This window comes from Ischnura elegans, chromosome 8 (genome assembly GCF_921293095.1).
Source record: "Ischnura elegans chromosome 8, ioIscEleg1.1, whole genome shotgun sequence".
In the NCBI taxonomy this organism is placed as follows: Eukaryota; Metazoa; Arthropoda; class Insecta; order Odonata; family Coenagrionidae; genus Ischnura; species Ischnura elegans.
The window spans coordinates 106105-1193032 of NC_060253.1; the positions used below are offsets into that span (position 1 = coordinate 106105).

General features: G+C 39.4%; 2 protein-coding genes and 1 long non-coding RNA gene across 4 annotated transcripts; all 3 read right to left on the reverse strand.

The window, feature by feature from the left end:
• Nucleotides 1–111116: 111116 nt before the first annotated feature.
• LOC124164006 lies at nt 111117–112605 on the reverse strand. Its single transcript, XM_046541158.1, has 2 exons — nt 111590–112605; nt 111117–111296 (listed from the first exon to the last, which is right to left on the reverse strand). Exon 1 carries the CDS (start codon nt 112413–112415, stop codon nt 111810–111812), a length of 606 nt encoding a protein of 201 aa, XP_046397114.1. The 5' UTR covers nt 112416–112605; the 3' UTR covers nt 111117–111296; nt 111590–111809.
• A 329185-nt stretch (nt 112606–441790) lies between these two features.
• LOC124163318 (protein TANC2) lies at nt 441791–971575 on the reverse strand. Of its 2 annotated transcripts, XM_046540134.1 has the most exons (29): nt 969860–971575; nt 736385–736570; nt 733093–733353; nt 730406–730557; nt 701326–701557; nt 693742–693894; nt 671242–671475; nt 666941–667147; nt 659705–659938; nt 658605–658799; nt 656414–656524; nt 654070–654320; nt 628529–628763; nt 626424–626542; nt 613536–613655; nt 598459–598728; nt 589219–589445; nt 582642–583025; nt 571474–571630; nt 571077–571198; nt 536578–536809; nt 520199–520627; nt 512163–512321; nt 507896–508097; nt 482582–482781; nt 478990–479159; nt 455084–455339; nt 454902–455002; nt 441791–442343 (listed from the first exon to the last, which is right to left on the reverse strand). In XM_046540134.1, the coding sequence occupies exons 1-29, from the start codon at nt 969933–969935 to the stop codon at nt 442157–442159; spliced, it is 5862 nt and encodes a 1953-aa protein (XP_046396090.1). In that variant the 5' UTR covers nt 969936–971575; the 3' UTR covers nt 441791–442156. The 2 variants fall into 2 exon arrangements, with proteins under 2 accessions (XP_046396090.1, XP_046396091.1); XM_046540135.1 differs by lacking the exon at nt 671242–671475.
• LOC124163319 lies at nt 703364–705271 on the reverse strand. Its single transcript, XR_006865746.1, has 3 exons — nt 704734–705271; nt 704532–704653; nt 703364–703483 (listed from the first exon to the last, which is right to left on the reverse strand). It is a non-coding gene; the product is annotated as an uncharacterized LOC124163319 (long non-coding RNA).
• Nucleotides 971576–1086928: the final 115353 nt, after the last annotated feature.

Genomic DNA, 1086928 nt, shown 5'->3' on the forward strand with positions numbered 1-1086928 from the left:
ATATATATGTTATATTATGTGTACAGAGAGCAATGCAAGAATTCAAATGGCTAAATTTTTCATTATAGCAAAGAACAAGCCGTAAAGAATGATCGTAGGCTTTCCCGGCGTATTGAATTGTGGAAGGCTACACGGGATATCCACCGGGTCAGGTTCTCCAACTCCATCTCGGCCGACGTTTCGATGGGCGAGTTGTCCATCGTCTTCAGGGCATGTAGATAAGGAGGACGATTTTCAAGACTCGACATGCCCTGAAGACGATGGACAACTCGCCCATCGAAACGTCGGCCGAGATGGAGTTGGAGAACCTGACCCGGTGGAAATCCCGTGTAGCCTTCCACATCAAGCCGTAACGTTGCCCTGAATTACGTTTCAGAAAAAATTAATAATCTATGTTCTCCCACATTGCCTTTAAAATAGTACCCTCCTAATACTAAACTAAAATCATTACTATTAGGTGAAGGCACACATCTCGCATTTTAGAACGAAGGCATGAGTCAAAAGAGCGTGGGAAATCAATAAAGCTGATCAAAAGGATATATAGGAAAGGATATATACAGCTAAATCTACAGAATAGCTCTAATTAGTTCAAAATATTTAACATTGTCTTTCCGGAGTACCTGAGGAATGAGCCACCATAACTAGCGGCAGTGTACTCCCCGCAATTCAGAGAGAAAGCATCAGCCAACTCATCCGTGGATCTGCGCACTATTAAAGGAAGAAAAAAATCTACTGAATCGTATGAATTACTTTATTACACCAAATCTTCACTTTCTTGGTAATCCAAATTATTATTTCCTAACAGAGTTCATTATCGAAGCATTAATTACCCTTTTTTATTAATTCATGAGCATTGAGAATGATGAATAAATCCAAATGTACTAATATTTGAATGAATAGGTAATGTTTACATCTCTTAAGGGTGGAGAACGCGGCTCTATGTCGATAAATAGCATTTCTGTGAAAATTTTAAGAGTAATGTGTCTTCCCACAGCAAGTTTGAAGTGTCAAGGGTCGAGCATAAGTTAAAATTAAGTCTTCATTAAAATTAAAAAAATAGCAAAGTAGAACGGCATCAGTCAACATAGCTTGAGAAATTAACATAGTATACAAAATTAGATGGCTAACTACACTGAATCATTTTTATACTTTGTATTCTAATAATTAATGAGTGCAGGTGCTATATTTTGTCCGCTAACGAGCTCAGGTTTAAAGTTATATAGACCAGCATATTATGTTCGCGGAGCATAATGGATAGCCTCAATTGTCAAAAAAAAGTTTACGAAGAACAAGCAGTGCTTTAAAAAAATCCATTGAAATGTAAATGCAGTTTGTTCTACCGAAGGAGGTAAACATCACGAACTTCGAAATTTATGTCAAGCGTACCATTATACCAAGTCAGTAATTTCTATAAAACACCTATGCCAAACAGATGTCACCTAAATTTACATGATTATTCTAGTTAGTTCCTATGTTGATGATATTAGAATAAAGGCTGAATTTCATCGTAGCATTCAAACACTGAAAATTCTTGATGTCACAAGGCGTAGGCACTACAAAGTGGTTGGCAAGGAAATGAGCATAACATATACATACTAGGGGATGAAATTCGCTAAAAATATTTTGACACATGCCACATACCTAACTACCTCAGTGCCTACCACTCAAGAAGGATTACAACATGGTATTGAGAAGTTTCTTTAATATTTGGTTTATATTGCTACATTAATGAGGTTACCGACGGCAAGTTGATTTTTTATGATTCAATAAACACTCAAATAACACCAACATCACAACAAACATTTTGTTATTTGCTGTTAAACAAAGTTACTTACCAAACAGTATGTAGTACGACATGTGACGTCAAGAACTAAGTATTGACCTTTGAATGCTACTAGCATTTTAATTTCTTAAATTCATCGTTAGTTCTGAAATCATCAACTAGGGAGTAGTAACAACAAACGCAAGGATATTTTTGATGAGGCATGAAGAGAAATTAGCATTGGAATGACGCAAATATTTTTCATATTTTTAATTTTGTGGACGAAAAAGTGGCGAAAATGCAACGGAAAAGAAAAAAAAAACTGTGAGAGAAACCCACGTAATCGCTTTAGCTCAGAGTGACTTTCATGAAATAAAATGTATTAATTGCAATCGAATCAAAACTTACCAGCGATGCCACACCGCTTAGTTTCGCCTACGACTACGACATCTCATTAAAATCAGTTCATTGATAAAAAATTCACCTAGAAGGTCATTACTACGGGAGAAAGGTTAACTCATCGTATTGGAATGTTCAGGAAAATAAATTTCAATCCACGATTGATAACATATTCTGAAACACTTAGCTAGAAAAATATTACCTTGACTTTTTTATTTGATGCAGTTAGAGATTACCACGGCTTGCAGTAATGTTACTTTGAATAGAATTGAAATCTTATCAACACGTAATCACGGAAAAAAGGGTACCATTCTCACTCGAACGGGGTCCAATTTCTCTCCAAATAGGCACATAAGTGACACGTGCTAGTAATTTATAAATCGAAATTAATTTCTTCGTCGGGTGAAAACAATCGAGAAGAGGGTTAAATAGCACCCGATTGAGACATTTGAAAATCTGAGCTAGAAGGCTACGGCTATATTTAAAAAACAGGTATTTAACATTACAATGCGTTTTTGAAAAATGTAATGAGTTGAGCTATAAATGCACACGTGGCCTGATTGAATGAATGGTCGAGACAAGACTTTAAGAATCAGTGTTTTCAAAATACACAAAACACGAGAGGCCCAGAAAAAAACCAATGAATGAAAACGAACTGCGACGCTACCTTGAGATAAGTAACCGAATCTGTTAAGTTTGCTTCTTGCACCCGCGCAATATTGACAACATTAAAAAGAATATTATAGTATTCAGTGGTCTTCGGTGATTGCGAAGCAAGTAATAATTACTAATGGAGTCAATTGTTTTCTTTTACGCAAAGAAAATATTTATTTGAAGTGTACAGTATTATTTTAAAATTTATGACTGCGGAAATTAAATACGTTGTTTTATGGCGCAGAAAACAGTCGTGTAAAATGCGATGACTACTATTATATAAGAAGGATAAATGAGAAGACCAGTCCTGGCAGATTACGCTTGCTCACTTTTTATTCCTCCGTCTCTGACTAGAGTAAGGCTTCTATGCTCATTTTATTCGGGTGAATTATTACTGACATTAAGGACCAGTCCCTCAGCACTTAAAAAATTAACCCATACTTAATGGTCCAAACGGTAAATTAGGTGATTTAATTTTACATTTCAAGTTTGCTTCTATTTTCGTAATATTTTAAAATTAACCCTTAAACGGCTAGCGTGCCCATATGGGCACAGCTGCAGTGGTCTAAAGAATTTCGTATAAATTCCGACCCAAATATTATAGAGCATGCTGTTTTCGCCAAAAATGATTACAAAAATGATCACTTTATTCGGTTCGTGTGCTTACGGCCAGCATTTGTACCTGCAGTTGCCTGTGGCATGATAGATATTCTTACTCACTCTGTTGGAGGAGGCAAAAGAGAAAATATGGCGAAGTGTCTTCAGTAAATGCGATTTTTTTCCTTTTTATTTTTTATACTCGGCTAAGTATTTAATCTTATCCTCAAAATGAATGTTGTCAACTTCGGTTTCTTTTTCCAGAATCGTGTTATCTTTCGTATGAGACAAGGAATTTGAATTTATTTTTGAGTGAGCCCATATGGGCACGCTAGCCGGTAGCCAGGGGTGTCTTTTTTGGGGGGTGTCCTTCGCTACAAACGTCGTTATTGGGTCTGTTATCAAATAATGTCGATGTAAAACGCTAATTTTTTGTCAATCTTTCTTTTTTTTCTTATGTAACTCGATTTTAACAACTTCAGTATTTTTTGCTGTATATTTTTGTGTAATATTTCCATTAATTTTTAGTACAAAAATGCATTTTATACTAGTCAACACTTTTATTCATGGTGCTTGCGTTATAATTTGCTCATCTACCTAGTATGAAGAATGATAGGTCTATTTTCTACCAGTGGTATACATACCCAACAATCTAGGGCATGGTGGAAGGGCAAAGGATGTTTGATAAATACAATGATAAAGCTCATGGGGAAGCGCTTTGTATATAAAACTTTGAAACAATAAAAAGGAGATTGAACCTTGATCACATCGACCACATTGAACACGTTATCAACTTTTCCAACTAAGTCCAATCCCTGGTTGTAAGTCGCAAGGAGACAATCAAGGCGAAAGTTAACAAGCAACCATTGAGCCGCCCCGCTGCTCCCATGCTTTCCCAAGGGAGAAAAAAGGGAATATTGTTGTTGTTAGATATAATGACTATTCGGTAGTGACTGTCAAGTCACCTTGCCAATGTGTACACCCACTCACAAAGGTCACGAGATTCCCAAGTGTTACCTCAAAAATGGTACAAGTTAGGCAGCCAGCAGTGGCCTCTAGCTACAATATTTAGATGGGCGGAACTGATCTCACGCATCAAAATATCAACAGGTACAGGAATGTTATCAGAGGAAAAAATGGTGATGGTCCGCATGAAGCTATCTCCTTGATGCTGTCATTGTAAATGCCTGGATCTGTACGGAAAGTTATGGTTCAAATATACCGCAGTAAGCCTTTAGGCGAGAGATTGCACAAGTAATTGCAAGAGCATTTTTGTAACGAAGATGTACCTTTCCCAGACCTGTCGGTTGTATTTAACATTCCCTATCAAGTGCAACCAATCATAGAAAGTCAGATGACATAACCCAGCAAAGAAAAACTGATTTCCATTAGATTTGACAGTGATATCCAACAGGTTTGACACACTGATTTCCTTCTCCTTTGAATCTGTTTTGAAAATTGAAACAGCTGGAAATCAGTAGGAAGACAGTTGGAAATCAGTTGTGAAGGTCCAATATGGCGGCTGTTTTCCTACTCATTTCCATGAATGTGGTTTGACTCTGGTTTCTACCGTTCAACAGATTTGAATCCGGTTTCCCCCAATTTAGCTATTTCGAATCTGTTTTCCACCGTCATACCGATCTGAATCTCGATTCTCACCTCCTATGACCAGCTGATGCATGAGTTATTTCCGCCAATTCCAAGTTTCGCAGAGCTGCACTCAACCAACGTTTCTAACTTCACATACTACATCTCTATCATCAACCTGGATGTAGACTCGGCAGAAAAAAGTTTACAAAATACAGCCTAACAAAATGAACTTCATGTAAGTCTCCTACCACAATGAAATAACACAGGCTCTATTAACGTATTTATTAAGTATGCACAAACCCCATTGCAAGTACATATTCAATTGAAAATACATTGTCATCTAATTTGGTAAATTTCTGAGGCTGAATACACTTAAAATCTCAATGTCATGCATGAGAAATAATTTAGGGAAACACAGAATTTACAGATGAAATCTCATTTGAAGGAGAGTTTGACAAACTAATAGTGCTTTTCCACACTGTTTATCAGTTCTAACAATCTTGAACACTCATCGAAAGGCACAAGGTTTGCCAAGAGTAAAAGAACAATCATTGCACCAGAACAACAACTTACATCAGATTTCACAATCTTGAATTATCGAAGAACACAAATTTTTCCGTGATTAACAGAAAAACCACAACACTAGAAAATATTTCAGATGCCTTTATGAAAGAAAGACTTCTTTACATGCCTTATGAAAATAATTCTGATTCAGTATTAAGCCAACCACATCTGTGTGTTTCACTACAGAAACTTGCCATACTGTTTATACATGAACACGGTCGTTTCACTTAGCACAAACACACCTGCAAGATACACAATACTCTGAAAATCCTGGTAGGTTCTCGTCGGCGACGTAACGCGCGTACATATTATACATGTTGCATACAAAAATATTAGCAATCGCTCAAAAACTGTAAACAAAAGATAAATTATTCAATGAAAACACAAAAGATCCAAATCACATCAAGAATTTCACTGTCGCTTAAAACCTGAAGAGATGCACGAATGGCTAAAATCAACGCTGCGGGAATTTAGCACTGGTTAAATAATACTGATATGATTATTTTTTTCTCCACACCCTATAACTTTAGCACAAAACAGACAACCACAAGCACGTAAACATTCAAAACGAAATCGGGTGTCAGCGTTGCTACTTTGTCTTGCTATCTTTCGTAGTTAGGTGGCAGCACTATACCGGCTATATTTTTTTAAATGCGAAGTGAGGTTTTTACGTGCTTTCATTCCCAAGTTATGTACCGTTTTGCATATTGGTGGTAGTGAGTTCCAACAGGTGAAATGATGAGCAATACAAAGTGCGGATGATGTACATTAAATTTTTTCATCACCCGTGCATTTTTGCAAGACGGCAAAGTACATGTTTCCTCCTTTATGTCATTATTTTATTTCTGACCATGATTTTGAATTAAATATACTCATTGACACCTCAGAAAAAGTAATTTTCCAATCAACGCAGTAGTAAAGCCTGTGTGAGATGGGTTTCTACAAGACACTCATATCAGGAGAATTTCAAATTCATTCCACAATTCAACTCTGTTGGAAAGCACTTGTGGAAAACACTTTCAAGCCAATAAATAAGGAAAAGAGTTTCAAATGACATTCAAGTCAGTGTCAATACAGTCCATGTGGAAGACGGCTGGAAACCAGTTACAATGGAAATGAGATTCAAATCACTTCCTTCCATTTCCTGTCCGCTGGAAACCAGTGGAAATCAGTGTCAAGACAGAGTCAAATCAGATTTTAACGATTCAGATCAGATTCAAATGAGGTTCAAAACGGTTGGAAATCAGTTTTTCTTTCCTGGGAAGGTATGATGGCAGTGATAACCAATTTGTCCCGTTTCATAAACGCCGCTGTTCTTATGAAGAATATTCTTCTTGCGCGCGCTCAGAATATGCTAAGTGCACGGGTCTTCGTCTTCAATGAAATTCTATCATACTCGGCAATTGAAAATCCAATTTATAGCACTCAAAGACTCTACCAGCAATATAGGACTAATTTTGATAATAAACTCATTGATAACGTGTTTTTTTCATTCAATAACTGTTTTCAAGTCTGAGTTTTATACTGTTAAGTTCTTTGGACAGCCAAAAAAAAAAAATGTTTAAACCGAAAAAATGCAGTATAATGATTTGAAATCACTTCAAATTTCCAAATATAAGAGGTATTATAGGTAAATGCAACAATGTATGGCGTATTACGCAATAAAAATAGGAACTATGATGGTTCGAGCGATTTTTCGACAGAATGCAGACCGGTGGCCGGAGCGGCTAGCGTGCCCATATGGGCACACCCCCTCTAGCAAGAACGACTCAACAGAATTTTTTAAAATATTGTGTTTATGTGAATGCTTGGGCAGTAATTAAGCAGTTCTAAACGGAAAAACAAAATAAAACTCCGAAAAAAAACTCCGCTGTTAAAGGGTTAAATTCCCCGCCCCGAAAACAGCGTATCTACGGCCTTTACAGCGGGGGAACCAGTGACCCTCGCTTTCAAAAGACCCTTTGACGCCTTTCGTCAACGATGAATGATTTAAAATTAGAATATCTAGAAATATACTCTATATGCAGGACATAAAGCAGAGAGATTAACATTAGGGTACTGATAGTGGTAAACGTACCTCACTCTGCTCAAATATCGAAATAAAAGTCAATTTCCATTATCAAGAGATTAGAAGTTGCTCCCCATATGAAATATAATGCGAGCTACAAGGAGTACATATCGGAAATTAATGCTGCCTAACGTCCAAGGATACAACATCCACCGTTCAGTACGAGAATGGTCATGCAATGGGACAAAAAGTTTTACTCCTTTTAGGAGAAGGAAATAAAAGAATATAATAAAATACAAGGAAAAGCCAGGGAAACCTCAAGGTCATGAGAAAGGTACGTAAGACGCTCATTGAAAGAGTTCTCGTTCTGTATATTGGTTTGAAACAGCTCTCATCCATTGTGATGGTTTGACGCGGAGTGCCAGTTGACAGAGGAAGAACCACGACCGACCACGCCAGCAAAACAACTGCCCCTATTGACTCTGGGAGCCAAGGTTTGGGTGATAAACCGTCGGAAGCATGGAACGGCATTCTATGAGTCCCCCCTGTCCTATCTAATTGAGAGTGGTAGCAAAGGCATCAGGAGGAATCGGTTGGCGCTGACCTTAGCATAACGCCAGCCGATTACTATCGTTTTTGATAGCATGTCGGAACCAGCAAGTCCCACTTATCTGATGAGGCCAGCTCGGTGAAAAATTGACGGTAGGCACATGACGCAACCTGGATCCTTTACTACCGAACGCGAATGAGCTACGACGAAGCTGGCGTCAAATTCCTGGAGCAAAGGCACAATCAGATTCATGATTAGCGGACGGAATTCCCTGAGGAAACTCGCGTCCACGCACACGTTGGGCCGTCGGAGTGTTTTTTTTCATACACCGTGGCGAGTTTTTTCCTCTATTTAGACTTAAACTTGGACTCGACGTTTCTGTAATGCATAGACGTGGCTTCGTAGCCGAGTAGGTCTATTATATGCGCGGTAATTGCAGTGAAGTTCTGGGAGGGTTTGTGCCGAAAGTAATTATACTTTTTTCCATTTTTTAAAAGAGGCATTCTTAATATAAAAAAGTAGATACAGTTGACACAAGGAAAATGTATGCTGGTTTTATTTTAAATACTATTTTTTTTAAATAATGACATCATTGAAAACAGTAGTGCATCGGAAGTTTACGAGTGAATCAATGTTCATAATCCTCGAGACCACATCCAAGAGTGACAACGCAAAAGAGACTGCGTTAATCAACATGAGATGCAGGTGAATCGTGCATCCCTCAAGGAAATATATTTGTTTTTTTTAGTCCTGTTTACCTTTTTGTGTCTTGTTTGAAATTCTTCAGGAGGTTCGCGCGGAGGCCAAGTTAACTGCCACGCCGGAAAAGCAGTGACACACAGGCAAGGACGCGGATTAGGCGATGAGCAACTTTGATCGGTTATAAAAATGCCACGTCTTAATGCAATGAGAGTAGTTTTTGCAACGAACACCAAATAAATAAAGTCGCATAGGCTTGTCGCGAGAGAACCAAAAACAGTCGCTGCAAATTATTTCGAGGCAAACCACATCCATGATAACAGCAAGAATTCTCATACTTCAACGGAGGTAAGAAGATGTCGTCATTCAGTACTAGTCCGTATTTTTATTCATGCCTTCGACCTTTATTTCAAAGCTTTGATGCCCGCCGAGTCCAGCTATTCACAAAACTTAAGCCTACAATATTCGTCCATTGGGTCTCGAATGAATGGTCGACCACTAAATCACCTTGGGTAAGGCCCACGTAAGAAGATAAATAAAAAGGTCAGCTGCGATACAAGCGGTTATACCTACTCGTGTGACAACACTGATTTGTTCTCTAATCCATATTTACTAGTGAGATCGAACTGCAATAACAATCAAGACCTATTCCTCAATGGCAAAGCTAAGGATTAGAATGAATCAATTGATGACAATTTCAAAAAAGTTATTAATGAAATTTAAAGCTAAAGTTTAAGTTCACCAAAATATTCTGATCTTAGGGTCGTATATACTTCAGTTTTCTCTTACTTCTTGCAAATAAATATTCCTGTTTCCGTCAGTATCCTACGATTACAGTTCCCTCGTGAAAGTTTTGACGTGTACATCGAGTATTTTTCTATCCGAAGTGAAGTTGTAAAATTTGGATTTTGTGAAGAATAATAGTGGTGCGCATCCCTGTGCGGTGACGGAAAGCATTTGCCAGACCAAAGGAATCTGCGTTTCCTTATAAAGGATGTCAAAGAAAAGGTAAAAAGCATGCAGTGATTCAGAGGAAGGACATCTCTTCATCTCCATCATTTCAATTCTAAGTCCAGTTCCAGTTCTGCTCTCGAGCTGAAAGGTTGTCTCCTCAGAGCTCCTGCTTTGCTTTCGCTATGCCTACCTGTAGTGTGTGTAATCAAGGCTCTCGACGTGGTCAAAAGGGCCTAAACTGTGGCGAGTGCAAGTCATTTTTCCATCCGTCTTGTGTTGCTATGTCCGATGGGGACCTGCAAGTTCTGGATGACCTGCAGAAAACCTGGGTGTGTGATTCCTGTACATCTCGGCAACGTGCTTCTCGCTCTGACTCCACGCCCTTAAAACCTGGCATAGGGAAATCTTCCGAAGAGCCTCTTGCTGACCTGGTTAAGGAGCTACTTGATAGAGTAAAGCAACTTCAAGAGGGTTACTCGGACATAAAATCGTCTCTCTCCGACATCCAAAAGTGCATCACTGATCATGCGGATGCCCTCAAAGGTATTTCGGCTTCTCTCACTAGCCTTAACCAACGCCTTGACAACCTATCTGATGACAACATCCAAATTTCAAATCGTGTTTCGAGTCTTCAAGTTCAGGTCAATAGGGCTGAGCAAGAGTGGCTACGAAATGTTGTTGAATTTCGTGGTGTTCCCTTCGTCGATGGTGAAACCCTTGACTCTATCGTCTGTAACGTAGGGCAAGCGCTTGGTGTGGACATCAGTGTGTCTGACCTTGATTATTGCTATCGCCTTAAATTGCATGGCAAAGGGTCTGATTCACCTAACCCAGTGATAGTCCGTTTTCTTCGGCATTCACTCGCCTCTAAGGTTGTCGCCGCCCGTAGTGGGAAGAGAAATTTCACTACCAAAGATATAGGCTTCAGCCTCTCTCCTGCGGCCCCAGTGTACGTAAATGAATCCCTTACGCCTTTCAATCGTAAACTGTACTCAGTGGTTCGCGACTTAAAGAAAAATGGCAAAATCAAGTATGTTTGGGTGCGCAATGGAAGGATTTACGTTCGCAAAGAAGACGGTTCCGAGCGCCTCTCCATTTCTTCGACGGAGGATACTGATAAACTTTCTTCATTGGTGGATTAGCAACCAACTTGTCAACCCAAGGGCTGCCATCTGGTTCAGTCATTGCTTGCTCACAAGAAGATCTCAAGAGATTTAACTCTGTGTCACGTTAATTGTCAATCCCTATTTGGCCATTTTGATGAATTCTGCCTCTTCTTTCAGGAATCAACCTACGACATAATTTGCATGTCCGAAACTTGGCTAAAAGAACGCATACCAGATGAGATGGTTACAATGAATGGTTATAATATATTTAGACATGATAGAATTGGTAAAGGTGGTGGGGGTGTTGGCGTATATGTACGAAAGAATTTGAATGTAAATGTTCTTGCCACTTCCCCCGGCACCTACTCCCATACTTCTGAATTTATTGTATCAGAAATACATAGTGAAATTTCCTCGAAATTACTGCTATGTGTCGTGTATCGGCCTCCTAAAACGGCACTCCCCATAGACTTTGAAAATGCATTTTTGCACTATGCCCCTACCTTTGAAAATATTGTTATATTTGGTGATTTCAATGCTGACCTCATACGAAATAATTATGATGGTAAATACATGCATAACTTTGTGCATTGCAACAATCTCCATCTTGTACCATATGCTGCAACGCATCACACAGGAAAAAGTCTTACCCTGTTAGATCTCTGTATCGTCGACGATCTGGAAAAAGTTTCAAAATACTCTCAGACTTCTGTCCCCTTCCTGTCGTCTCATGACTTGATTGAAATTACCTACAACTTCAGTTTATCTATGTCTGTCACACCCACCTCTTTCAGATTCCGTGACTTTCAAAACATTGATTCCCGGTGCCTTCATGATGCGCTTCTAGCGATGGATTGGAATGGTGTTTTTAACTCTAGTTCTATCGATGGAAAACTTGGTTGTTTCACGTCAAACATAGCTAGTTGCTCTGACACTTTTTTTCCCTTACGGGTATGTCGGCCTAAACGCCGAACACCTCCTTGGCTGAATGAGACGATAAAACTCATGATTAAAGAACGCAACCAAGCGCGATGTGCCTTTCGACGCATTGGTTGTTCCACTCTGCGACAAAAATACAAGGAACTTAGAAATCGCGTTAAATCAGCCATCAATGACAGTAAACGCCAGTTTTATTCCTCGAAGCTTTCCTCGCAGAGAGACCCGAAATTGATTTGGCGTGAGCTTCGAAATCTTGGGCTGGTTCGAAGACGGGACTCTTCTCTACCCCCAAATATAACTCTCGATCAGCTAAACTCCTACTTTTTGTCAACTACGATTAGTCATAATGATGCCCCAGCTAACTCCAGACTTGAGCGAGTTATACCATTCAGTGATAACAACTTTTACTTTAAGCACGTAACTCCTGAGACTCTGATCGAAGTATTGGAGTTCTCCAAGTCAAATGCCACTGGAGTTGACGACATTCCAGTAAAGATTATTCAACTTGCCAAATATGCCCTATTACCTTACATCCTTGAAATTTTCAACCATTCTCTCGATAATTCAGTATTTCCATCGGAGTGGAAAAAAGCACTTATTCGTCCGATAAAGAAGACAAAAAATGCAAAATTACCTTCTGACTTCCGGCCAATCTCTATTCTGTGCGCCCTGTCGAAAATGTTGGAGAGAATTGTTTTCAAGCAAGTTACAGAGTACCTAAATAACAATAACAAACTTGACGCTATGCAATCAGGTTTTCGGCATGGATACAGTACGCAGACGGCACTACTAAAGATAACCGATGACATTCGACTTCATATTGATAAGCGTATGGTTACAATACTAATTCTTTTTGATTTCAGTAAAGCATTCGATCGAGTTGATCATAATCTACTAATCCATAAGATGGTGAAGCTTGGTTTCTCTTGTTCAGCTTTAAACTGGTTCTGCTCCTACCTAGGCAATAGATTTCAAGCAGTCTTAGGACCTGAAAATAACTTATCCGCATGGGCTCCAGTATCTTTCGGAGTTCCTCAAGGATCTGTCCTGGGACCTCTGCTATTTTCTATATTTGTCAATGACATTTCAATTGCGATTAAAAATTGTAAATATATGATATATGCAGATGACCTTCAAATATACATCCATACTTCGATTAAAAACATAGCTGATAGTATTAATCTAGTGAATCATGACGTGAGAGAAATCACAAAATGGGTGGGTAAAAACCACCTCATACTGAACTGTTTGAAGACGAAAGCAATAATCATCGGTAGCTCAAGGATCCTAAACAAAATAGATTATAATCACCTTCCTCCAGTTGTAGTTGGTGACCATCAAATACCGTTCAGCGACTCTGTTCGCACTCTTGGACTAACCCTCACAAAAAATTTGTCTTGGAACCAACATGTGAACGAAATCTGTAATAAAGTCAATATCACACTGTATCAACTAAAACTGCACAAGCACTTACTTCCTATATCCACCCGAAAAATGTTAATTTCTACCCTGGTATTCCCTTCCTTTGACTATTGTAGTCTTGTTTATAATGACATGCCTAAAGAGCTGGATAAAAAGTTACAAAGGCTACTTAATTCATGTGTAAGATATGTATTCAATTTAAGAAAGGATGTTCATGTATCACAGTACAGAATCAGCCTTGGTTGGCTAAATCTTTGTAATCGAAGGAAATATCTACTCGGTGCTCTTCTTTTTAAGATTTTCAGAGAGAGAATCCCTAATTATCTCCGGGAAATCTTTATGAACAGATCAGTAACCACCCATATGTCATCTCGCAAAAATGACTATTTATGTTATCCTACTCCACGTACTAATATCTACCAGAAATCATTTCTGATAACGGGATCAAAATTCTGGAATTCTCTCCCTGAGGATCTTAGACAGAGGGGCCCCATCCATGCCTTTAAAATTAAATTGTACATGGATTTACTCAGTGGAGAGCTAAAATAAACTCCCACGAAAATACAGCCTATTATGTATCATTATTATGTATTATGTACTATATTCCGTCTGCCTATGATGTCAAATTTCAATCCTTGTTACGTGTTATTTCTTTTTTATAGGTGCGTATCAAACAACTTTACTTGACATTTTTCATGAACTTTTTGCTTTGATGAGCCATTATTTTTGTAAATTGTGTTTTTTGCTCCAAGGGTTTTTTCCCAGAGCATAATAAATATCTATTCTATTCTATTCTATTACTATAAAAATAAAACCCTTACTGGTCGTGGAAAATTTTTGAAGCCTTAATTTCTCATTTATTTAAAATAAAATGCTTAAGGGTACTTATCATAGCTATTCACGAAAAATTAACATGACGTTGAACTGAAGAATGATCTTTTGAGAACTACTTAATGTCTCATTAACACAAAGTCACGGAAAGTCACGTTTAAAGCACGATGCTGGAGGTCGTGACAGTGAATCTATTCGAGTGTCATTATTGCTGTGCATACCATCATAGAGAAGGAGGATTATATCGAGGGGGAGTGCGAACCCTAATTACGAAGGCACCCTTAGCAGGAGATGATTAGAAGGGCAGAGGCAAGCAGGTCGAGAAATGAAGAAAGAGGAGGATGGGAGGAGTAAGAACATCTTCAGACGATGGATATATGTACTATTCTCGTGAGGGAGAAATGGAGAATGATTCGGAATTCTTGGGAAATAGTGAGGAAATGGAGACACGCTTTTGAAAGAATAAAAATTGGACCACTTCCTAATCGATACGTCATCCATTCGTCCATCTCATTTCTACAGAATCAAATATCCACACGAGTAAGTACACAAGGCAGCAGTAAATCACGTAAAAAAGATCATATACACATTCAAATTCCACGAAACTCCGCACGGAATTCAGGCCACAGATAAATTTCGAGCTAATCTTTTCATGTGTTTTTCAGTACCTTCAAAAGCGTATTTTAGAAAACACAAGAATAATGTAAAATATTTTCCGAAGGTATAGATCGAATGTGGTACGTATGGTTGAAATAATTAAATATAGTAACATAGGGTTTTGGATCAGATAACATAAAATATAATAATGAGAGAGAAAGGTAGCTGAACTGATGGATTTAGAACCACATTTTTCCATGATTGATAAGAGACTACGACGGCAGTGCGAGGAGTAAGAAACCGGTTGGATGAATTTTAGAGTAGCCAGTTAAGTGATGCATTCCTTTATGCATGTTTCTGAATTTTCCCAGTACATCTAACAGGAAATTTTGCTTTTTCTAACTTAATTGGTAAATAGTCTTTACAAGTAGTTGGTCATATCCAGAATGTATTTTTTTCACTATCGATAGGAGACTATAAGGGCAGCGATAGGATTTGATAGTCGGTTAGCTGACGTGTAGTCGAGCCTATTGACAAATGTATTCTTCAATGCATGTTTTTGAAATTTCCTAATGCTTCAAGCAGCATTTTTTCCAGGTTCTAGCTTTATAGGCAGATATACCTAAGGAGTAGTTGAAAAGATTGGCCTTTGCATGAGTGTGGAAGTATAGTTTTAGAATGCGAGATATTTTTATGGCGTGTGGCGCACGCGTGGAAATCCTCTTGCATGCTGGTGATTTCTCACCCTTGCCAAACACCCTTTAGGAGGCTCGCAGGGTATTACGCAGATTTAGACATGGATTACAATTGGAAGCGCTGGCTATGTTAGCCTCGCTCAATTCTCAATTCGAGTCCAGCAGTATTTCATACATAAAATGTACCTACTCGGGGTACCCAATTGGAGACTGCTGAATACGTGAAATATCTTGGAGTTAGACTCAACAATGATCTTTCGTGGAATAAACATATTCGAGAAATAACCGGTCAAGCTAATCGTAAAATGGGTTTTGTTGAAAGAATACTAGGAAAGTGCGACGACAAAGTGAGAGAAATTAGCTACTATTCCCTCGTTAGACGACATTTGGAATACGCTGCCAGTGTTTGGGACCCTCATGAAAAAGGCTTAATAACAGAGTTAGAACGCGTGCAGAGAAGAGCTGCCAGGTATGTGAAAGGCCGTTACGATAATCTTGTTAGTGTAACTGTCCTCTTAGATAAACTCGGATGGGAATCTCTGTCGGACCGTAGATTGAAAAATAGACTAGACCTTTTAGATAAATTCAATAGCAGTGTTTTTTCTAACGAAGTTAACCATATCTTACGGATGCCAACATACTACTAAAGACCATATAAATAAAATAAGAGAGATAGATCGCAGAACAGACCGATTCCGAATGTAATTTTTTCCACGATCAAAAAGAGATTATAACGGCAGCGATAGAACTCGAAAATAGATTGCATGACTTGTAATGTAGACTACTAGCCTATGTAAGAATTAATGCATAATTCAATTATTATTTCTAACAGCATAAGTAGTATAATTTGCTACCATACGGGACGTTTTTTGGACGGTGTGGTGTGCATGTGGGAGTCCAAATGCATCCTGCATGCTGGTGATTGATCACCCCCTGCCAAACACCCTAGAAGTGGCTCGCAGGGTATAATGCAGATGTACTACGTAATTCATATTCTAAAATATCATTGTATGTGATTGAATTAGTAAATCAGGATGGTATAAGTTATAAAATATACGTATTTAATATACGTAGTTATAAAATATATTCAAGCGTAATGGCCAAAGGTTAAGACCGACTTCTATTCGCTATGGACGTCGGGGTAAATACTTGTCGCGCCACACATCTTCATACGGGCCGTGAAGTAAAAATGTTCACCACGACGAGCGAAGAGGAGGACGTTGGGAAGGCATTAACGCCACGTCACGTCAAGTGCCCTCGACTTCTTTCACTTAAAAGGGGAATACACGACCTTCGCATCGCCGATCGAGCTCAAATTTTGCGATTCGGTAGTTTATGGGTACAAATGTAATATGCCGAAGCGAGACGACGCACTTCTCGTAAAATTCCAAGAAAAAAGCAATTAAAAATCGTAAAAAATGAAGGTACGCTATATAAGCTGTTTTGAACACCTTCGTTAAACAAGTGGGCGACAGCCCAGTGGATACGGTGTCCGACTTTAGAGGTGAAGGTAGCGAGATTGATACTCGCTCAGGGAACATTTTTTGTTTTAATTTTTAAGAATTTTATTGTTTAAATTTTTTAAGTTCGTTTTCTTATATTCGTTGCTACTATGGAATATATTTTTAAAAGAGTTTTTTATATATTTAAATCAGGAATGGATCAGCTTGGGATTAGGAACTGAGGATGAAGGGTGGATAGAAACCCGGCGTCGGCATTAGCCTGCTCTTAACGAAAGACGCCAAGGGGACCACGGCTTAACGTCCCATCCGACGGACGGTGTACTGCACAACTAGTGTAATCCACATTACATGCAGGAATTGAATTTAGGAATGCCCCTTAATTCTTTTCCGAGATTTGGGTGTGGAAGGCCAGTACACTGCCTCACCACTCCAATTAATCCTTTATTTGAAATTTTCAGGATGGAACTCATCATAAAGACATGCAAAGCAAAGTGATTTGCGGCACCACGAACAAGCCGAAAAGGCGTTTTTTCCACAACTGCAACGATTGTCTATAATTTTTGAAGGAAAACACACCACAAAACCACCCACTTTACGGTTAATAAAATGCCAGATTGTGTCTTGATGACGGACGGAGGTGGACTCATACCACAGAAACGTTTTCAGTCATAAACTCATTAAACCGATGTGAACCCCGAGGAAGTTTCATTGACACGATGCAGAAAAAATGAAAAAGATGAAAAATCATACGTCGCATTTACTCTGCTACCCATCTAATCATATCATTATCTGATAACGATTTCTATCGTAGAAATTTGATGCAATAGATTTTATGATAAACCTTGCAATCTCCTACAGTATCCTTATTATTTGATCATACCGTAAAGCGGCGGAGTGCGTCAGCCAAATAAAAAGAATAGGATTGTGTTCTGCAGATCATCATGCCTCGTGATTCAACCGATCATATTCTCCCGCCTCCTACTTTGGGTTTTTAGAAGACTTCTCTCGTTCTCGTTGCTGCATTACCGCCTTAAAAACCACGAAAATCGTTGATCAGTTTCAAATGGAGCGACTTTCTGATTCCACGCCAAAGATATGCAGAGTGCAAACTTCTTTCAGGACTAAACAAAAAAACACACATCCATCAAAATTGAGAGGCTATAAGGTTTATATTGGTGAACAATATCCAATTTAACTAACTATTTATGAGTAAAAATTTAGCAAAGTGTTTATCAAGAAGCTCATAGTCTTTATTATATTTAAATGGTATTTATCTATTTTTTCTGTCTGCTTTACTTCTCGAGTTCAGTGAAGCTCACTGTTCATCATGTGCTAACTCAAATCAATCAACAGGTATTTATTTCGTTCAATGGTATTAGGCTCAACTACGTGACAGATTTTATTCGAAAATGAAAAGGAGACTTCGTTGACTTCCACTGTTTTATTTCGTCCGTACGGCCTGTTTCAAACCATAGAGGTCATTATCAAGTACCTTGATAGGGTACTTGATAATGACCACTATGGTTCGAAACATCTCGTTCGGACGAAATAAATCAGTGGATGTCAACGCAGTCTCCTTTTCATTTTAGGTATTTATTTGTTCACTGTGCTTAGAGAACATTTCAGAAGAAAGGAGAAGGAGTGGACGTTCAGACTTCGTCGTGTTGTAGTACTATTTCCGAATGATAAGGTGCTGCTTCGCACTCATCCGACCGCCCCTTCGATATGCAGCGAACGTATGGGATCCGGAGTAGAGACACCTAATCCGTGAACTTAAAAAATTACGAATGCAAGCTGCGTGATACATCCAAATATACTTCAGACGTAAAGAAAGTACTTCACAGCTGTTAAATGAATTATGCTGGGAGCCACTGGGGACTCGGGAGGCTCCGCGATTGGCTTAGATTGCTTGAGAAATTGACAATAGATATCTTTTATTGCGACACATATAAAATCATGATAGATCCCCACTACTTCCACGTCCGAGGGAACCGATTAACTGAGAGAGATATTTTACCGAAGGGGTTTGGGAATTCGCTTTTCCCCAAAATAATAGTGAACTTAAACAAATGCTAGAACGAAGCTTCATTAGGGGGGATCTATTAATTATGTTACATGATCCGGGCGATTTTTGGGCCCGCCTCCCCCTTCATGAGATATCGTGAGATTTGGCAAGTCCCTCCCTCTTATAATAATAATAATATTTATTGACGGATATTAATAACCCATTTCAATCGTTACAAACATATTTAATATGAGAAATATAAGAAAAAACTTGAAAGTAATTTCACAGAAATATCATACAACATACAATGAAAAGTGATCTCAAAGACATTAATGAAGAGAATAATTACAATTACATTCAGCATATTAAAAATAAATAAATTTCACTCGAGAAACTTAAAACAATTATAATTACACCAAAGTACATTACTCACGTCACTCACTTATCTCACGTTAGAATTTTCAAAATGCGTATTTTCATTTGTAAATACGTTAATCTATGTTCTTCACCGTGTTGGATTTATTAAAAAATTAATTGTTTTTATTTAAGATTAGTTAAGGTCTGTATTGAAGTCTAGAGTCATATTTTAAACTGCTTCTTGTGGAAAAAATTAGGGAATAATTGCCGACACTCCCCCTACCTCACGTGGGATCCGTCACGTATTCTTCAAATACGATGTTCGTATAATTAATCAAATTTAATTTTAGTAAAAGTTTTGGATGAATTTTAATCTTACCAATCATAATGGTTTCAAACACAGTTGAGAATTTGTAGGCGTTAAAATTTTAAAACTATTCTTGATTCCATCACCTGAAACATTTTGTAACTTAATTCCTGGCTCGCCCTTGCCTTGTTATCCTTCAACGGCAAAAACTCTGTGAGGCAAGTGAGGAAATAATTCACAGGATTTTGATACACTTAGAGGAAAATTTGAAAAAAAAAAGCTGGTCATCACAAATTTTTGAGCAACAATCCTTTCTCTTTAATGGCTACGATATGAAAAACATGTGTTAATGACCGCTGAAGTTGTAATGAGGACCGCATACGATTCATTTTAAAAACATTCTGAGAACTCTTGGTAGTGTGCGCGGCACATATCGGGATATTCTCTTGAAATAACCTGTAAAATCGTGATAATATTTCTGGAATGAATATCTAATGCATCAGCACTCCGAAATTGATTGAAACCTACAATTACTTCCAATTTATTAGAAATTTTCGCGTGATCATATTCTACTGCTCTCAAATAACTTAAATGATGCAATTTTATAAGTTTTTAAATTTATGATTGCATGCTCACACACTCGTAACCACTGCATGAAAATTCCACTAATATTAAGCCAATTTGAATTATAACTGAAATAATTTTGACCTTTGGAAAACATCAGTGATATCGACCCTCAATATTTCTTACATTTAATACACTTAATAGCGTTGGCTAATAACGAAAAGTCAATTAGTCGAATAAACCTTGAGTAAATGGAATAATACTTATAGATAATTAATCGTGGTAGTTTCATTTTTTCTCGATAAAAACTTTTTTTTAACTATTTAGCATTATCGTCAGCTGTTAATAATGGTTTTTACTTCAAGCATTTACAACAATTGCATTGATAATAAAAATACATTGTACTGGAAAAGCATGGAGATTTGAACAATATTCCTGTAGACGTCCTCAACAATATAATAATTTTTATATCAACCAACATATTAACTGTTGCGAGAAAAATTCACTTGATTCAACTTAACACGTTTAATATGCCGCTATTTAAATATTTCTACTTTCAATGAACCACTTCAAACGAGAGCACGACTACAGTAAGTTATCCAGCTAAAAAGCAATTTAGATTTCATCAATCCGTTGAGTTGAGAAATAGGAATTCATTCAATACCATCCACATTCAAGTTGAATTGAGTAGAACTTATGTTGCAAAGAAATCTGTATTTCCTCACTGCCCCGCAAGTCATCTCAACAGGAGTGTGACGGAAGACGTGAGCAAAAAAATGAGATGCGCGTGTTAGGTTCCATCCAGCATTTATTGAAGTCCATTTTGCTGATAAATAATGCCTATACCTATCCGTTGGGCAATATATCACTTAATTAGTCATTTAAGTGGGAAATAGAAGCATAGGAAAATTCTAAAATGATTGTAGGATTTCTTTTCAGGGACTCCACCGAGTCTGGTTATCAATGCTCGACGCCTTGATGCTCGACTCGCACATACTTACGGTGGAGAACCCGATCAGAATTCTCATTATCAGTGGACCGCGAAAGCCTACGATCATATCTCTAAAAAGATTATACTCTCCGTGTCGCTCATAGAATTGTTATTCTCTCTAGGGTGGTTTCCTATTATTTTTTATTGCCAAAATCGAAAGATTATTATTCCTGGAGTACGCATTTCATGCCCTTAGATTTATGAATTAAGATATCTATTTTTCGCGACTAAACGAAAAGTGAAAATTTTCAAGTGCGCGAAAACCAGACGGCTAAGTAGGAATGATGGAAAAGTCCGTGTGACGTATTTCTGGTTCCCAATGCCGCCCTGTGAGGTGACCTGGAGGAGAGGCTTGAGCGCTGATACGACGCAGGCTGCTAGCAGGTAGCAGAATACCCAGCTAGCAGGTAGCAGAGTACCCAGCTAGCAGGTAGCGCTTGGCTTAAATAAGCATTATTAATACCCTATCAAAAGGCCGTTTTACACGGTACACGGAATTGCGCAATCTGACGTACGTACGTAGGCGCAATCAAAATTGCGTCGTGTAAAGGCCGTTTTATAGGGTACACGGAATTGCGCAGGTTAGAGCTGCATTAATTTCTAAGATGGCGTAGAATTGCGCGAATGCATGAACGAAATTAGAAAAGGGGCTATTTTTCCGTCTCGCATCCACGCATTCTCGCATTATTATTATAGTATTCTACCGATTAAGGTAGGTTTCCATGGAGTACGCAAGAAGTGATCTGGGAGCCTCCCTTTCCTTCCAGCACTGCCTTCTTTAACTCACAGTAAGGCCTACTCTCTTTCAATCTATCTAAAAATCCTATTCTTTTCCTTCCCCTCCCTCGTTTCCCTAACATTCTGCCCTCTAACCATTCTCGCATGTCTTCTAGCAATTCACCGCTTTACAATGACAATTGCCAGCGAGAAGAAGCACCTGACATCAGCCTTACTAAGAAATGGATACAGCGCCAAGATGGTCCTGAAAAGGGCCGAGAAGGAAGAAAACAGAGGACAAGTGCCCGCGACGCCTGACCCAGAAGATGCCACCAGGCCGGATCCGAAGGCTTATGTCACCATCCCCTTCATCGCAGGGACGTCTGAGAAAATCGCGAGAGTATTGAGGAAGCATGATGTAGTGACCAGGTTCAACTGCGTCACTAAGATAGCTGACATTCTACCCGCGCCCAAGGACAGAATTTCACCACTACTCTCCGAAGGCGTGTACCAAGTGCCATGCTCTTGCGGTAAATGGTACATTGGTGAAACATGCAGAGCGCTGAACACCCGTATGAGCGAACACCGAAGAGCGACCAGAAACAAACAGTTCAAAGCCTCTGCCATCGCGGAGCACGCCTGGAGTGAATCCGGACATTCAATTTTATTTGACGACGCCAAAATAATTGCGAGAGAAGACAAGTACTTCCCGAGTCAAAAGACCAGCGAACTTTAACAGGGAGGGTGGCTATCCTTTGCACAGCGCGTGGAAAAGGTATATTCGACGCAAATACGAGGACGTTCCCTGATTGATCGAAAGAAATCCACCGCATTGGCGCCAAAAATCGACTATATAAGAGACGACTAAAAGCTTCACTTAGTGATGGGCAAAGTCGATCATTTTAGTGATTCAATCATTTTGATTCGAGTCACATAAATGATTCAATCAATTGATTCAATCATTATGATCGAAAAGACTCAAATGAATCAAGATCGAAAAGACTCAAAGGAATCAAGATCGAAAAGACTCAAAGGAGTCATGATTGAAAAGACTAAAAAGGAATCATGATCGAAAAGACTCAAAAGGAATCAAGATCGAAAAGACTCAATCAATGGATGTAATAAATCACTTTGAATAATCGAATAAATACTGCCTCATCTGCGAAGAGCATTGGTAACGCTGATTGCTATCCATATTATCATTTCATATACTATTTTAATTGTGAATTCCTAGATGAGTAAATTAGATTGAAAAAATGAAGGAAGCAGTGTCATGAAAATATTTGGGAAGGCGAAACTGCCACAGTTTCTTAACACTAATAAAATAATTTCTAACTATAGTTGATCAAAATATAACACAAAATACACCACACAATGCATGAATCTGATCTGCAGGATAATTTTATGAACGGCACAATAAAATATAACCAGCTTTAACTTCTACTTCTTAACGTTCTCCTACAGGAGTCATCTTAATATTTTCCTTTTACGTGTATTGGTGTTAATAATACTGATAACTGCTGGAAAACATTTAAGAAAAAGATTACACAAGTATTCAGTTCTCCATAACATAGTATTTAATTTTCTCACAACTATTTCTGCCCTGAGGAAAAGAGATCAAGCATCGATCGTTCCAAATTTTGAAACAAACCGGAAACCGAGATGATTGATATGAAACCGGAAGTCGGAGTGATTGATGATCGACTTGTTTAACGAAATGAATCACGAGTCATTTGATTCACCTAGTGATTCAATCTTATTGATCGAATCGTTCATGATCGACCCATCACTAACTTCACTTCATCCTTCACCTGAGGACGCTGGCAGGAGAGCTGGCGAAACTGTTGTGGTTCTTCGACAACGGACGCGGATGCAGCCCGAAAGAATGCTGAACTCAAGTAATCACCGCGGATACCTGCGTACGAATATTATGCATTTTTCAGGATATAAGGAGCTTCGAGGTAACTGGGGCATGGGTAGATTATTTGCGTATTCATGCTAATTTTTAGTTATCCGGTTGGCACACCTACTTGTTCTTTTGATCCTTGAAAAAATTCCTTACCTCATTTGCAGCTATTTTGTGATTTTTGGGTGCTGTGGAATTTTAGTGTGGAGATTTTTCATAGCATATTCCTATTAATAGCCTTAGAAAACCTTTTTCATAGAAACATTTATAATTTAAAATAGCTTTAAAGATAGTAGGCATGCATTCAAAGACTTTTGTTCACGTAAAAAAAATTCGTACGAGCTTTAGGAATTCCTTCCTGTGTTCGGGTGGGCTAACCTCTGCAATCTCAGGGGTTCATAACGCATTGCCGGCAGTTGACCAATTTTTAAACCAACCTAGAAACAATTGCTGCCTCATCTAGGCCCCTTTTTCGCTCATCCAAATACCAGGCTATTGCTAATTTGAATACCATTTCATTGCTCGCGGAGTTTGTGAATGTAAAATTAGAGCTGGCTTTAATTTGAAGTCCCATTAGTCATTAGCAACTACGTGAAATAGTCTTTAAATGCCTTGAAATCTGACACAGTTTTCCTTCCCTGAAAATGAATGAACGAGATTGCATTCTTTTCCGAAACAATATCGTCTCGTCAGCACTAAAAACTAGTTGAGGAAGAAAGGAGCCACTTTTAATCACAGCTTGGAGTTCATCAGAAAATGTTGCGGCGACTCCGCAATCAACACTTGCAGATTCACCTGATATCGCCGCACTGAAAATACCTGCTTGCCGTGTAAAACCCTGAAACCAACCGGAGTTTTCACTAAATGTCTCGGAGAAATTACCAACCTTGCCTTTTCGTACTAATTCAAAATGAACTTTCCGTATGTGCTGAACGCTTGGTTAAAGTGGGTGCGGCTGAGGTCACTAATGTTTTAACTTCGTCTTTATTCAGAATAAGACATCGCGAGTTTAACCTTCCGCGCAATATCGCTTTCACGCTCTCCATTTTCAAAGCAATTTACCTCTTTCAATTTATCTTCTAGGTTTATGGTTTTCCTTGATATCTTCTTGATTTTTCCACCCGAATTCCATTTTTTTCCATTGCTCTCTTGGTTTTTAGTCTGTATGGCTCTATCAAAATCACCTTCTATATCTGCACTACGACGCCATTCCTGAGACGCAGAGGGCCTACGACCGCTGGAAGGGAATGAAGCCATTGCGTTTGAGACTCACTAGCGGACCCCTCTATGTTTTGATACTATTCACACGGAACGAGGGCACCGCTCCATTTCTCCCCCGTGAATACCGATGACCTTGAAGGCTTTAGCGTAGACCCTCTACCTGGGAGTCAATCGCCCGATAACCTATGACGGAAAAAATTGCGTTTCAAACCGTATTACTTTCTAAAAACTCATTTCCACTAGCTTCACGCTTAATTGATGATCTAAATTAACTATTGTCATTCTGTTAAGGAGACGAGATAAATTAGTTCGGTAGGCCGGCTAGGAGTACAAAAGAAAAATTTTAAATGCCATCGAAACTTCAATCGTAGAACATGGTCAATAAGAATTTTTGAAACTAGAACCAGTAGCAGGATTAAAGTGACAATTTTATCCTATTTTCCCCCAGTTCAATCTATTGTTTAACTTATCCATTTATCTTATATTGTATGAATTTTTCAACATTGATTATAATTAAAATCACGATGTGTTAAAAAATACATTATTTTTAAGTTTGGTGATAATACCTGATGGTGAATAGTGAGGTCTAATTGATAGTATTTGCTTATGTTTCCTATGAATGTTACAACTGAAATTCTGTGGGAAAATGAAATAAATGAATCAAATTTGCCGTGCGTGCGTAGTAAAATTATCCTTTCCGATTTTTTCAGGCCTATGTTGAAGTACACCTTTGGAATCTTAAACCAATTAAAAACTAATTCAAGTTCCATCTTCGAGAGTACTTTCATTGTTACGAGTGAAATGTTGCTAATTTGTTCTTTTTGTATACGACAAATTCATTAAATTCGACCATGAATTGAATCCGCTATACGTGAGATTAATAGAACCTTTGGGGTACCATGCTCTAGAAAAAACCAGCTTCATTTTCCAAATAATCCATTTTCTTATAATAAAATAAGACGCATCATCAAATGCGGATGAGATCCTCAGGGAATGAGGCTCTTATTTTTCAAAATATATTTCTATTTCCAGCTGAATAAATTTCGTTCTCTTATGTATATGATGCGTTAGCCTTGGCCAAAGGGTTGCGGAGCCGTGGGAAGAAATGTTTAACTATTCCAAAGAATAAGTTAGTAAAAGGACTAAGAACCAATGCCTCACGAAGAAAGCACTTCGGTTCACAGCCACCCCGGAATTCCTTTGGCTTGTAGATCTACTACCATTGTTACAATGAGAAAAGCGAATGCTTGTAATTCTCGCCAATTATTTTATATCGAAATACAAATGCTAAGAGAGAAAATCTGACGTTAGTGACGAGATCAGAGAGAGAGAGACGAGATCACATCATCATCAGACTACAGACCAAGTATCAGGAGCAAAAATAACAGTGGTACAAGTTTCTATGATTAATGGATTGTAAGTTCAAGTTTCGTGTTTTTTTCTACGTAAGTTAAGGAACAAACAGCTCTTACAAGTGGTTACGTTGGAGCATAATTCCAGAATATCTGACGAAAATCGTCTAACACCCAAACCTGTAGAGTGGTAGATAAAACTGTAGATGCGCCGTATGGAATTACTACATAATCAGACCATGTTACTGACGCTGACATATAAATAAAATGAATCACTAATGTTTTTTTAAGATCGACGTGTTAAATGTGATCTCGTATCTCATTAATTTTTAAATTGATATTCACCCAATTTGCTTTTCACTCAAAACACGTGAGTATTATGCGTAGGTACTTGTACAAAATGGACATGAATTACCCAATAAACCTCAAAACCATTGCATAAAATAAAATAAATATTTTGTACCAATCTAGGGGAACCCCTTCCACGCACCCACATTTTTTCCCACGTCCTCCCGCTCTGCCCCCTTCCAACGAAGTAAAAATAGATTTGAGATCCCGAGTCACTCCTCCTCTGCCACCTTCCCTCTCTTTTTGGTTTTATTGTTTTATTCAATCGTCCTGCCTTCTTTTCGTCTGGGAAGCGCTCATATTTCACGTTCCCACGAATATAGCGTTTGTTTTTCGACGCATATGACCTACGGAAACCTCGGGCTCTTGAGTCTCTCCTCTACTGCCCCATCCCTCTGCTCTTTGACTTTCATTTATTTTTTCAATCGTCCTGCCTTCCCTTAGTCTGCGAACCGCTCATATTTCACGCTCCCACGAATATAGCGTTGCTTTTTCAATGCATACGACATACGTGAACCTCAAAATCAGCCCCCTCCAACTCGGCTGCTATGTCGTTGGTTGGCTGGTCCCAAAATCCTCCCACGTTATTCAATTTTTTTAGTTCGTTACAGAGTGCCGCTGCGAGCCTGTCGCGCGCCCAGTATCGCGTTGCTGTTACATTCATTTCAATGGTGAACCAGCGAAGCTCATCACTTGGAAGATGTGTTATATTGCTAAAAAGCTATTAAATTTGAAGATGGTTCGTGCGTCGCGCTTTTGATATGTGTCTAATAATTCTACAAGATACAGGAAAACCAGGAAGGAATGCTGAGCTGAAAATAAAAGTTTTTTCAAAGCAGTGGTAAGTACTCAAAATGCGGTGGGATACCGATGTTAGTTTTATGGCTCTATTAACGTTAATTTGGTAATTTTTTCGTGGTTTTAGATCTCAGTGACCTCGTTTTTTAGTTGAAAATATGTGTTATTCGCTAAGAATAAATTAGCGGTGCAAATAGATAGCGGAAATACTGCAGTATCTGCAATGGCGGCTTTGTTTACTCTTCCATGCATGCCCTTTCTCTTGTTTTTAAAGAGGATATGGCAAAGCATCCGATATTTATTTACGGAAATTTTTATTTTTATCTTCGCGGGAAATCAATGGTTCATGTTTTTCACATAATACCGAAATAATATCATGCCATGTTGCCGTGGAGGCATAGTTCCATCAGTTTTTACTAATTGTGTTATTGTACTTAATTACAATTGTATAACCTCGGTGGTTTCGTAGCTCGCTTTGCAATTAATTGATGGCTTTAGATATTTAGTGAAGAATTTTGTGTCAGTACAGAAAGAGGAGGAAACATATCGCTCCACCACGAATTGAAAACTTGTATTATTTCATTCCTATTAGATACAGTTGTGCAGTGAATTTATGTTTTTATGATCATGGTGAAAGTGTTAATGTGCATCCTACTCTAGTTTTAGGACTTAATGACAGTGAAATTATAATGGTAGCTTCTGTTATATGGTGGGATAAGATTTATGGCGCCCTAGCGATAGTTATGCTTGCATCCATGCTCATTTTATGCAAGTATTGATGTTGTTTAGCGTACAATAATATACACGGACTAACGGTGATCCGCCTACGGATGTTGAAATATAATTAATTTCATATTTTTTTTACTTTTGTGGATTTGCTGCCATTGCAGTTTAGAAATTGTTGTAGTTGTAAACAAAGTGCAACAACAGTAATGTGGTCAGGATATTTTTTGCTGAAAAGGGGCAGGGGTTACTATCTGTAATAAAAAAGGAAGTCATGAGAATAGAGTAAATGTTGGTAATATTAAGAATTGAAAGGATGAACTTATCTCTTGATATTTGCAATCGAAAATTTGGCCCCACCCTTTCATTATGATATTTTTCTCGTGCCTCAAAGCCTCACATTTTTGGTGAGACATAACCTCCTGTAACGCCATTATTAGCTAACTGTGGAGATTTTTCGTGGTAAAAGTACTGTCATTCCACATTTATAACTGATACGACCTAGGATTGCAACTCATTTTTTTAATATATTTTTTTAAATTTTGCCTAATTTTGAAAAATTTCTATTTCTAGGCGGTCATTCATCTCCAGATCTTTTGGTGGAAGTGATACTGCCACAACCGTGGAAAACCCTCAAATCTTCATGAACTTCGAGATTTATTTACATTTTTCACACTTCCAACCTTTGCCCTTATCCTTTAAGCTCGCCTGTACAGTGTTAATGATAGTGCTTGTGCTTTCATGAATAAATGCATTTTAAATTTAACAACAATCACTTCCTTCAACTACCGTTCCCAGACGTCCCCTTTTCCTTTACATTGGTTGCTGTTTCGGTTGATCTTGTGATGTGTATTTCTGTGACTTTCTTGGGTTAAGAATTTAGCAAGGTGTTTTTGTTGTGCCCAAAGTCTTAATTAGGGTACTCAAACGTACATTTTCCATTTCAGAATAACCATTAAGTCTTAATCTAATCTTAATATGAGTCGTTATGTGAAGCTTTCAGTAATTAATTTTGGGCCAGTTTTTCTCATTGCGGATCTTGTAATTTCTGAATCGGAGATAACCGTATCCTCGTAGCTACCAGTTTAGGATTGCCTGTTTAAGGTGACCTAATGAGAGTTTAAAGGAGATTTCTGCAGCCAAAACTTATTTCCCCATTCAGCATAATTGCGCTGGAGTTCCTTGGAGGAGGAAACGCCGACTCGATTGTCTGTATCGCCAATTTTTTTTTCGGGGACCGATACCTTGATAATTATATGTCAGGCAGTATGCCGTTAGCGATAAATATATGATGATCAGGACGCAAATAACTTCTTTTTTACGAAGTAGAGCTAATAAAATACGACTGCTAGCAGACGACAACATCTCATTTTCAATTTCTTCTAAAGGCAATGTTTTTTGTACATGGACTTTCTAACTGGCTGTCAATGAAATTAAAAGGCTATTAAATTGCTTCTTAGTGTTCAATTCAGTTGAAGGCATTTTAAATTCGTTGTTCCAGCGATCAAGTATTGTATTTGGTTCAATGCAATTTCGTAATGCTGGACGCGCAAACACCCACTAGCACCATCTATCGGCGATTCCCTCGCACGGAAGCTTTAGGGCCACCTAGCGGCCGGGAGTTGGAGGGGGCTGCTCAAAATCATGAGTCACTCCTCCCCTGCCCCTTCCTTTGCTCTTTGACTTTCATTTATTTTTTCAAGCTTCCTGCCTCCCTTTCGTCTGAGAATCGCTCTTATTTTGCGTTCCCACGAATATAGCGTCAGCTTTTCGATTCATGAGACATGCGGGGACCTTCAGATCTTAAGTCTCTCCTCCCCTTCCTCCTCCCTCTGCTATTAGGCCTTCTTTTATTTTATTGTAATCAAGATAATATGCGAGTGGTTATATGATTAAGAACATAGGTATCCAATTTTACTTTTGGGGGATAGTAAAATCAGTCGAATTCATTATTTCCCTTTATTTTTTGCGCAATATATTAATACTGAAAAGACGGTTTTCCTGATACACTAATCCTTATTTATTTTACTCAAATCCCCCAAAATAATTATTTTTGTGCCAATTAAAATACCGTGATAGCAGTAATGTTGTTATTGAAGTTACCAGAGCGCAAGTCCTTTTAACTGACTTTGGACTAAGTAAAAACTGGAGCGGTAGCGCGGGATGACGCGCACTCGGCTGCCGCGCAGTCCGCCGAGGGATCAAAACTCCTCGAAGGCGCTTGGGCAAGATAAATTCATAGCAGAACCAGGCAGAGCGGTGTTGCCAAGCAGTGGACGCCACTTGCTGCTAAGACTGTACGGAGATATTCGGGGGCACGGTATTCACCGCGGTCAGCGCCGCTCTGCCCGGAATTATGCCGAACTAATAATGTACGAAATTTGCACATATTGCTAACAAATTGGCGTCCATACTAATTTTCGGAAATAGTGTCTACATGATGTAATTAGTCGATTCCAGCGATTTTTACACGTTTGTAATCCGGCGTCCGGTATACGGCCACCAAATTACACTCGGACGCCAGATTGAATGCAACTTGCTCATTAACGGGTGCCAAAATTTTTAACATTCTAAAAACACATCACCAGTTTTTACTCGTTGGGACGTAAGTCCCCAACAATGGAGGAAAATGAGGATTACACCTCGGGAAAATCATTGATAGATGACATTTCAGCCACTCGGAGGAAGTATTTCCGGAAAGGCTCGTCAACAGGTCGGTTGCAGTTCGAAGTTTAGACTTAAAACTTTATGCTGCATTATCTCTGCATTCTCTTCGGGTTTTCACCGCGTCCGTTGCCTTTTGGCGAGAACAGTTTCGACAGAAGCCAACGGACGCGGTGGAAACCCGAAGAGAATGCAGAGATAATCTGATCAACGCCGCGAAAATCTTCGAACCTACTTTATGTTGCATGATTGAAACAAATCCTGTATTAGTGTTGAAAATCAGTATTTAAATGAATAACTTGTTATCAAAGGCAAAAAAATAGGTTTTGGACTGTTAAATTGTGTACGAAAAGCAATCAATATCTACTACACATAGAATCAAATATTTTACAACAATCAATGAATGGATAACTGTAGATTCTCACTCGATAACATATTTTAGCCTACGGATTAGGATTCCCCATGAGGCCTACGAAGCAAATTTTGTTTTCAGTTTCGATTCACAAAACTGCATACATAATAGGAGGTTTAATTCCGAAAAAGGGGAGGGCGGATAGTTTTGAATTGCCATATTTTTCTAGTGCTGCAACAACTTACAATCGGAATATGCTAAAAATACTCCATTTGATAATGCTATATAAATGCTAACCGAGTAAAATGTATCTTTGGATATTTCGTTTTTCGGCCCCTGGGAGAAGGGAATCATTCATATGGTGAGGCAAGAATTTAAGCTTTGAGTGAACCCGGGCCCTATTGCAGCCGCTATTTGCTTTACTTTTAAGAACCTCAACTGAATGCTTACGCTAAAAACAAAACTTTCCTCAAACGACAATGCGTCTTGTTATTGACGAGACGACGATTACCACAACTATGATCAGAATACGGTCTCAAGGAAAGGCAAAAGCATACATTAGATGATCCCCGGCCCCTTACGTAAGACCCGAAGTAGAAACCTGGTACAGCCGAAAGAAACCTTTTCATTTTCGACGTGGAAACAGAATGGGCCATTACTCATCCCGCAATCAAGCAAACAAATCAAGGTCACCGACCACCTCTATTCCCAAAAATGCTACTGCTGATGCATACCTCTTTGTGTTCGTTTACAGCTGCGCGCTCATTCGCGCGCGCTCAAGAATTCATTAACAAATACTTTCAAGCTTTAGTTACCAACTGTGGTGAAGAGGCTATGACCGTTAGCGCAAGGCAAGCAGTGCATTGTTTTTCAGTGTAGAGATCCAATCTCGCATTCCTATTTTATTGTAATATTCCGGCTCTTGGTGTTGTTAATAACATTTACACCCCACCAAAAAGAGGTATTTCCGAACTGAAGTTCTGAAGCACACTACGCGAAATGTATTTCATTTGATACATTGATTTGATACATTTCATTTGATCGTTCAACGAAGCGATGAACATCGATAAGATTTATATTGTCTCTTGAAGCGAAAAAATCTTCCCTCACGGAAAATCTCTTTCTCGTCAAAACAACAGCTCACCTCGCCAACCTATCTGATGGCAATACGATCTCCTTGGGAGGCGGGAGCTTTCAACGTAAACCCAGGCCAGTAAGGAAAGCCTGACGAGGTGCGTTCATTAAAAACTCATAACTCCCCATGTAATCGAGACGAAGTTACAATTCTTTCACCAAAAATAAATTTATAGTTTTGTCCAAATTTCATACTCAGCATATATGGACCTATATCGTAAGATACGAAAGTTAGCAGGCGATTGATTTTTACCCTGCAAAATTCCAGATTTTTCGACCGAAAGATATATAAACACACATAACAACGTTGAAACTGAGTTATGAACAAATTACAGTTTACCAATACGGCAAAAAATCTGCTATAAACATTTCCTGCAAGTTTCAACTTTATACTAAGAACAGTCTGCCGGAAAATGGATTAGGAATATAAACTCGGAAACTCGGAAAAAAACTAGTCGAAATTCGAGAAAATATTTTGATAACAATTGTTATAAACAAAATCGAACGTGTGGTGAGCTCTCTATATATACTTACTCTATGCTTCTATCTACTCGTATAGAAGCTGGGTCCCTATGACGTCCCTTGGAGTGGCATCGCATGGCCGCCAATCTGGAATTTTTCAAATGCGGTTGAAATTGAACATTGCCATTCGTCTAAACAGGTATTTCTAAACCCAAACAATTTGTATTTTATTAATACACTAATGGTGGGTAAGTAATCGCCATCATTGCATTTCCTTTTCTTTGATGAAGGAAACTACCCTAAAGCTCCATCAATCCACGGCTACCATCTCGTCTTCGAGTCTCCAGCGGCTTGGCTACCTCGAGAAAAACCGCAGCTATTTTCATAGCACAAGAGCATAGATTCCATGATGACAGATACTCGACTGTGGAATGTCGATGTCATTCGTCAATGTGCATGGGCGAGCAAAGGCACACGGGTCAGCAACCGCAAGAGGGGAAAACCCTCGCCACGTGTGTTTGTGCCTGTTTATTCCTTTTGACGGTCCCTCACCCCCCCGCAGCGCTCCCCTTTTATCTCTCTCCCTGCCCTCCCATTCCATTCGGCAGACATCCTCTCTGTAACCACCCGAGGAGAGAATTCGACCAGTATACACTCGGCTTCCTCATCCATTTCATCTCCCTCCCCTCCTATCTCGGCAGCTTCATCTCCGACTCCTCCCCCTCCCTATTTCACTTGCTTCACTCCCGACGCTTACCAACAATGGGCTGCGCGACTACCACTAGTACAGTGGTTCCCAAAGTGGGCGCTATCGCCCCTTCGGGGGCGTTGCTGTAGTCTATGGGGGCGAAAAGTGCCAAGGGGGCGGCGGAGGGTCCTGACAATGTGACAAATTTGAAGGTTCCGTAACCTTCCTTTTGTCTTCTTTTACAAGCCTCGTTTCGAAAGTTTACATTGTTTCCTTTATCTGGAAGTAATTTAAATAATGTGTCTTCTTACATTTTAAAGTAAGAACAATTGAAAATTTTCCCAAGCCTTTCTTGCACCATGGAAACGTTTGAAGGGGTGTAGTCTCATGTGTTCTATCGTTGGTACAACTTCACGTCACAGACAACTTCGGCAGTAAAGTTCAGTGCGTATAAAGCGGCTGTGAATGCAGAGAGGAATCAGGTCATCTGATAACTAGATTCGGTAGTTTTACACCAAGTATTTACCAGAGTAATCTTTTTCCAAATAAGTCGGTTCCAGCGATATTATCGAGGCTATTTTGGCAAGTGATTTTTCATTATTCAGATGATATCGTTATAGCTCTATTATATAAAATATTGTATAATTTTATGATGGCGAAGTATATTCCAAAAATAAACGGCTAGTATATTGCTTACGTTTTTCATGAAATGGTTAATAAATTATACAACACGAGGACCTTTTCTCTCATACTTCGTATTTATAACATTAAATTTCCCATTTACTGGATGGACATCAATAAATTCCCGGTTTTCTGGTCTAATTCACCAGATCGCGATTTTACTGATATTGTGCATTTCCTTGTAGCATAGCTTTTTCAAACAATAGGTAACATTCACAATAATTCTTTGAATGAAAAGAACACATTGGAAATAATTCAAGACATCGAACTCGTCGACAAAAGGAATACTGCCTTGATCAGCTTAGGATAAAGTAAAGCCACTAAAGAATATAAATTCGAAGTACGAGCGCCTACGGCGCACAGTGGTCCCAAATCGAAAAAAGCTGGCCAAAAGTCATTTTTTCGACTTTTTACGAGGAAGCTTTGAATTATGTATTCGGATTCTACAGGCTATAGCCTATTATATTTCGTACCTGATAGGCCTATGTGATTATTATGTTGATCTGTGTAACCCGTCAAACATGGGCATGTTCAGCCTAAAACGCCCGAGGCATAGAAATACTCGACTTTAGGGTAATTCAACTTAATAAATGACTATTTTAATTTCATAGGATTCATCTGTCAATTTCAATACGGTAATTTTGCATATTTGTTCACAATATTATAGTATTTTTTGTTCGTTTCAGAATTTATTATAACAATATTTCATTATTTATAATGTTAGCTATTTTGGGGCCTATTTTTAGTCAAATGTGTCGATATAGTTTTGTGCCCCTCCGTGCCCCTCGAAGATTCCTATGCTGAATCCTTAGGAAGAGTATGTACAACAAGATGGAGAAAGAAAATCTTGCCTATACTTGCCTATCCGACATATAGAGGGTTTTAAGTTGAGCGGTGCACCGCTCCGCTGAGGGCGGCTGGCCGGCGGGAGACAGTGGCATTGTCGCTCAAATATTCCTGTATCGGTGGTCAAACTTGCATGGTGTATACTTAGCATAATTCTACATCCTGTACGATTACATTAATCAAGTGCTTCACGCCTATCGTATGCACACTTCTCGTTTGTACACTCACCTTCAAATATTCATGAAACCAATGAGGGCCGGTTTTCATGCTCTTAATGAGAAACATTATTAGTGATCAAAACCGACTACTTAAGTCCTTATGCGAGAACCTTATAGTAACCACAAGATGCTTTTCTCTGCAAAACTTTCCTCATATTTTTATAGAGAAGAGATCCCTTACATGCTGTACAGCGTTGTCAGCACGTTATTCCGAAATAAGGTATTGGAGCTAAGAGAAATAAATGCTCCCTAATGCCAAGATTTGTTCACAGAATCATTTCAACAGCCCATAGACGTAGATAGGATTGAATTCGGGGGGAAAAATTCGTCTAAACCCACCAATGGAGCGTGAATCTTGCAAGTGAATTTTTTTAATAATAATGGAATGAGGATGACGGCCTCCCTCACCATAGCCATTGCATGGATGTGGTGAATATTTCCCACTCAGTTTTACTCAATGATTTTCTTAGTGAAAAAGTGCTGTGCTCCGAACTATGTTAACACGGCTAACTCGAGAAACCTCTCCTTTCCAGATAATTAAAGCACTTGCTTTGGCGATGTTTTGCATTCAAATTTCAGGATACGTCGGAAATTCAGAGGCAAGTCTATATAAGCTTGTATATCTTTTATTCAATGTCAACTCATAATTTCCGGTTTATTATTGGATAAAAAAAGACAACTTTTAAAAATCACATTCATCGTTTCAGCCGTAAATACTCCTGTTAAATTTGAGTTATGGGTGCCGCAAATGCTTTCGTACCTTGCGGTGTACAATAAAAATACAGAGAGAAAAGAATATTAATAAGCGAAGAAGAAGGAATATGTCGTGGAATATTTGAAAACAAGATTTCGACTGAATGAAATCAAGCATGCAAAAAATATTCTGACGCGATTTGTGCGAAGAATGTTTTCTCGAAATACCTGAGAAAGTGGAATCAAAGCTCGAGGACAGATGAGCATTTCAAAGAGATGTTCAAAAGCTGGTTGCAGAAGAAAATGAAATTCCCTCCAGAAGCATATCAATATCTCCCTCTCGCATCTATTGAGTGCAAATGATTACAGTGTATGCACAGTCGGTGAATATATGCAGTGTATAAAAATAATCACTCATTAATCTCAATCATCATATTTTTAAAAGTGAAGTTTCAGACAAGATGAAATTAAGTGTAAATATTAAATTGTAATCAATAAGTAAGAAATATTGGACCCGTTTCCATAATTTTGAAGAATCTACGAATAAATGCTTTATGTGTATGAAATGTAATTATTAATGTGATTTGTAATTTTCCTGGCAGGTATCGATGAAAGACTTATTCATAGGCTTTCAGTGATATTAAAATCTCTGTCCTGCGGCTATGAGATAAATAATGAAGCCTTCAGCCAGTATTGCATTGAAATAGCTGAGCTGTGCATCGATTATGGTTGGTATTATATCCTGCTCATGGTACATAAAGTGCTGATACATGGAACAGCAATTTCCAAAGAATCCTTTCTTACAATTGAAGTTTAAATGGAGGAAGCACTGGAGGCCAGGAACATAGACATGAGGAAATTCCGAGAGCATTGTACAAGAAAATACCCAATAATGTTAAATTATGAAGATGTCTTTCGAAGACTCCTTTAAATATCTGAATCATACATTTTAATTACATCAGGAGTCACAAAAAAACGAGGTCAGTCTATCAGGTGAGGTGAAAATTAGCTAACTTTAAGTGATTCGCAGAGCGACAATGAGTCCGATGGGGTGACATCGGACGACGATTAACTTAAAAAAATTTTCTTTGTGATACATGAAAGCGATTTTATTGCAATTCGAACATTATTTTCCTCAATGTTTTTTATATCAGTCATTTTATTTCAACTTATGTGACTTATCAAATATATGGGAGCCAAAAATGAGTGAGTGTATTTTTTTCCGATTTTGGTATCTCACCAACTACGCTGATGGTCGCGGGTTCGAATCTCACCAATTTCATGTCGTAAATTCTATAATGGGTTTCGACAACAATTTATACATCTTTTACCTTAAAATTATACTAATTTAAACTCTCCATGAACACCAAGTTATCGCCAATCGCAATGACATCTATATCGAGATTTTCTAAAAATTGTTTAAATAATAACAGCTCAAATAATGATAAAATGAAGAGACATCGTAAAAATAATGCCAAAATCAGATTCAGACGATCAAAATCAGTAAGAGACATCCACTTTTGTTGCTGTTTTAGCTAAAATTACGACGTTATTAATTTTGGCCAACTTTTTTCGATTTGGGACCACTGTGCGGCGTTAATTAGCCATTATAACAGAATTCTTACAGCAAATCCAATTTCTAAAAACCGAAGTGATACGATAAAAATTAATCTCCCTTACAATACTTCAGTTCAATGGCGAATAGATGAAATGGCTGAAAATGTGGAAGATATATCTACATCTGCATCTAATTAATACCCTGCGAGCCACCTATAGGGTGTTTGGCAGGGGGTGATCAATCACCAGCATGAAGCATGCATTTGGACTCCCACATGCAACCACACGGTCCAAAAAGCGTCACGTATACTAACAAATTATACTACTACATGATATTGGAAATAATAATAAAATTGAGAAACATGCATTAAGTTTTACATAGGTTAGTTGGCTACACTACAAGCCATCTAATCTATTTACGAGTTTCCTCGCCGCCGTTATAATCTCTTATTGATCGTGGAAAAAATGACATTAGGAATCTGTCTGCTCTACAATCTATCTCTCTTATTTTATTTATATGATCTGATCCTCCGTAGTATGTTGGCGTCCGTAAGATATGGTTAACTTCGTCAGAAAAGACACTGCTCTTGAACTTATCTTAAAGGTTTAGCAAACTTTTCAATCTACGGTCCGACAGAGATTCCCATCCGAGTTTACCTAAGAGGTCAGTTACACTTACAAGACTATCGTAACGACCTTTCACATACCTGGCAGCTCCTCTTTGCACGCGTTCTAACTCTGTTATTAAGCCTTTTTCGTGAGGGCCCAACACTGGCAGCGTATTCCAAATGTGGTCTAACGAGGGAAAAGAAGCTAATTTCTCTCACTTTGTCGTCGCACTATCCTAATATTCTTTTAACAAAACCAAAATATATTGTGCACCATACTGAGAACATAAGAATTGGCATCACAGTTGGACGAGTACACTTTGTCAGGTAATGAAACTTCTGGCTTATGTACGCTTTATTAAAGATGAAAATCCATCTCAGAAGTTGTTGTTTGTAAGGCAATTAGAATCTTCCCACGATATTTTAGTCTCTGGAGAAGACAATATTCCAGTTGACGCGATTTTTCTTGATGTCAAAAAGGCATTTGATAAAGTACCCCACGGAAAGTTAATAATAAAATTGAAATCTTATGGTCTAGATGAAGATGTGATTTCCTGGATAAGAGAACTTTTGAGCGACCGTGTCCAAAGAGTAGTATTAGACGGTGCAGTCTTCAATGAGGTTAGAGTCACTTCTGACATTCCTCAGGGTAGTGTCATAGGCCCACTCCTATTCCATCTTTACATAAACGACATTGGCGAAGTAGTACACAGAAAGTTACGATTATTTGCAGACGACGCTGTAGTTTACAGAGAAATCCGTTCCAGCTAAGATATAGATGAACTAACGAATGACCTTGCTGCCATCCAAGCTTGGTGCGATGCTTGGCAGTTAGAATTTAACTTGAAAAAATGCGTCGTAATGAATTTCTGGAAGAAGAATTACTTCCTACAACGTAGCTGAATAATTCGGGGTACCCAATTAGAGACTGTTGAATCCGTGAAATATCCAGGAGTTAGACTCAATAAATATCGGGGAATAAACATATTTGAGAAATAACTGGTCAAGGTATTCGTAAAATGGGTTTTGTTGAAAGAATATTAGGAAAGTGCGACGACAAAGTGAGAGAAATTAGCTACTTTTCCCTCGTTAGACCACATTTAGAATACGCTGCCAGTGTTTGGGACCCTCATGAAAAAGGCATAATAACTGAGTTAGAACGCGGACAAAGAAGTGCTGCCAGGTATGTGAAAGGTCGTTACGATAGTCTTGTTAGTGCAACTGACCTCTTAGATAAACTCGGATGGGAATCTCTTCCGGACGTAGATTGAAAAATGGACTAAACCTTTTAGATAAATTCAAGAGCAGTGTCTTTTCTGACGAAGTTAACCATATCTTACGGACTCCAACATACTACGGAATATCAGATTATGTAAATAATATAAGAGAGATATTTTGTAGAACAGGCAGATTCAGAATGTCTTTTTTTCCACGATCAATAAGATATTATAACGGCAGCGATAGAACTCATTAATAGATTATATGAGTTGTAGTGTACCCTACTAATATATGTAAAAATTTATGCATATTTCTTAATTTTATTATTATTTCTAACAGCATAAAGTATTATAATTTGTTAGTATAAGGAATGTTTTTGTACGGTGTGGTGTGCATGTGGGAGTCCAATTGCATGCTGCATGTTGGTGATTGATCACCCCCTGCCAAACACCCTAGAGGTGGCTCGCAGGGTATTATGTAGATGTAGGCTGAAATTTAAAAAAATATAAACCTATATTTCTCTTCGTTTAATAATTCTCTGAGCGATAGCATCATAAAGGTTTTTAATTTACAAATTAAAAATGGAAATGAGAAATTTATTTGAATCTTTCAGATCTTTTCGGGGAATTTCTGGTTCTAACGCCACATGGAATAATGTTTTCTATTACGTGACTCCCGTGGTTTGACAGGTAAAAACTTGATTAAAAGCAAGATAAACAGCATCGTACCCAATTCTCCTTTTACGACGAAAGTGCGCAAAATGGTAATATCGCAAGACGACTTCGCGCTCGCGTTCGGGGAAGCTAAGAATTTCGTTTCTATAAAATATGAATCGTGCCGTAAGCGAAGCCTGGTGCACGTTGGACCAAACTATGAAGCAATTTTGTTGGTAAATAGCATTAGATTATGAGGGAATCATTCAATAGCCACTGCTATTTCCACTTAGTTACGTCATGACTTGTGGAAGGGTTGGAGCCAAAGCGGTGATCATGAATATTTTTACGATGTGTGTATTTTTTTCGTGCACAAAAAATGGAAGGTATCTTTTTAAGATATGAAATTCAAAGATTTACGAACGAATGAAAATTATATTCTCTTTAACTATTTAATGCCTTACTTTAGGAAAGCTATACGCAAAAAAATCTGATTCGACGGAAGAAACTGAAAACTATCATTGGAATCAACCCTGAAAATCAATGTAAGATAATAATTATTAGAAACAAAAGTTACACTTCCATCGTATCCTTGTAAAATGAATTACGGTCGTAATGTGTTCATGGCTGAAACGTACAAGAAACACCGACCACCCCAAGACTCTTCCAGGCTTGCATTTAGACACGCGACGTGAAGATTTGGTCTTTCCTTTGCCTTCGTCTCTTGTATCGAGTTGCGTGTTTAAAAAAATGCCCTAAGACGATAGAGGAAGGTGTGAAGGGAGGGGGGAGGCCAGCCACAGCAGAGTGCGTGAGAGGGAGTACAGAGACGGAAAGAGAGGGAGCCGTTGCCAAGAGAACAACGGCAACAGGGCAAGAATATTCCCCTTGAAAATTGACTAAGACCGTGCTGCGGGTCGAAGGCCCTATCGAGGTTGTTATACAATTATCGATTTCGGGGTTTTCTTCATTGTTAATATGATAGATGCGCAATGAAGGTTATTAAAATAATTATTCAGTTTTTGCCGTCTTTGATGCGGGAATGTGGGAAGAAAATCAGTTTCTTTTTCAGTCTCGACGAGACTGACAATATTTAAATTAAATTAGAGGTTTACGATATTTCTGATGAATTCACTTCCCTCACTCATTTGTCCTATAATGACCTGTCAAAGCTGAAGACTATAGGCTAGGCAGTGAACTCACAATTGGCTACGCCGACTTGGTATGTAAACGCAGCTTTTTACAGGTGCACAGAACTGCTGTACGCAGTATCAATGAAATGTATTTAACAACAGCTTAAAATATAGGGTAAGTAATTTTTCACCTCAGGACTAGAAGTATCGCGGAAGAGTACACATCGGTATAATGATTTAAAAATTCAGCGAGAGATACAAATGACTCATGGAAGAGCAGGGGAAGCAGCTGACAAATGAGGGCAAGGGAGCGAATAAAGTTCGCGTGTGAACCATTATAGCTATGGACCTGTGACCTCTGAGTAATAGTGGACGTTAAAAAAGGCAACGGGACGGCCCCGAATGAGCTAAGAGGGCCAATTTATCATGGATCCTCGTCATCGCCATTGTTAAAAAATCCTAAGATCACCTGGACGCAGCTCCCCATTCCTCTCTTCCACCCTATAGCCTTTTCATAGCGATGTATTTCTTCCGCATCCATGATAAAAACAAAAATAGTAATTTCCACACTATTTAATTTAACACTCAACGGCTGACCACGGTTTCAACAAATTGTGTCGTTTTGAAGGGAAATTGTCACCTTGAAAATGACACCAAGTGTTGAAACCATGGTCTGTCTTTTAGTGTTCCGTTAAATAGTGTGGAAAGCACCATTTGTGTTTCTATCATGGATATAGCAAACGTCCACAAAATCAAGCCTGCGTATTTACTTTATACGCATTTCTTCTGTTTTACATACTCTATAACCTCTTCTATGCAACTTACTCGGAGTCGTCTCTTGCCGACCTTTCCTTTCACTCGTCCTTCTACGATTGTTTTCATCGGTCCATCGCGGCTCTTAAAGAGGTCAACTAAGTATTCCCGTCCACTCTTTACCTAAGGTTTTTTTTAAAGAATGTCACAGAGAAAAAACACGTCAACACGAGAAGGCTAAGAGAGAGTGGATAGTGGCCAGCTGCGTCAAACCCTTGATAGGATCAGTACGGAGTCTTTCGCGGTTATTCAATGACCGAATTCTCATTCATTCTGTGGGGACAAAATGAAGTAACGTGAACAAGCTCTGAAGAACGTACGGTCATCCCTAGGATTGCTGACTGATGGTGATAAATATGGTGCTGACGTCAATGCAGAGAGCGATTGAGAAACAAGTAGTAAGGTAGAATAACATGGGTGCACGAAAGGGATGATAATATTTTTACTCCCTTTAGGGGCCAGGTCGCAGAACACTCACAGTGTAAGAGATTCATCACAAATAATGAAACCTAAAGATAGCATGAATCTGCGCTTACAGTTATTTGAAGCCTGTCAATAGGGTGGTTTCCTATCGCAAAGAAAACGAAAGGCATTGCTTGCGATTCGTTACCCACCATTAGTGTATTCATAAAATACAAATTATTTATTTGGTTTTAGAAATCCCAGTTTAGACGCATGTTAATGGTCAATTTTAACCTCATTTGAAAAAGGCCAGATTGGCGCCCATTCAATGCCAGTCCACGAGACGTCACATGTACCAAAATTCTATACGAGTAGATAGGAGTTTTTTCATAGTCTGAGATTACAAAATCATGCATGAGGCACAGAGCTCATGGAAACATCTCTTAATAATCACCTTTTAAAATTGACTATGTCGGAAAGTTTCCTTCATTTGATAGGATATTAAATCCTTATTTAAGGCAAGCGCTACCTGCTTGCAGCCTCCATTGTAGCGGCGCTCATAGCCTCAAAATAAGGTGGCCTCACACGGCGGCAGCCGGAACCAGAATGACGTCACACGGGCTTTTCCCAGCATTTATACTTGGACGTGGCGTTTTCTCGCGCTTGAAAATTTTCACTTTTCATTAAATCGCGAAAAATAGACATTGTGATTTAAAAATCTAAAAGCGTGAAATGAGTACTCTAGGAGTAATAATCATTCTACTGAAGCAATATAAAAATAAAAGGAAACCAACCTATTGGGCATAGAACATATAACACTAAACTCTCAAAGGTGATAGCGCAGACCGTCATGAAGACAAACCATCAAAGGTCAGTGGTTAAAATGTAAAAATAAGAGATATTGGCGCGAAAAAAGTTCTAAGTCACAAAAAAAACGAAGTGGAAATTAAATTTTTTGCCCAGACCTGCAAGCCGTAATACAGAAACACCAGCGCGTAAATAATTTTTCACATCACACCAGGTTAACATATTTCAAAGATGTGGTGAAAAGGAGGAGTGGATACTAACGCGAATAGCAAAGAATTAGCGAAAAAATATCAGCCTATTTTCATTCTTACATAGCCATTTCAAGGTGAAACGTAGCCGTCATACTATCTTAGAGAAGCATACAAATATAGGCTTTTCGGAGATATCTGTCGTGGAATACACATATTCGGGAAGTAACAGGTCAAGCCAATCGTAAATTGGGTTCTGTTAAAGGAATACTAGGAAAGTGCGACGACAAAGAGAGAGAAATTATCTACTTTTCCCTTGTTAGACCATATTTGGAATACGCTGCCAGTGTTTGGGACCCTCATGAAATAGGCTTAAAAAAGAATGAGAGTGCGTGCAAAGAAGAGCTGCCAGGTACGTGAAAAATCGTTACGATAGCCTTGTTATTGTAATTTACCTGTTAGACAAACTCGGATGGGAATCTCAGTCAGACGGTAGATTGAAAAATAGACCAAACCTTTTAGATAAATACATGAGCAGTGTCTTCTCTGACAAAGTTAACAATATCTTACGAACGCCAACATACTACGGTAGATCAGATCATGTATATAAAAATAAGAGAGATTATTATTATTATGAAGGTATTCTACCGATTACGGTAGGTTTCAGACTAGCAAAAACATACTCAGAATGTCTTTATTCCACGATCAAAAAGAGATTATAACGGCAGCGTTAGAACTCACAAATAGATTACACGATTTTGTAGAGTAACCTACTAAATTATGCATACTTTAATGCATGTTTCGGAATTTTATTATTATTTCTAACAGCATAGGGTAGTATAATTTTTAAGTATGCGTAACGTTTACTGGATCGTGTGGTGTGTATGTGGGAATACAATTGCATGCGGGAATATTGATCACCCTCTGCCAAACACCCTAGAGTTGGCTCGCAGGCATTATGTAGATGTATATGTCATTTCTGATTATTTCCACTAGCTACGAATGTAGTGACAGCCAGGGGTGGTCTGGGGTGATTGGGGGCCCTCGGCTGACGCTCATGATGGAGCTCCTCTCAGCGAAGGATTCACCCGCCCCCCCTCCCTCCAGAATTTTTTAGAATTTGCATGCCCGGTAATGGATATTAACGCAATTCTGGCTCCAAAAACAAGATAAAATATTCTAAGAAAAATATAATGAAAAGTAGGAACTTCACAGCTAAATATAAAATTCAATTATGTTTAATGGTTTTATTATCTATTTACTGAATTAGCTCATTTAAAATGCCCTGAAATTTAAGAACCTTTAAAATAACCTTTTCGAATAACTCTTTTAAAGATCAAAAGTAAAAATGTAAAATATTACGAAAAACATTTATACAACCAAATTATACACACTTAAGGAAAGAAATAAAAAATAAGCCGTTATGGTCAACTGTACACAATTGAAATTCTTTAAATATTGCTAATATTTGACGCTAAGCCGAACTTGAACTCAACAGTCTACCCGAAAACCTCCTTCGAGAGGCAGATGAGCTGGGATTTTAAATTTTAACACGGAGAACGCATACGTCAAATAAACAGAAGCAACGCGCCCGCAGAAAAGCCAGAAAAATAGTTCAGGTGACCGGGGAGGAGCGGGGCAGTATGCAGATGTAGATGACCACCATAAAACATTTACTAACAAAACGGCATACTACATGTGCACGGTGGTGTCTTTATTTATCAAATAATTTGCCAAAACAACCGCTTTTTGAGTCTTAAAAACCCCAAATAAGCAGGGGAGAATTCCCCAGACCCCCGCCCTTTGCTCCAAAGTTTAATACACGTTTTGCATCAGGCGTATCACTGTAGAAATAGTAGATAGTTTCTTTCCTACGTTTGCGTTCGGCGCTAAACGTTTATTGAAAATAGAAAAAAACACACAAAAAATTAAAATACGCGTACAAAACGAACTAAGAAAACAAACTATATGAGGAAAATAGAGAATATATGTGTGCGCGCGCAGCTTCCCCCCTCCAACCACGCTTCCTTCCCAAGTTTCAGTCCTGTGAGAACTACCTGGCGCTGATTCCCACGGTACTCTCTGTCAAAAAACAACACACAAGAGAGATGCGTAATTATACTGCGACATTGTAATCTGATATTTTTCTCGATGAATTAATTGGGTTCTTCGCTACTCAGAAACACCTGCGGGGATATCTGGTTTCGCTACAGGAATGGAGGCTTTGGGAAGTGCAGACAAGACTCGTTGCTATGAGATTGCGGGGAGCAATGGATTTGGGATTTGGGGTAGGTGGCGGTGCGTCGCCACACCAGGAGAAGTGAGAGAGGGAGGGGATTGAGGAGGGGCGGGGAGGGAGGAGGGGAGGGGTTTGTAAAGGCCTGGTTACACGATGCATTAACCCTGTCTAAATGTATGAACGCGAGAATGAACGGAAAAATTCACCGTGTAAAAACCCCAAAATGTACAAATGCATGAACGCGTGAACGGAAAATAGAACCTGTTCTAATTTCGTTCATGCATTCGCACAAGTTGATAACAGAGCCACCTGGTGGGAAACAAAGGAAACGACACAATCAGTAGTCATCTGCAGGGCTATTCAGTATGATTCAGTAACTCTTTTCGCGTATTTGTACTGTATCGTACGTACTTGAATCCTACCACAAACTCACCATTTGCATCTACACTAATATTCACACAGAATATCCCTGTATGTATGCCGGACATACCAAGATTATGTCTATGGTAACTCATTGGTAGTATTATGCCGGAACAAAACAATCGATGAGGTTATAACAGAGTTTTCAACACGACATTTGTGAAATACAACGGCTATCATACGACTAATAGAACACATTTAAACATAATTTATATCAAACGAATAAACGACAATTCTACCTTTTATACGTCCGGGGTGGGAATGCACTGGACCACCACAAAAAGACGACTTACATTAGCAAATTCATAAATCGACCAGATCTCTAAACCAACATCTTTTCCATCAACAAGAAATATCTTCTTAACTTTATAACCGTCCCGGACAAAAGTAGAACAAAGTATTAAAAATATCTATTCTCATACACCATCTACACTCAGTGAAACAGATGACAGAAAAATATCTTGTGAACACGGCTTAAAAACAAGATGCGTCTACAAATTTTCAGCCTAAGCATTAACTTTGATAACGGTTTGAAATAAATAGAGTACTATTGATATATAGCATTAAGCGAGCGATAACGATAAATATTAAATATAAATAAATATTACTGGCACGAAATGAAACAACTTCGGCAACTACAATGAACACCACTGTTTACACGGCAGCGCAAATATATTACCAGTATGTGAAGTTTCCTGGTCCTACAGGAAACAACGAAAAGAGAATTATTTTCTGGTAGGTATCGTCTGATTCCTACCTAATGATACTGTTTACACATTTAAATTTTGCGCACTGTAAAGGGAATAAACAAAAAGTAAACGCCTCGCGATACGAGAAAATGTGTGAAAACTTGTGCGAACGCGCGTACCGTGTAACCGCTCATTCATGCTTCTTGTTCACGCAAACGTCCATGAATTCAGACATGCAAACAGACACGCATTCATACATTAACCCGTACGGGTTAATGCACCGTGTAACCAGGCCTTAAGATATTTCTTTTATTTTATAGATGGCTATGATGATGATGACATTAAGGTATAGGAGGCGGTGGAGGGGAGGGGGAGACGGTATCAGCTGAGAGAGGGGAGAGAGGGATGATGGACGGCCCAGGTTCCTCGAAAGAATAAAATAAAACTTGAAAAGCGAGCGAGCGCTGAAGTGAAGCCAGTTTGTGCCGCTCCAAGGTACCGCTATACACGGCGAATGATTTCGGCGAATCTTCTGCGCAGAAATGATGCGCACTGGTGCGACTATCTATAGTGTATCTTGATTCTAACGATTTTTCCGACCGCTTCTGACCACATTACTTGTTTTGGGAGCCGCAGACGACGGAATGCTTCGTTTACATGTGCGCTTCGATATGCTTTTTTATTACTTTTACTTTCCGTGGGGTATGACGTACTAATTAATGAGAAGAATTAGAACGGTACGAAGTGATAGCGGAAAAGCACTTTATTAAATCATGCGTTTTGTGATCCCATAACGAAGTACATAATAAGTTGTTTTCGCTGCAGAGCAACGATGATATGCTTCAAGATAGAGCGCTGTTGAACATGATCATAAGGAAACTTACTCTTCAAATGGCTACCCGAGGTCTTTTCCCTTCCGATTCAGTAAATAATAAAGTACATAAAATAATAGGGTAGCTTCCTTAATGAAAGAAAACGAAAGGCATTGATTGCGATTCGTTACCCACCATTAGTGTATTCATAATACACAAATTATTTGGTTTTTGAAATACCGGTTTAGACGAATGGCAAGGGTCAAATTTTATCCTCATTTGAAAAAGGCCAGATTGGCGCCCATGCGATTCCACTCCACGTGACGTCACAGTGACCTAGTTTCTACACGAGAGGAGAGGAGTTATACATCGTCTGAGGTTCATCTACATCTACATAATACCCCGCAAGCCGCCTAAAAGGCGTGTGGCAGGGGGTGTTAGGACACCAGCCGTTTACAGCTAAAAAAAAAAAAAAAAAAAAAAAATTAAGTGCTCAAACGAAGTTGGGACTAGCGTTTATTAAAGTCCTTTATGGTTCGGGGGAAAAACGAATTCGCATATCTATCCGTTCGGCAAAACTTCTCTTTTAATTTATCACTTCTATCGGACCTGGAAATATAGTGTGGCTCTAATATTATGTTCTCTGTGTCGCTCTTAAAGATATCCATTCTCAATTGTTCAAGCAATCTAAGCCTAGCGCGCAGCCTCCGAGTCTCCAACGGCTCCCAGCCTAATTCGCTTAACATCTGGGTAACACTGTCTGTACGCCCGTAGCAGTTTTTGACGAAACACGCAGCCTTCCTTTGAATTTTATTCAGTTCGCGGATTAAGTCATTCTGCACCGGATCCCATATGCTCGCAGCATATTCAAGGTGCGGTCGGACGAGAGCAAAATAGCACCTTTCCTTTACTTTCTCATCCGAAAATCTTCCCACAATACGCTTGACGAATCCTAATTTCTTCAGGGCTGTGCCGCAAATATACTTTATATGTGTTCCCCACGTGAGGTTCGAGGTTATCGTAACTCCCAGGTACTTCACTTCGTCTGTTGCCTTTACATTAATGCCATCCACTGCATAAAAATGGTTAGAGTTGGACGAATTCCGCATGAAATGTACCGCCATGCATTTGCTTAGATTAAGTTTGAGTCCCCACTCTTGGCTCCACAAATGAACGTTGTTTAAGTCAGATGATAGAATTTCATAGTCAGATTGATCACTAATTTCGCGATAGATGACACCGTCGTCAGCAAATAAACGTATTTTACTGCTAATGCGGGAGCAGAGATCATGAATGTATATACTAGTATATACTACTACTATTAATGTATAGGTTACCAATGCATGCATGAGGCACAGAGCTCAGGGAAACATGTCTTAATAATCACCTATTAAAACTGGCTAAGGTCGGAAAGTTTTCTTCGTTTGATAATGTATTAATAAACCTTTTTAAGCAAAGCGCAACCAGCCAGCAAGGTACTCAGCTACCCGCTAGCATCCTGCGTCCTATCAGCGCTCGGAGCCTCGATCAATGTCACCTCACAAGGCGGGAGGGGGAACCAGAAATGTTTCGCACGGACTTTTCCCCATTATTCCTACTTACGCGTCGCGTTTTCGCGCGCTTGAAAATTTTCACCTTTCATTTAATCGCGAAAAATAAATATCGTCATTTAAAAATCTAAAAGCGTTAAATACGTACTCTAGGAGTAATAATATTTCGATTTAGGCAATAAAAAAATAATGGGAAACCACCCTATTGGGGGGAAAAACTTCAAAGGAAAACAAGTTGCTTGGCTCGTTTTGAAAATCGGTTTTAGAGGAGTTAAAAAAATTTAAACGCCATTAATACTCCGTTTGTCGATCGATCCTCTATCAGACGCGATAAGTTGATTGAAATAGGGTGGTTTCCTATTATTTTTATTGCCTAAATCGAAAGATTATTACTCCTGGAGTACGTTTTTCACGATTTTAGATTTTTAAATGACGATATCTATTTTTGCGATTCAATGAAAAGTGAAAATTTTAAAGCGCGGGAAAACGCGACGGGTAAGTATGAATGCCGGTAAAACTCCCGTGTGACGACTTTCTGGTTTCCGCTGCCGCAATTGAGGTGACCTTGGGGCGAGGCTCTGAGCGCTGATACGACGCACGAGGCTTGCAGGTAGCAGAGTACTATGCTGGCTGGTAGCGCTTGGCTTGAATAAGGATTATTAATACGTAATCAAACGAAGAACACTTTCCGACCTTAGCCAGTTATGATAGGTGATTATTAAGACATGTTTCCCTGAGGTCTGTGCCTCACGCATGCACTGTATGATGCATAAGTCCTATCTACTCGTATAGAAACTAGGTCCCTGTGACATCACGTGGAGTGGCATCGTATGGGCGCCAATCTGGCCTTTTTTAAATTAGGATAAAATTGACCCTTGCCATTCGTCCAAACCTATATTTCAAAAACCAAATAATTTGTGTATTATGAATACACTAATGGTGGGTAACGAATCGCAATCAATGCCTTTCGTTTTCATTGATGAAGGAAACTACCCTATTCACAGATGAGTTGATGATGTTTCCTATCCACTAATCCTCGCCCCCAGGATGAACCTCACTCAACTGGTCCATTGTAGTCAGCTCTAGTGAGTGGGTTTTCCTTTCCTTCAAGAGTATTCTTTCCTGAATGAGTTCAAGGGCTCCGACGACGTCACAAATTCAAGAAAACTTGGCTGAAATTAACGCGTTTATTTATTTTGAAATCGTCAGAAAAATGTCATTCTTTATTACGCTGGGAAAGATGAAATGATGAGGAGAGTGATGGAATGGGGGGGATGTGTTTCGAGTGCTCCTGTCTTCCCGCTTCTCCTCGGCCGTGCGCATCGCCCAATTGTGGCTAGCAGCTCACGTCATTCCAGGCAGCGATTCTTCTTCTCAATCTGCTGATTTTCCTGAATGAGCTAAAAAATCAGAGCTTTAAAGATGACTCCAACTTGAGAAAATCAGAGCTCTCATAATTTCGTCGGCTAATGGATCACTGCTTTAGTACTCCATGCAAACCTACCCTAATCGGTAGAATACTCTAGTAATAATAATAAATGAAGGGTATTTATGTACTTTCCGGGCACCCGTCTTTTTGCGACTTTTTTTCGTCCAATACATTCATAACAGTGTCCTGATTACGAAAATGATAATTTTTTGTGGCGGATAAGCCGGCAAATTACCTAAAAAGCGAAAAAATTGGGTCACAAAAATTCCATAAAAAGTGGTGATTTGGGTACTCAAAATGTTTGTAATATTATGGCAAACACAGTCATGCAAATATTTTTTAAATCAAATGTAAAATAAGCTCTTTATTACGAATGACAAGCTGGAACTACTTTCTGGTACAGCACCGCGCGCAGCGATTCCTCGCGTACACCGTGAAATGCAAATATGCCGAGGTGGGTTTGGGTTGGGTCAGGGCAAGGTTTTCACATAGAAATCACCGTATTTCGGACTTGTGTGTAGATTCTTGACATTTCGACCCGTCCAAATAATTTCGCTAATGCCACCATTAACCCGACTGTCGGAGTCAGTCTACACATAAATAAGAAAGAAGCCTGTACCTGTAAGTAAGAAAGAAGCCTGTAAAGAACAAGTAGGCGTATTCCGCCGTGCGCTACCCAACCCACCCCCATGGTCCGTTGACCGCACACCGTGATTTAGCCAGGAATCGCTACGCGCGGTGCAGTACCAGAAAGTAGTTCCAGTTTGTAATGCGTGATAATGAGCTTATTTTACATTTGATTTTAAAAAATATTTGCATGACTGTGTTTGCCATAATATTGCAAACATTTTGAGTACCCAAATGACCACTTTTCGTGGAATTTTTGTGACCCGATTTTTTTGTCACGTGATCACAAACCCCTAAACACTTCTATATAGAGGTTTCACAAATCTTGGATATTAGGTACTAACTAGGTTGGAAGGCGTGATCGTAAATATTTTCTTCCATTCTTCACGCGAAACAGAATGAGATTCATTCGAGAAGGAGTGCGCATACCCGCCTTTGGAACAGCTTATTACGATTACGGCTACTAGCTCAAAATTAACGAATTTATCTTGGAATATCCAGGATGCACAAAGTAGAGAGCAATTTTCAGGTATCAAATTTTAATATTTTTACCCTTAGTTCTTTTCCCATGGGTATTTTTCATGATTGAGATACGGGGAAATATAAAGAGGGTCACCCTACTTCTGAAATTTTTTCTAAGTAATAACATAGTTATACGCGATAGATCTATCGCCAATAGAACCTGAAAATAATTTCCAATGCCCTAATTGAAAAGTTGTGCATTTATTTTTCTCAGACTAAAATGTTGTATTATTCTAAAAGAGCCAAATATTGGAGATCCTCTTCTTTGAGTACTTAATATATTTCAAAATGATAACAGTCGATATCGAAACACGCGTTCTTTGTACAAAATAATGATACTTGCTGCGTAACAAAGCATTGTATTTTAGATCATGGCTACAAATATTTCTTTTACAGGAAAAGAAATGAAGAAAAACATTGATAACCGACCATGATAATAAGCGATACGTGGCTGTTTGCTCTATTCTATTGTTTCCATTGTAGACTTGCATAAGTGGTTATGTTCCGATTGCAATTTTATTTTCAATAAATTTAGTAATCAAACTTGAAAAAATACAACGGTTTATTTTTTAAACCGTTCGAGGCAGCGAGATTTTACGTTTTTAAGACTTAAAAAAATGAAAATAAGGTTTTCTTGGGCTCACTACCGGGTTTAATTCGCTAGTGCTGCTGTCGTTTCGCTGCGATACCCGAGCGTTTGTAAAATTAAATACATTACTAAAATACTTAATTTCTGAAATGATAAGTTCAAAAAAGATAACATACCCACCGATAGTAAAAATGGTATTAAGCAGCTTATTAGTCACTGAATATAATTTTATGCCTCATATAAACCATATTAAGTAATTTTACACATAGTTATTAATTGTCTTGTTATTCAAGAGTGAAAGGAGTCTAAAAATCTGCAAGCACTGCAATAATTTGGGTAACACAGGAAATTTCCCTCGTCACCAAGTGATCTATCACTAACCACTGCTTTCGATACAGTGCATCAGTGCCTAAAATTTAATCCGATAAACACTGCATACATTGGTCACAAATAATATGCAGCAGGGTGTTTAAACACAAAACTGTAAGGATAGCCCTGAAGGTGTTTCTCCTGGGAGATAAAAAACATTCTCAAACTGATAAAAAAATATCCCCGAGATTATCCCCATGCATTCCATAAAACAAGGATAATTATTTTTCAAGCATTTCACGAGTTATAAATTGGCAGTGGAATTTAAAAGAGGAGAAATTTTGACATCGCCAAGACCAGCAGCATTTTGTGAAGTGCGTACCAATTAGCAGAGTGGACATCATCCAAATAACATGACCTTATAAGTGCATATTTCACCAAGAAAGTTTTAAAGATAGGCTGATACACATTCTCGGAAGAAAGTCGTGGGAAAAAAACACTTTGGCACGGGAATCGATTGAATTAATTGAAAAGTACACATGTCACGCTGCCGCAAGTATTTACTAGATGAGTGCAGTCAAATATTATTATTCCTCACAGCTACTTTTGGCAGCCAAAATTACATTTTTCATTAAAAATAGGACCTAAAACACGAAAACAAGTTTCCAATATTTCTACAGGTTCAGTGACCAAGCATATACCTACATAATGCTTTCAAAAACATATGAAGACATCAACAAAAAACTCAAATTTTAATAATGTTGAATACTGCGCGGAATGGTTTCAACTAACAGCTAGACATAATCCATATCACCCTGAAAGTGAATTAAAATAGAAATTAGCAAGCTTTCTCAACGAAATACCTTGTCCGGAGATGAAGAATGACGTTAACAGGAGACAGGATATCGCCGATGCAGCCACCGAGGTCGGGGGACTCAGGGCGGTGGCCATCCCCAACACGGTCCCCGCGGATCTCATCCTGATCCCAGCCCCTATTCAGGAACCCGCTCTTCTCTGGCGACGATCGGCGAACAGAACAACCCCTCAATGAGAGCACTCAAAGTAAACCAATCACACACTCACTGCAAGTCTACACACATGGTCTCAACTTCACGCGAAGGAGGAACTATCATCGATAAATATTGGGGAAGCTTCCAGATTCAGGCGCTTGGATTGAAGCGAGGTTAATCCATTTCTTCATCCAGGACATAGCTCACCAATCCTTTCCGTAAGATGTAGGTTCCAGTGATGTACTAGTCGGTTTTCTTGGCAAACAAATAACACTGTTCAACGCTGTGAAAGGACGGGCTAAAACCACCACCACTGATTTGCAATGCGTACTTCACGGACGGAGTTTGTTTGCACTATCAATAATTCGGGGTTAAAGAGGCCGCTCCGATCCCACGGATTTCTTCGGGAGACTTCTAAAAGAAGAAGAGCACGTCGCAGTAGCCAGGGGTGGATTCTCGAGACGAAACTTCCGAAGTCAGCCACCGCCGGAAAAAGCGAATGGGTCAGAGAGCAGGCGATGAACTTGAGTGGCCGCTTCACGTCGTGCGGGGACTGCAAAAACAAAGGGCCTCCATAAGATGACTTCAAAACTCAGATACTATTCAGAAATAGTCTATAGTATAGTTTTAAAGATGCTATAGACGCAGAGCATTGGCTGTTTTGAGAGATTCCGAAACTCAGGAATCTGCTGGAAGTAATACAAAATTATAATTTCAAGCCACAATACACTTCTCGTAAAGCTACAGAAAGATATTAACAGCAGCGCAACTTAAAGAGGGATTACTAGAGCGTAAAGGCTAAAAAGATAAGGCAAGGGAGAGGTCAATCTAAGTTCAACTGTCAACGATGCACACACTGACCAAAACCGTTAGAGCGAGTCCAGTTATTTGGTCAATACTTTGGGGAATTTATTGCTAAGTCACTGAAGGATAGGTTCGCTGTCCTTCGGGTACGTTTCCAAGCACAGAAACGTGTACGTTCGTGAGAGAAGAGTGTGGAGAAGAACAAAAATTTACAGCGTCACATGAAAAGACGGGAGATCACTCACAACAACTGCGAAAATCGCGGCGCCAACAATGGGTTGCACGGCGAAAGAGCCACGGGAGCGGGCGAAACGTGAGTTGGCGGCGGAGATGAGTACACCGTCGGCGAACTAGGGATGGGCAAAAATAAACGGTTTTAATTATAACCGGTTTTTTTAGAAGGTTAACCGAGTAAAAACCGGTTATTTTTCGACGCCGGTTAACCTGAGTACTCGGTTTTTTTTTGCATAACCGAAAAATAACCCGAGGAAAATAATTTGACTCCTGATTCCCGCACTCTCTCGCGAACCGTTGGAACTACCAGCACTTTTGCCGCTGCTACACGGCTGCCACTGGCTGAGGTTTTCCTGCGCCTCTACCGGCCACAGAGAACATTAAAACCGGTTATTTTTGATGCAATAGAAAAACCTAGTGGACGGTTAAAACCTAAGCGACGAGTACTCGTTGGCATAACCGATGGCAGGCGGGAGAGAAATAACCGGATGAGGGAATACTCGTTGGGGAAACCTATCGCTGTGGGAAGGTTTTTATCAATGGAAAAACCTAGTGGACGGTTAAAACCTAAGCGACGAGTACTCGTTGGCATAACCGATGGCAGGCGGGAGAGAAATAACCGGATGAGGGAGTACTCGTTGGGAAAACCTATCGCTGTGGGAAGGTTTTTATCAATGGAAAAACCTAGTGGCCGGTTAAAACCTGAGCGGCGAGTACTCGTTGGCATAACTAATGGCAGGCGGTTATGGCAGGTTACAGGTACCTATAGGTTTTTTCAATGCATCTCAACTAGTAAAAACTGTAACGAGTATTTGGTTATTCTCCGGTTATTGCAAAATAACCTGAGGAAAATAAGCAAGGCGTTGGAGTAGCTGTTGCGGAAGTTAAATGGATATAAAGTACATGAAATATTATATTAGTTTGCGAAAGCATGCCTGCCATGTGACCAAATTCAATAACACAAATATGAATATTGAAAATTCGGGGGGGAGCCGGTACCCTCTTGGCTGTTTATACAATCAGGATCGAAAGGGTCGTAGTTCCCCATAACATTCGGGGGGGGGGGGTATTATGGACCCCCTAGCTTTTATTAAACTTATTTATATTCAAGCACAGTCATGGTTAGGGGGTTCTGTCACCCCCGGGAGGACCGTAGTCTCGTTAGAAAATCTGGGGGGTTGGACCCCCTTAGATCTCTGTTATAAATTTAGTTATGTTAAAGCATGTCTGCGACATCTTAGTAGCTAGGGAGTCTCAGGGGACCCGGCCGCCATAATAATTCTGGGGGGTGTATGATGACCCCCCTAATTTTTTATGAAGATTTTGTTACTTTCAAGCACGGCTGTATCTGGAGGCGTCCTGGACCCACAGAAGGGGTCGTAGTCCCTCATAAAATTTCGGGGGGCGGGGGGTTGTGGCCCCCCTAAAGTTTTCGTTTATGACTCACAATCAGTTACATTCAAGCACTGTCATAGTTAGGAGGTCCGGCCCCCCCTGTAAGACCGTAGTCCCGCTAGAAAATATGGGGGGCGGGACACCCCCCCCCCCCCGAATGTCTTTATTAAATTTTTTAATGGGACCCTTATTTCATTATCTATTCGCCTTGAAATATTTTGGCAGGTGAATTAATGACGCCGCGAACTCACATCCTCGCCCATGCGAATATCTGCATTTACTCACAGAGACAGTAATAGTGTAATAGTAATCGGGGGCGATTTTAATCTTCCATCCATAAACTGGGATACTTACACCGTAAAAACGAATTCAAGGAATAGAGAAATCAGCGAGGTATTACTCAACATACTTGCAAATCACTCTCTAGCACAAGTAGTTGACAAACCTACGAGAGGAAATATGATATTAGACCTTTTAGCAGTAAGGCATCCTATGTTGATAAAACAATTCGATATTATTGACGGTATAAGCGATCATCGAGTAATCTTTGCAACGTTAAACATTGATGTAGTGTCAGCCGTAAAATCTAAACGCAAAATTTACTTATTTGATAAATGCAACTTCACTAAATTTGGCGAGATGCTTAATGACTACTACAAAAAATTCGTAGTTACATCAAAGGACCAAAGCACAGATGCGACATGGAAACACTTCCTAGAAATTCTGCGCCAAGAAATCAACGAACATATTCCGCAAAAACTGAAGTGTGATAATAAAGAACCTCGCTGGTACAATAACGATGTCAGAAGGGAACTTAGGAAACAGAGAAAACTATACAACTTGTACAGAAAATCCATCACGTCACGTAGTAAATCGAAGGAACTTGAAGCTAAAGAAAGTTACGCTGGACAACGCTCAATGACCAAGAAATCAATGCGAACGGCAATGTGAAAGTTTAAGAAAAAAGTACTCGGTGAATTACTCGAAGAAAATCCGAAATCCTTTTGGTCGTACGCGAGAGAGCTCCAGGGAAAACATTCAACCGTAGATTCTGTATTTGATAAAGATGGTAAACTAGTCACCGAAAATATTGACAAAGCTAACACTTTAAATTTCCACTTCGAAAGTGTATACACTACTGACGATACTCAGTTCAATTTAGACATCCCATATACTGAGGATTCGATGGAAGAAATATCTATACAACGTGATGGGATAACTAAACAACTACAATCGATTAAGAATAGTAAATCTCCGGGTCCGGAGGGAATACCCGCGCGTGTACTCAGGGAGTTAGCTCCACAGATCGCACCTTATTTAGAGATCATATTCAAGAAGTCACTCTCCGAAGGGAAGTAACCGCCAGACTGGAAAATTGCAAGCGTTACACCCATATTCAAAAAGGGAAACAGACATGACCCAGGCAACTACCGTCCGATTTCATTAACATCGATTATAGGCAAGATACTTGAGCATATCGTCGTTAGCAATATCATAACTTTCTTGGACAGACGTAACTTCTTCCATGACTGTCAGCACGGATTCCGAAAAGGTAGATCATGCGAAACACAGCTCGCGCTCTTTCTTCACGACGTTATAAAATCTGGTGAATCGAAAAGACAAGTTGACGCACTGTTTCTAGATTTTAAGAAAGCGTTCGACACTGTACCTCACAAAAAACTTTTATACAAATTACAGTCATGCGGATTAAACGAGACAGTTGTAAACTGGATCCGCGACTTTCTCAGAGATCGTAAACAAAAAGTAGTTCTCGACGGTATTAGCTCTGATGTTGTAAAAGTTACATCAGGTGTTCCACAAGGAAGCGTAATCGGCCCCCTGTTGTTCATTATATACATTAATGATCTCTGCTCCCGCATTAGCAGTAAAATACATTTATTTGCTGACGACGGTGTCATCTATCGCGAAATTAGTGATCAATCTGACTATGAAATTCTATCATCTGACTTAAACAACGTTCATTTGTGGAGCCAAGAGTGGGGACTCAAACTTTATCTGAGCAAATGCATGGCGGTACATTTCTTGCGGAATTCGTCCATCTCTAACCACGTTTATGCCGTGGATGGCATTAATGTAAAGGCAACAGACGAAGTGAAGTACCTGGGAGTTACGATAACCTCGAACCTCACGTGGGGAACACATATAAAGTATATTTGCGGCACAGCTCTGAAGAAATTAGGATTCGTCAAGCGTATTGTGGGAAGATTTTCGGATGAGAAAGTAAAGGAAAGGTGCTATTTCGCTCTCGTCCGACCGCACCTGGAATATGCAGCGAGCATAAGGGATCCGGTGCAGATAGACTTAATCCGCGAACTGAATAAAATTCAAAGGAAGGCTGCGCGTTTCATCAAAAACTGCTACGGGCGTACAGACAGTGTTACCCAGATGTTAAGCGAGGTAGGCTGGGAGCCGTTGGAGACTCGGAGGCTGCGCGCTAGGCTTAGATTGCTTGAACAATTGAGAATGGATATCTTTAAGAGCGACACAGTGAACATAATATTGGAGCCACCCTATATTTCCAGCTTCGATAGAAGTGATAAATTAAGAGAGATGTTTTTCCGAACGGATAGATATGCGAATTCGTTTTTCCCCTGAACCATAAAGGACTTTAATAAACGCTAGTCCCAACTTCGTTTGAACACTTAATTTTTTTTTTAGCTGTGAACGGCTGGTGTCCTAACACCCCCTGCCACACGCCTTTTAGGCGGCTTGCGGGGTATTATGCAGATGTAGATGCGTGTCACGTGGTTCCAAACTGTTCCCTCTCCAGTGAGCGATTCTCTCTTTACCCGATCAAAAATAAATGAACCGAGTCCGAGAAATCAAAAATTCATCAAAATGAACGCTTTATGGCGGATTGACCTGTCTCGCTGGCATCCGAAACTCACTGTTCCCATAGTATATAAATACCATGCCACACGTTGACTCAACGACGAGAAACCTTGGAGCGTTCGGCACAAAATCTGCATCTGTCATGTGCTAGTATACCAAGTGCCCGATCACACAAATTCCTCGGCGTCTATCTGGACAATAAGCGAACTTTCCTCCCCCACTTGAAATACAGTTCCAAATAAGCCATCAAAGCACGGTAAGCTGTTTATTCACTTTGTTCCCCTTCCTCCCCGCACTCCCCTTGAATCCGACTGTATATTGCAATAGTTCGTTTTCACTTCTCTACGGCTGCGAAATTTTCGCAAATAACAAATCCATCGGAAACAAATTAGAATCCTTCCAAAATAAATCCATTCGCCTTCTCCTTAACCTCTCCCGACTCACCAAAATGAAAGACGCACGCTGCGCTCACGGTGTTCCGTGCAATAATGAATTCATCAATAAACTTGTGAAAAGTCCAGGCTCAGGGGAACAAACAACAATTTACTTACAGACATTTGGAATTATGATTCTACTATCCCAACAACATACAGACTGCCTCAACAAGCTACTCTTCTATGAGTCTTTCCAATGTCTTTCCTTCTCTTAGATTTAAGTATTTCAATGTCTTTTACTTTTTGCCAATTGTCCACAAAAAAAGAGAGAAAAAAACAAAACCCAATAAAAAAATTATAAAATATGAATAAAGTTATTGCTTTCAATATGAATAAAAACAGAGATAAGAAATGCCATAAACAACAAAAAAAGATATTAAAAAAAACTAAAAAAAAATAAAAATAAAAAATAAAACATATAAAAAAATGGAAATATAAGCAATAACAACAAATAAAAAAAATGGAAATATAAGCAATAACAACAAATAAAAAAAGAGAGACTATCATGCAAACGTGGACAAAATATTGATCTTTTTTCTTCATCATCAACATCAGTCAACAATCCTAAGATTGGTTTAACGCAGCTCTCCATTTCTCTCTCCTAACCACTAATCTCTTCATAGCTACATATTTATTCTCTTTTAAATCCTTTATAACCTGCACTATATAACTCATTCGGGGCCGTCCCTTGCCCTTTTTCCCTTCCACTTGTCCTTCAACGATTGTCTTCATCATACCATCGTGCCTCAAAATGTGGCCAACTAAGTTGTCCCTTCTTCTGCTTAATGTTTCTAGGAGGCTTCTCTTTTCTCCTACTCTCCTTAGCACTTCATGGTTACTCACACGGTCAATCCATTTTATCTACATCATTCTTCGGTAGCACCACATTTAGAATGCTTCCACTCTTGACTTCTCTGCTGCTGTCAACGTCCAAGCCTCGCTTCCATAGAGAAACATACTCCATAGGTAGCATCTGATGAATTGTTTCCTTACTTATATGCTGGTATTTTCAGCTGTAAGAAGATTCTTCTTTTTGTAGGAAGCCCTCTTCGCCTGCGCTATTCTACTGTGTATTTCTTTCTTGCTCCGTCCATCGCTGGTAATTCGGTTTCCCAGGTAAGAGAACTCGTTCACCTCTTCAAGCTTATGCTGTCCTAGGTTGATGTTTGTTTTAGCCTCCTCTCTTTTACTGTAAACTAATAGCTTAGTCTTCTTTTTGTTGATTTTCAGCTGATATCTGGCCATTACTGAGGAAGGACAGGCTTGCTACAAGAGAATAATCAACGAGATTTGCCGCCAAGCGAGGAAAGCCAGAGAATCGTGGATGAGAAACATATGTGAGGACGTACAAGATAACCTCGTAAAAGAGAAAGTGGAAGCGGCCTATAGAATAGTGAGGAACCATTTCAAGGAACGAACACACAAAATGTAATACCATAAGGGATAGGAATGGAAGCTTTCTGCTTGATTTCGTTGATGGCTTTCTCTATGTAAACATTAAAAATTAAGGGGAAAAGCGCACAACCTTGTCTCACCCCTTTTCTTATTCTTGCTTCTGCACCGTTTGGTCCACATTTGATCACAGCTACTTGGTTTTTATACAAACTATGAATAATTCTACGACCATTGTAGAGTACGCCGATTTCTTTCAGAATTCTAAGCATTGAATTCCATTCCACGTTATCAAATGCCCTCTCTAAATCGACAAATGCTATGAAAGTCGGTTTGTTTTTCTCCATTCTCTTCTCTATGATCATCCTAAGAGCCAAAATTGCTTCCCTTGTGCCCCTGCTTTTCCTAAATCCGAATTGGTCCTCATCCAGGAATTCTTCTGCTCTTCGTTCAATTCTCCTGTAAATTATTCTTGTCAGAATCTTCGACGCATGTGTCGTCAGGCTTATGGTCCTAAATTCTTCGCAATTCTCAGCTCTCTTCTTTTTGGGTATGGGATGATGATGTTCTTCTCGAAGTCACTAGGTAAATCTCTTGTTGAGTACATATCGCAGATAGTTTTATACAGTTAAGACCTTTTCTCCTGCATTTTTATTAACTCTGCTTGAATGTCATCTATTCCTGGGGCCTTATTCTTTCGCAGGTCTCTTACTGCATCGTCAAATTCCGATCTTAAGATGCTTGCTCCAATGTCATCCTTTTCAACTTCACTTTCCTCTTCGAGAACTTTTGAGCTAAGTTTGCTCCCGTTGTATAATTTCTCCAGGTATTCCTTCCATCTCTCGGCTTTGTCTTCGTTTTCAATTAGAATGTTTCCATTCCTGTCCCTTATGCTATTACATTTTGTGTTTCGTTCCTTGAAATGGTTCCTCACTATTCTATAGGCCGCTTCCACTTTCCCTTTTACGAGGTTATTTTGTACGTCCTCACATATGTTCCTCATCCACGCTTCTCTGGCTTTCCTCGCATGGCGGCAAATCTCGTTCCTTATTCTCTTGTAGCAAGCCTGTCCTTCCTCAGTATTCGTATTCTTATACTTTCTCCTTTCTTCAATGAGGTCTAGGATTTCATCCGTGATACATGGCTTTTTCTTAACACATTTTCTTATCCCTAGACCTTCTCTAGTGGCCTCCTGAAATCCACTTCTTAAGGTAGTCCAGTTATTCTCAACTGAGTTTTCAGACTGATCTAGTCCTATCTTGCGCTCCACTACTTCTTGAAAGGCCTGTTGATTTTTTGGCTTCTTAAGTTTCTCTAATTGCCAGGTGTTCTTTGCTGATTTCTTCAATTTCTTGAATTTCAGATGGTATTTCATCATCACTAGATTATGATTACTGTCAATATCTGCCCCCGGGTAGCTTTTACAGGCCTTTATGTGGTTCCTAAACCTCTGCTTCACTAAAATATAGTCTAGTTGAAATCTTCTTTTGTCTCCTGGCATTTTCCATGTGTATCTTCTTCGCACGTGATTCTTAAATGGAGTGTTCGCAACCACTAATTTGTGTTCTGTGCAGAACTCTAACAGCCTTTCTCCTCTTCCATTTCTATTTCCTAATCCATATTTTCCGGTTATTCTTCAATCCTGGCCTTCGCCGACGACAGCGTTCCAATCACCTAAAACAATTAGGTTTTCTTCACCCCTTACCTTTTTGATTACTTCCTTTATATCATCGTAGACGTCTTCAACTTCTTCATCCTCGTAGTCTATCGTGGGCATGTAGACTTGTACCACTACGGTATCTACTGGCTTACTCTCTATCTTCACCATAACTATCCTTTCATTGTACTGTAGGAGGCTTTTCACACGCATTCCGGCGCTCTTTCTGAGCATTATCCCAACCCCAGCATTACCGTTCAGGGATCCTGTGTGTATAATCCTATAGCTTCCACTCCAAAAGTCTCCCTCCTCAGGCCATTTCATTTCGCTGATTCCTAGCACGTCGATATTCAATCTTTCCATTTCCACTTTAAGGTTTTCTAGCTTACCGCAAGTCCTGAGTGATCTCACGTTCCATGTACCTATCCTCGTAACTTTATCACAATTGACCGATGTACCCTCTCGGGTAGTCCCCGCCCGGAGATCCGAATGGGGGACTAGTTTACCTCCGGAATTTTTTACCTGAGAGAATTCCATCATGTCAGACAATTTAAAGTTGGAGTAGCTGCGCCTCCTCGGGATAATAATGTGGTGGTTTCCCCTTGCCTTCCACATCGCAGTACTACAACCGTTTAAGTAAATGTTACCACGCCTGAAGTGCAATGAGTGTCGCTGTACTGACCATCGTGATCTCCACCTTCACTCATATGAAGAAGAGCTGCTGCCCTCTCCTCCGGGTGATGTGAGGCATAATTGTTGGCGGCCTCTCATCGCCAAGTCACGGTATCTTCACAGGTTTAGTGTATCATTTAGATGGCCTATCTCACCCAGGGATATACCCATACCACCTCGGATAACCGCCGCTTTTTGTCCACGACTCATTCGCGACTCGGGCTCCCATTGGCTTGACGTCACTGTAGACCCAACTTTCAGCGCCATTTCAAATTCTAGCCTTTCCGCGGGCGTAACTGCTTACCGCAGCGAGTTCTTGAAGTTACCCTCTATCGAACACTACAAGCCGAATTTAAATTGAATGCCGATTTATGAAAATAATGATGTTTAGATTTAAAAAAAGATAAATCTGTGTATTCAGATGCTTTCATTTCCTGATGAAGTGATGAAATGGGAAGGTGTGCGAGTTAATTCCGTGTCCACACTTCCTTCCAGTAACTCTCAAAACACTGTTTTCCTTGCTACTTCTGCAATATAATTTAAACCTAGATTAATATGACTGGGAAGAGAATGCGCCAAAAACGAATTAGTTGCTTCAAAATATTACAGTTCCGCCACTTTTTAAGTAGAAATTGTGCTCGTTTTCATTCCTCGCCGGGCTTTGATAATATATAAAATAAAGAAAATTATGCAAGAGGACATTGAAATCCTTTACTTCAATGGGAAGAAAAAAATAAGCATATAGAATGAAAAGAGTGGTAAATTTACCGTTATTACCAATTTCAAATCATTCGAAATAGGAATTCAAAGTGATCACACGTTAAGCAAAAAATCATACATATGAAACGGAATTAACTTCAATATTATGCTGAGAGAAATAAGGATTCCCCGCTAAAATAATTTCTAGAAATGGAAAATGAACCACCAACAATTGCCGTTATCAAAACAGCACCATAGTTGCCCGCTTTAGTGGAGAACAGCCTTCGAATCAGAGGACTCTTCTCTATCTTACATCCCACAGAAAGTTTCCACTGTAACCTTTGGTCAAAAATTCTAAAAGAAAAATGTTTCATGGCACCAAAAAGCACTGCAGGAAACAAATTCGATAATTTTCAGTGACAATTGCTGAAACAAAAACTTAGACTAATGCATATCAGCTATTTGGTCGATCATGAGTCTGTTGTAGAAATTTAGCTCCACCGTCAAGGTTCATTTTGAAGAGGGTATAAATAATAAGACTCAAGAATTTATGTAAAAGGATTTACTGAACAATTTTTAAACTCTTTTTAGTGGTACCACCAAAGTTGATCTTCCTTGTTGCATTTTTTTGTTCAAACATTTTATTCTTGTGAAGACCCTCTGCTTGGCGTAACATTTAATAATTGCTTTGACCAAGTTGGAGAGAGAGCTCAGAACATTGGTAATTTGTCGAATTAGTCCTAATAAGAGGGTGGAGTCTACTTCATTACAGTTTGCAAGTAAATATAAACGCGAAAGAGTACATAAAAATATTATATGGTTTGACTCAATCAATATTTATAAGTTTATAAAGGCTATTCTTAACCAATTTACTAGTTCGAGAGAAAATATTATGATTGAAATTAACGTAATTTTCTTTTATGTGAACTACGATTTAACACTTGATTCCTGATAAATATTTTTTATACACGCTACAACTTTTCTGTCCCTAAATTAATAAACAATTTTGCGCATCCGTGGCCTCGAAAATATCTCAATAGCTCTCAAAGTCATACGAAAGGACTCAAATTTACAGAATTAGTACTAGAAATTTGTTTACCTGAAATCTTACCATTGGCACACGATGCACAGTGGGCTAGAATCGAAAAAAGCTGGCCAAAACCTCAAAATCGATTTTTTTGAGCTAGGAAGTTGAAACTTCGCATACACATTCTCAAATAAATTGTGCATAACTACCCTGATTATTTTGGTCCTGTGTTTTCACTTTAACAATATATGTGAGGTCAAAGTTGAGCAAATTTAGCGAAAAACGACCACCCTCGATTTTTTCTGAAAATTGCCGAATTTATCCTCGTGCAGTGGTTTTATAAATTCTTTTATCGACAAAAATGTTATACCATCTTAATTGACACTTCTTATTCTTTCATTTGAAAGGTTTTTAAAGATTTTGTTTCATCAATAACCATAGATACATAACAAAATGGCGGAGCCTGTTTTCAACCCATTTTTTTACATAAACGTAGAAAAAAAGTAGACATTGTCACCGGCTTACACTAAGTAACTTATATCATGTCGTTATTTGAAGCTTCTACATTGTGAATCTAAAGTCAAACCTTGCACCAATTTGCAACCCCGAATTTTAAATCGTTTTTTCGAACGCACGGATGACTCCGGTTCTGGCCGGCGGCGGCGGAGAGTACGGCGACGCGGCAAGCGGGTGGATGCAATATGGTCTCATTCACTTTTATGTGTGGATAACAGATATATTATTGACAGAAAATAATCACCAGAAAGTAAAATTTATAAATATTGCTACGAATGACTCTCATTATGCAATCGTTGGGCACTACAAGAGGTGCACTGAAAGGTTCCTTTCTTTGAGTGCATTCCATGGAGAATGGACTTAAATCGCGTTCTTAAAGTGGGGAAACGGACTCTTTTACTAACTAATAAACTTTTAAAAAATAACAGTTAATATATTCCTTAAACGTGATGGAAAATGGCTCAATACAGTACTTGATTTTGCCGAATTTTGCCAAATCAAGTACTGTCTTGGTGCTTGAAGAGTTCATTATTCTTATTTAGTTTATATTCTTGATTTAAAGCAATTAATAACTATTCCTTATGCAGCACAATTCACATGTTGCTCTAGTTTAGCCAGTGCAGATGGACGTCAATTCATGTTTTCAGGGTTGTATCGAAAGAACGAATAGGAGGAAAACGAGTGCAAAAGGAAGATACAGTGACCATCCTCGGAGGCAAGAAGAACTCTTGCCAAGTGGATAAAATGCAACCCCGAATATTATGTTATGTCAGATTAAAAGGCCCTCTCAATAAGTAATTGTGTCCATGCAGCTCACCAAATTTCGGTGCAAGAATCTTCGAAAATCTGAAATGCCAGGGATATAATATTAACCCCAGCGATGAGATAGTGACGCGAGCATATGATTTCACTTACCCGAGTGAAATTATTGTAGCAGAGGTTATATAAGAAGTTTCCAAAAATGGTTCTGTTCTCTTACTGCGACTCGAATCTTAACGTGCATTTCCACAGATCCTAGTTTCGGGTCGCATATAAAGTGCACTTTAATTTGCAAACACGGCTTTGATAGCAGTGAGGACATGCGAAATATAATTGCACGTGGCAACGAGGGCCTATGTCTCATGAATTATTGCTCGTGAGCACCTTTGTGCCTTCTTGTTTAGGTAAAAAATGCTGTTCGTTAGGCGAAGCATGAAACAGGCACGAGTATTCAAAAGTCATCACAATTATTCTAGATTTCCTCTCCAAATAATTTAATTTTCTCTCTCTCTCTCACTGACGCTTTTAATACAATTATGGTATGCCACCAACCGTGCATAAGGTCTTCATTCAAGGAGCTGACATTGCAACAGAGTCCATTCTTAATTGCGACAACTGACAGGGGAAGCAATATAGGCACGATATAAGGACGTGAGAAAGTTCCGCGAACGGTTGACTAGAAAAATGGCACGAGAGGCCACAAATAGGGATTTATTTCAAAGACAACTCCTAATGTCATAACTGATAATGACAAAAATTATGCCAATTAAACTGGAGGAAACACACAGCTTACCGAACAATGCAATGGATCTGTTTTTGAAAAAGGAAAACAATGATTTAGCTCAGACAGTGAAAGTGATAAAAACTCGTCAGATAGTGAATGAAAAACAGTAACCTTTTATTGCTGACAGTGCTAATTGCAGAATGTTAGTTGGGAAAAGCGTAAATTGTGTTGCTTTTGTTTATGTTATGTTTTTATGGTAAAATATTCCTGAAAAATAACCATTTTGTCAGCAGCGCAGTTCATTAAGAATAATGACGTTGATATATAGGTAAGAGATTTAAATCAATACTTTATATTGAGCATAAGACATAGATTAAAATGAACTGTTATTCTTAGAAAGAATACATTATTCGATGAGAGTAATATGTCTTCCGAAGCTTATGAAGCTAAAAGGAGTTCAAACCAAAAACAAGTTCGAAGGACTCGGCACTACAACAATACTATAAAACGACCGTTGTCCGAAGGCCTTTAAATATGTATGACAGGTTAGGAAGTGGAGGCCATGGATCATCGAGGGCTCTTGCCTAGAAAAAGAGCTTGTTAGTTAATAAAAGAGTCCGTTTCCCCACTTTAAGAACGCGATTTAAGTCCATTCTCCATGGAATGCACTCAAAGAAAGAAACCTTCCAGTGCACCTCTTGCAGTGCCCAACGATTGCATAATGAGAGTCATTCGTAGCAATATTTATAAATTTTACTTTCTGGTGATTATTTTCTGTCAATAATATATCTGTTATCCACACATAAAAGTGAATGAGACCATATTGCATCCACCCGCTTGCCGCGTCGCCGTACTCTCCGCCGCCGCCGGCCACAACCGGAGTCGTCCGTGCGTTCGAAAAAACGATTTAAAATTCGGGGTTGCAAATTGGTGCAAGGTTTGACTTTAGATTCACAATGTAGAAGCTTCAAATAACGACATGATATAAGTTACTTAGTGTAAGCCGGTGACAATGTCTACTTTTTTTCTACGTTTATGTAAAAAATGGGTTGAAAACAGGCTCCGCCATTTTGTTATGTATCTATGGTTATTGATGAAACAAAATCTTTAAAAACCTTTCAAATGAAAGAATAAGAAGTGTCAATTAAGATGGTATAACATTTTTGTCGATAAAAGAATTTATAAAACCACTGCACGAGGATAAATTCGGCAATTTTCAGAAAAAATCGAGGGTGGTCGTTTTTCGCTAAATTTGCTCAACTTTGACCTCACATATATTGTTAAAGTGAAAACACAGGACCAAAATAATCAGGGTAGTTATGCACAATTTATTTGAGAATGTGTATGCGAAGTTTCAACTTCCTAGCTCAAAAAAATCGATTTTGAGGTTTTGGCCAGCTTTTTTCGATTCTAGCCCGCTGTGAGACTGATAGCCTACGAGGTAAACGATGAATTTGCAAAATAGTCCCTGCCTGAATGAAAGCGCAAAATATTAAGTTCGATTTGTATTCAAAAGGAAGAATTCCTGATTTTCCAATGCAATAGGGGCATCTAAGTTCTTGATTACGAAATCTTTAGCATATCCACTTTGTCTGACTGATTCACTTTCACCACTTTTTTCACATGTGTGGGGGGCAAGACACGGTCAATTATTCGCTTAGTTAATACATACAATAAAATGATTTTTCAATTTAAGCATTCGCCTGTGATATGAGACATTACGCCCAGCTTTCTTCGTTTTCGACAATCTGTTGGAGCACGTTGCCACAGTACAACGTGAGCCTGGCATATCCGACGATTAAAGGCGCTCTTCACCCACAAAAAGTTCGTATTATGAGTAGTGGATCACAAAGACGATTTCCAGTGAAATTGCAGGAAATGTGTTCAGATTCGCGTTAAACACAAGGCGGCGCAAGGTCTCAGGAACTTATTATCTCTCAATTTCTAGCGTGCAAACAATGAAATGGCTAGGATCAGCTGGGATACAGGGTCTACAGTGACGTAACGGGACTTTGCTGGCGCATGCGCAGTTACGAATGAGGTAACCTTACAGTCTAAGAACCTTGGACCCATACCACCTCGGATAACCGCCGCTTTTTGTCCACGACTGCTTATTCGACAAGTAAACTTGCTTATATCGCAGCTAACCTCTATATCTAGAGGTTGACCCACCATCCGCAACCCGGTGGACGCACTCGGTGGCTTAAAGCTCAGCCGCGAGCGTTTAGGAATACTGTCTGAAAAAAATTGCGCAGAGAAACCTGCATAGTTTTCCTGAGAATAAGTCAGTTTTGAAACTAACGGAATAATTCAGTTCAACGAAACATATCTGAATTCTTCATCCCAATCCATAAACTACCTTTATGGCTTCTCTGAGGAACTTTTCTTCTTCTCTTAGTGCCGACCACCTTAAAATCTTCAATCCAGAAAGAATAAGTATTCCAATGGTTACGGATCGTTACACGATGCTTTCCCATCATCCCACATAATTTCCTCGTCATCCTGCCCATCAAACACTGTTGCTTCACAGTGTGTAAGACCAATAAATACTGTCTGAGGATAGTAATTATAATTCCTTAAATACACCCGCGGAATTATACTCGTTCTTATACACTGCAACGTAGTTCTGGCAACAGAGATATCGCACTTATCAAAATTATTAGCACAATTATATCTATATGCAGCATATGTTCAACGTCCATTCACGAGATGGCAAACCGGAAAAACTCTCCCTCTCTCACACACGCACAAACACAGGAATTTCCGGCCCATAATGCATCATTTCTGCCCCGTGTCTGACATCCTGCTCCCCTCGTCTTAGCGTGGACCTTCTTTACATCTTCCCTCCGGAGGGAGCGAGCGGCATAAGAAATCCCACCCTCACCCCGCATCGTATCGCATTTGTGGTAACTGTGTGAGCAGTCAATATCACGATCTTCAGCTAAAGCTGTGTGTTCAGCTAATACGGTGTTCGGCATGTTTTTTGTGTTCGGCGGTTCTGTATTTAGATGGTCATTTAGTGTTTTATTGTGTGGGTTGTGTAAGGGCTCTTCTAGATCGGTGGTACTTAAAGTGTGGGTTGTCTTGGTATGTCCTGATTGGTGTGAGAAGTTCGTTTTGTGTTCTATGTAGGGAGTCTTCGAAGGCTGTGGCAATGTCGAGTAGGAAGTCAGGTATAGTTTTGATTTGTAAGTTGTTGTGAATGTAAGTGTTGCGGACGAACCATGGTGCGCCTGTGATTGTTCTCAGAGCCCGGTTCTGAAGGACTTCGAGCCTGTTTAGGTGGGTCTTGGCGATGGAGCCCCAGGCGGGGTATCCGTAGGTAATGATCGGTCTGATCATGGCTGTGTAGAGGATTTTCTTCGTTTCCTCGCCCTGTAATGGAATACCCATTAAAGCCAAGAGTCTCCCCAGCGGTGAAGCACCCCCAAACCCATTCCACCGGCAGCCGTCGCGAAACACGTGCGCCCCGCCCCACCGCCATCTTCCCGCGAAACGAAGAACCTTAGCATGCGAGCCGACGGGAACTGGGAATTTTATGAATCCGCGGAGCGGAAGAATTCGGAATGTGACACTAAGGAGGAGACTAAAACGTTCTAAGCTCCAACAAGTCCGCGGAGTGAAAATATTGTAAACTTTTCGAAAGAGTTTTAATTGAAATTTAATTTGTTGCATGGAGTAATAAAACTTATTAACATTAAATTTATAATTAATTCGATATCAGAGAGGGATTCCATGTCAGACAGAATGAAAGCACGTGTTGGAGAAGTACTTGGAGAGAGCATTTCTAATTTCTCCCAGCCCTTTTCATTCGCCCAATTACCGCCCCAAACCTTTGTCCGCATTCAAGTTCACACGTATTTTTTTATTTGCCATGCTAACTACACTTTTAAAAAGCAGTGATTGAAGGTAAAAGAAGGTATAATTTTTCGGAAATAGACTACTCCAGTTCCAAAATCGTCCACTGAGCAATGCTGTGTGCTTTGAAGGGAATGTACTCATGCCAGCATTATACGGATCTACGACAAAAGAAGAAGAAATTCAATAGCTCCTCAATCAGTTATCGGCATTTTAACGATAGCTTGCTTTTAAATTTCTTTTATTGATATTTTTCACATACTTCAACTGACATTCAGTCTTGTTACGCGATTTCTACCAAGAAAATTTCCCATACGTGGAAAATTTAATGATTGCTCGCGTCGAAAGTGTAGGAGATTGGTTAAAGAGCAGAACCATAACATCCACGGCACTAGCACCTTCGCACACTTCCCACACTCCCCATTCTCTCGCTCTCAATCCATCCAGATAACACAACGCAAATTTAACCTCACAACAACACCCGTTTCACCCCATTTTCAATCCATTTTCAGGGCATTGATCCAATAACCCACCTACCATATGGCCTGCACTCAGGTTAACATGGATTTTTATCATTTACCATATAAACACGTTTGCTAAAATTAAACTCTACGTATTGATGAAAGAATAAAAGAAAACATTTGCCGATGCCCTCATCTTCTTTACTTGGAGAATGCTCTGAAAAACAGAGGAAGAGTTGGGCGTAGACGGTTAAAATCGGACTGGAAGTAGGTTGAAAGGATTATTTCAGGAGAGTGGATCTGTCGATAGTTAGATGTTAATTATTCCCTCTCCTGCGCACACCCCTCTATGGCGAACCAACAACTTCCATGGAAATAATTATCCTTGTCAAGTCCCGATTCATGTGATTCGCTTTTTGTATTTATCTCGCATTTGCCGTACTTCCGTCCATCATTTCAGCAGACATGAATGCATTCTATTTATTCGGAGCTAGGTCGTTGCTCGTTAGAATTATGAATCAATAAACAACAAGTGACTCCGCAGGTCCCAAAGTAGTATACATAAATGCATAATCCTTTTACGATAGGTGAAAATGGATGAATGAACTGCTGCTGAATGCAATTAATCCTAAGTAATCTTAAGTCTCAACCTAACATAGTATTTTCATTACTAGCACATAACAGAAAGAAGTTCATAAAAGATCCAAGCCAGTATCTTTTTTATGATTTTTCACTGATATTAAGTGAACTAATTATATCAGCGGTATTTCGAAACAATGCTACCCTTCAGCGTTAGAATACCACGTTGAAAAGTTATAAGGCAGGCACGGAGTTTATCCGGACAACTTTTCCAATATTAAAATAACAGGTGTAATGGCGAATATCGCAATAATATACGCAATAATAACTTTGCCCTTTTAAACTCACTAATGTATTTCAAATCGATTTCTCCTGAAAGATAATACGAACCTTATTGACCAAAATAATCAAATAGTATCTTGTTAATTCATCATGTTCTTTTCGCTCGCGGTAAAATTAAATTCCGATGGGAACTGGCAGGATGTTGGCAACCTGTGTAAATAGTAAGCAACATTTTTTTAATCATATATAGTCAGCAACAATTGACAACCTGTGTAAGCAAGTAAACTGAGTAGAGCCCATCCTCTTTAAACTCAGAAATACCGCATTACCATCTACTCAAATCTATATTATATCGAAGCCCCCCCTTTTCCCTCGACTCCAAAAAAATAAATTCCCTACTACAACTAGTTACGTTCGCTTTTCCCCGTTTTTACTTCTCCCCGTCCTTTCAACCTCTTGTTTCTGTCTTCGATACAGTCATTCCCTCATTGTATCCGCAACGGTACGGAACGTGCATGAACTTAAGGTGTACGATACGCCTTCATTCTATTCACTGGTTTATGTGGAACTGCTCACGACTTCGTAATTAATGACCTTGCACGATTTCCGTTACTATTATAAGGGATACTTACAGAAATTTCACCAAGTAAAGGAGTTAAAATTCAGAATGTCACTAAATACGTTGTTGGTACGTTATTATATTTCCTTAGGAAAATAATTAATTCCAGGATCTCTCAAGGTATTCTAGAATTGCGTTCTGGAGAGCGTCAAAAAACCTGAGCTAAATTTATGCTGTAATACCTAAGATTCATTAAGAGTGCTTAAATTTGATCACCAACGTGAAAAAAATCATTTTTGGTAGATATAAGATTAAATACTGTTTGTTTCTTGAAATATATCCGGAAAAATAAATGCATACGTAATTCAATAATTTGGAGTATTATGATAGATCATATCCATGAAGGAAAAAAACCCGACTTTTCCCCAACTTTATATCAAATACTTTTTGGGAGTTTTATTAGGGTTTGAATGCATCAAATGCCATAAAAACGTCCAAAATTGGATTTTACCTACGCAGAGAAAGATTAACTACAATTAAAAAAGCAACCAGACCGGCATTCTAGATCAAATTACTGTCATCCCTTTCCCAATTCTCGGTTTGTACAAAGTATTCGGGATGAGCTCTAGCCTCTCTTTTCCCCTGCGAAGGCTTAAGTCACCTCCATTCAACCCCACAGAAGGCTCCAATCTGCACCCTCCCCAGAACAGGGATGGGCCAATTTCCCGTCTTATCGCCCTGGGATATGAAATCCTTATTCAGACTCTCCCATCATCCCAAATCCAGCACTTCTCATTAAAGACACGCCTTTCCTCCCACGCGGATATCGGGCCTCCACATTCACTTTTATCACCAGCACTTTTGCCCTATCCTGCTACACAGTACTAGCTTACTTAATGTACCTACCCACTCATTTGAACAGTGTATGGACAAGTACCTAAGATAGGCATAAAAGAAAACTGTGGCACATAATTGTATGCAAACTAGTGTACCACTAAATCTTAAAGATCCAAACTACTTTGTCTACGGCATTATAACTATGAATCGCCCTATTCAAAGTGGTCAGCACCTGAAACGGTTTATATCAGTGGTTAAAACTTTCTGAAATTGGTAAATAACGTCAATACTATAATAACAATTTAACCATTACTTAATATGAATATTGCCATATTTTTTTTAAAAGATGGTAGAAAGCTGCTTTTTTAATATGAATATACATGAAAAAATGGGCATCTATTTCTTCCTTCCTCGGAGGGGGTTGGACTGATCGAATGGGAACAATGTTAATTAATTCAGTAAGTTTTGGGGTTACACTTGCGAGAAATACCTAAGGTATGTTAATACATTAAAACATCTTCGAGAAAAAATTTCTTTTATGCCACTTATTTTGGCATATTAACATGCAGTTTTTAATATTTTACTCTTATTATATTAATTAAGCACAATAATAAATCCCGATTTTTTAGTCAAGTTTTTGGTTGCCGCATAATTATTAATTTGAATAACTAATTACCTCAAGGCCGATATTTCGGCTCATAGCACTTTTCGGCTGAGAATCAAAAGCCGATACATCGGCCCGCGGCACTAAGAGGATTAAATCACTAAAAAGTTTATAATATTTCGATAATAATGAAGCTTGCCTTATCCAGTTTTACTAAAATAATGTAGCATGAAAATGACGTCACTACGAATTATTGGCATTATAAAACCAACAATGTGTTAAAACCATAGATTTATCATTCAAGGAATCAAAGAATGTACCAACTTACCCGCCCCTACAGTAAATTCTGGCTGAACACATGACGATTACGGATGTGTCCAACGACCTTCAACCGCCTCGCCTTTCCCAGCTTCACACAATTTCTCCTTCGCCCCTTTCACACGGCACATTCGTTCGAAACTCAATTTTCCTCGACACCGAGGAAAACCGCGTATGACCAAATGCCCACACACACCCCTTACTCCGGCTGATACGCAATTTCCACCCCACTCCCTGTTCCTCCTTTTTATCCCACAACTAAACTGCTCCGTGCTTGCATTCTACTTCAGTGAACTACGAGAAACTTACAGATTTTTGTTGCATTAAATGTAAGGTAATAAAAAAATGAAAATATATCCTATATTTATTGTTATTATGCAAACCCATTATAGAGCATTAATTTGCGACGAAACACGACAGACAATAAGTAAAATTAGGGCAGGTCCTTTTGGTGAATGGTTTGGCGAATAATATTATGTCCGTCTCAATTAAAAATAATACAGAAAGGGAAGTATGCAAACAGCGGGAGGAACAACTTCCTCCGATAGGAAATAATTTCAATGAAAGCCATACCCATTTGTGACAAATTCTGATAATTTTAGAGATTCTACTCGTATCTATTGCACATCCTCGATTTGACTATTTCTTCGTGATCTTCAGTTGAAAAATTGTTATTATATTGAAGACATTTAAATAAAATACAAAGGACGTAGTGATAGCGAATCATCTATATCACTCTTCAAGTCTTCCCTAAAATGAAGTGTATCATAGAATCCACAGAGTCAAAGTAAACTTTAACCTTTAGCAGTACTAGAACCACATTCCGTATAAAGCAAAGCCAGTATCGTTTTCATCAATCTTAAACTCATAGTCACATTAACTGTGACATAGGTTTTAACTCAGAGTGGATGATTCTGGAATCTTTTTGAATAGAAAGTAGTTGAAAATTACAGATGGTAGTAAACTTTTATTTCGTAAGTGATTTATAGATGGCTGAAATTTTAACTAGGGCTCAATGATTCAGAATAATTGAAATGATATAAGGATAAATGCTCATATGACATAGTTTAGGTATAATTTCGAATATCCATAAAAATATTTTCTAGGGATTGACAATTTTTCAACTGAAGAGGACAAAATAAATCGCCAACGCGCTTCCGAAAGAATCAAAACGTACCACAAGAGTTGGCTAATAACAACCAAATCTAACAAGGGGAGACCACGAAACTTGCTCCTCCTTTTGCAATGCCGTATTTTTTATGGCCTTCGGAATGGTGAACACATCCCTGAACTAGTAGTGGTTCCGTTGAATGGGCCTTAGTTTGGCTGTAATTAATTAATTTTCATGCGGTACTTTTCACAATCCGCGTATAGTTTCATAATGTCGCACTACTTGGCGGGCGGGTCAGTTGGGGTAGTGGTTAGCGTTTACGGCTACCTCTCAGGGGACCAGGGTTCGGGGCTCCGTGATGGCTGAATATTTTGTTGTCTTCATTGTGATCATACGGCGTCCACTTTTTCATTAATTTTAATTGCGACAAACATAGACATGAGACTTTTTTTTATCATCATAATGGCGTTTAGGTATTTAAGCAGTGTCATTTCAAACACGGAGATACGACGACTACACTAGCAAGGGTTGGTGTGCGCCAAAATGTTAATTTTTTCATTGCTTATACTGAAGATGGCTCTTGGAACAAACGGCGGGGGTTTATAAGCATCTTCAGAGTAGTAACACCCAGGGACGCCGACTTGCAAAAAATATTGGGGGGGCCTAAACCGGGGACTTGCCCCGGGAAATTTTCTAAGCAGTGATTTTTAAGTTTCTTAAGCATTTTAGAAGAGTCTTATGATCAACATTAGAACCCTTATAACTCGAATCTCGATATCTGGACACTCCGGGGAAAATTGACAAGCCTGGCACATTTTTTCCTCACACCCATAACGGATTTTTGAGGGGGCTCGGGACCCCTCATGCCCCATGGAGTCGGCGCCTATGGTAACACCTAAGTGTTACCACAGAGTGCAAGGCATGTGGAGTTACAACAATAACGAAAAGGTTTACAGGGTAGGTAGTGAGAAACATTATTGACAGCGATTGAATTTTCTATTTTCGGCATTACAAATACAGCATTTTAGGTACAAATTCAAGTAGGTGCACCTGTCTCCTTTAAAATTTAAGGTACTTAAAGAATTCTTACTCATTTATATGTCCTCCAATGTTCTTTAACCAACATTCAGCAATGTATTTGATGCTGCGTAACTGAGTAAATCGCATGCAAGGTTTTTCATTATACGACAGACATGACGATTATATTACAACGACAATAATATTTCCAACGATAGTTAGCCCTGATAAATAACATTTCATTATTTCCAGAACTAACTAAAATATTAATTTAAAAATATTACTAGGAAGTTATCTTTTCGCTTAAGAGATAATTGCGCAATTAATAGAGCGGGAAAATTAACAAAAAATCACAAAGGAAAACAAAAAATTTAATGCGGAGCAAAATAAAATATCTAAGGCGAGATCAATGCTGGACTTACAAAGCAGATAAATAAACCAAATGCGATAACAATCAAAAGTACCTACTATCCATATCAAATGCATGAAAGAGCTTTGGGTTACATACGTAAGAGAAAACAGGAGTAGCGCATACTGGGAGGGTAATTAAAATGCTCATTATACGTCTATTACAAAGAGTTGATGAGAGTTCGGATAATGTCACGAGCAAGGAAATGGTAGGTAATAAAATTCCTTTTAGCGCACGAAATGACTAGACAACACACAGAGGTTTTCATCAAATCGTACCTCACCACAAATCTCCAATTTTCTTCCCTTTTAAAACTTCGAAAACTTCTTTTCAATATTAACCACCGCGGAAACTCATTTCTCGTCATACACACTCCCAAAAGCTAATTTATTTCATTTCTTTCTACGCTCCAGGGAGCCAAGTCGTTATCAATATTTCCTTTCTTTCGAGATGCTTTGCAAAGCTCATCCAGCCAAGCAGAATATTCGGTGGAGAATATTCAGTGATCAGACCCCCCTTATCTCTATTTCACTTGCAATTCACTCCTGCTCTCATTCCATTCAACTTCCCATCCACTTCCGACACGCCAATCCTTAGCGTATCGCAAGAAATCGTTGGCCTAAAACCATCTTTTGACGATACTTTTCGAAGAAAATGATTCAATATAAGATACATTGACATCAGCAACGATGCATTGCCATATTCGTTGAAGCATCTTACGATTGGTTTGAAAAAACATTCCACTCAAGGTGATCGTATTGTTGTGGTGTCTTGGAGAGTTGACCTCCCACCTCGAGGGTTCAGGTTCAAATTCAGGATGGCAGATATTATTCAGAGTTTGCCGATGCCTACTACAATGATTTTAAGTTCAGCACACTGTTGCCAGACCGTGGACGTTAGGCCTGATCCTCCATTGCTATGGATAATTTGAAACCAACACCTTTCCCGCAATTGGTTTAATGCATCTAATGTGAATACTTTCTTTACTGTTACATTTTCCTTCGATTCCTTGTCTTCATCAGACTATCTGATTTATTGTCTCTGTATTTTGTTGATGGAATATTAATATTTCCGTTTTATTTTTTTGTTATTATAGAAGTATTTACTATTTTCTTCAACATTACTTTGAAACCGCGAATACTCGATGACTTGCTTCCTCGATGTATTTTATGAACTTATCACTACAGTGATAAGAATGATTACGATACTGGCTATTACAATATAAACGTTATAATCCGATAAGAAGACCTAATACATCTATCTAAGATCATTACTGCGGAAAAATTAATTGCAAAGGATTACATTTACAATAGAACTCAAGCTGTCTCTTCTCCTCACTTTTGAAAGCATCATCAATAATATCTCGGATACAAATGGAAAGTTTGGATCATATATGAAGTTCATAGTCAATGCATTACGACGGACTTATTTTAATGCGGAATGCATTTTGACGTCGTTCTATTAAGAACTATTTACAATATACATTCCGCGCCAGGATGAGTTCCCGCTCTCCTGTGTGATTCCCGCTTGGAGGATTAAAAACTTATGGAGAATTTCATTCGTGATAGATTATTGTCCAAAATTGTCCCGAAATAAAGATTATCATTGAAATAAACCTATAATTATTTACGGATTTAAATAAAAATCTATAATCATTTACGGGTCTACAATCATTTACGGATATGCTTTCTGGATCGAAAAATCGTCAGAAAAATATAAACGTTTGGACGTTTACCTCGCACCTCCCATTATTTTCGTGAACCACATGTAATGTCATACGCTATCTAAGCCCTGAAACTTACCGCTTCTAACTGCCTCTTCTCCCTCCACCACTAACAAAATAGTCCACCTCTGGTTGAATTAATCATTGCCCATCATACATTCCCGACCCGCTTCTGCCCTTGATTCAAAGTTCGATGACTCACATTCATCATTCTCGTGTCGCGCTACATTCAGTCATCCGTTAAACTCCTCCCTGCGGTGAAGAAGAGGGGACACAACAAGTTTACTGTCTCCTACTGTAACTCTTTCCACCACACATCTCTTTGTCCCCATATCCCTAGTCGCTTCCTCCTCAATGTCTCCCAATTTCTTAACTATGTCAACGTATCATTGACAGCTCACCAGACAAGGTCTTTTGTGCCGAAACTGAAATGGCTCAGTTCACGACCGTGCGATTGAAATAATACCTACAAGTCTGATGGACTGACAACGTTTACAGCTTTTGCTTTCGCGATGCTTATTTCATTCTGAAATTATATTTCCTCCAAATTTTAATATCCACGTACAAGAATATTAATCGAGATTTTTAATGATACTAATAACATAATCTACTCATTGGCGAACTTTTTATATTCCCCATTGTAATACGGAAGTTGGGGGTTCATAGTTTGCCTCGGATTTAGGACATCATACACGACCTTTTTTTATATTTCCTTTGAGGTTTGTAACTAATTGCGTTTTAAATAATTCAAACATATGTACTATCATTTATGAAAGTTTTGTGGGCATACTTTCCATTCACTGATTCAATAAATGGAGAATTCACATCACCGATAGTCAATCACGACGGTATGCGACGGCGTTCGAATACCTGACGTCAAAAAGTGTATTAGTGCCTTAGAAGAAAGAAGAATGCAATGGAAGAGGCAAAAACTGGTGTGCACGCTCAAAGCGATCCGAATTCAAACTCTTGCGATTGCAGACCCAACACACGGCTCTCCCTCCGTAGATTCTCACTCTCTCGCCATTGTCTCCATGGCACTGCGCTGGCACTGGCAAAGCCTCTTGCGCCATTGACATTCGTGAAAATTTGAGAGAGGGAGAGAAAAAAAGAGCTGGATATTAGAAAAGCTTCGCTTATGCCACGTTTCAGTTACGCGATCATAGTCAATGGAATCTAGACGCTAGTTGCATTTTGTGTTGGAAATTGTAGTCGGCGCTGCTGGTGGCTACAATTGTAAACAGGAGTTGACGAGAGTTATGTACTAAGTTATTTTTTTCTATTTCTACTTGCAATAAAGTGATGCTTTCAGCCAAAAATTAATGTATAATCGTCAGGCATAAGAAATAAGACAACTGGGTGAAATATACGTTTAAGGAGACCCATCACACCCGCTCGATAGATTTCTGTCTTTTTTCACTGCGTACGCTCCTATGAAAATCATGCTAAACCATTGAAATTTTTAAGGTGTCAAAACCATCCACGTAAAAATTACTTAATCTTTGGAAAACAAAAACATTCATTCGAGAAAATATTGGGGTGAACATTATAATGATAAATACGGTAGCCTGGAGAAACAACATGAAGAGATGAAGGTTATTTAGCCTTAACGTTGAAGAGGGATGGGGTGTAGTGGCATTTAAAATTATTTCTGAATTTCAGAACAATAAGCCCGCCATCATCCGGGCGAAACGTCAGATGAACTCTTCGCGGAATAGCCCTCTTGCGTGCAAGAAGAAAAAGAACCAGGGTTCGGGTGCGAAGTTTTTTGAGCATGACACGGGCGTCTGGCATCCCGAAATGAGAATAGGGTAGTTTCCTTCATCAAAGAAACCGAAAGGCATTGATTGCGATTTGTTACCCACCATTAGTGTATTCATAATGTACAAATTATTTCGTTTTAGAAATACCGCTTCAGACAAATGGCACTGGTCCATTTTTATCCTCATTTGAAAAGGGCCAGATTAGCGCCCATGCGATGCCACTCCACGTGACGTCACAGGGACCTAGTTTCTATAGGAGAAGATAGGAGTTATACATCGTCTGAGGTTACCAATGCATGCATGAGACACAGAGCTCAGGGAAACATGTCTTAATAATCACCTATTAAAACTGGCTAAGGTCGGAAAGTTTTCTTCGTTTGATAAGGTATTCATCATCACTGGTCAACAATCCTAGGATTGGTTTGACGCAGCTCTCCACTCAGTTCTCCTATCAGCTAATCTTTTCACTCCTACGTATTTCTTCTCTTTCACATCTCTCTTTACTTGTTCCATATATTTTGTTCGAGGTCTTCCTTTTCCATTCTTGCCTTCCACCTGTCCTTCGACGATTGTCTTCATCACGCCATCATGTCTCAAGATTTGGCCTATTAGGTTGTTCCGTCTTCTTATTAAGGTTTTCATGAGGCTTCTCTTCTCTCCTACCCTTCTTAGGACTACCTCGTTACTAACTCGGTAGATCCATTTGATTTTCATCATTCTTCTGTAGCACCACATTTCAAAGGCCTCTATCCTTGCTTTCTCCGCTGCGGTCATTGTCCATGCCTCACTTCCGTATAGGAGCATACTCCAGATGTAGGTTCTTATAAATTGTTTCTTTACATCCATATTTAAGTTTCCCGCTGTAAGCAGGTCTCTCTTTTGGTGGAATGCTCTCTTCGCCTGGGCTATTCTGCTGATAATTTCGTTCTTGCTTCTCCCGTCACTAGTTATCTTGCTTCCCAAATAACAGAATTCATCCACTTGTATCAGTTTTTGCCTCCCTATTTTAATGTTGGTCTTGACTTCTTCTCTTCTGCTGCATACTAAGATCTTGGTTCTCTTCGTGCTTATTTTCAGTTGATATCTACTCATTACCCTACCCATATTAACCAGAATATTTTTCAAATCCTTCTCTGTTTCTGCTATAACGGCTATGTCATCGGCAAATCTTAGCATGCTTATTTTTTCTCCATGGATATTCACTCCCAATGCCTTTTCTTTGATTTCCTTAATGGCTTTTTCAATGTAAACGTTGAAAATTACGGGTGACAATGTACAGCCTTGTCGCACTCCTTTCTTAATTCTTGCTTCTTCACAGCTGGGCCCTGATTTTATCACGGCTATTTGGTTTTTATATAAACTGTGGATGATTCTTCTGTCATTATAAAGAACCCCAATTTCCTTTAGGATTCCAAGCATTGTGCTCCAATCCACGTTATCAAATGCTTTCTCTAAGTCCACAAACGCAACGAATGTTGGCTTGTTCTTTTCCATTCTCTTTTCTATGAGCAGTCTTAGGGCCAATATTGCTTCCCTTGTGCCTTTGCTTTTCCTGAATCCAAATTGGTCCTCATCCAAGTACTCTTCTGCTTTTCGTTCTATTCTTCTATAGATGATCCTTGTCAGTATCTTTGATGCATGTGTAGTAAGGCTTATGGTCCTAAAATCTTCGCACTTTTCCGCTCGTGATAAGGTATTAATAAACCTTTTTTAAGCCAAGCGCTACCAGACAGCAAGGTACTCAGCTACCCTCTAGCATCCTGCGTCCTATCAGCGCTCAGAGCCTCGATCAAGGTCACCTCACAAGGCGGGAGGGGAACCAGAAATACGTCACACGGAGAGATTTCCTTACCCGTCGCGTTTTCGCGCGCTTGAAAATTTTCACTTTTCATTTAATCGCGAAAAATAGATATCGTCATTTAAAAATCTAAAAGCGTGAAATACGCACTCCAGGAGTAATAATCTTCCGATATAGGCAATAAAAAAATAATAGGAAACCACCCTATTTCTCCCCACGGCCACTCACTCACCTTCCTTATCGCTCTCTCTCTCTCTGTGACCCACTCCGAACACCCTAGAGCTGCGACCCGCATGAGTAAATCGTTCACGACGAACGACTCATTTCGATGAACTGAATGGACTATGTCTCGTTATTCGTCTGATACTCCTAAGAGTTATAAACAAGAATGCTGAGTTCTTAGAAACCGAATACTCATTTGTATATTTTATATGAGATTTGTACGACCTTGGAGATTTCTGGACTGAATGATGCAAACCGCATGAATCGAATCGTTGGAATGAAGTTGGCCTACCCTCCTTCTGTACGTCTTCAACCCCTCCCTCATCCACACCACTTCTCATCCCCCCCCCCGCTCAAGTGCCGCATTTATCTCTTTCAGAGCTTCCTCCATATGGGGGTGAGGTTTCGGGAGATGAGGGCACTTCTTTCTGAGCGAGCGAGAATCGTAGCGAGGCGAGAGTTATGTGGGACGACTCGTTGCGAGGCGATAAAGCTCCAAGGGTGGATGTCAAGAAGAGCTTGCACGTTTGGTGATTTTTGAAGCTGACGCAGTGAGAAGGGCATGCATTCCTGTGCTTTTTCGACGCATCGATCCGAAATACCTTCAGTTATAATTTAACGCAAAAGATGGTTTGGTTAGGTGAGGGTAGAGCTCGACAATAGCATATACCTTTGGGCCACCTCACACATCGACCGGGATTTGAACAGGCTGGATTAAACTAGTGAAAATTTTAAATATTAAAAAATTAAAATTAAAATGGGAGTTTGATATAATTGAGTATACCAAAAATATAAGCAAAGTAGCGTTTTATGCAACCAAAAGTTATTTCCGAATTTTAGTAAAGATATTCTCATCACACTAACAGAAGCAGATAGCTTCATACCTGTGATAGATCCCAATAAAGGTTGGCCAGGTATTTCGGTGAAGACGCAAATCAGAACTCAAGAAAATGTCTCTTATTTACTTAATCATGTCTTCTTCTTTCATCATTTATTTTACGCTCCAACCCATACTTTAGGCGCCTTTAAGGTGATGCCTAACTCTACCTCGACAGGTGGATTTTGGCCATTTATTCGTCTCACAACTTGATTCCAACTCCCATAAGCTATTTGAATTTGCCAGATTATATGGAACAGACATTTTTAACACTTTGCGTGCTATGGGCGTGATATTACGTCCTGCTAATGTTTCTGGAGATTGCCATGGACGTAATGTTACGTCTTTCTATTTTATCGACGTTGTTTGCGTGAAGCTGTAATATTTCGCCCATATTACTTTTCCAGTTTACTGCTTAGTGGTACTGTTATTTCAAAAATCAACTGCTCGATGGAAAAAGAGTTATTTCAATGTCTTGAGGACGAAAAGTCCTCCGTACCTTCCGGCACCCTTTACTCAGCCTACTTTGTGTGAAAATTCTTTGGAGGAAAGAACCGTTCGTTGAGGGTGCAGTGACCCTTTTTGTCATCCGGGATATTGAATGATTTGCTTGGAACAATGCTTTTGTATGATTTCCATGGTTTAAATAATTCAAATTGAGCGTATTAAAAAATTATGCATTTTATGGCGGTAAATCATTTGTTGCAACTTTTTATTTTTCAAAATCAGTAGGTTTTCATTATTAAAATATGTATTTAAAAGTTAGCAATAAATGTCATTCAGCTCATTCATAAAGAAGAGCGAAGTCCATTTTTATTAAAATACACATCGATATAAACATATTATTGATGCTACATATTTCCCCTTCTACAAAATGTGAAAATCTCACACATTAGAAAATACCGTGGTAAAATTTTATAACTTAAGAAACAATCATGGTGATCAAAATCAGTTGCGTGTGCCATGAAAATTTCAAGATGAGAGCAAAAGTTTACAATAAATGTGCAATAAGTCAAGAAAAAAGACCGTCGGAGCAGAATTGATGTCTCCTCGTGCCAATGTAAACTCGAAAAACGTTTTCGAAAATTATTAATTTAGTCGTCAGTGGAGCAAACGATCGAATCGAAGCACGTAGACTCGAACCCAAAAATACTCCATCCCCCACTGCAGCACGTGCGGCCTGAATTTTAGATCAGTCCACCGGCACCCTCGTGCGGCAAAATTCGGAGAGTGGGCTGCCGCACCCAATGAAATATAAGCCGGTGCGCGGCGCGGAGCATGTGCAGGAAATTTCAGCGTGCCGAGGATTACCCGTGTTGGTTGCGATAAGACGGCGAGGAGTAACAGAGAGGAAGAGACATAGAGAGGGACGGGAGTGCTGTGTGTGTGTGTGTGTGTGTGTGTGTGTGTGTGTGTGTGTGTGTGTGTGTGTGTGTGTGTGTGTGTGTGTGTGTGTGTGTGTGCGGTTCGGCCGAGGAGTTCGATGTTAAACTCGGCCTAATTCGCACAGAGAGAGAGAGGGAGATAGAGGCATAATTCTGCAGCGTAAGTGCAGCGGAAGAGAAGTGGAGTGGGTTTGTGTTCCGTCGGATAAGACGACCGGTTAAGGCAACCAACTACCTTTCACGGAAATCTCGACGCTCTAAAAGTAATAACCACGATTGTTTGCCTGCTTTTGTACGAAAATTCATGGCAACGTAGCATTTACACACATGATTGATTAGCGATAGATTAGCATTAGCGACCATAGCGATAGATTAGAATTAGAAAAGGACCTCGTTGCCGTAAATGACTGGTGCAGTACTTGGGAGTTAGAATTAAATCTTGAAAAGTGCATGGTGATGAATTTTTGGGAAAAGGATATTTATTTATTTATGTCACACCAAAAACAGCACTAAGGCCTTTACATTGGGCTTATAAACAAAATGAATTATATAAATATAATAATGAACATGTAAAAAATTAATATCATAAGTAACAATCATTTTCAGCTTATACAACAGATACAAAAGGTCAGTGTCAGAAAGATAAGACTTTTCACTTGGTTATTAAAATTAGAGCGGGAGGCGAGGATGTCAAGAGAGGAAGAAGTATTGGAGACTGAATTGAAAATAGAAGGTAGGCGGGAAAAGAGGGATCGTTGAGATATTGCCAGACGGAAGTTGGGCTGGTGTAGAAGTTCAGTATTGCGGGTTTTGCGAGCAGGAATGCGTAGTGATAAGAAGGATAGGAGATCACTGGATCTGAAGGACCCATTTAAGATGCGGTAAAGAAATTTGATGTCTAATGTCAATCTGCGGTGGTTGGGGTGTAATAATCCAAGTGAAAGAAGTATTTCGACACGTGAAGAGAATCTGAGGTGAGGTATGCGGTGTCGAACTATTGCTAAGAAGAAATTGAGTGGACGGTTGATTAATTTTAGTGTGGTGGGAGAAGCAGTTGACCAAATGGGGGAGCAATATTCAAGGATGGGTTGCACACATCCAATGAAGACAGATTTTAAGGCACTCGGTTCGGATATCTCGCTCAGACGATATAGGGCCCCAACCACTGCCATAGCCTTGTTAACAACGATTTTTATATGTTCGTAAAAGGTTAACTTTTGGTCAAAAGTGACGCCTAAATCGGAGGGGGAGAAGACAGAGGGCATGGGTTGATTATTTAGTGTATAAGTGGAGGTGATAGTGCTCTTCTTCGGCGAGAAAGACATCGCAGTAGATTTTCCAGGATTCACACACAACTGCCATTTATTGCACCATTTCTCTAGCGATTGAAGAGCAGTTTGTAAAACCAGGGAATCAGCCGCGGTGTTAACCCTTTTAAATATTATACAATCGTCGGCATAGAGGAGAACACCACAACTAGAGGGAAGAATGTCATCAACAATGTCGTCAACGTAAAGAGCAAACAGAAGTGGGCCTAATACACTGCCTTGAGGCACGCCAGAAGAAACGGGTAAGTAATTCGACGAAAAACCTTCTATTAGAACTCTTTGGCTGCGGGAACTCAGGAAATTAGAGATTAAACATAAGAGAGTGCCATGGATATTAAAACGCGACTGGAGTTTGTGGATGAGGAGGGTATGATTAACAGAATCAAAAGCTTTAGAAAAGTCAATGTAACAGACATCCAGCTGGGACCTGTTTTCGAAAGCAGAAATTATATGATGGTGCAGTATAGAGAGATTGGTCAGGCAGGACCCCCCAGGAAGAAAGCCATGCTGCGAAGGCGATATGTAAGGGAGAGTGAAATGAAGTATGCGGTTATGGATATTGCGTTCAAAGATAATAGATAAAATTGGTAATATTGAAATGGGTCGATAGTTCTCAACTATGTCCCTAGGGCCAGATTTCAAAATGGGGGTTACATTTGATTTTTTCCATTGAGTAGGAAAAATTCCAGATGAAAAGAAATATATCTTCAGGAAGAAATATATCTTCAGGAAGGAGCTACACCGCTGACGGGATTCCACTACCAAATACCGAATTCGTTAAATACTTGGGGGTCGCCATTGCCCGGGATCTTTGGTGGGGTAAGCACATACGTGAAGTATGCGGGAAAGCTAACCGTAAACTTGGATTTGTAAAAAGAATTCTCGGTAAATGCCCAAAAAAGGTGAAAGAAATAAGCTACCTGACTCTAGTGAGGCCTCACTTGGAATATGCTGCTAGCGTGTGAGACCCTTACGAGGTGGGACCAGGGATGTGATCCGATACGAAAAAGCACTTTAAAGCACGAAATTTCAATAGTTTCGGACCGCTGCCACTTTAAGGCACTAAACCGAAAAGGCACGAAACCGAAAAGGCACTAAACCGAAATTGCACGAAACCTCCTCAAGCCCTTAATGGCACTTTACGGAAAAAAGTGCCGATCCGATAAGGCACCATAGTTTCGTGCCATATAGTGCAATATAGTTTCGGATCTTACATCTCACTCACTCAAAGGCGGAGAGGGGCTGGAGAGGGAGAACATTTATCTATAAAAATTTTAGGAAAGAGAAGGAAAGGTCATTGGCCACTCAAATGAGGTTGCAATCTGGGGAGTTCGGGAGAAAAAGGGACGGGGCGGGAGAACGTCCGTTTTCGGGACACTATTGAGGGATTATACGGTATATGCTGGGGTTGTCCACTCATGAAGAAAGGTTCAAGAAGTTGTTATAGAAGGTTTGGCATTTTTGGCATTTTTTTGCATTTTGAATTGTTTGAGAAGGTTTGGGCATCGGGTGAAGACATAGTTAAAGAGGTAATTGAAGTGGTCAGGGTTCTGTGGCGTCTGGGGATAATGAGACAGAATATATTAGGGGTTAAAGGAGAGACGAGAAGCGCAAGGGAAGGATAAAATAAGGTGGAAGGGGGTTGGGGGTTGGGGTTTCCAACGCGAGAAGTGAGCGGCTACAGATGGGAGAAGGCGAAAAATAAACCAAGAATGAGAATTGATGTTGGACACTGTTACGGAAGGTAATGGTCTGGGGAAATATTATCTTTATTTGAGAATGGAATGCTGAGAAGACGTGGATGGTTTTCAAAAAGTTGACCATTTAATAAATTAATTTCATGAGACTGTACAATGCAATATTCCTCTAGAACGTCCAATCTTTTTTTTCCTTTCTATCTAGATGAATTACCTCTAATGCTTATTTTGGATATCATTTTCTGCATTTTCTAAGGCAGGGATAAAAAAAAGTGCGATCTTTTCGGGGATTCCTTCATTTTTGTATTGGCATATATGAAAAATTAAATAAAAATTAACCGCTTTTCTCTAGAATTACACCAAACATACATGTGATTTCGGCCCCAAAATAGAAATATCACTTAATAGCTGCAGTTATTCGTTCATTATCGTCGAATGTAAACAATGTCCATTATTTCATTTATGATTGAAAGGCTGCATCACATCAAATGCTTAAGCTCATTTCGAAATTTTTCAATGATGAGAGACAAAACTCAAAATATGCGTACAAATTTAGCAGATTGTGCACTTCGCATCGTGCATCATCTACATCTACATAATACCCAGCGAGCCACCACTAGGGTGTTTGGCAGGGAATGACAAATCACAAACATACAGCATGCAAGAGGACCGCCACACTCTTGTGCCTTTGTTTTTTCTGAATCCAAATTGGTCCTCATCCAAGTACTCTTCTGCTTTTCGTTCTATTCCTCTATAGATGATCCTTGTCAGTATCTTTGATGCATGTGTAGTAAGGCTTATGGTCCTAAAATCTTCGCAGTTCTCCGCTCTTTTCTTCTTAGGGATAGGGATTATAATGTTCCTCTCAAAGTCCTCTGGTATCTCACCTGTCGAATACATTTCACTAATGATTTTGTATAGCTGGTTCAACGTCTTCTCTCCTGAATTTTTAATTAGTTCTGCAGGAATGTCATCAATGCCAGACGCTTTACTTAGCTTTCAAACTTTTCAAACTTAGTCAAACTTTTTTTTACTTTTTAAAAGAGACATCCTGAAAATCAGCATAAGCTATGCTGATGACTCAAGAAAGATTTCGTACTAAATTTTTTTAACGACTAAAGTTATTAAAATGATGACTTTATCTACCTTATCACATATCTAGACCAATTCATTTACGGAGAAGAAATAATTGGGGAGGGGGTGAGAGTACTTGCATCTTCGAGTCTTTTCGGCTAATTACTGTCAAATATGCGTGTAATTCCGACATTCCACAGTAACTTACATTCTCAAAAAATAATAAGATGCACTCGTATTTGAAATCTATTTGATGACCCTAGATTTAAAAAAATAATTGTAATCTGATCGACAGTAATATTTTTTAAATTTCTTGTTCTTGGTCACAAAAAATGTGGAAAATGACGTGATTAAAAGCGCCAACGCTTTCCTTTCAGTGGGTGAGCGAACCACAATTAGTGTAAGGACCAAGTGGAAATAAATTGGTTTATTTCATTTAACCTTTGGCAACTTAAGAAAAACACCAAAGTCGGTTCACTCACCCCACCTAAATACATCACAGCAAACTCTGGGGTGAGTGCGATTAATAAGTTTGAAAATATGGGTGATAACTTACGTTCATAAGTGTAAAATTATTAATAGTATTTCATCATTATTTTAATACATAAACATCTACATACTACCTTGCAAGCCGCCTCAATGGGTGTTTGGCGGAGGTGTTAGGACTCCTGCAGTTCACACAAAAAGAAATGCTCTTACAAAATTACCCTGATAATTTAATAAGATCCTTAGTTGTGCGAGTGAAAAACGAATTCCCATACCTATCCGTTCGACAAAATATCTCACGTATACATCGTATCGGATCTGGAAACGTAGTGAGGCCCTAATATGATGTTCTCCGCGTCGCTCATAATTATATCCATTCTCAAGCCTAGCGCGTAGCCTCCGAGTCTCTTGTGGCTCCCAACCAAATTTGTTTCACATCTGTGTAACGCTTTCTGTCCGCCCGTAGCAGTATTTGAGTGCGAAATAACGCCTATCTTTTACTTTCTCATCCGACAATTTTCTCACATTGCGCTTGAGTAATTCTAACTTCTTCAGAACTTTATCTTTACTTAATCTGTCGCTTTTATGTTGAAACTATCCAATGCACATACATGGGGATAGTCATACGACCTTCGCAAGAAATGTAGCGCCATGGATATTTATGTATATAATGAACGAATCATGTCTAGTCCGCTAATAATGAATATAAATGACCTTTTGAGTACGTTTTACAGTTTTCTCTGTTTCTTAGGGACCCTCCTAACATCCTTGTTGTACCACTGAAGTTTTTTTATATCAATTACAGTTTTTACGGATTATATTAGTTGACGTAGAATTTCAAAGAAGCATTTGCATAATGCGTCGGTGATATTATTATCTTCTTTAGCTACGAAATCCGTGTACGATTTATCAAACTTCTTGCCAAATTTAATGAAGTTGTAAGTATGAAATAAATAAACATTTCGTTTTGGTTTTACAAATGAGTCCGATTTTTAAGGTAGCAAAAATTACTCTGTGGTCACTTAAACCGTCAATAACATTGTTTTGTTTTATCAGCTTATGGTGGCTTAATCCTAAAGAGACTAATATTTTATTTCCTCTCATACACTTGTCTAGTAGTAGTGTGAGTGAATTTCTTGTGCGTTGTAACATCATGCTAATTTATTTACCTATTATTTGAATTCGATTTGCAGGGTAAGAATCCCAATTTACGGATGGGAGATTAAAATTTCCCCTAATAATTATTACACCTTAGCTGCCTCTCAAAATAAACGAAGATATTTGATTATCTAATTGGTAAATAATATCAATTTCGGAGTTTGGAGGTCTATAAGAAGGGCTAATATGTAATATGCTTTATGCTTGATGTTTGCGCTCTTGTTTTTGATGCTACGACAATTAACTACGGCAAACTTGATGTCATATTTTGTAGATTGACTTTCGGTATATTCTTTTCCACGCTTGTAGTCTAAGTGGGCGAATTACGCTGGAAATCCTTATTGCATTGATTTAATAGTTTTCCTGGATACGCGTTTTGGAATTTTCGTTTTTTCAGCATTACCGCCATTAGTTAATTTGACTGTAAAAGTTTCGTAGAGCGGATTGCTTCGGAGGCTACTTTTAGTTACATAAATCCAGTCGTTTACAAAAAAAATCAGTGATACCTTTTTCTTGAGTCATCTGCATAGATTATGTTGATGTTCAGAATGTCTCTTTTAAAAAGTAAAAAAAAGTTTGACTTCGGATTCGAATACTTCCAGAACTTGACCGAAATTATCGCGCACAATATAGACCTACTCGGCCACGGAGCGACATATTGGTGAGAGGTAAACGGTTAGTCCGAATTTGAATCTAAGTATAGGAAAAACCTCACCACGGAGCCCGAAAGAAAACACTCCCACGGCATAAGGTTAGCGTAGAAGTGAGTTACCTCAGTGATTCCGTCGTCTAATCTTATTTCCAATTGGACTTATGCTCCTGGAGTTTGACTCCAGCTTCGGTGGCTAGGTCGCGTCCACCTCCGTCCTCGTCGGCTCTTGGTGGCATACGAGAGAGGGATGCAGGTCGCTTTATGTGCCAACCTCACAAGTATTCACCGACACGGCTCCATCAGTTAAGTGGGACTCCTGTAGGGGCTTTCTCTAACTCGATAGCAAGTCTTATCGACGTTGCTACGTCGTTAGCTTATCGAAAATCTTAACTAACGACAATTGGAGCTTTGTTCGCGTCGCTGCAACTTCTGCACTTTCCTGCACCTTTCTGCCACTTTTGCGTTCGCGTCGCGGAAGTTGCAAGTGACGAACGCTGTTCGCGTCGCGGTTGCAGGTTCAAAAGGTGCAACTTTTATCTGCACCTTTTGCACCAGCTTCGGAGGTGGAGCAAAAGGTGCAACTTCAGGAATCATGGGTAATAGCAGACGAAAACAGGCGGAAAGCAAATGGCCATGATAGATAATTGGAAGGTATTTCATTTTGACGTTACTTCTTCGGAAATAAAACATCTGATGTTTGAAATACATCTGACTGGGTGAAATATTAATAATAATAAATTTTTTCAAGTGGTTAACTAGTAAACAAAGGTGAACTTATAATATATAGTCAAATAAAATGGATGTTTCTCATTAAACGTGGCAAAAGTGCTTATTCGAATGAAAAATACCTTAGTTTTAGCATAGTAACCTATCAATAAACAATTTTCTAAAACGATTTGTTCGCGTCGTCGACTATACATTTACTATAACTTCCACCATAGAGTAAGTATACTTACAGAATATACTTACTCTATGCTTCCACGGAGGACTGATGCCAATCCAATAGCAATTTTTTAAAACGTACCGTAGGTATACATTCTTTTCTCGTGAATGAAACAGTATCGTGAGTGGATCCACGTAGTGTTGTTAAAATGACAGCTATACCAATTGGTAATTAATTAGTAGACAAGCACAATGAATTACTCTTCGATGAGGATGGAGTGGTATTTGTCGCTATGGTAGGTGATATTGTGATTAATAAAAGTGTTTTTTTGCCACAACTGACAATTATGACTTCGAATAATATGACGTATTTCACACCACCAACCTTCTCAATGAAATGCACTGATATTCCGTTAGTTCGATTAATGAATGTTAATTAATCTTTCCGCAGTATTGAACGAGTTTTTCATTATTTTTCACCATGATTTCTATGAAATAGATGGTCGTTTACATCGATAAAAATACTATCTCAGATTCTAGATAGGGGCAAAGAGTTCCTCGACGATCTTGGGAATACAGAGGTAATACTTATATTATATACGACCCTGAGGTCATTGAACCAACGAACCACTTGGACCAATATGGAATGAGGCAGCCACAAATATCCTTTCATTCATATGGGCAGTATAGGTACGAAGGAAATGCCAGACACAAAAATATTCGGACAATGCCTTCCAAATGACCAAATTGCCTTTGGTCATTACACTTAAGAATTTCATTACGGACCACTTCGTGTTCCCGAAAAATTCGAACGAGATTAGCAAAATTGTTAGTCCCGGTGGTCACGAATCCTTTTAAAAAAGTTGTCAAGGAATTTTCCCTATCTACTGGAAGTAATCGAGTAAAGAAATTAATGCGTAATAAAAATGTAATAGCCTTTAATAAAAACAACTAGCATAACTAAAAGGCGTATATGAAGTGAAAAGGCAATGTTTACATCTAAATGGTAACTTCAGCTCATTGACACCTTTCTCACACCAATTAATAAACTTAGGTCTAGGTTATCGATATCAAATGTGCCATAATTGCAAAAGCTTAAAACCTTATTCTTAATAAAGGAAGACGTAGAGGCATTTGCAACGCAATGTCAATACAATCAAACAACAAACAAGCAATAAACAAATGTGTTCAATATTAGTTCAACCAGAATCATAACAAACCCGAGTAAATCGCAACAATTACTGGAATAACACGTTATATCTATCCCGCGGCTGAATGAAAGCTGGGAAAATAGCATTACAGTCTTCATAAAAATCCTCTTCGACAATGTTTATTATAATCATGTCCCGCGCCATTTTTGTTGTTACGTTGCCGTTCGCGTCGCACGAGTTGAACCTTCCTGCACCCGCCTGATTTTCATTGCACCTTCCGGTGCAGAAGGTGCAGATGGAGCAAGCGACGCGAACAAAGCTTGGTTTTCTCTACGCTTGCTTAACGATATTTTCTCGGTAGCACTAACGAAAATTGTCGATACCTTATCCGGGTGCTTGAGAGCACGTCTTAAGCTTATCGACGCCCGCTATAATGTTTTTCGGTATCGGTTTTAAAGTTTTAATTCTGCTACAACAAAGCGATAAAGGTATATTCACTTGAAAAATTGTAGGAACACTTTTGCGAAGGAGATGGAAAGCTTTAAAACGTTTTGCTGTAATCAATTAGTATAAATAGTGGCAACAGAGACATTAGTTTTTGCGGGGGCGTAAACGTGCTGTTTGAAGTAGATTTGAGAAATTTTGTAAAACCTTGTAAAAATTGGTGTGAAAATAATATTTACACATCCCAATTTTGGTGCTTAGATTATTTTTAGTCGGTAGTTTCTTTCGGCTCGATTGATGGGACTTCACTTTTTAGGTAGGAAGCTAATCACTCTTGAGGATAGAGCAAATATAATCAAGCATCTAGTGCAGAGAGAACGACTTAGGAATACTCAGAATCCTAATTTTCGAAGGACTTTTAATTCGGAACAACCGTTTGAATAACCCCCGATATGGCCCTAACACTGACAGATCTTTGATACCTTTTTTGGCTGGCTAAAGCCACCGTTCGCAAAAAAAATAACGGTTTCCCTCTTTTACTCAGAACTCATTAGTCGTCACTTTTAACTTTTGCAATGCTGTTAAACTAAGTCCCAACGAATAATATGCCTGTGTTTTGATGGGTACATGCTTACACTTATTTTAATATCATTTGCAGTTGCTGATTGCAGTGATTTTCTATGCCTAATTGTGGCTACCAACGATTAACTTATGCTACGTTTTGCTTTTGTGTGAGTTTAATTAGTAATTCGATGCCTCAACATGGTGAGTGACTATGAAAATATTATATACTTCCTTAAATGCACATTTTTTTCTATGTTTACTTTATTGTGTTTATCTTCGCTTTGCGTAGAATATAATTATAAGTAACAACAACACCAACAACATTAACACTTCCGTAATCTTTATTCAAGAAATTGACACTAAAAAACGTTAAGTTTGTGACACGAGTTCACAATCACAACACTCGCGATGATTCCTTCCATGACATCCGCGTAATCTCGGTATTTTTTATCAACGAATTGATTTCAAACATCCCAAAATATGATGAACGCGTCAATAAGTTTTTCTGATTGAATAACTACCACTGTGGAAGTTGTGGACTTATAGCGGAAATAAGGCAAACGATGTAAACAAGCCGTGGCTGAAGATGCACTCCGAAATTTACATCGTTATAATACTAATAAAAATAATTTTGTCACTACTATAACCACGAGAGTAAAATTATTATAGGCGTAGGTGAACGAGTAAGTAGCAGACAAAGTCCTCTTCAAGATAATTATACTTGAAAATTACGATACATAATGCACCAAAAGTTGCCGATATTCTTCCATCGACGACTGTTGAATACTTGAATATACACGCTTACTTACACTAATTTCCCCCTTACTTTATTTTGTTCTTCATGGAAATATATTACGACACATTATAAAAACAGTAAATGAATCCACTACTAAAATGATACTCATCAGTTTTCTCCATCATTTATTATTCTTTTCCAAATCGACCGGTGCGTTCTTTAGCAGCTTCTTGTTTATTTATGGTGACTATTTATCGTTTATTAGTTACCGTAGTTAGGCACTGCTTCTTAATGCTACCGAACGAATAAATCTAGGCATGTGATTGGTTGAAAATTCTAGCCTCACTCGCAGGCGCCGACGGTGTATTGTTTGCTATCGACGAGCCGTGGTCTTGTTTTGCAACGACGAGCTGTCGTTAAGGTGAGATACAGAAATACACTTTCGATAAGAGGGTGTCGTTGCAAGAGAGGACTTTCGTTAACAACCCGTTAACAACAAAACGTTAACGAGTTAGAGAAAGCCCCTACTGGGTGTCTACATACCTTTGAAAACGATAGTACGTCATTCACCAAACAGGCCTTCTCATCACCCACGCAGCGAGCGGGAGCGATACGACAAGTGAAGAAAAAGAGCCAAGGAAATGAGCGTATAAGATAAAGCCAAGCGTTGATGTCGTCGCATTGTAGGAGTTACTCTAGGTAAGTAAGAGGCCCTGTAGTCTTCCACCCTTATTTACGGTACAAAGAAGGGTTTCAAAATTTCCGAATACCGTTATTATACCGCAAAAGTAAAAAGATATCCACATACTCAGACTGGATGCAGTAGAAAATACTCAATAGTAAAATGTAGTAAAAATAAAAAAAATGAAATCCTATCAAGATTTCAAGCGTGTCATTAATTGAATAGCAATCCCTACTTAAGAACTTGGAGCGACATGTCGTTATTTTGCCCACAAAAGAAGGCTTTAGCCTAAATCTCCGGATGTAGCTGAAACACGTCCCTATCTCTCAATATCGCCTACAGTTACGCTCTCAGAGTAAGGATGGGGGAGAGTGCGCTTTGGCTACTGCGCATGTAGTCAAGATCCCGCATATACAGCATATACATCCCACACTTCCCACAATTCTTCCCACAGGGGATTCCCGCACTACTTCCCACGATCACGTGGTAACCATGTTGACTACAAGAATCTGCTACTGCGCAGCCTGAAAGCGCCCTCTACCCCAATCCTTACTCTGAGGTTACGCTTGCCTCTTTCATTCAAGATCGTCGTCGAGTATGCCCGCTCCTCAATCGAATAGTCCCAAATTTGGTTGGCAACCTGTCCATATTGTTACGAGAGCAATATAAGGAGCTAATGTAAAATAGCGCAATGTATTTTTTGCACTCTCAATTAAAGCCTGGGGATAAATCTTCGTTTTCAAGTGAAAATGACATCCGATTCAGATAGCTTTTGGACCTTCAAATTAATAGCTCATGTAGTCATTCAATGTTTGTGGCAACAAAGATGACGCGATGGAAACGGACCGGTCCCAAAGGAATCGGCTTTTAACTGATCCAATGCTCGCGCACCTTAGGAAGTTTGCAAGGCAAGATAAAGAAATGTGACGCGTATTTCGCATGGTGTGGCAGTAACGAACAGTAGAAAAACCCCTTATTTATCAGAAATATCATAGCATAAATTATTCTATGACCGTCAGGTATAATCCGTAATTGTCATAATGATATAATCGTAAAAAAATTGTGAGTGCATTATTCGAATGATGTTTAAAGAAAAAAAATTCCACTCGTCGTGAGCTCTCAAATTTTACTCAGGATCTTCAGCAAGGCATAACAAATGAATGTAATGGACATTAGATAGACCACAATATTTTTGGTTTTCAGAGCTAATCAACAAAACATCCAAGAATTTTTAAGGCTATATTTTCTCATCGTGAAGGCAGGAATCAACTCTGGAGTTGTTAAAGATCTATTTATATATAATCTTAGCCCTTGAATCAATAATAACGCCTAAAACATATCTCAGCATTATCCACTCAAAGTGTTGAATGAATTCGAACAGCAGTTACTTGTGATATCTGTGGGGAAGCACCAGACAAGATCATGGAACAAAGATTGCATTCACCAGCCCTTCGCTTGAAATAAATGTTAGCATGGAACAAAGAGCAGACCGATTAATTTCCTCTAAAAGCTTCAGCGTGCATTGAACGATGACAAGATTATGCGTGGGAGCAAAACATATTTTACTTGATATTAAAAACCATCATGGCTAAATTAGCAAATGTCTCCACACCATGCAATTATTACTGTCACTAGAGCAGCTATCAGTCTGCCAGAACTTCTTTTTACGGCGAGGCGTCGTCATTAAAGCCCTTCGTAAGGCTAAATGCATTTTAGATCTCGTAAAAAACTCATGCCTTGTGTTACACATTACCCGGGAGTAATTTTGGAGAAAAAAATCAAAGAAATGTGTAGGGAGCGTGAAAGTATGAATAAAATCTTCGCACGAGTGCTCCGCTAATGCAAGATGTACAATTTAATGGAAACGGAACCCTTAATCAAGAAAGGAGATGCCTTGATTGTCCAGCTCTTTAGCGGACGTAGTCCTACGATATGCTGAAATCAACTGAATTGCCATCTCGAGATCCTGGTTTCTTTTATTGTTTAATTCAAACAGACAGCGTGTTCTTCATTGAATCTTGAAGTTTGATCGTTTATTCCATAAAAAACTTTTTGATTCATTTGAAAATGGATACTACTCTACCTGTGAATTAAATTCCTTGTAAAACGTTCCCAATTCTTTAATCTTACGAGTGTTTCCAATTTTAAAATTTTCTCTATGTGATACTTTGCTATAAAAGATCCCTCAGCTCATCATGCTTTAATTCAATCAAATGTTATCAAATACTTTATTAGTAAATTTACTTATTTCTTGCCTACACCATGCTACCAACAAAAGTCATGCACAAGCATCAAGTGGCAATCAATTTCTTCAAACCACGGGTTAATGCTCTACGTCGTTGACAGAAAAATTGAAAACCTGGGGAGTTGAAAGCATAGTTTTGCGCTTGAAGTAGTTTGAAGCTTGGCGCGATTGTAAAATAATCACATACTGTAAGGAAACAGGTTTATTATCGCAAACGAAATTTTACCTTAACACGAATTTTGAGTAGATCTATTGATATGCCATCTGGCCCAACTGATTTATTCTTCCTCATTTTACTAATTTTTTTATAGATCTCAGAATTCGAGGTTTTAATGCATTTTACATTTGCATTACAAGTCAAGCTAATCGTAAAATGGGTTTTGTTAAAAGAATATTAGGAAAGTGCGACGACAAAGTGAGAGAAATTATGTACTTCTCCCTCGTTAGACCACACTTGGAATACGCTGCCAGTGTTTGGGACCCTCATTAAATAGGCTTAAAAAAGAATTAGAACGCGTGCAAAGAAGAGCTGCCAGGTACGTGAAAGGTCGTTATGATAGCCTTGTTATTGTAATATACCTGTTAGATAAACTCGGATGGGAATCTCTGTCAGACAGTAGATTGAAAAATAGACCTAACCTTTTAAATAAATTCATGAGCAGTGCCTTCTGTGACAAAGTTAACAATATCTGACGAACGCCAACATACTACGGAAGATCAGATCATGTACATAAAATAAGAGAGATAGACTGTAGCACAAACATACTCAGAATGTCATTTTTTCCACGATCAAAAAGGGATTGTAACGGCAGAAATAGAACTCGTAAATAGATTGCATGACTTGTAGTGTAGCCTACTAACCTACTTCCTTTAATTGCCCTTCGCACTTTCCTCCTGGCCTTCCTCAGCAGAATGTTTATTCTTTCCAAGAAGTTTCGCTCTAAAATCCCCCATCGGCTAATATTTTATGACTAGTTAGGATTTTTGAATTCTCTCGCGTGGCGTTGATTCCTGAGGAGTTTATTTTAGAGCCACATACATTTATTTCCATGCCCTAGCCTCGACACCACTAGAGAATTCGCTCCTCTCGTGATGTCTCGCGGGGGTTAAGAAACCCTCCCCCCCCTTACCCCCCCCCCAATCCCTTCGTCTTCGTAACGGTTTCCCTCCGTTATTATATCCGCCGAAGGGTGTAGTGCCCCCCCCTACTACCCCCCCTTGGTCCATCCCATCTCGGTGCGGTCGGGCGCCAGAAAGCCGCTCTGCACGCCTCTTCACTTACCGGAAGCAGGCATTCCCCCTCCAACACTCGTGCGCAGAGGACGCCCAGCACACACCCGCAAACATGAATATTGGCAAAGAGGAATCTTCAGTCGGCCCACGAATATTTCAAAAGAGGATCACCGAGTCGGACTCTGAATGAATACGCTGTCACCACCCACAATGCATTTGCATGGGTTTGCGAAAGTCGCCACTCGCGTCGCTGACGGGCAAATTGATACGAGTTTCACGGGGAAATGAAGTACAATTAGGCGTATTAACTGAAATTTATATAATGGTGTGATCTATCAAATTTATAACTTTTCATAGGTTTTTTTTCTCTCTCTATGACGAACATTATGATGTAAAATATTGGAAAAAAGTGGATCGCATTGCACTCATCACCGCGTCGCGGACATTTTTGAAAACCGATCAAAATGCGACCGAAGTGGCCACAGGAATCAGCCTTCTTACTGGATGGAATTGGGCCCCTCTATGTAGCAGTCTCCTTGTGCCAGCTTCTACATTTGCTGTCTTCCGCAGCGCATTAAAATGGGCTTTAAACTCCAATTCTCCCTCGTGGCGCTGACGGTGGCGTGATACTCTTTTCACGGGGAAATTTACCATAGTAATTTTAATTGAGAATATTAACCAAAACTGGATTCAAGATGATATGATTATCTTGAATTAATATTATGATGAATTATTAACCATCAGGATTCAAGATGATACACACATGTCGCATTTTGATTGCGCGTGGTGGTAAAGACTTTAACTGTCGACGCACCCGTGGCCCTAAACCTACTACTGCGATCATCTTTCCAAAGCCACAATGCGAGACACTACCTTTAGATTCCCGAACAATGACATGAAGAAAATGTGCATTGAAGAAAATCAGGTAGCCGTACCAATGAGTGGTCCTGACTTGAGATGATTCTCTATTCGGTCTTCACATTGGATCAAGTGTCGCTCGCCTCCTCCCAAAGGGACACTGGCTTCACTCGCATCGCCTTTAATCACGTCCGCTCGAGGGCTCTCGCCACCCGTGCACCCCTTCCAAGGGGAGGGGTGGAAGAGGGTGGGGGGGTGGGGCAGTAGGGGTGGAGGTGTGTGCATCCGATCCATTGCAATGCGCGCCATAAAGGACCACTGTTGTAATCGTCATCTCCAGTCGACTATCCTAAGGGCCGTATTTCAGGTCGCAACTCAAGCCTTGATCCCGACTAAAACTCGATTTGAGTCGCGCAGATCAAAGATATCCACCGTAATATACTCACGTTTTCAAAATGTTCAATATCTCCACAAACAATACTTCCGCAAGTGATATTATACTCTAATAATGCTAGTGTTTCAAGTGCGGAATACCATGAATGAAATAATATTGGTAGGCAAATGCATTATTTTATAATTTATTACAAATAAAGGTAACTCAAGTGTGTTGAAAGAGGTTAGTTTCTAAAATACGAACTCTTCAGAAGTCAAATTCAACTTTGTTTGTTTGAGATGCGAACCGCTGAGGCAGAGTGAGAACTTCACATCGAGTCAGGATGTGGATTGCGGCCCTTGGCTTGCTCCGACCCACATATCCCTCAATTCTCCCGTCAGCCAACATCTCCACTTGCATCTCCCACCATCTAATCTTTTCACACCCACATATTCCTTCTCTTTCAAATCCCTCTTTACCTGCTCCGTATATTTTATGTGTTGCATTCCTTTTTCGCTCTGGCCATCTCCTTGTCCCTCCACGATTGTCTTCATCAGGCCGTCATGTCTCAAGACGTGGCCAATTGGGTTTTTTCGTCTTCATATCCGGGTTTAAACAAGGCTTCTCTTCTCTCCAATTGTTCTTGGAACTTTCTAATTATCCACTCGATCGATCCGTTTCATCTTCATGATTGTTCTGCAGCTCCACATTTCGAAAGCCTCCATCCTCTATCTCTCCGCTGATGTCATTATCCTTGCCTCGCCTACGTAAAGAAGTAAATGTGAGTTTCGAAAGGTAGACGTTTCCTCACGTCTACTCCCGCTGCATGTAGATTTATATTTTGGTGGAATGCCATCTTCGTCTGTGCTATTCTACTGAATATTTCTTTCTTGCTCCTTCCGTAGTTAATTTTTCTGCTCCTCAAGTAACTGAGTTTAACCTGATTCTCAGTGCGTGCGTCGTTTTTAAGAATTTGTCATCATCCTCATATCGAGTCACATTGTCTAAGTAAACTGATGTTGGCCAGCATCCTTCGACTGAAGTCAACCAATAGTTTGATTCCGATCAATTAATTAATTAAATGCGGTATAAGCGATTACTCGTCTGCAGGAGCGTTTTCTTTCGCCGAGTATGTGCTTCGTGCTGTCGAATTCAAAGGTGCAATTGCCAAAATCGGTTCACTGTATAATCCCTAGTGTGTATGATTACAATGTCACCGTTGCTCCCTTCATGCTGGGACGATGTTGTCTTTCATTGGCTATATTCGCACGCACACGTTTCCCAAAAGTCTCTCAAAATATCAGTGGAGAAAGTGGGTGAGAGACGACCGAGGGAGCGGTGAGCGTATTCCCCAAATCCTCCCCTGTGAGGCGGCGGCACCCGGCGCGACAGTGCGGCCCGCATTCAAATGAGCCGCTCCAGCCTTCCCTCCTTCCTTGTGTGCATCGAGGGAGATTTGGAAAAGCGTGAAGCGTGAATTGAAACTCGCGGAGCAAGGATTTGGCGGAGGACGCGAGGATTTTCGAGGGGGGGGTTTCACCCCTCCCAATGGGGGTGGGGGGTTAAAACCCCTTTGAGGGGAGGGCTTATGGGGGCCCTCCTTTCACTTCTCACCCCCCCCCCCCTTCGACAACCCAGTCCCTCCAACACATCGCACTACGAGGCCAAACATCAATGCATGAAGGACAACAGAAATTCGATTTTTCGCTTAAACTTGTGCAGGTCACATTGACACAAATACTCAACATATTGATCAAGAGAATACTCTACAAAATCAAGTAGGTTTCGTACAACTCTTGATTTGCATAATAAGTTTCACCTATCAAAGATAAATAATTACAATACATAATGACCTGATTTCGTTCATAAGCACAATAGATACACTTAAACACAATTTCGAATGCCACAATACGACTCAAAAACATATGGAATGAATGATTTTGATTATTTAGGTGCAAAATATAATTTTGATTCAAATTATTGAACTTATTACAAACATGCTTAAAATTATAACCAATAATTTGCTGTACCAACCGGAAACCAAACTAAAATACTATGTCCTTTGTCGTCAATGTAAGTTCAATTTGGGTGTTCGAGCGTTGTTGTTGGGGAGGTTGGCCGTGTGCAGGGGGCGTGGCGCGTGATTAATGCGTGCGCCCTCTCCTTCTTCTTCTTGTGTGTGCGTGCCTCCCACCCCTTTCCCTCCATCGAGATATAGGGGCGGTTGGGCGTGCGGGTGGGTGTTATTTCGGCCCACTCTTTTCACACGCCTCCCGCCCCACTCTCCCACATTCAAATCGGGGAGGACGAGGAGGTGGGCATGCGCAGCGGATATTACCACGCCCCCTCCCTCCCCCTCTCCACCGCCCCCTCCCTCCGAATCGGAATTCCCCCCACCCCCACACGAGATACGTCCCTCCCCTCCGTCCTGCCGAGACGACCGCCGTCTGCGCACCCAATAAATCGCCACCCACTAACTCTCTTCGTGTCATCATTACATGCTTTTGCATGGAATCATACACTTACCGATTATCCTAACGGTTTAATTGCCCTCCTCCGGTTTTGAAGAAATGGTGGCATTTACAATGTAGTCGTTCACTAACATAACAAATGAGGAATCGTTTTAAGATTTCGGTTGATGGAAAAAAGTCTTTTATCCGCCGATTCTTTCATACTTTAGTTAGCAAGAAAGCGCAAAATTTGCCGTCCATTATTCATGAGTTGGTGATGTCACTTCAGTTTCAGCTCACCAATTCCTTAAGAGAGAACTTCACTCAACGAGTGTAAGCAACAACGAACTTAAGCAAGTCAAGAGCGGGGACGAGGCGTTTCTGAGACTCGGTTACCCGCTGGGAAAGAGTGGGTCACGTAATCAAATCATTTGCAAATGGGTTGACGTCGATTTTTCATTGCGATTAGCCTTAGAAGACGGATCTAAGATTGGAATAATGAAAGGGATTCATTATTTTTCGCTCAAAATATTCTGCAACTATCCTGAGTAAATCTCTCTTCAATACGTATACGAACAGAGATAACTGGATACTATTAATATGTATTTTTCATTGCTTGACAAAGGCAATCGTTAGCCATTATGTCGATGAGATCTTTAACATACCCTTTGTATGATTCGGCAGCTTCGGATTACAACGGACTTGACAATTCGTTTGATACATAAGCGTCAAAATCGATGGATCATTAGGACAGACGTTTCGATCAAGAGGCTTCTGCTGGCTTCCCTTGAATGCACTATCGCACTCTGCAGAAGCTTCAACAGGCGAGAAAAGCTGAAGAAAGTGACGAGTGAAATGGAGCAAAGTGAGGGCAGCTGATGTTGAAATTAAAAGATCTGTCTATGAGAGGGGATGTGAAAGGGAAAATGTATGAACTGCACTTCATCTAGCCTCTCCTATCGTCCATTCAAAGAGGAATGTGGGCATCTTCCACTCTGTAATCGCTATGTCGTGAGAACAGATTCAACATGCCAGTGACATTGCATGGCGCACTTATCTCTCACATATATCTCATATGCATTTTATCTCCAAATATATACTATAAACAGCATTGGTTATCCGTGTACAAAAATCTCTAGGGTACCCTGTAATTCCAGCGAACATTAATGGTACAAAAATATAACAAATAACTCACATTAAAGAAAAGCTAGCTGGAGAAAAAGGGATTGAATGTGGTAAAAATAGTTTAAATATATATTCTATAGTTTGATTTAAATTTTAAAATAAGTTTTCCAGAAATTAATATACGAAAAAGGGTTAAAAGCGGAGAACGTTCTTTCTAAAGAGAGATGATGAGTATGAATTGGTACTACATATGGGGCACACAGGGTGAGGCAGGAGGGGGCAGCTGTCCCCCCTTCCCTAGAAGCAAAAGTAAATGTGGTCGAAAACGAAAATTTTGAACAAATTTTAATTAAATCCAATAAAGGTACTATCAGTATAAAACATGTAATTAAAATAAAAATATTTTATTTCTTTTGGCAAACAATTTTGAAAACTAATAAAGCGCTGTTAAAATTTTCTAGAAATGTTAGTTTCCTTAACCTTTTCTAAGTATCAGCTTGAACGACCAAGGCTTGACCCCCTCTTCTTTTAATCCTGGGTACGCCCTTGAATTGATATCTACAATTTCGAAGCAACGCTGGATAATAGGCATTACTGATCAAATTCTGTGAAACATTGACGCATTACCTAAGCAAGCAAAGACCTAACTTAGACGTGAAATAACCCAAACATAAGTGCACAGCCATCGCTACATAATCATCAAAATAAGTTACACTGGAACCTATGACAGATGTATACATAAAATTTAAGACTTTTTCTTTCGAAAGAGGGTTTAATTCCATTTGTGCCAAGGGATACGGTATGCTGTGTGTCATTGATTCAACGGACTTTCCTGTCCGTCGTATTCAAGCAAACACTCAATTTGATAACAATTCCCCCACTCCATGTCACCCCAGGATATCATTAAAAGGCAGTTTACGTACTACAGAGACCGTCACCGCATTCGTTCAAATAGTTACAGCAGCAAAATGCGCGATTTAAGTACCAAACATTAGAAAAGTTTTTACCATTTTCTAAAACATTTTGACAATTTTTACTGGGCGACACCATACTTGTGTCAACATTTGATGACCATTTACATAAGCCTCTAAAAAGGCCTCTTTACATAAGCCTCTTTTGTTTTATTCACGGTCCAACTTCACTGGCACTTAACATGCAAAACCAACCTCTCATATATATTCCATTCAGGGACACAAACCAGAATGTATTCCGATGGAAATGTAGAAAAATGCTAGACTGTTTTATCAAATTACACAAATACATTACCTGTAATTTTAATTAATAGTTATTACTACTTTCCCCGTGTAATACTGTATTCGTGACCAAGGCAGAGGTGGTTTATTTCATCCTCAAGGAAAAATTATTGCTTTGAAATCAATGAGAACCATCTACGAGTAAACAGCTGAATGAGACGTAACGATTTCTACCAAAGAAGAGCTGTTTCAATAGCTTTTTGAAGTAGAAATTTTAGTAAATATAAATCAGTCTGCTTCCTTTTTCTATCACAAAGAGTTTTCAACGCAATAAGCAATAAAAATCTAGGAGTTGTGCGTTTGAACGTTTTCACCAGAAGATTGGGTGTTACCAGATAAAAAATTAATATTCAATCAGCTTATTATTCACAATTTAGTTTTCAGTTAACTGTAGAAAAACACGATATCTCCAAAGTAGAAATATAATTTTATAAAAACTAACTTAGAAGTTATTAGTCACAGCTCTAATAAAATGGACATTTCTATACACCATCACCCATTATTCAAATGATTACAATTTTGCAATTAAAATTGAAAAAATTAACATTCCTTCGTCTTGAAAATCCGCGAATGATAAATGCAGGTTTCCCAAAAACATATTAGTTTTTGCACGGAACTTATCAAAATATTTTATCCCAATTAGGCAAATTATATTCATAAATACAGCCTTTAAAAACTTAAGGTTTAGGTACTTCCCACTTTCCATCAACATTGGCCCCTGATATGCATTGCAAACCACTCTCACATTCATTTATGTCCTTAATTTATTTATCTCAACGTACAACTCATGCTAGCGTTAATTTATCTAATTTTGTGATCACCTTACAAAGTGATAGAGGTGATTATAATTGGTCGAATAATAAATTAATGCTGCCTCGGATTCCTGACTTCATGATCCATCGCCAAGCGAAGGACATAATTGGTGACTACATCAGCTGATAATGGATAACAATTCAGCAATCGCAAACATCCACCGCGAAAGGACTAAATCAACTCGCGGTTTGAAGTTATGGATAAGGGCCGACCTTAACCTCCACACTAAGCCGATGGGATTCGGTCAACGAGGCCTAACCAAAGAGGAAGAAAGGGAAGAAGGGTTTGATGCCAATGGGAACGGATGGCAAGTCATCCGGGTGCAAAAGGAAATGAGGAGTAATGAAGACTGTCAGGGAAGAAATATCTTGGCTTCGCCTTTCACTGGATACGTTCAAAACTAAAGCGACGCCAAAGCCTTGAGCGGAACATCTCAAGATTGTGGGTGGGATGGGCTAGACACAGCGCTGCCCTCTCTATAAAAAAGAAGGAGGGGGTGGAAACTGAGCGACAGACCCTCACCCCCCCAATACCACATACCATTCATCCCTCAATGGAATCCCCTCCCACCTTCTACCACTTCCCCGTTTACCCATTCCAACCTTCCACTCTCGTTCGAATATAAAATCCGTCCATGGGATGAAAAGGACGAAATTTTCGGGGGGGGGGGGGAAGAGGGTGATCGCATCTTCTCTTGGGAGGACCCCTTTTTCGTCGAATCCGAGAAAAAAAGCGATGGGGAGTGAGAGGGAGGTGAAAGGGTCGAATCCTCAACATCCATGATGAGAGATCTGAAGGAGGGCGAAAATAATAATAATAATAAAAATATCTCGGGCGGTAAACAAGACCGGAGAGTGTGCGATACGAACGAAAGAAGCGCCACAACTGAGGTCACGCCAGAAATTTGAACCGATGGACGGAAATATGAAACATAAGAATGAACGCTTCGTTCCCCGCAATCTTTTTCGCCCAATTCTAAACCCTTACTTTCCTAACCCTTTATAACTCAAAGTTGCTTCTAATCAACATCAAAAATGCTTTAAATTTCAGCTCTATTTTGGAGATATTTACACTAAATATTATTTTGTAGTGTGAATTTTAATGACGACATATTTAGCTGCCAGGATAATTACCATTGAGTGTAAAATTTTCAAGTTTTCAAAATGAAAAATCTTGAAATTTGATTTCTCCCAGAAACAACCCTGGGTTAGAAAGGGTTAACTTGATATCGTCACATCACCTTACAGCTTTTTAAACTTGAAGATCAGGCTAAAAAAAGCTGAAAATAATACGATAAGGTCTCTAGTAATAGCTTTTGAGAAAGATAAATCATGCAGCAGACAGCTTTACCGTAAGTCTCCACCGCAATTCGTCCTTTAGAAAAAATTATAAATAAAGAACATGATGTATTGGTTATTAATTACAGACATTACTAATTATGGATACAGGTGGAGATGTCAATAGCAGCGTTAACCTCCCTATCACTTCAAACAATGGAGGTAGAAATAAAAATGATGCCCAGCTTACGGTTTCGGAGTCTAGAAATCACGTATATTCATCCTTATTTCAACTTTTGACTTATGAGAGGTAGAAATATGAGGGAAGGTGAAAACGAAGCCTTTTCTAATTTAAACGCCTACGTAAACTCTTCTCAATAGTAAAGTCGTTTCTGACTTAAACGCCTACGGAACATGCTCGAAAAGAATAGTCAATTTCTTAACGCTTGACTTCTGTCTCCAATCCTTCGCATTAGAAAGGGCACCGGATTAAACCGGGTTCGTTCCGATAAATCTCTCTCCAATATTCATAAGCGATGATTACGACGAAAGTAAAATGAGGGCTTAAGAGGGGAGCTGGTAAGTAGCATTATCGCGATGAAACATGAAGCGAGGGGAGAAGGAGTGAAGGTGATTGTCCAATGTTGATTGAAAAGAGGCTTCACTCCGAGGAAAAGGTAGACAAAAAGGCGGGCAGAAGGAAAAGGGATCCGGTTGTTGAAAGGGTTCTTGAGAAATTCCAGAGGAAAGCCGGAAAATATAGTTATTTGAGTTTTCGAAGGTTAGTGGGATGCGAGCCACACCTCACAAACAGTCGGCAGTGATGGTGAGTTCTGGCGGTGGCAGAATAGGGTGGTCTCCTATTATTTTTATTGCCTAAATCGAAAGTTTATTACTACAGGAGTACGCATTTCACGCTTATAGAATTTTAAATTACGATATCTATTTTTCACGATAAAATGAAAAGTGAACATTTTCAAGCGCGCGAAAACGCAGCGGCTAAGTATGAATTCTGGGAAAACCCCGTGTGACGTCGTTCTGGTTCCCGCTGCCGCAAGTGAGGTGACCTTGGGGCGAGGGTATTTGCGCTGCTGCGATGCAGGCTGCTAGCAGGTAGTGCTTGGCTTAAATCAGGATTATTAATACCTTATCAAACGAAGGAAACTTTCCGACCATAGGCAGTTATAATTATGGCGGTGATTATTAAGAGATGTTTCCCTGAAGTCTGTGCCTCATGCATGTATTGGTAACCTCAGACGATGTAAAACTCTTATCCACTCGTATAGAAACTAGGTCCCTGTGACGTCACGTGGAGTGGCATCACATGGGCGCCAATCTGGCCTATTTCAAATGAGGATAAAATTGACCATTGCCATTCGTCTAAACTGCGATTTCTAAAACCAAATAATTTGTATATTATGAATACACTAATGGTGGGTAACGAATCAATCGCAATCAATGCCTTTCGTTTTCTTTGATGAAGGAAACTACCCTACTGTTGAGCTGGATAATATTCCAGATGGGCATGGTATTCCTGTTTTAGATCAAAATATGTTAATGTGCATTTATTCCACAAAAAAACGATAATTTTCTACTCTCACCCATTTCCGCCCACCGTTGTCATAAGGCGCTACATGCTACCAATCTGAGCAGATCTTGGAGAGAACCCGCACCCCTTCGTTCGAATTATCACAATTGCGTTGTTAAAGCTTGTAAGAGAATAACTTAATCCACTTATTATTTTACTTTTAAGGCCCATCAAAATAAGCCCACTAAGGGAAAAAGTGGGATATGTGCAAAATGGAAATTCAATATGTACCCCTATTGTGCCTGTAAATTACATGCAAGTATTGTAAAAGTAAACAGGTTATGGCATGGTATAGATTATTTTAGCTTTCCTTCATCCAAAAATATGCTTTCTCTGAAGATTCATCCTTTCTATCAAGGTCACTCATAGAAAATGAGCTATTGAGAAATTGAACATCATTATACCTCGTTACCTCTCAGTATAGCTAGATGGCTACAAGCCAGTCTGGAGAGAAAAGTTTAACTATCGCCAAAATATTTCACAGAATTACTGGAGACAACCACAGGATCAACGTGCCTAAATATCTTCGCAATCGCAAGCAGAAAGTATTCTGTGTGGAAATGGGTTAAGAAAGTTTCAAATTTTAACACTCACTAGTGAGAGGTACATAAAGGGTAGGGTATAAATAAGGGTATACATAAGGGTATAAAAAAGTGCTTGTTGGCCTATTTACACGATACATTAACACATACTAGTTAACGTTTGTTTGCGTGAATGATTTTTATGGACTGGGAGGGAACATGCATGAATCAAATTAGAACAGGTTCTATTTTCCGTTCATACATTCACGCAAGTTGAGTGGAATTTAAATGTTACACAGGACATTTTCGTGTTCGTTTTCGCGTTCATACATTTAGACATTAACTTGTACGGGTTAATGTACCGTGCAAAAAGGCCTTAAGAAATGGAGTTGCCCCCAAATGCTCTCACATGAAATTTGAATTTCTAAACTCTTTTATGTCATTCTAACGCAACAATCATGAAGATCATACCTCTGTCACCGTATTATAATTCGTTCTTAGCCGAGATTCGTAACAGATTCAAGATTGCTTAGTACGATCGAGGGGGAAAAATATTTTCCATACTCTTTCCAATTTATTATTTTAAAGAGAGCTATCGAGCACGATTGATTAAAAAGGCGTACTCACCACAAGCACCTATCTAGATACCCTTCTTTCTACGTCCTACTATCCTAAGATATTGACCTTATCGAAAACTCGCCGCGAAGGATCGATTAAAAAGCTGCTGATATTATTTTGTAGCCAAACCCTTACATGAGAGTCGGTGAGTCAATTACGTACATTTTGGGAGCCTAAGGTAATATATTCACGCAATCAACTTTACAATAATACAAATAATACTTAACAACGAGACTAAAATATTACACGACTAGAGAAGAAGCCTAAGTTTCGACGAAAGCGATGGCAGTACCTCCAATTTGTAGGAAAACGTTTTTGACCCATTGTGCTAATCAAATAGCAGTACTAATTAAGATTTTAACATTTCAACCTGAATAAAAAAAGTAAAATTTGATAGCTTATTTAAAGTGAGGCCTCGACGAGTAAATTTCTTCAATTTCGAGTGCGATGAAAGCAGAAATATCGGCACATGCATTTAGGATTGCGCGCTGTGCCAAATGGATACTCCCGTCGATGGAAGCGGAATAGATTTCCCTGGTAGAGCCCTTGGCTTTCAATGAATCCCAGGAGTAATTCCATGCCTATTTCTGACTTTCATGGGGTAAACTCAAGAGTCAGAAATAACGAACTGTAATCTGAAATCGTAATTTCCCTCTCCGTTCCCTCAAAGAAAAGTATTTCACTAGCAGGCGTCTGGCGACTCATATTATAGCTTTTTTCGTAACAGGAAAACAATTTTGGCTTAGCAACCCGCTCTTAATTTTCGTAACGATAGTTACAAACCTTTCCCTTGGGCTACAACCTTGTCGCGGTGGAAAGGCTTGCGCGTTCCTATGACCCTAAGAGCTGCACTGGCGGGATTAATTCGCAATTATTCCCTGTAGGGCCACCCATGCCAGAGAGGTCGAAGGGTAGGAGCCAGACGAAAGGTAGTCCACGTGATGGTGTCACGTAAAAAACACTGTTGGAATGGAAGTGGGAAACCCTACCAACTATCTATTCCCTGAAAACATGGAGTTTGATCAAACTAGCCTCGGATGGTCTAATCGCGAGACCCAGCCCTTAAGGGCGGGTGTCGTAGGTGGCAACGAGATCGGTAAGGTCCTCGGGGTCCGCATCATGCGAAATCCTTGCAGGGACATATCATCATCATCTTTTTCAGCATCAGCAGTAGCATCCCAGGAGCAGGACAAGAAGACCAAGAGGATGGGGAAGAAGAAGGCATCGATGAATATAGGGACATGGAATGTGAGGACTATGATGAGGGCGGGGAAGTTAGAAAATATCAAAAGGGAAATGGATAAAGGGAGGATAGATATCTTAGGATTATGCGAGGTGAGGTGGAGGGATGGCGGGGACTATTGGAGTGATGGGTATAGGGTTGTAAGATTTACGACCGCTACTGGTCCGTCAGAGGAAGTACAGGGAACAGAATTGAAAGATTTTGTGAGATAAAGACCATTCTTTTATTGATCCCCAAGTTGATGTTGCTCTCTCTACATCTCGCGGTTGACTCCCCGCTGCCAAGCTGCTTACTCTCCCAAGTCCACCTTAGGCGTCCCCACGTGACCGGCATTCACCTCTTCGATTCGTTGCCACCACCGTGGCGTGTGAGACTCGTAGGTCGCTGATGTTGCAGTACCTATAGGTGGGAAAGGAGCGACCGGAAACCAGAGGGATGTGCAAGCTGGGGAAAAGAACGGAGAGAGCGTGGGATGCTTAGGTATTTGCTTTCGAACATGACGAGCCAGCATCCGCCCTCTTACATAGCCCTCCCGCAAAACAAAATTGGACACAGAGTGGACAATTTTAAAAAAAAAATAAGACATTCAAAATGAAATACCACAATAACCCAACACCCAATAAAACGTCAGAAAACATCATACAATCCCGCAATGCATAATCATTCCAACCCTTGGACCAACAAAAACACTGTACTTTTCTTATATTCAACTTGGCTAAGATGATACCATTACCTACTCAAAATTTCGTAACATACTAAATCCTTGTTCTTTTCATGAAAGGACATAATGCAATCACCAATTTATAAAGATGTTTCTCAACTAGTACTCCATTATCCAAATGGGAAACACTTTGTCCCGTCGCACTGATATAGAGGCTACATACGTAGACTTACATACACTCATCGCCTCTAGGGCAAACACTCGGCCGACACCATAATGGCCTCATCACTCACTTTTTAACATGGCCGTGGCCTCAAATTATATGGGCAAACGGCTAGCGTCGTACTTTCACAATTACTCTCGCTGCTTTGCTCATCATATGCACTGGGACACACTTCGGGGGAATTTGCACTGAGGGATGGGAGGACTTCAGGGGGCATGGTGGTCAAAGGAGTCTCCGCTGCTGCCTGCGTTATCTTCGCGTGGTCCGCGCTATCTTCAAAAGGGGGTGGGGACATGGTGGGAGGCAAGGTCGTAACGGGCAAGGTCGCCGCCGACGTGTCAACAATCTCCACGGGGTCTTCCTTGTCTTTATCAGCAACCCGCCGCCTACTTCGCAACGGGTACGGCGAACGCTGAGGTAACGGCTGCTCTGCTCGGAGTGGGCGTGGTCGGTCGGCTTTCCATTCGCCTCCACGCTCGTCCTCCGAATGATCGGAAACCGCCGACCAAGATGCCTCGCTCTCCAAATCGGAAACGGCATCAATTTTCGAAGAAGGGACAGGGGGGAAAACTGTCACTATTTCTTTCTTCCTCGTTGTCTCATTTGGAGTGAAAGAAGGGAAGGTGGAAACGATTTCCGGAGACGTTGATGCTTCCTCAACTCCTTTCCCACTCGCCATCAGTAATCTTGGACGCCCACGCCTTTTCTCGCCCCTGATTGCGTCTGCGAATTCATGTTCCTTATTTCTCACACCCCTATGTGCTTTAACGCGGTCTTTATGCACCACGATAGTCCTAAAACGTAGCTGCAAACGTAGATTAGAGTCATTGAGCACCTCAAGGATTTTATAGGCCCCGAAAACGGTTTGTGGAACTTGCGGATTCTGCCGGGCTTAATACAGGGGTCGTCTAGGTAAACGTATTGACCCGGCTGGTAGTTCACATCCCTGCTCCTCTTGTTGTATTGCCTTGCCTGCGATTCAAGGGCCCTCTTACTGTTCCTCAAACATTCTTTCCAAATCTGCTTGAGTTGATCACTTAGTTCGTCCACATATGAATCTCTCGTACCAGTCTCTACGGTCTCTAAGCAATGGAAGGGCGTCTTCATTTCGCGACCGAAAATCACCTTGAACGGAGTCAATCGCGTGCTACTATGATAGGATGAATTATATCCGGCCACCGAAAACGCTAACCACAGATCCCAGCTATTGTCTCTTCCATTAACATAGTGGCTTAGCATTTGCGAGATGGTTCGATGCACTCTCTCACACCTTCCGTTACAGCTGGGGTGAAAGGGTGATGTACGTAATTTAGATATCCCTAGAAATTTACACAAATTCTGGAATAAAGCCGACTCAAAGTTGGGGCCCTGATCGGACAGTATATAATCAGGAACACCGAATTTCAAAATCCACCGCCTAAGTAGAGCGTCGGCCACTACTTCCGCTGTCTGTGATGGAATGGCCACCATCTCTAAATACCGTGAAAAATGATCGAGAATTGTAAGTATAAACCGGTTGCCGTTCGAGGTGCGCGGTAGGGGCCCAACAATATCTATGCTGATGAAGGAAAATGGGGAGGTACTTACTGGAAGTTTCTTTAAGGGTGCCCTCGTCTTGCCGTAAGGGCTGCGTTGATTACAAGGAACACAGCTAGCAACCATCTCTCTCACATCCTTATCAAGGGAGGGCCACCAGTACATCTGTCGTATTCGTCTAATAGTCGGCTTTACTCCTAGGTGTCCTGACAGAGCGTGGTCGTGATGTTGGCGGAACACAGTTTCCCGTCGGTTCACAGGAACCACCACCTTTAATCCCTCACTTGTCGATCGGAACAACAGTCCATTTTTCTCCTCAAAACTCTCGCACGACTTCCACTCCTGGCATTCCGTATCCTCGGCTTGGTACCTCTTCCAATCTTCGCCATCCATTGCCTCCACCACTCGTATCTTTCGGCTTAACCCATCGGCGTTAAGGTGGAGTTTTCCTGGCTTGTGAATAACGGAATAGTTATATTCGCCGAGCTTTAACGTCCATCGCATCAATCTGCTAGAGGGATCCTTCATACTGAAAAGCCATTTCAATGCTGCGTGATCTGTTACAATTTTAAAATTTTTCCCAAATAAATAAGGCCTCCAATGCTGAACACTCCAAATTATCGCCAGCAATTCTTTTTCCGTCGTGGAATAATTGATTTCCGCGACATTTAGTTGCCGAGATGCATACGCTATTGGATGCTCCTCTCCTGCGACCTCTTGTGATAAGACGGCCCCAAGGGCAAAATTACTTGCGTCCGTGGAGAGGATAAAGGGTTTGTTAAAATCAGGGTATACAAGTACGGGGCTACAAGTCAGTGCATCCTTTAAAACCCCCATTGCGTGTTGACAATCCGGTCCCCAGATAAACGCTGTTCCCTTCTTCAAAAGCCTTGTAAGGGGCCTGGCCAGCTCGGCGTATCGATCGACAAAGCGTCGGTAATAGTTAGCTAGACCGAGAAAAGATTGCAACTCTTTCACATTCGTTGGGGTTGGAAAGTTTTTTACAGCGTCAATCTTTCCCGGGTCGGGCCGCACACCCTCTTTCGAAATAATATGGCCGAGATAATTTACTTGTTCTAAGGCAAAGTGGCATTTTTCAAATTTTAATGAAAGTTTTGATTCTCTCAATTTTTCGAAAACTCGTCTCAATCTCTCGGAGTGTTCTTTAATTCCGCTACTGAATACAATAACATCATCTAAATATACTAAACACTATAAGGGTTTTAATCCGCGGAGCACTCCGTCCATCATTCGCTGAAAGGTAGCAGGGGCATTTCGCAAACCAAATGGCATTCTAGTGTATTCGTAGTGCCCACTCTCGACTACGAAACCAGTTTTAGGCTGCGATTCAGGGTGCATGGGTATTTGATGATACCCGCTGGTCATGTCTAAGGTCGTGAAATATTTACACCCCCCCAAATAATCAAGAGTATCGACGATATTTGGAATCGGATAGACATCGGGTGTTGTAATGGAGTTCAATTGCCGAAAATCTACACAAAATCTAAAATCCGGCTTCCCATCTGTGGATTTCTTTGGCACGATAACGACTGGTGATGCCCATGGGCTTTCACAAGGTGTAATTATCCCAGCCTCAAGTTGCTCTTGCACAAATTTCTCTACCAATGGCTTCTGATGGTACGGAGTGCGGTATGGGCGACGATATATGGGCTTCGCCTCATTAGTAGGTATGTGGTGGTACGCGATATCTGTCGCAGGTAGATTTTTCTTATGACTAAAAAGGTCACGAAATTCCTCCAGGACAGGCCTCAACACATTCACCTCATCAGGCCTTAAGTGACTTAGCTTGTCAGCAAAATTTAATTTATCGGTGATATTTTCTGTCGTCCCTATTTGGCCAACTCTTGCCACATCACTTTCGCCCACCAACCCTGTAACTAGCTCGTCTACCGTAGCCAATAACGTCCCCTTTGGAAAATTTACTTCCTCTGCCCCAAAATTCGCCACTTGAAGGATAACAGAGTTATCTTCACCTACGCTACTCAAACTACGAGCCTCGGCACACCCCTCAACATCCGGAAGTATGGGTTCCACAATCACTTCGCGACCCTGAATGGGGTTTCACTTACAATTGTAGTTCTAATTATTTTTTCGCTACGCGGCGGCACAGATATAGCATTTACTAACCTCAACTCTACATTTTTAATAGTTTTTTCGTGTCTTTTAGGACTACTTTCCTTATTAGAACTAATCTCCTCCTTCAGGTCCTGTTTCCTCTCTACTAGTTCCCCTGTTAATGGCCAACTATTTTTTCCCACACAAAGTTTACCCCCACTCACATCAATTGATGCCTCATATTTCTTAAGAAAATCCAAACCTAAAATCCCGTCAAATTCTGCAACTCGCTCAACCACTTGCATATTTACATCATACTTCACTGCCCCCACAAAAAAGGTCACTTCTTTCTCCCCGTAATTCCACATTCTTCCCCCAGCAATACCCAAAATTCTGACCGTAGGTGCTCTGATTTTGTCTGTTCCACATACAGCGCGCCTGATTAGGGAAATCTGAGCCCCCGTGTCTATTAGCATTTTACATTTTCTTCCTAAAATGTTAACTACTGCCACCAAATCGCATGAATCCCCCTTACTGCACACACGAGGTAGGATTACACTTACCAGGGGCCGGATTCGGCGGCTCTTCCGGCCCCAGCGCCATTTAAATCTCCCGCCTGTTGGACCCCGCTATGGCTCCTACAATCACGGGCCAGATGATCTCCCCTTCCGCAGATAAAACAGCGCCTTCCTCGGCTGCACTGCTTGGAAAGGTGACCGGGCTGCCCGCAGTTGAAACAGACGCGCTGGGTAGGGGCATGGAATACTCGGCGGGCGGGTGGTCCATCCCTTGGTCCCTCCGCCGGCCTCCTCTCAGTCTCCTGGATCCGGATGGCGTTAGCGATGGCAGCATCGAAGGTCTCAGGGGCAGTCAGTCGACACTGATGGCCAACCTCCCCAGTTAGCCCACGTAGGAACGTGTCGAGCGCCCGCTGATCCGCCTCGACACGTCGCTCCGCCACTCGTTCTGCTGGGCCCTCAGTGGAGTAGGTTCGCGCATTTATCGCCCGCACTCGGTCAGCAAATGCCTCAATGCCTTCGCCCGGTGACATGCGGAGGTTCGTTAACATCTCCCGGAAAAACCGCGCGCTCCTTTTGGAGCGATACCGCGCCGTAACGAGAGCCTTAAAAACTTCGTACGAGTCTGCCTCGCGGCATTCGTCTTTGCTACGAATGAAAATATTAGCGTCTCCGAGCATACGCAGCTTAGCGACTCGCAATCTATCGGCATCGGACCATCCACCGAGATCTGCGATTCCCTCCAACTTTGAAAAGAAGGCGTCGACATCCTCCTCGACTTTTCCCGAAAACTCGCCAACCGCCGTGAAATATGCGAGCTGTGGTCGAGTTTCTATCGCGGTTGCCGCGCTGTTATCCTTCAGCCTCTTATTTTCCGTTTCGACCCTGCGGAGCCGTTCGCACAGTTCGTCCATGGCATGCTGGAGCTCCACCTCTCGTCCGCCTAAACTGATTCGAGAAGACATGGTCTTATCTTCTGATATGTATCCTCCTCTGACTAAGATCCGACACTTCCGACACCAATGTAAGATTTACGACCGCTACTGGTCCGTCAGAGGAAGTACAGGGAACAGAATTGAAAGATTTTGTGAGATAAAGACCATTCTTTTATTGATCCCCAAGTTGATGTTGCTCTCTCTACATCTCGCGGTTGACTCCCCGCTGCCAAGCTGCTTACTCTCCCAAGTCCACCTTAGGCGTCCCCACGTGACCGGCATTCACCTCTCCGATTCGTTGCCACCACCGTGGCGTGTGAGACTCGTAGGTCGCTGATGTTGCAGTACCTATAGGTGGGAAAGGAGCGACCGGAAACCAGAGGGATGTGCAAGCTGGGGAAAAGAACGGAGAGAGCGTGGGATGCTTAGGTATTTGCTTTCGAACATGACGAGCCAGCATCCGCCCTCTTACAGGGTTATATATAGTGGAGGGGAAGAAAGCCAGCGGGGGGTAGCTTTAGTACTAAACGGGAAGATGGGTAAGCGTGTGGTAGGTATAGACCAGGTAAGCGATACGATTTTGGTGGCCGAAATTGAGGCGCGGCCCACCAACCTTGTGGTGGTCCAAGTTTACATGCCCACTAGCAATCATAGGGAGGAAGAAGTAGATGAGGTGTATGAACAGCTCGAGGAAATAATTAGAGAAACACCGGGTAAGAAAAATCTGGTAGTAATGGGGGACTGGAACGCGGATGACCAGGCGTTGATCAGTCAGTCAGCAAGGGGGCTTCAGGCTCTAGTGGATGCGTTATACGAACGTTGCGAGGAGTTTGGGATGAGGATTAACCTCAAGAAAACTAAGGTAATGCGGTTTTGTAAAGCATCACGAGCGAGGAATGTGAGACTCAAATTAAGGTGGGTGGTGAAAAACTTGAGCAGGTTGAGCAATTCAACTATTTAGGCAGTACGTTAGAGGAAAACGGATACAGTAGTAAGGACATCAGGAAGAGAATAGCATTAGCGAAGAAGGCGTTCATGAACAGAAAGGAGCTTCTGAGAGGATCGCTGTGTAAGAGTTTAAAGAAAAGGTTAGTGAAGAGTTTGGTTTGGAGTGTAGCTCTCTACGGTGCGGAAACGTGGACACTGAGGAAAGAAGACGAGAGAAGATTGGAGGCATTCGAGATGTGGGTATGGAGAAGAATGGAGAGGGTGAAATGGACGGAGAGGAAAAGGAACGACGAAGTGCTGGATATGGTTGGCGAGGAGAGGCAGCTTTTAGATGAGATACGCAGGAGACAGAAGGTTTGGATGGAGTTAGTGCTTAGCGGTGAGGGGATGTTGAAAATGGTGTTGGAGGGTAGAATGTTGGGGAAACGAGGGAGGGGAAGGAGGAGAATAGGATTATTAGAAAGATTGAAAGAGAGTAGGCCTTACAGTGAATTAAAGAAGGCAGTGCTGGAAGGAAAGGGAGGCTCCCAGATCACCTCTTTAGTACTCCATGGAAACCTACCTTAATCGGTAGAATACTATAATAATAATAATAGGAGAAGCCGGTTGCGGTACGATTTTCAGATATGCTTGCGCGCCGAACATGCTGTCTTCAGTGACCAAATTTCAGTCATAAATTATATCCCCAAATCTAAGCTAAACCCTCTCTCATAATACGCATTACAATTTTTTTAAGTATTAAGGGAAAGAACAGCTATTCCTTCCATGCGGATTTTGCTAATCTTAGCGACCATTGTTTTCACATTCTACGTCATCTTCAGATCCCAAAACACATGCCCGATATAGTTTTGATTCACGTAATTTTTCCTTTCACATCATTGATAAATTTCGATTTATCCATGAAATCTTACAATTTGCGTTATAAAATGCCATTCAACTCACTGAATGCGATGACTAGTTAGCCATCATACGCCAGTTATGCCAAACCATCTCAATTGGTTGTGTAAAACTTCACCCATACCGTAAGTCAGGAAAGCGTTAAGTCTTACGTGTATTACGATTTTTAATAGCTATTAACAGCCCGCAAAAAAGCATGTGATTCTAGAATTTTTATAAAAATGTGAATTACTGTCTCTTTTCTACTATCTAACGACTTTTCGACTATCTAGATTAATTATCAGGGTAGTGCAATTCCCACCCAAGCGGAATACGAACCTGCGACCGAGTCAGTTGTTATATGATATCAAGATAAGACTACCATGCTGCTATCAAGTCCAGCATTGTTTCGACCATGAATATTACAAAAGAGGAATCATATGCCGGCCTATAGATGTCCTTTCACCGACCGCGCATTCAAATGGCTTTTGAGAAAGTCGCCACTTGCGTCCCTGCCGGGCAAAGCAATTCGAATTTCATGCGGAAATGAGTTACACTTAGTGGTGTAAACAGAAATTGACAGCCGTGATGATGTTATCTATCAAATTTATCACTTTTAAATTCTATTCAGCGCAATTGCAGATACTTTACTGCAAAATATAGGAAACTGGGTGGAATGAAAACACTCATCGCCGAGCTGCGTGAAATACATTCCTCAGTCATAATATATTTCGTTCTTTAATGTGTAAACATCGATTATTCGTGAGTGTCGATACCATAGGGTGAAATTACACATGATTTCATATACCAAAATTTGATTTTGAAACATATATATCCCAGAGTTTTTGTCATCCCCTTAACCTCTTTTATGGTGTTCTAAATCCTTAAACCCTAAAATTCCACAGTAAAAGTTAAAACTCCTCTCACATACCAACTCAAAGAACCTATTGAAAATATCTACCGCAAAAAATTGGAAGAAACTGGTGATGTGTTTGGTCAAGAAAATATGCTGCTTCGGTGAAATCGAAGAATCATGAAATTTTTTACGGGTTACACAAAATTCAGCACAACAGATTTGAAAATTGAAAAAAATTACGTTTTTAATGGTTTGCATTCACAGATTCGTAAAATAAATGGTACTTTCGTAAAATAAAATAAGCGGTACTTTCAAAATCATGAAACAGAAATTTCACCTGTAACTCATTATTTTTGGGGCTTTATAGTTTTGATGAACGAGGTTTCATGGCTTTTGATTCATCCATTGGGTTGACCAAACGATTTTATGCCCCCATAACATATAACGGAAATGTATCATTAGATATGATACTATGAATTCTATTTCGCCAAAACTATAAAATGAGAGTCACAAAATTTATGAGTAACTGGTGAATTTTTTTATTTATTTATAACACACAGATGAAAGCATTCGTAAATCATACCTAATATACTACGTTCCTAAATCGCTATACATCGATCATTCGTGAGTGCTGATAACCTAGAGTGGAATTATACATGAGCTCAGAAAACAATGAAGCTGAAGAAATTTAAACATTGACATCCCTAATTATTTGTCACCTGCTTCATCTCTTTTACGGTGTTTTCAAGTCTAAAATCTTCAACTTATCCAGAAAGCGACAAACATTTACTCACTAGTAAACCCACCAGAAAACCTCGTATCAAATCAGAAGCTGGCGATGAGTTTGGTCAAGGAAACGGGTCAAATGAAAATGGGTGCTTCGGTGAAAACGACAAATCGTTCGATTCTTCGGGCTACAATCAATCAAGCGCAATGGGTTTGAAAACTGTAAAAACACGCATTTCACTCACGTGACTCGCCTTTTCTTTAAACGTTCACATAGCGATCTTTTCAAAAGCTCCTTCCTCTTCAAGAACGCCCCCTATGATATTTCTAATTCTCTTCCTGATGTATCGTATCGTAAAAATGTCTCATTGTCAATATCAGCGAAAGGTACTTGAACACAAGCCTAATGGGTCGGCTTACGGGGCAGTATACCGCCTGCATGGATGCTAACGCAGGCTTAGGGCACAAAAGAACTAAAACAAATGATTAACCAGTAAAAGTTGCTCCTTGAAACTAAAAGTAAAAGAAGAGCACTAAATATTTCTTTAATGAAAACAATATAAATTTGTGAAGAAAAGAGCCTCCATAAAATAAACCCTCCGAAACAGCTCTCCAATTCGATGAAATGTTCTTTCCTGCTTTAGAGATTAGGGGATTGGAACGGTCTTTCTAAGGTAGTTATGGAACTATTTCCGCGAAATATTAAGTTCATTATGATAACGTTAAACATGGTTGAATGGTAAGGGTCTTTTCATTTTGTATATTTCACTATATTTGGTATTACGTTTATATTGTATTACTTGTATTTGTGTATTTATATATAATTGTATCCAGTGGCGCCGACTCCATGGCGCTTGAGGGGGCCCGAGCCCCCTCAAAAATTTGTTATGGGTGAGAGGAAAAAAGTGTCAGGCTTGCCGATTTCCTTCGGACTGTCCATATATCATTATTATTATAGTATTCTACCGATTCGATATTCGAATTATTACGGCTCTAATTTTTATCACATGACTCTTCCAAAATGCTTGCAAAACTTAAAACTCAGTACTTATAAAATTTCCCTGGGCATGATCTCTGGTTTGGGCCCCCCCGATATTTTTTATAAGTCGGCGTCCCTGATTGTATCTACGTTACCACCCGACCGAATGGTCGACTTGAAACTGTACTTTCAAAATAATAATAATAAATTGAAAATGAAAATATTGTAAAGAGCACTACGAAATCAATTATTAAAAAATTCGATTCATTTCTCAATGTTCAATTTTTAATCTTCCGCTAACATAAAGAACACACTATTCACGCGATACTAACACTTCGGCAAATGCGTGTCAAAAATTATTGTATTGTCAACTGGCTGGTTTTTGTGAACATAGTTAAAGGGGAGTCTTCAGCTTCTGTGATTGCCAGCGGCGCTACAAGCGCTGAGAAAGAGGTATCGGGTGCGCCGACAACTTAGTTCATGATCCTCGCTCACAGCCTAAACACTGACCATTATATCCTTGATGTAACTAAGATCATATGAAAAAAATAGAGCAATCAGGCATTCAAAATATTATTTCTTACATTTTATTTACTAAGCCATTGTGCTTTAATAGCAGTATGACATGGCGAATAAAGTGTCCGATATTACCCGACAGGAAGGTTTTATTCAATGGCAAAAAGTGATTTAAGTAATGGATATTAAACCAAAAAGCCTAGGGAGGGGTAATAGCGATAAACGTTAAGGTTTTGTTGATGTATTTTTATAACTGTACGCACAATCCTTAACGTAGAACATATCATTTAACTTGAAGCACCATGGCAACATAATTTATTTAGGATTAGTATAGATTGGGGAGTGTGGTAGCCGAGTGGATTGAGCATTTGGGTGCTATCGAGGGGTCCCGGGTTCAAACCTCAAGTGAAACCTTCGGACACCCCCAAACAACTGATGCCCTGATAGTACGAAATTCTCTCTCATTCAGCCCAGTAGAGGGTGAGCTCTACCCTCATCTAACCAAACCATTCACCAACAATCAACGAATCGATCTAAAAAATTTCAATCGCCACACCATGGCCGGAGTTTAGGGGGGTCAAGGAGGAGCCTGGACCCCGAAACTTAATTTGTCCACGGTAATTTGTCCGGAAAAAGTATATTAAACCTAAATATTCAAGTAACATGAAAACAAAAACATCAAAAGCTTAAATAAATTTTAGTTTAAGAGAGTACTTAAACTGCTGTTCTGAGGAGGGCCCTGCCCTGGGGTTTCTCCCGTTTCACAGGAGGGCATTCCGTAGCCCATGAACCCCCGGCAGGATTGCTGGCCCCCCTAACATAAAACTCTACAAACTCCGCCCATGATGTGAATTTCGCACGACTTCGGTCTAGTCAGGGGTGAGCTCTACCCTAACATAACCACACCAACATTCGGGTTCAATAACTGAGTGAGTGAGTTTGAAAACTCCATTGAATTTGAATGTGTAATAAAGCTGCCACAAAAATGCGTCAAGCGATCACCATTCCCTATACAAGGCAAAGAATCGATCTAAGAATGACAACTCTGCGCAACACTCCGCTGAAATATCACTTTTATATAATATACTCAAGTTCCTAGCCGAATTTGCTGTCTACTCAGAGTATCTCATTTATTTAGTTGTTGGATACCAAAAATAAAGATAGAGTCAGGACGTATATTCTGCATAAGGGCTAAGGGAGGCTTCGAGGACTTGGCGCTAGTTCGATGACGACGGGGTGTAATCCAAAATGGGTTGTCAACAATTCAATATTGGTGGAGTTAAAAGAATTGGAAAAACGAGTCCGTAATGATTACAAAGTGGTCAAAAATGGGGTTTACTTTAAGTCTTTTCCCATGTTTTTATTGCCATTGAAGAATGGGGCACGTAGGAATTTTCACTCACCGTGTTCACACCTGGCAGCACGTGTCTAAGGTTTTGACCCGTGGTTGAATAGTGCCGCGGTCTTCCACACGCGGCCAACGAGAACACAACCGTTCAGGAGGGCAACAACAACACAGTGGAAGCAGCCGGGAAAAACACACTCTCCCTTCTCGGGATCACCACTCACACGTTGGAAGCGAACACCGGCGCAATTGATCGCCGACTGTGGCTGCAGCTGCAGGAGGGAGACGGGACGGCGGGATGATATAGGGGAGGAGGAAGGGGTGGAGTGGAGGGGAGGGGTAGGGGCGAGGACGCAGCCCTGCAGGAAGGGGAAACGAGCGGAAGACTTGTTGCCATGTTGTCATGGGAAAGAGCCCCTGAGAAATTAAACCCATTCATTGTGTTAATCAGTAAGTTGTCGCAGTGGTACTTTACGAAAAAGTTAAAAGTCCGTGTAACATATTTCATGAAACATTGTGTACTAAAACAAAAATTCGTGTGATAGAAATGCAGTAACGCTGACCATAAATAATTCATCAGCTAGCCGCCTGCTTCGCTCGTGAACAATATCCTCGGCCACCAGGATCGCCGACCCTAATCACTCCAAGGCACTCGTTCACGAGGCAAAAAACTATCAATACGTCAACCAACCTCTTCTCGTTTCCCGTCACATCTCCCGACTGGATAAAGACAATCATTCTCTTCACTCCGCCAAAGCATGGACGAAATGACGACCGCTTACTATACTTTCCCTTTCAATCTACAGACACAAAGAGCACATTTGAAAGAAAATAAATTCCCCAAGGCCGAACTCTTTGCTGGAAAAAGGTGGGGGGTGGGAAGTTGCAGGGCTGACAGTGGGGTAATGCACGAAAATTAAGCTAGAACGGAGAAACTGAGTGTTTTTGAGACAATCGCGGAAATTTGTTCCTCAAAACAAATCTGAGAGGTGAGTGAGTGAGCTGCGAGATTGTTTTGTTTCATACGGCCGTATTCATAGTTTCCTTAGTAAGCTACTAACGCCCAAGTAGCGTTCTAAGTAGTAGCATACTAGCAAAATGGTATTCATAGATCGTTAGTAAGGGCTACTAAGGTTAGTATGCTACTATCTTAGTAGCCGGTTCTTAGTCGCCCTCCGGCCTTGTTTAAGGGAGCTACTAAATATGGCGGACCGTTGTGGATGATCGAACTCCGGTTTTATTTCTATACTGTCATAGAGTTTTTATGCATTTGTGCCAAAATGGAATACGAGAATCCATTCTTCAAGTAAGGCAGGCAACGTATGTAGTGTAATTGTTGGCAGGAATTGAAAGTTTTTCGTAGCTGCGAGGAAGCTACGACTTGCAGTGAGCTTGTACCTCTAGTGTAAGTGAACACACTTTGTACATTCAATGCGCCCCTAAGTGAATTGATTGCATATAGACGATGAAGTAAAGAGTGAAGCGACAAGTGAAGTGATTTGTGAGTGTATGAGCTTCGACAAAATTATTTATTTATTTCATACTGGTTAAACCATTTTGATCAAAGGTATCTACTAGCTGTTGCGAAGGGGATATGTTTCATATTTGAAGCAGTTGTTCTTTAGGGATACAGCAAACGCTTATAAATTTTCATTCGTTTGTACGCTTATAATTTGTGTTTGATTATATTACTTATTCTAGTCACTTTATCGTGAGCTTTCGGCAGTGTTTACATTTCGCGTATTTCGTTGCGCTGTTGTTTTTGTTTTGGTTACGGTACGAGTGATAGTGGAGAGTGAGATTGGAAGTTTGTTGATGTTACAATTTCTGGTTTAAAAATTTGTTTCAGCCTATTTATTTCATTGTCTACGTAATGGTAATTTTAAATAACATCAACTGATTCTAAATCATTAGTGATGAGTGGGAAGTGAGATGTGAAGAATTCTTTCGAACGTCAACGAGTGCAAATTCTTTTGGTGTGTGCAGAGTGATTGGAAAACTGATTATCATTGTTTACTAGAGTTACGTTATAGTGTTTTAAATTAAGTGTGAGTCAAGCTTTTCATTGAACCAGTTGATTCAGAATGTACGGATTATAAGTGTCATAAAGACAGCTCGTGAAATGTGAAGTGAAATGTTGTGTGTGTTGTGGTGCTATTTGTGATATGATCAGCAATAAATAAGTAAAACAAGTTGATTATGCTTTGTTTTTTACATTAACCACCTCTAGTAAACTATATGCCGTATATTTCCGCACGCTGTCAATATTTGAAATATTTTAATGTAGCGAAGCAGATTGTTGTTTCCTTGACTAACATTTTAGGAGTTGCAAACATATGTTACTTATTGCTCGCACGTAGGTGTTTCTAACGTAATAAATGTGTATCATTCACACATTTATCTCAACGTTATTTCCTTAACGATTCATTTCTGCATTGCAAAAGTTTTCGTTTCTACTCCGACATTGAGGTGTATTTCTGCTTTCCGAATACATATATGTATAGTAATGACGTTGCTAGTTATGTTTTTCCATACTAATAACGCATACACTAATAGAAACAAACATCAGAAGTGCAAACAATACGCAATGTATATGATCAATAAATATACGGCCGTTTGTAAAGCAATAACTGCATCTCAAACATACAAATGCTTCGGTATTACTCATAAATCTACCCTTTCCCAAAGGTATTGCATAATTTTTGTGTACAGCAATCAAAAAATACGTCTGAGATGCGATATCACATCGAATTATCCATTATGAAGTAAAAATTTCAATGCATTTTGCTGAATCAATTTCTTTTGTTTGATAGTATTACCTTAGACCATATAAGAACTAGACCCGCCATTCCCCACCCCTACCCATGTCTCGCCGTGTGGCCAACATCTCCCCTCCGCTCCCTTCCTTCCCCGCCCACTTTTAAAGGGGCGTGACGTAACGGTTGGGACGCTCATCGTCGTAGCGCATGGCAACGAATGGGGATTCACTGTATCACTGCGGTATTTTGACCATTTTCTTCACGATTTTTCAATTAAAAGTACTAATATATATTGCGTTATGTACGAGAAGTATTCTCTCAGCCATGGTTGGATTGGTGAACTTACAATTAATAAACAGTGGCCTTTTTCGGCATTGGCAGCGACGAAAAAATATTGTGGCAGTAAAATGAAGACAAAGCCCTTTGTAAACTTCCGCAGATTTTTTTCTTATCTCGTTAGCGATCTAGCATCATTCGGAACATCGTTATAAAAACATGAAATCTTGCACAAAAGTTGTAAACGGGGGAATTTTAGAGAGGGAAAGGGTCATGGTGTAAAGAATTTGCCGGTCGTCCACGAAGTAACGCGGCAACGCCTTCGCATATAGTAATTTTTAAACGGTCAATTATGCGATGCAAATTGAACTGCGCGCTAGTGCTATTAAAAAGTGATGTCAACAAATCAGCATTCATATGATTTAGGTAAGTAATTTAGTTATTTCATAAATGCATATTTTTTTACTTAGCAGACAGCTCTCGTGTTATTTATATTTTGCGATGGTGGAAAAGGTCTAGCGCCGGCTTTGCAAGTGACACCTACGATTTAAGTTCGCTACGGAATATTCTGGGAATAAATAATACCTATTAACATATTTATAATTAGAAAGAAAGAGAGGATTGGATTAAAATAATTTTAAAAATAAATTTGCTATAAAACAATCAAGTATATGTAATTCATTGAATAACTTATTAAATATTTTCATGTAATGTTGTACGTAAATACGTACATATGTACTTACAGAGTTTTCAATTAAATTTTTTTAAACAATTTACGACATAATTTAATTTTTTATATTCTTGTCACAATACATAAGAAAAGAGGATGCGGATTCAAAAATCATCTAAGAAGTGAATCTCATTTTATTAAAAAATCCAGAAGCGATTACTCTGTCAAATGTGTGAAATATAACGGATAATTTTCTATTTTTCACGGCAGTATGATATTTCGAAGCACTTGGAGACGCAAGAGCATAAAAGATATTTAAATACTGCTGCATCTTCCTCCAAAATACAGAAATTTTTAGTAAAAACAATTTATGGAGACGAAGAAAAGAAACTAGCATTAGCAGAAGGATGTCTTTCCATTCTATTTTTCATAGTCTTTCCTTCAGATGTAAGGCCTGTACATCACAATTTATCAAATCGGTTTTGCAGCGCACATGATACATAACGCCGTTCAAACAGCTGCTGTTTTGTTGCCCGCAGATGTGGAAAATATTGTCATTAAAATATATTTTTATTTCTAAATTACACTGTGCGTCTTCAAATGCTGAAAGAATTTTGTGAAACTGCGGAAGTCGCATGCATAAGAAAATACTTGGTTACTGTAAAACGCGCTAGTTACCTCTTTCGTCAGCTGTAGATAGAATTTTTAAATTATACCACACTATGAATTCCTACTTTCTATATCAGGTTCAATGTCCTAAAATTGTAGAAGAGAGTTTTGAAAAGAATCCTCAAATTTAGCTAGAGTTTAAAAACAATCAATCACCTCTTTTTCAAAATGCTATTGAAGTTATTGAAGATGATAAAATTTTGGTAATCGAAGTAGCGAATGAAGTTAAAAATATCTGAGTCAAAAGCGGTCAGAGTGTAATTTTCTTCCATTAACCATCGATAAGAGCATAAGTGAGCTCGAAGTGGGTGCAATAAATCATGCAGATATCATGAATCACGTTAAAAATTTCTATCGTAACTGCAAAGATTATTTAGAAGAGTGGACGCTATATTAAAATTATATTGAACATTTTCATTGGATTACATTAAAAGATAAACTTAATTGGAATGATGTTCTAAAATCATTCGATCATTGTGCATAAAATTTTCCATATAATAATATTTCCAAAAACGATCTTTTTAATGAGGTATCATTATTTAAAAAAATATATTGGTTAAAAAAGGGTAAAATCTTGGGCTTCAGCACAAATCTTGATAGAGTACAAATGGTTATAAATATTTCATCATTTGAAACAAAGCATATTCCATACAATATTGCCCTAAAATTAAGAAATATTCTTTGCCCTTACCACAAGCAATTGCTGCGACTGAACTCGTTTTTTCTACTGTAAATAAGTGTGTGCATCAGAAAAGCAATTCAATGTGTGAAATATAACTAAACAAATTCGTGTGAAAAATTTCACGACCTTTTCCGCAAAAGAAATGAAGAAAAAAATCACTCAAATATAAGAAATATGCCAAAGAAAAAATTATACGAAACTTAATTTTTAATGCATCATATTTGCTATTCTTTTTGCCACCCTTATGACCTTGACGATGACCTAACTGGGTCAACGGTTGAATTTTCGTAAATGAAAGTGTTATTTTCGGGTTTCTCGGGTCCGAAAACCTGAGAATTGACATCTTGGTCAATGAAATGTAGACTTTTTTCTATCTCGATTTTTTTAGATTAAAACCACATAAGGCAAATTAAAATTTTTGGTTTGGACCCACATTGTGAGGTCAAAAGGTCAAAATTGTAAAATTTTGCTTACAGTCAACAAAACTTAGGACCTTTCCCCATAAGTGTGCCAATTTTCATGAATATTGCTCGATGCAAAGTTACTAAAATTACGGGTTAAAAATGACACACGACCGTTGGGACAGTGTTAATATTCATTTTCTAGGAATGTCACCGTTAGGTTAATCTACTAGTAATAAGTAATATTTCTAAAATAATTTTGCCTTTTTATGGACCCCTCCCTTCATCCTTTGTGAGATATCGTGGGATTTTGCCTTCTTTCTAATCTCCCGTAGGATTTTTCAAAATACGTATTTTCAGTGTAAATACGTTAATCTAGGCTTCATTGTGTTGGGTTTATAAATAAAACGATTTGTTTAATTATTTTTATTGAGGATTACCGAGATCGCAATAAACTGGTTTTTGCGGAAAAAATTACGTGATACTTGCCAGGACCCTTTCTTTTTACCTAGAGGGGGTGAAGCCATGGTCTAGGGGGAGGAAAGCCATGGTCTAGGGGGGGAAGCCATGATCTAGGAGGGGGGGCAAGCCAAGTTGTGACATTTTAGCATGGAAAAGATGAATGAAACCAACATTATAAGAAAATTATAACAGCGCTTTATTAGTTTATGAGATTATTTCCTTGAAAAAATAGTTTTATTTCAGTTACTTATCTTATACTAATACATATCATTTTTCGTTGGTTTGAAGAAAATTTGTTGAATACTTTCGTTTCAATTCAGTACTGATTTTGCTTAAAGACTTATGCGATTTTTGCTTCTAGGGGGACAGCTGCTCCCCCTGCCCTTCGCTGGGTACGCCCATGTTTACATATGACATTCTTAATCAATTTATTTAATGCGATCGCTTCTAGCTTTATCTTGATTTATTTAGCTTTTTGCGCACAATCAAGGCTATAAAATGCCTTAGTTCATCGTAAAAATATATTTATTAAGTGTATAATCATTTTGCGTGCCCAATATTGTCACTTTTCAGCGACTTTGCAGCGGATGAGCGTTAAAATATCTCAAGCGTGCATACAGAATATCGTCTGCGGTCCCAACCGTGACGTCACGCTCCCTCATCCCACTCACTTCCCCGCCGTGCGATGTTGGCCACAGCGTTCCGCCCGAACGGCAGGTCTACTTACTTAAATGGTCTAAGAGTATTACGAATTTTCCGCGCCGCGGAGGAGTCAGATGCAGTGTTGTCAAGCGTAGCCTAGCGGGTTGAACCCAAATCGCTACCGAGTATCGGCTGCCGAGCTGGCTAGTAGCATACTAAGTTAGTAGCTCACGTAATACAATCCATGAATACCATATCTTAGTAGGCGACTAAAAGGTCTTAGTAGCCGACTAAGTTAGTCGCCCTACTAGCGTGTTTCAGCGGAAATCTATGAATACGGCCGATAGTGTTTTAGCTTAATTTTCGCGTATTGCCCCACTGTCAGCCCTGCAACTTCCCACCCCCCACCGAACGAAAATTAAGAGTACGGCCTTGGGGAATTTATTTTCCGTCAGCTATTCAACGGCCGTAGATCGTTCAATCACCAATACAAAGAGCACGTAATTATTTTTAAATCGGTACGAATGCAAACGAGCCCGTGTAATGAACACAAGATCTCAATTTCTGCATCAAATGGTTAAATAGCTCGAAATCAACTGGAAAGATGTTGGATGAATGATATATCACCAGGGTGTTTGGCAGGGGGAGGCCAATCACCAAAATGCTTTAATTTTCACGGAAGATAGAGAGAGGGATTATCCCATTTTAATGCTGGCAAAATCGTGTTCCAATTTGTTTCCATCGAATCCTTGTTCACTCAGTTTCATCTGAAAGCCTCGTTTCAACTGCAAGAGAACAATAATTCCCTCTCTAATAGTCTCTTCGAAGACTTGACCATTGACTTTGGAATCTAATGCCCATTTAGATTCTTCATTTCAATTACAAGTGACTTGACATTGATATATTAAGTTTAACCCTAGAACGACGGGCTGGGTCCAATGGACCCAGTTGGTAGTTTTGAAAGTTTATAATTATGTCAAAAATGCACGAAACTGATTTTGATGCCGTGGCTTTTCCTAAATATATGTCCTCTAAAACATAGCAAGAAATAACGAGAATGGGCTCATTACATTTTATAGTATACTACAAAGTTACATAGTGGACGGACTGGGTCCATTGGACCCAGTCGACTATTTTCAATGCTATGGGTAATTCATTTCAACTTATCAGCAATTTTCTTATTTACTTAGTATTTTTGGGAGATTCAATGTTTATGGAGATATAAACAAAGTCGTAGGCGATAGTTATTACCAATTAGTGGGCATTTTTTATGGATTAGCTTGAAGCCTTTCATATACTCTTCTAATGTCACATTTAGAGTGACACAGTCAGAAACATGTATCCTCATCGTTTCGTAATGGGTAGTTTTTGCAAATTTCTCTGGTTGGACGCGCACACAGTGTGAATTATCTACATTCGGTCCCATAATCTGTTATTTTTATTTGTGAGCCTGTTCATATAGCGTCTGCGGTGCTTTCGTGGTGGACAGTCAGAGGTGCAAGCTGGAGTGGTCTCGCTGCCTGCCGACATTTGCTGTTATTCCAACAATCTAACTGAATACCTCGAAGAATTTGAATTCCATCATTACATTTTGATACCATGCATGGTTGGTACAAAACTTTAGGGATTATATAAAAGACTATATTCCTTCAATCTAATGCACTTCTTCAGTATGTACCTCATTTATCAAATCGTTTACTCCTCAGATGGATTAGTTAGATGAAGTGGTGTATTGATTTTCAACTACTATGATACACAGCAATGTCATTATTCCTATCTTTACAGGATGCTTGGTGGTACCAAATTTTGTGTAGTGAGATATTGATGTGACTGAATTCATAGAGTGGCTATTGATAGACTGTGTAGTTGAGGAGCTAAGAAGTCGGCGTCGCCATTTGGATATTACAGTCGAAATAACTATCAAAATATTTTTGAGGTAATAAGAAAAAAGGATTGTTTATAATTATTGAAAAAATTAGCTGTTCTAGCAAAACTATTGAACTCTTTGAATTGCTTGATGACATCAGAAACATAATACGAGACAGTGCTTTTCTAATTTTTACCTGAATTTACAACTAAGGAGTAGCACGAAAAATGTTATCTTCCATTTATATCTAAGTAAAGTTTGGAATGAAAAATTGATAAATTTCATTGCCACTTTATTCACAGGCTTGCTAATAGTGACACACATTTGGAGTGCATTCATCTAAAGATTGCAGAACGACGTGTTCAGCATCTAAATATACAGCGCTAACAGGAGGAGGGTAGTAGTCACTCCGGTGGAGATGAAGCCTAAAATGTTGAATAAGGATGGAGAAGAACTGAACCTTGGCCGATTTTTCTTCATCTTTCTGAGAAGATGATAGAAATGCGAAAATAGGGAATTCCTATCGGGAGAAATTTTTATTTCACGCAATCTGAAAGAGGAGTGGTAAACAAAACCTCATGCCACTAAAAAGGGTAGAATGCGAAGGCGTAATATTTTGCGTCATATCCCGTGCGCCGTGCGGAATTTTTATTCTGTCTTCTGCTTTTTTGCTAATTTTGCGTCCTAACATCTTTGATGTTGTTAGAAAATGGACCACCATTGAAAGGCATATAGTTTTTCAAACTTTGTAGAATGAAGAAGATGACTGAAATAAATAAGGTTCTGGCATTGCTAATACATATCATTTTTACTAGTCAAAAATGAAAATTTTTCACAACTTTGGAGTAAACCAGACGGGCGACCAATATGCAACAGTTTATGGAGTCAAAAGTAATACTGCGGGTTATTTGATTTGATAATGCGACAGAAATGAGGAAAAGCAGAGGCGAAGACAAGTTGCAGACTATTAGAGAGATATTTGATGGGCGGAATGAATATTTGAAATATGCAATCGTGCCAGGATCCTGCATGACAGTTGACGAACAGTTATTGATGTTCCGTGGGCGCTGTACCTATAGAGAGTTTGTAACATCAAAACGAGGAAAGTATGGAATTAAAATTTTGGCTGCAAGTCGTAGTAGTGATTCATACAAGTGGAATGTCCAAGTATACGCAGGTAGAGAATCTCATAAACGTCGAGAGGTCAATCAAGGGAAAAGATTAGTGACACGTATGGTTGAGGGATCAATCAGCCAGAAACATAAGTAGGTAGCCCAATATTTTCCAAAGGTTTAGCGATTGTAGAGATCATGAGGTAAAACAAACGAGGGATTCCACCCGAGCTCACGTCTGTAAATGCCATACAGGCTACAGGATTTCCTAACAAAGTGGTATCTCATGAATCTCGTGGAATCTAAGAGAAAATCAACTATCGGAAGAATTTACATCGCGAAAAAGAAAATGTGGCACACTCCTTGACAACCTTAGCAACCTAGGAAAATAAGTGTCGTAAGTGCAACAACAAAAATGATGGAAAGACACGAACATCCTCTTCACAATGTGCACAAATTATATGCCAAGATCATTCAGAAATTTTTTGCAATCAGTGTCTGTAGTAGCATAACAGTTTTTAATAACTTTAGTAAATTCATCATCCTTTTGTTTCATTAAATTTGTTATATATCTAATTTATCATTGACAAAAAATCCATTTTGTAATTTGTGTTAATGCTATTGTGCTAATGAACATTCATAAAAATGGGAAAGGTGGAGTGATATTTCTGGTAGAGGGGATAATATTATTCTCCGCTGCAGTAAAAGCTTAAAAGAAAATAATTTAATAATAATATTGACGAACAAATATGTTGAGGATGTAAATAAGATGGAAACCATCACTTAACTCAGTCTAAATTCATCACAAACTGGTAATATTGTGGAAAAAATGTTTCAGGGTCCATTGGACCCAGTCAGGCTACTACGCGATAATTTTTTTTCAGTCTTCCTAGGGTTAAACAGAGGATAAGCCTACATTCTGCTCAATCGCTAAAAAGAGTTACAGTTCTTGTCCAGATAACATTCCCACATTCCTGACCACCTGTGTTGACCAAACTTTTCATTCTACACCTGGAATATTCTTTCGGTTTCTACAAAACCAATGATCAATTATATGATGAAAGATGTTATTATATGGGCATTATTAATTCCTATTGTTGCAACTCTTTTCGTAAGGTCTGAGAATGAACTTCAGCATTGCACCTTATTCTTTTTGAACGATTTTCACAGGTGACTTTCACTTCGTCAAACAACGTATGAACGCATTGATATATTTTTCGTACCGATTCATTTGAATTTAGTGCCGTGATATTTTAGTGGCTACCATCTTCTGGTCCAGCAGATTGGACAGGGCTAATTTCATCGTGCACTTGGACATATTCAAACGATTAATTAACCACATCAATCCGATTAATTAATATCTACATCTACATAATAACCCGCAAGCCGCATAAAAACCGTAAGGGAGGGGTAGGGTGTTGCTTATTTCCCCCCCCCCCTTCCGGAGGGGGTTTTAGGTCACTAGCCGTTGACAAATAAAAGCATAAACACACCTTGGTAATACCTGCCCTTTCAACGGCATAAACAGCCAAAAACTACATCAAGAATCCAAAAACTAGCGATTTGGACGCATTGAATGGAACAATCTATATAGACGAACACAATTGAACCAAATATATCGCGAGCTTCAGAGGTATTCGGCGCGAACCCACACGGTTACCGTATTGCTATTATTTTGCAGACTCGTGATATTTGGCGATTCATTTTCATCCAAAGTTTACTTTAATATCTTCACATCACTCTCATTCATAGGAACGTTCATGTGTTTAACCCTATATTCACTTTTAATTCTTTTTTCTGCCAGCGTCAGTTTTAAATCATCAACAACATGACAAATAACTGAGGTATAGCAGGAAGTTGACATGGCTATGGGTCAAGATGTGGCGTCTTAATCAAGAAACTCTCGACCTGAGCAACATGTCACTTCATTATTATAATCCGTTCACATTTTCACTTGCTCTTGTCTCTTTTGAATTCCGTGAATAATGTTCATTTTGAGATGCACGCATTTAACTATTGAGATAAAAAATACACGCCGGGTAACAGCAATATTACAACAAATGTTTCAGGACAGTAGAATCACGACGTCGTTTTCCCGCGATAGTTGCTCACCTATTCGCTTAAATTAAATTTGACGATTTTAAAATGAGAATCACTAATCAAATTCAACAGGAACATAACGTGTCTCGCTATCTCGTTAACATTCCTGTGGACGATATCATCACTAAAGAATTTCAGTATAATACTGAAACTTTCCTGGAAAAGTGCTTTAATCTTTTATTTATTTAAATATGTCTACCTTCCACCAAATACAGGCTGAAACTGTTGAAATTAATCAGTGATTGAATAAATACCAATCGCAGCCCAAATGTAGTTTAAATACAAACGCTAAATAAGGCTGACTTCCATTCAGGGATATGCGAACTAACCTTTTCAAGAGAAATGTATTTCTCTTATATAAGTAAAGTATAAGTAAAGTATATTTATTAAAAGTATATAAGATTTTTATGATTAATGTCGCATAGTTTATGGTATTATTTACTGGTTATAATTTGTTCCCAGCTCGTCACGGGGATCCACTTGGGGCCGGGACCCCCAGCGGCGCGAAAACTGTGGGGCCTTTATCGCCGCCACTGACTGCTCTGTTTTTCGACCCGAAGGCTGATAGGGAAAGTTAATAGTGGAGCTCATCCCTGACTAGCAACAGTGAGAATTTCACACATTCACGTCAGAGGCCGCCGAATATTTCCCGAAGCTACCCTACACCAAGAAAATCATAGTTAGACATGGCCAAAGCCGACGCCCGAGATTAGAACCACGAAATATTAGGTCAGCAGCCAATATCCAACCCTTAGCTAACACCCTGTCCTAACACCATTTAACAATGAAAAACACATTTTGGCTCGCCTCCATGCAACTTCTCAATTAAGCCAGGAACCCACATCTTGTACCACGGCGCGAATGCACCCAGTTATTTGCTTTTTAAGATATGTTTAACACTGAAAGAGGGAATATATATGTAAGAATAGAGGAACCCCAAACGGTCAGTGCAAGAGGCGCGGGCGAAAATTGTTTCCGCAGTCCCTTACTGCCATTGTTCCACTTCGAGGTGGCGGAGTTTAATTCCGCTCACCAGTTCCGTCCATCGGGATTTGAAGCTTCGCTCTGCGCGAGGAGAGTGAGCCGTTCCTCGGGAGCGTAAATTACGAGTCTATTGCGCAGATGGGAGTCCTAACCGGGGAAGAGCGTGGCCGTGAGGAGAGGTAAAGAATCCATTGCACTTTCGGGGAACCAACTGGCGGGAGTGTCTCCTAACTAGTCAAAGGAGCGGTAATAAATGACACACAGATCCTCTATATTATTTCTACAGTATAGATACCTTCTTCCCAACTTATACGCAACCAAACTGCAAATGAGGTGCCAAAAAGCACAGAATTTATCAGAGAACATGCGACGGCATGACTTACTTCCTAAATGCTGCTATTCTTTCCTAAAATTGGTTTATAGAAATAAAAAATCGATTCCGGCAAGATTTTCCTCATCCCAAGAATACAGCCGTCGGATCCCACCATGCCTTTTAATTTGACTCGCAGACAATTTCCCATTAAGGTTTCCTATGCGATGACTATTAGCAAGGCTCAGGGTCAGACTTTGCAAAGAGCTGGCTTATTCCTGCCTGGCCCTGTATTCAATCATGGCCAACTTTATGTAGCATTCTCTAGGGTAAGATCTTTTCTAAATATTTTTGTAAATATAAAGGAAAACGCTAAAGAAGTATTAACAGAGGATAGTGTAATTACTTCAAATGTTGTGTTTTAAGAAGTCCACTGGCCTCAATTTATACATGAACATTCCAATTACATTTGTACCTAGGACTTTGCCTTTATTTCTACATTTTAAAATTAGAAACGCGCCTATCCCTCAGTGGTCCTGCATTGAAAAGAGCGGGGGAAGGCCGCTGTGAGCGGGCGCATCACGCTCGTATATACTTAAATAGTGCAGGAGCAATAACAAAACTAATATATGCAAAGTGGTACCATCGGCACACACGGTTTTAGAATCCGAATCATGGCTACTTAATTTAGAACAAATGTATCGCAGATATTATTAATTAATATCAATAAATGAAGATTTTAAAAAATTCTGGAAACGTATTGGCTTCATGGGATGAACTATGAATTAGAATGGGGATTAAATTTACGGGAAATGCTATTGTTACTTTGGTTGCAAGCAAAAAATTGGCGATGTGACTTTGTGGAAATACATTTCATTACGAATAAGGCTCGAGCTTTGCACATGTAATTTGTAGTACAATGCAAAAGTGTTTAATATTAGCGGCGTTGGTATATTTGAACCAATTAGTCATTTTCATAAACATGTCATTCTCTATCAATGTTAGTTCCTCTTGATTCTAAAAAATGATTTTAGTATGATTTTCTGCCAATAGTTTCTCTGGCAAATAGATGTGTAAGTTGTATGTTTCTTTAACCCTCTCATAAATGTATTTTTATGTTTCGCTTGTAATTTCCATGCCTCCGTAACTTAACCAACGTTTACTATAATGAATGTCATTAAAAACCTCTGCAAGGATTATTTAATGTTTATTAAATTCCTTTTCATCTTCGTCTTCAAACTAATTAGAAAATATTACATTCAAATTCATGCGGGAGTTACCGGGTCGCCATCTGGATTGTTCTTCTGAAAATGCGTTTTAGACCTATATGATTGATTAAAAAAGCCAATTTTTAATCTCTAGGTTCAATTTTCATTACATTGCACCCATTTAAAATATCAAAAATGGTCATTCTTGCGAGCTTTAGGGAAACATTCAGTTAGGAAATGCCCATAATTCGAGCAAGAATACGATTGGAATTTTGAAAATTCCAATATTTTGTAGTGATTGCTTGTCGTTTTCTCTATAGTTCACTAAATATCGTAGAGTTTAAAGTTGACTATGCATGCCTCTGTATTGGCCAAGTTCACGTAACAAGGAAAAAGGGTAAGATGCCAGATGAGAAGAAAACATTCTATTTCCTTAGGAAAGGTTTAGAGGGAAGAGGGGACCTTTATGTGTGGAAAGGGGAATAGCAAAAGAATGGTCAGAGAGGGAGAGAGAGACTTCCGTCGTTTCCTTTCATTGCCGTCGCAGCGTCCGCGCGGTGCTGCCCGCTGGCGGCGGATGGGTTGTACGGGCAAGTGAAGGAAGGGGGCATGGTGTGATGCATTGGCCTGGTAGGACCAGCCCTGCCGCCGCCGCGGTCTTCCGGCGCAGTTCTGTCGCATGACAACGCCTTATGACGCCATCAATATCTCATGGGTCGCGGTAGATGGGATGAGGGCGAATTTCGGGTGGAGAAGATTCAAATGAACGCGGCTGCTGTTGCTCCACTAAATCGTTCTCCTATGCGAACATGAATGTGTTGTATTAATATATTCTAAGAAAAAATCATATTACTATACATAATGCCGCGACAGGGGTTTTACGTCCATACCCAGTTGATTTTTAATCCGAAAAATGTGCTTACAATTAGTACTACCGCATGACGAGTCTGGCGGAAAATCTGGGCGGATTCCAGACCGCCAAAATCATGATTTAAGAGTATTTCTTCTGCGTAACATTATTTTGCAAGGCCGATCGAAATGTGCTTCACCTTACCCTGATCTGAATGCAAAAATGCTCCGTTAAAAGTCTAGCTTAGAAGCTTGACAGTTTCCATTCCGCCAAAATCATGACAAATATTAAAGTCGCACATTTTAGGAACAATTTATTCCATCCTCTCAGGGGCCTTTCTTATTACATAAAAAATGTGCTTAGTACCCAACAAGTAGTCTATCCTAAAATTATAATAGTTTAGAGAGGGTAAAAATCACGATTAATGATGTTATTATACATACAGTGTGCAATTCCGTGCAGTGAGTTTTTCAGAGTTTATTTTATTTATTTCTTGGATTTGACCCACTGATGTTTATCCGAGATACTTACATTCAAAGCTTTACAGCATGACAAGCATATACTAAAAGCAGATACCATTTCCAGTCACTCAATGTCTCGATTAAGGTACACATTTTAGGCATAATGCCATGCCAAAGGGTTTTCAGATCACCTACCTTTATAACTAAAAAATATGGCGAGCTGGTACTTAATGACAAGTCTAATCTAAAATATGGACGATGCCACTCTATCAAAATTACGATTAATGAAAAAATGTCCATATATGTTTGAAACTTTGCATAAAACTAGCCTTCATAGAAAAAATAAAATTCATAACCATCAGATTTCATTTTGGTTGAAGTTTCATAGCTTGATTTAAATGTATTGCACTGCAGATAAGATAAAGCAATAAATATAGGCATTGCGCGAGGAAAACATGATTATCAGCTAAAATGAAATTGAGATCCAACGGAAGAGACGAAAAAATATTTAAAAATATGCATATCGGTCCGAAATGAAAAATGAAAGCCCTCAGCGACATTAGCACGACATTATAATCGGTAAAATTAGAAGAATCATAAATTGACAAATCGGTCTGATATGATATTCCTATACAAATTTTTTGGAAAGATTAATGATTAATTTGATGAAACTATGAATCAGAGTTTAACCTATTTCTCACTAACGCTCACGTGGCTCTATCTAATTTATCGAAATTGTGCGAAAAATCCGGAAAGAAAAAAAGAATTTGCCTTGACCAGAATTCGAACCCAGATACCCCAATATCCATGCGAATGCCTGTGGAAGTTCCCTGTGCAAACTTGACGCCTTAGTAGCTTAACATGCTAAGGCAATCTACCGGAAATCGGCGGGATCCAGGTTCGAATTCTGGTCAAGGCGAATGATATTTTCTGTGGATTATTTGCACTATTTTTGAATTGCGGGTAAGCCCTTTAGGTTATCACCGTGGCTAGTTCTGGTATACTTAAATTATTCGAAGTTCTTTGAAAAATTATAATATCCCGAGTAAATGCGCCAATTATTTTCCCATTTGTTAAGTACGTATCCTCTTCCCAAATTTTGGTTCGAGTACGTCACATTTGATTCTTGTCGTGCACGTACCCATGTCGTGAACACCGGTTATTTACGTGCTCGGATTCTTAAAAAAAAGCAAAGCCGGGTGATTTAAAGTGTAAAAATTAATGATCATATCTGTATCATATCTGTATCATATCTGTATCATATCTGTAAGTGTAATATTACATTTTTCTTTGCCATCACGACAGAAAATGAATTACGGAAGGTTTCCCGCTCTCATCCATATTCTTGTCATCTTCTTTCAAGAAACTCCCTCCCTCTCTCTCTACCTCTCCAGCTTAAAAATCCGTGAAGATGGAATGGAACAACTGAAATCGAGGAAAATCTCGAAACCGATTACAAGGGCTAACACAGTGTTGTGAAATTTTAATATGTATTGAAAGGGACTGATAATGACGCGGCAGAATCTCCTGGAAGAATTAAAAACTAAATCGTTGGTTGGATGCTTATTGCACATAAGTACTTCAAAAAAGGCTGAGAGCCAAATTGTAGCAATACCAATAGGTACGCATTTTATAATTTTTTTCCAATTCAAGTTGGAGAATTAAAATGGTGCTTCCGAAACACTTGGATGTTTCTCTGGTTTGGAGCCGAGTGGAAGACATAAACCAGAGGCTTCGTCATTTCTGCACGGACATTTGAGCCTCCTTCGTGGACCTTAGGCCGGCAATCCGATCGTGTCGGATCCCTCTGAACCGTTCGGGAGTCCATTACACGGCCGAGTCGGCTAGTCGTGTAGCGAGTAGCATATTTGAGCACTGTAGGTCTTTTTTAGAGTAGAGAGTAGGGCAGAGTGTAGATATAATAGTGGGTTGAAAAATAAAAGGGTAAATTCAAAACTTTTCACAGACAAAACTTCTTCCAGAAATGAGAACAGAGTAGTAGAAAGGAAAATCAGCGTTTCAGAATCAGCATTACCGATTTACATTAATACAAGTATTACATTTAAGCACGAGAAGCGTCAGTCGAGCAATACTTTCAAAGGCAGTCAAGGCTCCAGTCATTTTGATAGTGAGACAATAACTCATCCATTTCCATTTATCAGCGGCATAGAGCCTGTGAATAGTCTATTCGACAAAAGCAAATCACAATTATTCCCGAATCGCAATAATACTACTTCCGAAGTTTTAATCGTGGCTGTGGTTAATTGCCGTAGTTTAAGAAATAAGATTCCCGAATACCACCATTTAATTCATAGTACGAAGTGTAACGTCATTTTAGGAACAGAAAGTTGGCTAACAGATGATGATTCAGACAATGAGATCTTCCCAAAATCGTACACTGTTATTCGGAAAGATAGAATCAATCGAGTTGGGGGCGGAGTTTTTATAGCTGTAAAGAATTAAATCGTCAGCGGAGCGATAACCGTAACTGAGACCAGCGTTGAATCTGTGTGGTGTTTAATTAAATGTCCAAAATTCAAAACTATTTTATTATGTTCGTATTACAGACCACCTTACTCAGACACAACGTCAATGTTGGATTTTCAAAATCAAATAAACAGCGTAGCATCCAAGTATCCTGAAAGAAACTAGGTGGAGATGGAGAGGATAATGTAGGTGGAGATTTCAACGTACATTCTATAGATTGGGAGACTTTTAGCTTCATCCCTGGTGGGAGGGATAAAGTGATCTGCGAGGCTTTATTACACACTTTCAAATCTAATCCCTTGTTTCAAATAGCATCCGCGCCAAACAGAGGAGAAAGCATTCTGGAATTATTAGCGACAAATATACCACATCAGGTAATAAACGTTGGCACTGTCGAAGGAATAAGTGACCATAGGGTAGTAACTGCAAAGTTTTCTCTAAATACAGCTGTAAACTTAAAAAAGAGCGCAAAGTTTTCGTTTTTAAAAGAGCTGATTTTGATGGGTTTAAGAGTCATCTGAAAAATGCTTTCCCTGAGTTTCAAGGATCAGTATTAAAGTTAAATGTAGAGAATAATAGAAAATATATTGAAATCGCTCAGTCCAAATAAATCACCTGGTCCAGACGAAATCCCTTCTCGCGTATATAGAGAACTAGCCTCAGAAATTTAACCCTACTTGCAGTTAATATTCAGTAAATCCATCAAATAACAAAAAGTACCTAATGACTAGAAAATCGCTAATGTAACGCCAATATTTAAAATTGGAGACAAGGAAGAGCCATCAAATTACAAGCCGATATCTTTAACGTCCATCTCATGCAAAGTCCTTGAACACATCATAGTCAGCTCGGTAATGAAACACCTACACGCGAAAAACTTATTAATGGTAACTCAACATGGATTCAGGAAAAGCAGATCGTGCGAAACTCAGTTAGCGCTTTTCGCCCACGATATTTTAGTCTCCGGGGAAGACAACATTCAAGTAGACGCGATTTTTCTTGATTTCAAAAAGGCATTTGATAAAGTACCCCACGGAAAGTTAATAATAAAACTGAAATCTTACGGTCTAGACCAGGGGTCTCCAATTAACTAGGCCACGAGGGCCAAATTCCAAGTTCCGAGTCGTCCCGCGGGCCGGATAGGAAATTTGCCAATGATTGAAGTATTCGATACCAACGTCTACTGAAGAATCAGGTGGAGTATTTCTTATTAACGAACAGTTGAAGGCAACTTCGACGTGCAGTACAGCGCTGCATGCTTCTAGCGGCGTCTCACAGAGTTAAACGAGCGAGAATTGCGCGCTACTTGAAACGAGTGTGCGGGCCGGATGAAAGCCCTCCGCGGGCCGGATCCGGCCCGAGGGCCGTAGTTTGGAGACCCCTAGTCTAGACGAAGATGTCATTTCCTGGATAAGAGAATTTTTGAGCGACCGCGTCCATAGAGTAGCATTAGACGGTGCAGTCTCCACGAGGTTAGAGTCACTTCTGGCGTTCGTCGGGGTAGTGTCATAGGCCCACTCCTATTCCTTCTTTATATATACGACATTGGCGAATTAGTACACAGTAAGTTACGATTATTTGCAGACGACGCTGTAGTTTACAGAGAAATCCGTTCCAGCAAAGATATAGATGAACTAACGAATGACCTTGCTGCTATCCAAGCTTGGTGCGATGCTTGGCAGTTAGAATTAAATTTGGAAAAATGCGTCGTAATGAATTTCTGGAAGAAGAATAACTCCCTACAGCGTAACTATATCATTCGGGGCACCCAGTTAAAGGTAGTTGAATCCGTGAAATATCTAGGGGTTAGACTCAATAATGATCTATCGTGGAATAAATATATTCGAGAAATAACCGGTCAAGTTAATCGTAAATTGGGTTTTGTTAAAAGAATATTAGGAAAGTGCGACGACAAAGTGAGAGAAATTAGCTACTTTTCCCTCGTTAGACCACATTTGGAATACGCTGCCAGTGTTTTTGACCCTCATGAAAAAGGCATAATAACAGAGCTAGAACACGTGCAAAGAAGAGCTGCCAGGTATGTGAAAGGTGGTTACGATAGTCTTGTTAGTGTAATTGACCTCTTAAATAAACTCGGATGGGAATCTCTGTTGGACCGTAGATTGAAAAATAGACTAAACTTTTTAGATAAATTCAAGAGCAGTGTCTTGTCTGACGAAGTTAACCGTATCTTACGAACGCCAACATACTACGGAAGATCAGATCATATAAATAAAATAAGAGAGATAGATTGTAGAACAGACAGATTCCGAAAATCGTTTTTTCCACGATCAATAAGAGATTATAACGGCAGCAATAGAACTCGTAAATAGATTGCATGACTTGTAGTGTAGCCTACTAACCTATGCAAAATTTATGCATGCTTCTTAATTCAATTATCATTTCTAACCGCATATAGTTGTACAGTTTGTTAGTATACGGTACGTTTTTTGGACGTGTGGTGTGCATGTGGGAGTCCAAATGCATGCTGCATGCTGGTGATAGATCACCCCCTGCCAAACACCCTAGAGGTGGCTCGCAGGGTATTATGTAGATGTAGATGAATTGCTTTAAAAATGTGTAGATAAGTACTCTCCTTCATCCTCCGGACGCGATAGTCCAGGAGATTTGTGCTAGTGGATCTTCGCATTTATATTTTTGCCATATATATTTTTGACACTTCTTACTGTTTTACTTGGGACGAACGAGTATAAACTACTTCATTTCTTCATACTGGTTTAAATGTCCCATTATATCCCTTGCCCCTTTATGGAATGGAGTTAATAATAAATAATTTCATGCGAAGGATTCAATGAATGCAACAATAACAGAAGTGTAACCCACAAAATCTAGGAATATCAACTCAGAACTAAATTTAATCATCATCTCCATTATATTGTTCGTTATTGTATTATTAAAAGCCAATAGAAGCAATAGGTTAATCAATATTCAAAGTATGTAGATTGCAAAGAATGCATCATTTATCAAAGGTAAAATTTTCATCTTTATCTAAAATTAACAATTATTCGTTAGGACGCCAAAATTTCATCCATAATCTGGTCCTTAATTGGATATTTTTACGTTGGAGTCCCTCGAATAGTTCACTTGCATGCATAATTGAGCTGTACAGATGCATAATATTTCAAAAGTAGAATCTAGTCCATGATGTCGTCGTATTTTCTCGAGTTTGAATGAGACTTTTATGATAAAGGTTATCAAAAATTCCTGAATTTGTAAAGCTATCCCATGAATCCGAGTCCGCGAGAGAGTAACGGGATGAATCCAAGGTTGAAATATAACAATGAGGGATACTACATGAAAGTAACATCCTGCCGATAAAGGGCCGGTGCATAGACTACATTACAAATTTACTACATTTTTAACTCATTGAGAGCTCGGTCGAGCGTGTGTTGCGACATTGTATCGGAGTTGCGTCCTCTTAATATTCCAAAAGTATGCTGCAAACACTACTCAATCACTCTGCCTGAATCAAGGAATGTAATGCTGTGGTGCAAGCCGATATCGCCAGCTTGACGAGTTTTACATTGGAGTAGTAGTCGACTTCGTGGTAATCCCTGCCGCATTCTCGTTAGAAGAGCATCGCATCGAGTCCAAATGCATGCTGCATGCTGGTGATTGATCACCCCTGCCAAACACTCTAGAGGTGGCTCGCAGGGTATTATGTAGATGTAGATATGTAGATTTTTGAGTATTGCATGCTGTATTTAGAAGAAAAGCCAACACCTGCCATACCTCAGAGCAACAATATGCAAGAAATGTCCACGTTCATCGAGTCAAAATGCTGTGACCAAGATTGAAACCCCTCGTTTAGTATTGATATGGAATAATTAGGAGAAATTCGGACGTGAAAGTGCTCAAGAAAAAATAAACTTTATACCATTCCATAATGATTCCACTACCTAAATGATTTCATCACTTCCGTCCTAGTTCCTCCAGAAAAACGCACCTAATTATTTTGAAAGCGTTACCTCGCGCCTCCCTTCCTTCGCCTCCCAATGATGGTCCGGTGTGGATTAGAATAGGTTGGGTAGAGGAACACCACGATAATTGCTTAATGCATGCTGCATGTAGGTGAAGAGCCAACACCTGCCATGAATGTGAGCAAAAATATGCAAAAGCGCTCAAGGTGCGCGGTAACTAAATACCGAGACTAACCTTGAAGTTATTCAGCATTGTCATGAAATTATGAAGAGAACTCCGGCCAGCACTTTGTGAAAGTGTACCTAAACAAAAAATAAAATTTTTAATATTCCTTAACGATTTGTTAGATTTAACTACCCAAATGGATTCAAAACTACCGTCCTGCCTTGTTATCCCTTGATTTCAGAAGTTATCAGAATGATACCATTTTTAAAAAATCGTGCTCACATTAGCCATAATCTGCCATGTCAATCGCTAGCCTCCGAATTTTCCACGCTTAGGAAGCATTAAGAGGGCATCCCTTAAAAACCATGGACTGACGCCCCATTGTATCACGTTATCTGAGCATCTAAGACTCTTGTATCGTTTCCTTATATTTTTTATTGCAAGAAGATTTCACTCCAGCTTTAGCGAAGTGGACTGAAAAACCTAAGGAATACTTAAATCTTACCAAGTATTTGAAACACAATGGCAAAGCAATAAGTAGTTATTTGAAATTTGCACTCAAAATTGTTTAGATGAATCAACCCACCTTTCCAGCAAATCAAGGCAACATGAAGAGCATATATTACTTCACTCACTTTCGTATCTCTCTGGTATTTACCTAGAAAAAAGGAAATTTCATTAATAGTTTCAGTGAACTTTAAATAAAATAACGATTACAATAATGCCATACCGTAGAAGTTACTATAAAGAATTAAAATTCAAGGATAATATCTCAAAACTGAATTGCGTACACTTCAGGCGATCAAAGGGAAATACTGTATCTATTTTTGGCATATAAACTGTTTCCCCATGTGTGTCTATTAGAATAGAGCTCATCCAACCCTCACCAAACATTTATCTTCAAAATCTGAAAAATTTTCAAAAAATATTTGGAGTATATATTTCAATAAATAATGGAATCCCGAAAAAATTATAAATGTATACGTTTGAAATTTGGAAAGATAATAAAAATGGATTTGAATATGTTAAGCATTTACTTGCCACTAACTAACTCAAAACTTAACTTCTTCCGCAATTACCATCTTACGTCAAAATACCTTCAACCGAACCTTGAATAACGCTGGTTTGGAATATATCCATGCAATAATAAAAAAATGAACTCTTGAAAAAGATTACTCTTTTTACGTTGAATATTTACGATATGAATACAGCTCCTTTAACTCCACCGTTACGCATTAGGTAGGCTTGAATATGAAATCGAAGAAGACACGATTCAAACGCGAAGATGCATGAGTTAGCCTTTAGTAAGCTACAGTATACCTCTCTCCATATAAATATTTACTCTCCAATGATATTCTGCGAGGATAATGTTTCTTTAGAACGCGCATAAAGTTCAGGGGCTCCAATAAGCTGACACAGATTGTTGTTTCTTCCCTTGTCGCTACTGAAAATGGGGTTAATGTCGCTCTCGTGGGGACTACCGACGGTCAGTCCCTCTAATGAGGGTTTTTTGTTGCAAAAAATTTTTGTAAAAAAAAATTAAATAAACGTTAAATTTTTAAACGCTATAGCTAAAAATGATAACAAATAGTATACGTGATTATTAATATATACACATACATGGCTTTAAACAGTTATTTCTGATCGCGCAAGATCATTAAAAATGTATAAATATTGCAAATTAGCCGATCTTTGAGAGTTGTGTATAATAATAACGTAAGGCAAATTTTAGTGAAGTTTTAGCTAGCCCAGTAGATCAAAAAGAGACAATATAGCCGACCACTAGACTTGAAAGGCAAAATTGTGCTTTATAATGGCAGCATGCTAACCCTGTTGAAATCGAGAGTGAAGATCCTGAGGTTTTAAATGACGACACGCAAAGTTCAACAATCAAGGAGCAATTTCATGACTATGAAGATAACACGTCTAGTACATCCAAGAAAAATTATTCACCATGGAAAATGAAGGTAAAATTACAAACTACAGTTGCATAGTGAGTGTGACCGTGGAGCTGCTGTTATAGCATCAAGTACACTTGAAGACATTGGTGTTATAATTGAAGGAGATACTTCTAAGTTCATTGACTGATGTGAAATGAGAAGGGAAAGGAGAAATACTATAAGCGATTTACAGCAAATCCATTGATTTAGGTGAACTAGACGGGTAATACTTTGGCGGAAGGATAGACGATTCCCTAGTAATAGAAAGTATTGAATCGAAGGAGTACCGTTGGACAGTTAAAGAAGAACACTATTCTCTAATAAAAGAACCGTCCTTTTGTGTATGCAAGTCATGTTTATCCAACCTCCGAGTCTGCTAAAGACAATTGGCCGCCGTATTATCTCATTTCTCTGATCAAGTAGTACCGTTGAAGTACTAAGATTTATGTTGCTGCGATGGCACGAACACCAACATTGGATGGAAAGGTGGCACTTTGAGAGAGATCGTAGAACCTGTTGTATGTCCACTGCAGTGGGCAGTTTGTTGACTTCATTTCATTGAATTACTTTTCCGCCATCATTTACAGTATTTGGATGGTGAAATAAGTGGCCGAAAATCTTTAAGTGGGAATTCGGACATAAACTGAATGCTTATGGAAAGCTTCCAATACTGCATTTCCAAACAATTGAATATGAAATTCTACAAGTGGATTTATAAATTTTGAGCAAGGGCCAAAGATACATGATTGATATTAGCCAAGCAATCACACGTGGTGACTTTCCAAATGATTTAGCAAACCGCAATCCTGGACCAATTTCACATGCTAGATGGCTTATCTATGCAAATCGAGTTCTCTGACTTTACGCAAGTACCGAAAACCCCTTAGATGCTTTTAAAGACATGGTTACTTCTTTTTAAAACTAACATGCCTGTTCGTGTGTAAAGAGCAACAGAAACCTCTCGATACTTGACTGAAGATTAAAATAAAGTAGTTTTCCAGGTTATTGAACGGAACTCTAACTTTGCTAACCTAGATAACGTATTGATGGCGATGGCTTTTGATAACAGAAGGAACATTAGAGAGAAAGGGCTAAAAAGAGTATTGAAAGCCACAGACTTAACCAAAAGGCAAGCCTATCGAAAACTTAATTACTCCTACTATGGACTTCAAAGCAACTGACTATATAGAATTTATTGACTGGAATATAGTAAAAATATCTACTCCACTTCTTATTCGGATAATGACCAATGAATATATAGCTTCCTTCATTAAATCAGGCGATAAAACAGATTGGGATATTAAAAACATCCCATGTCACACGCAAGCAGTGGAGCCGTGAGTGAAATTGGTTACAGATGCATCCCTTAAGCTTTGTGGTTATCGATCCAGAGATGGATTTATTAGGGCTATATTCAAATCAAGGTCCATTATGTCAGACTTCACCACCAAATCGTAGTACAAAGTAGCATTCAAAAACAAAAAGTTAAAAGTAGGACAAAAATGTAAATATTGTAATTAGCACTAACCCTCATTGGTTGGATTGAGGGTAGGGTGTGGGTGGAACCCGAAGTAAGGCCACCTCCCCACGGCGAGTTCTGGGATGTTTAAATATTTTTAAATCATATCTTAACAAAGGAAGAGCTGCATAGTGAAACATTTATTTTAGACTAAAATATTACCTCAAATAATAAAATAGCCCCCGTTCTAATTTCGTTCATTCATTCGCGCAATAACACGCCATTTTAGAAATTAATGCAGCTCTAACCTGCGCCATTCCGTGTGCCGTGTAAAACGGCCTTAAGAAATGCGTCTCATCCATGGTACAAAACGAGAATTTCTATTATTACGGAAAATAAAGCGATTGAAAAGCTAGAAAAATTACGCAAAGAATGGATGAACGTGCGACGAAATAAAAAGAAAGCGCGAAATACAGTGGATATGAAGAGAATCTTTCGTAACAAAACTTGATGATTTGTTTGACATTGCAAGGAGCGGTACCATTAAGTTTTTGACGCACGAGGAGGAAAGTGCAATTAATCTCTCGGATAACTGTGCCTGGGCTGAAGAAGTAAAGTTCTTTTCCCTAGGTCACCTTGCACATCGAGGATTTTGAAATAGGGTGTACGAAGGCTTCACAGGGTCTTGAACCCGGGACTCATGCATCAGCAGCCACGTACCATCCTATCAAGCTCCTCACTCTATTTTCTCCGAAATTTCTCCCGAAACACTCGGTACAGCGCATCTATTTCGCCCGTGGATACTTGACGAACTGTTATGAGAGAAAAGGGCCAGGTGGACGGTGTGGCGCAAATGGAAAGAAAGAGATTGGGGATAAACGGGCGAGTGTGTAAAAAAACCGAGCGATAATAAAAGACATACAACGGATCTCTCTCGACCAGTTGACGCGTGGCGCGCAGGGAAGGGTTTTTGGAGAGGAGCAGGATGTTTAGGAGATAGGCACACGAGACGGACGACCGCGATAAATTCAAATTCAACTGAGATAATGTCGGCAATACTCCACGGGAAACAAGCCCAGCGTCCACCTCCTAAAATACACCTCATAAGGTCCACTTTCGCTATCCTTCCTCACGCACTAATTTTCCACGAGCCACGACGAGCACATGCTTTACTCATAAAACTATCACATATCACCAAAATTATCAATCCCTTTTAATTGCTTTCACGTCTTTTGCTTTTGTTGATTACGGCCACACCAGATATTTTTTCGCTCACCAACTGGGCCGACGTCAGCGCTGTCATATAATGCGATGCTTACTTCCAACCAATACAAATTTCATGCCATATTCATTCGACCATCCATTTATCATGGAAAAGAATGCGCTTTAAATCACTCCGGCAAGGATCCGCCCACGTGATTATCAGGGTGAAGTATTCTCATGCTACGGTGAAGCCTGTAAATCCTCTTACCTAGAGAGTGTAATGCAGACCTTGAGATTGTATAAAACCCAGTCAAAATAGTCTAGAAGCCACCTGTTATAGAATTTTGTAGATTTAAAAAATTTTAGCCGTTTATCTCACCCAAATTACGCATGAAAAAATTGGATTAAATTTTAACTTCATGAAATGAATTTATAAAAACTGAGTTGGTTCGCTAATACGTTTTGTGGGACTTAAAAGTCCAATCAATAAACCAGGAATTCGATTCAAACATTCTTTGTTACAGAGAACTCAATTGAATTCTCCTTCTATGAGTATCTAATGTGCTAAGACATTCGTTTTAATTTAATATTGACAAACATTAATGGGGTGATATGCGAGTTTAGACTTTAGACGGTGATTTAATTTTCAAATTAGACAATTTTCAAATTATGAATACAGCAGCCTCCGTAGTAAAAATGTCGATAGAGAGGATTTCAATAGCTTGCGAGGATACCTTAGGAGTTCAATTATCATAGCTGTCGCCCTGTCCCACGTCGATAGTTAATTTTCACCCCTCCTTCATTTCCGGCAAAACCTCGCGACGGTCCCATTGCAAGTCATTGAAACAAACATCGCCCCAGCATTTGAATCAACCAGCGTGCGTATTTTGACGCCGAAATACGCAGGTAAATAACCGCTTCAACCTGTGGAATTTCGCATTTTTCGCGTTTCGCAATAAATCGCCCAAAAGTGAGCTACTTTGCTACTTTGTTTTTTTTTCGCGTGTGTTACGTCCCCAATCCTCCGACCCCTTCCACCCTTGTTCCACCGCTCCCATTCCGCTCGCCAATTTATTCCTTTGTTCACGGTCCTTCGCGTCGCTCTCCCGCCCACCGGCTGCTGCCATCCGTGGAGGAGACCAGATCTCTTGAATCCATCATGACGGGTGACGGCAAGAAAATGGAACGGTTCGTGGGAAAAGGGAGAGAGGACGTTGCCGAGGTGGCGCTGCTTGCGCCGGCGGAAGCGCCACCCCCCAACCGGGAGTCAGAGAGGTTCTACGTGCGATACATATTCAGGCATCGACGTTTCGTTTGTACGGCATTACTGCATTTATTGCGATTAATCGACTACAACATGGCCGGGCACGTAGATGAGAGAAGGTGTTAAACGAATTAAATAGCTAATAATTAAAATACAAAGGAACGCTGAGCGATTCATCAAAAACTTCTACGGACGAACAGAAAGCCTAAAAAAATGTTTAGAGAATTTGGCTGGGGCATGTTAGGGACTCGGAGGCTGCGCGCTAGGCTTAGTTTACTTGAGAAAATGGATAGATATCTTTAAGAATGACACCAAAAACATCGAGATAGGACTCCACTGTTTCCAGGTCCGACAGAAATAATAACTTAAGAGAGATATGTTCTCGAACAACAAGGATAGATATGGGATTTCATATTCTTCTCCTTAACATAAAAGACTTTAATAAATTCAAAGCACAACTTTTCCTTTGGAGTATTTTTGATTTTATCTGTGAACGGCTGGTGTCCTAACACGCCTATTTAGCCAGCTTGAGGAGAAGTATGTACATAAAGTGTAGTCAAGAAGGGGGTGTATAATAATGCTTCCACAGTGACTTAAAAATTATTGTCTCTCACGTGAAATAAGAATTTGGTAGCTAATACATTTGGAAAAATAGCTTGAAATGCCCAAATCCGTACGCTTGGACAAAAATCTTTTCATAGAAAAAGTAAAAAAACACACTCATACCACACCAGCAAAACCTGATGATAGCTGAACATCCATCCGCATTGCGGTGGATCTCCTCAAGGAACTGGAATTTTTGTTAAGTGTTCTGGTTCAGAATTAGACACTTAATATAAAGAAAAATATATATGAAAAAAAAAATCTTTTTCGAAGTAAAATTCTGCTTTAGCTATATTCCTTCTAAAACGCCTAGTTAGTGATAAGTAAGCACAATTGCCTCCTTAAATTTTTCCTCCTGATAAAAAATTGCTATTATAACTTTGAAGCTATTGACATTTGGTAGTTCGAAATCTTCAATTAACATGCATAAAAGCATAATGTGATAGGACTTGGGGGTATTCAGCCCCCGCTAATTTTTTCTCTTGTAGTGACTGCTCGCCGTACATACAGCTCGGAGACATCTAGTCCTGGGTCATTTATCCTTATCCCGGTTTTGTTTTCACTATATAAAATTATGGACTGAGATCAGGGTCTCAAGTCCAGAAGTTTATCAAAAAGGATAATAATCACTAACAATGCAAATATCCTTGTAGATTTTCTTTTTAAATGAAGGGGATTTAAAAAATTAACCCCTTTGGAGACCAAACCAAAATACCTCCGGCCAATTTGGCAAAAATTAATAATAACTATGCTTCGTATAAAATTGATGGTTCGCGAGTTCGCAAAATCGCGACATGAGAGATTCAAAAAAAACATTGTCATATTTCGCAGAGTATTTATTGAAAACTCTTCCGGTTTCGACGTATTACGGTCATCATGAAGAGATAACTTTGTGTTCTGTCATCTTTTGATAATGATCTGGTGCCTGCTGCAACATTGTCATATTTCGCAGAGTATTTATTGAAAACTCTTCCGGTTTCGACGTATTACGGTCATCATGAAGAGATAACTTTGTGTTCTGTTATCTTTTGATAATGATCTGGTGCCTGCTGCGCAAACAGGCATAACTTTTAAAAAAATGTGAAGCCGCGAAAATTGACCGATCGAGATTTGGAGTGATATAGTCTGTTACAAGAAAACACACCCCATAGCAACAACCGAATGCCTGAATCTAGGCAGTGCTTGGACCAAAGCTCCATTCTCTGCACTCGAGAGCCAAATTTGGAGAACAATCATTAGCATATTAAAAAAAGCATGAACGGGAAAGAGTGGAAAATGACATCTGGTCTAGCCCAGGACGTCACCAAAGCCAAAAGTGAACACAGAAAATTGACTTCTCAATTTATGCTCTTCACAGCGGGAATGCAATGGGCCTTCATCTAAGCCCGTGGCCTCCACTTATGCCTTTCATCCCGCTGCCCACGCTCGTCGTCAATGAGGACCATAAAGGATAGACAGATGCCGATCGCAAAGCTGTTGCAATTTGTATTGAACTCTAGGGTATGTGATTCCAGTCGTTACATATTTATCAAACGTAATCGTTTATATTCTCCGAAAGACAAATAGTTGATGGAACATCACCAGCACAAAACAAGGGATTTGCCATGGAAACTAACCAGTGCCAATATCAGACTTCTTCGGATTGGAATATCTCTGAGTAAGGGGGAAATGTCAAACCATGAAAGTACTCCGTACTTTTTTGCGTGTTCTGGGGATACCCACGTATTACTGCTAAAAAACCACAAGAATGCTCCAACGGAGAGTAGCCATTAATTAATAAATCATTTTAAACATTAAGGTGAGCATGCTAATAAAATATACCCTGGCCTATATTGACGCAAATTAGCAGTAAATGTTGGAAATAAAACTGGTAAAATTCGTGAAATGAGAGAGAATTGTACATTTTCGATGTCTTCTGAATCATTCAATCGAATAATTTGATATTCCCAAACCTGATGATCACACAAAAAATATAAAGAAGGATTTATGCAAATTAAAAAATATATATATTTCAGAATGTGGTATCCAGTTGCAACAGAATTTAGTCGAAATCACACAATATTTCTTATAGTTCTCGGCAAGCATAAACAACTCATCAAGTTGCTAAAATTATTGATGATGTTATTATACGTGATGACTATGTGATTACAATCATGTACCTTCTAACTGTGAATGAAAATTTTTTTAGATACCGACGTGTAACTTTCAAATATTTTTAAGCACAATTTTAACTATTAAATCTCTATTGCTGAATGTCAGTTTTTACTCACAGATTTTACGCACCTCATAGCTGAGAGAATTCTCAACCACGGAGGAAGGCTTACACTGGCAATGGCTCACTTACCTGGAAAAAGAATAAACGTATAATTATTGCTACATAAAATTGAAATATACCACTTCCAAATACTACTCATTCCAATCTAATTCAGCATTTACAAAAGTGTTACTCAATATTAGCAAATGAAAACTTTGAGTAGTTATGAATGAATAATGCATACGTTGAAGAATTATTTAGCAAGAATGCATTCATGATTGCATGAGGAATATTGCTTATATAAATTCCACCTTATGCTTATTGCTATAAATAATTTTGAGTGCAAACGTTTTATATCAAAATAATCAATTATGAGTCATCAAACCACAAACAGACATAAGATATAACAATAGATATTAATGAAAAGTACAAATTAACTAAGTTTTCATAATGTAATATCATAAAGACCAGAGAAATACGGGTGGTACAGCCTGACGTAGCAGCGCCGATTTTATTATTCGGCACGTAAGAATAAAAGATTTCCAAAACATTATTTCAAACCGTAACGTATAACCTGAAGATTACCAATCGGAATAATATTACATGCCCCAACATCAGAATATCTACTGCAGCATATTTTTTCTCCTAAAAGTGCTCATTAAAACCCTTTTGAGCCCGTACACTACGCTCTGTCGCAGCAGATGATTAGCTAAGTCCTCTCTCGTGATCTACACTGCAGTATGGACCTTCAAAGGAATCAATCTCAAAAGTCCTCGTGGATGAATTGAGGAAAGAAAACGAGCAACACGGTGTTGCACAGATGCTATTTCTTTCGATCCATGGAGCGCCTTCCGTAATGCCACGGCAGATATAGGAACTTTGATCAAGCCAACCTCGCGGGATAAACGGAAAAGTTGGGACAAGGAAAGGAAAAAAAATTGGCCGAAGCAAATGAGAGCGGCGAAAGGCGAAAATAAAAACAAAGGAACGAAAAATGGAAAAGAAGACCAAAACCCCATCCCCACCACCACTGCTGCTGCGGCCGTGCTACCGTCGTTTGTTTTTTTTCGCGCAGGGGGCACACACACGCAAGAAGAGGGTAGGTAGGTACGTACATATTTCAGAGGCGCATTTCAATCGTGGTATCGGACAAGGGACGCCGAAGCTGGCCGTTATTGTTCCGTTGGTAGGAGGGAGGGGATAAGAAAAGGACGCGTAAAAAACGACCGAACGGCAAAGAAATCCCGAACGTTCGGATAAAAACCCAACGTCCTTCATTCGCCCGAACCTTCCCTCATTCCTTCCTTATGCATCTCTCCTCTTCCTGCGAGCCGACATGGGCCGCTCTCTCCCCCCCTCTACGCGAACCCTGTCATTGATATGTTTTCCTTCTCTCTCTCCCAAACACCCGATCCTGCATGGAACAAGGGTCCCCCCTTCCCTTGAATGCTGAGAAGGCAGAGATGACCTATTGCATTAGGAACCGATATCGATGAGGATCGTCAATTGGATTCACAGCCCAATTTGGCATTTTCATCCCTCAAATGAATCCATAATAAATCAACAAATCCAGATATGAAAGCTTCAAATGCCATGAATGCAAAATTTAAGAAAGAGAAAATTTGATGAAAGACAATCCCTCAGGCGTCGCTTAATGGAAAAAAAAATTCTAATTGAATTGGATAATACGATGAGTATTCGGCAGATGCTTATTCAATATCAGACGCGTATTAAGAACTTCCACCAACATATTGAAACCGCGGTAAGAACTGAATGAAAGTCTATAAATTATAGAATAATTAAAAAATTCAGTGTGTGCATTTGGTCTTAAAATGGTTAGACGCCTCAAGAAAAGAAGAGGAGACCTATTATCTCCAAAACAATCCTCCCAAAACCGAAGAATTCATGCATGCATGTAGACACTCATTGTAATAAAATAATTATTATAAGAAATCCAGAAATTAATGAAACATAAAGAATTATAAATGATTCCTAATTCATTACATTTGGAAGTTCGTTAAAATGTTGACTGATAAATAGTCAGGACCACCTGTACAAGGGCATGCAATGCAGGGCCTAAAATTCCAGCCTGTACATTTAAGCCTTTCACAATTGACAGGCTGGTATATGGGCGTTACTTAGAACATGATCAAATCACTGACCCCCAGTCCTGCAGTGGGCATAATGTGATCGAGCTAAATTTACACAAATTTTTAAAATACGCTAAAAGAAACAACTAGCCTTCCATCTCCCTTTCCTCACGGTTTAAAGGAGTAAATGTTCCTATCATTAATCTCCAAAGCTATGACCCATTTAGTATATTTTCTCAATTCCTGGTGGCAATTATATGTGTATCAGGAACTAAATACGGTTGTTCATGCCTCATCATGAATACAAAACTTTACAAGATTTCGCGCTTATTTTACTGAATAGACCGTATCATACTACGATAAAAGAATAAATCATTAAAACTTGAATAGATTTATTTTTACACTACGCGAGCAACAACGTAACATTGTCATCAACAAACGTGTAACAGATTTCCAAGAACCAACATAGAAAGGATATCTCTACTGAAGTTCTAGCTGCCTTCGTATGTTCCCCTTCATCTACATCTACATAATACCCCGCAAACCGCCTAAAAGGCGTGTGGAAGGGGGAGTTAGGACACCAGCCGTTTACAGCTTAAAGAAAATAAATAAATAAACGAAGTGCTCTAACGAGGTTGGAACAAGCGTTTATTAAAGTCCTTTATGGTCCGGGGGAAAAACGAATTCGCATATCTATCCGTTCGGCAAAAAATCTCTCTTAATTTATCGCTTCTATCGGACCTGGAAATATAGTGTGGCTCTAATATTATGTTCGCTGTGTCGCTTTCAAAGATATACATTCTCAATTGTTCAAGCAATCTAAGCCTAGCGCGCAGCCTCCGAGTCTCCAATGGCTCCCAACCTAATTCGCTTAACATCTGGGTAACACTGTCTGTACGCCCGTAGCAGTTTTTGACGAAACACGCAGCCTTCCTTTGTATTTTATTTAGTTCGCGGATTAAGTCTTTCCGCGCGGGATCCCATACGCTCGCTGCGTATTCAAGGTGCGGTCGGACGAGAGTGAAATAGCACCCTTCTTTAACTTTCTCATCCGAAAATCTTCCCACAATACGCTTGACGAACCCTAATTTCTTCAGGGCTATACCGCAAATATTCTTTATATGTGTTCCCCACGTGAGGTTCGAGGTTATCGTAACTCCCAGGTACTTCACTTCGTCTGTTGCCTTTATGTTAATACCATCCACTGCATAAACATGATTAGAATTGGACGAATTTCGCAAGAAATGTACCGCCATGCATTTGCTCAGATTAAGTTCGAGTCCCCACTCTTGGCTCCACAAATGAACGTTGTTTAAGTCAGATGATAGAATTTCATAGTCAGAATGATCACTAATTTCGCGATAGATGCCACCGTCGTCAGCAAATAAACGTATTTTACTGCTAATGCGGGAGCAGAGATCATTAATGTATATAATGAACAACAGGGGGCCGATTACGCTTCCTTGTGGAACACCTGATGTAACTTTTACAACATCAGAGCTAATACCGTCGAGAACTACTTTTTGTTTACGATCTCTGAGAAAGCCGCGCATCCAGTTTACAACTGTCTCGTTTAATCCGCATGACTGTAATTTGTATAAAAGTTTTTTGTGAGGTACAGTGTCGAACGCTATCTTAAAATCTGGAAATAGTGCGTCAACTTGTCTTTTCGATTCACTAGATTTTATAACGTCGTGAAGAAAGAGCGCGAGCTGTGTTTCGCAGGATCTATTTTTTCGGAATCCGTGCTGACAGTCATGGAGGAAGTTACGTCTGTCCAAGAAAGTCATGATATTGCTAACGATGATATGCTCAAGTATCTTGCCAATAATCGAAGTTAATGAAATCGGACGGTAGTTGCCTGGGTCATGTCTGTTTCCCTTTTTGAATATGGGTGTAACGCTTGCAATTTTCCAGTCTGTCGGTAACTTCCCTTCGGAGAGTGACTTCTTGAATATGATCTCTAAGTAAGGTGCGATCTGTGGAGCTAACTCCTTGAGGTCACACGCGGGTATTCCCTCCGGACCCGGGGATTTACTATACTTAATCGATTGCAGTTGTTTAGTTATCCCATCACGTTGGATAGATATTTCTTCCATCGATTCCTCAGTGCATGGGATGTCTAAATGAAATTGAGAATCGTCAGTAGCGTATACACTTTCGAAGTGGGAAAGCCCTCTTTAACTGTAGGTGCGTAATACATTTTATCGGACGTGAGGTATAAGCGGAGATCTTTCATTTATTTAATGCCTTTGTTTTGGGGAAAAGAGGATTGATATCTGCAAAGAAAATAATTTTTTCATCACCCAACCCCTTTTTTCCCCCCCTTTAATCCCCTTTGCCCTCTATAACTTTTCCTGCCACAGCTGTCCTCTTTTCTCGTTCCTCTCCGATGGTACTTTTTTCCTCTTCTGTCCCTTTCCCCACGGACAGTTCACCCTACCCTTTGATTTCCATTTTTTATCGCCAAACAAGTCACACGGAGCCTGGAGAAAGCTCCTGAAATCAACCCACATACATCTTGCCAATAAATCCAACTTCATGCACATACATCTTGCCAACATCGTGCTCCTGAAAATACCCATTATTAATGACGATTGAGTGATGAAAAAATTATTTTCTTTGCAGATATCAAACCTCTTTTACCCAAAACAAAGGCATTAAATAAATGAAAGATCTCCGCTTATACCTCACGTCCGATAAAATGTATTACGCACCTATTATTCCAACAAGGTCATGAATGTACGCTTCTTAATTCGAGTTTTTCTTATTAATATCAGCGGAAAACCAAGTGTTGCACTGAGTGCCACGCGTGCCCGCTAGTGTCAGAGAATATGGCGCGCCTGCTGGAGGGTTAAATTTTACGTCGTTAAAAACTACGGACAGCTAAAGTGCAAACAAAAAACACTTCAATCGGTGGACAGCCTATACAATACCACTAGAGATTTTAAAATGGATGGGATCTGGCGGAGACCAGGGGAAGATTGCAAAGGGCTATTGATTGTTGTTGATCGATCTATCGATGGACATGTTCATAATACATTATATAAAGTATTATCATTCCCCCACCACCCATTCTATCCATACTCCTTCTACTATCATGAACTTGCTTATCCTCTATTGCTGTGCTAATTCATTTTCCGTATCATTCACTGCCAGGGGTGTCATGGAGCCGGACCGCCGCGGCGTCTGGCAAAGCATCTGGTCAAAGGAATATTGTGTTTTTTATGCCATAAAAATCTTACAACTGCAACACCACCTGCTTATGTTCAAAGATTTTCGGAGACAAATGAGACCTCGCGCGTTTTTCAAAAATTGGTCATGTTTGAGCTGTTGCATCTCAGCAACGGATTAAATGTATGTAAAATAGCATACAAATCCATAGTTAGCCATCATTTATGCTACGTTTTAAGTCTCTGTCTCACAACAAGCCATTTTGGACTCAAGTCCGGCTTTTTCCGATTTCAGACCACTATGCGCCGTTCCGGCACAGCTTAACAAAAGACATATTAGTCAAATAAATGGAGAGCTGCGTTAAACCAATCTTAGGATTGTTGACTAAAGCGGATGATGCTGAACACTTTTATCATTAATTTCTTTACCCTATAATTTCTCATGTTCACATTTGCAGCCAAAACGAAAATGTTTGTAATAAAATGTAAATAATTACTTGTAATAAAAGAACACACAAGAGTAAAATTTCTCTTAAAAAAAATTAAGAGAAGTGCGTTCCGGCACTGCTAATTTTTCCATGACGTCACTGTTCATTCATCTCAGCGTCACCATTCTCCTGTACACTCATATTGCAAAGGCCACCAACCTATTTCTATTTCCAACCCTTATTGCTCAGGTTTTCGGCTTAGCTTCAGAATCCGAGTCAGTATTTTCGCTACACAAACAAAAATATTATCTCATCAACTCCTTCCTGCCAGTAAACACCTCTTTTGCTGACGGATATCCTTTTCTGAAATCACAAGCTACTGCGACAGTTTTGCTTTAGCACACTCCTATTGAGAAAATTGATTCATAATGATTGTCTGATTATGTACACATGAAATAAAATACGAACCTCTACTTCAGACAAATTTTCTGGAAAAAAAATTTTCACTCCACATCGCCAAACTCGCTCACTAAAATTATCATAAGCCACAGACGGAGACAATGAACCCACCGTCTCCTCAGTCATGGTGGGGTTATGTCACGTGACTACGGGGTTCCCAGTCTTGTCCACAAGCGCAAAGGCCAATGATCGCTCTTTCTTATCCTCTGCCCGGCAAGATCGAGAGTGGCGAAATTGGGGGACAGGAAAGAGGCGATAGGGTTGGTTTGGGAAGGGGTGGGGGCAGAGGAAACGTCATCAACCTGGCGCCAATCGTTCCAAAACGCGAACGTGGTAGCTTTATCTGGCCGTGGAAAATCTTTATCGCTCCCCTTGGATCTTATTTTGGATAGGACTGAAATATGCTGGACAATCCGACCCACACATACCCCAGCCCGACTAACGTAGACCCTCTAGCGTAGACCCCCTTCCATTCCTCCCCCTCCCCCTGCATGCACTAGATCACTCCATTAGAAGTAGCGGCTGCAGAGTTCGGCAGTTCGCAAAAGGGAAGCGACCGACCGAAAGAGAGCAGGTCAAACGAAAATGGCTGCTTCAATGAAATCGACAAAACGTGAACTTTTTTTACGGGTTATACACAATCGACCACAATGGATATGAAATTTGAAAGAAATTACATTTTCAATGGTTTATCTTGACATATTCGTAAAAAATAGGCAATGATATACGCCGAAGAGCGGTACTTAAAAAAATAATTATGATACAGAACTTAAAACTATTTTGTGCTCACGTAACATACAATGAAAATAGATAAATCAGAAGCCACGAATTCTAGTACACCACAACTGTAAAATGAGAGCCCCAAAACTCATCAATAACGAGTGAATTTTTTTATTTCTTTATGATACATAGATTAATACATTCCTCAGTCATAATATATTTCGTTCTTTAATGTGTAAACATCGATTATTCGTGAGCGGCGATACCATAGGGTGAAATTACACATGATTTCATATACCAAAATTTGATTTTGAAACATATATATCCCAGAGTTTTTGTCATCCCCTTAACCTCTTTTATGGTGTTCTAAATCCTTAAACCCTAAAATTCCACAGTAAAAGTTAAAACTCCTCTCACATACCAACTCAAAGAACCTATTGAAAATATCTACCGCAAAAAATTGGAAGAAACTGGTGATGTGTTTGGTCAAGAAAATATGCTGCTTCGGTGAAATCGAAGAATCATGAAATTTTTTACGGGTTACACAAAATTCAGCACAACAGATTTGAAAATTGAAATAAAATACGTTTTTAATGGTTTGCATTTACAGATTCGTAAAATAAATGGTACTTTCGTAAAATAAAATAAGCGGTACTTTCAAAATAATCATGAAACAGAAATTTCACCTGTAACTCATTATTTTTGGGGCTTTGTAGTTTTGATGAACGAGGTTTCATGGCTTTTGATTCATCCATTGGGTTGACCAAACGATTTTATGCCCCCATAACATATAATGGAAATGTATCATTATCATTATATCTCATTTTATCAATTTTTAAAGTAAAGTGTTCCAAAAAAGAATTTTCAAGTGTATATTCAAAAGTATGCGTGTTAATAAAATGTTTTATCAAGGATTTTTGACCGGCTGTTTTCCTCCTGTTAAATATTATATTTCCTCCCATAACTTTTTGGGGTTATTTTTGATGTCTCTGAATTTCTTAAAGTAGTATGATGACTTGGCTTTTCTAATTTCTTTATAAGTGAGATTTCTATATTGGGTATACTTTTTTCCTATGCGAAATATTTGAGGGCAGCTTTTGAAAGCGTCATATAATTTATCTCTAACTCTAATCATATTATAAAGCCTGTTTGACATCCACAATTTTTTTAATCTAACATTCGGTTTAGCTGAAACAGAAGTAGCCTATAAATATGAATTATTAAAATAACCATTTATCAAAACAAGCTGCTTGCTTAATAGGCTCCCTCTCAGCTAGAATAGTGTCAATATTTTTCTATTATAACAAAGAATTTTTTATATTACCATCAATAATTGTTCTATGGGGATACCCAAACTGAAGATTTAAGAGGGGGTCAGGATAATTGTCATGTTTAAGGTTTATAGACACACCTGTGACATAATGGTCAGCCAACCTTGATTGGACAATGAAACCATTCACTAACTTTGTGTTACCTCTGAAAAGTATATGGTCTATTGAAGATTTTGTTAGTAATTCTCCCTCAAGCTCTTCTCTGATTTTTCCTTAAATCACATTAATGAAACCCAGAGAACTCAGAGTATCTTTATGTTCAGAGACGATATTACTTTTCCCTTCATAATCAATATTTATGTCACCTAATATAACAACTTTGTTATGAGCAGTCATAAAAGAGAAATTAAGGGCTTCTTCTAATTCATGTATAAAGTCTGTTGCCTTTAAATTCGGAGGTTGGTAAATGCCCATGACATTGGCCGAGGTGTGAGGCAAGGCTGTCCTCTATCGCCGCTGCTCTTTAACGTGTACGCTGAAGAGATGGTAAGGGAAGCGTGGGATGAGTTAGAAGCTGGGATAAAAGTGGGAGGAATGATGTTCAAATCAGTGAGATTCGCGGATGATCAGGCGCTGATTAGCCAGTCAGCAAGGGGGCTTCAGGCTCTAGTGGTTGCGTTATACGAGCGTTGCGAGGATTATGGGATGAGGATTAATCACAAGAAAACTAAGGTAATGCGGTTTTGTAAAGCATCATGAGCGAGGAATGTGAGACTTAATATGAAGGTGGGTGGTGAAAAACTTGAGCAGGTTGAGCAATTCAACTATTTAGGCAGTACGTTAGAGGAAAACGGATACAGTAGTAAGGACATCAGGAAGAGAATAGCATTAGCGAAGGAGGCGTTCATGAGCAGGAAGGAGCTTCTAAGAGGATCGTTATGTAAGAGTTTAAAGAAAAGGTTACTGAAGAGTTTGATCTGGAGTGTAGCTCTCTACGGTGCGGAAACGTGGACACTGAGGAAAGAAGACGAGAGAAGATTGGAGGCATTCGAGATGTGGGTATGGAGAAGAATGGAGAGGGTGAAATGGACGGAGAGGAAAAGGAACGACGAAGTGCTGGATATGGTTGGCGAGGAGAGGCAGCTTTTAGATGAGATACGCAGGAGAGAGAAGGTATGGATGGAGTTAGTGCTTAGCGGGGAGGGGATGTTGAAAATGGTGTTAGAGGGTAGAATGTTAGGTAAACGAGGGAGGGGAAGGAAAAGAATAGGATTTTTAGATATATTGAAAGAGAGTAGGCCTTACTGTGAGTTAAAGAAGGCAGTGCTGGAAGGTAAGGGAGGCTCCCAGATCACTTCTTGCGTACTCCATGGAATACTACATATCAATGTTAGACACATGTAATACACCCATTACAAACTCAAAAAATACAAAGTTATGATTCATTTGAGAAAAACCTAATGAATCTTTTATAAAAATAACAACTCCTCCTCCTCTTCTATTTTAAGAAAAGGAAATTTTCCACGAAAAGCACATAGGTACGGCCGTAACGAGATAATAGCCGTGATAGTTCTGATAGCCGTGGTAATCAGTGCGTTAAAAACTACATACTGCTGCCCTGAACCGTCCCAAGAGGTTGGGTTGATGACATACCAACGGGTGAGGGTGGTTTAAGGCGGGTGGGGATGGTTTAAGATGGGAGGGGGATGGTTTAGGGCGGGAGGGGGTGATATGGAGGGGTGGGGGCGGTAGGGGTGGGGGTGGGTGCCCCAAAGAGTCCCACGAGGGTTGGGTTGGGTCACACCCATGGCTAGGGGGTGGGGTTACGTCATCTGGGTAAAGGTGCCCCAAAGGGTCCATATTAGTAGTGATAGGTCAACGGATAATATGATCCTTCGAAAAACAAGAATAATGAAAGAATTAAAATGATGGGAAAAATTGTACCAATTTCAGTATTTGCAGCTAGCATTCGAATTTTGATGCCAAAAAAACGTGGAAATCTTCTTGCCGCGGCTCCAGATGTGGCATTTCCCCGAATGGCCCACTGAAACAATGAAATGAATCCCTCTTCCACGATCCGACCCCACCACGTAGGTAAATATTTTCATTTCCCTCGGGAATCACACCAAAGAAATCATCGAACCCCATCTGATGGAGGAATCCCTTGTTCGCTCATTGACCGCCTTAACTCGACAGTGCACACAAGGGGAGTCGGGGTGCGAGGCCGCTTTGGCGGTCGAAGAGGAAATAAAGAGAAGGACGGCGCTCGCGTGCATGGCGGTGCATCGAGCGGTGGAAGCGAGAGAGAGAGCGAGCCTGTGGTCGCGGCGTCTCCCTCGCGAGAAGTGAGTGAGACAAAGTGCCCACGGGGGCGTGAGGAGCAGGGTCGCGCCCCTGAGGCCTCGGAAGTGCGCGCCTCTGAGCTGCTGATCTCTCAAATTGCATTTCGAACCCGATTTCGCCCCGCTGAATGCCCCGGGGGCGGGCCAAGGGTCTAAAGGGATGAAGAGGCAGGGCTCCGGCAGGAGGGCCGAGTGGAAAGACGGAGGAGTGGTTGGGGAGGGAGGCTCACCACTGCCTTTGCCACTGCAGTTCAGGGAAGCACAATGTGCGCTTTGTGGCCGCCGAAATGGTGGTATCTAGCCCACAACGGCGCGTGATTAGGACGAGTGTCCTCGTGCGATTGTGATTGCCTGCATGACTGGGTCTATTCAGTTGGCTCTTATATATCGGTTTAAATACTTAAACTTCTAGCCGATGCGCTTAGATACATGCGATCCCTGCAATCCTTCCCTACCCAAAATCTGTGTTATTCACACTCACCCTAGTGGCTAAATCCGAGGCAAACTCTACCTTCACCCATTCAAACAACCTTCATTTTGATGTACTAAGCATGTCATTGAGTGAATGACCACCCGGAATGGGTTCATTTTGGCTTAGAAAACCCAGAAAGTTATGAAAGTATTGAAGAGAGCGGAGAGTCGGTCAACGAATTCGAGCCACGTCCCGGCCACTCCGGACCACGCTCCTTCCCTCTGCACCTCGTCCACTCCCTGGCCGGGTGCGGCTCCCGCTCCCCTTCACGCTCCGCCCTCCACACCCACCCACCTCTTTTCATCTCCATATTTGCGCGCTCAATGGGACGACGGACGGCTTGGGACCAGGAATCTCTCGCGGCTCGAATAATACAACCGCTCGCTCGCTATATATATAGGAACGACCCAAATCCTCTTCCGACCTCACGCATGAGTTTCCGGGGCTCCCCCTCCCTCTCCACCCTACGTCGTTTCCACCTCTCGATTTCCACCCCCGCCCCTCACACTCATTACGCTTGCCCACCCTTGAAAACACGTTCGCCGCGTCCCGCAGGAGAATGCATACAATGCACGGCTTCATTTCTCTCTCGTGAGGGAATGAACATTTTTATGGAGCACGGTCACGGTGCGCCGTCAAAATCGTACTCTTGAACTTTTAGCACTTTAAATTGGGAGATGACTCGAACAAAGCATACGAGTTTCTCCGTGAATACTCTGTTGCAATGCAATGCTTGCAGGTCAAACGACAGCCCAGCTGCAACTTTGACCCAAATTAGTGCGGAGTCAATTGCTTTCGTTCAATCTCGGAGTCTTCTCTCTGCGCAGAGATTGGTTGGATATAATTATTTTAAACAGCCAAAATTAATCATTGGTTAAAAGAACACTTGGTTATGCTTAAGATAGTTTAAAAATATGTAGTAAGCATTTGCTATATCCAAGAAATTGAATAGGTACCGACAGCAGATGCCATGTAAACTTTTTCTGATGTCCAAGAACATTTTTGACATGCATATCGATAAGACGCGATAAGAAGAGAAAAAAATAAAGGAAGACAGAGAGAACAATTGATCGTGGGCACATCTGACAAGAGTCTCACCGCCGCCTCCACGCAACATCCTCAATTGGAGAGCTGCCGAACGGAATTTCCACCTTCATTTTTCGATGATTTCTCCGTACTCCACATCCACATACCCATAGGCGTTCTTCTTGCCATCTCAACTGCCACCCTTCCTTCATATGTACCACTCATACAAGGGTAATGCTAAAGGCCAGAAACCATATTCCACCCCGCGGTACAGAACAGCTACAGTATGAAGACTTCGCAAAGATTCGAATAAGAACCATGATTTGAGCAGCTTCATCAGTGAGTAAAATGAAGCATCATTACAACTCAATTTTACATTGAGTAACCCCCGAATGCTATATTCCTGTGTTATCAGGTCCTATTTTACCAAGTGTACAACATTTCAATAACCCTAAAACTCTTACAATCAATATAATTCGTTCGTATGAATAATGGAAGTTCTCCAGGTGGGGCAAATTCAACATACCGGTCAGTCCGGCAGCCTTATCTTTTGAGCCTAAAAACAGTCCTCCTCTACGGATCTCCCATTCCCTCCCTTCCCTTCCACCTTCTTCTCCTAGGAGACACGCCTTCTGCACAGAGCCCATCATCGGTGGCTGCGACCGGAATTCCGCCGACGCTGTCGCCGCTGCCCCCGGGAGGGACAGGGCTGCTTGCCCCTCGATTGTCGTGACCGTGCGGGCGGAAGACGGATAGACGACCCCTCGGGACGCTCGAACTTCGGGTGTTGCTTATGCCTTCAGTGCCTTGAATGGGCCAGTTTGACTTACTCTTACCATCCGCAAAATCTTACCGAGACATTCTTCTTTGTTCCTAGATTCTACCTATCCGCCCTCCCCAACTCCCGGTGCCAGAACACAGTCGAAGCAAGGAAGAAACGAAAATCGGAATTTACGTCTGAAAGAGTATTCTAACAGTTGCCTCCAAAATAACATTCTTTCAAAATAACATTTCACCTTTAACACATTATTACCAAACACGATCAATGCATATTGTTCTACATATTAGTATTTTAGACACACTGATAGGCGCATTCATCATTCCTAAACATTTTCTTGGGATATATATTATCCTACAGATTTATACACGTCTCATCATACGAGAAATAAAAATACTTATGTGCGCCAAATTATTACGTTGAATTCGTTATGATATTTATTCCAGTCGTTACTAACATTTCCCTAAGAAAATATTTAAATAATGCTTCGTGTATTCGAGGTATCAGTAAGTAATTAACACATTTCTTCGTGTTCATCGAAAGTTGGAATGTCTAAATAGTTGTCATAAATATATTTTGGATAAATAAAAAACCTTCGGAAACAATTATTACATAACTTGTTTGCCTCTTTCTTACCATTTTAAGGCACATTTAGTACATGTTTTATCTTTTACCCTTTCACTGAGAGGTCAAACTAAGTCTTTCCCACTTTTTGTTTCTTTTTTCAGCTAGAATCAGTCGTAATTGGCGCCTGGTGATATCATGCATGTCAATGTCCTCTACATTATCATGTATAAGTGTTTTCGCAACAATAATAGAACTTACATTCACATAATGAATACCTTGTGGCAGTCTTACGGGTGAACAAATACTGATCATTATCCTACAAACAAAAAACTACGCATGCATAGTTTTCATCCGATAAAAATATACCGTGTCGGGTACCTGATGACTATTTCTGCGTAATTAATAAAAACAATATGTATTAGCTACCAAATGTAAAGCTTGTGATTTAGCGATTTACGGTGCGGAAACTTAGACGAAGACGAAAGATGGATAAGGAAAGAATGAAGGCAACCGAGATGTGAGTATAAAAAACAACGGAAAAGGTGAGATCCACGGAGAGGAAAAGAAATGAAGAAGTGCTATCCATAGAGGAGAGATTTGAGGAACGGGGGGAGGAGAAGGATAAAGGTAAGGATATGGATAGAATGAAAGGGCTCTAATGCGAATGGGCGTTACTGTTAATTTAAGTGGTAAGTTCAAGTTCAAGCGCAGGCGGAGTGATTCGTGAATTCTTTCATGTATTCCAGCATTATCAAGATACCTTTCATAATAATCAAATATACTCCCTTTTTCATTTCAGAAGGGCAGGTAAATTTTGTTTTTTCATGACCACCGTAAATGGTTGACTCACAATCATAATGCCACGCTGATATTGCTCGCACTATTTTCTTAAAAAACACCGAACAATACTAATGCACGAGTATTCCACAGAAAGAAAAGGACAACATTTCCTGCGACGCATTGCGGCCTGAAAGCTTGCCATTTTTCTCAATGTCCATAAATATCTCGCTACTTCTTTCACTGAAAAATTATATTTATCTTCAAAGCGATTTTAAGGCAATCCGATTGCTCATCTGAAAAATATAATTCAATAATTATCTTCTTTCATAAAACAATTCTTTTGCCGGTGGTTTTTCTAGGTAAAAAATTACAATACTTCTTCTTTTATATTAACAGGATGGGAATAAGTTACGGTATTTAAAATGTAGGCACCACTTGTACTTCGAATAAACTTACACTTGGGGAGTAACTGATATTTCACTAGTAAACATTGAAAAATGTCTGAAAATCCTTCGCCTTCGACACGGGTGAACGCGAGCATGATAGTAGCCGTGACGCAAACGACAATATTAAATTGGCGTAACATATTTTCGTATTTTATCAAGACCATGTTGAGAAAAATATATTGGACTATTATGCTCGAAATGTTGTGAAAATTTTATTTCTACTATATGTGCTGCATAAATTCACCAAACGATACGGATGTCCTTCTCACTTCCTCTCACGATGTGTTAATCGCCAGAAAAATCCTTAAATTCTTCTCCACTTTCTTCGATGGTGGAATTGTTTGACTGTGGGGGGGAGGGTATGTAGGGGGTAGGGTCCACCGAGACCTTCCTACCTTTGAAATCGTGCTTGGCGAGGGTTAAAGTAGTGAACTTGCACCATTTGCACAACCCGATCAAATCAAATCGGTCCCAAGGGGACAAGGAACGCGTAAGCAATACGCGAAGGTCGACTTCGGAGAATAACAGAGACGGCTGCGCCAGGTATGTGGACCGACTTTTGAAAGTGACTGTACATTCTACCCCGCAAGCAGCCTAAAAGGCGGGTGGTAGCATAGATCACTTTACTCTTCAGCGGTATCTATACTTATTTCATCTAGCCCCACATAACCAGTACATATATACGTATCACCATAAAGACCTACAGAATTTTATTATATTTTCATATTACTTCCAGAAAATAAAGTAAAATTTCTATCCACGCTCGGTTGGGTACGCTAAAAGCCACATTTAGAAATACCATATTTGTAAATTTAGACGATAATGACTACACTTCCTTTCTCGAAGCATAACACTCAAAAGAAAACGAAAATTAGATGAATTAAACGCATAATGCTGGATCAAGCTACCTATAGTGTGGGCCACGATCCCCTGTAACTTATCTCTATCATGGCTGTCTGCCGCGATGTTCAGCCAGCCACTGAAGCGAAGACGGCGAGCACGGGAGGCGTGCATATTGAGACGCGCTCGACGGAGAGCAGTTGACGATGAGAAGGGGAGTGAGTGAGTAATTGTGAGGACGCGGAGAGCATCCGGGAGGCGCGAGGGGGGGGGGCGGGGGGCGATGATACGGCAGTCTTGATACAGCGGGGAGTAGTGCGTGCGGTGGAGCTCTCCGTTCAGAGGGGGGAGGGAGGGGGGAGGGGGACAGGGGGAGGGGAGGCATAGCGTTGGACTCACAGGGTTGGCTTAGCAGTTCATCGGAGTGGCGTTAGGGGGGGGGGCATCACATCACTCGGGACAGACTGACTGCACTCGCCTCTTTATCCCACCAACCATCAATCCATGCATACATGCGTGCATTTACACATCCAGGCAAGCACGGGGTCCTTTTGAGTCTCCTCCCACCCTCCCCACCTCCTGTCCCGCCGCCAATTGCGTGTAGAAGCCCAATGACGCCATCCGCCCAATCAATAATGGATGGAGAGAAAAGAGTGGGAGGAGAGAGAGAGAGAGAGAGAGAGAGAGAGAGAGGGAGGGAGGGAAGGAAAGAAGGCGAAGGGGAGAGGAGAGAGGAATTCGCATCGCACCAAATTATCATCGTGTTTCCCTCTCCCTCTTTTGCGGGGCAGTTTCGGGTCACCGTGAAATTATTCAGACTCCCTGAGGGAATAAATCCACGACTTGAATTAGCAATTGAAGGTAGGAAGTGCATTTTTACTTTGTGAGCCCACAGTTAAACTAGAAAGAAAGACACTTTACACTACTTTTACTATCCCAATGACCATGCTCTCAACGAGTTCTCGTCGCTCCGTCATTGAAATTTTCCACAGCAAGGAACCGTTCCATTTCCTAGTTATCACATATTCGCATTAGTTCCTCATAGTTATCACAGATTCGCTTTATTTTCAAGCGAAAAAAGAGATACAATTTTGACTCTCCCGGAACTTCTGGAGATTTCCCTTTGAATGGAATCAATTCAGGGGTTAATAAGTCAGACCTTTTTTTGGTGGTGTTACAGTAAAAGTTGAGTTTGGCTAAAACAGCGTTGTACAATATTCATCGACCTCATCAACAGAAAGGACACTAAGATTCCAGTTTTTTGTTTGAACATAATCGCGACTTAAATGCTGCCTGGTAAGGAGGAAAACATGGGCTAAAGGAGAGAGAACCATCTACACAGATGAGAAACATTCTTATGAAAATGTCTTCCGACTCGGAGGCTCGGTATACGTGAGGCCCTCATTTTGCATGATGCGTCGTAGGGTCTGTGAATGAAATCAATGAATAATAATAATAATAATGACAATGATAATATAATAATAGTAAGTAATAGTTCTATAATGATCATAGGTTCCCCCAATTACGATCATTTTTGTAAAACTGGACTTAACTTACTTACTTCTGTTTCTTGAGGATCGATAAGAACTACTTGTCATTTGCACCAAACAATTCCATCACTACAATGGCCATTCTATTTTCTAAATTTTCCCAATATTTATAAATATCCCACTTTTCGACTGGGCCATTCAAGTTTCTTTTTCCCATTGTTATCCGTAGCATTTTTTTGTTCCTCCTCATACTTAATGGATTGGCCCCAATGTTTACCTCATTCTGCACAAAATTTAGCCAATCTTATCCTCAACTCAAATGGGATTAAAAATCCGTTAGTAACCCTTGGGATTTTTCGCATGCTGGTTTGCTTCAGCGCACTCTACTTCTGTTATCCTCCGTGCCATTATAGTTCCGTCTAATTAAACTTGCAAGTTTTTTCAAACATTTCACAGGATTAAATTTCTTTCCTGGAGAAGAGTATTCAGAGCAAATTGTGGAGCGTAGTGACATGAGGACAGAGGAGATGATTTTTGCTCCATGAAGTTTCTGCGCTTGCGAATGACTCCGCGATGCTTCAGCGCTGTCTCACACTTGGGCTTTTTCCATTAAAGTTAATACCTATAGATATTATAATGACTTTCCTTGGTTTGAACCGAAGACGTTACAGCAAAATTACATTACCATCAACTAATTAGCTAAAAACCTCTGTGCGACATCTCAGAATACAAATAGAACATCAAATATGCTTAATGCATACAAATTATCAGATAAAATTCGAGGAATCCAGCGAGATGGAGTGAAATTGATTCATAATGAAACACCGACTTGCAATTTTCCACGAAAATTAAATTTTATTTTTGTGGAAAATTGCAAGTCAGTGTTTCATTATAAATTATCAGATGTTTGTGCGTCGCTACCTCCATAAAAAATTAAGAGGAAGTAACTCGATCTCGGACAAAATGAACGTTTTCTAAAACCTCAGAAAAATAAACAATGGACGAGGGCATAATTTTGCAGTTGACAACTCTATGCATAAAAGAGATTTGTTTTCTTGGGTTAATTAATCAGGAGAGGAAAAAAGTTTCCACGACGGGAAGCTGTGCGAGGAAGGTGAGGGGGGGTGAAGGGAGGGGGTGTCATGTGCGCGAAGCGACGAGCGTGGATGACGACGACGCGGCCCTCTTCCCTGACACGCTTGTTAATAAATGCCGCGAGAGGTGAATAAAACATGAGCGATAAGGATGAAATTGCTTTTTAAAGCGCTTCCTTTTTTCTCTCCCACACCTCGCCATATTGTCATTAATTGCTCAATTCGGGAGAAGAGATAAGGTGCACCAGCACGGCAGAAGTTTCCCAATCACCCCCTGCCCCGTTCGCATGATCTCGGTCGGTAACGACCAACCAGCATTCACACCACCGCGGTGACTCAGTGCTGCCTTCGAGCGCCCAAGTTTTAAAACTCGTCTGAATATAAATGTCCACTGGAAAAATTATTCTATTACCAATAACTAGAGGTCCGTGAATTTCGCGAGACGCGATATCGCGAAATAACGCGAAATAACACGAAATAACGCGAAATCGGTCAGTTAAAACGAAATTTCGCGTTATTTGCGATTTTAGGTGGATTAGCGAAAAAATCATATCTAATGAGTCGTAATCTATTAAAACATAAGCCTTCATTGTTTAACGCTGCCGACGTTTATTTACTCTATCTCATTACGATTCCCAGGTCAATAGGCTCGTTTAGTCTCGCGCATAACGCATCCGCGTAATATCACGCACTGTGGTGCTTTATCCGCCAGAATTTGCCGTTAAATTTATCACTGCCTCTTTCTTATCTGAAGAATTAGATATTATGAATTAAAAATGCGCGGAAAGAAATTTTGCGCGGAAATACAAGCTCACGCGCCCGATACGCGTCAATGCCGAGCAGTAATTCCGGCGACTCACCGCGGTGCATTAGACTGCGTTGTTGGATAACTTGTTGCAGGAATACCTTGAGTATGGGTCTAATGTAACAATTTCGTTGACTTAAACACGGCCGCTGGCCGGCACGGCCCACAGCGTGGCAGAGAGTCGTCTCGTCTGAAAGCGGCCTGAATTTCACGGCGTCGTGACGTGAGCGGCGGCCGGCAAAAAGTCGTTTCGTCAGAAAGCGGCCTCATTGTAGCACTGCCTTATTTCACGGCGCACCGCCGCACAGTGGTCTGAAATCGGAAAAAGCTGGACAAAAGTCCAAAATTGCGTTTTTTGAGGTAGAGACTTGAAACTTGGCGTATATACTCAAAAATAGTTGGTGATCACGGCATAATAAGTTATTTCTCCTATATCTAATCCGTTACTGAGATACAGGGGATCAAACATGACCAAATTTCCAAAAACACGCCCGATCTCGTTTTTCTCCGAAAAACTTCGGAGTTAAACTGCTGGTAGAGTTTTTGAAGGATTTTAATGCAGTAAAAAACGTTATATTCCAAAAATATGGTACTTTATCTACATTTTCCATTATTTTTTAACTTTTTGGTTAGTATTGGTGCAGTATAATGTCGCAAAATGGCGGACCCTTTTTTCTGGCCAAATTTGACATAAAGTAGACAATATCTTTAGTTTAAGAAAAAACATATCTCCAATTTTTCCTCAGAGTATTTAATAGACATCATTTAAGACAATGGAGCAAAGATCTTTGAAAAAAGTTTGCCCCTTCATTAATGAACGCGATTTTTCGATCGCGCTGCACGTCCCGGCTCCGCGACACGGGGGCCTAGAGACTCGGGGACACCGTTGGATATTTCACTTTGTTTGGAACTTAATTATTTAAAATCGTAATTTTAAGCACACTATACAGTCTCTATTGACCCAAAATACTTAACTGAAGACATTACTAGAATATTGGATCGATATACTTGGTTACTGAACGCCGTAACTCTGGTAAACATGCTTTGGTTTCGAAACCTAACTGAATCATTACACTTTTTCTTTCACTACGGAAGCACATTAGGAACACCCTTTGGGTGTTAAAATAAATAATAAAAATATTTTTCCAGGCCCGCGAAAAACTTAAAACAGAGCTAAAAAACAAAAAAAAATAGTATTCAGAAGGCGTTTAGAGAAAGGATGGGGCTAATTGTGGATGTGCCAAGGCCTGGCTCAGGAAACACCAACGATGGCAATACGGCAAGACGTTTTTTCGATTCTCCAGAGCTGGCCGCTGATATAACAGGTAATTGTATTAAGTGAACATCACTTCAGAGTAATAGCCACGCATAGGAGAAGTTACGTTTGTTTATACGCACGAACTGTGATAAAAATATCAATTTCTTATGTTTTTCGAATATTCTACTGTGGTTAATGCGAATTTATTCATATTTTCATTACAGGAGTTAATATTGACCTTATAAAAATTTTTCAATAATTCTAAGGGCAATATCTAGTGGAATAAGTCTCAATCATGCAGTATTCTCGGATTACTGCCGGAGAACAGCGGAACTGTACGTGGACCTGTACCCATGGTATTATATGCCAACCACGGTCCATAAAGTGCTGATGCATGGAGGAGAAATTGCGAAGGAGGCAATTCTCCCACTAGGGCAACTATCCGAAGAGGCATTGGAAGCTAGAAATAAGGACTCCCGAAAATTTCGTCAAAGGTTCACTAGAAAGCACTCAAGACCGGCCAATAATCAGGATCTCATTCAAAGACTGTTGATTACGTCGGATCCATTTATTTCATCAACCCTAACAGTAAAACAGAAAATATCAAGGAAAATGCCTAAATAATTGAGGGAACTACTAGATTTAGATGAAAGTGAAGGAGAAGAGTCAGATAGTGGTGATGACCAAGATTCTTCGGAGGACTGAAGTATTGAATTGATTGAAGTTTCAAACATTAATCATAATTACTAACACCCAGGGTGGTATTAGGCAACATCAAAATTGTACATTTTCTTATTCCTAGGTGTTTAAAATTAATTTTATTTCATTCGTAAGATTTATAGTTAGCATGTTTTGCTTATTTCATTGTACACATGTTTATTATGATTTCAAATTATTCCCTTCAGGAGTGAATATCCTGCTTTTTCTTCATCAAATTTGAAAAATATTTTTATTGGTCTGTCTTTTGATTTAGTATTAATTGAGGTATATTCTCTAGATAATTTACATTGGATGGGATGTTCAATAGTTAAACATGCAATGGAAGAATAAAAATGCTATTTCATAATTTCCATCTTTATATATAATACGCCATTTTATTAAAAAATAAGGTAAAAAAATCTATTTAACCATTTCATTATCCCATCATTACTAAAACTTCCTCGTGGTAATATTGCATGGTTAAAAAGGAAAGGGAGCGGAAAAAACCCTTTGGAAAAACCCCTTCGGAAATTCCCTCAACGGCCGCGCGGTATCATAAAATGTCCCTTTTCGCACGCTCCTCCTCGGCATGGGTGAAAAGGGAAAGAATTAGTGAAAGAATCCGGGCTGCAGCCTTTCCTGGTAACTGTGCATGGCAAGCTTCGCGAGAAAACTTAAATCCTACCCAATAGGTGTTCCTAATGTGCTTCCGTAGTGAAAGAAAAAGTGTAATGATTCAGTTAGGTTTCGAAACCAAAGCATGTTTACCAGAGTTACGGCGTTCAGTAACCAAGTATATCGATCCAATATTCTAGTAATGTCTTCAGTTAAGTATTTTGGGTCAATAGAGACTGTATAGTGTGCTTAAAATTACGATTTTAAATAATTAAGTTCCAAACAAAGTGAAATATCCAACGGTGTCCCCGAGTCTCTAGGCCCCCGTGTCGCGGAGCCGGGACGTGCAGCGCGATCGAAAAATCGCGTTCATTAATGAAGGGGCAAACTTTTTTCAAAGATCTTTGCTCCATTGTCTTAAATGATGTCTATTAAATACTCTGAGGAAAAATTGGAGATATGTTTTTTCTTAAACTAAAGATATTGTCTACTTTATGTCAAATTTGGCCAGAAAAAAGGGTCCGCCATTTTGCGACATTATACTGCACCAATACTAACCAAAAAGTTAAAAAATAATGGAAAATGTAGATAAAGTACCATATTTTTGGAATATAACGTTTTTTACTGCATTAAAATCCTTCAAAAACTCTACCAGCAGTTTAACTCCGAAGTTTTTCGGAGAAAAACGAGATCGGGCGTGTTTTTGGAAATTTGGTCATGTTTGATCCCCTGTATCTCAGTAACGGATTAGATATAGGAGAAATAACTTATTATGCCGTGATCACCAACTATTTTTGAGTATATACGCCAAGTTTCAAGTCTCTACCTCAAAAAACGCAATTTTGGACTTTTGTCCAGCTTTTTCCGATTTCAGACCACTGTGCGCCGGGCCGGATTGAAATGGGCGCCGTGGTGACCACGGCGGCCGTCAACGGCACCGTGCGTCAACTGCGCGATTTGATTCGTTTTAAGACATCCATAGACACGTAAGGTTATTTGAAAGCACGAAGCGCTAGCAGTTGGGAGAAGGTAAGGAAGTAACAGAAAGGATAAGAGGATAGAGGATTCTCCTTATTTGCAGACGGATCGTCGAATATTCAGCTCTCCACTGAGCTACAATGCAAAAAAATCATTTGGACATTGGCCAAATCTAATACCTAATTCTTCAGGTGAGAAAGCATCTCATTCTAGATGCTTCAGGATTGATAAATGGGAAATAATTTCTCAAGTTTCTTTGAATCCGATTATGTTTTGTTATGTGCGCTTCTTTCCCTGCCTTTCCTGACCGATTGGCAACAGCTGTAATCAAAACTAAGCGACTTTGTTGTATCTAGCTGCTGTCCCACCTTCCCTCAGCACCTGGGTGAGGGGTATCGAAAGGGAACCCACGACATGAAACATTTCAGACAATTTGTAAGTTATACGGTACTGCAGCTACCCAGCACTCAGTTTGAAAACACCACCGTGACAGGTTGTGTTTTGGGGTTAGACTGTTTTTTTATCGTAGTTCTAGCTTTAAATATTGAACGAAGGATAGGAATTTTAAAATGCCAAAAGCTAGTGATACTCTTCACACCTTCTCGACTAAATTCACTGACCCTGCAGGGTTGAGAAGGATTTTATGTGAAATACAGAGTATTACTGCGCAAAGTTTGCGATAAAACGATTTTAATTCAAAAGATGTGACACTTTGTTAAAGCACATCAGTAGCGATACTCATAAACGTACGAAAGAAAGGGGACCCACAAAACGACAGCTATCCTTTGAACACACAGTCAGTCACTCAAAGAAAGGAAAGGAGGAGCTTGTTGTTAATACTTCAAAGCATTTTTAAAGGCTTTATTTAGTGTAGAGAAACTTGACAATGCAAAAATCCCGGAATGGCTCTCGAAGTATACACATATAAGGTAGTGGGGATTTTGCCGTTTGCTGATCGTATTAGCCAAGACTACATACTTGAACCATTCATATACCTTGAACCAATATAAATTGAACCACTTCTTTCATGTTGTTTTATCAGAAATTTTGTGCTATCGAAATTGTGTTAAATGTTAAGTAAAATGCTTAATAAAAGTATAGGTATTAATGAAACGTGTACCATAAAATAATAAAACGCCTATATACCGGGAAAAATGTAACATTATAATAACACCGCCAAAATTTTCTATAACACCGAAATCATATGGTTTTAAAACGAATTTTAGCAAAAAATAAAACCACTTTCACGGACCTCTACCAATAACTCCACTCACCCGTTTTGAAAATCATCTTCACTACGCTGAAGCTTATTCCCGATTCATATTCGCTCTCAACGTCTCAAAATGATCACATTGTTCTCATCCGCATACTTCATTTCCAGTTTTGGCGAGCAACGCGACCGCAGGTAAGAGCTTAAGATAACCAACGCACGTGTTCAAGAAGGACGACGCGCGGTACGGACCAAGGTCGCGAGTGAGCTTATGTGAACGGGGTGTCATGCTTCATTTTAGTTTTTCACACCGCAGCGCGCTTCTTTCAATATGGGCTGCATCGGCTATTTCATTTCATTGCCAATTAGAATTATAGAGTTCGAAAATACGTGAACCTGGATTTTTCGTTTCCCTATTCTTCGATTAGTTTTCGAGATATTCGCCACGAAAATTCGATGCCTAAAACCCTTCCAAAATAAGTTTGCAACGCGATGAACTCTGAAAGCGAGATGGTCGCCACTTCACAAACCCTCGGCCTTGAGCACAGACCTCCGGAGGTTCGTTGTTGTTATTCTATTTTGTGGCGTTCTCAAATAAATTAGACAGACGGAAGGGGAGAATATGCTAGATGAGGACGTTCGTGTGTTTTTACAACTATTTTCATAAACATTATTTTTTCATTCTATCTAAACAAATTACGAAGTCATTCAATATAAAAAATTATTAAATTGCACACAAAAATCATAACACTCTAAACAAGCTTCTATACACAAAAAGAAAATCAGAGACCCCTAAAACTCTGAGAGGACGAATATTCAAACGTACCTGAATCTATATACTCTCATTGTGTAGTAAACCGATACAGGAACCACTGTTCTTGTTCAGCCAAGCACTGAAGTTTTTGAGACATTATTAAGATAAAAGAGTTTTTTCTTCTTCTCATTTATTTTCTGCGCACCGCTTCTGCATACACGTTTACTATTAACACTTCATGGAGGATGAAACTCACTCACTAACCAAACCAGCATTCACTGAACTAGTAAGATTTTTAGGAGAGATGACCTACGTATTTCGCTAGTTTCAAAATCACAAGCTAGATATGCATTCTAAAATTTATGATAAAACCTTTCAATAAGGAATTTAACAGGTAATAAACAACATACCCATTATGAGCAGCTACCACCACTATCCTTTAATTGAACACAAGCTGATAACTTTGATTGCTACCGCAAAATATTCACAATTTCATAACAGAGCATCAGAATTTCGGTGCACTTCAATGGAATTTGAACCGATTGGAGAATGAAACGTGTGGCGCCAATTCCACGGGGCTTGAGGGGGGCCGAACTCCCTCAAAAATTCGTATTGCTTGTGAAGAAAAAATGTGTCAGGCTTGTCGATTTTCCCCGGAGTGTCTAAATATCAAGATTCGAGTTGTCAGGGTTCTAATGTTGATCCTATGGCCCTTCTAAAATGCTTAATAAACTTAAGTCACTACTTATAATATTTGCCGGGGAAGATCCCCGGTTTGGGCCCCCCAATATTTTTTGCAAGTCGGCGTCCCTGAATGAAACTAACAGCAATAAGTATTCAGAGGGGTCGCGGACAATACGCAGCATTTCAGCAGGTTAAACATTCTGAAAATATCACGTGTTGCTACGACTGCATTACATTCGCGTTCATCAACGGTTGCTACTTTATATTTAAGCATATTTTTTTAAGAGGACGGAATAAAATAAGCGATTGAAACTAAACTCCCTAATCTCTGGATGAAAGTAAGAAAATGCAAATTAGTGATATGAAAGGGTGAAATATCAGCATGTAATGGGAACAATAATAATTTTTATTTATCGATCAAGGATCGTATATTACTGTGAGCCACAGAACAGAGACATTGAACACGCCTAGGAAGATAAATGATTCATAACAATGTATCGAAAGAACGATAATATATGCAGAATAAAATATCAATCATAAGACAAACGCTTGAGGAAGCACAAACAAACACTAAGTTCATGCGAGGATATCGTTTGCAAAAATGGACATGAAAATTCCGTAAACATTCACATAAAACAAGTATTTTCCTTACCTTTCCACATCTTTCGGAAAGCGAAACAACCTCCAATCCGAAATATGGGTATCACACCCGGAAACACAGCATTAGTACCTCATGTTCAAAATCACACACACGCGGATTACAAAGACGTGTGACTTGCTGCTATAACAGTCGAAATATGTGCAGTCACCGGCGTGGGCAGGTAGGACCACATGAGTTCCACGAAAACCCTCGCCTACTTCCTCCTCCCTCGCCGTCACCTCCCCTACCGCTTGTAGTAATACTCCCAGATGGCGTGAGTGTCCAAGCTACCCGGAAGCCCCAGCCTTCCTAAAGGCTGTCTAAGGTGCACAACGGATAACACAATCTATATGACGAAAATAGAGAAAATTTGTGTGCGCGCGCAGCTTCCCCCTCCAACAACGCTTCCTTCCCAACTTCCAGTCCTGAGAGAACTACTTGGCACTGATTCCCACGGTACCCTATGTGAAAAAAAAACAAACAAGAGAGGTGCGTAATTATACTCCGACATTGTAATATGATATTTTTTCCCGACGAAAGAATTGGGTTCTCGACTACTCAGGAACACCTGCGGGGATATCTGGTTTCGCTACGGAAATGGAGGCTTTGGGAAGAGCCGACTAGACTCCTTGCTTTGAGATTGCGGGGAGCAATGGATTTGGGCTTTTGGGTCGGTCGCGGTGCGTCGTGGTGCGTCGCCACAACAGGGAAAGTGAGCGAGGGAGGGGAGTGAGTAGGGGGGAGGGGGGGAAGGCGGAGGAGGGGAGGGGGAGACGGTATCAGCGGAGAGAAAGCAGGGAGGGATGATGGAAGGCCGAGGTTCCTCCAAAGAATAAAAAAAACTTGAAAAGCAAGCGAAGGCTGACGCGAATGATGATTCGAAAGATCATCCCTACACGGTGAATGATCATTCGAAAGATCATTCGAATGATCATTCGCAAGAAATTCATACGCCGGTACCGCTATACACGGTGAATGATTTCAGCGAATTTTCTGCGCAGAAATGATGCGCACTGGTGCGACTATCGATAGTGTATCTCGATTCTAATGATAATTCCGACCGTTTCTGACAACGACCAAATTTTTTTTGGAAGTTGCAGACGACGGAATGCTTTGTTTACATGTGCGCTTCAATATAATTTTGTATTGCTTTTACTTTCCGTGGTGTATGACGTTCTAAGTAATGAGAGGAATTATAACGGTAGACATTGATAGCGGAAAACCACTTTATTAAGGGCGCGTTTCGTAATTCACTGGCAGTACTGCTACTGCTGCTGCAAAACGGAACGGAAAACAGTATTGCCACTGTAAGCAAATTAGTGATTTTGGAACGGTCAACAGTAGCTGCTGTTGATAATTTCGCGGGAAATAGTGGACATAGCAACCCCTTTGAAAGAGATTAATTCTAGATATAATTGGGATTTTATGGATTTCAAAATACGGGTTTAATACAGATTTAATACTTTCTGTGTTTGTAGGGAATGAATCGTGCAAATACCATTTTCAAAATAAATTGAATATATATACGTAGTAAGCATGAAAGTTCGAAATTGATCGATTGCAGCCTAAATAAATATTTTTAAAAACATCCATTGCAATTGAGGATAGACATGTAAAACTTTCAAAATTAAAAGTACTTCAATCTCAGGTTGACAAATGCCTTCAAACAGTGCGTAAACATAATCAAGAACAATTTACAAGGCACCAATACAGGAATTAATTAGGTGTACCTCTATATTCATGTTTGAAGAAAATTTAAACGTAATACACGCTATACACTTCACATATTCGTACTTCAAGCAATGGCACAAAACAATTAGGTCAGTATCCTGAAGCTTAAGCAGACGATAACATACGTACAGTTAATATGGTAGAATAATGTAGTATAGAGAGACGAATTTCCAACGTGTAATTAAAATTGCTTTTGCCATTACTTATGTTATTATTACGCTCACACATTAAACGGTACGGTGGAACAAGAAAGTATACGTAGATATTGCATTGCATTGATAAAAGAAATCAACAAAGTTTATGCATGCATTTATGTAACACACGATACCGATACATACATTGAGAACGTAATTTTAATAATGATACTTTCTTGCATTGAAGTTTTCAGGAATTTCTTGAACCACTGGAATTTACGAGACACTATCGGTAAATCACACGAAGTTAGCAAAACAAATATTTCATATAGGTAAGTAATCAAACACTCATTCGCGCACAACTTGCCATTTTCAATATCAACAATATATATTTATAATTTAAAATTGGAGTTCTTATTCTCAGTTTACGTGAATATATTATGAATTATGTACGCCATACTTCATTTACTTGCGTACCATATGTTATTAAGCAAAGCGGTTGCTGTGTTCCAAATACAGGTGAACATCGCCTTTCGTCTGCTTACTGCCGCAACTGCTGCTCTCGGCTTGCAGCAGCCACAGTAGAGTTCACAGTAGGGAACGTCATCAAATGACTGACGTCATCGGTTACTGTACCGTACTGCCAGTTGATTTTGGAACGGTTTGGCAGCACTGTCAGTACTGCCAGTGAATTTCGGAATGCGTCCTAAATCGTGCGTTTTGTGATACCGTAACGAAGTACATAATAAGTTGTTTTCGCCGCAGAGCAACGATGATATGCTTCAAGATAGTACACTCTAGAACATGATCATGAGGAAACTTACGCTTCAAATGGCTACCCGAGGTCTTTTCCTTCCAATTCAGTAAATTATTAAATACGTGAAAAAATAATTGTGGGCAAAACTGCACGTTGTTTCTCGCTCAGAAAAATCCTACCTTATGGAGACGAGTCCCGTTTTGACGCCGCAGCGCCCAGCTCTAATAAAAAATACACAGTAAGCTTAAAGCAAAAGCTCCACTAGGGTGAAGGCCGGTCGACAAGGAGTTTTTATGTTTGGGGTCCCTTCGGGTACACAGCCTTCACAATGCAGTCGAGCAAAGGTCATCTCTGCGCGAGAGAAGAAAGGTAACGGGAAGATGAAAAAATGAAGGGACCTGCTCTATTTTCCAAGGAGTGCGCTTCAGCATCCTCATACTTTCTACTATGAAGTTGGCTCTGTGTTATCTCATTCTTTGCTACTCCCCCATTACCGTAAAACTACGAATGCTCTCAAGATATCTTGTGCGAAATTTGCGAAATTGCAATTGCGCGAAATTACAATTAAAGGCTATATGAGTAAGTACCTCAATTATTCACCACAGAGAAATCACTATATTTTAAATATCGATACTAGGGAAGAATGTGGACTGTGACATTCATGGACTAGTTTATGGGGCTTGCTCCTTGACTTATAATTTGGAGTCTCACCCCAAACTTAAGCGTTCAAATCTTTAATAATGTTTAATAATTGTAAGTTAAACAAAATATCGACGTAATCGAGGAGAAAAACGACGTTTTTATTCATTAAATATCAGAAATTTTATTTCCGTATTACCCTATTTAGAAGAATGATGTTAAGAAAAATTTTTACTGCGGTTAACGCGTTTCGGCTCACTGATCCATCATCTGGTACAAGACATCGTTAATTCAACCTAAGATTTTAGGTTGAACTAACGATTGTATAGTTAAAATGGAGGGAAATTTTTATACATTCGGATTACATGAAAATTATCTGGGATAAAAATAGTATCAGCGGGCGAAAAAAGATCCAAATAGATCTTAAATCAAAGACTAGTCTAAAATTCAGGTTGAAGTATTCTTTGCAGTTAATTTTTCATATATATTTCCTCATGATTACCTATAACCCCTCAGCTCTCGAAAAATAATTTTACAAGGAAAAGAAATGAGATAACCTTACAGACACGCCACAAACACCATTTCGTACTCCATGAGTCGGCGTTACTACGAACCTGCAAAGAAATAGAAAATATTTTATAATAAAGAAAACAGGAAATTACATTCTATACCCAAATCTGAAAAATATCGGCCATATTTCGGGACAAAATTAGTGGCTTTAAATTATCATAAATTCATGAGTTAACATTCAGAAAAATCATTGCTGGTTATTTAAATAAAGTATTATATTTAAAATTACAATAGATTCTACTGCTTGAAATGAGTTTGAATTATAAAATGACCCAAGTGATTCAATAAAAATCATTTGGTGAAATTAGAATATTTTATTTATTTCAACCATCCAAAAAGTTCATTAAATCACCTCTCAAAACGTACCATTTATTAAAGATTATAAAATAAAATGCCGCTATAACTATAAGAAATTAATTTTATTAAAAAATACGTAGGCTTTCCTGAAGAAATATATTTGTGAAATTTCCCCCTTCGTCACCAGGGCAGTCACCAAGAGTCTAAGTGTCTTAGAACTTCAGAACGTTAGTCAAGTCTTGATCCTGACTCAAAATCGACTTGACTAACTCTTTAGAATAAAGAGATCTCAATTGAGCCCTGAAGTTCATTCCGACTTCTCTACAGCGGAGAAGTTGTGTCTAAGCTGTAATTGAGTGGTCAATTTCCAAGATGTCCGCCGCCGTCGCCTTAAGTTTTTAAAATGAAATATCTCTCGTAAAACAATTTCACGCGTGATATTGTGCTCCAGTAATGTGAGTTATTGATCAGCGGGATGCCATGAGTGACAATAGATTAGGTTATTTCATATTATTTAAAATGTTGCTGAACTCTAAAAAAAATGAAAATTTTTAACTGATCTCCACCATAATTACACTAGAACAAGTTATTTGGACGGAAGTGAATTTCTAAAATACAACATTTTCCCTGCTTTGATTGAACACAGCTTTTAAGACGTCCGGTAGGTAATTGATCATGAAATCCGAAATACTGACACTATTTTTGAAAATTGAATATCCAGGGACACAGGCATTTAGTACAAAACCTCAGAATGGAGGGCTAAGAAATAAAAATATGCACCATATTCCGTGGGCGCGCCCACCTCCATCATAGAACAAGAGGGAGAATAGTTATTCCAGCCCACCTCCTTAATCAAACAGATTTCAAAAATTAATTTCTCTATATATCACGTACCTATACTACTAAAGCACACTCTGTTTTGACATTATAGCCGTACTATGCTGAGGAAGTATCTCGCTTTAGATATCCACACTGAGAAGGAAGACAGTGATTATGACATTTACGAAATTGAAATGAATTTAATATGAAAGGATAGATACAATGTGATATGTATGTGTATGATACAGAATTTTCCCCCTATATTGCAAGATGCGAATGTAACAGAAATGGCTGAAGGTGAGGATATCGTGTGGCGGGGGAAAATAGTGCGTGAGAAAGGAAAAAAAGGAATATTACAGTATATTTTATTAATATTTATGACGCTGTTATAATGGCATCCTAAAATGGCAAAATGGGCTCTGGGAGTTAAAGTCATCTTTGGGATGGAGAAACAAGACGGGAGCCCCCCTGCTGAAAACCCTCCTCTCCCCTAGCTCTATGCGTACATGCGTGAACATCCCCGCCACTTCTACTAGAATACTGCCATAATTTTATGGCTCCCACGAAAGAATGGCCCCAGGAATGGGTGAGCCATATTAATATTCGCTACAACATCTAGTAGAAGGAAGGGCTCGCGACCAAAACAAATCATTAGACCACTTAAAGGAAAAAAAAATATTAAGCAAAACGACTTGAACATTCATTCAAGTGCTATGGTGACAAAAAAGAACTACTAGCGGGGACTATCTCATAGCTTCCGTCAGGACACTATCGCTTGGACATTCCTGACGAAACAGCGGCCTGTGGCTGTGGTAAAGGTAGATTAGCGGTTGAAGGGGAGGGATGGGTAAAAAGAGGGAAGAATTCATACGGCCACATTATATAGATAAGATTATATGACCCAAGTTCATAAATGGAGCAATCTTTTTAAAATTCCGGCCTCGATTGCCTGCCTGCTATAAAAGGATAAGCAATTTATCGCTCCAATTTCCCTCCACGACCCCTGAACTCTTTCTCGGGCAATCGAGCATCTTCCCTTCCCACAATTCCTGGCTCGTAAACACCACCAGAGCTTCCCATAACATTCAGAGCACGCGCCCCGCATTTTACAACAAAAGGCACGCCAGGGAGCGACCAGGCGCGGCCTTGGAGCACGCGCGTCTTGAGAACCAGTATGTTAAGCTGCGCACGGAGATCGGTAGAGAGGTTCCTCACGGAGGTAATGTTGCTCACAAATTTAGAGGTACTCACAATTCGCGTGGGTTAAAAAAAATATTGGACGTGTTGAAGCAATAAACTCATCACGCAAAAACTGCAACTTGCAACATGCAACTTTTACAAGCACACTATGATAACCAAAAGCAACAAGTGAGACCGATCTCATTGCTTCCGTCAGCAAAATGTCACTGCCTGACTGTAGTCAACTATTACGCTAGACAAACACAAGTAAACATCTACTGTGAAGAGATCAAGAATCGATAGGTAACGTTCTCGATCCTGATCCGATTTTGGCGAAGTTGGAAGAATCGAAGGCTCTGGATGCATCGCGAGCGGGACAAGTTGATTTCATAAAAAAAGCACAGAGTATAGCAACCGCTCGCATTTTTCAATATATAAATTATTACGTATCAATGGCAAGCAAAAATTTAACTTATTTTCTCAGCATGGATATGAACATAAGCCATAGCCATATCTTTATTTTTCTCCTCCCGCCATCAAAAAGCGAAGAGACACTCAAGAACACTTCTATTTACAGAATAACGGCGAGATAACGCTCTTGACTCTCTAATATCATTGCAGCGTGCCTCGACGAGCACACCAACGACATAATGACTGATATGTGATCATGGCGCAGCGCAACATTATATATGGCTAACACGGTAGCACCAGCGTTTGGCTTCACATGTGACTACACCGGCTACACTGGTTAACTTGTGGTAACACATGATAAACAAAATGATTCAGAAATTAACCAAGAAAATTTTTGGCTCAGGACGAGAAGTTCAGTGTAAGAAAAAATAAATAGTTTCTTCGCATATATATTCGAGAATTTAAAGGAACTAAAACATAACAAAATGGTGTATTCATCATCATAATTAGTCAGCAATCCCAAGATTGCTTTGACGCAGCTCTCCATTCCTCTCTCCTATCCGCTAGCCGTATCATAGCGACGTATTTCTGCTCTTCAACATCCTTTATAACCTATTCTATGTAATTCATTCGGGGCCGTCCCTTGCCCTTCTTCCCTTCCACCTGTGTCCTTCAAAGATTGTCTTCATCACACCATCGTGCCTCAAAATGTGGCCCACTAAGCTGTCCCGTCCTCTGCTTAAGGTTTTTAGGAGGTTTCTCTCGCTCTTCTTAGCACTTCTTCGTTACCTACACGGTCAATCCATTTTATCTTCATCATTCTTCGGTAGCACCACATTTCGAATGCTTCCACTCTTTGACTTCTCTGCTGCTGTCAAGCCTCGCATCCATAGAGAAACATACTCCATATCTAGCATCTGATGAATTGTTTCCTTACTTATATGCGGGTACAGTCAGCTGTAAGAGGATTCTTCTTTTCGCAGAAAGCCCTCTTGGCCTATGCTATTCTACTACATATTTATTTTTATCGTTAGTAATAATAATAATAATAATACGTCTTTCTTTGGCGAGATTGGGAGTGCCATCTAGGAAGTGCCATCATCCGCCTAACCCCTCGTCAAACATGAAATATATGCAGTTAAATACATCGTCAAGTTGCTCATGAAATTACATGCAGAGAAATTACATAAAAATAAATAGAAGTTCCATTTTCAATCAACAAATAAAATTATAAGTTAACAAAGTTACTATTGACCAAGTGTAAAAAGATGTTAGTGAACGTGGGAAAAACCTAAGGATATTGACTGTCGTCCTTATTAGAAAAAAAAACCCACGGCAGGAAAACGCCCACACAAGAAGGGGGCTTCCCAGGTGAGGGTTTATTACTTCGATGAAAATATTTCAGCCAAGCACCGAATAGCAAAAGAACCAAGAGAACGCAGTCTCTCGTCAATCGTCGCGGGGATGTCAAAAAAATGGCCGGCGCACTTTTATGGTCGCCTAAATAAAATCTTTAAGACTTACGCATGATACTTGGAGCGCAGAGAGAGAAACTATTTGCCATAACTGAGTCCGGTATTTACATAAAAGGATAGGAGAGAAGGATATTGCCTCTGCATCTGTATTGATGAGCATCGCAGCATTCAATCAACTGGTGCCGTAATCATTCTAGGAAGCATGGAAGGAATCTCTGTGCAACACTAGGAGTGTAACACTCGCATGCACTAACATTCCAGTCGAATACGCAATCTCATCTGCATAAATCTACTCAAGGACAAAACGCATGAACAGGCACGACTGCCGTGCCTCCATGGGAGTGAATACTCAAATGGGTGAGAAGTTGGGAAAAATAACAACTTCACGGGAAATGCACTTAATATTTAACTTTGCCGGCCGCTGTGGCGGCGGTATGAGGTCCTCGATTGCAAACCCGAAGGTCGCGGATTCGTGACCCGCCTAAGATAAGTTGCCTCTACCCAGGGCATGCGAATTTGTACTCATAGAGTTGAAACTTTGGGACCCTCTAAGTAAAGATCACCACGAGCTATTTTCGGGGTATATGGAAATAAAAAAAGGAAACATTAATTAACATACAGAATGGTAGACTTCTCTCAACAATCATGCATATGACTTTCTTTGATATAAATGGCCTCTTTCAGGCAATAGCAATACAAAAGGACGCATTTCATGCTAAATAAACGTACTCTCATCCATTATATCCATCAAAGGAATCGAGTAATTGGATAAAAGGACAATTTTCACACAAATATTCACCGTGAAGGAAAACAACTAAGAAATAATCTTACCCGCGCGGTATCCCGAGAAGATTTTTCAAAAGTTGTTCGCCGGGAAAGTGTAAAATCATATATAACTAAGAAATATGTTAAAAGAAAGCGGCGAGTTACGTTCTGAATAAACACAAAGAGAGGAACGAAAGCATAACGGAGATTATGGCAGTTTTAGGATTGGAGAGTCTACAGAGCGGATGGAAAAGAAGTAAAATTGGGGGGTCTTATGGAGGAACAATTAAGAATGATAGAGTATGGGGAGGCTTCGAAAAGAACCGGAAGTGCCGCCCTCCATCGGGAAAAAATTACCGAACGTACATTCAAAGTAAAACGCAGATGCACTAGAATTAATTTTTTTTAAATTTCCATTCCTCAACAGGTTAATTATTGAATGGAATCACTCACTTGGAGATTTGTCAAAACCATAACCTCGCATTACTCATTCATTTAAAAAAAACAAGACAAATTCATTCAGGGCCATTTATGAGCACCATTTATCAATTAATATCGGATGTATTAAACATTTTGTACGCTATTGTTTCATGCTTGGTCCCATGTTTATGTATAATGATGCATAATTTTGCTTCCTACGTTCTTCGTTTCATAAAATATAAACAACTAAGCGTACTTGAGTAACCTTACTGTGTCATCTGACCATTGTCAATTCACACTCACTATGAGTAAGTAAATAAATGTTACTCATTCACTACTGTGAAGCAAAATAAGGTTTACTGTACGCAGTACGAAAAATAAATATTATCAAGAATACAGAAAGTATAAGTTAAAAATTAAACGAAAATACGGCTTGCTTGCATTTCTTCACGTTTAATCAGCACTAGTCACCTCTCTTCAGCGTAAGGCAAATCTAGGGTTTATACAATGACTTACGGAAGCAATCTATGCAGTATGATCAGGGCGAGTGGGCGAGAGTCCCAAGTGGAATCTTGGGCCCAGCGAGGGCCCGGGCCCTGTATCTGTACGGCGATTTGGAGCTGGCCGTCCATGCAACCGAGTATATTGCGAAGGGTTAATCGATAAATTCAAAAGATTAGATCCTGAGTTGTGTTACTCTTCGTCGCCATTACATTTGAGAATTTTCCACGGGACAGGCGTTGACAGGCTGTCAGATCTCAACCTCTCAAGCGCGATGGACATTTAATTTTATCCCATCTTAGAGACCGGATGATATTTAAATGGTTTCACCTTTTGGACATGCTCTCATTTAATATTTTTTCATGATATTCAATCAGTAGTCTGAGTAAAATAGTGCTTTACTGTATTTTCATTTTTCCTGATTACATGCTAATTAGTTTTAATTTAAAATGTAACGTCTGACGGAGAAAGAGTTTTAGATAGGTACAGAAGTTCAGGAAGCGTTTTGTGTACGCATGATGACGTTGAGGTCGACAGGACCGTGGGGATATTACCTCCAGGATATTGGATTTTCTTGAACTGGAGTGTACCAGCATGGTCGATTAAATAAGTACGGAATTTCAGCTTGGACTAGAGATTGAAGAGTAAATATCGATGGACATTTGTTTTTTGGGAGAGCGTAGCCAACAATTTAATTCTGGAATACAAAACAGTGAAATAAAATTGACATAGGAGTCCATTTGCTTTTTGCGTTGTTTTCTGACCCTCGTGCTCCACACGGACGCTCCAGAGAAGGAGAGGGGATGGCGGAGGGGGGGAGGGAGGGGTAATGGAGGGGAGGGACATCGCGGGCACGTCGTTTCATTTTTTATTCACGCCGGCGAACGCGATAACTCGCTTTCCGAAGTCACCCCGTCAGGGAGACAATTTCAACGCTCCTTCTCGACCCTTTTTCACGTTGATGATTCCCGCGCGAAATACATTTGCAGCCAAAAAGTCGGATAAAACCTCGCATCGCATCGCATTTTTGGTCAACTAATAGTTAATTTCTCGATATTCAGCATCAGCTGGTAATCGGCGTGTTGGTTGTTATTGTATTATGGCTTTTTTGTGTTTGGTGGTTAATTATTCAATTTTGTTCAGCGGTTTGGGTGTGTAATGGCTCTTTTGGGTCTGTTGTATTTAAAGTGTGGGTTTTCTTCGTAGTTCCAAATTGGTGTGAGTAGCGTGTTGTTTGTTCTTTACCTCACTTCGGTATATGCTATTTATTCGCTGGGAATCGCACGTGCACTGGCTGGTGGTCCGAATGTTACGCATTGGACAGTGGAGTGGGAGAATGTTTTTTTTTATTAGTGGAACGGGTGTAGAGCAGAGTGTGACAAATAGATGGCTCTGTCGTCCATTCCATGTCAAAACTAAGTTCATCTGAAAATGCAATTGCAACAATCAACCGTGTGAAAGCACATTGGGGAGACAATTTTTCATCGTATTTTTTCTCGTTTTAAACCCATTCTGAATCCTGAAAGGTCGGAAACCAGTTCATTTCATATTTATCCTCAAAGAGCGATCAGTAAGTTTAAGGGCAGACGCATACTAGCATGCCGAACACGGTGATTACAAAATTGAAGTACTCACCATCATAATGTTCTCAGGCGATTGACACCAGTTTTTCGTCTTGTCGCACTCGCAGTTTTCTGAGCGTATTGACCCTTGCATCCAGTGATTTTCGGTCCGGGACAGGGTCTGACTAAAGGGACTAAATTGAAGCGATTACAAATATCCCGTCGAAAAATAGGCCTCAATAGCAAACACGCGCTCCTCATTACGAGCTCCTCGTATTCAAACACAAGATGGCGACGGACCTTTATTGGAACAATACTATATTATCACGCCTCAGGAACGAGATCACCAACAAACTCGACATTAACCGACGAAATGGCGCACAGTTAAACAAATAAGGAATCATGTTTCAATTTTATTTTCGATCCCATCTATGAATTAGCGTAAACGCTTGCGTAATTCACGAAAAACGTAAAATAAAGTCGCACAAAGAGGGAGAAACTCACCCCGCCCTCACCCCCTATGAGTGAGGCACTTAAGTGGGTTGTTCTTGAGACTCGGCTCGCCATTTTTACGAATTATTAAATTGAGGGATGAAAGAAAAGAATATCAAAGAAAATTGACCCCATCCTAAAACACCCCAAGGCTTCGTGAGATGAAATGAAAATTCTTACAATAATCATGAAATGCAATGGATTATCTCGAGGCTCGTTCGAGAATTAAAGGGAGTCTGAGAGGAGGAGGGGGTGGAAGAGGGTTAGGAAAGGGGGTGGGCGCGAGAAGTATGGGTGGTGGGTCGGAGGTGAGTGAGGGGAATTCTCTGATTAGAGGGCAATTATCTTCTAACGTACTGTAACAAGAGTTTTTATGTTGTGTTTTTCTACTTCGTGTTATCATGCCCCACGTCGTGGATAAACATTAACACGAAAAACTATTGATTATTTTACCTGAGAAGAAACTACGATTGCGATATCTTTTCTTAACTTATATTTTTATTCCTTCGCCCCGGCTTGCTCGTCGGAAAAGATTGCAATTTACTTGACAAAATGAAATATTCCAATTTACAGACAATTAAAATATTCAAAATAATTCATATACCCTTAGGTCATGACCAACTGTATATACTAATTTAGACAGCAATTTGGTATATGAATGATTATTCCTTCTTTTAACTATATCGTCTAATTATTTGCCACACTTCACCACTTAAACTTTCCACAAAATCCCATTACTTGATACAAAAGGATACCAGTCAAAAACTTAATTCTTTGCCAATTAAAACCTCTTGCCTCATGGCTTTTCGCATCGTATATGAAAATAAAAGTTTATAGTAACAACACAGTTGTTCGACGACACAGGTTGGTTTGTCCCTCTGTGGTCTGGAAAATCCTATCAGCCTGCGTGGTGTTCGTCCTTGGCGAGCCCTCAGCTTGGTCCCGTCCTGTTGTAAAATCTCCCGTTCCCCTCCTTAATTCCAGCTCCTTTATCAATTCTCCTTTTCTACGTGGGCCATGTCTCGCACGATACCACACAATGGAACTTCCCTCTACCAAAAAAAAACTCGCGTGCTCTCTCTTTGCACTCCGACAGTTTGATCTACAATTCCCTTTGTTGCCAACGCCTCCACTCCTTAGGTCTATTGTTTATTCTTTAATTTCACTTTATGGTGGATCTCTTATTGTTATTTTAAACCATTAGGTGGTAAGAGGTGGTAAGAGGTTAGGTGGTAATGGCGAAGCCAGCGTTACATTACAGTGTGTTGAGATGGTATCGCCTTCGAAGGCTACCCACAGCCGCGGGTAGACGGAAGCAGAGAAAAATCATAAAAAAGGAGAATTGTGCGCCAGTGCAAAGGAGGGGTGAGGGAGGAATCCTTCCACTTGCACGGACATGAGACACACGGAAATGAGAAAAGGGGAGGGATTCCCTTAGAACACTTGTTGCTAGTGTCGATAATTCATTCGTTGTAAGTGTCACCCTTTCATCACCGAGAGTCGGAATATAGTAGTGAAGGAATTTATTGAGAAGGGCTGTGAAGGAAGGAGGTGAAGCCAGTATGACTTCAGGAAGTGCAAAGAGAGGAAAAGAAACGAAAATAACGGAACGACTAACTTACATACCACCGATTTGGAGAGGCAGATACTTCCGGCCAAGTTGCTAGACGACCTCTCACGATGATCACTCCGCCTGGAACGACCCCTCGTCCGACGCGTCCCCTTGGCAGGACGACTCATCGCCCGCACAAGTCTGCGACAGCGGCGACCTCCCCTGTCGCCCAGCTAATTAACCCCTTGCGCCGTAATGGCGAGACTACCTCGTCATGAACTTTCGACGCCAAATCACGCGACGACGAGTGTATCTCGTCGTCGGATTTTCATAATTTTAGCACTATTTAGAGGAACAATACACTTATTTTGAAAGCTTAAAAATGATAAAACATGCTTAGTAAACATAAATAATTCATATTTCATGAAACATAATGCATTGAAAGGATTAAAATGATTTTATTCGAGTAGCGATAGCTGTGTTCTCCACGCTTAGTAATCACATTTTATTTCACCGTAGTACGTTGATTAAAAGTTACAAAATATCATTTCATCACCTTCCATTTAAAAGAGAACAATAGGAAAAAAATACATAGCTAATAGAAGCACGGTATTCGGAAAATTAATCGAAGGCCTTAAAAAAAACCTATTCAGCGGATGCACGTGACCCGTCACAGTGTGTCGAAGACTAAAATTTTGCCCCTCTGACGAAATAATAGAAGATGCGGTAACTTTGTGATTCCACATGCATTTATTTATAGATTCATTTGCTTCCATCGCCCCGAAAACAGCACTGTTTTTCCTTAAAATCGGAGGGTTTTCAACAATTAAAATGGGACAATCACAAACAACCACGCCCTAGTTAGGAGTAACCTCTCCAGGCGGGCCTCGAACCCGCGACCTTCAGTGTGGCAGGCGAAGACCGCACCCCGCCGCCATCGAGGCCGGCAAAATTACTCAAATTACCTGGGTTACGAAGAGGAATTCCATCACAATAAGAAACAAAGTATACCAGTGCGTCTTATCGGAATACGTGTAATTGATAAAAGCTTACTACTTCAAATTCGAGATCCTCTGAATAAATTGACATGCAATTGGAGGGTCATTGCTTTTTACTCAATGCGATTATCAAAATTTACGAATTCAATTCTGGGACAAACGGAAAGTAGCAAATGTTCCTGCCAATTTCGGTATCCATAGTTGCAATGTAATAAGGGAAGGGATGAGACAACGATGGCTTTCACAATTAATGGCCCCAGCAGGTTTTGCTGCCATGCGTGAAATTAGTACCAGGGCTTCACCCATCGCCTGATTCGATCTGCGTGCAAAAGCGTCCGCGGCTAATAACGTGATGACCCTGCGGATAAAGCTTTGTGCTACTGACCGAATGGGCTGAGGCACCCATTCCGTACGAAACATTTGGACAGCAACAAATAAATTATTCCGAGAGCGAGATGGCTCAGGAAAAAGAAACTTGACCCCCTATCCTTAATAATTCAACTTCGCACGCGTGCAGCTTATTGTTGGATGGCATTTACCCTCACATATCCCTTCCAATTTGCAAAATCAGCAACATTTCTGAATTGACAACTGTGATAGTGACTGATGAGTAAAATATGAAGTAATTCTTCTCCGGCGAATCAATTACGTTAATTCTTCTCGAGATTTCGACCGTTTTAATTCGTTTTGTATTACCAACGTTTCAATTTACGACTCGCTCATCGTCATCAGGGTTCTCAATTCTAGTCATTAGCTACAGCTCAGATGGATAATTAATAATCCAGTCATTCTTAAAGGTAGTAACATCAAACCAAATGATCCGTCAAAAAATGTGCATTTTCCTCTTTCATACAGACAATCTGAACTAATTGCCATTTTATGCTGCAAAATGAAATTTTCTTCATAATGCTGCCACTTTAGTTATGATTAGGAATAAGAAATAGTTATCTTTTAAACAACAAGTATTTAAGTCGTATTTTTCCCAGATATTACGCTTAGTTAGAAGGTGTTAACAACAGCAAAACCTTCCGTATTCTTGTCAAGTCAAAACTCGTTACGCTATTTAAAGCTGGAAACTGATTCATTGATTGGGTGATTGATACAAATTAGCAGCCCAAACTGTGATAGGTGTGGGTATATGGAATATTGGACGTAAAAGTAAAAAAAAATTCATCGGGAGGAAAAATCTGAAAAGTTGAAAAAGTCGATTAGTTTTCGAGATATATCGACTTGAATTAACATGGGAGCCTTATGGGACTACAACTTTATCGCTTTTATTTTGTACTTTTAAACGCCCGAGGAACATGATATTCAATGGACATGGACTAGATTTTTTGGTCGATTTTTTGGTGTGGTTGTCATAGCGACGAATTGATATTTAGTATTTTTTATTACTGTTTGAATGCTCTCAATGCTTTTCTTATGGGAAAACTTTAGGAATTTTTTTGACCAACTTGCAATAATCGCACGACAAATTCCTTTGCCAAAAAGTTAGATAATTCTTTGGTTAATTTTTTGGCTATCTTAAAATTTTCGTACGTCGAAACAATTCCGAGGAATAAACGATTTCGATTTTCCATTGTAGAGGTGGTCGAATTTTCAATCTTGGATTTCGGCGTTGAGACATGTGCCATATGAAAATTTGGAATCTCCAAGAAAAACCGTTAGAGGGTTCTCCGAACCCTCACGTTTGAGCTTACTTTCGCCGTATCCCTCTTGGTTAATTAATAATTAAATTCCGAAAAATGTCCTGCAAGCGAAAAATCATTGTCGCCATTTTTTTTGTGGAGCATGCAATCTTGAATATCTTAGCAACCGTTTAAGCTAGAGGAATGAAATTTTCAGATAAATAATATTATTAAAATGGTCAACTTTTGCAATGATGATCATTCCGCTCGATCGATTCATGTGCGAGTTATATCGATACGAATCTCCTTGGATACGCTTTAATCGCTAATAACTTTTTTATTAATCAAGTTTTGAACATGAATGTCATACAAAATACGACTGAAAATGTCATTCATCCGACAAAAGTTAAATCAGGCGAATCGATTGATTAGACTCGAAGTTATGATCGATACAAGGTTGTATTCGATTGAGCCATTTTTTGGGCTTATTTACATAGTTACGGAAATAAAAATTTTAACAATATGTAGGGAAAAAAATGAATTATGCGCACACATAAATTATTTAGATGAATTATGTTTCCTAATGAAGATACATCGATTTGAATTTATATCTTTTTGTATTAGGCCCCCGTAAGAAATACACGCATCCCGTCTGTCTACGTCACCAATATAAGAACATAGGCTAAATTTTGAAAGCGGGGATATTAGAGAAGGCAGGGATAAGGGAGTGACCATAGAAGGGATATCAATAGGATTGCGGATTTTACAGTACAGATGTCAGCAGCGTCTAAAGTACGATTCGATTAGTATAGCAAATACGCAAATTGGCATAACTTGATAAGTGTGTACGTTGGACCAATGAAACTAGGTAAACAGGTACATCTTGGTATTCCTCACGATACTCTATAGTAGTATGTTTTGTATTCAGTCTCACGTTCGATATATATCGAATCTACTTTTTCTTAAAATATATCGAATTGCTATAACATGTAGGATTTTACATCCAAGGACATAGTTTACTAGGGATTAAATAGTAGATACCCATTGACTGGATTTTAAACCAATAGCCTTGCGGATTTTACAGTAGAGATGTCAGTATGATCGAAAAATCGATTCGATTATTATAGCAAATACGTAAATGGGCATAACTTCAATAGATTTACCGTTGGATAAATGAAATTTGGTGATTGGGTACATATTGGTATTCCTCACGATGCCCAATGAAAATTTGTTTTGTACGTAGTCTCACATTCGATATATATCGAATCTACTTTTTCTTAAAATGTATCGAATTGCTATAACATGTAGGATTTTACATCCAAGGACATAGTTGACTAAGGATTAAATAGTAGATACCCATAGACTGGGTTTTAAAACTATAGGATTGCGGACTTTACCGTACAGATGTAAGTATGATCGAAAAATCGATTCGATTATTATAGCAAATACGTAAATGGGCATAACTTCAATAGATTTACCGTTGGATCAATGAAATTTGGTGAATGGGTACATATTGGTATTCCTCACAATGCCCAATGAAAATTTGTTCTGTACGTAGTCTCACATTCGATATATATCGAATCTACTTTTTCTTAAAGTATATCGAATTGCTATAACATGTAGGATTTTACATCCACAGGCATAGTTGACCAGGTATTAAATAGTAGATACCCATAGACTGAAAATGAAACCAATGGGATTGCGGACTTTACCGTACAGATGTCAGTATGATCGAAAAATCGATTCGAATATTATAGCATATACACAAATTGGTATAACTTGAAAAGTATACCCGTTGGACCAATGAAATTTGGCGAATGTGCACATCTTGGTAATCCTCACACTGCCCAACAGAAATATGCTTTGTATGTTGTCTAACGTGCGATATATATCGAATATGCTTTTCCTTCAAATATATCGAACCGCTATAACATATAGGATTTTACATCCAAGGGCATAGTTGGCCAGGTATTGTATAGTAGACTGAAAATTAAACCAATAGCATTGCGGATTTTACAGTACAGATGGCAGTGTAATCGCAAGATCGATTCGATTATTCTATCAAATACGCAAATTTGCAAAACTTGATTAGTTTATACGTTGGACCAATGAAATTTGGCAAATGGGTACATCTTGGTATTCCTCACAATGCCCAAATGAAACATATTTTGTGTATAGTCTCACGTTCGGTATTAATCGAATCTACTTTTTCTTAAAATATATCGTATTGCTATAACATATAGGATTTTACATCCAAGGACATAGTTGACCAATATAATTATGTTGAAGATAGCCATAGACTGTAAGTTAAATCAATAACATTGCGGATTCAACAGTACAAATGCCATTATAATCGAAGAATGGATTCGATTATTATAACATATACATAACATTGGCACAAGTTGAATAGTGTATCCGTTGGACCAATTAAATTTGGTGAAAGGGTATATCTTGGTCTTCCTCACAATGCCCAATGGAAATAGGCTTTGCGTGTAGTCTCACGATCTATATATATTGAATATGCTTTTTCTTAAAATATATCGAATCGTAATTACATACAGGATTTTCTATCCACGTGCATAGTTGACCAGGAATTTTAGGGTTGATGATCGAAGACTGGAACAGGATTGCGAATTTTCAATACACGTGTCAGTATACTTGATAATTCGATACGATAATGATAGCAAATATACCAAAGCAATTTTTTTCAAATTGGAATATCTTGAGAATAACTATTTTTTAGTACCAAAGAAATTTGGGGAATCGTCACAATTTAGTATTTTACACAGTGCATTATGGACATATGTTTTGCGAGTGGTACATCTTTATATATTTATCTGAGGAATCTGCGTTTCATTTTCAAGTTTCGCTTATCACAACGCTTTTGGACTTTAAGAGTTGAAAAATAACCACAAAATCATCACTGTCTTGAAATTTTAAAAACCTTATTCCAATTATGTCTCAGTGCTAAACTTAACCTATTCAAATAATGAACTATCCGTCAAATGAAATCATATTGAAAATAACAAATTATTTTAAAAGTAAACAATTAAGTTCCTTGCCCTTTCAAAAACCGGCAGGGAAATTTTTGAATATTTTAAACACTTATGGACACATATACTCGACAACACGTGACACAACAATGTTCTCACCCTCCTAATTACCCGCTTGAAGAATTCAAGCACCCAATCGACTCGTTACATATATAAAGTGGGAAAGTAATTGATTGATTGGGTGATTGACACAAATTAGTAGCCCAAACTGTGATATTTGTGGGTATATGGAATATTGGACGTAAAAGTAAAAAAATATTCATCGGGAGGAAAAATCTGAAAAGTTGAAAAAGTCGATTAGTTTTCGAGATATGTCGACTTGGATTAACATGGGAGCCTTATGGGACTACAACTTTTTCGCTTTAATTTTGTACTTTTAAACGTCCGAGGAACATGATATTCAGTAGACATGGACTAGATTTTTTGGTCGATTTTTTGGTGTGGTTGCCATAGCGACGAATTGATATTTAGTATTTTTTATTACTGTTTGAATGCTCTCAATGCTTTTCTTATGGGAAAACTTTAGGAATTTTTTTGACCAACTTGCAATAATCGTACGACAAATTCCTTTGCCAAAAAGTTAGATAATTCTTTGGTTAATTTTTTGGCTATCTTAAAATTTTCGTACGTCGAAACAATTCCGAGGAATAAACGATTTCGATTTAACATTGTCGTGATGGGCGAATTTTCAAACTCGGATTTCAGTCTTGAGACATGTGCCATATGAAAATTTGGACTCTTTAGGAAAAACCGTTAGAGGGTTCTCCGAACCCTCACGTTTGAGCTCACTTTCTCCGTATCCCTCTTGGGTTATTCATAATTAAATTCCGAAAAATGTCCTGCACGCGAAAAATCATTGTCGCCATTTTTTTGTGGAGCATGCAATCTTGAATATCATAGCAACCGTTTAAGCTAGAGAAATGAAATTTTCAGAGTAATACTTTTATCAAAATGGTCAACTTTTGCAATGATGACCATTTCGCTCGATCGATTCATGTGCGAGTTATATCGATACCAATCTCCTTGGTTACGCTTAAATCGCTAATAACTTTTTTCTAAATCAAGGCATGAATGTGAAAGTCATATATAATACTACTGTTAATGTCTTTTCTTTGACAAAAGTTAAATCAAGCGAATCGAGCGATTACAGTCGAAGTTATGATCGATAAAAAGTTGCATTCGATTGAGCCATTTTTCAGACCTATTTACATAGTTACGGGGATAAAAATTATAAAAATATGTAAGGGAAGAAATGAATTATGCGTACACATAAATTATTTAGATGAGTATTATTTCCTAACGAAGATATATCAATATGAATTTATATCTTTTTGTATTAGGTCCCCGTAAGAAATACACGCATCGCCCTATATACGTCACCAATATAAGAACATAGGCGAAATTTTGAAAGCGGGGATAGTAGAGAAGAGAGGGATAAGGGTATGGCCATCGCATGGAGGGGTTATCAATAGGATGCGAATTTTTCAATACAGGTGGCAGTATAGTCGAATGTACGATTCGATTTTTATAGCAAATACGGAAATTGGCATAAAATGATAAGTGTATACGTTGGACCAATGAAATTTAGTGAATTGGTACATCATGGTATTCCTCACAATGCACAATGGAAACATGTTTTGTATATAGTCTCACGCTCGATATATATCGAATCTACTTTTTCTTAAAATATATCAAATTGCTATAGCATATAGGATTTTACATCTAAGGACATAGTAGACAAGGAAATAAATAGTAGTTACCCATATCCCCGAAATTAAACCAAAAACATTGCGAATTTCAAAGTACAGATGTCAGTATGATCGAAAAGTCGATTCGATTATTATAGCAAATACGTTAATTGGCATAACTTCAATTGTGTTTCCGTTGGACCAATGAAATTTGGTGAATGGGTACATCTTTGTATTCCTCACCATGCCCAATGGAAATTTGTTTTGTATGTAGTCTCACGCTCGATATATATCGAATATAATTTTTATTAAGATATATCGAATTGCTATAACATATAGGATTTTACATCCAAGGACATATTTGACCAGGAATTATATAGTAGATACCCATAGACTGTAACTTAAACCAAAAGCAATGCGGATTTTTAAGTACAGATGTCAGTATGATCGAAGAATCGATTCGATTATTCTAGCAAATACGTTAATTGGCATAACTTCAATAGTGTTTCCGTTTGACCAATGAAATATGTTGAATGGGTACATCTTTTTATTCCTCACAATGTCCAATGAAAATATGTTTTGCATGTAGTCTCACATTCGATATATATCGATTCTGCTTTTTCACAATTTATATCGAATAGCTATAACATATAGGATTTTACACCCATGGGAATTCTTGACCAGGAATTATATAGTAGATGACCATAGACTGGATATTAAAAAAATGTCATTGCGGATTTTACATTACAGATGTCAGTATAATCGAAAGATCGAATCGATTATTCTAGCAAATACGTTTATTGGCATAACTGGATTAGTATATACGTTGGACCAATGAAAATTGGTGAATGGGTACATCTTGGTATTCCTCACATTGCCCAATGGAAATATATTTTGCATGTAGTCTCACATTCGATACATATCGAATCTGCTTTTTCACAAATTATATCGAATAGCTATGACATATAGGATTTTACACCGATGGGCATTCTTGACCAGGAATTATATAGTAGATGACCATAGACTGGATATAAAAAAATTTCATTGCGGATTTTACATTACAGATGTCAGTATAATCGAAAGATCGAATCGATTATTGTAGCAAATACGCAAATTGGCATAACTGGATTAGTATATACGTTGGACCAATGAAAATTGGTGAATGGGTACATCTTGGTATTCCTCACATTGCCCAATGGAAATATGTTTTGCATGTAGTCTCACATTCGATACATATCGAATCTGCTTTTTCACAAATTATATCGAATAGCTATAACATTTAGGATTTTACATCCAAGGGCATAGTTGACCAGGTTTTATATAGTAGATACCCATAGACTGAAAGTTAAACCAATAGCATTGCGGATTTTACAGTACAGATGTCAGTATGATCGAAAAATCGATTCGATTATTATAGCGAATACGTAAATTGGCATAACTTCAATACTATATCCGCTGGACCAATGAAATTTCGTGAATGGGTAAATCCTGGTAATCCTCACAATGCCCAATGGAAATATGTTTTGTATGTAGTCTCACGTTCGATATATATCGAATCTACTTTTTCTTAAAATATGTCGAATTGCTATAACATATAGGATTTTACATCCAAGGACATAGTTGACCAGGAAATATAGAGAAGATTTCTATTAACTGGAATTAAAATCTACGGCATTGCGGATATTACAGTGCAGATAGCAGTTTTATCGATAGATCGATTCGATAATTGTAGCAAATACGCGAATTGGCATAACATGATTAGTATTTACGTTGGACCAATGACACTTGGTAAATGGGTACATCTTGGTATTCCTCACAATGCCCAATTGAAATATTTTTTGTGTATAGTTTCTCATTCGATATATATCGAATCTGCTTTTTCTTAAAATATATGGAATTGTTATTACATACAGGATTTTCTATCCACGTACATAGTTGACCAGGAATTTTAGGGTTTATGATCGAAGACTGGAACAGGATTGCGAATTTTAAATACACGTGTCAGTATACTTGATAATTCGATACGATAAAGATAGCAAATATGCCAAAGCTATTTTTTTCAAATTGGAATATCTTGAGAATAACTATTTTTTAGTACCAAAGAAATTTGGGGAATCGTTACAATTTAGTATTTTACACACTGCATTATGGACATATGTTTTGCGAGTGGTACATCTTTATATATTTATCTAAGGAATCTGCGTTTCATTTTCAAGTTTCGCTTATCACAACGCTTTTGGACTTTAAGAGTTGAAAAATAACCACAAAATCATCACTGTCTTGAAATTTTAAAAACCTTATTTTAATTATGTCTCAGTGCTAAACTTAGCCGATTCAAATAATGAACTATCCGTCAAATGAAATCACATTGAAAATAACAAATAATTTTAAAAGTAAACAATTAAGTTCCTTACCCTTTCAAAAACCGGCAGGGAAATTTTTGAATATTTTTAACACTTATGGACAAAATGCTCGACAACACGTGACACAACAATGTTCTCACCCTCCTAATTACCCGCTTGAAGAATTCAAGCACCCAATCAACTCGTTAACGTCCCTATAATAGCTGCAAACTAATTCACTGATTGTGTGATTGATACAAATTAGTAGCCCAAACTGTGATAGGTGTGGGTATATGGAATATTGGACGTAAAAGTAAAAAAAAATTCATCGGGAGGAAAAATCTGAAATTTTTAAAAAGTCGATTACTTTTCGAGATATATCGACTTGAATTAACATGGGAGCCTTATGGGACTAAAATGTTTTAGGTTTTTTTCGGTATTTATAAATGCGTCAGGAACATGAGATTCCCTGGACGAAAACTAGATTTTTTGGTTGATTTTTCAGTGTGGTTGTCATTGCGATTAATTAATATTTAGTATTTTTTATGATTTTTTGAAAGTGCCCCATGCTTTTCTTATGGCACTACGTTAAGATTTTTTTTGACCAACTTGCAATCATCACAGGACAAATTCCTTGAAACGCAAGATACTAGATTTTTTGGTTGATTTTTTGGCTATCTCGGAATTTTCATATGTCGAAACAATTCCGAGGAATAAACGATTTCGACTTTCCATTGTAGAGGTGGTCGAATTTTCAATCTTGGATTTCGGCGTTGAGACATGTGCCATATGAAAATTTGGAATCTTTAAGAAAAACCGTTAGAGGGTTCTCCGAACCCTCACGTTTGAGCTTACTTTCGCCGTATCCCTCTTGGTTAATTAATAATTAAATTCCGAAAAATGTCCTGCAAGCGAAAAATCATTGTCGCCATTTTTTTGTGGAGCATGCAATCTTGAATATCTTAGCAACCGTTTAAGCTAGAGGAATGAAATTTTCAGAGTAATAATATTATTAAAATGGTCAACTTTTGCAATGATGACCATTCCGCTCGATCGATTCATGTGCGAGTTATATCGATACGAATCTCCTTGGATACGCTTTAATCGCTAATAACTTTTTTATTAATCAAGTTTTGAACATGAATGTCATACAAAATACGACTGAAAATGTCATTCATCCGACAAAAGTTAAATCAGGCGAATCGATTGATTAGACTCGAAGTTATGATCGATACAAGGTTGTATTCGATTGAGCCATTTTTTGGGCTTATTTACATAGTTACGGAAATAAAAATTTTAACAATATGTAAGGAAAAAAATGAATTATGCGCACACCTAAATAATTTAGATGAATTATGTTTCCTACTGAAGATACATCGATTTGAATTTATATCTTTTTGTATTAGGCCCCCGTAAGAAATACACGCATCCCGTCCAATTACGTCACCAATATAAGAACATAGGCTAAATTTTGAAAGCGGGGATATTAGAGAAGGCAGGGATAAGGGAGTGACCATAGAAGGGATATCAACAGGATTGCGGATTTTACAGTACAGATGTCAGCAGTGTCTAAAGTACGATTCGATCAGTATAGCAAATACGCAAATTGGCATAACTTGATAAGTGTGTACGTTGGACCAATGAAACTTGGTAAACCGGTACATCTTGGTATTCCTCACGATACTCTATGGTAGTATGTTTTGTATTCAGTCTCACGTTCGATATATATCGAATCTACTTTTTCTTAAAATATATCGAATTGCTATAACATGTAGGATTTAACATTCAAGGACATAGTTTACTAGGGATTAAATATTAGATACCCATAGACTGGATTTAAAACCAATAGCATTGCGGATTTTACAGTACAGATGTCAGTATGATCGAAAAATCGATTCGATTATTATAGCAAATACGTAAATGGGCATAACTTCCATAGATTTACCGTTGGATCAATGAAAATTGGTGATTGGGTACATATTGGTATTCCTCACGATGCCCAATGAAAATTTGTTTTGTACGTAGTCTCACATTCGATATATATCGAATCTACTTTTTCTTAAAATGTATCGAATTGCTATAACATGTAGGATTTTACATCCAAGGACATAGTTTACTAGGGATTAAATAGTAGATACCCATTGCCTGGATATTAAACCAATAGCCTTGCGGATTTTACAGTACAGATGTCAGTATGATCGAAAAATCGATTCGATTATTATAGCAAATACGTAAATGGGCATAACTTCAATAGATTTACCGTTGGATCAATGAAATTTGGTGAATGGGTACATATTGGTATTCCTCACAATGCCCAATGAAAATTTGTTCTGTACATAGTCTCACATTCGATATATATCGAATCTACTTTTTCTTAGAGTATATCGAATTGCTAATACATGTAGGATTTTACATCCACAGGCATAGTAGACCAGGTATTAAATAGTAGATACCCATAGACTGAAAATTAAACCAATGGGATTGCGGACTTTACCGTACAGATGTCAGTATGATCGAAAAATCGATTCGATTATTATAGCATATACACATATTGGTGTATAGTGTATCCGTTGGACCAATGAAATTTGGCGAATGTGCACATCTTGGTAATCCTCACACTGCCCAACAGAAATATGCTTTGTATGTTGTCTAACGTGCGATATATATCGAATATGCTTTTTCTTCAAATATATCGAACCGCTATAACACATAGGTTTTTTCATCCAAGGGCATAGTTGGCCAGGTATTGTATAGTAGATACACATACTGAAAATTAAACCAATAGCATTGCGGATTTTACAGTACAGATGGCAGTGTAATCGCAAGATCGATTCGATTATTCTATCAAATACGCAAATTTGCAAAACTTGATTAGTTTATACGTTGGACCAATGAAATTTGGCAAATGGGTACATCTTGGTATTCCTCACAATGCCCAAATGAAACATATTTTGTGTATAGTCTCACGTTCGGTATTAATCGAATCTACTTATTCTTAAAATATATCGTATTGCTATAACATATAGGATTTTACATCCAAGGACATAGTTGACCAATATAATTATGTGGAAGATAGCCATAGACTGTAAGTTAAATCAATAGCATTGCGGATTCAACGATACAAATGCCAGTATAATCGAAGAATGGATTCGATTATTATAACAAATACATAACATTGGCACAAGTTGAATAGTGTATCCGTTGGACCAATTAAATTTGGTGCTTGGTACATCTTGGTATTCCTCACAATTCCCAAAGGTAATATGTTTTGCATGTTGTCTCACGATTGATGCATATCGAATATGCTTTTTCTTAAAATATATCGAATCGTTATAACATAGGATTTTGCATGCACGTACATAGTCGACCAGGAATGTTAAAGTTGATGATCAAAGATTGGAAGGTAAATCAATCGGATTGCGTATTTTCAATGCACGTGTCAGTATACTTGATAATTCGATACGATTATGATAGCAAATATGCCAAATCTTTTTTGCAAATTGGAATATCTTGAGAATAACTATTATTTAAGACCAAAGAAATTAGAGGAATCGTTACAATTCAGTATTTTACAAACTGCATTATGGACATTCGTTTTGCAAGTGGATTATCTTTATATATTTATCTAAAGAATCTGCGTTGTATTTTCAAGAGTGGCTTATCACAATGCTTATGGACTTTAACAGTTGAAAAATAACCACATAATCAACACTCTCTTGAAATTTTTAAAACCTTATTCCGATTATGTGTCAATGGTTAACTTAATGGATCAAAGAATCAATTATCCGTCAAATAAAATCATATTGAAAATAACAAATATTTCTAACAGTGAACAATTTAGTTCCTTACCCTTTCAAAAAACGGCGGGGAAATTTTTGAATATTAAACCACTTATGGGCACATGACTCGAAAATATGTGACACAACTATGTTTCCTACCCCCCTAATTACCTGCTTGATGAATTCAAGCGCCCAATCGACTCGTTAACGTCCCTATAATAGCTGCAAACTAATTCACTGATTGTGTGATTGATACAAATTAGTGGCCCAAACTGTGATATGTGTGGGTAAATGGAATATTGGACGTAAAAGTAAAAAAATATTCATCGGGAGGAAAAATCTGAAATCTTTAAAAAGTCGATTACTTTTCGAGATATATCGACTTGAATTAACATGGGAGCCTTATGGGACTAAAACTTTTTCACTTCTAAAATATATTTCTAAATATGTGAGGAACATGAAATTCCCTTGACATAAAATAGATTTTTTAGTTGATTTTTTGGTATGGTTGTCATTGCGATGAATTGATATTTAGTATTTTTTATGATTTTTTGAAAGTGCCCCATGCTTTTCTTATGGCACTACGTTAGGATTTTTTTTGACCAACTTGCAATCATCACAGGACAAATTCCTTGAAACGCAAGATACTAGATTTTTTGGTTGATTTTTTGGTTATCTCGAAATTTTGATATGTCGAAACAATTCCGAGGAATAAACGATTTCGACTTTCCATTGTAGAGGTGGTCGAATTTTCAATCTTGGATTTCGGCGTTGAGACATGTGCCATATGAAAATTTGGAATCTTTAAGAAAAACCGTTAGAGGGTTCTCCGAACCCTCACGTTTGAGCTTACTTTCGCCGTATCCCTCTTGGTTAATTAATAATTAAATTCCGAAAAATGTCCTGCAAGCGAAAAATCATTGTCGCCATTTTTTTGTGGAGCATGCAATCTTGAATATCTTAGCAACCGTTTAAGCAAGAGGAATGAAATTTTCAGAGTAATAATATTATTAAAATGGTCAACTTTTGCAATGATGACCATTCCGCTCGATCGATTCATGTGCGAGTTATATCGATACGAATCTCCTTGGATACGCTTTAAACGCTAATAACTTTTTTATTAATCAAGTTTTGAACATGAATGTCATACAAAATACGACTGAAAATGTCATTCATCCGACAAAAGTTAAATCAGGCGAATCGATTGATTAGACTCGAAGTTATGATCGATACAAGGTTGTATTCGATTGAGCCATTTTTTGGGCTTATTTACATAGTTACGGAAATAAAAATTTTAACAATATGTAGGGAAAAAAATGAATTATGCGCACACAAAAATTATTTAGATGAATTATGTTTCCTAATGAAAATACATCCATTTGAATTTATACCTTTTTGTATTAGGCCCCCGTAAGAAATACACGCATCCCGTCCAATTACGTCACCAATATAAGAACATAGGCTTAATTTTGAAAGCGGGGATATTAGAGAAGGCAGGGATAAGGGAGTGACCATAAAAGGGATATCAATAGGATTGCGGATTTTACAGTTCAGATGTCAGCAGTGTCTAAAGTACGATTCGATTAGTATAGCAAATACGCAAATTGGCATAACTTGATAAGTGTGTACGTTGGACCAATGAAACTTGGTAAACAGGTACATCTTGGTATTCCTCACGATGCACAACAGAAATATGTTTTGTATGTAGTCTAACGTGCGATATATATCGAATATGATTTTTCTTCAAATATATCGAACTGCTATAACATATAGGATTTTAAATCCAAGGGCATAGTTGACCAGGTATTATATAGAAGATTCCCATAGACTGAAAATTAAACAAATAGCATTGCGGATTTTACAGTACAGATGTCAGTATGATCGAAAAATCGATTCGATTATTATAGCAAATACGTAAATGGGCATAACTTCCATAGATTTAACGTTGGATCAATGAAATTTGGTGATTGGGTACATATTGGTATTCCTCACGATGCCCAATGAAAATTTGTTTAGTACGTAGTCTCACATTCGATATATATCGAATCTACTTTTTCTTAAAATGTATCGAATTGCTATAACATGTAGGATTTTACATCCAAGGACATAATTTACTAGGAATTAAATAGAAGATACCCATTGACTGGATTTTAAACCAATAACTTTGCGGATTTTACAGTACAGATGTCAGTATGATCGAAAAATCGATTCGATTATTATAGCAAATACCTAAATGGGCATAACTTCAATAGATTTACCGTTGGATCAATGACATTTGGTGATTGGGTACATATTGGTATTCCTCACGATGCCCATCGAAAATTTGTTTTGTACGTAGTCTCACATTCGATATATATCGAATCTACTTTTTCTTAAATTGTATCGAATGGCTATATTATGTAGGATTTTACATCCAAGGACATAGTTAACTAAGGATTAAATAGTAGATACCCATAGACTGGAATTTAAACCTATAGGATTGCGGACTTTACCGTACAGATATAAGTATGATCGAAAAATCGATTCGATTATTATAGCAAATACGTAAATGGGCATAACTTCAATAGATTTACCGTTGGATCAATGAAATTTGGTGAATGGGTACATATTGGTATTCCTCACAATGCCCAATGAAAATTTGTTCTGTACGTAGTCTCACATTCGATATATATCGAATCTCCTTTTTCTTAAAGTATATCGAATTGCTATAACATGTAGGATTTTACATCCACAGGCATAGTTGACCAGGTATTAAATAGTAGATACCCATAGACTGAAAATTAAACCAATGGGATTCCGGACTTTACCGTACATATGTCAGTATGATCGAAAAATCGATTCGATTATTATAGCATATACACAAATTGGTATAACTTGAAAAGTATATCCGTTGGACCAATGAAATTTGGCGAATGTGCACATCTTGGTAATCATCACACTGCCCAATAGAAATATGCTTTCTATGTTGTCTAACGTGCGATATATATCGAATATCCTTTTTCTTCTAATATATCGAACCGCTATAACATATAGGATTTTACATCCAAGGGCATAGTTGGCCAGGTATTGTATAGTAGACACACAGACTGAAAATTAAACCAATAGCATTGCGGATTTTACAGTACAGATGGCAGTGTAATCGCAAGATCGATTCGATTATTCTATCAAATACGCAAATTTGCAAAACTTGATTAGTTTATACGTTGGACCAATGAAATTTGGCAAATGGGTACATCTTGGTATTCCTCACAATGCCCAAATGAAACATATTTTGTGTATAGTCTCACGTTCGGTATTAATCGAATCTACTTATTCTTAAAATATATCGTATTGCTATAACATATAGGATTTTACATCCAAGGACATAGTTGACCAATATAATTATGTGGAAGATAGCCATAGGCTGTACGTTAAATCAATAGCATTGCGGATTCAACGATACAAATGCCAGTATAATCGAAGAATGGATTCGATTATTATAACAAATACATAACATTGGCACAAGTTGAATAGTGTATCCGTTGGACCAATTAAATTTGGTGCTTGGTACATCTTGGTATTCCTCACAATTCCCAAAGGTAATATGTTTTGCATGTAGTCTCACGATTGATGCATATCGAATATGCTTTTTCTTAAAATATATCGAATCGTTATAACATAGGATTTTGCATGCACGCACATAGTCGACCAGGAATTTTAGTGTTGATGATCAAAGATTGGAAGGTATATCAATCGGATTGCGTATTTTCAATGCACGTGTCAGTATACTCGATAATTCGATACGATTATGATAGCAAATATGCCAAATCTTTTTTGCAAATTGGAATATCTTGAGAATAACTATTTTTTAAGACCAAAGAAATTAGAGGAATCGTTACAATTCAGTATTATACAAACTGCATTATGGACATTCGTTTTGCAAGTGGAATATCTTTATATATTTATCTAAAGAATCTGCGTTGTATTTTCAAGAGTGGCTTATCACAATGCTTATGAACTTTAACAGTTGAAAAATAACCACATAATCAACACTCTCTTGAAATTTTTAAAACCTTATTCCAATTATGTGTCAATGGTTAACTTAATGGATAATAGAATCAATTATCCGTCAAATAAAATCACATTGAAAATAACAAATATTTCTAACAGTGAAAAATTAAGTTCCTTACCCTTTCAAAAAACGGCGGGGAAATTTTTGAATATTAAACCACTTATGGGCACATGACTCGAAAATATGTGACACAACTATGTTTCCACCCCCCCTAATTACCCGCTTGATGAATTCAAGCGCCCAATCGACTCGTTAACGTCCCTATAATAGCTGCAAACTAATTCACTGATTGTGTGATTGATACAAATTAGTAGCCAAACTGGTGATATGTGTGGGTATATGGAATATTGGACGTAAAAGTAAAAAAATATTCATCGGGAGGAAAAATCTGAAATCTTAAAAAAGTCGATAACTTTTCGAGATATATCGACTTTAATTAACATGGGAGCCTTATGGGACTAAAACTTTTTCACTTTTATTATGTATTTTTAAATATGTGAGAAACATGAGATTCCCTTGGTAAAAACTAGATTTTTTGGTTGATTTTTTGGTGTGGTTGTCAATGCGATGAATTATTATTTAGTATTTTTTATGATTTTTTGAAAGTGCCCCATGCTTTTCTTATGGCACTACGTTAGGATTTTTTTTGACCAATTTGCAATCATCACAGGACAAATTCCTTGAAACGCAAGATACTAGATTTTTTGGTTGATTTTTTGGTTATCTCGGAATTTTCATATGTCGAAACAATTCCGAGGAATAAACGATTTCGACTTTCCATTGTAGAGGTGGTCGAAATTTCAATCTTGGATTTCGGCGTTGAGACATGTGCCATATGAAAATTTGGAATCTTTAAGAAAATCCGTTAGAGGGTTCTCCGAACCCTCACGTTTGAGCTTACTTTCGCAGTAACCCTCTTGGTTAATTCATAATTAAATTCCGAAAAATGTCCTGCAAGCGAAAAATCATTGTCGCCATTTTTTTGTGGAGCATGCAATCTTGAATATCTTAGCAACCGTTTAAGCTAGAGGAATGAAATTTTCAGAGTAATAATATTATTAAAATGGTCAACTTTTGCAATGATGACCATTCCGCTCGATCGATTCATGTGCGAGTTATATCGATACGAATCTCCTTGGATACGCTTTAATCGCTAATAACTTTTTTATTAATCAAGTTTTGAACATGAATGTCTTACAAAATACGACTGAAAATGTCATTCATCCGACAAAAGTTAAATCAGGCGAATCTATTGATTAGACTCGAAGTTATGATCGATACAAGGTTGTATTCGATTGAGCCATTTTTTGGGCTTATTAACATAGTTACGGAGATAAAAATTTTAACAATATGTAAGGAAAAAAATGAATTATTCGCACACATAAATAATTTAGATGAATTATGTTTCCTACTGAAGATACATCGATTTGAATTTATATCTTTTTGTATTAGGCCCCCGTAAGAAATACACGCATCCCGTCCAATTACGTCACCAATATAAGAACATAGGCTAAATTTTGAAAGCGGGGATATTAGAGAAGGCAGGGATAAGGGAGTGACCATAGAAGGGATATCAATAGGATTGGGGATTTTACAGTACAGATGTCAGCAGTGTCTAAAGTACGATTCGATTAGTATAGCAAATACGCAAATTGGCATAACTTGATAAGTGTGTACGTTGGACCAATGAAACTTGGTAAACAGGTACATCTTGGTATTCCTCATGATACTCTATGGTAGTATGTTTTGTATTCAGTCTCACGTTCGATATATATCGAATCTACTTTTTCTTATAATATATCGAATTGCTATAACATGTAGGATTTAACATTCAAGGACATAGTTTACTAGGGATTAAATAGTAGATACCCATAGACTGGATTTTAAACCAATAGCATTGCGGATTTTACAGTACAGATGTCAGTATGATCGAAAAATCGATTCGATTATTATAGCAAATACGTAAATGGGCATTACTTCCATAGATTTACCGTTGGATCAATGAAATTTGGTGATTGGGTACATATTGGTATTCCTCACGATGCCCAATGAAAATTTATTTTGTAAGTAGTCTCACATTCGATATATATCGAATCTACTTTTTCTTAAAATATATCGAATGGCTATAACATGTAGGATTTTACATCCAAGGACATAGTTAACTAAGGATTAAATAGCAGATACCCATAGACTGGAATTTTAACCTATAGGATTGCGGACTTTACCGTACAGATGTAAGTATGATCGAAAAATCGATTCGATTATTATAGCAAATACGTAAATGGGCATAACTTCAATAGATTTACCGTTGGATCAATGAAATTTGGTGAATGGGTACATATTGGTATTCCTCACGATGCCCAATGAAAATTTGTTCTGTACGTAGTCTCACATTCGATATATATCGAATCTCCTTTTTCTTAAAGTATATCGAATTGCTAATACATGTAGGATTTTACATCCACAGGCATAGTTGACCAGGTATTAAATAGTAGATACCCATAGACTGAAAATTAAACCAATGGGATTGCGGACTTTACCGTACAGATGTCAGTATGATCGAAAAATCGATTCGATTATTATAGCATATACACAAATTGGTATAACTTGAAAAGTATATCCGTTGGACCAATGAAATTTGGCGAATGTGCACATCTTGGTAATCATCACACTGCCCAACAGAAATATGCTTTGTATGTTGTCTAACGTGCGATATATATCGAAAATGCTTTTTCTTCTAATATATCGAACCGCTATAACATATAGGATTTTACTTCCAAGGGTATAGCTGGACAGGTTTTGTATAGTAGACACACAGACTGAAAATTAAACCAATAGCCATGCGGATTTTACAGTACAGATGGCAGTGTAATCGCAAGATCGATTCGATTATTCTATCAAATACGCAAATTTGCAAAACTTGATTAGTTTATGCGTTGGTCCAATGAAATTTGGCAAATGGGTACATCTTGGTATTCCTCACAATGCCCAAATGAAACATATTTTGTGTATAGTCTCACGTTCGGTATTAATCGAATCTACTTTTTCTTAAAATATATCGTATTGCTATAACATATAGGATTTTACATCCAAGGACATAGTTGACCAATATAATTATGTGGAAGATAGCCATAGGCTGTAAGTTAAATCAATAGCATTGCGGATTCAACGATACAAATGCCAGTATAATCGAAGAATGGATTCGATTATTATAACAAATACATAACATTGGCACAAGTTGAATAGTGTATCCGTTGGACCAATTAAATTTGGTGCTTGGTACATCTTGGTATTCCTCACAATTCCCAAAGGTAATATGTTTTGCATGTAGTCTCACGATTGATGCATATCGAATATGCTTTTTCTTAAAATATATCGAATCGTTATAACATAGGATTTTGCATGCACGTACATAGTCGACCAGGAATTTTAGTGTTGATGATCAAAGATTGGAAGGTAAATCAATAGGATTGCGTATTTTCAATGCACGTGTCAGTATACTTGATAATTCGATACGATTATGATAGCAAATATGCCAAATCTTTTTTGCAAATTGGAATATCTTGAGAATAACTATTTTTTAAGACCAAAGAAATTAGAGGAATCGTTACAATTCAGTATTTTACAAACTGCATTATGGACATTCGTTTTGCAAGTGGAATATCTTTATATATTTATCTAAAGAATCTGCGTTGTATTTTCAAGAGTGGCTTATCACAATGCTTATGGACTTTGACAGTTGAAAAATAACCACATAATCAACACTCTCTTGAAATTTTTAAAACCTTATTCCGATTATGTGTCAATGGTTAACTTAATGTATCAAAGAATCAATTATCCGTCAAATAAAATCATATTGAAAAAAACAAATATTTCTAACAGTGAAAAATTTAGTTCCTTACCCTTTCAAAAAACGGCGGGGAAATTTTTGAATATTAAACCACTTATGGGCACATGACTCGAAAATATGTGACACAACTATGTTTCCACCCGCCCTAATTACCCGCTTGATGAATTCAAGCGCCCAATCGACTCGTTAACGTCCCTATAATAGCTGCAAACTAATTCACTGATTGGGTGATTGATACAAATTAGTAGCCCAAACTGTGATAGGTGTGGGTATATGGAATATTGTACGTAAAAATAAAAAAAAAATTCATCGGGAGGAAAAATCTGAAAACTTAAAAAAGTCGATAACTTTTCGAGATATATCGACTTGAATTAACATGGGAGCCTTATGGGACTAAAACTTTTTCACTTTTATTATGTAATTTTAAATATGTGAGGAACATGACATTCCCTTGACATAAACTAGATTTTTTGGTTGATTTTTTGGTGTGGTTGTCATTGCGATAAATTGATATTTAGTATTTTTTAATGATTTTTTGAATGTGCCCCATGCTTTTCTTATGGCACTACGTAAAGCATTTTTTTGACCAACTTGCAATCATCACAGGACAAATTCCTTGAAATGCAAGATACTAGATTTTTCGGTTGATTTTTTGGCTATCTTGGAATTTTCATATGTCGAAACAATTCCGAGGAATAAACGATTTCGACTTTCCATTGTAGAGGTGGTCGAATTTTCAATCTTGGATTTCGGCGTTGAGACATGTGCCATATGAAAATTTGGAATCTTTAAGAAAAACCGTTAGAGGGTTCTCCGAACCCTCACGTTTGAGCTTACTTTCGCCGTAACCCTCTTGGGTTATTCATAATTAAATTCCGAAAAATGTCCTGCAAGCGAAAAATCATTGTCGCCATTTTTTTGCGGAGCATGCAATCTTGAATATCTTAGCAACCGTTTAAGCTAGAGGAATGAAATTTTCAGAGTAATAATATTATTAAAATGGTCAACTTTTGCAATGATGACCATTCCGCTCGATCGATTCATGTGCGAGTTATATCGATACGAATCTCCTTGGATACGCTTTAATCGCTAATAACTTTTTTATTAATCAAGTTTTGAACATGAATGTCATACAAAATACGACTGAAAATGTCATTCATCCGACAAAAGTTAAATCAGGCGAATCGATTGATTAGACTCGAAGTTATGATCGATACAAGGTTGTATTCGATTGAGCCATTTTTTGGGCTTATTTACATAGTTACGGAAATAAAAATTTTAACAATATGTAAGGAAAAAAATGAATTATGCGCACACATAAATAATTTAGATGAATTATGTTTCCTTCTGAAGATACATCGATTTGAATTTATATCTTTTTGTATTAGGCCCCCCCCGTAAGAAATACACGCATCCCGTCCAATTACGTCACCAATATAAGAACATAGGCTAAATTTTGAAAGCGGGGATATTAGAGAAGGCAGGGATAAGGGAGTGACCATAGAAGGGATATCAACAGGATTGCGGATTTTACAGTACAGATGTCAGCATTGTCTAAAGTACGATTCGATTAGTATAGCAAATACGCAAATTGGCATAACTTGATAAGTGTGTACGTTGGACCAATGAAACTTGGTAAACAGGTACATCTTGGTATTCCTCACGATACTCTATGGTAGTATGTTTTGTATTCAGTCTCACGTTCGATATATATCGAATCTACTTTTTCTTAAAATATATCGAATTGCTATAACATGTAGGATTTAACATTCAAGGACATAGTTTACTAGGGATTAAATATAAGATACCCATAGACTGGATTTAAAACCAATAGCATTGCGGATTTTACAGTACAGATGTCAGTATGATCGAAAAATCGATTCGATTATTATAGCAAATACGTAAATGGGTATAACTTCCATAGATTTACCGTTGGATCAATGAAAATTGGTGATTGGGTACATATTGGTATTCCTCACGATGCCCAATGAAAATTTGTTTTGTACGTAGTCTCACATTCGATATATATCGAATCTACTTTTTCTTAAAATGTATCGAATTGCTATAACATGTAGGATTTTACATCCAAGGACATAGTTTACTAAGGATTAAATAGTAGATACCCATTGACTGGATTTTAAACCAATAGCCTTGCGGATTTTACAGTACAGATGTCAGTATGATCGAAAAATCGATTCGATTATTATAGCAAATACGTAAATGGGCATAACTTCCATAGATTTACCGTTGGATCAATGAAATTTGGTGATTGGGTACATATTGGTATTCCTCACGATGCCCAATGAAAATTTGTTTTGTACGTAGTCTCACATTCGATATATATCGAATCTACTTTTTCTTAAAATGTATCGAATTGCTATAACATGTAGGATTTTACATCCAAGGACATAGTTGACTAAGGATTAAATAGTAGATACCCATAGACTGGGTTTTAAACCTATAGGATTGCGGACTTTACCGTACAGATGTAAGTATGATCGAAAAATCGATTCGATTATTATAGCAAATACGTAAATATGCATAACTACAATAGATTTACCGTTGGATCAATGAAATTTGGTGAATGGGTACATATTGGTATTCCTCACAATGCCCAATGAAAATTTGTTTTGTACGTAGTCTCACATTCGATATATATCGAATCTACTTTTTCTTCAAATGTATCGAATTGCTATAACATGTAGGATTTTACATCCAAGGACATAGTTTACTAGGGATTAAATAGAAGATAACCATTGACTGGATTTTAAACAAATAGCCTTGCGGATTTTACAGTACAGATGTCAGTATGATCGAAAAATCGATTCGATTATTATAGCAAATACGTAAATGGGCATAACTTCAATAGATTTACCGTTGGATCAATGAAATTTGGTGATTGGGTACATATTGGTATTCCTCACAATGCCCAATGAAAAATTGTTTTGTACGTAGTCTCACATTCGATATATATCGAATCTACTTTTTCTTAAAGTATATCGAATTGCTAATACATGTAGGATTTTACATCCACAGGCATAGTTGACCAGGTATTAAATAGTAGATACCCATAGACTGAAAATTAAACCAATGGGATTGCGGACTTTACCGTACAGATGTCAGTATGATCGAAAAATCGATTCGATTATTATAGCATATACACAAATTGGTATAACTTGAAAAGTATACCCGTTGGACCAATGAAATTTGGCGAATGTGCACATCTTGGTAATCCTCACACTGCCCAATAGAAATATGCTTTGTATGTTGTCTAACGTGCGATATATATCGAATATGCTTTTTCTTCAAATATATCGAACCGCTATAACATATAGGATTTTACATCCAAGGGCATAGTTGACCAGGTATTGTATAGTAGATACACAGACTGAAAATTAAACCAATAGCATTTCGGATTTTACAGTACAGATGGCAGTGTAATCGCAAGATCGATTCGATTATTCTATCAAATACGCAAATTTGCAAAACTTGATTAGTTTATACGTTGGACCAATGAAATTAGGCAAATGGGTACATCTTGGTATTCCTCACAATGCCCAAATGAAACATATTTTGTGTATAGTCTCACGTTCGGTATTAATCGAATCTACTTTTTCTTAAAATATATCGTATTGCTATAACATATAGGATTTTACATCCAAGGACATAGTTGACCAATATAATTATGTGGAAGATAGCCATAGACTGTAAGTTAAATCAATAGCATTGCGGATTCAACAATACAAATGCCAGTATAATCGAAGAATGGATTCGATTATTATAACAAATACATAACATTGGCACAAGTTGAATAGTGTATCTGTTGGACCAATTAAATTAGGTGCTTGGTACATCTTGGTATTCCTCACAATTCCCAAAGGTAATATGTTTTGCATGTAGTCTCACGATTGATGCATATCGAATATGCTTTTTCTTAAAATATATCGAATCGTTATAACATAAGATTTTGCATGCACGTACATAGTCGACCAGGAATTTTAGTGTTGATGATCAAAGATTGGAAGGTAAATCAATCGGATTGCGTATTTTCAATGCACGTGTCAGTATACTTGATAATTCGATACGATTATGATAGCAAATATGCCAAATCTTTTTTGCAAATTGGAATAACTATTTTTTAAGACCAAAGAAATTAGAGGAATCGTTACAATTCAGTATTTTACAAACTGCATTATGGACATTCGTTTTGCAAGTGGAATATCTTTATATATTTTTCTAAAGAATCTGCGTTGTATTTTCAAGAAAGGCTTATCACAATGCTTATGGACTTTAACAGTTGAAAAATAACCACATAATCAACACTCTCTTGAAATTTTTAAAACCTTATTCCGATTATGTGTCAATGGTTAACTTAATGGATCAAAGAATCAATTATCCGTCAAATAAAATCATATTGAAAATAACAAATATTTCTAACAGTGAAAAATTTAGTTCCTTACCCTTTCAAAAAACGGCGGGGAAATTTTTGAATATTATACCACTTATGGGCACATGACTCGGTAAAATGTGACACAACTATGTTCCCACCCCCCTAATTACCCGCTTGATGAATTCAAGCGCCCAATCGACTCGTTGGATATATTAAAGCTGCAAATTCATTGATGACTTATTGATTGACACAAATTCACAGCCCAAACTGCCGGGTCGATCGAGTTGAAATTTTCGGTGGTTAAATTAAAAAAAAATTCATCGGGAGGAAAAATCTCAAAATTCCGAAAAATGCGATACTTTTCGATATATATCGACTTGAATTAACATGGCAGCCTTATGGGACTAAAACTGTTTCCTTAATTACGACATAACTAGGCGTTTCAGGGTAATCGTCTTCCATTGACGTAAACTAGATTTTTTTGTCGATTTTTTGGTACCATCGTTTTTCGTCGATCCCTTTCGATCACTGACGAAATAATTTTTGAAAATCGACAATGCTTTTCTTATGGACCAACTTTGGAATTTTTTTTTACTTACTTGCAAAAGTAGTTGGACCGTCGCCGCCTAATACAATTTATATTATTTTTTACCTGATTTTTTGGCCATCTCGGAATTTTCGTTTGTCGAATAGATTACGAGTTATTAGCATTATCGAAATAACATTGTCGAGATAGGACGATCGATAAATATCGATTTGAGAGCTGGCGCTTCAAAATTAGGCTATTCAGCTCAAAAAAGCATGCCTACAAACGTACCTTCGGTACGTCCAGGTTTTCATTTTTATTTAGATTTCGTAATATTTAACGAGTTATTTCATTCCGAATTTTTCCCAAATTATTTTCTTGAGCCCGCGGCAATCGCCGCCATTCCTCTCCGCCAAGCGGGCGGTGGTCGGTCTCCGGAAGAAATACACGCATTTCCCTATCCCATTCATGCATTTAGGCGGGTGAAATTTGCGGAGGGCTGACAGAACTATACCCAGTAAAGCCTCACGGCATAACTTTTTAAAGTATTGATTTTTTCATTATGAAACCAGTATCGCATAGGCGACACTCATTTGTTATGTATACGGATTTTGCATTGACATGGGCCCATGCTTTAAAAGGTGACTTTGCTGCTATGGTGAAACGGAAATGCGCATAACTTCCAAAGTATTTCACCTAAGCCTATGAAATTTGGCGAAACGGTACATCATTGTATTGTGCATTTGACCATATAAAATGTAGTCCAGTACTGGTCATTACTTTCGATATATATCGAAACTACGTTTTCTTGGATTTTATCGAATGCTAATAACTTATTGGAATACTCAACTCCGGGGATAGTTGTGCCGGCATAACATGTGAACTGACCAACCAATGGAAAAAAACAAATGACATGCGTATTTCCGAGAACCTATGTCAGTATAATCGAATTATTCGATTCAATCATTTTAACTAAAATGAATATTGAGATAACTTGACAAGTTTTTGTGGTAGATGAATGAAATTTGGTTAATTGGTACATAGTGGTATTCCTCATAATGGAATGTGGAAATATGTTTTGCATGTAGTCCCATATTCGATATATATCGAATCTGCGTTTTCTTAAAATATATCGAATTGCTATAACACATACGATTCGGCATCCACGGGCATATGTGCGATGAAAAGAGATATAAGATGACCAAAGAATGAATTTCAAATCAAAATCTATGAGCATTTTGCCGTACAGATGTCAGTGTAATCGAATGTTCGATTCGATTATAATAAGAAATAGGAATATGGACATAACTTGAGTAGTATTTCACGTAGATGAATGAAATTTGGTAAATGGATACATATTGGTATTTGGCATAATGCACAGGGGATATACGTTTTGTATGTCGTCTCACATTCGATATATATCGAATCTGCGTTTTCTTGAAATATATCGAATTGATATACTACGTAAAAATTAAGCATCCAAGGGCATAGTTGTGATGGTAATAGATTGTGGATGACCATAGAATGAAATTCGAAACAATAGCTATGAGCATTTTGCCGTACAGATGTCAGTGCAATCGAACGTTCGATTCGATTATAATAAGAAATAGGAATATTGACATAACTTGAGAAGTGTTTGAGGTAGATGAATGAAATTTGGTGAATGGGTACATATTGGTATTTGGCATAATGAACAGGGATTATACGTTTTGTATGTCGTCTCACATTCGATATATATCGAACCTGCGTTTTCTTCAAATGTATCGAATTGCTATACTACGTATAAATTAAGCATCCACGGGCATAGTTGTGATTGAAATAGATAGTGGATCACCATAGAATGAAATTCGAAGAAATAAATATGAGAATTTTACCATACAGATGACATTATAATCGAAGTTCGATTCGATTATTATATGAAATACGAATATTGACATAACTTGAGAATTATTTGTGATACATGAAAGAAATTTGGTGAATGGGTATATATTTGTATTCCTCATAACGCACAGGGGAAATGCGTTTTGTATGTCGTCTCACATTCGATATATATCGAATCCACTTTTCATTAAAATGTATCGAATTGCTATATCACAGAATATTTAGTATCCACGGGCAAAGTTGAGAAGGTCATATACAGTTGATGAAAAGAATGAATGGAAATGTATAATATGATGAATGTATGAATAGATTAGCTTTTTTCTCAATACAGATGTCACTTTATTCATTAGTTCGAATCGATTATGGTAGCAAATATTAAAATTGACATATTTCCTTAACTATTTCAGTTAGAGGTATGAAATTTCAGGTGTGAATACATATTAGTATTTCACTTACTGTTGAATAGAAATTAATGAAAATAATTGGCTTACTTTAAATTTATATCAAATATGCGTTTTCATAAAATATATCGTATAACTTTAACTTGGTGTGATGGAATTTTCTAAGTTTTTACTAACTTATGGATCCCGGACTAGGCTACTTCTGACACTACTCTACCTCCATACCCTTCACTAACACATTCGATATTTATCGTAGCAGCGTTTCCTAAAAATATATCGAATTGCTATATCACATAGAATTTAGCAACCACGGGCATATTTGTGATGATGATAGATAATTGATGACCAAAGAACGAAACTCTATTCAATAGCGATGATTATTTTTTTGTAGATATGTCAGTTTTTTCGTTAGTTCGATTCGATTATTACAGCAAATACGTATATTGATATAACTTGGTAAGTGTTTCAGGTAGATCAAAGAAAGTTGGTTAATGGGTTCATATTGGTATTTCTCATAACGCAAAGGGGAAATACGTTTTGTATGTAGTCTCAAATTCGATATATATCGAATCTGTGTTTCCATAAAATGTATCGATTTGCTATACCGCGTAGGTTTTAGCATTTACGGACATAGTTGTGAAGGTGAGAGATAGTGGATGACCATAGAATGAATATAGGTCAATATCTATGAGCATTACTCTTTATATAAGTTAGTATATTCTAAATATCGATTCGATTATTATAACATATACGAATATTGACATAACTTGATAAGTATTTGAAGTAGATGAATGAAATTTGGAAAATGAGTAAACATTGGTATTATCATTATGCACCTAAGTAATATGTTTTTTATTCAGTCTCTCATTCGATATATATCGAATCTGCGATTACGTAAATGTATCAAATTGCTTTACAACATAATATTTAGTATCCACGGGCATATTTTTAGAAGGTTCATAGATAATGGATGAATAGAATGAATCATTATGGATATAATGATGAAAGTATGAATAGATTTGCGTATTTTTCAATACAGATGTCACATTACTCACAAGTTCGAATCGATTATTGTAGAAAATATGCAAATTGACATATGTTCATAACTATTTCAGTTAGAGGTATGAAATTTCGTGTGTGAGTACATATTAGCGTTCCACTTGCTGTCAAATAGAAAATAATGAAGACAATGGGCTAAGTTCAAATAAAAATAAAATATTAGCTTTCATAAAATTAATCGAATGACTTTACCTTTGACATGGTATATTTTTCCAACTTTTCAACAACTTATAGACCCAAGACACAACTACTTATGACACTACTATAACTATATACCCTTCACTAACACGCTTGAAGAATTCAAGCATTATATACTCGTTACATATTTAAAGCTGGAAAGTAATTCATTGATTGGGTGATTGACACAAATTAGTAGCCCAAACTGCGATAGGTGTGGGTATATGGAATATTGGACGTGAAAGTAAAAAAAAATTCATCGGGAGGAAAAATCTGAAAAGTTGAAGAAGTCGATTAGTTTTCGAGATATATCGACTTGAATTAACATGGGAGCCTTATGGGACTACAACTTTTTCGCTTTTATTTTGTACTTTTAAACTTCCGAGGAACATAATATTCAATGGACATGGACTAGATTTTTTGGTCAATTTTTTGGTGTGGTTGTCATAGCGACGAATTGATATTTAGTATTTTTTATTACTGTTTGAATGCTCTCAATGCTTTTCTTATGGGAAAACTTTGGGAATTTTTTTGACCAACTTCCAATAATCGTACGACATTTTCCTTTGCCAAAAAGTTAGATAATTCTTTGGTTAATTTTTTGGCTTTCTTAAAATTTTCGTACGTCGATACAATTCCGAGGAATAAACGATTTCGATTTAACATTGTCGTGATGGGCGAATTTTCAAACTCGGATTTCAGCCTTGAGACATGTGCCATATGAAAATTTGGAATCTCCAAGAAAAACCGTTAGAGGGTTCTCCGAACCCTCACGTTTGAGCTTACTTTCTCCGTATCCCTCTTGGGTTATTCATAATTAAATTCCGAAAAATGTCATGCACGCGAAAAATCATTGTCGCCATTTTTTTGTGGAGCATGCAATCTTGAATATCTTAGCAACCGTTTAAGCTAGAGAAATGAACTTTTCAGAGTATTACTTTTATCAAAATAATCAACTTTTGCAATGATGATTATTTCGCTCGATCGATTCATGTGCGAGTTATATCGATACCAATCTCCCTGGTTACGCTTAAATCGCTAATAACTTTCTTCTAAATCAAGGCATGAATATGAATGTCATATATAATACTACTGTTAATGTCTTTTCTGCGACAAAAGTTAAATGAAGCGGATCGAGCGATTAGAGTCGATGTTATGATCGATAAAACGTTGCATTCGATTGAGCCATTTTTTAGACCTATTTACATAGTTACGGGGTTAAAAATTATGGCAATATGTAAAGGAAGGAATGAGTTATGCGTACACATTAATTATTTAGATGAGTATTGTTTCCTAACGAAGATATATCAATTTGAATTAATATCTTTTTGTATTAGGTCCCCGTAAGAAATACACGCATCGCCCTATATACGTCACCAATATAAGAACATAGGCGAAATTTTGAAAGCGGGGATAGTAGAGAAGAGAGGGATAAGGGAATGGCCATCGAATGGAGGGGTTAAAAATAGGATGCGAATTTTTCAATACAGGTGGCAGTATAGTCGAATGTACGATTCGATTTTTAAAGCAAATACGCAAATTGGCATTAAATGATAAGTGTATACGTTGGACCAATGAAATTTAGTGAATTGGTACATCATGGTATTCCTCACAATGCGCAATGGAAACATGTTTTGTATATAGTCTCACGCTCGATATATATCGAATCTACTTTTTCTTAAAATATATCGAATTGCTATAGCATATAGGATTTTACATCTAAGGACATAGTAGACCAGGAAATATAAAGTATATACCCATAGACCAGAAATTATACCAAAAACATTGCGAATTTTAAAGTACAGATGTCAGTATGATCGAAAAATCGATTCGATTATTATAGCAAATACGTTAATTGGCATAAGTTCAATTGTGTTTCCATTGGACCAATGAAATTTGGTGAATGGGTACATGTTTGTATTCCTCACAATGCCCAATGGAAATTTGTTTTGTATGTAGTCTCACGCTCGATATATATCGAATATAATTTTTATTAAAATATATCGAATTGCTATAACACATAGGATTTTACCTCCAAGGATATAGTTGACCAGGAACTATATAGTAGATACCCATAGACTGTATGTTAAACCAAAAGCAATGCGGATTTTAAAGTACAGATGTCAGTATTATCGAAGAATCGATTCGATTATTCTAGCAAATACGTTAATTGGCATAACTTCAATAGTGTTTCCGTTTGACCAATGAAATTTGGTGAATGGGTACATCTTTTTATTCCTCACAATGCCCAATGAAAATATGTTTTGCATGTAGGCTCACATTCGATATATATCGAATCTGCTTTTTCACAATTTATATCGAATAGCTATAATATATAGGACTTTACACCCACGGCATTCTTGACCAGGAATTATATAGTAGATGACCATAGACTGGATATTAAAAAAATGTCATTGCGGATTTTACATTACAGATGTCAGTATAATCGAAAGATCGAATCGATTATTTTAGCAAATACGCAAATTGGCATAACTGGATTAGTAAATACGTTGGACCAATGAAAATTGGTGAATGGGTACATCTTGGTATTCCTCACAATGCCCAATTGAAATATGTTTTGCATGTAGTCTCACATTCGATACATATCGAATCTGCTTTTTCACAAATTATATCGAATAGCTTTAACATTTAGGATTTTACACCCACGGGCATTGTTGACCAGAAATTATATAGAAGATGACCATAGCGTGGAAATAAAATCAATATCGTGTCGGATTTTACAGTACAGATGTCAGTATAATCGAAAGATGGATTCGATAGTTATAGCAAATGCTGAAATTAGCATATTTTGATAAGTACATACGTTGCACCAAAGAAATTTTGTGAATGGGTGTATCTTGGGATTCCTCACAATGCAAAATTTAAATATTGTTTATGTTTAGTCTCACGTTCGATATATATCGAATCGACTTTTTCTTAAAATATATCGAATTGCTATAACATATAGGATTTTACATCCAAGGACATAGTTGACCAGGAAATATAGAGAAGATTTCTATTAACTGGAATTAAAATGTACGGCATTGCGGATATTACAGTGCAGATAGCAGTTTTATCGAAAGATCGAATCGATAATTGTAGCAAATACGCGAATTGGCATAACATGATTAGTATTTACGTTGGACCAATGAAATTTGGTGAATTGGTACATCTTGGTCTTCCTCACAATGCCCAATGGAAATATGCTTTGCGTGTAGTCTCACGATCTATATATATTGAATATGCTTTTTCTTAAAATATATCGAATCGTTATTACATACAGGATTTTCTATCCACGTACATAGTTGACCAGGAATTTTAGGGTTGATGATCGAAGACTGGAGCAGGATTGCGAATTTTCAATACACGTGTCAGTATACTTGATAATTCGATACGATAATGATAGCAAATATGCCAAAGCTATTTTTGTCAAATTGGAATATCTTGAGAATAACTATTTTTTAGTACCAAAGAAATTTGGGGATTCGTTACAATTTAGTTTTTTACACACTGCATTATGGACAAATGTTTGCGAGTGGTATATCTTTATATATTTATCTAAGGAATCTGCGTTTCATTTTCAAGTTTCGCTTATCACAACGCTTTTGGACTTTAAGAGTTGAAAAATATCCACAAAATCATCACTGTCTTGAAATTTTAAAAACCTTATTCCGATTATGCCTCAGTGCTAAACTTTTTCTATTCAAATAATGAACTATCCGTCAAATGAAATCATATTGAAAATAACAAATAATTTTAAAAGTAAACAATTAAGTTCCTTACCCTTTCAAAAACCGGCAGGGAAATTTTTGAATATTTTAAACACTTATGGACACAATACTCGACAACACGTGACACAACAATGTTCCCACCCTCCTAATTACCCGCTTCAAGAATTCAAGCACCCAATCGACTCGTTAACGTCCCTATAATAGCTGCAAACTAATTCACTGATTGTGTGATTGATACAAATTAGTAGCCCAAACTGTGATATGTATCGGTATGTGGAATATTGGACGAAAAAGTAAAAAAAAATTCATCGGGAGGAAAAATCTGAAATCTTAAAAAAGTCGATAACTTTTCGAGATATATCGACTTGAATTAACATGGGAGCCTTATGGGACTAACACTTTTTTACTTTTTTTATGTATTTTTAAATATGTGAGGAACATGAAATTCCCTTGACATAAACTAGATTTTTAGGTTGATTTTTTGGTGTGGTTGTCATTGCGATTAATTGATATTTAGTATTTTTTATGATTTTTTGAAAGTGCCCCATGCTTTTCTTATGGCACTACGTTAGGATTTTTTTTGACCAACTTGCAATCATCACAGGACAAATTCCTTGAAACGCAAGATACTAGATTTTTTGGTTGATTTTTTGGTTATCTCGAAATTTTCATATGTCGAAACAATTCCGAGGAATAAACGATTTCGACTTTCCATTGTAGAGGTGGTCGAATTTTCAATCTTGGATTTCGGCGTTGAGACATGTGCCATATGAAAATTTGGAATCTTTAAGAAAAACCGTTAGAGGGTTCTCCGAACCCTCACGTTTGAGCTTACTTTCGCCGTAACCCTCTTGGGTTATTCATAATTAAATTCCGAAAAATGTCCTGCAAGCGAAAAATCATTGTCGCCATTTTTTTGTGGAGCATGCAATCTTGAATATCTTAGCAACCGTTTAAGCTAGAGGAATGAAATTTTCAGAGTAATAATATTATTAAAATGGTCAACTTTTGCAATGATGACCATTCCGCTCGATTGATTCATGTGCGAGTTATATCGATACGAATCTCCTTGGATACGCTTTAATCGCTAATAACTTTTTTATTAATCAAGTTTTGAACATGAATGTCATACAAAATACGACTGAAAATGTCATTCATCCGACAAAAGTTAAATCAGGCGAATCGATTGATTAGACTCGAAGTTATGATCGATACAAGGTTGTATTCGATTGAGCCATTTTTTGGGTTTATTTACATAGTTACGGAAATAAAAATTTTAACAATATGTAAGGAAAAAAATGAATTATGCGCACACATAAATAATTTAGATGAATTATGTTTCCTACTGAAGATGCATCGATTTGAATTTATATCTTTTTGTATTAGGCCCCCGTAAGAAATACACGCATCCCGTCCAATTACGTCACCAATATAAGAACATAGGGCCGTATCCAGAAACCATGCTTCAGCTTGTAGCGGCGCGCACCGCTGAATGCTGTATCCAGAAACCTCACTACTCCAAAACGCTCCAAATGGGTGGGGGCAGTGTTGCCACATTTATTTTGGGCTGGATTGATGACGTAGACGAATTTAGCGACATTTTGAGTCCCTACTATGCGGGCTTTGAGAGGAACTAAGGGCGACAATTGAATAACGAATATCGCAACGCGACTTTGTTTGTAAGCAAAATGGAAACGGGTTGGAAGAAGAATCTCGGCGTAGAAGAAGAGTTTGATTTTAAAACTAATTATTGATAGGAAAGTTGTATTGGAGTGCAAGAAAATCAATGCTGTGAGTCTTTCTTTAAAGTCTATGGCATGGAAGAAGGTGGAGGTTGAATTTTAATCGGCACGATGGCGTAACGAAGGTTAGCACATTATTAGGCCGTGATTTGTGAAATTTCAGCGGAGAATCTTTTGTCTTGTTCTTAAAATCTGAATGGAAATTATTGATATAATTTCTCTTTTTTAGTGGTGTTCGTGGAAATAAGATGTCTTAGGAGATGCGGTATCTCACACGGAATTTATTCTCGGTTCCATGGGATTTTCTTGGTTCTTCAAGTTTCTTCTGTGAATCTGGTTCCGTTCATTATGTGAAAAGTGTCCCTTTAAATCGGCAAAGTTATCATTGAGAACCAGCTGGTACATGCTGATAAATCTTCGTGTTCAGAAATCTCGCGACGTGTACCAAGTGTCTCGACTAGTGTCGATCGCCGGTGATTGCCGGCTGGCCTCGGCGGCTCTGCCGCCGGGGAAAGCCGGCCGATGCCCCAGACCCCGCACCCCGAAAATGCACCAATCTGGGCGGAAAAGAGTAACCTCATCAAGTTTTGTTCAGGACACCCTAGTTTCGGTGCTGACTTTATTGATGATTTTTTAAATAAAATGTCTCATCTGTTACAATTATTGTTGACAATGCGAAATGAAAGGAAAGTGAGCATTTTTTAAAAATATAGTGCCGTTATTAAGTTGTACGGGTCGTCGCTGCCGATGTTTCGCTCTAATTACCGACTTCTTGTGTCCGCAATGTATGTGTAATTTGATTTGTGAAGTTACAGTTAGTGTATTCGCTCCCGATTTTCTTCGTGTGAACATTTCCTGCACAATTTTATTTGCAATTTGTGTTAATTAGATTTGTGAAGTAACAGTACGTGTCGTGTTGATGTTGATTTTCTTCGTGAGTACTTTTTTTTGGACAAGTGTTCTTGTAAAGTGTGATCATTTTATTTGTTGAATTGAAAGTGAGTTTTACGACGTTAATAAATACAAGTTTGTGAACTCAGTAATTCTTGTGGTGGTATTTATTGCTGAATAATCCTTGGTGTCACTTGCGCAATTCGTCATTGTGGTTGACAAATATACTCGTACAACTGTCGATTGCATTGGTATAGTTGGATATTTTAGACTTTGAGGTAATATAATAGATACATGTATTGTATTGCAACGTCCAAAGATTTACGCGACATTCATTATGAGATGAATATCATGTGCTATTGTAAACGGACTGAGAAGCAATATGCCATTTCCATCGACCCTTCCCTTAAACTTTAACTCATCATTTTTGTGACGGCATAAATCATTATAGGTAAGTTTTCACGTAATTGAACATGGTTTTCAATGGCTCGGAACTGAAATTATTCAAACTAGCAGTAACTGAGAATGGACGTAGCTGACTGGAAGACGACTTTGTCGCTTTGAGTATTTTACGCAAATTTTGGATATCAGAGACACAAAGCTGGTGATTGCAACTTTATTTGGGCACTTATATATATATAATATTAATGGTTTACAAGGAAAGCCACGGTCTATACCAAAGTTAATAGCTATTAGAATGGCAAAGTCGACGAGGTTTCAGCATAGTTGCGTTGACAATGGTTATTTTTCGTAAAAAAGTATTTCAAAAGCATCAAGGCGAGACATTCTTGTGTCCCTAATTTATTTGTATTTAATTATAAATGGTTTTCAAGGCATGACAGGGCCCGTTTAGAAGTTAATTGCAAATAAAACGGTGAATCCTAAGAGGTTTCATCACGGTATTGTTGACAGTATTTATTGGTAGTTAAATTAGGTACAATATTTACTCATTACGATAAAATATGGTTATTGAAGCATTCTTACTATCTTTTTAAGTAATAATAAATAATTATCATGAGCTTATAGCCCTTTAAACATCAATAATTATTAATAATAAATGCGAGACGATAAGCAGACGAAACCCGGCGGCCATATTACTTGTAGCGAGTAGTGTGCCATGGACCTCACTAGACTTTTGCAGCGGTGCCCGTAGCGGTGCTCGGCCGCTACAGCGGCTACGTCATCATCTGATGACGTATCAAGCAGTAGTGAGGTTTCTGGATACGGGCCATAGGCTAAATTTTGAAAGCGGGGACATTAGAGAAGGCAGGGATAAGGGAGTGACCATAGAAGGGATATCAATAGGATTGCGGATTTTACAGTACAGATGTCAGCAGTGTCTAAAGTACGATTCGATTAGTATAGCAAATACGCAAATTGGCATAACTTGATAAGTGTGTACGTTGGACCAATGAAACTTGGTAAACAGGTACATCTTGGTATTCCTCACGATACTTAATGGTAGTATGTTTTGTATTTAGTCTCACGTTCGATATATATCGAATCTACTTTTTCTTAAAATATATCGAATTGCTATAACATGTTGGATTTAACATTCAAGGACATAGTTTACTAGGGATTAAATAGTAGATACCCATAGACTGGATTTAAAAACAATAGCATTGCGGATTTTACAGTACAGATGTCAGTATGATCGAAAAATCGATTCGATTATTATAGCAAATACGTAAATGGGCATAACTTCCATAGATTTACCGTTGGATCAATGAGATTTGGTGATTGGGTACATATTGGTATTCCTCAAGATGCCCAATGAAAATTTGTTTTGTACGTAGTCTCACATTCGATATATATCGAATCTACTTTTTCTTAAAATGTATCGAATTGCTATAACATGTAGGATTTTACATCCAAGGACATAGTTTACTAGGGATTAAATAGTAGATACCCATTGACTAGATTTTAAACCAATAGCCTTGCGGATTTTACAGTACAGATGTCTGTATGATCGAAAAATCGATTCGATTATTATAGCAAATACGTAAATGGGCATAACTTCAATAGATTTACCGTTGGATCAATGAAATTTGGTGATTGGGTAAATATTGGTATTATTCACGATGCCCAATGAAAATTTGTTTTGTACGTAGTCTCACATTCGATATATATCGAATCTACTTTTTCTTAAAATGTATCGAATTGCTATAACATGTAGGATTTTACATCCAAGGACATAGTTAACTAAGGATTAAATAGTAGATACCCATAGACTGGATTTTAAACCTATAGGATTGCGGACTTTACCGTACAGATGTAAGTATGATCGAAAAATCGATTCGATTATTATAGCAAATACGTAAATGGGCATAACTTCAATAGATTTACCGTTGGATCAATGAAATTTGGTGAATGGGTACATATTGGTATTCCTCACAATGCCCAATGAAAATTTGTTCTGTACGTAGTCTCACATTCGATATTTATCGAATCTACTTTTTCTTAAAGTATATCGAATTGCTATAACATGTAGGATTTTACATCCACAGGCATAGTTGACCAGGTATTAAATAGTAGATACCCATAGACTGAAAATTAAACCAATGGGATTGCGGACTTTACCGTACAGATGTCAGTATGATCGAAAAATCGATTCGATTATTATAGCATATACACAAATTGGTATAACTTGAAAAGTATACCCGTTGGACCAATGAAATTTTGCGAATGTGCACATCTTGGTAATCCTCACACTGCCCAACAGAAATATGCTTTGTATGTTGTCTAACGTGCGATATATATCGAATATGCTTTTTCTTCAAATATATCGAACCGCTATAACATATAGGATTTTGCATCCCAGGGCATAGTTGGCCAGGTATTGTATAGTAGATACACAGACTGAAACTTAAACCATTAGCATTGCGGATTTTACAGTGCAGATGGCAGTGTAATCGCAAGATCGATTCGATTATTCTATCAAATACGCTAATTTGCAAAACTTGATTAGTTTATACGTTGGACCAATGAAATTTGGCAAATGGGTACATCTTGGTACTCCTCACAATGCCCAAATGAAACATATTTTGTGTATAGTCTCACGTTCGGTATTAATCGAATCTACTTTTTCTTAAAATATATCGTATTCCTATAACATATAGGATTTTACATCCAAGGACATAGTTGACCAATATAATTATGTGGAAGATAGCCATAGACCTGAAGTTAAATCAATAGCATTGCGGATTCAACAATACAAATGCCAGTATAATCGAAGAATGGATTCGATTATTATAACAAATACATAACATTGGCACAAGTTGAATAGTGTATCCGTTGGACCAATTAAATTTGGTGCTTGGTACATCTTGGTATTCCTCACAATTCCCAAAGGTAATATGTTTTGCATGTAGTCTCACGATTGATGCATATCGAATAGGCTTTTTCTTAAAATATATCGAATCGTTATAACATAGGATTTTGCATGCACGTACATAGTCGACCAGGAATTTTAGTGTTGAAGATCAAAGATTGGAAGGTAAATCAATCGGATTGCGTATTTTCAATGCAAGTGTCAGTATACTTGATAATTCGATACGATTATGATATCAAATATGCCAAATCTTTTTTGCAAAATGGAATATCTTGAGAATAACGATTTTTTAAGACCAAAGAAATTAGAGGAATCGTTGCAATTCAGTATTTTACAAACTGCATTATGGATATTCGTTTTGCAAGTGGAATATCTTTATATATTTTTCTAAAGAATCTTCGTTGTATTTTCAAGAGTGGCTTATCACAATGCTTATGAACTTTAACAGTTGAAAAATAACCACATAATCAACACTCTCTTGAAATTTTTAAAACCTTATTCCGGTAATGTGTCAATGGTTAACTTAATGGATCAAAGAATCAATTATCCGTCAAATAAAATCACATTGAAAATAACAATTATTTCTAACAGTGAAAATTTAGTTCCTTACCCTTTCAAAAAACGGCGGGGAAATTTTTGAATATTACACCACTTATGGGCACATGACTCGAAAATATGTGACACAGCTATGTTTCCACTCCCCCTAATTACCAGCTTGATGAATTCAAGCGCCCAATCGACTCGTTACGCTATTTAAAGCTGGAAACTGATTCATTGATTGGGTGATTGATACAAATTAGCAGCCCAAACTGTGATAGGTGTGGGTATATGGAATATTGGACGTGAAAGTAAAAAAAAATTCATCGGGAGGAAAAATCTGAAAAGTTGAAAAAGTCGATTAGTTTTCGAGATATATCGACTTGAATTAACATGGGAGCCTTATGGGACTACAACTTTTTCGCTTTAATTTTGTACTTTTAAACTTCCGAGGAACATGATATTCATTGGACATGGACTAGATTTTTTGGTCGATTTTTTGGTGTGGTTGCCATAGCGACGAATTGATATTTAGTATTTTTTATTACTGTTTGAATGCTCTCAATGCTTTTCTTATGGGAAAACTTTAGGAATTTTTTTGACCAACTTGCAATAATCGCACGACAAATTCCTTTGCCAAAAAGGTAGAGAATTCTTTGGTTAATTTTTTGGCTATCTTTAAATTTTCGTACGTCGAAACAATTCCGAGGAATAAACGATTTCGATTTAACATTGTCGTGATGGGCGAATTTTCAAACTCGGATATCAGCCTTGAGACATGTGCCATATGAAAATTTGGAATCTCCAAGAAAAACCGTTAGAGGGTTCTCCGAACCCTCACGTTTGAGCTTACTTTCGCCGTAACCCTCTTGGTTAATTCATAATTAAATTCCGAAAAATGTCCTGCACGCGAAAAATCATTGTCGCCATTTTTTTGTGGAGCATGCAATCTTGAATATCTTAGCAACCGTTTAAGCTAGAGAAATGAAATTTTCAGAGTAATACTTTTATCACAATGGTCAACTTTTGCAATGATGACCATTTCGCTCAATCGATTCATGTGCGAGTTATATCGATACCAATCTCCTTGGTTACGCTTAAATCGCTAATAACTTTTTCCTAAATCAAGGCATGAATGTGAAAGTCACATATAATACTACTGTTAATGTCTTTTCTTCGACAAAAGTTAAATCAAGCGAATCGAGCGATTACAGTCGAAGTTATGATCGATAAAAGGTTGCATTCGATTGAGCCATTTTTCAGACCTATTTACATAGTTACGGGGATAAAAATTATAAAAATATGTAAGGGAAGAAATGAATTATGCGTACACATAAATTATTTAGATGAGTATTGTTTCCTAAACAAATATATCAATATGAATTTATATCTTTTTGTATTAGGTCCCCGTAAGAAATACACGCATCGCCCTATATACGTCACTAATATAAGAACATAGGCGAAATTTTGAAAGCGGGGATAGTAGAGAAGAGAGGGATAAGGGTATGGCCATCGAATGGAGGGGTTATCAATAGGATGCGAATTTTTCAATACAGGTGGCAGTATAGTCGAATGTACGATTCGAATTTTATAGCAAATACGGAAATTGGCATAAAATGATAAGTGTATACGTTGGACCAATGAAATTTAGTGAATTGGTACATCATGGTATTCCTCACAATGCGCAATGAAAACATGTTTTGTATATAGTCTCACGCTCGATATATATCGAATCTACTTTTTCTTAAAATATATCGAATTGCTATAGCATATAGGATTTTACATCTAAGGACATAGTAGACAAGGAAATACATAGTAGATACCCATATCCCAGAAATTAAACCAAAAACATTGCGGATTTTAAAGAACAGATGTCAGTATGATCGAAGAATCGATTCGATTATTATAGCAAATACGTTAATTGGCATAACTTCAATAGTGTTTCCGTTTGACCAATGAAATTTGGTGAATGGGTACATCTTTTTATTCCTCACAATGCCCAATGAAAATATGTTTTGCATGTAGGCTCACATTCGATATATATCGAATCTGCTTTTTCACAATTTATATCGAATAGCTATAATATATAGGATTTTACACCCATGGGCATTCTTGACCAGGAATTATATAGTAGATGACCATAGACTGGATATAAAAAAAATGTCATTGCGGATTTTACATTACAGATGTCAGTATAATCGAAAGATCGAATCGATTATTGTAGCAAATACGCAAATTGGCATAACTGGATTAGTATATACGTTGGACCAATGAAAATTGGTGAATGGGTACATCTTGGTATTCCTCACATTGCCCAATGGAAATATGTTTTGCATGTAGTCTCAAATTCGATACATATCGAATCTGCTTTTTCACAAATTATATCGATTAGCTATGACATTTAGGATTTTACACACATGGGCATTCTTGACCAGGAATTATATTGTAAATGACCATAGACTGGATATAAAAAAATGTCATATCGGATTTTACATTACAGATGTCAGTATAATCGAAAGATCGAATCGATTATTGTAGCAAATACGCAAATTGGCATAACTGGATTAGTATATACGTTGGACCAATGAAAATTGGTGAATGGGTACATCTTGGTATTCCTCACATTGCCCAATGGAAATATGTTTTGCATGTAGTCTCACATTCGATACATATCGAATCTGCTTTTTCACAAATTATATCGAATAGCTATAACATTTAGGATCTAACACCCACGGGCATTGTTGACCAGCAATTATATAGAAGATGACCATAGCGTGGAAATAAAATCAATATCGTTGCGGATTTTACAGTGCAGATGTCAGTATAATCGAAAGATCGATTCGATAGTTATAGCAAATGCTGAAATTAGCATATTTTGATTAGTATATACGTTGCACCACTGACATTTTGTGAATGGGTACATCTTGGGATTCCTCACAATGCCCAATTGAAATATTGCTTGCGTTTAGTCTCACGTTCGATATATATCGAATCTACTTTTTCTTAAAATATGTCGAATTGCTATAACATATAGGATTTTACATGCAGGACATAGTTGACCAGGAAATATAGAGAAGATTTCTATTAACTGGAATTAAAATCTACAGCATTGCGGATATTACAGTGCAGGTAGTAGTTTTATCGAAAGATCGATTCGATAATTGTAGCAAATACGCGAATTGGCATAACATGATTAGTATTTACGTTGGACCAATGAAATTTGGTGACTGGGTACATATTGGTATTCCTCACAATGCCCAATGGAAATATGCTTTGCGTGTAGTCTCACGATCTATATATATTGAATATGCTTTTTCTTAAAATATATCGAATCGTTATTACATACAGGATTTTCTATCCACGTACATAGTTGACCAGGAATTTTAGGGTTGATGATCGGAGACTGGAACAGGATTGCGAATTTTCAATACACGTGTCAGTGTACTTGATACTTCGATACGATAATGATAGCAAATATGCCAAAGCTATTTTTTTCAAATTGGAATATCTTGAGAATAACTATTTTTTAGAACCAAAGAAATTTGGGGAATCGATACAATTTAGTATTTTACACACTGCATTATGGACAAATGTTTGCGAGTGGTATATCTTTATATATTTATCTAAGGAATCTGCGTTTCATTTTCAAGTTTCGCTTATCACAACGCTTTTGGACTTTAACAGTTGAAAAATAACCACAAAATCATCACTGTCTTGAAATTTTAAAAACCTTATTCCAATTATGTCTCAGTGCTAAACTTAGCCTATTCAAATAATGAACTATCCGTCAAATGAAATCATATTGAAAATAACAAATAATTTTAAAAGTAAACAATTAAGTTCCTTACCCTTTCAGAAACCGGCAGGGAAATTTTTGAATATTTTAAACACTTATGGACACAATACTCGACAACACGTGACACAACAACGTTCGCACCCCCCTAATTACCCGCTTGAAGAATTCAAGCACCCAATCGACTCGTTATTGCTTATGGCGACCATTTATTGCATTTAAAGTTAGTGGGTTATCCTCCGATTGGTCTCATAGGCAGAAGGCGTAAAGCGGATATGAATTGTGACTTTATCTCTCCCTTCTCATTTTGAAAAATCGCAGAGAATCCCGCATACCTTCCCCTCAAAGAAGGACGCCACAGGGGCATGGTTCCAAGTCCAATTCGACCGACGAAGAAGTGCAATCTAATTTATTCTTCGGAGTACGGGCCTCTGAAAAATCCTCCGAAAATTTTTTACCTTCAACCTAGTCCAGACAGATTCAGCTAAGAGTTTGAGGGTGGAATGGACTTCACTATTAAAATATAGCAAACGCCCTAAAAATCGACACATGTTTTCGGATGATTTGCTCCTTTTATTATCAACACCTCTTATTGTACTATACAAAAAGTTCTTATTAAGTACAAATTTATTATTTGTACGTCTTTGAAAACATTTTTTGCATCTTAAATATCCGTTGTAATATTGATGAAGATTTACAAGCTTTATCGATCTCGTATCCATAACACATGTTAATGAGGGAAAAGTGTTCCATTTGCCTCTAATTCCAGCTCCGAAAATCCTAAAAAAAAAATAGAAGTTAAATAGCTATTTTGCGAAAAAAAAAGTTTTATCGAGCTGTATTATGCTAGCTCTGTAATAGTCCTGATGCACAACTGAAATGTCAAATTAAAAAAAAAACAGAGGAAACTAACTTTTAGTTCAACAAACCCCCAAAAGGATTGTGACAAAATGAATTTTATTTGTTCACCCATTATAAGCCAACGTTGCTTCTAAGTAACATCAAAAATATACATATTATCAGCTCTATTCAGGAAAGATTTCAACTGCGTGTTACTTAGTGCTGTAAAAATCAATGGCGAAATATGTAACTGCCACAATAATTGTGATTGAGTAGAAAATGTTCACATTTTTATAATGAAAAGCATTGAAATTTAATTTCTCTCAGAAGCAACAATGGGTTAGAAAGGGTTAATTCTTCTATCCACGTCGTTACCAATTATTACCTATAAAAACTCTTTTAAGAAACGAGAGGAATTCTTTAAAACAAATCAAGACGGAGAAATACTTTGAAAGAGAAAGGAAAAATACCTTGAAGGTAAATGAAAGCAAACATATTGTGCGAATATCATAAGAAAGAACCACTCGCTTCGGAGTCAAGGGACAGAGACGGGTAGGAGAGGAAGGACTGTCCGACTCAAAAATATTTTCTCGTGGGAATATGGAGCGGAGGAGGGGAAGCGGTGGAACCCAAGGGAGAGACAGCTCTTCTCATGTCCGGAAGAAATCCACTCGTGAAGAAATTCGAGACGACGATCCGACGCTATGTGAAAGAACGGGCAGACGGGGAGAGAGGGAGAAACAAGAGATAAAATCAAAGAGGGAATGCTCACTCGAGTCGTCGTTGTTTGAGTGACCTATGGAGTGGTGGTGGATATGATCGGAGGTACGGGAACAGAGGATGTGCCCAGGGGAAATTAGTGCTCGGAGCCGCCAGACTTGACAGAGCAGACCTTGGTGTGGCTAATAGAAGTGCTTTCAAAGGCTTTCCACGATAATGAAACAATTACGCAGTGCTACTCTAAAAGTTTCTTCAAAGAATTTCCTCTCGATTCGGGTGAGGTAATTAGTAATAGCGTTGAAAATTAAGCATGGTCAAATGTGAAATTATTCAGTCACGTAATAGCAACATAATAACTCGACAATGAAAAGGAAAAGACAGGCTTTTCAAAGGTTTTTGAACAAAAAAATTAGATTTAGTGTGTTTTCAAATTTCCGCGACAATCTTTAAATAACCTTCTTTCGAATTACGTCATTCATTCTCCCTAAAGTGGTGAACCAGATTCTTCAGATTTGTATAGAAATAATGCATTAACACAAAGGTTATTCGTGAATTACGCAACAAATAGCATTATAAATTCGTGGATGATTACTCGGGAATTCCACCGGGTCAGAGTCTCCAACGCGTGTCGAATCTTGGAAATGGTCCGCCTTATATACACGGATGACGGCGGCGACAAACGGGGCAAGAGTTACGTGATACCGCCGTCATCTGTATGCAAGGAAGTCATTTCCCAAGATTCCCTGACATGCCCTGATCAAGATGAACAACTCGTACAACGTCGGCTGAGATGGAGAGCCTGACCCGGTAGAATGCCCGAGTAACCTTCCTCGATTCTACACTCCGGGAAAGCCAGCGATCATTCTTCAGCATCATAAACCATTGTTAATTCATAATAATTTAGAATAGGGTAGGAAGCGCTGCTTCATTTTGATGACTCTAAGATAGTTCACAATGAACCGATATCGCAGAACAGACTCTGAAAGAAATTGTTGTCACTCTACGCAATAGGAAATAAATTGATCAAAGCGGTGAAATCAGTTGACAAAGGAGTATGGCATAGAGTACCGTAGCATACCGTAGCACGTTATATTTTATTGCTTACTTATATAAGTTTTGTGTAATGATAATTTTACTCTTTATTGCTGTTTATAATCCTACATTTTATAAATGCTTAATCATATTTCCATTTTTAAATTTTTATAATGACTACAGGTACAAAATTTTTGCATTGCTTCTCATTGCCATCTAGTTAACATAATTATGTTTGGTCGCGAAATTCCTATTATTTCACTACAATTAATCATAGAGTAAATGAGAAGGATTTAAGGCATTATTTTTATTCAATATATAAGCGAATTGCACTAGCAAAGGAGGCGTTCATGAACAGGAAGGAGCTTCTTAGAGGATCGTTATGTAAGAGTTTAAAGAAAAGGTTAGTGAAGAGTTTGATTTGGAGTGTAGCTCTCTATGGTGCCGAAACATGGACACTGAGGAAAGAAGACGAGAGAAGATTGGAGGCATTCGAGATGTGGGTATGGAGAAGAATGGAGAGGGTGAAATGGACGGAGAGGATAAGGAACGACGAAGTGCTGGATATGGTGGGTGAGGAGAGGCAGCTTTTGGATGAGATACGGAGGAGACAGAAGGTATGGATGGAGCGAGTACTTAGCGGGGAGGGGATGTTGAAAATGGTGTTAGAGGGTAGAATGTTAGGGAAACGAGGGAGGGGAAGGAAAAGAGTAGGATTTTTGGATAGATTGAAGGGGAGTAGGCCTTATAGTGAATTGAAGAAGGCGGTAATGGAAGGAAAGGAAGGCTCCCAGATCACTTCTTTAGTACTCCATGCAAACCTACCTTAATCGGTAGAATACATTAATAATAATTAGAATTACTTTTATGTTTTCTTAGCCCTAATTACGTTTTTGTGCAATATCTGAACGAAAATATGGTATGTGTATGCTATACTTAATGACTAATATATTTCACCATATATCTTGTGATCACCATAATTTAAGGGGATAGGATACTTCGGGAGAACTCCGCTGCAACGGTCGCTGGCATTTAGTTCCGAAAGCGACCGCTGCGTTTGAATTGTAGGGGAAGTTGACTGGGTGGAAGGGGGACTCGAGAGCGAAGAAAAATTCATGGTTGGGGAGAGGGACTGAACTCCCCTTCTACGGTGTCAGATTTCGGTCCGCTGGCGGTCGGGATCTCGGATAACCTATGCAGACCCCAAGGAGTTGTTTGTGTTGCAAAAAAAACTCTTGAGGCCCAAAAAACTCTTTTTGTGTTTTTTTGTGTTACTTTAGTTGATCAGCCCTTCGGTCGGTCTCTTTTTCTCTGGATAGTTCCCGCATTGAATTCCGCTCGCTTTCTTCACGGTGTCCCATTTCTATTCATCCTGTACCTCAATGAATGCATCGTAAATAAGATTGCAGTTTGTAATTTATAATATAAAAATAAAATAGACTGTATGACTTGACTTATTCCACGCCCATAACCAATATTGCGCAATATAATTGATCGAAACGAGAACGCGAGAAACTTTCGTTAATTGCAGTTTCATTTTTCTCTCTACCGTTTGTTGTTGCAATCCTTCACAAAATCCACGTTTATATTACTTCAATACTCCGTTTTATTGCGCACTTCAATCATAATTTTTTCCTATGATGGCAACGACAGCATAATTTATAGTACAGCTGGGAGGAATCCTAAATTACCTCTATTTCGAAAGCTTCAACTCCAAGTATGAAAGGTGAAAGTATGTCTTAAAATTCGAAAACTTTTACAAGTGGTCTATTTCATATGATACATATACTTGTTTATGATTACATTTATAAAAATTCATACACAGTTATTAAATCTCAACTCCCCTGGGATCATGCAAAATTAATTTTTTCTTAACTTTGAAGTCTGTAGCGCTGTAATCGGCACTGAAGCTGAGGAGTCATGATATCCTCATTTTTTTATCTTACTCGTTTGAAAATGCCCGGAGAAAATTAATGTCGCGCCGCAGCACGAAAAATTTCGACTCGGTTCACAATTAGTGAAGGGTATTCAGAGGTGGAATTAGTAACTTCATGTATTGCGATCTCATTACCCTGTAAGAATCCCATCTCTAAAGGCCGTTTTACACGGTACACGGAATTGCGCAATCTGACGTACGTGCGAAGGCGCAATCAAAATTGCGTCGTGTAAAGCGGTGAATTGCTAGAACACATGCGAGAATGCGTGGATGCGAGACGGCAAAATAGCCACTGTTTTAATTTCGTTCATGCATTCGCGCAATTCCGCGCCATTTTAGAAATTTATGCAGCTCTAACCTGCGCAATTCCGTACCTCGTGTAAAACGGCCTTAAGGCTGAAGCCGGAAACTTTTGATGCGCGCGTGACTCGATAAACAATGCGGTTCGCGCGGCTGAAAGCTATTAATTATTTCGATGTGTGTATAGCATATTGTAAGCACTAATGGAAGTCGCACTTAAATTTGTTACAATATTAATTAATTTATAAAATTGATCGAGAAAAGAAAAATGCGTCTTACTCAGCCATGCCATAAAATATGCGATAATCCAGGAAAAACCAGTGGCCGGGGCAGAAGGCTGCTGTTGGCCGCACCGCGATATACAGTGATAAAATATTACCATATTTAGTCTCCAGGAGGCCGGTGTGCAAAGAGAAATGAAGGGTAAAAAGTTAAGGGAAAGTATTGAATAAAAAACATCAACTCCGGTACAATTATTTATTGTAATCAGGTGTATTCTGGCATATTTTAGGCAACATAAAGTTCAGGTAAAACTCTTAATTTATCCACCATTGCTGTGGCCCAAAACTGCTTTCCCTTTGAATTCTGTCAATTATAATCCCATGAGGAGATCACACAATAAAATCGCAATATTGTTTATCCCATATTTCCAGCTGTCCCTGTTCTTGATAAAAATATCTGTTTCTCCTGCGTAACTTATATTTTCCTTCTTTCACTTCCATGAAGGTAGCTCTTTTATTTTTAACTCCTTCCTCAGGAGTAATATACCTACAATTATAGGGGCACTTGATTTCAACCAAGCCTTCACCATCAGATATTACCCCATCAGGACTAGCAGCCAAAAAAGGTAATTTGTCATCAACAAAGAGACCTGCGGGTAAAACTTTATATTTGATTGAAGACTCATATTCCCTGATGGCAGATTTTTCGTTAGCATTTCCCCAATCTGTAGCCTTGTTTCCTCTGAAGAAAGGTAACAAAATATCGTCTGCCACTTTCTCCCTAGATGTTGTGGGCCATAAATTGCAAATACGGCCAAAGAAAGAGGCTGTCAACCTTCTCCACCTTCCCGCCTGCCACGTCGCATTGAGTATTTGCTCCCGAGTTTCCCCCTCCAACATTTCCCTCGAGGTTTTATCCATTTTAAGTGATGATAGGAAATTATTCATGGAATATTGGCTGGCCAATGCGATGTCACTTTGTACATCAGGAACAAGCCCATAGTGTTTGCCTGGTTCCTCTATTCGTCGACGTTTCTTTTTTTGAAGTTTCAGAGAATTCCAGTCGTCGCTTTCTCATCTATTCCCTAATCCTTTTGGAGGAAACAGAAAATTTTTTATATCAATATAATAATCAAAAGCATCTCCAACAACAAAAGTATCTTCAACAACACGCAACAACTGACTCACCATGGCTTTGTTTACTTCCAATTTTTGTGTTTTCGGATCGTCACTGCACAAGTCCATTTTTTCCCTCACAATATACATTTCAAATGAAATTTACTAAAGAAGACTTTTTGTGTTTCACCCACGACGTCCATATCCGATATTGTACAATTGAAAGGATGGTGTGTTCCTGATTTTGCAATTTGTTGGAAGAGATACTTCGCTTCAAATTTCCTCCTTCCAACAGGTGTATAACTTTTCCCTGTCTTGGACTCGGATGGGTTTGCTGATAAGCTGTAATAAAGAAATGGCGAAGAGATTAAGGGTTAAGAAAAGCATTATTCTTCTGGCATTAAAAAGAGAATAGTAGTTGTAAATTATTGAATTATTGTGCTGCAAAACGTCGGGCATGGAATATGGAGTCCGTGTTTGCATCATGACACGCGCAGGATATCCCGGGCACCCCAAAGTCATATATTGGGTAGAGTACTTTACAGGCTTCTTCTGAGCCACGACATAATGTGCGAACATCAGTCCACATGATTGTATCTCAGGGAGCTGGCTTCAAGGCAAACAAGAATGACATAAAATTTCCGCTAGATTGTTATTAATTTATTTTTGATGAAAACGTTTTTCACATGATTGTAAATAATACAAATATCAAACTTTCAGAAAAGGCGATGAATTACTCTTGAGAAAGAAATGCTACGCCAACACACGAATCTGAAATCAGGTGTCTCATTGGTCTGCTTTTTTATTTAGGGGCAAACAAATCAGGCCGATAAAATTTGAAAGATATGTGGGATGAATATGGCATGTGTTTGGAGATATTTAGGACATCAACCAATCAATCACCCGAGATTCAAATTGTTGTTTCAATGTCTAAAATTTGAAATTCCCCTTGACGGAGACCTCGGGAGAAAGGGGCCCGCTGAATAGAAGAGCCTGGAAATACCCAGCACGGCGACACTTGCCTACAGGGAGGGAGGGGGGAAAGTACACAAAAGTGCGAGTCACGGAGGATTGAATGGCTGATCAAGAGGATACAAATTCAGTAAGCCATTCAGATCTCAGAGTCTTTTTTGTTAACTTAGAACTAGAAAAGAATACGATTTCTTTAGGCGTTAAAGAAAAAATTATCATCTTTTAAATTGCGACAGCAGTGAAAAAAGTTTTATTAACTTTATAATCAACCAATGGTTCAAATAAAGCGAGGGAAAAGACAAAATACTGTACCTATGGTATGACTTTGAATAATCCCAGAAATCTATATCTACATACTACCCCGCAAAGCGCTGAAATAATATCGGTGCGGGCATGCGCCGCACCTTTTGCCTTTTGCTCGTGTCATACCATGTATCCCCAACTGCGTCCTACGCCCCGCATCCACACACCACACCTGGATTTTCTACTTCTCTCAGACTTTTAAGTTCCAAATACACACTGCATACATTCACAGTCTTTTCAAGAGCACAGAACCGAATCCTACCACCACCACCTGCAACAACACTTTTTACACCATGTACGCCCTTGCCTTCACTCCATATCCATTCTCTACACCCACCCCTTAAAACTGAATCCATCATACACGCCGAATAATTTCCTTCCAACAAAATCCGAAATTTCAGTGCAAGGGTATTCGTGATACATAAATGAATAACCCAATCTATATGAAGACACAATTATCATTTTACCACTGATTTCCTCCTATTCCTTATTGCACTTTTCTGTTTCCAAATAATGATCCTCGGCTCTGGGACAACTAACGTCTGATAACTCAACTGGTTGGTCATCATCCACTTGTGCGATGACGAGGTCCATTTCTCCACCTTGCAAGTGGCTACATTCAGCCTGGAGTGATGACGATCTATTATTTTGAAATAAAAAAATTCTGTGAGCTTGCGTATTCAAAATTATGTACCGAGTAATTCAACCTAACCGGATCAACAAATCCACCAAAGTCTTATTGCCTATCCTATCAGTTTTTCCCAAATGATCCTCGACTCTAGGAAGGCAAACATCTACGTCTGATTGCTCAGCTCGTCGATATTCATCCTGTTCCTTAGGGTCCACTTCTCGACCATGCCAATTGCTGCCAGGCTGAGGTGATGATGGCCTAAGGGGAAAAAACGAATTTTGAGAAAACGAATGTTTGATTGAAAACGAATTTGCGGACGGTAATGTAACGTACACGTTAATTATAATTAGCAATTAGCGCTCCATTGAATATTTCTGAACTATTACCAACTAAATCGTAGGTATAAGATCTGATGAAATTATTTTGCAGCAATATTTAACTTTCCACTACACCTGTTCCAGAACCCATTGGCGATGCTTCTTCGGAATGAACGCTTCCGGTTTCAACTGCTACAAAATAAATGTGTAATTAGGCTTCAGGCATAGGAGGGAATTTTTATTCTCGTTATTTTACTTGAAGCTTAATTAATTGGTACATTATTAATACAAAACCGTCATTTTTTAAACGCAAAATGAATTGAATATCATTGTGAAATTACCTGCTTCCTTAGGTTTTGGAGGGTGATATATCCTCTCTTTGGCTGGTAACCCTTCCGATATCGCCACTTCACGTAAGGAGTTGGTTTTTCCATATTCAGCTTACCACAATCAATCTCGACACTGACCCGTCGAAAAGCACAAGGGTGTCTTGCTCTCGTAGCACGATCTCCCGACACAAAATATTTTTTTCCTCCGAATATGACGCCCGGCGTGGTGGAGCAGTGTGATGGGAAGGAAGGCAAGGGATTGGTAGTGGGGGAGAGTGATGGGAAGGAGAGAGACCGACGAAGAGAGGGGAAGTGGAGGTGGGGAGATCCTTCTCTGGAAGACGACAGCGCCAGGTCCCCGCCAGCGCTGTGATAGACGTCAAGCCGTAGAAAGGCCAAAACATCCATCACGCTCAAGAATATTACGCGAATCTGGTTGCATGCACGTTCTACCGGTATATATACTTGAAATTATGAAAGACGCAGCCTTGACTCAAATGTTTGTTCAGTTCTGAGTCTCAATTTGGAGCGGAGTAATCCTCACGAGAAAAAGACGATTTTTTTGGGAAGTTTGCAATTTTTTTTCTCCAAATAGGTTTCACGTGTGCAACTGTAAAGACATACAAACCAAGGCTACATGTATCCTATGTTTTTTAGTGCAAACAGTTCCTCGTTACATGCAAAAACGGCCGCCTGGCGACCTAAATGGTAGCGTGCTGCAACGGCACTTTTCTGGCGTGGTATCCAGTCCCCTTAATATTTTACTTATTTAGGAAAAGTAATCGTGATACGCTAATCTTTTTTTCTCTAAAAGATCAAATAAAAATCCATAGATAAATCAATTTATGACCAAATAATAAAAACCTTTTCTGGCACAATTCTCTAGGCTATTAAAATTAAAAATAAAACATCGAAGTATAACTATAAAATTAAAAAATGGGAGCATACAGCAATAAGAAGGGAGAGGAGAAAAATCATATAAAATTTTACAGATAATTTTATTAATAACATACCATCAAAATTAATTTAATTTATTTACAATTTCTGCGAATTCGTTCGACAACTGTAGTTTCATTCATGTTTACGCTCGCACAACGCTTCCTGATTTTTTAGTACATGGTAAGTTTCGGGGCACTAATGAAGAGAACTGCCTGAAGGCGATTGATGAGGGTTTGCTCAAGATTTGGGAAAGAGAAGTGGAGAGAGAGAAAAATGCGCGAAGAAGTGCAGGACATGGGGAGAGAGGAGAGGAAATTAGCAGATGAGATACGCAGGAGTCGGTAGGCTTGGATGGATTGAACGAGTGTTGATTGGGGAGGGAGTGATGAAAACAGTGTTACAAGGGTAAACGAGGGTGAGGATGGGGGAGCCATATTTACGTTGAGACGCATTGCTGGGGATTCTGTCCACCGTGTGTTAACTTCATACGGTATCGTCTATCGTCTATTAACGACTACCTCATGCCTGCCGATTCTCAGACTTTAATTCTATTCCTGCGGAGTCTCGTTTGCTAGCCACTTTGTGTTAGGTGCATTCTTCATCCTCGAATGAATAGACCTTTTGATACATTATGGTGGCTAGTATAAGATAAGAGGACGAAAGTAGAGCAGGTTAAGTATAAAGAAGAGATTATGAGTTTATTAACTTACAAATAAGGATAGAAAAAAATTCTGAAGCGAATACTTGGCGGTGAAAGGATGTCGAAAAACGTTTTAGGGAGAAGAATGTTCGGTAAACGAAGAAGAAAAAGAAAAGATTTTTAGATAAGTGAAAGGGAGTAGACTTAACGCTGAAGAAGAGAGATCACAATGCCGACTCACTCGAGGAAATCAAAGGAGAATGATGCCTGATTTGAACCATTATTTTATTCTCCTGCACGTTGCCATGAAAAGTGATTCCACATCAAAAATAAGTGTAGTCTTATATACTTAATGGCTTCCATTTCCATATACTAGTTTTATATTTGCGAAATGTTACTTTTGAAATGATTTAAATGGAAAAACACCAAACAAAGGCCTCAAATGGGAAACCAGTTTCATTCATGTCATATCAGAACCCCGCTATATTTTCAATTCCAACAGAAGCGATACATTAAATTTTTCGAGCCGATAGGTATGGGAATTCGTTTTTCCCCTAACAATAAAGGACTTGGAAACAATAAATGCTAGGTGGAAATTCGTTACAGAATTTCCTTCATATTTTTTACCGTCTGATATCCTTACACCTCCCGCCACTCGCCCATTGAAACGGATTTCAGGGTATTGTGTGCATGTAGATGTACAGACTTCATGTAAATCAGGTGGGCAATTATAATTACGTGTATGTAGGTGTGCGGTGACGCCAAAAACAATGTTTTTTGAGTCAACTCTGCAACCCGTCCTCAAGATTTAGGATGATGTAAGGAAGGATAAAATTGGCGAAGTCATCACGCGGATTGTAGTTGATAAGAATGATCAAATAAAGTTTTTCATAAAAAAATTATCATTTCTACTGTTTACATTTATAATGCTGTGTAATGTGATAAGCTACTGTCTTGGTGAGTAGGCCCTCATCCTCTGCTGGTAATGACTTAAAAAAAAGAAAGTTGAAACAATAAACAGAGAAAATTTGAAAATGAAAGCAAAAATAATAAAGTGAAGGCACAACAATAACAAAACTGATCAAAAAAATATTTTAAAACTCAAAAAAGTTGTATTAACCGCAAAAACCGAGAAAAAATAAAAATAATGCTGTAAGTTGCCGGGCGCTGTCGTCCTCGTCATCCGCAGAAGGATAAGGAAAGTCGCGCAGAAAGAAAGGAGAAGTCACATGTCGGGGAGAATCACACTTTATTCTGCTTTGGTTTCCTTACAACCGTCGACTGCCTCGAACTGCCCCGCGAGCTGCCGTCTCCCTCTTGTCAGCGTTTTTCCGTTGTTTCCCAGGTGCGTTGCAGGCTCACGTTCTTAAGAAAAGATCTCTTACCTTACGTGGCCATGCGAGCGCTTCCTGTCTGTGTTGAGAGGTAGGGGAATCGTGAGAGCGAAAGGAAAAGGTTTATCGCTGAGCTGGTCTGGGAATAGGAAATGAGGTAAGGAAGACGGCAGTCGCCCCATACATTCACTCTCCCCCAAAAATTTTAAAAATTTACAGATCTGGAAATTTTTTAAACACAATCACACAATCAGGTCAGAATAACGTTCTTAAACATAACAACGAAAACCACATCACGAGCAATCGAAGGAAAGAAAAACAAATGAAACCAACACAAGCAATTTCGTCCCCTTCCGTTATCACGGACACATCGCACCATTTCTAGTCCTAACCAATATTTTACAACAACTATTACACTTTCAAAATCACACACAAAACAGAGAACACAATTACACTAAGAACTATAACCACATTATTTTCTACCGTGATCGATGGTTACCCTAGCTCGACCTTAAAAGGATTCAATTCATTAGCACTACTACCCATATAAATCTAACAAAAAATTATTGACTACAATGCAAACCTCTCCTACCTCGGAGAGCACCTACCCATTATTATCAGTATCTAAGCAATATTATCTTCACCATCGCTTGCCCCATCATCTCTCTCCTCATTAACCACTACGCGTACGTTCCTAGCATCGATAGTCCTCGTACGAGTGGATTTCTCGCCCAACCCATGGCATTTTCCCTTAATGCAAGTAAGTTTACTATATAGTATCCCCAAAACTACTATTAAAAGTACCCCTAGGCCAACAGGGATCGAGATGTGATAGATATTTCCCGTTGATGACTTCCTTTGCACTCGCTCTATCAATTCGCTCAAGCCAACAGTCAGTGACCCCTTCGCGACTTCCGTGTCAATCTTCCTCTTGAGCAAGCTCAAACTGTTCATATCCATTTTTATCAAGGTTTCCCTTTCCTTCCCAAACATTTCAATTTGAGGGGAAACAAACTCGATCAGGCTTTGCGACACTTCAGATCTCCCCTGCCAGGCTGCTATGATTTTGAAATTCTCACCCGTTATATCACAATGGCTCACGTTAGCCAGTAAACCACTTCCCTCCAATTTCAGCAACCTGGGCCTGGCTTCTCCTACTCCCTCATGACACAAAAAGGTGGCGGAGAGTGTAGAAGGAGCAGTAAACACCCAGCCCCGTTCAACCTTGCGGAAGAAAGGCATTACCAGGCGCTTTTCTTCCCGGATACACATTTTAGTCCCCCTATCCATGAATAAATCATACTCACAGCTTATCCCCGATCCACTCAACAGAACGAAATCACCCGGGCATGTATATATAGGTCCTTCTCGACATTTTTGGAGCTCATCCACCCCCGCGATAGCAAAATAAGCTCTGTCTTTCGAGATAAGCAGATATTCCCCCACTCTCCACTGACCGTAGACGTCTAATCCTGGGTATTTAATAGGGAAAGTGTGGACTCGATACAACTCCAGAATACCGCCGTCTCCAACCACCGGAATCTTTATTATAACCCTCAACGTCTCACCCATCACTACGACCGTCACCCGTGCGATCTCATAATATACATATAGCGTCTCATGCTCCAGGGTTCCCACTCTACCTGAACAATGAAATTCACGGCTTTTTCCAGGTTTTCACGGTTATTTTTCACGTTTTCACGGTTTTTTTTAAGGTTTTCACGGTCTCAATTTTGCTGAATTTACGGTCCGTTAATAAGCCAACAATAAGAAAATCACTGGCCGTATATCAACAGAAAATTAACGTACGCGAAAAACGCCGTGAATGTTAACGCCGCAATGAAAAGTGATATCTGTTATGACGTGATCTATCGTTTGCAAAATTCAGGGCCGACTAAAGGACCAGCCCAACCGCGCTCTTGCCCGGACGCCGAATACCCTTCGGACCTTCTTCCGTCCGGACACTCGAGGTCCTTTTTTAATTCCTCGCTGAGCGATTGTTTTTTTCCCACGTTGTTATTACTGCACAGTAACCGAATTTCCCCCACCCCAATATTTCTTATTTAACGGAAAATATTTTATTTAAATTGATTATAGAATATAATAAATTGATTCTTTCTTACTCAGCGGAAAATATTTTATGAAAATTGTTAATAGAACATAATAAATCGAAAAACAATTTCATACAACGTATTAGCACGAATCTAAGACGATCACGATACTAAGACTACCCTCCTTTTTTGGAACTCCTCTAGGGGACAATTTTTCTTTATTAATAACGATACGATTATAAAATGAATGCGGAAAAACGATCAATGCTTAATTTTTTTTGCTAGATTGCCTATGTCCCAGGAAACGCAGGATTTTGGCGAGTAATTAAGAAATTCATTAAAGGTTTCAAAACAATATTTTAGATAATAACAGGAATAGTAGTACTTTATCAAGACACATACGTCATATTGTTGATTCGACCCATATCTCTTTCAAAATTCTGAATGTTTGCTCTCCACTCGGCATTTACACTGCTATTATGGATTTCAGTCAGATGTAAAAATTCTTATCCATCAAACACCATTTCCAGTACACATATTCACGAGAGCAATGTGCATGTTGTGCCTAAAACAACCGCATTCGCCGGTGCAGTGACTGGTTGTGAGATGGATCACGAAGGCCAAAAATAGTCAATTACTTGAATTGTTCCTGTCTAATGAATATATTTTTAATACAATTGAGGTAGTGTGTAAAGCGTGAACAATGTTGCGTTAATCGTCAGCGGCACGCCCACCTGGATCTTCGCCTTCATATCTCTACTTGTTTTCTCCAGGTAGCTCACTCTACCCCCACCCCTAACGTCATGTGCTAGCGGACAACCCAAGGCGCTCTGCAATATTCACGCGCATTTAGCCCGGATTATTTTCTTCATGTTCAATTATTTTCAGTCCATCTCTTTAAGTTCTCAATAGTTACTTCGGAGGGGCCATGGTCGGAAGACGACTAAAATTAAACTAGTGAAAATGACTTTATTAAACCCACATGGAAAACACTCGGTGGTTCGAAGTCCAGCCACCCCGGAAAGTAGGGAACCACTCGTACGAGGTGAAGTTCGGAACTGACGTATCGCCAGAGCACACTGCAGAGGGCGAAGCGTGACCATATGACTGCGCCATGAAATTTTTTACCCTAAAGATGCCCATTCTTTTCTAATTAGCGTAGCGCCAGATCAGATGAATTCGGATTGTTAGTAGGGAGAAACAAAAATCCTGAGAAGATATCCCTTCGTCAGTAACTCTGACAAGTGAGACTACTAGTAGTAGTATAGCTCGTAAATTGATAACTGATAACAACCTGGTATCATGTTTTCGGAACAAAATGCCGAATTAACTGCCGTAAGCTCAGCTACGAGGATATCGCGTTTCGCCAAAAATCACCATCGTATTTTTCCATCTATTTCCTTGCTTAAAATACGTCATGTGTGGTCTCGTTTTTTTTAACGTGCAAATTACTAACATTTCAATCTAATAAAAGCATAATAGCAATTACTGAATATCATTCTTAGATACCTTTTGGGCTAATAGGTGATTCATGCAGCAGTTGACCTCCATAAACAGCAGTTAGGCTGAAAAAGGTCAGTTGGTGAGAAGAGGGGGGAGCGCGAAACACGTTTCTATTGTTCTCGTGTAACTCGATATTTTCTTCGAAGCTAAGGTCTTCGTAATAAGATCCCTGCGCGAGCTGGGACCTGTTTTTATTTTGAAGAAGAGGAAAGCGTCAGAAGGGGGGAGGAGAATGGTGAATGGAGGGGGATAAAGGTTCTTGGGAAATGCGCTAATGTTACTTTCCCACGGCACTGAGCTTCTCCCAATGGTAGTTCCATCTCTTGGGGAGGATTCCAACTACGTGCTTGTCGTTATTAGCCATAAATGACACATTGTATTTATTTCGTCTCATTTTCGTCAAACGATGGATGCGGGAAAATTCTGCGTCGGAACCGCGATCTTCAAACGATCAATGCGAGAAACGATACTTCGGGGAACGATAGATGCGGGAAAAAATTAAATTGTCTATAAGGAACTTTATTTGGGACCAGAAACGGCAAACGATCAATGCAGGAACGATAGATCGAGGTTCCACCGTATAACATTCTTTCGAAAGCGGCAGTGTAATGACTTCTTTTCTCTGCTATCGTAATACTCTGAAACCAAAACTGAATCGATCTCTCTAATCAGAGGCAAATCATGTTCCCTTCTTACCGTTGCTCTGGGAAAAATGGAACGACTATGTAGCATAATTAATCGTAGAGGGCGTAACTTGGTGGAAATCCATAATATCACGAATACAAGGATCAAGGAAATAGCAAAGTTCTTGATCCTTGTATTCGTGAGACTATGAAGCAATTTATATCGCGACGGCATTGAGGCTTTAACGACACAAACAAACAGCATTACCTTAGATAGCACAAAGAGGAGGAACTGGATCACCACCGACAGTAAATTACTCCACACAAACTTTCCGGTTGCGACGTAAAACTGGCAAGTTCCAGGTCGACGCATGCGACAATCGTGTAATGCTGTGTTGCCATAAGCGGAAATCTTCTCTCGTTTTCAGTGCCGCAATGCGCGAGAATTAGTAACGTCACGCCGAAAGCTCGCTGTCACCCGGTTCAAACGCAGGGAGCGTAGTGTCCACAGCGCATGGCAGGTTGTCAAGGCTAGCGGTCTTCCAGTCATAGGATTGAGGGTGTTGAATAAACGTTCAAATTTTTCGACACAATGGCCATCTAGATTTAGTTTCGAAAGTGGTCGCTGCAGCCAGTGAGAAGGCTAATTGGGTGGAAGGGGGACTAAGCAGTGACCGAGGGAGGGGAAACCAAGCCATTTGAGGAAAGCAAACAAGCTGATGAGAAGTGGTGTCATATTTCAGGAGGGGGAGAGAAAAGGCCTGCGCTGGGGAAAGATGTTTTTTTCTTCAGGCAACATTCGTTCCCACGATTTTCTGACCCATGCGACCGCATGCGACGATGCTCGCCACAATGAATAGAAGTGCGCTAGCTACGAACGAAGATGAAAATTTCTGGGAAGGTATTATTATCAAGATTGAGAGATTTTTAAGGTTTTAAGACGAAATTCACGGCTATTTCCCGGTTTTTTCACGGTAGAGGAAATTCACGGCTAATTCACGGTTTTAAGGTTTTCACGGTTGAGTGGGAACCCTGATGCTCACATGCGGACAACATTCTCAATGGGGGCCGTAAACTATCTCTGATTCGTGTGAGACACTCTAAATATTTATTTGGTGTGATTAAGATGCTACTAAGTCTATTATAAACACTACTCTCCAATGCAATTCTCAGCCCGGTCAAGTCAATCCTAGCATTGACTAAGGCGTGACCCACCTGCCTCAGAGCATCTTCGGTCATCACCATCTCCCGTAGTTCCCTATAGTTGGCCTCCGACTGATTAAACCTCAATTGCGACTTGTTCCTGTAATCAATATACTCGTCAACCAAACTCCTTAAGAAGCGCGTGTTATTTGCCACTCGTCCTTCCATTCCTTTCAGAACCAACAATTGAGCACCTATAGCTGCATGAGCATCTCCCCCCTCCCTCTCAAGCTTCTCAATTCTCCCATTTAGCTGTCTCAAATCCTCTGCGTCAGCTGTTCCGAGAACCATTTTTAGAAGGGATCCTCCTGCATCAATCCAGCCTCTTCTTACTCTCTTTTTTTTCACCAAATCCACTAGGGTCTCTAATTCCTCTTTCACCCTTGAATACTCCACTTCCATCCTATTTAGAGCAATTTTGTATCCCCTTCCCATGGATACCCCTCGAGTTAATTCGGCTTTTTTCCTCAATTCTGCAAACGCGTCAACTAATTTAACATACTCCTTCTGTACCTCTCCCAAATCAAAATTGATAACCAACGCCCACGTTTTATCAGTTATCACCACGTCTTGCGCCCGCTCAAACACCACTCCACTCCCTATTGGAATCACATCTTGCCCATCTACAGAATCCACAAATATAAACAAAACACACATCACCAAAATTTTACACTGTATAGCTGCTCCTTTCCCCATCATGACGGAGGGGGATTCCTCTTGCGCAGGAAGTAACGGGGGGAAGGGGGGGTATCGGGAGGGGGTGGCGGTCCGGGTGGGCAGTGAGATGGGGGATGGGATGAACGTGCCCTCGAGCGGAGAAGATAAGGGGACCTCTGAGGAAGGGGCGTGCTCCAAGCGTCTTCTTCACTCCCAACAGCGGCACGGCCTTGCTCGTTATCAGCAAGGTCGGCAGCCTCCCCTCCACTCTCCCTCTCCTCGCAGATGGGCGTATCTTGCAGGGGACGCTCTCCGCTAAGGCAAGGCGACGAGCTGTCTAGCCCTTCCGATAAGGAAGGAGATCTCCTACAATCCTCTCCCTCGTCCTCAGCTCCGATGAAATTCCCGGAAGGCGAAGAGAAATTCCAAGAAGGAGATCCCTTCTCAGCTCCCTCAAAGACGGGAATCACCGTCTGCTTTTTTGGCCTCCCTCGTCGCCTCTCACTGGCAGCGCCTGCAACTGCGGGAGAAGGAAGACCAAGATGGCGGGGATGGGGCTTTACTCTATTTTTATGCACAACTAACGTCCTATGAGGGAGTTGCAGCATTAAATTTACGGGAGGAAGAACCTTAACAACGCTGTACGGCCCCTTCCACGGTCGGTGGAACTTCTTTCCCACACCTGTCTTCACACAAGGGTCGCTTAAATAGACTAAGTCTCCCACTGAATACGTCCGGTCCTTTCCCTTGGATCCCGCCCCCTTGAATTGCTGTTTTCGTGCACGCTCATTGTTTCTAGCACACTTTCGCCACATCACTTGAAGTCTATCCCGTAACTGTTCCACTTGAGCATTACACGCATCTCTCAGAGGTCTCTTCACACACTCGAACGGCGAGTTCATTTCATAACCAAATATTATTTCATGAGGGCTGAAGGCCGTGGAGCTGTGTACTGAGCTATTATATGCTGTCAAAGCATAGCATAGGATTTCATCCCAACTGTTGTTTTTAACATTCACATAATGGGATAGAATCTGCGCTATCGTGCGGTGCACCCTCTCTATCCGTCCGTTGCACTCGGGTCTGTAAGGGGATGTACGCAATTTGGTCACTCCTAGCAACTCACATACACCCCTAAATAAGTCCGACATGAAATTACTCCCCTGGTCGGTTAGAACCTTGTCAGGGACACCGAATCTTAAAATCCACTCCTTCACAAGTGCAACGGAAACCACCTCTGCTGTCTGATTTGGCAAGGGAACCATTACCAGATACCTAGAAAAGTGATCCAAAATGGAAAGAATGAACTTGTTTCCCTTCTCAGTCCGAGGTAACGGGCCAACTATATCAAGAGCGATAAAATCAAAGGGTCTATCGGTGGCCGGAAGGGCTTGTAACGGGGCCTTAGACTTCCCATACGGACTTCTCCTCTGACACGACACACAGTTTTTCACATATGCCTCGCAATCTCTTCCCAGGTGCGGCCACCAATAGCGCGCCCCTACGCGGGCTTTAGTCGATCTAACCCCCAGGTGTCCCGCGAGGGCGTAATCATGGCACTGACGCAAAATGTCAGTCCTTATGCTCTCAGGGACAGCTATCACTCTTCCCCGCGGGCCGATTTTAAAAAGGATTCCGTCCACAACCTCAAATCCTGCCTTGCCTGCCCATTCCTCGCACTCTACGTCATTCCTTTGCGCACTTGCTATGTCGACACTCGGCGTACATTTAAATCGCCTCACCTTCCGGCTAAGTCCATCGGCGTTCTTGTGCAATACCCCGGGCTTATGCACTACCTCGTAGTCATATTCGGAAAGTTTAAGAGTCCATCGCATCAAGCGGCTACTTGGGTCACGCAGGCCAAATAGCCACTTGAGGGCTGCATGGTCACTAACTATCTTAAATTTTCGTCCATACACGTAGCATCGGTATTGCGCCACGGCAAACACAACACTGCACAGTTCCTTTTCGGTCACTGAATAATTTATTTCAGCGGAATTCAGCTGTCTTGATGCATATGCAATTGGATGTTCTTCCCCGCCGATCTCCTGTGAAAGCACTGCCCCTATTGCTAAGTTAGATGCATCGGTGGAAATAATAAATGGTTTGTCGAAATCTGGATATGATAATACGGGGCTATTAATCAGGGAATCCTTTAGTTTCTCAAAGGCCCCCGCGCAATCTTTATCCCAGTCGAACACTGCACCTTTTCGTAATAATTTCGTCAACGGCCTCGCTATTTCTGCGTAACCCACCACAAAGCGACGATAGTAATTCGCAAGTCCTAAAAATGACTGAAGTTCCTTCACGTTGGCAGGGGTGGGAAATTCCTGCGCGGCTGATACTTTTCCCGGGTCAGGTTGCACTCCATGCTTTGAAATCACGTGACCTAAATAGTTCACCTTTTCCTCCGCAAACTTACATTTCTCAAACTTAAGCGTGAGCCCGGCGTTCCTTAATCTGTCGAGTACGGCACGCAGCCGTACGGCATGCTCCTCTATCGTTGCACCAAAGATGATCACGTCGTCCAAATACACGAGGCATTGTACCGGCTTCAAGCCCCGTAGGAGGCCGTCCATCATCCTTTGGAATGTGGCAGGTGCATTCCGCAATCCGAACGGCATCCTAGTGTAGTGATAATGCCCGCTGTCGACATTAAAAGCGGTCTTTTCTTGATCATCTTTATGCATCGGTATTTGATGGTAACCACTCGTCAAATCCAGCGTTGAAAAAAATCGCGATTTTCCCAGATAGTCCAAAGATTCGACGACGTTGGGAATGGGGTACACATCAGGGACAGTGACCGCATTCAAAGCCCGGAAATCCACATAAAACCGGTACGCCGGGTTTCCATCAGCCGATTTTTTTGGCACGATCACAATTGGGGATGCCCAAGGGCTGTCACTATGGACAATTATACCCGCTTTGAGTTGCTCGTCGACGAATGACTCCACAACGGGCTTCAATCGATGTGGTACTCGATAAGGTCTTCTGTAGATAGGAGGGGCGCTGCCTGTGTTGATTCGGTGAGACGTCAGGGCGGTAACAGGTAGTATATCCTTCTCCGTGAACAGATCCTCGAATTCTTTTAGTAGTGGAAGGATGATCTCCCTCTCATAGACATCCAGGTGCGCCAACTTTTCGCGGAACATTTCCCCGCTCTTAGCCGACGCTATCGTCCTCACCCTCTTCCCGTGAGTCTTTCCAACCCCCGCTTCGTAGGGCTCCAACTTTACAGCCATTCCTAACGTAGTCCCTTTACGTAGTACTACTTCCTCGCGGCCAAAATTGGTTACTTGCAGTGTGATTGACTGCTCCTTATCAACGGTGCACAGTCCCCTCGCAACATAACAGTTTTCCAACGTCTCCAATGCAGGCTCCACTAAATATGTCCCTGCACCAACGCACCCATCCACCGTAATTCTCAAAAGCCTCCCAGAGTTAGGCGGCACCCTTATTTCTCCCCCTAGGCACACGGGATATTCTTTACTCCTACCGAAGGTTATCTTCTCCCGTCTTATATCCCTTGATTGTTGATCTGAAGGAAAATTTAGACTTGGGTCGCCATATCCTTCCTTTCGGCGACCTAATAACCGAATCTGCCGCCCCCACAAGTGCAAAATCCCATTACACACGTCCAATACACCTCGATGTTTTTCCAAAAAATCTAATCCCATGATGCCATCCACTCCGTCCAACTTGTCCACAACTTGCACTTTCATGGGATAGACGTGATCATCCAAACGTAAGGACACCACCTTTTGCCCGTGTGTCCAAAGCGTCCTTCCCGTGATTCCTCTCAGGTGGCACCCCGGGCTTGAGAGCCCATAACGGCCACTTATTTCACTTGATATTAAAGATACTTGCGCCCCCGTGTCAATCAAAAGTGCGCACTCGCGTCCCTCTATGACGCCCTTCACCCTTAAGTCACCCTCCGCCGCATTACAGTCCGTCACAGGGATTGTTATCTTTAGGGGCACCCGGCGCCCGCGGCCGCGCCGGTGCCATGGCCGTTTAAATCAGGCCCAGGTCTTCCACGACGTTGGCATTCGCGAGCGATGTGTCCCACCTTGCCACAAGCGTAACATTGATCCCTTCGCGGCAGTCTGCATTCTCGTGCAAAATGTCCAGGCTGGAGACAATTGAAACATTTCCTCTCGTTTGGCGCCCGAAAAATCTTCGGGGGGATTGGCGGCGCCCGAGATGCCACCTTCGCTTCGATCGCCTCAGCCCGCAAGGCGCTTCTGACAGCGTCGTCGAGGGTCTTCGGCGCATCATGGCGGCATCTGCGCTCAACCTCACCGGAGAGTCCATTCAGGAACGCGTCCAACGCCCTCTGCTCGGCTTCAAATAGGGTGGCCTCAAAAAACCCCTGGGGTCGATTTCTCTCATAAGTGTTCGCGTTAGCATTCCTTATCCGATCAGCGAAAGCCTCTATATCCTCCATTGGGCCCCGCTTCATCTGAGAGACAAGGACCCGATAGAACCGAGCGTCGTGTTTCCGCTTATATCTTTCAATAAACACCTTTTTAAAGTCTTCATAAGAGGCGGCGTCACGGCACTCCTGCTTCGAGCGGACTAATTCCGCTGCACCACCCGACACACGCAATCTTGCAACCCGTAACTTATCCGCATCAGCCCAGCCACTTATTACCGCTATCTCGTCCAAACACTCAAAAAATGCAAATACATTCTCGGACTGACCACCCGTAAACACTCCTACAGACGATAATAGTGAGAACTGTCTTCTTCTTACTGTCGGGGCCTAAACTGGAATTAAGGGCACTATCACGTTCTGCCAATCGGGATTTTAGGGATTGATTTTCACAGGCTAACTCACGAAGCCTCTCATGGACGTCCTCTATCACTTGCTGCAACTCCACCTCTTTTCCACCAACACTAACTCGCCCCGCCATAATGATCTTACCTCCTTATTCCGCGACGAAATTCCGTCCTCAGGTTTGCTACAGCTAGATGGACGAATCCCACTTCTCGACACCAAGTTGTAAGTTGCCGGGCGCTGTCGTCCTCGTCATCCGCAGAAGGATAAGGAAAGTCGCGCAGAAAGAAAGGAGAAGTCACATGTCGGGGAGAATCACACTTTATTCTGCTTTGGTTTCCTTACAACCGTCGACTGCCTCGAACTGCCCCGCGAGCTGCCGTCTCCCTCTTGTCAGCGTTTTTCCGTTGTTTCCCAGGTGCGTTGCAGGCTCACGTTCTTAAGAAAAGATCTCTTACCTTACGTGGCCATGCGAGCGCTTCCTGTCTGTGTTGAGAGGTAGGGGAATCGTGAGAGCGAAAGGAAAAGGTTTATCGCTGAGCTGGTCTGGGAATAGGAAATGATGTAAGGAAGACGGCAGTCGCCCCATACAATGCTTTGAATTTACTGTTTTTTTTAATCCATTCTGACTCCTTCCGATGCCATTTGTTGGTTAGGCATAGTTCTTATATTCAGTATGCATTGCTTGCGCTCTAAAGTAGGTCAATTTTCTCGTTCCCTCACATTGGAAAGGTAGCACTGTTCCATTTACACTTGTTTTTACATGAGAGTAATTTGGTGGCAAATAGATGCATTCATGAAGAAAGATCTGAGGTTTTCCCGGCGTATGATGCTGTTGAAGTTTATTCGGGATTGCCACCGGATAAGGTTCTCCATCTCTGCCGACGTTTCGATGGCCGAGTCGTCCATCGTCATCAGGGCTTGATGACGATGACGATGGACGACTCGGCCATCGAAACGTCGGCAGAGATGGAGAACCTTATCCGGTGGCAATCCCGAATAAACTTCAACAGATGCATTCATCTTACACTACTATTGGTAAGTTAGTTAACGATGCTACACAAGCCTATCTTTGAACGCTCACGCGAGTGACTGCATTAAATTTCCATCGTCGCAAAAAGACATATGAATAATATTCCGCAAGGGATGCAGGTGAATTTTCTATGCTGGAGCCAATAAGGTGGTTTCCTTTTATTTTTTTATTGCATAAATAGTAAGATTATTACTCCTGGAGTTCGCATTTCACGATTTCAGATTTCTAAATGACGATATCTATTTTTCGCGACTAAATGGAAAGAGACAATTTTCAAGCGCGCGAAAATGCGACGGCTAAATGTAAATGCTGGGAAAACCCTGTGTGATGTCATTCTGGTTCCCGCTGTCGCCGTGTGAGGTGAGCCTGGGGCGAGGGTATGTGCGCTACTGCGATGCCGGCTGCTAGCAGGTAGCGCTTGGCTTAAATAAGGATTATCAGGGTTCCCACTCTACCTGAATAATGAAATTCACGGCTTTTTCCAGGTTTTCACGGTTATTTTTCACGTTTTCACGGTTTTTTAGGTTTTCACGGCCACAATTTCGCTAAATTCACGGTCCGTTAATAAGCCAACAGTAAGAAAATCACTGGCCGTATATCAACAGAAAATTAACGTACGCGTCAAACGCTGTGAATGTTAACGCCGCAATGAAAAGTGATATCTGTTATGACGTGAACTGTCGTTTGCAAAATTCAGGGCCGGCTAAAGGACCAGCCCAACCGCGCTCCTGCCTGGACGCCAAATACCTTTCGGACCTCCTTCCGTCCGGACACCCGAGGTCCTTTTTTAATTCCTCGCCGAGAGATTGTTTTTTGCCCACGTTGTTATTACTGTACAGTAACCGAATTTCCCCACCCCAATCATTCTTATTTAACGGAAAATATTTTATTTAAATTGTTTATAGAATATAATAAATTGATTCTCTCTTATTTAACGGGAAATATTTTATGAAAATTGTCTATAGAACATAATAAATCGAAAAATAATTTCATACACCGTATTAGCACACATCTAAGACGAAGACGATTCTAAGACTACCCTCCTTTTTTGGAACTCCACTAGGGGAAATTTTTTTCTTCCTAATAACGAAACGATAATAAAATGAATGCGGAAAAACGATCAATGCTTTATTTTTTTGCTAGGTTGCCTATGTCCCAGGAAACGCAGGATTTTGGCGAGTAATTAAGATATTCATTAAAGGTTTCAAACAATATTTTTAGATAATAACAGGAATAGTAGTACTTTATCAAGACATATAGGTCATATTGTTGATTCGACCCATATCCCTTTCAAAATGCTGAAGGAAAACGCTACCTCACTAAAAAAATGTTTGCTGTCCACTCGGCATTTACACTGCTATTATGGATTTCAGTCTGATGTAAAAATTCTTATCCATCAAACACCATTTCCAGTACACGTATTCACGAAAGCAATGTGCATGTTGTGCCAAAAACAACCGCATTCGCCGGCACAGTGACTGGTTGTGAGATGGATGACGAACGCCAAAAATAGTCTAATACTTGAATTGTTCCTGTCTATTGAATATATTTTTAATATAATTGAGGTAGTGTGTAAAGCGTGAACAATGTTGCCTTAACCGTCAGTGGCACGCTCATCTGGATCTTCGCCTTCATATCTCTACTTGTTTTCTACAACTCTACCCCCACCCCTACCGTCATGTGCTAGCGGACAACCCAAGGCGCTCTGCAATATTCACGCGCATCTAGCCCGGATTCTTTTCTTCGTGTTCAATTATTTTCAGTCCATCTCTTTAAGTTCTCAATAGTTTCTTCGGAGGGGCCGAGGTCCGAAGACGAGTAAAATTAAATTAGTGAAAATGAAACCTGACTTTATTAAACCCACATGGAAAACACTCGGTGGTTCGAAGTCCAGCCACCCTGGAAAGTAGGGAACCACTCGTACGAGGTGAAGTTCGGAACTGATGCTATCGCGTACGGGGGTACGCAGAGCATACTGCAGAGAGCGAAGCGTGACCATATGACTGCGCCATCAAATTTTTTACCCTAAAGATACCCATTCTTTTCTATCGTAGCGCCAGATGAGCAGATGTATTCGGATTGTTAGTAGAGAGAAACAAAAACCCTGAGAAGATATTCCTTCGTCAGTAACTCTGACAAGTGAGACTTATAGTATAGCTCGTAAATTTATAACTGATAACAACCTGATATCATGTTTCCGGGACAAAATGTCGAATTAACTGCCGAGAAGCTCAGCTACGACGATATCGCGTTTCGCCAAAAATCACCATCGTATTTTTCCATCTATTTCCTTGCTTAAATACGTCGCGTTTGGTCACTTTTTTTTAATTACGTGCAAATTACTAACATTTCAATCTAATAAAAGCATAATAGCAATTACTGAATATCATTGTTAGATACCTTTTGGGCTAATACGTGACTCATGCAGCAGTTGACCTCCAGGAAATAGGAACTTGGAAGGAGTTATATATATTATATAACAGCACGAAAATTAATGTTGCATAATGCACTGATTAAAAAATTGCATTCTTATGTAGAAAGAGATGCTGCATTCATTGGTGCCAATAGTTTTTCGATAAAAATTATAACTAAAGCTATAAAATAAATTCCTTAAATTTCCTCGAGGAACGTGTATTTTTTACTTTATCTTCTTCTCGCAATTTCTGCCTAACCGTTGTCTGTATTGAATTGAATCTTCAACAGAAAATTCTTCACACTATTTTCTCTTTGAAGGTCTTCACCAATTGTACAAATATTGAGTTAAAATGTTGTTATGCCGACGTAACACCCTTTAGGACAAGAAAATTTTGATTTTTGCAAGGTGAAAAGTAGTCGCTTACTAACTTACGTTTCTTACGTCGTAGGTCCCTATATGCTGCATACCAAATGTGATGAAAATTACAAAGTTATTTTTGGTGAAAAAATAATTAACTTAAATCAATTCTGAAGCGAGTTACAAGGTTTTGATCTTAAGAAAAAATATTACGGCGCCGCTGGGCCGGGCTACTTGCTTTTCCTTGCGCGCAGAGGGAAAATTCTCGGGCGGGAAAGGAGTTTTTTGTCAATGCATACTATGAAATGTATTAATCTATTCGTTTGATATCCCAAACAGAGAATACTCATACGTCGTAACAGCAGTGTTTTTATCGGAATACATTGATACACGAAAGTAAGCAAGCGGCTTGGAAATAAGACGCTTTCGCCTTGGGTGTTTCGGTCCCATCGCGGAAACCAAGAAAGAGAATATCTCATAATCTGTGCGATACACTACCACATCCAGTGCACGCCTTTTAAAAAAGGGGGCTTGGGTTTTTTCTGAGTTCCTTTCATAGGGTACCATAAAACCTGCACCAGAATCGACCCAAGCCGAAGGGGTCGTGGGAAGAATTTACGAAGGCGTTCAGTTTGTCGTTGCATTTTTTGGAGTGAACAAGTGTTGTGTGGTCTGCTGAATTTAAGAATTGTGAAGTGTGTTCTACACTTATCTCTGCTGTAACACACCCAATCAATATGTCAGATACAAAGAAGAGGAGAAAAGGTGAGAAGCTTATAAGCCGCGAAAGACAGTTGGTGCTCAGTCTTATCGTACTCCAGGAAATCTCTCAGCATTTGTGAGGCCTGCCGAGAAACTTCGAAGGCTACTGGATGCTCGGAGTCTACTGTTTACAGTGAGAAAGGAAAGCTCCCGTGGTCCATTGGTAACTCCTTCAAAAACTAAAGAAATTAGACAGCCTTACAAAAATTCGAGAGCAGTGATTTTCGACGATTTTGTCCGATCGGGAATTAGAAGGAAGGTACATGAATCCTTCGTGAAAATATTCCTCCGACTTTAAAATCCATCTTAAACTCGGTATATATGGATAGTATTCTCCCAGATTACAAAAGGACAACACTATCTCGTCTTCTTTTGGACATCGGCTTCGTGTACGAACGCAGGGGGAAAAGAATCATCCTCATCGAAAGGGATGATATTAATCGTTGGTGGCACAATTAATTACACAGGTCAACAGTGGTTTTGGTGCCGGAGGTTTTAAAGCTGATTCCAAGTATAATTGGGGTCCTGAATCCAAATATGATATTAGTTTTTTCCTATCAGCTCTAGTTTTCAAGATACATATGTGTTGTTACTTAGGTAAAAAAATGTTCAATATGATGATATTACATAAATGACAAAATCTACAAAATATAAAGACTTGATTTATTTATAGGAATGTTAAATCACCTACAATTACAATAGTTTTACAATATCATTGAATACAAATAGTAACATTTTTACTGATATAAAACAATTTAAAGAAAAAAAAGACGTAAAAACGTCACTCAAGACTACGGAAGCTCCTTTTGCGCGATTTTCTTGCGTGCACTTTGTTAAAACAGTCTCGTTTTAAGCACCAGCAGTAATCTGCCATCATATGTTTATCCCATCTTCTTTGGTAGCGATCTTACATTGTTTTGATTTCCTGGTGAAATCATTCGCCTTGTTTCTCACTTGTGTCGCCTAAATTTTCAGGAAAACAGTCTAAGTGACTATGTATAGTGAACTTTTATGCTAATATTACATCCAAGTGGTTTAAAGTTAGTGAGCATATTGTTTACCCGCTCAATATAATTTATCTCGCTTGTGATTTCCAAGAAAAAATTTTATTACCCAAACAAATGAAAGCCAACTGTTTTTTTCAATCTCATTCAATTGCTTGACAAAAGCAGGATCCTTTGTAAGTTGTCTGATTTGTGGCCCATCAAAACTACCAGCTTGAAGTTTTTCTATACTTATCTGCGGCATTTTTATTCTTATGTAGCCGAAGCATGGTCCATCCTTGTCAAGAACCTTTATAAATTGCTTCATTAAGCCTAGTTTAACATGAAGGGGCGGTAAGGTGATTTTCTTCCGATCAACTAAAGACTCAGCATTAATGTTTTTACTCAATGATTAAGTTTTCTATCTTTGACCACTCCTTCTTAACCCAGTGGTTTGTCTGTCTCTGATAGCACAGAGGCACCAGAAACAAGGATATTTTGTGTTGCTAAATTGCTGCCCAAGAAGAAAGTTCACCATTTTTAAATCTACAAAAATTACCTAGTGATGTCCCTAGTATTTTATCTTCTGTAAGGCCAATACTATTATATCATATTCTTCTTTCATTTCAGTTGAATGAGCGATTGGTATTGAGCCAAACTTGTTAACATTGTGAAGAACACATTTTAAACTACGCTTGGAGCTATCAATGAACAAACGCCAATCACTAGCTTCATATTGCGGTAGTCCCATTCCTTTCAGAAGACCTCTAACGTCTAAACAAAACGTAAGATTGTCTTCTTGAGTAAATAGGGGTAGCAAATCCTTTTCAACTGTGGGATAAAAATTAATTTTTGTACCTTGTTCCATTAAATTCTTTTCATGCATCCTTGAAGCTAGTAGATCAGATGCTTCCTTCGGTACGCTCAATTCTCTAACAAGGTCGCTTAGTTCATCTTGATTAAATAGTTCAGGATTTGTTGATACTGCCTCGTAGTCACTGTCACTATCGTCAACAGAATCAGGAATGTGTTCGCATGGCTCATATTTATCCTCACATACATCTCGTAATGTCTGAAATATTAGGATCGGGATTTCTTCTGAATGGGGTACCGGGTGTCCAGCTGAAGGCAAATCTGTATATTTCCATTTGTGGCGATTGTTTCGATTCAATCCCGAAACATTTACCATGCAAAAATAACAGTCTTCAATATGGTTTGTAGGTTCTCTCCAAACCATTGTCACACCAAACTTAAAACTTTTCCTTTTTCCTGTAGTTCAATACCGCTGATGTTCTGTGCATGTTTTACACACAACATGCGGTGCCTACTTTTTACCTTGGTCACCAAGCTGAACACCAAAATATCCTAGGTATGCACGTTTCACAAAGCCTGTAATGTTTTTCCTATTTTCTTTTAAAGTATATTCACCACAAATGTAACAAAACACATCACAATGATTTACACAGCTTCTTCGAATTGAGCTCATTTTTAGAGGCTGCTTTACAAAAACTTTGAAAATTTGACCATTTGTTTTCGGAAATCCCCTTGCTGCTTACTTACTCCCGCCTCTCCATTTTCAAAGACACACTCTCTCTTTACCCTATCCCCCCTTTTTTACTCTTCTCCACTTATCTGTGATTCTTCCCACGTGTCGTTATTCTACAGTAATGACTAGGGCCCTTTTCCACCGTGGGTTTCCCACTTCCCTTAGTTGTATCTTTTCCCTCTGTCTCCGCTCTGTACGCCTGTCTACCCCTTCTTCAAACACGCCAAATCCTCCCCAACCCCTTTCTCAAAGGTATAAAGGTGATTTTCAAAGTAAATACGGCAGAGTGGTTATGAATTAGTTTATTTATAGATTGATTTAAATTTTAAAAATATTTTCTGAAATGTATCAAATATTTGAAAGAGTCTAATCATAAAATGCGCCGTATCTAAAAAAGTAGAGCTGTTACATAAAAACGGATATCATATTTGGATTCAGCACCACCAATATTGTTAATATCAGCTCAAAAACTCCCGGCACCAAAAAAAAAGTTTTTTTTTGTTGGCCTGTGTTATTATTTAAGGCAGCTATAAAAATATCGTCGCGAACGCAGGACGAGTGTATTCACATGCGAAAGTTGGAATAATGTTGGACAAATAGTGAACATTAGTTTGCGAAACAAACAATTAGAAAATCCGCGTCAAGCTTTCCTTGCTGGACTAAATACTGGGCTTGGCCCCCACTTCCCGAGGAGGATGATTTGCAATTATACACGCAGGAACGGAAAATGGGTTCATAAAAGGAGCATCGCATGTGTTTCTGTACAAAAAGAACTCAATGGATGAGTATGAAGAAGCGGGTGGCGAGTGTTACCAGAGATGGTTTGAGCACTCACTTCTTGCAAACTTACCCGAAGGATCAATTATAGTGGTAGATAATGCCTCATATTACTCAAGGAAATTGGAATCCTTGCCTACTACAAGGTGGAGGAAAGAGAATATTAAGGAAATTAGCTTTGAAGATGTCAGCTTGAAAAGAGATCTTTAATTTACAATAAACCAAAATTTTGAAAAATTAAAGATTGATGATGTCTTATACAACATCGCCTTTCATGTAATACTAGCCAGAGCCAAAAAATATTGCATAATAAGGAAGGAATATAAATTTTGTCTCATTCAGGAGTGGCAATAATTTTAATTATCCTTCAATTTATTGTTATTTTTTACATCACAGATTATTCATTATTCAGCTTGTGCATTGAATAAGTACGTACATGAAATAACAAAAGACTTTTCCTTTTATATTGCAGCAAAGGTATTTTAGTTACGGTAAAAAATTCCTTAATTTACGCCGTCTTTCGTGCGATCCCTAACTCCTTTTTGAACTAAACCATTTTGGCGCTCTATTATGCGTGGTTGCATACGCTGTTAGGATGCCTGCCGGCGGAGCGGAAGCTTGGCAACACTGTTATCCATAAGGCCCGTACTGTCAACTAAATGTGGAACGCTCTATAGGCTGAAAAAGGTCAGTGGGCGAGAAGAAGGGGGAGCGCGAAACACGTTTCTATTGTTCTCGTGTAACTCGATATTTTTTTCGAAGCTAAGGTCTTCGTAATACAATCCCTGCGCGAGCTGGGGCCTTATTTTACTTTGAAGAAGAGGAAAGCTTCAGAAGGGGAGAGGCGAATGCTGAATGGAAGGGGATAACGAATCTTGGGAAATGCGCTGAGCTTCTCCCAATGGTAGTTCCATCTCTTGGGGAAGATTCCAGCTATGGGCTATTCGTTATTAGTCATAAATGACACATTGTATTTATTTCGTCTCCTTCTCGTCTAACGATGGATGCGGGAAAATTAAGCGTCGGAACCGCGATCTTCAAACGATCAATGCGAGAAACGATACTTCGGGGAACGATAGATGCGGGAAAAAATTACATTGTCTATAAGGAACTTTATTTGGGACCAGAAACGGCGAACGATCAATGCGGGAACGATAGATTGAGGTTCCACCGTATAACTTTTCATTTGAAAGCGGCAGTGTAATGACTTCTTTCCTCTGCTATCGTAATACTCTGAAACCAAAACTGAATCGATCACTCTAATCAGAGGCAAATCATGTTCCCTTCATACTGTTGCTCTGGGAAAAATGGAACGACTTTGTAGCAGTTTATATCGCGACGGCATTGAGGCTTTAACGTAACAATCCTAGGCGGATATAGGGAGGGGCACGGGGGCACATACCCCCCAGACACTTAAAAAATATGCAAGATTTTGAATACGGTCACATTATCATTGCGCTCGTTTTGTATCATGAGGTATCCTTGTGCCCCCCCCCCCCCAGAACAAAATCCTGGATACGACTTTGCTTGTGCTCCCCACTCCCCAGAAAGAAACCCTGGATCCGCCTCTGGTTAAAATTTAGGTAATTGTGCGAAAAATCCACAGAGAAAAAATCATTCGCCTTGACCGGGATTCGAACCCGGATCCCTCGATTTCCGGCCGAGTGCTTTAGCCAGTTAAGCTACCGAGGCGTCATTCTTCCCTGTGGAAATTTGTGGACTATTTTTTTGTGGAAATTTAGGTAAATTGTAATCAATCACACAAAAATTTTGTAAGTTGATCAAGCTCTAACTTGAATGGAGCCGAATCCAGGGTAAAGCAGGCGATCTCGCGGACACGGCAGAAGTGCACCCGGCGATTGATTGGCACGCACGCTTTACCTGCTGCCTAAAATGGCAATAGTTTTTCACTTTAATACAAAATTAAATAAGCTAAATTACTGTTCAGGTATTTTTGACGTCGAGTTTTCGTTGTATGGCTATATATATATCAGGTGACAACCTCAGGTATCCATAATTTTTTCCGACGAAAATTATGCAACCCAATTGACGTCGAGAATTTTGCATTCGATTGTAAGACGAACCCTCTTTTCTGCAGGAGTTAGGAGGAAAAAAAACCTTGTCTTCGATAGGTGCAAATAAGTACATTATAATTCACATGGTTTGAAATACATATATAAAGACATAATAAATACCTGCTGAAACATGATATTTTCACATTCACTTTACTTTATCACCCGTCAAATATTTCCACACAAACTTTCCGATTAAGACGTAAAACTGGCAAGTCCCAGGTCGACGCATGCGGAAATCGTGTAATGCAGTATTGCCATAAGCGGAAATCTTCTCTCGTTTTCAGGCCGCAACGCGCGAGAATTAGTAACGTCGCAGCGAAAGCTCGCTGTCGCCCGGTTCAAACGCAATGAGCGTAGTGTCCACAGCGCATAGCAAGTTGTACAGGTTAGCGGTCTTCCAATCACAGGTTTGAGGGTGTTGAATAAACGTTCAAACTTTTCGACACAAATGCCATCTAGATTTAGTTTCGAAAGTGATCGCTGCAGCCATTGGGACGCCTAATTGGGTGGAAGGGGGACTAACAAGCAGTGACCGAGGGAGGGGAAACCAAGACAGTCGAGGAAAATAAACAAGCTGATGAGAATTGGTGTCATATTTCAGGTGGGGGGAGAGAAAAGGCCTGCGCTGGGAAAATATATTTTTTTCTTCAGGCAACATTCGTTCCCACGCTTTTCTGACACATGCGACGATGCTCGCTACAATGAATAGAAATGCCCTCGCTACGAACGAAGTTGAAAATTTCTGGGAAGGTATTATTATCAAGATTGAGAGATTTTTAAGGTTTTAAGGACGAAATTCACGGCTTTTTCCAGGTTTTTTCACGGTAGACGAAATTCACGGCTAATTCACGGTTTTAAGGTTTTCACGGTTGAGTGGGAACCCTGATTATTATTCCCCTATTTAAAGAAGGAAACTTTCCGAACTTAGGTCATTTCAATGGGTGATTATTAAGACATGTTTCCCTGAGCTCTGACCCTCATATATGCATTGGTTATGTCAGACTATGTAAAACTCCTATCTACTCATACAGAATCTAGGCTCCTGTGACGTCAATAGGAGTGGAATCGCATGTGCGCCAATCTGGCCTTTCTCAAATGAGGTTAAAAATGACCATTTCCATTCGTCTAAACTGGGATTTGTAAAACCAAATAATATGTCTATTATGAATACACTAATTGTGGGTAAGGAATCGCAATCAATGCATTTCGTTTTCTTTGATGAAGTAAACTACCCTATTGTGGGGCAGCTTTATTTATTGGAAAACTTGTTTGACCGATGTCACGTGGCAAGGGATGATGGGGAGAATTCATAGGGTGGTGGGATGGAGAGAGGGGTGGTGTGGTGAGGGTGGGATAATTGCTTCGGAGGGAGAGGGTGAAGAGGAAAAAGCCCTTTCACTCGACGGAGGACAGATGAGGGCGGGTGGCAGGGGGTGCAACTCAGGGGGTGCGCTGTCCTGGTATTTCAACCATGACGTAAACAGAGGGGGTGAGTTGGAAACGACTCGGGATTATAACGCCATAATTGCACCACAAAAAGGCTTGTTTAAAAATAATCATGGCCTCATTCCAGGATGGAAAAAAAGCCACCGACGTAATATTATTAACAATGAGCGCCATAAAAAAGTTGAAGTTGCTCAGTTTTCATCCCCATTCTTAATTAAGGTCAAGACAGGCCAGGAGAGCGTGGAGGGTGGGTGGGGGGGAGGATTAGGGGAGGGGGTTGATTTCATTGGAGGGAATGTAGGTGTGTGCAAAAATGGCGGCTGTGAAAAAGAGTTGCCTTCGTGTCTCGTCAACAACACTGAAGTCGAGAAAATCCCCCGCACAGGGAAGAATACATCATTTAACCAGCAACGTGACACAGAGATTAGAAGAAGACGAGGGCGGCTTAGTCCTCGTCAAAAAAGACATCGCGACATCTTATCGTTCAAAGCAGAGGCGACGGCTGATTCATTCGTAAGTAAAATACCATGTCGACCAGTGAGGACGAGGTGTGTTGAGAAAATTGTGGGAGTTTTAGTTTTTTCTTCCTACATTTACTTATTCGTCTACATCAATGCTGTCGCCCTCAAAATATTCCCCATTAGATATTATGCACTATGCTCTATGCTTATAATATGACAACCCTTAAAGGTTCTCTTTACTCTTAGAAGCAGAAAAAGTCACATTGAGCCATGTCTGGTAAGTCGGAGTTGTGAACATGGAGTCTGATGAATCGTTTACATTATTTTTCTTTACCAAAAATTCACAAACAAGCAATGAAGTGTGACCTGAAAATCGTCGAGCTCATGAAAATACGTCTATTCTCTGAGGCAGCCACAGACAAAGTAAACAATGAACACAGCTGATAGTTTATAATACTTCTGAGGCATGAAAACCAGCATAAGGAAAAATATTTATAATCGTACTCTCCAAACTTGTGAACAATTTAGCGCTTTTAATATCTACCGCCTGCCGCTTGTATTTTCGTTGTACTTCCGATCCCTGCCTTAGGACTATCGAATTTTCTTACATTAGCTACATATATGTGACAGCATGTTAATAACCCTACTTTTAGCCTATTCGCATTTTCCGTAAGTTTTAGTACTTCCTGTGGTACCGCTAAATCCATTTAGTCACACACATCATGGAAGGGAAGCGTCACCATAGTTCCACACCTTCATACTCACTCGATAGGCTTCTTCATAGACCGTAGTCTCCTTTCCTGTGTGCGCAGGTATAAAAATATATCATCACTTCTCTAAAAGTTGGTAACATCGATTTATTTAACGCCGACGAGGCGCCAAATAAGGGACAAGTCGTCTCACTACGCATCGTTTTTTACCTTCTACCATCTTCTGATTTATATTATCAAAGATAAACGACCTCCTAGCAGCATGCGCGGGATGAATTTTGCTGTGTCAGAGGCGTGGGAGGGGGAGAAGCGAGCGTGGAGGGGAAGGGATCGGCCTGCGGCTCTGCAGGGTTATTCCACTAATCGTATGGCCGGGCCATAAGTCGAAATCGACCATAACTACGGCCTCGCGACATACGTATGGCTTCGAGCGATTCTACTCTGAGCGAAAGGCCATAAGTCGGGCGGTAGCTATGGCCTAAAGGCCGTAATATTATGGCCTGCCTAGGAGGCGGTCATAACACGGGCCATACGAAATAACATTGCTCGCCTAAGGTGTTATAAAAGAAACTTACGAAGTGTCATCGATTACATAGCGATTGTTTCAAGAAATATATGAATATTGTGGGTGAGCACATACGGATTCAACGGGCATTGGCTAGATATATTTAAAAAAGACGTCGTTTTCATAAGGAGGATACGGGATACGTGTAGGTAATCCGTTCGCATACGATGATGATATTTTCTCTGATAGTCTCATATTGATGTTTTAACTTTATACAGCTACCGAAACATAAGCCTCTGATAATAAAATTAATGAAACTTAAAGTTTCAATTTCATCTTTAAATTTCGTGTATTGGCTGGATTAAGGCTTTTGGGGGCAAATGATTGCAGCCATTAGACAATAGTTACACCATTGGAAGGAGAGGAAGGGGGTTAGAACTACAATAGGATGTCATGTTCTAACTCTATCCATTACATGCACAATTCACGAATATTATAATACTGCACGGTACAAATTTCTTCTGCTTCTTCTCGCCGGTGATTTGCGTTCTTCACTTGTTTTAAAGATCTTCAGCGTCTGCCGCTAGATTAGTGTTTAAAGAAAATCCAAATTTATCCTTTAATAAGAGTCCATTTCGGTTAAGGAACATATAATTAATTTTTTATTCACGTTGGAACAAACTTCCTTCTCAATAAAATGACTGGTGTATAAAAAAGTGAACCAAACTTATAGTACCAATTATAATTCTCATACTCGCCTGCAGAAAGGGCGTTAAGACTTTTGGCCGGGCCATACGATATGGCCCCTCGAGAGTGGAATCGGTTTAGGCCGTAATTTCGGGTCAGACCATAAGAAACTTACGGCCGGCCATACGTATGGCCCCGTTTAGTAGAATAGCCCTGCTGGTATCCGCGACGCTGCGTGGGCGTTGGAATATTTTCTTCGCGGACGCAGACTCAAATTAGGCATTTTGTGGCTAAACGGTGGCAGATACGTCAAAATGCACGAAATACTTGCCCCAAAGGACAGTAACTCGGCAAAATCTATAGGGAATGACCATAAAATATTATATTTTCGAATTTTGATCCTCCCCCCCCCCCCTAAATTGCATTTGAGCGAGGGTCAGGGGTTCACGTACAGGTCTCAAATTTTTCAGGCCTTATTTTTGATCGGTCCCACAACTTTTTTTCATTGGGCCAGATGGATTTGAAAAAAATCGATTTTTGCGATCCGCCCTATTGTGTATGCCTCTCTACAGACCAAACATCGAGCCATAATCTCACTAAAATTTAAGGTGGAATGAAAAAGCACGAATTTGTTAACGAAATTCCAACTTGAGATAATACAGTCCATAAAATTCGTACTCACAGAAATTTTGTATCACCTGAAGGGACCAAGAGCCAAGGTACCACCTTCTTACATGGCTTACCTGGAACGAGAAAGAAAGAACGATTTAGAAAATAATCTATATTCATCTTCATAGCCCAAAATATATGCTTAGAAGTTAGTTCTACCTTGAATTTCTGTTTTCAATTTTAACTTACAAATTTTGAAATCAATAAAAGGCATCACAATTAATGTGAGTTGCTTTAAATACTTCGAGGGAAAAATTTGCCTCAACAGGACTCCCTTCACTAATTTTTAAATGCATGGAAATTGCTATGAAGTAACAAGAAATCACAGAGAAATTATTAAGAAATACCAAATATAGAGAGAGAGGCATTAATCATGGTGAATGGAATTTTCATAAAATGTTAACGAATTCATAACGCCGGGTATAAATTACCGTCCATCATACAACTTCGGTATCATCAATGAAGACATAATTTCAACGTATGCGCAACAAAGAAGTCAAAATGAACGAAATTCATTACCTCACGCAGTGTTCACGAAATAGCCTTGTTGTCGTACAGGATGTCGTATAAAGTCGCCTTGGTTATCATCAAATACGGGCTGGACAATAAGTGAAATATATACATATTTTGACTGAAGGAAGAAATCCTTTCTTTCCTTCCTCTTGTATCCTTTTTTTCTTCTTAATTTGGAACGATGCTCTGTTATAATTCCAGTTTTAAAAGGATTTAAGACTAAACATTTCCCGGGTTACAACGCGTGCATTATTGCCGTAGACAACAGCTTCCGGCGAAAGCAACATCCTCTTTGTGTCTTTAGGACGAGGGTCCTCAGAGAGAGGCGGCATTGCGTTTGCCGCAGATCGAGGTAAGTATATCATTGTTCTCAGCTGTTTGGGAGTAATTGTAGATGTTGCCTGTCAATTGTGATACGAATGGAAGCAATTATTCATATCAGTGAGAAGGGAGAAGTGTTTGCACTGGCGATGTTTTGTACCCATCGATGGGAGGGTGTGTTTTACAAAGCAAGCAAGTCCCTTCCCACCTTCCCATATTTCCCCAACCACCTCCCACACCCATTATCAACCCCCGCAAGAGACGGATGACGCGTCATGCTCATTCGTGTGACGTTTACATTTCCTGCCAGCGCATCTCTGTTTCAGGGGGAAGGGGAGGAAACACTCTCCATGAATGTTTATTTCGGGGCACACTCACATCTCAAAATTGCTTCTCCGTACGCAATAGTAATCCCATTCCGAAAAAAATGAAGAGAACCGTAGAAAGCGACGTCAAAAGAGGCATATGGCGGTGGGAACGAGTGAATATTGAGGGAGTGTTGCTACGGAGAGCGACTCTTTTCGGGAAAATAAAAGGGTAAGGGATGAATACAGCAGTTATTTTTTACGCCGCACTCTAGAATGATGTAAAAATATCTGACCAAAAATGATTTTTTTTTACTATTTTGCGTTTCTATGAGAAATATATTAAATTGAAAGAAAATAATGCCCCTATAATGCAAAAGTATGCCTTGTTTTCAATACTCAATTATCTGTCAAAAAAGGCGCATTTCATTTTTTCGGCAAAATTTCATTTAACCCATGCTTGGATGTCTAAGCTATAAGAGTTGCCTTCACTCAATGGCAGAGCCGAAGGCGCGGACGTAGAAGCTGTACAGGTGAGCCAATATCACCTTAACCTGACAGATAGCCAAATTATAAAAACTAATGACTCGCGCATATGTTCTGCTGTTGTCTGTAGTGTTGTATGCGATAAAATGAAACTTAAAAACTAAATGGTTCATGGGATTTTGAATACAAACAGATGGGAACATTGATTATTATTCTTTTAAATTCAATTATTTATTGATAACTATTGTTTATTATTATTATGCTTTTCATTTTGAATTTTGAGAGTTTTTCTCTTAACAATTAAGTATGTTTTATTCTTTTTTGTGACAAATTTGCAGCAGCGAATTTAACCTTTAAACAATGAAATGCAGATAAAATATCCATAGACCTGTGATTTGAAGGAGGTAGAGACAGAGGAATGACTCATAGGCGATTAATTAGGTGAGACAGTATGTATGTAGTTGGGATACTTGAGTTGCAGTCCCATATGTCTGTAAGTAGTTAATTACCTGTGCCCTTCAGCCTGGACTTGGAGTTATTTATTAGGTGAGAAATGAATTCGTTAATAGAGAAATTTTTCGTATTTTTACCTATAAGAATATGGAAGATGCAATTTGTGACAGGTCCTGATAGGGGACTATTTGACCTACCGAATATTTTATTCGAGAGAATTTAACCTCCACATCGCAGTACTACAGCCGTAAGGTCACCACGCACATAGCGTCATATATGTCGCCGTACCGACCTAGATGGTTTCCACCTCCACATATTAGAAATAGAGCTGCTGCCAAGGGGGCGACAGAACTGCGATATATCGTATAGAAAACCTCTTTTGTCTTGATTTTTCCGGAGCCCCAGTGGTCCAACGGCCTACTCAACATAGAGGCGCTGGCGTAGCCTGTTTTTCTGTGCAGTCTGCTGGGCAGTAATAAACTGGGGGCTGCCATATTGAATCTCGTTGTAAACAAAGGTGATATTGAGGCTTATTGATAGTTATTATTGTTAACTGCAGACTTTTTTATTGCTTACAGTGTCCCTTACGATTTTGGAATGTGCTCGATGAAGGATACGAGTCTCACAAATGAAAAAACGACTTCGTTTTCTTCCACTAATTTATTTTCACGGTACGACATGTTTCGACCTTGAGCGGTCATTTACGAGTACAAAGATTTGTTAAAAGTCGGGTAAATTTATACCAGGAAGGGACTTGGGGAGGTTGGAGGGGGAAGAGGGTGTTAGGAGGGGGAGTAATGGGTGGCGGTTATTGTGAGGGATGGGAAAACCACTGCGAGGACCCTCCCTCACAATATCCGCCCATTCCCATCCCTCACAATAACCGCCACCCATTACTCCCCCTCCTAACACCCTCTTCCCCCTCCAACCTCCCCAAGTCCCTTCCTGGTATTAATTTACCCGACTTTTAACAAATCTTTGTACTCGTAAATGACCGCTCAAGGCCGAAACATGTCGTACCGTGAAAATAAATTAGTGGAAGAAAACGAAGTCGTTTTTTCATTTGTGAACTTTAACTTCCACAAAGTTGAGCCTGACACCATTGAACGTATACGAGTCTCAATGATCTTGGTTATAGCTAAATTGCATGTGTATGAAATGCATTTCGTGATGAAACTGTGAGTAATTCTGTTTCCTTCATTATTCCATTTTGATTTCAACCTGTGATTAGCTAACCTTTCCTCATGTTTTCAAAATTTCATGGTGTCTTGTATTCCTTATATTTCAAAATTTTTTTCATTGTACTTGCAGTTTTTCTAGTGTTCAAACTACTCATTAATCGCTACCGCTATGCTTTGGTTTGTTTAATGCTAATCATTTTGTTGGTTGTGTATGTAATTTGCTATTTCAACTCTGTCCTTTCGACTGTTTTGTTGTCATCAATTGAGCATAATTCATTAAGTGTTCTACGATGTTTACATTTCTTAAAACTTTAATCTCTTTCATTATGAAGTAAGAACTTAATTTCCACTACATTGGTATAAAAATATTCTTCACTTTTCTCGTTATCTACTTTTGGGATACTTTCTTTCGTATAAGTGAAGGATATTAACTTCTAAGAACCTTTCATTTTAAGACTCCTCTGCCAAGATATGTTGTATATCTGAATGGGTACTCATCATGAACAACTTCCTACGAAATAATGTCCTCTTTTCATAATTAAATAATTATTATCCATGAAATGATATCCAAACTTGCATGCTTATTTCTAGTGAGGTGTTGTTATGGTCTATGGTTTCAGGATTAGCATTATTTTCCCTGTACCAGAGCTATTGCAAGATACATCAACGTCAAGGAAAATTGGGTCACTCTCTTTGTCTATAACTGTGGAGTGTTTACTTAAGTAATGGAATCTTTCTCCTATTACGCAAAGGCTGCTCATCTCTCATTGCAATGTACTGTTGTCATTGATATTTGTTGCTTGTGCATCTCATGTGCTTGTAGAATTGATAACTTCCACAGATTTCATCTCTAGTATGTCATATTTAAATTGTTATTGTTGTATTTCTTTTACCAGTTATTGTATCAATAAACACAAATGTCCACTGAAGTGAGTTTCCGAGATCATTATTCTTACCAACCACCAAATCGTCAGTTGACTTTGTTCATTAATGTTGTATTATGGTTACTAGTTTAGTAACCTGGGGAAGTTCATCGGGAAAATTTTCCTACGTTCATTGCTTTTAAGTTTCTCGCAATTGCAGTAGCATTATTAAGCCTGAATATCACGCCCTATCGTGACGCGTAATAAAAGTTTGAAACACGCGCCGAGATGTGCATTCAAACTTCGCGGCAGCATTGGACCACTGGCATAGATGGCACTGATGTATCAAAACCTATACGCATTATCCTTATGGGTATGTCGCCCCCTTGCTGCTGCTATCTACTCCGGGACAGGTGAGGCATAATGGTTGGCGGCCTCCAGTCACGCCATCTTCAAAAGTTTCGGCATCATTGAAATAGCCTACATTACGCAAGGATACCCCAATATGCCCTGACAGCGCCGTTGATTTTTCCACGGCTGTTAATTGGGCGTTCGACCTTGCTTACCTCGCATCTAAACTCTATATCTAGGGGTACACACGGCATCCGCAACCCGGTGGACGCACTCGGTGACTAAGCTAAGCCGAGAGAAACACATTTTCATTCATCAACAAAAAGAGACCGGTTGAGAAGAAGTTTAAGCTTTCTATTAAGGAAATTTAATGTTAGTTAATCCTACGCAGCTTCAAGAAATAGAGTTGAGGAAGGAATCTTTGATAGGTTTTAACTTTTACTCCAAACTGTTCAAGGTTATGATGACGAGTAAGGTATCGAAATAACAATCTTATAAATTTCATGGAATGATGCCTACCTTAAAATTGGCTATTTTTCTAAGACGGTATTCATTTAAGTTAATTAGTAATAACACCTAGCAAATGTATCTTTTAAATTCTGTTGCAAAAATTAAAATTCATGTCGAAAGTTCAAGCACGCTACTTAGAGAGTAGATGTCGAGCATGTATGCCGGGAAATTCTCGACGAATGCAAAATATTACTATACTAGTTATGTTTTTCTTAAAATTTCCTTTATGAGTAATCATTCGATCGAAACCGATCCATTATCATTATCTCTGAAAACTAGAATGGTTTGCATTGAAAATCCAATATTACATTACTATAATTATAATACCAATATTAGGCTGTATTGATATCAAATATCGGGACATTTATGCCGGAGCAGACAAAAACATTAAACCCAATGCAAAAATAATACCCGATTAAAATTCGGCTCACATTTTTATAGGGCTCCGTATATATTTTCGGATGACACGTTGTGATACTTTATAAGGAGGCGATTTTTACCCTAGATACATCGTCGGAAGGTGATTTTTTATCCGGCGCGCTGTTTAAATCAGTTGATGCACACTGATATTATATCGGGAGGCGAATTTACCGAATCGGACCGATAAAAATATCGTGACTGAATAATATCGGATAATCATATAGGCCAACAGTCAACATCGGATTCGGAATACATCATAATATAATGATGTTTAACAATGCATCGCCATATCTCCAAGGCGAACTGAAACCCCATTCACCAACACCCCCTCCTCCAGGTTACTCGAATTACGCGAAACTGACTTCCTCGCATCCGCGACTGAGCGTTTATGTATTGCTCTCTCGTCGCTCTGTTTCAACAATCAAACTTAAGACGGAGAGAGTGAGAGTACATACTCAAACTAATCAACACTTGAGACACTCCCCGTTGTCTCCTTTTGCGATCCCCTTCTCTGCAAGCTTCTTATCTCCTCACTGATGCCTTTCGAACTCGCCATAATGGGAACACTGATTCCAAGGATCATACACCACGAGTTAGAGCAAATTTCAGAGAGTGAAAGCAAACATCTTGAGCTACAAATATGAGATAGAGGAAATTAAGCCGGAAAATATAATGGTAGATACTTCCTGAAATTCATAAACATCCAGAAGATCGCCATAAAAGAGAGAAAAAGATGGCTAGGTTAACGCATATTTCATTTAAGTCATAAAAATAGATGTAAATGAGTCTCTTTCAATGCTAGAGAAAGAGCTTCTTCATTTCGTTTCCATTATCCAACACATCAGGCAAAGCAATTACATTTGAAGGCCCAAGCCCTGAGAATAATGCTTTATAAATTATTATTTACCGATTTAGCTGGCGGAGAGGGCAATCTCCTATAAATACCAACAATATAACGAATATAATGCTAAACTAATGCGAAGTTTGATAGTCCTAGCCCGACCTAGGGTGGTTATTTGGTTAACACTGCCGCCACTGAACTACTTCAGCATCGGTGACAGACCAGCGCTTTTCTCCAAACAACGTTTCCTGCAAAAATTAGGAAATTTATGTAACTATTCCCTAAAGAGTCCTAATGTTAACTTCAAATTTCCAGCGAAAATAGAATTTTACACATTTCCTACTATTTTTATTGCCCAAATCGAAAGACTCTTACTCCTGGAGTACGTATTTCACGCTTTTAGATTTTTAGATGACGACATCTATTATTCGCGATTAAATGAAAAGTGAAAATTTTCAATCGCGCGAAAACACGACGGCTAAGTAAGAATGCTTTGAGAACCCCGTGTGACATCATTCTGGTTCCCGCTGCCGCCATGTGAGAAGACCTTTGGGTGAGACTCTGAGTGCTTTTACGACGCAGGATGCTAGCAGGTAGCAGAGTACCATGCTAGCTGGTAGCGCTTGCCTTAAATAAGGATTATTTATACCTTATCAAGCGAAGAAAACTTTCCGACCTTAGCCAGTTTTAACAGGTGATTATTAAGACATGTTTCCCTGAGCTCTGTGCCTCATACATGCATTGGTAACCTCAGACGATGTGAAACTCCTATCCTCTCGTGTAGAAACTAGGTCCCTGTGACGTCACGTGGAGTAGCATCGCTTGGGCGCCAATCTAGCATTTTTCAAATGCGGTTAAAATTGACCATTGCCATTCGTCTAAACTGGGATTTCTAAAACAAATAATTTGTACATCATGAATACACTAATGGTGGGTAACGCATCGTAATCAATGACTTTCGTTTTCTTTGATGAAGGAAACAACCCTATAGCTTACAAACTTGCACATAAATGGGAGTCAATAATGACTCGAAGACTACGAGTGATGCATAGTGCACATACATGTTTCTAGATCCGAAGGAAACGATGAGTTAAGAGAGATATCATGCCAAACAGATAGGTGTACGAAATAGTTCTTTTCCGGACGGAAGAGGACTAGCGGTTAATAAATGCTAGGTGGGACTCAATACTAATTCACCCCATTGTTCACCTTCAGGTCAATTTTTTTTATAATTGACTTCGTAACATTTCTCGCTGCACACCTAATGAGCCGGTTTTGCGAAGTTTAATATAGACGCCTATGGTCAAAAGTGATATTAGTCGTCATGGAAACTGGTATGGCGTTCTAACCGCAGCATTTCAATCAATCAAACAAAGCGGCTGTATAGAGGACGCTACATAATGTGCCAAATAAGGTTGCCACTTGGGGTTTAATATAAACGGATTTCAAACCCGTCCGCATCGCGGCGATGATGTTAAAACGATCCTATTAGTCATATTCTATAATAATTAAAATCAAGAATAATAGAATTTAACATTTTACGAATTTGATCGATCACACCATCACGAACATGAATTCCGGTTAAAAGTCCTAATTATAGCTTACTCTGCATGGAATTTGGATCGCTTTGTCCGTCAGCGCCGCGGGTGGTAACATAGGTGTACCTACCTACTTAAATTAGTGGTGGGTGGATACATCTTCAGAGTCCGATTGGAGAATCCTCCATTAAAATATTCCTGCAACCGAACTTCAGTCGATGCTCTATTTTCGCCCGTTGAGGAATGCCAAGGCAAGGAGGGCGGAGTGGGGCAACGCGAATGACGCAACGCAACGTCAAAGAGAGAGGGGGGGTGGAAGTTGCAGCGAGCGTGGAGATGAGCGCATTGGTTGTTTGTACAAGGCGCACGGGACACGAAGCGTCGCGACACCAAAGCAGCCGAAGTCTCCTGCCTCGCCTCACCCAGCCAAGGAAAATACGCGAGGAGGAACAGCGAGGGATTAGTTGAATGCGTGGTTGTGCAGTGGAGGGAGAGGGGATGTTTTCTTAGGCCATGTCTCGTGGTACGTGGGGCGCGAGGTGGGTCCAGAAAGATGTGAGATGGATGTGATATGATGATTAGCTTCAGGAAGGAAAGGAAAGGGGAACTATGGACCGATGTGTATTATTTCTAATGATATTTATAATAATAAAAAATATAACAACAACAGTAGCAACAATTATATTTAAGTTGTCCTTATATGTTTCCTAGTCCTCCCTTATATTTAAATTGGTGTATGTGCACATGCATCAAAGTCATTGGAGGTCATTCTGAATTTCCGAATCCGTACACAAATTTGGATGATTACATATAATTAGCTAAAAAAGAGCGAGGGTTTTTGAAATTTCAATAAGTGACAGCTTACGGCACGCGAGTAATAGTTAAATTAAAAGGCTAGCTTCCACGCAAGTTGCTCGTTTACATTGGGTCATCGATACAGCCTCGGGCGATGAATAACTCACTGAAGTATTCATTTTACGATCACACAGCTCACCGAATGTGGTCATTTTTATTTGGAAATCGCGAATAGCCCATCCGTGATAATGACAAAGCCAACCAGCCTGAATAAGATCTCGCAACCTCTAGTTCAGTAAGCACGGACTATGCCCCTCAGCTTTGAGGACCAGAAATGGACCACGAAAAATAGATTAATTATATCAACGACAAATACTAGAATCCCCTCCAGACTCATTCCTTACTTAAGAGTGTTCAAGATAAATTTTTTTACTATCTCCTTTTTTTTGGCCAATATCAGGAAAACTTTCTTCATTCTATCGTGCTTAGACTTAACAACACAATTTCTATTTACTCCATGGAAAATTCGCGTGGACAGTGAACGGAGGAGAGACAGAATAGCGACGGGATAACTGAATGCGTAATTTGGGAGTGGAAGGAAAGTGGGTGTGTTATTTCAGGCCATGTTTCGTGGACTGAGGGGTGCTGGAGATTCTTCGCCGAACGAGAACAGCAGGAAGGACAAGGATATAGCCTGAATGCTACATGAGAAGCTTCGAGAGTAGGATGTCTGCCTTGCTCCTCATTTGCGTCTATTTCGTACAACCAACATCATGGATAGGCATGCATGGATAGTGGATGGATAGCTTCTGCAGCATTTCACTAGGTTACTAAAACCTGATTTCTCTAAAACTGAATCAGCATTTTGTCTTCTCAAGTCCCTCCAAGGCGTATCTTCTACTCTTGTGACGCCGGAAAAGAGTATTGGCAACTACAAGTTGAAGTCTCAGCCATAATTGGTTCACACAAGTCGCCATTCGCGTCGGTGGCAGCAGAAATATCCGAACTTCACGAGAAAATAAGCTTAACCGAAATTTATATTTTAAATGATGTCATTTAAAAAAATCATAAATTGATACTGCTGTTCCTCGCGAGTGGAGATTCTTGTCACAATTCGAAGCAAATGGATCGCTTTGTGCTCAACGCCGCGCTGCGGACATTTTATAAAACTGATCACAAAGCGAGCGTAGTGGCTGTATAAATCAAACTTCAAGTGGACGGTTATATTAATAACAGTTTTTACATTTATTTTGGAATGTGGATGATAAGAAATCAACTGAACGGTTACATTGATAGCAGTTGTTAAATTGATTATGGGATAAGGATGATAAGAGAAGGTGAAGTTTATTTGGGATTGCCACCGGATAAGGTTCTCCATCTCTGCCGACGTTTCGATGGCCGAGTCGTCCATCGTCATCAGGGCTCGGCCATCGAAACGTCGGCAGAGATGGAGAACCTTATCCGGTGGCAATCCCGAATAAACTTCACCAACATCATACGCCGGGAAAACCTCAGATCTTTCTTCATGGTAAGAGAAGGTTTTTATTCAAAATGACGAGTGCCCTCGAAAGTTTTATAAAAGTTTTTAAAATAGTACGCAGAATGTATTGGGAAGGGCATTTGCCAGAGGATTGCGCGAAAAAAGTTCTAATTCCACAGATGAACAAGCAGAAATGTAAAGAATGTGGAGACGATAGGACAATAAGCATAATATTGCACGCGGAAAAAGTGCTACTGATGATTTTTAAACAGACGAATGGAGGCGAGGGCAAACAAGTATTTGTGCGAATATTTTGGTTTCAGAAAAAGATGAGGAGAAACTAGGGTTATAGTGTCCGGAGAGTGCATATACTATTCTGCTAATATTTCAATGATATGATAGTGAAAAATTAGGAATAAATGCACCGCGCAGAACACATATCGACGCTGCATTAATTCTAGAAACTCGATTAAAAAGGGACGGAGTAATCAAGGTTCTAAGTGAAGAGATGGGGCCTCCTCTATCATGTAGTTAATCCCCTTGTCCACGAAATTTCGAAGCGATGCGTGGCTTTTCCGCCGAATGTTCACGGCACATGGCGAAGAGGGGGGCGTTCCCCTCCTGATTGAATGCCCAGTTCGCTCAGAGGGGAGACACGCGTGTCCGCATTAGCCGAGCGTGAGGGAGAACGCGAGAGACTCGAGCGCCACACACGGCGAAAAAAAGAACATGCGCTAATGAGGCAGCGGACCACCGGGGGGGGGGGGGGGCGAGATCCCTCCCCTGTCGAGACGCGCCCTCTATCAGCAGTCGCGAGGAAAGCGGGTGAAGGAGGGAAAACGATCAATTAGCGACCGCGGGTGTCTGTCTGACTGCGACAAGTGAATGGAAGGGGAGGTAAGGGGAGGGAGGCCACCCAAGAAGACCTCAATCCCCCTCTGCAGTTAGAGCACAGACAGACACAGTCAGATTGGGAGAGATTAGGGGAAGGAAGAATTAGCGCTTTAGATTTAAAGGGAGACCGTCGCGCCCTGAACAGTTCACTTCAAAGACAAAAGAAAATTGTCATTCAAAGGTTGGTAGGTGAAACTCAATGAACAGAGATCGCTCTAATCGTTAGTGAGAATGTATTCCATATGAAATACAATGCTGGGTCAAAAATATTTATCAGAAAATAAAGGCCTAACCGTTCCTCTATTTCATTAATGCATGTTAGCTTTATAGTGCGGAAACAAAAACGCTTAACGAGGGAATAATAGGCCGGTTTGAGATGTGGGTGTTGTAACGTTACGTCGTAAAATCTGGTTGATTTTTCACGTAAGTCCAGACAAGGGAAATACTCCAACCGTCGGTCACATGCTGGATCAGGGTAAGACTCCACAAACAAGAAAAACAGCTCACAAGAAAAAGGTAGCCAAAAACAATTTACGAGTTATTACCGTACGATATCTATTCAAAGTAGAGTATTCAAAAAATCAGAAGTATTACAGAAAACAATGATAGTAAATTCATGATCCCAAAGGAAACATTACCAGCTAAATACCAGCAGAAAATTGCTCTAAAAATCTCATGCCTCACAAGACATGTGACTCCCAGCAGGTCACGATCAGAAAAGAGAGCTTGCCTATGCAAGGCGAGACAGCATTTGAGGGGAGGGCTTCTTCCAGGGAGTGGAGGGGTAGCCAGGCGAATTCAACAACCGCCCACTGATGCGTCACTGCCCCTGCAGAAACGGCCGCTCCGCAAAACACCATTCCCTGGTTTTGAGACAACAGCCAGCACCCAGAATTTTCCCCTCAACTTCTGGGTTGGAGACATCAGAGGAATCAGAGGGATAGTTCATTGGAACACATGGAAGGGAAGGAGATACTGGGGTGAGGTTTTGGAGGGAGAGAGAGTTGTGATAGGACAATGGTAAAACTTCTCACTCCAAGTGCAATACTAAGGCCTTAGCACCGATTTCCCCTTGCTTGCCAAGGAGAAGTATTTCTCCGCAGTAGTCCTATATAAGTCTTGCATTGCAGGTAGGCTGGTTCGGGGCTGGTTCGGAGGCTGTTTCGGAGGCTGTTTCAGAGGCTGTTTCCAGAGGCTGAGTTTCCAGAGGCAGGGTTTTCAGAGACAGGATTTTCCAGAGACAGGATTTTGCGAGACAGGATTTTGCGCGAAAATCCTTTGCGCGAAAAGTTCTGCGGATAAGTTCGGAGGAAGTTCGAGGAAGTTCGAGGAATTTCTGGGGGGGGGGGGGTACCAGAAATTTTTGGGGGGGGGGACACTAAAAAATGCCACAGTGTGAAGAAGAATTTAGAAGGTGAATTGGAGGAAGAGGAACGACGAAGAGCTGGACATGGTGGGTGAGGAGAGACAGCTTCTAGATGAGATAGGGAGGCGATAGAAAGAGGGTGTGGATGGAGCGAGTACTGAGCGGAGAGGGGATGTTGAAGAGCGATTTAGAGGAGGAGGAAGAGAATAGCACATATAGATAGAATGAAAGGGAGTATGCCTTACTGTGGATTGAAGAGGGAAATCTAAATTGAAAGGGGAGACAGGTTGGGCTAACTCGCAAAGCGCTCCATATAAATCCACCTTGACCGGTAAAATTCTTCAAAGATAAGAGTATATATTCTTATGGACGACGGCTTTCGTGAGAGACATGCGCCTTGTTTTTTGAGGTGGTATAAGTGAATAATAATTTATGAAAAAGTTTTTGTAGATAACGCGTATTATTTAAAGGAAAAACGACATCGTGTTTTATAGCGTGTTTAGGCACCATCCGTTGACAAATAAAAAGGAGATGCTCCAACGAAATTCCACCTTGCTTTAATTTCAGTCCTTCACAGCTCTGGAAAAACGAATTCCCTAACCTATGCGTTCGGCAAAACATTTCTCTCATTTCATCGTACATGTTCGACCTGACAATGGAGTGAGAGTCTAATATCGTGTTCTCCCTGTCGGTCCGAAAGATATCTATTCTCATTTCCTTTAGCAAAGGAAGCCCATCGCGCAGCCTTGAATTTTATAGCGGCCCCAGCGTAATTCTAATAGCTTATGTGTAACGCTATCTGTACGCCCGAAGCAGTTTTTGACGAGTCGCGCGGCTTTCCATAATATTTTATTAAGATCACGGATCTAGTCTCTCTGCGCCGGATTCCATTCGCTCGCTGCATGCTTCAACGTGTGGACAAACGAGTGCGTAATATACCCCTCTTCTTTCACTTTTCCGTCCGAAAATCTTTCCGCAACACGCTTGACGAATCATGCGTAGAGATACGTGAAAATCGTACTTTCATTTTTATTTTATCGCACTTCTTATCCGCGCCCACTTGCAGTTCGCGAGCCCCAGCCAATTAGCAGCTGGCCAGTCGCTTACATGCTTTAAGCGGCGAGTGTCGGCGGAGCATGCGCACAAACTGTACGAATTTTACCGTCGATAAGGTTAATTTGCGTAAAAATATCATAAAATTCCAGTAATCGCATCTATGCCGCATTTGTTTGCGCACATCGCATCTGTATCGCATTTATCGCATTTCCGATTTTCACGCATCTCTAATCATGGGTTTCTTTATGTTCCCTCAGAAAAGAGAGTAAAGAAAATTTTCCGTACGTATTTTTACGTGCTCCCCAACAAAGGTGAAGGGGAAAAAATAAGGAAATCTTCATGAAATAATCGGGGAGGAATCAGAAATCGCGGGTTGCCGAGGAATGCTGAGTGAGGCCTGCAAGTGAATGTAATGTAGAGTGTAGCTGGGGCGGGGTAAGAGGGGAGGGAAGCGGTCGAGAGGGGGGATGCATGAGGTAACGGGAGGGGAGGCCTCACATGAATACTAACCCCACTCCCCCTCTTTCGGTGACGTGAAAGCGCGCAGACAAGCAAGGCAGACAGCTGGGGACCAAAGAAAGGCGACGAAGGCAGAATTAGCGCATACGAAATTCTAGTGAGGAGGCTATCACGCAAACCGCTATACGTCAGAGGCTCCTCAAACGATGACGAAAAGGGTGGACCAAAATGTGTGACTTGATGAGCTTAAGGGGACGCCCCCTCGACCGACGGCATCTTTAATTTTTTGGTGACGTAATCCTCATTGAACACTCGCATCTTGAACTTTTCAAGGTATAGTAAGATAACGTTAGGAAAAAGTATCCATTTTGCTGACGGGCCCCGTCTGATAAGCTTGCGAGACTCATTTGATTGAACTCCATGCTATCAGGGAATAGATGGTAAGGTTTCTTACTCCCATTCCATTAGTGTTTATTACTAGAGCGCGGAAAAAAAGTCTTTCGACTTTTTGTAAAAGTGGGACTTTTGTGGTTTTAAATACAAATCTTCACCAATCTCACAAAATAAAACCGTTTTTAATGACTTAATTAGAGACTTTCTGGGACGTTTTTGCTGTGGCGGGACTTTTTCGATTATAAGCGACTTTTCTGGGACTTTTAATGGAAAATACCTGCCTAAGTTAATATTTGGCTGTTGTGATCACACTTGTTCAACTTTGTGTCGGACAAATCTTGTTTTTTTTATGCGGTGAATACACGGAGTAGATATTTACCCTAAAATGTAAGCTACTAACAATTGCTAATGCGGAATTTTATTAATATCTTCGGAAACTGCAATGAATTCTTTCGATTACTCCACCGTTCATGAAGAAAAAGTGCAGTGCTTCGACTCGAAGGTGGTTTGGATATATGAGGGCTCACCACGTACTTATCCAATTGCATGTTAAATTCACATAGTTTCTTTCCCTGGGCCACCTCACCCTTTTTTTGCTAAGGGTGTCCAAAGACTTCACAAAGGGACATTATGAACCAACTTATTTGAACCCGAGTGGTCTGCTGACAAGGGGACCCCGCTACACCTTATGCTAGCACTCTGCTTTTTTGCAGGAGATTAGTGGAAAAAAGATACAAATATATGAAAGGTTATCTAGAATTTCCGACGAAGTGACTGTCTCACGTTGAGTGTAGATGGTTACGAAATGAGCCTACATTGTAGAGAGGCAAACAATTCGCTCTTGGCACTCGGTCGAAGAGGAAAAATGAAGGCTCAACAAGGACTGGTGAATGCATACACATTGCATGAACACAATTCTATATATTCGAGTAAGCCGCGTAAGTTTCAGTCATTTTCTGTGGTCCCCAAGCGTCGCAAGACCATCGTCCGCTCGTTTGTGCAGCTCAGCCCAAGAAAATTTACAAGGTGAAAGGACAGGCGTCTTCAGAAGCCAAGCTGACTGCGTATGCTTCACTATGCAAGTACCTGCAAGTACTGAGCAACAGTATTTACTGCAATGCTTGTGAAAAAACCGTGAGTATCAATACAACTTTTGTATCTGACGACTTTAATAATTATAATTATTATCTTAAGAATTTTTTGGCATTCCCGAATAAGTCAAAATTGTGAGATAAACCTTTAACTGTACATTTTGTGTGTTTTTAATTAGGTATAATTCTTTATAAAAATACAAAGACCTTTTTTGAGCTATGCTGAATAATTAACTTTAAAAGTAATTCTTATGATAATTTATCTTTCTCATTATTTTTCAAGATATCATCGGACAAAAAGTCACATGAGAAACAGCATATTGACAGCTTATTGCATCTATCTCAAGTGAAATTAAAGGAGATTGTGAGCTTACAGAGTTCACGACAGAGCCAGCTATCATTTGCAGCCACCGGCGATGAGTTTGCTTTGGACTTGTGCGAGATATTTGTGGCTTTGAACATTCCTACTCACAAATCAAAACACCCTCTATTCACATCGTTTATGGGTAAATATTTAAGAAGGACAGTGCAGGCTCTTCACAGAGTATGCGAAGAAATTCGCAGAAGATTTCCCACTGCAAATAAGCGGGTATCTACCATTAAGAAGGTAGGTACTTGCCGTTAATAAAACTAAAAATAAATTTTCCAATATGTTACTGCAGAACTAATATTTAATATTTTCCTAGGTATTTTTGAAAGCACCATCGCGCATGGAAATATACAAAACATTTTTCTGTGATCTGCCATTGCCTCCGGATCCAGTCCTCACAAAATTTGGAACATGGCCGGAAGCTTGCGTGTTCAATGCACAACATTTCGAGAAAATTAAGAATGTAAGTAATTATTTGCAGATATGATTTTAACTGATGAATCAATTTCATTATATGAAATAGAATTCCTGCAATTTTGCAAAGTTAAAAATTACTATAACTGCACGTTCTAAATTAAAGAGGAAAACTGTATTTTAATTTTTTACTTCAGGTTATACAGAATATTGACCCTGAAGACGATGCAGAATATATAGAAAATGCTCGAGAACTCTTAGAAGATAGCACACTCCCACTGGAAATTATATGCATTTCAGCATCCTTCGGGTTTTTGGTAGAAAAAATCAAAAAATTTTGAATCTTCCATCCTGAGCCTCAGTGATTCGGTGTGACAATAATGGATGTGAAGAAGAAACTTGAATGTGTAAAGTGCAAACAAGCCGTAAGTGTTAATGGCAAATCGTGCAAAGTTTTGGATAAAAACGAAGGCTTCAAGTTAATGACTGGTAGGTATAGCTCAGATTCTCAACAGAGAGGTCAAGGGGCAGACATCTAATGTTTTACAAAAACTCACCTTAAGTGAAGTGGCTACGCTGCGATATGCTCCTATTACAACATGTGAAGTTGAGCGATCGTTTTCGACGTATAAACTTATTTTCACCGAACGTCGCACAACATTTACAATGGAAAACATAGAAAAATACCTTATCTGTCACTACTTAAATAATGTTTTGGCAATACAACTCAAAGTGAATGAAAATACGTTTTTTTCCTTTATTTTATATCATGCAATTATTAAATAAATTCTGTTATACATAGCCTGTAATTTGACTTTAATTTCCCTATTTTAAAATAAAGATAGATATTGATCAGCTAAAATAATTACAGGGGTCAACTATATTCTTAAACAGTTGCTGATCATCAAAGAAAGCGTAATTCAGAATTTAAAAAAATATTTTGTAAATTATGGTGATCTCCTGTCTTAAAAGTCCATAAAATAACACGCAAACCCACGAATCCGCCTCTCTACCCTCTTTTCTCCATCAATTAAGTTAAATTCAGTCACTTTCTCTTGGAAAAAACTCAGACTTTTAAAGAGACTTTTTTCTAAAATATTACGTCTATTATAATCTAACGACTTTTTAGGCGACTTTTTTCGAAAAATTGGAGACTTTTTTTCCGCACTCTATTTATTACGTAACACCATCACGTGGAACTCCCTTCGTCTAGCTCTTACCCTTCGACCCATCTGGCATGGGTAGCCCTACCGGAAATAATTCAGAATTATAATTTAGAAATATTTAGAATCATTTAGAAATAAAAACTAAACTGGCATATTATTTTATGGACCCTTTTACTCAAGAAGGAAGATGACTCAACACACTTTCTGATGAGACTGAGGTACCTATTAAGTAAATTATTATAATGTATATATCAATTTGGTCTTACAATACCTTCAAATGATCTTCAAAACTGAATATCATCGATAGGTAAGAGTCAGGAGCAGCCTTGAACCATTTATTCCGTATGCCTTGTGCATAAGGCACGGGAATGAATATCTTCTCCTGGCTTTTGTTTCGACGTCGAGATGAAATTTGGAACAAAAATCATTTATTGTTCTATTTTGAAATCATGTTTTCCGTACTAGCCGACATTTTTAGGAAGCAAACTCCACAGATTCCCGGAAACTCTCGCCGCGCTAGAGGCGACGGAATACAGCGATACTCCACTGGTGACTACTGTCTTGTGACGTCACATCTCAATCAAGATGGAAGCACTTTGTTTCAGCGCAACATGAAATTTTCCGACTTTCAAAACGTTTTAAAGTGCATACCCCAGATGCAGGAAATAAAAGTGCCTATACTAATGTTTCTTTTTTAGGCTAAACTTTCAAATTCAGCAATAAAAAAAATTAGTGCACTTCCCTATTGACAGTAAGGCCTATTCCCATTCTTTCTATTTATAAAAAAAACTTTTCTCCTCCGCTCACCCAGCATCTCTCAATCGTGGTACCCTTCCCACCCCGTATTGGACCCAACCAAACCCTGTCTCCTCATCTCCAAGGTAGGTTTACAGACAAACGCACCATTCCCACAATTCCTGATACTCCTCACAGAATTTGAACGGTAGCTTTTCACGCGATCACATCCTTCCACTCTGCGAATTCCAAGCCTCCTTCCATCCCATCCAAATATTTCATTCTCTTTATCTCCTACATGGCCAGAGATCTTCCTTCTGAAGTTATAACTAATGCTTTCCCGGCGAATATGGTCAAAAAAGGGCTTCCATTCGGGTTATCTCTTTCACCATGCCGCCACGACGCGACGCTTCGGAACCCGAGTCGCGTTCCATCAGACGAGGTAAGCCCTGATGATGGATCGCGACTCGGGTTCCGAAACGTCGCCGACGAAACCGACGCGTCGGTCGAATGGAGACTGATAACCCGGCTAGAGGCCCGAATAGCCTTTTTTTACCTCCTACTGTTAGTTATTCCGGCATACCCTACATCCAACCTCCACGCCCTCGACAATTTGGTATTGTATTTGGAGGAGACGACCGACAGCTTAGGTCATTTGGTCCATGAGGGAAGGGTAGGTAAGGAAGGGTGGAGAGAAACCCGGCGTCGGCATCAGCCTACTCTTAAAGAAAGGCACCAAGGGGACCACGGCTTTACGACCCATCCGACGGACGGAGTGTTGCGCTTTACCCTCTTCATCTTTTTTCCAAATGTTTCCTTTCCTTTCCCATCACTTCCAGTACCTTTGTAATTGCCACCTTCCCGCTCACGTTTTGTCTCCAAAACTCAACCTATCACCTCCATCTTCCCCAATCGAAAGCGAAACATTTCCAATTAAACGGTAGGACTCGTAAAAATGTTCATTTCGCGAAAATAAAATTACATGTAAACGTAGCAGGAGTGATTCTCCGGAAATCCTTTACCGTGGGAGCGTTTGGAATAATTTCAAAATAGCTTTTTCACAACGGTCTGCATTAAGATATTGCAATTATTTATATTCATCAGCCCGCGAACAGCACTAATTGGCCTTCATGTCGGAGGGCTAGAATGAATAACGGCGGACGGCCGAAAATTTCCACGTCCTGGTAATAGGGAACCTACCACGGTGGGACACGAGCCAGAACTTATCGTCATTTTGACAGACGAGGACAGTACCCTGCCGCCTATGTAGAAAAAACAACGTTTCAATTATTTTAAAGGCTCCAGCGTCAGAATTTTCACGCCAGTGGTTGGTTTTAAACTGCAAGTTTTCGTTTATTTTTTTAATCTCTTATTCGGCAATCTTGTAATTTATGTTTTGTAGCTATACTTTAAACTTCTCTTTTATACCCTTTGTTAACATGTAACATTTTCACTATAAATTGATATAAATGCTGTATGTGATCAACTTAGATAAATAAATACCTTTCTAAAGGACAAATGAAATAATATTGACATAAAATGGCGGAGAAGAGTCTCTTCACGCTTGAATAATTTCTTCATAGAATGAACAACGCAAAAACATCCAGGGGGAGAGGACGCCGCTGTCATATCAATAAAATATAATTCTCCCACATCAAGCTTAAATCCATTAGCGCTTATCGATCGAATGACAAAGCGCTTGCTCGGTTTAACTCGCCCAACTAGGGCTTCCTTTTTCATTCCGTAAATAGCCGCAAGGTGAAAAGGTGGCACTTAATTAAATTTACTTAAAGGCTTATGGCCAGATAGAATTCATACTTGTTATTGTTGGTCTTGTTATTCTACTAGGTATTGTTGGAATGTTTCCATTTTTATTCCAGTTGGCCTGGAATCGCAAACTCTCTATCCTACTAGTAATGAACATTAAGAGACTAAATTAAATGAAACCTCGGGAGTTGTAAAGTAGGGTATCGACAGGGATAGAGAAGAAAATGTCGTTAGTACGTACAGACATGTAAAGCTCTGGCGAACGTTACATATGGTTGATATCCAGTGTGTTCAAGGCAAGTTCCATACAGCACAAATATAATCAATACTTACTAATCGTATAAGGCCAGAAAAACTATATCCTTTACAGAAATGCCAACACTGGAGCTCGACTATTGAATCGCCAGCGATGAAAACTGCACCAATACAAATGTTATAGCCAAAAGGCCCTCAGTAAATTCCCAGATAAACTATTTCATACATACGCAGTTATTTCCATATTAACCGAGGGAACAGATTTGTTATTGAGTTGCAATAAACAAAGCTGTCATCTCACCACAACAGTACCTATCGACTCCCTTGAAATGAGGAGGGGCAAATAATTCATGCATCATTCTAGCCTGAGTAGACTCGTAACGAATAAAATGTAAGTCGTGCGTCACAAGTAATGTTTTGACAACTTATTGCAAAGAAATCACATGCATATTTAAAAACAAGCAGGGAAACAAATATCTTATTGAATTCAAGGAATTAAAACGATTCAAACGAAAAAATTACACCTTAAATACGAATTGATCTTTTCTCATCGCCATTCCGCGAATAATACATTCAGATACAAGAAGCAGGATGCGGTAAGCAACGCCAGCGGCGAGGGCGAAAGGATATCCCCGCGGACCCGCACCGGTGACGTCCGCTGGGATTACAAACGGATGCTTAAAATATACATAGTTCTTTCTAAAGCTTCCACATTCTTCTATCGACAGCCTACTTGGAAACCGCACTTACCGATCAAATAAAAGCAAAGTCTACATTGACCTGCTACTAAATAACTCTATACTCACCTGCCACACTTTCCTTCATACACATACTACTTAACTTCCGTATCCAACAATCAAATAAATGAGTAATCTATAACGGCATGTTTCATTATGAAAAAGCCAAATAAATACCCGCCATTTTGATAAGCCTTGCCATTTGGCGTATGATGATTGCCATTAACACGGAAAATGGACAAACTATGATGGAAAAACTAAACGAAACGATCGAAATTAATTTAATTCGTTCAATCCAGAAAAAGGTAATAATAGGAATCGTATTCCATGCTTGCATCACTGATTTATTTGCCTTAAACCAGGGTTTATATTGTAATGGTACTTACTCAGCGCTTTAAATTTTCCTTGCGAACAAATCTTGAAAGCAATATTTTGTTTCAAATAACTTTTCTCAGTACTATACTTTTTGTCGGCCACGGTGGCGGCGGGGTTAAGTACTTGCCTGCCAGATCGAATGTCGCGGGTTCGAGTTCCGCCTTGGTAGATTGCCCCTACCCATGGAATGAACCCAGTGTGTGTAAATCGCCGTTTCATTTTATTTCCTCCGATGGAAAAGGCCTTAAATGAGCTGTTTTCGGGGCGATGAAAATAAATAAATATACCAATATCTCTTTTCCACTCTGAACATAAAATTTAAGAACATTCGACATTCCTCTGCTGATGACAAGAAAAATGAAAAAAACCTATTTCGTCATTCAATTGCCAAATTGGTCAATAATGATGCCATTAATGTTGGTTTACAGAGCACCAATATCTTTATTCAAATATTTTTTTAACGTTTAAAGTTAATCTTACTAACTCTTTGAGTTAACAAAACGAATACGGAAGTAACAAAACGCAAGGTACAATCACAATAGTTCACTAATTGTAAGTCAATTTTTTGGGCATTTCAGCTATAAAATATCAAGGAAAAAAACCACAACATAAGTGATCCAAGGACACTTTTCTTTGATCATGCATATTCGGCAACTGAGCATCCAGTGACTCGTACAACAAATTAAAGGTTCAATACAGTGGCGTAACTATGGGGGGCAATGAGGACATAGATCCCCCACCCCCCAAAAGCCTCAGTGAAATAAAAAAAATAATTGAATACATTTTCCAGTTATGACACGTAATAAAAGCATCTGCTTAAAGGAAATCTTTAGCGCCAAAATTATGTAAAATTTCATTTACAGGCATGTCATTTCTCAAATATTTGCCGTTACCCCATCCTCACCCCACCTCCCGTCGCTAATACTGGCCATCCAATCCCCCCCCCCCTTCAAGGATTCCTTGTTACGCCACTGGTACAAAATTTGCATAAATTAAAAAATTTATCCATAATTAAGACGCTTACTTGGATAAATCATCATTCAACAAAGAAAACAGTTGATTATGGGTTAAACACTCTGTAAAAACTGAAAAATTAATCGCCAAGTCCCTTATAAAACATCGTTATTTTAATACTGCTTAAATACAGAATTATGCACTAAATTAATATACACTACAGTACGAGATTGCTACATAACACGATAATGGCAATTCCAAGAGTATATCTCCTCGGAAGGATGGGAAGACAGGAAAGGGTGTTCCGCAAAACCCTCCACGCTACCTTCGCCGAGAGAACACCTTAAATAATAATCTCCCATTTGTCATCTCCGCAATTTTATTGACCGACTCTCGCCACCCAGCTAAATATGCAGATGGCGATGTCTGTCTCCGCACGCATCTCAACTCACTCTCTCTCTCTCTCTCTCTTTCTCTCCCTCTCCTCATTGCGCATGCGCAATAGGTCTGGTTCAAAAACCGGCGAGCCAAGTGGCGCAAGCAGAAGAGGGAGGAGAAGAGGGAGCGTGCGACCACGCCCCCCGAGGGCGGCGTCGCACGGTGGTCCGGATCGCGAAAAGTTAGATAAAAATCAGATTTTCGTTGGATGTCTTTAAAAAATTGCTCCCTTTTGGTTTTTTGGCAAGCTATTTTCATTTCTGCTGTTATTTTTACGAAAAAACTATTATTTTATGCGATATCGTGGAACTTAAACTTATCAACTGGCTAATTGTAGATAGATAAACAGTTATCATGATAAATTTATGTAAAAAAATGATAATTAGTTTCATAGAATGAGTTAATGATCTTTCAAATTAGTCAATAAACAAAGAAACGGCTAATAGTAGGATTTTTGGGTGCATTGACTTACGTTAAAGAGGTGCGATTTCCAGGTTTCGTGAGATTCTTCTCTATTGACTAAAAAGTAATTATTAAATAAGTGTCAAAATAGTATTTAAGTGACTCTTTTATTCTCATAAAATCATGGTTAATTCCTCATAAATTTACAATAATGTATTTTAGTTGTTGAGCATCAGATTCTTCTGAATCCCACCCATCCTCCTCTTCGCATTCACTCGAAGAATTTTGCGACTCTTGCAAGACCAAGAGATCACGTACCTCCTGCGGAAGATCTTTAAGACCCCGGCATTTGTTTAGTTCAGTTCCTAATGTGCTAATAAAAGGATCCGATGTTAGGATCAGTCTCCGGAAAATATCCTCATTAGTGTGAAGTCGAGATATTTTTCTCATGTTATGCTCTTGATATATTCTAATGTCTTTACTACGAGATTCCTGGGCTTTCTCCGACAGATCTTCAATAGGAAGAAGAGCCGACTTAATGGCATCTGCACCATGTATTAACACTCTGTGCACTGTGGGTGGCATGTAAAACCAACCATAATGTCTCACAATATTCTCCGCTGTATCCATACAGAACTTATTAAATTTTACTGGATAAATCAAAACTCCGCAAGACAAAGACATTAAAACTGTTGAGAATTGAAAGATTAACTCTTCCTCTACTCCTGAAAATTAATTAACTATGTCATTTCATCTGAAAAGTGCTGCATAAAGCAGTAATAAAAAGATGTTTTATTGCAACAATGAAAAGAAAGCAATCAAAAACATTGATCCTCACCAGTTATTTCAGCCGATAGGCGACAATTTTTGAAGAAAGGCTGTGTTTCCATCACTGAATATACCATATTTTGGCTTCGGGACATCAACTAAAAGGCCCATTCTCTTTTTTAATTCGTAGGTACCGATTAAAAAATAATAATACTAGAACAATATCCCAGGGGACCCCATATCACCATTAGAATACAAGGAAAATACGAACCAGAGGTGCTTTGAAGGTTGCGAAATTCAACATCAAGGAAATCAACAATTTTGTCCAACCAAGTGCAATAAGGTGGTTTCCTATTATTTTTTTATTACCTAAATCGAAAGATTATTACTCCTGGAGTACGTATTTCACGCTTTAAGATTTTTAAATGACGATATCTATTTTTCGCGATTAAATGAAAAGTGACAAATTTCAAAAAGTAGGAAAGTCCGTGCGACGCATTTCTGGTTCCCCCTCCCGCCTTGTGAGATGACCCTGATCGAGGCTCTGAGCGCTGATAGGACGCAGGATGCTAGGGAGTCCAAATGCATGCTGCATGCTGGTGATTGATCACCCCCTGCCAAACACCCTAGAGGTGGCTCGCAGGGTATTGAGTAAATGTAGATGATGCTAGAGGGTAGCTGAGTACTTTGCTGGCTGGTAGCGCTTGGCTTAAAAAAGTTTATTAATACCTTATCAAACGAAGAAAACTTTCCGACCTTAGCCAGTTTTAATAGGTGATTATTAAGACATGTTTCCCTGAGCTCTGTGCCTCATGCATGCATTGGTAACCTCAGACGATGTATACCTCCTATCCTCTCGTGTAGAATCTAGGTGCCTGTGACGTCACGTGGAGTGGAATCGCATGGGCGCCAATCTGGCCTTTTTCAAATGAGGATAAAATTTGACCCTTGCCATTCGTCTAAACCGGTATTTCAAAAACCAAATAATTTGTGTATTATGAATACACTAATAGTGGGTAACGAATCGCAATCAATGCCTTTCGTTTTCTTTGATGCAGGAAACTACCCTATTCCTCTTCAAAAAAGAAGAGTTTGATCGCGAACTAGCTCGCCATCTTCTCTCGTAGGAATAAAAAAATTTCATGTTTAAAAAATTATTAACCCTTTAACAGCGGAGTTTTTTTTTCGGAGTTTTATTTTGTTTTTCGGTAAAAAACTGTTTAATTACTGCCCAAGCATTCACATAAACACTTTGTTTTAAAATTCTGTTGAGTCGTTCTTGCTAGAGGGGGTGTGCCCATATGGGCACGTTAGCCGTTCCGGCCACCGGTCTGCATTCTGCCGAAAAATCTCTCGAACCATCATAGTTCTCATTTTTATTGCGCAATACGCCATATATTGTTGCATATACCTATAATACCTCTTTTATTTGGCAATTTGAAGTAATTTCAAATCATTATAATATATTTTTTCGGTTTAAAGATTTTTTTTTTTGGCTGTCCAAAGAACTTAACAGTAAAAAACTCAGATTTGAAAACAGTTATTGAATAAAAAAAACACGTTATCAATGAGTTTATTAACAAAATTATTCCTATATTGCTGGTAGAGTCTTTGAATGCTATAAATTGGATTTTCAATAGCCAAGTATGATAAAATTTCATTGACGGCGAAGACCTCTGCACTTAGCATATTCTGAGCGCGCGCAGGAAGAATATTCTTCATAAGAACATCGGCGTTAATGAAACGGGACAAATTGGTTATCACTGCCATCATACCTTATGTCATCAGACTTTCTATGATTGGTTGCACTTGATCGGGAATGTTAAATACGACCGCCAGGTCTGGGAAAGGTACATCTTCGTTACAAAAATGCTCTTGCAATTACTTGTGCAATCTCTCGCCTAAAGGCTTACTGCGGTATATTTGAACCATTACTTTCCGTACAGATCCAGGCATTTACAATGACAGCATCAAGGAGATAGCTTCATGTGGACCATCACCATTTTTTCCTCTGATAACATTCCTGTACCTGTTGATATTTTGATCCGTGAGATCAGTTCCGCCCATCTAAATATTGTAGCTAGAGACCACTGCCGGCTGCCTAACTTGTACCATTTTTGAGGTAACGCTTGGGAATCTCGTCATCTTTGTGAGCAGGTGTACACATTGGCAAGGTGACGTGACTGTCACTACCAAATAGTCATTCTAGGTACCTAACAACAACAATATTCCCTTTTTTCTTCCGTGCGAAAGCATGGGAGCAGCGGGGCGGTTCAATGGTTGCTTGTTAACTTTCGTCTTGATTGTCTCCTTGCGACTTACAACCAGGGATTGGACTTAATTGGAAAAGTTGATAACGAGTTCAATGTGGTCGATGTGATCAAGGTTCAATCTCCTTTTTATTGTTTCAAAGTTTTATACGCGATACAAAGCGCGTCACCATGAGCTTCATCATTTTATTTATCAAGCATCCTTTCCCCTTCCACCATGCCCTAGATTTTAGGGTATGTATACGAGTGGTAGAAAATAGCCCTATCATTCTTCATACTAGGTAGTTGAGCAAAGTATAACGCAAGCACCATGAATAAAAGTGTTGAATAGTATAAAATGAATTTTTTGTGCTAAAAATTAATGGAAATATTACAAAAAAAATACAGCAAAAAATACTGAAGTCGTTAAAATCGAGAGACATAAGAAAAAATGAATTATTGACAAAAACTTAGCGTTTTACATCGAAATTATTTGATAACAGACCCAATAACGACGTTTGTAGCGAAGGACACCCGCCAAAAAAGACACCCCCGGCTACCGGCTAGCGTGCCCATATGGGATCACTCAAAAATATATTCAAATTCCTTGTCTCATACGAAACATATCACAATTCTGGCAAAAGAAACCGAAGTTGACAACATTCATTATGAGGATAAGATTAAATACTTAGCCGAGTATAAAAAATAAAAAGGAAAAAAATTGCATTTACTGAAGACACTTCGCTATATTTTCTCTTTTGCCTCCTCGAACAGAGTGAGTAAGAATATCTATCATTCCACAGTCAACTGCAGGTACAAATGTTGGCCGTAAGCACACGAACCGAATAAATTAATACATTGTAATCATTCTTGGCGAAAACAGCATGCTCTATAATGTTTGGGTCGGAATTTATACGAAATTCTTTAGACCACTGCAGCTGTGCCCATATGGGCACGCTAGCCGTTCAAGGGTTAAGCTCAAGTTTTGCCTCCTCATCTCCGTGTATTCTGAAACAACTCTCTAGATATGCATTCAAATTCCTTTTTCGAGAATCCATGGTTTTCTCATTTTTCTCCAGCATTTTTTCGTGCAGTTTACGCCGCGTAAATGCCCATGACATTGCGAGATGCCCATGCGAGATCACTGTAAATCACAATAACTGTAGCCAAAATAGTACTTCGCAATTAGTGATGGGTATGTATTCACATCGACAGAAAAGTTGAAACTGAAGGGGACCAAAATGTTACGACCAGAATTTGGATGGGCTTTAAAAGAGGAGTAATATTTACCCATGGAAATTTGGGTATTCCCCTGGATAACCTGTTGGGGTAGGGTTGGAATCCGTAAAGAAAATGTGAAATGTTTGGATTTTGAGCGAAAATGCATACTAGCGGCATGCGGCTAGCGGCGGACCTGCAATAAAATCCGTCCAAAAGGAAGCGGGTGAAGGGTAAAGACCTCATCTATTGACACGTGCAGCTTCACTTGCAAGCCAGACAGCCCCTAGAAAAGCAATAAACTCAAGTTGGGTGGAGCGTCATGTGGCAAAATAGCAAAATGACAAAAGATGGCAAAATGTCCCGACTAAAGACCCCTTCCCACTTCCCTGAGGTCCCACACGTGTTCGGGTAACGGGTCTCTTGCCCCTCCGGATTGAAAGAAAGAGAAGGCGGTTGTGGGTTTCCCTGGTAGCAGTGCATGTAGCCTGTCGTATTTACTTCAAAATATGTATTACCAAATGCTATTGAAGTCGTTCTGAGAAGCGATCGACGAAAATATTTTATCTCCTCTCCCAGCGTCCCAACTTAACCTAATTCAAATTGTTCCGAAATTATTCTACTCGTCCACACACAGGTAAAGTTTGGAGGATTACAAAGTATAAAATTATTATTATAGTATTCTACCGATTAAGGTAGGTTTCCATGGAGTACGCAAGAAGTGATCTGGGAGCCTCCCTTTCCTTCCAGCACTGCCTTCTTTAACTCACAGTAAGGCCTACTCTCTTTCAATCTATCTAAAAATCCTATTCTTCTCCTTCCCCTCCCTCGTTTCCCTAACATTCTACCCTCTAGCACCATTTTCAACATCCCCTCACCACTAAGCACTAACTCCATCCATACCTTCTGTCTCCTCCGTATCTCATCTAAAAGTTGCCTCTCCTCGCCAACCATATCCAGCACTTCGTCGTTCCTTTTCCTCTCCGTCCATTTCACCCTCTCCATTCTTCTCCATACCCACATCTCGAATGCCTCCAATCTTCTCTCGTCTTCTTTCCTTAGTGTCCACGTTTCCGCACCGTAGAGAGCTACACTCCAGATCAAACTCTTCACTAACCTTTTCTTTAAACTCTTACATAACGATCCTCTTAGAAGCTCCTTCCGGTTCATGAACGCCTCCTTCGCTAATGCAATTCTCTTCCTAATGTCCTTACTACTGTATCCGTTTTCCTCTAACGTACTGCCTAAATAGTTGAATTGCTTAACCTGCTCAAGTTTTTCACCACCCACCTTTATCTTAAGTCTCACATTCCTCGCTCGTGATGCTTTACAAAACCGCATTACCTTAGTTTTCTTGTGATTAATCCTCATCCCATATTCCTCGCAACGCTCGTATAACGCATCCACTAGAGCCTGAAGCCCCCTTGCTGACTGGCTAATCAGCGCCTGATCATCCGCGAATCTCACTGATTTGAACATCATTCCTCCCACTTTTATTCCAGCTTCTAACTCATCCCATGCTTCCCTTACCATCTCATCAGCGTACACGATAAAGAGCAGCGGCGACAGAGGACAGCCTTGCCTCACACCTCGGCCAATGCTTGCCCACCCGGATTCTCCGTCCGCTACCCTCACTTGCGCAGACTGGGCCATATACAGATTACGAATCAGTCGTCTATCCCTCCAATCTACACCTATTCTCTTCAGAATATCCATTAACTTTACCCAGTTCACTCTATCAAACGCTTTTTCAAAATCCACGAAACACGCATATACGTCCTGGTCGTATTCTAGGTTCCTCTCCACGAGGGACCTCATTATTGCTATTGCATCACGAGTTGACTTCCCCTTTCTGAAACCAAATTGATCTTCGCCCAAATACTCGTTTGCCCTCGCCTCCATTCGTCTGTTCAATATCCTCAGCACCACTTTCGCCGCATGCGATATTAAGCTGATAGTCCTATAATCTCCGCATTCCACAGATTTCTTCTTTTTCGGAAGCGGAATTAAAACCGTCTTCACGAAATCTTCCGGCCAGCATCCCTCCTCATAGATCCTGCGCACTAGTTCGAAAAACCTATTCTTACCTTCCTTCCCTAGATTCTTCAGAAGCTCACACGGGATATTGTCCACGCCTACTGCTTTCCTAGCCTTCATATCACGAAGTGCTCTCTCTATTTCCGAATCTAATATCCCCGGCCCAAGATTATCCTCATCCACTGCACTTTCCTCCTCTAGAGTCAATCTCTCTGGTCTGTTCATTCTGTCATACAGGTCCTCCACGTATTCCTTCCATCTACTCTGTACCTCTTCTCGCTCGGTTAGCATCCTCCCATCTTTACCCTTAATTTTAGACATGGCTTGTCCTCTTTTGCCGCCCGATAGCGACTTAACTTTGGCGTACAACGCGCCTATTTCTCCATCCTTCTGGAACTTTTCCATTTCCACACACTGTCTTTTCCACCAAGCCTCCCTTGCCCTCTTAGTTTCACGTCGTAATCGATTATTCAGTTCCCTATACATTCTTTTTCCCTGTTCCGTGTCCACGTTCTTCCACTTCCTCCTCTCCTCCATTTCCCTTATCATGTTCTCCGTTACCCACGGCTTCTTTATCCTTCTACTGTCAACGTAACCAATTGACTTCTCCGCCGCTTTGACTATTCCCGTTTTAATATTATCCCATCTTTCCTCAACAGTCTTAGTACTTTCAATCTCCCGTATACTAATGTCCACTAGTTCCTGATATTCTCTCCTCATACTCCCCTTCAGGGCTTCTACGTTCCATTTCTTCGCCTTCCTAACTTTCATAAGTCTTTTGAATCTTACATTGCATTTCATGAGTACTAGATTGTGGTCCGAATCCGCATCCGCTGCGGGGAAGCTGCGCGAGTTTTTCACACTATTCCTAAACCTCTGTCTTACCATAATGTAGTCTATTTGATATCTCCCCACATCCCCTGGACTTTTCCACGTGTACCTTCGCCCTTTATGATGATTGAACCACGTGTTAGTGGTGAATAATTTGTTTCTCCTACAAAATTCTGCTGCTTTCTCTCCCCTGTCGTTTCGTATTCCTAGACCAAAATCTCCTATTTCGTTTCCATCCCTCCCTTCCCCCACTGAGGCATTCCAGTCCCCCATCACTACCAGATTTTTCTTACCCGGTGTGTCTCTAATTATTTCCTCGAGCTGTTCATACACCTCATCTACTTCTTCTTCCCTATGATTGCTAGTGGGCATGTAAACTTGGACCACCACCAGGTTGGTGGGCCGCGCCTCAATTTCTACCACCAGAATCCTATCGCTTACCTGGTCTATACCTACCACACGCTTACCCATCTTCCCGTTTAATACTAAAGCTACCCCTCGCTGGCTCTCTTCCCCTCCACTATATATAACCCTATACCCATCACTCCAATAGTCCCCGCCATCCCTCCACCTCACCTCGCATAATCCTAATATATCTATCCTCCCTTTATCCATTTCCCTTTTGATATTTTCTAACTTTCCCGCCCTCATCATAGTCCTCACATTCCACGTCCCCACATTTATAGCCGACTTCTTCTTCTCCATCTTCTTGGTCTTCTTTTCTTCCTTCTCCATTGCTGCTGCAGCTGATGATGATGATGATAAGTCTCTGCAAGGATTTCGCATGTTGGCGACCCCGAGGACCTTGCCGACCTCGCTGCCGTGCCCGACACCCGCCCTTTGCGGACGGGTCCCGGGCGATGAGATTCCGAGGCTCATTTGGTTGTACTCCATGTGTTCAGGGAAGAGATAGTTGGTAGGGTTTCCCACTTCCATTCCAACAGTGTTTTTTACGTGACACCATCACGTGGACTACCTTTCGTCTGGCTCCTACCCTTCGACCTATCTGACATGGGTGGCCATACCGGGAATAATTTAGAATTAATCCCGCCAGTGCAGCTCTAGGGGTCATAGGAACGCGCAAGCCTTTCCACCGCGACAAGGTTGTAGCCCAAAGGAAAGGAAAGTATAAAATAGGTTTTAAAAATTCTCAAATTCTTATTTTTGTGATTCTGACCCATGAAGCATTGGGAGACGCAATTTACCATGTGCCTACTCTGCGCTGATGCTAGCGTGTCGAAGCTCACGTCTACTGCGGCTAGGAACATAAATCGCTGTTATTCGCTGACTCGCACAGATTTGCAGCTGATTTCTTTACTAATATAATTATAATACTGTATTTTATTGTCACAGTTAGGCACGTATAATTGAAAATTAGACGCGCCGGAAGGAAAATGAGCCACAAAACATCCTTATAAAATACAATCAATACAACCACCTAAAAATCACACTCAATTAATTAGTTCAGGCTTATATTCGTCGGAGTGTGCGGTATTCATAATTAAAATAACTTTATTTCAGTCCATAAAAATTCCATAGAATCACCTAATACGGTTAAAAGGTGAAACGAATATGACGAATGCGGGTTTTTAGTTGATTATCACGTCCCTTTCATGCTCTTAGGATACATCTGCCACAAGTACAGGTCAGTGGGTCTAGAACAAATAGTCATTATATAAAGCATGCGGCCAGTTGACCATTTGAAATTGTTCTAAAAAAATTAAGTTTATCACCCATTTCATTAAAATGAAAAATTTCAAAATCAAAATCACTAAAATATTTAAAATTAAAGACATTTTCAACGAACTAATAACTTCCTCCTCCGCCCACATAAAAGTTTCTGTGCTCTTTGCTTTCGTATTTAAATTTTCTTCCCGTTAGACCAATATACACCACACTACCATCATTGCAAAAAATACTTTGTACTCGCAATTTTTATCCTCATCCACATTCTGTGATTATAATAAATTTTTTTGGACAAAAACCAAGTAAATTTAATACGATATCCTAACGCCACGTCGATGGGAAAGCCATTTAGATGCTCGTAGTAATTTACGGTTTTCAAATGAAACCTCAAGAGCCACACAATCAGTCACTCCGCCTCCTAGACGACGAATATCTTTTCGATAGAAGGGTGGAATTTACATTCCCGCCTGGGCCCATGTACATCCGAAATTACCTCCCCAAGATTCCTCGGAAATTTTTGGACCAGCACAGTTCCCACTCCCCATGCGACGCAGTTCTTAATCATAATAATATACTTACTCTACGCCAGGATGTACGGTATAAGCACTAAAACTTTCAATAAGATAGCGCAAGAATTATGCGACCAATACGCCACGATAATGCAAACACGACCAGTTGAAGGGGAGGGAAACGTCTTCTAAACAAAATCCGGCTTGCTGATTAACACCACTCGAGGAAGTGGACCAGTTCTCGCTGTCAAAGGATATTTCATTTCTGAGGACGAATGTTCGCCCACGTGCTTAAGACACGAATGCACTCGCAGCTAATCTGGCGCCTATGAGCGCTCTGACAGCGCACTCTTTGGCCGGGCTCCAATATCTCTCCCGCAAGAAATGAGAAGACGGTGAACGCACGTGATCAGCAATTTAAAGCGAGGCGTCTCGAGGAGCGCCCAACTAACTTCACGGTCACCTACCCAAAGGGAGCCAGCCACTGCCCCACATTCGCCCGACAAATGAAAACTTTTCCAAAACCCTCTTGTTTGACGGTCAATTATTTCCTCGATGAAATATGCAGGCTTCTCCCCATGCCAGGAGAGTTTCTCCTACGCCTTCTGAAGTGCCATATCAAAACAGCGAGCATTTTGGAGAATATTTGACGATGCATTCAGCTTTGGCGGCCTCGGATCCAGCCAACTTATTTCCTAGCCTTTCCCGCAGAACGAGGGTTCGAGCCCCAAGAGGGAAACATTTTTATACTTTGGGTATAGGCATTCATTGGCAAGGCTCAAATATACTGTTTTCGGGTGCAGGTAGACATTGAAAATTAATTAAGGGAAAAAGTTTCAATTACGTCGATATAGAGATAAGAAAAGAAAATTTAGCACACAAAACAATGGCTTTTTTTCGAAATATAACAAACAGAACATTAGCAACCGGAGCACGTCAAACCAATAGTTTCATCCTCTATAATTGTACTCGCGAGGGATAGGTGCTAATAACGAGATGCAATTAAATATATTTTCAAATCGTATTACATATTTGCTATTTGGTCGGTCTGAGAAGGACGCTAATTTGACAGTCACACCTTTATCATAAGGTAGATCCGCATAGATTCATACTTCTACATTTTCCGTGGTAACGAAGGTCCAAAGACAATCAGTACTGCAACATTTAGTACAAGCATTTAAGAATAAACAGAGGCCTTAAAATTCTATTGCCAATCATTGATAAAATATGTCAATTTATTCTATTAAAAACAATCATTGAAACAAAAAAATAACAAAAGTTTTAAGTCACTATTTGTTTCTATAAATTGCCAGACCAATTTCGTGAAATGAGTTGATTGTAATAGCGTCTATTGCGAGTCGTTCTTAATGTAGAAAGAGATAACATGAAAGCTAACCTAAATTTGGCAGCAGCGCCCGTTGCAGACGATAATCATATACCGTGAAATATAAACGTACGATTCAAAAAGCAAGTGTAAACGTTAAATTGGACGAAAGACAGAAGAAATTGTTGTAACAAATGGAGCACGGATTAATTACAAGTGAAAAAAACACGAAGGAGTTTAAAAATTGTTATATGGTAAAATATATTTGACATTTCCAAGTGACAGAAAGTGAAAACAACCAGGTTAACCTCATATTTGAGTGCTAATATCTAATTTTATAATGAAGGGAACCAAAAAATGACGAGAGAGATGAAAAAAGTTGCCTATTTCAAGTGAGAGAAAGTGATAACATCCAGGTTAACCTCATATTTGAGTGATAATATCTAATTTTATAGTGAAGGGAACCAAAAAATAACGATAGAGTTGAATAAAGTTGCCTATTTCAAGTGACAGAAAGTGAAAACAACCAGGTTAACCTCATATTTGAGTGCTAATATCTAATTTTATAACGAAGGGAACCAAAAAATGACGATTAAGTTGAATAAAGTTGCCTATTTCAAGTGACAGAAAGTGAAAACATCCAGGTTAACCTCATATTTGAGTGCTAATATCTAATTTTATAATGAAGGGAACCAAAAAATGACGATAGAGTTGAATAAAGTTGCCTATTTCAAGTGACAGAAAGTGAATACATCCAGGTTAACCTCATATTTGAGTGCTAATATCTAATTTTATAATGAAGGGAACCAAAAAATGACGATAGAGTTGAATAAAGTTGCCTATTTCAAGTGACAGAAAGTGAAAACATCCAGGTCAACCTCATATTTGAGTGCTAATATCTAATTTTATAATGAAGGGAACCAAAAAATGACGATAGAGTTGAATAAAGTTGCCTATTTCAAGTGACAGAAAGTGAAAACATTACAGGTTAACCTCATATTTGAGTGCTAATATCTAATTTTATAATGAAGGGAACCAAAAAATGACGATAGATTTGAATAAAGTTGCCTATTTCAAGTGACAGAAAGTGAAAACATCCAGGTTAACCTCATATTTGAGTGCTAATATCTGATTTTATAATGAAGGGAACCAAAAAATGACGATAGAGTTGAATAAAGTTGCCTATTTCAAGTGACAGAAAGTGAAAACATTACAGGTTAACCTCATATTTGAGTGCTAATATCTAATTTTATAATGAAGGGAACCAAAAACTGACGATAGAGTTGAATAAAGTTGCCTATTTCAAGTGACAGAAAGTGAAAACATCCAGGTTAACCTCATATTTGAGTGCTAATATCTAACTTTATAATGAAGGGAACCAAAAACTGACGATAGAGTTGAATAAAGTTGCCTATTTCAAGTGACAGAAAGTGAAAACATCCAGGTTAACCTCATATTTGAGTGCTAATATCTAATTTTATAATGAAGGGAACCAAAAAATGACGATAGAGTTGAATAAAGTTGCCTATTTCAAGTGACAGAAAGTGAAAACATTACAGGTTAACCTCATATTTGAGTGCTAATATCTAATTTTATAATGAAGGGAACCAAAAACTGACGATAGAGTTGAATAAAGTTGCCTATTTCAAGTGACAGAAAGTGAAAACATCCAGGTTAACCTCATATTTGAGTGCTAATATCTAACTTTATAATGAAGGGAACCAAAAACTGACGATAGAGTTGAATAAAGTTGCCTATTTCAAGTGACAGAAAGTGAAAACATCCAGGTTAACCTCATATTTGAGTGCTAATATCTAATTTTATAATGAAGGGAACCAAAAAATGACGATAGAGTTGAATAAAGTTGCCTATTTCAAGTGACAGAAAGTGAAAACATCCAGGTTAACCTCATATTTGAGTGCTAATATCTAATTTTATAATGAAGGGAACCAAAAAATGACGATAGAGTTGAATAAAGTTGCCTATTTCAAGTGACAGAAAGTGAAAACATTACAGGTTAACCTCATATTTGAGTGCTAATATCTAATTTTATAATGAAGGGAACCAAAAAATGACGATAGATTTGAATAAAGTTGCCTATTTCAAGTGACAGAAAGTGAAAACATCCAGGTTAACCTCATATTTGAGTGCTAATATCTAATTTTATAATGAAGGGAACCAAAAAATGACGATAGAGTTGAATAAAGTTGCCTATTTCAAGTGACAGAAAGTGAAAACATCCAGGTTAACCTCATATTTGAGTGCTAATATCTAATTTTATAATGAAGGGAACCAAAAAATGACGATAGAGTTGAATAAAGTTGCCTATTTCAAGTGACAGAAAGTGAAAACATTACAGGTTAACCTCATATTTGAGTGCTAATATCTAATTTTATAATGAAGGGAACCAAAAACTGACGATAGAGTTGAATAAAGTTGCCTATTTCAAGTGACAGAAAGTGAAAACATCCAGGTTAACCTCATATTTGAGTGCTAATATCTAACTTTATAATGAAAGGAACCAAAAAATGACGATAGAGTTGAATAAAGTTGCCTATTTCAAGTGACAGAAAGTGAAAACATCCAGGTTAACATCATATTTGAGTGCTAATATCTAATTTTATAATGAAGGGAACCAAAAAATGACGATAGATTTGAATAAAGTTGCCTATTTCAAGTGACAGAAAGTGAAAACATCCAGGTTAACCTCATATTTGAGTGCTAATATCTAATTTTATAATGAAGGGAACCAAAAAATGACGATAGAGTTGAATAAAGTTGCCAATTTCAAGTGACAGAAAGTGAATACATCCAGGTTAACCTCATATTTGAGTGCTAATATCTAATTTTATAATGAAGGGAACCAAAAAATGACGATAGAGTTGAATAAAGTTGCCTATTTCAAGTGACAGAAAGTGAAAACATCCAGGTTAACATCATATTTGAGTGCTAATATCTAATTTTATAATGAAGGGAACCAAAAAATGACGATAGATTTGAATAAAGTTGCCTATTTCAAGTGACAGAAAGTGAAAACATCCAGGTTAACCTCATATTTGAGTGCTAATATCTAATTTTATAATGAAGGGAACCAAAAAATGACGATAGAGTTGAATAAAGTTGCCAATTTCAAGTGACAGAAAGTGAATACATCCAGGTTAACCTCATATTTGAGTGCTAATATCTAATTTTATAATGAAGGGAACCAAAAAATGACGATAGAGTTGAATAAAGTTGCCTATTTCAAGTGACAGAAAGTGAAAACATTACAGGTTAACCTCATATTTGAGTGCTAATATCTAATTTTATAATGAAGGGAACCAAAAACTGACGATAGAGTTGAATGAAGTTGCCTATTTCAAGTGACAGAAAGTGAAAACATCCAGGTTAACCTCATATTTGAGTGCTAATATCTAATTTTATAATGAAGGGAACCAAAAAATGATGATAGAGTTGAATAAAGTTGCCTATTTCAAGAGACAGATAATGATAACTTTGAGGCTAACCTCATAATTTAATGCAAATAATCTTATTTTAATGCCAATGGTAACACCAGCTTATGTTTCAGTGATATATTTTTGCCTATTGCATATGAAAGAAAGGGATAACTAAATGGCAAACCTCATGTTTACATTATTTAAAATATTATATTTCTTTGTGAAGGGAATGGCTTTGGGAAGTAATTTTTCCTTGTCAGCTATTTTTTTCTTTTTAGGTCTACAAATACCTGGTAATGAGTGTTCTATCATCACTTTATTTTTATTATGTTGTACCTAAATGGTTTTTCAAGGGACCAATGTTTGAATCCAGTTGAAACCTATTAATGTACAGAGTGAAAATACTATCAGCATATTTTATTACTACAAAAAATCCTTTCAAAGCATCATTGCAATCTTAAGTGTTTGCATAAATCTCACTCTAGTTAGTAATACTTAAACAACCATGCAATCCACTAAAGTTCTGTAGACCAGTACTCAGACAAGTGGTATTGTATAAACATTTAGGCGTATTATAGGCACGTCTAAAATACAGACTACATAAATTCATCACTCAAGAACATACCATGCTATAGTAGCATTTATGAAATAGCAGTTCTTTTAATTTATTTTAAAGGCTTATTTTTTTACTATTTTAATTCGAAATGGAATCTTATTGTAGATAATTGAGGCTGAATTATGAGGACCTCTCTTGCCTATGTTTAGTGGCTGATTTGCCAGATGCATGGCGGCAGCTAGGAATTAACGCAGGTGGTGGTGGGGGTTTAGGTGCAACTAATAGTGCGATGTGTGGGGGGGGTTGTATATAATATCCACCAGGATAAGCGGTAGGTGCGAGATAAATAAATTGCTGAATGTTAAGATAAATGGATCAAAATGGTGAGTTTTACGGCTTTATGAGGGAAATTTTATTAGTCCTTACACTATTCTATTAGTAATATCAATCCAATTAAGTATAATGGATTAAATTAAAAAATTTCTCTGAGCTCTGAGGTTTTATCCCCCATACCACCACCCTTGCTGTGCCACTGGCCATGAACATTTTCTCTACCATGTCTCATTGCTATAATGTGTTGCAGAATTGGGCATAACTAGGTATAAATACATGGCAGAGTGAGTGACATGAATTTCAAGAATATTTTAATCTTCCTAGCACCCTTTTGAAAAGCACAATATGGATTTAACAGCCATCTTTTGCATTGAAAACGACTTGGACGCTACACTAGCATTTCTCTAGAAGACAATTCCGTAGGTATGCTAAATAGGGATGAATTTTGGCATACTCTTTAAGGTTAGTGAAGGCTTTTATCGGGAGTGCAGCTCTTTACAGTGTGGAAACATGGGCACTTAGGAAGGAGGACGGGAGAAAATTGTGGACATGAAGGCAAAGAATGGAAAAGGTGTAGCGGATGGAGAGGAGGAGGAATGATGAACTGCTGCATAGGATGGGTGAGGAGAGGCAGCTCTTATATGAGAAATGGAGGAGACAGAAGGTATGGATGGAGCGAGTACTTAGTGGGAAGGGAATGCTGAAAAAAGTGTAGGATGGTTGAATGTTAGGTAAACGAGGGAGAGGAAGGAAAAGAATGGAATTTTTAGATAGATTGAAAGGGAGTAGGCCTTATTGTGAATTGAAGAGGGAAGTGGTTGAGGGAAGGGGAGACTCCCAGAATGCTTCTTAAGTACTCCAATGAAACCTACCTTAATCTGTAGAATACTATAATAATAGATAAGGCTCTTATAGCCTGTGTTGAGGTAGTTGGTATAAGTTTATTAATCATGTAGATCGCAGTAGTTATTTTAGTGATTATTGCAGTACTATTATAATATGTGGTTGTAACCATGTTGCAACCATTCATATGTGGCATGCCAATCAATATTCAGATTAAAATATAATCCAAGAAATTAAGTAGTGTCTTATGTGGTCATTAGTATCAAATACTCTTTATGTGTAAAAAAAATCCGATGATGTCTTTCTTATTAGAAAGCCCCCAAATTATCTTATTAATTAGGTGAAAGGCTGCAGTTATGGTTGAATATTCATTTGAGAATCCATTATGAGAAGGATGCCCAGCTGGAAATTTTTCCTACCGGTTTCAGTAGGCTATATGCTTTTTGAAACATCCTACAGGGTTCGGTAGGCAACCGAACCCCATCTGTAGCCAACCGGGTTCGGTAGGCAACCAAACATCATCTGTAACCAACTGGCAACTGAACGTCATCTGTAGTCAAGCAATCACCTTCAGAAGCTCACCAGATTTTGTAACCTATTACGAATTTTTAACAGAGTCAAACAGTTAATTGAATATCTCATAAGACCAACCAGGAGCTCTTATAACCTCTGTGACACGAAACGCTATTAACTGTATCAAAACATTAACTATCATTTCATCTAATGTGCAAAATAAATCACTAACTATAACGTTTCAAGAGGGAGATTGAAAATACATATTCACTCTCTCACTGGAAATGCTGAGAACAGTACCGTATATGAATGAATATAGTCCCCCCTTTTTTTCCAAAAATGCCCGTGATAAAAGTTATGGGAGGGGACTATATTCAAACCCATTTTTTTTATATTTTTTTCCAAAACTGAAGCCTCAAAATTAGGGGGGGACTATATTTAGTGGAATATGTTAATTATATGCACATAATTTACATACGGTTTCATATTCAAATGGAAAATTCACTAAAAAATAAGTAATGAACCCAATCAAGAGAATATAAAGATCAATTTCATTGAAAAAGTGATTAGAAACTGGCATCGTTAATTTTAGATGATTCATTTTATAGCAAAAGTTAGAAAAAATCAATCATTAATGAAACTCATTTGGTTATTAACAGAAAAATAAATTCTAGTACTTTTATGCATTTATGTAATCACAAATCTATTTATTTTTTAATTTAACCTTTACATATGTAAAAGGTTACATTTTTCATTACCTGGATATAGTCATAACATAGCTTCAAAGACTTTAGAAAAAATAAGAAATGCCAATGGTTCTTTAATTTTCATAACCACTCCGAGAACCTTTTTCTATGGATGATATAAAACATGTTATGAGAGCTTTAGGAAAATGTCCAATCAAGAGAGAAAGATTTAATATATAACAGAGAGGCAGATATGTATATAATTTTTAAATGGTAAACAGATAAAAAATGGCATAGGTATCCATCCTAACCCACAGACCGATTGTTGTCAAACACGTAACAATAACAATTTTAACTTAAATCAGATCTGAGGGAGCCAAAAAAAAGACAAATAAATAAAATGTGGATGGACAATATATCAAAGTAAGACTAGAGATGCAGTGAACTTCACAGATTGGCAAAATTGTTAATTGAAGTGATTGGAAATCTCTAGCAACTACCACACTGGAATACTATTGAACTTGATGATAAAATGAGGAATACTTTTGTTGACATCATTAATTGTTTGTAGGTTGATTGTATGCCAATCAGCTTTGCTGTGCTTATTTGATCTTAGAATATGGCGGCTAAAGTATTTTTTTCAAATCATTAGGTAATTTCAGTCAGTATAATATTCCTAAAGACTTAGCCAAGGCTAGTTGCTTCCTCTATGAAAAAATTGTATAAATCTGTTTCAAATTTTTATGCATTCTTATACATTGCCATGGCAATGTATAAAATTTTGAAACAGGTTTATACAATTTTTTCATAGGGGTTCTCATAAACACTAAATTGCTGAAGCTGCCCAAGTTTTTCAAAGTATTCCTATACCTCTGGTTTACCATGGTATAGTCTATCAGATATCTCCTCAAAACCTCGAGGTCCAGATCTGGACTCATCCAATTGGATGTGTGTACTTACACTGTGTGTGGACACTTAAGTGTAACTCTGCCCAGGAGAATTAACACAAAGGGGGGCTTTAGGCACAACTAGTTCTGAAGGGTCTGTGTGGTATGGAATACCCACTGGGGTAAGCGGTAGGTGCAAAAGAAACTTTTTAAGATAAATGGTTCAAATTGGTATAAAGTTTGCGGCTGGGTGAATAATTTCATGTGATGCTTGTGAGCCACCCGTCCCCCTCATATTAGTTACTAAAAATGCCATAATAAAATATATAAAGTTCAACAGATTCAGGACTCAATTGGTGAAAGTTAGGCATATTTAAATAAATAAAAGATCGTAGCACTTTTCCACAAAATTATTCCAAATATTTTGTGGAAAAGTGCTACCATCTATTATTTATTAAAATATATTAATAAAAAAACATTCTCTGAGTTCTAAGGGGTTAAATCCCCTAAAACCACCGCTCGCTACGCCTCTGCCTCCACAACTAATGTGATGCCTGGACCGTGGTTTTGTTATGACTAATTTGTACCTCCAACAAATTTCTTATTTTCTCCCCACTGATGGCTTCCCCATTTCAAGTTCTCCTTTTCCCCACCTATCTCTGACTTCCAGTCCATCGTAATTAGATATTTCCTCCCCAAGGTTTTTGGTTGAATTGATATGAAGATTAGATTAGCAATTAAATTAGGACCAACAGTTTTCTGCGTAAAAACGAGAAATTTGTAATAACGAGGACTCGTTAAATGAGAACTTCGTAAAAACGTGGACTTCGTAACAACAACGATGTCGTTAATTAAGACCTTCGTAATAACGAAGACTACGTTAAATGAGAACTTCGTAGAAATGAGACCTTCGTCAAATAAGAACTACGTAGAAATGGGGACTAAGTAAAAACGAGGAATTCGTAAAAACGACTGTACTCGTTAAATCGGATATCCACGAATGATTGCTTATCTACTTAAATTAGGAGATTTTAAAATTAAATATACGGTTTGCTGTCTAGTTATCTCTTTATTTCACTTGCAATATGCAAATATATTTCCCTGAATCATAAGCTGGTAATAACCTTGACATTAAAGTAAGAAAATTTTAAATAGATATCAGGTTTTCTATATTGTGATCACATTCTTTCACTGCAATATATATGCAAATATAGTACACTGAATCATAAGCTGCAGGTGATACCCTTGAATATTAAAGTAAGGTATTTGTAAATACTTATAAGGTTTGCTGTCTTGCGATCACCCTATTCCATCTGCAATTATAATACATATTACTGAATCATAAGATGGTGATACCGTGGCAGGTGATACCCTTGAACATTAAAATAATATATTTGTAATTAAATATGACGTTTGCCGCCTTGTGATCACTTTCTTTCACTGCAATATGCAAATATATTTCCCTGTATCATAAGCTGGTAATAACCTTGACATTAAAATAAGATATTTGTAATTAAATATGAGGTTTGCTGTCTTGTTATCACTTTCTTTCACTGCAATATGCAAATACATTTCACTGAATCATAAGCTGGTAATACCCTTGAATATTAAAATAAGATGTTTATAATTAAACATGACGTTGGCCGTCTTGTTTTCACTTTCTTTCACTGCAATATGCAAATACATTTCACTGAATCATAAGCTGGTAATACCGTTGAATAGAATCAAACTTTTTCAAGATAAAGTATTGATTTGTTTACTATCACTATATCAAAATATTCAAACCTGAAATAAGATATCTAAGTATTAGTGACCAAACTGGCACTCTTATGTATTAACCTAAGGTATCTAGATAGGCACCACTGATTCTATGACTCTGAAGCTACTTTTGATGGTAGATAATTTGCTATGTTTTAATAGTACATAACCTGTGTTTGGCTACCAACAGCATTTATTTTATAAAGTCACTATATTTTCCGTTGAAGGCAATACATTGGAACATCCAGAGAAGGGAAGACTTCTCTTGCTTAATGTGCCTTTCCAAGTCTTTTTCCATCAAAAGGATGAGAGATCATTACCTTAGTCGCAAAAGGTACAATAATTAGTAAACTTCAGCACTCTAAATACTCATTTGCCAAACGAGTTCATTTATAATTAATATGTCAATTGACTTATGAATGGTTTACCATCTTATGAGGAAATCAGTCATTCTTACTTTTTTTACCCACACGAGCTGTATTGGCTGCATCAATTTACATTTTTCAACTTCCAAGGAAAACTCAAACAACATCTTCTATATACTACGTACGAAATGTGCTAAATCCTTTCTTTTTCACGTTATCTTTCACTTGCCACACTCATTCCCATATATTTATCATCAAGAAATACCAAGCCGTACGCCACATATTGTTATTGGAGTTACCTGCAATTTTTATTGAAGTACTTTGACAAACATATCCTTTGGAAAAGGCAATAGAAAAACATTTTAACAGCTTACCCCCTTTCACTTCATAACATATATCCTCACAATTAATTATGAATTCTATAGTGATATCGCATGCTAGTAAATCAGAATGCATTCAAACTGTCTTCGTAATCACCGTCACATTTTGAATTCGTTAATGAAGTCAGCAAAACCAGGTAATAATAGATTTCTAAACCCACACTCCTGTTTCACCTCCTTCCTTTCCTCCGATATGTAATTCTAGAATTTTTCACCAACTCACTTCGGCTGGCACAAAACATAACAAACGCCTCCTTCGGCACAAATATTGCATACCTTCAACATTTTCAGGGGTTGATCACACTATCTCCGACTGCAGTCCACAAAATAGACAATTTTTTAATGGATGGTGATTATTATCAAACTTGAGAGGCTTGTAAGGATCTAGTAGCGTATAACCCACTTTAGATCCCATCTATTGAATTACGTAGAACGATATGACGGGTTAAACTTCACACAGATTGTACGCCAAGCATTTGAATAACAATTAAACTATTTGGGATCAAAAATACAACATAATAATGGTGTATAGCTGTAATTAAATCACGAGTCGTTCTCTCATCAATTCTTTCGCCGAGTCGCTAGAGCGACTTCACTGTCGTCGTTAGCAAAATTCGCTCTTGGCGAATGTTTACATTCGATAATTGCTCGCCAGACAGAACGAGAATAACTTTTTCGTCGCCAGAGGAACTAAGCGAAGCTTATCTAGCGAAATACCTAACGAATGAAAACGAGAATATGAATTTAGTCACCGTTCGCCAATTTTTCCGATAAATCGCGGTTGCTATAGCCAGTAAGAACCAGAATAGACCCCCAGAAATCATATATATTCATCCTTTTTTCAACTTTTGACTTACGAGAGGTAGAAATATGATGGAAGGCGAAAACGAAGCCTTCTCTGATTTAAACGCCTACGGAACATGCTCGAAAAGAATAGTCAATTTCTTAGCGCTTGACTTCTGTCTCCAATACTTCGCATTAGAAAGGGCACCGGATTAAACCGGGTTCGTTCCCATAAATCTCTCTCCAATATTCATAGGCGATGAAATATAATCGGCTGTTTTCCCGGCGTAGGTGTTGGATGAAAAGTTCTCGGAGAAGGATTTTATTACCCGGTGGAAAGCCCGAGAACTATTCATCTATTCATAGGCGATTATTACGGCGAAAGTGAAATGAGGGATTAATAATTAATTTTCCTCAATCTCAACCGATTGCAATGAAGAAGCCATTTCTTATCCTATGAACTATGGAAAGCTCACAAATATGAGCATCTTGACTGCTGGCGGTCGAAAAACTGATTATAGAACATTGCCAATCAGGATTGTGTTGAAACAGACACAAATGAAGGGGTCTACGAACTCGGCGGAAACCAAACCAAAGACCATCACAATAGCAATTCTCTTAGATTTACGCTGGTGAAAGGGCAACTTCAATTTAAGAAAAGTTCTTCAAAAGTTCTCTACTGACGGCGCACAGTGGTCCCAAATCGAAAAAAGCTGGCCAAAATTAATTACGCCGTTGTTATTATGTATATATTTGACCTAAAGGTCTATTCTTATTGTTTTTGACCCGCTTATTCTGAATTTATAACTATTTTTTATGTATTTGCAATAATTTTATTGCTATTTCACATTTTGTTTAAACAATTAATTTTTTTAACATTGGAATTTGAGATTATACTGGTGATAGCAAATTAAAATTATACATATCATAAAACTGAATTAGGTATTTAAAACATACATAAATGCATATAAAATGACTGCATTGTTTATTTTTGGACAAATTTTGAACAACTTATTTTGAATGAACCAAGAGAACATTTTCTACTTTCTCATATGTTTGATCGTATTTGATACGAAAAATAAGTTAACATTCATTGGAAATTTATATTATAAGTACATCATTAATATTATTGTACTGCATTAATTGTTTAAAAATTATAATATCTAATTCTAATTAAGTAGACAATTTTATAGTTCCTTGTAACGTGCCAATGGATTTGGAAGCAATTTTAAACGGGGTTCCGTATTTCACAAGTTTCAACGGAGGCATTATTACAATCATTAAAATGTTATAAAACAATATTTCATAACTCCTATAACTCAAGTTAAACGCCAAATTTATTGATACGCTTGCAATAAGCTCTTTACGAAGTGAGGCATCAATTTAACGAGCACATGATTTGGTACGAAAAATTAAATGAGATTTTCCATTAATTTGGGCTTTTTTAATTATCAAAAAAATAAGTTAATATTTCTCCTTATCTTTCTCAGTCATTGTTACGAAAAAAATTTAAATACATTCATGATCACTATCCGACAAATCCTCATCACAGTCGTCATCCACTCAATTCTTCCAGGATTAATAAACTCTTTACCTCGACTGGTAATTGAAGTAATTTACTTCTTTGAGCCTTAGAAATACTTGATATCATTGCATCTGAAGTTAGGAGTAATCTTTTAAACAGGTCTTCATTCGTTGCTATCCAGGAAAATTTCCTTGCATGATGCTCCCTGAATCTTCTTATGTCCTTATTCCTCGCCTCCATTGCCTCCTCAGACAAGTGGACAATAGGAAAGGCAGCTTCTTTAGATGTCCGTCGGAGGAGCAAGTACTGATGTTTCGTGAAATTACCAGAAACGATCATGGAAAGGGCTTCTTCGTGGGAGATTTTACTTTGCCTCACATCCTTGGCTCTCCATTTTGATAACACTCGCCGCGCTCTTGAGAGAGTGGTTGTTGTCACCTCATTTATTATTTTCGCCACGAACTCATCACCTTTGCTTCGATAACTCATGGATGCTCTACTGACGATGTGCTAGCTCTAAGATCCTCCGTTTTCCATCTCTAGGCCCTTTCACTGGACTTCTCAAATTGTTTAAATAAAGGCGGAGGAAATTTCAACTTCTCATTTAGGCAGTCAGCGAACTTTCTTCTAAAAAACCTGTCATTTCTTTTTCTTTCCTTCCACCGGCGAAGATAAATTGAGAGAAAAAACACTTCTCCGCAATTTTTTTAGGATAACTTTTGAATCAACGTCCTCATCTAACTCTATCTTGTTGCTCCAGCAATCCAATAAGTATTGGTTTTTAAACGATACGGACCCTTTTCCACTTTCAAGAAATTTTTCATGCATCTCAAGACGCGTGAAAATTTTCAGAGTTATCGAACTAAAACACTATGGGCACTCTTCTTTAACCCCACAAGTCTTCTTTAAAAAGTTCGAGGATACTCGAATTTTTCAAGACTCGATCTTCACGCTTGAGGAAACTAACTTTCACGTCTTTCGTTTGGCAAAACTGAGTAAAACTGAGTTTTGGCGAGAAAATTTCGGGCAAGCGATGTTTAGAAGTAATTTGGGGGTTCCACAGTGTGAGCTTCGCGATGCTATTATCTATATTTTCTAGTAAATATCACATTTGAAAGGTGAAAAGGCTTACTCCGTTCATCCCCGGTGGCCAAAGTGCAATTCATAACAAGTGTATAGAGAGCGGTGGTTGTGTTTTCCCGATGGGCGCAATCAATAGCCTAGGCCTTTTCGTCCGTCGTTTGCCCTGCATGTGGTTGAGGGTGCCGCTAAGGAGGCGACAGAGGGACAATGTGCCGCGTGAGGGCGAAAACTAACCCGTCTAACGGAAGGAAAGGGTGGAGTAGCATTTGAGGGATTCTTTTTTGTTTTTAATGCATTCATGTTTTTGAGGATTACTATAAGTACAGCTGCGAACTTTCGTTCCATAAATATATCCTTCCGCTCGAGTCGTTAAGCAATTTTTATCAGAGCATGGGCACGCGTAAATAAAAGGTAAGGTCAAATGGAAACTATTAATGATAAAACGTTCTACGTATGACAAGAGATGTTTATTCATAGGGTAAATATTTTTTGTAGAAATAAAATATCCAACAATGTTGAATAACACCCATAAATACTGGATTTCCTCGAGCCCTACCACGCGCCAGCCAGGCCGCCGCCCGCGTCAGCGCATTGCATCATTATAGTTAAATCAATGCTGAGGTCGGAGTAGCAACTGGTAGCAAAAATTTTCTTCACTACTGCGTTGCATATACTTTTCCCTTTGTATTGGTGCAAAAGACACCGTGCATTCACGTGCCTTTCTAAACGATATTGTACATTTTATTTGAAAATTCGGGTAAAAAACACTAAAAGTTACAAAATATATATAAAATAGTAAACATAGTAAAATCCGAATAAAATTTATGTCCCACTATGTAATAATGTTTATGTTTGTAGTTAAAAATGTTTTTGGCCAAATATATCGCGTAAAGGTTGTCCTGCATGACGCTGAACTTCCTCAAAATCGACCGATTTCACGCAACTGTGATTTTTACGGTGAATGCTCCATGTTTGACGGATCACTGCAGCCGCTCTGATGAACAAAAATACTAACTTAGTAGTGTATTTTGTAGACCATATCCTGTAGAATCCGAAAATAAGGTTCAATCATTCCTTGAAAATTTTCGAAAAAACGACTTTTGGCCAGCTTTTTTCGATTTGGGACCACTGTGCGGCGTCAGATAGATGTGCCGTTTTACTTTACATATTTATAAATGGGCTTGTACGCTAAAATTAATTATGCGTCATTCTAAAGATAATTTTTTCTTAGTCCTTTTTTATTTTTTATGAAAATTTCAAAAATGTGGACACGCCAGTGAAATAAATGACTCCACGCACCGTAAACTTAGTCGCTTTGTCAACTTCATGAAGTTTGCAACTCAACCTAGGGAATACTAATACGTCTACAGCATTCATCTTGCACAATAAGAGGTAGAAATTATTTTATTTTATTTTTATAACGTATGTTTTGTTGCCAATTTAAGAAAACGTTTAAACGTTATCTAGTCCTACAGTTACCCCGAAAGAAAAATAAAACTAAGAGAGACAATTTTTTATTTATTTGCAATTTTTCAATGAGCCATAATGAGCATATAAAAGTAACGATTTGAGTGGATGTTAATAAACTCTATCAACAGGGAAGCTCACTAATTAATTCATTGCCGAATTTGAAAGTTTAGCCTAAAAAAGAAACATAAATATAGTCACTTTTATTTCCTGCATCTGGGGTATGCGATGCGTTTTGAAAGTCGGAAAAGACATATTCTTCTTTATTTTAAGACAAATCAAGGTTGATTACATTATTTTTGATACATTTTAAAATTAATATCAGTCTCGATTGTTTACATTCGCTCAGCGCCGAATAGCTGGTAACAGTTTTGAGGTATCGTTAAAACTTATGCTACAGTTGCTCGATAACTGCAAATGTAAAAATGACGGCTCACACTGCCTCAGAAATAGCATATTAATGTCCTTATCTTCTGGCTTTGATCTATAGCGAACCGGGAAGTGGTTTAATTTAAGCTCAAAGATAAAAAAGGCAAGACGAAACAAGCATGCAAGAGACTGACCTAATCAAAACGTGGGAAAAAAAAAGAAACTGAAGAAGAATCGGGTGGACACAAGGAAAACGAAAGCCTTTAGTGTTGAATATCAAGCCAAGGGCCAACGACCAAGAGGTTAACAGACAGGAGGGTGCGAAAGGTCATGAAGCGGTGAGATTTCATTAAAAGCTATCGCCAAATGACTAAAGACAGACAGTACGCAATTTCACATTGCTTTAAGAAATTCAACTCGGCTCCATGGGCAAAATGGATAAAAGCAGCAACGTCGGTCGACATTGTAAAAATGATAGCAGCGGCACAAAGGTTGGTGAATTTACAAAATACATTTTATGGCCTTTAACTTCGTCTCTGAGGCATCTGCTTCTTTTACCTATGCAACAGTTGCAGGTGAAATAGTGGAAAATTTATTGTTTAGAATGTGGAATAAATGAAAAATCATAAATCTAGTGACCATCAAACAAGACTTGACGAAATAATAATACGGTAATGAGGATTGTGATATTGCTAGGGAACTGAAGATGACCATAATAATAATAAATTATGCTCTCACCGGTTTCCTGGCTGAAGTTTTCCAAGTATCTAATGGCTGGCCAACAACCAAAGCATCGTCCATGCACTCCAGCGGTATGCAGACTTCCGGCAAGAAGCACAATGCATTAACTCTCACGTGGATAAGTTAAGCACGTAGATAGCCGCAATATGGTTCACAGTGGAATCATCATCAAAGGATATAAGTAAATCCGAATTGCGATGCTGGTTGAAGGGTAACCTCGCTAAACCGAGTAACACTATCCGGAAACATTCACTAGCCTGGTAATTTCACGTTTAAATTAAATTATAAGCGACAGTACCACCAAAATAGTATCATGCTGCAACCAAATTAATGGCCGGGAACGAGAATACAAAATGTTGAACTTGAAAAGTAGCCCATCACTGCACGCGAACAAATGAACGGATAGAAGATCATAAGCGAGCATCTCTACAAAGCGATACATGCAAAGCATTTTTTTCCACGCAAAAAAAGAAATATCAACAAAAAACAAGGTCCAGGTAAGTTGAAGGTATTCTTCTCAGGTTATCCATCGCGTCAGGATATCCGTGACCCACGTTTAGATACACGAGTCGAGCAACAAAAACTAAGAGCTAAGAAAAACCTGACCCGGAGGAGAACCAGAAGAGAATTCATCGGACGAGATCGTCGGGAAAGCTTTTCATCGTAGGTATATTAAAGTGAACACTATTTCCTTAACGGCTTTAAAAGTACTCGCTGTCCGTTCAACTATTCTCCCGTTGTTGAAGCGCAAAGAACACGTATCGCTTATTGTGAACCGTGCAAAATTTGGCACAAATAGCACGGCTGTGCACGAGATACCAAAGCACCGGATTGAAATTCCTACGGAGGCGATCGCGGTGGGTGAGTCTTGTCTCCGTGACAGCGAATCCAACACTGGCGGTCGGTGGAGTCGACTCCCGGGATACGCGTGGCCCATTGAACTCCAAGGCCCCCCCCCCCCCCCCCCCAACGACCTGCAGCAGTAAACAAAACCAGCGAGAGCCGTGGGCTTCCTGCCTTCATGAATCCACAATGGAGGAGTGACGATGACTTCTTTGGGATCACTAGGTACTTGTCGGATTGCTCCGGATTTTGATAAGTTAGCTGGAACCCCCTCGATCAGCAGCCAAGCCATCTACCATTTAGACTACCACACTCAAGTGGCGTAGACATGAATTTCGTTGGGGGTTCCAAAACCAGGGGGGAATTTTTTGAAAAACAGGGTACCAAGAAATGGGTAAAATAATTTTTAGCGCCTTTCATAATCGAAAAAACCTCATTTGTTAAAGAAATATTTTGTAAATTCATGGTTTTTCAATATTTTGATTTCTTTTACGAAGGAAAATACTTTATTCAGGGGGGGTCCGAACACCCCCACCCCCGCCCCGGCTACGCTTCTGCTTCATTTCCCTCACTAAAACTACCTATCCTATTTTTTACGACATTCCTTCGAAAGAAATTAATATCCTTGTGTCTATTTCTTTATTTCATCTTTTTCTTATGAGCCTACACCGACAGTCAGTGTTTCACACCCAATGGGAACTCTGATAATTGAGGGTAGGGCTCAACCTGGAGTAAGCCAGAGGCGTGCGATTCTCTGTTATCCAGAGAAGGCAGTTTACTTCCTTAAGTCGCCTCTAACCGAGTGGATTTTCGTTTGGTTTGTCCAAAGGTTATATCAGGGATTTAAACTATCAGACAGTCTTCCGACAACAAAACGATCTGCCCGTAGTGTAAATACGCCAACCAAATCTTCTGCGTCAAATATTCCACATGATATTCCTGTATGACCAACATTATAAAAGAAATTAAAAGAAATTATTTTTGTACTCTTTAAACAACTCTTAAACCTTGAGAGATAGGCTAGTGCATAGTAAAGCTTTAAAATTGAAGTCATAATCTCAAAGTGAAAAAGTTTCCCCAGCACACGATGAGTGGAGCTAAATTTAATTTCGAGTCTTCCATTTTGCAAGAGTTGGCACAAAGACGCAATGAACGAGCCGTCATGTCAGGATAGTCAGACAGACGTCTGCTTCTGCGTTCGCCGTTTGTAATCTCTTGCAGAAATTAACGTGCAGGAATTAACTGTACGAAAGGTTTTCCTTTCCCGGAATCGGCAACAAGAGCCATCGCATGATCATTTAAAAGTCATTGAAGAGAAAGAGTTTGGCTCTGCGTGTGGCGTGCCTCTGATCCCATGGCTAGCACGGCACGCGAACGCATCCACGGAGGTCAAGGAGAGCTTGAAACGTGAATCCCTCTCTTCAGGTTTTGGATTCAATACTATGAATTATCTTCTGACAGGCAAAGCTCTATATACCTTACAGTTATTTTGTAGTTCGAATCATTTAAGCACTTTAAGAGCACTTCGAGTGCGTTGGAAGTTGAATGAATAACACAACGCTGAATGAAATTTTAAATTGAGGAATGCAATGGAGGAGAAAAATTCCATCAAGGTCCTGAAAGAAGAGGATTTCCTTTTTCGGAAGATATGAACATAAAAATTAAATTCACGCAATTATCGCTGAGGCAATGTGGAAGATTACCATCACTCAAAGAATTAGGTGTGCAACTACGTTTCTACCATTTTTACATTGCCTTCGAATTCAGCCGGGCGGCCAGAGAGGTCATAATATCCTTTCAGTAATTCGCATAGCAATCTCGAGCCTTTCTTTCAGCTACAGCACCCACTCCATACATAGAAAATATGTTTCAAAAAGCTTCTGTGGCCTTTTATTTTTGATTGAAATCAAAAAGAATGTGTCAAAAATGCTCATTTTTCTGAACTTGACAATCCATTTTATCGATTTGAAAAGTAAAGGAAATTTATCTTCAAAAATCTTAGCCTACATTCCGGGAAAATTTTTCCTTTCAAATTACTTAATATATTGAGCTAAAATTATTTAATGACACGCGGAATGTTACAATTAAAAAAAGGCGGGAATTCAGTTGACAAACTAATAGTAACCTTTCTTTTGTTTTTATCGCATTAAAATTTGGATAAAAGTATATATTTGCTTTCGCAAGCATATCTTGTTTTCGGAGGAGTATGTTTGAGTCCATTCATTTCGTATGTTTAAAGATGTCAGTGAATCTTATCCCGTGGAGTAGAACAGATTAATAACATCAAGATCTAGTCTTCTGCGGTAGGAAGGTATGTCACCGCAAAACCTGCAGATCCACGTTCTGATCCGTGGCTTACAACTCTCAGCCAAATATTACTTTTCCGTCCTCGGCGGCGGCAGGGTGAAGTCCTAGCCTGCTAATTCGAAGGACAAGGGCTCGAGTCCCACCTTACCTCTATCCTGGACATTGGAGTTTGAAATCGTCTTACAATCGTAGCTGTAATGACCATAAGTGCGCTTTTTCGCGGCTGTGAAAATATGTGAATCAATAAAATAATTGAAGTATGCAATTATTCCACTATTTTTTCTGGAATTTTGTATTTACCTATTACATCCCACCTTCCTTTAACATAACATGGTTCTCAGTTATATTAGGGAAACGCCGAAACGAATAAAAGAGGAGGAAACCACTTCGTCAGCCAAAACCTAATGTCGCAGATTATTCCCGGCTTTGAAGGCTAAAATTCTTAAAACGTGCATACAGGCAGTTGAATTTAATAGTGTATCATTATATTTTAACAATGATATCGATATTGGCGTAATAAGTTTATAACTAGTAGAGAAACTGTTTCTGAAGCATAATGAAGTAGTACTCGAAGGAAATGTACGTAAGGGAATACACGATAAAAGAACACGAACAGTATGTTCCACGCTTTATAATTCCAAAACTCAACAACCGACCATGGTTTCAACACATTGTGTCATTTCCAAGTACAAGTACAATGTGTTCAAACCACGGTCGGTTGTTGAGTTTTGACATTAAAAAGTGTGGAATATACTGTTAGTGTTCTTTTATCGACTTCCACCCAATCAAGCCAGAAAGATTTTATGCGTAGAGGACTACCATGAGAAAATAAATCCGGCAATGTAAGTAGGATTTGGGTAAAGAGAACTGTAAGGAAGTATTATGGGAGTGGCACGCTATTTGAGGAAATGGAGTGAACCAGTACTGGGATTGAAGTAGCGGTTACATCTATAGCATTGCTTCCCTTGCGAGAGACGCTAAGTAGTGCACTTGGTTTTGAAGTGAGTGGAGTTGAACTTAAGGGTTGGGTGTAGAAAAAAACGACCGATTAAAAAATTATTTGGATCGAAGGGATGAACACGAGATTAAATCCGCGAGTGATCTGCCGACGGCCAGAACACCAGACGATTATGGCAATGATCACGGCTTGAATTCACATTTTTCTGGCCTCGTTTTCAGTAGGTTAACGTCCTCGCCCGACAAAACAACGATCGCGGGTTCACATCCCATTTGAGCGCTAATTAAGCTTGAATTCGGCAAACTTTTCCATTAGTTAATTTAAACAATAGGTAGGTAAAGCATTCTAATTTCAACAGTCACAATGGCGTTACTATATGTGTTCATGTGTGGCGAGAGTGGGTGTGTCTCCGCCGCTGTGGGGGAAGGGAAGATGCGGCGGGCGGAATGCGAGGAATGTTCCGCCCCTCTTTCCCCACCCACGCCCTCCCCGTCCCGTCGACGACGCCAGCAGATCGATACACAGGTGCGGTGCGCGTGGATCTGGGGAGTTCCACGCCCCGCGGTCGGTTGGAGGCAGCGGAGCGATCGCAGGTGGAACACGGCGGCTTTCCATGCGCAAGGCTCGTGCGACGCGAGACAAGGCTCCTGCGTGCGAGAGCCGATCTGACGAACATGCTTCAGCGGAGAGAAAGACAGTGTTTGCTTTCAAAACAAAAAATATCACGCCTGTCACTGCTGGCCCTAATAAAGAATTTGGAATCATTCTACCGGCGTTGCCTGATACGCCTATACATATTTATGTACTAAAAGTGGGAGAACTGCTCGGAGGTGGGAAATCCATCTCGCATGCAGCCCGATTATCTCATCTGCGTATTTGCATCTACTTAAAATCAAAAGATCTGGTAATTTCAATAAACAATAATTGGGTCGAGGCCAGGAGAAAGGTCACCAAAACTGAAAAAAATTATTCTCAACAATGTCCCCCCGGAGGTAGGCGATGATGATTTGGTAGAGATATTACGTCAAGCGGTGAGAGTGGTTTCCCCTATTTATCATCTGACTCTGGGTATAAAAGATGAAGGCACATTAACTCATGGTAGAGGATGACTTACGTCGTCAAACGCGATGGTGTTATCCTTGCAGACTCATTCCAGGTCGAGATTGGAGATAACCCGTATCGCATATTCATCGAGTCTAATGATGAAAAATGTACCTTATGCAAGAGACGAGGCCACACCTCGACAGACTGCACTCGCTCCCTTTCTTCTTGGGAGATTTACTCCCTCAATCAACTCAACAAGATCGAGATCACGAGACGATCTGCCCTGGACCGCTACTACCTCCTCCTCCTCCACCACCACCCCCTCCCATCCCAGCATCCTCTGCACTGATTTCGATGCCTCTGCCTAACCCTAATACTGAGCATCAACCCCTTTCCTCTTCACAGCCCATCCAAGCAACAACGATGGATGATACAAAAGGGTAGTTTCCTATTATTTTTTATTGCCTAAATCGAAAGATTATTACTCCTGGAGTATGTATTTCACGCTTTTAGATTTTTAAATGACGATATCTATTTTTCGCGATTAAATGAAAAGTGAAAATGTTCAAGCGCGCGAAAACGCGACGGGTAAGTATGAATGCCGGGAAATCTTTCCGTGTGACGTCTTTCTGGTTCCCGCAGCCACCCTGTGAGGTGACCTTGAGGCGATTCTTAGCGCTGATACGACGCAGGCTGCTAGCGGGTAGCTGAGTACCCTGCTGGCTGGTAGCGCTTGGCTTAAATAAGGATTATTAATACCTAATCAAACGAAGAAAACTTTCTTTTTTCTTTCGTTTTCTTTGATGAAGGAAACTACCCTATTCCACCGCTTAACCCATCGCAAAAACCTTGACTTCTTACGACCTTATCCCCGACTCCCTCAATGAATCATTAGATGGTGACTCTGAGATTCAATCCCTTACCTTTGACATATTACACACCAACAATGACGACATCTATGATAATATTATAGCCGGGCCATCGACACTGGATAGGCAAGGCAACAGTGGCGCCGACTCCATAGGGCCTGAGGGGGCCAGAGCCCCCTCAAAAATTCGTTATGGGTTTGAGAAAAAATGTGTCAGGTTTGTCGACTTTCCCCGGAGTGTCCAGATATCGAGATTCGAGTTATCAGGGTTCTGATGTTCATCATATGACTCTTCTTAAATTCTTAAAAACTCAATACTTAAAAAATTTACCAAGGCAAGATCCCTGATTTGGGCCCCCCAATATTTTTTGCAAGTTGGCACCCCTGCAAGGCAAACGAAAGATCTCCGAAGATGAGCACCACCACTACACAGCTCAGTCACCAGAAAGAAAGAGGGGGACAAAACTTAGATCTTCCGATTTGGACGGGTTACGCCAAACCGATGACTTTCATGCTGAAAAGCCAGATTGTAGCTCGATACCCTTCGCAGTGCTAAAATCCTACTCATAAGATGTTAGATGGACCCACATAGAAAGGCGAAAGAGCTTATAATAGATTTGCATCAGCTCATTGAAACCCTTTGTGAGTTACATGACAGATAAGGTTTTAAAATACGGGCTCTGGGAATCAGGTTACAGAGGCTGATGAATGCCCTCCACAAACGGAGAACAGACTCTTCTGACAAAGACTGATTTTAAATATTTTGTAAATAATTATTTTAAGTTCTTCCTCTTTCGTCAAAGTGTTGAGCATTTTCTACACGTGTTTTATGGCGAGATTGCCGTCTGACATTTTGAGAATAAGGCTGCATGGGCTTGTGATCTCTTATACAATTATCACATTCATCAGCGAAGGGTTTTATACAATAAACTTTATTATTAATTGCGTTTTTAGCGTCATCTCACGCATATCTTATTGAAGAATTTGGATTTTTAAATCATTTATAGATTATTTTATTGGTTAGCTTATAATAAATTAATCTATTTATTTATAGTTATGAGTGATGTACGGGTGATGACAATAAATGCTTGATCGGTACGTAGCGAGTTGAAATGGGCTCAGATGTCCTTGTTTCTCAGGCGATACGAACCTGAAATCGCTTTTACTCGGGAAACAAATACTGACTCACCTACTATGCGATCCCTACCAATGCATGATTTTTATTTCACCACTCCACACGTTCCACATGGAGGGACCGCTATAGCAGTGAATAAGAGTGTTCGTGTCTTCTCTGTGCCACGTCAGATAATCACACCGGGCTATGCATTAGCACTTTAAGAGTTTCAACTAATTACCCTGACCGACAAAATTTCCTTGTTATCAACATATATGGCCTTCAAATACAGGATAATGCAGTTGAATTAATGCATTTAGTTAACTTGTACATTAAAAACATCATTTCAACTCAGGGAATTCAAAACAAATAGGTAATTGTTGGTGGTGATTTCAATTGCACTCTTGTTCCCGGAGCTGACAGACGAATGGAGTTGAAAGATACCCAAGGTATGCAGACGTTTTAAGACATCTTGTTAATCAACATCGTCTCGTTGATGTTTGGAGACGCTTGGGATCCAATTATCCTGGCTACACCCACCTGAAGCGCATAGGAATAGCCACTGCTTCGCGTTTGGAGCGCTTTTATATCTCCGAGGAGAAAATTGAGCGTGTCCGATTGGTTGAAACATTGCCTTCATTTTCTACTCATTACGCCATCATGATGTGGCTGGCTGTATCACACGCCACTCGTAAGTCACCTTACTGGCGTTTTGACAACACACTTTTTGAAAATGAAGAATATTGGAAACACGTAAAACTATTACTTTCACCCGTGCCAACATTGCGATCTTGTTATGACCCTATTTCTTTTTGGGAGGTGATAAAGTCCGAAATTAAAGAACATGCGATTATTTATAGAAGCCGTATCAAGATGAATGCTCATGATGAGGGCTACTATGCACGAGAGGGCAAAGCTCTGGTGGCCACGGTGGGCTGGGAAGGCATCTTGGCAAATGATGCACCAGCTACCGCTCACTTGTCACAGTGGGCATCAAAGTAAATACCGAAAACCATTACCAGACTTAAAATTTGCGGGAGGTGGGAAAGTGATCCTTCAAAACTTGCGTCTGAGGCTCGCCGACATTTTGCAGATGCTTTTACTCCACCAACACCTTCAAACTGTGAGTAAAAATAAATCCTCGGTTAGATGGCCTGAATCCTGAATTTTACCTCAGATTTAGGGATGTTTTGAAAAAGCCCTTCCTAAAAATGGCTCATACCAGCCTTGAAAGAGGAACGCTCCCTCAAACATCATCTCCACCGGCAATACCGCTAATGACAAAAACGGATGTGGTGGAGACAGTTGACTCGGTTAGACATTTATCAATTACTAACGCTGACTACAAAATTTTAGCTAAGGGCCTATCAAATGGACTATCGAAATTTATACCTTCTGTGGTGCTTGAGGAGAAATCCTATTGTATTCCCGGAAGAACAATATATGACTCTAATGCATGCACTCGAGATCGTATTAATCTTCATTAAAATGGCCAAGAACCTTTGGCTGTTATATCCTTAGATCAAAAGAAGGCCTTTGACAATGTAAGCCATTCCTTTTTATTTGCAGTTTTGAACAACATGGGTTTTGGTGCGATGGTTAGTGGTAGTTTTGTGGGGCCAAGATATGGTCAGGTACGATGGTCGAAAGGGCGACCCTTTTTCGAACCCTTTCTCGGAGTCTCAGGGATAATCCGGGTGCTCGGGAGACGAGCGTCACAGTATGAGGTAACCGCTGTCGATATGACCTTTCGTAGTACATTTTTTACTTTAATAAAGCCAGTACTTGGAGGTAAACAATTACACCTATCATACTCATTGCCGTTGGGCGATTAAATGCGTCCTTTGATCGAGGTTCTACGATGAGAAATAAGGACTTTACGAAAAGTGATCAAATTTACGCCCATTGCGTCCGCTGAATTGGCAACGCCGAAATTTTGTGAGTGGATGGGGGAACGCGAAAAGCTCCTTTTTCTCCCCCACCCCAATTTTTAGCTTGTCCACGTGTTTCAGGAATTCTGGTGACGAGGTTCCTCAAAGGTGTTTGGCAGGGTGTGCGCTTTCGCTGACATTCAGTACTTCATTTATTCTTCTACATCTGCATAACTCCATGCGAGTAGCCTCTCGGGTATTTGGCAGGGGGTGACCACTAGGGTGGTGCGAAAAAACTCAAGTTACAAATTCAGTGTCGTAATAGTGCGGAAAAGTTGCGATACATTAGTACAAGAAAAATAAAAAAAGAATTATTAAAATCGGACGTCATATTCCGATCCCGCAAAGCACCTGAAAAATGACAAAAATGAAAAAAATTGTTTTTTTTTGTTGTAAAAAAAATTAAATAAACTTTATATTTTTAACGCTATAGCTAAAAATTATTACAAATAGGGTAGATTATTAGTAATATATACATATAAATGGCTTTAAACAATTATATCTGATCGCGCAAGATCATTAAAAATGTATAAAAATTGCAAATTAGCCGATTTTTCAGAGTTATGTAATAATTACTTATGACAAATTTTAGTGAAGTTTTAGTTAATCCAGTAGATCGAAAAGAGACAATATAGCTGACCACTAGACTTGAAAGGCAAAATTGTGCTTTAAAAAGGCAGCATTTTAACCCTGTTGAAATCGAGAGTGAAGATGTTGAGGTTTTAAATGACGCCACGCAAAATTTAACAATCAAGGAGCAATTTGATACTTTGAAGATTAAATGTCTAGTACATCCAAGAAAAATTTGTCACCCCGGCAAATGAGGGTAAAATTACTAACTACAGCTTTGCATTGTGATTGTGACCGTGCAGCTGCTGTTATAGAATCAAGTGCACTTGAAGACATTGGTGTTATAACTGAAGGAGATACTTCAAGTTCATCGAATGATGTGATATTAGAAGGGAAAGGAGAAATACTATAAGCGATTTACAGTAAATCAAGAGGGGTAAAATTACAAACTACAGCTTTGCATTGTAATTGCAAATTGATTTAGGTGAACTACACGGGTAATACTTGGAGGGAAGGATAGACGATACCCTAGTAATAGAAATTATTGATTCGAAGGAGTACCGCTGGACAGTTAAAGAGGAACACCATTCCCAAATAAAAGAACCGTTCTCTGTGTATCTAAGTCATGTTTATCCAAGCTCCGGGTCTGCTAAAGACATTTGGCCTTCATATTATCTCATTTCTCTGATCAAGGAGTATCGTTGAAGTACTTAGATTTAGTTTTCTGTGATGGCACAACACCAACATTGGATAGAAAGGTGGCACTATGATAGAGATCGAAGAACACATTGGACATCCGCTGCAGTGGGCAGTTTGTTTACTTCATTTCATTGAATTACTTTTCCGCCATCTTTTTCAGTATTTGGATGGTGAATTAACTGGCCAAAAATATTTAAGTGGGAATTCTAAAACTGAATGATTATGGAAAGCTTCCAATACTGCATTTCCAAACAATTGAATATGAAATTCTACAAGTGGATGGATAAATTTTGAGCAAGGGCCAAAGATACCTTATAAACATAAGTCAAGCAATTATTTGTGGTGGCTTTCCAAATGACTTAGCAAACCGTGATCCAGGACCATTTTCACATGCTAGATGGCTTACCTATCCAAATCGAGTTCTCCGACTTTATGTAAGTACCGAAAACCCCTCAGATGCTTTTAAAGACGTAGTTACTTTTATTTTAAATCTTACATGCCTGTTCGTGTGTACAGAGCAATAGAAACCTCTTGATTCTTGACTTAAGATTAAAATAAAGTAGTTTTCCCGGTTATTGAACGGAACTCTTACTTTGCTCACCCAGAGAACGTATTGATGGCGATGTTTTTTTTATTATAGAAGGCACATTAGAGAGCAAGGGCTAAAAAGAGTATTAAAAGCCACAGACTTAACCAAAAGGCAAACCCATTGGAAACTTCATTACTCCTACCATGGACTTCAAAGCAACTGAAAATATAGAATTGATTGACCGGAATATAGTAAAACTATCTACTCCACCTCTTCTTCGGAGAATGACCAATGAAGAAATAGCTTCCTTCATTGAATCAGGCGATAAAACAGATTGGGATATTAAATCTTCCCATGTCACACGCAAGCAGTGGAGCCGTGAGTGAAATCGGTAACAGAGGCATCCCTTAAGCTTTGTGGTTATCTATCCAGAGATGGATTTATTCGGGCTATATTCAAATCAAGGTCCATTATGTCAGACTTCACCACCAAATCGTAGTATAAAGTAGCGTTCAAAAACTAAAAGCTAAAAGTAGGACAAAAAATGTAAATATTGTAAGTAGCACTAACCCTCATTGGTTGGATTGAGGGAAGGGAAAGGGTTGAACCCGAAGTAAGGCCACCTCCCCCCGGAGAGTTCTGGGATGTTTAAATATTATTAAATCATATCATAAAGGAAGAGCTGCATAATCAAACATGTATATTAGACTAAAATATTACCTCAAGTAAGTATTACACAACACTGAAAAATCGGCTAATTTGCAATTTTTATACATTTTTAATGATTTTTCGCGATCGGATATAATTGTTTAAAGCCATGAATATGTATATATTACTAATAACCTATTATATTTTTAATCATTTTTAGCTATAGCGTTAAAAAATATAACGTTCATTTAATTTTTTGTACAACCAAAAAAATTTTTTTTTTCATTTTTGTCATATTCCCAGGTGCTTTGCGGGATCGGAAGATGACGTCCGATTTTAATAATTCTTTTTTTATTTTACTTGTACTAACGTATCGCAACTTTTCCGCGCTATTAGGACACTGAATTTGCAACTTGACTTTTTTCGCACCACCCTAGTGACCACCCACCAGCATGCAGCATGTAAAAGAATCTTCACTAGCGCGCTCTCCAATGGAGCAATGGATAAATGAAAGCATCCAATCTGCATCATTTTTATATGTGCACATTCATTCGTAGTAAAAGTAGATTTATATCATTGACGCTATTATCGAGGCTCTTCTATGGCCTAGGGAGACAACAGAATGAAGCCAATATCTACTGCTACATATTACTCTGCAGGCGTACTACAGAGGTGTTTGGCAGGGGGTGATCAATCACACGCATCCAGTAAGCAAGAGGCTACCTTCTGGCTACTTTCGTCGGAAAATAAACTGCCCTTGGATTAACATATTAGGTTTAATCTAGTTTCCAGTCAAGGGTCAGACAGAGATTCCTCTCGAGTTGTCCTAAGAACCTGGCAGGTTCTTAGAACAAATCGTGGTTAGTTACACTAAGAACCTGGCAGCTCTTCTCTCTACGCGTTATAACTCCTATGCTTAAAGCCTATTGTATAAGGATGACAACATTGGTAGTTATTCATCCCCCACTGCCAAACAGCCTAGTGGTGGCTCGCAGGGTATCAATTACATTAAGATGTATTCCGAATGGGATCTAACTAAGCGCATAAGTGGCTTATTTCTCTCACTTAGTCGTCACACTCTCCTAGTATCCCTTTAAAAAACCCAATATACGATTATCTTGACCTGCCATTTCCCGAATATGTTTACTCCACTATAGATCATTATTGAGTCTAACTCCTTATGTCATCTTTTGAAGGGGTACAGATAATACAATAACTGTTTGAAATTGATTCATGTCGCAATACTTTAACATGAAGAGTATTTTTATTCCCCAAATATATGCCTAATTTTATTAAAATATTCAATTTGCAACACAATGTATCCCACTACCTATTATAAGCTAATACGGCAAAAAACATAGTCGTAACTGTTCATCTCAAATACCGCGGTCCAAATGATGATAGAATAATATTTATTGCGTTAGAAAGAATCAAAGCGGCTTGCACAGCGATTAAATAAAAATATAAAAGCTAAGCTCTTCATCGCAGAAACGTCTACGACATGAGTTTGTGTGTGTAATTTTTTCAACTGCATAATGCTTATGTATTTAATATTATGTTAGGGCATCAGTTTTTTCCAACTTCACGCCTAAAAGGAATGAAATGACACACGGGTGCATAGTCACTGTAATACCTAAAAGCAATATTAACTTATTCGATAAATGCCACTTCATTAAATTTGGCGAGATGCCGAACGACTCCTACACAAAAATTCGTAGCTTAAACAGAGGACAGAAGTTGAGATGTATGATGGGAACACTTCTCAGAAGTTCTGCGCCAAGGAATTAACGACTATTTTCCGCAAAAACTGAAATGTGATAATATATAACCTCGCTGGTAAACAACGATGTAAGGAAGAACCTTAGGAAACAGAGAAAACTGTACAACTTGTACAAAAAGTCCATCGCACTAGATAAAATATCGAAGGAACTGGAAGCATAGGAAATTTATGATGCACAACGCTCAATTACCAAGAAATTAATGCAAAACGTACTGAGAAATTTCAAGAAAAATGTACTCGGCGAATTACTCCAAGAAAACCCGAAATATTTTTGGCCATATGCGAGAGGGCTTCAGGGAAAATCTTCAACGGTAGATTCGTTATTTGATAAAGATGGTAGCCTTGACACCAAAAATATCGACGAAGCTAACACGTTAAATTCCCACTTCGAATGTGAATTCACTACGGACGTTACTATACAGACGTAACGAACGATTAGACATCCCATTCACTGAGGAACCGATGAGAGAAATCTCTCTTAAACGCGATGAGCAGCTACAATCAATAAAGAATAGTTAATCTCCAGGTCCGGAAAGTATACCCGCGTATGTCCTCAAGGTGTTGTCACCACAGATCGCACCGTTCTCAGAGAAAATACCCAAGAAGCCACTGTCTGAATGAAAGTTACCGCTAGACTGGAAAATTTTTAGCGTTACACCGATATTCAAAAAGAGAAACGGAGATGACCCAGACAACCATTGAAAACATACATTTGATTTGACTATGTACAAAATTAGAAAAGATGGTTCGATAACTGTACTCAAGGTAGGCATGGGAACTAATTTGCATTGGCCTTAGAGCAGGATGCTCGATTAATTAATATTCCGAGAGAGGATGCGAGTGGAATGCCTTTGTTCCAATCGATGGAATCAAAATGTTTCATTAAAAGAGGTTTCCTGCCCCGCTATTGGATTCCCGAGTCCTTCCCCCTCCATTCCCCACGCTCCCCGTGTCTCCGCCAGACCAATTTGCCATAGAATACGTAAAAAAAAGGGGAGTAGAGGTGGCGAAGGAAAAAATACAGCGAGGGAATGAGATAAAAGACGCATCGTACTTCCTCTTTACTCTAAAAAGTTCGAGGAAGTAAGTTGAGCAGCAGGAATGAATACGGGTGACGCGGGGTGAATACATTCGAAGTCATCTAAGTTCCGCTACCCCGAAGCGTTGAGGGAGCTTCCGGTGGACGTAAGGGTAAAAAAAAAGAACTTTAATAACGCCTTTAGCTACCGTTGATTTACCAGTCTCCCGTAAGTCACGGAGAAGTAACATACACCAACGCTACCGAAACGGATAAGTAACCAAGAATGTATATTGGAGCTTCAGGAACGCTTGAAGGTTATTTCAGGTTTATACGAATATATATGCATCTGAAAATTATGCCGATTTAAAAGAATATTATTCACGCAAAACACGATGCATATGAACTCACTTTATTCATAAATTGACATTATGTAACCAGGTCTTTTACCGAGTTTAAACTTCCCTCGTCGACTTATAGAATGAAGCTTCTACGGGACGGACTGGGGCCTCCTATCCATGGTAACCCAATAGAATATGGGCTTCCAAGAAACAAATAACGAAAGGTGAACACCATTCTAGCGTTAACACTGTACTTGGTGGTAAATACGGTTCATTTCAAGCCTACCGCAAGAACGGCGGTGAAATTCACACAAATTGCCGTGATTATGAAGAAACTACGTGCGACACTACAATTTTAAGCTACGTGGTAAAATTTTCAAATTTGAGATAAAGAAAATGTTGGAAATGGTCTAATGTATGTTCCATTATAAATTCAAGATATTTTAAGATTCAAAATTTAGATTCAAGATATATTAAGTCCTAAGCGAGTCATATGTCACAAACAAATACCAAAACCATCGGAAGATTATCATCCCCTTAAAATCTATGAAACCGTACCGCCATTATTTCCGAGGTGATGAGCGCCCAGGGAGAACAGGACAGAGTCTAAAGACGTGTACTCCTGAGCAGATGCACAAGGATAGAGTGACTCCTGACGCGAGTAGAGCGACGACTCCGGGCGGGGCAATTTCTTACCTATCTATGCAAATTGTCTTCGGCAGATGCCCCGACCCGCCCCACGGTATCTCCTTTCCTCTCCTGCTCCACACATTACCCGTAAAGCCTTAGCTATCCGCGACTATCTTTCCCACTATTCTCCTCACTCGAGTGCACGAATGCCATCACCCTAATACAACCTTTCCACGGGGGCAGAAGGTAGCCTGGTTCAAGCGATGAATACCACCCCACCCCTCCCCCGATTTCTCTTTCAATTTCCCCAATCGTTACGTTTTGGCTGTTCCCAATTAAAAAAAAATTCTCCTTTTTTTCCTTAAGCCTTCGGAATTTTCGTTCGGCCCATTCATTTATACCCCCACCTCCTTCCTCCTCATACCCCCAAACCCACCACCCCCAATGCTATATCCTCTCCTTACTCAACGTCATTCAATTCTTCTCTTTATCTTGTCTCCTTGTTCCCATCCCAATAGATATCTACACACTCATTCCATCCTCACACACCCCATAGCTCTCCCTTGCAATTCACTTTTCCATTTTTAACTTCAGTTCAGGTAAGTCCCGGCCCCTTGACCTCTGACCACACACTTGTCCACCCTTACCAATACCCATGGCGACCAAAGGAAATTGTTCCTCCTCTTGGAGCATATTAGAAGAGTGAACTCACGCAAAAATACTGCGTATAAGGTTACAAGAATCACCCAAGATGATATTAAAATCCTCAATAAATGATAAGGAAGCACAGAATGGTACTTACGAAAAAATAACTAAAACGTAGGATCTATAATGGATACTAGATTGATTTAATAAATTTATTTTATACAGAATATCTATTTGACTAAAACAAGGCATACAAATTCATTATTTAATTATTTTCGTGAGTAAGGGAAAAAATTTGAGATACAACTGATCGTGAGCCTATCATTGAGAAATTACGGATCTTAATTTATCGATAGAAAAACAAAAACATGCCATTTTAAATACTTTATAATTCACAATCAGCGAGGAAGATTACCAGCTTGAGGGGAAAAATAGAATAAAGAACCCTAGGACACGGGGCACAAACAATTGGAATAGGTGGAGATTGAGGACATGGTTCCCCCAGCGACACCCCTTAAGGCCGTATCACACTAGCGACTGCGGCCGGCGCTGCGGCTGCGACCGCGACTGCGACTGGCCCGTCGACCAATCGGAGCGAGGCAGTCGACGCTGCGACTGCGACTCCGAAGAATAGCCGACCGGCTATTCTTCTGAGTCGCAGTCGCAGTCGCAGCCAATCAGAGAGCTCCATTTCAATCTCGCGCGCTTGCGGCAGACGTGTTTGTTTGTTTTGGTTACCGTAGCGAGGGAAGTTCAAGAAGGTTATAAGATAACGCTGAGATAATTTCGGATTTTTAAAGTGAAGATGGAAGCCCAGTATATTGGATATTGCACCCGAGTACACAGGTGAATGAAAATGAAGTACGTTTTAACATATTTTAGGAACATTTTCAACAATTGCTGCTCTCTATCTATTCTTTGGGCTTTCGTAAACAAACAAGCCACAAGCAGAAACGTTCATACGTGCTCATGCGCGATCGTGGCGTCGGCCGCAATGTGTGATGGGGTGTAGTCGCAGCCGCAGCCGCAGTCGCGGTCGCAGCGGCGGTCGCAGTCGCTAGTGTGATACGGCCTTTACACAACGCGCCAACCAACAGAGGCGGCTGCCCAGCTGACCCCTTCCCCACGTCGGAAGATAATCTTACCACTAACACACGCGCACTGGTCCACCCAAACCCCTTGAACCCCCTTTCAATTCTTTCGGGAGTATCGATTTTGGTTTTGACGCTGTCCGATTTCGCCCCTTGGCCTCCGCTCCTCCTCCATCAGCAGCAATCCCATTAGCCCCTTCCGGTCCAATCTCCAGAGCACAGGCCACATTCGACTACACCGCCTCTGCCGTCCTCCCCCGCCGCCCAATTCAACTCCCCCACCCACCACTCCCCACTACAGCGGCCCCTCCTCATAGCTCCATTAAGCGAGGCACAAAGGGCAATGAGAAGCCAGGTGCAAGGAAAACTCCGGCGAGGCACCCAGTGGCCTCCATCAACCATAGAAGCTGGTCGCTCAAGACAGGTAAATGTGATTCACTGGCGGCGGAGAGTGTGACGCAGTGCTTCTAACACGGCAGGGAGTAAAAGAAAATGTTCTGAGTAACTGGCTAATGTAAAATGTTTACTGCAGCCGTAGTTTTCGAGACTTAGCGAACTTTAATAAAAGCTACATAGTGTGCATTCTAGATGACGCCGTTCAGTGGTAAAATAGAGTGACGGAGCATGAAGAACTCACCTGTCAATCAGATATGTTGGTAAATATTTAAAATACTGTAAATACTTCTGCCCTTCTGATAATTAGACAAACGGCGTACTCCAAGCAGAAACACCGCGATAAATGAGTTTTAACATTTGCTGCAAAGTAGTTAGTAGGAAGAAAAAATATTTTCAAGCCTTGATATAGCCTTTCAAGCCTTGATATATGATATAGATTTCAAGCAAAGATAAGATAAATAAAACAAAACGCGTAATTTACAAAAGAGAATCCTTAAATTCCTTTACTATGCCTAATAGAAATAAGTTGAATAAAATAATGACATTTCCAGTACGGAATTGGTAAGCAGGCTAAATTCTCAATCGAGACCACGGAAGTCTCAAACTTAACAATACCGCACTTAGTACATGACGAATAACTAAGGCGTATTCAATGTGTCCGAGGATATTGAGAACATAGTTTCATTATTTGCACCAACGAAAAAATGCTATAAACAATTCCCAACGACGCAGACGATGAACGAAGCAGAGTCGAGAGAGAACTCATAGTAAAATATATGCCAGTATTCAAGCGTATGTGAACGACAAATCAACCACGAACCGTGGAAATATAAATTATAGCTTGGAGATTTGTATTCGATTACACGCGCCGAGCGCTACAATATCTCTTGACCATATCCTCCATTTACACTTATCCGAGTCATTTCCACTCCGTGCACCCGATGGATTCACTCGCGGACGAAGCTTACAATTAGCGAAATTCCAAGTCAGAGCCAGTGAGGCGCAACGAGGATCCACTGCCTTGCGGGGATGGGCGCACGAGCTAATAAAAAATATGCACGTTACGATTCCGTTTTACGCACCAAAAACTCAGTTTTCCTTCAAATTAATTTTTCATCGTATAAAAAAATTTATTCCACAAGTATTCAAGCATTCCTGCACGTCACTTTATACATCTGCTCTCGATACAGGAATAGAATCAAGGCTCATATTCTAAATGTTATTCTACTCGATGGAACAGAATATTCAGAGGGAAATATATTTCTGAAAGCCACAGGATTTTTTATTCCTCAGTGTAAAATAAGAGTGATACAACAAGATAGGCCCGGGAACAACTACGCGGGCCCCATAAATGCACGGCGTATTTAAAAAACCGGCACAAATTGGAAAAAAACAAAAGAAGGAAAACGCCGATATCGTTGATTCATTCGTAAGAAACATATATCTGGCAAGAAATCAAGTCTATGGCACGAACTATATAAATTGCGAAGGTAAAGACCTTACCAAACCGATAGAAGGCTGCTAAATCAAGCCCAAGGTGAATGAGCAATGCGTAATTTGGCCACGAACTTTATTCTGTAGCGCAATATAACACAGTATTCTTGATTACAGGTAAAGATAGGAAAACGAGGAAGATATGAAACAGTTAAAAGGTAGAGACAACTACGCAGAATTAGAAATCTACCGAAATACCATCGGTATGGAATCCAAAGATAAACAGAGAGACTTTAAAATCTCAATAATTTTCCTGAGAAATTCGATATCAAAAGTCGGCATCGAAAAATGGAATCCATGGTTATCGATCAACGGCAGTCGTCTACTGGCGATGGAATATAATAGAAATGTTTGCAATGAATTTTCCACCATTGATACTCTCTACAGTGTACATTCAGTCGGTAAGAAGAATTGAACTATCATGGACTTAATAAGCTATGAGACCCCTGAATTGGTCATCGCATAGTTAAACCGTCGGAAATCAATCAATAAATGAAATCGTAGGACTACTATATATTTGACAATAGATACAATGCTGAACGTCGCGCCGAATGTAAGAATACGATCGCCGTTCAGCTAGAGGATGTCGCTATCGAATACTTACATCGATCGAAACGTATCTCACTCCTGACGACGGAAGGACCTTCGAGACAGGGGCAGGGGGAAGGCGAAAGAAGCCATGAGGTGTCCGTAGGCAGAAGGCCTCCGCAACGGTCAAAATAAGTCGATATCAAACCGTATTAGCCGGATTCCTACTCGACCGCTTTCAATGAGGTTTCTTGTAGGAAATTGCCGAAAAAAATAACATCGGCGTAAGGGAGGGATGAAAATAGGGGGGGAAGAGACGAAGTAAGAGGACAGGGGATAAAAATTATCCTTTTTTCGGGAGATGAGGATAACACGTGCATAGATATGGGGTGGGGATGGGAACCGTTTGAAATGAGAGCGCGAATTGGAGGGGAGAGAGAAGAGGTGAAATTTGCAGGACGATATGTGTGGCGTGGGGCGGGGGGGAGTGGAAGGGGGAACACTGACGAGGGGAGAGGGAGGACACACAAGAGAGGATTCGGAAGTTATTTCGCGGAGCAGAAGGAATATATTTTCATTTGGCTGGCTCGAAAATCGAGTTTAAAATAAAATAAAAAAAACGATGGAAAAAGGCAATTCATTTATTCTTTGCTCAGTGTTGAATTATGTTACTTAGTGAACGAGCTTCTCTTTCATTATAAAAATTAATTATAAGTACTACTCATTCTCCGACCCAGCCGCGGCCCCGCTCTTACCTTCCTCCTCCACTACGCCCAATATATATATTTCCTCTTCCAGCCACTAGCTTTTCTCCACCACTTCCTTCCCCCAACCTTACGACACACATAGAGATACCACAGCACGCAATAAAGTACTCACCTCGTCAAGAAACCTGCTCGCGAAAAGTAAAGCCAAAGACACAAACTTTCAAGATACGGTCATATCGGTGTCCAATGCGTACCTTCAAGTTTCGAATGAAATAAGGTAGTGATTTTTTCATACTGTTTTACTGCCCTTCACCGATATCGACGCAACACCGTTATTTTCAAGAGATAAGATATTTATCATAGCTTCGAAAAGGCAACTTTATGATAACCTCGAAAGGTTATCTTAACTTTTGAAAACATTTCACTCCAAACAATTGAAGTATTCCAAAAAGTAAGCCTGTCCACAATTAAAATTATACGTATCCACAGCTCGTCATTCCTCCCGATGGTAGCTAGTGATTACAACACATGCGTCAAAATATATAAAAACAATATTCATTCACTTATTAAAGTTTAATTTTCGCAGAAACTTGGACCAATTATATACATTTTTCAGCTAGAGCTTCGATACCTCTTCAATTTTACAGCTGACATAGAAGTCAGAGCAACGAAGAACTAAACTGAGACGGTAACCATGTTGCGATAAATGGATTCTTGTAATGGAGGAAATCTCAGCGGTTTTCAGCCATTTTTCTAGGCCCTTACCAAGGGTACGCCGATGTAAGGCAAGGAAAAACCGATAACAGGGAATTGAGAAAGAAAAAAATATTACATGTTCCTTTTTAAATCAAAAGTTGTGATTTCACCAAAGGTAACTACGGATAGGAAAAACGAAGAGGTCAAAACATACATAGGGAAGAATTCTTCGCCTATTATTGGCGTAAGGTAATTAGACAATCAATATTTCGAATGTTGGACCTGCAATCTTAATTGAGGGTGGTGAGAAGCCGATAGGTACAAGTGATTTCTTATTGTAAAGTCATTTCTTATCATAATCAGAGTTAGGTACAAATATTAGGTAAAGAAAACAAGCGTGATCTACTAGATTTTTAATATGTAGTGATTTTGAGTTTTCACTCTATGTCAGCACAGAACAGAGACTCACTAACATCTGACTACCAAGATTTGTCCATTTATTTTATCAATTTCTGTACCTAATTCTGCTCGGAAAGAAAATGACTTGGCTTCTCACCCCATCAATTGAGACTGACAGCAACAATAAAAAAGGAATCATACTGGCCCAGGCGAAACGGAAGTGTTGAGGAAGTGTTGGGGAAGCGTCGGACGGAGTGTTCGGGAAGTGGCGGGCAAGTGTTGGGGTAGCGTTGAGGAGGTGTCGCGGAAGTGTTCGGGAAGCAGATTATGGCCCACTTGGAACGCTTCCGCGGAAGTGTTTCGGAAGCGTTCGGGGAGTGTCGACAACGGTCGCGGTCGAGTGTCGGGGAAACGTCCAGCGAGCGTCGAGGAAGTGTTTCCCACGCTTCGGAAGCGTTCCGGGAGTGTCGGGGAAACGTCCGGGAAGTGTTTCAACCACGAAGTGGCGAGGAAGTGTTCGGCAAGCGAAGGGTCGACAGTCAGGTAGTGTTGAGGAAGTGTTCGGGAAGCTGCCGGGAAGCGTTCACGTACCGTTAAACGCTTCCTGAACACTCCCGCAACACTACCCGGACACTTCCCCGAACGCTTCCTTTTCGACAGGGGGAACTAAGAAAATTGAGCTTCCAGAATACATTTCGACTACGTAGGAGACCATGAAACATACACAAAAAGATCCCTACAGAGATAAATCCTCAGATTCTTCACATGGAAACAAATTATTGTTAACGCTCCAATGGTCTACTAACTATGCAAAACTTCCTTCCTTGACGGCCCGTCGCCACTTTCATCTGACCCTAACAACAACTTTAGTTCTATCATCGCAACCGCAAACCCCGCCTTATTTCGACACAACACTTGGACGATCAACTGGATTCTCGACCGCCCAATTCCGTCAGCTAGAGAAAATTGTGGCATACGAGCTGATGGCACGGCTGGCACGCACCACCGAAGCTGAACCAGCCCAGACCGGTACAGACCATCTGCCGGTTAGTTTAGCGGACGCGCAAGGCCTGGGGCCCGAATCAAACGCACGGCCGGACTCCGGCAGCGGCACACATTTCTTTCCGCCTCTCTTTTTTTCATTTAACTTTACCACCGAACCTTTGTTGAGCGACAGATCGGTCCTTTTATTTCTGTTTTTATTTAACGATCCCGAAATGGCTGGGGTTAATCCGGCACCCGAGTCCGCTGTGAATTTCAATTGCTTTCAATTAAGTCACACGAGCAGAAAAGGATTTGTCACGTTTGCGATGAACTTATACAGAACTGCAAGCGGGCCGGAGCACGCTCCGTGCATCCGAATAAATTTTTATGAACCTCATAAGTTTTCAAAAGACTCCATCCGATAGAATTAACTTTATAAATACATGCGGCAGAGCAATGCTGAAATTTTGAACGCAACACAATGATGATGAGCTGACTTTCCGTAAAGTCTGTGCGAAATAATTGACCTTGATTTCGACGAATTACCATCCTAAAGATGGATATTTTTATTGCATCAAAGTTATACATATAAATTTCGTTCCGTTATTGTCATCCAGCGCATTAAAAATTTAAAAAACACGCGGCGAATTGGAGGAAATAATGATATTTTTTGCCTCTTCCTTTAGCCGCTCATCTTCGGTCGTAGGTTTCTCTTATAAGTATTGGGAAACTATGGGGAAACCTAATTTTATAATGAATTCAGGAGGCTTGCAGTTACGGAAAATATAAAAAAGGAGTTGGAAAAGCAATGTGCGCGTAACTATTTAAAACGCAACCTCAAGCAGACGAGAAAAAATGGTAGTCAAGGAGAAGATGGGTAGTACTTCGCGGGAATGCAAGTAGTAAGTACCCACAACGGCTAGCCTGGCTACTTCTAAAGAATACCAAGATTGCCCAAACCTCTGCCAACTGTCTCGGAGCAACATACCTACTTCACCAAGTGTTTCCCGTTGGACCTGTCGACGACAAAGACGCAACATCTCACGGATATCATCCATCAGGGAACACGAACGGATGGGACAAGCATTACAAATAGCAGAATGACTACTATTTATAACATATCCGAGGAGATTCAGAGATGAAAAAAAAATCGCGAAATTAAATTCATCACGAACGCTATGGAGGGATCTGAATTACATGTTATACATTCGCGCGAATCTATGGCCACTGTTAAACCATCAGGAGGGTGAGGAATGGAGAGAGAGAGAGATGAAGGTGGCATTACGGAGGACTCGTTAATGAGCCAAAGGGGTGGCAATGTGTGCGCTGGGCGGGATTAGGGGCATGCAGTGGTGGTGGTGGTGGCGATATAGTAAGCGTAGGGGAGGGGTGGTGAAATAGAGCCGAGGGAGGGGGTATTAAGTTGGTACACGCAAACGCACATGCCGCAGCACACGCCGCCGTTGGAGAGAAGGATGCAGGGAGCACACGGTGGCATTCGGTGGTTTCTCAATGGTGGTGGTCTCAATGTCAGGCGAGTGATTTAGTAGACACAAAAATGACCACGAAATTTGAGAAAAAAGTCGAGATCAGCCATCAGCTACCATACCTGATGATAGCATAAGATGCAGAAACCCGAGTTGTACTATTGAAAATAAAGTGTGGAATAGAACAAAGTATTTTTATTTTATTTTCAGATCAAACTTTCTCCTCGAACTGACAGTTGAATAGCAAATTTTTCTAATCTCATGCATAGTTCCCTTGTGTCCTTACCATACATTCAGAGTTAAATATTTTTTTTAACTTTAGTCAATATTCTGCAAAAGTGTGGAGGAGGGACTAGAAGGGTAGGGCGTGAGACGTGAGAGCAAAAAGGGAAGGAGTTGGAAGAGGCTATCTCCGACGACAGAGGCGAATGGAAATGAAGCACAAATGAATGCGATGAGTGAAAAAATGTGAGGGAGAGGAATGGAATGGCGAGAAATGAAAGAATATCAATTTTCGGGGAGCGGGAAAGACGCGAAATCGGCAGAACACACGTTGGAACCATCACCTTCTAACACACGTGCGACTCGACGGCCGATCCAAGGTGACTTCGCAGAAGAGGCCCAATTCCATCCCATACAAGGACTATTTCTGTCGCCAGTTCGGTCTACTTTTAATCGGCTAGCAAAACTTTACGGAGCGCGGTGATGAGAGCAATGCGACCCAATTTTTCTACATTTTCCAGAAAAATTTTTGTAATTGCGGGATATAGCCTTAAAGTGTTATTAATTTTATAAATAACATCATCATGAGAGTAAATTTCGGTTGACACGATATGCCTTATTTCCCCGTGAAACTCGGATCAATTTGTGAGTCAGCGACGCCAGTGGCGATTTCTGCATAACCATTTGAATGTGCTTAGGGCGACAACACATTATCAGGCCGACTTGAGGATCCTCCATAGTAATATTCGCGGCCCGATCTCTTAGCGCCTGCTCCCTCGTGGAAAAACGTATCAAACGTAATGTTTTTAAAAAGGGCGGATATGCCTTTTCACGGGAGGAATTGTGCACGAGTCGCCTTCCGTTGCTGTCACGGAGTGAGGGACGCGGGTGGTGAGAGAGTGTGGGGATGGGGGAGGAGGGGAAACACCTCAGCCAATGAGGATATTGCTCGTTTCGCGAATCTACTGCGGCCACGCCTCGTCTCATTGGCGCACTCTAGATGGGATGGAATCAAAAGAAACCCAAGCGATCATACAACAGCATCCTTCATTCGAGTCCTCCGAGCGTTGACGACAGAATACTGATGAATCCTCAATAGGCATTCTATCTGCTTCTATTACGTCAAGGACTTATCGTTTCCCATTTCCGTGCTCGGTTTTAAAACATTTATCTTTCGTTTTACTTCAGACATTATGTGCTACTTTGGTCACACATGCACTACTTTAGTTATACTAATATGCAATAGAAACCACGCGGAAAAATAAGCTATCGAATGTTTAACACTTGGTGAAATAATAAGTTACTAAGCATTTCAAACACAATTAGAGATCAGCTAGAAAAGAACTCCACTCGAAAAATTAATTTTTAGAATAATAATCTTAACACCACCTGAACTTAATACAAACACGTACAAAATCACATCATTTTCATCCATTCTCATTAAGAATAATTTAGATTGACATCTATCGCTAAGTTCAACAAAAAAACGTTCTCCTCGGTCTCATATTTGATTTGGTAGATTTCTTACTGCCATGATTATTTCCCATAACATACGTTCACATTGTTTTCCGACCATACTTAAACTTCGAGACGTATCAGAACTCTGCAAGGAAATATGACAGAAAAGACTGAGCCCTGGCCCTGAACTCTTAAGAAGCTGGCGGCATCATCAAGAGAACTTAATATTTGTTCCATTACTCTGGAAGAATCGGGAAAATAGGTAGTTTCCTGCACTCTGATTTTAAGAATAAGCCGTGATTTATTACAACTCGAGACAAATGGGCATCGAGAACTTCTGTGGCCACGTCCCACCGATGCAAAATTACTCATGGAAGCCCTTCTTCGAAGGAATCAGCGCCCCACCGACTCTGTGACATTTCTCCGCCCGCCCATCTGCCAATCCGCGCGCCGCGGAAGGGACGGTGACTTCGTGCTCGTGGGGCGTGCAAACCCGTGCTTTATTGCAAAGATTACTTCGCACAAGGGGAGGTGGGAGGATGTTGCTAGCGGTGGAGACAGAGGGAAAGAAGACCTGCGGTGGAAGGGGCCGAAGCAAGGAACTTGTGGAGGGCACGCGGTCGTAAGGCAATTGTTTCGCTGTTCCTTGAGTCGCGAATTAAGGGAGGTTGGGGCAAGGAAAAAAGATTACGGGAAGGCGGAGGATTACAATGAGGAATTGAAGCTATTAAGAATAAGATTCTAAACAGGCGTCACGTAAATAATTTGGTTACAAAAATTAGTAGACATTTTTTTCGCAAGCCGTATAAGGCTCCTTCCTCGTCGCAAAGCCATGAAATGTATATATAAAACGATGAAAATACTTATGATTACTTCTAAGTCAACACAAAGTGACGCGTTGCTTTCGTATATAATTGAATTCTATAATGCTTCTAGTCTTTAAGTGGTAAGCCAGGTAGCACTAAAAATTAGAAAGTCCTAGAACAGAACCGTTTGACGAATTCATGCCAGTTAACCATGAACTAGCAGGTACGTACACTGCAGGAATCTAATTATGAAAAGTCATCATGATTTCACCACCACTAGTTTTTGAGTGGTGGAACAGTGATCCCATATCAGATTATAAACACCCTCCATAACGGAGTACTCACGGCAGGTAATTCAGCCAGATCTTTGAATTACGGATATCCGGATTTAATAGATTTTCTACCCCTAACCTGCCTCAAATCTAAAAAAAAAACATAAGTACTAATCTATTTCAACAATTACGAAATACTCCTCCGTACTGAAGTCGACATCAACAGCTATACCTACACCTCTTTCCAAATGCAACCAGTCTTTTACTACTCCCCGCGGTAGTGCATGAGGTTATGTGGGCAAGCCACAAAAAAAAAGACATGACAAGAGACAAGGAGAAGAAGCACCTGACAAAGCGACCGGCACGTGGTTGTGTCGGGAGGAAAGGAACACCTCCGAGGCAAAGAGAGCGAGGCAATAAACAATTCACGGGGCAGAAAAATGCGTCTCCGCGACGCTCCGACCGCGACGGATTCCAGGTACGGCGGCTCCGGAATGGCTTTATCAAATGCGCGCGCCGGGGCGAAGGGATCAAGTTACCCTTTTCGCACTCTGGCCGCATTCCTCATCGCATCGCGGGGTCAATTGGAGGGGGAAGGAAGAGAGGAGGGTATAACGCCGCCCGCCACGAAACCTATGGAATGCCATCTCAAAGGCGAGGCTCACTGAAACAATTACGCGAGCGAAAAAAAAAATTGATGTGATGCCACCGCCGGCAGACAACTCGGTTTGCCGTCATCGCATCAGGTGAATGCATATTCAGATGAGCGGCTAATGCATTCCGCGCCACATTTAATGACTATATATAAGTTGCCTCATGACCTGAAAGCGTTTTATGACGTAATTAGCAATTTTATAACGTGTTTACTTTCGCGACTCAGTGCGCGCTCGCCTGCGGAGCAGATATTTGACCCAGAATTGGGGATTACGCGTCAACTCATTGTGACGATGAAGAAAATAGAGTTACACACCTATTAAGGGGATGAATTAAGCCAATTAACAAAATCACTTCTATGACAAGGCCGATCATCAGCCCGGAGTTGATTTGAAAAATTTACGACAACAAAATTTCATAGACTTAGTTACAAAGGGTGATTTTCTGACAAAATTGGCATGGAGTCCTGTTTGTTGATGAAAAGCTAGGTCCGCTGCATTAGGCACAGGAACAAAGAAAAATGAGACTGTAAGCATGATGACTAAGTCTATGAAATTTTGTTGTCGTAAATTTTTCAAATCAACTCCGGGCTCATGATCGGCCTTGTCAAACGTATATAACGTGTATAATATATAAATAACATTTATTAATTCATTCATTTGTTTTCCTTTTTACTTTTCGGGGGAATCCTTGCACGGCTGGAAGGACAGGCGCGGCTGAAATTATGTCTCCCGTCCCCTCCTTGATGTATCCATAACGAAAAAGGGGGTGACGAAGACCGAGACCTGGGCTGGAGTGGGGTTGGTCAAACGAAATGCGAGTCCCGACGAATATCGACACGGGATTTACATTTCGAAGGGGGAAGTCCCGTACAAAGTGGTCGCCTGGTGACAACGGCGGCGGTGAAAGCAGCGTGAAAGATAGGCATTGATTTACAGGAACAGTAGATTTGCTAGGAGGAGGGGATGGGGTGGGGGGTCTGCGACGAAAAAAAAATGCATAGCCAAACTCGAAAATGACGTCGGCAAGGGAATGTCCCGTTCCCGAAAACGAGTGTTTTCCCTGGACATCCATCCTTGCACGTCATTTTGACGCGAACAAATGGAGTTTGAAATACAATTCTGAGGGAGGAAAGCAAAGAAAAAGTTGGTGCAGCGTTACGAACCAAACAGCGAGAACACACTAAAGTAGAGGCAAAAATTGCCAAAAAAAACTCTGTCTATAAAACATGTTATCGTTTTATTGAGAAAGTAACGCCTTATTTTCACTGACTTATAGCTTTTCCTTCATAATTTTAGATATCTCCCTGTGTATTTTCCCCTAAGTCCTTCACAAACTCTTAAAGAAATAATTAATGTAATAGTCTCTCCGTTGTTTTCGAGAATAAAAATGGGGCAAGGTTCCATTTTCGGCTCTGTTCGTATGCTCTGCAATGATAAAGAGCCTCACCTCTTCTTCTTTGCTATCGAATTGTTATTTAATTCACCATGTCTTTAGTTATTCTACATGTAAATTCAATTTATACTTCCTCAATAGCCACATAAGAAAATTCTCTCAAGAGAAAATACTTAAGTAGGGTATTCAGGGCACTTAGAAGCCCCGAATTTAATGCAATATCGATCGTGATAATACAACTTAAACAAGGGCCGTTGTGAGATTCTTCCTTTTTAGGAAATTTCCGAATTATCCGCTGACCAATGTTAACTGGTTTCGCGAGGCAAAGCTTCTTGGCTACAAAACGGAACGGAGGAAAAACCAACTTTAAGAAACACGATTTATAATTGTATTCACCCGTCGAAGGATCATTTTATCCCAGACAGTTGAAGTGTAAGACCAGTGTTTTTTCTAGTAATAGGTGATTTTAAATAAACGTTTGATGGATATAAATAAAAAATACCGGCGATGAGAACCGAAATATTTCGCATATACTCTCCTCTTCTAATATTATTTTAGTACAAAAAGACAGTACAAAAATAAATATAGCAAGTAAATTTAAACAAAGGGAGGAGTAAATGAGTTTGGAGGGAAAAGCGGGAGAAAAAAAGATACTAAATCACCTACCGTCATCAAAGTTACATAGGTGTCGCGCCGAAAAAAGTATTTTAACCCCGAGGAAAATATTCATTAAAACATTTTCGCCAGTTTCCTCGTTTTTCAGGCGGAGTGTCGACTCCCTTTTTAACAGAAAAAAGGCCGGATTTTTTTATATTATTTTCCTTCGAAAGTCCCTGCCCTTAATGCCAACCCAATCCAGAGCCAAAGGTGGCGCCTGTACACCTCCCCCACAACCTATCTCTTACTTCCCCACCTTCCTCCGACTCCGTCGCTCCCGGATATATTACATCCTTTCATCACCTGACCTGAAACGCTGCCAAGGTATGGGAGCAAACGAGAGAAAAATACGAAGCAAGAAATAGATAAATATCCCCGATAATATTGCAAAAGTTCATTCGCGTCCCTCCGCCAGTCGCTACGTACATTAATTCTAAATCACCTACCACTGCACACACGTTCAAGGCATGTATCCGTGCCCGAATAAGGAAGGCAATAAAATCGATTCCGAAAACTTTTTCGTACGTTTCAAAACATAAATCATGAGATACAAGGTTGGAGACAGGGTCCCACAAATGCTCTCTTTCCTATTTCATTCTTCCAGGGACAAAACGACTACGAGGAGATTAGTGGGACAGCAGGAAATTAACTTAAAACGCGCGATTTTATCATATTAGCAATATATACTTCAACATATGAGGGATAATTTTACTGGTACACCTTCAATAAATACCACTAAACGACAAAATATTAGGAAAAGATGACAAATCCTTCAATTTATATTTGCTTGGAATTTTAATAAAAAATAGCAACACTCCACTAAGGTGAAAATAAAATACAATACAGTCTTTCCAGAAGGAAAAATAACAATATAAGTAATTATTGGACTAATTCTATCTCACATTATTAAGGTTTCTTTTCAAGACGTTTTCCACGATAAAATAAAAAAGAATTGTTTCGGAGCGTTATTTAGAAAATTAAAGATAGTATGTTTCAAAACAGGATAAAGAGTATAGCCAAACTTATGAGAAATGAATGGAAATAATATGCAAGATATATCACCAAGATAATCGACCAAATGTTTTCGTCATTTTCAACATGCAACAGTAGCATTTATTTGCCAATTATAAAATAATATTTCACTTACCGCCTTACCTACCAAATATTCATTAAAGGAATTTCATCCTAACGCCCGTTAATGAAATTCGAGGGCCAAAAAAAATAAAAATAAAAATCTCTCGCAATATAAAACAAAACAGACTGAAATGAGTACTGAAGTTCTCTCAAACTTTCTCTTTAAAATAAAACCATCAGTAGGTATAATATTCTTCTCGCTGATAAAGGTACAAGATAAAGAAGACCTTGCAAGAGGCACAGAAAACCGCAACGTATTGAAGACACTCCATACGATCTCAGCGCTAGCAGTACGGCGGAGACAATACCAATATACGTGGTGTGATTGTCGAGTGATAACTTTTGCTGCCCGGCTTATTCGCGAAACGCGATCGCTAAGTGGAAAGGCAATGTGTGTGACCACATGTCGACTCGCCGTTAACTGAAAGCTTCCTTTTCCGTCTGCTTGCAAAAATGTAATATTATATAATAAATTTATTCCAACCATAATTTTAGACAATTACAAAGTATTACAGGTATTTGATTGGAATATAGGTGCCCCATTGGTAAAAAGAACCGAATTGGGGTCACCAAGTCCGAGCCACCTTCTCAAAAATAGAGTTCAGTTGCACAGGAGAATCCCATTTGCTGTTTTCATCGATATGAATACCCATACATTTTATATGGCTTACTGTTTCAATCGACAAACCAAAGTGGGAAACCAAACCAAAGTGGGAAAGTAATTGATTGATTGGGTGATTGACACAAATTAGTAGCAAAAACTGTGATATTTGTGGGTATATGGAATATTGGACGTAAAAGTAAAAAAATATTCATCGGGAGGAAAAATCTGAAAAGTTGAAAAATTCGATTAGTTTTCGAGATATATCGACTTGGATTAACATGGCAGCCTTATGGGACTACGACTTTTTCGCTTTAATTTCGTACTTTTAAACGTCCTAGGATTATGATATTCAATGGACATGGACTAGATTTTTTGGTTGATTTTTTGGTGTGGTTGTCATAGCGACGAATTGATATTTAGTATTTTTTATTACTGTTTGAATGCTCTCAATGCTTTTCTTATGGGAAAACTTTAGGAATTTTTTTGACCAATTTGCAATAATCGCACGATAAATTCCTTTGCCAAAAAAGTAGAAAATTCTTTGGTTAATTTTTTGGCTATCTTGGAATTTTCGTACGTCGAAACGATTCCGAGGAATAAACGATTTCGATTTTACATTGTCGTGATGGGCGAATTTTCAAACACGGATTTCAGCCTTGAGACATGTGCCATATGAAAATTTGGAATCTTCTGGAAAAACCGTAGAGGGTACTTTGTACCCTCACGTTTACGGTTACTTTCGCCGTAACCCTCTTGGTTAATTCATAATTAAATTCCGAAAAATATCCTGCACGCGAAAAATCATTGTCGCCATTTTTTTGTGAAGCATACAATCATGAATATCATAGCAACCGTTCCAGCTAGATGAATGAAATTTTTAGGGTAATACTTTTATCAAAATTGTCAACTTTTGCAATGATGAACATTTCGCTCGATCAATTCATGTGCGAGTTATAAGGATACCAATCTCCTTGGTTACGCTTAAATCGCTAATAACTATTTTCAAAATCAAGTTACGAATATGAAAGTCATATATAATACTACTGTTAATGTCATTTCTCCGACAAAAGTTAAATCAAGCGGATCGAGCGATTAGAGTCGAAGTTATGATCGATAAAAGGTTGCATTCGATTGAGCCATTTTTCAGACCTATTTACATAGTTACGGGGATAAAAATTATAACATTATGTAAGGGAAGAAATGAATTATGCGTACACATAAATTATTTAGATGAGTATTGTTTCCTAACGAAGATATATCAATATGAATTTATATCTTTTTGCAATAGGCCCCCGTAAGAAATACACGCATCGCGTCTATCTATGTCATCAATATAAGAACATAGGCTAAATTTTGAAAGCGGGGATAGTAGAGAAGGAAGGGATAACGGAGTGACCATAGAATGGAAGGGATATCAATAGGATTGCGAATTTATCAATACAGGTGTCAGTATAGTCGAAAGTACGATTCGATTAGTATAGCAAATACGCAAATTGCCATAACATGATTAGTGTATACGTTGGACCAATGAAATTTAGTGGATGGGTACATCTTGGTATTCCTCACAATGCGCAATGGAAATATGTTTTGTACATAGTCTCACCCTCGATATATATTGAATCTACTTTTTTTTAATATATCGAATTGCTATAACATATAGGATTTTACATCTAAGGACATAGTTGACCAGGAATTTTAAAGAAGATACCCATAGACTGGATGTTAAACCAATAGCGTTGCGGATTTTACAGTACAGATGTCAGTATGATCGAAAAATCGATACGATTCTTATAGCAAATACATAAATTGTAAAAACTCGATTAGTAAATACGTTGGACCAATGAAATTTGATGAATGGTTACATCTTGGTATTCTTCACAATGCCCAATGGAAATATTTTTTGTATTTGGTCTCACGTTCGATATATATCGAATATGATTTTTCTTCATATATATCGATTTGCTATAACACGTAGGATTTACAACCACGGGCATTGCTGACCAGGATTTATATAGAAGATACTCATAGACTGGAATATGAACCAAAAGCATTGCGGATTTTACAGTACAGATGGCACTATTATCGAAAGATCGATTCGATTAAAATAGCAAATACGCAAATTGGACTAACTTAAATAGTATATCCGTTGGACCAATGAAATTTGGTGAATGGGTACATCTTGGTATTCCTCACAATTCCCAAAGGAAATATGTTTTGTATGTAGTCTCACGTTCGATATATATCGAATATGATTTTTCTTCATATATATCGAATTGCAGTAACATATTGGATTTCACATCCAAGGGCATAGTTGACCAGGAATTATGTAGTAGATGACCATAGACCGGGAATAAAATCAATATCGTTGCGGATTTTACTGTACAGATGTTAGTATAATCGAAAGGTCCATTCGATAATTATAGCAAATACGCAAATTGGCAAAACTTTATTACTATATAAGTTGGACCAATGAAATTTTGTGAATGGGTTCATCGTGCCATTCCTAACAATGCCCAATAGAAATATGTTTTGTATGCAGCCTCACATTCGATATATATCGAATCTTCGTTTTCACTAATTAATATCGAATTCCTATTACATTTAGAATTCTACATCGACGAGCATTGTTGACCAGGAATTATATAGTAGATGACCAATGACTGGAATTAAAATCTATAGCATTGCCGATTTTACAGTACTGATGTCAGTATGATCGAAAAATTGAATCGATTATTGTAGCAAACACGAAAATTGGCATAACTTGATTAGTATACCTGTTAGGCGGATAAAATTTTGTGAATGAGTGCATCTTTGTACTCCTCACAATGAACAATGGAAATATGTTTTGTATGTAGTCTCACATTCGATATATATCGAACTGCGTTTTCACAAATTATATCGAATTGCTATTACATTTAGAATTGTACATCTACGGGCTTTGTCGGCCAGGAATTATAGTGTAGATGACCAATGACTGGAATTAAATCTATAGCATTGCGGGTATAGATTTGTTGGCAATTATTGGGGACAATAATTGAATGGAAAGAAATCAATAGTATATGTCTGTAGTAGATGTCTGTTTAGTTGAAATACCGTTACCATTATCAAGGCCATTTTGCAAATTGTAATATCTTGAAAACTATTTCTTTAAAACTAATGAAATTTGGGGAATGGTTACATTTTAGTATTTTTCATATTGCATGATGGATATATATTTTGTGAGTGGTATATCTTTATATATTTATCTAACGAATCTGCGTTTCATTTTCAATATTCGCCTATCACAACGCTTATGGACTTTAAGAGTTGAATCATAACCACCAAATCGCCACTATCTTGAAATCTCAGTTCAATTATTTCTCAATGCTATACTTAACCTATCCATAGAATGAATTATCCGTCAAATGAAATCCTATTGAACATTCAAAATGTTTTATGATTGAACAATCAAGATCCTTTCCCATTCAAAAAAACGGCGGGAAAATTTGTGAATATTTGAAAGACTTATGGACACAATACTCGACAACACCTGACACAACAATGTTCCCACCCCCCTAATAACCCGCTTGAAGAATTCAAGCACCCATCCACTCGTTACCACAAGACAAATAATTAACATCAATGCAGTTTGTACATCTATAATATATCTAACTGCCAGATTCATCAGTTGTATAGAAGAATGAAGGCGCTGTGTCAACAGCAAAACACAGATTTGCTTCACTGAAGCTGGAGATATTCAAACAAAAAAAAATCCAGTTATAATAACCATGTCATCATACATACATTTATCTTATAGAACGCATAATTATGTACATAAAATATACAATACACCTTTTACTGTCAACTTTTTAAGCCACCTTTCTTAGTAGAAACTCAACTTCCTCACACCTCATAAGCCATTTTTTAATAGCGGATGCAAATCCCCATCTTTTTTCCGAATTCACTACATTACTCGGCAACATACTAAACAATTTAGGCCCTAAGTAATTGTATGACTGTCGATAAATTTCAGTCTTCGGCCTAGGTATGTGGAAGTTTCTCCAAGATCTGATCTCATAAGTTTGTGGTCTGGTCTTTTCACCACTACGGTTAAAGAAAACTCTAAGGACTTTGTAAATGAATAAATGCCTTAGTGGGAGGATATCTAATTTTTTGAAAAGAGGAAATGAGTGGCTTTGCCTATACGATCGCGTTATAACCCTGATAACCCTTTTTTGCGCCACTATCAATGGTTTAATATTGATAAAATAGGCTCCACCCCAGCAGGCTATTCTGTATTGCAATCTTGAATTAACGAGAGCATAATATACCATTTTTAATACCGATTCAGGGCATTTGTATCTGAGGAAGTAGAATTTTCTTACAATGGAAATCATTTCTGATTTTAATTTATTTATGTGGGACTTCCATTTACAATTTTGGTCAAAGTAAGTATATGCCTTAATATTTTATGTGACTAACCTGTTCGATCAAAATACATTTATCACAGAAAGTGACATTATCTTTTATACAATTTGCACATTGATAGTATAGTTTACTTTTGTTCGAGAGAGATTTAATCAGGCTAAACATAACATATTTCGTTTTTTCACTCAACAACATATAATTAGCCAAAAACCACATATTGAGTGTTAAAAGATCACTTTGTATGAGTTCATATAGATCATCAACAGTATTAGCAGCATAACTTAGTGCAGTGTCATCTGCGAATGACGTTAATTGACCTTTAAACCTGCCAGCACATAAATTGTTTACATATATTAAAAACAGTATGGGTCCCAACAAAGAACCCTGTGGCACACCACAGGTGAGTCGAATCTTTTCACTGTAGCAATTTTGGAGACGCACACATTGATCTCGATCACAAAGATAACTTTGAAACCAATCATATGCGGTTCCACGTATACCCGCTTCCCACAATCGTTTCATTAGTATGTTGTGATTAATGGAGTCGAAGGCTTTGGTAATGTCTACAAATAAGCCAGCAACTCTACAGTTCTTATTCAGTCCGTCGTTCAGCTCTGAACAGAATTTTAATAATGCATCCTCTGTACTCTTACCACTCATAAATCCAAATTGGTTTTTATTGAAAAAACTATGCTGATTTAGAAATTTAAGAAGTCTGACTTTAACAACTTCTTCTATTATTTTAGCAAATACAGATAATAGGGATGTTGGTCTGTAATTATTTACGTTCATTTTATCACCTTTTTTAAAAATTGGTATCACTATTGCAGTTTTTTACTGTTTAGGAAATATTCCAGTATACATACTTAGGTTAGCAATATGGTCAAGGACCTCCGAAATATTTGTATTTACTGCTTTAATAACATACGCAGAAATATTATCAACACCTGTAGATTTTTTAGACTTTAGTTTCTTAATAATGCTGCTTATTTCTTTCGCATCAGTAGGAACAAAAAACAGTGAGTCAGTTGGGAATATTTCTTTGTATTTATTCGTATTACATTCAAAATAATTGTTCTGGGTCAATGCTTGAATTACTTTACCATAATGTGAACTAAATTCGTTTACAATTTCCTGGCACTCAGTGATAACGGTACCATCCCTGGCTCTAATTTTTACACAATTCTCATTTCCTTGCTTTCCTCCCGTGAGTGAATCTAAAATCCGCCATTGAGCAGCTGTATTATTGACGTTACTATCAAAAAGGTCCCTGTAATACTTCTCTTTGCACTTTTTAATATCATATTCTAACCCTTGTTTGTACGATACGTAGTACCTATTTAGCTTTTCATTTTCAGGGTGATTCTTCATTTTTTTATACAGGAAATTACGCCTAGAAATTCTGCCGCACAAAGCGTAAGTCATCCACGGCTTTTTTATCTCTCCCGATCTGTTACTGCCTAAGACGTATTCAGCTTTTTCAACGCAGCATTTTAAATAATTTATAAATATTTCGTAGGCTTCATTGACATTTTGCTGTGAATAAACATCATTCCAGTCGCATCTTCGCAAACTATTATTTAGATGGTTGAAGTTTATCCGGCAATGGCTTCGATGACCTCGTTCGTAAATGTTAATGGGTACATTAATATTTAAAGTACATGATACAGCATGATGGTCTGTTAAACCCCAATCGCCCGCTCTTCCCTCATACTTATAGTTATCTCTACTTCTGCAAAAAATATGATCTATACAGGTACTACCCATTTTACTAATTCTAGTTGGGACTCGAATAAGCTGGTCCAGTCCATGACTAGCCATAAGGGCTAGATATTCAAAGGAAATATCGCTGGGTTGTAATATACATAAATTAATATCACCAATTACAATTAAATTCCTCTCTCGAGAGATGGTTAGTACATTCTCCAATTCACTCAAAAAATGTTCAACAGGGTTAAAATGAAGTCTATATACACCAATAATGCTTATCCGAGAAGAATCATTTATCACTACTGATATTTAAACCATATCAGCAGTTTTTAATTCACCCAGATCAATAGAAGAACACTCATAAGTGTCTGCTACATATACAATAACTCCTCCAGCCCTGTAGTTGTTATTACACACATCAAAACTTCGATAGCCAGTTATTTGATACATAGATACTTCAGTGTCATTGACCCAAATTTCTGTCAAAACTATTACAGCGGGTTTTATATCGATATTAACTAGATGAAATACAAATTTATCAAAATTCGTCCATGCATAAAACCAGTTTCGCAGGATGTTTTTCTGCCTTTCTCAGATATATTTTACCTACACGTATCCACAAGAAGCCGTAATTTTTTGTCTTCTTTGCCTCCCTCGCTGCACTGAAGAGTCTTCTCCGGCCGGGGCAAAGTGACTCATTGATGTATATCGGTGAGTCTGTCGGTGGAGTTCCTTCCAGAGTTAGATGTCTGGTGGAGAAGTTCCTCTTGACTCTCCGCTTAAGAAGTATGTCCTCTTTAGTGCGTCGAGAAACAAACTTCACGTGAATTCCTCCTGGTTTGTCATTAGACATAGACTTATACCTATAGCAAAAATCAATGGCTTCGTCTTTTATCTCCACTCCTAGCTCAGCTCCAATTTTACACGCGACTTGGGTTAGGTTTTCATGATCACTACAGGGGACACAATGTATTTCCACGCTATTTTCTAGAGCACGTTGTTCTATGCCCGCAGAGCTGAGCCCGTCCGTGACCCTAATCTTGTGGCAATAGGTTACTGGTCTCCGAGGCACTTTTATCCCCGCGTACAGCCAAATTTAATAGCCACTCGTTGCTCCAGCCGTATGGTGGTGCGGTGACTGAATTTTACCATGCAGATTGCGGTGAGTACCGAGGAAATATATCAATACGCGACGCAATGAATCCTGGTATTTCCTCAGCTCTTAAAATGCTGACTTAAAATTTGAATACATTACGGCTGTCACCTTGGCCTTTACGAAGAAATAAAGAAATTTCGATTCCGCGAGGAAGAATACATCATTTGGCTAAAATTCCTTACAAAGCGCTTGTACAATTCTAGTGACGAAGAACAAGAAAATACGATGAACACCAAGGCAATGAAGCAAAGCGCTTCAATAGGAAAATATATGTTACAAAGGCTGAACATTTCGATCGAGCTGTCACGAAAGTAATCTAACTTATGCGACTTTATAGAGTAGAATTAAATGGTGGCTTTCACTGTAGCGGTAATAAAAAATTCTCAAAAGGTTAAATTCCGAAAGAGATTTAAATACAGGCAGACGCTGGATGAGGTACTGGTGAGGGTATGCCGACCTCAACGATGGAAGAATGTTAGATAACAATGGAAAAGAAGAAGGCAAGCTTTTACAATGGTAATATAGACAAACCTTGATAAGACTGAATAAGAATTGATAAGATATAATACAATGTATAATACTCCCAAAAAGAGAGATAGAGTAATTCTAAACTATGTCTTTAAACCCAAATATCACGAAATAATTGAAATTTAAACGAGTAAACGCATTCATGAACAGAGATGAACACGAAAATAAGAGTTTAAGAGCAAACAAAACCCTTACAACTCAAATAAAAACCTACCACTCCAATACACTTAAAAGCAGGATATAATCCTAAAAATCCAAAATTGCGCCAAGTTATCTGCATACCACTTGATTTATATCCGCAAGAAATCGTGGCATTCAAAGATTAAAAATTTGAAATCAAATGACAAATAACTTCGGCTGGCATTTTTATTGAGAAAGACATTTTTTTTTCAGAACCAACGGCTGAAACATAAAGTTGATTACTGAGCCAAAAACTGAAATGCGGAGTTCCGCGTGGGCGAGGATATATTTTCAACTTTTACCACGAACATATCTCAAGAGGTATGGGGAAGAGATGGGCGGAGAGATGAACGGAAGGTTGGACTAAAACAAAAGTGGAAATGACAGAGAGAGAGAGAGAGAGGAATAAACAAAAAAGAAGGTTAAAGAGCATGAGAGAATGGAAAATACGAGATGAACGTATATATATAATATATATATAGGAAAGTACACGAGAAAAAGAGAGAGAGAGGGAAGTTCCATTGGAGGAGATAGAGTAGGAGGAGGATTGGAGCAGAAGTGATTGGTAAGAAACTTAAAAAATTCAACCGAATGCGTTTATGCGGCTGGAAAATAATTCGTCATCACTTCCGGAGCGTCCCATTGGCGGAGGGAGATGTTGGGTAGGGGGAGGGTACCAACGTAAGCCTGGCCGATATCGTAAGTGACGTAGAATCCGCGTCAAGTCTCCCGATCCGCTCGGAAAGGGAGACTGAAACACCCCCCTGCTCCTGCGTCGTATCAGCGCTAAAAGCCTCGCCCCAATGTCACCTCACTTGCGGCAGCGGGAACCAAAACGACGTCACACGCGGTTTTCCCAGCATTCATACTTAGCCGTCGGGTTTTCGCGCACTTGAAAATTTTTCACTTTTCATTTAATTGCGAAAAATAGTTATCGTCATACGAAAATCTAAGACCGTGAAATGCGCACTCCAGGAGTAATAATCTTTCGATTGAGGCAATAAAAAAATAATAGGAAACCACCCTATTGGCAAAGGAAAATTTAGTAAAAGATACGGAGCTGTAAGCTTACCTTTCCTGGAGCACTAATAGGCGTGGCTATTAGCGAACAAGTTCCACCTTAGAAAAAGACAATTTCGAGATTGCTCCATAAATTTCGTTCGCAAAGCTTTCTTCTAACATCACCAGCAGAATGTAAATAACTCAAAACTGACCTGACGACGAAGGAGGGAGTCTAACCTCCACACTGTGCAGCATAAAAAAAACCCTCTCGAGAAGCGCTAGAGGAGGAAAATTGAGCATAGAATGTCCCCGCACACATGACGAAACGTTAGTGCTCTTGAGGAGGGTGAGAATAGTATCCGATGCAGAAACAAACGAACTGCAGCAGGGCGAGAGCGTCCACCGTTGAATCGGCCGATAAAAAGGCCGAGGTGTGCGTGTGTGTGTGGGGAGGGAGGGAGAGGGGGGCGAGGCCACGGGTTGCACGCCTATCGTACGTCACGGCCCCACTCTCCCTCTCTTTCTCCCCCTCCCACCCTCCCAAGGCACGGCCTCGCCACGGGGGAACGCTCAAACACGCATCGAATCGGCACATCACCCGAGCCATGCTTCCTCGGACAAATATTACAAATCCTCTAAAATGTGTTGTCACCCACCGCGCATTTAAATCTGTTTACAAAAGTCGCCACCCGCGTAGCTGACGGACAAATTGATCCGAATTTCACGGGGAAATAAGGTGTAATTAGGGGTTTCAACCGAAATTTACATTCATGATGATGTGCTTTATCAAATTAACAACTCGTCAATGCAGTGGCGTAAGTAGGAATATGCTTTGGGAGGAGGGAAGGGATGACCTTGGTGGCCACCCTTTTTTTATTTCTCTAAGACTTTGCGGGGGGGGGATCCCTCATCCCCCCCATAGTTACGCCACTGCGTCAATGATATTCCTAGGTTCAATTGAAAATATTTGGCAGCAAAATATTGAAAAAAGAGGATGGAATCGTACTCGTCACCGCACAAGCAGACATTTTTGGGAACTGACGAAAATGCGACCGAAGCATAGAAAAAAAACCCTCTGTGGAATGGAGTCGGGCTTCCTCTCTACAGTCCCCTTGCCCGAAACCATCACCTGAGCGATGCTTTTTCACCCCGGGGTTAACATTTACACGGGTGATTCTCAGCCACTATGCACGGGACAAAACTTGAAATGGCGAAACCTGAGATCGCGAGATGGGATTGACTGACTCACTTCAACGATTAGCGTAAGTTTTCTTATAGTTACTTTCCATTCGAAATTTTATTTCCATAAAAGTTAATGCTCTCGGCGGAAAATTATCAGGGTTTGAATGGATTCTATTTATTTTAAGTTTAATTATAATTATGTATAATTAAGTAATTTATCATATATATAAACTATTCATCTGCAACATTTTTCCATCACCCATAATTTTCCAGTTTTCAAGAACACTGAAGGTGTTGAAATGCTCTGCTATTGGCACCTCTAGCGCTCTTGCATAAATGCACTCTGACATCCCTACACCCACGAACACAGAAGCCAAATCATAGCATTTTCCTTCTCCAATGAGTCCAGGATTGAATGAAAAACCAATTACAGCTCGAAATAAACTCATCGCATAAACTCAAACCTGGTATCGACGGTATCGCCAATTAGCTGTCTCTACTGCCGCAGAAAGCTCGAGTAAGAGGAGCTGATGATCGCATGAGTTTTGAGCTTTTCATTTTCATCTTGGCCGCAAGCGAAGACGCTAGTGCTGCCTGCGAGTCGTTTCCACTCTAGTGTGAACGAAACAGGGGGAGGGTGATGGCGGCCTTTCGCGACGCATGTGCCTGAGTTCACATTTGGCCTGCATGCTGATTGTCTCAATTGAGCCCACCATGTGACGTCACCAACCTTTTGGATTATTATACAGCGCTAAGACATATATCCTCAAAATACCCTTCAAAGCGTCCGTGCGATTAAATGATTGGAAAGTTTTTTCAATATTTCACAGGCTCAAATCAGCACTCCTGTGTACACTCAAAAGAGGATTTTCTTGAACATGAACCTATTTTATGCACAAACGAAAGGTTAAAATCGCACGATAAACAATTTAATGCAGACAGGGGAAAGAAATCCATCAGAGTCTAAAAGCATATGGTCCCATAATCCGGATACACTTCAATTCCGTATATCCTTACCGCTCTAAAACCTCATATTTACGCACAAATGCGGTCATATACAGCCTGTGTCAGGAAAGAAACTCAAAAAAGTGTTGCAATGAAGAACAATGAACCATGCGATTATAGCGCTAACGGAGGGAGGATAGAACTCGTGATGACTCAAACAAAATACTGGCTAAAGCCTCTGATACCTATGCTTTCAAAACGTTGAGGGTGTCATCAAACAGATTTTTCACGTTATAACGATGCCTGGTAAACGATCCGGTACAACTTAACAACGTAATCAGAAGAGATCGTGTAAAAAAACGCAGCGGGAGAATAAGAAAAACGAATCAACTTGGAGTGGTATAGCAGCGATGGCGCTACGAGGGTGCCATTTCTGCAGCGGTCGAATCACCTATGAGAGAGAGCCATCGATAGAAAAGAAACATTAATTGGCGCTGGTCACGCCTCGGAGGAGTGGGATGCAAGTTAATCCAATTTCAAACGACTGCGGTAGGGAGGATGGGAGGAGGGCTCGTATCTGTCGTTAACGCCCGCATATACGGTCGAGAGCAGGTTTGGGTCCCAAAGGGAAAGAAGAGCTACCTCTAATGAAAAAAAACCTCGTACTACCCGATCGGGCGACATTATCCAGGCTATCTGTAAATGAGATTTACCCTCCCCCCACACACAAGCTGCGATTCTATCGAGATGATTCATTACCGAAGCTCACGCAAGTAATGTGATACAGGGAGATGAAATCGATTTTCCCGCAGCATTCGGGATAAAGCGATAGCGGGGATAGGTATGCGGGAAAGAGCGACCGCTATCGGAATGGCTAGATGAATCTCCGTGTTTCAGAGATCGGGTCTCGCTCTCGCGGGCGATAAAAATCTCCGTGAGTGCCGCGGCACTCCGAGAGTTACACACACACGCCGCTTGGTATAATATGATGCCACTCGCGGAAACTCCACTTTGCAATCAATGGTCTCGTGCGCGTCATAACATAAAATCTGACAGTGAATCACCTCTTTATGAGTGTTCGCTCACTATAAACTTCATTCGGCAGGAAGGATACATGGGGTGAGATTGCAAATGATACACTGGAAGACAAAATTACAGCTATCAATCGAAAATTAATATAAGGATGAACAGTCACGAGCAATGAATGTTTCTTCCCTCGAGAAGAAAATATACGCTGCGATACTGCAAACGTCTCACGATGAGAGCACACTCACCATAAAATAATTTTTCTTTTAAAATATAATTCAGGAGGAATTTTTATTTACCTTCAGCCACATACGTTTTGGCCTGAAATACGTTACAACCAGTAATGCCCAATATTTGGAGGCGCCACGCTAATTATTCAAACTGGGAACCCGCATCACAGACCACTTGTCTCTGCAGTCATTTGAAAAATAAACTGCGTCCCAATTCATACGGACAAAATGTCTCCAAAAATATTCCTTGGACGAGTAGTAATTAAGTTTCAGAGAGAGATCAACTGGATCCTATATCGGAAAAAACGTATATTTCATCAGCCTATTTCCACATGCAATTTAATTGACCAAGAGGGAGAATTTCTTCCCAAGACCGAGGAAGGAAAATACACACCGGAATGACCTGACATTACTTGCACCCCCTGACGCTGTCTGGGCGACGTAAAATTCTGAACGACCGCTTTCTAAATTATCACAACCAGCGACAACTGTGTTATCTCGGGTACCGGAAAACGTTTCGAGCCGCAAGAGACCGCTAGTGGCAGTTTTAAACTTCAAGAGGAAAGTAGAGCACTCGGTATGAAAAAAATTTAAAAAACGAAGGATTAAAAATTAAATTAGGGAAATCTTATGAAAAAAACTTTAAATTGAGAAGATATAAGATATGCAATCGTCTCAAACAATTCGAAGAAACTAGTTAACTCAATGGGTGCTTTTTAAGATCTCCAAACGCTTGTTTCCTCGCTCTGCTCAGACCATTAGCCAGAGCTAACATGAGGTGGCAATGAAGGGCACGAGAACCCGGTTTTTCAAGAGGGGAATCCACGAACGCACCTTCCGGTAATTATTCAACTGCATTTCGTCTTCAGCACTGATTATGACCGAGCCGACAATATTGCGACCTAGACGACGATTAAAGGTGAAAAATTACCCCCTTAACAGACATTATACTGGGGAATAGCGTACACACAGTGAAGGTAGAACTACATCTTTTAGCATTTTTTAGCATAAACATTAGAATCAACTGAGTTTCTCTCAAAGTGAGTTTAATCTAGGCCGGGTGACTATAGATTTCTCAAGGAATACAATCGCACAAATAAGTTGATGCTTAGTCAAATATAGAGAGATACATAGAATTTCAATGGAAATTGAATAATAGATTGAGAAAAAGTACATATCACTCGATATGATTTGCATCGGCAAAATAAAAATTAAAATAGATGGAACTAAAAGAGAGTATGAAGAGTAGTAAGGGGAGTTCAAATTAATCGCTTAACGAGCAACTACTAATTACCTCTCCTTTATGGAAAACTTGACATCTTTTAAACGAAGAGCGTCCTTTCGACTACTATACCCATCCATCGGTCTCATATAAAAATAAAATATCCGTGGTGTAGGCTAGAAATATTCAGCGAGCTGAATGTAAATTAAATCAACATCTTTACATTTACATATTAGTCAAACTGCTAGCAATTAAAGAAAACCTCTGCTGAGAGTAACACGATTAAATGATTTGTGAATTTATTGCAACTTTACCGACCTAACCTAATGGATATCCAACAATGGCAGTCGACTGTAAAAAACAAGCAATCTGTCACTCGGACTTAAAAGTACTCAATACGACCATGCGTGCCTTGCACGGAATTCTATCGATATTGATACATCTATAAAAGAAATCGGTAAAATGGCACGGGGAGTGGGGGAGGGGAGACAAAAAAAGGGAGGTGAGATTAGAGAAACAACACATGACGAACGCACCTCGATCTCCAATCCGACGCCCGGCCCCTCCTCCACTGACACGCCCATCGCACTCCCCTTCCCCCCCCCCCCCCCCCAAGCGTTCCATCCGCGATTGACCTCGAGCTCCTGCCCCCCACGCAAGCGGCCGTCGACGCCCCCCCCCCCCACATCTTTCTCTGCCGTTCCATTTTTCCGTGGTAGAGACGAGAGTAGAAGAGTAAGCATCGAGTTCCATTCGAGTGACGTCCTACAAATATAGTAATATATCTTCCGAGGGATACTTGACTTGAACAACCTTGCATACATTCACTACACACCAAACTCATTTCGCTGACTCGTGAAAGATGGAGAATATTCATCAGAAAGGAATGGTTTAAACAATTTGAAGAATTAAAATGGAAAATATGCAGTGCATTTTAAATAAATGCAATAATTTCGCATCCCTTGACTCACAACAAAGGTATAGCTCGTTTCATGAATTTTACTGCATCTATCGAGTACTCACTTCATAGACATATCAAACAAAAAAAGGCAACTCTATGGGTCCTCCCTAGGTGGCAAAAGCATTTGTAGACCATTCATTCCAATCATAGGCGCAAACAGGGGGATTTTGGGGTTGCAACCCCTCTTCCCTGAAACCTGGCTGAAACCTTCAATGCCCACTAATGCCTTTGACATCCCAGGATATAGCCTTTATCGCAATGATCGTGTTAATAAAGGCGGCGGAGGCGTAGGAGTGTTCGTGAGAAATGATCTGAAATGCAAGGTAATTTGCAAAAGTGATCCTATTTATGCTAAAAGACCAGAATATATTTTCTTAGAAGTTAAAATTAATACAACTAAAATTCTTATTGGTTCAGTCTATAGACCACCAAAAACTGGGCATTTATCAGATTTGGATAATGTATTATCAAATTACACAACCGTATTCGAACATATAATACTGACAGGTGACTTCAATTCTAATTTTAATGCAAACTCCCGTGATAAAAATTATCTCCAAGCAATGTTCTATGGCTACAATCTTAAAATACTACCATTAAATGCAACTAATACGACGAAAACTTCTTCAACTTGGATTGATTTGGCAGTAACTGCAAACAAAGAAAAAATTCTCACTCACGGTCAGTTTCCTGTCCCTGGTATCTCTTCCCATGATCTAATATTTCTTGCTTACTCTATTAAAATGCCGAAAGCAAAGCAGACTATAATTCCTCATCGCAACTTAAAAAAGATAAATAACGATGATTTGCTTAGTGCAGCATGTACACTACCATGGTCCTCTATTGAATTCGTTGAAAAGGTTGAGGACAAAGTTGAAATTTTAAATAATCTTCTAACGTATCTTTTGGATAAATTTGCCCCGGAGAAATTGGTACGTATCTCTAAACCAAATGCACCTTGGTTGAATGCGGAAATTAAACAATCAATGTCAGCCCGAGACTTAGCCTTTAGAATTTTTAAGAGAACAAATGATATCAATGCATTCAACAGGTACAAATGTCTCAGAAATAAAACGAAGCAGCTAGTAACGAATGCAAAAATTAAATTTTTTCAAACTGCTACTAAATCTAAAAATTCACCAACCATTCTCTGGAAGCAACTTAACTCAATCGGCATAGGTAAAAGCAAGAACATTCCCAGCCCAACGAATGTATCCCTTGATAGATTAAATCAAACATTTTCACAGCCACCAAATGAAATTCCAAATGAGGACAAGGAGCGAGTCATACAAACATACTCCATCAAATCAGCCGCGACACATAACCATACTAAGAAGCTTACTTGGAAACCTGTGACTCAAATGCAAGTACACTCTGCGTTTAAGTGCATCAAGTCTAAAGCTCAAGGCTCAGATGGTATTCCCCTTGAATTCATTAAATCATTACTCCCATTAATTCTACCATACCTCACCCACATTTTCAACTCGTCACTATCACAAGATCATTTTCCCATTCAATGGAAATCTGCCCTAATTAAACCCATACCAAAAAAAGGAAACACTCAAGATCAATTAACTTTTCGCCCAATTTCTTTTCTTTCAATCATTTCTAAGGCTCTAGAAAAACTTGTTCACGAACAAATCACTACCTTTCTTAAGCAAAATAAAATACTCAATGATTATCAATCTGGCTTTCGGCACGGACATAGTACCACCACTGCTTTAGTTAAAATAACGGATGATATGCGACGCTCCATGGACAAGAAAGAGATCACAGCACTCGTACTGCTAGACTTTAGTAAAGCCTTTGACTCGTTAGACAAAGACATTCTTGCAGCTAAAATCCATTGCATGGGTTTTTCTCCTTCTGTTGTTAAATGGATTACTTCTTATCTCTCTGATCGGAAACAGAAAGTAATTGCTAATAATTTGGAATCCTCTTGGATCCACCTTACTAGAGGAGCCCCACAAGGCTCCATCCTCGGTCCACTTCTATTCTCACTTTACATCAATGATTGCTCATCAGGACTAAATTGCAAGTATCACCTCTATGCAGACGATCTACAAATCTATTTGCATTCCACAGTCAATAATTTAAGCAATAGCTTGATGTCTATCAATGATGACTTAGCATACCTCCAAGAATGGTGCAATAATAACTTCCTATGCATAAATCCTAATAAATCTCAAGAAATACTAATTGGTTACCCAAGAATTTTAGCGAGTGTGCAGAGGGATAAACTGCCAAATTTACGTATCGCCGATTCCCCAATTTCTTTTTGCGATGAAGTCAGAAACTTAGGATTAATTATTGATCAAAATCTCTCTTGGGCATCACATGTAAATAAAATCACTAAATCTGTTAATCAATCACTTTATCCCCTATTAAAATTTAAATATGTCATCCCTACATCTCTTAAAGCGCAATTAGTATCTAATTTTATATTACCTTTATTTGACTATTCTGACATTGCCTACCAGGACCTTTCTCAAGAACTTAGTCTTAAGCTTCAACGTTCCATGAACAGATGCATTAGATTCATATTTAACTTACAATTATCGGACCATATAACCGATTATATTAATAAACTGTCATGGCTGAAACTTGACTCTCGACGCCGGCTGCATACTCTTTCTCTCCTATATCAAATTCTAAACACAAAAACACCTCCTTACCTATCATGCGAATTCAGGAGTCTTGACACTGTCCATATGACTAACACAAGAGGGAATCACAATCTTTTTATACCTCATTACCGAACTGTCATTTACAACAAATCATTTACCGTTACTGCATGTAGGGAATGGAATAATCTTAACCTTTCAATTAGGAACTCATCATCATTGGCATCTTTTAAGAGGAGGCTACACAAAGCACTTTTCACCTCACAACAAGTAGGTATACATGACACTGAGCAGCACCTGCGACAAAGTGATATGCATCACTGAATGCTTGTATATATATACATGTTATATTTTATATCTTAATTGCTTGTGTAATATTTGTGTATCCTATGTATCTCATGAACTATGTTGTATTTTGCATGTAACATGACATTAGCTTTCACTCAGTAGGTTTTCGCAGGTTTTTCACGCCCCCCTTCTTGTGTGGGCGTTTTCCTGCAGTGGGTTTTTTCGCTGAAGGATATTACACCCCTATCCTCATTTTTTTCCCACCAACTTAAATCTTTTTTACACAAAAATTTCACATATAGTTGTTTATATTTTTTGACATTTCACAAACAGTGTATATTCTTGGTACTGTAAACGTTTGTCTAATATTTTATAATATGCTTGCATTGACGTTATCGAGGGGTTAGGTGGAAGAGGGGACTTTCCAGTCTCAACCTCGCCCGAATAAAGGCATTTTATTATTATTATTATTCCCCACCTCCAAATTCACAAAATAGCAACAAAAAAAACATAGAAAAAGTTTTAGAACACCTTAGAACCATATTTTAAGATGTACTATCGTTTTCCAAAGTATGTAGACACCCACGAGCCCCACTTAACTGATGTTGTAGGGTCGGTAAAAACTTGGAAGGTTGGCACATGAGGTAGCCTGCACCTCTCGTCAGTACGCCGACAAGAGCCGACGAGGACGGACGCGGGGGCGATCGGGATAGCGAGGCAGGAGTCAAACTACAGGTGCAATAGCCCAAGCGAAAAGTAGCGAATGTAGCAGTAAAAGGTAATGTGGAGCGCGCCGAGCGGGTCGGAATGTTGGTGTTCCCGGAAAGGGGAATGACGGAGAGGAGAGCGGAGAGGTCGGGTTGGGTAGCGAGAGAGAAGCAGCACATTGATGGGCAAACGATTACTTAATTGGGAACGAGTATGGAAAACTGAATGACTAACAATGCCGGGTTGAGGGTTCAATGAGGAATTTTTTAAAAGAAAAGTTACAGAAAAATGCGAACCTTCCAGTAGGCTAAATAGGTAGGTATTATATGTAGGATATGAAGTAAAGATACTGTGCACTTTTTCTTAAAATATCTATTTTAAAATGAGTCAACGTCTTTCAATGCACTTCAGCATGAATCCTGATGATTCTGTAGCACAGCGAAACCTACAAACTAATTTTTAATGATTTATGTGGAAAAGTTAAAAGTATATTTACTGCACGTCCTACAATGGACTTCCACAAAGTTCCAGCCTCAACCATTCATTCCATGAATATTTTTTGCCAGTTGGCGGGAGTGACAAAAAAACTACAAAAAAGTGACTAAAAAGATGTTCATAAATATATGTAGAAAATAAAAGTAAAAAAGAGAGCACACTCACCATAAAATAAGGCACCACGATTCGTGAGCCATGTGCTGGAATTATTTTTTCTAATGAAGGCAGTGCGTTTATAGAAACATGAAAGAAGTAATCACTCACTCGCACCGATTTAATATTTCAAGAATAGACTCGATTAACAACGGGTAAAAATGAAAAAACGCTGGCATGAAGCTGGAATTTAACTTTTATCAATCGATCCAAAAGTAGCGCATCATTGTTCTAGAACACCTAGAAGCTCATTCACAGCTATCGATCTTAATTTATGTCCATCATGAGTATTGAATAAAAAAATTCAGAAAATGACGGCAAATTTTCACCCTAAAACTTGAGTTTTTAGCAAAAAATACCAGAGTTACTTCCCTTGGTGAGCGGATAAAACAAAAAAACTGTCATTTTTTTTAATATAAGTATTACGATGAAATACATCAAATGCATACTATTAAAGTATTCTTCATGGAAAATTTTACATTTATCGATAATTTTCTTTTTATCTATGAGTTGCCATGCTTCAATTTATGTAGTTAATCGTGATAACACATAAACTTACAAGACTGAAAGGTTTTTAGATGACCCTTAGGGTGCATGAGACCCGCATACTTACCTTTATTTTTTTCGCATATATGCCTTATATCACCCTAAATAAGTATTTTGTATATTTAAGTCCCAATTTGCGTCAAGGCTTGCAATTATTACTGGAACATAGGGCAATAGAGGTTTGGGCCAGTTTTTTTTTAGATATTCACCCACTATGCGACGGGACGCATGTCTTGACTACAGCGGCGATGTCAGGGCTCAGTCCGGACTTAGCATTACGAGGTTAACTCTAAAAAAATATGGCTCGGGAGGTAGTACCTTTCTTTGCACTATCTGAAAAATTATCAAAGCCCTTAATTTTTCATCGCACATATTAAGTGTACCGCAAAATATTTTAAAGCAGTTAAATATCCAATACCTATCAAGGAAATTAATAGAATTTAGAACTATGTCGATGGTTGAATTCTCGTCGATATCCGAGAAACCAGGAAGACCATTAATATTCATTTACACATAAAACCCCATAAGAGCCCCTATTATCTAACTGAAATCTTTTTTTTGTAGCTTATACCGCCTTCTTGCTACCATTTTGCCACTTGGCAGCACAGCGGATCCATTAAACGCTAATTATAAAACACGCACTGTAATTAACGCATAAAAACCAAGAATTCGCATAATAAGATGGAAAATATTCTGCTTAAATTCTCAGCCCTACGCACGATCTACCACGCGTTTATTTCCTTGGGTCACATGCGAATATTAATTTCGTTATCCGTTTTTTTTATTGACGTCGTAAACTTGATAGCGGACATAGGACAAAACACTATAATACGGGAATGAATGTAGTCTGCTAGGCGAGTCTTTCCAATGCCGGCGAAATGTCCCCACGTACCGTCATCGTACCGAGCATCGCATTCTGTTGGAAAATCAGTTCTCCGCGCACTTAATAGGGCTTTTTTCGGGAAAAATAGCAAAGAATCTGCATTGAAGAAGAAATAAAATAGGCAGCAGAAGAAGTTTTTGGAGTATATTCAAGATGCAATAAAACGGATACCATTCAGTAGTTGCAACAGATTTTTGAATAAAAATTTTAATTCGACGTTTAATGGATTTTTACAACAGAATGTTAGTACACTGCCATTTCCATAACACTTCCCAAATTCTGAGAAGGTTCATCATTTCTTGAACCGAAAAGCATTTATGATGATGTCTTGAGCGATAAAGCAGAGAGAATTTTTCATACGTTCAATTAAAAAACATATTTACAACACAATAAAAACCACACACAATACGAAAAAGGGTTGATGAACTTGAAAACACACGACATACATATCCTAGGAGAATATGTCAAGTGTGTTTCTGTTGTCAACAGCTCTTTGTAAAAAATGAGCTATTGTCAATAAAGCGTAGAATAATATGAACCATTGTTTTCGATAAATGTTTAAAATCAATTATACGAACTCAAATTATTTTTCCGAAACTAAATCTTCTTCCATTAATGTGAGCATTATGACTACGTATTATGTGTTGCGCTGCAAAAAATTATTTCAAATTTCCTTACAAACATTTATGGTAATATTTACATTGAAATAAACAACAGAAGAATACATTCAATCACATGTGACACCTGTTAAGCATCCCTTCTACGGTATATTACTTCATGGGTATTTTTAATTTATGAAAAGTAGGATGTGTGGCGATTGTCGAAAGGCAAATAGATATCGGATGAATAGTTTCTTTCTCCCGATTCCCTCTCTTCTCCGTTAACAATCCTACCGCGCCCTCAGTAAAACTCTTCTTTTCTCTCCACTTATGAGGTATGCCCCTCTCAAAACTGTAGAAAGCATCAATGATTGACGAAAGATCACTTTCAAAACGCATTACTCGCGGGGCAAACAAACAAAAAAACGCCCTCTCGCGAAAGCGGCTTCGATTAAGGGAACGTCTTGTCTCTCCCCTCAAGAAGGTCTCCGAGGCATGATCACTTGAAAGATAAAACAACCGGGTGTACCATAAGGGGTTTCTGGCGAGTGACGGAGAGTGAGAATTGAAAGAAAAAAAAACACAGTCGAGCAGAAAGAATTTAGATCGGAAGCGTTTAGAAAATATCCACCCACGATTATCTTGCATTGTGTTAGAGAAGAAATCTATTGATAATAACCGACCTTCCTATTACACTGGTGCAATCTGATTTATTTGTATAAAAATAGGTACAAAAATAGGCAAGTCATGCTATTATTTACACTTTAATAAAATTAATTGAAAAAAACATTTTGTTATGGTTTAAGAAAGAGGACGTAGGTTTCAAATGTCAAAATACGCCACCTAATGATTACGGCACTTACCACTAGTGATGGGCAAAGTCGATCATTTTAGTGATTCAATCATTTTGACTCGAGTCACATAAGTGATTCAATCAATTGATTCAATCACTATGATCGAAAAGACTCAAATGAATCAAGATCGAAAAGACTCAAATGAATCAAGATCGAAAAGACTCAAATGAATGAAATCACAAAAACATGTGGATTTCTTTTCAAACAACTAACATAAATCAACCACCTTTTTTACTCAATTCAGCCAAGTAGCGCTCGAGCGCTACAGATAAAATTACTCTCAGTACAAGAGATTTCGACATATCTTGAGATACCACCCAAGATGATTATTGGATCACCTAGAGTTACAGATCAAGAGATAAAGATAACGCAGAGAAAATTATTTAAGGATAAGTGGCAACAGAACCGTTGCTCCAATAGGGAAGAACGTAAGTTGAATAAAACTTGATTTTGTGGATAATTGCGCTCCCAATTTATTGGAGCAGAGGAGAATCGATTAGTGGAGAGACTAGTGGAGATCAGTCATCGAGAAGAGAGCTGAAAGAGGTGGAAAGGTTATAAATGGCAACTCATTTTCAACGAGTTCGCGGAACAAGTCCAAAATTAGGATAAAACAGGTAGTCCGGCAGTTCCACGAGTTTTCTCCACTTGAAAGGGTCCACCAACATTTAATACCACGGTCACCTGTTATTTTCCACCGCATGGAGCTTGCTAGGACATTCAACGCCAGTCATTTGTGTGAACCACCCTCGATCCTCAAGTAAATACGGTACGGAGGTCATAGAATTTATTAGAACTTAGAAGGAAGCATGCTTTTAAGTAACAACATATATTTGAAGTGTCAACTCACTACCTCTTAAAACTATCAAAATCGCTTTTTTAGTCATAGGGGTCTCCTGAAAGCTATGGAACCTGCCATAAGGAAATTTAATGAATGAGCAAACAATGAAATAGGATAAAAGGTAAGATGTTATAATATTATTCTCTACTGCCTAAAAGGCTTCATCTTCTACCTAATAGGAACTTCATCACAATACAATAAATAACGGCATAAGATGACAATAGATGTGAACTTCCGGAGTAATAATCGAGAAAAAGCGGGAAATAATTTCACTTGCAATAAAACCACGCAACTAAGGCGACATAAAATAAACGTTTCTAGAAATTAAAAATATTAATTTAGCTCGAAATTTCGTAAATTAACGGGCAGTTGAAAATTTTACCCATCAAAATCTACGTATAACGCACTCTGTAATTTTTATTTAAATTCGCATTTCTTTAAGCTGCTATCGTACTCCATTTGTTGCGACCCTTTCATTAGATTCGGACGTTACTCAATCACCCGGCCCAAATGGGAATTTCCCAACTCCAAAAACGTCCGCAGAGTCAACTTCAGATCCGTCATCCATGAAGAACCCCAAAAAGAGAAGAAACTCACCGGAATAGCATCAAGTGGGCCAAACGACGGGGCTGACAGTGTCCAACTACCTCTTCAACTATCTCTTCCCCGTCGTTTCGACTGCAATCTTCCATCTGTTGGTCTAGGAGGAAAATCACAGTAATGACAGCACGAGAAAACCACTCGTCCCGCGATACTCCGTCCGCTCAGGCTAGTGGGGGGTCCTTGTCGCTGAATCACACAGCAACACTAGAAACACTTAGTAGTGGTGCTCTCCTGCCACGTGGCACAGTAGCCTCTAACACTTCCGCGCCCAACACGGGGACCCAACGAAAAAAAAGAACCACGCCGCGAGAACAAAAATAACAACAATACGTCGGCTCGTGACGTTCGCGGACGCCGAATGCTTGCTCTTGCTGGAAGCCGCCGGCACAGACTGAGGCGCTAGTGGGAGTGCGAAGCCGTCCCCGGTGAGTTCCTCCCCTTCCATACGCAGTCAAAGCCACCTCCTCCGAGAACCTCTTGGTCCGCCCTCCACTCCCGCGCTTATCCGCCCCCCACCGCCCTTCCCCTCCGAGTCCTCCGCCTACCACCCTCTACCTCCCTGCCACCAGCATAACCCCGCAGCGCAAAACCTTCCCCTCTCCGCCGTTTGCCCAACTTTACGTGCTTCCATATCCCCTCAACCTCCATATTCCTTTACCTCGGGTGTAGCAGATATGCATGGTTCCTTACGGGAAATTCGTCGAAGGACACTCAATATTTTCCATACTGACGGCCGGGAAAAGCCGTTCCCACCTATGAGCGAAAATTATTTGTTGAATATAAAACCGGAAAATGCATTTTTTGGATGAAATAGATGATTAATCACGGTGCGGCAAATTAAAAATACGACTCACGTCAAGCAACTTTGCGACGACTGCAACTAATTTTCGGCTGTAGGCTGAAAATAACTGATGAATTCGTGTGGAACACATAGTATATAACTTCTGATATTCACAGTAAATTTTTTAAACCAAATTCAATTATAAGAGTAAATAAAAAAAGGATAAATGGACGAGAGAAGATAGGGAGGATACTGAATGCTACGATAATTATCACGTTTAGCTATTGCTTGCATTGCAAGATTTTATTAAGCTAATCAACATCATCACTGGTCAACAATCCTTGGATTGGTTTGACGCAGCTATCCACTCAGTTTTCCTATCAGCTGATCATTTCACACCTACGTATTTCTTCTCTTTCACATCTCTCTTTACTTGTTCCATATATTTTGTTCGAGGTCTTCCTTATCCATTCTTGCCTTCCACTTGTCCTTCGACGATTGTCTTCATCAGGCCATCATGTCTCAAGATGTGGCCTATAAGGTTGTTCCGTCTTCTTATTAAGGTTTTCATGAGGCTTCTCTTCTCTCCTACTCTTCTTAGGACTTCCTCGTTACTAAAGAGCGTTCCACATTTAGTTCACAGTACGGGCCTTATGGATAACAGTGTTGCCAAGCTTCCGCTCCGCCGGCAAATATTCTGATAGCGTATCTACATCTACATAATACCCTGCGAGCCACCTCTAGGGTGATTGGCAGGGGGTGATCAATCGCCAGCATGCAGCATGCAATTGGACTCCCACATGCACACCAACATTACAAAAAAGTCACGCATACTAACAAATTATCCTACTATATGCAGTTTGAAATAATAATAAATTTGAGAAACATGCATTAAGTTTTAAATAGGTTAGTTGGCTACACCACAAGTCATGCAATCTATTTATGAGTTCTATCTCTGCCGTTATAATCTCTTATTGTTCGTGGAAAAAATGACATTCTGAATCTATCTGTTCTACAATCTATCTCACTTATTTTATTCATATGATCTGATCTTCCGTAGTATGTTGGCGTCCGCAAGATATGGTCAACTTCCTCAGAAAAGACACTGCTTTTGAATTTATCTAAAAGGTTTAGTCTATATTTCAATCTACGGTCCGACAGAGATACCCATCCGAGTTTATATAAGAGGTCAGTTACACTAACAAGACTATCGTAACGACCTTTCACATACCTGGCAGCTCTTCTTTGCACGCGTTCTAACTCTGTTATTAAGCCTTTTTCATGAGGGTCCCAAACACTGGCAGCGTATTCCAAATGTGGTCCAACGAGGGAAAAGTAGCTAATTTCTCTCACATTGTCGCCGCACTTTCCCAATATTCTTTTAACAAAACCCATTTTACGATTAGCTAGACCGGTTATCTCTCGAATATGTTTATTCCACGATAGATCATTATTGAGTTGAACTCTAAGATATTTCTTGGATTTAACAGTCTCTAATTGGGTACCCCGAATTATATAGCTACGTTGTAGGGAGTTATTCTTCTTCCAGAAATTCATTACGACGCACTTTTTCAAATTAAATTCTAACTTCCATGCATCGCACCACTGTGTACTACTGTGTACTACTTCGCCAATGTCGTTCATGTTTGATGCTCATTCTTGTTAGCAAACTGACCAATTCTTTGGCATATTTTCGCGATGCAGAGTGAATTAGGCCTCAGAGGAAATGTAACCTACTGTCAACCATACTTCTGGTACTAATACAATTTCAGTTGAACCAAAGAATTATGACACTTATTGCGATTTAGGCGACCTACGAAGCCCATGCTTATATCGAAGAGTAGCATCGAAATGGAATAGAGAAGTTGCTAAAACTGTTCTATATGTATTCTAAATTATTATTGTACCCGCAAATAAATATCGCCGGAGTGCAGAAGAAGAAAATAGAGTGAAAAGCTGACGTCAATGTGAGGTTTTGATTGAGAACCAGTCATTGGTCAAAATGATCCATAGCCGTCGATCCTGGTATAGCATCTATTACAAGACTTACCATTAGGAATTATGATATTTTCTTTCCACACTAGTATCGTATGAGTAAGTTCACACAAATTTACTTATGAGTAAGTTCACTAAATTTCTCAGGAATAGGAGAGAAAAGGATGAGTTAAATTTGATATTAAACATGGCATACCGTTCAAAAAGAGCCATTCCATTCCCCTCAATTAAATTATCTCATCCCCATGACGTAGCCCTGTTTTCATTAATCCCTCCCTCTTCTGTGGCTTCAAGTGCACATGGCCAAGTCAATACAATGTTGCTGCTGATTTACATCTCATATAAAAATCTTTTCTAAAGGCCATACATAAAGGCCATTTAAGGCATTATCCTTCCTCCAGTTGTCGCATCGCGTTTGACCTTTATCACTAGCCCTTGACGTCTTACACCGTAGCCTGTAATCGGGCACGAATAATTATAATTTCAGCAAAAGGATCCGTATAAATGACGAGCACCTAAAATTCTTGCAACAGGAAAGACGATTCAAACGCGTCCGATGAATGGCGAGTCGATACTCAGAAAATCAATGAATGAAAAAATATTGTTATACGTTACTAAACGGTGTGAAGCGATACTTTCTTCGACTGCGGACGCGATGATACAAGTATTACGATAAAATGGCTATCTAATGATAAGGATTTAGCGTAGGAGGTGGTTGCATGATATGGAAGAAGACCTGACTGAAATAGGAGTGATGAGATGGTGAGATTACCATGCTGTCGAGAGGAACCCCTGAAGAGAAGTGACCGAAGTGGCACAGACTCTTTCAGGGCTGTTATGCCAGTGGGTAAGGTAAGTTTAGGTATATTAAAGGAAACCGTTTGTCACCGAGCAATAAAAGATTTGAACGTACTCTGGATGGTACTCAATAGTAACATTTCCAAAACGTACCTTCATTGCCTTTATTTGTAAGCGGATGGTCTCCTAACGCCCCCCGCTAAATGCCTATAAAACCGGCTCAATATAGGGTATTTGGTATATATACATTTAAACTGACTTTATTACCCAAAGGGTTGTGGGTAAAGGGTTTATCTATATCCATGGTTATATTTAAATCCCGAATTCGCGAAGTTATCCCACGATATTCACCCCATTATCAGTAATTTGAAACTCTATGTCCACACAGTCGATGACCGATGGCCACCATGCCGGTAAGCACGATCCCCCTCCCCCACTCTCCTAAACTTGTCAACCGGGACTCAACGTCACAATGGGAGCGTAAACGCGAGGTGGGAGGCGCCACGCGAAGATTATTAGCAGAGACATCCGTTCCATTTTGCCGCACGGCCTCATTAGAGCAAGGTTAGGCGCTTCCATTTCGATCCATCCGACCACTCGCCGTCGGGAATATGATACGCGAGCGCCAAAACAAACATGAGCCAACGAACGATACACACGACATGAAGGAGGGCGGCAACTGCCACGCCCATTTCCACCTGGATGAGGACATGGTGCGGGGAAACAGGAGGGTGGCTCGATAGGGGGGGTGCACATTAATTAATTCAGCCGTTTTTAGGGCGGGGTGGGGGGGAAGAGGATCGTAAGAATCTTATGTGGGGGATAATGGTCGCGGCGAATGACATACCTTTTTTTATAAATGGTAAAATTGCGAGAAACAGTTAAGCATATTATTAAACTCGATCTTCACAACTTGACACCAGAATACGTTCTCAATACTGTTAAATACTAGTCGTAACTAATTTAAACAAAAATAATTATAGAAAAAACCCATCATTGATTAACGCATTAATACTTAAAATGCACATTTTGAGCAAACTTCACAACTTCCATACCATCTTAGTATTTGCCGCGGGAATTACACATGGAAAGTGACACAAGAATGCGAGAGAGACAAAATAATTGCGCGGGATTTACTAAGTTTATTGCAACTATTTAACCATGAACTCGACTTTCCACAAAGATGATTCGCGAACCATTGCAGAGGGACTACTATTAGAGAATTTCACTCCACTAGACGCAATAATGGCAACATTTTCCAGCAAAAGCAAAAAAAGATACAAAAATGGAATGAGAATAAGCAATCACAAAAAAATTGAAACCTTCAGTTTGAAATGATGGAAGACAAAATAAACAACATACCATGCCTTATGACCTCAAACATAATGATTCCTAGAGACCAGACATAAATCAGTATTACTTAAGATGTGAAAGATAAAAATATGAACCGATCGATATTACCTGTGATGCACATTGATATCGAATTTGGAACAAACGAATAAGCGCTTTTGTTTCCCTTGAGTGAAACTCGCCTCTTTGAGAAAAACATCGAAGTTTAAGAGACACATTTCGCGAGACTTGTAGGACACAAAAATAGGCTAATTTCCTACTATTATTATTTAAAAAATCACACATGTCACTATGCGAGCTACCAATTCATACTGAAAATAAGTTTCCACAAAAACACAAAGCAAACGTACCTTCGTCTTGCACTAAAAAATGCATCATCTCAACTAAAACGGATTCTCGAGACTCCTTTTTTTGTCTCCGAGCATTACTTACTTCCCGATAGGATTTTCGGCGCTCCTGTGAATGAATTCCGGGAGCGGCAGACACAATGACACGACAAAAAATCAATCAGACACATAAAAGAAAATTCCAAGAGCCTCATAGCATTCGTTCACCACCATGCACAAAATAGCATTCCTCCATATTTCTTATCTATAGGCTCTTTCAACAATTATTATTATTTTTTAATCGTATTAATGTATTAAGTCGATTATGTTAATTATTTTTTATTGTGATAGTTACAAAAATAAAGACAACCCGCACTTTTCTTATCTTCGGAATCCATCGCCTATTTCTCGAGTCACTCGCGACGAAATATTGACGGAGTTATCCTTCTTACGAGGATAAGTTGATGACTTTACCGACACTGCATCTCATCTACCTTATTTCCACTTCGTAGTTAGTTAGTAGTTTGTCGTTGTTCACAATTTCTTAAGCGTTTCTTCTCTTCAATGAGCGGTTCTCTATGAAGATATTAATTAACAGAAACTACTAACGAAACCCAAATAATGAGAGGTAGGCGGAAAAAAAATTCGTTTATCATTTTAAAATTACGGGAGAATGGATCAGTAGAGAATGTATTTTTTTCGTTACTTTGCATAATTATTTTTGCATTTGCATAATTATTTTCATGAATCACAATTTCGTGTCGTAGTGAAAAAACGGACCATAGCGACTACTTTCCATGCCACTGAGCATGACACGAATTAGACGCATTTCGCCGTCAAAGCACAGTTAAAGACTCAAGACTCATGAATAACCTTTCTTAATAGGCGCGAGGTCGTAATCTGCCATCATATCCGCGTAGTGGCGGGCGCGAGGCGTATCGTGTATTGTCAACGACGAGTGATGGGGGGCGCTAAGTGAAGTTTCTCATCATTCCATTCTCACCGTCGGGCAATAGAAGGGAGCCTCAATGAATTATGGTCCATAAAGCGACACGTCCGGAGAGCTTTAAGTAGCCACGGATGAAGGCGATGTACCTGGATGAGGCTAAGTTATGTACGGCGACAAAAGCACGTGCCTCCTCGATGGCGCTTTGAAGATCGTTCAAAACAGAACCCATGTGTGAATATTACAATAAATTTCAAACATATTTTAAAAACCAATTTTTTTATTCGAACTAAAAAGAAGAAAATAAACCAACCTTGCCTTGGCCCAAGGTCCCACTTTGAAAGATGGTGGATAAAAGGCTATTTATACAAATAAGACATGGGGATTCACTTTGTACTAGTCGTTGGAGCGATATAAATTCAACATAATATATTTCAGATTTTGATTGAACACTTAAAGAGAAAGAATATTATTTAAGACGTTGAATCAATGTGCACCACGTTCTCGGTTTCGAACAGTTTTATATCCGTACAATTCAAACATGGGACCTTGAGTCAAGGGAGATTTATTTTCCTATTTGCAGGTCAAACAAAAAAAAAAGGTTTTGAGATTGATTTTTAATATACCTACTGTAATATTATCCCTATAATGTCATTTTATTAAATAGAGGTCCATGACGGCATCACAGTGCAAAATATATAATCTTAACTCCATTGAAGATGGGTAAAGACAATTTGTAAAAAAAAAAAACCTTTGAAAATATACGTAAACTTCACCAACCCTGCCGGGATTGTTACCTGGATTCGTCTCTTCCGTAAGCATACGCGATATCTGCTGCGCAAGAGGGCAACTTCTTCCATAACGTAGAATTAAATCGTTAAAACTTATTCTGCAGCTGAGACAAATGCTAACAGTGGAAAAAGGTGGCTCATACTGCCTGTGCAGACCCAGAAATAGTTTAAGAATGCATTGTCATTTGGTGGTGATCTGTACTGAAAACATAACACATCAATTGTAACAAGTAACAAGTGGATTCAATCTGGGTTGCAAAATTTCGTTCGAAAGGACAAAAAAAGGCTAGATAGTCATTTTATAAATACGAAGTATAAAGGCATAGATTGTGCCAACTTTTCTTCAGGAAGTAATCCCTCACTCACGACCTGTCGTCTTTTTTGGAGACGGATTGCTCTCTTGAGACCTACGCCATCATTTCCAAATTTTTGCAGCACGAAGAGGGCTTCAACTGCTGAGGTAGTGACTAAAATTCAGAGTAAGGGCAGAAGACAAAATGAAGCTCACCGTCCAGTATTTCATGAATTGAATTAAGGACGTAGTCTTTTAAAAAGTCTTTTTTCCTAAAATATACCTCATCATCAACATCATTAGTCAACAATCCTAGGATTGGTTTGACGCAGCTCTCCATTTCTCTCTCCTATCCGCTAGCCTTTTCATAGCTACATATTTCTTTTCTTTTACATCCTTTATAACTTGTCCTATGTAACTCATTCGGGGCCGTCCCTTGCCCTTTTTCCCGAACCGCCATGCTGTGAGTTCGCGTACAAGCGGGTATCCAAGGAGTAAGGCGTGAGATATTCTGGGGATGAAATAACATTAAACAATTCCTCGTGCCATGCTCTACTCGCCGCAGACATTCCTCGTCGGTCGAGTGAAATAGTTCCCCAAGGCCGAACTCCTTAGTGAGCGCGCGCGTAAATTGTCTAGCTTCGTTTTTGTATTTTATCGTGCGATTGTGGTCACTGTCATGAGAGAAATCTTTTGCAAACCTGTCTGACATACACGCAGAAATTCGTTCTGCGGCGCAGACCTCTTGCAAAACCAAGTCAACGAGGATGCCCTAAAATATGTCTTTCACATAAAGTAAATGCGATTGAAAACGAGGAAAGTGCTGCAGACGACGAGCAGACCCCTACGCGATATTTCATTCAAAAATGACACACGAGAATTGCGAGGCCGAAGTAATTAGAGAGTTCTTCTTTACTGCATACTTATACGGCAATGAAACGGTGGGGGTTGTCTGGGTGACCTCACAATGGGAGGTCGATAGAGGCATGAGTCAGGTGTCGCGAGTGAAATGGATGGAGTGAGGGATATCAGCCACTCCATAAAGCAGTGGGGTGAACATCCCGCGCACGAAATCCTCTACGCCTTTGAGGGAATGGACACTGTAGACAAGGACCTGCAGAAAATATTTATCAAGAATCTTCTTAAAAGACGCCGAGGTATCCGACCATTGAGGAAGTAAGGAGAACAGCGAAGAGCAATGGAGCCGACGACGTGAAAGCGAGCGCGCCCGTGCTCTTCGGACGTGACGCAAAAGAAAAGTAGAAATGTGGAAGGACCTCCCAAGAAAAACGACGGAAGAACCCCGACGAAGACGTAAACAACGCAACGTTGAGCAGCCGAAAGGAGCAGGCTCCAAGGACAGAATAGCCGAAACACCACCCCCAAGGAATACGAGAAAGACTGGAGAAGAATAAAATTCGCTGACGAAGCAAATCAAGGGCTTGAGAACATGCATGTCTCCAGCTCAACAAGTTTTTTTTCGCGATGGATTATCAGTCTAAAACTTTATCTATCATTCTGAAACTACTGACATTTTCAGAGACATGACCAAAGTCAACATTTTCAGGTACCTCAAAATAGAAGATTTCCTTAGGTTGTTTCTCAGATGCGTAAAAGTTTCTAAACTGAGATGTGCGAAAATGTTGAAAAAGATTGATTGTGCATTGATACCACGAGAGTAGGCATGCCTCCCTATCGATCACCCATTTTGTTAATGAATGATTGCTGACTTTAAACTTAGGCTAATATCTAAAAATTTTCGGAGCATATAAAGTGAACCCTTTTCACATTTTTGTGCATCACAAATTTGTAAATTGTGCTCCTGAATTTTTTCAAAATAAATTATAGTAAGCCCAAGGTTCTTGCCCTTACTACAAATGTCTCATTCTATGTATCGCTGTAAACGGCGTCAAGTAGACTCCAAAACTCCACCAATTTAGCGAATGATCACATTTTTATGTTGTCACAGTATAGGCCCATTACAACTACCCCATAAAAAGCCATTTTCATTGACGCATTATTGAAAAAAATGAGTATGCACGACGTGAGAACCAACCAATCAACCACTGGTATATAATAGGGTGGTTTCCTATTATTTTTTTATTGCTTTAATCGAAAGATTATTACTCCTGGAGTACGTATTTCACGCTTTTAGATTTTTAAATGACAACATCTATTTTTCGCGATTAAATGAAAAGTGAAAATTTTCAAGCGCGCGAAAACGCGACGCTCAAGTATGAATGCCGGGAAATATCTCCGTACGTCGTATTTCTGGTTCCCCCTCCCACCCGGTGTGGTGACCTTGAGGCGAGACTTAGCGCTGATACGTCGCAGGATGCTAGCGGATAGCCGAGTACCTTGCTGGATGGTAGCGCTTGGCTTAAAAAAGGTTTATTAATACCTTATCAAACGAGGAAAACTTTCCGACCTTAGCCAGTTTCAATAAGTGTTTATTAAGACATGTTTCCCTGAGCTCTGTGCCTCATGCATGCATTGGTAACCTCAGACGATGTATAACTCCTATCCTCTCGTGTAGAAACTAGGTCCCTGTGACGTCATGCGGAGTGGAATCGTATGGGCGCCAATCTGGCCTTTTTCAAATGAGGATAAAATTTGACCCTTGCCATTCGTCTAAACCGGTATTTCAAAAACCAAACAATTTGTGTATTATGAATACACTAATGGTGGGTAACGAATCGCAATCAATGCCTTTGGTTTTCTTTGATGAACGAAACTACCCTATTCAATGTGCGATAAATTTTCTCGAGAATAATTCTCTGCCTTATGTAGTTTCAATTCACATTACGTCTCTTCAGAACGCATTTCCTACGTCAGAAAAAGGGAACGAATGAGTACGGAATAGCAAAGGTTAATCGGCGCCGGAAAGAAAAACTAACCTCCCAAGGAAGGCACGCCACAGTGCGCCAGAAGGATCGCTGTTGAAGGATAACTTTTGATCCCTTTCACATGAATGCACGCGGAATGTATCTCGGATAAGTGAGTATATAAGAAAGCAACCGCGAAAGAAAAAAAGAGTTATTTTACACGCCATGACAAATTAAGGCCACTTTATAGTAAAAAAAAATTGAAAAATATGCCGTAGAGAACGAGTTCATTAGCGTGTGGTTAAGTTGATTTTGAAATAGCGGGAATGTTTTGGAACGAGCAGTGTCTGAGTCCTATCAGTATCCCACGCTCATACTATTTAGTGTTTTGTTAACTTAAACAGTGAATCAAGGTAAAAGACATCTCTGAAGACAAATCGCATGTAGATAATATGAAGAGGAACATTAAACTCCGACAAAGTCATTTCAACAGTTTGTGCAGCAGTTTGCCATTAGCACTTCAGAAGAATGATAAATTGCGACCAGTCCGCGATAATCCAGATTTCCAACGGACCAGAGATAATAAAATAATTTTTCGTGAAGTTCTTCGTTTAATTTTTTGCCATTTTTTCTGTAAACTACCTTTGGGCCAAACTGTGGTGGTTGTCGCGTCATAATTGTATTTTTTTTAATAACCCACCGCCAAACCAGAATTCGACTTTCTTGAGGAGTCTTCGTCAGTGACGTAACTAGGAATATGATTAGGGGGAACGCGGGGACCTTGGGGCGACCCCCCCACCCAGGGAACGGGGGCAGGGGTCACCTCACTTCAAACATTTTGAGTCAACGGTCGGTATTCAGTGACTAGTTTCATTGTCATGATGTTAATAAATGATCTTTGACTTTAAGCATACCTATGCAGTTATTATAAGTCAAAACTATTTTAAATAATTGTTTTTATTTCTCTGAGGCTTTTGGGGGGATCGATCCTTCTAATCCCCCCATAGTTATACGTCACTGTTCTTTGTCAGGTTGAGAGTCAGGTTGATAAGAAAAAACTCGAGAGATACGACGACGAAAAATTCGCGAGCACCTGTAACCGAAGCACTGAACGCCGCTACGGTTTTTCGGGCCACTGCGCAGATATCTATACAACAACCATCTGAAGGAGGAGAAGCAGGGCGCTCTCTAATGGCTCCGTTAATGCCCGCTAGTCGGCGAAGACTCACTGCATTCAGAGAGAGAGAGGCGCACTGTGGCCCGTGTTGCCCTTTGGGGCATGTTCCCTTCACTGCAGAGAGGTAAGCGGCGAGTGGCCACGCGTTCGTTTGGATTCGGTGGGCGGTTGAAGCGGGCAGCACGAAGGCGGAGCCGAGTGCTCGAAAGGAAGTTCATTGCATCGCCGTCGTAACGGAATCACCGATGACCGCATCCAAAGGAATAGCCATCGCATGTTGACCGACCGGAGTCCAATTCCCACAAGCGATTTATATGGAAAAGGAGATAATTGCCAAGAGAGGGCCCCGCAGTGGCGTAGCCAGGGGAGGGGGGGTCCGGACCCCCCCCCCCCCGAAATATAAAAGCACAATTATTATCCATAATAAAAGGAAAGGATACTTCCCGAACAATTATTGAAAAATCATGAATTTACAAAGTATTCTATTAACAAATGATGTTTTTCGATTGTGAAAAGTGTTAAAATTAGTTTAAAACCCATTAATTACTAATAAGTATCCTGTTTTTAAAAAAATTTCCCCCCTGGTTTTGGACCCCCCCCGGAACGAAATTCCTGGCTACATCACAGCCACACCGCATTCTGTCAGATTGAAACTTGTTTAATTAATGGACGAAGGCAAAAAGCATTGTGGATATTACAACCATTTCATCTGCCCACCCTAATGAATTCGTAGTCATATGGTCGGAGTATTGTAATATATTTTTACTGCAATTGATTCGAGCGAACATTTTGTTGCAAGAATATTTAGCAATTCCTCGTCTTTATTAATATTTTTCTGGGACAATTAGATACTGCACAGCATAACTGGTAATGATAAAATCTATCTGTGGTCATATTTGAAAACCAATTAATAACCTGGGGGCCGTGGCAGAGTTAATTAAGTTTATTGGACCATTAAAAATGGTAAACGAAAAGAATTTTGCACATTTCAAACATATTTGCATGCCTTCTCTCCGATCAAATTCAAGGGGGCTGAAAATGACGTCTATTTATGAAAAGTAATTGAAGAATATACAAAACTGTGTGAAATGTACAAATTTTGTTTCATAAGCCATTATTTATGTTCCTATAAACTTGATTGACTTTGCCGATGCGCTCAGGAGAGGGTTTGTCTTATCCATATGTTTCAAAAAGAGTACCTAATTGTTTCCAAGAGAAAAAGCACTTAAAATGTACGAATTGGAGAGAATGCTTCTTATGGATATTACATGTTGATTAATACCCATGATTTTACACTGAAGTCCCTTGAAATTGCGATCACTGTCTCATCAGAATTACAAGAGGTAACTTTTGCAAATCCATTTAAACGCCCGACGGGTAACAAGGTATAGTAATTAAATAATGCTTCACTAGAATAAGAGAATTATGATGATAAAGTAACAATGTACTAGGTAAAATAAAAATATATCAATTAAGAAGCTGGTATCTAACCCTCGAGCGGGCGCGCCTGATATTTTTACACGATCGGGCACGTGGCGTACTTTGTCCACGATACATGCATTTATATGATAACACTCGATTTTTGTTGAAATTTATCTTTATTTGTAGAAATTAGTCCAAGCTTGAACATTTATAGGTTATGCAGTTATAAAAGTATCCAGGCGGTACTTGGCTGGTCGCGCGGCGTAATTTGTAAACCACGGGTGTCGGGTTCCTCTTGCCGATCTAAAAAAATTGCCACAGTACCTCATGCTTTAAAAAATCACACTATAGACATTGAAAATATGACAATGTAAGAATACACGAGGCCATTCAAGAAAAGCGAAGCACGAGGTACACGGCCGGTCGCGCGCCTTACTTTGTAAGCCACCGGCGTTCCACGTGCCGATCTAAAAATAAATTAGCTACAATACTTTGAGCTTTGAAGATGAGCTTTGAGCTTTGAAGCGCACAATAGATATTCGAAGTACATTTTAAGAATACATGAGGCAATTGTGGACAAGAATGTGCGTTAAATGTCAAAATCCTTGGGTTTCGAAGACTGGCGTACTTTATACGCCAGCGCGCCCGCTCGAGGGTTAAAGCAAATATAGGTAACCTCGGGCAAAATAAAACAGTGTTGCTCCAAACTTGACGCATTGTTATGGATTACTCGAATAGTTTCCTGCTAGAGACAACCAGCTGAGAATGTCTGATAGATCGAGACAATGCCCGGAAAAATTAGCGAACGCTCTATGCAAACATACTTTAATCGGAATAAAACCATTATAAAAATTATTCGTTCAAAACTCCGCTATCAACTTAAAACTTTTACTGCTTAGAGATAACACCGTTTTCAAAATTTGCTTGCAATTTAAATGCAAAAAACATTAACTGAGGCAATGTGGAGACAAGATTTTTCAGTTTGAGATAGAAAAAAACAGCATGCTATACTGCCTAAGAATATATAGTTACCGCATTTAATTTAAAAATGAAAAAAAAACTCGAAATACACGTCTAAATTATTCTGTGAAAATTCAGAATTCACAAGCACCTAAAAGACGTATATTTGATATAACTCTCCGAGCGTAAGGCTAAGGTGGTGATCTTCCTCAGAAGGAATCGTCACTCCGTCTCAGTCGGTCTTTTTCGGTGACTGATCACCAACGACAAGCTTACGCTATCACCTTGAAAGTTTCGCAAGTCGACTCGCGTGCGGCGAATCGGCTTTGAGGGACTTTGATCCCGGGGCTCTACGCTGATTCAGTGCATTGAATGTAGTCCTTTCATCAAATAGATTCAATAAGTGAAAATTTTCAATTTTATTCACCGCCGTATGCCCTAAGCAACATTTGGCGTTTAAGTTTTAAATTAAATAATTTGGAAAGTATGAATGATATTAATCAGACAAATGTTAGAGGAATACTCAGAGGACGCAAACGGCAGTTATTCAGGATGAACGGGGAAAGAAATTAAAGAATGTCGTATGACGAATAAGACTTGGTAGAGGCAAAAAATTCATTGCTGAACAGCTATCGACCACAACATTTGGACATATTTTTATATTTTACAACTATACAATTTCCGAAATATAGATGATTTTTATCAGGGAAATATTACAGGAATACTAAGTAGTTGATGGTTTGAGGCGTTACTGAGTGGAACTTACTCACGTTGAAAAAAAAATTTAAACTTGGTTTTTCCACAGAATATTAGAACATATTCTGTGGAAAAACAAAGTTTAAATTTTTTTATTCTTCATACTAAGTAGTCCCAAAAGGCATTTAATCTTGCGTAGAAGGGTAAAAGAAATTAATTGTCGAATGGTGACTCAGAATGAGGAGAGGCAATCGATAAATCGCTGGACAGCTAGGTATCGATCACAAAATTGGAAAGGAAAACTCAACTGACACCGCGCAGGGCTATCGTTTCACCCGACTGATGCAACAACGACGACGGCCTCTTCATTTCCAATCCGAGAGATGCGGATTGCAGCGCCAACTATCGAGTGGGATATTGCACAGATTCCCCTGGAAGCCGCGAGCTAATCCCCATCTCCTAATTGCCACGATGCTGCCGCTTCGGCTGCTTCTGCTTTTTTACGGACCGACGTAATCTCTTCCTGCTCGTCGGCCATTGTCCACCCATCGCGCTTGAATGCTTTTCCTGATTCCAGTAATCCAACAATGCACCGCGCTCCAAGCGCAATGGTGGGGGCAACGAGCAAGAGGTTAACAGACAGGAGGGTGCGTAAAGTCATGAAGCGGTGAGATCTCATTAAAAGCTATCGCCAAATGACTAAAGACCGACTGTAATCAATTTCACATTGCTTTAAGAAATTCAACTCGGCTCCATGGATGGGAAAACGGATAAAATGGGCAACGTCGACATTGTAAAAATGATAGCAGCGGCACAAAGATTCGTGAAACGAGATCAATTTATAAAACGCATTTTATGGCCTTCAACTTCGTCTCTGAAGCGTCTGCTTCTTTCGCCGATGCAACAGTTGCAGGTGAAATAGTGGAAAATTTATTCTTTAAAATGTGGAATAAATGAAAAATCATAAATCTAGTGACCAACAAACAAGATTTGACGAAATAAAAATACGGTAATGAGGCATGTGATATTGCTAGGGAACTGAAGATGACCATAATAATAATAATAAATTATGCTCTCACCGGTTTCCTGGCTGAAGTTTTCCAAGTGTCTAATGGCTGGTCAACAATTACAGCATCGTCCATGCACTCCAGCGGTATGCAGACTTCCGGCAAGAAGCACAATGCATTAACTCTCACGTGGATAAGTTAAGCACGTAGATAGCCGCAATATGGTTCACAGTGGAATCACCAGCAAAGGATATAAGTAAATCCGAATTGCGATGCTGGTTGAAGGGTAACCTCGCTAAACCGAGTAACACTATCCGGAAACATTCACTGGCCTGGTAATTTCACGTTTAATTTAAATTATAAGCAACACTACCACCAAAATAGTATCATACTGCAACTAAATCAATGGCCGACAACGAAAATACAAAATGTTGAACTTGAAAAGTAGCCCATCACTGCACGCGAACAGATACAAGATCTTAAGCGAGCATATCTGCATAGCGACACATGGAAAGCATTTTGTTCCACGCAAAAAATAAATATCCACAAAAAACAATGTCCAGGTTAGTTGCAGGTATTCTTCTCAGGTTCTCCATCGCGTCACAATATCCGTGACCCACGTTTAGATACACGAGGCGAGCACTGAAAGCTAAGAGGTAAGAAAAACCTGACCCGGAGGAGAACCAGAAGAGAATTCATGGGACGAGATCGTCGGGGAAGCTTTTTATCTTACATCTAAGTGAATACTATTTTATTAACGGCTTTAAAAGTAAACGGTGTCCGTTCCACTATTCTCCCGTTGTTGGACCGCAAAGAACGCGTATCGCTTATTGTGAACCGTGCAAAACTTGGCACAAATAGTACGGCTGTGCACGAGATACCAAAGCACCGGATTGAAATTGCTACGGAGGCGACCGCGGTGCGAGAGTCTTGTCTCCGTGACAGCGAATCCAATACTGGCGGTCGGTGGAGTAAACTCCCGGGAAACGCGTGGCCCATTGAACTCCAAGGCCCTCCCCCCCAAACGACCTGCAGCATAAACAAAACCAGCGGGAGCCGTGGGCTTCCTGGCTTCACGAGTCCACAATGGAGGAGTGACGATGACTCCCTTGGGTTTGATTAGGTAGTTGTCGGAGGGCTCCGGATTTTGAAAAGTTAGCTGGAACCCCCTCGATCAGCAGCCAAGCCATCTACCCTTTAGACTACCACACTCAAGTGGCGTAGACATGAATTTCGTTGGGGGTTCCAAAACCAGGGGGGAATTGTTTGAAAAACAGGGTACCAAGAAATGGGTTTTAAACTAATTTTATCACCTTTCATCAACGAAAAACTTCATCTGTTAAAGAAATATTTTGTAAATTCATGATTTTTCAATAATTTGTTTTCTTTTGAGAAAGAAAATAACTTTAGATCAGGGGGGATCCAAACCACCTCCCCCCCCCCCGCCTACGCTACTGCCTCATTTCCCTCAATAATACTACCTATCCTATTATTTTACGACATTCATCGGAAAGAAATTAATTTCCTTGGGTCTATTTATTATTTCATCCTTTTTTTAATGAGCCAACACCCACAGTGAAATGGTTCACTCCACTTGTGAATTCTGATATCTGATAGTTGAGGATAGGGCTCAACCTGGAGTAAGCCTGAGGCGTGCGATTCTATGGTATCCAGAGAAGGCAGTTTACTTCCTTAAGTTGCTTCTAACCGAGAGGATTTTCGTTTGATTTGTCCAAAGATTATATCATGGATTTAAACTATCAGACATTCTTCCGACAACAAAACGATCTGCCCGTAGTGTAGATACGCCAACCAAATCTTCTGCGTCAAATATTCCACATGATATTCCTGTATGACCAACATTATAAAAGAAATTAAAAGAAATTATTTTTGTACTCTTTAAACAACTCTTAAACCTTTAGAGATAGGTAAGTGCGTAGTAAAGCTTTTAAATTGAAGTCATAATCTCAAAATGAAAAAGTTTCACCAGCACACGATGAGTGGAGCTAAATTTAATTTCGAGTCTTCCATTTTGCAAGAGTTGGCACAAAGACGCAATGAACCAGCCGCCATGCCAGGAAAGTTAGACAGACGTCTGCTTCTGCGTTCGCCGTTTGTAATCTCTTGCAGCAATTAACGGGCAGGAATTAACGGCACGAAAAGTTTTCCTTTCCCAGAATCTGCAACATGAGCCATCGCATGTTCATTCAAAAGTCATTGAAGAGACAGAGTTTGTCTCTGCGTGTGGCGTGCCTCTGATCCCATGGCTAGCACGGCACGCGAACGCATCCACGGAGGTCAAGGAGAGGTTGAAACGTGAATCCCTCTCTTCCGATTTTGACTTCAATGCTATGAATTATCTTTTCACAGGCAAAGCTATTTATATTTTACATGTATATTGTTGTTCGAGTCATTTAAGCACTTCAAGAGCACCTCGAGTGCGTTGGAATTTGAATTAATAACACAACGCTGAATGAAATTTTAAATTTAGCAATACAATGGAGGAGAAAAATCCCATCAAGGTCCTGAAAGAAGACGGTTTCCTTTTTCGGAAGATATGAACATAAGCCATTTTCAGTTCAGTCGGTTAACTGCGCTTTAAAAAAAATTAAATTCACGCAATTATCGTTCAGGCAATATGGAAGATTACCATCACGACCATATTTGCAATAACTACTGCCATTATCAAGTTCAATTACATACCCGTATAACATATTTTATGTCTAAATTCTATTATATGTATATTCTTGATAACTGCGTGTGAAAAAAATCCCCTGGACCGGGAATCGAAACGTCCGTGGTTCGATCGCCAATCCAGGATATTTTTTATCACGGATATTCACGAATAATTCACTGTTGTTCACGCAGAAGGCTAGAAATTTTTATCTCTTATTTATTTTCCAACTTCCCCGTGAACAGCGCATTGAGGCCTTTGCTGCGGAGGACTAAAAACGCACGGCAATAACATTCATGCCCTGGATAGGGACCACCTACCCAGGCGGGATTCGAACCCGCGACTAACGGTTAATATTACACGATCACAGGCCATGGTTGGAAAAAAACAGAATGTGGCATGTAGGAGAGATAGATTAATTTTCCTCAAGTATAAGGATTACGCACATTTTTTAGAATTCCCAGAGAGGATATATGCCCTCAAAACAGGCTATTCAATCTGCACTTTCAACATCGAACACTGCAGGTACATTTTCCATGAGAAGAGTCGCCGAGGAAATTGGCCATTTAAGTGAAGCACTGGAAACCACGGTGACAACCCTTGCAAACTGGACTCGCGCGCAAAAAGGCGAAGTGAAGGGCCGCGGGGCGTTCGTAGGGCACGATGCACGACGGCCGCCGTGTTAGGGAGTAGCAATGTCCGTCGTGTGATGGTCCCGTTACGGGAGAGGGCAGACCGCGAGGGTGTAAGCGACCGTGTAACGTCATGGTGCATCCCTGGTGGCGGTGTTCCTCAGGTGACGCAGGCGGTTGGTGCGGCGGTACGGGGCACGAAGTGCTCCAGACTGCGGGTCGTGGCTCATGTCGGCGTCAATGATGCCACCTTCCGTGGATCTGAGGAAATTCTAGATTCCCTCCGGGATCTGAATTCCGAAGTGAAGCGGGTGGGTGGGACCATTGGAGTCGGCATTGAGCTTTCGATTTGTAGTCTTGTCCCGAGGATCGATCGTGGTTCTCTGGTTTGGAGCCGAGTGGAAGGCATAAACCAGAGGCTGATTCGTTTCTGCACGGACATCGGAGCCTCCTTCGTGGACCTTAGGCCGGCAATCCGATCGTGTCGGATCCCTCTGAACCGTTCGGGAGTCCATTACACGGCCGAGTCGGCTAGTCGTGTAGCGAGTAGCATATTTGAGCACTGTAGGTCTTTTTTAGAGTAGAGAGTAGGGCAGAGTGTAGATATATTAGTGGGTTGAAAAATAAAGGGGTAAGTTCAAAACTTTTCACAGACAAAGATTCTTCCAGAAATGAGAATAGAGAAGTAGAGAGAAAAATCAGCGTTTCAGGTATTACATTTAAGCACGAGAAGCGTCAGTCGAGCAACACGTTCAAAGGCAGTCAAGGCTCAAGTCATTTTGATAGTGTGTCAATAAGACATGCATTTCCATTTATCAGCGGTATAGAGCCTGTGAATAGTCTATTCGACAAAAGCAAATCAGAATTATTCCCGAATCGCAATATCACTACTTCCGAAGTTTTAATCGTGGCTGTGGTTAATTGCCGTAGTTTAAGAAATAAGATTCCCGAATTCCACCATTTAATTCATAGTACGAAGTGTAACGTCATTTTTGGAACAGAAAGTTGGCTAACAGATGATGATTCAGACAATGAGATCTTCCCAAAATCGTTCACTGTTTATCGGAAAGATAGAATTAATCGAGTTGGGGGCGGAGTTTTTATTGCTGTAAAGAATTCAATCGTCAGCCAAGCGATAACCGTAACTGAGACCAGCGTTGAATCTGTGTGGTGTTTTATTAAATGTCCAAAATTCAAAACTATTTTATTATGTTCGTATTACAGACCACCTAACACAGATATAACGTCAATGTTGGATTTTCAAAATCAAATAAACAGCGTAGCATCCAAGTATCCTGAAAGAAACTTGATTGTGGGTGGAGATTTCAACGTACCTTCTATAGATTGGGAGACTTATAGCTTCATTCCTGGTGGGAGGGATAAAGTGATCTGCGAGGCTTTATTACACACTTTCACATCTAATTCATTGTTTCAAATAGCATCCGCACCAAACAGAGGAGAAAATATTCTTGATTTATTAGCGACAAATATACCACATCAGGTAATAAACGTTGGCACTGTCGAAGGAATAAGTGACCATAGGGTAGTAACTGCAAAGTTTTCTCTAAATACCGCTGTAAACTTTAAAAAAGAGCGTAAAGTTTTCGTTTTTAAAAGAGCTAATTTTGATGGGTTTAAGAGTCATATGAAAAATGCTTTCCCCGAGTTTCAAGAATCAGTATTAAAGTTAAATGTAGAGAATACTTGGAAAGCTTTTCTTTCGCTCGTAACTTCGGGAATAAATAGCTACATCCCTAGTAAAATAGTAAAAGAAGGCAGCGAACCGAGATGGTACGACGCGGAAGTGAGAAAATCATTGAGGCGACAGAGAGCGTGTCATGCTAAAATGAAAAAAGTCAGCACGGATTTATCCGCTAATGAACGCGAGCTAATAATTAAAAAATATAGGATGACTAAAGCCGCCACGAAGGAAGCGTTCAGGAATACGTTCACGAATTTTAAAAGAAAAACACTAGTAGAGCAGTTACAGGATAACCCAAAAGCATTTTGGTCATATGTTAGGGAAGTTCAAGGTAAACGATCTACCGTATGTTCGCTGAGAAACGACAATGGAGATGTGTTGACAAGCAGTTACGATAAAGCCAATTTATTAAATTCCTACTTTAAGAGCGTGTTCACGGAGCCTTCCGAAAACTCACCCGAGACCGATGACAATCCCTGTCTACATAAGATGCCAGCTATTGACATTAGTACGCTCGGAATAGAAAATATATTGAAATCGCTTAGTCCAAATAAATCACCTGGTCCAGACGAAATCCCTTCTCGCGTATATAAAGAACTAGCCTCAGAACTTGCCCCCTACTTGCAGTTAATACTCAGTAAATCCATCAAGCAACACGAAGTACCTAATGACTGGAAAATCGCTAATGTAACGCCTATATTTAAAAGTGGAGACAAGGAACAGCCATCTAATTACAGGCCGATATCTTTAACGTCCATCTCTTGCAAAGTCCTTGAACACATCGTAGTCAGCTCGGTAATGAAACATCTAGACGCGCAAAACTTATTAATGGGAAATCAACATGGATTCAGGAAAAGCAGATCGTGCGAAACTCAGTTAGCGCTTTTCGCCCACGATATTTTAGTCTCCGGGGAAGACAACATTCCAGTAGACGCGATTTTTCTTGATTTCAAAAAGGCATTTGATAAAGTACCCCATGGAAAGTTAATAATAAAACTGAAATCTTATAGTCTAGACGAAGATGTAATTTCCTGGATTAGAGAATTTCTGAGCGACCGCGTCCAAAGAGTAGTATTAGACGGTGCAGTCTCCGATGAGGTTAGAGTCACTTCTGGCGTTCCTCAGGGTAGTGTCATTGGCCCACTCCTATTCCTTCTTTATATAAACGACATTGGCGAAGTAGTGCAGAGTAAGTTACGATTATTTGCAGACGACGCTGTAGTTTACAGAGAAATTCGTTCCAGCAAAGATATAGATGAACTAACGAATGACCTTGCTGCTATCCAAGCTTGGTGCGATGCTTGGCAGTTAGAATTAAATTTGGAAAAATGCGTCGTAATGAATTTCTGGAAGAAGAATAACTCCCTACAGCGTAACTATGTCATTCGGGGCGCGCAGTTAAAGGCAGTTGAATCTGTGAAATATCTAGGGGTTAGACTCAATAATGATCTATCGTGGAATAAACATATTCGAGAAATAACCGGTCAAGCTAATCGTAAAATGGGTTTTGTTAAAAGAATATTAGGAAAGTGCGACGACAAAGTGAGAGAAATTAGCTACTTTTCCCTCGTTAGACCACATTTGGAATACGCTGCCAGTGTTTGGGACCCTCATGAAAAAGGCTTAATAACAGAGTTAGAACGCGTGCAAAGAAGAGCTGCCAGGTATGTGAAAGGTCGTTACGATAGTCTTGTTAGTGTAACTGACCTCTTACATAAACTCGGATGGGAATCTCTGTCGGACCGTAGATTGAAAAATAGACTAAACCTTTTAGATAAATTCAAGAGCAGTGTCTTTTCTGACGAAGTTAACCATATCTTGCGGACGCCAACGTACTACGGAAGATCAGATCATATAAATAAAATAAGAGAGATAGATTGCAGAACAGACAGATTCCGAATGTCATTTTTTCCACGATCAATAAGAGATTATAACGGCAGCAATAGAACGCGTAAATAGATTGCATGACTTGTAGTGTAGCCTACTAACCTATGTAAAACTGAAAGCATGTTTATGAATTTCTATTCTATATTCTATTTCTAATAGCATATAGTAGTATAGTTTGTTATTATACGGGACGTTTCTTGGACGGTGTGGTGTGCATGTGGGAGTCCAAATGCATGCTGCATGCTGGTGATTGATCACCCCCTGCCAAACACCCTAGAGGTGGCTCGCAGGGTAATTTGTAGATGTAGATGTAGACGCCGCCCGCTTTGGGGCGTAGTCCAGTACAAGCTACCAGTGCTCCGAAGCGCTGGGAGCGAGTCTTTGCGTGGTCCAGTAGAAGCTACAAAAGCTCCCGTAGCATTCTCGTACGTCACGGGTGGCGTCACTATTTTCGCTTCTCTCTCACTACAAACGCTCCTGCGAAATACGTGGGTGAGCTGGAGCGAACCGGTTTTCAGCGCGAATTTGAACGGGAAGGAAGGCAATAGAAAATGATGTCCATAACAATTGTGGACCTGGCCAGAAATAATATGACCATTTGGAGTTGACGGAAGAAGTCGCTAAGAGAGCCAGGATGGTAAATGCTAAAAACAAATGCTTAAAGAACTATTCGGGGGATAAATGGCTGTAACTCAATGGTTTTACAATTCAGAGTCAATATTCGCCACGGGCCAGATCGAGGAAGAAATTGAGCGGCAAGTCCAAGGTATCTTATAAACTTTGTTGTTGTGATAATTAATTATAAATAATATTATTTAATTATTAGTGGTTTAAGCTTGAGCTAGCGATAAGTGGAGATAGAAAATGACTATTCGAAATTAATAAGGCATGTGGTGAGTGAACTTTCCGGTCGAAGCATTCCGTCTGTTACTTTTGTTAATATGTTACTTCTGTTAATTTTGTTAGTTATTTTGATTTATTTGTTATTTAGATCAATCATTAGTTATTTGAACTTGGTATTGCGTGAAATTGAGATAGAATATGACTTCTTAGGCCAGGGTACGTGAACTTCCCGTCAAAGTATTCCGTTTGTTGCTTTGCGGCGGCCAACCTTTCTCCATGAAGATTGTATTCTCTGTTAAATGATGATATCTTCCTCTAATCTTCAACTTAAGTTTAATCAATTATTGATGTTCGGTTGTATTTTACCTGTGTAAATTTCTTAAGGTCAGGTTGGCACGCATTGCATTGATGCTTAAGGCTTGTTGTTGACGAGATGGGTCCATGGCTAGGACTGCTTTTGAGACTATCATTCAATGTCATGAGTGCATAATAAATCGGAAAAAGGACACTCCACTTAAGGCCTTTTTACACCTACATAAACCCGTAGTCTAAATGTATGAACGCGAGAATGAACACGAAATACGTACCGTACGGTTGCGTTGTTGCACGTTATGTGGTTACACGTGTAACCACTCAACTTGTGCAACGCATGATCGAAAAATTGAACCTATATTAGCTTGGTTCAAACATTCGTACATGTTCCGTTTCGGTCCACAAAAATCATTCACGCAAACAGGCATTAACTTGTACGTGTATCGTTTAAACGCAGGCTTTTAGGTGAGTTAGGTTATTTAGGCTTATTTTTGGTTTCATTGAAATTCCTCTAATAAGGAATTTAATCAGTGTTATCTTCTTTTATATGTATCATGATCTGCTCTTAGTTTAAGTTTATCACCTTGGTGTTAGAGGATTTGCAAACCAGTGGGTAAAATCTTCAGGACAAGCATCGGTCTGTTGTGGTGTCCGATCATGGTATCCAATGAAGATCTAATATTAATTAGGTTTCTTGTGGTGTACCCCATGGTCATATTCTTTTTGTCATTTATATTACTGACCTCTCTAACAAGCTAAGTAAAGTACAAGAGGCTATAACAATCCCTAATTCAGGCGATCTAATATCCGAGCAGACGATACTAGTAAAACAAACGACTAACAAATGCTACAATCCCTCCAGCCGTGATCCAGTAGGGTAGCACTGGGAGCGATAGAAGCGAAAGTGGACCACGAATCTGTAGCGTCTGAAGCAGGAGCACTCGGGAGCATTGGGAGCGTGTACTGGACTACGCCCTAGGTCATAAGAACGAACAATAGTGCGTGGGGACGCAGACCGCACTTCGGTCGCCCGGCAACGCCCGAGTTACAGAGGGAAATTTATGGAGTGGCGGTTATCCACGACTCATGGGACCAGCCCGGAGCGCAAAGCGAAGAGTTAAGACTGCGGTATCCACCCCCCTGCACGCGTAATTGTGCTTGCGGAGGGAGACCGTACGACGAGGGAAATCTCTGAAAACGACCGACAAATGCAAGAGAGAGAGACGTGTAAACGCTGAAGGAGGAAGAGGAAGTGTCCCGGAGTAGTATATGGAGGATGCATGGTAGATGGGGGGAAGTGTTTTGAAGTGGGGCGAAGAGAGAAAAAAAATGAGTACACAAATCCATGAATAAACAAAGAGGAAAAGAGAGAGTGGCCAAGAGTTAATTAAAGCCTCAGTAATGCACACAATCGTAGAAGACAAAGATGTCCATTCACAGAAACACTTAAATGTGCTGTGTAATGCTTCATAAATTTACAACTAGTGCTAAAACATAACAACAGTAACTAATACTAATATATGCTTGTTTCACACAGCAATTTCACAAAAAATAGCGAAACTAAGCAGCCGTTATTTTTATCAATAGAAGCACTCTTAACCCTTATTATCCTTGACTTTTTTATATTTCAGCGCAGAGAATCGACTGTAGTATTAGTGATGATTAGTAGATACTTAGCGCAAATTTAATCTGCAAAGATAATTATGTTTTCAACCACGTATGAGGTGAGTAAGTCTTTGAAATAAACCTTAATTTGTGCTGCTGGATTTAGAAATATTATCTGAAATACTCATTACATTTGGAGAGAGTACAAGGAAAACAAAAAACGCTTGTTAATTACACAAACAAGAACAGCAGCTAAATATCAATCCCCGAAGTACTGGTTGGAGAAGGGATAGCGAAATGTCAAGAATCCCTTTCCGTCACTTTCATACTTTGACCAACTTATTGACTAACAGACTTTAACCATAATTACTGCAAAACAAGGTGAGAACCAATTTTTTGTTTTTACTTATATTATGGCGTATGCTATCGCCACAGGGCTGCTAAAAATATTCACTTCCATTGGGACGAGTCAGAGTAGAGATTTTTACGAGGTTTGCGTGAAAAAAAATCATTACGAGGTTTACGTGCACTTAAATGTCCAAAAAGACAGTTTCCGCTACATGTTCGTAAAGTGTTTTTGAAGTAGGGCAAGGAGGAAAATATGATAATAAAAAAATAAGTATATCAATCCATTAATGAAAAAAGAAGGAGAAAAGAGAGAGGTAGTAAAGAGAGAAAAAAAGGCGAGCTCGGGGCGTTTAATTAAATCCCCAGACCTACGCAATTCCCTGAGTGTGCTGTAATGGAGTAGTTCTCATTCCTCCCCTCTCTTTTTCTCTGCTTCTCCATCCCTGACGTCGGAATGAAAAAAAGCGTGGGGGGAGTTTCTCTTTCGTTACAGCGACGGGAAGGGAAGATTATGCGTCGTGACGTTTTCGTCGGATTAAGCCCGCGAATGGGTCTGAAGTCGTTGGAAATATTTCCGAGATATACCTCCACACGGTTGAAAAAATTATAATCTCACCATCACGCAAACATTTTTATCATTGCTATTTTTTTAATTCCTACATCCGACTTACGAGAGAGAGATGGGAGCAAGACATATAAGTCCGAGGGGACAATGATGATTGCTCAAATCCGTCGATTGACCTGATTTGACATTACTTGAGCGAAAAAGCTCTAACTTTGCCGTCCCGCATTACGGGTTACATATTTCTTAACGTTAATTGAGCGCGGTAGAGCAGATTTACAAGTGAATAAGAACAAAAAGTTATTACGAACATGAACTCAGGACATGTTGGAAAGATTCCCCACTGTGATTTTTGAGAACACAGAAATAATACGATGCACCATTATTCGCAACTTCCTCAGCGTATTTTAAAGAGCAACGTACAATTATCTCTCAAGGGGTTTTAATATTTACCATGCAGACAACACCATAGCGCCCAAACACAAAATAACGAAGTCTCTACTTCGAATAATACTTTTTGAGTTAAACGTTAGGTTAAAAGGCACTGTGTAGTGAATGGTGGTCACCATCAGGAATCATATCCATCAATGGAATGAAACATTTCTTTAAGCGGTTTCTATTGCTGGTAAATTGAAACCAAGATTGCAAGAAGACAGTGATGGTATAACGATGAGACACATAGGCAGTGAAATTATTAATAGGAAGTTTGATCTAGCATACCTAGTTTATATATGGCTTCAGGAGATTTAACGACTGTTTTTCACTCATTTTTCACTCCGTGACATCGTCCCAAGATAATTGTTATCGATCATAATTTATTTGGCGAAGGAAGCATTGCGCGGTAATATGTGGTGGTAGATATTTATAACATCAAGAAGTAATTGCAAATTGTTCACATTGAACTGGAAGGTGTACGTTCGTATGAATTAAATTATTGAAGAAAGTGCTACCACCTTTCACTTCAATATGTCGCACTTCCTCTATAAAACGCCTGAATCAATTGAAATTATCCAAATTCTCCATTATTCGGTTACAGCAACGTCGGTTGCTGTGCGGTAAAAGACATATTTACAACAGACACGATGGATACCACGGAAATCCTGGTTGGCGGAGGCTATTAAAATGGACAAATAGGACTGCAGCAACAAGAACTGGTGAGAAAGCATGTATCAACAACGGAGGCTTAGATCAAGGACCAGCCAGTGGCGTATCTAGGGGGGGAGAGGTGCGGGGGGTCCGGATCCCCCGAAATATAAAAACACATTATTATCCTCCTTCATAAAAGAAAAAATATTGAAAAATCATGAACTTACAAAACATTTAATATATCTTTAACAAATGAAGATTTTTCGGTTATGAAAAGAGTTTAAATTAGTTTAAAACCCTTTACCTAGTAAAACCCTTTTTTTTTCAAAAAAAAATCCCCCTGGTTTTGGAACCCCCCACAACGGATTTCCAGGCTACGCCACTGGGACCATCATCCTCTACCTGAAGTCGCTGACGGTACTGCCTGTGAAACTGTTGTCGTCACACAGCAACCGACGTGAAAGAATGCGAGAAATTGAGAACTTTGGAATCGCATTACCGCTCAAGTAGAGATGGGTCAAAAAGAACCGAACTGCCAAAACGAACTGTTCACTGAAATGAACCGGTTCGAAAATGAACCGTTCTCTAAAACACCCTTTTCACTGTTCATGAAGGAACTGCACAATTGCGGCGTACTCGGTACAGTAGGTATGATAATCAAGAGGCATTTTGAACTGCAGCTTACTCGAGCAAGTGCGTTGTGGGTACAACAGACGGCGGTTTCGAACCGTTCGAAACCACTAATATTTGAACTGATATTTAAAATATCAGTTCATTCGAACCGTTCGAAATATTAGATCAAATATTAGTTTCCTCGGGGCGTTCAGTTGGGATATCGCGTTCATTTTGATTTCGTATTTTGAACATTTGTGGATTTGTGGATACATCTCCAAAAATATTGTTTAAAACGCGATTCATGAACTTAAGAAACAATTAGTCTTTGGACTTAGTTTTTTCAGGTGCATCATCTAACTTGGAGTTAAATCGTTTCTTAAGTTCATGAATCGCGTTTTAAACAATATTTTTGGAGATGCATCCACATTTCACATCACATCGCACTTAAAAAAAATCATCGTAGGCGCCAAAAACTAAGTCTATAGCTAAAAAAGAGTATATGATAACAATACAAATGTGTACATTGTATCCACTATTTATGTTTTTCTTAGGTTGGTCGTACAGATATTTACTTTTAACTGGTTTAATCTATATTTTACCCTGCGTCGCTTAAGAGTTCTCAACTGTGGATAGTGGGAATGGCATGGAACGCCAGCTGATGGCTCGTGCCTAGAAGGAGAGTTTGTTTTTCAACAAAGGAGCACGTTTCCTCCCCTCCGCAATACTTTGTAGCAAAGGATAGTAACTGCACTGAGGCGGCGTGTCAGAAAGTATGTACTCAAAATATTTATATAGAATCGCTAGCTGTGCAAAAGTCAAAGTTTCTTATAAAAGGAGAATTTTAAAACTTGAATAACATCATAACATCATTTTAAAACGTGAATAACATCTGGCACTGACTTGATATGTAAATATTAAGTCTGGCCTATTCTAAAGTGGACAGCACATATTTTCTTGCGCGTGGATGACCAAGTAAAGGCTCGGGGCAGAACTTGCTCGAAATTACCATAACACTCTCCACAAACCTTACGATACCACACTAAGCTTTCATGTTCTCTAAACGCATGATAAACAATATTTTCTATCGAATGACCCTACCTGTTCACTATGAACCGATATTTTGAACTGTTATTTTTACTGAACAGGATCAAAGTGAACGGTTCATAAAAATGAACAGTTTAACCCACCTCTACGCTCAAGGCTTCGTCCTCACATCAAGAATAAATTTTTCAACTGCAGATTTTTAGGAACACGTTCAAATGCTAGCCCCATTTAATGGTCATTTCATTCATAGTGTTCGGGCCTTCGAAGTATATTCATTAATATGGCTAATGTGTTCAAAGCTAATGAGAGAGAATGTTCATGAGTTACACAAGGTAGTCTAGTATGATTTCTCATGCACGCAAACTTTCACAAAGAATCGGTACTGAGACTTATTATTATGCTATAAAGACTTATAAAAATTAGTCTATTCAAAAGAAGTTTTGAGCAAAAAAGTGGACATTTCAAAGTGGAAATGCATTAAAAACACAATTCTGACATAGCAGAAGTAAAACTTCACAGAATGCAAAATTCCGAGCGCCATTCACTTTATATGGAATCAGAAATTCAAAGAAATTACAAAGTGCAAATTAACTAGATACGACTGAGCCATAAAAAAATAGAAGCAGTACTAGGGTCATTAGGTTCATAAAAAAGATGAATTATCTTTCTAGGATAAATTGAATTTTATTTCAGCTTAGTCATCAAGCATTAGAAGCGACTGCCATAAAACATCAGCTTAAGATCACGCAAACGTATCATTTGGAATGGATAAATTTCACATTCACCGTGTTATGTTAGCTGTAATCGATGGCTGGAAAGGTCGCAAAATGCAAACTGATTTCTTCGGTATATATTCATTTCCGCTATAAGGTTACCAAAACGTTTACAAAAGCATTATCAAATAGAACAGATATTTCATCTACACGCTCCATGAATACAAAAACTAACTTCTTTACGCATAATCGATAACTTTGCTTGTTCTCAAAGAAACTTTTGCTCAACAATATTTGTGACGCGGGGTATTGCTCTATTTATCCAGCATAAAATCACCACATTCTCACAGAAAATTGTCAATGCTCGCAATGCGAAATAATCTGTATTCATTCCCGTAGTTTTTCCCCCCTAGCTGCTACAATTTAGTCCCAAAGGGCTCTTGGGTCGATATTCTCCGCGCAATCCTACCTAATTCTTTCTCACAATTCACTTACACTACACTATCTTTCGAGAGACTATGTTTCGGAACAACACCTGGGTCACTTAAAAAATGACTTTGCGTCCGACGGTTATTCTTCAAACATTTTTTCGCTTATTAACTCTTAGTCCAACCTACTTTATCACAGCTTTTCTTCAGCGCGTTAAGCGGCGTTAACCTCCGTCCCAGCAGAAATAAGCAATTAATCGTTCTACAGCCGTTTTTCACAAATTTTTAATTCCTCGCTTTCATTTATCCCCGCATATTTCCGACAATTTTTTTCCCGAACCTGAATTACCTATGAAGTGTTTGCTATTTGAAAGATAATCCAAGTAAAAAGTTTTTTCTTGATATTAAACGTTCTTATTTGGCTTGGCATAACCTTGGCTTCCGCATCCATCCCATTTACCAGGAACTACACCTGCCATACATGTATAAATAATAATCATCAGTACCTAAAGATGTAACTATGTTACGAAACTCGGAACTCGTTCAATTAACATAAATAGTGAACCTTATGAAATCTAATTCCTTGATTTACCATAGAGGAAAGGTTTCGCAGAGGAAAAGCCTTGTTATCAAAATAATCCAGCTTCTTTTACGACTTTAAAATCATCATTTTTATCATCTCAGTGCAACCTACAACAATTTCCTTCAGCAACAATGACCTTAACCCTTTGACAACAATCGACAATTGCCATTATTGCCAAGTGAAACGTGGACAGGTGAGCAGAGAAAAGAAAAATGACAAAAAAGTCCCAAAATTAATGGAAAGTAAGATGCCTTTCTTCACTACAGAACGATTGCCGAAGTTTCCATATAAATAAATTTGAAATAATGACGATGGGAAATCTGTAATTAGTCCAATACAAAATGTTTGGTAAAATATTTTGCATTGGAGTAATTGTGGTGGTAAAATATAGCAAGAAATAATGCTAACAACAAGATGATTTCTTTCCTCAGGGAAAAATTGTGATCATTCGATCAATATTGATTCATTCACCTACAAAAATAAATTAGTGAATGTCCTCAGATGCAATATCTATAACCACGCACTCCTAATAAACCTCTCAAAATTTAAATCGATAAACAAAAGCCATTAGCGCAGGAAAACTCAGGTGTCATTCAAGCGATATGGCACTCGCATTGAATTTACAATTTTATCTTGTTAGTGATGGAAAATAAATTCGATTATAGCGTGAAATAAAAAACCCAACATTTTTATCATGATGACCTCGCAAAAAATATAAGCATTTGGGTCTACGAATTGCCGTGTATCCATCTATATATTTAAAAATTTGAAGGCAGCAGTGCAAATTTGAAGTAGATAGAAGGTAAAAACGAGTGTTAAAAATAAAGAATGATTAACATAGATTAAATATAGTCAAAATGAGCTTCCAATGGAAACAATATTTAGTAATCACTCATTCCATCAACTCGCGTTGGAAATAATACGATACGATAGCTGTAGCAATCAAAATGAGATTGCATTTTAAATGTAAATAGTACCACATAGGGAAGAATTCATAATTAATGATCTTCATTAATGTATTCCGATAAGTACTTCTATATTATTGCCCCATTAATTATGCAGTAAAAACAATGTCTTTTTCTTTCACGCAACTTATAAAAACTTTCTTCCCGCAAATTAAATTAGGTCTAGCGTAATTATTTCTTCCCTAGGAATACTCAAATGTTTATGTTAGGTTGCCATGCTCCAATAGATGAGTGAACATGAGGAAGTGGCGAAGCCTGGTAACTTCTCTCAAGAAAGTTGGACAGCGTAGTAGGACAAAGTAAAACCGTTCCACCGTTTGCAAAAAAATACTTGGATACAAGTGGGATAGGCATGGCTGCACACAAATTTGAGATACAGATGTGGAGAATAACGGAGAATATAACGCAGGAACGGAGAGGAAAATGTGGAAATACTATCATACCAATAAAAAAATCGGAAAGTACTGACAACGGCTATTGGCATGACTGGTTAGGAGTCTGACATAAGCGCTGATAATGTGAGCGAGTACATCTGTGAAAAAGGGAAGAATACGACAGATAACACAAATACATTCAATAAATATAAATTAATGATTACTAAAATTACGAAATGCCATGAATGCCAAAACCAAATGCCATGTTCATTGGATGGCCTCGTCCATATTGACTTTCGATAAGAATTATTTGCGACTGTGTTGCCATATCAATGAAGTATAGCATATGAGAAACCGCGATATTTTCTCAATTATTTTTATAAACAGGAGTGTCATGGTCTCCACTAAAAAAGATGTTTCTAGTCGTTGCATAAATTTGCTTTAGAAGGAAGGCATAAACTACGACAAACAATTTTCAGATATTTTCACCACCGAGCGGGCAGGACCCTAAAATTCAATTCCAAGAGGATTCCAATGGCACAAACCTAAGGCACAAACAAACACAAACTAAGAACCACCTATAAAAATATTATCTTCCCATTAATGCCCAGACGTATCTTTAGATACGTCACACTTTAAAAACTCCTAAATACTCTTTTGTTTGTTGTTTATTTATATTTTATTAATATGCAATTTCTTTACGTAATATGACAGAAGAAAATCTTCTAATGGTGTACAAGTGATTTAGATTATTTAAGCCTATATTTGCAATTCTTATGCTTACTTACATATGGCTGGTCATGAACTACTCAGAAACCGCTACGATACGGCCATGTGAAAATTAAATTTTCATATAAAGCATTGAGTTTATGAATCCAGATTTTACCTGTTTTATTTTAAATGTATAAGGAATATTGGCTTTTTAAAGACATTCATTTTTCTTTCAAGCTCATGACAATACTAACCAGTAAAGTTTTGACGTATTTAAAGATACGTCTGAGCACTTGTGGCACTAAATATTCCAGTTTTGACTTATAGGTATGTGTTCATTCTGTTTATTGATTAAATAAATAAATATATAATTATTTTATAAACCTAATTATGTGATGCATCGAAGACAATTTTATATTTCTGCAATTTCATAATGCATAGCATTTAACAATTAGGTAAATACAGCAAAAACAGGAATTTTCTCATAAATGTGGTGTATCCTCTTTTCAATTGCGATAAAGTACCTTGGTTGTGATGAAGTAATTCGAAGCATGAAATGAATTGGTATTGGATTTCCGGAAGCGCAAATACTCGCGATATCAAGTCGCCTATCCTGGCACAGTAGCGGATATGGAAAAAATTCAAGGGGGGCACAAAAGATATCTTGAGCTACCTTTGCATGTATCTTAATGAAAAATAATCAAGTCACATGCAAAGTTTAGGAAATTTCTATGTGAAATGATTATACATACATTCACGCCGGCCTCGGTGGCGGCGGGGTAACGCTCTCGCCCGCCAAACAAGAGGTCGCGGGTTCGAGCCTGGGTAGGTTTCCCCGGTCCAGGACATGGTCGTTTGTGTACGTTTACTAGTTACACTTGTTGAACACCCCGGTGTAAAATGGCCAATATGAGCTGTATCCGGTGGTTTGAGAATAAAATTTAGAAAAATAAAATATACAAGGCAATGCCATCTTATGATATGAAAGAGTTACAATTGTAGTTCTGCAATGTTAGGTAATACGGGAGGCCACGTAAGAGAAAAGAGACCGCGCTCGCCCCCTTCGCCCCCCATATGCATCCGCCAGTGTCTTGGCATTATTTGTATCCTGTATGCCCGACGGTGGAATAGATTGATTACTTCGTTTCTCGTTAAACTTTCTGCTGGCAATGATATCCAGATTGCAAACCGGAAATCAGTGTAGGAAATAAGTAACTTTGGTGAACATTGGCAATGAAACTATGTACTACGCTACGTCACCCAAAACTTTGTACATACTTTGTATTCAAGTTTTAGCCTCCGAAGGACACACCTGACATTAGGAGGAACTGACGCTTTAAAAACTCCTCAACCGTCTCTTTAGTAAATAATTTTTTGTTACTTTTGTTGCACACTCCTTGCTATATATGCTTCCCATTTACCGCTGAGAAGAGAAGACGTACCTTAGTAACGGAGCAGAGGTGAAACAAATCTGAAATACTTTTACCATCAACGCTGTCAGCAGAAAAATTCAAGACCAATTTTCTGAACAATTGTAAAAAATGTTAGTACGTTATTCGTACGTACAAATCGAAGAGATTTTTCAAGTGTTTGGAATATTGCTACTCTCAGTTTATCACCGTCTACCTAATAGATGGCTTTATCGGAGGTCATCTCCAGACTATACCATCGAAATAGTTTCTAAGTCAATGCGAAGGGACAGGTTTGAAGAAATTTAAAGGTTTCTGCATCTGGCAGATAATTATTATAATGGGAAGAGTGATGGCAAAGATAGGCTATATAATGCTCAACCTTTGTTTGAGATTTGAAACTTGACTTTCAAAATTGTAAGCGCTGGATGATACTGTTTGGTGGATGAATCAATCAACCCCTATTATGGTAGATATGGCTCCGAGTAATGTATTACAGAGAAACGAGTAAGAGATGGGTTAAAATTATGGTTTATTTCGGAATATAGTCAACCTTTATCATGCTGTGGCCAACCTTCAGAGAACAGATCTTAGTCAAGGAGGATATGTGGTTTTAGGACTCGTTGATGAGTGTGAATTACCACCAGTTACAAACATATTTGTTGGCAATTCGTTCACATCAGAAAAGCGGCTCAGAAATGTTAACTGGAAGGAGCTTGTGTGGCACTGGAACATTTCATGAAAATAGAATCAATAGTGTATATAACCTTCCTGAAAAAGCTGCATTTCAAAAATCAAAGGGGGACCGCTCTAGTTTAATCGAATAGTTTATAACAATGATAAATACAGAGATACCATGATTACTAATAGCATACATAATAAAATGAAAACTCCTGTTTGTTATCCTGTTTCCGAAAAGAAAAAATGGATGTATCAGTTGTACAGGGATGGATACTAGGGTGGTGCGAAAAAACTCAAGTTACAAATTTCGTGTCATAATAGTGCGGAAAAGTTGCGATACGTTAGTACAAGAAAAACAAAAAAAGAATTATTAAAATCGGACGTCATCTTCCGATCCCGCAAAGCACCTGAAAAAATGACAAAAATGAAAGAAATTCTTTTTTTTTCGTTGTAAAAAAATGGAATAAAATTAATATCTTTTAACGCAACAGCAAAAAATGGTTACAAATATCATAGTTTATTATTAATATATGCATATTTATGGTTTTAAACTGTTATTACCGATCACACCAGATCATTAAAAATGTATAAATTTTGCAATTTTGCCGGTTTTTCAGAGTTTTGTAATAATTACTTGAGGATAATTTTTGCGAAGTTTTAAATAGTCCTTCAGATCAAAATGACAATAAAACTGGCCACTAGAATTGAAAGGCAAAATTGCACCTTAAAAAGGCAGCATGTTAACCCTATTGAAACCGAAAGTGAAGATGTTGAGGTTTTAAATGACGCAACGCAAAGTTCAACAATCAAGGAGAAATTTGTTGACCAGGAAGATCACATGCCTAGTACACCCTAAAAAATATAAATCACCATGGCAAATTGGGGTAAATTTATAAACTACAGCTTTTCATTGTGACCTCACCGTACAGCTGCTGCAATAGCATCAAGGGTATTTGTAGACAATGGTGTTATAACTGAAGAATATACTTTTAAGTTCATTGACTGATGTAGAATTAGAAGGGAAAAGAGAAATATTATTAGCGATATACTTAGAAAATCCATCTTGATCTAGGTGAAGTACACGGGCTATACTTTGAGGGAAGGATATACAATACCATAGTAATAGAAATGATTGAATTGAAAGAGTACTGCCGGACAGTTAAAGCGGATCACCAGTCTCTAATAAAAGAACCGGATTTTGTGTATTTGAGTCATGTTTCTCCAAGCTCCGGGTCTGCTAAAGATATAGTGGTCTCCATATTATCTTATCTCTCTGATCAAGGAGTATCATTAGAGCACTTAGGGTTAGTATGCTGTGATGGCACGAACATCAACATTAGATGGAAAGGTGCACTATTAGAGAGCTCGTAGGAAACATTGGACCTTCACTGCAGTGGGCAGTTGGTTGACTTCATTTCATTGAATTACTTTTGTTATATTTTTCAGTATTTAGATGGTGAAACAAGTGGCCAAAAATCATTTAGTGGGCCAATTGGACTAATCTGAATGGTAATGGAAAGCTTCCAATTCTGCATTTCCAAGCAATTCAATGTGAAATTCTACAAGTTGATAGATAAATTTTGAGCAAGGACAAAAGATACCTTATTGACATTAGACAAGCAATCACAAGTGCTGAATTTCCAAATGACTTACCAAACCAGAGCAATGGAAACCTCTCGATACATACCTGAATATTAAAAGAAAGTAGTTTTCCCTGTTATTGAATGGAACTCTAAATTTGACCACGCAGAGAACGTATTGATGGCGATGGTTTTTGATTACAGAAGGCACATTAGAGAGCTAGGGCTAAAAAGAGTATTTAAGGCCAAACAGACTTAACTAAAAGCAAACCTATCGTAAACTTCATTACTCCTGCCATGAACTTCGAAATAAATGACTGAATAGAATTGATTGCCTGGAATAGGTGCTTTCCATTCATTGACACAAGTCGACTTGGGTCGCGGTTTTCGTGTTCCATTCTGTGTGTGTCGCCGACTGTTGTGACACAAGTCAACAAACGGTAACGCACAGGAATAGGAGAGTTATAAACAGTTTCCGTGAGTCGACACAAGTCGACTCGTGAGTCACATGAATGGAAAGTACCCAATGTAGTCAAACTATCTACTCCACTTCTTCTTATGAGAATAATTGCTAATGAAGAAATAGCTTCCTTCATTGAATCTGGTGATAAACAAGATTGGGATATTTTAACTTCCTACATCACAGGCAAGCAATGGAGCCGTGTGTGAAATTGGTAACAGAGGCATCCCTTAAGCTTTGTGGCTATCGATCCAGAGATGGATTTATTAGGGCTATATTCAAATCAAGGTCCATTATGCCCGACTTCACCACAAAATCGCAGTACAAAGTAGTTTTCACAAGCTAAAATTTAAAAGAAGGACAAAAAAATTTAATATTATAAATAGCAGTAACCCTCATTAGTTGGATGGAAGGAGGGTGTGGGTAGAACTCAAAGTGCAGCACCTCTCCGCGGTGAGTTCTGGATTGTTCAAATATAATTAAATCATATATAAACAAAGGAAGAGCTGCATAATCAAACATGTATTTTAGCCTAAAATATTACCTTAAGTGATTATTACATAACTCTGAAAAACCGGCAAAATTGCAAAATTTATACATTTTTAATGATCTGGTGCGATCGGTAATAAGAGTTTAAAACCATAAATATGCATATATTAATAATAACCTAAGCTATTTGTAACCATTTTTTGCTGTGGCGTTAAAAGATATTAATTTTATTTCATTTTTTTACAACGAAAAAAAAAAACATTTTTTTTCATTCTCGTCATTTTTTCAAGTGCTTTGCGGGATCGGAAGATGACGTCCGATTTTAATAATTCTTTTTTTGTTTTTCTTGTACTAACGTATCGCTACTTTTCCGCGCTATTACGACACGAAATTGGGAACTTGAGTTTTTTCGCACCAACCTAATGGATACGGTATAAAAAAGTGGGATACAGGGTCACGCTGCTGTAAAATGTCAAAATCAAATTTAAATTGTTCATGTAAAAATGCTATAATAATACTCAACATTATATTATTACTATTAAATTACTGATGAAGGCATGAGTAATTAATTATATATCAAAAACGCGCATCAACACCGTTAAATGATTACGTACATTTTTGACCCCGTAAGTGCCCAGATGTATCTTAAGATACGTATAGGATTAAGTACTATGCAAATGTTAGGGATTTTTAAAACATTTTTTTCCGCATCAGATATGATGTCTAATCATAATTTATGCAAAAAAAGTAAAATGTTTTCAAAAAAATCTTCTGGGCATTAATGGGTTAATGAGGCGTTTTCAAAATTCCTTTCCTTAAACTCACACATTGCTCAGGTGCACCGGTCGGAGAGTCGAAATGGGAACTGAGCCTGCAAGAGAGTGTAACCTGAGCTGAACGATGGGGGGATCGCTCGTACGGAGCCGAAGTCACAATTCATTCCAATAATACGGTACATGGTAAGGATAAATAAATTAAGACGTATTATAACCTTCGCCATTCAGCCATTCCTTTTTAAGTTTACTACAATAACAAAAATCGGAACTTCTAATGCATTTTCGACGACATTAGAGTTCTGGTTCATTGATTCGCATAGAAAAAACTGTTCAACGAGGGATTTTAGAGATGTTGAGGGAGTGGTAACCTGAAGAGTTTCGTCCACTAGAGCCATTAGCGTCAATTTCAGGAATTTTTAATAGTGAGTGCATATCCAGAGGGAATCTTAAGAAAAATATTAGCTAAATCACATAGACATTATAAATAAGGAATTGAATTACATGCATTACGAACGAGATAATTAGTTTTTTTTGTATTTTGTAATGTTTACCCGAGGATGACTACTCCTTTAATTATAATGACTTCGTATTCTATTCACTTGAGGCCAATGATTTTTTGAACTCTAACACAGATTGTGAGAATAATGACTATTTACCTCCAAGTTCTGAACACTCCGCCTTCTCTCGCATTTTCAATTTAAAATCAGAATGTTTACGTTAATAACATTCATAGTCCAGAGGTAGTTTTTATGAATTCCGCCTGAAGGCGCTGCTAAAGTAGCTTTTGTAGGTCATCTCTCTCTAACAACGGCTCATCACTGTGGTAACGAATCTTCCTCATGAGGGTAAACGACATCGAGCCACGAGAGTTCGGTTCACGCGGCCGATGATTTACATATATGCGAACCGCTATGCAAAAGTTAGTTACGTCATCAACTGATCGGCAAAAGGGCAGTGGCAGTTAGTATTTCGCCAGAAATAGCTTTTAAGAAGACGACGGATCGAAAAATAGATAAATAGAAGTCTTCTCATGTTTCGCACTCTATCAATCACAGCGGGCAATTTTAAAAATATGTGAAAGAGCCAATTCTTAGAAAAGATCGACCCTTTTCACGGAGGCCGATTCCTTTTATTGGCCGAAAAAAACACCCGTCCACAGGGAGGTCACAGCCCTTTCAACATCACAAGGCACTGACGGGATTGATGGCTAATTAGCGCTTAATTAATTTCTGGAAATCATTTCCACTCAATGCGTCAAAATGCCTGTGTTTTCTCTCGATTCCCACCGTTGATTTATCAAATAGCTGACTCTTCGCCATTCAGTTGCTCTTATTCCCTCTCCCCCATCTTCGCGAGATCTCTGTTTGCATTATATAGGTCGACGATTTCTAGGAAAGGGGTTTGCCTCTGCCGTCCTCGTGATTGATGAAGTTTTTAAGGAGAATTTATATTTTTTTCCTCTAATACTACTCCGCGCCTTCCAATTTCTTCCGAGCTGTCTTCCGGCGATCAAAAAGCGTGCAACACATTATGGCCGACGTAATAGTCCCAGTTGATTAATGTCCTTCAAGGGTTCCAGAGGTGAAAGCGAGAAGCGGACGAAAGTTAGTCACTATACACAAAAAGGGGCTATACACAAAAAATAATAAACATTTCCTGCCTATTTGTTCTCGTTTGAAGAAAATGTACCACCGGAAGATAAGAACCCAAGTCTGAGATGTACACGGACACAATAAGCTTCCTTTCTGGAACTCATCCCGTAAGTACTTATCATACTTCACAAATTATGGTAACTTGAATCCCCTTTTCAGCCGGACTTCAGAAATAGCTAAATACTTCATCGTCCTCCTCAAAGTACCGAATTTCAGTTAACTAGCGCGCATAATTACTTATCTCAATTATCACAACACCCTTCGGCTACCAACAGATTTCTCAGGACTTTCCAGTATTCCTTTTTTAAAACGTCCAGCCGCTATGACTTGGAAAAATAGGTGTAATTCAACACATTGGAATTTATTATCTTCATGCGTAACTCTGATTTGAAAACGAAACCCATACCATGAATTCAATAAATGGCTTGATAAACAAGAGTTAATGCGAATGCATTTGTTCTGAATTTGACCACTACCACCTCGATCAAAAAATTCACACATTACCTGCTTTTTTATCTTGTTTCTCGTCGTTCGGATGAGTGGACAAGGAGGAAAATGTATTATGCCTCAGAGTAGGGACATAATAATGTCCTCAAAGTAAAAGTAGAGGCCGACGTAGTCTCTCTAACTAGAATGTAAGTATGGGAATATCTAGGACGAAATGAAAAGAAATAGCATGCAAGCAAGCGCTTTATTTCCATATCTCATTGTCCTACAAATGTTGGGGTTATAATGATGGCCTCAGCCTTTTGGCTACTACCTACGAAAACTATCTTCGCAGCTTGCCAATCAGACCTATCACTTGATCTCGGATTTTGCCCCTTTCAACCTTTCTCCCATGCGCAGTACCTACCCTTAAATCGTTCATGTATATGCATATATTTGCCCTGAGGATCATGCTGAGAGAAGAGAAAAATTCGGGACGGCTAGGAATCGTTAAGAGGGGTCATCAGCCTCCCTTGATCTCCCGAATGGTTCGTCAAATTACGACGGGATGTATATAAAAGAGTTGAGAAGGAGGAAAACGGAAAAACGTCTAAAAAGAGAGTTGGCTGTATAACTTAATGACTCGTATACTTTAATAACTTTATAAGTCGTAAATTAATTGAAATACTCAAAATACCCATCCTCCCCACGACCCCAATGCCGACCCGAGGGTAAAAGGAAGCGCGTGAATAAAAAAAGCAAGTCAAGTATGGTCTCTCTAGGTGGGGAAGTAGAGAGGACAACGGGGTTTTTGCGACAAGTTGAACCTTTTTAAAAATCGCAACCCGCCTTGCTTTCACCTGCGTGAGCACCACTGACTGGTGTCGGCGAGGATTTCGAGGAGCCGGAGGGTGCCGGAAAATCCTTTGAAAGCCACCGATACGGGAGCGGGAAAAATTGCACGCGCCCAAGAGGGGTGGGGCAAGTGGCGCTTTATGCCGCACCCGGCTATGTGTGACCCGTCGCACAGTGGTCCCAAATCGAAAAAAGCTGGCCAAAATTAATTACGCCGTTGTTATTATGTATTTATTTGACCTAAAGGTCTATTCTTATTGTTTTTGACCCGCTTATTCTGAATTTATAACTATTTTTTATGTATTTGCAATAATTTTATTGCTATTTCACATTTTGTTTAAACAATTAATTTTTTTAACATTGGAATTTGAGATTATACTGGTGATAGTAAATTAAAATTATACATATCATAAAACTGAATTAGTTATTTAAAACATACATAAATGCATATAAAATGACTGCATTGTTTATTTTTGGACAAATTTTGAACAACTTATTTTGAATGAACCAAGAGAATATTTTCTACTTTCTCATATGTTTGATCGTATTTGATACGAAAAATAAGTTAATATTAATTGGAAATTTATATTATAAGTATATTATTAATATTATTGAACTGCAATAATTGTTTAAAAATTATAATATCTAATTCAAATTAAGTAGACAATTTTATAGTTCCTTGTAACGTGCCAATGGATTTGGAAGCAATTTTAAACGGGGTTCCGTATTTCACAAGTTTCAACGGAGGCATTATTACAATCATTGAAATGTTATAAACAATATTTCATAACTCCTATAACTCAAGTTAAACGCCAAATTTATTGATACGCTTGCAATAAGCTCTTTACGAAGTGAGGCATCAATTTAACGAGCACATGATTTGGTACGAAAAATTAAATGAGATTTTCCATTAATTTGGGCTTTTTTAATTATCAAAAAAATAAGTTAACATTTCTCCTTATCTTTCTCAGTCATTGTTACGAAAAAAATTTAAATACATTCATGATCACTATCCGACAAATCCTCATCACAGTCGTCATCCACTCAATTCTTCCAGGATTTATAAACTCTTTACCTCGACTGGTAATTGAAGTAATTTCCTTCTTTGAGCCATAGAAATACTTGATATCATTGCATCTGAAGTTAGGAGTAATCTTTTAAACAGGTCTTCATTCGTTGCTATCCAGGAAAATTTCCTTGCATGGTGCTCCCTGAATCTTCTTATGTCCTTATTCCTCGCCTCCATTGCCTCCTCGGACAAGTGGACAAAAGGAAGGGCAGCTTCTTTAGATGTCCGTCTTATCGAGGAGCAAGTACTGATGTTTCGTGAAATTGCCAGAAACGATCATGGAAAGGGCTTCTTCGTGGGAGATTTTACTTTGCCTCACATCCTTGGCTCTCCAATTTGATAACACTCGCCGCGCTCTTGAGAGAGTGGTTGTTGTCACCTCATTTATTATTTTCGCCACGAACTCATCACCTTTGCTTCGATAACTCATGGATGCTCTACTGGCGATGTGCTAGCTCTAAGATCCTCCGTTTTCCTTCTCTAGGCCCTTTCACTGGACTTCTCAAATTGTTTAAATAAAGGCGGAGGAAATTTCAACTTCTCATTTAGGCAGTCAGCGAACTTTCTTCTAAAAAACCTGTCATTTCTTTTTCTTTCCTTCCACCGGCGAAGATAATTTGAGAGAAAAAACACTTCTCCGCAATTTTTTTAGGATAACTTTTGAATTAACGTCCTCATCTAACTCTAACTTGTTGCTCCAGCAATCCAATAAGTATTGGTTTTTAAACGATACGGACCCTTTTCCACTTTCAAGAAATTTTTCATGCATCTCAAGGCGCGTGAAAATTTTCAGAGTTATCGAACTAAAATACTATGGGCACTCTTCTTCAACCCCACAAGTCTTCTTTAAAAAGTTCGAGGATACTCGACTTTATCAAGACTCGATCTTCACGCTTGAGGAAACTAACTTTCACGTCTTTCGTTTGGCAAAATCTGAGTAAAACTGAGTTTTGGCGAGAAAATTTCGGGCAAGCGATGTCTAGAAGTAATTTGTGGGTTCCACAGTGTGAGGTTCTCGATGCTATTATCTCCATTTTCGAGGAATTATCACATTTGAAAGGTGAAAAGGCTTACTCCGCTCATCCCCGGTGGCCAAAGTGCAATTCATAACAAGTGTACAGAGAGCGGTGGTTGTGTTTTCCCGATGGGCGCAATCAATAGCCTAGGCCTTTTCGGCCGTCGTTTGCCCTGCATGCGGTTGAGGAGGCCGCTAAGGAGGCGACAGAGGGACAATGTGCCGCGTGAGGGCGAAAACTAACCCGTCTAACGGAAGGAAAGGGTGGAGTAGCATTTGAGGGATTCTTTTTTGTTTTGAATGCATTCATGTTTTACTTACTATACTATAAGCACATCTGCGAACTTTCGTTCCATAAATATATCCTTCCGCTCGAGTCCTTAAGCAATTTTTATGAGAGTATGGGCACGCGTAAATAAAAGGTAAGGTGAAATGGAAACTATTAATGATAAAACGTTCTACGTATGACAAGAGACGTTTATTCATAGGGTAAATATTTTTTGTAGAAATAAAATATCCAACAATGTTGAATAACACCCATAAATACTGGATTTCCTCGAGCCCTACCACGCGCCAGCCAGGCCGCCGACAGTGGGCGGTCATCGGAAAAAGCCGGACAAAATTACAAAATGGCTTTTTTTGAGTTATAAACTTGAAACTTCGCAGGTATACTCAAAAATGATTGAAGTTTATTGATATGTACTTCATTTGACATAGATCCTACCCGTTACTGAGATACAGAGGCTCAAAAGTGAGCAAATTTCCATAAAAACGCCCGTCTTCAATTTTCTCTGAAAATCTTCCAAAGTAAGTGAATGGTGAAGTTATGGGTGGATTCTTGCCGAATAAAAAACCACATAATCTGTTAGCTTGGTGTATTTTCTTTAATTTTCCGTAATCTTAAAGAAAACAGCCCATAAATTCTTACCGTGCAGTAACAAAATGGCGGATACTGTTTTTCGACGAAGTTTTATATTTAGGTAGAGTTTCAAATAGGTTTTCGGCAAGGTCGCGCAGAGTAACTTATATGAGAGCATCGTTTGAAGATTTCTTGAGGTCTTTATGCAGTTTTCTTTGAAATAAGTTTGCGTCGCCGGAAATTACATTGATTTTTCGATCGCGCGGCAGGGTTCTTCTCCGCGCGTCGGGAGTTGGATTAGCCGCGCCGCGGTAAGGTTATTGAAGCTGTATGGGTTTTAACGCTCAACATTCACCGTTTTTATGTTTTGCTTCAAGACACCGATTCTCAAATGGTCTATGGTGAAGACAGTGGAGGTTTTTCATGCGATGTACTTGCACGTTTCATCGAAGTTCATTTCGTTATCTTTGGATACGATCGAAGACCATGCTTCTATTAAAAGCGTTCAAACCTCGACAAAGTGAGTTGTTTTCCTGGGACTCATACAAAAAGACCTACCAGAAAGATACCAGCTGAGACCCTTATACCTTCTTCAATCACCGATCCCTGACCCTCAGGATTCTAATTTCGAAAACGGTCGTTTTATGACACCCTGGAGCGGAGCCCTTCACCGTTTTAACGGAGGTATTTCCATGGGAACTTCTAGCTTTTTTAGATGTGCATCATACCCTCAGCTCTACTTTGACATACAGATTTTCATATCTTTACACGTTTACCATGTGTTCCTCCCCGTGTACGCATTAGGGCATTGGATAACCATAGGCTCGACAAATTTATTATTTCTAAATTTTACATAGGCTCCATCCGCCATTCCATAGAAAATGCCACCTCACATTATTACATGACTTGATATCTACAAAATAATATTGGAATTGGTAAAAAAAATCATTCACTCGGTAAAAAATATTTGCTCCATTATTTATCGCGGAGGCTGAATTTAAGACAAGGCCCTGATGCTCTGAAATTTCCCAATGACTTCCTGACAAAACGCATTCTATGGCCATACCTTAAGAAATGGGTAGAGAGTTCTCGATCTAATGAATGATTTTTGTGTCGATACAAAAGTTGGCTCGCTGACTCTATAACATTTCCAGAATTTGCTATGCATCACTTTCCCGGTACTTCAACGACAGCCGGTTGAGTATTGTATTTTTGTAAAAATCTATTCCTCTCAAATTGATTGACTAAATAAAATTCCCCCTGTAGCTTCATGCTAAAAAATTCATATTATATTTGCCAGGCATTCCAGGGCGGCCAAAAAAATGTCGCACCTAATGTGTTAGATCACGCAGAAGAAAATTCAAACTTTAAAAACTACTGCCACTACTGCTGAGCTTGCTCTCGCGGCATCTGTGAGTTTGAGAGAGAGGGGAGACACTGCAGCAGCTCACCTAATTGCAGAAATAACAACTACGACCCCTACTCGGGCTAAGAGAGTTCTTTCAAAGTGGAGGACGAGTTAAAAGATCCACCCTGAGATGACAGTGGAAGAGGCACTGTCATTGATGTTTGCCTCTGATTTGACCAAGCGTCAACATCGGTCGTTTCGTAGGACAGCTCTGAGCCATGGACACGAATTGTATCCCAGTTATGATAGAATAGCGATAGCAAAAAAAGGCAGCTAATAACGAAGGAATTAAAATAACTGAGACCATGTGCGAAGTAAACCTTCAACCACCACTGAACCACACCATATTGGGAACAATAGCCTGCTTAGCCACCACTTCCACCTCTCAAGATTTAAATGGGGTGGTGAACTACAGATTAATCTCAAAGTACGGTTTTGATCGAAGTTCAGGCCACTCTCAATATAAGCAAATGTGGCAACAAGTGGATGCTTCAGATAAATTCCTAGTCATGAGTTCCCTTGTATCTCTTAGTTTGATTAAAAAGCAGCAGGTAACAAAGGCGCTACAGGTAACGACTGAAGTTTCCACTTTCTCTTGGTTAATTACATTTATCTCTAAACTTTTGATAAAGAATTTAAATTGCATCGGAGGCACTTCTCACATATAGGCTCTACAATTTCAGATGCCACTATCTGGGAAAAATCCACTGCCGATGTCGACACGATTTTGTCATCCCATCCGCTTTAGGTGAAAAAAAGAGACAAAAGAAGTTACAAAATCAGAAAGACATTACCTATATCGAAAGGCAGGTGGATGGCCTTAATGATTTCAACTCTGGATTTTACACGATTAAGTTCTGTTTACTACTGACCATGATCAACGGAAAAGAAATGCTTACATTGCTTACCTTATTTTCCTAATTTTTTCTTAATCTTAAAATCCATATAATTTATTATCCTACAGGGAAGTATAGTCATTTCGAAATTAAGAAAAACGATAGTTTTAAGTTTGCAACACACTGAAGGACAGCTGAATCATGGGGTTCTAAATCTGCGATGCAATAGCGTCGGGCATGAATAACTTAGGGGATGTAAAAATATCGTTCACCTGATATCGATAAATATTCTGTTGGTTTGTGTACGCTGCACTGCCCCATATGATTTTCTGAATGCATATTGGATATGTCGTATCGATTGGAATTTAAACAGTGGCATTTGATAATTTAAATTTTAATTTATTTTAGTCAGGAAAGGAATGCTAAGAAATTTTTCAGCTAAAATAGATATTATATATTAAAATAACTATTTTGAAAAAGATGTTCGGGGATTTGTTCAAAAACGTACTTACAGGCAAGTGGAAGTTAGAAATTTCTACGCTCCACAAGCAAATTAAAATCACTTTCACAAATTCTGCGCACTCAAGAGAACTTAACTTTCCTTCACCACAGTCAAAGTAGAAATGAGGGTATGATACACGTTTTAAAATATCAAGAAGTTCCCGTGGAATTGTCTACCTAAACTACCCTGTCTTCATCGTATCTGCTTCAACAACTTTCTAGTGCTTACTGTAGGTGCAGAACATGAGATTGTCACGCGATCCATAATTTTCGTCCATAAAATTTTGATTATTTAGTTGCCATCAGTAATCTATGTTCATAATTAGTAATTTTAAGTCACTGAACACTGCATTATTAGCCATCTTCTTGAACATCTATTCATCTCAAGAGTAAAACATTAGATTAATTGACGCTTTTTGCAGTTCGTTATTTGTTCAATTTGCCGACTTGGGTGGCGGCGGGGTAAAATGCTCGTTTGTCAAAGAAGTGTCGGGTTCTAGTCCCGCATGGGTAAGTTTCCTTTATCAAGCGCAACGTTGTCGCAGAATAATTTATTCACGCCATTTATGTCAATATTGATCCGTCGACACGTATGAATAAAGTATGAATTTTGTAACGTAAAGCTAAATGTGGAATAGTATTTATTCAAAAAATTTGAAAGATATAGATTTTTATAAAAATACCAACTCCCGTAGAAGTATTGAGAAAGTAATGCAAAGCATATTCCGGAAATTTTATGGATTCAGCGAGCCAATTTTTGAAGCGACACAAAAATCGTTCATTTTTTCGTTCCCATGGAAATACCTCCGTTAAGACGGCCAAGGGCTCCACTCCAGGGTGTCATAAAACGACCGTTTTCGAAATTAGAATCCTGAGGGTCAGGGATCGGTGATTGAAGAAGGTATAAGGGTCTCAGCTGGTATCTTTCTGGTAGGTCTTTTTGTATGAGTCCCAGGAAAACAACTCACTTTGTCGAGGTTTGAACGCTTTTAATAGAAGCATGGTCTTCGATCGTATCCAAAGATAACGAAATGAACTTCGATGAAACGTGCAAGTACATCGCATGAAAAACCTCCACTGTCTTCACCATAGACCATTTGAGAATCGGTGTCTTGAAGCAAAACATAAAAACGGTGAATGTTGAGCGTTAAAACCCATACAGCTTCAATAACCTTACCGCGGCGCGGCTAATCCAACTCCCGACGCGCGGAGAAGAACCCTGCCGCGCGATCGAAAAATCAATGTAATTTCCGGCGACGCAAACTTATTTCAAAGAAAACTGCATAAAGACCTCAAGAAATCTTCAAACGATGCTCTCATATAAGTTACTCTGCGCGACCTTGCCGAAAACCTATTTGAAACTCTACCTAAATATAAAACTTCGTCGAAAAACAGTATCCGCCATTTTGTTACTGCACGGTAAGAATTTATGGGCTGTTTTCTTTAAGATTACGGAAAATTAAAGAAAATACACCAAGCTAACAGATTATGTGGTTTTTTATTCGGCAAGAATCCACCCATAACTTCACCATTCACTTACTTTGGAAGATTTTCAGAGAAAATTGAAGACGGGCGTTTTTATGGAAATTTGCTCACTTTTGAGCCTCTGTATCTCAGTAACGGGTAGGATCTATGTCAAATGAAGTACATATCAATAAACTTCAATCATTTTTGAGTATACCTGCGAAGTTTCAAGTTTATAACTCAAAAAAAGCCATTTTGTAATTTTGTCCGGCTTTTTCCGATTTCCGCCCACTGTGCGCCGCCCGCGTCAGCGCATTGCATCATTACAGTTAAATCAATGCTGAGGTCGGAGTAGCAACTAGTAGCAAAAATTTTCTTCACTACTGCGTTGCATATACTTTTCCCTTTGTATTGGTGCAAAAGACACCGTGCATTCACTTGCCTTTCTAAACGATATTGTACATTTTATTTGAAAATTCGGGTAAAAAACACTAAAAGTTACAAAATATATATAAAATAGTAAACATAGTAAAATCCGAATAAAATTTATGTCTCACTTTGTAATAATGTTTATATTTGTAGTTAAAAATGTTTTGGCCAAATATATCGCGTAAAGGTTGTCCTGCATGACGCTGAACTTCCTCAAAATCGACCGATTTCACGCAACTGTGATTTTTACGGTGAATGCTCCATGTTTGACGGATCACTGCAGCCGCTCTGATGAACAAAAATACTAACTTAGTAGTGTATTTTGTAGACCATATCCTTTAGAATCCGAAAATAAGGTTCAAAAATTCCTTGAAAATTTTCGAAAAAACGACTTTTGGCCAGCTTTTTTCGATTTGGGACCACTGTGCGTCGCCCTTGGGCGCAGTTCAGTGCAGCATGAATCATCAGTCACCCTGCTAAAGTACGTATTGAGATAATTTCAGGTTTTTTCCACGTTTTACTTCCTTACATATGCTTGTGAAGAATGTTGTTTTTCGAACATTTGCAAACAAAAGAGTCCATCAAACATATTAGTATCGCTAGTAATTTAAAAAAATATAAATATTTATTCGTTGAGAAAAAAAATCGAAAATGTGCATGTGGAAAAATAAGCATAAGTGCAAAAATTTAGAGTGAAAAAATTTGCGACACAAATTCGCTCGTATTACGCGTTCCAATGCACGCACACATCGTGCAGAGAAAAGGGAAAGCAATGGGATATTGCCCGAAAGCAAATAACTAATTTATGACATGTTAAAAGCTGTCATCGTAAACTTAAAAATACTTTTGCGCCATTCCAGCACGAAAGGCCCTGGAAAATTGAATAAATAGCGTCATTTAACTTTAATGAATGTAATTTTGAGTGGACTGAAGCTGCTATGAGTCTCCTAAATTCCATGTGTGTTGCATTCAGCGTGCAATACTAGCACTATACGCACACAGATATCATTGTCTTGTGGTCGGACTATTACCACCGAATACCCTAAGAAAAAACAAAGCGCCCCCTTATCGGTTGGAGTTATGTGTGTTTGCTTATCCACAGCCGCGCCCACATACTGTCCACACGCGCGTAATTTTCCCGCGAAGGCGGCGTCTCGCGGCGTGGGCCACTCGGCGCCCCTGGTCCTCTCTCTAACCTGGCTGCCCCAAAGGACGCCTCGAAATAACAACCCATTTCCCCACTCTTCTCCGGGTCATGGGGGGCAAGCAAAGGTGTCGAAATGAATGATTTACAAATTAGAAGCAAGTGCATAAGTTCGCTTCTACGGAGATAGAAAATAAAACTAGCCTACCTGTGGAAAGCGAACTCAGATAAATGGTAGTTTGGAATTCAAAACAAAAACGAAACGACTTTGCAATTCTACCATACCCGAAATTTGCATCTGAACGCCAGAACATTCTTTAAATTCAGGAAACTATTTCCTTCATTGATTTTTCAACTCCTTTCTTATAAGGAGGTAATCCTCCATTCTTTACTTTACTTATAAAATTATTTGCCAAAGCCTTTCCTTTCCATTCATTTCTATGGGCCATTAGTTACAAACCGAACCTTACTGTTTTTACCGCAAAAATTTCTCCCTCTTTAATAACTACCGAATATACCTATAGCGGCTAAAAGATCCCTTTAATATTCTTCTCTGTATCTCTTTCATTCTTACTTTCCGTCGATAGCCAGTGGACCACAACTGTCACACTCTCAGATGTTGTTCCTCCATTTCCCCTCGGCTTTCAATATCACTCAACCACTCTTTAGGCTTCTTTAGTCGTTATCACTTTTTACCGAGAAGACATATCTTCAAACAAGCCACTATGTGGATCCATGGTAAATATACCTTCTTTGAAAATATTATTGAAAAGAATCCAAGAAAAACGTTAGTAGAAAATTCTGTCTGGAATAAAGGAATGGTGGAAAAGTATTTGATTCGTCAGAACTAAGAGGCTTCCATCATTATGAAACAGGTATTTTATTATTTGTATCACAACCTGTAAACATTAACAACCGTTAATTAAATCTGGTAATTTATTTCACAAAATATATTTTTTAAACTTTCAAAAAATTTGTAAATGAAAGAGTAAGTCGCTTCAAATTTCGTTCCGGAAAATAACTGTGGCTGCGTAATGGATTCAAAAGACAGACTCAACAACATGAAAGCGATAAAGATGAATTACCAAAGTTATTGTGCTATAATTTGATATTTTTTTTAAGTTTTATGGTTTAAGTTTAGATAAGTTAAAAAAAAAATTAATAAGTATAATTTAAAGTATTGTTTCCACAGCACATATAGCTCAATGAAAACCTATCCTTTCTTAACACTATATACGCTACTCGTAGAACTTTAACTACAAAAACAGAAGCAAATAATGCCAATAAAAACATGTACTTTTTCCATAATTTAGAGAGCCTCTGCCAACATTAATTCATAAAATATATTACAGTTTTAAATCCTATGTACATAGTGTATGTAAAATACATCAATTACATGCTGTAAAAAGTGCAGAAAACTATGCAAGTAATTGGTTATCGGCAGCTATCACATAAGAGAATAAAAATATTTCAAGTCTCATGTAAACATCTCTGAATGCAAACGTAGTATTATATCATGAATCTTATAATCAGATTGCAATGTACAACGTCGAATAGAAATTAGGTTGTTTTTATGCACCAAATATTAAACCAGAATTTCAGACAGTTCCTCTCTGGCTAAAAAGGACCCCTATCATCCGGGCGGAATCCAAGCGCGCCTCTCCAATGGAACTGATTCCAATATTATTATTATGGTATTCTACCGATTAAGGTAGGTTTCCATGGAGAACTGATGAAGTGATCTGGGAGCCTCCCTTTCCTTCCAGAACTGACTTCTTTAATTCACTGTAAGGCCTACTCTCTTTCAATCTATCTAAAAATCCATTTCTTTTCCTTCCCCTCCCTCGTTTCCCTAGCATTCTACCCTCTAACACCTTTTTCAACATCCCCTCCCCGATAAGCACTAACTCCATCCATACTTTCTGTCTCCCCCGTATCTCATCTAAAAGCTGTCTCTCCTCGCCAACCATATCCAGCACTTCGTCGTTCCTTTTCCTCTCCGTCCATTTCACCCTCTCCATTCTTCTCCATACCCACATCTCGAATGCCTCTAATCTTATCTCGTCTTCTTTCCTCAGTGTCCACGTCTCCGCAACGTAGAGAGCTACACTCCAAATCAAACTCTTCGCTAACCTTTTCTTTAAACTCTTACATAACGATCCTCTCAGAAGCTCCTTCCTGTTCATGAACGCCTCCTTTGCTAATGCAATTCTCTTCCTGATGTCCTTACCACTGTATCCGTTTTCCTCTAACGTACTGCCTAAATAGTTGAATTGCTTAACCTGCTCAAGTTTTTCACCACCCACCTTTATCTTGAGTCTCACATTCCTCGCTCGTGATGCTTTACAAAACCGCATAACCTTAAATACCGCCGGATAAAATCAAAGCATCCCTAGGAGCCATAAATTAGACACGCTTGCATAAAATTTATTGCCAAATATCACCTCAACGGGTGTGCGATAAGTAAATAAGCGGGAAACATCTTCGCAAAAACACGCATTATTCATATCAACTTGACATAATTATTCCACCGAATTTCCACGAAACTCTGAGCTCATTACTCATTTTCAATATGTTTGCACTTCATTAATCTCTTTTTTGTTTAGGTACCGCATTCCCGAATGAGACCTTGAACAAGCTATTACTCATCCATGAACCCTCCGAATTTACAGGGAACACCAGGGTAAACAGGGCCAGTTCCTAGCCATTCAAGCGACTTGATTATTCGTTCGTCGAAACTTGAAAAACATTCTGCTATAAATGAATATGGTTAAGTCTATTTTCATTCTTTTATATTGATCATCAGAATGTGAAATGAGTAAAGCATAAATTGATGTAATTGTGTGAATAAATATACAGTAGAAATACGCTGATAACAAAGGTGCAGTAAAAATGAATTTCTAATGTTCTAGAAAAAAGTTCTAATGACCTAAAATCCAATTAGCCAGCCAATTAACCTAAAATCATACTAGAAATCATGAAATATCGTAAATCAAAAACATTGTAAATCTCGAGCTAAAACAATGGGTGAAAATTTAAATTAAATTTAACGTGACCGTATTTTTAAAATTTTAAATGCTTTTTTCTCTCAGACCCGGTCGTATAGTAACAAAACCGTTCAGCAGTATTTTTACCTACGTGTCTACTTTCAGACAAAATAGGTTGCTTCTCTGTTCTAGACATCAGTTGGGCAAAGTCTCCTTGTCTGCGGCGTAACTAGGAATAGACTTTGGCGGGACTTTAGAGGTGGGGGGAAGAGGGGGATGAGTGGAGGCTACCCCCTCAGGAGTCTCAGGAAAATTTGTGAAAAATAACATGCCTGAAAATGCAATTTACATCATTTCGGGAATTAAAATTTAAATTTTAGCAGATGCTGTTATCATATATTAAATCCAGACAAGATTTTTAAATCATTTTTTGATTTCTCTGTGGCTTTGGGGGGGGGGGGGGGAATACGTCCCCTCATCCCCCCCATAGTAATGCTACTGATTAGACGTTTACTATGCGTAGGTAAAAAAAACTCTTTCACCTCTTGAAGCATATATTTTTCCTAAAGTAACATTTTTCCTAGCCTGCTCTATTTTGCTCCATGCCTTAGTCTTTAGATTAGACCTGAGTCTTATTGTGGTCGACACCCTGCCGAACTTTCAAACATTACTTCCTCATTACTTACTCTGTCAATACATTTTATCTTCATCATTGTTCGGTGGCACACATTTCGAATTCTTCCACTCTTGACTTCTCTGTGCTGCTGTCGACGTCCAAGCTTCGCTTCCATAGAGAAACATATTTCATATGAATCATCTGATGAATTTTTTTCTCTCCCCATAGGAGACTTTGGAAGATTGTTCAATTCAAATGCTCTGAGTGTATTGCTGATGGGTTAAGTTTCAGAGCCAACGACAGTGGTGTACAAAAGTGAATTAAAAAACATTCTGAGTCATGTCTTTAATATTAAATTCTAATAAAGCTTTCCGAGGACAGTTTTTGTGTGCAATGTTAATCGTTAAAGTCCTTGAGTTTTGGTCATTACGGAATAAAACAATAGGATAGTTTCCTTAATCAAATAAAACGGAAGGCATTGATTGAGATTCGTTACCTACCATTAGTGTATTCATATTATACAAACTATTTTGTTTTAGAAATCCCAGTTTAGAGAAATTGTAATTGTCAATTTTATCCTCATTAGAAAATGGCTAGCTATTATTAACGTTTTTATTAGCTTTATTATTAAATATCATGAATATTAATTACTTTTTTATGTATGCCATTTACCGTGATATATTAATTACAATATTTGGAATTGTTGTAGTTAACCAACAGATATTTTTGCAAAAATTCGTTTAGTGAATCTTCAACGGTCTTGACCCTGGTTAACTATAAAATATTGTTCCATATTTTTTAACGTTCGGAATAATATTGCGACATTAAGGGATATTTTCCGACAGTAAAGTCACCCATATGGATCGCAAATTTTCGGCCAAACTTAGACTCCAATGAACCTTGACCTTAAAAAAGTGTGTAATAAAGAACGTAAAAGAAGTGTAAAAGAACTTATCATTGACTAACCACTCCTCTTGTAACTTCTTTCTCTTCCCAAAACAAAACTTTTTGAGTCCCGGACAAAAGTCGAGAGAAAGATAAAAAGTAACATCGGGTCACTTTGGAAGAAGATATTAAAAAGGGCAGTTTATCAACATTGGAAAAAAACTTTAGAAGGAGTAATTGAAAGGCGCAAAATTTATGCAAGGGATAAATTTATCCCAGGGTAAAAACTTTGGACAATCCTTCCTCAATTTTTATGCCATAAAGCTTTCATTTTCGAACTTTTTCTCATGGATAAAGGGTTAAAAATTATGCAAATCAAACTTCTACGCCGATTTTTAAAGGAAAGAGATATATTCTTTGAAAACCAAGGAACTGATGATTTATTGTTATCCTTAATATTTCAATAAATCCTCTTGTATTTGTCGTACACAGTCACAATAGGACGTTGAATGATATGGTATTCTGTTTTTACCGAGTTAGAATAGGATTTCGAAGAGGGAGGGGTCACTAGAAAAATAGACCCGAACGGCGTTCTCTTAAAGTTCGCCATCGAACCTGAAGGTGTGTGTGGGGATGGGGAACCTGATTGTCTTTTTACAAGTTGATTGCGCCACAGATGAAAACCAAAGGATGCCCCGAAAAGCAGAGGGTCGCTGGAAAAGGACAAAGGAAAAGGTGAAGGGTGAAAAGAAGCAACGGAGGCGAGTGTCTCGGAAAGGGTTATGCGGGCGGGGGGAGGTCGGGTAGGGGGGGAAAGGGAGAGAGAGAGAAAGAGAAGATGAGAAGGAAGGCAGACCAGAGGTCTGAGTAGCAGCGTGAAGAAAACCTCGAGAACCCGCTGAATTGAAAGTTGGAAGGGCTACGTCGCAAACAAAGGGGAGTAAGTTCGGTGACGGACATAAAGCCAAGCGCATGGAGTCCCACGCTAGAAAGCGCAAAGGACGACACACGATCGAAGAGTCCAAGCCACGAAACTCGGCATTTTATTCTCTCGTATAGCAACTCGTTTCAATGAGGACTATACCGGAAGTCTCAAACAGCAGCGAAGATGCCCATGCGCCTAATTGTCAACCACGCTTATCAAGGTGTGCTCACGGATGCCTATTTAACCAAGAATAACGACAGGTAACACGACAAGAAAGCATTGAAGAAAGTATCACACGATTCCCAATGGATTGGGGAAAGTGAAGACCAATAGCATCCGCAATAATAGGGAGAAAAATATTGCAGATTAAGATTAGTAAAGAAAACAAGACTTAAATAATTGTCTCCTTCTGGAACTCAGAGATGTAAGTGGATTATCTATCCCAAGGAATTTATGAAAAAACAACAAGACTAAAATAGAAGCATTGCAATGCACAAAAATCCGAATTACACCTGACAATATTGACAAGAGGGAAATATAGTTAGGACATTAATGGATATAATTCAAGAATAGGATTTATTTAAAAACCCTGAACGATGGAGCGATAATAATAGACCAAAGATAGGAGGAGAGAAATTTAATTTGATAAAGAGAAGGCCAAGAAGTCGGTCTCTGCTAATAAAACGACCGGGCCCCGGCGGAATATTCAAACGAGGATGGGAGAGGGAACCAATAAGTGAGTGGCCAAACGGAAAAAAAGAGAAAATTACTCAAAGAGAGATACAGGCAAAAGTGTGATCCAGAAAAAAAATCTTTTGGCTCAAATGGCAAGAGAGGAAAGTGGCGATTAAGAAGCATTTGGGAGCTGTGGGGGTCGAGGGGAAAGACGAATGAGAGGCTATAGCGGAGGAGAGTGAGAGACGAACCCCTATTACAAACCCTTCAGTATCTTCACCCTCTCCCCCCCTCCCCCAAAACACAGCAGAGAGAGGAGAGTATTATTACTGTGGGGAGGGAGGAGGAGAAGGAGGGTGGGGAAAGCAGAGAGGGGAATCCTGGGAGAAATCTACTGCGGGGTGAGGTTCAGTTACAGGGCAAGTGAAGCGAGTTCTAAGTAAAAAATTTTATTTATCTATTCCATTAATTACCCGTGCACAGTGTTACTTCAAAAAATATACTGGGTAAAGTAGGTTTACATCGATAACAATGCACATGATTACCTATAATCACCACCCGTATCCATCCTCATATGGCCATTCTTTTCCCCAGTTCCGCATAAGGTGTGTTACGCTCCACCCACAAACTATAGAAAGAGGGTTATAATTGTATCTCATTATCCCACGACTGTGAAATAAAGCAAATGTTGGCCCAAGCAATGAGTAAAAATTGATGTGCTTGATGCCGGTGTAATGAAGAGGACATTATAGTTCGACAAAGTATTTTAATAAGCCGCATAATCAATTTCAAAACATATTATCAGAAAAAGTAGCTGCCATTCAGGAAAAAGACGGGAGAATGATAGCAAATCAGAAAGATTTTTTGCTTCGACGGGTAAAAGTAGATAATGGTAATACCTTCATTTAATAAAAGGTTACTACCAAATCCTGATCCGCAAAAGTCCAAGCTGGTCTATTTACAAGCGCGGGAGAATGGGATTTCAGGCCCTAGCTCTTCTGCAAACATAGCTTAAGACACAAATCTCGGCTCTCGGCGATCGATACTGGCAGTTGTTGACACTAAAATATATGAAATGAGGCCTCAATAACTTCCCTCCACGAATGGGTAACACTCCTCATTCAATCGAGGTCACCCATTTATGCCAGATTAACTGATGTGATATGCAAAAGAAATCGGCAATGTGTGAATATCCCAGACAGTAATAACCACCTCACGGTCACTCGGTGCGCAAACCTACCACCCACCCCCGGAGGAAATACTCATTTCTCACGGAGTAGGAAGACAATGGGGATCTGTTGACCAAAGTTATACCCCTTAAATCGATAGATATTGGCGCATCACATGGTTGCACACACAAACGTCAAACACAAAAACAAAGCCACTGCCAAATGACCCTCTCTCCCAGCTGAGCTTTACGCGCCGTCACCTGATCCTCCTTATCACATACCCCACTTTCGATTCTCGCCGCTCCCACCGAGACAATGGTTCGCAGGGCGGAGTGAAGGCAGCCGGCGGGAGATTGGCAGGGGAGGGTTATATTACTGTTCTCTCGGTTAGGGATTACGTCCGTCTGGGATGATCGATCATCGCTCACGCGGACCCCGTTGCCCAAGTATGGGGATAAAAAAAGATCTACCGAGAGAACTGCTGGCTTTGGAGTGAAAACTGTGAAATTCGTCCATTCTAGGCACGTCAAGGACTTTTAAGGCGACACAAAAGGGACAAGAGGTCCCGGCTGTCAGACCGATTTGCTCCCGGAAGTGCTAGATTGTACGCTAGCAATTCTTTCGGCAAGCGGTAAAAATACCGAAAAGGATAAATACCGTATATCAAAGCGTAGAAGACAGCGCCGAGGGCATTATATTTCTTCCTATTACGCAACCAAAGTGGCGTAATAATCCGTGGACTGAGCTACTCAAATCAAGCAAATATTATTTTCTTTCGTAAAAGTACTTATCAGGTGTTTAACCTCTTCAGTCCGGAGGTCCACATTTGAGGACCTCATTTCACTATTTTTTTCTTCCGAGCATTGTGCTACAAAGTAACAATTTTGACGCGTGTTCCGCTTCGACCAACCTTTTCCCTCAATGTAATAGAGACCGGAGTGCCATTCAGCTCACCGTTTTCAAGGTACAACTTGTTCTCTCAGTCTTGTCCTGGTCAACGTGCAAAATGGCTTCATCTTCCCGACTTCGTCGTGGTAAGTGCTTATTATTCAGCAAAGTAATTCAGTCTTGGTGCTTATGATTTTTATAATTAAAAACTGAATCATGTTCAATAAATATTCACCGCTTATTTATAGTTTAAATTATTTTCACGATCATACCAGTTGTTTAAAGAATGGTCCTCATGTGTGGACCTCGGGTCTCAACTGAGATATCCTTAATTTTTGAAGTGGATTTGTTTCAGGTCGAAAGTTACAAACTGACGAGGAAATACGTGCATTTTAGGACGACAGTGATGCTGATCTGTCAAGTGGCGATGAGATGGAATCTAATAGCATAAATAACAGTACCAGTGGGGAAGAAAATGGAGACGAAGACAATTTTTTAGGACATGAGGAAGTCCAAATTGAGATACCTTCATTACCTCCTGGGCGTAAGAGACCACTTTTATGGAAAAGAGCAAGGTGAGTGAGATTTTGAAATAACCACCGTGAAGATCTAAACACATTTTCACTTATTGGAGATGATTTTCAACTATTATTTCCAGCAAAAAATTTGTCTTTCGATTTTGAAATTTGAGAACAAGTCGCAGTTAGGATATCAATGATATGCAATAATTTGGTTGGATTTCAATATCTGATAATTTTATATCGATTTTTATTAGATATTATTTTCACTTGGGGTGCGGTAATCCAAGTAACAATGGAACATTAATCTTCCTCTCCCTTTTACTCCTCCTTCATTTTCTTTGCTCCAATGTCCTCCTCTCCACCCTTACTTTGGTTACGGCTTCATGACCTCTCCTTTGACAGACTTATTTTCCAATATTAATCCCAGGAGTTGTATTTGACAACTACTTTGTTTGTACAAAAACTGTTCTATGGGAATGATTGCTAGTTGAAATCAAATTTGATTAACGCTCTGGCTTCATTTTTGAGTTATTAATTGAGTAACTAAATATGTTTTCCCTATATTCTCTCAACTTATTCCACCGATCAATACTCCTTCGCTTATTGCAAAATTTTCTTTATTCCCAGAATGCAAATGAAAGGGCCTCCCGGGGACGAAAGTCTTATCACAGAACATGATGAAAAGAAAGGAGTATTTTCGTCTTTTCTGGAGTATTTGCCGTTAGAGTTTTGGGAAGATGCAGCAAAAAATACGTATCTCTATTCTGTACAGGAAAGAGAACTAAGATCTGTGAAGACTACCGCAGAGGAGTTGATGCATTTTGTTGGGATACATTTAATAATGGGGTGTCTTGGATATCCTCAGGTAAAAATGTATTGGCAGCGGGGCACCGAAGTTCCAGTGATATCTAATTGTATGTCAAGAGACCGGTTTTTTGAATTGAGACATTATTTGCATTTTGTGTGCAGTCAAGGTGAGCACGACCACAATGATAGAATGTGGAAAGTGCGTCCATTTTTTGATTTTGTAAAAATTAAATGTGTAGCTTTACCCAGGCCAGCTCACATGTCATTGGATGAACAAATGGTACCATTTTCTGGCAGATGTTTGTTTCGACAGTATGTCCCTTCTAAACCGAATCCACTCGGATTGAAATGTTTTGTACTTGCAGCCTCAGATGGGTTGGTGTTGGATTTCCATATGTATACTGAAATGACTTGAAAGAAATGGGTCTGGGATCTTCCGTGGTAAAGCTACTTACCCAAAGTGTACCGCAAGATGGAAGGCACTGCGTTACACCGATAGATTTTTTACCAGCATTAAATCCATCAAAGACCTCAGGAAAAATAATATCTTTCAAGTAGAAACAGTAATGAGGAACAGAATCGGACCAGTGATAAACAAGTGAAACCGAAAAAAAAACTCAAAAGAGGAGAATGGGACGAAATAGTAGAGGAGATGGATAGCACTTGCCATAGGCGCCGACTCCATGGGGCCTGAGGGGGCTCGAGCCCCCTCAATAATTCGTTTGGGGGGGCGGAGCCCCCCCAATAATTAAAGAAATTAATTAAGTTATATTATGCAGTGGCGCCGACTCCATGGGGCCTGAAGGGGCCCGAGCCCCCTCAAAAATTCGTTATGGGTGTGAGGAAATAATGTGTCCCCGGATTTTCCCCGGAGTGTTCAGATATCGAGATTCGAGTTATCAGTGTTCTAATGTTGATCATATGACTCTTCTAAAATGCTTAAAAAACTTAAAACTCACTACTTATAAAATTTCCCAGGGCAAGATCCCCGGTTAGGGCCCCCCCAATATTTTTTGTAAGTCGGCGCGCCTGGCACTTGCCTCGTGAAGTGGAAAGATAATTAATGTGTTTTAATGCTGTCATCCTGTGCTGGTAGTCAACCACTCTCTACTTGTAAAAGGTGGAGTAAGGAGGAGAAGAAAAAGATTGAGGTACCCCAGCCATACGTTGTAAAAATTTACAATGAAAAAATGGGAGGTGTAGATTTATGCGATAGGTACATGTCGTACTATAGATGCAATGTGCGCACTAGAAAGTGGCCCGTGAGACTTTTCAACCATTTTGTTGATTTGGTGACTGTAAACTGTTGGATCATGAACCAAAGGCACTACAAAAAGGAAGGCACTCCAAAATAGGAAACAACATCGTTATTAGATTACAAAATGCATTTAGGAAGAGAACTGACCCTGTATGATAGAACTGAAGACACCCAGCGAAGTCGAGGACGACCACGATCAAACTCGCCATCACCCAATGTGGAGGCTACCGGCGAAATAGAAGAGCCAATGGCTGAGCTACCGAGAAAGATTGTCTCGCATGCCATTCCAGAAGTTCGGATGGACAATATTGGGCATATACCCATTTATATAGAAGCGAAAAATGCCTTCAAATGTAAAATGCCAGGCTGTACTTCTAAAACCAGGACGATGTGCAAAAAATGTCATTTGTATTTGTGTATAGTTAAAAATAATTGTTTTGAAAAATATCACAAAAAATAAATTGTTATCTAACGCCGGTTTAAAAAATAGTAATTATTTGAAAAACCCTCACAATGAACCATAAAGAAGTGACGCAAAAAATAAAATGGATGATTTTGCTTTGACCATTCTTTGTGTTATTAGAGCCCTGAGGTCCACAAATGAGGACCTACCATTATGCCGAAATAGGCTGGTGAAAAACATTTTTTTGTAAATTTGGTTTTCAGTACTCCTTGCATGGCCATATTTCAGTAAATAATATTTTTTTAGGCGATACTTTGATCTCAGGTCTGAAGAGGTTAAGCGCGCACTGCAAATACGATTGCACAGTTTTGACTAAAAATTAAATTAGCCTACATTTCCGAGAGCAGAGAGCTCAATACTTAAAATGACTTAATCTTCATTCTTTTTCGCATTGCCATCAATATCCTTCTCTTATAAATCAGAGAATTATTTTACATTTCACAACTCTCTCCGACAGAGACCACATTCGGCCAACTATATACGGCTGTTCTACTTTCTTTGAGACTTCTACAATGAAGCGACTCGCACAGCAATTACTTCCTAACTTCACTATTATTCGACCAAAAAATACAGAACACTTTTTTTCATGACCTCTTGGAAATACCAAAACGACGTTCTTGCAAGCGCGTGATGTACACCGTAACTTTGTAATACAATACTGAAGAAAACCTCATAAAAAATCAATATCATTCAAATCGAACAGGAAAGAAGATATAAAATAATTTTTAATATAATATTTTTAATCACGCAATTGTAACGGAATGTCCTCTAAGAATAGAGGTCAGTAAATGCTGAAAATATTTAAGGGCGAAAAAAAAATGTGAGACGGGATGTGCGGTCGTATTCAAGAAACTGCAGAAGACGGGGAGAGGAAATAGGAAGACACAAGGTCAATGGCGGTCAAGTGGAGAGGGGCGGGATGACGATAAAGTGAAAACATGAAGGGAGAAAAGCGCGCGGCGCTCGCATCAAACGCGAGAGGAGGGAAGATATCGGAATCGAATCAAGTGATGCCGTCGCCGCCGCGGTAATACGAAACCGTAAAATTGCGGACTTTACGGATTAGTCCGGGTGCACCCTAAATGTAAAACACTCGCTGAGGCGGCAGAGTCGTTTAGAAGGGTTCTACTTTATCTCTCCTCCCTCTCTTCCCACCTAAATACGCATATGATTCCCAAAAAAAAAGAGAAAAAGCGGAAAGAAATGTGGGCGGTGAAGACTCCGCCGAGGCGGGTGCGGACAGCGTGATTGCCGGCGATCCCTTCGACGCTCCCGGGAGAAAAGTGTTGATCCGGGGAAGGGAATGAGAGAGAGAGAAGGGTTGGAAGAAGATCATCATCTCCCATAATCACTGTGGGCGGGGCTGCAACACAGGAACGCACTTATTCAGCGATATCGGAAAAAGGAAACACTGCATCGATTGAGTTCTCGAGATGGCTGCTTCCCTCCACGCGCCCCCACACTCTCCAGAGATTTCCTCCTTTTTATGCACATATCGTGGAGTAACAAGATGAAAATTTGAAACAATCAACAAAACGAAACATTTTTGCTCAATTTAATGCGTCAGTTCGTCATTTTACTCCGAAAAGTCGAAATAGGTTTCAAAGAGAGAGTAATAAAACAAAATCCAAATAAAAAACTTAAAAGTATAATGACGGGATTATGCTAGGGTCACTAGCCGATTTCTTCACTAGCGCTGTAAATACCACCCACGATAAATGAACCCAATGCGAAAGCATTTCATCGGATGAAAAAAAAATCCACATATAACGTAACTGTAAACTGCTAATGGAACATAGTCTTGAAGCGTAAATCACGAGGGGGAAACGTTTTACGCCGAGACGAGAGAAAAACAACCCAAGAATAACTAGAGATCTCATTTTAAAGGACGACAGGACAAATAAAGAGGACCCAAAAATCAGCACGGCGCACAGCTCGCCACGTAAGTAGACGTAACGAGAGCAAATTTTTCGGGAGGAGGGGGAGAATCGATTTAAAGCAATTTACAACCATTTACAAGAGCAGGAGGTAGTCGACTTGATGGGAGAAGGAACTCTGGTTCAATGACGGGAGAGAGAGAAAAAGAGAGGGCATCTGCCTTGGGGTGCTAAGCGACGAATTGCCATAGTATTCCTCGATAAGGGAAAATGGGAAGGAAATAGGAGGAAGATGGAGGGAGGAAAGAGGGGAGGATTGTGAAGGGGGGCGCCAATGGAAGGTTTTCGACGGATGAGAAAATACGGCGGATGGAGGCGAAGGAGAAGGGTACTTAGACTTGTAAGTCGGAGGAGGGAACCGGGCCGGAGGACGAGAAACGAATTCGGCTCTCCGAGGTCTAAACGCTATAAAAATAACATTTTCCCAACTACACTCATACTCAGATCAGCCATGGATAAACAGAAAAGAGTGAAATTTAATGACAAAAGCGATAATATCCCATTGAAATTGCAACATAAGCGCAGCCCGCTCTATCACAAGGGTGTCAATAGTGAATGAGGGTATTAATTAAGCATTTATTTCAAGCTCATCTCACTATCAACTTTAATACTAGCATGGGGATAGGTGAGAAGTGATGAGGTAGGAATGGAATATGCCACTGGGACGAGATAAGTTAAGAAAGAATAAGGTATGAAGTACTAAAGGACTGCAAAATCGTAAGTTCGCACTCAGGGAAGAATAGGAATATCGCATTTTTTTCATGAAAAGTAACCTTATCCAGCAGTCTTTTGAATAAATTATTTACTGGTTGAAACTACATACTGAAGGCACGAATATTACGGGCGACCCTTTGCCAATCACTGAGCTAAGGTTCACTCCCACCGGAAAAAGCATTTGGAGAACTTTATCTGAAAGGGTACCGTCGTGATTTCACAACGAAGACTTGACGGTCATTGTCTCCGAAGTGAGATAAAGGCACAAAAGTCAAGGAATGGCGAAGGGAGAGGTTAGAGCAGACAGATGAAGACGGTGGAGCACACAAGCGCGGGTGAAGAGGAAGAATGAAGAAGCAGGGGGTGGGGGATGCGATCGAACGGGACGGGGAGATGGCCTTCATTCGGAACGAGTACGAGGGACGGGATGGCATAATTTTGGAGAATATGGTCGTCGCTGGGTGAAGGGAAGGAAAAAAATGGAGACGGAGCAGATCGAAAGGCAAAGGAAGGAGGATATGTATGGGGAATGAGGGGGGTGGAGGAGGATTCTTTTTTATTTCATTAGTCCGCGGGAGGAAAAAGGGGTAAAAGTGGCCGAGCGGCGCGAAATGATGCAAGGGGGAGGAGGAGGCATATAAAGGAGGGAGGGAAAAATATGGAGTGGAGGCCGAGAGGGGGGAGAGTGTGTATGGAAATGATTGGAGCGACGATAAAAATTATGGTAGGGGGAGGTGGAAGAATGGTGGGCAATCAGGGGCGGCGTTGCCCCCTGCGAAGGGCACGGAAGGATGATGCAGTGAAAAGGGCCGAAAGCGCATATCAGTGAATCGACTGCCGCCTCACTCCATGGGCCACAACGCTCCATCGCTAGCGGCGCTCAAAGCTACGACCGTCATTAACTTCAATGCTGTGCGGAGAGAGACTGCAAAGATGAGAGGAGGGGCTGCTGAGGGTAGTTAGAGAGCGCCCGCTCCCATTCCTGTGGCCCCACATTCTGAATCCGGCGTGAGCCGAAATGTTTCTGACGGAAGTCGATCCCCTACTTGCTACGAGGTGAACGCTTAATAAGAGTCCCCACTCGCGCGACCGATCAGATGAGCAAGTTAAAGCGAGGACTCTTAGCCCACACCCTTATGGAGACTTGACTTAGGTTTTTATTGTATCTGGGACCGGATTAGACCACACTGAAATCTATTATGAAATTTTCAACCCCAAATAACTAAAACACATCATGTTATTGTATTTAACAAATGCATGGAATGTTAGAGATCTCGTAGCTTATTCGAAACCAAGTTAAATTTTTGAAAACTGAAAATTTTCTATAAATTTTTGAATGGTATGCCACAAAGTCAAAGTCATTTACATGTCATCCCTTCTCTCATCATCTCATCTCAGCTGGGATGGGATTTAATTAAATGCTCGCTGCGCTTGAGGGGTTAAAATCATGAATGACCAGCAATGGAATCCCACAAGTTCTCTCCTCCCATAACATTGCTGGGCTCATTTGCATTGAATTTACCTTTCTGCTCTCCTTCTTCGTGTTCCAAAGAAAAACCGGTGATGACATTATAATTCTCAAACATGAGGATTTTCACTTAGGGGTTACTTTATCGGGTCTGAGGGATGACCAAAACTAAAATCACCAATGCTCTCTTCTTCATAAAATAATAATTTCACTCATTTTGTAAGAAATACAAAATTGCATGGAAGGTATAAATTCACAAAGATCTAACACTGATTTTTGATCAGTGCATAGCGCATAAATTAAGGATAAAAAATTTCCTTTAATAAATAACAGTTAAACCATTTTTTGGCTCATAAATATGTGGTAAAGCTAAAATGATCTGGAGTCTGATAACTGGGGAAGATCCATCACTAGGTTTCTACTCGTCTTCGATAAACCATTTACATTCAGCACAAAGAATTTGATTCCAGTTTGACACAATTTCTTCACTTCACATAAGCACCATAACAAGCAATATAAATTTATCACATGCACATACACCATCATCCCTCATTCTTCCGTGACGCGCTCGTCTTCTCCTAAGCATGGCTCTCTTTCGGCAGTGGAGTGGACCTTGGGATACACTTGCGCCCGCAGTTCCTCTTGGACACGCCTCAGCACTCTCCTGGCCTCCCTGCTCACAGACGGCACCACCCTCAGAGCCTCTTCTATGTCCACAAGTGCACCATCCACATCACTGAAAAAAATTACCAAGAAATTAACTTTCATTAAAAATCAACACAGTTCAGCATTGCTCAATTGAAAAAGTCACAGAAAACCAATTATGTAAGTGGTCACGCTAGAAATTAATTTTGGGTGGGGGTTGCGATGGTTGAGTATAATACCACTCAAAAATTCCCTTATAGTAGGCCACTTTATTGAGATATTTACCCAAATTTTTAGAAATATGCAATCATAAAAAAAGTCCTCTCGCACATTATAAGTGGTGTGAGTGGGAATATCGTTTTGGGGGTGGGATGGCCTGGGGGGGGGGGGATGAACCCTCCTCCCTCAGGCAATGGGGCAGGTCTCGGAAAGATTTTGAAAAATGACATGATAGATTTTATATACATATAAAATATATTATGATGCCAAAATGATATAAAATCTATATATATATATATATATATATATATACAGTCACTATCTCCACACCCTCACCTTGCAATCGTCCCAGGTGTAAAACCTGCAAGATATTCTCTCCACCCCCTGCCTCTTTTCTCCCCAAGCTTAAATGCCTACCGATTTTCCCCTCCACTACTTGTACTTCCACCAACATCATTTACCTTCTTCACTGTAATTTCTGCCCTGCTTTCTATATTGGCCAATGCACTACCCCTCTCAATCTCAGAATTAACAATCATCGCGCCTCCTGTTGTCCATCTTCCCCCCACTCCTCTCTACCAGTTACTACACATTGTCTTTCACATGATTCCATTTTCAATCAATGCTACAAAGTATCCATTATTGCCTCCCTCCCTCCCACCGACTCCGCCCTCAACCTCCACACCCTCGAATTGGCTTGCATTTGGCACTTTCAAGCCAATAGCTTTCCGGGTCTGAACGTCGCATCCTAACCCCTATTCCTAACTCCCCCTCCCCATACACCTCTCCCCTTACCCCTCTTCTCCCTCTTCCAACCCTCTCCTTTCCTCACCATTCATACTTCAGCTGACGAAGAAGCCTGAAGTGCTTCGATAGCTTCGACGAGTTTATTTATTCAATGTGAGTGTTTCTTTTTTGGGTCTCTGTGTTTATCGATATTAACTTGAACTATTTATATATATATATATATGTCGCACCTCTTCCTCGAGAAGAAACGCGAGAATTCACTGCACAAACTCTCTTCCCTATGCATTTCACATTTCCGAGATGGCCTTTCCCTCCCCCTGCATCTCTCACCCCACCCACAAGCCCCCCCTCCTCTCATAGGCGTCAAACCAGACCTGGCCACACTTTTTAAACTCCCCCCTCCACCCCCACCTCCGCCGCGACCCATAGCAGCCCCGGAGCACTCAACCCAGCCTCCTCGGCGCGATCCTATACCAATTGACCCTAACGACCAGGACCCAGTGGAACCCACCGACCAGCAAGTGGTAAACCTTTCTTCCGCTAAGCTCAGCCCCGCCGAGGTTTCTGTCCTCAACCGCGGACTCTCTTTCTCCCCAATGCCTAGGATTAACCCCACTACTCTTCTCACGGACATTTTGCATTTTTGCCGAAACCTTCAGTGGAAGGTTTTCTGGAATTCCCACATAAGACAACAGGCGCCGGAGGGTATTCACAATGCCCTCCTCAAATTCCGCTCCCCTTCCTCTCACCAGCCCAAACCTCTTCCTCCCCACCACCCGCTTGAAATTTTTATCAACTGTCTCCTCTCTAGGGCTTCGAGTGAATCTTTCCTACGCTCTCTCCACCCGCCGCCAAATCTCTCCCCCTCGGAGTCCGCCGCCATCAGGAAACTCCAAAAAAACCCTAACATAGTGATTACCTCGGCCGACAAAGGTTCCACAGTCGTTGTACTTGACACCAGCGACTACATATCAGAGTGCAACCGACTACTAGGAGACCCTTCCTCCTACTCCCCTCTCTCATCAGATCCTACCTCTGATTTTCACACAGAATTGAATGCCCAACTAAAAACAAAAGCTCCCTCCGAGGGCCTAAGCCTGTCAGACATTTCCCTTCTCTTACCAGCTCACCCCACTTCGCCATCTTTCTACATCCTTCCAAAAATTCATAAAGCTAATAACCCAGGCCACCCCATAGTTTCCTCTCGAAACTCCTGCGGAGCGCATCTCGGCCTTCGTTGATTTCTATCTCCAACCCTTCGTTCAGTCCCTTCCATCATACATCAAAGATTCTCATGACTTCCTTTCTAAACTCAATTCCATTTCCCTCCCCCCCAATCAGCCCATTATCATGGCCACTATTGATGTAACCTCACTTTACACTTCAATCCCTCATTCTGAGGGACTCGCTGCTCTCCGCCACTATCTTTCATTACGACCCACTCCTCAAAACCCTAGCACTGACTTTCTTCTTGATCTTTCCCATTTCATTCTCACCCACAATGCCTTCTCTTTTAACAATAACTGCTATCTGCAAATATCAGGCTGCGCCATGGGAAGTAGGTTTAGCCCTTCTTATGCAAATCTTTTCCTTGGCCTGTTTGAAGAAAATTTCCTCACTAATTACCCTCTAAAACCTCTTCTTTGGCTCAGATACATTGATGACATTTTCATTCTCTGGCCTCATGACATCGACTCTCTCAATACCTTTGTTTCTTCACTTAACGCTTCTGCCTCAGTCTCTTTCACCTCTTCCATCTCCAAAACCAATATCAACTTCTTAGATGTGGACATACACCTTTTAGATAATAACAAATTCAAAACATCGGTTCACATCAAAGCTACTAACAAACAACAATACCTTCACTACAGCAGTTGCCATCCACCACACACCAAACGTTCCATCCCTTATTCCCTCTCTGTCCGGGGACACAGAATCTGTAATAACCCCGAAGACCTTCAAAAATTCCTCTCCAAACTCCACACCTCTCTTCTTCACCGTGGCTACCCCGAAAAACTCTTGATGAACAAAATAAGTAAAAAACCGGCTATTCACAATAAACCCCGCGCAGACAAACATTGCTCTCCTTCTCTGCTCACAACCTACTTTCCTGGTGCTCACTTGCTACAAAATATATTGAAGGACCTGTACCCCATCCTTTCCAAACACAAGTCCACCTCTCAGATTTTCCCTTCCACTCCTCGGATAACATTTAAGAGACCGCCGAATTTAAACACCATATTTAAAGCCACCCGCCCTCTCCAAAAGTCGCAGTCAGTCACTATCTCCACACCCTCACCTTGCAATCGTCCCAGGTGTAAAACCTGCAAGATATTCTCTCCACCCCTTGCCTCTTTTCTCCCCAAGCTTAAATGCCTACCGATTGTCCCCTCCACTACTTGTACTTCCACCAACATCATTTACCTTCTTCATTGTAATTTCTGCCCTGCTTTCTATATTGGCCAATCGTGCGTTTTCTGGTCCAGGAATCAACCGCGCCCACTAGAAAGAACAACCAATCCCCGTCCACCGTTTTTCCTCCCTCCATATTTGCCCTCTTCCTTGCACCCTTCCTTATGCCCTTTCCTCACTTTCCCTCCTCTTCTCACTTGAGAAAGATGGGCTGCGTCCCATCGAAAATTTGTAAAAACAACCTTTCCCCGTAAGTTCCTCACTTTTATTTTATTTTTCCTTTTTCTGTCAATTTCTAAGTTTTTTTGTGTGCCCACCCCAGGACAAGAAGAAGTTCCTTTACATTATTTATAATGCTCGTGTGAGTTTATTTCAAACGTGTTTATATATATATATATATATATATATATATATATATATATATATACACAATGTTTTGGAAAATATGATATGCACGTGGCACGTAATATAAATAGTTCAAGTTAATATCGATAAACACAGAGACACAAAAAAGAAACACTCACATTGAATAAATAAACTCGTCGAAGCTATCGAAGCACTTCAGGCTTCTTCGTCAACTGAAGTATGAATGGTGAGGAAAGGAGAGGGTTGGAAGAGGGAGAAGAGGGGTAAGGGGAGAGGTGTTTGGGGAGGGGGAGTTAGGAATAGGGGTTAGGATGCGACGTTCAGACCTGGAAAGCTATTGGCTTGAAAGTGCCAAATGCAAGCCAATTCGAGGGTGTGGAGGTTGAGGGCGGAGTCGGTGGGAGGAAGGGAGGCAATAATGGATGAGTTTACTGTATATAAACCCCCGCCGAAATCATGGTAAATCTAAGCGTCCTGGTAGCGCAACTGGTAGAGCACCTGGCCGGCAACCAGGAGGTTCTGGGTTCGAGTCCCAGTCAGGCCGCATTTTTACCCTCTGATTTCTGGCTTTTTCCATCTACCACAGCACCGTTGTCCTTGTCCTTTTTCTATTCCATGTTCCTTTCCCTTTCTTTCCTTACCTGTGAATTTATATGCATATTTGCACTTAAGGCGTCGTGTGAATGAATGAAGTAGTATATATATATATATATATATATATAAAAAGGTGGTCACAATCACACACACAGTAGGATAGATATAGCACATGCGTTTCGGGGAACGCTGATCCCAAGAAGAGGAAACGAACCATATAGGTCTCATACATTTCAAATTCACATTCACACAGGTCGCCACAGGCGAATATACAATCATAATAACATATAATAGAAATTGAAACAAAGAGACAGAAACATAAATACAGGACGATGACACACTGTGGCGTGGAGATGGAAGTTTTTAGAAGCGCTAGTATTGTAATTATGTACATCACCATTTATTCCAATCTCAAACATGCTTCTGTATTGCGGGATAAAAACTATAGATGAAAAAATATACATACAGGTAATGTAAGAATACCCAGGGATTTAAAATTCTCCCGGCAGCTACTTCTGCCAGAAATACCTTGAATGATCCTAATGGCCCATTTCTGGAGTCTAAAAAGCCTAATACTGTATTGAGAGTGGCCCCAGACCACAATTCCATTTTTCAGCCTACTGTGGATATACGCATGGTAGACAGAAAGGGCCATGTTGGTGTCGGTGAACGCTTTGATCCTTCTAAGGAGATAACATCCAGATGCCACTTTGGTACAAAGAATATCAATATGCATTTCCCGGGATAATGATTCATGCACATATAGTCCCAGGAATTTCGTTTCAGTGGAAGAACTTAAAATTTTGCCATTTACCCTCAGAAGTGGAGTACATACATACAGGTTATTTTCTTTTGACGTGTATGAAACTGAATAAACGTAGATTTTTTTATCATTTATGACTACATTGTTGTCATCACACCATTTACTCATTGCATTAATGTTTCCTTGTACTACATCATAGTTAAAATACTTTGAGGAAAATAAATAGGTTGTGTCATCTGCATACATGCAAACAATACCACCATTAAAATAGGAGGGAAGATTGTTAGTATAGATGAGGAAAAGAAGAGGACCCTTGGGGGACACCTTTAGTGACTGTTAAAAGGATAGATGTGGCATAAGTACTTATAGTCAAGGAGAAGATACTCACTGATTGAGATCTACCTGTTAGGAAGGATTTTATCCACTGATTTGCTATGCCTGAGATGCCATAGCTTTCAAGTTTAGAAAGTAAGATCTCATGATCCACAGAATCAAATGCTTTTTTAACACTAGAACTACCGATGGAGTCATTTTGACTCCTCACAATTTTTATTTCTCTGCCCTGACTAAAATTTTCTGATTTCTGACCTGAAATTCCGTGACTTTTATTCATTTTTGACACAAAATAAGGCTTAGCGATTAAAATAGTTCTAGAAAATAAAATAATAGGTACACGCTTTTCAAAAAAATCGTGAGGAGTCAAAATGACTCCTTTGGTAGTTCTAGTGTTAAGGTCATAGAAGATTCCTGTGACAGAATTGTGTTTGTCAAGTTCACTAATAACATTATAAATGAACTTAGCCATGGCAATTTCGGCTGACCTATTTTTCATGAAGCCAAATTGTATTTTAGAGAGAATATCAAATTTAGTTAAAAACGATAAGATTCTGTTAAAGATGACTTGTTCAAAAACCTTTGAAAATACAAAGAACAGAAATTGGCTGGTAATTATTCATGTCTTGGGGGTCACCATTCTTGAAAATCGGGACAACTCTGGCTACCTTTAATTTCTCTTTCTTAATTTCAGGAAGTTATTATTGAGCAAGTTGGCTGTGACAGTTTTGTCTAATATTAAAGAGCTGTCATGCAAAACCATGTCAATGGAGGATTTAGAAGCTTTTGAAGAAGTGGAATTTTTGATTAAATTCCAGGCAGCCTTGCTTCGGTTAGCTGAGGAATTAATGGTATGCATGTTGAACTTTCTTTTTGTCTCATTAACTAAAACACGGTGTCCACGTTTTAAAGTTTTATAATACTTTTTGAGGGACTGGGAGTCACTAAATTTTAATTCATGGAAGACCTGTTTTAACTTCAACGATGAGGCCCTAATTTCATTGGTAACCCACTTATTCTTAGAGGTGACTGAAGATTTGATTGCTTTTAGAGGGAATGCTACATCGAAACAATACAAAAAAATGTCTAAGAAGTTGTCAAATTTAATATCAAGTGCATCCTCTGTGTACATAGAATCCCAGGATTGCTGATGAAGTAAATCATTGAACTGCGACTGTGCCGCAGGTGAGAAAGATCATCTGTAATAAACTTTATTGGGCAGGGTTAGATTGGGTCAGGGCAGGATTACAATGTGTAATAAGCTCAAACAGTTGGGCTTTGTGATCAGAGAAATAAGTATCTCGGATACTACTTTCAGTTGAAGGCTTCAATAACCTTATCAAATAACCTTAACACTCTCTTGATAAAACCTGAACTAGCACTAAGTAGACCCCATATTACTCTCATTTTATCCATATTAATGGTATTTCTTGCCTCAAATCTTATTCTTTGTTTATATATTCGTCAAAATCCATTGCCGCGCAATGGCCAAAAATATTACTTGTCACGCGGTCTGAGTAGCCGACCAATGGAAGTAATTTATCTAGTCCCCTTTACTAAATGATGTTAGTTAATTTAGATCATTAATTACGTTGTATGCTAGTAGAAATGATTTTTTTTTAAACAATACGGTTTGAGAGGTATTTTTTGCCGCCCCAGGTTATCAGTGATTTGACTTCTAAGTAAAGTTTCCAGCTTAAAGCCTTCAAGATCATAGGTATTCACGGGAGAGAAATGGAATGGGGACTGAGTTGCCAATGCATAGCATCAACACGTAAAAGGGTCCAAGAGAGATTGGCTTCATTCTAACACATTGACTTCTTTCCCTTCCAGCAGCCGTAAGCTCCCCTGCATCTCAGGAATACAGTGCAGCAGTTGTTCAGCTGTAGAAAATGATTTTCATAGAGTCATACAGAGTAAAAGCCAAGTGAACGATGGCAAAAAATAGGAATGCAGATAGAAAAATAAAGAAGTTATCAAGAAAAAGCATAAACCTAGAAGATAAATTGAAAGTGATCTATTGCTTTGGAAATGGAGAGCGTCACAGCTATATTGCATGCAAGTTTAAGCTCACGATGTTGACAGTCCACACTATTTTTCTAAATGGAGACATAGTTAAAACATCAGTGACATCAGCAACACCAACTGCAGCCAAGCAGTCAACACGTACGTGAAGTTCATTGCTGGATAAAAAACTGAAAGACTTCTAATTACCTGGATTAATCATAAATAGTCAAATGATGCTCCTCTATCACAGGAAGCTGTTGGTGCAAAATCTGTGGCTCTATTTATTATCTATAAGAGAAGATAAGAGTAGTGATTGCTCCGAGACATCAAGTGGAAACTTCAAGACAAAAGGGCCTGGATGACACAAGAATTGTTTTAAGACTAGTTTGAAAATTCATCACCTGCCAGCCATGCATAGTGAACCACTGAGCTAGCATGTTTTTTTCCTAAATGTTGGCCCACCTGCACATACAGAGGGAATTTTAAGAGGTCCTGGTTTCGATTCACTGCATGGTCGCACGACGTGGATGCGCAACGCAGGTCGTGACCAAATACAGATTTATGTGGAAAAACAAAGTTCAATTTTCAATCAATATGAACAAATTCCACAAAGTAACACCTCAAACCATCAACTGACACACAAATGCTTTTTAGGGGAAAAAATGTCTTTTAATGCGTACCTACCATGTTTAAAGATAATTTAAACTATAAATGTTAACATAAATACGGTTTTCTAAGGCTTATAATAGGAATATCAATGGTTTAAAGGAAATTCGATACCCAATACCTATGCAACCAGGAACACATCCATATCTTCCTCATGTGTTAAAATGGTCTCGAATAATGCAAATTCGATTAGTGCAAAGAAAGACCCCATGGAACTCATCCCTTGCACTAAGCGCGGCATGGATGTAACAGATACATCCACAGGAATTTGATACAGTAGTTTCAACCATGAAGCAAAATCACCACACAGAGTATTGAATGCATCAGTAATCAAATGAGTACGGCCAGAAATCAAGCCTCAGCCCTCAAGTCAAAAGTATACAATTTGAAGGAAACATAAAGTCCTATCAGTGGGACCTTTAAATCACACTTGGTTTTGTACGGTGTATCTTATAAAGCAGAGTTAACTGGCAGCTGAGGTCATTTGTGCCACAGGGAAGGGTTGTGAAGGAATGGTGGAAGTGTAGGCATTAGCCTTCTCTTTAAGAGAGAGGTCCTCAACAACCTATCTGACAGACTGAGTGCACCCAAGGAGGAAGAAAAGTCAAAATGACATCACTTTGACCTCAAAATGACCCACAAAAAGTCACTATATTCAGTCAGGACTGTGAAGGTGACTTTTTGCGGGTCATTCTGATGTCAAAGTGACGTCATTTTGACTTTCAATTCATATGTACAAGTTTTCACTAAAAGTGAGAATCTATAAAAAAAAATTGTCAAATATTCTCTACGATACTCCAACCTGAAGGTTGGTTTGGGAAGGTGAGGGTAGAGCTCACCCCTGACAGAACCACGCATGCGAATACCACACCTTAAGGAGGGGGGCCAGTTCCTTTCCCTGGGCTAGTTCTACAGATAATTATTAATTTTGGGGAGCACAAAGTTTCACCCCAGGTTTAAACTCCTGGGACCCATCTGCCTATAGTCAGTGGCTACATCCAATAGGTCACTCAGTGGCATAGCCAGGTTTTAGGCCTAAATTTAAAAGGCGGCGCCCCTTAAGGCGCCTCCCCTCCTTCCCTTCCCCTATTGATACCCCAAGACGTGACTGGGCCACTTGCCCTGGGCGATATATATCGTGAAATATCGCGATAATTAATTATATCGGGAATACTAATTTGAGTTTTGTACATTATCGATAAATGATTGTCCGATAAATAGGGCCCAATAAAAGTATCGGGACCGATAGAATATTGGAACCGATAAATATCACGATATATCATCCAATAAAAATATCGGGTGCGATAAATTAACTGAGCCAATAAAAAATATCGGAATCGTTAAAAATAGTCTTCCGATAAAATACTACGGAACTACTATTATAAGGTAGAAATATCCTTTCGATAAAATATAAAGATATATCATCCGCTATAACAAATATTGGACCTGATAAAAATCGTCATTTGATAAAATACTACGCTAGAATATCCGATAAAAAAATCGGCACTGCTTAAATGTCACGAAATATCATCCAATAAAAATTGCTGCTTGAATAAAATATCGCGATTCATTGTTTCATAAAAGCCGCAGCCGCGATAAAACATCGTGATTTATCACCCGATTGCGTCGTTGCGCACGATAAATTATCATGTTTTGGCATCGGGAAATTAGTTTGGGAAAATGTTTATGGCTGGAATATGTATAGGGTTGGCCTTCGTTTATGCTAGACCATAAATCGGTGCGTTAAAAACTTACAAATGTATGGTATATCGCGATATTAAATAGGAGGTATTTTTTCATCGAATTATATAACGTGATATATTTTATCTGAAGGCAATTTTTTATTGGGCATGAGATTTTTTTATGAAATGATATATCGTGGTATCTTATCGGTAGGCAATTTTTATGGGCCCCGATATTTGTATCGGATGATATATATCGTGATATTTTAATGGATACCGGATGATATTTATCGTGATTTATTTTGTTCTCGATATTTTTATTGATTTTCGTCCGAGATTTAATGGCGTTATATGATAATTGTTCCTTTAAAATGGTCTATTATTCGCTTTTACCGCAAAGAAGTCTCCGGGAACGAACCTATTTCGCCAAAATATTTCGAAGGAAATCCGTGACGCGCCATATCTAAACTAGAATGCGCCGCGGTTTTTAAATAACTCATCGTCGCTGATTGCTGCATTTGCGTAAGAAATAATTAAGCCTCTGCCCGTTTTCAATAATATTTTCGGTGAGAGCCTCAGAGTAAGGATGGGGGAGAGTGCGCTTTGGCTACTGCGCATGTAGTCAAGATCCCGCATACACAGCATATACATCCCACACTTCCCACAATTCTTCCCACAAGGGATTCCCGCACTACTTCCCACGATCACGTGGTAACCATGTTGACTACAAGAATCTGCTACTGCGCAGCCTGAAAGCGCCCTCTACCCCAATCCTTACTCTGAGGTGAGAGCTCGTACGTGCGTTACTAGGGGAATAATGGCCAATAATAAATATCGGTCTTCATTTCACATCAACAATGGAGCGTTTGTTTCACTGTAAAATGCCATTTCTCGGATTATTTACGCTTGTTTTTACAAACGAGACAAGAGATTGTACCCTTACAGGAGAGGAAAAGGAAATGAAAATTTGCTTTATATTGCTCCAGAAGATGAGATGTTTGAAGCAGCTAATACGCCAAAACTTCTCTGGATGACGAGAAGAATTTAAACAACTTTGAAGAGCTCCTAAAAACCTCATCTCTCTTCAAATCATTGTGAGTAAATTGACTGTTATCCGCTCTACATCATCCATCAAATTAATCCTTCTATTTTCCGTTCTTGTGCCATATGTTAAACTTAAAATTTATTTTGGTTTCCTTTCTCACAGGTTTAACATCGTAGACAAATTGCAGTTGATCATACTGATGGAGTTTTCAGCCCATGTGACCAGAAATATGAATTTGCTCGCTGCATCAATTGGGATGGGGAGCTTGGAAAAATTATGTTCAACAAACCCTGCATCAATAAGGCTATTTGCAGTTAGTATCAATTTTTCTATTTTATGTATCATCAAAATTAGAAACATTCAGCTTCTTGATGTTATTTTTTCCTTTGCTTTCAGTCCCACGATGGAAGAATTTCCCTCAGGGTATAGTAATTAAGAAGAAGGCAAAGATCAACAAAATTGCTTAAGCAACTAGAGGCAACTGAAGGGAAAGGAAATGCTACAGAATCAACTGTAATGGCCAATGTAGATAATTTTTCTCGATTTGTATTTGAAGAGGGAGAAAAGGAACATTAAAAGGAAAATTAAAAACAAATCCTGAGGATTTTCTTCTTGTAAAATCTATCTGTTTTTTGCTGCAATAAATCCTAATAAAGGCTGAGTGTCATATCTGAAGTGTTTAATTTATCCCTAAATGATAATCTAAATACAGAAATTATAGCATGAATTGTCATTAGAAGAACAAATAGTTTTGGTCACAAATAGTCAAAGTGAGGTCAAAATGAGGTCAAAATGATAGGTAGTCATTTAAGGTCATATTGACATCATCATGAGTCACGAGGGATGTCATTTCAAGGGACCATTTTGAGGTCACCGTGACTACCAAGCCATGACTTGAAAATGACGTCAAGATGATGTCATAATGACTTTTCATTCCTCCTTGGGTGAGTGCCCTCCTCCACAAGGCACTCCACCAGGACTCAGGCAGTCTGTGGAAAATATCAGACACCACCATGATTTGAACCCAGACACACAGGTTGAGAACCAAACACTTCAGCCTCCACATCAGCCTGACTATGCATTTTGATTATCACTCAGGTCTTTCATTTAGTTTTGACCCACACAAGTTCGTATAATGTTCCTATTTCAACTTTGTCGACAAGTTTCCACATTTCATTCCCTAGAACAAGATTGCTAGGCTGACCTTTTTAATTTTGACTGACTTCTTATTTATGCAGAATGCCAGCTTCATTTGTAGTAGAATAACTGAGGCAAAGCCGGCATTCTAAAAAAAAATAATCCATGCATAGAAGTGAGGAAACTTGTACCATGTTTATTTGTATGGCATAGGTTTTTTATTAATGTTGACAGCAGCCAAGAAATCAAGAAAAGAAGCATTCAAAATGGTGCTAGAGAAGAATGATGAAAATAAAATTGATCAGCATAGTGAACAATGAATGAGTTCTCAGAAGAATGGGAGGAGAGAGAAGCCTTCTATAAACCATAAGAAGAAGACATGCACAAGATAATCAGCCATATAACAAACTGTAAAGGTCTAATGAAGGCAACCATGAAAGGGCAAGTGGATGGGAAGAAAAGCAAAGGAAGGCCCACATTAAGTTACACAGAACACAGATTACATTGGTAATTAAGGATGAAAAAGAGAAGTAATTTATAGGTATGAAAATGTTAGCTGAAAGAAGGCTGGAGTGGAGAGCTTTGTCACATAAATCTCTGGATTGTTGACTTGTGATGATGACTTGAACAAAGCAAAGCACAAATATGTACAAGCAGTTGCAATCAAACTATACATACCCCACATCCACCTTGGCTTTGGCTCTGGCGTAATGAGCTTCATAGGAGTCAGGCCGTAAACGAAGGACACCTTCTGCAAGTTCCACAGCTTCTGAGTACTCCTGCAACATCAATGTAATTATATTACTTACTCGAAATAGGCACTAAAATCATAAAGTAAGAAAAAAGTACCCTGCACTTACACCAAGCTTTCTTGTACACCGTGACAGGTTCAGCATCAAGTGGACCCGTACAGAGTCAAACAGTTCGCGCAGCTTTATAGGGGAGTCTTCCTCATCATCCATTGCCCATCCACCCTCTATACCAGCACCAGCAACTGTCTCTTCTTCAGATGGGCACTTCTTCAAGGCATAACGATACCGATGAGATGCTTCTTGCAATCTACCCTTCTTGTACAGGACATTGCCATCCTCAAGAAGTTTATTTAAGAGAATCAACCTGTTCAAAAGATAATTCAGCAATCAGTTATTCCATTTCAAATAACTTCTCTATCTCCTTTTGCAGAAATGCTGCCATAAAAAGACAATGTGAATTCTATTCCGCATATAAAATGAAATAAGGACCCATCTCTCCTGCTCATCTCTTCCCATTTGGTTATTCTGATTTGCATTTCTCCCCATCATCTTGAGATTTCCATGATACATATATAGAGAAAACTTTTGTCACTTGCAACTCAAACATTGCATCTGAGAAAATACAGAGGAAAATTTTTCAAATTTGAGACAAGGCCGGGTCTACCCTAAACACACTGAAAATCTCAAGCTGATATAAGATTTAAATGAATAATCTGTCACCAAAAATGACCAGTTGAGCAGAAAGTATGCATCTTCTTAACATGGAATAAATACCCTTCAAACAAATTCACATCAAGTTGCACATTTTTATTGCAATGAGAAAAACTTTACACAATACATATATGTACAGATGAAAGAAGAAGCTCAGTAAATATAATTAGGTAATGAATTCTCTCAACACCTTGCGTATGGATGGCAAGAATTTTTGTTGTTTTTCCCAAGCGTTCCAAACAAATGTTACAAATTCTCATCATTCAGCCGCGTGAACTGATACAATTTTAAAGCATATCCACTATAAGTATTTGGTAATATGTTATCAGTTGCCATAGTTTATTTATTATGAACATGCGTATCCTAATGTTTGATTAGGTCAAGTTATATTTTAAACATTAGCTTTTTAACCATGTTTAAACCAAAGGCAGTTCACCCAAATTGACACATATTTTCAATCTCAACACTTCTACCCAGGTACGACGTTCCCCTGCATGAAAATATGTACCCAGGTACGCAACATGATAATGGCTAAAAAATCACTCTCAATTTCTCATTGTAAGTGAAGGTAAAAAACAAAGACCCTCAATCACCAATGCCATTCTTGATTCTGTTTTTATTTTCTTCCCTGGCTGTTTGAGTATTCACCCAGGCGCAATAAGTGTACCACGGTATATATTTTTGTAATTGTTTTATCAACGATTGAAACCATTAGATTTCTTCAAGTCTCCCCAGCACTAGGTTATCTAAGCATAAATTGAGCAATATATGTACACATCAAAGCAACAAAGGCAATTTTTTGAAGCATAAAGTGAGCAAATTTTAATGCATATTTGAATAGGAAATTTTAATACATTTTTCCACATTTTTCTCATGAAATTCACATTATGTAATGCTTATCAACCCCACATTGATTTTTTTAAGGAATTAAAATTATATATTGTAAACTACCAACCAATTATCTGTGTGCAGATTATCCACATTGCAGACCATCCATGCATGCGTAATCTCCAAAGCTAACAAAACTCCACAGGGGAAAAAGATGCCTGGATACAGTAAACTCTCGATTATACGAAGCAGGATCTTACAAAATTTTCCATAATACGAAGTAAAATTGTAATCCCAGCAAAAAGCTTATGGTAAATACATGGCCCTATTTGATAATACAAAGTTTTGATAATACGAAATGTTTTGAAATTACGAACATCAGCCTCGGTCCCCAGGAGCTAATGGCATTCGTTTATACAAACTACAGCAAAAGTTTGTCAACAAAACTAGTCAATCCAACAAAAGCAGCAAAAAAAACCAGTGTTTCTGACTGTGGTGCATCAAAGTGTGAAATCTTAAATGATGAATTGCAGCTTTGGAGGGAAAGAGTTCTCCTAAAAACTTACAGCTGGTGTTGTAGATCTTTAATCTGTGTGAATCTTCAGGGTTGGCCACCATGTAACTTGGTGTGGAAACTTAGAAGGTTGGCCACTAGTATATATATGGGTGGATCACTGTGTATTGAAGTTAGTTTTTGTATTGCAATAAGTGTTACACCACAATAAAAGATTAAACATGGCGCAGTTTTGTGGAATTGATTAACTGTGACCTACGACTCTTCTGACGTGTGGAACTAATAGTAACAGTTTCGTGTACTTCAAGTGGTTGCCAAACTGCCGAAACTGCAGAGATGGCAGGTATTCACCTTGTTAAACTGCCCGATAGTGTCGATTTAGAGAGCCCTACCGCCTATAAAGATTGGCTTATATTTGTGGGGGATTTTGAAAATTATCTTATCGCCACGGGACAAGATGAATCGGCGGACAAAGTGAAAATAGCTCTCCTAAAAAATATGTTGGGATCGCAGGGTCGAGCTCTATTTGAAACTTTTGATTTATCTAATGAAGATAAGCTAGCTTACGTCAAAGTTAAGGAAGCTTACGAAAAGTTTGTAAATCCAAAGCAAGACCCAATTTACGAACAGTTCGTGTTTCATCAACGGTTCCAACAGGAAGGACAGACATTTGACCACTTTCTGACAGATTGTCGGCGACTTATAAAGAATTGTGGTTATGATAGTCCAGCCCCTCAGGAAGAATATATGATGATCTTCCGCGTGATTCAAGGCATCCGGGACAAGGGCGTTCAAGAGTCTTTGCTGCGAATGGAGGACAGAACCCTCGCCAAAGTAGCGGCCTACTGTCGGTCAGTTGAGATTAGCCGCCATCAGGTTCAACAAATTAACGGAGCCAATGAATCTACTCAACCTAGAATCCAAGAACTAAGCAGTGCCGGTGTGGATCATGTCAAAAGGAAAAGCAAGCCTAAGTTTTCAGGTAATGGTGGTATTTCACGTAATGAGGTGAGTGCAAGTTCCGGAAATGAAGAATTTAATTGCCGTAGGTGTCAAACTTCGCACAAACCTTGAGCGTGCCCTGCCTATGGAAAAAACTGTTCAAAATGCGGAATTTCCGGCCATTTCGCTGTTTCGTGCAGGGTACGCAAAGTCAGAGAGGTGAAAACATTTCAATCTGAGGCATCATTGGATGAATCTATAATTTGTGACTCTGTTAAAGTTCACTCAGTAAATCTCAATCCACCAGAAAAAGAATGGAGACAGTTAATTTTAATCGAAAACCTTCATGTAAGTGTTAAACTGGATCCAGGCTCGGAGATAAACATAATTCCGTTACAACTGTTTAAAAAAGTGAATCACCTAAGTAAAGTTGAGCCCACTAACATTAAAATTGAAGTCTGGGGAGGTACTGTTATACCTGCAGTGGGAGTTGTAAATCTTAGTTGTGCAGTTAGAAATGAATGTAAAAATGTTCAGTTTGTTATTATAGATTCTAAGAGTACTCCACTGTTGGGATTACAATCATGTGTTGATTTCAATCTGGTAAAACGTGTTCACGATATTTCCAGCAGTAATAGAGATGCTTTTGTGTTACATTATAAGGAAAATTTCAGTGGGATAGGCTGTTTAGCACAAAAATGTAAAATTGTCATTAGAAGTAATGCAAGCCCTGTTTGTAAACCCCCAAGGAGAGTTCCTAGTTCCATTAAGCCTCAGTTGAAATCAGAGCTGGATAGGCTGGAAAAGAAGGGTATTATAAAAAAGGTAGATACCCTTGATGCCAATTCTTGGGTTAGTAACTTGGTTATTGTCGAAAAACCTTCAGGTAAACTAAGATTGTGTCTGGACCCCACTGAATTAAACAAAGTGATTCTCAGGGATTATCATGAAATTCCCTCAATTGAGCAGTTGTCTGAAAAATTAAGTAATAAGCACATATATTCAGTTTTTGATCTAAAAGAAGGGTTTCATCAGCTACGGCTTGACAATGATTCGTCGTCCAAGTGTTGTTTCTCTACCCCATTTGGGTGCTATAAATATTTACGCATGCCATATGGGTTGTCCAATGCCCCAGAGATGTTTCAAAAAGTAATTGAGCAAAATTTTGGAGATATTACAGGTGTAGTTTTGTTTTTTGATGATATTCTATGTACCGGAAGCTCCCAAGCTGAGCATGATGAGTGTGTAAAACAACTGATGGAGAGGGCAAAAGTAGTTGGGGCCAAGTTCAATAGAGACAAACTCCAGTACAAAGTATCTCAGGTGAAGTATGTTGGGCAAATATTTTCTAAAGAAGGTAAGAAACCAGACCCGGATCGTATTCATGCCTTGGTAAACTTGCCCGCACCAGGTGATCGCAAAGAACTACAGAGAGTCTTAGGAATGTTTAATTATGTTCGGACATACATACCAAATATGTCCAACATTTGTGCTCCTCTCCATGATTTACTTAAAACTGATGTTGCATGGCAATGGCTTCCGAGCCATGAAGTGGCATTTACTCAGCTTAAAAATCTAGTATCCAATGCCCCTGTACTGGCTAACTTTGATCCCAGTGCTAAATTGGTTATACAATGTGATGCTTCACAAAGTGGGCTAGGGTGTACGTTGTTTCAGGAAGGTCCTAAAGGTCTTAAACCAGTGCACATAGCCTCAAGATCACTCACCAGTAGTGAGTGCAATTATTCACAAATAGAAAAAGAGCTTTTAGCAGTCTATTTCGCAGCTTCCAAATTACATTACTATATTTATGGCAAACCAGTCCTGGTTCAGAGTGATCATAAACCCCTAATCAATGTTATGACTAAACCAGTGCATCAAATTGGTGCTGTTCGTTTGCAGCGACTAAGGTTGAAATTATTGAAGTATCATTTAAATGTTACTTATTTACCGGGTAAACTTATGCATTTTGCCGACCATTTGTCACGCTCTTATGTTACAGACCATGTCACTGATGACCTGCAAATGCTAGAGGTAGTCCATTCCATTAGCAAGCATCTGCCTATGTCAAAAGAGCGTCTGTCTCAGTTTCAATTGGAAACTAGCAAAGATATGGTCTTGAGTAAAATAAGTCAATTTTGTAAGTCAGCCTGGCCAGTTTATAAAAAGTTATCTGATGAGTGTAAACCATATTATAAGCTAAAAAATGATCTTTGTTTTGAAGAGGGTTTAATTTTTCTAGGGGAAAAAGTAGTAGTTCCAGGTGCTTTGAGATCGTATGTCCTTAAGTTGCTGCATGAGGGTCACTGTGGAGAAACTAAAACTAAGGCTAGAGGTAGAGGGTTATTTTATTGGCCAGGCATGTCATCTAGCATTATAGATTACAAAAAAACCTGTGGAATTTGTGAGAAGTTTCGCCCAGCCAATTTTAAGCAACCATTGCAACCCCACTCTATGGCAAATCTTCCATATGAAAAAGTGGGTGCAGATATATTTGACTATTCTGGTAAATGTTATCTTGTCCTCATAGACAAGTATTCTAAGTGGGTTGATATTTGCAAGCTTAAGTCCAAAACAGCACCAGCTGTCATAGATGCTATGCAGACTGTGTTCAGTACTCATGGGTTTCCTCGAGTTCTCCTGGCAGACAATATGCCATTTGGGTCCTGGGAATGTAGGCAGTACTATAAAAGTAATGAAATAGAGCTGAGAACAAGTAGTCCTCACTATCCACGCTCTAATGGACTTGCGGAAATAGGGGTGAAGCTTAGTAAAATGATTCTAAAAAAGAGGCGGGAAGAAAAATCCGATTTCAGAAATCTTTTGCGGGAATATCGAAACACTCCTCTGGTCCCCATCGCAGTTGCTGGTTAATCGTTTACTACGCACAAAGATGCCGGTGACGTACAACACGCTTAAACCCAAAGTCATCCGACCACAGGTTGTGGTAAAAGCATTACAATCGAAGTCGAATCAAATGAAATCCAACTATGATAAAACCTCCAGACGGAAGGAAGTTACTTTTCAGATGGGTGAAAAGGTACTCATTAAAACAAGCAAGTGTGATAATTGGGAGCCTGGTGTCATTGTAAATAGACATACAAGTCCTCGTTCGTATTTGGTGAGAAATTCAGTGGGAAATGTAGTGAGGCGTAATGTCACACATTTAAAAAAAAGAATGGTAGCATGTCCCTCATCTTATGCAACATTACTACCAGATGTGAATGCACCAATCCATAATGCTGTAGGGTCAGAGAATCAAAATGTTGTACTAAGATCTGATATATATCCTGTTCATCCACCTATGTCTACCGCTGGGAGTGGTCATGTGAATCAACCAGGTGTACCCAACCCTATTGTACATCCTGCTGGCCTACCTATAACTACTACAAGGAGTGGCCGCATGGTTAAACCTCCAAGGCGTCTTGATTTGTAAACTTTCAATTTGTATGTTCTTTTTACTCCTAAAAGGGGAGGTGTTGTAGATCTTTAATCTGTGTGAATCTTCAGGGTTGGCCACCATGTAACTTGGTGTGGAAACTTAGAAGGTTGGCCACTAGTATATATATGGGTGGATCACTGTGTATTGAAGTTAGTTTTTGTATTGCAATAAGTGTTACACCACAATAAAAGATTAAAACAGCTGGAATCAAGGAGAAGTAGGAGTTCAGTAAAAATATTGCGGCTGACACATTTCCATATTTGACGTGCATACTTCTAAATATCGCGCCGACAATACTTCATAGTTAAACATGTGAGGAAGGTCACATGAGGTATTTCTTGCACTCCTACTTAAACCCTACATAATTGAATCATACCAAGAAAATGCTGCACGTCCATAATATTGCTCAAATTTCAAAGTTCTGGCCAGTACATAAATATGCCACCTCGAGACTTCACTTTTCAATTCAACAGTTGGAAATATATGGAAGGAAGAGAATTAAGTCACTAAATGATGGAGGAGATATTTTTCATTTTAAAGTTTCATTTTAGAGACAATGTTACATTTCGGAGGGGGGAAAGGTCAGGGAAAATACTGTGGTTGTCAACAGCTAGGCTGAGAGATGTAGTAAGGATATTACAGATGAAATAATACTTTACAAATGCACCCATACTGAGGGCAAAATGCCTCTTCTATAGCCAATTTTAACAGGGATTTGACAATTCTGAGCATTGAGTGTTCGCCTAATTACCTTGCTATCAATCCACGAGGGAGGCAGTATCTGGCTGTCTTTCGTCCTGGAAGCGCTGAATCATGGGAAGGTATGGGCTTAATTAACTAAATTCATGAGAGAATGTGCAAAGGGCTTCAGTCGGTGACGAAGGAGTGTCTAAGCAGCAAACAGTGGAGTAGAAGCAGCAGTCGGGACTAGACATACATGACAGCAGTGAAGATGAAGATGAAAGTGAGGAGGAGAACCCTAAGTATTGGGCTCCATTTACCACCAATTTATTTTGAAGGCTACTCGTAATGAAGAGGCACTTCCAACTCTAACCATGAACACTTCCTTGTAGCACTCCTACCCGTTCCTCCATTGCAAGAGATCTTTCTTTCCAAAACCTTCATTTACTCTCCCCTACCACCATTTGCTGATCTTCCTAGCAGCCAACTTACACATCCCAACCCCCCCTCCCCTGGCAATTCTCCCCTTCCCTAGCATTTCCTACCCCTCTCCAATGACAGAGCTTGAGTGCGTCGCAAAGAATCTCGGCTGCCACACGTAGCGTCAAGAAAGACTGAAGGCCCTTTGCCCTTTACCCACCCTCTTCCTATCCCCACCCGCTGCACCTCTCAATTATCCTGCCCCCTCTTCTTCCTCAACCAGGCAGCACCCCTCCCACTCTTATTTACCCCACACATCCCCTTGGAATGCTCTCTGACTGTGGAAGTGCAAGGTTCATCTCTACCGGCAACAGGGGTAGGTTACTAACTGGAGAGCAGCCAGAGAAGTATTTTTCATTATCGGGGAAATGAAGGGGAAAAATTTGTTATCCGCAGTCAATTTATTGGCTACGACACGTGTGTTTGTCATTTATTGGCTTATTTTCAGTCTGTTCTTGCACCCGTGGTGAGAGTAGGCCGATTAGTGACGTGCCTTCCCACTCCATTCACTACCTGCCAATTCCGTAATTGACTCTAATCATTTTAGCCAATTTAGGAAGCACGAATCGGGTATTGGGGAAAACTAAACAAAGCACCAACTTTTTTATCAATTTTTAAATCAATTATTTTATCCTTTATCAATTTCGGTTCCCCACATCGAACTCTTTTCACCACTATATTCCACGAATTTTAGAGTTCTCTACATTTTGCCGAGTCAACTACCAACAATGTACCTGCGACAATGTGTGACGTGAAATTCAAAGTATTCAAGGTATTCGAGATAGTTCCCTTAGAATAATTATTCGAGATCTCAAATATCGAATACTTTTTAGTATTCGAGGTATTCGAGTATTCGCAGATACTATTCGCACATCTCTAATAAGAATAATTAATATTTTGTTAAGAAGCGTCTTTAGTTGTACAAAGTGTATATTTAAGCACTTTTTCTAAAATTCACTGCGTTAGAAGAAATGGCCATTCAAGTAGTTTCTGAAAGCAAATGCAAAACAAATGAAATCCAGTTTTTGTTCGAAATATCACTCATTATGTGCTTTGAATGCTAAAATTTTTATAGATGTTATCAATAATTAGAATAAAATAGTGGAGAATTTCTCATACCCCTAGCAGGCAGTACACTTATAATGTACTTTGTACTTTGGAACCAATTGAAACCCGAAATTTCTCGTGCCCACGGCTGGAGCGCAACATTTATTTACGGCAGGGTTCCCACTCTACCTGAACAATGAAATTCACGGCTTTTTCCAGGTTTTCACGGTTATTTTCCAGGTTTTCACGGTTATTTTTCAGGTTTTCACGGTTTTTGTCAGGTTTTCACGGTCTCAATTTCGCTAAATTCACGGTCCGTTAATAAGCCAACAATAAGAGAATCACTGGCCGTATATCAACAGAAAATTAACGTACGCGACAAACGCCGTGAATGTTAACGCCGCAATGAAAAGTAATATCTGTTATGACGTGATCTATCGTTTGCAAAATTCAGGGCCGACTAAAGGACCAGCCCAACCGCGCTCTTGCCTGGATGCCGAATACCCTTCGGACCTTCTTCCGTCTGGACACCCGAGGTCCCTTTTTGATTCCTCGCCGAGAGATAGTTTTTTGCGCACGTTGTTATTACTGCACAGTAACCAAATTTCCCCCACCCCAATCTTTCTTATTTAACGGAAAGTATTTTATTTGAATTGTTTATAAAATACAAAAATTGATTCTTTCTTATTTAACGGGAAATATTTTATGAAAATTGTTTATAGAACATAATAAATCGAAAAACAATTTCATACACTGTATTAGCACAAATCTAAGGCGAACACAATTCTAAGACTACCCTCCTTTTCTGGAACCCCACTAGGGGAAAAAATTTTTTCCTAATAACGATACGATTATAAAATGAGTGCGGAAAAACGATCAATGCTTTATTTTTTTGCTAGGTTGCCTATGTCCCAGGAACCGCAGGATTTTGGCGAGTAATTAAGATATTCATTAAAGGTTTCAAACAATATTTTTAGATAATAACAGGAATAGTAGTACTTTATCAAGACACATAGGTCATATTGTTGATTCGACCCATATCTCTTTCAAAATTCTGAAGGAAAACGCCACCTCACTAAAAAAATGTTTGCTCTCCACTCGGCATTTACACTGCTATTATGAATTTCAGTCTGATGTAAAAATTCTTATCCATCAAACACCATTTCCAGTACACGTATTCAGAGCAATGTTCACGTTGTGCCTAAAACAACCGCATTCGCCGGCGCAGTGACTGGTTGTGAGATGGATCACAAAGGCCAAAAATAGTCTATTACTTGAATTGTTCCTGTCTAATGAATATCTATTTAATATAATTGAGGTAGTGCGTAAAGCATGAGCAATGTTGCGTTAATCGTGAGTGGCACGCCCACCTGGATCTTCGCCTTCATATCTCTACTTGTTTTCTCCAGGTAGCTCACTCTACCCCCACCCCTACCGTCATGTGCTAGCGGACAACCCAAGGCGCTCTGCAATATTCACGCGCATCTAGCCCGGATTCTTTTCTTCATGTTCAATTATTTCCAGTCCATCTCTTAAAGTTCTCAATAGTTTCTTCGGAGGGGCCATGGTCCGAAGACGAATAAAATTAAACTAGTGAAAATGAAACCTGACTTTATTAAACCCACATGGAAAACACTCGGTGGTTCGAAGTCCAGCCACCCTGGAGAGTAGGGAACCACTCATACGAGGTGAAGTTCGGAACTGATGCTATTGCGTACGGGGGTACGCAGAGCATACTGCAGAGGGCGATGCATTCGATTGTAAGACGAACCCTCTTTTCTGCAGGAGTTAGGAGAAAAAAAAACCTTTGCAAATAGGTACATTATAATTCACTTGGTCTGAAATCTTTAAACTTCATCACTCGTCAAATATTTCCACACAAACTTTCCGGTTGCGATGTAAAACTGGCAAGTCCCAAGCATGCGAAAATCGTGTAATGCCGTGTTACCATAAGCGGAAATCTATTCTCGTTTTCAGGGGCTTAAAGGCCGCAACGCGCGAGAATTAGTAACGTCGCGCCCGAAGCTCGCTGTCACCCGGTTCAAACGCAGGGAGCGTCGTGTCCACAGCGCATAGCAGGTTGTCAAGGTTAGCGGTCTTCCTATCACAGGATTGAGGGTGTTGAATAAGCGTTCAAATTTTTCGACACAAAGGCCATCTAGATTTAGTTTCGGAAGTGGTCGCTGCAGTCAGTGGGAAGCCTAATTGGGGGACTAAGCAGTGACCGAGGGAGGGGAAACCAAGCCAGTCGAGGAAAGTAAACAAGCTGATGAGAAGTGGTGTCATATTTCAGGAGGGGGGGAGAGAAAAGGCCTGCGCAGGAGAAAGATGTTTTTTTTCTTCAGGCATCATTCGTTCCCACGCTTTTGTGACCCATGCGACGATGCTCGCCACAGTGAATAGAAGTGCGCTCGCTACGAACGAAGTTGAAAATTTCTGGGAAGGTATTATTATCAAGATTGAGAGATTTTTAAGGTTTTAGGACGAAAATCACGGCTTTTTCCAGGTTTTTTCACGGTAGACGAAATTCACGGCTAATTCACGGTTTTAAGGTTTTCACGGTTGAGTGGGAACCCTGTACGGGTATCTTTCAGCAGTCGGTCCCCTCCAAAGTATTTGGGGACAGAACATCTTAGCATCAAGTTTTACCTCAAGAAGAAATAAAAAAGAGCATAGGAAACACCAAGAGTAAAAGGTCGAAAAGCAAATGACGTTGCATCTACATTTGTCCGAAGCGTTTTTTTGGCCCCTTTTTCAAGTAACCAGAAAACCCTCGAGTGCGTTGTTTCTTAAGTAGTGCAAGAATTTGTCGACAAATGCCAGCAAATACAACTGATAGTGAAGGAGGCAGCACAGATCATGACAGAAGTGATGTAGTAAAAGATCTCCCCACGCAAGAACAATTTTTTACAAGAGAAATTGCTATAAGTGGTAATCAAATGAGCCAAAGAGTATTTCCTAAGGCCATTCCTATAGCCTTTCATAACACCGTTATTCAGAAACCTGGTTTGAAGGATTACATTACATCACTAGATAGGGATATTGATCCTCTTGATTTTTACTCTCAAATTTCTGATGAGCAAATTTTACAATTGAACACGTAGGTACGATCAAAAAAACAAAAGGCCCTAATGATTTTGCATCATCTAAAGTACGCATAATGGGCCCTTCATTTTACGGATTCTAGGCGAAGAAGACTGTAATATCCAATGTCCCCAAAATATATAAGGCCATTTGCTTAGTGTCATTTATGCACTATAAGGTGAGTTATGATATAGAGCCAGGGAAACCAGTGGTAATTGCATTTAACAACGGTGGCGTGGATAATTTTGACAAAATGTACTGTAGATACACATCCGGAAGGTTGCCAATGGCTGTATTTTTCAGAATATTAATTATTTCCTTGGTCAACTCTTATGGGCTTCAGCAGTCTGAGAAATATAAGAGAGATATGACACGACTTAGTTGTATTATATGAGGTGGAGATCTCATTAGACTCCATATGGGAAGGAGAATGTCAAATGTAAGACAGGTAGGATGAATTATTGTGCAAATTCTCCATCTACCGTAGTAAGAGGTTGAAAAGTTGAAAGGTTTGAGATGCGAACAATATGTAAACTTATCCTGCCGCACAAAACCACGGAAAACCTCTCTTATTTTTCCAACGCAATGAGCCTGCGTGTGCTTTTGTGAACAATACTATTTTGATCGCCTGCAGAATGCATCCAGAAAAGGAATAAGCGGGATAAATTTCATGGCTACTAACTACTTAGCCTTCCAACTTAAACATTTAAGGCCTTATTTTTAAGTGTGGCAAAATATTAATACATAAATATGATAATTATAACTCAAATGCTTTTGGCATCAGTTTTTTCATCCTGGTTCAAATAACAATTTTTACTGACAAATTGGTTCGTATTGGGAATGTAACAAATTTAATATAAGTTTTAGAATATTTAAGAATTTAAATAAAAATTAAACAAAACAATAAAAAAGGCATTGCAACATTTTATGAATTTTTGATTTATTGCCGTCTACCAGACCGCACGTCACTGGTAATTTAACAAGTATTGCATGTCACTGGTTAAGGGTTAACTTGTTAACTGATATAAACTTGATCAACAAACTTAAATGGTGCTTGAAATACGTCCTGCTTTGGGCTGATTATATTTCTAAATATCATGTACATATAAAATTTTTCAATGTTCTTTATTTTCATGAACTCTTGCCCGGACAACACAGAATCCTCCGTATCTACTTCGTATGCAGATAGTATCCATTGACGACAAGCGACGGAGCGGTAGTCAATGGATACTATCTGCATACGAATTAGATACAGAGGATTCTGTGCCGTCTGGGTGAAAATTATATCTCAATATGTTGCCATTCTTTAGTTTTCGCGTTTCATTCTCCACCGTATTTAAAATGATGCCGTGTAACGCTGTTACAGGAAATGTTTCTTTGTTTTAAGGCTAGAATTAGGCACACCATAAACGGAAATAAATATTAGCAATTAAGGGAGAAAGAAAAAACGAAATAACCCATACGGCACAGGAATTTTACGTATCTGGATACGAGGGTGGGCAATCAAGATACATGAAATCGCGCTTAGGAAGTTACTAAAAAGGTTTTGTTCCTTTATTTCCTATAATGACGAAAAAAAAATACAAGAGGACTGGCAAATTTATATGCATCTATAAAATTGTATCTCATCAATAAAACTCTATCTGGTCTGGGACTATTTTCTTTCGCGGGTGGTGCCATATCCTCCTAGAAAGAAGGCCCGATCACAAGCCTTTGGAAATTGCGTTGTTTACGTTATGTCTCACCACATTTCAGGGATTTTTGTGGTTAAGTTGGTGAAAAATAGTGTCTGGTAATGGTGAAGTTTCCCTTATTCTTTAATTTCATTCACTGGGCCACAGAAACGTGTTTATTTTTGCTAAAAATGCCTTTCGTTTGTGTATTGCCGGGATGTGAAGGAAACTCCGGGACATGGTTCAAGTTTTTCGGTCTCCAAAACATACTGAGTTGAAGAAGAAGTGCATTTAGGTGATAAGAAGAGAAAATTTCACCCCTACTCAAAACAGTAAGGCATGTACCCTTTCTCGCTGTAATTATTTGGATGTAATGTTAAGTTAAAGTGGCTTCGGGATGTTGATGCATGACTCCAGTACTGAAGGTGGTGATTTAAAATATTGTAGCAGCAATTCATTTGAAAATTCTTGCATTTTAGTTGTCTTTTTTGTATTCTTTTGTTCGGTAAACATGTGGTTAACCCTTTCACAGCTGTGAACGTACCTAGTACGTTCACACGGCAGACTGCAGTGAACGTACTTTTTCTTCCTCCCTGCATGGACTTTTGCCGAAGCACTCCCAATGGTTGCTAATCCGGGACCCATTCCTCGAAGAGCTAACCCACGCAGGACCATCTCATCGACCCTACCAGCAGGGGCCTCCCTCTCGAAAAGTGACCGCTCTGACTGCAATTTGAAAATCAATCAATTATTCCGATCATCAAAAAATGATTCTTTTCATTGCACTCCTGCCAATCCAGCAATTAAGTATGTCTTTGAACCATGTTTCTGCGATGAAAAATAACGATTTTGTTAACTTTGCTAAAATGGCCATTTTCTTGTGGTTGGCAGCCACGTTTTTAGCAAAGCTAACAAAAACTTTATTTTTCATCACAGAAACACAATTCAAAGACGTCCTTGATGGCTTGATTGGTAGGAGTACATACGTACTTGATTGCTTGATTGGTAGGAGTGCGATGCAAACAATCATTTTTTGATGATAGGATTAATTGATTGATTTTCAAATTGGAGTCAGAGCAGTCACTTTTCTACCACTGGTGGGGTCAATGAGAGGGTCCTGCAAACTGTTATTTATAATCAACGCTTTCCTGAAAAGTGCAGAATAGTCAAAACTCACAAAAAAGAAAAATAGCTTTTCTAAGGATTTACTATGAATATGAGGAAACAACTTTTGATACTGCACAAGGAATATACAAATAAAAAGACAGTAGGTGCAAAAACTAATTATGTATTTCTGTACGTAAATGTATACCTTTTGACAATGTCTATTGTGATTTACATCATTTAACAACAAATAAACTGATTGATTGATTGAATGATACTTAGCATAATTATCAATACAATGGAGAAAGACACTCTAAAACTAAATGAGGTTAAAGTACACGTTTTGGGGTATCAGTTTTGGGAATTCACACAAGTGAACCAATACCTCACCTAAATATGCCAAGAAACGATAGAACGTGTGTTGTAGAAAAAAAATTAATGTAGATAATAATGTTTCCTTCTTTATTTCCTGGTAATGGAGGATGGTTCTCCAGCTTTACTCCGGTAGGAACCTTGTTCCTGCCACCATAAAAGACGAGATATTGATTATATAACCATGGCACCTCACTCCCGGCATCAATGGCCTAGATGACGAATAAATAGTCTTCAATTTTAATGTCTGCAAAGATGATGGAGCATGCGGCAGCCGAAAAGAATTTACTTCAAATATTCACCGGTAGAAAATCATATCCTACATAATTTATGATCGTAACTAAATCATAATAAAATAACAAATTAAAAAGGTAGTACATTCAGCTGACAATACGGAAGGAACTACAAATATTAACCTATGATGGTTATTTTGGAAATGGGCATTGACCCTCTTTTTTTTCTCGTCTCTGAGTGATTGAGGGCATCACAAATGGTGGTTAGGCGGGCTGCCGTTAAAATTCTTTAGGTGTTGGAAACAAATGTCTATCTTATGCATAGCTAATAGTTGGTATTCGCTACTGGCCACAAAATCCTCACATTAAATTCTTGCACAAAAATTTTTGAGCAATTTGATTATGTTTTCTAAAATGGACAGGAATTTCTTAAGTGCTAAATTTGTTGGTATTTGATAATCAATGCATCAACGTGTTTCTTAGTCATTTGAATTATGTTCGGCATTTGTTTTTTTTAAGCACCATCTTTTCTTTATATAGTCTACTTCCGTGTGCCCGACATGTTGTGATGCGTTTTAGCTCAGTAAATGAAGTGATGAGTATATCCTGCTGTATCTTTAATTTAGCGTGTCTATAATTATTCCCTACCTCGCTCTAAGAAAATTCCTTGATATTGAACTTGAAAGAATGGGAAGTTGAGGATCGTATGATTTTTTAGACAATCTTTCACAGAATAAGCTCAATAAGGATAAGTTTTTTTTTTTTAATTCCATCTTAAATAGCGACTGAAAATGTTTAACAAGGCCAATAAAGACAGAGAAAGGGCAGTGGGAGCAAAAGCAAACACTTTTTTGTGACTTATTAAAAAGGTTTGAAATTACGAAACTTGATATTACAAAGTGCCCATTTTACAGTCCCGCTGGCTTAAACCTTTCTTCCATATAATATCTTATAAATCTTGATCTTCAAAATGTGAATGATGATATTTTGTTTAAAAATAAGTTGAGCAAACTTTTATTGAGAAAAATGTATTATTCAGGTGAGGAATATCTAGATGATACCTATTTTCCAGTCCCGCTGAATTTGCATAATCGAGAGTTTACTGTAGTTCAAGTGGTAAAGCACCGGCCAGAATTCTGGCAATCCAGGTTCAAATTGCACTTCAAGGAAAGTAATGGTGGGCTTAGCTTCTTTGAATATCATTATACAGTAGACTCTCGTTAATACGAACAACGTTACTACAAATTTATCATTATTACGAAGCAAATAGTTGGTCCCGATGAAAAGGACTATACAAGCTATAGTAAAAGAAATGTTATTACAAAATTTTTGTTTTTACAAAATTATGAACCTCAGTCCCGGTGGTAACAAAATAAACGTTATCATGGAGTTCCACGCCATCACAAGCCATGGCATTTAGGTGGATATTCACTACACTAATTTTTAATAATCGTGCCACATTTAAGTTCCTCTTGCGTACTGTGCCCAAGAGTGTCAATTATGGTTCTTTATTCAGTTTACATGCAACATCATATAATAAGCTTCATTCCTGTGGAGTCATAGTGACCCACTCATAACCATTTGTAAATTGGACATACCGTTAGTCCTCTTACTACACATATTTGATTTACAAATATTCAGAGATAAGAACATTCAAAATTTTAAAATATCGATTTTGGCACCTTTTGATTTTGCCGATGCTCTGTGGTGTGACGTAGAGGAACTCTAACAGTGGGCACAATATGAACAATGTATCATTGAATCCGGCGTGCATTTAGGAACTGCTCAGCGTTTCGCCTGTTCTTTGTCACCGTGGGGAGCTATTTTTTTCAGCTCCGGATGCATCGCATGCCCCGCTAAATCAGTTCTTCTCAATCGTGAGTTAGCGCACAATTGTGATGCAGTGTTGCATTCTGCAGGATAACCATACTAAACCGATTCCTTGCATACAGTCTAGCCGGCGAGAGCTGTCCGATGACAGCACAATAGGAGGGGCAGAAAACCCTGCACCATTATGGTTTGCAAGCAATCGCCGTCCCGCAAACACACCTCTCACCCTCACCGAGTCATACAACATTTTTTAATGCATATGGAGCACCCAAATAAGCCTGATCCACCAAAACATGCCCTTTCTTCGAATCACCAAAACAAGTGATTATTCCTTTGGGTCCTTAGCGCTCGTTGTCCCTTCCCGCTCCTTTCTTCATAGGAGCATTTTGTATACAAATGACATGGGTGTTTACTTTCTTACCTTTCTACCTTCCCTTGACACCTACCCTGGCTTACAAGGGGAGACCACAAGCCTTGCCCCGCCTTTTTCAATGCCGTATTTTTTATGGCCTTCGGAATGGTGAACACATCCCTGAATTAGTAGTGGTTCCGTTGAATGGGCCTTAGTTTGTAGTTTGGCTGTAATTAATTAATTTTCATGCGGTACTTTACACAAGCTGCGTATAGTTCCATAATATCGCACCTCTCAGCGGACGGGTCAGGTAAATGACATTTCTTTGAAAAAAAGCCACTGTTATAGCTCCCCGTTAATCTTTCGGTATGTTTTTTAGGAGAGTAGCAAATGGAGCCTTCACTTCTCCGCGTAGGAAATGACACTGCTTAAATACTTAAACGCCATTATGATGATAAAAAAATAGTCTCATGTCTATGCTTGTCGCAATTAAAATTAGGGATGAGTCGATTCCAAATGTCGATTCTCGATTCCACCGATTCTCGGGCACGGAATCGGAATCGAGAATCGATCGCTTAAAGTCGATTCCGATTCCATCGATTCCAGGAAGATATATGTTATGAGCATAGACTAAAAGTTTGGGGCATAAAGGCTGCCACACACCTAAGCGGCTGCGGTGTCAGCCTTGCCCGCGCGGAGAATACGCCTGGCACGCGGGTGCTGCGACGAACATGCCTAAGAGGCCTCCGAAACATGAAAATGTCGGCAAGAGCGACAAACCGACGAACCCTGAAATACCTCGTGTTTATGAGCAACTCTCAGAGAAAAAAATTGGAAAGCACGGGTTCTGGAAGCATTGCATGCGTTTTTCGTTCTTTTATCACCGCTGGTCACGGCAAATCAAAATATTACGATTATGAATCACATTCGGAGAATTCATCTGGACCACCAATTTTAAAGTATAATATATCGATAGATATGTTTTTATTTTCGAATGTTATTTGAAGTCTGGTGAAAATAAAAACGTGCAGGGAGCAAGTTTTCCTGTGAAAAAAAGTTCCTTATAAATACGCGCTGAGAGCTGTTTTTTTATATAAGTAACTTTTTTTAGACTACACGCGTCTGTGTCAATAATAAAAAAATTAGACACATTCGCGACTGTATAGCCCAGTTTTATCAATGCAACCCTTGAGAAAGTTGATACGTGCTTGGCATAAGCTGCCGCGGCCTCCGGGCGGACTCGACGGGTTGCGTTCGGCCGCCACCGCGCACCGGCCAGGCTGCTCTGGTATGTATGGACGCAATGAACGCTACATTATTGTTTAGCCACCGCGGCCAAACGAGAATGTAGCCACCGCGGCTATTGTTATTTTTAGGGATGGTCGGATCGAATACCTCGGATCCAAATATCCGCGGATATTGTCCTTCATCGGATCTCAAGTAAAAATTTCTCCCTTGAAACAGAGCTGATTCTGGGCTGAAACTCCACTGAATGCGCTCAAACTGCCTTGAAACAACCTTGTCACTGCACTGCACTGCCTTGTCCTCAACAAGAAAAAGAGCACTCAACTGAAACTCTGATGCCATTCTCCCTTGCAAGTCCATTGAATTTGAACTGCTTCTCCCTTGCTGCATATGTGCCCCACTGATACTGAACTGGACAATAGGCTCAGGCCAGGCCGAATTTATGACACCACTGCGTCTCTCTTGCCGCATGTCTTTACTGCCTTGCCACAGAGCTGCGGCAGCATTGGGTATCCCCTCTCCCTCATGGATTTGAACTGCTTCTCCCTTGCTGCACATGAGCTCTACTGGCACTGAGCTGGACAGTAGGCTCAAAGGCCAGGCCAACTTAATAACTCCACTGAATCTCTCTTGCCGAATGTCTTAACTGCCCTGCCACAGAGCTGCTGCAGCATTTGGGTATCCCCTCTCCCTCATGAATTTGAACTGCTTCTCCCTTGCTGCGCGTGTGCTACCCATCGTAAGATTTGCCAACATACGGAACCCTTCTACCGGACATATACGCGACCCCTGTTTTCAGCGGCAATGTATTTTTTTAATTTAGCATTTGGCAACACGTATACCTTTTCCCGCGCGTCAAGCTGTCGGTTGCCGTTATTTCTCTCAAGTTGCTAGGAGCGAAAGACGAGTGGTGAGCGTGGGTTTTGGCATGCAAAGATTGATGGCATAAATATTTTCCCGGTACTTCGACGTTTGTTAACGGCAAGAATTAATCGAAATTAAGGTGAAGGGGAGAACGAGGTCGGTGGTGGTGACTGCAGTCATAATTGGAGGTAAGCGTTTTAACTTCTCTGATGGCATGTGTATTCCTTCCATGTTTAGCCATGAGAACGTTGACATTGAATTCGTGTTTTAATCCAGGCACGTTTAAGGATTTCAAGCTCCTTTTTCGGGGGTCATGCAGCCAATAATGAATTCTTCTTTCAACGCGTTGGCGACTGCCGTCCGCTTTCCCTGCCTCATGGATACCCCGGACGAGGAGGATAATACACCGACCGGTCATCAATGCCGCGGATGCCGCGCCGTCCGTTAGTCATCCTGCGGAGGACCGGACTCAGTGAGCTCGAGCGGACTTTCGAAGAAATAAGGAATGCGGGTATGTTTCGCTATAGTGCAATGTATATTTACTGCTTATACTTATTAGTTACTGCTGAATGTTTTGGAATCTTACGTGGTTTTCGTTTGGAGTTCACACATAGCCTAAGTAACGAGTCATCGCTTCGTTTTTCATTTAACTATGATGCAAAGCGCATGCTTCCTCAGTGATAATTTAAGTTTTGCTTTCTATAATTTGAGTGGTTCACATTAATGCACCATATAACTAATAAGCCAAGTAAAGGAGAGTTTTTCATGTGCAATTTTGCTAATTTGATTTTGAGTTAAGTCGTTTGTGACTCTCATCAGTCATGTTTCTTCTCTTTTTCAGGAGCATCTAACTTCCATGACTTCTTTCATTTGGAATATTTTTTTATGCGCTTTTAACAGTTATTAATTTATTGATGTATTTTCATGTTCTAATAAATTGTGTCTTGAAAAATGTTGTGGTCATTGCAGTTATAATAACTATTGTTGATCGCAATCACCTATCCACCCTTTATCTCTTATCATGCATGCAAAATTGTGGGAGAAATCTGTTATGTGATCATCCACTGTTGGCTGGGTTGCGCGGTTGCGCAAGTTGTTAATTGACTGTGTTTCATATGATTTGACAAGGGAATTTTAATGGATTGGGTAGGGGAAATGTATTCAGCCAAACAAGGGAGTTTCAGCCTGGCATACAAGGGAGTTTCAGCCTAGCTATCCAATGGAGTTTCAGTCTAGCTGGCCAAGGGAGTTTCAGTCTAGCTGGTAGCCAAGGGAGTTTCAGTCTAGTTTGTGGCCAAGGGAGTTTCAGTGTAGCTAGCCAAGGGAGTTTCAGTTTAGTCAGCCAAGGGAGTTTCATTGGAGTAGCTGGAGTTCTTAATTGCACTGCTACTGCACTGCCATCCCTCTCCCAAACTCCACTGGTTTGTTTCAATTTCAATGCAGTTTCAGCATAGAAGCAAGGCAGTGAGTTTCAAGGTAGTTTCAGCCCAGTTTCAGTCAAGTTGCAAGGGAGAAATTTTTACTTGAGATACAACGGAACCAAAGTCGCGGAAAACATCAGATCTGGATCCGAAATTTTAAATTATAGCTTCAGTGAATGCAACGACCCATAATGGTGGAAAGGGTTCCGATTCTCTCTTCGAATGCGCTGTCGCATGCGATTCTTGTCCTATTCATGAACCGTTTTGTTCGAAAGCTCTCGCAGAGGTTACGAGTAGAATTTCAGCCGTGGCCAGGATTTTCAGCCAGAAAATGAAAAAGGAAAAATACGACTGGCACATATTGTGACTCTTCCCAAGAGATTGAACAATCATCGGGTTAATCTCAGCACCGTAGCATAATAACCACGTCAAAAGTAACTACATCGCAGATTTTAGAAAACCACCCTCGGCCGTCCATCAGCTCGTACCTCTTTTGTTTTTTTTTTTCGTTTCCAAAATCACACGGACCATAAATCATTGTCTTTTCAGGAAAATATCAAATCACAAGGAAACAACTGAAGCGTGTTTAATCTCTACCTAGTCTCACCAACTGACCTTTTTTGGCCTACCTGCTTCAGTTCTCCGTTTCTAGACGACAAATGCTAGGAAAGTGACTTTCTGTGCCCGAAGATATCTCGATAGCTTCGACAGTTAAATGAAATGCACGAGATTAAAAAAAGAATTAGACCAAACGAGACGCATTCCTGACGATATTACAGTTTATTTTTCAGCTCTAATTGATTGCCACTCAGTTTTCTATCTACAATTCTACAATTAGACTTTACTGATATGCAAAATTGTCCAAACAGCACAATTTTCAAAGAAACAAGCGCAGCATTAACCCCTCATACAATTAGAGACGGATTGGAAACGCCAACTACATACATCACATAGCGCGCCCGACTTCACTTTGAAGGCAACGACGTCACTGAAGCAAGATCTGACTTGTTCGTCCTTGACTCCCTCATTTGTAGTCTCGTTGTTTGAAATACGGAGGGAGCGCGCTCCTTCCTCTCCACCTCTCCTTTACGCGCTCCTTCCCAGTGGCGTATCCCGGGGGAGGGTCTGGACCCCTCCCCCTCCCCGAAATATAAAAACACAATTATTGTCCTTCACAAAAGAAAACAAAATGTTGAAAACTCAGGAATTTGCAAAATTTTTCTTTAGCAAAATAAGTTTTTTTTCGATTTTAAAAAGTTTTAAAATTAGTTTACAACCTAATATTTAGTGCCCGGTTTTTTATTCTAAAATATTTCCCCCTGTTTTTGCCCCCCCCCCCCCTCCGAACGAAATTCCTGGCTACAAAACTGCTCCTTCCTCTCCACCTCTCCTTTACGCGCTTCTGCTGCCCACCCCTCCCTCATGCTGAACGGTTGAGCACCTCGTCGCTCGTGACGTTAATGATACACCGATAAAAATGTCTTTCATTGTGTATAAACATTTCCATTGAGATAAGGAGAACCAATGAATGCCGTGTGTGTGCACTGTGGCATAAATTATCGCGAGGATGTGCTAAATCCACCTCACCATAGTGAAGCATTTTCGGGTAAAACACAAGTCGGTATTCAATGAGAAAATAAAATTAGGGGGAAACGTGCGTGAGGAAAATTTGAATTCAGTCGATGGCAGGGGGTCGCCAGTCCAAAACCAGGGGGAAAATTTTTAAGCAACAGGGTACATAGGAGAGGGTTTCAAACTAATTTTAACACCCTTCATAATAGAAAAAACTTCATTTTTCAAAGATTAATTTTTTTCATTTTTCATTTTTATAAATTCATGATTTTTAAATATTTTGTTTCCTTTTATGAAGGAAAGTAATTGTGTTTTTATATTTTGGGGGGTCCTCTTGCTATGCCACTGGTCACTGGTCAGTGGATCATCCTAAGATTTTTCCTATTTTCATTTCCAAACCCAAGCATAACAGTTTAGGTCCTGAGCATGTAAAGATGTTTTAAAAAAACAACTTGAAAGCCTATAAAAAAGATTTTTAATTTATAAAAATATTAAAATGTGTATGAAAATCTAAAAAGCATTCCATTAATTGTATGTACCCAGAATAAACTTGAATAATGACTTTGATTAATGGCAGGAATTTGAAAATGCATTTGGAATCGAAAATATCCAATTCGAAAGATCAGGCTCCAAAAATCCTGAATCCATCCATCCCTAGTTATTTTATTCTATTCAATTCTTAAATTTTAATGACAGTAATGCTACAGATAAATCAAAATCCCACCTGTTAGAAGGAACAAGAATCGATGGAATCAGAATCGAGAATCGGGAATCGATTTGAAGGAATCGGAATTGGAATCGGAATCGAAAAAAAGTGGAATCGACTCATCCCTAATTAAAATTAATGAAAAACTTGATGCAGTATGATCACAATGAAGACAACAAAATATTTAGACTTTACGAAGCCCCGAACCCTGGTCTCCTGGGTGGTAGCCTTAAATGCTACCATCACCCCACCTGACCCGTGTGCTAAGTGGAGCGATATTATGGAACTATAAGCGGCTTGTGAAAAGTACCGCATGAAAATTAATTAATTACAGCCAAACTAAGGCCCATTCAATGGAACCACTACTAGCTCAGGGATGTGTTCACCATTCCGAAGGCCATGAAAAATACGGCATTGAAGAAGGAGGTGCAAGGTTCATGGTCTCCCCTTGTTAGACTATTCTGCCTGTCATTGGACAACTCTCAGTGGCTGGACTGTAGGTTTATCAACTTACGAACAAGGTCTTGGAACGCATCTAGTTCGTATATCAAGGACTTACTGTGTTCGAGAACATATCAACCCTCGATTGCATCATGCCGCATTCTTCTATTGAGAAGCTGAAACAAATTTTCCTGTTTATATATATATATTTGCACGCAATTTACTCGCATTTACTAAATACTTTTTTTCAACGATTCCTAAAAGACACGTCCATACAAACTTCGTTATTATGAACCTCCGGTTTTTCGGTCCTGTAAAATTCATAATAACGATAGTCCACTGTAGTACCTATTTCATATTTACCAAACTTAAGGGCACATAATACCTTCACGGCAAATTCTTATTCATACATGGCACAGTTTTTCCATTGCGAAATTACTATTCAAAGCTGAGGCTGTGAATATGTACTCACGTGACATCAGGTTTCCCAGCAGCCATGGCCCAGGTGGCAGGGCCCAAGCGAGCCCCACGACGCAGGAAACAGTGCACCCCTGATATGTTTCGGGTGCCAACAGCACGATCTAATGGCCGGAGTCCCATTGCATCCACACCCTCCAGCACAGCTCCACGCTCCAGGAGAAGCTGAAAACGATTGTCATAAGTTGGGGTGAGCTCAGACACTTTTTTATAAATACAGTCGGATCCTGATTTAACGTCTTCGCATTAAACATTTTTCCGCGTTTAGCATTTATTTTTTGGGTCCCGATTCATTCCCTATTAGGACAATGTAAAAATTATCCATATTTAGTGTTTCCGCATTTTGCGTTTTTCTGCATTTATGGTCGTAAAAATTTTTTCCCGCACAAGATTTTTTGCCCGATTTAACGTTTTTTCATGACGGTTCATGCAAATGATTATCCAAATCGATGATGTCTCCATGTTCCTGGGCTTCACCGCGTGGATTTTTCTTTATGACGACAGTTTCTCCGGTATTCCAACCGGCGTCTTCAGGTCGATGTCGGGATTCAATTTCTGCTGACTTATATAGTTCATTTTTGGCGCCAAATTGGCGATTCCTTGTCACACTCCTTTCTTAATTCTTGCTACTTCACAGCTGGGCCCTGATTTTATCACGGCTACTTGGTTTTTGTATAAACTGTGGATGATTCTTCTGTCATTATAAAGAACCCCATTTCCTTAAGGATTCCAAGCATTGTGCTCCAATCCATGTTGTCAAATGCTTTCTCTAAGTCCACAAACGCAACGAATGTTGGCTTGTTCTTTTCCATTCTCTTCTCTATGAGCAGTCTTAGGGCCAATATTGCTTCCCTTGTGCCTTTGTTTTTTCTGAATCCAAATTGGTCCTCATCCAAGTACTCTTCTGCTTTTCGTTCTATTCTTCTATAGATGATCCTTGTCAGTATCTTTGATGCATGTGTAGTAAGGCTTATGGTCCTAAAATCTTCGCACTTCTCCGCTCTTTTCTTCTTAGGAATAGGGATTATAATGTTGCTCTCCAAATCCTTTGGTATCTCACCTGATAGCCGTAATCTAAGCGCTAATCCATAATAGCAGTGCAAATGCCAAGTGAAGTGCAAACATTTTTTCGCAAGGTGGCGTGTTCCTTTAGGATGTTTGAAAGAGTTATGTATGAATCAAATCAACAATATGACCTAAGTGTTTCCATAGGGGCTTATTACGTAAGTCATAACTCCGGAGCTGTGGTGCTATAAGAGTTATGATGGCTGCCATAGCTCAATTTGCAATTACAGTAGTCAAAATAACTCCGATAGGAGTTGCGAACTGGAGCTATCTCGAGGCTGGAATAACGCAGGCTTCTGACCCGTCCTTATGATAACTCCAGCCCGATTTCCTTCGCTTCTCAACTGTCATTTGTTGATTTCTGCCGTCGGAAGGTCGGAATCTGAAGGATTTGGCAATGGATGGACCAATAAACATATTTGGGGAAGGATGATGAGGGTGTTTGCGGAGTATGTAAGAAGAAGGAGGCATCTGACATTAGAAATGAGACGAATAAGGGGTTCCCACTATCCGATCGAATTATATGAAGACCATTTTCGAATGTTTTTCAGAGTGTCGAAAGACATTTTTCAATATCTCTGCCGGTCTCTGGGACCCACACTAAGGAAACGCAGAATATCTGGACTAGGCGTGGAAAAACAGATAAATATTATTGAAGAATTTTCATTATATCACTATGGGCATGTGTAATGTTGAATCTTCTTATTCTGCATCTGAGATATTCTGCGTTTCCTTCCTTACTGAGTGTAGTGTGGGTCCCAGAGACATATTGGTCCATCCATTGCCAAATCCTTCAGATTCCGACCTTCCGACGGCAGAAATCAACAAATGACAGTTGAGAAGCGAAGGAAATCGGGCTGGAGTTATCATAAGGCATTTTTATTTTCATTATTGGTATTAAAAAATGTGTCGGTGTGTGTGCAATTATATCTTCATTCTGTGTAGGCATCTGTCAATCTCACTAGCACATTTTTGTTAATTGTCTATGAAATATTAAGGTTTATCACCCCACATTTTATTCATTGTTGCCTCCCCGTTTATTTCTTGGAATACGCCAAGGGCAAAGCTTCTGTGGTCACTCATAAAATTAGTGAGCACCACGCACTGCTTCCTGCTCATTTTCTCCGACCTTTGCCGGTATCTAAAATTGTATTCACTGCCATAATAGCAACATGGGCAGAAAATAGGTTTGCATTCGACGATAAACGAATGACTGTATACAATGGATGACATATAACTGTATATGAATAAGCTTTAAAGTATAAACATTTCAACAATGTAGTTTATATCAATTATTTCACGTTAACTTACGAAATACAAGTTTGGGACTCTATTCCAATATACACGTTAAACCCGTCTGCTCAGAAACATTTACTATCGGATACCTAAGCTCCTATTGGTTGACTCATTTCTGGAGATTTGATTTCCTAATTTTCCATAGCCACTGTAGCTCCGCATTCTTTCGGAGACTTCTCGTAACTCCTGCCGGTACGTAATAGGGTTGGAGCTACAAATCAAAACAAATCCGGGCAGAGTTACAGATAGCTCTAGCTCCGAGTCAAAGTTACGTAATAGGCCCCATAAAGTACTAATATTCCTGTAATCAGCTAAAATATTTGCATTATCTACGGGTTTTCACCACATCCATTGGCTTTTGGCGACAACAGTTTTGCTGACATTGAAGTCAATGCCTTCAGGTCGAAGGTGACCTTTGACCTGAAGGTGCTGACTGCAATGTCAGCAAAACTGTTGTCGCCAAAAGCCGACGGATGTGGTGAACACCTGAAGAGAAGGCAGAGATCAACTGATAAGCGCCGCAAAAATCTTTGAACATACAGCTAAAATCTTGTTTGAGTCCCTCAATGAATATCATAATTAATCGCCAAAATCCAGTGTTTCCTGGGACATAGGCAACCAAGCCAAACATACCCTTATTGATCGTTTTCCCCCATTCGTCGTTTTTTTTTCATCCATCCCCCGGAAAAATGATAGATAGAGGTTCCAATGTATACCATATTATTTATAAATTCATCAAGTGAAATAGAAGAAAAATATATGTTTAATATCCTTAGTACAATTGAAGTATTCGAAGTATTCGAGCAATGATTAAATATTCGAGTTCGAGAAATCTGCTATTCGGCCCATCCCTAGTTACTATCCATCCCATCAAATATGCATCCTGTCAATGCATCACTGCCATCAATAATAATAAAAATAAATAAAAAGATAAGGGCATATTGAGATGAATTACAACTACAATCTCACCCACAAGTACCCAACTAAGCCCCAAGAGACAAATGGAGGGGAAGATGATGAAGAATGCCTTGGACATTGTTCACTTAATCATTACCAACATGACACACAATTCATGACCTTCCTTCCTCATGGCTACCTGCTTACACACGGGTTGCATCTATCCCAATAGGCCTTGTTGTACAGGCTCCCCAATTTAAAAGATGTAAGTGTAAAAATCTTGCCTAACAGCTTACTTATTTCACAAGAAGAAACAAAGGCTAAAATACCTGGACCAATGGAGTGGATGACTGTTGGCTAGCTGAAGGTGCGGCTGCAGCGAGATGGAGGGGCGTTCTACCCGAGGCGTCCGCCCTCTGAACCTGTGCACCAGCATCCAGCAGCACTCTTGCTGTCGCCACCTGACCGTTGAGGCAGGCCCAACCAAGGGCACTCAGCCCCTCTTTGTCCTCAAGGTGAACACTGGTTCCTGAGAGAAGAGACAGACAAGTCACAATTAGTGCTTTGAACATCCTTTGCTTGCAAATTAGAAGATTAGTTTATCGACTATGTGACGAGATCAGAAATATTTTATTTAATGTTCCATCTGGTGCACTCTCTTTTGAGAAAACTAACCGTATCACATATGTGAAATATATGCCACGAGGTCATTATTCCCTGTAGTCATAGTTATTTATGGATAATGAATATCAATATACATACTTGTAATTACACATGGATAACTATACTGATGCCTTGTACACCTTTAGGTTTCTTAATAGATTGATGTCAGAAATTTTTCTACTCTAAGAAAGGAGAAGGCCACGGGGCAAGAGCTCTTGCGTTTGTTTCTCACATACTTGTGGAGCCGTGGCTCACATAGGCTTTTTGACTATTGTTGTAGGCTAAACCACACTTGGGTTTGTTGCCTGCTGGAGAATAATAGGTGGCGAGAAAATAGGGGAGACCAGTTAATGAGATGGCTTTGAATTCTGGGGCCTTGCTACCCAACAAAAATTTTCTTTGCTCTTTGGGGGTAATGCAGACCAAATACAATGTTTTTGGAGGATGAGTAAATATCAGGTTTCTTGGCAGGACAGCTAAGGCTTATACTTCATTTAGAGAAAGTTTACCAAGTTTGGCTCTAGAAGGATAGCAATCCCCGGTCTGCTATAGAATGGCTAGTACATACAGTAGAAGCTCGTTCTAATTGTTGGCATTGTGTTTTTGAATATTGGTGCTTGTGTTTTTTTGTATTCTTTTGTTTTTATATATTTTACTCGCCAGATGGCATTTGTGTATAGCCTTTAGTTTGGCGCCTTCTTTTTTTTTTTGGCGTCACTTCCCTAGCGTCGTGGTGTGCAAAGTATGTGTGTGTAATTTGTACGGCAAATAAATCCTGTTTCTATAGCCCATGTTTTAATCAATAGGTTATGGGGCCCAGGGCGTTATATTAAGTGCCGAAGAGCGTGAGTGGTGATCGCGTTTTTTATTTCATTGGTATATTCGGTGCTTAATTAGTTTTTGCGGGCTAGAGGAAACAGAAGTTTGTGAAATGGCTGAAGTTACCCAGGGAGAACACCAAGACCTAAAAGACGTCTTCTAGACGTCTTATAGGTCTTGGTGTTCTCCCTGTTCATTGACCATATCATAACCTATAAGACGTCTTCTAGACGTCTTATAGGTCATGATATGGTCAATGGTTTTACTTTGGTTTTGAAAAGAAAAAAAATGACCAGCAAAAATGATGAGCAAAAGTTTTTAAATGTGTCGCTTAGCAGTTCTAGTACATTCTGGAATCCATTTTCATGAAGATTACTCGTTAATTCCAAATTTATTTACTTCATCATTAATGTGGTCTATGTTTGGTTTTGAAGTGGTCTGGAAAACGTCTTCAAAAGAGGTCGAAAAGACGTCAAAAAAACGTCATTTAGATGGTGAGAAAATCCTCTCGATCTCATATTAATAATGCATATTCCCTATAAATTTTCCCTTCGCGGGAAAGTTGCCAGCTTATATCAGGGTCTCGATCTTATTTTTTTCAAAATCAGATATTGTTGACCACTGCCGCTACAGTGGTTTTACTTTGGTATTGAAAAGAAAAAAAATGACCCGTAAAAATTGTGAGAAAAAGTTTTTTAAATGCTTCCCTTAGCAGTTCTAGGACATTCTGGAATCCATTTTCATGAAGATTACTCGTTAATTCCAAATTTATTTACTTCATCCTTAACGTGGTCTATGTTTGATTTTGAAATGGTCTAGAAAATGTTGAATAAGACGTCTTCAAAAGAGGTCAAAAAGACGTCAAAAAAACGTCATTTAGATGGTGAGAAAACCTTCTCGATCTCAGGTTAATAATACGAGTTCCCTATAAATTTGCTCTGTGAGGGAAAGTTGCGAACTTATATCAGGGCCTGATATGCCATTTTTTTTCAAAATCAAATATTGTTAACCACTGCCGCTATCCAAGGGAGAACACCAAGGTCAAAAAGACGACTTCTAGGCGTCATTTAGATGGTCAAAAAAACGTCTTAATACCAGGTCAATAAAACCTATTTCCTTCCCTCCACCGTGACCTAATCACGACGTCTTCTGGTTGGTCAAAAAGATGTCTTTAAGACGTCATTTAGATGGTCAAAAAAACGTCTTAATACCAGGTCAATAAAACCTATTTCCTTCCCTCCACCGTGACCTAATCACGACGTCTTCTGGTTGGTCAAAAAGATGTCTTTAAGACGTCATTTAGATGGTCGAAAAAACCTTGCGATCCCAGGTCAAAAAACCTATTTCCTTCCCTCCACCGTGACCTAATCACGACGTCTTCTGGTTGGTCAAAAAGATGTCTTAAAGACGTCATTTAGATGGTCAATAAAAACTTGCGATCCCAGGTCAAAAAACCTATTTCCTTCCCTCCACCGTGACCTAATCACTACGTCTTCTGGTTGGTCAAAAAGGGATTTTTAAGGCGTCTTTTAGATGGTCAAAAAAAGCATTAATCCCAGGTCAATAATACCTATTTCCTTTGAAGGTGGATGGATAGATGAAGTCATAGTGCGCACGTGCACCAAAATGCATTGGCAACTTTTCTGGCAAATGTTCATAAAAGCGATTTAAAGTTGGGAAAACCGTTCTTTAAATGTCTTTACTAAATATATAGCTATGTATGTTCTAGAGAATAGTAGAGTAGAATAATAGAAATTCTATAGAATGTCTATTTTATGAAAGTATGGCTGTTGATTGGACTTCAAAATTACCAATATTTTAGATTATGTAATTAATTTGACAAAAAGATTATTTAAACAAATTATATATATTTGAAAAACAAAAATAGTTGTAAGGAAAGAGCAGTCATCAACAATTTAAGCAAAATTTATAATTATTTACTTAATCAAAATTGATACGTAACTATGTACTGAATTAACTTAGTTACCATCAATAAACAAATCCAATTCAATGGAATAACAGGTATGTATCAAAATTCTAGTCTCTTCTTTTTTGTTAATGAACAACAATTCTTTTTTTATTTTAATATTATGAATAATATCGTCATAAACTTTTATGTTTCATAATTATGTACTCATATTTATTCATAGCCCTGATGAAGGCGTTAAAATACATTGGCAAAACTTGCATTGAAAATACTTCAAGGCCTATACTGCAAGACATTGAATCAACATGAATGCATTCATTGATAATGCTGCAGATGCCTTTGAGACAGCTAAGATATCTACATTATGTTTAGAAGGTGTCTTCAAGTTATTAAAGATATATTCTACATATTAGCATAAGACGTATAAGATATTACATAGACATTTTGTCAATATTTGTGCTCTGTGGGAGTTTTCTACATTTTGTTATACCTTCCGTTTCTCGGACATTAATCTTTGTTTAGTTTTCTGTTGGTTATATAATTAAAAAATTACTTCATTCATTTCATGTTTTATCTCCTAAGAGGTTTTCCTTGAATCTTGGTGGAGGGAAGAAAATATGTCTTCTTGGTTCATTTTTCAAAATATTTTAACCATCAAAATGTCGTATTTTTGATCAAAAAGAAAAGGTCGCGATTGGGTCATGGTGGAGGGAAGGAAAAAGGTATTGTTATCCCGGGATCGAGAGGTTTTTTGACCATCTAAATTACGCCTTAAAGATGCCTTTTTGACGAACCACAAGACGTCGTGGATAGGTCATGGTGGAGGGAAGGAAATAGGTTTTATTGACCTGTGATAAAGAGGTTTTTTACCATCTAAATGACGCCTATAAGACGTCTTTTTGACGAACCACAAGACGTCGTGGATAGGTCATGGTGGAGGGAAGGAAATAGGTTTTTTTGACCTGGGATTAAGACGTTATTTCGACCATCTAAATGACGTCTAGAAGACGTCTTTTTGACGAACCACAAGACGTCGTGGATAGGTCATGGTGGAGGGAAGGAAATAGGTTTTTTTGACCTGGGATTAAGACGTTATTTCGACCATCTAAATGACGTCTAGAAGACGTGTTTTTGACCTTAGTGTTCTCCCTGGGTTAGGGATGAAGCTTCAATTATTAAGCTTAAGGGGGAAAATTATTACGCGTGATCGGTGCGTACTAGGGCTAGGGCTTTGTTGGAAAATAGAGGTTGCTGGAATGCTGTGGACCCTGGATATCCGGACGTGACCGATGTATCTCTTTTGAGTGCGACTCAAAAGAAGGAGAACGACCGTGCAAGATCGTTCCTCATTACTGCCATGGCTGATTGCTACCTTGATGATATTGGGGAACTAGAATTTGCAAGAGAAATTTGGTATGAACTGGAGAGCTTGCACTGCCAGATGGGAATAGTGAATTCCCTAATGCTATTGAAGGAAATGGTTACGACGCGGAAGGAGGAAAATGTAACAATGCAGGAGTACATTTTCAAAATCCTGGGGTTGCATCGCCAAATATCGAAGGCGGGTTTATTGGAGTTCAACGATCGTGCCTTGGGAGCCTTTCTATTGCTGGGTTTGCCTCTCAGCACTTATGAAGGCTTGGTCCGGAGCTTGGAGAAGGACGAGTCCATGCTATCTACGAGGCTCCTCAAACCCAGACTGCTGCTGGAGGAGAAACGGCCGATGAGGGAAAAGGAGTACGAAGAAAAGTCTCGAGACCCAGAGAGAGCTCTTCCTGTACAGAGAGTTGGTGGGCAGAAGCAACCTGGTCATTTCGCTGCCAGCGGAGGGAAGAACGAGGAACGGAAGATGATTACGTGTTATGTTAGAGGCAAGCTGGGTCACATATCAGGGTACTGTAGGAATCACTTTAAGGCCCAACAGAGGGCAAGTGAAGCGGTGAATGAAAGGGAAAGCAGAAATGCTAGTGTTGTGTGTGAGGAGTCAGTAGCATTGTGTGCTTCAGAAGGAAGCAGCGCAGCCGTAAGTGATTGGTACTTGGACTCTGGAGCTTCCAGTCACATGAGTCCACACAAAGGTTATTTTGTCAATTTTGTGAACAAAAATTGTGGGTATGTTCGCATTGGTGATGGGACAAAATTAGATATTCTTGGGTATGGAGACATACCATTGACACTAAATGCAAAACATGGTGGTTGTAAAGTAACGCTGACCAAAGCATTGTATGTACCAGGGTTAGCTTTCAATCTTTTGTCATGTAGAAGGCTTGAGGAGAAAGGGTGTAGCATTGTAATTGAAGATGGTTGCATGAGAGTTCATAAAAGCAACAATTTATTAATGGTCGCATATTTCCAGGCTGGTATGTATGCCATAAAAGTAAATGAATGCATAGTGGAAAATCCCCAATTGGGATGCACTGCTAAGGCTTCTGATTTGACATTGTGGCACAGAAGGTTTGGGCATACTCACAATGAAGCCATCACCAACATTAAGAGCCTTGAGATATCTAACAGAAATGTTAAAGCTTGTGATGTTTGCCTGGAAGGTAAATTGACCAGGAAAGCTTTCCAAAGCAGGTGGTTACCAGGGAAACAAAGGGTATTCTTGATGTTATCCATAGTGATGTTGTTGGAAAAATTGTCCCTACATATGATGGTGGCTCTCAATATGCTGTGACTTTCATTGATGAATGTACTAATTATGTCTTTGTCAGGATGCTCAAGATGAAATCTGAGGTGTTTGATGAGTTTGTTAAGTTACAAAAGCAGGTTGAGCAACAAAAGGGAAAACAAATCAAGTGCCTTCAAAGTGATAATGGTGGGGAGTATATCTCTAGCCAGTTTCAGAGTCACCTCGACAACTGTGGGATTGTTAGGAGATTGACGGTTCCCGGAACCGCAGAGCAAAATGGTAAGGCTGAGCGCATGAATTTAACTCTTCAATATGGTACGTTGCATGCTAGCCGAATCTAAGGTTCCGCACAGGTTTTGGGCCGAGGCATTGAACACAGCGGCCTACATACGTAATAGATTCCAGTTTCTCCATATTTCCGGTGCAACCGCGTCGGTTTGTTGGTGATGACAACAGTTTCGCTGGCACTGCTGCCAGCGTCTTCAGGTCGAAGATGATGCCGGTCCACGATTTTCGTCCTCCTTATATAGGGGGTCAGTCCCGCCAGTTGTGGCTGCCGCTCTCTTATTGGTCCGCCTAATGAGCCTCCTCCAATGGGCATCCAGATGGTAGCCGTCGTCTCTGTTAAAATTGTCCGTCCGGGCTATCTCAATGGATTCGCGGATGAGTCTGGGAAAATATCTGCCTTCTTTCACTATTACCTTGGCGTCGTCAAACTTAATGTCATGTCCCGGGGTCCAGGCGTGCTCCGATATGGCAGACAGCTGGAATTGCCTGTTTTTCGTTGCCCTTCGGTGCTCTTGCATCCGTATCTTGAGTGAACGGCAAGTCTCACCGATGTATGCTTTATCGGCGATGTATCGGTGAGACTTGCCGTTCACTCAAGATACGGATGCAAGAGCACCGAAGGGCAACGAAAAACAGGCAATTCCAGCTGTCTGCCATATCGGAGCACGCCTGGACCCCGGGACATGACATTAAGTTTGACGACGCCAAGGTAATAGTGAAAGAAGGCAGATATTTTCCCAGACTCATCCGCGAATCCATTGAGATAGCCCGGACGGACAATTTTAACAGAGACGACGGCTACCATCTGGATGCCCATTGGAGGAGGCTCATTAGGCGGACCAATAAGAGAGCGGCAGCCACAACTGGCGGGACTGACCCCCTATATAAGGAGGACGAAAATCGTGGACCGGCATCATCTTCGACCTGAAGACGCTGGCAGCAGTGCCAGCGAAACTGTTGTCATCACCAACAAACCGACGCGGTTGCACCGGAAATATGGAGAAACTGGAACCTGAACACCGCGGAAATCTACGTAGTCACATACGTAATAGATGTCCATCGAAGGCCATTAATTTCCAGGTGCCGTACGAACTGTGGGAAGGGAGAGATCTGACTCCAGAGGATCATGATAGTCTTAAGGTATTTGGGTGTCAGGCTTGGGTTGCTGTTAAAGATGGGAAGTTAAACCCCAGAGGAGAGGAATGTGTATTCATGGGGTATCCAGAGGGCATTAAGGGGTACCGCTTGTGGAGCCTAAAAAGGGGAAAGATTTTGATCAGTAGGGATGTGACATTTGTTGAGGATGTGTTTCCTTTCAAGGAAAGTCATCATATGAAAGAAGGGTTGGACAAAGGAGATAGGATCTCATTGAATTTTGTTGACGAGATGGTTGATGAAGGAGGGCAGGATGGAGATGTTGAGGGTTTGGTTGACCATATAGGGGATGAAAACGAAGGTAATGACAATCAGGAAGTTGATGTAATTCAACCTAGGAGGAGTACAAGGGTTAGGAGACATAGAAATTGCAACCAGTGTGATCAATGTAATGTGGTTATGTGCTTGATTTTGAGCTCCCCAAAAGTGCTAGGGAAGCTTTAACTGGGCAATTTTCAAAATGTTGGCGAGGGGCCATGGATGAGGAGATGAAGAGCTTGATGTCGAATGGTTGTTGGGATTTAGTCGAGAGACCACTAGACAGGGATGTAATTGGATCCAGGAAGTGGGTTTTCTCTGTCAAGCTTGATGTGAAGGGTAAAATAAAGCGTTCCAAAGCTAGACTTGTGGCACAAGGTTTAAAGAGGTCCCTGGTCTCGACTATTCAGAAACTTTCAGTCCAGTAATGAGTACAAACTCAGGGAAAAATGTCTGCTGTGTAAGTCATTTGGAACTGTCATCTATCTGCTTTGTACCACTGATTTGTATGTGCTTTCGAACTACTGAGGAATTGAAACACGGTACCTACACAGCAGTTCATGACGTCATAGCATCCTACCATGTCATCAACTCATTTGTAACACATTTTGGAACTGCTTTGGATTTCCATTGGAAACTGCTATGGAACTAATTTTCAACCTTTAGAACTCATTTGGATTTAAATTTGGAACTCGTTTGTACCACTGGTTCATCCGTTTTGAAACTAATTTGTACCAGTGGGACACCCATTTGGAACTCATTTGTACACCATGCCACCTGCTTTGTAGCAGTTCAAGATGGCGTATTCAATATTCTTGAAGTTTATTTTAGTATGTTTCGGAAATTTATGCAAGATGAATATTGCGAATTGAAGTGCGGCAGTGCCATCATTTCGCAATAGCTCCATTGCTTTCCAAAGCATTAGTCATAAGCAAAGGACCTTCAAGCTCGACAAGCTTAATACAAGTTTCATATTTTCACATAGCGGAGTGAGGGGTAAGTGACTTTGGTGGTCAAGAAAGTCCTTATCGAGAGCTTAATTCCGGTCTTACAATGTTGATGTGGATCATTCAGCGTCCATTTTTGAGTGAAATGCCTTCGTTTCTGGATATTTTTTCTTGAAAACCGTCATGTTAAATATCTGAAAATTCAATGGAAAATGCGTTAAAAGGCCTTTCCAGGTAATCGAACTTGTCTACCTCGACATTGAAATATATTTTCGAAGGAGGGATTCATGGCGAAAAAATTCAGTCCTATAAAATACGGATCCAAATATGGACATAAACCATTTCCTAGGGATCACAAAGACAATACATCGGTATGTTTTATGTACATTAATCGGTGCAAAATACTACTTTTCTGGTAATATTAAAGTTCGAAAGCAATGAAAAAAAAGGTTGCAAAAATGCTGAAAATTCAATATTTATATGTGCGAAGTATACTTTGAAAGCATAGACATTGATGTTTTTACAATAATAATATACTTGGAAACGCAAAGAAACACGAGCGCTATGAAGTTGTTATTGAATCCCTTTATTATACAACCAAGATTCTCAGTACTTAGTGAAGATAATCTTGTCGCATTTCAAATTGGACCAAAAATACGATTAAAGCAACAAGGAAAATAGAATTATTTTTAAACTCATTCGAGTGAATATTTGGGAGTTCCATTTCTATTAACTGACTTGCGATTATTTCTTAAACCACTTATGCATTTTTATTGCATACTAGCTGACCCGACAGACTTCGTCCTGTCAAAAAAATTTGTAATGTGGCAGTGTTTTGTTCCTACCTTTTTTATATTCTTTGCAAAAAATTATCCTGAACAGAACCGTCACCCTGGTAATAATTCGGTGTGAATGAAAAATAATTAAATAAAACACTATAAGCATTTAAAAGTAAGTAATTTTAATCATGTAAATCATAATTATTAACAAAAAAAATCAGTTCTATTTTCATTGTAGTGCTTTGTGATAAACGACGTTTTTTGTTTGATTACCTGGCGTATAGACAAACAAATCTGATGGTTTTCCAATACGGGAACAGGCAACATACAATTGACCATGTGAGAAACATGGGTTTTCCAAATTAATACCACAAACACTTAATGATTGCCCCTGGGACTTGTTTATGGTCATAGCAAAAGAAAGCCGCACTGGAAATTATATATCAGAAAATATTGTTCGCTAAAATAATTATGATTAACTGCTTTAATACATACCTTGAAAGTTGGCATAAAATTTTCCCGAACCACATTTGTTGCCCCAAATGAAGTCATTTGAAAGCAATTGTTATATTGTTGGATATTTTTCAAAAAGTGTATGGAATCTGTTCCTATTCCTGAAACCAATGAGTACAATGGCTCTGGTGGTGGATTCAATGGTATTAATTTCACTTTACCATTTGCGCAACACAATCCATTGGCTTCGTTTTTGTATTTTAATGCTTTACAATGTGAGCAAACCGAGTTCATAGAACCAATAACAACACATTGGTAGTTACTGTAGTCAATTGACACATCGTAACTGAAAGCAGCTCGATTCAAATTTGCGCGATTATTAGTTGAAAGTCGTGCTCGCACTTCACGTGTTTGTGATATACTAATTCTTTCATGTTCATTTCGGTCGTCACGTTCTTGTGCAGTACGATTAGATCGGTAATTAGCTTGGTTTGTAGCATTTCGTGTTCTTCTACTTAAATTGCCTCGTCTTATAGGAGGCATTATTAAAATATTGTGTCACATGCAATAACTTTTTTTTCATAGGTAGATATCAAAATACTGCAAACAAAACAAAAGCACACTCAGTAGAGTATAACAGAAAATCCAAGAAAAACAACACCGGCAAAGGCGGCAAATCGACATTGACAGTTGTTTTTTTAATTTGTTTTTTTTTTTTTTTAATCTGATATGACTTGAAGTCAAAGCCTTTAAAGCCATACCAATGTTTTATTTTTTTGTCGCCTGCCGAAAGTAAAACAAAAGAAATAATATCGCGAAGCCAACCAAGTTGTTATTATTATATTTTGTGACTATTCAATTTGGTCGGGTCCGCGATCACTTTTTTTTTAGTTTCGGAACGCGACATTAAATCCTCCAACGACGTATTCTGTGCTCCAACGCACACACGCACACTGTTTTGATAGATATGATTGAATTTGAACTTCGTATAGCGGTAAGAAAGTGCAAATTTACTTTTTGACGTTAGGAACACACCTACATTTCTTAGATAACAGTGAGTGCTTGTAATTTAATATGAACTTTATATAATAGCAATAAAGCTCAAATTGATTCTACGTTTTAGTTAGAAAACGTTTGTATGTGAAAAAGAAAAGGGCTGTTTTTAGGGTTTTCCCGGCAATTATTCGATTTTTTCTCGCCGTAAGAACCATCCTTGGACTTCAACGAACATTTTAAAAAAAGAATTGGCCAAATTGGTCCAGGCGTTGTTGAGTTATGCGCTTACCAACACATTTTGCGATTCATTTTTATATATAAGATATAAAAGAATTTTCGTTTTCTCGACCAAACGTATCAGACTGAACCTGGCCATGGTATGTTGGCACGTAGAAGACAGTTCCAAAACAAACGATGACCTCTATAAATTGCATGGATTTGTTCACAAAGAATTTCAAACGTATGGAAAGCAGTAACACATGAATCGTCGCCGTATACAGCAGTTACAATACGAATTATGACGTCTGGAAATCCTATTGAATCGTTCAACAAGAATTGCAAACGTATGGAAAGCCGTTACTCATGAATCTTCTCAGTACACAACAGTTGCAATACGAATGATGACGTCCGGAAATCCTGTTGTCTCATTCAAAAGGAGTTCCAAATGAATCTTCTCCGTACACAGCAGTTACAATACGAATGATGACGTCTGGAAATCCTGCCGAATCGTTCAAAAGGAGTTCCAAATGTGCAGAAAGCAGTTCCACACGAACACTCTGTACAAAGGAGTTCGAAAAGGGATCACAAATGACTTACAAACGTCTTCATATTTCTAATTTTTGGTACAAATGAGTGGAAATGAGTTTCACAGCAGTTCCAATGCAGATTTTGGTGTTCCAAAGCAGTTTCAAAAGGGTTCCAAAGCTGTTGCAAAGCAAAAATTTTTCCCTGAGAAGGCACTCAAGAGTTCTCATTGCAGTTGGTGTTGAAAAGGGTTGGGAAGCAGATCATGTAGACATCAAAACTGCATATTTACATGCACCAGTACAAGGTGATATATATCTAGAGCAACCTGAGGGTTTTGAGGATAAATTGAAGGATGGTGAACATTATGTATGTAAATTGAAAAAGAGTTTGTATGGTTTGCACCAATCTGCCAGAAATTGGCATGATATGCTTAATAATGAATTGAAGAAGTTTGGTCTTTTTCAGTGTTTATCAGAACCATGTGTGTACTGTAATACAAATGGGCAATTGATTGTTGCAGTGTATGTTGATGACTTGGCTCTGTGGGGTGTGAGGAGTGAAATTGATGATTTTAAGGAAAGGTTGTCTAGAATTATGAATGTGTGTGATTTGGGACCATTGTGTCATTTCTTATCCTATAAAATTGTTTATTCAACTGATGGTTCTGTGTTCATGGATCAAAGTCTGTATGCCAAACAGGTTTTACAATCTTTTGGTATGCGGAGGAAGCACAGGGTCTTTCTACTCCATTGGGTTTAAAGTGTGATAGTGGAAATGAAGAAAAAACCCTTTAGTGAGAGAGTTTATCGAAAGGCCATTGGTAACTTGCTGTATTTGTCAACAGGCACTAGACCAGGGGCCTTATTCAGGAACAAATCGGAAATGTCGCCTCAACAATGATAAGCCGTCGAGGCGACAATGTCGAGGATCAGGAAATCGCGTTCCGTGCTATTCACGAAGCGAAAATCGAGGACTCGATGAATTTAAAAGTTGGGCTAAATTCACGCTTGTGACGTCATGGATTATCGAGGGATTGATATTCGATGCTCTTCTTTTTCCCAAGACTTCTCGCTCGAACTTCAATTGGATTCCGAAAAGAGGAGTAAGTCTGAATGTCTTTCCGCTGATATTCAATGATTAGGGAAACCAATTGAAACACATTTTCATAGATTTGGGATGAATGGTTGATTGTTTCAAATATAATAATTGGGGTAGTTATTATAAACTAGTATTGACGTACATTTTTTCTTATATAAGAAAATGATGAGTGTTATTCAACATTCTCACCCCAATGCTTGATAATCTTTGCAAACTTTACCGTAACTTTGTATATTGTAAGCATCAACGATTTTCCTCAAATGCAAAGTAATAGAATAAGTTCTTCAACAAGGTTTTAGGTAAATATGTGGACCTAATTACCAATATATTATACAGAATAAGACGTAGCGATATCATATAATAGTTACAAACTAGTTCATTAGAACTAAAATTAGCTAAACATGAATTAAATGCACATTAATTGATGCGCACTTTTACATTTTACTCGGTGAGAGTCGAGTGACAAGAGTATGAGTCTCCTAATGGCACATCTAGAATTAGCAGAGGGAGATGCCTCATATGGGAGCACCCAGTGGCAGTTCCAATTAACTCCTTTAAAATATTTGTGGTTTCAACAGAATCCCACCAACTTCTATTCCAAATCCCTGTAAATTTTGAATTTATCCAAAGCCATATACGTATTAGCAGTTGCAAATACAATTACCAAGCACATTGAAATATAACCATTGGCTTCAACCTTAAAAACGTTCCCAGCAGAAGAGAATCATTCCCCTGCAGCCCTTCCTTACCCAAATCCTCCAAGTGCCATATAAGGGCCAGAGAAAGGAAGCAGCTACCCTATTGGAAATTTCTTATAAGAAAATTTCCTATCAGAAATTGGGCATTTTTCTTATAAGAAAATTTCTTATAAGAATTTTTCTTATAAGAAAATTTCTTATCAAAAGTATCAATTACAAAATGTTATTTATTAGAAATTTTCTCATGGAAATATTTATTATAAATATCATATCATCATGCTTAAAACACTTGTGCAAACTTCTATAAAAAGCTACATGAGATTTACATCCCTCCTGAGAGTACAAAGTTAGCATTATACCTAATTTTTTCCAAATGAAGTATATGAAATGAAATGAAATGAAATAAGAATTTCTGTAAGACTTATAAGAAATTTCCAATAGGGTATCTACACATTGTAGGAAATATTAATTACAGATATAATAGGTAAATAGGGGACAAAAATATCTCTAATTACTTGGCTGCTATTGCAATAGAATTATTGTCATGTTGCCTTACAACTCATGAACAATCATTAGTTAATATTATTATGTATTCTTGTATCAAGGCATAATCCAAGAACAATCCATGATTGAGATATTAGAAAATACATGACGTTATAACCTTTTTTTAAGGCACTGGGGGTAATAATTACATGAAAAACTTCAGATTATTATAGAACAAGGCTATTACTTTTGCAGATGATTTTCCAATTATAATGGGTATGACATCAAAAGAAAGGGCATAGCAGAGCAAGGCAAAGGTTACAGCTGTAACTAGTTTGGCAGACACTATGAAAGAAATATCAGTACATATTATGATGGCCTGCCACATAGTATAGGATGCCAGTGAAAAGTGTGGGATTTTAATTCAATATTAAATGTAATGCATCCAACCTCATGAAAAATGAAATGAAATTCCTCCAGCAAATTTTGTTCCCATTAAAATCAATATTTTAAAGCATTCCTAGGTAAAAGATTATGCTGGGAGCAGGGTGGAATGCAGAATATCAATAAAATCATCAACAGGGAAGAGAGATTCCAAGGACAGTGAAATATTTAACTGAGGCCTTGGTGTGGGAGGTTGTATATGATACCCCTAGCCCACCATACTTCCACCCCTAGTGGGCAAGTGGGAAGGGACCATCTTTCTTCGCTTGTGCTGGGACAGGTACTTCTCTACAAACACAGATAGTCAAGCCCAGATCAAGTAGTAATTAGGCATAAAATATGATTCTTCATCACAAATTGCTCCTAGCTTTGGCGAGTAAAGAAGTATGCTGTTCTTCTGAGGGACCCTCAGAGTTTTCAACTTTAATTGATGAGATTAACTGAGTGAACTATAAATAATTAATTTACCTGCATGTGGAAATAAGATAAATGAGTGTAGAAGATTGTTTAAATAATATCATTATAAATTCATATCATAACATTGACATTTACATTCATCTTTTAATCATAAAAGGTTAAATTATTGATTTTTTGTCACATACATAGCCAGAGGAGGGCAAAAATGAATTCATTTGTATATATGTATATCATTTGCTTCAATAAAATATTCTATATGCAAATGTTGTGTTGTTGACAATACCAATCCCAATTTCTGCAAAAAGATAGTCTCTTAATGAACTAATAATAATGATAACACCTTACCCTGGTATGACTATTCTATTAGTTTTATGACTTCATTAGCATACCTGTAAATCGCATGCATTTCTCAAAAGCCTTTTTTTTTTTAACCTTTGGTAAGTTTTCATTATCACATAATGGTATATTTTAATGGCTATAGAGACATCAGGCTCATGATTTCACGAAATAAACTTTATTGTAATTTTCTTATATGCGTTTATTTTCCAAAAGAAAATGATGTAATTGCAACGCATGAACAATTAATTAATATCCCTTGTAAATATTATTAAGTATGGTCTAACTAACAATCCGTAGTATTATTCCTTCTCACCCGTTGTGCCTCATGAATTAACTCTCTTTCTTGGATAATAGGGGGGTTTGGAGCAGGGAGGGGTTTATCATGTTCCTGTATATGCTGAGGGAGAGGTACCCCTCCTCTCACACACATGTTACGTAGTAGGTATGCAACATGCTGTTATTATTCTATCAGCCTTAAAGTAGAGCTATAGTGCAAAAGATGGTGTTTTAAAAGACATCTAAAGCAATTTTGAATTGCTCCAATTCACCTCTCAACAGTGGATCGAGCTTTGTGTTTGTGATGCAAAATTAACTTTAACCTTTACAAAAGGCTGTACTGAAAGCAGAAATGTAATAGTTGTCTGTCCATAGTACTGTTAGAACTATATCATTCTATTATTTTTATGTAAGAATTGGTTGAAATAATAATTTATAATCAAGACTTACTCAATTACATGTTCTGACCTAACACCGCTTTCCAATACCCTTCTCATTTCATCGTGAGCTTCACTATGGCCCCAGACATATGAATCATGAGAGCTTCAAGAGAATCTTGAGACACAATTTAGTATCATGAGGTCACTATCACATATTTATAGAAAGGTGAACACTAATTTTATTCAAGTTGGTGAAAAAATTATCTATATAATGAATTAATCCAGTACATAATGATCTGGGCATACAAAGATTAACTAAATGTTTTCAATCGGGTTATTTATTGAATGGGCATACCCTTCCCTTCTATTTACACATATGTGTTGGTATGTAGAAGGAGCCCTTATAGAAACATGAGTTCCATCAACAAAGCCAACTACTCCAGGGAACCTAGATTCTCTGTAATTCCTGTAAAATAATTGTGGTACCTACACAAAATTTATCATGGTGTTATATCTTTTTTTCAAATCTAGATGAAGGAACTAACATAATTTTCAAAGTATGAATTGTTACAGGCAAATTTTATGAGACAACATTAATCTACTCCACATAAATTACACAAACATGCTTTAACAGCATTTTCTATCTCCTTACACTTTAAAAACATGTATCTCATATGACTTTACACTGGCACAACGATCCTGGTAAATTTGCTCATTAAATAATTTTTACAAGATCAACAAAGTATTTGAACTAACTCTTGACACATCTCCCTTCTTTTCTCTGCTCTCCCTAGCTAGGAAAGGTAACCAATTGGCAACCATATTAAAGGAGTTAATAGCTTCAGTCAACTCATCCATAAAGCATCTTATTGAACTTTGGCTCAAACCTAAATTACTGTCACTGCCAGCTGACTTTTGATATGACCCATGGCCATGAAAGTGGAGAGTGCAAAGTACCTACTTCATAAAGAAAATTGATTTGCTTAAATTAAAAAATGTAGTTGCTTCAGAAATTAAAAAGATGCTTAAAATTTCTTTGATAGTATATACATCCCCATCAAAGCTTCATCAGGCATTTCAAAAGGTACATATCCCCCTCTATTCCTTAAATTTCTTCCCTTCCGTAGCCAAATTAGGGCGATATCATCACCCATTATTTGCTATAGAAGTTCATGAAGGGTGGTTATAAATGCTTAATCAACTTTGAATACATCATCATTACTTTCAGCCTTCTCATAAGTTTGCAATAGATAGGAGCATGAAAATATTATCAATATGCATGTCATGCTAGAACACTTATCATTTAGAATAAAAACTTATTATTCATAATTGAGTATCAATTTATCAGCTAAGCATTAAAAAATAAATAAAACCATCACTTATATTACATGATGTCACCCGAACAATATTCTTACTTGCCTATTTATGCATCCTGCAGCCTATCCCTCTTACAATTACATAGTGCTTCAATGTCTTTGTTTTTCCTCGTACTAAATCTAAGTTCTGATTCTAATGATAATTCAGATCATATATCATTCAAAACTAAGCTCATATTTACATGTTATATGCACCGAGTGCATTGATTACATTCTTATCAAATAAAATATTAATTAAAAACCTGTGCAAACATTCATACTGTACAATGATTTCTGTTTCATCATTCAAAAGAGTGGTACTTACTCTCAAATCTTGCAAATCTTAATCTTTAGTGAAAACCTCTTGAGTATGCAAGGGTATCCTTATCAATAACACTCCAGCAAAATTTATATAAAGCCTTAGCAATGCCTATGAGTGACGCAAATATATCTCACAATGATCGTCCCTTAATAGCTTAGGAAAGTATCAGTGAAACATAATTAACACTATAGGATTTATGATATGGTACACGGTCATAAAAAATGCAACATCAGGAAATTGATACACAATGAAAACAATAATTTATAGTCCACACGGTATCACAAGATAGTACCAATGAAGCCAATGAATTGAAAGGCTATGCACAATATCATGAACGAATATTATGAACACAATATGTAAAATTGTAGTATCATACTACCCATATATACGTATAACGTACTCGGTACTCTATAAATGATGAAGTTCGAAGAGAATAACCACGCACTGTTAAATACAAACACATTCATTTACATCGAAAAGTTGCTCCGATGTTGGCGAGCAAGCTTATTGGTAAAAAAATAAGCCTCAATTGAGTAGCTCGCTAGTAATAAGCAATTGAGTAGAGAGAATTGTACTACAGAGATTTTCCTCTTTTCCAGCATAGCTACATCGACCACCGACAGCAGAAAACAGAGCTAACATACAACAGAATGAAGAACACGACCCCTAATAATAATCACAAAATCAACACGAGCGAACACAACCCAAAATCAGTTCCCGGGAATTCATGAGTATTGCCTATCTCCAAAAATTTAGGGGCTGTGAAATCCGCTATAAAAATATAGTTCTATTGTGACTCGTGGTGGCGAATATTTAATCACGATTCTTCACAGAAAATAACTGAAAGGCTAGTTCACAGGTGATAGCTCACAAAACAACCGTATGAAACTTCGGTTTTTGGAATAATCATATTATAAAATTATACAACTATACGTATCATTATACCTATTTTGCCTTCTTAAATATATGAAATAAGACCGTGATCACCGTCGCACGTACGTCAAATATTGAACTATGAACTTCTAAATATGCCAGCTGCAGTTGCACTCCTTGTAAATCGAGGATCAACAAGACTCGGAATAATTGTCGAGGCCTACGTCGCCTCGATATTTTTTCCGTCTGGCGCAGCCTCGAAACGGCGACAATAAGCTTCGTGAATTGCAACTTACGGAAACGTCGAGGCTTGAACGTCGCCGCCTCAACATTTTCGAGGATTCGACAAAATCGAGGCCTTCGTGAATAAGGCCCCTGACCTTGCTTTTTCTGTGTGTCGTCAGAGTCAGTATTGTAATAGAGTAACTGATTTAAATTGGATAGATGTTAAGCACATGTTACGTTATCTGAAAAAAAACTGAAAGTGCCAGGCTTGAATATAAGGTAACAGGTGAACCGGTGAGGGTGTATGCTGATGCTGATTGGGGTGGTGATTTAGGTGATAGGAAATCATTTAGTGGTTTCATCATTACTTTGGCAGGGGGGGTGCGAAAACTTGGCAAGCGCGAAAACAAAGAGTTGTGGCAACCTCCACTACGGAAGCAGAATACATTACCATGTCTGAAGCTGTGAAGGAAGTGAAGTGGCTTCACAGTTTCCTTAGTGAAGTAAAGCAAGACCATTTAGTGCGAAGGCCATGTGAAATCTCTGTTGATAATCAAGGTGCCATTAAGCTTGCTTCTAATAAAGGTTTTTCTAACAGAACAAAGCCTGTAGATATTACCTATCATTTCCTGCGAGATGAGGTTGAAAAAGGTAATGTTCTTTTTAAATATATTCCGTCTGTTGAAAATGCTACTGACATGTTAACAAAAGTTGTACCAATATACAAAAAGGGGGAGTGTTGGCATTGTGTTTTTGAATATTGGTGCTTGTGTTTTTTTGTATTCTTTTGTTTTTATACATTTTACTCGCCAGATGGCATTTGTGTATAGCCTTTAGTGCCTTGGCGGTGAATTCTTCTCGGGTTTCCATCCGGGTGAGCTCCATCTCCATCGCTGCCGACGTTTCGATAGAATCCTTTTCTATCGTCATCAGGGCCGATGATGCCAGTAGGAAAGTGCCAGGTTTATATATCCTCGGTCGTTATGTTGGGTCGTTCTGATTGGCGGAGAAAGAGTGCGCTTTTCCCGCCACTTTCAAAATCGGGTTCCATGCCTTACTTAAGTTGAAACCCTCGTCTCTGTTGAAGTTTTTCTTGGAGAGTCGTATTTCAATTGCCTCCTTGGTGAGACGATCCCAGTAGCCGCTGGAGTGGCAGAGCATTTTGGTGTTTTCCCAGCGAATCGCGTGGTCGAGATTGATGGAGCACGCCATCAATCTCGACCACGCGATTCGCTGGGAAAACACCAAAATGCTCTGCCACTCCAGCGGCTACTGGGATCGTCTCACCAAGGAGGCAATTGAAATACGACTCTCCAAGAAAAACTTCAACAGAGACGAGGGTTTCAACTTAAGTAAGGCATGGAACCCGATTTTGAAAGTGGCGGGAAAAGCGCACTCTTTCTCCGCCAATCAGAACGACCCAACATAACGACCGAGGATATATAAACCTGGCACTTTCCTACTGGCATCATCGGCCCTGATGACGATAGAAAAGGATTCTATCGAAACGTCGGCAGCGATGGAGATGGAGCTCACCCGGATGGAAACCCGAGAAGAATTCACCGCCATCATACGCCGGGAAAAAGTGAAATCTTACTTTAGTGCCTTCTTTTTTTTTGGCGTCACTTCCCTAGCGTCGTGGTGTGCAAAGTATGTGTGTGTAATTTGTCCGGCAAATAAATCCTGTTTCTATAGCCCATGCTTTAATCAATACTAATAAATGCTAATAAATATTACCTCGGAAACTACTCACTAAATCGCACGCTCGTTGTATACGAAGGTGTTAAATAAACCCACTGAGGTCTAACAATCGTTCATATTTACAGTTTTTCTTTTGTTTCTGTGGTATTTAATGAAGTTACATGGGTAAAGAGATATTATCAGGCACAATCTAGTTGAGTATCAACATATTTAGAGAAAGAAACGGGGGATTTTCAATTTTATAAATTATTAATTCATCCAGTTTCGGTAATTTTATTCCCATTCTTGCATTTTTTTAATGCCAAAGAAAGCATAAAACAGCATAACTAGTCTGAATCAATATGTTTGGTACATGGTGGAAGTTTTTGGATAATTTTGCAAATATGTACATCATGCCGACAATATCAGTTTTGTCGAGTTTTCAAATGTTTAATCAGTACATCAGTCATTGGAGAAAATTGGCTAAAAGATTCACTGAAATAAGGCATGATTCGGTGGTCAAAGATATTTCTCCCCTCAGCTTTTGTCTTTAACATCACACCGTTTATGGGCAGTTCTACAGACCATTGTTGACAAAACCACATGAATAGTGCAGATTTCATTTGAGGATGTAACCATTGCCACAAATATTTTTGGCTGCTAGGTGTTCCTAGTTCGTTCACAACAGCACAAATTTAATCTTCCTTTAATATTGTGGACAACAAAAATGCCGAGACACCGATATTAAACCACCACCCGATATCAGTCTTTAAAGTCCAGCTACCTTCGCAATCGTCTATCATTTTAATTTCGGTATTAAGGCCCAAATATTTGCAACTCCTGGACAACTTGCACAAACCACCTGACACCACTACGCTGCTGAGACAGAGTACACTCTGACCCTCCTAGGGACACCCCTTACCCACACCCCAACTCTCTGTTGCCATGTGATTGGGTGCATCCAGTCGACAGGATGACAGAAGTTTTTCAATCCCTCTCTTCTGTTGAATGCTGAGGCCCCATCCATCAGCCCTCTGCCTTCGATTGTGCTCGATGGATCGGGCGCATTGAGTTCACCCCTCCATACAACACGTGAGGGCTCAGGGGAGCCCTTCGGGGATACAACGCACCGTGGCCGGGAACCAAGCCCATGGCTTATACGCCCGATCACCCGGGGAGCAGCTGGAGAGGAAGGGAAAAGAGGCACCACCACGATAGGAGCCCGATGACGCCTCTGGGAGAGGAAAGGTGCATGAGGAACGGGAGAGGGAAAAACACCTCAACGCTATAGGTGCGAAGAGGGCCCTACTAAAAAAAGTGCAAGGACATGTAAAATGTTTATCAAATAACAATAATAACGTCAATATCACTTATTATTTATCTAGATGTTTCTATTCGCATACCGGCAGCTACATCATGGGACAACCAGACAGGCGACAAAGGTGACAACCAGAGCTCAAAACAAAAATATCAAAAGATACTAAAAATACTGCTAACATTTAACAAGTATGATTCACGTACATGCATTACTAACATTCTATGGAAGGCAACAGTACCAATCAATTTTCAATTGACCCACTGGTTTTGAAGTTAGCAGAGGTTTGCGTTGTTTACAACAACTCCGTTAATTTTAGTGGTATAAACAATTTGTTTTCGGCACACTGCCAATAATAGATGTGGCTTCTTTATATCAAAATTTCAAGATAAAGGAATGCCAAGCGCTCAAATTTGGGCAACTTTATTTTACTTGCAAAAAACTGGTACTTTTTTGAGAAAAAATGAAGTACAGGAAAAACTATTGAGCCGAAGATTTTTTAAAGTAAATGATACAACGTAGAAATAAATTCTCTTTTGTATGATTTTTGTTGCATTGAAATAGATTGCTTTGTTTAGATGCTAGAGCCCCTCAAACTCGGGTATCCTGCTTTTTTTTTTTACAGACAGTAGCTCTTTTAATTTTTTCCTCTTAACACTTTCGCTGCTAGCCATTTTGATGAAAAATATCGCTGTGAGCGGCAGTGGTTTTTCTGCATAACCAAGTAGATATGTCTCTATGGATACAGTGAAAAATAATAATAAAAATCCTATGATTGCTTTAAACAAATAAAACGAAGGACGCACCGGTGCATCTGCCGCTCACAGCATTGCCAAAGCTATGCAACCCGTGTCACATGCGTTATGCAACCCGCTACACAAATATTTTTATCTCCCTTAATTCTCATCTAACGTTCTTATTATTCGACTGATTTTGCAAATAAATAGATGTTTTAAAAATTTGGAGTATTCGAAAGTGATAATTTTTTTAATGAAAATATAATTTTCTCATAAAATAATTACAAACTCATAATTTACTCATGGTTTTGGGATAACTTTCAAGAATCATCCTGAAAAAAACACTAGAATGAAGAGTGCTATTTAAGTCAGCAATAAATATAAGATGTTAGAAAATATCCTAAAGCATAAAACCGTGTTTTTACGGGCAACCTGGATCGTAAGTGCTAACATATTTCCTCACTCTATTTTTGGCTCATACTCGGCACTTCTTTCTTCCTTTTCTTTTCATTTCCAAATTATGTGGTGAGTGACCATGTTTAGAGAAACTCATTGAAGGCATTACCTCAGGTTGGACATTTAGCAATGTTTATAGTATAGTTTATCAATTCATCGCGGTATTCTAACAAATGTACACGTTTCCTACTAAATCTTTGGTATAGAATGAAAGAATGAATCATTATTATCTGAATTAAGTATATTCTCAGCTTTAGGTACCAACGGCGAGTTTTTGTTTCGTAAAGATAATATGACAACAATTGATCGGTCTAATCTTTGCCTCCAAAATGTTTATTGTAATCGTCCACCATACTGGGCTTAGTTGAAACCCTTCCCCGCCTGCCCGCAAAATCGTGTCCATACTCGGAGGAAATCATCTTCACATCTCTTCATTATCAGAATGACTGTACAGTATGTTTTCTCTATACAGCATGTTTTTGCAGACAATGGAAAAGGTTCACGCTGTCGTAAAAGTTATCCCTGTACACAGCGTGCCCCTTATTTTTTAAATTTGCCAACAATTTATGAGTAACTTTCTCTGCGTTCCATGCTCCCCCCACTTTTTTACCCTCGGTGCCACAATATATCAAGCAATCCAAATCCAAACCGCGTGGTTCAGTGATAATGTACAATTTTATTTCATATTTGTGACGTTTGTAAGGAATGACTTGTTTTAATAGTAACTGTGGATAACGTCAACTCCATAGAACCATGGATTCGTCTAGACTCACAGCCCTTTCCACGTAGTACAATTCACTCATACTTGCATAGAATGTATCATGCAAGGGTCGTATATTGTAAAATGGATCACTGGGTAAGTGTTCGCATTCAACCACATTTCTATCTTAGTGCATAGTGCGCAATATTTGCAAAAGCTATCTCGAGACATGTATATGGAAAAAACAGGGAGATAATATATTTCAGATTTTTCCAATAATATTATAATCTACTAAGAGAAATAAAACCCATCGGAAATAGAAGGTCAAAAAAGTTTCCAATTATCTTCGACTCAAGACTTATTCCAAGACGATATTCTAATTTGGAGAAGTATTATTTCGAACCACATATTCAGCATTGATATTCGTTTCTGTTGCAACTCAAAAAACATCATTGGCAATGAGTCGTAAGTCGTAAGGATTCCCGCTGGGAACATTTAATTTTTGTCCTGAGGTGCCAGTAAAAGGGATATCTGTTACTTGGAGTTCATCTTTGTACCATAAATTGAAGTTATTTGAGTGCTTTCGGAACAGTTTTGATGAAGAAGCATGGGCGTTTTCTTCCTGACTCTCTTTGGACGACTCCTCTGGAATTCCTTCCTGGGATGCATTATCTTCCTTGCTGTCCATCTCCTCATCAAACTGCATAAGGATATCCATAAACTCTTAATTAGTCTTTTTCTTCAAAATTCTCTAAGGATATTCATCTCTTTTTTCATCGCGTTCCCGCTGAACCAGACGTTGATGCCACTGGCTCCTCAGCCATCTAATGTAATGGGAAAAAATCAAGATATTCAGGTAACCGGTGACACCTCCGATGATACTTCAGAGGATAGATATCTCCGAAAATCGAGCATATCAATCTATTCCGAAGGCCACGAGCACCTAGTACTTTCCTGTGGCAGCGTCGTACTTGCAATGATATTTTGGCCAGAGGGCGTGGAGGGATGAGAGTGAAAGGAATGCCTCGACGACTTTGTTTTTATAGGCCATACGAAACGATATCCGCATGAAATGAGACAAAATATTACCCTTTTATTTCACACATTATCGTGATCGTCTTGGAATTCCCGGTGTTACATTTCCGTCATACCGGCATTGAATTTCATTCTCAAGGTCAATGCTAATGGATCCTGTGTAAAATATTTTATCTTGAAATAGTGGTCGATTTCAGTTCAGTGTGTAATGTATACGCAGAGTGGTAATTATATACCTATCTGTCAGTTTAACAAAGTACATAGCCTTTGCGATTGAACCGTAATATCGAGACACTTGTTTATAATATTGTGTTTCGGGGTTTTGTGGAACAAGTGATTGAATGCTCAACAAAATTTTTCATTATATTTCAGCAAAATTCGGCAACATTACGGCATGTTTACATAATCAATAGGCTATATGGAAGAATAAAAGAAGAGTGCAATGGATTATAATTCATTATTATCGAATTTATGGTGATAATTTCTTAGAGCTAACTTTTTCCACGTTATGCACGATAAAGGGACATGTATAGAAAATTCTGGCATCGAACCTGGCTCAATCACGCGTATTACTTTTTCAAAGGATTTATTATAGCTAAACGTAATATCTTTTATGTACAAAAGAAGCAGCCATGACAATTGTCCAAACCAATGTGTTCACATATTTTTGCAATCTTCGGATATATCGACACATTTCCACATATTCGGATAAACTGAATATAAAACTTTATTTGACATAAATAATATTTAGAAGAGTTTATAAGGCATACGAGACCCATTTATCTCCAGTTCCGAGACAATTTAGGTCAGAAAAATTAAAATATCAAAAAAATTACGAAAAAATAGAAAAAAGATGAAAAAGTATTTACCTAAATAATGAAAGGTGAATCCTAGAAACGACGGCCAATACTGGATGGTACGGAATGTAATAGAGCAGCGAGAGGTAATTTGGAGCGCCCAAGACGTTCTCGGCTGATTCTATGGGCATTTGAAAACGGGTCGAAGCAGGACGCACGGGTGCGTCCTCCGCTCAGCATAATAGTTTGCGCAGGACGCACCGGTGCGTCCGCCGCAGCGAAAGTGTTAATCAAAATCAATCACAAAATCAAAGTGGAAAAGATGAGAAGAATGATTATGGCTACACACCTTTTTCCAGGAGGAGTCTCACCATGGTGACATTGCCATCAGCTGCAGCATGCGCAAGAGCTGTTCTTCCAGAGGAATCCCTCTGCTCGGGCGACGCTCCGCCCACTTGCAACAAGAGCTCCACAACAGAACAAACAGTTCCTTGCCTCCGAACTCTGGGACAGCCCCCTCCCGACACAGCTGCAACAAGTGGAGGTAGACCCTAAGGGGTGACAACAATGGTCAATTGAGATTACAAATCAGAGTCTTTATTGGAGATAACTGCAGGTGTCTAATTAACTTAAAATTGGAGTCGAGTTGAGTTGAAGGAAAAAACTTGACCCAACATGACCTTTTTATCAAAACTTATCAACTCCAATTTACTCTGGACATGTGATAGCTTCAGCTCTGAACTTCAACTGGTTTGACTGGTTCTGTACTAGCCAGTGTGGGTGGACTTCAAAACAGTGAGAGTTTTCACTTCAGCATAATTAGTTCATTGACTGTGACACAAAGAAAATCACTGTGCTGATGAATTTAGTTGTAGTAAGCTGGTTTAAACATGTTGTTTTTAAATTTGTCTTTCTCAGGATAAAACACAGAAGTGCTGCGGGTGACGATAATATTAACTATAAGTACATAGCTGGAAATAGTCGACGTAGATATTATCAGAAATGAACAGTGTCTTTCTTTAACTAGAAATATTTACCTTTTGCACTTTATATTCATAAGAGTGGGGTCTTTTTTTTCACTAGTCCGCCAATGATTCTTCCAGAATGTGCCGTATCCATCTTTTCCACAAGAAAGGAATTTTCAAAATCTCATTTGTGTGCATTATTTTTTATGTATACATTGAATATCTCTAAGGTCTCTAGGAATCCTACCAATGAGTGAACTAGTTATGTTACGATATTAATCTCTCATCATTTATGGATATTTTTTTTCAAAGAAATTAGAGCCACGCAAAAATGAATAACAATATCCAAGGCAATATTCACTAAGTGTTGCTGAAGAAACATCAAGAATCGCTCAAAATTGTGAATTCCTCAAGCAAATTCCAGTTCTTTCACCATAAATTATTGAAAAAGGAAACAAAATAAACAATCCAGATCCACTTTCTAACTGAACAATACATCCGGCTTAGATATGCTTCAAAATAACTTTCTTGGCAAAAGCATAAGCAGAAAAATGAAAGATGATAAAAAAGTTTAAATTGGTGAAATGCAGTGTTTCTTCTGCTCCATAGGCAACCTTGTCAAACTATCCCACAATCATTTTTTTTTTGCCCATCTGAAAAATACTACTTCGGTCACAACAACATTATCATAATGTAAAGGATTCCAAATTAAACCATGAATTCAGAATGATAGATCACTTGTTAAAACTATGGTGGCATTCACACCACATAGAATATGAAATGAATTAGGAAATAATTACAGTGGAACTGCATTAATGCGAGTGTGGGCTATTGCGAGACCCTCACCATTACGAAAGAGAGATGGAGCACTGTCATTTGACTCTATGATTAGTATGTAAAAAAATCCGTTTTTACCCGGCCCTGTTGGTATTGGCACTTGCCACAGCGAGAGTTTCCATTACCAGAAAACCTTCACTAAGAGTCCTTACTATCTATAATTGCTGGCGATCTGTTAGAAATGAAGTCAACATGGAACTCTCCGTCACAAATTCATGTGGTAAACTGTCATTTGATAAAGAAGCCGTTCACTTTGGTGAAAATATTGTGGCATTAACATTCATGAATGCTCGATCTTCTTTCGTTTCTCAGGCAGCAGAAAGCAATCGACAGCATACCTGCACGTGCACCATGAGTTGTGCAAACAGAGAGCATTTGAAGGATGCCATGGCCAAAAATTGCCAAACATATCTCAGTGAGAAAATGAAAAAAATGGATCAACACGAGAGAGGTGCAGTTAATTTATCTTGTGATTCACTCTTCACAATTTAAACAAAACAAGGGGAAGATGAGGTCAGCGGTGGTGAGGGAGGGTAAACCATCACAACAAAAGTGCTCGAGGAATGCAGAACATGAAGAGTTAGAAGGAGCTTTGTTTGGGTGATTTTGCCCACTTCAATCCGCTGGAACTACTGAGAAAGGGTTACGCTTAAGGCTTAAGCGGAGTATTTCAGTGATAGATTGAGAATCAAGAACTTCAAATGTTAGGAAGGTTGATTGTACTAATTTAAAGCACGAAAGCATTATCTCCCTTCATTATATCTGATGATGCCTGCGGTGTGAATCTGAAGCATGAAAGAAAGGACTCTGATCCTAGCAGAATATCTTTAGAAGTATTCTCCATGTCATATAATGTAGACGAAATGGAATATTTCATCACTTCTCTAAAAGTTGGTTACATCAATTTGTTTAACGCCGACGAGGCGCCAAATAAGAGACAAGTCGTCTCACTACACATCCTTTATTACCTTCTACCATCTTCCGATTTATATTATCAAAGATGACCACCCTCCTAGCAGCACACGCGGGATGAATATTGCTGTATTTGAGACATGGAAGGGGAAGAAGCAAGCGGGCAGGGGACGAGATCAGCCTGTCGCTCTTGTATCCGCGACGCTGCGTGGGCATTGGAATATTTTCTTCGCGGGCACGGACACAAATTAGGCATTTTGTGGCTAAACGGTGGCAGATACGTCAAAATGCATGAAATTTTTGCCCTGCAAGAGCAATAACTTGGCAAAAGCTATAGGGAATGATGATAGCATATTACATTCACGAATTTTGAACTTACCCCCCTAAATTGCTGTGATGTCTCCACCTTACTACTATTTTTACTCAGATACAGTGAGTCCTCGTTCTACGTCACCCCGTTTAACGTCATTTCGCGATAACGTCACGAAAATTTTGAGACCGTAATTCGTTTATCGCACCTTTGCTTCGCGATAACGTCAGGTCTTTTAAATTTCGCGCGAGAAAAAATGCGAAGCGGCAGGCGTTGCAGGTTGTTCGTTTTGTGGGCGGTAATACAGTCAGTCTAAACGAAGTGTAAAACGGTGTGTTTGTTGTCAATTTCGATTACGTTTATAGCAAATTTTCTGCAAAATGAATTCTTAGGTAGGTGCGCAAATGTTAAGTGCGTAAATGTCAAGTAAAGTTTTAGCAAATTTTACTTGACATAACGGTTTTCTGGAACCTGAAAAGTGATTTCAAGGAATTTTTCCGTGTAGAACTCGGAGTATTTGTCGTCACTTTTTCGCCGTGTTCTCAATAATCTTGGTTCCTGTAACTGCGACGATGTTTCAGCGATGATGATGCCCAGCGATGATGCCCAGGTGACCACCATAGCGAAGCCGAAAAAACAAACGTGGGAAGATACAAAAATGGAGAATGATGTACGTCGCTGCTGGTATTGCCGTCAATGAAGACAGGGACTCGTGTTTATGCCATAGTTTGGCATTCCCATCGTAAGAAATGGCCCAAATATGATACGCTAAAATTTTGTCGCGTAGGAATTGTGAGGTCTAGGAGCCGATATTCACTATTTACATTGTTTCTTATGGGATATTGTGCTTCGATTAACGTCATTTCGTTTATCGTCACATTTTTCAGGAACGGTAAGTGACGTTAAACGAGGACTCACTGTACTTTTCGAAGAGAATAATTACAATCTCTAAAACCGTCAACCATTCGCAGGCTTGTTTATTCAACAACTCACCAATCGGCAGGGCTCCAGGGTAATCTTTTAGAAATAAATTCTGTTTTACATAAACAGAAATTAACATAAAATATTAAATTGAATACATTACAATTGCATTTGAGCGACGGTCAGGGGTTCCCATAGAGGTCTCAAATTTTTCAGGCCTTATTTTTGATTGGCCCCACAACTTTTTTTCATTGGGCCAGATGGATTTGAAAAAAAAATCGATTTTTCTGATCCGCCCTAATGTGTATGCTTTTTCATCTCCCTGTTTCATACATTAGTCATGCATGTTATATTAGTCGCAGTTTCTCGCAGCTTGCTTTTGTTTCACTTAAGGGACATAGGCATAATATCAGCATTATATTTTTCGTGAAATAGTTATTATCTTTTCTTGTACAACCTATTTTAATACAAATTGTTTTTATTGCAGTGCCACGGGTGCACTCAATGCATATTATTAAGAATGTTTAGCAGACTTTTTATTGTAGAGAATGAAGGTATTGCATAGAATGATAGAAAAGGTCTTCCGAGGCAGGATCATTCCACCACCTTCCACCATTTTGTCTGCAGAAGCAAATGATATATCTAACGTCTAATTTATAGCTTTATCTTACCTTTGAGTTTGGTGCTGTGACTGAAGCGCCTCTCATGAGAAGGGCTGCAGCTGTGGAGTGTCGGCCATAAGACACGGACGCCGTTAATGCTGTCTCTCCAGTTAGTCTATCAACAACATCTGGGCTGACATTGCACATATCCAGCAAATATTCAACAAGCTAGCAAGGAAGGAGTACACACATTAGTCACTCTATGAAGGAATTTCAAATGATAAAATGGTGAGTTCAATCCAATGGTTGACCTTTATACCAGCCTCATATTGAAGGATATTCTAGACACCCCAAGGCATAAAAATTATTTCCGTCTTACTTATCCACTACAGAATGTGTTAATTTGAAAATCAAGTCACACTATTAGCCAGTTTTTCAACCAAAATCTTCAGTTAACTCTGCTGCTAATTTTATGAAATGCACTAGCAAGGGGAGACCACGAAACTTATTCCGCCTTTTTCAATGCCATATTTTTTTATGGCCTTTGGAATGGTGAACACATACCTGAACTAGTAGTGGTTCCGTTGAATGGGCCTTGGTTTGGCTGTAATGAATTAATTTTCATGCGGTACTTTTCACAAGCCGTGTATAGTTCCATAATATCACACTATCAGCAGACGGGTCAGGTGGGGTAGTGGTAGCGTATATGATCACCACCCAGGAGACCAGGGTTTGGGGCTTCGTGATGGCTCTAAATTTTGTTGTCTTCATTGTGATCATACAGCGTCAACTTTTTTATTAATTTTTATTGCGACAAGCATAGACATGAGACTATTTTTTTATCATCATAATGGCGTTTAGGTATTTAAGCAGTGTCATTTCCAACACGGAGAAGTGAATGCTCCACTTGCTACTCTCTTCAAAAACATACCGAAAGATTAACAGGGGGCTATAACAGTGGCTTTTTTTTTTCGAAAAAATTACATTTGTTGGTGGGCCTCTTGTTATTATATTGGAAGGTCAATGGAAGATTTTGGAAGCGGCGAGCACAAGACACATTTGGTGTAATTGTTGCTTTTAACCCTATAACGGGCACGACTGTTATTTCTACACAACCAGGCGAATGGCGTACTTTGCCCATATTATGTGCATACATGATAACACTCGATTTTTGTTAAAATTAATCTTTATTTGTAGAAATTTGTTAAATCTTGTACATTTATAGGTGATACAGATATAAAGGTACACAAGTGGTACACAGCCGGTTGCGTGGCGTAATTTTTACGCCACGTGTGACGGGTTCATCTTGCTGATCTAAAAAAAAATTAGCTACAATTCCTCGAACTTTGAAAACTCGCAAGAGAGGCAGTCAAAGTACATTGTAGGAACACACGAGACCATTCTAAACTAGAATGTACGTACGATGTTGAAATCCTTGGTTTTTGAAGATTGATATATTTTATACGCCAACACTACCGGTCCTGGGTCAACAACTTTTATTTCATCCCATTTATTAGTTGAAATTATATTTCGGAATGGTTCTTTTAGCACATAGGTACTGTGTAAGTAAACTCCCTTTGGAGTGAAGTGAATTACAAGTGTTCGAGAAATATGCCATTTTATTATCGTTTAGTGTTTTTATTTATTATGTCAGTACGCATGTTGTTGTTCGCCACGAGCCTTCAATGGCATGTGTTCTCGCAAGAGTGGTTTTCATTTTTAATGTGGAAATTGATCAGTATAACCAATGAAAAAATTAACATTTTGGCACACACCAACCCTTGCTAGTGTAGTCGTCGTATCTCCGTGTTTGAAATGACACTTCTTAAATACCTAAACGCCATTACGATGATAAAAAATAGTCTCATATCTATGCTTGTCGCAATAAAAATTAATGAAAAAGTTGACGCCGTATGATCACAATGAAGACAACAAAATATATAGCCAGCACGAAGCCCCAAACCCTGGTCCCCGGGGTGGTAGCCTTAAACGCTACCACTACCCCACCTGACCCGTCTGCTGAGTGGCGCGGTATTATGGAAGTATATGCAGCTTGTGAAAAGAACCGCATGAAAATGAATTAATTACAGCCAAACTAAGGCCCATTCAACGGAACCACTACTATTTCAAGGATGTGCTCACCATTCCGAAGGCCATAAAAAATACAGCATTGAAAAAGGCGGAGCAAGTTTCGTGGTCTCCCCTTGATAGTTACTAACTAGGGATGGACAGATCCAGGATTTTTTTTGGATCTAGATCTGGATCATATCCTTCATTTCAGTTGTCAGACCTTCAGACATTTTCAGATTCAAATGCATTTCTAACTGCCTGCTGTAAAACATCCGGGCACTTTCTCATTAATAACAGGAATAACTTATTTTGAAAATACTTTGCATCCGGATTGAATGCAACGTGGCTCCAAATGCACAATCAGATTTCAAAACCCATTGTTCTCCACAATAGACCATGGCAGGCCATCAATACATATTATTTCAGCAATCAGCTTGGTGGTACAATTCATCAGACTAAACTTTTGTGTAATCAATAAAAAAGTTGTTTGCAGACTTGAAAATTTCTTTCTGCTTCATTTAAAAACTGAGAATGATAATAATGAAATTGTTGATGATGAAGACATTGGACTGATTGAATACTCCACACTAGGACTATCAGTCATCATCTTCGCATTCTTTGCCGAAATCTTCCATTGAATTCAAATTTTCCTCACACAAATTTGTCACTTTGTCATCCCATACTGACTTAACCCTTTCGCGCCGAATTCCGCACCTGTGCGGCGAGGATTTTTTTTCCTCAACTACGAATGCCACACCAGTGCGTCCTGAATGTTCTTACCCTAACCAACGAATACCGCGCCTGTGCGGCACAGGTCGAAAAAAGTGACCGTGGCGGACACAATAGACCCACGGACGCGGTCGCCCCTCACGATCCGCCTTAGCGCGAGCCCAGCCCCTTCTTCGGCCGCTCAGGTCGACCCTTTCCTATCCTCTCCACGCGGTCAACTATTGTTATTTGCAGTGTGTTTTCCAAAAAAATATTTGTTGCTTACTTTTGAAATCCAACGCTAGAAATTAGTGATGGGTCGGTTCGATTCCTCGATTCTTCGATTCCTCGATTCTCGGCCAAGAACCGGAATCGAAAACGAGTACTTGCCAAGACGAAAAATCGATTCCGATTCCAGCAGTACTTCAAACAACAAAATATACGACCGCATTTCCAATAGTCATTTGAATTTTCGCGCCACGTAATCGTAATAACAAAACACATATCTTCTTGGGATGTGCGAGTACTCGAAAATTCAAGTCGATCGAGTAGTTGGTACTCGACTCGAGCGTTTCGAGTAGCATTACGGATGTCGAGTCGAGTAGTTAAGGTTACAGAGCTTTCGAGGCTAGTAGGTCCAGCAATCTGCCGACAGGAAGCGCTATCATGAAACTCATGTAATAATGCAGTTTTTAAAGCCGATAAGTCATTCTAATGCCTTGGCCTGGTAGTTTCAGCCTGCCGAATTCACTATTGTTGTTGTCGACGTGGGCGCCGAATACCTTTACGCCAGCCGCGGCGGCCGATCGTCTTCCTACCCCGCGCACACTGGTCCGAAATCGGAAAAAGCTGGAATAAAGTCCAAAATGACCTTTTTGGGGATAGAGACTGGAAACTCAGCGTAAATACTCATAAATCATTACCAAATATTGATTTATATGCCATTTTACATAATTGCGAACCTTTAGTGAGATACAGAGGCCCAAACATGACCAATTTTTCAATGCCACACGAGATATCGCTTTTCCTCAAAAAATCTCTGAATTTATCCTAGTGGTTTTGCGTTGGTATGAGTTTTGTGGAATAAAAAACGCAATATTCATTTGATCTGGTGCTTTGCCTATACTTTCAATGACTTTTGAAGATTTTGGCTCTCATCTGTCTGGTTTTACCGCGCAAAATGGCCGACCCGTTTTTCACGTGAAATTTGACATTAAGTAGACATTATCTTTCGTTTACGAAAAATATAACTCGGAAAATTTGAACCACAATGTAAAGTAGAGATTTCTAAAGAATACTTAGTAGAAATCTTGAAAAAAAAGTTTGCGACGAAGGAAATAAGAGCGATTTTTCAATCGCGCGTCAAGGCTGACCTACACGCCGCGGACCTCTGAGGCTCGGTAAATGAGGCCGATTTTTCAAGTTTTTTAATACATTAGTCCTGAAAATCGTCATTTAAAGCATGGATAATCGTCTTCATTGACTTAAAAACCTAAACTGAGGATGTTAAAAAGGATTATGTATAGATCGACTAGACCATTTAGCGCATTACTCGAGTGAAAATACTAAGGATTGGATATTTTTCGGAACCATCCCGCGCGTAAGAAATATGCCTCGGGTATTGAAGTAAAGTGAAGAGATTAAGTCAGCATGCTTAGGAGAGAGAAAAATGAACTGTTTCCGTGAAAGGCAACAAGCGATACCCTTTTTCCCTTTCCACCCTCGCCGAGGAGAGTCGCGCGGTAGGGGGAGTTTTCACACCACAAGGCTCTTTTAGCCTTTTTTATTACTGCGTCCGTCCGATGTAATATTCATTTGTAGCGTTTAGTTTCTTTCTTGAACTTAAAAAAGCAAGAGATATTAAGGTTGATTGAATGACGTGAGAAGTATAGCATATTTTTTGGCTCTACAAAACTAAAGTTTAGTTCTATAGTTGTTCGCTTCGTCCACTTGAATTCCATGAAGATTTAAGATCCAAAAAATCGTTGATGTAATTTTTAATAAAAATTCCAAAGTCTCCAAAATCTTGCAATTTTGGTGGGAAAGTACTTTCCCAATAACACACATGTGTAGCAAAAGGCAATTTTCTGCAGGCAGTAATACTGTAACATGGAGATGTCAAAACCTGCTGGCTGAGCATGTAGAATAATTGGATTTTCTGCTTGAGAATTTGAAAGGGCCAAATATTACATGATTCATATATGTAGTGTGTAATCTTTATTACAGCTATGAAAATTCCTGTACTCAGGGCTCTCCCTTGTAGTTTGGATATACATATATATATTTTGTCGACATATTATGAGTGCCAATATTCTAAAGTAATACCTATCATGTAACACCACTTTTCAGGTATGTTCTGCTTTGAAATTTAGCTATTATATTTTAATTACATAGTAATGATATGAAAGATTCTTTTGTCAACTGACTCTTTCACAGAGTAATATTTTAAAAAGTAGTTTTCTTGTTGCCTGGAAATAAGTGATATTTTTCTTGGAGCCTATGGCATCAGAATCGATGGAATCGGTATCGGTAGAATCGGAATCGAAATGTCAGAATCGGAATCGGGATCGGAATCGATAAAATTTTGGAATCGACCCATCACTACTAGAAATGAATTCATCTGTTTTTGCTGACCACATGGAAATTTCAAACGAAATTCTAACGTAAATATCAACAGAGTTATAGAACAACTAGTAAATATACTAAATCCGTCTATATAAACGCTAGAACTTCGTTTAAAATTTCTGCACGCTCAGAAAAAAACACGAAATTCATTTTGAATTTAAAAAAATCGATACGAACAACAAGTATTTGCATATATTCTGCGTTAATAATTTAGCTAGTTGACCGCGGACTCGTGCTAGGAAGGGGCTTTTAATCCCTCTAGGGTCTGGGACAGAGGCCGAGGAAAAGGATCGGCGCCCCACCGAGTTGGGTCCAAAAATGTTTCGGGACCCACTGCCTTTAGTCGACGCGGAAAGGCTTCGTACAGAGGAGTAAAGAAAACTTTCAAGAGACTCGTATTGAGGAAGAAATTCCTTCAACGAAAGTTCGGCGCAAAAGGGTTAAGTTTCACAAGCAGATGCTTCATTAGTAGTGAGGTGGGTTTTGCACTTCCTCGTGATAGTAGTCAGCAGAAGATATTTTGTGAGAACAAACATGCCTATGAACTTCCAGAAATGCACTTTTGTAACACAGAGTCAGAGAAAAAAAAACACCTCCATGGCTTGGAAAGAAAATGCAACAACACATTATTTTTTTGTTCTCTCTAAACAAATAAAAAGACAAGTAGCGACGAAGTTCACTTAGATCCCCATATTTGCAAATAGAAGGTGTACTAATATGTCTCTCTTGCAATCAAAGCTGATTTAGATAATTACAACCATTTAGTTATTCCAACAATAGTGTCATAACATAGCAAATGGCACACCAGGTGTAGAAGTATGAAACCGGAGTTCTCCTATAGATGGTGCTCACTATCAGTTAAAAGAGTGTAAGACTGCCTCTGCAGCACCATCCTCCGCCTAGCAACGGACGAAGTTTGTCTACATGCAATCACCTAAGTTTCATGCACGTGAAAATTTTTATTACCTCAAACATGTTGAGTGTGTGACTATTAACTATGATTTGTGGACAGCATGTGGTTTTCTGCTATCATTTGGAGAGAACTACTGCATAATCTCATAGGATGCTTGTTGAAGCATACTATGAACATGCTCCTGGCAAAACTCAGTGTTTCAGTAGTTTAAAAAATTTAAAAGTGGTGATTTAAACACGAGACTATCGGAAATTGGTGAAAAAGTTTGAAGACAAGAACTTGCAAGACTTATTGGACGAAGATGATACTCAGACTTAACAAGAACCAGCGGAGCAATTAAATGTGATGCAGAAATGCATCCCTTCACTTCAAAGCTATGGAAATGTTTCTTAAAGTGAGAAAATGGGTCCCACATGAACTTAATGAAATACAGCAAGAAAATCGAAAAACTACTTGTCAAATACTGCTCGTCGATTACAAAAGAAAATCATTTCTCCATGGCATTGTGACAGTTGGTGAAAACAGATGGATATATTTTCTGAATCCTAAGCATGGCAAATCGTGGGATAATCCAGGTAAACTATCAATTCTATCTATTCTCTGCAAGACAAAACCGTTTTGGAAAGAAGACAATGCTCTGCACTTGGTGGGATGAATAGTGTACAATATATTTTGAGCTACTAACACCTGGCACCTCGGAATCCGGGAGCAGGTACCCCGACCCCTAGTCTATTATAACCCCTCTTAGCGGTAAGGGACAGCAGTCATACAATTGTTTATCCAGTCAGGTTTCGAAATAAATATTTGGTCATTTCTCAAGAAAAATAAACTAAGAATTGAATTATTTGTCTTTTGAGCAGCGTTTACAGTTTTTCAACGAAATTCTACGATAAATATTAACTTATATCTTGCGTTATGTGTAAACATCAACATGGAAATCGTTGCTGCATTAAATGCGTTAATAATGGACTTAGAACTTCGTTAAAAATTTGACAATGCTCAGAGAAAAATGAGGAATTCAATTCAAAGTCTGCAATTTACGGGCAAGCAACAATTATCCATTTGCTAAATACATATAAGCAATACATAAGTTGACCGCGAACCAATGCCGCAGGTATGTTTGTAAACCCGGAAAGGATGGAGCACAACTACTCTCGGAGTCCGAGATAATGTCCGAGATAGTCCCTGCGTGGAGGGGTCGAAAAAGGTTCTGCGAGACCCTTCTTAACGAATATCCTCCAAAAATGCTCCGTACCACGAGAAAGAAGAGTCTCTTGGGGCTCAGTACAGCAGTCATGCTAAGATGAAAACTCCGTCGTCTCGAAAGGGTTACCTAATTTATTATTGTTCTACCCCATAATTTTTAAAATTATTCCACATTTTGCCAAATAGCTGTGTTTCACCATACTTTGTCATCATCTACTAATGGTGCATTACAAATATAAAGAAAAGAATGGATGCTACAAAATGCTATAAATTGTAATTGAAAGTGCTATAAAATTAAAATTAAACTGCTTTTTACACATATCTCTATAAATGACCAATATACATAGTTCGAAAACTGCAATGGGTACTTTTCTGAGAATCTATTGGTCATCTATGACAACATATAAATTGGAAAATTTATACATGCTGTGAGTATCAATAATCAACTTTAAAATTAAGCTTCTGGACAATCATTTCATATGAATAATTCATGCTTTGATAATCCATGCTTCCTTCCTGTAGCCATCATTAAATCAATGCACCTAATGTTTTTTGCAATGGCCTTCCCAAATGGAAATCTTACCTCTGTGTGACCTTGCATTGCAGCTGCCACAAGCGACTGTACAGAGGCTTCCTCAAGAGATATTTCACGCCCGGAGCCACTAACAACCCAGTCGGATGACAGTAGCAATGCAACCACTCCCATGTGGCCCCCTAAGGATGCAAGCACCAACGGGCACCTTCCCTCCTCATCCACTCGACCTGCACCCGCTGCAGGGCCCCTTGCATTGAGCAGTGCTGCCACCACTCCTTCGTGGCCGGCAGAGGCAGCTAAGGAAAGGGCAATACATCCACGGCTGCTCTCGGCTCCGGCGTCTGCTCCAAATTCAAGGAGCAAGGAGACGACTTCTGTGTCACCCCTTTCTGCAGCTATGCAAATGAGCGGATCTCCTGGGGGGGCATCTAATCGTGCGTTGGGAGAAGCACCCGCAAGGAGAAGTAGTCTGGAAACCTACAAGGTGGGTAAAGAAATAATCATAAAGATATATATATGTATCTAGAAGCACAAGCACATATGTTGGATTCTTCACGCTACCACATGGATGATTCCATGACTTCCCACTCAAATAGCACTCATTACCAAGGCAAAAACTAGAAAATAGTCCTTAGCCATCCAAAAAGTAGCTTTCAAGTTCAAACCAATTTGATGGAATATTACTTGATCGAAACTAGTGACAGATCCAGGATAGGGACAAGAGGGCGGTAAGTGGGGGGGGGGGGGGGGAAACTTGCCCCTCTCAGCAGTAAAGGGGGGTCCAAACAAAATTACCATTCTATCTAGTGTGAATTGGATACCCAAGGAGAAGGGAGGCTATAGTCCCCCATTGCCCCTCTCTGTACCTGCCCCTGGATTGTAACATACCAAAATGGTTTAAAAGAGGTACATATTAGCTTAGAGCTAATTTTTATTCAATTTGTTTAAGTAGGAAATTATAACGGAAAATATAGCTAAATACTTTTGTACAAAGTGGCAACCTCCAAAAATTTCAATTTTACCTACTGTGTGTCTCAACTCGATGGGGAGGCTATAGCCCCTTTAGCCCATAGAACCGCCACTAGAGGTGGATTAAACTGTTCACTTTGATGAACCATTCACTTTGAACCTGTTCAGTAAAAAGAACAGTTCAAAATATCTGTTCATGGCAAACAGTCACGGTCATTCAGGTAGAAACACTGTTTATCGGACGTTTAGAGAAAATGAAAGCTTAGTGTGGTATCATATGGTTTGTGCAGCTTGTCATTTCAAGCAAATTCTGTCCCGGGCCTTACATAGGCTATCTGTGTGCAGGACAATATCTGCTGTCCACTTGTAGAATAAGCCAGAATTAATATTTATCAACCCAGTGTCTGATGCTTTTCGCATATTTAGCACCAGAAAAGTTTTTCAAATTCTGCTCTTATGAGCAATTTAGACTTTAATACATAGCTAACTGTTCTTTATAAATATTTTTAGTATAAATGTCATTTATGAATCTCTCTCTTAGACAACTTGGTAATGATATAATTTTTTTTCTCCTCGTTACAGCCTGTGTCCCGTATCTATCCACTCTAATGATGCAATTAACTGTCAATAATAGCATGCATAAGACGGTGAGAAATAATAAGTTTCATTGCTAAAGTAGTAATTTTGGTAGAATGTAAAAAAATAGTAAAATATGTTACACCCATGGAATTCTGTTACACATTTAAATATTAAACATGGAATGCCAAGAAAGAGTAAATGATATTAGGTGTATTTATGTGCAATTAAGCTAAGTGGTCAAAATAAAATACACAAAATGTCACGACATGAAAACCTAATGACATCAAATAAAATCGCCATAAGTAATCAATTGTTTTTATTCCTTCAAAAATGATGGATACAGATATGTCTCCATAGACTTTCTCCAAAAGAGAACCAAGTCCTTCCCCTTCGACGTCTAATTACACTACAAACAAGTAATTTGAGAAAAGTTGAAGTTCAGACCTCTCAACACATTGAGTGCCAACCTGAATGTTTAATTAACCCATTAATGCCCAGAAGATTTTTTTCAAAAATTTTTACTTTTTTTGCTTAAATTATGATTAGGCATCATACCGGATGCGGGAAAAAATATTTTTTAAAATCTCTAACATTTGCATAGTACTTAATCCTACACGTATCTTAAGATACATCTGGGCACTTAAGGGGTCAAAAATGCACATTATCATTTAATTGTATTTATGCACGTTTTTGCTATATAATTCATTACCCATGCCTTCATCAGTAGTTTTTAATACTTGAATTTGAATTATTATGCAAAAAATAATATAATTTTGAGTATTACTATAGTATTATAACGTTAACAATTTTCATTTGCATTTTGAAATTTTACAGCACTGTGATACTGTATCCGAGTTTTTTATTCCGTAACCATCCCTGTACAACTAATACATCCAAGTTTGATCTGAAATATTTGAACCACCATTTTTATTCCTGATTGTTGTCCGGTAATTTGCTAGGAATTGATCACACATGTCCACTCCACCCATGTGAGAATTGTAGTCCGCGATCGCCACTGGCATTTCGGAAACAGAATAACAAACAGGAGTTTTCATTTTTTTATGTATGCTAATAGTAATCAATTCTGATATGAATAAGTTGTCAGCAAATATGCTTGTACCTGGTGGTAATTTTCACTCATCCACTAGTCCTAAAAGTACATATCCTTGACCAAGATCTGTTCTCTGAGGGTTGGCTACAGCATGATAAAGGTTGACTTGATTCGAAAATACACCATAATTTTAACCATAACCTTACTCATTTCCCTCTAATACATTGCTTGCAGCCATATCTACCATAGTAGAGGTTGATTGATTCATCCACCAAACAGTATTCTCCAGCGCTTACAATTTTGAAAGTCTAGTTCAAAACCTCAAACTAAGGTTGAACTTTATATAGCCTATCCTTGCCATCATTCTTCCCATTATAGTAATTATCTGCCAGATGCAGAAACCTTAACATTTCTTCAAACCTGTTCCTTCGCATTGATTGAGAAAGTATTTCGATGGTGCAGTCTGGAGATGACCTCCGATAAAGCCATCAACTAAGTAGACGGTGACCTGAGAAAAGCAATATTCCAAACACTTCATAAATCACTTTGATTTGTACGTACGAAGAATGTACTAACATTTTTAACAATGGGGAACTTGCATGAATTTTTTTTATTTCACAGGCGGATAGAAAATTATTTTCTGAATACAACAAAGAAAACCGCATGTTTATCTGAGTTTTCCTTCGCGAGATATTTAATGATAAATATTACGAATTTTAAAGCGCGGGAAAAACTACCTCACCCCCCAAGCCACTGCCGACGAAGCCTCGATGACGTCAAAGGTGCCTAAACATCACGCGAAGCTATTGTTGTGATTGTTTATAATAGTTGCCAGCAGTTGTGAGAGCTTCGTTTGTTAGACGTGTTGATTATTTTATATTTAAAGATAAATATCCGACGATAGAGGCTTGGAAGCCCTCATATTTTGCATTATTTATAATATTAATATCTGATGTACGGGCATAAAATATAAAACTGGAGCAGTTAAACCAAAAATTATATAATACCTAAATAACATCGTGGTAGGAGTCTGAGCCACGGCCATTGGAAGGGGGATACGTTAATTGTAAGTTGATGTTATCGACGGCATATCATTCATTTAAGTATGCAATTACAAGGATTTTGATGTTTACTGGTGTCCGCTTAGCTTTTATATACAATAACTTCATCCGTTTATTCGTAGGTACCGGAGAATTCGTCGTTTAGGACTATCTGTGCTTGTATTATGGGGTGAATTCCAGTCAATGCAACTTTTGCTCGCTGATTGGAGACATCTAGGAACATTTTTGTGCCAAAATAGTGTTATTTTCAACGTGACGTCTCCCGTTAAGCTACTGCTAATAATCACAGTGCCAGTGGTTGTAATGCACAAAGTTTGACAAGGTTGAAAAATATCGGCCAAGAGTTATCAGTGTTCCATCGTGATTGAATTGTAAAAAGTGCTATTACGCTATCGATAAATGTCTAACAGTAGTGTAAAAATTGTCAGTGGCGTGCTAATCTCCGTTGTTCACCGTAGATATGACATTTCACGATCACGCTATTGAAATAAAAACTGTGTGTGAAGTTTGTTATTCCATTATTTCAACGAACAGTAGTGAGAAATGTCACCTGTGTCACTTGTGTGAGCTAATTTAAGGGTTTAAATCAGTGAATAAATAGTTGTATTCATCATAACGAGTTCTGTTATTGTAAGTTGTACGTGATGAATATAAGAATGTGACAGTGACATCCAGTTTTTGATAAGAGTATTTGCCTATTTCCCGCTATATTTTTATGGTATATGCTAGTATATTGTTTATGGATTTACCTATATTATTGAAATAGGTTGTAGCTTGTGTGTGTGTTGGCAGCGGAACCGATCGCGATCTCACATGTGGATTGTGTGCAGACTGTTTTGCTGTGAATTCGTACCGTAGGACGGATAGGACTACCTTCTCCGCTGATCCGGCGTTGCCAAATTCAACAGCACAGCTTACTCTAATGTCAACAGCACAGCTTACTCTAATGTCAACAGCACAGCTTACGATCGTTATCCTCCAGTATTACAAGTTTCTTTTACAACTCGATTTGCCGCCAACGTATAGCAATAATTTGTCTTAACAAATTCAATGAGGGTCATGGCATCAATTTTTGGTGTCCTAAAAAAAGGCTGGTGTCCTAACATCCTATGCCACACGCCTTATAGGCGGCTTGCGGGGTATTATGTAGACGTAGATGAATTTCAGGTGTACTATTCGAACGAGTGGCAACGTTATCATCCATTTTTCTGATAACTAAAACACACGAAGTGAAACGCTTGTACTTCATCATCCCGATGCCGCATTATTAATATCCCAAGTAATAATCTAGGCACAATAGCAATAGGAAAACTTGCCCAAGAATAACAGAACAAAATAAAGTGACGATTAGCGGCTAAATACTCCCTCAAAACAAATTTTACTCCAAGCGCTCAGCGTATTTCCCTACTCCCCACGGTTGTTTAGGCACCTATGACGTCACGCCTGGCCTCGGCAACGCTCGGGTGTCTTCGCGCAGTGGTCGGCTCAGAGAAATTTTTCTCGATTTTAAATGGAAATTTTTTATTTCTTTTGATGTTGAATGGAGAAACTGAAGGTATTTTTGCGAGCTAATGTATCCATTTGACTTATTCAAAATAGTTTTTAGAGCAATCTACGACCCATGCAAGTTCCTCATTGTTTATAAAATTTGTCTTGAATTTTTTCTGCTGACAGCGCTGATGTTAGAGCTATTTCAGATTTGTTTCACCTCTGCTCCATCACTAAGGTACGTCTTCTCTTCTCAGCGGTAAATGGGAGCTCCTATGCTGTTTTCTTGACTTATATAGAAAGAGGTGTGCAACAAAAGTAACAAAAAAGTATTTACAGAAGAGACGGTTGAAAAGTCTTTAAAGCGCAGATTCCTCCTTATGTCAGGTATATCTTTCGGAGACTCGAACTTGAATACAAAGTACATAGTTTTTGGTGATGGAGCGTAGTACAAAGTTTCTTTATCAATGTTCACCAAAGTTGCTTATTTCGTACACTGATATCCGGCTTGCAAATTGGATATTATTGCCAGGGGAAGGTTGAACGAGAAACAAAGTAATCAATTCATTCCACCGTCGGCGATACAGAATACAAGTAATGCCATGACAGTGGCATATACATATGGGGGGCGAAGGGGGAGCACGTCCCCCTCTTACGTGGCCGCCCTCATTGCCTAACAGGGCAGAACTACAATTGTAACTCTTTCATATCATAAGATGGCATTGCCTTGTATATATAATAATTATATATTATATATAATAATAATGCCTTGTTTATAATCATTTTAAATAAAACTTTCCTAAACTTTGCACGTGACTTGATTATTTTTCATTACGATACAAGTAAAGATAGCTCAAGATATCTTTTGTGCCCCCCTTGAATTCTTTTCTGTATCCGCTATTGTGCCAGGATGGGCAACTTGATATTGCGAGTATTTGCATTTCCAGAAATCCAATATTGACTCATTTTCTGCTTCCAATGAAGGTACTTTATCACAATTCAAATGAGGATGCATACAATTCTGAGAAAATTCCTGTTTTGCTGTATTTACCAAATTGTTCAATATTATACTTCATGAAATGGCAGGAATACAAAACTGTCTTCGATCTATCACATAATTAGGTTTATAAAATTATTACTTATTCATCTAATCAATAAATAGAATGAAACATACATATAAGTCAAAGCTTGAATTTTTAGTGCCACAAGTGCCCAGGCGTATCTTTAGATACGTCAAAACTTTACTGGTTAGTTTTGTGATGAGCTTGAAAGAAAAATGAATCTCTTTAAAAAGATAATATTCCTTATACATTTAAAATAAAACAGGTAAAAACTGGATTCAGATAACTCCATGGTTTATGTGAAAATTTAATTTTCATATGACCATAGCGTAGCGATTTCTGAGTAGTTCATGACCAGCCATGTGTAAGTAAGCATAACAATTGCAAATATTGGCTTAAATAATCTAAATCACTTGTTTACCATTTGAAGACTTTATTCTGTCATATTACGTAAAGAAATCGCATTTACAACAAACTACAGAGTATTTAGGAATTTTTAAAGTGTGACGTATCTAAAGATACGTCTGGGCATTAATGGGTTAAGTTCATCAGGGCCAAATATTTTTTTTTCTTTTTACACTTGGAAAATCACGATAATGTTTAAAAAAATCACTATGGATAAGTAATTTGCCTTATTTTGCTAAGTTCACAAAAATTTTTAATGCCAGTCCCAGGGAACCGCCATTTACTATATGGGACTTCTGTTGCCATAGCGGTCCACGTCACATAATTCTTTTTTCTACGTCTGACAGGTTATTTCATATTATCAAGGTTGAATGCTTACTTTTCAACCTTTCCTTGTGTTGTGTGTTACCCTTCTTCTTATTTTCAGATTTAAAATGTTATCTAGGTTACAATGGAGAGATCCTACAGGTAAATGTGCCCTTTTGTTGGGCAAGTAAAACCCGGAAGAACAAATGGGCCATCTGTAAACTAACTTCAAAATTCATTCTTGCAGACCGCCACCGAAACTTCGAGTTTGAGGGACCGCATGGCATTCCTCCGGAAATCAGCAGCATTAGTTGGTGGAACTCCTTTATATTTTTTTTAATTGTTTTTAAATGCGGATATTATAAAAGAAATGGAAGAACAAACTAATCTCTATGCAACACAAACTCTTCATGTCTACCAGAGACGTCGGAAAGCATTCCAGATTACACTCGTGGGAACCTACCACATTAGGGGAAATGAAGAGATTTATTGGCATACTTGGATATAAGGGTATAGTAGATCTGCCTACACTTAGCCACTACTGGTGTAAAAGAAGACTATTTGGAATCAGCATCCTCCCTAGCATGATGCCACAAAATAGGTTTGAAATCCTACTAAAAATGAGGCATTTTAGTAATAATGAAGAGTGCCCAGATGGCAATAGAGGCTTCAAAATTGTTCCCTTAATGAAATCCCTCATCAGGAAGTGTAAAAAGTGCTTTACCCCAGGGGAAACTTTTTGCCTGGCTGAGACGATAGTGCCTTTCAGGGGACGCCTAAAAATTACGCAATATATTCCGCAAAAAACCCACAAGTACGGAATAAAAATTTTCAAATTGTGTGCAGATAAAGGATACATATGAAACATGAAAATGTATTGCAGTAGAGAAAAGGATGCAAGTATTTCCATGCCAACTAATGTAGTAATGAAGTTATCTAAAGATTTGCTAAATTCAGGAAGAATCGTGGTAACTGACAATTACTATACAAGCTTAGAATTAGCAAATGCTCCGCTAGGCAACAAGACCAATCTAATTGGGACACTACAAAGTAATAGACAGGGAAACCCTAAGAATGTAATAGGTAAAAAGATGAAACTTGGGGAAATGGTTGCGCAAGAGAATAACAGTGGAATATGCATTATGAAATGGCAAGACCGGCAAGATGTTTTGCTTCTATCAACTAAGCACAAGGATGGAATGGTAGTTGCCAAAAGACATTCAGGATCTGTAAAAAAAACCCATAGCTATTTTGGACTACAATAAAGGGAAAAGTTCCATTGATTTGTCAGAGCAGTTTTCAAGCTATGGAACAGCCTTGAAGAAAATATTGAAATGGTATCAAAAATTGGCAATAGAATTAATTTTGGGGAATAGTGTAGTAAATGCACATTTTCTATATAAACTATTTAACGATTCCACAATGCCCTTTACAGTTTTTAGAGAATTATAAATTGATCAGCTGCTGTTTGGCAAGGAGGAAGTGGCTGAAGGGGATGAAATAGGGGCATCATTCAAGAAGAGAAGAAAAAGCTATCCTCACTCACTAAAAAAAATGAGTGGTCCCAGCCACAAAGTGAGAAAGTATTGCGAAGGATGTTATGAAAAGAAAAAGAAAGGGATGTTATGAAAAGATAAATAAAAACATCATGCTGAAGGTAACCACTTTTTGTGAAGACTGCAAAGGTAACCCCTACTTTTGTATCAATTGTTTTGCATTGAATCATAAAAAATAACTTGAAATATATAGTAATGACCATGTAATGAGCATCAAAAAAATGTAAAGCATCTAAAACCAAAGTAATATTATGTACTTCAAATGTTATCGAGTGTTTAATACACTTAAATGTGGTAACCAAATACAATTTTTATGTAATATTTACCAATAAAATACCATTTCATAATTTAAGAAAAAAAATGCTATAAAAATACAATTTTTGTAAAACCTCTGCCGACAGTATTACTCCTAGAGGCCATAGCGGTCTGATCGTAATGGGTTTCGCACTGTAGCAGCGGCCCTCCCCAACGCTTCTCAAGAAAATATTTTAGGCGGTCCATTGGGACAGTCGTGGCCACGGTGGACATTTTCATGGCGTCCCTACGGACCGCTGTGGCACTTAACATGTTGAAGCAACGTTATCCCAGTTAAAAGTTAATTCCATTAAAAATAATTTAATAGCAAAATATGTAGTGGATATAACATAGTTAAACAATTTTTGCTGAAATAGATTTTTACATTAATGTAACTAATCAAAATAAAGTTTTAACCTAATGTTTAAATTAACTTTGAACCATAGCAGAAATTACAAACAAATAACCGACCCGTAAATTGACCTTGAACCTGAACCATTGCATTGTGGCATTTTTTAGTGTTCTCCCTCCCCCCCAAAAAAATTTCTGGTACCCCCCCCAGAAATTCCTTGAACTTCCTCCAAACTTATCCGCAGAACTTCTCCCACTAAGGACTTTTTGCGCTAAGGTTTTTCGCGCTAAGGATTTTCGCGCAAAGGCCCTGTAGCAAAAGGCCCTGTCTCGCAAAATCCTGTCTCCGGAAAATCCTGCCTCCGGAAAACAGGCTCCGGAAACAGCCTACGAAACAGCCCCGAAACCAGCCCCCGAACCAGCCTACCTGCAATCCAAGACTTAGCAAGCAAGGGGAAATCGGTGCTAAGTCCATAGTATTGCACTTTGGAGTGAGAAGTTTTACCATAGTCCTATCACAACTCTCTCTCCCTCCAACACCTCACCCCACTATGTCTTTGCCCTCCTTGTGTTCCAATGAATATCCCTCTGATTCGACTGATGTCTCCAACCCAGAAGTCTGAGGGGAAAATTCTGGCTGGTATGCTGTTAACTCCAACCCAGGGACGTTGTTTTGCGGAGCAGCCTGTCAACAGGGGCAGTGTCGCAGCGGATGAATTCGCCCTGGCTACCCCCTCCGCTGCTTGGAAAAACCCCTCCCCTCAAATCCTGTCTTGTCCTGCCATACACAATCTCTCTCTTCTGCTCGTGCCCTGGTCGTGGACGCATGGCTTCTGGGACATGGCGAATTTAGAAAAATTATACTGCTGGTATTTAGCTGGTAATGTTTCCTATGGGATCATGAATTACTATCATTGTTTTCTGTAATACTTCTGATTTTGAATACTCTACTTGGAATAGATTTTGAACAAAATACTCTAAATATTTTGATTTCTTGTTTGTGGAGTCTTTCCCTGATCCAGCTTGTGACCGACGGTTGGAGTTTTTCCCTATGTCTGGGCCTACGTGAAAAATCAACTAGATTTACGACGTAACGCCACAGCATCCTGTTCATCAAACGCAAATGTTCAAATGAACATGAAATCAAAATGAACGTGAGATCCCAAATGAACAGCCAGAGGAAACAAATGGCCTCCAAAAAAAGAATGCACTCCGAGGAAAGAATACCCTCTGCAAAATGAATGCCATAGGAAAAGAACGGCCTCTGCAAAATGAATACCCTTAGAAAAAGAATGGCTAAAATGAGCCTAATATTTTGAACAACCATTCCAACCATTCAGCAGCTATCCTGTTATTTTTCGCAGATGGTGGGGAATGGTAGAGAAAGAAGGGGAGGAGCTCAGTGTCTATGGCGCACTTCGGCGGCCTTGGATGGCCTGCATCTTCCCCTCCATCTGTTGTAGCCTCCATCAAAATACCTCTTGATGAGCATACCTGATGGACCGAATAAACCGCACGTGTGCAGTGCAGTCATGAACACTGAACAGGGAGTTATAGAGAACTGTTCATTTTATAACCAGTTCATTACAGTGAACAGCTCGTATTGGCAGTTTGGTTCTTTTTGACCCATCTCTATCCGCCACTGATCACAGTCTCTGGTGGTCAAAGCATTACATGAAGACAAAATGCGGTGGCTCAGTCTAAGAAATCAACTCATTTGGGTAGTCCTCCCTTAGAAACCCCACAGAAGAAGCATTCATGTGTTTTGACAAAAGTAAAAGTTTCACTAACTTGTGGCATTTTCTGTGACCCCACCCTAAAATTTCTGGTACCCCCCCCCCCAGAAATTCCTCCGAACTTATCAGCAGAACTTCTCCCACTAAGGACTTTTCGCACTAAGGTTTTTTGCGCAAAGGCCCTTTGACTCAAAGGCTCAGAGACTCTAAGTCTCTGAAACTCTTGTCTCCGAAATTCAGCCTCCGAAATTCAGCCTCCGAAATTCAGCCTCCGAAATCAGCCTCCGAACCAGCCATACCTGGAGAGCAAGTCTTATATAGGTAGTACGGCGGAGGAATACCTACTCCTTGGCAATCAAGGGGAAATGGGTGCTGAGGCACAAGTATGCAGTTTGGAGTGAGAAGTACTACCATAGTCCTATCACAACCTTCTCTCCCTCCAACACCTCACCCCACTATCTCTCTCCCCTCCATGAATTCCAATGAATTTCCCAGTGATTCGAGTGATGTCTCCAACCCAGAAGGTTGAGGGGAAAATTCCGGCCTGCACGCTGTTCCCCCCTCCCACCCCGGCTGGGATGACTGATGCTTGGCGGAGGTGCCGGTCAACAGGGGTGCTTTAAGGGCAGATTCACAGCTGATTGAACATCACCCTTTTTACCCCTCCACTCCTAGGCAAAATCCCTCCCCTCCACCCCGACACGTCTCGGAGTACACAAGGTCTCTTTTGCTCGGGCGCTCGTGGTGGACGGATGCCATGACTGACATGGGTGATTTTAGCAAAATTATACAGCTTGTACTTAGTTTGGTAATGTTTCCTATGGGATCACTTTAGTTATCATTGTTGTTTTCTGTAATAATTCTGATTTTGAATACTTCTACTTCTAATAGTTATTGATTGAAAATAACTCTTAAATTTTTTTTGACAGTTGTTTCTTGAGTGCTGATTTCTTGTTTGTGGAGTCTTTCCCTGAACCAGCTTGTGACCGACGATTGTAGTTCCCTGTGTCTGGGGCTTACGTGCACAATCTCCAAGATTTAACGACGTAACGCCACATATTATGAGTCTAAAAGAGTAAGATGTGATTTAGCATATTGTCTTCAGTATTATCAGGACTGGTACAATATAGGTACATCACCACTTTCCCCATTACTTTAATTTTGGCTTAGTGCCACAGTAAATGGTTGAAGCTTTCGTGGGCCATTGTAGTTTCATAAATTTATTTTAGGGTCCCACCCAGCATAGGATAAATTCTTTACATAATGGAAGGTAAAAAATGGGGAAAATATATCGCTAGAGAAATTACAGGTTAAAACTTTGCCTATGTTTTTGGTTCAGAGACAGCCTAAAAATTCACTAATGGATCTTGGGGTATTAATCCAGGAATTTGCTTTTAAATTATATTAGGAGGTCTCACACAGTAGGAGAGCTACTTGATATTTTTGCTCCAATATTCTAGAAATAATTATACCATACAATCAAGAATTTAAAATTCCTGAAGTGGACTTTAGTTTGCGAAAGGTTGTTATTATGTGAATACATATTATGCGTATAAGCGCATGTAAGAGGCACACCCCTATTTTGAGAATCGGAGCTAAAGAAAAAAATACTTTTCGGCATTTTTTTTTTATACTATCGCTCAGTGTTGCACACTTATGCCTGGACTTTCAACAGTCACCAAAATTTCACGCAGCGTTTTTCAGCAAAATTTACACAATATGTATGGTGCTCAGAGATGAGTAGGTATTCACTTGTAGTCTTAACCTTATGATGCTTACTAGGGACGGTCGGATCGGATACCTCAGATCCAAATATCCATGAATAATGCCCTTCACCTTAATGTACTTCGGATCCAAATTTGTCGAAGAAATTGAATTTGAATCCGAAATTTTCAATCAATTCTTTCATGAATACAACGTCTCATAAGAGAAGTAGAAAGAGTTTCGATCCTCTCTTCGCATACGCCATTTCCCTGCAATACTTGCCCTACTCACGAACAATTTTTTTTAAAGCTCTCGTAGGAGTATTGCAATAGAATTTCAGTGGTGGAAAATTGTGAAGCAAAACATGAGAGGCACATAGCTTGAATCTTCCCAAGAGATTGGACAACAATCGGGGGAATCTCAGCGGGTGGAGGAGAGAGGTTGTTGCAACATACGATGACACTCAAAGACTATTAGAAAGGTACCATGGGGTGAAAAACCAACGCTTCTATAGAGAGATGCTTGCTGGCGTCCGCATGGCACCAAGGGAGCGGATCGAGGAATTTGCGGACCACATTCGGGAGTTGAACAGCCATATGTGGAAGGAGGAGGAAGATGCTGCTGCAACTGCCATGCGATGATCTGAAGTGGATGAAAGAGCTTTGGACGCGTTTCTCAACAGCCTGCCGGGCAGAGTGGGGGCCATGTGTAGATGTGCCAGTTTGACTCGCAGCGGTGGAAGTAATCCCACCCATTCATCGAAGCTCGTATCCGTAATCAAGAATATGCAGCACTCTATGGCACACAAATGTTTTCAAAAGATACTGAGGTGTTCTAAGCCAAGATAAAACGACGCTAGAATCACTCTATGCATAGACTGAGGATATGATGATACATTTTGATGATGATTCAAAGACAACTTCAATTTATCCCGATAACAATACAGCGCCAAGTTAAGAGTTCCAAACGTGGAAATGATACTGTTTTAATTGGGGCTACCCTTGTTTTAGCCATGAGTAAGGATACTTCACCTTGCTTGTCGAGTTCCCCACTCCTCAAATACACGACTGTTGCATATCCTTTCTCTGAAGCATCACAAAATCCCAACAAATTATACTCCCCATTCAAATCACCTGATAAATTTTCCACTACAATTCATTTTAGTTTAATTTTTGACAAAGCTGGAAGCTGACTGACAAAATTTCTCCACTCGTTGAACAAATTACGTGGTGCAGGATCATCCCAACCTAGATTATACCATTTTTCTGAACTGACAGCGGCTGACCTTGAGCGTGCTCAAAACCCACCCACTCTTCTAGCCAATCACAGAAGAGCGACAGGAGAAAGTGTGTAGGAGCCCGCAGTCTCCCTCCGAACTCCGTGCAGTGCAGATCGCTCTCCAGCTAGCAGTGTTGCCAAACCAAATCGCTCAGCATTCGTCCGAGAATCTTCCGCCGCCCCCGAAATTACCATTATTCCTTAGGCTGGCAATGCCGGTCGGCCGGATGGAGGGGAGCGGAGCGGAAAAGGGACGGGGATGGAGGGGAAAGGAGAAGTGGAAGGGGCAACGCTTCTGATTGGCTACTTGCTTTTTTCCACCCAGCCACCATCATTTCAGATCAGAAAAGGGGTATAAGCTTCCATAATTCTTGCATCAAACACTTATCCTAGAAAACTTCAGGGGATATCCATCCAAGAGGATCAAAAAATTTTGCGATAGTTGAAAGATACCTCTCTTGGTAGAAGAGGAATTTAAAACATTGATACGATACGAGAAAGTGTCTGAAGGAGGTTCCCAGTGAATTCCTAATACCTTCATCCTGTGGTCACACTCTTGCCTGAAATATATATAAGATTGGCATAGGTTTATAGGCAAATCTTTTAACACTTTGGGAATTTTTGATGACCATTTTCTGAGTTGAATCCCCCTGGACTGCAGCAGCGCTTGCAGCTCTTTAATGCATTCAACAGCTGCAGATTCACTTGAAGACCCCGTGAAGAATCAGAAAGAAATCTTGTGATGGAACAGAATACGCTTGCGGAAAATTCTCAACTTCATCTTCAGATAATTGCTTCAACCTGCAAATTGCAAGATGCAAGGGGATGAAGTGAGCCCATAGAGCCCACTCTCTTTAGTTCATACTCCTGAAAGCATTTGTTATCAGATGATCGCCAAATAATATGTTGATCAATACGTGAATGGTGGGAATATCAAACAACCGCCGTGGTCACCGTGGCGACCATTTCAATCCAGCCCGGTGGTGCTCTGTCTATGCCGTGAAACACAGGCAGTGCTACATACATTGAGGGGCCGCTTTGTGATGAAATGACTTCTTGACAGCTGCCATTCACAGCACAACCCCGTCAATTTCAGGCTTCAGCGTGGGCCAAATGTAACAATTCTTTAGACTGAAACACGGCCACTGACTGTGAACGAAAGGCCGCTTCAGACGAGATGACTCTCTACAATGCTGCTTGCTGTTCAGAGGGAGTGGTTGTCTCATCTGAAAGCGGCCTTTCTTTCTTAGCCAGTGGTCATGTTTAAGTCGACAAAACTGTTACATTAGGCCCACACTTAAGGTTTTCCTGCAACAAGTTATCCAATAACACGGTCTACTGTGTCATAATGAGTCAATGGAATTACTGCTCAGCATAGGTGCGTGCCAGGCGCATGAGCTTATATTTCCACTCTTCTGCAGACACGTAAAATTTCATTTAGCACATTATTGATTCTGAATCTCTAATTCTTCAGGAGAGAAAGCGCGTCATTCTCAATATTTCCGAGAATTTCAGGATTCATAAATTTAAATCGAAGAGAGAGGCTGCGATGAATTTAACAGTAAATTCCAGCGGAGACATCACCTCAGTGCAGTGGCGCCGACTCCATGGGGCCTGAGGGGGCCCAAGCCCCCTCAAAGTTTCGTTAGGGGGGGGCGGAGCCTCCTCAATAATTCAAGATAATAATTAAGTTATATTATGCTTGGAGAAATCACAAATATATATTGGTATTTTTTATTTCCCATGTTTGACGATAGTTATCTTTAAAATACATTCAACAATGTCTAAAAACAAATAATTATAAGGTAGTAAGCAGGTTAACTGAAAACAAGTGGTGTGAATTATGATAGTGTTACGGTGCTGCGACACACTTTGAATATAACCTCTTCTCGGGGCAAGACCCCCGATATGGGCCCCCCCAATATTTTTTATAAGTCAGCGCCCCTGCCTCAGTGAGCAATGTTATGCGAATACATTATGCACGAGACAAAACAAGCCAACTGACTTTGGAATCATAATGAGATAGAGCGAATGAACGTCAGCAGTGTTAAACAATGAAGGCCTAGGCTTTAATCATTTCATGTGGTTTTTTTAGCTAATTCACATAAAATTCGCAAAAAGTGAAATTTTATTTTATTTATTGATTTTGCAGTATTTAGTGTTACATACATTGCAATATCATGTCACGCAAATTTCATGGATCTTTAAGTTTTCTCCGTTTTATATAGAGAGCTTCTGTACATTTTTGTTCTATTTACAACGTTGTGCTGGCCAGGGTATTGCTGCATTTTTTCAAATATCAATGATTGATAATTCAAACGGTCGAATATGAAAACACTCAGAAGTTGATGTACAATGTATGTATTACATGATTTTAAAAATAAAATGGCACATGCAACCACTTTTTCAAGGAAGACAATGAAAACTTCCCACTCATGCTTTACTTAAATAAGTATATTTTTTACACAATTATCAAAAAAAATAAACAGCTGGAGGTTAAATTATTGTGAGGGAAATTTCAAACTGTGCATCAACTACACCTAAATTGTGTTAATGTTTGAGCAGATGGATGAAAGATGACCACTCACTTTTACATTGGGTGCATATGAGTTTCGGAGAGTAGCTAGCGATCGTGAGGCATCGGCAGCAGCCCCAGCGACCCAAGATGCTTGGAGATCACGAGAACACAGTGGCCATCGTAGTGTCAGGCCCCGGTGAGGGTGAGCTTTGAGAATGTGGTGTCCTAGCTCGAGAAGGGCTTCTCCTTCAAGGGGACACTGCAGACGGGTCAGACGTAATGCCACACCGAGGTGTCCAATCCTAAAGAGAAAGTAAATTTATTGCCAAAACATTGATGAAATCAACAATATAATTCCTAAAGAACACATGACAGCCGGATAAACCCTATAGGAAAACAGAGCCCAGTCAGAAAAAAGGTATTTTAGATGGAAATTATTGTGGTGATTTGGGGCAAATTTACCCTAGTAATGTTTACCCTTTCTTTACCATGTCATTACTCACGTGCAGAATTGCCAATGGTGAAGTATAAAACATATATGATTGTAAAACATTTACTTAAAGCAAGTAAATGTAAAACATTTACTTAATTGTATGAGCTTGAGAAAAGGTTAAAGTAGAAAAATAAAGTTCAATACATCTACAGCAGCACGGCAGTGATATTTTTAAAATTATTTTCAATTTCATTTCCCAAATAGCTTCCCATTATATACACGCTATTAAATGAAAGGCTGTGGTCATTAACACAAATTCCACTTCTTCTGCTTCTCTTTCTGCGAGTACATATATACGTACTCGTACATATATGTATGTCTTCATGAATGTAGATTTTATTTTTGTTATTATTTCTCTTTCACCAAGTGGTTATTTCCTGATATAAATGTCGTATTTGTATATTTATTAACTTTTTGTTGTTCAAAAAACAGTTATTCTTCAATATCAATGTAGATTTTAATGCAGATGCAATGCAGATTAACTGAGCTATCGTCGATTTCAGCACTCCAGTTGTTTCAGCCAGGCGGCAATGACTGGATTGGGGATGATCTTTAATTTTTTCCAGTATATCAATTTTTCAGCAAGTAAAAGGTCCTTATGAGGCATTTTACTCGAGAAAAGGAGTGTTGTTGAACTCTTGGCACTAAAACAATATCACTTATTCAGGGGGACCTTAGATCGTAGAACAGAAGATAAATTCCACCAAACACGTGCACCACAGACACTGGTTTTAGACTGTTCGTTCTGAGTTGACTAGTTCCGAGAGGAGAGAAAAATGACTTCTGGGCATGCGTCTGCTGCTGCTGAGATGGGGATGAAAAAAATAAAAAGGAACGAAGAAGCATTGTAATCTTATAATGGTGATAGCTCAGTTGTATAGGTAGTGGAAAGTGGGAGAGGGGATAGACCACATGAGTCAGTTGAATTTTGTGCAAGATGTCGCATGCAAAAAGCTCTTGGTAAGCAACATTGTTTATCTCGACCAGTCTCCTCTGCTCGACATCGGCGAGTAATCTCTATAATTTGGCTAGTGCCCGCTCGTATTGTGAACCCTCAGCACGGGTGTCGCCACTTCTTATCTTTATCATGTCCCGGGTTCATTGTATTATCTGCAGCCCAACTGCTGCCAGAGGAGTCCTCTCCTCTTAAAAACAACATTACGTTGAATGCGGTCTCGTGGTTGGGAAACTGAATCCAATTCCTCTGACGGACAGTATGAGAGAGCTTTACGAATAAGGCAGAAAAAAATACCCCTGTAAAAAATAGAACAAAATGTTAAAAAACAGTACGAAAAATATTTAATGTAGCCAATGTCAACAACTGATGGCTCAATAATTGGCATACTGTCCCAGTTAACCAGCGAAAACTCTAGGATATTCTACAATTGGTTTCTGTTCTGCAAGATCTGCCCCAATTAAGCGGCTGCCCCATATAACTGGTGGACACATTAACCGGAATCTACTGTATATCCCTGAGAGCACACGAAAAATTGTAGACTTATGAAATCTGTCTGTTTTGAGTCTACAGATGACTCAACCGATGGAAGATCGATATGGGCCATGAATAAACACGATGTATTGATTGCATGCGTTGCAGGACACAGTTCACATGGAAACCTTGTTTGCTTGTTAGGTTGTAAGGGATTGATTTTATACGTTAATCATTCACTACGTTTTTGTGATGACAATTTAATGAAATAAGTTGCATGCTTCTATCAAAAATAAGGCATTGACCTCATTTGGTAGGTCATACAAAACTGGCATTCCTAAAATCATGTTACCTTAAACAGATATTTTTGTGGAATTTTAAAGTTTTCATCATTAATTTACACAGATATGTAAAAATTTTCAGATTGTGGCATATCTAATAAAGTGGAAGTTTTAATGAAAACAGTGTTTCAATGGACAAAGTGAGTGATTTAGTCATCTCTGAAGAGAATGGGAATGACTTTGTATGAGAAAACCGAAATAACATCTACACAATTATTATCTTATGGAAAATACATTAACTATTATTCTCAATCAGTGTTTCTGTGATTCCTATTAATTTCCCTAAATCTTGCACTTATTGTTAACCATATTCAACGTATCCTTTTTTCCAAATGGCATCAAATTCCATTTTACTATGTCTATTTCTTTCATTATCTACCCAAATCTGCAAGTAGAGGTCATTCTCTCTGGTATCTGAAATAAACATTGCTCATATGCATTTGATATATCAATTTTTCCTTTTCCTTCCCATCTAATTTCTTGAAGTATCCCAAGTCGAACTTGAATTTTATTTCATTTGTTTCTTCAATTTTCCAGGATAAATCCTTTCCATATTGCAATTCCTTTATCTTTCATTGCGTAGTGATTGCCAAAGTCGTATTCTATTATCAGTCCATCATTATAGGCTATCGTTGATTTCATTGCTTTTAGCTTCTTTTAGCATGCATGGGGACGTTAATTCTATGCAGAACCCATGACCTGAGGGGCCTCTTTGGTATCTTGCCTTGTCTGGCCAGTAAGGTGAACTTTACACAACTTGAATGTCCTTGCTTGATGCACACTAACGATAGACATCCACATAGATAAAAAGGTGAGCTCTACGGCCTCCAGGTCAACTGGGAAATAGAAAAACTCACATGGCAGTAACAGGGACCTGTGTTACATATTAGTAGAGGTCCCTGAAAGTGGTTTTATTTTTTGCTAAGATTCGTCTTAAAACTATGTGATTTCAGTTTTATATAAAATCTTAGCGGCGTTATTATAATGCTACAATTTTCCCACGTTTATAGGCATATTATTATTTTATGGTACACGTTTCATGAATACTTATACTTTTATTAAGCATTATACATAACATTTAACAAAATTTGGACTGTACAAAATTTCTGATAAAACTAAATAAAAGAAATGGTTTAACTTATATTGGTTCAAGGTATATGAATGGTTCAAACATGTAGTCTTGGTGAATGCGATCGGCAAACAGCAAATTCCCACTACCTCATATGTGCATACTTCGAGAGCCATTCCAGAATTTTTGGATTGTCAAGTTTCTTCAAACTAAAGAAAGCCTTTAAAAATGCTTTTGCAGTAGCAACAACAAGCTCCTCCTTTTCCTATCTTTGACTGAGTGACTGCGTGTTCAAATGATAGCTGTCATTTTGCGTGTCCCCTTTCTTTCGCACGTTTATGTGTATCACTGCTGATGTGCTTTTAATAATGTGTCACATCTTTCAAATTAAAATATTTTACCGCAAATTTTGCACAGTAATACTGGTCTCTCACATAAAATCCTTCTCAGCTGAATTCATTCACTTGCCCTGGTATGGACAGTATCACTAGCTCTTGGCATTTTAAAATTCCTATCCTTTGTTCGATATTTAAAGCTGGAACTGCGATAAAAAAACAGTCCAACCGCAAAACACAACCTGTCACGATGGTGTTTTCAAACTGAGTGCTGGGTAGCTACGGTATAACCATAGTACTGTAAAATTACAAATGGGCCGAAATGTTTCATGTCACTGTTTCCCTTTTGATAACCCACACCCAGGTGTTGAGGGAAGGTAGGACAGCAACTAGATACAACAAAATTGCTTAGTTTTGATTACAGCTGTTGCCAATCGGTCAGGAAAGGTAGTGAAAGAAGCACATTTAACAAAACATAATGGGATTCAAAGAAACTTGAAAAATTATTTCCCATTTATCGATCCTGAAACATCTAGAATGATATGCTTTCTCACCTGAAGAATTAGATATTAGATTTGGCCAATGTCAAAATGATTTTTTTTTGCATTGTAGCTCAGTGGAGAGCCGAATATCAGAGGATCCATCCGCTAATAAGGAGAACCCCCTCTCCTCCTATCCTTTTTGTTCCTTCCTTTCCTTCCCTCAACTGCTAGCGCTTTGTGCTTTCAAATAACCATACATGTCTATGGATGTCTTTAAACTAATCGAATCGCACGGTTTATGGTATGGCACCGTTGATGGCTGCTGTGGTCACCACGCCACCCATTTCAACTCAGCCCAGCGGTCTACGGCATGAAATACAGGCAGTGCTACATTGAGACCGCTTTCTGACAAAATGACTTTTCGCCGGCCGCCGTTCATGTCACGACGCCGCAAAATTCAGGCCGCTTTCAGAAGAGACGACTCTCTGCCACGCTGTGGGCCGTGCCATGAACAGCGGCCCGGTTCCAGCCAGTGGCCGTGTTTAAGTCAACAGAATTGTTACATTAGACCCACATTCAAGGTTTTCCTGCAACAAGTTATCCAACAACGCTGTCTAATGCGTCGCGGCAAGTGACCGGAATTATTGCTCGGCATTGACTAGTACCAGGCACGTGAGCTAGTATTTCCGCTCTTCCGCGGCCGCATTAAATTTCTTTCCGCACATTTTTAATTCATAATATCTTATTCTTCGGGTGAAAAAGCACCTCATTGGAGTTTTTCCATTTCCCAATAGACATCTACATTTGGTACATGGGAAATCACTAGGTTTGCTGTATACCAGAAATATGCGTCTATTGATACTTATAAGAAATTTTCTTATAGAAAAATTCTGGTAAGAATTTTCCAATAGGGAAGGGATGCATTCCTTGGAGTCTTTGCCCTGTACGAATTTGCATTATATGAGAGCGTTTTAACATTAGGGCAGATAGGGATGCGTTCCTGGTAGCATAGGTGTTGGTATCGAATTTCCTCTAAACCATATACCTAGAGGTCCGTGAAAGTGGTTTTATTTTTTGCTAAAATTCGTTTTAAAACCATCTGATTTCGGTGTTATAGAAAATCTTGGCGGTGTTATTTTAATGCAACAATTTTCCCATGTTTATGGGCGTTTTATTATTTTATGCTACATGTTTCATGTATACTTATACTTTTATTAAGCATTTTACATAACCTTTAACACAATTTTAACTGTACAAAATTTCTGACAAAATTAAATGAAAGAAATTGGTTCAACTTATACGCGCGGACTGCGCGCAGTTCAAAACATAGATTTTTATTTTGCTTGATGCTATAATGGTCGTGGTTAATTTTTTTGGATGAACTTTCTAAAACGTTTAATGTAATTCAACGTAAATATCTCGAGGTAACTTGGTGATCCTTTTTTTATAATCCTACAAGAACACAAAATTTCGACGAAAAACATGGACCGCCATTCTGTATCATATCCGCCACAAATAATACAGCTGAGTTATGAAAGTTGCCAAGAATTAACAATAATAAACCACATAATAATATTGTAAATTTTTGTTTCTATTGAATAACTACAGAAGGTGTGGCATTAGTTTTAACATGCTGAATTTTGATATAAATTCAATGAGGGCAATTTTGGCAAAATTTGTTCCACTTTGAGGCCAAGTAATTTGTTTAAAAAAATTGCCAATGAAAAACGGCATGCGTCAAAATTTGCACTAATGTATTGACAACATTTTTGCAAAGTTTCAATTTCCGCACTCAAAAAAATCGATTCTGAGGTTTTGTCCAGCTTTTTTCGATTTCAGCCCACTGTGCGGCGGTACGCCGCCTAAGGCGTGAAATACAGTCAGTGCTACATTGCGGCCGCTTTCTGACGAGACGACTTTTCGCCGCCCGCCGTTCACGCCACGACGCCCTAAAATTCAGGCCGCTTTCAGACGAAACGACTCTCTGCCACGCTGTGGGCCGTGCCGTGAACGGCGGCCCGGTCCCAGCCAGCGGCCGTGTTTAAGTCAACGAAATTGTTAGATTAGACCCACACTCAAGGTTTTCCTGCAACATGTTATCCAATAACGCTGTCTAATGCGTCGCGGTGAGTCACCGGAATTACTGCTCGGCATTGACGCGTAACGGGCGCGTGAGCTTGTATTTCCGCTCTTCCGCGGCCGCGTTAAATTTCTTTCCGCACATTTTTAATTCACAATATCTAATTCTTCAGGTGAGAAAGCGCTTCATTCTAAATATTTCAGGATTGATGCATGGGAATCAAAGAGAGAGGCTGTGATAAATTGAACGGAAAATTCTGGCGGAGAAATCACTACAGAGCGCGATATTACGCGGATGCGTTATGCGCGAGACTAAACGAGCCAATTGACCTTGAAATCGTAATGAGATAGAGCAAATGAACGTCGGCAGCATTAAACAATGGATTATGACTCATTAGATGTGATTTTTTCGCTAATCCACATTAAATCGCAAATAACGCGAAATTTCGTTTTAATTGACAGATTTCGCGTTATTTCGTGTTATTTCGCGTTATTTCGCGATATCGCGTCTCGCGAAATTCACGGACCTCTACATATACCGTATTTGCACGAATCTAAGATGAACACAAACCCCCCTTTTTTGGAACTCCCCTGGGAAAAAATTTTTTTCCTAATAACGATACAAGTAAACGATGAATCCGGGAAAGTTTTCCTAGGTTGCCTATGTCCCAGGAAAAAAGGATTTTGGCGAGTAATAATGATATTCAGTAAAGGATAAAAACAAGATTTTAGCCAATTACAGGAATACTAGTACTTTATTGAGACACTTAGGTCATATTGTTGATTCGACTAATTGTTTCTTCGGAGGGGCCATGGTCCGAAGACTGATAAAATTAAGCTAGTGAAAATGACACCTGACTTTATTAAACCCACATGGAACACAATCGGTGGTTTGAAGTCCAGCCACCCTGGAGAATAGGGAACCACTCGTATGAGGTGAAGTTCGGAACTGATATGGCCTACACAGAGCATACTGCATGACCATATGACAGCATCATGAAATTTTATGTCCTAAAGATACCCATTCTTTTCCTATTTTCGTAGTGCCAGATGGGCAGATGAATTCAGATTGTTAGTAGGGAGAAACAAAATATCCTGAGAAGTTATCCCTGTTGTAATGTGAAAATTAATATTTTTGTAGGGTTTTGCATTTTTACGTTCAAGGTGATGATGAATGTTTGTTTTGTTATTTTTTTTACGTTGCCAATATCAAAGTGATTGTTGTACGGCCTTGGGATATAGAAGACGAATAAAATAGTTTTTTGTAACGAAGACGTAAAGAAGACTTTTTTTCGTTTTTGACAGATTATGAGACTTAAACACTGTGTTGATGCGAAGCGAAGTTTTCTTTTGATGGTGTGAACGGCGAATACGTTTGAGGTTAGAAGAAGTGAACCCCATAATTGTTCTTTGTAAGCTCGGAATCATCAAAAATGGTGGAAGAAAAGAAGACGTGTATCCCAATACTCGACAGCGATAATTACGATGTATGGGCTGTAAGAATTGAAGCTTTTTTAATGAAGAAAGATTGTTGGGAAGCGGTAAAAGGTTTCCATCCATACATAGCATTCGGCAGTGATGGAAACGAGATAGAAATGGAAGACGAAAGCCAACTCCCACCACAAGAGGTTAGGCGCCGTCAGCGACAAAATCAACAGTCCAGAGCCATTATCATACAATACGTAGATGATTCATTTTTGGATGATATCGTGGGACTGGACCTAGCGAAGGATATGTGGGAGGCATTAAGAGACATGTGCACCACTTACGACGTGTTCCAGGAGATAATGTTCCTAAAGGAAATGGTAAATACCGAAAAAACGGAAGACCTTTCCATGATGGAGTACATGAGCAAGATCCAGAATTACAACCGTAAAATTACTAAGTGTGGCATTAATCTCCCGGATAGAGCACTGGCTGCATTCTACCTCATGGGTCTGCCTCGAAAAAAATATGCTGGGTTTATACGAAGTATTTACAGAACAAATGAAGGAGACATAACATCCAAATATGTTAAGTCCCAACTCCTGCTAGAAGAGAAGAGAATGAAAAATGAGGATTACGCGAAGACAGAAGAACACAAGGTTCTCAAGGTAAAGAAGAAGCCAAACAGACCTAAAGTAAGCAGTGAAAATAAATCACAAAATGCTCCAAAGAAACCTATTGGGAGGAGATACATTTGTTTCACATGTGGAAAGGAGGGGCATACTGCAAGATTTTGTCCTGCCATACAGAAGCAAGATGAAGAAGAGAAGAAGTCATCAGCATCAGTAGTATCAAGAGGCTATAAAGTACTCTGCATGCAAAGAAATCCAAACCATGCAAACAACGGCATATGGATACTGGATTCAGCAGCATCGGATCACATGAGCCCTAGGAAAGATTTGTTTGTTGATTTCAAACCCCTCTCTGGAGAAGTAACTGTGGGTGATGGTACATCACTAAAAATAGAAGGTCAAGGATCAGTGACCATCCAGATGTCGAATGAATGTGGTGGATGGAAAATAAAGTTAACTAATGTGTTATATATTCCTTGCCTCCAAGACAATTTGATTTCGGAAGGGAAATTAGAAGAGAAGGGCTTGACCATTGTGAGGAGAGACGGAAAGACTACTGTTAGCGACGAAGAAGCTACTCTGTTCCAGGGGTATCGCGTTGGTTTCCTGTATTACCTCACTACTGAAGGGAGTGCTTCTATTTCACAAATAAGAAAAGAAGCTGAAGAACATGAAGGTATGAAAGCATGTAAAATTGCAGCAACAACATGGCATAACCGTTTGGGACACCTGCACCATGAAGGGATGATGAAGATAGAACCATTGCGGAACTTAATGAGTAAGAAGACAGAAGAAGAATGTGAAGCATGTATACAGGGAAAGTTTAAGAGACTGAAATTTTCCTACAATGGAGAAAAAGACAGTAAGACTACACATGTCCTCCAAAGGGTCCACTCTGATGTCGTGGGGCCTATGCCCTGTGCCTCTTTGAGTGGCTGCAGATTTTTTGTCACTTTTATTGATGAATTTTCTCATTTCACTGTTGTAGTTCCCTTGAAGGCCAAAAGTGAAGTCACTGAGCAGTTCATAAAATATCAGAATATGGTGGAAGTCACACATGGAACTAAAATACAGGAGTTCCAGAGTGATAACGGTGGGGAATACTCATCAAATGAATTCAAGAAACACCTTGAGAAGAGTGGAGTCCTACATCGTCTCTCTGTACCATATGCCGCTCAGCAGAATGGTCTGGCCGAGTGGTACAACCAGACAATTTTGAATACCATCCGTGCTATGCTGCAACAATCTGGTATGCCAAAACATTTTTGGGCTGAGGCCCTAAAAACCGCATGTCATTTAAGAAATCATTGTCCATCAACAGCAATAGATTCTGAAATTCCACTAAAGAGGTGGCTTGGAAGAGAACTTGAAGAGAAGGATTTTCAGTACCTAAGGGTGTTTGGTTGTCAGGCTTGGTATCGAGTAGTCCATGGTGACAAGCTAGATGCCAGAGCAAAGGAAGCAGTGATGCTGGGGTACCCAGAGGGCACCAAAGGCTACAGATTGTGGGACCTCAATACAAGGAAAGTCATTATTAGTCGAGATGTCATATTCAATGAGACTGTGTTCCCATTCCATAGAAAGGTAAACAGTGAGAAAGGCGACCAGACAGAAGACACATCGAGTGAAGAAGAAGTTGATGCAGCCCTCCCGACACATATGCCACAAGCCATAGCCCAGAGGCCAGGAGAGGAAAATGCAGAAATAGAGGCCCAGGTCCAGAATGAGGAACAAGAGCAGGAAAATCCTCAAGTCCTGAGGAGGTCAAATCGGCAGCGGGTGCCCAAAGGACCGTGTGAATGCTGCAACGTCACAGCGTTCTGTCCTTGGAAAAGATGATGTCCCAACCAGTTACCGTCAAGCCATAGAAGGATCTCAAGCCGACAACTGGAGGTTAGCCATTGAAGAAGAATTACGGAACATCGAAGGCCAAGAGACCTGGGACATCGTGAGAAGACGACCGGATATGAAAGTAGTGGGCTGTAAATGGGTTTTTGCTCTTAAAAAGAATAACGAAGGTAGGTAACATTGTAAGATTTAAAGCAAGACTTGTGGCTCAGGGTTTTACTCAAATATACGGTGTGAATTATCATGACACTTCCAGTCCAGTTGTTGAAAGGAAATCAGTTCGTCTGTTAGTCTATATTGCTGTGGAAAATAATTGGGAAATAGATCACCTAGACGTGGTGGGGGCTTATTTAAACAGCAAGCTGGATGAGACCATATATATGTCTGTTCCTGAAGGGGTGGATGTAAACAGAGATTATTTTGTTTGTAGGTTGAAGAAGAGCCTTTATGGTTTAAAACAGTCAGGGAGAAATTGGTATGAGTTTCTCAGTAAGATTTTGGTGGAGTTAGGGTTTGTGAAATGTATCAGTGACCCTTGTGTGTACTAAAGGAGCAATGTAATTGTTGGAACATATGTTGATGATTTCTTGATTATAGGTGAGAAGGAAGAAGTAGGTGTGTTCAAAAATGAAATTGCATCCTTAATTCAGGTGAAGGACTTGGGTATGGTGAACACATTTTTGTCCATCCAATTCACCAGACCAAACAGGGGAACTGTCATTTTGAGTCAGAAGAAGTATATTATGTCTTTTCTCAGAGATTTTTATATGTTAGAAGGTAAAGGTGTTTCTTGTCCACTACAAGCAAATTTTGAGAGTAAAGGAGAAGGAGAAATTTTTTTGCAAGGAGAAATACCAGAGTGCAATAGGCAGCTTGTTATACTTGAGTACCAATACTCGTCCAGATATTGCAAACGCAGTGTGCAAACTTAGTCAATGCTGTAGCAACCCCACTGTAACAAATTGGAATGGAGTTCAACATGTAATGAGATATTTAAAGAGTACATGTGATTATCAACTTGTTTTCAGGAAAGGTGAAGGTTTTGCATGCTATTGTGATTCAGATTGGGCAGGGGATAGAGATGATTGAAAGTCTGTCACTGGGTATGTTATCACGCTGGGAGGTGGAGCAATAATTTGGAAAAGTAGGAAGCAGAGAAGCATAGCCACCTCAAGCACGCATGCTGAGTATATTGCTATTTATGAATGTGTGTGTGAAATCCAGTGGATGAGGCCGTTTTTTTGTGAATTGAAGCAAAGCAGCCTCATTCCAAAGACCTGCACCATTTTTTGTGATAACCAAGGTGCCATATACATTGCCAATAATGACATAGTAAATGAGAGGAGTAAACATTTCGTGGTAAAATACAACTATGTCCGAGAGGCTGTGAAGGAGGGAGAGATTTCATTGAAATATGTGAAATCTGATAGTAACATTGCAGACTGTTTGACAAAGAGTTTGCCTGGACCTAAGACATTATTGTTTGCCAAAGAAATGGGCATAATTAAGTTGGAGTAAGAAACTCACAACTAAATTTACAAAGTTATGTATGATGTTTTTGTGTTCCTTTCCATCATCCTCGAACGAGGGGAGGTGTTGTAATGTGAAAATTAATATTTTGTAGGGTTTTGCATTTTTACGTTCAAGGTGATGATGAATGTTTGTTTTGTTATTTTTTTTTACGTTGCCAATATCAAAGTGATTGTAGTACGGCCTTGGGATATAGAAGACGAATAAAATAGTTTTTTGTAACGAAGACGTAAAGAAGACTTTTTTTCGTTTTTGACAATCCCTTCATCAGTAACTTTGACAAGTGAGACTTATGGAATAATTCGTAAATTGATAACTGATAATAACCTGATATCCTGTTTTAGTAAAAAATGCTTCATCAACTGCCGAGAAGCTCCGCTACAAAGATATCGAGTTTAGCCAGAAATCACCATAATATTTTTCCAACTAGTTCTTTGCTTAAATAACATTGGAAATATGCCTTGTTTGGTCTTGTTCTTCTTTGGATTACGTGGAAATTAATAAAAGTATAATACCAATTGCCAAAGGTCATTGTTAGACACCTTTTGGGCTAATAGGTGATTCATGCAGCAGTTGACCTCCAGAAACTGGGAACTTCGAAGCAGGCAGGCTGAAAAAGGTCAGTGGGTGAGAAAAGGGGGGAGCCGAAACACGTTTCCATTGTTCTCGAGTAACTTGATTTTTTTTACGAAGTTAAAGTCTTCGCAATATGATCCGTGCGTGACCTGGGACCTTTTTTTATTTCGGAGAAGAGGAAAGCCTCAGAGGGGGGGCTAGTGCTGAATATAGGAGGATAGCGGATTTTGGGAAATGCGCTAATGTAAGTATCTCACCGTACTCAAGCAGCAGCTGACCTCCAGAAATGGGGAACTTTGAAGCAGTTAGGCAGAAAAAGGTCAGTGGGGGAGAAAGAGGGAAGGGTGAAACACGATTCAATTATTCTCTTATTTTCCGAGCCAACTACCAACGACAGTGTGCGACAGTGTACGGCGCAAAATTCCAAGTATTCGAAGTATTCGAGAGCGTACCTTTAGCATAATTATTTGAGACCTCGAATATCGAATACTTTCTAGTATTCAAGTATTCGCAGATACTATTCGCACATCTCTACAATTTAGGTAAATTGAGCCGAATCCAGGGTAAAGCAGGCGATCTCGCGGACACGGCAGAAGTGCACCCCACAACTGATCGGCACGCGCTGAATCTTTGCCTGCGGCCAAAAAATGGAAAATGTTTTTATTTACTTGAACGCAATATTAAATAAGCTAAATTACTGTTCAGCTATTTTTGACAATTGATTTTTTGTTGTTTAGCTATCAGGTGACAAACTCAGGTATTTATAATTTTCTCCAACGTAAATTATGCAACCCGATTGAGGTCGAGAATTTTGCATCCGATCGTAAGACAAACCCTCTTTTATGCAGAAGTTAGGAGGGAACAAAACCTCGTCTTACAAGTAGATTCGTGCAAATACGGTATATTCCTATTAATAGCCTTAGAAAACCTTATTCATATACACTTTTAAAGTTTAACATATCTTTATAAAGATAGTAGGCACGCATTCAAAGACTTCTATTCACATGAAAAAAATTTGCATGTGCTTTTGTATTTCCCTCCTGTTGTGTGGGTGGGAAAACATATGCTATCTAAGGGCTTCATAATGTATTGCCGACAGTTGACGAATTTTCAAATTAGCCTAAAAACAATTACTGTGCCACCCAGGCCCCTTTGTAGCTCATCCTGGCCTCTTTGTCCATCCACAATCATCACTTGAGCTAATTTGAATACCATTTCTTGCTCACGGAGTTTGTGAATGATAAATCATAACTGGCTATAATTTGAAGACACCCGAGGCATTAGCAGCTATGTGAAACAGTCCTTAAATGCCTTGAAACCTGACCCAGTTTTTCCCCTTCCCTGAAAATGAATCTTTTCCGAAACAATATCGTCTCGTCAACACTACAAACTAGTTGAGGGGGAAAGGAGCCACTTTCAATCACAGCTTGGAGTTCATCAGAAAATGTTGCGGTGACTGCGCTATCAACACTTGCAGATTCACCAGATATTGCCACACTGAAAATACCTGCTTGCTGTTTAAATTTTGGAACCAACCAGAGCTTTCACTAAATGTCTCAGAGCAATTACCGCCCCACTCTTTTTGTACAGATTCACAATGAACTTTCCATACGTGTTGACCGCTTGGTTGAAGTTGGTGCAGCTGAGGTCACTGATGGTTGGAAGAAAATTACTTTGCTTTTCTACAAAACACACACTTTGTAGAAAAGCAAAGTAATTTTCTTCCAACCATATAATGGAATTCTACAAAGTTGAGGCCTCAACAATTCAGTGCATGAGGTCACTGATGTTTTAACTTCGTCTTTGTTAAGAATAAGGCATCGTGAGTTTAAACTTCCGTGCAATTTGATGCTCTCCATTTTCAAAGGAAGTGACCTCTTTCACTTTCTCTTCTAGGTTTATGGTTTTTCTTGATTTTCCTAGCCATATTCAATTTTCTATTCGTATTTTTTGCCATAAATCTCTAGGTTTTTGCTGTCTCTATCAAAATCACCTTCTACTGCTGCACTGTATTCCTGATATGCAGAGGGCCTACGACTGCTGAGAGGGAATGAAGCCATTGTGTTTGAGATTCTATAGCAGACCCTTTTATGTGTTGATACTATTCATACACAACTCCTCGTGAACACCGATGACCTTGAAGGCTTTAGCGTAGACCCTCTACCTGGAAGTCAATCGCCCGATAAACTATGATGGTAAAAATTACGTCTCAAGCCATATTTCTTAAAAAAATAACTCTTTTCTACTAGCTCCACGCTTAATTAATGATCTAAATTAAGTATTGTCATTCTGTTAAGGAGACAAGATAAATTACTTCATTAGGCCGGCTATCTGGACCCAATGACGATTAATGCTATTGGCCATTGCAGAGCAATGGATTTCAATTAATATATGAACAAAAAAGAAGATTTGAGGCAAGCAATACTATTAATATACATAAAATTATAGCAATTTTGCGTGTACTTAGCGGAAGTTCACGTTTTATCATGAGAGCGTTTAAGTTTTTTGATTAGCCTACACTGGGTTGCGATGTTTCCCCGGGGAACAAATTTGCGCTATATTGAAATTGTGCTAAGTGAGGCATGGGTGCATAATACAAAATTCTTGAAATTATACTTCACATGCACTCATAAACAAGGAAAGTCACAAAAATGTTCATGTGGCAACTCATTTTGGAGATTACTTAACCCATTACCGGCCGAGTAAAGAAATACTTGAAAATATATAATTTTTTCTTTTCAATTCACCTAATAACATGCTAAATAAGGTAAATTGAAAATATGTGCCTTCAAAAAAATTTGCTTATGGTAAAAAAAAATGTTGCGTTTTCCGGCGTTGGCCGAATCCGGTATCTGTATGCAGTTATGCAATCCGCATTACAATACATTGCCGCCTCATAGGAATATGCTGTTTTTACTGTCGGATATAATCCTATACCTTTTTATGCTACGTATATGACAAATATCGTCATATTGGATAAATAAAATCCTTAGATATTATGTTTCCAACGAGATGTTGTTATTTGACCTAAATCCACTATAAAATAGACATGCTTTACGGTTTGAAAGAAATAAGTCAAAGCGAAAATTTTCTCAGAAGAGCATGTATTTCACATTTTTTCATTGACTTTAATTTTATCATTGCAGATTGAATTACAAAAATTAATGGCTAATTATGAAATACTCAAGCATTTTGGGTGCAATGGAACATAAAATTTCGTACATTCAAACATGGTTTGGCTTTTACACTGTGTCGGCAACTACTGAATTTTTTTTAACTCTCTGGCCAAATTCGTCCCTTCATGCTTCACGAATCCGCGATGAATTATACGGCCTAACTTTTTCTATGTTTATGGACGCGAATTGTATAGGGGTACGTCATCTATACTGGACTTATTCATTTCACTTTTTAGATGCGTCCCTGCTAGATACGATTTTGAGTCTACCAGTGAAATTTACTTCCGTTGCATAACCTGTACAATCTCCTGGCGTTAGTGCAAACGCCGTCCAGTAAGTTGATAAGCTAGGACCCTTTTTCCCCTGAATTCTAGTGCGGTAATTTTCATTTGCATTATCAAGTAGGTCCACACCTCCCATGTATTTACTATACTCCCCAATAACACGAATGGTATTTTCTTTTATTAACATAGAATATTATGTGAAATAGTATTTTCTTTTTTCTGCTGAAACTTTTCCCTGTGCCAAATGGAAGCGAAAAACTTGTATTGCTGTCTACAGGGACAATCTATTTATCATTCCATCGAACAATACTAAGACCTTGGGCTTTATCAAATGTTTGTTTTCATGTTCCTCTCGGTTTCACGTCGATGGTTTTATTATATTCTATCAGGCACTCCTCCGTTATACGTATTTACTCGTATTTTCACGGACGGCTCCATTGACAAATAATCCTTTTTCTTTCAAAACAATAAATAGTCTTCAAGATGAAAAGAAGTTATTGAAAAACATACGATGGTTCGAGGGATCAGGGATAATCTTGAGAAATTCCAGAATAACACTTGCTTCCAAGCCTAAATTTCGATAGGAGTAATTTTCTATCGCCTGGTTGAACCCTAAAACCGTCTGAATAACATAAGCACCAAAGTTAAAAGCAAAATCTAAAAGGCTTGTTTTAAAAGAACATTTATGCACTGTAGTGACCAAAGTAAGGTACCATTTGCTCATTATTTCAAAATTTATGCGCAAATATTCCGAATTGTAATAATTTTTCAAGTCGTCAAATTGAGGTCATAATTTACAAATCTGTCATTTTTGTCCAGACAGGAATTGTCTGATAAGTGTAGATTATTTTTTATTAATCTAAATATGGTTTGGTTCAATCATTGCCGAACCATATCTACGCCTTATCGTCTTCATTCACCCAATATCCTGTTGTGGAAGTCGGTGATATCGCTGAATCGTGAAGTAAGGAAGGACTAATTCGGATTGAAAGTACAAAGTTGTGTGTTCCATTGCACCCGAAATGCTTTCATGTAATTCATAAATAACAATAATTTGTTGTAATTCAATCTGTTGTGATAAAAATGTCAATTAAAAACTGGAAAATACATTATCTTCTGTAAAAATATTCACTTTGACTCATTTCTTTCAAGCCGTAATGCATCTCTATTAAGCCGATGTCCCACGGTCAAATTTGCGTCAAAATATTTTGATCAAAATTTTTGTCCAAAAATTTTGATGCAAATATTTCGATACAACTGGACTGGGGGTGTCCCACGATGCATCTCATTTTGATCAAAAACAAACGAAAGACGATATTTATGTAAACAACTAGGAAACTTGTGGAGGTGGAGGATTCTTTCTTTTTAAGCAGGCGAAATTGTTTGAACAGGCCTCTTGAACATTAAAGATGCGAAAAAAAGAAAACAGAAGGAATGCTGAACTTGGCCTTGGCTGGAAAAGGGGTATGAAAGCGTTGGAATAAGCATGCTAAACATGTTGGAGAAGGAGTTGGTCGCCGATGTTCCCGTTTATTATCAATAATAATTGACGACAAGTCAGGATATTTTCATGTCCCTTATCAGCAAGGTTGAGGGCAGAATAAAACGCCAGGATACAAACGTGAGGCAGTTTATTCCCGCGAGGAAAATGTTATTAATAAATGATGGACATTGTGGTTGAGGAGATGTTATGAATAGTGCTGTAAGCGTGCATTTAAATCCATTTTTCTCTCCTAATCTAGCAGTTTCTAAAATAAGGTCCTTATCCTATAATCATAGTAATAGAAACGGGCAGCTGTAGTGTTTCACAGGTACAATCGTCAGTTCATATTAGTCATTTCTCCAGCTGCTCGCTCGCATTGTATGCCTTCCATAAAGCGTAAAATTCGGCCTCGATACCTTAAGTAAATCTTTTATTATTTCCAGAACATCCCTCCTGGTATTGCGATTCTAAAGATCGCTTCCTTTCTATTTAAGATCATCTGATCATTACGGATTTCCTAGTTGAGAGCTTCCATCGCCTATCACTAAGACAAATTTTTGCTCATATTTACCTTTAGGGCCACACCAGGCGATGAAATAGACGATCACGAACGTATATATATATTTGAAATAATGTTTTGTGAATTCACTTTGTGGTATGGTGATATTATAAATTTAAAACTAAACCTTTTAGTATTCCATACAATACTAATGAAAAAACTCAACCGGTTTCGATCTTTTCAGGTCCTTATCTAGAGGTTTACGATTAAGATAACGACCTGAAAAGGTGGAAACCGGTTGGGTTTTTAATGCATACTGTGTGGAATACAACAAAGTTTATTTTTGTGTCCATAATATACATAATTATTAATTAAAATACTCATGCAGACGATAATTAAGTTAAACGTATTTGGCCTGTGTGTCAGCGCTTGGCGATGCTTTTTTGTCAAAGGCCCTGTGATTGGTTGGTTTCATCCAATTGGATGAAAATTTAGAACCTGTCCTATCCATTTGTACAAATCGGTGATTTGTACAAACGATAGGACCAAAAGCCAGTTGGACAAAATTTTGACCGTGGGACAGGGTGCGCGTCAGTTGCATCAAATTTTGATCAAAATATTTTGACGCAAATTTGACCGTGGGACATCGGCTTTATATATTGGATTTAGGTAAAATAATGCAGCATCTCATTGGAAATATAAAATCTAAGAATTTTAATTATCAAATATGACGATATCTGTCAAATAAGAGGCATCAAAATGCGTAGGATTATATCCGACAGTAAAATCGGCATATTCCTACGAGACGGAAATATGTAGTAATGCGGGTTGCATAACTGCCTATAGATATCGGATTCGGCCAACGTTGCGAAAACGCAACATTATTTTCCGGATCTGATTTTCGCATAATGTTGACTCTCTGACGAAATATAAGCTTTAATATCTGTTAATTGAAATTTCTACGTCCACATGGACGAATAAAAAACTTAATAAAGGGAATAGTTACTCTTAGGAAAGATTATTTATCTTGCTTAACAGGAGACTCGAAAATTGACACATTTTGAGTATTTTTATAAATATCGAAATACTTATTAACTGTCATTATAATCTCACTAAAAATCAGTTTAAACTTATTTTTATCGAAAAAAGCGAATTCTAAATTAATAAAATTCAATTGAAACATTTTTTTTGCATTTCTCAATAATGTTGCGTTTTCGCAACGTTTGCCGTAAATGGGTTAGACTCCAAATAGCATCCTTCCTTACTACAAGCCTGAACTGAGGTGAGCTCATCAAGTTTACAAGCACTGTAAAGGTGGCTAGATGGTTTAGTTCATATAATAGTTTATTTTTGCACGTTCTTGTGTGTAAAGATCAAAAAATATGTTGGTCATGTTCATTAACATCCCAGACAGCACAAAATTGTCATGACTGCGTTTAAATCCATTTTTCTAGGAGCATTTCAACTGTGGAGAATAACATGCTGTTTCAGAGAAATTGTCCACCTGAAAATGTTTTTATCAACCCTAAACACATCTTTCCATGGCATGTAAAATGTTTTCATGCAGTCTCACTTATACATATACATTGTTGGATATGGTCACTTCCATGCTTTATTACTTATTTCAGGAAGACCAGGAAGACCATGAACCTGGTAATCACTATAGTGATATCTTCTTCTTGTCACAGGCAAAATATTTGTTTTGTACATTTCAGGTTTTTTTTTGGAAAGATAGAAGGACATCTTCACATTATAAATAGCTTTTAAAAATTATATGTTCCCATTCTTTGATTTTTTTAAATGGCAGAAAGGCAGATTTTTGAGTTCAGAGGTGTAGAATATAAAATGAATATTGAAGTTACATATGCTATATGGAAAAATAATTCCTAACTTTTCATGTAAGTAATTGTTGATATTGTTCCTCTAATTTAAAATAAGCCACAAAGACGGAAATTGCCCCGTAGCAATGCACAATACCATAATGGTGATTTTTGCCTTTGTGGTACATTTTAAGTACAATGAACAATATCAATTTCCTTACATGATAAGTTAGGAGCTTTACACTTATTTCCTTAAAAAAATATTTTCCAAACAATATCTGTAGGTAACATATGTTCTGTATAGAATTGAAGAGCACAAATTTTTGTACAGTGAGTCCTCGTTCTACATCACCCCATTTAACGTCATTTCTCGATAACGTCACGAAATTTTGAGACCGTCATTCGTTTATCGCACCTTCGCTTGGCGATTACATCAGGTCTTTTAAATTTCGCGATAGAAAAAATGCGATGCGGTAGTATAGTAGTATAGTATAGTATAGTATATTTTATAGAGATGTGCGAATAGTATCCGCGAATACTCGAATACCTCGAATACTAGAAAGTATTCGATATTCGAGATTTCGAATAGTTATGCGAAAAGTACCGCCTCGAATACCTCGAATACTTTGAATTTCGCGTCATACACTGTCGCACGCACGTCGTTGGTAGTGACTCGGAAAAATGTAGAGAACTGTAGTCATTTAGTGCTCGCAGCGCCGTTTTACGCAAGTTGACGAATTGCATCAAATTCGTGGATTTTAGCGGTGAAAAGTGTTCGACGAGGGGAACCGAAAATAGTCGGGTGAAAAAATCCGAAAATCCCCGATTCCCCCCACCAGGAGAAACTCAGTGCCGTGGGATAGCAACCTTAGGGCATTTCCCACGATCCTCTATCCCCCTCCATTCAGCACTCGCCTCAACCACTCTGACGCTTTCCTCTTCTTCGAAATCAAACAAAAGGTCCCAGCTCGCGCAGGGATCGCATTACGAAGACCCCTGCTTCGAAAAAAGTATCGAGTTACGAGAGCAATATAAACGTGTTTCACGCCCTCCCCCCTTTTCTCACCCACTGACCTTTTTCTGGCTACCTGCTTCGAAGTTCCCCATTTCTGGAGGTCAACTGCTGTGTGAGTACCGTGGGATACTTACATTAGCGCATTTCCCAAGGTCCGGTATCCCTCTCCATTCAGCACTAGCCCCCCCTCTGAGGCTTTCCTCTTCTTTCAAATAAAAAAAAGGTCACAGCTCGCGCAGGGATCATATTACGAAGACCTTAGCTTCGAAAAAATACGCGAGAACAATAGAAACGTGTTTCGGGCCCTCCCTTTCCTCCCCCACTGACCCTTTTTTTCCTACCAGCTTCGAAGTTCCCCATTTCTGTGGAGGTCAACCGCTGCATGAGTCATCTATTAGCACAAAGGGTGTCTAAGAATGACTTTCGTCAATTGATGTTACACCTTTATTGAATTGAAATATTAGTAATGTGCGCGTAATTTCAAAAAGAATAAGACCAAACACGACGTATTTCTGAGTTTATTTAAGCATTTTACGCAAAGAAATAAATGTCAAAAACACGACGGAGACTTAGCATTCTGGCGAAACTCGATATGAGCAGCAGAGCTTCTCGGAAGTTGATGTGATATTTTTTTCCGAAAACATATATCAAGTTACAATTTATGAGTGGTGCTATAAATCTTTATTGTTACAGTCACAGACAAAAGGATATTTTCTCAGAATATTTGGTTTCTCCCTGATAGCAATTCCAATTCATCTTCTTATCTCGTGAGAACTCCCAAAGATGGACTGAAAATAATTGAAGAAAATCCGGTGGAAAAGAGCTTGTATTTTGCAAAATGCCTCAGATTGTCAGCTAGCACTTGGCAGCAGGAGTGGGGGTAAAGCGATGTTAGTTGAATTAATTATATGCCCAATTGTTTCCATAAAATTAAATTATTCATTAATCAGCTAAATTCCTGTTCGAATCATTATAAGGAAATCAAAATTACTCCCCAAAATCTTGTGTTGCCTGCTGCATAGGCAACCGAGTCAAACATTCCAGCATTCATCATTTAGTATTCGAGGTATTCGAAATTCGAGGTATTCGAATATTCGAGCTATGATTAAATATTCGAATTCGATATTCGAATTCGAGAAATCTGCTATTCGACCCATCTCTAATATTTTATTATCCAAAGACCAGATTACACTGGTATAGGAGTCGTCACATAAAAAATAACACAGGTACATTTAAAAAAATAACACAGGTTCATAAAAAAATATAAAAGGCAAATAGTTATACACTATTACTCTGAAGAAATTCATCTACAGAATAATATAATTTATCTAGTAAAAAGCGTTTAGCTTGTCTTTTAAATGAACCAGAAGTTTTACAATTTTTTAAACTGGATGGTAATTTATTGTACAGGCGTAACCCTATAGTTTTTGGACCTAGAAAGGCTGATTTAGTCCTGACATAATTATAATGAATGGTATCATGACCTCTTGTGTAATAATCATGGACATCACAGTTTTTAGGGAACTCATAGAAATTAGTTTTGATAAACATGAGGACAGAAAGAATATACACACATGGGAGTGGGAGAATATTGAGTCTTTTAAAAATAGGTCGACATGGGGCATTATAAGGAGCAAAGACCATAAGTCGTGCAATTTTCTTTTGCAGCCTAAAAAGCTTAACTGAAGCAAGTGATGATCCCCAGTAAATAATGCTAGTAATGATGCGGGAGTAAAAATGGCCATAATAAAGTGTTAACAGCACGTCAGAACTAACAGAAAATCTAATGAAACGTATGAGAAAACAAGTGGAGCATAGAATTTTAAGTAGATAACAGATATGTTCATCCCAAGATAGATTTGACGAGATTGTAAGTCCTAGGAATTTAACAACTTGCGCTTGGCGCATAAATTGACCATCATGGGCAAGATTAAGGTCAACACCATGTTTTCTCCTGAGATTAAAGTGCATGGCTAGGGATTTATCAACATTTATATCTAAGCAATTTAAAGAACACCAGTCACTCAACTGCTGAAGAAGTATTTCACTTTTCTCAATTGTGCACTGTAGTGATGTGGATGAAACTAGAATGTTAGTATCATCAGCATAAAGGACAATCTTTGAACAGTCTGTTTGTAGATTATGAGGGAGATCATTAATATACAGTGGAACCTCGTTAAAGCGAGTACGGGATATAGCGACACTCCCGCTATAACGAGAGATAGCCGATGCACCGTCAATTGACCCTACAATAAGCGTGTTAAAAAATTCGTTTTTACGAGACCCTTTTGGTGTTGGCTCTCGCCATAGCGAGGGTTTCACCGCCGGAAGACTTTCATCAAGACTCCTTAACCTCTGTAATTGCTAGCGATCTGTTAGAAATGAAGTTAATGGAGTGCTCAGTCTCAAATTTATGTGGTAAACTGTCGTTCGATAAATAAGTAGTTAATTTTGGTGAAAATATTGTGGCATTAGCATTCGCGAATGCTTAATCTTCTTTTGTTCCTCGGGCAGCAGAAAGCAGTCGGCAGCATACCCGCACGTCCGTGAGTTGCGTGAATAGAAAGTATTTGATGGCAGTCACCATGGCCAAAAAAACACCAAACACGTCTAAGCGAGAAAATAAAAATAAAGGAGTAATATGAGTGTCGAAATTAATTTATCTTCCTATTCGCTCTGCAAAATTAAAAAAAAACAAAAGCGCCCAAGGAATGCAGACGATGAAGAGTTATAAGGAGCTTTGTTCGGGTGGTTTTGCCCATTCAAATCTGCGGGAACTTCTGAGAAAGGGGCTACGCCCAAGCCTGAAGCGGAGTATTTTAGGGATAGATTGCGAATCGAGAATTTTAAGAATGCGGAAGGTTGATTATACTAATGCGAAGCACCAAAGCGTTATCTCCCCTCACAACTCCCCTGGTGATGCCTGCGGTGTAAACCTGAAGTCGTGGAAGAGAGGACTCCGATCATAAGTATCTTTAGAAGTATTCCCCACGTCATATAACATAGACGAAACGGAACTTTTTTTTACATACAACTCCCCGACAAAACCCTTGCAGTATGAGGTATTTCTTGCAATTATGCCTCTAAAGGTAGGTAGTGCGCCTTAGCGATGATGTAGGATGTACGAAGCAATGATACTCAGCGTGAATTGTCCGGATGGACGTATTTATTCTCCGTTGCGGATTTACAAGGGTGAACTATTCGGGTCATTGGTCGGAGTCGTACTGGCGCTCTCTTTTGTTACGTGGGTAGCCGAGCATCCCCTGGTGGCCGCTGGAAGAACTCACAGAACAACTAACTCTCGTTTGCAGTGCCGTGGTAAACTCGGTGTATCATTTCAAATACGTCGCGAGCGTAACACTCAAAAAGAAACTTTTTTTCAACAACGGTAATTTTAATCACGTCATTTTTCAAGCTTAGCAAACTTTTTACCGTAGATGATGAAGATATTACATTATCTGATAGAAAAAGTCTTCCAAGGCGGGAACGTTATACAACCTTCCACCGGTAGAAACAAATGTAATGCGTTATTTCACTTTACTGCCGGTTAACGTACAGAAACAATAAACATACACCAATGGAAACCTTTGAGGCATTAAATAACCGCGATACTGTTTTGTCAGTTAATTTTTGAATTTTCAGTGGAAAATACCAAAATAATAGAATGATCACGTCAGTGGCGCCGACTCCATGGGGCTTGAGGGGGCCCGAGCCCCCCCAATAATTCGTTATGGGTGTGAGGAAAAAAGTGTCAGGCTTGTCGATTTTCCCCGGAGTGTCCAGATATCGAGATTAGAGTTATCAGGGTTCTAACTTTGATCATATGACTCTTATAAAAGACTTACAATTCACTACTTATAAAATTTCCGGGAAAAGATCCCCGGTTTGGGCCCCCCCAATATTTTTTGTAAGTCGGCGTGCCTGGATCACGTAAATGAAATAATTAAGTGCATAGAAAAATGACTTCGTCGGTTGTGCATTAGCATAATGATTGATGAAACAATGCTTTCCATGATTTCTATTCAGTGCAGCGCTTATAAATGGTTTGAATAGTTAGTCGTTGTTCGAGTAAGGAAATTTAGTGATGCAAAAAACATCACCTTTCGTCTGGATTTATACTTACGTTTATCGGATAGAAATTTATCTGTCGCCACACCACTCCTGTTCCTGTATAACTGTTCGCAACAGGTATATTGGCTATTATATGCTCCACCTCCGGTAAAGCGACAATTCGCTATAGCGAGTGTTTATTAGTGCACCGTGGGGTGTCGTTATATCGAGGTTGCACTGTATATCAGAAATAATATAGGGCCCAAAATAGATCCCTGAGGGACTCCACAATAGACATCTTTAGGCATGGAGTTGTACACAGAACCTTCAATATTCAAACTAACTCTTTGAGATCTATCAAATAAATAGGATTGAATCCAGTTATTTGGGATACCACGAATGCCTAATTTTTCCAGTTTCTTTAACAGTAAGTGATGGTTAACATTGTTAAAGGCCTGTGAGAAGTCAATAAATAAGCCCACGGTATCTAATTTGTTATCTAGTGATGCAAGAATGAAATCCACAGCATCATGCACAGCTGTTGAGGTGGACCTATTTTTTCTAAAACCATGCTGGCTTGATGAGATTAGGTTATGTGATTCTAGAAATGACACAAGTCTAGCATAGAAAACTTTCTCAAATATTTTGGCAAACAGTGACTGCAGAGAAATTGGGCGATAGTTACTCAAATCATTGGTATTACCCTTCCGTTTGAAGATTGGAATGACTTTGGATTCTTTTAGTGCCTTTGGAAATATACCTAATCGAAGGGATTCATTGACTAGGAACAACAAGGGGTCCAGAATATAAGGATAAGATGCTGAAATGATTCTACCAGGAATACCATCATTACCAGGACTGTGATTAGAGCCCAACCGAAGTATTATGGTTTTGAGTTCAGTGACTGTACATGGGGTGAGAAAGAAAGAACGAGGGTTGTGTTGAACTGTTGCCAGAACATCGAAGGATGAAGGTATCACAGTATTTGCTGGTGGTGAAAAGTGTTGCACAAATGCATTGGCAAGATAGGAAAAATTAGAGGTAGGGTTACCACCTGTATCTAGTGGGTTAGGCAAACAGGTTTTAGTAATGTTTTTATTACTGTTGATAATGTTCCAAATTTCTCTTGGTTTATTTGATGCTGCTAAAATCCTATTATCATTAAATGAACGTTTAGCATTGTTTAGTGTTTTACGATAGACCTTTTTCTGTAGTTTATATTCAGTCATAGCTTCCGGGTTATTTGATACCTTACACTTGAAAGCTAGTTCCTTGAGCTTGACAGACATCTGTTGAATATCACTGGTTACCCACTTTTTTGCGCAACGATTGGTGCGTGCCATGCATGTAAGGGGAAAAGAACAGTTGAATTTATATAGAAACCTATCATAAAACATGTCAAAACTAGAATCAAAGTTATCTCCATGGTACACATCTTGCCAATTTTCAAGCCTAATATCACTCAGGAAAGAAGCAATGTTTACTTCACTAAAGAGCCGCTTAAAAGTTCTGGGCCTGGATAATTTATCAAGGGGAAGTACAGCAAGTATTGGATAGTGATCAGATATATCACATTTCAATACCGTTGCATCTAAACAGTTAACATCAACATTTGTAATTATGTTATCAATTAAGGTTGATGTGTCACATGTGACTCTCGTGGGTACATCGGAGATAACAACCTGTAAATTATAACACAACAATAAGTTCATAAAGTCCTTCTTCTCAGTACTATCACTCAACATATTACAGTTAAAATCCCCCATTAGCATAATAATATCATCGGGATGACAGTCAACAAGTTCACAAAGGAGGCAATCCAAATTTTTTAAAAACCCTTGAAAATCACCAAGTGGTGAACGATACGTTGCAACACAAATGATGGACTTGGAACCAGTAACAAACCTGGATATCGCACATTCGAAAACCTGTTCAATGCAGAAATCACACGAAATTTCGCGAACACTCGTAATGAGGTTATTTTTTACAAATAATGCAACACCACCGTTTTTCGTATAGACACGACAATACACGCTAACGAGATCGTATCCGGGTAATGAAAATGACGATACTTCCTCCTTCAACAGCCAATGTTCACAGATACAAACCACATCAGCATCATGGGTGGTTAGTAGAACTTCCAGCTCGGGAACTTTATTTCTAATACACTGAATATTCAGTTGAAGGAAAGAAAGACCTTTTTGAGACGCCGTTTGTCATAAGGTACTTATGTTGTTGGCAACAACTGGACGCCTGGTACCTGTTCCCGAGGAGTTTGAATCAACAGGAACATCCTGACATGGGACTGTGAAGGTATTTGGTGACATGACCATGGTTTCACTGACATTAGGAGCGTTAGGAGGCTTCCTAGGGGGGTAGAAATTACCAACGATAATGTCGCTGGGCCATAGTGAACAATTCAGTACCTCATTTCGTAAGGTAGAAGGTATATTCAGTTTGAAAGAACACTGAGCGTCATTCGAACGGAATTGTTCACAGGTAAAGTCATTCTCAGGAAATTTCACCACTAGGAATTTCAGAATATCCCCGGGAGAAGTGCCCAAGGAAACTCGTCCAACAAAAATATTAACACGACAAGGAACACCAACAAGCAAGTTTGAGCCTGCTTCCGAGTTGTTGCCGACAACTGGCTTCACCCGCTTCCGTCTATTCTTCTTGGATGTAACTACTGTAAATCCATCAGCACAGCTCCTGTTTGTGTTAGCACACAAGATGTTTTTGTCGTAGACAAGTGTCCGGAGCTGGAGATGATAATGCATCGGCCGACGCTACAACAGGCGCCGGAGATTCACAGGCTCGAGGAGACTCACGAAGATCCGAGACATGAGATGCAGCGGGAGTAACAGCCTCAGCAAAAGACACACGTTTACTACCTTTAGTCAAAGGTTTGGTTTTAGACGACCCAACTATGTTTTTTAGGGCAACTAATTCAGTTTTAAGATATTTGATGTCGTCGGCCATGTTGGCGAGAGAATGCTTGCCTATACGACAACTAAAACACTTCCAAAAAAAGTAATTAGCCTCGTTTAAAGCTTTAAAATATAGTTCGTTCACTTTAGAGCACTTATGGTGAAAGATAGTAGAGCAAAAGCCGCAAGAGACGATATTTTCGCTCAAATTACCGTATAAGTGCGTGTAAGAGGCGGACCTTTTTCCTCAGATATTGCAGCCGAAAATGGGGGTGCGCCTCTTACACAAACTTCTTATCTTCCCCCTCTCCCCTTCACCGGTTGCAAGTTCAAGGGGAACTGAGTGGCCTTGGTTTTCAGCGTGAGTCAGTCATCTGAAACCCTGGGTCAAAATCAAGCGGCAGGCAGGGGAGTTTCTCCCTTAGTGATGTATTTTTAAAATGCTCCTGTTTGAATTTCTTGCAAGCATCGCACCGTCACGTCGGTACCAGAGAGGTGAACATTGAAAAGATCGCGCGGGGTGATTCGCTCCGGAGCACGCGCTAAATTTATTGCCACGAGTGGGCATCCCGCGGTATTTATACTGCATATAGTAATATTGGTGTCAAAACCTGCGGTTGAAAAAATTCGAACGAGTGTGCTCATTGTTGGACTTAATGGTGGATAGAAGAAATCGGAAATGCTTATAAGTGAAGAGCGCTGAAGGAGAGGTCGAGGGGAAGAGGGCTCCCTCCCCTCCGTATTTAAAGCTACGAGCGAAGGAGCAAGGGAAGAACACGTCCGATCTTGCATGTGACGTCGTTGCCTTTAAAGCGAAGGGGCGAAGGCGCAGCAATGTGATATACGCAGTTTGCGTTGCCTGAGTTTCCAGTCCGTCTCGTCTTGTTTGAAAGCGCTTATGCTACGCTTGTTTCTTCCGAAATTGTGCTGTTTGGACTATGTTGAATATTAGTAGCCTTATTTTAGCTATTAATCTTTGTGTAAATGAATTAGAGCTCAAAAAACTTAAAGCTGTAATATAAGATATCTTCAAGCTCAGAAGGTGACTCACGTAGCATTTGACCTCCAGAAACTCGGGGAATTGAACCTGGTAGACCGAAAATGGTCAGTTGGTGGAATGGGGTAGGGATGAAACACGTTTCCATTGTTCCCCTGTAACTTGATATTTTCCTGTGGAGGCTCGGAAAGGAAAAAAACGGCAGAGGCATTAGCTGATGGAGAGCCGAGTGTAGTTCCGTTAGGCCCCTTACACACACACAGATTTTGGACGGCCGGTAAAATATTGGCCGATATTTTACCGGCGAAGCGATGCTTGCACACACGCCGGATTTTTACCGGTCAAACGATACGTTGCTAAGTTTTTGAGCCGGCGTCGGCGATCCACAGTGACAATAGCCGGCAGCTAACCGGCATTTTGCCGGTGCCGGCGTGTGGTTGGTACGTGTGCAAGCTCCAATGCTCTCCCATTGTTCACTATTGGAATGTGGACGGCTGATATTTTACCGGCCGTCCAAAATCGGTGCGTGTGCAAGGGGCCTTAAATCTACGACGTGGTTATTATCCTACGGCGTTGAGATTGCCCCGATTGTTGTTCAATCTCTTGGGAAAGCTCATGCCATTTGCCTGTCGTGTTTTGCCTTAAAATTTTCCACGGCTGCAATTCTATTGCAATACTCCTGCGAGAGCTTTTAAACAAAATTGTTAGTGAGTAGGACAATTAAAGTAGAGCGATGGCGTATGCAAAGAGAGGATCGGAACTCTTTCTACTTCATCTTATGCCGCCGCAGTTATCAAAATTTCCTCTTTCAAATAGTACTGAAAGAGGACATTTCGATAACTGTCGAAATTCCAGGTATACGTCTGCACCACCGCACGATAGGATAAAAAAAAATGTCGCAAAATTTTTTTTCTTTATAGCTTCGATCCTCAAAATAGGGGTTGGCCTCTTACACGTGTGCGCCTCTTACACAAGCTTATACGGTAATACCAATTTGGCAAGAGCCACAAACTGACGCGTCCAGCGAGGTCGCCATATTCGTTCGTCTGGGCTTTGCATGGTCATGTCTTCGCGGTGGGCGTTGCAGGTCATTCAGGGTTATTATGTTTCGATTAACGTCATTTCGTTTATCGTCACATTTTTCAGGAACGGTAAGTGACGTTGAATGAGGACTCACTGTATATATGTCTGGGGATTACCAAAAATCATAATAAGTATAACCACTATCTATTCATTAGATGCTGTAAAGTTGTTTTAATATGGACCTGGATGTCCACTGTAGGACAATGCTGCAACATTGCCAATTGGTGGGTCCTTTGGATATTTGACAGATATAGCATTAACTGGATTAACATGGATATATAACATGGATGCCATATGTTTACCACGAAAATGTAGTCTGGATGTTGCACGGATATTGATTGCTGCTTGGGGCACAGGCTCAGTAAGCTCTCAACAGTGGCCCTAATCAACAGTGACAGCCTCAGTCTTCTCCCTGCACGAAGCTATGCTGGCTTTAATGTTGCGGATCTTTTATAAAGATCTGTGCCTGCTAGCCAGGTAGTCATTCAGAGGAGTGATATCATCCATAGGGATGTGCTAGGAGTAAAAAATTCTGGAAGAGTCTAGAGAAGTCGGTGGTGGCCAACCCTCTTCCGACCTGGTAGCATATTCTGAGTGTTCCGCTGCATCACTCATACTTTCTATGCCATACTTTTATTCCCTACCCTACTTCCTTTACTCAAACGCCTAGATAATTTGAAAAAATCGTTAAAATTTCTATGAAAATAATACGTAACTTTTAAGTTTTAGCAGACAATGCCGGTTTTCCCCATGTTATACAGCACAGGTGGTGTCATCTTTTAGCCTATTTGAGTGCTACATACATCCAATTTTAATTGTGGTTTATTCCTTTGCTGACATATTAGTTTCCTTCTTTAACTTACAAAATAAGAGTTGCAAAGGTTTATGAAACTAAGTGAGAAATAAAGAATGGTTTATTTCGGTCTACAAAGCTAAGTTCTATAGTTATTTTGTTTTGTTCACTCAAATTCCATGATGATTCTAGGCTCAAAAAATTTTCTGACATAAGTTTTTACAAAACATTTCCAAGAATTCGAAAATCTTTCAATTTTGGCAAGAAAGTACTTTTCCATTCAAATCACTCAAGTGCATACCAAAAGACAATTTTTTCATATCATATAATAACATTTCATATCATATATCATAAATATCATAATACTGTGGCATGGAGATGTAAAAACCTGCTGCCTGAACATGTAGAACAATTGATTTTTCTGCAAGAGAATTTGAAAGTATCAAATCTTACATGACTCAATTATGCATAAAAGTTTTATCATAATTATGCAAATGACTTTACTCAGTCTTCCGAGCCGTTTGAATACATATTTAAATTAAAGCGTCGATATACTACTGGAGGTCATTTCATTAAAATCGTGCTTATGCAACTGTTTACGACATTCATTTTCTTTCATCTCCTGATTCTGACAAAATTACCATCAAGTACTGTAAGTTGGGGCGAGTTCAGATGACCATGCTGCATCGAACTGACATTGTGTTTTCTCCCAAAACTCACATTGTTATACAATGAAATCATGTCTTCCAGACCAAGATTGATACAATGTAGCACATAGCATATAAAAGCAGGGGATCTGCTGCTCCTTGCCGTAAAGGATCCGATTAGTTTATGGTGCAACAGTTTGCTTCAGCTTCATATTGCCGAAAAGCTCTTTGGTAAGTGCTTCTGATTTTCATGAGATTAATTACCATTTAAGCTGCATAACTTCACATAACATACAAAAAATTTCATTTGAATATCATGAATATTGTATTTACTAGAATGCATTATTTGATTTCATGTAGCTTGCGGGCGAAATGGTGAGAAACTACGCAAGGGTGATTGGAGGCAGGCACTTGCACGTGCATGATGAGCGGCAACTTGAAAAGGCAATTGAGGCTGTGAAATGTGGACGTATGACAAGACACACTGCGTGCTAAGAATTTGGAGTCCCAAAGTCAACATTCCACGATAGGCTCAAAAGATATCACCCGAAAAAAATTGGGGGACAAACGGAGAGCAACGAAAGAAGAGGACGAGCTAACCCAAGGGATATGCAGAAATTGTGAGGTCACGTCCCATTGACCTCCAGTTAGTGGTAAAGGAGTTTTAAATAGGATGGGACAGCATGAAAAAAGTTTAAAGATGGAATGGAATGGGTGCAGGGTTTCATGGCGAGACAGAGAGAACTTGCAGTGAAAACATAAAAAGGGTCCGTGCATCAGTGACTAGAGAAGTGCTCCAAAAATACTTTCAAAATTTGGAAGTGGTTTTGGACAGTGTTCCTCCAGAAAACATCATTAGTTACGACGAAACGAATTTTATTGACGATCCAGAGAAATCTTGAGTGATTGTTAGGAGGGGAGAGAAACACCATCAGTCATCAAGGACACAAGCAAAACAAGCGTTTCTGTGATGATCGCAGCATCTGCAAGAGGAGAATTGCTTCCTCCGTACACAGTGTACAAAGCTGTACATTTATATGCTTCATGGGTAGAAGGTGGCATTGAGGGAGCAAGATTTAACAGAAACAGCAGTGGATGATTTGACATAGCATCCTTAGAAGACTGGTTCAATACAACGTGCACACCATTTTCAAAAACAGACAGGGGGCCAAAAGTTTTGATTGGAGACAATCTTTCCAGTCACCTGTCCATAGTAATAATTAAGCTATGTGAAATGATGGGAATAAATTTTGTAATGCTCCCTCCTAATGCGCTCCATTAATGCCAGCCTCTCGACCTTGCTTTTCTAGGCCACTTAAGATTGCATGGAATAAATGTCTTCATTGGTGGAAGAGTAAAAATCGTGGAGTCCTTCCTAAAAGTGAGTTTCCATGATTATTGAAATCTGCCTTCCAGTCAATTGGGCCACCCATGTCTGGCAATATTTGTGCAGGGTTTAGAGCAGCAGGAATTTTACCATTTGACAGAAGTCGAGCTATAAACAAAGTTCCTTGTTTAAATACAGAGGAAAATTCAGCCGATTCCGGCATTGCATGGTCAGTTGCATTTTTGCAATGGCTAGCATCATCCCATGCAGAAACACATGTCGAGAAAAAATCATGGGGGAAAAGACTTGATGTTCAGCTAGGGAAAAGTGTGAGTGCTGAATGCGTGCATTGTTCATTTGTTGAAGAAATTAGAAAAGTTTCTTCAGAGAGAAATTCATCTGCAGGTGAGACTTATTCTTTAGCCTCGCAAAATATTAATATTTCCTGTGAAGATCATATTTAAATTCCCAGCTCTCTTCTAACAAATTCATTTGTCTTGATTGAGTTTGAGACTGATAAACGATACAGGTTCTTTGTGGGAAAAGTTGTAGAAGCCTGTTCTAATGACAGATTCCAAGTGAAGTTCCTTCCGAAAAAAGCCACATTCCAGGAGATTTATTTCAGGTTTCCCGATGTTGAGGATGAGTGTATAGTACATAGAATACAAATTGTTTGTCAGCTGGCTCCACCGAGGGACTTGCTAAGGGGCCGCTTTGTGTTTAGTGGTTTAACTAATATTGATGATGTTGAATGATTCATTTAATCATAAATGGCATTGTAAAGATGTTTAATCCGTATGTTTTACTTTAACATTTTAACGAGTGTCAAAGTTCCTTAAGTGTCAAAGTCGCATCAACGGTAAAAGATCGAGCACTTCTGATGGAATTGTGAAACATAAATGAAGATTTTATTGCATATTTTTTCAAGAGCATAAATAAAATGGGGACTTCAGGTTGATTTATTTGGTTATATAATTTGGTTTTTGAAAAATGCTTCCATTATTCTTGTGTAACTTGATATTTTCCTTTGAAGGTAATGGACTTTTGGACTGAAAGATTAGATTTAGATTTGGAATGATAGATAATAGACTTATGGACCGAATGGAAAAAAATATCTGAGGCATAAGGTGATGGAGGGGCAATTGTGTTTTTCTTTAATCTGTGACGCAGTCACTATTAACGTGGTTGCCATCCTATGGCGTAGAGATTCTCCGGATGGTTGTTCAATCTCTTTGTAAGAGTCACAACATGTGCCTATCGTATTTTGCCATAAAAATTTCACAGGCTGAAATTCTGTTACATAGCCTGAACGAGAGCTTTTTAAACAAAATGGTTCATGAGGAGGACAAGCGTCACAGTGCAGCGGCACATGCAAAGGTAGGATCGGAACTCTTTCCACTCCCTCAAATGGGATGCTGCATTCACTGAAGCATAAATTTAAAATTTCCGATCCATATCCGATGTCTTCAGCAAATTTAGATCCGAAGCATCCGACAGAGGGCAATATCCACGGGTATTCAGATCTGAGGTATCTGATCTGACCATCCCTATACACGAGCATCAAGTGAAAATGGTAGCCAGTTATTCGTGACCACTTCTCCATAAAATAAGTTTCTGAAATGCTGTTGATGCCATCTTTAAAAAGCCCCTCTCAATGATATTATTTTAAAGCATTTACCTCAGAATAGGTGACTTTCTGAGCCTTCAGCAAATCTTTTACGCGTGAATAGGTTGGGGACGAGACCTGTATTAATGAAGCCTCCTGGGAATGAATAGTATAGCATGAATAGTAATAGGGCGGGGGTAACGAATAGTAAAATCAAGGCCGAAGCAAGCATTTGAAAGTGATGCCCCCACTCCAGGCCTGAATGGTTCATTTTTTTTCCTGGACTCTACTACTTAGGGGAATGTTTGAAAATGGTTCAATTTAAGTAGTAGCAGTAGATTTCCAAAAATCAAAAATCAAATTACCGTATTGGTCTGAATATAGTCCCTCCTTTTTTTTCAAAAACACTCGTGGTAAAAGTAAAGGGGGGGACTATATTCAAATGCATTTCTTAAAATTTTCCCGAAGCTGAAACCTCAAATTTAGTGGGGGGGGACTATATTCAGAGGGAGACTATATTCGGAGATACACGGCAACTACCAATTTGCTCAGTTCATCCACTGGTCAGTTTGAGGCTATGCATAAAGAGGCATATGAAAAACATAAAGAGTAAAACTTGCCTTGGGTCACATAGGAACTTGGTTGAATCTCCCTCCTCTCGTCTTATCAGCCATTCCCTGAATGCTGGATGGAAGAACATGTAGGTGTCATCCAGCCGCTTCACAATGAACCCCGACAGAGTCTGCCAATTTCAGGAAATCAGAATTATTTCTAAACAATTAAGTACACTCCAACCTATCACAAATGAGTTCAGTTGAACAATTTTCTCATGCATGAGTGCAATAGAGACAAAAAAAATATGCTTACAGATGATATATAATTCAATTACAATATTATAAGTTATTATATTTTCTTTATAGTTTACAGTACAATTACATAAATATCATTTCACTTAACTGTGATAGAAAAAAAACTATGCCTCTATTCATGGTAAAGGGCATTCAGTTCAAATCTTACCTTGAAGCGAGTTATGAATTCATCCCATGACAGAAACCTTTCCACTCTGAGAGCATTAACTGAATAAAACACTTCTAGAAGGGTAGGAGGTGATAGTGAGGCCAAAACCACAGATAAGATTGGGAGCACACGTTCAAATGCTCGCACTGTATGAAACCTATAAGAGAAGACAAAAAAAGTACAATTACCTTTCATCATGTCATTCAATACAGTTTTTATTGTAAAAGGTACCACAAGTGGACGCAATAACTGCCACTCAGGTTTGTTGTAATGTTTGTTTTCTTTTCTGTGACATCATCTTGGCCAATCGCCAGGGTGCATTTTTGATCTTCTTTTTTTTTTGACGCCTTCTACCTGGTTGTGTATGACATAGCAGAGTGTTCGCAAGTCCAGATTAAAGTCAACCTTGTCAAATAAGAATGTGTGTTATTCCATGCGAAATTCACCATGAACAATGGGTTATGGGCCCGGACAGGCAACCAAGTAGAGTGGAGATTGAAATACTTGTTGAAGGTTGACGAATTCGAGTGAAGTATATGACTGAGGGACTGATTGTGAGGTTTTTTCACTAGTCATCATGGCGGACAGTGAGGACCGTAACGACACTTTTATTCCAAAATTGTCTAATGGAAATTATTTCGCATGGAAGTTGCGTGTGAAGGCACACTTAATTGATAAAAATTGTTGGATTGCGATAGAGCTGAGATATGACGAAATTGAGGAGTTAAACGTTGATCAATTAAGACTTAACCGAAAGGCTATCTCAGTGTTACACAAAACCGTAGGTGATGATTTTTTATTAGATATTGAGGACTGTACCCGAGCGAAAGCGGCATGGGCGATTTTAGAAGAAATACATGTCACGTCTACGAAGTTCCATGCTTTGTACACACTGAAGGAGATGGTCAACGTAAGCAAGACCGAAGACATCAGCATGCAAGAATATGCAGCATCCATTCAAAGACTGAATAAGAAAGTGCAGAGAGGCGGTATTGAGTTTGATGATGAAGTCGAAGCTAATTTTATCTGTTAGTGGGACTTTCACTTGATGAATACGAAGTGTTTATTCAAAATGTTCTCCAAGAGCCTCAGCTAACAACGCGGAAGGTGAAGGGACGTTTGCTGGACGAAGAAAGGAGGCGTCTACAACTGACTGGAGAGGAAAATGATCGGACTGCACTCTTAACCTATAAGCAGGACAGGAAGGGTCGTTCAAGGCCGAAAGGGAAAGGTCAACCTGCTGCAGTGGAGAAGAGGGAAAACAATACCAGGTGCTGTTTTAAATGTAAGAAATCTGGTCATATTAGTATAGTGTGTCCTGAAGTGCAGTGCTATGCTTGTCAGGAATGGGGACATTGGGCTGCTGACTGTACAAGCAAGAATGTAAGTAAAACTAATAATAATCTTGTGCAAGCGAAGTCAGAAGAGAAGACCATTAGTTGTGTAAGTTTGTATGCTTTGTCTGCTGTGAAAGGTCCTAATATGTGGTTGTTAGACTCAGCCGCGACTGAGCATATGACTTCTAAGATGGAATTGTTTTCATCATTCACTCCGGGAGGTGGAAATGTAACTCTTGGTAAAGGTAGTATTAAGGTTTGTGGACGGGGTACTATTGTGCTCAGTATGTCAAAAAAATGTGTAGGTAATGACCTAGAAATGAAAAATGTGTTGTATGTGCCTGAATTAAATTTCAATTTAATTTCAATTTCCAAACTGAATGGGCACAATGTGAAGGTACTATTTGATAAAAAATGTGCTACTGGTCTACAGTAGAACCTCGCTTTTACGCCCCCGCAATTTAAGTTTTCCCGCAATTTGCGACATTTTCGTCGAGTCCCGATGATTTAAGTATCTCTACAATGTTAAGTCTTCCCCGCATTTACGCTGATGAAATTTCAAATGTCCCGCTATTTACGCCAGGCCGCCAAAGGGTACATGGCGGATAGCGCACCGTAATCAAGAAGAAAGAGTTTTAGAGATCGGAGGCAGGGATAACCTTTTTGCAAGAAGGTTGCAAATATAGGAAAGGAAGTTGTATTTACAACCTCCTTGCCTTTTTGGCATACCTATCACCAGCGCCACTATCATTAATACGGCCTCTTTGAACTACTACAATAATTCCTTCTTCATCTGCTTCTGACCACTATCGCGGGATTTCCTGAGACAGATTGTTTGCGAAGTATAAATTTCTTTTTAAGTATTGTAGGTTTTCCACTTCACTTGTAAGCATCTTAGTTACAAATATAGACGCTATGTTTATACTCGTAGTCGTTCTCGTGATGATCCACGCACTGGGCGTTCTCCTTCGCGTACATTATTACCAAGTTCTTCGATTAATTTTAAAGTCGTTTTATTCGTAATCTCCTTTTCCCTGCTTTTTTTCGCAACAGCATCAATAAACGTGAATCAAATACGGAATGGCCTAGAAATGAGAGAGGAAAAATTTTTCAATAGAAGATAAAATAAAAACGTTGGGAAGAGTTGACTCGCGCATGACAGGTTCATGCGTTTCCCTTGCCAAAGAACTTTGAATTCCAATGTCCACATTAAACACTGTCATTAAAACTCGCAAAAACATAGAAACCAGTGCAGTGGATTGCGGACCCATTGCAAAGAGGCGAAAATATTAGAGATGTGCGAATAGTATCAGCGAATACTCGAATACCTTGAATACTAGAAAGTATTCGATATTCGAGGTCTCGAATAGTTATGCTAAAGATACCGTCTCGAATACCTCGAATACTTTGAATTTTGCGTCATACACTTTCGCACGCACGTCGTTGGTAGTTGACTCGGAAAAATGTAGAGAACTGAAGTCGTTTAGCGCCGTTTTACGCAGGTTGACGAATTACATCAAATTCGTGGATTTGAGCGGTGAAAAGAGTTCGACGAGGGGAACCGAAAATGGTCGGGTGAAAAAATCCGAAAATCCCCGATTCCCCCCACCAGGAAAACCTCAGTGCCGTGGGATAGCAACCTTAGGGAATTTCCCACGATCCGCTATTCCCCTCCATTCAGCACTCGCCTCACCCACTCTGACGCTTTCCTCTTCTCCGAAATCAAGCAAAAGGTCCCAGCTCGCGCCGGGATCGTACTACGAAGACCTTAGCTTCGAAAAAAATATCGAGTTACGAGAACAATAAAAACGTGTTTCACACCCTCCCCCCTTTTCTCACCCACTGACCTTTTTCTGGCTACCTGCTTCGAAGTTCCCCATTTCTGGAAGTCAACTGCTGCATGAGTAAGGATACTTACATTAGCGCATTTCCCAAGATCCGGTATCCCCCTCCATTCAGCACTAACCCCCCTCTGAGGCTTTCCTCTTCTTCGAAATAAAAAAATGGTCACAGCTCGCGCAGGGATCATATTACGAAGACCTTAGCTTCGAAAAAATACCAAGTTACACGAGAACAATAGAAACGTGTTTCCGGCCCTCCCTTTTACTCCCCCACTGACCTTTTTTTTCCTACCAGCTTCGAAGTTCCCCATTTCTGTGGAGGTCAACCGCTGCATGAGTCATCTATTAGCACAAAAGGTGTCTAACAATGACTTTTGTCAGTTGATACTACACCTTTATTGGATTGAAATATTAGTAATGTTCGCGTAATTTCAAAAAGAATAAGACCAAACACGACGTATTTCTGAGTTTATTTAAGCATTTTACGCAAAGAAATAAATGACAAAATACGACGGAGACTTAGCATTCTGGCGAAACTCGATATCCTCGCAACTGAGCTTCTCGGAAGTTGATGCGGTATTTTTTTTCGAAAACATATATCAAGTTACAATTTATGAGTTATGCTATAAATCTCTATTGTCTCAGTCGAAGGGATATTTTCTCAGGATATTTGGTTTCTCCCCGCTAGCAATTCGAATTCATCTGCTTATCTCGTGAGAACTTCCAAAGATGGACTGAAAATAATTGAAGAAAATCCGGTGGAGAAGCGCCTGTATTTTGCAAAACGCCTCGGATTGTCCGCTAGCACTTGACAGTAGGAGTGAGGGTAAAGTGAGCTACCTGTTGAAAATAAGAAGTTGGATGAAGCCCAGTATCAGATCGGCGTGCCGCAGAAACGGAGTTCGGTAGATAAGAATATACTATAGATCAGACAGAAATCCATTGTAGCAGTGTAAAAGCCGAGACGGCATGCAATCATTTTTTTGCGAGGTGGTGTGTCCCCTTAGGATATTTGAAAGAGATGTTAGTTGAATCAACTATAAGCCCAAATTGTTTCCATAAAATTAAAATATTCCATTAATCAGCTAAATTCCGGTTTGAATCCTTTAAAGGGAATCTTAATTACACGCCAAATCCTGGGTTTCCTGCTGCATAGGCAACCTAGTCAAACATTCTCGCATTTATCGTTTTTTTTCGTCCCCCCTGAAAAACGATAGATCGAGGTTCCACTGTATACCTTTTTATTTATACATTCATCAAGGGAAATAGAAACTTAGTAAGAAATAAGAAGCTTAAAGAAATAATATGCTTTGTGCAATTCTAGTATTCGAGGTATTCCAATATTCGAGCAATGATTTAATATTCGAATTCGATATTCGAGTTTGAGAAATCTGCTATTCGACCCATCTCTAGAAAATATGTTAAGTACTCGAAATATGATAGACTAGAAGAAATTTTAAAAGAATGGTTTCAGTGCACCAGGTTGTCGAACATACCCATCAGCGGAGTTATTTTGAAGGAAAAAGTGCAACATGTGGCAATGAGGCTGGTAATTGAAGACTTCAAGGCTTCAAACGGATGGTTAAGCAGGTTTAAGACTAGGCATAATGTTGTATACAAAACAATTTGTGGTGAGTCCAATAGTGTTGTTCCCCAAGCAGTAGCACAGTGGAAGGAACATTGTTTGAGTGAGCATATAGAAGGGTATGCTCCAAAAGACATTTTCAATTTTGATGAGACGGGCCTTTTTTTCAATACACTTCCCCATAAGACTTTAAGAGTTTAGAGGTGAATCTTGCCATGGTGGGAAGCATAGCAAAGTGCGTTTAACAGTACATATTGTAAGGTGCTAATGCTAATGGTAGTGAAAAGTTAAGGCCATTTGTCATTGGAAAATCCAAAAATCCCAGATGTTTTAAAAATATCAAGACAAGTGAGGAGGATGATGACGATACAGAAATGCCAAAAGAAAGCACAATCAATGCTATATCTGCTGTAAGTGCACTAATTAGTGCACTTACAGCAGATAAGGCTACATTTACCAACTGTTGCAGGAAATGAGAGAGAATTAGAGCTGTTGGACATCATAGAAAACAAGAGTATAAATAATTTGCACAAATAAAATGACCAATCAAACAAAGATGATGGAATATTTACAGAAGAAGGCTAATTAAAAGAACATATTTTAATGGTGCTTCTTTTTTCATCACTGAATCCATCCCAGAATATTGAATTTAAACCCCTATTGAAAATTTCTTATAAGTCTTACAGAAATTCTTTTAAGAATTCTGTAAGACTTATAGGATTCTATAAGTCTTACAGAATTCTTATAGGATTCTATAAGTCTTACAGATTTCTTATAGGATTCTATAAGTCTTATAGAAATTCTTATAGGATTCTATAAGTCTTACAAAAATTCTTATAAGAAATCTGCATTTCTTATAGAATTCTACAATAATGCTGCGCGGGTCGCATACCTTTTAGGTTTTTATCCAGCAGGCGTGTCACCATAACTTATGTTGGCAATTGATAATTATTTAAGGAATTCTACATAAGATAATTTTTGGAAATTATGTATAACTCTTTTTTAAGTAATGTTCTGCTAATTTCCTGTTTTTTTTCAGCATGGTATTTGACATAAATGGTTCCAAGAAGCGGAGGCTTCTTTAATGCGACTTGTTAGTATATATAGCTGAGGGCACATGAAAAATTGTAGACTTATAAGATCTCTCTGTTTCGAGTCTACAGATTACTTGACCGATGGAAGTTCGATATGGGCCATGAATAACCACGATGTATACTACGATTGCATACGTTGCAGGATACTGTTCACATGGTTCCCTAGCAACCTAACAACCAAAACTTGTTTGGTTGTTAGGTTGCTAGGGATTGCTTTTATATGTTAATTAGTGATGGGCAAAGTCGATCATTTTAGTGATTCAATCATTTTGACTCGAGTCACATAAGTGATTCAATCAATTGATTCAATCACTATGATCGAAAAGACTCAAATGAATCAAGATCGAAAAGACTCAAAGGAATCATGATTGAAAAGACTCAAAAGGAATCATGATCGAAAAGACTCAAAAGGAATCAAGATCGAAAAGACTCAATCAATGGATGTAATAAATCACTTTGAATAATCGAATAAATACTGCCTCATCTGCGAAGGGCATTGGTAACGCTGATTGCTATCCATATTATCATTTCATATACTATTTTTATTGTGAATTCCTAGATGAGTAAATTAGATTTCAAAAATGAAGGAAGTAGTGTCATGAAAATATTTGGGAAGGCAAAACTGCCAGTTTCTTAACACTAATCAAATAATTTCTAACTACATATCTCAAAATATAACACAAAATACACCACACACTATGCATGAATCTGATCTGCAGGATAATTTTATGAACGGCACAATAAAATGTAACCAACTTTAACTTCTACTTCTTAACGTTCTCCTACAGGAGTCATCTTAATATTTTCCTTTTACGTGTATTGGTGTTATTCACACTGATAACTGCTGGAAAACATTTAAGAAAAAGATTACACAAGTATTCAGTTCTTGATAACATAGTATTTAATTGTCTCACAACTATTTCTGCCCTGAGGAAAAGAGATCAAGCATCTATCGTTCCAAATTTTGAAACAAACCGGAAACCGAGATGATTGATATGAAACCGGAAGTCGGAGTGATTGATGATTGATGATCGACTTGTTTAACGAAATGAATCATGAGTCATTTGATTCACCTAGTGATTCAATCTTTTTGATCGAATCGTTCATGATCGACCCATCACTAATGTTAATCATTCACTATGTCTTTGTGATAGCAGTTTAATAAAATAAGTCGTGTGCTTCTAACCAAAATAAGGCATTGACCTCATTTGGTAAGTATTAAAAAACTGGCATTCCTAAAATTATGTTACCTTAAACAGATAGTTTCGTTGAATTTTAAACTTTTCATCATTAATTTAGATAGACATGTATATTTTTCAGATTGTGGCATATCTAACATAAGAGGAAGTTTTAATGAAAACAGTGTTTTAATGGACAAAGTGAGTGATTTAGTCGTCTCTGCAGAGAATGAGAATGAATTTGTATGAGTATGCCAACATCTGCACAGTTATTATTTTATGGAAAATACATCAACTATTATTCTCAATCAGTGTTTCTGTGATTCCTATTAATTTCCCTAAATCTTGCACTTATTGTTAGCCATATTCTACGTTTCCTTTTCTCCAAAATGGCATCAAATTCCATTTTGCTTTGCTTATTTCTTTCATTATCTATCCAAATCTGTATGTAGAGGTCTCATTCTCTCTGGTATCTTAAATAAACATTGCTCATATGCATTTTATTTATCAAATTTTACTCTTCCTTCCCATATAATTTCTTGAAGTACCTATCTCCAGTGGAACTTGAATTTTATTTCATTTGCTTCTTCAATTTTCCAGGTTAAATCATATTCCACCCTATTGGAAATTTCTTATAAGAAAATTTCTTATCAGAAATTGGACATATTTCTTATAAGAAAATTTCTTATAAGAATTTTTCTATAAGAAAATTTCTTATCAGAAATTGGGCATATTTCTTATAAGAAAATTTCTTATAAGAATTTTTCTTATAAAAAATTTCTTCTAACTATCAGTTACAAAATGTTATTTATAACAAATTTTCTGATGGAAATATTTATTATAAATATCATATCATCATGCTTAAAACACTTGCGCAAACTTCTATAAAAAGCTACATAAGATTTACATCCCTACTGAGAGTACAAAGTTAGCATTATACCTAATTCAATCCAAATGTAGACGCCTATATCTTATACAGCAAACCTAATGATTTCCCATGAACCAAATGTAGATGTCTATCATCAGTGTACATCAAAAAGGACATTGAAGCTCTGTAAAGTTCACCTGGCTGGCCAGAAAAGGCGAAATACCATAGAGGTCTTTCAGGGCATGGGTTCTGTATAGGGTTAATGTCCCCACATGCTAAAAGAAACTAAAATCAATGAAACCAACGATTGCCTAGAATGATGGTCTGATAATTGAATACAACTTTGGCAATCATTACGCAATGAAAGATACAGGAATTGCAATATGGAATATGATTTAACCTGGAAAATTGAAGAAGCAAATGAAATAAAATTCAAGTTCCACTGGGGATAGGTACTTCAAGAAATTATATGGGAAGGAAGAGTAAAATTTGATGAATCAAATGCGTATGAGCAATGTTTATTTAAGATACCAGAGAGAATGAGACCTCTACATGCAGATTTGGATAGATAATGAAAGAAATAAGCAAAGCAAAATGGAATTTGATGCCATTTTGGAGAAAAGGATACGTAGAATATGGCTAACAATAAGTGCAAGATTTAAGGAAATTAATAGGAATCACAGAAACACTGATTGATAATAATAGTTGATGTATTTTCCATAAAATAATAACTGCGAAGATGTTGGCATACTCATACAAATTCATTCTCATTCTCTTCAGAGACGACTAAATCACTCTCTTTGTCCATTAAAACACTGTTTTCATTAAAACTTCCTCTTATGTTAGATATACCACAATCTGAAAAATATACATGTCTATCTAAATTAATGATGAAAAGTTTAAAATTCAACGAAACTATCTGTTTAAGGTAACATAATTTTAGGAATGCCAGTTTTTTAATACTTACCAAATGAGGTCAATGTCTTATTTTGGTTAGAAGCACACGACTTATTTTATTAAACTGCTATCACAAAGACATAGTGAATGATTAACATATAAAAGCAATCCCTAGCAACCTAACAACCAAACAAGTTTTGGTTGTTAGGTTGCTAGGGAACCATGTGAACAGTATCCTGCAACGTATGCAATCGTAGTATACATCGTGGTTATTCATGGCTCATATCGAACTTCCATCGGTCAAATAATCTGTAGACTCAAAACAGAGAGATCTTATAAGTCTACAATTTTTCATGTGCCCTCAGCTATACCTAACAAGTAGCATTAAAGAAGCCTCCGCTTCTTGGAACCATTTATGTCAAATACCATGCTGAAAAAAAAACAGGAAATTAGCAGAACATTACTTAAAAAAGAGTTATACATAATTTCCAAAATTATCTTATATAGAATTCCTTCAATAATTATCAATTGCCAACATAAGTTATGGTGACACGCCTGCTGGATGAAAACCTATAAGGTATGCGACCCGCGCAGCATTATTGTAGAATTCTATAAGAAATGCAGATTTCTTATAAGAATTTTTGTAAGACTTATAGAATCCTATAAGAATTTCTATAAGACTTATAGAATCCTATAAGAAATCTGTAAGACTTATAGAATCCTATAAGAATTTCTATAAGACTTATAGAATCCTATAAGAAATATGTAAGACTTAAAGAATCCTATAAGAATTCTGTAAGACTTATAGAATCCTATAAGTCTTACAGAATTCTTATAAGAATTTCTGTAAGACTTATAAGAAATTTTCAATAGGGCATATTGCAATTCCTGTATCTTTCATTGCGTAATGATTGCCAAAGTTGTATTCAATTATCAGACCATCATTCTAGGCAATCGTTGGTTTCATTGATTTTAGTTTCTTTTAGCATGTGGGGACATTAACCCTATACAGAACCCATGCCCTGAAAGACCTCTATGGTATCTCGCCTTATCTGGCCAGCCAGGTGAACTTTACAGAGCTTCAATGTCCTTTTTTATGTACACTGATGATAGACATCTACATTTGGTTCATGGGAAATCATTAGGTTTGCTGTATAAGATATAGGCGTCTACATTTGGATTGAATTAGGTATAATGCTAACTTTGTACTCTCAGTAGGGATGTAAATCTTATGTAGCTTTTTATAGAAGTTTGCGCAAGTGTTTTAAGCATGTTGAGATGATATTTATAATAAATATTTCCATCAGAAAGTTTGTTATAAATAACATTTTGTAACTGATAGTTAGAATAAATTTTCTTATAAGAAAAATTCTTATAAGAAATTTTCTTATAAGAAATATGCCCATTTTCTGATAAGAAATTTTCTTATAGAAAAATTCTTATAAGAAATTTTCTTAAAAGAAAAATGCCCAATTTCTGATAAGAAATTTGCTTATAGGAAAAATTCTTAAAAGAAATTTTCTTATAAGAAATATGTCCAATTTCTGATAAGAAATTTTCTTATAAGAAATTTCCAATAGGGATCTTGGCCAATCGCCGGGGTGCATTTTTGTTGTTCTTTTTTTTTAACGTCTTCTCCCTGATTGTGTATGACATAGCAGAGTGTTCGCAAGTCCAGATTAAAGTCAACCTTGTCAAATAAGAATGTGTGTTATTCCACGCGAAATTCGCCATGAACAATAAGGTTCACTTTAGAACATATTTTTCATATTTGCTATTGGATTGCACTTAGTTAAAGCTATGATGCCGCCCGATCATAAAAGTTACAACAGCAGGTTCATTGAACTCCATACACTCCATAAGTTAGTATGGTCTACCTCTTCAAGATTACAATGGCAGAAACAAGGGAACAGCAGAACAAACAGTTGAAGAGAGGGCCAGCCCAAATTACAATGGTGGAAAATTCAAAATACATGACAATATTTTGCAGTATTCAACATAATTTTTCTATTTTTCCCAATTGCAAACCAAAGAATTAAATTTTTTACCACTATTAAGACCAAATAAATATTCAAAGTTTAACTACACATGCATCAATATAAAAAAAGACACGTTATTACAGAAGATTAAAACAGCATTTATAGAAAGGTATGGAATTGGGATGTGATGAATTGATAAAGGAGGGAAAAAGCAATATGTACTTAACTTACTGTAAGTCCTCTTCCTACCACCATAAATATATTGATTGTGTCTAGCCTTGCAGCATCAACACAGTACAACCTGAATCTATTGTAGAGGACTGCAAAATACGTATATTAAAAATTGAGGGCTACCTACTGCTACAACGTGAAGCCAGATATAAAATTACCTAAGGTTGAAGTGGAGCAGAAATATCTGTGCAAGCGTGAGTGGCAGCACCTTGTAGCTTGATGACTTTGTCACCAACTGGCCCCTCTCTATGAGGTCAAGGGTGAGCTTGGTGAACAGGAATGATCCACCAGAAAGCCTCAAAAGGTGTTGAGAGAAGCGAGCAATGGCGGCCGACTCCCCGTGGGGTGCCACAGCTGCCGAGGGCATTCCTGAGATGCTGGAGGTGGGGGATGTTGTCTGCTGCTGCTGCGGAGAGGGCAGTGTGCTCGACAGAGAGGAGAGCGAGAGGTTGGCACGAATGGTTGGGCTGTGGGATGCTCGGAAGTGGATATAATCAACCAAGTCTCGCTGGAGGCTGTCATCCGTGAGGATATCGTCCAAACTGAAATTAAGAAATAATAGCAATGAAATTGCACCAAATTTACTCTAACGTACATAAACTCATTAGCTTGGCATTCACTCATAAAAAAATAAAAATGTGCAATTTTCCACAAAATATAATTCAAAATTAATACACATTTCTGTACAGATGAATCTTCTGTAGGCAACTAAAGGAAATGCAAAGGTGCATGTAGAGTGAGGAGGGAAAAAGCAGTAAACCACTAGCTTTTTATCCAGCTCCAATCATCAGCAAATAATGAATTGACTCAACTGAAGACTTTCCAAGGTTTTTCAAGGATCCTCCCTTACTTGAGACTGTTTCCTGAGAATGATATACAGGGTGTCCCATTTATCTTGACCACCCGAAATTACTTTTTGTCCAGATGCAAATTCAAAAATGAGTCAAGCAAATGTTCATTATCCGTCAGGGGGACATTAATCAGCATGATTGCCTTCCTTGTGGCTTTGTTATTTACAATGATATGAACAGCAGTATGTGTCTTTTAAATGGCATCCTATATTTTTTATTCAGCAATTCATTTCCTCTCCTAAAGACTTATTCAAAAATGTAGCACAGTGGACCATTAACATAAACACAGTGTTATGAAAAATGACTGACTCTCTAGTGCTTAGTGCAGGTACGTGGGTATTGGAACTACTCCACTCGCTGATGTTGACAGTGAACAAATGAAAACATAGTAAAATCCACACCAGTCATTCAGTCAACCATCATCCGTTGAATACCTGTGTGAGTACAATGTACCACACGAACCGGGAGAAGATAGACATGCTACTCATTTATGGGGAATTTAAGTTAAAAGAGCAGTAATTGCAATACTGTTTTCTTATTTACAATACGGGTACATTAAGTACAGTAGCTTAGTCCTTTTAAATTCCTGCTGTCTACTGTACAATAGTACGGCATTTGACCAGCACATCTATACAGTAGGCTACAGTAAAGGCTGTCCTTTCTACAAACTGCATCGACATTACCTTTTCTTTCATTGTGGTTGAAGGTAGGCAAAATGCTATGCAGGCAGAGGAACTGTACAGAAAGCGATATCCTGACAAGACCTCACCTTCCTGACGGATGTTTCCTCATCTTTTTTTGTGGCACTTCAGGAAACAGGAAATTTCTACCAACGGCCACGCAATCATGTACAGTTCTGTCAGTGGGCACAGCAGCAAATCCTTGCCAACCCTAACTTCTTCTCCAATGTTCTATTAACCAATGAATGTTCCTTCTCAAACAAAGGACAAGTAAATACTAAGAACATGCATTTTGGTCCATCAAAAACCCACAATGGCTTAGACAGGTGGAACATCAGCGTCATTGGAGAGTTAACGTCTGGTGTGGGATCCTTGATACTACAACTACTGGTCCCTATTTCATCACTGGTAATCTCACCGGCACAGTGTATGCCAACATTCTCAAATGAATTCTTCATCCTCTTATTGATGAAGTGCCGCTAAGAACCAAAATGCTTATGTGGTATCAACACAATCGATGTCCAGCACATAACGCCTTGTCGTGTTCTGAACCGAAGGTATCCTAGCAGATGGATTGGTCGTGGAGGAACACTTACTTGGCCTGCTAGGTCTCCTCATTTAAATCCTCTGGACTTTTTTCTTTGGGGATTATTTCCGTAAAGACATTGTTTACCGCGATATGCCAACAACTCCAGAGGATATATGTACAGTAATGTATCATACGTGCTTGTAATTCTCTTCAGCCGGCAACACTGGAAGCAGTAAATAAGTCTTTCATTCAATGAGTGAATCAGTGTATCGCTGTCCAGGGTCACCACTTTGAGTACCTTTGAATGATTGACTCCTGGGCAATGTACTGTACTCGTACTGTACTGTACAGTACTGTAGTCCATGTGACTTTTGTGTTATGTTTTGACTTGCTTGTCATTTGTTTACTGCTAACTCCAGTAAGTGGACGAGTTTTTTATGTTTTTATAATGTTGTGTTTATGTTAATGGTCCACTGTACTACATTTTTGAATAATAGTCTTTAGGAGAGGAAATGAATGGCCAAATAAAAAATATAGGGTGCCATTAAAAAAAAATGTTTTTTAATGTTTATATTGTTTATATTTTAATGTATCTAAATACTAAATATGAGTACCGAATATAAATTTGTTTATGCCCATATGATATAATTTTGCTTCACTGCATCCACCCATATGTTATTTCTTTGCAGTGTATATAGAAGTATAAGTTATTAAACGTTAATAATGTAACAGCTCTAGGTGAAGTGATAAGAGACAAATGTTACTTCCGCGATTTTTACAGGATTCTGGCAATCAAGAAAAATCTTACGAATATTCTGGGAGCTTCTATCTTGCAATTTAAAAAAATCAAGTCTTATGGGTTTTGAAATATAACGAATATGGGATAATTAGCGACGTTTCAAAGAAGCCAATGATGCTTCAGAGGTGGAGCTAAATCAGCCGGTATTTTTTTCCTACCGCGGAGCCCCATTCCCTCACTGAGGACGTTTCCTTAGTGATGGATGGGTAAATGTGATGCGTGGGAGTGCACCAGATGAGGGTTTACTCCTGCATTGGAGGGAAATCCAAAAAATTAACTTCTTAGAGGTATGGGTTATAAATGGTAGGGAAGAAGGAAAGAGGCGCCTACATATTTTCTTTCGTCCAGCTCTGCGTGAGGGACTGATGGAAGAATGTTCTGGGGTGTCTAAAACACCCTCACGCTGGGAGGACTTCCCTCATCTTTTCTTTCCGTAGCGTTTCACTGACCCAAACATTGAGGCTATCAATGCCTTCCCACTAAGCTTCCTTATTCGTCATTCACCGCCTTCTTCCCCCCTCCCACAAAACTTGATTGAACTTCTCTCCACCCTAATGACCCACCCGAGCTGAACCTTCTTGGAACGAAGGGAGGGCCACTGCGAGGCGTTTTGACAAGGCTTTTGTTCCCTGTCCCTCATGCAGCGATGGAAGGATAAAGAAAAAGCAGGCTATTGTATCTAATTGTCTCCTTGCACTCCCAACCTTTTTCGCGATAAGGGTTTTCTACTCTTACCTGGCCTAACGATCTGGGTATTCCCTGATCCTTGGCAGTCGACACACTACCATCCCTTCACCTCAAAACAACCTACCTGGAATTCCTTCTCCTTTCTCCTCCTCACTCACCCCTTCAAGTTAGTAAAACCCCTATTTAATAAAATATCTGTACATTTGAGTATTCAAAGAAACGAGAAATATAGTCACAAATTTTCACTTCACGGTAAATTGTCTATTCTCCTATTCATTACGAAACAACTTTACTATGCAAATACTGAACTAATTGTCAGGAAAAAGAAATTATTTTCTGTGACACAATTAGTTGGGTAGTTATCTTGATTTCACCCCAATGGTAAACTGTCACATCATCGGTAATTGTATAAACGCCAGCAATTTTGTATAGATTATCATAGCCACAAAGGAATATTTTCGAATGAGAGGTACAATTGTCTTAAGACATATAGCAGTAACCATGCGAGAGGTACAAGACATATAACACTAACGTATGTGTTCTTCACGGTAGTCGGTGAAACCTCTGAATCTCCTGGCAAGTTACACTCACTCATTCAACAAGAAATATTCACACGACGGTGAGGAAGCATTTCTCTAGGAATTCAGATAATGCATTGTGTTATAATTTTCTTAGAATTGCTGCTTGGTGTAATTCTAAACAGAGTAACCCTGGGATTTGCCCAAAGGTGACTATCACCACGGCAGGTACGTGGACGCAGAGCGGAGAAGGTGCCCAAGCAAAACTAAGTCGGAAGCCATGGAAAAAACAACCTTGGCTAGCCATGAGTTTCTATGAATAATTCTTGCAAAAAGATGAAGTTTTGTCAATGAACATTAAAACAAAGCAAACATAATGATTCTTAGCTAAAAGAGAAAGCACAATTGGTATTGTCATTTTTCCTTTTGTTAAACAATTTCACTTGCCTTACAAGTATTAAAAAATTAAATAATAGGATTATAAATACACTATAGTATTTCATACAAAACATAATTGCTTTTGTTGTAATGTTTGTTTTTTCTGTGACATCATCTTGGCCAATCGCCGGGGTGCATTTTTTATCTTCTTTTTTTTTTGACGTCTTCTCCCTGGTTGTGTATGACATAGCAGAGTGTTCGCAAGTCCAGATTAAAGTCAACCTTGTCAAATAAGAATGTGTGTTATTCCATGCGAAATTCACCATGAACAATGGGTTATGGGCCCGGACAGGCAACCAAGTAGAGTGGAGATTGAAATACTTGTTGAAGGTTGACGAATTCGAGTGAAGTATATGACTGAGGGACTGATTGTGAGGTTTTTTCACTAGTCATCATGGCGGACAGTGAGGACCGTAACGACACTTTTATTCCAAAATTGTCTAATGGAAATTATTTCGCATGGAAGTTGCGTGTGAAGGCACACTTAATTGATAAAAATTGTTGGATTGCGATAGAGCTGAGATATGACGAAATTGAGGAGTTAAACGTTGATCAATTAAGACTTAACCGAAAGGCTATCTCAGTGTTACACAAAACCGTAGGTGATGATTTTTTATTAGATATTGAGGACTGTACCCGAGCGAAAGCGGCATGGGCGATTTTAGAAGAAATACATGTCACGTCTACGAAGTTCCATGCTTTGTACGCACTGAAGGAGATGGTCAACGTAAGCAAGACCGAAGACATCAGCATGCAAGAATATGCAGCATCCATTCAAAGACTGAATAAGAAAGTGCAGAGAGGCGGTATTGAGTTCGATGATGAAGTCGAAGCTAATTTTATCTGTTAGTGGGACTTTCACTTGATGAATACGAAGTGTTTATTCAAAATGTTCTCCAAGAGCCTCAGCTAACAACGCGGAAGGTGAAGGGACGTTTGCTGGACGAAGAAAGGAGGCGTCTACAACTGACTGGAGAGGAAAATGATCGGACTGCACTCTTAACCTATAAGCAGGACAGGAAGGGTCATTCAAGGCCGAAAGGGAAAGGTCAACCTGCTGCAGTGGAGAAGAGGGAAAACAATACCAGGTGCTGTTTTAAATGTAAGAAATCTGGTCATATTAGTATAGTGTGTCCTGAAGTGCAGTGCTATGCTTGTCAGGAATGGGGACATTGGGCTGCTGACTGTACAAGCAAGAATGTAAGTAAAACTAATAATAATCTTGTGCAAGCGAAGTCAGAAGAGAAGACCATTAGTTGTGTAAGTTTGTATGCTTTGTCTGCTGTGAAAGGTCCTAATATGTGGTTGTTAGACTCAGCCGCGACTGAGCATATGACTTCTAAGATGGAATTGTTTTCATCATTCACTCCGGGAGGTGGAAATGTAACTCTTGGTTGGTAAAATGTAATCTAAATTGGTATAGTAATATTTTCCTTTTGTTTAACAATTTCATTTTGTTTAAAAAGTTTAGATAATTAAATAATACGATTATAAATAGATTATAGCATTTCATACGAAACATAATTACTTTAACATTAACATTGAGAGTGCAGTCCCCGACGTAGGAATGAGAAAATACTGAGCGCCACAGCGGCGCCGTAAATCCAACGACGTAACTTTTTTCATTAGAGGCCAATAAAATGTAAACTATGAACACTATGCAAACAAAATTTTATATGTAGATGTAGAAAGCAGAAAAAATAAACCACTGAAAATTTCAAAATGATCCATTGGAAAGGAAAATTTTTACACCACTTTTAAAACCATGAGCGCCGCTAAGGTGCAGTGAATCCATATGAGGGTTAATATCATGTTCATACTGCATCAGCTTCTCAGTTTATTAAAAAATATTGAGAAAAATCTATGATACATGCTACAAAATTACTATTTGGATAAAAGAAATGTACTCCGAGTAGTATTTTGTCACAACCTGTGGAGCCATCTAGTGTGCAGCTGCCCACACAACACACACAGCCTTTGTAGCCACACTGTATAGTCACCAATACATGCTATATAACCATCTGTATAGTCATTTGGCACAACTAGTGTAGCCACTACCACTTGGGCCATTTTTTTCTGCAAAAAATTTTCTAAGCTGTGAAAGAATTACTAGTAATGAAGATTTTCAAACCAACAAGTAATTTCTATTAATAGCAATATCATGAAAACATTTGCACTTAAAATTACCAAATGCATTTGTCTGGATATCAAGCAGAAGGCAATAAGTAAAAACCTGATTCTGGTGTATGGAAGATCCTTGGCAAGGACAGTGTCAGCAAAACGAGTTCTTGCAGTGACTATGAGCTTCAACCAAGGTGGGAAATGTTTTGAATGCGTCGCAAGGAATGTTCCGAGGGATGGGCCTCTGTCAGGCCGATGGTATTCAGCCTCACAGAGGCCATCAACCAATATAATGCAGCTGGCCCTTCTGTCCACACCGTCTTCACCAACACTCGAGCTCTGAGGAAGAGATAAAATCATATATGAACATTTCAACTCCCAAGCAGCAGACAATATCTATCAGATATCTAAATGAGGTTGATACATCCAAAGCACGTTATAGCATGATGGATATATATTTTGTCAACGTTACATAGATATCCTATTAGAAACATTCACAATGAGTTGTAAAAATAACATTACATAGATATCCAAGTTGTAACTTCCGTGACATTTAAAAATTGTTATATCAAACAGTATCCATTGGTAGCATATGTTCTGTATGGAATTGAAGGGCAAAAGTGTTTTGTTTGTAAGTCTGGAGATTACCAAAAACCATAATAAGCACACCCATTATCTACTCTTTAGATGTAGTGAAGACACCTAAGACCTGTTGTAAATTGTAGTTACATGTCCACTGCTGGACATAGCTGCAATGTTGTTTGGTAGGTCCTTTAGAAACACGTGCAAGAGAAGTACCCCTGCAAGAGACACCCCGCCGTATATTTTGCACCCGCGGTTTATATATTTTGAGCATCGTAGTAAAGAAAAAAAATTTTGCTGCTTTTTTTCATCCTATCACGTGGTTTTGCAGACGTATCCCTAGACTTTCGAATGTAATCCAAATTTCCACTTTCAATACTAAAAATTTACACGGAATTTTTCAGCTAAATTTACATAATATATATGGCACTGGGAGATAAGCAGGTATTCACTTGTAGTCTTAACCTTGTGATGCTTACGAGGGATGATCAGATTGGATACCTCCGATACAAATAAAAAGTGCCCTTCACCTCATACTTTGGATCCAAATTTACCGAAGGAAGTGAATCTTAAATTTTAAATCAATGCTTTCATGAATGCAACATCCCACAAGAGGGAGTAGAAGGAGTTCCAATCTTCTTTTCGCATACGCTATCGCTCTTCGATGCTTGTCCGATGCACGAAAAATTTTGCTTAAAAGCTCTCGTAGGAGTATTGTAATCGAATTTCAGCGGTGGAAAATTTTAAGGCAAAACACGACAGGCACATAGCGGGCATCTTCCCCAGAGATTGAACAACAATTGGGGGAATCTCAGCACTGTAAAATAATAACAACGCCGTGGATTTCACAAAACCAACCTTGCCCCTCCAACAGCCCTTGCCTCTAATGTATTTTTCGTTTCCAAGACCACACTGACCATAAGTAATTATCTTCGAAGGATAATATCAAGTTACATGGGAACAATGAAAACGTGTTTCATCCTTAACCCATCTCAAAGACTGACCTTTTCCGGTCTACCATCTTCAATTCTCCCAGTTTCTGGAAGCTAAATGCTAGGTGAATCACCTACTGAGCCCAAAGATATCTCGATAGCTTTCAGCAATTGTATGATGTGCATGAGGTTCAAAAAAGAATGAGGAAGTGAATTTGGATCCGAAGTATCAGGTGAAAGGCAATATCCGTGGATATTTGGATCCGAGGTATCCCATCCGACCATCCCTAGTAAGCATCATAAGGCTAAGGCTACAAGTGAATACAGTAAACTCTCAATTGTACGAGGCAAGATATTACGAAATTTTCAATATTATGTAGTGAAATCGTGGCCCCAGCAAAAAGTCTACGGTAAATACATGGTGCTATTTGAAAATGCAAAACGTTTTGAAATTATGAACAAAAGGCTTGGTCCCCAGGACTAAATGGGATTCATTTAGACAAACAAGAGCAAAAAATTTGACAACAAAACAAGGTAATCTGGTGAAAACAGCAAAAAAATGAGTGCTTCTATGTATCATCAAACAGTGAAATCATCAATGATAGTGCAACTTTTGAGGGAAAGGGTTCGCCTAAGTACTTACGATGGGAATCAAGGGGAAGTAGGAGTTCAGTAAAAATATCGTGAATCATTGGCGGAAATAGGTGAGACACAGGGGCAAGTGTCCCCCCCAGATGCTGGAAAAAAAGACAAGATTTTCAAGACGGCTATCATTGCGTTCGTTCTGTTTTGTGTATTACTGAGCCTGGATCACTAAATACTTGAGGACAAGTCAAGAAGGCAGAATCATTTCCGGTCATTGGTCATTAGCTAATACATATGTATGCACTCAAAAAAATAGCAATGCCCAAGTAGGAAAAGGATTCAAAAACTGTTGTTATTATTTATGTATTATTAATATTTTCATATTAAAATAAAGAGAGTATTTTGTAAAGTAATTATTGTATGTAATTATTAATCTCAATTTTGAGAAGACCCTTTGCTAGCCACACACTAATGCCCCCTCCAGAAAAAATTATGGATCCCTCCTTATAGTGTGTGACACAATTCCCCTATTTACTTCTAAACATCCCATTGACAATACTTCATAGTTTAACATGTGAGGAAGGTCGCTCAGGGTATTTCTTACACTCCTACTTAAACCATTGATCAGATAGAAACACACAAAGAAAATGCTGAGAGTCCATAAAATTGCTCAAAATTCTATGTTCTTGCAGGTTAATATGTGACCTAGTGACCACATTTTTCAAATAAACAGTTGGAAATATGAGGAAGGAAGAGAATGAAGTCACTCAAAAATATATGACATATTTTTAAACTAAAGTTTCATTTTAAAGACAATGTTACATTTAGGAGGGGGAAAAGATCTGGTAAAAAACTGTGGTTGTCAACAACGAGAGGTAGTAAGGATATAACCGATAATATCACAATTTATATATTTTATTGAGCCCATATTTAGGGCCAAAAGGCTCCTCTATTACCAATTTGAACGGGGATTTGATGATTCTGTGCATTAAGTTTTCGCATAAGCACCTTGCAATCTATTCACAAGGGAGGCAGCATCTGGCTGTCTTTCGCCCTGGAAGCACTGCATGCTAAGGTATGGGCTTGAGCAAAAATTATGAGAGAGTGTGTGAAGGGCTTCAGATGGCGCCATACGCAACGCATAAGCAAAATACAACAGTAGAGAAGAAGCAGCAGCAGCAGCCGGGACCATATTCATGACAGCAGATGACAAAGATGATAGTGACGAAATAATTCCACCACATAAAAATGAATTGTACGCAGCCCTCCAAGCATTAAAAAATTTTGATCTGAACTCCCAATTTAGTTTGCATTCAGGCAAGTTAGACGCCATGGTGGAAGCGGCAATGGAGAAGAGCAATAAGCATAAATAATCACAGATTTTTTTGGCTCATATCTTTTCATCTATCTCATAGTTTCCAGAATAAACAAGTAAAATCCAGCTGACTCCTGATTATGTATCTAGCTGCGGTTTATCTGTGTTATTGTTGATTAATTATCCATGCATGAGTTCACACTCAATCGATGTTTTCCACGATCTTTGTAAAAAAAATAAAAGCGGACATAGAAGCACACTGATTCGCATCTTGCAGCAGTTGCAACTTCTGTGAGATGCAACGTGGTGCCTCTGCTGACAGTAGAGTTTTCAAAGTCGTACAGTGGTTTTGAAGCATTTGTGCAAACCACTTTTTTGAATCCACATCTCACAGCCATGGGAATGTGATCAATGAAAACAACGCATTATACACAGCAGTAGGAATACAAGCACAATTATGTCATTGCCGCTAAAAAGATTGCCGCCTCTCCCCATCATCATTAGCCTGGATAATTGGGAGTTTGCTATATCTTGAGTATTTGGCTCTATTTATCACCAAATTATTTTTCAGGCTACTCGTAATAGCGACATGCCGTTAACCATTGACATGCAATTCTTATTACACTGGCAGTGACATGCGGTCTGAGAGAACGCAATAAATCAAAAATTCATAAAATGTTTCAACGCCATTTTTATTACTTAGTTTAATGTTTCTTTAACTGCTTAACTATTCTAAAACTTATATTTAATTTTATGCATTCCCAATAAAAACAAATTTTTTTAGCAAAAATTGTTATTTGAAACAGGATAAAAAACTGATGTCAAAAACACTCAAGTTATTATTACCTATCATATTTACACATTAATATTTTGCCAGATTTAAAAGTAAGGCCTTAAATGTTAAAGTTGGAAGGCTAAATAATAAATAGGCATGAAATTTATCCGACTTATTTCTTTTCTTAATGCATTCCGCAAGCGATCAAAATTTCATTTTTTCACAATAGCACACACTCACAGGCTTAATGCATCAGAAACATAAGAAAAAGGTTTTTTGTTTTTTTGTATGGCGGGCACAGTCTAAATGTTGTCCGCTTCTCAAACTTTTCAACTCTTCAGCTTCTTCTAATGGTAGATGGAGAAGTTACGCAATCCTACCTGTCTCGAGAGTTTTCAGATTTGACATTCTCCTTCCCATATGCGCTCTAACGAGATCTGCAGCCTTCGATTTATTGAAATTAAATCTTGTCATATCTTTCGTATCTTATCTTTCGCAGACTGCTGAAGCACAAAAGAGTTGACTGTTATTTCTGAGTGTAATCGAGATGGAATAAGTTTTTTTAATTTTAGCGCACTTGCTAACATTGTACCGTTATGCTGTAATAAATGAGCATCAACCTAAGTGTTAAGGGAAATTTAATTGCAACAGGTTCTGTTGATGGTGGTGTGTACACCTTGGATGTCAATGAAGGGAGGGAAGTAGCTGAAAGTAAGCCTGTTAAAAATTGTTTTGCTACAGCATTTCATAAAATTAATTGTTTGAGGCGTAACTTGGTGAAAGCGATTCATAATTAAATTAAGAAAGAAGAATGATGATGACGTCTAACGTTGAAACCATGGTCGTGAATAAATATTAATGTGAAAGTACAAAGTTCTTCTTTCTTAATTTAATTACAGCATTTCAAAAAGAAAACCCCTTTGAATTGTGGCATAAGAGGCTAGGCCATTTAGGGTGCAAGAATATGTCTGTCTTAGAAAATTTAGCTGATGGTATGAATTTGGGTGAATATAATCAGTTTGAGCCATGTGTGGCCTGTGTAGAGGGAAAACAGTGTAGGAAACCATTTCCTGTTAGCAGTCCTCGTCTAGAAAAGACATCCAAAGTCCTAGAATTAATTCATTCTGACTTGTGTGGACCAATGTACCCCCTCTCAATTCACGGTGATAGGTATTTTTTAATGTTTATTGATGACTTTACCAGGAAAACGTTTATTTGTTTTTTAAAGAGTAAAGATTCTGTATGTGAAGCCTTTAAAATCTTCAGAATGAGGGTCAAGAATGAGACCAATGAAAAAATTAAGTGTTTGCGTACGGACAATGGGTCTGAGTATGTAAATGATGCAATGCTAAATGAGCTGAAAAAGTGGGGAATCAGACATGAAACTACCATTCCGTACTCACCTGAGCAAAATGGTCTTGCAGAGCGTGCAAATAGAACAATAGTTGAGAAGGCTCGCTGTATGCTTCAGGGTGCTAACTTGCCTAAGGGTCTCTGGGTGGAAGCATGTAGGGCATCAGTTTACCTCAAGAATAGGTCCCCCACTAAAGCTTTGGTCAATGCTTTACCAGAGGAGAAATGGTCGGGAAAGCAGGTTGATTTGAGTCACCTGAAGGTTTTTGGATGTGTTGCATACGAGCATGTTCCAAAACAGTTTAGGAAGAAATTTGATCCAACCTCTAAAAGGCATTACTTTGTAGGGTATTGTGAAGAGTCCAAGGGTTATTTTTTAGTGGACCCTGATAAGGCTAACAGAGTTAAAAAGGCTAGAAATGTTGTATTTCTCGAAAATGTTTTCAGGTCCCCTAAGGAAACAGAAACCTGAGTTTCTAGCAATGCTGTGCTAATGCCTCTAAGTACCTCAATAGTGGAACATCGAGGTGCAGATATTGATGTTGCTTTGCCACAACCCAATGAGTCAGATGGTGTAGACATTATGCTCGTCCAGTGAGGGTCAAGGTGAGCGTGAAACAACAGATGTAGGCATTGGGTCTAGTGAGGGTAATTCGGGGTTTGAAGGAGTCAGAGATGGAGGTGTACTTCGTAAGTCTCAGAGAGTTATCAAACCCACACAGTACGCTGACTTCATTCTATATCTGACAACAATGGGTGGAGAATCGTGTGACCCTGTCAATAGCTGCATGGATCCCCAAACTGTTGGAGCGGCACCCTCTAGGAATAGGGATAAGTGGTTGGAGGCCATGGAAGATGAATGGAATGCTTTGGTTCAAAAGGGAGTTTTTGAATTAGTTGACCTTCCCAAGGGGAAATCCACTGTAAACTGTAAGTGGGTATTCAGGGAGAAGAAGAATGAAAATGGGGAAATTGTGCGATACAGGGCTAGGCTAGTAGCCAAGGGTTGTAGCCAGAATTATGGGGAAGACTACAAAGAGACATTTCCTCCTGTAGTAAGTTATGCTACTGTTAGAGTTTTGATTTCCTTAGCAGTAGAACTTAATTTAGAGATACGCCATTTCGATGTCACGGCTGCCTTCCTAAATGGTGAGCTGAAGGAAACAATTTACATGAAACAGCCTGAGGGTTTTGTCAAACCAGGGGCTGAGAACGAAGTGTGTCTCCTAAAAAGAGCTATCTATGGACTTAAACAGGCTTCAAAATCTTGGTATGATAAGTGTTTGTTTCTATTATCGCCGCGCCACCATTGGATTTTGGTGGCCTTTTTTTGAACTAATCCCCATACTCAATTTTACATCAATAGACAGATAAATAATTGGGAATTGAGTGTTTTCATAATTTTTCCTGGGGTTTCAGACAATTTTAGAGGGAATTTTCATAAGATTTTTTGCCATATTTCGTCTCGTTCACCCCAAAAATTTGTATGAATGAGTGAGTGGTCGTAAAGGGGCTTTAGAGTATATAGATAAAATAAATTTTGAGCAATTCTTAAAATCTCATTGTTCATCAATATGCATTTTGTTTTTGTAAATTTTAAAATTTGTAATCTTTAAATATTTGACATGTTATAAGACAATGAAGATTATTTTTCAATTCAGCACTAAAAAAATATAATAATCATCTAGCATAAAATAAAAATTTTAATGTCATAGCTTTCATTAATTAAAAACAAGGAATCTGAGTTATTGAGGAAGTAAAAAAAAAACAATTTTGATGGTTCATCTGAGTAAAAAAAGGGATAAAAGCTGCATTTGATGAGCTTCAACTCTGAAACGGGAAGTTAGTTTTGAAAAGTTGATCGAGTCCAAATTATAAATAAAAAAGCTAAAAAAATACTAGGTATTTCTACCATTTTTTCCATTATGCAATGTAGCATTGAGAATTCCTGTTTATGGACATCAGACTTGGATTTATTGCCCCAATAAACTGACAAAATAAAAAACTGAAAAAATAATAAAAACTGAAACCAAAACAACACCTAAACTTTACAGGAAAACTTAAATTTTGACCAACTATTTGTGCATCACACAAGCATGGATGGGTAGAATTTGGGAACGATTGTCATACTGTGAGATTTCATCCATGACATTAAAGATAAAATGCAAGTTAAGACAAAAACAGGCCTTCCACCCAAGTCAAAGAGCACATACGTGCTTTTTGACTAGGGCGGAAGGCAGATATGTACAGAAGAAGTATGGAAACTAGAGATGTGCGAATAGTATCCGCAAATACTCGAATACCTCAAATACTAGAAAGTATTCGATATTCGAGGTCTCGAATAGTTATGCTAAAGATACCGTCTCGAATACTTTGAATTTCACATCATACACTGTCGCACGCACGTCATCGGTAGTTGACTCGGAAAAATGTAGAGAACTGTAGTCGTTTAGTGCTTGCCGCGCCGTTTTACGCAAGTTGACGAATTACATCAAATTCGTGGATTAGAGTGGTGAAAAGAGTTCGACGAGGGGAACCGAAAATGGTCGGGTGAAAAAATCTGAAAATCCCCGATTCCGCCCACCAGGAGAACCTCAGTGCCGTGGGATAGCAACCTTAGGGCATTTCCCACTATCCGCTATCCCCCTCCATTCAGCACTTGCCTCACCCACTCTGATGCTTTCCTCTTCTCTGAAATCAAACAAAATTCTGTATTTCTGAGTTTATTTAAGCATTTTATGCAAAGAAATAAATGTCAAAATATGATGCAGACTTAGCATTCTGGCGAAACTCGATATCCTCGCAACTGAGCTTCTCAGAAGTTGATGCAGTATTTTTTTTCGAAAACATATATCAAGTTACAATTTATGAGTTATGCTACACACATCTCTATATTGTCACAGTCGAAGGGATATTTTCTCAGGATATTTGGTTTCTCCTCGCTAGCAATTTGAATTTATCTGCTTATATCATGAGAACTTCCAATGATGGACTGAAAATAATTGAAGAAAATCCGGTGGAGAAGTGCCTATATTTTGCAAAACGCCTCAGTTTGCCCGCTAGCACTTGACAGTAGGAGTGAGGGTAAAGCGAGCTACCTGTTGAAAATAAGAAGTTGGATGAAGCCGAGTATCAGATCGGCGTGCCGCAGAAACGGAGTTTGGTAGATAAGAATATATAGATCAGACAGAAATCCATTGTAGCAGTGTAAAAGCCGAGAAGGCATGCAATCATTTTTTCGCGAGGTGGTGTGTCCCCATAGTATATTTGAAAGAGATATTAGTTGAATCAACTATAAGCACAAATTGTTTCCATAAAATTAATATATTCCATTAATCAGCTAAATTCCGGTTTGAATCCTTTAAAGGAAATCTTAATTACACGCCAAATCCTGGGTTTCCTGCTGCATAGGCAACCTAGTCAAACCTTCCCGCATTTATCGTTTTTTTCGTCCCCCCTGAAAAACGATAGATCGAGGTTCCACTGTATACCTTTTTATTTATACATTCATCAAGGGACATAGAAACTTAGTAAGAAATAAGAAGCTTAAAGAAATAATATGCTTTGTGCAATTCTAGTATTCGAGATATTTGAAATTCGAGGTATTCAAATATTCGAGCAATGATTTAATAATCGAATTCGATATTCAAGTTTGAGATATCTGCTATTCGACCCATCTCTAATGGAAACTAATGATGGATTTCAGAATTGATAGGCTTTTTCCACCACTTTTGGATTAGGGAACACCCAATAAAACAAGGCATTTTCCAGCCATTGAGAGCACTTGTGATGCCTGGATTCCGATCTTACCATCATGTCCTTGGAAAATCCATCACTACTCTGACTTCCGTGCCCACTGCCATGCATGCTGCTGTGGTAGCTACTCTGCATTTTCCCATGAATACTGCTCTGCAATACTTCCGACTCTCCATGGTAGCTATCACTGAGATTTTGGTGAAAACTACCAGCAAGACTGTCAGCATCAATCTTTGGAGTACCGATGGATTCCAGGGGTTGTAAGATGCCCTTCACAATTGCTTCATCAGGATCAGCTATGCAATGTGGAAGAGACAGCAGTGCCTGAAAAAAAAAAGTTTGACATGAATTTGATCTTCATATTCCCAAGAATAAATTAATTTCACATAGCATTATATTCCCTAAACATTGCTGTGAATTTCACATTTGATGTGGCAGGTCTTAAATATTCCACAAATACAACCAAGCAAAGCTTAGGTGCTGGAACGAGGTTCACCATTAGTAGTATCTTCATAGAAGCCCATATTTCCTTTATGCTGCCATCCTCAAAGGACCTTTAAGGGCCTTACACCTAGCACCATGAATACATTGGTGATTTACCATGGGAACCAAGCAATCTAGATAGCATAGCAGTCTACAATATAACCACTTTCACTCTCACACACCATTTGCACCAATAATCCATACTTCACCAATTTCCCTGGATTGTATGTTCTACATCTCAATTTTCCCCTCCAAGGTATTACTCCTTCGTCTAGGGAGAGATCACGTTTAGGCATATACACAGTTTTAAATTTTTCTTAGAAATATGATAGTCATGGTCTATCGGAAGATTCAGAATTTGATTTGTTATCACTGAAATGCCAAGAATTCCAAATTTGTTCAAATCTGTTCCTGCTGAGCAAGTTACTAAAATGGGTGTATTAATAAATTCATCAGTGCTCCAATATTCCTTAATTGAATCTTTCCTGACTTTTCCCATCAAAATTATAATTGCTAAAAAAACTTTCATCTCTCCCACCGTTACATTTTTCCACTTCCCGGTTTTCTGTGAAGACTTATTGTATCTGCCTTCGTTCTGCATTCAATACAAATTGGTCTTATTACACATCATTTCGAGAAGATCATCCCCAAAAAACATTTTTGCCACTTCTAAAGCACATTCAAAATTATCAGGAGCATTGATGATTCCTGCCACTCCCTGAAAATCTTCCAAACTTCTTGGAAGGTCAATTTTATTCCATGTCACCGAGGTGTCTTTCACTAAGCTACCATCGCTATCACTTGCATCCGAGTCACTATCATCAGTGTAAACTAACTGTGCAGCTTTTCTTTTATGTTGTCTTCCACCAATATCAAAACCAATTTCACTATCTGAGCTCTCACACTCGTCTACACAATCATCTGGCACGTCTGATAACGCATCCACACAAAGTTCTTCATATATATCCTTCTCCGTCATTCTGCAAGCACCACTACTAGTTGATGCCATTACTATAGACAAGGTCTTATTGCTTTTGGAGTAATTTTTCTGTTGACAAGATACACAGGAATTATTGCTGGAAATTAATTAAATTTACGTAGGCTACGTATGCATGCACTTTCATAGGGTAAACGTCCACCAACTTTCATCCAAGGAAATTCTTCCTCACTAAACTACGTGACTTCAGATCTCTAACGAAGGGAGTAAAGAACACAAGAACATCCTAAAGGAGACTAATATGCATTCTAAGCAAAGGGAAACATTAGAGACTAACAAACTAAGCGTTGTGGCCATCTGGTCCTTTTCTATCAAGGACCGAAAGATAGGGTCCCGCTGAAATGACCCTCATAGTCCTTGGCCCTCGAGACTCATTGATGTGTTTACGTTGAGCGCTGAAGATAGGATGTCTTGTGAGAATGCAGACCAGGGCGCGTGTGAAAGACAGCCGAATGCACCCATAGGTGAAATATGCGTTATTCACTTTGTGCCATACATTTAAATGTATGGTGCAAAGTAGGCGATGAGAGAATTACTGACAATTGATTTTGTTGGAGCAAAATAAAAAGGACCGAAGAAATCCAACCAAAATTATTCCTTATCATCTAAAATATAATAATTCGTAATTTCAGAACATTGTAGAATTTAGAGAGTTGCTGTTATAGAAAAATGAATGTTTAATCAAGTTTTTTTCACACGTTACGGCTTAGTGACATTTTGATCCTATACATTAGTAATCTCTAAAAGTGGATTACGTTCATCAAAAAAATATTAATAAATTTATAATTTGAATGGTATAAAACTAATCTAAATCAATGAAAGCACATTCTGAAATACACCAGAAGCAAATGCGAACATAAGTAACTAATATTAAAAGAAGCAGAGAAAGTTTTACCATCACTTGTGAAAATACGGAAATATCCGTGGCCAGTCCTCAGCGTTTGGCACGCAAAACACGGAGATCTCCGTGACTGGTCCGCAACGTGTTAAGATAGTGTTACAGTGTGATGCTTCCAAAAGAGGAATTGGTTTTTGTCTTTTTCAGAGAGATTCTGAGGGTAAACGTAGGTTAGTTGCTTGCTCTTCCAGATCAATGAATGATGCTGAAGTAAATTACAGTCAGACAGAGATCAGTTGTTGTCAGTTTATGAGGGCACCAAAAAGTTTCACGAGTACATATATATACATGGTGCTGATGTGGATGTACAGACCGATCAAAGCGGCTTGCTTCAGTTATGAAGAAAGAGGTGTGTAAGATTGGTTCTATTAGACTGAAACGTTTAGGACTTAAACTGCTACGGCATTCACTGAATGTGAGCTATGTACCTACCTGGTAAAGAATTGCATTTTGCTGATATGCTCTCTAGAAATTGTCTGAAAGTTACTACCAAAGACAAGGAGATGTTAGACGTGGTTCACTCAGTGTCAATGTGTCTTCCTATGAGTCCTGAACGTCAGTGTCAGTTCAAAGATTAAACTTCCAAAGATTTAGCGCTAAGTGGGATAATAGATTATGCAGCTAATGGTTGGCCTGCTGAGACTAAACTGCCAACCAACTTTAAGCCTTATTTTAAGCTTAAGGATAATTATTTTGATGAAAATGACAATAGTATTAGTAGAAATGAAAATACACAACCATGGTAACTTTTCACTGGAAAATAATTTATTGGTACGATGCATTTTGATGCTGAGGCGTCATTCTCAAGTAATACCCAAATTCTGGAGGGGGGGGAGAAGGGTTATACAGGGGGGAAATTTGGGGTGGAGTAGGAGGGTTGGTGAGGGAATGGTTGGGATGCGTGACTAAGCCCACGCTAGGAGAGGCAGGTAAGGTTCCTCGGCCGCTGTTTATTGGATTGTTGATATAATAAACAGTGTACTTGAGAATGATGCCTCAGTGTCGAAACGTGTCGCACCAATAAATAATTTTCCAGAGAAAAGTTACCAGGGTTGTGTATTTTCGTTTCAATATGGATTTTCACATTGTCGTGCCAAATTCCTTACAACCCTATGTGCTAGACCTAGTGCACAAAGGTCACCCAAGTCAAACCAAAGCCATAGCAAAAGCTAGACAATTATTCTACTGGCCTAGTCTCACTAGTGATGTATCCCAGCATGTGTCAAAGTGTAGAACATATGAAAAGTATGTGCCAAATAATTCTAAGGTTCCCTTGTTACCACATGTAGTTCCTACTCAGAGATATAAGAAAATTGGAGCTGATTTGTTTAGTTTTGGTAGTAAGGATTATCTAGCAGTTGTTGATTATTTTTCTCACTTAATACGATAAAACTTTGTCCTATTGCTAGTAAGCCCAGTCATGCTGTCATTGAAGCATTTCAAAATGTATTTACTCATCATGGTTATCCCAATGTTGTCGTTGCGGATAATAACCCATTCCCTTCATTTGAATGTAAAAAATATGTTGCTAAGCATGAGGCTCAGCTAGTTAAAATTAGTACCTACCATACTATCATAGGTTGAATGGTCTTGCTGAGAAAGCTGTTGGACTCAGTAAGCTTATTCTTAGGAAAAGCATTGACAATAGGTTTGATTACAGGGAAATGTTGCTGCATTATAATAATGGTCCTTTACCTGGACTATTGGTATCCCCAGCCTAAATACTTAATAGTAGAATGTTGAGGATATCCCTACCAGTTAGCTCTAAGCTTCTATAACCTAAGGTCCAAGTCAAAATACCCCACCTTTTAGAGCTAAAGCAGGCTATGGCAAAGCAAGTTCATGATAATCATGTTCAATGTTATATTGTGGAGTTTGTTCCAGGGAAGGAGGTAGTAAGTACCGTATAAGCACGTGTAAGAGGCGCACCCCTATTTTGAGCATCGGAGCTAAAGAAAAAAATACTTTTCGGCATTTTTTTACACTATCGCACAGTATTGAACACTTATGCCTGGACTTTCAACAGTCACCAAAATTTCCACTTTCATTACTAATTATTAACGTGGCGTTTTTCAGCTAAATTTACAAGATACGCATGGCGCTCGGAGATGAGTAGGTATTCACTTGTAGTCTTAACCTTATGATGCTTACTAGGGACGGTCAGATCGGATACCTCAGATCCAAATATCTTTATTTTATTTTATTTCACACACCACCGAAAACAGCACTGCTCTGTCTTTACATCAGGGTTGATAACATTTAACAATCACAAACATCCATGCCCTGGATAAGGGTAACTTACCCAGGCGGGATTCGAACCCACAACCTTCGGATTGGGAGGCGAGGACTTTACCCAGCCACCACCAAGGCCAGCAATATTATCCACGAATAATGCCCCTAACCTTAATGTACTTCGGATCCAAATTTGTCGAAGAAATTGAATCTGTATCCGAAATTTTCAATCCATTCTTTCGTGAATGCAACGTCCCATAAGAGGGAGTATAGAGAGTTCCGATCCTCTCTTCGCATACGTCATTGCACTGCGATGATTATCCTGCTCACTAACAATTTTTTTAAAGCTCTCATAGGAGTATTGCAATAGAATTGCAGCCGTGGAAAATTTTAAGGCAAAACATGACAGGCACACAGCGTGAATCTTCCCAAGAGAGGACTACAAACAAGGGAATCTCAGCGCCATAAGATAATAACCACGGCATAAATTTTGCAAAATCACCCCGGCCCTACATCAGCCCATGCCTCTGTCGCTATTTTTCCTTTCCAAGAACCCACAGGTCATATATCACTTGCCTCAACAGAAAATATCAAGTTACGCGGGAACAATGGAAACGTGATTCATCTCTACCCCATCTCACCAACTGACCTAGTTCAGTTTCCCAGCTTCAATTCTCCCAGTTTCTGGAGCCAAAATCCTAGGTGAGCCACCTTCTGAGCCCGAAGATATCTTGATAGCTTTCAATAATTGTACGATACGCATGAGGTTCAAAAAAGAAAGAGATCTAACACGACACATATCTGACAGCATTTGAGTTTTTTAAACTCTAATTGATTGACACAAAGATTTATAGTTACAAGGCTACTAATTCAAAATAGCCAAACAGCACAATTTTGGAAGAAACAAGCGTAGCATGAGTGCATTCAAACAAGGCAAGACGGACTGGAAACTTCAGGCAACTCAAACTGCATATATCATATTACTGCGCCTTGCCCCTTCGCTTTGAAGGCATCAACATCACATGCAAGATCGGACGTGTTCTTCCCTTTCTCCTTCACCCCTAGCTTCATTGCGTGAAAGACACGGAGGGAGCGCGCTCCTTCCCCTCGACCTCTCCTTCAGCGCTCTTCACTTACAAACATTTCCGATTTCTTCTATCTGCCTTTTAGTCCAACAGTGCACACACTCGATTGAATTTTTAAACAGCAGGTTTTAACTCCAATATAATTTTCAATTGCAATAACCCTTATAATAGCGTCTGAAAATGATTTCTGAAAAATCAGGCCCTTAGCATGGAATGGAAATAGGGAACTTGCATATATTTCAGATATAATCGATAGCCCCAAAAGTATATAAAAATATATGTTTGCATACCTCGGTGAAAGTTTTTTTAATTATTTTATGACATGGTTTGCGATATTTAATGAATCAAAGCTCACGAGAATTTTCAAATGCAAGTGAGAGGCGAAAGCCCCCGATGATTGGCTGGTAGAAAAGTGACGTCATAGTTCAGTACGAGGAGGCACGGCCATAATAGAGGTTGCATACTTGAATACATGCGACGGCATGGTTATGATTCATTTATTGAAGTGCAGACGTATCGGAGTTGTTCATTGTGACTTCAGGGCTATTATTTGATCTATTACTCCTCCATTGAAAGCGAGAGATTGCGTAAAGATGAAGGAATATGGTTATTCTTAGGCTGATCCTGGCAAGCTTTCTATTACTGATTCCATCATGATAACAGGGTATTTTAGTGAAACTGTAGACTTTGTCGGCGCGGAAAGTCGATGCCGAGAAATGGAAAGGTAGCTGATGTGCATCTGAAATGTTTTATAGTTCATAACAAAGTGAGACTTGCGTATAATATTGGCGAAAGCGTATACTCATGTGAAATGTGTATTCTTTTGGCAGTCCCGTAGAGAGTTTTATGGTGAACTTATTTCCACCTCGAAGCTGTCGATGATACTTACGACTTAAAAATATCTTGCCTGGAGGGCGACAGGAAGCTCTGAGGAAGCCAGACTATTAATGTTTCAATTTAGTAGCGATAATATAGACGAACTTCCAACACAATCTACCATCTTGTGACTCAAAACCCCGAAGCCACTTCCTGTTCTGCAGAAAGAATCGGTCAATCGCACTTCGATCAATATAATAAACACAACGTCTTCAGGTGTTAATAAGTTACTTTTGTAATGAAATCCTTCCTATATTAGCATTAAAATATGAATGTTTTCCAAACAGAGTCTTTAATACATTTTGGGAGCTTTTCTCACGATATATCTGAAACCTACTCTAAAGGCGAACTCATCGTCATTGCGATCGGTTGTCACTTAAAAATTCCCTATCGGAAATCCTAGAGGGATGACCTTCGACGATGACCATGACCTGCACTCTCACTATCACTGGAACCCGCTTTGAAAATATCATCCCAATCCAATTTCTATTTGGTTTTAACTGAGGAAAGAGTAACATAGAACTGCACATTCTTTGGGCAACTTTGGGTTTGACTTTCCCTCAAACACCCCATTTCCCCTGTGGTGCACATCAGTCCCATCTTTATACAATGGCCTAACAACCTTTAAATGGATCCTTGGTTTATCCTGACAACCAACTAAATGGAAATTGCTGATCCACACGTCTTCCTCTATCTCCACAGTTTCCAAATCAAGGGCCGCAGAACATTCCTCTTGTGACTCAACTTTTTCTGAAAAGCAAGCTACGGCGTAGAATAAAATCAAAGAATGCTGCGATTCATTTTTTGTGACCACCTCTGGATTCCATTCTTTTTCCATCTACAACCTCCTTCATCTTTCGGGGTAAACTATGGGACAAGATAATGTTTAAATATTTTCAGTAATTTATAACAAATATATGTTCTAAAAATACCCAAAAGCCATTTTATTAATCCGCACTGATGAGTGTAAATTAATGTGGAAGATGAATGCTGTAGACGTAGTAGTTTTCCTTAGGTTGAGTTGCAAAGTTCATGAAGTTGACAAAACGGCTAATTTTTCGGTGCGCGGAGTCATTTATTGCACTGGCCGTGTCTACATTTTTCAATTTTTTTGTAATAAAATAAATCAGAATTTAGGATAAAATTTCCTTTAAAATGACGTATAGTTCATTATTATAGCATGCAGTGAAGCCAGGATATAAATTTGCAAAGTACATCGGCACATCATTTTGACGCCGACAGCAGAAGAAAACGCTGTCTTCTTGGCTGGCACTCGAATGCATGAGGATCAACGTTGCTCTATATTTTCATATTTCCTCCCTTGATTTTAAGCATCATGGAATTTTCTATGTCCTTCCGTAACTGAAATTGAACAAGTTCCATTAATAATTTAAGTCCATCATAACCATCGGGAAACACCTATCTCGATTTTTGTTGTGAAGTTGAGTTTTTATTCTATGGCAGCCGAATTATCGAAAAATCTGTTTAAAGTTATTCAGTCGATGAAATATGGAAATATTATTTATATTAAAGTTATCTTTGCTCACATAGTACACGGGTTTATCATTCCGTTTATTATACTCTTATTTTTCCGTAACGCTCATCCCGACAGACGGCATGCATCGAGGCTTTTCTTCTAATTTCCTCCGTGGGGATGCAGATGAAATTTTTTTCTGGGATGTTATTGCACAAAGGAACAATGCACCACTTGTAATTTTTCCTTATTTCACACATGTTCTCCCTTAAACGCAGCGTGGCTCTTCCAAACCTGCAGTTACTGGGCTTGGATCTTGGACTCCTACTGAACTACTATGACGTCACGGCCAAAGATTAGTGGGGGCTGTATTTTTTAGCCCGCGAAACTCGGGAGACTTTTGGGAGTCATTTTCTAGTGTATAAACTGAATTTTAAGCGGAAAAAAGTATATTGCGGTACTAAGTGTTTACTGTGGTATATCAGCATACTGTTTATAAAAAGGATGCAATTTTCCTATCACTCGGCAAGACAGACGTTGACTATTGCCAAGGTATTGTCCTTCAAAACCGCGTGTTTCTCTACATTTGATAAACGATTACTATATGCAGTATAAATGTCGCAGAATGCCCACTCGTAGCAGTAAATATAGCATGCCCTTCGGAGTGAAATACCCTTCACGATCTTTTGCATGTTCACCTCTGAGGTACCGACGTGACGGCAACAGCAAGTAAGAAACACAAAAGGGGCATTGTAAAAATACGTCACTAAGGGAGAAACTCCCCTGCCTCCCCTTTGTTTTTGACCTTGGTTTTTAGATGACTAACTCGCACAGAAAACCAAGGCCACTCAGTTCTCCTTGAACTTGCGACCGGCGAAGGGGAGGATGGGAAGGTAAGAAGTTTGTGTAAGAGGTGCACCCCCATTTTCGGCTGCAATTGCTGGGAAAAAATGTGCACCTCTTACATGCACTTACATGCGGTAAGTTAGAAAAAGAGGAAGTAGAATGGAGAAAGGCTGTTATCTTAAGACCAGCCAAAGAGCCCAGGCCATACTGGATTGTATTTAAGGGTACCACAAGGGCAATGCGGAGGAATGTCCGCCACTTGAAGAAGTCTCCAGCTAGCACATATTAAGTCATTGAGATAAGGTGAAAGGAAGAAATTAAGAAGGCGCTTATCAAGTAAGCTTTTTAGGGGTTTCTTACGGCCAGGCCGACACACACATCCAGAGTAATGACAAAATGGATGCCAAACTTTCAGCACTTCCGTAGATGTTGTTTAGATTCCATCGTTTTTGAGCAATCATTAAGGGATTTATGTATTATAATAATTTTTCCATTCTTGGCACTTCTATAATATGAGTAGAAATAACATCATACTGCCATAATTTGAAAATCATTCACATGTATGAACTGATGGCGAAACGACATTCATGAGAAAAACACTTAATTTCACAAGAATAGCGACGTAGAATAATATAAAAATGCCCGAAGGAATCTCTAATATACATATTGTAGTCATCAGGTTATCAAGCCATAAATTGAAATTCATAAATGTTACATTGTGTGGACCTTGAATAATTTCAGTTTTTCATACACATAACAAACAAGTTTTTCTACATGATTGGATTTTAAAGTGGTAACTACGCCTATTCTTATCATCAGCTGCCGTGGTGTAGTGGTCAGAGTACACGACGTCCAATACGTAGGTCATACGTTCAGTTCCCCCAGATGTTTTTTTTTTTTCTTTCCGCCGCAAGGATAAAGTACTTATACTATGTTTTATATCTTCACTAATTGGTCGCTTGCAATTATTAATTTTTTTCTATTCACGGGAAAATCTGTTATCAGTTGTTAAGCCCTTATAAAGACTCGCTTAATTTCACCGGCAGCCGTTAAATTCATGTTGGGATGAGCCACGTAGCATGTGTAGTACACTGTTCAGCCGCTTTTGGCGCTCCAACAGAAGTGTTTTACGTTGCCTGAGGATATTTGACGGCATTCCTTACCTATTCTTCCCTAACTTCTTACCCTTGCCTTATATAAACCCCTTAGCTTACATTAAGCTGCTTATCAATTTTTTCCATAAGAAAACCATAAGAAATGGTTAACTCTCTTACTTTGTGCTATCTGGGTCCACAAGTACGAGCCGTACAAGTCTTTGGCCGTATATACGCATTTAATTTCAGTGCCAGTAGTTAAGTTGGTGTATTTGTTCTGAATTTTGAGAAAGTGGAGCCATGGATATTCCAGAAGCCCACGGAGGAAGTGATCACAAAAACAATAATATAATATGAATATTGAGAGAAGGAACTACGTATAATAGGTTGTTTTTTCATTATGATGGTCAAGTTCTAATGAATCGCCCTCGCATGCAACAGTGCTAGGTTGGCGGTTGGCATATAATACTGATTCATAAAACCATTTAAATATTAATTTAGCCGTCGTGAGAACGGCTCCACAGTAGAGTTTTCTGCAAATATCGTTTGAAGCATATTGTGAGCCTAAAATGATTGCTTAGGCCAATCTGAGTGAAATGACGTAACTTTCAAGCATAATTTTCTCCACCTTCCCATTAACATTGTTGAAGATATTCCCGAAATAATATATACTTATCGTATGCACATGTTATTGCGATATTCTCTCGCAGTGCAAGCAGGAACAATCTCGGCACAGAAACAGTTGGTCGTAAAATTTTTTGCATCAAACATGCAGAAGCATAAGGAGCGATGAGTGAAAAGTTCTCGGGAATTAGAACGACGATTTCATAGCATTGGTTTAATGTGTTGGTAGTTTACTAACATTTTCTCTTCATTATATTTACACGATTATCAATCATGACATAAACTGCTGCATCGATCGAAACTATTGAATTGATATAAAAGCCGCTTAGCCAAACTACGTACCGTATAAGCGCGTGTAAGAGGCGCACCTTTTTTCCCAGACATTGCAGCCGAAAATGGGGGTGCGCCTCTTACACAAACTTCTTATCTCCCCCCCCTCCCCTTCACCGGTCGCAAGTCCAAGGGGAACTGAGTGGCCTTGGTTTTCAGCGTGAGTCAGTCATCTGAAACCCTGGGTCAAAATCAAACTGCAGGTAGGGGAGTTTATCCCTTAGTGACGTCTTTTTTAAATGCTTCTGTTTGAATTTCTTGCAAGCATCGCGCCGTCACGTCGGTATCCCAGAGGTGAACATTGAAAAGATCGCGCGGGGTTTTTCGCTCCGGAGCGCGCGCTAAATTTGCTGCCACGAGTGGGAATCCCGCGGCATTTATACTGCATAGTATAATCGCTTATCAAACGTATAGAAACACGTCGTTTTGAAGGACATACCTGGTTAATAGTCAACATCTGTCTTGCCGAGCAATTTCCATTACGCTGAGCACCTGATTTTTCAAAAATCATCTTCAGACGCTAATATGAGGATTTTTGCAACTGAAAATTATATTGGTGTCTAAACCTGCGGTTTAAAAAATTCGAACGAGTGCGTTCATTGTTGGACTAAATGGTGGATAGAAGAAATCGGAAATGCTTATAAGTGAAGAGCGCTGAAGGCGAGGTCGAGGGGAAGGAGCGCGCTCCCTCCCCTCCGTATTTCAAGCTACGAGGCTATGAGCGAAGGAGCAAGGGAAGAATACGTCCGATCTTGCATGTGACGTCGTTGCCTTTAATGCGATGGGGCGAAGGCGCAGCAATGTGATATACGCAGTTTGCGTTGCCTGAAGTTTCCAGTCCGTCTCGTCTTGTTTGAATGCGCTTATGCTACGCTTGTTTCTTCCGAAATTGTGCTGTTTGGACTATGTTGAATATTAGTAGCCTTGTTTTAGCTATAAATCTTTGTGTCAATCAATTAGAGCTCAAAAAACTTAAATGCTGTCAGATAAACATCGCGTTAGGTCAAATTCTTTTTAGAACCTCGTGCGTGTCTTACAATTGCTGAAAGATATCGAGATATCTCCGAGCTCAGAAGGTGACTCACGTAGCATTTGACCTCCAGAAACTCGGAAAATTGAACCTGGTAGACCGAAAAAGGTCAGTTGGTGAGATGGGGTAGGGATGAAACACGTTTCAATTGTTCCCCTGTAACTTGAAATTTTCCTATTTTCATGTGGAGTCTCGGAAAGGAAAAAAACGGCAGAGGCATTGGCTGATGGAGGGCCGAGTGTAGTTCCGTTAGGCCCCTTGCACGCACACCTATTTTGGACAGCCGGTAAAATATCGGCCGATATTTTACGGGCGAAGCGATGCTTGCACACACGCCAGATTTTTACCGGTCAAACGATAAGTTGCTATGTTTTTTAGCCGGCGCCGGCGACCCACAGTGACAATGGCCGGCAGCTAACCGGCATTTTGCCGGTGCCGGCGCGTGGTCGGTACGTGTGCAAGCTCCAATGCTCTCCCATTGTTCACTATTGGAATGTGGACGGCCGATATTTTACCCGCCGTCCAAAATCGGTGCGTGTGCAAGGGGCCTTAAATCTACGACGTGGTTATTATCCTACGGCGCTGAGATTGCCCCCATTGTTGTCCAATCTCTTGGGAAGGTTCATGCTTTGTGCCTGTCGTGTTTTGCCTTAAAATTTTCCACGGCTGCAATTCTATTGCAATACTTCTGCGAGAGCTTTTAAACAAAATTGTTCGTGAGTAGGACAAGCAACGTAGAGCGATGGCGTATGCGAAGAGAGGATCGGAACTCTTTCTACTCCCTCTTATGCCGCTATTACCGCCGCAGTTATCAAAATTTCCTCTTTCAAATAGTACTGAAAGAGGAAATTTCGATTACTGTCGAAATTCCAGGCATACATCTGCAACACCGCATGATAGGATAAAAAAAATGCCGCAAAAGTTTTTCTTTATAGCTTCGATCCTCAAAATAGGGGTGCGCCTCTTACATGTGTGCGCCTCTTACACAAGCTTATACGGTATTTCTATTATGTATTATGAAAGCTGAAGGCACTCAGCATTTCGTAATTTACAAAACACATTAATTTCAACTAGAAGAAAAAGTCAGCCGAGAACGACTACATTATGTTTTCCCGCAGGTTACAAAATGAAACGAGCGATTTCATTGGTTCTAAAAGTAAAAACTGAGTTCGCACGAAATATTTCTCATACCCCATATCCGGTCTGAGAAAGCTACCAGAAATTCTCGGTATGAATTAGCTACTCCCAGTTAGGGAATAGGGTTGGTAGCCAATTCTAGTAGCTAGTTCGAAGCTACCATGACGGGAGCTTCGAGTTAGAGAAAAGACCCCCAGAATGTTATAGATACTATATAAAGAACATAGTGTTAAGATTTTTTTGGTTTTTAAAGTCAATTCTGTATGATTTCCTATATGGCAACTGTAACATAGTTCGTAAAACTTTTTCTTAAGTCGTAAAGATCTCTGCTGTGATTACTAATACCCCAGAATGTAATTCCGTACGAAATGAGGGACTGGAAATTGGCAAAATACAAACATTTAAGAATACTTATAGAGGAACTGGCCCTAAGGTATCTAATTTGGAATACAACACAGGATAACTTTGATTTTAGCCCTTCAATATGTGGCCTCTATTTCAGAGATTTGTCAACAACTCCACCAAGAAAACTTACATTATTCACAAAAGAAAGATTTGAGTTCATTAATTTTACACTAGGTTTAAAATGACAATTAAAATTAATACAAACTGACTTCTTTAGGTTAACAGAGAGCATATTTTCTTGAAGCCAGTCTTGAAGACTATGAGTTTTTAGTTATTTTTTCTTGTAGAGAGAAGTAATTTTGGGCCTGTATTAATATACTTGTCATCAGCATACAGATCAGTTTTTACTCACTGCTAGAAAATCATATCCTACGTAATTTATGATAATTTAATTGAATCATAATGAAAATAACTACTTAAACCCTATTGGAAAATTCTTATAAGAAAATTTCCTATCAGAAATTGGGCATTTTTCTTATAAGAAGTTTTCTTATAATAATTTTTCAATAAGAAAATTTCTTATCAGAAATTGGACGTTTTTCTTATAAGAATTTTTCTTGTAAGAATTTTTTTATAAGAAAATTTCTTATAAAGCAAAGCTTATATAATATTAACAAGTCTCATAAAAAGAAGCCTCCACTTCTTGGAACCATTTATGTCAAATACCATGCTGAGAACGCCAATAAATTAGCAGAACATTACTTAACAAAGAGTTATACATAATTTCTAAAAAAATCTTATAAGAATTTCTTAAATAATTATCAATTGCCAACATAAGTTATGGTGACTTAAATGCCAGCCGGATAAAAACCTTAAAGTTATGCGACCTGCACAACATTCTTATAGAATTCTATAAAAAATGCAAAGTTCTTATAGGAATTTCTGTAAGACATATAGAATCCCGTAATAATTTCGTAAGACTTATAGAATTCTATAAGAATTTTGTAAGACTTACAGAATCCTATAAGAATTTCTGTAAGACTTATAAGAAATTTCCAATAGGGAAAAGATTGCATTTTCACCTGAAAATATATGGCACAAACTACAAATATTAACCTACAAAGGTTATTTTGGAAACAGGATATGACCCTTGTTTTTCTTTTTTCTTCTCACTGAGTGATAGAGGGCGTCACAAATGGTGGTTTGGCAGGCTGCCATTACAATTTCGTAGGCGTTAGAAATAAATATCTATCTAATGCGTAAATAATAGTTGCTATTCACTACTGACCACAAAATTATTGAATTAAATTCTTATACTTAAATTTTCAATACATAGTTTCCTTAAATGGACAGGAATTTCTTTAGTGCTAAGATCGTTGTTGATATTTAACAATAAAGAATGGGTAGTCTAGGGTCGAGTGATTTGTGACTATTTTTCACAGCATATAATCAATGTGAAAGAGCTTTTTTTATTCTATCTTAGATAGCCACCGAAAACATTAAACAAGGCCACTTAAGACAGGAAAAGGGTGGTGGGAACAAAAGCAAACATTTTTTTAGCAAGTTATTAAAAAGGTTTGAAATTGCAAAACTCAATGTTGCGAAGTGCCTATTTTCCACTGACTTCGTATAATCAAGAGTTTACTGTATTAATATCATGCAGCTTCATTTTATACTTACTTGCAATTCAGGATTTGAAAGAAGGAGATCACGATATGCCACAAGCTGAGGGGCCTGGCATAGTTGTGCAGCAACTGAGTGAACAAAATCAGGAACCAGGCACGTGCTATTGTTTTCAGCCTGAAAAGAATTACAAATTTGTTTGCATTAACTCATTTCTTCCCAATGTTGCATGAACACAATGCAAACTTAGCGATTTTTTTTCTCTGTATTTGTTGTTGATACATAGTTCATATTTTTAACATAGGTAGTTCAATGATCTTTAAAATGTTATGAATTTTTCTCTAAAATAAATTTAATAACTTTTGTTTTTACAATGACATTTTCATTTATTGGTAAGTCGTTATTTTAGGCTATCTTCTAAGGTTATCTTCTAAGTCACATTATGTAAATCCTGAGACACTCAATGATTACATCTCTTTGCAAATGCGATGATGCATTTGTATTCTAGGCCATTGCAACCAATTGGGCAAATTCGACAAAGTGGTTTTCAAATTATTTGAGAATAAACAAAGTGTTGTGTTCACGCAACATTGGGAGGACCCTTATAGTTATCCAGGGCAAAGGCGTGTCGTTACGAGTCTTTTGGGACTGAAAAATAAAAAGCTTTTCAAGAAATGCTTCATCTCTATGGTGATAACTTAATTTAAGGCAATTGTACAATAATTTAGTCCTACATTTACATCTACATGCTGAAATATCTGTATTATGGTGTTCAGGTGGTGAGTTTTCACCAAGTTGTGATTGTATTTCATATGTTTAACTTCACATATTGAGCAAGATTAAATCAGCATTTTCTAATGCTATAACGGAAATTTACTGTGACCTAAACATAAAAGATGCATAAAAACTTTGCCATAGAGTTGTCCACAAAACACAGTGATTTCTGTAAGCATCTGCAATTCCAAGATATACTGGCATCCTAAGGTAAGAACGATCTGTTTACCACAGTTGACAGGCATGCTAAAAGCAAGTGAGTGTGTGAGGGTTAGGAAAGAGATCGTAGAGTCCTAGCCACATGGTGTTTGTTGACTAGGATTCAAAGAGAAGGGAAAAGAGCATGCTTATGCTGGGCAGAGATGGCTCCTGGCCTCGATCGATGGGTCTCCGTGCACAGCGGGGGTTGGCGAGTGAGCAAAAAGAATGCAGAAATAGGAGGGATCACATTATCACAGTATTTTCTGAGAAATTCATGCTCACTGGCCGCTGACCGTAATGAGCTGCAGGTCAGGCTCCAAATGAGGGTGCAGGTCGTTTGGAGAGAAATGTTTTGAGAACCATGTGATGAAGAATGCACTAGGGATCACAAAAAAAAAATATTTCCTGGTATATTGACTCAGGTAATGGCTCAAAGGGATAGCTTGAACGGGGTATCTTTATACCATAAAGTCCAGTTACGACCACTCACTCACTCATACAAATGTTTGGGGTGAATGAGATAAGATACGACAAAAAGTCTAATGACGACCCCTCAAAAATTGTTTAATACCCCAGGAAAAATTATGAAAACGCTAAATTTCCCATTATATACCCATCTATTCTCTTAAAATTGAGTATGGGGATTGGTTCAAAAAATGGCCACCAAAATCCAATGGCGGCGCGGCGTTCAGATACAAACAAAACTTCATAGCAAGATATTTGTTTATGGTAAAGGATTTAAAATGAAAAGATAGATACACGAATTAAAACAAAAACATGATGAAGATAAGGTAGGAAATTTACAAAGTAATTTTTGAAAAGTCAATTTCTTAATGGCTTCTTTCCTTATGGTCAAAAATTTGTTTACATCAAAGGCGTTTATTCAAACGAAAAGAGGAGATACATAAGGTAGGAAATCGCTCATTGTTTTTGATAACTTATATATTCCTGTAATATTTCAAACCCTGCCGCGTGAACGGCGGTGAAATATACAAGAATTGCCATGAGAAAAAATTCCCCTGGACCGGGAATCGAACCTCGGACCTTTGGCTTTCTGGGCCACTGTGCAGGCCACTACGCTATCCAGGTTCTTTAATTCCCATGGCAATTATACCGAGGCTCATGGCACTAGGTGATAGGCCCTCGCGGTCCATCAAGGATGGCAACGCGAGCACAGGTTTGAGGCTCTCGACCGGTTGTGGCTTCTTGGAATTCTTCCTCCCTCGCGTTGCTATCCTTGATGGACCACGAGGGCCTATCACCTAGTGCCATGAGCCTCGGCATAATTGCCATGGGAATTAAAGAACCTGGATAGGGTAGTGGTCTGCGCAGTGGCCCGGAAAGCCAAAGGTCCGAGGTTCGATTCCCGGTGCAGGGGAATTTTGTTTATGGCAATTCTTGTATATTATATATTCCTGTCTTGTTGCCGATTCACGATTGGAGTCGAAAATTTCTAAACAAACCTTCCATTAAAGAAAGGTAAGTAAAAATGATTTTATTTTCATTTATTGTTATATTGATAACTTTTATTTTTTTACATTCTTTTTTCCGTTAATATCCTTTATAATGTGCAATGTTATCCGTGAGTTTGTGCATCAAGGCAGTGAATAATATAATAATAATAATAATAATAATAATTTTTATTGTTCTGTTGGTCCAAGGAATAGAACATAGAACATGGTCAAGAGAATATTACAGATAAAAAGAGATACCAAACACACAAAAAACGACACAGATCAATTATACATTATCACACATATATTCGTATAATATGGAGGATAATTCTTGTTGACTGTAGTTCCTGCCTTGTTACCAATACACGATTGCAATTGAAAGATTTAAAAACAAACCTTCCATAAAAGACAAGTAGGTAAAAATGAATTTATTTTCATTGATTTTGGTAGGGATAACATTTTTTTTTTCTTTTTTCTGTAAATACCCTTTTTAATATGCAATGTTATCTAGTCATATTCTACTCACCAGAAGATTTTATCAGAAGATCATATTGGTAATTAAAGCTGTTTAGTAGAGATAGGTTGAATAGCAGATTTCTCAAACTCGAATATCGAATTCGAATATTAAATTATTGCTCGAATATTCGAATACCTCGAGTACTAGAATTGCGCAAAGCATATTAATTGTACGTTTTTTCTTCTATTTCCCTTAATGAATGTATACATAAAAAGGTATACAGTGGAACCTCGATCTATCGTTTTTCAGGGGGACGAAAAAAGCAATGAATGCGGGATTGTTTGACTAGGTTCCCTATGCAGCAGGAAATCCAGGATTTTGGCGCGTAATTGAGATTTCCTTTAAAGGATTCAAACCGGAATTTAGCTGATTAATGGAATATTTTAATTTTTATGGAAACAATTTGGGCTTATAGTTGATTCAACTAACATCTCTTTCAAATATACTAAGGGGACACACCACCTCGCAAAAAAATGATTGCATGCCATCTCGGCTTTTACACTGCTACAATGGATTTCTGTCTGATGTATATATTCTTATATACCAAACGCCATTCCAGCGGCACGCCGATCTGATACTCGGCTTCATCCAACTTCTTATTTTCAACGGGTAGCTCGCTTTACCCTCACTCCTACTGTCAAGTGCTAGCAGGCAAACCGAGGCATTTTGCAAAATACAGGCGCTTCTCCACCGGATTTTCTTCAATTATTTTCAGTCCATCTTTGGAAGTTCTCACGAGATAAGCAGATAAATTCAAATTGCTAGCGGGGAGAAACCAAATACAGTGAGTCCTCGTTTAACGTCACTTACCGTTCCTGAAAAATGTGACGATAAACGAAATGACGTTAATCGAAACATAATATCCCATAAGAAACAATGTAAAAAGTGAATATTGGCTCCTAGACCTCACAATTCCTACGCGAAAAAAAATGTTAGCGTATCATATCTGGGGCATTTTTTAAGATGGCAATGCCAAATTATCGCATAAATACGAGTTCCTGTCTTCATCGACGACAATAGCAGCAGTGACATAAATCCTTCGCCATTTTTGTATCTTCCAGCATTTGCTTTTTGGCTTCGCCATGGTGGTTGCCCGAGTGAGCATCGCCTGGGCATCATAATCACTGAAACATCGTCGCAGTTACAGGAACCAAAATTATTGTGAACTCGGCAAAAAAAGTGACGACAAAAACTCCGAGTTCTACATGGAAAATGCCTTGAAATCACTTTTTAGGTTCCTGCAAACCATTATGTCAAGTAAAACCTTGCGCACCTACGTAAGAATTCATTTTGCAGATTTTTTTGCTAAAACCGTAATCGCAATTAGGAATAAACACACCGTTTTACACTTTGCTTAAACTGACTGTATTACCGCCCACAAAACGAACAACCTGCAACGCCTGCCGCTGCGCCTTTTTTTTCGCGCGAAATTTAAAAGACTTGACGTTATCGCGAAGCGTAGGTGCGATAAACGAATGACGGTCTCAAAATTTTCATGACGTTATCGCAAAATGACCTTAAATGGGGTGACGTAGAACGAGGACTCACTGTATCCTGAGAAAATATCCCTTCGACTGTGACAATATATAGATGTATAACATAACTCAAAAATTGTAACTTGATATACGTTTTCGAAAGAAAATACCGCATCAACTTCCGAGAAGCTCAGTTGCGAGGATATCGAGTTTCGCCAGAATGCTAAGTCTGCGTCGTATTTTGACATTTATTTCCTTGCGTAAAATGCTTAAATAAAGTCCGAAATAAGTCGTATTTGGTCTTATTCTTTTTGAAATTATGGGCACATTACTAATATTTCAATCCAATAAAGGTGTAATATCAATTGATGAGAGTCATTGTTAGACACCTTTTGTGCTAATAGATGACTCATGCAGCGGTTGACCTCCAGAAATGGGGAACTTCGAAGCAGGTAGGCAGAAAAAGGTCAGTGGGGGAGAAAGAAGGAAGGGTGAAACACGATTCTATTATTCTCCTGTAACTTGATATTTTCTTTTGAAGCTTTTGATTCTTGGTCTTCGTAATACAAACCCTGCGTGAGCTGGGGCCTTTTGTTTGATTTCGAAGAGGAGGAAAGCGTCGGAGGAGGGGCCGAGGGATGATGGATGGAGGGGGTGGCAGATTTTGGGAATCGTGCTATGTAGTTACTATCCCACGGCACTGAGGTTCTCCTGGTGGGGGAATCGGGGATTTTCGGATTTTTTCACCCTATCATTTTCGGTTCCCCACGCCAAACTCTTTTCACTGCTCTAATCCACGAATTTGATGTAATTCGTCAACTTGCCTAAAATGGCACTGCGTGCACCAAACGACTACATTTCTCTACATTTTTCCGAATCAACTACCAACAACGTGCGTGCGACAGTGTATGATGCGAAATTCAAAGTATTCGAGGTATTCGAGACGGTACCTTTAGCATAACTATTCGAGACCTTGAATATCGAATACCGTATAAGCGCGTGTAAGAGGCGCACCTTTTTCCCCAGATATTGCAGCCAAAAATGGGGGTGCGCCTCTTACACAAACTTCTTATCTTCCCCACCCCCCCCCCTCCCCTTCACCGGTCGCAAGTCCAAGGGGAACTGAGTGGCCTTGGTTTTCAGCGTGAGTCAGTCATCTGAAACCCTGGGTCAAAATCAAGCGGCAGGCAGGGGAGTTTCTCCCTTAGTGACGTATTTTTAAAATGCTCCTGTTTGAATTTCTTGCAAGCATCGTGCCGTCACGTCGGTACCCCAGAGGTGATCATTGAAAAGATTGCGCAAGGTGATTCGCTCCGGAGCGCGCGCTAAATTTATTGCCACGAGTGGGCATCCCGCGGCATTTATACTGCATATAGTAATATTGGTGTCAAAACCTGCGGTTGAAAAAATTCGAACGAGTGTGCTCATTGTTGGACTTAATGGTGGATAGAAGAAATCGGAAATGCTTATAAGTGAAGAGCGCTGAAGGAGAGGTCGAGGGGAAGAGAGCTCCCTCCCCTCCGTATTTAAAGCTACGAGCGAAGGAGCAACGGAAGAATGCGTCCGATCTTGCATGTGACGTCGTTGCCTTTAAAGTGAAGGGTCGAAGGCGCAGCAATGTGATATACGCAGTTTGCGTTGTCTGAGTTTCCATTCCGTCTCGTCTTGTTTGAATGCGCTTATGCTATGCTTGTTTCTTCCGAAATTGTGCTGTTTGGACTATGTTGAATATTAGTAGCCTTATTTTAGCTATAAATCTTTGTGTCAATCAATTAGAGCTCAAAAAACTTAAATGCTGTAAGATATATGTCGCGTTAGGTCTAATTCTTTTTAGAACCTCGTGCGTGTCATACAATTGCTGAAAGATGTCGAGATATCTTCGAGCTCAGAAGGTGACTCACGTAGCATTTGACCTCCAGAAACTCAGGGAATTGAACCTGGTAGACCGAAAAAGGTCAGTTGGTGGAATGGGGTAGGGATGAAACACGTTTCCATTGTTCCCCTGTAACTTGATATTTTCCTGTGGAGGCTCGGAAAGGAAAAAAACGGCAGAGGCATTAGCTGATGGAGAGCCGAGTGTAGTTCCGTTAGGCCCCTTACACACACAGATTTTGGACGGCCGGTAAAATATTGGCCGATATTTTACCGGCGAAGCGATGCTTGCACACACGCCGGATTTTTACCGGTCAAACGATACGTTGCTAAGTTTTTGAGCCGGCGTCAGCGATCCACAGTGACAATAGCCGGCAGCTAACCGGCATTTTGCCGGTGCCGGCGTGTGGTCGGTACGTGTGCAAGCTCCAATGCTCTCCCATTGTTCACTATTGGAATGTGGACGACCGATATTTTACTGGCCGTCCAAAATCGGTGCGTGTGCAAGGGGCCTTAAATCTTCGACGTGGTTATTATCCTACGGCGCTGAGATTGCCCCGATTGTTGTTCAATCTCTTGGGAAAGCTCATGCCATTTGCCTGTCGTGGTTTGCCTTAAAATTTTCCACGGCTGCAATTCTATTGCAATACTCCTGCGAGAGCTTTTAAACAAAATTGTTTGTGAGTAGGACAAGCAACGTAGAGCGATGGCGTATGCAAAGAGAGGATCGGAACTCTTTCTACTCCCTCTTATGCCGCCGCAGTTATCAAAATTTCCTCTTTCAAATAGTACTGAAAGAGGAAATTTCGATAACTGTTGAAATTCCAGGCATATGTCTGCAACACCGCACGATAGGATAAAAAAAATGTCGCAAATTTTTTTTTCTTTATAGCTTCGATCCTCAAAATAGGGGTGCGCCTCTTACACGTGTGTGCCTCTTACACAAGCTTATACGGTACTTTCTAGTATTCGAGGTATTTGAGTATTCGTGGATTCTATTCGCATATCTCTACTGTTTAGAGATGTTTGTACAACCCGGCTCATTAAAACTTTAAATAGAGGTATTCCTGAAGTGGTATCATTCGCGATCATGATAAATTATCTTTTGATAAAATTCATCATACTAGCCACAATTCATGCAAAGGATCTCCACTTAGCATATTTGCACTGGATATTGATATGCAGTTTTTACGTAATTCATAATTCTATTGTGTGTATCATCCCCTCTTAAGCTTGTGAAGAGAAACCGCAACTACACCTTATTCATATTTCAAGAAATTGGTTGAGTAATGTGAAAAATAATTAAGAAACGTTTTTTTTAAATATTTATCATGGCAACCGATTATTCAATCATTTTTTTGGGAGGTATCATGGGGTTATCAGGGGTTTTAATAAGTGGTAGGGGCGGTGAACACCCGTTGAATTGTGACGAAAACTACTCGGAAAGGCAACTTTAAAAATTTTTTACTTTTTTTGGCGAGGTTCAAGGAGGTGATCGGGGGTTTTCAGGTATTTATTCCCGTATGGTTTACGGTGGACCGCCCTCACCAAATATTCTGGATCTAGAGCTCAGAGGGGACGGGTAGTGCGGCGTAATGTTTGCAAGAAGTTACCAAATAGGAGACTTAATGGCATATTTTACATTTGGGGGGGTTTCAGGGGGATACTGGGGGTTTATATGTGTGTACTCCTGGTGGTCACCAGTTGTTCACATTAATTCCGTAGAGATGAGTCGTTGGGGTTAGAACCAGTGATGGAATAGTGATGATAAGTACCCAAAAAGTAGACTTATATGCAAAATTTTATTTTTTGGGGGGTGTATGTGGGTTTACAGGTTTGTACTGTCAGGGGTCATCAATCGTCCACATCAATTCCATTGCGATGAGTGGTAGGGCTTGGAAAAGCGGCGAAATTGTGACGAAAAATACCCGAAAAGGCTACTTATATGCAAATTTTAATTTTTTAGGTGGCTTCAGGGGGTTTAAAGTAGGGATGAGTTGATTCCAAATGTCGATTCTCGATTCCACAGATTCTCGGGCACGGAATCGGAATCGAGAATCGATCGCCTAAAGTCGATTCCGATTCCATCGATTTCACAAAGATAAATGGTTTGAGCATAGACTATAAAGTTTGGGACATAAATGCTGCCACACACCTAAGCAGCTGCGGTGTCAGCCTTGCCCGCACGGAGGATACACCCGGCACGCGGGAGCTGCGATGAACATACCTAAGCGGCCTCGGAAACATGAAAATATCCGCAAGAGCGACAAACCGTGCCCGTGCCTCTGTTGTTTTTTTTCGCATCAGAAATCACACGGACCAAAAATCATTGTCTTCTAAGGAAAATATCAAATCACACGAAAACAATTGAAGCGTGCTTCATCCCTACCTCGTCTCACCAACTGACCTTTTTTGGCCTACCTGCTTCAATTCTCTGTTTCTAGACGACAAATGCTAGGAGAGTGACTTTCTGGGACCGAAGATAGCTTCGACAATTAGATGATATGCACGAGATTTAAAAAAGAAGAAGACCAAACGAGACGCATTCCTGACGATACTACAGTTTATTTTTCAGCTCTAATTGATTGTCACTCTATTTTTTTTTCTTTTTTTTCTATCTACAATTCTACAATTACACTTTACTGGTATGCAACATTGTCCAAACAGCATAATTTTCAAAGAAACAAGCGCAGCATTAACCCCTCAAACAATTAGAGGCCGATTGGAAACGCCAACTACATAGGTATATCACGTAGCGCGCCTGGCTTCGCTTTGAAGGCAACGACGTCATTGAAGCAAGGTCTGACTTCTTCATCCTTGAGTCCCTCATTTGTGGCCTTGTTTTTTGAAATATGGAGGGAGCGTGCTCCTTCCTCTCCACCTCTCCTTTACGCACTCCTTCCCAGTGGCGTAGCCATGAGGAGGGTCCGGACCCCTCCCCCAAAATATAAAAACGCAGTTATTGTCCTTCACAAAAGAAAATAAAATATTGAAAAATCAGGAATTTATAAAATTTTTCTTTAAAAAATGAAGTTTTTTTATTATAAAAAGTGTTAAAATTAATTTAAAACCCATTATTTAGTGCCCGGTTTTTTCAACAATTTCCCCCCCCCCCGGTTTTGGATCCCCCCCAATTGAAATTCCTGGCTGCGCCACTGCTCCTTCCCCTCCACCTCTCCTTTAAACGCTTTTGCTGCCCACTCCTTCCTCATGCTGAGCGGTTGAGCACCTCGTCGCACGTGACTTTAATGCCGTTTTAAATACTTTTAATTGTGTTGCTGATTGCGCAGTCGCAATTTAATTTAATGATACACCGATAAAAATGTCTTTCATTGTGTATAAACATTTCCATTGAGATAAGGAGAACAAATGAAGGCCGTGTGCATGCACAGTGGCGTAAATTATCGCAAGGATGAGCTAAATCCACCTCACCATACTGAAGCATTTTCGGATTAAACACAAGTCCGCATGCGATGAGAAAGTAAAATTCGGGGGAAACATGCATGAGGAAAATTGAATTCAGTCGATGGCCAGGGGGTAGCCAGGAATTTTGTTAAGGGGGGGTCAAAAACCAGGGGGGAAAATTTTTAAACAACAGGGTAAAAAGGAGAGGGTTTCAAACTAATTTAAACGCCCTTCCTAATAGAAAAAACTTCATTTTTCAGAGATTCATTTTTTTTCATTTTTGTAAATTCATGATTTTTAAATATTTTGTTTCCTTTTATGAAGGAAAGTAATTGTGTTTTTATATTTTGGGGGTCCTCTTGCTATGCCACTGGTCAGTGGTTCGTCCTAAGATTTTTCCTATTTTCATTTCCAAACCCAAGCGTAACACTTTAGGCCCTGAGTATGTAAAGATGTTTTTAAAAAACAACTTGAAAGCCCATAAAATAATTTTTAATTTATAAAAATATAAAAATGTGTATGAAAATCTAAAAAGCATTCCATTGATTGTATGTACCCACAATAAACTTGAATAATGACTTTGTGAAATCGCAGGAATTTGAAAATGCATTTGGATTCGAGAATATCAGATTCGAAAGATCTGGCTCCAAAAATCCTGGATCCGTCCATCCCTAGTTATTTTATTCCATTCAATTCTTAAATTTTAATGACAGCAATACTACAGATAAATCAAAATTCCACCTGCTATAAGGAGTAAGAATCGATGGAATCGGAATCGAGAATCGGGAATCGATTTGAAGGAATTGAAATTGGAATCGGAATAGAAAAAAAGTGGAATCCACTCATCCCTAGTTTAAAGATGACGATATTATATGGTCACATCCATTTACTATCATATCTAAGAGAAGTGTGCCCTATGACATCCATATTTCAAGATTAATACAATAAAAAGCAAACCAATCCCCGAAAAAAAGTGAGTAGTGTCCGCCATTTTTATTTTTTCGCAGTTATATTGTCTGAATCATTTATTTAATGTTTATGTTTTCTGAAATATAATAAATAGCTGTATGGAACTACAAAGTTAGAAAGAAATCGGTCAGGTTAAAATTGACGAGTTCCTGTGTTAATCTTTTGGAAATCGTATTTTTCGGTGATTTTCGGAATATTTTCATTTTTTTCTGATTAACCAAGGACGATGAAAGAAAATTGTTTACTTTATTTTGTAGACAATGATATGAGCACATATAATAATCATTTTTGTTATCCTACATCTGAAATTAAGTCAAGAGGAGCAGAAGGTATGAAATTTTTTTCGAAAAACCAATTTTTGGATGCCATTTTTGGAGTGATGAACTTGAAAATATACTAATAACATTGTATTATTACGTGACCACGTTCATCAGCTTTCAAAACAAGTATTACCCATCCACGTGGAACGTACTGTTTGCTGGCAGTAAAATAAAAACCGAAAGACCGTCCCCGGAAAAAGTGCAATTTTGGCCATTTTGTCGTCCTAGCGACAACACTGGCGGAAACTTCCAGTTTTCGAATTTTTACCCCGGATCATTTCGGGTTCCCCGCACATGTGCCAAATTTCAGCTCTCCAGCATGTCTTGAAGTGGTCAGGAATTCGTATCCATGAGTGAGTCAGTTACCTCAAGGGCTGTACATATATAATCTGTATATATAACGCAAATACATATATAATTTTTATAATAATAAAAAAAAAGAATTCTTTGCAAAGATAAAAGAGTTTTGAAAAAAAGACGTAATGCCTCATTTGATCCCGGGAACTCCGAATGTTGTGTATATGCCACATTTTAGCAATGGCAAATTAAAAACAATAAAAATATAGAAATTGATAAATTACCTTATTCGTGTCTGTTTTATTTTGTGAGGCACATTTGATAAGTTTGGTTGGTAAGTTTTCTGCAGTCTGCTCTTTGCATTTGTTTAATGCCTACTATTGCCACAAGGAAGTGCTGTTCGGGGAAGAGCAAGAAAACCTCTTCCCAAGGAGAAGTTCAAATAATCTGGGTTGGTACATTTTCCTTGTGGGTTAGCATCCTAAAAAGCCAGATACAGTACGCCAGCATGCTTGCTGGTTCATCATATATCCAATCAATGTTTGTCTTGCTCGGTTAGCATTCTTCCATTCTTAGCCTTTATTTTTGATGCGACCTGCCTTCTTTCGCTGCCTGATAGCGACTTTATTTTGGCATACAGCATACTGTGCCTACCTCCCCTTCCATCTCAAACTCCTATTTCTTTACTCTCCATTTTTCAACAAACCTCTCCAGCTTCTTTTTTTTCCAGCCGCATTATTTATTTCCGCATGAATCTTTTTTCCTTGCTTTACATCCATATTCTTCCTCTCCTCCACTTTCTTCATTATTTCCTATGTGATCCACTGCCACTTATCCTTCTGACCTCTATGTATCCAATGCCCCTCTCTGCCACCTTCACTATTCCTGTTTTTCCCACCCTCACCCTTCTTCTACCACTTCATTTCTCACACATTTTATTATCCATCAGTTCCTGATATTCTCCTCTCTTTATCCCCTTCAGAAGTTTTGGACATGGTAAAAAATATGCCCATTCTGACATAATTATCTATAAACCTACTACAAAATACCGACACTTACATTAGTTGACCAAATCACATACCTTTCTTCAACCCTTTCACTGCTGTGATGAACGTACTTTTTCTTCCTCCCTGCCATGCACTTTCACCTGCAAGCACTCCAAAGGGTCGCTAATATCCGCGACCCTTTCCTCAACAATCTCACCCTCGCTGGCCCCTCTCATCGACCCTCAGAGCGGGGGGGGCCTTCCTCCCCAAAAGTGACCGCTCTGACTGCATTTTGAAAATCTATCTATCAATCCGATCATCAAAAATGATTGTTTGCATCGCACTCCTGCCAATCAAGTACATCTTTGAACTGTGTTTCCAGGATGAGAAATAGCGATTTTATTAACTTTGCTAAAATGGCCATTTTCCAGTGGTTCGCAGCCATGATTTCAGCAAAGTTAACACAATCATTATTTTTCATCGCAGGGTGAGATCATCGAAGAAAGAGTTCCGGATTTGCGACCCTTCAAAGGGTGCACCACGCCCATCCTGGAAGTACCTGCTCCATGGCCACACGAAACGCATTTTAACTTTTTTGCCGTACGTGAGGAGAAGGTTTTCGGAGATTGAACAGCAGTGAAAGGGTTAAAGCACATTACAAACAACATTTCTCACCTGGCAAAAATGGTACGCCACCACATGTGATGCTAAGGCCTGGACTTTTTCTGAGACTAGATTGAGGCAGCACTTCTCCTCTGCTTCAGGGTGTCCTGATGCTTCACACCTGTGCACGTCTGCCATGAAAATTCGAATAAAGCAGAAATATTACCTCAATATGGTACATTAAAAACTGATTCATTACATTCAAAAACATAAGTTCATCATTATGCCAGCAACAATTGGAGAAATTATTCTTTTCATTATTAGTAGTTTTTGGGAAAAAGACATTTAAACCTTAAATCATGTAAGCCGTAATTGTACTAAAGCAATTCTTAGTCCTATCATCATAACTTTAAAATGAGCCATTTTTCAGCCTTTTCATTGCACATTTACATCCTTTAGCATTGTTTCCATGGAGTCATATTGAATTCTGCTTGGAGCATGTAAATGTAGGATATGAAGGCATTTTATGCACACCTACATAATTTTTTTAGAGTGGGAATTAGGGGAAGTCAAGGAAATTTTAAAAATATTTCCAACATTGAAACAAGAAGTAGTTTTTCAAAGAGATGGGAAACTTCATGCATAATGGAGAATGTAAGATAATTATACCAGCTCAGTCAGCACAAAAGATAATTTAGATGGAAATTATTTTGGTAATTTGGGGAATATTTACCCTAGTAACCTTTACCCTGTCTTTACCATGTAATTACTCGCATTCAGAATTGCCTACAGTAATGTATAAAAAATATATAGAGAAGCATTTACTTAATTTTTTGAGGTTCAGAAAAGTTTAAAGTAGAAAAATAAAATTCAATATATCCACAGCGACACTGTAGTGATATCTTTAAAATTACTTTCTATTTCATTTCACAAGTAGTTTCACATTATAGACACGCTATCGATGAAAGGCTGTGGTCATTAACAAAAATCTAGGTACTTAAAAATTACCTGATTATTTTCGTAAATACACAGAGAAGAGTACTAATTTTCATTGGATAATTATTTCCACTGAGATAATTATATGAAATAAGGAATTCATATCTTTATGGTTGGCTATATTGAAGCCTCAACTGCAATTTGCGAATAGTGGACCGTAATGTTGGCTACAAGTGGACAAATAAACAACGAAGGAGGAACATGAACGCGACTGCAAGTACCAATGTAACATTCAAGGCAATTATAATTTCTAGCTATAAGTGGAGCATGAAGTAAACTAAACTAAGTTGCCTGACACAATGCAGAAAATAGCAAAATATAATGCATTGGAAAATTTAACCAGAGAGTTGTATCACTTTTTGTTGTGATGCCATGGTGAGACTATATACTTTTTAATAACCATCATAACTGAAATTTGGTCCCCGAGGAGTTCGGTGTGGAAGCTGTTGTCACTGAGTGCTCAACAGAAGAAAATTAGTTTCAAGTTTAACAATGTTCCTATTTTAAAATAAATCAAATCAGCAATTCCTCTTAAAACATAACTGTTATTTATTTCGGTCAGTTCTCTTTCTTCAAGTACACATGTCCTCAAGAATGTCGGTTTTATTGTTGTTATTATTTATCTTTCACCAAGTGGTTATTTCCTTAAATAAATGTCGTATTTGTATATTTAGTAACTTTTCATTGTTCAATAAATAGTTATTATTCAATATCAATGTCGATATTTTTCATTTATTTTGTATACGAACGCTTATAATGCATTAAAGCTATGTGCTTGTTAGTTCACAAAAGCACTGATAGAGGGAGTGCCATCATGTTTACTTTAAAGCTTCACAGATGGCCCTGATGTCGCATCCGGAAGTATTACCCGGAAAAAGTACGAATTTTACCCATGTTTTACCACCAAATTACCTAAATTTTACCACTTAAATTTACAGATAATTGAACTGATGACATGCAAGTTACCCATCTTTTACCACACTTTTACCCGTGTAAAATAATGGTAATAATGGGGTAATTTATCTTTTGTACTGACTGAGGGTGATCCAGGCTGATATTAGGACCTCATGCAAATGCACTGAAGCTCATTCTAGAAGAATAACTGCTAACAGTAATGATGAAAATTTATAATTTTCAATTCCACACTGAAATTTGGGTAAAATTAGAACATGAAACTTAACCTCTGCAGAGGGGCTCTCGATGCCTTCCAAAGCAGCTGCTTTCTACCAGTTGCAGGAGTAGAGCTGTTTTTCCAGTTCCTGGACCACCGACTATGGCAACACCACTACCGTCGCCAATAGTTTCAATGCACTGCGTAGGGGAGTTAACTTCTTGTCCACAGGATGAAGCACTCATTTGGTGGCCCTGAATTTGCCGTTTGGAGCGACGTGCAGTTCCAGTTGAAGGCACTGCACTCTGTAACACCAATTGTAATCACAATAATGATCAAGAAAGAATTTTGACTTTCAATTTTTATTGACTTTGCAATACTGTATGCCAATGCCATTACTTTTCCAAAGATTAGAAATTATTATGTACTTGGACTGAGAAAAGCACAACCACAGTGTTCACACAGTGTTGTGTGTGGTATCTCAATAGAGGAAACCTTAGTGAGGCCCCTTTAACCCTCGCTAAGTTTTCTTCGAGTTGAGCGAGTGCTCATGAGGATTTCCAGTTGAGAGGCTGGGGTTGGTCACCCCTGAGAATCCTCCAACAAACCAACAGGAGGATCCTGTGACATGATCCCTAACTTTACGGCCTTCGCAGGTTACTTTTGTTTCACTTGGGTTGCAAATTTTGTGTTGATGATAATTCCCAGCACAAATGGTAGTTATTAAAAATATATACCAAATAATTCTTTAAAAGGCATACCGGAGATTTATCAGAGTATTACGTGGGTATCCCATGGATACGTATAGGGATGAGTCGATTCCAAATGTCGATTCTCGATTCCACCGATTCTCGGGCACGGAATCGGAATCGAGAATCGATCGCTTAAAGTCGATTCCGATTCCATCGATTCCAGGAAGATAAATGTTTTGAGCATAGACTATAAGTTTGGGGCATAAATGCTGCCACACACCTAAGTGGCTGCGGTGTCAGCCTTGCCCACATGGAGGATACGACCAGCACGTAGGGAGCTGCGACGAACATACCTAAGCGGCCTCGGAAACATGAAAATGTCGGCAAGAGCGACAAACCGACGAACCCTGAAATGGCGCGTGTTCATGAGCAACTCTCAGAGAAAAAAAATTGGAAACTTCGGGATCGGGAAGCAATGCATGCGTTTTCCGTTCTTTTATTAACCGCTGGTCACGGCAAGTCAAATTGTTGCGATTATGAATCACATTCGGAGAATTCATCTGGACCACCAATTTTAAAGTATAATAGATCGAAATATATTTTTTTACTTTAGAATGATATTTGAAGTCTGATGATAATAAAAACGTGCTGAGAGCGAGGTTTCCTGTGAAAAAAAGTTTCTTATAAATACGCGCTGAGAGCGGTTTTTTTATATATGAAACTCTTTTAGACTAACACGCACCTGCGTCAATAATAAGAAAATTAGACACATTCGCGTTTGTATAGCCCAGTTTCATCAATGCTACCCTTGAGGAAGTTGATACTTGCTTGGCATAAGCCGCCGCGGCCTCCATGCGGACTCGACAGGTTGTGTTCGGCAGCCACCGCGCACCCGCCAGGCTGCTCCAGTTTGTATGGACGCCATGAACGCTATATTATTGTTTAGCCACCACGGCCAAACGAGAATGTTCCCACCGTGGCTATTGTTATTTTTAGGGATGGTCGGATCGGATACCTCGGATCCAAATACCCGCGGATATAGCCCTTCATCGGATCCAAAGTCGCGGAAGACATCGGATCTGGATCCGAAATTTTAAATAATAGCTTCAGTGAATGCAACGACCCATAAGGGTGGAAAGAGTTTCGATTCTCTCTTCGAATGCGTCGTCGCATGCAATTCTTGTCCTACTCATGAACCGTTTTGTTTGAAAGCTCTCGCAGAGGTTGCAAGTAGAATTTCAGCCGTGGCCAGGATTTTCACCCAGAAAATAAAAAAGGCAAAATACGAGTGGCACATATTGTGACTCTTCCCAAGAGATTGAACAATCATCGGAGGAATCTCAGCACCGTAGGATAATAACCACGTCAAAAGTAACTATGTACATCGCAGATTTCAGAAAACCACCCTTGACCGTCCATCAGGGTCCGGCCCCACCCCCCAAAATATAAAAACTAGAGATGTGCGAATAGTATCCGCGAATACTCGAATACCTCGAATATTAGAAAGTATTCGATATTCGAGGTTTCGAATAGTTATGCGAAAAGTACCGCCTCGAATACCTCGAATACTTTGAATTTCGCGTCATACCCCAGACGGCACAGCAAGTTTTCGTACCTGAGTACGAGGGTGGACCATCAAGATACAAAAATCGTGCTTAGGAAGTTACTAAAAAGGTTTTGTTTCTTTATTTCCTTTAATGACGAAAAAAGATGCAAGAGGACTGGCAAATTCATATGCATCGATAAAATTGTATCTCATCTATAAAACTGTATTCGGTCTGGGACTATTTTCTTTCGCGGGTGGTGCCATCGTGCCATATCATCCTAGAAAGATCACATGCCTTCACAAGCTGGCACAAGCCAGCACAAGCCGTTGGAGATCGCATCGTTTACGTCACGTCTCACCACATTTCAGGGATTTTTGTGGTTAAGTTTGTGAAAAATAGAGTGTCTGGTAATGGTGAAGTTTCCCTTATTCTTTAATTTCATTCACTGGGCTTCAGAAACGTATTTGTGAGATATTTTTGTTAAAAATGCCTTTCGTGTGTGTATTGTCGGGATGTAATGGAAACTCCGGGACATGGTTCAAATTTTTAGCTTTCCAAAAGATCCTGAGTTGAAGAAGAAGTGCATTTGGGCGATAAGAAGAAAACATTTCACCCTTACGAAAAACTGTGAGGTATGTACTCTTTCTCGCTGTAATTATTTGGATGTAATTTTGAGTTAGAAGTGGCTTCGGGATGTTGATGCATCAACATCCCGAACTATTCAGTACTGAAGTACTTTAGTACTATTCAGTACTAAAAATGGTGATTCAAAATATTGTAGCAGCAATTCTTTTGAAAATTCTTGCATTTTAGTTGTCTTTTTTGTATAATTCATTCGGTAAACGTGTGGTTAAAGGAGAAACTAGGAATAAGCTGCCAAGTTTATAGGATCGAATATTGCTTCTTAGCTTGCCCTATGGTGTATTACACGTCGGCTTTCATCATTTCAAATTATCTTATGCTATAGTTAAAAACAATAAAAATATCAGGCATACAAATATTTACTATATTTACGAGCCTAGTAATTTGATTTCTCATGCAGAAATACCAAAAATTGGAAATGATTTGACCTAATAAGTTACATGGTATTTTATTATTTATTAATTTTAGGTGTGTGAGCTTCACATCGCACCTTGTGATATCAGAAAATAATCTGTGGCCTTGGACGAGAAGACGAGGAGAAAATTCTTGCTGAATTGAAGGTGCCCAGATTGGAGGAAGGTACCATTGCTTCACTGTTACCTGTCGCCAAGAAGACAGACATTGTGGCAGAAGTGACATATTTGTGGATGTGGATTTGATTTGTGCAAGTTGATGCTGTGATAGTGGACGTTCATCGGAGAAAGTATTGAAGATAGTTTTTTTGTATCGACCAGTCCTCTTTTAAATAATTTTTCATTCGAAAGAGAATAAGAGTAATTGTTTCGCTAAATTAGATGTGGGATAGAAGAGAAAATTGGAAATATTATTGTGGTTGACAATAGAAAATACATAATACAGACATTGTGGCAGAAGTGACATATTTGTAGATGTGGATTTGATTTGTGCAAGTTGATGCTGTGATAGTGGACGTTCATCGGAGAAAGTATTGAAGATAGTTTTTATGTATCGACCAGTCCTCTTTTAAATAATTTTTTATTCGAAAGAGAATAAGAGTAATTGTTTCGCTAAATTAGATGTGGCATAGAAGAGAAAATTGGAAATATTATTGTGGTTGACAATATAAAATACATAATACAGTGGAACTTGGTTAGTACGTTCCTCCTTAGTACGACGATTTCTCTCGGTCCCGGTACCATCGGAACAAAATACAGGTAAAAGTATTTGGTTAGTACTGGTAGTACTAACACCTAGTACCATGAGCCTCGGTATAATTGCCATGAGAATTAAAGAACCTGGATAGCGTAGTGGTCTGCGCAGTGGCCCGGAAAGCCAAAGGTCCGTGGTTCGATTCCCGGTCCAGGGGAATTTTTTCTCATGGCAATTCTTGTATATTTGGTTAGTACGTTTGAAAAAATTGCGCTTTCCTGGTTAGTACGCTCAACTGCTAGCCGTGACGCAACCCGCAATTCGTTCTCCAGTATCTTCTTAAGGGTCGTAAAGCTCCGAATTCATGATTTAATTAATTATTACAAGCCATTAAAATTCTTGCATTCATTCCACATATCTTTCTTCGACCATGATTTATCCAAATGCATTTCTCAATTCTTATGACGCGATGAATTATAAAATATGGCCATTTATCAGGAATGTCCGACTATGCAAAACTGCAGCCAATGAGAAGCCCCTATTTTCCCCACCCCGAGCTCCTCACCTTTGTTGCCTCTGGAGTGCCCACTGCGCACAAATTTCACGAGTGGGCAATTGTTGCTATCGCACGAGTTATCATGATGAAGAAATGAGCCTAATCCAATTTCCACTTTATCTAAAGCAGTACTGCACGACGTCAATGCTACGTAGTACGTGCATATTTGACTACAGCTGCGGGAGCAGACGATGCTCTGGATCTCCACGCGAAGCTTAGCTTAAAAATACTTGATCTCGGCACGAAAGCAGACAACATTAAACAAATTTTAAAAGTAAACTTCGACTGTATAATATAAAATCTTCTTGTAATAACCTCGTAATCTAATAATCTTGCGTGTTATTATTCGATATATCGATCGCTATAACAATCGATATGGCTTTATTCCAGAAGCGCGAATGTGTACGGCTGTTGCCGTAATTTAAGGTTAATATAATTTTGTCCAATTTTTATGATGTTTAAAAACAACCCGTTGACATACTCAGGGTTGTTTTTATATTCTCCGAGTATGCTGTGACAAAAAAGAAATGGCTTAGCTATACTTGTCCTCTTTCTATAAATACATATAGGATAAATCAGGGAGAAAGACGCCGTTTTCATGTAATTGTCTTCGGGAAATCTATGAAAAATTGTGATTTTTTATTCACATGGTATTGTTTTTCAATGTAGCGCCCATTTTCTTTATTTTAAAGGTGAAAAGAGTTCAGGAAGGCGATCCTACGAGAACTACCGATAGTAATTGTAATTATGACGACTTTTTCACAGATTGCAATTACCCCGACTGCTATTTTTTACTTTCCTCGTTAGCACGTTTTCCTGGTTAGTACGTTCATTTTTTGTGGTCCCTTCAGAAACGTACTAAACAGGTTCCACTGTATATGTATTGTATTTCTGTGGGTTTTTTCTTTCCTGCCTCTTTAAAATTTCTTGTGGTGGTGACTTCATGCAAAGTAAGTATAAAATCGGAGGTGTGATCTAAGAGATACCATGTTTTATTTTACAAGTGTTTATGCTGGTGATTTGGCAGGACTTTCATATTTTTAATAGGTCGATACATTTACTGCAGTGACCTAGAGACTTTTACCTCATCCCAAATAATTTTTCAAATACTTTAGCGCCTGATATGGGTAAGTTTTAGTAGCTGAGACTGAACTATACGTTAATTTTTGTTTGCATTTTGATGAATTCGATCATAATAATAGCAGATGTGTCAGCAATCCTGTTTCATCGGCAATTTTTATTTAAAAATTTTATTTCGTCAGGCTTTAGGGTAAGCTTTTTAATGCTCGTGGGCTATGTGATGTCTTATTGAGTGTCAAAATTAATAAAAATTTACTCTTATTAACATCTCAAGGTTTCCAAGTAAGTACGAGCCACTTCCCAGACGGCACAGGAAGTTTTCGTACCTGAATACGAGGGTGGACCATCAAGATACAAAAATCGCGCTTAGGAAGTTACTAAAAAGGTTTTGTTTCTTTATTTCCTTTAATGACGAAAAAAGATGCAAGAGGACTGGCAAATTCATATGCATCGATAAAATTGTATCTCATCGATAAAACTGTATTCGGTCTGGGACTATTTTCTTTCGCGGGTGGTGCCATCGTGCCATATCCTCCTAGAAAGATCACATGTCTTCACAAGCTAGCACAAGCCGTTGGAGATCGCGTCGTTTACGTAACGTCTTACCACATTTCAGGGATTTTTGTGGTTAAGTTTGTGAAAAATAGAGTGTCTGGTAATAGTGAAGTTTCCCTTATTCTTTAATTTCATTCACTGGGCTTCAGAAACGTGTTTGTGAGATATTTTTGTTAAAAATGCCTTTCGTGTGTTTATTGTCGGGATGACGTAATGGAAACTCCGGGACATGGTTCAAGGTTTTAGCTTTCCAAAAGATCCTGAGTTGAAGAAGAAGTGCATTTGGGCGATAAGAAGAAAACATTTCACCCCTACGAAAAGCTGTGAGGTATGTACTCTTTCTCGCTGTAATTATTTGGATGTAATTTTAAGTTAGAAGTGGCTTCGGGATGTTGATGCATCAACTTCCCGAACTATTCAGTACTATAATACTATTCAGTACTAAAAATGGTGATTGAAAATATTGTAGCAGCAATTCTTTTGAAAATTCTTGCATTTTAGTTGTCTTTTTTGTATTAATTCTAGAGATGTGCGAATAGTATCCGCGAATACTCGAATACCTCGAATACTAGAAAGTATTCGATATTCGAGATTTCGAATAGTTATGCGAAAAGTACCGCCTCGAATACCTCGAATACTTTGAATTTCGCGTCATACACTGTCGCACGCACGTCGTTGGTAGTGACTCGGAAAAATGTAGAGAACTGTAGTCATTTAGTGCTCGCAGCGCCGTTTTACGCAAGTTGACGAATTGCATCAAATTCGTGGATTTTAGCGGTGAAAAGTGTTCGACGAGGGGAACCGAAAATAGTCGGGTGAAAAAATCCGAAAATCCCCGATTCCCCCCACCAGGAGAAACTCAGTGCCGTGGGATAGCAACCTTAGGGCATTTCCCACGATCCTCTATCCCCCTCCATTCAGCACTCGCCTCAACCACTCTGACGCTTTCCTCTTCTTCGAAATCAAACAAAAGGTCCCAGCTCGCGCAGGGATCGCATTACGAAGACCCCTGCTTCGAAAAAAGTATCGAGTTACGAGAGCAATATAAACGTGTTTCACGCCCTCCCCCCTTTTCTCACCCACTGACCTTTTTCTGGCTACCTGCTTCGAAGTTCCCCATTTCTGGAGGTCAACTGCTGTGTGAGTACCGTGGGATACTTACATTAGCGCATTTCCCAAGGTCCGGTATCCCTCTCCATTCAGCACTAGCCCCCCCTCTGAGGCTTTCCTCTTCTTTCAAATAAAAAAAAGGTCACAGCTCGCGCAGGGATCATATTACGAAGACCTTAGCTTCGAAAAAATACGCGAGAACAATAGAAACGTGTTTCGGGCCCTCCCTTTCCTCCCCCACTGACCCTTTTTTTCCTACCAGCTTCGAAGTTCCCCATTTCTGTGGAGGTCAACCGCTGCATGAGTCATCTATTAGCACAAAGGGTGTCTAAGAATGACTTTCGTCAATTGATGTTACACCTTTATTGAATTGAAATATTAGTAATGTGCGCGTAATTTCAAAAAGAATAAGACCAAACACGACGTATTTCTGAGTTTATTTAAGCATTTTACGCAAAGAAATAAATGTCAAAAACACGACGGAGACTTAGCATTCTGGCGAAACTCGATATGAGCAGCAGAGCTTCTCGGAAGTTGATGTGATATTTTTTTCCGAAAACATATATCAAGTTACAATTTATGAGTGGTGCTATAAATCTTTATTGTTACAGTCACAGACAAAAGGATATTTTCTCAGAATATTTGGTTTCTCCCTGATAGCAATTCCAATTCATCTTCTTATCTCGTGAGAACTCCCAAAGATGGACTGAAAATAATTGAAGAAAATCCGGTGGAAAAGAGCTTGTATTTTGCAAAATGCCTCAGATTGTCAGCTAGCACTTGGCAGCAGGAGTGGGGGTAAAGCGATGTTAGTTGAATTAATTATATGCCCAATTGTTTCCATAAAATTAAATTATTCATTAATCAGCTAAATTCCTGTTCGAATCATTATAAGGAAATCAAAATTACTCCCCAAAATCTTGTGTTGCCTGCTGCATAGGCAACCGAGTCAAACATTCCAGCATTCATCATTTAGTATTCGAGGTATTCGAAATTCGAGGTATTCGAATATTCGAGCTATGATTTAATATTCGAATTCGATATTCGAATTCGAGAAATCTGCTATTCGACCCATCTCTAATTAATTCATTCGGTGAACGTGTGGTTAAAAGGAGAAACTAGGAATAAGCTGCCAAGTTTGTAGGATCGAATATTGCTTCTTAGCTTGCCCTATGGTGTATTACACGTCGGCTTTCATCATTTCAAATTATCTTATGCTATAGTTTAAAACAATAAAAATATCAGGCATACAAATATTTACTATATTTACGAGCCTATTAATTTGATTTCTCATGCAGAAATACCAAAAATTGGAAATGATTTGACCTAATAAGTTACATGGTATTTTATTATTTATTAATTTTAGGTGTGTGAGGTTCACATCGCACCATTGTGATATCAGAAAGTAATCTGTGGCCTTGGACGAGAAGACGAGGAGAAAATTCTTGCTGAATTGAAGGTGCCCAGATTGGAGGAAGGTACCATTGCTTCACTGTTACCTGTCGCCAAGAAGACAGACATTGTGGCAGAAGTGACATATTTGTGGATTTGATTTGTGCGAGTTGATGCTGTGATAGTGGACGTTCAGCGGAGAAAGTATTGAAGATAGTTTTTATGTATCGACCAGTCCTCTTTTAAATAATTTTCTATTCGAAAGAGAATAAGAGTAATTGTTTCGCTAAATTAGATGTGGGATAGAAGAGAAAATTGGAAATATTATTGTGGTTGACAATAGAAAATACATAATATATGTATTGTATTTCTGTGGGTTTTTTCTTTCCTGCCTCTTTAAAATTTCTTGTGGTGGTGACTTCATGCAAAGTAAGTATAAAATCGGAGGTGTGATCTAAGAGATACCATGTTTTATTTTACAAGTGTTTATGCTGGTGATTTGGCAGGACTTTCATATTTTTAATAGGTCGATACATTTACTGCAGTGACCTAGAGACTTTTACTCATCCCAAATAATTTTTCAAATACTTTAGCGCCTGATATGGGTAAGTTTTAGTAGCTGAGACTGAACTATACGTTAATTTTTGCTTGCATTTTGATGAATTCGATCATACTAATAGCAGATGTGTCAGCAATCCTGTTTCATCGGCAATTTTTATTTAAAAATTTTATTTCGTCAGGCTTTAGGGTAAGCTTTTTAATGCTCGTGGGCTATGTGATGTCTTATTTAGTGTCAAAATTAATAAGAATTTACTCTTATTAACATCTCAAGGTTTCCAAGTAAGTACGAGCCACTTAAGAATGCTGGATGCTGGGGATGCGTGAATTAGCCTTGAGAATCTCATTTTTCGCAGTTATTTAAGTGGCCGAATAAGTTTTGTAAGTTCTCAATGGGTAAATTATACTATATCATGAATTCTAATTACCATGAAAAACTCACAACCGACAAAAACTTTGTCGGTCGTGAGTCTTTCATGGTAATTAGAATTCATGATATGGTGTTATTTACCTATTGAGAACTTACAATTCATAATGATTCGTATCAAGGTTCTTGCTACGGTCGGTAGCTATCGATTGTGTTGCGTTCGATACATTTTTCGATCGTGCGAGTTACGATATATCTAATTTCGACCTAATCGATTGAGATTAGCCTGAGTGCCGTGTTCCTGCGCGCTTCGTATCCCATCGTACGTGCTTAGTAGCGGACATTCACATGCTGCGTACGCGCTTCGTCGACAGGCCGCGAATGGAAATTATCCATTGACGAAAAGCGACGGAGTGGCACAGTATCCCCTTAGTCAATGGGTACTATGTACATACGAATTAGATACGGAGGGTTCTGTGCCGTCTGGGTTAAGAATGCTGGATGCTGGGGATGCGTGAATTAGCCTTGAGAATCTCATTTTTCGCAGTTATTTAAGTGGCCGAATAAGTTTTGTAAGTTCTCAATAGGTAAATAATACTGTATCATGAATTCAGATACCATGATATAGTATTATTTACCTGTTGAGAACTTACAGTTCATAATGATTCGTATTAAGGTTCTCGCTACGGTCGGTAGCTATCGATTGTGTTGCGTTCGATACATTTTTCGATCGTGCGAGTTACGATATATCTAATTTTCGACCTAATCGATTGAGATTAGCCTGAGTGCTGTGTTCCTGCGCGCTTCGTATCCTATCGTACGTGCTTCGTAGCGGACATTCACTTGCTGCGTACGCGCTTCGTCAACAGGCCGCGAATGGAAATTATCCATTGACGAAAAGCGACGGAGCGGCACAGTATCCCCGTAGTCAATGGGTACTATGTACATACGAATTAGATACGGAGGGTTCTGTGCCGTCTGGGACACTGTTGCACGCACGTCGTTGGTAGTTGACTCGGAAAAATGTAGAGAACTGTAGTCATTTAGTGCTCGCAGCGCCGTTTTACGCAAGTTGACGAATGCATCAAATTCGTGGATTTTAGCAGTGAAAAGAGTTCGACGAGGGGATCCGAAAATGGTCGGGTGAAAAAATCCGAAAATCCCCGATTCCGCCCACCAGGAGAACCTTAGTGCCGTGGGATAGCAACCTCAGGGCATTTCCGACGACCCGCTTTCCCCCTCCATTCAGCACTTGCCTCACCCACTCTGATGCTTTCCTCTTCTCCGAAATCAAACAAAAGGTCTCAGCTCGCGCAGGGATCGCATTACGAAGACCCCTGCTTCGAAAAAAATATCGAGTTACGAGAACAATAAAAACGTGTTTCACGCCCTCCCCCCTTTTCTCACCCACTGACCTTTTTCTGGCTACCTGCTTCGAAGTTCCCATTTCTGGAGGTCAACAGCTGTGTGAGTACCGTGGGATACCTACATTAGCGCATTTCCCAAGATCCGGTATCCCTCTCCATTCAGCACTAGCCCCCCTCTGAGGCTTTCCTCTTCTTCGAAATAAAAAAAAGGTCACAGCTCGCGCAGGGATCATATTAAGAAGACCTTAGCTTCGAAAAAATACCAAGTTACACGAGAACAATAGAAACGTGTTTCGGGCCCTCCCTTTTCTCCCCCACTGACCTTTTTTTTTCTACCAGCTTCGAAGTTCCCCATTTCTGTGGAGGTCAACCGCTGCATGAGTCATCTATTAACACAAAAGGTGTCTAAGAATGACTTTCGTCAATTGATGTTATACCTTTATTGAATTGAAATATTAGTAATGTGCGCGTAATTTCAAAAAGAATAATACCAAACACGACGTATTTCTGAGTTTATTAAAGCATTTTACGCAAATAAATAAATGTCAAAATACAACGGAGACTTCGCACTCTGGCGAAACTCGATATGAGCAGCAGAGCTTCTCGGAAGTTGATGCGGTATTTTTTTTCGAAAACATATATCAAGTTACAATTTATGAGTGGTGCTATAAATCTTTATTGTTACAGTCCCAGAGGAAGGGATATTTTCTCAGAATATTTGGTTTCTCCCTGATAGCATTTTCAATTCATCTTCTTATCTCGTGAGAACTCCCAAAGATGGACTGAAAATAATTGAAGAAAATCCGGTGGAAAAGAGCTTGTATTTTGCAAAATGCCTCAGATTGTCAGCTAGCACTTGGCAGCAGGAGTGGGGGTAAAGCGATGTTAGTTGAATTAATTATATGCCCAATTGTTTCCATAAAATTAAAATATTCATTAATCAGCTAAATTCCTGTTCGAATCATTTAAAGGAAATCAAAATTACTCCCCAAAATCTTGTGTTGCCTGCTGCATAGGCAACCGAGTCAAACATACCAGCATTCATCATTTAGTAATCGAGGTATTTGAAATTCGAGGTATTCGAAATTCGAGGTATTCGAAATTCGAGGTATTCGAAATTCGAGGTATTCGAATATTCGAGCAATGATTTAATATTCGAATTCGATATTCGAATTCGAGAAATCTGCTATTCGACCCATCTCTAATAAAAACAGTTATTGTCCTTCACAAAAGAAAACAAAATATTGAAAAATCAGGAATTTATAAAATTTTTCTTTAAAAAATGAAGTTTTTCGATTATAAAAAGTGTTAAAATTAATTTAAAACCCATTATTTAGTGCCCGGTTTTTTCAACAATTTCCCCCCCCCCCGGTTTTGGATCCCCCCCAATTGAAATTCCTGGCTGCGCCACTGCTCCTTCCCCTCCACCTCTCCTTTAAACGCTTTTGCTGCCCACTCCTTCCTCATGCTGAGCGGTTGAGCACCTCGTCGCACGTGACGTTAATGCCGTTTTAAATACTGTTAATTGTGTTGCTGATTGCGCAGTCGCAATTTAATTTAATGATACACCGATAAAAATGTCTTTCATTGTGTATAAACATTTCCATTGAGATAAGGAGAACAAATGAAGGCCGTGTGCATGCACAGTGGCGTAAATTATCGCAAGGATGAGCTAAATCCACCTCACCATACTGAAGCATTTTCGGATTAAACACAAGTCCGCATGCGATGAGAAAGTAAAATTCGGGGGAAACATGCGTGAGGAAAATTGAATTCAGTCGATGGCCAGGGGGTAGCCAGGAATTTTGTTAAGGGGGGGTCAAAAACCAGGGGGGAAAATTTTTAAACAACAGGGTAAAAAGGAGAGGGTTTCAAACTAATTTAAACGCCCTTCCTAATAGAAAAAACTTCATTTTTCAGAGATTCATTTTTTTTCATTTTTGTAAATTCATGATTTTTAAATATTTTGTTTCCTTTTATGAAGGAAAGTAATTGTGTTTTTATATTTTGGGGGTCCTCTTGCTATGCCACTGGTCAGTGGTTCGTCCTAAGATTTTTCCTATTTTCATTTCCAAACCCAAGCGTAACACTTTAGGCCCTGAGTATGTAAAGATGTTTTTAAAAAACAACTTGAAAGCCCATAAAATAATTTTTAATTTATAAAAATATTAAAATGTGTATGAAAATCTAAAAAGCATTCCATTGATTGTATGTACCCACAATAAACTTGAATAATGACTTTGTGAAATCGCAGGAATTTGAAAATGCATTTGGATTCGAGAATATCAGATTCGAAAGATCTGGCTCCAAAAATCCTGGATCCGTCCATCCCTAGTTATTTTATTCCATTCAATTCTTAAATTTTAATGACAGCAATACTACAGATAAATCAAAATTCCACCTGCTATAAGGAGTAAGAATCGATGGAATCGGAATCGAAAAAAAAGTGGAATCGACTCATCCCTAGATACATATCATCTTTTTGAATTCACCTGATAAAAGAGATAACCTATCTCTAGAGATCCGTGAAAATAGTTTTATTTTTTGCTAAGATTCGTCTTAAAACTATGTGATTTCAGTTTTATATAAAATCTTAGCGGCGTTATTATAATGCTACAATTTTCCCACGTTTATAGGCATATTATTATTTTATGGTACACGTTTCATGAATACTTATACTTTTATTAAGCATTATACATAACATTTAACAAAATTTGGACTGTACAAAATTTCTGATAAAACTAAATAAAAGAAATGGTTTAACTTATATTGGTTCAAGGTATATGAATGGTTCAAACATGTAGTCTTGGTGAATGCGATCGGCAAACAGCAAATTCCCACTACCTCATATGTGCATACTTCGAGAGCCATTCCAGAATTTTTGGATTGTCAAGTTTCTTCAAACTAAAGAAAGCCTTTAAAAATGCTTTTGCAGTAGCAACAACAAGCTCCTCCTTTTCCTATCTTTGACTGAGTGACTGCGTGTTCAAATGATAGCTGTCATTTTGCGTGTCCCCTTTCTTTCGCACGTTTATGTGTATCACTGCTGATGTGCTTTTAACAATGTGTCACATCTTTCAAATTAAAATATTTTACCGCAAATTTTGCACAGTAATACTGGTCTCTCACATAAAATCCTTCTCAGCTGAATTCATTCACTTGCCCTGGTATGGACAGTATCACTAGCTCTTGGCATTTTAAAATTCCTATCCTTTGTTCGATATTTAAAGCTGGAACTGCGATAAAAAAACAGTCCAACCGCAAAACACAACCTGTCACGATGGTGTTTTCAAACTGAGTGCTGGGTAGATACGGTATAACCATAGTACTGTAAAATTACAAATTGGCCGAAATGTTTCATGTCACTGTTTCCCTTTTGATAACCCTCACCCAGGTGTTGAGGGAAGGTAGGACAGCAACTAGATACAACAAAATTGCTTAGTTTTGATTACAACTGTTGCCAATCGGTCAGGAAAGGTAGTGAAAGAAGCACATTTAACAAAACATAATGGGATTCAAAGAAACTTGAAAAATTATTTCCCATTTATCGATCCTGAAACATCTAGAACATCCCTCTCCTCCTATCCTTTCTGCTCCGCCCTTCCTTTCCCCCAACTGCTAGTGCTTCATGCTTTCAAATAATCATACATGTCTATGGATGTCTTTAAACAAATCAAATCGTGCAGTTGACAGCAAGGCACCGTTGACGGCCGCCGTGGTCACCACGGCGCCCATTTCAATCCGTCCCGATGAAGCGCCTTCTACGGCATGAAATACAGTCAGTGCTACACTGAGGCCGCTTTCATACGGGATGACTCTCTGCCATGCTGTGGGCTGTGCCGTGGAAGGCCAGTTCCCAGCCAGTGGCAGTGTTTAAGTCAATGAAATTGTTACATTGGACCCACACTCAAGGTTTTCCTGCAACAACTAATCCGATAACGCTGTCTGATGTGCCGCGGTGAGTCACCAGAAATACTGCTCCACATTGACGCATACTGTGCACGTGAGCTTGTATTTCCGCTCTTCTGCGGCCGCGTTAAATTTCTTTCAGCACATTTCTAAATTAAAATATCTAATTCTCCAGGTGAGAAAGCAGGATAAATATTTCTAAATATTTCAGGATTTCATTTTTTCGTGACTTATGAAAAAGGCTTGAAATTACGAAACTTGATTTTATGAAGTGCCAATTTCCGGTCCCACTGACTTTGTATAATTGAGAGTTCACTGAATCAATTTTAATTCCAATCATTTTTATTGCAACACCGTGGATAGGCTCAATGATGTCACAGGCAAAGCACTCAAAATAAAACTTCTTTTAAAGAACTGGAAATTTAATGACATCATTATGCGTGCTTATCAGATTTTTTAGTGCAGATAATGAAGATATTACATTGGAAAATAGAAAGTCTTCTGATTTCGTCGGCAGAAAAAAATGCAATACAGTCATCCCCTGAGTTGCGTATGTCTCTACTTACGTAAATCCGTACTTACGTAAGTGATAACCATATTTCAAGTGATTATGTTAATTTTCGAATGCGAGCGCGATGAAGTAGATATTCGCTCGTAAACTCAATGGCAGAAAAAATATCACATAGTTATAGAGTTTTTTACGTGCTTAACAAAACAAAGTGATCCATTTTTATCATTCCTCAAAGGAATTTTCATTAATTTCTGTAGAAAAATCACTTATAAATCCCAAGTCACCAATCAATGTGAAAATTTGCAGTTCTAGCAATGGAAGTGGTTGCGCTCACTCCTGTACGATACATACACAGCATACACACCTGAACTCCCACTTACAACTATTTAAAAATTGTATCCTTAAGTTTGGACATTTCCATCTATGGAATTAAAAGAAAATGAAGTTCAAGCAGAAATATTTATTGCAGAAAAGAATTGGTTAGTACCCACGTAAATGCATTGAAATTTTGAGTGTAGGCAATGAACGCTGCGAAAAAGTGAACAAAAAGTTGACACACAATATTAATTGCGTGCTTGTTTACATGTTTCTGGCGACTGGGTTACCGTGTTGTATTTTGCAAAGATTTTTATTAAGCTGCATTTTCTCGTTCTCTCATATTGTGTGCCAATGTAAATTAATACTGCGTTATTGAAAGCTTTTCCCCATTAACTTTGTTGCAAGTTAATGACGGAGTTGGCTGAATAAAAGCTCACTTTTAATTAGCTTCGTGCATTGGAAATACTCCCTGATGTTTCCGGCGAAGTAAATTTTCAAACAATGATATTTTCACGTCATTTTATGGAGATATGACAAAGTATGTTTGTGTGCATGAAAGATTGAGTGTATACGCGTGTGAATGTATCTAAAGATATAGTGATTTAAAAGTATTTTTTGTGTGTTATTTGCTCGTGATCCTCGACACCCCTCCTACGTGTATTAATTGTGACAGTAAAACCACCAGATTCATCAATCAACGTAATCTATAAAAGTCAAAAGATATAATGATTAAAGGTAAGTAGACAATGCAAACCATGGGCCCTTAGCAGTAGAACATAATGAATCAATTTAAGTATTAAGTTTAGTAATGTAGCGTTGAGTTACTGTACTTTCCCGAATCCACACGATCAGTCAATTTGGGGAATACTATTATGCTTTTTGATTGGCTATACTCGAGATGCAACTCTCAATATATATTACTGTTTATTGATTTTGTATCTAATAGCGTAAGAATACACGGAAGAGTTAATGAATATCGCAGTGAATTGAATGAAACTTCACCGAGAATTTACCGCACATTTCTCCGCCAAGAATTCACCCCACCGATCAAAATCTCTAAAGCACGAACGCAGAATGTTCGACTTACGTAAATTTCGACTTATGCAGAGTCTGCCGGAACGCATCCCTTACGTAACTCGGGGGATGCCTGTATGTTATTTCACATAACTTCCGTGAAGCGTACAGGAACAATAAACATACAATAATGGAAGCATCTCGCGGCTGAGCTTAAAGCCACCGAGTGCGTCCACCGGGTTGCGGATGATGGGTCGACCTTTAGATATAGAGGTTAGCTGCGAGATAAGCGAGTTCTCTCGTCGAATAAGCAGTCGTGGACAAAAAGCGGCGGTATTCTGAGGGGGTATTGGGCTACCCTTGGGTAAGGTAGACCATTTAAAAGATACCAAAACCTGTGAAGATACCGTGACTTGGCAACTGGGGCCCGCCAACAATTATGCCTCTCATCACCCGGGGGAGAGGGCAGCAGCTCTTCTTCACATGTGCAAAGGTGGAGACCATACTGGTCAGCACAGCGACACACATTCCACTACGGGCGTGGTAACATTTACTTTAACGGCTGTAGTACTGCGATGTGGAAGGCAAGGGGAAACCACCACATCCCGAGGAGTCACAGCTACTCCACTCAATTTTTATAATGACATGATGGAATTCTCTCGGGTAAAATACTCCGGAGGTAAACTAGTCCCCCATTCGGATCTCCGGGCGGGGACTACTCGAGAGGGTACATCGGTCAAACGAGATAGAATGTTACGGATAGGAACATGGAACGTCAGATCACTTCGTACCTGCGGTAAGCTAGGGAACTTGAAGGTGGAGATGCGAAGAATGAACCTCGATGTTTTAGGCATCAGCGAAATGAAGTGGCCCCAGGAAGGAGACTTTTGGAGTGGAAGCTACAGAATGATACACACGGGATCGCTAAATGGCAATGCTAGAGTAGGCATAATGCTTAAAAAGAGCACCGGGATGCGTGTTAAAAGCTACCTGCAGTTTAATGAAAGGATAGTAATGGTGAAGATAGATACTAAACCCGTAGCTACTGTAGTGGTACAGGTTTACCTGCCTACGTCAGATTATGAAGACGAAGATGTCTACCAAGATATAGCGGAAGTTATCAAGCAGGTAAGAGGGGAAGAAAATCTTATTATTTTAGGTGACTGGAACGCCGTCGTCGGCGAAGGTCAAGACGGAATAATAACTGGGAAATATGGGTTGGGTAACCGAAATGAAAGAGGAGAAAGGCTACTTGAATTCTGCACGGAGCACAGGCTAGTGGTTGCCAACACTTTATTCAAAAATCCTCTGCGAAGAAGATACACGTGGAAGATGCCAGGAGACCGTAGAAGATTCCAAATCGACTACATTCTAGAGAAACAAAGATTCAGGAACCAGGTGAAGGACTGCAAAACTTATCCAGGGGCAGATATCGATACTGACCATAACTTAGTTATGATGAAATGCCACCTTAAATTTAAAAAGTTGAAGAAAGCCGTGAAAAACATATGGCAGGTTGAAAAATTGAGGGAGGTTCAGCATCAACTGGCTTTTGAAGAGGCTGTAAAAAATAAAATAGGGGAGGATACGATCAACAAACCAATGGAAGAGAGTTGGAAAACCATTAGAAGTGGTCTGCAGGCAGCAGCTGAGGAAGTTCTTGGTAAAAGAAGAGTCGTTATGAAAAACATGGATCACGCAGGAAGTATTAGATCTCATTGAAGAAAGAAGAAAATACAAGGCTGCGAAAACAGAGGAAGGACAGAATCGTTACAAGAGAATAAGGAACGAAATATGTCGTAAAGCACGGAAGGCTAGAGAAACGTGGATGAAAAGCATTTGCGAAGACGTGCAAAACAATCTTAAACATGGAAAAGTAGAGGCCGCTTATAGGATAGTGAGGAACGACTTTAAGGAAAGGGGGCGTAAGATGTAATACCCTTAGACAAAAACGGGGAACTATTGATTGAAAACGAAGAAAAAGGGAAGAGATGGAAGGAATATCTGGAAGATTTGTACAAAGGAAGTCGCCTCAGAACGAATGCTATCGAAAACGAGAGGGAAGTGGATGCCGATGACATGGGAGCCCCAATTTTAAGATCGGAATTTGATGCGGCTGTAAGAGACCTCAGGATAAATAAAGCGTCTGGCATTGATGACATTCCTGCTGAACTAATTAAAAATTCAGGAGAGAAGACATTGAACCAGCTATACAAAATCATTAGTGAAATGTATACGACAGGTGAGATACCAAAGGATTTCGAGAGGAACATTATAATCCCTATTCCTAAGAAGAAAAGAGCGGAGAAGTGCGAAGATTTTAGGATCATAAGCCTTACTACACATGCATCAAAGATACTGACAAGGATCATCTATAGAAGAATAGAACGAAAAGCAGAAGAGTACTTGGATGAGGACCAATTTGGATTCAGAAAAAAAGAAGGCACAAGGGAAGCAGTATTGGCCCTAAGACTGCTCATAGAAAAGAGAATGGAAAAGAACAAGCCAACATTCTTTGCGTTTGTGGACTTAGAGAAAGCATTTGACAACGTGGATTGGAGCACAATGCTTGGAATCCTAAAGGAAATTGGGGTTCTTTATAATGACAGAAGAATCATCCACAGTTTATACAAAAACCAAGTAGCCTTGATAAAATCAGGGCCCAGCTGTGATGAAGCAAGAATTAAGAAAGGAGTGTGACAAGGCTGTTCATTGTCACCCGTAATTTTCAACGTTTACATTGAGAAAGCTATTTAATGAAATCAAAGAAAAGGAATTGGGAGTGAATATCCATGGAGAAAAAATTAGCATGCTAAGATTTGCCGATGACATAGCCGTTATAGCAGAAACAGAGAAGGATTTGAAAAATATTCTGGTTAATATGGGTAGGGTAATGAGTAGATATCAACTGAAAATAAGCACGAAGAAAACCAAGATCTTAGTATGCAGCAGAAGAGAAGAAGTCAAGACCAACATTAAAATAGGGAGGGAAAAACTGATAGAGGTGGATGAATTCTGTTATTTGGGAAGCAAGATAACTAGTGACGGGAGAAGCAAGAAAGAAATTATCAGCAGAATAGCTCAGGCGAAGACAGCATTCCACCAAAAGAGAGACCTGCTTACAGCGGGAAACTTAAATATGGAAGTAAAGACACAATTTATAAGAACCTACATTTGGAGTATGCTCCTATACGGAAGTGAGGCATGGACAATGACTGCAGCGGAGAAAGCAAGGATAGAGGCCTTTGAAATGTGGTGCTACAGAAGAATGATGAAGATCAAATGGATCGACCGAGTTAGTAACGAGGAAGTCCTAAGAAGGGTAGGAGAGAAGAGAAGCCTCATGAAAACCTTAGTAAGAAGACGGAACAACCTTATAGGCCACATCTTGAGACATGATGGCCTGATGAAGACAATCGTCGAAGGACAGGTGGAAGGCAAGAATGGAAAAGGAAGACCTCGAACAAAATATATGGAACAAGTAAAGAGAGATGTGAAAGAGAAGAAATATGTAGGAGTGAAAAGATTAGCTGGTAGGAGAACTGAGTGGAGAGCTGCGTCAAACCAATCCTTGGATTGTTGACCAGTGATGATGATGATGAATGGAAGCATTTGAGGAATTAAAACATCTCGATTCAATTTTATCAGTAATGTTTGAATTTTCAGTGGAAAATACCAAAATAATAGAATGCACAAGGTACATAGAAAAGCGGCTTCATCGGTGGTGCATCGGGATAATGATTGACTAAGCATACTTTGCATGATTTTTACTCAGTACGACACTAATAAATTGAATGGCTAGTTTGTTATAAAGGTAAAGAAATTAAGTGATGCAAAAAAGACATTTCCTTTTGTCTTGATTTATGCTTAAGTTTATTGGATAGAAATGTCTCTGTCTCCACTCCAATCCTGTTCCTATACAAGTGTTGACAATGGGTTTATTGGCTATTATTTGCTCCACCTCCAGCAAGGCAACAACTCACTATGGCAAGTGTTTATTTGAGCACGATAGGGTCTCACTCTATCAAGGTTGCATTGTATATCCTATGCATAACCATTGTACAGCCATACCGAGTATAGCGCAATTTCGAGAAAGCGCAAATTCGTTCCTCGGGGAAACATCGCAACCCAGTGTAGCCTAATCAAAAGACTTTAACGCTCTCATGATAAAACGTGAACTTGTGCTAAGTACACACGAAATTGCTATCATTTTACGCATATTAACAGTATTGCTTTCCTTAAATCTTCTTTTTTGTTTATATATTAATGGAAATCCATTGCTGTGCAATGGCCAAAAGCATTACTCGTCATTGGGTCCAGATAGCCGGCCTAATGAAGTAATTTATCTCATCTCCTTAACAGAATGACAAATGTTAATTTAGATCATTAATTAAGCATGGAGCTAGTAGAAATGAGTTATTTTTTAAGCAATATGGTTTGAGACGTAATTTTTACCATCATAGTTTATCGGACGATTGACTTCCAGGTAGAGGGTCTACGATAAAGCCTCCAATGTCATCGGTATTCACGAGGGAGAAATGGAGCGGCGGAGGAGTTGTGTATGAATAGCATCAACACCTGAAAGGGTCTGCTATAGAATCTCAAACACAATGGCTTCATTCCCTCCCAGCAGTCGTATGCCCTCTGCATCTCAGGAATACAGTGCAGCAGTAGAAGGTGATTTTGATAGAGCCATACAGAGTAAAAACCAAGAGAACAATGGCAAAAAGTAGGAGTGCAGGAAGAAAAACCAAGAAGTCATCAAGAGAAACCATAAACCTAGAAGAGAAATTGAAAGAGGTCAATTGCTTTGAAAATGGAAAGCGTCAAAGCGATATTGTGAGGAAGTTAACGCAACTCACGACGCCTTATTCTGAATAAAGACGAAGTTAAAACATCAGTGACCTCAGCTGCACCAACTTCAACCAAGCGGTCAACACATATATTGAAAGTTCATTGTGGATCTGAACAAAAAGATGACGGTGGTAATCGCTCTGAGACTTTTAGTGAAAGCTCCGGTTGGTTCCAGAATTTTAAACGGCAAGCAGTTATTTACAGTGCGGCAATATCAGGTGAATCTGCAAGTGTTGATAGCGGAGTCACCCCAACATTTTCTGATAAACTCCAAGCTGTGATTGAAAGTGGCTCCTTTCCATCGCAACAAGTTTTTAGTGTTGACGAGATGATATTGTTTTGGAAAAGACTGCAATCTCGTTTATTCATTGTCAGGGAAGGAAAACTGGGTCAGGTTTCAAGACATTTAAAGACTGTTTCACATAGCTGCTAATGCCTTGGAGGACTTCAAATTAAAATGATTTATCATTCATAAACTCCACTATCTATGAAACAGCATTCAAAGTAGCATTAGCCTGTCATTTGGATGAGCGACAAAAGGGCTTGGGTGACACAATAATTGTTTTTAGACTGGTTTAAAATATCGTCAACTGCCGGCAATGCATTACGAACCCCTGAGATAACAGATGTTAGTCCACCCGCACGACAGGATGGAATTTCTAAAGCTCGTAAGAATTTTTTTTAAGGTGGATAAAAGTCTTTAAATGCATACCTACTACCTTTAAAGATATTTTAAACAATAACCATTTATATAAATAAGGTTTTCTAAGATTATATATTAATGGGAGTTTATATGGTTTAGAGGAAATTCTATACTCAACACCTATGCTATCAGGAACGCATCCCTATCTTCCCAATGTTGAAACATTCTCATCTAACGCAAATTCGTACAGCGCAAAAACCCCAAGGAACGCATCCCTTGTGCTATACAAGGCATGGGTGTATAAGAAAGCACTTGTGCTGGCTGGGAAGGCATGTTTTTAAACTATAAATCATAAGGAGAATAAAAAAATCATCCAATAATAGCCAAAATTAATATGGCATTCAAAGGATTTAGCATACAAAATTGCCTATTTTCACAGAAAAAATTACCAGGCTATTTTACATAAAAATGCAGAACTTACGAAAAATGATGCCAAAATGAAAAAAAATATCCATAATAATCACCAGGGGGTCTATTCTCTAACTCGTATCGCGGTAGCTTTCTGGTGGAAAGATGCTTAATTAAGCTATTTGCTCCCACTTGTATTCTCTAACGCTGAAGCTCCGGCGAAGGGAGCATGCAGAAGCTACCGGTAGCTTATTAGGCTCCAACCCTTACTCTCTATTCTCCGTAGCTTCAAACTAGCTACCACGGTAGCTTCGCGAAGCGCGGCCTCGAACCCCGCGCTTCAGCTAGCTACCATCAAAATACATAGGGAATTCCCATAGGGCCATGGGAATTCCTATGAACCGCCGTGAACCAAGTGGCGCGTGTCGCTAATCTTTTGTTCTATCCCATCAGTCTTTCTTGACACGGCTAGCGATTGAGTGGTAAACAAGAAAAGCGTTGATTATTTTTGTTGTTTTGCGTAATTATTTTCTTTAATGAGGTCGGGAATGCTGCGTAAATTATTTGAAGCCTTCAATTATTGTATTCTTAACAAAGTAGAGGGCATGAGTGACAAATTTCGTGACTAAACACATATATTTCGGAGTGAACTATCGATCGCGTTGACTAGTTGATTTCATTATTTGGAGAAGAAAAATGTTGCTTTCAATCATTTTATATCACGTGAAATCTTATTTTGCATGAAGTCATTACTAGAGAGAAGAAAAACCCCGAAAACAGTGATTATTATTGATGTTGCGAGAGACTGTTGTAGTGACGGTACAAATTGATGCGTTGAAATCATTACCAATGCCAATGTATCCACTGCACAGAGATGGATGTCTTATTTTTGCAAGTGTTTATACATTTATGATTAACTTTACCGTGCATTATTAGCAACGATCTTTGTTGTGAAGTGATTGTGTGAAGAGAGTTTAGTGTTACATAGATGCAGACCGTAGAGAGGTGGATATATTATTGTGTTATAATGCAATGTAAGGTGTTTCATGATAGTTATTAATAAATTTTTTGCTCTTCCAATGAATAAATGTGTTCATGATATCATTCTGCTTTCATTTGTGTGTCATTGGTCGTATATACGCATTTAATTTCAGTGCCGGTAGTTAAGTTGGTGTATTTGTTTTGAATTTTGAGAAAGTGTAGCCATGGATATTCCAGAAGCCCACGGAGGAAGTCATCACAAAAACAATAATATAATATGACTTTAATATTGGGAGAAGGAACTACGTTTAATAGGTTGTTTTTTCATAATGATGGTCAAGTTCTAATGAATCGCCCTCGCTTGCAATAGTGCAAGCTTGGTGGTTGGCATATAATACTTATTCATAAAACCATTTAAATATTAATTTAGCCGTCGTGAGAACGGCACGATAGTAGAGTTTTGTGTAAATATCGTTTGAAGCATATTGTGAGCCTAAAATGATTGCTTAGGCCAATCTGAGTGAAATGACGTAACTTTCAAACATAATTTTCTCCACCTTCCCATTAACTTTGTTGAAGATATTCCCGAAATAATATACATTTATCGTATGCACATGTTATTGCGATATTCTCTCGCAGTGCAAGAAGGAACAATCTCTGCACAGAAACAGTTGGTCATCAAAATTTTTGCATCAAACAGGCAAAAGCATAAGGAGCGCTGAGTGTAAAGTTCTCGGGAATTAGAACGACAATGTGATAGCATTGGTTTAATGTGTTGGTAGTTTACTAACATTTTCTCTTCATTATATTTACATGGCCTACATGATTATCAATCGTGACATAAAGTGCTGCATCGATCGAAACTATTGAATTGATATAAAAGCCGCTTAGCCAAATATAATTATTTCTACGTATTTCTATTATTATTCGTACTTCTATTATTATGAAAGCTGAAGGCACTCAGCATTTCGTAATTTACAAAGCACATTAATTTCAACTAGAAGAAAAAGTCAGCCGAGAACGACTACATTATGATTTTCCCGCAGGTTACGAAATGAAACGAGCAATTTCATTGGTTCTAAGAGTAAAAACTGAGTTCGCACGAAATATTTCTCATACCCCATATCCGGTCTGAGAAAGCTACCAGAAATTCTCGGTCTGAGAAAGCTACTCCCGGTTAGAGAATAAGGTTGGTAGCCAATTCTGGTAGCTAGTTCGAAGCTACCACGACGGGAGCTTCGAGTTAGAGAATAGACCCCCTGAAACTTTAACTGGGAATAAAAAATATTCAATTTTTTAATTAAGGCATTTTGTAAAGCACCAATAATCAAGCTAACTTTATCTTTAGTACACTTGATTACAACATATGAAGTACAATAATCTCATATGACAACTTGCAAGCTAACTGATCATAGGATACATAGAGCAATCATTGCCAAATTAATGACTTTGATACTATGATATTGTTGGAAATTGGATATTCATTTTTTTCAACTTGGTCATGTCTGCCAAATGTCTTATACCCAGGTGGTAGTCCATGTATTGTCATATGAGATTGTTATCCTTTGTCATCAAGTGAACTCAAGCCCTCAGCAGCCATTGTTTAAGAAATTAACCAAAATACTATACTAAGGAAAATATTTTACATTTCGAAGAAAGCAAAGTTTTAAGAGGAGTCACTCAGAGGAATGCTGGGAACAAAAATTTAATGTCACTATGAGCGATGCAGGCACCTGAAACGTTAATAACTTCCCAGCAATTGAATTTCTACTGAAAACTGATTTCAATTAAAATAATACACAATCTTCCAACATGAAATATATTGCCTCGCAAAATTCAATGAGAGCATTTAGAATATGAAATGCCTCTTATTTTTCTTAGAAGAAAGAAAAATAAATTTTCTCTATTAACAATGTAACTTTTTAGAACATCTTCTAACTATTGGAAAATTCCTTAATTGATCACACTCACTTCAGTAATGAGGAAAGGGTAAAATTTACCTCACAAATGGAAGATGCACCAGTCTGAGAAGAGCACATGGAAGGAATTAGAGGGGGGAGTTTGAGATGGATAGCTATGGACTCCAATAGCCAAGCCCTGCCCACAAACAGGGGCCTAGGAGCATCCCATTCCGGTAGAGGGACCTCGAAGAACAGGGGCCTCAGTGTTAACTGCTGCTGTTGGCACGCTGGTATGTGACGCTGTGCATCATGCTGCTGCTGTTGTCTTCGAAGGAATTGTGCAAACCGAACTGCAAGCAAGAAATAATAAGAATAATTTGCCGGCCTTCGTGGTGGCAGGGTAGAGCCAAACAGAAGGCCGTGGGTTTGAGCCCCCCTGGGGTAAGTTAACCCTATCCAGGGCATTGTTGTTTTTTGTTCTCAATATACAGTAGACTCCTGTTATTATGAAGTTCATGGGACCAAAAAACCGGATGTTAACAAAGTTTGTATGAAGGTTTCTTTTAGGAATTGTCAAAAAAAATTGCATAATATTAATTTTTAATAATTTTTTTCCTTACGTGAAAATGAAAAGGAGACTTCATTGCTTTCCACAGATTTATTTCCAGAGATACTACATTTAGAGAAGAAAGGGAGGAAATTGGACAAAACGGAGGAGCTGGAAATAAGGAGGAATATGACCAATGGTCAATTACTTAACGACATCATTTTTTAAACGTTTTCCCCACTCCTACAAGTGTGCCTTAACATCATGGATGGACAAAAATCCAGAACCCAACCGCCCCTTCTCCACACCCTTTAATCACCTACCTCTTCCTTTACCCCGACTCACAGGAAAACTTTCAAGTCAACAAACCCCCCCCCCTCCCTCCGTCTCACCAGCACTGCCCTCCAACGGTTGTTTTCTCAATACAACCCCCACCTGTGGTTTCCAACCCAGTACCTTCCCCTCCCCCCCACCTGACACCCACTCCTTCCACTCTTTCCCCCAACCCCTGCTAAGAGTATATATGTTTGCTTTAAATTCGAAATTTTGTACTTGATAATGACCTCTATGGTCAAAACATGTCCTACGGAAGAAATACCATATAAGCATGTGTAAGAGGTGCACCCCTATTTCGAGCATCGAAGCTATAAAGAAAAAAATTTTGCAGCAATTTTTTTACTTTATGGCTTCGATGCTCAAAATAGGGGTGCACCTTTTTTTGATAACTGCGGCGGTAATAGAGGCGTAAGAGGGAGTAGAAAGAGTTCCGATCCTCTCTTTGCATACGCCGTTGCTCTACGATGCTGGTCCTACTCACGAACAATTTTGTTTAAAAGCTCTCGCAGGAGTATTGCAATAGAATTGCAGCCATGGAAAATTTTAAGTCAAAACACGACAGGCACATAGCATGAACCTTCCCAAGAGATTGGACAACAATCGGGGCAATCTCAGTGCCGTAGGATAAATACCATGTCGTAGATTTAACGGAACCACACTCGGCCCTCCATCGGCCAATACCTCTGCCCTTTTTTTTTTCTTCCCGAGACCTCACTGGAAAATAGGAAAACATCAAGCTACAGGAGAACAATAGATATGTGTTTCATCCCTACCCCATCTCATCAACTGACCTTTTTCGGTCTACCAGGTTCAATTCTCCCAGTTTCTGGAGGCCATATGCTAGGTGAGTCACATATTGAGCTCGAGGATATCTCGATGTCTTTCAGCAATTGTATGACACACACGAGGTTCTAAAAAGAATGAGACCTAACGGGACGTATATCTGACAGAATTAAAATTTTTTAAGCTCTAATTGATTGACATAAAGATTTATAGTTAAAGCAATTTAATGCCTTCCGATTTTCCCCTCCACTACTTGTACATCTAGCAATATCATTTACCTCCTTCATTGCAATTTCTGCCCCGCTTTCTATGTCGGCCAATGCACCACCCCACTCAACCTCAGAATAAATAATCACCGCGCCTCCTGCTGTCCATCATCCCCCCACGCATCTCTACCAGAACCTACACATTGTTTGTCGCACGACTCCCTCTTCAGTCAATGCTTCAATTGTGTCCCTCCCTCCCACTGACTCCGCCCTCAATCTCCACACCCTCGAATTGGCATGCATTTGGCACTTGCAAGCCAATAGCTTTCCGGGTTTGAATGTCACATCCTAACGTCTCCTTCTAACCCCCTCTCCCCATACACCTCTCCCCTCTTTTCCCTTTTCCAACATTCTCCTTTCCTCCTCATTCTTACAGAGGTTGAGAAAGAAGTCAGTACTTCGAAAGCTTCCAAGTTTATTTTCCCGTTTGAGTGTTTCTTTTTTTGCGTCTCTCTATGTTTATTGATATCGACTTGAACTATATTTATTTAACCACAATCTTAAAACTTACTTTTAGGATCTGTAGGGCCATCGGCCACAGTGCCTCCCCTTGCTGATCGCCTGATTGAGGCCCTTCTCACACCAAAAGCATCCACATCCTCAACCTGACCTGGCTGGAGAGCTTAGAGAGAGGAAAATGATAAATACAATAAATCTTCTAACAGAGGCAGGGAATGTATTACATGTGGGGCAGCTAGAATGGCTAAGTCATGCATACAATTAATCTACTTGTTTAACATTGAAAAAAATTTTGAGTTAAACAAAATATACTTGCAACTGCATCTTCCACCCTTTAATTGGGTAAAAATGGGGGTATGACATAAATTATCAGGGCCTGGGTGTGTTAATCCAGCACTGGAGCACTGGATCAAACAGAGATAAACATCATTATGGCAGTCGCCAGAGCACATTTACTTAAATATTTTCCTTTTAAGTAGAGGTGGGTCGAAAAGCAGATTTCTCGAATTTGAATATCGAATTCGAATATTAAATCATTGCTCGAATATTCGAATACCTCGAATACTAAATGATGAATGCAGGTATGTTTGACTCAGTTGCCTATGCAGCAGGCAACACAAGATTTTAGGAATATTTTGATTTCCTTTAAATGATTCGAACAGGAATTTAGCTGATTAATGAATATTTTAATTTTATGGAAACAATTGGGCATATAATTAATTCAACTAACATCGCTTTACCCCCACTCCTACTGCCAAGTGCTAGCTGACAATCTGAGGCATTTTGCAAAATATAAGCTCTTTTCCACCGGATTTTCTTCAATTATTTTCAGTCCATCTTTGGGAGTTCTCTGAGATAAGAAGATGAATTGGAATTGCTATCAGGGAGAAACCAAATATCCTGAGAAAATATCCCTTCCTCTGGGACTGTAACAATAAAGATTTATAGCACCACTCATAAATTGTAACTTGATATATTTTTTCAGAAAAAAATACCGCATCAACTTCCGAGAAGCTCTGCTGCTCATATCGAGTTTCGCCAGAATGCTAAGTCTCCGTCGTATTTTGACATTTATTTATTTGCGTAAAATGCTTAAATAAACTCAGAAATACGTCGTGTTTGGTCTTATTCTTTTTGAAATTACGGGCACATTACTAATATTTCAATTCAATATAGGTGTAACATCAATTGACGAAAGTCATTCTTAGACACCTTTTGTGCTAATAGATGACTCATGCAGCGGTTGACCTCCACAGAAATGGGGAACTTCGAAGCTGGTAGGAAAAAAGGTCAGTGGGGGAGAAAAGGGAGGGCCCGAAACATGTTTCTATTGTTCTCGTGTAACTTGGTATTTTTTCGAAGCTAAGGTCTTCTTAATATGATCCCTGCGCGAGCTGTGACCTTTTTTTTATTTCGAAGAAGAGGAAAGCCTCAGAGGGGGGCTAGTGCTGAATGGAGAGGGATACCGGATCTTGGGAAATGCGCTAATGTAGGTATCCCACGGTACTCACACAGCTGTTGACCTCCAGAAATGGGAACTTCGAAGCAGGTAGCCAGAAAAAGGTCAGTGGGTGAGAAAAGGGGGGAGGGCGTGAAACACGTTTTTATTGTTCTCGTAACTCGATATTTTTTTCGAAGCAGGGGTCTTCGTAATGCGATCCCTGCGCGAGCTGGGACCTTTTGTTTGATTTCTGAGAAGAGGAAAGCGTCAGAGTGGGTGAGGCGAGTGCTGAATGGAGGGGGATAGCTGATCGTGGGAAATGCCCTAAGGTTGCTATCCCATGGCACTGAGGTTCTCCTGGTGGGGGAATCGGGGATTTTCGGATTTTTTCACCCGACCATTTTCGGTTCCCCTCGTCGAACTCTTTTCACCACTAAAATCCACGAATTTGATGTAATTCGTCAACTTGCGTAAAACGGCGCTGCGAGCACTAAATGACTACAGTTCTCTACATTTTTCCGAGTCAACTACCAACGACGTGCATGCAACAGTGTATGACGCGAAATTCAAAGTATTCGAGGCGGTACTTTTCGCATAACTATTCTAAACCTCTATTATCGAATACTTTCTAATATTCGAGGTATTCGAGTATTCGCAGATACTATTCGCACATCTCTACTTTTAAGGATTAAGTGATGAACAAAAGTAATAAAATTTGAAGGAAAAGTAACAAAATTCGGCGAGTAGTTTATAAAGGATTGGAATGAATTAGAATAAGAAGTTAAAAGTCTAGAGAACATACTGGTGACAGAATGCCTCCTCCTAATTTGCTGTTGGTTGGTGCTTGCAGGGGATGCAGTTGATGAGCAGAGGGAAGCCAACGAGGCCAAGCTGTCTGATGACCTGTCTCTCGCAGTGACTGCTAATCCCCGAGGAGTCGCTCTGTTGCCCACAATATACCGTCCACCTCTACACTGGATATCTGCCTCGGATGAACCTAGTGAAATAAAAAAGTGAGCACTGGGGTGAATAAAATAATCCTTTGATATATTACGTAAGTTTGATGCTATACTCAATTCCCCTTCGCAATAAAGAATCATCACTCGGCCATCAAAATTTTTATAACATCCCAGATGAAACTAAAGCAATCTCTTCACCTACTTCATTCAAAATGAAGTGAAAAACTAGGATATATATACAAGGTGTTGTGTCCAGTAATTAAATTGGTTAAAAGGAACATGGAAATACTCTCACTCCACACCCTTTCCTCAGTAGCAAATCTGGCAAGATTTTGTGTAAGCTCACACCAACCCCATTCAAACTCATGTGCGAGCTCTACAGCAATGACAAACTTCACATTCTACTTTTGATATTGCCAAAAACAAAAATTGCTACTTCGACGTAGTGTGGTAATAATTGTCGGTTACATTTTTTTGTGATTCCAACATTGAAGAATCAATTATTCTTTTGTTAATAGTACTAGGTCCAAGTAAGTTATTTTCCTCTCTTCCTTTGGTTTTTGATGTTCATTTATAAGAAGGCCTGTATCAATCTCAGTGTAGTAGCATGACTTCTTGTTAAAAGAACATGCCCGCCATGGTGAATCTTTTTGTTCATCTGCTATGCAAATAATAAGCAAGTGATTACCCTGCATTAAGACAGCAATGATTCCCCAAGGTTACCCATTCTACATGAACAAAAGAAGAATAAAATGCTAATAAAAGAGGTACTAAGTAGAGATGTTGTTCCTATTATACTATATTCAAAATGGCTGGAAATATGCCATGATCCTAATATTAAGAGCTTCACAAAAAATGAGGTCCATTATGTTGACGTATAACTGGGCACAAAAACTAATGGTCTTATAAAAAATGATGATGTATAAAGCAGATACATATGTACCAGTCAAGGTAGATGCGGGGCTAGTGTTGTTGGAAGTGGCAATGACTCGGCTGCTGGAAGCACCTCCGTCGGCACCTCCATGAGGAGGCCTGGGTGCATCAAGAGAGACAAGTGATGCAGAGGACAACAGGAAGGATGAGCAGCCTGATGGCCCACGCCTGTGATGAGGTGCCACACCACCAGATGACATTTCACGTGAGCGTGGAGGGCTCAGGGAGGAGCGGCAGCCAGACCCTGGAAAATGATTATAGTCAATATGTATACAGTAGAACTTCTTTAGTACGTTATTGAAGGGACCACAAAAAATGAACGTGCAATCCAGGAAAACATGCTAACCAGGGAACATGGGCGTACCCAGCGAGGGGCACCAGTCTTTAAGCAAAATCAGTACTGAATTGAAATGAAAGTATTCCACAAATTTTCTTAAAACTCATGAAAAATGATATGTATTAGAATGATATATCCCAGACAGCACAGAATCCTCCGTATCTAATTCGTATGCAGATAGTATCCATTGACGAAAAGCGACGGAGTGGTAGTCAATGGATACTATCTGCATACGAATTAGATACGGAGGATTCTGTGCCATCTGGGATGTAACTAAAATAAAACTATTTTTTCAAATGCCACAACTTGGCTTGGCCCCCCTCCCCCTAGACAATGGCTTGCCCCCCCCCCTCTAGTTATGATCCAGGGTATGCCCTTGCCAGGGAAGTCAGTAATAGCAACTGGGGTAATTGCAATCCATGGAAAAGTCATCATAATTACTATTAGTGTCCAAAGTTCTTGTAGGATCCCCATAGTGAACTCTTTTCACATTTAAAATGAAGAAAATCAGCACTGAACTGCCAAAAAACTACCATGTGAATTGAAATCACAATGTTTTCATTAGGGATGGGTCGAATAGTAGATTTCTCGAATTCGAATATCGAATTCGAATATCAAATCATTGCTCGAATATTCGAATACTTCGAATTTCGAATACCTCGAATACCAAGCTATGAATGTGAGAATGTTTGACTAGGTCGCATATGCAGCAGGAAACCCAAGTAATTGTGATTGCCTTTAAAGGATTCAAACAGGAATTTAGCTGATTAATGGAATATTTTAATTTTATGTAAACAATAGGGTAGTTTCCTTCATTTAAAAAAACGAAAGGCATTGATTGCGATTCAGTACCCACCATTAATGTATTCATAATACACAAATTATTTGGTTTTAGAAATCCCAGTTTAGACGAATGTTAAATGGTCAATTTTAGCTGCATTTGAAAAAGGCCAGATTGGCGCCCATGCGATGCCGCTCCACGTGACGCCACAGGGACCTAGTTTCTATACGAATAGATAGGAGTTTTACATCGTCTGAGATTACCAATGCATGCATGAGGCACAGAGCTCAGGGAAACATGTCTTAGTAATCACTTATTAAAACTGGCTAAGGTCGGAAAGTTTTCTTCGTTTGTAGGGTAAGATTTGGTAAGGTTTGGTAAGGTATCAGCGCTCTGAGCCTCGCCCAAGGTCACCTCACAAGGCGGGAGGGGGAACCAGAAATGCGTCACACGGACTTTTCCCCATCATTCCCACTAACGCGTCGTGTTTTCGCGCGCTTGAAAATTTTCACTTTTAATTTAATTGCGAAAAATAGATATCGTCCAATAAAAATCTAAAAGCGTTAAATACGTACTCCAGGAGTATTAATATTTCGATTTAGGCAATAAAAAATAGTAGGAAAGCACCCCATTTGAGCATTACGCCAAAATGCTAAGCCCCCATCGTATTTCTTCGTCTTTCCGGCATTTATTTTCCTGCGTAAAATGCTTAAATAAAGTCATAAATATGTCGTGTTTGGTCTTATTCTTTCTTAAATTACGCGCATATTACTAATATTTCAATCCAATAAAAGTGTAATAATAATTGCCGAAAGTCATTGTTAGACACCTTTCGGGCTACTAGATGACTCATGCAGCAGTTGACCGCCAGAAAGGGGGAAATTCGAAGCAGGTAGGTAGAAAAAGGTCAGCGGGTGAGAAAAGGGGGTGGGTGCGAGACACGTTTTTATTTTTCTCGCGTAACTTGATATTTTTTTCGAAGCTAAGGTCTTCGTAATACGATCCCTGCGCGAGGTCGGATCTTTTGTTTGATATCGGAGAAGAGGAAATCGTCAGAGTGGGTGAGGCGAATGCTGAAGGGAGAGGGATAGCAGATCGTGGGAAATGCGCCAATGTCACTATCCCACGGCACTGACAATGAGTTCCTCCCTGTGGTAGTTTCATCTCCTGGGGAAGATTCAAAATAAGTGCCTGTCGTTATTAGCCACAAAGGACACATGGTAAACACCTCGTCTTATTTTTATCAAAAGATGAATGCGGGAAAATGGTCAGTGGGGAGAAAGAATGAAGGGTGAAATGCGATTCTATTATTTTCCGGTAACTTTATATTTTTTCGAGGCTAAAGTCTTCGTAATACGATCCCTGCACGAGCTGGGACCTTTTGTTTGATTTCGGAGAAGAGGAAATCGTCAGATTGGGTGGGTGAATGCTGAATGGAGGGAATAGCGGATCGTGGGAAATGCGCCTATGTTGCTATCCCACGGCACTGAGTTACTCCTGACGGGGGACACCTGGGATTCTCGGATTTTTTCACCCTATCAATTTCGGTTCCCCATGTCGAACTCTTTTCACCGCTCTACCGCTCTACACCGCGAATTTGATATAGTTCGTCAGCTTGCCTAAAACGGCGCTGCATGCACTAAACGACTAGAGTTCTCATATTTCTGAGTCAACTACCAATGACGTGCGAGCGAAAGCGTATGACGCGAAATTCAAAGTATTCGAGGTATTCGAGACGGTACCTTTGGCATAACTATTCGAGATCTCGAATATCGAATACTTTCTGATATTCGAGGTATTCGAGTATTCGCGGATACTATTCGCACATCTCTAGTTTTCATAGATTTCCTAGAGGATATTACATAAAAACGTCATTATTCTCCCGAGATTTGTCGTATATGTAGTAAGTTAAGCTAAGTCATTTCTTCTTTCTCACAAATAACTCATAGAAAATGATGAAAACCCTGACCTAAGTACGTCAATCGGTTGTTCTAAAAAATCAAAAAAATTGGGCAACATTTCCGTTAGCATAAATCCTGGCAACAGCCGTACACATACTTATAACTAAAACAAAATAAATTGTTTCAAAATTTTCTTCTTAAAGTACTATAGATTAACTATTACTGAAAATGGAGGGAAAAATTTACAACATTTGGGCATAATGCCAAACAGTTATTAACATAACATTTGAGATGGTATCAGAAAAAAAAAAGAGCAATATTTCTCAACACACTGGCTACGATGTGTTAGCAAAACTGATTAATTATTTACACCTCGTAATAGAATATATCTTTATAAAGAGTTACACAAAGAAAAACCATGGAATATTGGTGTGTAATGAGTTGTAGTCATTAAATTAGAAAGTTGTGTCATGTGTTCCAAATATGGAACACTAGGCATAAATAGGTTAAACGTTATTAATAGCAGATTTTTATATTCTTCAGTTTAAATTCTCTTAAAAATTTGTCCAATATTATCCCCTTTCTATTTCTCATACCGAGATCAAGCATTTTTCCGTTATGCTTCACATGGAGATCCAAAGCATCGTCTGCTCCTGCAACACTTACGAAGTAACGACATGTGTACTCCTCACATTGAAAAATGCATCACGTTCGTACGAAGAGAGATGCGGGATGAATGTAAGAAGGTCAATGGATGATAACAATAAAATAAATAATGAATTCGGAGGTTTACACACTCAGAACACACAGTGGAACCCCAATCTATCGTTCCCACGTTGATTGTTCGCCATTCCTGGTCCCAAATATAAGTTCCATAGACACAGTGTAATTTTTTCCTGCATCTATCGTTCCCCGAAGTATCTTTTCCCGCATTGATCATTTCAATATCGTGGTCCCGACGTATAAATTTCCCGCATCCATCATTTGACGAAAATGAGACAAAATATATATAATATGCCATTTATGGCTAATAACGATAGGTACATAGTTTGAATCTTCCCCAGGAGATGAAACTACCATGGAGAGAAACTCCATAATGTGGTATAGCACCATTAGTGCATTTCCCAAGATCCGCTAACCCCCTCCATTCAGCACTTGCCTCCCCCCTCTAAGTTTTCCTTTTCTCCAAAATCAAACAAAAGGTTCCAGGTCGCACATGGGTCGTATTTCGAAGGCCTTAGCTTAGAAAGAAAATATCAAGTTACACGAGAACAAAAGAAACCTTTTTTACGCCTCCCCCTCTTTTGCCTGCTGACCTTCATCAGCCTACCCGCTTCAAAGTTCACCGTTTCTGGAGGTCAACTGCTGCATGAGTCACCTATTAGGCCAAAACGTGTCTAACAATGATTTTAGGCATTTGGTGTTATACCTTATTAGATAGAAGTGTTAATAATGCGCTCGTAATATATAAGAGAAAAAGACCAAACACGGCGTATTTCTAACGTCATTTAATCCTTTAAGCAAGGAAAGTTGGAAAAATACAATGGAGACTTAGATTTCTGGCGAAACTCGATATCTTTGCAGCTGAGCTTCTCGGCAGTTGATGCAGCATTTTTTCTAAAAACAGGACACCTGGTTACAATTTACGAGTTATACTACAAGTCTCACTTGTCAGAGTTCCTAAAGAAGGGATATCTTCTCAGGATATTTTGTTCCTACCTAGTAGCAATCCAAATTCATCTGCTCATCTGGCGCTATGCTAATTAGAAAAGAATAGGTAAGTTGCCTTCTATTTAGGACAAAAAATTTCATGGCGCAGTCATATGGTCATGCCCCAAGTAACATTTTTGGTTGGCCCTCTGTTGGCAGATGGTGGGACACAGCGGTTGGCCCATGGTATGATTTGGCCACCTCGCCAACCGTATCCCAACCAACGATTCCCCAATGATGGGCCAACAGAGCATCACAGTCGGGCCTTCGTATTCCCAACCAGAGGCCAACCCCTCTCCAACGATACACCGTTGGCCCTTTTAAATTCTGCCATCCGTTTCCCAACAAAAGCTATATTTTACTGGCATTTCTCATTTTTATAGAATGAGAGTTAAATTAGGTAATTTACCTTCTCACTTGATATGATACCGGTAGATAGAATCTTTACCTTTAACTCCCTATAAATCAAAATGAAATTAAATGCATTAACAATCAATGCTATAGGACAAAGTAAGGTTACAGTGGTTAAAAGTGGAAAACAAAAAATCAATATCAGTTCAGAAGGTCCCCAACTTTTATTTTCACAAATTAGGACAATTTTTATTAGGACAAAATTAGGAAAATTTCAACAGCACCTTTCCATATTACAATATGGCACACACAAAAACTGTCCATCTTCTTTATAGGGCAAAAAAACACACTTAGATAAAATGTGGGTGGACTGCAATTTGCATCCAGGTACTAATTTTTTTACTACAAATATACCAATGGTACCACTTCTAAGAGGTAGTTCAAAGAAATCCTCCTTAATTTCAAACATGTCACACTGCAAGATGTACACCCCTGAGTTATTTGATTCAATTGCCTTCACAATTCCTATTCTCTGGTCTTCGGTAAGGAAATTGTTAAGTTTAGTCCATTTTTCTTAATTGGATTAATAAGTGCAAGATTTAGGGATATTAATAGGAATCACAGAAACACTGATTGAGTATAATAGTTGATGTATTTTCCATAAAATAATAACTTGCTTCACCTTCTGCAATAAGCTCTACGTATATAGCATCAATTCTGAACTTCACCTCTTACGAGTGGTTCCGTAATTTCCAGGGTAGGTTGACTTCAAACCAGCAAGTGTTTTCCATGTGAGTTTAATTAAGACAGGTTTCATTTTTTTTTTCAAACTTTTAACTTACTACCACCAGGTATTAAAGCAATCCAAAATAGCAACTCATTCAAGCACAAATTAAAAACGCTTAGATATCAAAATTCAATTTATTCACTAGATGAGTACTACGACTTGTGTAAAAAATATGCTAAAATAAGCTAAAATATGTACCACTGTCATCTGTCCTTTATGTTTTTATCTCATGTGTTGTTTGTCCTCTATATGACGTTTTCTATGTTACATTGTAACCAAACAGAAATAAAATTATTATTATTATTTATTTTTCATGCAATCCAGAGATACATGTGATTTCCCTCAAATTCATCCCAATCTCTTTCTTTTTGTCGTTTCGCATCTAAAATCTACTCGTTCAACGTCGCCCCCAACCTGAGATACTTTTTTGCCCTAATTTTACAGTTTTTACATGTACAGTGAGTCCTCGTTCTACGTCACCCCGTTTAACGTCATTTCGCGATAACGTCACGAAAATTTTGAGACCGTCATTCGTTTATCGCACCTTTGCTTCGCGATAACGTCAGGTCTGGTCAGGTCTTTTAAATTTCGCGCGAGAAAAAATGCGAAGCGGCAGGCGTTGCAGGTTGTTTGTTTTGTGGGCGGTAATACAGTCAGTCTAAACAAAGTGTAAAACAGTGTGTTTGTTGTCAATTTCGATTACGTTTATAGCAAATTTTCTGCAAAATGAATTCTTAGGTAGGTGCGCAAATGTTAAGTGCGTAAATGTCAAGTAAAGTTTTAGCAAACTTTACTTGACATAACGGTTTTCTGGAACCTGAAAAGTGATTTCTAGGAATTTTTCCGGGTAGAATTCGGAGTATTTGTCGTCACTTTTTCGCCGTGTTCTCAATAATCTTGGTTCCTGTAACTGCGACGATGTTTCAGCGATGGTGATGCCCAGGCGATGATGCCCAGGTGACCACCATAGCGAAGCCGAAAAAACAAACGCGGGAAGATACAAAAATGGAGAAGGATGTACGTTGCTGCTGGTATTGCCTTCAATAAAGACAGGGACTCGTGTTTATGCCATAGTTTGGCATTCCCATCGTAAGAAATGGCCCAAATATGATACGCTAAAATTTTTTCGCGTAGGAATTGTGAGGTCTAGGAGCCGATATTCACTTTTTACATTGTTTCTTATGGGATATTGTGCTTCGATTAACGTCATTTCGTTTATCGTCACATTTTTCAGGAACGGTAAGTGACGATAAACGAGGACTCACTGTAGTCGTGTGTCACAATATATATATTTATATTTATAAACTCTTTATTAGAGTTTATTTTTCCTGTACTATCACAATTGACAATAAGAAATTTGCAAACGACAGTATTTTTACCTGCGTCAGGACTGCAAGTCTCTGTGTCCACATATCCTGAGCCGCGACTCCCCTGGCAGCCTCCTGCATCCGTATCTGGAGGAGACCAAGAGGAGGAGGAGCCCTCATCTCCCAACAGAAGCCCCAGTCTCACATGCAGGTCACTTTGAGACGATACTCTGTTTCTGCATGGGCCACCTCCTTGCCTTGAGGCTCCTTCACTTCCATCTGCACAGCAAGGATAAGGGGTAATTAGGGACATGAGGCAAACCAAGCTCATTATTAATTGAAGACAATACATTTAAGTTTCAAAAAACATAACACACAAAACTTTTCAATAATATGCATATTAAAGAGCAACAAACTAAATTATGAAAGAAATTGTATTACCTATGCTGTAACCCTGAAAGAGCAGGGATAAAAATAAGTAGTGTGGTAAAATATGGAGAATAAACAAAGGACTACGGCAGAATTAATGAAGATATTACTATTTCACTTCAGGGAATGAAGAACTAAGAAAACTATAAAATATCATTCAACATTGTCAGTAAAAGTCACATAGCTATTCCATCCCAATCCTTAGTTTATTCTCCATATTTCAACTCCTCAATTTTTTACTTCCTGCACTATACTCAGGCTACAGTGTGAGGGAGACTAATTTGTCCATAAACTACCCGGTCAGCACAAAAGATAATTTAGACTGGAAATTATTGTGGTGATTTGGGGCAAATTTACCCTAGTAACCTTTATCCTTTATTTACCACGTAATTACTCGCATGCAGAATTGCCAACAGTGAAGTGTGAAAAATATATAGTGAGGCATTTACTTAATTGTACGAGGTTGAGAAAAGTTTAAAGTAGAAAAGTAAAGTTCAATATATCCACAGCGATACTGTAGTGATATTTTTCAAATTATTTTCGATTTCATTTCGCAAATATTTTCACATTATATATATGCTGAAAGGCTATGGTCATTGACAAAAATTGAAGTACTTAAAAATTACCTGATTATTTCCGTAAATTCATAAGGAATTGTCATCGCTGATACTTATTTTTGCTACAATAATTTTCTGAGAGATCAAATTCACATCTTGACGGTTGGCTATTTTGGATCCTCAAATGTGATTTGCGAATAGTGGACCATAACGTTGGCTACGAGTTGACAAATAAACAATTAAGGAGGAACATGAACGCTACTGCAAGTGCCGAGTAACCTACCTGGCAATTAAAATGTCTACCCATTACTGGAGTATGAAATAAACTAAACCAAGTTACCTGATATAATGCTGAAAATAGTAAAATATAATTCAGTGGAAAATTTAACCAGAGAATTGCATCACTTTTTGTTATGACGCCATGGTGAGACAACACTTTTTAATAACCAATATAACTGAAATTTGGTTCCCTCAACCTCTGCTAAAGTATAGCGCTCTTTATTTACAGTGATTTCATTAAAAAATTCAGATGAAAACTATTGGAAAAGCAGTTTTTAGGATTCTCATTTGGGTGAATTTGTTTCCTCATAATCATGCCCTGAGGATTTCGATGTGGAAGCTGTTGTCATCAAGTGCTCAACAGACGAAAATTAGTTCTAAGTTTAACATAGTTCCTATTTTAAAAGAAATCAAATCGGCAATTCTTCTTAAAACATAACTTATTTATTTCGGTAATTTCTCTTTCTTCGAGTACGTATGTTTTCATGAATGTAGGTTTTATTTTTGTTATTATTTCTCTTTCACCAAGTGGTTATTTCCTAATATAAATGTCGTATTTGTATATTTAGTAACTTTTTGTAGTTCAATAAATAGTTATTCTTCAACATCAATATTGATTTCATTCATTTATGGTGTATATGAACGTGTATAATGCATTATAGCTATGTACTGTTAGTTCACATTAGCAGCGACAGAGGGAGTGTCGCCATGTTTATTTTAAAGCTCCACGATGGCTCTGATATCACATCAGGAAGTTTTACCCTGAAAAAGTATGAATTTTACCCGTGTTTTACCACGATATTATCCGAATTTTACCACTTTAATATAAAGATATTTACCCGTTACCACGCAGGTTACCCATATTTTGCCATCACTTTACCCGTGTAAAATTAGGGTAATAATGAGGTAAAATATCTTTTGTACTGACTGGGTACATGGCAGTAGATACCTTCTTCTCATAAAAACCACAAAGTATTCATGCAAAATGTAGGAAATAAATGATCAAATCAATCAACATGGTGATGCAAACATATTTAAGGTGCATAAGGTTGATATATTATCTGCATAAATTTTTTTTTTTACCAATTACACATAAACCTATATAATTAATTAACACGTGTCGAAATAACAAATCCATGCCTTCAATTAAAGTATCACCAAGATGAAATTACTCATGCACAGAAAACAAAATTGCACCATGTAAAACAAGCTGCTATTGAGGTAGAGCTATGATAGTGAAAACACCACAGTTTTTACCAGTGAAAGTGATTACATACATGTAGATACCTACACATTTTTGTACACATATAGTGACTAACATAATAAAAATAATTATTCAAGAGGTCTAACAGAAGGATCTACTCTACACACACAAGTACTAAAACAGTACATACATATGCATCCACCCAGACAGGATAAGAATTATGATTAGTTTGATTGAAGGATTCAACATAATTTATTACTCAAAATTTATTCTTTTTTCAAGAGCTTATTGGAAATGCTGAATAGATGATCAATTTAATACATATCAACGAAGAATGAGAGACTGAAGAGTGAATATACCCAATGAAAACATTAGGGAGTCTGTACCTCCTCTAATGGAAGAAGACAATTACACAATTCAAAAAACAGGTAAAATAAACTTTTTGTCAGGTATTCAAATTGGTGAATGCCAAATCTGTCATCCATTAACCCATTTTCATGCTCCGCAACAATCTCTGATCACATATGAACTTAACACTCCATTTTATATGCTTTAACCCTTTCGCTGCTGTTCAATCTCTGAAAACCTTCTGCTCACATGCGGTGAAAAGGTTAAAATGAATTTCGTGGGCCCATTGAGCAGGTACTTCAATAATGGGCATGGTACACCCTCCAAAGGGTCCCTAATCCGGGACCCTTTCCTCGACAAGCTTACCCACGCAGGACCGTCTCATCGACCCTACAAGTGGGGGGCCTCTCTCCCGAAAAGTGACCTCTCTGACTGCAATTTCAATCAATCAATCCGATCATCAAAAAAAGATTGTTTGCATTGCACTCCTGTCAATCAAGCAAAAAAGTACGTCTTTGAACTGTGTTACTGCGATGAAAAATAGCGATTTTGTTAACTTTGCTAAAAACGTGGCTGCGGACCACCGGAAAATGGCCATTTTAGCAAAGTTAACAAAATCGTTATTTCTCATCGGAGAAACACAGTTCTAAGACTTACTTAATTGCTTGATTGGCAGGAGTGCGATGAAAACAATCATATTTTTATGATCGTATTGATTGATTGATTTTCAAATTGCAGTCAGAGTGGTCACTTTTCGGAAGGGAGGCTCCCCCTGGTAGGGTCGATGAGACGGTCCTGCATGGGTGAGCTCGTCGAGGAAAGGGTCCTGGATTATGTGGAAAGGGACCCTTTGAAGTGCTTTTGCGAAAGTGCATGGCAGGGAGGGAGAAAAAGTACGTTCACAGCATTCTGCCGTGTGAACGTAACGAGGTATGTTCACATCAGTGAAAGGGTTAAACATTATATTCATTTCTTTTGACCCATCAGCAAAGTTTTTTTGACTGCTTGTTTGTAAGTAGCTTTTTTCATTGAATACATTTTTAATATAAGTAAATATTTCTAATTATCTAAAATATTTATGAAGTAAATTAATAAATAATATACATTAACTAATATAAATTAATAATACACAATGTGAATTAAATCATCATGGATTCCACAGCATTAGGCAAGAAAATTCATTATTTATTAATGGCAAATAATAAGAATCATTAATGAATTAAAGACGAAAATAGTGAATTCATAAATTGAGAAGCCCAGTGATTCAACCACTCTTTCATCGAAAGGGAAAGTTTGGGTGCTCAGTGATGCATTATCGGACAATGGGTTAACATCATACACGTGCATCTTCAGCTGGAAAAGTAACAGGCTACAAATAAAAGGCAATTATGTAAAGGTATTTCATCAAACAGTAGGTCATGAGGTAAAACATCATTAAGTTATCATCATCATTAAGTTCAATTTAGATGCATTAAAATATCAACGTGTTTACAGTGCATTCAATGTTGCAATCCAGTGCAAGCTCCAAGCTACACAGAGCATTTATGAATGTAAACCTCTTTGTTCAGATCCTCCTTCCTCACGAGCCAAGATATTGAGGCCCACTGTAGCCACTCCACGTGAACCCCTGGGGCCTCCATTGTGGGCTGTTGGTGGCCCTCCCCACCACAGGGCCTTGATTCGCCTAATAGCCCCTTCCGCCCATGTGCCCGTCGACGACCAAGATGAAGTGAGTGATGTTGCCAGGGACGATGTGACCGACTCAGCAATTGCGGATGCAGTCATGAGGGCTGTTGCATAATTTTAAGTGATAGATGAACTACCTTTATGTTACAAAAACTACTAGGTTTGATGGTAGGAATCATGACTGATTAGACTGATGCATTTAAAAATAAACATTAAATTGCTCAGATCGTAAAGTTTACAAGAACTGATTAGAAACACTGAAAAACATGGTCAATAAATTCACATAGACATGAATATGTAACAGTAAATTTGAACAATGAACACAAAATCAGGAAAAAATTCAAGAATGGGAAGGTTCAAAAATTAATTCTTCCCAAAAACTATTAAAAAAATATCACAATATAAAAATGGTATTTCATAACACAGGTTAGTAAACTTAAATAAGATTTTTTTACTCATAAATAATATGAATAAAATGATCAGAAGTACTTCATATGATGAGATACATAGTTTCGTAGAAACTATTAACAGATCAATAAGGGAGACCCCTACTGAAATCAAAACCTGATGCTTGCAGCGACACGAAAAAAAAAGTTCTGAAAAAGGATAACATCACTTTCTCCGTATTTCAAGGCAGGAGAACTGAAAATGTTCTATAGTGTAGTAGGCTTACGTCTAGTATCAATGCAGATACTAAACAAAAACCAGAGACTGTAGTATTTCATATAGAAAATAAATTCGACATAGACACAGTAGACCAAATGGCAAGGCCTAATTCAGTAAAACCTACTGTGAGGCCGTTGGCCTCCTCACACTTTCAGCAATATTCTGAATCTTGCTGTGGTAAATGTTTGGGTTTTTTTTAAGAGACATAAGTAGTTGTAAAAATTCTTGCTTTAAGTTTATTCTGGCTCTGTTAGATCATAAAAGAAGAAAATCAAAATGAAGCATGCGCAAAGCTCAAGAAAAATCAAGTGCACTCGAAATGTAAAAAGGAAACTAATAGGAGTTCTAAATTTGTGAAAGTTGCTGGAAACATGTATGCAATAGTGTTTGTTTTTAGAGCAAAAGGTGGCTACATTCGTGGGTTGATAAAACTCTTCCAAGGAGCTGAATTTGGTTTAGAGACGTTTTCTTCTCCCTACATGAAATGGTGGATTACAAAAATGTTAAAAAACGTCATAAATAATCAGGTTTTTTTACTACCATAAGAAATGACGTATGTCAACCATTGTAAAATACGCCATAATACACATTGTGTCAAAAAAGCAGAAAAAAGCCTTGACAAGTAACTTATATGTGAATCAGAAAGAAGACCAACTGGTATATTGAGAGATAAATTTTCATAAGAATAGTGTAAAAATAAAAATATGACACGCAATAATACAATAGATTTTATGGTATTGAGAAGTCCTAATTTACAAATATTAAATAATGCATAGTTAATTTATGACAAAAATTGCATGATATGAATAGCACACATACAAAAAGAACAAAGGGGTCAGTCAGAAATTGCAGTCGCCCAGACTGGTGCGGAGTTTGCAGCCCTCATGCACAGAAAAATGAATACAAATCAATTTGCTCGTTGCATTGGTTGCGATGGAGGATGTGCCGGACTAGCAGAGGGTATTTCAACTGTTTTTTCAACAACTACCAAGAGAGGACATTGGGGAGAGGAGACACTTATTTCATTTATTTTTCATTGAAATTTGAAACTTTCAGCTTGTAAGTGTTATTTTTTCCTTTGTTTTGTAGTTGCACAATTGAAGAATTCCCCTCAGGGTAAACTAATTAAGACACAAATAAAGTGTCGGCGGTAGTTCAACTTAACACCAGTCAGCACAAAAGCTAATTGAGACAGAAATTATTTTGAAAATTTGGGGCAAATTTACCCTTTTAACTTACCCCTTCTTTACCGCGTAACTATGTACTCATGTGCAGGATAGCCAAAATGGAAGTATAAAAAATATATAATGAGGCATTTACTTAATTATATGAGGTTGAGAAATGTTTAAAGTAGAAAAATAAAGTTCAATATATCCATAGCGACACTGTAGTGATATTTTAAAAATTATTTTCAATTTCATTTCGCCAATACCCAGTCAGCACAAAAGATAATTTAGACGGAAATTATTTTGGTAATCTGTGGCAAATTTACCCCACTAACCTCTACCCTTTCTTTACCACCTAATTACACGCGTGCAGAATGGCCAACAGTGAAGTATAAAAAATATATACAGTAAAACTTTGATTTTACATCAAGTCTCGTTTTTATGCAGTGATACTCAATGTCTGGCCGGAAAGCATTGGGAATTGCTATGGTGAAACTTTGATTTTACATCTTTTCTTGATTTTATGCAGTTTTTCGATTTTGCGCATTATAACCCCAGCCCCAAAGAGGCCGCTGATCTTGATTTTATGCAGTTTTCTTTCGACTTGTTTTGAAAATCCTCACTGGAGCAATATGAAGTTAGGTTATTTACTCGTCTCAATGAGTTGCAAAAATGAATACAGGAATGGTTGAAATGACGTCTCGCTGTTGAGCGTGAAACTAAAAACATCGCGAATCTAATTATTGCTTCCCCCTGTGCCGTCTCAGTAATATTTCAGGCTCCTTTAAGAACGCTAATATCACTCTTAGTTCAAATTTGCCGTAGAAGGATATCGAAACTTAAAAGATACGGCAATCGTCGGGTATGAGTAACGACTTTTGATTAAGACAGATGATAGCCGGAGATGTTAACATTATCACGAAAGGTGATAATGTTAACATCTCCGGTGATCACCATATAATAAGTGATACCACTTGTTGCTTTTTCTTAGTTTAACTCTCCTTAGAGTGGACACCTACCGATAGACGATTACTCTAGATCGAAGACGCAGCCGCAATGCAACTCTGTTTATAACATATTTATTATAATTACAGTAGATGGTCATTAATCCGGAATTATGAACTGCAGAACATGTATCCCTAATGGAAGGTTTTCAAGAATTCTGCCAACGCTATGTTTTCCGTCGCCCCAGCAAAACATAACGGCGAAATGAGCCGTTAAAAATCCTCCCGTGCCAAAATTTTGGCTTCCAAGGTGATCCAAAAAAGATAGTCATACTTCTAGTATGGACATAAGTTGATGGCGATTCAACACGATGGTAAAAGCAGCATGCGTTGTCTCTTTCCGCGGGCTAACCCCACATCTGCGGGACGAATGGAGGCGAGGGAAAGTTGCTTTTGCGGCGCACGTATCAGAACTGACTCAACTTGTATCTCATTGTCAGTGGGTTAAAATTAAATATGATTGGAACTTGAATAGCTATTAGTTTAACTCCGCTAGGTGGCAAGCGTTTATTTTTTAACGGAATGGGAGTAAATGCCTTCAGAGAATAACTCGCGTCGTCAATCGTCATGTAATCATTGAAGTCAAATTCAAGACGTGAGTGGTAAGGCAGTCCATTTAAACTCAGGAATGGTTTAGCACCATTAAATCGAAATACAAAAAGTGTCCGGTGTTGTTAACAGATATTAGGAAGCAAAATATTACGTGAAGATGAGTCACACTGCTTGTGAGTCGAAGGTCTTGGCACTGAATTCGCGGAAGAATGCCGACAGAGAAGCTACACCCGGTAGATTCTAACTACTAATGCTAAAAGGGCATAGCCGGATAAGAAGGTGAAAAGTCCCCCCTCCTGGATTCGTCCCGTACTTAGGGTATGCGATTTGGGATCAAATAGGACAAACCTCCCCACATTTCCAGCCCGCTGGATGCCCACCAGGGCCGGCTAGATCGAAAATACGAAATTCACTCTTTTTTAAATATCTCGGTCAAGAATGCATATTTTTTAATGCTGTTTGCGGCATTTGAAACCTTATTTAATGGAGCAGATTCCCAAAAATATTTTCAAGAACTTTGAGCGGGGCAAGAAGATATGGCGTCGATTTGAAAATTTCTAATGCATGTTTTCATAAAATATGCTTGATAGGGCCAAAAAGAAAAAACGTTTTCTGGAGGTGCTTTTTATTACCTTTCGGCAGGCGTATTGGAAATATAACTTTTAGGTGGTGGAACATCGCAAAAAATGCGATTAAAAATATGCGAGTTTGGCCATTTGGCTCTATACTCTGGCCCTCCATAACACCCCTTTTTATTAATTATAGTATTCCACCGATTAAGGTGCCCACCACAGGGACAGAATTGCATGGATAATCGTGCCGAAAATGTCTTCAGGGCCTCCGAAAACTGCCGGAATGTAAGAATATAGATTAAGAAAATGAGCTCAATTTGAGTTTCCCCCGCGTTGTATCTACGCACAAGTGTGGTTTCATTTGTGGATACACCGCTACACATTGTCTCCATCCTGTTCCCGTAGAAGCTAGATTGCAGGTGAGAGGAGGTTGATCATCCCTTTCAAAAATGTGGTCTGTTTAGGTTATCTACATGATAAGTGGTTTTTACCTATGAAATTCCCACTTTCCGTATCTACTGCATAAGTATTTCCTGGCATGTTTCTAAAATTCGTCTGTGGACAAAGTCGCATATTTATCTAAACGCAGTTTGACGACGAAACTTAGTGTCTTCCATTTTCTAGAGTACTGATTGTCCGCGAACTTTTACTGGTTTGTCATGGAACCAAGTAACAGAGTTACGTAGTGAGGTAACGTCGACGAGAAATTCGGATATTAGGGCAGTCACTCAAGGGCTGATAGTTTTTCTTTTCGAGCTTCAAACCGGAAACATGAACAGTTCTAGTTCCTCTTTGTAAACCATTCCCTATTTTTACCCTTGATGGGTTGTGGTTGATATGCCCGGACCTTTTTTGGCCAATCAGAATGATGCGGATTCTCTAAAATCAATCTTGCAATCGGCATATCCAATGAAAAATTTCATGAAAAAGGGTGACATTTTGATTCTGGATAGAGGATATCGGGATGTTGTGTCATATTTAGAAGATGTTTTAGAGTTCATCGTGCTGATGCCGACGTTGAAAGGAAAGCGAGCTCAGTAAACGACTTAAGAATTGAATAAATTGTGAGTCGTGGCTAAATTAAAGATAAAATTGCAAGACCGGTCGTGATTTTAACTAGAATTGTTTTGGCGGACACCTTAATAACATGAATCAATGAAAAATTAGAGGATGACAATTAACCTTTCAAGACCGATTTTCATTGACATCCTGGAGTCAATATAAAATTGGATGGTGAAAATTCACCGAAAATTCATCTGTTTATTAGTTACTGCTCACCAGATTTTTATTTGTATGCCAAATGGGAAAAAGTTGATACCCATAATTTTTTTCATTTCAGCAAACAGCTATCATTAACTTATCATGAAATCCCAATGGTTTAGCATAGGTGAGGTAATTTCAATGAATTTATATCTGATAAGGACATTGAGGAAGTTCAATAAATTCTCATGGTGCGTTTATTACGGTAAAATCAAACCTATTCTAGCGTTTGAAAAGAATGACGGAGGGGGGTTGGAGGCCGGGAAATTCTTTTTAGCTAACTCGGGCGATTTCAAGGGCCGAGACGCCATTTTCGGCACGAGTATCCATGCAATTCTGTCCCTGTGGTGGGCACCTTAATCGGTGGAATACTATAATTAATAAAAAGGGGTGTTATGGAGGGCCAGAGTATAGAGCCAAATGGCCAAAATCGCATATTTTTAATCGCATTTTTCGCGATGTTCCACCACCTAAAAGTTATATTTTCAATACGCCTGCCGAAAGGTAATAAAAAGCACCTCCAGAAAACGTTTTTTCTTTTTGGCCCTATCAAGCATATTTTATGAAAACATGCATTAGAAATTTTCAAATCGACGCCATATCTTCTTGTCCCGCTCAAAGTTCTTGAAAATATTTTTGGGAATCTGCTCCATTAAATAAGGTTTCAAATGCCGCAAACCGCTTTAAAAAATATGCATTCTTGACCGAGATATTTAAAAAAGAGTGAATTTCGTATTTTCGATCTAGCCGGCCCTGGTGGGCATCCAGCGGGCTGGAAATGTGGGGAGGTTTGTCCTATTTGATCCCAAATCGCATACCCTAAGTACGGGACGAATCCAGGAGGGGGGACTTTTCACCTTCTTATCCGGCTATGCCCTTTCATGGGAAAATGCTTTTTAATGCGTAAAAATTATAAAGAGGGAAAATTGTTCCGGACTATTAATACTTTTTTTATTCATCACTGGCGGCAGTTGCGCAGTTATTTAAATAGCCCACTTAAAAAAAAGTGATCTTAACACCGGAAAAATCTGAATTTCCGAGTATCCCGGGTCCTCTCTGCTCCGTATTATCTATGGTATATATGCTATTTGGAAGGAGGTAACCGACAGCTGGGGTCATTAGCGCCATGAAGTAAAGGTTGGGGGGATAGGAACCGTATGTTGGCATTAGCCAGGTTGCAATGATAGGCTCCAAAGGGACCAAGACTTAATGTCCCATCCGCTGGACAGAGTGGTGCACTGGAAGTGCCCTCCACATTACACTCAAGTAGGGATAGGGCCATCTCTGACAAGTTTCTGCAACTGCCAGGACTTGAACCCAGGCCCACAGGGTGTAAAGCCTTCGAGATGTACTAGCAAAATTTTGCTCCCTGTTAATGGGGTTGATTTGGATGACTATCCTCAGATATCTCATTTCTTCCATTTCCAATCTTTGTTTTTCTGCAGGCTGTTAAATGGATTTAATGAAAATTGCTTTTAATGAGAATATTTTTGAAAATTATAGCTTCTCTGCGAGTTTTTAATATCACCATTCCAAAATTCCTCCTGGGTAACAGAAGTAATCTTAGTGCCAGAAATGCTAGCAACTCAACCATGTTGTTCAATTATGGGAAACATTGTTCAGGAATGAAACATTGCTTCTCTTAAGATAACACATCATCTGTGGTGTTGCTTGTGAGTAAATAAGATTATCAGGCTTAATTTTCTTGCCTCAAAATGAGTGATTGAATCTGGGAAGCATATCTGACGTGATTGAAAAGGATTTCATGCTCCTTTACCATGAAACCTCACATATGAGACTTTATCTGGTTTCGATTCTGGCTTAAATCATCACTATACAAAAGTGTATGACTAAGCGTTCTAAAATTAATGAATAATGAGCAAGTGTTAGCCTGAAAACTATACTCCTCCTCAATACCAACTCTTGATTTTACACTCTTTGATTTTACACAGTGCCCACATTTCGGTCCCTCCAACTGCTTAAAATCCAAGTTTTACTGTGGTGAGGCATTTACTTAATTGCACGAGGTTGAGAAAAGTTTAAAGTAGAAAAATAAACTTCAATATATACACAGCGACACTGTAGTGAAATTTTTAAAATTATTTTCGATTTCATTTTGCAAATAGTTTCACATTACACATATACCCAGTCAGTACAAAAGATAAATTACAATATTATTACCCTAATTTTTCACCAATAAAATTGTGGTAAAAGATGGTTAACCTGCGTGGTGACAGGTTCCTCCTTCATTGTTTAGTTGTTCACTCGTAGCCAACGTTACAGTCCACTAATTGCAAATCACAGTTGCGGATGCAAAATAGTCAACTGTCAAGATGTGAATTCGATCTATCACATTAATGAAAAAAATAATCCGATGAAAATTAGTAATCTTCTCTATGTATTTATGAAAATAATCAGGTAATTTTTAAGTACATACTTCAATTTTTGTCAATGACCATAGCCTTACAGCATCTACATACAGCAAACTCTTGTTTATAAGAAGTCAGTGGGATCGGGAAATTGACACTTTGTAAAATCGAGTTTCGTAATTTCAAACCTTTATCTTAAGTCACAAAAAATGTTCGCTTTTGTTTCTGCTGCCCTTTTTTGTCTTTAGTGGCCTTATTTAAGTGCTTTCGGTGGTTATTCTCGGTAGAATTTTTAGAAAAAGCTTTTTGTTATCGATTTATGCTGTGAAAGATTGTCAAATAATTATACCACCATAAATTTCCCATTTCTTGTACATACTTCAATATCAACGATCGCTTAAGAAATTCCCGACCAGTTTAGAAAACCAAATCAAATAATGAATTGCAAAGTTTATAATAAGAATTTAATGTTATGTAAGGGTGTCACTCGCCGTCTCGTGCCTGCTTGGTTCCGCTCTCGGTGTAATGGAAGAACCACAGTGTCACGTTCGAGTGATGGGTCCAGTATCTGAAACTCATAACACGTTGCAACCTCTCGCGTGGGATCCATCCTCGTGCATGACTGTGACACCTTACTCCGATTAACAGCTTGCAACTGGCTCTCGCATGGGAATTGGTCTCCGCATATTCCTCCAACACTTTATGCAGTAACACGTTGCAGTATCTTGGCGTGGGAAGGCGTATGATGTGCATGATCATGCGGCCTTTTTCCGGCCAATAGGAGGACGCTGAGAGGGTCACGAGACGGACGCGACATGGGAGGAAGCCTGTTGGAGGGAATAGACTGGGGAGTCTTACGCTGTAGCTCGGAGGGAGAGTTTGTACCTGTGCTAATGACGATTAAACGTGTGGAACCAGACTTGTCATCTCATTCTGCCTTCTACGAACCTGGCCCTTCCTATAAGCTTAGTGCTTACATTTGGTGTTGAGAAGTGGGATATCCCGAAGGGCAGTGATACCAGTCGTGAAAAGGTGATTGACAATGTCGAGTCGTGTTAGTTTATCGGGTCGTGAAATGGAGCTCCAACAGGCCATGGATGAGCTTTGTGCGCAGCTACGGGCCCTCAAAGAAGAAAACGCGAGTTATAGAGCCCGTACTACTGATGTGACCGGGACAGGAGAAAACTCGAGGAAGTCGTACTTGATGCTATCAGCAATAGACAGTTTTTCGGGAGCCACGGGTGAAAACATTGAAGCGTTTCTCTCGCAAGTAGAACAGGTGGGAAGGCTGGGTGGGTGGGATGATGAAGACAGGCTAAGCGCGGTCACACTTCGCGCGGATCTCCTGAGGGCGAAGGGAAGAGCAGGGGATGCCTTGACCTACCCCGAAGCAAAGAAGGTGCTTTTGGAGAGGTACCAGGGGGTGAAGAATAGGAGATTCTACAGGGAGATGCTGGCGAACATAAAAATGGGCCCAGCGGAGCAGATAGAGGAGTTTGCGGATCGTATCCGCAAAATAAATAGTCATACATGGAAGGAAGAGGAAGATTCCGCCGCAGCGGCAGCTCGGTGTGCGGAGGCTGATGAGAGAGCTTTAGACGCCTTCCTAAATGGCCTTCCTGGTAGGGTGGGGGAGCACACGCGCCTCTCTATGCCAGAGACTTTCGACGCTGCTATATCCACAGCCGTGCGCGTGCGGGAAGCTGAGCGGAGGATCCGACCGTTGAAGGAGGGGCGAGAGGAGAGGAGCGTTTTCGCGGTTCGTGATGGAGCTTGTCACGCGTGTGGCCGCCTTGGGCATTTTGCGGGGGACTGTAAACAGTGGGGCAGAATGCAGTGTTTTAATTGCGGGAAGGAAGGACACTGTGCTAAAAGCTGTCGGGCACGAGGGCGAAGTAGTTTTAGCCAGCGTTCTGAGATGCCGTTAAACGGTTGGGGCCGAGCAAGTCGCCCGCAACGGCCCCAATTAAGGATCATACTCCCATGTGTGCACCGTGAGGGGAATATGAAGGATTTGGCGGTGACTGTGACGTGTGGAGGCATGCGGCGACGAATATTGGTTGATACAGGGGCACAAGTGAGCCTTTTAACTAAAAGGTGCTGTGGGGGACGAACACCGAGGTTGTCTCAGTTCAGGATAAAAGGACTGAATGGAGGGCTTATTTGGAACTTCGGAGAAGTGGTAGTACCACTAGTTGTCGGTAATAGAGTGTATAATCTAAAGGCTCAGGTTGTAGACAATTTGGGGGGGCATGAGGGAATTTTAGGAATAGACTTCCTCCGCGAAATTGGAGCGATAATTGACGTGAGCTGAGGTGAACTGACAATTGACGGACGCGTGATTTGTCTAACCGAAAGTGGAAGTAAAGATCACGCGGAGATCCCACCGTGGCCGAGGGAGGTTGGCGAAGCGACCACTTCCACTATGACGGACGGCGAACCGCTGGGGGCGTGCCCGGCCGTTATGGAGATAAGGATGGAGGGCATGGCTGAACGAGCGTGGATAAGCGGAGCCGCGGACATCACGGAGGAGAGGCCGAGAGACGGAACGACGAGGTACACGGCGAAGGAGCTGGGAGAGGCGGGGAGGAAATGGCGCCGCCCACGGGTGAATATTCCAGTACGCCTTGTGTCGGCAGAGATGATCCCAGCCCGGAACGTTCGTCTCGTCACTCTTCCCCTTGGTAGCGGCTGGGGAGAGGGCCATGAGTGCATGGTGGAGTCAGCACTGGAATTGGACAACTGCTGGGTGGCCAGATGTGTTTGTAAGGTGGATGAGGAAGGGGGTGCTAAGATCCAAGTAAGTAACTTTGGAATGATAGATGTAACTTTGAGTAAGGGTACAGTGATCGCAATAGTGAGTGATTTGGAGGATGACGTGAATAATGGGTGGGACAAAAGTGGAGTGCGAGGGACCGGGATTGACAGGGACGCGTATATTTCCGTGTGTAAGGCGGGTGAGGATGATTTTAAGGACGAGATCGCAAGGAAGTTGTCTCATCTAGATGCGGAGGAACAATCGGTATTGCAGCCTCTAATCGGAAGGTATAGTCAATTGTTCTTGCCATCGGGCACACCCCCAGCCACACATTTGGTAGAACACCACATTCCCACTGGTGATGCTCGGCCCATTTACAGAAGACCCTACCGAACCCCTCATCATTTGAAGCCATTGATAGACAATTTTGTGAAGGAACAATTGGAGGGGGGAATAATAGTGCCGAGTCATGGCCCCTGGGCCTCGCCCATTGTGATTGTTCTGAAACAATCCAAGGACGGAGAGCCGAAGTACCGGTTTTGCATAGATTTTCGCGCGTTAAATGCGATAACAAAACCCGACGTATACCCCTTACCTAACATTACTGAAACACTAGACTATTTGGGGGGATGCAGATATTTCACTACACTTGATTTAACTGTGGGTTACCACCAAATCCCGATGGCTTCCGACTCGCGTGAGAAAACCGCCTTTATCGTGCATAATGGGCTGTATGAATACCTCCGAATGCCCTTTGGTCTTAGAAACGCCCCTAGTGTGTTCCAACGGTTTATGGATGGAGTTTTTAGGGGGATGGCTCCCATGGAATGCCTGGTGTATCTCGATGATGTCATCGTCTTTAGCGGCTCCATAAAGGAACATGCTTTGTGCTTAGGGAGAGTGTTCGAGTGGCTAGAAATGGCAGGATTGTCCCTAAAACTATCAAAATGTCACTTTGCCTCATCACAAGTAAACTATTTGGGACACATTATTAGTGCAGAAGGTATTTTTCTGGACCCTAGCAAGATTTCGGTAAAGGAATTCCCTACTCCGAAAAATGTGAAGGAGATACAATCCTTTTTGAGCCTCACGAATTATTACCGTCGGTTCACCGAAAACTATGCAGTTATAGCCCGACCCCTTACGTCGATATTAAAAAAGGGTAGCGCATTCGTTTGGACTCCCGAGTGCGATCAAGCAATGGAAGATTTAAAAACAGCTCTTACGAGCAGTCCCGTATTGGTATACCCAGATTTTTCTTTCCCATTTACTATATCAACAGACGCTAGTAATTTTGCAGTAGGGGCCGTCCTGTCCCAAGTGATCAACGGCAAGGAACACCCAGTAGCATTTGCCTCACGGCAGCTTAAGAAACCGGAGCTGAATTATACCACAACAGAGAAGGAATTGGTCGGAATAACTTGGGCTGTCAATCAGTTTAGACATTATGTGCTGGGACGAAAATTTACTATTGTGACGGACCACGCAGCACTAACGTGGCTATTCAATTTAAAGGACCCTAATAGTCGATTAATGAGGTGGACATTAAAACTGAGTGAATATGATTACCAGGTGGTACACAGATCGGGTAAAACCCATGGAAATGCTGACGCGTTGAGTAGAAAGGTTGGACTCGTATCGGCCGAGGAAATAATTAATTTTGGAGAAGAACAGAAACGAGACCCAGAATGCATAAAGTGGGCTAATGAAAATGATTTCGTTGTAATTGACGGCATTATTTGTAAGAGACACAAAGGGGGAAATAAAATAGTGGTGCCACAAAACTGCAGGGAGAGAGTGTTACGCCACATTGTATCACATTCTTTCGGGCCATCCTGGAGTACACGCAACCGCGAGTAGTCAGAAGGGACTATTGGTGGCCCACAATTCTGGGGGATATCAAGGAGTATGTGAAGAGTTGTATAGCTTGTAGTCAGCGAAGCCCCTACGGCAAGTGCAAGCCCCCTCTGCAGGCGCTACCCGCGGCGAATAAGCCCTTTGAGTTTATTGCCATTGTCATTGTGGGCCCCCTTCCAAGGACAAATAATGGGAATCGTTATATTTTGTCTATCCTAGACCATTTTACGAGATACTTGGTAATGGTGCCGTTGCCCGACCAATCGGCTGAAACCGTATCCGTTGCACTGGTAAAGCAATGGATTTTAAAATTTGGGGTGCCGGAATTATTGCTTACGGATCAGGGGACTAACTTTATGTCTGATCTGTTCCGACAGATTTGTAGGCTACTGAATGTAAAACAGCTAAGGACATCCCCGTTCCACCCAGAGTGCAATGGCCGAGTTGAGAGAGTGCATCGGACAATTGCAAAGATCCTTAGCCATTACATGAACGTACGAAATGATGACTGGGCGAAGCATCTCGAGTTTGCCGTTTGCTCGTACAACAGCAGCAAGCACAGGAGCACGGGGTTCACCCCGCATAAGTTGGTGTTTGGACAACAGATGGCATCACCTTTCAATTGTTTCGGGGCAAGTAGCCCAGGGAAGGAACACCCTAGTGTGACACGAGAGAGGTTGAAGGGAATGTGGAAACAATGCGCCCGAAATGATCACTTAGCGGTAAAGAAAAGGAGGGAAACTGTGAAGGGAAGGCTTAAGGTGAGGGAGTATAAGGAAGGCAACTACGTGTTCTTAAGTGACCCTTGTTTGAAAGTGGGGCAAGTAAAAAAGTTTCATAGACTGTGGAAGGGCCCCTATCGCGTGTTGAAAGTAACTTCGAAGTGCAATATACTGTTGGAACTTCCATTTCGAACCCTTATTGTGCACACAAGTCGTGTTAAGCCTTATCATGGCCCTATTCCCCCTCCTAATACAGGAAATATTGCTGATAGACCCCGTGGACGGCCACGAAAATTTCTTCCAGGTGACATTTCTTTGCGGGATCAGACATCAGCTGTAAACAACCCCCTTCACTGGGAGGACGAGTGGGTGGAGAACCGAGGGGATCAGCTGGTGATGCAAGGCGCAGGAGGAGGAGGAGGCGGTGCGGAGAGAGGGGAAGTCGTGGCCATAGAGGGAGAAGAGGTGCCCGCCCCCCCCGTGGTCCTCATTCCCCTCCGCCCCCTGCCCCCCATCAGGACGACACCGCTCCCCCATTGGAGGCGGAAGGAGTCGTCCCCACTGACCCCCCTCCCCTTCCCCGTCGTTATCTTCACAGATTACGACCCAGAAGAGGACGCCACGAATCATCGCCATACGTGATCCCCCCTCCCGCACCCTCTCACCGCTATTATCTACGCCCGCGGGAGGCGCTGACAAGATGGGAGGAGGAAGAAGAGGATATGGTGGACCCCTAAAATATTTGGTTTGGCTGATGTGTTTGTTGTGTTGTGGTTTGGACCCTATTAGGGGCCAAGAGGTGATGCCGTTAAGTAGTGGTACATTGTTTGAAAGACAGCGGGATGTAGTACTAACTGAACATTCATGGATGGTAGTTATAAATTTTGATCTGGGTTCCATGAAAGAGGAATATAAAAGGATTAGAATCATTTTTGATGAAGTAAGGGGTAGGATGGGAGGGGAAGTTAGGCACAGCTATGGTCGGGGATATATTTTAGCGTTAGAAAGGATGAATAGGGAATACCAACATGTCAAGGAGGAGATGGAGACATTGGTGGACTAGGTCGAGAAGCAAAGAAACAGGCGGGGTTGGATAAATTTTGGGGGCTGAATTTTGTGGGTGAAATACTGGGTCTGTTTTTTATTCTATCTATTTCTATCATATATGGGCTCTGCAGGAAGACTAATTATTACCAAATGGTTAACGCAAAAATGAACTCTAAGTGTTTTATTTTAGTTGGAATTTTCAATGGAACATGAACTTTTTAATTCTTATATGATTAGTAGTCGATTTTAGATGATGTTTGTTGCAGAAAACTTTATAATTTGTGAAACTATGTATTTTATGGACAGTACATTGTGTGGGTAGTATTGTAATAGTTAATAGGGTAGTATCTAAATTTTGTGGGCTGAATTCATTGGATGAATCGCTGAATATAAACAATAATTCTTTATTATTCAGCAATTCACTTTTGGGGGGAAGTGATGTAAGGGTGTCGCTTGCCGTCTCGTGCCAGCTCGGTTCCGCTCTCGGTGTAATGGAAGAACCGCAGATTCACGTTCGAGTGATGGGTCCAGTATCTGAAACTCATAACACGTTGCAACCTCTCGCGTGGGATCCATCCTCGTGCATGACTCTGACACCTTACTCCAATTAACAACTTGCAACTTGCTCTCTCGAGGGAATAGGTCTCCGCATATTCCTCCAACACTTTATGCAGTAACACATTGCAGTATCTAGGTGTGGGAAGGCGTATGATGAGCATGATCATGCGGCCTTTTTCCGGCCAATAGGAGGACGCTGAGAGGGTCACGAGACGGACGCGACATAGGAGGAAGCCTCTTGGAGGGAATAGACTGGGGAGTCTTACGCTGTAGCTCGGAGGGAGAGTTTGTACCTGTGCTAATGACGATTAAACATGTGGAACCAGACTTGTCATCTCATTCTGCCTTCTACGAACCTGGCCCTTCCAATAAGCTTAGTGCCTACAGTTATAAATTTGTAGTTAGGAGCGAATAGAAACTATTAAGTAGGCGTAAGATAGGTAGATATTTGTTTTCAGCACCCACGGAAATATTAGCGGCAGCCTGCCTAACCATACTCTAAGGGCCTAACCGCCATTTATGTCGCACTCTATCGCTCAGTGACGAGAAAGAAAAGAATAACGAGGGCCTTAACCCGTTTCCAAAATAACCTTTGTAAGTTAATATTTCGAGTTACTCCGTATTTTCAGCTGAATGTGCTATCTTTTCAATTAGTTATTTTCATTGAGATTCAGTTACGATCATAAATTATGTAAGATATGATTATCTTCTGGCCAATATTTGAAGTAAATTCTGTTTGAGTTCTTCGTCCGGCTACTGTGCTCCAAAATCTTTGCAGACGTTGCTATGAAAGACTTTATTCTTCATCAGGACCATATTCTTCATACCGGGTGTGTTCATATAGTATGTCTCTCTTCTTTTATGCCGACAGGAGCAAGGTTCCAACCGGAAAACGACAGGAGAAACATCTTCCATTATCGGAGAAATAAAGAGAGAAACGTTATTATCCACGTTGATTGTTTTCCTACAAGAGAAGTTTCATCATTTCTCAATGCGTGTGAAGTATTGGTTCACTTGCGTGAATTCCCAAAAATGACACACAAAAACCTGTACCTTCACCTCATCTAGTTTTCGTGTTCCTTTCTCTGCCGCATTAAAAGTTATGCTAAGGCTCATTGACATACAGAAAAGATTTTCTTAGTTTTAGCACTAAAAAATAGTCGCGCCATAATCTTAAATAAATATAGTGTGGAAAGAGCAAAGAAAATAATTTAAATTGACAAGTCAGCAGAGAGGAAGAGAGACAATTATAAGCATGGCACCATTTCCCCGATAGTGGAAGATACTTCTTCAGCCTCTCTCCGGTTAAAAACTTACCCCAATTGCCGGTAAAGATGAACCATGCCCTTCTCCACAGTTTGGAGAACATTCCCAGTGGGTGGGGTGAATAAAAGTGGGATTGGGATTGTCTGAGGAAAGAAGTGTGGTCAGCATAACGAGTGGTGAAGGGGGCAGGAGAAAGAAGGGTGTAGAAAGGCCCTCAGCTCTGCCTCAGTCTACGTTTGGGGGCCGAATTTTTTTACGACACACTCAAGCTCCGTCACTTTAGTGAGGGAATGAATGGGAAATGCTGGGGAAGGAGGGGTTTGGGATGCGTAAGGTGGGTGTCAGCAAGATCAGCAGAAGGCCGCAGGAGGGAGTAAACAAAGACTTTGGAAAGAAAGATCCCTCGGCATGGGAGAATGGGGAGGCACGTGAGAAGAAAGTTCATGGTTAGAGTTAGAAGTGAGTCTTCATTATGAGTAGACTGAAAAATAAGTCGGTGATAAATAGAGCACAATACTTAAGATATTTAAGTTGTTTATTCAGGAAGGCTAATATATACACTAAAAGATATTACCCAAAAAAATCTGCTATTATTTTTTGCCCTTCTCCATCGCCGCTTCCACCATGGTTTCTCACCTGCATAAATGGGAATTAAATTGGGGATCTAAATTGTTAGCCAGATCAAAATATCTGAATGTTTGGAGGGCAGCGTATACTTCTTTTTTATTAGGTGAAATTACTTCCTCACTTTCAACTTCGTCATCACTGCTATTATGACTAGTCCCGGCTGCTGCTTCTTCCGACGTAGGTACCGGCATTGCATTGTCGCAAGCCTGGATATCATCGTCTAGGGCAATATAATTGTTTGATGTTGCGCGCTGTGCTCATCCTGCTTTGTCCGAGTATTTTTCAAAATCATCTTTTAAGCCTCTAATCTCCTCCGCGATTTCATCTGCTGCAGCTGCCTGAAGGTATAACGTAATGAATCAACCATAGCCGTGATATTATAGCAGTAGAATTACTAGTAGGCTTCTTGTATCAATTACCAACCACGAGCACATCCTCATGATGCGTTATCAAAGGGAATCTGGCCGATTTCCAGCAATTTGCGATTGTAGTGGAGAAAATCAAGTACTTCTTTGAATTGTGTTTCTGCAATGAAAATTAACAATTTTACTAACTTGGCCATTTTAGCAAAGTTAACAAAATCATTATTTCTCATCGCAGAATCACGGTTCAGAGACGTACTTGAATGCCTGATTGGCGGAAGTGTGATGCAAACAATCACTTTTTGATGATGGTATTGATTGAAAGATTTTCAAAATGCAGTCAGAGCGATCACTTTTCGGGAGGGAGGCCCCCACTCGGAGGGTCGAGGAGAGGGGCCAGCAAGGGTTAGCCCGTCGAGGAAAGGGTCCCGGATTAAGGACTCTTCGAAGTGCATCGGCGAAAAGTAGTCAAGTAGTCTTCAAAGTATGTTCACAGCAGCCTGCCTTGCAAACGTACCAGGTACGTTCACAGCAGTGCAAAGGGTTAAGTAGGAGTGTACGAAATACCTCGCGCGACCTTCCTGACATGTTAAACTACAATGTATTGTCGATGCGATGTTTACGAATAGGCATGTAAATAGGGGCATTATGTAAGTTGCTATATTTTTGCTGAACTCCTACTTCCCCTAAATTCCCACCGTGAGGTTTTAGGTGAGCCCTTTCTCTCCAAAGTTGCACTATCATTTATGATTTCACACTTATGATGGACCACAGTCAGAAGTGCTGATTTTTTTAGATAACTACGCCAGCATAACTAGTTTTGTTGACAAATATTTCGCTGTAGTTCGTATAAACGAATGACATTTGCTCCTGGGGACCAAGCCAAGGTTCGTAATTTCTAAACATTTCGTATAATCGAAACTTTGTATAATCGAATAGAGCCATGTATTTAGCATAGGCTTTTCGCCTGGACCGCAATATCACTTTGTATAATCGAAAACTTCGTTAATTCCTGCTTCGTATAATCGAGAGTTTACTGTAAAGTGAAACTATTTGCGAAATTAAATCGAAAATAATTTGAAAAATATCACTACAGTGTCGCTGTGTATATATTGAAATTTACTTATCTACTTTAAACGTTTCTCAACCTCATATAATTAAGTGAATGCTTCTCTATACATTTTTCACACTTCACTGTTGGCAATTCTGCATGCGAGTAATTACGTGGTAAATAAAGGACAAAGGTTACTAGGGTAAATTTGTCCCAAATCACCAGACTTATTTCCACCTAATTTATTTTTTTTGCTGACTTCGATACACGCTATTGATGAAAGGCTGTTGTCATAAACAAAATTTTAGGTACTAAAAAACTACCTGCCTATTTTCGTAAATATATAGAGAAGAGTACTAATTTTCATAGGGCAATTATTTCCACTGAAATAATTATATGAAAGATGGAATTCACATCTTGACACTTGGCTATATTGAATCCTCAACTGTGATTTGCGATTAGTGGACCATAATGTTGGCTATGAGTGGACAAATAAACAACGAAGGAGGGACATGAACACAACTGCAAGTGCCGAAGTAACATCCCTGGCAATTATAATTTTTAGCTATTAATGGAGCATGAAGTAAACTAAACTAGGTTACCTCATATAATGCTGAAAATAGTAAAATATAATTCAGTGGAAAATTTAACCAGAGAGTTGCATCACTTTTTGGTGTGATGCCATAGTGAAACATATTGAAATGAAAACATGAAATATTTCAAAACCTAAGGAGAATATATCATTAAGTCCAAATAATATCCCATTTTGGCAATAAACAGCGATAAATATAGCATTTAAGTTTATATTGATGAATATTAAAGTTTATCTAAAGAATTTTATGGTTTTACGATGAGTGAGCATGATCAACAAATGTTGAGCGTATGCAACCCGCGTGTCACCACAACTGTCTGCCTAGGATGGGCCGCGCTTACTCTTGGAGCCGAATCTCGGGAACCACTGGTCACAATTGGAAAATATTTTAGGAACAGTATGCCAAATGTCCACTGTATCGTTAGTTACCATAGAAAATCAGTTGAAAAATACCAGCGCCTTCTTGTCACCATTCATATCCGAAAAACAGTCGAAAATACCAAAATATCTCAACTTTGAGTGCGATGCAGCACGTTTACCCGTAATCCAACTGCAATAATATTTTACAGGATATATTTTTACACCATTTGGCATAAAATGAGGGGGTGTCCCGTAAGAAATTTGAAAAATCAAAAAATAAGGACCACCCTACTATAGCACTGATAGAAGGAGTGTCGTCATGTTTATTTTAAAGCTCCACAGATGGCTTTGATGTCACATCGGGAAGTTTCACCAGGAAAAAGTACGAATTTTACTCATGTTTTACCACCAAATTACCCAACTTTTACCACTTAAATTTACAGATATTTTGCCTGCTATCATGCAGGTTACCCATGTTTTAACACAATTTTACCTGTATAAAATAAGGGTAATAATGTGGTAATTGTGCTTACTGGCCAAGCAACCAGAGGCAAGTGGAGGGAAAGGAAGTGCAGCAGAATCAACTAAAATGGCCAGTCATCATCACTGGTCAACAATCCTAGGATTGGTTTGACGCAGCTCTCCACTCAGTTCTCCTATCAGCTAATCTTTTCACTCCTACGTATTTCTTCTCTTTCACATCTCTCTTTACTTGTTCCATATATTTTGTTCGAGGTCTTCCTTTTCCATTCTTGCCTTCCACCTGTCCTTCGACGATTGTCTTCATCAGGCCATCATGTCTCAAGATGTGGCCTATAAGGTTGTTCCGTCTTCTTACTAAGGTTTTCATGAGGCTTCTCTTCTCTCCTACCCTTCTTAGGACTTCCTCGTTACTAACTCGGTCGATCCATTTGATTTTCATCATTCTTCTGTAGCACCACATTTCAAAGGCCTCTATCCTTGCTTTCTCCACTGCGGTCATTGTCCATACCTCACTTCCGTAAAGGAGCATACTCCAGATGTAGGTTCTTATAAATTGTTTCTTTACATCCATATTTAAGTTTCCCGCTGTAAGCAGGTCTCTCTTTTGGTGGAATGCTCTCTGCGCCTGGGCTATTCTGCTGATAATTTCTTTCTTGCTTCTCCCGTCACTAGTTATCTTGCTTCCCAAATAACAGAATTCATCCACTTCTATCAGTTTTTGCCTCCCTATTTTAATGTTGGTCTTGACTTCTTCTCTTCTGCTGCATACTAAGATCTTGGTTTTCTTCGTGCTTATTTTCAGTTGATATCTACTCATTACCCTACCCATATTAACCAGAATATTTTTCAAATCCTTCTCTGTTTCTGCTATAACTGCTATGTCATCGGCAAATCTTAGCATGCTTATTTTTTCTCCATGGTTATTCACTCCCAATGCCTTTTCTTTGATTTCCTTAATGGCTTTTTCAATGTAAACGTTGAAAATTACGGGTGACAATGTACAGCCTTGTCGCACTCCTTTCTTAATTCTTGCTTCTTCACAGCTGGGCCCTGATTTTATCACGGCTACTTGGTTTTTGTATAAACTGTGGATGATTCTTCTGTCATTATAAAGAACCCCAATTTCCTTTAGGATTCCAAGCATTGTGCTCCAATCCACGTTGTCAAATGCTTTCTCTAAGTCCACAAACGCAACGAATGTTGGCTTGTTCTTTTCCATTCTCTTTTCTATGAGCAGTCTTGGGGCCAATATTGCTTCCCTTGTGCCTTCTTTTTTTCTGAATCCAAATTGGTCCTCATCCAAGTACTCTTCTGCTTTTCGTTCTATTCTTCTATAGATGATCCTTGTCAGTATCTTTGATGCATGTGTAGTAAGGCTTATGATCCTAAAATCTTCGCACTTCTCCGCTCTTTTCTTCTTAGGAATAGGGATTATAATGTTCCTCTCGAAATCCTTTGGTATCTCACCTGTCGTATACATTTCACTAATGATTTTGTATAGCTGGTTCAATGTCTTCTCTCCTGAATTTTTAATTAGTTCAGCAGGAATGTCATCAATGCCAGACGCTTTATTTATCCTGAGGTCTCTTACAGCCGCATCAAATTCCGATCTTAAAATTGGGGCTACCATGTCATCGGCATCCACTTCCCTCTCGTTTTCGTTAGCATTCGTTCTGAGGCGACTTCCTTTGTACAAATCTTCCAGATATTCCTTCCATCTCTTCCCTTTTTCTTCGTTTTCAATCAATAGTTCTCCGTTTTTGTCCCTAAGGGTATTACATCTTACGCCCCTTTCCGATTCTGTCCTTCCTCTGTTTTGGCAGCCTTGTATTTTCTTCTTTCTTCAATGAGATCTAATACTTCCTGCGTGATCCATGGTTTTTTCATAACGACTCTTCTTTTACCAAGAACTTCCTCAGCTGCCGCCTGCAGACCACTTCTAATGGTTTTCCAACTCTCTTCCATTGGTTTGTTGGTCGTATCCTCCCCTATTTTATTTTCTACCGCCTCTTTAAAAGCCAGTTGATGCTGAACCTCCCTCAATTTTTCAACCTGCCATATGTTTTTCACGGCTTTCTTCAACTTTTTAAATTTAAGGTGGCATTTCATCATAACTAGGTTATGGTCACTATCGATATCTGCCCCTGGATAGCTTTTGCAGTCCTTCACCTGGTTCCTGAATCTTTGTTTCACTAGAATGTAGTCGATTTGGAATCTTCTGCGCTCTCCTGGCATCTTCCACGTGTATCTTCTTCGCAGGGGATTTTTGAATAAAGTGTTGGCAACCACTAGCCTGTGCTCCGTGCAGCACAGATTATTTCAGCCGTGGCCAGTACAGATTATTTTTCTCCGTGAGTAATTGAAGAGGGAGAAAAAGAACAAGAAGAAAAAGGAAAAGTAAAAAAAAAATATGAACATTTTTCTTCTGTAAAATCTGTTTATGTTGCATTAAATCATAATAAAGGTTGGGTATTTTATTTGAAGTGCTTCATTTTTCCCTAAACAACAATCAAAATACAGAAATAATGGAGTGAATATTCATTAGAAGAACAACTAGGTTTGGTCACAAAGAGACAGACTGATGTCAATAAGGAGGCAAAATGATGGGTAGGTATTTAATGTCAATATAATATCATCATGATTTAAAATTGCCTAGAAACCTTCGATATTTTTAAGCAATAATTTCTCTGCTCCCTTCATTAAAATGAGGCACTTATAGGAAGATTTTACTGGCTACATTCTCAAAATAAGTTTGACTTCCATCTTTATTTTCATCCAATACATTTTGAATATTTATTGAAAATGCGGATAATATGGGTCTCTTCATCCTTACTTTTCCCCTTCAGTAGGTACCATTCCCTCCCTCTACTGCCACTTTGTTCGAATTTTCTACTGGTTAGAGAGAATTGAGGAGAGCATCAAAAGAAATCCTCTAATTTCTTGGCAGCTAATATCTTCCTTGCCTTTTTATTCAATACTTATAATTTAGATGGTATTTATTTGCCCAAGATTTTCATACATCAGCAATAAATGACACATATGATAAATGGTACAACAAAGCACACTAAACCTCAATGCTCATCCTGCAGTGTACTTGCCATTCAAGGGTGATGAGGTCTTGGCTTCCACACCACCACCCCCTGGATCCGCAGCTCCAGGGGCAGTCTCTTGGTGATGTTGACGCCATGGATTTTTCAGGGCTTTGGCACTCAAGAAAAACCTTCTCCTGGTCTGCGGGGGAGTTGGACAGCCTTTATAATGAAAAATATGAATGATTATTCTAACAGCACTTTCTGTATTGTTGATAATAATACATGATTAGCAATATGCATAAATGTATAGATGTCATTTCCAATCGCAAAACTTGGCAATGCCAATTGTGATTTAGGTAATACAAAATACTTAAATCAATATAACCCCTAAAAATTAAAGATGCCAAGAAGTAAATAAAATCCCTTGCCATATTTGTTGAAGCTGTTTCATAGGATAAACATCTTAACACCTTAAAAGCCCCCCAGAACGAGTGGCACAGTCAGGGGGAGATCCAGGGGCTCCGGACGCACCCCAAAATATAAAAACACAATTCTTTTCATTCATAAAAGAAAACAAAGTATTGAAAAAGCATAAATTTACAAAATATTTCTTTAACAAATGAAGTTTTTTTCGATTATGAAAAGTGTTAAAAGTAGTTTAAAACCCATTACCATGTTTTCCAAAAATTTTCCCCCTGGTTTTGGACCCACCCCCCAAAACGAAATTCCTGGCAATGCCACTGATCAGTAGGTACCCACACATTGTGTGTCTCATGATTCCCTCTTTAATGAATGTTTCAATGTATCAGTTATTGCAACCACTGACTCCTGGTTCTGTTCCCCATTTGTTCCTCAGACGTTGAAAGAGAAACTACTACTTTGAAAGCTCTGAATTATATTTTTATCCTGAATTTTTCTTTTTATGTGTTGTGTTCATGTTTTAGTGACAGTGACTCACTTTTGAACCAATTATGCATATATTTCTGGCTTTTACCGTCTACCACAGCACCATTGTCCTTGTACATTTTCTATTATATGTTCCTATCCCTTTATTTCCCGTGAATTTTCTATAGACATATACACGGCGTCAACTTTTTCATTAGTTTTAATTGCGACAAGCATAGACATGAGACTTTTTTATCATCATAATGGCATTTAGGTATTTAAGCAGTCTCATTTTCAACGCGGATAAGTGAAGGCTCCACTTTCTGCTCTCCTCAAAAAAATACCGAAAGGTTAACGGGGGGCTAAAACAGTGGCCTTTTTTTTTTCGAAGAAATGACATTTGTTGGTGGGCATCTTGTTATTATATTTGATGGGCTACGGAAGATTGTGGGAAGCGGCGAGCACAAGACACATTTGGTGTAATTGTTTCTTTTAAGCCTCTAGCGGGCGCGACTGTTATTCTACACAACCGGGCAAATGGCATACTTTGCCCATGTTACGTGCATATATGATAACACTCGATTTAAAAAAAAATGAATCTCTATTGGTAGAAATTAGTAAAATCTTGTACATTTATAGGTAATACAGATATAAAGGTACACAGGTGGTACAAGGCCGGTCGCGCAGCGTAAATTATACGCCACGTTTGACGGGTTCCTCTTGCTGATCTAAAAAAATTAGCTACAATACCTCGAACTTTGAAAACTCGCAACATGGACAGTCAAAGTACATAGTAGGAATACACGAGACCATTCTAGCCCATAATGTACGTACGATGTTGAAATCCTTGGTTTTCGAAGATTGACATATTTTATACGCCACCACGCCCGGTCCATGGTCATCAACTTTTATTTCATCCTATTTGTTTTATGGAAATTATATTTTGGAATGGTTCTTTTAGCACATAGGTACTGTGTAAGTAAACTCCCTTTGGAGTAAAGTGAATCACAAGTGTTCGAGAAATATGGCATTTTATGATCGTTTTGTGTTCTTGTTAATTATGTCTGTACGCATGTTGTTGATCGCCACGAGCCTTTAATGGCATGTGGTCTCGCAAGAGTGGTTTTCATTTTTAATGTGGAAGTTGATTAATATAAGCAATGAAAAATTAACATTTTTGGCGCACACCAACCCTTATTAGTGTAGTCGTCGTATCTCCGTGTTTGAAATGACACTGCTTAAATACCTAAACGCCATTATGATGATAAAAAAATAGTCTCATGTCTATGCTTGTCGCAATTAAAACTAATGAAAAAGTTGACGCCGTATGATCACGATGAAGACAACAAAATATACAGGCATCACGAAGCCTCGAACCCTGGTCCCTTGAGTGGTAGCCGTAAACACTAACCACTACCCCACCTGACCCGCCTGTTGAGTGGTGCGATATCATAAAACTATACGCGGCTTGTGAAAAGTACCGCATGAAAATTAATTAATTACAGCCAAACTAAGGCCCATTCAACGGAACCACTACTAGTTCAGGGATGTGTTCACCATTCCGAAGGCCATAAAAAATACGGCATTGAAAAAGGCGGAGCAAGTTTTGTGGTCTCCCCTTGTTAGTGGGCACTGTATAGCCCGGGCGTTTCAAACGCCTTTTCAACCCAAATATGTGCCATTTCCCTCGTTCTCACCTTGATGATGGTTGCCCTCTCTGGCAGAATTTCAATGATAGTTAGGGAAAAACATTTATCGAAAGAACTATTCTGTGAGGCAGTGTGAATGGGGATGGGTTCATGAAAGGGATTACAAAGCAGCTTGTAGACAACGTTGAAGGAAGTACAAGACGGTGTGGAGGAGGATCTATTGATGACAGGTGAAGTGGTGGGGCGTAGCAGAGGGCAGCACTTGCAACGGGGGCGGTTGCATGGAGTCAGGGAGGAAAGTGGGGGGAATGTGTGCCAGAGGAGGGGGCGGGTGGATTTTAAAATATTACCTAAGTTAGGTGCTCTTCTGTAGGCAATGGAGGGGCAGGATGGAAGAAGAGCAGCTGTGGTTTTGTTTTTGCTGATGATGAGGTACAGATCTTTTAATATTGTTTTAATTTTTTGAGTGCCAGGGAAGAATGTGGTGGTGAGATTAAGTTTGCTAGTTTGTTCTTTTTTGGTGTGTGGGGTGTACTGTTTATATATATATAGCGAGCAGGCATTCCGCCTGCTCGCTAATGGGGCTACACCCATGAGAATACCTGGATCCAGCTTCGCTGTCTAATTTTGTGGGTGTTCGAAGAATTTTTGAACGAGTAATCTGACCACAAATTGCTAGTGCAGAGGGGAGGGAAGTGGACCCTTGGCTGTGCCACGACCGCCTGCGCCCTTTGGTACTCTCCTCAAATCGGCTTTGCCGTTCTTCGAACCTCTGTCCACTAAGTCCCAGGGGTCGGGTTCACCGGCCAGGGGGTGCTCACCGAGCCACCTTCACTGAAACTTTACTTGGAAGCTCTGTTCCCAAAATTACCAGGGCTGGCAAGGGGGGAGGAAAACAAACCCTCGGCCACGCCATGGTGGGCTTTGCTGGCACTGTCCTCGGAACGGCTTCGTCATTCCTCGTAGCTCTGTCCACATGGTTCTTGGTACCAGCTTCGCTGTCCAGGAAGGATGGGTAGTGCCCGCCACTACCAGTGTCACTGGCACACTCCTCGTAACGGCTTCGCCGTTCCTAACAGCTCCGCTTCCAAATTCCCCGGGGCCAGGGGGGAAGGGAGGCATCCTGCGGCTAAAGTTTACTTTTACCGAACTGTAATGCAGTACTTCATGTAAAGGCAAACTTCGTGGGAAATTGGTCGGCAGAAATCCACGAAATGTTGGGTGAATCTTTTAGAAATCGAAGTTTACGTGATTTTGGAATTGTTTAATTTTTATCTCTCTAACCTAGGGCGATGAAAACAATCTGTTACCAGCATGTGATAGAAGGCATTGCCTTCATATATAATACTCGTTTTCACTATCCAACCCATGAAAGTACATCGAGGGCAGTGATTCGTATGAATTTTTTTCGTAAAATCTACTTTCAAATGGATTTTTCATAATGTTGCACATAAATATCCACTTAAAAAATGACAGAAAAACGTGATTATATTTAAGAGCTTTCATAGGTAAGAGAAATGTCTCACATGGCATTCATATTACAGGAGTAGTGGAGTAAAAGCAAAGATCTGTCAGGAAAAAATGGGAAGTACACGATATCAATGCAAAGTAAAGGAGAAAATCTCAATACCTTCTCCACGAGATTCTATTTGAGCGAGATAAACGAAATTTTAAGGATATAATCCTTATCATGAAGGTCATTTGGCAATTATAGGCATTTCATGTCACCTTTTTTCCTGCTAGAAAAGTCAAATCAATTTTCCTTTAATTTGATTGTTCTCAAATAAATTTTTTATTTAATAATGTGCGAGACTAAAACTCTTACTGAAAATATCAAATATGGTATTAAATCAAGTAAAAGTTAAAACAAACGAATCCAACCATAACAGTCAAATTCCAGGCGTATTTCGAACTTTCCTCTTTCAATACTAATTGAAAGAGGAAATTTTGATAACTGCGGCGGTAATAGCGGCGGCATAAGAGGGAGTAGAAAGTGTTCCGATCCTCTCTTCGCATACGCCGTTGCTCTACGATGCTTGTCCTATTCACGAAAAATTTTGATAAGATGCTCTCGCAGGAGTATTGCAATATAATTGCAGCCGTGGAAAATTTTAAGGCAAAACACGACAGGCACAAGGCATGAACCTTCCCAAGAGCTTGGACAACAATCGGGGCAATCTCAGCGCCGTAGGATAATAACCACGTCGTAGATTTAACGGAGCCACACTTGGCCCTCCATCAGCCAATGCCTCTGATGTTTTTTTTCCTTTCTGAGACCCCACAGGAAAATAGGAAAATATCAAGGAAACAATGGAAACGTGTTTCATCCCTACCCCGTCTCACCAACTGACCTTGATCGATCTCCCAGTTTTTGGAGGCCAAATCCTAGGTGAGTCATCTACTGAGGCCGAAGATATCTCGATGGCTTTCAATAATTGTATGACACGCACGAGGTTCAAAGAAAGAGATCTAACGCGACGCATATCTGACAGAATTTAGGTTTTTTAAGCTCTAATTGTTTGACACAAAGATTTAAGTTACAACAAGGCTACTAATATTCAAAATAGTCCAAACAGCACAATTTTGGAAGAAACAAGCGTAGCATAAGCACATTCAAACAAGGCGAGATGGACTGGAAACTTCAAACTGAGTATATCATATTGCTGCGCCTTCGCCCCTTCGCTTTGAAGGCAGCGACGTCACATGCTAGGTCGGACGTGTTCGTCCATTGCTCCTTCGCTCATAGCCTCGTTGCTTGAAATACGGAGGGGAGGGAGTGCACTCCTTCCCCTCGACCTCTCCTTCAGCGCCCTTCACTTATAAGCATTTCCGATTTCTTCTGTCCACCATTTAGTCCAGCAATGGACACACTCGTTCGAATTTTTTAAAGCACAGGTTTTGACACCAATATAATTTTCAGTTGGAAAAATCCTCATATTAGCGTCTGAAGATGAATTTTGAAATATCAGGTGCTCAGCGTAATGGAAATTGCTCGGCAAGACAATGTTGACTATTAACCAGGTATGTCCTTCAAAACTATGCGTTTCTATACGTTTGAAAAGCGATTACTGTATGCAGTATAAATGCCGCGGGATGCCCACTCGTGGCAGTGAATGCAGCGCGCGCTCCGGAGCGAATCACCCCGCGCGATCTTTTTAATGTTCACTTCTGGGGTACCGACGTGACGGCGCGATGCTTGCAAGAAATTCAAACAGGAGCATTTTAAAAATACGTCACAAAGGGAGAAACTCCCCTGCCTGCCGCTTGATTTTGACCCAGGGTTTCAGATGACTGACTCACGCTGAAAACCAAGGCCACTCAGTTCCCCTTGGACTTGCGACCGGTGAAGGGGAGGGGGGGGGGTGGGGAAGATAAGAAGTTTGTGTAAGAGGCGCACCCCCATTTTTGGCTGCAATTTCTGGGAAAAAAGGTGCGCCTCTTACACGCGCTTATACGGTATTTTTAATGTAAAGTAAATGGAAATAATGCTGTAATCTTTATTGGTACGATTTCATTCAAATTTTTTTAGTGGTTGCTATGGCAGTGGAATGGATTGTGAAAGGCTGGTATGCCAAGTGCAATGCACTTAAAGGAAACTAATTCATTATTTTCGTGTAAATATCGGCGTCCATTTTTAATTTCAACAACATTCGCCAGAATTACAACAATTCACATGACTTAACTGTATTTCTGTACATTTTATTATCGATTTCTTTTGAACAGGTTAAATTTCCTTCGCTATAGTTATATTACCAAAATCCTCTACAATATTTTTCAATAAAAGACGAAAAACGCAATATGTATTCATATTCGAGGCTCATTCATGTTAATACTTATCGCAATGAACAGGGGTGAATCCAGGATTTCTTTCTGGGGGGGCACAAGGATACCTCGTAATACAAAACGAATGCAATGATAATGGGACCACATTAAAAATCTAGCATATTTTTATGGGTCTGGGGGGGCATGTGCCCCCATACCCCGAAAAACTTTTGATGAATAAAATTAGAAAAAAGCCGCGCATTTCCAATAAACCCCGCATGGACAAATATTGCTCTCCATCTCTGCTCACCACCCACTTTCCTGGCGCTCACATTCTACAGAATATATTGAAGGACTTGTATCCCATCCTTTCTGAACACAAATCCACCTCTCAGATTTTCCCCTCCACTCCTCGGATCACTTTTAAGAGACCACCTAATTTAAATACCATCTTCAAAGCCATCCTCCCTCTTCAAACATCGCAGTCAGTCACCACTACCACACCCTCACCGTGCAACCGTCCCAGGCGTAAAACCTGAGAGATTTTCTCTCCACCCCCTGCCTCTTTTCTCCCCAAGCTTAAATGCCTACCGATTTTCCCCTCCACTACTTGTACTTCCACCAACATCATTTACCTTCTTCACTGTAATTTCTGCCCTGCTTTCTATATTGGCCAATGCACTACCCCTCTCAATCTCAGAATTAACAATCATCGCGCCTCCTGTTGTCCATCTTCCCCCCACTCCTCTCTACCAGTTCCTACACATTGTCTTTCACATGATTCCATTTTCAATCAATGCTACAAAGTATCCATTATTGCCTCCCTCCCTCCCACCGACTCCGTCCTCAACCTCCACACCCTCGAATTGGCTTGCATTTGGCACTTTCAAGCCAATAGCTTTCCGGGTCTGAACGTCGCATCCTAACCTCTATTCCTAACTCCCCCTCCCCATACACCTCTCCCCTCTTTTCCCTTTTCCAACACTCTCCTTTCCTCCTCGTTCTTACTGAGGTTGAGAAAGAAGTTAGTACTTCGAAAGCTTCCAAGTTTATTTTCCCATGTGAGTTCCTATTTTTGTGTTTCTATGTTTATTGATATTGACGTACTACATTTTAAAAATTCATACTTTCATGAAAATCTTCAAGGATTTGAAAGATGGGTCTCTTCAATCGGTAGTTACCATTCCAGCCCCACCGACGTACATACCAACGAGCTTGGCATCAATTTTTCTACCACAGTACCTGATGATGCTGTCAAACAGTGAAACATAATGTACAAATATTAAATTTCAGGGAAAAAGTACTGATAAAAGGGAGAATGGTTAAAAATGTGATACTTTAAGTTGGCACTTACTCTGGGTCATCCTGATGGCTGTGGCTGCTGCGTCTGGGCTGAGGTGCCTGCAGATGGCAGTGGAGTGTGTGGCAGCAGATGACGAGGAGTAGGAGGATGAGGAAGAAGAGTGATTAGGGCGGTTGGCAGATGGATGAGCCTTTGGGGGCCTCCACGAAGACGAGGTAGAAGACCACTGTCCAGGGTCACCGTTGACTGTGTCACTGGGCATAGGCTGTTGATGGTGCCTCGACTGATTCAATGAGAAATACATTATCCAAGATCAGTACCATTAATAGAAGCCATTGGAGCTCACGAGTGGGGTGTCTCCAAATTTCGATTCCAATTTCAGCTCAATTTGCACAGGTGCCACTAACAGGTTCAAAACTACGGCAGCTCAATGTGTGCCATTTTTTTCTCAATTTATTTTTCATGTATTTCCCAAATTTTAGGGTTTAAATTCTCAATGCACATCTCTTTACTGACAAATCCACATCATACTATCTAAATGGTTCATTAACTTGCAGTAATAATTACTATATTCCTGCAGGCATTGTCCAAATACCCCTGTCACCACAGCTGACGCATGAATAACAGCTGTGGAGTGAAAAAAGTAAAATATTCCTCCATTTTCCACTCCTCAAAAATATTTTTCTAAGACTGGCTAAAACATTGACCAAATACTACAGGAGGCCCATATTACACCTGCAACGCAGAAAATGTTACAAGTTTCCACATACATGGAGGCAATACTTTTCCCAGTCAACACAAAAGATATTTGAGATGGAAATTATTAGGGTAAAAATGGGGAAAATTATACCCATTGTCATCTTTACCCCTTCTTTACCACTCAATCACTCGCATGCAGAATGGGGAAGTTGCATGAAATTTTTTTCATCGAAATGATACATGATTCTTATATCAATTTTCACCAGGGGGCCTATGCCTGAGTTTTTACTCGCATGCGAGTGAGTGGTAACTAAGGGGTCACGTGACCTTTTCTCGAACTACGAGTGAATTTGGTATGCTCGAATCGGGGGAGTGAGCTCACACGTACGAAATTTCACTCCCTCACTCCAACCCAGTGAAAACCTTTTTCGAAGTACGAGTTTCGAGGAATCAACAAACATGGCGATGGGACTATTGCGACTGCAAGTATTAGAAGATCTAGAAGAGAAAAAGCAAAAGATACCACGAGTTCCTCGTGCAACACGGGAGCGGAAGTCGCCCTTTACTTTAGTCAATTCCAAATTTATTAAATTATATCGTCTAACCAAAGAGGTGACCACGTAGCTTGTCGCAAGTTTAACTCCGTATTTGAGGGCCCCTTCGCGATCGTCAGCTCTATAACTATCGAAATAAAAGTTATTATCATTTATTAAAGCTAATTTTGTCATATTGATGTATTATGCTTAAATATTTGCATTAATAATACTAGATTTGACAGCTAAAATAGACAAATAAGTGAAGTGAATGTGAAATAAACACCGCTATGAAGAAAGAATAATTTTTTTCCTAATAATTTACTATATTAGTAAACGATTTTAATTTCTCCTCGTTAATACTTCTGACGAATATTTCTCGGGTTCTCAGCCAGGTTAATGCTTTTATTTAAGCCGACGTTTCAGGAGACGAATTATCTCCCATCCTCAAGGCCTTGTTACTTTATGGAAGTCCAATTTCACACGACCTTAGCTCAATTATAAATTACCTTATTTAATTCTTACCTTAATTATAAATTGGACGTCCATAAAGTAACACGGCCTTGAGGATGGGAGATAATTCGTCTCCCGAAACATCGGCTTATATAAAAGCATTAACCTGTCTGAGAACCCGAGAAATATTCGTCAGTACTATACCAGTCCTTTTAGTACCAGGGAAATGGGAATTAAGTGATATAGAATACATTTTTTAAAATTATTTATTTTTCATTTGAGATAATATTTCTTCAACTACATTTATCAATCTCTCTCCAAGCCTTTTTAATTCCTTCCACCTTCCTCCTTTCCAACTGCACCGTTTACTCCTCCAACTCCATCTTCCTCCTTTTTATTGCCACTTCTCTTCTTACAAGCCCTTCTCTACTGCCAACATCCTTCTCTCCTCCAGCACCATCTTCTCTCTCTCCACCTCTTCAGACTGTCTGCTGCCATCTTCGTTGCTGCTTGCGTTCTTGACTCTGGGTTGTAAACAAATAGCAATTACTTCCATAGAATCGATAATTAACAACAGATAGCATGGTGCTAAGTAAATCAGTTTCTTGTAATGTGAATGTTAATTGCTATTGGTATTTTTCACAGATATTTTGAGTGGTAACACAAGTAAATTCAATCACCACAAATTATATATATGATGTATTTCGACCGAAATTCACATTTGGGGAAGGCAAATTAATGCATCATGATTTTTAATGATAAATGAAATTGGATACTGCTTTATGCACACTTATTTACATGCAAGATTTCAAGTTACACAATTGATCTGGAAGGATGATTAAACCAAGATGAATTTAAATTACAATAATTTTAAGGGGTCATCCAAATTTTGCTGTTGACTTACATGTTAGAAAGTAAATATAGTGAAATTTTTATCAAGTTTAAGTGTTCTCATGTAATCATTAATGCTGAAAACTAGAAAAGCAGCTTCCAAATCCATAATCATACAGGTTTTTAAATAATTGTAATTACTTTGAATTCATCTACTCATTAAAGTCACACTTCACTTATTTAGCATTAGCACTGATTCTCAGTTTCATCAAAGTTTTGCTTCGGGAAATAACTATGCTACTTACGGCAACACTTAATAGATATCACGATCGGCCTTCTTAAGGTTTCCCGTTCATTTGTGATTGAACCAAACAATTTGAATTGCTTTCGACATCGGCAATAATCGCATCAAAACTGGAAATGTCAACAATAACAACCGCATGCACACACCTCCTCCCACTACTTAAATTCGGGATTATAAATTCAGCATTATTGAAAATAAATAAAAATAGATAGCTGTGACTGTGGACCTAATTCTTTTTAGATAATCATAAGCCCACCGGTAAGCGAAAGGAATCAATTACAGTTCATATGAAAACGCACGTAAAAAACCCAAATGATACAAAATTACATCAGTCACACACTTAAGAAGAAACATCCTATACTGCGAGCCGTTTTTTTTACTTTGAGAATATTTGCGTTCTACTATAGATATCTACAACAAGAACGTCATGTACTCACCTTCCGTCACTCTTTCCACGATTTGCGTACTCCGCACGCATTCAGCTTCATCGCTACTTCCTCCCACTGTCAGCAGCATACTTGTGGGGTAGAAAACTTTCTCATGGCAAGATAATTATTCGCTGAAATAGGAATTTTGAACATTAATATCAACACTTATGCGGTAACTTATTTTCTAGGCAAGGCACACCATGTTAATTACCTTCAATGAACTCCATCAGCATTTCCTTCTGCTCCTTATTAACTTTGGACATGGCTGGTTCACTTCCAAAATGCCCTTGGTGAATGTGTAAATGAATTTGGCGTACTCGTAAAGCGTCATTAGCAACGCAGTTGTTGAATTCCCGGGTAACATTATTCATACAGAAAGGTGAAGGACGATGATTGGTTGCACGCCGTCCGGAAGCCCTATCCTACCGCCCCTACCGTTACCCTGCCGGCGCTGCCACATCTTGAAACAAGAGTCTCCCCTCCCCCTAAGCCTGTTGACACGTTGCCATTAAACAAATCATTTCTCCCCTCGCACCACTCTCCTCGAAGATGATTCGGGCATACCGAATTCCGCATTGAACGCTCGTAGTGCGAGATCGGTTGTGCGAGTGCATTCGCATACGAGATATTTCGAACGGACTCAGGCATAGGCCCCCAGGAACCCATTTACACCAATAAAACTTCTCGTAAACCATTTATTTTATCTTAAAATTCATTTGAAACAGCGAAATCTGTCTGCAAACGCGAAGTTAGCTCTGATTGTTGGTGATGTCATTTCTCCCTACGGCGTTTCGTTTTGCATGCACGGCCGCAGAAGCTACAATGAAGCACTCGTTGAGTAAGTGAATACTTCGTTTTTTTTTAATCCGTGTTTTCTCTGAGACATTTTATGACATTATTTAGTCACGTCAAGTATATTTTATCCATTTTCTGTATTCGTCGAACAAGAATATATCGCATATATATGCGAAATGGAAGACGGTTTCGTGAAAAGGCTGTGGTGATAATCTCCCAAAGATGGATTCCATATTAATGACATTATATTTTAAAAGTAACCCAGACTTTTTGGCTGCAGAATTTAGAGAGGTGAAGGCTTCGTGGTAAGTTTTTCTAGTTTATTATGGCATTACTGGACCAGCTTTTACGAATACAGTAGTAGCTACTCGGCCTCCGTTGAAAATTTCTGCATGAAATATTGATGCGTCTAGTTAGTGCAAATATAGTTTATACGGTACGAGTTATGATTTTTTGCTTTCAGTATCATATCAGCTTTTTGATTCAGTATGTTGTGAAATACTTTCTGTGCACAGATTTAAGGTAGTTTCTCTGTACACATTATGCACATTAGAGATGGGCAAAAATAATCGATTATACGTAAAAATCGATTATTTGCTTTCGATTATTGCGATTATTGAATCGATTATGGACATCCGATTATTTTGCATAATCGATTATTTGAATATAATCGGCGGGAATAAGAAGCGATCATATGGAATACAGGGCCTAATTGGTCAAGGGCGAACAATTTTTTTTCACCGCCAATAAGTAATAAAGCTAATTGGGCAACTCTTACCTAATAATCAATCGTAAATAAATGTATAACACCTCGTAAGTGGAAGAGCCCAGACACCTCATCCGAAGCCGATTCACCCATAAGTCACTAAAATCCTTTGTTCGGTGTAAGCTCAGAAATGAAAGTGATATGGCGCCAGTAAAGAGTCACTTGTGGAAGTACTTCCACAAAAATTTGAGTGAGAGTAAAGAAAAACAATCTCCTAGTCATGTACTATAATGGCATGAAAAACCTATTGACGATATCACCGTCAAGAACAAGACAAAAACTTAGCTACTTTATTACTACCACCAATGCCTTCTTAAGCTTAAGAAGTTCTTAAGCTTAATGCCTTCGTAAGCTTAAGAAGGCATTGCTACCACTCATCATCCGGATCTAAGTATGTCAGGGATAAAATAACTTAATATTACAAGTTAAAAAACGAACTAAATTATTCGACACGCATCATGACACCCACCTTCAAAATACCACCATTACAGCATCCGCACAATCTCAAAATACGACAATAAAACCGATTCTTTGCATTTTATTTTTCACTCAATACAAATGAGACGGTGCGCGCCGATATCTTTAGGTCTTTAGCGTTCCTACGAGACGATTATTCTACCACGCCACAAAAATAATCGCTTCACACTCAAATAATCGGTAGCGCACGGTAGCGATTCAGGACAGAATAACAATCTTCCTAGCACGCAAAGAATCGGTGAATAATCGAATCCAGCGCACGATTCTTGAGACGATTATGCACCGATTATCATCATACGATTATGGGGCGATTCTTTGGGCAAAATAATCGTGTGCTGAAGGTTAGGCGCTTCCGATTATTTTGTCCATTATTGCGATTCTGTGGGTGGGTGGTTTCTCCTCACCCACAGAATCGCAGCGTCATTGTTGACGATAATGGACAAAAGAATCGGGAGCGCCTAACCTTCAGCACACGATTATTTTGCCCAAAGAATCGCCCCATAATCGTATGATGATAATCGGTGCATAATCGTCTCAAGAATCGTGCGCTGGATTCGATTATTCACCGATTCTCTGCGTAATCGATTATTTCGGCCCGATTTTTTCCCAGAATCGATTATGCTTGAATTTTATCATATGATACGATTAATCGATTACGGAAAGTTTTTCCCCATCACTAATGCACATCATACTATAGGCATCATATATATATGGCATACATATACCGCAACAATCTCCTATCTCCACGCCTCGGACGTTAGCAACTCTGTTTGGGGAGAAATGACGTCACTACTCTTGGACACACTACTTTCGCTCGCACCCCCCATTCCTCCACTTTGACCTTTAATATCTTGAAAACTACCACTAGTATTGAAATTTCCCCCGGTAGATATTCTTTCCTAGAGGTTTACTACAATTTGACAGAGTTTTCAAAAAATGTGAAATTTCCCATTGCCAACTGTGAAGTATAAAAAATGTATAGTGAGGCATTTACATAACTGCATGTTCAAAAGAAAAAGTTTAAGGTCGAAAAATAAAGTTCAATTTATCCACAGAAAAATCTATTCATCATCTGTAATGATATTTTTCATATTATTTATGATTTAATTTCGTGAAGTTGCACATTTTATTATACATATGCATTCGTATTGTACGATAACAATGAAAGGCAGAAATAAAGTAGGTGCTTAAAATTACCAGATTATTTCCTTAAATATATGTATCAAGAAGAACACTAATTTATATCGTATATTTAACCCTTAACCTGTGACTTTGTGCACTCTGAGAGACTGCACATTAGGGCGGATCGGAAAAATCGATTTTTTTCAAATCCATCTGGCCCAATGAAAAAAAGTTGTGGGACCGATCAAAAATAAGGCCTGAAAAATTTGAGACCTCTAGGTGAACCCCTGACCCTCGCTCAAATGCAATTTAGGGGGGGAAGGTCGAAATTCGAAAAATATAGTATTTTATGGTCATTTCCTATAGATTTTGCCGAGTTACTCCCCTCTAGATCAAAATTTTCGTGCATTTTGACGTATCTGCCACCGTTTAGCCACAAAATGCCTAATTTGAGTCCGCGCCCGCGAAGAAAATATTCCAACGCCCACGCAGCGTCGCGGATACAAGAGCCGCAGGCCGATCCCCTCCCCTCCCCGCTCGCTACTACCCCTCCCACGCCTCCAATACAGCAAAATGCATCCCGCGTATACTGCTAGGAGGTCGTTTATCTTTGATAATATAAATCGGAAGATGGTAGAAGGTAATAAAGTAAGCTTAGTGAGACGACTTGTCACTTATTAAGCGCCTCGTCGGGGTGGAACAAATCGATGTTACCAACTTTTAGAGAAGTGATGAAATATTTTTAGATCCGAGAACGCAGGAAAGGAGCCTACGGTCCATGAAAAGGCCTCTCGAGTGGCTATAAAGGTGTGCGAACTATGGTGACACTTCCCTTCCATTATGTGTATGATTAAATGGATTTAGCGGTACAACAGGAAGTACCAAAACTTACGGAAAATGCGAATAGGCCAAAAGTAGGGTTTTTGCTTAAATACAAACCTGAAGCACTTTTGAAAGAACACTTGAAATTATGCGATATTTTTGCGAGTAAGTGCAATAAGGAACATAAAGTTCCCCCCAATGAAGAATTATGTTGAGAGACCAGCGGACGAAACTAAAGATTATGGCTGCTGGATTGACAACAACTGAGGAAAAAAAAGAGAATCGTCGGAGAGTGTTGTGTCGACATCGTCAATTCTTGTATGGGAAAATAGTATCAAAAATTTTCTTCATCAATTCATCCGAAGAAAATTAAACTGAGGAGAAATCATCCGATTTTTATCTCTACTTTCCTCGTCAAATAAAAATTCAGGACTTAACTCAAACTGGAACTTCTGCCTTGAAAATGCGTCTGCCAAATGTGATAGAGGTATATGCAAGAACCAAGAAACAGCAATGATGTCCCAATGGTGCAACTTCAATTGACGCAAAAATCATAACTTCGTAAGAAACATCCAAGGTAGTTTGCAAGAATTACTTACGTAGACAGAAAAAGATGCTAATTATTGTGAATACGAAAAGAGAGGTATCAAAGGGTGTCATCAAAGGGCTACAATTTTATGGAGTGAAAGACTATACTTTAGTCTGATGAAAAAAGGCAAGAGCACTTATCAATCCAAGTTTAGAGGGGAATGTGTGATGTTAGTTGAAGAAACAGGGTCCCACTTTTGGGTTTGCCTCCCCCGTCGGAGGATTAGCAAAAGTTATAAAATCTGCGATTCTCGATTCCTTTCCGAGTGAAAATTAAATACACAAAAATAAAAAGGATTTGAATGCGATGGTGAATACCGCCCAAATTGGAGGCATCATCCCTCTGCTACAAGCATAATTCCAACATCCCTTACTATGTGAGTAAACTGTTCTCGGGATTCCCACCGGGTTAATTTTTCCATAATGGCAAACGTTTCAAGCTCCGACTCAGGACTCATCATCAGGGATAAATTTCGTTGAATCCCGAGAAGAGTTTACCCACATCATTCGCCGGGAAAGCATCAAATCATATTTCATCCCTTACAGAAGTTTATTTGCTAATTGCACTAAGTTGACTTAGATTTGCGACATAAACATTGGGAGGGCATTCTAAGGACCGAATTTGCGTTGTTGCAAGTATGCGTTTGGCGGCCGATCCGAGATTTTTTAAATTGCTGGATTTTAATATCAACTTTAAGGACTACTCGCTGATGACATATTGGAGAGAGATCACAGTACCTCCGGCTACATCTGACCTTAGTGCTGCGGATTTTCAAAAATCTATTGATGAACTTTCAGATTTGAAGTTAAATATTTCTTTTTATTATAGATACGGACGAGAGATTCGTGAAGAAATTCGCCAAAACTTTGTTGACAACAGCGAAAGACGAGGAATGACACTGATATAAGAAATACAGATTGGAAAGCAGGTAATTGAAAAATTCTTTCGTGATTGTTCCTCCACAGACGATACTGAAACATTAAATATTTAGACTAACGAAGTAAGACGCACTTGGTGTGAATTTTGGTGCATTTGGCGCGTGGGAGAAGCTTGCGGGTAGGGGACGCGAGAGGCTTTCGCCCAAAATCCATTTAATCACATCTGTCGGACAAAGCCGAAATTGGAGCGCATATCCGAAGTTAGCACACCTTTGTAGCCACTCGAGATGCCTTTTCATGGACCGTAGGCTCCTTTCCTGCGTTCTCGGATCTAAAAATATTTCATCACTTCTCTAAAAGTTGGTAACATCGATTTGTTTCACCCCGACGAGGCGCTTAATAAGGGACAAGTCGTCTCACTAAGCTTACTTTATTACCTTCTACCATCTTCCGATTTATATTATCAAAGATAAACGACCTCCTAGCAGCATACGCGGGATGAATTTTGCTGTATTGGAGGCGTGGGAGGGGTAGTAGCGAGCGGGGAGGGGAGGGGATCGGCCTGCGGCTCTTGTATCCGCGACGCTGCGTGGGCGTTGGAATATTTTCTTCGCGGGCGCGGACTCAAATTAGGCATTTTGTGGCTAAACGGTGGCAGATACGTCAAAATGCACGAAAATTTTGCCCTAGAGGGCAGTAACTCGGCAAAATCTATAGGAAATGACCATAAAATACTATATTTTTTGAATTTCGACCTTCCCCCCCTAAATTGCATTTGAGCGAGGGTCAGGGGTTCACCTAGAGGTCTCAAATTTTTCAGGCCTTATTTTTGATCGGTCCCACAACTTTTTTTCATTGGGCCAGATGGATTTGAAAAAAATCGATTTTTCCGATCCGCCCTACTGCACATCACTCACGCACACCGCTGCATTTCTAAAAATATGAATATTTTCAAAATTAACACTTCAAAATATCTATAATTCTAGTTAACTTCATATTTTTGCATCACATCCTACTCTTAAAATTTAACGTTATTTTTATTAATTTCTGTAAATTTTCAATAGGGTAGTTTCCTTCATAAAAGAAAACGAAAGGCATTGATTGCAATTCGTTACCCACCATTAGTGTATTCATAATATACAATATATTTGGTTTTTGAAATAACGGTTTAGACAAATGGTAATGGTTAATTTTATCCTCATAAGAAAAAGGCCAGATTGGTGCCCATGCGATTCCACTCCACGTGACGTCACAGGGACCTAGTTTCTATACGAGTAGATAGGAGTTTTACATCGTCTGAGATTACCAATGCATGCATGAGGCACAGAGCTCAGGGAAACATGTCTTAATACTCACCAATTAAAAGTGGTTAAGGTGGGAAAGTTTTCTTTGTTTGATAAGGTATTAATAATCCTTATTTAAGCCAAGCGCTACCACCTAGCAGGCTAATATGATTCCTGCTAGCATCCTGCGTCGTATGAGCGCTCAAAGCTTCGCCCCAAGGTCACCTCACTTGCAGCAGCGGGAACCAGAACGACGTCACACGGAGTTTTCCCAGCATTCATACTTAGCCGTCAGGTTTTCGTGCGCTTGAAAATTTTCACTTTTCATTTAATCGTGAAAAATAGATTTCATTATTTAAAATTCTAAAAGCGTGAAACACGTACTCCAGGAGTAATAATCTTTCGATTTAGGCAAAAAAAAATTATAGAAAACCACCCTATTGGGTGCGACGAAAAATGACTTTTTTTTGGGACCAAATTTGTCCTTGATGAGAAAGTTGCGACCTTAATCAAAGTCTCAGATCCAGTGGCGCCCACTCCATGGGGCCTGAGTGGGCCCAAGCCGTTAGCCGTTTTGCAGTTAGAATTAAATTTGGAAAAATGCGTCGTAATGAATTTCTGGAAGAAGAATAACTCCCTACAGCGTAACTATGTCATTCGGGGCGCGCAGTTAAAGGCAGTTGAATCTGTGAAATATCTAGGGGTTAGACTCAATAATGATCTATCGTGGAATAAACATATTCGAGAAATAACCGGTCAAGCTAATCGTAAAATGGGTTTTGTTAAAAGAATATTAGGAAAGTGCGACGAGAAAGTGAGAGAAATTAGCTACTTCTCCCTCGTTAGACCACATTTGGAATACGCTGCCAGTGTTTGGGACCCTCATGAAAAAGGCTTAATAACAGAGTTAGAACGCGTGCAAAGAAGAGCTGCCAGGTATGTGAAAGGTCGTTACGATAGTCTTGTTAGTGTAACTGACCTCTTACATAAACTCGGATGGGAATCTCTGTCGGACCGTAGATTGAAAAATAGACTAAACCTTTTTGATAAATTCAAGAGCAGTGTCTTTTCTGACGAAGTTAACCCTATCTTGCGGACGCCAACGTACTACGGAAGATCAGATCATATAAATAAAATAAGAGAGATAGATTGCAGAACAGACAGATTCCGAATGTCATTTTTTCCACGATCAATAAGAGATTATAACGGCAGCAATAGAACGCGTAAATAGATTGCATGACTTGTAGTGTAGCCTACTAACCTATGTAAAACTTACTGCATGTTTCTGAATTTCTATTCTATATTCTATTTCTAACAGCATATAGTAGTATAGTTTGTTATTATACGGGACGTTTCTTGGACGATGTGGTGTGCATGTGGGAGTCCAAATGCATGCTGGTGATTGATCACCCCCTGCCAAACACCCTAGAGGTGGCTCGCAGGGTAATTTGTAGATGTAGATGTAGATGTAGATGAAGCCCCCTCAAAAATTCATCATGGGTGTGAGGAAAAAATGTGTCAGGCTTGTCGATTTTCCCCTGAGTGTCCAGAGATCGAGATTCGAGTTATCAGGGTTCTAATGGTGATCATATGACTCTTCTAAAATGCTTAAAAACTTAAAACTCACTATAATTAATCGTAGAGGGCGTAACATGGTGGAAATCCATAATAGCACGAATACAAGGATCAAGAACTTTGCTATTTCCACATAATATTTTATTAGCACCGACCATGGTTTCGTTACAGAGTAACATTATCAAGGTGAAGATTTAGGTAAATTGACAGAATATACTATATAGCAGGAGCCGTTGGTTAGGGGGAGGTAAGGGTTGGGGTTGGAGCTGGGTTTGGCGTCACTGTAGGTGGGGTGGGTGGAGGGGTGGTTGAGTAAGGGGGAAAGTGGAGGAGGGGGGAGTGCCTAAATGGTGCCAGATTCCTTTCCTTGGGAATTTGTCATTAAGAGTGCAAAGATTACTTCCCAAAGAAAAAATAAGGCTAGCCTTTTACAAACACAGCACATTAAGGAGCATGCTGGGGTCACCAAAGGACAGGGATATCCCGGAGGAACGGAGCGGAGTATATCGCCTAAATTGCGCCGACTGTGACGCGATTTACATCGGCCAAACAGGGAGGAGTTTTTCCATCCGGGCGGCCGAGCACCAGATGTGTCATAGACAGGGGAAGGACCACTCCCAATTTGCAAAACACCTTAATGACATGGGGCACATTAGTGACTTCATCCCTACCATTCTGCATTTTGAGAAGAAAGGACGGAGATTAGACGCTTTAGAAGAATTGGAAATTTTAAGCCACAGGGACTCATACCTTGTTAACGACCAGCTTTACCCTTCTTGCTCCCCCCTCCTCCACTTTCCCCCTTACTCATCCACCCCTCCACCCACCCCACCTACAATGACGCCAAACCCAGCTCCAACCCCAACCCTTACCTCCCCCTAACCAATGGCTCCTGCTATATATATACTGTCAATTTACCTAAATCTTCACCTTGATAATGTTACTCTGTAATGAAACCATGGTTGGTGCTAATAAAATATTATGTGGAAATAGCAAAGTTCTTGATCCTTGTATTCGAGTTAAAACTCACTACTTATAAAATTTCTCGGGGCATGATCCCCGGTTTGGGCCCCCCCAATATTTTTTTTAGTTGGCATCCCTGCTCAGATCCAAATATTTTTAAAAGTCGGATAATATTAACCATTTCCACCCTAAAGTTTAAAATTTTGCAAAAATTCAGGCTGTTATTGGAGGTAAACCTATTGAAGAGAAATTACTGCACTGCCTAACTGTTTCCTAACTGACTAATAATGATTACAGTAGACTCTGGTTATTACGAAGTTCACGAAACCGAAAAACCCGAGGTTCGTAATAACGAAGTTTGTAAGAACGTTTCTTTTGGGAATCGTCGAAAAAAATAGTGTATTATAAACGCGATTAAATTACACGGAAATATATATAAATAGGAAAATTCGTTTCAGTTTTTCAACAGAAGACTTCGCCATGACGCAATCGAGGGTTGATATCTTCCCGAATACATGAACTCCGATATTCATACTAGATGCGTCCCAAGACCTTGTTCCTAGGTTGATAAAATTACAGTCCGGCCACCGAGATTTGTCCAATAACAGACAAAATGGTCTAGGTCCGGGGAGGGGGCAAGGCTGCCAGGTAAGAAAGGGAAACGCTTACAAATTGTTCCGTGAAGAAAAGAACCGGAAGGGACGACGAGCGTGAAGGACCTAGAGGAACAATCACTTGTTCTTGTGATTCGAAGAATGGGCTTATTTTGGTAGATCAGGCTTATTTCGGTGCTCGTTTATGCATTTGACAACGTTGTATGACTAGGCGAGGGTGTGAGGTGCGCTTGGGGGACAGCGATTGGCTTTAAACCGTGCTGGCGCATGATTATCCGCCCCTCTTATTGTGCCGTAATCGGACAACCCTCGCCAGCCGGACTGTACGCAAGTTATCGAGGAGTACTGTTATGCTGCGGAATGCAACACTGCATTACACGCATGCGCTAACTCACGATTGTGGCGAACTGATCTAGCGGGGCCTGCGATGCATTCGGAGCCGAAAAAAATAGCTCCCCACGGTGACGAAGAATGGGCGAAAAGCTGAACAGTTCCTAAGTTCACACCGGATTCAATGATACCTTATTCAGATTGAGATCACAGTGAGATTTTCCCAGCGCCACACCGCATAGTATCGGCCAAATTCGAAATTTGAAAATTTTGAATGATCGTATCTCTGAAAATTCGTAAATCGAATGTGCATAGGAAGAGGATTGACTGTACAACCAATTTACTAACGGTTATGAGTGGGTCACTATGACTTCACAGGAATTAAGCTTGTTATATGATGTAGCGTGCAAACTGAATAAAGAACCATCATTGACGCTCTTTGGCACAGTATACGAGAAGAACTTAAACGTGGCGCGACTATTAAAACTTAAGTGTAGTGAATATCCACCTAAATGCCGTGACTTGTGCGTGGAACTTCGTAATAAAGTTCATATTGTAACCGCCAGGACCGGGACTTAGGTTCGTAATTTCGTAAAAACGAAAATTTCGTTATAACGTTTCTTTTACCATAGCTTGGATAGGCCTTTTCGACGGGACCAACGATTTGCTTCGTAATAACGAGAACTTCGTAACAACGTTGTTCGTATTAACGAGAGTCTACTGTATAACTCAAAGCGTTAAATACACAGAGTTAAAAGTTTATCCTATGGATTCTGCGGTTTTGCGATGAGTAAGAAAAACTTTGAGTTTACACAATGCGCATATACACACCATATGTGAAGTCATGCCTTACGCATACGCATCCGGCTGTGTATGGCATCACTTCACATTTTGAAATTCATAGGTCAAATTAGCGGGATCTACTTTACCAGGAGTTTCTTGCAAGATTTGTGAATCTGCAGGCTATGAAAAAAAGCAAGGATGAATACAAAGCAAGACTAAGAGTTAATATACTTTTCTGAATGAAATTCCCTCACTAGCCCATCTACCAAGGGCATGCTGGAAATTGTCTTTATCATGAGTATTGCTAATCTCACAGGTATCAGAATTTATTTCAGGGCTGGAGGAATCTACTGCAGAGATATCAGCGTCACTTTCGATAATAATGCCACCTGCTTCAGCAGGTACGTTCTCATTCCTATCATCAATTGGCTCATGTAACTCTGCTTATCTCATCTCACCAGCATTAGCAATTCTATTCAGTATCTGACGTCTATCTGTAACTAAATTCAATTGTCTCAGCATACTACAAACATCTATTAGTGGTCAATAACGTTCTTTCGGCATGATTACATCTAATGGCTAAGTCACTCAAATGAGAATGCAATAAAAAATGTGCTTTGCCAATTTTTTCCCCCCAAAAATGCAAACCAATGAAATTGCTGCAAATAAAGAGTGCAATACTCAAGCAGAGCTTGAGGTAACCAAATTAAAGCTATGAAAGCTATTAAAAATTGTTGCCTCACCATGCTGCCACAATAAAAGGTGATGCAACTCTCTGGTTATATAACAAAGTGGGCCAAAAAATGACTTTTTTTGGGATCAAATTGGTCCTGTATGAGAGAGTTGCAACCTTAATCAAAGTCTCAGATCCAAAAATTATTAGAAGTCGGATAATATTAATCATTGCCGCCCAAGCCCTAAAGTTTATATTTTTGTGAAAATTCAGGCTGTTATTGGAGGCAGAAACCTATTGAAGAGAAATTACTGCAACTAAGCCCATTTCCTAACTGACTAATAATGATTATAACTTAAAGCACTATATATATGGAGTTAAAAGTTTATCTAATGAATTCTGCAGTTTTCTGATCAGCGAGAATGCTTTGCATTTATGCAACCCGCATATACTTATGTACAGGCATCCCCCGAGTTACGTATGTCTCGACTTACGTAAATCTGTACTTACGTAAGCGATAACCGTATTTCAAATGATTACGTTAATTTTCGAATGCGAGCGCGAAGAAGTAGATATTCACTCGTACAACCTATGGTAGAAAAAATATCGAATAGTTATAGAGTTTTTTACGTGCTAAAAATAACGAAGTGACCCATTTTTGTCATTCCTCGAAGGAAATTTCATTAATTTCTGTAGAAAAATCGCTTATAAATCCCAAGTCAGCAATCCATGTGAAAATTTGCAGTTCTAGCGATGGATGTGGTGGCGTATGTGGTTGCGCTCATTCCTGTACGATACAACTTGTTATACAGCAATATCTGAAGCGCCAACGCAAAGGTTCGACTTACGTAAATTTCGACTTACGCATAGTCTGCCGGAACGCATCTCTTACGTAACTCGGGGGATGCCTGTATATATAGTATAAGTACATGAGTATTTATGTACATATAAAAATGAAAATTTGTTCTAACACAAACAACTACGATTAATCGATGAAATTAATTATAACTCTAATTATGGCTCTCTGGAGTGTGCTGTGAGCGGTGCGGTAGCTCCTCAAAATGAGTCATTTATGCCATCACTCATCTGTTGGAACCAAAATTGTGGCCTTTAAATATTGATTTTTCAGCATGTATTGGGCAGTGGCAGAATTTCATTCCCATAGGAATTTTAAACTGCCACATCCCCTCATCTTGGTTTAGGACATTTGGAGGAAGAAGCTATGCCTTGTATCCACCGGAGGAAGTCCATGAGGCTGAAGTGAAGAGGCTGATGTACAAGGCAGTTGAACCAAAAGAGGAATGGGATCCTTACATATGTGACTCCTTGTTTTGGTTGGTAAGAAATTCTCATAGAAATTAGGAGAGAATTTCAACTGTAGAATGTATGAATGATGTTTTATCCTTTCATATCAGACAAGTTTGTAGCAGCTAGAGATTTTGAACGTGAAGCTGCTGATTACAGTGGATCATATTTGGAAACATTTGTTCAGTCCAGGAGTAACTGTAACAAAAGGAAGAGGATTGCAAAAAATTCCGCTACCCAAATGAGCCTGACAGCTCATCTGAAAATTGTGATGAGATGGATAGTATAAGTGACCCACCATTGCCTCAAGGTAAGAATTAGTCAAATAAAAGTTTTCTTTTCTTATGATAGTCATTCCTTTCTCAATAGAGTACTTGCAACTGGGAGGATTACGATTGAAATGTTTTTAACTTGTTAAATTATATCATTAATAACATTACTTTCAATTAGCAGCATTAATTGTTGCTAAGGTTGAATAACAATTTAATAATGAATGCTTAATATGCATCGTTTTTGTGTTAATATTCTGCAGACAAAAAAACTTGGCTATTGGCAGTATGTGGCACACAAAATGACATTACAGCTCTGAGAATGTGGCTGCCAGCTGTTTCAGGGCACAATCATTAATTTGGCAAATTTTAATTACTCATGGCTCACTAAAAGAGTACCTCGCTATTCTCAGACTCGGAATTTGGCCTAATTAGGGTTTATATTTTTTTAAAGATTGCTTTCCAAAAATCTGCTAATACTCCATCATACAATTTTTTTAACACATTCAATGTGGGCCTGATTTTCATGGCAGTCGTCAGAATTGGCCGTTAAAATAAGAAAGAGAAATAGAGAGGGGTTTTTGTGCTTCCATAATAACTTCCATTCAAATATGTACTGCTTTTTACAAATGGTGCACACGGGTCGAAAGAGGCAGGGCAGTAAAGGCTCTGCTGGGAAATCTGAAAAGATCTCTCTACGGGATGTTCTGGTCCATAGAGAGGTACCTCTGATGTCCCCAGCTCCCAAGGGAATACCACTCAGCAAAGCCAGTCAGCAAAATAATGGCTTGAAGGATCAGTGACAACGATTGTAATGTGGCAATTGCTATGTTCTAGTTGCTGAAAGAGTATTTTCAGAAGATGTGCTAATTTATATTGAAAATTAACCTCATAGATCCCTCTACTGTGATAGTGCAAGAAAACATTGGTAAATATGTATCATAAAAACCGCCTGAAAAAGTTGCAGGCGGTGAAGTTTTTGCACCAGGGTGTTTCCTCAAAGAGGGCACCAAGCATTCCTGGGAAAGCAGTTTTGGTCACTTATTGTAGGACATCTGAGGAGACCTCAGAAGAAGTTCATATTCAGAGAGTAGAAGCAATGAAAGAGCCTCTGCATTCCCAGACTCTGAAGGAAATACACTTGAACTAGTCAGGCAATCGGGAAAATAATGGTATGAGAGGTTAGCATTTTATACTATGATGTGGCATTTTTTTGGCGGATGTTGCATCTAGATTCATGAGTTCCAGTAAAATAATTATCTCTTTCTTTTTATGCATTCTAATTATTTGTACATGACATCCTTAAGGCTCCCGGATACATCGGCCACTTTCGAGTTGTGGATCTTTCCCCCCACCCCTCAAAAACTCGGCCTAGTGGCTAGCGAGCCTAGCCGACTAGCAAGTGGCCTTGGACTCGAGGCAGGGAACATAGGGGGCAGTGTTTAGGGAAGGGAGGGGAGGCAATGTGGAGGGGATGGGGTTTAGATGACTGAAATTTTGGGAACCTTCTCGCTCGGGTTTGCGACTGTTGAACAGCCGAGTGTCACCGTGCTCAGCCTCTGCGCCGCATGGAAGTAGACGAATCTCAAGGCAACACGGTGGTCTTCGAGATTGGGAATTGGATATTATTTACGGAAGTGTAGAGCACAGAGATTGGTGAGATTTCGTCTCCAAAAACCCGGAAGTATTCAAAAATTTTTTAATAATTGATTTGGTTACTAATTAAAGCAATCTCATGTAGTAGCGAGAAAATCCGGCAATTAAGAATTGAAAGGTACAGTTTTATTATTCCTTGACATTTTTGAGAATATCGTTTGTTCTTCATGGTGTTTCAACCCGTCAAAATGTTTTAGAGATTTCGTTTTCAATGAAAAACGTAACTCCCGATACATAAAAATATTAATTTCTTAGTTTTTCCAATTTAAGTATTTCTGGAAGAAGGTAAAATGTTTTTAACTTCTCGTCCATGAGGTTTTCCCATAAAGCCTTGTCCATCTAATTTTTTTCTTAAATCCACGTGGAGTACAAAAGAAAAATATACAATGCGTTTATATATTATTTCGTATATTTCGTGGAGTATTCTGTTTCCCCTGGATTTCAAAGAAACTTTTGATCTTCGCTTCAGATAAATATTTCCTTATCGGATTTCACAGTAATCATCAAGTGTAGAATCTCTGGAGGAAATTTCTTCTTCCTGAAGGCTGCAACTGGACGTTAGGGATGACGAAGACGCATGCTATGGTATTTTAGGCACTTATAAAAATTTCATAAATATATTCCGTACAAAAATATCTATCAAAATTTATATATAATTACTAAAGTAACCTACCGATTAAGGTAGGTTTGTAATGAGTATTTACTAAACATTCTGGCTGTACTTCCTCCTATCATTTCCTCTTCAATTCACTATGAAATTCCTTTCCATGAAATCTCTTATTTCCTTCCTGTATCTCGTTTACCCAACATTCTTTCCTGTAACACAGTTTTCTCTCCTCCCTTACTATGTCCTACACTTTGTCGTTCTTCTTCGTCTACGTCCGCTTCACTTTCTCCGTTCTTGTCCACCTACTTTTATCTTGTGTCTCAATCGTAGCTCGTGACTCTTTATGAACCGCATAAATAATAAGTTGACCAATTTATTTTTATTTATCCGTGGAATCATCATTAAAAGCACATTTCAAATAAATTAGGATAAAGTAGGAATCCCATTTAGGTCTTGCCTGTAGGATACCTCAAGACAAATGACAATACGAATTGAAAAAATTAGTAAGCTGAGACCAGATACGAAACATAATAAATGCTCGAAAAAATAGCAATTTTTGTTAAATCTCAGCCTGCCGTGCAAAAAAAATATATTGAGCATTACACGCACTATCAACAAATTAATTTATTTGGATTTTCTACAATAAGTTACCACTAACTTAATCTTTAAAAAATATGTTAAACTATTTCATCCTCTTATAATTTCTGACCATCAAGAAAACAATTTCGTCTTACATAGATAAATGAGCGTTTGAACGGAAAAATTACGCGTCGGCAAAATATAAATTTTTGTAGATCTTAAATTTAATGCATTGGTTTCAGCTTCTTCTTTAGGTTTATATCCTCTTATGGGGTAGAAATTTTTGAATACTTAGAAAAGGTTATGATGACGTGAAGGGAGAACTGTAAATCTACAAATTAGGGAAGGACGGTTCAAATTATATTTTATAGCAATCAATATATTGCTTTTTGGAGAATCAGCAACCAATTGCTCGAACTTTAATACCCCTCCCCAGAAGGTTATCAAGTAGTTTAATTATGATTGTACTAACACATTATTAATTGTTTTAATAAATTTTGGGTAACATCATAGAGTAAGTATATATTCTTACTCTATGGTACCATTTACTTCGGAGGGAGTAAAGCGTTGCGTGGATAATTTTATACTTCCTGGAAATTTGGTTAACTTAATTATGACTTTAGTCTTCTTGTGAGTAATCCTCATGCCATATTCATCGCATCTCTTGTCTAATGCATCCACTATAGCCTTCAGCCCTCTCGCTGACTGGCTAATCAACGCCTGATCGTCCGTGAACCTTACTGATTTTACATCATTCCTCCCACTTTTACTTCAGTTCCCACCTCATCCCACGCTTCTCTTGCCATCACCTCAGCATATACTCCAGAAAACAATGGAGATAGTGAACAGTCTTGCCTTACTACTCGGGCAAAGCTTGCCCTCCCAGTTTCTCCGTCCGCTTCCTTCACTTGTGCAGTATTGGCCAAATGAAGATTACAAATGAGTCGCCTATCCCTCCAATTGACGCCTATTTTCTTGAGAATATCCATAATTTTGTCCAGTCCACTCTATGAAATACTTTTTCAAAATCCACGAATAAGGCAAACACAACCTGATTATAGCTTAGGTTCCTCTTCACGAGCGACCTCATAACCGCAATAGCATCTTTACTTACCGAAGAAAGATCTGAGGTTTTCCCGGCGTATGATGTTGTTGAAGTTTATTCGGGATTGCCACCGGATAAGGTTCTCCATCTCTGCCGACGTTTCGATGGCTGAGTCGTCAGGGCTTGATGACGATGGACGACCCGGCCATCGAAACGTCGGCAGAGATGGAGAACCTTATCCGGTGGCAATCCCGAATAAACTTCAACAACATCTTTACTTACCTTTTCTGAATACAAACTGATCTTCGCCCAAGTAATCAATAGTCCTTTTCTCTATTCTTCTCTTTAATATTCTCATTACCACTTTGCCTTATTTTCCATTGTCGCGAAATCAGGGAGACGAAGGCCATATCAGGGAGAGCTCCCTTGATTTCCATGTCTTAGAAGCGGCCTCTTCCTTGGCTCAAGATTATGCCACACCACTGCTTCTTCTACATGTTAAATCTTTCCTGCCTGTTTCCGATGCCATGCAGATCCTCCTCTTTCCCCATCCATCTACTCTGATCTTCGATTTGCTCAGTTAGCATTCTTCCATTTTTTGGCATTAATTTTTGACATGGCTTGTCCTCTTTTGCCGCCAGATAGCGACTTCACCTTGACGTACAACGCGTCTACCTCTCGTTACTTCTGAATCTTTTCCATTTCCTCGCAGTGTCTCTCCTTGTTTTCCACCAATTCTTTCTCCATTCTTAGTTTCTCACCGTAATAGATGATTATTTTTATTTAGAATTTTCCCTGTACTGTGTCTACGTTCTTCCACTTCCTTATCACCGCCATTTCTTTTTTAATTTCCTTCGTTATCCAAGTTTTCTTTGTCATACGAATCTCCAGAGGTTTCTAGTAATCTATCCTCACATTCCCATTAAAGTTTCAACGTTCTATTTCCTCACCTTTATTATTTTACGAGTCTTTTGAATATTACGTTTCGTTTCGTTCACCTTAGGGAGAATGCGATATATTTTTCGCCATTCCTTTACATCTGTTTTACTATTATGTGGTCTTTCTGATGTATCTACGTATCCCTTGGACTCTTCCTGGTGGACTTTTGCACTTTAGGATAATTGGACTAGGTCTTTGTGACGAATAACTTGTTTCTCCTGCAATATTTTTTTGATTTCTCTTCCCGCTCGTTTCGCGTTTCCTAACCCAAAATCTCCTATTTCCCAGCCCTTCCTCCCTCCCCGACTGAGGCGTTATACTTCCCCATCATTACTTGGTTTTTTTAAACCGGGCATTTCACTTATTATTACCTCGTCTACTTCTATCTCCATACGAATGATAGCGGACTTGTAGACTTGAACTGCTACTAAGTCGGTGGGTCGTTCCTCAAACTCTACAACCAGAATCCATACCGCTTAACGGATTTATGAATACCGTTGTCTTACTCAGCTTCCCAATTAATACTGAAGCTACTTTTGAAGTTAACTTTTCTCTCTACCATAACATATATCCACCACAATATTTATGTGGGATGGGAGGTGGCATAAATTCTACCAGCACCATATGGGCAATTTCTGCGTCAGATTTTGTTTTGTTGGTTTGCGGAGTATCTTCTACATCTGTATTTGTAGCATCTCTGGAGTCACTGTTAATATTATCAATTTGTTCGTTACCATATATTACAACGATGCTCGCTGTGAGATATATAAAAATGTTGAGTTACCAGTGCCAGCAATAAAATAAGTTTCGGACAAGGGTGCTATACCACTTCACCAATGCTTTCTTCATGAAAAAAATATGCTTTATTTTCTTTGCTTTTCACTTTTATATCATATTTTTTCATATGTTAATGCAATTTGCATGGCGCTACTCTGTAAAGAAAACTTTTAAATCCCTTTTCAAATGCAATTCCCGGCAGAAGTCTTTCTGGTAAAAACTAACGAAGCATAACATATCTATCGCAAAAAATTAATTTTATAATTCTTTTTTACTATTTTACTTTTATAAAATGCAACAGATAAATTGACCAATAAGTATCGATGCACGACGGACTCAATGATTTTGGCTATTTTCAGGCGGTGTATCGTTGGAGGACGTTGTTGCCAATGTTAGAATGGGCGTGAATGTTCACATAATCTATTCACGCATGAAAAGTAAATTGATAAAATTGTTAAAAAGTTATTTTATTGGTGAATATGTTCCTTTGTTCTTCGGGAGATTCTGGAGACGATTACTTATTCAACCAAAGCTTTCAGTTCGAGACGTGAGTAAAAAAATAGAGCGTTAAAAAAGATGCTTTTTGCGGCGTATTTACTGCAAATATTGGCTTCGCAGGTAAATCGACGAAATTGTGTATGGGAAGGTGCACATGTTTTATCAATAATAATAGCGTATAAATAAAATTCTAGAGTAAGGAAGGGCTGCCAGAGGTGGAAGACCAAGTGGCAACATCAATGAACACACAAACATCAAGTCAGTCTTCCGCCGCCTACGACCTAAGGCCCAGTGATGTGAACGAGCGGTTCAATAGTTTCCAAGTAAGCCTCCGCGGAGATTATGATGATATCGGGTGATTTTCCGCGTATTCTTCCGCGTTTATCCATTTTTAGGACAATGTTTCCCCTACATTTCAGTTGGCTTCCTCAGGTCCACTGAAAAGATGGTAGTCCCATATGTCGTGTATGAGAGTGTTGTCTATTGTATTTAGTGATTTTTCAAATTTGTCCTTTAGGTTGGTTAGGTGTTGGGAGAAGGGAGGAATGTTTAGGTTATTGGCGATATAGTCATTTCTGACGAACCATGGTGCATCAACAATTCGTCTGAGTATCTTGTTTTGGATGACGTATAGTTTGTTTAGATTGGAGTATGAAGTCCCTGCCCATGCTGGGTAGCTGTACGTGAGAAGAGGGCGTAACATGGCAAGGTAGATTGTTCTTTTGGTGTCGAGTTTCATTCGGCTTCTCCTGTTGAGCAGTGGGTTGAGGGAATTGGTTGCTGCTTGTGTCTTATTGGTGGCGTAAGCTATATGATTGTTCCAAGAGAGCTTTGGATCCAGCATTATTCCAAGGAATTTTACCTCCTTGGAATCAGGGATTTCTTCAGTTCCATAGTAGGTTTTTGTGGTGTTTTTATATTTCGCTTTTCTGGCGAAAGTTATGGCGCTGCATTTACTAGTGTTTATGTTTAGCTTCCAGTTGTCCATCCACTTTTAAACATCATGGAGGTGTTCTTGGACGTATTTGGCTGCGACGCTTGGGTTTTGGGTTTGGGTGGGGAGCAGGCGGAGTTGACTGGTACATAGAAGGAGCGGTTTGATAGGAAAGAGAGGAGCAATTTTTGGATGTAGGTGGATATCGGGAGGTTGGAGAGTTTGAGGATTATTCCGGAGTGCCAGACTCGGTCAAAGGCTTTTGCAGGTCCAAGAACACCCCATGCGTTTGTTTGTTGATATTGAAGCCAAAGGATATGTATTCCACAAGGCGAGTGATTTGATGCATAGTTGCATGGTGCTGTCGGAAGCCGGTTTGTTCATTTCGGAGGAGTTTTGCGTCTTCTATTTCGGGGTTTAATCGGGCTAGGTTAGTTCTTTCTAGGATTTTACCTAGGCAGTTGAGTAGGCTAATTGGCCGGTAGTTATTTGGGTCGTTTTGGGGCTTGCCAGGTTTTGGGATCATGATGATTTTGGCTGCGCGCCAAGGTTGAGGGAAGTGGGAAAGTAGGTAGCAGGCGTTTAACAGATTTCTAAGGTGAGCAATGGCTTTTGGGTGGAGGTTGGTCTGCAAAGAGGCAGGCTTTAGAAGCGTTGGTTACAGCCGTGATGTCTTGTCTGATGAGTGGTTTGGGTTGGGGGCGTTTTCCTTTCAGATTTCTGGCAAGTTCCCAGACTGAATGGTCCTTGTGTGATAGAGCTTCTACCATTGAATCCCATTTCTTGGCGTTGTATTCGCGGAGCAGGGAGGTGGCTCGGTTTTTTAAGGCTTGATACAGATTGTGGTCCGCTGGAAGGAACGTTCGTTGCCAAAGTCTTCTAGCAGCATTTCGTTTCTGGATGGTGTCTTGGATAACTGCTGGTAGGTATTCTCCAGCCATGTCCTCAGGTTTTGGTGGAAATGTGGCAGACTTGAGGAAGTTTTGGATGAGACCGGTGAAATCTTCAACTGCTTGGTCCAACTGTGCTTCAATTTTCAAGGTTCGGGGATCTGGTAGTGAAGTCTTGGAGGAGAGTTCTGTAAATTGCTTCCAGTTTATTTGGGGGTTAGGAGGAGGCAGGATTTCGTGGGAGAGTGGTATGGTAAATGTTATTGGACAGTGGTCCGAGGCAGCATTATCAATGGTGCTCGGCGCGATGGTGGTGGGAAGGTTTGCGGTTAGGACTAAGTCTAGGATGTCCGGAAGGTGTGGGAAAGGGGGGAAGTGAGTCGGTGAATCAGGAGCGGAAATTTGAATTGTGTGGGAAGCAGCTATTTTCTTCAGGAGCTTACCGTGCAGGTTGGTGGTACGGCAGCCCCAGTCGGTATTTTTGCCATTGAGGTCTCCGCCCAGATGCAAGGATGTTGGGCAAGTTTTTCGATAGTTTTGATGTCACTGAAAAGATGCATAAAGTTGTTCATCTTATATACACCCCGTTTTCCGCCTTTTTTGTGGAGGTGTGCCTTGATTGGTCGCGATCTTTGAAGACCCGTTTCCTCGCGCTGGAGAGAGTGTAGCCGTCTTCAAGGTTGAAGTTCTTTGTAGTTGTGGCGATTTCAATAGCCTCCCTGATTATTCTCGGGTAGTTGCGGCCTTCTTTGTTCTTCATCGACACTTCAGTGGACCTGAGGAAACCAACTGGAACGTTGGCGAAATATCGTCCTTCAAAATGGATAAACGCGGAAGAATACCCGGAAAAATCACCAGATATCACGAACAGTTCAAGATAAGCCCATAATAGCTACTCTGTTTTAGGACTTGCGTGATTTGAACTTGTATCGTCTCGGAGGAAGCATCCAGCGCAACCATATATTCCAATGACTTCTGTCCCAGATTAAAAAAATCTTCGGGCAGTTCCAATCCAAGGGAAATATAAGATTATTCCGATAAAAGAAATAAGCATTTGCCATAGTGATTTCATTCTAATTTAACCAGAGGTCCTTCACTCGATACCCATGAAAATGTAACATTATTTGAAACTTATGCCTATTTTTTCGGTTTATAAGGCTTAGTTGATAATGATGAAACTGCGAGCGAACTTGTAGTAAAAACCAAGGGTCTAAGGATTGACGTGAGACGAATAGGACAGTGGGAAGATGAGAATCAAATTATCTCATTTTTATGCCGCAAAATATCAAAATATGCGGTGTTGCGTGGATTGCGATGACGCAAGTGCAGAATCCCTTCCTCATTCGTGCATCCTGTTACCTCTTTAAAAAATTATGGATCTCTGAATCAATTAAATAGTGTGCGATATGATATTCTGTTTAAGTTTAAAATAATGAGAGACACAAAACTAGTCCTAAAATATTTTATCTATTTTTAAGTTTCCAAAAAATGACACTCATTCCACAGAAAAATTAGACCATTACCCTGTATGTAGGAATTACGAATTCGAAAATGCTGCCATATCTTTTGCATTATAACTTACTGATCTAAGTTTCCGTCTCAATTGATCAAATAGACAAAAAAGAAGCCAAGAAAAATTCTATTTTAGGGACCGTAGAGTGCAAGCGTGTGTTGTAAAAGACCGATGTCTTAAATATTTTCCTGGCAATTGAAAAATGCATGCACCGCAGAATTAGCATTTTTTATTACAATTACCAATTTAGAATTAGCAAGTTTTTTATGAATTAAGCAAACATGTTTCCATGCATCATGCATAGTACAAGTTGTCCATGAGTTCTTGACTTGCACGTTATAAAAAACTTCAATTACAAAAAATTGAAAATTTCGGTGATAGAACACACGGATGTAAATCTGCACGCTGGTACACGATGCGTAATCTATGACGTGACTCGAGCTATCAAGAATTATATTTGTTACATAATTTTAGGCATTTAAACTAATGAATTTCTTAAAAATAAACATTCGAGACTCATAAATATAAAGCTAATATTTCATTTTTAGCAGAATTAATGTAATTGATCTTATTTTTCGTATAAAATTATGGCAAGGAAGGTTGCACCGGTGAGAGGAAACTTTTAATCTCGAAATGAACTGATGTATCAGGGTAAAATGCAGTACTGAAGCGGATATAAACTGACCAGGGTCATTTGTAGCAATCCTCCTCGCTGAGAATAAACCGGCATTACCAATAGCAAATGTGAAAAGTAGGTATATCTCCTCGCATGCAATGTGGGAAATGCATCTTGGTTGTATTGATATGTTTTTTTTGTAATTACATCGGAACAAAAGATTCAGGGAAAAATCATCATGGTAAGACAGTATTTTGGCAATAAGGTCATGTACTGTTAAATAGTACGTGGCGTTCTGCGCTCCTACCGTGAAACAAATCATGTCCTTGAGCGTGTTGTTGGACAAGATTAAAATTCGGCTCCGAAGCACGCATCACACATACAAGAGCGACCCTCACGCGGCAAAGAGCAATGACACAGCATTCTCTCCCGCCATACCCGGCAGCTCGGCGGCTGCCGGCGAACTGAAGGCAGGAGACTCCATGCAAGCGTTGTCCCCTTCCACTGCCACGATGAGACTCGCTCAGTGGCTGAGGGCGATGTGAACGGGAGAATGTCGCCGCCGTGGAGAGCGCAAAAATAGCGTGCAAAGGTTCGCATAGATTGATTTAGTGCCGCTTCTATGAGGACTACATTAAAATGGTCTGGATTAATATGAAGATAAAGGATTAAAGTTTATAAAGACTGTAAAAAATGTTGGGTTCCGTCATTATACACGCCGTAGCAGGCAGCCAATTTTACCGAATTTCGTGTTTTTCCGTGGTCAATATTGCAGCGTGAAAAACGAGAAATGAAAAATTACGATGATCTTTTCAAATATCGATCTTTCTTCTTCGTAAATATGCATTCAAATGTTATGTGCATAGAATACCAGAGGCGTCAGACGAATCTGCCCAGACGTCTGCAGCGTAGTTTTTGGACTAGGTATCCGGGAGCCTTAACTTAGAAAAAAAAGTGGTGGAACACATGGCAATGGAACTTTCTTGCTTGAAGGAAGCAATGAACGCAATTTTAATCAAATTAGATAGTTTGAATGCATGTCAGGAAACGGCAAAGACTTTGAAGATGTTAAAGAACTATATTCTCTTTTGGGCAATTCAATATGTAGACAGATTACAGTCTTTACGAAATGAATTAACACTCCCAAAATCAGGAAGTTAATGGTAACCCTCTAATATTATTAATTAACATTTGTGTATTATTTCTCATCACTTAACACTGATTTAACTATCTAATGCATAACCATTAATGCTTAGTTGCAGCTATTGAAGGATCAATCTGCTGGGCTTTTATTCCGGGGGCTATCCCAGAAAGATGTCAATCCTGCCCTGAATAAAACAGTGTACTCCTGATTAGCATCACTGATGACAAATGAACTGGCAGTGAAGTTCTGTATGAAGGGGAAGTCCTTGTGTAGCGTGGCTTTTGAGGTGGAATTCTCAGGATTGATTGAATTAATATTTCGTAAGCATGTCACATTTGCCTAATGACGCTGCATCAGCATTGTCATTAAATTTGATGATATACCCAACTTAAAATAAAAAATTATTACAGATATTTTCTTAACATCATTTTCTTGATTTCAGATGTTGTTGAGGATAAAAGCAGAAATGGCCCAGAAATCGACACTGCAATGGTGAAGAAGAGCATTGGGGAATTGGGCATAAAGGATGGCTATATTGCAGCTGAGTGGAAGGGGAAGGAAGAGGCATTCATTGATTGTGGAAGACAATGTGACAATCAACAGTTCAACAGAAGATTTTCTCCAAGTCTAATATTATTCTTATGTAAAAGATTAGAAAGAAAATATTATTCTTAATATTAAACCATCAATTTGAAATTCAGTTTTCATTTATTTGGTTCATTCCTCTTTCAACGAGTGCCTAAGCATTTCCCAATGTAAATGGTTAGTTTTGTACTTATTCCTCTTCAGCAAATGGTTATTTCCTAATACAGATGTCATATTTATAAATTAAGTTAGTTTTCGTCATTAAATAAACAGGTATTCTTCAATTCAATTTCATTTCACGGACAAAATCAAAATTCAGACTGAAGAACACCTAGCTATTGATAACAAAAAGTAAAAAAAATATAAAATATGACATCTATAAAATGTAACAATCACTTGCTGTAGAGAAATAATTACTAAAATAAAAATTCCTATAACGCATTAACACTGTTATTTCACAATAGCACCGATAGAGGGGGTGGCATCATGTTTCTTCTAAAGCTCCACATATGGCTCTGATGTCACATCGGGAAGTCGAATTTCACCCATGTTTCACCACCAAATTACCCAAATTTTACCACTTAAATTTACAGATATTTTACCCGTCAACAGGCAGGTTACCCATATTTTACCACAATTTTACTTGTGTAAAAGGGTAAAAATGGGGTAATTTATCTTTTGTGCTGACTGGATTTAGATATTAATCAGAAATATAGTAATAGTTACAGAAAGATTTTTGAGAAAGTAGCACAGACATGTATTTCCTTTGGGGAAGTTAGAAATACCTATTTTTTTCTATAAAGGTCCTGTAGCAAACAAGGAATTGAAGTACCTTACTATGAGATTAATGTCTTACCTTCATGTAAGATGTAAAATGTCCATTCGTCTTCATCTTTGGCCTTGATCCTTCTCGCCCACCATAGAGGGCAGTCTCTGAAGCTCTGATTGAAGCATTGCTGGCAGATAATGAATTCCCAGATACCTTCTTCGCTTTGGGCAGAACCACAACTGTAAGAGAATGGTGATTTAAAAGATGCACCAGCATAAATACTCATCAACAAAAGTGCTTTAACATGTTATACTTAACATGACAAAGCAAGTATAAATTGAAGCAATTATAGCATAAGACCTAGAATATCCAACTCCAATTTTTGGGCATTTCCTTTGTTCCCAAAAGAAATCTCTTAAAGCCGGTTTTATAATGTGCGGTTAGAGCTAACCATAATATGATACAGCCTCTAACTTTACCTGGCCGTGGCTGAAGGTTTTGGATAGCTTGACACCTGATCTCATTGCGTGGCTGACCAGAACCTCCAGGTTAAGTGAAAGGCAGTATCATCCTACGGTTATCACTTACCAGACATCCTAAAAGCGGGCCTTAATGAACTGATGACATAGTAAGCAATTTTCATGCTACTCATTTTAGCTTTGTGTGGTACACATGCTTTTTTTGTAACTTTGTGAGAATGAAGAATAATTTATGTTCCGTTTCAAGCTCTAAAAATATAGAGCTATCCAGTGATGTTAACTGAATTTTTTCTATTAAAGGGTAGTGTGAATGAATTAAGTATATTAATTCATTATATCAGTATATCATCTTATTCAGTAATTAAAAAGATAGCTGAGGGAAGGGGAAATAGAGGGGAGGTAAGGTCCAAAAGGAGTGTGCTGAGGCAATTAAAGGGATTATCTGTTAATGTTTAAGCCGGGAGGAAGAAATGCTTTAAATAGCCAATTGTATGTTAATTCGATAGAATTAAATTCAATGGAATTAAGTTTGAGTGGGTGGTCTGTGGGGGGAAGGGAGGCCAAAACTGATACATTGTAACAATCATTGAATTGACACCGATGAGTGGCCGCATGTTTCGCCACCGGGAGGGACGCAAAGTCAGAGGAAGTGCATGATGCCCTGTGGTCGTTGATCCTCAGGTCAAGGGGAGTTGAGGATTTGCCTCATTGAGTGTATTTTACTATAGAAGGCTCCACTGCAGGGCAGTTGCCGCATTAATGTGAAACCGGTCTCCTCACATTAATTCGCACTCCAATTTTAGTCACCAGAGGTGCATGGATCGGTAGCCTCCACTGTTTTTCTCTTTGAATTCCCTACTAGGCATAAACGGTAAGAATAGGTTGGCAATATAATTATGCAGCATAAAAGGAAACTAAATACATTAATAATACGTTGGGGTGCGACACAAAAATGCAACAATTCAAAGGAAGCTTCCATGTAAAAAAAAGGGGAATACATCAGATGTCGCAAGTGTACAAAAAAATTTCCTCGCTCAGGATTAAAATTATCAGCAAAAGTCATGAATATAATTATTGAGAGCAGGTTTCTGAAAAAAAAGTAGAAGAAAATTATGAAAAATATTACCGATGTTGGGAATCGAACATTGAATTTTAGAATGGTATTCCAATAATTTAACCACTGGACCATATTTACAAGTACGTTAAGGAAGCTCATACGTATGTTTTGAAGGGACTAAATTGCACTCATAAATGTTTACCTGCGTCTTTTTAACTATTAGATATGAAATTGAGCTTGATATTAATTAAATGAGCTTAATTTTAAGCAATAAACGATTACATTCAGCGCATAGTGCGTCTCTTGCTATCTAACACATCTGTTTACCTGTGTCCTACCGACTGGAATGCCTCTATTTATCCTGTGTAGAGTATTTATGATTTGCCTATATAAAAGGAGTGACAGTGTTGACATTGAATAAGATAAACTACATTCTTGGAAGCACAAGAGGCCACAGGGGGTGGTGGTAGACAGGAGACGAGATGACTGGGGATAGAAGCAGTAAAAATTGGACAGGTCTTGCATCTAGGGCAACTGCAGGGCGAAGGTATATTATTGGGAGTAGAGGGTGACTTATGTAAGGGGTTTGTCGAGTGGAATAAATCTGAAAGGTTTGCTGGTCATCTGAAGGTGATAGTTGGGGGTTTGACAAAAAGATTAGCTGTCGACTTATTATTTTTTATGATATATATATATTTTTATTTTTTTCCTCAATAGCTTTCTTTTTCCAAAATTTCAAAATTAAAACAACTTTCAAAATTGACTTCTTCATTTCATTGTGTCCCAAGTCTGATTCTTCTTTGAATTCTTTTAACTTTTAATGTGTAAGATCAAATAAATTAGTTATAAAGTTGGTGTGTAATATTTTATTAAATCATTAATGTTTATGTTTTTTGATGAATGCCCTTTTTCTTTTTTCTCTCTCTTTTATATCAGACTCCATGCTTTTGTACTTTGTAAAAGGACTAAATGCCCATGAAATAAAAGTAGGTATGAAAAACGAAAAAGAAGAAACGTTGTGCTTTCACATGAAATATTTATCCGCACATTTACACGGCCATGGTTTCAACGTAAGACGTCATCGTTGAAACCATGGTCATATAAATGTGGGAATAAATATTTGAAATGTGAAAGCACAGCGTTTCTTCTTTTTCATAATGGATCGCTTTCACAAAGTTGTGCCTCAAACCGTCAATTTTAAACAGTAGGTTTAAATGTAGCCTCAAATGAGTGCTCACTGTCGATGTTGCCCGCGGCGGGCGGAGCTCCGAGTGGAGAGGGCCTGCCGAGGCGGGGGCCCTCCTTTGAGGCTATCATGGTGGAGGCGGCACAGATGGGGCACGCCTCATTGGCGAACATGCACGAGTAGCAGCGCTCGTGCCCGCAAGCGTCGATCAGGCGGCGCTTCTTCGCCTTGTCGAACGGCATGCCGCAAGACGGACACGACGCTCTCCTGCTGCTGCCTCTGACCGACACCACACACGACACCCTGGGGTCCCCTGCGGAACAAAACAGAACAAGCAATCTCAAGTCGATTAAAGAGGTGGCGAATTCGAGACTTTGGGATTTTTTTACTTTTATGTCCCATGCCATAGCCATATACATACCCACACCTATCACAGTTACGGCTGCGAATTCGTACCAATGAGTCAGTGAGTAAGCAGCAAGCAAAAGGACCACCACATGCTCATAAAAATATCATGCATAAGAGCATATTTGCAAATTCATGCAAAGACAAAACTTGCCAATGATTAGTAATTCCTATTGCAAATCCATGCAAGGTAAGAACAATGGAAGAAAAAAAGCATGCAATGAGTCGTCCTAGCGAGTAATGCCATTAATTCTATTAATTGAGACACCGTTGTATTCCCTAACTGTACGTGGAAAGAATGAAATTTTAAATCTCTCTTTAAAGCAGTCTATTTCTGTTTTTATGTTCTTCTCGTGTTCACGTCTACCATAGTACAACAGTAGACGTAGAATATGTTCCACTTCGTCTGAGAAAACATCTTCTCCAAATTACTATGCAATTTTAGCCTCTATTGATTTCAGCTCTGAGTCCTACTTTATAAGGGCCTACGTACCTTACCTTTACCTACACGCAGCATATTATAAGTGAGGATTTACTTGAGTCAGGTAGCTTGTCTCTTTCACCTTTCTAGGGCATTTACCAAGAATTCTTTCCACAAATCCCAGTTTAGGGTTAGCTTTCCAGCATACTTCGCGTATGTGTTTACCTTACGAAAGATGCCGAATAATGGGACTGCCGAATAATGGTAACCCCGAAGTATTGAACAAACTTGACATTTGATGGTTCAATTCCTTTAATGGTTTGACTCCTTCTTGAAGATGCGTATATGCTTTTCCCAAAAATTCATCACGATACACTTGTCAAAATTTATTATTACTCCTAAGAACTGCACAATTCATTTCTGACACCGAGGTCTTTTTCCCAGATAACACACACTTCTGTAATACAGCTGTAAGAATACACCAGTTATACATATGTATCTATACAGCTGTATTACACATGTATTACTCGCGTATTTTTACATGTGGAAATGATACACATGTAATACAGCTGTAAGAATACACCAGGGGCGGAATTCTGTACACGGATACCGACGATCGTCGGTGTCGGTAGCTACCGACGATCGTCGGTCGCACCGATAGAAATGTGATTCACAAAACCCCGCTACCGACAGATTGTCGGTGCAACCGACAAATTCGTGACGTAATGCTTTTGTCGGTACGAAAGTGGCACCCGCACGCGAGGCTAGGCGCCTCGACCAATCATATTTCTCCTTTGTTTGCATTAAACAAATGAGGCTCCGAAAACGCCATCTGTTATTCGTCAGCCCGCGAAGAAGTTTAAAAGAGACGCCATTTTTCTTGATTTCAAAAAAGCATTTGATAAAGTTCCTCACGGAAAGTTATTTGGACTGCTTCTATGCCAAGTTATAATCGGCTGCGTGCACATATATTCCAGCGACAGAAAAGGCAGCATTACGGATGCTTTAGATAAAATAGCAATATATTACTCATACGGAACCCTTAGTGTGGAATTCCAGACGTCAATGCCCCAGTGAGAAATGGTTCATCGAATCTACGTCGAATCTTCGTCGATTCGACGACTATAGATCGATATGTGGTCGATGTCGATTTTATTTGTTCAATCGTAGCCTACGTTATATAATATGAATAACGTAGGCTACGGTTCAATCGACGATTTTTCGACGTGTTATTCTCATTGGTCAGCGGGGCCAGCGTGTTGATTGGCTGAGTGATGTTGTGAAAAAGTCTTAAATTTAACTGTGAGACTCTATTAAAACATATGTGACACAAATCATAAAGCTAAAATTAAATAATTATTTTATTAATTCATACACATTAGTCTTAATCTCGGAGAACAATCTTTGATTCCTTTTCATTCTGCAACTTTACCGGAAGCGCATGTCGTTGAAGCTTGAAGGCAGTCTCCAACAGACTCTACCGGTCTCCACTAATCTTTGGACTCTGTCGATCTGATAAGCCGGTTGAACCGTGGGAAACCAGTGTCGGCTGCTGTCGGTGTTTTGTGTCATTTCGATACCTTTAGCCTCGCGTCATAGATATCAACATCTCACATTTTTTCTCAAGGGTTTCTGATTATTATTGAAGATAAATACGAAGAACTTGAGGTTACAATTCACCGTAATAAATTTGAAACAGACTAATTATTTCACCCGTCATTTGTTTAGACAATGCGTGTTCGAGTGAAATCCGTCGTTGGGGCAGCAATAGATGCTCTTTATTAGCCGAAAAGATCTATATTTCCGTAATTATTATTAGTAATCGCAGGTAAGAAGACGGTGCCACGTCGACATAGAAAACACGTCGATGACATCGACGTCGATGACGTCGACGTCGAAAACACGTCGATTTTCGGACCATATAGACATCGATCGATGTGTTGCTATCGACGTTTTATCGATGACTACTTCGACGTCAAATCGACGGCGATTCGATGACTCATTTCTCACTGGGTACCATACCAGCTAGCAACGCTACCATATGGTAGCGTTGCTAGAAAAAGCTATCGCGGATATTACCTGGTGGACTTTGCGCGATAATAAGCATGGACTTCAATCGATTTCGAATTGACAGGAAAATTAGCGAGGACCTTTGAAAAGAGCAGAATCGCAGTCAGTTTTTCATGCGATTTTCATTGGTGTTTTGTTTTTTTAAACCGTGAATTGGGAAAGATGACACCTAAAAATGAAAAATCAACACGACGTGACAACATCAACGGGAAAACAACATGCAATTGATGACTAAACTCCGGGAAAGACATCGATACGGCTGAGAAACAAATCAATTTCAACACCATGTGTGCCGCATTTTACTGTTACAGATCTGCATGAAAATGATGGACGATGTCCAATCAATGCTACTTTTCTTCCTAAAAACGCCTCGATGCTGTGAATCTAATTTTTCGCGCTCCCAAATGATACGTTTCTACTGGAGAGTTCAACGAGAGGTTCGCCTTACCTGGGGGGACGATGTGGTTACGGGTCGAGTTGAAGGCGGCGCTGGTGTTGGGGGGGGAGGACGCCGCGGCAACCGCCGTTGAAGAGGAGGCGACGCTTCGGAGGGTGCTGGTTCGACTCCCGATCCCGCTCTCACAGTCCTGCGGCTTCGGGCGAGAAGTCGGAGGGGAGGGAGGCAAGAGGAGACCTAGAAAAAGAAATAGAAGAAGAGTTGATAAAAAAAATAGAAATTATTAATTGCGCGCCACGTTCCGCAACATATGTGATGCCACAGGTATGGTATGGCAAGTAACAGTATGGGTTTTGGAGAAAGCAACCGACAGCTAAGACCGTCATACACACTGTAGGGAATGGAGAGAGAAACGAAACGAAAGACGCCAAGTGGACCTCGGCTGAACGGGATGAAGTTCTTTCCAACGAAGCACTCAAGCAGGGGTCTCTGAAATTATCACCGACGGGATTTACACCACGAAGTGTGCAGCTAACGCTCCGGTCACCACAACAACCCAAGCCCCGTCCGTGATGCCACTGATGAAGATGAAATGGAGTGAGGAAGGAATAAGTGCCCGAGGAGGCAAACAAACACTTCAATAAGAAGACGGAATACGGTCATCTGGTGTTCGTCCTGAGGCATGATGGCCTTATGATCATCCAGAGACAATTGTATGGCAAGGATGGAGAAGGAAATCCTAAAATAAACTGCATGGAACTGTTGCACAAGTATTAGAAAGAGAGGACATAAGTTGGCGTAAAAAGATTAAGGGACCGGAGAGATAAGTGAAACCAATCTTAAGATCCTTGACAATTGATCATGACGGCCTTCGCATAAGGCCATAAAACCGCTATGAACAATTATATGCGTAGAGAAAACTCTTTCGGCAGTTATTCCAGCGACGACGACGTCTCCAACGGTAACCGTAGCAAACTCAGACAGGGAAAAGAGAATAATACGGTCTATTCACACACAGACAAACGCAAGAGGCCTGGGGAGGTAGGGGTAGCATTGAAAATGGAACGGCCGTGGAATTCGCCAATGCTATGCGAGAACACTCGGGCATACCTCACCCAAGACAAGTGCGCACGCAAACACAGGAAATTATCAGCGGAGACGGCAAGTAGGTAAGTATTGCTCAATATGGCAGGCGTTACGGTGGGCAAGATGCCAAACAAGCTAGATGCGAAACCGCTAACTTCTCCGCAGCGGCCATCAGCCAAGGACATATATGATAAGTGATCATTCTCTAGTGATGATGAAGTGCCACTTTAAATTTAAGAAATAAAAAAAGCGGTGAAGAACTCATGAGAATTAGAGAAAATTCAGGAGATAAAAAACTCATTTTAAGTACATATACCACGGTGACAACTTTTACGGGAGTCACCCGCAATGCGCAAATAGTGCGGAAATCCACAGAGGAAAAAATCATTCGCCTTGACGAGGATTCGATCCCGGATTCCCCGCTTTCCGGTCGGATGCTTTAGCCAGTTGAGGCGTCAATCCTCATTCCAGTTGTATCCACAAATATTCACACAGAGGAGTGACGCCTCGGTAGCTTAACAGCACTCGACCGGAAATCGGGGGATCCGGGTTCGAATCCTGGTCAAGGCGAATGGTTTTTTCTACGTGGATTTTTCTCACAAAAAAACTCAACATGCCTTTCAAGAAGTAGTACAGTGCAAGATAAGATTAGATCAGACCGAAAAATCAGTGGAGAATAGCTGGACTGATAACAAAAGTGGACTTCAGGAGGCTGCTGGAGGAGTTCTAGGGAGAAGAGAGTTTGTTAAGAAAAAGCCATGCACCAAGGATTAAGTCCTAGACCTCAATGAAGAACAGAGAAAGTCTAAGAATACTGAGGAAGGGCAGGCTAGCTACAAGAAAATAAGGTACGAGATTTGTCTCAAAGCCAGGAAAGCTAGAGAAGCGAGAATGGCTAACTTATGCGAGGATGAGATAAATAACCCTCAGAAAATAACCTCGTTCAAGAGAAAATGGGAGGATAGTGAGGAACCATTTCAAGTCACGGAGTACAAGATATCGTACGATAAAAGTATGGAAATATGTTGATTGAAAACGAAGACAAAGTCGAGAGATGGAAAGAATACCTTGAGGAGCTGTACAACGAAGCAAACTCAAGGGAAAATTACCGAAGAGGAATGTGAAGTAGAGAAATATGAAATGGGAGCCAGCGCCTTAAGATCGGCAGTTGCCGCCGTAATAAGAGTCCTGTGAAATAATAAGGCACCAGGAATAGATTTTTCCACCAAAGATGATCAAAAATGTAGGAACAAAGTGGTTGACTCAACAGTATAAAACTGTCTGCAATACGTACTCAACAGGAGATTTATCCATTGACTTTGAGAAGAACATCATCAATCTTCCAAACATTATCATACATGCAAAAAGAAGACAGCAGAGGAGTGTGAAGATTTTAGGACAACAAGCCTGACGAAGCATGCGCCGAAGATACTAACAAGAATTATAAATAAAAAAAATAACAGAACTACAGGAGAATATAAGGAAGACCAGAACAATACCTGGACTAGGACCAATTTAGGAAAAGCGAGGGCACAAGGGAAGCAACTTTGGCTTTTACGGCAGTAGAGAATAGAGAGGACAATGGAAAAGAACAAAGCGAATTTCATAGAACTTGTCGAATTGGAGAAGGCATTTGATAAAGTGGAATGGAATTCAATTTCTGGAATCTTGAATGAAATTGGAGTGCTCTACAATGTTTGTAGAACTGTGCACAGTTTTTATATAAACCAAGTAGCTGTGATAAATTGTGAACCCAACAGTGCAGAAGTAAGTACAGGAAAAATGGTCAGACAAGAGTGTGCAATGCACCCCATAATTTTTAATGCTTACATTGAGAAAGCCATCAATGAAATCGAGATGACTTTGGGTGTCAATGTCCACGGAGAAAAAATTAGTATACTGCGATCCACGGCTCAGCCGAGACAGAAAATGATTTGAAGAAGACTTTGACAAACAGGGAAAGGACAACGGTCATCACCAATCAGCTGAAAAGCAACAAAGAGAAGACTACGATATTAGCATCATGCATCTAAAGAGAGGAGGCGAAGGCAACCATTAAACAGGGACAGCAAAAGCTTGAAGAAGTGAAAGAGTTTTCTTAGTTCGGCCGCCAAACGACCAGCGATGGCCGAAGCAAGAAAGAAATAGTCAGTAGAATAGCATTTGCGAAGAAGGAATTTTTTACAGCTGAAAATACGAGCATAGAACTAAGTAACGAATTGATGAGATAATACATAGGGCGCAAGCATCTCCATGCATGGAAGCGCGGCTAGGACGTTGACTGCAGCAGAGAAAGGAAGAGCGCAAGCATGAGGGGCCACCACGGGACGATGATAATAATAAATAATAATAAATAATTTTATTACTCCACACACAAATTACATGACAATAGCAAAATTGAGTAATTTCAGGTAGCCGCGAAGGATAACCTGTTTGAGGCTACCATCCAAAATAATAATACATTATGCTTTACATATAGTGTAGCTCATTTTGTGTTACCTTGATAATCTATACTTACAAAGCTTAAGTGCGTACATGAAAAAACAACTGAAGTAGTATTTATAATTCGTTAATTCATTTACATCATTATTTTATAACAATATTTGTTCTACACTTTCGTTAGTGAGAAAGCCAAGAATGTGCATTTTGCAAACATTTTTCAAAGACTTTGAAATACAGCATGACTGGGGTAACAAATTAAAAACCTTTGGTCCTACATACAAAAAACATCTTTTAAACAAAGTCAAATTTGGTTGTGGTAAGGGCACACTTATTTTACGTAGGGTAAAGGGAGAAGGCAGGGACTGAAATATTTTAGAGTTGCCACTTCTAGCATAAAAACATCGTAGGACCTTATAAATATATAGATGCTTCAACGGAAGCAAACGCAAATGAAGACAAAGTGGGAAGGATCTTTCAAATCTGTTTTTTTTTTTCAAAATAATACGTGCAATTCTTTTTTTGTAAAAAACGGCAGGTTTCAAGGAGTTTAAATATGCGCCACCCCAACAAAAAATGCCATAGCTCAATCTGCTATGCACTATGGCGTTATAAATTATCTTTAGAAAGCTTTCTGGACATTTATTTCTAATGAAATAAAAATTTGCCACTGTGTGACGCATTACATTTGTGAGATTGTTGATATGCTGATTCCACTTTAAGGAATCGCCAATTGTTACTCCCAAGTACTTAATACTGGAAACACGTTCAATGGGTAAAGAGCTATTGCATAAATTTATAGGACAATTTTCTTCATGATAATGTAAAACCCAATCAAAGAAGATGAAGAAGAAATGGATCGACCGATCAAGTAATGAGAAGCGCTCAGAAGAGCGAGAGAAAAGAGAACTCTCCTTAAGGAAAAGAAGTGACAACTTAGTTGGCCACATTATGAGGCACGATGGCCTGATGAAAACAATCTTAGAGGGACAAGTGGAAGGGAAGAAGGGCAAGGGACAACCCCGGATGAGTTACATAGGACAGGTTATGTAAAAGAGAAGAAATACCAACGTCGCTATGGAAAGGCTATCGGAAAGGAGAAAGGAATGGAGAGCTGCGTCAAACCAATGTTAGGATTGTTGACTAATGTATTTCTAATCCCAGTCTCAGACAGACCGCATTTTTACCGCGGACTTCCGTCTTTTTGCCATCAACCACAGCACCGTTGTCCTCGTCGTCCTTTTTCTACCATGTGTTTCTCACACTTTCTTTCTAATCTTATGCGTTTCTTTGTATGTTTGCGATGCCAAGAGAGGCATAAACGAAAAACGGAATAAAATAAAATTTCACACGGTCAGATTGAAATTGTCAACCGTGTCTCGGCCTTCCTGCGGGAGTAGACAAGCGGGGACGAAGGATGAAGAGATCAGGATGAGGGAGGAAGTGGCGGGGAGAGGGAGGGGTTGAAGAGGGTTGAACGCTTGGTGTAGCCATGTGCATGAAGGTTTTAATTTTAGCGGTGAGGCGGAGGGAGGCGAGTATTCCTGTATAGATTTCATCAAAATCCAAGTTGTGGTAAAAAGGCGTGGGTGGGAAGTATGGAAGGCGAGGTGGAGTTGCAAGAAGCTGGACCCGAAGGGTGAGTGAAGTGGTGGTTAGACCGATGAGGACGACGGGTCAAGAATTCCATCGAAGGATGAAGTTTACATTACTAGTGGCGCATGTGGGGGGTGAAGTGGAAGGAAGAGGAAAAGTGAGAATGTTTTTATGAAGCACGTAATTGGGTAATGAGGATCGCACAGGTTTTGCAACGGGGTCGTTGCCATGGGGTGGGAAAAAGGGTTGCTACGGGATGTGAACCTTGAGCGTGCTTAAGAGTATGGAAGACCATATTTGGTGGCCGACGGAAAGCTAACGATGGGCAACTAGAGAAGATTTTTCCAGTAGTGACGTTACTAGACAGAATACGAAAATTATTAAAAGCCTCTTGCCATGCGAGGATATCTCTCTGCCCCCACGCTCGACGTTATAACTGGATTTCACTCTCGATTGAGACTAGAAGCTTCAACGTGGTGAAAGGGCTCCATGTCAGCATTCACGACTGTCCTTATGACGCATTATCTTACTCCTTTGTTTTCAGCCCCGCCGTCAGAGTAAGCCACTAATTGGGAAATCAGTTTTCTTTTTCTTCCCGCCTCGTAGTCGTGAATGTGTGTTGGAATATTTCATGTTTAATCGATGACGTTCAACTGTCTTGACTTAATAGTTGCTTTTGTTCTTTCTTTTGTTTTGTGACTGTCGTGTCGTCGTGTTCCGCGCTTTAATAATAAAACACATGTGTTAATTGTAAAGTCGTATTATCCGTGTTAATCCTGATCATCCTGAAAATTATATATATTTCAACAGAAAATATTCAACAATTTGGAATAAATGGAGGAGCTATTGAGATAATTGATCGAACATGAACATGATTCGATCCAATGAAGCAAGTTTAATTATTCGCCATGCGTCTGTTAAAAATTTATAATTGCCGCAATTTAGGAGGGCGCCGCTTCCGCGAGATTCCAATGCAGCAAAATGGACAGAGCAATTTCTCTTTTCGGGATTTTGCTATTTAATGTCTTTGCTCCCATCGTCGAAATGCATTGGTAATACTGTCCACCGACGATGTGCGATCCAATCAAAGGAAAAGTAGCATTTTTTCTTTTTACGCATCAAAGTATGTACCACACAGATATAGAAATCCATATTCGCATAAAAAGTCATTCGCGAAAACAATTAAAAAAACGCATGCAATTTTAAATTAATGTGCATGCTTTTTGGAAGGTTATTATTTAATTATTTATTATTAATCATTTAATGTATTTGGTTAAAAGCTGCAACACTTTTTCGAATGCGGAGAGCATATCGTAACAGGAAAGAAAGAAGTATTATTTTGAACAGAGACCATTGAGAATAGCCTCTCACTATAATGAAACTAATCAAACTAAAATGGCCGCATTAACTGTAATATACCTCAAAATAATAACCCTCAATACCTCATAATAATGAGGTAATAACCCTCAATACGTATCCGAATGCAGAGACTGTATAATCACAGAGAATGGAAACTAACGGGGACTGGAAGGGTATGATACAACTCACTCTACTAAAAATCACCTCATTAGCTAGGGATTTCAATACTTTCTGTTACTAAAAATACGAGATTGGCAAATGAAGCAGGGAACAAGTGCTCCTATCTTGGCCTTGCCACTGCGATGAACGATTAATAACTGCTTCAATATTAAGTTCAACTTAAATTGAGCAGATTTTCATCCTCCTGAGAAATGTCACCGCAGTCAGCGAACGTTTCGTGTCAATAGTTTGTGGCGTTCATATTGTAACATATTTCTGGTCGTTGTCATTTTAATTTTGATCACACCACAGGCCCAAGCCCAAGAAGCGGGGAACATTTTATACTGGTTTATTTCTTCGATTTTGGGAATTCGTTTCCGCCATTTAGTGCTCGTTGATTCCAAGACGTATTTCATTGCAGTGAATCGCTTTAATAAAAACATTATATAGCTGACAGCTACTGAGCATAAGTTGAAGGTTTCGTTTGTGATAGTATGTTATGTGACAATATCTGCGTAGCTTATATAAGGGGGCATTCGAAATCCGAATGGAGAAGCACAGGCTACGCCAAACCTAACAAAACTCATGGAGGAAAGGCAAAAAAAATCAGCGCGAGCCAATCAGAAGGAACCTGACGAAAATGGCGCGAAACCGACCGGTATAGAGGGAGGAAGGCACCATTCCCGAATTGAACAGTGGCATAGACACACACATCGAGCAGCGAGTAAGAGAAAGGCATTGCTGAGTATCCGAAACCTGAGCGACCCGGCCCAGTGCCAAGATGTTTGGAGGAGGAGAAGGAGACGCAGCGACGGCAACGGCGGCACCACAGGCGGAGGCTGGCCCAACGTCAAGGAGCCGTTCGAGCAGCACCGGATCGTCGACCAACCCACTGATCTCTTCCTTCGGGAAGATGACCAGGGAGCAACTGTTGGCGCAGTTCGGCAAGGTGAAGCCGGCTTGTCCGACGGATCCGAACCGTTCTGCGGCCAACGAGAGCAAAGGCCCTCTTCAGGGCCAGGAGGAGAAGAAGGTGACGAAGGGTAAGGGGACGAAGGCCGAGAAGAGGGCGAGGAAGGTGGCTCTGGCCCCCGAACCGCCTGCAGCAACAGCCCAGCAGAGCCGCAAAGAGGAGCCAACTGGACCTCTACAGGGCCATCAGGCGAACCCTTCTTCCCAAGGGACGAAGAGGAAAAACTCGGCGACTGAGAAGGAAGACGGGCTTCCCTCATCAGTCGTAGTAGTAGAAGGACGACTGGAGGACGACTGGGCATCCAGCATCGATGCTCCAACCGAGGATGGATCATGGGAGTTGGCGCAAGGAGCCAAGAAGAGGAAGGAGACGACGGAAGCGGGGAAAGACGACCGCAGAGAGCGGCGACCGAACCCTATCATAATGTATTCAGCCACCAATATGGCTGAGATTACAGACCGCCTTGAGGCAGTTCTGGGCGACGCCTTCGACTTCGACGTTCGACGCACTTCGGTCCGTCTCAACGTCCAATCAGCCGAGCACCACCACAAGGCGACCGCTGTCCTGGACGAATTAAAGGTAGAGTGGTTCTCCCAGCCTCTTGAACGAGTGCCGGGTGTCCGTTATCTTTTCAAGGGTATTTCCAGATGGCGCACTGAGGACCAGGTGACAGCGGCACTGGTGGCCAAGGGCTACCAAGTAAGGGCGATACGGCAGATGAAGGTGTCGGAGGGAGGCAAGCTGGTGCCCATCGACCGGTTCGTGGCGACTCTCATCAAGACGCCGGCGGCAGTTCCACCGACGCAGATCCGGCAACTCTGCCACGACCGCGTCGTGGTGGAACACTTCAAGGGGGAGAGAGGGCCGATGCAGTGTCGCCGTTGCAACCGCTTCGGCCACGTTGCTGTCGCATGCAGATGCAAACCCAGGTGCTTCCGCTGCGCTGGAGAACACACGAGCGAGCAGTGTCCACTGACGCGGACTGACCAGGCGACCTGCTGCAATTGCGGAGGACCACATTCTGCAGCATCCAGGCGGTGTCCAACCTACATCGCTGCATTGGACCGCCTTAGGAAAGGCAAGAAGGAGAGCAGCAACGCTGTAGCTGCCCCCAAGGCAGCCCAGGCGCCGGAGAAACACAAGAAAAAGGCCGCCACAACAGTGACAGCGGACACCTCGTTCGCTGGTGCGTTGAGGGGAGGAGCTGAAGACATGGAGGTGGATGCCCAGGCAGACACCAATGAGCCACCGGCCGCCAAGGAAGCATCATCTTTGGCGGAAGTATCCGCACCACCGGAAGGAGAGCAGGCGAAGCAGAATGCTAGGAGGAAAAAGAAAAAGTCCTCTGTGCCACTGCCTCCAACAGCACCTTCCAAACCGCCACCGACTTCGTCCGCTCCGAAGGCAGCCAACCCGGTAGCCCAAAAGGAGAGGACCACTGCCGCCATCCCGGTCAAGGATCCAGCTGCTGCAGCTGGTCCCGCCAACGCCGAGGACTCCGACAGCAGCTCCACTGGAGGGCTGCAGCAAGCACTGATGGACATCTGCCGGATACTCCGGCGCTTCATCACCTCGCCGGAAGGACTACTTGTCCTCACAGCACTGGAGGCTCTGCTGACCCAGAAGGGTACCTTCCCGAACCATGATGGCACACACCCGTAAGCAGAAAACCATCATAGTGCAGTGGAACGCACGCGGAGTTCGCCAGAAGACGGAGGAGCTCCGTAACTTTCTACAGCAGACTGAGGCGATGATCGCTTGCATCCAAGAGACCTGGCTGCGACCCACGGAGGACCGGCGAATACCCGGCTGGACCATCTACAGGGCCGACCGGATAACGCCAGGAAAAGCCGCTGGAGGAGCAGCACTCCTAATCCGCCGATCTGTCCTTCACAGAGCATGCCGTTCTTGGACGAACCCGAATACGGAGGCAGTGTCGGCGGATGTCAAACTAAGCAACAGGTGGTACAGGATTACATCCATGTACTACCCACCAACACGGCCATGGGATGCAGACGTATTCCAGCCGTTACTTGAGAGGACGGGTCCAGGAATCCTGATTGGCGATCTAAATGCTAAGCACCCCACTTGGCATTCGCGGGTCGCCAACCCACGAGGAAACCTACTGCGACGGCTGCTAGACGACGAGGGACTACTGGTGGTGGCTCCGATAACTGCAACGCATGAACTGGGAGACGTCCTGGACATTGCAGTCACACGTGATGTCCGGGAATCTCTCAGGATGCATGCCCGCGTCGACCTGTCGTCGGACCATTACCCTACTATCCTCCAGATTGGAGCTGTCACGGGCATGGAGGAGCCGAAGGAAGTCCGTGACTATGCCAACGCCTGCTGGGAAAGTTTCAGGATGACAATCGCCAGGGAACTGCCTAGAGATCCACCGGAGCCGAACGACCGAGAGACGGCCGACCACATGGTGAACCACCTCACCTCAACCGTCAACGCTGCCATCCAGACTGCCATTCCGCTGAAAACGCTACGACCGCCACAGACAAGGATCCTCCTGCCTAATGCGGTTCGGCGGCTGATTCAGTACCGGAACAACACCCGGAGACGATGGCAGCGAGTGAGAACGGCGGATCTCCGGCAGGAACTTAACAGGCTGAACGCTGAGGTACGCTCTGCACTCCAGGACGTCCGGCGGGATTCTTGGGAAGCACACCTGGCGAGAGTCACGGAGGACCCTGAGGACGACGCCCCGGTATGGCGAGTGGTCCGGCAGCTGAAGGGTAGGAGCAGGCGAGATCCACTCGTCGTCCACCAAGGGAGGGTTGCTGTATCTCCCGACGAGAAGGCGGAGATATTGGCCGAGTACCTCGCTGGGGTATTCACACCAAATCCATCCACCAGAGAATCGACAGCCGCTGAGCAGGAGATCGATGACTTCATGGCATCGCAGAACGATGGACCAATGGAAGAGGCGAGCATCCCGAGGATCAGCGAAAAGGACGTCAAGGGGGTTATACACCGTTTGCACCTCCGGAAGGCACCTGGAGCGGATGGCATCACCAACACCATCATCCGGCAACTACCGAGGGCGGCGGCGGTATACCTGACCAGCATCCTGAACGGCTGTATCAGGATATCATACTTCCCGACATCTTGGAAGAGGGCGAAGATCACCTGCCTGCCGAAGTCACCATTGAAACACGAGCTCGGTCCGGAGGAGTTCCGGCCCATCTCGCTCCTGGACGGCTTCGGCAAGATCTTCGAGAGAATTGTCCGGTGGCCCATCTGCGAGTTCATCAGGGAAGCTGGGTTCCTTCCTGACGAGCAGTTTGGCTTCCGCGAGGAGCACTCAACGGTCCAGCAGCTGGCACGGACAACGGACTTCATCACCGACGCCTTCAACAGGAAACACTCGGTCGCGGGGGCTTTCTTCGACATCTCGAAAGCCTTTGACCGGGTGTGGCATCAAGGTCTCCTGCTGAAGATGAGCCGACTCAACTTCCCGGAATGGATCCTCAGACTCATCCGGGACTACCTAAAGGACAGGACCTTCAGCGTGAACTGGCTCGGGGCAGAATCCAGAACCCAGCCCATCAATGCTGGCGTTCCACAGGGTTCAGTTCTCGGGCCAATTCTCTTCAACATCTTCACGCATGACATCCCCAGGGACCACGGATGCAACACGATCCTGTCCCTCTACGCAGACGACGCTGCGCTCCTGACAAGATCAATGAAAGGCTGGGCAGCAGCAGATGTTCTACAGGAAGCCATCTTCGACGTCACCAAATGGTACCGAAGATGGCGGATAAGAGTCAACGCCACCAAGACCAAGGCTATCATGTTCAACCCGTCTGCCAAAGGAGCGTCGGAGGGAGTTGGCCGTGTCACGGTGAATGGAGTCCACATCCCGTGGGAGTCTGAGGTGACCTACCTCGGAGTGCTGCTGGACCGGAAGCTGCTTTGGAGACCACAGGCAGAACGTGTCCGTGCAAAAGCACAAGCGGCGTTAAATCGGCTCCGGCCGATTCTACAACCGCCGGTGCTCAGCATGGACACCAAGAGGAAACTATACAGAAGCTGCGTGCTGCCCGTCATCACGTACGCAGCTCCTGTATGGTCCGGAGTGCCCAAATCGACCCTCCAACGTATCCAAGTGGTGCAAAACAACGCACTACGATGCATCCTGAGCCGAGGCCGATACGACCGAGTGGAGCAGATGCATCGAGACGGAAAGTTGGAGCCGCTGGACGTCCTACTTCCAAGACTCTCCACGGAGTTCTTCAAGAAAGCCGGAGACTCCACACACCGGGAAATCAGCAGGCTGGCAGAGATAACCGTGCGGCCATGGGACCGCCACAAGCGCCCCATCGCAAGCACGGACACAGCAGCCAACCTCCCACCAAGGAAGAGGCCGAGGCTGCTTCCTTAAGACGGCGCACGGCGCACACTGACACCGTGAGACCCACACCAGAGGAACGACGTGCCTTTGAAGCATGAATGCTGGCAAGGCAAATCAGACGCCCAGGACAGTTGGGAAATCTGGGCTACATAGACAGCAGGTAGGAATTGAACGGTCAGATCTGTCTAAGCTGCTCTCCGCTGCGGTGCCGTCTGAAACGCCGCTTCAATCCGCCCTGCGACAACCGTCGACAACAATCCAAACCGCCCTGCGCCAACCGGCGACAACATCGCCGACCGGCGACAACATACCGGCCGTCGAGGACGCCAACCGGCGTTGTCCGGCCAACCCCAAGGCAGTCGAGCACTCCTCCTGCCGCCACTTCAAGCCCTAGAACGCCTGCAAGGGCAGTCTAGGACCTAAAAAGGACCATTTCGAGAATTTTTGGTCTTAGTCCAAAACCATCGCCACGGCATCAGGACTTCGAAGGAAGTCCAGCGCCCTCACGGAAATAGGCCTCCGAGGCCGCTAAGAGGACCTTTTTCCCGAAGGAGCATTCACCGCCGATAGGGACTACCCGTCGCCAAGAGGGCACATGGGGGGCCGCAGCTGTCTGGGCTCGTACCTACCGCTCGAACCCGGACACTGTGGTTATCACCTCCGGGTGGCGCCTTTGCCCAAGGCGACATTCCCCAGGTTGTCTCGACCGCTACCCCAGGCACTAGAGTCTAACTCATTGCACGCCTGGGGGACACGGACGGGTCCCCTTGTCAGGGAGTTAGGCCCCCAGTCCCCCATGTCCTCCCTTAGTCGACAACATGACAACAAAGTCATCCACCGCCCCTCTTCAGGAGCCAACCGGCCCTCTTAAGGACCGTACCAACTGCGAATCGACGCCACAGACGCTATACTCTGCAAGCATGGCCGCTCTTAATGCTAACTCCGTCCCACGCTCTTCTGAGCCAATGCTGAACATTCCAAACGGCCCTCTTGAGGACCGCTCCCACTCAGACATCGAAAATCAGCCATTAAACGCTACTGACTTAGCCGCCTCTTCCACACTAACTCCAACCGACACACCAGTATTTCAATTCACTACACCCAGCACCTCTAACACTCAGGATACCAAACCAAATCGTCACATACCAATCGCCTGTGATCCCAGGCTTCAAGCACTCATGACTGAGAGAGGCGATGAACTCACCGCCTTCATCCTTGAGTACAGCCAAACCAGCATTGTTGCTGAAAAACCGCCCGCACCCGAACCACAATGGTCCAGCATCCCACCCAAACGTCGCGCCATCCGGCCACCAAGCCCTCAGCAACCAGCAATCCCAACGATCCAAAACAGATTCAACGCCATCGCCCCGACGGACGATGACGACACAACCGAAATGCAGGACGTGGAACCTGAAGATGAAGCAAACCAATCCAATTCACGAATGCCTCCTATATTTCTGACGGAGACCACCAACTGACCTAAAAAAACAACGAGCCATAAGGAGCGCCTGTGACTTTCCGCCACTCTGCACACTTGTGAAAAAAGAAATTCGCATTAAGTGCCAGAAGATCGGCGACTTTCGAGCCGTCACCAAACTTCTGAAAGAAAAGTCATGGGCCCATTACTCATTCCAGCTTAAACAGGACAAGCAACTACATTACGTCATTCGCGGAATCCCACATGACACCACCAATGAAGAAGTCGCCCAGGCGCTGAATGAAATTGGCTTCCCAACGTCACACATTTCTCAACTTCGAACCATCAAGCTCAACGAAGAAGAGAAATCCATCCGCCAGATCGCTAAAGAATCCAACCCTACCATTGAACTTCCTGCTGTCACTCCCAAACCTCTACCTATTTTTCAGATAAAACTCCTAAACCAATCCCAAGGTGACGATTTCATCAAACTCACCCACTTATTCGACTTGGGAATAAAAGTAGAAAAATACCGCCCATCACCAGGACCACCACAATGTACCACATGCCAGAACTACGGACACTCCTTCCGGACTTGCGGACTAAAACCCCGCTGTCACCGATGCGCAGGCGATCATCACTACTCCAAATGCGCCAAACCGAAGGAAACTCCGGCCAAATGTGTCAACTGCTCTGGAAATCATCCGGCCAACTACCGTGGATGCCCGGCGTACAAGGAAATCCAGCACAACCTGTCAGAAAAACGCCAGCGTCTTCAAAATCAACCACCAGTCTCCCCTCCAGATACATCAAACCCGACAGTATTCCCTAATATCAGAAACCCCTGGAACCGAAACCAACCCCCCAGCACCCCAAACACCCAACAACCCCAGCCATCAATAAATTCCTACCAACCTCCAACAATTATACCTACTCCACCAAATCCGCCAAATAACTCCACCAACGCTACTACCACTCCCCAACCAACCCCTACTCCTTTCGACTGGAAATCCGCCATCAAACCCTGGTTCCTGGGCCTAATTAAAAAAGTCCTAGCCCCCCAGAGGGTAAGTCCAAACTGGACATACTCTTGGAGGAGCTTATTTCAGGCGCTCTACTCATCATCAATGGCCTCTAAAGCGAGACACCAATTAACCATCGTGCAATGGAACACCGACTCCATTAGCAACAAGAAGATAGAACTGCAAAAACTAATTCAAGCACATCGTCCAGAAATAGTGTTGATACAGGAGACCTGGCTTAAACCAAACAAATCATTTTACATACCCAACTACCGCTACATTCGCCGTGACCGTGAGACTCTGGGCGGCGGAGTCCTTCTTCTGATCAAGAAATCTATAAAATTCGAGCAACTGAGAGATCCCTCCTCACCAAATATCGAGATGGTTGGAGCTACAATACACACTTCAATTGGGCCACTTGAGGTGTGGTCGGCTTACAGCAAGCCACAATGCAAATGGGAAGCCGCTGACACCCGAACAATCCTCCAACTGGCCCAAAAGCCCTGCATCATCGGCGGGGACCTCAACAGCAAACATACTGACTGGGGCTCTCGTTCTACCAATCTACATGGAAAGAAAAATCAAAAAAAATTGCATCATCGCATGCAATTCAAGTCTATACTCCCACTTCTCCTACCCACTTTCCACCATTCCCAATGCTACCGGACATTCTGGATCTAGTTCTCACCGCCAACCTTCCAACCAACATCACGCCGAGCACTATCGACAACGCAGCATCAGACCATTGCCCACTGCTGTACACCATACCTCTAACGCATGAGTCTTTTCCTCCACCGAATCCACGGATCCACTGGTCCAGGTTTACTGAACTTACGGCCATTATCTCTCTCCCGGATCCTCGCAACACGAAATCCACATCGCAACTGGACAAGCTGGTGGAAGACTTCACTTGCTTTCTTAAAAACTCCCTCCAAGCAGCCTCTATGCCACCAAAATTGGATACCCTAGCCGGTGAATGCCTTTCGGGACCAATTCAAGATATTATCCGGAGACGAAACGCCGCCAGAAGACTCTGGCAACGCACTTACCTTCCGGCAGACCACAACTTGTACAGAGCACTCAAAAACCGCGCCACCTCCCTGCTCCGCGAGTACAACTCCAAAAAATGGGATACCATGATAGAGTCCTTATCCTACAAGGATCACTCTGTATGGCAACTAGCGCGGAACCTAAGAGGGAAACGCTCGCAGTTAAAACCACTGACTCACCAAGGAGTCACCGCTGTTTCTGGTTCCTCCAAAGCGAACCTCTTCGCAGATCACCTAGCCACAACCTTCCAAAACCACCTGCCTTCCAACCTAGAAGAAGAAGCCACTGCAGCAATCACATCTCTACAGCAAACCCCAGCACCCCCATTCCCTATAATAAATCCAATCGAACTCCAAGGAATAATCTCCAAGCTAAAACTGCGATCTGCAGCGGGATCAGACACAATCTCAAACCGGGCCATCAAGAACCTCCACAGTAAAGCATTAACATATCTTCGCCACTTACTGAATGCCAGCTTCCTGTTATCCCATTTCCCCACGCCTTGGCGCACTGCAAAAATTATCCTACTCCCTAAACCAGGCAAACCTCTCAACGACCCCAACAATTACCGCCCAATAAGTCTTCTTAACTGCTTGGGAAAAATTCTGGAACGCTGTATCCTGAACCGGCTCTCGAGGGAGATCGAAGAAGGAAACCTGCTACGTCCAGAGCAAGCCGGCTTCAGAGCACACCATGCAACAACTCACCAAATAACTAGGATCGCCGAATACATCATTTATGGCTTCAACATAAACAAACAATCGCAGGGGGTGTTCTTGGACCTACACAAAGCTTTCGACCGAGTCTGGCATGCTGGCCTAATCCTAAAAATTTCCAACCTTCCCATTTCCACGTACTTACAGAAACTGCTAAATTCCTTCCTTTCTAACCGATCCTTCTACGTTTCCGTCAACTCTGCTTCCTCACCTTCTAAACCAATAACCTCCGGAGTACCGCAAGGCTCCGTCATCTCACCAATCCTATTTAATCTTTTCATCAATGACCTGCCCTGTAATCCCAAAACCGAAACCCTCCTCTATGCTTATGATACTGCAATAATCTCCCGCTCCTTCAACCCCAACGTAGCCACGCAAAATGTCCAAGAATACCTCAATTCCGTCAAAACTTGGATGGACACATGGAAGCTATCCATTAATGCTAGCAAATGCAATGCCATCACTTTTGCAAGAAGATGCAAATATAAAAACACAACGCCATCCCACTACGGACAGGAGATCATACCAGAGGCCAAAGAAGTAAAATTCCTTGGAGTCATGCTCGACACCAAGCTGTCCTGGAATGCCCACACAAAATACGCCACCAAGAAGACCCAAGCTGCGATTTCGGCGCTCAACCCGCTCCTAAACAGAAGAAGCAAGCTCCACATCAGCACGAAACGCACGCTGTACCTTTCCATGATACGGCCCTTAATAACTTATGGACACCCTGCCTGGGCAAACACAAACAACACAAACCTCATGAAGCTCTGCCGCACACAAAATAAACTTCTCCGTCGCATTATCAACGCGCCATGGTTCGTGAGAAATGAAGCAATACAAAAGGACCTTAAAATTCCCCCACTAGACCAACACCTCACAGACATTAAAGACAATTTTGAAAAATCACTCGCAAACACCAACAATACACTTCTACACGACATCTGGAATTACGAAACCAACCCACATTTCAAGCATCGCAGACCAAAACACCCGATTCGCCTGGCCCCACTAACACACAATGAAAAACACATAACCTAAACAATGAAGAACACTTTACCACCAGGCACTTAACACATATATAATCAAACCAAAACTATAATACGTCCTATTCAAATTCCCGTCATGAAGAAACACTCTAGATCAACATGCGTTTATCAGCTACGGCTGAATATCGCAGCATATGCGCACCAGCGCAGTTCAAACGTCCTGTCCTCCTCATTCCCGAATTGTCACACCCTGAAGACGATGGCAGAGCCAGCCATCGAAACGTCGGCCTAGAATGAGCTCATCAGGTGGAAGCCTTCAACCGGCGTACAGATAGTTTACACAAAAATTGACACGCCACCGTTTTTGAAATATTGTCTACAGTGCACCCTTGTACCCAGAGAGACATTTGATACTTTATGTACCGTTAGCCAATTTTCACCTACATTAAACACATAAGGTCTTTTTTTTATCAAAGGAAAGCTTCCCGTGTACCTTGTTTCCAAGGCACTGAACATTTGAAAACAATATTTTGGGAGCCGTCCTATGACACATTGAGGGATTATACACAATTTGACTATTTAATGACACATTTGTCTTATTATGCAATGCCTTTGAACTTAAGATATCACCATTAACTCACATGATTTTCTAATTTTTGACACCACATAATTCCTATTTCGGTTTCTCTAATTCTATGGAAATTATTGTTTATTCAATCACTTTTCCTATCTAATAAGAGCCAATTCGGTTTAGATGAACACCATTCAGCTATCACCAATTAATTTGATTACAAATCTTGCTCCCAGCACTATACAGGCCCATTTAATTTTTGGTTGACATCATTTTTAAAAAATTCCTCATATCCCTTATATGTAAATTGTGCCATTGGCCATCATATACCTAATTTTGGGTAAGTTCCCTTTACTTTCCTGACATCATTTAAAGATCAAGAAAAGTAAGTGCTCTAACATACCTCCACTGATTGTACAGTACGATACCACTTCCGGTCTGAACCGGAAGAGATATTTTTTCGACGTTTCTTTAGTTTCGAATTATAACGTTTCAGATTTAAAGCAACATCCTATGCCAAGCAATAGTTTTTTTTCTATGCTCACTTAAAACGGTACAGCGGCTGAATAGATGCATGCCTTTTCCGGTAGGAACCGTAAATCAAAAATAAATATAATATACTCTACATTACTATTGTTAATGTAAAAATTCCAACCAAACTTTGTTTACTCATATCGTAGGAAAATTCATATATACGTACTTAGGAGCTGAAAACAATGGACTCTTGTTTCCATGTCGACTACTCTTTCGGCCAATCATGTTACAAGTTTACAAGATCTCCTCGGGGGAAAATCAGGGAATGTTGGAATATTGGAATTAATTCATTGGGGTGCACGTTCACGAAAATATTACTTTTTCTGATTTTGACAAAATGGTGAAAAAAGAACAAAATAAGTTAGCTGTTACGAATAACAGAGCATAAGCGTTTTTGAATATGTTAATATTATTCAGCTCTGTAACCACTGGTTTGAAATGGATAGCTCATTTGGCGCCCTGGTGGGGATTGATGATATGAGATATTTACAGCTATTTCATTAAATTCCATTTATCAATGATAAAAATTTTAAGTGACAATAATTATTTGAGCAAAGAAGTTATAAAATTGACGAAAGATAGATGTTAAAATTAAAACCATGTAATGAAATAAAAAACGCTAATGAGCTCACATTTTAAAGAACCTGCAAGTGTAGAACGAAGAAAAAATGTACAATGGCACTCAGCTTTTAATACATGCCGCCAGACTAAAGATTAGTTGGGTAATTAAATAAGAGACACAACATTTCTCGACAAAATAAACCCAACTTTTACCACTGTCAACTAGCGTTTAGCAATGGTTTTTTAGTACACTGAAAGAACTTCATAAATTAGTGAAGGGACATTATTGTCCTAACATGAACGACGACCGATCTCTATTGAATGCAGGAACGCAGGGGGCGCTTACAGTGCATAACGATGAACACCTACGAGGGTATAGCTGTATACACTCTTGTATTCTGCTCAATTACATGCCAGGCTATTACATAAATCAGTCGTAAAAATTAACATATAAGTAAAATAATAAATACATATTACAATAACGAATATGCATTCATACAGATTTATTCTCATGATATTATCACCCACAGGAATAATCCCATTTTATTAATATTCTAGCGTTCACAAGTTTCACCATCGTAAAGGTGAACGATTTCGTTAACTACAACATTTAATAATGGCCGCTTTCTTGAGAGCATAGTAGTAGGTTTTTAAACGGAGCCTCGTCGAATATCACCCCAAGGAAACCGATTCTGGTTTTCAAGCAGCGAGTATACACTTAGATAAACCAAAATACATATATACCATCATCTTCAGAAATATAAGTGGTATTAGAGAGATCAGGTTACCATATAAAGCTTTCCGGCCACAAGTGCTCCTCTCTGATGTAAAGCCGTGACCCGTTACTATCAGGGATTTACGATTCAGTGCCTCAATAAGCTGTCTTCTTGATTATATTCATAACTGACCCGAGAGGAAATACAGATATGGAACATAGAGAGGAGAGAACAGCACGAAAAAATACCAAATAGATACGCAAAACAAAAAACGTGCGATTATAAAACACAACTATTACAATTTCCGTGACACACTCCGGAGAGGCGTCCGTTCGCTGAGGAGATCCTTGGCAGCCATTTAAGGATTTACAAAAGAAAGGACAAAAATTGCACTAAGTGAAGAGTTCTCGGGAACGCCACCGGGTCAGGAACTGCATTGCATTACCGACGTTTCGCAGAAAGTGCGCGGTGACGTAATGCAGTTCCTGACCCAGTCGATTCGCCGGGAAAGCACTAAATCTTTCCTCAACAATTGCACTGTTGCGACGATAGGCTTTCTCGATAAATAAAAAACGGAATGGTGTGAAATCTAATTGAAGATTCGCAGCATTGCTGTTAAGGCCGGATTACATAAAATTGCAATAACTCAACCGCAGAAAGTACTTATCTTGAGACTGGTTAGTATGAGAAAGTAGTACTCCTAAGTCAATGGCGGAGTTGACGGAATAATTGGTCCAGAACCTGATTTAGCGGGAAAACTAGCGAATGGTTCAGTCGATTTTGGAGCGCGCAGTAACGTGTTCACTTGTTTAACGCGCATTTCATGCCCCGTTTACACCACGATCGTATCGACGTTGATCCGTACGCGCGTAACCTCAAATCGTCGTGTAAACGCGCAGAGTTACCATCGTAGGCCTTAGTACCTAACACTGCCGAACTTACGGTGGTTAGCGCTAGTGCGCCAAGAAAAAAGAGTTAGGAAATGAAGATCGATGCATGTACGATTCTTTCGCGCCGTTGCAATCTTTATACGACAATTAATGTTTCATAAATAACTCTAATGTAGTGTAGGTATTGTTCATGGTTGGTGGGTATGAACAATACCTACACTACACTAGTTGCCATCCACCTCACACCAAACACGCAATCCCCTACTCCCTCTCAGTCCGCGCCCATCGCATCTGCAACAATTCACCATCTCTTCAAAGAGCCACACAGAACCTCCACCATGCTCTCCTCAAACGAGAGTATCCAGAATCCCTACTTAAAAAGAAAATACTCTCTCCCTCCGAACAATACACCCCACGCACCAAAAAAGTACAAACCAGTAAACTCAATCTCACCACCACATTCTTCCCTGGCACTCAAAAAATTAAAAAAATATTTAAAGATCTGTACCCCATCATCAGCAATAACAAAACCACAGCTGCTCTTCTTCCATCCTGCCCCTCCATTGCCTACATAAGAGCACCTAACTTAGGTAATATTTTAAAATCCACCCGCCCCCTCCTCCGGCACACACTCCCCCCACTCTCCTCCCTTACTCCATGCAACCGCCCTCGTTGCAAGTGCTGCCCTCTGCTACGCCCCACCACTTCACCTGTCATCAATAGATCCTCCTCCATACCGTCTTGTACTTCCTTCAACGTTGTCTACAAGCTGCTTTGTAATTTTTGCCCCTCGTACTACATAGGAGAATGCACCACACCCATATCCATCCGAATGAACAACCACAGGCACTCCTGCAAAATCCCCCCTTTCATGAACCCATCCCCATTCACACTGCCTCACACAATAGTTCTTTCGATAAATGTTTTTCCCTAACCATCATTGAAATTCTGCCAGAAAAGGCAACCATCATCGAGGTGAGAACGAGGGAAATGGCACATATTTGGGTTGAAAAGGCGTTTGAAACGCCCGGGCTAAACATTGCCCACTAATAGTCAAAGCAAACCCTACTCTCCCTTCCCCCCCTCTCCCCTTCCCTTTCTTCCAACCCCACTACTTCACCAAGGAGAGCTTCTGGAGGATCCGCCTGCAGCAGTTCACCTTCAGCACTGACGATAGCGGGTCAACCCGCTGAAACGTTTGAACGTTTTTTTGTGAGTGTCCTTTTCTATGTGTTCCTATGTTTTTATTAGTGTTTATTTTGTCCGTTACATATTTCTAATATATAAAAGATATATGGCAACGATTGAAGACATTATTGAGCAGGTAATGGAAGGACGTAAGGGGAAAGTTTTTTCTGATGTTCTATTTAGCAAATGATATCGGATATTCTATATTATGCCAGTTTTATGTATTTCTTTATTTACAGGCCCACACAGAACCATGTATCCTTACATTATACTTCACAGATGATGGAAAATAACAAACATACACAAAATGTTAACCAATTGAAATCGTTGTATACAGGATTTCACGATAAAATTAACCAAAAATAACTAAAACGTTTAGATGAAGACATGGAGAAATCAATACTTGTGCCGAATCAAGCCGAAATCTAAGCCTTTTCTAGTTAAATAATAACAGCAATATGTACTGTCTGTAACGTGTGATTAGCCATAAAATTTTCCTCGAAGAATCTAGATTCTTAAAGGCTTGGCGGACTGTTATGACTAGTTTTAGTTGTACCAGTTATACCTCATCATTCTGGATAGATGGGAGTTGAAGACATAATTTGCTCTATGGTAATTAAAAACAAACAGGTGAGGATTTGAATAGTTATGACGGGATCCATTAAAATTTACTAATAAAGGAGATAGGAACCATCAAAATAGGAATTGACAATTTTGTAGAGGAATAGGGCATTTTTGGAGGATCCTGTGTCGTGCAAGAGTTTTGAAATTGACTAGGGATTGAAGATATGAAGTGTTGTAATCATACAGTGAGATTCCTTAATCGTAATTATTTAATTTGAGGAATTTTTTTGGACACGCTCAAGTCCGATTGAGTCGATATTATGATAAAGTGACAAGTTAACAATATATTCCAATTTGGAACGTATCAATGCAACATATTTACTGTCTTTACCGCATGAATATAGTTAAACTTTGAACAGATTCCCATAATGAATCCTACATTCTTTAAAGTTTTACCGACAGTTCGGTCTAGCTTTAGTTTGAAAATGCTTAGCGCTATAGCTAAATAGCTAGTTTTAGCGCATGAAAACATTAATATTCTTTTGCTTCTTAATTTCCAGGATTTCAATTTTCTCACGCAGTCACGTCGTCAGTTGTTATTTGACATTTTTCCCCAACGAGGGCAGCATTGAGTTACGATGGTAACTTTTAGACGTATAAACGCGCTGTAGTCCCGATCAACGTCGATACGATCGTAGTGTAAACGGGGTATCATCCGTGATTTTGTATCTAGAATCGTTTATCCTGGAATAAATCACCTCGAGCAATAAAACATCATGGATAAGCGATAAAATGGGGAAGCAAGTTTCAGAAAAAGCGTAAACGCAGCGAAGGATATAAACACACCGGGGAGGTTGGTGAAAACACACTATTCAGGTAGCAAGACGGCTTACAGAAACCCGCGAGTGGCTGCACGTGATCACCGTGGCAGGGATGACGCAATTGGAATGGCGGACGGACGGGTGAAAGCGAGGCCTTCAGAGGTCAAAATGTGCTGCAAGGCAAAACGCGTGGGGATGAGAATGTATGCGGCCCACCGCGCACTCACACCCACACTGCTCTCCCAGCAGAGTCAAAGCTGCAATATTAAAGGAGCAAAGACACAACATTAAACACATGAATATACGTTTATTTGACATATTGAGTGGGTGTAGGACTCATAAAACTGACAAACGTAACTCAAAAACAAAACTATAGGAAAACTATGGCATTATTACATATTGCTCTTATATACATTGCAATAGCGTCAGCAGTCACTAGATGCATCGCGTTTTATAAAGAAAACTGATAACTGCCGTTTCTAAAGCCGTTTTTTTCATGTCTGAAAGGATCTATCCTGCACTCATCAGCAAATGTATGCGCCGATTAAAATCCACATTTTATGGCAACCATTTGTCAGTATTTGTGCAGTACGGTTTCAACGTCTCTCCGCGACAAACGTGATGTTCTTCGCCCGTTTTTCGATTGCATTCCACTTCGCATCAGCCACGCGACGCCAAACAAATAAAACCTTCAACGTGCTCCTCTTCATTCAACTGGAAACAAATGGCACGAATGCGACTGGAAATTATGCACATGCAAAATAAGTCGATTCGATTAATCGTCGCCAATAGTGAACGAGTTGAAATTATTTTCGAAAAAAAAAAAAAAAACGAAAGTTTGGTCAAATTTGTACGCGAACGAAAATGCGAACCAATACAATCGGCAGGAGAACAGACATATTTGACCCTTTGGTGACTTGCTGCTTAAAATGACGGGAGAAATGGAAATTTTAGCGCGATTGTTGGCTGGTCCATGTGTAGCCAATGTCACGCGCCGATGCTAAAGAAAAAGAAGAACTACGCGAGAGGTAAACAGCATGAGGGAGTCCAGGCCAAGGACTACCGCGCCCCTTTCACACGTCCAATAAGATTTTTCACGTTTTACATGGAATGGAAGAGAGTCGCGCATATTGTGTTTTCGGACATCGCCAACCTGCCTCCAGAGACAACGAAAAAAAACTACGTTCCCCACAAATGAATGCACTTTGATCGATAATCGACTCTCTCCACTAGAGGGCGGATGGAGACTCAAATGCGGGCCACATCAAATCATGAGTATCAACAGTTCGTGAAACATAGTTTAAGGTAACAGTTTTCCTCACTGCTCCTCATCCATCCAATCCTCATCGTTTTTCATCCATGGTTGCTAAAAAACAAAAACGACAGTACTGACGTGACGCCGCATGCAAGCAGTACATTAAATAAACTAGTCGGCCCTAATACGAGAAGATGCAGGGAGGTCTGAAGTTTCCTACTGTAACAAGTAAATGAAATAATAAAATATTTTCTTTCAGTAAACTCTGTAAAGCTCGCCACTTCTGCACTTACGTTCTCCGCTATGAATGCACAAAGGAATCGTCAGTGATTCAAGGCGTAGAACTGTGTATTAGAGGCTGATATTAAGCATCTAGCCAAGTTTTCATAGGATGTTGGGTTATACATAATTGCACAGCCTACCAAAACTAAAGGTTGCTAACCAAGACTCAGCATCGAGTAGTTCACCGCAGCATCACAAGAAAAAGGAAGGTATTGAAATCTCTCGCTCGCCAATTCGGGCTAAATTCGCGACATGGCGAGAGTATCAAAATCCTAGATAATTAGTTTCCGGGTTAATACCGCGTCGACTCATTTTTTGCGGACGAAAGTTTCGGGCGCGTTCCAGCAAATCCCGTCTTCGGGAGCTGGAACGCGCCCGATAAAGCTTTACATACAGTTTACTAGTTTTAAGGCAGTAAGCTGAGGAAACCGTATCATTTACTCTACGTCCAATCGATACAGCTGTCAAAATTACTAAGAAGCGGGTAATTAGATCCCTCGACATTCCTGGATGAGGATTGTATATGGCACTCTATTAGGATCGTCGATTACAAATAGTTTACCAAATCACGTAATAATAACATCCAAACTATTGATAAAAAAACCCGCGGAGTTGACAAGTTGTCAGAAATATACTATTCATTCTGAAGCACTCATACCACTTTCGAAAATATTGATGAAAAAACATTTTTTGAATGAAGGCCACAAGCAACGTTTTTAATTACTCTGCCCCTTCCAAAACAAGGTTTTTTTTCCTAAAAACTCCAAAACGATCCGAACCGAATCCGCTCCATGGACCCCCTCTATTTGCCAAGATCACCCTACGTCAATCTTGGCGAGACACTTCCGTTGTATTCCTAACTTGGCAACTTCTCTGTGAACGTCCTTCGGCACACACTTCAACAAGGAATACTGAAGGGAGACTAATGTTGTGCTTTCGGTTACAAATGAGCGAGCCAATCACTGGACGGCATATTTTGGGAAAACAAAATTTGTAGAATGGAAACATTTGCACGTGTCCATACTAAAAGAGCAAATCTGGGTGCATACCGGGGGAGCCGGCGAGGACGAAGGGATTGGGGAGCGCGCGTACCGTTGACGTTTAGCTTGCGCGCAAAGAATCAGGGAAAAAAATATTTGAAGAGGGTACATACACCGCAAATAAGAACAAGAAGTTGAATGCAATGCACTCAAGATTTAGGGAAAATCCATTCTCTCAAACGGACTGCTTTGCATGTCACGCTAAGTTCCCAAGTGCCTGTATCGCCGTGTATTGCGGGTCACGGGGCGCAACAACCGCTCCACATCATTTTGCTTTGCCTCAAAAAATCCGAGGGGATCAAGTTGGAGCAATTTTTAATTTCCGTCTAATAATACAGGCTTCAGTCTAACTCCTAGTGTAAATATCTCAAGAGCGCCAAGCGGCGGTAACTCCTTTCATCCTAGCATTAGGTAAAAAATTAACGAAAAACGGTGATATTTTAAACAAATCAAAAAATATTAAAAAACAATTGACTCTAACGAAAGTTCGCTTTTAATAATTAAAGGAATAGTACTATGAATGAATATCCTAAAAAATTGCGAATAATTATTTGTATTTCTCTGCTTGGGGAACAGACATTGAACTTTTTCGTAAAAATCGCGCGCTCAAGATTTCGTACGTTTTTATTGATTTTTGGCGTGCTATAAAAATTAAAAAAAATATTTTCTGAACCATGAACTTCAGCTGTACATACCCTGGACATAAAATTATGATATACTACTCCCGTTGCGAAATGAAAAAGACGACATTTTGATTTTTGGCTTTTTTCGATTCCAGCCCGCTGTGCAGCGCCACAGCCGGAGAGCAAAGTATGTCTAGTTATTTTATCGATTGTCATTTGTCTTTAGGCATTTCATCGATTGAATGACTTGAACCTGATATTTTTCTATAATTCGGCCGCCTTAAGAATAAAAACTGCGAGATACTCGCTTCGATGGGTGCGATGGACTCGAGATATTCTTCAATTTTAGCTGAGGGGGGACATGCAAAATTCCACTACGTCTGAAATCAAGAGAGGACATATGAAAATGAAGAGCAAAATAGTTCCCCGTATATTCGACTGCGATTCGACTGCCAACCAAGAAGACCAGCGTTTCCTCCTAAACCTAGGGCAGCTGATGTGAGAATGCATAGGAGACGCATTACAAAGGAAGCTGTAGATAGAAAAATAAGGGAATCCATGCAAGTCCAGAGGTGGTCACTAAACATTAGTCGCATCAGTCCTTGATTTTGTTTTACGCCGCTGAATGCTTTTCAGAAAAAGTGAAGCAAAAGACGTGCGCATCGGAAATTTCCGTTTAAAGGTTGTCAGGCCATCTTGGAGTAGGACTGAGGCGCACCACACCAGATGATGTGTGATGTCGAGGGAAAGTCAAACCCAAAAATGTGCAGTGTTGCTCTTTCCTCAGTTAAAGCCAAAGAGAAATTTGGTTTTTAATGATATTTTCACCACGGATTCCAGTGATAGTGAGAATGCAAGTGAAGGTATTCCGATACGGATTTTTTTAAGTGAAAACGATCGCAATGACGATGATCACTGTGACGATGATGATGAGACATTAACAAGAGCTTGTCTTGAGAGTAGGTACCAGATATCTCTAAAGAAAGGTTCCCAAAATGTATTAAGGATTCTGACCGGTAAATATGTAATTTTACCGTAGGAAAGCTTTAATTAAAACGTAAAATGAATGACGCCAAAAGACGTTGTGTCTTAAGTATATATTGATCGAAGCGCGATTGACTGATTCTTGTCGCAGAACTTGGAGCGACTTCGGGGTTTATGAGTCACAAGCTTTCAGTTATTGTTGGAAATTCGTGCATATCATCGCTATAAATATGAAACAATTAATAGTCTGACCTTCCTCAGATTCCACTCTGAAAGAGCTTTCTATCATTTTCCAGGCAAGGTATTTTTAAGTTGAAAGCATCATCGACTGCTTCGAGGTGGAAAAATATTCACCATAAGACTCTCTACCGGACTGCCAAAAGAATAAACATCTGACATAAATGTACGCTTCCACCAGTACGAGCTGATTATATGCATAGGTATCTCACTACGTTTATAGACTATAAAACATTTCACATGCACATCAGCTACTCAGTTACCTTTCCAATTTTCGGCGTCGACTTTCGGCGCCGACTTTCGGCGCCAATATCGAATTACAATGAATAAATGCAGTTACAATGACTAACTCCGATATATTTGCACTTCAAGAAATGAACTATTACTGCGCCACGGCGCGCGCCGTCGCTTGCATTCAAGCGGCCTGGCCTCCGCCTACTGCTCAGTCCCATTTCCACCAGCCGATCATCGGGCGTTTTCCATTCTCACCTGTGTATCAAAATTCTTTTTAACTTTGATGAATTAAATATCGAAAACCACGTAAAAATAATTTAAAAAATTCATTGCTAGGCAAATAACGTTTTTGGGGCTCATGATTATATCTGAAATAGTTCCCTATTGTTTCCTCGTTTTTGCTTGGAATGTGAATAATACACTGAATGATTTATTTAAAGATCCAACGGCTTTTCAAATGAAGTGATTTTCATTCAGAATTACTTTATTACTCCTATTTAGCGGAAAATCACGCCAATGGAAGCCACTCTAGAGGAAGCAAAACTGAATGGGTAACAACCGCGACAATCACTTCCACGTCTTGCCACTTTTTTATGAAAAAAACTACGAATATTCTTATGGAAGAGGGAAGGTGTGGACAAGAGGGAATGGGTTGAGGATTCCATATAAGGATCATCGCCACGGATCGAACATAAAACGTTTCGGAGAAAAAGTAACGTTTTTCGAGTTCGCTGCCGCTGCATATAGTGTAAGTGTTGCGTGACAGAGGAGGCGCTGGCGACAGCTACGAGATGAGCTCTTCTGCCGTCAACTTCCCCCTCTCCTCGGCAGCCCATTAAAGGCGTCACAAGATGAATGAGAGGGTATAATTATGAAGGCCAGGAGCAGCATTGTACACGTAGAGGCAAACTCTTTCTGTCTCGCCTGGTCCTCCCTCGTGGAATGCAGGCGCCATCTTTGCGAGAGTAGATCACCGATAGCTGGACAACGCCAAGAAGCCGAATTTACTTTAGGTACTTTGTTTAAATGATTCAATATTTTCAGGCGTAACTTTGCGGAAGATCAAATGGCAAAAGCAACTATCGACGCCTCTTCGCCACGATGACACAGTGGTGTCGATATAATCGAACAAATCTATTTGGATTAAAACGTAGCTACGGAAGAGTGCAAGATATTATGACCTACTTAATTGCAGGGATGGGTCCAGAACAAGAGAATCAGTGAGCAGCATATTTCGATACTGACCACGACTGATGCCTGAAGCTACGTAAGAGACTCACCACCGAAAGCACACAGTCAGCCACCAATCACACCTCCTGGTAGAAATCTCTTCACCGGCAAGGCGGTTAAAGCTCGTACCACATGCAAGAGGTCAGGTACTACATCAACCCAGTTGGTTTTTACCGGAGCTGTTTGAAAATACCTACGCTCAGCCATCTCCAAGATTAAGCGTTAGTACTTGTCACGGCCAAGAATTCAACGCCGCAAAAGTTATCATTCGGGGGAAACTTGAAATGAATTTTTTAGGAACTTTTAGTACGTGATAGGTGTGCCCATAAGGAACTAAAATGTGGTAAATGGGCTGAAAAATAACGGCGCACTAAAAAACAAAATATCACTTTCATGTATTTTCAATGACATCAGGATGGCGACACAGAGAAATAAACATTCGAAGGTTTGAATGAAACATCACACATTAATTGATGCGCCGCAGGCGCGTTTCAGCTGTTCACCCTAACCAACCACCAACCAGTTGACAATGGAATAATATCGTGCGCAGGTGTTAATGCTGTGCGGGTAGTGTTCTGTTTGTGTGAGCAGAAACTTATTACTAATAATTGAGGTGAATTTACATTACTTTGTCATGAATTTCATAGAAGAATAATTTTCATTACATAGAAATATAGGTTTAGGTTACATAGTTAGAGCTTATGGATCACTTCATCTTACAATTATAATTTTTTTCTCTCGATTCGAGATCACTCCATATAATAATTGGTGGATAAATATTTCTGCATCCTTGCAACTAGCAGCAATGAAACTTGGCTATCAAAAGCGAAAAAAATAACATACGAGTCACTTACATTCCACAAATTATTGCTAGACGTCCCTGAAATTTTTATTGCTCTCAAAATTAGTTGAAAAATCAGCAAGATTATAAAAATGCATAGAGCTAGTTCCTTTTTTTTAATTTTAAAGCAAAAATGAAACTGAATAGATGAACTTTGATGCCGAATACTAGTGTCTTAAACAAATAGGTGGCGGCGGGGTGAAGTCCTCACCTGCTAAACCGAAGGTTGCGGGTCTAACTGCCGCCTGGGTAGGTTTCTCCCATCTGGGGCGTAGATTTTCGTGTACGTTTAATTGTTATATGTTCAGAAAACCTCTACGTAAATGCCAAATGCATCTGTTTTCGGTTGAAAGCGTAATTGCCTTGTTCAAGGTATGGTCACTTGACAGCCATCATACGTAAATTAAACACATAAGAAAGAGTATAAAATACTATCTTGAGAGTTAAAATATTTAGGATTGAGATGTGTACCTAATCAGAAAAGTCATCGCATTCATTCTTCATCCATAGCCAAAAACCAATAGTGGAGAGTATTAGGAATCGACAATGAAGAGGAAGTTACAATTATTCATGGTGAGTACAAAACGATCTATACTCAGTACTTTCTGCTGAATGTCTGAGAAACAATATTTATCGATACTGGAAAGTGATCGCTGAGCACGACCAATGGCTGCTGCGGCAGTTGCGCACAAAAGCCACCCCTCGTTCCAGGAGCAGAGAGAGATAGAGCTCCCCCTCCCCCCAACCTCCCCCCCCCGGAGCATACACGGAGCCTTGAGGCCGTAGCGCGCGTGAAACAGTGCACATATAAGCAAATGAAGGCGACGTAGGTATCTCTCATTTAGCGGATTCGTGGCGACACAACTCCTTACTGTTTGCCTTTGGAGGAAAATCAGGTACCCTAAATATCATTTGGCTGTTCTCGAAAATTTTCATCTTAAAATGTGAGGTTTAGCATGTGACTTGAAAGCTCAAACCAATTTTTCGCATCTTATGCATAGTAAAAAGGTTTTCTACGATATGTAGTTAAAAACCAAAACAAATGAAAACATAATTTAGGCACTCTCAACACTATTGTAAGCGTAGACTTCTTCACAACTGCTTTTTACAAGTTTTAAAAACGATCCTACCATAGTGCCATTTTCTCGTGACTAGAAGATTTAACTGCAATTGTTGCACTCAAGTTTCATCTAAAGACAACCCTTTAGCATGAAACCCAGCTCATGATTAAATGCACCTAGTGAACCATTGCAAATGTGATTTTCATCGAAACTGATTAATCTTCATCACTCCAACGTTTTCACGATTTTCAGAAAAAATCCTGCATTTAAAGCATATTGATGATATTCCGTAGTTTTTAAATAAGCAAGAAATTTCCCAGCACTGTTATATATGTATATGATGAAATGAACCACAAACCAGATAGTTTTGAGCTACGAGTTGAGCACAATTGATAACTTGTCCTATGCAACTTATTCGGGTCTCCGGTTGCCTTTTGCTCCATCCGCTTGCTTTTAGGGAATATTTAGTACATTCAGACGGCATATCGCCTCCCAATATATTGCGAATGAGTGAAAAGTTAACTTACGAAATTAAATGAAAAACAAACCACGTTCACTTTTTATATTCTCACTCTATGGACCAGCGAAATATGGCACTTTAAGATACTTCACCAGGTCACTAACACATTAAGATGCGTCACCAAGACTTCGTGACTTTGCGAAGCATCTTAATTGACTTAATATCACCGTAACTGTCAACGTTATTTAAGTCTTACTTTCAGGTCAGACCACGAATCGAGAATAAATAAATATGAGCTGAAGTCACAAAGTGCGAGGATAAGAAATCCTCATGTCAATTAAAATTGAAATTTGAAAAAAAAGTCTTCGAAACCTGTTTTTCCACCAACCAACTTCAATAGGCGTTTGATTTCCTGTTACAGGCCCGAGATATCATTCGTGCAACATGATTATCGACTAACTCCAGGTAACAATCGGGGAAGATAAAAATGAAACCTTCATTAAAGGCGAACAAAAAACATTATCAGAAAGTAATTTCCAGTGTTCGGGTCATTACAAATAGGAGTCTTCATTTCACGTGTCAGGAGTCTCTTCCCCGCTAACCCTGCTAACTCCTTTCTCCTATCTTTCTATTGAATTCAGCATTCCCTGCACACTTCTTGTTAGCACTGCTGGCCTTAGACTTAGCTCTTGTAAAAGTTTCATCATTGACCATGAAGAGTATCATATCATTATTTTTTTCGTTCCACTTCACTCTTTTTATCATTCAACAGAACCGATTTTTACCAGCACATCACCAATTACAGGGAAAAATATTATAATTTTGAAGTATGATTGTTTAACCCGATCTTCTCGGACAGAAAAAATATGAAAACCGAAAGAAAAATTGCATCCCAATTACTAAGCTGGTATAGTTTCGCTAAGTTCAGCAAAATCTTCACATTTAACCATGTAAGCAGTTCGACCCATTGTGACGAACGCCAAGGGCGCGGGAAGAAACAGAAGCGCCGTTCTTTGGGAGAGGAAAGAAATAAGAATAATGAAGTACCTGAAGATCGATATATCATGAGATAACAACCACGGCTGCGTGAATAAATTGAGGAAGAATATGGGAAGGAACGTGAAACAGGCCTAAAAGGGGAAAGTTCCGATTGCGATCATTGGTCATTAAAAAACACTGATCGATGACGACGCCAATGCAAGGTGAAAATTGAGAGGGCTCGCAGGGCGTAGCGGAGACAGATGAAACACCAATTCATGAACGTACGCACGACTGCCGTGCACTCCTAGCGGAATGAAATGAAAGTTCCCCGCGCCCAACTCTTGGACAACTGAACAAGTTAAAGGGAATTGTTTTCGGGCAATCGAGGACACAATCCCACAATTTGCCCATAAAAGAATTCGGTCCAGCCGAGTTACGCCTCATTTTATTCAAGTAGATGAGAAGTATTCTGATAAAACAGGACCACACTGAAACCGAGGTCATATTTTACCTAATTTTAGGCTGAACTACTACGTAGACAGCAAAGGAAATGCATTCATCGTAAATGAAACCGCTATAATTCATTTTAAGGTCATCACATACTTTATCACTTAAATAAAAGCCCATTGTAATACCGACTTGAAAAGATATCAATGGGTGTAGCAATGACATGATGGTAAAATAAGCATAATCACGAACACATTATAGTTACTTCAAAGCCGTGCTTGATTGGAGCACATTTAGAGCTGCAGGCGACTCGAAAGTACTTAGGGCAGGTTTACAGACAAAATGAAAAATTAATATAAATTAACACTTAACGAAAATTTATCTTCAGAGCTTCTGGGCGTTTACAGAAAATATTAGCGAGGGCTGGACGCCATCTGCAGACGTACAAGAGCATACTGCTGCGCAGCTATTGAAAATGCGGTGAGCTGTTTTTTACCGCATCGCTGTCTTTCCCGGAGTTTCCCCATCAATTCCACATTATATCCACGATGTTTTTTATCCCGAGGTGTCTTCTTCCACAATTAACGTTAAGAACCAACAAAACGCGGATGCAATGCGCATGATGAAGTGACTACGACATCCGAAAGTTTCATGCAATTTTTTTCGATTAATTAAACATTGACACAATCAGTTCACGTTAATTTTCGCACCAATTTCACCAGGCTCCAGGATTATTTGTTTTATGAATGCCGCCATTGACGCATAAGTATTGGAATATCACGCTAAGAGCTGAGTAATAATTTATAGCTAAGATCCTAGTGAACCTGCCTTCACACGATACAAAATATGGAAAGGTAAAGAGAGGCAACTGTCGCAATTTACGTTTGCGTCACACATAACTCGGAACTTAATCTGCGGGAGACGCACGAATTGATGAATAGACGCTCTATCCACAGAGCGATCCACTATTTGTCCGGCGGGTTTCTCGAGAATAATAAGGGTCGTGGGGCGCTTGGCCAGGCGAAGATAAATGCTAGTGTGAGATCACGGGTTCAGAAACCAGGAGTGGGTCGTTTCGTCGCCTGCGTTTTGCGCGAATTGCGGCACGAGCTCATGTAAAATGAAGTAGAAGGTATCAAATGAGTTCCTTTCATCGCTCAAGTAAAAAACGACGCGAATAGTTCCCACAGCAACAATAAATATACAACAATATCTATATACTATAAAAAAGTCCCTTAACGACCACTCATCAATTCTATCACTCATACTAATGTTTGGGGTGAACGAGACGAGATACGACGAAAAGTTTTATGAAGACCCACTCTAAAATTATCTGAAACCCCAGGAAAAATTATGAAAACACTAAATTTCCAATTATTTATCAGTCTATTCCTATAAAATTGAGTATGGGGATTAGCTCAAAAAATGGCAACCAAAATCCAATGGCGGTGCGGCGATCATAGAAACAAATAACCATAGCAACACCTTTGTTTATCCAAGCAAAGAAGCTAAATTGGAAAAGATGATAAAGGAATTAAAACGAAAAACTAACAAAGATAAGGTAGGAAATTTAGAAAGCAATTTTTGAGATACTATTTCTTTACGTCCTCTCGAAAAAATCATGACCAGGATTCGAACAGGTATGCTTTTACTATTTATTTTCATAGTGTGGTCTTTGCACCATGCGCTCATTTTACGTGAATGTGAAAATATTGCTTATGCCTAATCTAGCCAACTTAAAAGTAAACGATCCTCAAGTAACAAGTGACAAAACAAAAAGTGTAAGTCCACCAACAATGACCATAACAGGCCGCAGGCCTTTTTCGCATAGCCCCCCCAGCGAGCAAAGCGAGTTTATTCATCATATTATTCATAATATCATCATATTCATATTATTTATTCGAGATGATAGATGAGTTTATACTTGTTTATCCTGACTAAAAAAAGCCTGCTTTGCAAATCCTGCCAAGCATGGTAACCCTTGATATCGACAAGACAGTGGAGTCAACCATCAGAGGTGAGAGATTGAAGAACCAGCCGAATACGAAAAGTGACATCAAGTTTCATGGTATGTTATAGGAGTAAAATATTATGATGAATAGCAATAAAACAAAACATGGTAAATTTTTACAAGAGGTACAATCCGGATTTCGCCTTCAAAACTTCACTTTCCTGTAGTATTTTTGCCTCCTGATTAACGTGGTGACATTCATTCCTGGCGCAAATTAATAGCGAGATATTTTAACTTTTATGAATAGCGATTTTCGGGTTCTGCGCATGCGCGGCCATATTGGAATGGCGGTAAATTAGTTTCACGGCACATGTTTGAAATTGTAAACAAGAGAAAAATATCCCTAGAGATGGTCCAATACATAACAAAGTGGGAGGTAGAAGTGGATAAATCACTTTCTGGGCACATGTACGGGCTGGTCAACTAGAAAAAAATATCCTTCGAGCTGGTCCAATACATAACAAAGTGGGAGGTAGAAGTGGGTAAATCACTTTCCGGGCACATGTACGGGCTGGTCAACTGGAAAAAAATATCCCTCGAGCTGGTCCAGTTGGTAGGGTGGGAGGTGTTTGCGCATGCGCAGAAGGTGAAGTGCGTAAAGGAAGGGGGGAGTAAGTGAAGATCGTAAATGGCGGCGCATGCGCAGAAGCGTAAAATGGTATGCATAAAAGTGCCAATATCTCGAAAAGTATTAATTTGCGCCAGGAATGAATGTCACCACGTTAATCAGGAGGCAAAAATACTACAGGAAAGTGAAGGTTTGAAGGCGAAATCCGGATTGTACCTCTTATAAAATAATACCCAAAATATGATTCTATATTGCTGTTTTACCTGTAACGCAGCCACTATTTGGTTTAATGTTTCGATTGTGAAATGGCTGCTATGAGCATTACAAATACATTTGCCGAAACTATAGCAAATATCTGAAAAAAAAACTATAAAAACGAAACCTCAAGATATTATCAAGATATTGACTTTTACCATATCTACTACAGGCTCGCAAACAATGTATTAATAATAACAAATTGTGGCATGTCCTGAAGAGAAATATTTTTCCTGAAACGGAGACCTTACTGTAAATATCGTAGAATAAACTTTACCTTACTATGTAAATATATTCATGTGCACTTCAGTATGTAAACTTTTTTGAACTGAACTGATCAGCAAAAATTATATTAACTTAATAGAAGACCCAATTAAAATAATTGACAAGGGCGAAATTCCTCCTGTCCGGAAATCTAACCACGGACTCTTGGTTCTCTGGAGCAGTGCGCGGACCACTACGCTGTCCAAGTTCCACCTCTCCCATGGGAATTTACTACAAGCTAAAGCTGAAGGTCCTTCGTTTCATTCCCGGTCAAATTTTTCGCGAGGCAATTATTGAAAACTTCACCGCCGTTACTGCGGTGGGTTCGACAGAGAAGCAATCACCAGGGAAGCAATGCTCAAATTTTCATGAAAACGACACACTGGCACTGCAACCTCACCCACCGGGTCAGGGACGACGCTGCGAACTTGGTTGGTGAGGAGGGAGGGATTGGCCCCAATCACATCGCATCCCAACCCGACCACCCGCAGCAATAATGGGCACAAGCAAATTGAGACGAAGACTGTATACTCCAACATGGAAATATGGAAGCAGGTGCAGCGCAAGGATCAATTATAAGTCCATCACACTCATCGTAAACGACTTTCCATCCACAGAAAACACAAATATACACATTAATCGAATCGACAAACACTTTAATCGAAGCGACGCCATGGACAGGAGACAAGAACATAAACTCAACACAAGCACTCATGCAACCCTGGACACGCACATGGAAAATACAAATCAATGCTGCGACAAGTACACAAACGCACTTTTCACGATACGCAACGACGCAAATGACGCCACTCACCATCAAACAAACACCGAGCACCAAGGCCGAGCACCTCTCACAAATTTCTCTTTCGCGTCTACTTAGGCAGTAAGTTAATAGCGTCCCATAACCATTCGAATTACTGCATCTCCGAAGCATTCGCATCAAGGCAACAGATAGCATCTTCGCTCTCCTCACCCTCCTATCCACTTCCCCAGCTCTAGCCTTACGTCATACTCCTGCCTTGTCAAACTGACCGGCACTACTCTACGGCTGTCAACTCTTTGCCCACAGTGAAATATTCCGTAAAAAGTTAGAAATATTTCAAAACAAAACCTTCGATATGTTAATGAGCACCTCCAAGTTCCCTAATCTCCAACGTCGGTTCCGCCCTTAACTCTTCACAGTTAATCAGTTCATAACCAAAAAAGTAAGTTATTTTAAGACCAGGGTCGGGGAAACCAATATTACACTACCTAGAAAAATTTGCACTTATGAACCCACAGTTCCAAGAAGACATCAAGCTGATCTTCTGTTAGTCTTTTCAATGCCTTTCCACTACTTCTAATTTTAGTAATGTCATTTATTTTTAAAAACGTTTTGTCTATTGAATATTTATTTTAAAAATATAAAATTTACTACTAGCAACAAAAGTAACAACAGCTATTAATTGGAATGGATTGTGTAGTGTTGGCTGAAAGGAGAGGGGACGCTATGACTCTTTTTAATACGGCGGTAGGTTTGCGGGAGGGAATGTTGAATCATGATCCCGTAAGCTGCAGAAGGGAGCAGGACTCGATGGGTGAGTGCCCGGGAGCCGCTCACCAGTGGGGTGCGCGTATATACCCGATCCCAAGTGGGCCACGAGTGAAAGTTGCGCCTCGGGGAAGATGTTCCCGCGGGCGAAAAGCCATCGCTCCCCTCGCAGTCGAGCGCTCCGACGGCGTTCAGGTTTTTTGCTCTGCTTCGTAACCGTCGTTCTTTCATATTTTTTAGCCAGTTTATCTGACTCGCCAAAAGAGGCCTCTCTCACACGCTCTCGATTATGAGCACTACGATAGAGGCTCATCAAGTCGGCCACATTGCGTGCAGTCAAGCACCGCATTGCATTTAAACGCGTTTACAATAGCCGCCGCTCGACGGGCATCCGATTTGCAAAGAAAAATACGCTTAAATTACGGCTGTAAATAGTAATTTGTATTAATTACGATGAGATTCACCAAGTTAATAACTTTCCAATGCTATTCCCCACGAATGTAATTATTAGGAATACGTGGACACCTATGCACTCATCGCTGCGTCACGGAATTGCTTGATAACCGTTTAAAATGCACGGAAAGCAAATGAAACTTCAAACGGACGTACAGAGGTGTCTCCTCAATACGTGGTCTCCATGCTCTCGGGGGCAAATTCGCTCCACAGAGGCCTGAGGTTGAGGTGTGGGATACAGCGATATCACCGCACCACATCCACGCTCTTTACTTGGGACTACATACTGCAAGAACTTTCCCGCAAATTCCCCAAATTAAGCTAAAAATGAAGACTATGTAAGGTTTTTTACTTTCCAGATTTATTTCCTATTTCGTAACATTCTTTCTCAATCTAATTCCAATCAATATAATTTTGTTCCCACATTTTTACTCGCTCCAACCAAGATTTTATGATATTAAAGCGTATTTTTATTACTAAGATTTTCGGATGAAAAATTAACAGAAAGTTGCTATTTTGCACTCAGCCGGCCATACCATGAATATGCAGCGAGCATCTGATATCCGGTGCAGAAAGACTTAATCCGTAAACTTAATAAAATACAAAGGAAGGCTGCGCGATACGTCAAAAACTGCTAGGGGCGTACAGACAGCTTTACCACGATATTAGGCGAATTAGGCTGGGAGCCCCTGGAGACGAACAACGATATGAGTCGTAAAGCGAAGAAGGCTAGATATATGTGAATGAAAAATATCAGTGAACACGTACAAAACAATTTTGCACATGGTGAAGTTGAGGCCGTCAAGTGAGGAGGCATTTCAAGGAAAGGGGTAAAATGAAATACCCTTCAGGAAAAAAATGGATAACTGATGACTAAACGAATACAGAGAGAAGAGAAGGAAAGGATATCCAAAGCATTTATTCAAAGGAAGCAGCCAACGAACGAATGCTATCGAAGACGAGAGGGAAGTGAATAAAGATGACATCAAATCCCCAATTTTAAGATCAGAATTTGATGCGGGTGTAAGAGACCTTCGGATGAATGAAACATCTGAAATCAACGATATTCCCGGAGAGCTAATTAAAATATGGGAGAAAAGAAGATGAACCAGCTGTAAAAAATCATAAGTGAAACGTATTCGATAGGTGAGATACCAGAGGACTTCATGAGGAGTATTATAATCTAGATTCCTAAGAGTAAAAGAGTTGAGAACTGTGAAGATTTTAGGACCATAAGCCTGACAACACGTGCGTCGAAGATACAGACAAGGATCATCTATAGAAGAACAGAACGAAGAGCAGAAGAGTATTTGGATAAGGACCAATTTGGATTCAGAAAAAGCAGAGGCACAAGGGAAGCAATATTGGCACTTAGGCTGCTTATAGAGAAGATAATGAAAAGAACAAGCCAACCCTCGTTGTGTTCGTGGACTTAGAGAAGACGTTTGCCAATGGTGGATTGTAAAACAATGCTTGAAATACAAAAAGAAATTGAAGTTCTCTACAATGACAGGATATCCATCCACAGTTTAAACAAGAACCAAGTAACGATGATAAAATCAGGGCCCTGCTGCGAAGAAGAGAGAATTAGGAAAAGAGTGAGACAAGGTTGTGCTTTGTAACCCGTAATCTTAAACTTTTACATCGAAGAAGCCTTTAATTAAATCAAAGAAAACGTCTCGGGAGTGAATAACTATGTAAAAAAGTTCGCATGCTACGATTTGCCCATCACAGTAGAGGCAGAGAAGTATTTGCAAAGATTCTGGTTAATATTGACAGGGTACTAGGTAGATATTAGCTGAAAATAAGCACAAAGAAAACCAAGATATTAGTATGCAGCAGGAGAGACGAAATCAAGACTAACATTACATTAAACAAACAAAAACTGGTAGAGGTGATTAAATTATGTTATTTGCGAGGGTGGAAAACTAGGGGTGGGAGGAACAAGATAGAAACAATTAGCAGAATACCTCAAGCGAAGATAGCATCCATCGAAAGAAAGACCTACTTACAGCGGAAAACTTAAATATGGAAGTAAAAAATCACTTTATAAGAACCTACATTTGGAGTATGCTCCTATACGGAAGTGAGGCATGGACAATGACCGCAGCGGAGAAAGCAAGGATAGAGGCCTTCGAAATGTGGTGCTACAGAAGAATGATGAAGATCAAATGGATCAACAGAGTAAGCAATGAGGAAGTCCTAAGAAGAGTAGGAGAGAAGAGAAGCCTCATGGAAATCTTTACAAGAAGACGGAACAACCTTATAAGCCACATCTTGAGACATGATGGCCTGATGTAGACAATCGTCGAGAGACAAGTGGAAGGAAAGCACGGAAAAGGAAGACCTCGACAAAATATATGGAACAATTAAAGAAGGATGTGAAATAGATGAAATACGTCTGTGTGAAAAGATGAGCTGATAGGAGAACTGAGTGGAGAGCTGCGTCAAACCAATCCTAGGATAGTTGACAAGTGATGATGATGATGACATAAATGAAAATATACTTTTGTTATCATACCATTTTAAAGATTATATTACCTAATAAAACACATAACGAGGATAAGTTATTTGAAACTTATTTTTTATCCATTAATTACAAAAAATTACACCCCTGTATTTCCTGCATAAAAAAGTGCGATGATAACGAATAAAGAAACCTTTACTAAGATTCCTGCATTTTTAATCGTTTAACGTTTTTGGAATTTTAAGGTAGCCAAGGAAAGCATGATGAACGTTAAATTAGTAAGCAAGGTTATATTTGATGAGATATTGCCGATGTAGCTAATGCTCAGTTTACTGATAAGATTAAGGGCTGATTAAATTAGTATTCTATAGGATCAAATAATTTGACAAAATTATCTACAGGCACCAACTGGCCATAACTTTCAGCCAAACGCATGTAAATTACGTAGTAAGTTCTGAGTAATGGAGGATATATTCCACTCTTTTCTCAGTGCCAATACAAGACAGTGAGGGCGGGAGGTGAGTAACACATTGGAAACAAGGGGGTAAGGGTAAGGTAGAGAAGTTCTTCAGTGGATTATATGTCGTTCACATCGTTTTGCGGGAGGTGAATAACACATTGGAAACAAGGGGGGGAGGGGAAGGTAGAGAAGTTCTTCAGTGGATTATTTGTCGTTCACATCGTTTTGCTTCGACGAAAGCGAAGGGCGGCCGGTGGAGCCCGGGCAGAAGGGAGGGATTGGTCCTCAGGAAAGCGACAGGAGCGGGAGGGAGGGCTTCCAAATATTGAATGATAGATCTATGCCTTCAAGAGCTCGAACGTCGGGCGAGAATGGACGGAATAATAAAGCTGAGAAGAGAGGTGCCATGTTCGGGTTCGGGCAGAGCTTACCCCGGAATAAGTCACTAGGGCCATTTCGAAGAAGTTTGCGTGAATGCGTCAAATGGCTGCAGCCAGGACTTGAAGTCGAGAACCTCCGATCAGCAGCCAAGTGCCTGAATGTGCAGTATTTATTCACGAGGATTTGGTATCACCATGCATAAATAAACTATGCAGGAATTAAATCCAGTCATTAAAATTTATGAATGAAAAGCTCAAATCTGTAGAAATATTGAAAAGTGACGGAAGTTATTTCATAACTGCACTTCATTATGGATTCTATCGGAGAACACCAGTGTACTAAACTAAATAGGAGAACTATCTCCTCGGGACCATAAAATATTTCGGGAAAAGAATCTTTAATAAATACCTTGCTTCTTATATTCGCTGCGCAAAGATTAAAATAATGTCCTTCGTTATTTGACTTTGTATCAAATAGTCCAGAACTCACATGAAAAACTTTTAATCAACAAATAACACTTAATGATCTTTACACATTAACTTAGGAACAATTTTCAACGTAGAGAATAATGATAAGTAGAGAAATTATTCACGAGGGATATGAGAATTAAACACTATTACGGTGTACGTCAGCGTTGGTAAAGATGTAACTCAAACTTAGTAACTTATTGGGATTATGTTCGCTTCGGCGTTAGAACTTTATTAAATTCCTTCTTTGCGTCAGAGGGCTAAACAAACAAAGATGGTGAAAATATAATTTAATACTTCATTTGCAAAGCATTGTAATTAATTATAAAATTCACAACTATATCGTTACAATATTATTAAAACCCATCTCATATCAATTTGACAACCGAAAAACATTACAAGAACGCATGGCAGAATAACTGGCACGGCAAAATTTATAAAATTCTTAAGTTTTAATTTGGGTTTTAAAACGAATAATTTCCTACAGTAACGCTCATTGAAAAATTTTTGTTTTTGGAGTCGCGTCGAAAATTTTTACCATAAGAGCAAGTTAACACCGACGGACTGAACGAGTCATTTTCATGGGTTATATTCGCTCTTTGTAACTTACAGATTGAATATTTCTAAACTTCTGGAGAAAGAGGTTACAACTAGTGATTCAAAATTACGCAATATGAGAAAAACTTGTCTATTTCTACACTAATATATTTTGAGGAAAATGGCATTAAGTGCCGAAACCTAGGTCGGTTGAAATAAGTGAGGAAATAGAAAAGTACTTTCATTACGTCAAATATCAAAGACATTAACCGAAAAAGATATTACGCCGGAAACTGAATCTTTTATTCAAAATTATCACTAGTCCCTAACTAGCTGACCCTATTTTTTATTACAAAAGAGAGGAACTTAAAGTAAAAATGTAACAGCCGGAATTTATGAAGAAGTAAAGGAAATATCCACTGGAAACGATGCCTTGAAGGATTTCATTTCCATAGATTTAAGAGCCTATGCAATAACGATCTGTGGCGGACGAAGATATGATCCACGAATAAAAACGCAGCGCCGGGTAAAAACGTCAATGGCGTCTCTATTTTGCGAGAATATATTCCAGGAAACTGTGCGATTGGCAACGGAAATAAATGCCTTTCCCCGCGAGGACATTGAAGGCGGGCGGGCGCGCACGGCAGACGCGTACCTACGTGTCCTCCCGACGAGGCGCGACTGCTTCTCGGGCGAGTGCCTCCACATGAGCAGCAGAAACGACGCAGCCGAGGTGAGCGGAACGCACCGAGCGTTGAGGTCTCCAGCTGCACAGTGTGCGAGGGAGACTTCAACGCTCGACTCACTGCCTCTCCTCGCAAGAAAACGAGTCGCAAAGATGCAGGGAAACACATACGACGACAAAAAAGAAGCTAAAAAAATAAAAATTATTCAATAACTTTCTACGATGTCAATTCGTCCAAAGAGCGCAACGAGAAATTTTCTTCGAATTTCATCCACAAGTTTAAATCAGAGAGAACAGAGATGCTACTTGGATATACTGGGCAAATATTAAATTAGTTCACAATATTTACAAAAGAGCACAATAAAGCACATTGTAGCACTCGATCATACTAAATAAAATTAAAATATTAGATTGCAACCCCTTGAATTAATCATTCTGAGCCTTGCAAATATTAACCCGACCATGTTGAATTAAAATTTATAGAGAAAAGATTCTTCGGCCTCAAACAGCAACAAGGAAAATACTCAGATGGCCGTATAATTCTCTCAAACGGCTCGTCCACCTTGCAATTCTTAATTGTCACCGCCTGGCTCGCTCTCTCTGCTACTGACCACGGACAAGGAAAGAACTCTCGTGCCCGGCATCTTCCCAACGGCAAGAGTACATTAACCTCAGGCAATTTAGTATTTTATGTATTGTGCTCCTAAAGCTTACCTTGGTTATTAAATGTATTAATACTGTTGGAAATCAACCATATTATTTGTTATTTGTTTCACTCCTAGCCACCTATTTCTCGTCAATTCATTCTCGCGACGTGTGTGCGTTGCAGCATTTAATTGAATGCCATCCCACCGGCCGGATGAGATTAAGCTGACTTCGCCTTTTTTGGCATGTTATTATTCAATAGTTTATAACTTTCATGATATATGATCAGTATCGTTGAAAATTTTTGTAAACATGAGTAATATAATGCGCTACTCTAAGATAACTTTAATTCCGGCGCATGTAAGGTAGATTTAGGGATGACTGTAAATGAAAACAATCCAAATTCATATTTTTTGAAAACACCAAATATAACCTTACATGCACCCAACGTTTTTCGTTTTGGTCGCAATGATTGTTATAAAGCATGTCACCATTTGAGTAACATTTCATATCGAGACTGAGATATGGACAGCGAAATTTATTGTCTTCTTTTTAGTTGGCGAGAAAAACGTTGTTTCACTTCCACTTGTTCCACTTTTTTATTTATAATATTATTGGAGATTTTTTTCTTTCCAATAAAATATTAATAGCGATTTTATGCCTTCAGTTTTTCTAATGTTTCGATGATATTCCGTTTTAAACCAGTGAGTTGACGAATTTGTTCTTAAAAAGCAACGTCTTTCTTCAACTGTACTATCTTGAAAACTGCTGTAGCAAAGTAGTAGCCCAGTACAGCCAATATGTCATATACTCGTGGCGCGCTAGTTATAACTCGGTTCGGGGAAGTGCACTGCGTAAACGTACCACGGCACCTACACATTCGGGTTTAATATCTTGAGTTAAGCACCTTCTGATACAAGAAAGTTTTTTTTATCAGCTGCAAAAAGCGGATGAATCGAAATAAATACAGCGAAGCGAAGAAAGAGATTAAGTGGATGATTTACCTGCTCGTGAACAAACTACATATAAAATCTTGGGTTTTTCATGAGTATATGAGCACAAACACTGAAAGATTGACCTTGTGATTTGTTAATCATCATTACGAATGCTACACGAACTGGAATTCTTCTTAAAGGTCAATCGAACCTTAAGCTGTAAATCTTGCCGTGGTAAGCCAGGTACGTCAACGGCCTTTAAATATTCAGATAGATAGTTGGTGACTTCGCCTTCGTTTATTACAAAGTTAAAAGATTTGAATTCATGCTGAGTACCAACTATTTGATCCTGATTTACCTACTTAGAGTCATCCCCAACTTCGTTCCAGGCCGTCAAAATTGCTCGCTTGATCAACCATTTGTGATTTTGTGGTGATCAATCATATACGGAAACACTTTGTTGATAAGCTCACCTTTCGATGAAACTAATTTGCGAACATTCCGAGGAATTGAAATGAAACTGCTCGATTCGTCAACAGGAACACGGACATTACCGATTGTCAACAATTGCTTGGAGATTTGTTTACAAACACGGTAGTGGGTGCTTTCCATTCATCCAAACACGTCGACACGAGTCGACTTGCGTCGCGGTTTTCGTGTTCCACTCTATGTGTGTCGCCGACTGTTGTGATATAAGTCAACAAACGATGACGCGCAGGCATTGGAGAGTTATAAACAGTTTCCGTGAGAGGACAAAAGTCGGCGCGTGAGTCGCATGAATGGAAAGCAAGGTCCATGAGTGAAGTGTCAACTCGAGCTGATATAAAAAAAATCTCTCCAAGAGTCTCGAACCGGGATTGCCCCGCACAGCAGTCGCATTTCATGACAACGGCGGATTTTGTTGTAATTATCACGTTCTAGAGTCAGTTAAATACAGCTATAATGACTGCAGCGACTGCATTTTGGTGACCATTTTTGGAACACCAGATTTAAATTTTATTCCTAAATATTGCATGAAATACTGTTCCGATCGAGGTAAAAGAGTAAGTAAATTCAGGGGCGGTCTGAGGTGATTTGGGGCCCTCGACTGGCGCTCATGACTGCCTCCCCCCTCAGCGGAGGATTCACCCGCCTCCCTAGCCCCTCCGGAAAAGTTTAAAATTTTGAATGCCCGGCAATGGATTTCGACGCTATTCTGGCTCTATAAACAAGATAAAATTTTGTAAGAAAACATATAATGAAAAGTAGGCACTTCACAGCTTATAAAATTTAATTATGTTTTATGTTTCTATTATCTATTTAGTGCATTTGCTCCTTCAAAATGCCCTGAAATTAATGAACATCTAAATTACCCTTTTCAAATAACGCTTAAAGAGCAAAAGTAAAAATATAAAATATTACGAAGCACATTTTCGGGCCAGATAAAGACTTTTGGTTGTTATGCGTTACTATGCCTAGTTAATTTTTGCATGGCACATAGATGTAGTCACAAGTAAGTCGCTTTACTCGTTGGCTATTGTTTTCAAGAGTAGATAAAAACTTATGCAAAATTTATTTACTAATTTTGTAGAAAAATTTAAGCCTGAATTAACAAATATATCTCAAACTATTTTTTTATATTAAACGATTTGTTTCGTCCATATAATTTAGCTGGCCAATTAAAACTGTCGGTTAGAGAAGAAAACAACACGTAACATATTAGGATACATTATTATTATTTTAGCTTATTTCAATTTTGATATTTATTTTAGGAAAGCTGATGTTAAAAGAGTATTTTTATCGGTAAATTAATGGACCTGATCAATAATTCAATTATTTTTCTTGTGCTTTCCTTCTAAGTCATTATGTGTTCAGGGACTTGTAAAAAAATACAGGCAATATAAATAATTACAACTGTATTAATACAACCAACTTCTAAACACTTAAGGAAAGAAAAAAATTAGCATTTATGGTCAATTCTACACTATTGATATTCTTTAAATATTGCTGATATTTGACGTGAAGCCGATCTTGAATTAAAAAGTCTGACCCGAAAACTCCCTTCGAGTGGCAAATGAGCTGGGTTTTGAAATATCAACATGTAGAACATGCATAAGTCAAATAAACAGAAGGAACGCGCCCGCAGAGAATTCAGAAAAATAGTTCAGGAGAACAATTTGCTAACTTTTTTGGATCATTTTATTTCAAAGATATATTTAAGATAGACAGTAGAGGTTTCCGTGGAGTCCTTGAAGACCTCATTCCCTCCAAACTATTAAGATTCGCGACTCGTCAAAAACTGCTACGGGCGAACAGTAAGCGTATGGCCTGAATCACACGATCATTTTTTTCGTCGCGAAAAGCAATCGCTCGAGTGATCATTTTTCTGAATCACATGGTCCCTCCCGCAGTCGCTTTTCGCATCATTTCCACAGCTCGTTGCTATAGTATCCGTATAACAAAAATGTAGCCTGAATCCTGACATTGAAATTATTTAAATTTGGTGGTGCCATAATGGATGTACAACATAGGAGTAGATTGCTTTTGGCAGCAGCCGCAGTTGAGTTTTCTCAGTTAGACAAGCTAAAATGTACGTAAACTTTTATGCATGGTATTATATGTCAGACCTATTCAATGTTTTCAATCATGGAACGGGAGTTGTGAATCATTCTATATCTCCTATTAAATAGCTTTCCGAAGAGGCGTTGGATGCCCGACTCAAGTATACAGAAGATACGGTGTAAAACACACAGGATAGTTTCTAGCATTGCTGCAAACCATGGCCTTTCCATAGACATTTACATAAGATCCTTTTATTTCTTGTAAAGTAAAAAAATACCAGAGGAGGTGAAAATAATTCTGGCGAATAGCGAAACTATTTCAAACATGAGAAGTCTTTATCCTCTGTCTCCGAGTAGGACTTGAAGTGGTACGCCTTTTTTTGAGCAATTAGCAAAAAAATATTTGTTAACGGTATTATTCTTCATCATCACGCTTCAATGAGGAAAATTTAAAGTTGAAAGTATTCAGCAGTAATTTTCAATAATTTTCATTCAATGACATTATCGGCGATCCAGAGGACTCTGCCCCCCCCCCTGAGCTCGGGGCCCTTGGCGATCGCCGACCAGCCGACCTGGCCAGACCGCCCCAGAGTAAATTGCATTGTCATCCAGTTTTGAGCTAGATATAAAGTTTCAATGCTCTAGCTAGTCGTTAAGTGTGTTAAAATTGAGTTACAAAATTAAGCCGTAACAAACAGACGGACACGAAAGCAAGTTAAGAAAAATGTTGAAAAAAAGGTAATAAAAAGCAGAGTAATTTGTTGTATTTAAAATACAATATCCGTCGGAGAAAAAATATTAGACACATAAGTTTAGGAAGCGTACTGGGTACTCGTTGAGAGGTTAAAGAACTTGGCCGCAAATCCAAGGATCTGGGTTCAAATCCCGGTCAGGTCGAATTATTTTTCCTCTCAGAAATTTCGCACGAATTTGCAAATAGATCTTTTCTATAGGTTTCTGGCCCTTTTTAGAATGGACTCCATGCTACTGAAATAAGATTTCTCTCCAATAACTAATGTTCCTAGAGAAAATATAATGAATGGAGTTAGAATGAGTGGCTGATGAATAAATGCCGGTCAGATAATCCAGTATGGACCTTTGATTAAATGGACTTTCGGCTAGCAAAATAAGTCAAAGGAAAGTCAATTGTAGTTATCCTTTTTAATTGTAACATCCTCAACACGATTTAGCGACATCCTCAACACGATTAGCGACAATCCTCACTAGCCTCGGAAGATATACAGGAAATGATTCATAGTTATTTCAACTATCATCCGTATTTCTGCCGAGGTAATGAGCTCTGAGCAATTGAAATGGGCCATCATTTTCCCCTAGCAAGCAAACTATAAAGATTGCAAGTGCCGCTGAGCGATACTTTACACACATGCGAATATTATCCAAGATATTGTAGTCGTAGGAGTAAGCATTGAAAGTTTCCTTTTAAGAGAATAATTCCATTTTTGCTGTATAAATTTTCCAAGGTTATTATCGCAGGAAACAAGGAAATGTAGTCAGCCATTAACACTCCCTAACATGGCTCCAGAAGTCACGCTCATACATTCAGAAATTAATCTTTCGGCAAAAATTATTTTTTATACATAGATAAATTATCGAAAAGTTATTATTGAATTATATTTTAAATTTAATACTTAATAATAAGGAAAAAGTAACTTCTCTTAAAAGAAGGACATAGTTTTAGGGAGAAAGGTATACCAAATACCAATTAAGGACATATATCTATATTTCGAGACTTTAGAGAGTCTCGTGGAAGTGGTATCGTCTCGTCTCGAAAACGAAACGAGACTCGAGGCGAGACGAGAAAGTCTCGAGTCTCGCGGCAACAGTAATTGTAAGAAATACGAGGCTAGTCTAGACCAAAATTTTCGTACAATGTTGAAATCCTTGGCTTTCGAAGATTTAAAAAAATGGAGAATTCCATGCCAAATAAAGCCGATGTACTTGACTTAAATGGGCTAAAAATTGAGAAAATGGGGAGAGAATGCAAGGAAAAATATACGAAGGAATCCAGCATGGGTTCACGTCACCCAAATCGTTTTCAAGAAGTGCCATTGAAGTTCCGTATGTTTCAGGCTCTGCCGTCTTTAGGTCTTTCACATATATCCAAATAAATAAGAGTGATAGACCTGGGTCTTACTGCATCATCTGTAGAAAGGTTGCAAGAGTTGAGAATCGAGTGAACTACAGGAGCAGATGGCGGCACCTGCTTGAGATGTCAGCGCCTCGCGCGGGTAGCAGTGAGCCAAACCACTTAAGTCTGCAAGCATTAAAGGTGACTAAAGTACACGGAAGAAATGTAATTAACACAGGGCCTCTTCAGTGAAATATAGACGCTGACTATTTTGTGGAGTCCACCAGCAACTGCGGCGAATGCACGGAGAGGGAAAGTTAGCTTGACCATTGGTACTGAAAGATTCTCTATGCATGGAGATTCTTTTCCAGAAGTACGGAGATGCAGCTTTTTGTCCCAAATCCACCATAAGGGAGTATCCGAAACAGTAAAAAATAGGCACTAATATCAAAATAAGCGAAAGAATCGGAATTACTCAATTCTACGCGTGAAGTCTACAAAAACTTGTCACTCTACCAGTAGCTCTCAGCAAATGGAATTGTTGCTCTGAGTTCCCCTTCGCCATGTTTCTGCTACTGTTCTCGCAGCAGCTTTCAATTAATATCTCTTTGGCCTTCACAGACTCTCAGATGACTTCATTCCCGAAACTTTTGCAAACCTTTTTTTAATTTTAATACCTTAAGTTCTTGAACTTCCTCCTCTTCTCTACGACAGTAATGATGTGATTCTTCGTGAACACTTCCGCGGGTACCCGTCATAAATAAAATTTTCGGGCTATGTCACCAGGTCAATTTTTGGGTGATCCCCACGTTTCCCGACCGATGCTGGTCGCTTTCCCAAGGGAATCTGGTGAAGTGGGAATTTATATCCATGTAAACATAGGTATCCGTTTCAGGGGGTGGTGGGGGTGGGGGGGGGGAGCGGGAGGTTGGAGGAGTACGTTGTTGATAGTTTATCCGGATTATGGCTAGCCACTTATTTTAGGGCCTGTGCCCCAGTAAAAATTGTTCTTCTCCTCTTGTAATAATGTGAACAGTAGAATAAAGCGAGCTAAAACGAAAAATATGCGAATTTTTCTTTATATTTCAAATTCGGTAAGTAGCTTAGTTGGTGAACTTGTTCTTTCATTACATACAATAAGCCGGTCACTGCTGCTATAAATGCCGTAAAATAGATGAGATGGACGATGGAAAGCTTATCCTGCATGTTACTTAGCATAATGAATGGTTTCTCTAAATTCAAAAGGGATCCATACGTGATGACGTCGAACTTTGGGTCTATAAACTATTATTAAGCATGGAATCCTATTTATCAAAACCGTTGATTCTTCTATATTGATATTTTGGAAATACTCGCACGCATTAAACATTGAATCATCCCGTTTATCACGACTGTGACATTGTTGGTACTCGTCAGTTTCCGCTGGAGTAAATACTTCACTGTCATCCGTAGCATAACATATCTAGCGATGTGATCGATGGATTTTTCTTCCTCATAGGAAAACCCACTAAAATCGCTGGCACATTAATTGCGTGTACTTGGTTTCGCTAATAGTAGGGCCCTCTTCGCTTCTACTCGAGACTCAAATCACCGATGGCGGCGCTGAAAGCAGTGACGTAATTTGCCAATATGGCTGACGCATCGAGGATATTGTAGTGATGATAACATAGGTGCAATAGGATGAGTCTTCGAGCCACTGCGATAATTAAAGTAGAAAATATCTAAGAAGATTTTCTTGGCTTTGGGGAGGTATTTCAATTCCCACGAGCAACGACAAATAGCAGTTAAGATTAAGGAATTAATACATTTTAGCTGAAATATCCTCTACTATCTCACGGACATTACTCAAAGGGTTCCTAATGACCATAAATGAATGATTGTGATAAAATAACATTATTCTCAGCCCACTGGAAAAGAAAAATTGCAATATGACAGTTACCCCAAGTGCATTGAACAAACAAACCACCGTCCCAGTAAATGATGAATTGTAGCAAAATATGGCAACTGAAAAGGCATTTTACATGAATATGAATGCTTAAAATATTATACTTGCGAAGTTATAATTAGAAAAATCAGTAAATTCCCAGAAATGCAAATGATTTGTCAGCGTGGTTTCCTTAGGTATTCTCGGAGCTCTACTTCCGAATTCGGCCAACAGTTGGCGTATTGCTTGTCTGGATTCTCGAATAGCGTTGGAGTGTTTCTCCCTCGTCCCGTCCCTTCCTTCCCTTTCCTTTCCCAGAGGCGTCGACGGGCTCCTATCGCGATGGCGCCTCTTTTCCTTTCTCCATCCTCTCTAGCCCCTCCCCGGGTGATCGGGCGTATAAGCCACGGGCTTGGTTCCCGGACCTGGTGCGTTGTATCCTTCGAAGGGTTCGGCCAGAACCCTCATACTCTTATGTCATCTGTAATTGATCAGCGCAGCGGGGAGAATCGACACTACTTCCATGAAGATAAATCTATCTTCCATTCATTGTCACTCCACTGGACTTCTTCATTTTAAGAAGCAGAATGAATTTCAAACTTCGAATGTAAAATTACTTTACTTCGTCATTAATGGTTGGTTTTGAACTATCGATATTGGTCATGCGAGTAATCTTCCAAGCGTAAACATGGTTTAATAAATTCATAATGCGAGTTTCTAATGGTTATTTCCAATACAATCTGATGCTCATGATCCGATAAAATGTTTATGTTTGGTACAGCATCACCCATGGTGATGATCTTGGTTGCGATGGCAACGACCCAAAGGCATGAATGGATGCACGGTGAATGCAGTCCTTTGAGCATGACCCGCCCCCTTAATCATTGGCTCTCAACCATTCGCCGTCTCCCTCCAATCATTCCGCTCGATCGAGTTATTCCCACTCCGACTCACTGACTCATCTGCGCACAAGTGATTTCAATGCCCGTTGCGCTGCTTTCCAATTTCTTTCTTTCCCCCGAGCACGAGCTCATTCAACGATGAAAAATGTGGGTAATAATTCGTTTGATCGCTTTTCTTAAAAAAAGCAAGGATTGGGGACGTGCCAACCATGAATGGTCTAACGTCGGTAATGGCCGTCGAATTTCCGGAGATGAATCTTCATCTCGTCTTCAATGAGAGTTACCGTCAGTGAGCCTCGAGGAATTCACCGACATCCGAAAGAAATTTTGCGGATGCTGCGGGCACAGGCAACAGTTCCGGAGTCTCTCGTAGAGCGGAGTCACCGTCGAATCCCTGTCGCGTTCCGTGGTGCGTCACGGCAACTGTGGAAACGGATTCGTGTGCTGCGTGCACGGCCGAAGCGGAGTTGGGAGCGCGCATGCCCCTTCATGAGTTTTTCGTTAACTTTAACGATACAAGTCCGGGGGGAAGCTGATACCTCTTCATGAGGAAAACGGCCATTATGTTTTTGCATGGAGAGTTCTTCATTTAAGATAACTGCGTCACTTTAAGGATGCTATTTCCGTAGAGGAAAAAAAACTTCATTCCATTCGTAAAAAGAGGGAGAAAAGTCATTTTATAATTTTGATTTCCGAGCAGGGATGAACGATCCAACCTGCATTTCTGTGACATTTTTAAAGCTGGAACAAACACAACCATAATTTCATGGAAAGTCATCCCAAATTACTTGACAAAATTGTAACCACCCTCTACCATCCCGAATTAACTTCAGAAATTACGTGATGCGAATTATGCAATAAAAATACGTAAACAATTACATTCAATGCACATGAGCATAAAAGAGCACGTAATTCAATTTAATCTGCCGCGATGAAATACCCGTGGGAAATGTGATCTAACCAAGTTCAATTGGCAAAAAGTGTTTTATGCATTATTGACATACACTTTCGGTGATACTCAAATATGTTAAAATAATTCTATTATTCGTTTACAAAATTTTCACATACTCTAAAAAATAAACGCAAAATCATGCCCAATTATTTATGAAACGTAATTTTTAATTTGGAGTACTCGTACAGCATTAAACTTTAAGCTTATCTAGCTCTTTTTACGCCTAACTTTTAGTTTGAGGAAGGTCTTATTAACAAGATTTGAAATAATATCTACATGATATGAATTAGTGAAATTGACTGCTAGGGCTCTGGGAAATAATTGTCTCTTAGAAAATGATTCACGCTACGGAGTTGTATTTTTCTAGCCGATGGCACATAAGTAGAATTTCCCCTGAGGCCACGCGAAACAATTCAGTATTTGATATGCATAAACGAATAAAATATATTTCTCGAGTCATAAATAAATAAAAAAAATTTCAAAAGGAACATAGCCACAGGATTTCAAGTAGTCTTTCAATTGAGGAAAGCGCCCATCCATGCCGATAAAGCATTTAGCTGAATGCATATCACCGTGTGCTTTGCTCGTTCCATTTATTTTAGTGTGCATCGTTTGTCCGCAGGAAGCTAGCAGTTGTTCTTTCCATTAGATACAAAACTCTGTTGCAGGGTTGCATTTTATCACAACAAAAAAATTAGACACCGATAGACCGGATACTGCCTTTTTCCGCAACACAGATTGCTTATTCATCTAATAAAGGCAGCCTTTTCCAATGTTCGTCCTTAATTGTGTTATGAGAGGGTGAGAAAATTGCACTCTTTCCATCAAATGGACATGGGCGGAATCGAACTCAAAAAGGCGCCTTTTCGTCGGTCGAGAGGTGAGAAAATTCCAGCCAACGAAAACCTCAGACATCGCTCTCTCCCAGATTTAGATGTTAGCCTCGTCTGGATAAGATTGATACACGAGAATCATGATGGCACGAATCATGTCAATTGGGCATTCACTTCTCTCCTGCGACATCCTTCTACCAACTCTCAAGTCTTTCACTTCATGTTGGGCGAATGCTGGCCCAACGCTGGCCCGAGTGGTTAAGGCCACTGGCCACCATTATCAAGTATTGGCATTCGATCCCTCAAAGCTGCACATTTTTAATTTTATTTCATTACTCTATTATCTACACAATAGTAAATATATTACCTATTCCAAAAATATAAAGAAGCTTTAATATCTATGTTTTTCGTTTTTATGTACTCGTTGCTCTCGCTTGCTGAACCAAGTTCTTCTTGATTGTAAATTGTTTTTGCTCTAAGTGTGATGCCCGGAGCATAATAATAATAATAATAATAATAATAATAATATCTGATTCTATTCCATTCCTTTCATTTTATCCATACTTTGTTCTCGTTTTCAATGTGACTTTCAAATTTCCACTTTCATGGATTGAGCACCCTTCTTTAGCCGAAATATATTAACACATGAACATGAATTCATTACCCGTGACGCATCAAACTTCCGTCAATTCATGAGAAAAATGTAAATTGTGAGCCACTAATTGTACAGTGAGCTACTGTAAATTTTGAGAAGTAACTTTACGTCAGTAATGGAAAGTCGGGTAAACATGGGAGTTGCATAAGCACAGAAGCCTCACGACATTTCGGTGTTATATTCATCTACATCTACAAATTACCCTGCGAGCCACCTCTAGGGTGTTTGGCAGGGGGTGATCAATCACCAGCATGCAGCATGCATTTGGACTCCCACATGCACACCACACCGTCCAAGAAACGTCCCGTATAATAACAAGCTATACTACTATATGCTGTTAGTAATAGAATATAGAGTAGAAATTCAGAAACATGCAGTAAGTTTTACATAGGTTAGGAGGCTACACTACAAGTCATGCAATCTATTTACGCGTTCTATTGCTGCCGTTATAATCTCTTATTGATCGTGGAAAAAATGACATTCGGAATCTGTCTGTTCTGCAATCTATCTCTCTTATTTTATTTATATGATCTGATCTTCCGTAGTACGTTGGCGTCCGCAAGATATGGTTAACTTCGTCAGAAAAGACACTGCTCTTGAATTTATCTAAAAGGTTTAGTCTATTTTTCAATCTACGGTCCGACAGAGATTCCCATCCGAGTTTATGTAAGAGGTCAGTTACACTAACAAGACTATCGTAACGACCTTTCACATACCTGGCAGCTCTTCTTTGCACGCGTTCTAACTCTGTTATTAAGCCTTTTTCATGAGGGTCCCAAACACTGGCAGCGTATTCCAAATGTGGTCTAACGAGGGAAAAGTAGCTAATTTCTCTCACTTTGTCGTCGCACTTTCCTAATATTCTTTTAACAAAACCCATTTTACGATTAGCTTGACCGGTTATTTCTCGAATATGTTTATTCCACGATAGATCATTATTGAGTCTAACCCCTAGATATTTCACAGATTCAACTGCCTTTAACTGCGTGCCCCGAATGATATAGTTACGCTGTAGGGAGTTATTCTTCTTCCAGAAATTCATTACGACGCATTTTTCCAAATTTAATTCTAACTGCCAAGCATCGCACCAAGCTTGGATAGCAGCAAGGTCATTCGTTAGTTCATCTATATCTTTGCTGGAACGGATTTCTCTGTAAACTACAGCGTCGTCTGCAAATAATCGTAACTTACTCTGCACTACTTCGCCAATGTCGTTTATATAAAGAAGGAATAGGAGTGGGCCAATGACACTACCCTGAGGAACGCCAGAAGTCACTCTAACCTCATTGGAGACTGCACCGTCTAATACTACTCTTTGGACGCGGTCGCTCAAAAATTCTCTAATCCAGGAAATGACATCTTCGTCTAGACCATAAGATTTCAGTTTTATTATTAACTTTCCGTGGGGTACTTTATCAAATGCCTTTTTGAAATCAAGAAAAATCGCGTCTACTGGAATGTTGTCTTCCCCGGAGACTAAAATATCGTGGGCGAAAAGCGCTAACTGAGTTTCGCACGATCTGCTTTTCCTGAATCCATGTTGATTTCCCATTAATAAGTTTTGCGCGTCTAGGTGTTTCATTACCGAGCTGACTACGATGTGTTCAAGGACTTTGCAAGAGATGGACGTTAAAGATATCGGCCTGTAATTAGATGGCTGTTCCTTGTCTCCACTTTTAAATATAGGCGTTACATTAGCGATTTTCCAGTCATTAGGTACTTCGTGTTGCTTGATGGATTTACTGAATATTAACTGCAAGTAGGGGGCAAGTTCTGAGGCTAGTTCTTTATATACGCGAGAAGGGATTTCGTCTGGACCAGGTGATTTATTTGGACTAAGCGATTTCAATATATTTTCTATTCCGAGCGTACTAATGTCAATAGCTGGCATCTTATGAATACAGGGATTGTCATCGGTCTCGGGTGAGTTTTCGGAAGGCTCCGTGAACACGCTCTTAAAGTAGGAATTTAATAAATTGGCTTTATCGTAACTGCTTGTCAACACATCTCCATTGTCGTTTCTCAGCGAACATACGGTAGATCGTTTACCTTGAACTTCCCTAACATATGACCAAAATGCTTTTGGGTTATCCTGTAACTGCTCTACTAGTGTTTTTCTTTTAAAATTCGTGAACGCATTCCTGAACGCTTCCTTCGTGGCGGCTTTAGTCATCCTATATTTTTTAATTATTAGCTCGCGTTCATTAGCGGATAAATCCGTGCTGACTTTTTTCATTTTAGCATGACACGCTCTCTGTCGCCTCAATGATTTTCTCACTTCCGCGTCGTACCATCTCGGTTCGCTGCCTTCTTTTACTATTTTACTAGGGATGTAGCTATTTATTCCCGAAGTTACGAGCGAAAGAAAAGCTTTCCAAGTATTCTCTACATTTAACTTTAATACTGATTCTTGAAACTCGGGGAAAGCATTTTTCATATGACTCTTAAACCCATCAAAATTAGCTCTTTTAAAAATGAAAACTTTACGCTCTTTTTTAAAGTTTACAGCGGTATTTAGAGAAAACTTTGCAGTTACTACCCTATGGTCACTTATTCCTTCGACAGTGCCAACGTTTATTACCTGATGTGGTATATTTGTCGCTAATAAATCAAGAATATTTTCTCCTCTGTTCGGTGCGGATGCTATTTGAAACAATGAATTAGATGTGAAAGTGTGTAATAAAGCCTCGCAGATCACTTTATCCCTCCCACCAGGAATGAAGCTATAAGTCTCCCAATCTATAGAAGGTACGTTGAAATCTCCACCCACAATCAAGTTTCTTTCAGGATACTTGGATGCTACGCTGTTTATTTGATTTTGAAAATCCAACATTGACGTTATATCTGAGTTAGGTGGTCTGTAATACGAACATAATAAAATAGTTTTGAATTTTGGACATTTAATTAAACACCACACAGATTCAACGCTGGTCTCAGTTACGGATTCAACGCTGGTCACAGTTATATTATCGTGATTAAGAGTGTAGAAACAATAGTTTACTTCATATTGGAATGGGAATATTTTCAACTTTATACTAGTGCCCTATTTTTTCGTAGACTAGAACCAACAATAGAGCTTGCGCCTTTGGTCAGGAAAAGGGAGCGTCGCATCACGTTTTCACTCACGCAAATGTAATTTCACGATGCGCAAACTCCTCCGCTGCGACAAGAAGAGGCGCTGACACCGCGTGTGGGCAGTACTAAGGGCAGTAGGAAGGAATAAAAAAAGAACTCGACGAGGCGCAAGGCAGTATGGGGCCGAGTGGCGACTGGTTTCAGCGGATGTGGGGGGGCGGGGGGAGGAAGGCTGCGTCTTGTTCGTGCAGGACACGAGAGGAACAAGTGTATCATTGCGCCCGCGGATGCTGGCTTCTGCGCACGCGCTAAGTTGAAATGAAAACAAAATCACGTGATCCCCGCCCTTCTGACTCATCAACAAGTGGGTCATCGTTCACGACATTTGCTTAGTCGACTGTGACAGAGTTTGATGAGATCGTATGTGTTTCTATTTCCTATCCACTTTTCCTACTTGTGGAGCAATTCGCAGCAAAAACCCGAAGTCGTTCACACTTTCGCAAATATGACGTCATGAACTTATGCCAAGCCTATGTCTACTTCACAGGCACCCATCGGTCGAAAAAAGGAATGGTATGTGCATACGAAATGCAATTCTTATGAAAAAGGAATGGTTTCGAATTTAAATAGAATGCAGAGGTGATCAGAAAGATTTGTCAAAAATTGTTACGATAAATATAGTAAAGTAACTGAATTAATCAACAAAATAAAATAGGAAAGCCTTAAAAATCTAAGGGAATTTTTTAAATTAAATAATACATGCTTGATGTTCAATATATTTTGGGAGAACTTAATTATTATGGTAGAAACGATCACATAGATATGATTAGGGGAATCGACTTCAGAAGCGATAGATATAAGAAGTCATTTTTCGGTGTATAATAAGGAACCAAAATCCTTGCGATAATGTAGCCCTATGATAGCTTGACCAGCACTAGGTATAATAGGCTCTGCGTGTGCAGTTAATGGCTTACTATACTTGTAAATACTAATTATCTGAATAAATTATTTGACATGTGACATCTCATGCATGAATCACTTACTACGCTACGCCAACATTTCGTTTTTCTATTAGTTACCAGTAGTTTTATTTGCATGGTGGCATTTTCGCACACCTCACGCTCTCCTAGATTCTGATCTGGTCGTGTGTTGATGTCCTGAGTGCTTGCCCTGCTTGCTTCCGGCGAACGAGCGCGCTTCTGATTGAGCCTAGCATGAGATGGATGCTTCGTGTTGAATCACTCCGTGCCACACACCCTGGTGGTGGTTTGTACGGCACTTCGTTGACGTAGATGTAAATCAGTCTCGTGTAAGGGCCTGCAGTGGCTCGCTGTTGTTTTTAGAGATCGACGCCTTCCTTCAGCGAATAACTACTCCTCACCGAGTAAATGGCTGAAATAATGACGTCAACAACTCACGACAAGCGGGCGTCAACTTTGGCGTTTTCGTCATTTTACTCAATATAGAGAGCCGTATTTTTACATTCCTCGACCCGCTACCTACTCCTCGAGCGTTTTGTGGCGAAAAATGACCCGGTTAACTCTTTCGAAGATAAGTTGATGACGTCATAGAATTTGCCCTAACCCCTCCGAGCAGCTCACGGCTTTTCCGCCAGTCCTCGGCCTCGTGCGTTGATTTCAAAGCATTCGTAGTAACCAACACTCGAGTGGGATCGCTAACCAGTGTCTGGGCCAGGTCAAAAAAAAAAAAAAGGAGTTACGTGAGGAATAAGATGTAGGGAAATATTGCTTGAAGGAGGAAGAGATAAGCGCACATAATAGTAGAGAGACATATAAGGATGGACAAAAGGGATGGAACACACCCCGGAACAAGCTGGGGATAGGTAGAGATGGAGGACTGAAGTAGCTACGATTTTGGTGTTATGTATGTACACAAGAATTTAAAAAAATCATACAACTATTATTTAATTCAACGTATTGCGAAACCTCAAAAGAAGCGAAATCATTCAATTCGATGCTTGATAGAATACTAACACAGATTAGGAAGTAAATAACGAAAGATACCGCACACCTGGGACATTTCCTAAAATCTCATGTTTCCATATGGGCTTCTCCCTTTGACCACTGCGTAGCCACCTTAAGTACTCGATGTACTCACCTTGAACCCGATGATATTATGGGGGCGGCATACACGTGGAAAGGCCTTTTCTTTTTTTGTCCGAAATTGGTGATCCGTGCGTTTATCCAACGAGCGAGCGAGTATACATTTTGGGTTGTCTGAACTGGCCACGATACGATCGCTAACGAAGCAGACAGCGAACCGTTACATTCACATGTTGAATGGCATGAAATTTGCTTGCGGTTCATTTCTAACCTAATCCGTTCAATTCACAGAAATTGACGCGTGAAAAAGTTACCTTAGACTGGGAATCGAACCGTGAACCCACGAGTATAGAAAAGGTATTTCCGACGAAAGATCACCCCAAGAATTTCCACTCAAATGAGTTATCATCTCGACATTCATATAAATTAATGAGGCAGTGAGCAACCCCACGGACCGGGAATCGAGAGGCTGAGATTCCCATTGTTTATGTAGTAGATAACGTGGTCTATGGCGTCTGCCTTGGATATGTCAAATAATTTATCTAGACTATCTCCAAATACTTTCATTGCAAGAGTTTTTGTCATTCCCTTTGACGTGATTGTAAAAAGCCGTCGGTACTAATAATAAAGACTTTCTACCCTTTGAACAGCTCTTATTCCCTGCATGAGAGGCACCTTAGTTTACTGCCAAACCTTAAGCACCATCCGATGATCTGGAGCCATCCCTATCATCATGGATCCTCCACATGTGGCACTTGGTCACCTTGAGGGCCCCTCTCGTCGAAGGTAGTTTCAAGGAACGTGGCGAGACTTAATACGCACTTCCTCTCAGGTGGACTTCACTGTCTTTCCGCAACTTTGACAATATTTTCACTAAGTAAGTATTGCAAAAGCTAACTTCACATTCACCCAGGAAACTATTGGATCCACACGGCAGTCACAAATAGAGTGCGAACCAACATGTGAAGACAGGTAGGGTGAAAGGGGATGGACCGCAAAAGTTTTCCCGATGACAAAATGCCCACTTTGATTGCTAGGCATGAAAAGCAAAAAGATGACATACAGTTGTTCCAACTTATCGTGAAAATCCAAAGTAGTGTCGCGTGAATCAAGGGAGGCGCGGCCGCCGCGGCTGTCGGGGGGCGGGCACCTTTGAGGCAGCGTTTCGCCATGAAGGAGTCGAGAGAAGACTAAACGGTTGAAATTTTTGTTCGAAGGGATCTAGAACACCATGTTTACTTTAAGAAAAGGTTTTATACGGGTCGAAAACCTCAACATTCAAAATGGGCCCTCAGCCAGGGCTATCCTACGCTGCACGAACTGAGACATTTTTCTAATTTTTTTCTCACAATTTCACACATTTTGAGACCACGAGCTTATAAATCGGATCATTTTGAAAAAATAAGCCCCGGCCTATTGTGAGAGGTTACCATAAGATTCTGCGCACGATTAACTCATTAAAACTTGCAGAAAAGTTTCTCGGGTTTTCCACCGGTTGATGCCGTCCATGTCTCCCGACGTTTCGAGCGGTGACTTGCTGATCATCCCCTTCGGAAGATCCCCTGAGGATGGTCAGCAAGTCGCCGATCGAAACGTCAGGAGACATGGACGACATCAACCGGTGGAAAACCCGAGAAATTTTTCTGCACCTGATACGCCGGGAAAACCTAAGATCATGCATCATAAAAACTTGGTTGACGAAGGAATCCAGAGCATCACGTCGCTGCCAAAAGCACGAGTTTTCAGAGGGTGGCAGATGTCGGATACGCATAGTTTGGAGGCGAAGATTGCTATTAGGCAAAGCGATCAGTGGCGACAAGGGTGGCGAAGCAAGGTGAAGGCAGATGAGAGAAGAGCGGCGATTCGAGACGGACAAAATAGGAGAAGAAATCAACTCCACTTGGCGTAGGATAGTGAGGCAGAGTGTTCTTTTATAATTTGAGGAAAAAATAAAGTAACCCACATGATATTTTTTCACCTGAATAGGGTAACGCTTCAAATTCCATCCGAAACGTTTTATTTTTTTACTTTTTTCGTTCAGCAAATATTTCACTCCGAAAGACGCTTTAGACAACATTACGAAACGCTGACCAGATGGGACCAGTTTAACACAAGTAATTCCTTCCTAAATGAGGTTAAGTATAATTGAGATACTAAAGATTTTATCGCATTACAATGAAAATCCAAAAATACTTGTTTCCTCAGCGTTTTTTGATTAATTTAGATGACCCGAAAATATATACACACTAACGTTCCAAAAATTTATTTTATATTTCACTCAAATTATTTAATTACCGTCACCTTTGAAATAAGAGAACACATAGGACATGACAGAGCTACTGAGAATTAAGTTAGCAAAGACCTAAATGGTTAGTTTTGCAAATTATTTTCCCTAGCTTAAACAAATAATAACCTAACGCCTTTACTTTTCCAACGCTATAAAATTACAATTTTTCTTGCCCAGGTGCGCGTTTTTCATAGAAAGATAATTAGCAGTATTATTTTCGGATGCACGCACGCAACGAATTTCTTTTATTTTCCGTTTCCGAATAGGGAAGTACACTAGTGTTTCAAATGCACCAAACACATTTTTAAAATTAGAGTTCAGAATAACATAATGTCGTAAAACCACAGTTTAAATCGTAATATTGAATACTCGATTCGAGATAACCGTCCGAAATATGGAAAAATTCAAAGGCCGCTAAAACGGGTGTCCATGGGCGTAGTCCAGTACAAGCTCCCAGTGCTCCGAAGCACTGGAAGCGAGTCTTTTCGTGGTCCAGTAGAAGCTACAAAAGCTCCCGTGGCGCTCTCGTACGTCACGCATGACGTCACTATATTCGCTTCTCTCTCGCTACAAACGCTCCCAAGAAATAGGTAGGGCGGCTGGAGCGAACCGGTTTTCAGCGCGAATTTGAACGGGAAGGAAGGCAAAAGAAAATGGTGTTCATAACAATTGTGGACCTGGCCGGCAATAATATGACCATTTGGAGTTGATGGAAGAAGTCGCTAAGAGAGCCTGGATAGTAAATGCTAAAAACAAATGGTTAAAGAACTATTCGGGGGATATTACGGTGAGGCAAATGGCTGTAACTCAATGGTTTCACAATTCAGAGTCGCCACGGGCCAGATCGGGGAAGAAATTGAGCGGCAAGACCAAGATATCTTATAAAATTTGTTGTTGTGATAATTAATTATATATAATATTATTTAATTATTAGTGGTTTAAGCTTGAGCTAGCGAGAAGGGGAGATAGAAAATGGCTATTCGAAATTAATAAGACATGTAGTGAGTGAACTTTCCGGTCGAAGCATTAATTCCGTCCGTTACATATAAGAATTATGTTAATTTTGTAAGTTATATTGATTTATTTGTTATTTAGATCAATTATTAGTTATTTGAACTTGATATTGCGTGAAATTGAGATAGAATATGACTTCTTAGGTTAGGGTACGTGAATTTCTAGTTAAAGCATTCCGTTTGTTGCTTTTTGGCGGCCAACCTAGGTTTTCTTCAAGCTTTCCCCATTAAGGTTGTATTCTCTGTTAAATGATGATATCTTCCTCTAATCTTCAACTGAAGTTTAATCAATTATTGATGTTCGGTTGTATTTTACTTATGTAATTTTCTTAAGGTCAGGTTGACACGCATTGCATTTATGCTTAAGGCTCGTTGTTGACGAGATTGGTTCAAGTGTAGGACTGCTTTTGAGACTGTCATACAATGTCATGAGTGCAATTGATAAATCGTATAAAGGACACTCCACTTAAGGCCTTTTTACACCTACATAAATCCGTACAAGTCTAAATGTATGAACGCGAGAAAAAACACGAAATGTACCGTACGGTTGCGTTGTTGCACGTTAAGTGGTTTCACGTGTAACCACTCAACTTGTGCAAATACATGATCGACAAATTTAACCTATTTTAGCAAGGTTCAAACATTCGTACATGTTCCGTTTCGGTCCACAAAAATAATTCACGCAAATAGGCATTAACTTGTACCTGTATCGTTTAAACGCAGGCTTTTAGGTGAGTTAAGTTAATTAGGCTTATATTTCGTTTAATTGAAATTTCTCTAATAAGGTATTTAATCAGTCTTATCTTCTTTCATATGTATCATATGATCTGCTCTTTATAGTTTAAGTTTATCACCTTGTTGCTAGAGGATTTGCAAACCAGTGGGTAAAATCTTCAGGACAAGCATCGGTCTGCTGTGGTGCCCGATCATGGTATCCAATGAAGATCTAATATTAAATAGATTTCTTGTGGTGTACCCCATGGTCATATTCTTTTTGTCATTTATATTACTGACCTCTCTAACAAGCTAAGTAAAGTACAAGGGGCTATAACAATCCCTAATTCAGACGATCTAATATCCGAGCAGACGATACTAGTAAAACAAACGACTAACAAATGCTACAATAGCTCCAGCCGTGATCCAGTAGGGTAGCACTCGGTAGCACTGGGAGCGATAGGAGCGAAAGTGGACCACGAATCTGTAGCGTCTGTAGCGGAAGCACTTGGGAGCATTGGGAGCGTGTACTGGACTACGCCCCATGTTGAATATTGGCCGTGACGTCACAAGGCAGTAGCAGAAGGTAGCTTCTACGCCGTTTAGTTCAACCACTATTATTGCATAGAAAAATTACTGAATTTGAGGGTATTCGTTTTTTGCTGTCATAAAATATCTTCAGAATATATATGTGGCTGCTTCTCTTTTGAGTACATGACTTCATCATTGCGTAATATATTAATATTCATTTACGTGTCAACTTCAAGTTTGGAAAGAGTAGTGTGAATAGCACATTGAATATTTAATAAATAGGCGATGGTATTTATTTTTCGCTGGCTATATATTGGCACAATGCTGTTTATCATGCCAAAACTTTTTTGTAAGAACTGAGTTAAACTAATAAACCTATTTCAGACGTTTGCTGCAAGACTTATTCGTTGCGTATGTATTCACGCCGGCCGGAACGTTCGCCCTTCGCAACTAGAATCATGGGATGTTAGCCTTATTTCCGTGCTGGCTGGTTGTTGCAATGGTTCGCTGTCCAGGATGGGTTCAAGAAAAGTTAATCTTGGTTGGGAGGAGGAAAATTCCAACGATTTATAAATGGTATACCAAACTTTGATGTATTTATGGTCACTGCAGTTTATGAATTTTTAAAAAGGAGGACAGGTTCAACGCTCCATAGAAATGCGAGGCGTAAAGGCTACATGAAATTTTCCGACTTTCAAAACGTTTTGAAGTGCATACCCCATATGCAGGAAATAAAAAAGACTGTGCTAATGTTTCTTTTTTAGGCTAAACTTTCAAATTTGACAATAAAAAAAAATTAGTGCACTTCCCTATTCCCAGCTTTTATGATTTCTTCTGGGTTTTTCATTGGCAGTTGGTTTCCTGTGATACCAAATCTTGGTGACGACTCATAGAATGCTGCACACACAATGTGAATATTTCTCAAATCTCAAAAACTTCGCAGATGAGGTGCAGAGGATGGCAATTAATTTCTTAATCGCTTATTTATTTCATGAACTTCAACTCCCGTCTTGCATAATCGTTAGCGAATTTGGCTTTGGAGTGAATTTTGACCTCCTTTTCTGCGTCGCCCAGCCCCGCTTCTGTGTCCCTGACCTCACGTACCTACGCTCCCATTGCAACGGCGAATTCCTCCAAGCCCGGCTGAACTGAGTGAAAGCAGGCGATCAAGCCACCCTGAGTTCTCAATACTGACATTTTGGGCTACTATGTATGCATTTTATCCAAAATATTGAGCGAATGATTGAGTGAGCAAAATTTTGAGCTTGCACTTAAATTTTCTCACAGAAGTGCATTACACGTAGAACATTTGAAAAGTTCTATTAAACGGACTAACGTTAATTCAAAATCTAAAAAATAATGAAACAATGACTTGCAATTTTCCACAAAAATAAATTTAATTCGATGTTACTATTTTTATACCTTGTTTTGTACCTTACCAAATTTGTACCTTGAAAATGATGTAGTAACATCGAAACTCGAGTCGAAGTAAATTTATTTTTGTGGAAAATTGCAAGTCATTGTTTCATTATGAATGAATTCCACTCCGTCTCGCTTGATTCCTCGAATTTTATATCTAAAAAATAGTTTACCGTTGGTATTTTATGCTCTGTATTGAGTTCCTACCTTCAGGTTCACATGAGTTTTAGCAGTCAAACTATTTATGAGTGGGCATTTTCGCGTTAAAATTCAGTATTATACAACTATGTTAATTTGCCTACAAATTTATCACACATTTTTATCTCGTGTAGAGTCTGGTCGATTAAAGTTCCAAATCTTCAGTTACGAACCAATACCTATCTTGCAAATAAAAAATTATTAACACATTACCATTACCTACTGGTCATCATCATCACTTGTCAACTATCCTAGGATTGGTTTGACGCCGCACTCCACTCAGTTCTCCTATCAGCTCACCTTTTTCACACCTAAGTATTTCTTCTCTTTCACATCCTTCTTTAATTGTTCCATATATTTTGTTCGAGCTCTTCCTTTTCCGTGCTTGCCTTCCACTTGTCTCTCGACGATTGTCTACATCAGGCCATCATGTCTCAAGATGTGGCTTATAAGGTTGTTCCGTCTTCTTGTTAAGGTTTCCATGAGGCTTCTCTTCTCTCCTACTCTTCTTAGGACTTCCTCATTGCTTACTCTGTTGATCCATTTGATCTTCATCATTCTTCTGTAGCACCACATTTCGAAGGCCTCTATCCTTGCTTTCTCCGCTGCGGTCATTGTCCATGCCTCACTTCCGTATAGGAGCATACTCCAAATGTAGGTTCTTATAAATTGTTTTTTTACTTCCAAAATTTAAGTTTCCCGCTAGTCAAGAGGATTTATTCTTGCAATTCCACTAATCACCTTCAGGACTACTTCTTTGCTTCTTTAGCTGAATTTTCAAAGTTCTCTATCCAATTATGAGGGGCGATATAGTTTCTTGGCTAGCCCATTAGTGGAATCTAGCCATTGTCTTTGTAAAAAAATGTATCCAGTAATCCGAAGAATTTATACTAAAACATTAGCGTCATGTACAGCAGAATATTTTTCGTTCGCTCCCTTTTGAAGCATTTACATACGTGATTGATGCTTAACCGTAATGAGCATCGAAGATGAACTGGAGGAGCTGACTATGCAGAAAGAAAATAAAAGTAAATCTGTTGCATTGTTGATACCTAATAAATGCATTGCAGGAAACGATACAGACACAAAGAAGGAGAAGACAGATATGTAACAATACGGTACAGTATATTCGTCGGGTTTGAAATGCATATTAGCTCAAGACATTGGATTTTATCTCGAAAAAAATTCGCCTTTAGGTATAATAAGAAGTTGATCCAAGAATAATTAGATAATTGCTAAACATTTATATGGAAAATGATTTCCATTAAAATCAAATTTCGATAAAAAGGACACAAATTCTAGAAATAAAATAATCCTCTCCTATTACCTCAATCATGGAGTACTTTATTCACCAATTTACTTTCCAACAACTAAAATTTGTGTGATCTGTGAATTAGTCACACTAACTTGGCTAGTGATAAAAATTTAAGTTAATAATTTTTCTGATAGTGATTTAATGTCAGTTTATAGGTATTTAGAAGACATTTAAAGCTAAGCTCAATATAGCTCTATAACGTTTCAGCTTTCTTTTTAATTCCAACTCAAATATGGTTTTGCAGCAGAGCATTGCAACACTGAATCGAGGAAAAAAACGGGTTTCACCGTGGATTCGAGGTGGCTTCAATAATATGTGTATGCTTTCAATCTGTTTTGACGTGTGTCTGTGAGAATGTTTCCCTTGCAATGGTAGAGGAGGAAGAGGCCGTATTTCGCCACACGTGCAGTTAATGATTGTTATCGCTCAAAGACGGGCGACGCGTAAAAGGTTTCACTTGAAAGTCAACTGTCCCAATGGCAGTACAAGGCAGGAGTTATATTTCAACAAAAAATACGAACTCAAGAATCTTATAGTTATGCAACATCTTCCACCCACCCTTCACCCCACACGAGGTTCTGCGAGGTTTCAAAGATGAAAAAAGTTCACATTGTTTATGCAGCACCCTATTCTCCCTGACCAACATTTGATCCGTAGCATGATGGTACTTTACCCACTGCACCATCGTAGTGATTGCGCTCTTAAGCAGTTTCAATGTCCAAAATGTCGGTTGTTAAACATACGGGTGTATGCCGCGGGACGCAGTGGAGATTGCCCCGACGTTTCGCGGCCGACTGCTGGCCACTTCTTCAAGGGAGTGATGCTGGGATTCGGTTTCTGTTGCCTTTTCATTTCAAGTGGGAGGGGCGGGCGGAGGGGGTGAGGACTGGAGGGGGAAGATGACGAAATGTTGCGGATGACTGCGTTCCATGTACTGCTGATTCTCAATCCGGTATCTCTGTTATAATTATTCTTGTTCTTCTTTATTTCTATGGCTTCGCGGAATAGTCGGGCTTTGAAACGTTTTACCCTCGCGATGACTTTTGATTTTTTAAAGTCGATCCTTAAAGTCCGGTGGCTTCGTGCTCCGCTACGGCTGACTTTGAAGGGTAACCAAGTCGAATGGCCCGCTTATGCTCTTCTAGCCGAGTTTTGACCGTTCGTCGCGTTTCCCAGATGTATTTATTGTCGCAAGTTCCGCAGGGGATTTCGTACACTCCTTCAATTTGAAGTGGCGTCCTATCCTTGGCATTTCCCAGGAGGTGTCGTACTTGGGTGTGTGGTTTAATAATGGCCTTTCTGTCAAACTTTCGGAGGATATTGCCGATCTAATTTGTCGTTCCTTTCACGTAGGTGAAGAAGGCTTTCTTTTGGCTAATGATGTCTTTGGAATTGTTCCTGTTGTCCTTGTTGGTAATCTTTTTAATGTTGCAGGATGTAGCTCCGTTGTAACCAATAAGACGTAGGATGCATTTCAGCTTAATATTTTCTGAAGATACATTCTTCGAGTTACTCAGCCGGATCGAACGTTAAATTAGAGAGGTCATCACAGCGTTTAATTGATCAGGGTGGTGATGAGAATTGGCATGGAGATACCGATTTTTTGACATCGGTTTTCTAATCACCGCGTGGCCTAGGCTTCCATTGTCATTCTTCTTCACCAATACGTCAAAAAATGGCAGTTTTCCAGATTCTTCTATGTTTTCTAATGACGACGTCGACGTTTCGACAGAAGGCTTGGGTCTACCTTCTTCAAGGCGTGTTCTCACTACTGTGTTGGCATTGATACAACGAACATTCACCATCCACCTAAAACCCACATTATCACGACGGGCACTAATCAGCCGAGAAAAGTCAATGTCAGCAGAAGGAAGCATTCCAGCCGAGCCCCCTCACCAACGAGAGGAAGCTAAACGGGAAATTTTATTAAGTCTTGGGCAGATCAGGTACGTTATGATGTGTATTCCGACTCGCCCAGGAGATAATAGACTAGGCGCTTGTCGAAACGTTGACAGCGTAATTAGGAAACATCACCCGATGCTCTAAAAGCATTTTTGCGACAAAAATGGATTCATCCTCGAGCACACTTCGAAACCTTCCTCATGAAAAAGGCTTAATAACAGAGTTAGAACGCGTGCAAAGAAGAGCTGCCAGGTATGTGAAAGGTCGTTACGATAGTCTTGTTAGTGTAACTGACCTCTTACATAAACTCGGATGGGAATCTCTGTCGGACCGTAGATTGAAAAATAGACTAAACCTTTTAGATAAATTCAAGAGCAGTGTCTTTTCTGACGAAGTTAACCATATCTTGCGGACGCCAACGTACTACGGAAGATCAGATCATATAAATAAAATAAGAGAGATAGATTGCAGAACAGACAGATTCCGAATGTCATTTTTTCCACGATCAATAAGAGATTATAACGGCAGCAATAGAACGCGTAAATAGATTGCATGACTTGTAGTGTAGCCTACTAACCTATGTAAAACTTACTGCATGTTTCTGAATTTCTATTCTATATTCTATTTCTAACAGCATATAGTAGTATAGTTTGTTATTATACGGGACGTTTCTTGGACGGTGTGGTGTGCATGTGGGAGTCCAAATGCATGCTGCATGCTGGTGATTGATCACCCCCTGCCAAACACCCTAGAGGTGGCTCGCAGGGTAATATGTAGATGTAGATGAAACCAAATCTCTTTCTCCCATAAACTAAAGCCTTTCTTCTTTGAAATTCCATCACCATTGTTAACTTTCTCGGTGTAATCCTTTCACAAAACTAATTCCTGAAATTCAAGCTAATTTTCTGGCATACCCCACTCCCAAATTTACTTCTAATATTACCTTAAAAGTTCGCTCAATTTCTGTATCTTAAGGACATGCTTACAGCCAGGAATTCAATATATTTCCACAGCATGTGGATCTTAGAATATTCCCTAAACTTGTATTTACTAAGAAAATTCAGCATACTCCTTATTTCAACAATACTAGCATGCAGCTGCTTCTTTTTCGCTATGCCAGTTTATGCACTTGTAGATTTAAATTTACACATATTGGCATCGCTAATGCCTAAAGTTTTAGGTTTAATATCTATTTTTCGCATTCATTTCTATTTATCCGACCTGTTTAACTACCATAGCGCCTCATATTGTCTGAATTTAAGATAACAGTAAATCTATACGAATGGGAAAATTGAATTGGAAAATATTTTTCAGGATTAAAAATGTTGCATTTAAATCATAAAATGAATACTTAACTCAATCAAATACATTAACGTTAACCAAGGCAGAGCTTAAGTTTAATTTTTATGAAATATACCTGATAACTTTAGGTTTCGCAGTGTGAAGCTTTTTAATTTCGGAACATAAAGGGTATACACATTTTACTTTGTCTATGTTATCATAAAAGACCAAAAATGTGTAATTTTTTACGGAAAATGAAATTTAATAGAAGAATTTTATTTGTGTACCAATGAGGTTAATTACGCACATATCTCTCCGACATCACGAATGATTTGGAACTATGATCACCGCAAATTTAGCGATAAAAAATTTACTGCGGGCAAATGCGCTACTGGAAGGGGAGCAACATGAAAAAATAGAGCTGCTAAAGAGCTGCGGCCAAAGAGAGTCGACAAACACAGGAGGGAATGAAGACACGGCACGAAGATGGCAATGACGTCATCCGGGGTCGAGGGCACATCCTTGGCGCGAGGAGGCGTGTCTCTCTCTCTCTCTCCCTCTCTCTCTCTCTCCCTCCCTCTCTCTCTCTCTCTCTCTCCGCCCTACAGCCAACAAGCATTCAATGCATTCACGCTTCGTCAGAGTGAGGCTAGCTAGATCACACATAGCAAAGGAGATGAACTTCACCTAGGCAGTGCTATTCATTGTCTTCATACAACCGCGCAACCGCCTCGCGTGGCATAGGGGGATTTAGGAGAGGGCCATTTACAAAAATCAAGGAAAGAGTCGAGTGAGTTCAATGACGATTCCCAACATCCATTCCTTCAACTCCTTTATAGCCCTGGAGAAAAACGAAATTCATGTGCCTGAAAAATATCCATTCCGTCGTTCCTGTCTGACCTAGAACAAACTGGATTTGTTAAAAGAATGCCAGGAAAAAGCGACGACAAAGTGAGAGAAATTAACTACTTCTGCCTCGTTAGATTCCATTTAGAATACGCTGCCAGTGTTTGGACCCTCATGAAAAAGGCTGAACAAGAGAGAACGCGTGCAAAGAAGAGCTGCCAGGTATGTGAAAGGTGGGAAAGAAAACGATAAACTTGTTAGTGTAACTAACCTCTTACATAAACTCGGATGGTAATCTCCGTCAGACCGTAGATTGAAAAGTAGACTAAACCTTTTAGATAAATTCAAGAGCAGTGTCTTTTCTGAAGAAGTAAGCCATATCTTACGAACGCCAACATACTACGGAATATCAGACCATATAAATAGCACAAGAGAGATAGTATGTAGAACAGAAGGATTGAGAATGCCGTTTTTCTAAGATCAATGAGAGATTATAACGGCAGCGTTAGAACTCATAAATATATTCACCAACTAGCAAATCTATTCACACCTAAGTACTTAATTCTTTTGCTTTACAACCTTCATCACCTTGTATTCCCTCTGTAGTTTTTCCCTTCCCCCTGAACTTAACACGACCGTTTTCATCAGACCCTCGCGTCTCTGGATGAGCCCGATTAAAATGTCTTCAACCCAACGTTTTCAAAAGACTTCTCTTCCCACATACTCTCATTAACACACTTCCGCATTGCTCACACAATCTCTCCATTCGATCATCATCATTCTCTCACAAGACGACTTTTGAAAGCTTCCAATCTTGATTTCTCTGCTGCTGTAATTGTTTATAAGAAATCAAGTATGAAAAATTACGAACGAGAGCCACACTCACATTTGGCTGCTCGCATAAATATTCCGATCCCTTGCAGTTTCCCGCGCCGAAGAGGATGAGTGGGCAGGGGGGGTGTGAGGTCGGGGCGGGGGGGGGGGAGAGCGAGGAGGCACCTGTTGGTCACCCGCCACCGCCCACCACCAAGAGGGGAGAGCGGAGGATCACCTTCAACTGTTTTTTTTTTTTTTTGCTCCCAACGCCCATTCATGACGCCCACGTCCGCATACGCGCAAGACGTCAGGTGTCCTCAACGAGCTACAAACTCCCTCCGGTCCTCTGTCGGGCATTCCCAAGAACAAAACACACGCGCAAGCGCACATGTTCCAGAAAAACCTGTCCGTGGTGGAGGCCACAAACACCCTTGGCTCATTCATTCGGCCGCGCGGTTATCAATTGAGGAAACTGCCCACGCGTTTTGGTCTCAGCGCGGAACCATAAAATCGACCGCAATCCTCGCACAGCCTGGACGTGTACTCTTTTAAGTGCTCCGCGCTCGTGGGTCAAATAAATGAATAGACGATTTCCCCTCACAGCCTCTTACAAGTATTGATCACGCATGAACTCAAAAAAGCAGAAGTTGAGTGCAATGGCAGTCGACTGCGTTCACGGTTGTTTTGTGGGACACCAGAAGCAAGGATCAGGGTAGCGCATCCTTTTCCTGGCCATCCCAATGATGATTCAGGTCCCCCAGGAGACGGCCCTCTCTGCGAGGCGGTACAACTGAGCATATGACCTGTCGTAGTATATTTTTACTTAACTAATTCCAATACTAATAGGCAAATAAATACAATAAACGTGCTCCTCGCGGAGGAGCGATTAATTATGTCTTTCGATCGAGGTTCTACGATGATAAATAAGGATTTTACGAAAAGAGATCACATTTTAGCCGATTGCCTCCAGGGAATTGGCAACGCCGAAATTGTGCAAATAATATAGTTACATCCTGTTTTTTTTAATTCACAACCTATGCGGGATTTATCGTAAGCCAAAATTGTATTCACTTTTCTCGCAAAGAAGAGAAGATGAAAAAATTTCTCTTCTGCCATAGTGATTCCTTCCGTACACCACGAACCGTTACGACACTTCTTTTATCCACGCTTTCCACGTCAAAAAAGTCGCGACATATAGTTTTCAGATACTATCACAGCAGTTATTCTTGACGCGTCAAAGAAAGCAATATGCAACCTTCTCACTAGGTTATATCAACATTTTATCGATAGCCGACTTGAACCTGCGGCGACGATCAGCAGTAATTATTATGTCATAACTAGCTCAGCTGATTTCCAACGCAATGCCTCCGATAACGCCCTTAATTTTAACTTAATGGAGCTGTCTATCTGTTCTACATCTAAGTGGCCCCTGAAACCCAAAAAGGTTTTCAGCCTCGTCCGTCTCGGCCCTGCATCAGCCCCCGGTGTCACGTTGAGCATCATTCTGCCCTTGATTCTCTCCTCGCCTTATATAACTAATCTAGCAGCGGAAGGAAGATTTCCAGTCGCCACACTCAGGAAGGAGTCCTGCTCACGTGGTCAGCTCATCTTAATCACCTATTCTACTTCCACTTTACATCTACTTTGGGTAATAATGCCGTGGTCTGGAAGATGACTCTTAATTCTCCGTCTGGCAACCCATTGGAGCTAATCCGCCCTCAATTATAACTAATAACTAGTAGATTACAAGAATGGCGAGGAGATTATCGTGAAGGCGTTTTGTTTTTATTCCAATATTAAAGATGATTTTTTTAACCATAAACAGAGTTCTCATGGTCTATCCTAAAACCCTACAACCCGGAACGCGTTTACTCTTCAAATGCCGAAGTTCGAAAAGCTACTATAGACCATTCAAATTGAATTAGCCATGAAGAGGGCAAAACTCATAAGAAAATAAGCTCAAAGAAACTTATGGGATAAAAAACTTAAAATATGGCCACGACACCATCTAAAAATACCTGTTTTAACATGACGGAAGTTCACAATCTTTCCCAACAGATCGCATGTCCTTTCTCCTCCGACTTACTGTCAATGCCGCTAAGCCCATTGTTGCGCGTTTCCGCTACCTCCTATATATTTCAGCAACCTCAATCACCTTAATGATTTCCATTTTCTCAGTATGAAATCTTTCCCAAAATCATTCCCTGTTTACCGTAAAGATAAATCATTCCCTGTTTACCGTAAAGATAGAATTAACCGAGCGGTGGTCGGAGTATTAATAGCTGTAAAGAATACAATCGTCAGCCAAGCGGTAACCGTAACTAAGACCGTTCAATTTGTGTGGTGTTCATTTAAATGTCCAAAATTCAAAACCATTGTATTATTCTCGTATGACAGACCTCACAATTCAGATATAACATAAATGTTGGATTTAGAAACCCAAATAAACAGCATAGCATCCAAGTTTCCTGAAAGAAACATGATTGTAGGTGGAGATTTCAACTTAGCTTTTCACAAAAGATTGGAAGACGTATAGCTTCATTCATGGTGGGAGGGGTAAAGTGATTTGCGAGGCTTCATCACACACTCTTCATCAAATTAATTGTTTCAAATAGTATCCATACCAAACAGAGGAAAAAGTATTCTTGATTTATTAGCGACACATTTACCTCATCTATCTACAATCTATCTACAAATTACCCTGCGAGCCACCTCTAGGGTGTTTGGCAGGGGGTGATCAATCACCAGCATGCAGCATGCATTTGGACTCCCACATGCACACCACACCGTCCAAGAAACGTCCCGTATAATAACAAGCTATACTACTATATGCTGTTAGTAATAGAATATAGAGTAGAAATTCAGAAACATGCAGTAAGTTTTACATAGGTTAGGAGGCTACACTACAAGTCATGCAATCTATTTACGCGTTCTATTGCTGCCGTTATAATCTCTTATTGATCGTGGAAAAAATGACATTCGGAATCTGTCTGTTCTGCAATCTATCTCTCTTATTTTATTTATATGATCTGATCTTCCGTAGTACGTTGGCGTCAAAGTTCAGTTCAGTTCAGTTCAAAAATGAATCACTTACTCTTGTAGGAGTGTCATTACGATCAGTTTTCTATGCATCCGGAATTCAAGACCAAACTTCTCCGGGATTGTGTGGCACGATGTCACATTTCTCGAACCCTGATATCATGTTTGAGTTCATTTTACTTTCTTCAACCAAAGCACTGAGAATTTTTGCCAAAAGTGTTGGAAATACATTCTTTTCGATGGTTTTATAACTATTAAAGTTCCACAATTATGGTCTGTCAGTATGGCTCTCCATTTGTTTTTTACGAGGAGCGAAGACCGAAAAATCAAAGGGTTTGACATAAATGATTGGACGATGGCGTAAGAACACAAAACGAATCAATCGTCAACCAATGGCATTAAAAGGCATTCCCCAGTCAGCACAAACTAGCACATGTTCGAGTATCTCTTCTTCCTTACCCTTTCTCAATGCCGTATGGCGCCCTGGATTCTTTGTATGGTGACACTTCACCTTACTTTCAATTGTCCTATGCGGAATATTGTACTTTTGGGCTGCTTTTCCACTGCTCAATTCATTACAAATCACTGCGGAGACAGCAAGTGGCAGCGTACTGTCATCATAATTTCGATACCTTCGGCCTCCCAACTTGGTATTAAAGCGTCTTGGTATTTGAAAGGCCTATAAAACGAATATGAAAAACGCACCTTTAGGAAAAAGTGTACTGGTAGTGGAGAAATAACAATATTGTCGGTTGGCAAAGTTGTCCCATTTCCACCAAGTTTCCTGGTGCAACATTGCCAAGTTAAATTATTAAATCTAAATACAACAAATATTTTACCATTTAAAGCGATTCTGAAAGTAAATTATATGCTCTATTGAACGATACCAGAAGTTTTTACTTACATTTGAGTAAATGGGAAGGGCGAGACACTTAAATAGACTACCAAAAATATTCAGTTTGGCCCTACAAAAACAAAACACTAATAAAGACCTGAAAACAACTTGTAAGACTACAAGTGTGTGGAAAGGCTATCACTCAATATCTTGTCTGAGTGATGAAAACATAGGCCCTCTCTCGGATAATTAGGAAACTTAGTAGGGCACCAAACATAATATTTTTCAAAACCTGGCAAAGTTGCCCCACTTGGCAAAGCTGTCCCTGTTTACGGTACGACGCATTTTTTTCAAATGTAATTCTAACTGCCAAGCATCGCACAACGCTTGGATAGCAGCAAGGTCATTCGTTAGTTCATCTATATCTCTGCTGGAACGGATGATTTGTTACACGTCGTCTGAGGAAACATTTCCTCCAAATTTACTAATAAAATTATGCATATACTTCGATCTACGCTCCCGTAAAGAATGAGCAACCCTGTTAAGCCTTGAGATTTTGCAGCTATAGGCAGCGATGAAGGACGGAGGAATTGTACTTCCTTGAATGAAAAACAAGATCATTCCATAGAACCTTAACCCTCATACGACGAAAAAATGAACAGTATAACACTTTCTAAGGAGTGCTAATATTACTCTAATGAGAGAAAAATCAGGAATAGTAAAGGACACAAATTAATGGGAAAAGGAATTAGAAAACATTGATTCATCATCAGCTTTAAAAAAAATAAGTGCTCTAACGAAGTGTGGACTAGCGTTCATTAAAGTCCTTAATGGTTTGGGTGAAAAACGAATTCCCATATCTATCCGTTCGGCAAAACATCTCTCTTAATTTATCGCTTCTGTCGGACCTGGAAATATAGTGTGGCTCCAATATTATGTTCTCTGTGTCGCTCTTAAAGACATCCATTCTCAATTTCTCAAGCAATCTAAGCCTAGCGCGCAGCCTACTAGTGGGAGGGATAAAGTGGAGGGAGGGAAAATTGCTTATGTAAGGCAAATAGTAAAATTGGAGGCAAGGAACAGCCATCTAATCACAGACGCTTGACTTCTTTTGAAATTATGATTCAACTGACGTTTTATGCTTATAGTTACTAGCTGTGTTGATTCTGATTTGCTTTTGTCGAATAGGCTATTCACAGGCATTTGTTAAAAGAATACTAGGGAAGTGCGACGACAAAGTGAGAGAAATTAGCTACTTTCCCTCGTTAGACCACATTTGGAATACGCTGCCAGTGTTTGGGACCCTCATGAAAAAGGCTTAATAACAGAGTTAGAACGCGTGCAAAGAAGAGCTGCCAGGTATGTGAAAGGGTATGTTGTTTCTAGCAGCATATAGAAGTATAATTTGTAAGTATGCGTGACATTTTTTGTACCTTGTGATCTGCATCTTGGAGTCCAAATGCATGCTGGTGATTGATCACCCCCTGCCAAACACCCTAGAAATGGCTCGCTTAATACCAAGTTGGGAGGCCGAAGGTATCGAAATTATGATGACAGTACGCTGCCACTTGCTGTCTCCGCAGTGATTTGTAATGAATTGAGCAGTGGAAAAGCAGCCCAAAAGTACAATATTCCGCATAGGACAATTGAAAGTAAGGTGAAGTGTCACCATACAAAGAATCCAGGGCGCCATACGGCATTGAGAAAGGGTAAGGAAGAAGAGATACTCGAACATGTGCTAGTTTGTGCTGACTGGGGAATGCCTTTTAATGCCATTGGTTGACGATTGATTCGTTTTGTGTTCTTACGCCATCGTCCAATCATTTATGTCAAACCCTTTGATTTTTCGGTCTTCGCTCCTCGTAAAAAACAAATGGAGAGCCATACTGACAGACCATAATTGTGGAACTTTAATAGTTATAAAACCATCGAAAAGAATGTATTTCCAACACTTTTGGCAAAAATTCTCAGTGCTTTGGTTGAAGAAAGTAAAATGAACTCAAACATGATATCAGGGTTCGAGAAATGTGACATCGTGCCACACTATCCCGGAGAAGTTTGGTCTTGAATTCCGGATGCATAGAAAACTGATCGTAATGACACTCCTACAAGAGTAAGTGATTCATTTTTGAACTGTCTTCAATCCTGTCGTCACAATCAAACAAAAGTTCGCCATAGAGAAGAAGACGGAAAATTAATGTGGCCCCTGGAGAAACCATGGACAAATCACACCTGGTCACTTCCAAGCACCTCCACACAAAATCTTGTTGGAGGGACTTGCCAAAAGGAGAAAAATTAGGGGAATGACAATAGCATTCCACGTTCAATGCATTGGGTATCTTGGAGTACCATTCTATATTTAAGAGTTTTCTAAATAAACATTATTTTTCCGTTGTTTTATTGAGGTTTCCGCTGGATATAACTCCGTTGGCAAAGTTGCCCCAGATCCATAGAATCTTTGCTAACTACATTTTCAATTTTTTTAACATATAAACTTTTACTTAAGTTGTCATTTTTGCACAAATTTTGAAAGTAGAGACCAAGAATAATGGCTTAAAATGGTTTTAAACCATTTCCGTACATGAACTTACAAGAATGCGGTTGAAAAAGAAAAAAAAAGTGGCAAAGTTGTCCCGGTTTACGGTAATGAATTTCTGGAAGAAGAATAACTTCCTACAACGTAGCTATATAATTCGGGGTACCCAATTAAAGGCAGTTGAATCCGTGAAATATCTAGGGGTTAGACTCAATAATGATCTATCGAGGAATAAACATATTCGAGAAATAACCGGTCAAGGTAATCGTAAAATGGGTTATGTTAAAGGAATATTAGGAAAATGCGACGACAAAGTGAGAGAAATTAGCTACTTTTCCCTCGTTAGACCACATTTGGAATACGCTGCCAGTGTTTGGGACCCTCATGATTGGAAAATAGGCTAAATCTTTTAGACAAATTCAAAAGCAGTGTCTTTTCTGACGAAGTTAACCATATCTAACGGACGCCAACATACTACGGAAGATCAGATCATATAAATAAGATAAGAGAGATAGATTGCAGAACAGACAGATTCCGAATGTCTTTTTTTCCACGATCAATAAGAGATTATAACGGCAGTAATAGAACTCGTAAATAGATTGCATGACTTGTAGTGTAGCCTACTAACCTATGTAAAATTCCTTCCTCCTTCTTTATATAAACGACATTGGCGAAGTAGTGCAGAGTAAGTTACGATTATTTGCAGACGACGCTGTAGTTTACAGAGAAATTCGTTCCAGCAAAGATATAGATGAACTAACGAATGACCTTGCTGCTATCCAAGCTTGGTGCGATGCTTGGCAGTTAGAATTAAATTTGGAAAAATGCGTCGTAATGAATTTCTGGAAGAAGAATAACTCCCTACAGCGTAACTATGTCATTCGAGGCGCGCAGTTAAAGGCAGTTGAATCTGTGAAATATCTAGGGGTTAGACTCAATAATGATCTATCGTGGAATAAACATATTCGAGAAATAACCGGTCAAGCTAATCGTAAAATGGGTTTTGTTAAAAGAATATTAGGAAAGTGCGACGACAAAGTGAGAGAAATTAGCTACTTTTCCCTCGTTAGACCACATTTGGAATACGCTGCCAGTGTTTGGGACCCTCATGAAAAAGGCTTAATAACAGAGTTAGAACGCGTGCAAAGAAGGGCTGCCAGGTATGTGAAAGGTCGTTACGATAGTCTTGTTAGTGTAACTGACCTCTTACATAAACTCGGATGGGAATCTCTGTCGGACCGTAGATTGAAAAATAGACTAAACCTTTTAGATAAATTCAAGAGCAGTGTCTTTTCTGACGAAGTTAACCATATCTTGCGGACGCCAACGTACTACGGAAGATCAGATCATATAAATAAAATAAGAGAGATAGATTGCAGAACAGACAGATTCCGAATGTCATTTTTTCCACGATCAATAAGAGATTATAACGGCAGCAATAGAACGCGTAAATAGATTGCATGACTTGTAGTGTAGCCTACTAACCTATGTAAAACTTACTGCATGTTTCTGAATTTCTATTCTATATTCTATTTCTAACAGCATATAGTAGTATAGTTTGTTATTATACGGGACGTTTCTTGGATGGTGTGGTGTGCATGTGGGAGTCCAAATGCATGCTGCATGCTGGTGATTGATCACCCCCTGCCAAACACCCTAGAGGTGGCTCGCAGGGTAAATTGTAGATGTAGATGTAGATGTAAAACTTAATGCATGTTTCTTAATTCAATTATTATTTCTAACAGCATATAGTTGTATAGTTTGTTATTATACGGGACGTTTTTTGGACGGTGTGGTGTGCATGTGGGAGTACAAATGCATGCTTCATGCTGGTGATTGATGACCCCCTGCCAAACACCCTAGAGGTGGCTCGTAGGGTATTATGTCAATGTAGATGTAGATTGGAAAAAATACGGAATTCCACAAAGTTATGGCCAATCCAGCGCTGGTGATGAATCAATGTTTTCTAATTCCTTTTCCCATTAATTTGTGTCCTTTACTATTCCTGGTTTTTCTCTCATTAGGGTAATATTAGCACCCCTTAGAAAGTGTTATTCTGTGCATTTTTTCGTCGTATGAGGGTGAAGGTTCTATGGAATGCTTTTGTTTTTCATGCAATGAAGTGCAATTCCTCCGTGCTTCATCGCTGCCTATAGCTGCAAAATCTCAAGGCTTAACGGGGTTACTCATTCTTTACGGGAGCGAAGATCGAAGTATATGCATAAATTTATTAGTAAATTTGGAGGAAATGTTTCCTCAGACGACGTGTAACAAATCATCCGTCCCAGCAGAGATATATATATAGATGAACTAACGAATGACCTTGCTGCTATCCAAGCGTGGTGCGATGCTTGGCAGTTAGAAGTATGGTGTAAGTTAGGTATGTGAAAGGTCGTTACGATAGTCTTGTTAGTGTAACTGACCTCTTAGATAAACTCGGATGGGAATCCCTGTCGGACCGTAGATTGAAAAATAGAATAAACCTTTTAGATAAATTCAAGAGCAGTGTCTTTTCTGACGAAGTTAACCATATCTTGCGGACGCCAACGTACTACGGAAAATCAGATCATATAAATGAAATAAGAGAGATAGATTGTAGAACAGACAGATTCCGAATGTCATTTTTTCCACGATCAATAAGAGATTATAACGGCAGCAATAGAACTCGTAAATAGATTGCATGACTTGTAGTGTAGCCTACTAACCTATGTAAAACTTAATGCATGTTTCTGAATTTCTATTCTATATTCTATTTCTAACAGCATATAGTAGTATAGTTTGTTATCATACGGGACGTTTTTTGGACGGTGTGGTGTGCATGTGGGAGTCCAAATGCATGCTGGTGATTGATCACCCCCTGCCAAACACCCTAGAGGTGGCTCGCAGGGTATAATGTAAATGTAGATGTAGAATTAAATTTGGAAAAAATGCGTCGTAATGAATTTCTTGAAGAAGAATAACGTCCTACAACGCAGCTATATTATTAGGGGAGCCAAGTAGAGACTGTTGAATCCCTGAAATATCTAGCAGTTAGACTCAATAATGATCTATCGTGGAATAAACATATTCGAGAAATAACCGGTCAAGGTAATCGTAAAATGGGTTTTATTAAAGGAATATTAGGACAGTGCGACGACAAAGTGAGAGAAATTAGCTACTTTTCCCTCGTTAGACCAGATTTGGAATACGCTGCCAGTGTTTGGGACCCTCATGATTGGAAAATAGGCTAAATCTTTTAGACAAATTCAAAAGCAGTGTCTTTTCTGACGAAGTTAACCATATCTTACGGTCGCCAACATACTACGGATTATTTCTAACAGCATATAGTAGTATAATTTGTTGCATGTTGGAGTCCAAATGCATGCTGGTTATTGATCACCCCTGCCAAACACCCTAGAAATGGCTCGCAGAACTTCCCGGAATTGAGAATGCCATTGTTCAGCGTGGAGCGAGAGGCCTTTCCTACCCCACCCCCAAGTTGCTGGATGCAGCGTTGCCAAGTCAGAAGGGGACTTTTATCGCTGATTGGATAAAATTCTTAAAAATCATCGTAGAAAGACGATCAAAAAACGCCCGTATTCCTGGTGTGATCAAGAAGACGATAAAGCCAATAAATTGTAGATAGCACTAAAAGAATTGTAAAATGCAAAATGTACTACACGTGGTTCAGATGGGTGGGGGCCCTCCCGGTGTTTTGGGTCCATCCCTCGCGAGCTCGGGTCCCCGAAAAGGGTCGGATTAGGCTCGAAGTCGAGGTTGGACCCTCATTAGCGCGGCTGACCGTCGGTGGTCCCCACGAGAGCGACATTAACCACTTGGCTTTATCGTAACTGCTTGTCAACACATCTCCATTGTCGTTTCTCAGCGAACATACGGTAGATCGTTTACCTTGAACTTCCCTAACATATGACCAAAATGCTTTTGGGTTATCCTGTAACTGCTCTACTAGTGTTTTTCTTTTAAAATTCGTGAACGCATTCCTGAACGCTTCCTTCGTGGCGGCTTTAGTCATCCTATATTTTTTAATTATTAGCTCGCGTTCATTAGCGGATAAATCCGTGCTGACTTTTTTCATTTTAGCATGACACGCTCTCTGTCGCCTCAATGATTTTCTCACTTCCGCGTCGTACCATCTCGGTTCGCTGCCTTCTTTTACTATTTTACTAGGGATGTAGCTATTTATTCCCGAAGTTACGAGCGAAAGAAAAGCTTTCCAAGTATTCTCTACATTTAACTTTAATACTGATTCTTGAAACTCGGGGAAAGCATTTTTCATATGACTCTTAAACCCATCAAAATTAGCTCTTTTAAAAATGAAAACTTTACGCTCTTTTTTAAAGTTTACAGCGGTATTTAGAGAAAACTTTGCAGTTACTACCCTATGGTCACTTATTCCTTCGACAGTGCCAACGTTTATTACCTGATGTGGTATATTTGTCGCTAATAAATCAAGAATATTTTCTCCTCTGTTCGGTGCGGATGCTATTTGAAACAATGAATTAGATGTGAAAGTGTGTAATAAAGCCTCGCAGATCATCTCATCAAGTAATAAACGTGAGCACCGTCAAAAGAAATAAGTGACCATAGGGTAGTAACTGCAAAGTTTTCTCTAAATACCGCTGAAATTTTTAAAAGGTAACGTAAGTTTCATCTTTAAAAGAGTTGATTTTGTGGGTCATCCGAAAAATGCTAGATGAGAACTTAATGCTAAATGAGAACTCAACATGGATTCAGGAAAAGTAGGTAATGCGAAACCCAGCAAGCACTTTCCGTCCACGATATTTTAATCTCCAAAGAGGACAAAATTCCAGTAGACGCGATTTTTCTTGATTTCAAAAACGCATTTGACAAAGTTCCTCGCGAAAATTTAATAAAAAACTGAAATCTTACGGCCTAGATGATGATGTAATTACACGGAAAAGTGAACTTTAGAGCGACCGCGTGCAAAGAGTAGTATTAGACGGTGTGGTCTCCAACGAGGTTAGAGTCACTTCTGGAGTCCCTCATCTACATCTACATCTACAAATTACCCTGCGAGCCACCTCTAGGGTGTTTGGCAGGGGGTGATCAATCACCAGCATGCAGCATGCATTTGGACTCCAACATGCACACCACACCGTCCAAGAAACGTCCCGTATAAACGTCCCCTCAGGGTAGTGTCATTCGCCCACTCCTATTCCTTCTTCATATAAACGACATTGGATGTAGTACACAGTAAGCTACGATTATTTACAGACGACGCTGTAGTGTACAGGGAAATCCGTTCCAGCAAGGATAGGGATGAACTAACGAACGACCCTGATGCTATCCAAGCGTGGTGCGATGCATGGCAGTTAGAATGGAATTTGAAAAAAATGCTTAGTAATGGATTTCTGGAAAAAGAATAACTCCCCAGAACAAAGATAGAGCATTCGGGGCACCCAATGAAAGACAGTTGAATCCGTGAAATATCTAGGAGCTAGACTCAGTTATGATATATCGTGGAATAAACATACTCGGGAAATAACAGGTCAGCCTAATCGTAAATGGGTTGAAAAAGGCTTAATAACAGACAAGAGCTGCCAGGTGCGTGAAAAGTCGTTACGATAGTCTTGCTAGTGTATCTGCCCTCTTAAATAAACTCGGATGGGAATATCTGTCAGACCGTAGATTGAAAAATGGACTGACCCATTTAGATTAATTCAAGAGCAGTGTCTTTTCTAAATGCAGTTTTACACGGGGCACGGAATTGCGCAGATTAGAGCTGCATTAATTTCTAAAATGGCATGGAATTGCGCGAATTGTTGAAGGAAATTAGAACAGGGGCCAATTTGCCATCTCACGTCCACGCATTCTTGCATGTGTTCTTGCAATTCATCGATTTACATGACGCAATTTTGACTGCGCCTTCGTACGCACGGATGTTTGTGCAATTTCATGCCCAGTGTAAAACAGTCTCAACGCAGTTAGGCCGTTTTACACGGGGCCATCTTACGGACGCCAACATTCTACGGAACATCAGATCTTATAAATAAAACAAGAGAGAGAGTCTGTAGAACAGACAGTTTCAGAATGTCTTTTTTTCCACAATCAATAAGATTATAACGGCAGCATTCGAACTCATAAATAGATTAGGTGACTTGTGGTGTAGCCTAAAAACTTATGTAAAACTTAATGCACGTCTCTGAATTTTATTATTATTCCATCAGCATATGGTAGTTTAATTTGTTAGTATGTGTGACGTTTTTTGGACCGTGTGGTGTGCATGTGGGAGTAAAGCTGCATGCTGCATGCTGGTGATTGATAACCACCTGCCAAACACCATAGAGGTGGCTCGTAGGGTATTTTGTAGATGTAGATGTTTTTGTGGGTTAAAACGTTCATATCACGAATCCAATGAGTCGCGGGTCGCCTAGAATTAATTGTCAGGTGTTACTTGAGCTCGCATGGAAAAGGTGTCACTTCTGGAACTCAATGAGGTGTATATTAAGCAAAACTCAATTTTCAGGGGCCAAGAATAATAAGGGGATAATTGAGGCTGTAGTTTTCGTTCGTTGCCTTTCGATAAAAATAATGCCATGAAATAATAAGATATTTTGTTGCGAATTTTGTAAATGGACGACGCCTTATAGTCCATGTTTTCCTTGCGATCCCCGCTTTGCTCAATCAAACATAGCACAACGAAATAATTACCAATTTTATTCACGAATTAAGCAAATGTAACACAACTATAAACTACGCATAAAGGTGTGATTTTCGTCTCTTACCTTGACATTCGATCTCGTGAAATTAATCGTGAAATCAAGAAATATACTGAAATCATGTCAGAGAAATTTTCCAACGTTCCAGGAATCTAGATAATAAATGCAATGACGGGAGAAAAATTAAATGAAGTGAACTCCTCTCAGTGCGAAGATTTTCAATAGAGTGCGGTGTACATTCTCAAACATGAATGGTAGTAAGGGCAGAGCTCACCGTTTAATAGTAGCCACATACGATTCCTTTCCCTTTGGCGGAGTCCACGATTAGAACTTTAGGTGAGGACGCCGCCGCCGCTATCACGCAGCGCCACGGAATCGTTTCATGCGCGGCAGCGTACGAAACCAAATTGCTTCCCAGGAACCCTTGCGCGCATCGCCATGAAAGTGATAGAGGGTGCTCCGAAGGCCATGAAGAGGGAGGCGATGGACGCTGCTCTTATACCCGAGGAATTAAGAAAACAATTCTACCTTCCACCCCTTTTCATAATAGGCCGAGAAGGCCTGTTGAGACTGAACGTGTTAAGTAACGAGAAGTGTTAAACAGAGACTGAGGAGGAGGAACGGTCGTAGGAGGAACAAGAATTCTATTCCTTGGAGGGACCGACTCTCTTGGGAAGGGACCCCACATTTGCGGAAATATGGGCAGGAACCGGTATTTAAGGCCTTTGACTATTTCCGGAGGGCCGAGAGAGGGATACGACCCACAACCCCCTCGTAGTCAAGGCACTGGGGCAAAAGATATTAGGAGACACGGGGGGGCGTGCGTCATTAGAAATCGCTCCAAAAAGACTTAGAAAAAAATGAAATCAATGCGCATTAAGCCTCTTGGATATCACGCGTACACCACACATGCTTCCACAGCATTTTTTCGTATTATGACACTTAAGTTTGCTGAGCCACGTTTCCCGAATATATTCTTCTACACTATAAATGCACTTATTTAATCTCAATATACAAGTTATAACTCAATTTTTCAACATTTTCAACCTCATTGAGCGACTCCATTTAAGTATTTTCGGTATTAATTAATTCAATACCATACTATGCAATATTTCACTCAGTGAAATTGATATCCACACGGATAATTGTGTTTGTACGTCACGTAAGCCATGCCTTTACAGTATTTTTTCATTTCTTGGACACTGTAAACTGAATTCCCTACCATCCACTTTTGGTTTGATGAGGCTTTGCACTGACATAAGTCGTGCTCTGATTGGCTAGCCGTAATACATATACACAATAGTGATAAGTTTGAACATTTAACATCATTCCTACAGCTTATACCTATATTAGAATGGCATGTGGGCTGCCTCACGGCTGACGGCTCATGTCTCATTGTTGAGCATTGGCCATCAGAGACCATGGCCATAGGTATATAGGACACATCCAGACGAGGGGGTAGCGTGGAAAGGTGAAGGAAGTGTTGCCGCTACGAGAACAACATGATTAAGGCGGTGGTGGTCGGAAGAAGCGTTGGGTGCGTAAGGAATCATACCACGTTCATCATGGGGTTAGCAGATGTGGCTCACTGCAAATCCCATAGATTAAGGAAGAGGAGGAGAGGAGACAAATATCGACAATTTACGAATTAAAGGGAAGTGTGTGAATCGGTTTCTCTACGTAAAATCTGCTTCATTGGCCTGCAACCGAAAACTTCATTTTTTCACTACACGAAATTTTCACTGATGAAACTGTTATAACGAGCTTAAAAAGAATAAGTTTCATTTCTTGTACTTCTAGTTTCGTCATTTATAGTACTTAACATTGACATATCTTGAAATATTACAGGCAAATCAATGTTTACCATTGATGATGATTATTTTTGACATTTTGAAATTAATAAAGCAACTCTTTTACGAAATATCATCATTAAAACAGTAAAAAATACAACATTATTATTAAATCTCGAGAATCAATGTAAATCTCTAAGGATACGAGAAACTATTTTTAAAAGTTCTGCAACGTCGCAGCCAATAGTCATTCCTAAATAAATATAATCATCACTATAATAGTCACCACACAAATAAATTGCCTGTGCTAGAACAAAATCCGAGGCAATAGAGTCCAATGAGCTTTAACATATACATTTTCGGAACCGAACAAAAAAACTAATAAAAATTACAAATGCAATATTTAGAGAAAAATCGAGAAAAGGTACAAGTAACATTTGTTATGAATTTAACGAAAACCTTAATGAAAACATCATTGGTGTGGGTAGTGCAGCGCACATAATACCGTTCAAACAGCTGCAGCTCGTTTGTTGCCCGCAGATGTGGAAAATATTAATTGTTATTTAAATATATTTTTATTTCTACATTACACTGTGCGTGTTGAAATTCTGAAAGAGTTTTGTGAAACTGCGGAAGTCGAATATCAGAAAATCCTTGATTACTGTAAAACGCGCTAGTTTGCTCTTTCGTAAGCTGTAGAGAGAATTTTGAAATCATACCATACTATGAAGTCCTACTTTCTCTCACATGCTAAATGTCCTCGACTTTCATAAGAGAATTTTGAAACAGAATCCTCAAATTTAGCAAGAGTTCATACACAATCAATCACTTTTTTCAAAATGCTGTTTAAATATTGAAAGTGATAAAATTTAGGTAATCGAGGTAGCAAATGTAGTTAAAAAATTAAAGTGTATGTGGCAACAGAGGTTAGAGAGTAATTTTCTTTCGTTAACCATCGGTAAGCGAATAAGTCAGCTAGAAGAACAAGGTGCAGTAAATCGTGCAGATATCATGAATCACCTTAAAAATTTCTGCATTAACTGCATTTATTATTTAGAAAGTGGACGGTATATTAATATGATATTGAACATTACCATTGGCTAAGAGAAAAACATGAGCGTAATTTGAATCACGTTCAAAAATCATTCGATCATATCATACTAAATTTCCCATACAGCAATATCTGGTAGCCTCTAGTAGCTTATGTGGCCTAAGCCTGACAATGACGTATAGTTAGTGATGCCTGCATTCAATTTTACACACCAGCCATATACTTCCGCTCGACGAGGCAGATTCACATAATAAAACCAATTCCATACATTTCCTATAACCGAGAGCAAATGTGGTAATCTCTTCAAAACAATTCGTGACTCACCAAATGGCCCACCACCTCAAGCACTTTCAGGAGAGGCTCTCACCTGAAAATAATAAATAATCATAAGCAACTGATTTTGTAAATCTAAATAAAAAAAAATGTAATGGTAAAACTGAGGTAAGGATATATGGAAAATTAATGTTGATCCTTGGAGGCATTCCTAGTGAAATCTAAAGTTTAACTGATTTTCACCAAAGCCCTACAAGTAAAAATAAATACATTTTCACAACCATCATCACTGGTCAACAATCCAAAGATTCGTTTGAAGCACCTCTCTCCACACTATTCTCCTATTATTTTACACTTACAATTCCTCCAAATAATTCAGTAAAACCAAAAACTTGCCAAACTGACGCGTGGTACCCGTCCACATGCAAATAATCCCATCCACGAAAAGGCACAACAAATCAACGTCTTTAGATAGTGGATGTAATGATTCAAAGTGTTGCACTTTTATGAAGTTAGTGAAAAAGTATGCCATGATTGCTAAAGCTACAACGAATGCCGATGAAACACTAATCTGATGTAAAAGTAAGTTAAAATGTAAAATCCTGAGCATTATCCCAGGTACTTTCTTCTTATTCTAACACAATGAAATCTTCGATTTTTTTTCTAAGTAAATCCCATCCCTTTCCATCAGTTAATACAACACGATTTCACTGGCTACAATGGTAATCATAGAAAAGTAGTTTTGACCCCTCGGCTATGAAACACAGAAAGTTAAGTCAAGGTTTTCTTCGCAGACAATTACTCTGTTCTTTCAGTTCAGCATTACATTTCTCATCCACCGTGCAAATCATATATTCAGCACTTTCTAGCCTATTATTATTCACTAAATCCAATACCACAATCAATAATATGTAAAATGTGGTTCATGAAGAACCTATTCACATTACTTAAGTCCCTTTGAACAATTTGCTTGAAAATATAACGCCATCAGCGAATATGAGCGTCAGAACGTTCGAAAATTCTAATCCGCAAACCGTGGCAACATAATTGACTTCAGTGACTTGCATCACCAGTATCATGTGACATTTAGGGGCATATTTTTGAAGTGAATCTACAGAAATCGTCGGAATAGGTACTGCATTACTAAATAGCCTAGTAGTTTGAATCGGAAACTCGTGGATACAACCAATTAGAATAAATACTGGAAATTTCAAAGCCCTGAGGGTGGAAAATTAATACGCCGAAACGTTCACCTACAAGAATTAAATACCTACACACTTTTACCCACTATATCTTAAGATTGAACGAAGTGATCAAATTTGCTTAGTGGTAAAGAGCTCAGTCAGAAAACTACTCCGGTGGTAAGCGTCGAGTTAAAAGAATATTCTTTTTCCGATAAATGAAATTCAAACGGACATTCAGCGGCGACGTAATGAAGAGGAGGTCGGAGAATGGAATTGAAAGTGGAAAGAAAGGGAAGGGAAGTCTGACTGATATGGACGTCCACATTGGAGGGCTCGTTCAATTGAAATGTGAAAAAAGATACATAAATCTAATGCGCAGTCGAATTGAAAAGTATTGCAGCGAATGAAGCGGCGCCACTTTCGCCGCAATTTAGAAATTGAGTTTCGGTGTTTTCTATTGTACCAGTATGAGGCAAATTTGAGCATCATTCCCTCGTCCAGCTATATTTTTATTACAACATCATTAAAGAGAAATGTATGCGGGATATGTGCAATGTGTAATGCCACTTAAATTGTGCACTTCATGATACTTAGGTAATAAATCCACCTCCAGAACTTTACTTTCTCTCGTAAATTAGCCGATCCGTCGAAGTATACTTTCTTACATTTAACAACGAAGTTTTTCGATGAGGGATAACAGCATAATAGCGATCACATTTGGCATCGCCGTTTACCTCATACTAATACGCGGCTCCGTGACTGAATAGGTCTGTACTGATCGCGGTAGTTGCGATAGATTCACAGGAGGGATCGAGTCCCAAGTACGAACACTTTTACAAATTTTAAAAGACGCATTCTTGAAATCAACATAATCTATGCAGGTGGCTTAAGAAAAATTCAATGTTGAATTTTTCAAACCACGAAAATTATTAAAAATGGCTCTATTTAGCTATTAGGGACGGGTGGAAATAAATTGGTATTTAAACTCTTTCACTTAAATATCCGACGACTGTTAATAATTATGCAAATATGACCGAATGAATATTATCCATTTCTTCTACTTTTAAATAATGCCATATTTATTAGATTGACTTTTGTTAGGTTCTTTTCCACGCTTATGTGGGTAAGGTGGGTGATCGCAGTGGCAGCGATTATTAAATTTATATGTAATTTCCTTGCCTGGAGTAGGCAATTTAGGAATTTTCGTTATTTTCCGGCATTATCGCTTCTAAATTTACTTCATGTGATGTGAAGATTTTCACCATGCGAATTAACTCGGAGGCTACGTTTAGTTGGATATAATTAATTTGTTTAAAAAATTCAGCATTGAATTTTTCTCGAGCCACCTACCGGATAGATCCCGGAGCCCCAAATAAAGAGAACTCTCCGACGGCCCAACGTCTCCGGGAACGTAAATTACCTCAGCGCTTTCCATCCGCTAATCTTAATTTCGATTGGGCAATTGCTCCTGGAGTTTGACTCCAGGGTCGGTTGCTCAGTCGCGTCTGCGTCCGTCCTCGTCGGCTCCGGGTGCCGTGAAGGCAATGTATGCAGGTTGCTTCATGTGCCAACCTTCCAAGTTTTCACCGACCTGGCCCGATGGTGGGTATCGTGACTGTCTATATATTATTGAAAACGATAGAAGATTCGGGTAGTACGAAAAAGGACTTGAAGGAGCAGAATACCTGGCTGAAATATTTTTCATATTAATCGTGCATTTAGATTTCGATAAAAACGAATAATGAAAATAGCGGAAAACAAAAAAATGCATTTTCGCCATTCAAAATGTTATAACGACAGCAGAGGTTAATATGCGTTTAAAAGGATACTAAAAATACGTCACCGTTATACTATGCATCTGAAAATAATATTTCGGAGAAATTCGAAACCACCTAACTCGTATTGCTGCCGTTGCTGCGAAAATCCTCTTAATTTACCACCTGTCTCAGTCATTCGCTGATTATGTAGGTGTTTCGAGGTTTCCTAAGTCATGCAAGGGAATGAACCAGTCGCCTAGAGTACCTAAATGAAACTGAATTTGAACGCGCAGTGGCATCATTTGCTGTAATATTACGGAGGATATTTTATTCATGTGTTATGTTCGCAATTCCTCATCTAAAAACTTCAGCGTTAATGGAAAGAAAATGTACTTCGACGGATCGGCTAATTTACGAGAGAAAGTAAAGTTCTGGAGGTGGATTTATTACCTAAGTATCATGAAGTGCACAATTTAAGTGGCATTACACATTGCACATATCCCGCATACATTTCTCTTTAATGATGTTGTAATAAAAATATAGCTGGACGAGGGAATGATGCTCAAATTTTCCTCATACTGGTACAATAGAAAACACCGAAACTCAATTTCTAAATTGCGGCGAAAGTGGCGCCGCTTCATTCGCTGCAATACTTTTCAATCCGACTGCGCATAGACTGATAAGGACTTCTGCGGAACTGGCAAGGGCAAAATCCGCTCTGCTGACGGAAGCGACACTCATCTTCCTACGAGACGGGCTTCCATTGTTTGTGCTATCTCGCGGGCGGGGGCAGACATAGGAGGGCTAGCACGTCACGGTTGCAGTGAGGTGCAAGTGGGTAGGAGAGAGAGAGGGAGAGAGAGAGAGTGAGAGAGAGAGAGAGAGAGAGAGGGGGGATGTGGTCTGGCGAGCACAACCCTTCCTGCCCCCACCCCAGTCCACCCCATCGCAACAGAGCATCGCATCGAATCGCAACGGAGTGGGGCTCAGCTGACACGAACTCTCTATTGCCGTCTCTCGTCAAAATAAGCCCCAAGCACTAACAACGATATGAATGAATAGATAAAATGCTGAATATAAAATGAAAATAAATTATTGATGAAAAATGATAACATAAAACAAAGCAATAGCGGTAAACATTTTTCTTGCCGTTACACCCGTATTGCCATAAAAACCTAAATTTTCAAATTTTATTTTAACAAAAATGTAACAAGATAGGTAAGGTCGTCAAAGCGATGAAAATCAATGAAAAGATCCTGCTTCTAAATTCTCATTAAAATGACTGCGAATACCACGAGGGAGGATTCTCCAACTGGGCATTACAAGTTCTGCTGCTCAAAGCGCATTTTAAAAGGTTTAAAACAGTTAGCACTCGGCTAGTAAATCGATCCGAATTTTATAGGGAATTTATCTAAAAGTAGGGCTGATATGACCTATCGAACCTGTTATATAACAACCTATCGAATTCATTCATTTTCAATCTCGACTCTTGGGAGTGGAAATATTGAGAATATGAAAATGAATAGCTGTGAAGAAGGATATGATGCTTTCCCGGCGAATGCTGTTGATAAAGTCTTCACGGGAAATCAGCCGGGTAAGGATGGACATTAGGGCGGATCGCAAAAATCGATTTTTTTCAAATCCATCTGGCCCAATGAAAAAAAGTTGTGGGACCGATCAAAAATAAGGCCTGAAAAATTTGAGACCTCTACGTGAACCCCTGACCCTCGCTCAAATGCAATTTAGGGGGGGAGGGTCAAAATTCGAAAAATATAATATTTTATGGACTTTCCCTATAGATTTTGCCGAGTGACTGTCCTTTTCGGGCAAAAATTTCGTGCATTTTGACGTATCTGCAACCGTTTAGCCACAAAATGCCTAATTTGAGTCCGCGCCCGCGAGGAAAATATTCCAACGCCCACGCAGCGCCGCGGATACAAGAGCAGCAAGCCGATCCCCTCCCCTCCCCGCTCGCTTCTCCCCCTCCCACGCCTCGAATGCAGCAAAATTCATCCCGCGTGTGCTGTTAGGAGGGCGTTCATCTTTGATAATATAAATCGGAAGATGGTAGAAGGTAAAAAAGGATACTTAGTGAGACGACTTGTCCCTTATTTGGCGCCTCGTCGACGTTAAACAAAGCGATGTTACCTACTTTTAGAGAAAGGATGAAATATTTTTAGATATGCGAACGCAGGAAAGGAGCCTACGGTCTATGAAGAAGCCTCTCGAGTGGCTATGAAGGTGTGCGACCTATGGTGACGCGCTCTTCTTCCATTATGAATGTGACTAAATGGATTTAGCGGTACCACAGGAAGTACTAAAACTTACGGAAAATCAGACTTGGCCAAAAGTAAGATTTTATTGAAGTATAAAACTCAAACAATTTTAAAGGAACATTTTAAATTATGCGATATTTTTTTGTGTAAGTGCAAGGGGGAGCATAAGGTTCCCCCTTATGATGAAATATTTTGAGAGACAAGCGGACGAAAAGAAAGATGATGGCTGCCGGATTGAATCCTAAAGAAACTCGACAACTGAGGAAAAAATGGGAATCATCGGAGAGCGTTCAGTCAACATCGTCAATTCTTGCATGGGAAAATAGTATCAAAAATTTTCTACATCAATTCATCCGAAGAAAATTTAACTGGCGAGAAATTAGCCGATTTGTATCTCTACTTTCCTCATAAAATAAAGATTAAGGATTTTAAACTCAAATTGGAACTTCTTCGTGGAGAATGCGACTGCCAACTGTGATAGAGGTATATGCAAGAACCACGCAACAGCAATGATCGCTCCCGCAACTTTAGCCGACGCAAAAGTCATAACTTCGCAGTGGAGCCGACTCCATGGGGCCTGAGGGGGCCCGAGCCCCCTCAAAAATTCGTTATGGGTGTGAGAAAAAATGTGTCAGGCCTGTCGATTTTCCCCGGAGTGTCCAGATATCGAGATTTAAGTTATCAGGGTCCTAATGTTGATCATATGACTCTTCTAAAATGCTTAAAAAACTTAAAACCCAATACTTATAAAATTTCCCGGGGCAAGATCCATGGTTTGGGCCCCCCAATATTTTTTCTAAGTCGGCACCCCTCTAACTTCGTAAGATAAATCAAAGCTAGTGTACCAGAATTACTTACGTAGAGAGAAATTTATACCAATTACTGTGAATTGGAAAAGAGAGGTCTCATCAAAGGGCTCCATTTTATTGGAATGAAAGACTACACTCTTGTCTGATGAAAAAAGGCAAGAGGACTTATCAATACAAGTTTAGAGGGGAATGTGTGGTGTTAGTTCAAGTAACAGGGTCCCACTTTTGGAGGTTTGCCTCCCCCGTTGGAGGATTCGCAAAAGTTATAAAATCTGCAATTATCGATTCCTTTCCGAGTGAGAAGTAGATACACAAAATTAAAAAGGATTTGATTATGATGTTACCAATCGAATACCGCCCAAAAAGAAGGCATCATCCTTTGCTATAAGCATAATTCCAACATATCTTGCAGTGTGGGTTTACTCTTATCGGCATTCCCACCGGGTTAATTTTTCCATAATGGCAAACGTTACAAGCTCCGAATTAGGGCTCATCCTAAGGGATAAATTTTGCTGAACCCTGAAAAGAGTTTACCCACATCATTCGCCGGGAAAGCATCAAATCGTACTTCATCCCTTACAGTGGTCTATTTGATAATTGCACTATGTTGACTTGGATTTGCGACGTACACATTGGGAGGGTAATCTAGGGACCCAATTTGCGTTGCTACTAGGATGCATCCGGCGACCAATCCGAGATTTTTTTAATTGCTGGATTTTAATATCGACGTAAAGGACTACCCGCTGATGATATATTGGAGAGAGACTCCGGTTCCTTCGGCTATATCTGAGCTAAGCGCCGTGGAAATTAAAAATCTATTGATGAACGTTCAAATTTAAATTTAAATATTCCTTTTATTATACATGCGGACGAGAGATTAACGCGAAAGAATTTACCTAAACTTTGTTGACAGCAGCGAAAGACGAGGAATGACAATGACATAAGAAATACAGACTAGAAAGCAGATAATTGAGTATTTCTTTCGTTATTGTTCCTCACCGGACGATGCTGAAACATCAAATATTGGGTGCTTTCCAATCACGTATCTGCGCTGATCTGTTTGAAACTGTTTAGCTCAGAGCGTGTTCCAATCGCACCTGTGACGTCATCTGCGCTAAACAGATGGGAACACATCCTGCACCGTTGTTCGTCTGCGCTAGCAGACAAAACTAATGATGGCGGGAAAATATATTGCTGACGGAAAATGAATTCCACCATCTCAAAGATAAGTATGATGATCATTTGAGAATAATAAACTATAATTTGATCTGTATATGTCTTACATAAGTTTAATTAAGCTCGTAATTTGGGAAATATAATATTATCTTCGTCAAACGTAATGATTGATATAACATGAGCAAAGGACGATAGCAAGAGGAGGCTAGTCGATTTTCTAGAGAAATTGTCCTTATCAAAAAAATTAGAAATGGAGAATGTAAGCTATTAAACTAAAATGTTATATTGCTTAGATTCTAAGCAGATTTATTTCATTAGCTTACATGGATAGCGGACGTATTATATACCAAATTTCCTTTAACGTTCATGTGGCGTTAATTCTATTCCATTAATTGTAATTCAGTACTGCAAAATAACTATAGAATCGGCAGATTTATAATGCAGTGTTAACATTTTTTACGGCTTTACCTGCGTGATATGGATTATTAATTATTATTGTATGTGTATCTCAATCCAGAAATGCGAAATGAAGTATAACTAGTATAACTGCCGGCACAGTAGCGGTTCGGGAGAGGTAATTATTAAGTAGCGACAGTTCCATTATTTTATTTCAATTAATACTTACTAGTGCTTATATAAATACAAAATGATATAGACGAACATTTATCATCCTTCTTGATTGATCATGTGGCGAAGGTCAGTTCAATAGCTACAGGTCATTTGAACATTCAACTTTTGCCGCCGATCGGTCCACCATTTGTAAACACATCAGCGCAGATGCGTTCCAATCGTCTGTTTCTTTGTGCGCTAATGTGTTTCAATCTGTTGCGATGTGAGCTAATCTGCGCAAGGTGATTGGAAAGCACCCATTAGTAAGACTAACGAAGAAACACGCACTTGGTGTGATTTTTGGTGCATCTGGGGCGTTCGAGAGGGGAGCGGGGAGGGGACGCCGGCGGCCTTCACCCAAAATCCATTTAGTCACGGCTGTCGGACAATACCGGAAAAGAAGACCTTATCCTAAGTTTCCACACATTCATAGCCACTCGAGAGGCGTCTTCATAGACTGTAGGCTCCTTTCCTGCGTTCGCATATCTAAAAATATTTCATCCTTTCTCTAAAAGTAGGTAACATCGCTATGTTTAACGTCGACGAGGCGCCAAATAAGGGACAAGTCGTCTCACTAAGTATCCTTTTTTACCTTCTACCATCTTCCGATTTATATTATCAAAGATGAACGCCCTCCTAACAGCACACGCGGGATGAATTTTGCTGCATTCGAGGCGTGGGAGGGGGAGAAGCGAGCGGGGAGGGGAGGGGATCGGCTTGCTGCTCTTGTATCCGCGGCGCTGCGTGGGCGTTGGAATATTTTCCTCGCGGGCGCGGACTCAAATTAGGCATTTTGTGGCTAAACGGTTGCAGATACGTCAAAATGCACGAAATTTTTGCCCGAAAAGGACAGTAACTCGGCAAAATCTATAGGGAAAGTCCATAAAATATTATATTTTTCGAATTTTGACCCTCCCCCCCTAAATTGCATTTGAGCGAGGGTCAGGGGTTCACGTAGAGGTCTCAAATTTTTCAGGCCTTATTTTTGATCGGTCCCACAACTTTTTTTCATTGGGCCAGATGGATTTGAAAAAAATCGATTTTTGCGATCCGCCCTAAGGGACATTGCTGCCAACGTTTCAATGGCCCTCTCTGCCATCGTCTTCGGGGTGAAAGGATGGACATTGCTGCCAATGTTTCAATGATCTTCTCTGCCATCGTCTTCAGGGTGAAAGGATGGACATTGCTGCCAACGTTTCAATGATCTTCTCTGCCATCGTCTTCAGGGTGAAAGGATGGACATTGCTGCCAACGTTTCAATGATCTTCTCTGCCTTTCCTTCACCCTGAAGACGATGGCAGAGAGGGCCATTGAAACGTTGGCAGCAATGTCCATCCTGACCCGGCTGATTTCCCGTGAAGACTTTATCAATGGATAGCTGTGTTTTAAACGCTTGGCTGCAGACTTGTTTGAATACCGATTAAAAAGCGAGCGAGCGCAAATAAAGCTTCTATGAGACGGAAACTGATGCCTCCTCCATTTCACACCCTAGGAAATAATCCCATGTTAATCGTCACTCGTCCTCATCATGCAAAGTACCTACAATCCCAGCCAGGGGGCGGGGCGTGACGCAGGGGGCAACCGTGGAGCGAAGGGCGTTCTTTTGCTTTTCTAAACAATGAGATATTCACCACCGTGCTCTTTAGGGTGTCACCAGAAGATTCCTTTTGGATAGGAAACTGCCAAGGTCTGACACTGGATAAGGGACGAGCGTAAAATTAAGAAAAAAAATCGAAAGAATAAAGAAAAATCTCTTCCCGAAATCAGCTAACCGGAACCTCTCCGGTTGAAACTAAAAATAAAGACACGGCCGTCCGATGTTACGAGTGATTTAAATTGCAAAATAAGTTTTAAAATGTCCCGAAAGTTTCTCCACGAAAATGCCGCGAAAATCGCACTCACATGCGAAATCTTGTTACTACACATTTACTTGGTAAATGAGATTAGTCCTGGCAGCAGTTTTTCTGCAATATAGTTTTCAATTTTAAGTAATAGTGTTATTGAAATATTAATTTAAAAGGATCGTGCATAAAACGAACGCACATACAGCGAATCTCCATTAGTCGGCACAGCAACGTTTAAGGCTAGATTTTGGCCTTTAGATGATTTTATATCTGCACATATTCGCCTTAAGAACAACTCGACCTGCAACCAAGTAGTTATTCGGAACGTATCCTGTTTGTTTGTAAGTGGAGAAGTTCCTGAACAAACCACGGTCGGGGCAATAGGAAAGCTTAGCGCGAAACGACTGCATGGTGCTCGAAAACCGCCCAGCCAAACCCAACAGAATGTACCCGCGTCGGATTCAGAGGAAATAACTATAAGTGACCCAACTGCCAACTGCATCCTCAAAGGGACCTCTACAAACCAAGGGACTCCTCACATTGTAAAAACATGACGCGCGGGCACTCCACATCCAAAATTAAGTATTGCATATTTCACATATTCCCATATTTATCGATTTATTCCATTTGTTTGTAATTGAATATTAACTCATTTATAGAAAATAACAAAAAATGAAATGCATTATGACAAAAAAATTTTTGATGAATGAAATGCATAGAAATTGCTGAACATAGCTAGCAAACAGGCTGCAAAGATTATTCAGCAGAGATTTGGTGGGGAGGAGTGTTTGAATGAACTCCTGATTAAGTGTCGTCGGGACATTCTTCCCTCTACTCCTACGGCGTCCTCGGACACACCACATCATCCCCTATGGTAGTTGCCAAACCAACTAAAATATCAGTTTCGGAGACTTTGATTCCTCTGTCGATTGGCTTTCGGTCATTTATTTCTAAATATATCCATGGCTTTTAACATCCCCTCTCCGCCCTTCCGTGACCGTGACTCTCCCGGAGTTCCCTCTCCTAGTGCACCAAGCCCAGCACTTCGTCGCCCCTATCTACGCGTGATTTTTACGCGGTCCATTCTGCTCCACAACCAAATCTCGTACGCCTCCAATCTTCTATCGTCATACGGTCAATTGAAATATAACTATGTAATATGAAATCAAACTTTGAATACTGCATATCCCTATTTGAAGATAAATTAAGAGAAAACTTTACCTTGTCAAAAGATTCCGCTGTAAAATGAATCGAACATAATTTGGTGCTCTTAATGGGCACGAAATCTTCACTCCTTACATTCCTTAAAAACTATTTACCTCTTCTTCATTAGCAGGAAAGCTAAAGAGACAACTTTTACAGTTCACACGAGTCAGCCGTTAGAAATAATAGTTATAAAATCCCATTTTTTAAGTAAAAGAATCATAAATGATTAAACATCCCCATTTCAAAGACACGTTGAACATTCCAAACTCACTTCACAAATTAAATTATAAAAGGAATAACGGCGGAGCTGGAAGGATACGGAAATTATATGAAACCCAATATGAGGAATCAATCTAAAAATAATTACGAATGTGAAGGTCCTTTCGCGCAAGATTGTTAGCAGTGTCATGGACAGCTAAATATTACCATGCTGACGCAACGGTATTTTAGAAATTAAGGGGAAAAAAGAATATAAACGGCCCAGATAAGTTCAGTATAACAAAGGAAAAACTTCGAGAAGGGAAGTTATTGCTATTATTGGGGAACATGCACAATTTTTTAAAAGAAATATAATAAGAAGGCCACTACCTCAAATGTACTCGCCGAAAATTTCGCGGATGAATAATGCTTTTAGCCGAGTTATGAGTGTTTAAAAATCAATCTTCATCGGCTGCTTGAAAATACGACGTCATCGGAGCGTGACGTCACGGCACGGTATCCACTGATGACATACTGAGGCAGTGGATAGAAATCTGTCTATGCAGGGGGTAAAACGCAAATTTGGCGAAAATAATTTCCATTTTAACGTCAAAGGGCAGATTATGAATATCTTGGGTTGCCAAGGCGTTGTTGAAACAAATAAAGGGGATTGTTTGCGGAGAATTGGAAAGATTAATGAAAATAAGTTGATTGCACGTTGTGATCTACGTTGCACACCTACATCATTTGCTTAGTGGAATAAGTGTATTGCAGCATGAAACGTGTGAAATCGTGTTTAGTGCCCCAGCGCTCAAAGTACCTCTATTTTCTCGCCGGAGAAGGTTTTTGCTTGTGTCCCGAAGTACAAAAATAATAGAAGAAAGTAGTTGATGACCCACAGAATGCTGGACTCGTGAGAAAATTGTCTATTCAAGGAGACTTACTAGCATGATGAACAAATTTCATGCATGTTCCTTATTAACTGTTAGATCACAGTTTTAAGCGTTTTACTCAAAAAAAACTGCTCACCTTGTCGGAAATGCCTATGTTACTTAGATTTATGCTTCCTCCCAGACATCACGTGATACAAGTAAAAATCTATCTTGACTACATGAGCAGTAGCCAAAGCGCACTCTCCCCATGCTTACTCTGAGCTCCCATAATCACTCGTTTCAACTGCGAGTCAAATTGCAACAGTGAAGAGCATCAGTCTTCAAAGAACACTTTGCTCGGCGCCGCCGCCGCCGCCCTGGCGTTCGAAGACATTGACAATAGGGTGGTTTCCTATTATTTTTTTATTGCCTAAATCGAAAGATTATTACTCCTGGAGTACGTATTTCACGCTTTTAGATTTTTAAATGACGATATCTATTTTTCGCGATTAAATGAAAAGTGAAACATTTCAAGCGCGCGAAAACGCGACGCGTAAGTAGGAATGATGGGAAAAAGTCCGTGCGACGTATTTCTGGTTCCCCCTCCCGCCTTGTGAGGTGACCATGGGCGAGGCTCTGAGCGTTGATATGACGCAGGATGCTAGCGGGTAGCTGAGTACCTTGCTGGCTGGTAGCGCTTGGCTTAAAAAAGGTTTATTGATACCTTATTAAACGAAGAAAACTTTCCGACCTTAGCCAGTTTTAATAGGTGATTATTAAGACATGTTTCCCTGAGCTCTGTGCCTCATGCATGCATTGGTAACCTCAGACGATGTATAACTCCTATCTACTCGTATTGAAACTAGGTCCCTGTGACGTCACGTGGAGTGGCATCGCATGGGCGCCAATCTGGCCTTTTTCAAATGAGGATAAAATTTGACCCTTGCCATTCATCTAAACCGGTATTTCAAAAACCAAATAATTTGTGTATTATGAATACACTAACGGTGGGTAACGAATCGCAATCAATGCCTTTCGTTTTCTTTGATGAAGGAAACTACCCCATTAGCGAGCGACCCGGACAGAACTCAAGCGGAGAGATGTTTGCTTAAGAGTTGGAACATTAAAAAGAGAGAGAGAGATTTGAAAAAATGTTGGCAAAATAAAAAATATGCTTCAGTCCATTCCCTGGACAAAACTCCGCCATAGATATCGACTCTTCAGCCCGTCTTCCACTCTACATGACACCCAATACCGCAATGATACTGTAACTAATATCACTTAGTAATGTTCCACAAAATGTTTTCAATTTACCGGATTGGGTAAAAGCTCTTTACGAGTCATTATCGAGGCATTAAATAGCTGAAATATCGAACGATAAATTAAAAATTTTCCGCGGAATGTTAATTAGTGAAGTTATTCAAAATAATATGATGTGATTCAATACAGAAATGTATGGAAATATGTAACGTATGATTATCAAAAATGAAAAAAAAATTCTTCTCAAAATCATTTACGTGAACGCATGGAACAGTGAATAGATGTATAGATGAACATTTATTTAAGTTCTAGGACTTGATGTCCCTTGAAGTGTTTACTTGATAATTAAAAATAATGTTTTCAAAAATCTCATTTGACATTAATACATTCACAAAATAGTTACATATTTTGTTTTAAAAAAAAGCACAGAATAAAATTTGTAGGAAATGTAATATACTTTAATTTCCTACGGAACGCTTATTGTTTAAAAGTTGACATGTTCCGAGATAATACAAAGAAGATAAAAAATAGTAATATTTGACTTTATGACATTTTTACAATTTTGCGTCCAGAAATTTTGTTAAACCACAGATTTTGATTCAGCAGCCTAAAAGACATGTGGCCCAGAACAATCAAAACTATTCCAAAACTTTCCTCATAAGGCCCTTTTTGACGACGCCTTCACCGGACGATAATGGTGATAAGCATATTATTACGCCGTACGTCTTACTTCGGTTAATGTCCCATTGTAGACCATCCCATGTTACCTAGATTTATGCTTCCTTCCAGACACCACGTGATACAAGAAATCTATCTTGATATCACAGGTAATGGCGAAGAACAAATAAAAATACGTAAGCTTGAGAAAAGATTTACTGACAGGAGCATTGAGTTGAGAGCTTCCGTAAACTGTGTTAGCATTGATGACCAATAACTACACCGATGATAATTATGATATACGCTAACCTCTAGCACACATTATCAGCCAAAGCGTGGGATTCCAGGGAAGTACTTGCATATGTCGCTACAAAAAATATTTGGCTGAATTAAACGGAATTTTAAGCTCTCAACAACTAGGATAGCCATTATGAAACAAAAGAGAAGCACTCCAAACTCAATTTAATATCAATTAACCGACCGACGCGTGCTTGAGAAGCTCAGTGCCAGTCTATATTTGAGCTGCTATTCCTCTGGCATAAAAATAACTGAGAAGTATTATCATATTAGTACTGTTCGTCATATCAAATATTTGCGACTCCCACATTGTCACGCATGACACGATTTCTTAGGTCGGAATAGCTTCGAAAACATTTTAACTTCCATAACAATGCTTTTTTAACGGTCCTGTGGGCTAGTAGTTACACTCTTATGGACTATACCAGTTAGGAAACACTATATAGTCTACATGAATAAAATACGAAGTCAGGTTTTGAACGTCAGGAAGACTACAACCCGCAGTTAGGCAATTAAGACGAATTGCCACACTTGAGTGAAAGACACCTCACGAATGCAATTCTCGGAAGGGCCAGGGGACGACACCAATGCATGAATGAATGATAAATAATTTACACACGCACCAACCTCTGACACATGGTGAGTGAGTACTTTCTTCCTGGGATGTTGACGACGGAGGAGGCACAAAAACACTCGCTAGCTGTCGTCATTTGCCCAACTGCAAAGTTCGCGGCGAAAGCAGAGTCCAAAGACTTCTCAGCAACATTCGTCGCAATGACGGGAAGGTCACGCACCTCCCAACGGCAGGGCCCTCGCTCATTCACGTCCAAGTTCGCAAATCCGCAACCACGACGACAATATTCCGGCCCATTAACAAGACGGGAGCAGTTGAAGCCAGGCAGAAGGACATCCGCGCTCTCAGATCGTGATTTGTTCATTCGAGCCGTGGATCGTGTCGGAAACATCACGATGAATACACTGGGTGTCATTATAAGGAGTTTCCGGGTACGGAAAGCATCAAAAATGGAAAAAAGGAACTAATATCATCAATTTCAATGCAGCCTTTGCTAAGGTTGCAGTTAATAGGGTAGTTTCCTTCATCAAAGAAAACGAAAGTCGTTGATTACGATTCGTTACCCACCATTAGGTCGGAAAGTTTCCTTCGTTTGATAGGGTATTAATAATCCTTATTTAAGCCAAGCGCTTCCAGCTAGCAGGGTACTCTGCTACCTGCTAGCATCCTGCGTCGTATCAGCGCTCAAAGCCTCGCCCCAAGGTCACCTCACTTGCGGCAGCGGGAACCAGAACGACGTCACCGCATCGCATCGCATTGTGGTAACTGTTTGAGCAGTTAATGTCACGATATTCAGCTAAAGCTGGTAATCGGTTTTCGGCATGTTTTTGATTTTTTTGGCGGTTATGTATTTAGATGGTCATTTAGTGTTTTATTGTGTAGGGTGTTAAGGGCTCTTCTAGATCGGTGGAACTTGTCTGGACATCCCAAGACAACCACACTAAAGTGTGGGTTAATAGGATAGTTTTGATTTGTAAGTTGCTGTGAATGTAACTGTTGCGGACGAACCATGGTGCGCCTGTGATTGTTCTCAGAGCCCGATTCTGAAGGACTTCGAGCCTGTTTAGGTGGGTCTAGGCGATTGAGCCCCAGGCTGGGTAGCCGTAGGTGATGATCGGTCTGATCATCGCTGTGTAGAGGATTTTCTTTGTTTCCAGAGCTATGTGTGGACTTTTGAGGAGAGGATGTATGGCTGCAGCCGCGCCTTTAGCCTTTGTAGTGGAAGCCGTGGTATTTGCTTGCCAAGTCAGTTTTTCGTCCAGTGTCACCCCGAGGAATTTGACTGTGGCACTGCGGTTGATTCGCGTTCTCCCGTAGTAAATTGGGGAAGAAAGTTATCTTTTCTTCTTCCTGGAAAACTGGATAACTTGGCTTTTCTTCGGGTTCAGTTGGAGTTTCCAAGACTTCATCCAATCCTCGATGTCATCGAGGTGGTCGATGTCATCGAACGTGTTCTGCGGCCGTGTCTGGATCGAAGGACTTCGAAAGGATTGCAAGGTCGTCGGCGTAGAGGTATGTTTCGGTTTTGGGATGGGATGGCAGGTCATTTATATAGATGTTGAAGAGGGTGGGGGACAGTATGGAGCCTTGTGGTACGCCGGAAGAGATGGGGTGCAGTACGGATTGGGAGTGGTTGACTATGGAGAAGAAGGTTCGGTCAGAGAGTTACGATTGAATTAATTTGGTTAGGTAGGTGGAGATAGGTGAGGAGGAAAGTTTATGGATTAGTCCTTCGTGCCAGACACAGTCGAATGCCTTGGATTGATCGAGGTAGACGCCAACCACATACTTGTTTATGTTGAAACTTAGTTGAATGCTTTCGACCATCCTCGTGATCTGATGGGTTGTTGAGTGCGCCTTCTTGAAACCCGTTTGTTCGTCCCGGATGAGTTTGATGTCCATTAGCTCGGGAAGTAGCCGATTCAGGACGGTTTTTTCTAGAATTTTGCCGAAAGTTGACAGCAAACTGATCGGGCGGTAATTGTCAGGATCTTTTGGGGATTTTCCTGGTTTTGGTAGATGGATGACCTTGGCTGATTTCCACGGCTGCGGGAAATATATGAAAGTTTGAAACAGGTGTTCAGCAAATGACGGAGGAACAGGCGAAAGTTGGGAGGGAGTTGCTTTGCCAGTTGGTTGGAGAACTTGTCTGGTCCGGGCGCTTTCTTCTTCGGTAACTTCTGTATTATGTAGTCCAGTTCTGAGGGAGAGACCGGCGGGAATGGAGGAGTGGGGCAGAGTCGGAGAGAAGCAGATGAGGTATTGCATTCTTCCGCTGCATCGGAGTTGGTGGTGTCTTGGAAGGTTTCCGCTAGTTGTTTGGCAAACTGGTCGGCCTTCTGGGCGTCGGTAACTGCGAGCACGTTGCCGAATTGTACTGGTGGTGATGGTGTTTTTCGATTCTTCAGGGACCGCGCCAGCTGCCATACGGAGTTATCTTTAACGCTGAGTTCCTTAATTTTGTCGTCCCAGGTTTTTTGGCGGTGGGCACGGATAGCAGAGGTCACACGATTTCTAAGTGCCTGGTAAAGATTTCGTGTGACTGGGTTATTCGTTCTGCGCCACCAGAGTGGAGCATTGTTTCTCCGTTTCATCAAATGGAGGATGGCAGGGGGGAGTGACAGGTCAGCTGATGGTTTCGGCCTTGGGGTGTATGAGGCTTCGTCGATGCAAGCGTTGAGGCTTGAGGTCAGCAGCGATATATGGTCTTCGATGTCACTTGTTGTCGTGCTGGATCGCGGGTCGGGTAGGATGATTTTGGAAGCGGCGACGACAAATTTATCCCAGTTCACCACGGGAGGAGGTATGATTGAGGGATGAGAGAGAGAACGACGTCAAAATTCGCCAACAAAATGCGGTGCTTATCTTTCCTGTGGATCATGAAAGGACTTGCATGCATCACGCATCGTGATTCGCTAGCAGAATGGGATTTCAAGACCCTCATTGATCCGCGTAAGCCATTGAAATCTTTATTCCCCTCATTTACGCAGGACTTACCCTTAAAATATATTTTAATTGGAAGAATATTTTAATTACACAGGAGTAGATGACATTCGTATTAAATCGATCAAAATATTCTTTATTCAGCACTTCTCTTGTTAATTTCGGCTCATAATTGCTCGTTAAACTACTCTCTCATTTCCCCTCCATAGGCGTGCATACTCTCATTCAACAGAATACAAATAGTCCTTTAGAAATGCCTCATTACAACCGATTACAATTCCGTGCCAATTGACAAAACCTCTAGAAAGATTTATTTACAATTGTATTACAAAATATTTGCCCCAAAAATAATTTTTAAACTAATATCACTCTGAAATTCGCATAATGTACAGTAGGGCGGATCGGAAAAATCGATTTTTTTCAAATCCATCTGGCCCAATGAAAAAAAGTTGTGGGACCGATCAAAAATAAGGCCTGAAAAATTTGAGACCTCTAGGTGAACCCCTGACCCTCGCTCAAATGCAATTTAGGGGGGGGATGGTCGAAATTCGAAAAATATGGTATTTTATGATCATTTCCTATAGATTTTGCCGAGTTACTGCCCTTTCAGGGCAAACATTTCGTGCATTTTGATGTATCAGCCACCGTTTAGCCACAAAATGCCTAATTTGAGTCCGCGTCCGCGAAGAAAATATTCCAACGCCCACGCAGCGTCGCGGATACAAGAGCCGCAGGCCGATCCCCTCCCCTCCCCGCTCGCTTCTACCCCTCCCACGCCTCCAATACAGCAAAATTCATCCCGCGTATGCTGTTAGGAGGTCGTTTATCTTTGATAATATAAATCGGAAGATGGTAGAAGGTAATAAAGGAAGCCTAGTGAGACGACTTGTCCCTTATTAGGCGCCCCGTCGGGGTTAAACAAATCGATGTTACCAACTTTTAGAGAAGTGATGAAATAGTTTTAGATCCGAGAACGCAGGAAAGGACCCTACGGTCCATGAAAAGGCATCTCGAGTGGCTATAAAGGTGTGCGAACTTCAGATATGCGCTCCAATTTCGGCTTTGCCGGACAGATGTGATTAAATGGATTTTGGGCGAAAGCCGCTCGCGTGCCCTCCCCGCAAGCCTCTCCCACGCGCCAAATGCACCAAAATTTATACCAAGTGTGTCTTTATTCGTTTGTCAAACTAATATTTAATGTTTCAGCATCGTCTGTGGAGGAACAATCACGAAAGAATTACTCAATTACCTGCTTTCCAATCTGTATTTCTTATGTCGGTGTCACTCCTCGTCTTCCGCTGTTGTCAACAAAGTTTTGGTGAATTTCTTCACGAATCTCTCATCTGTAAGTATGTATAATAAAAAGAAATATTTAACTTCAAATTTGAACGTTCATCAAGAAATTTTTGAAAATCCACAGCACTAAACCAGACATACCCGGAGGTACTGTGGTCTCCCTCCAATATGACATCAGCGAGTAGTCCTTAAAGTTGATATTAAAATCCAGCAGTTTAAAAAATCTCGGATCGGCCGTCAAACGCATCCTTGCAACAACGCAAATTCTGTCCTTAGATTGCCCTCCCAATGTTTATATCGCAAATCTAAGTCAACTTAGTGCAATTAGCAAATAGACCTCTGTTAGGGATGAAATATGATATGATGCTTTCCCGGCGAATGATGTGGGTAAACTCTTCTCGGGATTCATCTAAATTTATCCCTGATGATGAGCCCCGAGTCGGAGCTTGAAACGTTTGCCATTATGGAAATATTAACCCGGTGGGAATCCCGAGAAGAGCTTACTCACATAGCAAGGGATGTTGGAATTATGCTTGTAGCATAGGAATGATGCCTCCTTTTTGGGCGGTATTCACTTGGTACCATCGCATTCAAATCCTTTTTAATTTTGTGTATCTAATTTTCACTCGGAAAGGAATCGAGAATCGCAGGCTTTTGCTAATCCTCCGACGGGGGAGTCAAACCCCCAAAAGTGGGACCCTGTTTCTTCAACTAACATCACACATTCCCCTCTAAACTTGAATTGATAAGTCCTCTTGCCTTTTTTCATCAGACAAACAGTCTTTCACTCCATCAAAATGTAGCCCTTTGATGACACCCTTTGATACCTCTCTTTTCGTATTCACAATAATTATTATATTTTTCTGTAAGTAAGTAATTCTCGCACACTTCCTTGGATGTATCTTGCGAAGTTATGATTTTTGCGTCAACTTAAGTTGCGGGGACGATCATTGCTGTTTCATGGTTCTTGCATATACCTCTATCACATTTGGCAGACGCATTTTCCGCGCAGAAGTTCCAGTTTGAGTTTAGTCCTGAATTTTTATTTGATGAGGAACGTAGAGATAAGAATCGGATGAAATGATGAAGAAAATTTTTGATACTATTTTCCCATACAAGAATTGACGATGTCGACTCAACGCTCTTCGACGATTCGATTCCCTTTTTTCTCTGTTGTCAAGTTTCTTTAGGACTCAATCCAGCAGCCATCATCTTTAGTTTCGTCCGCTGGTCTCTCAATATACTTCTTCATTGGGGGGAACCTTATGCTCCCTCTTGCACTTACACGCAAAAGTATAGCATAATTTCAAATATTCCTTCAAAAGTGCTAGAGTTTTGTACTTCAAAAAAAACCTACTTTTGGCCTATTCGCATTTTCCGTAAGTTTTAGTACTTTCTGTTGTACCGCTAAATCCATTTAGTCACACACATAATGGAAGGGAAGCGTCACCATAATTCGCACACCTTTATAGCCACTCGAGATGCCTTTTCATGGACCGTAGGGTCCTTTCCTGCGTTCTCGGATCTAAATTATTTCATCACTTCTCTAAAAGTTGGTAACATCGATTTGTTTAACCCCGACGGGGCGCCTAATAAGGGACAAGTCGTCTCACTAGGCTTCCTTTATTACCTTCTACCATCTTCCGATTTATATTATCAAAGATAAACGACCTCCTAGCAGCATACGCGGGATGAATTTTGCTGTATTGGAGGCGTGGGAGGGGTAGAACCGAGCGGGGAGGGGAGGGGATCGGCCTGCGGCTCTTGTATCCGCGACGCTGCGTGGGCGTTGGAATATTTTCTTCGCGGACGCGGACTCAAATTAGGCATTTTGTGGCTAAACGGTGGCAGATACATCAAAATGCACGAAATGTTTGCCCTGAAAGGGCAGTAACTCGGCAAAATCTATAAGAAATGATCATAAAATACCATATTTTTCGAATTTCGACCATCCCCCCCTAAATTGCATTTGAGCGAGGGTCAGGGGTTCACCCAGAGGTCTCAAATTTTTCAGGCCTTATTTTTGATCGGTCCCACAACTTTTTTTCATTGGGCCAGATGGATTTGAAAAAAATCGATTTTTCCGATCCGCCCTAATGTACAGTACTCTAAGAGTTAAAATCAAAATAAAAAATGACAAACTTTCAATGGATACGCACGATGTCATATTACGAGTACTGATCGATTTTTGTTATTCCTATGACTGTGCAAATCGTAATATACTTATCAGGCGATATCCAACTCAAAACTATCAACTTATGTTTAACATTGGTTCCGATCTCACTTGTATCAATGCGATCAGGGGGTGAAAGAACGGATGATCAACTTACGCTCGGAATCACCGTCGAACAAAATGTCCCACATCAAGGATCAACATCCGGGCCACTGCTCTTTGCTATCACCACTCAAGATCTTCCAAATGAGATACCCCATTGCAAGCATCATTTGTACGCTGATGATAATATATATATTGATATTGACACCAATCAACATGATGTCTCCAACACTCGAATTGACGAAGATACATCTATGTTCCACATGAAAGCGGCCAAACCTAAATTCACAAAAAAACAAAGAGCAATATAATATATAGTGCTAAGATCTTAAAATCCGTGAACTTGGAATCATTGTCTTAAATTCAACTTCAAAATGTAGGGATAGAATATGCTGATAAAGTTAATTATTTGGGAGTTATTATTAACAAAACACTTTAACCTGGGATCAAAACATAGCTTATATGAGGGTAGCTTTTTAAGGGTCGGGAATAAAGAAAACTATGAGAGGTACAATAACGCAATTTTTTAAATTGTTTTTCAAAGTACTCTTCACGATAGACAATGAGCTTCTGCATTCGATGGAACCAGTCGTTATAATATTTATTCTATTTCGAAGTAGAGGTAGTCAAAATGGCTATTTTGTAGGCATCAACCGTCTCTGCAGACGTCTGGAAGCACTTTCCTCGTAGCATATTCTTCATTCTGGGGAATGTGAAGAAATCATTTGGGCAGAAGTCCGGGCTGCATGGAAGATAATCAAGAATTTCGACGTTTTGCTGTTCCAAAAACGACTTTGTGACTCGAGCGGTGTGTGAGCTTGCATTGTCATGATGGAGCTTAATGCATCGATTTGAGTTATCTTTCCGAAGCTCGGCGATCACTTCCGGCAAGCAAATGGTTGTATACCATCGAGAATTAGCTGTTCTTTGATTTCCAAGAGCAATCGTCGCTACATGCCCTGATTTGGCCACGAACGATGCGACCATTTTCTTGGAAACGCTGCGAGAGCGAACAGCTTTTGTCGGTTTGAGCTCACTTTGGAGGACCCATACTGAAGATTGGCGTTTTGATTTAGGCTCGAAGCTATAGACCCATGATTCATCACCACTTACGATGCTGTGACCGTGCTTTGATACTCATGAGTTGAATCTTTGCAGATACCATTCGACTCGAGCTGCTTTTGTGCTCTTCTGTGAGGAGATGCGGTATCCAGCGGGAAACCAATTTTTTAACACCTAACTCTTCGTGTACGATCTTTTGAATCGAGGTCCCTGAGATGTCCAATGATGCCTGAATCTCACGGTATGTAACATTAGATGTCCATAGATTATGCCTATAGACGGAAATCATGTAAGTAGGGCTTCCACGTTTTCTTGAGTGGCGGGGGTTTTCGGTCGCCCTTCACGCGGTTCGTCACCGAGGCTAGAGCGTCCTCGCTGAAACCAGCCCTGCATACTTACCAGCGATAAATGGTTGTCTTCGAAGGTGCTTCTTCACCAAAAACAACAAAAAGTTCATTGACGCATTCTTGTTGGCTGAGGCTTCGTCGAAATTTATAGAAAATCATGGTGCGGTACTGTTCAAGACTTAATTCCATCCCGTACAGCGGCTTTGACACGTCACCGTTTTAAAACTAAAAAGGCCGATCTTAACGCCACTTTAAAAGGCTACCCTCGTAATTCTAATACAGTAGTCAAAACCTTGCAACAGCATCACTTTCGTGACCTGATGTCCCTAAGTGTTAACCAACGGTTAAATGTTAAACACCTTACAGAGGGCAAAAAATAAATTATCGGTCTTTATTGAGGCCCAGCATTGCTAAATTACAGCCGTCTAACTGCGGAAACTGCAAAACTTTGCCATGCGTTATTAGTGTACAACGAGAATGTACTCCAATAAAATAATTTAATAAAATATATAATAAAATAATCCAATACAACTCCATACTACTACTAATTGAAAATTCTAAAAATCGAACAAAACAGATAGATAGCTAAAATTTGGAGTATTTACGAATAAACTTTTAAAATATGGAACCCCTTTCAACATTTTTCAAATTTATTTCAGATATTAATATAATTACCAAACAATGAATTATGAGCAAACAATATGTACCTACCATGATTATTTTTTGGTAAAAGCTTGCCGCGTATGGATTTCGATTCCTTAAGATTTGAGGAGCGAGAGACAAAATGAAGGTTTTACAAACGCTTATTTTTCTTTTTATTCGAATAATATTCTATTTTTACATTAATTTAATTGTACGATGTATTTAATGGCCCTTAAGTGATCGTCCGAATACACTGAATTTGCATGTGTGTCTAGTTGTTGCAAGTCGAGAGGGATTTTAATAGCTTTATTCAGTAATTATATTTACTGAGTAGTTACTGTTTTTCATGTTGATCGCAATAATTGTCATTATACTTCGTACGTATACGTCGTTCTTCAGGATATACTAATGATCGTTGTTATTTATCGATTGCTTTTTCATGACCTCAACTCATATAGTAATTAATATAATCTTGGAGTATATGTCAGGGAAAGGAAATGCAAAAATGGTTGCCGACGTTTCGATATTATCTTATATCTCAATTATAGTTATGAATAATGGTTACAATAAAACAATACATGAAGGCATGAAAAATTTTTACAATTATTTTTTGCAATAATAAAATGAAAATTACACAATTTATCCCATTGCACATAATTTTTTAAATTTATTTATTTATTTAATCGAAAAACATCACGAGGCCAATTAAAGAGGACTACAATAACAAATATAATAAGTAAAGTCAAGAATTTTGACATACATTAATTTCACTTTATTTATCGATTGTGGCTAGGTTAGTAAAATATCACGGTTACCATCAATTTGGATTTATGAAATAAAAATAAATTTTACCTAGATTATCAATTTATGATTTTAATAGCAGTTATTTTTATTTTTAGATGCATGAATCATTTATTTAAATTACCTTTTTTAAATTATTTTCATAATCTAAAATTTCAGCATTATCAAAATCTAAAGAATGGCTATTATCTACACTATGCTTTGCAAGGGCACATAGTGTTATTCTTTTTTATAATGATTTGCGCTAAGAAATTCTGTGCTTTAAATAAAGTGATGTCTGTTCTATGGCGCAACAATTAAATTCGAGACATGAAATTTGATGTATTACTCTTTAGATTTTTAGGGGTTTCTTATTTTATTTTTGGGAAAAGAAGCTAGTTATGCTCTGTGTTATGAAAAGAAGCTAGAGTTATGACTGTGTGCAATTTTTTAATCTCTTTGTTTTAATATTTGTTCGGATAAATTATTTATACATATGATCCACCGGTATGGGGATGTTGTTGCCTTTGATAAAATTATATTATTTTGGGAATTTTGCAGTTAAGTCGCTATCGGGCGGCAAAAGAGTAGTGTTGCCGCGAGACGAGACAAGACTTGCGCCAGTCTCGTTTTCTGACCTCGGGTATCGTCTCGAGTCTCGTGTCGGTAACCCCAGTCTCGTCTTTGTCTCGAGTCTCGGACGAGACTCGTCTAGTCTCGTTGCCCCCAAAATAAAGCTAGCACCAAAAAAAGCCGTTTCCTTGGCGTACTAAATCGCTGAATCGGTACCTCGAAATAAGAGAGCCATTAATATAAATTTTAAATATATATTGTGATATGGACACCAATCACGTCAATACTTGTAAAATTATTGATTTTATTGATACTTAATGAATAAACTCGTAGCTTTAAACCAGGGGCGGTCAGGGGTGATTGGGAGCCCTCGGCTGGAACTCATGATGGGGCCCCCTACTACCGGAGGATTCGCTCGCCTCCACTGCCACCCTCCCGGAAAATTTTAGGATTTCCCATGCCCAGAAATGGCTTTCGACGCAATTCTGGTTCTAAATAAAACAAGATAAAATTTAAAAGTAAAATTTTGTAAGAAAAATAATATGAAAAGTAGGAACTTCACAGCTTATAAAATTTAATTATGTATTATGGTTCTATTATCTACATATTTATTAAATATGTTCCATGAAAATGCCCTGAAATAAAAGAAGCCATAAAATAACCTTATCGAATAATCCTTTCAAAGAGCAGAAGTAAAAATATAAAATATTACAAAGGACATTTTGGGGCCAGAAGTGCCTTTCGTTATGTATGAACTATGTCTAATTTATGTTTGCATAGCATATAGATGTAGTCACAAGTACGTCGCTTTTATCCATACTCGTTGGCTATAATTGTTTTAAAATGTAGATTAAAAACTTGTGCATTAATGGAGGTACTAATTTCATAGAAAAATTTAAGCCTGAAATAACAAACATATCTCAAACGTATCTCAAACTATTTTCTTTAAGGATAATATGTAACAGTTTGTTTCGTCCATATAAATCAGCTGGCCAATTAAACCTATTGGGTAGAGAAGAAAATAACAGGAAAAATATGAGGATAAACTTTTAATATTTTCATTTATTTCCATCTTTGTATTAGAGAAGCTGTATTTAAAACATGTATTTTGTCAGAAACTGTCAAATATAAATGGACCCAATTAATAATTCAATTATTTTTTGTGCTTTCCTTTGAAAGTGATTATGTGTTCAGAGACTCACAAAAAATACTCACAATATAAATAATTGTAAGTGTAGTAATACAACCAACTTCTACACACATAAGGTAAGAAATAAAACAATAGCAATTAAGGTCAATTCTATACTATTGATATTCTTTAAATATTGCTGATATTTGACTCGATGCCGAACTTGAATACAAAAATCTATCCGAAAACTCCCTTCAAGTGGCAGATGAGCTGGGGTTTGAAATATCAACACAGAGACCATGCATACGTCGAAGAAACGGGAAGCAACGCGCCCGCAGAAAACCCAGAAGGATAGTTCGGGATATCAATTTCCTAACTTTTTCGGATCATTTTATTTCAAGGATAGATTTAAAATAGACGGCAGAGGTTTCCGTGTAGTCTTTCCTCTAAAGGCCTCATTCCCTCCAAATTATCAAGATTCGGAACGCTTCAAAAACTGCTGCTGTCGTACAGAAAGCGTTACACGGTTGTTAAACGAATTGAGTTGGGAGCCGCTAGAGACTCGGAGGCTGCGCGCTAGGCTTAGATTGCTTGAGAAATAGAGAATGGAGATCTTTCATTGTAAGAGCGACACGAAGATCATCATATTAGAACCCCACTACATTTCCAGGTACGACCAAAGCGATAAAATAAGAGAGATATTTAGGCGAAGGGATAGGTGCGGGAATTCGTTATCTCCCATGCACGACAAAGGACTTTATTAAATGCTAGGCGTAATTTCGTGGGAACATTTCCTTTACATATGAATACGGCGGGTGTCCTGACATCCCCTGCCACTCGCCTATTGAGGCAGCTTGCGGGGTAGTATGCAGATGTTGATGATCATCATTTAACTTTTACTAATGAATCGGCTTACTACGTGCCCATAGTAGTCTTTATTTATTAAAGAATTAGCCAAAATCCGCCGTTTTTGGGTCTTGAAAATATCAAATATCCTATTTCCCCGAACCCCACTTCGGCAGACTCCCGGTGCCCCCCCCCCCCCTTTGGTCCAAACTTAGATCCGCCGCTGGTATCATGTGTATCACGGCAGATGTGTGCAATAGTAGATCGTTTTTTCTATTGCTTGCGTTTGTTTGCGTTTTGATATATTTATTATTATATAGAATACCTATTGAAAATAGAAACTAAGAATTAAAATACATGTAAAAAACGAGCTAAAAAGTGAACTCAATTGTTGAGAGAAGAAAGAACCGCACGGGAAGTTGACTCGTAGCGCGACACAAGACAGTATTTTTCGAACTATTAAAATGAAAATACGAATATTCCAACGTACCTGAATCTGTATCGAAACTCTCATTGTGTAGTAAACCGATACCCACTATACACGATAACCACTGTTCTTGTTCAGCCAAGTACTGACGTTTTTGAGATATTATTAACATAGAAGAGTTTTTCTCTTCTTCTCATTTATTTTCTGCGCGCCGCTTTTGTGAACGCGTTTCATATTAACACTTCAATTGAGCATGAAACTCTCTCTCTGTTCAAACCGGCATTCACTGAACTACTAAGGATTCTTAAGGATTTCGCGATCTATGTGAGGGAAAAAGAGAACATTTATGCTCTGCGCGCGCAACTTTCCCTCTTCAATAACGCTTCCTTTCTACTTCCAGTCCTGGGAGGACTACTCGGCGCTGATTCCCACGGTAATAGATACCCCTTAGTGAAAAAATCAGAGAAATGACGTGTACCTATACCCAGACATATTATCTGATATTATTTTCTGGATGAATGAAAAGCGGCATCCACTACCTGCGAGGATATCGGGTTTCGCTACGGAAGTGGAGATTTTGGGAAGAGTGGACGAAGGAAAAAATGGCATGTCACATGATCCGTAGTTATCCCCAATATATACTGACATATACAAGGTCAGACTTGCGGTTATGCTCTGGAATGACTCCAATGCTACCAAAAGAGTTTGGGGACTCGTACTTCCTCACGGCTTTGAGCCAGCCAGCGCTATCTTCAGCACGCGGCAACAGCCTGCGGCAACGCCACGTGGCGCCAGCCACCACCACACTGCGGCGACATCGCCCCCGGCAGTTGAGGACGCCTCCGGCGTTGTCCTGCCACACCTCCCGCCAACGTAGGACATCCTGCGTCATCCCGGACAGCCTTCTAGGCCCTTAAGAGGACCTTTTTGGACGATTTCAACTTTTTCCCGGAAATCCACGCAGAGGCACGCGGACTTCTATTGAAGACCAGCGCCCTCAAGGAAATCCGCCTCCGAGGCCGCCAAAAGGATCATCTTGGCACTTTCCACGGAAGTCATCCCAAAGGCGCCCAGACACCCAGAGGCATCAAGCGCCCTCACGGGTTCAGTCGGCAGACTGCCCGGTAACGTATAAAAACAGAATTTCTAACCAAATTGGCCCTCTTAAGGGCCTTACACGAATTTTACACGTAATTCGCCACACCACTTGCCCATAAACAACATTACCCGACACAACACTACGCTAGGTACATTCACCCGGCAAAGGCGCCTGGGGGGAGGCGGGTGCAATCCCCAGGTGGCGTTTTGACCGGTCCTACATTCGGTTGTTCTCGGTCGGCAACCCCAAGGCAGAGGGCAACCTCATTGCACGCCTTGGGGGACCCGCCGGGTCCCCTCGCTAGGCTACAGACTCACCAACATGGCTACCGCACTAGACACTGACTCACCTGCCTCTCCGGAGACAGTCCCAATGGCTCCACTCTCCGATGATCCGCGTTTCCTCGCCCTCTTGAGCGAACGCGGCGCCGAACTAAAATCATTTTTCCTCGAGCAGGCTGCAGCCACTACTGCCTTCACTGCACCGCCCGCCTTTACCGTCGTCAACAGCAGTTCCAAAAAACGCAAGGCGAACACCCCGCCTTCATCGAACTCTACTTCCCGCCCGACTTCGCCCATTCTGAATACCAACCGCTATGAGGTACTTAGCCAGGACGGAGACGATATGGAAGAGGAAGCACCGGAACCCGAGCCAACATCCAAGATCCCGCCCATATTCATTAGGGACACTACGAACTGGATTGCAAAGAGGAAATTAATTTACTCGGTTTGCGCATTCCCGCCCGTTGCTTCATTGCGCAGCAAGGACATTCTGATCCAATGTCAAAAAGTCGACGACTTCCGGGCGACTACCAGAATCCTAGCCGACAACAATATTCCGCACTTCACTTATCAACTCAAAACTGACAAAAAGCCCCATTTTGTCATCAAAGGTGTGCCCGCGGATTCCACTCCGGACACGGTCAAAGCCGAGTTAGCTGCAAAAGGCATCACAACGGAGCATATCGTCCAGCTCCGATCCTCCCGACCGACAGCAGCGGAAAACAGAAAGCGAACTCAGCTTCGTCAAGCCGACCCTGCCGCGCCTCTACCATCCTTGCCCTTGCGCCCGCTGCCGATGTTTCAAGTACGGCTAGACTGCCCGGACGAAAGGGCCAGGCTGACACAAATGAAGGACATCTTCGGCCTCAGCGCTAAAGTCGTTCCTTTCAAGCAATCCCCGGGGCCAATTCAGTGTCGCCGCTGTTTGAACTTCGGCCACACCCACAAGACCTGCGGCCTAGAACCCAAATGTTTTAAATGCGCTGGCCCTCACTTCCATACTTCATGCACAAAGGCAAAAGACGCACCTGGAAAATGCGCCAACTGCAACGGCGCGCACATTGCAGTATATAAAGGCTGCCCTAAATACAAGGAAGTAGCTCGCCTCTTACGTCTTAGAACAGCCAACGAAACTCCGGCCGCAGCTCCACCTACTCTGGATGAAGTAAACTTTCCAGCACCGCCTCCGCCAACAAATGCATGGAATGCACGAAAACAAACTGTTCGCCCTACAGCAATTGAAACAACCTCCGAACCATCCCAACCTTCCACCTCTCAATTTGTCCCTCACCACTCCAATCCCCAACCGACAGCTCAGACCGCACCTTGACCCCCATTATGACCTTCGGAGGTCAAAATATCAACAATACGGATGTACGAACAGCCTAACCGAATTTGGCACCCTTCAAAACCTATGATTTGACCCCTTGGTTTTTATGATTGCCCGACTTTTAACTCTATGACCTTTGACCCCCGTGGTGACCCTCGGAGGTCAATTAGTGATTAATACGGGTATTTGGACAATACCAATGACTTGGGCACCCTACAAAACCCATGGATCGACACCTTTGTTGGTATGCTATTCCTTTTGCCACCCTTATGACCTTGACGGTGACCTTACTGGGTCAACGGTTGAATATTCGAAAATAAAAGTGTTATTTTCGGGTTTCTCGTGTCCGAAAACCTAAGAATTGACATATTGGTCAATGAAATTCACACTTTTGTCTATCTCGATTTTTTTAACATTGAAACCCCATAAGGCAAATTCAAATTTTTGGTTTGGACCCACTTTGTGAGGTCAAAAGGTCAAAATTGTAAAATTTTGCTTACACTTAACAAAACTTATGACCTTTCCCCATAAGTGTGACAATTTTCATGAATATTGCTCCATGCAAAGTTACTAAAATTACAGGTCAAAAATGACACACGACCCTTGGGACAGTCTGTATGATAAAAATTCTTGCTATGGTCCTAATACCGGATCTGACCCTTCCCCAAGTGTGCCTAGGTGGTCTGGTAATGATGTCAACGAGTGCTCTTCTTTATGAGCTGCGCAGGAATCATTCTTAATTCTCTAAAACATAGGTGTCGGAAGTTAAAAGACATGGTTGATATCTATGGGCCCTCAAACTTAATTCAGGCTAGGGAAAGTTAACAGCGTTTCCTTACCCACTTATTCTTCCCTTCTCTCAACGTGAATTAGCGTACCGATTTTGTGATTACGTACATTTTCACCACCAGGAAACTACATAAACTTACGGTGATAGTTATATTTTCGTGGACAGTTGACACGAACTTTATTTCTTAGCAATGAACGATTGAGACATGGATTCAAATTCGCCGCAAAGCGTGCCTCTCGCGGCCATATTAGGGTGCCTTCACAGCTCCGCGTTGCGTCGACGCCACGAGAGCTCCCGCTCCGCCAGCAAATTTTGCCCTTCACAGCTCTGCGTTGCGAAACGTGGATTCAAATTCGCCGCGTAGCGTGCCTCTTGTGGGCGTGACAACCGGGGCTCGCTACATCAGCGCCGCTATTTGATGCGATCGGTGGGAATCACAGGAACCAAGGGAGTGGAGAATCCTGTGTAGAGTATTTATGTATACTACATTCCCATCAACCAGACATAGCCCTCATTCAAGAAACCTGGCTGCGACCGAAAGACATCTTCAACATCCCGAATTACTCCACTCGGCGACGCGACAGGAAGGAAGGAAACGGCGGCGGAGTGATGCTCCTCTACAAGAAACACCTTCTAGAAACCCCCCTTAAAGCTCCACCCACTGCAGCACTGGAACTAATCGGATCCAAATTTGCCACCGCAAAAGGCGACCTCAACGTCTGGAGCGCTTACCTGCCCCCGAAAGGACACGGTATCCAGCAAAAAGACCTGGACGCTATCCACTCCATCCTCTCCTCCACCGCGGTACTGGGCGGAGACTTAAACGCCAAGCACAGCGCTTGGGGCTGCAAAAACACCAACCAAAAAGGACGGAATCTACATCACGCCGAACTTACCTTTCCTTTCACAGTTTTACCCCCACCATCCCCCACCCACTTTACTGCAAACCCAAATCACCCGGCCGACATCCTTGATCTTTTTCTTACCAAAAACCTCTCTCCATTCCTCCTACCGTCCACCTTGCCACTTACAGCATCCGATCACGCCCCTATAATTCTAAACCTCCCGCTCTCTTACCCAACCATTCCTCCTCCCCCGCAAGTAAATTGGAAGAAATTCAAGGATTCAGCAATCAAGATCAGTTTTCCGGATCCGCGCTCCAGTTCCACAACGGAGGACGTGGAAAAACACGTTTCCCTGCTCAACGCCAGCCTTAATCACTGCCTAGAAGAAGCATCATTCACCCCAAAACCTACGCCACTGATCGACACATCACTTCCGCCGTCCATTCTTCCACTCATCCAAAAGCGAAACAGCGCGCTGAAACAATGGCGACGCACCCAAGACCCCATCGTGCGGAACTTATATAAGGCCCTTAGGAACCGAGTAACGTCAGCCATAAGAGCCCACCGTCAAAAGCTGTGGGACGAAAAAATTGCATCATTGTCCCACAAGGATCATTCCGTATGGCAGCTTGCCAGATCCCTCCGAAATCGAAAAACCCCTCCCCCCCCGGTGAACTTCAACGGCACACAAGCCACCACGGACGAAGATAAGGCAAATCTATTCGCCAAACAACTGGCGGAAACGTTCCGTGACGCTGAACACTCTGACGCTAATGAAGAATGCGAAGAGTCCAACTCGTCCATTTCTCTTTGCCCTAGCCCAACATTCCCTCCAGTTTCTCCAACCGAACTCCAGTCACTTATTCAACAACTACCATAGAAGAAAGCCCCAGGACCGGATAACTTCACCAACCATCTGACCAAACAGCTCCCCCCGAACTTTCTTCTCTACCTTCGCCACCTCTTCAACACCTGTTACAAGATGTCATACTTTCCAAAAGTCTGGAAATCCGCCAAAGTTATCCATATTCCGAAACCGGGGAAATCTCCAAATGACCCGAACAACTATAGGCCCATCAGCCTACTATCGGTTTTCGGCAAACTGCTGGAAAAATCCATCCTACTCCGATTACTCCCAGAACTTCAAGAACATCACCTCATCCGGGACGAGCAAGCAGGATTTCGCTCCAGCCACTCCACCGCTCACCAAATAACCAGGCTTGTCGAAGCAATCCAATTCAGCTTTAACATAAACAAGTACGTCGTAGGTGTCTTCCTGGATCAGTCCAAGGCCTTCGACCGTGTATGGCATAAGGGTCTCCTCCACAAACTCCACTCCACTCCCATGTACCTAACAAAAATTATTCAATCCTATCTATCCGACCGTACCTTCTTCTCCTCCGTTAACCTCGCACAATCTCCACTACAACCAATCTCCTCCGGAGTCCCACAAGGCTCTATCCTTTCCCCATTTCTATTTAACATCTACATCAACGACATTCCCTCCCATCCGAATACAGAAACCTTCCTCTATGCTGACGACCTCGCCATAATATCCAAATCGTTCGACCCAGACACGGCCGCGGACCGGATCCAGGAACACCTCGACGACATCGAGGACTGGATGTCAACCTGGAAACTGAAACTAAACCCGGCCAAAAGCCAAGTGATGCAGTTCGCCAAAAAGACCAAACGATCACTATCAACCCCGATTTATTATGGAAACAGCCGTATTCCACGCAGCAACACAACCAAATTTCTGGGCGTCATCTTGGATGAAAAGTTGACATGGAGCGCAAACACCAAAGCAGCAGTGCAAAAGGCAAAGAGTGCGTCTGCAGCCATCTTCCCACTCCTCAAAAGTCCCCACCTGGGTCTACACACCAAGAAAATACTCTACACGGCCATGATCAGACCGATACTCACGTATGGCTATCCAGCGTGGGGATCCATAGCCAAAACACCTTCACATAAACTCACAGTAACACAAAACAAAACATTAAGAACAATCACGGGAGCTCCCTGGTTCGTTCGAAACTCTTACATACACGAAAACCTAAAAATTAAAACAATGACACAATACCTAAACGACATAGCAAAATCATTCGAACAATCACTCAATAAAACACAAAACAACCTACTGACTCCTCTATGGAACTACACAGACAATCCACACTTCAAACACCAACGATCTAAAACAGCACTTACACACCCGATGCAATAATCTCATAAAAGCCACTTAACACAAAACCGCCAACTTCAAAAATAACGCCAAAACGACGATTACCAGCAACGGCTGAACATCGAAAACATAACTGCAATGCAGTTACCTACACAGCGTAGCGTAGCAGACTTGCGGTTGCCACCGTGGCCTCATCTCACAAGGGATATTCACACGAACTCGTCGTCGAATTTGGCCTTAGCGTGGGCACGACGAGTTGACTGAGGGTGAGAGGGGGAGAAATTCGCGGCGAAGCGGGGTCGCGCCGCTACCCCGGCCACCATGGACATCCAACAGGATGGGGGGAAGTTTGCCTTAGACAAGCAGCGCCTTTAAACGGTGTCGTAGTGATATTAATCAAGTGAAATGGATTGTATATAACTATTTAGTTGAATATAATAAGCATAAAATTCAAAATTAAATGATATGGTCTTTACTTAAAAAAGCCGAATGCCAATTTTTAATTTATAGCTTAATTAATAATTTTTCCAACCGAAAAACAAATGAAAGCGTCGTCCGTGTGCTATTCTTGAATGCCTGGTGTGTTGATGGAATAGTGTTGTGATTATTTCGAATGTTTTGCTGTATTTCTGGGTTTACCGCTTCTAAGTAGCGAACAGAATTTTGGAGCATTCTCAAATATGCGTGACTCCTGTGCTGTGAAGGATTGCCCATCAAAGGGTTGTAAGTTTTTCTGTATTCCGCGAACGGTGTCCAGGTAAGGTAGTTTGTGTTTCTTGGTGCGTTTGCTGTCATATGTTTTGAAATTATTTAACTTATATGTCCTGTAAGGTATGGACATTTTATGTTTTCTTTTACTTTAAATGATAAAGAATCGATGTAAGTATGTATTATGAGATTTCCACCCAGATTTGCCAGCAATATTTACGTAATGAATGATCAGGGAATGCATGAATTCACATATGGGAAGCTTATTTGGGTGCTTATTTTGCTTGCATATTCAATGAAATTGTTCTGTGTGCTTGCACAAATAATGCAATGTATATTCTCGGTGTTGGTACCCTCAAATACTTAATAACAATACAAAATTTACGTGGCATGATTTGTTGAAAATTAAGTTTTATTTTGTGGCATGTTCAATATTTTTGGAAGTGAATGGGATGCTAACGTTTTCTGCCTTGTTGCATGGGCTACTTAAGCTTCGAAGTTAATGGCTTTTAATACTTGTCGATAATTTAGTCAGCTATACAATCACTAAGTGGGGTGCCTGAATGTATGTCAATCTAGTTCTACTTGAATTGTCGGCTGTTCATGGTATCACTATTGCATGTTATGCCGGTGATTCAAAGAGCTGAGAAGTGGCGAGATTTGTGTGGCAACACAAATTTACTGGATAAAGATGCTGCCAAACTTTTTGTAAATACCCGTGTATGTGAACGGCATTTTTCTTGTGAGCATTTCACGAATGACTTAAAAACGACCTGGAATGCTTTTCCATCACTTTTCTTGCCATCTTCTGCAGCTTTGTCAAGGTGTGAAGATGAATCTGTCTGGTGGAGCAAGATATGTCTCATTCAGTGTGATAAGTTGGATTTAAAAATTACTAAGGCCCGAGTGAACTATGTGCCTCATGTGGGCGCTGTTATTGCAGTAACCATCTTGTCGAAGCTTGATTGCAACTGCTGCTTGATTAATTTAACAACCTGCTCTAGTGGATCTAATGACATTTTTTTGCTAATTTTTTTTATGATAGCAACTGCCATTACTCCCCCTGTGATGATTTTTTGACAGCAATTGCTGCAGGAGTGGCTTCTGTGCTGTCTCATCTTGAAGATAATGGTCATGAGCCTAATTTGTCTGTTTTGTGTTCCCGCATTGCTGCCCAAGCTATGGACCTCAGTTTCATTATTTGTGATGAGCATGGGATGATAGTGAAGGAAAGACTGTGCTATTTCATTGCTCAGGTGGGGATTAAGCAATTTTGCTTGCTGGAAAGTGAAAAGTTGCTTAAAAAATTGTAAATATGTTGTTCACTGTATGAGCTAAGGTGCATTTTGGGGTAAGGATATTTAATTGTGTAATCCATTAATAGTTACAAGGGAAATATTTTCACTTTGGCTAGCAGTTGGTAGCTTTTTTATCTCTCTAAAAACTGTTTTAGCTTTTTATATGATAGGTATGGTCTTAAATCTTACCTTCTAATTACCCTCACTCTGACCTCCTATCATTCATCATCTTCTTTTCAATTTTATATCGTTCTTGCTCTCGATCATACATCTTAAAGTGCATGCCCATCATCTTTAGTTACCAAGACCTACTAAAAGAAGAAGCTCTCTTCTTTTAGTTATTGCAGAACTTGTATAGCAGATTTAATCTTTTTTCTTGTTTCAAAAATGACAGATTTACACAAACTTATGCATTTTAGTGTGGTTATTATGACTGCACATTAAAAATCTTTTGGTGGCTATTCAATATAAGTAAGGAACTGCGAGTTTAGCAATTCTAATTTATACATGGTTTGCAATAGGTGTGAATTTGTTAATGAGAGCAGGCCTTTTTGTTCTATTAATGCTTCCTTATGCACGATTTTTTTCTTTGCAGATTATTGGTAGCTGAAAACATATAGTGACGTTTATTCAAACCCCTCTCTGTATCCAAATACAGCATGGCTTTTCTTTTCAAGTCATGTCTGTATTTTTACTTAAGCATTTTTGAATGTTCTCTTATTTAATATATGTAGTACATTATTTTATTTGCTCTGTTATTTCAGTCAGACCTATGGATTTAAATAACGAGAGATAACTTAAAATTTCACCTCATAACATTTACTTCTTTTTTTGCTGAAGAAGGTGGTGAGAAAAGCTACAATATGGGTTCTGGGTTTTATTTGTTTATCATCTGTATTTCATTGTATGTTATTAGGTGTAAGAATGAGGGTGAGGTGACTAATCTGCAATCTTTTCCAGAATACACAAGGTGATGCAAGACTTTTCCGAGGGGGAGGAGAGTCCCATTTCTTTCTTCCATTTTTGTGTGTTGTTTCTCCAGAGTATATTCTTAGAAATGGCAAGGGAAGAGCTCAGCATGGTAGTTAAAGTGGGGGGACTGATGTTACAATCTGTTACGTTTGTGGATGATTAGGCATTGGATCAAGGGTTACTGGCACCATCGCATGCATTGGTTTACAGGGTGAACGACAACCCATAAGCTTGAGCAGGTTGATCATTTTCATTATCTGATCAAAACGTTAATGGAAAATGGGTTCATCACTCAGGATATCACAAAAGGAATTCTACTCAAATAGGAAAAAATTGGTGAATGGATATTCCTGTTATGTAAAGGAAAGTCTGGCAAAATATGCTATTTGGGAAATAGTTATGAACAGGAAGAAAACATGGAAATTGAGAAAGGGCAATGAAAGAGTACGTTAGCCGTTTGGAGAAGTGATCATGCAGGGTGTCCCGCGACCAAGAAAATCTGGAATTATGCATGAATTTTAAGTCCCTGGAATTATTCATGAATTTTTGCTCCAACCTGGAATTTCTAAATCATTTATTTGAAATTAATTTTACGCATAATTTTGCTAGTTCAACACTCATTTTCTGGCCTAAAATTTGATACTCGTAACTTTAAGTGCAGTTAAGTAGACTTTTTACGGCCATATCATACGGTGGAATGTCAGGCAAGACAAAATCAAAATGTCTAGCACCTTTGACTTAAGTAAGATTCAAAAACACTAGGAATAGAATGCCAAGTGATGTCAACATCTACTTATTACATCAAAATCTATCATTTAAATTTTAAATAAAACGTGTGTTAAGTAACCAGTTCCTTGTCCTGTTAAATATATAAAAATAATATGATTTAAAAGTATTAAAGTAATTTAGGGTATTTAAACATTCTATCTATTGCAGTTATCACATAAGATTAACCTGGAAAGCCAGGAATTAAGCAGGGAATATTTCTGCTTTGATTGGCTGGATACCCTGTCATGGAGGATAAACGGAATTAGGATGGATATTTAGGAAAAAAATAGAGCAGATAGAGACATTAGAATATGGGAAAGGGGTATGCTGATGATTCTAATAATAATAATTTTAATTTTGTCTTTGTGCCATATGAATTTTTTGGACTACACTGTCTTCTATTACATTTCACTTGTTAGACTGTCACAAACGACTATGGGTGCCCTGACCTGTGTGGTGAATAACTCACCATATAGGAATGCAAACACGTGACCTCAAGGTTAGGAGGGGAGGACCACCACTGAGGCTAGCAGAGTGGAAAAATTTAGGAAGAGTTAGGGTTTGTTCCAAGAATGAGGAGATATGAAGATTGTGATCCTGAATTAAAGAAAGGAATCCATTGAAAGCAGTGGCCTAACTAGGAATATGCTTTTGGGAGATAGAAGGGCATGGGTGGCAACCCCCTCTCCCCCCCAGAGGCAAGAGGAAAATTTTTGATGAATGACCTGTCTGGAAATATATTTTACATAATTTTGACACTAAAAATTTAACTTTAAGCAGATGCAGTTATTACCTATATGTCGAAAAACTATACAATAGTTTTAAATAATTAATTTATTGCTCTGAGGCTTTTGGGGGGATCTATCCCATCACCCTTCCCCTCCCCCCCCCCAATAGTACCCCACTGAGTGAAGGGAAGATGAGTCAAGTGTTAACTTAATGCTAGTTGATGGAAATTCTCTTCTTTTCTCTTTTTTATTCTCTTTAAATGTTGTTTCTTGGATGTTTTTCTTTCTATTACTTTTGGGACAGTTCTGAAATTATTTTTGCAGCTGTATGCACCAACATTGTGAAGTGTAATTTTAGTCCTTCTTGAGTGGTAATTTAATTTATGATCTGATAGTACTCTGCATTTATACGAGTTATAGAATTGATTTGTGTGAAAATTTTTACTGCCTGACTTAACTTTCTTATTAAACAGTCTGCAAACAGTGCATTATGCTGCTTCTTATCTCTCAAAATATGCATGGAAATCTTAAAATGCTTTGTAACTTTTATTGAATTAATATTTTCATTGTGGCTATTTGTTTTTCCATTGATAATTGAAATAATTAATTCTAATGAAACAAACTAATATTTTTCTTCTTTATTGAAGGTTTATCCAGGAGTTCATGGAGGATTCACTATGGTCATGCTATATATAACTGTCTTAATATTTTGTTAAAAAATGGAAGTTGTGACATTTCCTTAAAATCATGTATTTTTTTGTCAATAAAAATATAAATATGCTCTATATTCGATTTTAATTTAAATATGCCGACCTGAACCTATCGTGCTGTCCTGATGCTGAGACTGACTGCTGACAAGGAATTACAGGTAGATTAGTGGTCGCTGTGAAAGTGCCTGGCTTAAATAGGTAGTGGTGCAGCTAATAATTCCCACGGACTTAAATTGGTATCCAAGGTTAATAGATAAAATGAGTAGTAGTAAAAAGAACTGGTATCACCAGTGAAACCCTGTAGTAGAGATTTGAATTTGGCGGCAAATGCTGTGGTATCGACACTACTGCCATCAAACGGTGTCGTACGACAACTTTCCCCGAATCAATGACGTAAAGCGTTGAGTCTTACATCCTTGCCGGCCACCGTGGCGTGGCAATCCCGTGACGCCAGGATAACAGCCAATCGGCAGCGACTAGCAGACAACAACTAACCGTTTGGAATCGTTTGAATCTAAACATGCCTTCGCCGCAACGTCGTCATGCTTGTGGATACGGCGCGCGGAAAACTCTTGGTATCCCTATCAAATTGCATTCATTTCCTCGGAATGAACATCTGTAAGTACAAAGTGAAAGAAATTTGTCGTATATGTTGGCCATTAATGCACTGAAAGCCAGTAGGTGAGTACGGCGGTTCCGCTGTATATGCCTGTTCTTCCAATTCACTTTCAAAATTAATGAAACGATCTGTTTTTATATGACATATCATACTGTGCGTTTAGTATTCTTATGTTCTTGGAGAATCAGTGGATTTTTTCATTAGTGTCGCACTGTATATGTGCTGTAAATGGTGTTATGACGGGGTTAATGCAAGTGTAAAGGGTGGGGACTTCAGTACTATTAGGTCATTATTTTCTTCCACGCGAGAGACAGTCATTTACTATAAGATATTTTTCCGCGGGAGTACCCTTATATTAGGGAAGCTGGCTTGTTGCGTAATGAAGATAGTCCTTTCTATTCCTCCAAAACTTTGGCAAAGATATCCCATCTTTATTTCAGATTTGCAGGCGAAAAAATGTTCACCATCGATGACCCTCCACATCTCCTGAAGTGCCCTCGAAACATGTTCATGGAATATCACAATAACGAAGGGGTTATTATCTACGTTATTTATATATTTTAGCAAACACTTCAAAATTGTCATTATTATGTACATAACCGTCATTAATTGTAGCCGTAACTTGTTGTAGATGACTGTTGGTGGTGTGGCTATTACAAGGGTTGGAAAATAGACCCACATAATGAGGAGATTGTGAATCTGAGTAGAAGACTCACTGGGAATATCGTTCTCTTCCCCAAGATTTGCTCTTTGCTCTTAATCCTGGGTGAAGAGAGAAAATTATAGGGAGCCTTGCCGCCCATGTATTCTGTCAACCATTGTCTTCTACATTTGGACTTTTTTGTTGGGTTAGGTGAGTATGATTTCATATAGATATGGGAAACTTTAAATAGATAAATTTAGTAAGGGAGACATCCACGTTACTTTTACTGTCTAGTGCAGGGTGGATTGATTAAGGTGTGGGTGTGACTGCAGAATTCGTTCAATTCATAAAGCAGTTTTGAAGCTTTAATGGAAGTGCCCAACAGAAGAACTCGAATGGAAATCTTATCGCCCCTTGCATGATAAATGTCAGCATCCGGAATTTTAGGCAGAAGGTATTGAAAAAGTTGATATATTTGTGATTCGCCAATACTGTGCAGTCTATATAGTGGGTAAATTAATCAAATTTCAAAGTAGTACAGAGAGTCGGGTTTTTCGGTAATCAGAAAAATCCTTCCCATTCCAACCTCATTGGTTTGTTTGCTTTTATTTAATAGTTCAGTCAGACTGTTGGAAAGTTACTGAAGTAAATTTTTTTAAATACACGAGTGTTCCTACTGCTAATTGGCTTTGAGTTGTATTCTCACGTGCAAAGATTTTTTTGGATTAATTCATCCAATCATTCATTGTACATAACAAATGAGGACCATAGAAGCCTAGGGGGACTAGTGCAATTTTTTTTAGATAATAGCTGATAATTCTTAGTAATTAATTGCACTTATCCTCCTTAATTGGTTTCTAAGATCCTCAATTCTACAGTTAAACCTCTTTACATCGTAATGAAGGGGACCAAAATTTGGGCATTTTGATGTTTGGAGGTAGTGAGGCGGTCTCGGGAGCATCTCCTTGGTATGATAAGTGGAGGTTTTATGAGATAAAGAGGCTCACTACGAAGAGGTTTGCCTATAAATTTACATGTAAATCCGACAGACTGTAGGGTGGTATGAAGTATGGAGGTTTATGATGTAAAGAGGTTCACTACAAAGAGGTTTTACTGTAAGTATCTATGCATAATAATATGTTTTGTACCTTGGCTTTATGTACTTCAAATCCTAAATTCAAGTGATGTGAAATAAGATCCCTTTCACTACAGTAATTTCTCCTGTCTGTTGAAATTTTGATTTGATTACTAATTTTGTGCAATATGCATAAAAAACTGGATTGAGATACCATGGATTGGTAGTGGTTTTATGTTCATCGTACTATACATTGTACAGCCCAGTGTAATCTCCCAAGTTTGTTGTATGATAAGTACATTTGAGAGATTCAGCCATAATAGTGTATGTGGAATCCAAATTGGAAATAGGAAAGATTCACTTTATTACTTATCGTCGATACAAATGCACTTTGAGTTATGAATGGATAACTGCAGCTGAAAATTTTTTCCTCTGGTTACAGTAGGCTATATGCTTTTTGAAACATCCTACCAAGTTTGGTAGGCAACCGAAAATCATCAGTAACAAATCTGATTCGGTTGACAACCGAACATCATCTGTAGCCGACTGAATTCAGTAGGCTACCGAGAATCATCAGCCTGAGTGAATTCTTCCAATTTCCACCCTTACCATTATGTCTGAAGCCTTCTCATTTAAACTCAACTGATTTGGGATTTACTTGTTAGAATGATGAAATATTCATGATGAAACAAAAACCAAGTTCTGTTCCATTGACTTTTTATTTGGTATCAACTATCTTGTATGAAGTTGGGCACGATGGGAAGTTCTTAATATTAGTAAAATAAGACATTGCAATATTTTCACTGAGTTGTATTATGACACTACGCATTTCGTCGTTATAAACAACAATATCAGGTGTTGTTTGATCACACTTGTTAATGTTGTTTGTAATGACGGAATGCGTAGTGTCATAATAAAACTCAGTGGAAATATTGCGACATCTTATTTTACTAAAGCTATCAAATAGTTTCAACAGTTATAGCAATCACCAAGACAATTTGTCTTGCTAGCAAATAAAAAGTTTGTGAAACAGTATTTGGTTTTCGCTTCACCTTCTAATTTAATTATATTGCATCAAACGTAGGAAATTATACTGTAGTACACATTACAGTATATAGCCTGATATTTACAATAAAATGGTGTACATTAATTGTTATAATGGAAGCTTATTTGTTAATATAATGACTAGATTTTCAATGTATAAATATTATTTTAATGTGTGTTGGTTGTAACCCATGTTTATTGATTTGAGCTTTCCTAACTTTTTACAATGGTAGTTTATACTGGTAGAACGTATGAGTGGTACATGGGAGTTACGTTCCAATTAATTCTTACAAACTAATCCTTATCCGCTTTACGTGTGAATTTTTTGGACTCCTGTCCTGCTTGTTAAAGAATAATTTTTGTTGTAATAACGATTTTTCATGTACAGACACCAACTCAAAATAAAGGCTTTTAAAGCGTAATCGGATTTTTTACTTATTTGAAGCAGTAATACCCCTGTCCTTATGAGATCCCTACAACATCCTGTCCCTAAATTCGCGCTGGTTAAAGGAAATAAGAAAAAATAAGTAATTCGTAAATACGGTAATATATGCTGACGACATTGGCAGTCAATTCCTATTGGCTGTTATCCTGACGTCACGCGATTGCCACGCCACGGTGGCCGGGGTAGTGGCTCGACCCCGCTTCGCCGCGAATTTCTCCCCCTCTCACCCTCAGTCAACTCGCCGTGGCGTGGGACAGGAAAAAGAGAGAAGAGACGCCGGCAGCGCCCCAGAGCATACCGGCCGCTTCATGGTAATCGTGAGCGTTGTGTGCGCCCCTGAAGCTCGGGACCCCCAGAGTCCTCTTGATGACAGCTCTCTACAAAACTCCCTCATAGCATTATGAATGTTATGAACTATGTAGTGTGTTATCGACAATCCAGAGGACTCTGCCCCCCCCCCTGAGCTCTTGACCCTCGGCGATCGCCGACCAGCCGACCTGGCAATACCGCCCCTGGCAACGAAAAATTTTTAAAACGGGAATGTAGACACAACTTTAATACAGAGAAATCTACAGAACTCGAATGGCTCCAGTCATTTCTCGTCCTTCTTAAGTGTCCACAATGTATATAATGCGCTACTCTATGATAATTTTTCAAGCAATTTTAATAATTATTTATTGTTTTCTCTATCTCGCTCTCTAAAATAATCAATAAATTTTCAGTTTCCAAAGATTAAAATTTAGTTTAGTTTTAGCTGCGAGATCTCAAACATTTCATGCATTTTTTTATAATGACATAACACAATTTAGCGACATTAAATATCCTCACAAACTTCGGAAGATATATCATGCAGGAAGAGGTACATAGCTATTTCAAGTATCATACGCCTTACTGCCGAGGTAATATGCTCTGCGCAATTCGAAATGGGCGATCATTTTCCCCTAGCGAGCAAACTATAAGGATTGCAAGTGCCGCTGAGCGATACTTTACACACATGCGAATATTATCCAAGATATTGTAGTCGCAGGAGTAAGCATTGAAAGTTTCCTTTTTAGGGAATAATTCCATTTTTGCTGTATAAATTTTCCAAGGTTATTATCGTTGGAAACAAGGAAAAGTAGTCAGCCATTTATACTCCATAACATGGCTCCAGAAGTCACGCTCATGCATTATGAAATTGACCTTTCAGCAAAAATTCTTTTTTATAGTTAGATAATTTATCGAAAAGTTATTGTTTTATCATATTTCAAATTTATAATGCTTAATTGAAACGTTAACTTTTTACTATACTACTAACTATTTACTTCATCTTAACCGAAGGACATAGTTTTAGGGATAAAACTATACCTAATATGTACCAATTAAGGACATATATCTATATTTCAAGACAATAAAAAGTCTCGTGGAAGTAGTATCGTCTCGTCTCGTAAAAAGTGCTCTCGTCTCGAATTCTAACCAACGGTCTCGTCTCAAGTCTCGCGGCAAAACTACAAAAGAAGACAAGCCATGTTTAAAATTAAGGCTAAATATGGGAGGATGCTAACCGAGCGAGAAGAGGTAGAGAATTGATGGAATGAATACGTGGAGGATCTGTATGACGGAAGAAACAGGCCGGAGAAATTGACTTTAGAAAAGGTAAGTGCAGTGGAGGAGGATACTCTTGGGCCGGGGATATTATATTCCGAAATAGAGAGAGGTCTTCGTGATATGAAGGCTAGGAAAGCAGACGGCGTGGACAATATCACGTGTGAGCTTCTGAAGAATTTACGGAAGGATAGTAAGAAAAGGTGTTTCGAACTAGTATGCAGGATCTATGAGGAGGGATGTTGGGCGGAGGATTTCGTGTTCCGTGTTTCGTGGTTTTAATTCCGCTCCCGAAAAAGAAGAAAGCTGTGGAATGTGGAGATTACGGAACTATCAGCCTAATATCGCATGCGGCGAAAGTGGTAGGTACTGATGATATTGAACAGACGAATAAGGGCGAGGGCAAACGAGTATTTGGGCGAAGATCAGTTTAGTTTTAGAAACGGGAAGGCAACTCGTGATGCAATTGCAATAATGAGGTCCTTCGTAGAGAGTAACCTAGAATATGACCAGGACGTATATGCCTGTTTCGTGGATTTTGAAAAAGCTTTTGATAGGGTGAATTGGGTAAAGTTAATGAATATTCTCAAGAAAATAGGTGTAGATTGGAGGGATAGACGACTAATTCGTAATCTGTATATGGCCCAGTCTGCGCAAGTGAGGGTAGCGGACGGAGAATCTGGGTGGGCATGCATTGGCCGAGGTGTGAGGCAAGGCTGTCCTCTATCGCCGCTGCTTTTTAACGTATACGCTGAGGAGATGGTAAGAGAAGCGTGGGACGAGTTGGAAGCTGGAATAAAAGTGGGAGGAATGATGTTCAAATCAGTGAGATTCGCGGATGATCAGGCGCTGATTAGCCAGTCAGCGAGGGGAATACAGGCTCTATTGGATGCGTTAGACGACCGGTGCTAGGAGTATGGGATGAGGATTAATCACAAGAAGACCGAGGTAATGCGGTTTTGTAAAGCGCCGCGAGCGAGGAATGTGAGACTCAAGATAAAAGGCGGTGAGGATAAACTTGAGCAGGTAGAGCAATTCAACTATTTGGGCAGCACATTAGAGGAAAACGGACAACATAGCAAGGACAGAAGGATGCGAATGGCACTAGCAAAGGAGGCGTTCATGAACAGGAAGGAGCTTCTGAGAGGATCGTTATGTAAGAGTTCGAAGAAAAGGTTAGTGAAGAGTTTGGTCTGGAGTGTTGTTCTCTACGGTGTGGAAACGTGGACACTGAGGAAAGAAGACGAGAGAAGATTGGAGGCATTCGAGATGTGGGTATGGAGAAGAATGGAGAGGGTGAAATGGACGGAGAGGAAAAGGGACCACGAAGTGCTGGATATGGTTGGCGAGGAGAGGCAGCTTTTAGATGAGATACGGAGGAGACAGAAGGTATGGATGGGAGGAGTACTTAGCGGGGAGGGGATGTTGAAAATGGCGTTAGAGGGTAGAATGTTAGGGAAACGAGGGAGGGGAAGGAAAATAATAGGGTTTTTAGATAGATTGAAAGGGAAATTGGCATTACAGTGAATTGAAGAAGGCAGTGCTGGAAAAGGAGGCTCCCTGATCACTTCTTTAGTACTCCATGGAAACCTACCTTATTCGGTAGAATACTATAATAATTCTTCTTTTTTTATTCCGGAGTTTCATTGTTTTAAGATCTTTACTAAAATGAAAACGTTGCAAGGTACGAGATTTTGTTGATTTAGTTTAAGTGATTTCATATTATGATTAATCTTTGTCCTAAAGAAATGTATTTCGCCAGTCCACTCGTTCATCTGGTGAAAAAAACATCACGAAAACTGTGGTCCATAAGGAAAATGCATGCGGTCATCGAATATTTCAGTTTAAGCTATGTAGGGGGAAAGCTGAATAAGTTTCATAGTATTTAGACAGGAGTGGTGTAAATGTTTCTAGACCGGTTTCAAAGAAAGGGTCACGAACGCCGTTGCTTGATTGACAGTTAGGGGAAAGAGGGGCAAGAGTACGCATCTAACAAACAATTATAAAAATCATGCGTACAAGTTCAAGCTATTATTTTCATTTTTTCACAATTTGTTCCCTGTTTCATGTACTACAATACTTATCTTCCATTGCAGCAGAATAAATTAATAACTGGAGTTATTCAGCAAAATGTAAGAGAAAAACAAATAGGAAACTTGCCTCTCACGGGAGGCAAGAGTCCTCCCATTGTGAGGCAAGAGTCCTAATCGCAGTTTTCACATGTGAACCTTCTCTTTCCATAACATGAGGTGCAAGGTTCTTTCCTCCATGTTTTACATTCATAACACATTATCCAATTAACAATTGGCATAGTCATAATCAGTTTTTCCTTACAGGTGAATTCTGTTTGCCGTTGAAAAACCGCCTCTTAGTACTACAACCCTTTACTTTCTTTTTAATTATCTTCACGTTTAGTTTCTGGGTGTTGGGGAACTCGTAAGAATGTTAGACCACTTAGAATTCTTTACGCCGATTTTACACTTGCAATGCTTTTGAATATGGTCTAATGCTCTCAAGAGAGACAGGTGCCTCCCGATGTCTGCTGGGAAAAGTATTGCTGTAAGTTGTAAGCAGTAAATAGTAAGCAGAGTAAAGTACTCAAGGTGGAAGGTTGTATGGACAGGAATTTGGAAAGAGAGTATAAGGAAGGAATAGTTGAGGGTAAAAAAGCTTCTCCGCCTTCCATGACAACACCAGATCATCAGCAGCGAGTATTGGGTCCCCCTTAAAATGTGTCAACCAGTATTTACAAATGTCTAAATTAATGCATACCGAACCTGTTGTTAGCAAAAGAGTTCCCGGATGTGACCCAACTGCAAGCTTATTTGCAAACGCTTTCTCGGAAAAATAAGGACGGGGGAATTTACACTCATGCCTGTTTAAAGGTTGGTCGGACACCAACAGGCAGTATGATGCATATCCACGAATAAAACGCATCTAAAATTCTTGGAAATAGGTACTATTTTTCGAATTCCCAACCACTGCATGCTTTATGTTCTATTGCACATAGCGTCTTAAGACGTGTAAGCAGAGACAATCTCCAAAAAATTTTATCCAAATACTTCCCAATATGTTTTTTTTTTACATTTTCCACATTTTCTTTCAATACAATTATTAAAAAAGTAAATATGATATTTATGGCAGAAACTGTGAAGTCATAGAAAAAGTAATCCTGTAAAGTGGGGCAGGAGTCGGCGCCCATGGGGCAAGAGTCCGCATGCGGACACTTGCCCCACGACTCTTGCCCCAACAGCACTTGCTACACCTAATACGCCATAACACAACAACGTAGTGGGCTGCGAACCTACTGACTGCATGAGTTTTTTAGGCAAAGAATACATATAAAGGAATGCTAGAGAAACGCAACAATTAAATAAATACCCAAAGCACATATCAAAATTACGCGGTCCTACAAATTAGATAAACGTTGCGTAAAACTGAAAAATAAGAAAAACTCACGTTCTGTCGTTAGCTGTCTTCCACTGAACGCACCCCTTTGTTACATTTGGACACGTTAATGAAACTGAGTGACTACAAGTGGCATCATCCAGGTATTTAGATAATAATTCCAGGTATTTAGATAACAATAGATTTAATAAGTCGGAAAAGGAATCTTGCCCCATGCAGACTCTTGCCCCTCACTCCCCCACTTCTCGATGTAGGTGATGGACAAAAGAAAACAAGATATTTTAGGTCGTTAAAAATAACAATAGGAATCTACGACAATGACAATGTGAAATTAAATCAACTAGTCTGAACTCACTTGATTCAGTTAGCCACAATTAAAGATCTCTCTTAGAAGAAATGAGAATCATTTCAAAAATCGCTTTAATCTAATCCTCCTAATTCCCTCTATTTTAGCTCTACTTTGGCTGAATCGTTTGCGACCATACATACCAGATGCGGACAGCCAGTTATGAGCATAAGTGACCCCCCACTGAGTAGCGCGGATGAATTCTAACCGAGTTAAAACGGTAGCCATTGGCTTTCAAGTGTTAGATTGCTCGAGCCATATAGCTTGGCGCGCATCCAAGGAGAGCCCAGCTAAGCCGTTGCAGCTGCTGCACAAGAGTTGCGATATTCTTGCGCAACGTTCCAAACAAGTGGCTCCACGCACGGAATAAAATATAAACATCCATCGGGAGCCGGACGAAATGTCGAGTTAGAAAAGTGTTAATATGGTGTGGTCAGCGGAATTATATAAATAATAAATGAATCGTTGGATTTGAGTGCGTGGCCATTGGCTGATTTCCCTTTCAGTCACGTATCTTACACATCCAAGAGTGGACTTGCTTAAGTGGGATCACTGATGAAACGCAATCACTGCCTTGCTTCTTTTCTTCCCTGTTGAAGTTCCTCATGCATTCACGTCTCTTATCCATACAGTTTTTTTAAGGGTTGATAAGGTATATCGCGATTTCAGGACTTGGGGTCATCGTCTTTTTTTTCTCACAGCTACAGTGTTTCCTGCAACGTGAGTCATTTGGTCAGAGTTAATTTTTCTTTTTCCGACTGGCGTTTAATCCATCAGTTCAATTCCGCTTTAATAATTGCCCTGATAAAGTCCTTGATATACTCACTTCTATTTACAACGTGGTTTTACTAAGGTGGATTGATTGTGAATGACATATTATTATTGCGAGGTCTCTGCAACAAGTTCAGAGGAACCTATTTTAAGGCACGTCTCCTTCTTTGGTCAGTAATTATTACTCGTTGTGTAGGGTGTTAAAAGTGATGATTTTTCTATTTGTTTGGGGGGTGGGGTGGTTTCATTATCGATAGGTTTTAGTACGTCAGATATAACCTTAGTCGTTGAAACACCCAAAGGCAGCAGCAGATTAGATGCGTCAATTTATTTGCGCGAAAGATCGTCATTACGATATGTCCACGATCATGAAAACTCTAATGGATTTCCTTAATTATATTATACCTTTCTAGAGTTCCCAACTTCCTTCGCGCGCCTTCTAGTATTTGGAATACTTCTTGGAGTCGTCTCTCCGGGCACAACAATTTTTAAATAAAATATTACAGAACTTCCGTTTGAGCTAATGATATGGTATTCACAAAGAAATATTTTTACGCGACATGAGAAAATGTCTCCGTTTAGTGATCTTCTTTGAGCAAGAAATAAAAAAAGACAAAACACAGCACACGTCGCTAATATCCTCAAAAGATGAGTCCGGAACACATTAGATATGATATGAAAATAAAACTTCATCAACTTGCAGATCTTTCTTAGTCACGAAATTGAATTAAATAAATGCAAGTCTTTTAAGCAGACTGTGGAGACAGGAGTGAAGGGACGGGAGTGAAGGGACGGGAGTGAAGGGACGGGAGTGAAGGGACGGGAGTGAAGGGACGGGAGTGAAGGGACGGGAGTGAAAGGACGGGAGTGAAGGGACGGGAGTGAAGGGACGGGATTGAAGGGACGGGATTGAAGGGACGGGAGTGAAGGGACGGGAGTAAAGGGACGGGAGTGAAGGGACGGGAGTGAAGGGACGGGAGTGAAGGGACGGGATTGAAGGGACGGGATTGAAGGGACGGGAGTGAAGGGACGGGAGTAAAGGGACGGGAGTGAAGGGACGGGAGTGAAGGGACGGGAGTGAAGAGACATATATCTCTTTTTCTCGTCTTCGTTTTCGGATTTTCCAGAACCTTTTGTCGTTCTACAGCAGATAATACAATCAGCCCTCCTCGCAACAGCCTTTTCTGCGATGGTCGAATTTCTCGATCTCGAGGCGACCTTAAGCGAGAATTACACATACGAGTTAACTCGTAATCGATCGATTTATATTGAATGGAATGTTAGTTTCGAATCAACTTGGATTCACTGTTGTGTCTACACGCTTAGCGCTGTCGATTGCACGTTATCGCAAGTGAAGTCTTGTCGTTGGCGGTATTTTTTTATCAAGCATATAACCAATTATTCGTTTGTGACGATGTCTATTAACCGAAGGAGAGTCGCGCTGGGACTTGTTTTGTTCAGCAGCCTGAAGGATGTTCAGGAGAGGAAGAGGAGGAAGCGCTGCTGGGTGAAAAATCATCTCGCGAGAAAGTGTGAGCTGGGAATGGAGGAAAATTTGCTGGCTGATCTTCTTACTAGCGATGGAGAAGACTACCGGAATATCCTCCGGATGAGCCACGAAAAATTCCTAGTTCTGCACGAGGAAGTAAGCATCAGAATTAGGCGTTCCTAAAAAAATTGATTAAGTTTTCATTTGCTTATGATTTTGGATTTCTGTTTTCCTTTTATAGATAGCTCCTAAAATTCAAAGGTCGGACACATCTATGCGGCAAGCCATATCGTCGAAGGTGAGACTGGCTATATGCCTGCGGTTCCTCGCGACTAGCGATTCTTTCCGGTCCTTGGAATTTTTGAGCGGGATTTCACGCTCCACTATAGCGTGCCTGATGCCGGAGGTTTGTGCCGAGATTTACTCTGCTGTACGGGAGGAATTTAAGCTGAAGGATTTTATTTTTATGCCTACATACTGTAAAATAGTAGGTGATAACAGCAAAGTTTTTTCATGTGATGGAAGCGATGAGGAGATGAAAGGAATAGTGAATAATGGTAAAATAATAAATTATATGAAGGTGTATTACGTTTTACATCGAAGGTTCTACCGATATCTGTGGAGCAATAATTCTCACTTCTCATTCAATGATTGCTGTGGGAATTTGGCCGGTTCCTTGTGGAGGAAGAATTAATCTTCCTTTCATTCGCTTGTTTCATGTCTTGAGTATTCGGCGAGGAGTTTACAATAAATGGCTAAGAGAAAGAGGATTCAATTTTTAATTACAGTAATATGCATAACTATGACACCAATGGAGTCCACTAATCCAAGAGATTTCTGTTTGTGTAGCAGAGTGATGTGATTTACTCTATCACACGCTTTTGAAATGTCAAAGTTTTATTACTGAATCTTTCACAAAAAACATCACATACTTTGTGATACAGATCTCTTCTTTAGATCACATGCATGAACATACATATGTTCATGATCACATGAACAACAACTAAAACTCCCTCTCTTGGGAGGTTCATACATCAACCAAACAAAAGAACAATAATACAAAACAAGATAACACACTATACAACATCTTCCCCTTTAAAAAAGAAACTATTATATTACTACACACAACAATCAGCAGACAAAGTCTTTAAACTTACTTGGCCATTTGACTTGTCTGCCAGACCTCGTATTAACTACAGGATTACTCTTCTGAAGAGAGAATGGCTCTCCCCTTGCTGACACATTCAGATTACTCTTCTGAAGGGAGACTGGATCTCCCCTTGCTGACACATTCAGATTACTCTTCTGAAGGGAGACTGGCTCTCCTGTCTGGTTTTAGCCACCAGTCCGAAAGGGCGTGGGTTCGTATCCCACCGCTGCCACCAAGTTTTATTACTGAATCTTTCACAAAAAACATCACATACTTTGTGATACAGATCTCTTCTTTAGATCACATGCATGAACATACATATGTTCATGATCACATGAACAACAACTAAAACTCCCTCTCTTGGGAGGTTCATACATCAACCAAACAAAAGAACAATAATACAAAACAAGATAACACACTATACAACAGTCAATATAGAGGACATCAATTTGACAACCATCCTCAAGTCCTTGGATTAAATACTAAAAACCAAAGGCATTCATGCCTTTGATATTCCTCGATAAACTTTATGGTGTCTGCCTCGGTAAACGGTCCCCTCCGGGAACTCATATTCCCTCCTCTTGCGTACACGCTTACACTTCTCTCAACGTTCTCCATTTTTAAACAGCGATCCACTGCTGTCGGACCAGTGCGATTTTTTCGATCTAATCGTGAACCCTCGGATAGCTACTAGGATGGCGGCTACCTCGTCCGAGTATCGAGAACCACAGCAATCGATAGTGAACTCGGCCGGAAGTTGATATGATACACGTCCGAGTCGGCTAGTACCAGCTAGTACCAACGAGTCGACTCGTACGTGTAATCCCCGCTTCACACGATTCAAACTCTATTTTAAGGCTTTAATGGAGTATTGGCAAAACGTGAAATTGCACTCCCCTTGATCTTTCAGAGTTTCTAGGATGCCAGCAAACAGATACACACGGCCTTAACTGTACGTCTGCAAGGTTCAGAAAACAAATTTACAGGTTCACGGGTTCATGGTTAAGGTATAATGGGCAACAGGGACAAAAAAACTCATGTGACAGATTAAAAATCGATATATTAGCGGCAAGTTTCTTTCTAAGAGGTACTTACATCTTAATGTTTTTCTCCCTCAAGTTTGAATTTCTTTCAACTTGAAATGAAGAAAAGATTGTGCTGACGTAACCAATTACGATAAGTTCATCACCATTGCCAGTCATGATTACTAAGACTGGTTTGACGCACTCTCCACTCAGTTCTCCCATTGGCACATCTTTCAACACCAGCAAAATTCTTCTTCTGCTTTTGTAACTGGCTCATCCATGGGCTACCCTCGCCGTTCTTTCTTTCCATTTGTCCTTCCACGATTACTTTCATCAGACACTCACTCGTGTTGTATGCTGTGGCCGAGTATGTTGTCCCGTCTTCTATCAAAAATCAAAACACTTCTCTCCTACTTCTCTTAGAACTTACGCATTACTCACACGACCTATCCATTTGATCTTCATCATTCTTCTATGGCGCATTTAGAAAGCTTCAATTACCTTGATTACTCCACTGCCGTCACCGTCCAAGCCTCAATGCCATAAAGAAGCATGCTCCAAATTTAAGTCCTAATGAACTGCTTCCTACCTTCAGCGCTCATAACATCAGTTATAAGATGAGTCCTCTTTTTGAGGAAAGTCCTCTTCGCTTTTCGCCTTTCATACTCATCATTTCCTTTTCTCCTTGTCACCCATCAAGCACATCCTCTTTCACCTCCTCAAGTTTATGGTTTTCTAGTTTCGACTAAACTGAAAATAGAAGTACTTCAAATTCTGGATTTTAACTGTTTTCATCGTGATTAATATTAAAATGCTGACCAATAGTCAACTTCGAGAAAGATTCTGGCTGAAAATATTGACGGCAACAATCAAACTTTTCCATCAGACTTGAGATGGTGCATTTCAGGCTGAAATTGAAATACATCGGTACTCAAGACATTTTGAAAGCGCCCATTCTGACACTCAATGCACCAGTCTCGCAATTTCTATGATATTTTGCCGTGCAATGCTTAGCAACATAGCAACGCCAAAATGATTTTAGGGCATTTCCATGAAAATGTCAACTATTTCTCTCAAATTAAAATTTAAACCGGAAATATTTTATCTTGATAAATCAACAGCTAAATGGCTGAATTTTATGAAATAATTATTTGGAACATTACCCAGAGCCTTATTAAAAGTTTTCAGATTATACTTCGATTCAAAGAGTTTTGAAGATGTTTGAAATCATTATACTTAGGAGGCTGACCTAGCAGTAATTCCGTCACATGTTAATTTTGGGCATATTTAGAAGGTATTTATATAATTAATTATTTTTTCTGCATAAGAACATCACCTCCATAAATGCTTTTTGATCATGCAGTTAGAAGTATTGCATTTTTTTGTATTTTACAATTTTATCGAAATATCTCATCTCATAATTTCCTCTAAAGGTAATTCCGTCACAAATGGAATTGCCCTTTAAAAATTCTTCACCACTGCTAGACAGAAAACAGAAATAATATTTACGAAGAGTAAACTTCTTGAATTATAAGCTTATAATAACCATTACCCTATTATAAAAGCATTACGTGCATCTCTATACCTATACAGTCTGAGCTCAGCCTTGGTGTGGTTCGGCTCGTTCTCTCCTGTGTAACGCAATGCCCAACGGCAATGCATGTGTCAGATCGATAAAGCGGGACCAAAAGTAGCTCTCTTGCCTTGAGTGCAACGCTTACTATCATCCACTTTGTGCCTTTCAATATCCGAAGTCGAATTTAAGGTGCTTAAGCTGACCAACGTAGATCATGGTATTGCGACGCTTGTCGGGCTAAGATCGGCGGAGTCAGTGATGGAAAGCAAGCACCTGAGAACGCGTCCCTTTTTGATTGTGTGCGTGTAATCTTTTGCAGATATACATACCAGTGTGAATGAAATACGGACGGATCAGAGTGAAATACACAAATCAATATCTCTCTGGGAAGAATTACAAACTCTTTCGAGGTCTTCAATGCCTCTCTTGCCAAAATAAACTATGCCCTGAATCACCTATTAGCTGAAAATATCAGCCTTCAGGAGCATTTAGGTGAGATGGTCGCTCACCTTAATTGTGCCGAGCATGAGCATCTCCGGAACGTGATTGAGATCCATGGGATCCCTTACTGCTCCGAAGGCGAGATACCTGATAGGGCCCTGACTTATCAAGTTGGAGTCCCCCTGAGAATTAAAGTGGATACCAGTGAAATCGATTACGCTTACATGGATGGTTCCATCCGTCCCGCTAACACTCACCGTTCACCTACAACTTTGTGCCCCTATCATTGTCTGCCTTCTATGAGCCAACACCGCTGCTGCATTTATAAACGGCAGACGCACAAAAAGGAACCTGAAAATCGAGGACAACGTTGCCGACCAGAACCCCACCACCTGTCCCACCCATTAACGAATCCTTGACTTTCTTAAACCGAAAACTTTATGCAATGGCCAGAGGACTTAAAGAAAGTAGGCAAAATCAAATTCGTAATGGCCATGTGTTTTCTCGTATCCGTGATTGTGGTAAACACATCTCTTTTCTTGGTGAAATTGACATGGACACTTTAAAAATAAGATACGGGAGCCTGTTCACCACCAGCAGGTCTACCAATTGCCAGTGAAATCAACATCTCCCTCGTCAACAGTCAATCTTTACTGTGATGATGTCTCCATGTTCCTGGGCTTCACCGCGTGGATTTTTCTTTATGACGACAGTTTCTCCGGTATTCCAACCGGCGTCTTCAGGTCGACCTGAAGACGCCGGTTGGAATACCGGAGAAACTGTCGCCATAAAGAAAAATCCACGCGGTGAAGCCCAGGAACATGGAGACATCATCTAGACAACGCCGCGGAAAACTACGCATCAACAATCTTTACTGTGTCATATCGACAATTTCCAGGCTAATTTTTCTTCCAGTGTAAGTGACATAATTCGTTTGACGGAAACGTGGTTTAAACCAAATATTCGTGATAGCATGTTTGATCTTACAAGGGGAGACCACGAACCTTACACCGCCTTTTTCAATGCCGTATTTTTTATGGCCTTTGGAATGGTGAACACATCCCTGAACTGGTAATGGTTCCGTTGAATGGGCCTTAGTTTGGCTGTAATTAATTAATTGTCATGCAGTACTTTTCACAAGGCAAGTATAGTTTCATAATATCGCACCACTCAGCAGACTGGTCAGGTGGGGTACTGGTAGCGTATATACCGCCAAGGGGACCAGGGTTCGGGGCTTCGTCCTAGCTATATATTTTGTTGTCTTCATTGTGATCATTAGGCGTCAACTTTTTCATTAATTTTAATTGCGACAAGCATAGACATGAGACTATTTTTTATCATCACAATGGCGTTTAGGTATTTAAGAAGTGTCATTTCAAACAAGGAGATACGACGACTACACTAACAAGGGTTGGTGTGCGCCAAAATGTTAATTTTTTCATTGGTTATACTGATCAACTTCCACATTAAAAATGAAAACCACTCTTGCGAGAACACATGCCATTGAAGGCTCGCGGCGAACAACAACATGCGTACAGACATAATTAATAAAAACACTAAACGATAATAAAATGCCATATTTCTCGAACACTTGTAATTCACTTCACTCCAAAGGGAGTTTACTTACACAGTACCTATGTGCTAAAAGAACCATTCCGAAATTTCATATATTTCGGAATGGTTCTTTTATATATTTATATAAAAATATAATTTCAACTAATAAATAGGATGAAATAAAAGTTGATGACTCTGGACCGGTCGTGTTGGAGTGTAAAATACGTCAATCTTCGAAAACCAAGGATTTCAACATCGTACGTACATTCTGGGCTAGAATGGTCTCGTGTATTCCTACAATGTACTTTGACTGTCTATGTTGCGAGTTTTCAAAGTTCGAGGCATTGTAGCTAGTTTTTCTTAGATCAGCAAGATGAACCCGTCACACGTGGCATAAAAATTACGCCGCGTGACCGGCCGTGTACCACCTTTGTACCTTTTATTTGTATCACCTATAAATGTACCAGATTTAACTAATTTCTATAAATAAAGATTAATTATAACAAAAATCGAGTGTTAACTGAGTTCATGGTAATTGAAGTTCGTGGTACAAACATTTCTAAACTTCTTCTATTTGTTTTTTTGTATGCCCCCAAATGTAGGTTCCTTAGCTGATACTGAACAAGCATAAACAACTATTATTCCAAGTTAAAAAAAAAACATTGTAATTGTAGGTGAAATCAACGCCGATCTGCTACGGGATAGCTATCATTCTTCTTTCATCAGGACTTTCATTTTTAATTATAATTTTTATCTTGCATCAACGCAGCCCAATCACCATATAGAACATAGTGATACTCTTCTCGATCTTTGTATTATTGATTTCCGTCTCTACATTCTCACAATCCCCTGTGCCTTTTCTCTCCTCACACGACTAAATATAGGGATTCAAATATTTATGGCTGAGACATGGGACAATACTCATGAGAAAGAAGGAGAATGATCAAGTAATTACTCTGAAATCCTCTGATGACCTGGAGAAACTGTCGGCATTCTGTGAGCGAGTTACGTAAGTCTTCAACCTATATTTACGTACAAAATGCAGAGTACTGTTAATGATAGTGGAGTTAATGTTTGCAGGTTCTATGTCTTACAACAAAATATAAGAAGTCATAGAGCGAATTTTGATAAATTTGTATTTCAACTAATAAATCGCGATATAAAACCTGCTGTAATAGTTTTGACAGAAATTTGGGTTAATGACACTGAAGTATCTATGGGTCAAATAACTGGCTATCGGAATTTTGATGTGTGTAACAATAACAACTCTAGGGCTGGAGGAGTTATTGCATACATGGCAGATAATTATGAGTGTTTTTCTATTTATTTGGGTAAATTAAAAACTGCGGATATGGTTAAAATAACAGTAGGGGTTAGTACTTCCTCTTCGATGAGCATTATAGGAGTATGTAGACTTAATTTTAACCCAGTTGATCATTTTTTGAGAGAATTGGAGAATGTACAAACCACATCTCGAGAGAGGATTTTAATAGTAATAGGTGATATAAAGTTATGCATATTACAATCCAACGATATCTCCTTTGAATATCAAATTCTTAAGGCTAGTCATGGACTGGACCAGCTTATTCGGGTTCCAACAAGAATTTGCGAAACGGGTAAACATGTATAGATCACATTTTTTGTAGATGTACAGATAACTTTAAATATATGAGGGAAGAGCGGACGATTGGGGTTTAACCGACCATCTCGCTGTAACACGTAATTTGATTATTAGTGTACCCATTAATATATGCGAGCGAGTTCATCGAAGCCATTGCCGGATAAATTTTAACTATCTAAGATACATTTTGCAAAGATGCGACTGGAATGATTTTTATTCACACAAAATGTTACTGTAATAAATTCTATGAAATGTTTATAAATAAATTCAAATGCTGCATTGAACCAGCTGCATATGTTTCAGACAGAAACAGATCGGTAGGGATAAAAAAAAGCCAAGGATGACTTACGCTTTGTGCGGGAGAATTTCTCGGTGAAAGTTGTTTTTAAATAAAATGAGGAAACACCCTGATAACGAGAAGCTGAATAGGTACTATGAATCGTACAAACGACGAGTAGAATATGATATTATGAAGCACAAAGAAAAATACTATAGTGGCTTTTTTGATTGTAATGTTAATAATACAGCTGCTCAATGGCGCATTTTAGCTTCACTCACGGGAGGAATGCAAGCAAATGAGAATAATGTGAAAAATAAATCAAATAATGGTCACTGAGTGCCAGGACATTGTTAACAAATTTAGTTCTCATTTTGGTAAAGTTATTCGAAGATTGGCCCAGAACACTAATTTACAAAGTAATACGCATAAATATAAAGCAACGTTTCCAACCTTCAATTTAATTGACTCATTGTTTTTTGTTCCAACAAATGCGAAAGAGATAAGCAACATCATTAACGAACTAAAGTCTAAAAAAATCTAAAGGTGTTGATAATATTTCTGCACATGTTATTAAAGAAGTACATGAAAAATATTTCGGAGATCTTTGTTCACATTGTTAATTTAAGCATGTTTACCGGAATATTTCCTAAACAGCTAAAAACTGCGATAGTGGTACCAATTAAAAAAAAGTGATAAAATAAATGTAAATAATTACAGACCAATATCCTTATTATCTGCATTTTCTAAAATAATGGAAAAATTTGTTAAATTTCGACTTCTTAAATTTCCAAATCATCATAGTTTTTTCAATAATAACCAATTCGGGTTTATGAGTGGTAAAGGAACAGAAGATGCCTTATTAAAATTCAGTTCAGAGCCGAACGATGGGATGAATAAGAACTGTAGAGTAGCCGGCTTGTTTGTGAACATTATCAAAGCCTTAGACTCCGTTAATCATAAGATACTAATGAAGCGATTATGGGAAGCGGGTATACGTGGAGCCGCATATGATTCGTTTCAAAATCTTTGCGATCGAGATCAATGTGTGCGTCTCAAAAATTGCTATAGTGAAAAGATCCGACTCACCTGTGGTGTGCCACAGGGTTCTGTGCTGGGCCCCATACTGTTTTTAATATATGTAAACAATTTATAAGGTGACAGGTTCAAAGGTCAATAAACGTCGTTCGCAGATGACACTGCAGTAAGTTATTCTGTCAATAGTGCTGATGATATATATGAGCACATACAAAGTGATATTTTAACACTCAATATGTGGTTTTCGGCAAATCATACGTTGTTAAGTGAAAAAACGAAATATTTCATGATTAAATATATCTCAATCAAAAATGAAGTATACAATCAATGTGAAAATTGCGTAAAAGATAATGTTTCTTCCTGTGAAAAATGTATTTTGATCGAACAGGTTAGTCACATAAAATATTTAGGCGTATACTTTGACCAAAATTGTAAATGGAAGTCTCGCATAAATAAATTAAAATCAGAAATAATTTCTATTGTCAGGAAATCCTACTTCCTCAGATACATATCCCTGAATCAGTATTAATGGTATACTATGCTCTTGTTAATTCCAGATTGGAATATGGATTAGTACCTGGGCTGGAGCATATTTTACCAACATTAACAATTGATAGTGGCGAAAAAAGGGTTATCAGGGTTATAACGAGATCGTATTGGAAAAGCCACTCATTCCCTCTTTCCAGAAAATTAGATATCCTCCCACTAAGGAATCTATTCATTTATAAAGTCCTTAGAGTTTTCTATAACTATTGCGGTGAAGAGGCCAGACCAAAAACTTATTACATCAGATCTTGGAGAAACTTTGATATACCCAGGCCGACGATTGAAATTTATACGTAGACAGTCATATCAATACTTAGGGCCAAAATTATATAGTATGTTATCAAATAATGTGACAAAGAAGGAGAAAAGATGGGGTTTTACATTCGCAGTTAAAAAATGGCTTATGCAGTATGAGGAAGTTGAATTTTTGCTAAGAAAGGTGGTATAAAACATTTTCAATTAATGGTATATTGTATGTATGTAATTCTTATGCGTTATGTAAGAAAGTTAGTTATCTATGAGTAAATTACTGGAAATTCACAATTGAATGCAATCGGTAAGAAAACAAATCACTTAAATTAAAAGAAATAAATGTATTTTTCATGTATGTTAGCACCAGTCATGTTTTAAACAGAGTATGATGGTAGTCCCGAAATTATTCCATGAAGGGGTACCTATATATTCCACAATTATTACAATATTTCGATGCAATGTATTCGAATATGAGTGGAATAAAATTATATTATTATTATATTATTAACTTTATAAATTTCATTCGGAATTGCTTGCGCACAAAGAGATTCTCGGTGAATGATACAATGCTAACAAGTATCTCGTGATTTATTACTGCTTTCAAAATATCAACAAAGCTTTATCTTACGCCGGTAATACTTTTGCCCTCATCTTTTGAAATCGACACAACTTTATCGAGGGGTATATGATGTATATCCATACACTCAATTAAAGCATTTGCGATATCTTCTCCACAAGTCTGAGTGGCAATAATCCTAAAAGTCCTTATTTAGGGCCTGAATGAGACATAAATCTAACAGAAAGTGAAACTTACGCTGTATCATTTATGTCACAAGACTCGTCAGCTGCTATTGATAACGCAGAAACCAATTTCATATCTTCGATATGCTGGGTGGTTGTATTCGAACACATTTTAATTGCTCTATCTTGAATGGTTTTGGCAGACAGTGGTAACTTTTTAATTCTTTTCAAAATATCTGCTTTGTTCTTAAAATCCCGAAATAACTCTTCGGATGCATTTATAAAACAACCTTTTACGTATTCGCCGTCTGTGTACGGTTTTCCTCTCGTAGCAATTTCTTGGCTAAAAGCAAAACTTGCCATATTAATATTGCTGGAAGATGGCATCCAGTTATTAAACGCATAAGTTGACGACTCTGGACTATTCTTAAGTTCCTCAACTGCTTTCTTCTTGCGTCACCGTTAGGATATTTAGTGCTAAATGACGCGCGCTTTCTCGTACAGCGTCTCTCTAAATTGATTGATTTCTTTTTATGCGCGAATTTCTCCTTACAAATAAGACATGTCGGAAGTCAATTCAAGTTTTGAATTAACGCAAAATTCTCGGTCCACTCAACTTTTAATTCGGGGTTTTCATCTTCCGCTTTTCTTTGCTTTTTTTGCAGCCATGTTAATTGGGGTGCTTATAGATGTCACCGAAAAATCGTTAACAAATTTTGTACCAGAACCACAAACATATTTAGCAGGTGTAATAACATCGTATAATAATACCTGTAAGATGTGCAGCTAGATTGAAAAATACAACAACTTTTTAATAAGACAGGACAACGGCAGACACGGTATATAAGACAAAACTGTTCACACTGCAACTGCTCGTCTGTGATGCCTATTTGTACCCCCACTACTTTGGAAAAGTACGCGCGCGCATGCTTGTGGTACCTTTCTATCACACCGGAGTACGCCGAAAAAATTAATTTCAGCCGGAAGCTTGTCCATGGTTTGTGTTTACCTTAACGAAAACTAAAAAAATTAAACTCGATGTTCGTTACGGATTTTTACAACAATATAAAATATTAATTACCTACCTATCTTTTAACTTAAAAAAAAAATTACTCATGTTCTCAATTTATAGAAGAACTTTAATTTATCAAAATGAGATGTATTTTTTTTCTTACCAAGTTTTTTTAAATGAAAATATTATTGCGTGGATATTTGCGCGGGAGCCGCGCTTGAGGAGCAAATGAGCCAAAGGCCGCACTTTGCCGACCACTGCCTGAGGGAATTAACGTGACTATAATAAAAGCAGAAGACGCCGATCGTGATGCGATGCGTCCCAAACGATGCGCCTTCCGGCCTTGAGCCCACTCCATCGGTGCTCGAGTGGGCGTCTCGCGGGTGAGATTATGAATGGATGTGTCTGTCGGCCCACGAAACAACCGAGACGAACCACCGCACAAGGACAAACGGGATGGCCGCGGCGCGGAAGTGAAATATTAAAACTGTGAACATTGCGAAACGCAGGTATCTCGCGGTCGGATCGGAAAAGAAGAATCATGCTTCTCCATCGCTTCGATCTGGGAACAGAATTCGATTCAATGGTTCGCGGCTCAACTTTGTGGAAGTTGAAGTTCACAGATGACAAAACGATTTTGTTTTGTCATTTTTGAGCATGAGTAGATTTTTGTTGTTTTTTTAAAGAGCCAACGCAACGGGGTGTTAGGAGGTGCTTCGAGCAGAGTCCTCCAAAGAATCTTGAGCACCCTGCCGCATTCGGTCACTTTCTAATAGTACCTGCATTTTTGTCGGAGGAACGAGTCCGCATTTTGGCGGAGAGAGCGAGTGTGGCGAGGCTCAATGTCGAGTCCAGTCATACTCGGTCGAGAAATGTGCCTCGCAGCTGCTCCCTGCTCATAGTCGAGCAAAGCAAATTTGCGAGCAGCTGCCGAGTTGCTCGATTCTCGACGGCTGCACTCGATTCGAGACGAGTGAGCGGTCGAGACTAACTCGAGTGCACGATTTCGATTCCAGTCGAGAGAAAATTGGCGATGGTTGGGAGTGGACGCTTTGCAGGTCTCTAGCTTTGATGTCGCTGCGGCGAAAAATCACTCTCGACGCCGTTTCACACGGTGAATGATCATTCGAGTTAAATTTACTCGTCGTCACTGCTTTACATAGTGAATAATTTCGGTGAATTTTCTGCCCAGAAATGATGCGCACTTGTGTGACTATAGATAGAGCATGTCGATTCTAACGATATTTCCGACCGTTTCTGACCACATAGAGTTTGTTTTGAAAATCGCAGATGACGGAAGGCTTCGTTTACGTGTAAGCTTAAAAATATAATTTTGTATTCTTCGACCTTCGGTGGAACATGACGTACAAAGTAATGAGAAACGTTACGTATTGAATAGCAGGAAACCAATTTCAAAAACCGCTGCTGCCGTGAGTTTTGTGATCCCGTAACGATGTAATAAATTGTTTACGCTGCAGTGCAGCCATGATTTTGCTTAGAGATAGTGCGGTGCAAAACATGAAACGAAGGAAACCTACTCTTCCAATGGTTATCGGAAATATTTTCCCTTCCGTTTCTGTAAATTAGAACGTAAGTGAAAACATTTGGGGAAGAATTATGCGTTGTTTTTCGCTCAGAAAACCCCTATCTTTTGGAGACGAAGTTTTTCGAGTCCCGGATTGACGCCGCAGCGTCCAGCACACAAGTTAACGATAAGCTTAGAGCAAAGGCTCATGAGGGTGCTGGCCGGTAGACAAGGAGTTATTATGTTCGGGTGAAGAACCATCACAATGCAGTCGAGCAAAGGTTATCCCTCTAAGGCAACAGAACAAAGGTGCCGAGAAGAGAGAAAAGGAGGGGGCCTGCTCTATTTCCGGAGTGCGCTTCAGCATCCTCATACCTGCGCCGGCTCCAGAACTTCATCTTCTCGGAAGAACCATTCCAAGGTAGAAATCCGCCACATACCTCGGCGCCGAGCTGGACGAATTCCTGACATACGGGGAGCATCACAGGAAGCTGATCCAAGAGCCACCGCGGCCGTCGGCAGCCTGTCACCACCGCTGAACACTGCAGCCGTCTCCGTTCGCCTGCTCCAGGGCAGATAGTTCATTACACCAAGGCTCCAGTACGCTTCTCCTGTAAAAGTCGGGAGTTAGCGAGCGAGGGCCGATCCGTAAACTCCAACTGCGCCTCGGGAACACCAGGACTCCGAGATGGGCCGGCAACGAAGCACTGCAGGAACTGACGGGAGAACCGCCACTACAAGATCGTGCGGAGACCGCAGCCACGACATTCTTCCAGAAGACCGCGACCAGCCAACACAACCAAATCGCAGACCTGGCCGCAGATGTCCCTCAATGGTGGGACCGCTACCGACAGCCAATCTCTTCAATGGGATTGGCCAATCATCAGCCAACGCACTGATGTGCCAGCGCTGGAATGGTGCATAATGATGGCTAGCAGACATAAACCCCGCAAGGGCGGAAAGCCAGAAAAATGTCCTAAGAGGCATTAAAACAACCACATTTGCGTCCATCCTTATACTTTGTAACATTAAGTTGGCTCAATGCTTTCTACTTCCTTATTTCCGCACGAATGCCCTCAAAGTATAAAGTGAATTACGCGTAATTCTATTTAAAGGTTTGTAAGTACCTAAATTAGTCATCACAGAAAAATCGCTGTGCTTTCATATCAATTCAGGAAAAAAAATGGACTGTGACATTTATGGGCTAGTTTATGGGGTTTGCCCCTGGACTTATGGAGAATACGCACTATTGTGACTTCAAAGGTGGGCCAATATGATGTAACGGCTCGTTTTCGTTGACATGTATTCTCCGAATAAACAGGAATTTTGTCATTGATTGGGACTCTCACTCCAAGCTTCAGCGTTCAAATCATGTAATATAGTTCAATAATTGCAAGTTAAACAGAATGTCACAGCAATCTTGTAGAAAAACGACGTTTTTATTCATTAAAAATCCCGAATGTTTTTTTCCAAATTACCCACTTTGGAGAATTACTGTTTGTGAATTTAAGTCCTCTCAAAGTACATATTAATTATTTGAGCTATCACCTAGCTTACTGTGCTTCCAAAGTTTTTACATATGATCTTAAAATTCCGAGGCGGTGTCAGAGCCAAGATGGACGCTGCGCATTAATATCATTCACGGAATCATTCAAGCAAATTAGAACATGCTCTAAATTTCATCCGAATGAAGGATATTTCCGTTTTACACGATGAATGGTCATTCGCAAGATCATTCCAATGAAAATTCACCTTGTAAAAACGACATTACAACACAAAAAGAGAGAAGAATTATTTTTATTTTCCATGATAACCGAAAATCGTTTATAAACACAACGAAGTTTTGTTACTCTTGACATACATTCGAAGACTTACACAGTAACACGAAGCAGCATCAACTTCCAAATGAGATCTATAAGAAATTTACATTTTTTTCATTTAAATACCATTTAAATTTTAAATGGGAATGCTTAGATAATTCGAGCCACTTAAAAAATGTTATCAACAAACTACAATAGTATATCATCGTCGACAGGAATGTTACAAAAAAACCAAGCGAATTCTGCAAAATGGAATGACGACGCGGCCAACAGGGCATACATTAAGAGGCACAGAAGTAAGTGAAAGGCTAACCACAGCGTACATGATAACTTGGAGTCGGCAGAAATCTATTGAGCTAGCAAGGTTGAAAGTCACGGGAATTAAAATACCAATAAAATTCTCTCCAGATATGCTCCAGTTGATATTCCCCAACTACCATTATTACTATTCACTACCATTGAAGGATGAAAGGAACGCCTGATACGCAAACTACTCTCATAGCAGGAAATCGATTACATTCATAGGAAGAAAAAGCGAGATAAACAGAGTTACCATACACGGTGGCAAGAATTTTAATCACCCGTTCGAGTAATGAAGGCCACCTGTAGTTGGATTGATTCGCATCACGCTGTCTCACCACGCTATCTGAGAGAAAATACTTCACTAATCTTATTTATCACGCATCCAACTACATTTACACTAATGTTCAATTTGGTTGAAAAAATCATTGATCGTTACATTAATAGCACCGTCAAATTAGCCGAAAAAATAGGGGTACCCTTGCATTAATTCCCAGCAAGCTGAAATTTTGCATGAACATTAAGGATACCACTCTGATGAAATCCCGAAAAGTCCCCATCGATCCCGTGTGTGCAAAAAATTTTATTCAAGGTCAAAGGTCACAAAAATGTTGTTTTTTTTGGTCAAACGGTTAGTTTTATGATAAAAATTACTTAGACCAAAATTGTAGATCAGAAAATTATCTACAAACTTGTCATTATACTTTTTTATCTAAGATTTACCGTTTCTGAGAAAAAGCCATTAGAAAATCAGCTGGAGCTGTATTCTCCGTCATATGCATGACTATATTGTCGATCTCTCCGAACATTATTGGACGCGTAACACGAATACTTAATGGTTACTAGCTCTCACCTGCCCATCCGCCAACAATCGGGACAAAGGGCTTAGTTTTAAATGTCTCCTCCAAGTGAAAACATGTGGTCCGAAATATAACTTAAAGTTTCTGCTATATTTACTTCTTAGCAAATTTAGGGCATGGCTTCATCTATAAAATAACCTTTGCCTTCAAGTGAAATTGCTACTATTGGTCGTGGCTCAAAGACGTTCATTGATGCAAGTGCTGAAAGAGGCAATGAATTCAGAAACTACCAAAAAAGCCAAAAATCAGAGGCAAAACATGTGTAATATCGGAAAAACTACACTTGGAGTAGTACTATTGCTTCAGTGGAAAGACATCATGAAGCGGATCAATCCAGTACATCCAAAGTAAGTCCTCCTCCTACAAGAGTACACGTAAATGACTCGGCTTTTTGTTTTAAAAATCATTCCTTTCTTTGCGGCGATGAACGGAATGAAGAATAGAAAGGATACAAGCTGAGAAATATCCGCTAAGAATTTATAAAGTTACTACACTTTCATTCAAAGAATTTGTTTACATATAGCTCCTAATTATTCGTTCTGGTAATGATTAAAAATTTATTCTCACTCGCATAAGGTTTAAACATAATTTAGTAGCTGCTGAAGCTATTTATCGTCATGTGTGCAGTTTCTTTATTTAAACCACCCACTGGAAGTAAAACTAGTCGTCCCCGGGATTAAGCATTATTCTTAAGTATTTGTCTAAATCGAGAGTAGTGACGACTGCCAGACTACACTGGAAGAATGTTATGCAAAAATTCATATCTTGATAATAGGATTGTTAAACTGCGATTGATATTAAATATGGTAATAAGGTTATTATCACTGAGAGACCCGTAAAATTAACATTTATATGCTTCATTGATAATCATCATGATCAATTAAATCAAGAAAAGAAAAGTGACTTAAGATCCTGGAACCTGCGGCAGCAATCATGCGAGATGATATTCAATCGTTAGCCATCGATAATTCTCATTATCCTCCACCAGGTCGCATGTCTGTAAATATAAAAATATATATTCCGTGGTCGTTGACTCATGATTTAGAGAAAATTAGTTAAAAGATAAACGGTTAAATTTAGAACATATGAAATCAGAATGTACCAATTTGCCCTAGTATTATGACTGCTGTTAGGCCTCGGTCTTTCAAGTCCCAGCTAAAATTGGGTATTGCAGTTTTTTTCCATAGGCAGTTTGCCTCAAAACGACTCATACGAAATTTTAATACTCTAATACGTCACAGAATTCGCTTTCTTCTTTCTCTCTATGGAGCTTTAGCAAAAATCACCTGCACTTACGCTTTGCTAAACAATCACGTAATAAAAACGTGTGCAATTTGCTTGTCTGCATTCAACCTCAGCTTCTGCTCAGCAATATTTCTATCAATTGTATCAATAGGTTCAAGTGTGACTTGGCAAAAACTGGATTTAGAAGAATGAGGTTGGAAATTACCTCACTGGAGCCAATCCATACTCTACGCCCGTCTCCTTAACGACTTTATATTTTTTTTTGCAACTGGAAGAGAGGTTGTAGTTCAAAATGTAGTTGTAAAAAGTTGGTTTATTTCGTTCAACGGCATGCCTCAGTTGCCATGCTCGGTCGTGTTCAAACGTTGTACATCGACTCACGGAAATGCAGAGGAAGAAGAAGGTAAGGGTGGTAGAAAAAATAAATAAGAAGAAACTCAATTAGACCTGATTTACGAGTAAAACAGACCGTGGAGTAGACCTACTGGAGAAACTACGCTTAAAAAACGCGCCTCGTACACTATCACATAGGTGGCGAGGAAACGTGTGAATACTATGGAGAATACTAAACCCTCTGTCCCGATTGTTGGCGGATGGACAGGTGAGAGCTAGTAACCAATATACGAGTTTCGCGTCCAATAATTTTGACCAAAAAAACAACATTTTTTTGACCTTTGACCTTGAATAAAATTTTTTGCACACACGGGATCGATGGGGACTTTTCGGGATTTCATCAGAGTGGTATCCTTAATGTTCATGCAAATGTTTAGCTTGTTGGGAATTTATGCAAGAGTCAATGTCTATTTTGACCGGGCTATAATTAATTATTATTTAAGTATTCAACCGAATAAGATAGGTTTCCATGGAGAAGCATGCGGCCATTATTCCCTCCCTTCATGGATTTCCCCTTCAATGGGGAATTTTCACATTTTTTGAAAACTATGTCAAAATGTAGTAAACCTCTAGGAAAGAATATCTACCAGGGGAAATTTCAATGCAAGCGTTAGTTTTCAAGATATTAAAGGTCAAAGTGGAGGAGTGGGGGGTGCGAACGAAAGTAGTGTGTCCAAGAGGAGTGACGTCATTTCTCCCCAAACAGAGTTGCTAACGTCCGAGGCGTGGAGCTTCGAGATTGTTGCGGTATACGTACGCCAGGAAGACGGTATGTTTACCTACGTGAAGTGCTGTTTATAATATCGAATAATAAATATTGCGTGGTGCCTATACGTTCAAATACATCTCGAAATTCTAATAAAATATTCGTCCTTATGTCGAATAATAAAGCGAGAAGAAAGAAGTGGGTTAAGGCGATGAAGAGGAAGAACGATCTGTCGACGAAAACGACTGCATTTGTTCGTGAAGATCACTTTACCTTAAGTAATTACGACAGAATTATGCTGAGAAATGACTTGAGCGTGTGGTGAGGAGGACGTGCAGTTGCCCTGTTCGCGCAGTACCCGCCTGTCGCTTGCATGCTGTTTTTGCTGAGTTATCGTAGGTTGACGGCCCTCGTAGTACCCGATGTCTTATAATTATTGTATGTTTTGAATTCGTCAATGATTAATCACGATAAGAATACTTAAAGGGTACATACAGTAGGCTACCCTCCCTCTCTCCGAAATCAATTGATTCACATGCATAGTATTCCAACTGAACTCCCTCGAAACCATATTTGCTACCTAGCTGTGTATAATTTGTAAGAAACTCACTGATGCATAATCACTACCTCCTCAAATCAACTGACGGAGCCATAGGAGGAAATACAACCTGAGGAAGTGGTGGAAAGTCGAGGTCAGGAAAAGTCATGCCAATTGAAACCAGAATCAAAAATTGTTTGTGTTCAGAAAAGAAACCTGTTTCCGCCAATGCTGCTACTTCTCCTATGAATATGATAAGTGACTGACATGGAATCAGACAGGGAGATATATAGCCAAAGGATCAAGTATATTGTGTTTTTCTTGGAAAAAAGGCAGCATTGCATTTAAGAGTAGATTGTGAAAATTATTTTATTGTCGATATGCTATCAGGAAAGACTGGGTTACCTGTTATTGCTATGTTCAGGAAAATTAGACTCAACAAATCCTTCAATATTTTAGCCTAGAAGATCTCAATGTCTCGCCCTCGACAGCGGCACGATATTTCTCTGCTTCCATTATTCCGGTGGCTAGTCTTTTGAAAAATCTAGTTTTTTGGGTTGACAAAAATAAGATATTGCTTAATATGCCAATTCCCTTTCCTGCTCGCCTTCACATGTAGAGTCAACTATTGATTGTTTAGAAATAGAAATAGAAAAGCCAGGTAACCCAATTTGGCAAATTTAAACCTGAATTGGAGCATAAAAAAATAGATCAGTACTCACTGCAGTGAGTGACATTTTCTATTGTATGGATCAGTTCTTTTTACTTCGATCAGTATAACAAATTGCGCTTAGTTTATTACGCTGCGATAGGTATAAAGTAAAAAAGTGAATTGCGAAGGAAACTCTAAATTCGTTTTTTTACAGTACTAATCAGTGCATTATACTGCTGATTGTGAAGAAAAATAGAAATAATGTTTTTTCAAACGCAATTATTTCAAAAGGAATCATTTTTAACATTACTATAAAATCAATGAATTGTTTATAGCTCAAATATTTCTATCTAAACTCAATCAAAAAAAATAAATCATATGATTCTTCTTTAGAAAATTTCATTTCGAGGGGTAATGGTGGCCGGGCAACAGATAGTGCCATTCGCATAAACTGGATTTCTCGAGCAAATTCTAAAGGCTGTGGGGTAAAAGTAGATCGCGCGTTCAAACTAACTGATCACTCATTCAGTGGTAAAATTGGAGAGTTAATTAGACCACCAAGAGTTTCCAAGAATGTAGAGAGCTCTCAAGACGAAGTTAAGCTAACTAAGCAAATAGAAAGCTTTAGGACCCATGTGGAGAGCGTAATAAGAAAGGTCAGGGAATACAAGTTGCTTGTCCTTCATTCCTGCATTGACAACCGTTTGGTGTAAAAAAGCAGGATTTGAGGATAGCTTTAAAAGACAATCACTTCTACCATAACGGTATTCGGGCTCTGCCTCAATGATGGGGAAATTTTTTAGGAAGCGACGGAAAATACTTTGAATGATTCATTTATAACCTTTTTTTAAATAAAGATGTGTTTTTCATTTAAAAAACAGCGAGAGATTAATTGCGCACCTAATACTATTTAACATAAATGATTGAATTTTGTCATACGTTTGCTAAATAGCTTATAATTATTTTGTAGGCTTCTAATAGAAGTTTCATAGCTAACATTAAAAGCTGAATTATCTTATGCTTATGCCTATCGTTAAGCAGTCACTATAAAAGCGGCTACAAAAGTTCATAACGTGTCAAAACCTGTACACACTTCAGACAGTATGCATACAGAACACACCTTAAAACTGTACATAGTATGATGTGCATAATGTGTACAGAAAAATTACATTAAATCTGTGCACAGAAAGTATTTCACAACATACTGAATCAAAAAGCTGATATCATACAGAAAGGAAAAAATCATAACTTGTACCATATTAACTATATTTACACTAACTAGATGCATCAACATTTCATGCAGAAATTTTCAACGGAGGCCGAGTAGCTACTACTGTATTCGTAAAAGCTGGTCCAGTAATGCCATAATAAACTAGAAAAACTTACCGCGAAGCCTTCACTTCTCTAAATTCTGCAGCCAAAAAGTCTGGGTTACTTTAAAAATATAATGCCATCATTATGGAATTCACCTCTCGGAGATTATCGCAACAGCCTTTTTACGAAATCGTCTTCCATTTCGCATATATTCGATATATTCTTGTTCTACGAATACAGAAAATGGATAAAATATACTTGACGTGACTAAATAACGTCATAAAATGTCTGAGAGAAAACACGGATTAAAAAAATACCGAAATATTCACTTACTCAACGACTGCTTCATTGCAGCTTCTGCGGCCGTACATGCAAAACGAAAACGCCGTAGGGAGAAATGACGTCACCAACAATCAGAGCTAACTTCGCGTTTGCAGACGCATTTCACTGTTTTAAATGAATTTCATGATAAAATCAATGGTTTACGAGAAGTTTGATTGGTGAAAATGGATTCCTGGTGAAAATTGCTATAAAAATCATATATTATTTCGTTGAAAAAAATTTCATGCAACTTCCCCACGCCTACTCCCTTTCATTTTATCTAAAAAAATCTCATTCTCCTCCTTCCCCTGTCTCCTTACCATCGAACAACACTGCCTTCAACATTCCCTCCCAACTCAGCACTCGCTCCATCCATACCTTCCTTCCGTCTCCTCATCTATCCTCACTCTCTGCTTCTCCTCACCCACCATGTCCAGCACTTCATCGTTCCTTCTCCACTTCGCCTCCTCCTTAATTAATCGCAACTCAACATCCATCGACCCCTGGTTTTTCTTCATGAAGAGCATTCGCTTCCAACCGCTGGAGTGAGTAGTCTGCCTCCTCCTCGTCTGAGTGACCCAAACTCGCCCGCTGCGGTTTCCTCAACGTCATGCCTTGCTCTGCCGACCCCAAGGACTTGCTCGTGTGGTCACCGTGGCCTACCCTCGTCTATTCCGACGTCAGACCGAGACCCACCGCAAACGTCACATTTAGTCGCGAATGACGCGCAGGAGCCAAGTTCATATGCTTGGGAAACGCACTTCTAACCCACACTCACTACAAGTAGGCACTATAGTAGAGTAGCCAAAGCACATACATTCTCCATTATACTCTCCAAATAAGGATGGAATGACAATGTTTTTGGCCCTGCGCATCCAGATCCACCTCTTCTCCAATCAACAACATTTCGACAAAAGCAACTTGGCGTGTAATAATTAAACGGAGGATCTTTGTACATAGCTTCAACGTCCCTTAAATTCTTTTATTCGTCGACGTGTGAGGGAGAGTCATACCTCTTACACTTATACATTCCAGAGCTTTCTTGGCTTAACCCCAGGGAAGGCAAAATTTAAAAATGGTTTTTTCATGTAATCTCTTTTCTGACAGAAACCCACATTATTTATTATTTAGTCCAATTTCATGATTACGTCAAAACATCTAACCATTTCTTTTACCAGGATTGGTCCAGAATAACTCCGGGCACCGCAAATCCGATACACTACGTGAGGAAAATCTGGGACAGCTGTGCATTCATTCATTCTAGCATAAACTAAAATTTTCCCGAAAGTATTATATATTCTACGCCTTTATGCATATTCCAGAGAAAGCTCTTCAAGCAGCTAAACGTCACATTTTTCTGCGCATAATTACTCAGAGAGGTAAGTGCCCAGCCATTATCGCACTGCGCTGCTCCTGACTATGTATCATCAATTATTTCACATAATAACCACTGCTTTCTACACCCGATTTATTTTTCTTTGATTTGTATTTTCAGTAATAAACTGAGCCCTAATTATGCATTTATTTTAAATGTTCACAATGGATGCAATTTCAAGGGCATTAACAAAATAACTATCCGCCCAAGAGCAGAAGAAATAAAATTATTATAATTACTCCTCGTCTTACGCAGTTAAAATGAATCAAAAAGAGCGCTTTTTGATTTGCTGATTCTGCCGTTAGAATTTCTTGATCGAAGCAGTTAGTCGGTTTCATTCGAGTGAAAATTTTCCTGTTTAATAAGTTATTCCAATACAATTTAGGCCAGTTTTATAAGTTGGCTTTAGAGATGACATTTCCGTGCGCTTTTGAAATTGTAATCGTGTTTGGCTGCACCTTCTGCTTCCCTGAAAACCCTGATGACATGAAAATATAAAATTTACGTAACATTGGAAAGGATAACTTTTTCAATAGTTTTTAAAGACCTTCAAAGCGATATGTTGATATATGGTCGTTGATAGAGTACTACTGTAAGCTTTTCCATAGAATACGGTAGTTCTACATTTTCCTCGATACTGATTTGCGCTGACAGAGTTGGCATTGAAACTCAATTTGGCCAATCGGATGCCTGGATCAGTTAGCAACACTACCGGAATGAGAGTCAAACTCACAGCTGAGCGACAAGTGTCAAGCAGCATTAAAGACTATTGGTACTGTGAGAAACATATCAATCCAAACTTACCAATATGGAACGCCACTACGTCAATGGAACGAGACTATTTTCTGGAACGCATCTTACCTGAAATGAGAAAGCATAAAATTAATTATTTCAAAAAAATGCGGTGGCAATTCCTGAATAAAATCAAAATGCATAAAAATAGCTAAACTAATTGACTTGGAATGTGTCCCTCAATTCAGAGAGGCGAGAGCAATAGATGGCTACCGAGGGAGCTCCGCTGAGATTTTGGCGTAATTGCGATTGTGAAAAAGGGCGAGGACCCACGCTCAAACAAAGTGAGACTCGAGACTCTCTCATCTCGAAAAAGAATATTACGTTTTTCTTAAGCATTACATTTTAAATTTTATTCAATAATAACTTCTAGATAAATTATCTAACTATAAAAGAGAATTGTTTCCGAAAAGTCAATTTCTGAATGCAATAGCGTGACTTCTGGAGCCAAGTAAGGGAGTGTTGCTACCACCACTAAACGCCCTATTGCTTACCCAGTACGCTTCCTGATCTTCTCTATCTAAAAAAATAGATAATGTCGATATTGTATTTGTCGTCAGATATTGTATTTTAAATTAAAACGAATTACTCCATTTTTGAAGGTATTTATTTCCATTTCAATAAAATATTCATAATGATTTTATGTCTTCAAGGTCTTTCATCGATGAAATTCTGTTTAAAACCGGCGAGTTCATGAAATTAGTTTTCAAAATCAACGTCTTTCTTCAACCATACTATCTTGAAAACTGCTTCCCGTTCTGCTTGTGAGACGTCAAGAAGGGTTTGCTACTTCAGCTTGAGAGTCGACATCTTCCTTATAAGCTCACAGCTTTTCTCCATGTGTGTCATCACCTTCGCTCTGCATTTATTTTTTCTTCTTTTGTGGACAGTAATCAACGAAGATACGAGTCCTTAGAAAAAATCAGCGTATGCTAGGGCCACTTCGAGATATTCTATTGATATTTGAGTTTCGAAACCACGCGTTTCAGTCCATTCAACTCGATAAATTCATGCCGTGTGGTTTTCTTTCAGGCAGTGTGCTGTGATCCTCGTCGGGTGTACTTCCTGTGCGTGGTTATTTTTGTAGTTAGGGATCCGTACTAGGGATTTAACAAGTAGAAAAAGATAACAAATTGCAATTGACAAAATATTGAAGAATTATGAGCAAGAGATTGAGGCGAGAGTGTAAGTTCGGCATGTGATGAAGAATATTTGATAAAGATGGTAAACTTGTCACCGAAAATATTGACAAAGCTAACACTTTAAATGCCCACTTCGAAAGTGTATACACTACTGACGATACTCAATTCAATTTAGACATCCCATATACTGAGGATTTGATGGAAGAAATATCTATAAAACGTGATGGGATAACTAAACAACTACAATCGATTAAGAATAGTAAATCTCCGGGTCCGGAGGGAATACCCGCGCGTGTCCTCAAAGAGTTAGCTCCACAGATCGCGCCTTACTTAGAGATCATATTCAAGAAGTCACTCTCCGAAGGGAAGTTACCGCCCGACTGGAAAATTGCAAGTGTTACACCCATTTTCAAAAAGGGAAACAGAAATGACCCAGGCAACTACCGTCCAATTTCCCTAACATCAATTATAGGCAAGATACTTGAACATATCGTTGTTAGTAATATCATGACTTTCTTGGACAGACGTAACTTCCTCCATGACTGTCAGCACGGATTCCGTAAAATAGATCCTGCGAAACACAGCTCGCGCTTTTTCTTCACGACGTTATAAAATCTGGTGAATCGAAAAGACAAGTTGACGCACTATTTCTAGATTTTAAGAAAGCTTTCGACACTGTACCTCACAACAAACTTTTATACAAATTACAGTCATGCGGATTAAACGAAACAGTTGTAAACTGGATACGCGACTTCCTCAGAGATCGTAAACAAAAAGTAGTTCTTGACGGAATTAGCTCTGATGTTGTAAAAGTTACATCAGGTGTTCCACAAGGAAGCGTAATCGGCCCCCTGTTGTTCATTATATACATTAACGATCTGTGCTCCCGCATTAGCAGTAAAATACGTTTATTTGCTGACGACGCTGTCATCTATCGCGAAATTAGTGATCACTCTGACTATGAAATTCTATCATCTGACCTAAACAACGTTCATTTGTGGAGTCAAGAGTGGGGACTCGAACTTAATCTGAGCAAATGCATGGTGGTACATTTTTTGCGGAATTCGTCCAACACTAACAATGTTTATGCAGTGGATGGCATTAACATAAAGGCAACAGACGAAGTGAAGTACCTGGGAGTTACGATAACCTCGAACCTCACGTGGGGAACTCATATAAAGAATATTTGCGGCATAGCCCTGAAGAAATTAGGATTCGTCAAGCGTATTGTGGGAAGATTTTCGGATGAGAAAGTAAAAGAAAGGTGCTATTTCGCTCTCGTCCGACCGCACCTTGAATATGCAGCGAGTGTATGGGATCCAGTGCAGAAAGACTTAATCCGCGAGCTGAATAAGGTACAAAGGAAGGCTGCGCGTTTCGTCAAAAACCGCTACGGGCGTACATACAGCGTTACCCAGATGTTAAGCGAATTAGGCTGGGAGCCGTTGGAGACTCGGGGGCTGCGCGCTAGGCTTAGATTGCTTGAACAATTAAGAATGGATATATTTAAGAGCGACACAGAGAACATAATCTTAGAGCCACACTATATTTCCAGGTCCGACAGAAGCGATAAATTAAGAGAGATTTTTAGCCGAACGGATAGATATAAGAATTCGTTTTTCCCCCGAACAATAAAAGACTTTAATAAACGCTTGTCCCAACCTCGTTAGAGCACTACTTTTTTAATAGCTGTAAACGGCTGGTGTCCTAACACCCCCTGCCACACGCCTTTTAGGCGGCTTGCGGGGTATTATGTAGATGTAGATGTAGATGAATATTACATCAACGAACACTCTGAAACTGACGCAAGACGGCTGAAGCACTGCTACATCAAGGACGCTGTATTTGAATGGGCTGTTTTCATAGTTCTCCTGCTCTTGCAAAACTATTGAAAAGCAAATTCAAGACTGACTGGGTTGAGACGTCGCGGTTGAACCGAAAGGCTGTCCCAAAATACGCGAAGGACCTGCAAAGGGACGAAATATGTGTACAACATTGTGGGCCTCTTTTTGTTTTCAAATAGAGGGCAAAAAATTGTATTCATCTCCGGATTCCACAATGACGAAATGGGAATAGTATTTTTAGGAAAAAAAGAGACATGGAAGTCTGTTTGTGTGTTATATTATAATAAATTCATGGGTGGGGTGGATCTCAAGGACCTGTTACTGAATTCGTAATGGAAAGATAAAGCCATAAAGAGTGGTGTATGAAGTTATTTAGGAGACTATTGAATGCCGCAGTCCTAAATTCATACGTTATTCTTAGGGAAAACATGTATAAAAAGTTTTCCCTCGTATCATTTCCCACTGGTCAAGGGAATATTTTTGAAATTTGCAACTCCATACGGACAGTTTGTACAAGGCCGTCACTCCTCAGACAATTTAGAACCAAGACTCACAGAAAGACATTTCCTATGGAGAATTCCTGTAGCTGGGAAGAAATTAAATCACCATAGAAGAAGTGCAGTTTTTGCCAAGCATGGGAAAGGAAGAATCAGCGCGTACTGGTGTGAACAATGTGCAGTGGGCTTTTACTTGCATTGCATGATCTTAGGTTTTCCCGGCGTACCAGTTGCAGAAAAGTTTTTCGGGTTTCGACGCTTCGAGCAACTCCTTGCTGTTCATCCTCAGGGAATCTTCTGAATGGCTATGACGCTTGCATTGCTTCCAAACATGTCACATAAAGCAGAATTTCCAAGTTAAAGTCATTCGAATACTCCCATTTTGACGTTTGAAATAACAGAACGTAAGTACCTTCATGAAATGATTCGATAATAATAGAACGAAGACAAAGAAATGGGTGAAGTCATGAATTTTCATTTAGGCGAAACGGGTAATCCTAACAAAAATATCCTATCGGTTAGGAAATATCTTACTGTATATCACCAAACTATATCATGTAATTATTTTAAATTAATGCTGAAGATCACGTTTATTCATGGAAACAAAATTTTAAATTTTAAAAACTGAAAATGTATCCATTGTGTTCAGAGAACGAGATGCATAAAACAATAAATATTTTTTCAAATTGTTTGAAAAATTATCATTTATTAACAAATTATTTTACGCAAGTTAACAGGAAGTTAGCATGCCGAAAAGGCGAAGTCTTTTTAATGTTATCCGCTCACTGGGATGGGATTTAATTAAGTGCTCGCCGCTCTTGAGAGGTTAAACGCTGACTACAATTCCTTTTTTCCTGCGATAATAACCTTAGAAAATTTATCCAACAAAAATTGGACTATTTTCTAAAGTGGCTATTTTCAGTGCTTACTTCTACGACAAAAATATCTTGGATTACACTTGCATATATGTAAAGTATCACCAAGCGGCATTTGCAATCCTGCTTATACTTTGCACGCTATGAGAAAATGATGGCGCTATTTCTCATTCCGCTGAGCACATCACCACGTCAGAATTACGAATGATAATTGAAATAACTATGTACCTCTTCCTACGTGATATCTTATCTTTCGAGGTTAGTGAGGATATTTAGCATAATGTCGCTAAATTGTGTTGAGGATGTTACAATAAAAAGGATACCTAAAATTGGTTTTCCTTTGACTTTAATTTCCTTCATTTGCCTTTATTTTGCTGACCAAAAATCCATTTAATCCAAAAAACCATTACTGACTGGAACTTCTGACCGGCATTCATTCAACAGCCTCTCATTCTTACACCGTTCATCGTATTTTCTCCAGAAGCAAATGTTAGTGGCAGGTTATATTATTTCAGAAGCATGCAGTCCATTCTACTAGGGGCCAGAAACCCCTCGGAAAAAATCTATTTGCAGACCAGTGAAAAATTCCCGAGAGGAAAAATCATTCGCCCTGACCGGGATTTAAACCCGGATGCCTAAATTAGCGGCCTAGTTCCTTAGCTTAAATGGCTTAAGTGAAATAAAAATTTTATGTAAATTAAACTTATAACGCTATATTCCAGCTGAGAGGCAGGTTTCTGCGCAGAAGCTCACCCCTATCCGGAAATCAACGCAGTGATTCATCGTTGCTAGGTGAACGATGGCTGAGAGATGTTGCTAGGCCAAGTGAGTTTTTCATTTCACATTGCAGGGTAATTCTTGCGGTCACTCTTCAATTGTTTCTTCCACAACATAAAACTGATCTTGACCGTGATCGCACAGTCTTTCACAGCAATGCAAGCAGAAAAGCAGTAAGTGCACCCATTACTGATTACAGACTTCATGCAACGGAAAATCGTAAACAGGAGGAGGTGAAATGTACGAGACGGAAAGAGAGAAATTAACGCCGCAGTGAGCCGTGAAACTCTAGAAAAGAGATTTTAATCGGAAGTGACGCGTCAAGGCTATTTCGAAAACCTCTCATGTGGTTATTTGCATTTTACAATCTGATTTACGTTTCAAGTTCTGGGTACATATAGGAAATAAAAAAGTACGGATAAAAACCGATAAATATAAGTTTGAATGACTACTTTCTTCAGTCTACGATCGCAATTCATTTTTAATCTTTTTCTCACGGGTTGACAGGCCATGTTATCAACAAGTTATTTCATAAAGTGCAGATCGAGAAGAGCATATCGCTTTGACTACGGTGCACCGTAGTCAAAGCGGTATGCGGTGCTCCAAACCGCGGTGCTCCAAACTTGCAGGAAATTCCACCAACAATATACCGAAAAACTCTTAAGTAAGCGTTTTCAGCAAAGTTTTACTTTGCTCCACATTGGACATTAATGATCAGGGTTGATGGGATCCCATTTATTCGAGGGATTCCAAAGATAAGGAAAACGAAGACAACTTCACCGAGAAGCAGCAATTTCAGCCGCATGGATTTTCCACGTTCCTTCACCAGGGATTATTCAGGGAGCATGAACGCTGTAGATTCGCCTTCGCGACTGAGAAGATGAGCCAAGTCTATGGATGAAGGAAACGATGCTGAACCAACGCTTAAAAAGTGAACATGCTGTCTCGACAGTGGAGCAGTTCTGGATCACACGTTGAGGAAAGTGGGGCAGATGGAAAACTATACACATCCCACAGAAACGGTTAATTAATCAACTTGTATATTTATAGGAATACGTTGAACGTGGGTGTTTGACTTGGTGACCAGAAGTGAGGCAAAAGGAGTCGGTCGACCACATCCACCGTCCAGTCACCGATGCAAGTGGCGCATTTTGGCGAATATGTACACTCAAGGAAGGAAGGGTAGAGGATTTTTTCTGGAGGAGGCACAAGGGTCTGACAGGCAAACGGTTTACTCATATTTGAGATTAAAAACTACCAATCAATTTACATGCGAAATATTCTCTTTATTTTAATATGAAAATTAGCAAGTATTTTCATATTAAAAGTAAATTAGTAAGAGAATGTTTCTAATAAGTTCTTTTTAGTAAGATAAATATATAATGACGACGGTTTTCGATCCCCTTACCCACTTGGGCGATTTCTTTTTCGAGAGCTGACGAGCGAATGATCGGCGAATCTGTCTTCCAGACTTGGGATCAAGGCTTTTAAACGATTGAGACTCCGTAATCCTACACAGAACTTAACGAACGTAATGATAGCCGAATTAAAAATCTTGTCTATTTTTTAAGCCCCTGGGAGGGCACGAGCCAAAAATACGCCAATGAATACACTAACACAATGCCGTCGCATAACCATGAGCAAACAATATGGCGCTTCCTATAAAAGCTTCTTACTCATATACACACACACACACTTCAGGGTATTCATCAGCTTGAATGATGTGCTATACTAACGCGAGTGTATTACTCGAGCTAAAAATGAAATTATACAGAACATTAAACTATTAAAGAAATGGGCAAAGTTAAAGATTTTTGAGCATACTATTAAAGAGATATGACATACCAGAATGAAACTGACAAAATGGTGGATATCACTTGAATCGTTTCCTCAATTGTATCTTCCTCAATTGTAAAAGATACATTCCTCGATGTAACACAGTGCTTATGGAAAATAAAGAAGAGGAAACGGCAACAGAATGTCGAGCACTAAAACGCCTATGCTTCCCGTAAATTAGCGCGATTTCCAAAATTTAATTATCCACACGAGGCCATTTTCTTCAAACCTTTTCTTCATTTCGTATCACTGACTCGTGGTGACGCCATTATGCCCTGAAATCAGAGTCCACGGTACAAACGAAAAACTGAACTGATGATTTTGTTTGAATCACGGAGGATAATATATATCATAACTAGCTGACCCGGCGAGCGTCGTACCGCCTAATTATCATTTTCAGTTGAATGTTAGAAACACACTTTCTTTATTCGATAGATATACATACAGTAAACCGGGTCACGCATACGCGGACTTATTTCAATGAATTTTCTAATTTTATTGTTTAATTATACTTAGGAAATTTTACACGCTGTGGTTTTATAAAGCAGTCAATAAAGTCAAAATTTTATGCATTCAGTTGTCGGCCAATTGCGTCTTTGACGTGCGTGAAAAAGATTTTTTAGGCCCTAGTCCTTCCCCGTTCTTGGGGCAAGTTTACGCAACGCTAACCCGATTCTTGACGTATGCTCAATATCTCGTGAAAATAGCCCCTAGAAGCAGCATTAATACGTCATGACTTGTGGCACGCTGGTTATAACTCGGTTTGGACAAGTGCACTACGTAATTCTGCCCCAGTGGCCGATCCGTAAACGTGCCCCGGTCTACCCTCCACATTCGGCTTCATTCACTTGAGTCAATATGGAACCTTCCTGATATAAAACATTTTTTGTTTTGTTATCAGGCGCAGGAACAAATAAAGTGGACATGGCGTTTCTATATCAAGGGCACAAACACTCACCTTGTGATCCGATAATCATCATCGCGAATGTAACACGACTTGAAAATTGAACTCGCTTTAACTCAAAGGCCATATCCGTTGGGATCATGGGAATCCTCAGGATTAGAACTTCCTCAACTTTGAATTTTCCACTAAGCATAGTCGCGTAAATCACGTTGATTATCAGTTTTTTAAATTATCAAACGCATCTCACAGCATAGTCTTGGTTGGTTTGGGTTTCGACGCATCGTGAACACCTAACTCTCCTACCTCCAGCTGTAAATTGTGCCGTGGTAAGCCACGCACATCGATGGACTTTAAAAATTCAGATGGATAGTTGGTGACTTCGTCTTTGTTTGTTACACAATCAATAGAATTTGAATTGACTCAGAGTACAAACTATTTGATTCTGATTTACCAAGTTTCAGTCATCCACATCAGCAGCCGAAATTGCTCGCTCAATAAACCATTTGTGCTTTTTGTGGTTATTAATTATGTTCGTGAAAACTTTATTAATATGCTCATCTTCTGATGATACGAAATTGCAAAACTTCCGAGGAAATGAAATCAATCAGCTCGATTCGTCAACAGGTACACGGCTATTACTGTAAGTCAACAATTGCTTGGAGCTTTGTTGACACACACGGTAGAGATGTGTTTGTTGACATCTCAATTCGAACTGTGCTTAGATTGAATTAAATTATTTTAATATTATTTTAAAATTTTCAATATTGAAATGATTTAAGTATTGTTAAGAAGCTCAGTCATTAAATTGGTTGAAACAAAACAAATCATCTAGTTTTGACTGACATGATAGCTTTAGCGTCCTCACCAACTCCAAAAATATTAACACTAAGATCAAGATCAATTTTTGTGGTGAACTGTAACTATTTCTTAATGCTTATTCTATTATCCGGGGCTGAGAAGAATCCAAAAAAATATCATTGAAATCGGAAAAGCCGTTCTCGAGTTATAAATGGTGTAACTATCACGATTTTCGATTTTATTTTATAGGCATTCGTACACATATAAACATGGATTATTACTAGATGTTAAGAACGAAAATAGATTCGTTGATAGAACAGGACACTGCCAATCAGATTTCCAACTCGATGGTATACTTCCTTGCTTTGCAACTCCAGTAGTGCCCAAGAGAAGAGGCAAGTTTCCCGCGACGAATGTATGCTTTGATAAACATTCAAACGAGAATATTATCGACAATTCGTCGACCGCGTTGCTGGTAACATAACGAAGGTCACATTACGAATTTGAATGGGCTTCCAGGTATCAAATTAACAACAGACCGATAAACTGAGCAACTGCGTGAACGCACACGGCCATCTAGTGGCGCTGCCGTCGGGACACGCTCACGCCCGCCAATACCATTGAGGATTTGAATGAGTTAAAAAAAAGTTGTCACTCCCGAGTGACAATTTTTTGGCGGGCCCGCCCATGTCGATATGAATGTCAGGGAGGAATCACCTATTTACTGCTGTCAACCGAACTTTTCATCTGAGATGATAGAATCTATCGACATAAGGAACAAACATCAAGTTGACCATGAATTCATAGGCATAATGTTTCAGCCTGTATTTTACCTATTCTCCGCGATATCATCCATAATCCATTGAAAACATTGGACAAAAATGAATTTCTCTCCAAACATCGCCCCGCTGAGGACAGTTTTGGAAACGGGCGACCGAAGTGAGTGAAGCTTCCGCTCGACCAATCAAATTCAGCACCAACTCCTCGCCAGCGCCTTCCACAACCTCAGACTGCTTACATCACGTTCGTGACTACGACGGTAGATACGACTGTAGTGCCCGAAACGTCGTGTGAACGCACGCACAGGCCATCGTAACTCGTAGTTCCTAACACAGCCGATAAAAGATGGTTGGCGTTGCTGCGCCTAGAAAGAAATGAAAACCAAAACAGGACGCATGGTCGGCAATTCTCATTCAAAATCATTTATTTGAGACCAAATAATGCCTGATTATTGTATAAATGGAAGAAAGAGATTTTACGAGGTGATACATTACAATTTTTGTTTAATATAGGTAATCACGTAGGTCCATGTTATTGAGATTATGCGGGATGTATCAGGCGCAATGAATGCACTGTTGTTTTTGTAATGATAAGCTCGTATTTGTAACGGCACATGATGGGCTTCATATGCTTGCAAACACAAACTGAAATTTATTATGCTATGTTGAGAGACGATGTCCCGCGGCCATGGCCTCATAACAGTTAGTTTAGATGTCCATTAGGTGAAGAGGTTATAAAGTACCAACGGCCATTTGAAATTGTGTAAAATATTATTTCCATCCTCTTACCAGATACTTACGTCTGAATATGCAATAGAAATAGACGATTAATTGCGTTGCGAAGTAAAATGTTCACCGCCAATTTACTTAATATCATGAAATAGCCCTGCCTACGGTAGAATACGAGAATATTACGTTACGAAATCCATTTGTTGTGAATATTGCCAGCAACGAATTAGATTATCCGAAATCTTCAATATTATTTCTACTGTATAAATACCTTTTTCTCAACTTATACGCAACAAAACTCTACAAATGAGGTACCAAAATGCACAGAATTTATCAGAGAACATGCGACGGCATGTCTTACTTCCTAAATATTGCTATCGTTTCCTAAAATTGGTTTTTAAATAATTAAAAAACAAAAAACAAAAAAAAAACAACAACTGGTAAATATTCCTGACGTTAACGGCGCACAAACTGATACATTTGTTCATTTGCAACAATATCTCGCATTCTTTAAATAACTTTTATCAAAATGCTGCTGATTCCACATTCAAGTCTCCTGTTGATACGTAAGTATGAGTCATCATGTGCGTTTAACAGAGGATAGTGTAATTACTTCCAATGTTGTGTTTAAAGAGGTCCTCTGATCTCAATTTGTGCATGAACATTCCAATTAAATTTGTACATAAGACCCTGCCATTTTTTCTACATTTTAAAATTAGAAACGCGCCTTCCCTCTGTGGACCGGCATCGAAAAGAGCGGGGGAAGCCCGCTGGGAGGGGGGGTGGGCATCACGCTCGTATATCAATAATAATTATTTGCCAAAATGGGCATGGCATCTCTCACTCGTTTACTGACGATATCCTGAGGACACTGAGGACATCGCTCAATGACCATGGTCACTCGAGAACGCGAGAGTGGACCAGCAGCAACATACGTCGTCCGTTCAAATGCACGCCAACTCCAGGTTTCTCGGCGAGATGCGACCTTGGCTCGGAATATAATCGCTTCCTTATAGTGGTTGCGAGAAAGCTTCCATAAAAGGAGTCCACGGATGGCCAAAGGGATGAGAAGGCTGGAAGGATGATGGTGGGATAGGAGGGCCAGAGAAACCTTTTCTCTGAAGTCTTCTTCTACTCCGCCTCGTGTTGTCTTTTTCGTGAATTTTTATCATTTAAAACTTTCGCATTCACCTGGAAATGTTCAAGTGAAAAAGTACAAACACTACTGCCATCAATTCCTTGAGTAGATTCTCGCAGCGTGGCGAAGATTCAGCGAATGGGTGTGCAATTTGTGTGTGTGCAATCACACTGTGCATCAATCGGTGGGAAGACGACAGTTTCGCAGCTGGCTCTTCAATCGATGAATCGAATTGAACATTTTACAAAGTATTTCATAGCTTCGTAACTTTTTCATATTTGAGATTAATTTTTATGTGTAGATAATGGCGTATAATAGAAAATCAGAAAATTAGAAGGTGATGGCGTGAAGTTTAACAAGAATAATGCTCCAGAAAGATAACAAGAAGAAAAAACGCGACCAATGAGTTGGCAGCGATGCATAATGTGAATGAACGAGGCGACTCATTTTAAGGAAATTACAACAAAATGTATGCGATGCAAACACAACACCCATATTTTAATGTGGTTATTATAAACAATATTGATTCTCGCTGCCAGATTACTTAAATGAATAAGGAATATTTAATTGTTAATAATAACGACTTCATGAGCAATATTTCACGTATATTGAAAATGAAGCGGATGAAAATTCATTCGTTTAATTTAACTCAGACGAGAAGTTAAAATAATTGTTTTGTGAAATCATGTTGGTGGCCAACAAGAGAAAATTCAAAAGAATAATCTTGCAATATAACATTACTGTCCTCCACGAGAGGACTGCGACAAGGGGTGTTGGCATTTAGAGAGTAAAGATTTTTGAAGAGAAAATATAAACTTTGATCAAGGAATGGGATAAAAGGTAAAAATATATAGATATTTGGAAGTTCGTATTACAAAATTAAATCGCAAATAAATAATGAAATCCAACCGATTAGCTTTTTCTTCTTCACTAGTCTCCCATCCGTGAAGGAACAGATATGAGAAAGTAAATAAGGTGGAATTAAACCCCTTTAACAATATTCGTTAGTGGCCGACGTCAAGGGGAGAAAGACAATCCCCAGCGGAGATAGAGGGCGTTCGCGATTTAAAGCAAATAATTCCCAAGTGAGAAATAAAACTAAGTATTGATGTCGTAGACGACGCTCATTGTGGTCAAAAATAAAAATTATGGTACACATAATTGATATTATCTACATTTAATGCCAATACTTTGAAGCAACACTTTTACCAGCCGCTTGCAGTCATACAGAGCGCCAATACAACGTCAATCTACTTCAAATACAGCGTTCGGATGCTGATAACACAAACAATGCCACGACTTAATTCTTCGGGGTCATCCCACGTCAAATAAACGCTAAAACCTAACATTTTAAACCAACCGATTCCTTTCCGGTTTGACGAATCAAGTGACGGGGATCATTCGCCGATAAAAAATGATATTGAATCATTGTCCACGCAAGTGAACGCCGCTGTTCCAGCTCGTCTAATTATAATGCCATATGCATGCATGCTTTCGAATACAACGTCTTCCTTCTGGTTGCTATAGGCTATAGTTTCACTCGATAATCATCGTGGATTCAAAATACAAGATCGCAGCCATCACTTCGCGTCTATTTTCAACTCCATCTCAAGACAACGCCTTCCTTTTAATTATAATATTTGATATAACAGCATCGATACGTATAGCCATGCGGAAAAGGTGACAAAGGTATTAATTATCTAATCTCCAATTATGGTGCCACAATATAATGATGAAGGTAAAAAGAATCGAGCGAGCAAACAATGAGGAGAATGGTATAAGAGATGAGAAATCTCACGGAAACTTTAAAAAGAAGAAGGCGGAACAACGTGATCGGTCGTATCTTGAGTCATAGAAGGCCCTCTGAAGACAATCGTCGAGGACGGACAAGGAAAAAATGTCACGCTACGGAGAGCACTCGTTTCAACGAGAAAAAGCGTTTTCCATATCGTCGAACCATGTCACCTCAGGTTGGTTAATAATTTCACTATAATTCAAAGCTTCATTAGGGCTCAATTTAAGTCTGCATTACGTAAAATATATTTAAAATATACTATTTGTAAGCGATTTTACATGTTTGCGTTCTAAATTAAGTAATTCCATATTATAAATTAAATAGTTCTATATTTATAAGAATGAAGTTTTACACTTATCATCTCTAAGGCGACCGCCATTACCCCAACCTCCTAATACGATAGTATTTTAATATTCCGTTTTATCATGACTTTACGTAAGACAGAGAGTACGCTTTTTCTCAAAATATAAATTTGGAATTTCATTAGTAGGTCGTAAAACCAACCCCTAGTCATTAGTAATTGTTAAGCATGCATTAAAGTTTGAAAAACTAGCCGCGTTAATAATTTTAACAAAATGTCAGATCAACTTAGCAACACAGATGTGGGTGACATACACGGCATGTTCCATCCCATTCATCAACTTCATACCATTTCGCTCTAAATAGTACTGCTTCATTAAAGAAATTAAGGCTATTTCAGGCGTTCTTGCCGAAGTTGCGAATTGCAACGCGGGAGAAAATGAGGAATATTTTACTCTCCTTCGCTAAATGTTTTGGCGTTAATTCCTGCGCAGTGCTGCTGTCAGATCGGTGAATGTCACCGCAGCGGCTCTCTCTCTCACAGTTCCAAACACTGAGAAAAATACAGTGATACCATCTGGTGGCGTAACTCCTCAATCAACAAGGAGGTGAGCTGTTTTAAGTCAGCAAGAAATTTGGGCACTTTCGATGTGATTTTGAATACACGAGACTCATGCTAATGAGGGTAGTAAAGAAAATGTACACGACTTTAGGGCATCCAGAAACCGCGCTGAACTTACAGAGGAGACTTCTGCTGCATGTTATATCCAGAAACTTCGCTACTTCAAATTGGTGGGGAGCAGTGATGTCACATTTATTTCGGGCTAGACTGATATTGTACACGAATGTAGCGACATTATGTGCCCCTAGATGCGGCCATCGGGAGGAATAAAGAGCGATAATTTAATTACGAATGCCTCAACGTAACTTTGTTAGTACGCAAAAAGGAAACGGGATGGCAGTAAAATTTCGGCACAGGAGAAGAATTTGATTTTAAATTTAGTTATTGACAGGAAAGCTGTATTGGAGTGCAAGAAAACATGGTTTCTCTGGAGAAGCGGTATCCCACAAGAAATTTATTCTAAATTCCATGAGACTTTCCCCGTCCCTCAAGTTTCTTCTGGGAAACTGGTTCCATTCATTGTGTAATAATTGCCACTAATAACTGGCATAGTTATCATTGAGCACCTGTTGATACATGCTGACGAATCTGCATGCTCAGAAAACTCACAATGCGCACTAAGTCCCTCGACTAGTGCTGATCGCCGATGATTGCCGGCTGGCATCGGCTCTACTGCCGGGGAAAGGCGGCAGCTGCCCCGCACGCCGAAAGGGCAATTTATAGCTCGGTGGAAAAGAGTAACCTCGTTAAGTTTTTCCCAGGACATCCAAGATGCGGCGTTGACTTTATCGATGATTTTTTAAATAAGCTCTAATAAAAATTTTTTTTTTAAAACCAGCCTTTATATTTAGATTACAGGGGATGAGCAACGTTTATATATGACACAAAGCAAAAAAACTCAGTGACCCCGAAAAACCAAAAGTGACGTATTAAAAAAGTCACTATATTTATTAAATTTTCAGTGAATGGTAAGCCCCCAATGTTTTAAAATGCCACCCCTATGCTTTTAAATGCCTACCCCTATGTTAAAAATGCCACCCCCCTATGTTAAAAATGCCACCCCGAACGTTTTATGTAACGGTTTGGGGGGTGGTTTGGGCAGGCACCAGTGCTGGAAGATATTTCGGGTTAAGCGATAACACAATGATTGATATACCGAAATTTAATATGCATAGTACCTATGATGACGAAAAACGATTAATTGATACGTATATTAATACTTCATTACAATCATTAGAAAGTTCCAAGTCGTAACTTGCAACTCATATTTTCTTAAAATAGTGTTAGACTGAGCGAATTGACGGGAATTAGTGCAGCTAATTCGAAAAACGGTCCACAAGGAAGCGTAAGGTATTGTATATCTCAGTCATCAGTGAGTTTTACCGGTAAAATTGTTTTGAAGAGACGATTTTTACGATCAATAGTACGTAGATTTAGCTGCTAGACATGAATTTATGGTTTTCCGATGAGATATACCTCAAATAGACCTGAAAAGACTCAAAGAGACTTGAAAACAAATTTTTTTCATAAAAATCGGGAACAAATACTTAAAACCTCGATAAAATTTTCACAAACGCTTTTTCATACTGCAAATACATTGCTTAAAAATAAACTCCAAGACATTTTTATTAAAGTATTCCACCGCTTGGTATAAAGGTAGGTTTGCATGGAGCATTCCAAAAGTCCCCCCTGCCCTCATGGACTTCCCTCCTAAATTCACAACTTGACCTTTTTCATTCTATCTAAAAATCCAAATCTCTCTTTTGTTTTTACAACATTCTATTGTCTAATAGTATTTTCAACATCCACTCCCAGCTCAGAACTCGCCTAATCCATACCTCCTGTCTCCTTTGAATTCTATCCAGAAGAAATCGTTGGAAAGAACTGCATTAAAATGCTTGGTAGTGATGTTGTGCATGTATGCAATGATGACCAGTCTGCAGTAAAAAAATGCAAATTGTGGAGATGGAAGGTCAAAGAACAGGGACTAGACATCATTTTGTTAAAAACTGTTGCCAAAGGAAAAAATAATTGCTGATTACATGTCAACAAAATACATATGGTAGCAAATGTGCTTCCAAATGGGCAAAACAAATTTCGATCATTAACGACAGCAGACACTTCATACACTTCCCCATTGAAGCTCATTGGGATTGAGGCACTACTTACGTCAGGCTGGTTACATTTTCACCCGAGGAGCATCCTCACGACATGGTCTTGCAATAGATATGTGGAGTTGTTCATGCACAACACGGCTCATGAGTCACTTGACGCAACCAGTCAAAGATGAGCTCCTCTTAAAAAAGATTTCGATGTCTGTACAATTATCGTGGAAATGTGACCCCCAGATCGAAGGGCTTCATCCGGTATTGAACCGGCACTCACGGTAAAATACACTACCCTCTGACATACCTACGATATGAGAGCAACGTAAAGTATAAGCTAAAATTTTCATCTACCTTCGCACTCAATGATCTCTATGAAGCCTTGCAGCTTATTGATCGCTGTCGTTAAAGGTCACACCACAATCGATCTCATTATAAAATAAGGGCCTACGTATTTTCGTCGCTTAAAGGACGGGTTAAAACAAATTATTCACTTGGCATAACGTTGATCCCGAGTGCAGTTGGCGAGACGAAGCGATCGTGCATGCTGACGAGGGGCAATAACTATTCATTATTAACTCAAAGTGAACGGCGCGCATTCACAAAAAACAAGCTCCTGAGAGCGAGATCCCAAGGTTAGTTTTCAAGAGGTTCCTTCATGGCGCTGGTAAGAGAAGGGACACGGCAAACATTTCATCGATATTCCGTCAGGGTTATTCGGACGACGGGACGGAAGCGCGTCTCTCCGAGGGCAAACCATTAATTGAATCGCAATTAGCAGCACGACTCTCGTTTCTTTTCCCTTTCACGAAGAGAGAAAAAGATGCGTTTAAAGGCAACGGATGTTTACGAAAAGTTATCGAAGTCGGCTATCTTACACCAAAGTTTTGGATAGCCTCGGCGGTAGAGATGTAAAATACTTGCGCACCTTGCTAGGCCACGTTATGATGTAGGGTGGCCTGATGAAGACAATCGTCGCGGATGTCAAGCACTTGAGAAATGAAGAAGCGAGATCTTCCGAAGCGACACGAATCAACAGGCCGAGACGAACGAGGCTCTTTCATCGGCTTTCTCGTGGCTCTCTATGCCATTGGGGCTCCGCTGAGCAGATGCCCATGGATCTGAGCAACGTTCGCATTTAAAAGGGAGCATTCAAATTCGCATCCCACGGCAAGAATGCCATTCCAATAGAGGACGCAAAAATCCTTCTCGCCTCATCGCATTCTTCACGACGAATGACTCTTTCAATAGGCAAGCTAATATCTTGAAATTACAGGTTTTGCACGGAGTAGATTTTCGTCAACGTCTGCCTGTCTGTCAGATGTGAATTTTTCACTTCTGAAAAAAACCGAGTTAAAACTTTCTAATTTGGCAGATTTACAAATGTTGGAAAGAGTATAGACTCCATATTAAGAACTATTTTAAAGGTGATCTTTAACTGAGAAATATGACACGGAAAGAAAATGTGTGGTGCGGGAGTGATGCCGCGAGAGAATAAGGACGGACGCGATGTCCCTCCGCACCCACACACCCAAGTATCCGCAGTTCAAGGGCGAGAATTTCGCATCGTTCAGCACTAGGTTCATTTTTGTTACGTATGCGATTACGTACGCAAATTAAGTATGCGACGTGCCAAGTATTGCCATTCTTCATGCTTCCACGTCATTTCATTCATATCTTATCATCTTTCACCCATTCCCAGCTTTATGGCCTGCATCCGACCGCACCCATACAACCGCAATCACACAAATGTTTGAAGAGTCTGAGCTTTTCCCGGTGAATATTTAGCATTTGATGAAAGCTTCTCGGGTTTCCAACCGGGTCAGGGTCTGCATTGTGTAGGCCGACGTTTCGTTGGGAGGCTTTCCCAACATCCTCAGGGCTGATGATGCCGATGTCGCTGTGTTTCGATATACATACCCTCCTCCTCCACCTAGGTGGTCTCTGATTGGTCCAGGATTTTTCCTCCTTCCTCGTCCTATTTATTGCCAGGTTCCAAGCGCTACTTAGCTGCAGTCCTCGATCTCTATTGATGCTGTTGGGGTGAAGACGGATCTCTACGGCTTCTTTAGTAATACGGTCCCAATAGCCTCTTGTTCTTCCGAGTTGGGTAGTTTCTTCCTAGAGGATGTTGAGATTTCATGTACACAAGAAAGATAGACCGCGAACCAATGCACAAAACTATAATTCTTTTCAATGATACTGTATAAAATACGAGGGAGAACAAAAGTTGACGTGGCATTCATTTCCTTTCACGTGGCATTTCCTTTCACGTGGCATTATTGAATGGAACGGTGATTTTCACAACACATCTTCCTCCGCCTTTCCCTTGGGCTACAACCTTGTCGCGGTGGAAAGGCTTGCGCGCTCCTATGACCCCTTGAGCTGCACTGGCGGGATTAATTCTAAATTATTCCCGGTAGGGCCACCCATGCCAGATAGGTCGAAGGGTAGGAGCCAGACGAAAGGTAGTCCACGCGATGGTGTCACGTGAAAAACACTGTTGGAATGGAAGTGGGAAACCCTACCAACTATCTCTTCCCTGAACACATGGAGTACAACCAAATGAGCCTCGGAATCTCATCGCCCGGGACCCGTCCGCAAAGGGCGGGTGTCGGGCACGGCAGCGAGGTCGGCAAGGTCCTCGGGGTCGTCAACATGCGAAATCCTTGCAGAGACTTATCATCATCAACATCAGTGGCAGCAGCAATGAAGAAAGAAGAAAAGAAGACCAAGAAGATGGAGAAGAAGAAGTCTGCTATAAATGTGGGGACGTGGAATGTGAGGACTATGATGAGGGCGGGAAAGTTAGATAATATCAAAAGGGAAATGGATAAAGGGAGGATAGATATCTTAGGATTATGCGAGGTGAGGTGGAGGGATGGGGGGGACTATTGGAGTGATGGGTATAGGGTTATATATAGTGGAGGGGAAGAAAGCCAGCGAGGGGTAGCTTTAGTATTAAACGGGAAGATGGGTAAGCGTGTGGTAGGTATAGACCAGGTAAGCGATAGGATTCTGGTGGTAGAAATTGAGGCGCGGCCCACCAACCATGTGGTGGTCCAGGTTTACATGCCCACTAGCAATCATAGGGAGGAAGAATTAGACGAGGTGTATGAACAGCTCGAGGAAATAATTAGAGACACACCGGGTAAGAAAAATCTGGTAGTGATGGGGGACTAGAACGCCTCAGTCGGGGAAGGGAGGGATGGAAACGAAATAGGAGATTTTGGTCTAGGAATACGGAACGACAGGGGAGAGAAAGCAGCAGAATTTTGTAGGAGAAACAAATTATTCATCACAAACACGTGGTTCAATCATCATAAAGGGCGAAGGTACACGTGGAAAAGTCCAGGGGATGCGGGGAGATATCAAATAGACTACATTATGGTAAAACAGAGGTTTAGGAACAGTGTGAAAAACTCGCGCAGCTTCCCTGCAGCGGATGCGGATTCGGACCACAATCTAGTGCTCATGAAATGCAACGTAAGATTCAAAAGACTTATGAAAGTTAGGAAGGCGAAGAAATGGAACGTAGAAGCCCTGAAGGGGAGTATGAGGAGAGAATATCAGGAGCTAGTGGACATTAGTATACGGGAGATTGAAAGTACCAAGACGGTAGAGGAAAGATGGGATAATTTAAAAACGGGAATAGTCAAAGCGGCGGAGAAGTCAATTGGTTACGTTGACAGTAGAAGGATAAAGAATCCGTGGATAACTGAGGCAATGGTAAATGAAATGGAGGAGAGGAGGAAGTGGAAGAACGTGGACACAGAACAGGGCAAAAGAATGTATAGGGAATTGAATAATCGATTACGACGTGAAACTAAGAGGGCAAGGGACGCTTGGTGGAAAAGACAGTGCGAGGAAATGGAAAAGTTCCAGAAGGATGGAGAAGTAGGCGCGTTGTACGCCAAAGTTAAGTCGCTATCGGGCGGCAAAAGAGGACAAGCCATGTCTACAATTAAGGCTAAAGATGGGAGGATGCTAACCGAGCGAGAAGAGGTACAGGGTAGGTGGAAGGAATACGTGGAGGACCTGTATGACGGAACGAACAGACCAGAGAGATTGACTCTAGAGGAGGAAAGTGCAGTGGAGGAGGATAATCTTGGGCCGGAGATATTAGATTCAGAAATAGAGAGAGCACTCCGTGATATGAAGGCTAGGAAAGCAGTAGGCGTGGACAACATCCCGTGCGAGCTTCTGAAGAGTCTAGGGAAGGAAGGTAAGAAAAAGTTTTTCGAACTAGTGCGCAAGATCTATGAGGAGGGATGTTGGCCGGAGGATTTCGTGAAGACGGTTTTAATTCCGCTTCCGAAAAAGAAGAAAGCTGTGGAATGCGGAGATTATAGGACTATCAGCCTAATATCCCATGCGGCTAAAGTAGTGCTGAGGATATTGAACAGACGAATGGAGGCGAGGGCAAACGAGTATTTGGGCGAAGATCAGTTTGGTTTCAGAAAAGGGAAGTCAACTCGTGATGCAATAGCAATAATGAGGGCCCTCGTGGAGAGGAACCTAGAGTATGAGCAGGACGTATATGTGTGTTTCGTGGATTTTGAAAAAGCGTTTGATAGGGTGAACTGGGTAAAGTTAATGGATATTCTCAAGAGAATAGGTGTAGACTGGAGGGATAGACGACTGATTTGTAATCTGTATATGGCCCAGACTGCGCAAGTGAGGATAGCGGACGAAGAATCTGGGTGGGCAAGCATTGGCCGAGGTGTGAGGCAAGGCTGTCCTCTATCGCCACTGCTCTTTAACGTGTATGCTGAAGAGATGGTAAGGGAAGCGTGGGATGAGTTAGAAGCTGGGATAAAAGTGGGAGGAATGATGTTCAAATCAGTGAGATTCGCGGATGACCAGGCGTTGATCAGTCAGTCAGCAAGGGGGCTTCAGGCCCTAGTGGATGCGTTATACGAACGTTGCGAGGAGTTTGGGATGAGGATTAATCACAAGAAAACTAAAGTAATGCGGTTTTGTAAAGCATCACGAGCGAGGAATGTGAGACTCAATATAAAGGTGGGTGGTGAAAAACTTGAGCAGGTTGAGCAATTCAACTATTTAGGCAGTACGTTAGAGGAAAACGGATACAGTAGTAAGGACATCAGGAAGAGAATAGCATTAGCGAAGGAGGCGTTCATGAGCAGGAAGGAGCTTCTGAGAGGATCGTTGTGTAAGAGTTTAAAGAAAAGGTTAGTGAAGAGTTTGGTTTGGAGTGTAGCTCTCTACGGTGCGGAAACGTGGACTCTGAGGAAAGAAGACGAGAGAAGATTGGAGGCGTTCGAGATGTGGGTATGGAGAAGAATGGAGAGGGTGAAATGGACGGAGAGGAAAAGGAACGACGAAGTGCTGGATATGGTTGGCGAGGAGAGAAAGCTTTTAGATGAGATACGCAGGAGACAGAAGGTTTGGATGGAGTTAGTGCTTAGCGGTGAGGGGATGTTGAAAATGGTGTTGGAGGGTAGAATGTTGGGGAAACGAGGGAGGGGAAGGAAAAGAATAGGATTTTTAGATAGATTGAAAGAGAGTAGGCCTTACAGTGAATTAAAGAAGGCAGTGCTGGAAGGAAAGGGAGGCTCCCAGATCACCTCTTTAGTACTCCATGGAAACCTACCTTAATCGGTAGAATACTATAATAATCTTCCTCCGCGCGCAATAGATTCATAAATGACATTGCTGGTTTCCGGCGATAATTGCGGAATTTATTGGACATTTTGGATGAAAAATAACTTTGTTTTTCCACATTTTTTACTTTAACAGTACGATGGTTATGACGCTTAACGTCATCTTCTGGTCCACGGACTCAATAAAGTCTCAGCAATGTCAACAATGAAACATGAGTTTCTGAACTATTCCGTGCGTAAATTTTAAATCCATTGACTAAAGGAAATTGTTCGTATCTACATTTCCATGAGAATTAACTTATCCACAAAATGGTGGTCAAGCGGCCGCATTGGAAGGAGCCGGTGTATATATGTGATAAAGCCATTGGCCTTAGTAGTATCGAACCGAACGTAGTTATTGCGATCATTTTCTCAACCTATGTGTTATAACAATTCGATATATTTTAAGAAAAAGCAGATTCGATATATTTCGAACGTGAGACTATGAACAAAACATATTTCCATTGGGCATTCTGAGGAATACCAAGATGTACCCATTCACCAAATTTCTTTTGTCCAACGTATATACTAATCAAGTTATTCCAATTCGAGTATTTGCTGCAATAATCGATTCGATCTTTCGATTATACTGACATCTGTACTGCAAAATCCGCAATGCTGTAAATTTTATTTCCAGTCTATGGTCATCTACTCTATTATTCCTGGTCAACAATGACCGTGGATGTAAAATCCTAAATGTTAAAGCAATTCGATATAATTTGTGAAAATTTTGATTCAATATATATCGAATGTGAGACTACATACAACACATATTTCTATTGGGCATTGTGAGGAATACTACGATGTACCTATTCACAAAATTTCATTGGTCCAACTTATATAGTAATCAAGTTATGCGTGTTTGGGTATTTGCTACAATAATCGAATCGATCTTTCGATAATACTGCCATCTGTACTGTAAAATCCGCATTGCTATAGATTTTATTTCCAGTCTATGGTCATCTACTATATAATTCCTGGTCAACTATGTCCTTGGATGTAAAATCCTTTATGTTATAGCAATTCAATATATTTTAAGAAAAAGTATATTCGATATATATCGAACGTGAGACCGCATACAAAACATACTTCCATTGCGCATTGTGAGGAATACTACCATGTACCCATTCACCGAATTTCATTGGTCCAACGTAAACACTAATCAAGTTATGCCAATTTGCGTATTTGCTATAAAAATCGAATCGAACACTCGACTCTACTGACACCTGTATTGAAAAATTCGCAATACTATTGATATCCCTTCCATTCTATGGCCATTCCCTTATCCCTGCCTTCTCAGCTATCCCCGCTTTCTAAATTTCACCTATGTACCTATATTGGTGACGTAGATAGGGCGATGCGTGTATTTCTTACGGGGACCTATTACAAAAAGATATAAATGCATATTGATATATCTTCATTAGGAAACATTACTCATCTAAATAATTTATATGTACGCATAATTCATTCCTTCCCTTACATATTGTTAAAATTTTAATCCCCGTAACTATGTAAATATGTATGAAAAATGGCTCCATCGAATGTAACCTTATATCAATCATAACGTGAAGTCTAATCAATCGATCCGCTTGATTTAACTTTTTTCGGATTAAACACATTAGCAGTTGCATTGTGTATGATTTTCATATTCAAAACTTGGTTAATACCAAAGTTATTAGCGTTTAAAGCGTAACTAGGGAGATTGGTATCGATATAACTCGTGCATGAATCGGTCGAGCGGGAAGGTCATCATTGCAAAATTTGACTATTTTAATAATATTATTACCCTGAAAATTTCATTCATCTAGCTTGAATGGTTGCCAAGATATTCAAGATTGTATGCTCCACAAAAAAATGGCGACAGTGATTTTTCGCGTGCAGGATATTTTTCGGAATTTTATTATGAATTAACCAAGAGGGTTACAGGGAAAGTAAGCTGAAACGTTAGGGTGCGAAGCACCCTTAACAGTTTTCCTAGAAGATTCCAAATTTTCATACGGCACATGTCTCAAGGCCGAAATCCGAGTTTGAAAATTCGCCCATCACGACAATGTAAAATCGAAATCGTCTATTCCTCGGAATTGTTTCGACATATGAAAATTCCAAGATACCCAAAAAATCAACCAAAAAATCCTACACCTTATGTTTCAAGGAATTTGTCGTACAATTATTGCAAGTTGGTCAAAAAAATTCCTAAACTTTTTCCCATAAGAAAAGCATTGAAAGCGTTCAAACTATAATAAAAAATACTTAATATCAATTCGTCGCAATGGCAACCATACCAAAAAATCGACCAAAAAATCTAGTCTATGTCCATTGAATATCATGTTCCTTGGACGTTTAAAAGTGCAAAATTAAAGGGAAAAAGTTTTAGTTCCATAAGGCTCCCATGTTAATTCAAGTCGATATATCTCGGAAACCAATCGACTTTTTCAAGTTTTTAGATTTTTCCTCCCGATGAATTTTTTTTTACTATTGCGTCCAATAAGCCAAATACCCACGCCTATCACAGTTTGGGCTGCGAAATTGTATCAATGAGTCAGTCAGTGAGTGAAATTGTCATTTTATATTAGCTTAATACAATGAAACCGAAATTGTAATATGCGAGGCCAGGCTGAGAGGAGGAACTGCGACTCTCTCGGCGGAAGCGCGTGATGTCATCAACTTACCCGCGAAAGGTTTACACCGCTTCAAACTTAAAAGCCGTCGACTTATCATCGAAAGGTGAAAGATATTTTCTGGGTGGAGCGGTGTAGACACGGCAGAACGGGGAGAGGGAGAAGGGGAATTCCATTCACGTGAGCTCGCTTAGGGAGGAGGGGGGATGGCACGGACGCCTGACCAAACAAGGGAGTGAGACGGGAAGTGGGGGGGAAGGGGGAGGGGAAGGGGAAGAGGGGAGGAAGAGATGAAAAAGGTGAGCTCACGTGCGATGAGACGAAGATTCTCGAAGCATTTTCACCACATTATATTTTTCCATAAATACAATGTGCATTCGAATGCACTGATTTCGGCGTTACTAACGTTGAACGAAGTAATACTCATGGTAAACGAAAAACAAACAGAAACTACTTTTTCAAAAACTATCTTTAACGCTGTTGCCTGGTTTTAACGACAGTAGCGTCATTATATATATAACCCATATGTAGCCTGTGTTGTCTCGATAATGACGCTAAACACGTTAAACTTATGTTAGTCGACAGCATTCGAAAAGTTTGTGGGACACTAATTAGTGTTTACTGTTGCTCTACCATGAAGACGACTTTTGGCGAAAGTTTGTGGGATCTACAATTCTGTCGGACAGCAAGAAAACTTAACTAAATGAGAAAAGATTTTGCGGATAATTGATTTTAACTAGGTATCTTCTTTTTGGGGTGTTTTACGCGTATTTTTTATCGCTGAAGGTTTCTCTCTCATGCTTGAGTGAGTCTTTTAGAGTGTTCTCAGAAGCCTCGAGCGCGACGGGGGAAACGTCAGTGAAAGTGGGAAAAAAATACGCGGAGAAAACCTATAAGAGAAGCGCTATATCAAAAAACCTAATACGATGCCAGGATTGTTAATTTCAAGAGCATAGCATGGTTTCGTCGAACAATCGGCATAATCCGGAGAGCTAACCCCGCCTCCACCTGTTCCACACCCGACACCCTCTCCTTCGTATCGCAATTTACGGTTAAAATGTTCTATACATTACTCACCTGACAATGCCGACCGTTCGACGAAACCATAGTCGTGAAATAAATAATACTGTGGAATATACTAAGTTTTTCTTGTTGATTCCACATATTTTCATAATACAGTAAGGCATGGTGTTCGGAGGAGGCGACCGACAGCTGAGGTAATATGGAAGGGAAGGGGATCAAGGGTGGAGAGACACCCAGGGACCACGGCTTAACGTCCCATCCGACGGACGGATCGGTGCACTCCAAGTGCCCGCCTCAAAGCCCTACAACAAGAATAGAACAGTCTACTATAAATCCTAGCCACCGTCGCTACTGAAGCCCGGGCCCACGGGTCACGAGGTCAACACTATAGCCACCACACCAACACCAACGTCATGAATATGTCGCACTTCATATAGCCAAACCAAACCAATAGTGCAAAACGCATTAATTACATATATAAAATATTCTCTCGGACCGGAACCGGAGGACCTCTGGCCTTCTTTCGTGGCCATGCATTTGCTAATACTTACCCTTCAATGATTTTTACAAGGAACATTTTGTCCCAAAACCTTCATGAGTATGTGAATGAATACAAATAAAATATAGCACTCTCTGTCCATGTGAACATGGCCTCGTGCATTTTTACCAAGAGGCCTTTAAGCTTCTTCATCGGGTTCATTTGTCTATTTACGGTCGATATTATTCTACTCTCGATTCGTTTATCATCCTTGGGGCGTACCCTAGCAGTGGGAAAGCACTATTTAATATTCCTCCGTTTAAAAAACACTTCTCTTTCTGCATTTATCGACATCGAGGAAACAGGCTATATTCTTGGTCCACAAAGAAGCCGCAAAAGCCCTTCGTGAACAAAAAAAAGTGTTATGAAAAAAGGATATCACGACCGAGGCATGTTGGGAACAACAAATTACCTTTTACATTTAACGAAAGTGGTCGCAACCTTGAAAGAGCAGAAGAGCAGGAGGCTTCGCAATCCTAACGAGGTCAGTGTAACAAACTCGAAGCCCGGAGAACACGCAAATCATCAGATCATGGCTATGATTAACTTCAGAATGGCTAACAACAGGAAAGAGATGCAATTTTGACTGCGGTGGCGGTGTTAACTATGTAAAGAGGAACTTCAATATAGAATCGCGGACGTAACATTGACCTCCGTGACGAAGGGTCGCATTTAAAGGGAACTGAGAGAAAATTAATTTCTTTCAGCAAATAAAGCACCTATGGGAGAGGAATGATGAGCATTTTCTTCACTAAGAAATACAAAAAGAAAATTTTTAAAAATAACGATTCTTCATTGTTTTCTTCTGAAATTTCCCTTCAAATACTTTGAAACCAAAATCGACGATATTTATGCAGATGTCACTGAATTAAGTCCATTGATTTGCTTCAACATCTAACCAATTCTACATCAATATAATACTCTACTACTACTACCTCTAGGGTGTTTGGCAGGGGGTAATCAATCACCAGCATGCAGCATGGAATAGAGTATTTGCAGCCAGAAGGATAACGATTGAAATGCAGTTGATTCGATAGAGTGTATCATAAATACCATTACTTTTGATTAACGGCATTAATTTTTGCTGAGTTTTTGCAAAAATTAATATTTAATATGCATCGTTTTCGCATCGATATTGAGCAGACGAAAACGCTCATCTATTGGCTCCTCAGTATGTGACGTCATTTTGCTCTATCTCGTCAGCGTGCAAGGAGTTTATGCCACGATGCACTACGAATGCATTGGAAAACGTCGGTGGATCTGATCGGAGTAAAGGTAAATACATTTAAGTGCATATCATGGAATCAGATTTCGTGAAGGTTTCTTCAAATAATATCCCGAAGGCTTACATGATTGGCTATGCTGGTTATGTTGGACTATACCATACATGCCGCGGCACGAAGTTTCAATGTTGCACTTTAACCTTTTTGTTGTGTTGCCTCATTCATAATCGACGAGCAATCGACGGGAAATCTCATCAGAAATTAGGTCAACGTGAACACAGTAAGAGTGTTTGTAACAGTAGGTAATTGGAAAAAGTTTGTAAGCACGATTCGAAGGTTTACGGAAGTAAATGTTCTGGTGCGTAGGTAACTATCAACATTTGTATCAGTATTTCAAATACCGATCTTAATTAAATTAATTATTTAACTATTTTCTCTTCTATTATTATTTAATCTACTGATCAGGGAAAAAATAATTTTTCATATTCTTTTTTGGCTCTTCGTGACCTAATGAATATCCAGATTCATTATTTAATTGCCGCAATTTCTGAGCTATTTAAGGTTTGATGCGTAATCACAAATATCTGGAGTTACATTTTGGTCCAGTCCAAGCAGTAATCTCACCTTCATTTCTTTAACAAAACGCTCTTCCTATCGACGTATTTGTTCTTCCGTAGAATTAATGTATTCATAAGCAGACTTATCTCAATGTTTTACAAGTTATTTCCATTTCGCCAATTAAGATATATCAGTGAGCTATACATTTTCTTAGGTGAGGTTTATGAATAGCATTAGTGACGTATATCTTAAAACAATGTTATAGAAAATTTGGTCCGGATGTATGATCTTCTGATGGAAATCGATTCTCGGGCTGGAAATTAAATTTTTGATTGTAAGATCAGACGATTATTACTTTTCATTCATTCGGTTTTAATATGATTCTCGTAGTATTAGTACGCACAATTTTAAAATTGTCACACTTTACATTACATCACAGTATAAGATAACAGCTTTCCAAAGTACAAGTTTTTACTGTGTCTTGTTATGAATATCCATTAAGCGAGGAATCCCCGCGCGAGGTGCATTTCCAAAAAGTAGTCCCGACTTGTGATGCGTAATAATGAGCTTATTTCTCATCCAATTTGGAAACTATTTGCATCACTGTAAGGCATAAAATTACAAGCATTCTAAATACCGAAATTATCCATTTTTATCGAAAATTAATACTCCGCTTTTTCAGTTTTTTAGTATACTTACAGAATGGGTACTGTTACTTATAATTAGTAACCAAGTTTCACGAATTAAGTTGTGATATAACAATGATCATCACTGTTTAAGTATATCTATTAATGTTAATATCAATATAAATCTTCAAACAACCGCAAAACCGAGAACCGAAGAGTGAGAAGTACTATTAGGTAGCTCAAGGTAGAAAAGTTGATAGGGAGTCTTGTCGTCAGCGTAACCGAGAAAAAATGAATTAAAATATGAAGATGATGGCATGTATACTCGTTTAATCTAGTCCATAAGCCATTCCATGGCTTCTTTCCAAACTCAGTAAACGTTGTAGAGGGGCTCATCCTAAAGAACAAGGTATGTCTGAAAACACATAGAACAGAATGATATCACAGCTCTGAAAATATGGCTGTCTGGTGATTCAGCGCATCATTAATTTTGCAAATTTTAATAATTAATATCTCACTTAAAAATCACCTCAGTATTCCCAGACTGTGAATTCAGCCTAATTCAGGTTTAAATATTTTTTAAGATCACTTCCCAAAAACGTGCAAATAATCTATTGGACACACACACACACACTCAATTCAATTTAGACATCCCATATACTGAGGAATCGATGGAAGAAATACCTATACAACGTGATGGGATAACTAAACAACTAAAATCGATTAAGAATAGTAAATCTCCGGGTCCGGAGGGAATTCCCGCGCGTGTCCTCAAGGAGTTAGCTCCACAGATCGCACCTTACTTAGAGATCATATTCAAGAAGTCACTATCCGAAGGGAAGTTACCGCCAGACTGGAAAATTGCAAGCGTTACACCCATATTCAAAAAGGGAAACAGACATGACCCAGGCAACTACCGTCCGATTTCATTAACATCCATTATAGGCAAGATACTTGAGCATATCGTCGTTAGCAATAGCATGACCTTCTTGGACAGACGTAACTTCCTCCAGGACTGTAGGCACGGATTCCGAAAAGGTAGATCATGAGAAACACAGCTCGCGCTCTTTCTTCGCGACGTCATAAAATCTGGTGAATCGAAAAGACAAGTTGAAGCACTATTTCTAGATTTTAAGAAAGCTTCCGACACTGTACCCCACAACAAACTTTTATACAAATTACAGTCATGCAGATTAAACGAAACAGTTGTAAACTGGAAACGCGACTTTCTCAGAGATCGTACACAAAAAGTAGTTCTTGTCGGAATTAGCTCAGATGTTGTACAAGTTCCACAAGGAAGCGTAATCGGCCCCCTGTTGTTCATTATATACATTATTGATCTCTGCTCCCGCATTAGCAGTAAAATACGTTTATTTGCTGACGACGCTGTCATCTATCGCGAAATTAGTGATCACTCTATGAAATTCTAAACAACGTTCATTTGTGGAGCCAAGAGTGGGGACTCGAACTTAATCTGAGCAAATGCATGGCGGTACATTTCTTGCGGAATTCGTCCAACTCTAACCATGTTTATGCAGTGGATGGTACTAACATAAAGGCAACAGACTAAGTGAAGTACCTGGGAGTTACGATAACATCGAACCTCTCGTGGGGAACACATACAAGGAATATTTGCGGCATAGCCCTGAGTAAGGTAGGATTGGTCGAGCGTATTGTGGGAAAATTTTTGGATGAGAAAGTAAATGAAAGGTGTTATTTCGCACTCGTACGACCGCACCTTGAATATGCAGCGAGCATATGGGATCCGGTGCAGAATGACTTAATCCGCGAACTGAATAAAATACAATGTAGGGCTGCGCGTTTCGTCAAAAACTGCTACGGGAGTACAGACAGCGTTATTCTGATGGTAAGCGAATTATGCTGGGAGCCACTGGAGACTCGGAGGCTGCGCGCTAGGCTTAGATTACTTGAACAATTGAGAATGGATATCTTTAAGAGCGACTCAGAGAACATAATATTAGAGCCACACTATATTTCCAGGTCCGATAGAGGCGATAAATTAAGAGAGATGTTTTGCCGAACGGATAGATATGGGAATTCGTTTTCCCCGAACCATAAAGGACTTTAATAAACGCTAGTCCCAACTTCAGAGTTAGAGCACTTCATTGTTTTTTAGCTGTAAACGGCTGGTGTCCTAACACTCCCTGCCACACGCTTTTTAGTCGGCTTGCGGGGTATTATGTAGATGTAGATACGGCTAACTTCGTTGGAAAATACACTGCTCTTGAAGAAAAGTTTCTGTGGTTTTCCACCGGTTGATGTCGTCTATATCTCCCGACGTTTCGAGCATCGACTTGCTGATCATTCTCAGGGGATCTACCGAGAAACTTTTCTGCAACTGATACGCCGGGAAAACCTAAGATCATACAACACTGCTCCTGAATTTACCTTATTGGTTTAGTGTATTTTTCAATCTACGGTCTGACAGAGATTCCAATCCTAGTTTATCCAAGAGTTCAGTTACGCTAAGAAGACTATCGTAAAGAATTTTCACGTACCTGGCAGCTCTTCTTTGCACGCGATCTAACTCTGTTATTAAGCCTTTTTCATGAGGGTCCCAAACACTGGCAGCGTATTCTAGATGGGGTCTAACGAGGGAGAAGTAGCTTATTTCTCTCACTTTGTCGTCGCACTTTCCTGATATTCTTTTAACAAAACCCATTTTACGATTTGCTTGACCTGTTATTTCGCGAATATGCTTATTCCAAGATAGATCACTATTGAGTCTATCTCCAAGATATTTCACGGATTCAGGTGTCTCTAATTAGGGTCCCCGGAATGAAATGCAGCTGAAGAAGCGTGAATGCCTCACAAGAAGGAAGCATAAAACCACCGAAACAATTTCGGCGTATCGCCAGGGAAAGAGATGCAAATTTCTAAACATTATAAGGTTCCTTAGAGTTAAATATGTCATTATTTCGAAGCGGAGATATCTACTAGCGGAAAAATCAGAGCAGGGGTTATCAGAAACCAGTATTATAATCTCATTGTGATGTTTTTATACAGCTATCACGACATCCAAATTTATTTACAACAAGTTGGAGTAAAAACAGCCCTCATCTGAGAAAGTATGGTCATGAATATTTCACATGAATCATTTTCTCGTACTTGTGACGACAAATAAATAAATTTTCCTCAGTGCTATATATATTTTTCAAACATGACGGTGAATTGAAGCTGACATGAATTTAAATTCTCATTTATGATTATGAAAATTCAAGTTAAAATTTTTGAAACCATGCAAAAAGAGAAGGAGGGTATTGAGACTGCATACCTGCACTGCATACCGTTAAGTGGTGGCCATAGAGAACCGATACTTTCTCTCGTAAAAACTTATTGGATCGACAGCCATATATTTCAAAAATTCTATCAATAAAAATCGACGAGATAATAGACCACGAACAATGAAATGCGACACTTACGGTTTTTGCGGTCCAGTTTTTTTTACACTCAATAGAGAAGTCGAAATAAAAAATTTCATAACAGCCGCACGATCAGCGATGAAATTCAAATAAATTTGAAAAGGAAAAAAATTACACCGGGCCGGAGCGGGCATTGAACAAATTGTGATTTAACGAAAAGTATCGCACACACTTGGTGTAGATGAAATCTTTCCATCACTAAACCGTATGGAAACTTTAGGATAATTTTTCTACAAGCAATACAACTAAAGCAGCCCAGAGTGAATAGATATAATAAGTATCCGGAAGCTGTCACATCGTAATGGACAAAAGTGAAACTTGATTTGCGTGATGTATCCATCCAAGCAAGCATGTCATCATATACAGCAGAAAAACAAGTAAACGCGTCATTTGAAATCACCCGCCACGAATGGCGTAAAAAAGAAAGAGTTGCCCGCGTTTAATGGCGCACACCAATCAACATCCATTGCATCCGTTGAATTGAGAATTGAGTGCGACCAAACGGCGGCAAACTACCTCCAGAGCCACCGACCGCATAGTACGAATGTTACAGAGAGGGCTTTCCAAAGTTGGTCCGCGAATTAAAATGGATTTACAAAAGTCGACACTCGATTCGCTGACGGGTAGAGCGATGCGAATTTCACTTTGGAGAAATTAGCTACGCTGCGGACTTTCAACCAAAAATAATGTTCGTAACACCGAGATCCATCGAATATATGCTTGATACCTTAACGCTATTCTCGCTCTTTCAAGCTTGATAAAGCAAACGTTGAGGGAAAAAATGGATCGGCTTCCAATCACGCGGCGCAGCGGTTATTTTTGACGACCGATTCAAATGCTCCAGCAGTGGAAAGAAAAACGCAGCTCACAAGGGACTCAGCTCTGCTCTTTGCAGGCCTTGCTTCGTGCATACATTTGCCAGCGGGGAATGGCTCCCACTAAGAGGCCTGTTTTTGCTCTTCCCCTATTTGCTGAATAAAGTACGCAATTAAGGACTCGTTGTGAGCCGTTGTCACAGCGCTGTTCGGTGAATCATCACTAAATGAAGCGAATCACGAACGCGTATGCATGTATGTAAGCTCGGGGGGAATGGGGAAGAGGAAAAAGAAAATAAACGTTTTTCAACATCCGGCCGGACCGTAATTGGAGAGACCACAATGGAAAACCACACACAAGGACATTATATACACACATCGCCTCGCACACTGATGTATCTAGGCCACAGCATCGACAGTTGGGACTCCAGGACCACATGTGTGATTATATCTCTTATAATAGAGTATCTGCGAAGCAATGGGAAGAAAATATTGCGCGGGAAAAGCAATCGTGCAATTCAATCTAAATACCCGAAATCGAAAATCATAAGGATTTTGAAGACGGAAAAGAAAGATATTTCACGACGATATAATATTTCTTCGTTCGGCCATTAAGTTTGAATATGTAAACGCGAAAGTTTTCGCCCAATAGCCGTGGGTAGGTAGACATCACGAGATTTCCAATTCCTCGACTAAACTGAAGGAAGGCCCACGGCAATGATGCCCGTGGGCCAGGCCGAGGAGATGCAGGAGCTCGAGAGTATCATTATTATAAACTAGCTGACCCGGCGAACTTCGTACCGCCTAACAATCAATGAACTTACAGTTTACTTACACCATTTATAAATCAAGAGCGGCTGCATCGTTTTTAATCATGTTTAATTTATTATAATAAAATAAGGATACAAATTCAAGAAAACTACATAAATGAGAACCAAAATTGCTTGTCAGAAAGACATTTTCTTTATCGAATCTACATAGGGTGAATCGGAGCACGTTTACGCGGATTTTTTTCAACAAATTTTCTTACGTTTTAGCTTAAGAAATTTTGGGCATTGTGGTTTAATAAAGCAGTTCATGAAATAAAAATTATACGCATTCAGTTGTTGGCTATTTGCGTTATTAGCTGTAAAAAAATGTTTTTAGGTCCAAGTCTGTTGCATACACTTGGCCCATTCAGGGGGCAGGTTGACACGACCCCAGACCGACGCTTGACTGATGCTCAAAATCGTGCAAGAAAAGCCCCTATGAAGCAGCATTCGCATTAAATGACTTAAGGCGCGCCAGTTTTAGTATCTCTGTTTGGAAAAAATGCACTGCGTAAACGTACTGCATGCGTAAACGTACTGCATGCGTAAACGCACCACGGTGAGCCCTACACATTCGGGTTTAATGTCTTGCGTCAAGCATCTTCTGAGAAACAACAGTTTTTTGTTATCATGCGCAAGATGAAGCGGATGAAGCTAAATAAATATAGCGAAGCAAAGCAGTGACGCAGCGAGGGGAGGTTTTGGGGGATAAACCCCCCCCCCCCCCCCAAGAGCTTAGAGAATTTTTTTATGAAAGATTTTGTTATTAATATTTGGGGGACGGATGACTAACAAACAAAACATATTTAACTATTCACACAGCCACAAAACCCACTATTTTGAACCATTTATCTTAAAAAATGTCTGGGGGAAGTGCCCCCACACTTCCCGCTTACCTTAGCGAGTTTTCTATACCCTACAGACCCGTGGTATTAGCTGCACCAAAAACCCCCTATCCTAGCTACGCACTTGAAGCGAAGGAAGAAATACAGAGGATGGTTTATCGACTCGTGAACATAGCACGCTAAATTGACCATGAGAAAATCATGGGCTTTCATTAGCACATGAGCACAAACAACCCAAAAACTGAAAAAATGACCATGCGATTTTTTAATCGTTATCACGAATGCAACACGAATTGTAAATTGGATACGTTTAAGCTCAAAAGGGCATATGAGTTGAGATCATGGAATCTACGGAATGAGGACTTCCTAACCTTTGAATTTTCCTTTGAGTAAAGTTGCGTGAATCACATTCATTACCAATTTTTTAATGATCACACACGTTCCGTTGGATAGTTATGGTTGGTTTAGGCTTCGAAAGATCATGAGCACAGAAACTACATTTTTCTGTAAATCGTGCCTTGGTAAGCCAGGTACGTCCAAGGACTTAAAATATTCAGATAGATAGTTGGTGATTTCGTCTTCGTTTGTTACACATTTAAAAGATTCGAATCCATACAGAGTACGAACTATTTGAATTTACCTCGTTTTAGTCATCCACATCTTCGTTCTTGCTCGCTAAATCAACCATCTTTGATTCTTTTGGTGATCAATCATATTCTGGAACTCTTTGTTGATGAGCTCACTGAAACTAATTTGCAATCATTCCAAGGAAATGAGTTAAAACTACTCGATTCCTCGACAGGAACACGGACATTACCGTTTGTCAACAATTGCTTGGAGATTTGTTTACAAACACGGTAGTGAAGTGTCAACTCGATCTGGGCCACGGCTGGGCTTACAATCAGCTCGAATTAAATTTTTTAAATGTAATTTCAATTTAATTAATATTTTGAATATATTTAGTAATTAAAATGTTATATTACACACCTACATTTCTTAGATAACAGTGAGTGAGTGTAATTTAATATGAACTTTATATAATAGCAATAAAGCTCAAATTGATTCTACGTTTCAGGTAGAAAACGTTTGTATGTGAAAAAGAAAAGGGCTGTTTTTAGGGTTTTCCCGGCAATTATTCGATTTTTTCTCGCCGTAAGAACCATCCTTGGACTTCAACGAACATTTTAAAAAAAGAATTGGGCAAATTGGTCCAGGCGTTGTTGAGTTATGCGCTTACCAACACATTTTGCGATTCATTTTTATATATAAGATTAATAAGATAGCACAAATCGTCAACCATTCAACCCTCGATGGTAAATCAACTATCGACATTCAACCGGTGGTAGATGATTGAGAAATTAATGCTCCTTCATTAGTGAATATCTACGGCCACTGGAGATCAATGATATTGAAAACAGTCTGTATTGACGAGTATATATTAGCCTTGACAATTTAAGATCAATGCTGGCTAAAGAGAATCATTTGACTGTTGACCCATACAATAATATTTCCTACTTTCGCCATAGGCATATGAGTTAACTTTCTTTCTCACTCCAAGTCTATTGTTCAGAGGCCAAAACAAAGACTATGTATATTTTGTATCATAAGAGTAACAACTTACCACTTGGGGCAACGTCATAAATAGGATTCATAACTGCAGCTCACCTTACCTGAAAATAGGAAATACATGCATTAACTTCAAATTTTCTAGCACTATAAAAATTAAAATTAAAAATCGCAAGTAGCAAAATATTTAACTTTGAATTTCTGTATTATATAATTTACGAATACTAAACCGAACTTTCACAATTTAACTTAATTATCTCGTCAATAAAGATGTAAAAATTAAGCCTAGTGATATTTATATTTATTATAAACTAATAATTATGAACAAATACTTATAAACTACAACTACAAGTCGTCTGTCAATATTGAATCAGAGTTACAGTCTCTACCCCTGACTTATAATTCCAACTAGATTCGTCAACAGCCACTCAGTGCAAGCTTGGCTATTGCGTGTTGTATTAAGAACTTTAAAAAAATTATGCATATAGAAACTAAAATATTGCCCAATTTGCTTGCATGGCCTTAATATTGACCGCTACTTATTAAACTAATCCAATTCAGTTAATTATTGAAGGTAACTTTTTTAGATATTGACTCTTTCGTTTATGAAAAAAATCATTTTTTCACTCTCCTCCGACGCCATGTTTGATCGATGTGCAAGAATACTGGAGGCACTAAAAAATACCCAACGACGACGCAATGCTCAGTACATTACACATCAATCAAATTTGACACAACTTAGTGATTCTTAACAAATTCTGAAATATAAATTACGCTTTCCATTTAAATTAATAAATTTTCTTCATTATGATTGAAAATACTAAGAAACCAGTAGAAAATAAAGAAAATTCAAGATTCTAGCCTTCTTTTTGTTCAAATTATAGCAACATGAAAATTAACTGCTATCCCTCATGTCTCCAGAATGGTCACGTTTGGTGTCTTTTTCAATGCCTAAACCTTCATGAAAAATTTACCCAGAAAATTAATATATGATCATAATCAATTCGTAAATAATCACTTAGCCCTAAAAATATGTAAATATTTTGAGAAGTTCCCTCGAGGGTGGCCGCACAGTTTCCAAAGGGATCTGCATGAATTTCAATGGACACGACCCTCCATTACCAAATATTTTTATAACACACGGAGTCACCTGCTAAGTCATGTGCAATTATTTCATCATAGAAAATTCATGGAAAAGGTCATCATTTCAGTACATGAGTGCCTCGGTAATTTTTCTCCACGGCCATTACATGGTGGAGGCCAAAACTGCAGGGAATATGTTTCCTAAGGAAGAAGCACTCGCGACAAAGGCGGAAAAAAACATTGGGAATTGATGTGCATGGCATTGAGTAATAAAGGGCAGCACTAAACTTTTCTAGGACTGAAACACGCAAAGAAAGACAGTTAATTTCTAGTTTCAATCGACCAAAATGATTCCTTTACTCCCATCCTTCCGCCAGATGATATAATAGGAGAAGTAAAATGACGAATGGCGCACCGGCAAAAGAGGCCATTCAATGAGCGTGCATAAGACTTCTCATCCGACTTCATCCAAACTTGACGCTGCCATGACTTCTAAATGGTAATTTCATTATTGGAATATCGTGAAAATGAATAGAATAAATTTGAAAATTGCAAACCCTTTGCATCGGAGGACCCCAACTCGTTTCAACAACCTGTGACATTATCAGGGAAATACTCGAAGTTCCGATTTCTTTTCAAAGTAAACTTGCAAACTACTGAAACTAACACGAAACGGTAACGGTTAGATAAACGATTACACTGGAAATAAATCGAGATTAACATAGCAGATAGACTAATTTTCGAAAACAACTATATTTCATTAACCAAACTTTAAGATTATACGTAAGATATATTACTTCACCGGAGGGCAGCAGGGGAGAAATTACATCCGAATTGACGTTAGGTAATAATAACGACAGAAGATCCAGTCGCAAGAATGTAATAACACATACAATCTGGACTTTAATAAAATATCAAGATATCATACACAGCTGGAGATATTTTTGTTGTCTGATTTAGATTAAGGACCCACACCACAGTTTTCAAGGAAAGTGAAATTAGTTTACCACAGATTGCCAAAAAGTATAAAAAGAAGAATTAGCAAGCCACCCCTTTTTGGTAAAAACGCTTATTTTTTCCTGAACAACAGATACCTAAGGAAAATCTGCTTCTCCTCCCGCCTAGTAGCCTTGAAGGGTTACTTCACGCATTGATGTCTCCGGCGAAAACACGCCACGAAAAATGGCCCACGTTTAGGCAGGACGTGCCAAATGCATTCACTTGTTCGTATTTAATGTATCCAAATAGATGAAAACAAGGATACACGACGGTAACATGAGTATCCGTGTGTGAGAATCCGTTGAAGTAGTGTGAGGGCTTCTGCGAACTTCACTTCGACCTGAAGACGCCTGCTGGAATGCAGGAGAAAGAAACTGTTGTCCCGAACGCAACCACGACGCGGTGAAACCAGGAAAATGCAGCCTACATAGTCAGTTAATTGATGAAGACACACGACACCACGAATGAATCGTAGATTTATTTTATTTGTTAAAGGAGTTGCTCACATACAGCATTTCAGCCAATTTATAGTGACGCAGTAACAAACATGAAATTTTAACATAAAAAATCTGAACACAAAAATGTTCACCTCAGTGAATGTTGTATCCCTATATTCATGTGTACGGGTACTCGGGAAAGAATCAGAAGAACAGTTTCGGTGAATATGTAGAAATATGCGAAGACATACAGTAAAACGAAGGGATCTGAACACCTATTACGTTTCCGGGTGCGACAGAGAAGCACAAGAGATTCTTGACGACGCGTCGCTTGAGTACTCGGGAACTAAATAGACCTTTCGTACCGTATTTTCATAATTAATCATTACGATAAAACGTATCTTAATTCGGAAATGATACCAATCTTATTATAATGAGGATAAAATTTTTGTTAAACATATAACCATTTCTTCACTAAATCAATCACGCCCTAGGCGCTCTCAAAATGTCTTCCACGAATGGAATCCTGTAATTACCCAAACAAGTGGAAGTCCGAGGGAGCGGGATCAGGGCTGTAGGGTGGATGGGGTAGTCGTGTCCAACCCTACTTTGTCATTCGTTCTGCAATCCTAAAACGTTGTGTGGGACCGAGGGTTATCGTGTAGAATCAAAATGTCTTTTCAGTTGTTATGGTGCCGATGTCGCTGGGAGCGCATCTCGAGGTTTCTTAATGTGTTGACATATATGCTTCTGAATTCAACCTATTGGCATGAATGGCATGGCGATGTCAACATGAGCTCGCTGCAACACGGCAGACAGCAGATGCTCCATAGGCTTTGCACAAACGTTTGTGAATATTCTCCACAGTTTTTTTTTCTCTGCAGTGAGAAATTCAATGACGGCGCGCTGCTCTTACAATTACCATTTTGAAATGGTCCCGCAGCTAAGCCATCTGTCGCAAAAGTCGGAAATTTTGCGTGCGCACCATTGAAACTTTAAGTAATGCATAAGTTACGTTTCAAATCGGCACCATAGTTGTCGGCTGAGAAAACAATTTGGTGCATTACTTCCTGGGCAACCCCCGTATAATGCAGTGTACTAATGATTTGTAAAGAAAAAGAAACTGCTATGGAATAACGGGAACGAAAATCATTTCGGCTTAGTTATAATGGCCATAAATTCCATTTTTTGCCTTGAAATAACAGACAACTTTAATATAAGAGAATCACTCATTCTTTGGTGGCCAATGGGGCAGGTCTTCTTGAAGATACGGCAGAAGCACTTTGGCGCTGGCTTAAACATTTTCCAGGGGATGTGTATTCAGATAATTTCTTGATCCGCAGGGGGATTTCCACGAAGTTAATTTATCTTGGATTCGATTATTTGATCTACCCTCTAGTGTCATGGCACTTTTCGCGGGTTGCCCACTGCTCACCTTTTCACGCCGCTTGAAAGATTCCCCTGATTCATTTTCTGGGTATTTCTCTAAAAAATCTCAGATGACCCTTATTGTAATTCTCTTTCCTGCATCGCAAAAAAAGGTGGAAGATGCTTATGTTAAAGTTTTCGGCAACGGCAAATTCATAAAAATAATACCAGACAAATATGTAAATTTGTTCTAACGCAAACAAATAAGATTAACCGAGGAAATTAATCATGAATTGTTAACATTATCATGTAGTTTCGGAGAAAATATTTTGTTACAACAGAATATTTAAAATGTCGTCGTAACGTAATAAAGTATCGGCAGAAATAGTTTCTCAGTTATATCACCAGTTGTGACTATGCAATACGAGATTGATTTGAAATCAATTTTTCAAAGTGTGATCTAGGAAATGCAGCATTTCAAATGTTCCTTCAGAAATCCCCCCCACACCACCTTCCCCTTTCTTCCACTCCCCGCTTCCCCCTCCCCTCCACCCAGTCGCTCTCTGCTGAGTCGCTCCGTGCGAGCGGCTCTCTGGAGTGTGCTGTGAACGGTGAGGCAGCTCCACAAAAAAGAGTCGTTTATGCCATCACTACAACTGACTCACTCAAGGTGCACCAATAGACTTGATGAAGCTCGAAGGATGAGGTTTAAGAAGGAACCTCCCGATAAAGATATCACAGAGGGTTGGAAAAGTAGCCGAGGGTACGAAGACCCTAGGGGCAGTGGTGAGTTGATTGATGCTCTGAGGTCAGAATGGATACATGCTAAGTCTCACCGCTTGCACCTTCCCTTATCAGCGGTTGGTTGGTTTCTCGAGGGCTATCACACCACGGGCCAGAGTCATACTGGGGAGGAATCCATTGAATTGTTTTTTTTTTACAAAAAAACTCGGAGTTGAGTCTTCACACCTACTTCATAATCCCTGCAGTAGAGCATATCCAACCAGTTGGTTATTACTGGCATAACGAGATTTTCGGCAGTATAAACGGCAAGCCACAGTCAGTTTACCGAAATGCTACCGGATACTGGTAAACATTGAAAGGAAGAATGAAGGGGCATCATTAGTTGCATTACGTTCCGTTCCGAATCGTGAGCGTGGCTACTGAAAACAGATGGAATAGAAACAAGGGGCAATACATTGGGTTCTAGGGAAATGATTAGAGGTGACCGATAGTGCGGATGAGGCGAGGTTGCTAGCGCAGGTTTTAACTTGCAGCGTCACACAAACTGAGGAAATTAACGTCCACAGAATTAAAGGACAAAAAACTCCCAGGTGCTGACGACGCGAGATGCTCTAAAACAAAACTGGCTGGGGGAAGATGTCCAGCCAGCGGGCGGCGGTTTACCGGACTCCTGACGGACGCCGTGGGTGAGAAGAAATGGGGGGAGGATGGAGAGAATAGGGTTGGTTGGAGGGTGGCAGAGGCAAGGTGGGAAAGGGGTGAGTTTGAGGGGGATCGGCGGAGAGAGAGAGAGAGCGAGAGAGCAGGCAACAGCGCAGCAGCAGAGAAGCTGCCGGTGGTGTCTTTCGATGGGAGCAGCAGCAGTTGCGGGGAAGCGAATATCCGTCGTCGGCGGGTTCCCGTTTTGGTCATGAGGAGGATTCGACAAAAAACGAAGGTGGTGGAGGGGAGGCTGTTTCACTCGAGTGCAGCCAAGGAGGGGAAGCGCAGGGCATGCTGGGAAATCGCGGGCACTCGCAGAACAGACGTGAGTGTGACTGGCGCAGGAAAAATATAGGTTACGCCACTTTCCGCCGCCAAAATGATGAGTGCTTCTGGGTCTGAGTGGAATTGCACGTTTCAAAATACCTGGCCACACCTGCGCGTGACTTCGCTATCTGCATCAACCGAACGCATTGGGAATATAAAAATATATAGATTGCGCGCGCGTGGGGAGATATCTGAATAGCCGACCTTGCATTCATTTACGCCCCTTGTTGTACGGGTAAATACAAATTCCTCTGGTCGGCAGCATATCTTATTTTTTACTGGCAGATTTGGATACATGAATGAAGTTAATAAGTAATGCAGAATTTAGGTATATTTGATATTTTGATACCCAGTTTATTCACGTAACTACTCAATAGCCGCATCATGATTTATGACGAGCCCGATAAATTGACATGATAATCATAGAATAATGAATATAGCAAGAGGGAAATATTGATTGAGACCACTTTCTCCGAAATGAATGAGGAGCGGATCGTGCAACCCTTCCAAATGACGCCATTCATGTATTTAAGATCCTTCATCCCTCCTTCTACGCTACTTCCATGAGGCCTTCCTCCGCCAATCTTCCTTCTAAGTAGTCCATAAACGATTGTTTTCATCAGATCATCATAAGTCGCGATAAGGTCGTTCAAGTTATCAAATAGGTATACAATTAAAATTTCGAATCTTTTCAGCAAATTGGATTTATCATGTCTTCACAGAGGAATCCACCTTTTCGTTAACGACAGAGCTTTCACTGAAACGACACCTATACTGGTATGAGTTTGACCTTTCTGAGATCATAGGTGACGGGGAAGTGTTTAAATTATTCCGAAAGGTCCCCGCCAAGTCATCCAGATGTTGAGAGGAGATATTAATTCAGTAGTAATGTGTTTTTAAGAGCAATAATTTTTTTCGATTACAGAGGTCATTCACAGCGACAAATAACAACAGAATACAATGAAATGCGATTGTAATAACGTATCTATAAGGCGTTCCACGTTTAACATTATAGTTCATATCAGAAAATAATTGGATTGCAAAAAAGCACAACTTAAATGACACAAGTCATACTTTGCTTTTTCTTCTCTGAGTGATCTAAAAATAAATTCCCAGCCCACATTTCAACTAAAATAAAAAAATACGATTAAATGGAAATGTATCATCGAAATAGAAATTAATATATATTACAGAATAGCTACACACATTCTGAGCAACAGTTACTAAACATGGCTACGTTCGAAATTCCATATAATAGGAAGTAACGCATTACAAAAGGTAAATAATGACTGAAAGAACGAAAATAACAAAGATTAGCCCTAAAGATGACTTGAAGCTGCCTTTAAAACGGAGAAGACGTGCGCGGAGTCATTGGTTCGGTTCCTCATCCAGATGAAGTACTTTTAGAGGCAATTCCGATGAATATCACTCTCTTCTTCTATTCATAGACTGCTTTCCATGAAAATTAACACTTTGCCCTTTGCACGAGGGAAAAAAATCGTTACAACAAACTTAATCCTTCTTGAATGAGTGCGGAGGAGTCTCACTTCAAAGCACATGGAGCAATAGTGCAGTGGAGTTCACCGAGAAAAAAATTAGAGTAAGACGTTTGCAATTAAGGCGAGAGAGTTGTAGCGAATGGAATGATGGTAACGTTTGCACCGAGGCGAACAGCTGAATTCGTGGAGGACTGAACTTCAAACAATGACTCCTCATGAACACATCGCTTACGGAAAACATCTGTCAACATCCCTCACTCCATTTTGGGCTCTGCGTCACTCCCATGGTTACTCAGAGAAGATTTTAGACATTTCCATACATTCGCGAACACTTGTTCCATGCTTTCCAGAACAAGTAAAACCTGCACACACCCGTGTAAGTAAATAATATGCTAGGATTCAGTTCAGTTTACATCAATAGCATCCCGTGACTGTGTTCTTCTAAGTGCCGTTATTTTTTAGTAGCTTACACGAAATAGAATAGATCTTTCGTTCTGATAAGGAAAAAGGTAAATTTACGTCAGGAATTAGCTGTTTAGTTCATCAGAAGGTATTATTCAATATGTTTCGCGTGGTTTTTGATATTTTGCTGACCTTTCTCCAGTTTTCAACTTCATGAACATTTCATACGACCGGAGACTTCAATACTAATTACAGTGGGAAAGAGTTCTTCGAATAATATCTTCGACGCCGGTTTTTCGCTTGACTTCAGCAAAAATCTATGGGGAGGAGTGAAATTAATAATAGCCGGCCGAGGCTAAGGAGGCTAAGAGTGAAATATTCGATTCCCCACGAACGGAAATCGAGGGTGCAGCAGCTCAACTTTCAATGCAGTAGGATTAGTCGGCTACGGATATATCGCAAGACGCAATTGCAAATGCTAAGACAAAACTAGCCTACGATAAGTAATCCGTGCAGTGCACCAATGCATAGTCACAAAAATGAAAAAATAAAAGCATGCAATAAGTCGTCCGAGTGAGTGAGACCATGAATGTCAATCATGGAGACACCACTGCTACCCTTAATAGTGCGAATCGCATTTTAAATTTCTCTGTTTTGCTGTTTCCTTTATTTTCTTCTCGTAGTCACGTCTACCTTGGCGCGACGGTAAACGTAAAATATTTTTCATTGGAAATAAAAGAAGATAACTATGGAGAGGTTTCACATAGTCAAGCCTTAAGTTATCAGTGATATTTTTCATTTCTGAGAAAACATCTCCTCCCAAATTCAGTAAATTTGGCCTACATAATGCCCTACGCTCTTATAAAGATTCCCATCCTAACACATTGGAAAACGCTACACTTTTTCTAGTAACAGCTTTGGCTTTCTCCTCATAGCTCAACTTAATTATTCTTTCGCCGTCACGCCGAGCTAAGTTTTCATGAATGAGACTCAACAGATGGGCTATCGCATATTCGGACGAAGGAGGCGCGGGAAGTCAGTCAGAGGGTGAGTCAGAAGGCGGGTGCGGTGGTGCCCGCGAACGCAAACAGACACGAGAGCGCCACATGGAATGGAGAAATGTTTGCGGAGGGAATCATTTGCTTCTTGGACGCAGCTCCGCGTGCCCCTTATCAAGGGCCCTTAATTTCAATGAGGGCCGGCCTCACCTCCACCCATGGTATGCGTAATTTTCTTACAGTTGGAAGGACTGTCTGAAAGAATGATGGCGTGGATGAAACGTGCTCAACATGGGTTTCTCGGCAGCAGGGATAATTGTAAATCAGCACTTCTTGGACATTTATTTTCATGAAAAATCTTATAATATAATGATAAAAGAGTAAATATATAATGTAAATACATGTCGCGTTGCATAAAAATGTCGCACATGTTACACTCGGAGTAAATGCGAGTCAACAGTGCGGCCGCGCGCAAAAAAACAAACATTCCCATAGTTCCAGCAAAAAAGTGCTTCTTTTCTTGCGGCCCACAGGGTAGTGCTGGAAAAGCCAAATGCTCCCACGATAACCTACAGAGAAAACACATCTACGATGTGCGACTTATTTCTTGATTCCTTCGAATAAAGCGTGACATTGGCTGGCAGGGACTTTGGTGGCCAAATGGGAGGAGCGTTTGGATGTCGATCGGAGGGTCTCGGGTTCGAACACTGGTTGAAGCATCGCACGCCCCCAAATTAAAAGCCATCACGTGCGAGACGGTCATCGAAGGAAAGGAATTTGCGAAATTCAACGTGTGAAATTCCATCGGTTTGGTCGTGGGCGAGCTCTTCCCTCACCCAGCACCGGATGAATCACTATGTAAGAGAACGCCTCCTAAGGCGTTTCACTTGAATCTCATGACCACACTTCCGGCGACGGTTTTCATTGAACACCGCGAATTAAATCCAAGAAAGTTGATAATTCCGCAGATTGGGCATGAGGAAAATAGCCAGAGCATAATCGCCTATGCACTGCGCCATTTTGGAAATTTCAATATCCTTACCCTTCCTCCTCGAGTACCTATTTAATGTTTTCTCTACGGGGCCTCGTTGAGGTTTTTTTCCATGACAACATCAATAACGAACAGTGGACATGCCCTCGACGAACATGACGACATTAAAAATACCTCGTCGAGCGAATATTTTTTTCTGTTTTAATTAGACGGGGCAACCGGTTCGGCCGGCACTCTTAGCGGTTGCGAGAGATTGTATAAAAGTGCGCAACATTTGAAATACTTGCAGGAGTTAACGGGGTTAAAGTTATATGGGAAGAGAAAGTGATAAGTGGCTTATAAAGCCACTTGAACACCTTTACCTAACCGGCGAGGCAAGAACATCACATCCTTACTCTCGGAAAGAGAACTCTGACCCTTTCATTTCACGCATTAACATCACCAAATTCCACAAAGATCAGGGATAAATGCGGTACATATTGTGACACACACATCGAATCGCAATTTCCTTAGCGATCGAGGTTGTTTAAATGAAAGGAATGAGAACTCCACTCTAGTAACGATTGTTACCCTTCACAACTTGAATAATAGACTTTACGAAAAATCCAAAAACATATCCCGGTATTGGACATTTACGAAAAATTATTGATTTTTCCGTCTTTCCAGAGCCTGTAGAGCATCTCAGAAGGCATACTATACGTGGCCCATTCTTGCTTTGCCATCACACTCAGAGCGTGGTGAACGAGCTTAGCTCAGCGAAGAAAGGAGGAGGGTAAACAAACGAGATACGAGAAGCGGGAAAGACGCTTTTTATACGCTTCTCTCTCTCTATTCGTTCCTTTCCCGTTATTCACGCTCAACGCTTAAACCTACCATGAAGGAATAGGATATCCCTTCTCATGTCATTTCCTCAGCAACGAGTACGAGGACGAGCCAATAGAAAAGTTTACAGAGACACAGTTAACCGTTATTAACTCCACACTTAGCATTTAAGATCGTTTGATCAACCCCGGTTAAATAGAGTACAGACAGATTTCTTGTTTTGAAATTTTTCACGAGCTAATACGGTAAGATAATGTACAATCCTTTTCAAAAGTTTTAGGACGAAATTTGTGGCGCCACTTCTGCTTTTCGATACATTTTAGTTTCTCATACTTTTTTTGTTTTCCTTGGTATATATTAATATTTCCTTTGTACATGAAGATAAATGCACAGATGTTACTTGCAAATTGATCTTTCTGCTTCGATTTATGTCGGATTTGACGATTATTTCATGCAAATTTACTGCGTACTTGCTCCGGTTTTCACCGTTATTTTGTATCTTACGTAATATAAAAATACTTATGCAATTAGTTGCGGTGGCGTAGTTAAGTGAACTAGTTAACGATATGGTAGTGATTCTGAGATGGAGTCCCCGCCGAGGAAAACATAGCTCTTTTTTCAGGTAGTTCACTCCATGCGTATTTCTTTACGTATTTAAAATCATTTTAAATTCGTCGCAACAGCTTTATATACGTTTTTGAACGATAAAAAGTCATATAAAAATTAGGAATTGGGTAGGGTCAGACGTATAATTTCTATGAATGGCTTGTAATTTCAGGGATGGCAAGGGGAACGAAACGAGAGTCAAAACCAGCAAAATTTCAACAGTTTCGTTCCCGGGAGCGAAACGTAGAAAATAAACGAAATGAAAAAGAACAAAACCCGGAAAGGTAAACTCAGAAACTCAGGGTCGAAACAAAATCAGAGTCAAAACTACTTCAAGTCGAAACTAAACTAAAACTGTGGGACGAAACGAAACGCGCGTAGGTAATGTTTCGCACCGGAGGGACCACGTGCTTCACCTTCGAACGGTTTACTTAGTTTCGACCCACACACCGAGTACGAAGCATGGTTGAAATAAGTAGAGGTTAGGCCTACCGCCATTAGATGTATCGGAAACTCATATTTTTACCAATAACAGGAGAACGGTGAACGCAAACTGGCCATTCGATATTTAAGCTCAATGTTTCAAACTCTCTACATGTATGCCACACATAATGGGTCGAAACTATTCCATCCCCCCCTACACTCAACTTCTGGGATCGAAACTTAACTATGGGCAGCTGAGTTTCGATTTATTTAGTTTCGTTTCCGGGAGTAAAGTTTCGTCCCGGGTCGAAACCAAACTCTTTTTTGATTTTAATTTCGTGCAGGAGCGAAACTAAGAAGGTTAGGGATTTGCAAAAGAGGGTAAACGTAACCCAGTGGTGAAAGACGCATAATAACCAAGCGTCGGCGTAAACATAACTGTTTAAGACCGGCGAAAAATGGTCATGCATATCAGTTGATTAATGCAAATTTATCAATCGGTTTCCATTGCTGTTGGTAATTCAGATTTTCTGTGATGCTGATCACCCGCGCTGTGATTGAAGCGGAGAGATGGGCTAGGTGGTGTTAAAGAATCTATGACAATCTGGCGCTAATGTACTCGTGAAAGGTATGCGAGAAAGAGCCACGCCTTTTTTTGTTTGAAGATTTTCGAAGCTTCTTTTATCTGTCTTGTAAGTTCCTTTCGGGAAATGCTGCGTGGAAAATATTTTTCGCTCAACGCTTCGCTTTTTTTACAATTTCCTTTATTTTTAAAATTTATTATAATTTAAGCTAAAATCTGCGGAAAGCCGCCAGTAATTAATACATATCAAATTTTCATAACGCAAATAGAAGCACTACATTGCAATGGAATTAGCCGAAAGAATTAATCGGTGAAAAAAAGAGATCTTGTATGATGCAGTTAGAATTAAATGGAATTGTTATCAAAGATTCAAAACATTTGGCCTCTGAATTTAACAAATAGGTACTTAAATAAAATTTTTGAATGTGCAAAAGTAAAATATAAGGGTGAGAACAGGGCATGTACTCACAACCCCTGTGCTTATAAAAGCGAGTTGAATTCCATTTTCGTAGAACCAGTAGTGCCAATTGAAATAGTAAAATTAGCAAAAAAATCTTTCTTTGGTGTAAGTCCCCTGGACATGATGGTATAGATACCAGAACGTTGAAATTAATAATTGACGATGTTGCTCCTGTGTTTGCTCACGCTTGTAACTTAAGTTTTATCTATGGCGTATTTCCGAGCCCTTTGAAGAAAGCTGTTGTTGTACCAGAGCATAAAAAAGGGGACAGACAGCAAATCACGAATTACCTACCTACCAATATCTCTTTTGTCAGTTATTGCAAAAATTCTAGAGAAACTTGTTAAAAGCAGCATTCTGAAGTTCCTAGATTAAACCAAAGTTTTTAGCGATAATCAGTTTGGATTTAGACATGGATTGGGAACTGAAGGTGCTCTACAGAAGCGTGCGACCGAAGTATACAATTCAGTAAATTTAAGCTCGCGAACTATTGGATTATATGTAGACATAACCGAGGCATTTGATACTCTCACGCACTCATGAAACTTGAGCAAGCTACAATACGTGGAAGTGGTTCAAAAGTTATTTGTCGACGAGATCACAATGCGTAAAAGTAAATAATTGTTTGAGTGAATATGTAACTATTGAGACGGGAGTACCACAGGGCTCTGTTTTAGGACCTATGCTGTTTTTGATTTACGTAAACGATTCATGTGAACATAAAATCAATGGTGAATTCACAGCTTTTGCTGATGATATAGCACCGTGCAACTCAGCACCTAATTGGAGTTCTGCTGAAATATTTGTTAAAGGGGACCTACGTTTCTCACGAAAATGGTTTGATTTCAATTGGTTAGAGTTAAATGAAAAGACGAAGTTTATGTGTTATTAAATATGTAATACAAGTATTTTTTAATTTAAACTTGTACTTCATACGACAAATTGTTTCAATTGTGTCCGTAATTGTCCATCTATTGATGTAGTGAATGAAATGAAATACTTTTTTGGACAGTAATCTACGCTGGGATAAACATTTATTAACTCTGAACAATTGCCTTAGAAGCGCCTTGTCCAAATTTTATTACTTACGAAACAAATATCCACTTCCGGTTTAAAAAAAAACAATTTATAATGCTCTTGTCCATTCTAAATTCTCTCACGGTGTATTCTGCTTGGGGCAGTTCTTTGGTGCTGGCTCAGTTCAGATCCTACAGGTAAGACCTCGGGGACCACCTAAAGCTCCTTCTCTTTCTTATCTTGTATTCAGCTGTAAAACCAAAATGAAGGAGTAAATAAATTATTATTTTATCGAGACGAGTACGCTGCTCTCATCACGGAAAGTGAAACATGGAGCGGAAAATGTTTTCCACGCAACATTCCCGAAAGGAACTTACAAGGGAGTCATTCTTTTCCTTTCAAATATAACCACAGTGTTCTGGGTAACTATTAACTGAGTAACTGGGTAAAAATTAAAAGTAAAGCTCAGAGTATTTTTTTTAAATTTAGCTGTGCCTTGAATATGAAGGTGAACGAATAATGATATAAAAGAAAATCAATACCATTTCCAAGTAGGCTTCCGCGGAGATTATGATGGTATCTGGTGATTTTTCCGGGTCTTCTTCCGCGTGTATCCATTTTGTAGGACAATATTTCGAAAACGTTCCAGTTGGCTTCCTCAGGTCCACTGAAGTTCTCTTCAGAGGACCTGAGGAAGCCAACTGGAACGTTGGCGAAATATTGTCCTACAAAATGGATACACGCGGAAGAAGACCCGGAAAAATCACCAGATACAATCAATACCATTATTTGATAATCGAAATAGTACATAAATTATTCAACTTCCCTATGCATTCGTTCCCCGGCTGCCATTCACAGATATATCCAATGCAAACCATTATCACAATTTACAAAACAATGGACAAAAATGCTTTGCAATTTACGACTCGAAGGCATTTTTTTCATAATGTGTGTCCCTCATCCTCCACAAATCCATCCTTCCTTGTTATATGCAGCAAAATATGTTCTTCTCAGCGAAAATGGCGAAGTCCCAAAAAGCCTATTCGCTAGCTAAATTGTTCCCGCTGAGTAACAACCTCGAATGTTTTTGTCGGTCTATTAAGAACTGCTTGAGGGCAGGTTTGCGGAGTTGAATACTATACTAGGATCCATCGCCCGCCTTCTCACTGCTGCGCACCTGCATCCAAATTGCGCCTCCCCGGAGAATTGCGCCTGAGCAGTAGAAATTCAATGATAGTAATAATACAAACAGCTGCAGAAATTTTCCACCCTTTAATTTGCTCAACCGGTTTCAATGTTTTCACATCATTATCAAGAGCTGTTTCCTTGCTCGCCTAAAGACAGCTCTCGATGATGATGTGAAAACATTGAAACCAGCTGAGAAATTTACATCAACAGTTTGTATTATTACTAAGAGCGTCCATTATTTTCAAGAATATCAATATAATAGTATGAAAAGTGTGGCCATTTTTGTCTTTGAGATCTTACTGAAAGTACGATATTTCTAGTGAGCGATTATTTGACGACAGAAAATATTAAATAGAGGTATACAAAACTTGTATGATCATGAAAAACACTTCAAGATTTGTTGAAATATTTGCCATGCGTTGAGGTACCGCTAAATCTTCATTTCGTAGGGGATCCCTGGCAAAATAAGGGCTTACAAATTACGTTCTGTCTATTTTGTGCATCTGAAACGCAGCCCAGATAGAGGTGCCATCGATAAGACTTACGGCGTGGACGGCTTTAATTCGCTTTTTTCGCAAGTTCCGCGTGGCACACACAAGAGATTCTTACGGTTTCGTCGGATCCGCCAGTCCACAATTGGACGCGTGGAGGCGGGAAAGAGTGATGCGCCCTCATGACGGTCTTCCTCGAAACGCTCGGATGCTCAGGTGGACAGAGAGATAAAAAGATCAATTAGGCCGCCCAAGTTCCTTTTATCAGCCCTGTGCCCAGGCCGACGCGTCGCTTAGCAGACAGGGAGAGATCAGCAGTGCTTCGCTGCCGAGGCATGCGAGGAAATAGTCTGAAATGATTTGGGTGCGTCGAGAGGACAGTCGTGCGTTGGAGGCGGGCCACGGCTTCTTCACTTCCCTTCAGCAAATTCGCCCGTCTTACACTTGCATCGCCTCGCCGCCCGCCATATTGGACGGGGCGAAGTGAAATCCACTCCTTGGACTTAAGACTTTAAAAAGAATGCCTTATGTCTACAAATGCATCCCATCCGACTAAGAATTTGAAAGACAGGTAGACTCATGGCAGAATCAAAGCACGGACATATGGGATTACGATCGCTGTATCCCTACTACATACACATTCACTTATAATATAATATAAAAAAAAATAAAAAATATATATAACCCTTTAATAATAATAATAAAACACATTCACTTCTTCTATTAATCTATCCTCTGCCTCAAAATCCTTCTAATCCTAAATGTGTTGCCTAAATATTGGCAAAAAATCGTCAATGAATTGGAACTCTATTCCTGCGAAGGCTGCTCAACAAGGCGAGAGCAATTCCACGGACCAATCTCACCGCGTTTGCCTGTGACGACATTTTCCATTTCCATCCTGCTGTCGTCTTCAGGGCCTTCTCATAACTGCACTCTTCACCATGTACTCTAATTACGTAACAAAAAAGAAAATAATTCAGAAGATAAATGTAACAGTTTGGTATTTTTTTTTTAATTTAATACATTTACAGGCAAAAGAAAAAATATACAAATAGTGTATAGAAAGAGTGCCTATCATGTATGATTGATTTTATTTCTGCAATTTCTCTATATTTGTGTCAACATTTTATTTTGTAAGTTAACTTTTTCACACTACACTAACTCATACCCACAACGCCAACGCATGCAACACCCGCACAACATCTTTTGTGTGCCTTTTGTGGTCTGGGCTCACAGACAACGAGGGCGTCGAACGCAGTGGAAGAGTGCAGTGGGATGGATCCACAGAAATAGTTCACCTTTCGTGAACCATTCGCCTCTTTCCCGAAGGACACAGTCACAGTCGGGCGTAGGACGACAAGAGGTCAGCCTTTTGGAAATACAACGGGAAATGATCCCAATGAACGAATACATCTAATATACGGCTCTTGGTGTAAACGAATTTTTATAATCATTATTTCATTGTTTAATAGTCACTGCCACTCATTTGCTCAAGATGCACTCAAGTTAAGTTGGTCATTTATTGACCTTGCAAGGAAATTCACTTCTCTTTAACATCAGAAATAATGCACCGGAAAAATTCCATTTATTAAATCTAAACTTTGCTAAATTTAACCAAAATATAGTGAAAAAAACCCATTTTTATCTTTCCTAGAATGTAATGCACATACTTACGATTAAAAGTCCAATTCGTGTGAAGGGCAACGAACAAGTGTTTACTGGCTGTATATCGCCATAATTGGATTGAACATATTAAAAGAAACTACTTTGTAATTTTCAAACAGCTTTTTTTATCTCCGACCAATTTCAACAACAATGAGTCATTTTTAAGGGGGGAGACAACCATCGTGAACGAAATTAAAATAAAACACATTGTTATTGAAATCATTCGGGGTGACTAAAAACTCTGTAGAAAAGATAATTATTTTCATTTAAACAAAAGAAATAATCACGCGTGTACTGGGGACATTAATCCATCGGAAAATAATGGGGAATAATAGGTAAACTAACGTAATACCTTTACCCGGCGAATTTCCTACATGAAAATGAACGAAGAAAATCCTTATTGAATGAGTGAAGAGTTAATGTTCCTGTGCCCTCAGAGTCGGTCATTAAATCCAAGCAAACTAACGGTTGGCACTCTCAGCTTCACACGAGAGGGACCAATCGCAACGCCTTCAGACGGCGGCGGCTGTTGAGGAGGGGGGAGAGGGGGAGGGGTAACAGAGGCTTTTGACGGGAGGATGGGAAGGTGGATGATGTGTTCTGCATTGCTCAAGCGAAGTCAACGAAGTGACAAGCACGCATTCTAATCGCCGACATCTACGAGGCGATTATATATTTTAGAGAATTTTACAAACCGAGTGACAATGAGTCAGACATAATGCGATCTATTGCTCACGGTATCGATCCTGTCGTTTTAAGAAAATATTCTCGTTTCTAGAATACATCATCCTTTCTCAAAAGACGATATTCTTATTTCCATATATTGGACACTTCTCTAAGTTAAGAAAACATTCTTAAATTAAGAATATTACAAGTGGTATCCCCTCTCAAAGAGGAAGAAAATGTTCTAGAGGGACGTACTCTTCAAACAAGTTTGCGCCTCTATATTTAAGAAAATCCTTTTTCAGTGTGCATTTGAAAAGAAATGAACTAATGGTACATTAAATATCACACATAATTGTTCCACCAGTAAATAAATATGCAATCGAAATAACACTGATCAACTCGCGAATTATAGTACCAAATATCCAAGTACTCCCTCAAAGCAACTCCGAGGTTACTTTCCTCGCCTTATCAGTAAAGAGTCCCAACAGACGGCAGCCTAGGTGAGGTGAACTAATCTATTTCATCACGCTCACCAACTCGGAATAGAAAATATTTTATAAGCCCAGACCAACTAGAGCAATGCATTTTTATACTTCTTTGCTTCCCGAGCCGATAAAAATTCAGTGGCTCCACATTTTAAAAAGTCACTGATAAACCCTCATAGATGAACAGCTCTAATACATCTCATAGGCTCCAAAGCCTTCTGTTTGAATTAGCCAATTAAAAATCCTAAATGCTTCCTACGATGCAGAATAAGGCCGCTCTGCGTTCAATTCATCTCGAAAGGCAAACTTGGATGGAATACAGCGCATAAAATACGTGCCTGGGATTAATAAACCGTTTTCACGCAAATGCTCCCTAGATTTAGAATAAAATAAAAATTCGTCTTAAATTTTGATAAGCACGCGCGCGACAAAAAAAATCTCTTCATCTACTGATGGTCACAGCTTATATTTCCAGAGAGTGCTAGAGTTTGCATAGCTTTTTCTCACGAAATAAGCAGCAAAAAATTATATTCTTGCGCGCGATTAGAGTAGCACCTGATACAATTCAGAGGAAAATGAGGACGAGGAAAGTAAAAGTAAGGAATGAATACGGTGACACCTTACTTAAAGGAAAATCAAACTTTATCACCCGGAAAGAGTCCAACTGCCATAGAGATCAAATCGCAATTTCCAGCCACTTTTATAAAGCAAATCAGCAACTACTCGTACTGAAACCAAAACATCCCAATGTAGTAGTAGTTTGGAAAACATACCTATTCCCGTTGGAACATTAAAGCCATAAACTATGTAAGCATTTGTAATACTTTAAGCTTTTTTGATCATGCGATGACCCTTAAAATATTCCGATTCTCCACTCCAACACGGATTTTCATATCCCCTATAAGTTTGCATTTTTTAATTCGTAGGGAAATAGTTCAAAACAAGGGTCTCCATTATAGCATGAGATCTTTAGCTCATAGCAGTATCTTTAATGTTTACACGATTTGCAAATTGTTCCCAGAGAACTTGGTAGAGAAATGTTTGCTAGCTATATTCTTATTTTTTCCACTGTTTCTTACTTCAATTTTTGAAGTTAGTAAACATTGCAAATAGTGAATGACAAAAGCGTCTAGCGACAGCATATTCTCACTGTTTGGATCTTTTTGACACGCGTATATTTTTCACGACTAAATTCACACGATATTATTCATCTGTTTTTCTTTATTTCTGATCCAAAAAAAACTTGTTTTTTTCCTATCGCCGAGTACATAGCTACCAGCAGGTGCACTGAAAGAATGAAAGTCATTCTTCGATGGAGAAGTATTCAATCTTGACTTGGAATCGAGTTAAGATCACCCAATAAGAGCTAGTAAGCGCCAAAGTTAAATTATCTCTATGGAGTATACCTTTCCTTCCATATCTGGGACTAACATAGGGGTTTCTCGTTTAACTTCACGTCATTGGGTATAATATTTCTTCGAAATGAAATGTAACTCATTGGATGGAAAGTCAGCGAAATTTACGACAGAAGGTACCAAATTTAGCCAATATTTAACTTCACTCGAAATAATTAGTGTTTTTCACCGATACATACCCACGTAAAACGCTCACAAATAATGTGTCTCCCTTTATTTACCGAAGGATTCTGAAAATTAAAAGACAAGGGACGCCACAAAAACCGCCAGGAAGTTTTTAGTACGTTCTTTATTCGGTAGGTGGTATTACGCTACCCTTAAGAATATATTTCCCCGTCCTCCCTTCCAGTTCATCCACGACAGAAGACGACGACCACCACCAACGAACGAGGAACAACAACTTCGAGCGAGGGGGGGGGAACACCGGGGGCACATGCGCCCCCCCCCCTAAAGCGCATTCGACCCTCAGGAGCCACCCTCGCCACTCGCTCATGAAAAGATGATGACGTCACTGACTCTTGTCGAGTGGTTGGCCGCGACTCCTCGGCCTCGCTCTTCCGCCTCACGTGGTTTGATCTCATTTACACTTTGATGAGCAAATGTCTCTGTCTTAAGGGACTAGAAATTTAATGACGTCAATAACTCGTGCAAAATTGGCGAAACTTTTGCATTTTACTTTTGCAACTTATGTCAATATCCGAGAGCATGTTGCAGCATAAGATCTTTTGCCCTCTCCCCCGGTTGATGAGAAGCATAATAGCTGGCGGCCTCCAGTCGCCAAATCACGGCATCTTCATAGGCTTCGGTTTCATTTGAATGGCCTTCCTTACCCAAGTATATACAGATACCCCCTCTGAACGCCGTCGCTTTGTCCACGAGTGCTTAGTACGCCTCCGTATCAAGAGGTCGCCCCACCATTCGCAACCCGGTGGACCCACTCGGTTGATTTAAGCGCGACCGCGGGGACTAGGCCGCGGAGAGGGGCGTCTTCTCGAAAGATACCGCAAGCACCAAAGATCCCTTCGGTTGAGAGAGGAAATCACTCGCTCCTCACGCACGGAGTATGTAAAACGGCAACGGACACGATCGGTTGGCTGCTTGCAATCAACTATTTCGCATTCCACGCGTTAGACGGCGAAGAGCCCAAGGAGCATCCGAGTCGCTCATACTCATTCTCCTCTCTGCTCATACTACAATTTTTAGGCGAGTGAGCGGAGGGTCGAGGACAGAGAGCATTCGATTCCACCGCCAACCGAGTGAGACACTTGGCGCTCCGAAGGTCATTTTAGGTCATCAATATATGGCATAACCTCATAACTTACTGTTTACAACAATCGTTCGTGAATCATGATTCCCCCATTTCGCCCACGCCACAGGTGCCTTTGTACGTAATTACACCCGATCGGTTAGTATTTAAATGGCTCACATCTTTTAAATGGTCATTATTCGAGCGATTAATTTCAAATTCCCGAACATAACCAACATATAAACAAGATATCGTTTGGACGACACGTGCGACGGAGGAGTGGACGCGACAGCTAAGGGCCTTTCCTTATCAACCAACTCTATGCGGGCCTTCCTTCCCACAGCACACGCGGCCGCTTATCTGCCACGCTCTCATCGAGCAGGATGTTGAATGGCACGACCGTCCGTTTTACGCCCAGCAAATTGGCCACTTTGAGCCATCTTCCTTTTTCGCTGCGTGTCACGCGGGGGTCGGACTGTGAACCGCGTCAGCGTGCGTGCGTGCGTGATTGGAATGAAAGGGCACGAGGGACCGCGTCTGAATGAAAACGTCCCTCCCCACATCCACCCTGGCGAACCGCACCCTCCACGCTCTACATGTGCTCCCGCGGATGGCGAACCACGCGACAGCCAAAGCCTAGAAATTATTATTATTATTAACGTTAGACCACTTATTTTTCATTTTGTTATCTTCTCCTGCCATTTCTAGCACCTCGTCATTTCACTTCCTCAGCACCCGCTATACACTTTCCACGGAAAAGAATGAATTCAGCAGAAATTCTCTCATTTGATAACGACACTTCCCACCTGTTTGCCATTCCAATAATAGATGTCTCCCATAAGTCAAGGATAGGCCACTTAATCCTCTGCTTCTCCCACTTCCCGCTTCTCTAACATTCTTTCCTAGAACACGGTTCTTGACGTACCCGCTCACCCGTTCGCACCCCCTTCATTCGAACACCCTTATCTGCTCCGTATTTTTTCCTCGAAGTTTCCTCTCCTCACCCACCATGCCCATTACTTCGTCGTTCATCTCGCTCTTCAGAAACTTCACCTCCTCGGAAACAAAAGAGATTTCTAATAGATATTGACTAAATCGATGACCGAGCCAAGAATGTGTACATCAAAATAATTTCTCATGCGTGTTTTGTAAATCGTCGTAAAATGGTTTGATCGTAATGGCCAACGCTTCCCTAAATTTATAAATTAACACCAGCGCTTATGAACAGCTCTGCCACAAGTAATAAAACAATAAATTCCTCAAATTCAAATGGACAAAAAACTCTAATGGGAATACGGTGTGTAACTTAATCCTCTAAACGGCTTAATCCTTAAATATAATTCAATGTTCCCATCGGTTGCTGAGGCTAAACACATTCCTTTTTCATTCTCACATGGACCATTCGAAGGTCGAAGGATAATTAACCTACGTGCCACCCTCACGCTACCAAACGGTAGAAGAACATAAAGTTAAGAATTACGAGAATACAGAATGTAGTGATATATATTAATCCACGATTTGCAAGCAAGAACAAAATTCCGTACAGAGGAGGATGATTGATGAAACAGTAGCGCTGATGATGCCGCGACGCGGCCAAACGCACCAACATGTGACAAATATCGCAGAAGATTGCAAAATATATATTCTAATATCAGTTTACTTACTTCAGTAAAATTTTTCATGAATTGAAGGATATTTCGTTTTTCAGCCAACGCTCCATCGTAGTTCGAAATAAAATTTATCCGCGTATTTCATTTTTTGCCCGTACATGTCGTGTATTTCCACTCTGATCTAGGTGTAACTAGTTCACATAACTACAGTGTGTACGATCATCTGGACGACTGCCGGCGGAAATCGAGGCAGACCATGGCATCGAGGCACGACCGCACAGACTTGGCTCAAAAGGTTGTAGCTTTACGATGTAACCGCGAAATGACGTCGGGAGGGGATGAGGTAGAAGTGGAAATGCGACGCACTCGAGCGAAGAACTACTACAAAAAGGTATCATTTTTCACCCAATCCCATTTGTAAAAATAATATTGCCTAAATATAAGGAAACTGGCACCATTGTGACACTTCATGCTTTTCATTATTCACCAAATAGTTCAGCCGTTGTGTGCTTGCGGGCGAAATAGTTGTTACCATCTTATAGATGCTTTATCTTATACGTTTATTTGCTGACGACGCTGTCATCAATCGTGAAATTAGTGATCACGTACTCTGACTTTAATATTTTATCATCGGATTCAAACGACGTTCATTTGTGGACCCAAGAGCTGGGACGTGAACTTAATGTGAGCAAATGCAAGGCGGAAAATGTTTGCGTAGTTGGTACAACTATAACCATGTTTATGCTTTGGATGGTATTAAAATAAATGCAACAGACGAAGTGAAAAACCTGGGAGTTACGATAACCTCGAACCTCTCGCGAGGAACACATATAAGGAATATCTGTGGCATAGCCCTGAAGAAATTAGGATTCGTCAAGCGTATTGTGATACCATCTTAGAGCTCCACTATATTTCCAGGTCCGACAGGAGCGATAAATTAAGAGAGATATTTTGCCGAACGGATATATATGCGAATTCGTTTTCCCCCGAACTATAATTCGCATTAACCCGGCTTAAATATATACTAGGATAAATTTTGATTGAGCATTTGCTTTTAATGGCGTACGCTTTTGACGGCTGGTGTCCTAACACCCCTTGCCACACGCTTTTTAGGCGGCTTTCGGGGTAGCACGCAGATGTAGATTAATACGATCATGATCACGAGTCGAGATTTGTGTCGAGACTCTTCGTGAGAGACAATCGACTCTTAGTCGCCTCTGCGGACAACGCGAACGTCGCGCCTCGCGTGACCAAAAAAGGAACCACACCTCGTGCCCAGAGGTGGATGTGAACGGATGAATGCACCGGAGCAAATATTATTGTCGCACCTCACGTAAAATCAGTTAGTGCTGCAAAATAGCATTTCACGTCTCTTATTGATGCGGGAAAGGTTTTGATTTCGAAGGGGTGGACCACGGCAGCAATGGAGTCGAATGGGCGAAGCCAGAAAGAAGGGAGAGGACACATTCAGGCGAATATTTTTTATGATAAACAAACTAAGGGAACGAAACAACTCAATTTAAAAGTCAAAGTAGCAGTCTAATTATTTATTTCAACGTAAGAGCAAACGTCAATATTTCCATCGCGAGCAAAGGTCTAGGGTTCGCGAGTGTAGCGAGGAGGGCGACACCTTCGCCTAACCCACGCGCATTCTGACGAACACTTCGAAAGCACAGTCAACCCACCCACTTCCTCCGCCCCCATGGAAAGGCGGGTAAAAATACGGAGTCGTGTACACCGACATGCGAGTGGGTAGCGATATGGGATGGGCAAACACCCAGTCATGAATGAAATCCAAGTTTCATCTGCTGAAAGTGTGACTTAGATACGAACTTCAATCTATATTTTACTTTTAATTTTACCACCAGACGATAGCCAACAACAAACAACATTTTTAACATATAAATCCTCACGGGAGGGTAATCACTGTCACCCAAACGAGGGTAAAAACCAGAATCCGTTTTCACCGAGTGAATGAGATTATGGACGACCAAATCACACCATGAACTCGCCATTTGGCGTCCAATAGTGTATTATCACCAGGGAAATAGTATTTAATATAGATCAATCGCTAGAGTAGGACAGTCAATACATTATTTTCAATATCAAAATTTGATAGCTGGGACCGGTTATATCAAGTGAAAGTACTTTAAAAGAGCAAAGTAAAAACCCAAGCATAGACTCGAAAGCCTCGAAAATAATGAAGCAGGAAAGTTTACAGAGATTTCACCATTACCTATGTCTGTTGAATTGATTATGATTGAAACATCCGCGAGCTATTATTTATTTAGACGGGTTAAGTGGTCGAGCTACGTACCCGATGAATCCACACTCGCTTTTTTATTTATTAACTATTATTATCTATAATTAATTTTTTTGCCGAGTGTGCCAAAGGATATTGCTATATAACTTATCGTCTATGCCTGGAATAAACGAATACCCATGAATGTAGGGTATTCGATTGGGTAAATACCTGCCGAATAAATAATGTATTCCAGCGTGTTCTGCATCACTATGCTAGTGTGAAGCGCAGATTCCTCACCCGTCACACTACTGCTGCAAAGCGGAATAAAATCGGCGGCGCGAAGTTCCTGAGGCTGATGAGAACATCACCCCGACACCATCCACTTCCCCCCTCCGCTGACAAAGAGAGCAAGGGCGCTCTGCGAGCGAATTACGTAAATGGCATTTCCAAATCAAGGAGATCCAGCTAAGCTCAGTCTCACTGCCCGCTCATTCAAATCGGGCGATGCAGAGCGATACATTTAACGAACAAAGGCTCGGTAGTCCTCATGGGAATCGCGATTCGTTCACCTGGATTGCAATGCATCTAAAGAATTCGGTCGAGAAATACGAGACGACGAAAACAAAAATCTTCCTCACACCGCTATTCTCTCTTCAATTCAAAATGGAAAAAGATAAGAATTTTTACATTGCCCACTTTTCATGACTCGGTGACGTCATTGGAGTTCAGGCTGATTAACTCGTGCAGGAAGTACGGTCCATTGAGGGAAGGATCGCTCACGAATTCAACAACAACGAACCACGTGCGGTGGAGGAGCAGGGGAAACGCGGTGACTCGCTCAGTTGGGATTCATGACGTCAGCAACTTCTCAGCGAAGGGGCTTATGCCGTTGATTTTTGTCGGGAACAGTTCGAGAATTAGGCGACGCAATAACGAGAGACGGAAAAGTATGACTCACTTCATTTTTCAGCCGTATCGCAAAGGACGATATCAACAAAATGGAGAACGAACCGATCAAAATTTCAGGTAGTGCCAGTCAGAATGCGTGTGTAGGAGTAGCTCAGAGTAGATAAGTAGTGGGAGACAAGGGCGGCTGGGCAACCAGAGAACAGCATAATCAATAGCAAATAGAAACAACTAGAAAATTGCATGATTATTCATAAATTGTTAATGGTAATGATTACTCCACTTGTTCTTTATTAAATAATTCAAAATAAAATTTACCATTTAAAAATGCAAAGAAGAGAGTACTTCGCACCCAGCCAGACCCATCGCGAGATGTCGGACTCTGTCGGACATTTGCACTGTTAGTGTTGCCGCGAGACTCCAGACCTTCTCGTCTCGAGTCTAGTCTCGTTTTCGACACGAGGCTAGACGAGACGATAACAATTCCACGACTGATTTGTGAATGAAAAACTTTGCTGTTTCTACAATTTGGAACTTTATTTTCCAGACTAGTTTCGATACACTGTATCATATTCATAGGACTAACAGAGCGTCGCTGTGGGTTATATACCAAAAAGGGGGAAGAGTAGAAGGGGTGGGGAGTGAAAGGGGTGGAGAGGAGATGTCTGTAGAACGCTACATTGTTGCGCTTCGCGTAGGAATGGGGGGGGAGGAAAGACTCCATAAACCCAGTCCTACATAGTGGGGTTTACCAACTAAAATGCAGTGATTTTGACGCCAAATACGTGGGACAAACGGGGAGGAACCTAGCCATTAGAGGCGAAGAACACACACGAGACTACATCAAGAAAACGGGGATGTCCCAGTTTGCCTCCCACCTCCTTGAAGAAGGACATCAGGTGGATTTCACCCCGGAGTTGCTGCACCGTGTGAAGAAAGGGTCAAAAATGGACATCAGGGAGCAACTGGAAATTTTAAGAATAGTCAAGAAGAAAGAGCCCATCACTAATGACCATTTGGGGAAACTAAACGAGTCTCGTCCGAGACGAGAATTGGGCTCACGAGACGAGACTCGAGACGATACCCGAAAACGAGACTGGCTCAAGTCTCGTCTCGCGGAAACACTAATTTGCACCGCCTTCACTTCCAAAATATCCTCACAACAAGGATGCGTATCCCTGGATTCTTAAAAGGAACACGCCCTAGCCATACAAATTGCGATTCCTTTCCACAAAGATGTTTAATATCTCCGATTCACATTTCTAGTGAAGGTCAGAAAGAAAGAGCAGCTGGGCATGAGGAAATGTTGCAAAGCAAGGAAATTATCGGCTTTTACTATTACGAGTAGCTAAAGTGGCGACCACCCACATCGTCGTGTCAAGCGTCAGATTCATGAGATTGAATCGAAAAAAAAACAAATTTAAAAAAGAAAGATCTAAACCTCCTCCAACACACTATGAATATTAAAAAATCTAAGCTTAACCTCAAACAGGAACCTGTTCTAAAACGAGAGAGAGAGACAGGCCCCCGCCTAAGGAAAAGGAGAAAAACAAAGAACGTGCGAAGGAAAAGCTGCGACATGGTTGCATACGATTGCATTGCTCAATTTGAAGTTAAGAAAAGGAGACTCGAGAATGAGTATGCCCTCAGATTTACAACATACATTCTTTCAGTTTTGACACCACGAAATAGCTGCAAATATTAGCCATTTATGGTCCCATATACACAGCATGATTTATCTCTTTTAAAAACAAAAAGCTCCATAGCTACATCAGGAATTTAACGTGGAAATGGTTCAAGTTCGTTAAAAAACTTCTATAAGCGCGACTAAATTTAATTCTTGCGTAAAAACATTTATTTCGCGAAGGCAAAAAATACCTCAGCCATAGGTGTCTATGAAGACAGGGCAAACTGGTACCTACCCACGAATGCACACCCTCTATAGCTGCGGTAAGCAGTTACTTTAATGTATTTATTCTACGTTGAATTGTGTAATAAAGTAATACCTTTCCATTGTTTTATTTTAAGACGTACCGGTGAATAATTTAGCATAAAATGATGAATTAAAAATACTATATAATTTTTTTTAGATGAAGTGAACAAGTGACGAAGGGCATGCACATCGATTCCCTTCTGAAATACATGATCTTTGATTCCAAGTTTCCCGTTGGTGGTGCTTTGAATTTTGTCGTGGCTCATTGCTTCTTCAATGAAAAATGTGTTGAAAGTTTACTTCAACGTAAATAAGAAATCGAGACCACGCTCAAAAATACGTAGTAATGCACTGTCAGTGGCTGTCAATCGAAATATTGTGAAATATTCCGATTTCCGTGAACAGTCTCTGGGTAAGGTTTTGTTGATTTTGCCAAACGTTCACTTGATGTATTTATATGGCGTTTTCTTTGCTAATGATGCTATTATTTCTTACGGCATACTTCAGATAATAATGCTAGGATGTCTACCTTGGTGGAAGTGGCTTTGTTGTTTGTGCGGAGTGACTACATATACCACGCAGACGGCTAAAGAATGCAAGAATACGTATTTTAAACGTAACTTAACGTATAGCAAAGGCGCAATTTTCCAGTGTCCATGCAAACGAACATCAGACATTTAAGTAGCCAGTTGAAATAAATGTATAAGCAATGATATCAATAACAATAAAAGAAGTGGTTGAGGAGATATACTATTAGGGGACAGATTCGAAAGGGCAAGGGTAATAAATCTATTCATTGGAAGGAAAAAGGGATCAATGTGTTTGGAGAGGATCGATGTGATAAAAAAATCAAGGAAAAGGGTCAATGTGTATTGGGGAGGTGTGAGTTGAGGGGAGCGCAGGAGAAGGCGATGAGGACATTTGGATGAGACTGAGACGGGGATGATACTTTGAAGGTATTTAGCAGAGTTCAAAATCCAGGGCAATCTATTGTGGAAGAATTACTAATTAGTTTTAAGCCTGCGGTGCACGTGGGAGTACTGAATTATCATAATCAAGAGCTCTGTTTGGGCGTGTCGACTATAATAATTGCTTGAGTTTGTCCCTGTTATTTACTTCATCACATTAACTTTAATTCATTTAGCTGAGTACTCGCGCAGATTTGTGCATTTCGTGTATTTTTATGACTTCAGATTTACGCCGACTGATCTGGAAATACGATTTTTGGAAGGATTCACACATTCGCTTTCAGTGTTCTCAACTTTGAAGTTAACTTCACTTCACTGATTAGTCGGAGAAGTGTGAACATATTTCTAAGTATCACAAGGATGACTCGTCTCATGATGAATTATTTATTCGGTTCTCTATTGGGCGATAACGGAAACAACTGTTTTCGTACTCAATCTTCATCTACCTTATTGTTTCCTGAGAAATTTTCAACGTCATGGGATAAAAGAACAATTGGATGATTCTTCACGTTTACCATCGAGGGAATTCCTGTATTCACGTGTATTGATCACGTGATTAAGGGGCATCGACACCTGTGAAGCAGAATTCGCGCGAAAAGCAATGGCATCCGTTGGTGATTTATCCACGGTAAAAACACAAATGGTAATTTCCACACTATTTAATTTAACACTTAACGACCGACCATGGTTTCGACACTGTGTCATTTTCAAGGTAATCCAACGAACACGCGAAATTTGATGGAGAGTTTAACGCGTGTTCTTTGGATTACCTTGAAAATTACACAAAGTGTCGTAACCATTGGTCGGTCGTTAAGTGTTAAATTAAATAGTGTGGAAATTACCATTTGTGTTTTTATCGTGGATAGAATCAAGCCTGAAACGATTGTATACATTGGTGCTCTATTTTTGAATGAAACTTTCGGGAGTACCACGAGTAAGCGGGTTGGTGCACAATAACACTACAACATGTGTACTTAAATACAACAAATACAATACCTACAACAAGTGTATAATTGTGCATATTTTCAGTTTTGTCCGTATCACCGTGTAAACATTAGCGGATAATCTCGATGTACCTCCCAAGTACCAATTCATGAAGCTTTTTCACATTAATTGCGATGGGTTTAATTTCCGCGGGAAGTACGGAAAGCGAAGCGGTCTGCGTAGTGTCCCAGAAAGCCAAAGGTCCGTGGTTCAATTTCCGGTCGAGGGGAGTTTTTTTTCTTTTTCTAAACGGTAATCACAACAACGCCAATACAAATGCAGTCCACCAGTGCAGATGTCGACATGATTCATGAGACTTAAAAACTTTCTAGTAAAATAAATTTTCCTAATCATTGGATAGAGGGATATAAGCCACTAATGTTCTCTACAGTGATGATGCTTGATTGATAATGATAATGATAATGTCTCCCGCAAAGGAAACCTGAAAGAAATTACCAACATTGATGTATCTGCATTAAAAATAGCAAGTGCGTCACCATCCTCATTTAAGTATGGTAATAATAACAATGTTTAATGCCCAGTCAATTTTACAAGAATAACATGGGAAATAACCATGGGATAAAATACATGCAAAAGTGGAAACAAGGGGAAAAATGCAGACTACAAAAAATTTATCATGCAAAAACTCATCAACGCTGAAGTGGCATTTATGAATATGCTGATCTCTTAATTTATTTTTAAAAAATTTTTGGCATGTTTGATTATAATTGGAATCTTAGCTGATTAGCCACATGAACATTTTCTCTACAAAATATCACATGGCTATATGTACAGCAGAATTGGGCATAAACAGGTGTCGATTACTACTGATAAACAAAAAAAATCAGGACAATGGAATAGGTACATGGCAGAGTGAGTGAGGTATCATTAGTTTCCTGAACAATGATCTTCCTGGTGTCCTCATTGTAACCCTTAACAATGATTCACCAGCCCTCTTAGGCATAGAAAATCCTCGCTAGCTACACCAGCATTTCCACAGAAGACAATGCTGTAGGCTAAATAGGAATGAAGTTTGGCATAGTTCATAAAACCGAGAGGTTGTATGGAGGTGATTGGGGCAAGTTTCCCAATCATGTAGATTCCAGTAGTAATTATATCGATTATTGCAGTAATGTGTGGCTACCAATGAAGACTCACTTAAAGATATAATGCAAGACTCGCTCGGGCGGTGCGAGGAGGAGGGGGATAATAACGAACGATAGAGATAGAGGGTGCAAAATGGGTGAGGGGTGAGAAAAAGGATTAAAATCTGGAATAGGAGTTGATGGAAGAAGGAAGTCTGAATAGAAAAGAGTGTTTAGAGACAGAAAGGCGGGGGGGGGGGGGGGCGAAACAACAATGAAATAGGTCACTCGACCTCGTCGTGCGCGAAGGAACACGACGCGGGAAAAGGGAGAGAAGGTCAGATGATCTGTATTTGTCGTTAGTAATATTTAGGAAGAGTCTCCGGTCATTGAGGACACGACGATCAGCTGAAGTTGAGACCCCAAGGGAGGATCTAATCTTATTGAGGGAGATGTTGCGGTAAGGCTTGTGGCGGTAGCGGACAAGAGAAAGGAAAAATTCAAGGGGCGTTCCAGGAGCTGTAATGAAGAAGGCGGAGCCGTAGAGCACATTTGGCTGCAGTAGTGGTGATTCTCGTTCTCCTTTCGCCCTTCCGGGTCTTCGGCAACTCGAAGCGAAGCGAAATTTTTCTCCGCGATCATTCTCGTTCTTTTCGCCCCGTCAATCGATTTAGTACGGGTAACTTCGTTCTCTTAGCGACATACTGTGACGCAAGCAACGACGAATTACCCATAAGTCAATGGGAACAAGATAATTTCAACGATCACAACACTCTTCCTCCGCAGTCCGAAGCAATAGGGTAGTTTCCTTCATCAAAGAAAACGAAAGGCATTGATTGCGATTCGTTACCCACCATTAGTGCATTCATTATATACAAATTATTTGGTTTTAAAATACCGGTATAGACGAATGGCAAGGGTCAATTTTATCCTCATTTGAAAAAGGCCAGATTGGCGCCCATGCGATGCCACTCCACGTGACGTCACAGGGACCTAGTTTCTATGCGAGTAGATAGGAGTTCTACATCGTCTGAGATTACCAATGCATGCATAAGGCACAGAGCTCAGGGAAACATGTCTTAATAATCACCTATTAAAACTGGCTAAGGTCGGAAAGTTTTCTTCGTTTGACAAGGTATTAATAATCCTTACTTAAGCCAAGCGCTACCAGCTAGCATGGTACTCTGCTACCTGCTAGCATCCTGTGTCGCATCAGAGCTCAAGGGCGTTTTACACGGTACACGGAATTGCGCAATTTGACGAACGTGCGAAGGCTCAATCAAAACTGCGTCGTGTAAAGCGGTGAATAGCTAGAACACTTGCGAGAATGCGTGGATGCGAGACGGCTAAATAGCCCCTGTTCTAATTTCGTTCATGCATTCGCGCAATTCCACGCCATTTTAGAAATTATTGCAGCTCTAATCTGCGCAATTCCGTGCCCCGTGTAAAACGGCCTTCAGAGCCTCGTCCCAAGGTCACCTCACTTGCGGCAGCGGGAAACAGAACGACGGCACACGGAGTTTTCCCGGCATTCATACTTAGCCGTCGCGTTTCCGCGCCCTTTATAATTTTCACTATCCATTTAATCGCGAAAAATAGATATCGTCATTTGAAAATCTACAAGCGTGAAATGCGTACTCTAGGAGTAACAATCATTCGATTTAGGCAATAAAAAAATAATAGGAAACCACCCTATTGAAAGGGGGCGAGGCACGTTGGTGAGTTCAAATGATAATTCTAAAATATATTATTTAATATTTTGTTTATTGGGTACAAGTGCGTAATTGTTGTACAATACTGCTTGTTCATTAATCGTTTTCCGTAGTTGAACATAAAACTGTTCTCTTTGTTTTTCATCCTTATCGTGGATGTAAACGATGAGTCCAACAGCCACTCCGGTGAAACCTATGGGTTAATATTTTCAATTTTAACCTTATCCAGATGGCACAGAATAAGAGAGCTATCTGTTTCTTATGGTTTACTTACGGAATAAAATGATAAGCACCTTTTCGTACGCTAAGGAACTTATGTACGGCAAGGATAAGAGATTAGGGAACAATAGTTAAGGAATACAGTCAAGTTTTCTCATATAAACATAATTTGCTGATGTTGGATGAACACGAAAGGCAGCATAACAGCGTACTACTCATCCTATGCTGCCTTGAGCTCTGCCGGACATAAATGTAAAGCCTAATAGCAAAATTAAGTGATTCTTTATAAGAGCTGAACAACTGATGATAGATTTTTCCTGTGCATAGAAAATATTTTGACAACTTCTTGTGACTTGCCTCTGAAGATGAAAACCATAGTATGCGAACCTTATTCTTGTAGTATAGAGAAAAAATGTTACTATGGCAGGAAGTGACCTCATAATATTGAGCTTGGTAATTAGCCGTGCTATCCACTACACTACTACATAATTTCATAGAGGGCATGCTCTTATATGAGAACACTCCGGTCAGTCTCTTCCTTATTCTTTCCTATGAAGCGTTCACGAGCATAAGAACCGAAACAACAACAATTTTTCTCAGGCAATCCAACACATTTATATGATAAGAATAGCAGCACTCCCACGATAACACAATACGCTTATCAAGCAAAAGCTTCGCGGTTCATTCAAATGCAATTCCACTTTTAATCCCATCTTTTGAACTACCTAGAACGACAAGACGACTAAAATAACACACAGGTTGCATGCCAAGCATTTGAATAGCAATTAAACTAATTGGGATCAAAAATATTACATAATAATGTCGTATAGCTGTAATTAAATCACGATCGCAACGGAGGAAATGACGACAGACGGTCATGAATGAAACCATTCGATTATTATAGGGAGATAATGCCAGTGATGAAGTGGGCTCTTCCAGTTCATGGTATGCTGTTACGAAAGGGGCTAACTAAGACGAAACGCAATGATTAGGAACTAGGAGAAATTCTTTCACGAAATTATAAGAGGCAAGGAGCGTACATTTTTCTAGAAATTTGCTCCGCAAAAAACTAGACTCTACGCAGAATCAAATCCTATTATAAGTACATATCAAACAGCATAATTAGTAATAGCATGATTTCGTAGCAATAAACCGCGAGTTTGAAATTTTTTACCAGATGTATTCTTTGAGATGATGCATGAAAAAATGGAAATAAATTTTTAAAAATTGAGAAAAATACTGCGAAGCAAATACGTGACCAGGCTTCGAGGGATATGTAAAGCAGGAATAAAAAGGATCGTAGCGATCGAAAAGGCGTCAATGTCCATGAATGAAATACGCAGCTCATGAGGATAATTAGTTCGTTTCGATGCCATTCATGATACCTCGGCCAAAGCTTTGCTCGAAAACTATCGATAAATGAGGCGATAATTTGAACAAGCATTGCAATTTATGAGCGAAAAAAAAATAAAAACCAAGCCACAGGCATGAATGCATTAAAATAAGCAATATGCTAGTACTGCTCAAGAAACTGTAGTAGAATTCAAAGCACTCATCACTTCCAAGATAATCGCTCCAAGCATATGCGCGACATTATCTCGTCTTTCGCAGACGCGTGAACTCTCTGGCCTCTCAACTCAAATTCACTCCAAAACACTCAAATTAGCCCCCATATCGTCCGCCACATGATCAAGAAAAATACTTCCTTAAATGAATGAAAAAAGTAATGGAATACATCGAGAGTGAGGCAGACCTCATTTCAAAGTCTTGCAATGAAAATATCCGCACAGGAAAAGGAACACTCCATTTCTTGAGCTTGCTGAGCACACAAATTTTTCTTCAAAATGAGCGGTCGTAATAAAGACATACGTCTCACAAACAATACGTCGATGCGAAAAAAACAAGCTAGATGATTGCGTTTGGCGACTAAATTACAAACCGCTAGGGGAAAATGCGATGGTCAAAAGGTTTCCAAGAACATTATGTGTATCTTTTGACCCTTTCTCTTCCGGCATTAAACTATACAACCAAAGTCCGTGGTCGCAACTTGTTCTGGCAGAGGCCGTATCATTTTAATTGCACAACACTGTTTCAACACACCCCTATTTCTCAGGATATTAAAACGGTTTGAAGAAACCAGTGATGATCCCATAATTCTGATTGCTTACATTGAATCAATTCTCTTTCAAGATACGAAGATATTTCCATGAAATACGCCACAGAGACTGAACAGACAAAAATTAATACATAAGATAATTAAATTTAATGCCTCGACAATTAATTCATATTACCCCATTGAGTTAAGCTAAATTTTGCTCATGTGAGCTACATGCCTTTCACAAATATGGTCAACTTCATGAGGAGAGTGAGGAGAACAAATAATTAGAGGCAATAAAGGCAGTGTTTCCAGACTAAAACATTCCCGATTAGGTTTACGAAAATGTCGATGGCCGTGTCATGAATAGGAATCTTTGCTGTGGACAAATGGCGAATGGACGACAAAACGCATCGTGACAATGAAGTTATCCTCATATTTTGAGGTCTGAATGGAGTTTAGTCAATAATTATTGATCTCATGAACTTAAATGCATTGTTCGAAGAAAAATTATAACTAACGTGCACTTGCATTTATAGATGCCACCAGAAGGTAACGATTTCATAAGAAAATTACCAAAATTATTTCGAAAAGAAGAATATTACCTAATAGCATATGCAAATTAGTAATTTGGTTTTAGCGTATTTATAAACTCAGGGAAATAATATCACAAGTAAAATCATCCAATTCCTACAATAAGGGAGACATTAGAGAAAGGAGATAGTTTTTTTTCAAATGCAATCAGCTATTTTAGCTCGCAGGATGAAAATTACTAGGATAAAAAATTGATTATCAATAAATTCCAGCAAAAGAATCTACAGACGATGACTAACGATACGTGACAGGAGACCAATTGGTAAATCAATATCCAAAACTGGCCAATCAGCTGATAAATGACCGTCGAAGTACGGTTTTGCGATGCATGCAAACTGGTAGGTACAATTCCGTCGGTGGTCATAACTATCCACAGTTGCATCAAATAATCGAACGAGCTCATAACAAAAAAACAACGGCCTTTTAACGATTTTTCCTCACCTCAAAGGCTCGTTTAATTCATGATCATCACCCTACTCGACTACGAATAGCGACTTGAAGCAAACATGTCGACTACAATAAAGGCTCGGGCACTTAAGGATCGCCGCCCCTATTACTGAAGGCCCAACATTGAAGAGAGTTTTTGGGCTGGGGCATGAAAAGCGAACCGACTGGTGCCACCGTTACTCAAATCCTCAGTCCCTCCACCTTTCCCGCAATAAAACTCCCTTGCTTACCGTACCGCTTGCGCCGACGGTTTCCACACCCCATTGGCCATGGGAAGCGTCTAAAAGCCGAAAAAATTGCATTGACGGATGATTATCCACTCGGCCCATTTAAAGAACATATTAAGACACACGAATCTCCTACTTATATTTCAAAGTAAGCGAAAATTATGGTTTTACGTAAATGTCAAATACACAGACAATCGGAAGGGTGAGCGTTTCCACGATTCATTGAATCTGCAGGATTGCTATAGGACCCAAATGAGATTTCATTATTACCTCAACTGAATATGGTGGAGGGGTCAGAATCAATGGAGATATAGTATATATAGTGAAGCTCATTCAACATATGCACAAAATAAAAATTATTATAGCAAAGTGGCAGGTCGCGGTGATCACCAAGACAGCGGAAACGCGACTGCGACGCATAAATTGATGCGAGAGCCACCTCAATGAAGTTCACCTTTTACAAATACAGATGCCACCTGTTCCGTCGTAGAGTACCTTCTAACCTGTGCGGTCGAATACGGACTTTCATTTCGTATCATTTCATACGACTCGGCCGGACTCATGATAGACTTGCATAAAACTTACGCAATCTGCTATCCATTGTCAGTATACTTTTGCCAAAATCACCCTACTATCTTCTAAGGCGTGAAATTTCTATATGAGTACATTCAAATATCATGGTGAGCATTTGATCTTCTTAGTGCAAGATACGGTTGATCAACAATTTTACAGGAAAAGACGCAACCCTGTTTAGTCTCGGTGTCTTGGGACTGGAGCTGATAAAAGGAAAGCAAGCTTCGTCTTGCCAGCATCCCCCCCTCCCCTCTCCCCGCCCACCCACACGTGACTCACCTGTTGTTCTCTTGCCGACCACGCTAACGGGCGCCGACAGCGCCGCCCCTCCACCCGCGGAGGTTCCCGAAGGCATCCCGGCTACTGCTTCCCTGGGTCCCCCTCCCACGGCGCCATGGAAGACAACAGCGCAGGGATGCTGACGGACACGGGTTTAAGGCACGTCGCGGTGATAAGGGCGCAACTTATAGAGGAGACCTCACAAACGCGGAACGTCACTGACCTGCATAGAAGTCTGTCTCATAAATGTAGGCTCAGCCTTCACGAAGATACAACCGAACGAAAACGACCACTTTTAGATTGGGACGTGACCTCACCATCCGGAAATGCTGACGCTCACCCAGATGTCTCTGGACAATCTACCCACGGTCTACTCGTAGATACAACCACAAAAAAACAGAAAACAACACGTTTTAAAGACTCAGATAGGTTAAATAATAATTACAACGGGCGTAGAGGAGTCAGCGATCATGAAGAAAGTTAGCAGCAAGGAAGAAAAACAAGGGTTTGGGGCTCTTATCTAATCTATCTTCTCGTACGTGACGTTGTTGTTATTCCGGTGTGAAGAGTGGCAGTTGAAGTTGCCGAGTGCAACTCCCTTGGGTGGAGGGAAACGAAAGGTGTCCTTAGTGGGAACTGCTCCCTACAGTTTTACGGGGCTTTCTTGCTCCTCCTTAAAAGACGTTTCCCACGGCCTCTCAAACACCTTCCCTCACTAGATGCAGCTCTTCCCTTCTTTTTAAAAGGAAAAGACGGGGGTGTGGTCTCATAAAAAATGGAAACACAATCCTTTCCTTAGCGTCCTCTCTTGCTCAAGGGGAAAATCAGCGGGATGTTCCAAGCAGCTCTTCCTATCTTCGCGGGCGTATCAGCAGTGTAGCAAGAGGGCAACACTTGCCCGGGGTGCATGACCTGCGCTAACTCAACCACAGCAACACGACCCCAGACTCAACGTTTTCTCGACTCTTTCGTGTCCGATGGCGCCGTGGGATGCGAATGCAATGAGATGGACGCCCCGACGAGATGATGAACACGAAAATGATTTTTTTTAACACTCAAACAAAAGCGTCACACACGTTTGGACGAGCCGCTTCGTAACCGGTAATGTTACTCTTTCAGGAAATACGCATACAATCCAGAACGATGACACAATAGCAAGAAATCAGAACTTACAGCGCCGTAGCCTTATAAAAAGGACCGAAATATGTATTTGCGCGCCGAAGTTTCACTTGAATCACTTTTCCTCAGGGCAAGAGCGTGGCAAGTTAAACAATCGCAGGAGTCGCAATAAAATATACACAAATACAGCTCTAACTCCTCTCTGCCGATTTCGCGTCCACAGCAGGCTTAGACAATCCAGAGTAGTAAAAAAAATCCACTGAAAGAATCCGGAGTCACGCAATGCGAGAATGGGTCTAAAATCAACACACGTAGCTTAACTTTCACAAAACCAGGGTTATGTTCGACGGACGAAACAACCGCACACGTAGTACATTTCGTTTAGTTCCGAAGGTGGGCGCCTCGCGTCAACTATCGCAAGGGAGATGTTATGGCACATTCGGAACTGTTTCGACGTCAAACTTATCGTAGAAAAACTACACCACTGTAAAAAAAGACTCCGGAGATGAACACAGGAACAGAAACGAACGAGCGACAACGCAACAGGGCCGTGGACGCACGCGATAGCACGCACGACTCACGAAGGTGCACGCTCTGCGGCGGACGGGCTCGAACTGAGCGGTCGGAATCTGCTGCTGCGGGCGGCGGTTGCCCCTCCCCCCTCCTACCCTCTCCTCCATTCCCCCCCCCCCTCCCAGCAGCTCTGGGCTGAAACCGTGAGAAGCGAAAGCAAGGAGGCGGCCTTTCCACCGCATACTCCCCCACACCTTTCGAGGGAAGAAACCAAGCAAGAGCGTGGGGCGATGAGTCGCTCCATTGGAACCAACGCAAGGGTCGTCAAAAACTGTAGAGAGCGAACCGAGGTCGCTGCACTGTTTTTTTTAAGTCTGATTAGATTGGGAGCGGAGGTTGGCGCCGTAAACGAGTCATTCCAACAAAAACGATAATTCAATAGAGATATTTTGTCGGACAATAGAGGACTTTATTAACGCTAGGCGGAACGTCGCAAAAGGATTTCCTTTTTCGGTAAACGGCGGGTGCTCTAACACTCCCCGCCATAGGCGTATTGAGGCGGCTTGAGGAGTATTATGTAGATGTAGACTCAGCTCATAATAACATATGTATCATCCAGAATATGCTCGTTCTATATATGTGGTGAGGCTCCATTGAGCACTCCCTGGCATTAAAGTCTTTGTCGTGATCAGTGATCGGCGACGGGCGTCGACGCCATAGTTTCCCTCGCACATGCGACATTGGCAGCCACTAAACACTCAAGAAAGAAGGATGGACAGGTTCATTGAAAAGTGGTCTTTCGACAGTTCAGTGTGACTCCGTATTCTTAGTTTGACCGTTCCGTTTAGAGTGACTCGTATCACGAATCACATGACCAGTGGCACTAAATGGTCGACGCCTGCGTAGCTCTCATGTATGTCCAAAGTTCACGTCCATCTGGGTCAAGGCAGGGGGTATAAGTGGGATGAATGGTTGGTGACCCTGCCACGCAATTGCAACGGCGCCAACATCGCACAAGCGCACAATCCCCTGCAGGTACCTCACTGCAGTGGCTCGGCGAGTGGGGGGGGGGGGGGTTTGGGGGATAAACACCCCCTCTTCTCAGTAGTGAGAAAATTTTTTAGTTCCATCCATTTCAATTAATTGGATCAATATTACTTATAGAATAGTAATAATAAAATATCCCTCAGAAAGCCGTAAAACTCACCATTTTGAACCATTTATCTGAAAATTTTTCTGGGGGAGGGCTCCCGCACCTCCTGTTTACCCCTGATAGGTATTCCACACCGTGCGACCCCCCAGTGTCAGTTGTGTCTAAACCCCCCCTCTCATTCCTTTAATTCCTAGCTGCGCCCCTGGCTCACTGCAGTTCTCATGTAGATTTGAACCAAGACGCTATCTCTAGGGATAAATGATTATCTTGATATATCGCCCAAACGCCAAAATCAAAATATAGCGCCAAATAAAATATAACCATAAATGTATCCCGTTAAAATATCGCGAAATATATTCCGAAAAAATCCAGTTAAATTATGATATACGTAGGGGATGTTTATAACATGTTATATGAAAATCTTTCACCGTGATTGGGTTACGCCATGTATAATAGTAGGTAATTATTTTCTTCATATTAGTTATTATAATCGTAAATGTTCGATGTTAAAAAATGATCATATTCTGAAACTGAACTTTTATCGTTTTTATTGAGTCACTCTCTTGCATTTTTGTTTGCCTTCCGGGAAAATGTTTTAACTCAAATGAAAACCACTTCCCGATTATCTATCGACTTAAAATTTACATTAGAGATTATAACCAGATGACAATGTATTCTAACGCCATTATAGTTCTTTACAGGTAATATGAGCCGCTACCTCATACATACATATACACACACGTCTGAAATAACCTCACAAGAGCATCATAAATTAATAAAAATTCTTCTTGACCAAGAGTGGCACAAAAACACATTCAGTTATGTAGAAAAAATGTAAATATGCGATGAATTCATTTCTGACCAGGGTCAGATATAATGCGAGTGAGCACCACGTGGGTATTTGGTTCCGAATATGTAGTCTATTATGTTTAATATTTAAGCTTAGGGTTCTAATAATAATAATAATGCTATTTATTTGCTCTGGGTACAATACCCCTAAGAGCACAAATTTTTCATTAGTGGTGAGCAAAGTACATACGTAATACAGTTGCTAACATATTAATTATAAGTGAATTACACATAAACATAAATAAATAGCACATTACAGTGGATAATTCAGTTTCGGTTATTCAAGTTGAATTTAATCGAAACATGAATACGTAAATATGTTATTTAATAAGGTATTTTTAACATAATAATTAATCAAAACACTGACACTTGATAACATTTTATCATTTTATAACATTTACTAAATAATAAACCAAAAATGGCTAAGAAAAAAAGAGGAAAACCGTCGCAAATTCTATTGGGTATTAAAGTTTGGATTACATGACTATGAATTATAGATTATTGAATTATGTTTTGCGGGAAAGGAGAGAATGAAGTTTTGATCTGAAGGACTGCACATTTGAAATACCAGATCGGCTTTGGGCCCATGCATGGTGGATAATGTTCTTCATTTCAGTTCGAGTAAAAACTTGGGTTTAAATTAATCATTTGAATGCGTAGCCCCCCTCACATCAGAGCCCTTCGCTGGACCGGCAGCGTGTGGTTCTCAGAGGGAGCCACACGCTCTGGCCGCCCACTAGCGCCGTTGGGATGGCGGCTCGCTGGCGAACTGCAAAAGAGCCGCTGTACTACGAAGGAGCGGACTCGCGACCCACGGACAAAAAATGCAACCCGTCAGCCCAAGTCCGGACTTTTCTTGAACTGCGATAACACGACAATCCCATGTTTATTTCCGAAGCTATTCAACGTTCTAGTTTCTCGAACGTTTACTAGCTTACGGAAAATAAACATTCTTAGAATAAAATCACTTGGAATAGAACGGCTTCTGGTCTAGAACGATGCAAGGTGTATTTTAAGTCAAGGAGTACTTCAAGGTAGAGCTGTATCGTTCATGAATGAATAGTTCAAAATGAACGATGCAAGGGCATGAACCGAATGAATTGAATCTTCGTTTTCCACTCGAATCGTTCAAAATGAACGATTAAATGGAAGACTCAACGAATCCAAATCGTTCATAATGAACGATGGAAGATTCAAATCGTTCAAAATGAATGATGGACAGGGGAGGATCCAGGATTTCTTTCTGAGGGGGGGGGGGGGGTCACAATCAAGGCCGTATGCAGGATTTTGCTCTGGGCGGCACAAGGATACCTTGGAATACAAAACGAACGCAATGATAATGGACCGTATTATAAATCTTGCATATTTTTCAAGGGTTTGGGGGGGGGGGGGGCACGTGCCCCCGTGCCCCTTTGATCCGCCTATGATGATGGAAGATTCAAATCCGCCGAATCCGAATCGTTCAAAATGAACGAAGATTCAAATCCTCCAAATTGAAATCGCTCAATAAGAACGATTCGAATTCGGCTTGACTGCGTTGATGCTGTACCCATGAAAAGCGGTGAATCATAAATTAGATTCTGACGAATGGCCATACGGGTTGGCAATAAAAATGAACTCTTCACCATAATTACTATTTATTTGACTCGTAGGAATATGCGGTATGTATTTTAGTGTGACAGAACTAAATATACACTGATTTCGTAGAACGCGATAAAAGCTTTTCATTCAGTTCATTATGAACGATTTAAAGAACCGATTCGTTGCCACGAATCAAATCCCATGTACCGAATCCACCAAATGAACTGAAATTCCCACCTCTACTTCACAGGTTATACTTTAGAATATAATCTCCCTTGAAATACAATAGGAATTAACTCCGGTACCGTATTGCCATGAAAAAATGAAATTTAAAGATTTTTTTAGATAAATTTGAACGTTAAGATATGCAAATATTTATTGGTGATTTTCTACCTATATGTTACTCATGTATAAAAACTGTACATTTAAGGTTTAATTAATTTATGTCTTTCTCCATGAATCCACGTGATTAATTTCATTGAATGCCAGTAAAATGAATTTCCTTTCCTTCCACCTTTCCAGTGTAATTTTAGCTATGCGAGGATATAGTGTTTGTGCAGCTAAATTGTCCCAAGTAACAGCATAATCTTCCGTCACGGCGAAAAGCTCATAAGGAGCAGATCTTCGGCTCAAAGCGACGCGACGCCCTTCGGCGATCGTTGAGTCAGTCACGCCCGAAATCGCCGTTCCCTGAAATAATTCGGTAATGGCGACGAAGTCTTCCTCGTCCAGTCATATGCACATGGCTTAGAAATGAAAAAATAGGATGAAAAAATACAAAAATCATGCTTTTTCCAAAAACAGCTCAAAATACACTAAATAGTTAAAAGTAAGCTTTTCATCGCTCGCAGAAAAAACGTGGGTTGCCGATAATGTTCATTAGAAATGAATAAGAGCCTGATAGGTGAGTAAGTACTGACGCGTAGGTACTATTCATATCTAAACCAAATCAGCAACCACGCTTTATTCCCCAAACGATGAAACGTTTCGTTTTTATTGTTTTGCGAATTCAATAATGTTTTTATTGAGCGTGTTTTTGATTTTTTTTATTTTCATTTTCTACTCATCAGTGGTGAATCACGATTCGATTTATGTTCCCAGCTCACTTTTTGGCATTTTATATTGAAAATTTGAATCTCAAAACAATCGTATTTAGAATTACTTTATTTAATAATTTATTTTGAAACATATAATGAAATGTCACCAATGAAATGGAAGAGATGGCCTTTGGTGTCAATGTTCACGTATAAAGAATTAGTATGCTGCGATTTGCTCACGACATGGTAGTCATAGCAAACACAGAGAGAATGATTTGAAGAAGACTCTGAGAAACGGGGAAAGGACAACGGTCATATATCAGCTGAAAAGCAGCAAAGAGAAGAGGATAGGGTAAACATTAAACTAGAAAAACAATATGTTGAAGAAGTGAAAGAGTTTTTTACCTAGGAGTCCGAATAACCAAAGATGGACGAAGTAAGAAAGAAATAGTGGGTAGAATAGCTCAGGTGAAGATAGCTTTCGATAAAAAAATAATCTTCCTACAGATAAGAATAAAAGCATAAAAGAGAGGAAAAAAATCATCTTCTCTATGAGCAGCCTAAGCGCCAAAATTGCTTCTCTAGTTCCCCTGCTTTTCCTAAATCCGAATTGGTCCCCATCCAGGAATTCTTTTACTCTTCGTTCTATTCTCCAGTAAATGATTCTAATCAATATCTTCGACGCATGTGTCGTCAGGCTTATGGTCCTAAATTCTTCGCACTTCTCAGCTCTCTTCTTTTTGGGTATGGGAATGATGATGTTCTTCTCGAAGTCACTAGGTAAATCTCATGTTGTGTGCATATAGGAGATAGCTTTATACAGTTGAGTTAAGACCTTTTCTCCTGCAATTATTATTAGCTCTGCTGGAATGTCATCTATTCATGGGGCCTTATTCTTTCGCAGGTCTCTCATTGCAGCGTCAAATTCCGATCTTAAGATGCTCGCTCCAGTGTCATCCTTTTCAACTTCACTTTCCTCCTCGATAATTGTTCAGCTAAGTTTGCTTCTGTTTCATAATTCCTCCAGGTATTCCTTCCATCTCTCGGCATTGTCCTCGTTTCCAATTAGAGTATTTCAATACTTGACCCTTGAGCTATTACTTCTCGTGCTTCGTTGCTTCTGGGGGAGACCCCCCAGGCAGTGGTAGGCCCGGGAAAATTCTTGAAAACCGACATGCCTGGAAATACATTTGACATTATTTTGGCACTTTAAATTTAACGTTAAGCAGATGCAGTTATTATATATCAAAATTAGACAATAGTTAAAACAAAAATATTCCTCGGAGGCTTTGGAAGGGGGATCTATCCCCTCAATCACCCCCATAGTTACGCCACTGAATTGGTGAACATGATAAATATTAAATAGAAGATAGCGCTGATAACCAAAAATAACGCTATACGAGTTGCATTCAGAAAATAACGGTAACTTTTTAATATCGCTGGTTCAAAGAGTCTGAGGGTGCCTTGGCATTTGGATGTTGCGTTGACGCCGCGACTCCCGAGCCAATCAGATCCCGTGTTTGAGATTTGATGACGTCAGGTCGCCAGCTCGCTGCGTCGTCGCAGAATAATGTTTGTGTTGGATTTTCTCTGCGTGGAGGCAGCAAGTCGCCGGGAATTTCGAATTGGTGTTTGTTTATGGGAAGCTTAAGTATGTAAATATGCAGAAGGGCTCAAATGGGAGTAAAAGAATGATATTAGTTTAATTATTTACTGTTATGCTGAAGTCTTAAGCGTCAATATTTCGACTCATTAGTATAAATATAACAGCTCTAAATTAGATTACAATCAAGAGGCGTACATTAGTACAATGTATGCCCTTCATATGTACCTAAATTAAGCGTGGCATCTCGTTGCTGGCGTGTTGTAGTTTAATGTATTAAAAATGATTGTGCCCTTTTGATCTACTCAGTTGAAGCCATTTAAATATCATCGCTGGGCCAATCTGTTTCAAAATAGGTAAATAAATGTTCCTGATAACTTTTCACGTTACTATAATTCATTGAGGGCATGTAATTTGTTATTTTTCGTATACTTCGAGTGAGGAAATAAAACTAAATGGTAGGCATGTGCAAGTACTCGAAAATTCGAGTCGAATCGAGTAGCTGTTCTCGACTCGAGCGTTTCGAGTAGAATTATGAATGTCGAGTCGAGTAAGTTACGGTTACATAGCTTTCGAGGCTAATGGGTCCAGCAATCTGCCGACCGGAAGCGCTATCATGAAACTCATGTAATAATACAGTTTTTAAAGCTGATAAGAGATTCTGATGCTTTGGCCGGGTAATTTCAACTTGCTGTATACACTATAGATGTCGACGTTTGCGCCGAATACCTTTACGTCAGCCGCGGTGGCCGAACCTCTTCCGACCCGGCGCACACTGGTCCGAAATCGGAAAAACCTGGAATAGTCCAAAATGACCTTTATGGGGATAAAGAATTGAAACTTGGCGTAATACTCATAAATTATAACCAGATATAGATTTATATGCCAATTTACATAAATGCGACCCTTAACTGGCCCAAACATGACCAACTTTTCTAATCCATGCGCGGTCTCGTTTTTCCTCGAAGCTTCCAACCGGCGCGGCGCCGATAAATAAAAGATCTTTTAATTGCCGATCTATATCAAATTGCAAATGTCATGTGCATACGGAAATAGCCTGCGTCCAGTCATCAGATAGGTAAATATGCGCCGGGACATTAGACACTGGGCCCTTATTTTCGTGTTTATTTTTATTATTACACTAATGAGATAATTTCTGCTTGAGAAAGAATTTTTCACCCAGTAAATCCATCTTTGCCGCCCACCTTCCGCATAATGAATGGCAATATCTACATCTACATAATACTCTGCGAGCCACCTCTAGGGTGTTTGGCACAAGCATGCAGCATGCAATTGGACTCCCTCAAGCACACCACACAGTCCAAAAAACGTCACGCATACGAACTAATTATACTACCATATCCTGTTAGAAATTATAATAAAATTCAGAATCATGCTTTAAATTTTACATACGCTAGTAGACTACACAACAGGTCATCTAATCTCTTTATGAGTTCTGTCGCTGCCGTTATAATCACTTATTGATCGTGGAAAAAAAGCCATTCTGAATCTTTCTTCTACAGTCTATCTCTCTTGTTTTATTTATATGATCTGATCTTCCGTAGTATGTTGGCGTCCGTAAGATATGGCTAACTTCGTTAGAAAAGACACTGATCTTCAATTTATCTAGAAGGTTTAGTCTATTTTTCAATCTACGGTCTGACAGATTCCCATCCGAGTTTATCTGAGAGGTCAGTTACACTAACAAGGCTATCGTAACGACCTTTCACATACCTGGCAGGACACGCACCTTTCTTTGCACGCGTTCGAACTCTGTTACTAAGCCTTTTTCACGAGGGTCCCAAACACTGGCAGCGTATTCTAAATGGGATCTAACGAGGGAAAAGTAGTTAATTTCTCTCACTTTTTCGTCGCACTTTCCTAATATTCTTTTAACAAAACCCATTTTACGATTAGCTTGGCCGGTTATTTCTCCAATATGTTTATTCCATGATTGATCATTATTGAGTCTAACTCCTAGATATTTCACGGATTCAATTGCCTTTAATTGGGTGCCCTGAATTATATAGCTACGTTGTAGGGCGTTATTCTTCTTCCAGAAATTCAGTACGACGGATTTTTTCAAATTTAATTCTAACTGCCAAGCATCGCACCACGCTTGGATAGCAGCAAGGTCATTCGTTAGTTCATCCCTATCTTTGCTGGAACGGATTTATCTGTAAACTACAGCGTCGTCATCAAATAATCGTAACTTACTGAGAACTGCTTCGCCAATGTCGTTTATATAAAGAAGGAATAGGAGTGGACCAATGACACTACCCTGAGGGACGCCAGAAGTGACTCTAACCTCGTTGGAGACTGCACCGACTAGTACTACTCTTTGGACGGTCGGCTGTGAATGAGGAGCAAGCCAAATTTTTGCTTCTTGCCCACACCTCACGGTAACAGACCTGGTGAAAATATTCATGAAACCGATTTATGATCCTGCTAACGAGAAAATCGTCATTTTTATGGTTAAAATGCAACGTCTTACATAATGTTTTAAGTAAATTTTTTTAGCTTTATGGCGTCAGGTCAGAAGAAACAAGGAAAATACGTTTTCAAAGTATGGAAAGTGATTGAAATTTTGTATAAAGATCGGAAGGATCCAAATGAACTCCGTCGTCCACATGTAAGCACAGTCCCATGGGTGACCGGTTTTGACACGGTGTCTCATGTTCTGGAATGCGGAGTTTGCTGGTCCAAGTTTTGAGTTTCACGGAGTGCGATGGAAAAAATGGAACAAATAAGACATTCCCACACATCTCCACTTACTGGGTATCGATACCAAAAACAATCGCCAAAAAACATGTCGAATAAGCCAAAAGACACACTCGGAATTAGAACCGGTCTAGATTGGGGAAGTTGACGCAGCCCAAGGTTCAGTTACGACACGATCAATATTTTTTTTTAAATAAGGAGTCAGCGTTGCGGAGGTCGGCTGCTTCAACACGACAATGGGTTGCTCGATACTATTTGGAGTCCTTGAACGCCTACATTAAAAGTCAACATCGTAGATGTTTCTCAATAACAATGTATTCTGCACATACCGGAGTTGGGAAAGATAGAGAAAAAATTAACCAATTAAAGTTCAAATTAATCTCGGTAAATATTAACTAGTCTTTTTTAGCTATTTTTATGAAAAAGTAACAGACTAAAGTTAAAATTTAAAAAAAAATCCAGCGTCAAAAATTTTTCGAAATTATGAAAAAATAAATTAGAATTTCAAGATCAGTAACAACTTATTTTACTTAAATTAAAAAGTCATTAAACCGCAATAACATTCTCATTTCAAGATCGGTATCCGTTCTCTCCTGTCCGAAAAAAGACGTTCCTCAGCACTCAACATCCTTCCACATTGGTCTGATAAAGGAGTACGTAAGTATTATACTCATTTTAAATTTCTATTAGACCAATATCAGATCTTATTTCAAGTGATGATTGATGAATATATTTCTTATGTAGCTTGAGCATTTACACTCGTGGAAACACACTCTTAGTGCAATTGTAGCCTCGGTGGAGGGGCCTTTAATGAAACTTGTACAGCCAGTCCTCTCAACCCCGCTTTTAATCGGATGTACTCGTCTGGAATTATCCATCGCGTTCATGAACTGCAAATGCCCCTGCGCACATATTATTCTTAGAAACCGTTATATTTTCCCCTTTGTCTTTCGGGCATTTGTAAACAATCTTAACCAATAAAAACTAAAAGCTTCTCCTATAAAAAGTAACGATTACATAAAACAATTAGCTAAATTTTTAAAGATTGAAGGTTAATTTATTTCATTATTAAAGCATTTTTGGTACATTTACAGAAGTGATTAACGAATTGGCCAATCTTAACTTCCTAAATTTCATTTGCATGATCCAATTACAATGGGCCGAACTTAAACGACCTTCTTTTCTCGGAAAAATGAATTTATTTCGCAAAACTAAAATAGTATAATTTTATTCAGAGCATTAATGAACATGATATTGAAGACAAATGAAAATAGACGGTATTTCTCATAGAGTTTACATAAACACTCTTTTGTTTAACGGACAATAGTTGAGAGGGAAACGTTGATGAAGCAGAATTTAGAATATAATATTCAATTCATTTCCTGGTTCACTTTGGCAATGAGCAGTTTTCGGAACTGCGAATAACAGCTGTACTCCTCTTAAATGGGACGCATCGGTCAATCGAATCTTATTTGACCTTTTTGTGACGTATTCACCTTTTAAAAATTAAGCTATCATCTTGAGATTTTCGTGGCTCACATATAAATTAGGCCTATTTCAATCGTAAACGTAAGATTGTACAATTGAAGAAATATTGAGGAAAAGGCAAACGTTAGAAAGAGTCTGTACTATTTTTCTGAAAATTTCGCGATGATAGGAGCTGTTTAAAAGAGATCATGCATGGGATAGTGAGAGAGAGAGAAAGAGACCGATTAGAGAGAGGGTTAGGCCAAAGGGTCAAAATAACCCATTGAGCAATCTCTCTGCATGCATTTGCATCATAAGCCCTAACATTATTATTGGATGGTATTTACATAAAGGCAACAGGAAACGAAGTGAAGTACCTGGGAGTTACGATAACCAAGAACCTTTCGTGGGGAACACATATAAGGAATATCTGCGGCATAGCACTGAAGAAATTAGGATTCATCAAGTGAATTGTGGGAAGATTTTCGGATGAGAAAGTAAAAGAAAGGTGTTATTTCGCACTCGTCCGACCGCACTTTGAATGTGCAGCGAGCGTATGGGATCCGGTGCAGAATGACTTAATCCGCGAACTGAATAAAATACAAAGGAAGGCTGCGCGTTTCGTCAAAAACCGCTACGGGCGTACAGACAGCGTTACCCAGATGTTAAGCGAATTAGGCTGGGAGCCGTTGGAGAATCGGAGGCTGCGCGCTAGGCTTAGGTTACTTGAACAATTGAGAATGGATATCTTTAATAGCGACACAGAGAACATAATATTAGAGCCTCATTATATTTCCAGGTCCGATAGAAGCGATAAATTAAGAGCGATGTTTTGCCGAACGGATAGATATGCGAATTCGTTTTTCCCCCGAACCATAAAGGACTTTAATAAACGCTAGTACCAACTTCAGAGTTAGAGCACTTCAATTTTTATGAGTAAACGGCTGGCGTCCTAACACCCCCTGCCACATGCCTTTTAGTCGGTTTGCGGGGTATTATGTAGATGAATCTTCTCTCGTCCTCCTTCAGGAACTTGTATGGGTCGTCGATTGCGATAGAAACTATTTTGAACAGCTAAAACGGATATACCAGCTTGAAAAAATACCTTAATTTCCTCCATCAAAAGAAATTAAAAAAATTGACTAAAATATCGAGCATAATTTCTCTGAGCCGACCTCTGCCGAAGCGAAGCGTGACGTCATATGTGCCTAAACAACCGTAGGGAGTCGGGAAATACACTGAGCGCATGCTGTAAACATTGTTTTGAGAAAGATAGGATTTAGCCGCTCATCGTCACTTGTGCGTGTTCTGTTATTCTTGGGTGAGTTTTCCTATTGCTATTTTGCCACGATAATTACTTGGGAAATTAAAAATGCGACATTGGCATGATGAAGTGCAAGCGTTTTACCTCGTATCAGAAAAATGGATGATAACGTTGCCGCTCGTTTGAATAGTACAGATAATAGATCCGTCCTACGGTGGCCCGATTGGTGCTGCTGGAAATACTAAAAATCCATCACGAACACTTAGCTAGAGGCCCTTAATCACAGACAAAAACACTTAACTCCTATGACAGATAATCTGTTGTTCTGCATTCTTTTCGTGTAAGTAGCGGAGTTTGGAAACCTACTGCCAATTCGGAGAGCACAATAAAAGCACTTTTTAAAATAATGAAAAATAACTTGCAGGTAGTTATCAATGAAAAACAATAGACATTTAAAGAAACACGACACATGCAATTATTGTTAAAAGAAACTTTTATTTCATGATAATGTGAAAGACTTGCACCATTTCATAGGTTTCATGAATACGAATTCACAGAAAAACAGCCTGCACACAATTCACATGTGAGATCTCGAATCGGCTCCGCTGCCAACACAAACACAAGCTACAACGCATTCCAATAGCACAGGTAAATCCACAAATAATATACCAGCACACACCACAAAAATATAGTGGGAAATAGGCAAATAGGATCATAGAAAACTGGAATTCACTGCCATTTTTGTATTCATCGCGTACAACTAATAATCACAGAGCTCATTATGATGAAAACTACTATTTATTCACTGATTTAGAGCCTTAAATTAGCCCACGCAAGTGGCACAGGTGAATTCCCCACTGGTATTCGTTGGTACAATTAATTTATTAGAAAAACAAACTTCACACACAGCTTTGATCTTGATAACTTGATATCTACGGTGAAAAACTGAGATGAACACACCACTGACAATTTTTACATTACTGCCAGACATTAATTATCGATAGCGTAATTGCACTGTTTACAATTCAATCACGATGGAGCCCTGATAATTACTACTCTTGGCCGATATTTTTCAACCTTGCCAAACTTTGTGCATTACAATCACTGACTCTGTGTTTATCGGCAGTAGATTAACGGGAGTTGTCACGTTGAAAATAACACTATTTTGGCACAATAGACGTAAGAAGACATCTCCAAGCAGCAAGGGAAAGTTGTATTCACTGGAATTCACCTTAAAATACAAGCACTCTTCGTCCTAAACGACGAATTCTCCGGTACCTACCTACGAATAAATGGATGAAGTTATTGTATATAAAAGCAGAGCGGACATTAGAAAACATCAAAATTGTTCTAATTACATAAATGAATGAGGTTCCGTAGATAACATCAACTTACAATTAACATATCCACCTCCAACGGCCATCGCTCAGACTGCCACAACGATGTTACTTAGGCATTATAAAATATTTGGCTATTTAATAATTTAGTTTTATATTTTATGCGGTCACTCAGATATTAATATTATATATAATACAAAATATGAGGGCTCCCGAGCATCTATCGTTGGATATTTTACTTTGAATTGAAAATAACCATCAAGTCTCGCAAACGAAGCTCTCACAACTGCTGTCAACTATTACAAACAATCACAACAATTGCTTCATGTGATGTTTCGGCACATATGACGTCATCGAGTATCTTCAGAAGTGGCTTGGGGGGTGAGGGAGTTTTTTGCGCTCTTTTAAATTCATTATAGTTATTATTGAATATCCCGCGAATGAAAACGAATATTTACATGCGGTTATATTTGCTAATTCAGAAAATAATTTGCTCTCCGCCTATGGAATATAAATAACATGCGAGTTTTCCATTGCTAAAAAAGTATTAAAACGCGCAGTGGGTGCTAGAAAAGAAATAAAGAAACTAATAATGAAATGAGGGGACGGAAAAGCCACGTTCGTGTGCGACCATGGGTCAAATGCGGGGCTTCTAGGTGAAGTTATTTTATTTCCAAAAGAGGTGATTCAGATATTAGTTGGGTAACATATCAAGGTCTATGAATAAATAAAATCCACGGGAAAAATTCCTCCCTTGTAATTCGAACTTGATGATGAGGGAAATGAGTGATGCGGGGTTTTCAAATCGGAGGTCCGAGAGCTCAGCAAAAAGAACGGTGCAGTTTCCTTCAGCAAAGAAAACGAAAGGCATTGATTGCGATTCGTTACGCACCATTAGTGTATTCATGACATAAAAATTATTTGCTTTTAGAAATCCCAGTTTAGACGAATGTTAATGGTCAATTTTAACCTCATTTAAAAAGGAAAGATTGGCGCTAGATGCTATAAGAGTAGTCTGGAGTTTTACATCGTCTGAGATTACCAATGCATGCATGAGGCACAGACTTCAGGGATACATATCTCAATAATCTCCTAATATTAAAACTGCCTAATGTCAAAAAGTTTCCTTAGTTTGATAGGGTAATAATAATCCTTATTTAAGCCAAGCGCTACCTGCTAGCAGTCTTCATCGTAACGGCGCTCATAGCCTCGCACCAAGATGGCCTCACACGGCGGCAGCCGGAATCAGAATGGCGTCACACGGGCTTTTCTCAGCATTCATACTTAGCCGTCGTGTTTTAATGCGATTGAAAATTTTCACTTCTCATTTAATCGCGAAAAATAGAAATCGTCATTTAAAAATCTAAAAGCGTGAGATACGTACTCCGGGAGTAATAATCTTTCGTTTTCTCACTCTCACCCGCCGCCGTCGGAATTCTTGTTCCCTTGGTGCTGTTTCCACCTTAAAGTAGGGTTTGTCATAGTAAGAACATGAGGATCAAATAAAAATAACATGAAGCATGCATGTGCTATTTTAGTAGTAATAAGGTTAAGTTGTAAATATTTACTACTCAAATTTATGGCTTGAAAATAATTCATCAGTGTAATAAAAGGCTTTCAAAGGGGCATGAAGGTTACATACGTCTAAATTTACATACCATTGTGAAGTTTATGATTACAGCAACTTGATTACGGCGAGAAGAGTATTCCGTGATGTAAATCTTAAGGAACTTGTACCACTACCTCCAGAAACCACTCCACTTCATTGAGATAGTTTTAAAAGTACAGGGTGAGCATAAACACTATCCCTGATCATAAAAATGTATTATAGAATAGACATTACTCTCCTTGACTTTTTCTTCTGTGTTTGTACCTAGTACAGAGTCTTCACCACAATGGAAATGAAACCCTAGGGCGGGCTCGCAGGGATACACTCCTAGAGCAGGGACTGTAACCGCTATCTTTTCTCCTCTGCACCCAGAAGGGGAAGGACGGGAAGGAGCAAGGAAGGAGGCGCCGCCGCGATGAGATATTCTCCGAGAAACCAAGGGTACACACGTAGGAGTTAACTAACGAAAGTGGTCTTAAAAACTAACTGACCTATCTAACAGCATCAATTTCAAATTATTCTATCAAACGGTTATTTTGTAATAATTTTTTAAATATAATAAGGGCAAGACTTTATGCTCACCCTGCTGATGACAAAAAGTAACATTGCTCGGTAGGTATAAAGTGTGCTCAAGTGCCTACCGATGATACCACACAACACGTATCTGTGTTTCGCGGTTTCATTCCTTTCTCTGGAATGGAGACTGGGGGGTGTTTCAGAGTCTCGTAGGATTGGCGGCGTCGGAAACGGATTCATTCCGAGTCGATCGGGAACCTATCCTACGCTCGTCTTCCGTGCGTTTCACACATACTATCGGAAAGCGTTCCGCTTTTGGTATGACGTCAACAGTCATCCTCCTCCGGGAAACGAGAAAACGTCATTATTTTCAAGAGACAAGTGAGCAGCGAAAATAACCTCCCGCAAGATTTGATACTTCACAAGGGAGGCGAAAGGTATGTACGGGCAAAAATAAGTGCTAATTGATACAGTGTCACATAATTGACGCTGTTGCCGGGTAAAATTATTTTAGAATTGTTCGTATGTACTTTTTTTTAACGTAATACCCTGTCGTTTTGAGCGTATTACGGGAATGAAGGAAAATTTTGAACGAGTTTGTTCTGTCATTCTCGTGAGAGCATGGTTGATTGTTCTTAAGAACTAAACTACAGGCAGTCACGAAATCCATAATTTTTCCAACAACATATGGTTTACTTTCTCAATTGTTTAACCAAATTGTCATATTTTCATTCAGTATCTCAATTAAATATGAATATTGATCATCATAAATGATGTTATGGCCTTCATGATATGCCGTAAACGTCTTACAAATTTTTTCCGTGAAAGTGGAGGTACGCTGGAAGAAAATACAGCGATTACATTAGGTTGAATAGTGTCCATTAATAGTAATGGTTCGAGTTATGTACGATAAAATAACGCAAAATAATTTTGTTATCTGTTTTGCACGTTCTCGGTTATTTCTATAACACCATTTTATTTGGTACGAAAATGACAAATTGTTGCCATTGATGCACCTTGTAATACATATTCTAAATTATATTTCAGTGAGCGAAAATTCCACAAATAAAAAAAATAATTGCTGCAAAATGGAATCGAACCCATAATCTTAACCTCGCGGCATGCTGCCTTATCCCGCTGCGCCACCGTCAATTGTTAACACTCGACTGAAATTTGTAAGCTATAAATAAAAGGATGGTATGAGGGAGCTTCGGTATAGTTGTTATCGTGGCTATTCCCGTTATGCTTGAACTAATATTTCATATTAAAATTAATATTTAGAATGTACATGGAATGTACTGAAACCATGTACCATGGAATCAACTGAATTAGGTACATATCCACGTCTAAATTCGATGTGACTACGATGCCAAGTCACACACGATCATTACAAACTATACAAATTGTTATATTTCCTAACCCACGGACACGTATTCAATGCATTATGCTACCTGCATATTTGTAAGTCATTACGCCATGCATTCCAACTTGTTTCACGTTCTTTTTGCCAAATTACTCGTCCAAATAACAACGCAAACGAACTCGTATCGTCAGTGATACAGTCTGCCTATTTATCGCCTAATTTACACGAGAATTAAAGTCACTTGCACTTATATTACTCGATCAGAATATCCACATATATCAGCACTCATGAAATAAAGTGGTATGATTTTATTATAGCCAAATACTTAATAAAAAACAGCAATATAACATATCTCCACTCGCCACCGGAATGAGTTTCCGGCACCTCTAGCCCACTCGACTTCTATCCGATAGGAAAGCCGGCCTTGAGTCGATAGGAAGCCGGTCTGAAACGCACGGATTGCCTGACCGATAGTAAGTGACGCAGAATCCGCGTCAAGTCTCCCGATCCGCTCGGAAAGGGAGACTCTGAAACACCCCCCTGATTTCCGATGGCCTGAAATAATAGACGTTCTGCCATCGCTCGCTTGGAAATCTTTGAGGATTTCACGAATGATTAAAAATGGTTGACGTCATAGGTGGTGGACAACTGTTAATAGACGGAACACATACACGTAGGGAAAGAAAACAGACGAGGAGAGCAGTGCGAAGAAGTCTGACGAAGTGAGATCTGCTGCTGACCCTCCCTCACGGACTCCATCACGTGTAATACATGTATGTCGCACAGCACTCACTCATATGATTCCCACATGCACACCACGCAGACATAAAAATGCTAATGCTCATGCTAGCAAATCATACCACCACATTCATTCAAAGGCAAAACTTGCCAAATACCCATGAAGATAATAATCTGCCGATGAAGCTAGAACATGCTAAACATGCTGTTACAAATACTAAGAAAATTCACAAATATTCAATACAAAGGAATACATAAGTTATTAGGCTACACCACAAGTCTACCATCCTATTTGTAAGTTCTAAATTCGCCGTTAGAGTCTCTCATTGGTCGTGGAATAAACGACATTCTGAATCTATGTTCTACAGTCCATCTCTCTTATTTTAATTATATGATATGATTCATCGCAGTAAGTTGGTATTCGTGAGGTACGTCGTAAGGTAAGAATCGGAAATACTCTGCTCTTGAAATTACGTAATAGGTTTAGTCCATTTTTCAGTCTTCGGTCTGATAGAGATTCCTATTGAAGATGTTTTAAGAGGTCAGTAACACTAACACTAAGACTATCATAACGAGTTTTCTCGCACCCGCGGTATTTCGAAGTTTCTTAAATGATAACTTCGTTCCAGAAATTCTATTGCCATTCGGAAGTGCAATTTTCCAAAAGGCATTTCAACAATTTATCGCATATAAATATAATGAAGGGTTACTCGCATGTAATAATTAAGTGAGATATAATTGCAATTAACCTCGTGTTTACATGTTTATCGTATTCGTATATATATCTCCCTATATATTTGGAATATGCCGTTTATAAAGAAATATCGGATTCTTAGCATAATCGTAACCCTCTAAAAGTGGGCTATTACTCATAAATATGTCCATAACCAATTCAACGTCAATAACGAAGATTTAATTGAAAATCAAAATTAAATGATGCAATATTATTCTATATATTTCAAATTTAAAATATACGTTTAAACGTATTTCATACCTTTCAACATGTAAAATTTCTTCACGGCATTTCCCTTAATGCGACTTTCATATTTAAAAGATACAAAGCATATCATTCGGGAAAAAGTTGTGAGCTGAATATAGAATATATTTCTTTCAAATTGAAGTATAAATTCTAAAATACCATGAAAAATATTGTTTGCACCCAACGAATGGGCGAGGCCCGAATCCTTAGCATTTTAAATTTCCGCTGTGGTTTAAAGAACGCGCCATCCCGGCCAATTAACGTGATTAGTTTCTAGTAAGATATTACATGAAGCACAATCAAATTCTGTAAACTCGAAGAATGCTTTAACTAATATTGCCTATTAGAGAGTAAAAAATGATATTCAAGAAGTTTGCTAATGGTCGTCAGCATAATAAACTACAGCACTTTTATTTATTTACTATCGCTCGAAATCGAAGCTTCCACCGCTATAATGAAATTAAATCCCTGTCATATTATATAACAACGAGTCGATTGGCGCTTGAATTCATCAAGCGGGTAATTAGGGGGGGTGGGAACATTATTGGGTCGCGTGTTGTCGAGTATTGTGTCCATAAGTGGTTTAAATATTCAAATATATCCCCGCTGTTTTTTGAAAGGGTAAGGAACTTAATTGTTCACTGTTTAAATATGTGTTATTTTCAATATGATTTAATTTGACAGATATTTCATTCTTTGGATACGTTAAGTTTAGCATTGAGACATAATTGGAATAAGGTTTTAAAAATTTCAAGAGAGTGATGAATTTGTGGTTATTTTTCAACTCTTAAAGTCCATAACCGTTCTGATAAGCGAAACTTGAAAATGAAACGCAGATTCGTTAGATAAATATATAAAAACATATGTCCATAATGCAGTATGTAAAATACTAATTTTTAACCATTCCCCAAAGTTCTTTGGTATGGTATTAATTTGGTTTGGTATGAAATTTTCAAGATTTTCCAATTTGCAAAATAGCCCTGATAATGGTAACGGTATTTCACCTAAACTGACATCTGCAATGTTTAATCTGCGATAATACTGATTTCCTTTCCATTCAATTGTTTTCCCCCATAAATGCCAACAAAACTATACCAGTGGATGATAAATCCTTTAAGGAATAGCGATACGATTAATCTGAAGAAATGCAGAATCGATATATATCGAATAGGAGTCCACCAATCAATCATATTTCCAAAGGGCTGCATGAGAAAGGTTAAGATGCTCCTAGAAAACCAAATTTCAATAGGCTAACAGAAATAACAAAGGAGATAGCCAATTTCCGTATCTGCTACCATTAACGAATTGAACTTTCGATTATAGCGGCACATGATTTGAACGATTTGCGATCACATTAAGTTGCCATCCACTCATTGGTTATTTCCTTCATAATGAATGCTCAACTATCCCCGTAGATGTTCAATTCTACAAATTATAACAATTCGATATATTTTACAAAAGTATAGATTCGATATGTGTTGAATGGGAGCTTATCAAGCAAATATATTTCAATAATGCAGTATGTACAATGCTATGAATAACATATTCATCACATTTCTTCCAACTTACATAAATAGTTATAAAGATACGCCAACTTGCAGATTTGCTATCATTATCGTATCAAATGATCAAGTATACTGACACGTGTATTGAAAATTAGCAATCTTATTGATTTAAGTTCCAGTCTCTGATTATCAAACCTAAAATTCTTGGTCAACTATGTCCATGGATGTAAAATCCTATACGTTATAGCAATTCGATATATTTTAAGAAAAATTAGATTCGATATATATCAAAAGTGAGACTATATACAAAAAAAATATTTCTATTGGGCATTGTGAGGAATACCAAGATGTACCCATTCACCAAATTTCATTGGTCCAAAGAATATACTAATCAAGTTATGCCAATTCGCGTATTTGCTATAATAATCGAATCGATCTTTCGATTAAACTGCCATCTGTCATTTAAAATCCGCAATACCGTAGATTTTAATTCCAGTAAATGGTCATCCACTATATAATTCCTAGTAAAAAATGCCTGTGGATGTAAAATCCCAAATGTTATAGCAAATCGATATAATTTGTGAAAACAAAGATTCGATACATATCGAAAGTGAGGCTACATACAAAACATATTTCTATTGGGCATTGTGAGGAATACCAAAATATACTCATTCACTAAATTTCTTTGGTCCAACTTATATAGTAATCCAGTTAAGCCATTTTGCGTATTTGCTATAATTATCGAATCGATCTTTCGATTATATTGACATCTGTACTGTGGAATCCGCAACGATATAAATTTTATTTCCAGTCTTTGATCATTAAACCTAAAATTCCTGGTCAACTATGTCCTTGGTTGTTAAATCCTACATGTTATAGCATTCGATATAATTAAAGAAAAAGCATATTCGATATATATCGAACGTGAGACTACATACAAAACATATTTCCATTGGGCATTGTAAGGAAAACCAAAATGTACCCATTCACCAAATTTCATTGGTCTAACGGATATATTATTCAAGTTATGCCAATTTGTGTATTTGCTACAATAATCGATTCGATCTTTCGATTATACTGACATCTGTACTGTAAAATCCGCAATGCTGTAGATTGTAATTCCAGTCTATGGTCATCTTAGACTCCATTCTACTACATTCCAGACTCTGGTCAACAATGCCCGTGGATGTAAAATCCGCAATGTTGTAGCAATTCGATATAATTTGTGAAAACGCAGATTCGATATATATCGAATGTGAGAGTACATAGAAAAGTAATTTCTGTTGGGCATTGTGAGAAATACCACAATGTACCCATTCACCAAATTTCATTGGTCCAACGGATATACTATTCAAGTTATGCCAATTCGTGTATTAGCTGTAATAATCTATATGATCTTTCGATTATACTGACATCTGTACTGTAAAATCCGCAGTGCTGTAGATTTTAATTCCAGTCTATGGTCATCTACTACATAATTTCTGGTCAACTATGTCCTTGGATGTAAAATCCTCTATGTTATAGAAATTCGATATATTTTAACAAAAACTAGATTCGATATATATCGAACGTGAGACTACATACAAAATATATTTCCATTGGGCATTGTGAGGAATACCAAGATGTATCCATCCACCAAATTTCATCGGTCCAACGTATATACTAATCATGTTATGCCAATTCGTGTATTAGCTGTAATAATCTATATGATCTTTCGATTATACTGCCATCTGTACTGAAAAATCCGCAATGCTATAGATTTTAATTCAGTTCTATGGTCATTTACTCTATTATTACTGGTCAACAATACCCGTGGATGTAAAATCCTCTATGTTATAATAATTCGATATATTTCATGAAAACCCAGACTCGATATATATCGACTGTGAGACTACATACAGAACATATTTCCAATGGGCATTGTGAGCAATACCAAGATGTACCCATACATCAAATTTCATTGGTCCAATGTATATACTAATCGAGTTATGTGTGTGTCAATTTGTGTATTTGCTGTAATAATCGATTCGATCTTTCGATCATACTGACATCTGTACTGTAAAATCCGCAAATGCTATTGGTTTAAATCCAGTCTATAGGTATCTACTATTTAATCCCTAGTCAACTATGTCCTTGGATGTAAAATCCTACATGTTATAGCAATTCGATATATTTTAAGAAAAAGTAGATTCGATATATATCGAACGTGAGACTGTATACAAAACATATTACCATTAAGCATTGTGAGGAATACCAAGATGTACCCGTTCACCAAGTTTCATTGGTCTAACGTTTACGCTAATCAAGTTATGTCAATTTGCGTATTTGCTGTACTAATCGAATCGTACTTTAGACACTACTGACATCTCTACTGTAAAATCCGCAATCCTATTGATATCCCTTCCATTCTATGGTCACTCTGTTATCCCTGCCTTCTCTACTATCCCCGCTTTCAAAATTTAGCCTATGTTCTTATATTGGTGACGTCGATAGACGCATTGCGTGTATTTCTTACGGGGGTCTAATACAAAAAGATATAAATTCATATCGATGTATCTTCATTAGGAAACATAATTCATCTAAATAATTTATGTGTGCGCATAATTCATTCTTTTCCTTACATATTGTTAAAGTTTTTATCTCCGTAACTATGTAAATAAGCCCAAAAAATGGCTCAATCGAATACAACCTTGTATCGATCATAACTTCGAGTCTAATGAATCGATCCGCTTGATTCAACTTTTGTCGGATGAATGACATTATCAGTTGTATTTTGTATGACTTTCATGTTCAAAACTTGATTAACAAAAATGTTATTAGCGATTAAAGCGTATTCAAGGAGATTGGTATCGATATAACTCGCACATGAATCGATCGAGCGGAATTGTCACCATTGCAAAAGTTTACCATTTTAATGATGCTATTAACCTGAAAATTTCATTCATCTAGGTGAAATGGTTGCTATGATATTTAAGGTTGTATGCTCCACAAAAAAATGGCGACAATGATTTTTCGCGTGCAGGATATTTTTCGGAATTTAATTATGAATTAACCAAGAGGGTTATGGGAAAAGCAGTTAGAACGTGAGGGTACGAAGTACCCTCTACGGTTTTTCCAGAAGATTCCAAATTTTCATATGGCACATGTCTCAACGCCGAAATCCGAGTTTGAAAATTCGCCCTTCACGACTATGTAAAATCGAAATCGTTTATTCCTCGGAATTGTTTCGACATTTGAAAATTCCAAGATAGCCAAAAAATCGACCAAAAAATCCTACACCTTATATTTCAAGGAATTTGTCGTACAATTATTGCAAGTTGGTCAAAAAAATTCCTTAACTTTTTCCATAATAAAAGCATAGAAAACGATCAAAAAATAATAAAAAATACTAAATATCAATTTGTCACAATGAAAACGAAATCAAAAAATCGACCAAAGAATCTAGTTTATGTCCACTGAATATCATGTTCCTCAAACTTTCAAAAGTACAAAATAAAATCGAAAAAATTTTAGTCCCATAAGGCTCCCATGTTAATTCAAGTCGATATATCTCGAAAACCAATCGACTTTTTCAACTTTTTAGATTTTTTCTCCCGATGATTTTTTTTAAATTTTGCGTCCAATAAGCCAAATACCCACGCCTATCACAGTTTGGGCTGCGAATATTGATGAGTCAGTCAGTGGCATATCGATTTGCCATCTTATATTAGCTTAATAACATATGTAGCGAATATCAACTATCGTATGCTGATAAGCCTTCAGATTATCGCTAGCATCAATAATTATTCAAAAATATTTAACCTAATGTGATGAAATGGAACACATATCGCACTGCCACATAAGAAAAGTATTTTTTGCATAATACAATTAGTATATTGGTGTTAATTGAGCTAATACCAAAAATAGCGTGGATTATGGATTAATATCGCAATAGGAAAATGGCGACAGGGAATATTGGATGCGTCCCGCAGCGAGCCCACGTTGACCGCCCGCTATAAGCATTGGCGTCAGACTGAGAGTCCGGATAAGGAGTTCTCGCGAGAAATGCTCCGCTCCGCACCTCGTTCCCAGTGTCGCCGCTCCGCTCCGGAGCGGGGAACCGCAGGTAAGTAATTGAACTGCTCCGCACCGACAATGGAGCCAGAGGGCGGCGCAGTGGAGTGTATCCTATGAACGAGACTCCAAGTACTTTCCGAGTCTAATGAAAGACCGAATATTAAGGCCAGTTGATACTATAGATATATAGCAATGTCTTATTTAATTAATAATAGTGATATGCAAACTTTATTTCATTCAGAGTAGCCGATAAGTGACTTGAATCCGCAACATATCTAGGAGTTCTACAGACAGTACCCTCTACCTTGGCACGCACTTATATCACTTAGGTCTAAGTGCTATCTCCTTTTCATGTAAATTTGTGAGGCCATAGAAGCATGAAATTTTCGAATCATATTGGATCACTTACTTCAGTTTCTCAATGCCACTAATGCGTTCCTTCATAATTTTCGTGACCAACCTCTTCATTATACCAATTGGATCTTCTTTTATTTCCTTGTAAGGGCCGCTGCAGGCCCGCATCAAAGGGGGGGGGCCCAATGGGCCCGGGACATGGGCCACCCAGCAAGCCAATTTTGAGGCAAATCTCACAAAATCGGAAAAACAGAAAAAAACATCGTGTATGTAAGGATTCGAAGTGAATCTGAGTTGTATTTGGTTGACATGTATTCATCAACATTGACGTTAAAAAATGGTTAACAATCCTGATAAAAACACTTGATCCGTTGGTGTTGTTAGCTCTGAACGCAGCCAGAGGCACATCAAGCGTTGTCATTGGAAACACGAGTTGCAACACTTCGAAGCACCAAAATGGACCCCCACATCCTAACTTCGGTCAATTCGATTCGATCACTTCTTTAATTTTCCCATCATGCATCCTACCATTAATTTTTATTTCAATACTGCAGCGCTACCATTGTGGAAATGTGGAAACTCTTTACGACTAATCTCCGTGTTAAATTTTATTTTGTTAAATTCGAGATAATACACTGATCGGATTGAGCTGAAACTATGCGAGTATGTATTTTTCCGTTATTGATGTTGCTTTAATATTTCAGAGTTCCATGTTAGCGGAAAGTCACTCCAAATTCGATTGCAGAATTCCACCGTAACAGACAGACACCATTCGAAGCTAAGGCAAACGTAGCTGAAAGCGGAAGGAGTCGATGAAAAGCGAAAGAAAGACGCCTTTCACAGCTTGCTCTCGAAATACTCATCACATCCGACAGCAGGACACGACTCTACGTATCGTCTACTTCCCGTCCCATCCTCCTTTTCGGCAGTGTCACATTCACAAATTCCTCCACCATTCAGTCAAAATTAAGCGCTATTCAAAGCAAACAAGTCCGTTCAATCTTTATTAAATTAGGTAAATTAGGCAGAGAAGCGAAACGCTCATGTCCTTCGGTCACACTGACTTCCAGCTGTTCATTTATTTATCAGAAAACTTGACCAAATCGACACAGAATCCATGTTTAACCGACATCTGGAACAATGATGCAAATATCTCAACTACAGGGCTACAGTTTAAATTCAGAAGCATAAGAGCGTACTGGTTGAGTATGCGCAGCAAGAGGCGAACAAGTTGAGGAACAATGGGGAGAAGTTGCAATGGGGAGGGTGAGAGGAGCAAGTTTCCAGGAAAGGAGCCCGTCACCCTGCTTCGCCACAAGGCCAACCTTCAACAGACCTACCTTCAACCGCAATCGAGGGCTTTTCTCGTTCTTTTGCACTGGGCTGCATTGGAAGCCGTCGCTTCAATAAGGGATGATGACCAGGAACGGTTGCTTCGGGAACGCGCATAAGGAGTGTTGGGTTGGGTCGTCTCGATTCGATGCCGCCGGATTCTCATGGAATAAATGAATTCTCTGAGCGGAGAACTTGGGGTGAGATTCTGGTTGCCCTTCGTCAATGGTATATATCGGCTCATAGAAAAAAAACTTTAGCATGCATGTTACCGCGTGGTGAAATTTGCGAGAAAGTTAGAGTCGTCACACTAAATATATAATATAATATACAGCCGCGGGACTTAAGGATATTTTTAGGATCTTCCCCGCAAATGCAATTTTTTTTAAGAATAAGTGTTCATCATTTATTGGTTAAATAGGGAGAGTTTGTGTTTTTATCATTTAGTGGTTTATTAGGGAGAGTTTGAAATTGGGTTGTTTGGGTCAATTTTTATATTATTACTTTTTTTCCTATTATTTTTTTATTGCCTTAATCGGAAGATTATTTATCCTGGAGTACGTATTTCAAGCTTTTAGATTTTTAAATGACGATATCTGTTTTTCGCGATTAAATGAAAAGTGAAAATTTTTCAAGTGCGCGAAAACGCGACGGCTAAGTATGAATGCTGGGAAAACCCCGTTTGACGTCATTCTGGTTCCAGCTTCCGCCTTGTGAGGTGACCTTGGGGAGAGGATATGTGCGCCGCTGCAATGCTGGCTGCTAGCAGGTAGCAGAGTACTCAGCTAGCAGGTAGCGCTTGGCTTAAATAAGGATTATTATTACCCTATCAAACGAAGGAAACTTTCTGACCTTAGGCAGTTTTAATATTAGCGGCCGTATTCATAGATTTCCGCTAAAACACGCTAGTAGGGCGACTAACTTAGTCGGCTACTAAGACCTTTTAGTCGCCTACTAAGATATGGTATTCATGGATTGTATTACGTGAGCTACTAAGAGCTACTAACTTAGTATGCTACTAGCCAGCTCGGCAGCCGATACTCGGTAGCGATTTGGGTTCAACCCGCTAGGCTACGCTTGACAACACTGCATCTGACTCCTCCGCGGCGCGGAAAATTCGTAACATTATCAAACAAAAGAAATTGATTCAGCAAAATGCATTGCAATTTTTACTTCATAATGGATAATTCGATGTGATATCGCATCTCAGACATATTTTTTGATTGCTGTACACAAAAATTATGCAATACCATTGGGAAGGGGTAGATTTATGAGTAATACCGAAGCATTTGTATGTTTGAGATGCAGTTATTGCTTTACAAACGCCCGTATATTTATTGATTATATACATTGCGTATTGTTTGCACTTCCGATGTTTGTTTCCATTAGTGTATGCGTGATTAGTATGGAAAAACATAACTAGCAACGTCAGTATTATACATATCTGTATTCGGAAAGCAGAAATACACCTCAATGTCGGAGTAGAAACGAAAACTTTTGCAATGCAGAAATGAATCGCTAAGAAAATAACGTTGAGTTAAATGTGTGAATGATACACATTTATTACGTTACAAACACCTACGTGCGAGCAATTGGTAACATATGTTTGCAACTCCTAAAATGTTAGTCAAGGAAACAACAATCTGCTTCGCTACATTTAAATATTTCAAATATTGACAGCGTGCGTAAATATACGGCATATAGTTTACTAGAGGTGGTTAATGTAAAAAACAAAGCATAATTAACGTAACTTGTTTTACTTATTTATTGCTGATCATATCACAAATAGTACTACAACGCACACAACATTTCACTTCACATTTCACGAGCTGTCTTTATGACACTTATAATCCGTACATTCTGAATCAACTGGTTCAATGAAAAGCTTGACTCACACTTAATTTAAAACACTATAACGTAACTCTAGTAAACAATGATAATCAGTTTTCCAATCACTCTGCACACACCAAAAGAATTTGCACTCGTTGACGTTCGAAAGAATTCTTCACGTCTCACTTCCCACTCATCACTAATGTTTAGAATCAGTTGATGTTATATCACATTACCATTACGTAGACAATGAAATAAATAGGCTGAAACAAATTTTTAAACCAGAAATTGTAACATCAACACACTTCCAATCTCACTCTCCGCTATCACTCGTACCGTAACCAAAACAAAAACAACAGCGCAACGAAATACGCGAAATGTAAACACTGCCGAAAGCTCACGATAAAGTGACTAGAATAAGTAATATAATCAAACACAAATTATAAGCGTACAAACGAATGAAAATTTATAAGCGTTTGCTGTATCCCTAGAGAACAACTGCTTCAAATATGAAACATATCCCCTTCGCAACAGCTAGTAGATACCTTTGATCGAAATGGTTAAACCAGTATGAAAGAAAGAAATAATTTTGTCGAAGCTCATACACTCACAAATCACTTCACTTGTCGCTTCACTCTTTACTTCATCGTCTATATGCAATCAATTCACTTAGGGGTGCACTGAATGTACAAATTGTGTTCACTTACACTAGAGGCACAAGTTCACTGCAAGTCGTAGCTTCCTCGCAGCTACGAAAAACTTTCAATTCCTGTCAACAATTACACTACATACGTTGCCTGCCTTACTTGAAGAATGGATTCTCGAAATCCATTTTGGAAAAAATGCATAAAAACTCTATAACAGTATATAAATAAAACCGGAGTTCGATCATCCACAACGGTCCGCCATATTTAGTAGCTCCCTTAGACAAAGCCGGAGGGCGACTAAGAACCGGCTACTAAGATAGTATCATACTAAGCTTAGTGGCCCTTACTAACGATCTATGAATACCATTTTGCTAGTATGCTACTACTTAGAACGCTACTTGGGCGTTAGTAGCTTACTAAGGAAACTATGAATACGGCCGTAGGAGATTACTGAGATATGTATCCCTGAAGTCTGTGCCTCATGCATGCATTGGCATCAGACGATGCAAAACTCCAGACTACTCTAATAGCATCTAGGCTCCTGTGACGTCACTTGGAGTGGCATCGCATGGCCGCCAATCTTTCCTTTTTAAATGAGGTTAAAATTGATCATTAACATTCGTCTAAACTGGGATTTCTGAAACCAAATAATTTGTATATTATGAATACACTAATGGTGGATAACGAATCGCAATCAATGCCTTTCGTTTTCTTTGATGAAGGAAACTACCCTATTGCTAGTTGTATGATATTATAATTTAAGTATTATTTTTTGCTGTATGTGCCTTTCTGTTTCTTACTTTGTTATTAGATCGGTAGATATGTTATTCATGCGTGTAAACGTAATGCTGCCTTCAGGCAATAGCCTATTTGCAGCAATATTTAATAATAATAATAATAAGGTGAAGGGGCTTGGTCGAATTTGAATTAGCAGGAGAAGTAGCGAGAACCTTTCAAATGCGCAGTGTTGACGTCATTTTTTATGTTTCACATTCGTGATTTGTTCGTTCCAATCGTGAATCGCGTGAGCAGACAATGCGGAGTGAAAAGTTAAGTAATAATGGAACTAAAGTAAGTAGTAGATGGAATTGAGAAATCGATACATCGGGAAAAGAAATCGATTCGGCCAAGAAGAAACGCCTCAATAATTGGAAGAAGAATTACTTCTGACATGAGTAGTACTTTTGCTGCTAAGTATAGTTCTTCAGAGATCGATAACGGCGTCCAGTGCACGCAATTTTTTTCTTTGAAGGCAACAAAGCTATGGAGCTTTTTTGGTAACTTTTTCTTCGAGTGGTAATTTATTTAAATTGCTAATTTAGTGTATCAACCGGCCTTTTGCATGCAGGAAACAATCACAAATTGGCATTGGCGGTTTTACATAGGAAACTTACAGATTTGGGAGGAATTTTAGTGCTAGAAGATCTTAGCATTAAGCAGCGAAGTATGCCGTTAGAGAGCAAGATAAGATAAGATGACAGTCAGATCCAACCGCGGAGCCTCACACTCTCCTCACATAATTTCCTTCTCTCGAACAGAAATTGAACCACGTAATTCGAAGTGGATCACAGCACAGTTTAAAACCAACAAATATTGATTCATAGATTATACGATCGTATCTCGTAAGAGGCCCCATTTTACTTGGGAATAAACACCTAGATAGCTTTCGACGAAATGGTCACTTCAAAAGAAAAATATACAATATTATGAATATTAAATTCGTTATTATGTGGAAATGGATATTTTTATTTTTACAAGTGGAAAATACAGCAGTTTAAAAACGCACGTTAATGCGGTTATTGAGATTCTGATCTTGAGTAATGAGTTTGTGTCAATCGAAGCGCATGTAAACTAAAAATCCTTAATGGGGATGATAAGCCCACGACACGATAAGCATCCGCACGCCACAGCTGGAGTAAGTTTCCAAGAGTTTTGGGTTTTTTCGATACAGTGTAGAATAGATAGATAATAGTGTAGAATTTGGGAAATATATACCTACAGGTTTTGCGTTCACATTAATAGCAAACCTAAAATTTGTAAAGAATTTGTTTTAGTCCAATATCATTTAAGGATTTAAGGTCAAATATTTATACGTTAATTGTGTTACTCTTACCATAATGTTAATCATTACTTTAAGGGTAAAACAATGGTCTACTAATACTATCATAGAAGACTTTTCCGCCCTCCGTACTATGTTAGCAAAAGTTATACAAAAAATGTACCTCAAAATCGTTCAATTTGTGTGATCAAGTATTTCCTGCGTCTAAAATGACATTAAATGTGTACATCAAGGAAGTGGCGTGGGCAGGATTTTGAAATGGGGAGGGAGGGTTTAGCGGAGATTGGGGGCCCTTCCGGGGTGTATGGAAAACACCCCAGGGCCAAAGGGGGCCGCAGGAGATCCTTCCTTTACCTCTTTTGAAGGCTCAAGGGGGGTTGTAACCCGGAACCCCGAAAGAATCCTAGAAAATCTGGTGGCGTATTCCAGATCAATGGAACAAAAAATCTACTCTATTAATTTTATAATCAGTCATTCTGTCACCTTCACACCTCAATGTAAATTTGGAAAAGACAGAAAAAAATGGTCTTCTTTGAAAATACTCGTAAACTTTGTCGTAAAATGTTTCCTGTACCAACGTGATATTTTTTATTCTTTCTCACAATCTGAGTCTCATCATTGGTGAGTAATTACTCAGTTATATTTCTTGAGCGCATGATGCAGTACCGTGGCAAAAACAATATCCCATTTTTCATCCTCAATTGCAGCAATGAATGCATACTTTTATAGGAAGAGATACGGAATCACGCACTAGAGTTTCCAAATTAGGTTCAGCCTTTGTGTCCGGCAGCAACAAAATCGTCTTAATCCTGAGCGGAAAATTTATAAACTTTGAATTGTGCACCAATAGTTCATGTATTTACGACCACAAGACTACTTCAAATTAAGATTAGCACAAGTATGTCAAATTAGAATAAACCTAGTTCTAACGGCACTTGTATGTGCAAGTTTCGATATAGTGACGCCATGAAATAGATAAGGCTAACTGGATTCAAATCAATGTCCTATCTCTTAAATATAACTCATTTTTAAAGAGAAGGTGATATGTGCTATGCATGGAGAAGTAACAATCTAAATAATAGCATTTCTCCTCCTGAAGTCATGTGCACGGGCATAAGTAACCCGTCTTAAGCGTCAGGAGCATATAATTCTCTTCATGATGCACCATCAAACGATGGGAGACTACTCTATGGAATACGGAAATATCGGCAATAGATGGAGAGATTTCGTCGAAAAAAAACACTGACGCCCGGAATCTCTAAAAAAAAAGGCACTCTCAAATGACTAAGCGGAGGAAGGTAAGCGTGGTCCATGAAAACATTCGGAAGAGAATTTGAAAGAGCAGTTGGAGACGTAAAGCGCCACGAAGAGATTGAATGAGCGCTGAAATAATCACATCCCAAGGCGAGGAATCACAAGACGGAGTCGGATAGTTGGAGACGGCGACGAGCGGGGAAATGAGGCAGAAGAGAGAAGCACAAAGCGAAAGAACTGACAAATGTGAGGGGCCCAGTGTCACGTAGGTACCTCCACAATCCTCCCGCGGATGACCGGAAGACAGGTCGAAGGAAAAGTCGAAGACAGTTCGGATTGAGGAAGAAAAGCGGGACATTGGAAGCAATACTAAGTCTGAGACCACTGGCTGATAAAATGATCCACATAAGAAAGCCATTGTAGTATATAGCCCTCGTGGACTCGGAGAAGGCATTTGATAATGTCAAATGGAAAAATATGTTCAATGCAACAGTGAAACTTGGGCTGCTATTCTGATTAAGGGGTCGGAATAAATAGCGGTTGATATTCCGCGGGTCATTATTACACCGAACCCGTATTCTGAATGAAGGGGTGTAATGAATTTCAGGCAATTTTAGTAGGTGATTATTAAAAGATGTTTCCCTGAACTCTGTGCCTCATGCATGCATTGGTAATCTCAGACAACGTAAAACTCCAGACTACTCTCACAGCATCTGGGTCCCTGTGACGTCACGTGGAGTTGCATCGCATGGCCGCCAATCTTTCCTTTTTAAATGAGGTTAAAACTGACCATCAACATTCGTCTAAACTGGGATTTCTAACACCAAATAATTAGTATGTAATGGATACACTAATGGTGAGTACCGAATCGCAATAAATGCCTTTCGTTTTCTTTGATGAAGGAAAACTACCCTATTACGGATTGACAATTATTCGGCTAATACGCCTAATAGAAATGTCAGCTTTTATTAATTAATTATCGCATTAAGTCGATGCAACCGAAGCTTTTACCTTGTTCTCAACCTTTACGCCTCTCCAAGTTTAATCAAGATTTTAGCTAGACCTAATTTGCAGAAAAAAAGGTTGGGGATACATTATTTGTCGGGATAAGGGAAGTTAAAGAAATGACATTAAAGGGCCTATTCGTAAAAAAAACACTGTAAAACTTAACCCTTCTCACTGAATATTTCGATTTTATTGGCTGATGATTGACAGCTTTTTCCCTCTTCCAATAGTTGGGGAGTGAATCACAACCCCTTCATTCCTTTACTTCGTTCTTAAAAAGGTCCATAGCTTCTGACGGGGTCCATTTCACGACTCCCTCTCATGCTCCAAAGGAATTGATTCTGCGGCCGCCCAATTTTACATCATCCAATATTTCTCTTTCTTCTGATATATTATAAAAATAACTCGTTCCATAACCGAGAACTCCCTATTCGAGATTCCAGACAAGAGAGACGCTATCTAGCGGCCAAATTCGCAAGTACAGGTTGAGGGATACCCCTACTAGCATTCAGAAGGAGCACGTTGAGATTCAGTGGCGTGGAGCACTTTTTTGAGATTTAAAATCTTTTTCATTGACTTTAATCTCTATAATTTAATTTTTAGTCGTATTAGAAATAATTAATTACATCGTAACATAGTTTTAGCTGAGTTAGTATACCATTTTAAGTTATTAATTGAGTTATTAGTTACGAGGCTGGCGTGGTCCTCTTTTTTTTTCGAATTTTAATTTATTATTACCTTAATTTTCTGTAGTCTTAGGCCGTTGTTGATTGAAAATTTTAGTAATCTGTATCTTGTTGATAATCTCTCTAGTTTTTAGAATAGGTCATTCAGTTTTAAGGGTCATTGTCATTCTTCTTTAAGTAGGTTAGCATTGTTCTAGTGTTCTAGTTTTATTAGATAATTTTTTAAATCATTTAACTGGTTATTTACACGCATTATTAGTGTAATACTTTTTATAGTTGTTAATGATAGGTTAGTTACTTAGGTATTCCGGGTTTTGCGTTAGATAGTAGGTATCGCCACTTAGTCTTGAAGTGATTCTGGCAATGGCTAGTGGAGGTACGAAATTTTCGCCGAGGAAAAACAATTCCAATCGGAATTGTTGTGTCCCTCAGTGCAATTCCAAAGCGAGAACTAACCCTGAACTTCGCTTCAGTCGTTTTCCTCTTCCTGGGGAAATGATTTAAATGGAAAATAAGTGGGGAATCCCTGAGCGTTGTGAGAGGAGAAAGGCTAATTTTAGCCTAATTTGTGGTGAAATTTAAACCCTAATTATTTTTGCCAAATGCAACGCTTACATTAGTATCGCCATTTACAGAATTGATAATGAAATAAAAAACAACAACAATAATAATATATCGAATTATGATAACTGGACAAGGTAGGTTTCCGGGGGATACTGGTTGGTTGGTTTGAAAATGAAATTATGCAAACGCACTGATGAATGTGAATGCCCTCTAACTGGCGAAAAACTTGTTTCGCGTGTTCCAAATAGTTTCCGGAATGCTAGCTAGGAAGCCATTCAATATAAATTCGAATATCTTTGTAACCGTCACAAGTTCGAAATAACTCGCCATTACGACCGCTAGAATAACTGATGTGCCACGAAGCTGCAAGGTAGGCTGGGATCCAAATAGGATACAATAAGGTTTCCGCCCCCCCTCAGCCCTACATTTACCTACTCAGGCAGAGAAACCCAGTAACATACTAGCCACGGCATGGAAACACGCGATGGTAAGAGTGTGGAAAGCGTGCAGGCGGGCGGTCGTTGTCTCAGGGAGGGTCGCCACCGTCCCCTTCTCCCCACGCCCATTCCTAATTCCACGCTGATATGTATCCCAAACTCGCGCTCAAAGAAATATTCGTTCTCGAAAAGTAATGGTTCATTTAGTCGCTCACAGAGACCCGATCCTTGACGGAAAGAATCGCTCATTAGAGTGCTTATGAAAATGTGGCACGCGAAACGCGTGCGCGAGGATCAGTGGAGAAGTGGTGAGCCGCTCGGAAAGATCCAGTAACTTATCTGTGAAAGGTCGTTGGTCGTAGTCCGTTGATTTTTCTCCGCGAATAACACGAGATAAGGAGGCGACACGTTGAAAAAAAGGGGCTCATAAGGTTTCAAAAACACCGCAATCGATGCTAATAAATAAAATTATTAGCGAGACTACTGATTTGGCATATGCCATGGATTCACACAAGGTTCAAACAAGAAGAAAACACTATTAAAAATATTCAAGTGTGAAATTTCAAAAGTACATGGATATCTGTGGCAATCAAAAAAGACCCACTAAAACATTTATGTATTATTGAACAATGAATATGCTATGAAAATGAACAGGAATAGGATAGATCGTCTACCGAGTGTAGCCACCTGCAGTGCCGCCTTAAGAGAAAACAAACGGAAATTTCAATATTTCGAACAAAATTCAAATTTCGAACAAAAACAAAATTCAACTACATTAATTTTGTCGCCTTCATAATAGTGAGCATTAGACCAGATGTTCGTAGCCATTTCTTTAATTTATTCTGCGTTTTCATCTATTGTTGATACGCTGGGGCGTTCGTCACCTTGGAAACGCTAATGCCACCCGTTAAGTTTTGTTTTACTGATAGGCTTCTCACAAACCCTTTTACACTTTATTTGCAGATCATTCTTTACATTGCAATCATTCTTTGGTCCATTTATTCTAACAAACGAAAATCGCTGATCTCATAAAAACACGTCTAACTGAAGCAGCTGCCACTAACAGAGCCAACAATAGAAGCAGCTGACAATGATGCCATACTTCAGGGGCATGAAAAAGAACATAATAAAAAATTGACAATCGGACTCTCCAAACGCGCGAAATTTTAAAACTCCCTTATTTTCTCAACGCACTATAATAGCTGCGATTTGATTCACTGATTGGGTGATTGATACAAATTAGTAGCCAAACTGGTGATATGTGTGGGTATATGGAATATTGGACGTAAAAGTAAAAAAAAATTCATCGGGAGGAAAAATCTGAAATCTTAAAAAATTCGATTAGTTTTCGAGATATATCGACTTGAATTAACATGGGAGCCTTATGGGACTAAAACTTTTTCACTTTTATTATGTATTTTTAAATATGTGAGGAACATGAGATTCCCTTGACATTAACTAGATTTTTTGGTTGATTTTTTGGTGTGGTTTTCATTGCGATAAATTGATATTTAGTATTTTTTATGATTTTTTGAAAGTGCCCCATGCTTTTCTTATGGCACTACGTAAAGAATTTTTTTGACCAACTTGCAATCATTACAGGACAAATTCCTTGAAATGCAAGATACTAGATTTTTTGGTTGATTTTTTGGCTATCTCGGAATTTTCATATGTCGAAACAATTCCGAGGAATAAACGATTTCGACTTTCCATTGTAGAGGTGGTCGAATTTTCAATCTTGGATTTCGGCGTTGAGACATGTGCCTTATGAAAATTTGGAATCTTCTGGAAAAACCGTAAAAGGATTCTTCGAACCCTTACGTTTGAGCTCACTTTCTCCGTATCCCTCTTGGGTTATTCATAATTAAATTCCGAAAAATGTCCTGCAAGCGAAAAATCATTGTCGCCATTTTTTTGTGGAGCATACAATCTTAAATATCTTAGCAACCATTTCAGCTAGATGAATGAAATTTTCAGGGTAATAGCATCATTAAAATAGTCAACTTTTGCAATGGTGAAGGGATAAGGGAGTGACCATAGAAGGGATATCAATAGGATTGCGGATTTTACAGTACAGATGTCAGCAGTGTCTAAAGTACGATTCGATTAGTATAGCAAATACGCAAATTGGCATAACTTGATAAGTGTGTACGTTGGACCAATGAAACTTGGTAAACAGGTACATCTTGGTATTCCTCACGATACTCTATGGTAGTATGTTTTGTATTCAGTCTCACGTTCGATATATATCGAATCTACTTTTTCTTAAAATATATCGAATTGCTATAACATGTAGGATTTAACATTCAAGGACATAGTTTACTAGGGATTAAATAGTAGATACCCATTGACTGGATTTTAAACCAATAGCCTTGCGGATTTTATAGTACAGATGTCAGTATGATCGAAAAATCGATTCGATTATTATAGCAAATACGTAAATGGGCATAACTTCAATAGATTTACCGTTGGATCAATGAAATTTGGTGATTGGGTACATATTGGTATTCCTCACGATGCCCAATGAAAATTTGTTTTGTACGTAGTCTCACATTCGATATATATCGAATCTAATTTTTCTTAAAATGTATCGAATTGCTAATACATGTAGGATTTTACATCCACAGGCATAGTTGACCAGGTATTAAATAGTAGATACCCATAGACTGAAAATTAAACCAATGGGATTGCGGACTTTACCGTACAGATGTCAGTATGATCGAAAAATCGATTCGATTATTATAGCATATACACAAATTGGTATAGCTTGAAAAGTATACCCGTTGGACCAATGAAATTTGGCGAATGTGCACATCTTGGTAATCCTCACACTGCCCAACAGAAATATGCTTTGTATGTTGTCTAACGTGCGATATATATCGAATATGCTTTTTCTTAAAATATATCGAACCGCTATAACATATAGGATTTTACATCCAAGGGCATAGTTGGCCAGGTATTGTATAGTAGATACACAGACTGAAAATTAAACCAATAGCATTGCGGATTTTACAGTACAGATGGCAGTGTAATCGCAAGATCGATTCGATTATTCTATCAAATACGCAAATTTGCAAAACTTGATTAGTTTATACGTTGGAACAATGAAATTTGGCAAATGGGTACATCTTGGTATTCCTCAGAATGCCCAAATGAAACATATTTTGTGTATAGTCTCACGTTCGGTATTAATCGAATCTACTTTTTCTTAAAATATATCGTATTGCTATAACATATAGGATTTTACATCCAAGGATATAGTTGACCAATATAATTATGTGGAAGATAGCCATAGACTGTAAGTTAAAATTTAACTGTTAAATCAATAGCATTGCGGATTCAACAATACAAATGCCAGTATAATCGAAGAATGGATTCGATTATTATAACAAATACATAAATTTGGCACAAGTTGAATAGTGTATCCGTTGGACCAATTAAATTTGGTGCTTGGTACATCTTGGTATTCCTCACAATTCCCAAAGTTAATATGTTTTGCATGTAGTCTCACGATTGATGCATATCGAATATGCTTTTTCTTAAAATATATCGAATCGTTATAACATAGGATTTTGCATGCACGTACATAGTCGACCAGGAATTTTAGTGTTGATGATCAAAGATTGGAAGGTAAATCAATCGGATTGCGTATTTTCAATGCACGTGTCAGTATACTTGATAATTCGATACGATTATGATAGCAAATATGCCAAATCTTTTTTGCAAATTGGAATATCTTGAGAATAACTATTTTTTAAAACCAAAGAAATTAGAGGAATCGTTACAATTCAGTATTTTACAAACTGCATTATGGACATTCGTTTTGCAAGTGGAATATCTTTATATATTTATCTAAAGAATCTGCGTTGTATTTTCAAGAGTGGCTTATCACAATGCTTATGGACTTTAACAGTTGAAAAATAACCACATAATCAACACTCTCTTGAAATTTTTAAAACCTTATTCCGATTATGTGTCAATGGTTAACTTAATGGATCAAAGAATCAATTATCCGTCAAATAAAATCATATTGAAAATAACAAATATTTCTAACAATGAAAAATTTTGTTCCTTACCCTTTCAAAAAACGGCGGGGAAATTTTTGAATATTAAACCACTTATGGGCACATGACTCGAAAATATGTGACACAACTATGTTTCCACCCCCCCTAATTACCCGCTTGATGAATTCAAGCGCCCAATCGACTCGTTACGCTATTTTTATTAACGTCCGTATAATAGCTGCAAACTAATTCACTGATTGGGTGATTGATACAAATTAGCAGCCCAAACTGTGATATGTGTGGGTATATGGAATATTGGACGTAAAAGTAAAAAAAAATTAATCGGGAGGAAAAATCTGAAATCTTAAAAAAGTCGATTAGTTTTCGAGATATATCGACTTGAATTAACATGGGAGCCTTATGGGACTAAATTTTTTTAGGTTTTTTTCGGTATTTATAAATGCGTCAGGAACATGAGATTCCCTGGACGAAAACTAGATTTTTTGGTTGATTTTTCAGGGTGGTTGTCATTTCGATAAAATGATATTTAGTATTTTCTTGGAATCTCCAAGAAAAACCGTTAGAGGGTTCTCCGAACCCTCACGTTTGAGCTTACTTTCGCCGTATCCCTCTTGGTTAATTAATAATTAAATTCCGAAAAATGTCCTGCAAGCGAAAAATCATTGTCGCCATTTTTTTGTGGAGCATGCAATCTTGAATATCTTAGCAACCGTTTAAGCTAGAGGAATGAAATTTTCAGATAAATAATATTATTAAAATGGTCAACTTTTGCAATGATGACCATTCCGCTCGATCGATTCATGTGCGAGTTATATCGATACGAATCTCCTTGGATACGCTTTAATCGCTAATAACTTTTTTATTAATCAAGTTTTGAACATGAATGTCATACAAAATACGACTGAAAATGTCATTCATCCGACAAAAGTTAAATCAGGCGAATCGATTGATTAGACTCGAAGTTATGATCGATACAAGGTTGTATTCGATTGAGCCATTTTTTGGGCTTATTTACATAGTTACGGGGATAAAAATATTAACAATATGTAAGGAAAAGAATGAATTATGCGCACACATAAATTATTTAGATGAGTTATGTTTCCTAATGAAGATACATCGATTTGAATTTATATCTTTTTGTATTAGGCCCCCGTAAGAAATACACGCATCCCGTCTGTCTACGTCACCAATATAAGAACTTAGGCTAAATTTTGAAAGCGGGGATATTAGAGAAGGCAGGGATAAGGGAGTGACCATAGAAGGGATATCAATAGGATTGCGGATTTTACAGTACAGATGTCAGCAGTGTCTAAAGTACGATTCGATTAGTATAGCAAATACGCAAATTGGCATAACTTGATAAGTGTGTACGTTGGACCAATGAAACTTGGTAAACGGGTACATCTTGGTATTCCTCACGATACTCTATGGTAGTATGTTTTGTATTCAGTCTCACGTTCGATATATATCGAATCTACTTTTTCTTAAAATATATCGAATTGCTATAACATGTAGGATTTAACATTCAAGGACATAGTTTACTAGGGATTAAATAGTAGATACCCATTGACTGGATTTTAAACCAATAGCCTTGCGGATTTTATAGTACAGATGTCAGTATGATCGAAAAATCGATTCGATTATTATAGCAAATACGTAAATGGGCATAACTTCAATAGATTTACCGTTGGATCAATGAAATTTGGTGATTGGGTACATATTGGTATTCCTCACGATGCCCAATGAAAATTTGTTTTGTACGTAGTCTCACATTCGATATATATCGAATCTACTTTTTCTTCAAATTTATCGAATTGCTATAACATGTAGGATTTTACATCCAAGGACATAGTTTACTAGGGATTAAATAGTAGATACCCATTGACTGGATTTTAAACCAATAGCCTTGCGGATTTTATAGTACAGATGTCAGTATGATCGAAAAATCGATTCGATTATTACAGCAAATACGTAAATGGGCATAACTTCCATAGATTTACCGTTGGATCAATGAAATTTGGTGATTGGGTACATATTGGTATTCCTCACGATGCCCAATGAAAATTTGTTTTGTACGTAGTCTCACATTCGATATATATCGAATCTACTTTTTCTTAAAATGTATCGAATTGCTATAACATGTAGGATTTTACATCCAAGGACATAGTTTACTAGGGATTAAATAGTAGATACCCATTGACTGGATTTAAACCAAGAGCCTTGCGGATTTTACAGTACAGATGTCAGTATGATCGAAAAATCGATTCGATTATTATAGCAAATACGTAAATGGGCATAACTTCAATAGATTTACCGTTGGATCAATGAAATTTGGTGAATGGGTACATATTGGTGTTTCTCACGATGCCTAATGAAAATTTATTTTGTACGTAGTCTCACATTCGATATATATCGAATCTACTTTTTCTTCAAATGTATCGAATTGCTATAACATGTAGGATTTTACATCCAAGGACATAGTTAACTAAGAATTAAATAGTAGATACTCATAGACTGGATTTTAAACCTATAGGATTGCGGACTTTACCGTACAGATGTAAGTATGATCGAAAAATCGATTCGATTATTATAGCAAATACGTAAATGGGCATAACTTCAATAGATTTACCGTTGGATCAATGAAATTTGGTGAATGGGTACATATTGGTATTCCTCACAATGCCAAATGAAAATTTGTTCTGTACGTAGTCTCACATTCGATATATATCGAATCTACTTTTTCTTAAAGTATATCGAATTGCTATAACATGTAGGATTTCACATCCACAGGCATAGTTGACCAGGTATTAAATAGTAGATACCCATAGACTGAAAATTAAACCAATGGGATTGCGGACTTTACCGTACAGATGTCAGTATGATCGAAAATCGATTCGATTATTATAGCATATACACAAATTGGTATAACTCGAAAAGTATACACGTTGGACCAATAAAAATTTGGCGAATGTGCACATCTTGGTAATCCTCACACTGCCCAACAGAAATATGCTTTGTGTGTTGTGTAACGTGCGATATATATCAAATATGCTTTTTCTTCAAATATATCGAACCGCTATAACATATAGGATTTTACATCCAAGGGCATAGTTGGCCAGGTATTGTATAGTAGACACACAGACTGAAAATTAAACCAATAGCCATGCGGATTTTACAGTACAGATGGCAGTGTAATCGCAAGATCGATTCGATTATTCTATCAAATACGCAAATTTTCCAATCTTGATTAGTTTATACGTTGGTCCAATGAAATTTGGCAAATGGGTACATCTTGGTATTCCTCACAATGCCCAAATGAAACATATTTTGTGTATAGTCTCACGTTCGGTATTAATCGAATTCACTTTTTCTTCAAATATATCGCGTTGCTATAACATATAGGAATTTACATCCAAGGACATAGTTGACCAATATAATTATGTGGAAGATAGCCATAGACTGTAAGTTAAATCAATAGCATTGCGGATTCAACGATACAAATGCCAGTATAATCGAAGAATGGATTCGATTATTATAACAAATACATAACATTGGCACAAGTTGAATAGTTTATCCGTTGGACCAATTAAATTTGGTGCTTCGTACATCTTGGTATTCCTCACAATTCCCAAAGTTAATATGTTTTGCATGTAGTCTCACGATTGATGCATATCGAATATGCTTTTTCTTAAAATATATCGAATCGTTATAACATAGGATTTTGCATGCACGTACATAGTCGACCAGGAATTCTAGTGTTGATGATCGAAGATTGGAAGGTAAATCAATCGGATTGCGTATTTTCTATGCACGTGTCAGTATACTTGATAATTCGATACGATTATGATATCAAATATGCCAAATCTTTTTTGCAAAAAGGAATATCTTGAGAATAACTATTTTTTAAGACCAAAGAAATTAGAGGAATCGTTACAATTCAGAATTTTACAAACTGCATTATGGATATTCGTTTTGCAAGTGGAATATCTTTATATATTTATCTAAAGAATCTGCGTTGTATTTTCAAGAGTGGCTTATCACAATGCTTATGAACTTTAACAGTTGAAAAATAACCACATAATCAACACTCTCTTGAAATTTTTAAAACCTTATTCCGATTATGTGTCAATGGCTAACTTAATGGATCAAAGAATCAATTATCCGTCAAATAAAATCACATTGAAAATAACAATTATTTCTAACAGTGAAAAATTTAGTTCCTTGCCCTTTCAAAAAACGGCGGGGAAATTTTTGAATATTAAACCACTTATGGGCACATGACTCGAAAATATGTGACACAACTATGTTTCCACCCCCCCTAATTACCCGCTTGATGAATTCAAGCGCCCAATCGACTCGTTACGCTATTTAAAGCTGGAAAGTAATTGATTGATTGGGTGATTGACACAAATCAGTAGCCCAAACTGTGACAGGTGTGGATATTTGGCTTATTGGACGTAAAAGTAAAAAAAAATTCATCGGGAGGAAAAATCTGAAAAGTTTAAAAAGTCGATTAGTTTTCGAGATATATCGATTTGAATTAACATGCGAGCCTTATGGGACTAAAACGTTTTCACTTTTTTAATGTATTTTTAAATATGTGAGGAACATGAGATTCCCTTGAAGTAAACTAGATTTTTTGGTTGATTTTTTGATGTGGTTTTCATTGCGATAAATTGATATTTAGTATTTTTTATGATTTTTTGAAAGTGCCCCATGCTTTTCTTATGGCACTACGTAAAGAATTTTTTTGACCAACTTGCAATCATCGCAGGACAAATTCCTTGAAACGCCTGACACGAGATTTTTTGGTTGATTTTTTGGCTATCTCGGAGTTTTCATATGTCGAAACAATTCCGAGGAATAAACGATTTCGACTTTCCATTGTAGAGGTGGTCGAATTTTCAATCTTGGATTTCGGCGTTGAGACATGTGCCATGTGAAAATTTGGAATCTCCTACAAAAACCGTAAAGGGTTCTCCGAACCCTTACGTTTGAGCTCACTTCCTCCGTATCCCTCTTGGGTTATTCATAATTAAATTCCGAAAAATGTCCTGCACGCGAAAAATCATTGTCGCCATTTTTTTGTGGAGCATACAATCTTGAATATCTTAGCAACCATTTCAGCTAAATGAATGAAATTTTCAGGTTAATAGCATCATTAAAATAGTCAACTTTTGCAAGTGTGATGATTCCGCTCGATCGATTCACGTGCGAGTAATATCGATACCAATCTCCTTGGATAAGCTTTAATCGCTAATCACTTTTTTGTTAATCAAGTTTTGAACATGAAAGTCATACACAATACAACGGATAATGTCATTCATCCACCAAAAGTTAAATCAAACGGATCGAATGATTAGAGTCGAAGTTATGATCGATACAAGGTTGCATTCGATGGAGCCTTTTTTTGGGCTTATTTACATAGTTACGGAAATAAAAATTTTAACAATATGTAAGGAAAAGAATGAATTATGCGCACACATAAATTATTTAGATGAATTATGTTTCCTAATGAAGATACATCGATATGAATTTATACCTTTTTGTATTAGGCCCCGTAAGAAATACACGCATCCCGTCTCTCTACGTCACCAATATAAGAACATAGGCTAAATTTTGAAAGCGGGGATAGTAGAGAAGGAAGGGATAACAGAGTGACCATAGAATGGAAGGGATTTTAGAGCAACGTACTTTAGGAAATAGCGTGGAAATACATGGTGTCCCATTTAGTGCACATGAAAACCTTACCCAAGTCGTGTGTAAAATTGGAGCTGAGCTAGGAGTGGAGTTAAAAGACGAAGCCATTGATTTTTGCTATATGTATAAGTCTATGACTAATGACAAACCAGGAGGAATCCACGTGAAGTTCGTTTCTCAACGCACTAAAGAGGACATACTTCTTAAGCGGAGAGTCAAGAGGAACTTCTCCACCAGACATTTAACTCTGGAAGGAACTCCACCGACAGACTCACCCATATACATCAATGAGTCACTTTGCCCCAGCCGGAGAAGACTCTTCAGTGCAGCGAGGGAGGCAAAGAAAACAAAAAAATTACGACTTCTTGTGGATACGTGGAGGTAAAATATATCTGAGAAAGGCAGAAAAACATCCTGCGAAACTGGTTTCATGCATGGACGACATCAGTAAGCTATAATTTTCCTTCTATCTTAATGAATATAAAGGATATCCTGGTGTACCTATACTTATTTTCATGGCGCTGAACGAGGAATCTTTTTCAATGTTCAATGATTTCTGTGGTGAAGGTAATGACTTGGTCATAATGAATCAGAATATTCGAAGCTTCAGAGAAAACTTCAGTGCCTTTGAAGTTTTTTTAGGTTCCCTAAACAAGTTACCTCAAGTAATAGTACTAACAGAAATCTGGGTGAAAGATTGTGAAACTTGTTTTTATAATATTAAAGGGTATAACCAATTTGTTAAGTGCAATGAGGACTACAGAGCAGGCGGTGTAGCGATTTACGTATCCCATATTTACAATGTTAGTAAGAGTACAGTAGATATGCAAACTGCTGATGCTATTAAGGTAACCATTGATCTTGGGAGTATGTCTCTTTCTGTTGTTGCAGTCTACCGCCTGCACTCAAACAGTGTACAAAACTTTTTAGAAGAACTGAATTTTGTCCTTTCTGCTTGTTCAGAAAAAAATTTGATTGTCACTGGTGACATGAATTTGTGTACACCCATGTCTCGTATAGCGCAATTTCGATTAGCGCAATTTCGATATAGCGCAAATTCGTTCCTCGGGGAAACATTGCAACGCAGTGTAGCCTAATCAAAAATCTTAAACGCTCTCGTGATAAAACGTGAACTTGCGCTAAGTACACACGAAATTTCTATCAATTTACGCATATTAATATTATTTCTTGCCTCAAATCTTCTTTTTTGTTTATATATTAATCGAAATTCATTGCTGCGCAATTGCCAAAAGTATTACTCGTCATTGGGTCTAGATAGCCGGCCTACCGAAGATTTATCTCGTCTCCTTAACAGAATGATAATAAATAATTTAGATCGTTAATTAAGCGTGGGGCTAGTGGAAAAGAGTTTTTTTTTTCAGCAATACGGTTTGAGACGTATTTTTGCCGTCGTAGGTTACCGGGCGATTGCCTTCCAGGTAGAGAGTCTACGCTAAAGCCTTCAAGGTCATCGGTATTCACGGGGGAGAAATGGAGCGGTGACCGAGTTGCGCATGAATAGCATCAACACATAAAAGGGTCCGCTATAGAGTCTTAAACACAATGGCTTCGTTCCCTCCCCGCAGTCATAGCCCTTCTGCGTCTCAGGAATACAGTTCAGCAGAAGAAGGTGATTTAGATAGAGCCATACAGGGTAAAAACCAAGAGAATGGCAAAAAATAGGAATGCGTGTAGAAAAATCAAGAATTTATCAAGAAAAACCATTAACCTAGAAGAGGACTTGAGAGAGGTCAATTACTTTGAAAATGGAGAGCGTCAAAGCGATATTGCGCGGAAGTTTAAACTCACGATGCCTTATTCTGAATAAAGACGAAGCTAAAATATCAGTGACCTCAGCCGCACCAACTTAAACCAAGCGGTCTACACATACGGAAAGTTCATGGTGAATCAGTACAAAAAGACGAGAGTGGTAATCGCTCCGAGACATTAAGTGAAAGCTCCGGTTGGTTCCAGAATTTAAACGGCAAGCAGGTATTTTCAGTGCGGCGATATCAGCGTGAATCTGCAAGTGTTGATAGCGCAGCCACCACAACATTTTCTGATGAACTCCAAGCTGTTATTGAAAGTGGCTCCTTTCCCCCTCAACTAGTTTTTAGTGTTGACGAGACGATATTCTTTTGGAAAATAATGCATTCTCGTTCATTCATTTTCAGGGAAGGAAAACCTGGGTCAGGTTTCAAGGCATTTAAAAACTGTTTCACGTAGCTGCTAATGACTCGGAGGACTTCAAATTAAAATGATTTATCATTCATAAACTCCGCTAGCTATGAAATGGCACTTAAAGTAGCATTTTCCTGTCATTTCGATGAGCGACAAAAGGGCCTGGGTGACACAATAGTTGTTTTTAGACTAGTTTGAAAAATCATCAACTGCCGGCAACGCATTACGATCCCCTGAGATAGCAGATGTTAGCCCACCCGCACGACAGGACGGAATTTCGAAAGCACGTAAGAATTTTTTTTAACGTGAATAAAAGTCTTTGAATGCGTGAATACTATCTTTAAAGATGTTTTAATCTATAAATATTTATAGAAATAATGTTTTCTAAGGCTTTTTATGGGAATATAGATGTTTTAGAGGAAATTCAATACCCAAGACCTATGCTACCAGGAACGCATCCCTATCTTCCCTATGTTAAAACGCTCTCGTACAACGCAAATTCGTATAGCGCAAAGACCCCAAGGAACGCATCCCTTGCGCTATACGAGACATGGGTGTATTTTAAAACAAACACCTAACGTAGACAAGTATAATACGATTATGTCAAGTTACGGATTGGAACAATTAATAAGCAGTCCAACTAGAACTTTTGGAAATAGTCAAACATGTATTGACCACATATATCTAAGATGTAAAAGTAATGTTAAATTTAAATCGAGTGTTATTTCCTCAGGTCGAAGTGACCATGATCTAACCACATGCGCACTTACTATTTTTCACTCTGAGAAAGCGCAAAAGAAAGATCCACGAAAAAATCAAGAAATTAAGAGAATAGATCACCCCAAATTGAAATTGTCATTAAGTTGTGTCGACTGGTCTACTGTACATGACCAACAAGATGTTACTATAGCTTTCAACATCTTTTTAAAGAAATTAACACAAAATATAGAAAATTGTACTTCTGTGACAACTCGTAGGGTTAAATATAGACCAATCCAACCTCGGATGACCACTGATCTATGTAAACGACTGTCACAGAGAAATATTTTATATAAGAAACTTAAAAAAAAGCCAGATGACAAAAAACTGCATAGATATTTCAGCGCTGTATCTACTAAAATTAGACATGAGATTATTGTCAGAAAAGAAAGCTACTACTTGAACCTATTTAATAAAAATAAAAATGATTTAAAAAAGCAATGGCAAGTGATCAACAGTGTCCTTGGTGTGAGTGGTACTAAGGCTGAAACTGAAAAAATATGTCTACCTGATAGGCCAGGAATATTTTTGACAAACCCCCAAGATATTTCAAACGAATTCAATAGCTTCTTTGTTGGCGTCGTAAAGAAATTGAGAAATACAAGGGAGACTATAGATAGTAACTCACAATATAGTCGTTCATTTCCAATTAAGCACGTTCAGGACTCCTTTTTCATGTACCCAACCACTGCCTTTGAGGTAAATAATGTCATCAATAAACTTAAAACAAATAAAACACCCGGATTTGATGGCGTTTCAGCCTTCACTCTAAAATATGTTAGTGAAATAGTAGCTCCTGTAATATCCTTTATAATAAATCTGAGTTTCAGTTCGGGTGTGTTCCCCGAGGGTATGAAAATTGCTGTTGTAATACCAATTCCCAAAAAGGGCAGTCGAACTGATATAAATAATTACAGACCTATTTCTTTGCTGTCGGTTTTTTCAAAAATCATAGAAAAGGTTGTCAAAAAACGTTTATTAAGTTTCTTTTCCAGAAATAGCTATTTATCAAAAAACCAATTTGGTTTTGTGGAAGGAAAATCTACTAAAGACTCTCTGCTTAAATTTTGCTCTGAATTATTTAATGGTCTAAATAAAGGAGCATGCGTTTCAGGCATATTTGTTGACATCAAAAAGGCCTTCGATTCACTGGATCATGATATTTTGCTATGTAGACTAAGGGAAGCAGGAGTAAGAGGCGTAGCTCTAAATTGGTTTTGTAGCTACTTGAGTGGAAGGACGCAGTTGGTAAAATTTAAAGATTGCTACAGTTTACCTGAAACTATTTTTATGGTGTGCCACAAGGTTCAGTACTCGGACCTATTCTATTCCTAGTATACGTCAACAATTTATGTACTGGACTATTCAATGGGGAACTCACCTGTTTTGCTGATGACACAGCCTTGTCTTACTCTGCAAAAGATCTGCCAACTGTTAAAGAACATATGCAAAGCGACTTAGACAAGCTAAAGTATTGGTTTTCTGTTAATAAACTTACGCTGAGTGAAAAAACTAAATTTATTCGATTCAGCTTAACAGATAGAAAAGATTCTATTGGTTGTTTGTATTATAAGTGTGCCAGTTGCCTTGCATTTAAAGATTACATGTGCAGAAACTACGTGCAAATTGATCAGGTTAGTAATATAAAGTATTTGGGTCTTGTTATTGATGAGAATTTAAATTGGAAAAATCATTTACAAAATTTAAAAAATTACATGAATACAGCACTTAGGAAATTCTATTACTTAAGACAGATTTGTAATTTACCTGTACTAAAAAGTGTATATTACTCACTGATTAATTCCAAACTGCAGTATGGTCTTTGTTGTTGGGGAGGAACATATATCTCAAATCTAAATCCAGTTTTAGTGTCACAAAAGAAAATAATAAGAATGATAATGGGGGCAAAAAGAGACGACGCTTCTTACCCATTATTTAAATTACTAGGTATTTTACCACTCAGATATTTATATGTTTATAGAGTTTTACGCATGTTTTTTATCAGAGGAGGAAATGTCAATGGCTACGCAAATATTCCCTATCATGGCTTGAGGTCACGGAATAGAGTATCTATTCCACAACCTAATAATGAAGCTTTCAGAAGATTTTATTTATATTGTGCAAGTAAGATGTTTAACCTCCTACCATTTCGTATCACATCAATAAAGTCCCTCACGTTGTTTTTACATGAATTAAAAATATGGTAATTCTCTATAGACAATATTGAAGTGTACTTCTAAATACTATCTTTGCACATTATTTTTTACATTGTATTGTATGTTATTCGTATGATTTCTGTACAGTGTATGAAATATTTCTATGTATCATGGTAATTGATGTATTTGTTTTCATTTATTTTATGTTTCAATTTTTCATAGTTTTTCTCAAAGGAACAGACGCTTAAGCAAAGCGCACTTTGACTCATTACTTACGGTATATTGTTTTGTTTTTGGCCGCACCAGCCAGCTGTATGTTTAATTTAGGAGATGGCAACCCCAACACTGGTTCTTACCACAGGGGTGCCTATATTCCACCTTTGTAAAAACTCATGCTTGAGTAACCTATTAAAATTTCATGTACCATAATGTGGAATAAATATATATTATAATTATATTATTATTATATCAATAGGATTGCGGATTTTATAGTACAGATGTCAGCAGTGTCTAAAGTACGATTCGATTAGTATAGCAAATACGCAAATTGGCATAACTTGATTAGTGTATACATTAGACCAACGAAACTTGGTGAACGGGTACATCTTGGTATTCGTCACAATGCTCAATGGTAATATGTTTTGTATGCAGTCTCACGTTCGATATATATCGAATCTACTTTTTCTTAAAATATATCGTATTGCTATAACAAATAGGATTTTACATCTAAGGGCATAGTGGACCAGGTATTATATAGTAGATACCCATAGACTTTAGATTAAACCAATAGCATTTCGGAATTTACAGTACAGATGTCAGTATGATCGAAAAATCGATTCGATTATTATAGCAAATATACAAAATGGTATAACTTGAAAAGTATACCCGTTGGACCGATGAAATTTGGCGAAGGTGCATATCTTGATATTCCTCACAATGCTCAATGGTAATATGTTTTGTATGTAGTCTAACGTGCGATTTATATCGAATATGCTTTTTCATCAAATATATCGAACTGCTATAACAATTAGGATTTCACATCCAAGGGCATAGTTGACCAGGTATTATATAGTAGATACCCATTGACATTAAGTTAAACCAATACCATTTCGGATTTTACAGTACAGATGTCAGTATGATCGAATAATCGATTCGATTATTATAGCAAATACGTAAATTGGCATAACTTCAATACTATATCCGCTGGACCAATGAAATTTCGTGAATGGGTAAATCCTGGTATTCCTCACAATGCCCAATGGAAATATGTTATATATGTAGTCTCACGTTCGATATATATCGAATCTACTTTTTCTTAAAAGATATCGAATTGCTATAACATATAGTATTTTACATCCAAGGACAAAGTTGACCAGGATTCATATAGAAAATACCCGCAGACTGGAAGTAAAACCAATAGTATTGCGGATTTTAAAGTACAGATGTCAGTATAATCGAAAGATCGATACGATAATTATAGCAAATACGCAAATTGGCATAACTTGATTGCTATATAAGTTGGTCCAAAGAAATTTTGGGAATGGGTATATCATGATATTTCTCACAATGCCAAATAGAAATATGTTTTGTATATGGTCTCACATGCGATATATATCGAATCTTCATTTTCCATATTATATCGATTTGCCTTAACATTTAGGATTTTACATCCACAGGCATTGTTGACCACGAATTATAGAGTAGATGACTATTAACTGGAATTATAATATACAGCATTGCGGATTTTACAGTGCAGATGGCAGATTAATCGAAAGATCGAATCGATTATTGTAGCAAATTCGCAAATTGGCATAACTTGAATTGTGTATGCGTTGGACCAATGAAATTTGGTGAATGGGTACACATTGGGATTCCTCACAATGCCCAATGGGAACATTTTTTGTATGTAGTCTCTCATTCGATATATATCGAATATACTTTTTCTTAAAATATATGGAATTGTTATTACACATCGGAATTTACATCAATGGGCAAAGTTGACCAGGAATTATATGGTAAATGGCCATGGACCGGAATTAAAATCAAAAGCATTGCGAATTTTACATTACAGATGCAGTATAATCGAATGATCTAATCGATTATTATAGAAAATACGCGAATTGGCATAACTTGATTCGTATATCCTTTGGACCAATGAAATTTGGTGAATGTGTACATCCTGGTATTCTTCACAAAGCCCAACGGAAATATGTTTTGCATGTAGTGTCTCATTAGATATACTTATATCGATTTAGCGTTTTATTAAAACATATCGAATTGCTATAACATGCAGGATTTTACATCCGCGGGCGTATTTGACCATGAAATATAGGGTAGATGACCTAACGGGAAGATAAATCAATAGGATTGCGAATTTATATTTTCACGTGTGAGTATACTTGACAATTCGTTATGATTATGGTAGCAAATATGCTAATTTGCGTATCTTTATTACTATTGATGTTAGACCGAAGAAATTTTATGAATATGTTTATTATAGCATTGTTCATGCTGCACCAATGAAATATATTCGCTTTCTATCCTCCCATTCGACACATATCGAATCTACGTTATTGTAAAATATATCGAACTGCTATTACTTACCGAATATAACATCAACGGGGACAGTTGAACATTCTTCGGTTATTTCTCCAATTCAAGTTTCATAACCGTATTAATATATTTATTGTAATCAATGCGTTTTGTTGTTATAAACCTTCCTTAGATATAAAAAATTACAGCATTGAGAGACATACATCGTCAGAGAAATCCGAACATTACTTTATTATTCGAGACATATTTATTCGGATGATCATTTCATTAGTCTCTGTTCGTTTATTTTCTAATAATGATGTATTTAATTTCATTAAGTCTGCTGCATTCAAACGTTAAAAATCAAAAATGGAGGTGATACAATCCTAGGTTAAGGGCTAAAATAAGAAAAATCGGCTACATTTCAGAAGTTCATCTATCGTACACTATATATTTTTCTACATTACGTAAATCATTCATATCAAAACGGTTTCCCGAAGCATTGATCACCGTGGTTACTAAGAAGGTCTTAAGTATTGTTGACAGTGAATGAGCGTCCACAAATGAAAAAACGACTTCGTTTTCTTCCACTAACTTATTTTCACGGTACTGCATTTAATTTATTTGCACGGTCACAGTACCGTGAAAATAAATTAGTGGAAGAAAACGAAGTCGTTTTTTCATTTGTGAACTTCAACTTCCACAAAGTTGAGCCTGACACCATTGAAAGTGAATGAGCGTATTGCCCGCATATTTCAATCATTCAAAACGATATTTTGAGTGTTTCTTTCGCTTTTTGAACCACTTATGGGCACATGACTCGGAAACATGTGACACAACTATGTTCCCACCCCCACTAATTACCCGCTTGATGAATTCAAGCGCCCAATCGACTCGTTTTATTTAAAAATGGTAACCAGCTTGAGAAAAGTGCAACATATGCTGCAAAAGGTGGTCAAGATATTCAAAAGTTTTTCTGAAAGAGTAAAAATCAAATTGGATGGAAGTTTATGGCACTTTATGAAGGACTGATATGCATAGAAGGTAGGTACATGTAAGCATTTCGAGAATACGATTTAATAAATAATTTCCAAAGGAGAAATTATGAAATTCAGTGACGTGTAAACGAGTTTAAGGGAACTCGCACAGGCCAAATATTGAACTCTACTCATAGCGGGTAACTTCCAAATATTTCCCTCCGATAGATATCACAATTTACTACTCAGAGAGAGAGAGAGAGAGTGGACCAAATGGAAATGCTCGTATCGCAGGAGTAAATTTTGGTCTCTCCGTTCATATGTTGAAAACAGGTTATGGAATATATGAATTTACCGAGTGTTTAGATCCATTAACTCTGAGAGTCGACCCGAAAGTTGGCTCGTATCGGTGAGGGTAGAGGTCACCCCGACTAAGCCACATCCACGTGAATTCCAAAGCAACATAGTCTTCACCTTTGGGCACTTCGAGCATCAAAAGAGATTATACCATTCCATCGAAATGTGTTCAATCAGTATTAACAGCACTCACCGTGGTTCGTCCCCCAATGAAAATGGCATTATTAAAGTGCGCACACATTGTGTGGACATTTTAAAAACACGATGAAGTTGTTCACTGAGATCCAATATCGTAACTCATTAAAAGATTTCCGTCGATGGAAGGGAAATTGAATTTCTGAGAAGAGAAAACAAACCTTACCCATAAATAAGATAGTTTCCGCCCACTTTCCTTGAGTTGGTGTCGTCGTTTGATTTTTACTCGTTTACGCGAAAACATGAAATTGGGGAAGAAATGAGAGGAAACAACTGCGAAACACACTGAGTCCGCACACACCCTCAAATTCTCGGCTTGAGTTCATCACTCACGAAAAACGCAGCGGGGTTGATAGGAGAGGGCCGGCAGCTTCCATTGTGCCAGTCATGAGGGTCACGTGACCTGACACGCGTGTGTTCAAAATGGAAAGCGGCGCGATCCTTACGGCAGCTAGAACTGACGAAATCTATTCGGTGGTCATCTCTGTTTAAGCTTAATAGTTAATATATTTTGACAAGGAGCAAGCTTATGCTCTCGTGAGATGTGATTTACTTTGACGCATCAATGATATCGGGAAGAAAAATGAGGCGTGTATCAAATAGCGTACAATAGATTAAGAGATGGGGACGTTTGTGGCGGCGGATGGGTGAAGTCCTCATCTGCCAAACAAGAGGTCGCGGCGACTGGGTGAATAACCTCTACCCAAGGCATGATTGTTCGTGCAATTGTTAAATATGTTGAACTTCCCGATGAAAATGGCCCATGAGTGCTGTAATCGTTGGTATGGGAATATATAATTGAGTAAATATTTCTAATCATTAATCAGTCATTTAAAATACCGCACTGGTAAGACTATAGCAGTCCATTTCATGTCTCTTCACCCCTTCCTCCCCACTACCCCACAGCTCCCGAATCCGGCTAGAGGAGGAAAGCGTTGTACGACCGGTGGCACTCTACGCTTGCGGTATTTTTTGCAAAAAATCTAACTATTCGCAGCAAACTAGAAATATTTCAAAATAAATCTATCCGTTCTCTCCTTCAGATTAGTCGTTTGGTAAAAATATCAGACGTTCTTACATTTCACATGCACACTCCCCTCCATTTAATGATTTTATTTCTCACCAAGTCCTCCACTAATTATAACACCCTTATTGCAGACATATGGGATTGCGATCCAAGTATACCGACCACACATACACTGCCTCAACAAGTTACCCTTCTATGAGTCTTCTCTGTTTCCTTACCTCTTTCTGACCATACGTTTTTATGGTTCATTCTTTAAACAATTTAAAAATCTATCATATTAAAAAACAAAAAATTAAATAAATGAAAAAAGTAAGAATAATATTGTAAAGACTGTTGATAATTCTTAAAATCGAGGGACAAAAATAATAATAAAATAAAACATAAACAAGTACAAAAAATAGAATATCTCATTTATAATATAATTTCTTATTACCAGAATGGTAATTAAAACTGTTGTCTAAGCTCTATTGCATTACGTAAAAAATTCAAGTTTTAAGTTTCTACTTCACACAAACGACACTATACACCAACAACGATACACTCGCGCAACTTTCAATTGATTACTGTAAGCTGTCTGGTTGGGGTGAGCCAAGGCTCACCGGTTCAGCGGAATATGCGCGCCCGCCATCAAGTGGAAGAAATCACAGATAAAGACTACTCGACGAGCGACTCTTTGGAAACAGCGCCAGCTGGTGTCAACTGTACTGCCTGGAGGCAGGGCGATCCCTTTCTCGATTAGGCCTCTCTCGGGATCACTAAAAATGTAATTATAAGTATTTATTTAGCCATTTCCATAATAATACCGATGCTGAATGAAGAATTTTAACTTTGTTTTTCCACATATACTTTATTAAGACGCGACCATGGTTTCGACGCACTGCGTCATCATCTGGCGATGAGTACAATGAAGATTCTTCTTCTTGGGTTGGTACTCATCGCCAGATGATGACGCAGTGCGTCGAAACCATGGTCGCGTCTTAATAAAGTATATGTGGAAAAACAAAGTTAAAATTTTTCATTCATCATGAGCAACTTCCATAAAGTAACGCCTCAGACTATCAACTTCATAATACCGATGCTGACGTTTCAGTCATGGCTTAGGCATTTGATATGAACTCGGAGCAGATAAACAAATGGAAGATTTCTCAACATGGCTGTGCAGTAACCGACAGCTGAGGATAACACTGAAACTCTCCACTACCATGGGAATCAGTCGCAACGCGTAGGAAATTTTATTCACTATTCCCGAATCAACAACCAACTGCTTTCCTAGCTGTTTACGTGCAGCATTAGAGGCAGGTCGTGTTGTAGTGACGCGTCCTCCATATAACGCGCTCTCTCTCATTTTCTTGCGAGTTTAAAGTGAGCAAGTGTCGCACACAAAGACATGGCCGCCTCAATAGATTCTCCCGCGAATTGCGAACTGTGAACCGACAATCTCGACTGTCGCAGCTTCATCGGGACACTCGATTACATGGGCATTATTGGACCTTTCGGCCTCTTAAAAAGATTTTTTACGAAACAATTTTCATTGGAGTCGAGACATGGACTTAGTAGGACACCCGAAACAAAGGAATATACATGACAATGTATAAACGAGAATTCGCCGAGCAAAAAGAGGATATTCGAACAAACCCTGAACAATGCAAAAGGTCAACACTACCGGGTTTTGGGACCAAAAACGTGTGTTGCTTGTGGATTTCAACCAGCCGGGGACTGTTAAGATATATTGCAACTGTTTAGTGTCCTTCGAGTGTCCACAGTCACTCTAAACATAAAGAAAGTCATGCTGACTTCTGGAGGTGATCTTATCCACGGCAACGCCCGTACTCACAGCGAAAATCGTTAGCGGCAGAATTCAACGAAGAGTGTGTGGGTGTGCTTGCCCACAGGTTCGATCAATGTGTCAATCGCAGAGGTGATCATGGATAAAGGTAACCACAGTTGCACAAGATTGAAACAGTTTGCAAATTTCACTTTGTCCTCTGTGCATGATCCACTGGAGCTCGAAAAAAAAACTCCACCCGTCTCATTCTCCGATAAAAGCGACCGCCCACCCCCTCCTCCCGCAATCCCCCCCATATCCTGTTTTCATCTCTCAAATATTCCCTCCCTTTAAGAGGACGCGGGTTCGATGCCTGCGATGACCCATGATGACGATGTCGAGGAGGGAATCCTCGCCCCACAAGACGTCCTTCGTCTCCTCCGGAGAAGCTTATCACAGGGAGAGGAAATGTTTCTCATCTTGAAGATATACGGCGACAAAATGCCTCACAATGCTTAAATTCCCAAACCCGCCATCTTTCACTCGGCTGGCATCGGAATCGAATGAGTGCAATCGAGTCTGTCGAGTCGACCGCTCACTCGCCTCGAATCGACCAGTCGACGAACAACGGATTCGGGCGACTCGGCTGCAGAGTGAGCAAATGTTTCTCTTTGACGAGCGTGATGCACTCGGCTCTGCAAAGAAGGGGGCGCCCGATGCCATCCATCCCGAAGAAGGCTCATTCCCACTCTCGCCACTTGGATCGCATCTTAGTCGGTTTTCAAATATGTCCGCGGCGCGGTGCTGAGTGCAATGCGATCCACTTTTATTTTCCAATATTTTTCAGCACAATGTTTGTACTTGAGAGGAATTGCATTGAGCTTTGATGAATGATTGATCTTTATCTTGATCTTTGATTGATCATATCGCCATGCATATGAATTTCGCTTATAATCGCTAACTATACCTGATTTCCTCCGTGAAACTCGGACCAAAATGTATGTCAGCGACGCGAGTTGCGACTTTCGTAAACGCATTTAAATGCAATTCAGTGGTTGACAACGCATTTAGAGGCCTTATAGTCCAGGAAATAAAGCTCATAAAAGTGCAAAACCTTGCAATTTTTTCAAACTGAATAGATTTGCATAAAAATTTGGGATTTGACTAATCATACTATACTTCTTCAAAATCTATATTATGCCGAAGGTGGGACCATTGGGGTCGGCATGGAGCTTACGGTCTGTAGTCTTGTCCCGAGGATCGATCGTGGACCCCTGATTTGGAGCCGAGTGGAAGGCATAAATCAAAGGCTAAGTCAGCGAGGTGTGTAGCGAGTAGAATCTTCGACAATTGTAGGCATTTTTTAGGTTAGTGAGTAGGGCAGAGTGTAGGGTAGATATGGGGATAGTAAGTCATGGGGTCAAGGGTTCCGTTCAAACAGCAGTAAAGCGTTCAAAACATCAAAATAGCCCTTGTGAAATTAGTGATAGATCATCAGAAAAATCAGATATAGTATGCATTAAGAAACTTAAATTATCAGGAAAGTTCACAAAAACCTTGTATAAAAGAAGCTTTATCGATTATTATTATTATCGATTAAGTTGTCTCGGAGTCTTCCGTGGCGTACAGAACGCGGCGATAACCCGAAAAATGGAGAAATCCACTAATAAGGTTGGATCAAAGATTTCCTAAATGATCGCGAAACGAGAGTTGTTTTGGATGGAGTTAGTTCGGATACAATTCAAGTAACCTCAGGAGTACCCCAAGGAAGTGTTATCTGCTCTCTTTCGTTCCTTCTTTACATTCATGATATAACCACCGTGGTCACGAGCATAATCCGCCTCTTAGCAGATAATGTAGTTGTATACAGAGAAGTTTACGACCATAGCGATAGATTAGCATAAGTAAAGGACCTCGTTGCCGTAAATGACTGGTGCAGTACTTGGGAGTTATAAATTAAATCTTGAAAAGTGTATGGTGATGAATATTTGGGAAAAGTATATACCTACAAGAAGCAGCTACACCGCTAACGGGATTCCACTACCAAATTCCGAATTCGTTAAATAGTTGGGGGTCACCATTACCCGGGATCTTTCGTGGGGTAAACATATACGTGAAGTATGCGGGAAAACTAACCGTAAACTTGGATTTGTAAGAAGAATTCTCGGTAAATGCCCAAAAAAGATGAAAGAAATAAGCTACCTGACTCTAGTGAGGCCTCACTTGGAATAAGCTGCTAGCGTGTGGGACCCTTACGAGGTGGGACTAATAGCTGAAATCAATCGAATACAGCGCAGGGCGGCCAGATTTGTGATGAGTTGTTACGATAAAAAGTGCAGCGTTTCCGGTATGTTACACGACTCAGGATGGGAATCTTTACAGGAGCGTAGATCGAAGTACAGGCTTAACTTACTTAGGAAATTCGAAGAAGATATTTCTCAGACGACGTGAGTCATATTCTACGTTCACCGTCGTACTATGATAGACGTGATCACGAGAAGAAAATAAAAGAAATAGACTGCAAAACAGAGAGATTTAAAATAACATTCTTCCCTCGCACTATTAAGGATAGCAACGTTGTCTCAATTGATAGGATTAATTGCGTGGCTCGCTAGGATCACTCATTGCATGTTTTTTCATAGTTCTAACCTTGCATGTATTTGATCTAGGAATAACTAACCATTAGCAATTTTTTTATGAATAAGCATGTATATTTTGCTAGTGTGCGTAATATTTCTATGACCGTGTGGTGCGCATGTGGCGGTCCTTTTGCATGCTGCATGTCGGTGATTTCTCACCCCCTGCCAAACACCCTAGAGGTGGCTCGCAGGGTATTGTGTAGATGTAGGCGTTCAAGATATTTTGAGAGAATCTACTTATTACTATAGAAACGATCACATGGATAAGGAAACCATTACTTTCAGGAAAAAATCTGTTCGATCCATATGCATCTCCATTTTTATTACCTTTGCAAAAAAAGTTCATCTTTTTACCATAAAGACCACTTACGACCACTCATTCATTCATTCATTCACTCACCTATACAAATGTTTGGGGTGAACGAGACGAGATACGGCAAAAAGTCTAATGAAGACCCCCTCTAAAATTGTCTGAAACCCCAGGAAAAATTATGAAAACACTAAATTTACAATTATTTATCTGTCTATTCATATAAAATTGGGTATGGGGATTAGTTCGAAAAATGGCCACCAAATTCCAATGGCGGCGCGGCAGTCATACAAACGAACAATCATAGCAACATATTTGTTTATGCAAACAAGAGGAGCTAAATTGGGAAAGAAGATAAAGGAATTAAAACGAAAAACTGATAAATATAAGGAAGGAAATAAGGAAAATAATATTTGAAGTGTCTATTTCTTTGCGTCTTCTTTCCGCAAGAACAAACATCTGTTTAAATCAAAGCGCATTCAAATCAAAAGCAGAGAAATATAAGGCAGGAAATTAGCTGCTGTTTTCGGTATATTACATCGAAAGTGTGGTGGTTATTAATTTCAAAGTTAACAAGTGCACTAAATGCCATTTTAGAAAAATGTTTCGTGCTGTTGACTATAGTTCGTGTCTTGTTGGCGATACACGATTGTAGTAGAAAGACTTATAAACAAGTCTTACATAATATAGGTAGGTAGCAATGATTATATTTTCAATTTTTGTGATGGTGATAACTTTTTATTTTTGTTTACGTTCTTTTTTCCGCTAATGTCCTTTTTAATGTACAATGTCATCCGTGAGCTGCAGGAGTGAATAGGCAGTGAATAATACAATATGGAAGATAGGTGCAAATAAAGGTATTTCTTATTCAATTATTTGTCTTGCGAAAATCACGTTTCCTTGAGTGACTAAGTTATTCAACTGTGAAAATTATCGAAATCTTGACATTCACAATGTCTTGTACACCAAAGACTGTGATCCGTTACTCACCAGATTTATTGCGCATTGCGTTAGATATTAAAGCTGAGATATTTGTGTATCCCGCTTCATTAAAACTTTAAATAGAGGTATTTCTGAAGTGAAATCATTCGCGATCAGGGTAAATTAGATTTCGATAAAATTCGTCATACTAGCCCCAATTCATGCTAAGGCGCATTTGTTCTAGATATTGATATTCAGTCCCTACGTAATTCGCTTACGAAGGGGAACAGCTGTTACATCTTATTCGTATATCCCCTTCCCTTCCCCATCCCCTCTCATCCCCCCAAAGAATATTCCTAGTTACGCCAATGTAGTGCCGAGTGTAGCAGAATTCGTCATCTCTTCGCCGTTTCCTGTGTGTCCACGGGGAGATGAGAACCATGATAATAATTAGGGAAAAATAAAAATAAATCGAATACACATACATTTTAAACACTGCATTATGTTACCTTTTCATCAGTGTCCGACGAGAAGCAGACAGTCCTATTTGTCGAAGACAGACAAACTCCCTCCGTCTAAAGCGAAGACTCGAATGTTTCGCGAGTGCTGAAGGAGTAATTCAGGCACCCGAACGAAACAAACGAATCCAAGCGCCACTCGATTGTTCCCATTCACCGACAGCCCTTCCGCGAATGCGTCGCTTCCGATGGCAGTGCAGCAGCGGACGATGCCTTTCGTTCCGATTCCCTTCGTCTTGGAAGCCAGACAATCAAAGGCACTTTTAGTGCATCCCAGCCAACGTGCAGCCTCCTCCCTACTAACCCACATGGCTTCCCACTCGAAGCTAGGGAATCGGGCTGGTGTGTGTGTCTGCGAGTGGGTGTGGTAGGAACGGGATCATATCCCATTGGGCTGAGGCAGAGATTTTTCCAAGATATATCCACGATATTTCCTTGGGTGGTGATCGGGAGTGGAACAGCAATTTTAATGGCAACAACACGTCCGTCAGATGGGACGCTAAGCCGTGACTCCCTCTGGTAACTTTCGCGTCTGATGCCGACGCCGGGTTTTCCTCCTCTTTCCTGCAGCGCAAACGACCTTAGCTGTGGGTCGACGCACATTGCATACCATTACATTTGAATGAGTTGCGATCACCAATTTGGACCCTGGTGTACTTGGTGTTTTGAAAGAAGAAAATGCGCCACCAATGATTTGGAAGGTTGCAGTAATTAAAGAAATGGTCACCCGGGCCCGCACGCGTCAGTGTGAAACACTCTGGAGGTGGATCACAGGGTGTAATTTGGACGTATGCACTTCGATTCCCGACATCCATTAATAATCCACATTTGTTCCTCGAGTTCTCTCGCTATTGTCTTCCTATCTTCCTTGCATTCCAATTTCCTTCAGTCTAAACCTTTGGGTCGTTCTGATTGGCGGAGAAAGAGTGCGCTTTTCCCGCCACTTTCAAAATCGGGTTCCATGCCTTACTTAAGTTGAAACCCTCGTCTCTGTTGAAGTTTTTCTTGGAGAGTCGTATTTCAATTGCCTTCTTGGTGAGGCGATCCCAGTAGCCGCTGGATTGGCAGAGCATTTTGGTGTTTTCCCAGCGAATCGCGTGGTCGAGATTGATGGCGTGCTCCGCAACCGCCGATTTCGATGGTTGGCACGGCCGGAGATGACGCTTATGCTCTTTGATTTGGGTCTCGATCGTTCTTCCCGTTTCACCGATATACTCCTCACCACACTCGCATGGTATGCTGTAGACACCAGGCAATTTCAGTCCTGCAGGGTCTTTGGCACGGACTAAGACTTGTCTTAGTTTTTTGTGAGGCAGATGCACTGTCCGTATGTTGTTTATGAAGAATGCGCGAAATCTTGCCGGATACCGTAGAGACGTACGGCAGGTATCCGTTGGCCACCGGTTTCCGCTCTTCTTCATGTGTCTTCCTTTTTCCTTCAAAGGCCCTTTTCAGGGCCATGGAGATTTCTCTCGAGCTATAACCATTTCCACGGAATGTCTTCTTCAGATGTCTGAGTTCTGCAGGAAGGCTTTGTTGGTCGGAAATGACTTTGGCTCTATGTAATAAAGATGAAAGAACCGCTGATCGTTGTGCTGGATGGTGGTGACTTCTTGCGTTTAAGTATAAGTCGGTGTGAGTCGACTTTCTATAAACCTTATGGCTCAAACTCCCGTCTTCTTTCCTTTGCACCAATATGTCAAGGAATGGCAATCTTCCTTCTTTCTCCGATTCCATGGTAAATTGGATGCTCGGATGTCGGCTGTTCATGTGGTCCAAAAAAGGCTTCAAGGTGTCAACCCCATGTGGCCAGATGACAAAGGTATCGTCCACGTAGCGATAAAAGTATTTTGGCCGGAGGGGAGCCGAGTTGAGCGCATGCTCCTCAAAATCTTCCATGAAGAAATTGGCAATGGCCGGAGAAAGTGGGGATCCCATGGCCACGCCGTCCTTCTGTTCATAGTAACAGTTGTCGAAGGTGAAGTAAGTCGAAGTAAGCGCCTGGTGAAAGAGCTTCACTGTGTTGGCGTCGAATTTCTTTTCTAGGAGAGACAGAGTTTCATGGAGTGGCACTCTGGTGAATAATGACACCACGTCCAGGCTGATCTTTCTCTCAGGCAGGGTCTTTGGCACGGACTAAGACAGTGCATCTGCCTCACAAAAAACTAAGACAAGTCTTAGTCCGTGCCAAATACCCTGCAGGACTGAAATTGCCTGGTGTCTACAGCATACCATGCGAGTGTGGTGAGGAGTATATCGGTGAAACGGGAAGAACGATCGAGACCCAAATCAAAGAGCATAAGCGTCATCTCCGGCCGTGCCAACCATCGAAATCGGCGGTTGCGGAGCACGCCATCAATCTCGACCACGCGATTCGCTGGGAAAACACCAAAATGCTCTGCCAATCCAGCGGCTACTGGGATCGCCTCACCAAGAAGGCAATTGAAATACGACTCTCCAAGAAAAACTTCAACAGAGACGAGGGTTTCAACTTAAGTAAGGCATGGAACCCGATTTTGAAAGTGGCGGGAAAAGCGCACTCTTTCTCCGCCAATCAGAACGACCCAACATAACGACCGAGGATATATAAACCTGGCACTTTCCTACTGGCATCATCGGCCCTGATGACGATAGAAAAGGATTCTATCCAAACGTCGGCAGCGATGGAGATGGAGCTCACCCGGATGGAAACCCGAGAAGAATTCACCGCCATCATACGCCGGGAAAAAGTGAAATCTTACACTCTCCGCTGTTTTTTTTTCATCGCCCCACAGCACCGTTGAGGAGACTCGACAGGTTAATTTCCAAGTTCCATACCATTCTAATGTTCTTATTAAATATTTTAGCCAATATAGAATGAAGAACAGGCCTTGTCTAAAGACTACCTACACAATAAATTCACGAGGTGAGTTCAGGAAATAACGAGAATTTGAGATTTTTAAAAATATTCTTTTACTCTTCCACATTAACCCATTAATGCCCAGAAGATTTTTTTCCAAAAATTTTACTTTTTTTGCTTAAATTATGATTAAGCATCATACCTGATGCGGGAAAAAATATTTTAAAAAATCTCAAACATTTGCATAGTACTTAATCCTACACGTATCTTAAGATACATCTGGGCACTTAAGGGGTCAAAAATGCACATTATCGTTTAATTGTGTTTATGCACGTTTTTGCTATATAATTCATTACCCATGCCTTCATCAGTAGTTTTTAATACTTTAATTTGAATTATAATGCATCAAATAATATAATTTTGAGTATTATTATATTATTATAACGTGAAAAATTTACATTTGCATTTTGAAATTTTACAGCAGTGTGATACTGTATCCGAGTTTTTCATACCGTAACCATCCCTGTACAACTGATACATCCAAGTCTCATCTGAAATATTTGAACCACCATTTTTATTCCTAATTGGTGTCCGGTAATTTTCCAGGAATTGATCACACAGATCCACTCCACCCATGTGAGAATTGTAGTCCGCGATCGCCACTGGCATTTCGGAAACAGAATAACAAACAGGAGTTTACATTTTTTTTGTATGCTAATAGTAATCAATTCTGATATGAATAAGTTGTCAGCAAATATGTTTGTACCTGGTGGTAATTTTCACTCATCCACTAGTCCTATAAGTACATCTCCTTGACCAAGATCTGTTCTCTGAAGGTTGGCTACAGCATGATAAAGGTTGACTTGATTCGAAAACACACCATAGTTTTAACCATAATCTTACTCGTTTTCCTCTAATACATTGCTTGCAGCCATATCTACCATAGTAGAGGTTGGATGATTCATCCACCAAACAGTATTCTCCAGCGCTTACAATTTTGAAAGTCTAGTTCAAAACCTCAAACTAAGGTTGAACTTTATATAGCCTATCCTTGCCATCATTCTTCCCATTATAATAATTATCTGCCAGATGCAGAAACCTTAACATTTCTTCAAACCTATTCCTTCGCATTGACTGAGAAACTATTTCGATGGTGCAGTCTGGAGATGACCTCCAATAAAGCCATCAACTAAGTCGACGGTGACCTGAGAGAAGCAATATTCCAAACACTTCATAAATAACTTCGATTTGTACGTACTAAGAATGTACTAACATTTTTTAACAATTGTTCACAAAATATTTCTTGAATTTTATCTGCTGACAGCACTGATGTTAGAGCTATTTCAGATTTGTTTCCCCTCTGCTCCATCACTAAGGTACGTCTTCTCTTCTCAGCGGTAAATGGGAGCCCCTATGCTGTTTTCTTGACTTATATAGCAAGCGGTGTGCAACAAAAGCAACAAAAAAGTATTTACAGAAGAGACGGTTGAAAAGTCTTTAAAGCGCAGATTCCTCCTTATGTCAGGTATATCTTTCGGAGACTCGAATTTGAATACAAAGTACAGAGTTTTTGGTGATGGAGCGTAGTACAAAGTTTCTTTATCAATGTTCACCAAAGTTGCTTATTTCGTACACTGATTTCCGTCTTGCAAATTGGATATTATTGCCAGGGGAAAGTTGAACGAGAAACAAAGTAATCAATCCATTCCACCGTCGGAGGTACAGAATACAAGTAATGCCATGACAGTGGCAGATACATATGGGGGGCGAAGGGGGAGCACGCCCCCCTCTTACGTGGCCGCCCACATTGCCTAACAGGGCAGAACTACAATTGTAACTCTTTCATATCATAAGATGGGTATTGAAGTAATAATTATATAATATACATAATAATAATAATGCCTTGTTTATAATCATTTTAAATAAAACTTTCCTAAACTTTGCACGTGAGTTGATTATTTTTCATTACGATACAAGTAAAGATAGCTCAAGATATCTTTTGTGCCCCCCTTGAATTCTTTTCTGTGTCCGCTACAGTGCCAGGATAGGCCACTTGATATTGCGAGTTTTTGCATTTCCAGAAATCCAATACTGACTCATTTTCTGCTTCCAATGAAGGTACTTTATCACAATTCAAATGAGGATGCACAACAATTCTGAGAAAATTCCTGTTTTGCTTTATTCACCTAATTGTTCAAATTATACTTCATAAAATGGCAGGAATATAAAACTGTCTTCGTTCTATCACATAATTAGGTTTATAAAATTATTACTTATTCATCTAATCAATAAATAGAATGAAACATACCTATAAGTCAAAACTTGAATTTTTAGTACCACAAGTGCCCAGACGTATCTTTAGATACGTCAAAACTATACTGATTAGTTTTGTGATGAGCTTGAAAGAAAAATGAATATCTTTAAAAAGATAATATTCCTTATACATTTAAAATAAAACAGGTAAAAACTGGATTCAGATAACTCAATGGTTTATGTGAAAATTTAATTTTCACATGACCATAGCGTAGCGATTTCTGAGTAGTTCATGACCAGCCATGTGTAAGTAAGCATAAAAGTTGCAAACATTGGCTTAAATAATCTAAATCACTTGTATACCATTTGAAGACTTTATTCTGTCATATTACGTAAAGAAATCACATTAAAAACAAACCACAGAGTAATTAGGAAATTTTAAAGTGTGACGTATCTAAAGATACGTCTGGGCATTAATGGGTTAAAGCCTTCCAAATAGTCCCCATTAGAAATTCGTTTCATTTCACGTTCCCTCCCCCTCCCTTTCCCACGTTTTCACCGACGCGTTCGCAATCTACAAAGCCTTCCCGGCCATCTTGGATACGCATTCATTACAACTCGAAAATTCTTGTTTTACTCACTGCAGACTCACTATTGGCCTTTCTTTTAACATTTCAAACACTTTACCTGCTGATCATTCTTTGCATTTCAATAATTATTTCAACCGGGCTTTCCCGGCGCATTGTGTTGTGGACGGTTACTCGGTATGGTTCTCCATCACGGGCGAGGTTTCAATGAACGAGTCGAAACCGATGAGAGACCACTGGCGAACCGAGAGAGAGTGAAAAGTAATGCTTGAAAGCTGATTCGTAAAAGTCGATCGACATTGGCCGTGATGGAGAACCTGACCCGGTGGAAATCCCGTGTAACCATCCACGATTTTTTGATCTATTTCTTTTAAAAAACTAAAGTCGCTGAGGCCATAAAACACTTTCAGAACAAAGCACAAAAATATTTCTATAATCGGAGTCCTCAAACCTTCGAAACTAAAAAAATTGTGACATTCTCAGATGTCCTGGGACGCAAAAAAGAAATAATCAAATAAATCGAGTCGTGATTGCTTGGGTACTCAACGCGTAGCGAATAAACCATCACTACCAGGGCGACAGAAAACATTTTTTTAAAACTGCGCAAGCGCAGTTGAGCCGAAGGCAACATTGATACCCCGAATTCCGTATTAATATGCGAGACGGGTACACTTAGTAAATTGAATGCTTAAAATATGTAAACGATTAGAAATTTTAATAAATTCTTTGGAAAGGTGGAGACTTAGCATTAAGGATTCCTCTTCGTTCGATTTGGCACAGGGGATGGAATTGCCCCCGCTCATAATGTGCGATATCCACACACCTGTGGCTTAGTTCGGCGTGGGGTCTACACATGTAAACCATATCTACCCATCTCAAACATCCCTCCGGTTGAATTGGAGATTTGCGAAATCAAACGATGAACCGATAAAAATTAATGATGATTAAAACGACGTTGATGGTGATGTGCACAAAAAATGTCGTCGTTCTTTCAGTAATTTTAAGCATTTTGTTGTATAACCGGAAATTTCGAAATTATTTTCTTTAAAAAATTAAATAGCTTCATTCCATTTTTGTGCATCATCTATATATTCACGAAATGCATCAATTTATAGTTGAAGCTAACAAGCGTCGCTGCTTATGATAGCCATTTTCACTGTCAAGATAACGCGAGGGCCTGAAAAACAAGTGACCAACTGTAATTGATTCGCATCGCTTGGAGTGAGTTCCTCGACCCATTCTCGCCTGCGTTACGTGTGTCATTTCTCTTTTGTTTTATCTAAACCCATCTAACGGCATCATTAATTTAAAACGTAGTTTAAGTTTGTGGATGCAAAGGGAACAGAGTGGCGGTGAGAACAGCCTTTTTTTCTCGAGTACACAACTAGTTTCAACCTTCCTTAAATGAAGAATGATGTCGTTGAAGACGACCCTCTCTCCTTTTGAAGATAAAAAAGAACACCTCATTACGAACGACAGGATTTCTTAAATGCGCTTTCAAAATGAATTGATGAAACATGCTATACATCCTCCTGACCAATTTATTTCTTGTACTCAAATTTGTAAATATTAATTTTTGATGTCAAAGGTGCGATTCGAAAAAAACTTTATTCCGGTGCATCAACCGGTGCAGTCGCCAAAACAGAGAATTAAAGTATTTCCTTTATTTTTCCTTGAAATGCCCTATCTGGATTACACGAACGATCATGTTAATTTTTACGCCGATGCGTTCAATCATTCAGTGAATAATCATAATAATTTGATCATGTATACATATACGGGTATTGCAGTTCGTAGAACTGTTTAGTTAATTGCGGAAGAAATGAAGGCAAGGATAATATTTTAGGGAAGAATAGGAAAGGAATGCCGTCAAATATCCTCAGATTAACATCAGACGTTTCTTTTAGAGCGCCAAAGGCGGCAGAACAGCACACTACTTATGCTACGCTACTCAGCCAGACATGAATTACCTACCTACCGGTGAAATTCAACGAGTCTTTATAAGAGCTTAACAACTTTAAACAGATTTTCCCCTAGAAGTTGTTTCGTGTTTCCCAACGATCTCCATCTCTGCCGACGTTTCGATGGCCGTGTCGACCATCATCATCATCATGGCTCAACCCGAAGACAAGCCCTGATGACGATGGACGACACGGCCATCGAAACGCTCGCAGAGATGGAGATCCTCACCCGGTGGGAAACCCGAAACAACTTCAGGATTATCATACGCCGGGAAAGCCTCCGATCTTTCTTCAGATTTTCATATAAAAAAATATTTAACAACTACAAGAGACTGGCTGGTGAAGATGCAAAGCATGAATACACGTACTTTTTCTTTGTGGCGCTGAGAAAAAAATAACATTCGGGAGAATCGAACGTGTAATCCACAATTCAGCAATTCTGTATGCTATCCATTGCACCGCGGCATAAATTAAAGATATGAGGCGTAAGTACCGTTTGACCCGATTATATAGAAAACCTTGCCTGCTGTGTGCATGAAACAAACTGAAATAATTCAAGGTCAACACAATCTTGCATTAATAATTTTCAATTCATTGTCTGACAAACCGATGAATGAAATATAAATATTAGAGATTCCTTTCCGGTATTTTTACTGTCTACGTCGATATATTCATGTGAAATTATGTGTTTTTCTTACGGCAGTGTTTTCGCAATCATTTCATAAATGTGATTAATTTTCAAATTATGGGCGTATTATGTTATTTCTCCTCATTACATAGAAGCGTCTTGAATAAAAACATTATTCTCGTGCATAAATGCCTTAATGAATACTCAGGAAAAGATGGAATAATAACAGCATCTACTGAAGTGCCGAAATGTTTGCCTCCATGTCGTCATTACTCTGGCTGTTTGTCGGCCTGGCCGTAAGAGACCCATCAGGAAGAGCCAACAAGCTTACTCATAAGCCCCTTCCTTATCACCTCATTTCACCTTTCATCTCAATAACTTATAATGTTCTCGATTCTATTCTCTTCCCCACGTCTGTTTCTCCATTGCCTTCTTCCTTCCATCTTCCTCGACATCTCTACTGTTACCCAAGGCGTCTTAGCCCTTGTACTTCCGTAATATTGAGGAAGTACATATTGATGTACTTACTCTATGGTAATACTCTACCTCCTTCTCTGCTGTTCTTTTCATGGCATTATTTTTTTCTTTTCCACCTTCTTGTTTTCAGAATTACTTTCCATAATTGCCTTGGATAATAATGCACACATTTTTTCTTTTCCTATAATCTCCAATCTTTCCATATTCCACCTATGTACTTTCTTTGCCTTTTCACCTTTATTGACTTAATTTTCATCTCCATCATAAGAACGACATGATCACTAGCAATTTCAGCCCCTGGTAGACAATTTTCTCTCTTTACAGCCTTTCTTTACCTTTCTTCTACTAATACATAATCTCTTTGGTAGCGGGCTTTATCTCCAGGAGCTATCATGTATATCTCCTCCTCTAATTTCAATCCATGTGTTGAATATAAAACATTCTTTCTCCCGGCAGAAAGCCACCATTCCATTTCTCCCCTTCCATTCCTTTCTCCTGAGCCAAATTTTCCCACTTATGCTTTGCCGTCTTCCCTCTCTCCTATCACTGAGTTCCTTTCTCCTGTCATTAACTTGCAGCAATCCTCCTCTCCTTCTAATAATATATGTTTATTTTAATTTTAATTCAACAGTTACATTGCGTATTTAGTTGAAAATTTACCTTAAGTATTCTTAGCATTATTTCGAAATGTTGAGAATTGTGTACTACCTGCTTATTGCGTTTATATAAATAACTTTCGCTACGTTCCCATTCCGTAAACATACTCTCACTAATTATGAGCTTCTTATCATTCGATGTTGTGTTGCAATAACATTGAAGTGAGTTGCAATAACATAATGAAAGTGTTGTGAGAGCGTTGCAATAACATTGCGCTGCAACCAGCATTGGCAACGTTGCTGCAACGTATTGGCAACGTTGAAAAACCAGTCGAATGTCCACTCTACCACATTTTTGCAACGCAAATGGTAACTGCAACCTCTGGTAAAACACATTTGCAACATTTACGCAACTCCTGCAACGGAATTGAAACATATATGCAGCCCTTTAAAATAATACTCACAATATGCCTTTAAAGAAAAAAATGTTTATTTACGACAAAACAAATATTTCACCCTTGTTCTAATTTCTTTGGTGCCTTGAATTGGTATGTCTCAGCCAATCTATTACCTTCTCCTTAACATCTTTATGGCTGTAAGATGCTAACATTGGTTTTAAACGAAAAGCATCTTAAATGAAGGATTTAGATTTCAGTTACAGGATGGTGATAATTATTATTCCCCAAATAAGAACCATTCAATGACAATCAACGCACAAATAATGGTTAGCAAAAAACAGGTTAGCGTGGTGCTTAACTACTTTTGCTTCATGCCGGTCTTTGAATTCCCTTAGCACCTATGAGAAAAGCCTTCCAATATCGTCCGTAAAGATGTAGTACATCATTCCTAACACTCCATTGGTGAGGTTATCTCCTCCTCTTCTTAATAACTCTGCCTTAAGGGTGAAAAACGAAATTTTTCTTGTAAGAGCCGATATCTTTCATCAGAATAATATAAGCTTTAAAAACCTCATATTTGAATGTACTTTTGAGGAAGAATAAGTCCAAATAACACTCCCTTAAGTGGCCAACAACATATCGCAACCTTTCTGCCACCTATCGAATATTCCACTATCACATACAACCAGTGCCTTATGAATTGTATGAATCGGATTTAAATATGTATATCTTGAATTATTAGGTTATAAAGTTTTTTGGTCCAAACGAGAGCATCGGCGACGTAATTAGGACATCGCAGAAATGTTGTCAAACGCCTAGCTGCATCGTGCAACTCTTTTGCAACCCTTTTGCAACGTTTCCGCAACACATTATGTTTACTGGGTTATTTTTTTGCATGTACACATATCAATTGATGACGTTAATGTTAATTGCATTCTTCAATGGTGCAGCTTTACTGTTGTATATGCTAGAATCAAAAATCTAATTTACATATTCTTAAGATAATTCTGAATTGACAAGTTTTGTTTCATTTCGATGACTTAGGTTTTACACTGTACCTAGGTACTTTTTTTGTAGTTGTTTATTAACATTACCCTATACTGTCATATTATGGAGTCCCATTGTGTAAATGTATGCTTCATATATTCTAGGGGATATTATCCTAGGACAATCGTTTTACTATTATTATTATTATTATTATTATCTCATAGACTTTCTCAGCTGGTTATACCAGACGGTAATATTCACCTATCCTTAGGACAAATTAGGATTAGGCTCGGATGTTAAGGAAGAGAATTCACCCTATCCTACACTGTCCGATCATGCCCGACCCAGGAATCTTCTCACGATCTGGCAGGTCTGTAGTAAAACAGCTTTTTGCCCGAGGTTAATCAGTTGTTTTTTAATTCCCAGGTCTTCGACTTCTTTTTTGAATATTTTAGACAAGACTCCCTCCGCAGAGATTATCAGTGGTTGTATGCTGACGTCTTTCAACTTCCAAATATTTTTTATTTCACCGGCCAAATTCTGATATTTTTGTGTTTTCTCTCTTTCCGCAGACTCAACATTGTGATTTAGTGGCACTGCTACATCGACTATGTTTGCTCTTTGCTGTAATTTGTGGATCAATAATATATCAGGCCTATAGTAATCTATGGTTTTATCTGTAAGTATCGCTCTGTCCCAGTATAAAATGAGTGTATCTTGATCGTGTGTTAGGACACCAGCCGTCTACGCATAAAAATGAAGTGCTCTACGAAGTTGGGACTAGCATTTATTAAAGTCCTTTATGGTTCGGGGGAAAAACGAATTCCCATATCTATCCGTTCGGCAAAACATCTCTCTTAATTTATCGCCTCTATCGGACCTGGAAATATAGTGTGGCTCTAATATTATGTTCTCCGTGTCTCTCTTAAAGATATCCATTCTCAATTGTTCAAGCAATCTAAGCCTAGCGCGCAGCCTCCGAGTCTCCAACGGCTCTCAGCCCAATTCGCGTAACATTTGTGTAACGCTGTCTGTACGCCCGTAGCAGTTTTTGACGAAACGCGCAGCCTTCCTTTGTATTTATGGCATGCAGTGGCATTTCAGGAAATGCGGCGGAAAGGCCACACGCTTTCGTTTATTCTCCACTGCGAGCAAACGCGGCAGCCATATTCCTGATATTTTTTCTTACAGTGGCTTACTTCGCGGTGAGTTCTACCCTCACCTATCCGCACTAAACTTCTAGTCGAATAAATGATTTTAGAACGTAGAATAAATGATTGTCTAATTTAGAATGGGTGACATTCGGTTTCCTTCTCGTCGCTTTAGAGATAATTATCAGCTGAAATATGTTACCTCAGACGCATTCTTTCCCAAATTAAAATTCTCGTAAACAAAGGTTTCCCTCCTATTTGAATGAAGCGAAGCAGTCTGAGAGAGATCTGACATAACCTAACCTATCATCCCACACTCATATCCTCCCGCGTAAATATTCGGACTATAAATCGGTTGTCGAGCGGACTCAGCATTAAAGACATGAGGAAAAGGGCCACTTGATCAGAGGAAACGTTTGCGAATGTGAAATAACTGCTACGATATTAATGAATATGAAGGGGAAGTGGACGGAGTGGAAGAGGAACGACAAATCTTTCGCGATTTTTTTCAATTTTTTTCAAGACTGTTTATCTGAGAATAAAATCACATGGCAAGAGTTTGAACAAAAAATAAAAAGCCGCATAAACCAGGCCTTTAACAAGAAAAACGTACCATTCGGCGCGAGTAACATTAATTTAGTGGTTAGGGACTTTCTGGCAAGCTCTTCCGTATGGAGCGTTGTGGTGACACATGAACACTAGTTTAGTGAGATAAGGAAAGAACTTAGTGCAAGATAAAATTTCCGGGGGGGTTCACTTTAAGGGGGCACACCTAAGACCGATCTCATCTAGATTAATGTTGGTGCCAGTGAGAGAAAATGGACAGCAACAGCAATTGTCACGATAGAAATGGGCAGCTCGATATGGGGAAGGCCCTTTTCATCTAAAGTGCGTGCGTTGCATTCTTTCGTTCTCATCAGGAAGTTCAGAGAGAGCAAATGCATTTTCATTTCAGCAGCCTCCAGTAAATTTTACCATCCACCAACAAGTTGCAATAAATAAGTGTTCACGACTCGAATTTTCACAGCGAAAACTAATTATTGTCTCAATATCACTCCATTTTTGCAGTTTCTTATTTTCACGCACAAACTCAGCGCTTTTTCACCAATCTTATCTTGATTAAAAAAGTGCCGATTTTACCGAAAATGTATAAATTAAGTTACTTAGTGAAAATCAGTGGTACCACTTTGAAGTACCCGCTGATCGTACAAGCGCAGACTTAGTGGTCCCACTGCCTCCGCAGCACTCAGTTCCACATTTTCGATTATTATCGACATTGAGGCACTCGTGCATTCTTGTTTACAAATATCACTCGATTACGTTGAGATTACAGATATCCGCGTTTTCCTGGCCACAAATTGCTGCGCGGACTCGCTTCAAGAGCCCATATCCACACCAACCGGAGTTCAAGCGTTGCATTCTATTTGTTCCAGGGGACGTACTTACATTGAGTAAATACGCACAAAGGTACGAGAGATGTAGTTTCGTGTTCCGCTCCATCCTCAGTGGAGGCAGCGTTCCGATTGAAGTGAGTCACTGTGTCTCCGAAGGCGCAGGATGGCCGCCCACGCTACGAGACGGGAGCCTCCGCCGACGCACGTTCGGCACAGGAGGGGAGGAAGTGTAGGCGTAGACGAGTTGGCACAGATTCCCACTCACCCCGTGAACGGAAAACGCAGATTACGAATGAGTGTCCCCAATGTACGCCTATTATCTTCACAAACTGCACCCAGTCCACTCTATCAAATGCTTTCTTCAAAATTCTTTCACAGAGCAGGCATGCACGTTCTGGTTATGTTCCCCTTCACTATGGACCTCATTGAGGCTATTACACCACGGGTTGAATCTTCATTTCTAAAACCAAATGATAAATCGATTTCAGGCAGTCATGTATCTCAAATAGGCGTACCTAATTTTGTATTCTTAGAGGTAAAAGACTGGAGACCAAAAACCCCCTTAATTTGATAAGTCTCTTTCCCTGCTACTCATTTACACTGTTTTATTACTAATGTACCTCACCAATTATTACCAATGTTGCTCCTAAGCAACATCAAAAATACATAATTTTTCAGCACTATTTAGGTAATCATTTCCCCTGGGCTACGACCATGTCGCGGTGGGAAGGTTCGCGTGTACCTATGACCCCTAGAGCTGCACTGGCGGGATTAAGTCTAAATTATTCCCGGCAGGGCAACCCATGTCAGATAGGTCAAAGGGTAGGAGCCAGACGAAAGGTAGTCCAAGTGATGGTGTCACGTGAGAAACACTGTTGGAACGGAAGTGGAAAACCCTACCAACTATCTCTTCCCTGAAAACATGGAGTACAACTAAATGAGCATCGGAATCTCATCGACCGGGACCCATCCGCAAAGGGCGGGTGTCGATCACGGCAGCGAGGTCGGCAAGGTCCTCGGGGTCGTCAACATTCGAAATCCTTGCAGAGACTTATCATCATCAGCAGCAGCAATGAAGAAAGAAGAAGAGAAGACAAAGAAGATGGAGAAGAAGAAGTCGGCTATAAATGTAGGGACGTGGAATGTGAGGACAATGATGCGGGCGGGGAAGTTATAAAATATCAAAAGGGAAATGGTTAAAGGGAGGACAGGTATCTTAGGATTATGCGAAGTGAGGTGGAGGGATGGGGTAGGGTACTATTGGAGTGATTGTTATAGGGTTATATGTAGTGGTGGTGAGGAAAGCCAGCGAGGGGTATCTTTAATATTAACCAGGAATATGGGAAAATAAGTGGTAGGTATAGACCAGGTAAGCGATAGGATTCGGGTGGTAGAAATTGAGGCGCGACCCACCAACCTTGTGGTGGTTCAAGTTTACATGCCCACTAGCAATCATAGGGAGGAAGAAGTAGATGAGGTGTGAGAGGAAACAATAAGAGACACACCGGGTAAGAAAAATCTGTTTGTGATGGGGGACTGGAACGCCTCAGTCGGGGAAGGGAGGGATGGACACGAAATAGAAGATTTTGGACGAGGAATGCGGAACAACGGGAGGAGAGAAAGCAGCAGAATTTTGTAGGAGAAACAAATTATTCATCACAAACACGTGGTTCAATCATCATAAAGGGCGAAACATGGAAAAGTCAAAGGGATGTGGGGAGATATTTGAAGGACTACATCATGGTAAGGCAAAGTTTAAGGAATAGTGTGGAAAACTCGCGCAGCTTCCCTGCAGCGGATGCGGATTCAGACCACAACCTAGCGCTCATGAAATGCAACGTAAGACTCAAAAGACTCATGAAAGTTAGGAAGGCGAAGAAATGGAATGTAGAAGCTCTGAAGGGGAGTGTGAGGAGAGAATATCAGGAACTAGTGGACATTGGTATACGGAAGATTGAAAGTACTAAGACTGTAGAGGAAAGATGGGATAATATTAAAACGGGAATGGTCAAAGCGACGGAGAAGTCAATTGGTTACGTTGGTCGCAGAAGGATTAAGAAGCCTTGGGTTACGGAGCCAATGGTAAAAGAAATGGAGGAGAGACGGAAGTGGAAGAAAGTGGAAACAGACCTGGGGCCTGATTCTGGTTCTTTCTAGCTATAGCCAACGCGTTTTGTCGAAAAGATTGGCGAACGGTGACTGAATTCGTATTCTCATTTTCATTCGCTAGCTATTTCGCCAGAAATGCTTCACTTCGTCCCTCTGGCGACGAAAAAGTTATTCTCGTTCTGTCTGGTGAGCATTATCGAATGTAAACATTCGCCAAGAGTGAATTTCGCTAGCGACGACAATGAAGTCGCACAAGCGACTTGGCGAAAGAATTGATGAGAGAACACCTCGTAATTTAATTATAGCTATACACCATTATTATGTTATACTTTTAATGCCAGTGAGTTTAATTGATATTCAAATGCTTGGCATACAACCTGTGTGTTGTGTTACTCGTCTTGTCGTTCTACCTGTTTAAATAAATGGGATTTATAGTGGATTTGCATTTGAATGAACCACGTATCTTTTGCTTGATAAGCATATTGTGTTATCGTCGGAGTGCTGCTATTCTGATCATATAAATGTCTCGGATTGCCTGAGAAAAATTGTTGTTGTTTCGGTTCTTATACTGGTGAACGTTTCATCGGAAATAATAAGGAAGAGACTGACCGGAGTATTCTCATATAAGAGCATGCCCTCTATGAAATGAAGTAGTAGTGTAGTGGATAGCACGGCTAATTACCAATCTCAATGTTATAATATCCATTCCTGCCATAGTAACATTTTTTCTCTCCACCACAAAAATAAGGTTCGCATACTATGGTTTTCATCTTCATAGACAAGTCACAAAAAGTTGTCAAAATATTTTCTATGCACAGGAAAAATCTCTCATCAGTTGTTCAGCTCTTATAAAGAATCACTAAATTTTGCTATTAGGCTTTACATTTATGTCCGGCAAAGCTCCAGCTAGCATAGGATGTGTAGTACGTTGTTATGCAGCCTTTGATGTTCATCCAGCACCAACAAATTATGTTAATATGAGAATATTTGACTGCATTCCTAGCCTATTCTTCCTTAAAATCTTATTCTTGCCTTGCATAAGTTCCTTAGCGTACGATAAGCTGCTTATCATTTGCTTCCGTGATAAAACCATAAGAAACAGATAACTCTCTCATTTTGTGGCATCTGGATTGGAATAAAATTGAAAATATTTACCCATCAGTTTCACCGGAGTGGCTTTTGGACTCACCGTTGACATCTACGAAAAATGTGAAAAACAAAGAGAACGGTTTTATATTCAACAACGGAAAACGACTAATGAATAAGAAATATTGTACAACAGTACTTAATGTAGCAATTTGATAATCTCACGCAATAAACAAAACATAGTATAATATATTTTAGAAATATGATTTTAACTTACTACCGTGCTTCGCGCTTTTCAATTGTTTCGGACTGCGAAGGCAGTGTGTAGATCGCTGAAATTATCTTGTGCCCATTGACTTGTGGGTATTCGTCAATGCCTACGTCACAGTATGTCGCCAAGAGAACGAAGTTGCCCGAACGGAAGCGATAGGCGGGGCGAAAAGAACGAGAATAATCGCGGAGGGAATTTTCGCTTCGCTTCGAGTCGCCGAAGACCGGAAGGGCGAAAGGAGAACGAGAATCATCACTACTGCAGCCAAATGTGCTCTACGGCTCCGCCTTCTTCCAAAGTGGGGCCAAATCTAAAAGGTGGTCGTAATTAAAAAAAAAAATGTTCTGGGTTATGCTTTTTCATTGCATGGTTGGGGAGACACTTATTTGATCCGCTGATAAATTAATTTGAAGAGCAAGTAAGTATCCCCACGTACGTAAAAATCACCGGCAAAGGGACAGGTGCTCTGCCGGGATGCATAGCCTCCATCTCGCTTTCAAATATTCCCATCTTCAAGACTGCTCTACAGCTACCCAATTGGTTCAATTTTAAATTTTAAAAATTGAATCGATGCAGCAATGTCAATAGATTTGAAATGTATTTTTACCATAACATAGAAACAACATCTAACTTATTTTTAACATAAATATTAAACAGTAAATTACACATTTTATATTCAAAAACAAAAATACGAACATCATTAAGTTATATAGCAGTGCCCAACAGCGCTTTTGTATACATATATTATTGTAGCCACAACTCTCGGCTATGAAAGCAAAAGAAATTGACCGCCCCAACCCGCACCTTCGTGAGTTATTGAAGAAATACGTAAGTAACCTGCAACCGTATTGACGCCGAAGCGTCCTGTTGACACGTTGCATACAGCAGGGAGAACTTACTTCGTAATCAGCGTAACAAAATGAGATCTTTCGGAAAAAATTGGTGCAACAAAGACTCAAGACAAAGTATATACAAAGTTGATGCTATAATATCTCGTCCAGTAAAGGATGATATCTCTAATGTGTTTAAAGCACGTTGCATGCATGGATTCGACTTTTCAAATGCTGCTTATAGAATTGAAGTTAAAACCTGGCAGATCTGTTACACAAAATCTAAAGAATTGGTAGAGGAGCATAAAAAGGGGAAGGACTTAAAAGGGAGCTTAGTTTAAACCAGCCAAAGCAGGTGTATGGTGGTAGTAATGACGGCAACACAGCACGCCACTTCCTCGAGCACCCTGAAATTTCCACCAATTTAACAGGCCTCAATTTGGAGCTTCTTCTACTATTTTATAAGTTCTGACTTCTGGCTATAGAATAAATATCGATATCTGCGAGGAGAATGACATCTGAACAGAACGGCTATTGTTTAAATCATATCCCTGGTTCTGTATGCCAACAATGTTTACACAAAGTACTGTTGCACGTAATGTCATACATAATTCATTGTTACCAATCGGGCAAATGTCAGAGGAAGCACAGGAAGCGCACAACAAAATGTTGAGGAAATTCAGAGAAGGTTTTACCCGAAAATGCTCGAGGAAAAGAAATTATGAAGAACTTGTTCGTGAGAATGATGTTACAATCCGAATCGATTCTTTTTAGTCAGATTGTGATGCGGCCCAAGTCATCGAAAGTTTTATGTTCCGAGGCCATGAATATTTTGTAGGAATTCTACCTGACAGAATCGGTATCTTCATCGGAATCGGTAGACGATTCTTTGGATGGAACGGAGCCTGATTGAAATTAGTTTTTCCGTTTCTCAGTCTGTGTGCGATACTGTTCATATTCGAAGTAGAAAACCTACTATATAAAAATTTGTTTTGTAAATGTGTTTGTTAACTTTTTATATTTTCATATAAAGATTTTTAAGTTAATTTTTTAGTTTTCATGCAGGATTTAAAAAATAAGTGAGTTTATTAATATGTAATGCAGTTGTGCTTAGATAATTCATGGGATGAATCAGAGACGGATTATAACTAGTGTTTGCGTTTGTCTAAGTGAGTGGCCTTGAGCCTGTTCATATTCTTCGCAGATTGACTGGTATGCAATAATGTTTTATTGAAATTAGTTAGAATAACATAGTGGTTGAAGTGACATATAGGACTATGGTGGATTTGTTTTTTATAAGTGGATGATGTGACAATGGACATTCGTCGGAAAAACTATTGAAGATAGTTATTGTGACTTCTGCAAGTGCTCTTTTAAATAAATTTTGTTCAAAAGAGATTACCAGTATTTTTTTCATCAAATTAGTTCATGGCAATAATAGAAAATTGCTGGTATTAGTGTGATTGGCTAATGAAAATACAAAATATTTGTATTTTATTTCTGTGTTTTTTTCTTTCCTGCCACCAAAATTCCTTGTGGTGATTACTTCATGCATGTAAAGTAAGATCTAAGGTGTGATTTAAGAGATGTCGTGTTCTTTATACAAATGTTTATGCTGGTGATTTGGCAGGACTTTCAGATTTTTTATTAGATTGATACATCTACTGAAGTGACATTGAAACTTTTGCTCATCCCAAATAATTTTTCAAATACTTAAGCGCCTAAGACGAGTACGTTTTATTAGCTGAGACTGGACTATACGTAAATTTTGTCAGGCATTTTGATGTATTCAAGCGTAATAATAGCAGATGTGTCAACGATCTTATATTTCACAAGTCACTATCATTGAAAATCTTATTTCGTCAGGCTCTAAGGTAAGATTTTCATAGCCAATGGGCATATCTAATTCAGTGTCAAAATAAATAAGAATTCACTCTTAATTAATAGATCCATTTGGAAACTTGTGTGAACACCTTTTACTCTGCCAGAAAGAAATTATTTATCCAAGGAAAGTATATGGACTGCAACCAGGTTTAATCAAATACTTGACATCACCACTTAATGCTATCGAATTTCGAGACGCTTTTGTGTAGAAGAATACATTCTCTTTGGACGCAAATAGCCTTTTCCAGATAGTTATTTCAGATTTTAATCTTGTTATGTAGTACTTCTAGTTCACAACGACAATTTAAAAACCAGTTATAAATAGTTTTTTTCTGGAGAGCGGCGAAGTTATATGGTACGTGGATTAGACGCAATATGAACGAATAACTTCAGATTGAAAAATATTTTTTTATGCGTGTCAGTATTTTCTCGGAACCCGCTGACTATTTTCTTAAGGCCTGGTTACACGGTGCATTAACCCGTACGGGTTAATGTATGAATGCGTGTCTGTTTGCATGTCTGAATTCATGGACGTTTGCGTGAACGAGGAGCACGAATGAGCGGTTACACGGTACATGCGTTCGCACAAGTTTTCACACATTTTCTCGTAACGCGAGGCGTTTAGTTTTCCCCCTTTTACAGTGCACAAAATTTAAATGTGAAAACAGTATCATTAGGTAGGAAGCAGACGATACCTACCAGAAAATAATTCCCTTTTCGTTGTTTCCTGTAGGACCAGGAAATTTCACGTACTGGTAATATATTTGCGCGGCCGTGTAAACAGTGGTTTTCATTGTAGTTGCCGAAGTTGTTTCATTTGGTGCCAGTAATATTTATTTATATTTAATATTTATCGTTATCGCTCGCTTAATGCTATATCTCAATAGTACTCTATTTATTTCAAACCGTTATCAATGTTAATACTTAGGCTGAAAATTTGTAGACGCATCTTGTTTTTAAGCCGTATTTACAAGACATTTTTCTGCCATCTGTTTCACTGAGTGTAGATGATGTATGAGAGTAGATATTTTTAATACTTTGTTCTACTTTTGTCCGGGACGGTTATTAAGTTAAGAAGATATTTGCTGTTGATGGAAAAGATGTTGGTTTAGAGGTTTTGTCGATTGGTTTAGAGGGACGTATAAAAGGTAGAATTATCGTTAATTCGTATGATATAAATTACGTTTAAATGTGTTCTATAAGTCATATGATAGCCGTTGTATTTCACAAATGTCGTGTTGAAAACTCTGTGACAACCTCATCGATTATTTTGTTCCGGCATAATACAACCAATAAGATACCATAGGCATAAACTTGGTATGTCCGGCATACATGCAGGAATATTCTATACGAATATTAGTATAGATGCAAATGGTGAGTTTGTGGAAGGATTCAAGCACTTACGATACAGTACAAATGAACAAATACGCGTAAAGAGTTACTGAATAGCAAAGACGGCCGTGGAATAGCCCTGCAGATAACAACTAAATGTGTCGTTTCCCACCAGGTGGCTCTGTTATCAACTTGTGCGAATGCATGAACGAAATTAGAACAGGTTCTATTTTCCGTTCACGTGTTCATGCATTTGTACATTTTGGGGTGGTCACACGGTGAATTTTTCCGTTCATTCTCGCGTTCATACATTTAGACATTAACCCGTACGGGTTAATGTCTAAATGTATGAACGTACGGGTTAATGCACCGTGTAACCAGGCCTTTATTGACTGAGTAATTAGGTGTCAATTATCTTTTCATTACGGCGGCTAAACCACCGTAGCAGACAGAACCACGACTACTTCCATTCTACCATGCTCTCTCTGGCGGTAGCACTACAATGAGTGACGTCACACGCCTGTGAACAGGCCTTCTCTCTAGGTGGCTGTGGGATAGTAGAGAAGGCAAGGATAAGGGAATAACCATAGAATGGAAGGGATATCAATAGGATTGCGAATTCTTCAATACAGGTGTCAGTACAGTCGAAAGTACGAATCGATTTTTATAGCAAATACGCAAATGGACATAACTTGATAGGTGTATAAGTTGGACCAATGAAATTTGGGGAATTGGTACATCTTGGTATTCCTCACAATGCCCAAAGGAAATATGTTAGGTATATAGTATCACGTTCGATATATATCGAATCTACTTTTTCTTAAAATATATCGAATTGCTATAACATATAGGATTTTACACCCAAGGACATAGTTGACGAGGAATTACATAGAAAATACCCGTAGACTGGAAGTTAAACCAATAGCATTGCGGATTTTACAGTACAGATGTCAGTATGATCGAAAAATCGATTCGACTATTATAGCAGTTACTCAAATATGCATAACTTTGATAATATATCCGTTGGACCAATGAAAATAGGCGAAGGTGTATATCTTGGTATTCCTCACAATGCCCAATGGAAACATGTTTTGTATGTCACGTTCGATGTATATCTAATTAATATGATCTTTCTTCAAATGTATCGAATTGCTATAACATTTAGGATATTATATCAAAGGGCATAGTTGACCAGGAATCATATAGTAGATGACCATAGACTGGAAATAAAAACAATTTTGTTGCGGATGGTTTAGTACAGATGTCAGTATAATCGAAAGATCGATTCGATAATTACAGCAAATACGCAAATTGGCATAACTTGATTACTGTATAAGTTGGACCAAATAAATTTGGTGAATGGGTACATCTTGGTATTCCTCATAATGCACAATGGGAAAATGTTTTGTATGTAGTCTCACATTTGATATATATCGAATCTGCGTTTTCTTAATATAGGTATATCGAAATGCCATACCACATAGGATTAAACATCCACGGACAAAGTTGATAAGTAAATATGTAGTGGATGACCATAGAATGAAATTTGAGTCAATATCATTGCGCATTTTACTGCACAGGTGTCAGTATAATCGAAATCTCGATTCGATTATTATAGCATATACGAATATTGGCATAACTCGATGAGTATTTCTGTTAGACTAATGAAATTTGGTGGATGGTTACATCTTCATATTTTACATAATGTCCAATTAAAATATGTTTGGCATGGAGTCTCGCATTCGATATATATCTAATCTGCTTTATCTTTAATTATATCGAATTGCTATAACACATAGGATTTAATCTCTATAGACATAGTATATCAGGAATTATATAGTGGATGGCCATACACTGTAAGTCAAATCAGTAGTATTGCGGATTTTACATTACAGGTGTCAGTATAATCGATAGTTCGATTCGATTAATAGATCAAATACGCAAATTGGCATAGCTTGATTAGTCTTTACGTTGGAGTGCTGAATTTTGGTGAATGGGTAGGTACATATTGGTATTCCTTATACTTCCCAATGAAAATATCTTTTCCATGAAGTCTCACATTCGATATATATCGAATCTCCTTTTTCGTATATTATATCTAATTTTCGTCTGAAGACTTTCACAGCTTCTTTTATCTATGTTGCTGGTGGTTTTCGGGTATTGCTGTGTAGAAAACATTTTAACTCGACGTTTCACTCCTCCTACTGGGAGCGTTATCAAGAGAATGGAAGGAATTTATACTCGTCCCGAGCTTATATATGTTTTTTCCGCTACCCATGAAATTGTGCGAGTGCTTCGACGTTCAAAAATGCCTAAATTAAATTTACCAGCAGCTGAACTACGTTACTTGAACGAATTAAAGTGTGATAACAACATCCTCGTACTTCCAGCTGACAAAGGCAATGCAACGGTCATCATGGATAAGGAAGAATATGGCAAGAAAGTTCTCTCCCTTTTGGATGACGATACTTACGAGAGACTAAATAAAGACCCGACAGCCAGAATCGAGCGCAAAGTGAGAGAATTGATCAAGAGGTCTTCAATTCCCGAGGAAAATCATTGGAAATTAATGCCCTCCGCATTCAGAGCTCCACGCTTATATGGTCTACCAAAAATCCATAAGGAAGGTACACCTTTGAGACCTATTGTAAATACCATTGGTTCGCCGACCTATAAGTTAGCCCGTTATCTCTCAAGAGGCATCCAGGATTTCGTCGGTAGAACAGACTCCTTCATAAAAAATTCGGCGCATTTTATAGAGATCCTGAAAGACCTTCGAGTGACCGAAAGAGATATTTTAGTCAGCTTTGATGTCACGTCGCTGTTCACCAAAGTTCCTGTCCCCGATTCAGTGGAAATTTTAAGAACTCTTACAGGTGATGGACTACCAGAAGACTACCCAAACTTGGTAGAATTCTGCCTTAGAAACAATTACTTCCTTTACAACGGGCAAATATATGAACAAAAAAGTGGTGCGGCAATGGGTTCCCTACTTTCACCTGTGATTGCCAATTTATATATGGAGTTTTTCGAGAAAAAGGCACTTGAGACGAGCGAGAAGAAACCATCATGCTGGTTGAGATATGTGGATGATACCTTTGTGATCTGGCCACATGGTAAACAAAAACTTGAGGAATTCCACGTACATCTAAATACAGTACATCCAGACATAAAATTCACAAAAGAACTCGAAGAAGGAGGTTCTCTCCCCTTCTTAGATGTACTGGTTAAAAGAAAAATGGATGGAAGCCTAGGCCATTCAGTGTACAGAAAGAAGACCCACACAGACAGGTATCTGAATTCAACATCGCATCACCACCCACAACAAAAGGCCTGCGTCATTAAAACGCTAACCCACCGAGCCAAAATCGTGTGTGATGCTGAGCATATCAGTGATGAAATGCAACACCTTATGTGGGCACTGAAAGGCAATGGTTATAGTGTCTCTTTCATTAAAAGAGCAATGAAAGAAAAACACCCTCCTCAACATGACGGCCACAAGGGGAAGAAGCCACTTACATACGCTAAAATTCCATACATCTCCGGGGTCACCGATAGAATCGCCAGAATCCTCCATAAATGCAACATTAAGACTCGCTTCTGCACCGTGAAGAAGATTCAGAGTATCCTACCTTCACCGAAGGATAGCCATCCTCCCCTTCAATCTATGGGAGTGTATGAGGTTCCCTGCTGCTGCGGCAGAAGCTACGTGGGACAGAGCAAGCGTTCAATCTCCCAAAGGCTTAAGGAGCACGAAAAGGCGTTCAAATTACATCAGTGGGACGCATCAGCTGTTGCTGAACATTTTGCCTCCAGCCCCGGGCATAGAATAATGTTTGACGCTACACGGGTATTAGCGAAGACGGAAGAATACCATCCGCGTCTTATACGTGAATCCATCGAAATTGCGAAAAGACCTAATAACTTTAATAGGGAGGATGGGTATAACCTCAGCCGTATATGGAGAGGGTTCCTAGCACAATATTATGGCCAACGGCTATCGGCTAAAATTCAAATCCGGCACAACAATGGGTAGCGGAAAAAACATATATAAGCTCGGGACGAGTATAAATTCCTTCGTGCGTAGGTTTCCGCGGCGTTGTTCACGATGACTGCTAATTTCCGGGTTCTTCAGCCGCGTCTGTCGTTTTTGGTTGACAACAGTTTCGGAAGCCATCCTGCTTCCGTCTTCAGGTCGAAGGTGAGAAGTTTTCATTTTTTGTCGTCTTATATAGCACTGGCCGATCTCCTCCTGTGCGCTGATTGGTCAGAACTCTCTTCCAAACGTTGCTGATTGGGTAGCCGTTGTCCCTGTTAATATTTTGTCTTTTGTAAATTTCAATTGCTTCCCTGATTTGCCTTGGGTAGTAGCGACTCTCTTTTGCCACTATCTTCGCTTCTTCGAATTCAATGTTATGGCCGGCCTCACTCCAAACATGCTCTGCAATGGCTGACAAGTGCAGTTGTTTTTTATTGGTAGCTCTCACATGGTTGTTGTTGAGATGTATTAAAAATTTGTCCAATTCCTCTGCACCGTGTGGCCATATGATGAACGTGTCATCAACATACCGAAGCCAAAGCTTTGGTTGCTTGTGGTAGGTATTCACGGCCTCCTCCTCAAACTTTTCCATAAAGAGGTTGGCCAACACAGGGGAAAGGGGCGAACCCATTGCTGCTCCGTCTGATTGTTCATAATAGTTGTCATTCCACAGGAAGAAGTTGTTCCTCAGGCAGTGCTCCACAAGCTTGGGGAAGTCCTTGGGAATTCCTGAGCTTGTCAGCTTTTTCACAATTTCCACTGATTCTTCAATGGTCACGTTCGTAAATTACGTAAATTGGCTAATTACGTCCGCACCCAAACCACCGAGGCTATTGGCAACAGGAATCAAAGTAGCTGACATCTGGTGGCCAATTTCAGAAATGAGACATGGAGGATCGGCCGGTTTGTTTACTAATGCTACAGCCTAGCGGTGTGCGAAACGGATGTGTTTTCAGCAATTTTGTGACGCGAATACTGATGTATATGGTAAATCTCAGTTGTGAATAATGGATGAAGTAATTTTCTCCACATCTGACGTTTTGGAGTTCAATAGAGACATCAAGAGGTCCCTCGTTGAGGGCTATGAGGTGGAATGCTGTAACCTGTCATGGTTGAAGCACTGTTGGAGTATTTGGCTCTTGCAATGGGCTTTAGCATACAAACAAGCGTTATTAATGGCATGTCACACGAGATACAAGCTTTTCAGAAGAAAATTGGCGCTTCTTTTTCCGTTTTCGTGTGTATTGTTTGACGATTTTATCCACCATCATTACAAGAGATATATCATTATTAAAATCATCAAACAATATGATAGGCATCTACTCACATAAGCCATCCGTCCTCAATAATCTATTCTTCTTAAGGGAATTCGACGTCGGTGTGGTCGTGAGTGGAATTCCCCTTGCATTGGCGTTTTGACTGCTATGTGGAGTCACTCGACTCTCACCGGCTAGCGAAGATCGATGGGGAAGTGGCGAGACGGGTCGCGCGAGGGTCTCCGTGCCTCGGCCCCGGAATTTTGGCCATTTGGGCAAAGCGACTCGAGAAATCCTTTAACCCAACGAAGCACGCAGGCCTTAGAAACGTCGGGGTTTCGCACCGCATCGTATTCGGAAGAGCAGGGCCTAGTTATTGAATGAGAAAGAGACAGATGTTTTAAGGGCCGACCCGGTTTTGACGGGCCCCCGGGCGGAAGATGTCTCGGCGATCGTGGGGGGGATCGCCTGGGAAAAGTTTGTGCGACTTTGGGAGAAATTACTTGTCTCAAGCAGACTTAGTCCCGGCAATTGGTGGGTAGTCGGCCGGGAATATTCATATAATTCTCAGTTGTCGCGATTCGAATCATTTCCCCAATCTTAACTTTCCTGGCTTATTGGATATCTGAAAATTCATTGATAGTTATTGCAAGTTTGTTCAACCTTCTTTCCGTCTGCATCTCATCCTCTGACACCTCCATACTTACGCGAACAATTTTTAAGTAGGCATTAAATGATACAATGAAGGTTTCATGCCTTCATATGTTTCTCGAGAAATCTATGACCCATTCTTGTTTTTTTCTTAAATAAAACTAGCATGCTAGCTCACTATTGCCCATTCTCATGACGTGCTCCCACTTCTTTCCCAAATTAGGGGTGTTGCGGAATCTATGTAGAGAGATAGCTTTTGTCTCACACTGGTTGGTGCAATCATAAACACCGCACATTTTGTTGCTCATGAACTTTTCCTTCTAAGTTTTTCATCATAATGCCATTGATATTCGGCTAAACGGTATAGTGCTGGCCGGCTAACGTTTCACACGAACAAGCGTACTAATGCATCCGATCCTCCATATTCGGCCATGACACCTAATTTAGTGCTGTCACCTGGATTCCCTTCCAGATGCAATTGTCAATAAGAACAATGACGCTTTCAATAAGAACATAAAACTCGGGTATTCGCAGGTTATCGTTCCACACAAACAAACGTACTAAAGTGGGCGATCCTCCCTATTCGGCCATGACACCTAACTTAGTGCTGCCACCTGGATTTCCTTCCATTTGCCAATACGGCTTACCGAAGTTACACAAGGAGGGCGTACCACTGAGGCCCATTGTGAGCCAAATTGACGCTCCAACCTATCGACTCGCCAAATACCTAGCCCAAACTCTACAGGATTGCGTGGGAAACACCTCTTCATATGTGAAGAACTCAGCCCATTTCGTGAATATGATAAAAGGCATTACCATCGAGAGAGAAGACATCATGGTGAGCTTCGACGTAGTGTCGCTGTTTACGAACGTGACCATTGAAGAATCAGTGGAAATTGTGAAAAACCTGACAAGCTCAGGAATTCCCAAGGACTTCCCCAAGCTTGTGGAGCACTGCCTGAGGAACAACTTCTTCCTGTGGAATGACAATTATTATGAACAATCAGACGGAGCAGCAATGGGTTCACCCCTTTCCCCTGTGTTGGCCAACCTCTTTATGGAAAAGTTTGAGGAGGAGGCCGTGAATACCTACCACAAGCAACCAAAGCTTTGGCTTCGGTATGTTGATGACACGTTCATCAAAGGCCACACGGTGAAGAGGAATTGGACAAATTTTTAATACATCTCAACAACCAACACCGAAGGATCCGCTTCACAATGGAAAAGGAATGCGAAGGCCAGTTGCCCTTCTTGGACGTGATGATTAAGAGGAAAGACGATGGCAGTCTTGGACATGCGGTGTATAGAAAGGAAACGCACACGGACCGATACCTGAACGCAGAATCACACCACCATCCCGCCCAGAAGGCCTCGGTGGTAACATCTCTACTCCACCGAGCCTTCACCATTTCCGACGCCGAATCATTAGATTCAGAGAAGAAGCACCTGACCAAAGCACTAATCAGGAATGGCTACGACCGGAAAATGGTCCTCAAAAGGGCCGCTAAGGTCAAAAAGATGCACTCACGACCATCTGAAGAACGCCAGGTCACAGAGGAGGAGGAATTGACCAAACCTACGGCACGGCTTACAATTCCATTCATAGCAGGAGTGTCAGAATGCATTGCTAGGATACTAAGAAAGCATGACGTGGTCACAAGGTTCAATTGCGTGACCAAGATACAAAACATTGTACCTGGACCAAAAGATCGTATCCCGCAGGCACTATGCGAAGGCGTGTACACAGTGCCATGCTCCTGCGGAAAGTCATATGTTGGCGAAACATGCCGAGGAATGGCGACAAGGATGAAGGAGCATGTGAGAGCTACCAATAAAAAACAACTGCACTTGTCAGCCATTGCAGAGCATGTTTGGAGTGAGGCCGGCCATAACATTGAATTCGAAGAAGCGAAGATAGTGGCAAAAGAGAGTCGCTACTACCCAAGGCAAATCAGGGAAGCAATTGAAATTTACAAAAGACAAAATATTAACAGGGACAACGGCTACCCAATCAGCAACGTTTGGAAGAGAGTTCTGACCAATCAGCGCACAGGAGGAGATCGGCCAGTGCTATATAAGACGACAAAAAATGAGATTGCTGAAGAGGCGCAAGCCTAAACCAGCTCCACGAGATGTTGTTTTTGTTGTTACAGTTTATGTATTTGTTATTATTGTTTTTCTCGTGGAATAAACGATTTTTGAACTTGAAAACTTCTCACCTTCGACCTGAAGACGGAAGCAGGATGGTTTCCGAAACTGTTGTCAACCAAAAACGACAGACGCGGCTGAAGAACCCGGAAATTAGCAGTCATTATAAATTCCTTCCATTCTCTTGATAACGCTCCCAGTAGGAGGAGTGAAACGTCGAGTTAAAATGTTTTCTACACAGCAATACCCGAAAACCACCAGCAACATTATATCTAATTGATACAGGTTATGGATTTTCACATCCACAGGGATAGTTGAGTGGGTAGTATAAAGGGAATGACCATTGAATGGTAGTGGTATCAATACGATTGCGAATTTTTCAATTCACGTGTCAGTACAGTCGATACTCGGTACGACTTAGGGAGGAAATATGCAAATTTGTGTATCTTGATAACTATTGACGTAAGAGTGATGCAATTTAGTAAATAATTTCATCATACAATCCTTCATAATGCACTAACGAAATATGCTTGCTGACTAGGTTCCTATGCGATACATATCGAATCTGATTTTTTGTTAAATACATCAAATTGCTATAAATTATTGAAGTTCACATCTACGGGGATAGTTATTCTAATTTATTATGAAGGAAATTATGAAATAGTGGATGGAAACTAAAGATCGCGAGTAGGTGAATACAAGTGTCGGTATGAACGAAAGTTCGATCGATTACAGTGACCAATTCGAAATTGGTATATCTTCTGTATTATTTCAGGTAGCCTAATGGAATTTATTGAATAGTTGCATTCTAGCCTTCTTCATGCAATTCATTTGAAATATTGATGATTGGTGGACTATTATTCGATATCTTTCAAATCAGCGGTTTTTTTTTCAAATTAATGGAATCGCCATTGGTTAATACATTTATAATTCTTCGGTGTAGTTGTTCTTTCATTTGTCTGGGGGTACACATTAACTGGAAAGGAATTAAATAGGATCGCAAATTTAACATTAAAGATTTCAGTAAATGTGAATTACTGTTTCCATCATTAAGGCTATAATGCATTATGGAATATCTTGAAAACTACTTCTGTGAGACTACAGAAATTTTTGGGATGGTTTCATATTAGTATTTTTTATACTACATTAAGGACGTATGTTTTGTAGGCGGGATATCTTTATACATCTATCGAATCTGCGTCTTATTTTCAAGTTTCGCTTTTCACAATACTTATGGACCTTAAATGTTGAAAAACAACCACACAATATTTTCTTTCTTGAAAATTTGAAAACCTTAGTCCAACTATGTCTCAACGGTAACCAATCTAAATAATGACGTATCCGTCCAATGAAATCCTATTAAAGATAAAAAAATATTTTTGACACAGCACATTAGTTTCTTTCCCTTTCATAAAACGATTAGGATAATTTCGTAAATTTAAACTACTTATGGACACGAGTCGAAAGCATGTGACACAATAATGTTCCCACCCCCTCCACAACCCGCTTGATGAATTCAAGCGACAATATACTCGTTGCAGTTATTAAGTCCCTATATAGCTGGAATTTGATTCACTGATTGGGTGATTGACACAAATTAGTAGCCCAAACTGTGACATGTGTGGGTATATGGAATATTGGACGTAAAAGTAAAAAAAAATCGGGAGGAAAAATCTGAAAAGTTTAAAAAGTCGATAACTTTTCGAGATATTTGAATTTACATGGGATAACTTGAATTAACATGGGAGCCTTATGGGACTAAAACTTTTTCACTTTTATAATGTATTTCTAAATATTTGAGGAACATGAGATTCCCTTGACATAAACAAGATTTTTTGGTTAATTTTTTAGTGTGGTTGTCATTGCGATGAATTGATATTTAGTATTTTTTATGATTTTTTGAAAGTGCCCCATGCTTTTCTTATGGCACTACGTAAAGATTTTTTTTGACCAACTTGCAATCATTGCAGGACAAATTCCTTGAAACGCAAGATACTAGATTTTTTGGTTGATTTTTTTGCTATCTCGGAATTTTCATATGTCGAAACAATTCCGATAAATAAACGATTTCGATTTTCCATTGTAGAGGTGGTCGAATTTTCAATATTGGATTTCGGCGTTGAGACATATGCCATATGAAAATTTGGAATCTTCTGGAAAAACCGTAGAGGTACTTCGTACCCTCACGTTCTAACTGCTTTTCCCATAACCCTCATGGTTAATTCATAATTAAATTCCGAAAAATATCCTGCACGCGAATAATCATTGTCGCCATTTTTTGTGGAGCATACATTCTTTGATATCTTAGCAACCATTTCAGCTAGATGAATGAAATTTTCAGGGTAATAGCATCATTAAAGTGGTCAACTTTTGCAATGGTGATAATTCCGCTCGATCGATTCATGTGCGAGTTATATCGATACATATCTCCTTGGATACGCTTTAATCGCTAATAACTTTTTTGTCAATCAAGTTTTGAACATAAAAGTCATACACAATACAACTGCTAATGTGCTTCATCCGACAAAAGTTAAATCAAGCGGATCGAATGATTAGACTCAAAGTTATGATCGATACAAGGTTGTATTCGATTGAGACATTTTTTGGGCTTATTTACATAGTTACGGAGATAAAAATTTAAACAGTATGTAAGGAAAAGAATGAATTATGCGCACACAAATTATTTAGATGAATTATGTTTCCTAATGAAGATACATCGATATGAATTTATATCTTTTTGTATTAGGCCCCCGTAAGAAATACACGCATCCCGTCTATCTACGTCACGTGAAATATGCAAATTGGCATAAGAACATAGGCTAAATTTTGAAATCGGGGATAGTAGAGAAGGCAGGCAGGGACCATAGAATGGAAGGGATATCAATAGGATTGCGGCTTTTACAGTACAGATGTCAGCATAGTGTAAAGTACGATTCGATTATTATAGCAAATACGCAAATTGGCATAACTGGTTTAGCGTATAAGTTGGAGCAATGAAACTTGGTGAACCGGAACATAACTTGAAAGGTAAACCCGTTGGACCAATGAAATTTGGCGAATGGGTACATATTAGTATTCCTCACAAAGCCCATTGGAAATATGTTTTTCATGTAGTCTCACGTGCAATATATATCAATATGAATTTTCTCCAAACATATCGAACTACTATAACATATAGGATTATACTTCCATAGGCATAGTTGACCAGGTATTATACAGCAGATACCCACAGACTGAAAGTTAAACCAATAGCATTGCGGATTTTACTGTACAGATGTCACTATAGTCGAAAATACGATTCGATTAGTATAGCAAATACGCAAATTGGCATAACTTCAATAATTTTTCCGTTGGACCAATGAAATTTGGTGAATGGGTACATTTTGCTATTCCTCACAATGCCCAATGTAAATATGTTTTGTAAGTAGTCTCACGTTTGATATATATCGAATCTACTTTTTCTTAAAAGATATCCAATTGCTATAACATGTAGGATTTAACAACCAAGGACATAGTTGACCAGGTATTATATAGCAGATACCCATAGACTGAAATTTAAACCAATAGCATTGCGGATTTTACAGTACAGATGTCAGTGTGATCGAAAAATCGATTCCATTATTATAGCAAATACGTAAATTGGCATAACTTCGATAGTTTTTCCGTTGGACCAATGAAATTTGGTGAATGGGTACATTTTGCTATTCCTCACAATGCCCAATGGAAATATGTTTTGTATGTAGTCTCACGTTTGATATATATCGAATCTACTTTTTCTTAAAAGATATCGAATTGCTATAACATATAGGATTTTACATCCAAGGACATAGTTGACCAGGAATCATATAGAAAATACCCGTATACTGGAAGTTAAACCAATAGTATTGCGAATTTTACAGTACAGATGTCAGTATAATCAAAAGATCGATACGATAATTATAGCAAATACGCAAATTGGCATAACTTGATTGCTATATAAGTTGGACCCAAGAAATTTTGGGAATGGGCATATCATGATATTCCTCACAATGCCCAATAGAAATATGTTTAGTATATGGTCTCACATGCGACATATATCGAATCTTCATTTTCCAAATTATATCGATTTGCCTTAAAATTTAGGATTTTAGATCCACAGGCATTGTTGATCAGGAATTATAGAGTAGATGACTATTAACTGGAATTATAATATACAGCATTGCGGATTTTACAGTGCCGATGGCAGTTCAATCGAAAGATCGAATCGATTATTGTAGCAAATATGCAAATTGGCATAACTTGAATAGTATATGCGTTGGACCAATGAAATTTGGTGAATGGGTACACATTGGTATTCCTCACAATGCCCAATGGGTACATTTTTTGTATGTAGTCTTTCATATCTCTATCTATGAACCATTCCTCAGAATGCCCAATGGTAATATGTTTTGTACATAGTCTCACGTTCGAAATATATCGAATCTGCTTTTTCTTAAAATATATGGAATTGTTATAACACATCGGAATTTGCATCAACGGGCAAAGCCGACCAGGAATTATATGGTAAATGGCCATGGACCGGAATTAAAATAAAAAGCATTGCGGATTTTATATTACAGATGCAGTATAATCGAATGATCGAATCGATCATTATAGAAAATACGCAAATTGGCATAACTTGATTCGTATATCCTTTGGACCAATGAAATTTGGTGAATGTGTACATCCTGGTATTCTTCACAAACCCCAATGGAAATATGTTTTGCATGTAGTGTCTCATTAGATATATATCGATTCAGCGTTTTCTTAAAATATATCGAGTTGCTACAACATGCAGGATTTTACATCCGCGGGCGTATTTGACCATGAAATATAGGGTAGATGACCTAACGGGAAGATAAATCAATAGGATTGCAAATTTATATTTTCACGTGTGAGTATACTTGACAATTCGTCATGATTATGGTAGCAAATATGCTAATTTGCGTATCTTTATTACTATTGATGTTAGACCGAAGAAATTTTATGAATATGTTTATTATAGCATTGTTCATGCTGCACCAATTAAATATATTTGCATTCTAAGCTCCCATTCGACACATATCGAATCTACGTTTTTGTAAAATATATCGAATCGAATTATCGAATTGCCGAATATAACATCAACGGGGACAGTTGAACATTCTTAGTTTCTTTCTCCAATTCAAGTTTCACAACCGTATTAATATATTTATTGCAATCAATGCGTTTTGTTGTTATAAACCTTCCTTAGATATAAAAAAATGACAGCATTGAGAGACATACATCGTCAGTAAAATCCTAACATTACTTCATTATTCGAGACATATTTATTCGGATAATCATTTTATTAGTCTCTGTTCGTTTACTTTATAATAATGATGTATTTAATTTCATTAAGAGTGCTGTATTCAAACGTTAAAAATCAAAAGTGGAGGTGATACAATCCTAGGGTACTTAAGGGCTAAAATATGAAAAATTGGCTACATTTCATCAGTTCATCTATCGTACACTATATATTTTTCTACATTGACTAAATCATTCATATCAAAAGGTTTCCCGAAGCATTGATCACCGTGGTTACTAAGAAGGTCTTAAGTATTGTTGACAGTGAATGAGCGTATTGCCCGCATATTTCAATCATTCAAAACGATATTTTGAGTGTTTCTTTCGCTTTTTGAACCACTTATGGGCACATGACTCGGAAACATGTGACACAACTATGTTCCCACCCCCCCTAATTACCCGCTTGATGAATTCAAGCGCCCAATCGACTCGTTGCAGTTATGCTGCGCATATATAAAGCTGCACAACCACATTTTCATCAAAATTCACAGCCCGAACTGTGATAGGTGTGGATTTTTGGCTTATATGAGGTAAAAGTAAAAAAAAATTCATCGGTAGGAAAACTCTGAAAACTTGAAAAAATCGATTAGTTTTCGAGATATATCGACTTGAATTAACATGGGAGCCTTATGGGACTAAACCTTTTTCGCTTTTATTTCGTACTTTTAAACGTTTGAGGATTATGATATTCAATGGACGTAAACTAGGTTTTTTGGTTGATTTTTTGGTATGGTTGTCATGGCGACCAATTGATATTTAGTATTTTATATTACGCTTGAACGTTTCCAATGCTTTTCTTGTGGGCTAACTTTGGGAATTTTATTGACCAACTTGCAATAATTGTACGACAAATTCCTTGACTTATTTGGTGGAGGATTTTTTGGTTGATTTTTTGGGTATCTCGGAATTTTCATATGTCGAAACAATTCCGATAAATAAACGATTTCGATTTTATATTGTCGTGATGGGCGAATTTTCAAAATCGGATTTCGGCCTTGAGACATGTGCCATATAAAAATTTGGAATCTCCTAGAAAAACCGTAGAGGGTACTTCGTTCCCCTCACGATCTACCTTACTTTTCCCGTAACCATCTTTGTTAATTCATAATAAAATTCCGAATAATATCCTGCACGCGAAAAATCATTGTCGCCATTTTTTTGTGGAGCATACAATCTTGGATATCTTAGCAACCATTCCAGCTAGATGAATGAAATTTTCAGGGTAATACTTTTATCAATAAGGTCAACTTTTGCAATGATGACCATTTCACTCGAACGATTCATGTGCGAGTTATATCGATACTAATCTCCTTAGTTACGCTTTAATCGCTAATAACTTTTTTGTTAACCAGGTTTTGAACATGAAAGCCGTATGCAATACAAATTCTAATGTGTTTTATCCGATAAATCTTAAATCGAGTGGATCGATTGATTAGAGCCGATGTTATTATCGATCGAAGTGTGCATTCGATAGATCTCTTTTTCTGCCTTATTTATATAGTTAGGGGATATAAATTTTAACAATTTGTTATGACAAAGACGCTCTATGCACATATGTAAATAATTTTGATGTGTGACGATTCCTAATGAAAATATATTGATATGAATTTATATCGATAGGACTCATTTTCTCCTTTGCTATTGACCGTACCTCTCCGAAATTTTCAGGGTAGTACCTGATTGGTAATATAGATGTTTGGTTATAACAAGGGCTCCTTGGCAATCATAGTTATCATATTATATCCACATATAATTTCAATGTTAAGTAAATGGCGATACACTCATATCGTTTTTACGTACGATTTCATTCAGGATTTCGAAGTGGTTGCTAAGGCTTGAAGTGATTGTTGATGTCTGGTAAACCAACTCTACCACACGTAAGCGTAACCAATTCATTATTTTGGTTTAAACATTGACTTCTTTTTTTTTTACTTTCAACGACGTTTGCACGCATTACACCATTTCACAATGCTTAACTATATTTCTGTACTTATTATATTCGATCGTTTTTAACAGTTTTAATTTCCCTTCAATGATATAGCTCCTTTCCAAAATTACATGCCTACTACATCGTTGAAATACGAAAAATTCCATATTCAAGGTGCATTCTTACCTATTCTTTCATCAAATCATTTCAGCCGCATTATTGATTGCCTAATAGTATTAATTAGGAATAATTTCAATCATAGTAACCGGTAATACTGACCATTATATACCAGGGTTGTTTTTATTTAACCTCACGAAATTACGGATAGTACAATCCGTTACGAGTCTTTAAAACTTATCTTATCTTGGGCTATTAGGCCATCGATATGTAATAGCAATGCAAAGTAAAGGGGAAAAACCTCAAATCCTCCTCAATACGATTCTATTTATGGGATATGAACGACATTTTAATGGTAAAATCCTTATCACGTAGGTCATATTTGTGAATGATTGGCGCTCCAAATAATCAATTTTTCTGAGAGTAAGATCAGATCGACTTTTTTCGTATTCGACTTTTCGCTCATATATTTTTCATTTCATGAGATACAATGCTGAAACTCACATTGGATGTTATTATTAAGCTACCCAATAAAATTGCTGTTAAATCTTGCAGATAATGGTAGTGTAAATAAAGTTTCGGCCCATGAAATGGTACAATTGATAGTTGCACACAGCAGCATCACTATTGTGGGTACGGAAATTAAATTCATAAAATGTACTTGGGCAGGAATATATTAATGGTACATATTACCATTATTATCATTAATATTACCCATATCGCCAAAGTGTTGAGATGTATTGATTAAAATATATATCGATACCATCAAATATCTCCTATAGTATTATAGGCACGTATCCTTAATTAATAGATAATTATGACGCTGTGAATATTTCATAAGCAATCGTCCATAATACTTGGGCCCCTTTTCTGTAATCATATAATAACGATACCTATTTTCAGTGTAAGGTAAATGGAAATAATGCTGTGATCATTTCACGTACGATTGAATTCACATTTCTGTGATTGTTGAAGCGTAGGCTACGGTTGAAGCCTGGGTTATACAACTCCAATTCGCCTAATGCTGTTTAAAGACGCTGACCGTTTATGGTAACGGAGGCTATTACGTCACGTAATTCATGGTTTAAAAATTTTTAACGCGGGAATCGCATGAGATTCAAATAATAGGGAATCGATATCTAATGAAGGTCGCGTAAGGCGTCACAAAAATAAATGTAATAGCCAATATACTTCTTGCCAATATAATTTGCAATAAAAGTGTAGTGATTATGAAAACATCTTGCGCTCCCGTTTGTGAAAACCGTCTAATGCCCCGTTCACACTACGTCCTTTTTACGCCGGTTAGCCCCGACCATGGTTACAAAACGAGGTGTGAACGCAAGTTCCCGTTAACAGTGGTTGGGATTCTGACCACCGTTTTCCGACCATGGTTGGCGGTAGTTCATGCGTGTGTGAACGCAAGTTGGTTAAAAGCTGGTTAGAAAAAGAAGAAGGCGAAGCAGCAACGAAGTGGGATAGGAGGAAAGAAAACAAAAAATAAAGTTTCGAAGAGGAGACGGCCGTTATTGTTGAATTACATTCGTTAGAATTAATTGAAAGGAAAGTGCTATTGATTCATTCCGTAATGTGTTGTATAGTATGAGATTTTAAACCTGATGTAAGTTATGCGATATACTTTATAGTTCGTAGTGAATTAGCTATTAGCTCGTATTGTATTGTTACGGACAGATTGAATAATCTATATTAATATTTTGCTAGAATTAAGTAAAATGTGCGAAACTACCATAATAAAAATCCGAAGGTCACAATGATTGTAATGTTTTGGTACGAGTTCTTTGTCCCAGTTTGAAAAAGATCACTTATGTTCATCCTTGAACAAAAGTTCTTCCCATATCAATATAAAGTATCAGGCTAACGGCTAGTCAGATGTAACGATAGAAAATAAAGTTAGAAACGTCGGGTGATACTACATATCGCAAAAAGTACCACGTTCTCTCTGTTATTTCATAAGTTAAATTTCAATAATCGTCTCATTTCTGCAAGTTATTCGTCCACATTTGAAGAAGAGGTAAAAGAGTTTTGATTTACGGTATAGCATCAGAGTGGATCATGTCCTTTGTCAAAATCAGAAAACAATAATTACTAAGAATGTAATGCAGCGAAAAGTGTATCTCCATCCCAAATCACAAGTGTGTCACAATTGAGGCTCAAGTCTCAAGATTAGGTCCTCGATTTTCTTCACCTACATCAATGATTTGACGACACATCCGAATCAAGGGCAAGTAGTAGTATATGTTGTTGATATCAACCTAATTATCAGTAATATTCGCTTTCATCCGTATTAAATAGAGCAGTAGAAGAATGCAAGCCACACTATGGATGAAATGATTAGTTGGACGAACACATTTGAATTACCTTCTACGTAGCAAGGAACAATGATTGTCGACGCTGGAATGCAATTTTTAACTCATAAGCAGCTCAAAATATGCACATATGTTTAAATTCATCATCAATATCATTGCAATTAACACAAGAACTTTTCCCTGCACATTCTATATTTCCTTCCAACAAGTTATTCGCTCTTGTCAATTCATTTTTCACTTGGAATTACTCTACCACTCATCAGATGTCGCCAGGGTCTAACCATGGTTGAGTGTGAACGCGCGTTGGTTCTGACGTCATCTTACGCTGGTTAAGAAAGATGGTAATGTGAACGGGGCATAACGCTGATTTGCGTTTGTTGCGCCATCTATACCGTAACAATGAAAACATGTTTTAGCTTTTTTATGTACTATCCAGCCCCCTCCAACTCGGCTGCTATGTCGTTGGTTGGCTGGTCCCAAAATCCTCCCACGTTATTCAATTTTTTTAGTTCGTTACAGAGTGGCGCTGCGAGCCTGTCGCGCGCCCAGTATCGCGTTGCTGTTGCATTCATTTCAATGGTGAACCAGCGAAGCTCATCAATTGGAAGATGTGTTATATTGCTAAAAAGCTATTAAATTTGAAGATGGTTCGTGCATCGCGCTTTTGATATGTGTCTAATAATTCTACAAGATACAGGAAAACCAGGAAGGAATGCTGAGCTGAAAATAAAAGTTTTTTCAAAGCAGTGGTAAGTACTCAAAATGCGGTGGGTTACCGATGTTAGTTTTATGGCTCTATTAACGTTAATTTGGTAATTTTTTCGTGGTTTTAGATCTCAGTGACCTCGTTTTTTAGTTGAAAATATGTGTTATTCGCTAAGAATAAATTAGCGGTGCAAATAGATAGCGGAAATACTGCAGTATCTGCAATGGCGGCTTTGTTTACTCTTCCATGCTTGCCCTTTCTCTTGTTTTTAAAGAGGATACGGCAAAGCATCCGATATTTATTTACGGAAATTTTTATTTTTATCTTCGCGGGAAATCAATGGTTCATGTTTTTCACATAATACCGAAATAATATCATGCCATGTTGCCGTGGAGGCATAGTTCCATCAGTTTTTACTAATTGTGTTATTGTACTTAATTACAATTGTATAACCTCGGTGGTTTCGTAGCTCGCTTTGCAATTAATTGATGGCTTTAGATATTTAGTGAAGAATTTTGTGTCAGTACAGAAAGAGGAGGAAACATATCGCTCCACCACGAATTGAAAACTTGTATTATTTAATTCCTATTAGATACAGTTGTGCAGTGAATTTATGTTTTTATGATCATGGTGAAAGTGTTAATGTGCATCCTACTCTAGTTTTAGGACTTAATGACAGTGAAATTATAATGGTAGCTTCTGTTATCTGGTGGGATAAGATTTATGGCGCCCTAGCGATAGTTATGCTTGCATCCATGCTCATTTTATGCAAGTATTGATGTTGTTTAGCGTACAATAATATACACGGACTAACGGTGATCCGCCTACGGATGTTGAAATATAATTAATTTCACATTTTTTTTACTTCTGTGGATTTGCTGCCATTGCAGTTTAGAAATTGTTGTAGTTGTAAACAAAGTGCAACAACAGTAATGTGGTCAGGATATTTTTTGCTGAAAAGGGGCAGGGGTTACTATCTGTAATAAAAAAGGAAGTCATGAGAATAGAGTAAATGTTGGTAATATTAAGAATTGAAAGGATGAACTTATCTCTTGATATTTGCAATCGAAAATTTGGCCCCACCCTTTCATTATGATATTTTTCTCGTGCCTCAAAGCCTCACATTTTTGGTGAGACATAACCTCGTGTAACGCCATTATTAGCTAACTGTGGAGATTTTTCGTGGTAAAAGTACTGTCATTCCACATTTATAACTGATACGACCTAGGATTGCAACTCATTTTTTAAATATATTTTTTTAAATTTTGCCTAATTTTGAAAAATTTCTATTTCTAGGCGGTCATTCATCTCCAGATCTTTTGGTGGAAGTGATACTGCCACAACCGTGGAAAACCCTCAAATCTTCATGAACTTCGAGATTTATTTACATTTTTCACACTTCCAACCTTTGCCCTTATCCTTTAAGCTCGCCTGTACAGTGTTAATGATAGTGCTTGTGCTTTCATGAATAAATGCATTTTAAATTTAACAACAATCACTTCCTTCAACTACCGTTCCCAGACGTCCCCTTTTCCTTTACATTCGTTGCTGTTTCGGTTGATCTTGTGATGTGTATTTCTGTGACTTTCTTGGGTTAAGAATTTAGCAAGGTGTTTTTGTTGTGCCTAAAGTCTTAATTAGGGTTCTCAAACGTACATTTTCCATTTCAGAATAACCATTAAGTCTTAATCTAATCTTAATATGAGTCGTTATGTGAAGCTTTCAGTAATTAATTTTGGGCCAGTTTTTCTCATTGCGGATCTTGTAATTTCTGAATCGGAGATAACCGTATCCTCGTAGCTACCAGTTTAGGATTGCCTGTTTAAGGTGACCTAATGAGAGTTTAAAGGAGATTTCTGCAGCCAAAACTTATTTCCCCATTCAGCATAATTGCGCTGGAGTTCCTTGGAGGAGGAAACGCCGACTCGATTGTCTGTATCGCCAATTTTTTTTTGGGGGGGACCGATACCTTGATAATTATATGTCAGGCAGTATGCCGTTAGCGATAAATATATGATGATCAGGACGCAAATAACTTCTTTTTTACGAAGTAGAGCTAATAAAATACGACTGCTAGCAGACGACAACATCTCATTTTCAATTTCTTCTAAAGGCAATGTTTTTTGTACATGGACTTTCTAACTGGCTGTCAATGAAATTAAAAGGCTATTAAATTGCTTCTTAGTGTTCAATTCAGTTGAAGGCATTTTAAATTCGTTGTTCCAGCGATCAAGTATTGTATTTGGTTCAATGCAATTTCGTAATGCTGGACGCGCAAACACCCACTAGCACCATCTATCGGCGATTCCCTCGCACGGAAGCTTTTGGGCCAACTAGCGGCCGGGAGTTGGAGGGGGCTGGTACTATCATTTGCAAAAGTCTTGCAACAAATCGAGCGGCGCCACTTTCGCTCCACAAAGATTGTGCCCGGAAATTGTATGGTGTTCGGGTGTATGCAACAATCCAATACTAGTCTTCATGGTTCAATGCATGGAGAACGGGTCATTGGGTGGGTGAGGTATTTTGTCATCCTTTTCAGTCTTGGGATTTGACCGCTTCCATTTAAGTGAAATTAATGTTCATGATATTCCCCCAAACACATTGTAGCATTTAATGCAGTAGGAAAGATCGAAGGTAATAGGGTGGTTTCCTATTATTTTTTTATTGCCTTAATCGAAAGATTATTACTCCTGGAGTACGTATTTCGCGCTTTTAGATTTTTAAATGACAACATCTATTTTTCGCGATTAAATGAAAAGTGAAAATTTTCAAGCGCGCGAAAACGAGACGCTTAAGTATGAATGTCGGGAAATATCTCCGTACGTCGTATTTCTGGTTCCCCCTCCCGCCCGGTGAGGTGACCTTGAGGCGAGGCTTAGCTCTGATACGTCGCAGGATGCTAGCGGATAGCTGAGTACCTTCCTGAACGGTAGCGCTTGGCTTAAAAAAGGTTTATTAATACCTTATCAAACGAAGAAAACTTTCCGACATTAGCCAGTTTTAATAGGTGATTATTAAGACATGTTTCCCTGAGCTCTGTGCCTCATGCTTGCATTGGTAACCTCAGACGATGCATAACTCCTATCCTCTCGTGTAGAAACTAGGTCCCTGTGACGTCATGCGGAGTGGAATCGCATGGGCGCCAATCTGGCCTTTTTCAAATGAGGATAAAATTTGACCCTTGCCATTCGTCTAAACCGGTATTTCAAAAACCAAATAATTTGTGTATTATGAATACACTAATGGTGGGTAACGAATCGCAATCAATGCCTTTCGTTTTCTTTGATGAAGGAAACTACCCTATTCCTCGGAGAGATTTTAAAAAGTTGGTAGCTTGGCTCTTTTTGAGTGATCTCAGCTCTTTTCAGAGAGCTGGAAATCACGAGTCGTTCACTGTGAACATGGCAGACTTTTGTTTACATCAATCGACTCGGGTTGATGTTTTAATACAATATCTACGACATATGATACGAGGAAGCTTTGAAATTCCCAGTGTTTCATCGTATAAATATCTGAGCAAACACGTAAAATATGAATTAGTTAAGCTGATCGGCATTAATCGTTGCGTAAGTAGTAACAGAGTTCTCCGACGTCCGTCAATCGGTAAAGATGTATTCCTTTCCACTTATTCAAAGTATGACGAGGAAAACTTAATTCCAGCTAAAAGTCCCATTTTTAATGATTGTCGGATTTCAACAGGTATTGTTTGATAATATGTTCTACTGCTGAATTAGTGTGAATGCGAATAATAACTTTAAGCTGCTATGTCGTTGATGATTAAGTTATCTTATTTAGATGCAATCATTTACATATACACTGATGAATTCGGGATAATGTAGGATACTTTCTTAGCATTATTAATTGAATTATCTACTTGCATTAAGTAGGTTACATTGTATTAGGAAATGTGTTTGTTGGCGATACGTTTTATGTTTAAGGCATCAGTGGAACTGCAGCTCATTTCATAAAACCTTTCAAGTCGAGTAAGAAGGACGTAAGCAAATCCTAACAGAATTTCTGTTCGTAATGAATGTATACGCTTGCTTCATTAGAAATACAAATACCGAGTTTGAAACATAGTAACAAATAATAACTTAAAAAGACGATACCATACCGAAGTCGCAGGCGACAACATCATTATATTCCTATTGTATATACCAACCAGCCGAAACATAGAGTATGCGAAAGCCTCCGTGCTCATGTTATAATCATATAAACGAATAAAAGACTAATATACCGAGAAAGTGATTATTTTGATCAAATTCGTTCAAGTAAGAAGCCGTAGGAGAAGCACATGAAGGAGCTCAGTGTTACAATAATAAATAATCAAAATTACCGCTTGATGACCTTGAGCTAGAAATAGCTCAGTGGATTAACATTCGGGCTGATGATAAGAGGGGCCCGCGTTCAAGTCCTTCCCGTGGCCGAAAATTTTTTATCCTCCGCACAGCCGTATTTTATTTTAAGGTTTTTTATTTTTGAAATTTATGTTAAGAGGGTACCAGCTGTTGAATTTGAGCATTTTTTGCAACAATTTATAATTTAAATGACCGTGCGACGGGAATCATGCGTAGTTAGCCCGGTAGGACGAATCAATTGCGTTTTCTTGAAGGAACTCCAATCAGAATCACTGGTGAATGTAATTCCTAGTGCTATATGGTTTCCTTTACAGGTCCGTAACTGCTCAATATTATTAACCTTTGGAACGAGAACTATCGTAATAATCTAAGGTTCCATATACGTAATTTCTTTAATAGATCAATTTTATCTGATTAAAAAGAAAATTATGAATGATATTTTGCAGCGATTATGCTGTCCGTCTATGTAGTATGCTGCCTATTTGTCATCAACTTGTCGCCATTTCCTACCAAGTTAATTTCTCCAGTAAAGTTTTTCAGAACAATTTTACCCTTTTTCGTTTCGTAAATGAGCAGTGACGGAAACTTTTCTTAGAGATAGAAAAAGGTATAAATTAAGTGAAGAATTTTACTTTTAAACTTTAGGCTTCAGTATTTTACAATCAGTGTTTTTTAATACAGTAATTTTGTTGGAAAGGGACAGAATGTGAGACTAGCTGATCTACTACGTACAATCCTAGAAATAACCTATGTAATGGTAATCCTTAATCGCGCACGCACCACGGCGCTTATTTTTAAATATAGGAAAGGCTTATCTTGAGGTATTTATCAATTATTTTTCTAGTGCGTACTTTCTTCAAGCAAATTGTGGCATCAACATGTTTATGATAGTGCTACAAATTGGCCCTATTTACACTATTTTGGAAGTACGTGAGAATCACTCACGGCCTGCAAGTTTTACTCCAGGTAACCTACTTCTCGTCCCTGGCTGGTAAAGTTGCGATAAAGATATAGGGCAAGACGAGGTGCAGGACCTATTAGCTGACCAAAACTACGGCCCAGGGCACCCGATTCGGCGTTAAGAGCTGAGGGAGCGGCTAAATTATGCGCAAAGTATTTCCCTCCCTAAAAAAGGGCGAATATTGGTTTAAATTGACTTTCAATTTAATCTCTGTCCGTTGTTGTTATTGGAAACCTTACCAATGGAGGCATTCGTGGATAGGGAAAAGTCGTACTATTAAGTCACTCTTTAAGTTGGTTGTCAATAATATAATAATGGCCGAAATATTAAAATCGAAACAATAACTAATTTATTATAACAAAAAGAAGATTAATGCGACATGATCACTAAATATATTAGTGCTATCGTAAAAATTGAAGCCTCTCCTAGATATGTAAAGAGTAAAAATAGAGACACATTCTGCTAGCAACGATGAGGCCTTGCGATTTTTTTTGGCAATCAAAATTCCATTTTTTTCCGAAGAAACATTTCCATCGGTGTAAATCTATTTATCCAATTAACAAATTGATAATTAATGAAGAAGAAAGCTTCTGGAGCTATCTTTATCAGCTTCAACCTACGTAAAGAACTATTTAATGCCAATCAATTAAATATGGTGGAGACGACAGAGTCGTGTTTTTTTCCGGAAAATTGCCAGTTAATTTTTTTTCATTTATTAATTCTTCTATATCGAACAAATATTTCAACAACTTAATATAAAGTCTCCTGAACGACGTTGAACCCCTAAAAAAAGGGTTACGAGCGAGTTGATTTCCGTGTTCCTAATGGCGAAATCATCCCAGGCGAAACGGAAGTGTTGAGGAAGTGTTGGGGAAGCGTCGGACGGAGTGTTCGGGAAGTGGCGGGCAAGTGTTGGGGTAGCGTTGAGGAGGTGTCGCGGAAGTGTTCGGGAAGCAGATTATGGCCCACTTGGAACGCTTCCGCGGAAGTGTTTCGGAAGCGTTCGGGGAGTGTCGACAACGGTCGCGGTCGAGTGTCGGGGAAACGTCCAGCGAGCGTCGAGGAAGTGTTTCCCACGCTTCGGAAGCGTTCCGGGAGTGTCGGGGAAACGTCCGGGAAGTGTTTCAACCACGAAGTGGCGAGGAAGTGTTCGGCAAGCGAAGGGTCGACAGTCAGGTAGTGTTGAGGAAGTGTTCGGGAAGCTGCCGGGAAGCGTTCACGTACCGTTAAACGCTTCCTGAACACTCCCGCAACACTACCCGGACACTTCCCCGAACGCTTCCTTTTCGACAGGGATGCCCCCAGCCGGCCTTATGGGGTTTACCATTGGAAGCCAGGCGTCATAGGTACCCACTCTTTTAACGGGTAAATATTTTCAATTATCTACTCCAGTCAACTACGGGTACAAAAATAATCTCAAACGCCGCGACGACTTAACAACATCTACGCTCGTTTACTCAACTGAACATAGTAATGATTTCCTACGTCCCCTATGCCTTGTCTACACAACAGACTTAGTGACTTCACTTAAATACAATCTTAAATGTGGTGCGGTAGCTACACTTGAGCTTTAAGTCGACTTCAGCACCGTGATTGTCTATATCGGGAAACAGTTATGTTGACAGATGAAGGTCAAGGAGAGCAATTAGTGATTCTTTGATCCAAAGCGAATATTATTTGACATAAACTTCCAAACTCAGTGAATTAACCATTTTGGATTTAGAAGGTTAAAAGGAAAGACCGATTTCAGTTCCTGAGGGAACGCTATATGCCGAGAGGTGATGGAGCCAGAGGAATTTAGAATTACTAAGCGTGACTTCGTGGAATGACATATTCATAACGTAAGCAAAAACACTTATTGCTAGTCAAATTCCACTGCTTTATTAAAACCATTGATGTTAAATTTCAACCATTAATTCCTCCCACGTCCAATGAAATCGCCACATCTTATCTCCCTCGGCATCCCTAGGACTACGTGGGGAACGTCCTCACGTGGGGAACTACCTCACGTGGGGAACTCATATAAAGAATATTTGCGGCATAGCCCTGAAGAAATTAGGATTCCTCAAGCGTATTGTGGGAAGATTTTCGGATGAGAAAGTAAAAGAAAGGTGCTATTTCGCTCTCGTGCGACCGCACCTTGAATATGCAGCGAGTGTATGGGATCCAGTGCAGAAAGACTTAATCCGCGAGCTGAATAAGATACAAAGGAAGGCTGCGCGTTTCGTCAAAAACCGCTACGGGCGTACAGACAGTGTCACCCAGATGTTAAGCGAATTAGGCTGGGAGCCGTTGGAGACTCGGAGGCTGCGCGCTAGGCTTAGATTGCTTGAACAATTAAGAATGGATATATTTAAGAGCGACACAGAGAACATAATCTTAGAGCCACACTATATTTCCAGGTCCGACAGAAGCGATAAATTAAGAGAGATTTTTAGCCGAACGGATAGATATAAGAATTCGTTTTTCCCCCGAACAATAAAGGACTTCAATAAACGCTTGTCCCAACCTCGTTAGAGCACTTCTTTTTTTTTTTTAATAGCTGTAAACGGCTGGTGTCCTAACACCCCCTGCCACACGCCTTTTAGGCGGCTTGCGGGGTATTTTGTAGATATAGATGTAGACTAAAATTAAAGCCCTGTGTGTGGGATGTTACTGAGTGCATTCGTTTAAGTTATTTTCGATTATGACACCATGGAAAATAAACTGTTTTACCGGATCCTCTGCCGTCGTCTCATTGTCAGTCTTAAAATTCCTTAAAACGTTTATAAGTTTTATAAATCGAGTTTCACCGTGGGCAACAGGCAATTAGTATTCACAGAAATAAAACCAACAATAAGATGAGAAACACCACAAAATAAATTCGTCGAATTAATAACCCCAACACTAGAAATTAACTAACGAAATAGAACGCTCAATAACCACATCGTAGAATACAGCACAACTTAGAACATAATCAACGATATGATTCAGGAGTGAGATGGGTATTATGTGCCATTTACAACACTTGAAGAGCTTCAACCGTGCGGAAACAGTTGCCAACGCAATTTAAGTTGGGTTCTAAGATGACTTAAGTGAAGGTGTACTTAAATGAAGCTGGTGACTCCTACACTACCAACTTAAGCACAGAGCCAACTTAAGTAGTCACTTAAGTTACTAGTGTAGACCCGGCACTACGTCTCACTCCCGTGTCACGATGACCCGTTCGTGAGTCGTTCCCGAGCTACCATGAAGATTCATACCTAGATAGTGATCATTCAAACTTAATGGTGGCCAGAAATCGACAATGGAGCGAAAGTGGCGCCGCTCGATTTGTTGCAAGACTTTTGCAAATGATAGTACATTGCAAGGAAAATAACTTTCGTGCCTGGCGATATTTTTGCGTCTCGATATTTCGCATTCCTATTTCATCTCTTCCTCACAAAAGACCAGGTTTTGGAATAGCTAATTTTATGGCTGTTTGTAAAAATAAATTACAGGTCAGGTGATAGCTATCTTTCACGTTGTTCCGCGTTCATACAGTTATGAATAGATGAACATGTGTATGAATTGTCGAATTTTTATTAATATACCTCAAGGAGTATGCGAACGCTGGGTTTTTGGGACAGAGCGTTTGTGGCGCCTTCTCTCGCTTGAAATGTGATAACATATGATATATCCTCGGTTTTAAGGATTATGGCTTAGAAATTAACTTGAGCAGCTGGGCATTCATATTAATTGGTCTCACTTGGTTTATTTAAAAAAATTCTGTTTTAATTTTTTTAAGTTTGTTGGGTTCAAACCCGCATATTCAGAAAAGGAGGAGCTATAATCCTAGGGTAAGTGCTATAGTACGAAAAATCAGTGATATTTCGCTATTTCATACGTCAATAATTTTATATTTCTCTCCATTACGTAAACATTCAGTTCAAAGCGTTCCCCTAACATTAATGTCATCGTGGTTACTAAGACGATCTTAAGTATTGTTGAGAGCGAATGAGCGAGTTGTTCGCCTATTCCGCCAATTTCAATGGCATTTTGAGTGTTTTTTTCGCTTTTTAAGCAACTTATGGACCCAATACTAGAACACACGTGACACGAATATGTTCCCAACCCCCTCCAAAACCCACTTAATGAATTCAAGCGCCCATCGACTCGTTGTTTTATATGATTGGAACGCTGTCGTCGGCGAAGGTCAGAGTGTAAGAATGACTGGAAAATATGGATTAGGAAATCGAAATGAAAGAGGAGAAAGGCTACTGGAGTTCTGCACAGTACACAAATTAATGGTAGCCAACACGCTATTTAAGAATCACATGCAAAGAGGATACACATGGAAAATGCCAGGAGACAAAAGAAGATTTCAACTAGACTATATTTTAGTGAAGCAGAGGTTTAGGAACCAATAAAAGGACTGTAAAAGCTACCCGGGGGCAGATATTGATAGTGATGATAATTTAGTGATGATGAAATTCCATCTGAAATTCAAGAAATTAAAGGAATCAGCGAAGAACGCATGGCGTTTAGAGAAACTAAAGGAGTCAAAAAATCAACAGACCTTTCAAGAAGTAGTGGAGAGCAAGATAGGATTAGATCAGACTGAAAAATCAATGGAGAATAGCTGGACAAATATCAAAGTGGGCTTCAGGAGGCCGCTAGAGAAGTTCTAGAGAGAAGAAAATGTGTGAAGAAAAAGCCATGGATCACGGATGAAGTCCTAGACCTCATTGAAGAACGGAGAATGCATAAGAATGCGAATACTGAGGACGGACACGCTTGCTACAAGAGAAAAAGGAACGAGATTTCTCGCAAAGCAAGGAAAGCCAGAGAAGCATACCTATGCGAGAATAAGAAAAATAACCTCACATTAGGGAAAGAGGAAGCGGCCTATAGAATAGTGAGGAACCATTTCAAGGAATGGAATACAAGAAAAAATACCATAGGGGACAAGTATGCAAATACTTTAATTGAAAACAAAGACAATGCCGAGAGATGGGAGGAATACCTGCAGGAATTATACAACGGAAGAAAACATAGCTGAAACATTATTGAGGAGGAAAGTGAAGTTGAAAAGAATGACACTGGAGCGAGCATCTTAAGATCGGAATTTGACGCTGCAATGAGAGACCTGCGAAAGAATAAGGCCCCAGGAATAGATGACATTCCAGCAGAGCTAATCAAAAATGCAGGAGAAAAGGTCTTTACTCAACTGTATAAAGCTATCTGCGATATGTAGTCAACAGGAGATTTACCAATTGACTTCGAGAACAGCATCATCATTCCCATACCAAAAAAGAAGAGAGCAGAGAAGTGCGAAGACTTTAGGACCATAAGCCTGACGACACATGCGTCGAAGATTCTGACAAGAATCATTTACAGGAGAATTGAACGAAGAGCAGATGAATTCCTGGATGAGGACCAATTCGGATTTAGGAAAAGCAAGGGCACTAGAGAAGCAATTTTGGCGCTTAGGCTGCTCATAGAGAAGAGAATGGAGAAAAACCAACCGGCTTTCATAGATTTTGTCAACTTAGAGAAGGCATTCGATTACAAGGAAAGGAATTCAATTCTTAGAATTCTGAAATAAATCGGAGTGATCTACAATGATCGTAGAATAATTCATAGTTTGTATAAAAACCAAGTAACTGTGATCAAATGTGGACCCAATGGTGCAGAAGTAAGAATAAGAAAAGGGGTGAGACAAGGGTGTGCACTTTCCCCTTTAATTTTTAATGTTTACATAGAGAAGTCATCAATGATATCAAGGAGAAATATATAATATATCAACTATAATATCCACTGAGAATAAGTTATCATGGTGCGATTTGCTGACGACACATCAGTCATAGCCGATACATATGATGATTTGAAGAAGACTTAGACAAATAAGGAAATGGCCAGATATTAGCTGAAAATCAACAAAAAGAAGACTAAAATATTAATATACAGCAAAAGAGAGGAGGCTAAGACAAAGACTAACCTTGGAAAACATAAGCTTGAGGAGGTGAAAGTTTTTTCTTATCTGGGAGGCAAATTACCAACGACTGACGAAGGAAGAAAGAAATAGACAGTAGAATAGCGCAGGCGAAGAGGGCTTTCTACAAAAAGATGAATCTTCTTACAGCTGAGAATAGAAGCATAGAAGTAAGGAAACAATTCATCAGATGCTACGTATGGTGTATGTTTCTCTATGGAAGCGAGGCTTGGACGTTGACAGCAGTAGAGAAGTCAAGAGTGGAAGCATTCGAAATGTGGTGCTACCGAAGAATGATGAAGATAAAATGGATTGAATGTGTAAGTAACGAGGAAGTGCTAAGAAGAGTGGGAGGAAAGAGAAGCCCCCTAAAAACATTAAGCAGAAGACGGGACAACCCACTTGGCCACATTTTGAGGCACGATGGTCTGATGAAGACAATCGTTGAAGGACAAGTGGAAGGGAGAAAGGGCAAGGGACGACCCCGAATGAGTTACATATTTGGGACAGATTTTAAAGGATGAAAAAGGGAATAAAAACATCGCTATGAAGAGATTAGCGGATAGGAGAGAGAAATGGAGAGCTGCGTCAAACCAATCTTAGGATTTGATGACTAATGATGATGTGATGAGAAGTATGTGGTGCTAAATTTTTATGGGATCCATATTTTGGGCAAGTATTGGCAGGCTGATCCAAACTTCTTTTTTCCAATTCTTTCGCGCCCATTAATTAATACATGGTGGCAACGCGGGAGGCAGGCGCTGTTCCGTGAAAGCTCAGAGTAAGGACATAATTCACAGTGTCCGGCGATATATAGTGGAAATGTTTTATATTCATGAGGATAAAATAAAATGGTTAACTTCCACACACTTTTTTATTAACAAACTACCGACCCGGTTTCGACACGTAGTGTCATTATCAAGGTACCCATTTTGGCTTCCCAAGGTCTATATATACCGTCCAGCAAGAGAAAGGTGGGGTGGAAAGGCTAGCAAGGGAGGGGGGGGGGACAGTTTGACTAAAAGGAGCGCAATAAGGAAGGTCTTTGGAGGAGGGGTTGGGAATAGGGATTACGTAAATTAGTGAATCGGTGAGGAAGTCATGACAACGAGGAGAGGAGCGGGTGTTGGCGAAGGTCAGAAATTAAAAACATCTAAGAGCGGGCAGGAATTTTCAGGGATAAAAGAGGCGATTGGGTAAAATACACTTCGTCGTTACAAAGATTATGCGGGCTATTAACAATTTCATATTTCTCGTAAAAGTCCAGCTTTTGCCCTTTGTCTATGTAATGTAAAATATCAAAATCAAAGTTACTAAAATGTTTACAATGATTCAAATGTTTAGCAAAACATGATTTTTCGTCATTATTGATAAAACTATTCCTGCGTTCAATCACACGATCTTTAAATCTTCTCCCAGTTTGTCCTACATAACAAATATCACAATTATTACACTTCAACAAGTATACACCACTTTTGTTTTCTTGGTTATACATGTCCTTAGAGTTACACAATCGTTTCTCCAATGTGGAAGGGGTATAGAAGGCGACTCTAGCTTTGTCTTTGGGAATTATTTTCTTTAGATTGTATGACAATTTACCTACAAATGGCAGTTTTACCCAACGGGAAGGTGCATTGCTCTGAAATGACAGAGAGGTTAGTGACTGTTTGGCTTTCTTGGATCTTGAGCGCTCCAGCAGCTTGTCAATACATGAAGAGTTGAAGCGGCCTAGGAGTTTCAGCTTTTATACGCGTAGCAGTCAGCCACTATAGTAGTCGCCGTGAGTGCCGAATCCCATTTCGTCAGCGTCCGACCGTCCTCCGCCAACCGGGGCGGCGTATTCCGAGTAATCGGAGTGGACCACAGCATCGCTCATACTTTCTTATGCGATACTTTTGTACCCTAACATACTTTCTTTACTCAAACACCGAGGGAATACGAAATTTTTTTTAGTATTTCTATAGGAAAAATACAATTTTTATGCTTCAGCGGGCAATGCCAATTTTTCCCGGTGTTTGCAAGGTCGGTAAAAGGCTTTTACCGACCTTGGGCGTTTGAAGTCACAAGTGGTGCCATCTTTTGGCTCTTTTGAGCACTAAGTGCGTTCAATGTTAATTTTTGTTTATTCCCTTGTTGCGTTTAGTTTCCTCCTTGAGCTAACAGAAGATACAGCCTGTGGTTAATTAAAAGAAGTAAGAAATAAACAAAACTTCTTTTTTTATCGAGAAAGCTAAGTTCTATAGTTCCTTTGCTTCGTCCATTAAAATTCCATGAATATTCAAGAACCATACATATCGTTGATGTAACTTTTAACAAAGCTTCCCAAGGTTCTCAAACCTTGCAACTTTGGAAATAAAGAACTTTTGAAGCTCCACAAGTGTGTCGCCGAAGACATTTTTCTACAGGCAGTAATACTGTGATTGGAAACGTCAAAACCTGCTGCCTGAGCATGTAGAACAATTTGTTTTCTGCATAAGAATTTGAAAGGTTCAAATATTAAATCTACGCAGACAATCTCAATTGCAATTGAACAAATATCTTCGTTGAGGGTTCTTATGGGCAGTTAGGATACATACATTGACGACATATTACCAAAGGTTAATTAATTTCAATTGTGCTTATGGTACTCTTTAAGACACATTGATTTTCATTCATCGCCTAATTGTGAGTCGATTACCATCAACGTCCCTCCTTATCTTACTCTTTTTACATCAACCTAAGCATTCAAAATAGAAAATTCGCAAGGGGATCGAAAAACAAATGAGAATATGTTGGAGGCTGCATTGCTGTATCGCCTAGGTCAAGAATTACAGAACTCGACTCGACTCGATGCGTACTCGCGAGTAGATTTCAACTCGACATCAAAAAGTACTACTCGCACAACCCTAATCTAGAGCCATGCGTTCATAGTTGAGCTGATCCAACTTCGCCAATAGATTGAGTCAATGAACACCTCAACCGATTCTTGCCCTCGAAAACGTCGATTTACCGACGGCGGAAAATATAAATACGCTGACTTTTAGCTGCATAATAATAAACTAAAGATTCGTCAGAAACGAGGGCGATTTCTATCTTTTCTACCGTTTCGTCACAAATCGTAAATTAAAGGCGAAAACACGGAAGAGGACTTGATGCAGAAGATACTTAATGTCTGAATGTTTTTCCATATTCTTCATAAAATGAGATTGCGAGACAAATAAAAAACCATTTTCGTAGAAAACGAAATGAATTTTCGCCGTACAAATTTTATTACGGTTGCAGTGGTTCATATGCATTAAAGTAAATAAGAAAAATATGTCATTGCCACAATGGGCCTTTGAAAAAATATTCCCTCGGACAGTATCGAACTAGCATTTTCGTACAGATGCAGTGGAAAATCTTTTACTTTATCATTAGGCCACTGGGGCGTCCCCAGGTTCATAAATAGGGGGGGCAAGCCATGGTCTCGGGGGGGGGGGGGGGGGGGGGCAAGCCAAGTTGTGACATTTTAGCATGAAAAAGGTGGATGAAACCAACATTTTAAAAAAATTATAACAGCGCTTTATAAGTTCATGAGATTATTTCCTTGAAAAATTAGTGTTATTTTAGTTACATGTAATATAATATAATTTATTCTTCCATGCATACCTGTTTTTTACAGGTTATTATATCCATTCAAGGAATTAAGGAAGCCAGTAAGGCAATATGCCTGTGTTTAGGCTAACTTCAAATTTTATAAACTGTGGAAATAAAAACGCATAGAACCAAAATACTCAATACGTAGAGAGGAAAAAAACCATTTTGTGCGTAATAATATAATAACTGAATAGACCGACCGTAAGATGAAAAGAACATGCAATGTACAACACAGATGATGCCAAGTGCGTTAAAAACAATATATCGACCCTTTACAATAACCGACATAAATAATACAATTACCGACCCTTTACAAGTTATTATCAATTTTTTATCAACCTTCTGTATTTACCAAAAAACGTTTGTTTCTTTAACTGTATTTGGTAGAATATTATGCAATTTTAGTCCGATATTCAAAAAACTCCTTTTGCATATCGTTAAATTATATGGATATTGCATTGAGATCGAGAAACCTGTACGAAAATTAAACAACACGTTGCTCCCATATATTTTTGGGTTGTATCCTCAACGCAAAAAAAAACATTTTTAACACTTTATAGCAATACATCTTGACGAGAGTATGCTGAGTTCATCGAATAAAGGACGGGAACGCTGTTTAAGTAAAAATAGTCTAACAATTTTTTTCTGCACGAAGTCTTCTATCTTATACTAGTACATATCATTTTTCGTGGGTTTAAAGGAAATTTGTTGAAAACTTTCGTTTCAATTCAGTACTGATTTTGCTTAAAGGCTTTTGCGATGTTTGCTTCTAGGCTGGGGGGGCAGCTGCCCCCCCCCCCTGCCGCCCCTCACTGGGTACGTCCATGCTAGGCCATCTCACTTTCTGACATTATTGGTGTCTCATTACGAGTTTTTGTCATGCACGGGAAATAACCTGTCTACAGGTGTCACTACATCAAACTGAATTTCAACTCGCAGTGGCATTATTTGCAGCGAAATTGCGGCAGGTATTTCAAATATTTTACGTTCGTCATCTCTCATCAAATGGTTACAGCGTTAGTCGTAATGAAATATACTATTTACGGATCGGCCAATTTAAGAGAGAAAGCAATTTGTACCCCTGGAAGTGGATTTATTATCTAGCATGACCTGCACTATTCATGGTATTAAACAGTGCACATGTCCCGTATAAATTTACATATGTCTGTTTTACACGACCCATCACTTCTAATGCTTCTACATATTTGATACAAAAAATTTTGATGGCCGACTATCTCTGGGGCCTAA

What these genes read in the sequence shown, in the direction of transcription:
- LOC124164006 (XM_046541158.1), bottom strand. Translation starts at nt 112,415, where the DNA reads ATGGCGAGTGGGAAAGGAGTTGAGGAAGCATCAACGTCTCCGGAAATC.
- LOC124163318 (XM_046540134.1), bottom strand. Translation starts at nt 969,935, where the DNA reads ATGCCTTCGGGAACCTCCGCGGGTGGAGGGGCGGCGCTGTCGGCGCCC. An exon ending in GAGGAGGCATTCTGTCACCA is followed by an intron (nt 656,525 to 658,604) that starts GTATGTTCTCTA and finishes CCTCTCTCTAAG; the next exon opens with CTCTCCAGCCAGGTCAGGTT. An exon ending in TGGCGTACCATTTTTGCCAG is followed by an intron (nt 613,656 to 626,423) that starts GTGAGAAATGTT and finishes AATTCTTTTCAG; the next exon opens with GCTGAAAACAATAGCACGTG.